General features: G+C 32.6%; 13 protein-coding genes across 32 annotated transcripts; 7 read left to right on the forward strand and 6 right to left on the reverse strand.

The window, feature by feature from the left end:
* The first annotated feature begins 88,310 nt into the window (after nt 1–88,310).
* Nucleotides 88,311–111,794, forward strand: LOC124359646 (cytoplasmic tRNA 2-thiolation protein 1). 2 transcript variants are annotated; one of them, XM_046812561.1, is made up of 6 exons: nt 88,311–88,600; nt 93,362–93,593; nt 94,321–94,439; nt 95,235–95,423; nt 96,696–96,900; nt 110,964–111,794. In XM_046812561.1, the coding sequence occupies exons 1-6, from the start codon at nt 88,553–88,555 to the stop codon at nt 111,164–111,166; spliced, it is 996 nt and encodes a 331-aa protein (XP_046668517.1). In that variant the 5' UTR covers nt 88,311–88,552; the 3' UTR covers nt 111,167–111,794. The 2 variants fall into 2 exon arrangements, with proteins under 2 accessions (XP_046668517.1, XP_046668526.1); XM_046812570.1 differs by lacking the exon at nt 110,964–111,794 and adding an exon at nt 103,694–103,840.
* A 4,225-nt stretch (nt 111,795–116,019) lies between these two features.
* Nucleotides 116,020–738,215, reverse strand: LOC124359657. 12 transcript variants are annotated; one of them, XM_046812593.1, is made up of 22 exons: nt 738,031–738,215; nt 529,856–530,009; nt 482,818–483,066; nt 251,980–252,088; nt 248,939–249,161; nt 194,043–194,210; nt 188,320–188,400; nt 187,973–188,182; nt 185,525–185,691; nt 182,922–183,033; nt 172,501–172,670; nt 170,827–170,871; nt 165,166–165,281; nt 163,378–163,539; nt 162,490–162,594; nt 156,281–156,487; nt 133,513–133,590; nt 131,874–132,041; nt 126,865–126,992; nt 125,382–125,464; nt 122,626–122,815; nt 116,020–121,259 (listed from the first exon to the last, which is right to left on the reverse strand). In XM_046812593.1, exons 2-22 carry the CDS (start codon nt 529,938–529,940, stop codon nt 121,158–121,160), a joined length of 2,958 nt encoding a protein of 985 aa, XP_046668549.1. In that variant the 5' UTR covers nt 529,941–530,009; nt 738,031–738,215; the 3' UTR covers nt 116,020–121,157. The 12 variants fall into 12 exon arrangements, with proteins under 12 accessions (XP_046668549.1, XP_046668539.1, XP_046668597.1 ...); XM_046812583.1 differs by having other exon boundaries at nt 162,490–162,597; XM_046812641.1 differs by lacking the exon at nt 738,031–738,215 and adding an exon at nt 509,333–509,348 and having other exon boundaries at nt 162,490–162,597; nt 529,856–529,988.
* Nucleotides 738,216–741,766: 3,551 nt separating this feature from the next.
* LOC124358256 (zinc metalloproteinase nas-4-like) lies at nt 741,767–749,046 on the forward strand. 2 transcript variants are annotated; one of them, XM_046810579.1, is made up of 6 exons: nt 741,767–741,994; nt 743,936–744,007; nt 746,098–746,319; nt 746,545–746,847; nt 748,438–748,574; nt 748,755–749,046. In XM_046810579.1, the coding sequence occupies exons 1-6, from the start codon at nt 741,913–741,915 to the stop codon at nt 749,016–749,018; spliced, it is 1,080 nt and encodes a 359-aa protein (XP_046666535.1). In that variant the 5' UTR covers nt 741,767–741,912; the 3' UTR covers nt 749,019–749,046. The 2 variants fall into 2 exon arrangements, with proteins under 2 accessions (XP_046666535.1, XP_046666585.1); XM_046810629.1 differs by having other exon boundaries at nt 743,936–743,998.
* Nucleotides 749,047–751,816: 2,770 nt separating this feature from the next.
* LOC124358020 (tubulin polymerization-promoting protein homolog) lies at nt 751,817–752,140 on the reverse strand. Its single transcript, XM_046810304.1, has one exon. The coding sequence runs from the start codon at nt 752,138–752,140 to the stop codon at nt 751,817–751,819; it is 324 nt and encodes a 107-aa protein (XP_046666260.1).
* Nucleotides 752,141–759,939: 7,799 nt separating this feature from the next.
* On the forward strand, nt 759,940–791,461 carry LOC124359724 (nucleoporin NUP35). 4 transcript variants are annotated; one of them, XM_046812721.1, is made up of 8 exons: nt 759,940–760,180; nt 762,328–762,378; nt 778,618–778,835; nt 780,117–780,287; nt 782,882–783,119; nt 786,033–786,107; nt 788,868–789,062; nt 791,094–791,461. In XM_046812721.1, exons 3-8 carry the CDS (start codon nt 778,618–778,620, stop codon nt 791,169–791,171), a joined length of 975 nt encoding a protein of 324 aa, XP_046668677.1. In that variant the 5' UTR covers nt 759,940–760,180; nt 762,328–762,378; the 3' UTR covers nt 791,172–791,461. The 4 variants fall into 4 exon arrangements, with proteins under 4 accessions (XP_046668677.1, XP_046668658.1, XP_046668686.1 ...); XM_046812702.1 differs by lacking the exon at nt 762,328–762,378 and having other exon boundaries at nt 759,946–760,180; XM_046812711.1 differs by lacking the exons at nt 759,940–760,180; nt 762,328–762,378 and adding an exon at nt 777,599–777,757.
* Nucleotides 766,192–777,443, reverse strand: LOC124359715 (TOG array regulator of axonemal microtubules protein 2-like). The gene is made up of 12 exons (XM_046812689.1): nt 777,381–777,443; nt 776,457–776,527; nt 774,245–774,377; nt 773,801–773,875; nt 773,237–773,358; nt 772,234–772,328; nt 770,907–771,032; nt 770,551–770,743; nt 768,560–768,708; nt 768,079–768,243; nt 766,964–767,090; nt 766,192–766,491 (listed from the first exon to the last, which is right to left on the reverse strand). The coding sequence occupies exons 2-12, from the start codon at nt 776,457–776,459 to the stop codon at nt 766,474–766,476; spliced, it is 1,206 nt and encodes a 401-aa protein (XP_046668645.1). The 5' UTR covers nt 776,460–776,527; nt 777,381–777,443; the 3' UTR covers nt 766,192–766,473.
* Nucleotides 791,462–806,676: 15,215 nt separating the features above from the next.
* Nucleotides 806,677–885,212, forward strand: LOC124359740 (sushi, von Willebrand factor type A, EGF and pentraxin domain-containing protein 1-like). Of its 4 annotated transcripts, XM_046812742.1 has the most exons (36): nt 806,680–807,105; nt 807,228–807,386; nt 809,761–809,883; nt 811,742–811,997; nt 813,451–813,618; nt 813,698–813,856; nt 816,583–816,762; nt 823,075–823,269; nt 823,642–823,839; nt 825,622–825,723; nt 829,432–829,578; nt 830,823–830,950; nt 831,063–831,177; nt 831,685–831,840; nt 832,978–833,072; nt 841,326–841,512; nt 845,594–845,752; nt 847,731–847,898; nt 853,467–853,754; nt 855,130–855,257; nt 855,815–855,914; nt 856,990–857,200; nt 866,992–867,155; nt 868,529–868,617; nt 869,708–869,817; nt 871,251–871,423; nt 871,504–871,721; nt 873,364–873,571; nt 874,014–874,187; nt 875,205–875,400; nt 875,877–876,121; nt 876,826–877,175; nt 878,945–879,107; nt 880,234–880,410; nt 882,347–882,442; nt 885,081–885,212. In XM_046812742.1, exons 1-36 carry the CDS (start codon nt 806,887–806,889, stop codon nt 885,161–885,163), a joined length of 6,087 nt encoding a protein of 2,028 aa, XP_046668698.1. In that variant the 5' UTR covers nt 806,680–806,886; the 3' UTR covers nt 885,164–885,212. The 4 variants fall into 4 exon arrangements, with proteins under 4 accessions (XP_046668724.1, XP_046668715.1, XP_046668698.1 ...); XM_046812759.1 differs by lacking the exon at nt 880,234–880,410 and having other exon boundaries at nt 806,679–807,105; XM_046812751.1 differs by lacking the exons at nt 882,347–882,442; nt 885,081–885,212 and adding an exon at nt 880,459–880,803 and having other exon boundaries at nt 880,234–880,321.
* A 3,476-nt stretch (nt 885,213–888,688) lies between these two features.
* On the forward strand, nt 888,689–889,552 carry LOC124358085 (trypsin-4-like). Its single transcript, XM_046810411.1, has one exon. The coding sequence runs from the start codon at nt 888,824–888,826 to the stop codon at nt 889,550–889,552; it is 729 nt and encodes a 242-aa protein (XP_046666367.1). The 5' UTR covers nt 888,689–888,823.
* A 9,107-nt stretch (nt 889,553–898,659) lies between these two features.
* Nucleotides 898,660–954,550, reverse strand: LOC124359766 (transcription termination factor 2). The gene is made up of 16 exons (XM_046812779.1): nt 954,268–954,550; nt 946,670–947,810; nt 943,939–944,080; nt 940,683–940,787; nt 937,442–937,642; nt 936,989–937,141; nt 935,477–935,615; nt 929,353–929,419; nt 925,125–925,331; nt 924,427–924,635; nt 922,250–922,341; nt 920,429–920,577; nt 915,982–916,182; nt 913,739–913,945; nt 904,734–904,891; nt 898,660–898,955 (listed from the first exon to the last, which is right to left on the reverse strand). Exons 2-16 carry the CDS (start codon nt 947,801–947,803, stop codon nt 898,811–898,813), a joined length of 3,309 nt encoding a protein of 1,102 aa, XP_046668735.1. The 5' UTR covers nt 947,804–947,810; nt 954,268–954,550; the 3' UTR covers nt 898,660–898,810.
* Nucleotides 954,551–961,692: 7,142 nt separating this feature from the next.
* Nucleotides 961,693–1,024,968, forward strand: LOC124359772 (inner nuclear membrane protein Man1). The gene is made up of 12 exons (XM_046812791.1): nt 961,693–962,600; nt 968,752–968,848; nt 976,031–976,191; nt 976,415–976,455; nt 983,034–983,201; nt 985,075–985,255; nt 1,010,225–1,010,422; nt 1,012,913–1,013,045; nt 1,013,734–1,013,847; nt 1,015,272–1,015,453; nt 1,016,782–1,016,896; nt 1,024,037–1,024,968. Exons 1-12 carry the CDS (start codon nt 961,766–961,768, stop codon nt 1,024,038–1,024,040), a joined length of 2,229 nt encoding a protein of 742 aa, XP_046668747.1. The 5' UTR covers nt 961,693–961,765; the 3' UTR covers nt 1,024,041–1,024,968.
* Nucleotides 1,024,969–1,031,421: 6,453 nt separating this feature from the next.
* Nucleotides 1,031,422–1,062,905, forward strand: LOC124359779 (alpha-aminoadipic semialdehyde synthase, mitochondrial). The gene is made up of 19 exons (XM_046812804.1): nt 1,031,422–1,031,684; nt 1,032,342–1,032,406; nt 1,032,902–1,033,054; nt 1,034,613–1,034,789; nt 1,037,263–1,037,415; nt 1,037,984–1,038,111; nt 1,040,224–1,040,321; nt 1,043,509–1,043,636; nt 1,044,945–1,045,219; nt 1,046,439–1,046,610; nt 1,047,925–1,047,995; nt 1,051,918–1,052,045; nt 1,054,130–1,054,370; nt 1,057,203–1,057,452; nt 1,057,959–1,058,130; nt 1,059,726–1,059,820; nt 1,061,817–1,062,018; nt 1,062,108–1,062,284; nt 1,062,555–1,062,905. The coding sequence occupies exons 2-19, from the start codon at nt 1,032,362–1,032,364 to the stop codon at nt 1,062,671–1,062,673; spliced, it is 2,784 nt and encodes a 927-aa protein (XP_046668760.1). The 5' UTR covers nt 1,031,422–1,031,684; nt 1,032,342–1,032,361; the 3' UTR covers nt 1,062,674–1,062,905.
* A 9,892-nt stretch (nt 1,062,906–1,072,797) lies between these two features.
* Nucleotides 1,072,798–1,099,643, reverse strand: LOC124359787 (probable peroxisomal membrane protein PEX13). Its single transcript, XM_046812817.1, has 6 exons — nt 1,099,013–1,099,643; nt 1,093,778–1,094,047; nt 1,089,205–1,089,452; nt 1,083,452–1,083,610; nt 1,081,560–1,081,808; nt 1,072,798–1,079,984 (listed from the first exon to the last, which is right to left on the reverse strand). Exons 1-6 carry the CDS (start codon nt 1,099,108–1,099,110, stop codon nt 1,079,956–1,079,958), a joined length of 1,053 nt encoding a protein of 350 aa, XP_046668773.1. The 5' UTR covers nt 1,099,111–1,099,643; the 3' UTR covers nt 1,072,798–1,079,955.
* Nucleotides 1,075,922–1,077,379, reverse strand: LOC124358178 (piggyBac transposable element-derived protein 4-like). Its single transcript, XM_046810498.1, has one exon. The coding sequence runs from the start codon at nt 1,077,377–1,077,379 to the stop codon at nt 1,075,922–1,075,924; it is 1,458 nt and encodes a 485-aa protein (XP_046666454.1).
* Nucleotides 1,099,644–1,101,590: the final 1,947 nt, after the last annotated feature.

A 1,101,590-nucleotide genomic window follows, 5' to 3' on the forward strand; every position in this document is an offset into this window, starting at 1 on the left:
GCTCTTAGATGAACTCCAAGAAGAATGTGAAGTACTGAAAATATCATTTTCTTTCTCATTTCCAGGAAGCACCACTCGAATTTTAAAATTCTTTATATGTATAACACATAAAATGTAAATATGTACCAGTAATTTAAATATACAGATCATACCAAATCTTTTTTTACTGTCGTTTTAAATTAGACTTTATTACTTTGATAACTTTGATATTTTTATTTTTGCCTAAATTAGAATAGAAAATGAATTCCTGCCCCAAAACGCAAACTGTGAAATAAATTTCAATCGTAATTTAATTATTGGACCAACAGTGCAAAATATTGCATTAAATAGATACAAATGAAATACCTACGACGTTTTATGCTCAATAAGCTAAAACTTTTTACATTTTTAAAAGAGCTAATTGAAAGTGGTTGTATGTACTAGAGAAGGTGCAAAATTAAAATGGCTATATTTTCGAATTCAACTACCCCAATTTTAGAGGTTTTGCATTTTTGTTATGTTAGGTAAAAGTTACAGAAAACTAGGAAACACGAATTCAGGAAACATATAAAATAAGCAATTAGCATACTCAAACAGGCTATCATGGTTGATAAAGGAAACATGACAACGACAAAAATGCATAATTGAGGATTAATTTTTACATAAATAAAACTAAAAGTACTTCTTTTCATTTAAAAGGAGTGGGAGGCAAAATATGATATTTATATACAAACTGCAACAATACATGATTTACACTATGTTAATGCAAAGATTATTATATTATTAGTTACTATAATATTACTAATAGCATTATTATTTAATAATGGCTGATAATTAATCAGTGAAAAGTCATTGTCGGTTATTTATAATGTTTAGACATTCTTAGTTTCTCTTTAAAAATTGCAAAAACTTTATTCTGGTTAAGTACGCACTTCATAAAATAAGACGATAAAAGTTGGAATAAAGGTATACGTTTGAAATAATTTGCACAGTTTTTTTTTTTTAAATTCTAGAGGCGTTACAAAACTCTTCAATGCTTGAGCTGTGAAAATAAATTCTCATCAAAAACTGGAGCAACTAAACGCTAACTTTATTATTTTTCAATAGTATTTTATACATATTTTACGTTTAAACCTAATGATGAGTCTTAATACAGATTAAACAAACAAACATAATCTATATCACTGCTACTTTGTTCCATTACTCTGAATCTTTTAGACTAGGCGCATTCTGATTCTGAATAAATTAGGCGACTTTTTTAGGATTATATGTGCCACAATCCAATGTTCGTTTTGTCGAAGGATACTTTATTAGGCTGTTAACAACTAACCAGTACATTGTAATAATTTGAAGGCATTTGTGTATCTGTTAATCAACTAATTAATTGACGATAAGACTCTTACAGCCACGATTATTTGGTAAACGATTAAGTAATTAAAAGTTGAACGATGCGGTAATAAACTATTTAAACAACCTAACAGCTCCATTTCTTGTCTTTATTAAACAGGTTATATTGATGAGCACACATCGCCTCATCAACCGACAAAAATCCAAACGGACATTCTATCGGAAGACCCCGTTGGTGATTTTAAAAGGCCACCTAATTAAATATCAGCCCCTCCCGGACAGTGGGCACCTCTTCAGATCGGCTTCTGACCCGACACCGTCCAATTTGAGACAAAACCGAGGCAGTTAGGGGCTCCCGCCCCGACCGTAAACTAGGTAACATACACTCCATTAGAGATAGGCTGAGCAGAATGTCGCCCGGCGTGGAAAACAATAGACGAGCGATAAAATATCTGTGGACCACATTGGCAGGGTTCGGCCGGGAGAACATAAGTTAAGAGTTTAATAGTGACGGGTAGCAAGGGACTCGTAAAATTGAAATATTCCGCACAGCAGGTGTCTAAGGGACGTCGGGGTGACAAATTGGGAAGCGCCTGGCGCCGTGGCCCAGGTAGATTGACCGGAGGTGGGCCGGTCTCGACCCTATGTGTCCAAACATTCGCCATTATTGCAAAACCACTTCTGTCACTTGGTCCCATTCGCGAATTTTGTTTATGTGCCAAAACTCGCCCTCGAATGGGATTTTTACCGAGGTCGGTGAGAGTTCCCTTTAGCGGCCCGCGTCCAGGTCGACCGTGGTAGAGCGTAGTCTGCAAGGGGTAAACCGATGGGTGGCCTGAGAGAAAAGCATTTCGAGAAAGGGTAACATACATTGTTTCAAACCCTTTGTAGCAGAAGCCGCCGATTGATGGAGTGGAACAAATGATCATTGTTTAAAACGTTAGTGCAAGAAAGGTAACTTTGGTACATACTAAAATGTACGAACAAACGTAGAGTCAAATCATTGGGTTACGTTAGTTTAGTGTGTCGTGAATTGATTTATACTCACACTTATAAAAGATAATTTTATATTTCCATAGCTCTTGACTGGATTTTGAATCAGATTACAATCACGTAGACATCAATAATTAAATGCAGACTAATCCATGATGTGGCATATTTCATCAAAACCTTTTTTTAACCATTCTATCAAATTATAATGTAATTAAAGAGGAATAAACGGTTTTATTAGCACAAATAAACTTGTCTTGGAAATTGGGAAGAAATTTAGCATCAGTTTCCAATGAGTTAAAATTCAATAGTCGGTGCAAAATTTCACATGTTTCTTGTTTTCACAAATAGGCTATGTTATACTTTTTTTACTTCTTTTAAATTAAAACTGCCGAAGAACTAATATTACTATGATATGAATAATGGCTAAGTGATACAAAGTTATATAGGTATTTTATGTTCCCCTTTTATTCTATTCCGTTTATCTAACTTTATAATCTTAATATTTAAACCAAAACCACATTATCAAAAAGAGATGTCATTCGCAGTAATAGTCGCTACTCGCTGATTTTCTGACATGACTGGCGATACTTCGCATTTGCTCTCTTATAGGTAAAATTTTTAATTTGTGTTACTTTATTCCCTATGGACAAGAAACTGCAGCTAATCCTATAAGGGACTTTAGCGCGACTTCCGAAGTGACGGGATATTCAAGTTTGGAGATAGCGGCCACCTCCTGCCGAGAGCAGGATACATACATACAGGATATATACATTCATTTGAGGATAGTGGGCACAATCTCAGTCATCCACGTCAGAAGGTTAAAGCGAGCAAGTGATAGTACTCCCTGATGCGTTGCCCTGCAATCACTAATACTAAGAGACTCATCCCACATATAGGAGAAAATACTAAGCAAGGTATGTGTAAGCTCTAACTCACATGGTAAAACACCAATGGGTACGGCAACATCGAGCGTGGCTGCTGCTTGGAATGGTGACCTCTGAACGATCCTGTCCTTGCAAGCAGCTCGCCTGCCCGGCTATTGGTGGCGGTTCGGAAATCACGTTTAAGAAGTTGGTCCCCACGGTTAATTATTAGAGAGGACACAATTTAACCGTACCTTCGACTGGTAAAATAAGAGTTTCTTTGAATTGCGTCCACCACCCACCTCAGCAATCATCCTCCGCACAGTAAACTAGACCTATAAATTTACGCTTTATACTCATATCTTGACATTTATGGTTACTGATGTGTCTATTCTGGAAAGCCGCTGGATTGATTTATGTGATACATTGGTTTTTTGCTATAACTAGTGTAAGTTTTACTGGCAGGTTTAACCAGTCAGGAGTTCTTGTTATGTTACTTATTTAAATGTAAAACACTTTTTAAACACACCAAAATAACAAACCGTTTTCAAAATCAATTATAATTTTTAATACTCCACAGTATACAAATCTAACATTATGGATTTAACAAGAAGTCTCATTAAACTGTTCGTTTGTATTCCATTAAATAACACAGAAACAACTTGAAGCCATAGTGTTCGTAATCAATGGCTGATCCTCACTGGTTACGTCCTAGATACGTAGATATTGTTGGATACATGTATCTGGTCTTGAGTGATATTTGGGAATAAGGCTTCAGGAATAAAACAAATTAAATCTTCTTATAAAAGCGATATTGAATTATTATTTAATTTCGAGTATTAATAATACGGTAAAACTACGATTAAAAAAAATATATAAAAGGGGTTTAAAAAAGGGCAACGTTGCCATACTTTATTAGTAACTAATATCTCTATGGATTAAAAGAATTGCTAATCATATAGATTACTAAAAATATTTTGAAATTTTCACATTCTTTGTAATTATTACGCAAAAATGAGTTGAGAAGACTTTTGATTAGATTTTGTAAATAAGGTGTGAAACGCATAGTGAGATGAGGAAACTTTGAAATAAAGTGATTGAGGCATTTTTCGTCAATATACATTTTTTTATGATTAAATAATGCAATATATTCTTAAGTTACTGTAACGGTAAACTCATTTCCACAATTTTTTTGGTCACAGTCATCCGTGTGGCTTCATTGGGACTGAGCTTCATAAAGGCATCAAACATCCCCCATGAATCGTTTCTTTCGAGTTAGTACGAAGTAGAATTACTTCCTATACTAAATTGATATTTGTTTTGGTATTTTGTAACAGTTAAATAGTTTCAAACTTTGAAAACCAATTGGAAGTTTTTAATCTAAAGAACGTCTGTTCAGTTTCTATGTGATCCAAGAGTTAACTGGGTTACATAGCAAAATAGTAAAATAACCCGTGTGAAAGATTGTGTAAGAAAGGAAATCAATATGATGAAGTATGAAACATTATTCAATACAATGATGTTCGCTATTTAAAGTTCAATACAACTAAACGTATAGAAAATTAAGGTTTTTTAATACAGCTATATACACAGTATTTAGTGACAATAAACAAATAACCATAATTATTTCTATGTCAAAACATTATTTTACTTTTACATTTACTTAATATGCCAATGGGGTTTCCTATAAACCTTCTTCGTTTTTAAAAGAACATTATTTAAAATGATTGGGTAAAATTATTATTTACAACTATTGTATCTGCAACAATAGTTACATTAGTAAGTATAACACTAATTTTTTATTGCAGCGGTGATAAGATTGCCATTTTACTTTTTAATTGTAACAGCACTCGCTGATTGTATGTTTTTATCTTGTGATTATTTATGGAAGACACAGTGGATGTGTGTTTTATCAAGTGTAATTTGTTATGCTAAATATGGATATGTATTCTTTCTGAGCAATTCTGCATCCTGGCAGTGTTTCATTTTGTATAAAATTAAAGGATGGCAATCCCAACTCAAGATATGCTGTGTGATTCCTATATATTTTGACTTTTATTATTTAGATTTTAGGAAATTAATTTACAGTTATATAATATTGTATATGGGTATTTATTTGTATTTTGTTTTATTGTTAATTTCTTTGTGGTCCAATGAGTATATAATATTGTTATTTTTATAAATTCGTGGTAAGCAATCATATTATCTTACAAATTTCTAATCACGGTAAAATTATAAAGTTATTTTATATTTTTGTTGTGCAAATTGTGGATATGTATATTATTTTATAAAAATAAATAATTGTATCCTTTATACATCTAATCAAAGTACCTACTTATCTTAACTAATTTCAAGTAACCATACTTATCCTGTCATCTGTACTTTCTACTATCTAATATAAAGAATTTGAAAGTAGATATTTGTATATTAACCCATTTTACTGTAAAGAGAGGACTAAAATTAAAACAAACCGCTTCAGAAACACAATTAAAGAATGTAAAATAAAAGCGTATGAAGATGGCGTTTAATGCATTCATACCCAAATTTGGACATTCGCCAAATTGCTACTAGTATGCAAATTAAAGGTTTTGAAAATTTGCATTTACAGCTTGTTTTACTTTTGTCTCACATGATATTTTCGTTTTATTTTCTTGCATCAACCTGTTGGTGTCAGTGTATTTGAATGTCTGTTATTATTGCTCGACTAACAATTATATTACATAACATACACGCATAATTCATTTTATACTTATTACATATTATTATTAGTTTTTATATATTTCGAACGGATCAATTATTTTACGACTTCAATACATAAAAAACAATTAAATACAATGTCAACAAGGAAACATTGTAGTGATGGGAAAAAAGGAGTAACAAAGAAATATATTATCCAATTGTCCATGCATTTATTGTATTTTAACCTGTATACATATTTTAAATTTGTACTTACATTATAAACTTAAAGATATTTTAGCATTAATTTATAATTCGAGTAATTTTTATTTTACTCCATACTATATGCAGATTGAATGTGTAGGGGGTAAATAGTATATGGGTATTTATTTGTATTTTGTTTTATTGTTAATTTCTTTGTGGTCCAATGAGTATATAATATTGTTATTTTTATAAATTCGTGGTAAGCAATCATATTATCTTACAAATTTCTAATCACGGTAAAATTATAAAGTTATTTTATATTTTTGTTGTGCAAATTGTGGATATATATATTATTTTATAAAAATAAATAAATGTATCCTTTATACATCTAATCAAAGTACTTATCTCAACTAATTTCAAGTAACCATACTTATCCTGTCTTCTGTACTTTCTACTATCTAATATAAAGAATTTGATAGTAGAATAAATCATAACACATAATACACATAATAATAACATCATACACATAACATAACACATAATATCATAAATTACAACATTTCTGAATTTAATAAATACCACTAACATTTATCTTATCTCAAATGGTTCTCTTAGAATCCATGTTTTCTTCAAATTCAAATCTCCGCTCCGTCTACTGGTCTGTAAAGTTTACATTAATTATTATCAAATTATCAATTACCAGTGTACATTATATGACCTTCTTAAGAAGGAATGACCTATATCTTTTTAGTTATACGTTGTGTTATTAGTTGAGAACAAATTAGTATTATATGACCACACCACTTTATTTTACTTGAATTCGATAAAGTAATGTCTACTGAGAAAGAAAAAGAACTTCATTCGGGCTAGTTTTAGTGAAGGTTGAAAATTGAGGGTATGTATAGGATTACAATATGAAAAGACAATTATTTCCCATAAGGTACTTTTCTTAGTTTCATACATTTAAAACCAACCATCAGACACATACATAAATGTTAAGCCATTGGCAGCTAACCATAATCACACCGACTGTACAGATCTGGCGGTGGTATAGCTATTATTTGTGTGTCTGAGGAACGGTTACCGTGTGACAATATAAAAAGTTATCTTGGAGAGAATTATCGTTCGATATTTCAACCCATTCGATCCTCACCAAATCCATCAGCTTTGACGATCTGTTTCCTTCTTAGCATAAATTCCTTTGCCGATTTCAAGAAAAACCAGGCTAGGTGCTTACAGAATTTGAATTAGGCTCTCGGTTCGTTGACTAATATATATTCATCTTGAGTGTCGTGGTGTCTGCTTATATCAACATGTTTACCTTCCACACGATACTCTTCGGAAATACAACAAACTGCCACATCTAGGTAGGTGACTGCGGCTTTTCTATCATCCTTCTCGTCAGGTATAACTTTTCACAAAAACATTTCAATAAGAATAGAATCATTTGAGGCCGTAACGCTTCTCCGAAAATATATTCTCCTTCATTTTGTGTTATCACTTTTGTATTGTAAGTAATCTACATTTTTTTAGATTTACAAAAATAAAGGATGTGTGTTTGTGTGTGTGTGTGTATATATATATATATATATATATATATATATTTTTTTTTTCAATAAACATTGAATCGCAAAAATTAAAAAATTGAGAGATCCGGGTTCGACTCCCGGCGGAGCAAGTACTTTTTGCGATTCAATGTTTATTGAAATTAAATAAGGCAATTGCCATTTATACAATTTATATATATATATATATATATATATATATATATATATATATATATATATATATATATATACATACATATGAAGTAAAAGATAAATGTAACAAAATAATCTTTTAAACATACAATGTAGCCTTTTATTCAATTTATAAATTATTTTAATCTAGAAAACAACACAAATAATAAAAAAAACCTGTATGTATAAAGGTTAATAATATATGCACTTATTTCAAGTACACGAGTATTTAAAATTAAAACCAAACTGTTTTCATATCATCTAAAGTAAACTCTTTCAAATCAACCTTGGATTCAGATAAAGCATGATTTAATAAAATGCTATTCTGCCATGTCTTTTATTAATCACCTTATTAAAACCAAGAAATAATAAAGTTTCCTTTCGACGAATTCGGAAAGTTCTGGTTGGTAATGAATATTTCTTCTTTAACGGTAGTAGAGATAAAAGCAAAGTAAAACAGGTATTGGTGATTTGTGAACTTTATTTATGACCTGATAATCAAATAACTAACATATTACTAAGTACGATGATAATTCTTCTTGGAATAGACCGAATAAATGTCCCGTGTCATAGTTCGAAGACTCTCGGCTCTCCTCTATAAAGCCGTACAAGGACATTCCATTCGTCCTTGTCCGGAGTAAGAGAGGTGTCTTATAACTCGTTCCTGAGGTCGAAGAGTAAATAAAATTAAAATGCAGGACAGAGAGGTACAGGTAAGAGGTCCGAGCACCAGCAGCAGCGTTGTCCTGAGCCCTCAAGAATGTTCCCACATGCCTTGTTAAGGGTTGTTTTACGACTGGAGGGTGTCTTCCCTTGTTTTAACGATGGATGTGGGAGCTTTTGTCTAACATTTTATGTGGCGTACATTTTAAACAAGGTACGGACATCAAATAAATTATTAGCGTCAACCTAACAGCCTAATAAATAAACCGCTGGGACAAACGTCAAGAATCGTACCAATTTAGGGTGTCCTCAGACTCCGACTGCCCCCCTCCCCCCCCTCACCACACAGGTAACACTCTTCTCCCACTGTTTTAATTATTCCTCAGATTAACTTCTTTTATCCTGAACATAGCTGAGATGATGGTTTATGATACTTAATACTGTGTAGTTGTACATTCAAATTATATTCACTTCCGGATTTTACATTCCATTTTGCTCTGTTATACCAAATTCATGGAAGTAGAATGTGAATGATACATGGTTTCCTGTATTGCCCGAATTCCACAGATTCAAATTCAAGTGTATGCTACAGTTCTGACCAACCATCGATATTGTTTCGGCTAAAAACATATTATCCCAAGTGCCATGTGTTGTAGAATGTTTAAAGAAATGTCAAATATATACAGTTATTAATTTACATTTTTTCAATCTACCTTTTCTTTTTAAAATAATAAAGACATGTATTATTTCGAAACTAAAAAACATAATGCCTGAAGTATAAAGCAAAACTCCAAATAAATTTTATATACACTATTCACAAAACGTTTCAAATTGCATTTATAATAACATCATTGAAGAATCTAGGTGTACTTTAATTTACCCTTGGCTAACAGCTTTTAACCATTGGCTAATATTTTCCATCGTTATTCCTAACTTACTGTTTTTTTCAACATTGAAAGAAAACGTTACGTCTAAGTATTTTAGTAAATATGTAAAATGTAAAACTCTACTATTGCAAAAGTTATGTCCTGTATTTACTCAGTGAAAGATCTAAATGCCTGAAAAATTACTGAAATGGCCGTTCCAAATGATATTCTTCTAATATTGATATTCATGTTTAATTAGTAAGCCTATCTATACCTACTTATATTCCATATTACTATGTTTAATATTAAAAATATACTACTCTAAAATTTTCTCAGGATACCTGAAGTGTGAGCATGCTGCGGTTAGCCGTTGATGAAATTATTCAAAATAATGTAAAAACACAAATAGATAAATTGAAACGTTCCGCTCAGCAGTAGTCGGTTCTAGATAATGCGACATGCGTGGAGCGGCAAAGATAGAGACCGTCGCTATTATTTAGACATTCATTTGAATTGAAAACTTCACTATCGCTCTGAAAAATGGATCTGAATGGTCACTGGTAATATTACCTTTAAATACATACATACCGCCTTGTTCTAGTGACTCTCGTCGTAATATTCACCCGCCGCGCCGTTTGGCTTTCAGACAATTGCATAGTATCAAAATTTGTAGGTAGTTTCTTACGATATTACAACACCATATCGAGAATGGAATCAACATTGCATGAAAGAAAGATAAGTTCTGTGTCAGTATTTCTTTTATTTATTAATATAGAACTAAAAACTAGAATGTACTTATTGTTTATCATAACAAATGTAATTACTTTTAAATAACTGTAATGTAATGTAATTACTCTTTAGTTTTATGGGTAGGACTCTCAGACAGATAGATGATAACATCCGCATGGTGTACCACAATTTGAACGCTCTACAAAGACCTGTAACCGTCTGGATGGAGTCGGCATCATTCCGCGGTGCTCCGCTATACTCTCGAGAGTGCAATATCCTTTATAGAAAAAACATTTGTCCATAACTACAACTTATGCTCACATTTAAGATTTTTTCATTGATTCTTGATATTATGCATCCACAAATCATTAAATGTGCGTTTAAAAACATTAAATTGGTTTTATATTATGTGGTATTGGCAAAATTAGAATTTATAATTTATACGTTTAACCTTATCCAGACTATAGACTTAACAGGCGGATGTTCATAAGTCTTAACTGTTGTAAGGGGGAACATCCCCCTTATCCCCCTTACTGTTACCCCCTGTTGTCTTAACTCTTTATCTTGTTGCTTTTGTTTGTTTTTTCGTATTAATTCTATGTTTTAAGCCATGTATCGTGATTAGAAAATTAGTAAAAATAACTCATAAATGAAATAACCACCCCACATTTAGAAAAGTTATCATCTGAACTGAAATAATGAGTTATTAAGTGGATATTTTCCGAGCAAAATCTAAACTGTCATGCATATTCTATTGCTGCAAGATACTATTACTCTCGTCATGACAAATAATCAACAAAAGCGTAAATTCGAGCCTGATAACCAAGAATTGAGATTCCTAAAGTACGTGTTCCATCAATTTTCAACAATTCAATGTGAGTCTTCATCGAACACTTCCCAGGAATGCGGATCGGAATGTTTAGATCAATCGAATGGTCTTCCAGATCATCAGGCCTAACTACGCTGGATTCTTGGGAGTATATTTAAATTCAGTTGTTTATAGAGAATCTTCGGAGAGTTGGAGCAATCAGAACAAACAATAAAGGATGAATGTAAACAAGTTACTCCAGAAGTTGTTTAAAACACGAGAGACCCATTTGTTGACATGATTTACTACCAAAGATATACGACCATCAATTTGAACTACCAAACAAAAGATACTCGTTTTATTCATTATTCTTTTTAATCCAATTACAGAACCCCATCAATAGAGCAAAGTTAAACAATTTATAACTTGTTGGAATACTTAATTAAGTTCAACAGGTGGTATAGTGTTCATTATTATAATGAAAATAAAATACACTTCAATTTACTTAAATGCTGTGTAAAATAAAATATCATCTTAAATTATCTCCATAATACACAGCAGCTTTTAATCTTAAAACGTTTTCAATTTTTAATATTTTTAGGGAGAAACGAAAATGAAGTGCTATAACGCATTCAATACATAAACGTACTCCGAAATCATATAATACAACTCCAGACTTAAATTTGACAAAAATGTGGTTCCAACACAGTGGATTCATGATGTCGGTTAAATACAACAAGTTAAAATATTTATTACCATCCAACTATCGGTCTTGTCTGATGTCGACATCTGAAGAACTTAGATCAAATAAACTAATAAAACTCATTTAAAACTCGCTCCGTATTAATAACTTAGGTGGATATAAAATGTCATATTTTGTTCTTCTGGTCTCATAATTTCAATTATGGCCAGATTCCTCTGTAACATCTCATAATTTTTTTTCTAAATACATTCTGTAAGTTATTTACTGTTTTTGTTTGCAATTATTACAAAGCAAAAGGTCTTAAAGAAGGAATATGTGGTAATGATTTGGGGCTTCCATAGTTTGCGCTTACTGAGCATTTATCGATAATGAATTAACTGCGTGTTAATGTGAATCAATTGCACAATACTAGAAAGCTTTTTTAGTTTGTTTAGAAACAGGTTTTAAACATTGAGTTATGCAGCGGTATATGTCCAACTTTGACGATTCGTCATATTACTAAAACAGAAAAAAAACATAAATATACCAACAAAGTAAATCATGTAACGCAAACTAGTAATTAGTTAAGGACAATGTCAATTTAGCCACAAAATTTACGAAGGAAGAAAACAAGGATAACAATTACAGGAAGTCGGTAGTTAGTTTCGGCTCAAAACTGTCATAATATTTTCAATTTAATAGCCCATTTCAGGGCAATATTAACAATCTGGAGACAAGTCAGACGGGCCTGGTTAAATGAGCCATCGCGTTATCTGAGCCAGGGATCGCGGAGGAGGTACCTATCAGAGGTTTCCGGGACAGATGCTCAACTTGAGGACATGCGCGGTTTCCCAGCGGCGCGGCGAGGCGCAGGTACTGTTTTCCTGTCGAACTGCATTTATACGAGTATAATGATTGAGGTTTTAACAGGAAATCGAGCACTAATCCTCTCATTCTACTTTGCACGGTTCGTCCCAAATTTGTCAAATGTAGTAAACATATTTCATTATGATATAATTTGGGAATATTTTAAATCACAAACGTTACGAAACTCTGTTTTGTGTATCTGTAAAACATTTAGTATGGGAGAAGATCATGTTAGTAGTATCTTCCGTTACAACAGTTTAAAAATTATTTCTCTTCAATGAAAACTAAAGAACATAGTTAACTCTGTTTTTGTTGAAAATCCACATTCTACAAATTAATTTTTTTTTAATATCAAGGTGTCTGAGTTTGCAGCAAGTTCTTGTTAAATAAACAAAATCATGCAATATTTTTCAAACGATCTCGATGCCATATTCATTAGAGTTTTTATTTTGTTATACTCATATTGAAAATAACTGTGAATATATCTACAAACATTGTGAACAATATAATAAAAGCGGCACTAAAGTTATCATTATGTTGTATTTCGCTGACATTTCTCTATCCAGTTAACCTTTTTTAAGTTTAAACGATTTAATGTTTGTTGTTAACTTTGGTATGAACTGTTCAATTGAACTAGATTCTATATTAAAAAAATGTAAAAAAATTGTAAGACTATAGTTTTACATGGATTTACAATAATTTTGAATTACTTAATATAGTTTAATAACAGACACTACATCTGAATGTTTAGCGAATCATTGAGTGAGTCTAAAGGAGATTTTGGATTTAAGTTTTGTTGTTATACGTTATCCACAGAGACTTTTTGTTTTCCATACCTTCAATAACTTTAAGAACTAATTGGCCTCTATCAAAAAACTCAAAAATAACTAACTACATTATCCTTGCTCCCTATGTAGGTTTTTACCTAGGAAACCAAGCCTACTATATTACATACTCCGATAAATATATCGGGCATTGCTAACGTTCTGTAAAACCTCACAAACTACACATGTGTACACAGTACACGCTCAGAAAGCACACAGTTTATTTTGTGTTGTATCATTTTGAATTCGATGGTACAATAGATGTTGCTGTTACCGTTCTGAGCAGCATTTAAAGTATAATAATGTAATTCTGGTCTAAAATAACAAAACAACTTTTAAGGAAAATGCCTTTGTCCTAGCTCTTATAATTTCTTCTAAAAGAATTTCCACATTTACCCAAAATATGGGCTGCGTCAATATGTCATAACATTAAGGCCACTAATATTTTTTTAAATACTTATAGTTCACCTATTTATGGCACCACTCATATCTGCTATTTACGATCACAGTCATTTTATTTATCATCTAATACTACATAAACTTTTTTTATGTGAGAGAAGAGTCTAGGACCCTGCACTTAGCACTGAAAGAACCTTTTTGTATTTGTACCTATCACTAAAATCAGAGGCTTCTGCAAGACCCAATTACATTATGGGCTCCTGTTTTCTGACAACCTTAGGGCTCAAGAAATAAGCCCATAAGAATTTTGTTTTGTTTTGAAAACAGCAGGACAGACCATCAATATGTGGTATGCTGATTCTAGAGTCTGCATTCATTTCGTGTGGCTAAAACTAGACTTCTCAGACGTTTCCGAAGAAGACCGTGTCTTGTTAACATTCAAAGTCCTATTAGTATACCCTCCTTGCTTAGATCTAGGAGCCTGTTTCTTTAGCATAAGCATAGATTATCATTTTCGATTGCCTGAGTCCTAAGATATTTCTCTAAGTCTCGGATTTGACCGACATTTCCTAGGCATTTACAAAAGCTTTACTGCATGAGGCAACTCTACAGTCCCGCTCTTGACTTATCCAAAGGCTTTCAACCCATCTTGACTCGGGCATTCGCTGTTTAATTCTTAGAAATGTTTTCACAATCCGACACTCAGTCAAGGACCACTTTGTTCCTGTTCGCCAGTTACTTTAGAAAATTCCTGCATTCTCGTATGAGGAACAAGTATTACCTTTAGGTTAAAATAGTAGACCTCAGACTGTCTGATAGTATTAGCTATTCTGCACCTTTATTGCGTTCTTGATAAGTCTTCTGGCGCATGTTTCAATTGTCAGAGTACTGCTTGCGATACCGTGGCATGTTTTCCTAAGTGCGCTGCCTGTTTGGCTCCTGGCCCATATACACCAAACCCTGCCCTACGTAAACTGTTAACTAGTAGTGTAATATTTCAGGCACCATCCTCTATACATGATTCATATCTTCCTTCATCACGGACACTGAATACTACATTAGTTATATGATTAAATAATAATTATGTAAAACACATTTACAGCAAAAAGAACGCACAGAATGTTGTGCCAAGTAGTGTACCAGCCATTTTTAATGACATTTATGTATGTAAAGCAGTAGGGTTTAACCTATTTTATAATACTAAAATAATATCATCTTGATAATGTATAGATCTGGTTGAAAATAACTACACATACTATAATAGAGTTGAAAACCATTTTGAACTTTAAAAGCATGCAACCTGGTTTTTCTTGATATTTCACAGGAATGTTTCACAAAAAGAAATTGACGACCATTACGTTAGTTTTGGTGGAGGTCGAAATGGACAGATATCGATAGGGGTAAGAATATGAAACGATAGTTTTTCTCTAGTTTTATTTTCCTAACTCTGGACACGGAACACCGACCGTATGGTTCATTAAAATTGTAGTTATATCACCGTCAGATGAGTAGATAAAGAAACTGAAAGTAGCTACTTTAGTATCTGTATATGGTTAGCCAATGCTGATTTAATACTTATTTACGTGTCTGAGAGTTGGTTTCAACTGTGGCAAACTAAGAAAAATTATGTTTCAAAAAATGTAATTACATATTTAACCTTTTGTATACCCTTCAGTTTCGACTTTAAAAAAATAGCGTTGCTGACGACTGATTTCTTTCTTGTGAAAAAATTTGGTGTACCTATTTTTAATATCCCAGGTTCAGTGGTTATAGAATGCAAATAGGCTCTCGACTATAAACTTTTTTGAATTTCCAATTTCAATTTGTAATTAATTTTCAAGATTCCCTATAAAACGTTAGCCTTGGACAGTTTTAAACTTAACTTTATCTCATGTAAATATTTTAAGGTGCTTTTTGTTTTTCATTGCATTAATTAGACACGTTTTTCTTTTACTTTTTCAAACCGTTCGTAAATCCAACAGCCAGGTTGAGGCAGGACTTGGACTCCGGTCGATCGCTGATAGCAGCTGCCAATTTATCGAAGGGAAGAGGACAGAATTAGCAGAGTGTCGCATATATTGCCGTGTCCCTGCTATCAGATGGTGCTCCGCCGCTGCTAATTACCAAGCCCTCCATATTGTCCAAGATTGAGCCAATAACAACATATTCATGTCCCCCGATCATAAACCCGCGGTAGACGGGGGCGTGGTGGCGATGTCGGGCGGCGGCGGCGGCGGCGGCGGGGCAGAGGCAGTGCACTACCCCATTTTAAATATTCCACCATCGCTTTAATAAGATATACACAGCGAGCCGGCCAAAAATAATTGGACAACGACGTTATTGTGCCGCACTTGTACAGGAAATTGCCGATAGTACGTTTAAAACATGCAGCGTAAATGATTTAATTTATGTAAATAGGTGCTTCGTGCAAGCAGTTAGGGTAAAGGAGTTTAAAGACCTGTTTGTTAACCAAAAATGATTAGAGCTACGACTGATTTTTAAATTTGTACAAGTTTTCTTCAAGTTGCAAGGCGAATAAACTGAAATTTTAACAATGACGTTGGCACAGTTTCGTAATACACATTAAAACATTTGATCTAATAAAGGAGAAATGTTTCCTATTTCATTTTACTCACGTTTTGAATAAAATATACAAATTCTTACCATCGTTCAGTGAAACAAGAAAAACAGTAACACTACGTTTCGAGATCTGCAATCTGATCTCTTCTTCAGGTATAGAACTAACCTAATACATAATTACAAACTAAGTTAAAATAAACAAATCTTACTAAAGCGTTGTGGCACGCCTAAGTCAGGAATCACAACCTACATGTTGTTGTCAACTTCACTAACACTAAAGACATGCACTTAATACAAAACTATACAAAACACTAATCAGTATTCCGTAGTTTAGTTTTAATGATTAGTGTTTTGTATAGTTTTGTATTAAGTGCATGTCTTTAGTGTTAGTGAAGTTGACAACAACATGTAGGTTGTGATTCCTGACTTAGGCGTGCCACAACGCTTTAGTAAGATTTGTTTATTTTAACTTAGTTTGTAATTATGTATTAGGTTAGTTCTATACCTGAAGAAGAGATCAGATTGCAGATCTCGAAAACGTAGTGTTACTGTTTTCTTGTTTCACTGAACGATGGCAAATGTCCGGAAAAATCCTGTTTCCTTCACAATCCTTCCATCGTCAAAAATAACCTTTAAACAAAGAACAAATTCTTACCATGAAACAACCTAACATTTTACTTATTTCATGTAATTTATACATCCAATTGAGTGTATTGCAAGTATGATTTAATAAATGTTCAATGTTTTAAATGAAGTACGATTAAATACTGCTTTCCTTTCATAGCTATTCCAAAGGACGGATATGAGTAAGAAGACTAAGATTTAATTGGCTGAGCGTTAGTGAAGCGTATCACTTGAAGAGCTGGAAAAGTTTAAATTTGTAAGTCTGTATATCTGTCCTCACGATATCTTAAGAACGAAATTGCACTAAATTTCATTTCTATAAGGCAACTACGAGTTCAATAATGGTGCAGGTCACTTCACGGGAATTGGCTGAGCGTTGTGTATTCTCTTATGTGTTACCATGACAACTATAAAATGACAGAATAAATAAATTTGTAGACAAACCGATTACAATCATATGACATTTTATCATGTGACATAGGTCGCATATTCAGCTATCAGAATGAAAAGAGCTATAAACCAAAAAACTTGTGTGCACTCTTAGGAAAACCTGTTGTGGTTTGGCGTACCTATTACTATTGTAAATAGAGTCTAAGTGATTTTGAAAATGAGAAGTTGTCTTCAAGGAAGTGGTGACAATATTTGCTGTGATACTGAAGTGTGCTTTATCTTAATTAACCTTTTCTATTATAAATTGAGAATTTTACATTAGGATTACATGTATACTATATCCGTTACCGCATCATGCGTTGAACCAAGAATAATTCCAACTCATATTCTGATGTTATTGGTTTTCTGGTTTTCAAAAAGTTCATGATGTCAATCCTCAAGATATTTTAAAGTTCACAGGTCGAATGGGTGGATGTTTGGAAAGCGAATTTCACAAAACATTAGTCACTTAAGGCCAGGAAACGTTTGTGAGTCCGACCACGAGCTGAGATATTGTGATAACTCTTTCGCTCAACCGTGACGGCTCCTCACACGTGAACATGTGGGAAAGGTCAGGGCAAGTGAAACTCGAGTAATTAATTGTAGGTATAGCCACATACAGTAATTACACAGTTAACGCATGGATATACAAGTTGCGTAACTGTTCCATGACGAGAGACTTTATTTGTTTAAAGTTTGCTATTGACGATGGATGGTTTAAAAGGATAAAAGGACTTCGGACATTTGTAATTGTTTTGTGTTAAAAAATATTACAAAATGGGAGATTTCTAGCATTTGATAGCAGTTTTAAAATTTTTAGTAAAATACGCCGTTGAGTTGTGAGTTCACACAGGAACTTTATTTATTTATATCGTCAAACTAGTGTTTATCGAGATTAAGACATTGCGACTTTTAGGCCACTTTAAACATAATGTTCTAATATCGTCATTAGTATATTGCCTATTAAGAATTTAAAACACAAAAACACACATTTCTTATGTTTGCACTCACTAATGCTGGCAGCATTAAACATGAAGAAAGCGTACTTAAGTAAAACACAAGAAGTACAAATTTCCTACACCATGGTAGTACCATTCCAGCCTGCTTAAATCAACATCCATCGTAATATTGGTTGTAATTATTCCACAACACAGCAAAGTAACACACAAAATATTGAACTGACTGTTAGAGATTACAAACATTGTATTATAAAGTCAGTGTTACATGCAAAATTTTGGTCAAAATTATGATATTGCTGTAAAAGAATTAAACTGTTTTGACTCTTAATATAAATAAATACTGATGAAGTAATAAATTAAATAAAAATAATCTCAACAATTAGTTATTATTATTATTATATTTGTAGTTTGTCACATTATATATTTATAATTGACAAACTATAAATATATAGTTATAACTATAACTATAACTATAAAGATATTGCTGAGTGTTTATTTTGAGTAAAGTAACCCAAAATTAATATAATTATTTTATTGTGCTATAATATCTTTCGTTATAACCGGGAAAGGTTAATGTTCTTGACCAAGAAGCCTTACCTGTCGCATCATTTTTTAAGTAATAAATGATTCGTATACTGATTCATTATGCTGATTTAAATGTGAATTTGTTTATAAAATAAAATATTTTGACATTAATTTTTCATTCATTCATCTTCACTGTTTTACGTTTTTACATTCAAATTGTACAATATATGAATCTAGTTTTTACACATGATTAACTTCGATTACGGTAAATTTGTAATCATTACACCATTGTGAAGACTATTAAACAAATATTTTTGATTAGAGATGTTTTATGATATTTTCCCATTATAATGAGTGGCTACGTTACTTTCTTAAAGTTTAGTGTTGTAAGCGTATCTGAATAATTTGTGTTCGTATGTATCAGTGTTGATGTGCTTCAACCGAAGATTCATTAAGTACTCGTTTTTTGTATTCAGATCACTTGTTTTTTTTAACATATATTGTAATTTCTCATTTCTTTTAATTAGTTATTCAACATTTACCGTTAACCAAATTCCACCCATAAAAACCACCCCAGCACCTAATGTAAGGGTATTAAACACTGTGACAATTAAAAATATAATACATTTTCTCTACCATACCGTGTCAAAATTAAATAGAAGGCCTTTTTATTTAATCAAAGACATATTTAAATTGAATTAAATCTCAATAACTTAGAAATTCTTGAGATTCACTTCGGAAATATGTCAAATGGCATTGAAGCTACAAAGGTTGATCATACTCTAAGGTTACTCAATTAAAGTTCTGCGCTATTGTAGGGAATAAGTTAAAACATAAATGGCCTAGAACCTGCAAAGATTGCATACTCTAAGCTTACTCAATTAAAGGTCTGCACCATTGTAGAGGATAATTTCAAACATAAATGGCGTTGAACCTGCAAAGGTTGATCATACTCTAAGCTTACTCAATTAAAGGTCTGCACCATTGTAGAGGATAATTTCAAACATAAATGGCGTTGAACCTGCAAAGGTTGATCATACTCTAAGCTTACTCAATTAAAGGTCTGCACCATTGTAGAGGATAATTTCAAACATAAATGGCGTTGAACCTGCAAAGGTTGATCATACTCTAAGCTTACTCAATTAAAGGTCTGTACCATTGTAGAGGATAATTTCAAACATAAATGGCGTTGAACCTGCAAAGGTTGATCATACTCTAAGCTTACTCAATTAAAGGTCTGCACCATTGTAGAGGATAATTTCAAACATAAATGGCGTTGAACCTGCAAAGGTTGATCATACTCTAAGCTTACTCAATTAAAGGTCTGTACCATTGTAGAGGATAATTTCAAACATAAATGGCGTTGAACCTGCAAAGGTTGATCATACTCTAAGCTTACTCAATTAAAGGTCTGCACCATTGTAGAGGATAATTTCAAACATAAATGGCGTTGAACCTGCAAAGGTTGATCATACTCTAAGCTTACTCAATTAAAGGTCTGCACCATTGTAGAGGATAATTTCAAACATAAATGGCGTTGAACCTGCAAAGGTTGATCATACTCTAAGCTTACTCAATTAAAGGTCTGTACCATTGTAGAGGATAATTTCAAACATAAATGGCGTTGAACCTGCAAAGATTGATCATACTTTAAGCTTACTCAATTAAAGGTCTGCACCATTGTAGGTAATAGATTAAAACATAAATTCAGTAAAGCGTGTGCTTACACGGCGGCACAATATTTCACCTTATACTGGCTCGGACCTCGGTCACGTGGACGAGGAACAGATGAGGAATGGTCGGGGCAGCCTTGGGCCGACACGCAGGCGAGGTGGGCCAGGATGTCACATGCACGACACGTCTCCCACTATTGTCTTAACGCTTAATGAAACCTGGGAGTTTGGCAGAAACAATTAATGCACGATGGCTTCTGATTCAAGGGACAGACCGGTGCGGATCTGTGCCTCTTGAATATTGATAAACCCGGAGAACCCCGATGTCATTGAATGATGCTCCGTCTTTATCGCCGCCACTGCCAGTTGCTCCTTAGTTTGTGTTAAATATGGAAGGAAAAGGCATTATCATTAAGCAGTTTGTGTGTTTCCGTACTCTCTGTATGGCTGCATAAAGAAAGCAATACAACAAAATCATTGATTTCCTTGTTGAGTTGTTCAGATTGCAACAAGAATTCAGTATCGGGAAGACCCCGATTGATATGACGATGGAGATTTTGATTTTACAAGGATATAACATATCTAAAAATGAGTATAATCAGTGAAATAAAATTTATATGCGGTATTCGTGTATGTGATTGAATATCTGAACAGTATCCCACGATTTCAGTACCACTTCATAGTTGAAGTAAAATTTCATAGCTTACTTTATGAAAACACTTATGATGTAATGCGATTGGATTTTATGTTTTTGAAATCGAATTAGTCGTATATCATGCACCTAGAACTCATTTTTCAATGTTCGTGGTTAAGAGGATCAGAGAGGTTAAGCGAAATTTCGATTAATTTTTTTGCAGGAGTTGCGCTTAAAGAGCATTAATTTCTTATTCTAATTAAGTATATTTCCCTCGCCAAATAGGAGTCTTTTATTTTACCTCAAAAAAGAATATTTAAGAATAAAAATATTTATTTTCTCTTACACACAAAAATACATGTTTTCAAATAAACAGAAGGAAACATGATACATACAACTTCTTAATACAAAAATAATTATTACTTAAAGAAATTAAAATACAAATACTAAGTAATATGAGCGAGTATTATTTAAACAAAAATATTACCTTTTTCAAATAAAATACATGAAATTTTAATCCAATAGAATTTTTAATTACTGCAAGAAAATTTAGGACCTCGGAAGACTAAGCCTGTTTAGAGGTTCCACTTTAAAAATTAAATATTACGTTACTGAAATTGGCCACGCTCATACACAAGTAAAAAAGAAACATACCAGTGCTAAAAAATAACATCAACACTCTTATCGCTCAACATCATTATTCCACTTATATTAAATTAACATTGGTGAAATAAACTAAAATAACACAGACATGGACTATTTTCATAAAGAACAAGAAAACAAATCTATTTTAAATTTGAATATTCTTAAGACTTTCCAGTTTTTCTAAAGGTAGTAACCACTCTTTAAGCTGTGTTTATTTTAACAAATATTTACTACTTTTTTTTATAATCAGAAATTTTGTTATAGAATCTGGGTGCTAGTAAATTGTAGGTTTTCGTAAAAAATATATTGTTTGGTTTAGGCATAACTATTGTTCCGCTATTTAACTACCTATATATAATTTTGTAGTGAGGTTGGATTCAAATAGTACAGTTTTCTAAGGTTTATGAATGTAAATATTATTATTGAAAATTAAAAACTTAAATTAACATTAATAATACTAAAATGTACAGTATAAATTATATATTTAAAAAGAAACTTTTAATTTTCTTACTAGGATGTTTTCATACCCTGTGCTTAAACAATTATTGTAGAAAAGGTTGAAATAAGTGATGTGTTACTATCAAGATTACTCTATATCTTCACACTATAAATGTTTACAAATTGAAAATAGCGGTTAAATTAAAGAAACATATGGTTTTACTACCATAAAATAATGTTTATACAGAACAACTGATTACATTTAGAGGGTCTTTCAATTAATAACATTTGTTTGCTCTAATATAACTTTAGAGGATTTTTCGCACCTTTAGAGACCAGCAGAGGGATTTTCGAAATAAGAATAGGCCTATATTCATATCGGTTGAATAGTTTACGTGTAAAAGCAAAACGAACAAAGGCACTTTCGCATTTATGATAATAAATGCCAACATATGAGAATTATAGAATAGTTTACCTAGTTTATGTATTTACAAATAATTGTGACTTCTCAAATTAGTGTAATCAACTAAATTAGTTAACAAAACTTTCAACATGAACCCATCTAGCCATATCTGCTTCTATGTTAGAAGTATTTATTATTTCGTTATATTTAACTTGAACGACCTATAGAGAGTAGCCTACTATAGTCTACTATGGATCGTAGTCCACTAGCCTACTATAGATGACAGTCTACTAGCATAATGAGGTTAATGAACTGTAATGTCTGATTATAGATTACTATCTAATAATGGGCCCAACTCAGAATTGTACTAACATAAATTCGGAGATGGAAATGTAGCAGTTAAATCATTTTGAAATTAGTTATATTTGTTCAAGAAGTTTTCTTTATTTTTTTGTATTTTATTTTTCAACAAAACATTCATATATTCATTCACTTCAAAATTATTAATCATATACATGTTTTGGAATTGATGTTGAAGAAAATTCTAAAAATAAGTTACTGAAATAATGTACATTTATAACAAACAAAAAGATTTTTCATTTGTCATGGTTAAGCAGGAACGAATGTAAAAATATTTATTCACTAACGCTCAGCATATTTATTTATTTATTCGCTAACCCTCAGCCAAATCCCAAATGGAAATATGCACCATCAACGAACATATTGTTTCCTATATATAAATTAAGTTTATTCAAAATTTCAAATCTATAGGTCAGTTCGTTTTGAGATATCGTTCGGACAGATGGACACACATGTAAAAGTAAACATATTCTATGTTATTATAATATACCATCCGTATATCACAAGTAAACCTCGTATCCCAGGTCAATATACATGTAAACTGTATACCATAAAAGGTGTCTGTAGTGCTCAGAAGTTAAATACTGTTTCTGTTAATTACGAGTAGCCTATAACAGGTGAGGGCTCGTGTGCGTGTGTGTGTGAGAGAGCGAGAGGTGCGGAAGGGGAGTAGATGTTATCGCGGTATCAGTAGAGATAGCGGGTTATCATTGTTATCAGACCGATGTGGCCCCGGTGCTAATGAAATGCCATACACACAGTAACTGCCCTATGGACCTCTCTCTATTGTTTTCATTATGTAGAGTCGTTTCTGGCCGCGGCGCGGCGACAGAGTGTAAGCTTTAATCGCTCTCAGTCTGCCGACAAACGGCAAATCAGATCATCAAACAAACAAACCTCAATTTACACTGATTTGATGGAGAGGGATCAACTGTAGTCTGGAAATTACACACTAAGTTCCAGTTTGAATTAAATACAGTTCAATACTATGTCGTTGTTACAAATTGCGATTAAATAGAAATTTGAGGATAATTTGTTATAACGTTGAAAGTTCTTACACTCTGTATGTGCCTTTTGTGGATTTCAACTACTTCCAACTATAGACCTCTCTGTTCTACAGGTTCCAAAGTTTCGATGTTAATTTTACAAGAGTTGTTTTGTTTAGTTTAAAACAGCTGATTACTAAAATATATGTGCTACTCAGGCTCAGCTACTCTCAACCTGCTAACCAACATGCTACAAGGTTATTTCTGTATGATGTTTTACACTCGTAATCCGTATGCTACTTCTGATATTTCAAATCATAAAAATTATTAATCCCAAAAAGATTTTCAATGTCAATCAAAATCCATTTGTGTAATATTACAATATTGTCTCCTAGAAGAAGACTATATTGTAATTCTTGAGAAAATCTCCTTTAGAAGCAAATTTCCCCAAGCCTGTATGTTTTTAACTCTTTCTTACCCACCTTGTGCTATAAGGAAAGAAAAACCCTAGAACTTTTGTAGCAACAAAGTTCAAAATTTCATTTTAACATACTTGCTAAATCTATTACAAGAACATTTAAAGACAAACATACAGCTCAAACGACTAATAAGAACTTTGTTCTTCCATTGGCGAATTTATAAATCATTCCTTGATTATTCATACTACTATTATGAATTAAGAATGGTGATTCTTCCCATATTTATATCTTTACGTGTTTTCATATTCATCTCATATTCTTGTTTCGCAGATTGTTTCAATAGGATGTAACAATAAAATGCGTCATACTAAAATGTTTACGCGTCTGGATGTTAGGCCCCATCTCCTGGTGGAGCACGCCTTCGAATTTTTAAATTGCCCAAGAAATAGGGCTTTTATATAACATGTTCACACAAATTGTTTTTATACTTTCACAAATCCTCCAGTTTATTTATTAGCACTTTGTTATCATAATGTGAATGTATAGCTAACCATAGCTACTTGTAAAATATTGACGTGGTATTGCTATATCATTTGTATGCTAGGACGAATGAATTTGATTTTGAATTTAATAACTGAAGAGAAGCAGATTTTGTATCACTCCATAATATATAACACCATAGAGTAGAATCGGACCTCATTAATAATTACAGTTCGATATCGATACCGATACTGATAACGAATGCCGATAACGAACCAACACTGAATGCCGAAATGCTTGTCAAGAAAGTACCAAGATGTATAATGTCATCATGTTTCATTGTAAGAGTTGCTCTCCCTATTGAAAAACTATTTCAATAAAAGAAACACCCATTTGTTGAATAATTTAAAATTTAATGGATGAGGCATTTCAACATCAAGCCATCGTCAGGCATCTCTGTGTTAAAGGTCCTTTGCATTAAATTTAAGATTATTGAACCGTTGCGTGTTCCTTTTTCTGCGATGTATAATACGAGTATGTATTCTGTATTAATGTGAAAAATACAATATAACTAAACTGTTGTTCCCGCGCATATTTTTTATCACACTTTGAATGGATACCTAAAACCTTAATGTTGTGGGTTCCACGCGCAAGGACCCCTCATAAACTACACAAGTGGCCATTATTATGACAGGACGGTGCCGAATCTCCAGCCAGCGGGACCACCGGGCTTCTGGGAAATGTTGGGACGCGGAAGCATCCCCGGGAAATATAATAGATGCGGGACAGAGCTCAGATGGGATCGCCGGGTGAATGTTAAGGTGAGGCGGGTTCTGGGAAGGGGTCCGGACTGGCGCGGCCGCAGGTCGATTACCGAACACCTGGGAGAACAGGCTAACGCCTGGGATCGCTCACCACTCGGCACGTTCGATCTGTTAACACAGATATCGTTAATTGTAGACCGGCTAGCCGCATAACATTGTGTGTTCAGCTTACCCACTCCACGACCTAGAGTAAAAATAACATTATTCATGAACACTCATTAACTGGCGATGGAAGGGCTCAGTGGCGAACTGAGGGGGAATCGATTGGGTAGACATGAACTCTGCACTGGATGGCCCAACTGTAGGTGTACAGTAGAGAGTGCATAGGGGATGAGGATTCGTGAACACTCAGTAACTGGCGATGGAAGGGCTCAGTGCTGAACTGAGGGAGAATCGATTGGGTAGACATGAACTCTGCACTGGATGGCCCAACTGTAGGTGTACAGTAGAGAGTGCATTGAGACTGCGGATTCATGGACACTCATTAACTGGCGATGGAAGGGCTCAGTGGCGAACTGAGGGGGAATCGATTGGGTCGACATGAACTCTGCACTGGATGGCCCAACTGTAGGTGTACAGTAGAGAGTGCATTGGGACTGAGGATTCATGGACACTCATTAACTGGCGATGGAAGGGCTCAGTGGCGAACTGAGAGGGAATCGATTGGGTCGACATGAACTCTGCACTGGATGGCCCAACTGTAGGTGTACAGTAGAGAGTGCATTGAGACTGAGGATTCATGGACACTCATTAACTGGCGATGGAAGGGCTCAGTGGCGAACTGAGGGGGAATCGATTGGGTCGACATGAACTCTGCACTGGATGGCCCAACTGTAGGTGTACAGTAGAGAGTGCATTTGGACTGAGGATTCATGGACACTCATTAACTGGCGATGGAAGGGCTCAGTGGCGAACTGAGGGGGAATCGATTGGGTAGACATGAACTCTGCACTGGATGGCCCAACTGTAGGTGTACAGTAGAGAGTGCATTGGGACTGAGGATTCATGGACACTCATTAACTGGCGATGGAAGGGCTCAGTGGCGAACTGAGGGGGAATCGATTGGGTCGACATGAACTCTGCACTGGATGGCCCAACTGTAGGTGTACAGTAGAGAGTGCATTGGGACTGAGGATTCATGGACACTCATTAACTGGCGATGGAAGGGCTCAGTGGCGAACTGAGAGGGAATCGATTGGGTCGACATGAACTCTGCAACGGATCGGCCCAACTGTAGTTGTACAGTAGAGAGTGCATTGGGACTGAGGTGGATTTTAGTCAGTCCCAATCAATCACCTAAAATCAGGCGTGAGTAAATCTAACTTAGCTTTATGCTACGCCTTTACCACAACTATGCCTCTCTCCCCTTCCTACCAAGGACAGGTTTTCATTACTATTTGAAATGCCATTTTTGTAACTTGTCCTAACTGATGTATTTTGTTTTCATTTATATTTTAATGCACTGTCTTTTTCAGATATATTGCATTTTACGATCTATTTATTTTATATAAAAAATGCGTATATATTTACATACAAAGCTAGTCTCATTTGCAAAATATTTTGTAAATTTAAAATAATGTCTTCTTTAGTATCGCTCTTTGTCTTAGTATTTTCTTTGGTATCTTCTTAGTACATAGTCTCGATTAAAACTTTTAGTAGGAAAAAATATTACTTAAAAATTTATAGCCCCCTTAATGCTAATCTTACTCTGTTCAAAGCCATTTCTTGAATACAGTGTCAATGAAACTTTTACTGGTGATTTGCGTATGTGTCTAATTGTATAATAAAAATTTACTTTACTTATTTAGTTTTTTCTTGTTTAAAAATCTTATTTAAAACGAATACGTACAGCCACATCACCCTTTTACGTACTCTGTTTAAATCCATTACTTTAATTTAACTATGGACGAAAACTCGAATATTTACTTTATTTCTAAGAATAAATCGATTGAATGTACTAAAAATAACATTCCAAGACAATTTTGTTTAAAAAGAGTATCTGAATTAAATATTACAGTAAAATAAGGAGAGATGTCCGCGTTTTGTTCCCTAAATTGACTCCGCAGAGGCCAGATTGTCCGGCAGCGGAGTCGGCGCATGCGCATTACTAATCCGCGGCGGTCCGTAATGAACAACAGCGTTTCGTGCAGTGGATCTGCCCGTTGTGTTCGGGACATTTATTTATTGGGACACCGGTAAATTGGATGAACCAGAGTGGAGAGAGAACGCAGTCGACCGCTGGGCAAGGGGAGAGGGAGGGGGGAGAAAAAGATCACTTAGAGGAGAAAACGATTTATCTAAGAGCTGTGACAATGGTACATATGTCTTGTGTCCTTTGTTTTTGTCCGAGCGAGACAGATATATAGAAGTGCAAGCGAAGGGGAGGAGGGGTGGGGTGATAGGGGTTGTATGTGTTATCTACCTATAAATATTTAATTTCTGTTCTGAAGCATTCCTGCCACAATGGCTTGTAGCAATCTGTTAGCGATAATTGCGCGCATATTGTATCGGCGGGACGCGTATTTATGGCACATACCTCGCGCGTAGTTGGCGTTCCGTCCGTGTCGCTCAACCTGAGCCTGGACATCGTGACCTGCGAGGGTCAGAGGGCACCATACCGATCTTACAGTTCACCGGATATAATCATATGCACAATATTCCGATATTTACATTTGGAACTTCAGTTTACAAAAGATGAATCGTATTGTAAACAGTTTATCAGCTCAAATTACAATTTTTCTTTAAAAAATTGTTTTATGAATTTTAAGTCAGAAGAACTAAATGTAAAAGACTAAATATCTCGTGGATTACCAGGCCAAGCCTTTATAACCACACTTAATAACTACTCTTTTTGCACTGTACTCTTTATTCGCAGATGATGACCATTCAAACAGGTTCATAACACCTTAGAATAGCCTATTTGTTAAACTGTTAATCACTGAATAAATTTTACATCACTTCATCGTATTTTACGATTATTTAAATAAAATACATTTTTATGCCGCTTAATTTGCCACAGCGTTAATAATATTGTAAGTTGTGTTTTATGGGTTTTAACTGCTTGCTTTGTAAGTACAGACAGTACAAGTACAACAAAACCGTCAAGGAATAAATAGGAAGAGTTAGAACAGACAATTCTTATCGTAATTTGTTCAAAGTATTCCTTTCGTTAGCACTTAGATTAAAAGATGCTCGTGAGATAACATAAGCAGACTGATTACACGTATAAACAAGGCCTATAAGTAATATCGCACCTTTCGAAAATCGTGCAACAAATGTAAATATGTCTAATATTTCTTTAACTTTTTGGAATAAGCTTCTGAAGAAAATATGTAAATAGTCTAATTGTTGTTATACACTGATAAACACTGTAGGTAAATTGCAAAGGTATATCTTTGTTGTGTAATGGACGGCTCTGTAATCGAGATATCATGGATTAGATCCTCAGATGGATAAATAAAAATGTATAAATAAACCAGTAAACTTCGAAGCATGTATACATTATAGTTAAGACTTTAAATGATAAAAATTAAAATGCCACTTGTCCCATTAACCAATTTTAAGACGTTCTACTAATAGCCTGGCTGTACTGATTTAGCCAGGGAGAGATTTAGCACATCGACAATAATTAGAAACTTCAAATTTCAGTTTTTTTACCATATTTTTATATTAGAGTGGTAACGATGACCTAGAATATTGTGACTGATGTCTCATTGTAACAACATGATTATTATGCATCCAAACGATTTTTAGGTAGATTTCATTGAAATATGCCTAAAGAAATATGCCCTCATGATGGAATTTCCGGCTGATTTTTGAAATTTTCTACAATGATGGCCCAAAGAATCCAAAACCACCATAATCCCATAATCCGAATATACACATGATACATAAAATGTTTGTATTGTATGGGATAAACCTCGTTTTATATTTGAAATAAAATATTTATTTGTTTATTAAGTGAAAACCAACACTTTACAATGAAGTGGCATATCACGTCTATTACAATGAAAGTTTAAATTATGTTTAAACAGTTTAAAAAGATAGGAATTCAAGTTCATTAAAACGTCACACCAAAATGTAATATTAAATGTTTTGAAAGAGAAAGTCTCGTCTTCATACTAATTTGGCTCATTTTTTACGTTTTACCAGTATAGAAACACTTAATTAACTATTGTTTTATCTATTACAGATACTTTTATAGCTTAACATAAACATGAATAAGATTTTAATTGCGATGATAACGTATATATTGGTGAATTGAGAGATCCTTACGCATTGAGTGATAATTCAGTCACATTTATCATGGTCCAAGTATTGCGAAAGTTGGCAGCAGTGAGGCAGGAAACTGAGTCTTATCGACAAAACCCGTAACTTAGGCTATAGGGAGAACCTCATGAAACGTCAGCCACGAAAATCCGAGTTTCCTTCATAGCGAATGTCATCAATAGTCGTGGATGAAGACGGCCACGGATTTGTGTTTCTAATCAGACATTAGAGTCGAGAATGTTGCTGGATATCCAGGTAAACCACTCGTATGTAGCCAAGTCTGCAGCAGTAGGCTAGGAAGGACAAGACAACTATAATGAGGTTTTGGTCATATAGTATATTATGGGAGAGCCTCAGGCTAAGATTGACTATTTGGCGAGAGTTAACATAAATGGATCTGTTAACTATACGTTTTGGTTTCGTTATCAGTCATTAAATTTTACGATAAATTGCAGGAGAAAGGGAGAGCCCTAGAAACCATATCCACACTGTAAATCCGGGTTGACTACATGGCGAAAACCAATATCAATACCTGGTACCAGGAAAGGCAATACTCATCCATTAGTATGGAAACATATTAGTATAGACTGAAGCATTGGATGAACCCTCGGCGTCGGATTTGATGCATAACGAGCGTTAACGGCAGTGGGTCAGAAGATACAATTATTTGTATTTCTACTCTGATATATTCAAATCACGAAGGAAATAGAAAGAAAGATCAAGGCTAGAACATTAATTAGGCGCTTAAGTCATCAATGTTATCAGTAATTGTTTGTAAAAGCCAAAGTATTATGTCTTAACTAAATCATTGAAGTCATGGTAACAGATCGTAAGTGCCTCCGATAATAAAAATTACACATGTCACTAAACACACGTGGAAGTACTGACTTACATTTGATCTGCTATGAACTAGGATACAGAAACGTTCAGAGCAGTTTAATAAATTCACACCCTCACAGTTTAACAGATAATACACTTTCATGGATTCAACTAGGTTTATCCCTCCTGTAGAGTGCACCGACAAACACACACTGCTTAATCTCAAGCATATAGTTGTAGAGAACTTGTGGACACTGTTCACTGACCTGGTTAACTAGACAACACAGTAGGCATTTCGAACATTCCTCATTCCTCAAATGTTGGCGGACAACGGTAGTGAACCTGAGTGCACCGACAAACATACACTGCTCAATCTCAAGCAGAAAGTGGTAGTGAACCTGTGGACACTGTACGCTGACCTGGTCAACTAGACAACACAGTAGGCATTCCGAACATTCCTCATTCCTCAAGTGTTGGCAGACAACGGTAGTGAACCTGAGTGCACCGACAAAGATACACTGCTCAATCGCAAGCAGACAGTGGTAGTGAACCTGTGGACACTGTACGCTGACCTGGTTCACTAGACAACACAGTAGGCATTCCGAACATTCCTCATTCCTCAAGTGTTGGCAGACAGAGGTAGTGAACTTGCGGACATTGTACGTTGAACTGGTCAACTAGACAACACAGTAGGCATTCCGAACATTCCTCATTCCTCAAGTGTTGGCAGACAGAGGTAGTGAACTTGCGGACACTGTACGTTGAACTGGTCAACTAGACAACACAGTAGGCATTCCGAACATTCCTCATTCCTCAAGTGTTGGCAGACAGAGGTAGTGAACTTGCGGACACTGTACGCTGAACTGGTCAACTAGACAACACAGTAGGCATTCCGAACATTCCTCATTCCTCAAGTGTTGGCAGACAGAGGTAGTGAACTTGCGGACACTGTACGCTGAACTGGTCAACTAGACAACACAGTAGGCATTCCGAACATTCCTCATTCCTCAAGTGTTGGCAGGCAGAGGTAGTGAACTTGTGGACACTGTACGTTGAACTGGTCAACTAGACAACACAGTAGGCATTCCGAACATTCCTCATTCCTCAAGTGTTGGCAGGCAGAGGTAGTGAACTTGCGGACATTGTACGCTGAACTGGTCAACTAGACAACACAGTAGGCATTCCGAACATTCCTCATTCCTCAAGTGTTGGCAGGCTGAGGTAGTGAACCTGAGTGCACCGACAAACATACACTGCTCAATCTCAAGCAGAAAGTGGTAGTGAACCAGTGGACACTGTTCGCTGATGTGGTCAACTAGACAACACAGTAGGCATTGCGAACATTCCTCATTCCTCAAATGTTGGCAGACAACGGTAGTGAACCTGAGTGCACCGACAAAGATACACTGCTCAATCGCAAGCAGACAGTGGTAGTGAACCTGTGGACACTGTACGCTGACCTGGTTAACTAGACAACACAGTAGGCATTCCGAACATTCCTCATTCCTCAAGTGTTGGCAGGCAGAGGTAGTGAACTTGTGGACATTGTACGTTGAACTGGTCAACTAGACAACACAGTAGGCATTCCGAACATTCCTCATTCCTCAAGTGTTGGCAGGCAGAGGTAGTGAACTTGTGGACACTGTACGCTGAACTGGTCAACTAGACAACACAGTAGGCATTCCGAACATTCCTCATTCCTCAAGTGTTGGCTGGCTGAGGTAGTGAACTTGTGGAAACTGTACGTTGAACTGGTCAACTAAACAACACAGTAGGCATTCCGAACATTCCTCATTCCTCAAGTGTTGGCAGACAGAGGTAGTGAACTTGCGGACAATGTACGTTGAACTGGTCAACTAGACAACACAGTAAGCATTCCGAACATTCCTCATTCCTCAAGTGTTGGCAGGCAATACTGAAGTAAAGATCCTTTGTAGAATACCGATAATGCATCGGTCAACTAGTTACTTTGAAGACTAAAGCATTGTTTTAGCTTTACTCCTTGTAAAATTTATAAGTATTTGATTTGGAAGGAAGGGATTCCTTTATCAAATTTAACAAGTTGGAATGCTAAATTACTCGAGGTAGTTAATACAAGACACTTTATGAACTTCAAATACTATTTCGAACTACTCTCTTTTATAAAGAGCTCTTTTAAAATGGCTTAATTTTCCTACCCAACACTCTAATTATCCCATATTTACTCTCTTTACTAATTTTAAAAGTGGAAGTAGGTAATCCTTGTTTCGATATTGTTATAATATTTAAAGGTAATACTGTATACAAATAATTTATTATAAGAAAATAAACTTTGTACATATTCATATATGTACTTTGGGTATATATGTATATATTTTATTAAAAGCAAGCGTTATTCATAATTAATTAAATTGAGACCCTGGCTAATTATATTGTATAGCAGTATCTATCTTATTTATGTAATTATAAATAATAAGTTTAATAGTAATAAGGCATTGACTTTATGCTAATTAAAAATGGCTAAATCTGAAATGATTCAATAATTATAATTGGCTGAGCATTAGCAACATCGATCACTCGTGGGGATGGAAGAGTGATGTTTCTATACGTCTGTCATCTATACGCACTAAAACTTTGGCTTAAAATTATGCTTGAAGCTTCATCCTAATACTATTATAAATTCAAAAGTGAGTTTGTTTGTTAGTTTTGCTTTCACGTTTAAACTATTCAACCGATTGTACTGAAATTTTTAATGGACGTGGATAGGGTCCCTAAGACGAACAAAGGCCTATTCTTATTTAGTAAATCCTTCCGGGCTACGACCCACTGGTCTTTAAAGCGTCAAAAACCCCATCTTGGTTTCTAAAGTTGTATAATATGAATTTAAAGAGCCAGTAAATTCATTTAACTATTACGTGTAAACATTGTATTATGACAGCACGACCATAGGCCTATGTTTAATTACTTTAACCAATCTATCTGTATATATATATATATAAATGCGAATGTTTGTTTGTATGTTCCGTTATAACTCTGGAACCAATGCACGAAACATCGTGAAATTTTGTACAGTGATTCTACACGTTCCTGGAAGTAACATAGGCATACTTTTAGAGAGGTATTGGTCCAATTTTAATAGTTTATTTCATTAATTTTTTAATTATAAATTGTTGTTGATGTTGGTGTGTTTTATATTGGATCCAACAGACTGCGCTACGACACGTAATACAAAGCTAACTGATACTTAACAGCTGATAATACTTTCAGCTGAAGTTCATCAAAGAGGCAGAAACATTTGTTTACATTTAAAATTTAAAACATTTTTATTGTAAAGTGCTTTATCAGTAGTGTTTTTAAATTCAGATTGCATCAATGATCAATAAACTATTTAATTCAAAGAAAATACTATTAAACGCTATTAAGAAAACAACCTCATTATACTAATCCGTGAATGTTTGCACATAAGGTAATCGAATTTGGTTACATCGAAGGTAAATGAAAAGAGCCGAAAGAAGACACTTTATGATCGAAACTTGGTTTCTTTGATACATTTTCTTGAAGGCACACTCCTAAAATAATACTGGAAATATCTTAGACAGAAAATTAATTTTAACAGACCGAATGTGATTCTTTATAACCTAGTTAGTTTACCGAGATTCATCCGTATACAGTAACTGTTCTGAATAACTTATCAACACCTAGCAAAAACCACGAAAGATAGAGGCAGGAATATATATACATACCTTCATAATGCGCCCAAGAGACTCACGAAGGAACGACTGTCAATTATCTGAGCAATGTTTAGAATGTGATAGAAAAAGAATAAGTGAATATAGTGTACTGTTTTCAACGGGAAATTGCGTGCGAAGCCGCGGGAAACTGCTAGTACTTTAAATATGTTTACACTTATAGAATGAACGTCTAAAAAAAGTAACAATACTTCTTATTTCAACATCTTAGGCAAACCAATTTATTTATTCTGAGTCACAAAGCAATACACGAGACACTAAATACAAATGCTATGACAGAAAATATCTAGGTGACATTGCATCCATTTCTCGCTGCTTATGTGTGATACTGATTAGGTATATGTAAATACTGATATAATTCCTAGACTGGACCGAGAAAACAGTATGAAATAGCGAACATGGATTGGGAAGCAACAACTTTAGTGTATCATGTATTATTTTTACGTATGGATGGCAACACTGTCATAATGTAAGTATTGCAATGTGTTATTATTGGTTATGTCAATTTAATTTTTAATTTCCAATAACAATATCTATATCCATACATTTTAGAAAACTATACTGTTTTGAATTCAACCTCATTACAAAATATATATATTGACCTATTTATATTGTTTCTCGGGGCAAAATAACAAATTTCAATATTACGTTGAAAATATAATTAATTCGAACTAAAATTGTAAAACCTGAAATTAGAATTACTCACAATTTTGCATAACTTCTGGCTCTCTTAATTATGAACATTGTAAAATGGGTACCTGATGCACGATATCGTATGACTAATTCCACTTCAAAAATATCATAGGACTCTATCACATTACATCACTAAGAAAATTATGAACTTCGACTTTGGAGTTCCTCTACATTGATCTAAAACAGTTCTAGTGTTACTGAAATCGTGGGAACTGTTCAAAACCAATATACCGAATGTTGCATAGAAGTTGCGGGCAAAGCCGCGGGTGTGTGCTAGTTTCTATATATAAACAACACTGAGTTTAATGATGGTGCATATCACTCCATAGGATTTGGCTGAGCGTTTAGCAAATATGTTTACAATGGTCTCAAGGGTAATCATAATAGCAACGAAAAAACAACAGAATAAATACATTTGTAAACAACCTGAGTTTATTTTAACATGTGACATATTAACACAATACGTAGCTTATCCGTACAATACATGGATACACAATAGAGTTAATATTAAACGTTAATGAGTACATTTGACTTCAGCCCAAACTTGCGTTGTAATACTCTAGTTTAGCGAAACTTGTATTATGTAAACACTGTAGTGAATCCTAACTCAATAAACAAAAAATGTGAATGTCTCAAGATCATGGTAAGATATCACGAAAAATTTCGTCAGCAAACTTTAACTTTTGCATGAAACTTCATTTATACATATACAAGAATCAGTTTTATTATGTAACATGTACAACCATGAATTTGGCTGAGCGTCATTGAAGCCTATCACTCAGGAGCTTGATCACAATTTCTCCTTTGTCTACTGGGGTGATGTACAAATTTCTTCTCTGTCGGTTCTTAGGATATATCGTGAATAAAATGAGCTATAGACTTGAAATTTTGCATAACCTTAGGATATTATGGGACGTGTGGTGTGGCGTACTCCTACCTTGATTTACGTACAATAATACAGGATTTTGATTTTCCCTGACGCGTATAACTTTTGATACTATCTTAAATATATAAAACATATTAATATGCCGAAAGATACGATCGTTTTCTCCCCACCCTTGCATTCACACTGTTTAAAAACTATTATTATTTTAAAATATACTTTGATCGCTTGAAGGTCCTTGTATTAAGGGTGAAATGCCTTAACTTTTTTCGAATATTATTTTAAAATGAAACAACAAATAAGTTGGCGGATTTTAGTTGTACCCTTAGATTGCCTAATCCAGCTGGACCCTCGGTCTTATCTCTTATCGGGTCTTAATGAAAGCTTAAGGTTGGCTTGGGTAGGCATCCCCTCTAATGTAAGGATTGTTTGTTACGGTGGTATATTGGGATTAAGCTAAGGCATAAAACTGGCCGAAGTTCCACATTTAAAAAAAGAAATTCAATTTTGAATCGATCTTAATGTCAAAGCTAAATTTTTAGCCTACTTTAACTAAATATACTTAGCTATATACCTGACTTAATAACATTTGTTTTGAAACTGATTTAGTTTAATAACCGAAATAGTTTTAATTTTTACGATTTATCTATGAGGAATTTGATGTAAGTTTGTATTTTTAAATCTGTAATATTACTACTGTATGTAGTCTACATGTTAATAAATTATTCTCCAAAAGATGCTCGGTTAGATAATGTGATATGATTCCAAACATTCTGTATACATATGTAGTTATCAATAAACCTAAAGGCTGGTTATTACACCTAGATCACAAAGACTCCTTCCCTCCTAGAATGTTTGTTAAAAATTGCACTCAATCTTATTAAGCCTGAAAAATACTTTTGTGTAATATATTAAAAAAAAAGTTAAACGCTATTCGGTGACATCATGGCACTCCAATACTTTTCTGTTTTTAATATAATCACAGGTCTATTTGTTGGAATGGTTCTTAACCAAAAATCTTAAACTACTCAAATAAGATATAAACAATCGAAAAATTTGCTGTGGTAAGTAGATAATTTTCAATAAAGCGGGAAACCAGTATAGTAGAACAGAACATAATGTCTAAACTATCGTATTACAATAATTATATAATATACAGTTATTATTGTACATTATAAAATATAAACAACAAAACTTTAAGTACAGAACGTGGAATCATGTATGTTGGGATTTAGTAAAAGATTACTGAGAAAATAAATATCTACTTTCTTAAACAGCCATAAAAGAATTGTATTAATTGACTTGTATTAATAGAATAAAATGAAAGTTTATTTCATCCAGTAGTTCAAAATAAAACATCATATATTTTTCTTTTAACCTATATTTTTTTAACAAACATTGTTTTTGTTACGTCAATATTTATTTAAACCAATAACCATTTTAAAACTAATGATAGTACTTAAATTATTAGACAAATATTCGTTATTACTAAGAAAACAATTTAAGTCAAAGTATAGTTTCAATTTCAACTGGAAATTTCGGAGTAAGAAATTCATACAGAAGAACTGAACACTGAGTATTTTAGATAATTGTTTTTATCAGACTTTATACTTTTTAGACCCGCAAAACATATACTGTAAAATACAAGAGAGTATCCATGTTACGTGACGTTTAAAAGATCTGTATTATTGGAAAGGAATGGATTACTTAAGGAGAGTTTGAAATAAACAATACAAATAACCAATAGGATTAGCAGAATTTGAGTGATTTGGTTTGGTAAGTGCGGTTAGGCTACGTGTTCTACTTTTGCACGTGTAGGAAATTTGTAATTAGGTAGTATTGGTTCAACGGTCTTTTATGACTAGATTAACGAGTTCATTCGTAGTTCCATAAATGTTCAATAAAATAAATACCAAAAACATAATGATGTAATAAAAACAAGTGTCTTCGACAAAAGTAGTAAATTTGTACTAAAATTCGTACTAAACTTGTTCTTTTTATGATATATATTGAGCGTAAATATACATATAATACACGTGTCTACATTTGGAAACTATTTGAGAATACCTACTGAAATTACATGAGTCAAGAGTGCAGAAATTACTGTACTCAAGTTCCGAAAATACCAACATAATTTCTTTTTGTAAGATTGTTCGTCTATAATCCCTGGTAATAAAATGAGAAATGGACACTTTGTGTGGGTACTCAGTATAACCACGTGACCATATGGCTACACTAGGCTGTTACGGTATAATCGATGTACTAACTAACTAGTTTTAAGCAAACGATAAAAGCGTTCAGTATGCGACTGAATTATAGAGTGTTCAAATTATATACCGATTTCAATATTAACAAAATTTTCAAAGTTTTTGTAAATCATGAGATTTTTTGTTATTAATACCGTTAATTTTGTAGGTAGAGTGATGTACAGTTTTACATAACCTGTATTTTTCTATATTGAAGTTAGGAGACAACGCTCCACGTTCCACTGGGGACAGACGATTAATCGAGAACTGACTACGGGGGTATCGCCGCAGTACGATCACCTCTAGCAATGCACACTGCACAGTGCACAGGTGCATTCGCCATGTTTCATAGCTCGCAACGCAAAGAGGAGGCGGTGAAATGAACTCGAGATATCGTGGGCAATAGTAACCACTCCCACCGGTTGTGTCTGGCGACCAATAGTGACATGCCAGCACGACTCCTCCTAGTCGCACGTCACTAGGCGTCTTATCTGCGAAAATATTTTATACAAATAAATTAATGACAGGGAATGTCTACGAGCAGAAAAATCTATCCGTTTTATAGAGAGGATTTAGAATATCTGAGAGTTAACGCATCATCTGGAATCGTTATGAACTCAATTCTTCTGATTCTGATCATTTATCAGATTTTACCGTACAAGAGCAAGGATAAAAAATAAATTTATATAAAGCTCGATGAGAATTTATCATCTACCTACTATCTACTGTTATCCTAAACAAATATATTTGCTTTGACGTTACATTTTTGTAGAATATAACAATATGTTTAACATGTGTTCAAATCTGCACGTTATGTTTAATTAGGTAACTATCATACATATCTCGCTCGCCTATTGTATCATTGTACCACCCAACAGCTTGCTTACACACTTATGTTCCTAAAACACAGGAGTAAGTTCTTGAAACATAATGGTCCTGTTTTAACATATAACGATGGCAAATTGTCACTTTATTATTCTTTTAAATCATCCATCTTCAACAATGAAGGTTAGAAAATGTGATTTTAATTTAATTTTAGCTCAAAAATACACTCAATATGTTAAGAAATTTAACTATAACATTACGTGATGTACAATTTGTACCTAACATTTCTTACCCTTGTAGTGATGCTTAGTTCTTAATGTCATGAATGTGTTAGAAGGAATTGTGCATTAAAATGACACAATTTTTATGTTTATCGATGAACAGCATTGATTAACGCCAGAATGATTATACTACTGAAGAGTCTTGAATTAATATGCGTAGCAGCTTCCTTATCACACTAGCCTACGCAGGCCTTGACGTCTCATATGTGTAAGAAATAATTCCCAAAAAGATTCAAATACAGTTGTCTAGCAAGGTGAATAGGGAGTTTGTTACATGTCTATTCGCAATTCGAAATGCCTTAGTTATGTTGAATCGAGCTTGAGTTAAAAATTTTAAACTCCTATTTTAATTTAATACCATTTTCTAAGCTGGCAAATAATAAAGATTATTTTGAGTGAGTACAGGGTTATTTTTTTATTTACCTAATAAAACTTGATACAAAAATTAAACAAGGAATGATATGGCAGATATGACTAAAACTAATGTAACACTGGCATGTTACACAATGTTACTTGCAACAATCTATTGATTTAGGACACTCTTAGCGTACAGTTTTTGTGTCCCGATTGTGATTACTTGCAGCCATTATTTCGATAATCTCAGACACATTAATTATAAAGGTGTAAACTTTGCAAATAACTAATTAAATTTAATCAAAACGTACAAACAAGCGTATACAAGAAAATAACTTCATGTGAAGACGAATGACGGAAGATTTCTACTGACAAGGATAGAAAAATTCTATAAGAAATACTGGAACTTAAAGGGATTGTAATGGTTAATTTCTAAAAGCCGTCCATGGAACTTTATTCCTTGAAAAAACACATTTAGATTTTCATTACTTTTACGTATAACAGAGGTACTGACAAAAAGGCAATTTACAGTATAGCTCACGCCAAGTTGGTAGTAGATTGGAATTTATGCACCGGTCGTTAACATGTGAATATTTGTACAGATTTCGTTAGAGTTATTTAGATTAATTCGTTAGAATGGACAATGATGAAAAATAATCTTGTTTGTACATTTTATTGATAATTGACATCTGTGCAACCAGTTCCTATGTTATATGTTTCTTTTAGTAAATAACAAGCATTATCAAATTTTAAATCCTATACATACATTTTTTATTTCCTAAAACGGTTAATTTCGTCATACAACGATTTCTAAAACATGTTATCACTTTCCAAACTAATGGTTACTGAAGTGTCCACCCTCTTGTGTGTAAACATTTAAAATTGACGACCAATATAAAACACAGAATAGGTGGTGGGTCGGAGGAACGTCAGCAGCAGCTGATAATGGCGATGCGATCAGCTGACATGTGTAGTCAGTAGCCGATTTTAAAACGGAGCGCGGCGCGGCGCGGCAGGCGCAGCAGTTAATGGAAAATCACGCGCGACTAGTCGCGTTCAAAGGCCGATTGTTCATCTGTTTTTGCTCTCTGTATTTTCGCTTGAATTGTTCGTGCTCCATGTTGTTATCATGTCTCCTTTGTTCACGTTTTAATTGACTTTTCATAAACATTTTGTTTTGGAGATGATTGGTAATTTGACGTGCTGAATGGGCGACAAGCAGACGCTCCACGATAACCATTCCCATAATGCAGCGCGGCGCGGCGCAGCGACCCTCCTCCCCCCCGCCTCCACGTGAGCTTCGACTGACCCCCGATATTGTTGTTAGTTGATTATTTTGTTAACTCTCATCTCCCGAACAATCGGCTTTATTGGGTTCGATTGTGCGTCCCTGATATTGGAGTTAATTTTGGAAACGGCCTCTCGTTTTCAGTGATTTCCACCAGAAACGAAACCAAAATTAATTTAATTATTCGTGTTATTCCTCCTGCTCTACTATTGTGTTCGAGTTAAATATACTCTCTAAATTGGTGACAATTCTTTACTTTATTAAAGTCATGGGAAGTAAAAATAACCAACGAACAAATTTCAAGTGAATGTATTGGTTTTTTTATATTAAATTATGAATAGTCTTCAGCTTAAAGTAGAAATGTCTTACATATATTTAATATATAATATATATTTAAAAAATATACATATCCTAGATCCTCCTAAAAAGAATTTTATCCAGCACACAAGCACCATAATATTGTAATACATGAAAACAAATTCACCTTTCCAACTCCAAATTCCAATTCTGAACGTTTTATGGACTCACTTAACAATGAAGAAGATCCAAGCTATAACAGTTAATAATAAACTGATTCAACGGAGTGTCATAAGGCTTCATAAGTCTTTACCGAACAGACTTTACATTTTTTCCCGGATAGTGACTTTCCTGAATTGTACTCTTTTTGATCTTTGACCTTTTGCTCAAAAAACAATTCTTTCTTTAACCAAGAGGAACCTCCGACCAAGTTTCAAGTGTATAGTACCTAAGCGGAATCAAGCCTTCAAAACCAAAGGTTTGATGTTGATGATCGCTAGCGTAAGAACGACACGGTAGAGTAGAGTAACTCTCTAGAACGGACTCTCTACAAACAATTCTCGCTCAGACCGACACATAGACTGACAAACAGATGGACACACAGACCAACCACACAGACCGACAAACAGATGGACACACAGACCGACCACACAGACCGACACACAGATGGACACACAGACTGACCACACAGACCGACACACAGATGGACACACAGACTGACCACACAGACCGACAAACAGATGGACACACAGACCGACCACACAGACCGACAAACAGATGGACACACAGACCGACCACACAGACCGACACACAGATGGACCACACAGACCGACAAACAGATGGACACACAGACCGACCACACAGACCGACACACAGAAGGACACACAGACTGACCACACAGACCGACACACAGATGGACACACAGACTGACCACACAGACCGACACACAGATGGACACACAGACCGACACACAGATGGACACACAGACTGACCACACACACCGACAAACAGATGGACACACAGACCGACCACACAAACCGACAAACAGACAAATACACAGAAGGACATACAAAGTCCTATTTTTGTCCTGTCGGTTCCATAATAAATATGTGTGACAGTTAAAAGTACGGTTTATAAAATTAAATTAATACTCTGGCGAGAGGGTATTAAAATACTGTACAACGCTAACACTTGGATTTAAACAATCCTATATCACGTTATTATTAGAAAAGTAGCCTCGAAAAGTGTTTGATATAAATATAGAATTATAAACCTTTTAATGGATTCTATTTGTACAATGTACATTTCGAATTCAAGGAATTCATCATCAGGTACAGGTAGATGAAGTAAATAAATAATTGAAACCAAATTTTCATATGTTTTTTAACCACCTTAGTGGCCAAATGTTTGTATTTAATTTTATATGTGATCAATTTATATCGTTTTAAAGTCTATCCAATGATAACTTTTTTTAAATCTTTGTCATTTAATAGTACATTATGAATAATTTTGTCACTTTTATAAATTTCAAAACGTTCTAAAGTTGACAATATGTGACTTTTTGTGTGAATGACAAATTTCAAGATGGTTTTCAATGTTTGTGTATGTGTGTCCGGTGTTATTTAAATTGTTAGCATATATTGATGTTAATTATATCTCCAATTCTTTTATATGTTCATTAAATATAATTTTGAAGGATCGGCCGGTTTGTCCAATATAGTGGTTCTGACAATCATTTAAATTTAACTTTTATACTCCACTATTGTTAAATTTTGAACTTTTATTTTGGTTTTTTGTATTACTTTTGTTTTTGATTATAAGGCCGAGGTAGTTAGAAGTTTTGAAAGCCCATTGATATCCTTGTTCATAAAATGATTTGTTAATCTTTTGGCAGTGTTTACCCAGGTAGTCTGATCAAATGAATTTGATATATTTTTCTTCTTTCTTCTTGTTATCTTTCTTTGTTTGGTTCTTCGATAATACATCAATCATATTTGGCTTGCATCCATTATTTTGGGCGATATATTTAATAATATTTTATTCTTTATCAAAATGCTATATCATTTCATGTAATGTGCTTTCAATTGATCTTTATTTTGAATCAGAAAAAAGAGTAGCTAGTTCATTCGTTTATAGTTGGTGATTGATTAGGTGTTTGAATTGGCTTGTTTAGGAACGGTGTGAACAGGTAACAGCCAGGAATGAACAATAACACCATTCCATCATATAAAACAATTGCGTTATAAATTTACTGTACACATTTTTATGAGAAAGCACTCAAACTCTGCTTCGTAGACTTGCATCACTACAGATTTTACTGTTACGGGATCGGATTTTAATATGAAATCGTTCTAGATTTTTTTCTTCTATAAGAAATATATTATGTTATATTTTTATTTATTTATTTCATATAGATATGTACAGTAATAGAATACATATAGATAACACGAGAAGGTTCCCACACGCTTGTCTGTGCGTAAGAAAGAGTCCAATCCATATCCACTCGATTTTTTTATCACAATGTACTAATACACAATATATGATTTAGAAGAAAATTAAAGTTTTATAACTGAAAGATACCTAGAGTAGCTTGTACCAAAATAATCGGAAGAGATTTGAGGCGGAGTTGCCACATCGCTGCTGACTATCAGCTGTTTCCTAATGATGATAAGGATCAGTCATTTGTCATGCATGCTCTTCAAAGTGGCAACAGTGTTGTGTGCAGGCCGTAGAGGGGGATATAAAACACATCAGCCATTATCAGACTATTTTAGAGCAGGATGCTCTATACATGCTATTTTTGTATATGATAAAAATGCAAGCAGAAAGGATCTTATCGTCTTATTTTGCAATGATAGACAAAGTGCAGGAATGGTAACTATCCACATATTCTATTTAGATGTGCAATGGACCTACATGTCAAATGTGCAATAAAATAAAATGAACGTAATGTGAATTTGAATGGAGGCTAAGAATCAAAGTTGTTTTGCGTTGTAGAATATCGCAATCAGGTATGTTGACCAAACACCCTGAGCTTCGCTAACAATGGACCAGCTAAGCTCGATCACAGTACCTGAACTCAGAACAAGGAAGCCACGGAAGTAACAAGTGAGCAAATACAAAGCCTGCATTGAGAGGAAGAACAGCAAACAAACAGTGAACAAACGAACAACTGGCAACAGTCAAGGCTGTTTTATCAGGCCACGTGCCACTGCACAGCCACAAAGGGTTGATAAGTAACTCGTCACTCTGTCGTGGTCTTTCATAACTCTTGTGTCTAGGCGAGACTGACACCTCATCAGGATCTGTACTTCATCAACTGTATTATAATTTGAAATTATTTGAAAACTTTATATTAATTGGTTTTTAGGGAATTATATTTATATAGATTCTATAAATTAACCACAAATTATAAATTAACCAGAAATAGCATTATATATATTTTAACCTTTAGGGTTTTTAGGAGAAGGAAACAAGTTTTAATAGTTACCAAATTGTGTAAAACCTCATTCTACGGTGTTTGTGAAAGAAAAATACAGGTTAGAGTTTAAGATCTTTAATAAAATTGTACTCTTTACGTCTAATTGTGATGTTAGAATCTAACCTTTGTTCTAAAGGCTCTCCTTTAGGCATAGAATGGTCCGAAACTGATTTCTTCGTATGTTGGTGTTGACTTAAAGATTTATTGTGAGGTTTTATTGATGGGTTAATACACTTTAAGTCTCTAGTATTGTTATATTTATTGTTCTATTCGTTATACTTATCTTATATTTCTTCTATACGTATATAAGCTGCTGTATATATAAAATAATAGCTATTTCATCTAAGAAAGATTGTATATATGTATATAAACTGCTGGAATAAACGTTATTCATTCATTCTCTAAATCCAAAAGAATGTCCTCATGTTATATTTATAGGTATATACTTCTTCTATAGGATATTGAATATACTTGACTATTCAAAGAATGAAGTAGTGGAAGTGAAAGTTTTGGACACCCCGTATACTTTGAAAAAGAAAATACGAACACGATATGGACAACGTGTTAAATTAAATATTTCTGAATTAAGGTATATACTTCAATGCGACCCAGAAATGTAGCAATTTACACGCAACTACTATAATTGTAGATTGTTCATTTTAGTTTGATTACTAAATTGCCTACTTGTACTACAGTTGAAAGGAGGAACTATGCTACAGAAAAGATGATACAAAAGATATTTGACGTTTATCGTGAATTTCGGAAGTTCTAAGGACTGTGGACTCTCGTCAGAGAATTGGAGGAGCTGTGGACTAATACAACATCTAACTAAGCGGGTAAGTATTAGTGGTATGATAAAATCGTACTGTCGTTTTATTAGAGTTAAAATTTTGAGGTGTTATATTCTGAGATGAATATTCCGACTAATTATTTATTAAACTAACATTAAAATGAGCTACTTACAGATAAGAAGGTTAATTTTGCTAGTTTTACACATCGTACTAATTACCATTATGACTTTGTTGATTTACTTTCAGTGTACTGTAATTTTCCAAGAACTCTGACAAGGACATAAATTGAAAACTTATCCTAGGTCTCCAAAAGATTATATTCATCATCATTGTTAGTTACTGTTTTACTCCATACTTACATCTTGTCTGTACAAAACAACAAGGCCAGCTTTAAAAAAATCTCTGTTATAAATCGTAATTATTGTTCCACACATACCATCTTAAATGCTTTATTTTCCATTTTTAAAACCATTTTTAATTGACTGAAACTTAGTGAAGCCTACCGTTTGAAATCCTGGAAAAAAATTAATTTCTGTTTCTACGCTAGATTGTCTATCTGTTGATTTCGGTCTGTTCGATGTTATATCAAGAACAAACTGATATATAAATTTAAAATTTTGTATAAATCTGTATTTCTACGTCAGCAACATCGAGTTCGATGATGGTGCATTCAAACTCATAGCATTTGGCTGAGCATTAGCGTACACTTTTGCATTGGTTTCATGGGCAACTATGATGGCAACAAGAAAATCGCAGAATAAATAAATTTGTAAAATAAACTGAGCACAATGAAATGAAACTTTAACGTATGACGTTGCAACACACATAGCCTAATGAAATGACCTATAAATTTGAAATTTAGCATACTATCTCAGCGGAGACTGTCACGCGACACGTGTCTTGTATACTACATCCTTATGTATCAAGGATTCGAAAGGTTAAAGGGTTAAAGAGTTTTATTTTACATGCACAATTAGAGCTAAGTGGAACACGAACGGCTTAAAGGTGACTTCCGAGTCAAAACCAATGGAAGCATTTACTTCTGGCTTGTTTCTAGCATGTAAAAATATAAGAACCGATGGGTTACATCTAGGCCAGCCACCCAAAGGATGTCCAGGAGCGGAACATCATTAACTACAAATCTCAAGATGTTGGGGCAAAGAGGTTAATTGAAATGTCTAGTTTACCTAGGATAACTGTTCGAGTGGGTGAAGATTTCTTAGTGCCTGATCGTAAGATGAGAGTAATGTCGCCCAACCTCTGTGACTGGCAGAGGTTCGAATAGATCGAGGCTCGCATTCTTTAAAGGTAGCGTGACTGAGATAAAGCCCACTACCCCTCCTCCAGGTGTATGTAACATGGGATGTAGGATCATGTGCCTTAACTTTACCCATCCTGAATATCATCCAGAAGTCACGCAAAGGTCCTTTTAAGGCTAAGTGATATGCGACGTTTCCTAAGGTTCTTCTATATGAAGAAACAATAATGCCCCTGGTAGAGTGGTTGCAAGAATAGGTTCACTCAGCTGTCACCCACCCAAGTAGAAGCCACGCTCGAAGTTGCTTGACTCTGTTATCTTGCAATAATCGATGTACTCGCTAGACTGTAGATTTGTCAACAATCAATTACTGCATATTTTAGTGTACTAGTAAACTGTTACTAGTAGAATTTAATAGGAGCGTTATTAATCCAAGCTTTCTGGTTTGTTTTCTCACGTTTCAACAGCCTTTAGGCTCTAAAGGGCAGGAGCCTATAGGAAAGACTAATGTCCAAACAGAGCTTGACTTATAACAGGAGGGTTGACTATCATCAAGCTGCCTCCACTTCTTGCAGTAAACGTGCTTGTAGCAGACAACTATTGTGCTGTAATCAAGTCTCAAGCATTATGTGGCCACAGACAAAACAGCGATATACGAGAGACCGCGGCCGGCTGCGGCTGTGACTGTGGCCGTGTGCTTGTGTGTTTAGCGCAAGACAAAGAACAAACAGGTGATATTATTAGGTGGGACAATAGATCGCCAGCTGGGCAGTGATTGGTGCAAGTCACTCATCACATCAGGCGCGCTCCGGGTGGCAATCACACCCATTATACGGCTCACACATCACCCTGTTAATTACAGAATGGCCCGGCACATTGCGCCTAAACGCGACCGTCAGCGTCAGTGAGACGTTAGTGATTTCTTCACACTTCAGATCTGTATTGATGTGTTCATTGTTATTGCATATTGTTAACAATCAACAGTAGTTTTACACATGGGTTCCCTAGATGTGTTGATGAAAAATATCTTTATAAATTCTATAAATTTGGTTCCATTGTTATGTTACTGAAAGATCAGGCATAACCACATGTTATTTTACAATGTAATGCTCAACAATTCAGTTACTCAGTATATAAACTGATACGAGATTTGGTAAACCTAATGTAATAGTAATGCTTTTCTGTTAGTACCTACTATGAACCATGTATAATCATTGATCACGTTCAATCTTTTATTTAACAAGTGAATCAATAGGCATTTTACTCATATATTGACCTAGAATTACGAGACGTACTCAAAAATAAATAATGTTAGAAGTCTGAAATGAAACAAATTAACTTCAATATGTTTAACTCTGTAATATTTCAATCAAACACAAATGAGAGTTATTGTTAACCTTGACATTTGCATGGATAGTAAACCAGAGATATTTGGCTAGAGGGATTACATTGAAAGGAGGCATAAAGACTCCTAGTTCCCAACTGATCGACTTGAGCCCATTGCGCCTGGCAGGTGCTGTTGTAGACCGACTGGTTTCTGCCCAATACTGATCTAAAATTCATCGCCTGGCTGTGGTTCTAAATAGGGCTCTTCTCCTAACCTCAAGCCTCTCAATATCCAATATAAGTGTTACCCTACATAACATATCAAAGGATTGTCTATGTACATTTGCAATAAAACTTTTCTAATCTACCAGTTAACAGTTACAGTCTTTATGAAATAAATATGTAAGGTTTTGACCATTGCCAATTTAAAATCGTTCAATTATTTTTATGGGTATATATCGAACTTAATGTATCAAGTTCACCTGAACCAAATTTTAATGTTGTGTCTCTCACAATATTTGGTTAAAGGAGAATAATTCTCCACTTATTGAGCCGATTTAGTAAAACTGTTATATTTACGTCAAATCTCAGCAGTTTTCTTTTATAAACTCGCATCGTTTTTGCAATGCAAGTTTTGCAACCTTTACTAATCTAAATGAAGCCTACTTACGAAAACTTCAGATATTCAAGACCTTGAACTACTGCAATCTTTTAACAACAAAAAAAGAAAACTTTTCTATTTTGCATAATTATTACCGATTAATTATTTTTTTAAATATAAGTAAGGACAGATATTAAAGCGACAGGACATGTTTCACTGGATTATTTCCTTTTACTTATTACCCAGATTCAATTTCTGAAATTTTCACTCTGTACTGGTAAGCTCTGTTATGGTAGCTTAAATATGTCAACTTCCGCGAGTTCCTATAAATAATATATACAATTAAAACTGTAAATTTGTGGAAACGATTTAAAAAATTACTAAATGCTAAACAGTAGCCTAACGTCCTTTTTAATACTGAGATGGTACTTGTTTTACCTACTGAGGTGGTAGTTTCTGAAAAAGATGAAATTAATTTTTACATATATAAATAAATATAAGATACAACGTTTGTCATTTAAAATATTGTTATTTATTTCACTTTTGTTCTAAATCAATATTAATGTATTGCGTATAACACTACAATCGTTGAAATTCCTTATAATCTTCATAATGTAATATTTTTATTTCGTGAGAAAATATGTAACAATAAACAACTATTTACAACCAATAAATTTTAAAAATCACCTAATAATCATGAATGCCAGCTGAATTACAATATCAATAATAATAATAATAATAATAAATATATATATATATATATATATATATATATATATAATAAAAAATTAAATTAAATTATTTTAATTAATTATTATTATTATTATTTATTTATTTTTTATTTTTCTATTAAATTTAATTTAATAGAAATCAGTTAAATTTTGGATCTTTTGACTATTAGATTTTAAATACCTATTGAACACAATGAACACACACAAGGAAAGGCAAATCTTTCAAAATTATTATGCTGACAAATTACGTTTTTCTTCTTTTTAATTTGATTGTGAGTCAAACCGAGGAAAGAAATGACGAAATATTATTGTTTAAATATTTATTTTAGGAAATTGCAAAGTCCACCAATCACGGGCGGTCACGTAACAAATGAGTTCTTATTGATTTAAAACTGGTTTCTGCAACTAAATGACTTTGACGGCTAAAACATTTACTTTGTGTTCGTCATCACAAAGATATTCACAAAGATATATTAAATTGCATCAAACTCCTAATTACAATTATTATGCCTTCAGTAAGAGTATTTCACGTTTTTCTTTCAACTGTAAAATGGCTGCCATCAAATCAAATTATTCCATTAAGCACTTGACAAATTAGAACATTAAGTATACGTATTATTAAATTGAGATTCAGCATGTTTTCGAATGCTAATGGAAACAAACAAACTATGGACCGTATTGTGGAGCCGATGATGGAAACGGTGAAAGTATAAATCCGCTGATATGCACTTATGCAAATGGTTTCATTGTTGCTCGAAACACCCACCGGTTATCTGATGTGGACACGGACGAGCCGCTAATAACCGCTGTAGATGGTGGTAAATGGTGAGTTAATAGCTCGGACTAGGCGCATAACTTAGTCACCGTCCGTCCGACTCAAACTGGGCCTAAATGGAGAGATTAATCCACGGCCATTCTAATTGGTACAATCTCAAACCATCTAAAACAGTGTCCTCCTCCCGCTGCTTCTGCTCTTTCTTTGTGTTCCGGCCTGCCTGGGTGGCCGCCCGACATCCAGTCGTACCAATTATCACCTCAGATATTGCCAACCGCGCGGTGAAAAAAGTATTTAAGAAGTCACGTTAGCCGGTTCCATTGTTTCGTATACGGGGTCGGCTTTTGTCGATTTGCATAGCCTACACGACTACCTGGAAAAAGTGATGGCTTCTTAGAACGCGTCGGGGTCCACACCTGGTTTAGTCATTTAATTAATGGTTTAATTTATTTTTTCCCCTGGAGTTATTTAGAGCCTTTATTTCAGCAACGTGAATTAATTGGTATGACCGAGTTGAAAACCATCGACACATTGGCAACGTTCCATAGGGTTTGCTAATTTATACGGCAGTGCACAAGTAATAGAGCCTAAACCGTCGACCATGTCTATCACACTCAAAGGCATAGCTTGTGACAAATAGACGTTTCCTCAAGTAGAGAACTCACTCGAGATCATTAGTAGGCCATCCTTTCTAGGTATTAATTTTTTGCATTTTTATTATGTTTTTTGCATTCATTAGGACAAATCATAATATCTCTCATGACAATTCAAACGTTATTAACAAACTTACTCAAGCAAAAAGAGCAGTTATGTTATAATACTACAGAATGTTTTTTTAATATATACTTATAGGCTAGATATGTTTCAATTTTCAATTTAAAATATAAACTTTAGGAGACAGACCGTTGATATAATTTTGCTAAATATGATTGATTGTTTCGTGTAAATTATGAAGATAACATTGCATAAAAAACATTTTTGGTTACATCAATTTATTCGGAAAATAGTAAAAAGTTAGTAGTAAAATAGTATTGTTTTGTAAAAGATTATTTTTTTTATTTTATTGTTTAATATTTTGGGAAAAAACTTTCACCTATGCTGCAGTGAATTTTGCATGAACTGAGCACAAAGCTGTAAAATATAAATTGTTTATCGCTCCCAAAATGTAAAACATTAGTATAAGTAAATAGTTTCATTAATAACCAGGTTTTTCGAGTATTACAGCAAAAAATAAGTATTGTGCATATTCCAAATATCATAAAGTTGCTAATGGAATTTAAGGAATATAACTAAAGAATAATAAATAAATATGATTATGATCCATACCACTTTATAATCAGATGTACTAATAATACTCGTATCATTTTAATGCGCGTTGAATTCTTTCAATTCAGCTGGTGAAAAAAATAAGAATACACAATCTAGTTAATGTCTGAAAATGGGCAGCAGTTTCACCCTTACGGAGCTCTGAAGTCCGAATGCTAAACTGTTTCTTTGAAGCTATGAAACAACAGAGGTAAATAAATTGAGTAGGTTTTAACTCACTCTAGGCGTCTTATTATAAGATCGGATCCATTCTAGTTTAATCTTAAACAACAAATCATTCTACATATGTTTCGGATATGGTCTTGTATCTTCACTTGTCTCAAGAAGCCATTTAAAAAAGGATTGCATAAAATCGTATGTGAATCCTTGCAAATTCGTAAAACAATCATGAGAACGCAAATGAACTGGAAGATCAAGTATTTTATTTTGTTTAGGGATACATTTCTAATCTTTGGAATTAGTAATTCTTTCAAATTGAATTCTTTGATTGTATATCCCTTTGAAAGACCATTCCTTGATTCTTGCCGGATTCATCCTTCTGCAAACTAACATCGCTTGTATGTATTATGGTATGTAAGTATCCTCATGAAAGAGCACAATAATTGTAACGTTTTCCTTTACGCGTGCGCGCGCGCTCGTGTGTGTGTTGTTTTTGTTATTTACAGTAAAACAAAGGAGAAAACCGAAACAATTCGACATTACAATTGAATACTTGCTGTGGATTGAGATTTGCCAGATGTACTTAAAGGATCACTCAAAACTCCAAGGGAGTGGTAAATAAGCTCTGTAGAAAGTGTTTAAATGAGTAATAACAATATATAATTCCTAATATATCGTTTTGGGATGACTTTCTCGAATCAAAATATTTATCTCCGCTACACTCGAATTGAGGTTTGTTCTCACGATAGTCTCAATAAAATGAGATACATTAATTTTATTGCCGAAGCATGTGCGTTGTGACACCGATAGGCGGCCAAGTACATTCCTGTGCGGTGTAGTTTCTCCGGATGGTAGGCCTGAACCAGCAGAAGCCCTGAAGACATAAGATTGGGAGCCTGTTAGACTGTCCGCTGGAGTTTCAATTAGCTGGATTCCAGTAGCCGAGGACAACCGTCGTAAAGCTGGAGGTTTATCAGACGCGAGGCTACTGATAGCATCTTATCACCTCCCCACACCCGATCATCCCACTCTGTCCTCGCGATGGCGAATTTCATAGCGCAGCTGAGTGTCAGTATCACCGAGGGTGTGGACTCACGCACTACTGTACAGCAGCCGGTGTAATGGATACTCACACAACGATTGATGGCGAGATTTCGGATAAAATGACGTGTCTGAGTGTTTTTAAATATAAGTATTTCCTTATTCTGCACGACTACAGCGTATTTGTATTTTAATTAGACATATTTACTCAGAGCTGGTCGATGAAATAAAATAACTTACATAGCTACAAAGGAAAATCTCTAATTTGATTGATTCTTAAACTGGAAGATTAGAAGATGAGAGTTTTAAAACAATACATGAACAAGTAGTTAATTACAAATTAAAGTACAAAATCTATCGTAATGTTCTTATCAAGTTACGTTTACGTTAGAATATCCCATGAATGGCTTTCCTTTTACCATTATCTTGCTCTACCAATAGATAAAACTTTTATTTAGATATCAAGTAGTTGGGATTATTTAATATATAATTAAATAGTAAAACATAGTTTATTATGCAACCGAACTCACCATACTCATTTTATACAAACGGTACAATATTCGCAATAATTAAGTATGAGTGTACTCCCAATGTGTATAATTTTCAACAATATTAAATACTTCGGGTCATAATAATTGTTCTAGAAATATTTATTACTATTATTTCCAAGACTAATTCCATTAAAAATTGTATCTTGATACTGAAGCACATGTACACGTATGTAGCTACAACTCTGAAACTCACAAGTAGGGTACTTGGGTAGCAAAAACATTAGGCTACAAAATATTTGGATCTTAAAATTAATTCAACGTAAGTTTTCTTAAGCATGTGATCGAGATAATGATTTGCAACGACCTTCCTATATTTCATGAATTATGTTTAGCATTTTTTAGTACAAATTTCTTATAATAGAGCTTCCAAATATACGAATAAGCCGGTAAGTCGATGTTACTCTCAGTAATAACTAATGGTAGGGCAAAACCTTTACAGTGGTCGAAACCGAGAACTTTAGACAATAAAAAGGAGAAACTGTTTTACTTTTAGAACTCATATATTATCATAAAATATATTGTTCGCTTATTAAAAAATATGTCCACGTGTACGTTATGCTGTGTAGCTCTAATGAATGTAATGGGTTTTTATTTAAACATATTTTTAGAATTTGAATTTCTTATCCTCTACAAATATTCACTAAAACCACTTAATTTTCAACCAAAATTCTTAACATCACATTGAATCTCTTACTCATGTCTATCTGTGTTCCAATTGTGAAGTAATGATGAAGTACGTTTTTTGAGTTATACATTTTTCCGTTTTAGCGAAAAACCCTGGAATTGTTTTCCTTGAGAGGATTGTGTCTATTAAGCCTACGAAAAGACTGTTGAAAATATTACACCAATCATGAAATAGATTTAAAATCTATCGTTGCCAGTTCTAACGCTATCAATAGTTTTAAATGTCACTGGTCTCATTAATATGTCAACAGGCTGAATTTGAAACACGAAACTAAATGCGAAACCCGTGAAACAAGTTTTTATGTAGCTAATATCTATAAATCTCACCTTGACACATACATAGCGTTGCGTTTATTGCAATCTTAGGTTGTCTCAGCCATCACTCGATCTTTCCGTCTCGTTTTAAATGAATAATTAAATAAGTAATTAATGTAGAAACTGCGGTATTGTCATAATTCATACTCTCCTAGAAACTATTTCAATATTTCTCATGGCGGAATTTGCATAAAAATATATTTGTATTTTTTCCCAATTATTACAAAATATTCAAACACCGCACCATTTCAAAGATTGAGAGCTCATCTGAGCAATATCACGAGGTTTGTGAAAACGGTACTGCCGAACTTCTAACTGGATCCGTAATTCCTAAACTTGGTACGAAACCTATACCTACATATTATCTTAAATACGTCCCTTTTCGTCATTCAACAATATGGCAGCGAACGACTTTTGAGTAATATGCGACAACTTCACAGAAATATGAGTAGCCAACATGGCTTGATCGTTTTAGTAAGCCTTGAATGTTTGACAAAATTAGATTTTTCAGTTTGAAGCTGTATGTTTAAATTTGTAAAACACATTCTTCTGGGTTTTTACCATTTAGGCTAAAATGGGAAAATTTTCCCGTGATTCAAACTATTGTCTAGAATTCGACTCTATAAAGAGTAAAAACGGGTTTCCTTTAAGAAAACCGTGCAGATTTTAAAAGCCATTTATATTTTCTTGTAATTATTTAAAACTTGGACGATATCGAGATAATGGAGTTTCTAAATTTGAAAAGATATTTTATGTAATTTGGTGCAATCGATTTTTAGTTAGGTTCATTTTTTTTAAAGGAACTTAGTTATGAAATATAGAATTGTGTATATAGTAATATTGTTATAAGTTGATTTTCTGAACCTTATATTCCAGATACTTTTATGTTTATTAAACATGATCTAATATTTAATTTTAACATGATAGTGTAATTAAAGTGAGATTCACTTTACAAGAGCTACAACTATTTGCACTGGCATTCATATTATATTTTCTACATAAATTGTATTGACATTATTCTTTTTAACATTGTCATGCTGGCAGAAACACATCTGTAATAAACTCAGTTATCAGTTATTTTTATTTATTAATTATAGAACCGAGTTGTTTTAGCTATATAGCCAACCGAATAGTTGGTCTGAATATCATTAGCTATCATTGTCAGACTAAAAAAAATATGATTATGAGAAAAATGACATTTTTCTCATTATTTTACGTGACATATGAGAACACAATTTATCATAGTTTCATATTTTTTTAACGCTTTTGATACTTTCCCATTTCAACCACCACCAAAATTAACTACGCTGCTCATTGATTTCTTTTTTAGGGGTGGTTCTTCTATCGATTTCTAGATAAACTAAGTTGTGTTTGTATACAGTGCGAATTGGTTTTCGCCTGCTGGACTGTACTCTCTAGGACTCAGCACCTGTTACGATAGGATTTGCTCTCGCCTGCTGGACTGTACTCTCTAGGACTCAGCACCTGTCACGATAGGACTTGCTCTCGGCTGCTGACTCTACTCTCTAGGACTCAGCACCGGTTACGATTGGACTTGCTCTCGCCTGCTGCACTGTACTCTCTAGGACTCAGCACCGGTTACGATAGGACTTGCTCTCGGCTGCTGACTCTACTCTCTAGGACTCAGCACCTGTTACGATAGGACTTGCTCTCGCCTGCTGGACTGTACTCTCTAGAACTCAGCACCTGTTACGATAGAACTTGCTCTCAGCTGCTGACTCTACTCTCTAGGACTCAGCAATCAGCCCGAGGAAAGGGTGAGACGGGACAGTTATGTGCCCGGTAAGTTACGTGTGAACTGCGCCAAGAATCGGTGACAGTTGGTTGCTACCTGCTACCCGGCTCGCCGGATGCGTTAATCTCGCAGTTTACGTCCCTGCCCAGCATACCATCACTTCTTTCTGTGACGCCCGTAAAAATTATCTCTTAATGGTTATTCCAATTTCACCGCGTAGCAGTTTGGCTCCGTGTAAATGTCCGGCGAACATCCCGGTGACAGCGAGGATGCAAAGGGTTTTTGGAGCGAGGAGAGAGATTGTCGGGAGCTTCTACCGTTCCTTTCTGTAAAATGGGTTTAGAATAGTGATTAGATGGATTCAGATGTTAATCAAATCTGGAAAAACTAATAAAATATACATGTTGTTTTGGAACTCTTGTTCGATGTATTAAGCAAATTCAATATTAAAGTTTGTTTATTCAAAACATGTTTAGTTTTATATAAGCAAACTGTATACGGATTTAAAATAATTTAACAAATAGTTACCACTTTTGGTGAACCCTGTTCTGCTTAAACACATGGTTTATTATTAACAGTAGTAGTAATTATCTCTTTCTTAAATTTCACTATGTTTACAATTGTATAGCAAGAATCATGTAAAAAAATACTATCATAACGATGGTTACATTTTAAAATTTAAATTGATAACAGCAACAAAACTTCTATCCTAATGGTTCGTTAAGATAATCAAATAGCAATAACATTATGTACAAAACTATGTATCAGCAATAAAATGTATGATATTTTAACACTAATAACAACACTAAACATTATGTAAAACTAATGAAATTGGACAAAATGATAATAAATAACACGTCATAAATCTATTTATAAATTTTATATTTTGCCTTTGCGTATTTTAGTGAAATGATAACCTGTACTAAGACGTCATTTTGTAAAGGATAATCAATGCATAAAATAATATACTAAAGATACATACACATTCACACAAGATTATCATTATTCACACCTAACCCAAAGTAGTTTTCAGTAACCAACCTATTTCCCCTGCAATCATCTATGAACTCTCATAGAGTAAAATGCGTTTGGCAATAGATGTTTTAAACGAGCTTTGAAATAATTGGTTTAGAACGATTTAATGCTCTCAGGAAGCAAGTTGAGTAGCTTCATTCCTACATGTGAAGGCAACTGTTCTAATGCCGAAGTTCTGTGCTGCTGAACGCTGTCGTTTCCGCCCGTAGCATCATACTGATGTACGTCTCTGGCATGGACATGCAGAGTCAGCAATCAAAGCTCCCTGTAAGCAAATTTTCACGATAGACTCCAGTTTCCTTTAAACAACGTTTCGAAAATAATAAAAGTATTTTTAATACTTAACTAGGGCATAATGTCTGTAGATCCTATTATCCCTTCAAATTATCCATATTAACATTAAACAAAAGTGACTTTTCTTACCGGATGTACTCCGCTTTATATGTTTCAAAGATGTCGAGGAGAGCAATACAACAATTTACAAATAATCTCTATTTAAGTTACAACCTTTCAAAATTATTGAAACACAGTTATATATTCGTGGAGAAAAAGTATGTTCAAAATCGATTAACACTAGTTATTAGTATATACAAATTCAAACTTTGTTGAATAGTAGCCTACAAATGTAAACTAGAATAGTAAACATATTAATACTACTATTTAGGAGATACTTTTAAGTTTAAAATTATTGTACTTGGTTAACGAAGCAGTTGTTTGTAAATTACCAATATTTAACCAAACAATAATTAGTAACTAGCAGATTTATATATTACATTAAGTGAATGGCAACTATCAAACATAACTCAATAAATACTAGGAATAATGCCGTATTGTGATCTTACAATATCAGTAATCGAATCTGTTTAGGTTTCCTTTGTGGTTCAACCACCGAAATGGGATTTACCATTACGTCATATCATATTCAGGTTGGCGTGTATAGGAATATGTACAATTCGATTTATTTTCTTGATAATGTCCGCAAATTTTCAACCTTGTGCAATATTTAAAGGTCTATTTAAAGTATTAGAAAATGATTTGTACTTTCCGGGTAAGCTTAATACAGTTGTTTATATATTTTCAGCAAACTTAATCTTGGGTCGTACAACTTAATCTTTACTATTTCTTACATAACATTAGTTCTTAAGTTTACATGGCTGGTTTTAACTTTCATCTAAGTTTTCTGATTCACCGAAACTTTACTTAACCAATTACTCGTTGTAGTAATTTCCATAACAAACCATCAAAGTGAAAATACTTGATTAGTTATAAAAATTACTTTGTACAACGCTATGGTATGATGAGTTTTTAATGATAATATATTAATGAGAAAGCTTCATTTTTAAATAACTGTACAGCCAATATTGCAAAACAACCTGGCAAAAACTCATAATATAATTTATAGAAAAGACATACTTAAACTTTAAATTGGATTTGTGTGACTTACAACTCGTTCATTGTATACAATTGTGCCAAATCTGGTTGCAATCAGTTAGCGATGACGATAGTGATTGTCATCCCTCGCTTTGCTGCTATATTATCGTGTACGCCCCAAACCTTTGCACCTCAAAATATAAGTTTTACTACATATCTACTAAATGACGATGGTGATTATAATTCCTCGCTTTGCTGCTATATTATCGTATACTCCCAAAACCTTTTACCTGCGCCATATAGAAATTATACCACATATCTTCTAAATGACGATAGTGATTGTCATCCCTCGCTTTGATACTATATTACCACATTTTTTCTAAAAATTGTCTACCATTCCCATATAGACATTTTATCACTATCTACATAATAACGATAGTGATTCTCATTCCTCGCTTTGCTGCTTGTATTATCGTGTACTCCCTAAAACATCGCTACTGCCCCCACATAGAAATTATACCACATATCTTCTAAATGACAATAGTGATTGTCATCCCTCGCTTTGCTACTATATTATCACATACTTCCTAATACTTTATACCGTCCCCATATCGAAATCTTACAAAATATTGGAAAACGTATGCGAAAAAAGTGCCATTAAAATTGTAACAGTGCTGAATAACTGGGTATGCAACGTTTCCCCTTGGAAACTATGCACGTCCACAACCCTAAAGCCTTGAAAAGCATGAAAAATGTACGCGAAAATAACAAGACTGTTAATAAATTAACCACAGTTTTTAAGAACGTTATTTTTTTTTTAATATGCACAAACGGCCATTATCTTGAAACTTTCTATTTCATGAGATTATTACCATTACTCTTAAATCCAGGACGGCTGTAGTCTGATAGAAATCACGCCATTTTCCCCACTCACTCGAACTGTTGTTATATTGCTTGTTGTATGTTTTTAAACCCATTGCGACCCCATCTTAGAACCTTATGATACGAGTATATGAATAAAAGTGGCCTATACGAATGAAATTCTACCTCAGACTTAAATTTCTTTTCAATTTGGTTTAGCGATGCTTATCAGATAGGATACATAAATATTCCATCTGGAAAATTTAAGTGGTCTATATTTTAAGCCTTATGAGATATAAATTTAGTATTTGAAAACTTGAAAACTTGGCAATAACTGAGAGGGAAGTTTTTACAGATACGAAAACCAATATTTTGAAATATTTATTTAATGGGGCTGGATAGTAAAATCATGTGAGGAAATTAAAAGTGTTATTTTTGTACTAATATTAACTGGACCTTAAATGCAAGTATAGTATATCGTGCTTACTTGTATTGTTGTTATTGCATTTTCTCCCAATATTGTACAATCACAACTGTTGAACCATGGACCATAAGGAGTTCACTACACCGAGACGCGAACTATCCACATTCGACATAGACGACAGAGTAAGGAGATCAGCGAGGAGTATCAGTCGGTGGCCGAGCTGGTGGCCCCTTGAATGATTCCCGTGTGGCCTAATTTACCTGGCCCGTGTCATCGGTGTCAACAGGCTCCTGAAATTAATTCGCGATTGTAGTGCTTTCTCACGCCCCCTCCCCCCTACCCCTCTCTCTTGTTCCCACATTCCTGCCGTATCTTCCATCTCTGTCTGCACCTTACCATTGTTTCAAGCTGTCTGTTATAATAAATGGAAAATACGGTCCGCGCGGCGCGGCCGACCCGTCGTTTGTATAAAATATCTGTTTTACTAGCAGCCGAACAATACTTTATTCAGCCCCGGTTGAATAGCGACTCGTGCCATTATTAGGGGCGCTCGGCGGAAATCGTCCTAATTGGTAATGAATGGCGACAAACCACGCTGTCCCCGCACTATCTGATTGCATTGTAAGCGCAATTGATTGCAATTATTGCGGCCCAAGCAGGAAATCTGGGGCCGATCTCGCTCGCTTATAGATTCAGGAGAGGTCCATTGAGAGCGAGCGTACCTTATGACAACTTTGCTGCCGTTGGTATCATTACACTAACAGCGTGCATTATTTGAGAGTCTATCTTAAGGTACGCACATAACCATGCGATATGAGCCATGTCCTGTAGCCATCCAAAAGGTGTCAGTGCCTCAGTTGGACCGAAACTTATTGTATGATTCTTGTTACGTGCTCATTAGTTATGTCTATCCTTCTATGATAGAGACAAAAGACTGTAATAGCTTTATTACATAAATGCTTCATATAGATTTCATTTTAAATCAATAGAGTTTGAAATTTGTTCAGGATGCCTTTTTTCCCGAGCGCTCAAGTCAAACCCGGGATCTATGAAATTACTAATCATGTTCTACTACTTAAGTGATACATTATAAACAATCACTTATATTCACGCCACAATTATGCTCTATACTTTCCATTAGCAAAGTAAACCTTGTATTTTATACGAGTACACATCGTATTTAGAACCAAGGCTACATATCACTGTATTTAAGCGGAATGTTTCTTGGTCGCACAATTAGTTTTTGGAACACAATAGACAATCTCGTATTTCACAATTAAACATTTTTGGGCAGTGAATAACATTTTAAGATATTTTTAGACATTAGAAGAATACATTTAGTATGTTGAGTATTAACTTTAATAGCTGTTAAAACAGACTGTAAAACGTTCTGTACGGTGAAACTCAACCGGTTTGTTTTTAAATCAGTAACGTATTCCCATAAAAAAACGAGAAAAGCGAGATTGTCATATAAATATTACTCGACCGCCACTTAAAAGATAACTTAATTTAAATATGATGACTATTGTAAAAACGCAATGGGAGAGAAGTAATCATATTTTGACCAAATTATGCATTTATCAACTTGTAATCTTACTTGTAAACTATTTTACAAAACTGTTTTTGCGTATTTTAAAAATTTGTATAGGCTCATTAACTTTATTCTACTTGAAAACGTTTCTAAATGCACATGTTGAGTTATAAGTGTTCTCTCCGGCTTTAATAAATTTATTCATATATCGATACCGAATCACTACGCACTATCTGATTGCATTGTAAGCGCAATTGATTGCAATTATTGCGGCCCAAGCAGGAAATCTGGGGCCGATCTCGCTCGCTTATAGATTCAGGAGAGGTCCATTGAGAGCGAGCGTACCTTATGACAACTTTGCTGCCGTTGGTATCATTACACTAACAGCGTGCATTATTTGAGAGTCTATCTTAAGGTACGCACATAACCATGCGATATGAGCCATGTCCTGTAGCCATCCAAAAGGTGTCAGTGCCTCAGTTGGACCGAAACTTATTGTATGATTCTTGTTACGTGCTCATTAGTTATGTCTAGCCTTCTGTGATAGAGACAAAAGACTGTAATAGCTTTATTACATAAATGCTTCATATAGATTTCATTTTAAATCAATAGAGTTTGAAATTTGTTCAGGATGCCTTTTTCCCGAGCGCTCAAGTCAAACCCGGGATCTATGAAATTACTAATCATGTTCTACTACTTAAGTGATACATTATAAACAATCACTTATATTCACGCCACAATTATGCTCTATACTTTCCATTAGCAAAGTAAACCTTGTATTTTATACGAGTACACATCGTATTTAGAACCAAGGCTACATATCACTGTATTTAAGCGGAATGTTTCTTGGTCGCACAATTAGTTTTTGGAACACAATAGACAATCTCGTATTTCACAATTAAACATTTTTGGGCAGTGAATAACATTTTAAGATATTTTTAGACATTAGAAGAATACATTTAGTATGTTGAGTATTAACTTTAATAGCTGTTTAAAACAGACTGTAAAACGTTCTGTACGGTGAAACTCAACCGGTTTGTTTTTAAATCAGTAACGTATTCCCATAAAAAAACGAGAAAAGCGAGATTGTCATATAAATCTTACTCGACCGCCACTTAAAAGATAACTTAATTTAAATATGATGACTATTGTAAAAACGTAATGGGAGAGAAGTAATCATATTTTGACCAAATTATGCATTTATCAACTTGTAATCTTACTTGTAAACTATTTTACAAAACTGTTTTTGCGTATTTTAAAAATTTTTATAGGCCCATTAACTTTTATTCTACTTGAAAACGTTTCTAAATGCACATGTTGAGTTATAAGTGTTCTCTCCGGCTTTAATAAATTTATTCATATATCGATACCGAATCACTACGCAATCCTTGTTGATTATTAAATACTGAAAGCCCTCCTCCCACTGCAATTCATAAAAGAACACACATACGTATGGCAAGTTTACACCTTTATCAGTAACTTTAGTATTCTATTAAATTGTACGTATCATAAATAATTACTATTAAGAGAACTCAGATGAAACAAAAATGTAAGTGAAAAATTTGAATTCGTTACTTACAACTCAGACGACGGAAATGAAACTACCATCGTTAACGTTGAGATATAGGTTTGTTTATTTGTTATTTGTCCTTCAGATAAGGAGAGGCCGATTCCTTTATATCCTTGTTCTGCCTGTCTATCTTTCCTTTTACAACAAATGTATCTGTGAACATCATAGAAATCTTCAAAAATAAAATAATGCATCCTAAACGGATTTGGTATTTATTAATTGCCTGAACATACTTTAAATGAATTACGTTTAGGAATTTTTATTACAGGCAGTACCTTATTTGTTCGGGACTAGAAAAACTGGGTAATTAATTAGCTCATCTTCACAGCATAGTAGAGAACATAAAATGATAAAAACACTTTTTTCTGTCACGAACTCTCTCGTTCCCTATGCATCCTCTAGATTTCATAATATTCAATATTACGAGGTCGATCCATCTTCCTCCCCAAGTGGTTGGTTTAGACCTTCTAAATTCATATCATAGACGTGGCACTTCGTTTGTATGTTATCGTTCTCACGATACAAAATCAAAAAATATTTTGTTCATATTCTTCCCATTTAATCTGTACTCCAGATGATATCATCTACCACTAAAAGTCGCGATAAAAATGCAGTCGGGACATTATCAAATTTCCAACCCTAGAGAAACGGTAAAACTGCATGATTTGCAACACACCCAGAAAGTCTATACTGAGCGATGACACTAAGGATGAATGTTGAGTCCTCAGCTCCACATAGCTGTGTCGTCCTTCTGTCCGAGCCTCGCCTTCCCTTACCAGCATTCCTGGCCGTTTGTCTGCCGCCTAATGTATGCGGGATAAGGCAGCATTGACACTTGTTCCGCCTGTACCTGTTATCGATGGCGCTGTTAACAACCTTTGTTAATTGGGTGCTTTAGATAAAGCACAGTGGTCCTATTACGGCTACAGGACCCGTCTGGACCCTCTTCTTCTTAACCGTTTATTGTTCCTCTCTATTGTTGTGGCTTCCTCTCATGAATTACGCTTAACAGGTGACCAGATTTGTCCCTACTTCCAGATTTTAAGAAGTTAAAAGATGAAATAGTAACAAGTTTTCAATAAACTTTATCATGCATTTATGCATTGCAGAACCTATTTTTATAATAATGGGGTTTCCTTGTTAAGGTTAACGTATTTCTATAGTGTCTAAACCAAGATTATACTTAAAAACACCTTTATAAATAGCTTATTGTAACGTAATAAAAATACAGTATAACGAAATTTTTCATTGACAGTAAGAAGAGTGTGTCCTGTAAAATTAAGCACTGGCAAATCCCTTTCTTTCACAATATTGGCACAAAAACAGTTGGTTGGATTTGAATTAAATTTGTTGCGTAGGAGAAGTAATTAAATTTTGAAATATTTAGGTTATATATTAAGGTGTTATTTCACTTTAATATTCTTGCAAACCGGAAATCCAATTCATCAACAAAACTAACATTTTGGGGAAATTCATAAAACTCAAAAAATGTGTTCAAACTGCAAAAACGAATTATAAGAATTGTGTTTAAACTCCGAACCCGACAGTCATGTAAACCATTTTTCATAAATAACAACATTTTGATCCTCCCATCTCGATACCTTTTTGAAGTTTTAAGTTTTTACAAATCTAATAGTGAACAGTTCCATAAAAAACAAATATTTCACCCTTACAATACAAGGCATCAGATACTACACTATCCTGTTCATCGGTTAAAACTCTATGAGCAGCGCGTGTATTATTCTGCATTAAAACTTTACAATAAATTGCCAGAATCTTTAAAAAATGAATATTCAATTCAAACATTTAAACATTCCTTAAAATGCTACCTCATAAACCGGGCATATTACTCTGTTGAAGAGTACTTAAATACTTAATTTACCTATTTATATTTCTTATAGGCCCTAAGTAAGTTTTTTGAGCAAAAGTGTAATTTTAACTTTTGATTTCTCATTATTTTATTTGTTGTTTTGACTGTGACAATTCACATGTTTATTTTAGCTCTGCTAATGAATGTAAACACGATGTGAAACTTATTGAATAAATGAATAACAACTAGATTGAAAATAAAAGATCCGAAATATATGTAAAACTTTAGTAGGAAAAATGGAATAAATTTTGATGGCTTAAGATATAAAAATTTAAATTTAAAACACTAGATGGCATCTATTTACTTTTATGTTGTGTTTTTCATGGCCAAAAATAAATTTGTTCTACTTCATCTATAAACATAGATTTAAACTATTTTGAGAAATTTTCAAATTCTGTTGTGTGTGGAAATCCTTACAGTTAAACAACTGTTACGTGACATAATGATCAATCTTTAGTTGCAAACAATTATATGAAATGTAGTCACTCAGCCTTCTATTTCACAAGGAAATCTATTAAACGTGTTTAAGTTTCAAGCGAGGCGAAGGAAAAGCTTTAACGCAACCACGACTATTTGTTGTATTATTTGATAATAATACAAAGAGTAATATATTTCTCCAAATTATCACTTGTGATTGAAAAGTAATACTACAAAAATTACAAACCTCGCTCAATGGAGTACACAATGAAACTTTGTAAGAGACAATCCTAACTCAGATGTCTCACTGAGGTTAACAACTAGGACCAGCCAATAGAATTCGCTAGAGATGTGCTTCGTCTCGCTAATGGCAGTTCCAAAATCTGGATGTCAGAGTTCACTGTTAAGTGTTTTAGTAATAACTTAGTGTCTAGTTGTCACCAGATGATATAACAACTGGTGGAATTTATGCAGTTTCTTGTGTGGTTCAAAAAACATTTTGAACAGAGGATATGGTTTATCCATCTCAATTTCTGTTACTAACAGCTTGAATGTATTGGAATGTTAAGTTTGAATTTAGTAGTTCATTACAACGATGTCTTCTTCTCAGATTCACTAATCATGTCGATTTCTTGTTTTATATGCTGAACGCCATTGCTGACCATAGAAATGCTTTATAAAATCTAATGATTTGTATTATCCATTAGATAATCATTCATTTGTAGTAATTATTGTGCGTACTCAACCTTTTACAATATCTATTGACCTTATGTTTAAAAATGTTCTGTTGAAACTGTTTAACATAAATATTTTGTCCTTTATATTACCCCTTGTTACAACATATACATTGCCCATCGGCTTTATGTTACACTGTTATTTTTAATGAATCACTTTCGTCTTTGTTTATGTTAAAACAAACCGAATCATATTTTAATGTAGAAACTGGAGTATTTAAAGTCGCTGTAGAATCTACTACGGTATATTATCTTTACATTACTAAAGCGGCTAATAAATTTCACAATTTCACATTGTAATTTTATTTTGTAATATTCAGATACAAGAAACTAAAGTCTTGACAATTTCTTACAGTTTGTTTAATACTGCCAAACCGAAGGCAATTTTGCATTAAGCTCCCCCACATTAAGTTTTTATCAGTACTATAATTAGGACCCGACCAGGTCTTCTTAAAACCATGTTGTTGTCAGTCTGTCCGTCAAACTGTCTGTGCGATACCTCTTGATATAAATACTGTATGCTTGAAAATTGATACGTAGTTTCCTCTTGGTCCAAGGCAGAACTCTATTCATTTTGGGCCAAAATAGAGTCGATCGTCTGTCTTTTCGCATGCAAGATCACTGTTAGATTCGTTTTTAGGTCCTTCCATACTAGGCTGTGCCGGTTTATTAACATTTGAAACTGGAAAAGCTAAAGGTACTAAGTTCCATTTTTACAATATTCTATGTCCAAGGACGAATGCAGTACGTAGAGACCTATGTGCCAGAACTGTTTAGTATAGTTTCTACAGTCTCCAACAGCATGCGCTTGGCTTGAGTGCAAGAGGTCTAGCAGTGTTATCAGACCTAAGTACTCTTTCCCCCTAAGTCACTCCGGCTTAAAATGTTTGTTAAGTAAAATGTCTCATAGCACTTAGGACCGTTAGCTTGACTAAGATATTGGACTTCGATATATCTGCGATATGACTCATTTAATAATTTTATTGCTACGCCCTGAAATAAGATAGCTTATACAACTTTGTAACTAATTACATACTTAAAAAAGGAGGTCATAAAACAATTTTATAAAGCAAAAAGTAAAATATAATTGCTGATTTTAACAATTGGTTTGGTTGTCATTGCTCCTGAAAGGTTTCCGTGTTAGTACTTAGTACCTTTAGTTTTTCCAGTTTTCATTTCAACTTATTGGTTGAACGTTAGCCTAGCAACAAATTTACTGTCGAGCGAATAGTTTACTTCCATTTGATTACTTTTCAAAACATTCTACTTAAATCATGGAAACGAAACCAAACTAAAAACACAAAAACTGACGATATTGAAGTAATTAACTCAAAAATTTAGAAAAAAAACCGTTGTAGAGTTATAGGCAACATGATGAGTGGCTATCAAGTGATCTAGTGATTTAGTTTCCTATCTAGTCATCTATTGATCAAGTGATCTACGAGTATAACGTGACGTAACGTTTGAGACCGCACACTGATCATTGTGAAGTATTTCGTTATAGTTTTGAAGGCATCTTATGTCACTTCAACACTATATAGTTTTATTGTTTAGCTTGAAAAAGTTTGTTAATATGTATAACCCCGAAGAACTCTTAATGGTACATTCACTGATGAAACGCTTTATACAGTTCTTGAGTCGTCTAATAATGCCTCCGTAGCGAAGTCGACAATGATTAAATATAATTTACAACGTGAATCACTAACTACATTCCTGCTCCTGTATTAGTGAATTACTAGAACTTTTCCTATTTCTAAAGACATACGTAAGTATACTGAATAGAGTTTGAACATTATAACTAAACGAAACATTGTAGAAGAAAGATTTGAATTCTATAAAAAACTGGAACTTTTAAAATGTCAAAAAAGCTAGGCCTGCCGTAAAAATTCACTGTCTCAAATCTTGCACTTCTTGTGAGCCATGCTGCCATTTTTATTTTTTGTTATACCCATATCTGATCTGCATTAAAAAGAGGATGGTAGCCTATCAGGTAACTAATAGGGGGTAGTGATCATGTTAACAGCTCAACCTCTTTTTTAAAACAATGCAAATTAAATGGATGCGATTTGGCACTTACTCCAATGTAAAGAATTTCCCAAACACAAGTGATGTGTTGATCATTGTGAGAAGTACCTCTGGGCCCAATTTTATTATTCGTACAACGTTCGCAAGTTCGAAACCTCCGAATAATTCATTGGCATCCTTACGTAGACTGAAACAAATTCCAGGAATACCCGTGAACATGATCATCATTTTGGTAAATCTTTACCTTTGAAATCCATTTTATCTAATTGCTGAGGATCATTAACACTACGTTTCGAGATCAGATTGCAGATCTAGAAACGTAGAGTTACTGATTTGTTGTTTCACTGAACGATGGTAAATGTCCGGAAAATCCTGTTTCCTTCACAATCCTTCCATCGTCTAAAATAAACCTAAACAAAGAATTAAATACATTCTTGAAGCTCTTGCCTTATTGGAAATGATATATTAATTCAAACAAACTCTCCAATAACATAAAGTTTTTTTTTTTTTGTTGAGCTGAGAGGACTTGAGTGTCGATGAATACATTCTTGAAGCTCTTGCCTTATTGGAAATGATATATTAATTCAAACAAACTCTGCAATAACATAAAGTTTTTTTTTGTTGAGCTGAGAGGACTTGAGTGTCGATGAATACATTCTTGAAGCTCTTGCCTTATTGGAAATGATATATTAATTCAAACAAACTCTCCAATAACATAAAGTTTTTTTTTTTTTTTGTTGAGCTGAGAGGACTTGAGTGTCGATGAATACATTCTTGAAGCTCTTGCCTTATTGGAAATGATATATTAATTCAAACAAACTCTCCAATAACATAAAGTTTTTTTTTGTTGAGCTGAGAGGACTTGAGTGTCGATGAATACATTCTTGAAGCTCTTGCCTTATTGGAAATGATATATTAATTCAAACAAACTCTCCAATAACATAAAGTTTTTTTTTTTTTTTTTTGAGCTGAGAGTACTTGAGTGTCGATGAATACATTCTTGAAGCTCTTGCCTTATTGGAAATGATATTGGAGAGTTTGTTTGAATTAATATATCATTTCCAATAAGGCAAGAGCTTCAAGAATGTATTCATCGACACTCAAGTCCTCTCAGCTCAACAAAAAAAAACTTTATGTTATTGGAGAGTTTGTTTGAGTTAATATATCATTTCCAATAAGGCAAGAGCTTCAAGAATGTATTCATCGACACTCAAGTCCTCTCAGCTCAACAAAAAAAAACTTTATGTTATTGGAGAGAATTAATATATCATTTCCAGCTTCAAGAATGTATTCATCGACACTCACTCAAGTCCTCAGCTCAACAAAAAAAACTTTATGTTATTGGAGAGTTTGTTTGAATTAATAAAGAATTAAATGTTTGATTTAGCAATTAGAGTAATAGTCTTATATGTAATAAGCTCAATTCAATTAATGTTGAAATAGATATAATACTGTTACTCCTAGAGCTTAAACATGCCTACTATTTTTCCCAACGGAAAACGTTGATCCGCTTGGAAGCTTGTTAAAATTTTGAAACGTGATAATCAACAATGTACCTTCCGAATTGTTACAGTTTAACTACAATAGTTTCATTTCAATTTTATGTCACATATTAGTTCTTCCTTTGGACAAGTGAACATATTAGTTAAAAGACGGGAAGAATTATTGCAAAATATATGGTAGCAAATTAAGTGGTTATAACTATATGAAATCATTAGAGGAAAATCTACCTCTTAGAAATATTTATCGGAATTACTTATTTTACTGCCTGGGGTCAAGTAGTTGATTTCTATTCTAGTCTCAATAAATTTATCAAGCACGCCTTAGCGTTTCTATTAATTTAAATTAGTTTCTAAAAACAAACTTAAAACAACAGTAAGTTATTAGTTTCTTAAAACAAGGAACTATAAAATACATTCAAAACATGCTAAATAAGTCTTTTATATTGTATGAATTTCCTCATTATGTTTCCAAATAAGGTATAGTAAAGGCTTATGAAAGAAAATGTTTTAAAGTGTACTTGTTCATAGAATACTTCTGAAACATGTCTCAAGGAAACGTTGCGTACATGGATTAGTAAGATGACGACAATAATACTATTTTACATATCCTTCAATTAATAGCACATTCTATGAATCTCATACAATAAACCTGATGTGTTTGCTACATACAACTGTCCAAGAAGATCTAATGTAAGAAACATATTTGTAGCAAAATTTAGGAGCCCATAATCTGTACTTTGTATTAGAACGCGAATTATTATTGTTATATAAAATTATAATTGGGTAGCCGATTTAAACTTTTTGGATTTTTAGACTGTACAAAACTGGGTTAACTATTAGGCTGAAAACTCGATAATAGTGAATATTTTTATTATTAATAATGAACCTCTCTTGCTTTGATCTAGAACACTCCATTTGTCCGGAAGATTATTATCTGAACTCTTTTATTTAAATCTTTTTGCTCTTTCAAGTGCACATCTCCCATAGACTTTCCTCCATTCATTATCCGCCAAACTCTGATTCACCGATCGCCCAACATCAATTTCAGACTTATCTGGTATCTCTTCTGTTCTTTTCGGGTAGCCAGACTCGGAGAGAACATGTCAAATGGTCCAGATCACCCGCGCCACCAGTTCCATCTACGGTCGTCGGCCACAAATGATGTCCTGTGCTGCAGCGTCCCCCAGTGGCACTGCACCCATACATCATGTGGCCCGTGTCCCGCTTGTTGTGAAACTCTATACGGATGCCTGCCTCCTGTATAATTAATTGTGCAGCGGCAGGCCGTCAGCTCTCATGCGCTGATCGCTACATCACGGGCTCCCATATATTAATAACGGCGAATAGATCTGGCCCTCTGTGCTCTGCACACAGTTCTATTTGTCAAATCCTGGAATGCCATCCGTCTTTTTGTTGCTTCCAGAAAAGTTCCTGGTAATTATTCCTAGAGATCCTCGATACGTCTTCGGCTACTGCATCGGTACCGTCTATCCTTAACCTCTTGGCTACTTTGGATTCCGATCACATCACCATGAGTTTCTGGTGATTCTTCTTTCGTGCTCGTGATACGTCTTAGAGCTAATTCCTGATTTTCCTTATTGCTGTAAAGAGAACATTTCAACCAAACCCTTCGGAATGTCGCTAGTGCCTGACACTCTGGCAACAACAAAACAATGACAGTCGATGATCGGCACAGACTCCACCTCTAATAGAGTAATACCATACTGCGGTACAGTCGTTTCCTTCGCAAATTTGCATGATATCCGAGGTTTACCGATCGGTTACGGCCATAACACCTGACCGGTCTTGACACTAACAGACTGTACTATACGATCTGATCATATAAATTCGCGTTTATTCTCAAACAAAAGCAATAGCATCCGTCTCGAAGTGTGTTTGTACGGCGCGGCACGATCTCCTATTGCTACCACCGTACATCTACTACTCGCAACACAACTGGAGCATTGTATTTTTATACGGTATTAATAATAATAATAAAGTAAGTATAATAAAGTGTGTTACACGCTTAAGGCCTAACAAGGCTGATTAATCTAGCGCGATGGCAGGATCGTGCAGTGCCACGCCTCCTTTATGGTTTCTGGATCGAGCGCGCGGCCCGCCACCTCTCGATAACGTTTTCGCTCCAGGTTTCAAATATGGATTCATGGAAATTACCTTCTCCGTCGGTTTAATCTTTTTTATAGTTTATAAAAGTTAATTATAGGGTGGTATTGGTGAGTATTTAGAGATCACCGCGTAGCGACCGCATCTGATACGGTCTTGCTCTGGTCGTCACTAGCCGTGAAATTATGGTTTACACATGTGAACAGTACAGAGCGATGTTGGCCCATCAATAGTACTGTTAACTGGCCGCCCCCTCCATCACCCTTCGCCGCCCTCGCCGCCCCTCCGCCCCCGGGCATGATATCACACCGTTCCTACTCTACAAATACGTGTACACACGAGTATTCTCGATAAAGAAAGATGGAAGACAACAAATACAGGTGACTTATGTTTAAATAGGATTCAATAGCAAATTTCAGCTCACTTTACACCAGAAAAAATAGTTAAATACTAGACTGAATGATTATTAAAAGGTTGGATGATTTGTGATATTGTGTAATAGGTTTAAGAACAGACACTTTTTAAGATATTTTAATGCTATAAATGTATTATTCTGTTCCAAACCAGCGTGCATAAATTTCCTTAAAAATTAACACGTTTTATATTAATGGAACTGATAAAAATTAACAGTTTACGTTATATTTTGTAGAAAGCCTTTCTAAATCAAAGATTTCACCTTCAGACAACTCCAAACATTTACATTGGAAAATTGTATATTTTTATTAGTGCATTACATTTTTTCCAATTGCTCCAAGAATCTCCATTCATGTTTTATACTCTCAAACCTTTCCCATGGGTTTCCCTCCCCATGGGTTAAACCTCCCATTTGTCATGGGTTAGTTGGATTTCAATGAAATTCCATTGAATCTAAATCTACAATGAAATAAGTATGATGAATGAAAATACTCCCTACACGTCGGGCACTATGTTTGGGGTTCACGAGACCCCACCAATGTACACAAAAGGTAGGATTGAACAACTACCGCTTAGTAACAAACCTCACCTTGTAGTTAGATAGTGAATGAACTTCAACCTCAATCAGGTATACAAAGAATTCTACGTGGCAATCAGTCTGAAATATAATTTAAATCTAATAAGTTAATAGTAAAAATTTGGACGAACTAATAGAAAATTAACACATTAAAGTTTAATATTAGGATAAAATTATTGTAATGAAAAAATATGTGCAACAACTATTTTATAAGATATTAGTTAAATAAATACTTAATGGCAAAAAATAATAAAAGTCACTGAACAACTTGACGTTTTCCTCTTATAAATTATTATGTAAATATAGCGTTACCCACTATTAGTCCGAACCTAACAATAAATTTAGCAAAAGTTTATTTTTTGCAGTACATACAACGTGGTAACCACCATCATAGTCTAATTCACAAAACTATTGATCCTTGAGAAACTACAAATCCATAGGCGAGGACAATAACGGTAACTGGGTTAGGAAGCTAAAATGCATAGAAACCAGGAGGAGCTAAAATTTTTTAAGATCTAAGGATCCGGTACTCTATAAAACAAGAGGCATTTGAAACCGCTGCAGAAACAGGCGAGTTAAAATGGCCATCTTATACCACGGCCATCTTTTGGAAGTCTGTCGATAAATAAAGTACATTCATAGATATGCAAGAAAGCATTTAAGGGTACGGGTTATTAAGAGTCTCCTGGAGTCCTAATTTTAGGTGTTTTATATGTCTCTGAAAGTTATAGGTCTCCTTGTAGAACGTTCGGGTTGTAAGCACACTCCAAAACCGAAGATCACGGGGACATGCAGTCTAGTGGATTCAGAAAGAGCCGATTTCGACAATATTTCTGACTTTGAGATTAAGGTATTCAAGGACTGGCTCCCAAAAACGACACACAAATAGGTATAGAAAAGTACATGAATTTCGTACCCCATAATCCAAAAGGAGTTTTTAATACCAAACGCATGTTTGTTTATCGGGAAAATCGGAAATTTAACTATAGGTTAGTGCAATAATGTTCTTGTATTATTTACCACATCTATGATTTTTTTATCTCCAGTCTTGAAAGTAATTATAAAAGAATGGAGTACTTTACTTTTACACAGTGATTTTGAATATTCTTTATATAATATAATAGTTTTTTATAAGCACACTACCTGAAGAAATTTCTCTGATCCAAAACTCATAAATACAGTAACGCCGTCGTAATTATTCTGTAAAAATATTTTCTTATTAAAATTTGAAAAAATACATAACAAAATTAAATAATTACGATTGGTTATAAAATAAGGGTTATTAGTTTATCCACATATGGATAATAATTCCTCTCACATCGCGGCTAGGAGCAAATCTCGTTTTCAGTTCGAATAGACTTTTCGTTTTGAATATGCTAAAAACTTTAGCCTTAACAGTTAAGAAAACAATAAATGTTCAATATTATAACAAATACAATTATTAAATCTGCTTAATGTATAATTCGCGCATGATTCTAAATATACTTTTATATTGGTTTATGCCCGAAATATTTTTCACTAAGCCAAAGGGGAATCACATAATAAAGATTTTTATCCAGACTTAAAATTATCTCCTGAGGCCAAGGAAACAAATGAGCACAGACTATTTAGAATCGTATACGGAAGTCTCCTAGTGGTTTAGTATACGTTACGTCAAACCACTCTGTAAACCCTTTTAAATTATTATAAATAACTGTTGATTTCTAAATAATATTTTGTATATAAAACTATAATATTCCTTTTACAGCAAACTAAAATATCTACCAATTGTTTGCTGTAGTTTTCTTAATTAATTGTTTAAATCCAATGTTTACAGCATAGTCAAGCGAATATTACCATCATAATCTCTAAGATAGAATTTAAAATTATAATCTATAATTATTATGTCTCAAAAATCTATTGAATAGAGTTCTTGCTTCTTTAAAAGTTTTATAAATATATATAATTTATATATATATATAAAATGTTATATATTTATATATATATATATATATATATATATATATATAATGTTATATATTTATACAATTATACAATCCGCCAGGTCATCGGCGTTGTGACCAGTTGCCACAGCATCAACCCCGAGCAAAGCAGCTCCACGGTCCAGCGCTTGCCGACGGAACACACCACAGAATGTACAATTGTTCTTCCTACCAATCTAAAATGAAGGAAAGATAAACAAAAAATTGCTTGACAATAACAATGAATTGCTTTTCTGTATTATGTTATTGATCTTCTGTAATAAGAGTGAGAATTCCACAGTTAATGTATATATATATATATATATATATATATATATATATATATATATATATATATATCAGATAACTGATGTTTAATATAAAGAACAGTTTGGTTTTGAGTTACTCCAATCTTAAATATTAAAATAACATGTGATGTAAGTCAGAATAAAATACTTAGAGTTACAGAGTATTTTTTTAGAAAATGAGATGACGAAGAATCGAATTTTTCGATCGTTGCTTTTAAACTTCCATGATGTTATATATAAGTTACACCTCGTACAAAATATAAATTTATATTTTAACCTGTTTACTTATTATTAGTTACGATGAATAATTGAATTAAGGCAAATAATGATTCATTTTTATTGTGAAGTTTTAAGATGGGTAGGATCTGTAATTGGTTTAGTTAATGATTTTAATTATCATAGTGTCATTATTTGACTTTCTTTAGACAAGGAAAATAGAAAACAGGATTTTAGTACGTCCAATAAATTTAAACACATTTAATAAATTGTAGGGCCTATTTTGTTTAAATAGTTTTGTTAACCAGGTTAAAGGAAGAATAACTGTACATAAAGATATGATTTTCTTACAATGTATATTAATTATGAATTAGGGGATAGCATGTTTTAATAAGTTACGAGCCAAGAAAATTATATTTTTAAATAAAATAGACTTAAAGATAATGAAATGGTTTTTTAATGATATATTATTCATGATTTAAAAACATAATAAACATACTGTATAATGTTTTACTCATGCTTCATTTAAATGCTATTAAAATTAATGTCCATCATCGATATATTTATCCATTTTTCAATACACTTGATTTCAAGATTAGTACTTTAAAGTGTGCAATTTCTCCTGAAATTACTACTAGTTCTTGTCTGCAAAGAAAATATCTCTTGAGATCTAAAATCTCATAATATTACTTAAACTACTGTACATGCTGATTATGTTGAATTAGTTTCAATGGTCAAAATGTTTTTATATATATATATATGTATATAAATAATATACATATATATATAATAAATATATGTATATATATATATATATATATATATACATATATAAGTTTAACCATACATTTTCAAGCATAAAAAAAATTTTAAATGTCAATAATTTTAATGTTTTCTTTGTTAAACTTGAAAATTAACAAAATAAATCAATACCACTAAGGGTATGCTGACATATGTTTACAGCAAAGAATCCGTAAATTAATTAGGGAATTATGAAATTATTCTTAGCCACTTGAATCAAACGTTCAGTTTTACAAAAATACAAAAAAATGTGAAGAATAATAAGTCTTTTGATTCGTATGTATGACAGTAAAAAAGATACATTTTGGATTGTAGTAGACTGACGCCTATGCAGGCAAGTTACAATGAAGGATATTTTAGTTCTGACGATCAAATATTACACCACACTGGTTCTAGTTTGTATTAAAAGAGGCGTTTTAGAACTGAATATAACTTTTCAATTAAATATTAACGCATACACAGACGTAGATGTAGATGATGTGTAGATGAAATTTATCCCAAAGTCCTCGCACATAACATAATTTATTTTAGAAACTGAATACTGTCTTATACTTACGTTGAAATTCAAATTTATCTCTAGCTTCACGAATCCTTAATTTCATTACTGGAATGCCTAAATTAATTTTGACTAAAATAATGCGGTAGGCATTTATATTTTTTATGGCAGTATACATTCTAGCCAGCCGAAGTATTTACCTTATTATTTATTATTAAAGCCAATCATATAGGACTTTTAAATAATAAACTGAGCCTCATAAAATCAACTAGTTTATAATGCTGTATGTTTTCATATTAAGTTAAAGTGCATTATTAATGTGTTAATTTTTTAATTTAAAAAGCATTAAACACTATTTTGTGATTTAGCTAACTACATAGTATAATGCATTTAATAACTAACTCAAGTAACTGGAGTTTAAGACGAGGCGATGCATAGATCTATTGGCATTGCGAGTCCCACTGTAATGTTCAATAACACGGTACTTAGTATGTTGGCATTGCGAGTTCCACTGTAATATTCAATGACACGGTACATAGTATGTTGGTATTGCGAGTTCCACTGTAATGTTCAATGACACGGTACAGTCGCGGGCCAGTGTCTGGGAGACAGCGGGTCTCCGGGCTCGGAGGATGTGGGAGGAGAGGGGGTTGGTCGTGAGAGGTCTGATTATAATAATTCTACCTGGAGCTTGTTATGACTGAAAAATCGCGGGTTGGAGACGTGATTTTGTCTTGGGTCTTAAATTAATAACGGCACCAAGTCATTTTCCGCTGTTACTGAGCGTGCACAACCTCCCCGTCCTTGCGACGCGACGTCTTAATACAGCTCATCGGTTGTCCTGTTATGTTTGTTACTGTACTTTCAAAACTTCCATTCCGCTTTGGCTCCTGCATACGTTGTCCATTAATTCCTTTAGACCTGTCATTGATTGAGTGGCAACTTTTAATCAGAACCTTCGATAATTACTAAAATGTGCAACCAATGAATTAATCAGCTAATTTTCAATTTTAATTGGTTTAGTACGCCCTCATAAAATAGTAATACATTTTATTCGGGGTGCTTATAAATAACAGTTTAACCATCGATTTACTCAAATAGTAATAAGAAAAAGAATAGTTCCAGTGTATATGGTATGATAATGGTGGATAATAACACGAAAACACAAGTTATGGTTGATGCCTGTTTTAGTACTTATTCTTCAGTAATTAGTTGTAAAGAAATTTTATTTTGGGTAAGTACATTTACCCAATAAAAAATGGGTAAAACGGGGGGGACGTTGAGAGCCTAAAAACTTAAATATACAAAATTCTACAATAGCTAATACAATAATAAACATTTGCCATTACATACCTTTTTAATGAGAATGAAGGGAATATAATCTTCAAACAATGACTACTCCATAATTATTGTCTCAAAATCCAATCGCCAGATTAGTAACTAATCAAACAATTAAAGAGTGTTATTTTTGCCCTTTAGATTGAAGGTTATTTAAAGAAGAATCGCATTGTTGTGATTTAAGGAACAATATTATATTCTTTCTTGAAAAACTAATAATTCATTTTTAACGCAGATTAGGTCACCAGTATATAATTTTGATTCAAATTTTTTAGTTTCATCCCAAAATTCATTGGATAAGATTAAATTAAATATGTTGTCAGGGTAAAGCACCAGTTTTATCAGTCCAGAATACATTATAAACACTGGGAAACCAATAATGATTCCTTTTTAACTTTTGTGTAGAAGCATTGAATGAAAATGTACCTGCTGTCTTTGCCCATCGTTGAAATAATAAAGAAAATACAAATTTCCCATGTTTTTGACATCATATGATTCGGATAGAAGACAATTATATTTTGTTTTATGATTTTTGATGAGAGAAGTTGGATTCAAAACCATCTAAATGTATGATAATATAGTGTCCGTTATTACTGACAAGAATTCATGTAGCTTACATACAATTTGTAAAAATTGCGTAAAATAACAAACACTGGTTATTTAGCTTTAGGAGAATCTGGGGCTTAGAGTGCAATCATGTTACTTTACACTGAAAAGTTGAAAAATTGGTAGTCTCAGGAACTGTAAACAGAGACTACCCTTCTTCCTGGTGTGAAGACGACCCAATTCTACACAAAATAAGTATAAGAAAAGGATAGGAAGTATTAGTGAACGTTTCAATAATATTTGAAATAAGGAAGTTCTCAAAAACAACCAATCACATATTAACGATTTACAGTATCAGAAATGTGTTAAATGCGAAATTTACAACAAATATGTGAATGATAATTCAATAAACTTTTCTTGGATATAGTATTTATTCTAAAAACCTTTAAAATGCATCGTTTTCGTGCAGTTTGTTTTAATACATAAAAAGGTTCGACAAATTTACTTCTTAGAAGTTTATAGTAGCCTAGATATAGTACCTTAAAAACCTTTGATTTACAAAGCACATTCAAACAAAGCATGTTACAAACAAACTATTTAAAATAAAGGTGTAAATATTGAGTATACTCTGTCTGTTTTGATCATAATACGTCGTATTAAACGCTTTAATTAATAAATATATTTATTTCTCCATTTAAAAATTTTTCTCAAAACTCAAGGAAGTTTTTGTCACCCACGCAAGACTCCCAGAACAGAAAGCTCCAGTAGGAAGAGCAAGCAGGTGCTCATAAAGCTACAAAACGGTTTCTAGTTTTTGTCACCCACGCAAGACTCCCAGAACAGAAAGCTCCAGTAGGAAGAGCAAGCAGGTGCTCATAAAGCTACAAAACGGTTTCTATCGTGTTCAGCCAGCTTTTTACCGATTCTTACAAGTACCTATATTAACGCTTGGGAACCGAGGAATGCATATTAAAATCTCGCCTCAACGACCTCTGGCGGGAATAGCTGATTCTCCTACTCCGGATCCGTCAGCAATTTGCCGAGCGTCGTTGGGAAAATATTCAGAGCCATGAGAGATCCCGCCCATCTTCGCAACATTCTCCTTATTAATATTCTTATCGCATTTTCGACATACTTCATGAGCCAATATACACACAGAACCGAAAACAGCCGGAGGGCAACCGGTGTGATCGGCCAGGGTTGCCAACGTTTTACGGACAAAAACTCGCACGCATATTAAACGGCGATAAAATTAATGCACGCGAGCCGAGGAGTGCGCAGCCGGCGGGTATTCGTTACTCACTACAGCACTCACTTAACCGGTATTTATTGGGGGAGACGGGGACGCAGTTGTGGAACCGCTCATGTATCACCGGACTTGCTTGCGTTGTTATGTGACAATTGCAACGATGAGACGGGGACGCAGTTGTGGAACCGCTCACGTATCACCGGACTTGCTTGCGTTGTCCTGTGACTATTGTGATGATAAGACGGGACGCAGTTGTGGAACCGATCATGTATCACCGGACTTGCTAGCGTTGTTATGTGAAGATTGTGATGACGAGACTGGTACATAATAACTATAAATAGTTGGGAGTGTACTTGTCTGTGGTGCCGTTCATGTATCACCGGACTTGCTAGCATTGTTATGTGAAGATTGTGATGACGAGACTGGTACATAATAACTATAAATAGTTGGGAGTGTACTTGTCTGTGGTGCCGTTCATGTATCACCGGACTTGCTAGCATTGTTATGTGACGATTGTGATGATGAGACTGGTACATAGTAACTATAAATAGTTGGGAGTGTACTTGTCTGTGGTGCCGTTCATGTATCACCGGACTTGCTAGCATTGTTATGTGACGATTGTGATGATGAGACTGGTACATAGTAACTATAAATAGTTGGGAGTGTACTTGTCTGTAGTGCCGTTCATGTATCACAGGACTTGCTAGCATTGTTATGTGACGATTGTGATGATGAGACTGGTACATAGTAACTATAAATTGTTGGGAGTGTACTTGTCTGTGGTGCCGTTCATGTATCACCGGACTTGCTAGCATTGTTATGTGACGATTGTGATGATGAGACTGGTACATAGTAACTATAAATTGTTGGGAGTGTACTTGTCTGCGGTGCCGTTCATGTATCACCGGACTTGCTAGCATTGTTATGTGACGATTGTGATGATGAGACTGGTACATAGTAACTATAAATTGTTGGGAGTGTACTTGTCTGCGGTGCCGTTCATGTATCACCGGACTTGCTAGCATTGTTATGTGACGATTGTGATGATGAGACTGGTACATAGTAATAACTATAAATTGTTGGGAGTGTACTTGTCTGTGGTGCCGTTCATGTATCACCGGACTTGCTAGCATTGTTATGTGACGATTGTGATGATGAGACTGGTACATAGTAACTATAAATTGTTGGGAGTGTACTTGTCTGTGGTGCCGTTCATGTATCACCGGACTTGCTAGCATTGTTATGTGACGATTGTGATGATGAGACTGGTACATAGTAACTATAAATTGTTGGGAGTGTACTTGTCTGTGGTGCCGTTCATGTATCACCGGACTTGCTAGCATTGTTATGTGACGATTGTGATGATGAGACTGGTACATAGTAACTATAAATTGTTGGGAGTGTACTTGTCTGTGGTGCCGTTCATGTATCACCGGACTTGCTAGCATTGTTATGTGACGATTGTGATGATGAGACTGGTACATAGTAACTATAAATTGTTGGGAGTGTACTTGTCTGCGGTGCCGCTCATGTATCACGTACGATGGAGAGGCGATGGGGTAATTGTGGCACCTCGCCGTTCTCAATGTAGGGCTACATGTTAACGTTGCTCTTTGACGATTGTGATGAAATAATTCGGCGGTCATAGTTGTGGAACCGTTTAAGCCCGTTTCATATTATTCTTTTTGACGTTTATAATGAAGTCATATTGAATACGTCTTCGCCAACTGTAATATGATAGTAGTCATGTACGAGCTTCCAAACTAGTTTGAATTAATTGAGGAAATATATGGCAGAATCATGACAATATACAATTATTCACTCATGCAAAAAATTATGGTTGCCTGTAAAGTCGGTTTTACGGGCGAAGATTTTACGTGACAACGTCTTTTTCTCGGTAGAATATTTATTGATATGAATATTATTAAATTGCACAATAGGAACAAGGAATTGAATGAAAATAAGAATTGCACAAATTTTAACTATAGAAATATATTTTGTTTACTAAAACATTGTACATAATTTGAAATTAATTAAAATTTGTTATTGTAAATGGTAAAGTTGAATAAAACATTTACTAAAATTGGAATTTGAAATTCTTGCTAAACACAGATAAATTCTAACTCCGCGCGTGGTGATTGGTCGGTTTAGTTCGTTTGTTTGGTCGCACTGTTATGACAGGTTAGAGGTTATAATTTGTTATTTTAAATGTTTGACTAGCAATACGCGCTGTTTCTTCTCAATCGACTGAATTACGATTGATTGCAGAGTGATTTAAACTAATAATTTACTTAACACTATCAACATTTGTCAATAGTATGACATAACCTATAAACTCAGTTTCTCAACTTTTGTGTCAATCTAACAATTAATCAATCAATCATAGTTTACGATAATGAAATATCAGTGTACAATTATTTACCTTTATTGTTGTAGTTGTTGTAAATGACGAATCTAAGCACTCCACATTTTCACGAATAAACATAGTTATCTGCTTTATCCCGTGCGGCGGACCCACAGTTATCTGCTTTATCCCGTGCGGATCCCGTGCGGCGGACCCACTGGACGGGCATCGTAACGTTACCGGGCGTTACACTTTTTCATGAGTGACTCCGAGCCGCAACCTAATTTAAGACGTTGTCACGTCAAAAACTAAGTGTTTTGAATAATGCGTGAATATGAACAATTTATTCTGTAATGGCCATTCTCTCAGACGAACTCTTCTTTATTATAAATAGTGTTGAAAATATTTCTTTTCTTTAAAAAAACCAACAGTTCACAAGTTTAGTAAAACTAGTGTAAATCATAAACTATGTAACACTATTCCTATAATTAAGTGAACTAATAATTCATTTTTGAAATTCGTTGCAAAAAAGTATTGGCAATTTCTGATACTTTAGTACGAGTATTTTTAATTTAAAGGGTAATAGTACGCTATCCCACGTGTCACGTAACAGGCCTCGCTGAAGTTCGATGCCAAATTTCAAGTCTATAGCTTATTTCATATTCATAGATAGAACAACAGACAATCATACGCAAACAAAAAAGAAATTGTGTCATTCTACTGAGTGATGGGCTTCAACGATGTTCAACAAAATTCCAAGGTTTACTTGCGACATTATAGAACTCATTCTTGTCTATGTAGAAATGAAGTTTCATACAAAATGTCAAGTCTATAGAAGAATTCTTTCCTTAAATTCTTTCCTTTTTGTCCTTAAATTGAGTTTCGTATCAGTGTTTAAATAATAAAAATCTACACACCAAGTAACCATAAAATTATGTAGGATATAATGGAATAATTGGGCTACTTGTGTTAACATGTTACATATTATTCTGTTTTGCTTGAGAATAACGAATCCCTGAAGAAACAAAGAGCAATGATACCACATTTTGGAAAATAAATACGCTACAAAAATGCAGTATTGAATCTTTGAAGCTAAAATAACTTTATTACTGCTGGAATAAAACTCAAAAAGTTTATATTTACATAGTGAGATAAAACATTTTACTAATTTAAAGGAAAACACCTAATAACTTTCATTTTATCGTCTTTTAGACACTATACGTTATTGTTTTCGGATCGCCAAGACTTTAAACTTGTTATAACTAAGAAGAAAGATTATGGATCACGAAAATTGTAATTAAAGATTGGGATCTGCACGTACTTTGATATGCGAGACTATAGACTATATTATTTTGTTATTTTAGAATAATTTTAGTACTGTTGATCTACGCTACTGCGACAAGGCTGAAGTGCTAAAGTCACTATACGTAGGAAAGTAATGTTATTTTGAGTTACAGAAAGCTTTATAACTCAAATAAGTTGCAAATCCCTGTACTGCTAGTTTAAAGACATTTATTATATAGTAGAACATTTCTTAAGTTAAAAATTGTTTTGGTAAACGAGCTACACATTAAATTTAAAAAAATGCAATCCAGTCCAGTGCAATTCGTCCAAAGAATAAAGAAATATGCAAAATAGAAGCGTATAGTTCGATACAAGATTGGGTATAGGTCTTATAGTGACTTTTTAAACCATAGGACTCAAATACATCTTTGAAAAAGAATTCCAAGACTTTTATATAACAGATGATATTGGCTGTTTCAGTACATTATGTGTTTCAAAACTTAAAAACTACTTAAATAGCATTCGGCTCGGTGTCCAACATGGACAGCTGTGAGACAATTAATTTCCCACCATGACTATTCATTCTTTATTTATTCTACTGCTTTTCAAATCTGTTTTAAAGTAAATAACAAAGTTTAGGGGTATTGGACTGAAACTAAATTGTGTTTTATTTTATGCTTTATTATAGTTTTCTGTAAATAGTTTGTTTTTCTTGTTGTTATCAATTTAATAGACTAAATAAATAAAATTATTGAAACATTCTGTTTTCTACCGTTTTATTTGATGATAAAGTATATTTGAGTTGTGTTTTTCCTGGAACGGGAAATTACACTTACATGCTTGCTGGTATATTTTATTGCCCTTTTGGTACACGTTTACGTTAAGTAATAAAGATAATTGAAACTTCGCATACTTCCTAGTGACACACTTCACTTTATAATTGTATCTGTGTGTTCAGACATGTGTATTAAAATATCCAACAGTCGTAAGAAATAAGTGCTCGCATACTATTGATTTTAAACTTTTTTTTTATACAAAAATATCATGCCAACATATGACTTAAGCTACAGAACAGTCAAACAAGAAACAAGGTAGAATATTGAAATAAAATCAGTTTGGTTAATTATTACTATTCTCAAGGTAGTTTTAACTTTGCGAAATCGAGTTCAAAACACGCAATAAGAGTTTTAAAGTTAATGTGTGGTGTAATCACCAAATAATTTGTTAATTTTAATAAATTAATGATTTTCTTAAGATTAGTATAGACTTTTTTTTAAATCAACTAATTATTCTCTGATACACTCCCACATAACTAACAGAATATTATCAAATAAGAATTTCAAAATAACAATAACTTGTACATTAATTTACATTCAACTTTATCATAGCCCAGGTGTTCTGTAATTTGAATTTCAACTGACAATGGACCTAACAGATTCCAAATTAAAGAGAAAAGGCAATTTAAACAACTCAGTAAACAATAACTGAACTTGTTTTTAATGGAAGGCGATGGGGTACGATAGGTGGATCCAGTTTTTATATCTCATATTACATTAATCATTTTACAAAACAAAACAAAAGCCAAATATATAAATCATGTGTTTAATTTTAACAGAGAATTTCGGAACATTTGAACACGCGCTTTTTCCTTAACGTTGGTTTGAATGTAAATAAAATTATTAAAAGCAGTCCCCTGCCAACATGAAGCAGTCAAGTTAAACTTTCAAAACTTAGTATTAACAATTTTCTCCCATCTTAAATCTTGGAAAGGCTTAAACAAACCAACTCTTGTTGAACTATAACCGAAAAGTCGTATCGGTTGCTTCATCCTTCTTCCAGATCTTTTATGAGTCTATGCATTTACTATTTCTTTTGTAGCAGTATAGATTCAGATTTCATAGCATTTAAGATAGTCACCCGTTTGCCATCTTTAGATTGGTTGTAGCAACAAAAACCTCAAGTGGATGGATACGTTGAATTGGTCGATCACGTATTCCGCTTGCAGTTTTCTGTCGCAACGATTCTTGAGTTTCCGTCTCGATATACTCGATTACTCCGAGTGGCCAGTTTTATCTTTTCATGTTGCCTGAGCCAATGAAAACCTTTCCCAACCTTTGTACTTATTTCTTCCAGCGGACAGTTATAGTTTGGCCTAAATATTCCACTTGGTTTTTTCTTAAATCTTCTCGAGCTGGCTTTAGTTGTGTCTTCTTTCCAATAGAGTAGAATCCAGTCTGTCTAAGTCAATAACTCTACAATCTCTCATGTCTTGGATAAACATTGCTGGTGCTATTACAGTGCACTCTACAATGTCTTCTGTCAAGTACTTAGGGGTATGTGATTCATCAATGACTCAAAGTCACACAAAATTGATATTAGTTCTTCACTGTTCTTCAACAGCTCACACTAGCACCTTCTTCAAACACTGCGTTATACAACATAGAAACTACTTATAAGTTTATTAATAACCGACATAGAACATGGATAAGACTCTTCAATGCAATGCTCTTTATATTTTCCAACGTGGTGATCAATCACTGCATTCAAAAAGAATGGGCTACACGAGATCCCACGTCAACTCTTGCATGTTAATAAATTTTCAAATTGTCAGCCTCGTCAACCCATAGTAACTTCAATAATAGTCACGAACCTTCTCATTTAGCCTATTTGTAAGAGGCCTTTCTTAATGTCCGTAACTTCTCCTATTTTATTCAGTCTAAACCAAAGAAAGAAAGGAGAAATTTCTTCCAATAAATTTAATTCTTTTTTTCAATCATTGATTGAGAGACGGATATCCTTTCTCACAAGTCGATCCAACAAAACAGGTCGAATCTTTGTTGTAGGTACCCTCATCCTTGAAAACTATGTTGCAGATAATGTCCTTCATCTTGCTAATTGGTTAGCACTTCTAATATTCTACTGTGCCGCAGGATCATCAAATACTTGGTCATATACTATTATAGCGTTTTCAAGATAGAAATCAATTTTCGACTAGCACTTACAAAATTATTTGGTAAACTTGGTTGATCTGCAATTCAAGGTAATTCGACTTCATAATGTTCGTCTTTATTTATTTTCTAGTCCGGTCTTGTTCAGCTACAGAGATTTTTTTCCTATTTCTAGCTTCAATAGGATACCTAAATGTCAAGTTGCCAAAGTTTACTTGCGGAAGTTAACCTGTTAACTAATAAGCATAGTAGAATTTTTGGTCATAGTTAGGTTTGTCCGTTTTAACCCATTAGTGTCCATCCGAGAGATGTTTCGGCAGCAACTAAGTCGCATTTCAGATCCTTCTTGTATCCGATAAACAATTTGCCAGCTATATCAGCACCTATTAAAATGTCGAAATGACCTGCTTTAAAATAATTTAATTTGATTCTCAATTTTGAAAGTTCTTGAATATATTTGTTTCTTGACAACAGATTTTCTTATATATATATAGGTTCGTTGACATCCAGTGACAAATCACCGCCCTGATGTTATTTGCTTACTCACCGATAAGAGTGATTCTGATAGTTTGAAGTAGTATTTTGTACTTAATTTTGCTATGAAGACTGGTTAGATTCCTGTAGTTAGTCGCTGTCACCCAATTTAGGACATAAAAGAGGTATATAATGACTATTACTAACTATGCATTTCAGAAAACTCTACATTGTCTATGAGAATGTCCTATTTTAGAATAAGGAAAATAACCGTGTGTTTGATAAAAATTCTTTTTCTATCGGGCAAACTTATATTTCTGCCTTCCAAACAGTCTGCACTATAATGAGAACCCTCACAAAATATACAACTAGGTTTATACTTGTAATCATTTCAAAGCTTACTAAACCAGCAACAGTAGGTATAAGCTCACTAAAATTTGTCAAACATTTTTATTTCGATTCGCATAATTTGTCAGGCCTACTTTATCTTTTCTATTATTACCTGAAAGATTAGTCTTAATATCATTCTGAGAAAGGGTACTATGAACTAATTATAAACTTTCCCCTGCTTCTACCTCGACTTTCAAAAATGCTAAAAGCTCTTCTAATTTGTTTTTGCTGCTGTAAGTTATCTTGTCGACTATCTACAACTAAGCTTAGGCGAGGAGATTGTCGTTGATACAATTGTCTTGGCGAGCAAGGCTGATTCTGCCATGAGATAGCAACAAGACATACATACGCCTTATAACTCTATGATCAAAGAACGTAACTATGATCTTAACGGGTCAAATAAATATATTAGAGTGAACGTTTTACCAGTATATTGAGATAAAAATATGCTTAGCAATTCAATCGACAGCTCTTTCCTACAAAACCTCTGTGTAAATTGCTAAATTACCTTAGGATAGTTAGGGCCAGACGGAGGAAAGCTATTAACTAGATCACGCCCTGTAGTATTTTACAACTGTAGGCTGTATTAAATACTGAACATTTGAATTTATTCTTGAACTTCTTTTTTAATTTAGCGTGGAAGCTGATATAGTTTTTTAAACTACGGTCAAATTTACTCAGGTTTAACTTTGGCAAATTTTACAGTTGTTTAGAGCAACAAAGGTTTTTATTACCAATCAATCCTTACGTTCGACTTAAGAGTGGTACCGGTACTGGTATATTTACTTTTTAATGTTTTCCACCTCTCTATACCTCATCATACTCAGTTTCAAGAAATTGTTTATTATTTTCTATAGAAAACATTTAGCCTACTCACCTGAGTGTCAATAGCAAATAGCCTATCTGATTTAATCGATAACTTTTCATAAAATTCCAAGACATCATGAGGCACTTCTGTGTTAAACTGCTCTTCCAATTTATTGTAACAACGTGTGAACCCTCTTCTCAATTATATTCTTTCTTTTTTTAGTCGATCTAGATTTTATTTTCCAATCGTTGTTCCCCACCAGGAATGCTAAATGTTATTATTTGGAATTGCAAGTGATTACTTCGGCTGTTTTATGTAACTATCAATGCGTAAAAAACAATTTAGATGAATCTATAACAAAATTTACAACAACTAACTTAACATAAAAATTATGATGTGGTAATGTAAAACCACTATAACATTGCCCCTGTACAGTTAAATTGTCACGTATTGAGTGATTAAACTGTATCATGGTACCTAATTATCATAGACTGAATGTCTCATTTTTTACGTTTGTTTTCTTATATATGATTTGAAATAGTGTTCACAAAACACTACATACAATAATTACTATTCCTCTGTGTTCTTGTCGTTTGTTGGCGTCGTCTGCTCGTGGATCAACATTCTATGAATGAGTAATTAATCTTAGATTATCTTGAGTAGTTAGTTTGGGGAAACAAATATACAATTTAGTCATTCAATTTGGTTCAGTGGCTTATTTATACATTAAAAGTAGTGTTATTTACGCATGTCTTTTACAAGTAGGTACATAAACGAGAAATTACACTGTTAGGCCTGACTGAAGAAGGTTGTTTTGATTTGAATCCAAGTGTCAGACATGCCTATACCATGCAGTACAAAATGTGGAAAAAACGCAATTTTGAAGGTAATTTTATAATTGTCTATGTTATTACTTTTACTAAGGTAGGCTTACTCAAAATATTTCAGGATAATTTCATACAATAAAGAACACACTTCTACCCTCAATATGTTGGTGAGTCTTAACCTAAAAGTGCCAGACATTTTCTCGATTATTTTGCGAAAAGTGCCAAGGTATATGCCCTGTGCTGTATCAAAAAGAACCAGGCCAAACTTTACTTTTTTACAGCCGTCAACAGTAAATGTCATATATTTGTTAATTTTGGACCAAAACACTTGGAGTTTTTAAAATATTTCTTTAATAAAAACATGCTTTAACTAATTAGCCTATAAATTTATTTTATTATGCATGCATAACAAAATTTGGGTAGGGTACGATAAGCGGACCCGGTTTTTTATATCGAAATTGGCAAACGATATTACTTAATCATAACTACCGATATAATCAATCAATACTGATTAATTATTTTGAACAAATAACTTAAATAATCTATATCAACAGCTGTAAACACTTTCAAATAATACACGTAAGGTAATATTTCAATTTTACATATAAGTAACATTTGATTATTAAAAATGGCAGTCAATTTTAGAAAACTACACGACATTGCTTTGAAAGATGATAAGACATGTTTTACATGGCTTCAACATGTTGGACTCGTAACGAAAAATCCATTATGTGAAATTTGTGGGAAAGAAATAACTGTAACTGTGAGAGGAGCAAACATGGTCGTCTTCAGTTTTCCTAATTTTGCTTATAATAATTTGTTTAATCACTGTAAATATTAAATCCATATTTTAATTTCAAACATATGATTGTTATTGAGGACTATAGATACTTTTATATCGATTGATAGTCTAGGATTTGAGATGTGAATATTAGGTATCGATATAAAAAACCGGGTCCGCTTATCGTACCCTACCCCAAAATTTTTATATTAGTAATAAATAATAATACATTGAAATGTATTTTTTTCATTTTGCCCCTATTAATGCCTAGGTAGTTAAAACATTCCTCACACAGTAGATGGTGTTATAATTCTCACCCACAGGTATTATAGCGCATAACTTAAAAGATTCACTGAACTATCTGGAAAAGATACACTTAGGTACACTTTTTATATCCGTTTGTATGAAAAAATGTTGAGTCACAATATTTTGTAAATTTGTTATAATTAATAAACAAGTGACAACATCCCTATATTTACATAAAAAACTGTTTAATACAAAAATAAAACATAGGCATATCAAAAACAAGAATATAAAAACATAATTTGCACATTGTACATTGAAAAATTTGATTATTTGATGGTTTAAAAAATGTTGTAATGTTTTACTTCATTCGACATTTTGGTACTTTGTTATTATCCAGAGACCCCTTTATTTGGAACTTTTTTACCAGGGTCCTAAACTGTAGTAAATTAAGAACAGATTTTATTTGAATTTCTGTAAAATTTACATGTCATGACGGTCAGTTGTTTTGTGCCTCCCAAAAGGAAGTTATGGGGCCACTCTCTCCTTATCTACTATTTATTATTAGATAGGTACAAGTGAATAAAACATACGTACCTATTAGAAATATACAAAATTAACGAGCGCTCACATCCAACATGATGTCGGAAAAGAATGTCTATCTGGGACATGATCTGTGGTTGGGAAGTACCAATCGGGAATGCTTCTGGCCATTACTGCGGGCTTTTGGCAAAAGAAGAAGAAAAAAATCTCCGGAGATAGTGCCCAAATTCAAGCTCAGATCACATCAGTGGTTGTAAGGTTATCTTTAATTTTGGTACTACTAGTGACATATTTATGATAACGTAATCTAAACCTACTCGTACTTATGCCATGTTATAACAAATAGTATATATAGGGACACAGTGGCCTCCTTCTCGCCGACATTGCTTCCTTTCAGGAGGCATAAAACAAGAACCGATCGTCATAGTGACATATAATTTTCACAGTAAGTCAAATAAAGTTTGTTATTTCTAATAATGTAGTTTTAGGACTCTGGTTAGAAAAGCTCTTCCAAAAATAGTGGCCTCCGGGTAATACCAAAGTACCGACATTTTAAAGAAACCATCATTCACGACCTCCTTTTGTAACAGTCTATGAACAGTGTTCTCACTTATTAGTGATCTATTTCTCTTCATATTACTTTAATTATTTGAAAGAATTCAATTAACACTACTTGGTAAAAAAAGTAAATAATTGCACATTAACAAAGCAAACGAAAGTTGACAGAGTCATAATGCCGCCAAGCAGTATAATGCAGACACTCAATGTCCCTTGTACTTAGTGTTTGTTTGGTCAGTATTTAGTTCAAAAACTTACATAGTGTTTTTCAGAAAGATTATTTTATAGTAAATACAAAAAGAACAATATTGGAAACATTCTACTTTAATTTAAATTTCGGCGATTTATTTTTTGGATGTCCGGTTAAATGGACACTGACTCTTCCGTCACGTCTTATTGAAAACCATAAAAACAGTTGTTGGCACTGAAAGGGTTAACACAACATTGGCCAACAATTTTACCACTAAATGCTTAGGATTCTTACATTAATTATTCCTAAAAGGGATAAATTAGGTTTAAGAACCATTGCGTGAGTAATTCCAAAGGTACGTAATAAAATAGTAAATAACATTATTGAGAAGGGAAATATTAGTATCATGTCTAGGATCAGTAATTAAACGTTAGCCTAGTGTAACTATAAATTACCAACATGAGTATAAAGATGGAATGCTATGAAAGTAATGCTCACTATAGTCGGCAATAATGTTGGGGGACTGCGGTTTTTTTTACAATCAAAGATAAAATGGTAAATATGAAATTAACACCTATAGTGACAAATAAAGACAAATTTCATGTTATTAACTTACAGCTATTGTCCTGAACAAACATTATAAGGTTTCAAGGAGTGTTAATGATAAATAACAATGTTATAGAACATTAAAAATGGAACTGCTTTTCTTGCACAGAGTAATATTTCTTTGTTCTACATAAATTTGTGTTGGGCATCATGTGATCTTGTTATGACTCTTGAGTCAACCTCACATTGATTGCTGCTAATATTAGCCATTGCACCATATTAGGTCACGTAAAATAAAACTAATGCTGAAGTAAAGGGAATTTGAGCCAAATAGAAGAAGACATTGTTAATATTTTGACTTTCTGAGAATAAAGTTTCATATGGATCTGACAAAAGTGCTTATGACAATCAGTGTGGGCTTTAGCAAATTATTGCTGTTTTTGTGCTGATGGCGATATACGATAAACATCCCTCAAGGTAGTATCTATCACTATCACTAAAAATCTAATTAGTTCTAAAGGGTCTAATCATAAATGCCTCCGACCATTACTGCTATCTAGGAAACACAGCTTGGCATAGCAAACATATATTATACATTTACCTAACCATAACTTTCTACTGTCTTGCATGAAAGGTATTTCCACTGTTCTAAAATTATCTGTCATTTTCATCCCCTAAAATCTTGCATTGTTTATTCAGAAATATGATTGCAATAGGTTAATAACGTGAATTTCGTTACTTGTGTGGATAAAAATTAATTTTATAATAATGCAAACAAACTAACCAAACGTTCTACAAATGAATAAATAGTGTAAAAGACAAATATAGGTTTAATAAATAAGCAAAACTAACGTAACCATAACTGCCTAATTTCCTATGTATGTACAGTTTACTTGCAAACCACCTGGTAACTTCCAATGACATGAAAATATTTTTTCTCCATTAAAAATAACACTCAATTACTGGTAAACTTGTACTCTCCCTCTTAAAACACATGATAACCTATTATAAAGAAATATATTAATTTTATAATATTTTAACTGCTTATGTAATCGATACTCGAACATGTAAATAACTTTCAATACTAATTGACGTATTAGAGTTAATGCACCGCAGTAAAGTAATGGATGCCATGGTTGCACTGAACGGTTGCTGGTGCTGTTCATACCACAAAAAACTAAGACAGCTATCAGGGGCAGATAATGCTGAAAATCATAGATAACAAGAAGCACAGTACAGAATATAACCATAAAATGATATTTCCATTTCCATTATTAAAAAAGATAGTTATTTGTGATTTGCACCCACTAAAACCATGTATAGTTTTGTTCAGGAGGACAAGACAAATACGTTAATAATGTTGAAATTTTGATTGGCCACTTAGCCATTACATTCACTGATACTGTAACACTTTAAACTTCTCTTATCAATACTACGTACTTAAATATCTACATAGCCTATTCTAAATCTATCTAACATATTCTTATTTTATAGAGAATATAATATAAATCTTTTGGGCTTTATACCATAAGCTTGCAAACTCGACATTTAAGAGTGGGTGCAGGGAAAAGCAAGATGGGTAGGGGTGGAGACTGATTCAGACATATAATTATGTATTTGGTAAGTTAGTAGTTGATTTAGCTTTATAATAATTTCTTCCTCCAAAAACCACACATTAACTATATGCTAGGCACAGTATTAAAGTTTGTAACTATGTTTAAAGTACCTAAGTTTTTATTACATATTCATGAAGAATCTGTATAAGTACATTTCGCTACATTTAATTCCATGTGACAATCACTGGCCAAATTTTTGGTGTACAGTATATGAAAGCTCAGGATAATCACATGCACTCATAAATTATAGGAATTAATTCCATTTTTCAATAGTCCTTTATTCCATTTTCTGTAGTTTAAATGACCGTAGCTTTTGATTCTAATATAATGTTTTGTTTTTCAGAGACCAAAAACAGGCGATGCTATGTGCAAGGAGTGTTTTTTCTGGGCTTTTGAAACAGAAATCCATCAAACAATCCTTGAGGGAAAACTGTTTCAAAAAGGTCAGACGGTTGCAATAGCAGCTTCAGGAGGAAAGGATTCAACAGTTCTGGCTTATGTAATGAAGTTGTTAAATAAAAAACATGACTATGGTCTGAGATTAGTCTTGTTATCTGTTGATGAAGGAATTACGGGTAAATTTAGATTTTTTAAATCCATAAGCTAAATTTTTAAATACAAGGTAATCTGTATTGAAAATCAGTAAAGTTAGTACAAAAGCTTAACACTTATTTTTAAGGAAACGTCATACCTCACAGATATAAAAAAAATCTGGTTTCACAAACCGTAATTTCTTTTCTTTTTTCTGTTTTTTATTTCAAGCAAGTCCTACACCATGGTTTAAGGCTATCTCATAATTTGTTTAGCTGAGGTGGTTTGGTTTTTAAAACTTTTATTTTCCATATACTTTGTAATTATCAACAATGAGGCTTTTTCAAAATCACAGAATCATTCTATTGAAAGTTTTAAATACTATGATGCCACATACTTGTATTTAAAAAATTATATATTTAGCTGTGATCTATATTGGTATATGTTCATATTAATTTGATTGTTGAACCCTATAATTTTAATTTTCAGTGTAGTCTTCTTTTTATAAATTCTTACTATTGTGAAATAAGTTACTGTATCCTTCACACCAAAATGGAAGTTGTTAATTTTTGTTAAGGAATTAATACAAATTAACATTATACTTGGTGCATTAATCAAAATAATTATTTAATTTAATCCTTAAAAATGTCTTAATGTCTAAATATTATTTATATATTTATTAATATATAATACTAAAATAGTAAAAATTTACATTCCTTTTTATTTAATACTAGAAACAAATATGTAATAATATTCTACCTTGATTTTTAGGTTACAGGGATGATAGTTTAGATACAGTGAAGCAAAATCGGGATGATTATGAAATGCCTTTGAAGATTCTATCGTATGAAGAGTTGTATGGTTGGACCATGGATAAAATTGTTGCACAGGTAATCCTAGACAGAGAAAACATGTTCACCCTCAACCTAGAAGGGTTTAGTCATGCAGTTATATTGTTGTAGGAACTGTAAAGAAGTGACATGTATAAGATGTCATTTTGCATACCATTATATCCGTCGTCACCATTTTTTACTAAACAGTAATTGTTTATTGCCATACTAACTGGTCATACATAGCCATTTTATCGAAACTACAATATTGCTTACATATATTTTGTAGTAAACAATCCTTCTCAAATTCTTTGACTGAATAAGGTGCTAAGTTAATCAATACATTTTTTAATAACTGTTGAAATTTTTAATTACCCACTATTTCTTATTTCAATGACAATACATTCTATACAATTTCAGACGGGTGTAACTCCTTTTTTCTCAAATAAATTAAGTTGTGGACAAAAGGCAAAATATTAAAAACATTAACAATCCTCTACTGGTTCATTTAAGATTGATTCAATTTAATGAAAGAGATCTCCATGTTTTCTTTAATCTAATTTATTTAAAAACTGAGTTGTGTGTGCTTTGGGCTTGTCTGATATAACCTTTTTAATATCTAATTATGTACAGTGCACTCTGGCAATCTTACATTATTAGATTTCAAAGATAAGATTTGGTGATATATATATATATATATATATATATATATATATATATATATATATATATATATATATATATACATTAACTGTGGAATTCTCACTCTTATTACAGAAGATCAATAACATAATACAGAAAAGCAATTCATTGTTATTGTCAAGCAATTTTTTGTTTATCTTTCCTTCATTTTAGATTGGTAGGAAGAACAATTGTACATTCTGTGGTGTGTTCCGTCGGCAAGCGCTGGACCGTGGAGCTGCTTTGCTCGGGGTTGATGCTGTGGCAACTGGTCACAACGCCGATGACCTGGCGGAGACGGTGCTCATGAACATTCTGAGAGGAGACATTGCGCGTCTGCAGCGATGTACAGCCATCATTACAGTTAGTAACCATACTCCTCTTGTACTAGGTTACTACTTTTACAGCATAAACTACAACAGGGATTTGTAGGGATGGGTTGATTCTGATAATACCTGAATCCTAAATACATGGAAGTATCGACGATTCTCGATACCATGGCTCTTTTCACCTGATTCCTTTACTACTCACTCAACTGTCTTTAAATGGATAGCAGCTGATTGGCAGTACTCAAATTACCGGTTATTAAAACATGTTTTTGTTATATTTTGTGTATGAAAATATATAGATAGATAACCAAATGAACAAATGTTTATTTTTTTGTAAATGATACTTGATTTCAGTTCATATTTTCTATAATAATGTTTGTGTATCGACGCAAGTCTGCTGCATCTATTTGTGGATAACATTTGATCAGTAGCACGTAATTTACTAATCACTAATACGTGTTTTTTTGAACTTGTGTATGACAAGATGGATAACTAAGTTTAAAAATTATCATAGCTTTGTAAGTAATACTTAGTTTGCAGTTCTTACTTCTATCTATACTACTGCATTACCATGTCTCTGCTGTGTCTGTGCGCTGATGTATGTTGTTCGGCGATAAACAAACTGATAACTCTAGCGTTTTTACCTCATAAATGGTTTACATATAGAAAGATATCCTCTTTAAGAATATAAGTATGTTCATATCTTAAAATATTTTTATCATCGTCCAAGGTGGTTTGAAATATTTGCTGGCTGCTTTTACTGCGGCCAAATATAAACATTTGGCATGTTATATCCTCAGTCACAAATAACAAATGACTCTGTGTCAAATTCAGAATTGAGACCAAAACCACAAATTTGATATTGGTTGGAACTGAATTTTTTTGGTATGGCCCATCCCTACCTTTAAGATGTTCTCTTGATTTTAAATATTCATTCTGTCATCCTAACTAACTTTTAAAGAAGTTTTAAGTGTTCATATAGAGTTATACAGTGTCCAGTTCAGACTATTTCTTTGTTAATACAAAAAATCCATAGTACTAAAACTGTGCAATGTTATGGATTTGTGATCTAAGTATAGCAAGTACGACTAAGCAGAAATGGTTTTTCTATAATTCTCTTTATATATATATATATATATATATATATATATATATATATATATACAAAATGTTTCCACAGGTTATTTTTCATTGTCATTAAATGCTGATAGTACATCAGTTCATTATTTGTGTTCAGATATTATATAATATATTTGTTTATTACTGTGTTTAATTCACAATGTGGTGTTTCTTTTCTCTTGTTCAGGCAAGTGAAGGGGCCATTCCACGAGTCAAACCTCTGAAATATTCCTATGAAAAAGAGATAGTAATGTATGCCTACTTTAAAAAGTTGGTTTACTTTTCTACAGAGTGTGTTTTTGCGCCTAATGCGTACAGAGGACATGCAAGGACATTTCTTAAAGACTTGGAGAAAATACGACCATCAGTCATTATGGATATAATACATTCTGGTGAGTTATGTTTAAGTGTCCAAAAGCCTAATATAATAAATAAAGTGGAAAGTCTATGGAAGTTATTTTTAGTTCTGTGTTTTTCTCCTGTTAATGATAGACATGGTTATTTTTTAATGTTAACATTTAACACTTTTACCGTATCATGAAATTGCAATCACTTACAGTATCATCCGGTCTCACAGACCTGAGGGAGGTTTTTTGCTGTTTTTTGGCTATTCTTGTTTTTTAGTTCAGATTTAAACACTGAATATATTTACAATTATTCCCTGTTGATAACAAAACTACAATTAATATTTTTTAAATATTTGTAATTGCAAAAAATTATAAAATTTAATAATTTGGGGAATTTAGGATGGAAAATAATATTCTAGAATACTGGTATAGTATAAAGCTGTATTTACAAGTATCAGAAATACACATACATGTTTACCAAAGCAATTAAAACTTAAAAAAGGCATAAGTACATACAAAAAAATAACCACAGATTTTAGATATTCTGAACACATGAAATGCACAACTTTCTGCTGCACTCCAAACAGATGGGTTATCAGACACTACATAGTTTGGATCTTCATCCGAATCGTCAACAGGTTCATCCTTACTATCATCCCCTTCAACGTTATGTAGGAGTTGTAAAAGTCGCTCTTTAAATCTTCCATCGTTTACTCTTAAAATTTCCGAGTCACTCATGTTTATAACAAGTTATAATAAAACATAAAAACTAATATATACAAACACGTAATAACTATTCACACTTTATCCGTATCACCCGGTATGACAGACCGGTAGAATAGTTACAGTAACCGTATCGTCCGGTACAGTAGACCGTAGCGCTCACAAAATAACTGGACTGATTCAAGGTCAAACGCCCTAGACAAACTAAAACCAATCAAAAACAGCTCAGGAGATACCGGTTGAAAGCTACTGAGCGTGAAGGGGGCAAACGAACACCAGTAATGCCAATTTCAGAAACATGAAATTCCCCTCTGGTCTCACAGACCGGTGATACGGTAAAAGTGTTAAATATATATATATATATACTGAGCTGAAATTTTGCATGGTGCGTCCTAATATGTTGTAGTCATGTTATAAAGTTGCGTTTCAGCAGTTTTGTCATCTAAATAGTTTTAATCACATTAGTTTAAACTCAAAATGGTTACTTTACCAACTGAAATGGATTTTATTACAAATTAACCCTTAGCGAGCCACAAATAAATAACCAAAACTACTCCTAAGAGCCATACACCTTAAAAATAAAAAAATTCCCACATACCAAAACCAATTTTTTTTTATAATTCTTATAACAGGTAAAAAAAAAAACGACAAAATATTTTTTTTCACTCTTTATTGTTAATTTACAGCCAAAAAATGGTAAAATCATAATTTCACTGAAAAAATTTAATTTTGACATTCTATGTGTTTATATATAAAATTAACAATAGTTGAACACAATTATTGTTATATGTTACAATAAACATGCATATAGTAATTTGTATTTAGAGAAAATATAAAGAATATAGTAAAAATTTATATATATATATACAAATTAAATAAAATCAATGAACTAAAAAAAAAGTTGACAATAAAGCCCTACATCACGATAATAATACATAAACTATGCTGCAAATTGATTTAAAATATTGATTAATATCAAAATTGAAAAGATAAATACGCGGATCGAAAATGGAAGGGCGAATAAACATCTAACCTCACGGAAGGCTACAGGCGGACTGAGCGCGCATCAGTAGACGTCGTTGGCTCTGCGGGAGACTATGAACATCCGGCCGCCCACTATTTTGTCGATCGAATAAGAGCCGTGACCTTCAAAATAGACACGAACTATTGACTCTTGTTTAGATCAATCTTGTTTGACAGTTTTTACTAGGTTTGTTACCCAGAAATGCTTTTAAATAATATTAAAATAAAAAATTGATTTTGCGTTAGTGGATGTCGTTGGCTTTTAGTGCTAGTTTAGGCATGACGTCTAGTAACGTCATTGGCTCAGTAAGGGTTAACCCTATATAATATGGTGTGTGTAAATCTATCTGAGGGCTTTATTCAGTCGATCATACAACAACGTACGTATGAATTAATGATGAACATTTTTGCTATCAATGGAAAGAGGATGTTTCAATGTGTAAAATATTTAGGCGTTTTAAGTATTAATCGGAATTTGAAAAGAAACTGAAAAACAAATTTTGTACTGGTATTGCACTAGCCTAGAATGTCAATAAATGCGATCTACAGGTATGACAGATAGGTTTACAAAGCTATTATGTAGGACGGAATGTAATAAAAAATTCTGCTTCTTTCTATCACCAAAAAAATTGCTTTAAGAGTGAATACTTTTTGTTTTATAACCTTTCCTGTTAACACTTACAATAAAAACTTTCCATTCTGGGAGGCATAGGTATATTGAATGGTTCCCCTCCTACACCGTAATGAGATGCACCCCACCCGACCTGTTGGCGGTCTTTAACTGTCCCCTCTTCATCAATCACATTCCCGTATCTGTACTAACTCATTGAAGTACTTCAACTTTACTCAAACTTATAATAGAAACTTATTAAATCTAAAATGCTAAAAAAATAAAAGTAAATATCTTATAAAGTACCTTACACCAAAAAATTTAAGTTTTTTAAATTCTGTAAAAATGTATAATCTCTTCAACATTAAACTTTAACATTTATTAAGAGAAACATATAGATCTATTAAGATTCAGTATAGTATAAATTATTTACACTCATTTCAGATCTTTCTTTTTCTCAAGATAGAAATATTTTTCTGCCAACTTGCTTAGGTTGATAGCAAGAGTCTGATCATGATCAATGCTTAAAATTCCAAGGGAGTCAGAATGTTTATAAAGTACAGTTGTTTATCCAGACCTCATTTATCTGGATCTTCAGGTGATCTAGATCGGAGTTACAGAGTAAAGGGAGCCTACAAACAAGTTTTGTTTAATTTTCCTGTATATTTTTTTTCCGTTTAACGATATTCTCTTCAGACGAACATGGCTCCAGATTCCAGGAATCAAATTTGTAACAGCATCAGATTCCAGATGCTGCATTAAGAGGAAGGTGAACTGGAGCTAAACTCAAACATTCTTGTTACTTTTTATTATTAAAACATTTAATTTCTTAAAAAATTTTTTCCTTTTGCACTCAGAACACCCTTTTTTTTACTCTTTCTAAGTTGGATTTTAATAATGTATTTTTATAGTTTTTTAAAATGATCTTTTACATTTTTTATGTTTGTAACTTGCAATGACAAAAAGTGCTAATTTGATACTGAAAGCTTTACAAGAATACAGTGTGGACTTTACTGATGATGTGTTTAGGTGGTTATATGCACAAATTGCAAAGTAGGTTAGTGTCTACCTTTGTTACAGGTTTTCCAACTGCCAGATCCATAAATTTGTCTTTTGTTGCATATGCATAAAATAATACATAGAATAGTACAAGATAAATACAATAAAAATTTGCCCATAAAAATACACAATAGGTTTTAACATACTTGAATTTGACATAACCAAATGTTTAGACATTCTCTAGGCCAATGTAAATAGCGTGAAAACCATAATTTTGATTTATACAAGGATCTGAATACTATTAAACATTTTTTGTGGCTATTTCTAGTCATTTCCATTGTGCGATTGAAATTGCATCAGTAATACACTTTTTTATAATTATAATTTTTATAATTAACAATATACCACAGTATAATTAAATATTTTAGTTACGTTAGGCATACAAGAAACAAAATCTTTTTTAATAGCTTTATTTCTGGTTAGCTCATAACTACCTTATTTAGTTATTGTTTCAGATTGTCATTTTTAAAATGTTGAGCCACACAAATAGCGTAGGAAGAATTTATTGTTAAACAATACATTAATATGATAGTTTGATTAAGTATAATATTACTTTTATTAATTTAATATTGCACTTCAAACAAAAATCTGAACACCATTTTATAAAGTAAACATTTCAGAAATTGTTTAATAATAGTTAAGATTAGGATACATGTCAATTTTCTTCTTAAAAGTAAATTAAATTTAATATACAAAGATAAAAAATATCATCTTCTTCAAAAGTTCTTCATACCTTATCCCTCTAATTTAAAGTTATATTACGATTATAAAATCATAACACAACTACAGTTTCACAATTTTTAAACTTTGTGCTATAAATTAGGCTATTAATTGTTTTCAGCCATAATGAATGAAATGAAACAGGCCATTATTAAAGAGGCAGAGTTAGTCCTCTCCACCTCAGCCATACATTATCAATATTAGTAATGGGGAAAATGGTAAATGGGGAATTAGCAGGTGGAAAACCATATTTTAATCTTAGTCAGTGTCCTCACTATCCTCAAATTTTCCAGTTCACACAGCATCAAAACATCATTTACATAAAATAATTAAATTCTTGAAATATTTTGACTTTACTGTGGATAACCATCTGTAGTCAACCGAAACTCTAACTATAATATTTGATAATCAGATATGTTTAATTTTTCATGACTTTGTATAGTAAATACATAGATTTTAAACCAAGTAACAGTATATATTACACATATGAAAGTAATCTAACCAACATTTACAAAATGTATATGAAAATTAACTAAATTACCAATTGTTTAGCAAATAGTATATTTTTATAGCATTGCTCAAAGTTTGTGAATATCTGAATTCAAAAAGCACACTATATGTTATTGTAATTTCATGAATCATATATTACAATAAAATAAATGCTTACACAAATTACATTTCATAAATAAGTTACATTTGATAATATGAAAATGAGTTTTTTTACAACACTGAACTTTGGAAGCAAAGAAAGATTACACAATCAACTGTTCTAAGAAATATGTCATGAGGCATATTAAAAATCAATTTGGTGTTTGACTTATAAAACATCTACTCTAATTAGATAGTTTAATAATTTATTTTTATAAATGATAACAATTAAATGATTGAACTGATGAACAGAAATGTACTCATGGTTTTGTATTCATTTTATACATAAAAGATTTGTATAGCTAATTGTTGTAAATCTCCAAATTATTAAGTTTTTATTAAAGATTGCAAAATTTCTCATAGTTTGACAATTTCATTTGAAACAAATTGTAACAATCTGTATTATCTCTTCGTAATAAGCTACATTTAGCTAAATAAAGCATTTCTTTGATTGTTAGTTATGTAACAATTAATTAGATTATGAAGCAATAGTATAAGTGTATTTGTTTTATAAGATTCCTATTATCAATTGGTCTCAGTTTTGCATTACTTGTTTGTAAAAAACTAAGATTTCGCTTTTTGTATTATTTTATTTTAATGGGTGGACCACAAGGTAGGGTGGTGGCTTTTAAAATGTTTACCAGCAAAATAAACAGATATTTTGAAAGAGTTCTGACTAATAAATATCTCTCTGAAAGCTTTTGATTTTTTGTATAAAGTTAAGATGGTATCTGTACTTTCCCTAAGTATCAAAAAACAACACAGTTTTTTTTTATTTGATGAGAAAATGCAGCTATCAAGTGCAAGTTTGAGGCAATATATAAAGTACAAATAAATAAATCATTTAGATTCAGCTAAATTAAAAATATATAACACATAAATTAAGTAAATTTTGATATAAATGAGCTGTTATTGATGGATATGCTATCAATATTCCTTAAAAATATTGTATTTTTTATGTATAGGCAATAATTCTATAAAAAACAAATTGACATTTAAATTTTATTTATTCAGTAAATAAATTTTAAAAATGTAATAAAAAAACATTTATTTATATATTATAAATCACAGCCAGTAAATGCTCATGCCACAGGCCTGCAAGTACCTTCACTTGTTAGTTTTTCACCAGGTTTACATGGAGTGGGTGTTGTTCCTGGACCGTTGATAAAGTTTCTATCAGCGTTTCCTTGTGATCCATTCACTGTTTCTTGCTCACACGTCTTGTTGGAGACACTGAGGTCATTGCTGGTGCCCGTTAGTGGCCGGCACCTCGTTGATATCACTTTACTAAACATGCGGTTACGAGCCAGTGCTTCACCTTGTGAGAGAAACACTAATAGAACTGTTAACAACAACACACTTCTCACTGCTATTGATAGTATCATCTTTATAACTTTGAAAAATTAATAAAAAAAATAATTAGAATTTAACCTGGGCAAAAAATGAAAACGTATTGAAAGGATTAAAGCAAAAGTGCCCACTGGCTAAGAGAGCTATGGGTCAAATGTACTTATGCCTCGTGTTTCAAGGTTACACTTATTATCACCTTATCTTGCAAATGAACAACATTGACCCTAGTAATATATGCAGCTTTGCATTTCTTATCTATAGTTTAGAATGTTTTCTTGTTACTTTGACCTAATTCTTTTATACTATCAAGAAATTAAATTGGTTAAAGTCCTTTTATTTTAAAATTTTGAATTCTCTTGTCTTCTGATTCTTTTGATCATTTCTATTCTCACTTATTTAAATTTACATGTAATGGAATTACATTTTCATCCATTTTTGTTTAGATAAGGAGTTTGATTAGTTTCAAAATTTATTTAAAAAGGTGGTTTTTATTATTTTCAATCCTTTAAACCTTATAGCCTTTTTGTAGTATCTTGTTTAAGAATTTCATGAAAATCATAAATGGTTGGTTGCCATGACTGATTATTTCTTGGTTTAGTATCTTAAAATTACTTATCAATGTTATTACATACATTTAAATAATTTAGAATCAACATTGAAAATGTATTATAGTTATTCATTTAATTGGATTTGAATATTTTTCAGACAATATTTCACATCAGGAAAATACAGAGGCCATAAAGTGCTGTAACTAGTGACCAATTCTAGGGTTCATCAAACCTTGTCATTCCTTGTTGGCTCATACTGTCACCAAACCGAGACTGCCATGTAAGCTCAAGGTCAAACTCACAACAAACTGTGTAACAATAATTAACACCTTGTGTATTCATGGCCAATACTCCCAAGATCATTCTCTTGACATTCTTAAACTTGTAAAAAGTAAATCATTTAAAATGTCCAAAATTGATCGAGACTAATGTTTTTGTAAATTATTTTTTATATAAATGATTAATGAAAAATTGTGAAAGTTTATTTCTGAGTCATACACTATCAATAGTTTGTATTTGTTATTGTAATTTAGTCTTCTTTTACTTGCAATGTTTATTTAGTGCTGACATACACTTACTTCATCTTAAATTTAGTACATTAACAATTCACTAATACATTTAAAAAAAGTAATTGTATTCTATATTATTGGTAGCAGGCAGAACTAGATTTTCAAGTCTGGTCTGTGTATATGCACAGAGCAGTGAGGTTTGCAGAGGAATAGGCAGTAAAATAAAAAATTTCTGAAAGGTTTTGAATACACTTTTAAAAGTTAGCAGTGTATTTAAAAAATAAACTATACTCGTATATTCATTGAAGGAGGAGCTCTTCTTATTGGAAAAACTAGTTTCTATTATTTTTATAAAAGAAACACAATTGTCCAATAATTTATTTTTTTCACACAAGGCCTTTCGACATCTTGATAATGCCACACTTATGATGGCATCTTTGATGCCAACAGTCCTTGCGTGAAAAAAAATATTAAACAATTGTGAGTTTTTTAAATAAAAATAATAGAAAAAATATATTCATTGGTTGAGTATCAGTGAAACTTGTTATTCAGAGGGCTGGCAAAATTTATTTTCTATCTGTCTGTCGATGTGCAGAGTAGCTTGAAAATCCCGTCCTGGGTATGACGTTAAACTGCCTCTTCCCACCTAACCATATCCTAATTCCTACCAAATACCCCTCCAGGTCTTTTAAGTACCCGTCCTCTGACCGTTCCAGTGCATGGCTCGCTGGGAGTGCTTAAGCCGGCACTAGATGCCCTATCTGGTGTCGTGTGAGAGCTGATGTGAGCTTGTCTCTGCCGAGGCGTAAGTCATGTACTGGTTCAGAAGCCACCACTTCGGTCCTTGGTCAGGAAGTGTTCAGTAGGCAGGGTGGTCGGAGCCCCTGTTGCCACGTGCGAGTCCAAGTTGTGCGCGTATTCCCGACTTGGTAATCGATGGAAACCGGGCCTCGGGAACTGAGGTAGGGTTGTCCCCCAAGCTACGGTCTGTGGACACCCGAGGGCATGCCCGCTCCCGGTGAATCGGCCCGCACTACTAAACACGATGCGCTGGTGACCTTATCTATGGATATTACAACCACACCACCCTTAGGGCAAGAATTTGGAGAAAGAGATCCTAATGATCCAGGAGAAAAAAGCGACAGTTGTCAGATTCTGAAAATGAATCATATATAAAACAAAGGAAAGTGGGAAGAAAAAGTAAGAGCTGAAAATATGAACGTTCCAACTCCACTATATCTAATCGTTAGTCACAAGGATGAGGGCAAAACTCTAACGAAGGTTAGTCCTTTTCCTTATTAACAAAGCTTTTGTTTCCTCAGGCGGTCAACCTAAAGCTGTGAGCAAATTAAGGAATGGAACTATCTGGTGGTGGAGGCTGCGAAACCACATCCAAGCCAAAAAATTCCTTCAGATGACGAGTTTTTTAGATCATGGGGTGGAAGTCGTCGTTCAACCGCACTCCTCACATGAACACCTCCAAGGGATCGTCTTCTGCCGTGACCTGATGGAGTGTAGTGAGGAAGAAATCAAGGACGAGCTACAATGCGAAATGGTAACCGATGTGGTCAGGATGCTTCGGACGGAGAATGGGAGAAAGGTCCCTACTCCTGGTCTAATCCTGACCTTTGCATTTCCCCAACCGCCAAAAACTATTAAGGCTTGATAATTTATCCCTGACTGTACGGCCTTACTTCAAAAATCCGCAACGGTGTTTCCGTTGCCAGAGATTCGGGCACTCTACTAAGACGTGCTCGGGCCCTGAGACATGTTCCCGTTGCGGCGATGAAGGCCACCAAGAAGACGGATGCAAGAACGACGTTCAGATGCGTGAACTGCAAGGGTAAACACGCGGTCGACCTCTAAGGAATGCAGAGTTTACTTAGAGGAAAAGGAAGTTTTGAAGATTGTTACTCTAGACAAACTTTCCTTCAATGAAGCCCGCAAAGAGTATAGGATAAGAATCGCGCTCCAACCCCTAAAAAGGGAGTTCTCGTACTCCGAAGCTGCTTCACCCCAGTCCAATCCACACAGTGCCCGTCATGTACCGCCTTGGAGGTTATGGTACTCAACTTAACAGAGCAGGTTGCTGCTTTGGTTAAGCAGCTTGCAGCCGGTACCGGACAACATCCGTTGGCATCCAGTAATCCTTCCCAAGCAGTCCACACGCCCCATATTAAGTCCAACACACAAACTCAAGCTCGCCCAACAGCTACTTCTACTTTCAAGAGACAAGGTTCAACAAAATAAGAAACCCGCCTTGTCTTTGGAAGAGAGGAAAAAAACTCGCCGACAAATTAAAAAATAACATACAAACAAAATCAGAAACTAGATCTAAATTTCCTAGTAAAAAAGACTAATCCATCCTCGTCCAGATCCTCACAATTATCGCTTGATGATGATATGGTTGAGGACCCTTTGGAGATGCAGACGGAGTTCCAAACTGTTCATGGTAACTTCCGTCCTGTGTCTAAGCAAAGAAAAAAATTACGATGAATTAGCACAAAATAAAATATATAATATTAATATATGCTGTTACAATGGAATATTAATGGTTTGAGAAGCCACTTTGAAGACTTAAAATTACTTATAAATACAAGAAAACCTAAATTTATTTGCCTACAAGAGACAAAATTGTCTCCTCATACTCGATTCAAACAAAATGGTTATGACATCTTTCGCTTAGATCATCACCAACCAAATTGCCTGTGGAGGTGTGGCTATTCTAGCAGATTCTTCTGTTAATGCTAGAGCCTTGAACATCGTCACAAACCTCCAGCAGTAGCAGTTTCAATCGACGTTCCTTTAAATTAACCATCTGCTCCATATATATTCCACCTTCCCCTTTTGATTTATCTCTTGATGATCTACGTGACCTGTACAGCCAACTCCCTTCTCCTTTCTTGATGGTTGGTGATTTCAATGCACACCATCGCTCTTGGGGTTCCAGCCATTCTGATCGGAGGGGTAACATGGCTGCGGGAATTGTGGGATGAAGTGACAGCGGTCGTTCTCAATGACGAGTCGGCCACTTACATGTGCCCTAGGACTGGCATATGGTCGGCAATCGACCTGTCAATCTGCAGTCCGGTCGTGGCAACTCGAGTGCATTGGTCCGTAACTTCCCGACCTGTCAGGGAGTGACCAATGCACCCATTGCCGTGGCTTTTCAATCCTTTCCGTCTTCGACAGGCAGGTGTCCAGGTGGAAAATTAAGAGGGCTGACTGGAACGAGTACAAAAAGAACATGGTTTCTCAAACTAGTAATATCGAACTAAACGACATAAATACAGCCACTGAATTATTTACATGTAAATATTATAACATCCGCAGAGCGGACATTTCCAAAATCCTCAGTTTCACCAAACAAACGCCAGGTTTCTTGGTGGTCTGAAGAATGTTCGGCGGCTCTAAAGGAACGTCGAAAATGTTTAAGACAGTTCAACAGATCACCGAATGAAGAAAATTTAAGTAGGTACAGAAGAGCACGGGCAAAAGCAAGACAGGTATTTTAGACAGAGACGGCGCGCAGTCCTGGTTGGACTACACAGATCTAATAAAACGAACAACTCCTGCATCTGATGTTTTTGGAGAAGCTTCGATCTGTTTGCTGCAAGACCCCCCCACCTTCTCTTATTGCTCTGAAAAATGGTACCGATGTGGTAACTGATCCCTTGACAGTTTCCAATTTACTCGGCTCACATTTTGCGGAAATTTCAAAAACGTCATCTTACAATAGGGAAGTTTCAAAATTTCAAAACAAATACAGAAAGACATCCTCTAAATTTAAATATCAATAACAACTCTCCTTTAAACCTTTCCCTTTACCATTGATGAACTTGATTCATCACTAAAGGCGACATCAAATTCTGCTCCAGGTCCCGATAACATACATTATGCTATGTTGCGGAACCTGACGGAGGATGGAAAACAAGATCTTCTGAAATTTATTAATAGAATATATTTAGAAAACACATTCCCTAATTCTTGGCGTTCGCTCACACAATATCGCTCTCCAAAAACCCGGCCAAGATAGAACTTCTCCAGGAGCCTATAGACCAATTTCGCTTACTAGCAGTCTCTGCAAAGTATTCGAAAGGATGGTCAACAGACGTCTTGTTTGGTTTCTGGAGAAAAATAATCTTCTTTCACCCTCCCAGTGCGGATTCCGACAAGGCCGGTCTACTAGTGACCATCTACTTGCCTTGGAATCGGCAATCCTGAATTCCTTTATTGAAAGAAAACAGTTGATCGCGGTATTCTTCGACATTTCCAAGGCTTATGACAAAGCTTGGAGAAGGGGATATTAAATGCTTTAATATCTTGGGGTGTAGGGGGCCACATGGTTTCTTTCATACAGGGCTTCTTGTCGGAAAGAACCATACAGGTCAAACTTGGGAACACCATTTCCGATATTCCTTCACGCTGGAAAATGGTATTCCACAAGGTAGCGTTCTAAGTTGTACTCTGTTTGCCATTGCAATCAATAACATATCGTCCTGCGTTACCCCTCCTGTGCGCTGTTCTTTGTTTGTAGATGATTTCTCTATTTACATCTCTACAAAGAAGCAAGCGGTGGGGGAGAGAGCTTTACAGCTTACCATCAACAGGCTTGAGCAGTGGTGCGGAGTTACAGGTTTTTCTTTTTCGCCACCTAAAAACAAAAGCCATCGTTTTCTCCAGAATGCGTACCGTTGAGCAGCCAACACTCTCTTTGCTGGGTCAGAGAATTACTACTTGTGACAAATCAAATTCCTGGGTCTCACATTTGATACCCGGCTAACTTGGTGCCTCACCTGAAAGACCTAAAAGATCGATGCGTGAAGCGCTTGAACATAACTGAGAGCTTTAAGCGGAACAAAATGGGGGGCTTGACAGGACATGCATGCTCAGGTTCTACAAAGCCACCATCCGTTCCTGTATAGATTATGGATGTCAAGCATATGGGTCCGCAAGACCCAGTGCTCTCAAAATGCTTGACCCAGTCCATAATTCTGCTTTAAGACTGGCCACTGGAGCTTTTCGATCTTCTCCTATTAATAGTCTTCTCGCAGAAACGGGAGAACCCCCCTCTTTCGCATAGACGACAACAACTGTCCCTAAACCTATGTTCACGCTCTTCAGGGAAGCCAGAAAAACCCTGCGTTTGAACCGGTCCTGCGAAAATCCACTCTATAATTCTTTCCTAGCGAGACCAAATCTTCCTTCACCCTTAGGCGTTAGGGCCAAAATCCTACGCTTATGAAATAGGCCTAAATGATTACCAGTTTAAATTCGTTCATCAATGTGATATCCCACCCTGGAGCGTCTCAATGCCAAAAATTATTTTAAATCTCTCTAAGTTTAAAAAAAGTTTCCACTCCAGAAACAGTCTACCAACAAGAATTTCCGTCAAATACTAGGCAGCCTCGCACCTTGCGATGTTGTCTATACTGACGGGTCAAAGGAACGTTGTAGAACTGGATGTGCTTTCGTCACTGGGGTTAGACGATACGGGTTTCGTCTCTCCCAACGACTCTTCCATTTTCACGGCCGAATTAACAGCCATCCAAAAGGCCCTAAAATATAACGTTTCCTATGACTAAAAAATTGGTTATCTGCAGCGACTCCCCTTAGTGGTATACAAGCCATCAGCGACATGTTTTCAAAACACATCATCATCCGCGAAATATGGCACTCTTTGTCGTCCCTTCAGTCCAAAGGTGTTTGCTGTCTTTCTTGTCTGGGTACCTGGCCACATTGGAATATCCGGAAACGAGCTGGCAGATAGAGGAGCCAAAGAAGCATTGGAACTCCAGCCTTACACACCGCACGGATAATTTCCTCCGACATTATTCCGGTAGTGAAGGGCAAACTGAAAGCCAAATGGAATACCGAGTGGCAGGCAGTCGTTAACAACAAGTTACGTCGTATTAAAGACTGCGTTGGACTCTGGGAGACAGCGAACCGCCCGAGTCGTCGTGAGGAGGTTGTGTTGTGTCGCCTGCGCTAGGCCATACGCTTCTCACACATGGCTTCCTCATGAGTAGAGATGATCCTCCGGTCTGCGACACATGTGACACTGTTATTACAGTTGAACAATGGCTTGTTGACTGCCCTCGCTACTCGGTACATAGGCGCAACTCGAATCTGCCAGCTTCGTTGAACGATATTCTCTGCGACGACGAGACGGCAACTCAAACACTTTAATGTTTTCTGAAAGCAACGTCGCTGATGAACAAAATATAGTATTGTGTTAAGTTTATCTATTCCAATTATCGGTTGTTGTTAATATTTATTAATTTATTATTTAATTTTTATTTATTATTATTATGACAGCTGCCAAATTAGCCCCTTTACAGCTACCTTGGTGGCAGTAAAATTTGTTAAGTTTTTACAGTTTATTTAATTAATGTTATGTACCTTGTACTTATTTTGTTCTATTTACATTTATAGCCCCTATATGGGTTAAGACCTCTTTACAGTCTTTCCCTTTTACATGTATTGTTATCTAGTTTCTAAGGTTATCTTAAATTATTTACTCAACTACTTGCTTTCATTCCTATTTATATTTTTTCTTATAGAATGTAATCTATGTTTGCCTAATTGACACCACCAAATACGAGTAGGTGCCAATTTTCTCTGAGGGCGATGATAACCGCTGCGTTTTTTCGCCCCTTATATAAAAAAAAAAAAAAAAAAAAAAAAAAAATAGCTTGAAAATCATGTAATTTATAAGTTATGTGTTTGTTGTAGCTATATATCTTATAGTTTTAGGTATGTATTTTATTTAGTTTAAATAGGGTATCAGATGAGTATATTATAGGCAAGTAAACAATGTACTATGCTGGAAGGTCTCAACAAAAGCATGCTTAAGTTGGTTATAACAAACTGGTACAAGTTTTGTCTTGAGTAATTAAAGTGACAATCGTGTGACAGGTGAGAAACTGGCAGTGCGGGAGGGAGTCAAGTTACCAGATAGAGGAACCTGTACCAGGTGTGGTTTCGTGTCCAGCCAGCCAGTCTGCAAGGCTTGTACTTTGTTGGAGGGTCTCAACAAGGGCATGCCTAAGTTGGGCATTGGGAAGACAAGTCATGCCAAGAGGATCATGAATGCTAAAGGAAGTCAATCAGATTTTTGACATTTTATCATTTTATAATTTTTTCATTGATTTAATTTGAAATCCCCAATTACCTAAAAGTATAACCTCGTGGTCTAAGAGGTAAATTTATTTGTGAACAGAGGAGATACTGACAAGCAAAGTTAATTGAGTAAAATAACTGTAATCAAGATTATTTCTTTTGGAATCTAAATCTAAAAATCATAATATGAAAAGATTGTTTTTACTATATATTTTTTAACAATATCTTGTAGACTTGGTGTTATTCATCAGACAGTTATTAAATTTTTGTTGAGTGTTTGAATTATATAAATTTTCACGGATAACAGTTGGCTAAGCGTTAGTGTAGCCTATTGCTTGAGGAGCTGGAAAATTTAATTTCTTTCTATGCCTGTCCCCACGATGTCTCAAAATCGAACTGACCTGTAGACTTTAAAGTTTGCATATAGCTTCATTTGTATATAGGCAACATTGAGTTTGATGATGGCACATGTCAGCCATGGGATTTGGCTGAGGCTGGGATTTATCTCTCATTATCTCCTCTGTGTCGGTTTTTATGGTGAATGAAATCAAATATTACATTGTATATAATTTTGTATTATATATTTGTACGAATATTAAACAAATAAAACAGCAACTTTTTACTAAATTGTTTATTTAAATTATACCACCATTCCTTCAATTGTTCATAAAAATTGGTAATATTTAAATTTTCTTCTGTAACTATAGTTTATTTATATCTCACATCTTATGATTAAGGAACCCAGCCAAGTTGTTAAAGAAAACAGTTCATTCTCCTCTCGACATAATCTTAGTGGCTAATACATTCATGACGAGGAATTCTTTTAACTTTTCATTTGAGGGTTAGTTACAAGGGCTTATACCACCAGCTATCATTGTACAACTGGAAGAAGGGACAAAAAGGAAGAAAAGTGTGTTCCACGTGATCAGACTGACATTGAATGTAACAATTATGGCAAACCACGGAAGTTTGTACTAATACCTAATAGTTAACCTTTTACCTGGTGTACTTACAGTTTGTAGCAATCTGATGAGAATCTCTACACATTTTGCGCAGTTATGGCATAGTCATATACACACTTATACAATCATAAAGATAATGTGAGCTTACGCACAGAAGCGTTTGTACAAAAACAATAAAGAAGTTAAAATATCACCTTGTCAGGTCACTTAATTTATAAAAATTATTAAAAACACCATGGCAATGTAACCAAGTTGAGTGTATTAAGCATATGCATTAAAGTAATCTCAGGATTATGAAGTTCGTATAAAGAGTGAAGAACATTTGCTAGGCTTACTTCTGTCTCCAATCTGTATAGATTTGGTCTTGACATAGATTTTTTCATATGACGCCAACACCATTCTCTATGATTGTGTGAATAAAGAACTTTTTGATTGATTGATTGATATGGAGTATGATATCTCTATGTATTACAAAACTACAACACTATAAAAATTATACCAAGAGTGTACATTGGAAAAATGTTAATAAATCTTCATAAAAAAAATATTTATAACAGAAATTGCGCAATTGTTGCAGAAAAAATTCATAAAATATTTTGTGACAGCTGCAACAATAAAAATTATATTTGATTTATTATTTATCGTAGAATTTGGTTTAGTTTTTGTTTTGAGGTATCATTGAAAGTTAAAACAGAGGAAACAATAAAGCAAGGCTTTAAACCAGAAACTTTGTCATATGGTTCTGTTGATATTGGTAAGAGTAATGAAACAATGAGTCAACTACCATGAATCTGAGGCTCTGTTTTTAACGTGGGGATAAAGGTTGAAACAGCATTATAAATAGGACCTTTTCTCAAATCCACGAATGTTTCACTTTCAAACTTACATTTTAATGTCAATACTTATGGTAAAAATAAGATTATACGTTAGTAGCAATAATTTATATTCAATAACGTTTTTATCATGGGAAAATCTATACTGAATATACATTTAAAACAATTAGTACAAACGGATAATTGTATGTTTTACAATTCATTAGTATTCTTACACTAAAATCTAAGTTTCTGAAGTAACACGTCATAGATTATGAAAAAATGTTAAACTTTATTCCCATGTTAAAATAGGAGTCTCAGATGCCATTAGGTAAATATCATGCCCTCCTAATGGTGTTTTAATTTATTGCTTCCTGTAAATAAAATAAATAACATGAAATAACTGATAAGAAAATTATAAATTAATAATAGATGACAAGCTACTCAGATCTTGTAACACAACAGGTAAACAAACAAACAACTTACATGCTAGCGCTGCAACTGTAAGCTTTCCATGTAAAAGTTTGACTAAGAGTAATTTAAATACACTAATTACAACAAAAACCAACAAAACTGCTATTGATATGTAGATTAGTTCTCTTTTGTAGCCATATAATTTTATGCGATAGACGAATATTTACTATTTCACAAGTTGTGTAAATAAGCATTTAGGGGTAAATGATAACTGTGTAAATAAGATTGGTCTAAAGTTGTTGTCATTAAAATTTGGATGCATTTCCTTTCAATTGAGTTGCATTCAATGGTTCTTCATTTTTAGAACAAGACTGTTTGTATTCTGTTTGAGCTTGCAATATTATTTATTGTTTATGAATAAAGAACAATTTTACATCTGACAAGTCATCACTAAATAAAATATGTATATATTTTTATTCACAGAGTTTGTTACATTAATTTTTTAAGTAGGTACTACTTAAGAGAAAAATGAGTAATGTACCCTACCTTTTTGAGACCTTTCAAGATATGCTTTTCAAAATGGTCAATTGCCAATATGGTGACCAATTACATTATTAAGGTACATATGAGGACTTTTCAGAAAGTATAGACATTTTGAAATAAAAGTTAACAAATTAAAAGAAACAACTTTTATTGTTTACATCTAAGACTATTTTTAAACATGATTCCCGTTCAAACTAACGCATACAATCTAGGTGAAGCAACAGTGGTGTTGTGCACGTGTCACACCACTAGTACTGACAACACCATGGTGGCATCGAGTACAGGATTTTCTTATGTCACCTATTTAAATATAAATTGTTACTATTCCTTTTTAAACTATTATTTAGATGTCAAAGAATATTACATTGACTTTGGTTTCCAGAAACCAGTCTTCATAGTATTATTTTTTTTTTTTCCAACTAGAGTTTCAGCTGATTTGTAATCATCTCTTCTGATTAGTTGACTCGATTTCTGCCATTCATGTTTTTGATTCACGCCATTACTATTAGCTGACTCAGATTCCCACTACTTTCTCACATGTTTCATTCTTATTAATTGAGGACATGAGTGAATTTGACATTGCAACGTGTCAACATCACGTTGACATGGCGTCATAGTACTTGTTTATGCAAAAAGTAACTTTTCATCTACAAAAATTATGTTACTTAGCAATTTTATTACTATAAACGCCTGTATATATTATATCAAAAGTTTTAATGCAAATATTTGGTCAGTGTGACAAATGTTCACACCGTTAGTACCATGGTAGACGCCATGGAGGCAAAAGAGTACTTTTTCTATAAAAGACAGTTTTTTTCGTAAAAGTTACTATATTCCGAAATTATAATGCTAAGTTAATAAAATAGGCTAAAAAACTGAATTTAGGATCTCGGGTGCTATATCCTGAAATAGGGCTGTGCTTGAACGTGTTAAGTTACTCATCATAGCGTGATACATTTTTTTCTTTTAAAACTTTAAAGATAACTTAACTACCGGTTCATGCCAGCAGTGTGTGTCCCCATTTTCATAGACTTCATTTTTCAACTCACAATTTACATGCTTCACCTGGGAAATTCAATGATGCAGCAAGCCTTGTTTTTCTGTAAGAAATTTTGGAACCCACAGGGCACAAAATTTGAAGTCGCAAAGTTTTCCACAATAATTCTTACAAGAGTTCGTGAAACAGTGATTTTCATGAATATCATTGATTGTTGCCAACAATTCTTGAGACTAGACCAACACTGCGATCCTTGCTGTATGAATAATGGTGTGACCATTTAAAAAATTAATGAACACTGCCTCACTCTGCTTTCACTTATTATTCTATTTCCATAAACGTCACAAAGTTTGCAATGGATTTCAATATTTTTGTAGATTTTTGTCAACATAAACCTAATCATTGAACGCACTTCACAAATGATAGAATTTTCAATTTCAGCACACATTTAAACTAGTCATATGAGAAAAGTAGGAGAGCTATGGACCACCCACTAACACAGCACAATACGTATTAACATACAAACCTTTTCAAACCAGTATGGCAGCTCTAACCTTGCCCTCTGCGAAGCAACTCCCAAACATCTGTTACGTTCTAGACAACCCTCATATTTATATTTTTATTAGTAAATTTTAATTCTTTGAAAACTACTGTTATTTTAATTTTGATTAATTTGCTTAACATTACTTGAAGTAAGACAGCTACATGAACTCAAGGCTTTAATATTTCTTAATTTATTTTGGAGTCCTCCTAAAAAATATGTACATCTGATTAACATTCATCACTTTAAAAAAAGTTATTCATTGAAAAAAAACAGTAATGATGACTAACAATCAGCAATTAAAGGAATTAGTAACTGTGCCTGTGCAGAAAAAGTGCAATCAAACTTTTGTTAAGCTTATTGTCACTAAAATGTAGATGAATGCAGAACCAGACAGAAAGGCAGTGAATTCAATTTATGGGTATAGTGTTTACTTGTAAGGAAATTACTTCTAATGAAGGTAATCAATAAAGGTATTTCACACATTAGTAATAAATACAAAGTCAAGTACAATAAAGTGTACATATTCATTGTTACAAAAATGCATTGGGGTTGGTACAAAAAAGAGTAATAAATGAAAGACTAATTTTTTAAACATTTAATTCCATAATTTATTTCATTCTTAACAATAAATATAATTTTAATAGATGAAAATAATAATAACGATTCAATAGATCGATGTAAGTAATCAATATTTTACATTAGAGTAATCTAATAAGATTTAATTACTGGAATTCACACATGAGTGCACCATCATTCATCTTACAACAAGAACAGTTAAAGCTCATTCATAAATAATTATACTATTGATCCCATGAATGTGAGGGATTCCCACCCTAGGCAGCCCCACCGCAATACAAGTTTTAGGAAGCAAGTCCATCTAGAATAGTTTGTGATTATATAACATCACACAGGACGGTGGCTGTCCCCATTCCTCCTCACTCTCTCTGCTGTGTATTTGTATAACCAGATCTTACATTTGAATTTAGACAATAAAACATATCATCTACCATCATGTGATGGAGAGGGGAATGAGCACTGCTCGTATGCCCAAAGCCGCTCTACTGCTCCCAGTGGTGGTGGACCTCTCTAGGGCTGAATCTTGACAATGAAAATGAAGTAATTACACAATTCCTGTTTACAGAATTATATTACTGAGTGAAAGCTTATTATCACCCCATAAAATTCCATTTCTAGTTGGTTAATACCTGTCTAGTAGAATTGGTACAGGCAGAACTCTACTCTCTTTAACATCTAAATAATAAAATTGATGCCAGTAGGGTTTTCCACTTCATCAATCTAAGCAATTTTGACGGCTGAGAGTCTGGTTTCAGAATTAAGCTCAGTTTGCCTGAACAAGGCAATAATGGGATATTCCAAGATGGCAGGAGTAAAGGCTCCTTGTACAATTTATATATGACATCCACATTGCATGATTATAGCTTTTTATCTATTGATAGTAAACACTATAATTTTCCATATTTTCTTGAGCACCAGCTATGAGTAGGAATCTAACCTAACAGATTAATGGGTTAATATGGTGCATTACATAGTGAAAAAGTGCTGATAAAAGACGCTATGGTCGCAGATAGATAAAACCTAACTCAGCACCAAGTCCAATGACTCAAACCATGTGAACACTGATTCTCAATCCATCTTTTTGAATAGCTTTGATATTTTGTCATGGCGATTGCATTGTATTAGGGATCCTAGATTCTAATAGCCAAAATATTTCAAAAAAATACATGTCAATATATCTTCTTAGAAATGAAAATCACATTTGTACATCTTGAATTAGCTTTAGAAATCAATGTTTTGTTATGCTCCATTTAAGTATTAAGAAAATGAGTTTTTATTACATATTTTGAGCAGAGCGTGATTTTAAGAAATATTTGAAAATTTATCATTTATAGTCACAGTTTTATATAAAGTAAAATAATCCATAAATAGCTGAATTCCAAATTTTTTTAATAGGCCTAGTGTTTTATCAAGTAATTAAAACAAGTATTACATGAAAGTGGAAACTAAAAAACAGGAAAGTGTAATTACGACATATCATCAAATATGAGTATTGTAACAATAAATTACAGATAGTGCAATACAGTTACAATATTTGTTCTGGTTTCATTTTTACATAGAACTGTGCAAGTCTGCTTGTATACTACCTAGTACTCTCAACTACGATTACAAAACAAGGAACATTACAATATAAAATATGGTATATAAACAATTACAAGCAACTCTCAGTTATACCTCAGTTCAGTTGTAAAATACACAATAACCGTAAAAGTTTTCAGTAGTACGGACAACCCATTATTATATGCAATTAATGAAATAAATACATGGTAGCTAAAATGTAATTCATTGATATATGTATATTTTTATGTGATTTTTGGTTCATGCAAGCATATAAGATCTATATTAAGTTTTAGCATGTGTTGTTAAGCTACCATAACAGGCTATTCTTGCTGTAGTAAAATAGGGGGAAGATTTGTATTAAAAACTAGAGTATATCATGTATTTTAAAACATTTTTAATTTTCTGAATGAAAGTTGAAATTACCAATTATGAGTTATGCTGATGTAACAACATTTATGAGTGTAAACATTTCCAAACGCCATTTAGTCTTTGGCCTTAACTTTTTCGGTTCAATTTGTGAGGGATCTATTTAATGATGTGTTTGTTTATCCAGCTCTAAAGAACTCAATGCTATTGATTTGTTCTAACACACTATTTGTAGATGGTCAGCACAAGGCTGTAGATATTATAACAATGTAAGAGTAAGAGAGCTAGAGCTGCTTTAGGAATTAGGAGTTGGATGGTTGTGAGTTCTGTCTCCCCACAAATAGTTGGATTCAAATATTCTGCTGAATTACTGTTCTCTTGTATGATTAATAGCATAAATAGAACTTAACTACCTTACTTTTTGTTTAATGTTTGTTAACTAAAAATGGTTCTTAACAGCAAGGAAATATTCAAAATTTTAACTGTTAGCAATTTTTCTACGCAGAGAAAACTAGATGGTTGTAAATATTTTAACATCACTGTTCTTCATGAGTATAATTAGATTACTCAGTTTTCTGTATGTATCTCACATCTTCAGATTATTTATGTCCTTTTTGAAACTATATTAAATTTGTGTTGACACATAATATAAGAAGTAAAATATTCAATATTTTACAATAAAACAAACTATTTTATATTTAGTTTGTTTCAACAAAGTTTTCAAAGGACATGAAACTGAGATTATATATCTCAAAACTGAAGTAATGTCCTATCTTCTTATTGGGTACAGAAATAAGTGTGCCATTTCAAGCATTTTAAACTCATATATAATTCCTATGATTTATTAGCATTGATAGTATTGTCATAGCTAAATTTCAAAATAGTACTTGCAATGAACAAAGTAAAGTGTAAGTAAATTAAAATTAGAAAAAATTAATTTGAAAATGTAGTAGGTATTATATATAATCAACAGAAAACTTACTGCAAAAATAACTTAGAAACAGTTAATCTGAAAACAAAAGTATAAATCATTGATCACCTGAGTATTAAATAGCCACAATCATTTCTGGAAGTAGCAAAAATCTTTAAATTATCGGTAATATTTTAGTGTTATTCAGGTAGCTCTATAAAGCATGTAAGTAGAGAGGAATTGCATTCTTCATTAATTCTAAAGTTAAACAAGTGAAGACAAAAATCAAACAAAACAAATTTTTGTGAAGATTTCAAAGCATGACCACGCAATAATGCCCAAGTAAGTAATAGAATTTAAAAACTGAAACAAAACATCTTAGCTACCATATAATATTCGTTGGAGTAGTTCTTTAACATAACGTACACTGTCAAAGTTGACAGCATATTTTGTAAATGCAAGGTCTAAATCTTCATATTATTAAATTAAAAAGGGAATAGTATTTATTTTTACTCTGAATATTTAAATTATGATAAAAGCAAAGTGCAACACTTCTACTACTTAAAATGACATTATAATATTTATTTTACAATTAAATTCAATAATAATAATATAAAAATAATAAGAAACTAGTTTGTGATACAGAAATAAGTTTTGTAGCAAACTAGCATAGTGTAATCATTTTCTTATCAGAAAACAATAATTATGGATATAATCGCTTTTCTGTACCATTAGAGTGAAATGTCAAAGATAAACTAAACACAGTTGGTTATCTATTTCTACACAGTGTCTACATTGATGTTTTGGCTAGAAGACAGTCATAAATAGTTATTTTAGACATGAAACATGTACTGCACAACAAAGAGAACCAAGCTTAACATGCAGTCTACACATCACATCTCGAGTGACTGTGTAGTGATAAAATATCAAAATACTGTGATCTTAGCAAAATTATGGTAATATATCCAACTTGAATGCAAGTTTATCAAAATACTTTCCTTAATTTTATATAAAATATATTTTTTTTAAATTTATTTCACTCAATTCCTCTCAGACTGCGCTACACAAAGCTTGAAATGGGCACATTGAACAAAATTGAGTACATTTAGTTTTCAATGCAAGAAAGCCTTCATAGGAAATACAAGGTCAACTAGTTGAGACTGAATTTATTGACAAAATTGTTACCACCTTATTACATACTTTATACTTGCTAAAATAGATAGATCTTGAAATTGAAAAAACTGTTTGTAAACATTATAGTAACTTACAAAGTTTCTACCATTACTTAAAATCTCAATTAGATGAAAGACGCATTGGAAAAATAATTAGATGTATCATTAAGTTAACATTAGTCATGTATCAAACAACTCACTTCATAGAAGTGGCTATGGGATTGTTTTCTCAATGAAGTAAAAACATTTTTATACTGTTTTAGTAGACTTGTTCTGAAACAATGACCATTGTGAAAATAATAATTCTTATAAAAAATAAGAGTGAGCTACTGTATTATATTATTTTAAGTTTTAGTACCAACCACATGGTTTGAATATATGTGATGAAGGCAACACATTAATGTTCCAGATCACAATGCTGTGAGATATTATGTGTATCACTCTTTACTATAATACATTGCCAAAACACGTTCAACCGATTAGTAAAGGTCGAGAAAGAGATGTTATGTTTTTAATATTACGGTAGCGGAATCTCGAAAGCTTCCTTTCGTAATGTGAAGGGGAACAAGATGATGGTAAGCCAAGTGGCCTAGTCGATGAAGATATTGGAATCAAATTTTTAGCAAGACTTTTGCGTCGAAGAATTTTTTGATTATTGGCGTTCACCACATTATTATCGATAAACCACAGTACATCTGGAGGTTTAACATTATTTGCTTTTGTTGAATTATTAAGGTTGTCTTTGCCAGCACAAATACTTTCTTTATCAGAATTGGAATCGAAAACGTGATCCGAAGAAAAGACTGGATCACTGGACATGCTAGAGCACACCAAGTCGGGAGCAGTCTTGTACTGATCGCACTTGGCTGGAGGGTAGGAAGCGAGCTTATTCCTGCCCAAAAGATTGTTAGCATTGGAATGACATTCAACTTGGCAGTACGTTTTATTCGACAGAATATCAGGCTTCGGCTGACCGTAGCTGATCTTGATCTCGGACACATTCTTGCTGTCACTAAACTGAGCACGGAGATTGGCTAGTGCTAGGGTTGTAGAATTGAACTGAGAGGTCGAGGGTTGTTTAGGAGGATAGAACGTTCGCCCTTCAAACTGCAACTTCTCTAAGTAGTGCCGCTGTCACACCTCCTGCAGGAACTTTAACGGGCAAACGCCCTGACGGTTGTCACCACTTCTGATAACCACCATTCCATCTAACTCTTCACCTATTTGAATCACAATCTGAAACAGAATTTAAATTAATTAGTATGCATGTTAAATAAACAGCATTCAGATCATCTTAAATAAAGTATTTATTTAGTATTTAATCTGAAGTAATCGCATATAACTTACCCAATTAATTCATACGCTATAATTTTATTAAAACTGAGTTTTACAAGTAATTTTTTGAAAGTTTAAAATGACTTCTTCAATACACAACAGACTGTACTTCATGACTCATAATATACAATAGTATATGTTTAATATAAAAGAATAAGTGTTTTTAAAGATTGAAAGCTCTTATTTCTTAGGTATAGCAAATGTTTAGTTTTAAACTTTACTCGCATGTTTTGATTAGATAATAACTATAGTCTATGCAGCATTTTGGTGTCATCTCACACGAGATATTATGAAACCTTAATAAATATTCGGTCACCAACCATTTGAATTCTGAGACATTTTAATTACAGGTAAAGCTTAAATAATTATTAATTTGCATTTTTAACACTTGTGCTAATCCCGTAATTTTACGGAACAGCGAAACTTCCGCAGAATGCTAATCCCGTAGTTTTACCTGGTTGTCATTTCAATTGGTATTATATTACATTGTCTGTATTTAAACGGGTTTTGCCTACTCTACAATGTTATTTGGATTTTTAGTAACACAATTCACCGCTAGAAAGCATCAGATGTATTGAATGAGCTTGATGACAAAGCAACTTCAGTCGCTTTGTTTACGTGCCACTGTGCAAAAACACATGTTTTAAGGTGTACCACACAAAAAAAACTACAAAATATAAAAACATGATTTGTATTATTCAAAGGACAGTTTGTATTTGTAAATGGGTCATTGTAAATAATTGTGTATATGCTTAGTTTAGTTTGTTAGATAAAAACTGTCTCAAAAAATATATGTTTTACAACAACATTTTTTATGTGTAGTTTTTGAAAAAAACACTAACAATCTCACGTTACAAGAAAGAAGAAAGTAAGCTGAATTAAGGCATGTAAGTATTTTTCTTATACCTTAAATACTTTATTTAAGTTTTGAAAACCACCAAAAATGCCCAGCATTCTATAGAGTTACATGTTATTTAGGGTCAGCGCCCAAAGTGTTATAACTGTAAATATCACAATGCTACCTGCATTATAGTTAGAATATCTCTATGTAAAAAAACTAGGTTTTACAGAAATATTGAGTTTTAAGCTGTTTTCTTCCCATGTATTATCTGTGTTTCAAATCAACAGTCTATTTGATTTTTTAAATAAGGAATTATCATTGGATTCAATATTATTACTTTATACAAATTTTAAAGAACACAAATTAAATTTCATACCAATAAAATAAATAACTTATATAGAGTGGTGGTAGTAGATAGTATTGTACCTGATCCCTGAGCAGTGTAAGGCCATTGTCTCCATCAGACACCTGCAGGTTGTGTGTCACCTGCAATGGCCTCTCTCCCACCTGAAGCTTGGTCACATACTTGGATGGGAAGTAGCCAATCCTGCCCAGACACTTGCCTTTCCACCAGTCCTGGTCAGACGTGTCGATCACCGTCACTTTGTAACCCGCCCTATAGTACAGTAAACAGTGTAAACAGGTGAGTCTACATGAGAATCACATAAACAGTGTGAGCAGAGTGCTCAAAGAGATAAATTGTTGTGAAGCATTAACACAAAAGCATTGCAGATTCTATAAGTGACCAGTACTAAGGTGGACAAGAAGCCATGAATCATCTATTCTGGTCTTTTTGAAGAATTTTTAACACCATTCATACTTTTAACCTATTCTAGCAGAGTTTTTAACCAATTGAATGAATATATGTCCCATTATGAAGTAATTATTAAAATAATAATAAATTACAAAAATTCTGAAAAATATAACTATTAATCCGGTACTAATAAATACTAAAAACCATTTTAATGCCGGAACTAAAACTTTTAGAAATAAGGAAATTTCTAGTAGTGTAGATGTGACAAAATAAACTTTCATTTATATTAAGAATGAAAATTAATACCATAATATTGGCACTTTTATTATTGTTTGTATCTTTTATAAAACTTCTAAGTAGACTATTTATATTTCTATGCCATTACACAAATACAACAGGATGTGGCTTAGAGAGAGTTTTAAACGGTTTCTTTAACCCTAATACTGCACTCAAAAGCCCGCTTTACTGGAGACCATCTTGATTCTATCCTGATAAGAACAATGTTAATCTTCAAAAACCTTTAATCTCTTATTTTTTGTTACAGTTATGAAAAATGTCTTATTTTAAAAATATACTTCAGATGCATCCAAAGATTTTACTTCAATATACACTTTTTATAATTTTATTGCTTATATAGAAAAAAACCAAAAATTTATTTGTACTTTTTCATTACACTTCTCTAAAAGGTGTTATGATGCATATTAATCATATCTTTAAAATAAGACATCTTCCATAATTAAACATCCCTATAAATTAAACTTTTCTTAAGTTACAATTACTTTCAGCGATGGCATTTTATAGGCTATAGATGGTTTACTAGTGATTTTTGTATACAGTACTACTATTTCATTATCTGACCAAATTTCAGGCCCTTGGCTATCAATTAATAGAGTGCCTCCTCTATTCTGTAGAATCTATGAGTTCAAAACAGTCAGGCAATTAATTTCTAATGGAATATATTGTCTTTTGAATTTATTGAGTATGCTTTGTACGTATCATTAGGCACATAGCAACAATAATAGTAGTTACTGCAGGGAAAATTGATTCTTGTAACATTTGCAAATATACATTAAGATTTCCATTAATAAAGAATAGAACTAAAATGTGATTCCCAAAAATCCCAGTCCACACCCTGGATAATGGGTGCAGGATTCACGGAAAATATGGTGATTTTCTGTATCCCAGTACTTGCAGTTGTGTTTGTTTACAGTCCCCTTGACAAAAAAACTGCATTCATCACTGAACACAACATTTTGAACAAACAATGGATGATCAGAAATTAGTGATTCCATTTCCTCACAAAATTGTAGACGACGGTCTGGATTGTCTCGATTTAACTCATGTACAAGCTGAATTTTATAAGGGTGAAATTTATTTTTCTTCAGTAAACGTGCTACAGACCCTTGGGAAACATCAAAAAAATTTGCTACTGATCTGGTGGACTGCTGCGGATCTTCAATAAATTGTGCAACAATTTCAAACTGTTTCTCTTCGCCTAAAGGAGGTTGACTTAAGCATGGAGCATCTGAGATGGATCCAGATAACTTGTTTACTAAAGTTCTTAAATACTTTAGTCTATATCAGGTCTATCAGAATGTGCATCATTAAACCGCCTTTTTGCCTCATGATAATTTTCATTAAAATCCCTGAAACTAATGTAATTTCTACTTTATCATCGTGACTACAGGGCATTATTATTCGTAGGCATTATTCAAAAGTAAGAATGACAAAGTGATTCAAAATCAATAACTGTAATAACACTAAAACATATAAAAATGTCTAAAAACACTTCATGAAACAGTAATCACACAATGATGGTATCACTGGATGGTAATGATCTACTGGATAATATCCACTCTAAAAATATGACTTGTTCTGACCAGATTGAAACAAAAAAGGGATTTGATTGTAATAAACCGAACCGGGAAAGTCCAGTCACTCTTTGCAAATAAACTTCATATCTCTGTACTTTCTAATCCATTGTATTCTTCGTTCATTGTATTCCTAACTGATTCAGAGCACAAACAGCTAATAAACCGGTTTTCACGCAGACAGTAACTACAAAAAATTTAAGTGTAAAGACCATTTGGACAACCGCTTGGTGATCTCTGGTTTTCATGATTCTTTAAATTTTCTTATGCTCTTCAAAATAAGGAATCACTTAAAATGGGTTTAAATAAAAAATTTTTTAGTCACCCCCAAAATCCTACATTTTTGGGGAGACACAAAAATTTAAAAAAATATCCATATGAAACTGCCTTTCCACATTGCACCACTACCTAAAGGATATCTCCTTATATAAACTTTAGAACAAAATAGAGGGGGGTCCTGACTTTCTATTCACCCTGTATAATGTTTTAAAATGTTTAAGAGTGAAAGAATGTTTTGCAGTGTGATTGCACTATAATGAGGTTCCAGCAAAACTTACTTGAGATCCAGTTCATCTGCATGACGGGACTTGAAGTTGTATAGCACCACATACAGATTTGTCGGTAAGAGTCGATGAGGTTTCTGTAACAGTTATACTTTTTGAGTTAATGCTGAACAAATTTAAAATTGTTAACTACATCTACAGGAGTTTCAGTGATCTTTCTTGTTTTTGCTTGCTCTTGTGATAAACACTGGTTACAGTAAATATATTATTGAAACAGTGCTGAGTAGTTTTTATAGTTATTCAGTGTTTTAATGCATTCATGGTTTTTGACGTAATATTACGTTAATAGCCATTGCGTAAAAGTGTTACTGACTGATGTAATATTACGCACCATTATATTGTTGCTGTTTTATTCTGTTGTCTAATATAATATTGCACAAGGAACATTTCTATTACAACTGTGTGTCATATAAGAAGTTCTGATGTTTTCTACTAGATGTCAACATTTTCTTGGTCCTCTGTAATGAGTGTTTCCACCTTGGTCAGTTCGCTGTTGTCACACTCTGCAGACAGCTAACATATATTGTTGTTGTTGCAAGTCACTCGTCGTGGAGTATTTTATGGTTTTATTTTTAGTGTTTATTGTACCAGGAAGTATGTGATGCATAAATAGATGATTGATTTTGTTTGCATTATTATGACACGGTCACAGATAGTGAAAATGAGTTAGTGGATAATATATAAATAATTTGAAAAGAGATATTACATTTTTTTAAAGTATATGTATCTAAACTCTACAAACTCAATATCTAAACTCTACGGTCACAGATAGTGAAAATGAGTTAGTGGATAATATATAAATAATTTGAAAAGAGATATTAAACTTTTTTTAAGTATATGTATCTAAACTCTACAAACTTGTCTCTGTAAAAACAGCGATACAATTCAGCAAAACAACATAACTTTAGGTACAAAAACACTGTTAGGAGTTAATGGTATCAATTCTCACACTTGGGTACATTCCAACACTACCAGGATAATTTTACACACTATGAGATTTGCTTAGTTGTCTTAGTTGAATGGAGATACCCAGTGGCTCATGACTTTAAAAAGAGTGTCTCGCTGCAACTGGCCTAGTAGCTTTTGACAACCCTTTCAGTAATTTGGGAATCATTATTTTGTTTAGAGCTCTTATTCTGGTAATCATCTGGGGGACTCCTTAAACAGCATATCTACATTTTAACGATATTTTATGGCATCAAGAAAATAACCATTCATCTCAATCCCAGGTAGTTGGTATCTGTGAGGTGAAATGAAGGGGCCATGTGGCCCTAATTTTTCCTCTGTACTTATGTAAAAATAAAGAAATTATTCATTCACTTATCTCCCACTCTCAAGTAGTACAATGATCATTGTTTGTTTATTAGTTCACAACTGAATTTACCAGTTGCTGACAGTCATATTTTGGGGGCATGCTCTGCGGCACAATCTCCTACCCATTTAAAAGCCTTGGAGTTTTATGATAGTCAAATTTTACCGGTGAAGGACATGGGGAGGTACTGGCTGAAGATAGAGATTTCTCGTTGTCGTCAGGAAGCTCAACCGAACTCATGCGCATGTTTCGAGCTGATAGCAGTCTTCGGTTGTGGACAGGGCTGGATGGGGCTGTAAGCAAGGGCAGATGATCAGTTAGGTACATCCGATTGTTATTATTATGTAAACATTGGTTTTACATTCTCAATTAGATATGTTTACATCAAACTACCTAAAATTTTAAATCACAATTTAATTCTGTAATTTATAGTAAGGTTATTCAATCACAACTTTAATGTAATCTTAAGATTGGAATAAAGAGTCTAATTGTAGTTCATAAATATAATGAATTTTTATCATGTAACAAAACCTTTTTATTAAAAACATAAATTTGTTTATGGGAATTATGTAGCATAGAAGGTAAAAAGGTTAGAGGAAACTGAAGTCATATATTGTGCTTATAAAGATTGCAATGAATTTTGTTAGAATTGTGTATATGTTTTATTGAGTTAACATTTGATTGATTTCATTCTTTATTCACTCTATCATTTGAAATATTAAATATTCATATTATATAGTTTTCCCTGAAAATCCTCAGGAAATATTCCTTAAGTCTAAAACTACATATTTGCTACTGTTACTATACAAAACATATCCTCCTTCCACTCAAGTATCCAAGGTTGTCAGGGGGTCTGCTACAGTACTGCACCTACACATTCATCTGTCTAAATAATGAAGCATCTACAAATAGAAAAATTTATTACACCAACAACTAACACATCAAATAATTGAAGATTGACAACTTTTACAATATTCCTATTCTAAGTGTTTGTTTGTTATATACCTTGAAAAATAAATTCGTAAAATGGCATATTGTATATAAATAATTTATTCAATCTTTTAATTCCAAAATACAAATAATTAGCTTCTAATTTAAATTCTTTCATATTCGTCCTGGCATGATAGGGTTTGAATATGTAAAATAATTTAAAGGGAGACATAATTATGTTCAGTATAATATATACAGGGTGATAAAAAAGTACTATTCCCTAATAATTTTTAACCGGTTGCAGATAGGAAATGAAAATTTGGTGAATATTTCTACCTAAGGCAATATTTTGGGCATGCTGATAACTTACTTGGGGGCGTGCCCCAGCTAAATCCAAATGGTAAACCCATTCCTTGGATATGTAATTTAAATTCAGATTATAATTTCAATCCAATACAATTACATAAATCATAGCTTACATTAAAAAAAAGACTTAACTATGAGTTAAAAATTTTCGTAAGCACTTTCAAAATACAAATACAGAAGACCCTCATAGTAAGAATGACTTTATTTAACTTAATTTCCATGCTCATTTTGCAATAAAAAATTCAGAGTGGAAGTATGTCCTGTGTTTTAACTTAATACTGCTCACTGTTTACTGCACAGCAATGGATATTTAACTAAATGTGGATAGTTAACATTAGGAGATATAAATTTCTCTATATTAAGAAAAAGTTTAAATAGGACATCATTAAATAAGGTCATTGACACATAGCTGGCCACTTTGAATATTAGCGAGTCATCTCACTAACAAATAAGTCCATTTCCACCCTACAACATCAAATCATGTGTTCTCCATATACTGAACAAAACTCTCAATGAATCTTGATGGTTTGGATTTTCACCTAAAAATTAAACCTGGACATAACAGTTCGCAGGAGTTATTTGTTGTGGTGGTCATTTCTAACTTTAATTTAGAGAGCTCATAGAATGGTGGAACAATCTTCAAAGTATCACTGTCAGATGCAAAATGGATGTAGCTACACCAAGATCATATCTATAACTACTCATTGATAGATGCAGAGGAGGGGCCCTGGAGGCCATGGCCCCCTCCGATATTTTGAAAAAAGATGTTTTTATGGAAAAACTTAATCATTCTTGTATTGAAAACACAAAAAATAAAATAAACTTAACTTTGTGGACTAAACTTTGAGTATGAGTAAATTTCTTTCTACAAATTTTATTTTTTGTTATATTTGTATTTTTGTTGTATACATCATTTCCTGCTTTTAATTTTAAAACAACTCAGTCCCTCTGAAATTTAGGACTTGATCCCCCTTTGGCACCACTAGCCACATAAACAGGCAGCAATGGAATTATATTTCTAAACAATTCTCATAACAAAAGAAGGGATACCAGGTTGAAAATATTCAGTTGGAGGACACCCTTTTCAGGTTCTCCTGGGGAATGCCCTTAAACTTATGAATATGTAAAAGTAAGCCTCACTAATCTAGAAATATTCACCTGAACTTACTTTATATCTACAATCATTCAAATTAGGGAGGGTAAACTTTTTCATCGCCCTATATAGAACCATGCACTAACAGCCACACTGTGATAACTATGTCCAAAATGAATGTATTACAATGATATTGTATGGATCACTAAACACTCTGTGATACTGTCCAACAATGAGAGGCTACACTAATATATCACTAGGGAACATCAACAAGCCCATACTTGACCAGCATTGACTGCTATGGACAAAGACAGGCCTGCGTCTTCGGCCCCCCACTTGCGGGTACGTTTCCGAGTAATCCGCATCAAACAAACATACTGTACATCACAACTCCATGTACCTACCAACACTTAACTTCGCTAGTGAAAGAATTCATTTTTCTATCAGGACAAAACTATGGGGTGATTAAAAACTATACAGTTTAGTTAAAATTATCCAAAAGATAAAGTTTAGTTCATAACTAATTATCTCAACAATGGAGTCATCAGTATTTTATATGAAGACTCATACATTTTTACATGATTAAAAAACTATTATTAATGGTTTTATAAAATGTTAGTTAATGACAATGTATGTCATCAGCCATACTCAAAACATGATATTTTAACATTCAACATTGCTAAACAAAATAACAGCTTGATTTATTCTTTAAATCTTTATCTGTGCAAAATTAAATTTAAAGAACAGTTTATTTATATTGTAACAAATTTGAATAGTCCATTCAAGACATTTATAATAATTCAAAGAAGGATAAGACATTTTACAAAATATTTATGCAAACAAATATATTATTTTTGTTGATGCATATTATTCCACAGAGAAACTTCAAAGTTTGACACAAAAATATTTAGAAATCATAAATAGTTAATCCAGTTAAAAAAATCTTTTAGATAAAATGAACATGACAGTTTAAATTGAATTAATTAATATTCAATATATCAGTATTTCATCATGTTGAAAAATAATTAATCATAAAGATACATAAACTTATATTGTACTAAGTGGTGAAATCTTACAAACAAGCAGCATAGATACAGTATAAACCAATTAATGACCAATTGTAATATACAGCAAGGTTAGCATATATACATATAAAATTCTAATTATGTAAAATTCACAGTCAAACAGATGGCATAATCTCTGTACCAGCTGCAGAAGATTCTTGTGGAATTCTGGAAAATCACATTGTTATTAAACTTGTTACGAGTGAATAAGTTTTATTTCACATTAACTCTGATCAGCATTAAGAAATGAAATAATACCATGTTCAGTAAAATATTCAACTAAACTCTTTTTTCCATGTGGAACACTGATGCAGAAGTTAAAGCAACACACCTTCAAATAAAATCTGAAAAGGAAATGTATATACTTTTTATTACTAACTTTCATTGAAAATAAAAGATTCTCATACAACCAAATACTAAAACCTATATTTTATTAAAATTCATGTTAACATATCTAATGTATAATTCCAGAAAGACAGAACATTAGGAGTATACAAGTATATTTTGCAATGAAGAAGAAGTTTGTTATCATTTGACACAAAAATTGTTCAATAAAAGAATTTAACATTGAGCTAGATAAAAAGATACCTTTTTTATTCTTAATGAATTTACTGAGGAGACATGAAATACATTTGTTTAAACATATATTCTGTAGGATCCAATACAAATATTTTATGGTATGTATAGGAGCTTTCAAATAAAAACATTGCTCTATCATATTGAAGGAATAACAACTTTCAATCTCCTATGGTGTGTCTTTCAAGCTGGTGTTCTTGAGAATTCTACCATACAGCAACAAATGTTGCATTAATAAGTTAATGGCCTTGATAAAGTAATAAACCAAGTTGTTTTGTTTGAAAATTCTAAAAAAAATGGACTGCATATATGTAAGCTTGTAATTTGGTTTTGGTTGGATTAAAGGTGTAAATGACCGTTTCACGAGGAAGTTTATATGGTAATAACACTATTCAAGACACATTTATACTACATATTGTTTGTTTATATAATATTTAACTATAGTTTAGGAAAGAAATTTCCTGAAAGAAATCATGTGCCTGTTATGTGATAGGCTCATCAACTTTATTACAATTGTGTTTTTATATGAAAAATGGATGAACAGCTATAAAAATATGGTTATTGATGTATGAATATGTTTAAATGTTTCTAAAGACTATATGAAATATAGTCAATCCGTGAACTATTTACTATTTACTTTACTACTATATCTTATTGTTTGTTAGTATCCAAAATGAGAGTAAATTTCTTTATTTTATCTCTATGATGATTTTGTGATAACTATGGTAACCTTGATATTAATACGAATTTTAAGAATAGTGATAATATTATACATATTTTGCCATGCTACATGACCTTCTGAACTTCAGGCATCAATTTACTGTAAAGTTAAATTCATCACTTGGAGTTCAGGGAGTTACAATAGAGTACTGAAATTAAAAATTAAACCATTCCTAGAACTAGTAAACATCACAGAAGAAGAGATATATTTAGAAGCAATGATTGTGTTATTGTATAATCTGAGCAGTTTACTATAAATAGCAGTTGCTTACTATTTAATATACACCAAGCTCCACTATTTTCTAAAACAATAAAATAGAATATTTTTCTAATCAGATAATTAATTAAAACAAATACGCTAAAACATTCCTTAAAAATTGTAAGTGATAGAAAAAACAGTTGAGGTATTGTAAAGTTATGGTTACATTGCAAACGTGAGGAGGAGGAGTGGCTGGAGGCTGCCCCGCCCGAGGCAGGGGTGGAAGTGGCGGGGCCCCCGCGGCGCCGTTGTACATGCTCCGTGGACTCTGGGGAGTCTAGGGATAGACTTTTCATGCGAAGGTTGAGCTTCTGGCGTCGCGGGCTGTGGGGTGCTGTGGAACAACCAAACTACTTACTACCAACCAAGCAGCCAATCGCAACCAGGTCATGGAGTGTGTTAAATTACGGTATTAAAACCAAGGGAGCATTATTTATATTTTGCAAGTAAGTACCAAACAGATCAAACATACTTATTACGGAAGTGAAAAGGTTAGTAATCTATAAGAGTTATAAACTAAAGCAGTTCTTAATAAAATTTCAAAATATACAAATATTATTATAAATATTCTACAAAAATATTTGGTCGAAGTGAATTTATTCATTTTACTGAGTATGATTATTATAAGTAATAAAAACTTATCATTACAATTAATTCTTATTTAACTTAAATACAAATTTAAGAAACAATAAACTGATTATTCATATTGAATCATTTTTATATCTTTAAATACTAACACTAGCTTTACTGGTGAACTGTCCTATAAGAGATAAGTATTTATTTTCCATAAGTAAATAATCTTGAAACCTAATGATGTGTTCAGTGCACAATTGAAATGGATTTTTTACTCAAAATCAACATTTTTAATATATTTATTACTTTACAGCAGTAAAGCATTAAGTATTTTCACAAGCACATTTTTAAAGCTAGTGATTTAAAACTATATAATCTTTTTAAATTGTACTGTCAGCTTTAACTTCTAATGTATGAAATTCAATTACCCCATGAGAATTATTAGTTATTGATATGTTATTGTAATCCTATTATTGTTTAGTTGGGTGTTTAGCCATTGTTTAAAACATATTATATATTGATGATTAGTGTTGGTAGGGATGTAAGTGAGGGTTTCAATATCAACTTTGGAGTGACTAAAGAAAACGATCAAGGAAACTGATTATGATATCATCCAGTAAATATTATATAGGAACAACATCTATTGTAGGAAGATCTAGACTAACTAATAACATGCTCAAAACAGTAACAAGAGATGCAAATGTGGACTACTGATACATATGTACAACACACAATTTTGTTTGATTTACAAATTGATCTAACCTTACCATCCCTGTTGGCTGAATGTGTAGCACCCTGGGTATCTGGGGCTGAATCGCAGTAAGAACACGGAACTTTCAATTATGCTACCAAATATCATTTTGTTCTTTGCTTCAGAGAGGAAACTCAATGCTGCATAGATTACCAAATTGTGTTGATTGTGAAAGGAACCATTGACTCAAAACCATTATAATTAGTATCTAACATCCTGGTACTTGTACTTACTGTTTTAAAAATTCCAATTAGTACTTTAACAGCTATAAAACAGTCCAATAAACTGTAGTAGCAGTTTAGTCTCAAAGTTAACAGCCTACTGTAATACTTAATGGGATTTTAGCAATGGTGTAACTCTGGGATCGATATAGCATCCTTGGTGGGACTATATTACAATGCACAGTGAACTACTGGGTATCACTACAGGGCAGGTGTAATTCACTACTCTGGTACTATACAGTGGAACCGACGCTACAGACCAGTCCGACAGATTGGTGAGCACATTTGAGGTTCCGTCGGGGTGGTCGCACTGCTTTTTGATCCACAATTGCTCGAACCTAATGTAACTTTCGGTTAGTATACAGCAAGGTTGGTGATATCTAAAGTCACATGAGGGTGAAGCTGATGATTATGGGTCATGGTAATTTGGTATTCAATAATCCATAGTGGTAAATACTGACAATGATATGTTTGAGATTTTAATTGACAAAATTAAATACATAGGCTACTCATCTATATACATATATATGAGGAAAGTATTTGAACCTTATCATTTAATAATATATAATTCTATCAATGTATAGAATTTAAGTAGATAAATAAAAGTATTTAGTTACAATCTACAAGGATTTCCTTACTCAAAGCACTACATAGTAAACTGAAATTAGTGATATGTCGAAGTCAAATCTTGAACCCACCAAATCTTCAAAAAATGTTTAGAACAGAGGTTATACAATTGAATGTCCCAAGATTTGCTTGTATCACTAATAATTTGGTAGAAGTATTGTTTACTTCCCACCATTTTCAGAAAAGTTTGTAGACATATTAAACATAACTACGAATTGCAATATGAACAAAAGTTAGCAATTGTCTGATTTTTATCACAGATCAGCTAAAGTCCTTGCATAAATGTAGCAGACAATCACCAATTATTATTCAAAATTCATATCTAATTTATGTAGGTGCAAATAAATATATTCTACATAAGAATACTATGTAGGTTTTCATGGGTAGAGGGGTTTGAAATTTTCATTTTAAAGTACAATGCATATTTTGAATAATTAATAAAAATAAATCTTCTTATTTCTAAAGTAACAGGCATATATTTTGGGAAAACATTTTTTAATTTATTAAATAAAAGTAGAAGTTGGAGGATAAGACTTGTAAAAATCCGTTTAAAATGGTATGCTATTCTTGGTTTACTTTTGTACTATCAAACGGTTTCCAAGAATGGGAAAAACTGGCATGATAATCATTTAATTAAAATCTAACCTGTGCAAAACAATAGCAATTAGGATTCAAAAATTTGAGAATGAGGAATCAATTTTTACAATTCGATATTGGATTCAAGATTTGAAAGTTCTGCATTTGACCTAAATATAATTGAAATATTAATCTTGTTTTATATTGATCATATATTACTGTGCAAATCATCAAGATTTATAATTTCTATAAAACTGACATACCTGTCAAACCATTGCACAATGGTAACATTTATTAACATTAAGATCGTGGCTGATAGGATAAATTTAGAAAATGTCCTACAGAAGACAAATGACTTGTCCTTAAATTCAGTCTTAAAAAATAGCATTACTCGAAAATCATTGTTCATTAAGCAAATTAATCTGAATCTTTCTATTTTTTCTTACAAAATAGTATTCCAAAGTATTGTTCCTAGTATTTTGTTAGTGAAATTTATGAAAACTATCTGCACACTCAATATACTATTGTAGTTGTTCAAGATGCATTTTATAGAAAAGTATCCTTAATTTTCAATCATGTAACAATGTACTTCAGGTCACGTCGACCCACATTTACTCAATTCCCAGTTTTCTTTATCTAAAGAAAGTTACTCTATTCAATATATTTGGAATATAGCTTAATTAAACTATAATAACACTACAGTATGTGAGAACAGTAACTGTTGCAACAGTCTTTTGACACAACTCTACCAGATTTTGAACTCAACTAATTTATTTAATGCAAATCAGTAGAACGTGCCACTTCTACAAAGAACTTGTAAAACACTATCTAATAGTATAGTTCTAAAATGGAGTGCTAGTTAAATAAACATGCAATGAAACAAAGTTTCTTCCATGCTAAAGATTTAAAACATCGCTAGCACAATAAAAGGAAGAAAGTGTGGAACAAATGATGCACTAGTACAGTAATATATACAAAAATAATTATTTAATGCCATCAATTAAATGGTTATGTTAAACCGGTCCCAACAAAAGGTGTTAGACAGAAGAATGCCACTAGAAACATGCAACGTCAATACAATGACGCATTTTAAACCCACTTTGAAGAATTAATACAGCATTATCACATTCTTCACTCTCTTTAAAAGCATAACTGGAATACACACTAATAAACCATTTTGTCATCATAATTTAAAGGACATATTTGATAAAGCCTTATTGTTTTCTATTTACAAAGGTCAGTTTATGTGGAGATAAAACAACATAGAAGGGAGGCTGTTTTCCAATCTGGCATGAAAAAAATAACAAAATTAATACTATCCTTTCTCTACAAAACGGCATCTGTTAATGGTAATTAGTGGAAGCATTGTAATTCAATACAATGCATCTCAGTTTTAGTACATAGGAAACGAGAAACATTTAGAGCACATGCAGCACAAACACAAGGAAGGATTACATGTAACAGTAGCCAAACATTTCAATCAATGTGTTGTATTCTGTAGTTTAGTTGTTGCCTTGATATTATAAATAATAAAGGATGGTTATTTCAGACCACAAAAATATATTATTGAAAGAAATTTCAAACAGAAACCAATAGGAAAACAGTTAATAAATTCACTACAAGTTTGAAAATATTAGTTTGATGAATGCATCTGATATTTTCTAATCAATCAACAAGATAATGGATTACCTTGAGCTGTTGAAAGTCAGCATTAAACGAGTAAATTTTCTGCATCTTCTTGGAATTAATATTCTCTTCCCTTTGAAGCACTTCAAATCGTTTATAGAATAGTGAGGAAATTCTTATTTTGGAAGGTTACCTGATTGTAAGCATTGTTGAAAAAGAGAAAGAATATTACAGTTAAAATTAGTTTTTTTATCTAACATGGCAGTATACTGCAAACATTAGTGAATTATTGTTATATGATGGTCTTTTGTTTTTAGACAGCATATAAGCATGATTAAACACTTTTAATGTAAAATAAAGCTGTAGTGAACAGAACAAGTTATTTTGTAAGTAAAATGTATTACGATTTTAAATTCAAAGAAATTTGTTGAAATAAGTCAGTTTCTTTCTATTTTTCTTGTTCCGTGATTTTTCGTAGACAAAAAAGTAAATAAGTACTGTACAGCACTGGTATGAACCAATAATATTTCACTGGAAATCAAAGGAGCTAAAGAATAACTAAATGGAAACATAAAGAAGGTGGTTTAATCTTTATACACAACTAGATATCACAGAAAGCACACTTAACAGTTTGTTTGTTTGGACCAATCAATGTGGGGCGAACTCAAGGTATGCATCTTCATGTTAGTCTTAAGTTTAGTTATTTGTAATAAAAGTTGATAAATATTTAGTTCATTTGTTTAATAGTTTAAATTAGAGGTACCATTTCAATATTAACAATAATTACTGTATAAAAGTTCTATTTAAGTTTATGTACATATTTTAAATACTATATTTTCTTTAATAAGTAGTGCATTTATTATTTAAGTATTAATCAAGTATAAATTGGGATCTAAATATTCCTTTATTTTAATAAAACACATTTATTGTAATTAACCTTAAGGAAATAAAATAAGTTTGACTTAATTGAATTTTGAGATTTTGTCCAAAACAATTTAAGAACTAATACAGACAATTAATTTTTATTAGTTTGCCAACTAGTCTAAAAGGAGTACTTTGTGTTTAAGATTCGTCATGAAAATGTGAGTTTACAAAACACTTTGTTGAATAAAACTACTTAATAATAGAATAATGTTTTTTTGTTTACTTGTTTATTTTTATCTACTTGTTTTTGTTTAGATATTTTCTATACTTGTAATATAGCATATATTAATGACGGTTTACAGTTGTATTTGGATTATTCACGTCACAAATACGGATAGTTATATTAAAATAGTTTTGGTCTTAAACTGGAGAAAAACATTAAGAAAGAATATTCCACTATTAAACACAGACAATAAACAATATCTTATCATAACTCCATGAATATATACTGAATATGCCTGTATTGAGAAAAGAGAATATCCAATACCTACATAATGTATGCCAAGCTTAGAGTAAAAAAATTATAATGATTAATTTTTATTATATTAAATTTAATATTGAATAGCTTAATAGTTTATCAACATTTGGTTCATTATACAATATGAGACTCAGTGCATTAACCTATTAACACAAGTGTCAATTGTCAGAAATAGCATAATATAGAGTAAGTTTTATTACCTGTATCAAATTTAGCTTGATTAGCATGCATCCCGTACTTAAAAGCTTAGCCTCACACAAAGCCAAGTTTCCAGATCTAAGTGTACTTGTATTAAATTTTGGATATACAGTTCTTTCTACTGAATTGCAAGAGTTTTAAATATTTTTATTTATTGAGTTTATATTGAGATAAAATACTCTAAAATGAAATATTCTTTTGTATCGTTAATTAATTCTCGTTATGTAAATATGCAATGGAAGAAGTTTTGTTTTTGTTATTGTGTTTCTATGTGACGGCGAGGAGGAGCGATCTAGTTGGTGGTGGGGAGTGGCAAGAGGGTATTTTGCTTAGGGCACAAGAATAGCTTACACCGGCCTTGTGCGCTATCTCTTACTCAGAATAGCCAATGTATAGATCGCTTGGGCGTCAGCACTCTTAAGAGGAAAGCAAGACATGACCACAGCTGGCTGATCAAGCTACCATTCACTCTATCAACGGCTTTATACAGTGTAATCTTGAATTTCCCACATGAAACACTGTAACATGTTATATTATTTACTATGTATTTAACTCTGTAAAATTTAACAAATTCCGTTCTCAACAAACATGTCAATAAAGAATTTTTTTACTTTAACTTTGCTTTTATTACAGAACTGTATAAAAGTAATGCCTTCAATTCAAAATTTAAGACCAAAATTATTTTGTTATAAATTTTTTTATTTGTACCATTGTTTTCCTCTATAATATAGTATTTAATTTGAGAAACACCCACTAATCATGCTTTAAATACCAAGTACGTTTATGTGAAAACCTGTACCAAATTCCCAATAATCGTATCCTAATAGATCCCTCTCATTTAAAAATAATTATAGAACCAACATTTGCTTTAAACGTGTACATACATTTTTCAATAAAGTGATATAAAATAATTAATAAGTATCTTCTTAGAGATAACATTATAAGTATTGGTGATGACATATTAGGTTAAAATATTGTGAATGCGAAAATTAAAACGTTTTTACGTTAAAACAAACTTAAGCTGCCTCATCTTAGTTGTGTTTTCAATTTTATTATTACTATTAAACAACTAATATTAACAGAAACAAATAATTTAGACCAAAATATTCTTTAAATATTAAGCTTTTTTATATCTTTTTAAATATTCTCTATCTAAATGATATGCTTTTGTACCATCAGTTTTAACAGTACATGTAATTTTTGGTTATTATTTAAATTAACTTAAATCTTGTGTGTTGTGTTATGTTTTGCATATAATGTATACAACCTAACTTGGTGCCTACACTTATTATAGGATTAGGATCCTGAGACACTTTATTAAGCTGGTATAGTTCTGTATTTATATATTTCATCAGTTTTGTTTTTGTTTTTAATCAATAAAAAAATTAAAACTTACTTCATAATTAATTGTCATATTTATCAAATAAATTAAAATAACATAAATTACACAATGCTGATGACAATATTTTATTTTACTCTGATAGAGTACAAATCAAAAAAGTATAAAAACCATTATTTTCATCAGTATTATACAAGAGATTGGGAATGCCATATAAAAGTTAACACGAAGATAAGATAAAGTAACAAAGTAAACTAGGAAAAATCAGAGAGTAAAAATTATTATTCCAAGAAAGAAACCAACAGCAATATTTGCCAGTAAAATTAAGCCAGAACACATTTGAATATGACAATTTAAATGTGGTCTAAAAATATATAGGTCTTTTGTAAGACTGGGATAACTGCCTGACAATACATTACATGAATTGTATGTTTTATAGCTCATTCAATACTCTTCATACAATATACATACATGTTAACACTCCAAAATATGTTTATTTTCAAATATTCATTTCCTAAGAAAAAACTTTTTAAATGTAAGTTTCATTAATAAGCTAGTATGATTAGAAGAAGTGTACAGCAATAAGTTATTTTGTGGCTAGTATTTCCCAATGAGTGGGCAAATCTAATTATTTCTGATGTGTGTGTGTTTGTCTGTGCTTCATGGAATCACCAAATTTGCTCTCTAATGCAACGAGATAGAATGGTTGCAAATTTGGGATTTCTTTCCAATGTGTATTTTAACTTGTTTTTGCTTGAACACTCCTCAACTGGAGTATGCCAAGTGATTCCCTGTTGGAGACCTCAGTAGATGTAGCTCAAAAATAAGTTTTTACAAATATGATATTAAGGATAAAACACAGAGAACTTGTGATATTAATTTCCAAGAACTTTGTGGAGTGCACATGTTCTAAAATATAGTTATCGATTTCAGTTTTAGGATATTTTGTTAGTGCTATATGTACAGGTATAGCTCAGAAATGATAATAATTAATTTTATTACCATGCACCAACAGATCGTTAACATTAGGATAACAATTTATTCCTAATGCGGATAAATTATGATTTTTTTCGAGATTTCCTTAATTCTTAGTGGATATTGGAAAATTTATTTTATCTTCGAGCCTATAAGCTCTTGGACTCAGAGATATTATACGGCACCTTCACGTGGAATCCGATGCAATGGAATCTCACTGAGGTAGAACAAGAAACTTGGACTTCTGAAAAGGTCCTCCTTGGGAAACCTTATCTTGGTAACATTTGTATCACTGGTTTATTTGCTTGTGGTACAGAGTGAACACATGTACCAGGTTTATTACTTGTACGAGTTGGCATTCCATTATACAGATAAAAACACACACATATACATAAGTAATTAAATAACCCCACCAGATAGAAAGGGAAATCTAAAAGCTTCTCAATTTTAAGTTGTGTTATGAATATTAAAAAAATCAAGATGTCATAGATTTTTTTATTATTTAAGTGATTATATATGAAAGAAGACTTTACAGACTGATAGAAATCCAAATTACATTACATAAGTGTAATCTCACTGATTTTTTGTTTGTAAATAAAGATACAGTTTGTGAACATATTTACATAACAATATCTAAATTATAATTGTAAAAGATTTTGTTATGGTACTATCTACATTGTAAATAAATTGCTTTGTCAGCTTTACCATATTTCAAACATTTGTTTACAAGTATCATGTACAATAATTTTAAGAAATTATAAGAATAAATAAATGGCAAGTTTTGCTTAGTAATCCAAAACTTGAATATCTTTGGATTTTTACCTTTGGTAACTTAAGTAGTAATCCTACAAGAAATAATTTTTGGTACACACTTGGCCAGGAGTGACTCATACTTTGACATTTACAATTTTGAATAACTGACATTTATTCATTACTTTGAAGAAATTTATTGCATAATAATTTTAATAGCTACAAGGTGCACTATCCATTGGTATGGTTATCTTAGTCTGTTAAGAGTGTTTAACTTTTTATAATTGATATAATATTATGCTTAGTTTTAAGATAATAAAATATAAATTTTTAATAATCATGCATATTTTCTATCACAAATTTCTTTTTTAGGAATCTAAGGATTTTGGTGGTTTGTAAACAATAGGTTAGGAAACAAAAAAAAATTGGCAGTTCCTACAGCGGATAGACTTTATCATCGTTTTTTGTTGGAGCCTTTTTTCAGAGACATTGGCGATGACATATCACTGTTGTTTCCATTCTCCTGCTTGTCTCCTAACACCAGCGGCTGGCCGAACGGTCGAGTGCCTGCTGCGTACTGAGCTTGTTCTGCAAACCATTAGTAGGCCCAAACTTAGAACAAATTAAACTAACCAAACATACATAAAGAAAATAACCATAAGAAACTGAACATTGTTAAACTTTCTCATAAAAATGATTGAAGAACAAAAACAAAGTTTGTAAAACAAAACAAATATTTTCACATATACATATTATGAGTAAAACTGAACTGTTGTAATAATGATTTCTATTATTAGTAATATAAATCAGTATTATCTGTATTATAAGATTATTTATAACTGTATACAATATGCTTCTTTATATCATTCATGATAAAAGTTAATAAAGAAGAATTGTGCAAAATGAATTGGCTTTTTCATAATATGAACCACTTTTCTGATAAACAAAAGGATTATCAGTAGTATTTAAATTATTTGTCCAATTAGTTTTACAAAGATACATTCTGGTAACAATCATAAGGCAAGACAATGCTCTTAAACAGAACTTAAACAACAATAAAATTAAGAATATTAGCTATTTTTCTACGTTGCCTGTGATCTTGTTTTTACTTAAGAGTAGGTAGGTATTAGCCTAAAATAATTAATTTTCTGAATCTTCAATAAATCACTATTTTGGGATGTTGTAATCATGTTGATTCGTCAAAATGAAAATGACTGATTGTTGGTAAAATACTTGTTTCAATTCTGGATGGCATTAGATAATAATGGCTGTGAAAGAGAACAGAAATTTATTCCCTTTAGTTTTTGGCTCTCAAAGATTTTGTAAATCCGAATGTAAGACAGCTTCTCTTTCTGCTATCTAAAGGTAGAGTAGTTTTTTCTAAAAGTGGTCTCTGTGCCTATTTGCTGTTCTTATAGTTGAACATGGAGTAGTGTAGCTGTTTTACAGGCAATGGAAATGATGAGCTGAGCCGAAGGCTTAGTGAGCCATTCTATTTGACTCTCTCAATTTACTGACACTGTTATAGATAAGAGAAATATCAATTTGGTAATACCAATTCAAGACATTCAGTTACATATCTGCTTAATATGGCTCTCGTGTCATTCAGATCAATTGTGACCTGAAATTTATGTTCTTGTTGTCATTGATGAATTAGAGCGGTCAAATTGTTGAATAAATTAAACTGGATGAAATTTTGCATCCAAGAAGGAAAGGGAAAAGCAAGAGTAAGAAATATAACAAGAATACATATAATGTATACAACACATATAAGAATACATCTGGAGAGGTAGTATCTAGAAAAGTTTGTGGTGAAGGGTTACATTTTAAGAGTACAGAGGTTTTGTATGTACTGTCTAGGGAGATGTTTTGTTTCTTAATTATCATCAGAATACGATAACTAGAAGTGATCTTTACACAATCAAGGATTTCTGATGTACTGGTCATCATAGAACCCTCATTAAAGCAGCAGTTCAAAAGTGCTGCAGTACTTGATATTTTAGATGTCATACAGGAAAAAATTGCAGATATCAACATTCTATCATTTGATGGTTCTCAAAGTAAACTACTGTATACAGTGTGTTCCAAATTGTTATGCTCACTGAAGGAACCTTGGAAACTATAAGAGATGCAATAAAAACATTAATGTGGTCTAGTTGATTATTGGTTGCGCTGTTCACTCACTGCACTCAAAAAACTGATTTTGTCAACTGTCACAGCTGTTTTAATAGTATTTATATTGAAACATTCTTTACATGAAATTAGCATACAATTTTTTAGTTTTTAAATATTAGAATTTATAAACTTTCAAGAGCAGTAAGCAGGAGGTGTAGGGTTCAATTCAATATTTTTAAACGCAATGACCAATTTTTTACTGAATCGAAAGAAAGTAAATTTTTTACTGATTTCTAAAATGCCATACATGTTATACTTTACTCAGGTTTTGCATTGATTATTGATGAATTAGCAAAAGAGTGGATACGAAAAGTTTGAACTGGTGAAAAAATTAGCTGCATTCAGTTCTCCATTTCTCTCTCTACCAAATGAGTATTCAGAAAATACTAATTAGTTGATACAAAAAACATGTGCCAACTACAGATACTAACCACAGATAACTAGAGTTTTCCATACTGCGGGCAATGGATAACTGAAAGTAGAACAGTGATTCAACTCCTTGTATTCAACTGACATCATTGTTAGAGACATGTGCAAACAATCTAGGGGACAGTTGTATCAAAGGATGACCTCTAAAGTAATTGAACGATGAACAAGAGAATATATCTGCAACTTCATGTCCAAGACATTTCCTGGATTTATATCTTAACAAGAAGTCTGTAAAGACCATAATGTCAGACATTTTTGATTTTGTATATAGTTGGCACAGGAGAATTTCAATAACATGCTGAATGAGAAATTGAATATCTCTCTGTTTAGTAATCCTGCCCTCCCTTGTCATCAAACGCAACTCCTAGAGTCTACATCTGCTACTAATTATGCATTTTGGTAATGAGCACTCAGGCCAATCTTAATAGTAAAAGATCATTAGGAAGTTCATGGATCCTAATTCTATTAGGTCAAGAAGGGTTCAGAAAAGAGTTGGTTTCGGGAAGTAGCATTCAGTGGATGAAAGGATGAGAGGAATTGAGATTCTTGAACTAACTCTGGATTGTTATTTCTCTCACCTATAACAAAGCGAAATGATATAAGAGATCATTTGAAGCAGTAGAACAAAGGAAAAACAAGGTAGGACCATTATTTTTCAAATTTGTATGTTGTCTTATGAAATATATAAATGTGGTCACATTTCATTATGGAATTCCATTATTATCTAAGGATTATAAAGACTTCACTGTGTTAAATTAACTTATAAAAAGCAGAAACACCCAAGGGTTCTTTCTCCAAATCTGTTTTATTATCTTATAATACATCTAATCTTACGTATTTGTTTCTGAGATAAAGAAAATTGTCTTTGACTTCTTATTGCCAATAGAAACTACTGAACCGATTCCAGCTAAAAACTACATTGCGTTATTTCTATGAAGGCTTTCCATAAAACTATAGTTTTCAATGTGCACAATTTTACTAAAAACCTAAAAGCTTTAGAACAGTACAATGCAAAATATAGTAACTAATTCAGTCTACATTTAATTTTAATATTTAAAGTTTTTTGTAAATTATATGTTAAACTTTAAAATCGAGAAAGTTTAACAACAACTGTATAAGAAATGGAAAAAGCAAATTGGCTATATTGCTTTATTTAAGTATTTATTCAATGATATATTTTTAAATGTAATTGCAATGTGTATCTTAAGTTTAGCTAAACTACTAAAAATTAAAACGTTAAATCATAAATACCATACATAACTATATACAAAATAATATCTTTTATACAAAACTAATATATAATATTGAAAATGTATGTGGTAATACTTTTTGTAATATAAAAGAATGATTTAACACCTTCACTGCGGCTCTATACTGAGTGATCTTGTGTACTCTCACTCTGCCTCTGCCCTGTAAGGCTACTGCAGTCAACGTGTTAATGTAGTTTCCTTACACAAAAATAAATCACTGTTTAAAGAATTCATTTAATGAAACTTTAAAATATGAAATATTAAAAAGTTACATATTTAAAGGCACATCAAAACAACACAGCTTAGGGAAAAGGATATGCACAAACATTGAAAGCGAACAGCACAAACCAATAGCCATCACAAATAAACAATGCATGTTGCCTGATATTCGAGAGAAACTCAAAGTGAGGATTCAGATATTACAACCACCAATCTGATAAGGAGTCTAAACCAAGAGGAAAGTAAGCAGAGAATCAGTAAAGCAGTTAATTATTTTCTAATAATGATTTAACTTAGAAGACATAATAGGTTTAACTCTATGGTCATTATGTAATTATATGAAAAATGCATCTTTGAGTTTAATTATAGTAAATGTAGTTTACAAATTAATTGTTTATCATAAAAAATTCAATTTTGAGTATTAGGATGTCACAATAAAGAAATTTGGTAAATACATTTTGATAATTGCACTTTAATCAAAATACGTATAACTTTACATGATCTAGAGTGAGGTATATTCAGTTAAGTTAAAACCAAATTTAGGTGATTTTCTCCATGAACAGTAATATCACTGCCTTTCTAGTGTTGAAAGCATCAAGCAAAAGTTAACTGAAGTGTGCCTCTAGATGTTGCTCTCTATTTCAACAACTCACGGTTAAGATTTAATCCACGTGTTGTTTTACCTTGTAAAGTGATTTGATTTTTCATAAAAAATAAGGCTTTTAGTTTTGTAGCTTAGTTATAATTGAAACAAATTAGTTTTTGTTAGTCAGTAATAAAATATTAACCAGTGATAAACAAAGACGAAGTCAAACACCGGGGAATGTGATCGCCACAGGCAAAATAGGGTTAATAATGTTAATTTCATGTGGAATACACATAAATTTTAATAAACTATAAATTACTAATAGCAATTTTAACTTTATTATTACAGTAATTCTGTTTAGAAATTGTCTTGTTTTCTTGAACTAGGTACTTATCATTTGTTATTTATCCGAATTTCAATTTCAGAAATACATCTACATAATAAATCAAATTATTTCTTAACAGAGAAGCTCTGACAATTCAGGAACATGATGATGGTTTTTGTAAATGATTATTTTTATATTTTCAAACATGCTCCATTATCTATTTTTTTATGTAAAACAGTGAATAAGAAAGAGAGCAATATTTCCTGAATACAGTAGTATCTTTCCTTTCTACCAAAATTTGGTAGAACAGCTTGAAAAATTGAATTGATTTTCTAATTATGACACACAGAATACAATCACGTTTAATTTATCATTTATAGTTGTGATGTTCATACTCAGCTCTCGACACACATCTCGAAGAGTGGCAAGCAAAACAAACCTTAGTTTTTATGCAAAGTTATTTACAAATCTCAGTTTTATAATTAGGATTGTTAAATGTGTAAGTATTTAATTTGATGTCTGAAATAGTGGAACAATGCAATATAAAATACTCATATATACACCGAGTCATCTTCATCAATAATTTTCAAAGCATAGAAATCATAGTCTCTGCTAAACCTGAACTAACAACTTGGTTCGAATACTGGAACTGTATTACACTTGGCCACCACATGAAAATACTTTAGAATGTAAATCTGCGAATATCAAATTTTTAATATCTATTATTCAATTATATATGAAAATTGTTATTTAATAATTCTGGAATAGTCAAAATATAACTATATGCAATATTAATACAGAATATGAAATTTAACAGGTTAACTGTTTGTGTCAAAGTTTCTTTTACTATTCATAAAAAATCCTTGATCAATATATTAAAGGAAATGACAACTTCATATTTTCAATTGGCATTAATATTTTATATATTTTTATTTCAATAGCCTCTAGTTTAAAGTCATTGATTTACCCATTGTAGTTAGTACCTAGTCAGCCTTTGACTAGAAATATTTACCCATCAAGTATGAGTAAACCATTAACCAGTGGTTAATGGTTTATTAACCTAATTAATTATTTATATGTATTTTAAATACCACTTTAGTATACTTCTAATTAAAGTTCTTATTATTATGTTTTATTTCACATACTCGAAACAGAAACATGTATTAATAAGTATACCTTAATTTTTAGAGTTTAAGTCAGTTCAGTTTAGTATTTTCACTTGATCATTGTTTAGACCTATTATTTTTTTACATGTTCAAGTTGAAACTACTGTATATTCAATTTGAATATGAACTTTTTTACTTTTATTCAATGATATTTAATTCATACCTATCATGTAATACTTGTATGTAGAAAAATATTTTACTTAAAATTTTTTTTATGTGAAAAGATTATAAACATCTGAAAAAGTTTGGAATATGTCTAACTCTATAAAATATAAAATTTGCAAGTTAGTTAAATTTTAAATACAATAATAGGTTTTCATTATATTAGAGAGAAAAATAAATTTAAAAAAGTCTATTATTCTTTTGTGGATGGTTTTAAGATCAAACACTTTCTGAAGGACAATTATTAACGTAGCCATAAACAGTTTATGTTAACTAGCACGATTAACATTCAATATTTTCAGATTATTAACACATTTATTAATACTGACATTATTTATGCCATGTTTGTTTATTTGACAAAGATTATATGTAGTATAAGTTCAAATATCTACATTTAAATATTTTTTCAGCTAATAAAAGTGACTCAAATGACAACCTATTGTAATTATTATAACATTTTGGAAGTCTATGGTTTTCTATTACATTTAAACACATTTTTATCAATACATAAAAATAGTATGATGTTGTTTTTGCTTTCATAAAATCATACAATCTGAACTTATAATGAAACACAATATTTTGTAATATAGAGAGCACTATTAGACGTGTTATATTAATATATAATTCATATATATTTCAGAATAACTGTGACTAGTATTTGTTGAATTTACCATAGAAGATAACTTTTTTGTTTAGTTGTTATTAGTGAATAATTCTCACAAGCTTGTACTGATGATAATGAAAAGATCTTTTAGATCTACATTATTACTTAATTTAATGTCAGTTAAGGGTATTTGGTTACAAAATGGACTTTTATGTTTTAGTCAAGATCTTTTTTTTATGGGGTATTTTCTTAATTATAGGCTTACTAAAATTGTCGACTTTGTGCACACTCTTCACATCCTGTCCTAAGATGTTTTAAATTGCTTAAGTGAAATATTCAGAAAATGTTTATAAATTTACTAGTAGTTGAGATGTATATTGCAAATTTAGTAAATGAAGATTTTCACTTCCTGAACAAAAACGTTGTCACAATAAAACTAAAAACCTTATTTAAAATTTATGAGTTAACTCAAAACACTTAATAAAATTAGAAACTTAAACGTATTAATCATTATGTGCTGAAATTGACACAAGCTATGATTTGGTAATATGTCTGAACACATGTAGTGGACTTTTGTAGTAATCCATGTAGTAACACATGTAGTAATCCAATGATACAGTACACACGTTAACTACCAAAAAAGTTTTCTACTAAAATAATCATATTGCCTGGTTCTGGTCATAATGGATATGCAATAATCAGTTGAACTTTTAAATGTATCTGAAACACTGCTGATTTTATAAGTGAACATTAAACTTTTTTCATTTAGTGATTTAGACAGAGTTTTAGATAGTAACATATCCTTCAGCATTTATAAGTCATCGTATAAGCAGCCTGTGAGTGACTATAAGAGCATAACAAACATTACTTCCAATTCACACAATGTTGAAATATTGTTTATACAATCAAATTCTTAAAATATAAATGCACGTCAGACACACTTGCCCATGCCACTTGTTTAGATTTTCTAGCATATGATTGATTGCTAGCACTGAAAAATGTTAAAGTTGACATTTCCTCTGAAATATAAAATTTTAAATACAACTCTTAATAATTATTCATATTTTTCTGAGCATTTACTAAATTTCACTAAAAATATCTATATTTTTACGAAACAGATTTGCAGATTAAAAAGACAAAATAAAGAAATTTTTATAAAAAAAAAAAACACATTTAGTAACCAAATACCTTTATGTGTTACTGATGATGATGGAATAATGATGATGAATGCAATGTAGATGTTACTGATTCTAGCTGTCAGTATTTACAATACTGTCAGCATTACTGATTCAACAATGTTAGGTGTATGGTACGCTGTTATGCTAAATTCTCACTGGCAAGCAGAGGTAACACTCGCACATATGGTCACATCCAAGTGTATATACAGATATGTGTTGTCTGGTGGACACCAAGGGGTGGGGTCGAGCAGAAGGAGGGAATGTCGAAATTGCGTACTTTCAGGGAGAGAGATAGACCGTCCTTGAGTTGACCTATTGCCAAACATGGAAAAACTGCGGACTCCTCCGAACAATCGTCTCTTGCGACCCGCCTCGTTGCTTGGCAGAGGCGATGGTTCCCCATAATCTAGGCACCAGTGGATCATATATAATATCCATTGGTTTTAAACTATGCTGTTAGTAAATTTGTAAATAAAAACCACTTCATTATATGTCTTGAATTTGAGGAATAATTTTCATCAACTTTAAAGAGTTGACTTTTGGAGGAGTTAAATTTATGTTCATAGCTTCATGCATAACATTATACCAGCCATCAAAATGGGCTAAGTTTCTTTTTGTGTAACATTAATTTAATTTGAAGACTTTTTGATATGTTAAAGTATATTTTATTCTTTATGTATTTATGTGAGAGTTTATTATTAGTAATTACTATGGTACAGTATTGTAAAACTGATTATATTACTATGCTCATCATAAAACTAATGATAACAGTAAAGCCATAACACAAAGAAAACAAATGAGGTTATAGGCTGTTCAAAATAAAACTGATTTTTATCAGCAAGAACAGTGAACTATAATGTATGTTAGAACCTACTAAGCAGTTCAAAGAAGTTATTGAAAAGTAATAAAGTATAGAGTAGAAATATTTTGTTTCATATAAATACCATTTAATTGTCACAAAGTTTTTAGTTTTATAAATGATGGCCATCAGGAAAAACACTGTTGAAAATGTTCTCTTTGTTCATGTATTTAATATCAATAGACTATGTTATGCTGTTGGCTTTTTCATTAATTTTAAAGGTTTAAAGGATATATTTCTACACTCTTTCAGATATTCTGAATAGAAGAAATTACAAATCTGACCATGCAGATAACTCCTTATACCAATTATACGAGAGACATATTGTTCAGAATAAAACTCGCTCAAAACATCAGTTAAAGCATCATATTAAAGAGATAAAAAAAACGTTTTACCTTGATTATGAAACATCCTCCAGAAGGTTTCGTAATCAAGAGTTTTATGCAGTTATAAGAGAGTCTACCACATTTTATCTCCACATCACATTTCATCATGATGGATTGTTTGATTGTTACAAATGTTTTGTCATTTTAGAAATTACTAGTCCTGTATACGAGCGACAAGGTCATACAGATACTGCCTAGAATTCATTTGACAAGATCCAACATTAATAGCTTTTGAAAAAGTTCTGGTTTCTAAATTTTCTGGAATAAATTCTACATACCAGGAAAAAAGTTTAGTTATTATAAATTGGAGGAGTGTATAGGAGTGTATTCTGATTATTCTCGCTGATTCAAGAGTGCCTCAAGGCTCCAATTTCAATTCTCTATTTTTCTTGTTTATCAATGACTATATCTATCCTGAACTGTATGTCAAGCTTTGAACATTGTTACTGATAATATTAAGATGTGTGGACCAATAGCTAAAGTGGTAGACCATTTAGTTCAGATATCAGACATTAATTCTGCTGAAGGGTGGGTAAAAATCATTGGTGAAGATCAACCACTTGCCTGTCACCAAATCTATTGAAAGGTGTGTTATCTTTCATTATCCTTATCTTATTTTCTATTTTATGTGATTAGGGGCAGTAGAATTATTTATGGTCTTGATGTTCTTATACATTCCGAGCTGATCTCCTCTGGTGGTGTAAACACTATGGTTTGATGAATGCCAATAGGAACTAATGTTTTTTTTTGTGTATCGTTGATATTTCAAAAACATACATTATTATTTATTGATTTTCAGATCCTTAGTTGGAAGCCGTTTTGAATACGCCACCTTGTCTGAATTAAAAACCAAGATTACATTGATGTAGCAATCAAGGCTGTGAAAAGTAAACTCTTGTTGTGGTATGTGTGTTTCCTGAGTTGGTTGATGTAAATGTGTGAAAGAAGTTTCAAATATCTTCCACAGTTAGTGATTTATGAATTGGAGTAATGTATTTTAATTTTTTTTTTGTTCAGATTGTCCTACTGAGGTTTTTTATAGTTCTGTATTGTCTTGATCCATGAGATGAAAATTCCAGGATAAAAGTTGTTGTTTTGCCTGAGAGAACCGTTCATTTTGTTTAAGTAAAGTCTAATTTTTTTATTGCTGTATCCTCGGTCCTCAGTGCTATTTTGGATATTTAGTTTTTTGAGAGTTCTGGTTGGGTATCACCAACGAGAATATTGGTAAGGTGTAGGTGTAAGCGTAAACCCCACAAAAAAGTAATGGAGATGTTTGCATGACTATTTGGCATGGGATCTGCTGTCTGAGAACTCAGTGTTTAGTACATTTGGGTCTCATATCTATGCACCAGAAAGACATGACTAATACTTCAGTACTAGGTTTAAGCTGACATCCTCCCTCTCCATTTCTATCATTTTTTCATCCCATTTTCCTTAATGGATTACCATTTTTTTCTCATTTGTTTATAGTTTTTTAAGTCAGATTCATACCAGTTTTAATACCAAACATCATTTTTCAGGAGAAAACAGCAAAATTATGCCCTATTGTAAATTGTTCATGAGCAAAGCAGTTATAGTAATGGACCCTTTTATATTATTCCAATTCGTGGTGGTAATTAATCAATCATCATCATTGTATTTGTAAATCAAGACGTTAACCTTTTCTCAGATAGGTTTAGAACAACGGAAAATAATAATTTTAAAATTATGGTAGCTTAGCCACTTCATGTTTAGGCCAACGATATGGACAAATAAAACAACTTTTCTCAATTCTGGTAAAAAATTACTATTTAGAATGGTTTATGTAATTTTTAAATATTAGATGCAATCAGTTATATTTTGAACAGTGCAATGTGTTCCCTCCAATAACATGTTGAACATTCCTGAAATCAATACTATTCTTGCTGTAACAATGTTTTACTTTAATATTCTGCCTATAAAACTAAATACTCTTACTGAACTAATAAATATAGGTACTGTGATTTTAACTATTCAATTTTAATTTGGAAACAAATTACGGGCACATGTAGAGTGATCTTAAAATTATTTAATCTTCCATCACTAAGAAAAGTTAAAATAGAGTTTTGTGTAGTGATTTCAGTACCTAGTCTTATTAAGTATCCCTTAACATAAATAATGTGTTTCGAATATGTAGGGAAATATATCGGAAAAGTAGAATATAATTATTTTCTTGGCTTCTAGTTGTAGTAAAGATTTGAAAAAGTGGTATTTGGAAAGGTATCTTACTTGCATAAAGGGTAAAATGAAACTCAAATACAATGTGTATGATGTTCCATAAAAGTTATAAAACATGTTCTATTTTTGATTTTGAAATAGAAAACATACTTTTTGAAAGAACAGGTTATTTAAAGAGAATCTTAATTTTAAAAATATTTAGCACTCATATTCTTTATTAGTAGATTTTGGAACAACCTTATTTTCCCAAGACTTCAATAGTTTTGTACATTTCCATAAAACGTTATGAAAATTATCAAAATAAAATCCGGCACATATACAATGATATAGTAGTTCCAATGATGATTCTCCCATATATTGGGCAGCATTTTCCATAAACTAAAAGTCAATCCCAGTAAAGGTTTAGTTGCTTCTTGGTAAAAAAAAAACTGGAAACTATAAATGGACTAAGTCTGTTTACAAGATGTAATAACGCTGTGGTGTTGGATGTCTCAAAACAATAATAATTTCAGTTCATTTTAATGGGTATCAAACGATCATATCGTATTTTAAAATATATTTATTTGTGAGAGACATAACAGAGTCTGTAACAGAGATACCACATAACTTTGTTATACTCCTCACAAATCAATATATTTTAGAAATAATCCATTGGCATCCATAAAAATAAATAAAATTTTTTAATATTTTGGGACACCCTACATCACATTATTATTACATTTTGGAAATAGACAAAGTCTACTAATAGTTTTTAGATAATATATTTTTCCTTTACCTAAGAAGCAAATTTAACTTTGGTATCATTGATTTCAGCTTATGGAATTAATTGCCCATTTTATGAAGAATTGATGTTGCAATTACTATAACACTGCACAAGATTAATGGTTAATAATTTTTATGAAGATTTATGGGGATGTACAAAATCATTGAAGTCTATTTAAAAAAGTATGTAATTGCCAGGAAATAAAATAAATAAAAGGGAAAATCTATGGAGTACAATTTCATAGATACAAAATATTTTTTATAGTTTTTTGTTCTATTCTGTATACATTTCAAATGCTGTTTTTCAAATCTACGATAACAGAAAGCTTGGAAAATAATTATACAAATACCTTTCCTCACTTTGTATATAAATACATGTACCTTATTCTAAAGTATATCCATTAAGAATCATGGGATTATCAACTAACATCAAGATATTAAACTATAAAGACTTCTTTTCTTATAGTTATTTTGCATATTTTAACGTTAAGCCAAGATTGTACCTTTATGTATTCATAATGCAATTGCATTTGTGGCTATATAACAATCTATCAGTTTATTATACAGTACTGTAATTTATGTCCTGTTAATAGAATATCATTATCAGTAAAAGATAACTAATGCTATTAAGAATTTATATCAAACAGTACTAAGTTTCTTTATTAGTATAAACTTTAAGACTGATCATATTGTAATTATTAAATATGAATAAAAATATTAATGTTAATTTTGCTAAGCTAGAAATTCACTGCAGTGCCTATAATGTGAATGTTACTTTCATTAATTACTCTACAGAATGGTTAAAGTTCATATTTTATGTCTAAAATTGTTACGGTGATATTTTGGAATATAGAATATGTTTGACATCATAATTTAAAACATTTAAATCTAAATTTAAAATCTAAAATTTATAGCATTTTATCCAAAGTTAAAGAAGTTTTGACCGTAATATGCTTTTTAATAATTTATTGAACCATACTATCTTCTATATGAATGTGAGATTTTAATTTGAAAAAGTTAATATTAAATTGCATAAAAATCAAGAGAAATTTACATAAATGTTATAATGTTAAGGCCACAATCGGCAAGAAATTACTTGCCATAATAAATTCATTTAAATTAGGCTATATACATTTATTACAAATTATTAATTCTATGTACTGCAAATTAAGAAATACCTGAGTATCTATAATAGTGTCTTGCTGAAAAGAAAAATTACAATATGAGTACCACAATAATGCTATTTCATACTACAATATTACATAATAATATGTATTATTCTTATATAATCTATAATCACTATCAATCAGAATGAAGATTGTTTTAGTTATGAGGATATGTGAAATTTTCTAATGAAGAGCTATTTATTATACATATATTTAAAAGCTAATGCAATAAGGAAGTATCTAATTCATATTAATTTATTGAAATTCTTTTAAATATTTGCAGTAGAATTGTAGTAATATATATTGATTATTATATAATCCTTAGGACTCCTTAAGACATAAATATATTATAAAATAATTAATAAAATTCAAGAAGATTGGAGTAATTTGTTGTTTGTACCATTTCTTTAAAATTAATTATTTTATTGAATTGTTATTATTATTAGTTTACATTTTAAATTGTGAGAATGAGATAAATTTATTTTAAGCCTGAAGTAACAAATATAGGGTACAAGTTGCATATGCAGCTTTAATCATGAGTATTCAAGTTTAATATTTTATGTATGTTTAGGTATTTTTTAAATTCCTTCATTTGTATCTACCTTTTGAAATGATTTTTAATATGAGATAGGATTAACATATAAATATTAATAATTGAAATGCATAAAAACAAACTAAATTACCCTAGGTAAATGATGTAACTGCATTAACTACAATAGTTTATATGTTGTCTGTTCTATTGAAATTGGTTCAGTAGTTTCAATGCAATATGTAGGTTTCTTCAGTTTTAGATATGTGTCTTTTGAATAAAGTAAAAGTATTTTACGCAACATATGTTCTAAAAATTATTAAATTAATAACAATGGCATTGAAAAGTTTGTTTCCAAAATGTAACGATAATAATATTTAATGCTGAATTTTTAAGAGGCTAAATTAATTGTATCAATATAAATAAATATATATTTAAATTATGATTTTTATAGTACTCAAAATTCACAACATAATTTATGTTTTCTTTACACAATTACTAAAAAACAATTTATTTAAAAATTAAAAAAATACTGTAGTATTTATATTATGGCCATGCAATAGATTAAAATAAACAGTTTTTCAATACAATAAATATAAAGCTTGAGATATTTAAGGTAGTCAATTTAGAACACTAAATATAATTAAACGTGCGATTACAGAAAATCCTATTACATTCCCAATTTTATAAATCTAAACATTTGGCTCTACATAATTTTTATTATGGAATTTTACTAAACCCACAAACACAGTTAATTAATATTTTACATAGGTGCTATACATTTTAAAAATCCAGATTTGATTAAAAGTCATCGGTACAGAACTGGAAAAATAACAAAACAACATTTATCTAGTATCACAGGTCAAGCACAAGTATAATCAGAATATTGAAAAACTATGACATTTTCATGGTTTTATTTTTCGTAGTAACTTCAGGCATAAACAATAAGATGGTAAAAGCATACAATAACAACAATGAAAGACAAGAAAGTGTCCCATGCTAGAAGTCACATGATCAAGAAGTTATCAAGATTAAGAAAGGAACAGCGCATGACCCTGAAAAAGAGTGAAATTCAGCAACCTGTAAAAGAACATGCAGAAAGAAGCCAGTGAGATGCAAGCCACAATGCATATAACCTGCAACATATTATTATGTGGGGTTCAACATCGGTGCTGCAAGAAAAACAATCCAAATTGAAAACAAAATACTCCAGTGTCCCAAACTGAGCATGTTGAGCAGAATAAAGATAAGCACAACATACAGATTTTATTTAAAAACACATTAAAAGTGTAATCAAGATAGTAAACGATACTGTATGATATTTACAATAAGAAACAAGAGTACAAAACAAAGAAGTGAGAAATATTTTATTAGTGGTTTCAAAAATAATATCCATCAACAGGTTTGTTGCCCTTATTTTTGTTAGCTTGGGACCAATTTTGTTAGTTGTAGATGAATTTTGTTTAGCAATAGTTGTTCTGTATGTTACATATAAAATGAGTGCAAGTAGAAAGAAGTAGATGCAGTAGTGGGATCAGACCTGAACTGGAGGCATGGGGGGTGGGTCCGACGGTGAGGGTAGATGACCCCCTGAGCATGAGGGGAGGCTGCTGTCGCCGGGCCGGCGGCAGGTCTGTGGGTACGGCCGAGCGAGAGGCAAGCGACCGAGAGGTAGATATCTCACCGGCCTGCTTCAGCACTTGGTAGACGGCGTCGACCTCGCCGGGGGACGCTTGCTCGGACGACGCTAGCGAGCACACACACACCAAACACATGCTACAGCTAGTGGTTACGTAACTAACTTAGACAACACCGTCAGCCGCCACCTCACATAAGAGGACATCAGTTTGTTGTGTCAGGGTACTTTTATGTAATGTAATACGGTAACCAATGTAATCTTGACAACTTCAATGTTTTACAGAATAATTTAACCCTTTTAATGCCATGGTACAATATGTATCGGATGTGCTAAAGTAACAATAACTACTGCGGTTAAATACTTGTTCTGTTCACTTTATTTTAAATACTTTTGCACTTCTCACTATCCAAATGCTTTGAAATGGAAAGAAATAGGTAACTCAGTATTATATTATCTATGCTACAAGAAAAAAATACTTTCACGACAGTTTCATTGTACTTTTGCACTTCTCACTATCCAAATACTACTATGAAATGGAAAGAAATAACTCAGTATTATCTATGCTAAAAAACAAAAATACTTTCACGACAGTTTCATTGCATATTGTTAGAAAATGTACTCTGAATTTCCTATAAACATATATGGCCGTAAATATATGTCCGTACAAATAGCCCAAATCTACAAAATATTAAGTTAAAAAATTGTGTGAATGTTAGAAAATAAAATTAATTACTAAATAAGACAATTTAAAATGGGTTCTTAGTTTTTTTTTTCTTTCACATTTGCGTATCAAATACACAAAATGAATAAGTTTTAACATATTTAGTGTTACAAATATAAAATAAAGTGCCTCATATTGTTATTGACAGAAAGTCCATGCCAATAACTATAATTTAAAACATTTACTAATCACAAAACCTGCTTGCTTTAAATTAATTTATGGGAAACTACGCATCCGTATTCCTTAGCAGATGTACCTAACGGACAAAGACACTACAAGGGTTAAATCACAACAATAATATTTTTGATAACTATTATATGCATCAACATGACATTTAAGATGGAAATGTTTTCACGTTTAACCCTTTGGTAACCACTCTAAAATGCAATAGGAAGTCGAGAGTACAAAGGTATTTATTTTAAAGCGATTCAGGTTCAGGGAAATGGAGATATTTTAAGAACTACAAATCTTTTCTCTTGAATTTAATTTATATGAATTGTAAAGTAATCTGAATTAAAAAAAAAAAAAAAAAAAAAAAACAACCACCCCTACTTATGAAAAAAATATTGATACATAAACCTGCATCTATTCTTATAGATGTTTTTTATAGTACATTCCCAAAGTCTCAAAGTATGATGTTCAGAGGTGGTTATAATGACAAACTTTGAGTTTTACCTCAAATGACCAATGTTAAACCTAAAACATTTTTTTGCATTACATTTGGTCATAAAATGATAGTTGATGTCTCATTTTAAAGATACGATTAATGTATATTACCTTTTATTTATATCGTTGATTGTAACATGAGCTTCACAATATATACCTTTTTCGATTTTTCCTGGTCAGTGAGTACTTTTTGAGTATATAAACGATAAATTACAAAAATTTTGAGATTTTTTAATAAAATCCAATAAACATATGTGAAAATCTAACTTAAGTTTGGATGTGTATTTATTATATCATTAAAATGAGACATTTCTCTCACAATTCTATGATCAAAAATAAGGTTGTAAAAGTATTTGAGGTGTGAGATTGTTATTATGGGGCAAAAATCAAGATAGCCACTGGCACAATTAGCTCTTAAGTTTTACTAATGGTCAAATCTTTTACTATGGATCAGCTTTCCCGCCAATCACAGACCTTGGTGATACACGAACATCGACTTAGAATGAACTAATTTCGAGGCAAATATTACTTGACAAAACCATGATACTTCTCTAATTTTGTTATCCAAATGCGGGTTTTCGCTAACATTTTACTAAAATACGTTATACAAAAATTTAAAACTTTTTTTGTATAATTTTGACAGATTGGGAATTAGTCACCAAAGGGTTACAAGTACGATAATTACTGTGCATTAATGGGTTTATTTATAAATATGTAATAAGTAATTGTTTAAAGTCATAAAAACCTCTTGCACAGTTGGTTATATGCTTTGAAAATAATGAAATTTTTGGTAATCATAAGATATATAAAGCCACATTATATATCTGCCAAATGAGTAGTTATTAAATTTCTGCTGTGTTATGTGGAAGACGCTTAGTATACATCCACTGCTAGATTATATCCGTTAGTTTCTATTGTCATATGGTTCAATAAGGATATGTTTTAACACGTTTACCTACTCATAGTAATTATTCGTAATGAAGTAAATTTATGTTTATTAATCATATTGATATATTTTTTTGTGAAACAGTTTTTCCCTGGAGAAGGTTTTTGACATGGTGTACATTTATATACAAAACAAACTAGCGATATATATTGTTATGTAATATGTTCATATATATACTTCTATTGGATTAAAAAGTAAATTTTAAAATTTACAAAAACGGCACAAAACCAACGCTGTTAATAACAAACCAAATTTGAGTGAGAGTATAAATAACATATGCACAACACGTATCCTCTTATGTTGGCAGTGTTAGATGAGATGGTTATGTACATTAGTAGATGTTGATGTTAGCATGAGCACGAACATGAACACAAGAGCGGAACACAAATGTGTTGTGAACACAAGAGGAAGTGAGACACAAACAGCTCACAACACCACACACATTGTTGCAGAGGCACAAGAACTCAAGGAAATGTTAGGTTGGGGAGTTAATATCTCAATTATTTATGCCTTTTAAGTATCAGTTCAGTTTTATATATTTATTTTCTGTTATTACTAAAATAAATTTTAAATCTTTTGATTGTAAACTTAAATACATTAAAATTTAACAACCAGATACATATGTCTCTTAATTTTTTTGTGAATAAATTTTTGCTATATTCTCATTACATTTTAAAGAAAAATGTATATTGTTACGATCTACTTGATAAGATTGTACAATAATTAATAATTATTTCATAAAATCAAAACAATTTAAAGATTTTATGAAATAGTTACATCTTTATTTGCCTCAAGAAGAGAAAAAAATGTAAAAATTTTACATTTCATACACAACATCTAATTATACAAATGACCAAGATAAAATGACATTTTATTTTGAACATGTATAAAATACATAAGTACGCAGATTCAGTAATATATAAATTAAAAGAACGGTTTCTAAACAATTAATTAGTTTTCTTTTTCATACTGGTTTATTAACACCGCTTACTCAAATTTTTGTATTCATATACAGTATGTTTATTATTAACCTTAAAAATAAGTATTACCAGTTGATAAGTATAGCATTTGAAGTCTTGAAACTATGAAAAACAATAGTACTTAAATTTCGTATAACTTAGGAGTTCTGTTTATTACATAGAAAATAAATAACTGCAGTGCCATAATTAAAAAAACATTTTTAATAAATTAATTTTATCGAATTTTTGGTACAGTTACAAAAAAAGATTATAGTTAATAAAATTTAAATTGATTTTCTAATCGATTCACCACATTTTTTTACACCTTTTAAACAAAATAATATTGTAATTTAAAAACAGTATGTAAGTAGCAAAAACATGTTTTCTTCATGAAGATTTTACTCTTTAGACATAATAATGTAATTCTTCTTTGATATGCGGGTCATCCCAAACTTGATATGTGTAGTTTGTACATTCTGAGAGTCTTATCATACTAATTTAATTATTAGGGTATCAATTCGCATCTAAAAGAATTGTGTTCAACAGGGTGGCTATTTGATTAACACTCTGATCAGTTCAAAATCACTGAGTAATAAAAAGATTATAACAGTATTGGTTATCATTTTTTACAATGTTAATGTTCATTTATTCCAGGGTGAGTATGTAAAACATTTCAACCCTTGGGATTTGGAAGAGACAATAGTTTGTATTACCAAGCTGAGCACTTGAGAAATTCTCCTTTTGTCCAGGACATCATGTATAGTGTTTGCTTTATGAGTCATTGCACTTATATGATCGGATTATTTCCTGGTATTGTATCTACATTGGTGGAAATAGTCCTGCATAATTAAGTAAGAGTCAGGAAAATAATTTTGTTGAGTGCCATACAAAACTGACTTGAAGGACATGGGAAGTCATGTAGTAGCTAAATAGTGATGATTGTCAGAGCATTTGTAAATGTATTGCTGTTCATGAGAGGTATGTAACATTTTATGACATCCAGTGGTAAATCATGCAGATGTTGGAGGATTGACCTCTATAACGAGAAATACATTTGATGTGTAAACTATTGTTCATTTTTATATTACAAATGAAGGCTACTAAGTTAGAAGAAATGAAGAACATAAGAAATTCATAGAAGGTTCATAAACAACTCATCAATGTTTTCCAGAATTCGTGCAAGATTTGAATGTTAGACTTCCAATACTGCATCTCAATATTATCTCCTCAGTTCATACTGTTTAATAAACTATGATATTTCTACGGAAATTGGTATCAATGTGATGAAGCAACCACCTTATTCTCCTCTGTGACGTAGAGTTGTGCTATAGATGAGCAACCTAAAAAATATGTCCTTTGAAAACACAGCTGTTTTTAAAAGAAAATGGAAATTAAAATAAAAAAATCATAACTTGATACTTCTCTGAATATTAGGGCTATTTGTACTGTAGGATAAACCAGTCTATTGTTGGTTTAAACATCCACATTGTACATTAAGTGTTAGATTGTGTAGCGCAAACATTTTAAAGTTCAATTCCTGACTCTATTCGTGTGATTAGTTTATGTAGGTTACAATTTGGTAAATCAAAAACATACACTCTTCAAATACCCCAAAAATTTGTAGTGACCCACATATCACTGAAGTGATTTGATAATTATAACAAGATATAGTGTATTCATCTTTTAATATTCATGTTATAAAACTTACTGTTATGTGACAAATGGTTTTTACAATCATTAAGAACGTATTTTGTAAACAAATATAAATACTGGAAAACCGAATGTTGTAAAGATTAGGCCCATTATTGTTGGTTAAAATATGAAACGTACTTTATACATTTTGAAATACTGAATATGATAAAACTGCAGCTATATTAATTAATTCATTACATTCATTAAAAGTAACCTAACATCTTTTATACACCATACTCGCATAATGCCTTTGAATGAGACTCAAGAACCTATTATGTTTTAAATAGCATGAGAAACTTAACATTACTTCTATGTAGGTCAGCAAGTATTAAGTAGTCGAAATTATTAATAAGCCTTAGAGCTATTTCCAGAAGAGTGAGAAACTAATGTTCCACATGCTGAAGAGCGAGAGCTACAGACCCGTGTCATGTCAGTGTGAAGCGCCGTGTTACAAAGCACTGGTGGCAACACGAATGTCCTGTATACTCGTACGGTGCACCAGTAATACGTGTTACGTCATCACTACATTGCTTGTGTTCTACGGATAGCCTTGCTTTACTTTGTTATGTCCTGATTGATTATCACAACTGATTACACACAGCTTTATCATTATTTCCACCCATTTCGTCAATGGCTGGAATATTTTAGGAATGTCAACGAAATTTTATTTATAATTTTATGAGTAATGCAACTAAAAGCTATAAACAGGTTTAGTAGGTACCTGATATTGCTTTTTATATACCATTAGTAAGTTGGCTAGGGTACCAGCATTAAGATACGGCCATGTTCCTGTACATTTTATTATAATTCAGTATGAAAACTCGAGTGAGTGACTTACGAAACTGTTCGTTTCATATTTTGTATTTAGATTAACACGAGAAGTATTCCTTAAGTTATATGATCGTATACTTGCAGTGAAGTATTTTACATTATAAGAGTATTATTTATTTCAATTCTGTTGACATTTTACTTTGAATTAGTGCAGCAAATGTTATTACCTCTCGAAGAAGAGTGATAACCAATCAGTAAATGCAATTGCAGCGTCAATTAATCTATTCCACATAAAGACACACATCGGCCGATTGAGACGAGAACAGAAGCGAGATTGTACTGTTGGTTCTGGTACCTAAACTCCTGGAGGGGGGTGTTTTCCACGTGACAGTTCGAGGGGAGGGTGACCCCCCTGCAGGGCTTACTGAGCATCTGCCTGGCCTATTGGCCACCAACGAAACTGCTACCAACAGAAAATAGATTATACCGAATTTATCTCCACACAAGCAGCTTAACTGTAGAACTTCTTCAGAATTGATTTTTAAGCTTATTTTATTTATTTAAATTTATTAGCCAATAAAAACAGTTGAATAATAGGTAAAGTTATGATTTAATGAGCATTATCAGAAGCAATAACTTTGGTTGTTAAACCAAGTATTAAAATAATAAAATCCAAATTTAAAATGCAGATACACCTTTAAAACATATATTTAATTTCGGTAATATGCATTTTTTGCTAAATATTAGCAGCTTTATTTTTTATAAAAACAATAAACTTAGAATAAATAATGATTTATTTATGATCTAGAAGATTTGGTCTGATACATTTATTAGTAAGATAAAGTACACTGTACTTTTTGATATAGTGAGAAATTTTCTTAAAACAAACAGTTTTTTACAATCCAAACCAGTTATACAATGTTCGTGGTTGTTATCTCATTAAAATGTTCAATGTTGTACAATATTTTTGTATAATTTTCTTTTACATTGTTTGAATAATGGATCGCATAAACAAAAATAACTGCTTAAACAAAATTTTAGTCTCGTAGCATTAGACCTTCAAATAAGCGTGTTGGGCTTACATTTGGATGAAACACAACATTCCCCAACATCACATTATATTGTGTAAAGTGATCATATTCGAAAAACCTATATAATTTAGACTAATTCATAAGAGAAAAAAATACCTAAATCACTTTTCTCTTATAGTTGATCTTAAGGTAAGTAGAGGGTCAACACTTACCTTCCTCCTCCTGTGCAGGAGTGACCCTAGTCTCTATCTCTGAGGTGGACTTCTGACGCCTCAGGAGACGTGACTTAGCCTGACACCTGCCCACCTTGTCCTGACAGTCCAGGTGCACGTTCAGCTTACACACACGACACTTGAGCCCTTGTCTCGTGTGCCCTGTACAAGCCACATCTCATTTGTCTCTGTCTTTCACTCTGAAGCCATTCAAGTAGTTGTCAGTGACTGTATAAAAAATATTAAGTACAAATATTATAAAATAATATGATTGATATATTTTTTAGGGTGAGGCCAATCCCTTTTTAAGTCTTATTCTGGCCATTCTCATGGGCCATTGGCCTGGGCACTTAGAGAACATACTTCACTTGGAAAGTACTTGAAATTACTTATAAATAATACAACTTACTTATTATAGAATTCTCCTTGTTTACAAAAATCTCTTCCCATTCCTTTAGATCTAGCGATGTAAAATTAAAAGACCGAGAAGATGTTTCTCTGAATGTGTTTGACAATATTAAATCTGTGATTATTTGCTTTGGTTGCACTACTCACTCTGATTTTTGAAATTAAGTCAATATACTTTAGTACCAACTGGTTGATAATACTACACGGGCCTTATAAAAAGTTAAATAAAATAGTAATATAATTAACTATATCAGGTACAGTCGGACTGAAATAATTCGAAATTTTCTCCTGGCCCCCTTGACATTCCTATACAACAATATTACAATCATCCAAAAGGTTTCTGTTTTTTTTTTATATCTCTTAAACTTCGAACTTAAATTGTATTCAATCAGTATACATTGATAATATAAGACAATTAAAGTAGTCTATTAATGAAACATGTTAGATGAACACGATGTTTTCCAAGTTTTCAAACTACTGACAGTTTAAAACAATTGAAGCTGAAAAATTAAATAAAAAGTAAATATGCCTAAGGAAAACCATGATTGAATTTTTTCATAACCATAATAATTTATTTTGTATCAACTATGATGTGATTGGAGAACGCGCCTGAGTAAGATATATAACACATAAAAATAAGAGTGTTGGAAAACTGGTCGGAATTCTAGCATCTTGGTATACAAATTCAGAATTCATAGCAACCACAACAAACTGAAGGCAACACACATGAGCATTTTATTATTATGTCCTAATCACCCTAAGAATTCATTAGACAGTTAAGAGTTTTATGTTATACTCACAGATTGTATTGTTTTTGAAGCAGTATATTTAATTAAAGTATTTCCACAAAATTTAATACTAATAATAATAATTCTTTTATTGTATTTTGACATTAAGACATTGCATTGCAAGTCAGGTTTATATTATTAGTTAAAATCCCTACTATAAACATTCATACTTACAATACTTATTCAAATATCCAATATGTCCATGGTAGTTCTCTCATTAAATTACTGGATGACTCAGGCACTTTACTTTATATAATGATAAAATAAAAATAGGGTATTATTTATAAAACTTAAGCAAGGTAACTCCGCCAAATCAAATTAAATTATTGGTAATAAATTTCAAATTTAAAAAAACCAGAAAAATGAAACAATCTTCAAAAACTTTTTTTATATCTTGAACTTAGAACTTCCATTGTATTCAATAAGTATGCTATATATTTGTAATATGTGATAATGTAAAGTAGGTAGTCTATTAATGAAATGTGTTAGATGAACATGATGTTTTTCAAGTTTTCACACTATCGCAAATTTAAAACAAGTGAAGCTGAAGGTCTGAAAACTAACAGAAAAGAACTGCCTCAATGTTGGCTACCTCTTAGTACTTGAGAGCAGACGTCGCAAGGGGTTATCTTCTTGTAAGTGTACTCCTGGAACTGATGCACTGTCGACTCCACCCCTAGGTTCAGTCCACTGTCTCTTCCATTTTTCCTACATCAAAATAAAACCTAACTTAATTTTTTATTGGTAAAATTAACAGCAATAAATTATTCAACAGTACTTTTCAGTCTACACAAATACGTAAATAAATACTACCAGAGATTTGTATTCAATTGCTGACAGGTTTCCAAAATATAAACTATCAAGGACAACAATCCTTTATGATGTTGAAACCGTGCTTTGTCTGAAATACAAGATAATTTCAATACTGTAGTAACTTTTAAAGGAATTGATTAATGTAATAATGTACTTGATTTAAATATTTTCGTAATTATTTACGGCTTTATTGCCTTCAACATTAATATGTTAACTGTCGTAAAATTAGTACTGATTTGGTGAAATATAAGATTTTAGTATGCCGTAAAATTAAGAATAATTAATACAATTAGAGGAAACTTGAAGGAATTTCTTGTAATGCAGTTTGCTTGTAAATTATTGGCAACATTCATTGATTTTTCATTGTGACCACATTCTTCATTTGTTTGTTTTTGTCGACGATGCATTATTTGAAAGAAAATAGGATTCCTGATATTATACATCGATATATTATGTAAGAATAACATTACATTTCGAGGTATTAACATGTTTTTGAACAATCATAGATGAGGTTAGGTTCCTACCATTAAAACGTAAGGTTCTATTTTTGTGGTATAAAAATAGCAAGTTTCCGAAATCCTTTCCCACGCTTTATTTGGCTTAACTTTATTCTTGTAGATATCTTTAGATTGAATTCATTCTTATAAGAAAACATAGGAATCAATACACATTAACTGCATTATCCTGTATCCAGTTTAGACAATTGTTTATTTTGAGACATACAAGTACGGCACATAAGACGGTAAAAGTGAACACCACGACTCAATTTTTGTAAACTCGCAATCATTATTTTTGAGATTATGACGTGATTGGAGGACGTACCTACGTTAGATAAATAACATACAAAAATAAGACTGTAAAACTGGTCGGAGTTAATTTTTTTGCAGTTCTGCACACAAATTGTGACACTCATGTCAACTAAAACAAACTGAAGGCAACGCACATAAGCGTTTTAATATTATTATGTCCTCACCACTCTAAGAAGTCATTAAACAAATAAATCAGTTTTTAAATTGTACTCACAGATTGTACTGATGTTGAAGCAGTTATACTTAATTAAACTATTTCCACACAATTTACTGAAGTGGATCCAGTATGTCCATTTACTGGATTGTTTGTGGTAGTGCTCTCGTTAAGGTACTGCATTACTGGTAAGTAAATATAAAACTCAAGTATTGTAGTAACTCCAACAAATCAAATAAAATTATTACTAATCAATTTCAAATGTAAACAACCCACAAGAATGCAACAACTAAAATAACCATAATACAAGTGTAATATAAGTTAAATATGAGTAAATTTTTTCTTTTTTATATTTTTAGCCTCACAGTTATGTAAACACAAGAATAAATATAATAAATGTAAGTTGTCGTTCTCTCAGAATCATAAAAGTTACAAGTGTTGAACGTTTATAAGTACCAAATACGCTCTACATAACATCATCTTTGAAATTTGTGTCGGAGTCTGGTAATTTAATTTTCTGACCAAATTATCATGTCAGATAAAAATGCTTTAAATAAACGCACCAACGAAAATTTTTCCTATTGATATCCATCATTGTAACTTGAACAACCTGACGTTTATACTTACCCTAAAGTAAGCATTATAACTCAGGTGCATAACTCAATTGCCAAAAATAGCAATGGTTTTAAATTGATTAGAGGAAAACGTTTGCGAACGAATTTACATCTGCAAACTTTAAGAGCTATATATATATATATATATATATATATATATATATAAGTTTTATATATATATATAATGTGTGTATATATATATATATATATATATATTGTAGTATATATAAAGTGTATTAAAACGCAGGAGGCTTTAATAAATTTTATTTTTATTTATGAATAGTTTTTAGAATTGAGCTCATAATCAGAATTGTATGAATTAACTTTAAAATATAATTTTGAATACAATAAACAAATACGAGTATAAAATTGTACATACGAAATCGGTTTATTTAAGCTAATAAAATCTTATCCAAACTTTTCTTTTCTTTTTTATATTGTTTCCAATATAAGAGTGTTATTATTGTCTTACATAATATTCAGTGAGTTTTGAAGATGTTTCTCATATATAAGCAAAATTTGTAATTATTTTTTCTCTTTTCTGAATTTCTTCGCTTTTCATCAAAATTTATAAATTAATTTATGTCTTTGATAACATCCAACTAAGCTAACTCCATTTTTATTCATTATACATAGTAAATATATAAAAATAAACAGTCCTAAGCTCGTAGGTCATGGTGAAGGTCTTTGTTTATTTAATTTTCTTTTCATCCGTCGTTTCCTATCAACACGAATTAGTTACGGTTAATTGTATGTTTTCTCATAATACTAGTATCTTAGCGTTTTGCTTTCATGGTTTTCTTACGGTTAGGTTTAAGTTAAGCTGTCGTGATAATACCACAGCCTTGATTGGTCAAATCATCGTTAGGAATTCCTTGAGCAACATGTCTATTGGTGTGGTTGACACGTAAAAACGTAATAGATTGTCGAGGAAAACGTATAGCTGACCACAAGCTGGTTTGAGTGCCCTTGCAAGGCTAAGGAAAAATTAATTTCTTATAGAAACCTCTCAAAGATAGATCTTCAGAAGTTTTCCTCCATTGAATGGAGCACGGTAGAACTTCATGACAATGTTGATGATGGTGTGGCAATGTTAACCTCGGACATTAAACAGGTATTTGATGCATGTGCTAGCATGTTACCTAAAAAGAAAGCGCCCTTGCGAAATGTATAAAAACATGAATGCGTCTAACATGAATAAAAAAATGAATTAAAAAGGGTCTCTTGCTTGTAATGATGTACTTGTGAAAGTGGCATACTGTGGAACACGCAATAAACGCCATTATGCCGTAAGAAAGGCATTATGATTTTGCTGTATACTGCGGATGACACTCAGCTTGTATTGACAGATCCTACATTACAGTGTTCCTTGGAAATGCAGCAGATTAATGATGTTTTATTTAGGCTCAAGCTCTGGGCTGACGATCACGGGCTTCAGTTAAATCCAAGAAAGTGTTAATTTTACCTCTCTTCAAATGCAGTCTCTTTTAGTAATAGACCTTTGGGGGTTTCCTTGGAAGGTGTTCCTTTGAAGGTTTCGGACAAATTCCTTAGTGTGACTTTGGACAAACCGTTAACTTTCTTGAGCCATGTTCAAAATATAAGTTATGGTTTAATGAATAGGTTGATGATTTCGTTTGGATTTAAAGGGTTACTCCAGGAGGAAGCGGAACTAAACATTTTCAAAGCTGTGGTCTTCCCAGTAAAGTTGTTTTATGCTCTTCCTGTCTTTGGAGGGAGATTGTCCCTAGGAAGCACGGTTTTGATTGATAGGTTGCAGAACTCTGTTTTAAGATTTATGTACGGCCTGAGAAAATTTTTATCATTAGATCCTTCCGGTAAAGTAAGCTGACGGGAAACTTTCTTACCTCAGGGGGACGCTGCAGACCCGCGCTGAGATTAGGGACTGTCACACTCGGCAAGGACGCCATGCTCGAGGTGCCCAAGGTCAGGCTAGAGATGGGAATAAATGGATTTGGATACTTTGGCCCCAGATATACAACAGCGTCACTCATAGTCTTAAGGCGAATGGATAAGAAAAATAATCCCCTCGCTAAAAAATAATCTTAGACTAACTTTGGAGTGTTTTGTTCCTAAATAATTGTTTTCTTTTAATGATACATGACGCTCTTTTTTATAGTACAATTGCCTGTGTTTAATGCTTTATTTTGATTATCGTGTATGGTTTCGGGCAAAAATAAATCGAACACATACATTTATCTAAGGCTAATAACTAGTACCGGTCAACAGGATTCGGTAGTGAAGCGCTACGTTCAGTTATTGGTAGTTCCTCGTTTTGTCATGGTATCACACTGCGAACAGCATCCTGCAAGACTTCTTTTATGCTGTATGCATATTTGAATGCCAAAATCTGCTTGCAGAATATGTCTGTGAATCATCTAATATTCCTCAACCCAATTGGGATTTCAAAATAAAATCAAAACAACTCCTTTTGATCACAAAATCAAAAATACATGCATGCAACTGTGTCAAATTAATGTATATGCCGCATGACTTTTAAAATATTACACAAGTTACTTGAAGGAGAATTGGCCTAGTTCATGTTAAAAGATATGAGTTGATTAGGATTGTCTCCATTAGTTCCAAATCCAAAGCTTTGAAGTATTACGTACAAAATTTAAAATTAACATTCAAATCAACCAAAGTGGCAAAAACGTGTTTACAGATGTAAGAAGAAGGAAAGACGCAGGCAATATAGTTTATTATTAATAGATTTCCTAATTACTACATATAACTGCATAATTTCTTTTAACATATTTGGTACATGTTTACAGAGAGGGGGAGCCTGTATATACCTAAATGTAGTGTGAAAATGATATTTCATTTTTCTAAACACTATCACATTCTAATAACACTACCTCATAAACAACATCATATATCCAACGTTAAAATACTTCTATACTTAAATACCTTTAAGTAGTTAATTTTACTACCACTTTTGTTTCTTTCAGAAAATACTTCATTTGATTACTGATTACTAATTGAAGAAGTGTGTGTAAAAGTGTATTGATTCATTGATTATATTGGATTATTGTATGCATACATGCATTATATAGGTTCATTAATTTTAATTAATAGATCTTATAAGCGTGATAAATATGTAGTGCTAGAAAAAGAAACATGTCAGGACAGTTATATTTTGTCACTAACGTCAAAATTATATATTTAAGAATGTGAAAAGTTTATTTTGTGTGTTATTACAAATACTGTGTCATGAATCAGTGCAGTGGAATATCTGTACAATATAAGTATTTCACAAGTTTTGATCACGTGTTGTACTTCATATTATTAAAACACTATTGACAATTTAAATAACGAGGAATATTTTATGTAATGATTTATTGACAGTGTACAGGTAATACGTTTTCACTATTTAAATGATCAATTAAGACAGACGAATTTTATTACAACTTCATTAGCCTATGAGAATTTGTGAGTAGGCCATGTACAACAAATAAAAATCCTTGTCCAGACTGTAGATTTAAAATTGGAAATCCAGCAATTTGATATAACCTGAAGTGAATAAAGTCCCTATATGTTAGACTGAAGAGATTCCACTGCCTCTTAAAAAAATAACTCTGTTACTATAGGCAAAGATAAATGTTATTGCTTGTTCAACATCAGCTGAAGGTTGTACAGTTATAAGTAATCTGCTGTAAAACACAAGATATAGAAATTCTGCTGGAAAGTACATAATGACAAATCAAGGTTTGTGTATGAGAATAGTAGCTACAGTTGTAAGCAATCAGAGATAGTTGGCCACACATACAAGTGCTGTGCAAGAAAACCCATTCTAAGCAACAGCGGAATAGAAGCATGTGAGGAAAGTTAGTAATATTTACCTCATTGCTATGATCGTTGATACCGCATGGTACATTTGGTTCTTTCTGTTAGGGTACCGCAGAGAGAGAAGGTGAGAGAAGAGAGAGAGTGAAGATAGGGTGGAAGATTGGGTGAAGAGTTAGAAATTTTTTGAAGGGAATCAGGCACAGGGAGAAAATAAACAAAATCAAAAGAAAACAACGATAGAGAGAAAGACGGAAAGATAAGAGAAAAGAGAGAAAAACACTGATTAGTAAATTACACCAAAAATTGAAAAACTAACTACACAAAATAATTACTACATACTTAAAATGCAAATATAATATGCAGAACAGCATAGCATACATAAACTTTATTTTTAACGAACACTTTAAAAATCGGAAAATTTGTTCTGAGTATCAATATTTTTAAATAATATAAAATTACACCCAAGCACATGATAACTTTTGAATATTGTTAATATTGATCAACAGTATCTTTAAGTTTATTACTTCATATTAACTATATTATCCATCCCTCTTCAGTTTGTTTGTCCGAAGAGACAATGATATATTTTCTCTAAAGTAATAGTTTATTTTATAAGTGCAGTTTTCATTGTAACCTGCCTGTAACAACATGTAAGATAGCCATGAAGTATTTAATAACAGATTTAAGAGAGTAAAGTTTGAAATTTGGTACAACTATATTTGAGTAAATTTCAATTAGGACTATACCACTACTTTCGTAAAATTTAGAAATACTCTCAATATTCGTATCATTCTAATTTTAAACTCAAACTGTTTCTACTTACAACAATACAATGATTTGAAACTCAATGCAAGCATATAATTTTGTATATTATATGATATACCTATGATGTACCAAGTCGATTGGGAATTAATAAAATATGTTACCATGTTGCATTGCATTACGCATAATGAGTTAACAGATAATTAAGTGTTGAGTTTTAATACTGACATATTAATTTAAAACTCTGATTCCTAAAGTGAAGCACAATACTATAGGAGTTTAAACATCAATATAAATACCATAAAGCTTGTTGATCAGTTTGGATTATTAAGACACATTAAACAATTATGTTACACAACACAAAATTTTAAAGTTATTTCATATAGTTACCACTTTATTTACAAGGACAGACAAAACTAACTTACTGATTACCTTATATAAAATTGTGTTTTTATTTTTGTTTTGTAATTTTTGATTAATTCAAGCTAAATTAAGACATTTTCAAGCTATATATTGTTAAATTTGTCTCAATATAAATGAATCAGTTAACTTTTACAACTAGTAATAATTGCATGAAACATCATTTTCTCGAATACTTTATATTTTTATCTAAAATAGGCAAGACTCTATCACATTTTCTGCAAAGCAGTTGTGTTCAATATTCTAAACAATATCGCTTAATTTGATATTAAAGCAGTACTATAAATAAGTCAATAAAAATAATAAAATATTCACAGCTGTAACATGTTGAAAAATTCTATTGAAACTATTTATTTTCAACAAGTTTCGAATGTTAAACAAAGCTTCTATGGTATTGCTTGTACACATAACACAGAGTTATGCAGGTCCATTCATATAATAGCTAGCAAAATGACAGCCCATGGCTACAATATCTGAGAACATTAAAAGCAAAATGAGCCTACAGTAGAGTAAAGTTGTATGATCTACAGAACTACCATACTTACTTCTCGCCTTCCTTTGGTGATGTACCATTGGACGGACCACTGGTTGTTTTCAAGCTTTTGAACGCTTTTAACCATTTCGACTTCATACTACCGGTCGATGAAGATGACATTTTCCGATCCCTACCACTAGCGCCCTCCGCAGAATCGAGCTTAGAGGCAAACAGGTCTTTCTAAAAAAAACATAAAACAAAGGATTTAATTTTATATAATCATCATGCATAAGTATAAATTACACAAACCGATACAATGTAGCATCGAAGGACCACAACACAATGGATACCGATACAACGGAAACTGATGACGTTTTAACTCTAAAAACAACAGATTTTTGCTTGAAGCAGAGGACGTCAACAGTTATCGCACAGACAGATAGACAGGCAGACAACTGCCCTTTGACCTCTTGACCAGGGACATTGCTGTTGGCACCAGGGACAATAATGTAAAGTGTAGTCTGCTCTCCCCAACATAAATATATAAAACTTTAAATACATATAATTATCGTACCTAATGGATCTTTCTATGATTTAGAATATCGTGTACACATATTTTTCTTGATCGAATTCAAATATTCTTTATTGCCAGTTTCACAATTTAACAATTGTATTGTTAGTGTCAATAATCAGGTAAAGATAAATACAATAAATAATAAAACAAACTTAGTACTAAAATATTACTATTAGATCCCCATTCATATATTCATGTTCACTCATTCATATTCACAATTACTTCCATATTCATTCCACAGGTCTTTAGACACACTACCATGCACTACTTTGAATTTAACCAAATATCACAATTCCTCAGCAACAGAGTTAGAGTTCAATTATTGACACCAGTGGTTTGCAATTAACTCAAGATAATGGAAGGCTCTGGACACTATAAGATCTCCAAATTTATCCTTAAAGACATTCTTACTTCATAATTCTTTAATACACTCCGGGATTCTATTGATTAACTTGACCCCAACGAAAGATGGGAAGTTGCTCGAAAGCAGAAGATCGGTGGAATTAAATTCTCAGGTTGTCCCTGCTCCTATTATTGTATAAGTGGCCACCACTACACTTAGTACAGGATCATTTCCAGAATTTAGATAGGCTGGGTGAAGTCAGTAATCCCAAACTTCTGAAGGCATTTCTACACGACTCTTTGAAATTTACGATAACAATGATTTTGGCTGTCTTCTTTTGTAGTCTAAAGTGTCTTTCACATTTGTATTTTGCACATCCGCCTCACAACGATATCCCATAAGAAAGGTATGGTTATACAATACCAAAATAGGCCATTTTTAAGATTTCCGATGAAAAGAATTTGTCAAGTTACGCAAGGCAATGTTGCCATTATAGAATCTGGAACAAATTAAATCAACATGATCAAGATGCATTCCGGGAATGTAGTAGAATCAACTTCCTGCAGTAGCGAGGTGTCCAACATCATTGCATAGGGATTACCATATTGTTCCTGCCGCGAACTAAAGTTGATGAAGTTTTTGACGAAAGTTTGGCTTCCATGTTGCTTTTTGATATTTGTTGTACACAAAGAATCGTGTCATCTGCATACTGAACAAGATATCCACTTTTTATATATCTGCTCAGCTTAGGTTATAGACGTAAATAAAAAAAGAGAATTGGGCCGAAGACTGATCTCTGAGAGACACCAAGATTCATTGTTACTTACGTCCAGGTTGAATTTCCAAAAAGAAACACATTGATACCAGTATTCGAGGAAGGACTTAATCCACTTATGTGGCAGTACAACGCACAGTACAACATGCAAGCTCACAGTGTTGCAACAGTGTCGTATGATGAATGCAGTCGAAGGCCTAGGGCAGATAAAAAACACACTGAGTGATATATCTCTCCTATCAAAACCCTCCACTAATACGTCCAAAAGCTAATTTATTGCACCGATTGTTGTAAAATCTTGGCAAAAACCAAGCTGGTTTGAAGAAAATATTTCAAATTCCTCCGTTAAGTTTAACAACCTTAAAGGAATTATCAAGGATTTTAATACAGACAGGTAAATTTGAAATTGGTCTATAATTACTAGTTAGGTAAGGATATCCTTTTTAAAACACTGGAAACTTCTTTAATCCGGGTGGAAAAATGCCTGTCTCAAAGGAAAGATTTATCAATTTGGTTAGTGGTTTTAACATGTACCTGTAGCAAAGTTTAACCAACCACATCGAAAGGCCATTGTTTTATTTTTTTGTCTTGAGCTCTCGCCTCCGTCACAATACTCAGTGCCTTCAAAAAGTGGTGCCTGTGTTGGGGACGCTGCTTTAGCACCCCCTGGAATAAGCACCCCCTCGGGCTCTGACGTCACGGCAGGGGGGTGCTAATTCAGCGCACGGACACGGACCAGGCACGGAATTAGCACCCCCCGACTACAAGGGGGTGCTAAATCAGCGCATGAACATTGTCGAGGCCCTGAATTAACACCCCCCTGTTCCAAGGGGGTGTTTATTCAGCGCATGGACATGGCTCAGTCACTGAATTAGCACCCCCTAGCATTCAACCAGCAAAAAGGATATTTATCTTTTACATATTCAATTCAATCATAAATATAATAGTTGTTATCTGGGATTTTGTGACGCTGCCACTTATAAGCTACTATCTACGATTGTTTTGAAATTTCCGATGAACGATTAAATAATATAATAATCAAATATGGCTACTTTCTCTTAAAAATTGCCATATACTTAATATTACATAATAATGCTCCGACTAACAAGGCTAATAGACCTTAGCACTCCTCCCTCTTACACGCATTGTCATATTTGTGTAATAATTTTCACTCTTGACTTTGCTTCCTTAATTTGTTCTATATATCACCTATTAAAATAATTAATTAAATCATATCCTTCATTTATTCTATTTCAGTTTATTCTTTCAGTTAATACGTTTGTAAATTTAATTAACGCACTGCTAAATATATACAAAAAAAACATAACATTCTCTACGCACAGATCATTAAAGCCCATGTAGGCTCTTTTCCCTTTACGTTTTTTAATTACAAGTATACAGTAATTAGAGACAAATTAAAACTAATGATAAATGCTGCTCTTATTTTAATTTTAATTAGCTGTCTTAATTTAGATGTATGGATTCATTCTTTTGAGGTATAAGATTTATATTATTGTATATTAAGTTCTTTCATATCAACTATAAGAATACTATAAAAATACCCATCATTTGTTTTCCTCTCGAATTTTAAGATACTTACTGCTGTATCTACAGTTATACATTTTTGTGAAAGTAAAAGCTATTTTTGAGTCGGTTTTTGGAATATTACGGAAGGTAAAAATGTAATTATGGTTTTTTATACACAATTAGTCTAGTATCTTTGCTGTGTCATTTTTATTGTACAGGTATTGAGTACTGGGCGTCCATACCAATGGAAGATCTACTCATAGTCTAGTTAAGGGTATTCACTGAGCATTAACAGTTCAAGCTTAAAACAATCGTGAAAACTCAATGAAACATGTTTCTACATATAACGATTTTTCTTGCTCTTTATTATTCTTAATATATAACAGATAAAACTAGTCACTTTATTTAGTTTTTTTCACATATGTTGTGAATAAATTGAAGCTTTATGATAAATACAACAATTTATTATTGTTAATTAAGACATTTGTTTTTGTCCTTCATTGTTCATAAAGGCGTTCATTGTTGATAAATTTGGCAATATCTCTAGTAGTTTTTAATTTATTAGAAAAAAAGTTGCTTGGCAACAGATATTAATGTATTTCCTGTACTTTAAATGAAGAGACTAAGATGTGAGCACGATTGGCATAAGATATTCTGGAGCTGCTGCCGTTTACTCGATTTTTTGTATTGTGACCTACTCGTTGAGAACCTCGTAGGTTTTCCTTTTAGATTTTCCAAGATATTCCATTTTATAACAACAAAATAACGCACACTAACCGACAGAGGAGAAATTAAGCAATGTAGATCCATAATACTCAGTATATAAATGTATGTTTTGACAGCAATAACGCTTTTGAAAATGCGGTAGTATATTTATTGCTACGTGTTTTAACATTGTTTTCAACTTTTTTTTAAAATTATAGTTGAACTAACTAATATGGATATAACTTAATGATATTGATTCTTGTAGATAATAAAATAATATTTAAATTGTTTGTCAAGTGTGTTTGAATTATACTATTCAGTTTAAATAGTATAATTATTTCAGTTTATGATGCGTCCTTAAAAAATAATTGGCTCTTAGCCGTCGCCAAAATTATAATTTCACGGTTCTAAATTTCCCGCTTTTGATTGGTATTCAAAAATATAAATAAATAAATAATTTGGTTTTAAAGTGGTTAATAGGTTGATATAATCTCTGACCATTTATATTTATTACATATGCCGGATTTACGCAATATCAGTTCCTCTGCGTTGTTCGTACCACGATTTCAAATTTCTTTTACTTTAAAAATAAACCTGTATTTAAATGCCTAGAACCTAGTTTTTTACTTAAGTATATTTTGATGCATAGTAATTTTATAATTGGTAATGAACTGTTTGTTTTTGAAATATTAAGTAAACCACATCAATGCAGTAAATATACTCATTTAAATATATTTAAATTATATATATATGTATATATAATTATATATAATATAAATAATTATATATATATATATATATATATATTTATATATATATATAGTTATATATAATATAAATAAATTATATATGTATATATATTATTTAGTTTTATTGAAAAATAAATCCGCAATATGGTTAAACGTTTATTATTATATTCCGTTGGGGTAATTATTCATCTCATCAATACGGCGCTGATTTAGCAGCTCCCAGATTCAAGGGGGTGCTAAATCAGCACATGAGCAATGGTCAAGGCGCTGAATTAGGATTAGGACCCCCCTATTCGAAGGGGGTGCTAAATCAGCACATGAACACGGTCGAGGCGCTGAATTAGGACCCCCGTATTCGAAGGGGGTGCTTATTCAAGGGCCTGGACACGGCCACTGTGCTGATTTAGCACCCCCTTTCGTGACGTCAAAATGACGTCAGTAGCGAGGGGGTGCTATGTCCAGGGGGTGCTAATTCAGGCGCACCCCTGTGTTGACCCTTCAACGATTCTGTGCTATAGTCACGCTACTGCTTCATTATAAATATAAATACCGCGGTCGTCTCCCCGATATGTTTTTAAGGTCTTGTATGTTGTAACATATTAATAAAATATTACAGTGTATAAAATACAGATTCTGTATGTTAGGTTTTAATTGTATTTTAATACATTTTATCGACGGTTTAATTTCTATTTTTATTTATTAGGGACATAACAGGCCCTTCTTGAAATCTTTTTGTTGTCCGTCTGTCACTTTTCGTCTGTGCAAAAACAATATACGACATAATGATCCTAGAGGCTTGAAACATTTTTCCAAGAAAGAAGTCTATTGGTTCAAATGGTCAAAAGAAGTCCGTATGTCTATTTACTCATCTGCCCGTAGATAACTCTTGATAGGAAGGTCCTTGAAACTTGATATACAGGATGAACTAAACTATTGGTTCAAGGAAGAACCTATTAGGAAGAACTTATTGGTTTTGGGTTGAAAAAATAAAAAGATAGTTAACCAACTGCCTTTCCGTCTGTGCGACAATTCTTTTTTACGTTTTGACGGGTCCTCTGATAGTATGTTATATCGGTTTAGTTATTTCTATATCAACTTCCCTCTTCCAGACCATAATAAACATTTTATTTTCTCCGTATAAGATTACGTTTTAAAACAATACATACCAAAGCTCATGTTTTAAATTACCAAAGATACATGAATTCCTATTAGGTTTTTGGAATTGCTTTAAAGTGATTTTCTTAAATAAATGGAGCAAACTATTAAACTGTAAATTTTCAAAAAAGGATGGTCTTACTATTTTAAGATATAATTTTACTGGGACTGAGAGATATAACAATTTACTTATTATACAGTATTTATCATCTTGAAAGGAGTGTAATCTATCCACTCTTCCATGTCACAATAAGTCAGCTGAATATATAGTAATGTTTTATACAATTTCTGGATGTCCAGCGCAAAGTCATATAAGATTTGTAGACGTTTTGTGTCTTTTATACTAATTTGTGCTGCAACGTTATCTTCCACACCAAAACTATACTCTTATAACTGTCAAATAGTTAGCAAACTGAATATTCAACTATCCTAATCAAACAATATGCGTGATTTCAAAACATGATAAAGTCTTTGGTTGCATATGCATATGATCGGCCAAATTGTTCAAAAACATGTAAACGTACAATTACTTTCAATGAAATATTCTAAAGTATTGTTTAATTTATATAAAGAAGGAACACTTAAAGGCTAAATTTTGATGTTAAGCTCCTTAGGTGAATGTGATGATCGCGAGACTACATGGTCGATGGTGTAACCATGTGGTAGACCATTCCACCGGCCGCCATGTTGCAATTCAAATAGAACATTCCACACCCGCATTGACGTTTGTTGTAATGACCGGCATTCTTGACAGCCATTGTCTCAGTCGTCAGCTTGTCAATTCCTGGCGTACCAAGAAAGTCAACATGTTTTATATAAAATAAATGCTAAACAACATTTTATTGTAAGGCTTTTTTGAAGATTGAACTTATTCCTTTAATAAATGTTATAGTAATGTTGAAGTCTTTAAAATTGTTAATTTAGTTTTAAAAGCAAAATAATTTAAAAAAAATCGCTTTTGGGTGGTAAATACCCAAATAATTAAAGTGAACACTTTTCAAAACCCAAAATAATTAGGTATTTGAGAGTAACACCAAAAGCTGGCAACTAACATTAATTTAACATTTGAAGACATTGAAAAGCGTATTACAATTAAAACAGATGGAAGGATTTTAATTTTTAAAAGCTCATTGAACTTTTTATTTATATTTCACTTATAATTGTTTATAGGCCTATAATCAAAGTACCTACCAGATGCAACCTAATCTGAAGCCAACCCATACCGACCGATATATACTCGAACTCACAGCCTAAGTTACGACCGAATATCACAAAACTATCGAAAACCACCGTTGTCACAAATAATAAAGCTTTAAAAAATATACATCTCTGTAACACCAAAAGTTTGAAATTAATGCGGCAAAATAAAAGTTTAAAATATTGCTTAGTGAAACGTTGGACGACGCGCCATTCACGCACGAATCTAACTACACGGAGAAGGCACCGACCAAAGTATCGACCTCTACCGGCAACCTATCACTGCAGATAACAAACTGTTGATATTAAAAATTAAAAGTCTGGTAACGATATGTTTTAGGTAAGGTAGCAAGATATCGACTGCCCGGGCGAGCCTGTCTGCGCATGCGCTAACCCACCTCACACCCGACATGCTGTTGCTAAGGGTTTTGTTTGGTTACACGGAATACAAAATTACAAACCAAATTTTATGTTTAAAGAAGATAAGTCATCTGATGATTTAAAATAGCTATGTAACATTATTTATATTGCTATCACATGCAATAATTATTCAATGTAGGCGTGTTCGGGCCAAACAGTTATGAATTTCCCCGCCAAATGTCGAGCTCGAGGGGTAGGTCAGGTGCGCGCCGAAGTGGGCCAACCGATGAACTGCATTAGCTTCCGCATTAGCTTTAATATTCATTCATGAACTGTACTCAAAGTGGAAATAAACTCAATAGTAGGCTACAATATAAATATTTTATAGATAATTTTTCGGTTCGAAATAGTTTTATATTCGTTACTAAAAATTTGCTTTTACACTAAGGATGTTTAAATAATAAAGAAATAAAATATTCAAATCCATTTCTAAAATACGCATTTGATGGCGTATTATAATGACGGCGAAAGTCTCACTGTAGCATAATTTCACACTTTAAATCAAACCAATAATGGTAACTTATAAAAGATTAACACTTTCAGGTATATACATTAAGTATAATAAGTTGTTTAAATTGATACATGATGTAAAACCAGGTTTTCATAAGACTATTTTGTGTCTCATGAAATGTAATATCTCAAAATTTTGTGATATAAAAATGGAATTATCGATTAAATATAGCTATACTAGCCATCTCAACAAAGAAAGTTAGAGATACATTAGTAGCTCGAAACAATATTAAAGTCGATTGTGTTAGAAGTTAAGTAAGTAAGAGATCTACTTGATGGTGTAAATACAGATGTGGAAATTCATCCCTTTCACAAAGAAAACTCTAATTCCAATGTTCGCAAGGACTTTTGAGGTGCACTCATTGAACAGTTAAGTCAATCAGATTTGGACTTTTACTTTAAAAATTATATGTTTTACTTTACTTTTTAACTTTTAGAGTAACTTCAGTATTTGCAGAAATTTGGCAGTTTGGATTAAGAATCAAAGCGTCATTTCCTATATCTTTAAACATCTTCCCTCGCTTGCTAAGTCAAAGCTGTTTGAACATTGTACAAAATAAGTGGCTTCAGAGCAGGGCGTTATGTTTAATCCTCCAAAAGAAATTGTTTGTTGAAACGTGATGTGAATACAGGTTTTTGCACACAGTGGTGCGGTCATGGTTAAAGAAATTCAATTGCTGGTTTTTACGAATCCACTTCGTCGTTCAAAACTGTATGTACATTTTGGTTGTTATACAATGTTCCGTTCCGGTCAGTTCAAATATATTTTGCAATGCTGGCAACATACACAGTAATTAGCGAGAGTTAAGATATTCATGTGAAGGCAATGAATGATAACAGGACGATGGTACCGATAACACCGATACAAATTTACAACGAGGCAAAACTCAGTAAACGGATCAGCCTGCGCCACTTTTCACTCGTTAAACCACTTTTAGTTAAAATTTCAAATGCTATGGGGATCTGCTCTTAAAGGATTGTGGAGTAAAAATATGCGGCAGTTTATATTCGCCAAAATGTTAGTAATGGGGTAGTAGCTCACACCGTCGATCACCTTAATTAATTATATTCAACGAAGAAATGTGAAGCCATTTCATTTTCGATGGTACTTATGATGAATGACTTTGTGGATAAGCCTGAATATCATTGACTGATCGATTGACTGAACAGAGTCGTACTTTTTAGCAACCAAAATCGTTCTATTAGGCAAGATTGTTGTGGAGGCCCCTGGCATTAATAACGAGGTTGAAGGATTACGATAAATGCTGAAATAACATCTAAGCCCCTACGTGTAAGAGTACCAAAATAAAACAAAGGAGATTGAGCTGTCAAAACCTCATCACAGTATGAGTATGAATCACTTTATTCGTAGAAAATGTTCCAACAAACTGATTTCAAAACGGAATTCGCGCGACAACAGTGGAGAATTAAATCTTAAACGATCCAATGCAGGGTAGTTGGTACTGCGACAATCGTTGATAACCGTACCGTGGTACGTAGATGGGCTAAGAATATTCTGGGGAGTAAATTATGTTTGCGCTATAACGAAATGGTAGTAGAAGAATAGTGGTTGTCTAGTGGCCACACCAGATTGACATGTCCCGTAACACAATGGAAGTTGGCTAGTGGCCATACTGTCCGACATGTCAGGTAACAGAATAGAGGTTAGCTAGAGGCCATATTCCTGGACATGTCAGTAACAGAATGGAGGTTAGCTAGAGGCCATATTGCCCGACATGTCACGTAACAGAATGGAGGTTAACTAGTTACCATACTGCCCGACATGTCAGTAACAGACTGGAGGTTGGCTAGAGGCGATATTGCCCGACATGTCACGTAACAGAATGGAGGTTAGCTAGAGGCCATATTGCCCGACATGCCACGTAACAGAATGGAGGTTGGCTAGTGGCCATACTGGCCGACATGTCACGTAACAGAATGGAGGTTGGCTAGTGGCCATACTGTCCGACATGTCACGTAACAGACTGGAGGTTAGCTAGAGGCCATATTGCCCGACATGTCACGTAACAGAATGGAGGTTGGCTAGATGCCATATTGCTCAACATGTCAAGTGTATGAGTGTGGGCTAGTAGCCACACCAAATCGAAATGTCACCATTAGAATGGTGTTTATTAATATCTAGAAATGACACCTAATAGAATGTTGGTGGGCTCCTGGACACAAAACCTGGTTATATTTATATAAATAATCCTCGTCCAGACTAAAACTTCACCGAATTGTCGTTGGGTTATTCAGTTCCGAGGCGTGAGGGAACGATATCGGTCAGTCATGTCTCACAGTTATCCTCGTGGGATGACTCGGAAGAGTCCATCCATTAGAATTGTAATATACTGTAAGTGAAGGTGAAAACAAGTCTGCTATGAGCTGGTTTGTGTAAATAAATTGAAAGTTCGAGTATATTGTTTGTCCTATTTTACCTATTGTATGTTTGGTCTGCCTTATTTCCAAACATTTTCGCAAACGAATTCTCTCTTTTGAACTCTGTTATGAATCATGAAATGTTACTGCAACAAACCTGAGCTCTAACGGCGGCCAGGTGGATCTGCGCCGTTCTCAGGTCGAACTTCTTGATGCTGATGTCTTCCTGAAGTTCATTCACCTTGTTGTACAGCTGCGACTCCAGACTCCTGCACAACATAACATAATTTCTGGCATGGAACAATCTCTTGAGTTATGTTGCATTGAGGATGAATGCTCTTAAATATGTGTTTAAGAAGGCACACAGATTAGCCGCGTGTCTATAAGTTTTCGTTTGACTTTGTGTTAAGTATAAATTATTAATCATTAGTATTAAAAGGTCGATTTTATCAAACTCTTGGTGATAATAAAAAGTATGGATTTGAGACGAATTCCTGACAAGAACATCAAGTTAAAAACGGATCTTCAGATGAGCGGCCGGGAGCTAACCTGTGCACCTTCTTAATACAGTCAATCGGAATTATTTATTAAAATAGTTGACTAAAACAAGATTAATAATACTAATCTTAAGTGTTTCTTAGCGACATTACGTATCGGTATCCCTGCAAAAGTTAGTCTACAACATGTGTATGAAATTTATTGATTGGGTTTCACTAATATCCAGCGGTAAAATATTCGTTTGGATAATAAGATTTAAAGGCGATTGATAAATACACATAAAATCTGATAATTGAAGGTTCAATAGCCCCGTTGGGGACAAACAAAAATTATAATTACGACAAAATAATCTAAATGCGCCACAGCGATCAAACTGTCAAACGTGCAGGTCTTATTTCAGTAAGCGTAGATAGCCCAGAGAAGCCCTCTCACAAACTTAAACCATGCACCAAGAGTTAAAAGTAATTTCCAACCAACAACTGTAGAACAGGAGGGTACTTGGGAGGATAGTATATTTTGAGGTATATATAAGGAGCCACCCAAGATTGTTGTTTTTATACTTATTTCAATTGCACCGATACATCGACTTGACCAATTATAGATAGACTCAGTAAATCTTACAGTACTATAAGTCAACATCGATTGTCAAGTATGATTGGAGGAAGGAACATCGTTATTGTTTTATAGCAGTGAAACAGATGTAAACGATGTACTGTGTATAAATTATTTGGTCAATATGTAACAACTAATTCGAACTTTGAAAATGTATACATAAGTAAATATACTTACTATACAGGATATAAATTGCCCGATTAATTGACTAGCAAAACAACACCGTAAACTGATTAATCTCTTGAGATTGGAACGACCCCGATTAACTGAATTAACAATGAACAGTCGAGGAACATCAACATCTCCGAGAACGGGCCTTAGTTAATGGATGTTTACTGTGATGTTTTGATCTAATCATGTCAGCTGTAGTGTTTAGATGAGGGTCGGGGAGCACTCGGCTGTTGGTGGAGGGGGAGTTCTGGAGCCTGAGTGTTCTCCATAGATAAGCCTTTCACTGGATGTATTGTTCCCTGTACTCGCAACTTGAAACAATGGGGTTGTAAAACGGGATAGAAAATCACTGAAGGAAAAATCCATTTCATTCCAAGAAAAGACTGATAATCTTGAAAGGAAAGCAGGTATTAAGAAATGGAAACCAAAAATATTTTCAGTGTTAATAAAAAAGAAACATAATGATAAATTAAATTATTTTTAGAGTCAGCCAGTTAAGTCTAAATGAAATAATTAAAAATATCTTACTTAACTCTTTTATGATGTACGCAACGATTTTCTGCGACGTATGCGTTTCGTTTCTAGCTTAAGTAGGTCAGTCATGATTACCAACATGCTACTGTGTTGTTCGAGGACAAATTGCCATTTAAATATTTTTCATTTTGGCAATGGATTAATTTAGGAAAAACAATTTGGTAAATATCAGAACCCCCATCTTAAAATTTGTGCATACATATAATATAATATACGATATGCATTCATGTATAGTTATGTGTCAATCCCACAACATCATACATAAAGAGCACTTTTACTATCTACCAGACCAGACTGAGACATAATTAAAAAAAAAAAACTATATAAAAATTAAAGTAATTTGGACTTTTTACATTTTGTTTATGCATTTGTTCATATATGTAAAGTGTGTGTGAACTTTTAAATTTATAATTATGTATTAGTTAATGTAGTTGTAGGGCGTTAAGTAAATTGAAAAGGAGAAACATTTCTTGATATTATCTTTGTTACAGTCTAGGAGCCAAATTGCATTATACAAGTATAAAATCTGGTATGAGTCAAGTCGATAAGAAGAATTTCTGCTAAGAATCTCAGGTGAAAATATCGACACGTGAGATTATCGACAGGGTTATAAAAATCAAACGATAATGTTTTCTCATGTCATATTTCTTTTAGTTTTCGTGCAATGCAAATGGTCTTCCAGCTCATCAACTATCAAGAGTGGAGCATATTTGGTTGGTAAAGTATACAATCATTTTACTATAAAGAATTACTATGAATTTCGGTTTGATTTTCAGCATTTAGAATTGGCAACACGTATTACCAATACTATATTGTGTTCCAAACAACTAACTACCTATGTTTACTTCAGAGACAATATGGATTAATGATTTTACATTTTTTGGAAATTCTGTTCAAGCCATCACTGTTTCAGAGCTGCGTGACTATACCGAGTTTCACACGTACCTCTGCTGTATCCTGGCCATGGTATCCAGCGCGTCCTGCAGCTGCTTGATCTGTGTCTCCAGCTCGGCAGCCTCCACCCTGAGAGTCTCGTACCTCGACCTCACCTGTACCGAGGCCAGACGGTCCACCACCAGCTCGTTCTTCAGAGGAGGCGGTGCGTTCACATCCTGGAACATCGGTCTTGTTATTCTCATTCCACTGTTTCTCTTCCTAATGAAGACCGAACTGATCACACATACCTTAGAAGGTGCTTTACATTACATAGGTTATTTGGCTTTCCATACAAAATAGTATCGGAAATGCGCTCGTATGCATTGTTACGGGCTCACAAATGTACATCCTAAAGTGGCTCTGAATTTATTTCTGTCACTTTAATGTTTGATATTTATACTTGTATAGCCTGAATGCTTATAATCTGACGATACAAATTTTAAAATTTACAAGTTTAATGTTTGCTTTTAAAATGTAAGGAAACGTTAAAGTATTTTTCAAGACTTCTATTTGTGTATATGCATAAAACGAGATTCGTGTTACAAGCGGGACGAGGTAGGGAGGAAGATAAAAATTTTACGTGGAACGGCCATATAAACAGTTTGATCTAAAGTTACTTCAAGCATCTAAGTGCTTCTAATGCCTTAAGTAAGTTGGCAAATTGTTGTTCTCTACAAGCCTTTAGACTGCCATATTTTGGCTTGATCTACCCACATTTTGCATATGCGATAAGGCTTTGTGGCAGCTGTGCTAAATACAATATTGATAGAGTATTTATACTACCAAAACGAACTATTTCAATCGCCTAAAAATTGAAACGTAGATTATCGTGTAAAAATACCTTCAGGGAACTAGGATTGCTGAACTTTGACCTGCTTCTATCCCTTTGAGGTAATCTTGTACTGTAAGTCCTGTGTTTTGATTCAGGATAGGAATGTTTACCATTACACGAGACTAGAGGGAGGACAACTTCAGAGTTCAGTAACAGAACTACCGCTTTCGAGCGCTTGCCCTCACAATTTGGTGTCAGACTAATCTGCCTGAGACCATATACAATTTCAACAATTCATCACAATTCAGAGCTCGTCTCAAACGCCTGTTGATATATCAAGTGTAGTACTTCGTTCGGGAGTTCACCGCAAGCCGTTGGGAAAATTAATTAATGCAAAACTAATTGGTACAAAACGTAGGTTTCATGTAAAAGGTAAAACCAAAGTGTTATTTTTGTATGAGTCTGAATGAAAAAGTTTGCCTTATCATTATTTTTATATACTAGTATACTAACAACATTATTTGGAGTTAGGAATACAGTAAGGAATATTTTTACTATCCATCCTACGCAGTTGTCAAACTGTGCACCTGAAGTGAAAAGTAAGAGAGAAGAATCACAAAATTCAGTCCATTTCATCTGATGGCTGTTTCTAAAACTATAACGGGTGAAAAAATCCTATAAAACAGAAGATTCCAATACATACCTAAAAATTGAGATAGGCTGAATAAGTATGGACTAAGTATAAAACTAGAAATATATGGCTTGTTTTTATGTCAGGGTTCATTTAACTTTGAAGGACACTCTGATTCTGAGAGGTCAAGAAACATAAACGGAAATACACATATGCGCGCTTTAAAAACATAGATTATTTTTAAAATCTAAATACTGTATTTCTTTATTTGCATCTCAGCAACAAAGAGAGTAATTTCTCATAATGTTTTATTGATAAGGTGTTTGAATTCTCGTCTAGAATGAAGATTATTTAGGCAGGAGTATATCGCAAGATCCTGTTCTTCCAAACATAACGTTGTTTGAATTACTTAGGTTTCTTGTAAGGCTCTCAGTTCATCTAATTGTAACTAAATTTTGTTCTTAGCAATTTTGTAATAGGCTTGTCTTTATTGCAAGAGCTCAACTTCAAGATTATTTTGCAGAACAAGCAAAGGTCTATAATTAGTGGTGGATCTTGAGGCTGTGCATTGCAACCTCCCTTTTATTTGTTAAAGGGAAGGATCTTTGGAAGTCTTGAAAAGAATCCTAAAAGAAAGATCACCGGCTCTTTTGATCAATGTGGAACAGCATGTTGTTGAATATCAAGTGAAGATAACTTTTTGATTTCGGAAACACAAATAACTGTGTTACAGAAATTTTACGAAAAATTTTGTGTCAATGACAAATTTTACCTTGGTTTGACCGGTAACCATACGTTTAGTCTTAAACCATTAGTATACTTATGAGTGCCATTGATTTCAAGTGTAAACGACTTTTCCAATGTATATAAGTCGTTACTCCAGATTGTATGACCTAGTAAGATATCTGGTCTAAACACTGTAATATACCTTATATCAAATACGATAGTAAGTACTAATATTTATAAACCAGTCTAAAACTAGCCTAACCGTATTTGCTTATACATAGGTCATATACTATTATGACTATCGAAATATATATAATGGAATGATTACATTGATGGGAGGTCCATCAACCATGGAAGGGTCGACCTGGTTGTCCTGATGCGGTGGTTGAGGGGGTGTGAACAACCTAAGGCGGTGTGAGGGGTGAGGTTGGACTGGTAGGGGTGACAAGGAACGCACGAAGTGAACAAGGTCGGAGGAAGGCGTCACCCCTCGGCATTGGGAGGATAATACTTCGTACCGCCGGGCCTGCTCCGTAGCCTGGAACACAACCAAACAGCAGTCAGTAATAACAAGTGAAATGCACCATCTAAACTCTTTAAAAATGCTGTAGACGATCATTTCCTTTTTAAACAAATAAAAATACTAGATTTAACTGGAAGGGCTCACATACTAACCCTAGTTGAAATGACTTCAGCCCCTTGCAGGACGGAATCTGTGAGGGTGGTGCAGAGGTCGGAGTACACTTCTTCTAGTTCCTGGAAATGAAAAAAGAGAGTATAGTTTCAATCGTCCTTATAGTATTAACGCACTCGTCATCCTTATCTTAAAATCGTCGTAGATGATTTAAAACTGGAAATACGATCTGGTGATTAATAAAGTAAGAGGAACCTATGAAAGATTTTATATGTCAACATTCCTTAATGTTTTGACATTAAATATAATAAATAAGAGACTTTATATTCAGAACAAAATTGCAAATATTCACTGCAAGTCGAAAACTTATTACGTTATTACTAAAAGAACCACATTTTTGTATTTGTAAATTGTTTATATGTATGAAATATAACTTTGATTATTAAAATAAAATAATTTCAGCGTCATATTCAGGAAGGTTTGTGGGAGGACTTCAAACCGCCTGATAAAAATATAAAGAATTTCTAATAATTATGAAATAAAATAGTACATTTTATGAGTGTTTTAACCAAATTAGGCCAAATTTTATTTCGAAAAACATACATAACAATTATTTGGAAATTGAATATTTCCCCATACTATAACCTGCATCCGTATATACAACAATTTTACAAAAATATGTACACAATTAAAGTATTATATAAAAATTGGGAAACTAGTGATGTTGTTTCTTCCTGCGAAATATGATTTAATATTTCAAAGGGTAGGTATGTACCCAAAAAGAACTATATATAATATAATAAAAATTCATTATAACTAATATGTTCTGAATTTAATTAAATTTAGGATATTTATATTATATTACATTTTATATAGAAGGAACATTTTATGTGAGTCAAAACTAACCTTTGAATAACCTAAAATAGAAAAATGTAATAATCTAGGAGTAATAAATTTGCAATAATTATTTTTACCTAAAAATTATACCGAACGTAGCACAATTAGTCCTGCGGCGGCAGGCTGCCTTGCGAATTGAATTGTGATATTTGGAAGGTGTGTCAGAACGATTATAATTTGGTCTCGTCCATGTAATTATTCAGATGAAATCCTCATTGTTATTGTATATTAAGTATTTATTATAATATTTATATGAATGTAAATCATATAAATATGTAGAAGTAACACTATACAAAAATTTTACTTAGCATTATCCGTTGTTTGATCGATACCATGCAAGTGCTTAAGGTTATGATTTTTTTACAGCTTGAGTCCAATTTAGATAAATTAACCAGACTGTAACGTCACTGATATAACGTCACTGAGTAGTGTAAGTATGATAGGTAGCTAATCGCATTTCTCATTGAGACATGTAAATGGATATGTATATTTTAATATTTCACAATTATAGTAATACTGGTTTACATTTTCCAAACATAATGTATTATTAATACACATTAACAAAAGAAGGAGGTATTGACATACAACCTCCCCCATACAGCATGTGCTGATGTGCCTGAATCCTATTCAACAAAAAAAGTAAGAAATTGTACACTTTCTATGGAAAATTGTTATATTCATGTTATAACTTCTTAAATTTAGTATATACTGGAAATACACATACAATGTATTTTAAGAATAAAATTCAAATACAAATGTTATACAAAAAGGGAAAGAATGGAGTTAAAATAGCAGGAAATACGATATAAAATATAAAACAGCAACCAAAATTGAATTGGTTATTGTGGCGTAATAAAAAGTAAACAAAGCTCCAGCCAAATACGTCCCCTCTAAAAGACGGAAATGGAGGGTGGAGCGTACAAAGTAACTAACCACTTGAGATCGCGTGCTAAGCGCTCAAGCAACCTCATTATTCAAATTTGATGTTAATATAGAGAGGTTGTAAAAGCAACAGTCATTAGGACGATGGTTGCGTTGACCCCCGGAGGGCTTTGTGGACTCCCATCTTGTTTTTCTTTCACCGTACACGAGGGTTGTCACGGGTATAACAACAGATTCATGTCTAAAGTCAATTTCCCATTCGGAGTGAATTTGCCTCAAAGATCTTTGAGCGAACCGAATAAATTGTTTGTACCTTGATTGACATTGTGTCTGTGCTTTAACTCGATTGGCAATTCGTTTGTCTGTCTGACTGCCCCTCGCATTGATTAATGTCACGAATCGATTGTCTCAATCTTTGCTATAAATGTTCTTTTCAAAATATCCACAGTATTACAAGAATATGTATGGACGTGGTGTGTGTTTTATATACCAGAAGGAATATGGTATTAATTATGTCCAACGCCAACACGATAATATACAACTATGAGATGTATATTAATTTTATTGGTCTCTGACTTGTGATAAACAAACACAATTCTCCTACCGCCTGTCAGTATAACAACACAATTATACGAGTATATGACCAAATCAATTTCATCGTCCTATTTAAGATGTATTGAGCTGCCGTCTCAAGACTTTTAGACCTTATATATATATAAATATATATATATATATATATATATATATATATATATATATATATATATATATATATATATATATATTTATATTATACGATGTATATGATGCGTTCAAAAGCACGATAACGGTAATATATATGACCAACAAGATACGCACGATTTACTCTCCAGGACCAGCAAGTGCTGAGGTTCTAAACACACACACACACACACACACACACACACACACACACACACACACACACACACACACACACACACACACACACACACACACACACACACACACACACACACACACACACACACACACACACACACACACACACACACACACACACACACACACACACACACACACACACACACACACACACACGCACACACACAGCACGCACGCACGCACGCACACACACATATATATATATATGCACGTGGTATTAAAAATATGGAAGTGAGGTCCACAAAACGACTCATAGTATGATTCGTATTTAAGGTCATTAATATTATAGTCGTAAAAAATATCTTTGCCACCATCTTCGCCAATAGTATCTTATAACATGAAAGCTTACACACACGCACACACATTGAATGACATACCTGGCAATAGAAACATGCATTTTCAAGTTAAGTCTTTCTTTTCTCACATAATCACTTAAGTTAAAGTCTTCTCAGCATCGCTATTGTTATAATTTATTATCATTTTAGTTTTTTTTAGCATGTGCTAAATTATTGCATTGTTAGGATATTATTGTTATTGTACATACTATTGTTATCGTTATTGTTAATCTATTGTTACAATTTTTATTGTTGATTATGTTAGTTATTTATTATTCTATTGAAGTTTTATCGAATTGTTAGTTTTCCTGTTTTGCAGTGTCACAATATTATTATGCTCATCAATAATTGTTAAAATGTAATGTTAGGTGTTTTTTTTTGTCTTTTTCAAGTTAAGTATTAAGCAGCGGGTTGTAATAAGTTACATTGAAACATATTTGTCATCTTGACTGTATTATTTTCTCATAAAATATTGTAAAAATGGTGGAACCGTTGCAATAAATAAATAAGCATAAAAATGACCTTATTTTGTTATTCATTTAATTGTTTGCTGTGGTGGCGAAGTGTATTTGACTTCCAACGATATGAGACCAAAATATTGAAAATGTTTTAATATATTCCTGACACGGACATGAGTAATCTCGTAACAGCTGTTACACAGTACAAAAACGGTAGATGGAACTTACATCGTGGTGAGGTCGTACAGGTCTACACAAATATGTAATATACAAGGCGAAGTTCCGACTTAAATGTACTTTTCAAATCTCATTTTAAATTATATGAATTACTAAAAATATACAATACTAATTATTTTCGAATGCTAGTAAAAAGGATATCAGCTTACATAAAATTTAAATAGTATAAATAGTAATTATCATTATAAAGCCAAAGAGACTAAATTCTCTTCATTTTTTATTTATAATTGTTATATCAGTAAAGAAATACCAAGTCTGTCCCAATAGTATACACTCATCTTATATTTAATTATCCATTGTACTTTGTTGAAATTTCATGTTATCTCCTTCGAAGTATGACTCTTGGGAAATTACACAGAGGAGGCTCCTACGCTTCTTCCACTGTTCTTTACCCCGAATTGTTTACTTATGTGTGTGTAGATCTTCCGTTACAGTTGTTTTCTTTTTTATGTTATTTTCGTCTTGAAATGATGACTCTTCAATTTCTAGAAGCGGGAGAAATCGCAGAACGCTAGAACTGGGCTGTATGATGGTTGTAAAAGAACGAGAATTTGTCATAGATTATCTAATTTCCGTATGTGTAAATTAATGGTAAAAATTGTATGGGCAGCATTTTAATCCAATACCGTTACTTTGGCAATCATTCTAACACACACGCCACCACAGCTCGCACCATTTCCGCATTGTCATTGTTTGTTGACGAGATTGAACGAGAGTCTTATAACTCGTCGTTGAAAGCTACGTGCAACGTAAAATACATAGTTTTTGGTAGAGGGAGTTCTATGGAGGCTAAAATCAGAAAATAAATTGTCATTGTGATAGACTTGTTGAGATTCACACAAAGTTTGGTCGCACCGTTATTCAATACTATTCTGCAAGGTAAACATGACCTGCAATGGAAAGCGCATCACTGACTCAACTGATCTAGTTGACAAACATTTTAACATGCAGCCAAGGTCACTGAAAAAAACTAGTATATATAGTCGTGGTGGTGGTGAGTATATGAATATTTAGCACTGATGTACATTTTAGATGTGCTATATTACCGGTTTATTCGTAGAAAAGTCAGTACACTTCCTTTTGGGTCAAACCTCGTATGGGTTTTGTCGCTGGGGTATCCCAAGAAATTAATTTCAAAATAGATAAACTCTCAGGTTATGAATATTAATCCTGGATATTTATCGCGGTAACTGACCTCTGATTGAGATTTGAATTGAGTAGTTATTATGAGAAAAGATGTAATTGCATTATTTTATCCGCAGCAGTTTTGGTTGAGGTAGAATAGGAGGGTGTCAAAAGGGTTAAAATATGAAATAATATTTTTTTAAGATAACGTTTTCTTAGTTTTACGCACTTAAAAACAACCTTGAGGTACGTAAATAATTGTAAAAACAGCGTCAGATCACCATATACAGAGCTTTAAAATAGCGACTTTCAGTCTTTCTAGTTGTCCGATGGAGGTTAGGATAACTACGATATAATTATGTGACTAATGATGAGAAAAAATATCTTCTCATATTTTTAACACTCTTGATAAACTCCCATTTCTACCCCCACATAAACTAACGGAGCTGAGTAACGATTTATGTTTTGAGGAAATAATTCCTCATCGACTGACAAAAATCGATTTAAGAAAATCCTGCAGTTTGTGTGCCTATACAGTGCAAATTGACTCTAGGCTAGGTTCCTAGACTACTAGGGTTGAGTCATAGATACCTGTTCTTGATCGCAGTTGTTTGGATGTGGCCAGTGATGATAGAGGAATATTTTATAACCAAGTAACAGTGGAAACTGATAAGTGTACAAATAAAGTTGTCTGATTATTCAGATTTTCGGTCTGGATGTGAAAAGCCATCTTTGTTCAAGAGATGTTAAACTGAAACTGAAGTTTAGTAAAAAGAAAATTAGATATGCTCCAGTTTGATAACTGTTGACTGAAGATGACTTCACAGCGATGACGAAATACGAGCAAAATAATTATAGTGTTAACAATTTTTGACGTGGTGTTGAAAGGTAGCTAGAAGGTTTTACCTGGAGGAGAAGGGGAAGGGTCTCGTGGCTGTAGGTCTCGACCATGCCGTTGGTGGCGTGGAGCTGAGTCACGTAGTTGTTGTGGGCGTCAAGGTAGGCGGCCAGCGTCGCGGTGTTAGACGGTGACGCCATATGTCCCAGATATGACGCCTTATAGTCTTGTCGAGCCTGCAACAAAGCAGAGTAGAGTTTTAGTGACACAAAGGGAACATAGACTCCTAGACAAAGGGATGCTTCAACAATGCAGATCCAGATTTAACCATTATTGAATAGTACGGTATCAGCTTTATGACTTTTATGATTTAAAGAGATAGTAGTATTAATTTAATCTTCTTATAAATAAAAATGAATTGCAAAATGTGTTGCTAAGCGCTAATATCGATAACGGCCTGGCCCAATTCGGTTAATTATTTTTGTAAAACATTCGTTGAAATCGAGGAAGGTTTACATGAGAAGTAACGTTAGAAAAAATACCTGGAATATTTTGAAATTCGGGGGTAAATTATATAATATATGTTTTATAATCAAATTGATCTGATACTAAACAGCTGTTGACACTTCCAGCTAAATTTCGACCGATTGGCTGAATCATTGGTTTACATTTATATTTTATAAAATATAGATTATACATTGCTTGATCAGTATTGTCATACAGATACCTAAATTAATATCTACATTTTACTCCATGTAATGCATTGTAAATACTATTTGAACAGTGTTATAACACCGACCTTATTGAACACGGTTGTGAATGTTTTCACTTAGGGTACTCCAAACTGGTGGGCTCCTTTGACATTGTGCTAGAGCGTTTTAACTGTAGCTTTTGGAAAAACAGAGAAATGAACACAAACGAGAATTCACATTGCAAAACCGATTATCTTGAGTATTGCATGAGCGTAATGAGGTATTTCTCCCTTATACCGGAAGTAGATAGGGAGTAAGTAGGTTATACGTATAAGATGTAAGTCCTATCCCACAGTAGGAATCTCAGTCATACGTGTGTATGTATATTTTCTTCATGGGGCAATAAGGCAAACCCAACTACCATACGTTCGATAAAATAGATTCTACTTCCAAAAGAATGTGAAATCCCTTGCTTTTCCTTAAGCTACAGTAAAAAAGTCATAAAAAAATCAACTAGCCATAGGAGCCAACTATTTGGAGTACTTTATGTCCAACAAACAACATTCACAGCGTGGTTCATTAGGATAATTATTATAACAGTGTTTAAATAGGATTTCCAAAGCATCAGGTGGTTTAAATGCTTAACTGTTTCAATCTGTAGTCACAATTAGATAGTAACTTCCTATTTGAAATCTGCATTACACTACTAGTCAACCACTGCATATTTAATATTTTAAAACATTTTAATGTAAGGGGAAAATTTCTAATTTTTCTCTTGATCAAATCCTTCCTCGGACATAAAAGAATATTAAATAATATCAAAATTGGCAAGCCTTCCTCGAAATAAGCGCTTAGCAAACGTTTAGCGATGGTTTATTTATAAGATTTGTGTTTGATTGATTGGTAAGGGAATTATCTACGATACGAACCTAACAATATTTATTGATATACTAGGGGTATTATTACTAATTATTTTTAATTGGCCTTTCAAGAATATAAATTTAGAATAATTGATCGTTTTATACCTACATGTGTAATCGAGGCCGTCTCGAAAAATGTCGAAATTTGAATGTCATAGCTCTGTAATACTCGTATGTGATAACCTGTACATACCCATTACTCAACCTAGAGAGGGGAAGATAAGTGGTCGGGAGGGTGCAATACAAATATTTAAGGTACTATACCGATTTTTGGATTTAATTGAACAGAATCGTGCAGACAGATGGACATACAAGTGCTGTACGGGTCCTAGATCACGGACAGAACAGCTGATCAGGATATCTGTGCTTTATTGAAATATATGTCACTTGTACCTTTGTTGTGTCTCGTGTTCGTGTCCTACCCAAATCCCTCCTGCTATAAATTCTATCTTATCAATTTCAAGTAGAGATTTGTTTAGTCGATAAGGATATGTTTTAGTGTTCAAAGCTTGTCCCTACAATCGTTAGTCTTTTACATATCCTTCGTTTTTCAATTTCAGTAAAATCCTTAGTCATATATTTTCTGCTTTTTAAATATTGTTAAGTTTTGAATAATATTAATTTGGTGAAATTGTCGATTCTAAATTCTTTTTTGAATTCCGGATTTGGAGCTTTGTGGGAGTATGTTCTCATTTTAGAAGTTTGAAAGCGAATGAGAATTTCTTGATTTTTTTAAGGTTTTTAAAAACCGTAAGGATTGTGAGGAAAAGTTAAATTTTGAATTTCAAGAGTTTCATTATTCTTATACACTTTGTGTGCTTTACAGGAAAATGTAATTTGAACGTTATGAGGTATGGCGCTTATTTATTCTTTATATATAATCAATGAAACAGTGATGATAATTAGTAAATGTCGGTATTATTTATTATGAGGTTTTGTAAATATCAGCATGTAAACATTATAGTTTTAAGGTGATTTCAAAACGTAAGTATCAATTTTGTAAAAGAAAGAAGATATTAGTGATTAATTTCCAAGCTTTTTGTTCGTTGTTTTTGAGGAACTACAAAATTAGTTTTAGTTGGCAAGCTTGTAATTGACAAATGAATATTTTCAGTTTTGTTTCAAATCATTAAAGTAAACAGAGCCAGGTACTAATTTACATTTTTAAGAATAAACAAATATTTTTAAACTGTGTTGGGTCAATTATTTTGGGGTTTTTAATTATTTCTTTTTCAATATGAATAGTATATTTTGTTTTATTTAGAGATAACATGTACCTTATTTAGAAACATCCGAATTTTTAAAACCAGCTTTAGTATTATTTTAATTTTAAAAACTAATATACGCATACCGATAATAATTTTGGGTAACATCACGTTGGTACGTATTTTACATACTATTAATAATTATAATTCCCTATCAACTAAAGTGGTTGTCAATTTTGCTGCTAAAAGGTCAAGTTGTTTGACATTAAACTTATGTGCCATTTCTCTAATAATGCATGATGTTTAGGAAACGTTGTGGACTTATCGGTATGTAGCGATATGATGAAAGATTACGTATACTAGATTACGTCATTTAAAGATTAAGTCATTTGGTTGGAAAGTGCGGTTCTTTCTGTAAAAACATTAAAGATTACCAAGAAAAACACAGCCAAACAATTGTGTAAGCAAAAACAACAAGTAAGCAGCCCACACACGCATAAGTAAAATTCAGAATATGTAATATTACTTGCTATTTGAAGGAAAAGAGGTCTGACAACCCACGCATCCGCGGATAAAGTCGAAACCCAAAATAATCCCACTCAGGCTCAAACTGAGCACAATGGGTCTCTTGAAATACCGCACGCTATTGTCATCAGCTGACCTTTAACATCCGGACAGTTTTAAATGTGTTTGCTGGGAAAGTTGTGTAAGTACAATCAATCTGTGTTTCGTTCTGAAAGGTTAACGTCATACACTATAGCAAATAAGCTTTGTCAGTTGGAACTTGATAAGAAATAAAACATTGACGGAAACACACAAATCTCTCCAGTTACACAGTAAGCCTACCGTTGTGTTTATGTTTTAATAGTTAACATTAACTAATGGAGTTTTGTCAGTTGGAACTTGATAAGAAATAAAACATTGACGGAAACACACAAATCTCTCCAGTTACACAGTAAGCCTACCGTTGTATTTATGTTTTAATAGTTAACATTAACTAATGGAGTTTTGTCAGTTTATCACTGGTTCAATTTAAGTAATTTGATTGGATTACAAAAACTCTCGCCAGTCTCAGAACATAATGTTATAGTGTTCTAAGGGTTAAAATAATATACAACACCTAACGAGGTTTCGATAGTTAACCCCGCTATAAGATTCTGTCTGGAGCACAGAGATCATTTCCATTCACACAGTATCGCTGTTCAGCGTACCTAACGAGGTTTCGATAGTTAACCCCGCTATAAGATTCTGTCTGGAGCACAGAGATCATTTCCATTCACACAGTATCGCTGTTCAGCGTTTAAGCAGAGATTGCAAGAATGTTATCATGTTTTATATAGCGAATTGCGAAGCTAAAAATAATTAATTAAAGAATTAAGGCCTGTAATGGGGATTCAAAACAATCTATGTTTTAACATTACAGTATTTTCATTGACTGTATTTAATATTATTAAAACACAATATTTGTTAAGTATATTAGTAAGGAAGTTATGTTTTGTATACATAAGTTTGGAATAGCGTCACACCATACCTAACAGGCTTCGCTGTGGCTGTTTGTAAAATTTAAAGTCAATAGCTACTAAATTAAATGTTAAAATGTTATATAATTATAGTAATATTATTCAAAAATATATTTATTCCGCGACTTAGTCACTGCCATCATGTTTAACCATAAGGCACATGTAAAAATGATCTCCAACGCTCATCCAAATCCTATTGGGTGACATGCACCATCATTGAAGTCGATGTTACCAATGTAGAAATGTAACATTTATGCAAAATTTAAAGTGTATAGGACAGGACAGTTCGTTCACGAGATACCATGGCGGAGAATAGACAGATATTAGATTTTCCAGCACTTCAAGTGATAGCGGTTAAAAAACTGAATGCGAAAAGGACTGACTTTAATACAGCATTTGTAGAACGGCGATACAAGTCCTGTGCTTTCAACATATTCCTCATTGTTGTATACAGGATAGTAATGTATTTCACTTCAGTAAGTGGAACAGGGCAAAGTACACAATCTAAAAGAATATTTGATCGCATATAAAGAAAAGTAACTGGAAAACATCCAATTGCCCTGAAAGCACAAACTCCCCTGTACTTCAAAGTATAAATAACATCGATTTCCTTCTGAATGAATCATTCCAAAGATGTATTTGTTTACAGGCTACGAGAAATTCAGGCAATACTATTTTGTTAGTTAATACTAGAAATAAATATAACACTAAGTAATATTTATAAGCAATCTTTTGAAGGACTATTACTCGAGAAGTATTATAAATATTGCGTGGCTATTATAAATAAATGTGGCTCCATGTATTTATTAAAAAATATAAGGTACATATTTAATCAGTAATTACCTTTTGAATTGACTAACGTTTTGTTTTAAGAATAACATTCAGCTCAAGCACAAACTATACCCGTATATAATACATCATTTTTACTAATATCAAAGTCTAAATAATCTGGGTTTAGTTTTAAAAAGGATTAACTATTGCCTTACAGTGTTGTTAAATAACAATAAGTCGGTTGTTTAAAACAAGAAGGATTACTAGATACCGTATGCTGAAGTAATAACAGACGAGGGTTAGGTTAAGAGGATTGTTGATAGTAGACTCGATGTAAGGCGATTAAGTGCGCCACGCTTAGGTATATGTAACATCGAGGTTTAAAGTACGCGAACAAACAATATTGAGATCTCTAGGTGTACTGAGCTACGAGACCTTTAATACTTTTTCAACAATTATAATTTTTCAACGACTTTCTTAAGTGTAACGAATTATAAGTGCTTTGTACTATTACATTCAAGTTGAGTCAATGGGTTTGATTGCAGATTCATAACAGTAGTTTTCATCACTAGGAGTGAAAGGGGTTATTTTAGGCGCGTAATCGTGTTTTACAAACAAGGCGAAGACGAGGTGAACCTGTGTTTACCAAAAACATGAAAATTAAAACCAAACAAAAGTTATAGGAGGGTGTAGGCCGGTCAATATAAATAAGAGATAATATAGCTAAACATTACAATAGTAAACACGCGCAAGTCCTTACGAACAACTCTGATAACGTTGTAAAACACTTTGGATTTCACTTGACGTAAAATGTGAATCTTTAAACTCAAAGCACAGGCTATCTGTCAAGTACCATGTCGATCAATCAACAGTCGCCCATTATACAACATCAAGGAAAGCATTGCAAAACGGCGTTACAGGCTGTGACGTGATGCCGCCGTATTAAATCTGACATTGACTGGATTGCCGTGACGGCTCAATGACGGATTGATGGTAACGGTGAAACTGCAGAGCTACAATCCATCAAGATGATTGATGACGGCTGCCGGCTCCCCGGGCTATGTTTGTCTGGCTCTATTATATTTGGAACGGAAGATCTGACAAACTCTTCTAATATCCTTTCCGTAACAATCGGTACTCTTGCCGTCTTTGGATATTTATTTGTTTTTTCTGTCATGAACATTTCAGCTAAGCTTTCCAACAAAAACTCTTTTTAACTATACAATTATAAAAAGAAGGTGACATATTTTTAATATTAACAATTTTATCATAAAGATTTCATAGCCAACGTGTAAAATAATTTGCTTAAAATACGCGATAATATATTTGTGTCGTTTTATTATCAAGTTGAAAGTAAAACCGTATTAAACCAAACTCTCAGTTGCTTATATCTAGAAATGAAGATTCGTGCACAATTTTAAGTTTATAGTTTATAGTTTCATCGTTTCGATATTCGTCTTCGACAGGCAGGCAGACAAAAATGACGTTTTCCAACATTTTTTAAACGATATATAATTTTAAAATGACAGGCTTCCCTAAATCTCAGCCGATGAGGGCGTAAGAGAGAGCGCGTGCGTGTGTGCACGTGACATTTTTTCTTTTGTGATGAAATCTTCAAGACTTCAGGTCAGTATTACGACACTTGAGCAGAAACAATAAACTTGTTATTTGTTTATAAAATTTTAAAACAAAAGTTGCAACTTTGAAACAAAAGTTGTCTTTGTCATTATGGCTTCGACATAAATATTTAAAAATTAAAGCATATATCTTTTTGACTTGATTAAGGTGTATAACTAGATAGAAGTACGCCACACCATGTGTCACATAACATGCTTCGCTAAAGTTGCATTAAAATGTATAGTCCATAGCTTAATTAAATATCGAGATTTTTGCAATAGAATGACAGGTAGACATACGTAATACATATTCCCCAAGCGGACTAAATAATGTCAAGCTTCTGACATTAGTCCTCAATGTCACTCAGCCAAATTCCATAGTTGACCACTCAATTTTCACTATCTAGAAGTGAATGAAACTATTGATAAGTAACCAGAGTTCACGTACGGAATATATTCTGAGATTATATTCCATTATTTAACGGTAAATATATAAATTACTATTCCTGGACGGTTTTCCGCAATATCCTTCAACTTTCTGCAATATCACTAACGATATATTATCGAATGCTTTACTAAATACACCAGACACCATTTTATCCCGATGAGCGACTTGTATTTTCATTTTCAATTCCGATGAAAAGGTATTGGAGATGGAGTGAACATGTTCGATAGTTATAGTGCGTATAGACAGGTAAATATTATCATATTTCCGTCATCAACTGGCGGCAGAGCTTCTATAAACAGTCTAAATAGGAGAACTTTTATATTGAATTTTAAATCGTATAATAATTATTTATTGGAACGATTCTATGGAACCCGTAATTTGAAAGAAAGCCAACCGTCGTAGAGATTGAAATAAAACATATATTAGGCTGTAAACAGGTAATGGAGATACACACTAAAAATTTAGGATACAAAATGGTTTCATAGTAAATTTGTTAGCGGTATATGCACTAGTACGATCAGCGCTTTTGACGTACTAGTTGAATTCTATTGTCTAGCTTTGTACCTTTGTCACAGAATGTTCTCAGGACTGATCCTTTTCAGTTGAAAGTTTACTCTATTTATATTTACGATTCTGCAATTAATGTTTGTTGGATAGAAATAGACTCATCTTACGCTAAATCTGATTACTATTCAATGTCAGCTACAGAGGGTAAAACTAGCATACCGTGTGTAAAAAGTGTTAACAATACAAAGATTTTGTAATAAAAGTAAGAGAACTATTTAACATTAAAAAGACACATTCCATAGTCTATTTAGTTACATAATATTTTAAAATTAAATAAACACTCATCACGTGTTGGATGGAAGTATGTAAATAGCAACCACGGGTCGAGTTGTCTTGTGTGCAACAAGACAAAAGGATCCTCGCTATTGAAGTGTCTTTAATCAGTCCTTGACCTTTGCATCCTACACTTTGTTAACCGTTAATTTGGAATTCCAAACAAATGAAATCAGAGCACAAAGGAAAATAGTTTTCCAATTAGGTAAAATCAAGTTCAAGCACTCACAGATTTGTTTGGATTAAATTTTTGGATTAGTTACTACTTAGTAACGTTTAGCTATATAAAAATATTGATTTTGTTGTACGGCCTGCTATTAGGTTAGGTATATTATTAACTAATTAAGTTTTGATGAGACATTTATAGATTTGTTACTACTGGAAAAAGCTTAAAAGAAAAAACACAATTGAAGAAATGTATATAACTCTAAAACATATTGTGTCCTACAATTTTCAACTTTATATTCTACTTGAGGAGTAAAATTTTATATTTTCTGGAGATTTTTTCTGTAGAGCAGTGGATTAGGTTATGTTTGACGCATTGAAAATCTCATTTTTGCCAATACACTCATTTAATTTCGAAGGGTCTTTCTCCCTGTAATATGTTCCGCACTTTTATGTCCGATATTGTAATTTTTTATTTTCAAAGGGCATTTTGTATTATTTATTAAACTGTTAAGCCTACTCATATGGAAAATCAAATGCATATATAGGCACCATCTTCTGACCTTCAAAAACCTTTTTCCTAGAACTAAATTTTATAGCTATTCTTGGGAAAATATATATTTTTACTATTTAAATAATTTGTACATTCCTGTACAATGGCACAAGTATGCATTTTACTCAGTTTTTGTCTTATATTATCCAAAAAGTTATTTACTGCATTTTTACTGATGTTATATGAGGTAGTACTCACGTCTTCTGCTAGTTTCTTGTTTCTTAAAATTTTTTTGAGAAATTTGATGAAAAAAAAAACATTTAGTTCTTTTAAAACGAGAGGTGAGTATAGAACTATTACATGTTTGGTTTAAGATAGATTTTTAGGGTATTAGTCGCTGAAATACACAATTGCAACAATGTAACTTTTTAGATTACTATCTAAAATTTGTAGATAGTTATTTAATTGCAATGATTGACAAGAAATACAAGGAAATATGTGAGAGCGATACCTGACGACAGAGACTTACTACTGAGGGAGAGAGAGACAGATAGGTATGTCGAACAACTGTTGTGAAGTGCCAAACTCATTATCGTCTGTCTAACTTGAAAATTGAATTCCTGTTGTGCACTTCCTTAATTCATGATTAAGCCCAACAATCTAACAACCAATCTGAAATCGCTTAACATATGTCACTCTCTGTACCGATTCAAAACTATTTATAATCAACTTATGAATATGTCAAATTACTATTGTTCAGGGTTAAATTTTGTGGACGAAAACATGACTTTAAATGGCAATAATGTTACTTTTTCGCTTATGTTTGTCCTGTACACATAGTATAGGGAGAAGTAAGGATTGTGTTTGTTTCAAATGCATTGTAATGTGTAGTATGCTGGAATCCCTAGCAGTTTTTCCATTGTTGTCACAACGTTTTGGGTAGACGTTTTATCAATTTACTGTGTCACATCAGGTGTTTTGACCGTTCTTTATACAGTTTATAATATATTGAATATAACGTTTTTATGGAACCCAACTTCCAACTATCAGTAAAATTTGTATAAGACTTGGCGCATCTACATACTAGAGGGATACTTAGATAGCGTCAAGAGGAAAAACATAATTTAAAAAGCTTTTAAAAGGTGTGGTGATTAGAACATAATCAAAAGCCATGATTTTCATTAATGATTGCGATTCCTTGCACATCAGCTGGATTCGCCGTAGGAATAATTTAATAGTATAGGCTATAGTTTTACGATGATCTTCGTGATCGGATAAATTTTCGTTATTCTCAATTAGATATTTATTGCGTAAAAACTCTCATCACGTAAAAGAAAACAGATATAGAGTGAAGAAAGTTGTTTTATCAATTTTGAGTTAAGTGGAATTGTCATGGTTAAACTAAATTTTGAGTTCATGAAGCAACCAATGCTACAATGTTACAAACGCTAGTTAAGGCTCATTCCAACTATTGAAATTTTTACTTGTATTTTCATATTGTAATTTTTGACCAGTTTGTCTCTGGAATAATTATTGGATGTCGTTGATAACTATGTACATATAGCATTTGACATAAATATTAACATACCTGAGTAATGTATACATGTTTTCTTTATTGTTATTTTTAAGTTGAAAATGGAATACAATGGGTCGCGTTATGTTTTGCTACACTTAAATAAGCCAGTACAAAGTATATTTATGATGTTTCAAACATTGATAAGAACCTTATATTACCTTGTTTAACATTTAAGAACAAACGTCGCTTTCAAACGTGACCATGATCATGTAATTACCCTGAAAGGACATGCTTTCATATATTTTAATACTGGAACGCGGAACAAGGAGCGCGCTGACGTCAGTTGTAAATGAATTAGAGTGATTTATATCCAACACCTCGCTACAGTGGTTGAATAAAACATTGGCCCAGGTCACGGTTCACTTACACCAACTGTATTTAGTTTTTAGCCACGGAGATTAAAAGTTTATCTAAGTAATAAGTCATTATAAGTTTTTTTATACTATTATTGAAAATTAGATGTCCCTTTAACTGTTTGGAGGAAAATAATTTATTAGTAACTGTAAAATTAATTAGTACTAAGAAAATATGGAAAATGTAGTGCAAAGACTTCTTTGACAATCCTTTACATAACTCAGAAGACTTCTGTAATAATAATAATAACTTAGTAATTTAAATATTTTTTCTAAGCTATTATATATGTCGAATTTTATTAAAAACAACTATTGTATGGCACTATAGTTTCGTGCTTCCATATTCCAATTTTGTTCTGTTATAGTAATATTATAACTGTGTCAGTTCGGATAGATGAATGTGTGTTGGGATACATGCGCAAAACTATTCAACCTATTGAGTGGGAAATTTTGTAAAGATAGATAGATCAATCACTTAAATAACACGAAGGCGTGCTTACGATGCGAAAGGCAACGCCTCACTTACATTCATTTAAATACCTCATTGCATACTGGATATGTTGAAAATATTTATGAAGATTGACAGATTTGAACATATTTAAACTTTTGAATCTAATAACCTATCCGATTTCTTTACATCCTGTAATAATTTGTATAGATGAGAATATTAGGTATTCTACTTGCAGCAAACTTAAAAGATTTGCTAGACTCGAGATAACAAACGAGCCAAGGAGCACCAGACACTAACTATAATTCTTTAAGTGCCAATGAAATTATAAAATACTCCATGTCCATATATCTGTGGTGAGTGCTGCAATACTGATAAAATATAACACAAGATTAATTTTGTATTAAGGACGAAATAAGTCAGAGAAGAGTTTAAACAAACCATTTTAAAGTTCAAGGGTTTGTGCTGCTACTACGTTAAATTACTTTGGCACATTACTAACCGCAAAATGTCGAGATTCTGGAGTTCAAGGGCAATTCGATAGGTCTAGGTCACTGCGGCAGATGACTGTTGGAGTTGGTGGGGTTTGTTCCCTAACCTCAGAGGTTCTTGCTAGCATCAACAAGGGTCTGCCATTCCCTGCCTACTTTGACTGGAGAGGCTGGTTCAGAGCTGGCATCCCCTTCTTCCGGGGAGATATGACTGAGATTTAGTGCCCTAATTCTTCCTCATGGATCTCGATAGGAGGTGGCCCTTACTCCCTAACCTTAACCAACCTGAATATCCTGTCACTCCGGAAGCAGCGCTAAGGTTCTTACAGGACTAAGTGCAATTTATAAGCTTCTTGTCCTAAGACTACAAAAAAAGATATGTCACTCTCCGACATTAGACCCCCGTCACATTGTCCCTTAACCTTATATAACTAATTACTTATAAGTCGAATAAAGTATCTCATAATGACTATGTTTGTCATTGATGTGCCTTTCCAATCTGAAATGCTTAAAAGATTCCAGTTACGCTGCAAGAAATTGAGTGTGAAACAGCGGATAGCAGCCAACTCTTTACAACTCCAGAAGCAAAAGTTTCTTGAACGATTGTTTAAAATAAGCAGTAAATATTTAGCATGAAATATTAAAATAATTGGGAGGATAAATGTAATTAATTAGGAACAGTCAGTAGTACATTTATTAGATGTAAATCAATATCCAAGAAGTCAGCCCTTGAGTAAAGCGGAACAAAAAGAAGCCCACCCTTAGAGAGCCTTTAATCAACTCTTGACCCTATAATCTTCCCGCTTTGATTGAAACGTAATTAAAACTTCGCACATAAGTTTATAGGACTTAATTTAATTTTTAACAAAACCCAAGTTTTCCACAGTTTACTATATCACTTTATTATAAACATAGCTATTATGTTGTGTTGTTATTTAATATATTACCTTGGATTTGATATATTTATATTTACACTGCTTTAATGTACTAATAAGGGATATTTGTAAACTCTAGAAGGCGCTGTGTTTTAGTTTGCAATTCTGAAAAGATTAATATTGATTGAAACAATTTCAAGAAATGTTTCTTTTACAATGGGTGTTATGCCCATGGATGCACCAAGTGGCAAGAGTTACGCTTGAAAATGTAATAGGTATAATCTCCAGCAATAACACTTTACGTTTTTATTTTATGTAATAAAAACTTCAATTCTCACACAATAATGTTAAAAAACATGGTTTGAATAAAATAATACTTCTTTACACGTTTAAAATGAGATACAGGATGTACTCTCTCCCATAAATATTATGAGTTATGCCCATTAATATTTTCAAAATATTTATTTTTTGTGGTAGAAAATTTGTTGAAAATATTACTTATGTGACGTATTATTTGAAAGGATATTAAGTGCACATTAAACATTTGCCGGTTTAACTATTTTATTTTTTAATTCATACAAAGAACTAAATTTTATGTACGAATTAAAAAAAACCGTAGTATTATGTAAAATATATTTATATTTTATTCACCATTTTGAAACGGTAAAATATTTTTGTTAGTTTTCACCACACTGTTTCTGTCAACTAGACGAATATCCACGATATTCAACAATTTTCTGGAATATCACTATTGAATATCAGAAATACGAAATATTATTCTCAATTGGATCACTAAATACAACGGACAAAATCCTGGCCGGTCGGATGGCCTGAAGAATGATTTTTCAATTTTCAATTTCGATGTAGAAGTATTAGAGGTGGAGTTTCACACTTCAATTCAACACTCTGTCAACTTGCTGGACAGTTATAGTGCGTATAGACGGGCAGAAATCGGATTTTCGTCGACAGTAAATTGGCAGGAGAGCTTTTATTAACAGTCTAAATACATACTAAAAAAGTGATGTTAAATTTGGAATGGAATATTAAGAATTGATTATTAGATCCATTCTATGGGACCTGTATTAAAGCAGCAGATAAAAAGTGTAAGAGGACATATCCTGAGATGGGAAAAAATATATTTCTGAGAATTCTTTGTGTAATTGGTTAATGTAAATATAAATAAAACTCTTAAAGAGTCCTTTTCCATCGCAGTAATATACTAGTGTGAGTTTATCATGTAATATAGTTTTACGACTGGGAGTAAGAAGTTATTAATTGAGACATGTAATTATTAATAAGTAGCCAGATATCACATATAAAATATATTCAATTATTTAAAGGTAAATAATTATATTACGAGGTTATATACTATTATAACATACTATTATAAAGTTCTATAAAATTATAGAGTAGGTAATATGGAATTTATATACAGCTATTGAACGGTAAATGCATAATGTAGGCCTAATCTATTACGATTGTCCATAGGTTATTAAAGGATAACATATTACAGAGCATATAATATGGATGTTATTTATCACCATACGACGGTAAGTTCAGAAACTACCATTTTACGATTGTACTAGGTTGCATAATTATTACATTGTAAGAGTTTGTCAATAAGAAAATAAAGATAACAGCAAATGAAAAAGTTATGTAAAATATTAAAATTAAGAGATTTGAATATTACCAGATCTAAATAACATATTTCTTTGATTAGATAGCAAACTATCGCTGTGCAACATGTGTGGGCTATTTTCCTTTCTACCTAACCAGTGCAAAGGTGTAAACATGGCACTAAAATGTAAGCTTTATCTTTCAATTAGATCAGCATCATAAACCAGACCCACTGCAATGTGTGTTTTCACCACTTATCAAAATCATAAAATCTCTTTAGAGAGGAGGAATGCCATATTCCTGTAACATATTTCTTTGATTAGATAGCAAATTATCGCTGTGCAACATGTGTGGGCTATTTTCCTTTCTACCTAACCAGTGCAAAGGTGTAAACATGGCACTAAAATGTAAGCTTTATCTTTCAATTAGATCAGCATCATAAACCAGACCCACTGCAATGTGTGTTTTCACCACTTATCAAAATCATAAAATCTCTTTAGAGAGGAGGAATGCCATATTCCTGTAACATATTTCTTTGATTAGATAGCAAAGTATCGCTGTGCAACATGTGTGGGCTATTTTCCTTTCTACCTAACCAGTGCAAAGGTGTAAACATGGCACTAAAATGTAAGCTTTATCTTTCAATTAGATCAGCATCATAAACCAGACCCACTGCAATGTGTGTTTTCACCACTTATCAAAATCATAAAATCTCTTTAGAGAGGAGGAATGCCATATTCCTGTAACATATTTCTTTGATTAGATAGCAAAGTATCGCTGTGCAACATGTGTGGGCTATTTTCCTTTCTACCTAACCAGTGCAAAGGTGTAAACATGGCACTAAAATGTAAGCTTTATCTTTCAATTAGATCAGCATCATAAACCAGACCCACTGCAATGTGTGTTTTCACCACTTATCAAAATCATAAAATCTCTTTAGAGAGGAGGAATGCCATATTCCTGTAACATATTTCTTTGATTAGATAGCAAAGTATCGCTGTGCAACATGTGTGGGCTATTTTCCTTTCTACCTAACCAGTGCAAAGGTGTAAACATGGCACTAAAATGTAAGCTTTATCTTTCAATTAGATCAGCATCATAAACCAGACCCACTGCAATGTGTGTTTTCACCACTTATCAAAATCATAAAATCTCTTTAGAGAGGAGGAATGCCATATTCCTGTAACATATTTCTTTGATTAGATAGCAAAGTATCGCTGTGCAACATGTGTGGGCTATTTTCCTTTCTACCTAACCAGTGCAAAGGTGTAAACATGGCACTAAAATGTAAGCTTTATCTTTCAATTAGATCAGCATCATAAACCAGACCCACTGCAATGTGTGTTTTCACCACTTATCAAAATCATAAAATCTCTTTAGAGAGGAGGAATGCCATATTCCAGTAACATATTTCTTTGATTAGATAGCAAACTATCGCTGTGCAACATGTGTGGGCTATTTTCCTTTCTACCTAACCAGTGCAAAGGTGTAAACATGGCACTAAAATGTAAGCTTTATCTTTCAATTAGATCAGCATCATAAACCAGACCCACTGCAATGTGTGTTTTCACCACTTATCAAAATCATAAAATCTCTTTAGAGAGGAGGAATGCCATATTCCTGTAACATATTTCTTTGATTAGATAGCAAAGTATCGCTGTGCAACATGTGTGGGCTATTTTCCTTTCTACCTAACCAGTGCAAAGGTGTAAACATGGCACTAAAATGTAAGCTTTATCTTTCAATTAGATCAGCATCATAAACCAGACCCACTGCAATGTGTGTTTTCACCCCTTATCAAAATCATAAAATCTCTTTAGAGAGGAGGAATGCCATATTCCAGTAACATATTTCTTTGATTAGATAGCAAACTATCGCTGTGCAACATGTGTGTGGGCTATTTTCCTTTCTACCTAACCAGTGCAAAGGTGTAAACATGGCACTAAAATGTAAGCTTTATCTTTCAATTAGATCAGCATCATAAACCAGACCCACTGCAATGTGTGTTTTCACCCCTTATCAAAATCATAAAATCTCTTTAGAGAGGAGGAATGCCATATTCCAGTCACATATTTCAATAGGATACTTTAAAATTGAATCGGAACAGGGTCAGAAGACACAGTCTGAAGCAATGTGTGGTCGTATATATAGAAAAATAACTGGAAAACATCCGATTGCCTAGATAAACCGTGTCTTGTATTAAAAATGTAAATAACATAGATTTAATTCTGAATAAATCGAATAAAAGTATTATTTGTTTAAAAGTTACTGAGATATTCAGAGTAAACTTTTCTTGGTTTAAAATTAGATTAAAAGAAACATATTGTAATATTTAGTAATAATCTTTCAATTATAATTTTTGACGCGCCTAAAATGTGTCGTAAACATTCATCATTTTAAAGAAGTATTAAAAAATCTAAAAAACGATCTAACCATTTTTATTTTCTGAGGGCTGTCTTTAGCATTTTTTTATACTTTACTAAACCATTCTGAAGTGTCCTGTGAAGTGTCTGCTGATAAAGATAGCCTTGTTTCGAAGGTCTCATGGAATAAAAGAAATGCTAAATACTAATTTTGTGGTTTTATATATTCAGTTCCATTTTCAAATTTAAATAATCTAGTTACAATTATAAAGGCTAGACTAAGACTTACAACTATTACCTTGAAGTATTGTTAAAGGAAACAAATCTGTTGTTTGAAACAAGAAGGATTACTAGATACCGTATGCCGAAGTAATAACAGACAAAAGTTAGGTTAAGAGGATTGTTGATAGTAGACTCAATGTAAGACGATTAAGTGTACTACGCTTATGTATACGCTACATCAAGGTTTAAAGTACGCAAAAAACATTGAGATCTGTTGTGGATGTAGTGAGCTATGGAGCACTTTATCTGTTTGGATTTGTTGTTGTGACATTTAAATGTACTGGGTGACATTCAAGTGGACTCTATTCATTCACATTAATTTTATAATTATTGTTATTTGATACAAAGATAATTATTGTTCACACTGCCTCCTCTAATTGGAGAGTATTACTGAAGAGAATTGAGATCTCTGGATATATATTGAGGTAAGGGATCCTTTGTTAACTTTTTGATAATGTTCTGGATGACATTCAGGTGTTCATTTACATTATTATTTATCGCATTTTTCAAAAAAAAATAATTACTTTTCACGCCCGAAAATGGGACACACGACTGTATATATCAAGATGAACAGAGAAGTTGAGACTAAACACTTTTGTAAGCTACCAGCCAGAACGAAAATGACTAACTATTATTTAGTAATAATTTACCATATTTGTCAAGTTTAAAAATAGTAAAACAAGAATTTTTAATCTCTAAACACAGGCTACTTGTCAAGTACCATCTCGATCAATGAACAGTCGCCCATTATACAACATCAAGCAAAGCATTGCAAAACGGCGTTACAGGCTGGGACGTGATGCCGCCGTATTAAATCTGACATTGACTGGATTGCCGTGACGGCTCAATGACGGATTGATGGTGACGGTGAAACTGCAGAGCTACAATCCATCAAGATGATTGATGACGGCTGCCGGCTCCCCGGGCTATGTTTGTCTGGCTCTATTATATTTGGAACGGAAGATCTGACAAACTCTTCTAATATCCTTTCCGTAACAATCGGTACTCTTGTCGTTTTGCACTATTTGTTATTTGTTTACTATCAAAACTTTAGGGCAGTTCAGTTAAGTTTTACGATACGCGGGCAGAAACAATAAACTTGTTTGTCTATAAACTTTTAAACCAATGGTTACAACTTTGGAACCATATGTTGAAACTATAATATATATATATATATATATATATATATATATATATATATATATATATATATATATATATATAGTTGTTCAAAGCACATATTGGTTTGAATCAAATATTTAATGACGCATTATACTTAAGTAGTTTCTTAGGTTTAAAACAACAAATGTGTGAGTAATTACTATTGAGTTGATATATTTATAACATTATATCATTCTTCAATCTATCTTAATACCGATGTCCTGTTTAGAGCCAGTCAGGTCTAGTATGGTCTTGTTTAGCACTGTATAACTGGAAGGCCTCCATGCTTCAGTTGGATAGTGAATTATGGAATTTAGTAATAGAAGTTTCACAATAATGATATGTGTGGTGTGATATAATCAGCGAGAAATAATTTACGAAACGCTGTTTACTTTGAGCAATAAATACTCGGCGCTCAATCCGTTTACAATGTGATCAAACAACAATCATATTTAATAAAAATATTCTTTTTTGTATGTTAAAATCGTTATTGCTTTAACTATTCTCAGTAAACCTTGTCATCAACGTTGGACCAACATTGGACCGGCATACTGTGTTCATCAACTTTATTTATCTTGCTCATGATATTTAATTTCACGATGGTGAATAGTTATACTTAATAGTTAAAATTAAACTGGGATTATTATTCTGTTCGAATTGTGTGTGACACACATACAGATCACACTATAATGTTCTTCAAATTGGCCTCAAGCCTCCTCTAACGAACTATTATCAAAGGAAGTAAGTAGTGTACACAATTTTATTTTATCGTATAATGAAATGTTTTTTATTTTGTTCGTTATTTTACGGGTTATGTAGCATTTACAATTTTAAATTTATTTATTAAATATTAATTGGAGAATTATATGCAAAAGTATTTTAGAATTTAATTAGTGATGTCAAAATATAGGTACAGTAAATAACGTAATTTGACAAGAAAGAGTCTGCGGATGTAGGAATATTACAGTAAGACAGCAGATGTGTCTGGTAGTCTGCTTTGTTAACGGGTTTAATGAGAGATAACTTTGGATCTCTCTGACCTTGTGATTGGATAGTTGGAGGCCAATCAAAGGCGTCGCTCATAGTTAGCTGGTTAGTTTACGGAATTGGTATAAAAACCTCCGACCGCGCTTCTCGACGACTTTATGAGTATCTTTTTGCGGTTAATTGTTAGTGGTTTTCGTTTAACAGGTCACCCTACTAGTCTGGGCGGGATATTGCGGAGTATTGTATAATTTTGACATGAAAGGAAAATAAGAAAATTTGAATTTATTTCATAATTAACGCAAGTTTTTAAGAGAGTACATGTCGTTGCAAGTATAGTTCATAGTAGTCTTCAATTTTAATATTATTTTAGTAACTTGTAATAACCATTTAATATAGAACAGTATATAATATAATATGTGAAATAAATAAAATGTATATTATAGTTATTATACATCAAGATATTAAGTTTTTAGTAAATATTTTTGTGTGAAACATAGTTAAATTACCTTTTGAAATTTGAGTCTTTATCAACAAATTGGCATGAAGAATTTTTAAGGAAGTTTATAATAGAGAAAAGGACATTTTATTTTGAATTAAATTATAATTTCTATTTTATTTAAATTTTATAAGGAGGTGTAATCTGTATTAAGTTTTCATTTTTTTTTTAAAGAAGTTGAGTATAATTTACTTTAGTTTATTTGAAAGAAGAAAACCTTCTCTTTAGAAAACTTTTACAACAAAAGTGGTTGTGCAAGCTTTGTGAATTAAATCTAAATACCTAACAGTACAAGGATTATTCCTGTAAGTCCACTTTAATATGAAATTAATATAACCTCCTAATTAATAAACAATTTTTAAGTGATTTGAGAAAGTATTCTCCTGTCTATCTTACTTAATATATTTAATTCGTTTTTAAACTGGATAATTAAGTGCCGTTAAACTAATCAAAACATTATGTGAAGGGATTTTATGAAACTTGCTGATCTCTCTAAAGTCAAGGTTAGAGAGAAAAATACTTTTGAAATGTGTAAACAAGCCTGACTTGTGTCAGAATGGGAGGCTTCGCGTTCATCTTACAGCGGACATCGTCCCGACCCGGAGAGAGACTTAAATTTTCCATTTTCAATTCCGATGTTGAAGTAGTATAAGTGGAATTTCAAACCGAATTTCAAGCCTCTTAGTAAACCCGTTCAATATTATCGCGTGTACAGACAGCGTGTGAAGTTTCGCTGAATACTCTTTATCAGCATACGTTATATGTTACTAGGTTTAATTACACAGAGAAAATTAAAATTGGATTCATTCTATGGGACCTCTATTAAAGAAAGGTATTCCTAATTGGAAACAGTTCCTAGTGTAGTAGTGAAATATAAAATATAAAGATTCTACTATTACACAGTGAAACAGAAATTGGGATACAACATGTCTTAATCGCTTGATAGAAGTCCATTCTAGTAAGGTCAGCGTTCGTGAGAAGCTAGTCGATTTATTTTATGTTCTTCGTCCTGTCCTTAACGGTGCCCTTCTTCACTTATTTACGATCCTGCGCTTAACAATGTTAGACAGAAATGTACTCACCTTACGCTGAACTCTTATTATTCAACTTCGCCTAAATGTAGGTAATACAAGAATATCGTATATTCAAAATTTAAAATTGGCTAAAAAAATAATAATTTCTATAATTCACATATGTAAGAGAACTATTTATTGATAAAATGTACATTCCAAAGTAAATTTATTCAAATAATATTTTAAAATTAAATACACACTCATCAAGTATGTAAATAGCAACCGCAGGTCGAACTGTCCGGACAAAAGGATCCTCGCTATTGAAGTGCCTTTAATTAGACCTTGACCTTTGCATCCTCCCACTTTGATTAACCATTAATTTAGAATTTCAAACAAATGGAATCATAACTGAAGAGATAGTTTTCCAATTACGAAAACTACGCACATTTACCAGATTTATATCAAAATTACTTTTTGAGTTATTTACTATACGGTAACGCTTAGCCGAATAAAAAAATCGCGTACCAATATGTTGCTTGCCCTGTTCTTACATTACTCCGAGTTGTACAGTTTACAACTTTTCACTCTACAAACATGAACTTTTTGTTTATGAATGTTATATTAAAAGATTATTTACTACAGAAATATGCCTAGCCTAGAAAAACCATTACATTTGTGGGAATATGTGTTTTTATACCCTTAAAACGAATTGTTAGAAATTATTTCAAATTTTTAACTACCTATAGGGAGTAGGTTTTTATTAGATTTACAGGAGATATTTTATTATTTTATAAAGGCATACGATCATGTGGGCCTCGTTGAAATCAAATTTGTGCTTATAGGCTCTATTACATTTCCCTTTCGATTATTTATGTTTCAAAATATTTAGTTTTTGTCCGAAATGGTTGTGTGTATTTGAAAGTTACACTTCTAAGATGAATTGGTTTTTTTATTTATTTCACTGATATGCTTTCTCTTATGCATATACAAATATTTTATATAATGTGCATTTTGTCACAATGCACAGTCCTGGCTACCTCATCCCAAAATAAACCCACAATTATAACAATAACGGAACAGTAGAAATTTGATTGAAAATTTTAGAAAATATAATAGCGACGTTTGCATGATTTTCAGCATGTGCCATACCGGGTAATGGACCTTATATTTTTAAAGCGCAAAGCCAGACTATAGGCATGTCAAATGAGCAGACGCCTTTATATGTACATTGGCCGGTTACGTGTAAAATCCGGTTATATAAAACATTCCTGATTTATATCACTTAAAGCCGCGTTAGTCCATGGAATCTATATTAATAACACGCAAATCTAATTTGTCGTACGTTTTAATTTAGTTCATGTGATAACATATATCCTGCTTGCGATATCTATGCTGGACTATAAGGATTATCTGCAAAAATACCATATAAAATTATTAAAGTTATGTCATTTATGTTGGTTTTTAATCCTCCTAATCTGTTGTTTGCAGCTGCCTCGATGGAACTGGATGCAGTGTAAAAGAGGTTACTGTTAGCTGCTGTCTACAATGAGAAATCCGTTAGTAGAAATATAAAGACTTAGACTAGTATTTCGTACAACTAAGTGGATTTGATTTTCTCTTTTTGGGGTTTAAAGCGGTTAAAGAAGAACAGCTCATTTTAATTTCAAATTATGTTTACCTTAAAACTATTTTGATTTTACAGTTTTCAAAAGTATTTTAGGGAAACAGAGAAATTTAAACAGAATGACATTTTTGTTTTGTTTTTTTTTTTTTAAAGTAAGAGCAGATATGATTTATTTATTTATTCAAAACAATTAATCGCATCTGTTTGATTGTATTAAAATAATGTTGCTGCAAAACAAACGTCCTAAAACATTACGACAACCTAAGTTAGACCTTATAAATGTCAATTTAGACAGTTGAAAGGATTTACAAGAAATACAAGGAAATAATTGAGAGCGACACACGACGACAAAGACATACTACTGAGGGAGAGAGAGACAGATAGGTATGTCGAACAACTGTTGTGAAGTGCCAAACTCATTATCGTCTGTCTAACTTGAAAATTGAATTCCTGTTTGTGCACTTCCTTAACTAATGATTACGCACAATAGTATAACAACCGATTTGAAATCACTATTTTACTCTCTATACTGATTCAAAACTATTCATAATGAATTCAATTTATTTTTAAAATTGCTGTTTGTCCAGATTGAAATTTTTGTGCAAATAAAAAATAAATTGTTTTAGTAAAAATTATATCAGTTTGTCGCTTTTTTAAAAGTAGAAGCTATTAAATTCTACACTTATAGGAAGTATATAGAAGAGTAGTTATTGTGTTTGTGAACAATTTTGTAGATTTTACTAAAAATTAATATGCTTAGTTATTTTGGTTTTGTTCAAATCCATTTTATATGTAATACGCTTGATCCAAAGTAACTTTTAAACTGTCACTTAAACATTTTTGGGTAGATATTTTGTAGATTTAATGTCTCATGTTTACAGTAAATTGAAGCTTTTAGGGCCTTTCTTTATAAAGTTTATAATATCACAAAAGTAACGATTTGGTGAACAAAATACAGTTATTGTGTTCCCCAAAATATTTAATTGCTTTATGGTATTATTAAGAAGTCCTAACAGTCAAACACTGTCACAAACATTGGTCAATGGGATAAGTAAGTTACTTATTTTAAATTGTGGTGATTTGAACATTATAAAAAGCTACATTTCCATTAATAATTAATTACGTTTCCTCGCACCACCATATTATCAATAGGAATAGTTTATAATAGCTATACTAGCCTTATGATGATGTTTCTGATCGAATCAAACTATCAAGGAAGTTGAAACTTCAACTGGGCTGCCAGAACGGTGTTCATCAAATAAAGATCATAGACCTTTTTTGGCTTTTCACAGTAATGGATATTCGTAGTAGATATTTGCTGATTTTCACCCTCATATAGTGAAGAAAACGAAACGTCGTAAAGAACATTGTTTTATCAATGTAGAGTTATTAGGTTAATTACCATCGTCAAATTAAGTTTTTAGATCACAAATCTAACAAAGTTGTCCCACGAGCTACTAATAGCTCATTCCAACTACGTCACATTTTAATGTGAACCCGTACCGTACTAAACTCGTCTTACCAACATTTTAATTTCTGACCAGTTTATCTTTAACAATTATTGAATATCCTTGGTAACTACTAAAATGTGGGTAATGACATAGAATTTTAATATTTTATAGATTGATATATTTTCGCTTTATTATTATTTTTATGGAAGATTTCTGTGAATTAGTTTGATTGGCTTTTTAATATTTATAATGTATCAAAAGGATAATAAAGAAAAATATAATGACATCAGTTGCAAATTAATTAGAATGGTTTATTCCATTTTAGTACATGTCCAACCATGGAAGCTCCCAGCAGGTGGACACTTTTTCTCTTTTGCATGTGGGAATATGTAAAAATTCTCATCTCAAGAATGAAATAAACTATAGACTTGAAATTTGGATGGAATTCTAGCAACGCATTTTAAAAGAGACGTGTGGCGTACTTCTACCTTCTCAATACAAGACTAGGCTAACTAATTCTTCATTAAATTTAATTGTGTCTGTTGTTAGGGGAAAGAGACGAATGAAGGTTGGGAGAATTTCAGTGCTGTCGCCTACCGTACATTTTTTCTTTGCGGGCTGTCCGCTACATTTTATAGACTACGTTTCAATCTGTTTTTTACATAAAAAACAGATTGAAAACATAATGATTTTGCAGTGCTTGGTTAGTTGTGTAATGAAAATAATAGTAGAAAAATTAATTGACTATTACAAAAGTAGTGCCAGTGAACGAATTTATTGCAATGGGAATATTACAACACTGACAAAAAAATCAAATGTAATAGACAAACAAAACTGGCAATTGGCTTCCTCAACACTGTTTCAATACAATTGTTGTACGAAGACAGACAGACATCACACAACGATCCATGCCCTCCGAGAACACAACCCGAGACAATATGCGAACTAAGCAAGCACTCATCCATTGCTAAGGAAATCATCGATTACATAAAGCTCGTGGTGATGTGAGTAGCCCACAATACTGATAAGATTTTTAATTAATTTTTTAGGCTGAGAACTAAGGAAATAGAAGTGAGTGAACAGTGGTATGAAAGCAAAGATATAACTCAGTGTATTAGATCTCGAGTACTTTCCAAGACAAAATTCCGAGGGTAAAAACTAGCTTATCAGGTCAAACGACCCCATACGTTATTCAGGAAGTCATAAATTTAAGGGAGATGTACATTTAGGGAGTTATACTATATCTGAATATAATTTACTATATTATTTGGATGTTTGTGCTTCTATCATAAAAACATTTTATTTACGATTGCGTTGACAGATTTTGAGAACTGAGTTCAAAATTTGAAAGTAAATTTAAGTTTAACACGCTTATTAAGATCTCATCATTATAATTTAGGTCCAATTTATTACAGCAAAGGTACTTAGTTGAGATGTGGCTTTGGACTTTGATTTCAAATTTCCACATAATTTGCCTGAATGAACTCAATAACAACTTCTGAATTATTATGATTCGATCAATAAGGTTTCCACTAGGCAATTTCACCTCGAGTTTGGCGGCACTGTAATGACTTGTTGAGTATGAACCTTGGTTGGTTTTTGATATAAGTATTCAGTGTGGCTTGTTCCCGTCTGGGTTAAAAACAATATGTTATTCTTCAAATATTCTTCAATATGTTATATTCAAGGCTGGATAGAAGCGACGTCCGTAATCCTGGGCCTATAACTATACATTCTGCAATTGTTCCAGTTTTTTTAAAGTTATTCGAATTTTAGAGTGAAGCTTACAATTCTTTAAAACTTACCTTAAAGAAATAATTACTTGAAAGTGGAATCGAACATCTTACAATGAACATGCTTGCTGTATATGAGCCCTTTAAAACGGAGATATTTAAGAGCCCTGTAATGCTGTAAACCATTGAGTGTGAAGCTGCGGGTAACTGATGTTTTAAAAACTCAATTATAAGTTGTAAATATGTTGTAGTTTTAATATATAAACGCTTGGTACGATAATTATTTTATTACTTAAAGAATTGTCAGTAGTCGAATTATTGATGGCCGACGTAAATCACCTCTACAAGAAGGTACCGCTTGAGTTAAGCGGAACAAAAAGAAGCTCGTCCTTACAGAACCGTAATCAACTCTTGACCTTACAATCTTCTAGCTTTTATAGAACGTAATTAAAACTTCGCATATTCATTTTCTGGACTTCGTTTGATTTTCGACTAAACCTGTCAGGATGTCAGCTGGTTCACTTATAACACAACTATATATCAGTATGTTCTTTCCATAGTTTTTCACAGTATTAAATCACTGTATTACTAACATAATTATTAGGTTGTAAAGAATATCAAAATCTTACATTTCTCCTTTGTAGTCTCAACGATTATCGAATCAACATTTATAGTTCGATAAGTGAGGGTTAAATTATAAATTATATTGATTTAATTATATAATTATAGATTATAAATCTGATTGTTAGTTTTATATATTTAAAGTTGAAAACATTTCTCATGAAGGTTTTTTTTAAGTTTTCTCTTCACATTCTATTTACATCGCTACTAAGTCTAGTTCGACTGATGATGGCTTTCTTTCCTCAGATTTTGCTACAGACTAGTTCGTGTTAGTATAGAATGCTGATTGGCTGTCGTCACCGAGGTTATTCCTTATGATACATGAACTGATGATACAAGGCTGTGCACTATTGAAGTGCTATGTACTTTGGTGCAGGCCAGATGAGTACATACAAAGATCAGTATCAGCCTTGTATCAGTTGAACTGATGATACAAGGCTGTGCACTATTGAAGTGCTATGAACTGTGGTGCAGGCCAGATGTCAAAGGTATATTATAACCACAATACACATTTGTGAAAAGTCAGTCATATGCATAGTGTTCATACAACTACATTCATCTCGTACATATACTGTGTGTTGATGAGATCAATTGCGCGTTGCATTTACAAGTATTCCTAACACAGCCAAGTATATAAGTAGCCACACCAGGCCGTTACGTTAGTTTTGAAACGTTTTAAAACTTGTACTTGTACTTTGTAACAGCAATAATAAACCTGACAAAATTAACGTGATATCTATATTTCTCAGTAAATAGTTAATTGGCTGAGGGTCAGCAAAGCCTATCACTCAAGGGTCCAAAAATTTCATTTCTGTCTGTCGTTCCGCACGATATCTAAAAAAACTAACATACATTTTAAAATATTTATATTGGTGTATTCTAGTCCAGTAGTTAATGGATTTAGAAACATTTGTCCTTTTATGTTAGGTCAACAAAATGGAGACGTATTGAATAACATTGTATTTAATACAAAAAATACATATCATTTATGTCATTTTGTGTTTGCTAATAAAAAAAACTGTTAATGCTTTTTTAGAGAAAACATGATAATTAATCAAGTTTAAGCAACTTGAAATATTTAGGAATAATCTTTGAATTGTCATTCATAATTTTAACGGGTGTATAATTTAACGTAAACATTTGTTATTTTAAGAAATGAGCATTAGCGACGAATTAACGTTACCGGTCAGATGTAGTTGCTAAATATTCATAAATGTAAACTTGAATAACTTAATATACAAATTTTGATATCGTGATGCCTTTAGGGAACAAGCAAGCTGGCTTCAACATACGGAAGTGTATTTTGAAGTTTTTCATGAAGACATTCTAGGTTCAAAAGCCTCAACGTAGAATGGAAGAAAAAAGTATTTGATATTTGTAATGTTGTATATTAAGTAACATTTTATGCCAATGTAAACTCTACTTATAAAATGATCTATTAATTGTAAAGGAGTATTATTTCCTTGCAGTATTGTTAAATGTCAACAAGTCGGTTGTTTAAAACAAGAATGATTACTAGATACCGTATGCCGAAGTAATAACAGATGAGGGTTAGGTTAAGAGGATGTTGATAGTAGTATCAATGTAAGACGATTAAGTGTACTACGCTTATACGCTTATGTATACGCTACATCAAGGTTTAAAGTACGCAAAAAAACATTGAGATCTTTTGTTGATATAGTAAGCTATGGGGCACTTTACCTCTTTGGATTTGTTGTGACTTTGAAAAGTACTGTGTGACTTTCAAGTGGACTCTATTAATTTAATTTAATTTTATATTTATTGTAATCTGATACAAATATAATTATGTTTCACACTGCTTCCTCCAAATTTCTGAATCCATTAAATCATATATTATTATAATCGATGCATCCATTCTTTAGTTATAAATGGTGTAACTAACTAAACTTTGTTTTATATAAGCAAATATAATTTTGGTGCTTTATTCATTTTTGGTAGTGAACGATGATGGGTAGATATCACACCGATAATAGTCAGATTTTGATGAAATTTGGCGTTGAGGCGAAAATCAGAATTATATCCAGAGTACTTAACAGTTTGTTTCACTAAACAACGTTAACAGTGATTTTACTATAAGAAGTCATCTAAGATGTTATAACCATTTACAAGACGAAATCAATGATAGTTCCTTCAGTGATACTGTGATTAATCGTGGAAAATACTTACTAAAAACACAAAAATGTTTCACTTAAGTTCTAAAGATTTTTACAGTACAACTTAGATAATAGTTCATACGACTGTATACATCAAGTACAGTAACATTGTTTTTCAATATCGCCAGTAGGAATAAAAATAGTTTTGTTTGGATATAATTGCCCATGTTGTGTTAAGATACAAAATATATCACAATATTAAAACGAGAACTTTCAATCTCTTAACATAGCCTATCTGTCAAGTACCAAATAAATCAATCAACACTCCTCTATTATACAACATCAAGGAAAGCATTGCAAAACGGCGTTGCAGGCTGTGACGTGATGCTGCCGTATTAAATCTGACATTGACTGGATTGCCGTGACGGCTCAATGACGGATTGATGGTGACGGTGAAACTGCAGACCTACAATCCATCAAGATGATTGATGACGGCTGCCGGCTCCCCGCGCTATGTTTGTCTGGCTCTATTATATTTGGAACGGAAGATCTGACAAAGTCTTCTCATATCCTTTCCGTAACAATCGGTACTCTTGCCGTCTTTCGATATTTATTTGTTTTTTCTGTCATGAACATTTCAGCTAAGCTTTCCAACAAAAACTCTTAACTATACAATCATAAAAAGAAGGTGACATATTTTTAATATTAACAATTTTATCATAAATATTTCATAACCAACGTGTAAAATAATTTACTTAAAATACACGATAATATATTTGTGTCGTTTTATTATCAAGTTGAAAGTAAAACAGTATTAAACCGAGCTCTCAGTTGCTTATATCTAGAAATGAAGATTCGTGCACAATTTTAAGTTTATAGTTTCATCGTTTCATCGTTTCGATATTCGTCTTCGACAGGCAGGCAGACAAAAATGAAGTTTTCTAACATTTTTTAAACGATATATAATTTTAAAATGATAGGCTTCCCTAAATCTCAGCCGATGAGGGCGTAAGAGAGAGCGCGTGCGTGTGTGTGCACGTGTTAATAAACACTTATACTTATGTTTAAATACATATTATTCTTACTTAATACGAAATTGTTTTGTTTAAGAAACTTGACTAAGTAGTTTATTTGACAGGGGAATTATACTCAGTTATTTCAAGGTTTTTAATATACATATCTTAATCTAAACCCTGTTCACATTCAGCCCTTTCTAAATGGAAATGAAGAAGTAAAATCTATATACAAATATAAAATTATTCAATTAATCGTTATTGTTCCTAGGGAACAAAATTAAAACAAATAATAATTTAACATAACCATTCTAATAACTATTTATCCCAACAATAATTTAACAGTTATGAAGTGGGAAATATGTTAATGGAAACCGAGAGACGAGCTGCCCGTGTAAAGTGGACAAAAGGAGCGCCGCCATTGAAGAGCCTTTAATTAGCCCTTGACCTTTACACCCTCTAACTTTGATTAACGTTTATTTGGAATTCCAAACAAATGAAATCTGAGCACAAGGGAAAATAGAGTTCCAATTAAGGTATATAAAGTTCAAATATTGATTATTCCGTTTATACTTCTGCAATGAAGTTTGTTTATTAATTTTGTCTTTTAATGGAGCTATTGTCAAGTTTATATAAATGTAAACTGTATAATATTTGAAGGCAATATTTAGGTTTGTTCAAAGAAAATTTAAATATCTTAGCCGATAATTTAAGTACAAACAGCATCGTCCGATATATAAACACATGTGCCATTTTGCGTGTTATGTATTTTTTTTTGTAAATTTAAATTCATAATAATTTGATACGTTGTTTAAGATTTGTTGCATTACAATTTTATAAAACTAGGAAAATCTTAATTAATCGATAATTTTAGAACTTTGAATCCAAAATGGTGGACTATCTGAATACTTAAAAAGTACCAATTGTATCTAAACTGTACAAGATTAATCGATTTTTAAATATATTTTGTTGGTTAATGTTGAGTTTACTCCAGTTGACATTCCTGTTGGTACAGTGTTTGAAATGTGATGCTGTCACACCCTCTTGGATTCTGGAATGATGTCTGTCTGCAGAGATCCATAAAATATTGGCGACCAAGAAGCTCAAACAAACCTTTTTTATCATTTCGGCATCAGCGAAAACTATGCTTGAAAAGAGTGTAATCTAGATTAACAGTTATTCTCCTTGTCTCATGTACACAACTGAGAGCACTAGTATGTTTTAAACACGCTCTCAAATCATGGTTAGGCAACCGAGTTTTCAACACATAACGTAGGTTGGATGGTTAGGGGAGGGTTCACCATTCAGGTTAGTGTAGATGCAAGGAGCTCAACTTTAGTTTTCAGATGCTCAAATTGAAAATATATCCGTGTATTTAGAAATTATGAATGTTTTTTTATCCTCCTAATTATAGTGCAAACCTAATTAATTCCTGTTAGGCAAACAAGTTAGCAGTAATTGACAAATAAATTAGGATTGAAATAAATATATATGGCAATCGCCCATCACAAAATGTATTAGATAAAGGTTGTCTCGTTCAATATTATTAAAAATTCATTTTATATATAACAATTTTTGAAACGGCCTATTTATGTGCAGATAAATGTGAAAGTTTGGATGTATGGATATATTTTCTGTCATTACTCACAAATTGCTGAATCAATTGAGTTACAATTGTTTATAAACGTGGTTCTAACACTGAAATAAAACGTAGCCCTACATACGTTTCGAAACTACTCCAAGGCTACGCCCTAATCACTCTAAGCAATTCAATAGCAACTATTAAAATATTGTAAGATTTTCAACGAAATATCATGAAACTTTTCTGAGAAATTCAATCTATCTCATCCATGCTCACAAAAACTACTTCGCTCTTCGATTTAAAACTCCACCAAGCTATTCCTTAATCGTAATTGTCTAATTATTCACAAGTGGTCTAAAGAAAAGAATATATTACAATAACCATTCGTCCAATGGCGTGCCTTTAAAAAAATATATTACTGTAACATCTAATGTACTTGTATAAAATTTATTCATTTCAGTATATGCACGAAATTGCGTAGAAAACGTTGTTCGTATTTTTTTTTTAATTTTCTACCAAAATTCTCTTAAACGTCTATTTTAAATCTTATAAGGAATATTGCAGTCTTAAAATACCAAACACTTAGCCGGATGAATTGTCAATAGCCCGATTATTAGATGTAAATCACTTCCGTAAGAGGGAAGCTCTTGTGTAAAGCTAGACAAAAAGAAGGTCGCCTTTACAGAACCTTTAATCAACTCTTCACCTTATTATTTTCTCACTTTGATTGAAATGTATTCAAAGCTCCAGGCATTAGTTATTAGGAATCCGTTCAATTTCAACTAAACCCACGCTTGATTTTACTGTGTTTTCATTAGGAAACAATTCATTCTGCATCAATGAGTTCTGTAGGTAGTTTTACACAGTGCTGTATTTCAATACCTTTATTACAAATACAGATTAGGTAATAAATAACATAGGATTCTCATATGTTGCCCTGAAAAATTACTTAGGTATTTCTATTCGTAGAGAATATTTATGGTCCGGAAACCGACAGATTTTGAACTGTATAAACAGAACGTAGTTTCTCGTAAAATTAATAGAGGAAATTCCATTAAGAAGAAATGAATCATCAATCTAGATAGTTTTGGCCACGGTAAAAATAATATTACAAAAGGGTTGTAAGAAATGGGTAATGGAATGGCTAAAAGTTATTAAGTAATAAATTTCTACAGGAGATTCAATTTATTGCGTGGTAGATTTAAAATAAGCAACGCTAGTCCTCAGTAAACAATGTACTATTAACCCTGTACCCCACTTCATCAGCTGTAACACCCCACCTGGGACTGAGGGGACACAGTAGATCCTACACTGTCACCATCACAAGTCAAGTAACATTAGTCGCTCGTGGAGCAACGCTAGTCCTCAGTAAACAATGTACTATTAACCCTGTACCCCACTTCATCAGCTGTAACACCCCACCTGGGACTGAGGGGACACAGTAGATCCTACACTGTCACCATCACAAGTCAAGTAACATTAGTCGCTCATGGAGCAACGCTAGTCCTCAGTAAACAATGTACTATTAACCCTGTACCCCACTTCATCAGCTGTAACACCCCACCTGGGACTGAGGGAACACAGTAGATCCTACACTGTCACCATCACAAGTCAAGTAACATTAGTCGCTCATGGAGCAACGCTAGTCCTCAGTAAACAATGTACTATTAAGCTTGTACCCCACTTCATCAGCTGTAACACCCCACCTGGGTCTGAGGGGACACAGTAGATCCTACACTGTCACCATCACAGTCAAGTAACATTAGTCGCTCATGGAGCAACGCTAGTCCTCAGTAAACAATGTACTATTAAGCTTGTACCCCACTTCATCAGCTGTAACACCCCACCTGGGTCTGAGGGGACACAGTAGATCCTACACTGTCACCATCACAGTCAAGTAACATTAGTCGCTCATGGAGCAACGCTAGTCCTCAGTAAACAATGTACTATTAAGCTTGTACCCCACTTCATCAGCTGTAACACCCCACCTGGGTCTGAGGGGACACAGTAGATCCTACACTGTCACCATCACAGTCAAGTAACATTAGTCGCTCATGGAGCAACGCTAGTCCTCAGTAAACAATGTACTATTAAGCTTGTACCCCACTTCATCAGCTGTAACATCCCACCTGGGTCTGAGGGGACACAGTAGATCCTACACTGTCACCATCACAGTCAAGTAACATTAGTCGCTCATGGAGCAACGCTAGTCCTCAGTAAACAATGTACTATTAAGCTTGTACCCCACTTCATCAGCTGTAACACCCCACCTGGGTCTGAGGGAACACAGTAGATCCTACACTGTCACCATCACAGTCAAGTAACATTAGTCGCTCATGGAGCAACGCTAGTCCTCAGTAAACAATGTACTATTAAGCTTGTACCCCACTTCATCAGCTGTAACACCCCACCTGGGACTGAGGGGACTAGATCCTACATAGTCAACATCATGTTGTTGTGCTTCTTACAGTATCCTAACACATCTTTAAATGACAGAGGAATCAGGAATACAAAGTTTATTTTAATAATACAGAAAAATCATCAATTATCAATGCATGGTTAAACCCTACCTATAAAGACCAAAATGAAACGAATGCACGAAAATAAACGATATTCTAACATTGACTGACAACACTTTTGTAATATTAAGGTTTCCTAAGAAAAGATTATAAATGTCTACTAAACGATATAAAAGAACGCCCCATTACATACTTATTTCTAATAATTAATTTGAAAAGAAAATTGAAACATTACTATTGAAAATTGTTAGTTAATGAACTGTTAGTAAATTTTGTTCAGTTAAAGAAACTGCAGGTTATGGATTTAGACTCTATTCTCGTCACAACATCTTGAGATAAACTAAATTCATTGGTAACACCAGTAACAATTTCCTCAGTGACTTAGGCACGAATTGGGTTGTTATATCTGCTTTTGACTGTTGAGTCTTTACTTGTCCCACTGCTCATTTATATTTTGACGCAATTTCTTTTTCCGTATTCGAACGATCCTACGTTGTTATGGTTCAAAATCTATTCATATTCACACGGTACTTGATGTCTGTTGGTTCTTCATAGCATATTCCATTTCTGAAGGATCTTCAAAAGAAGGTTTAGTTTCCAGCAATATCTTGCCATGCAACATTTCACTGAATATAATTCTAATAATATTATAAAATGCAAAAGTGCCCTTGTTTGTTTTGCTTTCACGAGTAAATTATTCAACCGGTTGTACTGAAATTTACATGGACATTCTTACGGCCCCTGGGATGAATATAGGCTAATTCTTATGTCGAAAATCCTGCCGGGCTACGCCCCACTGGTCTTTGTAGTAGCAAAAATCCTATCTTGGCCTCTGAAGTTGTGAAATATTCATTGAAAGAGCATGTCTAATGTAATCAACTCTTTGTGTAAACATTGTTTATTGTTTCCAATATGTTTAGATTTATAGTGCGTACATTATACTGTATAAGGAAAACCCATAATTTTTCAAGACTTTTAGATTTCAGCGATTAGCTAAGTACTCATAGTTTTTAGAAAATGTTCTAAAACATAAGATGGTCAGAATTTTACTCCTAAGACTCCTTTGAAGCAGTCGGCAAGAACTATAAACTATATTATAAACGAAAGATTGCTGAACTCTCCTTTTGAACTAATGTACCAATTCAAGCTCTAAATGTTCTAAAATATGATCAATACTTCGGTTTATAGGCAACTAAAATCGTAGTGTCATTATTAATGCAGTTTTAATTTTAAAAGTTTAGCAAATATTGATTATTAGATGTAAAAGACAATATTACTATCTAACTTTTACTATAAATTAAAAGACTGGTATAAAACCCGTCTTAGTTCACTTTTCACAGAAGTAGGCTTCTCTGATCTGTGTTACATATACTTTCTTGATCGTAAAACTAGGTATTTTTATTTCGAGTATGGAACAAAAAATACTAAAAATAACATAAATTACAATATATATAAACTTTTTCAAGCATTTCCTTGATCGTGGCAACAAAGGAAACTCGACATTGGCGACGGAAATATAATTCACTCGATCCAGTAGTGGTCATACACGTGCAATGCCAAATAATTGCGCGCAAAGCTGCGGGTAACTGCCTGCAGTGCAGATGTGCAGAAAATGTACTCTTACTTTTCCTTTACATTTAAAGACTGTTATAAAGCATACATTAGTTGTCTTTAGACAAAAGTAGGCTTCTCAAAGCGGTGTATGTATATATTTTCTTGATCGGGAAAGAGGTAAGATCAGCTTTGGAATATAAAATACTATGATCGGAGTAAATTGCAATGACCACAAATATACACTTTTTCACATATTTTCTTGATTGTGAGAAGAAGGTAAACTTAACTCTGGCATCTGGAAATATAACTTACTAGAACTAGAAGTGTTTAAACAGGTACAAAACCTACGTAATCGCGTTCGAAGCCGCGGGTAACTACTAGTATTTTATAAATAAAAAGGACCGGAAAGGTTAAAATCATAACTGACTTTACGTCATAGAGTACGCCTGACTGATCCAGTTCACTAATGAACCCTTCAGATCTATGTTTTATTTGATAAGTCTTTTTTGTTATTAACAGTTTATATTGCATTACCCTTATCATTTTTCACTAAAAATAGCGATCGTTTACTAGACATTGGAATTACCTCAACATTACTACTTTTATTTCAGTTATGTGGGTCTGACGATGTGTTCATTGAGCACGAAAGGCCTCACAAAAATAAAAATTTGTCGTTTATTGGAGTGTTTGATCATATATTAACCATTAACTACAGATTTCAGATAGAACATTGCTAGGCACATTAACCAGAAGACTATTTTGTACTCTGTTTGAACTTTCGCCAATATAAACATCACAAGGTCAGAACACATACTGCACGCATAACAGTTGTTAAAACACGTATTTGTAAATTTGTATATCAGTGAACACATTTAAGACACTCATATTCAGCAGTTTTAATGCGTAAAATGCACATAGTTGTGACATGAAACAAATACATGGAAGGATCTTTAGGATTAACTTCAGAAACGTATTATGTGTATGTTACAACACAAGAATTGGATAAAGGTGTCATGGGTTATATTCGCACAGATATTATTATCGCATTTTAGGACAGTTAAAGGGTCGAAGACAGTGTATGTGTTGTCAATATACGGTGTGATACTAATTTAAAAGTAGACTATTGTGACATTGAATCAGAATGTGTAGTAAACTTTAACTGTAACGTTATTTACGCAATTATTATCATTTGAAGTATCATTGTTACCTGTTGTCACTGTTAGCCCAACGAGGCAAATATATTCATATAGTTATAACCAATCCTTACCCGATAACATTCCTCTTTTATACATCAATATTCTGTAGGACGATTTATATGATTTTTGAATACAATTTCTTTTCAAATCGTCTTGCACTAAAGCAGTCTAAACATCTAAGAAAAGCTCTGTTACTAGGAAGAAAAAGAGAAGCAATTTATCTGTCTGATTGCCGCTAGACAGCTGGACAGTGGTACAAAGAGAAAAAAGTTGCGTGGCATTTTAATTCCGGGCATTTATCACCTACCTCTATGGAACAGAGCTATATACCCTTATAATATATGAAACCAACTAAGAACTTACACATCGCAGTCATAATACTGTACGGATTTAAAATATTCGTGGGGTTTCAAATGATTGTGTAAAGCATTCATTTAATTTCATTATAAAGCACATTTAAAATTGTTTTCTTAATATTTTCTAATTATTTTCAAATGATCAAGTAACTATACATAAATTATACATGTATTAAAGTTACTGGATTGTGAAGGAAAACGGCGTTAGCTCTACCTACAGAAAATATTTCCCAACAGATGTTGTAAAATACAGAAGTGAATAAATGCATGCTTGTACAGGATTATGCAAACTACTGTAAACTGTCGTATTATAGACACTATGTGCGATAATTTGTACCGTGTGATATATAAGAAACAATAAACGTGTTGAACAGAGTTACTTGCCAACACTGCGACTGTAAGCTGGAAAACTGTTTTAAATTTTGTCTTTAAAGAACTTTAAAGTTCATCATCCTGGCAGAAATGACTAATGGTGTTGTTCAGAATTTAACGATATCTCCGAACTCCACATCTTAAGTTTATGTCTGCATACAACATAGGACAAGTATAGACAGTGACACGTTATACTACCAACAATACTGTTTCTAACTTGGCATGTGTGAAGCAAATGACGACAAATACCTGAGTGAAAATGAACAAACAATAGAGTAGTACGGCACAATCCTTGAGTCCTTTCGGAAACTCTAGCAGCAATGTTCGTATACTCATTACTGACTCAGCAACTTCGATAATTGAATTCCCAATGATGTACATCTACGACACCTCTGGTGTGTTTCTTAAATTAGATTTGTTAACAATAGCCCTGAAATTTTAATCGTATTGGGTGTAATAGTGTTTACTTACTTTTCTTGAGATTTTTCTTCTGAAACACTAATAATCAAGAAGTGTAACTGAATAATTAAACTTTAAACGTGTTACTTATTCACGAATTTAGGAAGCGATTAACGCTTGTTGGGATATTCAATTTAGGAAATCTATAAAGCCACCATTTTTAGATAAAAATTAAATTGGTTATTTAATTGCCTTGAATAAGTTTAACATTGATACCAAGTCCAAGTTATTTGCTTAAACCGTTTATGAGATGCATTTTTTTACTATAAACAAAAAAATTAACAAGCAGACATAGTAAAATTGTTCATATGAACTACTTCTTGATTTTTGTGTCTACTATCATATCCTGAAATTACGCCAAACCCTTACAAAACACTATATCAACGTGTAATAAATAATTACGTAAAATACGCACGTAAAATTAAAATATAATTTTTAGTTTTAGAGGTATGTAGTTGGACACGACAATACAGAACTCGAACAATACAGGTCTCGGTGGACGAGCCTTTTTGGGGGGGGGGGAGGGGAAGGGTCAGATGTACTCGCTGTATCCGGACACAATGAGTGCCACAACTTCCTCCGCACTATGATTGAACAGAAGCAATTCTGATACTTTCTCCACAGTGAGAATATAAGAGAGAACATTATACCTTAATATTTTAAGTTGAACATTTTATACACGTAAAACTGTTTTTAGTGAACAGATTTCGAAATATTTGATTTTCAATGGTTTTAGAATAACAAGTACTGCATTTGTAAGTGATTTATCGAAGTGTTTAATGATAAACGTTTGATATAGTATTTACATTTGTTTTTAGAAACATATTATTCACAGCAAAAATATTACCTTTTGGTTAGGATACTTGTAGGAAGCTTTTTTCCTGAAAGCTACTTTCAAAATTGATTTATTGACGACGCCATGATTAAGAATAACCAATAAAAATATCGACCGTACAAACGTGTAACATTATTTTTACAGATAACGTAGCTATGATTTGAAGGTATTGATTCAATGTGAATGTTGAGTTTAGTTCCACTTCACCATGCATTTAGCGCAGCGTCTGAAATCTGATGCTGCGTTGTCACAAACTTGACTCCTGGAATCTGGAGTCCAAGACCGTTTGACGAGGTTATGAAAGCTATGAAAAGAACTTTTTTCATAGTTTCGACAGTTTTTGTCAGTGACAGATTTGAGACCCTGCGCCACAGCAGAAGGTAAAATTGAGGTAAACTATTTTCATTTTTTGTTTTGTTTATTAAATACCATAATAACAATTTGTAACAATAACAACAACAAAGTAATAATAAATAATAATGATATTATTATTACTTATTATTTTATCATTAACAATAATAATAATAATAATAAATAATAACAAAGTAATAACTTGTTTTTTAAATAATAAAAATGTTTCAATGTTACACATTTAAAATAACACATCAAACGTTTTAAGATATAACTCACACATAAATATATATTCTAGTTTTAAATACGGACAATCTATGGAAATTATGATAGCCACTTATTTCATTTATGCGACTGCCACAAAAATGTAGATTTAACAGAGCTAATACATTTTCATTATATAAGTATTTTGATGGAGCTACTTGTCCTTCTTATTAAAACTAATTCGGCATCCACAAAACCATTAAACTAATTTACTTGCCAACTAATAATCCAGAGCCAATTTTACTTCCTTTGAGTTACACCTTAGTTAATGGGCAATTGAGCGCTGTCGATTCCACAAATCGATGTCATCTGTTGCCTGTTTTAGAAGAAGGACTGAACCCAACAAAGTGCACTGTCCGGACAACTCTCCAAGAGCCCTCTCCTTACTCAATTTACTCCAAGAATCAAGTCCAAGCATTAAGTCCAAGAACATTTAGCACATACCTTCTTGACTGAGTAAAAATTATTAACAATTATTCTTCTCTGATAACATCATATATATAATATCATATTTAAGGAAATAATCTAAAATATTGAACAATATCTTGACTTTTGGATGTTATATGAGCTATAATAAAACCTACCAGTATGATAATACATAGCGTGCAGTTTTTGAAATGTATTGCAGTTTTTGTTGCTAACTCAGGAGTGATTCAACATTTGGAAATACTTTTATGTTTGTGACTAACGTCATTCAATGGGGATGTCGAGTTTACCTCCAGTTAATTTTCGCTCCAAAATCTGACTCTGTCTGTCACTGACCTTGACTCATAGAATCTGGAGTCATGGTTGTTTGAAGAGATAGAAATAATTGGCGTCGAAGTAGCTCAAAACGTACTATTTGCATCGTTTCGACATCAGAGACACCAATACTGCAAAACCAAGTGTAATCTAGATGAGGAGGTGTTATTATTTCTAACACTTAAGTAATAAGTTCTTTATAGAATGTTCAAGGTAAGTTATCAAACATACAGGAAAATATCAATAACTGGGCAATACAATACTTTTACATTTTGTATGTTATACAGCAGACTTACGTGATTAAACTCAACGAAGATGCAATGCACATTTCCAATGAAATGTTTTAATTACCGAAATGTGGAGCACAAAGAGAATATAATTTTGCGTTCCATATTACAATGAACACAATATTAATTTATACTGTTGTAAATCTATTTGTCGTAATTTTATCTGTTTTGTACATTATGAAATCATGTGCCAAGTGAGGTAATTACATTGCCAATTAATCCTCTCCGTACCAAATAAAACATCTATCCATATATTTATATTTTCTTTTATATAATATAAATATATGTATTATTGGGTGTATTCTTTATTATGACATTCCGTGACGGTATATTGGAATTTGATAAATCACTCTGTAGGAATGATGTTTAATACCGCGCAAATTAGTCAAAGAAACCAAATATACGAATAAAATTCCAAATAAAAAATATAATCATACAATTTTTAAGACTTTATCAGTGGAGATTGATTGTTAGTGTATTTATACGAGCAAGTGTATTATTATGTCTTTATTTAACTATTATTTATTTGGTTGCAGTTACTTGAGGTTGACTAACATGATCATGACATAGTTGTCGTAATACGTGTCGATAATCCTTTAGGTACTAACGTCCGGATACCCTGACATGTAGTCAATAGTCAATAGTAAATTATTTATTGCAGAGACAAAATACAGTTGTAGAGCAAACATTAAAATATGTTAAAATTTGGACATCGTACATACCACATCGAGCTCTCATTCGTCAAACACATTCCACCACTACACATTTGACCATTCATTCCATATTCATCCATCACCATTACTTCCCAATTCGTTCGAGAGTCAGTCTTGTTATTGTGTGTGCAGAAGTGCTGAGAATACTAACATCCTGTTAATCGGATATACCCGCACTTCTCGAGAAATACTAACGTCCGGATACCCGGCTACTTGCAGAAGTGCGGAGAATACTAACATCTTGTTAATCGGACATATCGCACTTCTCGAGAAATACTAACGCCCTGATAACAACCAGATGTGTTGCATGTTATTTTTTTAGTATTCATTTGTTTGTCCAATTAATGTTATGTAATACTAATATGATGACGTGAACCTGTATATAAAAATGTATATATATATATATATATATATATATATATATATATATACATTTTTAAAACAATTGTGATTGTGTGCAGTTTTCGTCATAGAATAGTCAATAGTAAATTTTTTTTATCGCGGAGACAAAATAAATTTGTATAGCAAACGTCAAATATGTTAAAATTTGGACATACATACCACATCGAGCTCTCATTCAGACATACATTTGATCACTCATTCCACGTTCATCCATCACAAATAATTCCCACTTCGTTCGAGAGTCAGTCTTGTTATTGTGTGGTCTCCCAGTCATATTCTAGAAACTCTTTTACATTGTAAAATGCATTTGACGCTAAACAGCGTTTTAAACGAGTTTTTAACTCCTTGAGAGTAGAGGCTTTTCTTAATTCATTAGGCAATCTGTTAATAAAATGAACCCCTGCCTGTGAAGGCAAGCGTTCATAAACCACCGTCCTGTGTCTCCCAGTTCGGTAGTTTCCTCTGCCCCGTACGAATGAATGTCTCGGCCCGTAGTCAAGGCACATTTAGACATACAATACAACGTTGTTTCTAAAATGTAGAGGCTAGGCAGAGTTAACAGTTGCAACCTTTTGAAAGTTGACCTGCACGACTCTCTAAATTTCAATTTTGCAATGGTGCGGATCGCTCGCTTCTGTAACTTAAACACTCTTGAAAATTGTTTACTTGCACAGGCACCCCACAGTACCAATCCGTAAGTGAGGTGTGGATAAATCAAGTCATAATACGCCGTTATCAGAACTTGACTTGGGCAGTATTTGGCTAGAGACCTCAGAACATAAATGCCTGAGGCTAATTTTGAGCAAACGTGATCGATGTGAACATTCCATGTCAAACCTTGATCAAGGTAAATTCCAAGGAATTTTGAGGAATAGACTTCTTCTAGTATTGTATCCGCTAACATAACGCTAGGTCCATACTCAAAGTCTACTGGGTTTTAAGTGAAATTTAAAACGTTAGATTTAGCTGAATTTGTATTTAGATTGAGGCTATGAAAATGTTGGACACAACTGTTCATTCCAACAAATGCGTTTTGTTCCAAATCTGATATCGAAGATTCGTTGAAACAAAGAGTCGTATCATCAGCATACTGCACGATTTTCCCGTGTGGCAGTGATGATTTTATGTCATTAATATAAAGCAGGAAGAGAATTGGACTGAGAATGGATCCTTGAGGGACTCCATAACTCGTATTCACAGAATTTGAAATATGATTAGAAATTTGGACAACTTGAGTTCTAGGCCTTAGGAATGAACTAAGCCATGTGAGAGGCACGCCTCGAATGCCATGCGATTCCAGTCTGTCAAGCAGTGTAATATGGTCAACGCAATCGAAAGATTTAGATAAATCGAGGAACACACTTAAAGTGTGATTTCGACTTTCCAATCTCTCTACAATCATATCGACAAGGCCTACAATTGCATCTATTGTCGATTTGCCGTTTCTGAAGCCAAATTGGTCATTTGAGAGCTGATGGTGTTTGTTCAAACATTGAAGCATTCGCATTAAAAACAACTTTTCAAATATTTTGCTTAAAATAGGCAAAATATAGACAGGCCGATAGTTATTCATGAGTGTAGGGTCGTCTTTTTTAAAGAATGCAGTGAAATACATAGTTTTATGCTAAGATCTAAGACAAACTGAAAAAGAGCTTTCTTTGAGGTAAGTACATTATACATGATTACTTTTAGGTTTTGTTGTTTTTTTGTAACATTTGTTGTGCGAAATAATTTTGTCTTGTAAAATAAAAATAATCATGAATATTTTACCAAAAATAAGAAACTTACAGGCAATAATGTAAAAATGTGCGCAGCGGCTTAAAATGGATCAGGTATTCGTCAGTCGTCCCAAGGTATATATCACTAGTATTTCTCTGAAAGAAAATTTAAATTTTGCTGCTACTCAAAGGGATTTAAAGGTTTTCAATTGAATTCTTTTTTATTAATCAATAATATATGTTTTGTTGCTAATCTGACATTTGAACGGAATACAATAATACTGCAAATTCTATGTGATTAACCAGTATTTGATAATCGTCATAGCCTTCAGTTACAGTTCTAGTTAAGAATGTGTAATAAAAACATGCTATGTAAATATATAAAACTTGAATTTGAATATATTCATTGTCTTGCTGAAATCTGGTCTGAAATACAGAAATGAAGACCGGTAAATACTCAAAAATCAAGAAATAAAAAACTCCTTAGAGACAAGCTAAAGTTGTATTACATCCCGGTAGTATCCTATAAGTGCTCTGATTGTCTTTGCGTTCTGTCAAAGATTTGTTTAAACAGTCTTTCATTCGTAAACCCAATTATTATCCTTTGTCTCTCTCTTTGACTGAGAAAGAATCCCTTCGAGATATTTCGAGAGGGAATTATTACTGGATGAGTGAAGATTTCTTAAAACCCAATGGAATTGATACATATTATGGTGCTTAAGCCAATAAGTATGGGTAACGAATGTAGGTAAGCTATATATTTTATAATTTATGTACAAATTGTTATAGTTTGTTTGTAACTTGCAATTACTTTCTACATGTCAAAAGTATATTTCTAAGCCAACGTACTAATATCACTGCATGTTACATTCAGTCCCTAACGCATACAGTATTATTGTATTGATCGATGACCTAAACACAATACTGTTCCAGTCATAAGAACATTATCATCGAAGGGGTTACTAAGAATATCAGGTAACACAGGAAATACGCCCTGCTATAAACCACCCTTATAAATCAAACCTCCAAGTAGCAGGATTACTGAGCACATCACCACTACCAGCATCGAACGGGGGTGGTTCAGTCTAATGAGTGGTTGTTCAGTCTTTGATAGGATTAGCAGAAGGTCAGAGTGGCTCCAGTGGTGAATCTAATTGCCCACCAATCCGGCGATCGCACATTATCTTTTGGAAGTGTAATTAGGTGTTACATCCATTCGCTAGAATGTTATGGGCTGATACTTATATACTTTTATTGCTTTATCGTAATAATGGACACACACACACACACACACACACACACACACACACACACACACACACACACACACACACACACACACACAAAGTTTCCCATTACTTTAGTATTTTCGATATACTTAATTTTAAGCTAAAGGTTTCTTTATTTCACATTACAATAATTGATGTTTCAAAATAGTGTGGTATTCTCGTGTACCGCAATATTTTTTATTGTATTAGTTACATTAGAAACTCGTTTTTGGAGTTACTCGTCCAATAATTTAAATTGAGATACGGCAAAAGAGAACAATCGTATGTCGTCTATAAAGTGAGAGGCTCAGGAAACTCGGGTAGTAATTATTTGAACGGCAACAATCGAAGAAAGAGACGCAGATCTAGCGTCGGCCTACAGAAATAATCTTCTGGGTCTCGGCACACCATATCCCTTTGAAACTAATACAATTAAAGGTAATATGTAACTCCTAACGATTTATGTTCATTTATTATCTTTGGGACTGAAAATTCCATATGTACGTTGATCGTGCCACCAAGCTTAGCAACATAGAAACTAATTAAATTTTAAGTTACGGTATTTCTAACTTAGAAACTTAGTAACAATGTCAATCAATGTTCAATTGAGTCCTGAAACATTACATATATATTACATTAGCTTCTGACATTTCATATATTTTGTTCTAAATCCACCAATATATCTTAGAATATTTTCAGAATTATCACTGCCAAATCACTGTGATATTTTTGTTCTTCTTGAGTGAGAATGCTAAGATATTTTTATCAACCTCTTAAAAATACTATCTATGCCTCAATATATCCCGGGTATTGAGGTTGCAAACATTGGGTTTCCAGAATTTGTGTTCCTTTGTGATTCTAAAGCCAAGTTAACTTGTTTGTCTTTATATAAATAACTTTATATGAAAAATAGTACTTGCCAAAGTATTGTTTAAGAAAAGTGCACCAACACTGTTTATTCAGTTCCAGTTTTTTTACCAGGCTACAACAAATTTAGAAAGCCCGAACATTTGTAGTTCGTGCCTTGCTAAGTGGTTGAATCCCCATTGAGGGATTAGATAATCTACTTACAAACATTGAAGCTCTTTGTTTAAAATGTATTATTGGCGACGGATGATTTTCATGTTAACATTATTCTGGACGGTTCCCATGTTATGTTTGTTACCAATATGTTAATATCATTGGAATCTATTGCCTTTTTTAAAGCACAAAAATCAAGATATGAGGTTATAAGAACACAAGTCAGTGATGATGTCACAAAAGTTGTAGACTAATTGACAACAGAATAAATTGTATGTAAAAGGCAAGCATATATCTGAAGGTCCAGTGTGGTCAACCGAAGGACAAATATAGGCACACTTTACTACAATTAATGCTGTCAATACCTTAGAAGGTGACGGACTGAAACACGTGGAATTCTATTTTTGTAACATAAAACTATAGCCAATGTCAGAAATCCTACTAACCTTTCTAACATGCGAAAGATTTGGCACCAATGTTTGTGAAACCCAAAGTTTTAATTGGTTTGGCATGTTTAATGAAATATTATTTTTGATTTAATGCAATTATTGTTAATTCATCCTCTGCAGTCAGTTAGTATTTTATTTACACCATAATATTAGGATTACATTAATACAGTGCTATTATATCCGTGTATTAAACACAGATTTGCGATGTGGTATGTGTTCTTACATAATTGTGTATCACAAAAAAGCATTTTAGCCCATATTAGGAGCCTCAACGCCTAAGGTTAGCCCAATACCGCATTACCAAATTACACTCCAAGGACTCGTGTATCGATGGGGCCTCGTCAACTGGAGACTGGCGTTGCGGCCACAGCAGCTCATCAATTATATAAACCATCAATCAAACGTTGCCAGCGCAGCAGGTTTCCTCAATTAGTGGAAAATCACCTCCAACGCAGATGATCAAGTGATATTTACCTGTGCGTTTATTGCAATTTGATTGAGATAAACAGTTACAATGAAAGACTAAATCAGGAATTTTTAATATAATAATGAGTTACGGTTGTATATTTAAAATCTCCATCGTTAATAATTAGTACAGTTTATTTTTGTAAATAAAGGTTGTACGAAACATTAAAAATATTATAGCTATTTTAATAAATTCATTAATGGATAAAACTACACTCAAATTAGTAGAAATATCTCTTGAAATATGAAAAGTGCATTAGTTAGTAATATTTTTATATAGAGTATATATGAGGGATGTTTTTTTTTAAATCCTTTAACTCAAACATTTATAAAAATTATTATAGAGATGCGAGGAAATCTACAGAACCGAACGGACATTCCAAACACGTCGCTATTTATAGTTTAACTGGAGCTCAATGAGTTTTACTTTTGTAATTGCGAAAATACCACTGTTCTATATTATTGAACTATCTATGAGGGAGGTCGAAATTTTAGTACTCTTTAGACCGCAGTCATGATGGTGATCAAAATTATAACTTTTGTAACTGGATTTACCTAATACTTATTAATCGTAGATTTTCGACTAAATTCAATGTTAATATATCAGTAAGTTCCGCCTATTCTAAAATGCTACTGACACCCTGTTTTAGTAAACAATCTTATTATAAAATGTATAATCACGCACTAGTTTTGTTTGGAGAAAATAATAATTTTTATAACTGGTTTTGATTCAGTTTCGACTGTTGTTTTTCATCTCAAGGTTCATATGTTGAGTTTGATATTTAAAAAGTTTATTTTTTTTCACACCACCCTCTCTCATATGAAGGAAACAGGGCAACAATTATTTGCCTGATGAGTAATTTTAAATGGTATAAGCGTACATAAAATTGAGAAGGTATGTGAAAATTTGCTTAAAAATGAATAATACATCTTTAGACCACCCACAAGATTCAAAATGAACAAAACAATTTTATTTTTGATTTGGGGGAAAAGAAAAGTAAAAATATACTAAAAATATTGTTTAAGTCCTCTGCAGCTTTCTATTATTCCCAAATATGACGTACTGTACACTTGTGGACAAAAGTATATAAGAAGCCAGGTAATTCAATATCATTGGAACTTAAAAAAACTATGTCTATTAAAAACCAAGGCAGTTGTTGCGACTGTAACAGGCCAAAGTTTTATTATATTTATAAAGTTAAGAGAAAATACATTTGTAATTTTTCTCTTACGTAAAATTTTCCTTCTAATTTACTAAGATCCACTGAAGTGTTTCAGTATTAGATTAGCCTTTCAATAGTTTATTCACATTATTAGTCTAAAGATGCAATACCTTTAGTTTTGCGCCAAATTGGTTTATCTCAAAAATTATCACCACATCGAGGTATAAAGTTACTGATAAAGTGGCGGTTTATCAATTGAAAATATATATAACTATGGAGACAAATCAACTCTTAAATACCACATATTTCATTATATAGAATATGGGTTTGTTTCACTGAACATTTTATTGTTTAAGTAAAAAGCGAACTTATATCTATGTGTTAAAACAAAATATTTTGATTCATTGAAAGCTTTCTATATGATTATAGACATATTTGAAGAAAGGTAATCTGTGAAAGTCTGTCTCAACATAGAAAACTACGAGGAAACGTAAAAGCGTCATCAAAAGTTCGATTCTAAATGATTCTTTCCCTGTGACAAAACTTCTTAGAAACTCGTTGGTGACAAACGAAGTTCCACTGTTCTCTATTGTTTTTTCTTAATGATGATTCCTTTCTAACTATTATTGGTTCCAAACTGAAAGCATTATAAATCAACACATTTCCAAGGTTTTGGTGCTTAAAGTTTTGTAAATGTTGCAGCACAATTTTCATATAGAAATTTATTGTTATTGGACGTTATATACTTAGTTATTAAAACCCAAAGCATATGAACAGTAATAGTGAACCTAGATGTAGAATAAATAAGTGTGCGTTGTGTTCAATATACAATATAGATATAGATAACACACGCAATATCAAGAAACCTAACGCTGTCTGCCATACGTTAACCTATTCGTAACCGATATTGTTTTAAGATCCGAAAAAAGAAGCATACACGTTGTATAATGTTATGCAATCCAATGTGCCTATTGGCATTTCCAAAAACCCCAATACATTTTATGTGTTTACTAATGGTCGATAATTCGAACTTCTTTTTTGAACTAGTGCAAAAAATATTATGAACAAACCAAGTTAGAGACTGGCTCTATACCTATCGTTTAATACCAATGATGAGAAGGAAAGGATGTTATTGGCTACGTGTGGCAGGAAATGCGTAATAAAATAACTGTTAATTGAGAGATTGGCCCTATACCTATCGTTTATTACCAACGATGCGAAGAAAAGGGTGTTACTGGTTATATGTGACGGGCAATGCGTAATAAAATAACTGTTAATTGAGAGATTGGCCCTATACCTATCGTTTATTACCAACGATGCGAAGAAAAGGGTGTTACTGGTTATATGTGGCGGGCAATGCGTAATAAAATAACTGTTAATTGAGAGATTGGCCCTATACCTATCGTTTATTACCAACGATGCGAAGAAAAGGGTGTTACTGGTTATATGTGACGGGCAATGCGTAATAAAATAACTGTTAATTGAGAGATTGGCCCTATACCTATCGTTTATTACCAACGATGCGAAGAAAAGGGTGTTACTGGTTATATGTGGCGGGCAATGCGTAATCAAATAAACTGTTAATTGAGATACTGGCTTTATACATATCACTCAGAGTTAGAGGGCTGCGAGACTCCATATTGTTTTCCTTGTTTGGAGATATTTATTACGCTATTAGTAAATTCGGGGTTAATAGGAAGTTTAGGGATCCCCAGTTAATATTGTAACAGCTTTCACTAGAAAAACTAAACTGTGTACACCTTTATGTCATGTTATGAGGTACTTTTTGTGAGCATAATTCTTACTTCGTTCATAAACTTAAAATGGGGAGGTAACTCAAAATATTAACATAATAAGCCCCAAGTCATCCCTCATTAAACACGAAATGGCATAGAGTGGTGCTTAAAATTTAAAATATTGTTATCTGTTCAAATATCTGTTACTTATGCCTAGGTTGTAAGTAGTTAATTCTGACTTCTAAAATGTTCAATTGGCTGCCATTTTGTATCAAATTAAATAGACACCTCTAGTTTGCGTTATCATTTTTCTTATATTAGGAATTTTAAAATTGTGGGTTACTCGATGAGGTTTATTATTTTTAATTATTATCATTACATTTTGAAATAATTATGTCCAAATAATCACATTAAGGGTACTGGAATTAAAATTGGTCTTCATTGTTAATTTAATTGGAAATGATCACGTCACCTTTAACAAAAATTCAGCATTTTAACATCGCAGTTCAATTTAAAAAGTTAAAAATTACTCCAAAATTACAAGCGTGTTTTAAAATACATAGTGTATATTAATTGTATATAAAGTTCGAGAGTAGTTAGTGGTAAATTCTCTGTTTGAAGTTTATTATTGACGATGGAAGGATTTTGAAGGAAACATGATTTTCGGACATTTGCCCATCATTCAGTGATACAAAAAAATCAGTTACTTTTCGAGATCTACAATCTTATTCTATTCTTCATGCAAATAACTAGTCGGTAAATGCAAACCTATACTGACCTGTATTTTGTAGATCAGTTTTAATAATTACTGTTGTGTTTTGTTTTTTATTAAGCGCATGTTTTAGAGTTAGTGAAGTTGGTACGTAACATGGTAGTTGTGATTCCTCACTTAGGCATGTCACAACGCTCTGGTATGATTTGTTTATTTTAACCTAGTTTGTAATTATGTCTTAGGCTAGTTATTCACCTGAAGAAAAGATCAAAATGCAGATCTTTAAACTTAGCATTATTGATATTTCGTCGTTCGTTTTTTGTTAATCACATAAACTGTTAATTGAGAGACTGGCTTTATACATATCACTCAGAATTAGCGGGCTGTGAGACTCCATATTGTTTCCGTTGTTTGTAGATATTCATTATGCTGTTAGTCAATTCAGGGTTAATAGGAAGTTTAGGGAACCCCAGTTAATATTGTAAGAGCTTTCACTAGAAAAACTATACTGTGTACACCTTTATGTCATGTTACGAGGTACTTTTTGTGAGCATAATTCTTACTTCGTTCATAAACTTAAAATGGGGATTTTGGAGATAACTCAAAATATTAAAATAATAAGTCTCAACAAGTCACCCCTCATTAAACACGAAATGTCATAGAGTGGTGCTTAAAATTTAAAATTGTTATCTGTTCAAATATCTGTTACTTATGACTAGGTTGAATAGTTAATCATGCCTTCTAAAATTTTCAATTCAAGTTAAATATACACCTCTAGTTTGCGTTATTAGTTTTCTTTTATTAGGACTTTTGAAATTGGGGGTTACTCGATGATGTTTATTATTTTTAATTCTTATTATTACATTTTGAAATAATTATGTCAAGATCTTTAAACTTAGCATTATTGATATTTCGTATCACTGAACGATGGCACATGTCCAGAAAATTCCTGTATTAAGACATGTTTAATGTACAGACAATGTTGGTGACGAGAATCACTCGAGAGAAGCTGCCCATTACTGTAGAACATGTATAAAATGCTCCTTATGAATCAGAAGATCAAGTTCCCATATTTATATGTTTCACAAACCCTGCGATACTTGTTAAGGAAACGTCTATGTTACTACAAGTTCAAGTATAAGATTTGAATAAGAAGATTGTGCGGCCCTGTGTTACGTGTGATTGTGTCCTCTATACATACTACCGTTTCTTGAGTTATAAATCATCCCCAGATCTATCCTAAACTAATAATTGAGGATATATTGTCTAGTTAAGGATATACGTATGTATCCAATGACATAATAGGCAATAACAACACGCATTCGTTCTTCAATTGCAATTATTTTCTCATATTATCTGCAATAAAAGTAATTTTAATTATAATACTACGACCGTACTCACTCTTCCTGTAACAGGATTCACGAAGTTATGCAATCTTCTTTGACTGGTGATTATTTAACGTTTTGCAGAATCATACCATATTCGAGTAAATTATATTTATTCGAGTAAATTCTGGCGCAATAGTAGTTTGCCTTGTCGCGTGAACAAAGAATAAATATAAACCTATCTTGCGTCTAAGAATAAAAACTCGGTCAAAAAGCGTCTACTTTCGGGACTTGGGATTTCCTTCCGGTTAAAAGTATTTACGATGCTATAGTTAAAGGAAACATATTTATATGTAAGTTGGATAAGACTGTAAGTCGGTCACAGTGAATCTAATCCGGCCTTTATAACCTACTTCTTGTCTAAGAAGTGACAAGTTGTCTTTTATGAATTAAAATCACCCAAAGTTTGTATTAAAATCAGAAATAATAACTACAGGACACTTAATAGTGACATACAATAAATAATACGGAATCAAATGGTATATTAATTACATATATATAATTTTCTTCATACTTTATTATATATAATTAATGACATGTAGTAATACAAATTATGCAATTAATACCAACGAAGTACGTCAAAGTGATATAACACAGTATTTAATAATTTATGTTGTGAAATGATGAAATATCAATTGGTTTGCAAATAACAATCAATAATAATCAATAATATAATTAGCGCAACTAGTTAAAGCAATATATAGCACTTGAAAATAATTGTGACCCATTCATTTATAGTGGATTGTGGATTTCATTAGGGGAAAAAGTTAATTGATCATTCAGTATAAACTTATTTGCGGTATTATTTTAATCTGTGTAAAATATTTACGGGGTCCATGGCTAATTGACCGTAACTCTTGTTGAAAGTTATGTACAAATGTGTTTATTTTGAAACACTGAAACACCCAAACTATCTTTTATAAATATATTATTAAAGCAATTCAAATATCGTAAACTATTATGATATGTAATACGAATTGTGCTGTACGAGTTTGAAACCATTATCAATATTGGGATGAACATTGAACTTGTATATACGAGCGGGTTTCTGACAGAGTTGGCTTAGTAACCAAGATAAATTAAATTTTTATTAAAACGATTACAATGTTAAAAAGTCTAAAAATCTCCTACTAGCTCTTGAACTCGAAAGGGTAGAATTCTAAAACACTATTGAAATTACCTGTGAAACCCAATCAGGAGACCGAACAATAAAAGAAAAGGAGCTTTTATTCGAAACAAATGTCATATCGTGCGTTATTATAAAGACAATAATAAAATCTCGTTATAATAATAGTTAATAAATTAACGTGATAAAAAACTTCAAATCGTCCCAAAGTTCATGATACCAGTAAACATAATTGCAGGATTCTGTATTTGGAAATAGGTACTAATGAGTGAATCTCTTAGAAAGACATATCTAATATACATATCTATATACATCTCCAAGGTCAGATCTAATTTTCGCCTAATAGATCGTGTCTTTGTATATTTAAAAAAAGTAGCAAATGTATTAGAATTTGACAACTCAAAGACGCGCTCCGACCAGGTCATAAACCTCCAAACTACAAATGAAAAGGATTTACTCTCCACAGCCTCAATTAATAAAACCGAATAGATTTGATCAATGTTCCAGACAATAGCGTAATCACGATGGCTTCGGAACAGAACATCATACTGAAAGCGTAGTAGAAAAATCTGTAGTCACAATCCATTCCATTCTAGCTTTCAAAACAACACGGATGAGTTCAGAAAAGAATTTTAGGAATCTATAAAAGCACGGACACCGTATGACGTGTTTTTCTCGGCCCTATTATACGTTTACAACCTTTTAACAAAGAATGAGTTTCATAAGTAAAAGTACTCGTAACTTCTATTGTTTGACAAAGGTTTAGCGACCGTTCATTTCAATTCATCCTACAGCAGAATACATGGCTTATTACAAGCTAAATGGTCTGTCACTCTGACTAGGAAGATCAATGCAGATCCATCTTACTATCAACCTCAAGGAGGACAGTATATTCTCAACATTCACACTGAATCAACCCTTCCTACCCCCCCCTTCCTTTCTACGATAGCTTTGTTATGTGTAGAAAGCTATGTTGCTCCACCGTACTTAGAGATCGTATAAAACATCATAGTGTACTCAATTGTGTACCTGATGTACAATAAGAATACCTCTTCACCTAGACAATACAATATAATGTAATCTAGGTGGCTGTGATGTCGAAACGATGTAAAGAGTTCATTTTTCAACTTATTACTCATCACCGATATTCTTTTATCTCTTCAGACGAACATGACTCCAGATTCAAGTTCGTAACAGCGTCAAATTCCAGACGCTGCTAAGCGAAGGTGAACTAAATCATCAACCATTCTAACCTTAACTAAGTTAAGTGCAGAATATTGTGTAAGTCATGCTAATTTAGAGAATAACGTTTCAAAGTTTATTATTACCAAAACTATATGTAACTAATCAAATCATTCAACAATTTTATACATTGGGTAAACATCATATTAATAAAACTGCAATAATAAATCTTTTAAATTAAATGAAAAACTTACGACATTTTTATTGTGATAGCTGACTATCAATTGCATGCGCTTTAAAATCTTTATTTGCAATGAGATATGTGTGAATGACCGTTTTAAAAACGCTTAAGTTTTGAAAAAGGGGATTCAACATGTGATAAATTATTAATGATGGGAATGTCAAGACTACATCTGTTCCAACAACATATCATTAGGTCCTATTCCCCAACATTTATAAGGGCCCTCTTCCACAGTACAAACTGCTTCACCATGTTCGGTCAATAACTGTGAGTACTTCTTCTAAAATAATATTTGAATGAAAAATAACTTAGTATATATATTCAACCGGTTTACATAACCCTTTCTGTATTACTCTCGTTACATCTCGTTCCCGTCAGTGTCGTTAGTGGAAGTAACTCTTGAGCCACAATTTAGGGGAATGGGTAAAACAGCTCATCAATTATAGACCATCAATCAAACGTTGCCTGCCGGCGCTCCCAATTATCGTGTTTGTTATGGTACAAGGGTATGAATATACAGTGTTTATAGAAAATCTATTTTCACTCTACGTGCAGCCTAATTAATCAGAATTAGATCAGAATAGTGATTTGAATATTTATGAAGTTTAACAATTAACAATAACTCATGCTTTTAATTTTGGAGGAAATCTTGCAATTTATAAATTGGAAGCAGTTTTTAAACTCTTGCATTACGGACAAGGATTGCCAATGTTTATTTTGAATTTCACTAGGGTTCAGTTTCATATCATTTCGGAAAATCCAAATTGTTATTTGAGTTGTTTCTAGTGTTATCAAAAAACTTTGTATTATGACAAAGTTATGACAAATATTTTCAATCAGACAATAGTGTGTGGTTAAACTATGATGGTTAACCAGACACTTTTTTTCTAGTCCTATTTCAAGAACATTGTGTATTAGAAGATTAGAAACCTGAACCGACGACGAAACCGTATAAGGGATATTATAGCAAGAAATTCTGAGAAATATTTGGAGGCATATCGAATTATGATTTTGTAAGTGCAAAGCCATAAACGGTGAACATATCAAGATATTTGAGTATGGGGGCTTTAGATTATTTGAGATAAAATAAACTTTGTTTAATAAAATTAAAATGTCAATGAGATATTTATTCCAAAATATTTGTTTGTTAGACAGGAGACCATCTAATACAGAATGTGAAATAAGACCAAAATATTTTCTGACATAAAAATATGTTTTGTTAATATTTTTCATGTGTTCATGTAATGAAATGAAAAATGCCTTTATTAAATAGGCAGGGTTAGGGCTGTCAACTCCTTTCCACTAGACTCATATAACATTTTAGCACACTTACACTTTATGATAAAATTTTTAAAAATTGCCTAGTTCACATAAAACAACTCATGAGCTTAATTATACAATTCTTAATGAAAGATAAAGAGAAAAACTAACAGTTTTAAGAGAGAACAAAAGTAAAAATAATAATAACCCATTCAACCACTCCAACATACTTTCTGACCTCAAACACAAACCGCAAGCACCGAGTAGGTAGACCCTGACCCTCGCTCCGAAGCTCGACCCTCAAAGCTTCTATCATTAGGGTGAACTTTGCAAAGGCGGCAAGCCTGAACATCAAATGACCTCATCAAAATTGTTGATCTATGAATTTCTTGTCGTTCACTAATATCGGAGATAAAATTGAAGTAATCGGACACATAAATAGGAGTTTTAGTTTTGACAATTGAATGTAGAATATAAAGAACACGGAATCGTTATGGTTCTTGGAGTTTCATAAGTGGTGAAGACTGTACGATGATATTATGTTAGGAGGCTATTATTTAAGTGACAGTTGTTACTTTGACGTCAGCTTATCTTTCTGCGGACAGCAAAAAGAGTTTCCCTATTGCGACAAAACAAAAGTACAAATATACCAATATGATACATTAAATTTCTAATTCAATAAAAAAGCAAGTATTTAACGTGTTATAACGTGTTACTTACCTTGGCGAGTTTTTCTTCTGCCTTGTTGACGACGAGCTCGAAGGACTCCCTGTGGGCAAACACTTTCCTCGACTGTACCTTGCGGTGGAAGGATCGTTCGAGGAGGGGGCGGGAGACCTGGCGGCCGAAGACGGAGGCGATGTCACTGTGAGCCTGGGAGTCCACTTCCACCTCCTGCAGGAGAGTCTCCCACGTGTGGAACAGGGAGCTGGGACACGCCGGCCTGACAACATCACTCAACATTTCAGTATTTAAGAAACATCTCATCTAACAATACAAATACAACTCTATTTTGGCTCATTTTACAATATAGGTGATGGAATACATAAATACTGTTTATTGCTTTCGCATATAAAAGTATAACTCAGTATACCAAATAAAGGGACTTTAAGAACTATTTTTAAGCCTTCGACTCTTCAGGAACATACAGAGAATACAAGTAAAATCTTTTTATGTCACGTTAGATCTTAGAATAAACTATATATTTGAAGAACTCTTAAAGTCTATTCGAAAATTTTTATTATTTTGAACTTTAATAATTACGCATCATTACAAACTGTAAGAATTATTCTAGTAATCTGAGTGTTGGAGAAATAATGCCTTTCAGTGGTTTTCAGCCCTCCATTCCATCCATTCCATCCATCCCAATAATACTAGTATATAGAAATAATTTTTCATTATTTTCTGACGTGTTGAAAAGGTTATGTATAAAGCAAGTTGAAGATATACATGCATAAATCTATTTAAAGAAACTGAAAAAATAATTTGTAAATTATATGATTTTATAGATATATGACATTATTTTACGAAGATTTATGTATATCAATTTTAATAATATGTCCCAAATAATATGGAGATTAATTCCTTTCTGGTAAACGAGTTGTGTTAGTTAAATTGATTACATTTATAACAATCATACACAGAATAGTATTTGCCTAGTTGTTATCTCATTATCTGCGCAGGCATTAGTTAAAAGTAGAATTAAGTTTAAAATTGAATTGGACAATATTTACTATGTCGCTTATCAAGTGAAATCTACTTATCTATTAGGACTTTGCATGCATGGGAATTAAGTTCACATAAATGATTTAACCAATTTAATGATTTAGCTTCAAAATTAAGACTGATGATAAGTTCTAATTAGTGTTTAGGCTGTAGATGTTCTCCAACCCACAAGAGTAGAAGTACGAAAAACGTTGTGTCGTGAATTAATAGCAATTTAAATTAAAGCTAAAATAACTAGGTTCCCGGTCATTTTGCATTATTACTCTTACAAAAATAAAACAATTACGTTTCAAAGATCGGAATCTAATGGAAATTAACAAACACAAAACTGTATATAGGACGTTTTAAAAAATATAGAAAATAATGGTTAACAAAAAATGTTGTACGTAATAGAATATATCTGAGAATCCAGTATCATTAGAGCAAATACCAACCATGTCACAACATTTGAACCGCAATGCTTTTGACAAGTTCATCTCAACATGATTACCAGTTTTTTTAATGTTTGTGTATGTTTAACCTCATGCGTACATTTTTGGGACACTTGGGGAAGAGGATGGATTCCAATCCTCGAAGCGTATTGATCTATTTTTTGTAACATTAACGATGGCAAATTGCTCAAACCCGGTTATTTCACCAAATCACCCATCGTCAAAGGGATGATTATTAGCTTGAAGCAATTAATAAAATAACTAAATATTGGTATATGCTTTTAATACTTCGGTAATGAGAACAAAAATGACATTACATAAAATCTCATTTTGTGGTTATGAACAGATTATATTCGATTTTAATAAAACTGTAAAATGTCATAAAGTTATGTGCCTAAAATTTTATGTATACTTTATATGCTACTATCACTTACCCGCGGCTTCATACGTCATTTCGTGTTGGAAAACAAGGAAAACAAGGATGTTCTTTATGATATTCTAAACACTCCTGAGGTAAGTTATAATCACTGAAAATATTTCAATCTCATTATTAATCTTAGATTTATGTATAAAGAGCAGTGTTTCGATTCTGAAGTCAGAGAGTGAAACAGTATTTACGAGTACCAGTGTCATAATTCAAACTTCCCTACAAAATTTCAAGATATTTAATTGAAGAATTTCAGTAACAGTTCAAATATTTTAGGGCAGTAACCAGGAATCCTGAAGTCGAAGTCCTTAGACTTTAGCATGTATTTTAGGTTCATATTATATCACTGTACATGTTAAACAGCTTCCTATTTAGACTTTGCATTTCAGTATTTTAGGCTTTGCGCGTGTGTGTACTCTTCTGGTGGAAATTAATTATATTTCTGACGCTAATGTTGAGTTTGCCTTGTTGCCCCAAACAAAAATATTATGTTCAAAACTGTACACTTATGGCCATTGTAATTAACTCCAGTCTACGATATTTCTCGTGCCATAGTTGAATTATCATAGTTGTCCCAATCAAGAAGATATATACATAAGCAAGTCTGAGAAGCCTACTCCTTAAATCTTCAGTAAAAGTTAGATTAACATTGTTTTTAATATCGGCATTATACTACTGATCAAGCACTCTATGCTAAAAAGTTACCAACGTATATTTTTACTAAATTTGATAATTTTCTCTTCTTGATATTTTCTTACTCTGTTATCAACAATGGTTGCAAAAATGGTTGTAATAATATTTCAATATTTATTTCTTCCTTATTATCTGTTCCTACTATCAAGTTTAATCTATGCTTTCAAGTCTATGAATGTAAACACATTAATACAATGGTAAATATGTTTAAAAAACATGTGGTTGTGCTTTAAAATTATAATGTTAACACAGAAAGATAACTGACATTTAATAGGCACATTCTATTAATTTGCAGCAGTGCATTTCTTATAGGGATTGTCTGAACTTCAAATGTCGGATACCTTAGATCATTCCTTAGTATGCCCCTTGGGCACAAGATAAACCTGCGTGCCAAATTTGCTGGACAGTCACGAGATCTCAATTAATACGAAGCTACATTAACCTCGTATATACGATAGATAATAATGTAATATAACATTGCTTACCGTTCCTTTCTTAACTCGGCGTTCTTTTTCCGGAAGTTGGCGACAAGGAGCGCCAGTTCCTCGGCGTGCTGCTCGTACATCTGCGAGAGCTCCTGGGTGAAATCGGATACTGTAACACATGCACAATAATGCAAATAATCTTATGTTGTCAAAGTTATCTGAAATATATGTAACAGTTAAGTGAGTATATATATATATATATATATATATATATATATATATATATAATTAAATTTTTGGAACAGGTATATAATTGGAACAAAGATCTTGCAAATTGTAAATACTGGCGGAAATGTAAGCAATATATGACATTTTATATATATATAAAAAATATATATACATATATATAATATATATTATATATATATATATATATATATATATATATATATATATATATATATATATATATATATATATATATATATATATATATATATATATATATATATATATTGAGTATCCACGAATTACTCAACCAAACTGCACGAATATTATTTGTCAAAAAATGTCATAGTCCTAACTTGCTTACATTTCCACCAGTATTTACAATTTGCAAGATCTTTGTTTCAATTATATACCTGTTCCAAAATTTATACCTGTATAAAAAAGTTATGAAATAATATAATCTCAGATTTCAAAATAGTGACCGTACAAAATAATAAAACGGTAAAAACTGTAAAGAATTCTAGATTTTTATGAAAGAGGTATAGTATAATATGGTAACCTCTAGATGAACAATTTAATACCAAGTTTTTATCGCTATGACAAAACACAACGGTGTGGTAAGAATAATATTGAGCGCCAACTCTAATTTTAAATACACTAATCGAATTATCAATATTATGTATGCTGATTAATAATCAGCTGATTATTACATTTAACAGCTGAAATTACTCGCTAACGTTGTCATTGAACTCTTCCTATGAAATTTGTTTAGACACAGTACATGTTTTGCCGAATTGATCTATAAAACTTGTTTTTTTTGTTTATGCATTCGAAACAAATACCATCTGTTAAACATAGAATTGGTTTTCACAGTTTTATGATAATTTTTAATTGTTTGAGCGTTAGCGTTGTCTATAACTCGAAGGGTAGGAATAATTTAAATTTTTTCTATCTATCATATATGTCCGTCCAACACGATATCTCAAGAACAAACTGATCTATAGACTTACAATTTTGATTGAAGCTCTATTTCAGTATGGGCAATATCGAGTTTGATTATAGTGCATGTTACTACGACTTAGCTGAGCGTTAGTAAATATTTTATATAGGTCTTACGAGTACGAATTATGGTAATAAGAAAATCGAAATAAATAAATCTATAATCAAAGTGATAATAGTAATACGCCATTTTAACAATTAATGATGTAGTAACACATCTAGCCTAACTATCAGAATGAAATAAGATATAAACCCTTGCATGCGACCTCAGCAAAGCATGATACGCAACAAGTGGATTTCGTGGGTTTGACGTACTAATGCTTTACTACTATTCGTATTAATCTTTCATAACTTAAATTCTCAGATTATTATTGAATTTAATAGCTGAATTTTTAACTATTTTTTTGTTGATTGCATTAGTAAATTATTACTCGTTGATAGTGGAGTAACTCACCTAAATTACGCCAAAACCCAAAGAATTAAGAATTTTAATTACGTATCAGAACTCAAGCAGCATATTAAAAAATACATGGTCTGCGCACTACTACCTTTTAGTTAAACTTTGAACGGATTCACATTGGTACAGTCAGAGTTCCAGGTTTTAGGTTCTTGTATTAACCGATTTAAATATCTGCTGTTCAGAAGGCTATAATTCCCTTTACTCCTCAAAATTTAATAAGTAATCCTTATTAAAAAAGGACGGTCCCACATTTATACTTTAGGCCTGCCTCAGTTTTGCCAGTTTTACGCAAAATATTCCAAAAAATATTTTTAATGCAAATGATTCAATAATTTATAATGATAGTGAACTCCAAAATCAAACACGATAAGCTCTATAAGAACCAGTTTGCATTTAGAAAGGGGAGATCGACGATAGACACAATCGTGAGTCTTGTCTATGGAAGGTCGAAATCTCATCGTAGGTTTGTTTCTTGACCTATCCAAAACTTTTGATAACTTTGACCACTCCATGTTGCTTGAAAAATTAGAATCCCGTGGCATTCGAGTTGTGCCTCTCTTGTGGCTTCGTTTCGTTCATTTATGGGTCAAATAATTCAAGTCGTCCATATTTCAAATCACATTTCAAATTCCATGAAGATGAGCTATGGAGTCTCTCAACGATCTATTCTTAGTCCCATTTTTTCCTACTTCATGTCAATAACATAAAATCATCGCTGACGCACGGTGCAATCGTGTAATATGCAGATGATATGACGTTTTACATAAACGAAATTCTAAATTCAGTTTTGGAACGAAACGCCTTTATTGACTACAAATGCGGCCCAAATGTGTTCAGTCTCAATCTGGGAAACCAAAGTATTCAAAACCCAATGTTCTGAATTTTTCATTGATCTCAGTAAACTTCGAATCTGGTCCAACCATAATATTGGCTTAGACCAAGATTCACTGAGATCGAAGTGAGGCATGGAGCGCTGACGTAGACTTCGTCTGCACCCAATTAGCGTCTCAGGCATTCATTTTTTGAGGTTTTTATCCTGATACTGCCCCTACTCGGGTTCTGAAAACGGCTTATTATGGATTGATTTATTCACAATTCTCTTACGGACTGGTGCTGTGGAGTGCTTTCGCCAACACACAGTTCCTGAGAGTGTTTAAATTGCAAACACAAGCAATCCGTGTAATTGAAAAGTTCAGAGAATCATGCATACCAGTTTTCAAAAGTTTGCAACTGTTGACTCTGCCAAGCCTCTGAATTCTGGAAACATCATTAATGGCCGAGACATACTCTCGTACCAGACTAGAGGCAGGGATAACTACCAGACTGCAAGACACAGGACAACGGATCATGAACGCTTGCGCTCGCAGACTGGAGTTCATTTGATCAACATATTAACCAAATAATATATATTATATAGTTCCACGACGCTCAAGGCGTTTAAAACTCGTTTGAAACATTGTTTAGCGTCCTACGCATTTTTTAATTTGAGCATGTTTTTGGCAATAAACTGGGAAACCATTTAATCGTTAGAATAATCCCGGATTGAAGAGGGAGTAATTGGGGCTGAATGGTTGGAATGAACAAAATATATGTCTGTGTAAGAGAACTGTGATACGGAAGTCAAAATTTTAGTTGAAGTTATTGTAAAATGACGTTAGATATAAAATTGTATTGTCGCTGCAAGAGAGATTTATCTATTGACTATAATGACCAGAGCTATAGACTGGACTGAGCTGTTGACTATGATAGACTTCAATATTTACACTAGCAGTAGTTCGATAAACCTCTACATCATACATAAATATTATTACAATTCACTATAATATACTATAATTACTATTCACATATGCCAGCATACAAATGCTTCCAACTTCGTCTGACGGGAATTCAATCGTACTCGATGACGATGAGAATCTACTATCAGATGACAATTACTATACTTCCTCCAGACTAAGTGAAATAAGTAAATATATTCGGTCTATACTGCTTAAGGGTACTAAATAAATGAATTATTTTAACTAATTGTTTTTATTCACTATGTCTCTCCACCCTTAAGATGGGTACACGCTTCCATTGCCTTGTATTATTTACAGTTCTCACAAAAGTTTACAAAATGACTGATGCAATTAAAAATTTAAAAATAAAAAGTCAACTGGTTTGGAAGAAATAGAATTGCTTAAAGCAAATGTTAAAATAAATTTACAGTTTATTATTCATACAATAAACTTAAGATTTTCTAGACGGTGTGATTGAATCTTTGTACGGTAGTTACAACATTTAGGAAAACGGATTAAGTATGAAATTAGATCATATTATAACTGTTAGCATGTTACCTATAATTTAAAATTGTTTGACAATTTAGTCCATTCAATATAAAATACTTAATTTTTTTAACAATAAGGCTCGGTTTAGTTTGAGAAAAAAGGGAAGGGTGCTTTGATTTCAGTTACAGAAAAATGTATAGTGTTTTTAGTAACAGTTGTTTTTATAAGCCAATGGGATCTCTTTTTGAATATTAAAACTGTATTCGACCTTGTTGATCATAATATTTAAATACATGAACTGGAAAACTTGGGAGTTAGAAGAGCTGAGCTTGATTGGTTTGTGAGATTTGCAGGAGAAGATTTCAAAAATTATGAATATCTCATCAGCTCATTGACATTCATTGACACTGAATTCTTTAAAAAATCATCAATCGCCGTTTGTTAATTTGACGAAATGTTTTTTTGCCAAATATTACTTGTAAAAACTTTTAAACTTGAGACTACAATTTTTTAACGTTTAAACCAAAAAGTAAGTAATTTTTAACATAAACAAGATTTAATGTCTTAACAGCGAGTGGTAAAAAATAATAGGAAGCTTTACATAAGACCTACATAAACTGTTCTCGCATATTATTTATTTACTCGGTGGTAATTAAAATTCTACTACTTTAGTTTATTATTATTTTTTAGTGTCTTAATTATAACAATAACTTAATTATAAGTATAACAATATGTACATACCTTAATATACTACTGTCATCATGTACATGTAGTATTTATTTGATAATAAACGCAAATAGATCAGAATATTCTAAGTATCATTTTTTTTATAAGGATGATTAAAAAAAGTACTTGCTCCACCGGAACAAGTAGTTTTTGTGAATAAATCTTTTTTGAATGCAATTAAAAAGATTTTTATTCATAAAAAATGTGTATTTAAACAAATTAATACATTTTCTCTAAAATATATTACGGAGAAATATTAGTAAAATAATAAATACATAATACCAAATAAATTCTAAATAAAAATAAGCAGAGAACAGTAAGAGAATGATGTTTGTAATATATGAGGTATCTTGTAACTATCTGTTCAGCAAACATAGGCTACTGATGGTTCAAGGTTAATTGAGTATGGAAGTTGAGGGAAGTTCTGGACCCTAAGCCACTTGCTACAGGAACGTTAACAAGTTTGTAACTGAGGTGAGGTCTTGGAAATCACAAGATAGTTGCCTTAGTTGTACGTTCCTACGTTTCTATTAGTTTACAAATATTAATTCGTATTTTATGTTTACTTCAACCCCTTAATTTTATACGATATGAAAGTATTATTGAAAAACGCATGTACATTAATTTTGAGCTACATGGAAAGTTGTTTTAACAGTTAAAGTAATTTTATTACTGTATTTAGATTTAGATAGATTTATAATTTTCTTAGTGCAGTCTGTTTATATAAAAAAATCTAAGTATAATCAAATTTACAGTCGTAATTCTTAACGTAAAAAATTTGAATTAAGGTAAGGTTAAGGCCGTTGGCAAGAATAATCGGACCAAACGGGGTGCACTGTCAGAGGTAATAGAATTATGCATCCAACTGTTTGAGGATTTAAAACAAATAACGTTAATCAAGGGCATTCGTTAGTGAATTCTCAGGATCAAATAATTCTTTACATGATTCTTTCTAATGATTTACGGATTTTAATCAAAATTAGAACAGGAATTCTATACAATAACTGTTAACCCTTTAAGTCAATAAAGCACAGCTCATGTTCTAAAACAGTACCCACAACATTTCAAGACATAATTTATGAATACATTGATTTCAAGAATGTGTCTTATCGTTCCAAAGATGAAATGTTAACCGGATATATTCTGTGAGCTTCCTTGGAATCATGGGAGCAAAACTCTAGCATCAACACATATTACACTGACCTATCCGGACGTCTTAGAATTATGGCTTTTCATAAAATTTGGTATAAACATTCTTTGGAATATTTGGTGGCAATAAAGTTATTTAGGGGATCTCAAGAGCTATAAACAATTCCGCACTATTACAGTACAGGCAATACACCTGAATGAGTTGTAATCAAAATTAGCGTTGTAAGGTGTTAAAAAACGTAAATTCAAAGGATTGTAACAAATGATGGATTCTAAGTGAACTTGTAGCCAGGACTACTATTATGGACTTGCTATGAGGATTTTTGTCAGTAGATATTTGGAGGCAGAATTTTAGACCTGCCAGAGTTTAGGTTCTAGTAAAATCTGGAATCTATATGAGGATAGACGAATGCAGTGAATGGGTGTTACAGATGCCATAGATCCGACACGGAACCTTCAGAGGTAATATACTGTAGTCTGAGAATTTATAGTTATAGGAATTCTCCAAATTCCAGGAGTGTCCAGGGAATGGGAAAGTCTCGTTGAAGAATTCTAGAGAAAACTGGAGGTCCCAGAAACCGCGTATTCTACAGGACGGGACCTACGAGAAGTGAAATGTTCTTAAGCAGGAATCTATCAGACGCTTGGGTAGCAGTATTTGGGGGTTTAGAGACAGGAAGATTTTACAAATCGGAAGCTTCCAGAACGCAAGATGTTTCCTGATGTTTCGAGCTTACACACGTCAAAAGCTCTCCAGTAAATTTCTTATAAGCGTAAATAAACCGGACCTTAGAGTTTGACAGTTTCCATAATAATAGGTGTAATAAATCAAGATAGAGATACCCCAGACATCTATTCCCAGGTTTAGATATCAGGAATAAACGAGGTCATTCAATATAAAGTTGTTATAGTTCAGGACGATTCCAGAAGTACGATGTATTGATTTTTGGGTGATTATAACTATCATTAGGTAGGGTGTGGGTTTCATGATTTTAGGTTCTTAAAAATGTAATGTACTTGAAAAGAGCTTTCAAAACGCCAATTTTATATTTTATATAAAACTGCACTTCGTTTTTTTTTAAATTTTGACAAGCTGTAAAATAACGAATTATTATATTTAGTAAATAAGAAATGCATTTTAGTAAATAAAAAAACAGTGACCGAACAAACAGTAAATGTAAGAGCATTACAAAGAGAAATAAACGTGAGCGATGGTCCAAGACTTAATGTCACCGCAGTGATGGGCTTGTGAGCCCTGGGAGGGGACTGTGATATTGTAATACATAATGTATGACGTAAGGCTACGTTATGTCTACTCAAGGCTAGTCACACCAGACAGGACTGTCAACGTTTTCAAGTTTGCAGTTTATAAACAATAAAAAACTCTTACAACATTCGTGAGCATAACTCTAGAAATAAAACAACATTACTTTTCTTATGGATGTTTACATGAATTTAATATACTTTGAACTAACCATGTTTATAAAAATTGCTTATGAAATTCCTGCATGGCTTACGAATACATTACTTTAAACTCAATTTTATATACGATTTTAACTGATAACTGCTAGTTAGCTGATTTGAAACTTTGGAGACGAATCCCTAAGATCAAAATAATAATAATAATAATAATATAAATTATATATAATATGATTAATTCAAAAATAATAATTTTTTGACCAGTGTTTAGCAATAGAAACACACCATGCCTTACGAGAAAATATGATCGTGTTTTACATTATAAATTCATTGTTATCTCAAGAAAATATCTCCAGAGCTGAAACATATTTTCAATGTCCTTGAAATGTACATGGGAAATGATGATATTTGATAAAAACCTTTAAATTAACTTATCATATCTGTGTAAGAAAAATTGTTTTTGTATCATCTGTTAAGAAAATTGACATGTAAAGGTAAATGTTACAGACTGAAGGGAGCACAGCCTTTACATGCCGTGTAGTTAGCTTGATTTTAACTCAAATTAACGTATATTATGTTATATATAACATAGGACACCACATTATAGTTTATCAGCGTCTTTAGTTTCTCAACAGTCCTAGACGAGCAAAGTGGTTCATAGATTTCAACCAAAACTGGCATGGACATTCTATGGAAAAACATACCACAGGATAGGTTATAGGGCCCTCTGAGGGCTCAAAAGCTTTACAAGTTTTTTACAAGCTACCCTGATAGATAAAGACTAAAATTGGCAAGTGTGTTGTGTAGAAAACAATTTAATTAACCAACAATAGTCATAGAGTAACTTTGGAGCAAGCAAGGTTCAGTTATATCTTTTATAATACAAAATGTTTTGTGAAAAACATTAAACACATTCCAGAAGAAAGAAGATACAGGAAAAGTGGAATAGTATTAAATTTATTGATAAGAATGTACATTTCTTTGAATTTGTATACTGTAAAAATGCAGTATTGGAGCAATTTTTAATGAATTTAAATCACTAAATATATTGTATATATATTTTCGAATGTAAAATGAATTTTAAATGGCACTGACCATTAGGGATAAATATAATTCCAGAAGTACGGTAATTGCTAGAAGCGGGAAACATGAAGGTGTCAGGAGATAAAACTTCAAAGAAGGCAAAAGCTTGCTTTTAGAAGTTTTAAAATCCCATAGTTTAGGAATATCGATAGGACAGAAATACAATAGCGTCTGGGTGAAGTCAAATAGATACCAAGAACTTCCAGATATAGGGAGTTCTAAGTACAATAGAGCTGCCAATGACTAAAATCTACCAAAAAACCCTACTAGTCGCTTTAGGTCACATTGATGGAAATCTATCAGAAGTTGTAGGATTGCTCAGGGCCAAATGTTCCAGAATACGGGGTATTTTAGATGTAAAACTTCTTTCACTTGACAAAGAGCTTCCAAAATTCAGGAGCTTCCATTGCCAAGAGCTACCAGGAGAGTCCAGGAGGCTGAAATGTCTTGCAGTAGTTAAAATCTTGCAAAGGCAAGAAGATTACAAGAAATGAAGTTCTTAATATCAAACTGTTTCCAGATAGTGAGAGCTCACTAAAAAAGGCTCCCATTCACACCTCTTCGTTTTAACTAAATTGTAAAATTTAGAATAACCTGGAATAAAATCAAAGACCAGAAACTTCAATAAGTCTAGTATTCCACGAATCTGAATTTTTTAAACAAGGAACATAAAGACTACAATTCACACAGGTCAGGGGCTCACAAAAGTTTAGAATATTCTGAGACCGTTTGCTTCAATAATTGTTCCAATGGAGATCGAAGCTTCTAGTTGCGAAAATATTCTGAAAGAAACCGGGAAAACAATTATTCGCAGGTATAAACCAAGTTCTCAATAAACCAAAATCTGGAATAATCCAAAAGTTTCAATATGTCAAAGGCTTTTGTTTAAAACATGTGGTTTGAGTTTGAGATTAAATAGACATCTCAACTCTTCAAATAAAGTCTTCAAAAAGGAAATAGTTTATTACAAAAATTCTTTATTATATACATGTTTATATTTTATATGAACAATTGCTTTATAAGACAATAACTATTCCATGGGAAAACATGATTGACCCTGGATGTTAATAACTTTTGATCCCAAAGTAGTGCACTTAATAAAGGAGTTATTTCTTAAAAAGCGTTTAATAAAATATTATAATGCAGTAGAAGCTAAAATGTCTATGGTAATTACTTATATAACACAATCTAGGTGAAACATGTTTTTTGTATGGCGTCCATGTAAATTTTATTACGATAAGTCAAACCAGACAGCTGACTGTACAATGATTTTATCTGAGTCTCTCAATAAAAAAAGTTTTCGTATAATATTAATTAATCGAATTGTTAGGACAAGACGTCATGTAGTAACTCATGACGTTACAGATTGTAGTTTTCTACCATAAAAGATTTATGGTAATTGTGCTAAATCCAACCCATAACAACGCATTTAGAGTGGTTACGTATATCTGTATATTTAAGTTCTGTAGCACTATATCGCTAGGTTTGACTTGAATAACAATTTACTTGTACAAAATCCAATTTTCTAAGAAATAAGTTACAGCAAAAAGAATTTCAGCAGTATTCGCAAAAAAAGATAAAGATTTTTGTACACAAAAACGGCACAATAGACAGTTTGTAAATATAACTAATACAGAACAAAATAAGTATAAAGTAAAAATAATATCGAACAGTATTTGTGGATACTTGGACTTAAAATAATTATAGTGAATGCTAAATGAAATTTATATATTTTAGTGTTTCTCAATGTTTGTGTCAAATGCATATATATTTTTCAACGATGAAACAAAAATATATTATTTCCTTAAAAATGTGCTGTAAGAAACTACTCTGTACATTGCTTCTCAAGTTAGAATTTTATTGGAACCGGTGCTCATAACTGTCAACATGAATAGTGCCGGGTACAATAACAATTTGTCTGTGCCTTTTGTCTAGAATTCACAAGGTTTACAGCAGAGTTCAGTTCACATCCTCTGACGTGGCTCAGTGGGTTAATCATGAGACTGAGCTGTTTGCTGCACGAGTCATTTGCCATGTATTTCCTAGACATCAGGAATTATTTTGTCGTCAAGACCATCAGTACATCTATTGTTGGTCTTCGAAAGGAATAACAAAACCGTAAGATGAAAAGTAAGCTCAAAAATACTCCATTCTCCTGATGTAACCTAATAACCAAAACTTTCCTGGTAGTGATGAAAATAATAACAGTTTACTAAACTGTCTTTATTAAGCTAGATCTTAAAAATCTACATTTTCAAGAGGTAAATAAACAAGTTATATATATTCATTAAATATAGTAAATGTTGAAAAATGTACAAGAAATTAAGATACATTTTAGCATGTCAAAAACTATAGTTTAAATTATTGACAAATGAAAGATATTTTAAAACAACTCCATATGAAATTTAATACTATTCACTAGAATCTACAGTATATGAGCGTATTTCCAAACACGTACTCTAATAATGTAAATAATTTGAATAGCTATTGAAAAGGTTAATATACAAGTCGATCTCTTTTGGTACCTATATGTACATTAGAACACAGTTAAATTAGTATTTTCGTTGAAAGGGATTGACGTCATAACTGACGTGTAAATAACATTCAACATATTTTACAGTTTTTATGATTTCGCTGAAATATTTTGAAGTTCTGACTCAAAATTTTTGATAGGGTGTGAGCCAATAGAGTTGAATTATTCGAGTATATTCAAATACATCTTGGGCAATTCATTAAGTAGTTGGGTTAATCAAACATATCTTTATGGTGCCTTCTATCTTTTAGGTTATCAAACTGCTTTATTTACGGATACATAGTAGGATTCCTGGGTTTCGGTTTGTAGGGGTGATATTTGATCATATTAATGACTTTCTCCTTATATGCAACTATCCCCATAGCTATCGTCGCACTGCTTTATCGGTCATTAGAATTATTATACGCTAGAATACCCTTCTTTTAAATTACGAAAGGCGTTTTTCTCTTTATCTTCGAATTTTATACATTCAATTTAAGTGGTTCTTTAATTCTCTCAAAACAGTTGAGGCATCAAACCCATTCTGTCTTTAACCGAGCATATAATTTATTCGGTTGGAATTTCATAAGAAGTATGGAAAGGTTCAGATAGTTCTGGAGTAAAGTTATTATAGATATTGCGTTATAGGTTAATGTCTCCTTAGATCATTAACCTTACGTTAATTATTATGTCTTTCTATTAAAAGCCGACTGTGCTGGTGGCTATATTTAACCCCATAAGAACAATTTTAAATACACTTTTATAACCTTATTTTTTGAAGTAAAATTATGGATATTTTTCACTAGAATAATAAAATAAATACACATCTTTACGCTGTTTTATATGTTACGATATTTTAATTTAATAGTTAAATTTCAAACTTTTTATAATTTATCGTTTAAATACTCAAAAAGCATGCACTTTACAAGCATGAATAATTAAAACGAAAACACGTTTGGATACTTATAAATCATATCTTTAAGTTTCAACATAAATTATGATTTTCCGACCAAATATAACGGCGTAGGCTAAAAGAGTTTCAATTTACGTCTTGGGTGGTAACTATCGGTTCATTACAACTTGCTCCTATGTTGTCTTTGTGCTTCTTTGTCTTCCTATCCTTAAGATGTTTTCAAACTCTATTTACAATCTTGTGATTGTCCGTTAAATCTCAATCTTCCAGTTTAAGTTTTTTTCACAAACACCCATTTAAATATTAAACTGATTAAGTGGCAAACAGTGAGATCAAATTCCACTATCTTAATATATCTACAAGAAAGCTAGTCTAGCAGGACTGTTCCTGTGTGTTTACACAGTACTACTGTATAAGCTGGTTGTTTCCTACAAATCTGCTGATTGGAGTATTTCATATGGTATACACGATTCAAGCATATACCAGTTACAAGTACAAGTACCAGTTTTTTCTTTTGTATCTGTACATACGCTTAACCCAAACTTGTCGAATTCATGAATTTTAATAATCATAATAATCTACGTATCAGATGAAGATAACTATAATGTAGATATGGGGAAATTACATTAGATATTACTCTAGAATCTGTAAAATAGTACACAAATCCATAAAACGAGATATGCAATTCCACATCGAAATGAAGAACGTTTAAAACTAACCTTTCTTCCTTAAATGCATGAAGTGACAGAGAATAGCGAGGGTATAAAAATTACGTAATATTAAAAGAAATGTTTAAGACGAGTTTACGGGCGATTTTCAAAACGATTATACTACGTATACGCCCGAATACGAGACTTAATCTTGTAGTTGTGGTTCAGTTGTTGGGGAAACACAACATTCAATATTTACACGAGTTAGTTAATACCTAGGCACACGAAATGTCAGATTGCGGAAATAGAACGTAACGTTGGAAATCGAGAGTCCGTGCTTTTCAAATATGCCCAAGAGGTTAACTGCCTATCCAGTGGAGAGTATTTCATAGGTAATACCTTTAAAACTCGTATGTAAAAAACCAAAAGCATCTTTGGGATCTCCATTTCATACACTCTGTGTTTTAGCACTCTTCACCCTAAATTAGAAATAATATTTTTACATCTTTATTGCATCGGTCTGTTGCATTTTAAATAATATAGTATAATTAAATTATATGCATATTTGAACTCAATCTCCTATTGAATAAGAGATACGTCCTAGAAATATCCCTTCAGATTGATCTAAAAACATTCCTAAAAATAAATTATGGCCACTGTGAGATATTCCAACCTTTAAAAAATAATTGGAAGTTTAAAAAGTATCATTTCAAAGTTTAAATAGCAATGTAATCGGATAGTTAAACAACATTTTACGAGTACCAATGAAATATAAAGATTTCTCTGCAACATTCCATAATACTTCATTAAATAGAACCAACAATCTCTGTAACAACTATTTAGGGCCAATGTGAAGGAATACTAAGTCGTAGTTCTTTAAGAGAGAGCATTTATGATTAAGAAGTTTATAAGTCACAATTTTGAATCAGAAGTAGACATGTTTAAGGTACTAACTCGTATTGTTTCAGTATGCTTTATTGTTCACTGTTAAGAGGGCAAAAGGTTAAACCAAACTTCCACTGGCTCTTGTTAGAAATTAAGTTTAGAATGTGAAGATGACTTTCTGGTTCGAGAAAATTATATTTCACACACCATAATAAAAAAATATTTTTTTCAGTTACCACGAACAAAAAATAAATAAATAAATATATATATATATATATATATATATATATATATATATATATATATATATAATATTATATATATATATATATAAGTTTTTATAAAAATTCGGCTATTGCAGTGTACGAGTCGTAGTTGCGTTTTTCTTGTTGTCCCGATTAAGAAATATACATAAATAGGCCTGAATAAGTATTCTTCGGTCAAAAAGCGTGTACTTTAACCATAATAATCTACTTCTGGTCTAAGACATGTCCGGTGCCGTAGTGGTGTTTTCCTTGTTTTCCCTGTTTTGAGAAAATATATACATAAGTTGATTTGGAACGTGTATGTCGGTCAAAAAGTGACTACTTATGACCATTATAATTTACTTCTGGTCTTAAGTATTTTTGATAGAATAGTAGCGCTTGTATTGTTTTCTCAATCGAGAAAATCTATACTATTAGGCTATATAAAAATCTACTGGTATCTGTGTGTGCAATACTCGAAACACATAAACACTACTAGACCGATTGTACTGAAATTTTATATTTTTTTATTATCCATGGTTAACAAATATGCATATTATTTTGACACTCCTTCCGGGCTACGCCTCACCGGTCTCTAAATTTACGAAAAATCCTATCTGGAAAGTTGTGAAATATGAATTGAAAGAGTGACAAAACGTAATCAAAGGTTCTGTGTAAATTAGTTTTATAACACCAAAACCATGTGTATAAATAAGTTAATCATTATTTCAAATTTGTTTATATAGTCTTGAAAGCATAGAGTAAGTATGATAGTAACGACACTAGTTTCAACCTTTTCTGCAAACGCTGTTGAGCACAGAGTAAGATAATATCCAGATAATAAAAATAGAAGTTTTGGTAAAAATATACTTTTAACTGTACATTTCAACAAATATTCAGTATATTAAACTTGGTCAGTACTGTATTGCAGATTTCAAAAACAAAGTTACTACGTATCTGACTTTTACCATAAATAAAAACAAAACTTTTATGAAACTCTTCTTAGTTGTTTTTTGACAGAAGTAGGCATCTCAGACCTGTGAATCTTAATGGTGGGGTGGGAGGAAAGCGTATATATAAATGTTGTGTGTGATGTGTGTGTGTGTGTGAGTGTGTGTGTGTGTGTGTGTGTGTGTTGTGTGTGTGTTTGGTGTGAGTGTGTGTGGTGTGTGTGTGTGTGTGTGTGTGTGTTGTGTGTGTGTAGTGTGTGTGTGTGTGTGTGTGTATGTGTGAGTGTGTTGTGTGTGTGTGTGTGTGTGTGGTGTGTGTGTGTGTGTGTGTGTGTGTGTGTGTGTGTGTGTGTGTGTGTGACAGATACGGCCAAATACTAAATAATTGAATCGGAAAAAGTAAGGGCTCTGTGGTGTAATGGTAGCACATTCACCCGGCAAGTGAGAGATCGACTCCCGGCGGAGCAAGTACTTTTTCTTCCATGTTTATTGAAATTAAATAAGGCTATTGAAATTTATACTATTGAATGTATATATATATATATATATATATATATATATATATATATACACATTAAACACACACACACACACACACACACACACACACACACACACACACACACACACACACACACACACACACACACACACAAACCTTTTTGCATTGTTTTATTTATCGTGGCAACAAGGCAAACTCAACACGTGTCGGATATAATTTACTAGGACTAGAAATACTTGTACACTTTCACAGCCTACGAAGTTGCGTGAGAAGTCGCAAGTAACTGTTAGTAGTTATATACGTCTGAAAAGCCTCACATGGTAAAAAATGTGTATTGACCCATTACCATATACTTGCAGTCTAAGATATTTCTGGTGCTTTAGTATCATTTATCTTGTAGCACAATGAAGAAAATATATATAGTTAAGTAGGTCTGAAAATGTTACTTCGGACAAAAGCGTGTAATTCCTCCCATTGTATTTCACTTCCGGTCTAAGGAATTTTCGGTGCCAGGAGATTGTTGCTGGAAGGAAGCGCATCAGATAACTACATGACAGACAGTTATTAAGACAGCGTTTCCGTAAACATTCTTGGCGTGTGGGACGTTTAAGTTTAAAGTCATGAAGTTTACAGTGAAGTCAAATGTCTGAATGTAGTTGGAGTCTTGTTCGAGTCATCTTCTCCGAAAGTTACAATAAAACTTGGTCTGTAATTAAATTTCAAACCCATAGCCTAAATTTGGCCTCAAATTTATGGTTTAATGATACCAGTATAAGCAAGATTTTATTGAATTTCTTAAGTGGATTGAAAAAGTATTAAAATAAAAGATCTCAACAAAGACAAAGAGGTAGTAAACGTGCAGATGACTTGTGGAGAGTGATTAAGGGAGATGCCTTTAATAAAGAGAACGATGCCATTATTGTGAAAAGGAGATTAAAGGGGCATGAAAATAATTACCTGCTCGAGCTGAGTCTTACCAGCACTCTTCCCAACACTGTTTCACATAAATTTCACTGATTACGACAGAAGACTTTTCCACTAATCATAATTTTTGGCATTACTCGCTGTACGGAAAGGTGACAAATATACGCCACGAGAGAAACTTTCTCTAACAAAAATAACATGTAATAACAGTAATTACTTTGAAACGTTTCTAGCGTTTACATTGTTTACATTTAAATTGTTTATAATATGTATATGCAATTTTATAGAAATATTTATGCAACTTTAAGATGTTTTCTTTTATCAATAACTAATCGATGTACTTGACTAACCTTGGAAAATTGTTTAAATACAACTCTAGATAATTGTTAATATAGTAAGTTAGTTATAGCCTTCTATACAATCTAATATTTTTAGTAGCAATAGGGATTTTCCTAAGCGTCATCGTAATAAAATTCTGCTACAAATAATAAATCCAAGGGTTGTGTAGTGTGTTCTTAAATTTAACAAATAAATTTTGTTTGTATTAGTGTCTCAAATAATTTTCTCTGATTTGCACACCTCACAATTCAGAAAATGTATATTGATATTGCAGCTCATAAACGTTTGTATGGAGTTGAATGTTTTTGTACATCAAGCCCTCTAAGTTTTACATTTCATTATGTCTTGAATGACGCTTATCAAAAGTAAATCATGACAAAAATATAAGTTTAGGTTGAACTCAGGAACGTGGCAGCGCCTTCAAAACTAACGTTGGGTCATTCCTATATTGAAATGTTATTATCATAGAATAGCAAGATAAACAAAATTTGGACTATCTTAGTGAGTTTAAACCTATTTAGAATATATAAAGTTTATGTAAAAATATTGAATAAATAACATGTATTAAAACTATATTTTTGTTAAAAATTATGTAATGAAATCACTGCAGCAATACGTAAAACTGTTGTTGCTATTATAAAAAAAAATGAAAAACAACATATTATGAGAAACGAATACCATCACTATTTACAGCCGACTGATTTCTCGTACAGTTGAATATGTTTTGACACGACCTTAACGTTTTTCATTTAGGATTGTTCTAGTCACCAAATGAGGTATCACAATTCTTGGTTTGTTTATTTATTTTATCAGCTCGATAAATTTGATGTCAAAAGCAGATAAAAATGTTCACTATTTTAATAATAAGTCTTATTTTTATGTTAAGACTGCAACAAAACAGTTCATACAAAATATTTAATCCCTAATTATTATAAATAGGAAGAAAATACAAATTTCATTCATTATTCAACGATTAATATGCGTTGTTTTAATTGAACAAAAATATATAAGGGATGTGAATTTGCCTCCAATAAGTAATCGATGTTTCCAACTTATCAGAAAACCAGGAAAATATTAATAAAATCCAAATTTTGAGGTTGAAGTACACACACACACACACACACACACACACACACACACACACACACACACACACACACACACACACACACACACACACACACACACACACACACACACACACACACACACACACACACACACACACACACACACACACACACACACACACACACACACACACACACACACACACACACACACACACACACACACACACACACACACACACACACACACACACACACACACACACACACACACACACACACACACACACACACACACACACACACACACACACACACACACACACACACACGCACGCACGCACGCACGCACGCACACACACACACACACACACACACACACACACACACACACATATATATATATATATTGGCTCTCATAAACAATTATGTTTCCTTGGATATATATATATATATATATATATATATATATCTTTAATATACTATACAGCCGCATGTGTAACTGACTCACTGACTGATATATAGATACAAATTCTAACATAGTTGTAGAAGTGCTAGAAACTTGAAATTTGGCATGCATGTACCTTTTGCAATATGACCCAGAGGAAAAGTCTGAAAACCGGACATTTTTACTTTTAAACCCCTCAAAAAATTATCAAAAAAACGTGCATTTTTTTACTCTTGCAGGCCTTTCTTGTAAGCCCGATAGCGGGCGAACCGTTTGAGCTAGCTCGGATCTGACGAAAAATCGTTAGTCAGGAATGAAGTGAACTACAAAAAAGGTCCAGTGACTTTTTGCTCTATCTTCCATGGTTAAGCGACAAAACGCGGGAATGTTTGACATTCCAGAGATTTTTTCGCTTAAAATAATTTTTCGAACCCGATAGCGGCCGAACGTTAGGTCGTAGCTCAAATCTGATTGACCCATCAAATTAGCAAATTGCGCGATCTACAGAAAAGGTCCAGTGACTTTTTGCCCTATCTTCATTGGTTTGGCCGAAAAAACGTGATTATGTGTAATTTTTTTGTAATTTCCACGTGAAAACTTTGTTTTTGGGGTCGATAGCGGCGAAACCATTGGTCGGAGGGCAAAATAAACCAAAGGTTAGATATAGGAAATGAAGTGATCTACATAAAAGGTCTAGTGACTTTTTACTCTATCTCCATTAGTTTGACCGCAAAACGCGATTAAGTGAAAATATTTGGAAAGTTTCGCCTAAAAATTTACATTCCGGGCTTGATAGCGGCTAAACGGTTGGTCGTAGCTCAAAACACGTCATTTGATAAGTTTTAGTAAATGACGTGTTCTACAAACAAGTCTTATAACTGTTTGCCCTATCCTAAATGGTCTGGCCGAAAAACCTGTTTAAATGGAAATATTTTATAATTTTTACGTAAGAATTTTGTTTCTGGAGGCGGTAGTAGCCAAACCATTGCTCATAACCTAAATCCTACATTTTCAATAACTAGACAATCTATAGATCTAAAAAAAGTTCAGCTTGTTTTTTGTCGTATATCCTTACGTAAACGCTAAAATCTCTCTTAATGGAAAATCTTGGTCGCAATTAGCAATATCAGTTATGGGTAAATATGATTCGACTATAATTTGTGCAATCCGTTCTAGTTCCGGATTTAACTTGTGTCACTACGTTAACGAGTGACTACAACCCATAACGCCAATTGGCTGAGCGTTAGCGAAGCGTCAATAATAGGTAGGGACAGAGTACTTTTTAATTAATTTAACAAAATAGTGATTCATTGTCAACACTCTGGTATGGAATGATAATTTCCTAAGTAATTTAAACCCTCTGATCAACTTTTTATTTTGATAAAAATTACTGTACACATATTCTCGTAGCACAGACACACATTTCCCACAAAAGTACCTCGCGTACTTGTAACCCCCCGACAACATAAATCCCCCTCTCAGTCGATGAACTCCTGATTAAGTTAAAACCCCTGATCAACTTAATAATCTGTTAGTACAAAATATTGCGATCTACAAAAAAGGTCTAGTGACTTTTGCCCTAACTCCATCGGTTTGGCTAATAAATGTTAATAATTTGTATGTAAATATTTTGTTATTGGAGACGATAGGGGTCGACCCGATTGTACTAGCATGAATCTCAAAACGTTTATAAATAGATATTGATACGATCTACAAATAAGGTTCAGTAGCTTTTTGTTGTATATCTTTCCGAAAAGTTGTTTACGCTTTCAATGGCAAATTTTTTTTTGTAAATTTGCAATTTTTGATTTTTCCGACTAAAAATTATGCAATTTATAACAGTTGAGATTGAGTTTGTATTACTGCGTACACGACTGACTAGTATACGTCTACTAGAACACATCGCGAATTGGCTGAGCGTTAGCGAAGGTCAAAAGTAATTAGGGACAGAGTGAGTTTTATTTATGCTCACAAACATAAGACCCTCCAAAATAGGCCCACGTGTGTCTTAACCCCCGGTAACATTACCGCCCCCCTGGAATTTCCTGGTATGAGTAGATGAACTCCTGATCAAATTAAACCCCCTAAACAAGTTAAAAATACTAACTTAGTGTTGGTTTTTTTATTATATTTACACTCAACAATTCACACTAGCTGCCCAGTGCAGACTTTTCTTCCAAGCTCCATATCGAGAAAACCAGAAATCATAGCTAAAATCTGAATCTGAGGCCAGAATCGAACTTACTTTTCGTGCTCGATAGTGGCCGAACCGTTGGCCCTAGCTTAAATGTAAAACTTTTTGTAAGTAGCTATTGATAGGATCTACAAAAAAGGTTCAGCAGCTTTCTATCGTTTATCTATCCGTAAGCCTTATAAATGCTCTAAATGGCAAATTCATTGTCTTCACTTTTAGGTGTTTTAAATTTGCAACTATAATTAGTGCGATTCATGCTGGTTCCAGATTGGCCTTGTATTACTACGTCAACGAGTGACTAAAAACCCCCCCTCCACATCGGGAATTGGCTGAGCGTTACTAAAGCTTCAATAGTAGACAGGGACAGAGTGTTTTTTTTATTAAATAAAAAAAAACTAAATTTTAGTTTTATGAAATATTAGTCCATTGTCAAAACTCTGGCGTGGAATGATAATTTCCGAAGTAATTTAAACCCCCTGATCAACGTTTTATTTTGATAAAAATTCCTCGTGCCCAGACACACATTTACTAGAAAAAACCACGCGTTTTTTAACCCCCGACAACATTAAAACCCCCCTCCCGTGAATTGTCTGGTAGATGAACTCCTGATTAAATTACACCCTCTGATCTACTTAATAATCTGATAAACGTTGTTTTTCTTTTCGTTATACTAAATCTGTTTACACAATAGCTGACCAGTGCAGACTTTAATCCCAAGCGTTGTACCGACTAAACAAAAGCTCGCAGCTAAAATCTGACGACGGAATCGCAACACAAAATTAAATTTCCGACAAGAAAGGTCCAGTCACTTTTTCTCGTATCTCTAACGGTTAACCCGTAAAATATCATTAAAGTCAAAACTTTGATTAAAACTGAAATATTTAATAAAATGGGTCCAATTTAATTCCGAATTCCGCTTATCCCCGAATCTGGCCAACACCCGAAAGGGGGCCTGGGATGTGTCATGAACCCCCGGTAACATTAATCCCCCCCGGGATTTCCTGGTATGACCAGATATTCTCCTGAGTAAATTTTACCCCCTGATATGTAAATACCCCCCCCCCCCCCCGGTAACGTTAACCCTCCCAGGGAATATACTGGCTTGACCTCATATCCGAATTTTACCAATCACCAAATCTCTTAACCCCCCTTGGGAAGTTCCTGGTATGACCAGATAACCCCCTGATGTCTTAACCTCCAGTAAAGTTAAACCCCCCCTGGAAATTTCCTGGCATGACATCATGTCCGAATTTTACCTATCACAAAACCACTCTTATCCCCGAATTTGGCTAACACCCAAAAGGGGGCCTGGGGGCGTAGCTCCCAGCGAGCCGAAGGCGAGTATATATATATATCCAAGGAAACATCATTGTTTATGAGAGCCAATTATCCACTCTTTAAAATGAACCACGACAATTCCCCTATCATAAAAAACAAGATGATCATGCATCAATAGAAAGGCCGAAAAAGTCAAAATGATTTGTTTTTAATAATAGATGAAATAACTGTAACCGTTCATCGAATAAATAACTTGTACTAGATCCACAATTAGTATAAATATTTTTTTTATTATATGTTAATTTATAATGAAAACTAAATGTATATCTTAATTTCACATACATTAATACTGTTAATGTAGAATACACCTTTTAGAATCTATAGTTGTCTATATTACAATATTATTAAAGTAATAATATTTATAATTATAAGACTATATCATATTCGCGTAAACATAAATAACAAATCTTTGGCAAGTTAAGCTAACTACAGCACAAGTATAACTAATACACATGATGCAACGCAATACCAACCAGCCACTGCTTTTGATAGTTCCCACAGAGTCAGCGCCAAGGAAGAAGCCAAAAGCCGAAAACATTCAGCTACCATAGTAGCATCGAATCCACTCCCCTAGGCCTACTACATATTATGTCCCCACGCAATCACCTCCTTCAACCCCTCACGCATTTCACCGGCATTGCTGTACAGTACGTTACGATTATTGTCAATTATGGTTACTGAAATATCTTATCCCCATTTAAATTTTGCTGTCAGATTTATAGTTTTTAGTACCTCAATGGTGGCCTATATAAAAACGGCACCCTATATCATTATTTAGTGTGGATGTTGTTATGACACTAAGGCCATTAAAATTTCTATATTCATTCTTAGTTTAATAACTGGTAAGAATTTTAGCTGGTACAGAATGTGTGCTATTCATTAATTTGAACATATTCAATACCAATTTACCACCTAAATTAAAGATGTGTTGATAATTACGTTTTTTACTATGGGTAGAGCGAATATTAGAATTACTTGCATAACTTTTATCCAAAATTTCCGCAGAATATTTGTTTTGTAAACACCCAAAAGTTTGTGAAGTATTAAGCACTTATAAAGGATATTTATGAAACAAATTTGTTAAAGGCTGCGTTTCGTACATTTAATAAACTAAGTTGTAAAGTTTGAATCAAACTCCTGAATGTCTACAGCCTACATCATCAATCAAACAATTTCTTCTAAAATAAAGAAAGACATCTCACTGAAATTATAAACAATAGTCTCCTCATGTCAGCTGAAACAGCTGAGGATATAAGAGAGTTTGTACCGCTTTGTTCGTCCAAATGACTAATGGCTTGATAAGTGTCACTTGAGGAGTTTTGTAACGCTTTGTTTTCTCAAGCGAGGCTGAACCTCATCTGACCGCAAATCTGGTGTCACCATTTACACGCCTCTCGTTCCATTTGTTTTCTTTCAGTATTGATTAAATTATTTTTTCATTGTTGTAATTTGTTAACCACTCAATGGCGTAGTGGTGATCCCTACAATATTTTATAAACTTTTCCATTTTTCCGCACAATTTTATATTAGCAAAAGATTTCAGATGACCAAACTTGCAGCATGTGATGGAGCAGGACCAAAAGATGATCACATCACCGTTCTTATTGATTGTTTAATGCGCTGTAATTTGTAGGATGTCCGTGGTCAGTGTCGAACTGATATTTTGTCACTGTACAACTAACATAAAATAAAGTCGCTTAATTAATCATTTTTGATAGGAACGGTTTATTACATGCGAAGCTGACATTGAAATATGGCATGGTAATATACGCCCCTGCCTTCTATTCGTATATTCCTGCTATCGGAGAGTTGATCCTACTGTAGAAGAAATAAACATAATCCAGATTTGGGTTTACAAGGAGATGTAGAGACCAACAAGGAAGTTATATTTTTTAATTGAGGAATTATAGGTTTTAAAACGTTATTTTCATGGCAATATGTGTCATATTCTTGTACATACTGTAACAATAGCACATTTTTATTTTCAGCCATTTTAATTTGGGTAGTTTACAAAAGTACCTAAACTTTCTATTTATAAATACCTTTTTACGTAAAGTGATAAATTATTTTACTGTATTAATAATTGAAATTATCTTTAAGGGTTATGAATCTTACAAATAAATATTAATCTCAAAATGTGTTGCTAAGCGCAAGTCTCAAGGACGGCTGGACCAATTCGGCTTTTTTTAATATCTGTAGAAATTCGATGATGAAGGTTTATAATCCTAAAAATATTCACTGTAAATACAACTTTCACTTAGTGCAGCATTTAAATATTATAAAGAAAAAGATCCGAAAAATTACCAGGATTATTTTTGAATTCTGAAGAAATAGAAGTATTTATGTTTTATAATCCAAATTTAACTGACAATAAAACAGCTGTTAACACTTTCAGTTCTTCAGAGGGGATAAAAACTTTGTTAACATTTAAATTTTAGAACAGTGCTCGATCGGTAGTTATGCAAAAAGAAAAATAAGTCAATATCAAAAATTTAATCCAGATTGCGCCAGAGAACTTTTGAATATTGCGCGTGAACCCGCGAGTAACAGCTAGAATAACATAAAAATACGTTTTAAAAAAACCAGTCAATTGTACTACCTTAACTATCCACGCAGATGTGACTAGCTGCGAGTTTTAATACATAAATAAAATAATAACATACAGAACAATGGGGTTTTGTGTTAATTCATACTCTAAGTGATCACTTTTCAGACATAACGAACATTCAAAACTTCTGTTATACTCTATGATGTCGGAAAGGAGAAGTATATTCTTAAATTATCAATTGATTAATATTTACTAATAATAATTGTACGTAAAGAGAAAACATTGCTGAATGTGCCTTAAGGTTAATCTGACGAACTATGTCTTTAATTGTACGTATATTTTAAACGACTTAATCAAATGAAATCAAACAAAATGCCATAAAATTGTATTACTAAGAAAATAGGAATTAAAAACTAAAAAACAGTTCTTCTAAGCAAACCTAATTTATTGAAACTAGATACCGTAAAAAGTTGGCATCAAATGCAAAGGTGTTATAGATAATTTAATCCTAAAAATATTCACTGTAAATACAACTTTCACTTAGTGCAGCATTGAAATATTATTGAAGAAAAATGAAATAATCAAGCGGTCTCGTACATTCTATTATAACAATAGCTAATGTTACAGTTGAACATCATCGACAGCCATACTGTATACATAAGTAAATATAGTAAAAGATTTTATTGGAGTATCCTCAAATATGCATAACTATGCATTGTGTCATTTGTCTTTGCTTAGAATCTAATGAAAGAAGAATTATTTTCTCACAATTATATGTGGACCAATTTTTTAATAAAATTCCTTCTCTGTATTTTTGCGTAAATTATTTGGAGTAGTTAGTTTTGAAAAAAGTATATACTGAAAGTCCAAAGGAATGAACCTAATATATACTATCCAAATCCTCAGAGAGAAAGGCAGGAAATTTCAAAATAATTGTAAGGATAAATCTATAATAAGACCTATACTATATATATAGTACTATACATATAATAAATTTGTAACATAACTACAACACTAGTAAATAATAACTAACAAACGAATAAGAAAATATGATTAGTATTATTATACATAACATGTCGAACAACTGCAATTTTCAGATCTGCAACTCTAACCCATACAATTTTCACGAATAGGAAACAATTTTCCAGCGGAAGGATATCCGGCAGCTCGTTAGTCAGGGAGCCAGGGCGGAAGGAGATGACAGATGCCAGTTCGTCGTGTTAATCACCTATTTGTATGCTTATGGATTAGTTCATCCGGTTTAATTCAAAAGATCAGTTTAGTGTCGTAGAAAACATTAATGTTTGAGATTTTTAAAGAACGAAGGATTTTAAGAAATGTTTAACATTTTATAGGCTGGTTTTGTAATAAATTAGCTTGGTAAATAATTGGTTGAATTATTTAACAACTCTAAGGCAGTAATCAAAATAATAACGATGACGTAACCATAATCAAAGCAATGTAGTATCAACAAAATATCCTTCATTTGCATAAAATTTATAATTAAAATCATCCACTTATTTATTTTTTTCATAAAGATCTCTATTGGCAGAGTTGGAAGAAAGTACATTTTATGAGAAGTAGCACTATACTAGGGACCAATTGGCCTTCTTGACAATCTCAACAAGTTATACTTCCAGTTAATCTCCTGTCGCAATTCCACACTTGCTTGGTTTTCAGTGAAAAGGAACCAAAACCTAAAATCTGACACCATTTTATAGTAATGCTAAGATAAAAAGCATATTTTTCCAATTAAGTCCAGAGACATTTCCTAGGTTAAACTTACAAACGACAACAAGAATTATATCCTTTCAAAAAGAGTGTTGGATATTACGGTGTCTGTGAGTCTTGTTAAAGCTCAAAAAGGCTTACTGAACCACATAAATCGGTAAGGGACCAATCTGGATAATTTTCTTGAAATATTTAAATTTTGGTTTTACATTCCAAACGGAAACAAAATTGCAATAATATTTTCAAGCTAAGAAAGGCAATAGCCTACGATTTTTCTTGACCCAGATCAGAGCTCTCCCGTTTTGGTATTAAATCCACTACAATAACCATTATCTGGAGGAATATATTTCAGGACATAGATGATCTTGAATGGTCTAAACGAGTGAGCAAGGAGATCCATCCCCTGCAGTAAACAGCGCTACATCGTCTGTCGTAGTGATTTATTGCTTGACTACCCGATCGCCCACTCAATTCTGCTGAAGATCACCTACGCTAGACCATCTAATTCTGTGCGTTTCCAAGTTTAGGAGGTTCGTGATATATAATACTATATTTTTAATATAGTATATACAGTATTTATATTATATAGTATTTTTAATATAGTAGTAGTTATAATATATTTAGATATGTTTGGTTTTCTATAAAACTGTTATTTACAAACCTACGTATTTTAAAATTGTATCAAGAAAGCATTTATGTTGTTGTAAACAATTTTAAAATGAAAACTTTCAGTGTATTATTTTCATACAACTATATTGTACCCGGTAGACAAGAACCTATGTCATAAAGACGTAAACCAATATTGCAATCCCTACCACAGCACCGCAGCGCATTTAAAGTAGTGAAATTGATTTGCGGTCGGGTAAATTTAAAAATATTATGGTATCAACTCATTCCGATGATTCAAAAAAATACAGGAACAAATAAAGAAACTAATTTGAATGTTGAGTTTAGCTCCAGTTCACGTTCCTTTAATTGCAGCGATTGGTCTTAATTCTCACGCTGTCTCCGACTTGACTCCTAGAATTTGATGTCATGTTCGCCTGAAGAGCTCCAAAGACGAAGAAGCTGAAAATGAATCTTTCCATTATTTCGGCATCAGAGAAACCTATAAACAGGTAAAATGATGGTCTCATCAGGTGCACAATTGAGTGCACTACTATGTTTCTAACACGATCTCTAAGCACGGTGAACTAAACGAATTTTTTAAATTGAAGTTCATCAGAGGTGAAAAATGCTCTGAAAAGTCATACGTTACCCCAAAACTTACTCAATTATTGTGCTATTAAGAATTTCTGAACTAATTATAAAAGCAATTAAAAAGTAAAAATAGAAGAGACATATTTTTGAATTTTGATTATTTATGCAAAAGGAAGTTTCCCATCACAGCTCTTAACATTAGAGAGCTTGAAAGGATAAAACTCAATTAAGGACAGTGTTTAAACAGTGGAAATTGACATCCTAAAATAACAAAGGCTTAATTAATCGATTTTTACAACGATGCTTTCACAGCCAACTAAGACCTCTCGAGATGCACAAGTAGCCTTTGTTACATTATTTCTGGGACGATCGTTTGAAAGCACGATTATATGTCAAAGGTAAAGTCAAAATATTTTACTGTCATCCGACTATACACATAACATTGACAAAAGTCCATTCAATATTATTTGTCTATAAACATAGTAGACGTACGAATTGGATTATAAAACATCTGCTTACACTGTAAACTATGTTAAATATAGAATAATTATGAATTAGATATGTTATTATAGCAACACTATTTACAGATTAGAGAGTTGGTTATAATACTGTCGGACACCGTAACATACCGAACGGACTAAAAATGCTCTAAGCCTCAGTCGGAACAAAACCACATCCGATTCCGACCTAAGCTGTGGAGGAAGGGCATTAAATAATTTAACTGCAGAGTGATAAGTATGTCTTTCAAAAAAATAGTATTGTGTTTTGGTATAACTAAAGATCTGGAGTTTCGAATATTGTATCAGCTAGTATTAGTAGGTTGAAATATGTTCTAATATTTCATGTAAAGAGTTAATGTGTTAAGAATGTAAATATCAAGATATGTCAAAAGATTATGATTCGAAAAAGCCTACATAGGAATCAGATATTTTCATTTCATCCTAACTGATTCTTTTTTTAAGCGAAAAATTTGTTTCGTTTTTGTAGTTTCAGCACCCCAAATTGCAACTGCACCAAAACCTGGTATTTTGTGTTTTCTATCACTTTTAAAGTATTTTAGGAGCAACCGCCTACAAAAAACAAAGCCAATGTTAACATATTAATACATTGTTTAGAGAAGTACTGTACAAAAAATATCTTTATAAATAATGGATGATTTGAAAGAAAATACGATTATGAAAATTTATCATGGTAATATATAACATCAATATGACGTTTCAGAAACTGGGATCTGTTTCAGGTGATAGTAAAACAAAAGATTTAGTACGAAGAAAAAAATTTAAATACATGTATATAAACACACAAAAGTAAAAATTCATAACAACTGATTTCCCCTAACACAGATGAAGCGCAAGTATTTCATTTAATGACATAGCACAGAATGAGCTAGGTCGAGATGTTTTTATGTTTTGATGTAAACATTTGTAGATAAGAACCTATTAAAATGATTTGAAAGAAACCAAATTTTTCTGTCTAAGTTTTTAACCTATGAGAGTGAACCTTAAATACCTATTTCCGAATTGGAAGAAAGTTTCATACTGAAGTGTAATATCCTTCTTTAAGTGCGGCATTCATTAACGTTAAAGTGAAGGAGTTGAAACGCCGAAGTGGATGTATGTCAATGTTTTAATGAATCTTGCACGGAATGTGAACTATAAAGACTAGTCGGTTATACAGGATAACGATCCTGACAAAGGGAGGAACTTTGTTTTATGACGTGTTCTAAGCCATTACGTACGAGTTTCAAATGTGTATGGGCTAAAACATAGTCTCGTATGTTTGCAGTACATTCCACGTTAATACGTTTTGAATTGTTAGACCACACACTGATCTTAAAACGTATAGACGTAAAATTCTCTAATATTGTGGAATGAGATTTTACTATTAGGTGCTAGTATGTAGTTTAAAATGACGACATATGCGCGTTTTTTAGGGTAGCGTCAGTTATCAACCCAAGTTTTAGACTATTAAAAGATTGGATCAACGTTTTCTACACATGTACGTATGCGTTTAAAAACTTAGTAGGCATTTTAAACTTTACATACACAGCCTATTGTAAAATTAAATTCTTGACAGTATGCGATATAATTTAACCTCAAAATAACTTGAGTTTCACAATTAAACATATGTCTTGTATGGGGTCACAGGCGTTGTGTAGAAAAAGCGAGGTTGGGCTTTGTGGTGCCACCCTACTGAAGTGGGTTGCTGAAAAAGGTGCTGAAAAATTGTCCTAGTTTGAAATTTTTAATTTAAATTCCGTATCATTTTTCGAAAAAAGAAGTAGTCTCATAGGTAATAAAAGAGTAGATAACTGTTTTACTCTTTTGAGCGTAAGCAATTGTCCGAATGGCCCCAACAACTCATTTAAATTTGTATTTTATTTACACTAAACCAATGTTTACGAGAAAAGATCAAGAATTCCAGTATTAATAGTTTTTGATACAAAGACATATAATTTATGTAGTAGGTTGATTAGAAATCTAATTGAAAGTAAAACATTTGACTATTATGTAATCTTGTATAGCCTACATTTTGACTTGTTACAATTGTTGCACAGTTAAATAATTTAATCAAAATCATCGTTCGAATGAAACAGCATTAGAGAACGAATTTATTTCCAGTTTATATTTACGCCTTTATTTTATTCTACTTCACCTATTTGAGGCCCAAATTTATTTGATGAAAGGAAAACATAGGTGTTTTTTTGTTTCTGGAGAAAGAAAAGCGAGGTTTTACCAGAGTGAATTGTTGGAACCTGTCCAATACATTAGCCACAGGCTGCCCATTAACTTGATTTGGCGGCGCACTTTTAATTTACCAACTCGCAAGCTGAGAAATTCTCTCTTAATGTATTTTAGATTTCAATGTACAATTAGCATTTCAAATTAATATTTCTATTCACAAAAGAATTACGCTTCATTTAACCAGACAAGCATCTTTGTCCTTTGTACAAATTGTATAAAACAACATGTAACAATATAATTTATTTTATATTCATTTAATGTTCTGTTGACATGCATTGAAGAATAAAACAGGATAAAATATTACAATTGTTTAAAAACTCAAATAATTATTACACAATTTTTTTATTCGCTTGCATAACTTTAACTACAGTGGAAATATTGTTATTACTTATGTATTAATCCTCTATACGTCTCCTCCCTCTGGTAGTCAGTTCGCTTCTAATTGGCAAACCATTTCCATGTATATTAAAACTTTAAATTAATTTAACATTATCCTGTCATAATGTAGACAATTGTCATCTCAATTATTTTTTGTTGTTCCGGCTGAGAATTTAAAAGTTGCGTTTATTAAATATATACCATCAAATTATAATTTTGATGAATGATTATTAGAAATAAAATTATAGATTTCAATAAGGATTAATGTTTAAATCAAAGGTATTTCAAAGAGTTCCATAATTATAACAATGTGGGATGAGTACATTACACAAAAATATCGATTGCAAAATTTTAAATATAGCTCATTTCATCAGGATACATGTGTTACATGTTGAAGTGTCATATGATTGAACTCGGTTTGTCTACAAATTTATTTATTTAGTGCTTTCTCGTTTCCGCCATGGTTATTCAAAAGACCAATACACTAATGTTCACTGACTCTCTGCCATATCACATGAAGTGACATGCACCACCAGCAAACTCAATTTTGCTTATATAGAAGTGAAGGTTTTTGCAAAATTTAAAATCTTACAAGTCATTTCGTTCCCTAAATACCGTGCAAAATGAACTTTTACCAGCCTCTCAAGTGATAAGCTTCGCTAACGTTCAACTAATTAATAATTCATAGTTTTTGGTATATAGCAGCATTTTACTGACCTAAACATATTGAGTATTGTAATACAATCAATGGGAGTTCAAAAACGATCCGAGTTTAAGGATACTTTCCACACTAAATGTACAAAGCGAGATTCTGTGACATGATTGAGTATGATTGTGATTGAAGAGCTACAATAAACATCACCATCTGTGTTAACGGTGGAATTGATAGATTGTGCACATTCTGGAACAAAGCTCAATCTATGAATGGATTGCCAACTTCAATTCAGATTTTTAAACAAATAACATCTTAAAATCTGAAATACAGAATATTGTTTCAAAATGTATTCCTTAATCAATCAAATTCAAACAGTACATACTACCCATTAATTAAGAATTTCTGATACATTAATAAAAATGTTAAGGTATTTAAAATTTATATACGATAGATATTAACCTTTAAGGATCCCTCACAGCGTTTTCCAATATATACACTTGAAGTATGTTTTAAACATTTACTTTTTACGATAAGATGAAGTTGAAAATTTGGAAAATGACTATTAAAATAAAATGTTAATACCAAGAAAGTCAAACTTACTAAGTATGGAATACAACTGACATGTTATTTGAGACAAACTTGGTTTTAAGATTAAATAATTTATTAAGTAATAAACGATATATTTGATATATTTGACTACGGAAAATAGATTGTTTAGTGATTGGTCTTAAAGTATGTTAAAATTTCAAACATAATTCCTGTTTTAATATCACCACTGAAAACAAGATTGAACTAATCCTGGAAATGTGAGCTTTATCAAATTACTACCTCTCACTTTAGTTAATTAACAATACGTTTTTTAAGATCGTTAAATTAATTAACTCATCCACTCTTTTATTGAATTCTTTGGATGTAGATATATTGCAAAAGAACTCGTACTTTAATTAAATTTAGCGCAATATTCAACATTAGTTGGAACATGATCGTGGTGATGTAAAATAAATAATAAAATGTGTAATAACAATTAAGTGTATGAGCGAGTCAAAAATGGTTAGTCGTGTATATAATTTGTAATAAAATTTATAATTCGTGTGCATATTATATATAATAATATATATAATTTATATATATATATATATATAAATTATATAATTTCAATAAAATTTAAATCACAAGTACTTGCTCTGCCAGGACTCTAACCCGGATCTTTCACTTGCCGGGTGAATGTGCTACCATTACACCACAGAGCCCTTACGTTTTACGATTAAATTATTTTGTATTTACCGTATCTGTCACAAATGCGTTTAAATAACCAAACTAACATATGATCGGAAGACCAAATACCTGTCAATGGACTTTAATTTTATAGATTCAATTGTTATTGAAATTAAATTCGGCTGTTGCCACTTATGTAAATTTAATTAATGTGTGTGTGTGTGTGTGTGTGTGTGTGTGTGTGTGTGTGTGTGTGTGTGTGTGTGTGTGTGTGTGTGTGTGTGTGTGTGTGTGTAGATTAGGGATGAAAATGATTATATTGTGCTATCCAATACATAATTAATTAAGATAGTCCCTTCCATTATAATATTTCATATTAAATAAATCTCTAACAAATCTACTTGAATATTTTCAAAACTCTGAGAAAACAAATAATACCTTATTAAATCTCAATTCTTGAAATATGACATACTGATTTAGTATTTAATTATAAGAAAAGATTTCACTAAATATTTTTACTCGATCATACATAAATAATAGCTTCCCTTATCTTATTATTTACGTAATTAGAATTAAAACAAGTACTTTTTTAAATTGAATATTTTCTATGAAGCAATGAAATTGGTATACAATAGAGTTTATTAAATACTATCATTGTGTTCCCACAATCATATTCACCACCTTCATTATTAAAAACTCTTAAAAAGGAAGGTTTAAATAATTGGTTATTATTTTATCTTGAAAGTGGAAACTATTCAATGTAGAGCTTTAAGTGTAAAAAAGTACAACTAAAGTTGTAATTCCGTTTAAAATATGACAGCACGTATTTTCCATATAAGTTGTTGATTGCTAAATAGCGTAATTCACAATTAAGAATTATAAAAGATATACGATTATTTATTGCATTTAAATTCATCCAATATTTAACTTTATTAATTGACTGAGTTTTGCGAGACACTTTCTGATTGATTACTAAACGATCAAATTGAAAAGTGTATAATTGTAAACAGTTGATAGGAATAATCTGTTGAATTGGTAACTTTATAAATATGATCTAGAAACAACTTAATAATAGGTAGAGTTTTATTTTGTGAGTTTTATGATGTTTTGTGATTCAATTCTTAATTTTGCTTCGAAAATTACCTTAGTTTACTCGTGATTTTTAACACTTCAGAATTCACGTCTTAGAATAGGCCTAATACCATAATCGAACATGATGATCAAACAAACCTGGATTTACTGTATAATACATTTTATTTATCTACGTATCCATTTCAAGCATAACTTGATATGCTTACATAAAATTACATCCTTTTATGCAAACAAATCATTCATTCTCCAGTCATGTATCTTTAGTATCTGAGTTATAATTGTCACTTTTCCACTGAGCATTTTGGAAGTTAATTCACCTAGCTTAATTAAAGTCTAAGATTGGATATGCAAAAGACCTTTGATGTCCAACCTAATGACGGGCGGGACGAGCAAGCTATTAATCTACCTGCGACCCATGACGTCATCCACAGCCGTGTCAGCAACAACCTGGGCAGTGTTGTAGGCATTGTGGCTCTACAACGACAAGAAGGGGCTGATTCAATGTTTTGTTTAGTTACTAACAAATTACTTATTTTATTATAAAAACGAAATTTAAAGCAAAAATATGTCTTGCAAGAAAATTATTAGCTTTTTGCTCTTTGCAAAATTACTGTTTTTTGGTACTAGTAAAATAGTTCTCAATATAAAAGAGCCAAGTTATTGACCAGGATTTAAAACTCAGTGAAGGTAATGTGGTGAAAGATGAGATACCTAGATTCAATTATCAGACTTAAAAAACCAAACTTATGAATTACCACAAAATATCCTGTAAGCCATGGGAAGAAACATTAACGACCAAAGCCAGACATAGAGAGTTTAAAATACAAGTTTAAAAAAAAATTTTAACAGATTAAAATAAATGTATCAGTTGCTAATTTAATTCGTGTAAAATGTCTTGTCATGAGACAAAATTGTATATAGTACAGTCACTGAAGCATTTTAGCCATCAAATTTTTCGATTTGGAGGGATTAGTGTGAAATTTGGACTGTAGCTAGGGAGTAGGCTAAGAAATAAAAGCATTTTAGGGCTTAATTATTTGTTCTTTTACCCTAGGGGTGGATGCCACCCCTTCTAAGGGTTGGAAATATTTTTATGAAAAATAACCTCACCATCCAAAGGAAAAGTTCAAAGCAAAAAGTGTCCTTAATAAGAATTCTTTGTACATTGATGGAATACAATATTTTAGGTTTTATTTACTGGAGTTTGCTTTATTTTATTTTTGTTGCAACACATATGACTGAGCTATAGCCGTTAAAAGATCAAAGCTTAGCAAAACGACTAAGTTTCCTAAGCTTTTTGTAAGCTTTTTTTACAAATTCAATCACTTATAGCGCTTTACATTCCCTAAAATTTACGTTTTGAAATTCGTCATATTCATAACGTAAAAATAAAAAAGTTATAGTAATAAACCACTAAACATCTTTCTGATATTTTTATTTTCTGTATACACACCCACACATATAAAAACACACACACACACAAACAACACACATACACACACACATATGTATATGAGTATGTTAAAGTAATCATTATACTTGAACATGAATTAAAATTTTAAAATTCTTAAATATGGTCTCTTCAAATGTTTTCACACAAGGGTAGTTTTTAACTCAAATTGCAAAAAGCACACATCGAGACAATGTCAATTTTGAAGTTGAGGGTCAGATGAAGTGGTATAACAATTTTCAAGTAAAAATCCATGCAACCAGAAAACAATTAGCTTTTATCCTATTTTCGCCTTCATTTGCTATACTAATACGTACACTTACTCTATACGTAGACTTAATGGACCAAACTAGATATTATCGAGCTATCACCGAATAAATTTATCTACAACCGTTAATTACAGTACATACCATGTGTTTGTCGTTTAATACAAGTTAAATTTAGAGATGCTATAATTATAACAAATTAGATAAGATAACACTAATTCTGGGACTAGCAAGCACCAGTGGCAAAGTATTTTCCATTAATTAATCAATTGAATCGATTCTAAGAGAAACATGGAGCCAACAATAAACGGCTCGAGGGAGAGAAAATTGCTTTATATTAGGTAAATTTAAATTAAATCTCCTTCAACCCCCGCCACCCACGAAAGATGGGCGTTTTTAAATTCTTTATTTAGAAACCTTTAACTTATTCAAACTAATCTTTCATCATTTCCCATACACCGTGTATGAGATGTATACATTCATGAGATATATGTGTATAAATATATGAATAAATACTTTGGAAGCGGGTGATTACAATCCTCAGCTTCATCTTATATCTTAACCGTGGAAATCTTAAACAAGTTGTGTGCTACAAAACATCGGGAGTTTTGACAAAACTCTATATATTAGGATTTGAAACAACATCAGTATGTTTTGGAACCACGGTTAACCTAAAATTATCATGCCTTGTTATCATAAACTAATATGAACAATTAGAAGTAACTGTTAAAAATGGCTCTATTTCTATGAATCACAATTATATTTGTAGAATATAGAGTTAGTTTTTACTAGCATAAAACTAGTACTAGATTGCGTAAAACACAAATATACATTTCTAAACAATAAATTTAAAAAGTATTGGATCTAATAAACAGATTAAACTAAATATCCCCAACGAACGTAAATGAATACAAAAAATTGATGTATGACTTACCCAAGATTAATTTTAATGCCTTAAAGCATAAATTACCCAGTGTTCTTACCTGAAAACACAAAAAAATATGATAATTATGATATATTATATGATAATGTGTTATTAAGGAAGAATTAGTATTAAACCATCATATATTTAATCAACATACAGGATTTATTTAATGCCCAGAACTAATGAACCAAATTAATGCTTGTGAATAAAAATGAGTTAAGGCTTACGAATACAAAACTGTATAATATTGTATGGAAAATACATTTTTTTAAACAAAGCGTTAATGGAATAGCGTCAAACTTAAATGATTAAACTCTCAGCTTTGAATGTGTCATCTGAATTAAATGACGAAACTCTCAGCTGTAAATATGTCATATGAACGAAGAGAATATTGTTCATAACTTGTAACAAATCACTAATCTACTAAGTAATGTTCTCACACTCTCAATACTATCAAAGTCTATAAAACATCATTGGGAAATTAAATGATTGTTCTCCTTAATTATAATAATTAAAATAAAGGCCTTCTAGAATCGTTTTGCTAACTAATATAAGATTTTAATGCCTGGTGTAGAAAGACGGTGGGGTGTAGAGATTTCTCCTACAGACCGTTACTGATGTCTAGTTCTATTTAGTGTCACTCGCTAAAAAGATAATCATTCCTTTTAATGTCCCTTTTTTGATGACAAAAGGATCTTTCAAAATAACCCATAATGAGAATAAGGAATCTCCAGTACATACAACTCGAAACCCTAAAACTCCCGGCATTCGGTAATACTGATTAGTGTGATGTGGACATGAGAAATCTATCTCAGTTGCCATACGACATCACAAATAGAAAACTATAAATAAAATAGCTATGGTGGGAAGAGTGGATTTAATACGAATGCTGAGTATAGTACCATTTCATCTTCAATGTAGTGTAGCATCTGAAATCTGACACTTCCACATATTTCCTGACACACAGAATTCCTTCAGGTATAGTACTCTGTGAGGATCAATCAGAAAGATAGGCTAATCCTGTGGGTTACAGGCGAATCTCTCTTAGGAAAGTAATTAACCATCGCTCAATAACAAATTCAACACATTTAGCCACAATTTTCATTTTTATTTAGTTACTAAATTACACTATTACATCGTGAAAACTCCTAATTATTGGTATTTCTGATATTTTATTATCTTAAAATATAAACTACAGTGATGCATTAGCAAGTCTATAAAGGGATACGAAGCAAAAGATATTATTTTACGGCTTGTTCTAGGCCATTACGCAGCCCATAACAGTTCCATTACCTGGAAAAAACCTTGCACAGTTAAATGTTTTGTCTTTCTTAAACACTTAAACATTTTTTTATTCAGACATTATGTAGTATAGTCTAATTGGGAAAGTACCAAATTTTTAAAACAGAAAATACAAAATTAAATAAGTTTTAAAATATGAATAATTAATTTTACAAGCTTTAAGCGAGTTGTACATCTATCAATGACAAATGACATTTGAAGTAGATCAAACCAAACCAGATACCCCAAAATACTGTACTATTACACTAGCTATGCATGAGACATTAAAAATATAACAACACCAGGAGCTGAGGTCAAAATGAAGGTGTTGCTATATATCCATTAGATTTTTAATGTACAACGATGATTATACCCAAACCCGAAGCGCAATCATCACGAGGAGGTCATCAGGACTCTATTACCTAGATGGCGAAATTTTTCTAAACATTCGTGTGTTAGGTAATGTTCAAGAGATTTTATAGTCATTTTCAATTGGACAGCAATGGGTTTCCAATTACCCCTAAGGTCAATTATTGACACACATAGGACCTTAATAAATCTCACTATTAATACCCGAAGCTCAAATGATTTTCAGAAGTTTTTCACGCATTCATCTGGAAAGCCAAATGTCCTCATAATTTTTGTGGGTGAGGACATATTTAGATTTATTGATCTAAATAATTCGCTCTTTCCCTAAACTCATTTCAGTTGAGCCTATTGGCCCTGGAGGCTCTGAACTTCAAACTGGCGAGTTATCGGACACCCATAATATTGGTAGCTAGAATTTCTTGAGTATCCGGACTGCTGGGCGCTTGTGTTACAAGTCATCCTCGGATAGCCTTACATAAACAACGTTAACAGAATTTAACAGGGTTTATGATTATCATGAATATATAAAGGTTATTAAATCATTTTTTAATAACTCAGTGTACTCCGCAATGAGTTGCACCAACAAACTAACGCATTAAAAGTAGCGTATTATTCAAGCTAGAACTATTACATTAATTTTATTGAGTTAAAAACACACACACAATATGCCATATTACTACAAAATTACATACAATTTCCCTTTGTAATATGATTAAGCAGATAAAAATCTCTATACAAGGAACAAAACTCATTATCATATCCCACTGTATTTTTCATTCAGCATGATAAATAAAATACCGAATTCATGGTTGGTATTTTAATTATTATTATTATACCGAACGTACAAATATTTGCAATAAATTGTGATGTATAAGTGACGTCAACGTTTATAAAAAGAACGAGGTTTCACGTCATGACGTGATTGAGAATGATTGTGATTGAAGAGCCACAATAAGCATTACTGTCTGAGACAACGTGGTGCGCTGGAGAAATTGACAGATAGCGCTACTGTCGGCCAAAATTGGACCCTTTGACGGATTGTGGCTTTAAATGTAAGATTTCCTCAACCCTTACACGAGACATGATTTATATCAACACACAGCGACAATGACATCATCTTTTGTGGTCAATCGTTCATATCGTAGATTATTATGTAAAATTAATATTCAATTAAGTACTTGAATTAGTTTTCGACATCTTTTATGAAACAAATAACAAAACAAAAAGATACCAAAAATATCTAAGAAAAGATTAAAAAAAGAGTTTTGAGCTTGACAAGTTTTTAAAATACATATATAAAGTCGTTATTTACAATTTTTTGGATGATATAACAGCTTATATAGTGGCTTACTGTTAATGAGTTATTAACTTGTTTCAACAGTTTTAAAAATTTAAAGTAATTTTGAAAAAGTATACAGTATAAATCTAGTTTATATTATGTGCTGTACTAAAGGTAATAATAAAAATCTCCGAGCAGAGTGCGGGCCTGATGCTGATAGGCTCTCACTGGGCTATTTGGAGCTTCACAAAATCGGACATGGAGCTATTAGAGTTAAAGCAGCTAACCTAATGCCTTAATCCCTACACAGTAGTTTCATGTCCGATTATGAAAAGCTGTACACAACTCTGATCGGGCTTATTAGCATTAGAGCGGCTTTACAGTAATCAGTGATGCATTTACAACTGTGTTACACATTTTAATATTTTCCTTTTCCTATTCATTTACAAAAGAAAAGGATTGCTAAAAATTTATATTTAGCAGTAGAATATTTTATACATAAATCATATTAACCTTGAAACTACTCCATTTAGTAAAATAATGATGACATAAATATTTGTGATTTGAATCGACATTTAATCTATTACTAGCCGAGCGTTAACGAATCCTAATACTTGTGAGATTTTTCTATATGTCTGTCTGTCTATCTGCCTGTGTCAATGCACGACCTCCAAAACGAATTGACGTATAGACTTTAACTATTGCACAAAGTTGTTGTGCAAGTTGTTAGTTGTTTTTTAGGTACCAGTAAGATTAAACGCCGGGGCGGCAAATCACGAATTTGACGTTACCAACGTATTCTGCTCACCCTCCTGAACAAAAAATATATATAGTACTAGGGGGTGCAAATGACAAATAACATGATTTTAGGGGGTATATTGATAAGTGGTAAAGTTTCTAATGTTTTAATGTTCAGTTTGTGTGCTGTGTCTGGATAATCTGTTTACTTGAATATTATCTGCGGCCGGGACTGATAGCAGCCTGATAGCATACCTGTTATCTGAGTTGTCCGGGGCATAGGTCAGTTCTACACAAGATATCGTGTTCAGTAGGTCGGATTGAGTGAGTGAGTTTACAATGATGAATCAACCATCCACTAGTTCAACCAACCCTAGTGAATTGTGTGTGTCGGAGTGTTTCGTAGGGCACGTAAAGAGCTTACGTTTTAACCGAAACGAAATTATCTCTTTTTTAATAGAACAGGGCATTTTTAAAAATGAGTGTATTTGTTCGTCGTGCGGTCGAGTGGTGTTTTTAAACCGGGAGACTGTGTCGTTTCGTTGTGATAGACCACTTTTTTGTTGCTGCTGTTTAGCTATATCCGCCAACACACTAATGGTAAGTGTTCTCTGTTAATATCCATCTATATATTTGAGTTTTTCATGATTTATTTAGTTTTTAAACTTTACATAATTGCCTTTGCATTACATTTCAATTTATATTTTTGATCAGCCCCTCTAGAATTTTATATTTTACTGATAGGTACTATCTCGAGGGATGTTTTTCTTTTATTGACATCAGCGCGGAGCAGCACCTTCGGTGCTGCTCCGCGCTGATGGCCGGAGGCACTCGTAATTAATTTTTTTCTCGAAATTAAGAAAAACATTATTAATTTTGATCCAAATTCTGCTCATTTCTGTAATTTCTCATTTACGTTTGCAAAGATGGCGGCGCAACCGATGACGTCATCACGAGGTTCAATCATTGGCCACAAAAGGTCACGTGACGCTAGACGTGGATGTAGAACATGGAGATATTACTGGAAAGTTATTTAATTTTTTATTTTCTAGAACTTCGTTATTTCTCATTTCCACCCCATCAAACCTTATACTTTTTTTTATATAGGACGATTCCAATAAGTTAAGAACGCAAAACTCGTATTTTTCCGCCCCGGCGGTTAATATGATAATTACCGTTTTTTATATAAAGTACAATTTATTTGAATCATTTTTCTGAGTTGTTTCCATACTTGAGTAATTATTATTGTTTGTTAATCTTTATTTTTATTTTTTGTTATGTTTTGGATATTTATAACTTGTTATATCTTTGGATACTTATTATTTATTATAAAATTTTTGTATAGGCCTACCTATTTTGTTACTTTATGTAGATTTTTCATCTGATTGTATTAATTTTTTCCCGCTGTATTTTACCATCTATGCTTGTCTTTGTAAATTGGCTGCTGCCGTTGGAAATAAATAAATAAAGCTTCATATCTACAGGGTGAGTCAGAAATATAGTAAAATATTTTAAGAGGTGATTGTTGAGGTAAAAATAAGAAAAAAAAATTATGTAAAGGTAGGTCCGGAAACACTCCATTAGTGAGTAATGGCTGGCCAAAGATTCTGCTTTGTTTTCAGTTCACCTGGTGAAATTAAGTGATTCTGAAATGTTTTGTTCTTACTTTTTAACTCAAATAAGGTGGATTTATAAGGAAAACCACCTGAAAAATCAAATAAAACCACTTTAGAGGTTGTAGTGTGAACAGTTTTTGAGAAAAAGTATGAAATTTGTAAAAAATCTAATAACAAAAGTATCTTCTTAAATGTTTGATGTCCACTAACATTGTTAAATGACCAATAAACAAATTGTTTTTCCTAATACTGATAGTAGAGAATTTAATTCTGAAAACAACCATAATAAGCAAAGTTAACTAAATGTGTAAAAAAGTTATGAATTGACTCCTCACGTATTACACTACACAGAAATCTTTTGCTGTTTTATAATAATAAGGAATGAGTATCTGATTGGTAACAGCTGGTAATAATTAATCATTTAAACAACAGCTGTTTAAACATTTTTAAATAATAAATAATCAGCTGGGCATTTATTATTAGATGACATATGTTACCTCATTGTTGAACAAAACAACAAACTGTAAAGATACTGTGTGTTTGTGTTAAGTACTTTAACAAGTTATTTTACCATATTTCTGACTCACTCTGTATATTACCAACACAGTTAGATGACGATGCATGTCAATCCATGGGATTTAGCTGAGCGTTAGCCAATATTTATGTATTAGGCTTATTGGTAACCATGATGGAATGAGAAAATAGTAGGATACAAAAACTTGTAAACAAGTTAAAACAATTATATGAGATTTTATAATGTGACGTATAAAATGCATCTGTTGTAAAAGTTTCGTTGTTCATATAGTAAAACGAGAGTAGAAATTCAATGTTAAATATTTGATTTCAGCGAACTCTTTCGTTTTAGTAACTTCCCTACCTAACCGCTATAAAGCCTAACTCGATGAACAAAATTGTGAATATATAATGTAAAGATATTTTATAAAGCTTCTTTGCAAAGAATGAAATAAACTATAGACTTGTGATTTCGCCTTCTATCTCAGCGAAGCCAGTTACACGACACCTCATGTGGCGTACTCCTATCTTGTCTCAACATTAAAAATGCATTTATTTAGTATTTATTTTATTGCCTTGTGTATTGTAAACACTAATGATAAGGAATAAAAATTAGAAAATTTGTTGTAATATTTAAAATGAGATTAGTAAACTAGAGAGTCGTATAACATTGAATATCAGAATTGAATATTTTGATTCGGCTTTTTTAGGAGGATTCATAGTGCCGCTTTTGTGTGGTAGGGTATTAGTGACAAACGAATGTTTAGCAGAGCCTAGTGTTTTGGCTTAGTATTACTCAAATATTAGTTGAAATTGCAATTTGAAATATAATTCAATTTTAAATGTGACATTGTCTCTACAAACCTGATAAAAATAAATTATTGATATCTATTTATCAATTCGTCTAATCCTAGATAAAGGAAAGGTACTAAACTGTATGAATAGTCTAATTGAATTATGCCATTGAGTTATTTGCCAGAATTAAAAATATATAATTTTTTTACGTATATCCGTCTCTGCTGTCGAGTCATCGCGACTCAAGCCAAAGCTTCTTCAATTTATATATAAAAAAACCCCTTACAATCACCTTCAAATAAACTTTATTCACTATTCTTTGATTTGAAATCTTTGTAATTAAAATTTTAGTTCGTTTTCAAGATATTCTAAAGCCTTTTGTAAATGAGACCCCACACTCAATAAGTATCAGTTACCCAGCTTTCAATTTCATTCAAATATACTAACAATTTCAAACATAAATTATATTTTAGTATGTACTAGCAGTTTCCCGCGGCTTCGCACGCAATTTCCCGTTGAAAACAGTACACTATATTCACTTATTCTTTTTCTATCATATTCTAAACATTGCTGAGATAATTGACAGTCGTTCCTTCGTGAGCCTCTTGGGCGCATTATGAATGTATGTATCATAATCCTGCCTCTATCTTTCGTGGTTTTTGCTAGGTGTTGATAAGTTATTAAGAACCGTTACTGTATACGGATGAATCTCGATAAACTAATTACGTTATAAAGAATCACATTCGGTCTGTTAAAACTAATTTTCTGTCTAAGATATTTCCAGTATTTTTTAGGAGTGTGCCTTCAAGAAAATGTATCAAAGAAACCAAGTTTCGATCATAAAGTGTCTTCTTTCGGCTCTTTTCATTTACCTTCGATGTAACCAAATTCGATTACCTTATGTGCAAACATTCACGGATTTGTATAATGAGGTTGTTTTCATAATAGCGTTTAATAGTATTTTCTTTGAATTAAATAGTTTATAGATCATTAATGCAATCTGAATTTAAAAACACTACTGATCAAGCACTTTACAATAAAAATGTTTTAAATTTTAAATGTAAAAAATGTTTCTGCCTCTTTGATGAACTTCAGCTGAAAGTATTATCAACTGTTAAGTATCAGTTCGCTTTGTATTACGTGTCGTAGCGCAGTCTGTCGGATCCAATATAAAACACACCAACATCAACAACAATTTATAATTAAAAAATTAATGAAATAAACTATTAAAATTAGACCAAATACCTCTCTAAAAGTATGCCTATGTTACTTCCAGGAACGTTTAGAATCACTGTACAAAATTTCACGATGTTTCGTGCATTGGTTCCAGAGTTATAACGGAACATACAAACAAACATTCGCATTTTTATATATAGATTTAAATTTTCTAAGTATCACAAGGAGAAGTATATACAAGATTAAATAACTGCAACCAGAACATTTATTTTTAGAAAATACAGAATAGTTGACCAAACTACTTTCTGCCATTCTTACGACTTATGAATTGCCGTGTTTCAGTGGTACATCTGACTTTGTTAATACATACATATTTGTTTATTTTAGGAAATACAACAAGCAGAATCATCATCCAGGTTACTCGACCTCTGATGAAGAAATTCCAAGACTCCGGACAGCGGGTTGTATCTGCGGGTTAGGTTGTGATGATTATCCAATAAGTGGACGATAATGTTCCATCAGAACAGTTACAAAGTATTTCCTTGTCCCGTTTACATCAAAGTAAGATTCTTACAATTGTATTCATATTTGATTCGTATGGTTTTTGGATTTATTTCAATCACCACAACGTCTAAATCCAACACGGTCAGGATAGAACGGAGAATTAATATTGCTTGCACATTTTCTAGAGCCGATTTTGTGATATCCGAACATATTTTGTTAATTTTCAAAAGGATCACTACAACAGATCTTAGCACATTTTAACTTACTGTGTCGAACTTCAACTATTTTGAACAATCATCGTGAAGAAATTGACTAAGATTAATAGTAATAAATCATAGTGGTAATAAACATTACTGCAGAAAAACAAATGTTCTATTTAGCCGTGGGTAGTAGATGGTGTATATAAAAGAGCTTTTAAAGAAAGGGGGAAACAGTAACTGAAATGCAGTTAACTAATATAAACTACAGATGGCAAAAGTTGCTCGACTGCAGTAAATTGTGACAACTACAGTTGAGGTTAACCCGTGGCCAAACGACACCTGTCAATAAACTGGAATTAATGTCACAGTCATTGTTACTGTTGCATCACTGTTCCAATTGACAACAATTTCTCGACTGCAGTTCTTTGTTACTACTACATGTTGAGCTTAAAACGTGCCAACGCTACCTCACCTAATAAACTGGAATTAATGTCACAGTCATTGTTACTGTTGCATCACTGTTCCAATTGACAACAATTTCTCGACTGCAGTTCATTGTTACTACTACATGTTGAGCTTAAAACGTGCCCACGCTACCTCACCTAATAAACTAGACTTAATGTCACAGTGATTGCTACTGTTGCATCGGTTCCAATTGACAACAGTTTCTCGACTGCAGTTCATTGTTACTACTACATGTTGAAGTTAACCCGTGGCCAAGTTATCTCACCTGTTGAAAAACTGGAATTAATGTCACAGTCATTGTTATTGTTGTATCTATTCTAATACATGTAGGAGTGAGAGATACTTTTATTGCTTAATTTATGAAGTTGATCTGAATGTGTTCATTGAACACGGAAGGCCTCACAAAAATACACATTTTTTAATTATTGAAGTGTTTGTTCATAAATTATGCATTTGGTTTCCAATAAGAAGAAGCTGATAAAATGTAATACATGTATTACCTACGAGTAATGCATGGCTTGTGTGGTTGGAGGTCGTCCCTTATTTTGGCTCTTTCCCAGTACGCAACAAAAGGAATTCTGAATGGAAAATAATAGTTGGTACTTCTAAATTATATTATTATTGTCACTTTAATTATAATAAACAGGAAAGACATTCCTTCCTTGCCGTTTTCTTGGTATTGTAAACATAATATAACTAGTTGTGATCAAAATAATGGTAAAACTAAATTAGGTTTTTTAACGCCTCTATTATTCCAATATAGTATGAGACATTCCAAATCTACAACATAAAAAACATATAGAAGTAACCAATTACATGTTTCTTACTAACGCAATATATTATCATAAAGTCTTACGTATATTGGCATAAATCATTGACATGTATATTTTATTCAATAATTACATTCTGGAAAAGTAAATTTCGAAATTTAAAGTACAGTAAATCAAATAGGAAAATAATTAAAATAAGGCAATTACTTTTACAGTTTTAATTGAAATAAAACCAAATTATGATTCTAATTTCCAAGAATGTATTATTCAATCTCAAGATATTTAAACGTTTTACTAACCTTTATACCTTTTTCTATAATATTTGTTAACAGTATTTTCTTAAGTGAAAGCAATGGTGTTTCTAACAGCCTTTGAAGGTTTCGTTATTTTATAACCCTTCAAAATGTCTTAATATTTTAACATGATAATCTAATTTTGATATTCTAATAATTCTCGTAACTTACTATGGAAAAATGGATGTGTTTATGGAATCGCTAATTAGTTGTAAATTTTATAACATTATTTTTACAAATAATACCTAATCGGATTTTACTTCAACACATCATGTTTACTTGTACACGAGAATTAGAATATATTCTTTACCTAGCCAGTTTGACATAAGCCACCAGTTTGGACATGAAACCAGTGAGGCGGGGTGTTCCAATCACAGCTGTCGTGAACATACTGTCACCTACCGCACTACCATATGACAGCAAGTGTTGTACTGTCACTTTACTGTGTTCCAGGATTTCCATTTTCGGTATCACTTCAGCTTTACGGTTATTCTATACTGTCACCTACCGCACTACCATATGACAGCAAGTGTCGTACTGTCACTTTACTGTGTTCCAGGATTTCCATTTTCGGTATCACTTCAGCTTTACGGTTATTCTATACTGTCACCTACCGCACTACCATATGACAGCAAGTGTCGTACTGTCACTTTACTGTGTTCCAGGATTTCCATTTTCGGTATCACTTTAGCTTTACGGTTATTCCATACTGTCACCTACCGCACTACCATATGACAGCAAGTGTTGTACTGTCACTTTACTGTGTTCCAGGATTTCCATTTTCGGTATCACTTTAGCTTTACGGTTATTCCATACTGTCACCTACCGCACTACCATATGACAGCAAGTGTTGTACTGTCACTTTACTGTGTTCCAGGATTTCCATTTTCGGTATCACTTTAGCTTTACGGTTATTCCATACTGCCATACCGTTATATCTTAGAGCTGAACTGTTTTCCTTGTTAAACATTATTTTCAATCTACAATTTGTATAAATACCATATTTAAAAAGTCAAGAGTAAGTTTTTTACGTTGAGAAATTGAAAAACCTTTCTAAATTAAAAAGGTTTTTTAATTAGAATTATAATATTATTTTAAATTATGATAGACTTATGCTAATAATATTATTATAACTCAAAAAATTTAATCAAAATGGACTTTACTTGACTTATAGAAAAATTACTATAGTTTCTGTGAGTTATATTCCTCACAATAAAATTTGTTTGTAAAATATTTTTTATTGGTGAATCAGATATAGATATGAATATGATACGATCTGAAACTAACATGTTATCTGGCTAATCAATTAAATAAATGTCAGTAACAGTCATTTTTAGACTGACCTTGTCTGAAATTTTTGTGTGCTAAACATCTGGTTCCATTAATGTATGCAGTGAAATACCAATCAGATTTACCAACTATCAGAACAGTAGAATAAAAATTCCCTTCACGCAACCATAGAAAATCCGGGTTTTATGAATTATTTGCTGAAAACCACGAGGAAAATATAACGTATATGATATTTTGGAAATAAATAAAAACATCTTTCTCTTGGTTAGTTAAAGAAGGGGTTGTTCCATTAAAAGGAATTTACTCAAATACTACAGCTCCAGCTTGCTTGTCTTAAAATAGTTTTCATTTTAATATTTAAAATCTAGAAGAATTTTCATTCAGATTCAATGTACCAACGTTTCAATATAGCTATTAATAAGATAGCGGTGACAGTTTAAAATGTTTTACCAAAAACAGCATTTTCAGCGCAGCGAGTGAACGACGCAACCAATAGTCAACTTGACCACATTAATTTGTTGGTCTTGTTATTACGCACAACTTTGTCCACTTAATATTTGCTGTATCTCTTATAGTTTTTAAAGATTCCTCCAGAGTGCATAAAAGTTGGAACACATGGTATTTTAGTGACGTAGTTTTAATTTTCATAATTTTGATATTTAATATTTTTATTTTATTATTTGTTTACAATCCAAGTTCACTTCTTGATAATTTCACACAATTGGTGTATCAACATTGGCTTGCTAATTTGTCACATAAAACTGGTTTCCATTTTGAAATTTTGTTAGATTTATTTTTACGTAAAGATCTGTGTAACAGATTTTGGATCATACTCTACAAGTTTCTAGAACATTCTGGAAGGTTTTAGGAGAGATAGTACTTAGATTAATTACACTATTTACACTTCTAAACAAATACAAATTATGGTTAAAATGTAAACATCTCGTTTTAAAACTAACTAATTTCAATGTTTCATTCCAGGCATGAACAAATTCAAAGTAACAAATTCGTAATACGAACGCATCATTTCTGAGTTCCTGGAGTTAGTAACGTTAGTATAGATGTGTGCCAGGCTTTACGTTCAAAGTATTAGTTATTTTGATGGAGAATCTTCATTATGGTAATAGAGTATATAAAAGTTCCAAACTTTAAAACAGTTGGCTGAGCTTTAGTGAAAAATATTAATTGAGGAGCTACAGCTATTCATTTTGTTTGTCTGCCTGTCTACACGATATATGTAAACACACTGACCGATAGACTTCAAATTTTGCATGAAATTTGAAACAACCTTAGGACACTTGTATTAAATTTTAACATATGACGTAAAAAAATGTAAACTAATGAAATCAGTTATAAAATTGAAATTTTGCATGAAACTTCAACGAGTTACATTAGAGACAATGTGGTTTGGCATAGTCATGCCTTGTTAATATTAATTAAAGAGCAATTTCTTGAAATGTTGTGTATTTTCAAGCTGCTGCAACGCTCCATATGTGGTAATCTTCAAATAATGGGTAAGGGAAAAAGAGGCCTCAAACAAAATTGTAGGTAGGTGTTGAATTTCTGAAATATTTGGTCCATTCTAAAAGACGCTGTGGGTTCAAAATCGAATTTAGTTATTGTAAGTTTTGGCCAAACTTCATCCTTGAAACCTATTCAGTTTTAAAGTGTTGTGCAATGGGTGCTCATATTAGTACAGTGAATCTGCTGTTATATTTTAACAAGTAGAAGAGACATGTGTCGTTACCAATATATTTTTGTACTGTTAAAACTAAAACTTAAAAATGCCACCAGTTTGAACTGTGAAGTTATAACTAGGGTTGTCCACCCACATAAGCAAGAAAGTGTGAAGTGCTCGCTAGCGACACCACTGGACTGCCACGCTATAGCTGGAGGGCGTGCTTAACAACCCTTGCATGTGCATTCAACAGTTGCATAATAAAGTTCAACACCTAATGACGTATTTAATCTATTCATTTTCTGGTATTTGAATACAAAATTTAAAAAAATGAGTTATATACTCTTAAGCAAAAAATAGTATAAAGATCATATACCGAGAGAAAATTCATTCGAACATTTTTTCAGACAACTGTAATTATTCATGCCGTATTTAAGTTTACATCATATTTTGAGTTCAATGTTTGACCTAAATAGACGTAGCTACACTTAATGGATTGCTCATCAAGTGTCTTTCACCGCACGAAAATATTAACATTTTCTAAAGTATTCAAGAGTAAAAACAGAGTGTATAGTTGAAAACATGGTATAAATGTCAAATTGCTTGCTTAGAACAAAACCATCACGCAATTCAGTCAGTATGACAAAAATAGATTTTGTTTTTTAATGAATACACAGTTTGCCTTCTTGGGTTAAAATCCACAGGAGGAAGCTGTTTAACACTTATATAACTGAATCGTTCTAAGAATTCTATAGCATTTGTTAATAAAGTAAATTAACATCAGATTGAACGAAAATGAAATCGCAACTTACGGGTTAATTAAGTAACCAGTTTTTAAATTAAACTGATTACCTTACTGGTACGGTTAATTACTTACTTTATGTATTTTTTACAACGAAACATCTTAAAATGGCTCACCACAATCAAAGTTTATTTCCATCATTACTGCAGCTGTTAAAATTTTGTCTAAATTTCCCGTTCTTCGTTAAAGGAACTGGTGTTTTTTTGTAACTTATTTACCTGTATAAATTAATAATAGTGTGCATTTTTCGTGCACTTCAGATACATTGTACTCGATATTATGCATTATTTCGGTTTTTCACTATGGTATTGTTACTAATGATAATTAATACTAATTTTATTTATAAGTCTACTCAATTAGTAAACTTTCTCGACATAACGATGTCTGACACCAAAATAACAAACATTATTATAAATTTTAAAAATTTCACAATTTTTCTCAGCAACATGCAATACAAAACTAGTGCAATTAACTAAGGAAGTGTATGTTAAAAATATTACTTTTATTAACATGAGATCATTTTAATAAAAATGTAAAAATGTGTGTAATTTATTGAAGGAATACACACACAAACGAAATAGTTGAAGTTAATGTTATTTCCCTAGACTTTAGTGGTATCGCAAAATAGGTAATATAGGTTTGCATGCTTTATGTACCAATTTAAAATTTATCCTATAATTTTGAAACGAAACGATGTAGCTTATTAAATCACTTTTTATGCAGATCAGGTATGTATAAGCCATATCTGCGGAGTCACAATCTTTTTTTAAGTTTCTGAATATATTCGCGTACAGTATATCTAAATAACTTTTTAGTCAAAAATATACTGTACAAATACTATAGTAAGTTGACAAATACGTTCTAATGACGAGAACACGCCAAAAACATCTTTAATAGAAAATAAAATAATAATTTATAAATACATCGTAGGTGATAAATGATGCAAAAACTACATAATCACTTCAGTAGTTAGAAATGCTAAACATGAGCAGTAATTTAAAGAGAAAACAATATCAGAAAATTAAGTTAAACTGTTATTTGCATAACCGTCCATGACGTCATCATAAAGTTGGACACACATAAACAATGTGGGCAACTGTAATTATAGCCACGTCATTTACACTCTTGCCACCACCATGTTATCATGTGCGGGCGGGCTAGATGGAGTTATCTTTTCTCTAGTACTTTAATAATTACTATGTTTTGATATATGGACATCCTTACTGTGCCTAAATGTTTAAGATTTTCCTATAAGTAATTGGCCTCTACTAAATATTTATGTTTCAGTTTTATTCTTGCTAATTTTTATGAAATATACACCGAAACACCTGAGTACTGAAGGAGACGACAGAACGTGACAAAAGTCTTTATCGAACTGACCGTAACTAATTGACTATAGAGAAAACTTTTCTTACCTTTGAATTTTGGCTTCAAAACCAATAGAATTCTTTCTCGGATCAAGAGGAACCTACTAGTGGTATAGTAATGTACTAAGTATCAACAAGTTGTAAATGTTGACGTAAGCGTATGTGGAGGATATGTTCACGGTGAAAATTAAAAAAAAGATTAACACCATTGCAAGGTACACTACACTAAAGGCAGCGTAACAGGCTTCGCTGAGGTTTAATGCTGAATGTCAGGTCTGTGACTCATTATATTCTCGAGATGTCCTGCGAGCAGATCCCCCGACCACAAAAGGAATTTTTTGTCATGCTACTGAGTGATAGGCTTCAATGACACTCATCCAAACTGCATGGATGGACATGAAACATCATAGAACCCATACTTGTCTATGTAGACATAAAAATTTTAAACCTACAGATAATCTTTCTAGATATATATATTTCCATAGGGAACATTGGAATTTGTATTCATTGATTTAGATTGTATAGCAGTGTTTTAATAATAAAAGTTCCTGTGAAGATGGAGAGTATTAAAGTGCAAGCGTGCTGTATTGTGTTTCGTTTTTGTGATTAAGCTACATATGTTCGTCTGGTACACGTTAAAATTCCATATGATTATCCTCAGCTTGTTTTAAAATTGATTTATTCTACTGTTTTTCGTTACCAATAAGACAAATGTAAAACTATTTGCGAACGCTCAGCAAAATCTCATTGATTTGGCATGCTCCATCATCGATCTTAGTTTTGCTTATATAGAAATGAAGTTTTTAAAAAAGTTTCATGTAAACTTATAAGTACATACGTCAGTCCAGACAGACACAAATGAAATTGTTCTAAACTTACGAGTTATAGGCTCGCTACCACTCAGCCAATGCCAATTTATGTTATCAGTATGATACATAGTGAGGACCTAACTGAGATTCAAATGTATGAGAGTGATAGTGATTCGTTTTGCACAGGATAAAATACTCGTATAACCGAAAAGAAATTAGATTAAGTTGATATGAAAAGAGCCCGTCACTTTAAATCCGTTCAAGCGCAAATAGGATTACCGTAATTGGAAACATGAAACATTGTTCCCCAGGTCCACGACTGACAGGGTTGGTAAAACTTACTGTTGCCAGTTACTCTTTTATCTAACTATCGTTATATGAGCGTTATTTATATATACATTTCAATAAATAATTACTATTATCTTAGAAACTGACTGTATAATATGACTTACAAACTATAAATGTACAACGGTAAAAATCGTATAAACTCTGTTAAAGTGTAAAATATACCTTCCTATAAACTAGCACGAGATAAATGTTAGTTGAATAGATAAATCAAAATCGTAATACAGTGCAGAATGTAGTTCAATGCAATTGATTTGACCATTTAGCTTACACAATTGGCTTATTGTACAATATTTAACTTGTTTCTACGTCCGTATTTTTATGGGCCTAATCCTTTAAAAAGTTGTACTTGATACATTAGTGTATTATAATGAAAAAAAGAAAGAGTAACCGCCGAGAAACGACTAAAGGCAAAGTTCTTTTTCGTTTGAAAAGGGTACTCTTGGATTGAAGTGTTTAATTATTGGGTAAAAAGGCTGTTTTAATTTCAATATAAAACTTCTCTCAACAAGAAATATTTTGTGGATATACTTAAACCTTTGTATACATTTCATCATTGTTTAGTGTATTATATAAAATAATACACAGGTAGATTGGCAATTTAATTTAATGTCCTTGAAAGATACGAGTAAAGTAATTAACAGAATATTACACAACGTCCATACACCCTTCATACTTAGCGATATAACGCGTAATAACGAGGATAGCGATAAGGATCACAGTGAACATATTTATGAACATGACTGTACTACTAAAGCGTATGAGTGTACAAGGACGATGTAAGGTGCACACAGCCACACAGCCTATCTGCTCGTGTCACTAATTAAGCGCACGTCAGTCACTTGCTGATTGAAGCGGAGTTGCTGATAACAGGATGTTGACGCCGCGCCCACGCTGATTAGGGTCTTCGTTACTGGGGCAAGGTGAGTTGGTGAAAAACATTCCTTGTACACAAGGGCAATAAACCTGATCTGTGGCAGATCTGCACTCATATATCTGTATACCGTCAGTGCATAATTCTTAATAGAAAGGTTCTGAGAAAAAACTACTCGTACATTGAATTTGGAGTCAGTAGGTGAATGGGCAGTAAACTGTATATCACAACGTACAAATAATAAGCAAATTAGTAAACAATATTGACTATACTGTAAATTTAATCATATGATATTTCAATGTTATTAGATTGGTTGGTTTCATAAATATGGAGATTTTATCGTAATTTGTAATATTATTGTTGCGTTATTTGTCGAGTCCTTCCATAATTCATTTAGGACGATGAAGAAACCTGATCTCTGGTAGGCATTCATCTTTAATTTCATTATTTTTGGTTGAGTACAGAAACAAATTTCAAAATAAATGAATATCGTAACATGAATATTATAATTCTCCGAATGTATATTGAAATATTTTAAAAATACACAAGGATAAATTAAGAATTAATGTCTCTTTCTTTTTTTAACGTTAAATATTATTTTTAACGTATTAATCTATTAGAAAGTAGTTAAAACTACGCAGACATCTCTATATCTAGAGATATTAGGTACAATATTTAACTGCACTTTCGATGTCACACACTTCATAAATTTAATATGTATTACATGCAATAGTTTTTACATTTTTGAATAATAAAGCCATGATATATTTGTTTGATATAATTTAGAATTATTTTGATGTAAGAAGAATGAGAAAAAATGTAGCTTCATATATGAAAACACCATTCAAAATGACTTATTTGTGCCTAATTTCGAAGAACAAGAGTTTATAAATAAATGGAAAGGCGGAGCAGGTTCTTTAAGTATAATTTAGATTCATTGTACGCGATTCAAAGTAAATCAATTTGTTAAACGTACAGACAGTTGAAAGAAGAACTATTGTCTGGTTTTCCTTTGGAAAATCTAAAATATACGTTATCTCACCAAGGGCTTGCACAGAGAACAGAGCGAACGTTGCCCCCTCTTGAGGCAAGCATCACGTCTCTGGTGTAACACGTTCTGCAGCTCCTGACCTTTCGTTAAACCGATGTCTGTTTTCTCACAAGAATAGCCTGAATGACATCTCGGGAGATGAATTGTTAAGATAAAAACCCTGAACGGTTATCAAGTGTCTGGCAAAATATAATTGGCCCTTAAATTCACTCGGGTATTCCCCTGGCTGTACCATCTTAACGATCTTGTTCTTAAACGTTTATAGAGCGAACGCTGGATTTTTGTGCTCAATATTTAAAACATTTGTCCTCTTATAAATCATGTCTTAAATATAATATGAAACCATATTATAAAATTTAAATGAAAATAAACTTCTATCTAACGTTCCAAATAGCAATGACGCTTTTAATGATTTTTAATTTCAGCTTATTTATTGACGCTTCATGCAAATAGGTTTCCAAAGGTACTCATATATCTCATCTGAGAAATATATTTGTCAGTCATGTATTTTTCTGAAAGTATTAACAAACAGTGGAAGAAGAATAAAGAGAAGAGGTGTTTTCCTGTGTAATAAGACAATAATTTGTGTATTGTGTATCTAAAAATACTATTGTTTAGATCCCACTCATGAAAAATCAACATTTCAACTTCCTTGTAATTATTCTGTATAAACCTAGATCATAAACTAGAAATATGAGTACTTCAATTTATTATGATGATATGAAATTCCTATCCTTGCTTGCTTTCCAATCCTCTCTAATTTAATTTCTTTCCTTCTATGTATACAGTAAATTTGGATACTCGTTCACAATATGTCCGCAACCAACATGTAGTAGCAGGAATTCTAGGTGGCACTTGGTGAAAGAAGGAACGTGATAGAGAATTTAGGATTTAAGGTACGTAATACGACAATTCAGCCCTTATCTACAATACACTACGATGCCCAGATTGTTGTTGATCATTGCTTAAATGAGCTCCCAAATAAGGAGCAAAATGTAGATATGATATGCAATAATGTGATATAATTCGAGCTAATAGGTCTCTTGTTCACTGACCGGAGTCGCCGACATCGAAGTGAAATATACAGTTCAGAGCAAAAACGGGTTATGAGTTAAGATACTCTGCATATGAGGGAATTATAGCTCAACAAAAAGGACTTTGTTATTCATACTTCCTAACGTCTGATGAATAGTTATTTGATTGGACTGAATATAATTGTTCAGGAGTATTGTCTCAAAGACTGATTAATAATATTATGAGTTAACTATAGTTTATGTAGGAGACACTTCTACCTACAAAATATGAGTCATATTTAGCATTTCTCTCCATAGTAGCCTGCTCGATTGGTCTCCGATATGGTTCACTAACCTAAATAGTAAACGGATCAACAGTGGTAACATAACACCTAGCTGATTATATAACTGGCGGATATATCCTGGTTCAGAATTGTTGACTTAAAATCCTGTTTTTAATTGGGGGAGAACTTTAGGCTATTCACGAACGACTGATATAGTATACATAGAGTGAAAAAAAGGGAGGGGGGTGCGAACATGAATAATTTGTAAAATCAGAAAAGTATAGACTACAGCATACATGCATTTGTGATAGTAAACTAGGAATCGTACACTAGGCAATTAATAGGGATTTAATACTTCTTACTAGGCACTCAACGATAGACAAGAATCGCACTGTGGATTCTATCCTTAGTATAAGATTGGATTAACAATATTAAATTATCACGTACGGCGTAATTGGGAGAAAGAAGTTTCATTAAAACTCTGATGATATGACAAGTCTATGGTTGTCATGTGTATGTCATATTTAACCTCCTGTGTGCTAAAGTCTCTCACAACTTAATATTATACAGGTATTTCTCACAATGTGCATGAAACTTTGTTACTGTAAGGGTTTAACAACATTAGACAGGATATATCTTGGAAGCTTTTGAGATTTAAATAGTTTAAAATATATTAGTGATTTTTAAAATGTAGTCTTCGTTTTCTTGCAGTCAGTTAGAAACACCGTTTTTAACGTATTCATTTCGATGTGAACGTGTAAAGTTCTATTCTTAAAAAATAAAACAGCAACATTCATTGTAAATGCCCTCAGGTTTCTAAAGCGCTTTTCTTTTTCACTACTAGCGCTTTTCATGGATAGCTAAGAACCAATGCAACACCATGTAACCCTTTCGTAACTTTCAACACCAGGCACCTTGAGGCCTTAAGAATTATCGGAAGAATTATGTGTACATTAACAAATAGTTTGAATTTGTTTTACATTTCTAAAACTAAAACGTTTCCCTAATAGTCTATATTGTGGAATAACTGAGATAAACATTTTGTACTAAAGCAAACAGTTATGATCTTGAAATTATATTGCCTTATAAAAAGCTTTTTTTAGTACTGCTTAAGTATAAAATTTAGTTGTAATGAATACAAATTTATGAAAGTGATTAAAGCTATTATCGTTATGTTATTTTACACTTAAAAAACTTAGTAAAACCGCTGTCTTGATAAACGACGCGATAAGAAAAGGGAACTCATTATAAGACGAGAAAATGTTCAAAACGTTACTACTGAATAGTAATAAACTTTAAATAATGTGCAACTATACAAAAAATAAGATAAAATAACCTTTTGTATACGTGATATTACTTAAAGTGATTGCTTCGATGTTGGCATGGATTAAATATTTGATAGTTAATCGACCGCTACAGGGCAATTTCATAACCCCCGTCCTAATAATGGTTGGGAAGACTGGATATAAATAGTTTGGTCTTTTTTTATTAAACAGACAGATTTACAGGCTGTAAAATAAAATTGTTCTTTATAAAATTTATTTTAACTAATTAATAGATTGATGATCCTTCGTTCCTTCTGCTCAGTTGGTCGTGAAATTCGTGGTATTCCCTTTTCTTTCAAAAAATCCTAAAATTTATGTTGGAAATTTATTATTCTTGCAGCAGTTCTACAGATGAATTGTTAGTTTTATTCAGTGTTCTGGCACTTAAGGGATTGGAGTTACCTTGAGGATTTCGTGATGTTATAAATAAAATGTTACTTAATTTTTAAATATCTAGGTAAAAAATACAAATATTTTAAACAAAGCACAAGAGTGCCAAACTTTTGAGTGATAGACATATTTGAAAAACAAAATTATAAGCAATAGTTAAAATAAAATAAACATTTTTATAACTGATTGAATTGACATGATTACGTAACATTTAGACTTCTAGAAACTTGGGTGAAATACTTCCAAAATTTACTTGTGTTTAATTAAAACATAAACAAAAATTATTTAGAATTATAAAATATATAAATATCATATTGGTTGCTTTTCAATCGATGTATATAACAGAATATAAGTTATACCGTTAATTCACATCTCATCGTTTTGATAAACTGTTGCTTGGATGTTGCTTTAAGCTTTTATCCTTGTTTAGAGTTACAACCTATAAAGATATTTGCTATTATCAAAATGTAACTGAAAACCCCCGTTGTACTAGTTTAACTTTTCATCAAAAAAGCTAAAAAGAATTAAGGCATAAAGATTTTGTATATTAAATCTAAAACTGTTGTTGCTTTGTTATGTTTGCTAAATTACCCTTTTCATATTTCGTATTATTGTACTCAGCTTGTTTACAAATTTAGTCATTATCAATATTGTTTCGTTGTCAATGTTTACCTATAAGATTAATGTAAAATGTTCGTTAACGCTCAGCAAAATCCTATGAAGAGGTATCATCATTGAACTCAGTGTTGCCTATATAGAAATGAAGCTTCGTGCACATTTCAAGTCTCTGCGTCTTTTCGTCTTCGAGATACCGTACGTACGACAGAAATATAACTTTCCAGACCCGCAAATTATAGGCTTCAATAATGCTCAGCCAATAAACAAAACTTCCCCGATATAACTTAAACTAATGTAAACAGCACAATCTAATGCTAAAGCGAAATTAGAAAAAGATCCGTTGATGTCTCCCAAAAGTTTTAAAATATTAAAATTAATCCATAAATTTAGAACCATATATACTGTGACATCAGAGAGAAGCTATTGCATTTTTATCACCTGCTAGTGCAGTCTCTTGCCGCGCTGTTACAAGTTTACTACGGTACCGTTAGTGCCAACCATTAGAGAGGTTCTAGCCACCAACCCTGCCATTAGCTGGGAGGATAAGTAAGGGATTAATGTTTGATAGACAATCTTCTAATGGTTGGTGCTGTGCCACATCAAACACATCACAGCGTCTACCTAAACGTCGCCTCTCTCTACCTTTTAGCTGGCGAAGAGATTGCGTTGATTAAATTCATAGTTGATTAAATAAATATTCCTTTGTAATTCAATTTTATAATAACTATAATGTATTCACAGGTATTATGACATTAATATTCAGAAATTAAGTTATAGTTATAAAAATATTGACTTTAAATTCCGAATATATCTTTGCCTATTTTGTATCTTTATTTTTAAACCTTGATGTTCGTAAACTTAAATTTTAAGAACATAAAGTTTATAAAATAAAAAACTACACGAAATAAGTTTTGTTATTTTACCTTGAAACTTTTTAAATATATATTTTGTGCACTAAAATATTAAATTATAAGAGTTTTATTTTGTTCTTTTGTAGAGATATTAAAATATGAAAATGAATATTTTATACAAACTCTTCTTGGTTAATTTTTAAAAAAGTTTAAATTTTGCAGTTTTGGATATGAGAAAGAGCGGATTTAGTTGTAACCTTTACATTCGCTATTATTAGTCGTTGGGGTTGTTTGATCCGAAGAATGCTGAATACATTTTAAGACAAGAACTTTTGTCACCTTGTAGTTTTTTACTTTGGAATACGTCCTGAAATTTAGAGAGCACATCTAGTTTGGATCTCTTGTTATTTAATTAACCACTTAGATATCTTATATTTATTTTATTTATTTTTTACATGCAGGGTATTTTAGAACTCTTGTCTAATGTTTTTGTTTTTACTCAGAACTAAGTATATTTTTCAATGTATAAAATACTGAAACATTCTAAATATCTTAAAGTTACAAGTTCGTTATTACATTTTTTTCTTCTAAAAGTTTATTTCTTTTCCAAATATTAATTCTTTGTGACTTCTAGAAAATGAAACACAAACCCTTTTTCTTAAATAGCCTTTCTAGTGCAATGTTCGAATCGTTGGACGTTGGATAATTGTTTGAGGATGCCAGCGGCCATGTTTTCTGACGGAATTCTGACTCTGTTGAGGATTATGCTAACAACCCGAAGTTAAGACACTTGTAATGTTTTATAAACGCAAAAAAACGATTTATTAATAATTGCGTTACAACTAATTAAAATACAGCTACATCTCCCCGGTTTAAAGCACTATTAAGAACACAATTACTCCACCAGTGAGTGACATAAACATTACGACACATATAATCTGGTAAAACACATAATTCTACCTCAACTAAAATAGAAATAAAATATATACTAGATTTTTAGTCTAACACTACAACTTACCACGCACACTCCATGTTAAAAAATGAGCTTATATAACATTTGACAATGGTTTTAGTTGTATTGAATGTTTAAGAGTGAAAATGTTGCAAGAACTTTTACGTGATAGTTTAAGTATTATTTATTGAACTAGGAGTGTAAACCCATTTTTAAGCGGTTTAACAGTTATTTAACACTTTAGTTTTAAAGTTTATAAAAAATTTTATAACTTACAATTCAAAAATTAAAATCCAAATTACTTATTAATTTTCGTAAATATTTACTTAGAACCAAAGCGATACAATTCTTTTCGTTAACACTGTGTATAACACCAAACTTTGAAATTGAAAATTGTAAACTCTTAACGGGAATATCTATACAAATTTAGTTTAGCCAGACATGTTACAAAAAACAAAACGAACCTAATCAAATGATCTTTAGAATTTAATATATACCACCTTTACAGGAAAATACATAAAATAGTTTTCTAGCGAATATACCGACTCCATCAGCAGTTATGTTATAGGAACATCAGTACTGCATTGGGAATCACTAGAAAATTTATTTCGCCAGCAAAATGTCGGTATTGTTAGTACCCTTCATGTTCTAAAAGCCTTTAAGACTTATACTTCATACAGATTCAATAAGCTTTTCCCATCTAGGAAGCAAGTTTTTTTGTGAAACATTCCTATTTTAGTAGAGAATGTGATACCGACTAATACATAAATAACTTTTGTTATTGTAGTTTTTCTGTTGATGTCATACAAATCGTCCTATTGTAGTTTTCGAAACGAAATTAGCGAATAAATAAATCATTCACCAATAGTAATCACATCTCATTTACAAATGTTTTATGTACATACAAATTTATTTGTCCGAGTGATTGTGCAATATAAACAGGGGTTATGAACATGGATGGAACATGGATATAAACACTGCCGTAATTTGTAACAAGATAAGATATAAGATTACAAAGTAACTGTACATATAACCTACACGTCTAGGGTGAATACGTACATCGGCTAGTTTCAATATAGCCCTAAAACTTGCATTAATTTGAAACAGCTTTTTATTTCAACATTTTTCGGAATTTTCTCGTTCAAAATAATGAAAGTGTTTAAAAGTGTTTATTAAAAGGTTTAAATTATTGATGAAAAGTTATTTCTCAACCATATAGCATATAAAAACCATATATATTTAACAAAACAAAACTGAAAAGACTTACCAAGACTTTTCGATCATTTACAGCAACATGTTGTGGGTATGTTATTCTAATACCTCACAATAAGATGATAAGCGTACTATGAGTTAACGTAATAAGTATGTGATAATGAGCTGTAATATGAGAGGACACGACCGTTGTGATAATGTTTTAAGATGATAAGCGTACTATGAGTTAACGTAATAAGTATATGATAAGGAGCTGTAATACGAGAGGACACGACCGCTGTCATAACATTGCAATTATAAATGACCTGATTGTCGTATTTGTAAATCATATCCATCCAGTTTCAGGGTGGCAGATATTTTATTTGTAAACACTCAGTTATTTCACAACATACAATAAAATGATTTTATTATGTTATATTCAGTAGCGAGCTTCTAGATATATGTTTATAATTAAATCCTGTTATAATCCAAGTTAGAACCAATATACAGCAAACATCTAATGAAAACTACTTTTTTAGAAATCAAAGTTTATACAACGATTTAGACATCTAGTCTTGAAAATTTTCAACACGATTCGCTTTTAAATTAATACTAATAATTTTCTAAATGCCAATTATTTAAAAGTTATCATACCAAATTTGTTAAATTAGCAAGAACTAGAAAATCAATAATGTACCTCAAATGATCAATTCCACAATAATAGTCACACAATACTTGTATTCAAACTGTGCTGTAAAGGTTTTTTTACAGGAATGGTTTCAACGTTCATTGATATTGTACTCTCATACGGTAACATATAAGGATCTGATTTCGTTTTAGGGTGGAATAAATATTTCACGCAACATATTCCAGATGTATAGATTTAACCTGAAAAATTCGCTTATCTCATATCTTTCATATCTCTTTTTTTAATAAATTGTTCCAAAATTAAAAAATATCAGAAAACTGATCCTTTGATCAAGCAGCCTGACACGATACCAGGAGGCTGGGACCGTACAACCCTCACAGGCAGTCTATTCACCATTAACGCACTTCTGCCAAGTCTTCTATTGACGTCGGTAAGAAGGCCAGCTTTTAAATTGGATGCTTTTAGATATAAAATACAGCTTTATCATCAATGATACATAAAAAATGTATCTTACTTATGGTACATTCCGTTTTTTCAGTTCAACATCATACAAGAGAGTCGTACAGAAACACTCAATAAAAAGATAATTTTACATTTAAATTTCATAAAATAAACTTTCTCTAGCTTTATTCCTTCTCCTGAACAGTGTGAGAATTCTTCAAAATCAAATGCAATAAGCACCTTCGGACGTTGAAAATCATTTCCAACGAAGTTGATTTGTGTCTGTCGAAGAGAAATACTTTTTGATTATATTCATTTTAGTTAACCAAGAATCGATTTTAATGACTAAAATAAAATAGTTTTTATATTCTATCGTCAAATTAAATCCATTTTCATGTAATCCTATGTATATGGTTACTGCCATAAGACCATATGAATTTGAATTGAAATTTCAAACCTATTAAATTTTAGTTATAATTTTGGAAAAAAAGTTGGAGCTGAAAACTTCCATACTTACTGATATTAATAAGTATACATCACGATATGAATGGTAAATACATCTCATGGTTTGCCGCCTTGCCAGTCACTTACCATACACACCTTGAGACTTTAATTATCACTTTCTGTAAAACATTCCTTTAGGAACGTGTATGTTGTATGTCAGATATTTTATTACATTGTTTAACATTTTATGTCAATTTCAACAATTTTGTCAGAATTCTTGATGATACCTTCTGCGGAAACGGTTGTCTAACCAATCTGTCATTTCTATTTGAGATACAGTCCTGCTTATTTTGTTTACGTAATCTTTTCACTACATTTCTCATCAAATAGAACACCTATGTAAATGTTTTACAAATTGAATATTTTTGAAAAAATCTCAACGTGACGTATTTACCAGAAGTATGTAAATTTTTATTGTAAATGCTACTTATCGTCCAATACACCAATATACAATATCTACAAGGATAGTGTAGAAGTGTGAATAACTATTTCGTCAAGTGAAAACATTTAAAATGTTCCCACTTACAGTACAAGTATTATTGTAATTTTTCAGTACAAGAACATACATTTATGGGGGTTCTGTGAAGAGTGATAATATTGTTGAAATGATGTTACCACTTGGTTAAAAAATAACCAAAGTGACAATATTGAACCCTCCGGACGCCATCATAAAAATATAATTATGGACAAACATACAAATTCCAACTTCTCCAAAAATTGGAAAATGTTCGTTTACGGACAGCACTTGTAATTGCAGTTATTCAAAAACAATCCAAAGTTTCCAGGAAACAGGCAGCGTTAAAGACCGCCCCAAACCTAAACGACAAAAATCGGCTACAAACGAAAAATTGTCACTTGACGTTTTAGAGTCGGTTGTAGAAGGTCCTCGTGCCTAAGCAAGAAATTTTATAGTAATGTATATACATTTAGAACAGAGGGGTTGTTTTTGGGTACTGGGGGACATGCATAGAAGGTTATTTAAAGTTGCAATAGGCTAATTTTGTAATACAAAAATAACTAAACAGTTTACAGGCTCTGTAGTGTAATGGTAGCACATTTACCCGGCAAGTGAGAGATCCGGGTTCGAGTCCCGGCGGAGCAAGTACTTTTTGTGATTAAATGTTTATTGAAATTAAATTAGGCTATTGCCACTTATACAAATTTAATGGTAAATAAAAGTCAGTGAACAGGTATTTGGTCTTCCGATCATATTTTAGTTTGGTTATTTAAACACATATGTGAAAGAAACGGACAAATACAAAATAATTCGTAAAATCGTAAAAAGTGAGGGCTCTGTGGTGTGATGGTAGCACATTCACCCGGCAAGTGAGAGATCCGGGTTCGAGTCCCGGCGGAGCAAGTTCTTTTTGCCATCCAATGTTTATTGTAATTAAACAGTTTGTATGACTTCAATGGGATTTACAGGCATATTTAAAGTAATACATTTTTGCAGCTTTTAATCAGGCTCTAATAAAAACTGCTGAAAATAAACATGTAAATACCTGATATTACGTGTATACAGTAATATAAATACGTGTACGGGTACGACTTCAACATAAATTTGTATAAACTTAAGAAAGGGTCATGTAAAAAAAAATTCTCGACTTAAGGAAATTAGTTTGCTGTATAAATATAAATGACATTACTTCTTACAGTGACGTTTAATATACTGATTTATCTCCTGTTTAACTATACACTCAAATGCACTGCACTCACGGTACACAGCTTTTGCACTGTCAAATTGTTTTATACATAATAAAGAAGATTTACTGAAAACTTATCTTGCAAACTAAATTTTGTATTCTACCTTTATAAAACTGATTTCAAGAGTGCAATATGTAAGATATTAAGGTATCTACAAAACTTGGGAGAAAAGGGATTAGATTAGTTAAATGAACGCGATTAATTGTAACATACTCGTGTATATAAAAAGATTATAGGAGGGCTTAAACGTCTACACTGATAGCATTTGTTGTAGCATTAATTAATAAAGCGCGAGATCAATTTCAGGCTGCGATCCCGCTGTGCGGATACAAATGATATACGGCCTTATACAGTGTATACACGATTAACGATAATATACAACACACTATATGAAGGAAGGCCGATTTTCATCCTAAATGTTATTTAATGGTGAATAAAAGGTGAACTGCTTTAAAACAGTGTCGTTGTCCGTCCGTCATAGAATGGTCCTATAAAATTTGAAACTTGGTACAATAATCATGGGTTAATCAACCCAATTGATTTCGAGGTCCTAAGGTAAAAAATAAAGGTAAGAATAAAATAAAAAATATATATTGGGGTTATAGACCAGCAATGATGGTTCACAGAATAAACTAATTGAGTACAATTACACTGTATATAATCACATGATATAGAACACATGTAATATCGTTACTTTGTTGGATACGTTAGCGAATCTGAATTACATTGCACCGAGTCCTTCAATACTCCCTTTTATGGGTTTATTCTACTAATAGTTAAAACAACCTATTGCAAAATTTCGACAGTAAGTTTCAATTTTTATAAAATTATAAACGTGCTATTGTTTATTGTTTTAACATATGGGAAAACATCATAACAGTTTTGAAGTATGAAGGGGACACTTTTGTCAAGGAAGGTAAGACAAACATGCATTTTTCTACCAACACACATGTATAAATACAGGTAGAGATAAGACTACACACTTACAGGTTAGAGTAATCAAGTACAATCTTTACAGGAGGACCTCCTGAACTTAAAATAATACATAATCAATTATATAATCAAAATTGTTATAGGGTTAGCCCAATTCTATCTTTCTTATCTTAGATGTAAAAGTTTCTTGTACATTTCCTCATAAATTTGATTTTAATTTAGTTGCTTATATTTTTCTCCAGATATCGCGTGAATTTGAATACAGAGATAGCACGTACAAAATTACACTGCGTTTTTTAATATCTCATCAACAATGAAATAAGATAACCACAGCCAAGGGAAATACATTTCAAGCAATGCAGATGGGGTTGAATCGATTTGTCAATGAAAGTTCGACATCTGGAAGCATCCTGATCAGGAGCAGAGCCTCGCCCCGGGAGAGTGCGATGTAATTAGAGACTGATCAGCTTATCTCCCCCAGCTATTAGATAATTGGAGTACACAGTACCGCGTGAGACATGATTACATGATAGCTATTGTAATTACCTACCTGTATCTGTCATCGAGGTTGAAGAGTTAATATTCAGTATCTACCTTGATACAGTCTTCGAGTAAGTCTACTAACTCATTGTAACTTGGCTTTTGTGGTAATTATCATGCGTTATTTTATACTTTTAAAGAAATAACTTATCCTATTACGCATTTTTTGTGATAATTTAATGAAGTTCCATAGGGTTAATTAAAAAGAATTAAATTTACATGATTTAGTCACAGCAGCCCTTTCAAATCAATTTTAATACATTGAGAAGAAAAATCAGTTACTTCGATAACCCCGCCTGGAATTTTAAGCATTTAAGAGTAGTAATTTGGGTTTATTAGGTGTGGTTTAAACTATGTCTACCGAAAAACGGCTCAGAACAAATATATAGTCTTTTCTATTATGTGGATGATAGATTACTGAAGGGGATATTAATAAGTATTATTTAACATATAAAATTATGTAGTTTCCTTAAATTATAATTCATAAGAAATGCCATTGTGCTGAAGTCATTAAACCATCCAAAAACATGTTTTCTACAATGCGATAATTCAAATAAATACTGTAAGAAATTCAAATACTTATATTTAACTTCTTTTAGTTATAAAATTGCCCAAAATACCCATTTTAAGTGTCTACCTATTCCATTCGCAATAATCAAAATGTGGAGCGATTTTTGTCGTTGGAATCTGTATTACAGTACTGACCAAATACTGCATGATAAATGTACAGTTAAAATTATATTTTGCTAGATCTTTTAATGTTCTTATCTGGATATTTTCTTACTCTGTGCTCAGAAAAGGTTGAAATAAAAAGTGCTTAAACGGAACGGTTAATTATATTTCATTAGCTCTTTCAGTCTACAGTATTATATAAAATTGTGCCTCCTTTTCTATTTATCTGATTTTTGTGTGAAAGTTTTGGAATTTGAATGGTCATTCTGTTATTCAGGGATAAATCCAATAAATCAGAGATCATTATAATTAGTCTAGCCGTTATTGAGTTATAAATAGCGTAACTATCCGAATTTGTTATATCTGTATGAATTTCATTATGATAGTAAGGCTACATGTGTTACCATGTCACATGTTGAAATGCCTTATTACTATTCTTAGTTACATTTCAAATAGATTTATTCTGTAGTTTACTCGTTGCCATCATTATTATTCTATAAGACTATAAGAATAAAAAGTTGTTAGCTAATGCTCAGCCAACTATTATGGAGTGATATGCACCATCATTAAACTCGATGTCTTCATTAAAAATTTCAAGTTTTTACTTCAATTAGTTGTAGAAATATTGAGCGGATAACAGACATACAGAAATGAAAATTAGCTAACGCTCAGCTAACAAGTATAACGAAAATCTTTGTTCAAAACACAACACATAATCTGTACCGGGAATAAGCTAGTTAGGCAGCACACGTGTATTACTAAATGAGTGGAACCGAGGTTTGTGTGTGATCACGGGATCATGCAAGATTAATCTGCCAAGGGACCATACATTACTTGGTCACATAGCTTACATTGTGTGTTCCAGCATTGTAATACTGTATCATAAGTAGGAAGTAATGTTACATAGTAGTCTACTTCACATAACTAATATCAATATTTTCCTTCATATTAAGTATCATACGAGAATAATTGACATGTATATCATTACTATATATTTAATTATAAAAATTACCAGATTAAATTAAATATATACCATAATTTAAAATACACATACAACCACATACACACACATTAAATCTACATACTTGGAAACAGCCTACTGTATTTGAATGTCAATTCCAATAAAACTCAAACACGGATCTCTCAGTTGAGAATGCCATGAATATATTAATTATATTCTAATTTAATGTGTCTTAAGTCGTTTGGCAGGTATTTGTTGAAAAGTCGTTGGGAAGGTATTTTATCACTGCCAGTAACATTGTGCTACTTCTGTTATTGAATCAAAACTGTACAAGGAACTACAAAATAAAAAGTAATTAAAAACAAAAAGTGAGGGTTCTATGTGTATTGCACGCCAGACAGTGTTCCAGAAGCAAGTCCATGTAGGAAATATAATTTTGAACAACTTATTGTCTAATGAAATCCATTAAACACGGTTAAATTAGTAAAATATATAAATTTAACAGTTTTGTTAGTATGGGGGACAGTCTTCATTCATTGATGTCTCTTGCCTAAAATTCACTCTCTAAAAGGGATAAAGAATGAGACTGATGAGGGAATTTGGGAGAAATGAAGTGAACAATGGACCTTAAATGAAAAATCCAGCTTAAGGTTAGAGGGAATAAACTGAAACAGGGATGAATGAAATATCGGTTCACTTCTAAGTGAGGATTTTGTATTTAATCAGCTCTTTCGCTTTTCCAACCTTTTTATCAACATTTTTATCACTCCACTGTAAATATAAGCTAAGCTGGGTGTTTATTTTTCACGTAAATAACTGTCCCAAATTTAATTGATCGCAATCTAATCCTACACGTCAGTTTGGTTTAAATCGATAATTGTGGCAAACGCGCCATATTATTAACTAGTTGCGCGTTAAATCTTCCATTTTTTTATAAATGGAAAATATAAAATGTATAATGTACATAATTATTATAATGGTTTAATATGTAAATTTTATGAATGGTATATCACAAGACAGGATAATATCACACTTATCGTATTGTATGCAATTAGTAAACTGGTTGAATAAAACATAAATGTGAACAAGTGAAATATGGCAAATGACAGAAATTATTGATTGATTTATTTACTACATACCTCGGTTTTTCAATACTGGACACTTAATAATTAGGACATTACTTAATATATATCCCTTTCTACAGGATTTCTTATACGAATCTGAGTATACACTCAGATTCAGTCTATACAGCCTAGGGTACTTTTGGGATAGGTCTACACATTAGTTCATAAGATGCAGCTCTGATTCAATCTCTCTCTGTCCACTATATCTACATCATCTGCTAGTGGGGTGTTTGCACATTCACTGGAATATATTTAAAATATCGTATACATTTTTTAATCGTATTTTAAATATAAAACTAGTTCTTGCAAAATTGATGTATTATATTTAATAATTATATGAAATTAAATATTAAGTTGGGATTAATATTAATTTTAATGAATTATTCAATTAACTTTATCACTCATATTTATGCATATTGAATAATCAATATTAAAATAAATTTTAATTGAATATTATTCTTAACTTTGTCACTTATAATTATTAATTGAGTTAATAATTGATATTTATTTAATTTTAAGAATATTTCGTTAGTTTATACTATAAATTAATTCTATTAATAGTCATTATTACTTACTGTATGTCATAATTGTTAATTCAACCTTCTTTCTTTCTCTTATTAGAAAGAAGGTTGATATATTTAATAATTATATGAAATTAAATAACAAAACTAGAAACGTACAGCTGTAATTTAACAAAGCCCACTTGTAAATATTAGCAAACATAACTGGTTGTCAAGTTGCTAGTAACCAGTTAGTGGATGAGACACGCAGTAATTACTGCAGTCATAAACGATCTCATTAATGAGGTCGGCGCGGCGGTTGTATTTACTAATACGAGTAGTTTACGCGATAAAGGCTGCATCGATTAAGCTGCAGATTTTGAATGTCACTGAACTGTCGAAGAGACATTTAAACGGATTAAATATTTCTCACATCAGATGTTGAGGGACATGGTCACGTTAGACGTCATTTCCATCAATATCCAATATGTTTTGTTTCGCTTCGTCAGTTTTCCCGCTCATGCGTACATATAAAGTGACAGAAAACGTATCAAGACAGGACATGTTGTTTTTATTTGGCGCTGACTCCCACAACAGGTGAGCCGAAAAAATTCAATCTAAGGTATTTTACATTCCATTAGTTTTTTGGAAGAAAGGTTTTCACACAAATGTTTAAAAAACTTTTCTTGGTCATAACTGGTACCATTGCGTGATGAATTTTAGGTAAAAGTAGTTAGTTTTTTTTGCTCAGTCATGAGACGTGAACTTGGATTTCGTGGGATAAATGTGGGAATAGCACACCACACCGTGGAGGGGGAATGTATTGAATAAATCAGTCTAAATTCAGTTTATATTTGAATAATTATTAGCGTTAATTCACAGTAAATTATTTCATTTCTGTATTTCAAACGAGTTAAATTGATTATTTAAATTTTTTTTTTAGTTCCAGGGTCTTGGAAATGGGGTTTTCTATCCCCATCGCCACCCCTATTGTCACGCGACTGGTTTTGGTCTACGAAATGCAGAATTTTCGTTTGAATGAAGTTGCAGAGTATGTAAAACAATTCTTTCTTAGGGAATAATACTCCTTCGATAAAAAACCAGGCTTTGCATTGTTATATGTTTATACAGTGTAAATTAGCTCTTAAAGAACTATACAACTCAAGACAGATTTAATGTCTTGATCATTTCATAAAAAGACAAATTTACTCTGAAATATAACGAAAGTAAAAATCAATTTGGTTTAATAAAGATCAATCTCAGAAAATAAGTTCCCTTAAATATACGTAGATGGAAAAAATATTTTGATCTTTCTTTATTATTGTGGGTGTAATGGCTTCTACAATACCTTGCTTACGTTTTATTCTACACAGAAATAGTGTAAGAAAGACTTCTTGGAATAAAATTAAATGTTAAATTGTAGATTTCCTAGATCATATATGTATAAATTTTTTATTTTTTTATTACATTATATATCGACCTGAGGCGAAATCAGTATGACACGATCAATTTCTTTCTTTAGAGAATAATCTTCTATCGATAAAAAAAACCAGGCTTTCGACTGTTATTTGTTTATACAGTTCAAATTAGCTCTTGGCTCCTAGAAGTTCTCACTTTTAAATTTTGAAAAAAATACCAAATTAATTCAGGTTCAGTGTGCTTAGCCCTTCTATTACGAAGTTTTTCTTTCAGTTAATATTAAGAAATGTTTGGACTTAAGGATGATAGTACGGGCTTATTTGTCTTAGCAAATAATCTTTTTCGTGGCGGCAGTCTTGGAATTAAAATTTCTGATATCTGTAGTTTCAGATCTGACCGTCCACCAACATTTCAACAATTCTGCAAGGATTTGCATGGAATATAATATAAACTGAGGAAAGTAAATATATTTTAAAATTAATATAATTATTAAATATTTCCAAGACTCTCGTCGCGTCGGTTGGTTAGCTAGCAGAACTATTCGCCAAAGTAATGATAAAAGAATAAATGTCGGTGAGGTGTAAATAAATATTTATGTAAGCTCTGAAATGGTTAAGATACTAGGATCGGTGTAATACTAGTAAAATATACGTTGCATAGTTTTAGATTGCTTCATTTGAATATGCAAGGTTAATAACGGTTATTTTATGCTACTACATCCGTCTTACTGGTCAAACCGCAACAAATGTTGTCCTCCATGAGTACACCCGCCGCTAATGGAAACTTTCACGGCGGGTTTGTTCAAGGTTTTGAAGCATTTTTGTAAAAGTTGGGAGCCATTACAATTTATGAATCTTTCATTATAAAATTCAGAAATAAAACTAGTTTTTATTCCTGAACCTTTTGATAGTATAAAAAAAACTACTTTTTGGTGGCCATTTTTATCTTATGAATATTATAAATGAGAAATTTAGTAAAGAGAGTTAATAAACCTCTCCCTTTTCCATTACCCCTTGGGTTGAGAACTTTTAGTATGTTATAGTACCAGGTACCCCAACAACGTTTCATAGTTTGTTTTCCGCTTATTGACGTTCCTTCTACACGTCTCATTTGGACATTTGTTTACTGAACTAACGATATGCCAGGCAATGATATGCTTTAACCTGTAACTTAAAAACCAAGAATTAATATACACTACAGACCCAAGAGAACCATCATTATCTTCTTTCCATCTTATTTTTCACTAGAAGAGCTCATAACTATTTTGAAAGTAAAAAATATCTTAACAGTAAAGTTAGTAGAGTGTAAAATATCACGCAGTGTCAATTTGCATACATCTCCTCCAAGAAAAGTGTGAAGATATAAAGTTGGTGACACCGCCATCAGGTGCCAACCCATCTGTCAACTGTCACCTGCTACCCGCCACGTGACACTTCCTCTACTTCGTGAGTTTTGTACTTCAAGGATTTAACTTTCAGGCAAACTTTGGATATGTTTTAATATAGGCTACCTACAGTTATAAAGTAGTTTTTCCAGCAATAAAACACAATTGTTTATGGAAGGGACTAATTTTATTGATAACCGTTAGTTTTATAATGTGACGTAACTCAATCTATATCCGTACTAAAAAGGTGACGGATATATTTGCAATTCCTAAGTGTTATATCCTTACTAAAATAAACACCACAGTGCACGTACCCCATTCTTTCACAATCTAAACAAGTAATTGGCTCATCGTTAGCTAAGCATATCATTCAAGGGACTGGAAAACATAATTTCTGCTTGGTTGTCTCTGTATGTATATGTGTTTCTGTCCGCACGATATCTCGAAAATGAACTGACCTATAAACTATATTTGTGCATAAAGCTCAATTTTATTTGAGGATTACTGGGTTCGATGATGGTGGACATAGTTCCCTGAGAGTTGGCTGAGCGTTAGTGAATATTTTACATTAGTGTTAGCAACAAACATTATTGTCAGTTAAGAGACATAAGCTGTTTTGATATGTTTGTTGCCCCTGGCTTGTGCAAGCATACATGGATGCACATATCCTTTGATATACTCATTCAAAGGATGTATAGGTAGTATTTCATTGAATTGAGTTTATCCTCCATTGTATTTATTAGAGAGCGAAAACTCCTCCCCCTCACACTCGTTGAAATTTTCGGATGTGGTCTTCCTAAAATATACACCTTCAAAAAATGCCATCATGTGGGTGATCCGATTGGAGTTTATTTCTTATAAATCTATCTAAAAGTCGGGCAGACAGCTAAACCACCAATAACATCAATGCTGTGCTTTTAAGGTTCCAGCTTTTCAATACATTTAATATGTTAGAAAGGCAAGAGTATCTCTGAACTCCATACCGCTGAAAGTCTTTTAGGACAGTCGATAACTTAAGGTTTCCCATCATGTTAAATAAGTATAAAGTTATATCTACAAATTAAGAGTGACAACATATTTTATTTATTGTACAGAAAGAGTTTTAGTAAACCGAAGGTTTTATTTTTGTAATAAATAATAAAGTACTTGTGTATACCACTTACCTACCTGAGAATAGTAGTAAACTTTAAGTGAGGTGATAATACATGCAATTACGTTAACAGAAATAAACGCTTTTTACGAGCAATTACTTAAAGTGATTGCTTCTATGTGACCACGGATTAAATATTGATAGTCAATCGACCGCTGTTGCGCAGTTTCATAGCTCCTCGCCCTGATAATGGTTTAGTGGGCTGAAGTAAATAACTTCTAGAACTACTTCTTATAAGACTTTTATCAGTAACAGACAGATTTTTAGATCGTAACAATTATATCTGATTAATTTGAATTAATTAATATTGATTGATGACCCTTATCTCCTTCAGCTCAGGCGGTAGTGAAATTTGCGTGGTATCTATGCTTTCACAATATAATAAGAATGGTTTCGAAATTTATTATGCTTGTACTACAGTCCTAAAGAGAAACTGTTAGTTCTTCAGTATTGTAGCACTCCAGGGGTAGGAGTGATCTAGGAAAGTGTTTCTCAGCTTTTCCTGATTTATATTTTTATACTGTTGTGTTTAGTTGAAGCGTACAATTTTTAATTTTGTTTAGAGTTACAAGCTAGGACTAAGACAGGCTATTATCGATCAAGCTTATTATTATTATTAATTAAAAGAGTGTCTGTAATAGAACTAAAGAAACAAGGATTTTAAACTCATAAAAGGCAACTGTTGGAGAGGAAGATAAAGTGTTAAAAAAGTGCACATTATGGGTATTTACAACACATTAGAAATGTCCATGTCCATATAAGACACCTTCACTCTCCTCTCCTTTGTGTGTTAGTAAATACAAAACAATTATAATAGTATTAAAAATTATGTGAAAGAAAAATACAAAAAAATATAGTGAGAATAATGAATTCTCTATTTAGGAAATTTGAGAAGCAATGTTTATTTTTTATTTGAAAGTTGCTTTAAAGGCCACGAATTTTATTTTGTTTGGAATAGTTTATAGAATGAATTAAATTATATAATATGGAGACAAATAATTATACAAACGTAAACATTCAATAATTTTTTCACTGTTTTGCCGTTAATTTCCGACGAAATACAAATACCGAGATACAAATTAAGCTAAACTGTGAACGGCAAATACTTTACTCTTTATTGGCCAATTATCGAATATACCTCAAGAATGCACTTAGTGCTTTGTAGCATGTTGGACGGTGTAGTACGTTAGAAATTATGGTACTTATCATGTTCTCACTACATTGTACCGAAACGCACAAAATATCCAAATACTTACGCAAACCAAATGTTTTATAAATTGAAGTTGTTTAAAATGTACAAGCTGAAACATAATTATAAACTATACTAAGAATTAAATCACAATTTTAATACAGTTATTGAACAGTGGTCATGAAATTACCTTGTAAAATATTTAATATTGGAACTTGCGAGATAAAAGCTTGTAATGACCTAAGTTGTATATAAAATCTAAAACTGATTTTTGTGTTGCTTTGATGAGATTGAGATATAACTGGTCTCTTTCATATTTCGTATGATTGTATTGTTATCCACAATTTATATATTCTTCTATTTTGACGTTGATATCATGTTTGCCCATATGACTAATGTAAAAAGCTAACGCGCAACCAAACCCCATGAAGTGACAAGGACATCATTGAACTCAGTGTTGTCTACATAGAAATGAAGTATACATAGTCTATATAGAAGTTTCAAGTCCATATGTCAGTTCATTTTTTAGATGTCGTATACATACAGACAGACAGAAATACGAGTAACAGACTTTCCGGACCCCAAGAAATAAAAATATAAATAAAAAAAAAAATTAAAAAAGCTGACTGACAGCAGAAACCAAAATTAGTAAAATACCTCTTTGTGTATCTAAGGAGTTCTAAAATATTTAAATTAATCCATAAATTTAGAACCATATATACTGTGACATCAGAGAGAAGCCATTGCAGTTTTATCAACTGCTAGTGCAGTCTCTTGCCGCGCTGTTACAAGTTTACTGCGGTACCGTTAGTGCCAACCATTAGAGAGGTTCTAGCCACCAACCCTGCCATTAGCTGGGAGGATAAGTAAGGGATTAATGTTTGATAGACAATCTTCTAATGGTTGGTGCTGTGCCACATCAAACACATCACAGCGTCTACCTAAACGTCGCCTCTCTCTACCTTTTAGCTGGCGATTGCGTTGATTAAAATCATAACTGATTGAATTAATATTCCATTTTATAATCACTATAATATACTTACAGGCTTTATAATATTGTTACTCTAAAATTAAGCTAAAATTATAAAAATAATTACTTTGAATAGGTAATATTTAGGTATTTTGTCCTTTCATTTTCATGCCGATACGCAAAAAAACGTTAAATAAACCAAACTGAAGCACACAAACAAAAAGGTACTTATTATTTTACATTAAAATTTTTTAATGTATATTTTGTGCAGTTAAATATGAGATTACAAGAGCTTTCGTTTGTCCATTTGTAAGGATACTGAAATATGAAATTTTATACTTATGTTTACATGCTTATGTTTCCCCATAATTGGCAAACGTAAGCATGAATATAAATTATTAATTGAGAAAGAAAAATTTGGACGTGATATGCAACTGATTGAGAAAAGTAACAATAAATTTAAAGCTGTATGGTCTCTGATTAAAGACAATAATTCAGATTGTTGTAACAAGCATAAAAATTCACCTGAAACCTTTAATCGGACATTTTAAAACATAGTAAATAGTATTAAACATCAGTTAGACTTGTCCGCATCTGGTTCTCTTGAATATGTTGGGAGGATTCAAATTGTGCAGGAAACTTTTAGCTGGAGTGTTTTGTCGACTAATGATATATTAAATGGTGGTAAGAGAGAACTGCGATATTTATAATAAGTCGAACAACATTTTGAAGCTATTTAATACCATATTTAGTTATTCCCTAATAGAAACCATAATTGCATGCTTGTGTAGTGGGGTTTTTCCTGATATGCTCAATATCTCTATGATCCCTCCCATTTATAAAAAAGGGCTTAGGGATAACCATGAGAGTTCTAGGCAAGGCTCTATCTTACCTGTAATATCAAAGTCTACGATCAAATTAGTATGTTTTTGGAAGATAATGGTGTTCTGAGTGTTTCACAGTTTGGATTCAGGAGAGGCAAGTCCACAGTTGATGCAATGGTTGGATTGGTGAGGATTGTGTTATCTGCCTTTGAAGACAGATGCTCTGCTCAGGTTACATTCTGTGACTTTTGACTGTATCAACTATGATGACCTGGCAACATGCCTCTGTTTCTTTTGCTCATATTTGAAAAATAGAAGGCAGAGAGTCTGCCTGGCCTGTGGTCGGAGGAGTCCTTTTCCAAATATATAATTACAATTTGTTCAACTTAAATGTTTGCTATTATTTATTACTTTATGTATTTGTTATTATGCTAACGCATTGTCATTGAATATTAGTTGAATTAGTTAGTTAAGTAACTAGTTAGTTGAAAGATATGTTATTTTTATACATCAATACAGTCATGCAGCTTTTCTTTCATAATGTATAAATTTGACATTTATTTTTTCTGGAACTCTATTATTTGTTGTCAGTTGCTATTATTGTTAGAGTTATTTGTTTTAACTCTATTTTGTGTTATTTGGTTATTTGTGAAATTTATTTATCTGTTGTTTTAATTTAAATGAGGAATAATGTAATTAATTAGTTATAAGTTTTTGACTAGGCTAATGAGCTGTATTATGACTGTCAATTTTTAATAAATAATACGACAGTAAAATATTTGGAAATTAGTTTTAAATTTTACAGAATAACAGATTTAGTTGTGCACTATATATTCACCATTGTTAGTCATTGGAATTTTTTTGAATAAAGAATTCAATATAACATTCAGGCAAGAACTTTTGTCATTTATTCAATAATAATTGGTTAAATAATAAGCTCTACTTAAATTAGCCACTTACAAAATTCAACTGAAACTTATTTACAGCGGACAATAATCTAATTAACTTATGTTTATTTATTCATAGTATTATTATATGCAGTGTATTTCAGAACCCGTGTCGAATATTTTACGGAATCGTTCCTAAGGTTCTATTAAACTAATTTTTAACTGTAATTTATTATTTGTATTCTTACAGTATAAATGTGTCTTTTTAATATTCTTACATATTTGTCTTTAAACCCCTTCATAATAGTTAAAGACATTTTTAATGGACGTTAACTTTAAATGTATAGAGTTTTGAAACACCATGTGTATACAAAAGTTTTCATATTCCAAGTTTCAGAATTCGTTATGGAATTTTGTTCTGCAATGATTATTTGTTTTCCAAACATTAAACCCTTGAGGTTTATGGGAAATTGAACAAAAGACCTTTAGGTTACCAATTGTTGGACGTTGGATAATTGTTTGAAGATACCAGCGACCATGTTTTCTGACGATTTGTTAAGGTAAATGAAAAACATACTTTAACAACTCGAGCTTAGCATACTTTCTTATAATCGAAACAAAACTATTTATTAATACTTGCATTACACCTAATTCATATGCACCTGCATCTCCCCGGTTTATAGCACTATTAAAAACACAATTACTCCACCAGTGAGTGACATGAATATTACAACACGTATAAACCGTCAATATATAGAATTGTACCTAAACTAAAATAGAAATAAAATATATACTAGATTTTTAGTCTAACACTACAACTTACCACGCACACTCCATGTTAAAAAATGAGCTTATATAACATCAGAGAACGGTTTCAGTTGTAATGCATGTTTAGGAGTGAAAATGTTGTAAGAATTTTTACGTCATAGTTCAGGTGTTATTTATCGAACTAGAAGTTTAAACTTAAGTCAAAACCATTTTTAAGCAGGAGTTGTAAAAATGTATTTAATACATTAATAATAATTTATAACTTACAATTCCAAATTAACTATTAATTTCCCTAATTATTTAGTTAGAAGTTTCTACACTGAAACGATACAAACCTATTCGTCAATATTATGAATGAACCTACACCAAACTTTGATAGTTGTAAATTTTTAACGAGAATATCTATAAAGAATTAGTTTATATTTTTTTATATCCAATTAAAGTAGCCTTTAATGATTGCGTATAGTTAATCGTATTTTTAGATCGGTTAAATAGTTTGCTATGAAATAGTATCTAAATGAAAAAACAGACATACAAAAACAAAACGATTCTATCCAAACGATCGTTATAGAATTTAATATATACCAACTTTACAGGAAAATACATCAAACAGTTTTATAGCGACATTAAGAATATACCGACTCTAACAGCAGGTATGTTATAGGAACATCAGGACTGCATTGGAAATCCACTGCACAACCTTATTTCGCCAGCAAAATGCGGGTATGTTAGTACCCTTCTATTTTTAAAGCCTTTATGGCTTATACTTTATACAGATTCAATAAGCTTTTCCCATCTAGGAAACAAGTTATTTGGTGAAATATTCCTATTTTAGTAGTGGGTGGGATACAGACTAGTACATAAATAACCTTTGTTAATGTAGTTTTTCTGTTGATGGCATACAAATCATCCTATTGCAATTTTCCTTGAAAAGAAATTTCCAAATATATCACAAATTCACCAATATTAGTTTCGACATCTCATTTTCAGAGTTTTTATGTACATACAAACTTGTATGTATGAGGGATTGTGTAATATAAAGAGGGGTTGTGAACATCAAAACTGCAGTAGGTAATTCAAAAGTACTTTTGAATATAACCTACACATTTTTGGGTGAATACGTACATCGGCTAGTGTATCAATAATCAATTTCAAATAAAGCCTTTAAATCTGCATTAATTTATAAGCACTTTTAATGTTTACATTTTTATAAATTTGTGTATGAATGAGGGACTGTTCAATACAAAATGAGATTGTGAACATAACAAATTCTATTAGATTCAAAATTAACTTTATTTAATTATAAACACTTAAACTCAATTTGTAACCTACATGTGTTTTACGTGAATACGTTCATCGTCTTGTATAATTCAGTGAACAGTTACAATATGGCATAACTTATATTAGTTACTGCACACTTTACACCAAAAGGAGCTTGCATTATTTTGAAACAGCTTTTTTTATTCTACCATTTTTCGAAATTTTTGCGTTCAACATTAATTACCATAATCGTTGTTGAGGTGGAAAGTTCGTTCTGTACCATTAAGCAGCACACAATTACATCAAACATGAAAAGGCTTTACACGAGTTTTCGGCCCTTTACAGCACAATTTTGTGATCATGTTATTTTAATACCTCTTAAGGTGTCAATATGATAATCGTACTATGAGTTAACCTAATAAGTATGGGGAATATGAGGAGTATACGAGAGGACACGGCCGCTGTCATGACGTTGCAATTATACATGACCTGATTCGTAAATCATAACCAACCAATTAAAAGTTTCAGGGTGGCAGACATTTTATTTGTTATACATGTACTAGTTTAATTCACAACATACAAGTCGATTATTTGATTAAGTTCTATTAAGTAATGAGCTTTTAGATTGATAAGTATGTTTATATTTAAAAACTGGTACAATCCAAGTTATAATTAAATAAACAGCATACATCAGTGTTTATTTTGTGAAGTAGAACGATTTAGATATCTTGGAAAGTTTCAACACGATGCAGTTTTAATTTAATACTAATAATAGCCTCAAATTCCAATTACTAAATGTCATCATAGCTAATTTGTAAAATTAATTTTGAAATAAATAATGGACCTAAAATTTAAATTCTAGAATAACAGACAGCCACACAATACTTTTCTACAAACTGTGCTACAAGGTTTTTATAGGGATGGTTTCAAAATTTATTGAGATTGTTCTCACATAGAAATGAACAATGATAGTGCATGTTCATTGTATTATATGTTGTATTTATTTAATTTCTACTGTTATTTATTAAATGTTATATATTATATTTTAATTTATTAGCACTATTTATTTATGTTCGCTGTTATCAATCTTATAATTTCGTTAGCTAGTTGATTGCTTGTTCCTGTTGCACAGAGAGTTTTTATAAATATTTTTTCCTTTACGTAATTATTTAATATTCTACTTTTGTTGATATCTACCTATACTTTAGTTGTTTTTTATTGTTTTTTATATAAAGTACAATTTATTTGAATCATTTTTCTGAGTTGTTTCCATACTTGAGTAATTATTGTTGTTTGTTAATCTTTATTTTTATTTTTTCTTATGTTTTGGATATTTATAACTTGTTATATCTTTGGATACTTATTATTTATTATCAAATTTTTGTATAGGCCTACCTATTTTGTTACTTTATGTAGATTTTTAATCTGATTGTATTAATTTTTTTCCCCGCTGTATTCTACCATCTATGCTTGTCTTTGTCAATTGGCTGCTGCCATTGGAAATAAATAAATAAATAAGAAGCCGATTTCGTTTTAGAGTGGAATAATTCGCGCTCGTCTAACAAATTAAAGGTTTATAATTTTTTCCTAACCCAATCTCTTATGTTGCACGTATTTCTCTAAATAAATTATTTCAAAAGCTGGTCAGAAAACTGATCCTTCGATCAAGCAGCCTGACACGATACCAGGAGGCTGGAACCGTACAACCTTCATAGGCGGTATATTCACCACTAACGCACTTCTGTCACGTTTTCTGTTGACGTCGGTAAGAAGGCCAACTGTAAATTGGCTGTTTTAGATACAACAAATACAGCATTCCATTCGTTATATTAAAACAACTATAGGATAGTCATACAGATACACTCGGAAAAAATTTACATTTACATTTCATACAAACACTCTCCCTGGCACTCCACTTCTCCTTCTGAACCAGTTAAAAGTCACTTCCGATGAGGTTGATTTGTGACTGTTGGACGTATCAGTTTTGGACGGAAAACCTCCATACTTTCTGATGGTTACTCAGTACATCATGGTATGAATATCCACTACATTTCGTGTCTTCCCGCCTTGCCAATCCCTTACTGTACACGATTTTAGGACTTTAATTGTTACTTTCTCTAAAACGCTCTTAGAATAACGTCCATGTAATATGTCAGATATTTTATACTAATATTTAACATTTTATATCAATTCATATAATTTTTTAAGACTTCTTCTACGGTAACAGTTGTTTTACAACTCTTGTCTTTTATATTTAAAATACAGTCCTGCCTTTTTGCTTACATATTCTTTGCAGAACAAATCTCATCAACAGTACGTATTAAATATTTTTCTAAATATCACAAAACACGTATTTACAAGAAGTATATACTTTTTAATATATAAATACTATATATATATATATATATATATATATATATATATATATATATAGGCTATAATTACTTTTTAGTAAATGCATACGCCACTTATTATCCAATATACTTCTATTAATAAGCACAATATATAAATGTAAATAACTATTCGGCAAGTCTAAAATTAACATATTAAACTTAGTATCCAAATCATTCAGTACTTTAACATATTTATATATAAATATATGTATATATATATATATATATATATATATATATATATATATATATATATACATACATATACATGTAAAACATTGTGTTGTTATGGATACTGGCGATTATGTCTAGAAAGTTATTTAGAAATGTTTCTTCAATGCTAACACGAGGACAATTGCAAGAGGCTAATTATTTTTTATACTAAATCTAACTGAAAAGTGTTTTACTTCAATGGAATTACAGACATTCATAGCAAGACATTTTTACAGTTTTTAATCAGCACCAACAAAAACTGCTGAAGATATTGCCTGTGAAAACATTATATAAAGTTTATACGAGTTGAATAAAAATTTGTAATAACTTAAGAAAGTAGAAAACCATTCGTGACTTATGGATAATAATTTTATTTATGAATACAAATGATTTAATTTACTACAGTGATATTTAATGTACTTACTGTCTAAATTCCATATCGTTATCTCAATCTCATTCATTTGGGTCTCATTTTTAGGAAGACCGTAATTCAGCATGACATTTTTAGTATTTGTCTGTGTTCAGAAATGATATATTTACGTGTATTATGGACCCTGGCAATTAAAAATAAATTTCCAACCGAAAACATAAATTGGACAACCTAATTAGTTCTATGTATTAACTTGTATTGTATTAGTTACGTAAGGGATAAATCATATAATGCTATAAATTGATGCAAGAAAAAAGCGAGTGCTCGGACTCCCCTCTGTAGGGCTCAGGTAGTAAATATTTGAATGGTAAAAATCAAACTTATTTGATCGGATCTTAGACGTAACTGAAATAATTCCCAGGGCCTTAGCACACATAGTCCGTACGCATGATTTATCAGAGGTCTAATTAATCAGAGGTACTGCACTCACGGCACACAGTTTTGGCACTATACAATTTTGTGTTTCATAATAAAAGAGATTTAATAAAACTTATCTTGCATTATACCTTTAATAAAATATTTTAAGAGTGCAATATGTAAGGTATTGATGTATCACCAGTTATTGAACGACAAGAAAAGATTAGATTAATTAAAAGATCACAGTTTATTGTAGCCTACTGGTGTATATAGCGAGATTAAGTGATAGCTTGAACATCTACTCTGATAGTATTTGTTGTAGCGTTCATTAATAAAGCACGATATCAATTTCAGCCTCTGATCCCGCAGTGCGGATAAAAATGATATACGGCCTTATATAGTGTATACAAGATTAACGATGATATACAACACGCTATATGAAGGAAGGCTGATTTTAATTTAGAATTAGATTAAATAGTGCATATCATGATACGAGACAACATATTTTAATAGTGGCCACTTAAAAGGTATTGACGATTCAAAATATATAGGATACATTGGACGTATACAAAAGATAAAATAGCAATAAAATGGTTTGTAAAAATATGAATCCTGGATATTATGTTGTGTTGTTGATAAAAGCTGATATGGATGGTAGTAAATTTGGAATATGCATTCCGTTAATGTTAGCATTCTTTACTTACATGACGTTAAAATCGTGTCATTGTACATCCGTCTATCTGTGCGTCAGTGATAGATTGGTCCTAGAGACTTGAAACTTGGTACATTAGTGCCTGTTAATCCAATGATTAACCCTATTGATTTCGAGGTCCAAAGGTAAGAACTAATAATATAAGTTTAAAATAAAAACTTTTTATATTGGTCTTATAGATCAACAAGAACCTCCTACATAATATTATAAATCACAATATCTGAAGGAAATGATATACCTTTTTTATAAATGTGTAACTTAACGTATTGGAAAGACTTCATGACACTTTTGAGGTACGGAAAGGGCACTTTTGTTAAGCAAGGTACAACAAACATGCACTCTGTACACACACTAAACTACACACATGTACAGGTACAGATAAGACTGTACACTTGCAGGTGAGCATACATGTAGAGAAGTCAGGTTACAATCTTTACATGAGGACTTTCGGAATTTGAAAGAGTACGTAATCATGTAAGATCAAAATTGTTATAGGGTTAGTCCAATTCTATCTTTACGTTATAAAGTTTCTGGTACATTTCCTCATAAATTTTATTTTAATTTAGTTTCTTATATTTTTCTCCAGATATCGCGTGAATTTGAATACAGAGATAACACGTACAAAATTACACTCTTTGCGTTTTTTAATATCTCATCAACAATGAAATAAGATAACCACAGCCAAGGGAAATACATTTTAAGCAATGCAGATGGGGTTGAATCGATTTGTCAATGAAAGTTCGACATCTGGAAGCATCCTGATCAGGAGCAGAGCCTCGCCCCGGGAGAGCGCGATGTAATTAGAGACTGATCAGCTTATCTCCCCCAGCTATTAGATAATTGGAGTACACAGTACCGCGTGAGACATGATTACATGATAGCTATTGTAAATTACCTTCCTGTATCTGTCATCGAGGTTGAAGAGTTAATATTCAGTATCTATCTTGATATAATCTTCGAGTAAGTCTACTAACTCATTGTGATTTAGATTGCGTGATTGCTATCATTCGTTATTTTATTCTTTTAAGGAAATATACTATTACGAATACTTTATCATAACTTAAGGTAGCTTTTTTGCGTTAATTAACAAATATTAAGGTTTTTAGTCTCAGCAGCCCTTTTGAAATCACTTTTATAACGGCAATTGTATAATGTCCATAATTATAATAACGGTTTAATAGGTAAACGTTATGAATGGTATAAAACAAAACTTGATTAATATTACACCGATTGTATTATATGCAATTAGTAAACTGTTTAAATAAACCATAAATGCGAAGAAGTGAAATATAGCTATTGATATACCTAATTACTGATTAATTTATTACCATACATCTCGGTTTTCAACACCGGACACTTGGATTACTTACGGGATAAACCTCTCCAAAGAAATTGCTAATAAATCCTTGCCTATCACAGCCTAAAGAAATAAATTTACATTTGTTTATATCGCTTACTTATCCTCTCCTGACAATTCTGTTTGTAAAGATAACTAACTTGTGAAAGCAGCAGTGCCAGAACACTGAACCCAGTAATCGGATAGTCAAGTGTACTTTTGGAATAGTTGTGTGCAGCATCTGCCTAAATGTCTCTCCGCCCTCTGTACCCATATCTTCATACAGTAGGGTATAGGGTATTTGAAAATTAATAGCTACATATTTAAGCTATCGTATACATATTCTATCTGACTTAATTACTCGTTCTGGCAAAATGGTTTTATTTAACAAAACTAAAAGCGTACAGCTGTAATTTAAATGTGTGGAGTTCTAAGTTTGAGCAAACAGAACTGGTTGTTATGTTGTTGGTAACAAGTTAGTGGATAAGACAAACACGCAGTAATTACTGCAGTAATAAACGATCTCATTAATGAGGTCGGCGTTTGTATATACTCGGGGTTCACACGATAAAGGCTTCATTGATCAATTTTCCGATATGAAATTTCGCTACAATATCAAAATAGGAACACTAAAACTGATTTTTATGACACATTTGTCAAATAAGAAATATTTATTTACTGAAAATGTATTTGCATTGTCTAAACAATAGTTGTCTAAAAGATGTTTCACGTTCAGAATGTTTGAAGTTATACAAAATTCCCTATATATATATATTGTATAATTAATGTATTGTATCATCACAGTTTTTGCAATAGATTAATTCGGTTTGAATAAATAAATATTTATCACAAAAACTATTGAGGTACATGTGTTGAGGCTACATATTTGAATTATTGCCAGAATGTAGATATAGGAACATGAAAGTTAATACATTTAAAAGATGTATTTGTCAAATACGGAAAATTGTCTTACTAAAAGATTATTTGGATGGTCCAAAATAATGTTTGGCAGAAACGTTTTACATTTACAATTAATAAAGCAACAAAATTCTTTGTACGTACATATTTATTTATACATTTATCGTATAGTTAATATTTCTAAGATCTATAATCACCTGTTTATTATGTTATGTAATTATGCTAAAATCAAAAGTTTTATGGGGAAACGTAATGCAAATAAGAATAATGCACTTATTTTACTTCAAAACGTGTTAAGCAATTCGTACTTATAGCGCTAGTTATAATCACTAAAAAATACTAAACAAAAACTAAAAAAAGTACATGAAAAAATCGAAGAAATTGTATTTTTTGTGCCATTAGAATTTTCAAAATATTTGATTTTAAGAACGACACAGAACGTCCAGAAATTGTATTATAGACTATTTAGGGAGTGAAGAGACATTTACACAGATTGGTTTTAAATGTTCTGATATAAAAAACGGCTAATTTCAGATACTGGCAATATAAAAGTAAACACAAAACGAATAAATGAATATATCTCACAAAAGGTCTTGCGGTGCATGGTCACGTTAGACGTCATTTCCACTAATATCCAATATGTTTTGTTACGCTTCGTCAGGTTTTCCGTCCATGCGTACATATAAAGTGACAGAAAACGTATCAAGACAGGACATGTTGTTTTGTATTTTTCACTGCTGCCCACAAAAGGCGAGTCGACGGTAGTCAATCTAAGATATCTCAGATTTGGTAGAATAAATATGATTGAATAGCACACTACACCATGAAGGAGGGGATATAATATAATTAATTAACCTATTTAGCCTAATTTTAATAATTAGAAAACTTTAATTCACTAGTACAATATTTCATTTTTGTATTTCAAACGAGTCGAATTGCTTTTTACTATTTTTTTTTAGATTTAGAGCTTTAGAGAGAGATGCAATCTAAACTGGTACCATTTCGTGATGAATTTCATGTAAAAGTAGTTGGTTTTTTTGCTCAGTCATGAGACGTGGACTTGGATTTCGTGGGATAAATGTGGGAATAGCACACCACACCGTGGAAGGGGGAATGTATTGAATAAATCAGTCTAAATTCAGTTTATATTTGAATAATTATAAAGCGTTAATTCACAGTAAATTATTTTATTTCTGTATTTCAAACGAGTTAAATTAATAAAAAGTTTCTTAGTTCCAGGGCCTTGGAATGGGGGTGTTCTATCCCCATCACCACCCCTATTGTCACGCCACTGATTTGGTCTACGAAATGCAGAATTTTCGCTTGAATGTAGTTGTAGAGTATGTGAAATCTACGAAGATGGTAAGATTTTTGAAAGAACGGTTAAAATAAGCTGGATGGCTTTAATAAAAAGCCAAATTTACCTTAAAATATAATGACATTAATAATATAGTATAGGCAAACTTAGTTGGATAAAGGTCAACCTTAGAAATTAAGTTCCTTAAACGAATTTAGAAAGTAAAAAGTTATTTTTAGTTTATTTATTGTGGTGGCTGTAACAGCTTCTACGAAACTTTCCTCTCGTTATATTCTAGGTGGGAGTAGTTTGAAACCATATTGATTAAAAGAAAATACAAACTTGTAGATGGCTCAGATTATAAATGTATGAATATATATTCCTATTTTGACGTCAATCGAAATTAGCGTGACTTTTACGGTCCATTTTTTTCTAAGATAATAATCATTTTTGATAAAAACCCAGATGGTTTGCACTGTAATTTGTTTATACAGTGCTAATTGGCTCTTGAATCCCAGACTTAAGTTCTTACTTCCGATAAAGCGTGCTTAACCATTCTATCCAGCAGCGTTTATTTTAGTTAATATTAATAAATGTCTGGTCTTAAGGATGATAGTAGAAGTTTCTTTCTCTTTGCGAATAGTGTTTTTCGTGGCGGTAGTTTTGGAATTGAAATTTGGAAATATCTGCGGTTCATCCGTGAGTTTCCCACGGATTTTAAATTCCATCGCATTAAATTTAAAATATATTTTTTAATTAATACGATTATTGAATACTGACTCGGAAATATTTCCTAGATTCTCGTCGGTTAGTTTCCTTGCAGATTTATTCGTCAGGGCAATGCTCAATGAATATTTTTGTAAACTCTGAAATCGCTAAGATTCATTTACTAGTTATATAACCCTCATCTTCGGTGCAGTACGAGTAAAATCTAACTTGCATAGTTTTAGATGGCATCATTGGAATATGCGTACAATGTTAATAACGTATATTTTATGCTAGTAAATTTTCTGATTAAAGCGCACAAACGTTTGTCCTCCATGAGAACACCATGTTGAACGTTTTGAAGCATTTCTTTAAACAATTTTGGAAAATTCTCTGTTTTTCAATCTCTTTTTTTTATAGAAAATTATGAGTAAAACGAGATTTTAATTTAGATTTGTATTTGGATGATTGATACTTATAATGGTTTCTTAGAACATTACCAATTTAAGAGAAATTGTGTGTTATTAATAGCAACAGATAGCAATCAAATTATACGGTCAAAAGATGTACAAAACTGTATTCGTTTAAACTTTAAGTAAAAATCTTCTATAGGACACAACCCTACTGAGATACAGGTTAAAATACAAAAATGGACCTTAGCCCTCTCCGTCTCTTCCACAAACCCTCTATAAGTTAAGGAATTTTAATACATTATACTACTAAGTAATAAAAAAAAAATGTTCGTTGGTTTTTAGGATTATTTATATTTTTATAGACCCGTGTACTAAAGAAGACAATAGACCCGCGAGATCCTTCAGGCTCTTCTAGAACGTACTTTTTGTTCAAGAAAGTCCTAAATTAATTCGCTTTTATTATATCGCTATATTGATTGTGTTTTATAGCCAAAAATTCTGCGAATTACCAATAATTACAATACATAATAACATATAATTACATTGACATGATTCAATAAAGCCTAGGCGATAGCTTTCTGAATAAAGACCATTGCTTACATTATATTTTACTTAGTTATAATAAGATTATTTTTCTGATTTAATTTAGCAGAATTTGACAGTAATAGGCCTATAAAATTTGCAGATGAAGAATTATTATATAGCAAACAATATATAATATTCATTTGATAAGATACTTGTAAATTACTAGTAGCTTTTGGTTCCCGTATTATTTCCCTCTAGGATAGCTCATAAATATTTTGAAAGTAAAAAATATCTTAACAGTAAAGCTAGTAGAGTGTAAAATATCACGCAGTGTCAATTTGCATACATCTCCTCCAAGAAAAGTGTGAAGATATAAAGTTGGTGACACCGCCATCAGGTGTCAACCCATCTGTCAACTGTCACCTGCTACCCGCCACGTGACACTTCCTCTACTTCATGAGTTTTGTACTTCAAGGATTTAACTTTCAGGCAAACTTTGGATAGGTTTTAATAAATCTTGAGCAATAAAGTAGTTTTTCCGGCAACAAAACACGATTGTTTATGGTAGGGACTAATTTTATTGATAACGGGTAGTTTATAATGTGACGAAACTCAATCAATATGTAGGCTACTATGTTTAGCTTGTTAGCTAAACAAGATGACGGATTTATTTGCAATTCCTAAATGTTACAGGTTCTTACTACAGTGAAAACATGTTAAAAAGGAAATAAACTCATATAAATATTTCTTAACCAAATTAGTATAGGTTAAACATTACAATGTACGTACCTACTTTGCTTACAATATAATAAGTATTTGGCTGAGCGGTATCATAGCCTTTTAAATAACTCGAGGGACTGGAACAAATTCAGTTCAGTCTAGTTTAATCTATGCCTATCTGTTTGTCTGTCCACACGGTATTTGGAGATGCACTGAACTACAAACTTGAATTTGTGCATGAAGATACAGATTTATTTGAGAAATACTGGATTCGATGATGGTGCATGTTGCTGCATGGGATTTGGCTGAGCGTTACTGAAAATTATTACATTTAAATTGGGAACATTCATTATTATTAAATTTGATATGTTTGTTGCTCCCGGCTTTTGCAAGCGTACCTTCAAAGTGGTCGTGCTCGCTCATAAGCGTTGATTTCACAGTAAAAAGTATCGTTAAATTCAAATACAAATTCCAAAGTAGTTGGTACCTTGTAAATTTTCATTATTATACTGGATGTTTTGTTATTTGACTAACATTTTTCAACAGGCTCTATTTTATGAATAGTAAATTAAATAAAACAATTGGTTATTGAAGTTTCTTAAATTTCATTTAACCTTTGTGTAGAGAATAGTAGAGAATATGTAGCTTTACTGGTTTCAAAGAAAATAACTTTTGTTATAAAAAATACACAATGGTCACTAGCGGCTAAATTAATGATTTCTCAACGTAATGAAATGTTTGGTTAAAATGATGAGTACTATCAGCCACAAATGTATGTGAAACCCTTTTCTGAACACTATATATATATATATATATATATATATATATAATATATATATATAATATATATAATATATATATATATATATATATATATATATATATATATATATATATATATATATATATATATTATATATATATATATATATATATATATTCTTAACTGAGATACCTGGGTATGAAGTTGAATCAAGGAGGTCATTCAAAGCTCATCTAAGACGGTAATTAGGATATATATATATATATATATATATATATATATATATATATATTGGGGTGAATTGTGCACTTTTAATACTTATGACGAAATTAGGTGGAGATAAAATTGTAGTACCAGTGATGTCATCCATGGCACCTGTGGTTAGATTAGAGGACTAGAAACTGCCAAGAGAAGTGCCCGGCCGGACAGGATACATCGGAGATAATCAACTGCGAGTATGTAGCGGGTACTGCACAATCTCAGGAAAACCTACTTTTACAATTTGTTGTAGGGGGAGGGGGGAGTCACGCGGTACTTAAAGATCGTTAAAAAGGATTGGACGAGGATCAGGAAAATAAGAAACGTTAAGTAAATAGTCGGGGGCACTGAGGCACTGCAAACAAGTACCATGTAAGAGGACACTAATCCCAAATGACTCGTATTGCAGTATGTATACTATGAATTTGTGTAAAATAATAGGATTGCATTACTTTTTTTATAAAAATAAGGTCAGCTAACAAAAACAAATAAACATTCAATCACTTTGCAACATTTAACTATGTACGAAATAATTTTTTAATTTACCTGCATTACTCTAAAAGCTATAGTTACTCTTTCAATAGCATCAATCCAATAGAAAAATTCACACCATTCAAACTGTGCAATAATAATTATGCATATAGATAGATTAATCAGGTACTTTAGGGTATAACTCAAAGTAACACAAGGTTACATTTCAATTTCTAAAGGAATCCAGCTGGAGGCAGCATTCTTAGTACGATTACAGAGAACATAGGAATATTACAAGGTACTTTATGGCGTAGTGACATTGAAGCAGCTTCTCAGACAATGGGATGAATCACATACCACAAGAATGCCGACAAGAGGCCCCATGGCTTCAAAACTTAGCTAAGCCTGTTCCACGACACATGGTCTGGCGTACTCCTACCTTGACTCTCATTGACGATCAAGAAATATTATAACTATAATAGTAAGAATTATTTATATTTAGCACTATAGTTGTGCACATATGATCGATATATTTCGACTAATCAATAACATCGATGTATCGAAGTGTATTCTTAAAGTCAAAAGATGGCCAAATACAGTATAACACTGGATTTGTTTCGTATTAATGTAGACTATCTATTGATATAAATCAGAAATTATAGGAAAAGGAACGTTAATAATATGGTATAAAACAAGATGTGGACATTTAACATCATTATTTAACATAACTATTTTTTATTAATATTTATTACTGAAAAATGGTTACGTCTAAGCCAATCACTTGATTAGTGGTAAATACTTGCGTGCGAACGCCCGCTTGTGCGGTTCAAGTTTATTATGCAATACAACGCGGGCTTGTACTGCCGTAATTTCTGATTCAGACTAAACTTGGTATGAGAATAGTAACTACTATTATGCCTTGGATAAGTTCGTTAGCCAATTTCAACTAATAAAAAGTTTCAGGAAGTCGGCGTGGAGGGTTCGTATTATTACATTTTTGTCTCGGTTACTGCAAAGTATAGACCACGGGTAAAACTTTATTAGAGACGTTTATAAGACGTTAGAAGTTAAATCAATGTTTAAATCTCTGTGTTTGGATATCTCAGTTACAAGATAACGTGGTCTTTTGAGATAACTGTTTACACTTTTCTAAATTAAATAGTTCAGGTATGGAAGTAGTTTTATTTAATATATCAAGCGTGTAAGAGTAAAGAAACATAACTCGTTTTGGTCTTGCAAAACAGCTTTGATTTTATATCTTCAGACGTCAAAATATTTTCTTTCAATTACAGGTTTTAAGCATTATTTTAGTATTTATTTTATTCAAATAAGTTGAGTATAAAGGGATAATATATTTTCAAAGCACACTTATTTGGATAGTGAGTGTTTTTTTAATTTCTTTTTTGAGTGAAATGATATCGTTGCCGCTTTATATATCCTTAGAATAAATACTTAAATCCTTACATACGCCGAGTTGAAATAAAAGTGTTTGGTATCTGTGACATTTACCAACTGATTGAAGATCCGTTTTTGATGATGCACATTATTACACTGAAGACGGTAAATGAGGACAACGTAAGACTATTGAGATAGGGGTAAAAGTTACAAAAGCATTCACTTATTTCCTGTAAAGATAGTGTCAATATCTAAAAGGTCTACAGTGTATACAGTATGTCGTTGACAATAGGTACTTTAGAACGAGTTGGAGGAAAACAAAAGATGGAAGAAAACTTGATTTTAATTAAAATTTAGTGATATTAGATGATTAGGATACAAAGAAACCTATGCAAACAATTTGGCAGAATAAACAGAACCGAACGAGACAAGTAATTTTTTATTGCTTACTGTAATAAATATAGAATTTGATAACAAAAACCTTGCTTATATTGTACACATAAATACTGACAAGGGATTTCAAATTTGTTTTAATGATATTTTATAACGAATATATGGACGATGCTTAGCTTACCTACAGGAATGAAAGAAGGTATACAATTCCTCATTTTCTTTTTTACTGAATAGGAATTAATGTTGAATATATACATTGTAATTTACATTTAGTAATTCCAGTACATACCTTAGTTTGAAATTGTTAATTTAGTGTGAGTAGACTAAGTCGAGAAAGGTACAAATAGAATAGATCAACAATAAAACCTTATCTCTAAATGCTCTCAGTACAGTCTATTCCCGTATACTGACTGAAATCTGTATATATCAATCTTTGCACTCACACTTTGTATATAACCTATAGAGGAAAAATTTATATTTGGCAATAAACTTAAAAGTAATTTTGGCATTTAACTAGTAAAACATTAATCTATAAAATGCCTTTCAAGATACTAAGCATTTCACGGAATTATACAGCTGCTTACCAATCTGCATTATCACCCACCTGTAACACAAGTGGACATTTAGTTTTTATTTAAAGTTATCACAAACAAAGGTTTATTACCTAAAACAAGGTAAGAGTACAAAAAACCATATTTTGCGTAACAGGCTTCGTAGAAGTTGCATCCAAGTTTAAAATCTGTCTCTAGTTGTTCTGTGGACAGACAGGCAGTCTGAAAGAAAAGTAACTTTTAAAGCTTCGTGGCAGACCAGAGAAAATTTTAGCCAGTCTAACAAGTAATAGGCTCGAAATAAGCTCGGCCAAATCCCATGAGTACACATGCGCCCTATCTAACCCATTCTTGACGATGTAAAAATGAAGTTTCATGCAAAATGTACACTGTTGAAGGCAGATAAAATCGCTCTCTTTATCTTTCAAATAATTAAACAGTGTATAAGTAAATACACTAAATACAATCATAATATTTTAACATGTGACATAGCAAATAGTATGTCTATAAAGACTCGGAAATTTCACATTCTTTGTACAGCCTCAGCGAAAATTGTTTGCTTTTCTATATTTTTGATAATAAGTATTGACAATAGATTATGTGAATACAAAAAATATGCAAACTGTTACCTAATCTGAATGAAATAAAATATAATGCTAATTGCTGATGGTATTAGCAATAATGGTAGTTTTAAGCGTTTGAAAAACATGTTTAGGTTTTTCAAGAAAACAAAAAGAAGTGGAAAAACTATTTAAAAGTCGCAACAGTTTCTTTTTCAAAGTCATTTAAAACGACGGTATTTATTTTTTTACCTAAGGAAACTTTTACAAATCCTTTTTTAAGGCATTAGGCAATATTTGGTTAACGCCAAAGCATAGAAAATACCATGTTTTTGCAAAGCCAAAACAAGATTTTTTTTACCTATTGTCCACACCTACGAAAAGGTTCAATATTTTTAAAGAATATATTGAACCTAAACTGTTTAGGTTTAGAATATATTGTTCTAAACTGTTTCTTTTGATAACAGCTTTAAATACCTGAAGATTTAAGAATTGGACAATGGGATTCCGGATTGCAGCACAATTTATTCATAAAATTCGATAAAACTAATTTAAATCTATTTCTATAAGGGATTTGGTAGAGTTGCATTGTGTTTCTTTAACTTCAGATCAAAATCGTTGCCTTGTTATAGATTTAGAACACTCCATAAGAGACAAGCGTATACGTTGTATTCAAACGTGAACATTCTTAATACGTTACCTTTAGTTTTAAATTCAAAAGTTTGAAAAAACCTAATTTCAAAAAATAAGTTTGAATAACAATACATCTAATTATATAAACCAGGCTTCCAGGACAAACGTGTCATCTTTGATGTCGGAAGTAAATTAACATTCAGGTTGAATTTATAAACTTAAATTACAGTTAACTTCAAGAGTAGCTAGCAGGAAAATGAAGAAGTATTAATTAAAGAGATCAAGACCTTGTCACGAAGCACTTTGTCTGTACTTGTAAACTTTTAATGGTGAGGCGAAATAATGTACATTCATATCTCAGAATAAGCTAAAGTATGATCAAGTGGTAGATTTGTAGCAATTCCGTCAAACTTTTAATTGGGATTACTTACAATGTTGAACAGCTATTTTTGTTTTAGTGATTCAAACTCAACCATCGGTGCTTCTCCAACGTCGAGAGTAGAATTAACTCTGAATGTTTTAAATATTAATCCACTAAAGTTATCAGATTTAAATAAAACTTTAGAAATAAACGAACTTTAACCTATTGTAGGGTACATAAAATAGGTTATATGATTCAGTATAAATGGTAAATATATCGCGTTTGTGGTTTTAACGATATATCGCAGAAATTATGTGATATGTAATCATGTACCGTTATAATTTAAATAGAAGTGTGTATTTAAATATATTGCAAATGTTACATTACTAAGTCAGACAAATAATTTCCCACGTTGAAGGTTGACGAAAATTAGCCAGAAATATTACATTATTCATGTGTCAAAATGTGTTTTAATTTGAAGCTAATGAATAGTAAATATCGTACGAAGGTAATAAAATTTGGCAAATTAAAAAAAATATATTAGTTAAAAAAATATTACTTGGCATACATTACTATTGCCACTTCAAGATTGTTAATCATCATAATAAGAAGTCTTTTATAAAAAGAATGGTTGGATCTAATTCAAGCAAACCACGATTTTATCTTACAAAGCTACAAAATGTTTTCCCTAAAATTCGCATTTTAAACTGATAGAGTCTCCAAAGGAAGTTCTTGATCTTCACATAGAACAAAAAGAAATATCAACAAATGCAGAATATGTGGTCTTATATTCCTTGATTCCGAGTATAAGATCCAGGAGGCGAGAACCAATAAACTTTGTATTGTGAAAAACATTACCTAATAATCCATTAAATCTATACAATAATTTAATTTTGCTTTAAAAAAATTCATTGCCAGCTATGACACTTTTGGTAATGTCTAAAAAGTAAAAAATCTCAAACAATATTTAGTCTTTGGTCACCTTTTTCTTAGCTTAACAAAATCAACAGCTAGACATGAAAACTAAAATGAAATCAGAAAAAAACGATTTTATAAAGACGTAATTTTAACTAAGAGTTGTTGCTTTTAGTGTCTTAGTTTTGTATTCTTACGCTGATATGACTCTTATTTATAGAGAATGTTGTTTTTAGGTCCAGTTCTCAACCGTTCCTCTTAGTGGAATCTGATGCTGTCAGAGATTTGACTCCTGGAGACAACCGCGGCTGACGATCAATGTCTATCTAATGGGAAATTTCTCAGTCCACAATTAAAAAATCTAGGGTTTTTGCTTATTCAATAGAAATGAGTTCCCGATTTCTATCAGACTCATTAGCAGCCTGTCCCAAATTGTATATTCACATATCACTGAAAGTCTTTAAAGGGTACATTTGTTTTAGTGTATTACCGTAATAGGCAATAACAACTACCATTCCTAGAAGTAACTATATTTTATGCACTTTTGCGTCACCCATCCAAATTAGTTAATTACTCAGTTGGTGTGGTCAGGTGAGCGTTACTCTAGTCTTTTGATTGTCAGTTTGATCATCATGCTTTCAACTAAACCAACCAAGCTAATAGAAAAATTATATAATAATTCTACTTACTTATGCTTTTTATGTTACCATATTTTTTAAGCCAGCAATGACATTAATAGACAAGCATACAACATCCACATCTTGATAAACGACTTGAAAAAAATACTCCAATGTTCCAAACTGCAATATTCTGTGAAGAGTGTGTATTCTTATGACATGGCATTTAACTAGAAAATGTTTTCCTGTAATCAATTAACTAGTTTTAGTTTAATAACTATGGAGGCTTTACCTATAGGATATAACATCAAAATTGCTTATAAAACGATATTCCATGATTGTTATAATTTATGCTGTGATTACGTGACAATAATAAAACAGTTCCATGAAATCGCGACACCAAGATCACAAGAGTATCATAACCAAGTAGTTGTTGGTTCTCGTGACAACGCTGGAGTGCTTAGCCAAAGAGAAAAAAATTATATTTGGTTACTCTGTGTTTTAAATGTAAAAAAAGTTACTTTTCACAAATTTCAAAAGCATAATAAAGAGGTCTATACTATGTGCTTGCAGTGGATAGGATAAGCCATTAAACGATTCTTCGTTTACGCATGGAATTCAGTTACAACTGTCTTTACTTGAACATAATATGAAACACTAACTATGCACAAACTTTTTCTACGCTGTAAAATGGATCTGCATCATATTCTTTGTTATGAAGTAAGACTTAGGAGTTATTGCATTCCAACTTCTTATATGTTTAAAACCCTTCATTACATTGATACTTGACTCCACATTAAAAGACACACTAAATAATCCACCATGTATAATAAATACATATAGTAGTTCTACTACCGATTGCTTTTACATACGTTTCCAAGCAACGAAGCAAAATTCAGTCGACCAAAATAGATAGACTTTTGTAGATCGCTTACTTAAGATGAATTTTGTCCATAAAATAATTGGGTTACCAAAAGTCAGGGCATATTTCTCAATGAATTTAAAAAGAGGAATACAGGTTAGTTAACTTAAATAGACATCTGTTTAAACGTACTTATAATTATCAGATTGCTTATGCATAAATACTGACCTTATCATAACATACACCAATCAATTATCAATAACTACTATTTTTCTCTTAAGCTTTGTTAAATTTTTATACGTATGTACAGTTCTTTTCTGAAATAGTATTTAAATTTGTATTTGTAAACGTGTGCGGACATTTAACTATAGTGAACTAAATCCAATATATAACTTTTTCTGTTATCCTCCTAATCTTTAGCAATGCATAATGTATTTATACATAATGTATGATGAATATTAGGTTAAATCATAGAAGACACCAGCCCTTTATACGAGGGCCACACATTTTGTAAGGACTATACGGATTATAATCTAATTCATTATCTTTCTCCTAGAGTGTCTCAATCAGGGTGCATTTCGCATGCATGAAGACTGTACGCCTGGCTCGCTGTTGGAGAATATTCACATATAGCAACTTTAGTTTTCGTATTTTTGTTATTTTTATAGTCATGCTCTTTTAAATCGCCCTAATACGAGCCAAATATCAATTATACCAAGAAAGATCATTTTATTACTTTTTATTGAATGATATTAGATATTTCTAAGCATATATATACATATATATATATATATGTATATGTATTTAAATAAAAACATAATTCTAACAATCTCTCCGACTTACTTGTGCGTTTCTCCGTATTCTCACATAATCACTAGTTTGCCACTATGTGGAGTAAAGTTTCACCCGACACCTGTTAATACAGGTGAACAATTCCTGTAACATTTATTCCAGACCATTGCTATTATGAAAAAGATGTAATTGGCAAAAAGCTATGCTTACTGCCATCTGAATGCCCCCACAAATTCGGAATTGAATCATGCTCCCTACTATAAATATTGTACTGTTTATTACGAATATGTGAAAAGTTGAATACAAAAATTCACACTTGGTGGAAATATAAATGAAGCAAACACAAGAACAAATTAAGTACGGACACCATAGAGCTGCCAGGTGTCCGTCTACGCTCATCTTTAGGCATCAGAACTCTAATTTCTAGAAACTTCACCTATCCTCTGGACATTGTGATTAGACTTTCCATAAATTGCTTCCAATCACTTGCAGGAACATAATGGAAATCGAACCGTAACCACGAAATGATGGCTCGGAAATACATAAAACAATAAGATATAGAATTCGTCTCTTTGACTTGTTACAAATGGTTTCGTTAAATATTTAAAGGAAAAACTTTTATTATAAGAATATTAGTTGAATATATAGTGCCAATGTATTAAGATGGTTAAGTCCTCAAAATCCGATACGATCTCAAAAGAATCATAAGTTAATAATTAGAATTATATAAATATTTTATTCCTATGAGTAACTATCCTATCAAAAATATATGTAATAATAAAATCATATTATAATATAAAACTGCGAGAACAATGTATTGACAAAGTTTATTTGTACCTACAAGCTTTATATTGAGTGGACTATTGATTGGTATATCCTTAAGGGTCTATTGTTGTTGTAGAGTAGGGTACGGTGCCTCTCGACCTAATGCACTTGCAATGTAGTAATACTCACTCCTGGTTTATATTTAATTATAATTTGTTTAATATTAGGCCAATAACGTTTTGTTCTTGTAATCCTTCCCTACAATCTTCGTTAGAACAGTGAAATAAACATTTCTATACATGTTTCTAAGTTGCTATTTGAAAATTATGATTTTTTGTGATACAGTGTGATGTATTTAAAATACTTTTATATTTGGGTTGAAAATTGTTTTCAGTAATTTTATACAGAACATGGAAATATCTATACAAAAATAAATTTATAAAGAAACCAACAGGTTCTTCTTAAAATCGTATCTTTGTTTGCCCATCCGTCTGACAGTGTGAGAAACTCTTGTCAGAAACGTAAGTTTTTATGTACTAAAGTCTTCAGCACATAGGCTACTATTTTTCTAAAGAACTCTATTGATTTTAGAGTCAAAGTATGAAAATGTAACAAATGTTGCTATTCCAAAACTGACACTCATGAGGAAAAAAGAAAATATGTTGTTAAAGACTTTCGTTTTGGTTCGGTTGTTTAAACGAATATGTGAGAGATACAGCCAAGAACAAAATAATTGAATCGTGAAAAGGGGGTTTTGTGGTAGTGCACCCACCCAGCAAGTGAGGGATCTGGGTTTGAGTCCAGGCGGAGCAAGTACTTTTTGTGATTCAATGTTTATTGAAATTATATATATATATATATACATATATATTATATTAGATATATATATATATATATATATATATATCTCTCTCTCTCTCTATATATATATATATATATATATATATATATATATATATATATATATATGTTACCGCGGCTTCGCGTGCAGTTCTCAGGTTTTTAATCTGTATGAGCATCTTTGGTTAGAGTGGTTACAGTGGATTTTTTTCTTACGCCAATTATTTATTTGCCTTCTTCCCAAGAACAAGGAAACTTGTTAAAAAGATGTCAGCAATTAAGTAAGCGCTCAACTACCTTATAAAATGTTCTAAAACATAAAACAGTCATAATTTTACACCGAAGACTCCCCTTCAATCGGTTTTCTTGATCGGGAAACAAGGCAAAATCAAATATGGTTCCAATCATAGGTACTTAAGATGGAAAATATCCGAAAAAATCTATCACACGATTCTTTCTTTGTCAAGTCGACCTTTAAAAAATGTATACTCCTGTTTGTAAATCGTATCACATTTGTATTTATTAGTGGCATGTTGAATAATACCAAGATATTGATATGATTCAACCCCATAGCTTCTATCATGATGGATGGTGAAATAAAAAATTAATAAATTGCAAGTGAAACTTTTTACTGATTCAAACATTGCTCAAAATTATATTTAATTACTTATATTATCATCTTTGTGTAGACTTCTTAGTAAATATTAGTTTACGGAGATGCAACAGTCAAAACTCTACCCAATAAGAAATATAATATACATTTTTTCAATTAATAGATTTTTACTTCTTTTTTTACGCTGAAGAAAACCTTGAACGGTAATAAACCTAAAACAGGTTACACATTATAATATTATGCACCAATATAAACCCACGTTTGCACTGGATGTTTTGAATGATGAAGGAATGTCGCTTTATCATGTTAATGTGGTGAGGGATTCTCGGGAACATCGCTTACTCCACCCTTCTATTTTATGGTCCATTTTAAAGGTTTATCTTGCCAAAAGCTTCTACCAGAATTAAATATTATATATTTCATTAGGTTACCAAAATTTTCCTTTTCCTAACTTCCTTCGTGTTATTAGGGTTTAATATAGGGTAGCTGTATCCATTTTATAATTATTTTGAAGTTATGCTTTTTGTGTTACACGTTGTTAGAATTAAGTGGGAATCAAGTGTCTATAAAAAGAAGTAATACTGTTTGGATTTTTTAACGTTTTCCTGTACTGTTAAACCTTTATGAGATAAGAAAATGTAATTCTCACTTTCGTGTCAACAGGTTCTCCCCTCAAATACGGATTTTTTTTATTTTCTGGTATTATAAATAAGGTTTTATTCTGAAAAAAGCTACACTTTATTTTAATATTATTTTAAATTGGTCATGACGTATTAAAATATTAATATACAAGTTTTGTTATTACATTTTTGTATTTGTGTTACATGATGTCAATGGAAATCATTAGCTGTATACTAATTTTTATGTATTTCCTTTTAATGGTCCGTTAATTTGGTATGGTACTGCATTAAAGTATATTACGGTAATTCTTGGTATATTTAATGTGGCAAATGGCATTTTTACAGGTTCTTAAGATAAAACAAGGAAATTGACACTAACATGCCTCAACGTTCCATGTTTTCCAGACTAAGGTCTGAAAAACAGATTTAAATAACGCGAAAGCTTATAAACGAATATTTTGAAGTGCTGCATGAGCCTTGTAAATATTTATCCCTTATACTAGCAGAAGGTAGGAATCTCTCAATAGGTTTCTCTTTTCTACGCAAGTATGTCTATTTTATCCTTTGGAACAATAAGGCAAACAACTCCGTTTCTGGAAATATCTTGGACCAAAAGTAGACGCTTTTTACCGTATTCTGCAATTCAGTTTTGATAATTAGTGTTACGTTTAGTTTTTTTTATCAAGTGCATGTTTTAGAGTTAGTGAAGTTGACACACAACATGGTGAATTGTGATTCCTGACATAGGCGTGTCACAACGCTCTGGTATGATTTGTTTATTTTAACCTAGTTTGTAATTATGTGTTAGATTAGTAATTTACCCGAAGAAGAGATCAGATTGCAGATCTCGAAACGACGTGTTACTGATTTTTGTTTCACTGACCGTTGGTAAATATCCGGAAAAATCTTGTTTCCTTCACAATATTTCCATCGTTAAAAATAAACTTCATAAGTTGACTTTGCATAACCTCTGTTACATAAATTTGTTCATATACTCTACGTAGTACACCACACCATATCATTATTGTAATGATGAATGGGCCAGTTAGACAGAAAAAAATAATATTTAAAACTTAATATTATTGTTGTAAATTCAATTGTTGTAAATTCTGGTACCTACTTTCTGGTAACCGCTCATTACCCATTCTCACAATACAACACAAGTTTAAATTTGCTTAGAGAAATTAAAGCAAACACTTTTACGCAGAACAAAATATTATTTTCAAACGTTTTAATTCAACCATTAACAATCCTTCATTTAATTTATCGTTATCCTTGTCACAATTCATTTCTTCATTAAGATTTGTTTTTAAATATTTTCCCAATATTCTGTAGAGCTTATATAGTATTCAAGTATTCACCATGTGGCCTATTCAAGATAAACGATATTGTGTTAGAATGGAAATTGAACGAAGTTTCATAAATTGAAAAAGCAATATGTGTGTTTAACGGAGGTAGAACAAGTAGGAGGGCGCGTGTGTATTTACCTGCTGCGGATATTGCGGAGATGAAACTCTTGAATTACTTTTAAAAACATTTAGACACAAACTTTCTCCACGGTTTTAGGTTTACCATGTCATCCTTGGGGCACTCTTTCTATGCAGGTTAGAGTTCAATATTGTGGGGCAATTTAACATATGCGTCTATCACAGCCATATAAATAAATTTAAATGTATGTAAAATATTTTTTTGTACTATTTTCTGTCCTCGAATATGTTGTTCTAAAGGTTTATATAGTCTGATATATAAGTAAATCATCTCTTTAGCAGCATGGAATCGTGAGAGATTTTTGACTGTTACAAACTTCTCATTTTTGCTGTAACCATTTATACAATTGAACAATGAGATCAGGTTGATTTTAAAACCCTAACTTCTGAAAGTCAACTATATAAGCTTCCTCATAACAACTATTCAAACAAGTTTATGAATTCCGGATGTATCCATATTTCTATTTGATATTTCAGTGTTTAATATTTTTTCCCACTTACGTAACATATATCATGAACTGTAACATCCAGCTTGTGCTGATAATCAAAATATTTTTGCCAATCGCCAGAACGATGAAGCTTTATTTTAAGATGAAGTAACTTTACAACCAGCTACTTTTGTTTTGTACGGAGAGTCGTAAGCTTAAAGACTGCCCCGAACCTCATATAATTGGTTGGTTACATTTACTAGTAAATTTAATTATTCTTTATCTTTTGTAAGATTTGAGGGAGTGTGATCTAAAGATTTTGGGCATAATGGAGGATCTTAGTCTTAGTCTTAGTCTCATAAATTTCTAGCTGGTTTCGTCTGAAAACATAATGTTGTTCCGGAAGCTAGTAACTTATCCAATGTAAAGCTCGAACAAAGAGTACAATTTCGAGTTTAGGTAACGTAATAACAAGATATGTAGAGCGTATTAAAAAGCGTTGCAGGACGGACGAAAATGTTTGATAATTCGCTGAAACTATCAGCTGTGATAATAGGAAAACCCTTATTCAGGAACAAAACTATATATTTAATAGAAATATTACATTAAAGCCGCTATGTATGAAAGGATTTGGCAAAGTTGTTGCTATCCAGGGACATGTTGGGACAAATCAATACACAATCTACATAACTTTATATTCAACCCCACTGTTTACATAATACCTAGGCAGTACTAAGAGATTTATATCCCGTCCTCTAGTGATTACTTTAGCTTTTGGCCCTAATTAACATTCAAATCCCGTCCAGTTACCCAGTATTACCTGTTGGAATGTTTTAGAAGTTTAATTACGTACTTATTACCACGCTGGGGTTAAACATGATGGATTTATGTTCGCTGTTTATGATTAAAAAATATGTGTTCATTCAAAGAAACTAACTGTGAAACTATAACTCATTGAGCGTGATGAGTAATAATTGTGTAAGGACTAATTGTAATATACGAGGACTAATTCTCCTACACTATACAATGCGACTATAAAAGCAGATATTGTTTCTACGATTGTATAACCTCGTACTTATATGATGATTTAGTTCAAATTCTGTATATGTTGTAAATAGTAACAATATTATAATATAAGTGTCTCAGTAAACCACTGTATTGAACCAGTAATTGACCAACATAAGTAAATAGTCCGACAATATATGTAGGTTTATGCGCATTCAATCTGTTAGGATACTTAGTACTGTGCGAATATCGGAAATAATTTATGAGCCTTATGTTATGTAGATACTTGATTTAAAAATTAGCATTAATTACGCTTATAATAATGTTTGTCTTCCAATAAATTGTAGGAATAAAATTGCATGTTATTAAAAAAGGAAAATATCTTATTTTGGATCATATGTGTATAAAATAACAGAACACCGGCAATATATTCAATAGAAATATTGCATTTAAAGCTGTTATGTATGGAAGGATTTGGCTAAGTTGCTGCTATGCAGCAACAATATACAATATATGAATACATTGCCTACTATTCAGTTTATCTGTATGGGTTCTGTAAAGCAAACACGAACTAACTTAGTATAAGTAGCTTATATTTTAGTGGTCACACAATACTAATTTCACAACAGTCTCACAACTTTCAAGGTTATTCGATTTTTTTTCTGACAGAATAAATAAATATGTATAATCCTCCAAGCACAAATACCTCTAAGAGAAAGTTTTGGATAAGATGGAGTAAATTATAATCAAATTCTCTCTCGGTTACTATGAAATTACCAACAATATTAAAGTTTCCGCATTCCAGATGATACCCCAAATTCATACCCAAAATACTGCAACAAAATAATAAAAAACTCGTAATATGAGTTTGACGCTTCTTTAAAAAAAACTCATCAGAAATGCGTGCATCATTAAGAAGCATATTCACGTAATCAAATTATACACCATGCAGGAAACACAGAGCTAATTTCTTGTCATATTTAGAAATGTATATCTTCAGTATATATCATTTCTATGGAACCGACATTACACATCACTGGAACCGACAAATACCAATACGTCAATATTTTATAAGATTCGAACAATTGTTGATAACGCTAAGTTTTAATCCAGGTGGTACACAGAATATTTCGTGTTTAGCCGCTGTTAATTGTAATTTTTATTCTTCCAGCATTACAGAAATATTCCGCTTCTTCAGATGTTCTTTTTGTAAAATGACCTTCATTAGATAAGTAAGTGTGATCATTTTCCGGACTAGTGGATCATTAGGAAGATTTAGAATATTAACAGAAGTCTACAGCTTCAGTTGGCACATTATTTAATAAAATCCTAACATTGGCCGTAGTGACGCTGAGAATTCAATTATTAATGGATAGAGGTGGCTGGAAGTAGATTGACAGGAACTTGAATGAACTCAAGTGTAACATAATGTTCAGCCGTCTGTATTTGACAAACACTTAAAGCTCGTGACAAGCACGCTTACACATATTTAGTTGGATTACACTAAAAGATTACTTAGGCCATTCGACTATTTACCCTTCGTGAATTAAATATGTTCTTCGTCTATCAAAATATATATGTTCTTTTCATACACAAAGACTGGTACCTAATTTCAAATGAAAATGTAAACTTAAAACTTAAAAATTGAATTGTAATTTATATATTGCAAGATTTTATCTCGTTTTGGAATTCTATAAAACATTCTGTAACATTATAAAATTCTACAAAACATTATAATCTGAATAATATTTACGGCTGGAATGCTTTGAGTTCATCACTCCTATAAAACAAAAGAAGACACATGCAAAATTGAACCGGGTCGTATTGCATTCATAATTCCACAATGAAGTGATTGAAGAATGAAATACTACATTTTAAATAAGGATATAAATACTTGCTTGGCAGTTTTTTTATGATCTAGTGTATTTATAATATCCGAATATTATAAATTCGGAAGTACCTTTTTTTGCTTTTATGTATAAATTAATCAACCAATTGTACTGAAACTTTACATGGACATTCCTAGGGTCCCTAGGATGAACAAAGGCCTATTCTTATTTCGTAAATCCTTCAGGCCTACGCCTCACTGGTCTTTAAAGCAGCAGAAAACCCATCTTGGACTCTAAGTTGTGAAATACGAATTCAAAGTGCCAGTGAAATGTCTTGGAATGTTCAACTATCTTGTGCAAACATAGTGATATGACCATATGATTAATTATTTTAACCATTACTTTCAATTCGTTTACATCAATAGAGGAAAGCATAACAAAATTAACAACAATTCTTAGTTCAACATCGTGGCAACAAGGCAAACCAGTTTTTTTATTCTGGCCTACAAAGCAATATACGAGATAATAAATGCAATGTTTATAATATAAAATCGTCGAGGTGACATCGCATCCATTTCTCACTCATGGTGTATGGCTATACTGATTAGGTATATAAATACTGATGTAACTCCTAGACTGGACTGAGGAATAGTGTGGAATTTAGCGATCAGCATTATCTTAACATATGAATGGTACTGTCATAATGTAATATATATATATATATATACAGGGTGAGTTTTAAGTCCCTTCCCCCCTATCTTTTTTTTAAACCGTATAAGTTAGGAGGTTTAAACTCCGTACATATTCGTTAGACCTAAATATCTTGTTTTTCATGGGTTCATTGACTCTCCACCTCCAATGGGGGACGGTCCACGAGGAGTAAGCCGAGATTCTTAAATGTAAGCATAGGTTGATATGCACATCAAATTAAAGGTCTCTGTAAGTAGAATACAATGCCGCAAACCGGACCTCAAAAGGTTCATCCTAATGAAAATTACAGGGTGTTAAAATGTGTCAAAATAGTAATGTGCTATTACCTGCGTTTTATCGCGCGCAACTTTTTAAAAGTTCATTTCAAAACAATTTTTCTATTGCTGTTTATTCTTTAAAAAAGAAACTTTATTTTTTGTTGTGTTTAATGATTTTAAGGGAATCACTAGAAGTCCGAGATCTAGGAGTTAACTAAAGGATTTAATAAGAAGTCGGTCATGTGATGTGTCGTTTAACATTGCCTTTTAACGCTGGAAACGGTGCTGCAATCTGAATTAAAAAGGATAATTCGTAATTTTGTTAATAGTAATTTTGTACAGAATCTGTGGTCTGCATTTTTAAATGTAATCTTTGACATAGTCCCTGTGTGTCGTTGTAAAAGTGAAAGTTGTTTGTTATCTGGGTATTCCCAGAGACTTGTTATGTTTGGTTTCAGTTACTTGGGCCATTAAGTATCTGACCTTGTTAGTTGCAGTGTGGCTACTGATCTTGTTAGTTTTAGTGCTGTTAAAGTTAGAAACATGTCTCGCACTCTTCAAGAAAAAGTTGACATGGAGTTTATTTTTGGCGCTTCTGGGAATAATTACCACGAAAACCAATGAGACGATTTAATGAAAAACCATCCAGAAAGACCTGTTAGCAGAACCTATGGCAGTTAATAACAAAATATAGAGAGAATGGTAGTGTTACTGATACAAAACGTTCAGGGCCGTCCTTCTTTTGTCAGAAGAAGTTGATTTTGATGTTCTTTGTACAGTTGTGGAAAATCCTCAAACCTCTTCGAGACAAATAGCAGACAATATCGGGGTATCACAACGCAAAGCAATAACTACCCTGAAAGAAGCACAAAATTTCATCCCTACAAAATTATGCTACAATCACGCATTAAATGAAGATGACCCGGACAGAAGATTGCAGTTCTGTGAAACTATGGATAGACTAATTATAGCAAATCCAACAACCGTAAATAATATCTGCTTTAGTGATGAGAGTACATTTTACGTAAATTGTTTAGTGAATAGACACAACTGCCGATACTGGGATAAATCTAATCCCCATGTTCACAGAGAACATCATCATACCCAGTATCCCCAGAAAGTAAATGTTTGGGCAGGTCTCTTTGGTAACCACGTGAATTGGACCACTTATGGACGGAAATTTAAATGGAGAAAGTTATTTACATATGCTCCAAAATAATATTCATCTATTAATAGAAAATACAATTCGCACTAATGGTGGGGAGTTTTAATCGAGAAGAAGTAAGGTTCCAGCAGGACGGTGCTCCTCCACACTACGATGTTAATGTTCGTGGTTACCTTAATGTACATTTTCGTGAGAAGTGGATAGGACGAACGCGGGGCAATAGAATGGCCGGCACGGTCCCCTGACTTGAAAACCCACTGGATTTTTTTTTTTTTTTTTGTGGGGACACTTGAAGTCTGTGATTTATTGTACACCAGTCGCATGTGTGGAAGATCTTCGGAACAGAATTACTGAGGCCTGCAGGAAGGTAACACCAGAAATCCTAACCCGTGTAAGGAGTGAATTTGTTTAACAGACTATACTACTGTCAGGAAGTAACAGGCAATCAGTTTGAGCATCTACTACAATAAAAGGGTAAGTAACAACCTACTAGTATCGGAATCGTACAATATTAGAACCGGAATCGCTGTTGAAATAAAAATAAATGGGTCTAAAACCTTTTGTAAGACAACAATTCTTTAAATAAAATACTTTCAAGGCGACACAACACATGATCGACTTCTTATTAAATCCTTTAGTTAACTCCTAGATCTCGGACTTCCAGTGATCCCTTAAAATCATTAAACACAACAAAATAAAGTTTCTTTTAAAGAATAAACAGCAATAGAAAAATTGTTTTGAAATGAAACTTTTAAAAAGTTGCGCGATAAAACGCAGATAATAGCAAATTACTATTTTGTACATTTTAACACCCCTGTAAGTTTCATTAGGATGAACCTTTTGAGGTCCGGTTTGCGGCATTGTATTCTACTTACAGAGACCTTTAATTTGATGTGCATATCAACCTATGCTTACATTTAAGAATCTCGGCTTACTCCTCGTGGACCGTCCCCCATTGGAGGTGGAGAGTCAATGAACCCATGAAAAACAAGATATTTAGGTCTAACGAATATGTACGGAGTTTAAACCTCCTAACTTATACGGTTTAAAAAAAAGATAGGGGGGAAGGGGACTTAAAACTCACCCTGTATATATATATATATATATATATATATATATATATATATACATATATATATATATATATATATATATATATATATTATACAATTTAGAAGACTATACTGTTTTGAATCCAACCTAATTACAAAGTTATATACAGGTCTATTTTTTATTGTTTCTGGGGGCAAAATAGCAAACTCCAAGTTTGCATTGGAAATATAAGTAATTTGAACTTGAGGTGCAAAACCTAAAATTAGAATTACTCACACTTCTGCTTAACTTTTGGTCGTCTTAATCATTAAACACTGTAAAACAGGTAGCCTACCTGATGCGCGAGTGCTTAAGAAACTATGAACTTTGAATTTGGAGTTCCAAACTATGATCTTAAATAGTTAGGTTTTACTGTAATCGTGGGGGTTATTCAAACAAATACACGGAATTTTGCATAAAAATAGCGGACAAGGCCGCGGGTATGTGCTAGTATTTAATATATGTGTGATTCCTATAGCTAAGTTTTCCTGTTCACTTCGCGCCAAAACAGTACTAACAGAATTATATCGTCAGTTTTGCCACTCTCTGGAGACCGAAACTAAGGGATATAGTTGGCACCGGAAGTAGATATAACCACGAGGCCTAGAGGTTCAATAAAAAGTAGCTTCTGATCTTATAACTTAGTATTTTAAAATACTCAAAGCTCAGGAATACGAGGACCCATTAAAACAAGTGATGGAGTCGGGTCAGAGGATCTCTACATGTTGAGGGAAATTTAGTTACACAGTCTAGGAAATGAAAGGCTGAGAACTTTAGAAATCCAAAGTTTCCAAACTGTAATCAAACCTTCAGCCTCTTGAAATAAGCAATGTTATCCTTACTGAAACCAATACCACGTATTCCCTTTGCGTGCAAATAATTGCATCTGGGGCTCACAAGAGAGACCGTGAACGTGCATTTGCATGGCAAACGCTGCATACTGTACTTACATTTCTCGCCTTTGGAAATATAAATCATTTTATATGTAATGAGAAATGCAAGATCTCTGATACAGATATTACAAAACCATTTCCAGATTCTTTTGATATCATGCAGTTATTAAATTGCCACTAACATTAATGAATATGAAGGAGAGTTTATATTATAAGTGGGAAAGTAATGGATGGAAGGATAATCAATAGGATACACAGAACATGTACATCTAGATAGTGAGACTTCCTGAGTTTTATAACGGATTTTCGCAGAAACCCTAATGTTTGCATCCAGGTGGTTACATCTCAAGACTTTCAAGTCATAAAATTCAAGAAGCTACTTCGTTAATTATCCATATGATGATAATTATCTAGTCATCCTTGATGGCTGAATTGTTAGCATCTCAGCTTACCATCCTAGGGATACGGTTCGAGTCTTGGTTCGAATATGGCATTTTAAATTTTAACAAATGATCATCAGATCCTAGCCAGCAATAATGTAACAACTGGTTACGGGCTTGGAATTAACAAATAACACAAAAAAATTATTTAAGGTTCATAAGGGAACAGTTGACTAAAACAATTAAAATAAAAAGGGAAATTAAAATATAATGTAACTATCGAGAACAGTTCTTTTTTTGTGAATTCAATTTATTGGTATTTGGAGATTGATATATGAGGCTAAGTGTCCTCTCTGTCACCGAAAAGTCCAGCACGAGAAGTTTTGCAGAAGGTAATATTTCTTGCTTTATACTGTATAAGATATCAAAGTATACTATACATTGTGTATATCATTTATGTGAGAGGGTATACACAACGAGACATCGAATAGGCGTGGAAATTCACTATCGCATACAGACACGCGTAGCAATCGAATATCCGTCCGTTGATGACTTCGCAGCCGCGTGATACGTTGTCGAACCACATTCGGAGCTATTTTGAACACAGCAATCACAGCGTGATAATGTAGTTTTCGTAGCACCCAAACAAGGTTAATCTTAGTTAGCTACGGCTGACATTTTCAAATTACCTCTTTAATATTTCTCGTTTGTACCGTAAATGTCGTTTTTTCATCTACAGTGTATAAATAAATGACGAATAGTTTTGTCAGAGAACGTATTACTCAACAAAGCACCGCCATAAAGTAGATCATAAGGTATACACTACCAATTCTCTCTAGTAGTAGAGCCTGTAATGTTCAATTTCCAAAGAACGAATAATATATTGCACAATCTTATGAAATTGTTTCTATCCTTACGTGGAGTAGCTGTAGTTACAGTGTTTTCAAGGTAAATTTACGTTATAACGTCCAAAATATATACTAAATAATTCAAAATTTTAGGGATATCTGAAAGAGTTTACAATACTTAAAACAAGGAGAATATCTACCATAGACAAAAGATTAATGTAGTATTAATAATTAGATAGTTATTAAACAATGTGTCAAGAATAAAACTTTATAATTTAATGTTATACTATTAAAGAATTGGATACTACTGATGTATCGGTTATATTGCATCAATATTGTTAGACGGAATTAATCCTCCTAAAATTAAATGATGTTATCTTCTATTTAATAGAAGATAACATCATTTAATTTTGTATGAATTCTATGTATTACCGTGTCCTGTGACCTAGAGAGGGTACACAAAGCAAAATATGCTACGCTGCCCGATTCTAAGTTTTATTTTGCTAAGTTAAAAAGAGTTCTGTTGTTGTATTTGAAGACTATCATAGAAGTTATCATTAGTGAACTAGTGGGTTATATTGGAAATAAAAATATAATTAAAATCTACGGCTTTTTATTATTATTGTCTCCAAAAGAATCTTTGGAAAACCGAACCAAAAAAATATTTAACAGATCATGAAATATTCACGATCATTTGGAGTTAGCCCATGGACTATTACAAATATTCTACCTCCTTTCAAAATGTTCCTCACAACAAAAATTTACTTTAAAATGTCTAACACAAATAAAAAAATTACATTTTTTATAATAAAATGTCACTTATTGTAGTTTTCATATAACTATAATTCATATAATTCTAATTCTAAACATTAAATCGATTTTTACAGTTTACAATTTATTTTCAAATAATCATAACATTTCTTTCTGTAAAGCAATCACCCATAACAAATTAAACTTCATGAGATTTCGTAGATTGGTTTATTTTATATTAATTTAAAAATTCCAAATAATTTTTAAATTATATTTTAAATTAATTTTTAAACCCTGATTATCATTATATGCATACATAAGCAGGGAGGACCAGCAATTTGAGCAGAAGACCTTGCAGTTTTGACCACTCAATGATGTATTCATTTGAGCAGAAACACTGAATGGCAGCTGATGATTGTAGTGCTCATTCTAATGGCCCAACGTTCTATTGTCATCCATGAATAGAAACAATTGTTTTCTATTGTTTTGAAAATAATTCGCAGATTCAATTGATCTTCAAGTATTGATGATTTGTGAATGAATTCATATCCTAACACGTCTAACCGGTCCCTTAGACAGTAGGTTATTCGTTAATAGTCAGTTATAATATACTCTTGAAGCAGTTACCAGAAGAAGCAAGATAATTTTTATGACAAAGTTTCATTCTGTTCTATGTTTCTGTTTTTTTTTCATAGATTAAAAATAAAATAGGGTATGGTGTGCCAAGGTATGTTGTATTATATATTTTTAATTTTAACGTGTCCCAGGTGTATAGCTGTAGTTCTTTAGTAAACCCAAAGATTACTAGTTAAATTTTTGTTAAGGTAAAAAAATTGCAAATGGGTTTTGTATAATTTTACGTTATACCATTACTAATAATAAACTAAAAATTGCTATAGAAAATGATTTCAAAGGAATCGGTAGAAAATACCTTTAAAACACATTTAATGAGATATTGAGATTTATTCTGAAAAATTCGTATTTTTGTTTTTTTGTATCGTGAGTTTGTCGTATTTTTATGTATACGACAAAGAATGAAGATCAAAAACGTCTTTTTCACACCACGATCAACACCGTTGGCCCCTCAGTGACCGGAATGAGAAGGAGTGGCAGCCAATAACGGTAGTCGAGTAGATGATGAATATTGACGCAGATGGAAGGAACTCACGCCACAAGGTACTAAACCTACAGACTATCATCTATAACAGATGAACAACTAAGCCCAACAGAAGAACGAGACCGTAAAGCTCCTCAGTGACCGGAATGAGAAGGAGTGGCAGCCAATAACGGCAGTCGAGAAGATGATGAATATTGACGCAGATGGAAGGAACTCACGCCACAAGGTACTAAACCTACAGACCATCATCTATTACTGATAAACAACTAAGCCCAACAGAAGAACGAGAACGTTAAGCCCCTCAGTGACCGGAATGAGAAGGAGTGGCAGCCAATAACGGCAGTCGAGTAGATGATGAATATTGACGCAGATGGAAGGAACTCACGCCACAAGGTACTAAACCTACAGACCATCATCTATTACTGATGAACAACTAAGCCCAACAGAAGAACGAGAACGTTAAGCCCCTCAGTGACCGGAATGAGGAGGAGTGGCAGCCAATAACGGCAGTCGAGTAGATGATGAATATTGACGCAGATGGAAGGAACTCACGCCACAAGGTACTAAACCTACAGACCATCATCTATTACTGATGAACAACTAAGCCCAACAGAAGAACGAGAACGTTAAGCCCCTCAGTGACCGGAATGAGGAGGAGTGGCAGCCAATAACGGCAGTCGAGTAGATGATGAATATTGACGCAGATGGAAGGAACTCACGCCACAAGGTACTAAACCTACAGACCATCATCTATTACTGATGAACAACTAAGCCCAACAGAAGAACGAGAACGTTAAGCCCCTCAGTGACCGGAATGAGAAGGAGTGGCAGCCAATAACGGTAGTCGAGTAGATGATGAATATTGACGCAGATGAAAGGAACTCACGCCACAAGGTACTAAACCTACAGACCATCATCTATTACTGATGAACAACTAAGCCCAACAGAAGAACGAGAACGTTAAGCCCCTCAGTGACCGGAATGAGGAGGAGTGGCAGCCAATAACAGCAGTCGAGTAGATGATGAATATTGACGCAGATGGAAGGAACTCACGCCACAAGGTACTAAACCCCTACACTAACATCGGTTACACATGAACATTTCCTTGTTAGGTAAAGGCGACTACAAGACGTACTAGGATAGAGTTTAAACGTTATGTTGTAACGTACTGCAGTTTATAGTATTCGCAGATTCGTAGTGCAGACTAGCGTAGCCTATATACAAGTTGTGACGCGAGATGATATCTCAACTTCAGGATATGATGTTCCACACTAATATTTTGTCCATATGAGTGCAATATGTACTATCTCGTTTTTCCTGTTCATATATGACTTTAATATAAAAATTACATCTTAAAAACGGATAATGCTAACAGCTCTAAACATGGTACTTATGTTTAGCTAATTAGAGGGATATTAACAAAAACATAAATATATATTTTACCTTTAAGTTTTAAAAATGTATAATTTATAAGTATTCGAAGACTAACGCTTAGTGTAGAACACTGGACGACTTAATAAGATTTTCTAAGAATAATATTTTTTTGTAAATTTAATAGCAAATCGTACGATATTAAATATGTTATAATTTGTTGAAGAACAAAAGAGTTAGGTTATTCAGTGGTATATATATTACTAATATATTACAGTGGTATCATTAATAATCAGCTTTCGTTGATTATTAGTTCACTCCATAAATTTGAACTTATTCCTCCATGTTTCTTGCCCACAATCTTATTTTGGCTTCTTTGCAGCTTATTGATTTAAACAAAGTTGCCTTATAGGCAATATATATATATGTATATATATATATATATATATATATATATATATATATATATATATAAGGCAACTTTGTTTAAATCAATACGCTGCAAGAAGCCAAAATAAGATTGTGGTCAAGAATCAGGGAGGAATCAGTTCAAATTTATGGAGTGAACTTAATAATCAACGAAAATAGTGGATCACAACACATGATCGAATTTTCATTTCGGACCATACTCGATCGAAACCAATGGCCACGTAATGTAAAATTGCCGCGACGTAAATAAAATTTTAAATTTTATCCAACAATTTTTAGACTAGTTTTATATTGTATAGGCTACTAAACTTAAAATTTATTTTTTTAGATGGACAGCTTTTTAATTGAAAAGAAAAGAGACGCAGGAAGTTGTACGGGGAACTAATTGGGGACACACAAGAGAGTATCTTGCAATGCTCCACATTAAGAAGCACACAAGGAGACACCTGCCCGTCCTGACACATTCTGCCTAGATCCTTTATCCTTATGTTTACGGCTACTGACAGTTATGTCCGCCTCAGCGTTCAGTATTTTGTAAACTAGACTTTAGAAAAATGTATGAAAAAGATGGAAAACGTTAAATCATTATGTGTAAAAGACGACGATTGAGTAACTAGGTATTAATACTCATTTTCATACTGCTTTTGGTATCATTTGCGTTCGGAGTATGTTTAACCATTACTATACCTCGCACAAGTGGAATAACAAACATTATTACTAAAGTAGCGGCCAAGTGCAAGCTGATAACAGTGTCGCTCAATAATTTGGGTCGTCATGGTTACGTGAATTTGTAGTATTTTCAAATCCCTCAAGTATTTATCACCAATCGTCTAAAATTTAGATCTACGATAACAGATGGCAAGATCTATCTGGAGGAATTAGCCTCACCTCGTTCGCCTAGTAACTAACTCAATTTTCTAGAATTTTAAGACTTACATTTTTTCTTATTTGATACTTGATTATATGGTATGTCGTGATTTTCCACTCCCACACCATTAATGGGAAATCACGACATACCATAAGCATTTTACATATGAATACATAAAAAATTATTGTAACGTGAGTAAAATGGATGTTCTCTATTGAAACAATTTTTTCTTGTTGCACCTTTCCGAACTTCTATTGTTCGTAACATCTTATTAAGTAATCTGATTCAGATCATACGTCTTAACAGTTAACTGTATAACTGAAAATAAAACAAAAAAGAATTGTATATAATTCTTAATAGAACAGCACCATTATTAAAAACGTAAATTGACTATCAACTGTCATGAAATTATTGCAAAACTTATAAAAGACTGCAGTATGTTTGTCGAAAATAGCAATAAACGTATAAATGAAAGACAGAAGAAGAAACATTGTTCATAGTCCTCAGTAAATTCGCCGTCTGAGTATACGGGGACAATAAAACGAGACTCACGGGAGCATTTATGCGCCTCACGCGATCTCGGGAGTCTATCTTACAGGGCGGCGTCTAGTATTGTGCAGCACAACACGATTTGTACTGTAGAGTTTTATTTTATTGTGTTCAACATTGTGTAATTTCATTGGTTACTGGAAACCAAAATACTGTACACTATCTAATTATTAGGTTAGAATTAATTTGGAATGAATAAGCCACAATATGATTTTTCGCTAACCTATATACAGTAATATAAATCCAAAACTAGGACTTTACATGCTTCCAGCAAGCTGTGATTTATTATTACCGAAATAGAAGCTAAGATACAATTTCAAAGATCTTTGGACATTGAAGTGGGTTGAATATAAGGTGAAACTTTAAACATTGTTCTTTACCAAGTTTATATACCAAGTATAAGACATCTTTTGATGTTGTAAATTGAAATTGGTAAAATCATGAAGTGAAGTTGTCTAAAATATTACAAATTGCACTTGAAGAAATTAAAGTAATTACTTAAAAAAAAATTACTTCCAATGTTTAGTTGTAATGAAAAATTAGAGCGGGCCTTAAATGGATAAAGTTTCTAGCAGAATGTAGGAGGGGGAAGAGGAAAATAAATTATTAGTGAGTATCAAAAAAGTTGGAGTTTTAAGAGAGTGTGAGTTTTAATAAAAGAGAAAAAACATCTTGATGCACAAGAGTGTACCGTAAAAATGGAAAAAACTAATTATATTATGAATATAACAGTTGACGTAAGTATATTAGTGTATAAGTTATGAAAATAAAGAAATATAATCTTTATATTACTAATTTTCAACTGTTAATTTGAAGTCGTATTTGCCAGATATTCTGACAATACTTAGTTAAACAATTTTCACTGATTCATAGGCACGTCTGGTAGCATTGAAGTTGATTTAAGGTTGAACACATCGAGAGATAAGCATAAGGTGGAACGGACACTGGCAGTGGACGGGTTAACTATAGTAAATTCAGTTCGGAATAAGTAGTAGAATTGATTGAGAACTTAAGGTGTAGGAGATAAGTTTTATTTATAGAAGAAACAAACCAGAAATAACAGAATTGAAAGTTAAGGAAACGTCATGTGCGAGGTAAACAAACACTAGATGTGGTGTGTGGTCATACACTCACAAATCAATTCTCATTTCCTTAAACATGTCCAGAGACCAGTTGGAACAATAACTAGCTGTATCTGATTACTGGGTACTGTGTGGAACAGAGGTAAACAAACACTAGATGTGGTGTGTGGTCATACACTCACAAATCAATTCTCATTTCCTTAAACATGTCCAGAGACCAGTTGGAACAATAACTAGCTGTATCTGATTACTGGGTACTGTGTGGAACAGAGGTAAACAAACACTAGATGTGGTGTGTGGTCATACACTCACAAATCAATTCTCATTTCCTTAAACATGTCCAGAGACCAGTTGGAACAATAACTAGCTGTATCTGATTACTGGGTACTGTGTGGAACAGAGGTAAACAAACACTAGATGTGGTGTGTGTGGTCATACACTCACAAATCAATTCTCATTTCCTTAAACATGTCCAGAGACCAGTTGGAACAATAACTAGCTGTATCTGATTACTGGGTACTGTGTGGAACAGAGGTAAACAAACACTAGATGTGGTGTGTGGTCATACACTCACAAATCAATTCTCATTTCCTTAAACATGTCCAGAGACCAGTTGGAACAATAACTAGCTGTATCTGATTACTGCGTACTGTGTGGAACAGAGGTAAACAAACACTAGATGAGGTGTGTGGTCATACACTCACAATCAATTTCATTTCTTTAAACATGTCCAGAGACCAGTTGGAACAATAACTAGCTGTATCTGATTACTGGGTACTGTGTGGAACAGAGGTAAACAAACACTAGATGTGGGTGTGTGGTCATACACTCACAAATCAATTCTCATTTCCATAAACATGTCCAGAGACCAGTTGGAACAATAACTAGCTGTATCTGATTACTGGGTACTGTGTGGAACAGAGGTAAACAAACACTAGATGTGGTGTGTGGTCACACTCACAAATCAATTCTCATTTCCATAAACATGTCCAGAGACCAGTTGGAACAATAACTAGCTGTATCTGATTACTGGGTACTGTGTGGAACAGAGGTAAACAAACACTAGATGTGGGTGTGTGGTTATACACTCACAAATCAATTCTCATTTCCATAAACATGTCCAGAGACCAGTTGGAACAATAACTAGCTGTATCTGATTACTGGGTACTGTTTGGGACACGGTTAGCCCCACGATACGTATCACAGAAACTTGTTATTCTTTCTTGTGCCTCGTACAGGTTTCTAATGTACCCCACAAATAAACATGGTCACCGCATACCAGTATTTATAACACTAATGCAGCCTAAGTTTTGATAATACTTTACTTATAACTCAAAGTTAAATTTACAAAATATACTGTTAAAATAAGTGAAGACTTTGGTATGATGACATCATTTACTCAGTCTAAAGAAACATTACAAACATTGTAATAAAATATCTAATCTTGTATATTACATCTTAGTCTATCCAGTCTAAAAACATTTGATGTTGACTACATTTAAGAGTTATTACGTTGGGCCAATTTATGCTGAAGTTTAATTCTATTAAATATTTTAAAATGTTGTAACCGAAATCTCAGTATCACATACGGTATTCGTTAATTATGTTACAGTATATTTCTAGTTGTTGTTGGGTTTGAGGTAATAGTGTTCATTTATAGTTTTGTTGTTGGTTATCTCTTTACATTCAAACGTGTTATTTTTTATTTGTTGTTACACTCCCTTTTTCTTGATCTCAATGGCATCAATTATAAAATTCACGGAAAAAAGACTAATTAGCGATGAAACAAGATTGATTGAATAGTATCTGCCTAATGCTTAGTAATAGTAATGGTATAGGACACTAGAGGTATTTCTTTGGTTTTTCTTACGGAAGAACTGAACCTAATTATAGACAGTTGGATTTCAAGAGAACTGAACACACTCGTTCTGTAGTTGAAGATCTTCTGTAGATATCTCACACTCCACTGCACTCTCTGGCCAGAGAGAGAACACGTCATACATGGTGAGTGGAAAACTCATTAGTGGGATCTTTGCACAGCCGCAGCTGTCGTCTAACTCAACCAGGAGTAACGCGATCCAACGATCATTCTTCTCAAGGTCACTTGTACAAGTACAAAAAATTACGATTAAGGCAAAGAAAGCAAAATAAGAGCAAAATATTTAAGCAATGCTGAAGTTCAAATTATCCTTTTTTTCCAATTAGGACACGAGTTATTGTTCGTTAAATGGTTTTGCATCCCACGAAGTAACGAGATAATGAATTACTGTAACTATCTCACACTGATAGAACTATATTTGTACACTGACGCTAGTAATAACGTTTTGTTTGTTTGACAATTACTTGGAGTGGGATTTGGTCGTAACAAAGAACTATTTTTATAAACCTCTCACGTCTCAGTATTTATTTCTGGAAATCGTTACGAGATCATAACGGTAGTCCATACAGCCGCCCCACATTTGAAATTTGATTAACTGTAAATGATCAGCATTTTAATACTACCGCCCTTCCCTTTATTAATTCTTTCCTCTTTTCTTCTTAAATACTTTTTTGTTGCCCTTTGTGTTGCTGCCTGTAAAATTCAAACCTTAGTTGGTATATCTTGCAATTATTTTCGCAAAAGATTTGCAAATTCAATAATTAAATTTACTACTTTTTTGCATCAGTATCAAGAAAGTTCCATAAGATTTTTACTACTATTAATTTCATTTGTCTTTCTAAATTTGTGTCTGTATTTAAGTCTCATGTCAGAAGCCTTTACTGCTTATTATGACTTCATAATTTCCTTCTACTCGTGAATAGCCATGCATAAATATGTCATTTATAATTTACCTGATAAACTTGCAGGAAGACCTAAGCACCTGATAGGGTCTATGATTGAGACAGAGATCTTAAATGCTCGAAAAGTTTGTTATTAATTGCCTATCTGTTTGGAAATACTTGCTACCTAATTGTCTGAGCTTTAGCAAATCCCATCTCTCGAGAGACCTACATACTACATACCTACATCTCTCAAAAAATTACCTACATACTGAAAGGTTTGTATGAAGCTTTATTTCTATATGGGCAATACTGGGTTCAATTAATTTGCAAGTCACTCCTTAGCATTTGGCTGACAGTTTAACGAATCCTAAAATTTTTACATGGGTCTTAAGGGTAACCACGATTTGTAACGAGAAAATATAAAAAAGTAATAGATTGGAAAGTCAATGTTAAAACTAGGTACACTATTCTTTCTATACACTTTAATTCTGCATGAATTTTCATATCTACATAGCCAATAAAGTGTTCTATGATGATGAAGTCCAACTAAGGATTTTTTTGGCTGAGGGTAATTTTGGTGTCATTCTTTTCCCTATGATTGCCTGTCTGTTTATATGTCCGCAGGACATGTCAGGAAATTAAATGAGTCATATTTTAGAAATTATGCACGCAACCTCAGCAAAGCATGTCATATGACACGTAGTGGCATACTTATAACTTGTTATAGAACACTACTCTGCTAATAACAAATGAAATTGTTACTCACTAAAGACTCTAATGACAGACAGTGTTGTCAGGGTACGAGATTGCTGCTATACTGCAGGTCAAGCGGGTTAGAGACGACTTCTCTCATCCTTTACTGGAGCGAGAAGTAATTTCCTGACTGAACTCTGGAGCGGCACTTTGAGTCTCCATTCACGTCAGTTGTGGCTTTGAATTTGTCATGGCCATCGTCCACCAGGTGATAATTACAGAATCGTTGGTCTTTGACAAGTTAGAAGATACTTTACACACCTTCATGTGTGGTGATTTTAATATATACTGTACCTTTTGAAGCAATCAGTCAAAATTCCTTGCATTGTTTCTTTTTGAAGTAAATCATTAAAAGAAATAATCGTATGTTATTGACAATGTCCATATAGCATTTAACCTGAATTCAGGTTCCATCTTGAATACGTGCTAGCAGGACTACGAAGATCAGGACTCCAATCCTGTTCCACCCGTCCTGTGACGGTACATCATGCGAAGTGTCCACTAAATATATGACCAATCCCAATGATATTTTCCAACCGCAATGAATATAATAAGGAATTTTGATCTAATTTGTTAAAAATATTAATTTTATTATTTCATAATTTGACATTAATATTGATAATAAAGATCTCCATCACTCACTTATGGGATACAGTGTTCAATAGCGTACGTCAATGGCATAATGTGTTGTAGATACTAAATAATAAAATGAAATCAAAAATAAATTCCAAACACAATTTGAAAAGTTTTTACAAAAAAGTGCAATTTAATTACGTACACAGACGACCTAGGAGTAACAAAACGGAAGTTTTCATTATCATATATCTTCATTTAAATTTAAAGTTTAACAATCCCGTCACTTAGATTTGCTTTACTCCAGACTTCGCATTTGTTTATTATACATAAAATATCTATAAAGTATCACAAATATCACAAAGTACTATAATTTAGTTTAATATTTTGGCCCTTACTATCCTCTTCTAAGTTATGGTATCGTGGTGTGAGGGACTACTTCAAAAACCTTCAATCAGTTAGGATGGGTTTTCATGATGATTTTCTAGTAGCCATAGTGATTTTCTATGTGAAAAGTCCTTCTAACCTTCAATAAACTTACACATATTCTGCTAATCTTTTTATACTATCAACTAGACCAAACATATTAAAGAAGTCGATTTGCGAACAATTGCACATTCCGCATTTTGCGATTTTTGTATAACAGTAAACAAATTTGTTATAGCACTTCTTTTTTAATCAATTTTTTAATCTCATTAATACAGAAAAAAACGGGTTTAGTTAGATAACTAATTAGCTTCTTTAAAACAAATAAAAAAATTGGTCATTGATAAGCAACTAAACTATTTATAAAACAACAAAACGAAAAACTTCAAAAAAAATCACGTATATCTACCAGCAAGTTAACTTCGACTCTATACATACGTAACAATATCAAACTCTGACTGACTGTTTCAGATCAGAAACTCCACAGCTGTTCGGCAGTTTCGCAACAATACATTGGATCAGAGTTGTACAATTACTTCACTGAATCAATAAAAGTTCAGTCGTTGTTTTTCTTTAAACAATATTGCACTGTTTAATTGAAAGTTTAAAATTGTTATTTGATTTTTCTATTTTTTCGGTTGTTATAAATTCCATATAATATTTATCTTACGAATATGAGATAGATTGTGTTTTGTATTGCCAACGAGTCAACATAGCCACTGGTAAAAGAACAAATGAGTTGTTATGCAATTTCGAGTCTAAGGCATTCGCTTCCCGTTCTACTTGAATTAGGACCTCACTGTAAAAACCAGGGATGATGCCTTACATAAGGTTTGCATACAATTTTAGGAATGCTAAACTCCTTGAGATGGCACGGTTAGTTTACAGGTAAATAAAAAAGGTCGCAGACACACTACTCACCAGCTGCAACCACAAGGATCCAAATCACGCACTTTTCTAAAGGATCATTTACATTTATTTAATTATTATTTTACAATTATAATCTAGAAACCGAGGTCCAATACTCTCATCCTCTTTAACACAGTAAACTTTTGTTTTAACCATTGACAGCATCACGATAGACAATACACAATCATTGGAGGAGAGGGGATGACTCATTGCATGTGAACACGTGTTTCATCGGCTCTTACTTTTATGTCTAATTTCACGTACTTTTTCGTCACAGTATTTATTTAAAGTTATATAAGTTTTTAAAGCATTTCTTCCACTTCGTTTTAGTGTAATAGTTGCGGGTAAAACTGGCCGAAGAGTTTTATTATTTTATAAAAAAGATTTTATGTTTTCGGTCGCCACCGCATCTGAGGTCGGGAGCGAAGGGCAAACCCGTTCCCTTATCTACAACTGATAAGAGGTAAACCTACCTTCCAGCGCTCATTATCAGCGTCATACAGCGATAACTTCGACCGGATCCACAACAATGGCAAGCTCTGATAAAAACACGGGAGGTCTCGATTCGGTATCTGTGGAGAGTTGCGTCAATTCTTATCTGTCGAGCGCGCGGTGTAATCACTGAGCCTCGGAGACAAAATAAAGGACATTGTGGAGGTAGCGGTACGAGCTGCGTTAGCTACCTTCCAAGAAGAGTTGAAGAGGCTGCATGACGAGTTGGTCACCGTGACAGCAAGAGTAGGCGAGCTGGAGGATCGGAGTGCTGGACAAGACGGACGATCTTGAACAATATCAAAGGCGGGATAACCTGAGAATCTTTGGCATACAGGAGACCAAGGGCGAAAGACACGGACAAGCTGGTAGTCGAGTTGTGTCGGGAGAAGCTGGGGAGTGGAGTTGTCCGATGCGGCGATTCACCGGAGTCATCGCATCGGTCAACAGTCCAGGCAAAACAGTGAAGGGAAGCAGCTGCCTCGCCCTATTATTGTGAGGTTTACCACCTACCGGCAGCGCCAGCAAGTGTATGCTTCGAAGAAGAAGTTAAAGGGCTCAGGAGTTACCATCACGAAGATCTGACCGCTCGCAGGATGGAGGTGTTCCGGGCGGCAGTAGCTCAGCACGGGCCGAGGAACACTTGGACGCTGGATGGTCGTGTTCTGTGGGTTGATCGGGGCGGCAGGGAAAGGTGTTGGTACTCGGCTGGCGGACCTCGCATCGAACTCAACAGTCTCCAAGTAAAATCGTTTGTTGTATCTATCAAGTTATTTTAGTTTTCATTTTCTTTGTTCCTTTTATTACTTTTGGTTCATAAAATTATTATATAAATATTTACCTTATTTTTTTTTTTTTTTTTTTTTTTTTTTTAAGAATATGAGTATAATTTAATTTTACATATACACATTTTATTTATTCCAAATAAACTTTAAAAAGGAATATCATAATATAACTATTTCGTTTAATAATACAAATAATTTCTGTAAATGCTACAATTAATAATCAGTCTATATTATATGTTTAGTTCCAATATTATTTTATTAATATAAATTTTTATTTTGTTATTAAATAGTACTTCTACTAAATGAAATAGTCTAAGTATTCCGTTTATCTAAACACGTACTTCATAAAAATCGTATAATAATTTTTATTTATATTAGGCTATTCTATCCAAGTTTACAGTAAAATAATATTTTTGCAATAGATTTCCACCATTTACTATTTTCTGTTTTACTAGAATAATAAAATATTGTATTTATATAATATATTTATTTCATAAATATGACTTTTATTTCGTTACACAATGTTATTCTTTAAACATTCAGAACAATAATTTTTTTTATACAAAACTATAATATTTTCTATTAAATCTCACATAACAATCAATAGTCATAATATATATACAAGTTTGTGGTAAATTGTAAATAATATTAGGATACTTATATCTAATGGTTAGTTATTGATTTTTTTTATATTGTGAGTTTCTTTTTTTTAAGTAAGTGGAAGTCAACTGTGGTGTATTTATTTATACTACTATTTTAGCATTATTGATATGGTTTTGTTTATTTTTAGTTGATTAGATTGTATTTATTTGAGCTGATGGATCTATGTTGTGTTACTGTATGTTTACTTATGTGGTCATATATAGCCCTTTTTTCGAATAATGTTAGTTTTAAGTTTTGTAAATTAAAACTACACGGTGAAGTTGGAAATGTGTGTGTGTGTTGCATGAAAGGGTTGTCTGCAGTGACCGCAGCCACGGTCTGTCGGTCGCGGCCCCGCGGGGCCTCGCGGCGTGTTGTGGTGCTGGCGTCTGACGGTGCTGCCCCGAGCCAGCGCGTGCTTCCGTCAGCCCTCCCAGATCTTCTCTGCCAATCTCTCACTCCTTTCTCAAACTTCTTAAAGGCAGCTCATGTCAATGCACAATCTCTTTATGGCCACATTGATGAATTCCGTTCCATGTTTCAACCATCTCCTGTTGACATTATTCTAATTTCAGAAACCTGGCTGAAACCTCACTTAAGTGACAGAAGTGTCGAGTTCAGGTTTTAACCTGTACAGAAATGATCGCCTGCACAAAGGTGGTGGCGGGGTAGCTGTGTACGTCAGGTCACACTTCCTTGTCTCTGTCCTGCTATCATCCGATACATCCAGAGATGGACGGCCAGAATACATGTTTCTGGACGTCTGTGTTAATGGAACACACATTTTAATTGCTGTTTGTTACAGAGCTCCTCACTCCTGGGCTACATGGCTGAGTTTGAACATGATCTTCTGGGTTTTTTGGCTCACTACAGTCATGTTATTGTGATGGGAGATTTTAATACTGATTTACTTGGACCAATTACTTATGACCAAACTTTTTTAACTAATATGTTTTACTCGTGTTAACATTGACCCTACTTCCTCTGCAAGCCACTCACCACACTGAGACTGCCGACACCTGGCTTGATATCATTGCTGTCTGTGACCAAACCCTGGTTGCGCACCACGGGCAACTTCCTGCTCCTGGCCTTTCCAAACATGACCTTATTTTTCTTGCTTATAAACTAAGAACTCCCAAGATCGAACCAAAAGTTATGTTTTTATAGAAAACTACAAAAATATCAATCTTTATTCCCTGCTTAATCGATGCTTCTATAACTCCATGGCATGAGGTCACATCGGCTGATAATGTGGACATTATGGTATCAAAAATTTAATTCATTAATGAATGGCCTTCTTGATAAACACGCTCCATTTGTTTCAAAAAAGAGTAACTAAACAGCCTGCCCCATGGAATCTCAGAATTTATTCGACACCTTCAGAAGCAAAGAGATAGAGCTTTCCTTAAGGCTAAGCGATCCAAGTTACGTGATGACTGGGCTGTATATAAAAAATTAAGGAACAATGTGCAACAACAAATTAGAAATGCCAAGATCAGGTTTTACTACTCTTCCCTGTCTAAAAAACAATCTAGCGGAATTTTATGGTCAAAACTGAAAGATCTTGGAGTTGGCAAGCCTAACACTTACTCCCCGGTTTCCTTAATCTCGATGATATCAACAACTTCTTTGTTGAGATTCCTGTTGATCAGTCTGGGGCTCAGGAGTATGTCTCCGAGCTCGAAGGTGCTACTTTTGATAAACCTGAGTTTCAGTTCTCTTTCACTCCGGTAACAGAGACAGATGTGTTTAAAGTCTATTATAAGGATGTCCAGTAAACGCAGTCGGGGCCGATGGCATTCCTATAAGGTTAATAAAAGATACTCTTCCAGTTACTCTTCCAACTATCACTGCTATTTTCAATAAATCTCTGGCTACTTCAATGTTCCCATTGACATGGAAGTCTGCTTTTAGTTCGCCCACTTCAGAATATGTTCCTCTCCACAAAATCCTTCACAAATTCAGGCCAATAAGTATACTCCCTGCTTTATCAAAGTGTTTGGAGCGGATTGTTCATCAGCAATTTTCAATATACCTTGAAAGTAATAACATTTTATCAAATTTTCAATCTGGTTTTCGCTCCAACCACAGCACTACTTACTGCACTTCTAAAAATAGTTGATGATATACGCCTTGGAATTGATAAGAGTCAGGTAACCATTTTAACCCTTTTCGACTTTTTCAAAGGCTTTTGACTGTGTCTATTATCCCCTTCTCCTCATCAAACTTAGGAAGGATGGTTTCTCTGATGGTAGTGTCAAGTGGGTTGAGTCTTATCTTTCGGGACGACGCCAGTGTGTCAGGTTCGGGTGAGAAGCAGTCGAGATTGGAGACCAGTCACTCGTGGAGTTCCGCAGGGTTCAGTCTGGGGCCACTTTTATTTTCACTGTACATCAATGACATTACTACTCAAATTACTCATTCCAATTTTCACTTATATGCAGATGACTTACAAATATACCGCCACTTTTCTATAAGGGACATACAAACTTGTGTGACTCTCATGAATTCCGATATTGACGCTGTTACTCACTGGACTTGGAAACATGGACTAAAAATTAAACGTAGACAAAAACTCAGTGTATTATGATAGGTCATTCAAAGCTTGTTCGTAAAATTGACTTTACTACGGCTCCCAAAATTAAAACTAAATGACCAAGATCTAGAATACTCTGAGAAAGTAAAGAATCTAGGACTTATTATTGACAAACACTTAAGATGGACTCTGAACAGGCTTCTTTGATATGTAATAGGGTCTTTGCCGGTGTTTCACAGCCTCAAGCGGCTGGCTTCATATTCTACCACACCAGGTTAAAAATAATGCTGATAAAGACTCTTGTACTGCCTCACTTCAACTACTGTGACATAGTCATTAATGACATGACTGTGGAGCTTTCAAATAAACTCCAGCGTGCTCAGAACTTTTGCATTAGGTTCATTTTTAATCTCAGACGTGATGATCACGTAAACGCCCTTCTTCAAACAATTATCTATATTTAAATTACAAGATCTTCGAGACTATCACTCACTCATTCTGTTGCACGCTCTTTTAAATACAAATTGTCCCGGTTATCTTTCAAACAACTTTCAATTATGTCTGAAATAAGTGAACGACAAGTACAAGGAGGGGTACATCCTTATTATCTATACCAATTCATCGAACAACTACCTTTAGTAAGTCGTTTACAGTTTCTGCCTGCCGATTGTGGGAATGCCTTACCTATAAACATCAGAGCCATTGATAAGCGCGCTCGCTTTGGGGCGGAGGTCAGGGCCTTGATGCTGGGGGCTCAGGGGGGGTTATAGCGGTTGGCGGCGGCTTTGGAATGTGTTACTTAAGGCAACTGAATGCAAGTTGAATGAATGCATGCGTGTATGTCTTATTATAGTTTTGTAAATATTTATAAAGTTACATTAATTATAGATGTTGTTTTTTATTATTTTAAAGCTAAGATTCTTTTAATGTATAAGGTAAATAAATAGATTTATTTTTAGTTATACATGTATATGTATGTTAGTTTAATTTTTTACGAGGTTAAGTGGTAGAGAGGACTTTATAGTCCTAACTTCGCCTCTAATAAAGACATTTTTCATTTCATTTCATTTCATCATTAGGACAGTAATGATCCTCATTCCATCAATTAGTTTTGAAGGATATTTATAATGTGTGCGGTGGTGTCTGGGAAACAAGTTACTACTCCGTTGAGGTAGGATCTACAAAAACACAGGTGGCAGAGAAAAATTAGATATTACCAACATCATACAGACACCCGCCACAGAAACAATCGCAGTCGATCTTGTATTGGTTCTTCATCGAGTTCTCGATAATCAGCAATAGACAGGAAAATCTTAACTGCATTACGAGTACGGAAATAGGAATAATCTAAATAGAATAATCAAATATACTAAGTATCTGGCTGTATAAAAATTGTCATTATTTGCAAACGTAGCTCCTCGAGAATACCTCCCACGCCAACAGAGAACCTTTCTGGGAGCGAATCTTTGCTACACCTCATCCGGAAATGCTTTTCAAAATACTAATGCATTGAAGTGAAAGTATTTTTTGCGGGTTGGACACTCGGTGAAAAATCCTCCAGGGCCGTAGAAACATAAAGGTAAAAATAACTAGAACGTTATACTTTATACATACGAGTATTATATATTACACTACATATTACAAATTTTATATTTTCATTGTCCCGCATGACCGAGGATCCTTGAACACGCTAATCGAGTCAGATAATGTTGACCGAGATACAATATGAGGGGTTAATATAATAGAGGGTGGCGCTAATGAGTCTCTGGAAATTGTTGGATGGTTTTGGAGAGTGATATCCACAGACTGTTTCTCTATCAGTGCTCTACCGAGTAGTTAGTTGGAAATTCGTCATAAAAAGAGAGCAGGAAGTAGGAATATATAATGGACAAAAACTATCGAAGAATAATGGCTCGAAAGTTTTCTGTTACGGTTGACTAAAATAAAAATAAAACTAAATTATAGAAATAAATTAAAACTTGTTAAAAACTAAAATTTTTGTCTATATAAAACGTTACTTTTTTATTATGAAATAATTTTTCATTATTACCATTAAATTTAAGTGTGATAAAGCATAATATTTTACACAAGAATACATTTTTTACTGATTATTAATCTATCTGAAATGTCAAAACAAAATGCAAGAAGTAAAAATAGAACAGTCCCTTCCTGTATAACGACATTGTGGGAAGAAAATGCATTTTAATAAATCAGACAGTCAACAAAACTAAAATAATAGAAGTTTCTATTTTTAATAATTAATTGAAAATTGAAAGGATGTGCTTTAGAGACTTTTAAGTGCTGTAAGAGTCTTAGATGGATTATAAAATCAAAGGTGTGATTCCTGATACATAAATCTTACAAATTTCCAAGTTTCCATAATATAACCCTATAAATGATGGCAATCCAAGCCACTACGAGTAATTTCTACAATAATTATCGTGTAGCGGATTTTTTGACACAATTTTTCGTAATATTTTATCGCTAACACAATAAAAGTGAAACAAAGATTCTTTAATTCGTTAATTTCAATTGCTTTGATGTTCGTAAATCATGGCTTTATCAGATAACAAGATAATGTAGGCAGAAAAAATAATTTAGAAGTTAGTTCAGAAATAAAACACTAAAAACTGTTATTTTAGCTGTTAAATGTATTTACGAAATTTTTATTATTTAAACTTATATAAATTTATCTAATCTACAGAATAAAAATTATGAGAGAATAATACAAATACTATATTTTTTTATTTTGGCATGAGAACCGTCTTGATGAATTGAAATGAGAAGATGTTTAGCAAATAGAAATGTGGGCGCAGGAGGTAATATATCAGGTCCGGTGCTAAGTGAGGTTAGGTGTTGACCGACCTCAACAAGATTTATTGGTGTTACTCTCACTTTGTCTGTTTGAAAGGATGAAGTCAAGAAATAATACGTTTATATTTCACAGAATAATCTGCAGATTCTGAACTGAGAAGCATACAACTGGTTTTAATACTTCAACATATAGCTTTAACAGTAGAAGACAAAAAAACTAGGAATTACTCATGGAAATAATTTAAATCTATGCGCAATAATTAGGAACTTATTAATTTATATATTCAATCATGCATAAACTCTATAAAATTATATATAATTTTAGAGTTACTTGTATTATGAAATCATATATTTTGTATGATGCAAAAAGAAAGATCCAGAAGATGAAGTATGATTGTCACTGTTTGTTAATTTTAAATATTCTCCATACGCAAGGTGTTTTATAATGCGCGACCAATATTTCAAGAAATAATTCAGGGCTTAACAAAAAGAAAATATATCCAAAAATGATTTGTTTTCTGTTTGAGTTTATGTGTCAGAAAATATTTTGTTATTTCAAACGCGGTGTGAAACAGTGTTTAAATTTAGTACACATATTATAAATTAGTCGTCTATATATGAATAAAAAACAAAACCTTTCTTTTTTATATTGTAAACATAGCGGTGGTTCAAAATATTGTATATCAATACGTAGCTTCATGAAAACTAATTTTTTTTAACAAATACATCTAGATTAGCCAAATGGGGAAACATTGTATTACAAAACAATGATATAAAGATTATTTAAATCCGATAAGATTTACCACAGATAATTATCATTGTATTGCGTTATCAGTTCAATACGGTCTTAAGCCTAATGTGCCAACAATTTAATGTTACAGAGATATAGCGTTCAAATTCTGAACATGTGTTAATAGGCCAATTACCGCTATTACAGATATAAACAATGTATTGTTTACTTTCATCATGTAATTATTTTTAATTTGTAATAAAAACTTCACATGCCATTAACAATACAAGTAGTTTTAATGTTTAAATGAAAATTAAATTACGATTTTCAGTTATAAAAATATTAATGAGTAAGAAACCGGAATTAAAGTCGCAATAATACAAAGGTTTAAATTTTAATACCAAAGTAAGTGCTAAAATGTCCCCCTTTCCCATCAATACAAAGATAGCGCCTTGTAACAAGTTGACTCAAGAGAATATCGTCTGGAACATCATTGGCTGCATTGATAAACCTTGCAATCAACATGTTAAGAGAGTGTCCACTGGTTAATTGTCATCGCAGTTATGTGCGAAAATATCCGCTCCAGTTAACTGTGAGTAACGCGAGGTTTGTTTGCCAATGTGTTGGGAATCATATGAAATCTGCTCGAGTGTAAAAGTAAACGAATAACATGACGATGTCATCGCAGTTATGTGCGACAATATCCGCTCCAGTTAACTGTGAGTAACGCGAGGTTTGCGTGCCGATGTTCTGAGAATAATATACAGTCTCATGGAGTGTAAAAGAATACAGGTACAATACGTAAGTTACAAAAATTCAGACTTTCTATCCTTTTATCTACTTATTATATTTAATTATGTAACCTACAAGTAAAACATTATATTTCACTTTCAAAATATGAACATTTAATGTATTTTATGCCCAGTAACAGACACCTAAATATATGTGTTAACTATTAATTACCCTGTCGTTAGTTTCTATAGCACAAAAAGATAAAAGCGAATTAATTTTACATATAGCATTTTTATATATAAGCTGGTGTGGAATTGGTTCCACGATGGAAGAGAGATATTCAAATTTTACAATATTTAACTATTATATTGAGCATAATCATTTACAAAATATTTTCATCAATGTGGCACAGCTGCAGCGTTGGAAGCTAGGAGCTGAAATCAATACTACAGGTATAAGAAGCATTTAAAAAATATGTCATGTCTTTTCGTAAACGTGTTAACGCAATTTATCATTTTCAATCCTCTTTTCTCATTTCTCAATCTATGAGTTTCTTATTTTAGTTGTTAAAACAATGCTCTGCTTTAAAAAAGTGTATGACTTCACACATTTAGGGTAAGAAGCGTGCTAAAAGAAGGTCCATGGTAGTGTAATAGTTGTTAGCAACAACATTGTAGTTCAAAAGAGCTAATTGCATTGTATAAACAACCAATTTCTTGAAATCAGTAGAAAAAAACGATTAGAATGAAATCGATCGTTAGGCGCGCTAGTTTTATTGGAGGCATAAATAAGAGGATATAACAATGGTACAAATATGAAATGCTATTTATTTCTCAGATATGTTCCTTAGTTTTACATATTTAAAACCAAACATTGGACGTAAATAAATTTTTAATTAGTGACAGCTAATTGTATGCAGGCCCTAAAAGTGGCGACTTTCAGTTTCTTTCTCCCTTTGAGTCATGTGTAAAAACGTTGGTTTTATATTATACAGCTAGGTAAAATATGATCTGAGAAAAATTCATCCTTTTGATACCATTCCACATCGTCCGCCATCAAATTTAGGGTGGCTGACAATCGTTTTCCGTCTTATAAAAATTCCTCTATCGGTTTCAATAAAAAACCAGATTGTGTCCTTACAGTGTAAAATGGTTCTTAGCTCCTAGACTTTTGTGGAAACCCTTTATAGTCCTAACACGTCCTAACATTGAGAGTAAACTAATGAAGTATTAAAATCGTCTAAATTTTAAGCGACATTGAATATAAATGTTTGTAAAATACACGCCTGGTATGAAATAGAAATGAAATAATGTAAAACGTTTTCTTGACTCGATCAGATTGAATGGTTTAGCTACATTCCACAAGCAAGTATCTTGTAATACGTCAGTTACGTCAATTGAATATGTCATATTACTGACATATCAATCAAACTCTAATAGAGCTATGTTACTGTTAAAATGGATCGAGAAGGCTGGTTTTGGATAAACTTCAAGATGTTCACAACAAACGGAGCAGTTGTTAAAATTTGTCGTTGCAGTTACCATTTATCGTAGATAGGTTGACGAACAGCGTATGGTCTTGTTAATCGAGCCAACTGCACAATCTGCCTTAACTTCTACTTCTTGCGTTGTACGTTAGAAAATATACGCATTGTTATAATAGAACTTGACCTTTATAAATATTATAGTTGTTACTAACTTCTACCTATGTAAGATTCTTTAAATATAGCCTTTGCTGTTGTTTTGCTGTGATTAATACAATAAATTTCTTTTTCCTGAGCTGTAATAGTTCGACTCTTCAACAGTCCCGTAAGGTTCTTTTATGATCTTTAGCCTGTGAGGAGACAGCTACGACAGTGAAAACTGAACTCGCTTTAGCAGGAGCGTGGGTAATGTACGGAGGTAAACTTTTCTCCTATTATATGTCTATCGTAAAAAAATCTAGCTGAAATAATATTACACGAAAGCTCTGTTCTTTTCTATTTAATTCAATTTTGGGTACATTTCACATAAGATCATGATTATTCTTCACTAAAAATTGTTGAATAGATAAATGAATGAATGTTTTTGTCTGGTATGTTGTAGAGTGTTGGATTAGTGATTTTCTTTTGTTGAGTAACCATCACAACAAACAAGCCTTTGAAAATGTATAGCCTTTTCTTAATTGTTTCTCAAAACTACCACGTCCATATCATTCTTCTACTGAGCATTTGTGCCATTTCACAAGCACACACCACCATGCAGAGCTTGAAGAGACAGCTAGAGTTATACCACTAGAAGGATTACTTATAAGATTAGGCCTTGGACTGGCCGAAGTCACTCTGTAAGGTTTCAAGGTTCAGAGATTTGTGACCTCAGGTCCCACGTGTCTGAAGCCATACAACTCTCCCAGTTGTCACTGCTGTAATTGGTGTGAAAACTTCTGTGGCAACACGTGTGTTGCGAGACTAAGAATAAGAAAACATGTTGGTTTAACTAAAACGGTTTCTTCTACATAACCAAGGGGATCGATTTATTAAATTTTGAATTTTTACAACCATCTGCAGCGTATTAAAATGTATTTATACTATTAATAAAAAATATCTATACCAAGGTCTTTATTGCGTTTTTTCTAATCAAACAGTCTTCTTGTTTGTTAGAAAAAAATACCATTTTCTCCCCCGAGATATTCTATACAAAGGTGAGCTCGTTAACACTCAATTATATTCAATGCAGGAGCATAACCCATAATCCAAGTCGATTTTATTTATATTGAAGTGAAGCTATATTACGACACTAAACAATTTCAGTCCTCTGAGTCATTTACTGAAAACGCTCAATCAATAACACTCATACATAGAGGCATGTATATCACAGACCTGATGGAAGTTTGGGAAACCCTTCAGTATTAAATTTTCAATTATACTTATTTTATATGGCTAAGAAAGCTCTAAGCAAAATAAACCTTAGAGTGTTTGGTTGCTTTATCTAAATTACGTTCACCGTTTATATAGATGAGCATATATTAAAAAAAATTATGATCCAGTAACCTTAGTCCTATCTTATTATGGAGCAATTTATTAAGTTCTAATTAACGTCCTGAATTAAGGAATATTTGGAGATGTGAGTTAATATATCCGTTACCTTAATGGCACTGGTCCTAAATGGAGTTGTGGTCGTAATAATGCAGTGAAACGGTATATAGAATATATTTATAACCTTGCTTTTCCTTAGGAATATTTTTGGACACACCGTTGTCCAGAAAGCGATTCGATTCAAATCACAAATTTTGATGCCTGTCGTACTGAGACAAGATGTGATCACATCCATCAATGATCCCTTAATTATGTTTAGAAACATAGCGCACACAAGGTGAAACCTTTGATAATACCCTTCTTTAAACCCAAACACAAGCAATGTAGATGGGTACAAGATCAACAAGCATTGTGAACTTTAGAGATTAAAGGCAGAAACTTATTCCGGAATACTCCACCATTGTTTCCAATGACCTGGTTAGAGTGCTCCTTGAAGGAATTTCCGCCATCCAGGTCAACCATTGCAGTATTTCTTTTTTGAGTTTAATGTCAAGTGTTAAAATACTGCAATTCCAATAATTGCATTCAATGAATTCAAGAAAATCTTCAAGTACCAGTTGGCTCTTTCCAACGATTACATTTTCTACATTAGTTTGTGATATATACGTGATTTTAATAATTACTACACAGTATCGTTTATTAATAACCAGAGTTTATGTTTCTCAATATTTATGGATCAATATTCAACCTTGTTAACTTAACAAATGACTTCCAATGAAAATGTTTGATAAACAATGAGCAAGTTCTGTAGTGGATAGAATTGATTGTCTTTAGAAGTTCGGTATTGGTAAGGTAAATTATAAATAATATTATTTCTACAGAACTTCACGTTACAAATAACTTGGTGGCCAATTAACTTTTAGTAACATTACAAAATATTCTACAAAGGAGTTCCAGTTGAATGGACATCTGGACCTGTGTAGTTCGAGTCAAAGAGTAGTGACAAAGCAGTATAAGGGTTGTCACGCACACAAAGTCTGGGCTCTTTTCGCTCCACTGAACCAATTAAATTACGTGCAATACGAATATTAACTACCGCCAACTAGTTTAGAAAAATAATACATTTATTTTGGATTTTAATGGTATACGACCGTATTTTTAATCGTATTTATTGGCAATTTTAATGCTAATAGTTATGTACATCTTGTTTTAAATTTATACACCGAATCGCATTTTACTGAAATTCGCAAACTAATAAAACTTGTAGTACACCATCATAGTAAAAACTATTAATAAATCATGACTGAGGCATTTACTTACATATTACGAAGAATACCAGCCTCTAGACGTTCCTACACTTTTGGACTTCCAGAAATTGGGAATTTTCGATCTCTAAGAGCTTCTGTATTAGGGGAGCCCAAAATATCTAAAAGCATCCAGACTTCGCATTTTGGGCCTTGATCTTCACCCAAAGGTGCAATTCATTATTGATCCTGAACGTTTAAAAAGAGATCAAAAATGTTAAAAGACTGTATACAAATTTACAAATCAACACGTGATGTAAAAATGATACAATTGTAGTTTTTTATGTACCTTTACATTTTTTTTCAATCCTAATATGTAAATATTATAACAACTTGTTCGTCACCATCTGCAAACTTTTGAGTGAGGAAGAAAGTTTGCCTTTTCGTAAGTTCACATTGTGTGGTTTATTGATTGGCAAGCCTGAAGGGCCTATTGTTGATGTTGAGATGGACACACTGCCCGTCACCCTAATGAGCTCACAATAGAGTCACACTGGCTCATGTTTGTACATCCCAATGTAAAATAATTCTCATTGTCACTGAGTCTCGCTGTTTCCTCCTCTCCCTCTTACTTTCTCTGTCATTCTCTGTCTTTCACCTCCTCTCTCACTCCTCTACTCATCCCTCTCACTATCTGCCGGAAAAATGGCCACACTGCTTCCACTCATACTTCGTCTTACGTCACTGATTAAACCTGACAATACCTCAACATTCGACTTTAGATTAAAGTATAAGGTTCCACAAAAGGTACATCCTGAGCCTTTATTAAGATACAGAGATCTCAGGAGTCGAGAACCATGGCTCCTTCATCCGATGGTCCTTTAATCCTTACTCACCTTCCAGCAACCATGGCTTCTCAGGCAGATAATGATTTACATTCCTGTTTTATGCCCTTTTTTGTTTAATGTATCAAAATTCCGAGATCAACCCTATGCAATCACAAATCTAGTACGCGACCCCCACATCACGAGGAGCGGTGGAGGACGTCGATTAACGGTGTGATATAGTAGGGCTATTTAAATGGAAGATCAGTAATATGACTAGCATCGTGGTGCAAGGTGTGAAGCAAGGTGTGAAGTAGCAAACTATCTGAGGTTCTGAGTAGCAGAGGAGCTGAATGTGAGTTAGTTCAACAAGTACAGACTGAAAACTTGTATGTAGGACGAAAGTGTAGCCTACAGTATCTCATTTTTTGGTTGATTTATTTTTACAAAACCATTAGTTTTTAACCAACGATGGTATAGAGAGGAGACAAAACTTAAACATTAGAAATTATATCAGACTAAACAGTGCGCTAACATTTAGAACTTGATTAGTTGATGTCAGGATGAGTCCTTACATAAACAACGTGTCAAGTTTAAGGAGTCAATAGTTATAATTTACTATTCAGTTATTCTTCCATGGATAATCTTTCTATCAACAGATATAGATAGCATAACAAACTATCTCCTTTAACACAGCAGGATTTGAAGGAAATGTTAGGATAATCTTCCCTTTAATATTACCAATTAACTCGTATTTTAAATATTACTGATGTTTTCTCAAGTGATTTCCTCAAGTTAAATACTTAAATGAATCTGATGTACTGTATACAAATCTGCTTATATATATATTCCAATATTTCAGGTTTGTGCTGGCTGACCTGAATAATGATGAAACCTCGTGACACCTTTATTAATATTATGTAAATATGATTAAACAGTTTCTATCTGGGAGTCACACCCACACTTTACAGCTTAATTTAAAGTTTTTACTTACATAATGAAATGTTAAATGTTTCCTCTACCCTTTAAGAAGTCAAAATTTATGACCTCCATAGAGACAAAATATTATCAGTTTTAATGTTTATTTTATTAATAAATCATCTGTCTTTCTGTAGACGCCATTTCTGGTTCTTTTAAGATGACTTATTAATATTTTTTTCTTTTGTAATATTGTTGCCTATTCTTACAAGGGACACTAATGAAATATAAAAAAGGGGTTTAAGTAATTCTTCTTCTATATACCTTAAAATATGAGAATAAATTGTAATAATCTGGAAAATTAGAATTAGCTTTTAAATTTAGAACTACCCTTTTATAATTAAGTACTAAACCACTGATTGTGGCCTTATTTCTCAAACAAAGAATGTAAATAACTAAGCTTTGGCTAACAATTTCATACTTAATGTTGAAGAAGGAGCTTATATTTGTATTCTTTAATTTAATCGCTCTATAGAAAAATTAAAAACCAATATTACATAACTTTTTATTCTGTGAGTAAGTCTTTCGTGATATGTCTGAAGCGGATAGCTTTGCTATGAGAAAGCGTCACAAATAAAAGTCATACAATATTGGTTGTTGTGATTATTTAATATAGTAATTATTTTATGTAGTACCTGTCACGAAAAATCTAACGTTATTTTCAAGTATATTATGTTTTCTAGGAAACATACTAGAACAATGTTTAATATCAAGTTCACCACATATCTGCTCATGAGATAACTAACCATATAACAGAAAAATAATATACATAAAAATCCTCATATAACAATTAAACAATATTAATTGCTAATTTTATTGATAGGTTTAGATTTACTACGTGATATAAACTATGTAAATTGTCTGATTACGAGTATATTTAAAATATTAGTAGGTTTATACATTTAAAAACTAAATTATTTATATTTTAATAATTGTTTCCATAAATTTAATAAGATATGCATTTTTCTGAATTCTTTAACCATAAGAATCTTTAACCTTCTTAATAACTACAATTCTTTAACATCTTATGCGAGAATTTTTTCCTACAAAAAATGAAGTAATAATTACAAGACAGTTACGAGAAGAATCTTCTTGTCATATTTTTCGCAATGCGTTATTGGCTATATCAAATGATTTTATTTTAGGTAACACTCGTACGTCTTACAATGTATGTCCTTCATATAATTAGAGTTAACAATCAATTGGAATTCAGTTAATGGTAAGTCTCGCACCCCTCACAGCACACTGCCACTTGGAGAGAAACTCGAGACGTTGGCCACTTACGTCTTCATACGTAGCTAACATTAAAGTGCGAACTCGTTATACCGATCGTTTTTGAAACAATAATTTTGTAACCGGTTATGTTATTATCGACTCGGAAGCACGAAAGGAGGAAAGCAGGACTTGATAAATCTGTGTACCATATATTTTAGTTCTAATAAATTTGATTATTCTCAAAATTGGCAATAACTTAAATTTTGATGATTCGTAACTAAGAAAACAAACGAATGCAACGAAGTATCGAAGGACCCGAGAGAACGTAGCGAATGAGTTATCGCACGGACGGACAGACAGAAGGACGGACTGCCCATTTGATCTATTGTCTCTAAAATCAATACAGTTCTTCGTTGTACCAAGAAAAACATATGTGCTAAGTTCTTAACTATTAGACCTTTTTCTAGAGTTTTATCGCACAGCCAGACGGAAAGATGTACGTACGAACTGTCTTTTTACCTCTTAACTACCCAAATCAGCCGGTATACGGTTCTATTTTCGCCTCTTAGGCTTTCTAACAAGAGTTATCGCACAGACGACCTTTGACCTTTTATCTCGAAAATCAATACGCATCTTTCTTGGACCAAGAGGAACAGTTACCATGCGTTACAAGTTTCTAGGACCTGCGTGAAGGATTATCACGAGACGGACAGAAGGACGGACAACAACATGAATTCAAGGACACGACTTCAACTCCTTAAAAAATTGCGTCCATTATAAACAATTTCCTAAGTTTTATTGAGTATTACAATTGAATAAAATATGTTTTAAAACGTGGAGTGCCACATGTAAAATAAGTTATTGTATTTATTGATTACGAAAAGGAAAACTCAATGAATTGGAGAAATAAAAAACACTTCTTCATTCCTCCTTTTGGAATAAGCAGATGAGAAGATACAAAAAGAAAAAATGTTATTTTTAATAGCTCTGCATAAAAAAAATAAATTTCTAGACGTTTTAATAAACAATACAGAAATTATCACTGTATGTTATTTTCGGTGTGACACACTCACTATGTAATATGATGAATAGAGATAAACATTAAGTTTAAATTCAGTGACACATTGCTTAGAAATCTCCTGAAGGAAACCAGGAAATCAATTTCTAAACTCTAAAATAAAGAAATGGTGATATTAACTGTGCGTTGTTTTCAGCCGTTTATATTTCCAAATAACAACGATGTTTAAGGTATATTTTCGAATAGGCTTCCAACGTATATGCAGTATATGCTTGTTATATATGTAGTATATGCAATATATGCATCCAACGTATAACGTATATGCAGTATTTCATATAAATTTAATGACGTATCTCTGATACCTGTTAAAAAATTAAGTTAACATCTTCTTCAGATACCGGGATTTATACTAGTTACTTATTTTTAAAATAGTAATCATAACATTGTTCATGTCACTTAATGAGTTGAAAAGTAGTGGCAATATAAGAAACAACTAAAACTAGATATCAATATGGACCAATATTTATAGTTTCATGACAAAAAATGCCAATAATATACATCTTAAACCGTAACCTGTATAACCTATATTATACTGCTGGTCTAGTAACATATTTTGTGTGACTGAACATGAAAACTCAGGAAATATTATATGAAACAACAGGTTATCTATTAAACACCTATTTAAAATGTATATGGATTTTCGATTATATCGATATATCGATTTAAAAAACTCTGTACAAGGAATTTCGATAAAACGAATCCAAACATCGCTTCAGATAGATCGAGGAAGTATGACCGCTTTTATGGATTTCATAGTTAGAAAAATTATCTGTTATACATTATTTTATATTTTTATTACTTTCTCTGGAAAAAATATATTAAGAAGCTGTACATTATAATAAAGTGTCATTTGCAGCGCTCTATGTTAAAATATATTTTTTTGGGATTGAGAGCGGCCATTTATAACAAAGGCAAGTACTATATATCTCATAGTAATGTACAAATTGCATTAATTATATTGTTTTAGCTCAAATAGAAAGAGGGATATTGTGTGAGAGGAACGGACAATACCTCCTCTAATGCAGATTAAGCTAACCAACTACTGAGATTTATAGTGCATGTTCAACATTCTATAGCATTAGAGAGTTGAGAGAGGAATTACCCAAAGCACCGTCATGGCAGAACATTTTTTAGTGTGCCTAATTATTAAAAAGAGGAATAATAAACATACGTATTCCTTCGTTAAAAAAAACTTTCTTGAGCCTTTCCATATGAATGAAAAAGAATTAACCTATTACAATTAAGTACTTACAACAAACAAATAACATAATTTATTTAGCAATTCCTTTTAATCTAAAGTATTCTGTATCATAATATACACTAAAAGCATTTCACGAATATCTCTTAGAAATCTTGACTCTTCCAAAAGTTATCTCGACTCGCAGACTACCAAAGAAGTTGGTTCTCAGGTTGTTTGTGTCAAAACACAGAGAACAAGCACTGCTCTCAAAGTTATTTTCTGCTTTGCAAAATGTTTCTTAGATATTTTCCGAGTGTATCTGATATGGATTTAGTCAGTTCTTGGGAATAAATATTAACTTTACGTTTTTGTTTGACACTGAATTGAACACAAACTAGAATGAAATTTATCTAGACGACTTGATTGTTGCTATAGAACAACAATTCACAAACTAGAGATGTGGTTTTTGGAGGGCAAAATAATAACTAAATCATCTCTCTCAGTGTCTTTCCAATAAAATTCCAACTATAATTGTTAAGCTATTTTTCGACAAAACTGGTGCCGCACACAGATTTACTTCAAAGAACGACTAAAATACCTTTCTCGTAATAAATCATCGTGAGCATTAAAAGTGATATGTTTTTCTAGTTGTGGAGTTACTCTTGCAGTTTGTCTCCGTAAACTAATCAACAGATGCTTCTGCCATTGGCAGATTGTTCTGTCCAGGTTTTATTAGGCGCCGTATAAAAAATATCAGTGGTTCAGATATAGATTATGCATGTCCAGATTTTGGTGTTCCTCGATTATCATCTGCATTTCAAAGTCATTACTTTCAGAAAATGTTGTCCTTGAATTATAAACCTCTAATTTTTGTCCTCTACGTTGAAAGGACTTCCTTTTATCTTAAAGACCGAATGAACACATTGATACTGCCTTTAACGCTTTCCTTTATTAATGAGGACTCCTACGTGAAAATTGTAAGGGGTATTCACCATAACTGGACTTATAAGATATATTACGTTTCGTGTAACAGGATTCGCTGAGGTTACATGCAAAGTTTCATATCTATTCAAATACTCGTATAATTTACAGGTGGCATTATATCAAATATTACTGTACTCATTTTGTTCAAACATGAATTTATTCTGTGTATTTCTCATTGCTATAAACAATGTAAGATCTCGTTGCTATAGGTCCAAGGTAAAAATATGTCCTAACACTCAACCAAGTCTCGTGGAGGACAACTATCAACGAACTCAACGTATCGTGTATATATATATATATATATATATATATATATATATATATTGAATATATATATATTCAACTTGTTCTAAATGAATTTGCATACGAAATTTCATCTATAAGTTAGTTTATTCTCGATTTATCGTACGGACGGACAGAAACGAAATTTTTTCAGTCCCTCGAGTGATGAAATTTGTGACAAAATAAGTTACTCTCTGTAAAATACCCTTGTTCCTATACAAGGTGTTTAAAAAGTCTGGGTACGACTTAATATTTTACAAACCATAGCAGATAACATCTATCAACTTTGTACAGTGTCATATGGCTATGTAAAATATTTTCCTTGCTATTATCATGACAAGCCAACCATGGGGGGACGGCCCACAGAGGAAAACATGGAAATCTTAAATTAAAGCATGATTCGCCTACCGCATCAGAATACGACGATCCAGTCAGAAATGGCAGCGCATAATGTACTTCACAATGTGTACCTAAAACAACCCCCCATTTCTGATTGGATAACCTTTTGAGATAAGGTTTGCGACATTCAACTCTACTAAGTGAGCTCTTTCAAATGAGGTATCACTAGAATGTTAACATATTACGAGTATACAACCTACAGTATATATATATATATATATATATATATATATATATATATATATATATATATATATGTGTGTGTGTGTGTGTGTGTGTGTGTGTGTGTGTGTGTGTGTGTATACACACATACACATGTACATATATATACATGTAGTACAGTCTGCACCGTTTTGTTGTATAGAGTCTTATCTTCTCACGTGCCATGCGTGTGCTCCATTGGGAAAGGCAGTTGTAGGAGATCGCTCTCTTCTGTCCTTCATATGAAAAATGTTTCACACGGGTTTTATCTCTATGCCTTGGATATGTCTAAGCCTCCATCAGTTTCCTGCCACTGTCCTAGAGTGGTATCTACAGTACAAAAATACTAAAAAACCTCAATCGAATAAACGTTATTTAAGCTGGATTTTGAGCTGAACTGGGATTAAAAAAGTGTATTAGAAACAATGTAACTAACCGAAGGAAAATAAAAATATTTTATGAAGTTATGCTCTATGCGAGACGGGTTTTGAAACTCAGCGGGATGACATTGCCAGAATTAAAATAAACGCTTTTAAAAGGATAGATTAATATGGTACTATAAAATGCAAAAGATTTGTTCTAAATATTATTTATCAAACAAGCTATTTTGTTACCATTATCAATTTTGTTTTAAGTTATGAAAAATACAAATAAATATATGAATTCCAATATATGAATAAGGTGTAATTAATATTTACATTCTATTACAATTCGAAAGTTCAAGTGATCCACAGACCATTTCATTGTAGGCCTTGTGCTTTCATTATCACGTTTTCAAATGTCCGTCATAGACATAGAAAGAAGATTGACGTGTTATATGACGTCTTAAAGTTTACAACTTTCATAAGTAGGAGAGGAGAAAACAATCTCCTGAGACTTACCTTTTCATGGGGCTCAAGCTTTTTGAACGTGAATCACATATACTTACTTCAGAAACCAATCATTTATATAGAATTAAAACCATGAACACTGTTCTAACATACGTAACAAATTTAAAAAGTATAATTGTGTTTAAGTCAAATAATTCATATTAAACAAAATAAAAACGTTAAAATAGTAATAAAATAGAAATGAGATTAAGAAATGCAAATAAACTTTTTGTACCATCAAAAAACCTCAAAAAACACATTTAACAAAATTATTTTCTTATATATCTCCGAGAACATATAATTTATTGCCAGACTTGTTAAAAAAATAGTAGTAAAACACACACACAGCCATATATATATAGTAGTAACATATATATATATATATATTACACACACACACACACGTGAACACAACACACACACACACACACACACACACACACACACTTTATAAATATATACATATATATATATATATATATATATATATATATATATAAGTGAGGGCTCTGTGGTGTAATGGTAGCACAATCACCCGGCTAGTTATGTTAGTTTGGTTATTTAAAACATATGTGAAAGAAAAGCCTAAATACAAAATAATTGAATCGTAAAAAGTGAGGGCTCTGTGGTATTCGATATATGTTTAAGATAATAAATAAGTATATGGTTAGTCTAGTCTGCTATGTTATAAAAATATTTAAAGAGACACTTTAGAGCATTACAAATTAATCGCTTATAATATTTAATGTCACATGTTTAAGCCTAATACTTTAATTATAAATCATGCAGAAATCCTTTTATTCAATACAGCACAATAATTATACTAAATTTAAACTTTGAAACGTAATAGTATACTATTTACTATATAAGCTACAAAAACTCATTTTTATTATTTAACTCTTCCACGTTTCGGCAATTTTTTTACTGTTTTTTCATACAGTACGCCAACACAGGGTCAACCTTATGAGGTACTTATATTTCCCTTATTGTGTAAAATTTATTGGCGTAATTATCAGTATTAAAGAATGAAAAAACCTAAAAAGATTTAACCTACTTTCTATATTGTATTACTCTAAAGGTACGGTACACGTATTGATTGGAAGTAAAATAAGAAGAATACAATTTTTATTGTTTTTGTATTTGTGTTTGGTGGTTATTGTAAATAAGTTATGCAATAGTGTTATTTATCTGTAAGCATTGGCAATAATATTTTGGTAGTAACATTCAGTTTATTATTTAGGGGGAAAATTATTTATTATTATTATTATTATTAGTTATTGAACTAAATCAAAGTAATTATGAGAAGTAGCGTATAATTTTATTAATCTGAAGGGTTTGACCATTTATTCAACACTCTCAGTCCAGTACTGACACGTAATTCATGTTTTGGTCGGACAGAGCAAGCAAACGGGAAAACAGGAGACAGTTTACAACCTTATATATAGGGGCTATATACGAGCTACAGCCTCAGTGTAAATAACATTGTTTTATGTCTTATACGGACAAAATAGATTTATTTATTAGTTCTAGAGCAGTGGAATCTGTAGTCCTTACTAACTTTGCGTTTACACACGAGTATATGTGATTAACAGCCGAATGACTTCGTATGAAATCTATGTGAGCTGCAATTATAATTTTACTGTCGGAATGTATAATATTTACAGTTATGCTGTAACACAATTAGAGCAGTGGAATCTGTAGTCCTTACTAACTTTGCGTTTACACACGAGTATATGTGATTAACAGCCGAATGACTTCGTATGAAATCTATGTGAGCTGCAATTATAATTTTACTGTCGGAATGTATAATATTTACAGTTATGCTGTAACACTATTAGAGCAGTGGAATCTGTAGTCCTTACTAACTTTGCGTTTACACACGAGTATATGTGATTAACAGCCGAATGACTTCGTATGAAATCTATGTGAGCTGCAATTATAATTTTACTGTCGGAATGTATAATATTTACAGTTATGCTGTAACACAATTAGAGCAGTGGAATCTGTAGTCCTTACTAACTTTGCGTTTACACACGAGTATATGTGATTAACAGCCGAGACTTCGTATGAAATCTATGTGAGCTGCAATTATAATTTTACTGTCGGAATGTATAATATTTACAGTTATGCTGTAACACAATTAGAGCAGTGGAATCTGTAGTCCTTACTAACTTTGCGTTTACACACGAGTATATGTGATTAACAGCCGAATGACTTCGTATGAAATCTATGTGAGCTGCAATTATAATTTTACTGTCGGAATGTATAATATTTACAGTTATGCTGTAACACAATTAGAGCAGTGGAATCTGTAGTCCTTACTAACTTTGCGTTTACACACGAGTATATGTGATTAACAGCCGAGTGACTCGTATGAAATCTATGTGAGCTGCAATTATAATTTTACTGTCGGAATGTATAATATTTACAGTTATGCTGTAACACAATTAGAGCAGTGGAATCTGTAGTCCTTACTAACTTTGCGTTTACACACGAGTATATGTGATTAACAGCCGAATGACTTCGTATGAAATCTATGTGAGCTGCAATTATAATTTTACTGTCGGAATGTATAATATTTACAGTTATGCTGTAACACAATTAGAGCAGTGGAATCTGTAGTCCTTACTAACTTTGCGTTTACACACGAGTATATGTGATTAACAGCCGAATGACTTCGTATGAAATCTATGTGAGCTGCAATTATAATTTTACTGTCGGAATGTATAATATTTACAGTTATGCTGTAACACAATTAGAGCAGTGGAATCTGTAGTCCTTACTAACTTTGCGTTTACACACGAGTATATGTGATTAACAGCCGAATGACTTCGTATGAAATCTATGTGAGCTGCAATTATAATTTTACTGTCGGAATGTATAATATTTACAGTTAGTGGAATCTGTAGTCACACGATATCGAATGACTTCGTATGAAATCTATGTGAGCTGCAATTATAATTTTACTGTCGGAATGTACTGTACAATTTGCGTTACTAACTTTGCGTTTTCACACGAGTATATATGATTAACAGACGAATGACTTCGTATGAAATCTATGTGAGCTGCAATTATAATTTTACTGTCGGAATGTATAATATTTACAGTTATGCTGTACTAGTGTTAGATTCAATCTTGTCACATAGAATTATTTATTTAGCATTTGTATTTCCTGTCCAAAAATCAATAAGTTGGGTTGAGTTGTACTCTGAACCCAGAAGTTAAATCAGATTATCGTTCCCCATTGGTCGATTAACATCGCGTTACGGTCTGATCAGTCTGCTAAACGCTCCTCTGGCAGTGTGTGTTTAGAGTTGTTCATTATATGACCTAGGGTCGCTGTCCCTATCTCGGAGTTAGTAGCAGTACGTTGCAGTCGTTCAGAATGTGGACATAGGAGCGGTATCTCTAAACAAAGTCCGGACGTTGTCTTGACTTGCCTCTTTGTCAAACCTGTTAAATTTGTGGAGCTGGATCGATGTGAGTTCCCTTGTAACCACTTGTTCCTCCCCCCTCTCACAGTCAATTTTGTTGTGAAGTGTTTCCAGTGAATTTTGTTGTGAAGTGTTTCCAGTGAATTTTTTTGTGAAGTGTTTCCAGTGAATTTTGTTGTGAAGTGTTTCCAGTGAATTTTGTTGTGAAGTGTTTCCAGTGAATTTTGTTGTGAAGTGTTTCTAAAATGTTAGCGGTGACTCCAACTATAGCGTCGCCCCCGTGAAGGCCAATGGAGGATTAGAGCCAGACGTACCTCTCAGCGCGCATGACCTGAAGCGAGAACAACGTCGTTGAGTGGCATCGTTCCATATAAACCCTTTTTATTCTATCACTACTGTTGACCTTTTACACTATTTCTGGATCTTTTGTTTCGATCCTAGAGTATCACAGGATTCATGGAAAATGTACCTCGCAATACATGTCTTTTAACACTAAATGTTATAGTTTACGATTAAGTTTAATTGTTGGTAGATTAGTATTAACTTACATTGTACACGCTATAAATAGTGTTTCACATGTAAGTTAGTGTTTATTATTTGAGAATACTTATGACTACATTGGCGGTATTCGGTGATTGTATCAAAGTAATTTACCACAGGAATTGGCAGCACAATATTTCTTTACATTACACATTCTATATTTAACTGTGGACTCGACGGTTAAGCGTTTCACTAGTCTGAACGGGCTTTAGCATCTAAAACTGTTCGTTTATCGATTTTCAGAGCAAACGCTCAAATACCGGGTGTCACAAGTGATTAGTATGATTTTGCTCAGAGATAATACAAATTCATGTAAAAGTTGAGTTAATTTTTTTCTATTTTCACTCAGTACAAAAATTAAGTTTCTTTCTAACTATGTAGTAGATTTATGAATTTCTTAATTATTACCACGGAAACATTAAGGCATTAAGGCCGAATTTTATCCGTGTATTTTCCAAGTTTTGTAGGAAAACCGACGTAAGATGGACTTCTGAAGATAAACTAACGTAACTCTTCTCTGAGCTCATCTACTGTGTGTACTTGTGTTCCTTTAGGAAACCCCACAAGAAAAATCAAACTTGAGATACGAAGTGAACGTAGTGTTTATTGTTAGTCAACATTTTCCAATCTAACTTTTTAGGACTTGGTCCTCTTAACATTGATTAACATGTAAGTGAGGATTTGGAACGATATAAACGAACAGACTTGACTTACAGTGAATGATGAAACAAAACTCTATCATGTGGTTGTCCTAAGTTAGACTACTAGCAAATCATATGTACAAATCATATGTTTATCTAGTAGGAATAAAATAATGCTAATCATTTCGGGACAGCGAGTATAACTTTTTTCGACCTCTAACACAAAAAATAATAACTGTTTTAAGGAAATACGTTTCCTTTATATAATCTTAGTCAACCCAATTTATCAAAGATTGCAATTTAAAACTTCGTATTAGTGAGAACAATATACAGTATTAATAATTTAACTGTATCTATTCATTTATATAGATTAACCTTAGTGTGTAGTCGCAGTTGTGAAAAGCTCTCTTATACTCACTATGTACTGTTAAGTAAAGAGTTAAACGAAATTTCTTCAGTACAGACAACTATTATTGTACACGTGCTACATCTAACTCGTATTGAAAGTTCGAAGTGCGGTCAACACATCTCCTGAGTTCTGATCTAGTTTTGTCTTTTCGAATACGTTAAAGATGTAATTATAATTTAGTTCATCACTTTTACTGAACTCGAAAGTGGTTATAATATGAAATTGCCTTGTAAAAATATGTTGAAACTGAATTCACAAACATATTTACAGTAATGAGGTTTTGAGACACTACATTATTGAATTCGTCCTCAACTTAGGATAATTTAACCAAATGATAACGGAAACATGTCAATATCATATCAAACATTTTAAGACATCCACTTTTTGAAAATTTTGGCCATTTATCAACAAAGAAATTATGGTGGACACAGAGGTTTTTCACGGTTCACTCAAACAACGAATTAGTCTCAAATACATATTATTTGTTTTTGGTGTAAATAAATAAATTTACAACAAAAATATACTCTGATTAGGTCTTACTTTGATTTTTAAACGCTTTCTGCATATACTTATATATTATAAATAGTATTATCTCTTAGACAACAAAAATCAAGACTATATGAAATTTATATCTGTTTAAAATACACTAAGTAGCATACATTCGGATTTACGAAGAGAATTCCAGTTATTTTTTGTTCCTTTTGTAAGTTTCATTGGCAGGGAAAGTTTTATTTTATAAATTTTATAACGTTTCAATATGGTACAGAATAATAACTGAAGTACTTAATTTGCATCTTAATACGAATATTCATATTTACACAATATCTCACTAAGTCCTTATTGGGTGATTCGTGACAAATATGCCTGTCATCCTACCTGTACGAGATATAAAAAAATATGCGTTAATTATTATCATCTATTTATATTTTTCATATAAACTCTTGTCGTCTATTCTTGTTCTCTGCTATTCAGTTTGGAAACCAATGTTATGATTTAAATCATAAAATTTTGCAAAAATCAACTTAATTGGTATTTCTTGAAACCTGTTTACACTTCTTAACCATGCATGCGCTCAGTGTCAAACGACGGAATTTGAAGTTGTTGCTAAGCTAGAGAGTATAGAAGTATGCAGCTCTTCAAGAGGGTAAAGCAAAACTTGAGTAAAACTTTCATTACATTATAAAGTTTTAAAGATGTTTTCTCAAAATATTTATTCAATGGGAAATGAAATACTTTAACAAAAATATGTCCGTTTCTATTGATTATTGAATGGGTAAACCATTAGTACAGAGGAAATAACTGATTATTTATATATAGCTTTCAGTCATTAATGAATTCGTTACAGCATAAAAGATTAAATATTGATAGAGAACTGTATGAATAAAACATCAACGGCAACAGTAACGGCGCATCATTTATACCTTCTCTAAAATACAATGAGTAGGTTGGGCCTTCATTTGTGTTTAACGTTTACTTGTGTAGGCCTACTAAAAATATGACAAGAGAAGACACTTTTGCCACTAAAAACACTTCTAATCTATTCTATTGTTCCATACTATTTAAAACTGCATGGCAGATATTTCAAGTGCAATAAGCATTAGAATAATTGCTAAATTGTTGTAAAATAATAACACTTAAATAATGTAAATTACCAGAAGTAATAAATTATTTAGTGAGGAATTAATTAGGCAGTGGACATACTTTGTAAAACTACTCTGGCGTTTGGTTTAACTCCACTGGAAAACAAAAGCTTGCAGTGTTCGTAAGGATATCAGAATTGTTATTATAAATTTGCGAAAAGTGGTGTTTTATTATAATTTATGCACTTAACGATGAAAAACGTCTCTTCAAACATTGCCATTTTCCTTTCAAACATTCCAAGGGCAATGGTAAACTTTAAACCCTGATCTTATTCAAAAGGCATTATTATGTAGCCTGCAGTTATTTGAGATTGTGAAAGCAAATTGGGGAAATATATCCAATATATATATATATATATATATATATATATATATATATATATATATATATATATATATATATATATATATATATATACATATATTATATATTATTTCTGTCTGTTTTATATATATATATATATATATATGTATCATATATTGTATGATATATTTATCATATATTGTATATTCGTAAGTCAAAACTCGAAAAAGAAGTGATCTATAGGGTGTGAAACTTTGCATGACGTTTCATTTCTATAATGGCAACACCGAGTTCGATGTAGGTATATGTCACTCCATGGGATTTGCCTGAGCGTTAGAACCTTTTAACTTTAATCTTATGGGTAACCAAAATGATAACGTGAAAACGCAGAGTAAATAAATTTGTAGATAAACTGAGCACATTCCACTATGTAGCTATAGACTTGCATACATCCTCAACAAAGCCTGTTAAAAAGTACGAGTGAGGTGTACTATACGGTGCTTACGAGTGAGGTGTACTATACGGTGCTCACGAGTGAGGTGTACTATACGGTGCTCTCGAGTGAGGTTTACTATACGGTGCTCACGAGTGAGGTGTACTATACGGTGCTCACGAGTGAGGTTTACTATACGGTGCTCACGAGTGAGGTGTAGGCTACTATACGGTGCTCACGAGTGAGGTGTACTATACGGTGCTCACGAGTGAGGTTTACTATACGGTGCTCACGAGTGAGGTGTAGGCTACTATACGGTGCTCACGAGTGAGGTGTACTATACGGTGCTCTCGAGTGAGGTTTACTATACGGTGCTCACGAGTGAGGTGTACTATACGGTGCTCACGAGTGAGGTGTACTATACGGTGCTCATGAGTGAGGTTTACTATACGGTGCTCACGAGTGAGGTGTAGGCTACTATACGGTGCTCACGAGTGAGGTGTACTATACGGTGCTCATGAGTGGAGTAGCTGGAGGAATGAGCTCTCCACCTGTCAGGGCTCCCTGTCAATAACTTTTCATCCATTTCTAAAAACATTGCGCATGCCAGACTCTGAATAATGTACTGTGTTCCATGTTTTCATATTATTATTATCATATTTTTCCAGTCACTTTTCTTGTTTTATTTTTGTTTATTTTCTTGACGATTTTCTTTGGTTAGTAATTCTAATGTTTGTAATTATTTTAATATGATTATAACATTGCTCAATATTATCAATTGCTAATTTTTCAGCTATCAATTTATGTTATACGGTTAAACCACTGTATATAAATTAAAAAGTATTGATAAACACAAATATAAAACAGTCGGCCATCTTTTAATAGTTATTATACATTAAGAAATTAAGTTAAATATTAAGTATATATTTAAATAGGCACTATAGTATTTAAACGTACTATAATTATAAATTAATTTTGATATTTCTTAAATTACGAATACTGATTAAATAATGCACTAGTTAACTATACTTATAACTACTAAATGGCACTCTTAAGTTGAATAAGGCACGTGAACACAGTGTGGTCAAAGAGGTAACACTGGGGTAGAGAGGTGGAAATAGTATAATTGCATATTTTTGGAATGGCAAATTCAAGGAATTCTCTCGAATCTACCCCGCTCCCCTGCACCCTTCGCTACACCTCACGTGAGCTTCCTACAGTGCTCCTATCTTATTATAATAACGATATATAAAATACATACATATATATAAAATATTCAGAACATTTAAACTATGTATGCATATATAATTTGTCTTAGTAGTATTCTCACTATAGAAAGTTGGATATACTAAACACGTTTTTCTTGGTTTTAATTTGATTACAACTGTATTAAACAAGTTGATGCAAATGATAATATTGTTTAATAAGTTGAAATATGAACAGTCAGTAACAATTTTGTAGCACTAAAGATGTTTTGATTATACTTTAACTAATATTTTATTCCACTTTTACTAAGCTCGCTTTCTGTACATGTGATCCATGTTCTGTACTCACTCATTTTTCCAACTACCAAGATGCTGAATAAACATGTGGTCACCTATCTGACTGCAGAGTGTTGACGTCTTAGTCAAGTTCGAACAATTACTCAGGCTTGGCTCGGTCTACATCTAAGCTCTCCCCAAGCCGTCTAAAGCCCTTGAACCTGTCGCAGACCACCTGACGACGGACGTTTTACTCACAAATAGGAACAAACAGGCGTGGCAGATTACATCACGTATTCTAGCCTTACGTCTAAACTCTCGTTAAAGCAGCACTAATCTTGAAAGTAATACAATCTTTGTGCAAAGCACTGTCAACGACTTAAATAGCTATTAAACGAGTACATACTGTAATTATGTATGGAACTAAAATTGTAATCTATTAATATGAAATTAATTATTCTGGAATGAATGTATTCAAATGAGAAACAGTAAAATCAATTTTAAACGTAGTTATATTCTTTGTACGTGTATTTAATTATTTAAAATCTAGTATAAGTTTCAATAAAACGCTTCACATTATTTTTTATCCTTCTTTATTTAAAATTAAGTATATGTAACAAGTGCTATTTTAAAGGAGCGTTAATCATTCAAACCACCATAGACTTAGCAACCTTTATACTTTAGCGGTTTAATCTGTATGACAATATTTTATCCTAAAAATGATATGCCGTTCAAGATTATTGCATTCGGCACTCATTACACCAACTGTGTATTTTGTTCTGTTGCGTACAATTTTTAAATTTCTTTACAGTATGACTTTAAGCCATTGTTGCAAAGTGTTTATTATTTTTTTCTCTATTGTTGTAAGACTCTTACATTAAAGGTTGAATTTGTGCCATATTTGGTGTGATGTTGTGTTATTTACTGCTTTATTAATTACAACTTATTGATTTTGCTAAATTGATTATTTATACATATTTTTATTATATTGGTCTATTGTATTCCCTTATTTCATATCCTTAACTGCAATTTGTCACTACTATATCTATTTAAATGCTTGCAGTTTAGGATAGTGCTTTATTTTGTTATACACACATTTCATTGTCTTGGAACTTATTAATATTCAAAATTCAAGATGCCTACATTATCTTATATAACGAACAATTTTGAAAGTGGGAAAAGAAATTAAAATATGTAACAGGTGTTCTCCTGGAGTTGTGTGTGTGCATATTTCATAACATTGTATGGAGAAGAAATAATAAAACAGGTGTTCTCCTGGAGTTGTGTGTGTGCATATTTCATAACATTGTATGGAGAAGAAACAATAAAACAGGTGTTCTCCTGGAGTTGTGTGTGTGCATATTTCATAACATTGTATGGAGAAGAAATAATAAAACAGGTGTTCTCCTGGAGTTGTGTGTGTGCATATTTCATAACATTGTATGGAGAAGAAACAATAAAACAGGTGTTCTCCTGGAGTTGTGTGTGTGCATATTTCATAACATTGTATGGAGAAGAAACAATAAAACAGGTGTTCTCCTGGAGTTGTGTGTGTGCATATTTCATAACATTGTATGGAGAAGAAACAATAAAACAGGTGTTCTCCTGGAGTTGTGTGTGTGCATATTTCATAACATTGTATGGAGAAGAAACAATAAAACAGGTGTTCTCCTGGAGTTGTGTGTGTGCATATTTCATAACATTGTATGGAGAAGAAACAATAAAACAGGTGTTCTCCTGGAGTTGTGTGTGTGCATATTTCATAACATTGTATGGAGAAGAAACAATAAAACAGGTGTTCTCCTGGAGTTGTGTGTGTGCATATTTCATAACATTGTATGGAGAAGAAACAATAAAACAGGTGTTCTCCTGGAGTTGTGTGTGTGCATATTTCATAACATTGTATGGAGAAGAAACAATAAAACAGGTGTTCTCATGGAGTTGTGTGTGTGCATATTTCATAACATTGTATGGAGAAGAAATAATAAAACAGGTGTTCTCCTGGAGTTGTGTGTGTGCATATTTCATAACATTGTATGGAGAAGAAATAATAAAACAGGTGTAAATAAAACATCTTGTATTCTGAATACAAATTTCCTTAGGGATCTGGAAAATCTTAAAAGATGACTTAAGAATATATTGGAGTACCACAGCATTGCCAAACTCTCGCTGTTCCGCAACCACTTATTCTTACGATACAGCAAACAGTGACACAAGGCCTGATTTATGTCGTTGTCTCGACCATTACATTCATCTGGCCTCATGCCTAGAGCACGCATTCGACCTGCATTGCGTCGGGTTGTTCAACAAAACGGCATTTTATGTCTAGTGCTAACACTTTATAATGCCTAGGGCTTTTCCGTCTACTTTTATTATTTTTCGTTAATATTGATAAAAAGGAGTATTCGTACCTGGTGTTTCACGCTGATGCTAACCTAAGAAGGTGCTTAAACCATTCGTTTAGCCATTATGGGAAGAATGAGTGCACTCAAAATGAGGATACTATTTTAATCATATATACGTATGAAGTGTGTAACGTAGAAACACACACAAATATGTAAACCATTGCTGACATTTTAATGCCGAAATAAACATTATTTATTTAAATTTGTCGTCCTATTTCACAAATGTTTGGAAAAGAATAATGTTGATATTCCTGCTGAGAAAATAGCTATCTCTTCTCATGGACTCATTTTTTTTAAAGTGACTCAAAGCCAATTTTAGGAAGTGAGGAGTACCCAAATGTACATGATAGCTAATTTAAACGCAATGATTGGATGTGTTTCAGAACAAGTACATTTGGACAACAGTAAAAAGGCAGCAATTTCAATATGTTCAAAGAAAATTAAAAGACATACAGTCCAAAGGTTTGTCAAAAATATTCAAAGAGCTTTTTTTATTTGATTTTGATTTTTGATTTCGGATTGATAGAAATGGGATAGTGAAGTTCACATTTTATAACTATCCATTAAATACATTACAGGAAAACATAATATTATGATTATAATCTATCAATGTGAACTCTGGTAATACAAAAAGTGTTTGAGACCATTTTCCACAACTACGAGAGTATAAGAGTATATGAAAAAACTACGGCTCAGTTTATATTATCCATTCTTTCAATGAACATTGTGGAATTCCATCATTTTATAGTGTTGGTATAGTCATTTCGGAAAATTCTAAATGTAAAACTATTAAAGGAATACTTTAAATATTACACAACTTAAAAATATACTAAGAAACGGTCCAAAAGAAGAATGGCCGGAAACCGAGTTAAAATAAAACAAACAATGATCTGAATTCAATATTACAGTTTTAGTTTCTAATTCCAGTTAGTTTATAAGACGAATGTCAAACGTATATAAAACACCCGTAATACCCGAAACACTAAATTATAAAACAAATTATTTAATTAATATATTTAATTAATTTATATAATATATTATATTATATATATATATGCATACTTATTATATGTATATATTTCATACGAGTTTTAATAATAATAATAATAATAAAACTAGTTTCACCACGTTGAGTTATCAGGAGAGAAATGATGCACTAATGTAATATTAGTTTGGTTAAATCATCCAGCAAATACTCTAACCTCAAGTCATGATCCCATATTTAATATTATCTAGTTATCTGTCAATCCCATCCCCACATCACATATTTAGAATTTGCAATAACAAATCACATCTACAGAGCCGAGCCCTCGTCTGTTCTGATGGCCCTGTCAACAACGCACACCTCAGTACTTTGTTATTCAAATAGGAATAGATCGAAGATATCTGCAGAGTGTTCCTCAGATCAGCAATGTAAATCGCTCATGAATAGTGTTGGATCGACTAAAAATGTTACAAAATTCGTTGTAACAAAGTCAGAAATAAGTTGCTCATTTATGTTATCTTTATTTTCAATTTGTCGTTACTATTCCTTTTACAGTTAAAATATAATTCTCTCTATGTGAGTTAGAGGGAATACATATATGTACATTAACCTTGTCTGGCAGAAACTACCGGTACCATTACGGAGAGAGCACGTGACTGTTATATTTACTACCCGGAGGAGATCAATACTCTCGTGGATGGTCCTGGCGTAATTTATCCTCAAGTTTGTAAACATCCTCAGTCCATGCATAGCTTACACCTCCATTGTATCAAGGAATACTTGGAATTATATCGCTTTCTATACACAACGATTTAAACTACAAAATAGGCATTTCACAAGGTATACCGTTTGGATTGGACTGTTAAGAATTCAGTCAATAAACAGTTATTTGGTTGAAAAGAACTTGCATACCCAAAATACTGTTTCCTAAAAGTAATTATTTTTTTGAATATACAGAGTGTTAAATGAGTCTGGAATCAGCCTCCCATCTGAAAGACAATTACAGATAAAAATAAACCTTTTGAGTATATCAGTATTATAGAAAAATACATAGTTTCTAGCCACTGTTTGGTTTTTATCAGATTAAGGTGCCCTCTGACGAATAACTATGAAAAGACAAGGGATTCAGATCACTATATGCAAGGCACAAATAAGTTTCCTTTTTAAGTTTTTAATTTAACATAAATGTACTTAAATACATTTTCAACACTTTTTAACTGTTGCCACTGAGATAAACCTTTTAAATTTGGTTTACGGCTTTGTATTCAAATAAACAAAGTCCATTATTCTTATATAAAACTTGACCTATGCTTGTATTCAAGGTTTTAAAGTCTTCCTTTGAGGGATGTCATACTAGTGTGATGATAACATTAAATAACAGAAATTCACTTTAAATGTGGATCTCTTGTGGTGTAAAGTCATTTGACAGCTGGGCGGCCGGTTCTAGACTGAATTAACATCCTGTATATAAAAAGTATGTAGTAAAAATAAGTATTTCCGTAACTTATCTATAAGATATTCGTAATGTTATAGAACATTGTTAATGTACAAATGTTATTTTAAATAGTAAACACTTAAGTATTCAATGTGCGATTTTAATATATATATGTAATAATGAAGATTCTTTGAAACCAAAAACCTCTTCTGCCACAGACGACATCTCATCAAAATTAGCTAAAACCTGTAAAAAATAACTATCCGGTCCCCTTACTCACATTTAAAACAGATCACTAGAACAGGAATTTTTCCTACTAAGCTAAAAATAGCCAAAGTATACCCAAAATATAAAAAAGGACCCAGCACTGACATGAGCAGCTACAGGCCCATTTCATTAATATCTAAATTTCCAAAAATCATACGAGTAATGACTTACTCTGCAGTGCACTTTTGGTTTAAAATGTTACGATCTCCACTTAACTTATGGACTCAACTTGTAGTGAAACGAACTAGAGTTTTATCCCATGAGAACAGTGTAAAACCTTCAAAATCTTTTACGCTTTTGGTTGTAGAATTATGGGTATGCATAATATTAATATTGTAATTAATACGCATCCAAAAGTTTTATAGTTTACCTTGTGCATATTCCATATTCTTAAATTTTATTATTACTCCTTATACAAACATATCACTTACGTGTGATTGAAAATATATACTTTTTCAATATAACGCTGTCTCATGAAAATGATAGTTAAAAGTGTTTTAACTTTTAAACTTGGAATTAAAAGTGCTATAATGAATTTATAAGTAATAAATAGTTCCTACCTACTTGGGATTTGTTCACAATTAAAGATCAAAGGGCATTTAAAGTTTCGAAAGGGAAAGTTTATGTATATCATCTATTAAGCACTTTAAAGCAAAATTTAAAAAGTTATTCTGTATAATCCAAGTTATATTTTTTTCAACTGAATTGTTAAATTTCTCATTAAGTTTTAAGCTGGTGATCACTCAAACATTTTAGAAGTAAATATCTGCGTGAACATTGAAGATAATATGTGCTGTAATTGCTAAACTCATGAATTTATTTGAAACTTCATAATGAGCTCATTGTATTGAGTTTAAAAATAGTGACCCCTCTTATTTATGCAATATTATTTTTAGATGTTACACAAAATGGACAAAACCTAATTATAAATCTATTTAATTTAAACAACTTTAATTTTTTAAACGTTCTATTTAATTTAAAGTTTAAGTTGTAGGTGGTTCACAGTGTCGGAAGAAAATATTTTCCATTTCTATAAATAGCTATACAGTATATCAGTATAGAATAAAACTAAGTTCTGTTTTATAAATCTAGGGTCAGTTAAAATTTCTTTTGATCTTTTAATCTTACGAAAAACTAAATACCTAGTTAGACGAAACCTTAGTGTAACGTATCGGATTTTGAAGATATAATTATTTATATTACGCTTTGACTCAATGTTGAACATCGAAATATGATCTAAACATATTAATATCAGAGAACTATTAGTAATAAATTATTTGTGAACATTGTTGCTGTAATATTATGTACTAATCTGACCATCTGGGAAATACTCACCAACTACGTTCAACCCCTTACGTCTTACCTGAAACAATATACAATTTTAAGTAAGATTAAATATAATAAGTATAAGGTTTGCTAGGTTATAAAATTAAATTAAACGATATTGTTTATAATAAATATTACTACTGCAGTTGAAAAAAAAAAAAAACAGAAACACAGAAGTTAAAATATGCACCTGGAACTTAACCAAACCATTTAATGACCTCTTTATAGCCCTTTTTTAATTTGAATTACACGTTTATTTATATGTTTGTTTTCTATACATGTTTCTACTGTTACTGAAGTTCATAATCTATTGTTGTTAAGATTTTTCAAAATTACCTTTTTCATGTTGTCAATGTAATAATTTATCATCAGCATAACTTTTAACCTTTATAAATGACTCTGTACCGTCGGAAAAAATTAATGAATATTTGTTATTTTTTGCTTATATTTTAACTTAGCAGTATTCGTCTTTTACAAAGTTCCCCTTTCTGTACGTGCCATCTCCACTCATAGCCGCAAAGATACTGAATAAAAGAATGTGGATAAATAGTAAAACTGTTGTATATTTTTTCTCTTAGAAGTATGTGAATGCAGAGAGATACATGTACTTGGTAAATCGCAAATCGAACAAGATTATCATTTCTCAGTCGATAAATTCCCGATTTATTCATATGATCTGAGAAATAAATTGCAACACTGGCTATTTCTAATGAAATTTGTAAGTGTTGACATTTGTACAACAGGAACAGAATACTCAATCAGAGCAATATTGCAGTGGCCAAACCTAAGCCCTAAGAGGTCCAGGTGTCATTAAGAAATTCCCAATTGTGTTTTTTTCCTTTTATAGCCTCACACAGCCTGTGCGAGAGTATTATAAAAATAGAGGTACAGTGAAAGGAACAGTATTGGTAAAAGTGCTCCGGGCACAGACAGGATTGAACCTACATTACCTCTAACAGTCTTAGAAGCCTTAGACCGTATGGAAGAAGCCTATTTGCTATCTCTAATTTGATGCTTTGGTACGTTTTATGTGCGTACGTGTACGCAGTATGTGTGTGAACCCTAATCATAAGGTGTAATGATATCACATTGTGTACTGCTAATACTTGGGACCGCAATCTCTTAAACGAAGAAATGTAGTCTAATCTGTATTTATCTATTTATTAAGAGTATTTGACTTTGGAGTTATTTCGTATAACTTAGATCTAATTTATCTTATCATAGTTTCCGTTGTCTTATGGAATGGTTTACGGTACAGAAATACTGTACCCACTAAATATAATAACCTACGGAGGAAAAGGATTTTCCGGACATTTGTAATCGTTCGGTGATTACAATAACTAAGTAATTCTCTGAATTATGAGTGACACAACGCTTCGGTAAGGTTTGCTTACTTTAACCTATACTTTAGTTGTGTTCAGTTAGTTATTCACCTGAGGACGAGATTAGATAGCAGATCTTGAAACGTAGTAATACTGTTTTTTGTGTCAATGAACAATGGAAAATTTCTGGAAATCCTGTTACCTTCACCATCTTTTCATTATAAAAAAACTTAAAACAAAGGAAAAACTTGCAGTTAGAGAATGATGTTAAGTTGAAAAATATTTTTCGATCCTTCTATTATCCTATTAATGTTTCTAAAACAAAAGTTATTAAGATGTTTAGATGTTTGATACACAATTACACAAAACTTATTATGTTAAAGAATAGAAAATATTCGTAATTTTATACGAAAAACTCTTTACTCTTAATAGGAAGTTAAAGAAAATGTATATCATGTATAGACAGCTACATGTATTCATGTAGTTTTACAGCTTTGAAAGTAACAGAACCCAACGTGATACGCAGTGTCCCAGCATTTGTATATCCATGACTATATATCAGCTGTAGTAGTGAAATGCAAATAATAGACAACAAAAGTAAAACCAGTTTAAAGAGGTTTTTTCATGTCCTGTGAAACCCCAAAGCTTATGATAAATAATCTACTAAAATTAAACCAACGACCCGATATCCACCTAAATCAAATACAACCGACCATTTTACTCTTTACTATCTCTTGTAAAACATGCTAAGCTATAAATTTTAAATATATGACTAATAGATGAATATTTTCCACCAACATAATCTATTGAGCTTTATTTAATTTCATCAAGTGTGAAACTATTTCTACCAAATAAAACTAGATATCTAATGGAAAGAGGTTTACTTTTCGACCAATTACTCTGAAACTAAGGTAGAGCCTCTCCATCTGGTTACGCTAACTCCAGGCGCGGTTTTTGGGTTTATATTCAACACTTAAAGGTATTCTTGACAAACGAGAAAAGGTTTTGTAATTTAATTTTTTTCATCGCAAGAAATCTTCAATTTTGGTGGTTGCTTCAACGTGTAAAAGTTAAATTTTTTTATATAATTCTATTATTTCACAAATAAACACTGATACTGAAATAAGAGGTTTATACTCCTTTGATGTATTATAGCTTGCGTAGAAAATAAAGAAACTGTTGTAGCCGTTAAAATTTCTTTTCGCGACCTGATACAGTAGAGGATATCCAATTCCACAAAGACGAGAAGAAAATATAACGGAATTACAACTACTCTAGCTGAGTGGTCTTTGGCCTCTAGAAAATACAGAGATAAAACTAAATTTCAAATTCTCCATTCTAAAAATTACCCTTGATTGATAGATGCTGAGCGAAAATCAACAATATAAATAATAATAATATTAATATTAACAGTCTACATTTTCTAAATACTTCATGACTTTTTACATCCAATAATATTTGTCTTTATTTTAAATTTCGAACCATAATGTATTTTTGATTTGCAGGACAGTAAATATTGTAAAAGGTAGCTCAATTACTTACTCAACTGTAAGTAACTGAAAAAAATTGTATCCAAAAATGGTCCCGGTCAGTTTAGAATTTTTTCCCAGTGACAACACAAATAAATGAGAGAGTAGACAGTTTATACCATTGTAAGCTGCTATACGAGCTCTCAAGTCTATCTCACAGTAAATCGTGGTTCTGTCAAGTCGTAAACGAAGCAAATAGGCCTGTTACTCCTTGCATGCCTTGTTTTGTGTGTATGTGCAGGTTATGTCTGCTTAAGTTATGTTCCTAGCACCTTAACAGCCTTTATGAGCAGTTAGATTTTTTTATTTCTATGTTACTTGCTACAAAAGGAGTACGCTTTGCTTATGATAGGCTACACTTCTTACAATAACAACCCTGATTTAAAAGTAATTGAGACCATAAAAAGTCCAGATGGAAGTATTTTCTTCCATTAGAGACCATTGTAATGACCAAGTAAAATAAATCTGACTCCTCTATTCACCCTACAAAAGTACCATGCTTGTTTGCGCGGGAACGCTCGATACTCTTTTATATTTTCGTTCTTCTTTTAATTCCCTCTAGCCTATATTTTCGTGTAAAAAGACAATGTATAAACAATCATCAGCTATTACGATTTTTCATCATGTAATGTACAAATTTTACTGTATTTATCTTACATTTTTATTTGGATTTTAACAAAAAAAGTTGTATTATAAAGTTATAATAAAAGGGTACATATCGTATACACAACTAACTATATGTATTTTTTGTATAATTATTCGTATATATCGAAACTTAATTTGTATCAGGATGGACGACAAATATTGTGAATTATAATTTTGCATTTTACCAACTAGTTACACTATACACACCTATTTAAAAAGAGCTTTAGCTAATATGCTAACACAAAATGTCTATTAAAAAATATAATATTTAACGGTGCAGAGAATTCTAGCATAAATGGTAAATGAAGGATAATGAGTTCCTAAAATTACAAAACTTAGACCTCCAAAACTGCAACCATGCAATACTTCAAAACAATGAGTATAGAAATGATTGTTATTTATATAATTCTAACACATCATCTCACGCAAATTCCACAATTTTACATGTGTGCATTAATAAGTGTGAAGTAAGATACTCAAGTTTCATATTTGTATAATAATAATAATTTATTGCTTTGCTAACAAATCTTGCACTGTAATTATGGAATTTACAAATATTATCTATCTATATATATATATATATATATATATATATATATATATATATATATATATATATATATATATATATGAAAGTACCTTAATGTGATGCAACAGTTAGCATGCAATAGCACTGGAAATGCTATTTCCCATTCTACCCATCATAATAATGCCAAAAACTCCCATGAGACATGTATGTAACTGTTATGTAAATTGTAATGTCATACTATGATTGTCAAGGCTGCCAGAACAGTCGTAGGGTCATGGACTGACTAACTCTGAACATTCAACACACCATATCATATCTCTCTGGGTACAGAATGCTTAAATGGAGTTGAAGTTGAATTGATACACATATTACGATGAATTACAGAAACCTTTATAGATAAAACAAGTATTGTGTAACATGCTTCGCTAAATTGTGAAATAATAATACTCCGTTCGATTATAAATGTATATATTCTACGATCTTACCAGACGGTTAACAATAAGACCAGTAAAATATGTAATAACGCTCAGCGGAATCCCATAGAGTGATATGTACCATGATTTGATTTTGCTCATATAGACATGAAAAGTGCAAAATTTCAAGTTTCTTGGTCAGTACATTCTAGAGATATCGTATAGCAGGACAGACAGACAGAAATAACAATTTTTTTATTGAAACACTTCACTAATATTCAGCTAATAATATTGACGACCTTCATCTGCAATGCGTTCACTATTTTTTGTTCAATGGCAGTGATTAGCTAAAAATGTTAACCTGTAGCCAGAAGTTATATTCCCGTAATATATTGTCGTAATTGTGACAGCAGACAAACCAAATAATAGGTTGATGACATTTTTATTGGTTGTCTGGTGAAGGGAGGATGGATTATCGCTGCAGGAGAAATCTCATTCAGCCTATTCCAGAAACTTGTTTTCACCTGACTGACATAGTTGCCAACTTGACTATCTGTATGAACTGTGAAGCGCTGTAGTGCTATCTTGTATATATAGTGCTATCTTGTATAAATAATAATGATATCTTATATATTGATATATTGTATATAGTGCTATCTTGTATATAATGCTATTTTGTATGTAGTGCTATCTTGTATATATAGTGCTATCTTGTATAAATAATAATGATATCTTATATATTGATATATTGTATATAGTGCTATCTTGTATATAATGCTATTTTGTACGTAGTAATGTCGTGAATGTAATGTCATTTATAAGTGAGATTTGTAAATATTTGTAAAAAAATTGTAAAACAAACTAATCAATTATGAATGTATGCGTCTGAATCACATTACCTGAAAGATTATATCTCAAAATTAGAATATTTTAATTTTTATATCATAGCTAGAAACAAAGCTTTAAAATTTGTATTTGAACTATTTGGAGTAAAACTTGATTCATAAAATATATAAATTATTCTGCGAGTAACTCTTTTAATCACTTCAAAACACGTTATATCACGACAATTATGCCTACATAATAAGGAACTGGTATGTCTAATAGATTTATAGACCACTGTATTGTGAAAAATACAATTTTAAATATATGCTCTCTTAACTCAAATGATAATCAACAAAGAAAGAAACATCATCTATCGCCAAGGAAGACGACCTCTCTCGTTTTCGTACCACACAAAGCAAATATTTTATTCTATCTCGCAAAGAAGTATAGTGAATAATTCAAAAGGTTAGCAAACAAACATAACTAAAAATCCCAATAGAAAATACAAAAAAAAAATATAAAATAAAAAAAATAAATGGAAATATTTAAATGTACAAGACGAAATCATGACGAAACACAGATAGAAGTTTTTGACACAATTCATTAGTCGCCATCTTACTTCAGACTAAATGTATCCTGTTCCAGTTTTCCGTTCCAAAGGCTCTTCGTCCTTGTTGGTATGTTTTTAGCATACTTTAACTATTATAATATGCAATCACATATGATTTGACGAATTCGTCTCTGTCATAAGAGGACTACATAAGTTTTCTTGTATAATGTACCTACTCACAGTTTGAATAAATCCACTACATTCGTATGCGTTTTGCACAATTACTGTATTTTCAAACGTAAAACACGAATTAGTTAATTAAAATTTCGCCTACATGGGTCGTCAAAGTTTAAAAAAAGTGGAGGAAGACATGAAACTATGGTCGAGTTGAGTATTGTGCTAAGAAATTAGGGACAGAGTAATTTGTGTACATTTTAAATATATATATATATATATATATATATATATATATATATATTACTTAGTAAGACAGAAACCAGAAAAAGATTATTCCGTGGTTTATAATAATTTATTCTTAGAAAAATAGGAATGACCACCAACAAATTTAAATGTATTCAATCAAACAATAAATTAGAAAAATTATATTCGACTTTTGACAAGAATTTTCAATTAAATGTCTTATCTCTCGAATTTAGTGCAATTATATGGGGTGTGAAAGAACATATTCTTTCCAATTAACATTAACTGACGAAAAGATTAAATTATTCTCATGTACATAAAGTAATGTTAACACGATTGGAGATTATCTTTTGTGATGTTTTTTGATGGCGGATATGTTGAAAAGATAGGGTAAACAATTTACTATACGGTTACTTTGATAGCATGGAAGATGAAAATATCTAATACAATAACCCCACCCACCCGGAAGGCAAGACAGGATATAATGATGACCAGGACCAATAGTCAGTTACAATTTATAAGCACAAAACTTACTTTTCGTTAAAACAATAGAAGCATTGTCATGATTGTCAAGTAAATCAATTTGCTTGGGATCGAAATAAGAGTGTATAAATCGAAGTTATCAAAACCAAATAATCAATTTTACTGTTAATTTTACATGTAAATTATATTTACTCTTGTCAGATAAGGAGATAAAAAGACTCTAATTTACCCTACAGTGCTACATATTAGAGAATGCTCTTGCTGATGACTTGCACATATTAACATATATCTGTTCAAATATCACTCCATATACAACCTCACAGATGTATGTATAGATACAACTTTATAATAGAACGGTTTATCTAATAAAAGATTATTCTTATGAATAATCTTGTATCTCATTCGAACTTATAACAATGTGTTCTATAGTAAATGAGCTGCCTCGTAATAAAAACAGAAGGTGAAGTAACACAACTCTTGTCATCGTAGCTATAAACACTAAACTTTATCTGAGCACAACAACTTTTACTATCAGGGAGAGTGGAAAGTTCTTATCAGCTCTTCTACTCCAGAAATTTAACACATAATTTCTGCTATGAATAGTCTATTTACATTTTTCTTCAAAAAGGCATTGTTACTATACAAATTTACTGTTAGTACTAATTAGTATTACGTATACATCTCAACGTAAAAGTAAAACCAAATGAGTACAAATATAATTGTTAGCCTGAGTAATTGTTTTCAATATTAGTTACAGTTAAATAACTTCGAAACAAAACTTATGGCAAAGCAATGATCTATTTTAACGTTGTATTCTGCAGATTGACAAATTTAATAAATATACATGTACAAAAAATTACGTTGTCATTCCTTCTTTAAAATATTAATGCATTAAACAGCATGTGTTAAATCTCATTAATGGCTTCTAATTTATAAATTCTATAAGTACTTACTATAGTGATCTTAAAAGAGGAAGGCAAGTATTTTAAATTAGAGATTTTATGTGTAGGATTGGAAAATAATACACAAATATCATTCTCTATAACACTACGCAGAATTAATTTAAAGTTAAATTGATAAAATGCCAATTAAAATATTTGTTTGTTCAGGATAATTTTAAAGTTAATTTTGTTACAGATTTTTATAAAATTCACGTGATCATCGGAAAAGATTAAAAAAATCCAAATTGTTCACAAAGTTTGAATTTTTAAGTTTCAACAAACTGTTTAACATATTGCAATATGAAACAATTCATAGCTAATAAAAATAAAAATACATAACAGTAAAAAAGCAAAAATTATTATTGTATATAATAATACAAATACAAGTTTATTTATTTATTCTTCCAACGGAATTACACCACTTGTACATGTAATAAGTTAAAAAGAGTATAAATTATTAATAGCACTAATATAATGTGTACATATATAATTAAATAACAAACAGTGTTAAAATAAGTAATCAAGAAACAGCGAATTAGTAATAAATATAAGTTAACAAATAATCAACGAAAAGGTAAAAAAAAACAATAATCAATAGTTAAATATAAAAACGAAGCAACAGTAATAAATGTGTGCTGTATGAATAACTAAATAACAACTAAGTGATAACAAAATTTGACACATGCAAAAGTAACAATAAATAACTAGCGACATGCAAGAAAAGATAAATAATCAGGAACATGCGTAAACATAAATAATAGTCAACAACATCTTAATAATTTAACATTAAAATAAATATAAACTAAATCCACTACATGCATACCAGTGACGTGCGTGTGTGTGTGTGTGTGTGTGTGTGTGTGTGTGTGTGTGTGTGTGTGTGTGTGTGTGTGTGTGTGTGTGTGCGCGCGCGCGCGCGCGCGCGCGAGGGGGGAGCAAGCTACTAGTTAGTTGTTTAGAAGGGAAGCAACTTAGCTAGGAATACTTCTATCGCCGTTTCAGAATCAAAATACTAAATATGTATCTTCTAAAAAAGACATTCCTAAACCCCTATCTCAATATTTCATAGAATTCACAAACCGTTTTAGGGATAAATCGGTCTGCTTAGAATTTCTAGACGAATCGTTTTTTGTATCAGTGCATATTTGCATTTAATTTTGTTACATTGACTACCGTTTTTGAATCGATTCGACCTAAGCTTCAGGTATGGGTAAAGTTTGTAAGGTAGACTAATCTGAAATAAACCTAAATTATTAAAATGATTAAACAATTTCATTTAAAAAAAAAAAAACACTTTATTTCCCAAATATTAGAAATAAATAATAGAGTTCAGCTATAGACGAAACCCTTTTCAATCTTTTAAAAACGTAATTTCATATCCATATATATATATAACGTATATTCTCTTATCCATCAAATTTGTAAAGAATTGGTAATAAAATATGTTTCCGTATTCCAAATAAATTTGGTTCACTATAGTTAGTAAAATTCTTGTAAGGTTTCAAACTTTCGCTACATCATCGTAATGCACACGTCCCAGCTATACGACTGAAGACGATAACAGCCGTAAATCACAATTAATTCCAATCAAACTGGAAGGTAAACCTGTGCGTCTTAGGTAAGTTTCTCATCAGAATAATTCGATTAAAAGTTTCAAAATAACAGCTGTTCATACATGCGATATTTCCATCTCGTTTTTGTTCCAAAATGGGGGAGAAATTAAGTTTTTATAAACTTTAAATAATTTTAATCAGTTCTATTTTTAGAATTTATTAAAAAACCTCTCAATACATTTAAGAGTTCATGCAGAAACAATATATGAGTATTTAAATACATATATGTTTTACCGACTAGCATAAAAAGTAATGAAAGCTGTAAACCAACTATAAACCAAAGAAAGTTGTCAGAAATTAAATTAAATCTTACACTAGCAAATATAGTCTTTATCGTTACAGGTCCAGTCCTCTTCAATTCTATCATAGCCCCATCAGGCGTATGAAGATGAACTATCCCCGCCTCCTCTGGAAAACCACATAAAGGATTTCACCTACTGGACGCATTATTGGGTTCCGGATTCAGAGTCCTAGGATTCAATGGGAGCCTGACCCCACATAAACTTCCAAGACCAAACCTACCCACATCGGTTTGAAGTCTGTTCAACAAAGGCTAATCCCTCTGAGAGAGATGCACATTACCCATTGTTTCTGATGGACTGTGAGTCAAGAAGATATGTCTGCCATTAAGCATAAACTAGACTTTTTTATAAAAAAATAGTTTATTTTTAAAGTAGCGATATAATCTGCAGGGGTGGTGGACGACTAGACTTCAGCGTCATGTGATAGGCCCTGTAAGATAGACAATTTGGGGTTTTAACGGAAGTAAAGATAAAACAGAGTAGGCACTAACAGTATTTACATGAATTTAAATTCCTAAATTTACAAAATTAATAAAGCGTAATTTAATAACATTTTTAGGTCGCAGTTATAACATTAATTATGCTTTCTTCTGATTTTGCTTGATTGGATATTTGAAGTCCCTTGTCATATGAATCTCCTAAAAAATTAAGGAACATCATCCGTCAAGTATTCATTGTATTATAATTATACCAAAGTCATTACATTTGTGAATAGATAATTAAAAAACCTAGATGTAAAGAGCAACATGACACATTGGTTAACCACAGTTTCTAATTATACTGCTCAGTTATCTGCTAATTACCTGGAAACCAATTTCATTCATTTTAGTAATGTTTCATTTGACTGCGGTTTACATTATTTTACTGCTGAAATTCATCCAAATAGAACGTTTCACGTTAACTAGATTATGTACAGTCAGTTGTCAGTTATAATTAGTAATACAATATTGGTTTATATTTTTGACACTGTAGTAGTATTCTAATAACTAAATTCCTCACAATTAGTTACCATATGTGTGATAAATCTGAAAGCACGATATGACAGATTCATTTGCATTTATAGATCGTTTAAACAAGCTTCCAAGTAGAGCCCCGGTTTCAATTAATACAAGACATATTGACTACGCCTCAAAAGTTAGTTAATACTAGCTAAATTATGTACAACTATACATGATACGGTGTGCTGTAATCTAGGAAATAAATTAGTTCTACAATTACCTATATGGATTCATCATTCAAGGACCTGGACACAGTTCATTTCTGTCTTTCTGTCTGTAAGACAACCTGGCCGCACGATTTATCTCGAAAATAAACTGATCAAGTGGATATTCAAAACTAAATCCAACTCCAAAAGGGTATTATCGACTTCAAAATGAAGTCATAAAGTACTTATTATGATTGCATCGTTGGCATTACCTGTGGTGGGAACTTATAAAATACGTGTGGAACAAGAACAGATGTTGGTTGAACTACTATTTTCTATATGCTACTTCCAAATATTCAAAAGATATACCTTCTATTAATACTTAATAAAATATTATTTACTAGAATTTATTATTTTGTGTGATGCTTATGCAACACTAATAATAATATCGTAGATGTGGGTAGAGAACTATTCCTTAAGAAATAAAATAAACAGAGAGGTATATTGCAGTAAATCTTATAATTATAGGCCTGTTTACGCAGTATTTTGGCTGCGAAAGCGTTCCTTTAAATAAGTGTATTTGGCGAGATTCTATTAACATTTTTTAAATTATACCTTAGACTTATAACATATATAGAGATGAAGGAGGAGTTTCATCATAAGATACAAGTAATTTTTATAATATATTTTATAAATGAAAGACAAAAGTTAAACGTAACTTGTGCCAGTAAAGTAATTTTAAAGGGATTCCAGCCACTTCGTAAGCTGTTGAATAGTTTATTTCGTTTTCACTTATTTACTTTTTACCTTTCTTGAATACCGCTTTGCTGTTGCTTTCACGGAAAGGATTATTTCTTAAGGGCGTTTTCGATTGGAAATCATTATAATTTTACAAAATTTTATTTTGAGTTCAATATATAATTAAATCAGGCTAGGAATATTGCAATCATTAAAGTACACGTATTACACATGGCATAGTATAAGCAAGTAAATGAAACGAAGGGCGGAAATAAAGTCCCCCTTAAATGTACATTATAAAGTAAATTCGTGTTATAGTATAGTCAACTTATTTAATATTAAAATATTGAACTTTGTATGTAGTGTAGGGGAGGATAACCCATTTTTACTGTATAAGAAAAAAATCTGGTTTTTGTTGAAATCGATGGAGCGATTTTTCAAACAAATAAATAAATCGTCGTCAGCCACACCAGTTTGGGGCCATATTAAAATGACTGTGTATCAAAAGAACTAAAACTATGACATGAAGATGTTCTCAAAACACTCGTATATTATATTCAGACAACTACATCAAGACAATGTGAGTTGCCATTGTACATGTATACACACAGTTAGGTGAAGCTGACATGATTTAACATGTATTTAGGTGTCCGACGCTTGGTTATTAGATTATCAAGCCAAAAAGATGTAATCTGAGCACAATTATCTTTTCAAACCTAACTTATTTATTTTTAACTAATGTAAGCTTCTATTTCGACACTCACCGAAACTAGCAAGGAGACGATACATTCTCAGGGGAAATGTCTCCAACGGTTTCAGAACAACGCAGGTTGTGCACTTATGCAATATTAACTGGCTCTTGGACTGTTATGATTACAAAACGATACTTAAAGTCAATCTTGAATGTTTTGAATTTTTCGTTATTTACCATTACGAGTCGGAGCTGCACAAACCCTTAAATAAAGTACTTATATCCTTGAATGTTTTTCTGAGTGTAAATCTTGTATTTTTGTAATTAAATAACATACTTAAAACTAATTACAAGTTTCTCTATTCTATACATAATATAATAAGTATAGAATTGGTTAAACAGCTGTTGGTTAAACTACCCATTTCAGAATGCAACTTCCAAATACACACAAAATTTATTTTCTAAAACAATTCCGAAAATCGATGCTTGTTTAAAATGTATTAGTTTGTTTGGTTTCTTGTGCAGAACCAACATTAATATGATAGATATGGTTGCATTCCTCATTCAATGTAAATAGAGAAGAATATTTTGATAAATCGTGTAATTATAAGTATTTCCAGGCTATTTACAAAGCATTTTTACCCAAGAACGTTTAATTAAAGAAGTTATTTTGGAGATCCCATCAACAGCTCGTTAAAAATATACACCTCAGTTTAGCACATATAAAAATGAAGAAGTGGGTCTTATGATGTTTTCTCGCTAGAATAACACGAGTCATTTTTAAAATATATGTTATGTAAATAAAATACGTGGGTTAAACCTCAGTTCTACCGGTAAAATGTTTTGAAGAGGATTTCAGCCACTTTGCAAACTGTTGAATAGTTTATTTCGTTTTCTCTCATAAATTATTGCAGGTTTTGCCTCTCTTGAATGTCTATTAACTGTTATACCACTGAAAGAATTATTTATAAAGAACCGTTCGGAATCCTTTCGTAATTGGTTTCGTTCGGTATTCTTTTGATAATGACTATTTTATCAAGTCACTAGCGGGCCCGGCGCGCTTTGCTGCGCATTTCAATAATTTTTTGCAAAAGTTGCCCGCGGCTTCGCACGCAATTTCCCGTTGAAAACAGTACACTATATTCACTTATTCTTTTTCTATCACATTCTAAACATTGCTGAGATAATTGATAGTCGTTCCATCGTGAGCCTCTTGGGCGTATTATGAAGGTATGTACCATATTCCTGCCTCTATCTAGCTGTTACCCACGGCTTCGCACGCAAATCTTAAGAACCGAAGTCCTTATATTACTTAGTAAATTTTTTTTTTTTACTATAATAAATTTTAGATTAAATTAGTTATATCTCCGATGCCACGATTGAGCTTGCTTTGTTGTCTCGATCGAGAGAATATGTACACACGGAGTTTTGAGAACCATACTTCTGTCAAAAAAAAACAACTAAGGTTGATTTTATAACATTCTTTATATTTGTAGCCAACGTAAGATAGTAATTATGATATCTGCATTACTCTTCTGATCAAGCATGAGCATGGTTTATATTAAATAAATATTGCAGTTAAAGGTGAATTTTTACGTCAAATTTGAATTGTATTATCTGGATAGTAAAGTCTATGTTTAACAGTGATTGCAAAAACAGTTTAAACAAAATTTGTCGTTTCTCTTAAGCTTACTCTATGCTTTAAAACTATAAGTGTAATATATGTTTACAAAGAACAGCTGATTAAAAATTTGAAAAGACGTTAACATATGTTTGCTGCAATGCATTTCTTATGGGTATTTCTGTAACCAGTGGGGCGGAATCCTGAATCGGGAAAGGGATGGGCATAGCTTATAAACCTTCTCCGTGGAAAAATACATATACGTACAAATTTTCATCATGATCGGTCCAATATTTCACGATTCCATAAAGGACAAACATACAAACATTCATTTTTATATATATAGATTACCATAACTTTAAAAATGTTATTTTCTATAGGTTACAAACATAACTGAAATGGATCATGAGTAATCCAATTAATACTATATTAAGGTGTAAATATTACACATGGTGTAGTAAAGTAAAAGAAATGAAGGACAGAAACAAAATCTGTACATCGTAAGAATATTATAAATACAAAAGTGTCTCCGGCGCGCTTTGCTGCGCATTTCAATAATTTTTTGCAAAAGTTGCCCGCGGCTTCGCACGCAATTTCCCGTTGAAAACAGTACACTATATTCACTTATTCTTTTTCTATCACATTCTAAACATTGCTGAGATAATTGATAGTCGTTCCATCGTGAGCCTCTTGGGCGTATTATGAAGGTATGTACCATATTCCTGCCTCTATCTAGCTGTTACCCACGGCTTCGCACGCAAATCTTAAGAACCGAAGTCCTTATATTACTTAGTAATTTTTTTTTTTTTACTATAATAAATTTTAGATTAAATTAGTTATATCTCCGATGCCACGATTGAGCTTGCTTTGTTGTCTCGATCGAGAGAATATGTACACACGGAGTTTTGAGAACCATACTTCTGTCAAAAAAAACAACTAAGGTTGATTTTATAACATTCTTTATATTTGTAGCCAACGTAAGATAGTAATTATGATATCTGCATTACTCTTCTGATCAAGCATGAGCATGGTTTATATTAAATAAATATTGCAGTTAAAGGTGAATTTTTACGTCAAATTTGAATTGTATTATCTGGATAGTAAAGTCTATGTTTAACAGTGATTGCAAAAACAGTTTAAACAAAATTTGTCGTTTCTCTTAAGCTTACTCTATGCTTTAAAACTATAAGTGTAATATATGTTTACAAAGAACAGCTGATTAAAAATTTGAAAAGACGTTAACATATGTTTGCTGCAATGCATTTCTTATGGGTATTTCTGTAACCAGTGGGGCGGAATCCTGAATCGGGAAAGGGATGGGCATAGCTTATAAACCTTCTCCGTGGAAAAATACATATACGTACAAATTTTCATCATGATCGGTCCAATAGTTCACGATTCCATAAAGGACAAACATACAAACATTCATTTTTATGGGCATAGCTTATAAACCTTCTCCGTGGAAAAATACATATACGTACAAATTTTCATCATGATCGGTCCAATAGTTCACGATTCCATAAAGGACAAACATACAAACATTCATTTTTATATATATAGATTACCATAACTTTAAAAATGTTATTTTCTATAGGTTACAAACATAACTGAAATGGATCATGAGTAATCCAATTAATACTATATTAAGGTGTAAATATTACACATGGTGTAGTAAAGTAAAAGAAATGAAGGACAGAAACAAAATCTGTACATCGTAAGAATATTATAAATACAAAAGTGTCTATGCTTGTTTTGCTTCTATTCAAACGATTATTATGAAATTTTACATGGGCATCTTTAGGGGCGCTGGTATGAATATAGGCGTATTCTTATTTCGTAAATCTCTCCGGACTATGTTCCACTGGGTTGTATAAACTAGAGAAAAATTCTATCTTGGTCTCTAAAGTTGCGAAAACATTAATAGAGAGAGCTTGTTACCCTCCATAATACCCCCAAAAAATACTTTTATAAATAATATAAAGAAATTTAGTTTAGTTTAAATATAGGAAATATCTTTGACAGCTGATATGGTAACACGCAATGTTACATTACCTTTTTATTTGCAATAATAAATAAAAACTGTCTTTGTGTGATGCTTCTGGCAGTGACAAATAGTATTGTTGAACTTTTATTATAGAAAGCATTAGTGTTGATTTGAAACTAATTTATTTATTCTGGTTTTAATTAACAAAATTGTGAATGTGTAAATTTTAGGTATTGAATTTGGTTTCTTCAAACATTGTAGGACGGCATATTTACAGCAGCTGGAGGAACAAAAACGGAGAGACTAAACATTTAGCATGATTCAACAAGCCATTGACTCCGTGACTAGAATTTGAGGAGTGAATCCGTGATTATATCAAGTAGAATCACAAATCAGTCGTTGAGACGATTTTACGTCAATGTTTGATTGTTTAGGTATATAAATACTGATATAATTTCTAGACTGAACCAAGGAAATAGAACGATATAGCGTACATGGATTTGGAATGCAAAACTTTATTCAAAATTTTACAAAATGTTCCAGATATTCACTGTTTATAAATACTGAGGATACAAGCAAAGACAGCAGGCTGGGGGGTGGGCACGCAAAGTACGCATAGTAAGTAAGCATTTCCTTTTAGGGAATTAAACTAATCGTAAATATTATTGGTAAATCGGGCTTAGTACGTTTGTTCGTACAATATCTCGAAAGTCGTCTGATTCGTGCGTAGACAGATATGCTTACTGAAGAGAAAGGCACAGCGATAAGTTAAGATCACTAAAAGTAGATAAAGAGACTGTAACTGGTCACGATCAGCGGAAGTTGATTTAACGTTTATTCAAAATCTGATGGTTGGTTGTCAGTATATTAAGCTAAGAAAAATACAATTTTAGAAAGAAATTTAATGTGAGTAAACATTATACTTCCATATTTTTAACACATTTTATTACCCTTCCATTCCGACCTTTGCCAAAACTGGAGTAGCTAATGAGAAAATATGTCCACCAATTTCAAGATAACCCATGTGGTGTGCATATGCAATGTGAATTGGCTCTTGAGCTATTACGATTATTTAAAATGTATTTAAAGCCTACCTTTAATGTTATTGTTTCTCTACAATGACGAATTGGACCTCCTCAAACTCTTAAGTAGAGTGAATTTAACCTTGTTGGGTGTAAATTTTGTATTCCTGTAGTTATACTAACTAATTAAGTTATTTTCTTACGTGAAGTCTTACATAAGCAACACTTTTTTCAAAGTTTTTAAGGTTTTTACGTCTCACATGCTTAGAGGAGTTTTCACCAGCGTTCTCTGAATAAGTTTTATACATTTTTCTAGACGAAATAAGTTGACTAGGAAAGCTTCGTTTGCAGGGTCAAGTAGTCCATCCTCCTATCTCACTAATGGGAGTGCAAGAATTAAAATGGCTCAATTTGTGGATATCAGTTCCCTCCCACGATTCCTTTCCACTGCTATTATTATCCTTTTATTTCATTTTTCCTTCTTTATTTGCTTACAAGCCTACAAGCTTAAAACATAAAAAATTCCCTAACTGAAAGAAGAAAGAAAACACACACATATAACCTACCAATGTTATGTGTATTAAGGGTTTTCTATTCAATACATGCAGTATTATAAAAATATAAGTGATACATGTACTCACTAGTCAACGTTTTGCAAAATTAAATAATGTATTGATCATCGATTCTTGTTTTAACTAAAACTTGTCTGAGATTGCTGACGTGGCGACGACATGTCATAACGTCAGCAGTCCTGCATATGAGATATTGACAGGCACGGAGGAAATCGTGCTTTAGAATATATCAGGCCTCATCACTCTTAAACTTGTAGCACTGTAAAGTCTAAGAGTCTTTATTAGGACTTTCTTAAATATCTAGTCTCGTATATAACGTTTAGAATGTGACGAATTTCAAAATATCTTAATTGTAATTGTATATTGAGATTGTATATTGGTTTTTTTAACATTTTTTATTCTTTACATTGTCTAATTAGTTCCTAGTCACACTATATTGCATAAACGTCTGCTATATGTATTTATTTTGGTTGCAGTCTTGTGCAGACGTCGCGGAAAGCAGTTTGTTGACCTTTTAGTTTTTTTTTATGTGAGAGCAAGCTATAAACTGTTTATTTTTTTATTGTTTATCTGTTACACTGACCAGCTACTTGTTTTTGGTCAGTGACTTCCTAAGTTTTTCATTTATTTGTAAACATGAATGTAAATGTTGGAATTGTTGTATTTAAATTTGCTATTTCGCTCATGCATATAGCATGAAAGAGGTGTAGTGAGAGTACTGCATGTACGATTAGAGGTTTTGTGGTACCATTATTACTTACTTGTACTTGAAGATGAAATTATCCGACTATCCTTAGTCATGTTATATGGTGTATCATTATGATTCTTAAATAAAGCCCAATCCTAATTTGCCTACTTTAAACCCCAATACTTGAAGTAAATTAATTTAAATGTTCTGAAAATTAATAATAAACTATTGAACAATATTCCATACCTTTGAAATTTTTGTTATACGAGATGAATACCAATGTTGGATAAAACTTAAGCTATGATTTAGACAGAGGAATTTAACAATTTTGCTCAAGTTAATTATGCACCTTGGTTTATACACAAGTAATTTCAAATTTAATCTAAGGTTTTTTATTTTGTTTTATTGGAACTATAATATTTAGTAAAGTGGAAAAGAGAAAGGGCTTCCATCAAATGTAGTCCCTGTCTAGATGGTTTATTCCCAGCTATTCATGCTTCAATAACTGGCTGAGAAATAGCCGTCTGGCAGTGCTGGTAGCTATAAGGTAGACACAATAGAAGGCTCAACCACATAACCTGTCATGTGACCACCACCCATTCTCGCTTCTGCTGTCTATTACTAAATGCTATCAGTGTGTTGTACTTCCCTACATGTTTGGAATACCTCTTCACTCGTGAAACTTTAAAGATCCTGTATCCTTTATCTTCAAATAGTTACATAAAGTCTTTGATAATGAAGTGTACATGAGGTGTATTAGTGTCATGTGCCCTTAATATATACTATTATATTTAGATTGATAAAAGGTTTAGAGATTTTTAAAGGCTACGCACAAATATTGTTTTATTGAAATCCTGTTCTTCATTACGCTGAAGTTTTTTTTGCACAATTGAACAGCAATATACTTTCCTAGTAAATAAATAAAAACTACAGTACGATTGTCATAAAAAACAACCTAAGGGTTGGAATAAAATACCATGGATTATGAATACGATTTTTAATACACTTAACTATAACAAATTATTGTGGGAAAAACAATTTACTCAGTTAGCAAAGAGAACTCATATTTCTAAATATTTTTTACACTTTCCATAAGTTTTATGTCAACTTACAAAAATATGTTTTGTTATTTATTAAATGTTTATTGTGTTTTAAGTTTCGGAGTATGTGGAGTTATTTAGAAAACGCTTGCTTGTTATAAAACCCAATGGAAAACAATTCAGAAGTGTAAGTTTGAATTCAGCTCTCTTCCAATCTGTCTGTTGACAAAAAGTTATGTGTAGATTTAAATTAAGTGACAAGTTGCTCCAAATTGCTTGAATCAAATGTACTGTTCATTGTCTTCGTGCATGATGTGTTTTATAGTAGTGCAATAAATTTCAGACCAATAACTCGCTTGCGTTCATTCTAGTAGACGAAAAAGTTTCGACCGTTAGGTCCTTTCTTAAGCTTACCTGCACGTGGTTTAGGTCTACAGGTTTTACCGATTTGAGATTTCTGTAGACACATAATTAAACATATTGCCCCTCAACGGGTTCAATTTAAAATTGTTAAAAATTGAATTCAATTTTGATAATTGGATTTTTACACTATTTATTAAAAACCTGAAATAATAACGTCTTACTATTTTTCTAGTTTCAGAACGATAAACTAGTCTATACCGATATACTGCTTGCTGGTTGACATTTTTAACCATTACAAATGAAAGAGATATTTCGTTACCATCGAAGCTCCGTCATTAGTTAGACTCGCTACATACCACAGTATATATATACGGTCTATCTAATGCTATACAACATAAATAATGATTACAGTTTAAACGAAATCTCTACAGCAGATTTGTGGTAAATATGTATACACTCACAGACGACACAGTATTGGCTTACTGATAATTTATTGAAATGGAGCACTATGAAAGCGTGGTTTATACAGGACGCCAACTTTCATCCCAGTGTGTATAAAACATCCTTTGTTCTAGCGGTGTAAACAAAGCCTCAGTGCGGTTTACCATCGTTCACTGATAGCTCGGGTAAACGCTGTTTCCACATCTGCTCTCCTAACCGCAACCGTTCCGTAGACCGACGGTTGTAGGGCACAGTTTCTGTTTACCATTTCTGTTTCGGTCATTTAAAATTAATTAACACAAACATAAATGTCAAAATGAATACATTCAATTATAATTTTATCCATAATACCATTGTATAAAATATTCAAAATATGTTGAGATATGTTTATTCATAGCGTTTAAAACGATATATATATATATATATATATATATATATATATATATATATATATAACTAATATGAAAATCAACACGGTCTTCGTTCAATGGCCCAAATTTTCCAGAATCCCCAAGGCTAAAGCAACAAATTCAATTTTTGTTAATTTAAAATATAAATGATTATAGGTTTGCTGGACAGTTTATACAAAAAGTATGTTAATTAAGTACTTATAATTGTAATTGAATATCTCATGTGGTAGTAGTTCCGGTCAGTTTACTATATTTTTTCCCAGTGACAACACACAAATGAGAGAGCAAACAGTTTATACCATTGTAAGCTGCTATACGAGCTCTCAAGTCTATTTCACAGTAAATCGTGGTTCTGTCAAGTCGTAAACGAAGCAAATAGGCCTGTTACTCCTTGTATGCAACTGCGTTGTTTTGTGTGTAGATGCAGGTTATGATATGAGCTTAAGTTATGTCCCTAGTAATTTAACAGCTTTTATGAGCAGTTAGATATTTTATTTCTATGTTACTTGCTACAAAAGGAGCATGTGAGGAATGCACAGTGATAAATAATAGTGCTCCTAAATTTCGTATGCTTTGCCTATGATACAATTCTTACAATACACTGATTTATAAGGAATTAATACCCGTTAAAAGTCTAGATTCTATTGTATTCTATTTTTAATTATTTGTAGTGACCTATAAAAAAGTTAGATGCTCAACACTTTTGTATTCTTTCTTCTTTACAATTATTCTAGCCTAAATATTTTCGTGTAAAGAAATTCCTATACATATAAACTATCTTTAGATATTGCATTTTTAATCATACAATGTAAGTATTGTTCTAACGCTTTATTTTTTACGTTTATTTGTATTTAAAAAGTAGTTTAATAAAATACTAGAAGGGTGTATATCTACGACTAAATCTACTTTTTTCGCTTTTATAGTATCACCAAACTAAATTGTCACATAGCCCATGGTGTAAACAAAGTAAGCAAATCTATTATAGATTCTTAATAAATAAAACATTACACATTAATTTGAAAAGGGTTACATTTTTTAGAAATGTAATATTATAACGACAATGTCCATTAAAAAGACAAACATTTAAAATTTGTAGAGGGCCATGGTACACTTGGTAAGTGGTGGATGTCGTTCAAATGACAAACCTTTGGTCTACAAAACGGCAACCATGCAATATAAATTAGTTGTTATTTATATAATTCTAACACGTTGTCGGTCTCAAATACAACAATTTACGCGTTTTCTAAAGTTTCTTATTTGTATTTAATTAACATTTTAACTAATTTTTAACAGTAAGTTCTGACTGATTATTGTATAATTATTTGTATGTGTCGAACCTAATGCATATCGCGATGTACTACATATATTGTGAATTATAGTTTTGTATTTTCAGACTAGGTATGCTACTAATATTATACTAACGCTTAATAATAAAATAAAACACTATAAATCAATTTAAACAAATGAGTCATTTTGTTCAGCAGTGTAATAATCTAACGAAATGTTCATTAAAAATTTAAACATTTAAGTTGTAGCGAGTTATGGTTCACGTGATAAGTGAAGGATAATGAGTAGTTCAAATAACAAACCATTGGTGTCCAAAACGACAACCATGCAATACGGCATAAAAATGCGTATAACATAGTTGTTATTTATATAATTCTAACACGTTTGCGGTCTTAAATGCAACAATTTACGCGTTTTCTAAAGTTTCTTATTTTTATTTCATTAACATTTTTAATTTTCTAAGAATGCTTGAACTATAATTATGGCCTCTATAAATACTCTAGGAATATAAATCAGAAAGCACTTTAAAGTGATGCAACAGTTAGCATATAACAGTGCGCAACACGTGCTTAATGTATACAATGTATTCCACAACTGCGAAACAGAATATGTGAAACGGAAATGCTATTTCCCATTGCACCGATGATAATCATGCCAAAACCTCCCATGTGACATCTGTGTAACTGTTATGTAAATGACACCATCCAATTGTAATGCCATACTATCATTGTCTAGGTTGTCCAGGATGGACATAGGGTCACAGGACAGATTAACTCCGAATATTCAATACACCAACTCATATCTCTCTGGTTAGAGAATTTTTAATGGTGTTAAAGTAAATAAAGATGAATATAGTGTAATATATGCATTGCTGAGATTGAATTTACGATTACTATATCACATGTCACATTGTCAAAAAAATGATAAATCTCTGCTTAATTACAAATGTATTGATTCCGCTAGCTTACAATGACGGTTAACAATAAGACTAGTCTAAAATATGGACTAACGTTCAGCCGAATACCATGGAGTGATACTTACCATGTCAAACATTAGTTTTTTATTATATAAAAACTAAACAATACCAAATTTCAAGTTTGAGGTCAATGCGTTTTCGAGATTTCGTATGGAAACACAGACAGACATAAATGACAATTTTCCAACCCGTCTAGTGAAACGCTTCACTAACATTCAGCCAATAATACTGACGAGCTCCATATGCCATGACTTTACTAGTTTATGTTCAATGGCAGTGATTAGATAAAATTGTTACATAACGTATAGTCAGAAGTTATAGCCCCATAGCATGTCCTCCTAATGGAAATGACAGAGAAAACAAATAATGGAATCTATAGGATAATAGGAAGATTTTAAAATTTTCATTAATACCCATCTAATAATAATAACGACCTCTCACCAATTCCATCTGCTGTGACTTTACTAGTAATAGTTAGCTAAAGATTTCATAGAACTTATAGCCAGAAGTTATCTACCCATGTAATGGTAATGATAAAGAAAGTCAAAATGGTGTGATGATTTTTTTATTTGTTGTCTGGTGAAGGGAGATTATCAATATCATGCAGCCTAAGTCAGAAATTTTGTTTCACCAGCTGTCTGACATAGTTGATAACTTCACCAACTCTATTGGCTGTAAATCGAATATTCATGTACATATTTACAACAAGACGAAAAATTTGTATGTTATATCTGTGAATCGGATTGTATATAAATGTTTAATGTTGTAATGTTTATATCATAAGTGTAATCAAAGCTTTTACATTATTATTAAACATTATATTATATATTTTATAGAATAAGATTTTATTCATACAAGTATTGACTTATTCTGAGTGCAACTAGTTACATACAAGAACATTAGGACCTGTTCAATCTTAAATATAGGCTGACTTAACTTAAGAATCAAAGGATAATCCAACAAGAGAGAATAGTGAGTATTTAAACAGGATAGCAAACAAACATCACTGATAATCCTAAAAGGATTGGTCATATTTAAACTTACAAGATTAAACCATAAAGTCAGTGTAAGATAGGCTCCAGATCCAAACCATCTTTTATCGATGAAACCGATTACAAAGAGAGACGTTTACGACAGTAGTGTTGGGCCTATAAAAATTCATCAGACTCTAAGGTCTTCATCTTAATTCACACTGTGTCGCCTATTCCAGTTTTCCGTTCAAAAGGCTGCTCGTCCTTTGGAGGATGTCCTTACTATACTAAAATTATTATTATATGAAATCCTTTTTAATGTAATGAATATATTTTTGTCATAAGAGAATTACATAAGTTTCACACTAAACAATAGATCTGACCGTTAATTTTACACGTAAATTATATTTCCGGTTAAATCAGTTAACGAGATCTAAACATTTTAATTTACCCTACAGTCATATTTCATTGAATTTTGTTACTGCCATTATGCATGGCATATTACATCTAATTTATAAAACAACAATATTAACATATGTTCATAGAAATGACAAAAAAACTACAATATAGCATATGGTATGGTATGGTTGTATTCGATATGGGATCTACAACTATGTATTTGAATGTCTAGATAGAACTTAGTTGCAATAAAAAAACTGAATGTAAAGTAACACAGCTGTAAACACTCAGCCTTATCTGAACATAACAACTCTTACTATCAGGGAGAGTGGAAATTTCTTATCAGCTCTAATACTTCACATGTTCAACAATATTATTTTACTTTTCCACTATTATTTGAATAAAATTCACTATTACCACAAATTTATTGTTAAAATTAATTAGTATTGCGTGTACATCCTAACGTAAAGTAAACCAATATTAGTACAAAACTTTGTTTTAACTTAAATAATTACTTTCACTATAAGTCAAAGTTAAATATTTAAGAAAACAACTATTAAAAAATAATACATATATTACATAGATATAATCTATTTGAATCTAATATTGTGCTGATTGACATGTTAGTTTTGTACAAGTTTGTATAATCTGAACTAGTTGCTAGTTAACATAACTTCTACAAGATTCTGTATAAATAGTACATTTTGAACGGAATTTCTCAGGAACGGCTTCTAATCTATAAACTCTGTAAACACTTAACATAATTATTGTTATAGATAATATCTTTAATAGAATGGCACATATTTTAAATTAGAGACTTCAAGAGTAAGAGTTGTAAGAAATAGTCACAAATATTAACCAATATAATAGTTCATGTAAACACATTCAAATTAAAGTGACAAAATACAAGTATATATTAGAGTATATTAACTAATAGTAAATACTAGTTTGGTTAGGATAACAAGATTTTAAAATTAATTTTGTTACAGCTATTTAATACTTTTCTAAAATCCACATAGTCTTTGAATAAGATTAAGAAAACGTTTGTTCAAAAAGCTTAATTTATTTTAGTTCCAACAAATTGTATAAAAATATCGTGATTGAAAAATATTTACCTGAAAGTAAACATAACAGTAAAATAGTACAAATAATAAAAGATATGGTGTATCAGAACTTTCTGGTACCCCCTACCACTCCCTTCACACAAGCGGACCCCCAACCCACCCATATTCATCCGCATTGGTTACCCATCAGTATTTTATATAAGTGAATTAAAGAGACTTTGCTAGGAATTTTTCTATCGCCGTTTCAGAATAAAAATACGAAATAGGTTAGGATTTTTATACAAAATTTGCATGTGACATGTAAGTTTTTTGTTAAATTAACTACCGTTTTTGTATCTGATTACATCTAAGCTTTATATATAGTTACGATAGGGGTTGCAAGGTAGACTAACTTGATTATAAATTTAAAGATTAATAATATAGAACTTTTTCATAAAAAACCATTTTATTTAGTGAATTTTTGAAATAAATATTAAAATTTAATAAATCAGCCACAGCTGAAAAACATTTTCATGTTTCAAAACGTAATATTTAATCCCATATATTCTTGTGTGTGTGAAGCCTCGAAAAGTATCAATTTAAATATCGTGTAATGTTTCTAAAGACACAGACTTCTTGCTTAAAATTGAAAAAAAACTATTATTAAAACAATTTTGCATATTCGCAATAAAATTGGACCTTTTTAGAAAAGTGAATTTCTGTTAAGGTTTAAAAATTTATCGTGAACATGAACATAATGAACAGGTCCCAGCTGCACTACTGAACATGCACGATAACAGCCGTAAATCCCAACTAATTCCAATCAAACTAGAAGGTGTACCTGTGCGTCTTAGGCAAGTTTGTCATCAGGCCGATTCCATTAAAAGTTAAATGGAATCATAAACGAGATAAAATCTACATTTAAAAATAAAATACCTGTTATTATTCAATTCAATGTAAATCATTTCAACACATGGGGAAAATAAGACATTGTTACAAATACACAATACAATAAACTCAAGAAACACAAGAAAAACAATAATGGAATCAGAATAGAATTGTCTTATAATCTGTCGAAAGAAATTTAAAATGGTGAATTATCGAAAGATTTTATAGACTTGGAAGAAATTTTTAAGAATATTAATCACTTCAGAGGAATTTTCATGTGACATACATTACCTGAAAAAGTTAATAAATTTGAGTGTGTAGTTGAAATCTGGTCTCGATTTTAGGAAGTCCTGGATTTGTTATCACAAAAAAGATAAACCTGTTCACTCTTTTGGCTCATATGGAAGAATTGAAGACAAACTTCCTACAAAATTAATAAAATATTTAAGAAATATTACAGTTATACTAAAATTATTCTCAAATTCAAGACTATTACGATCCTCCAATTAGTGGTCATTTACGTGTATTTGTATTGAATAACCTCTCAAAAATACCGACTTTCAAGATGTTCTTAACAAATTATTTATATATATAAATATGGATTCACATAACATTTCGGATTTATTTTGTACACAAATCAAAACAGGAAATCTACCAAATATTGACACTTTGAGGAATGAAGTGACTAAAAGTTTGTTACAAAATCTGCCGGGTAATTCAAATGGTTTTTATGTAATAATAGAAGATGTAAATGAATTTGAAAATAAGATTTAAAATATTTTACAATCAAACTCACTTGAGGTAAAAATACAAGTTATAAAAGGCGAGTTCGAAAGAAATATTGAAAGGTAAGAAAAATATTTTGATGCTGGTGAGAAGAACGTTAAAAAAATGTAATGTCTCATACCGAAAAAGCTGATAAGAAAACTGACGCAATTAAAGTAGAGAAAATATTGAGAGTTTAGACAACAAATACTAGGTTGGTGTAAAACCTAGTATTGATAAAGAAGATGTTAGTGTTATAGGACAAATTTTAAAACCACTAAAATTATCAGATAGCATCAATATGCATCGATATACATAGTCTAAATATTAAAAATGCCTTGGATTTAATAGGAATTAGTATTTGAAAGTAGTGCTAAGAAAGGAATTTAAACCGTTTGATGTTCATGTAAAAAATCAATAGATGATCATGATAAAATGTTTGATCAACAAATGTTTGATTTTTGTTTGATAAACATGTTTATATGATTTTATAACAAAATTTTATGAAAAGTTAGATAGTAGAAATAAAAGATCAATAGATGACTTTCGTGAAATTAATAAAATAATAACAAATATTTAATCTATCTTTTGATAAGTTTACTTTAAACGCTGTGAAACTTGTAAAAATACTTGGTACCTGAAGATGAAATCACAGATTTCGAAATGTACATAGTAACAAAAATAAAAGTTTACAAAAAAGTGTTAAAAGGTTTATTTATATTGTATTATACATATTGTAAAAATATTCATACAATAATAAATTTGAAGAAAAATTTAATTATTTGAAAACAAATTTTGTACACGTTAGAGATATTGCTTCAGAAAAAGTATTTACTGAAGAAGACGGTTCATATTTTCCATAAATAAATAGTGCTCGTTTACTGTATGAAGTGTAAAGAAATAATAAGCTGAAGTATTATGAAAACATTATGGAGTTAGAATAATTTATAGAAAATATAATATTTTTTAAATATATAGAATAGAATAAAATTTTCATTATTCTTCAATCTATTTTTTATGAAAATGGATAAAGAAGAATATGAAAACTATTTTTTAAGAGGACGTTTGAACTTTTTGTAATGTAATACGAAATAGACTTAAAAAAGGAACATTGGGAAGACATTAAAAAAATACAAATTATCTGAAGATATGATGCGATTGTAGATTAATACATTAAACTGGTTTAACATTGTAAAATATCCAAATTTATCATCAGAATTCATCAAAGAAAACATGTAATATCAATTGAAAGATATCTGTTATTGTCGTTATCACCACCGGAGTCCAGAACTTTGGGAAGATTTTAAAGATTCAGTTGATTGGAATAATATTATAGACCTTGGGAATTATGTTATGCAAATTTTATTGAAGTAGGTAGCTGAAATTGCAAAATTTAAAGAACAAAGTCCTGAAGTGGATCTAGAACTACTAAAAAAACTTATATAAATATTTTGCAAGTCCTTATAAAAATCTTAACAAATTTTATTTGAAAATGTCTAAATTTCTTTTTAAATAATTATGGGTTACCAAAAGTATTCGGGTTATATTGGGAGGGAAGAGTTTAAAAATGTATATCTAATTAGTAAGCAAAATTTCAAGGAACCAAATAAATAAATCGAGTTTAATATTGATTTTGGAGATAAATTTTGCTCATTTAAATTTCAGTTTTATGTTTCTGGAACTTTAACAAAACAAAATGGGGAACCATATTTTGGAGCAAATGATGTTAAATTAATTGATAATTTCATACCATTTTCATTTTCCAAAATCCCGGTAAGAAAACACAATAGATTTGTAAAAGAAATTTAACATTGTGAGAAATTAGGTACAATTATTGGAACCAATTCTTATTTTAGAAGTGTCATATTTTAAGTTGTTTTTAATCAACTTTTAAATTTGAGTTAACCTTAAAATTAAATAACATAGTATTTGTGATGATCACATCGTTGTCATAATCTACAGTGGAAATTAATGAAATACGTTTGTACCAAAATCAGCTGTAGGTTAAACAACTTATTTCAGTATGCTACTTCACAATACTCACCAAATATACTTCCAAAACAATGACACAGATTAATTCTTGACTGGAATTTATTGTTTTGTTTGTTGCTTGTGCAACATTAATAATAATATGATAGATATAGACAGGGATGTATAACTCAATAACTGTAAAAGCAGAGGAATATTTTTTTTGTAATTTTTGTAATTATAAGCACTCCCAGACTGTGTTACATATCATATTTACCCTAAAACGTTCCTTTAAAGGAGTGTATTTTGGTGAGATCTATTTAAAGCTCGTGTTTTATTGTACATCATTATAACACATACAAAGATGAAAAAAGGACTTATCATGAATTTACTCGCTAGAGAAACTCGAGTAATTTTTAGAATATATTTTATAAATGAAATACATATGTTAAACCCCACTGGTTGCCGGTAAAATGTTTTAAAGAGGATTTCAGCCACTTCGCAAACTGTTGAATAGTTTATTTCGTTTTCTCTCATAAATTATTTCCTCTCTTGAATATCTGTTTAACTGTTATACCACTGGAAGGATTATTTATAAAGAGAAGTTCGGAAAGGGAGTCATTAACATAACTTTAGGACGGAAGTAAAATATGTACGTCATACATTAAACTCGTATTATTGTATAGTAACATCTCTTAAGTAAACGTATCTTTAGCTATAGTGCAGGAGCCTAGAACCAATTTGCATTTATGTGCACATAATTTGGGTTTTCTTGAAATACATAAAGCACTCGACAGTGTATCAATAAAGTTAAAAAATATGGCATGATAATCTTATTCCAGAACAATTTCATTACCGTCAACTATAAAAAGGTACTTAAATTATATGTACTCAGTGAGGTGATACTTATTTAACATTTTTTTAAGCGTCTGACTATTGCTTGTTTCTATATCAGCGGTAAGAAATGTAATTTGAAAAAATTATCATTTCGTATTTTTAACTCATTTCATACCCCTCTACCAAAACAAGTGCGGGGACAATACATTTTCAGGAAGAATGTCGTCAAGTGTGTTCGATTTCAATAAAACCTAGATTGTGTTCATATTCAATGCAAACTGTCTCCTGGACTATAATAATTATTAAAATTCTAGTCGATTCATGGTTTTTTGCATTTCTTATTTTGAAAACTAAGATTTGGAACTCCTATGGATCTTAAAATTTGTAATGTTTAATATTAGGGATTTTATGGATGTAAATTTTGTATTTTTGTAATTAAAGAACCTAAACTAATTATTCCCATACATGAAGCCTTACAGATAGAAAGCCTTTTCCTCAAAATCGTCACATTTCACTTGATTAAAGGACTTTTTCCAAGGGGCCTGTGAGCTAGCTATATGAATTCTTCCAGACGAAACAAGATGACTGACAGCTGAAGATGCTGTGCAGAGTCAGGTAACTGGTAGGGCCTCCTAAAACCCTAATGGGAGTTCAGCGGATGAAAATGCGTTCAGTTTATTCTATTGTAAGCTGTTATACAAACTCTCAAGTCGTTTTCTTACTAATAAATATAATTGAAGAACTATTACGGTAGGTATGGTTAGTTTATTTTTTCCAGATAACAAAAATGGAAGAGCAGACAGTTTATTCCCCTGTAAGCTGCTATACAAGCTCTCAAGTCTATCTTACAGTAAACCGTGGTTCTGTCAAGTCGTAAACGAAGCAAATAGGCCTGTTACTCCTTGTATACAACTGCGTTGTTTGTATGTAGGTGCAGGTTATGATATCTGCTTAAATTATGTTCCTAAAAACTTAACAGCTTTTACGAGCAGGTTTTTTTATATACTTCTATGTTAATTGCTATAAAAGTAGCACGTGAGGATTGTAGGGTGATACAAAAATAATACTCCTAAATTTCCTATCCTATGTTATGATACAGTTCTTACAACAACAATGCTGATTTAAAAGTAGTTTAAGACCAATCAAAAGTCCAGACAGCAATGTTCTCTTCCATAAGAGACCATTGTAATGACCAAGTAAAATAAATCTGACTCCACTATTCACCTTACAAAAGCACTAGGTTCAGTGGTGCGGCAACGCTCGATACTCTTATATTCGTTCTTCTTTAAATTCCCTTTTGGTAATCTTTTCATGTAAACAAGACCCTTTAGAATATAAAAAATCTTTAAATATTATTATTTTAATCATGTAATGTACAAATTTTACTTAGTCTTATCTTCAATATTTAATTGTATTGTAACAAAAAGTTAGTTACATGAAAGCAGGTACTAGCAGGGTGTATTTCTACGAATAAATCTACGTGTCTATTCGCTTTTAATATTTCATTGGACCTACATATTCACATTCATGCTGTGAACTAGTATTCAAATGATTTAAGAACACTTGTAGCTATGGCTGGTCTTGTATTAATCATTTGTATATCTCTAAAACATTATCCATATTAGGATGTACTAAATATTTTGTGAGTTATAATTTTGTATTTTTCATACCAGGTATATTGTGGTAAACCTTTTATGACGCTTAAAAATAAAATATAACACTATACATCAATTTAATACGTATACATTTCGTTCTGCACTGTGATATTCTAACGAAAATGTCCATTAAAGGTATAAATTTAGAGTTTTAGAGAGACTAGGACAATTGAGGATGTTCTGAGTTGTAATGAGTACTTAAAGTTACAAACCTTTGTCCCCAAAACTACAACCATGCAATACATCATAACAATGCATATATAAATGGTTGTTATTTATATAATTCTAACACATCTACGGACTCAAACCCACAATTTTACACTTGCAGTACTGTACATTTATGAGTGTGGAATTAAGATATTCAACTGTACTATTTATATTTAATTTATATTTTTAAATTTTTTAAAGTATACTTACACGATAATTATGAACTCTACATATATTCTCTAAATATAAATAAGAAAGTACCTTAAAGTGAACCTATAGTTATTATGTAACCGTGCCTAACAAGTGCTTAATGTATACAATGTATTCCACAGCTGTGAAACACAATCGGTGAAACGGAAATGCTATTTCCCATTGCACCAATGATAATCATGCCAAAACCCCCCATGTGACATCTGTGTAACTGTTATGTAAATGACACCATCCAATTGTGATGTCATACTATCATTGTCTAGGTTGTCCAGGGTTACATCCCGGATTAACTCCGATCCTAACAGTCAACACACCAACTCATATCTCCATGGTTACAGAATACTAAAATGGAGTTAAAGTTGGATATGTATACAATTTGTGATGCATTACAGGATATTGTTTCCAAATCTAATTGGCTATATACATTTCAACAAATTTCAAGATATTATGTAAAGCTATAATTCAGATGCAATTGACTTTTTATTTTATCTTAGTTGAGAGCTAGGCGAGTACATGATATTTAATAATCTTTATATAAGTAAACTAGTATTAAATAGCATGCTTTGCTGAGGCTGGACGTACAATATCGTACAATCTAAAGCTCATTACGTTAATTAATAAAATTACTATGTTACGGCCATTGTAAAAATATCAACTAGCACTCAGCCGAATCCCGTGGAGTGACATGCAACATCATCAAACATGATTTTGCTCTTACAAAAATGAAACGCATTGGAAATGTACAAGTCTATAAGTCAGTTCTTTCTAGAGAAATCGTATGGAAAAACAGAGAGACAGAAATTATTAATATTTTCCAGCCCCTCTTGTTAAAGGCTTCGCTAACGCTCAGGCAATATTAATCTCGCCCTCTCACTATTTTCAACTGCCGTGATTATACCAGCTTTTGTAATGATTAGCTAAAAATGTCACAGAACCTATTAATTACAGAAGTTATCTCCCCTTAATAGGTCATCGTAATGGTATTGGTCGAGAAAGAAAATAACAGGATGATGACATTTTTATTGGTTGTCTGGTGAAGGGAGGGTGGGTGGGTGGTTATCAATCTCATACAGCCCAAGACAGAAGTTTTGTTTCGCCATATGCCTGACATAGTTATCAACTCACTATCTTTGATGCGCTGAACATCCTCTACGAGTATTCATTTAAAATAAATGTAATATTTGTATTTGTGACATTTGAAAATATTTATAACAAACTGAAAATATAATTTATGAATTTACATATGAATTTACATACAAATTATCAGATTACCTAAAGTTATATCGTACATTTAGAAAGTTTATACTTGTATGTCATATCTAGAAACAAACCTTTTAAAATTACAATATTTTGTAGTATAACTCATAAAGAAACCGACTCATACAATAACTTGACTTATTCTCCGGGTAACTAACTCTTTTAAGCCCTTCAAAACTTGTTACACACGAAAGTTAGACCAACATGAGGAACCTGGTCGTATCGATTTATCGACTACTGTATGTTTGATATTTTTTAACTTAAGATCAAAGCATAATCAACCAAGAAAGAAACATCAACCATCACCAAAGAAAGAAACACAAATCAGAACATCCTCAAAATTCCTATAGAGGGAATTTTTCGGACCTATTTAAATTTTCTACCGCATGGATAAATATTTTATTGCATATAGGAAAGAAAAATCATGAATAGTTGAACAGGATAGCAATTCATCATCACAGGAAATCCCCAAAAAACGATAAATAATTAAACTTTACTAGGGAAACCCATGAAGATAGTGAAATATCTTCTGTCGACGAAACCGATAACACAGGCAGAAGTTTACGACAGTAGTGCTAGGCCTATAACAATGTATCAGTCTCCAAGCCTCTTACATATCTTAATAAATACTAAGAGCTTCCTGTTCCATTTTACTGTTTAAAAGGCTGGTCGCTCTTGAGAACATGTTCTTTGTATAGTTTAATAATTATTATAATATGCTATCGATCCTAATTCAACCAATTTGACGTTCTGATAAGAGTCCTACCTAGGTTTTGTAGGTTTCACATTCCTAACTTTAAGTGACACGTAGAATACAAAATTCTAGATTTTATCCAACAAAGATATGTTACGTTCAAAATCTTTAAAAGTTGAATAATAAAATTGGCAAACTGATTAGTGTGTGTTTTTTAAAACGAATATTACTGGGTGAGAGAAAACTATAAAAAAACGATAAAACTAATATTTCGTGGTTTTGTGTAATTTATTCTTAGTAGAACTGAAACATAAGTGTGACCACCTAGCATTAAACCAGCATGCATGTGTGAGCATGTGGATTAAACCGTGGATTATAAAAATTAGATTCGATTTTTCGTAGGACTTCTTCAATTACATCAAATTTGTCTTGCTACTGCATCTCACAGACCTAGTGCAAATTTAAGATATGGGATGTGAGACGACATATTCCTTCCAACTTTAATGGACTCAAATGTTAACTTTTTGAAATACACAGAAAGTATCCAATGCTAACTGTATTGTAGATTATATTTTCTTTTATGGTTTGATGGTGAGAGGTTGAAGAGATAGGGGTAAATGGTTTCTATGTTCACTATTTACTATACGGTTACTTGAGTAGCATGTGGGGTGAAAGTGCCTGATAACGACGCCCCACTCTCGACGCCCGATGACTTCGACGTAGCAAGCTATGATGGAATCACGGCTTTATAATGATGTCCAGGAGCGATAATCAGTTACACTTCATAAGCACAAAACTTACCTTTCGTTATAAATCAAGAAAGGAATTCCTATTGATGGTCAAGTACATCGATTTGGTAACGGTTCTAAATGGGATTGAATAATATTTGCAATAGCTTTAGTAAAAATAGAATAAGAACCTATTTATAATCTGTTTTTACCTATTTAGAATAAGAATCCTCGATTTTATTTAAAATAGTGCAGAGCATTTCAAGTTATAAATCGGTGAGCTAATTTGATGTACCTTTTCCTATCATCCAATTTAACAATCGCCCCTCCCATTGGTGGACTCATCGCGTGGACCTGTCTGTCTGCCCGTCCAGGATGGCGTACCTTGGTGCCTCCCACCCGGTTATACCGTCTTTTGTCTCGTGATGACGTCGAGCATGAGCGATATCTCAACAAGCCTTGTGTTCTCTCATTGGCTATAGTGGGACACCAGTCGACCCCCTGGAGGCCAAGAACAAGTTGAAGGTTACGCTTTCGTGGGCCAGACACAAGGCTAGAAGAACGCCGGTGAGTTGGCATCATCGCATAACACTCTCATTCCAACCCTTAGCAGTGAATGCATCTATCAATGTTTGTCTTTTTAAATTTTATTCTTAACTCGTGTTTACCGCCACAATACAGGGAGTGTAACTTATAAGTTATCCAAACCAAATAATACTTTTACTGCTAATTGTACACACAAATTATATTTATATATGTCACCTAACGAGATAAAAAGATTTTTATTTACAACACAGCTCTTTTCATCATAGCTGTAAACACTCAACTTTATCTGAGCATAACAACTTTTACTATCAGGGAGAGTGGAACATTCTTATCAGCTCTTCTACTCCACAAATTTAAAAGAGAATTTCTGATAAAACTAGCTTATTACTTTATTTTTCTAAAGTCACTGTTCCCACACAAATTACTGGTAATACTAATTATTATTGGGTATACATCTAAACATCCATACGAGTATAAAAGTAATTGTTAGCTCAAATAATTGCTTTCATTATAAGTTACAGTTATTTAAGAAACAACTGTTACAAAGTAATAACACTATTACAAAGTAACACAACTATTGCAAAGTAATGAAAGTATTAAAAAGTAATGGTCTACTGTATTTGAATATAAATACGTAATATTTTAAAAATTGGTATGCATGTTTCAAATATATATCTAATATAATGAGTCACCAGGCTTGTTATTCCTTCTCCACAATTTTTTTGTACAACCAGTATATCTTAAATTTGCTAAGGAGCTTCTAATTTATAAATTGTGTAAATACAATGCAGTTTTTAGAGATGTTCAAAAGCTTCAATTAAGTGTCAAATATTTTAAATAAATAGGAGAGTTCAAAAAGGTAGGACACGTTCACAGATATTGACCACTATAATAATTCATTGAAACACATTTCAATTAAAATATTTGTTTTTGTAGGATAACAAGATTCCTACAAATTCACATAATCTTTGAAGAAGATTAAAAATAACAAACCTGTTTGTTTAAAACTCAAATTATTTTATTTTTAGCAAACTGTATACAAACAAGCAGTTTAGCTAATACTGAGCATAACAGTAAAATAGTAAAGATTACGTTGAGGCAAAACTTCCTGAAAGCATCCCTGCTCCCCACCCTAACAATAAGATTCTCCGACAAATTGCGATCTATTTATAGTAACTTCCGCATTTGTATATAATTCCAACTAAGCTTTGTTTTAAGGTTCTACATTTAAATTATTTCTTCTATTATTCATTTTTTTTCTATAATTTAAAATCCTCTTTATTCTTGCACGTGATGATGCCTCGAATGTCAGTTAAACGGTCATGCAACATTTCTAAAAACACAGACTTTTTATTCATCCATGAAAATTGTGGGACATTCTTAACAAACATTTTCACACAATAAATATCGTAAATTTCGTCCTTCTCAGCAAATAAATTTTTTATAAGGTTTCAAAAATTTCCGTGGAAGTTATTGTAATGCACATGTAACATCGAAGCTATACGACTGAACACGATAACAGCCGTAAATCCCAACTAATTCCAATCAAACTAGAAGGTGTACCTGTGCGTCTTAGGCAACTTTGTCATCAGGTTGATTCAATTAAAAGTTTTACAATAACAGCCGTTTACATACAAGCGAAATTCCATCTCGGTTATATTTCAGAATAGAGTCCGGGTATTAAGTTTTCAGAAACTTCAATAATCAGAATAAATTTTATTTTTAAGAGTTTAGTGAGATACATCATTTATATATACTAGTATCAGTTCTGATGTGGCACCAAATTCCGAACGAAAATGAGCTATCCCTCAACCCCTGGAAATGCACGTAAAGGACGTACTTGAAGTATTGGACGCCTTATCCGAATTTCCGCTCCAAAGTTGCAGGTTTTAATGGGAGCCTGACTCTACCTGAACTTCCAAGACCAATCTGCACACACCAGTATGAAGTCTATTATACAAAGTCTATTCCATCCTAGAGAGTTACACACCAATCACTGTTTCTGAAGGATAGGGAGGAATGTCTGTTATCAAGCACTATCCAGACCTTTTTTAAGGAAAATTCATTCCTTTTTAAGGTACTGATAGTCTGGACGGGTTGATGCCTGTACTTTACCCGACCTCCGACATGTGAGATACACTCCTGTAAAGATACACAATTCGGGGTCACAACGGAAAAATGGAATAGGCAGAAATAATATTTTAATTATTTTACGTTTCTAAAATTACAAAATGTATTATTGTTATCACCAAAAATTCAAGATGGCAGTAATAATGAATTCTGTTTTCCCAGGATTCTGCCTGAATGAATATTTAGTCACATTAATCTCTTAATCAGTTAAATAACACTATACATATAGTATTTATATTCATTATTTTCTAATAATATTAAATGATTAATTTTGTGCACAGATAAATGTAAAAAGACAAATGTAAAGGGCTACATGACAAATTGGTTAACCACAGTATCTAATTATACTGCTCAGTTATATGCTAATTGCCTGGAAACCAATTTCATTCATTTTAGTAAAGTTTCATCTGACTGCGGTTTTACCTGTTTTTACTGCTGAAAATCATCCAGGTTTAATGATTTACGTTAATCATATTATATTCAGTTCGTTATAATTATAAATGTCATACTGGTTGAATACTTTTTGTAATGTAGTAATGATCTTATAACTAAGAGGCACTGCGAAGGCTATCAGTTAAGGAGCAGGACAGCATTAATTTCTGTCTGTCTATTTTTCTATCCGTCTGTCTGACCGCGTGATATAATCTCAAAAACATATTTATCTATACACGTTTAAATTGAAATTTTGAATGAAACTTCATTCCTACATAGACAAGAATAAGTGATATGATGGTGCATGTTCATCCTGAAATTTTGCTGAGCGTCATTGAAGCCTATTACTTAGTATTCGCTCAAAATATCTCTTAAATGTGCCAGGAAATGTAAAATCTGTACTTTATTATAGGTTGCTTGTTTATATACACGCATGACATTTCGGCAATGAAAAGAGGTACACTTGAAATGCTGTATGCAATCCTGTTTTCGCTACAGATGGTGTGGAGTAGACCTACATTGTTAGATGTAACACTAAATGTGAACCCAAGAGGAAAATACAGTATTCTCCAAATGCTTGTTTCTATAAAATACTCTTTTCCAATATTTTAAAATTTCATTCAAAGAATTCAAGTCCTATGATATCGATACTGTTAGAAGTAACAGTTCAGACGTAACAAATCGTCAAGAGATGTGAGTACACAACCGGTGTAGGTTATGTATTGAGATAGATGCAAGAAATGAAATTGAATTCCATTCCATACAGACGAATTATATTTTATTTGTGTAGAAATAAGATACGCATGTATCGAAATAGGACAAACTGGAAATTACAACTTTAGGTGTGTCGATAATTTGATTTTCCACCAAAGATGGCAATAAACAACCAATAGCAAAGTGAGGAGCCTTGTACATACCACTCCACTAAGATAATATGTAACTGAAGGTATATATAACAAGTACAAACCGTTTAAGGAACGGTTATGCCAAGTGAGGTGTTCAAAAATAACGGAAAGCAATTGGGAGGATATACATCTCCAGTTATTGCTAGACATTGAACTTCTGCCTGAATGAATGTTTATTCAATTATGGGGATCAATATCCTCATTTGGAGTATTCCTGAATGAATCAAGAGAACGGCTAGAAGATCTTAATTAAGTGTTGATTTAAGAAATGAATGTTTTCCTATGAATAACTCATAGGACTCTTGCTTTGTCATCGAGTTTAATGCAATGGTGGAAGTGGGAGTTCCAAACAGCTTATATTTAAAGCCGTGCATAATAAGTTTTATTTACTTAATCTTAATATAACTTATTGATGAGTCTGAATAATTGAGACGATGAGTACCCAGTTAAAATTTAATGGAATTCAACATGACTGTTGAAGTTCTCAGACTGTTCAAACATAAACTTTAAAAGATGCGGGATTACATTCGTAAATTTTTAACAATTAATAGTGCTGAAGAAACGTTCAGTGGGTCTGAATCCTTCCAAATCGACGTTTCTTCTCCCATTTTTCCCATTCGTGTGGCTGACTACTTTGAGAGCCATCTATTTTGTGAATCTTCGTTGTCGCTAATCACCCAACAAGACTCCACGAAAGGTTTAACATACTTACAAGAGTGTGCAGAAATGTACATACAGGTTCGTTTTCTGAGCACATTTTGAAAGTGAGCGTAGTGTTAAATTGTTTGCATGCTGCAACTATGGAATAGCATCAAGACGACTAATTTTTCTCTACGAAGATTATATGTATCTAATAGAGATAATAGGCAGCAGAGACTATATTTGTTAACTACTATATGGGTACATGCCTTCTCAACTGCACTCACCCAAGGGCATAGTGGTGGGAGGGGGGTATTATCCACTGCATAGTGTGCTTGTTCTTAACTTAGATTTTGTTATTCTTGTTTTCGTTTTTGTAATTAACTATGCCGTCATACATTTTGTTAACAATTTTTGTTATAAATTGAATTACTTATCACTATTTGTTATCATTAATTTAAAATACGGTACGATAATTAAATAAACTAATTAATTGAATATAAATTTATATTCCATTTTAAAATTTTATAATTTTCTCTGTCGTATCATGCAGTGGTGTAATGATTATTTTAAAGTATTATAAGCTGCATGGTTAATGAATTTTCTCATTATTACATTAACTTATTTATTTTTGTGATTTATTTTCACTTTTGTTGCACTTATTATTCACTAACACTAGATCTCTAGTCACTAGTTTCTTTTCAGTTTTTGTTGCTTTATCAACAATTATATTTGAATTGAAAATGAATTTTGGTGTTGTATTGGTTATAACTAATCAATAAATAATGAAAGGAATAAAATATATAACATAGATTTTATCCCCCATTGTTTCACAACGCAGAATCTCAATGTCAAAGAATCATACAAAATAATAATTGGTGTTAGTTAGAATGAAGATGCTTTACTCATAATGAATGATCACATAGAGTTGAAGCTGAAAACTGAGCACTAGAATATACATTTTTGATGAAGGACATACTCACAAGCATTTATGCTCATATTATTCAGTTGGGTGCAATTTAATTTTCGTAATTAACAAATTCATTTAATTCCACATCACTACTTGAGAAAGGTTTATAGTTCTAAAGTGCTTTTGTCACTGAGATCATTTATAATATAATGAGCATTTTATCTAATAATATTTTTCACCAATTAATTTGTAGGTAAAATTAAGTTTTCAGCTTTGCACTCCTGTTGGCAACATCTAATTCCTTCATGTCCATTGTACAATGTGATATTCGTGATTTCAAGATATAAATAAAAAATTAAACATTCAATCATTATTTTTGCTTATTTGCTTGAACTTTTTTATTATAATCGGTTTAGTAATAAGAATAATCTCGTTTATTACATTGACCAATACGGTAAGGTCACAATAATGTCTAACTTGCCACGTTAGTGAGTTCTAGAGAGAAGACTATTACGTAAAGAATTGGAATAGAAAACTACCAGCCATGTCCGTTTTATAACACCAAAAGTAATTTTCAAAATTTCTTCAAATATTCAGTTAAAATCTCATTAAATATTACTTCTTGCCTCAAAGTTCTCGACTAATCTATAAAGAACTACTGCTCTTCCACACCTGTTTTATTATTAGGGTTTTGTGCTATAAGAGATTACATTATATGTTTGTATCCTCTGCCGCACTGTGTATTTGAAACTAACGTCATAGATAAACTAATTACTATTCAAATAAATACATATGGCGTTATATGTGGTGGAAATTCACAAAACACGTGTGAAAAAGTACAGTTATTGGTAAAAGTACTCACTTCAGTACGCTACTTCAAAATAGTCAGAACATTTATTTTATAATACAATTTATTACAAATATTAATTATTGACTATAATTTTTTATTTTGTTTGTTACTTATGCGATACTAACAATGGTATGATAGATACGGGCAAGCCTGAATACACCAATAAATAAAGTAAACACAGAGGCATATTACAGTAAATCGTGTAATAATAGGTACTGCTAGGTTGGTTTACAGCACATTTTTATCTAAAATTTTACTTTAAAGAAGTGTATTTTGGTGGGATTCTATCAACAGCTCGTTTTAAAAACATTATACCTCAGTATACAACATACAGAGATGAAGAAGGCGGGCATTATTATGAGTTTTCTCGCTAGAACAATACGAGTAATTTTTATTATATATTTTATACATTTAAAGACATGGATTAAACCTTACTTTGCCGGTTAAATGTTTTAAAGAGGATTTCAGCCACTTCGCTTACTAATGAATAGTTTATTTAGTTTTCTCTCTAAAATTATTCCATATTTTACCCCTCTTAAATGTATGTTTAACTTTCATACCACTGGAAGCATTATGTAAAAAGATCTGTTCGGAAAGGAAGTCATTAGCATAACTGTACAAAGTTATATTACCAGTTAGAATTATAATTTAACTGGATTATCATAAAATATATTAATATATTATATTTCGCATAATATAATATTAATAACCATAATATAATCATTTATCATAATATTAATCATTTAATTATTGCAGTGGAAGTATTACATATGGTACGGTATAGTATAATCAAGCGGATAATACGAAGAACAGATGTACAATCTGTACATTATAAAGTAAGTTCGTTTTATAGTTTAGTAATATTGCTTCAGTAAACTTATTTTATATTAAACTATATAGCTTTAGGTATAGTGTAGAAGCTTAGAGCCAATTTGCACTGTGTTAACACACAATCTGACTTTTCTTGACATCGATAGAGCAATATTTCCTAACAAAGACTAATCGTCAGCCACATTAGTGTTGGTCGAGATCGAAAAAGCAGCGCATTGAAATTTGAAATGATATGTTTTTCTCAGAATAATAATATTTCCGTCAGACAATTATATAAAAATAAGAGACTGTAAGTTGCCGTTGTACGTGAACGTAGCGGTTAGCTGACGCTAATTTAACATTTAGTTGTTAAGTGCCTGACGCATAGTTGTTAATATAGCAAGCTACGAAAAGTGCAATGTCAGAAGAAAACTGTAATCTTAGCAAAATTATTGTTTCATATTTTTAACCCATTTGGTACCTTTCTATTTCGACTCCCACCAAAACTTGTGTGGCTGACGTTAACTTCTGAGAGGAAATTTCTCTATCAATTTCAGAAAAACGCAGGTCGTATGCTTTTGTAATGTTATCTGGCTGTTGGCTCAAGGACTATTATGATTATTTTGAAATGACTACTTCTTTTGGCGGACTGTGGATATATATATTGCAAGGGGTATATCTTTCGTTTCACATCACGGAACGGATCGTCACGCTTGATCACTCCATACTTGCTAGGGGTGGGACTATCACGGCCATTTTGATCAAGGCGTTTCTCTGTTCAATGACTATCCAGGCGTGGTAGTTAAAGGTTACTGTCGCCCCGTTTTGAAGTAACTATTTATTTTGGTGGGCTATAGATATGTGTTTTGCACGAGAAACACTTTTGCTTAGCGTCACGCACGTTTGTTTTCCTCATGCTTTCAAATTGGAATGACAGCTTTCCCGAAACATAAATAATCCGTTACATAAATATCTGATCTGAACTAAAAACAGCTGAAGTTAATGATAAATAGGTTACGAGAGATTAAAAAGGAAATAAAAACCAAAATAATATGCTATATTATCAAATATGATAAGGAAAATAACGAAAGTCTAATCTAGTAGTGTTTTACAATAATTTGTTTTCTAACTGTTCTGTTAGTCTACTCATATTATTATTGGCGTAAATGTTGTGTTATTGACTAAAATATCGCATCGTCTGTATCTATCCCTACTTATGCAAGACTTTGCTCGGTTGTGGTACTGTCAGGTTAGGTTAGTTAAGCTGCAATATAAAAGCTGTCAAAATTTACAAACTTAATTCATAGACAGTTATTAGTAGCTAAGTTGATTTTAACACAATAATACACTTCCAATTCCAAACAAATGGTTGTAAAAAGAGTAAAATATTATGGTTAACTACTGGTTTTAATAAATTTACGAACTACTAATTTATTTATTGCTAAATCCAACGTCAAATTTTTTATTTTAATGCATCATTTAATAGCAGTGTTTAAAGATTATCGGATTTTAAATTGAATTTCAGCACGGTTAATCAATATTAATGTTTATTACAATAATTCATTACAAATTGCGTCCTGACGAGTTTCAAATAGAAAAAAAATAAATGTATCAGATATTTGTATCTTATTTCAGTTATTATAACCCCATTGTTTTATTTATATAATATAATGACAATAAAAATGAAATAATTATTTTGGTTACATGATTGTAATGATACAGACCAATTATATAGAACTATATGGACATAATTATACAGACCAATTATACATACATAATTATAGAAACTAATACAAAAGGTGATAGAAATGAAAGTGTACGAATATTTAATAATTTAATATTTAGAAATCAGTGATCATTGTAAACTACGAAATGTAAAAAAATATGTATAAAATTAATATAAAATATATAACGTTTTCATGTTAAAAATTCGAGTGTCCCATATTCCTATATATATATATATATATATATATATATATATATATATATATATATATATCTCCTTATGAGAAGTAGTCACTTCTACCAGTCAGTACCGCGACTGCTTATTAAATTTTAAAACTTAAAGTCTATCTTGGATTTTTCTGCATTTTCGTTTTTTACATCGACGAGTGGAACTCAATCTTTTAATGGGGTAATTTTTACCTTTAAGCTTTACAATGGGTGTAAATGTTGTAATTTTAAATTAAATTGAATGTTGTCTATTCAGTACCTATTATCATAGTATCACAAATGACTCATGCATGCAACTGTCTTGATGACGTTTAGATTGTAAAGAAGATGAGTACTTTGTATAATATCTAGTCTCGTATCTAATGTTTAAAGTAAAGTAAACTAATGTCTTTACCAGTCGAAGTCTTGTGTTTATTATAACACAACCTAGGGACCATCGGCTTAAAGGTGGCTTTCTAACCACCACCAATGACCGGGCAGGTGGTCTGCTTGTAAGGACAAGATAACTCAGCGGTCACCCATCCAAGCAGCATCCACGCTCGACGTTGCTTGATTCGGTTATCTCACGATAAACGCCATACCCACTACACTGCGCCATTGGAAAAGTGCGACAGTGCAAATGTTTAAATAGAGATAAAACATCAATATATATAAATTGTAATTTAAATTTATTTAAATTACAATTTAAATAAATTGTAATTTATTTAAATTACAATTTAAATAGTTTGCAAATGTTTGCAAATGTTTAAATAGAGATAAAACATCAATATATATACATTGTAATTTAAATTTGTATTTTAGCCCATTTATATACGAGGGGTATATTTGTAGCATGGGAGAGGTACAGTATGGTTTGCACATGAAATCGATTAGAGGTTTTGTGATAACATTAGTAGTACTTGGTGATGGAATTGTCTGACAGTCATTAATTAATGCAAGATGTCAAACCGAATATTAACGAAATTAATTATACCATTATAGTTCTTATATATTTCTAGTCCTGTCCCAATTCGCTTACTTCAAATCATCCCACTTGAAGTAAATTTATTAAAATGTTTTAAAAATTTCTGGAACTATATGTAAGGATATATATTCCTTAATATATATTCCTTAATGTTGACGTTTTTATTGAAAGGAATAACGAGAGACTGAATAACAATGATGAGCAAAATGTAACTTAAACTATGATTTATAATACGGAAATTCGATGATTTTGATAAAGGTGACCGAAGGCGTTTAGTGGTGGTATTCACTTCAGTTTATTAACACAATTAACTTCAAATTTAACATGTTTCAACGTGTTTATTGAAATTATTACATCAAGTAAACTGGAAGGGATAGAGAGCTTCCATCAAATGTAGTTCCGGTCTAGATGGTGTATTCCCATTACCATTGTAGGGGCTAGCTATGTATTGCCGGGTGTTCAATATGAAGCAATACATGCAGCATATATATTGCCCGGCATAGGAATAGATGTCTGGTATTGCTGTTCAACTCGTATGTCTAATTACCGTAGAGGAATGTGTATTCCAATGTTACCATAAGATGGCGTGACAGTAAGATAATATGAGATCTTAACCTTTATTGAAAGATATGAACGTATTATTCTCTACATCAAGAGATATGAGAAAGGAAAGAGAAGATAATACTGCCTAAAAGTAACTTAACTTATTGATTGTACTAGAAAATATCAAATTAGGGTTTCTTGTAAAGATTGGATTCTAGGAACGGTTTGTACTATTGTCGAAAATACTAGGAGTTTGTACCAGTTATGTTAGTTAGTATACAAGTTTGCATTCTTTCCAAACCGGATATCCATTTTATATTCCTTATGAACATGCTATTATGTTACTAATATCTCTTACTCTCAAATCGTCCTCAAAAGTTGACATCAATGTAATGGGGATCAATGATGCTGACAGTCCACACAGAACTAACCACTGATATACGACGTACACGGAATAGCCATAAGGTAGACACAATAGAAAGCTGAACCACAAAACCTGTCATGCGACCACTCGTTCACGGTTCAGCTGTCAATTACTAATGCTATGTGATGTGGTGTATCGTCCTAGATGTTTGGAATGCCTGTTGACTAATGAAACTGTGCAGATACTGTATCCTTCATCTTCAATACTCCTATAGGAAATTATACACACATAAGTGTGTATAATTTCCTATGTATTTTGTGTGTGTGTTTTATTTCCTATGATAACATTGTTAGATACTCTTAATAAATATTTACGAGTAAATTGAGAAATATTGTCAGTAGCTACGCGTAAATATTATCTTAAATAAATACTGTTCTTGAATACACTGACATTAAGATGCGTTACTCTTCAAATCCAACGCTAGGTTGGGAGTAAAAATACAAAATCCACAATACTTTTTATAGATACACTTAATTATAACGGATTATTATTGGTTTAAAAAATAATTTTCTCAATTTGCGAAATAATCGTAAATTTTGAAACAATTTCACTCTTTCCAGACCTTCACAGTGGATTTTATTATTTATTAATGTTTAATATTTGTCAATGCTGAATATTTTGAGTTACTTATAAAACCCTTACTTTTTAATGATCCCCATAAAAAAATTCAAATGGGTTTAGAGTTCTTGGAGATTGCACCTCCATTCCAATCAGACTGTTACCTAAAATGTGATGAATATTGAAAAGTTGTAATATTAAAAGTGATATGAAAAACTAAATATTGCTTGAATCAACAATCATGCACGTTCATTGTCTTTGTACATGATGCGTCTCATAATAGTGCCAAATATATCAGACCAATAACTCGCTTGCGTTTATTTTCGTGACAACCGTTAGTTATCACGTGCATTGTGGTTTACGTCTACAGGTTTCACTGACGTGTAATTTTGTGTAGACACATATTTCTCCATATTACATCTCAAGGGATTAATTTTTTAATTTACCAAAAAGTGAATTCCATTTCAGTAATTGCATTTTCTCACTATTTATTACAAACAACTAAAAAACACTTAATTACCCAGTTTAAAAACGAGGTCTCTTCATCAGTCTATACCTATATTTGTGTTTGCAGGTTTAACTATTACAAATGAAAATGATTATTCACTATTATAAAAATTTAGCTATTAATTGAAATCGTATCTGGTAAATACGTAATGATAAACAACAAAAATAATCCTTAGAGTTTAAAGGAAATCTCTACGACAGATTTGCGGTAAATATATATACAATATATATACTCACGGACGACGCAGTGTTGGCTTACTGATAATTCGTTGAAATGGAGCACTATGAAAGCGAGCACATGTGGTTTATACAGGACGCCAACGTTCATCCCAGTGTGTATAAAACATACTTTGTTCTAGCGGTGTAAACAAAGCCTCAGTGCGGTTTACCATCGTTCACTGATAAATCGGGTAAACACTGTTTCCACATCTGCTCTCCTAACCGCAACCGTTCCGTGGACCGACGGTTGTAGGGCACAGTTTCTGTTTACCATTTCTGTTTCGGTTATTTAAAAGTAATTAACATAAACATAAAGATCAAAATGAATATGCTCGATTATTATCTTATCCATAATACCTACATATAAATTATTCCAAATATTTTAAGATATTTTATTTATAGCGTTTAAAACGAACTATATGTCAAAACGTGTTGCTGAATCTGAAGAGTAATTTTATTATGAAATTAAAATTATGAAATTTTGAAGTTCAAAAATTACTTAATAAAAATCACTTTAAAAGTCTTTAAATTAAAAATATTGTATTTGCAATACAATGTCAGAATGATCCGTGTATACCTGGGTATAATAAAACTAATTACCTTGCTAGTAATTTCTGTGGGTGCTCACATATAACAAGTAAACTTTAGTATGACGTTAGAGAGAAAAGAAGCTGTTGCAGTTTAACACCTTAGATAAAAGTAAAGCAACTGTTATGCAATTGTTATTATGCATAGCAATTAATTATCAGTGTCGTCTCCCAATCTGAACATTATTTTATCCCAATCCCTCTTTGTAATAAATATCGTTTATTCGTATAATTATTGCAGCAAATTTTACTTATATAACCTTTTAAAAATACTTTAAAAACAATGTACACCATACCGTATAGCGGAACAGGCGTCGCTGAGGTTAAGTGCAAAATTTCACCTCCTCAGGTGACTTCATTATTGACACGTGGAACGGCAGACAATATTACAGGAAAGCAATGTTTGTACATGCTCCAGCAAATAAAAGAGACATTCTGTCAACCTATTGAAGGATAGACTTTTACGACGCAATGCACATCCAAATTCGTCAATAGGGCGTTTTAGCGTTATCATAGAACTCATTCAATTCTACGTATAAATGAGAATTCATCAAACATTTTAATTACATAGATATAACTGTTCTTGTGATATACGGCCACATGATAAATTCACATGTTTGCTTATTGAATAGGGTTTCCCATCCATGTTCATTTTGTTCATGGGAAGCTACCTCATCCCCTACACAAGCGGGAAGAAAATATAACAGAATTAAATTTAATCTCACAGAGCGGTCTTTGCCTCCGAGAAAAAAAAAAAACAAATATAAAACTACAAATCGAATTGTCCATTTTAAAAAGTACTCATGGTTTATGAATGCTAAGCTAAAATAATAATTATTTTTGAACCGTCTACATTTTTTGACGTCCAATTGTTTGTTTTGGTAACTGCTGCAACCAATTCAATTTTGGTTTATTTTAAATTTAAACCATAATGCATTTTCACTTCACAGTTCTGTTCTATATATATAAAAAAGTATCTAAATAACTTACTAATAACTGTCATTGAAAACTAATATGGTATATCCGGTAAGTTTGATTTTTTCCCGATGACAACACACAAATGGGAGAGTAGACAGTTTATACCATTGTAAGCTGCTATACGAGCTCTCAAGTCTATCTCACAGTAAATCGTGGTTCTGTCAAGTCGTAAACTAAGCAAATAAGCCTATTACTCCTTGTGTACAACTGGGTTGTTTGTATGTAGGTGCGGATTATGATGTCTGCTTAAGTTATGTTCCTAGTACCTTAACAGCTTTTATGAGCGGTTAGATTTTTTATTTCTATGTTACTTGCTACAAAAGTAGTACGTGAGGACTTGTAGCGTTTTTAAAGCTACATTGATTTATTTTTTTTCATTAAAACTTAAATTATATAAAAATTTTGGGATCGAAATATTGGGATTTATTTTTAGTTGAGATTGTGAAAAGTCAGGGTAAAAACGAACATGTAATCCTTTGACAAATTAGTACTGGTAGTTTTAAATTGTTAGGAAGGCAGGTTGGCTGCCTTAAATTGATTAGAACTTGTCTTGTTGCGACTATTGTTCTCCTTGTTTGATACAGCTGCACCAATGAGAGAACACCGCGGATGTCCTGCAAAGTTGATTGGAAAGGGACGTATTTAAGCGCAAGAAAAGTGAATTAAAATTGAACTTTGTTAATGAAATTAAAGTTAATTTTGAAATTTATTTATATTTAACTGGAACTAGTTTATTGTGAATTATTAATTGGAAATTAATTTAACATTAATAATTGTTTGAGAGAGTTGTAATCTGAATTGCAGAGACCTGAAAGTTAAGGTTCAACTAGTGTAAAGAGAAGTTTAAATTTTTATGTTTTGAATAATTGTGAGTGTACTTTTATTTTATTTTAGAAGAGAGCTCTGATTTTTAGTTTGATATATTTGATTAATATTTTTATTTCTTGCCAAAGGAACTTTTAAATTTACTAAACGGTTTGTCAATTCTTTGTAGAAAATAGAGTGATGAAAATTCTGAAACGTGGAACTAATTTATTTGCCAGTTTAAAATAAAGCCATTGTTTTATTTAGAACTGTGATTTTTTATTTTAGACAAACCAGATAATATTTAATAGTTAACAAATTTAGTAATAAATTGTACTGAATATTCACTAGGAGCTTACTAATCAAAAAATATTTTATATAGTCTTGGATGTCTCATTGATAATTTAAATATTAATACTCTGGAATATTAATATCTGCAATATTACCCCAAGTCGTCATAGGACTGTAGGGTAATAAAAAATAATGCTCCTAAATTCCTTAGCCTTTCCTTATGATATAGTTTTACTATAACAAACCGATTGCAAAGTAATTTGACCAATTAAAAGTCCGGAAAGCAATTTCCCTTCCATTAGAGACCATTGTAGTTACCATGTAAAATAAATCTGACTCCTCTATTTATTCTATAAGAGAAAAGGGTTCAGTGGCTTCGAAACGCTTTATACTCTTAAATAAGGCTCTTTTGAACATAGAAATATCTTTAAATAATACACATTAAATCTTGTAAGGTACAATTTTTACTAAAGCTTTATTTTAAATATATAGTTGTATTTAAACCAAAAATTGGTTTTAAACAAATACTAATAGGGTGTATTTGTAAGATTAAATATACTTGTTCTAGTTTCTAGAACATCTCCGGACCTAAACACACATAGCCCATAACACTCATATTGTGAAAAAGTATTGTAAGTTCTGACTGATTATTGTGGTAAATATTTGTATGTGTCGAACTTAATGCATATCGCGATATACTATATATATTATGAATTATAGTTTTTTATTTTTCAGACTAGGTATTGTTTTACTAGTATTATTATTAACTCTTAATAGTAAAATAAAACTCTATAAATCAATTTAAATAAATGATTCAATTTGTTCAGCAGTGTAATAATCTAACGAAATGTTCATTAAAAATATAAACATTTAAATTGTAGGGAGTAATGGTTCACGTGGTAAGTAAAGGATAATGAGTAGTTCAGATGACAAACCTTTGGTCTCCAAAACGGCAACCATGCAATACGGTATAAAAATGCATATAAATAGTTGTTATTTACCTAATTCTAACACGTCTTCGGTCTTAAATGCAACAATTTACGCGTTTTCTAAAGTTTCTTATTTTTATTTAATTAACATTTTTAATTTTCTAAGAATGCTTGCACTATAATTATGGCCTCTATAAATAATCTAAGAATATAAATCAGAAAGCACCTTAAAGAGATGCAACAGTTAGCATGTAACAGTGCGCAACACGTGCTTAATGTATACAATGTATTCCACAACTGTGAAACAGAATAGGTGAAACGGAAATGCTATTTCCCATTGCACCGATGATAATCATGCCACAACCTCCCATGTGACATCTGTGTAACTGTTATGTAAATGACACCATCCAATTGTGATGCCGTACTATCACTGTCAAGGTTGTCCAGGACGGACATAGGGTCACAGGACAGATTAACTCCGAACATTCAATACACCAACTCATATCTCTCTGGTTTGAGAATTCTTAATTGGAATTAAAGTTGGATTGGTAAACACTTTACCAAGTAAATACCAAACAAATACCGCGATGTATTACAGAAATCTGTATACAAATAAAGACGTTACTGTGCAACTTGCTTCGCTGAACCTTAACTTACGATTACAATGTCTACACGTTAATTTGCTAAATGATAATACTCAGTTTGATTATAAATGTATTTATTCTGCGATATTGTCAAGACAGTTACCAGTAAGGCCAGTCTAAAAATATCTAATAATGCTCAGCCGAATCCCATGCAATGATTTTAGCCTATATTGATAAAACTTAATTTTGCTTATATAGAAATGGAACTTGCAAAACTTCATTGTTCGTCCTCAATTCAAACAGACAGAATTTAAATGAAATTTATCCAGCCGCTCAAGTAAAAGGCTTCGCTGACGCTCAGCCAATAATAGTGATGTCCTCTCACGATTTTTATCTGTCGTGACTTTACTAGTTATTGTTCAAGAGCAGTGGTTCGCTAAAAATGTCACATAAACTACAGCTAGAAGTTATCTCCTTTGTAAAGTTAATGATAGGAAGCAAATAATAAGATGATGACATGTTTATTGATTGTCTTGTGAAAGGAGGATGAATTATCATTATCATGCAGCCTAAGTCAGAAACTTTGTTTCATCACCTGTCTGATATAGTTGCTAACTTCACAATCTGTATTGGCTGTGAAGCACTGAACATTCTTTACGAGTGTTCATTTATAGTGAATGTAATGTCATTTATCGGTGAAATTTTCAAATATTTATAATAAACTAAACAAATTACAAATTTATATCTTTCAATCAGATTATCTAAAATTATATCTCAAATTTTGCATTTTGTAATTCTTATATATAGCAGGAACACAGCTTTTTAATTTTTATATCAAATATTTTTGGAATACGAGTAAAACTTGATTTATACCAAATTTAGCTCACTCTGCGAGCAACATTTTTTAGCACTCCGAAACTCGTTAGATTCACGAAAATTACACCTACATGAAGAGGATATGGTCATATCGCTTAATCGACCACTGTATAGTGATACAATAAAGTTTTAATATAGACTTGTTAAACTTGAGAATCAAATGATAATTAGCCAAGAAAGGTACCTCAACTATCGCCAAGGAACGCAACAACTCTGAATTAATTGTCTACCAGAAGATGAATATATTTTATTACATATAGGAAAGAAGAATAACGAATAGTTTAGATAGATTGCAATCCATCATGTTTGGAAATCTTAATAAAACTGAAATATTTAGATTATACAACAGAAAACTATGAGGCCAGTGAAAGACAGGGCTCCAGGTCCAAACCATCTTTTGTCGACGACAGAAAGGGAGAGCGGCATTAGTGCTAGGTCTATAAAAATTCATCAGTCTCCAATTATCGGTTTTAATACATACAAGAGCTTCCATTTCCAGTTAGTCATTAAAACCCTTAACAACGTCATCCCTAGTTAGTGAGCTGCCTTGCAATAAAATTGGAAGGTGAAGTAACGCAGCTCTTGTCATCGTAGCTGTAAACACTCAGTCTTATCTGAGCATAACAAATTTTACTATCAGGGAGAGTGGAAAGTTCTTATCAGCCCTTGTAATTCACAAATTTAACAAAGAATTTCTGCTAAAAGTAGCTTTTTTATTCACTGTTTCATCACAATTTACTGTTAATGCCAATACTATTACGTATACAACTTAACGTAAAAATAAAACCATATTGGTACATACTGTTTGTTAGCTTTCACTAGAAGTTAAAGTTAAATATTTTAGAAAACAACTATTACATAATAATACATGTATTACAAAAAAATATCTATTTGAACCTAATATTCTGCTGATTGACATGTTAGGTTCGTAAATAAGGTTCTGTATGGATTGTATATGCTGAAACAATATTTCTCAGGAACGGCTTCTAATTAATAATTTCTATACACAGTTAATTTAATTATATTTTTAGATACGCTCTTCCATAGAATGACACATAACTTAAATTAGAAATTTCAAGAGTGGGATTTGTATGAAACAGTGAGAAATGTAAACAACTATATAATACCTTACCGAAACACATTAAAATACTACTAAAAATATTAACTTCTTTAGTAAAACAAGATTTTAAAGTTAATGTTGTTGGAGCATTTTCAGATCTTTTTAAAAACCACATAGTCTTCGAAGAGGATTAAAAATTACGAAAATGTTTGTTCAAAAAACTGAAATTGATTTAATTTGAACAAGCTGTATAAAATATTTCAAAACAATTTACCTAAAACTGAACACACCAGTAAAATTGTACAAATGTAAAAATATATGTTGAGTCTGAACTCCCTAGTACCCCCACTACTCCCTTCAGACAAGCGGATCCCCCTCTCCAACCCACTTTCACCCGCACACAATTAGTTACTAATCGGTATGTCAAGTAAGTTAATTAAAGTTTTTTTTCCTTGGAACAATACTCGACGACCAGTCGATGTATGATATATGTGTTGATATATGACTACTAATAAAATTAGAATACAAAGTAATGAAAGCTATAAATACCAAAGAAAGCTAGCTGTCAGGGATTAAATAAATCAAAATTTATTAAAAATTGCAGAAATAATATTTAAATTATTTTACGTTTCTAAAATTACACAATTAATAACGTAAATTTACTAAAATTTCAAGATTTCAGTAATAATAATTCTGGTTTCTTTTGGCTCTGCCTGAATGGATGAATATTTCAAGTGCTAGACAATTAAACAACATTATCAATCAAGTATTTATATTACTTGTTTTCTAATAATGTAAAAATCATTAAAGTTGTGGATAGATAATTCCAAAAATATAAATGTAAAGTACAAAATGACAAATTGGTTAACCACAGTTTCTAATTATACTGCTCAGTTATCTGCTAATTGTCTGGAAACCAATGTCATTCATTTTAGTAATGTTTCATTTGACTGCGGCTTTGTTAGTTTTTACTGCTGAATTTCAACCCGGTGCAATATTTCACGTTAACCAAATTATATACAGTCAGTTATTATCAGTAATGCAATATCAGTTGAATACTATTTGCATTATAACGGTAAATAACTAAAATTCTTCACCATTAGTTACCTTTTGTGTGATAAATATGAAAACTTGATATGACATACTCGTTCGTCACTAAATACTGTTAAAATAAGCTTCCAAGTTGGAGCCCGGCTTCGGTTAATACAAGAAATATCCACTCCGATTTAGAAGTTAGTTAATACTATCTAAAATTATGAATGGCTGGCGTTTATTTGCCTGCAGGACATCTTGAGAGTGAACATATGTGAGTGAATGTATATATTTCGATATGCATGCACTTGAAATGATATATGCAATTTCAGTGACAATGATCTGGTGTGGGATTACTCATACCTTGTTAGATTACATTAGAGGCCAACCCAAGAGGCAAATGCATTATACTCCAAATGCTTGTTTCTAGACAATACTCTAACCAGTATTTTATAATCTCTGTCAAAAAATTCAAGTTAGAGTGCAACAAATATACTTTTTTCAGTAATATTAATACTATCGGAGGTAGATAATATGTATATATATATATGTAAATATATTTGTATAGAAGTATGATTCGTATTTATAACAATAGGATTATCCATAGATATATGAGTTTTCTTATTCTAGAGTGCGCTAGTCCAAAAGAATTAAGATAGAAAAAGAAGATTGATTTACGTTCTTATTTAACCGCAATGGTAATCTTGACAAAAATGTGAAGAACATTTTTAATGTGAGTATGTGGTAAAATAATGACATTGTAAAACAACCCAGGATGTAGCTGGATCAGAAAGATCTTAAGGAAGAAGTTTCACAACGAACAACCAATAGCAAAGGGAGTATCCTTGTACATGTCACTCCAAAACGGTGACAGACGTATAGGTAACTTGTTTAGGGAACGGTTGTGCCAAGAGAGGTATCTGAAAACTAAGGGAGAGGATATATCTTTAGATACTGCTAGATATTGAGTTTCTATCTTGAGGTAGGCTCATTCAATAATGAGAACCAGTAACTTATTTCGATTCAAAATCCTCATATCGAGCATTACTGACTGAATCCAGAGAACGGCTAGAAATGTATAAATCAAGTGTTGATATAAGAAATTTATGCTTTCTTGTGAAAAAATAAACCTCTTGTCTTTTAATCGTATTTAATGCAATAGTGGAAGTGGGAGTTTCAAATAGCTTAATAAATTCGTGCATTGCAGATTTTACTCACTTAATCTGAATATGTTCGTAGACGATGAGTAACCATGCAAAATCTAATGGAATTCAACATGAGTGTAAAATTTATCGGACTGTTCAGATATAAAGGTTAATATACGCAGAATTACATTCGTAAAGGATTAATATTGGGCAAGAAACGTTCAGTGGGTCTGAATCCCGTCAAATCGATATTTCTTCTTCTATAAGTAAGGCCAACTGATAAAATAGGAAGGTCTTGGGAGAAATATTTGAGAGCCATCTTTTATGTGAATCTTCTTTGTGGCTGATCACCCAGCAAGACTCCAGGAACAGGTTTAACGTCGTTACAAGAGGGTGCAGATATGTACGTATGTACAGAGTCGCATTCAGGGCGCATTTTGGAACTGTATGTTGTGTTAAATGGTTTGCATGCTGCTAATATGGAATAGTATCAAGACGACTAATGATTATCTACAACGATTACATCTATCTAATAGAGGTAATAGCCACTAGAGATCTTGTGATTACTATGTGGGTACATGCCTTCTCAACTGCACTCACCCACGGGTACAGTATCATCATGTGCATGGCCTGCTGTACCTTGTTGTTTAGTTTATATTTTATTATTACTGTTTTCGTTTTCATTGTTGCATAGTCACATATTTCGTTAACTAAGTGTGGTTATAACTTTATTGTGTTCATTATAGTTTAATATCATTAAGTTTATCTTCTATTTTACCATATTTATACATCAAACAAATAACAAATTTTCTCTGTTTACCTTATTACGAATTGGATCTTATTTATTTTAAAGTAGTATAAGCTGCATGGTTTATTAACTTAGTTGTTATTATTGTCATTTTTGTGGTGTATGTTTCTTTTGCGTTGTTACTACACTAACAGTTATATTTACATTGTAAATAATAAAAGGAATACTATAAATAACATCATTTTCGTCCTTCACCGTTACTCAATACAGAATCAAATTTTCAAAGAATGATACGTTAATATAAATGGTGATAGAAAGGAATTCCTTTAGTCATAATGAATGAACCAATGAAACTGATGCCTGAAATCTAGCACTAGAATATAAATTCTTTGTTTGAAGTTTGTTTTTGACGATGGAAGGACTGTGACGGAAACAGGATATTTCCGGATGTTTGTCATCGTTCAGTTATATTGGTATGTTACTGATTGTGATTGTTATTGTAGAATATAAAGTTTTAGTGAAGGACAAATATTGTACGTAAGTTTTCAGTTGCCACATCGTTACTTGAGGCAATTTTCTTATGATTATAATATGATAAGCACTTATTTAATAATATCTGCCAGATAATTTACAGATAATATTAAATCACCAGCTTTGCACTCGTGTTGACAACATAAAATTCCTTCATATCCATCGTGTACAATGACCTTTGTGATCCCAAGATATGTATGAAAACTCCATAAGCCAATTGTTAGTTTTCTCTATTGGCTTGCCCTTTTTTATTATAATTTGGTTGAGTAATAAGAATTATGTCAATAAATTATTACTTGATCTATACAGTATGGTCACATTAATGTTTTCTTGTTAACTTGTTACGTTAGTGAGTTTTAGCAAGAAGACTACTTAAATATTACGTAGGAAATTTCAATAAAAGTACTATATCTGCAATATTGTCGTATAGACAACAAATACTTTTCACAATTCCTGTTAAATTTCAATAAATAATATTTCTTGCTGCAATGTTCTCATCCTATCGACAAGGAACTATTTATATTTCAACGTACTGTGTTATTATTTGGACTTTTTGTTATATGAGGTGCAGTATGCTATTTTCACGGGAGTACTCGCAAACTTTCCAGTACCGGAACGCGATGAGTGGGGGGATCGGTCTTCGAATATCACGGCAAAACTGAGACCGGGGATACTACCGCAGAGAATTTGAAAAAACAAAACCTCTAAAACGTGATTATATACCTCATTAGAGGGAGAATTTAGAAATGCCATGTACTGTGTGTGTTGCAATATGTTTTAATGTGTTATTTAATACCATCAAACTGAAATTTCTCGAACAAAAGCAATTAACTCTGTTATCAGAAATTTGTAATCGTAATATCACTTCAAATACCACAAGCAAAAATGTGAAAATTTATATAATTAAGACTTGAACCTCTATATAGATCTTCAATGGCTGTTTATCCAAAACCTATGCGTTTGTTAAAAGCCCACTAATCAGGTTCGAACATTTTTCGCTCCTTTATTTGAAATGCCGTTGATGGAACCGAACGATGGGACGTTTGGCTGGATTCTTTTACGTAAGTTGTTAAGACGTTTTTCGTTAACTGTTAATGGTATACTGTCTCATTTTCTCTGGGTAACAACATAAAATCTACCTTCGTCGATAGTTCATTCTATTTCTAAACTTTCATCGTAGGCTTTTCCTTAATAGCCACGAAAAACCTACTTCTCCTTATACATTTGTCTGCATAGAGAGCAGTTTCTTGGTTTTCCAGAGATTCTAAGAGCATAGAAAACTAAGCTACAATGTCGTGCATTTTGCTAAGTGAAGTAAACGTCCGGTAAATGACAGTTTTTTTTTTTTTTTTAACAAACCACTGTACATTGCTCGTTCTGTAGATGCTCTAACTTTATCAGACTCAGCTGATTTAAATTGTTCATCACCTCTAGAGGTGATGTACACTAAAGTTAGGGATAAAGAAAAGAAATATCGACTTAACTGCTTTAATTGAACACATTTTACCAAGAATTTGTCATGAAAACTACATACTATAGATACAAAATGAATAACTAAGTGTAATAACACGGAAATGTTGAATACACTAACTAGGTTAGTGACTCATAGTGTTTACACTGACAGACAGACGACATAATATGACAAGATGAGAATAAGATCGCTGGCTATTTCCCAATACTCACAAAATATAAAACAATAATCAAAATAATTCTTGACTACAATTTATTATTTTGTTAGATTGCTTCTGCAACACTAACAATGATATGGTAGATACGTGTAAGGCTGAATAGTCAATCAATGGGAATACACAGGAAAATTGTTGTAAATCTTGTAATTATAGACACTCCCAGGTTGTTGTACACAAAATTTTACTGTAACATTTTCTTTTATTAAGTTTATTTTGGTGGGATTCTATCAACAAGCTCGTTAAAAAAATTATACCTCGTTTTAAAATTTAACCACATACCAAAATAAAGGACCCGCCTTGTGTTGAATTTTCTCGCTATAATAACACAAACAGTATTTAGAATATATTTTATAAACGAAATTTGTGAGTTAAACCTCAGTTCTGCCGGTTAAATGTTTTAAAGAGGATTTCAGCCACTTTGCAATCTGTTGAATAGTTTATTTCGTTTCCTCTCATAAATTATTTTAGATTTTACCTCTCTTGAATGTCTGTTTCACTGTTATACCCCTTGGCAGGATTATTTATAAAGAGCCGTTCGGAAAGGAAGTCATTAGCGTACCTTTACAGTATCGTTTTTACAGTTACAAATATAATTGAATTAGATTATGAATAATTTAAAATCATTGAAGTGCAAATACTAAAAAAATCTAAAAGTAAAAGCAAATTAAATGAAGTACAGAAATAAAGTCTGTACGTCATAGAGTAAAGTATAGTATATGTATGTATAATACAATTTCAATTAACATTGAATCACAAAAAGTTTTTATATATTTATATAGTATAATATACTAATATATCTTAAGTGAACTTATTAGATAATAAAATAAACTGCTTTAAGTGAAGTGAGTAAATATCATTTCATATTCTTAACCCTATTGGTACACTTTCATTTCGACCTCCACCATAACACTCGTGCGACTTACGAAAGCCATTCAATGGAAAATTATTCATTGATGTAAAGAAAACTCTGTTTGTGTGCATATGCAGTGTTAACTGGCTCCTGGCTTCTGGACTATTATGATTATTAAAACTTAAAGTCCATCTTGAAACGTCTGTACTTTTTGTTTCAAACAAAGGATGAGTTGGAACTCGTAAAACTGAAGTAACTTTTACCTTTAGGGCTTTTAATGGGTGTAAAATGTTGTATTTTTGTAATTAAATGTAATTCAGTGCGTAATGCAAAAAATAATTGATACATGAAACTCAAAAAGCAACGTTTTCAAAATTTAAAATGTGGATCTATTATCGATTCTCTTTTGAACTAATACTTGGCTGAGACTGCTGACGTGGCGCGGCATGTCATAACGTCAGCAGTCCTGCATATGAGATATTGACAGGCACGGAGGAAATCGTGCTTTAGAATACATCAGGCCTCATCATTCTTAAACTTGTAGCACTGTAAAGTCTAAGAGTCATTATTACTACTGTCTTAAATATCTAGTCTCGTATATAATGTTTATAGAGTGACGAAATATCAATATATCTAAATAGTAATTTAATTTCTTTGTTTTGCCCGTCAAATAGGTATGATGAAAGCACATGAAATTGATTAGGGGTACCATTAGTGCTAGAGATGGAATTGTCCGACCATCCTTAGTCACTGCAAGATATAAAACTGAATGTTAAATAAGTTTTGCATGCCGTTTATACATAGCATTAATGTGTATATAACTTCACTACATTGTGTATTTAAAACCACCTTAAAGTGTTTCTTTAAGATAATGATAAATCCGAAAACGAAATGGATAAGTTTTTAAATATGCATAGTCCACTCCCAGTTTGCTTACTTTAAAACTTAATACTTGCAATAAATCATCTAAGGTGTTCTGCAAATCAAAACTAACCAGAACTCTGAACAAAGAATATTCCATAATCTAAATGCAATCGATGGCATTGAACAATACTTCACATCTGACTTTTGTAAATTTTGTTCAAAACAGTTATGAGAGACTGAATTACAATGTTGGTTAAAACTTAAACTATCACTGTTACTAAAGGATTGGATTGTTATCAAGTTAATCATGCACCTTAATTTACTAACACAAATAACTTCAAATTTAATCTAAGTTTTTATCATATTTAAGACAAACATGCTGTGGTTTTTTTTACTGCTAAACATCGCAAAAACCTCGATGATCGATAGTACAAAAGAAATTATTTCAGTTCATTGAAGAACAAGATTTCAATAAAATAACATTTACTTAGGCGGATACATTTACAATCCCAACACTTTTCTCAATTTAAATATTTATTAAGAGTATTTAACAATGATAATCGTATATGATTATCAATTCATTTCAAAGAGTTTAATGAAGTTCTTTAAGATAAAGGATACAGATCTGTATAGTTCCATTAGTGATCAGGCATTCCAAACATCTAGGAGGGTACACCACATCACATAGCATTAGTAATTGACAGCAGCAGCGTGAACGGGTGGTCACATGACAGGATGTGGTTGAGCCTTCTATTGTGTCTACCTTATGGCTATTCTGTGTACGTCGTACATCAGTGGCTTGTTCTGTGCAGACTGTCAGCATCATTATTTCCCACTTCTCGTTTAGAGCGAATTTGGTGTAATATGCTACTTTAATGTTAGCTTTAACACTATTACCGAGAATAATTCCCTTTTAACACATGACGGGGAAAATCTAGTATGTTTCGTAATTATTTTTTAGTACCTCATAACTGGAACAAAATACAATTCTCTATTTCTTTTTGCAATAATACAAAATGTTCGTAGAAATTTTATCTTTTTAAAAACCCTTATTTGATCTTTTTAGTACAATAAATGTAGTTAAGGTTTTTTAGGTAGTATTCTTCCCCTCTTTCCAACCTTTTGTCTTGATGTAGATAATACTAGGTTCATAACCTTCAAGAAAGGGCTCACGTATTATCTCACTGTCACGCCACCTTCATGGTAACATGGGAGTATACATGCCTAAACGGCAATAATATATTATCTATATCCTTCAGGTAGTGAAATGTCACGGTTTTGATGTAAACTTTGTTCCAACAACATCATGATGATATTAGGAATGTACCATCATTGCCATCCGGTCTTTCTCAGCCTCCTATTGCAACATGTATTAGCAGCATATAGAATTACTGGGATTACATAGCCAACCTCTACATGTTACTGAGAATATACAATTCAGACTGGAACTATTCCATGAAATCATGGAAGCCTCTCTTCGTCCTAGTTTAATTTTAATTAAAACTTTAACATCCCTAACGTTCGGAATAAAAAATACAAAAACAAAGATCTATAATACTAAATGTAGTTACATTTACCAAATAACCAATTATTGTAGGTTTGAAAAAAATATAATACTCATTTTTCAAACAAGAGGTACATTTCGAAACCATTCTACTCTACCCAGAAAATTTTTGTAAACCTTTAAAATAACTTTCGTTATTTAATATATTTTTATGTTTAACGATGCTGAATATTTAGAATTATTTATAAAACCCTTACTTTTCAAACATCCCTATTAAAAACAATCGAGAAGGCTAAGTTTACAGTTGTTTGTTCTTTGTAGTTCCACCAAACTCTTAAAAGCAGATTGTTGCAAAAAGATGGTGCAATAGAGAAAAGTTGTGATATTACAAGTTGTTATATTGAGAATCAACAGCACCGTTCATTATCTTCCAACAAAGTCCTGTATGACGTGTTTCATAGTAGTGCCAAAAATATCAGACCAATAACTCGCTTGCGTTTATTTTAGCGGACAGAGAAGTTTGACCCGTAAAGTTCTTTCGTACTCTATTCTTACTTCCATCGTGGTTTAAGTCCACAGGCTTGACATAGGTGTGTTGTTTTTATATAGAGATTTCGCTATATTACCTTTTCAGGGATTAATTTTTTAACGTTTTAAAAAGAGAATTCAATTTTAATAATTTCTTTTTTTTCACTATTTAAAAATTCAACTAAAACTGATAACCTATCTAGTTATAAACGATTCATCAGTCTATAGCGATATTTGTAGTAGCACAAAAAAAGAAGGGAATAAAACAATAGGTATTCTTGAAAAAGATATTTAGTTACTATCGAAGCTCCGTCATTAGTTGGATTTGTTACATACCAGAGTATATACGGTATACCTAATAGTATACAAAATAAATAATCCTTAGACTTTACACGAAATCTCCACAACAGATTTCGTTGTAGAGATTCAGATCAGTATTTGTAGATCAGTATTAGCTTATTGATAATACATTGAAATGGCGCCCTATAAAAGCGAGCACATGTGGTTTAAACAGGACGCCAACGTTCATCCCAGTGTATATAAAACATACTTTGTTCTAGCGGTGTAAACAAAGCCTCAGTGCGGTTTACCATCGTTCACTGATATCTCGGGTAAACACTGTTTCCACATCTGCTCTCCTAACCGCAACCGCTCCGTAGGTCGACGATTATAGGGCACAATTTCCGTTTACCATTTCTGTTTCGGTCATTTAAATATAATGAACACAAACTTGATAGCGAAAAATTAATATAATATTGAATTCATAATACCTACGTATATATTATTAAAGATATGTTATTTGTTTGGCATATTTTATTCGTGACATGTAAAACTAACTAAATGTTTAACTGTTAGCTGGAACGGAAGTTTAATTTATTCGTAATATTTAATCAACATTACAAAATACTATAAGTACAACTGTGTGATACTTCCACTTGAAAATTTCGGGTAAAGTAGTATCATCAGTAGTAGCTAGTATACAAGTTTTTACTCTTATCAGCCTAGTCTATGTACAATAGGATAAATATCAGTACAATACGATGTCAGTACAACACATTTAAAGTATTTAGAAAGAGATTGGTACTAATCACTTACAAACCAGAAGAATTAAGAGTTTATATATTTTCATTTGAAGTGTGCAATACCGTATATAAATTTTGTATTAAAGCTTTATATCGGTCACAGTTTATATACTTAAAACCCAAAATTTAGTATATTGTTAGTAGGCCCGACATATCGGTAAAGTAAGCTAAGTTGGGGATTTGTTTTGATTTACAAAATTCAATATATCCGCTTGTATATAGTCTAGTTCGCAGCTAGTCATGAATATGTTTATACAAGTTTGTATTTTCAAGTATAGAACATGCAATGTATAACTGATGATATCTGGATGAAAACTACATTTATGAAACTAACCCCGTCTTGCAGTCTCTATTACGTATCGTATGACTCCCTATGGGGTAGGCATTTGAATCTTACGTAAACATATAAAACTTCCACAGCACATCCGAGGTAAATTGCGGTTAATTTAAACATTTGTAATTATAATATCTGACTCTGCCGGAGACATTTGCTCCGGACGAATTCTACATTGCCCCCAACAGCGATGTCACTTCAAAGATAAACACCAAATGTGAAATATTTCCTAGTATCACTAGTATGAGTAATATTCATTGCAAGAAAAATCTACATCTGCAAACTATTTGTTTTACAAAAGGTCTTATTTGGGTCATAAATTATAAAGAAATTAGAATGGGATCACCGCATGAACGGGTTCTTCATTAATAAAACATTCACCAACTTCGGCCCAGTTTTTTTCAAAAAGTTGCTGAAAAAACATAAACACACAAAGATCAAAGTTACCGTATGGCCTCTTCCTTTAAATAACTTACCAGCCTTAAGTCGGTTAATAAATCTCGAATAGCACAATATTTATTAAGTACATTACATTATTTTGTATTAAGGAAGATATCCATCAGTGATGGGAGAGTGGTTGAAAACTTGAAAGTTAGTGCAGTGAAATGTAAATGAAGAACAAACATTGAATAAATGTACATTACAATATTATTAGTTACATTGGTATGCATTAATCTATTTTGGGTGTCTGAAATCATTCGTTTAAATATCCGTAAATATACTGTGGAAACACTATGTATAACCAGTGCCTTGAGCTTTATTACACAGTTGGCTAGTATAAGCTCTGGAAGTAAACAATTTAATTCTGTTTATAGTGAACAATATTATTATAATTATTTTTAACAGTAAGTTATTCAAAACCATGTTGATACTTGTTGAAATCTAAATAGATAGAAAGTTCTTACATGCTGGAGTACCCTACTTTACAATGGTGCCCAACTGTCATTGTTCAATAAGTAAATACATATTTCATAATTTACAGTGAGCTGATTTTAACTCAAAGTATGTTCAATTAAGCGCGAAATTGCTGGCTAGTTGACAAAACAGGGGTTGTCGCAAGGACTGAGGCTTTAATGAAGAGTGTCCCGGAGACTGAAGCAGCGCCGCCGCTAATGGATCGTGAACAAGAGGCGAATATTTCACGGACAATTGCTTTTAGAGGAGAACCCCTCAGAAGTGAAGCCAACAAAACCAATATTGATTCCAATATGTGATGTGGTATTTCTTCCACAACAGACATAATAGCCTGTCAGCTGGAAGCCATTTATTCCACACTGGCTCCTTCCTGCTCTCACTCAGGTACGCTTTCCAAATATATCATGCAAAATATTTTCTTTGCACAGACAACTGTGAATTTAGTAATTACACTTTCTCAATCATACAAAGTGTTAATACTTAGTAGTAACAAATTATGTTTGTACACTTTAGTAATAAGCATCATTTTAGCATGTTACATTAAATATTTATAATTTTTATCCTCAACTTACAAACAAATAATTTGTTATTGTTTTCACAAAAATAATGAAGATAATTTTTTCACTATAAAATATATATATCATGTTATGATTAATTGTAACTACAGTTTATTTTAAATAAAAATTAGTTTAAAGGTTTGTATGTACTAAATACGGTTCCCTTCAGAGCGGCCTGTGACAAATGTCCCAATGCTGAAGAGCAAATGCATCATTCTATTTGGCCATACACTTTAGTGCTGGGGGAGAATAGTACAGTGCTGAAGTGTAGTTAATGAAGTCAAGCCCATAACATTTAGATGAACAATGAAGAAAATGTACTTGGTCGGCGGAGTTTGAGGATGGACAGCTCGATGAGTGAAGCGCCTAGGGAGGGTCGTCCAGCAATGCCCTGGGACGTCCCAGGCTGTGCAGTGGAGCAGGGCCCTCACGGGATATCAGGCCCTGATGTGGTCCCACTTCCAGGAGTCAGCCGAGCTTGCGCCTTGATGTAGTCGCCCAGCGTCGTGATTCCAAGGGAGCACATCATGATAGTGTTCCGAACAAACCGAGAGGTTCCAGATAGGAAACGAACAGCCCTAAGTTAGAATGATTCGAGCTGTTTTCTGGATAGCGGCCGGCTGGTTGTACTGCACACGGTTTGTACTACAGGGCCGGTGTAGGTGACGGATGTCCGGATGATCGAGGTGGAAATGCGCAGCTTGTGGTGGAGATGGTAAGCGGTGAAGAGCGGCGTAGTGGAGCATATCTTGTCAACAAATAATGGCAGCAACGATATATTAAAATTGTTTAATTAAGTTAAAATTACCATCGAAAGTACTTATTTTCGGTTCAGCCTGATGAAAAATAGTCTCCAACTTTACATTCAAGAATTTGTTACATTCAAAGAATAATCTAATTTGTAGTGTAAAACGTGTTTCTATTTGTAATATGCTTAAGCTAAAGGGGTCATAAACTGTGAAATGAATGATCTGCTGACAGATATCGGCGTAAACTGCAAATGTCCCCTCAGGCTCAGTTGAAAAAAAGGTAAATTTTACATGAGTTTTGTAATTTCGAAATGTCATATTATATCTTCAATATATTAATAGTTTAGATTTTTTATTCGCAAAACACATGGGATAGTTTACCTCAGTGTTAATTGCAGCTTGCACATATTTTTCAATTTAAATAATTTTTATAAAATAAAGCTAAAACATACAATAGGTGAGGATATTGTTATCACAATCCAAATATTGTAGGATTTAGCTTTATTTTATAAAAATATCAAATAAAGCTGTATAAAAATATAAAATATATTTGTATGTATGTATATACATATTTTATACACACACACACACACACACATATATATATATATATATATATATATATATATATATTGCTCTTTCGGTTGTCTTTAACCATATTTCACATATATAAGCTCGCACATTGTAGACTAGATTGACAAGTATTTTATTACTATTTTTTTAGATGCATTTATTGGAAATACAGTTATATTCAAAAAATATAATATTATGTTTATTCATAATATATTTTTACTACACAAACCTACAGTTTTAATACTTCTTCCATATCTAAGAGGGAACACGAAATTGTAGAGATAGTTCTGTAAATACTATGATTCATTATTTTAGAGTCTATGAAGGTCTGAACTGGAAAGATTATAGGTTAAGGAAGGAAGCAGACCACAAAACTAAAGCGCTTTTAAAGCGAGGAGAATCCTGTAGCCAATTACAAAGGGATTTTTGGCAAAGCCCAAACACATTTATCTCGAGACCGCCTCGCCTCTCAGACGCCGCCGCTCCGAGGCGCGAGTACGGGATGTTTGTCTTCTTCTGGGGATGGCTAAGAATTGCATTGTTTATCACAGGATCGTAGGCAGTGAGCATTAAATTATTCTTTTTCTCTGCATATCGAGTCAAAGGTTTTTGGTACAAGTATTTCATAAACATTGGCATACTTATTCAAGTTCAAGAATTTCCATACACGTTGTGGAATGTATCCCATGTTTTAATTGTTTATAGGTAATCATAAGATGAGACGATAAATTTGTTAACTAAGTTATTTAGAACGGAACAAATTAACTCTCTTCTTGGTCAATACATATCACTAGTGAAATTCACAATAATGAGGGTACACAGTTAGCATGACGTACCTAAATGGATAAAAGTTATGTGATGGGTTAATCTACACTCTAACCAATTCACAATAATGAGGGTACACAGTTAGCATGACGTACCTAAATGGATAAAAGTTATGTGATGGGTTAATCTACACTCTAACCAATTCACAATAATGAGGGTACACAGTTAGCATGACGTACCTAAATGGATAAAAGTTATGTGATGGGTTAATCTACACTCTAACCAATTCAAAATAATGAGGGTACACAGTTAGCATGACGTACCTAAATGGATAAAAGTTATGTGATGGGTTAATCTACACTCTAACCATATTTGGTCCACGCTTTTACGTTATCTTAGAAATGCGATTAACAACTAATATTTTATGAGCACCTAAACGTCTCGCGATAAACTATAAATTCACAACTTTTTAACCTGAAAAGGTATTTATACAATTTAAATGTAAAATTTACATTTATTTGGTTATTTCAGCAAGTTAATTTAACGACATTGTATAAAAACTGTTGAAAATTTATTCTGTACTTAACTTGAGAAACATGCTCTGGTTATCACTGGTATTTTAGAAACTTATAGATGAACTGACCATTTTGAACCCTAGTTGTCAGTGTAGTTTCTACCTCGTCTGTCAACTAATTACTTAACTGGGACGTTTCTTGAGTATGAGTTACGAGGGTCCGGTGAGGGTAGAAGAGTGACAGCAACACCGAAACGCTTTCAAAGCTCTCCCCAAGATATTAAACATATATTTAACATAGTTTATTCGTAACTAAAAAACCATTGATTATATTATATAATTTGAACAGCAGGGGAGTTATTACGTACTTTGTGGATTCCATGTTCAACCGTATTTGATAAACTGTTATTTCAACGTTCCACTTATAGCGTAAGCTACTTAATAAACGGTCAACAATAACAAAAATATATTCTACGGAAACTCTACGGATCCTTCGATAATACAACTCTTAGTATCTTTAGTATATTTCATATGAAATAAATAATGTTTTATTTCTTGAATAGCCTCCCCTTAAACACTTGAAAAACACTTACGTGTTAAACATATAAGATGAATGTTTTATAGCTTCAGGGAAATATAAAATCCACGTGGCTTGCATAAACCCACGTTTAGTACAGCTACTTTTATTAGAGATAAAAATCGATGATACGAGCTCCTAGATAGCAGGGTTGCTGACGGTTATCTTTACATCAATTTATTTCGACCATACGGTTATCGGTAGTATTAAGATTTTGCATGTTGTAGATGGAGCTTATATTGGTACTGATAACTTACTTACATTAATACATAAAACCAATATTTAATACTTTTATTATTTTGTGAGGCCTTTCGATATCAAGGATATCTTCTTCATACACATCACCAAAGTAAATACAAAAAGTTTTTGTATTTACTTTTGTGATGTGTCTGAAGAAGATATCCTTGATATCGAAAGGCCTCACAAAATAATAAAAGTATTAAATATTGGTTTTATGTTTTAATGTAAGTAAGATTTTGAATATTTCAGCTTTTCACCCACAATAACTAAAAATATATAATGTATAAAATTAAAATGTGTAAAAAAGTAAATTCATTATATTTATAAAGGTGTGTACAAATCACAATATCAAATTTCACATGATTTTTTAAGTCAAAATAAGTAAGAAATGTTATATAAGGTACAGTCCTATCTTACTTAGTTTACCGTATTTATATATGTGTTTTATATAGTATAAGAAAATACTACATGGTTACATTGTATGACAAATAAAACAAAATGTAGTGATCAATTTACCAAAACAACATGCATTGCATCCTAAATAAATTTCTACATTTAATAACGAGTGTAAAAAACTACAACAATGAGCATTTATTTTCAGCTCCTTAATACAATTAGCTGATTATTAATCAGGAGTTAAAGAAAATTAATAACTCGATTAGTAGTTTACTGAGGGTATGGCAGTCACTTACATTTCTACTATTCGATTGTTATTTGTCATGGCGAAATAAAATTAGCACCTAATATACACTATAGTACTGTACACATATATCTAAAAGTAATATGTATTTCCATATTTATATCTATTTTATAAAGTCCATAGTTATCTCGGTTTGCACAATTTGTATGCCTGCTAAATATGGTAATTTTCTATGACATTTTGTAATTATTAGCTAATCACTTTGTAAATTTTGAACTGTTTACCATTGTTGGATTTAAGGATACAATTTTCATCGTACGAGTAACACACATCTGTAAAATACGCAAGATAGGACTATACTTTATATAACAATTTCTTACTTATTTTGACCTGAAATATTAAATGGATAGTTAATGGACACCCTGTATTGTTTGTTATTGATTATGGTTGGTAAAATGATAACAGGAGTTTAGACAACTGCCATCGTTATATTTATCAAAACATAAATACTTGTGATCCGGGGTTGTAATCAACTTCATTTTTTAGGTTTAAATAATCGGATAAAAAAACATGGAGTTAATTATCTTTTTTTTAGTTTGAAGTGCACGTTTTGTTTCGAGGTTTTACAATGTATGGATCAACGAAAACCTTTTCGAATAAATCTTTCCTAGCGTGATGAACATTATTAAACATTAAAATTATAAATAATTTTTAGGATCAAATAATATTTATGCACTGTGTTATTATTTTAATTTCATAGAATCCATTAAAATACTTTTGTGATATAATGTGTACATTACAGATTTTTCACCATGGTTTACAATTAGAAGATAATTTAAGTATTAAAACTCTATCATGTCTTTAAATAAGACTTCACTATATATATTGAGTATAAAACTTATATTAACTGTTATCCTGTTTTTTAAAATTTATTTTGAATAGCAATATAAAAATAATAATGATGATATGACAACTAACCAGTTTATTTTTTATTCATTGTTAGCCAATACAGACATTTGTCTAGCAATAAATTTAAACCTAATGAGACTTCGATATAAAACGTAGTCAAGTATAAAGTTTCACAGTTTTGTGTTCAATTCCTTTGGTGGATCTGGAATGCGGAATAAAGGTTTCCCGGAGACCAGGATATTTTGGAAACACAAAAAAGGAAATACCAACAGCACTGGAATCTGATATTGGTTCAGAAAGAATCACTGATAAACAGAACCTTGACGCTTTGCGAGCTTATTGCTGAACATTTCTTTTATTAATTCAGTTTTCTTTCGAGTATGTACGCGCCTAAGTGAAAAAATAGTTTGATTAAATACAAATGTTATTTAATTTAATGAACAATTGTTTTTATTTGTCTGGTAAGTTTTAATATACTGAGTTTAACATATTATTCAATAGAATTTATTAATTTGTAGTTAACATAATCGTAATGCATTGTAAGCACTGCCTGATTTATTGTACACCTCCAAGCCATTTACAATGTTGGGTAACGTACCTTATGAATATGCCAAGTTCATTAAAACTTCTATAATTGTTGACTAAGTTCTTGGCTTTCTTGTAATGGATTTAACTTGTTCACAGAAAAGCTTGTTAGTAAAATTTCTCTTCCAACTTTCTCGATTCTGTTTGGACAACAATCAACTCAATTCCTTTAAGGAGTCTTCCCAAGGGATAAATTACTTAGTTACTTCAAGCTCCGTTCACTCTTTATGACACTTTTAACCTTTTTACGGTGAATAATTCAAACTCTGCTAGAAAACTTTGTAGACAGATTCATTAACGGTGGTGCGGCACGTACTTTGTGATACAACCACGTTACAGGATGCTACTTTAATGTATAGATACTCACACTATATTCAACTAGTTAAGTACATTAGGTCAGAAGAGATAAAGATTATTTTTAAATATTATTTTCCAAATATTACCTTATTTGAAACATGTTTTACAGATAACAAACAAGGATCTGTTACATTTCGCCATGAGACAAATATAATCAATTTTAATGAATTTTTACCAATTCAATACTAACATACTAACTTATTTTGAGATAACTACTCATCGTGATCCAGTGAGCGTGTTAATTAGGTTCAACATTTTTACGGTAGTATCTATTTTTAGCCCAATAATTTTGTAATTTTGTATTTCCCATTAATCTTGGTTATTAATATAATATTAAATTAAATTATTATTAAAGGCTTGAATTAAATGAAAAGATTACGTTTTAAAAAGGTTTTATTAAAAAGAAAATCTTAAATCTTAACCAAGCTTAACATTTCGTAATCCTATACGTTTGCTGGTATTTTTCTCGTGAGCAAAATAAATGTGTTGTAAATTATGGAGGTTAAAAGTATGTAAAGCTTAAACCTAGTCAATTAAGTAATTGCATTAGCAATTAAATTTGAAAATAATACATCCAATCTAAGTGATTGTTTTGCAGTACTGTTAATTATAAATACCACCAGTCGGTTTATATTTCAAACATGTGGAATTATACGTTCAATGACTCGCTAATGAACTTATTGTAGGGTTTTTTAATAATTTCATACACCAAATTTTCTGTAATTTGCAAAATTAGACAAAAGCTATAGGTTTTATCAAACTGTTAATTGTAATTTATTTCATGTTTAGTAACACTAAACTGTCATTCGTGTTAAGCAAAACTGTAATAGGTATTCGATGAACATGAAAGTTTGTACTCATATTAAACTCGGCATGTGCTGCACCAATTGTAAAACACGGCATCCTTTTTTATGAATTCAGCCAGACAGTTTGATTCAATGAATACAAACTGATTAAGTTAAGAGTTTGTATTGGACTTTTATGACCTTGCACTTTGAAACTTCCGTGTAGTACCAACCTTGCTCCTTGAGGCCTCTATTTACAATCTACGCAACAGTATTATAACCCGTAGAAGTAAAACTCTAACAAAACCAATCTCTAGAAGTGCTTATCTTTATTATTTATGCTATATCTCATAAACCTAATGATCTCAGCCTCTCAGGACATTGGCAATGAATATCTTTGTCTGATTTCAACAATCAGCTTGGAACCTTAGTCAACCATGGTTATAGACTTAGGGCCTATTGGAATATCCCTTTTCTTCTTGGTCTTATGAGATTTTGCTTGATTTCTCGAACTCTAGCAGTTCTCGGAATTTTTGTCTGATGAAATGGTGTGAAACAGGATTTATCTGGACATTAGCCATTGTTCACTTATACAAGAAATCAGTAACAAGAAGTTTCGAGATTGCAGATCTAAAAATGTAGTTTTACTAGAATCTGTACCTCTGAGCAAAATCATGTTTTCTTTACATTGATGTAAACGTTTGGAACCTGATATCATTCAGACTCTGAAAGATACTAACCTCGTTGTTATTTAAAGCAAGTTTCGGCCTCGCCTTCCAATTTTAGAAGATTTAGGTATACAGCATTTCTCGGGTATGGCATGTGTACTCTAGGGGAACTTATACAACATTTATAGACTCCATGACTCGGAGCATTCAGTTTAAATTCAGCATTAAAGTTTTTGGCTTCCGCCTATGGGAGCTGCCGGTGCTTCTAAATTCAGCTTTTGGAATGTTTTGGTATCAGTTTTAAAAAAACTTTCGGAGTTTCAAAAAGCATCATTCCTATGGTATCACCTGGCCTTTATGACACTTATGTATCTTGAACTTGCTGGTCTCACCTTTGTAAATTTTCTGATCGCTGACAGTTTCAGGTAACTGCGAATCCCAGCTTCTAAAATCTTTTAATACGGTAGGAGCTCCTAGATTTTGAGAATTATCGGCTTCTTGGAATTCCTATCTTTCTAAGGTCTGAGCTACTGGAATCGAGCGGTCATTGGAAGATTCATACTTCTAGAATCTTTCAGCCTTCCATCTATGGTAAACTGTCATTGTTTGGCCTATGGAATTTATTTTTTCTGGGAGTTCTCAGTATCATACAGCTTTCAGGTTCTACAAGCGTTTGAAGCCTATGGACTATGAATTCATTGGATTATGCGATCTAACCGTTTGTATTAATACTCAGTTTATAAACCCTGCTTTTTGGTACTCTCTGCTTCTTGACATTTTCGGTCGTAACTTTTGAAGATTTCTAGTCTGAAGAGGTTCCAAATTTTAAAAGACTACTGAACTGTATGAGTTTTAAGCATTCGGAGATTTATAGCCCTGGGACTTGATTTGACTGTTGCAGTTGGCTTAACTGAACCCATTTCTTCTTCATCAGTTGTAATAAAACTAACGTGTATAGAGGCTCGTCTTCCTTCAAGCATTTATTTATTCTTGAGATAAAAATCATGTTCATTTTGGTTGAATTATTTGTAAGATATAATATAATTATATAATATCTAATATAATTATATCTCCGTGTTAGTTTCGGAGAAAATACCTTTTAACCTGAAATTCCATTCTCTAGTGAATCGCTTGATTTACTCAAACTAATGTGTTGTTTGTTAATATTTAGAGTAAAATAAATTAAACACTTGGATATATTACTAATTCCAATTATCGGATATATTCTTCATTTATAGAAATATAAGTAAGTCAGTTTTAAGAAAGGCTATGATAATTTAATTAATGCTATGGTTACAGTTCTCTGTGATTTCAAGTAGTTTTCTGTTGGCTTTACCGCAAATAATAAAGATTAAAAGTAACATTACTAATACATATGTGGTAGTTTAATCCATCTGTTTGGGGTTTTTAACGCTGGAACTTATACAGACATTTATTAACACACGATTATCACTTACCTGTTCTGACCAACTTGAAAGTGACGGCGTTGTGGTTCTTGAGTTGGTCGTTGAGTGACGGGTGCGACAGTTCACGTAGAGAGCCCTCTCCCGTCGCAGTGGCCATTTTGACGTTTCTCTCTTGTTGCTCTTGTTTACTGAGTTTTTTCTTTCTTTGGTTTTGGTCTTTGTCTTTTTTGGACTTTGAGGTGACTTTGGGGGGTCTACTTGGAGAAGGCGGGCTGGCTGGCGTCGGGCAAGGCGGCGGTCCTGCAACACCGTGTTTTGTGATAGTCGATATACTTTTTGTTCTTGTTAGTTTGATTAGTTCGATAATTATCATATCAAATATATGTACTAAATTTTCGTTATATGAGGTAAATGACAATTTTTACTTTATATTTATCTAAGTAATTCGTGTATAAAAAATTGTTGGTAGCAAATATAAGTATATTTATAATACAACGTGTTCAAATCGACACGAAACAAGCCTTTTTGGCACACGTGCGATTAATTTCGATTACAATAAGAGTACTTTGTGTTTTTTTAAGATATAGAAGTAAAATAGATTTTTTTAAAATATTTGAGAGATTAGAAAAGTAACGCAATAAAGTACAAAATAAAGATGAGTGCTGATTCACACACTTCATCAGTTAGCAAAGTCTACTTCACAAGTTGAAGACGCTATATCTGTATATAGAACACATAGAGTTGTGCATTACGTACAGTTGTCTACGTGAGAGACGAGGCTAACCGAATATCTTCTTAATTAGATAATATGGAAAATAATCCAATCAAAATAACTTAAGTAGTCGTTATAAACTGTCCGTCCTGATTGATAGACATCAGTTTGTTCACGCTCGGTTGTGTTAAAATTTACTTTTATCAATAAGATCTTAGGACATCTGAAGACTTTCAATAACATAAGATATGATACATTTATATTCAAAGTTAGAATATGTTCGAAAGGACTTTGAAATATAAACAAATTTTTAAATAGTCACGTTATTTAACAAAGAATATTTAGCCGTGTGAAAAAGAATTGGTATCACTAAATAAAATTTAAATGAAACGGAAATTCAAACCTCAATGGAACAGAAATTATTCGTTGCGTGATGTTTAAATGTCACCAGGACGTCTCATCAGTAAAATATTACAGCACAAATGGTATCAAATTCCACCAAAGCGTCCAAGCTCTTGTCGAGGTTTGACGTTTGTAACCTGAATTGTAAAGTAAAATGAGTGTACGTGTATGTCGAATAATGTACTATGTATGTCGAAAAGTTGTAGCAAAACTTTTAATATTAACAGTTTTTAAACCATTCACTTGTCAACCAATGTCCGTTAATAGTTACAGGTTCTTTATCAACAAAAATAAAATTTGATTTTGACGATAAAGTTGTTGGTAAAAGGATTATATTTAGCTGGAGGAGAATTTCGTAAGGATTATATTTAGCTGGAGGAGAATTTCGTAAGGATTATATTTAGCTGGAGGAGAATTTCGTAAGGATTATATTTAGCTGGAGGAGAATTTCGTAAGGATTATATTTAGCTGGAGGAGAATTTCGTAAGGATTATATTTAGCTGGAGGAGAATTTCGTAAGGATTATATTTAGCTGGAGGAGAATTTCGTAAGGATTATATTTAGCTGGAGGAGAATTTCGTAAGGATTATATTTAGCTGGAGGAGAATTTCGTAAAATACACGTTTTGATAATTCGAAATGGATGAAGGCTTGACATTAATTGTATTGAAAGAAAATGTGGATGGTAGCAATAAATATGTCCATAATTTTTCTTTAAATTTCTGTACTCCTAGGTTAGGATAAGTAGAATATTCCTGGTGATTTTTGAAGTATGACCTTTCAGATTTGTTTGCTTTGAAAGGATTGATCACGCGTGCAGCCAAACAGAGATATGCTAATGTTGCTATCCGTCACAATAATTAACGCCAAGGAGTGACAAGCGTTTATAATGAGTGGATTTAGTAGCCTCGCACCCGAACAGAATGACGGAGGTATATATTTTAAACTACTATAAAGTTGCGTTGTACACAATAATGTATTGCGACTTATACTTATTAGATTGTTTAAATACATTATGCAATAAGACTTACGCTTATAAGAAAATCTATTTTATACACTGGATTAATCCTTTATCTCTTGTATGCCTTACCAACCCAGAATTATGATTTTCTGCTTATTAAAAAAAACCTTCAAAACATTTTTATATTTAAATACTAAAGCCACTTAATATTAAAATTTTCATAAAATATTACTACAACCCCTCAGGTGCCGTAAATAAGTAGGTTTTATATGAGATATTATTTTAAAAATAACAGATTTAGATGCAAAACTATTCTTGATGATTAATTTGTTCGAAATTACATAGATTATGAACTTCATATTCTTAAAATTTATAAGATACCTAATTAATTACGGAAATTTATGAACAGTCGTAGTTATAAAGTACAGAAGCTGTTTATAAACATCAGAGAATCACTATTATTTCTCTCAACCTTATAAGAATTAATATAAATGAAGCCTACTTTTTTTAAATAATGTAATTGTCTATAATTTAAATGATTAACTAAGATGTGATTATAATAAGTTAAGTCTCGTTGAAGTGATAGCTTTAACCCATACTGCTACTATGTTCATTATCTACTTATAAAAGCATAAAACCGCTAAAATTTTGAAAAACTATTAGCATAATTATGCATTACTAGTTTTTTATGGTTGTTTGTTTTAACGTTTTACCTTTGTAGTAGCATACCTGTATTGTGTAAAGGCTCAGATAATGTGTTACTCACATGAAAATTACGTACGTTATGAAAATCTTTGTGAATAAAGTTAGTTAACAAATTTTGGCGTGAGGTCAGAGGATTGTAATCGTTGAAGCTCTCCAAGGATCATTAAAATAGGAAGATTTCCATGAAATCTACCTAATGCGGTATTTAATATTCAAACAGCTGTTGCTGCATACGTTTTCACAGTATCAGTGACTATTTTTTGTAAGTGCGACAGAATGTAGTTTGTGATTGTAGTTTCATGAGTGTGTTGAGGGCTAGGACTGGGGATACATTTAATTCTTAATATTATGCATTTATAATTCCTAAACTGCTGGTTCTCAAGGTGGGATATCCTTATTGTACTTGAGACAGTTATACGCAGCGCCGAGATAAAACCCGGTGTTAACTGTAGGCCTCCTGTAACACTGTTTCGTAATGGGTTTGTAAGCTTCTGTGAAACTAGGCAGGATTAATATTCCCTTGTCTTGCGACTTTGCCCGACAATTGTTCTACAGCTAGCACTTCAGGACAACTGCTGGTTCTCAAGGTGGGGTATCCTTATTGTACTTGAGACAGTTATACGCAGCGCCGAGATAAAACCCGGTGTTAACTGTAGGCCTCCTGTAACACTGTTTCGTAATGGGTTTGTAAGCTTCTGTGAAGCTAGGCAGGATTAATATTCCTTGTCTTGCGACTTTGCCCGACAATTATTCTACAGCTAGCACTTCAGGACAACTGCTGGTTCTCAAGGTGGGGTATCCTTATTGTACTTGAGACAGTTATACGCAGCGCCGAGATAAAACCCGGTGTTAACTGTAGGCCTCCTGTAACACTGTTTCGTAATGGGTTTGTAAGCTTCTGTGAAGCTAGGCAGGATTAATATTCCTTGTCTTGCGACTTTGCCCGACAATTGTTCTACAGCTAGCACTTCAGGACAACTGCTGGTTCTCAAGGTGGGGTATCCTTATTGTACTTAAGACAGTTATACGCAGCGCCGAGATAAAACCCGGTGTTAACTGTAGGCCTCCTGTAACACTGTTTCGTAATGGGTTTGTAAGCTTCTGTGAAGCTAGGCAGGATTAATATCCCATGTCTTGCGACTTTGCCTGACAATTGTTCTACAGCAAGCCCTTCAGGACAATAATAGTGCAAAAAAACAACAATGCAGACGGAATATTAAAAAACATGTAAATATTTAAGTTGATTACTGATAACTAAATCCTAAAATATATGAAAATATAACGAAATCTAAGGGAGGGAAACAATTTTTTATTTATATAACGTATGTGAACTTCCAAAGTCGGGACTCTTGTTTCATACCCAATAATTTTCCTCCATTCCTCTAAAGTAAGTGGGGTTTTTACATATTAGCAAATATGTTGTACAATAATTATTTAGGTAACAGTTTGTATAAAGACCATGTTTCAAACTCTTCTAACACTTGGTCATTAAATATCCTAGTTTATATTTACATGATTTATAATAATGTTAGAATGTTGGTGAGCTATGCTATGAGTGATCTGATTGTCTATAGGATTCTCCTACACTGTGTGTAGTTGCATTATAAATTCACACCCTCAACAAATAGGCTAAATAAACCATAATGTGTTTACTGCTTATCAAACAATATGATGCTAATGGCTCTGGTGAGGCTGAACAAGATTCTCTACACTACCTAGGATATCTATCTTCTATTTGGCTTTAGATTGTGGTATAAACCATTGATCCCTTAACTAACTTGTCTAATAAATGAAATGCCAAGGGACGACAAGCTAAGGTTTATTGCAGCCGTGTTGGAAGCGTTGCACCAGTATCTTACTAGTACTCAATAACCTTGGTAGGGAAGGATTCGTTTTGTAATGATGGTGCTGTTAGTCTTGGCAACACCTGTTAATACTCATGAAAATACAAACAAATTTCTACATAAATGCTTTTCACCATGGTTTTTTTAAAAAGGACGTATATTGAAATTCCGTTTAAATTAAAAAAGTATTGTTTGATTGATTTAGTTTTCAATGTTTAAGAATATTTTCAAAAATAAATACAATTTATTTTTGTAATTATATTTATTTCCTATATTACATTAATCAGTTGGCGAGTATATTAACTGTGTAAGTGAATTAAGTATTGCATGCTTACTCCTAAAAGTTGTTTCGGTTACTACATTTTTTAGAGCTCATTTGGTTGGGTGATAATAGTAAGTGGGAAAATCGGTGACGCGTGCAGATGAGTGAAAAACAATGAAAGAGTATTAATTTCGATATATATTTGAAAAAGTGAGCTTTGATTCATATTTATATTCGTTATAAAATCATAATATTAACAGATAAAAAATATAACGGTTAAAACTATAAATTTGTATGAACATTATGGATGTTCATAAAAAGATTTAAATATTTATAAGATATTCTTATAAATATTTAAATCTTAAGATGGAACCCTCAAATTTTTGAAAACAACGCTTACCGCTTTAAAATGTCTTGATGTAAAATGAACTATACAAATATTAATGCAATGTTAATCAGATATTTCAATATAGTTAGACACACGTGAAATTATTTTTTTTCGACTGCGTCGAAGAGATATCATTTGTTCTCAAAACAATATGTTCATAAACTAATCATATAACAGAACCATAAATTTTGAAAAGGTTTAATAACTTACTTACTTACTTGTAATGAATGTATTATTAATAGAGTTTTAAACGTTTTTGTACCATAATTGAAACACTCTTACAGTTAGGTTCAATTAATATATATATATATATATATATATATATATATATATATATATATATATATATCTATTTTTTCTTGCTTTTCCATGGTTCACAATGCATATAATAAACATCTACATAAAATAATGTATACTCAAATATAATTTCCGGCACAAATTCATGAATGTACGAAGGTTTCCAGTACGAATCGCTTACAGAAAAAGTATTATATCCCACACACACAGTTAGGCTACTAGGCGTTAGACTACTAGGTGTTGGGCTATTATACACTTCTCAACATGTTCTAAAGCTGTCATCTCCATGCCCTACAAGATATTGAGAAACGTACGAGTAATAACACGTTTCTTTTAAATGGTCCAACAACTCTTTTCAGTACGTCTCTACGAAGCTTAGTAGCTGAGATATTTCATCATTTAAAACTTTGTACAACTGTTATAATCAACTCTTGATTGATATAAAATGTATGAAATAAAAATGTATGTTAATCCTAAGATTTCCAGTAATATTTTAATTTGACTACTCTTTGTATTTGTGGGGAAAATAAGGCTTTTTGAAAATTCTCATATAACCGCAATTTGAAAAATTTGAAGGTGCGCTTATAACTCACTAGCGTCTTGCAGATATCCTTTACACAAATGTGTGAGATACTTTACATCTAAATTTGAATGTTTTCAACTATTAACTTTTTGTCACGCGAGAGATCTATCGCATTACGTAGGTTTATAAACATATAGCTAAATCATTTCAGCAAAAATCACAGATAAAATTGAAAAATAAACATGTAAAATGTTCATATCATTGGCACTTATGTTCTTCCTTACAAAGTCGGGCAATGTATCAGTGAGCATCGTAACTAACCTGTTAAAATCACCAGATAAGTTTCCTTAGATCTCTACTCTTTTTCTTCATGTGTTGTCAATTAAGAGAAACTCAAATTTCAATTTGGAATGTCACTTTGCAAAAAAGTAAAAATAATATAAATCCTGTAACTGTGTTCAGAACCTAAAATTATCGTGAAGTAAGCTTTAATAGGATTCTCTAAGACTTTTATGGAAATGCTACCAAAGATTTGAATAAATGTGCTCGAAAGGCTGTTTTCTTATTCAATAAAGATCTTTGTGAAAAGCAGGCTGTTTGGAAGCAATGTCTAGAAGTAACTTTCGTATATATGTATGGATTGTATAGCAACGGGACAGATATGTAAGGAACAGTTATGTTCCTGAAAATATTACAGGAATTGCCATATTATATTAATAGACTATTATCGTTGATGCTTTAAACAAACCTTTTTAATATATAATATGATTTAAATATTACTTCAAGAAAATAAATTAAAATGAACGTATAAAATGCAATTCGCAACTTAAGTCATATAGCTTTATAATGCCAGGTAACACTTTTAAGAAATAAACACTTATAAATAATAAACACCGAGTAATTGCAAAAGATTAACCCAGCTGTTTACTAAAATCGATTAATGACATCCACAGTGTGAAAAAATACATTTTAAATCGTGACGGACACAATCTAATTTTTTGGTAATTATAAATTTTAAATACAGGATGGACCTGTAAAGAACAATTGAAGAGCCGATATTTTTAACTCCGATCACAAAATCTCCTGTTTCCTATAAATCTGAGAGACCAATCATTACACAAATTTATTGAATGCCTTTTGTTTTATAAGAGCTCAGCTAAGACTATTTAATAGTTAGTAATTAATACATTAAACATTTTATGTGACAATTTGATATTTTTTAAATATAGGTGTTCCAACCTGTTCCCTAAAAATATAAAGAAACTTTTTCACTGTCAAACGTTAAATATAATGTGACTTTCATTAATAACGTTCTTCTAGGCATTTTTTTTTAAAAGGTGATATAGGACGTAACAGTAATTTTAGTAAATGTTTCAGAAGCACATTTGATTTAATATTTATATAATGTTTATTTTATTTCATAAAATTGTTTTCTAAATATAACTTTATGAACTATACAGATTGACGCATTTGGACTATCTCATTTTAAATGTTAAACATGAGAGTGATATATTAATAGAGATATATAATTTATGATACTTGTATAGGTCCGTAGTAGACGTAGAAACTGCATCAGTGCATTGCTTACCTTTCATTATATGCTGTTGGTAGGGGTGATGCCAATCACTCCGGATCAGATCACTTACCGATTGAGGTCAGTGTTGACACCCCTATTCCCGGTAGTAGGGTTGTCGGGGAGGGGGAGGGGAGTCGAGTGCTTCCTTTTGCTTCCGAAATTGAAGTGGTTAGATAGTTATTCTATGTTGCACTGAAGTAGAGCATTAAAGTTTCCGGTGCCAGATTCTGATTAATTCTCAAGAAGCTGTAAACAATACTATTACTTGTATTCCCCGCTCAGCTCAAAGTCGACGGGGTTTAAGCAACGTTAACGGAATTATAAAGAAACAACCCTGGTTTAACTATAAATTTTTGCCGATTTTAAAACGGGTTTACACCTAATTACTACCTAAGTTCGTGTTTTTAATATTAATGTTGAGTAGGTACAAAAAGCAGCATCTTCCTGTCAAAAAACCAGCTGGACCTCATATTGCTAGTCGTCAAGTAACACCAGTCGTGCTAGTTAAGTAGCAAATGGTATGTTGCTTATGCCAGTACTAGAGTAGTCCGCACAAAAGTAATCCGATTGCGTGTGTTGTGTCTGAAATCCTCTCTGCAACCCGCGCCCAACATTGTAGCCAACTTTATGTATATGAAAAATTACTGATATATATAAATATGTTTCAATAAACAGGAATCATTAGCTGTTACCGTACACTAATATACAGGGAGCGGCAAAATGATCTGACGGTTTTCGCTGCCGCGCTGTCAATCGAGTGAGTTGTGGGGGGTGGTGGGGATAGGTGCGTGGCAGAGCCTACGTGCGGACATTTTTAGTAGCCATGGAGTGGTGGACGGCTGAGCACCGTGCGTTCGTTGTGGAAGCATTTTTTTTAAGTGGTGATAGTGTTGTTGCTGTTCAGCGGCAGTTCCACAGACGTTTTTAATGTGGCTCCAAGAGGGAAAGTGCCAACTCGAAACACCATTTTGCTGGGTGGGTAACTTTAGAGCTACCGGTTCAGCTTTAAAACGAAAATCAACAGGCCGTCCAAGGTCAGCCCTGGACGCCAGACAACGTCGAGAGAGTGAGAGGAGCTGTGGAAGCCAGTCCTCGGCGGCCTGCACGTAAACAAGCTGCAGCTCTGCAGATGTCTGACCGCTCGGTAAGAAGAATATTAAGGTACGACCGCACTTTCATCCGTACAAATGGCTATCGTGCAACATTTGAAGCCCAGTGATTATGCAAAACGCATTGAATTTTCAGAGCAAATGATTGATTTGCTTACAGATGAAAAAATTCTCATTATGAGCGACGAAGCTCATTTTCATTTGAATGGTTATGTTAATAAACAGGAATTTCCGATATTGGTCAGAAAACAATCCAGAAGAACTGCATGAACGACCTCTTCACAGTCCCTATTGTGTTATAGGCCCATACTTTTTTGAAGAGAACGGTCTAACTGTAACCGTCAATTCACAACGATATCTGACTATGTTGAAAAACTTCCTGATCTCGGAAATACGCATAAATCGCTTCAACCGCCACAGAATTTGGTTCCAGCAGGATGGGGCAACTGCCCACACAGCCAATGTGGTAATAAACTTCTTAAGAAGCAAGTTTCGTGACCGAGTCATCTCGCGTTTCGGGGACATTGCGTGGCCACCTCGCTCCCCGATCTCAGCATCTGTGACTTCTTCTTGTGGGGACAGCTGAAATCTAGAGTACATACAAACAAACCCCGCACATTGGATGAACTGAAGGAAACCATACGCCAAGAAATAGCCAACCTCTCTCCTGAAATGTTAGGGAAAGTGTTTGACAATTTCAGTGCAAGATTGGAAGAATGCATCGCCAAAGACGGACATCATTTTAAAGACGTTATATTCAAATCTTAAACATAACAACTCGCCCTTTTTTGGTTATTTTTATAAATTTTCATAAATACCAATCTGAAATCTGCAATAAAACACTTTGTACCACATTAAACGTTTGAGTTGTTTTACATTATAAAACCGTCAGATCATTTTGCCGCTCCCTGTACTACATTTGATTTCATTCATCTGTTTTGTAGACATATGTAACGTAAATCAAATAGACGGTGAGCGGGGACAGCTAATGGTTGACAGAGATAAGGCAACACTGCCTCAAATGTCATAGGACTATTTTCGAGCATGTACAATATATTAATGTACAATACTTGAGATTAGCTATATTGCTAATTTAGTTAGCAGGATACAAAATTAAAACAATTTCAATTTCAATGTTTTCATTAGTAACAATACGGCAAACCCTTCTTAAAATTGTGTCTTTGTCCTTTCATATCTTGATGGACAGCCTCCAGATATTTGAAACTTGATATATAAGCTCCCTTGAACCAAGCAAAAACCTTACTGATATTAGGATTATAAGGTCTGTCTGTCTATTCGTTTGCCCGCCTGGGCTATAACTTTTCACAGAAAAGTCCTGGAGACCAAACTTGGCACAAGTAATAAACCTCTTGGTTTTGGGATTAAAAGTCAAGTAGCAGTCCGTCCGTCCGTCTGGGTGATAAACCTTTTGTTATATTCTGTCTGATCCTCCGATACTCTACTGTATCTGTTTATTGTTTTACAAATATTACAATGCAGTCCTGGTTAAATGCCTGACGAAGATTTAAGTATTATCTTTCAAGTATTAGGTAGTATTTACTAATCGCGTAAACTTATATTTACATGTAAATAAACAATAACTTTGAATGTTATACAAGAATAATAAAAGATCTAATGTTCTTTGTAATTAAAGGAAAAAATGCATTGTATTGGTATTATAAATTTGAGGCAACTGACAGCTGCAACAAAATATTGACCAGCATAAAATAGTTTATAGATGATGTTGATGACAACGGTCAGTGAAGCTAAATGGGTAAAATACACAGTACAGATTTACACTCTTAAAAGTTTGAAGATAAACTAGAATTATTGGTTAAATTAATTTTCACAATGGTAACATTTGTTGTTTTATGATCTGCCAAAGAAATGATGTATCGATATCGAATCAATCGATTTGATCAATATTGAGTTTCTCTTGAAACTAAACACAATGTGATTCATTCATAATTACAGTGAAATACGATGCATCGGCAAGGGTAACAAACAACACCCAGCCTCTGCAACATTATTTCGTTTCTGCAGTGTTAATGCAGTATTACAGAAACTAAAATTCTGATAGTTCATCGCAAGTCTCATGATATTTTCATAAAGTTTCTTTAAATACCAATTTTTTAATTTTACAAAATTACGACGCATTATAACAACATACATTTTATAAAATTAGGCATCTACACACCGCCATAAGGTTGATAATGTTTTTGTCATATTACTTTATTTACGAAATATTGTCACCCGTTATGGATTACTCAGTATAATTAATATTTCTTTAAATATATCCATTTATAACTAATTATATAGTTTAATTTGAACTTTTGGGTTAAAATCAATTGCATAAAGTACAGTCATAGAGACTACATGTTTTCCAAGTCTGGTACATTTACTTCATTGCATCGAGAAATGAGTGAACGAAATTTAAAATGTTATTATTATTTTTATTTGAACAGTTTTATACTGTATTCTAATTAACCTAGTATTCACGATGCTAGCTAGTAACAATTACTGACAAATTAAAGAACACAATAAACAAATGGGGAACTAAACTGAGCTGTATACTATATGTATCATCAATAAAAATACATTTAAAGCTTGAATATATTTATTTATAACTTTTATAAACAAATGGCAAATTAATCTGAGCGATGTATGAAGCAATATTAGTAGGAAACTATTTTTGCTCATTTTACAAATAACAAAAAAAGCCACTTCATATGTGAATGCAGACTTTTGATTTCAGTAATTTACCGGTATATGAACAATTGGAAGATGTTTTGATTTTATCCGATACATTCAAAGACCAATTTAACGATTATGGTTCAAAACAAGGTACACAATACAGATTCAGTATGTCTGCCCATTGTAAAACGCAATGTACCAATATCTATAGAAATGAATACTCGAAAATACGACATCAAACGAGAGAACTCGATTCACGACTACCACATGTAATAGGCTTACATGGTAAAAGGGTAAGCGGATGTCACCAAAAGCTTCTTGTAGTAGCTGCTCTGCCTTATTTAAAGAATTTCATTCACGTCAGCATACTGTGACGTCATGTTGATAAATATTTTAATTATGTTATTGTTAATGTTTACTTTACGATAGTATACGAGTAAGATATCATAGAGAATGCGTTACTTGTTTATGTATGCACAGAACACTACTGCAATTAGGGCTCGGTTTTGTGTGACCGCCACAAAGGATAGGGCTAATGTAGTAGAGAGTTAGCGAGCTGCATACATACCAACGGCTGTATTATACAATCAAAGGGACACATTAGCATCGCAAGGATGTAAACATACAAAGCAGAATCTTAGTTTCTTGCTTCACCTAGAGTTCTCGTACGTCTTCTAGTTTTGTCTTTCGAAATATCGTGCAGGACATGAACATTTCTATTTTCACCTAGTTTTCTCGTACGTGTTCTCGATTTATCCTGTGAAATACCGTGCAGAAACATAAACATGTCTTGCTTCAACTATACTTCTCGTATGTGTTCTCTTTCGTCCACTGACATAACACGTCCCCTAGAGATCTAGTAGGTGTTCTCATTGTCCCCTGTCACATATCGTTATGTTCCTATTCAATATTACATTTTATTCATATAACATCGTATCTGGGTAATAATCGTACTATGGACGTAGCATTTTCTCGTATATATTTTAGATTATAAATGCCATTGACTAGTGTTTGCTGGATTAATGATGGACAGATTCTATTACAACACAACTCATTTAGTACTGTTGTAATGTTACATTGAAACCGGTATGTGAAAAATTATTATTGCTTTTAATAAGGAATACAAAGTATAACTTAAAAATATATGATAAAATATTATTTATAAATATATTAAACTAATCAATTCTTAGTTTAAAGTTTGTTATTGGCGATAGATGGTTTGAAAATATAATTATTTTGAACACTTTTAACGTATAATGATGTAAGATGTCCTAAATCCTATTACTCTTTCAAACAGTCAAGTTGTTACAAATTATTGAAGTAGGTTGATGGTACTTCTTCGTTTGCATACATTCAAATGTAAATACTTAAGACAGTTTGGGTTATGTGCATCATTCCAGACTGTAATAAGTATTAATGTCTTTTATAAACTACACCATCACGAAGGTCTGGAATGTAATATTTTTGTAATATAATTTCCCAGGTAAAACCTGACGATACTTTGTTCCAAAAGCTGTAATTAGCTTTATATTGCTTTGTTTGGTCATACCGTTAAAATATTATTCTAGTTACTGAACATTTAAAATCGACTCTTTTGAAACAAAAATGTGCATTTTATAGTATCAAGCTATGTGTACTGCCGCCTATTTACAAGTATTATATTTGTACTAGATGCAATTTGTTATGATGTAATTTGCAATATTCGTTTGAAATTATGTGAATGGATTTTGGTTTATATATATATATATATATATATATATATATATATACGTTTACATAAAACATTTGTGCACATAGCCCACATTAGTGTTCCCAACTGAACGGTTGATACATTTCCACATCCACTCTCCCAAGACGGCGGTCATCTCTTTCCTCCATCTCAAAATGGCCTACTGAATAAGACAAGAGCACGGAAGCTGCCCCGCATCCTGATTCGGTCTTCTCTTCCAACTCGTTTGTTGAAAGGTAGGATATTATATATCAAACTGACGTCACAAACTAACAATAAAACGAATAAATTTGTAATTACAAATGCTATTATAAAAAACAATTTTAGATGTTAGCCTAATTTTGCTCACTCTTTCTCTTCCACGTATTAAAATCCACATAAAAGTTTAGAAATAGGTCATCATAGATTTGTAAAAATTAAGGGCTATATGGATAAAATTGAGAATATAGATAATCTTTTTCATTTTAAATAAAAATTTTAATTTTGTACTTTGTATTGACTCATGAAATTACATCATAATCATAAATCTAAATTCATTTAATTTACATATCATATTTCTTGTATTTATTACATATTTTGGAAATATTAATTCATATTACTTTTTCAAGAAACAGTCTGACAGACGAGTTATAGAGTATGCTATTGTTAGTATATTTCTGAATTTGATTAAGTACAACATCAAGATATATATATATATATATATATATATATATATTATATATATATGTCATGGAACGTATCGTATAGGTACGATATAGTTGGACAGAATATAATACACAAACATATACAATCATAATAGATGCTAGATTTAAATGCAGAATAATAGATGACAGAGAGGTAATGCCTAATGCCAGCGAACCGACGTGTCTCTGGAATCCTGTAATTCACATTCGGATTACATCCAAAACCAATAACCCACATTTCTGTGCTCTTCAATTCTGCTTGGAATTTAATTGAAATCAGTTGGACTCCTGAGAAACTTAGCAATAATTTAACTATACTTTAATCGTATCGTTGAAATTATAAATAATCAAAGTCTGTGTTAGTAATCACATCTATTTTATATGGTGGTTAATAAACGCTAAACCCTGATTTAAAATGGCGAGTAATGTGTATTTTTCATCTGTAACAACAATTTTTGTAGCAAATATATACAGAGTGTGAATTAAGTCTGGAACCCGCCTCCCAGCTGGCGAACAATTATAGATAAGAATATACCTCTCGACTTTATCAGTATTATGCTACAATCCCGCTTCTAAGGTCTTTCTGATTTTCATCGCATTAGGGAGACGTCCCACACAGGAAGTCTTAAAAATCCTAAATACAATCATATATCGAGTTGAACATCAAATTAAAGGGCTTTATTAGTCCAGTGAGCAAAGAATGGCATTGTTCTTTATTACCAAAATGATATATCGCACGGTTATCCAGCGTAAAACGGGCATTACTAAGGAAGGATAATATAATCCTACATTAAAGTCCTACAACCAAATGTTTTTCATCGTCAATGACGTTTTTACATGTTTTCATTAAAGGTGGTCCAAATTGTTTCAACGTGGTGAATCACGAAAAGAACCCCTATAAGATAACTTTTGAATAATATTAGTGCTTATTGTAAAATATACTTGAAATTAGGACTATTATAATATTGAATAATTATAATTATATGGGTTAATTATATAATATAACAGCGAATGTACTATGAATGGGTACTATTATGAATTGGCACCAACAAATAAATTTATTAATCCTCAGAAATGGTCATTAGTTGATACTGACCTGAAAATATAAGTGTCGGGGAACTTTTTCGTCGGAAACACTTATCCACGGATCTAATTGATTTGATCTGAGATCGTAGGTTTAAGGAAAGTCCATCTCATAAGTCGTTTGTATATATTGGTCTAATACATTGCACCAACATCACTTCTGGAAACAATGTTCTGTCCAATAAATAGCTATATCTCAGTTTTGAAAATATGCATTCTCATTTTAGTTTTGATGAAGACAACCTTCATAATACTAACGTTTTCTGATTTGTACATTTATTTGAGTATGTAAAAAACATTGGAACTGGTAGGTGAAATAAACTGTAATTACACAGTATCGAAAGACCATATGTCAAAGTTTCATTCCTCTAGACCTTTTCATCAAGAGTTATCACACATTTGGTTGGACGGGCAAACAGACAATTACACGCCTTATCGTGTTAACTATAAGTTGGAAAAAACTTGAGTTTAAACTGTTATTGATAAAGAAAATGTGCAAGAGCTGACAAACCGATTCCTTGTGTAAAGATACGTCTTTGCAAAAGGAGGAGTTTTGTAACGTTACCCATGGCGACAACACAACAAACGGTCCCTGAGCTGAAGCTGTCTCCTATTCACCTCATCCACGATTGTGTGACATGACATAGTTTTACTGGCGCTTCGTGCTGAGAACACTCATGTTCACTGTAAATAAACAAACTCAGTGTACTAGGGTGCCGCTATGTCAGTGTACACAATCTTCAACGCGCTGCAGTCTGTACGTCGCGTATATATAGACTATTGTACTCTCACCTCCCCCACGATTGTGTGACGTGACATGTCAGTGTACTATAGACATAGTTTTACTGGCGCTTCGTGCTGAGAACACTCATGTTCACTGTAAATAAACAAACTCAGTGTACTAGGGTGCCGCTATGTCAGTGTACACAATCTTCAACGCGCTGCAGTCTGTACGTCGCGTATATATAGACTATTGTACTCTCACCTCCCCCACGATTGTGTGACGTGACATGTCAGTGTACTATAGACATAGTTTTACTGGCGCTTCGTGCTGGGAACACTCATGTTCACTGTAAATAAACAAACTCAGTGTACTAGGGTGCCGCTATGTCAGTGTACACAATCTTCAACGCGCTGCAGTCTGTACGTCGCGTATATATACGAGTAGACTATTGTACTCTCACCTCCCCCACGATTGTGTGACGTGACATGTCAGTGTACTATAGACATAGTTTTACTGGCGCTTCGTGCTGAGAACACTCATGTTCACTGTAAAAAAACAAACTCAGTGTACTAGGGTGCCGCTATGTCAGTGTACACAATCTTCAACGCGCTGCAGTCTGTACGTCGCGTATATATAGACTATTGTACTCTCACCTCCCCCACGATTGTGTGACGTGACATGTCAGTGTACTACAGACATAGTTTTACTGGCGCTTCGTGCTGAGAACACTCATGTTCACTGTAAATAAACAAACTCAGTGTACTAGGGTGCCGATATTTCAGTGTACACAATCTTCAACGCGCTGCAGTCTGTACGTCGCGTATATAGAGACTATTGTACTCTCACCTCCTCCTACGATTGTGCGACGTGACATGTCAGTGTACTACAGACATAGTTTTACTGGCGCTTCGTGCTGAGAACACTCATGTTCACTGTAAATAAACAAACTCAGTGTACTAGGGTGCCGATATTTCAGTGTACACAATCTTCAACGCGCTGCAGTCTGTACGTCGCGTATATAGAGACTATTGTACTCTCACCTCCTCCTACGATTGTGCGACGTGACATGTCAGTGTACTACAGCCATAGTTTTACTGACGCTTCGTGTTAAGAACACTCATGTTCACTGTAAATAAATAAACTCAGTGTACTAGGGTGCCGCTATGTCAGTGTACACAATCTTCAACGCGCTGCAGTCTGTACGTCGCGTATATAGAGACTATTGTACTCTCACCTCCTCCTACGATTGTGCGACGTGACATGTCACTGTACTTCAGCCATAGTTTTACTGACGTTTCGTGCTGAGAACACTCATGTTCACTGTAAATAAATAAACTCAGTGTACTAGGGTGCCGCTATGTCTGTGTACACAATCTTCAAGTCACTACAGTTTGTACATTACGTACGTACATGTATATTATTAGCCATCGCTATTAGATAATTAGAGATATAATTAGGATTTTTATTATAATACGGAAATAAAAGTCACCAGCTAAGTTTGTCACATACATGTCGGGTTTGTAATGATCAGTTTATTATCATATACCTTGAAAATTGTAAATATTAAGTATTTGTAAATAAATGTAATTGTAGTTTCAAATGGTTTTCATTTAGAATTTGTGTTATATACGAAGGGAGGGGAACATTTTGAACACTTACTTTGATCACAAGTACTTAAAAATTGGTGTTTACTTGTAATACTTAATAATTTACATTGTTCAATTGTTTTAAAATTCAAATAGCTATAACTACTGAATGAATCCACCTTTTGAAGTCCGGTTTGCGGCATTGTACTCTGCTAAGTAAGACCGTTAATTTGATACCAAACTTGACCTATGCTGCTATTTAAGAATTTTGTCTGACTCCTTGAGGACCGTCCCCCAAATGGATTATCTGGTCGGTAATTGGGCAGATGTGTGCGTTACTATCACCAGTAAGCACGTGTGAACTTTGGTATTTCTTTCTATTGTGTATTGTGGTTCAAAAATTAAAAAAGAGGTTCCAGACTTAATTGTCACCCTGTATATATATATATATATATATATATATATATATATATATATATATATATATATATATATATATAAATTTTGAATGAGGCTGAGTTTGTCCCTGGGATCCTGTTCAGTAAATCTAGACATTTGCGGTGTAAATGTGAAAGGATCGGATGTATACATTGTGTGCTTCTCTCATTCATGTGTCTCCCATGCTATATTCTGCGGAGAAAAGTGTTAAAAAACTGATGTATGTTTTAAACATTTTTTAAATTGATCATACCAGATTCAAGTTTTATATGCAATATAAATTGCATGTAAGTAGAAACCTATACTACATGTATGTATATTAAGAAGTATATAAATGTAACAACACTTTTATGCGCTTCTTGATATAGTATATATATTTGATTATTCCGATTTAAAAGAGAATCAATTATTCAAACCCATTCCATCAACTATAAAGTTTAAACATATTTGAATGCCTCTGTTTGAAAGTGGAGAAAGATCTATCATTTTATAGTTTTTATGGAATCATCAATATTATTTAAATCATGATATCGTTATATATGAGATACGTAAAATAGTTAGAACTGTATATACTTGCTATTATGTTGTGCTAATGTAAAACATTATTGGGAATTTATATTGAACAGATAGTTTAACACTTTACACCAAATATTTATTGTTATAAACTGATGACTAAGTTTAATTTTAATTCACTTCCTCGAGTATAGAAAATATAGAAATAAAAAATTTCTAAGCTTGTACATAAGTCCATTTAGTTTGAAAAATACGTAGAACATTAAATAAAAACAATTTTCTACTCTTCTGTAAAACACTACTTTGAATTTCTTTTCCAGACACTCCAAGAGATAATAAAGAGCCTTCAGGATTACTTTCCTGCTAAGAGAACCCCTGGAGAGCCACTCACAGTATTGCCAACATTGCCAATTGTAGAGATTGCTTCTGAATAAGAGAAAGCCTGCCGAGCCGTGCGTATCGTGGTTATGGCTGGTTTTAAGAGATGTGTGTTCTTTAGACATGTATATATACTATTATATAAACGTCTAATGGTGTCTGTGGGTTTTGTGTAGTGTTACTCAATCAGGTATGAACTACTGCACCAATTCTACTGAAATTTTACATAGACATTATTAGGGTTCCAAACAAAGAGCTTGTTAAATGTTCAACCACCATTTAAAATTTATTTACATTGGTAAATTAAGTAAAAAAATTTGTAATAATACTTGTTATGTCAACCTTTTCTGCAACCGCTGTAGAGCACATAGGAAGAAACTACCTAGGTACGAAAATTCAAAGTTTTAGTAAAATATACTTTTTACTGTACATTTTTGCAGATTTAATACTTTAATCTATGCTTTGATTGGTCCGTACTGCAGTGAAGATATCAAAGTTACTATCTAACTTTCACTATAAATGTAAATACTAAATGTAAAACTGTTCGTAAGACACTTGAAGGAAATTTACGTACATGCGTCAGCTATAAATCTGAATACCGACTATTTGGCTGAAATAGGGGACGCTGTCTCTTTCTTTCGTTGGCTGACAATGACAACTAATATTTATTTATAAGGAAAACTTATATATTTCGATACCATTTTAGTAACAATTTTTCTTAATAAATTGAAGACCAAACTTGGTTATTTGTTTATACAATGCAACTTGGTTTCAACTCTTTTCCTGTAATGGAGATTTTTCCTATTGTCTTAAGTGAGGTTTCATATTACGGCGTTTTACTGACTACCTTACTGATAAGTAGCCAAAACTTCCAGTCGGTTGAATTTTTGTACAAGGATACCTTAATTCAACACGTTTAATGACCAATTTTTCTAACTTTAAGAGAACCTTGATCCACCTAAGATGTCATAATTCTGAACGCCTTGTTTATTGTTTCGTTATGAAACTTACTTCTTGGATGCTTTTATGTATCTCTTCTGCAAAATAAATGTACAAAAACACGTTGCGTAAATATGTACACGGTACTATGTACACGTCTTAAAGACAGGACATCCTTCTATTTATAACAATTCAAATGTTCAAACGTATTTTATTTGATGTCATAACTATTTACACGGACATCCCAAGCATCTGTTAAATCTATGTTACTGTGTTATATCAAAGTAATTGTAAAATCTTCAAATCATCTTGACCGCCTTGATACACTAGTTCCCATACTTTGTGGTTTTCTAAAGCAGAATTTGGCACCTCAACATACACTATGTGGTTTTCCAATGCGTCCATTGTGTGCATAAATCTGCATCAACATATCTGACCATAAACTGAGATTGTTTCCATTTAGTATGAACCACGTTAGAATACACTTAGTGATCATGACATTGGGTTACACTGAACATAAAACAATTAATAATCAAAGCTTAATTTATTAACCGTGTATATTATTTTTCAACCAATTTGATTTTTAATTAAAATTTTGAAAGAGCAATCAGTCCTTTAAAGTAGAGGAACATTTGGAAAAAATAAGTTTCATTGATAGTGAACTAGGAGATAAAATCATTATATATGTTCACTGATATTGTATTCTTTATTCAAAATTGAACACCGGTATGAAATAGGTTTTATTCACAGTGGACTTGGACATAAACTTTGTATATAATATGTTTACTGACATTGGATTGTTTATTCAAAATGGAACATGGGGTTGAAATAGGTTTTGTTAATAAGTATAAAAATTATTTTTGAATTTTTCATCCAACACAAAATTAAACTTTAACTAGGAAAGCAGTAAGTTTTGTCGTGCAAACACTTTATAGAGTCGTTTTTATAACGGTTCTTTTAAGATATTTATAGCATCATTATAAGTCTTAGCTTCATATACTGCAGGCGATGCATGTTAACGAGTATTCTAAGTTTTTCAACATCGTTTACTTGGTAGCTGACGATAAAGTTTTGAAAAGTCTTGTACCAGTGATTCCACTGATGAGTTTGAATCTACATAAAACCTATCTGAGCGAAGCAACTTGTCCGTGGTAATAAAGTAAAATATGTTGAATAAATTGATGTAAAGTGGACAAATATCTTGTATTCAACATAAAAAAAGCAGAAGAAAAATCACTGTAAAAATATTGTAAGTAAATTATTTTTGGACAGATTGTTTGTGTAATAAAATCACACAAAATAAACATAATAATCATGTGTACAAACTATTTTGTACAACTACATATAAAACTCTTACATATTAGTTTTAATTCCTTGACGTTTTGAACACACTTTCAACGCAAATATTTAATTATGTTGTTTAAAACAAAACACTACTGAAAAACAAAAAAGTGACTTCAAATTCAGAGAAATAAAACACGGACCTCAAAATAAATCACAAAGAGGAATTCCCACACAATTTAACTTTTCCGAGACAAATCGCCAAAATAAGTTTGCGTCATCACTCATACAACAGGTGCTATAATTATGGAACAATAAATATGACGAGCTCCCTTTGATAGGATAGTGACAAATATATGGAGTCGGAGGTGGAGCCAGGAGAACAGTTGTATCGCTGGCCGGTGATTCACGAGACAGCTGTTCACACGGCGTGACGACAGTATCTCTACAATACTCGGCTATTTAGTGTCTCTCCATCCCATTGACGCGCGGTTATTTCTGCCACTGTGTATGGATCCGGTCCAAGACTACGACAACACATTATCTGACTCAATGTTCCGGATGGTGCCGTTGTGCTCCTGCGCGCCGCTGCCGCTGCCGGTTGTTTACATTTCTTCAACTGAGAGAACAAACAGCTTTCCTTGATTCGTTACAGTTACGAAAAATTAAATGTTGGATCCTTTCATAGCTATAATTTTAAATAAAGGCGATTGGACATAACCAATTTTAAACTATTCCTAAAGATGTGCATTTCAGCTATCCAGTAATATTAAAACTGCATATTCCAATAAATTTAAAACGCCAAATATTTTAGCTAAGGTGGGAAGGGTATATTCAATTCGAATGTTGAGTTTAGAGCCATTTCACTTCAGTTTAGTGCCACGACTGAAATTTGACGCTGTCATGCACTTGATTTCTTGAATCTGTCCTTCTGGAGAGAGATAACAAAAATAGCCACGGCGAAGAAGCTCAAAACGAACTCTTTGCATCGATTCGACTTCGGAGGCGCCTATACTACAAAATCAAGTGTAATCTAGATGAAGAGGTGATCTCATTGTCTCATTATATGCACTACTGTATTTATACACGATCTCAAAGCACAGCGGAGCAACCAAGTTTTCTAACCGCTATGGTGGGAAGAGATGGTTAATTCGAATTTTGAGTTTCACTCCTAGTTTCCTAGAATTCCTGTCCTCCTGGGTTCTGTCAAGTCTTAATTCTTAGTTGACAATGTACTAGGGTATGAAACATTGTGTTACATTATTTCACTGATATAACGTTCATCATTTATATGTGCTAGTACACTATCATTTTACACTCGTCTACTATGACACCAGAATATTAACTAACAGATACATAAGCTTCAAATTGGTTAAAATTGAGTCTAGAGCAAAGTAAATATGTTTAACGCAGAACAATTTTTTTTGTGTTTGTGAGCTAACAGGTCAGAAAGGGAGAAACCACTTTCAATTTTGTTAATTAACACAAATTACGGGTAGGGCTAACCGTACCTTATTATTTACTTATACAGAACGCGTGCCAGCCCCATTAAATTTTGAAACACTGTTTTTAATTCGAATAGAAACTGTTTCAAAATAGATGGATATCTCACAGTTGTTTAAATAATGTATAAATATAAATCTAAAACGACGAAGTGTAGTTTCTGTCCATTTAGCATGGCTGATAGCCTACTTTCCCTTCTTTCATGTTGATGTTGGTGGAGCAGGTTGATAAGATGAACCAGGTAATCTTTAGAGGCCTTTAATACGGATGGTGATTGGGAGGGGAGCAGTGACAAAAAGATTGAAACTCCTACGAGGACCGATAATCCGACAGTCAAGTAAATATTGGCAACGAAAAGATGTAACTTTGGCTATTCCTCGCCACAAGAGGAGATTTTAAAACAAATAAATAAACATTGGACGAAACTTATATCCTCGATTAGTGGAACAAAAAACACTAAAGATTGGCTCAATTAATTAAATATTTAAAAGAAGTCTAATGCTTTAAGTGCGATTACGAGGCTGAAGAAGCCATATCGTTTAATACTTCCTTTGCCGTTTGGTTATCCTACATGGAAGTAACTAGAAAATGAATAGTTTAAATTTTTGTCCACCAATCTTATTAGATTAAAATTGACCAACAGAAGATCTACTAGCTTAAAAAATCATAAGCTATGTTAGGAACAGGTTCGGAAACTACTCGTATACACGCGGCAATAGACGGCAGATTCAAGCTAATGTTGTAGTCCACTGTCGACAATATTATCGGATTTATGACGTTACCTAACGTTATTGTGCTCTAAACGGCGTAGACTAGATATAGATGATTATTTAAAGATAACGATAGTCCCCATAGATAAATTGACTGCAGATAGCCTCGCAGTCTAAGGCTCCAGACGTTTAATCTGAGTTAGTGATAGCACAAGTTCAAATACTTTGTGACCGTTGCTCTTTCTATTAACACAATCAACCTTGTACTCAACCAATCTTTGTCCTTCCTTATTCCACTTTACAAGATCCTTGCACAGTCCAGTGGCCCATGCGTATGGATAGAATGAGGCCAAAAAGGAGTTAGCCTTTTCATACGGCTTTAGTATTTGTTCTAAAAAAAGAATAGTATGCAATAAATTCAATAAATTTCCTTAATTTAATTTGTCTAAAGACTTAAGTTTTGTCTCAAATATACATGATTTCCAAAAGTGTATTATCGTGTCTCCGATGATTCCACGCAAGGAATGGCATCAATTCAAGCTGTTGTAATGAGTATGTGCCAAGAGACCCTGTACAGTGGTCGGTGCCAACCTGCTTGTGTGTTGTCCACTAAAACCTTGTGACAGTGACAGCAGACTTGTGGGCGTGTCCGAAATTCTACAGATGCCACCTACTTAGTCCGTTTCTTCCCTGATTAAACCAACTAGGTTGTCCCCATAATAATGTGTTTGCAACTTATATGTTCAAAATATGTTTCCAAATTATCACCTTGACACAGTGTTTGGCATTGTTTTTTTCTGCAAAAGTTATCATAAGAAATGTTTTTTATATAATATAGCGATGTCAAATGTCCGAATCCTTACAAAACCATCATCAATATCGAACACTAAATCAAGAACACAGTGTTGTCAGCACTCAGTAAATAAAATTTTAAATTTACTACCGGTATGTGAAAATGTGTAGATATGTAGCACAATGTTGTCAAGAAACTACGCATTTCTTTATACGCCTTATAGTATCTCAAGAGACAAGGCAGATAGTTTAGAGTTCTTAGGAACAAACAATCTTCATTATTATTGTACGTTAGCATGTTTGTAATTTAAGCGGTTGTGAATAAAATACCCCTCCTGCTTAGTTGGAAGAAAGGTACATTTCACATGTGGGTGTTATCTTAAAATGTTAAACTGAAGAGGAATTATAAGTTAGACGTTTAATTTGTACAAAACTGACTTATGGACAACAACTCTCAAGGCCATTAATGTACTCGTAATATTTTCAAATATTTTGAAACTTCATCACCTTAAAAACAACAATCGCCATAAGCATTTACGTTTGTTTTCAAACACGTGAACTGTATTTAGTTACGATAAATCCAAAATTATGTTTGTACCCTTTTGACAATTCAATTGTGTACACTAAACCTTTGAACGGCCGCCATCTTGAAAATATAAAATATATTTAAAACACTGAAAGTATGAAAGTTGTTTATAACTTTACACAATATATTTATAACATGTATCATATCAGGTTTACTTTGTCACGTAAAATATAAACAAACGTCGATTACTCGTATTTATAGAGTGCAAAGAAATATGTAATAATCAATAGTGTGAAAGTCAATGTTAAAAGTCGGTGACAAAATCTGATTTCAGCGCACTCTTGCGTTGTAGTAACATTCTTACGTCACTGGAAGTGTTGTTATTTAAACACTGGTATGAAACCTAACTTAAGGGACAAAATGTGAATTTATAAAATTGTAAGATATCTCCATAAAGATCATCTGCAAACTTTAAATTTGGGATGAAATGTTATCTGCATATAGACAATAACTAGCTTCGTGATTGTTCATGTCCAACCAGGGAGTTTGGCTAAGTGTCATTGAAGCTTTTTTTGTCTGCCGGAGTATGTAAAAGTGTATTTCTATGTAATATCTGTCTGTCTATCTGACTGCAGGACATCTCGAGAATGAAATGAGCTATATAGGCTTAAAATTTGGATGTAAAATTAGCGAAGCCTGTTACGCATGGAGATGTGTTGTCGTAACTACGTAGCACGAAGCACACACGCGTTTGTAATTAGCGAAGCCTGTTACGCATGGAGATGTGTTGTAGTAACTACGTAGCACGAAGCACACACGCGTTTGTAATTAGCGAAGCCTGTTACGCATGGAGATGTGTTGTAGTAACTACGTAGCACGAAGCACACACGCGTTTGTAATTAGCGAAGCCTGTTACGCATGGAGATGTGTTTGTAGTAACTACGTAGCACGAAGCACACACGCGTTTGTAATTAGCGAAGCCTGTTACGCATGGAGATGTGTTGTCGTAACTACGTAGCACGAAGCACACACGCGTTTGTAATTAGATGATGAATTCATGTTACCACATTTTATGACATCATAAGTCAATATTTTGCAGAATATTTCATGATCAGCTGAGTTTGTTGCTATTTACACTAAGCTACTTGAAATAAGTCAAAATATTTCGTACACTCGTAAATACAAAATCTAAAAGTACACACTCTATAGTTCAGAATTATATAGTTAATTGACTAAATTTGTAAATTACAAGTTCGGCTTGTAATATATTAAATTTTTAGTTTAGCGCACTTGTATAAGTACCAATTATTACCAAATTGTACCAATTACCAAAACCCAATTATTGTAGAAATTAAATATTTGGTAACTGAATCCTATCTTATGTATAGAATTGAAAATGTTTCTTTATTGAAGCAAAATGAAAGCCACGCGGCTCTATCTTAAATTTCTCCGTAAAACTTAAGCTTTAAAATATATTCGGCAAGTCCAAAAAAAGTAAAAGCTTCAAATATCTCCTGCTGTTAAACTACATTACATTTCAGTGTATATATGAAACAGAGTTTTTGGTATGATTTTCTAAAATATAAAGTAATTGACATTCAGACCCAAAAGTGAATAATAAAAGTTTGTATGTTAAAGAAGTTCGTAATATTGTCACTTTAATAAAATTAAGTGTCTTGTCTTGAGAATAAATTTTTATATGCATATTTAAAACGGTTTTAAAAAAAGAATATAGACATTATACAGACACATACAGATAAGAAATTGTTTATCAATGAGCAAATGTTTCTCTAATATTTGTTTGATAAAATGAATATATAAAAAAATTAATTATTTCCTTTCAATAACTTAAATCAGATGCACATTTATATTTAATATTACATCATGTCAAAAATGTATCGGTCTTAATGTTACCAATTACGAAATAAATATTTATTTTATTTTATTTAGAACAAATGACAGACTTCTAAAGTGGAACTCAAAACGAATATACTCCCAAGCAAGAATAGTTATACCTAAGATACATACATTTCAAATTGTCCAAGGAAGTTTAAAGCTAAAGAGGAGATAAATTTGCAAGACTAGTCACGTGAGAGATGTAGTGTTCATGTTTATTACTTGATGGTGATGTACTAGAATTACAAATGATAATTTTCACAATGCCTTGTAATACAAAGTTTACAAGCTAAGATTTTATATATTAACCAACCTGTTTCAGTCCAGAGCTGCATGAAACAAAGATTAAAATTAATAATTATAAAGCAAGATAAGTTGTACTCTAAGAATAACTTAGCTTATAAAGCTCAAAAACTATGCAGTAACATAACTAATTTGGAAAAACACATTCATGGTGCAAAGAATGCATTCATAACAAGAGGTTATACAAGAAAACCGCTTAAAATAAAAACGTAATCTAAAAAAATAAATTGATACATTCTAAATTAAAAACAGTGATAAAAAATTATAACATTTTAGTTCAACTAATAACATTTTCTAAACAACCCCTAGAGTAATCTTTAAAATCCTGAAATTCTGAAAGATTTATAGGTCAAACCTCAATTACCTATAACAAACACTAATTAAACACCAATACAAAAACAAAAATGCTCACATTCACGTAACAAACCTAGATGTTTTGTTTGTAACATTTTACCACATTCTTCAAAATCTACTAGTAACAAAACAACCAAAGCATATCTTATCATTGGCAACTTGTCTTGTAAATCTAAAAATGTGGTTTTACAAATCACGTGTCAGAAATGTCCTGCAGAGTATATATATTGACTCAACTACAAATACCTTGAGGACCAGAATGATAACTTTAGATGTTTTCCATACAGTCTGGTTACACAATTGTTCACAAAAGTATCTTGAAGAGATGTGGCAATGTTTTTATGCAAAGTAAAAGCAAATACAGATTCTACGGCATGAAGTTATATACTTTACTAGCGGTCAAATTAAAATATATGCTATATGATTTCAGTAAAATTAATATGCATATTAAAAATCTAATGGAATGGGAAGGATTGCTTATCAGACAAAAGAAAACAAAACATTAACTAGTATTAGATTGATATTGATAGACGTAAACCCAGTTATATTTTTGCACGTGCTTGTTAAAGAATAACACAATACGTAACATCACGTCTAAAAACATCTGATAACGCTGAAATTCAAAACAAACACTTGAACTAATTCCCTAGCCATGTTTCAATTCAATACAAGGATTAACAATCAAAGCGCCGGGATTGATTGGAAACAGTTGTGAAGAAAACAGTAAAATTAATCCACTTATAAAATTTGCATATTTCCAATGAATAATAACTGAAATTTCTACAATTCAAGTGCTAATAGTGTGTAGACAAATATTAGTACCAAAAGCACAAGAGTACGTTATTATATACAAATCTTTGTTAAGACCATTGTTTGCAATTCGGCTATTTATACAGCGTGTGACAAAAATAATTTTACAAACTTTGAGAACAGGTTTTTACACCAAATCAAGAAAACAGTTTGCAGATGTCCGGAAATATTTTATTTTGTAATAACAACGTAGTGTTTCCATTTAGATAACTCATTCTCATCAGTACGTAAACTCATTTAAATCTACACATAACGCAGATATGTGGGAAGAGTTGATTCAATGCGAATATTGAGTTAAGGGGGTTCGGTATGTCCTATCCTTCCCATGTTAATTTGGCCAATGTTATGTACCTTTTTCTCAGAAACCTTTTAAAGCTATCATTATCAAACTTTAGGACACTACTATTTAGACCTTTGTTAACATTTAGAGCGGAAGACATTATAAAAAATCTATTTTTAAATTTTTATTAAAAAAAAATTATAATTATAAATTATTTTACAAAAAATTAATAAATTTTTTAATTTTACAACAATATAAATAAAAGGTTTTTTTTAAACTTTGTTCCGCTCTAAATGTTAACAAAGGTCTAAATAGTAGTGTCCAAAAGTTTGATGATGATAGCTTTAAAGGTTTCTGAGAAAAAGGTACATAAAATTGGCCAAATTAACATGGGAAGGATAGGGCATACCGAACCCCTTAAGCTTCATTCTACCTACCGCTTAGTGGGAGCGTCTGATATCTGCCACTGCATTCTGACAATTGTACACCTGATGAGATAATGAGAATACCTCTTCGTCTAGACTACACTGGATAGCTGCAGGGTAACCAGGCTCCTTTGTAGCCGAGGCGTCTCTGATGTCGAAACTATGCAAAAAATTCGCTTTGAACGTCTTAGTCAACGACTTTTTATGGATCTAGACAGACGTGTGCTCCCGATTCCAGGAATCAATCTGGACTAGTGTCAATTTTTAGACACTGCACTTATAGAGAAATAGGCTTAACTCAATATTTGTATTGAAAATGCTCGAAATGTGCTACTTCTGATTCCAAATACGCATACAATAACAATATTGACTGCCGTACACTTTTCAGGGAGTCAATGGTTTTGAATAGTTCTGCCAGGCTTTCTGTGATATTTCGTAGAGTTTCTACACCCGAGTTGTCTGCTGCATAAAACAACAGTTTAAGGTTGCCCAGAGATAACAAATTTAAAGGATTGATCGATGGAGAGAACATATTTTAAGCCATGGAAATAACCTTTTTATGTATATGTCATAGTAGATACAAGTACATTTTCGAACAATAGGGCTAACATGTGCTGGAAACCCCATCCATCATTGTTCTTCCTACTTATACACTAACATCTTCTAGTAAGTCTTAGAGATTGTTTATGAATGATCTTCATATACATAATGACCAGACATGCTGAGGTCTTATTAGGTTATTGAAAAGCGTAATCAATGGATGGCATTTTTTATTTTAAAGTTATTGCCCTTTTAAAATTATTGCCTTGAAAAGTATAAAATATTGTACATCACTACGAAGGATTACGGAAATTTAAAGAAGAAATTGTAAGTAATTTTCTAATCAGGTGCAATTAAAAAATTATTAAAATTGTGTGCAGTGGTTTTTTCACAGTAGGTATATTAATGATAGCTTGAGGTAGCAATGTTTTAATTAAATTACAACTTAGAAAATTATATTTTTAAATTAAATATAATTTAAAAACAGTTACAATATACAAAAAGAATTATTCATGATAAAATATTTTACTAGAAAAATTAATTTATTTTAAAATAAATAACATCATTCCCTCAAGTCATCTTTCATATTCATACTATTAAATGGCGCAACCTTTGCCTTCAACCCATTTTTATTTTGGGCATGAGAATAAGTTGCTCCTAAATTCTGTTTCAATTCCTACCGCTCTTCAAGATATTGCTAACATATTTATCAATGTTTCCTTTTTTTATAAATGGATCTTACAAGTCTGTAACCAAAACTTTTAAGCTTAAAATCGAGTGCACCATCTCAATTTAAACCATTTATCTGATAAGCCAGCATTCACAACCCGATATCTTAAAACCTACATTTACTGTTACTTTTGAATTTATTGTAAACTTAATAGTCCTGAATGTTCTACTAAATAATTATACTTTATTACTAAGTTTAAAAATGTATTGTGTTTTCAAAATGTAACGTTTTTAGGTTATACTTATTATAACAAGTCTTGACCTTAAACGCCTAACTAGTTTTAATTTTATCACACGCCTTACACTTCTACATAAAATATTGCCTTCAAATTTGTAATATATATATATATATATATATATATATATATATATATATACAAATTCCGAAATTGGACAAATACACCACGGCACGAGCAGGGTGACCCCTGTATTGTAATTATTTTACCCTTACTACTGTACTTTCTAGGTTTAAGACGACACTATATTATATTCCATTACCCATAAAAAGATTAAGTTACTTAGGTAGTGCATCGGAAATTGTAATAAACATCGAGATGAATCTGTTCATCGACTATGATGTAATATCTCTGTTGTTACAACCCAAATACTATTGCAGTTGAAAAAGTAAACAACGGATCATTCTGAACCCGTACTAATACTGAATATTACCAACACTTAAATATACGTATTTTGTACTTTACTTTTATTTGCATTCATAAAATCTAATATTTAAAAACATATTAATTCAAATGTTATTCGTAAACCACGTTGATCTTTATTTAACCACGGTACACATCTATACTTAATGTATTAAATATTTTTGAATTAGTACCAAACTGGAATGTGTTTAGTTATTTACTTGGCGCTACGTAGTGAGTACTTCATACAACTGTGACTACACAGTTAGTGTGACGTATATAAATGGACTCATCCTATGTAAAGGATTATTCAATGTCACATGTTTTAAAGCTCATTTGGTCAAAGAAATAGATTTTACCTGGAACTGTACAGTGTGTGGCTTTTTGAGTAGTCATTAACCACTTATTAATTGGATTAGTAAAACCGAAAAACTTTACGTTTTAGTTACTATTACTTTTGACAAATCATTTACAAACTCTCTTTTATGGTCATAATTTCATTCTGTATAGTATTAATTCGATGAGATTTGAAATACTGTATACATCTGTTATTCCGTTATTGATCAATTGAAAAGATTATGATCAAAATTTGCACAAGCATGTGTTAAGAAATCAATACCCTACTCACTGATGTCAGGAAGGTGTATGCATGCTAATTAATTAAAAATCTGTTAAAGCGTATTTTGTATTCCAAGAAGCTGTGTATATGTTATTATTAACCCTGCCACATGCTATATATTACTGGAGAGTGGACGGCCTGTTTGTATGTAGGGTGTGAGAGAGGACGAGTGCCACAGCGCTGTGTGTTAGCCTCAGGTGTGTCAGTAACAAGCTTGTTGAGACAAGCTAAGACTAATAGTGCTACTACAAGCTTGTCTCTGTCTATTTTAGTCTGTGGTAGGCTCTCTTAAGTACGGTTTCGTAACAATAAGTACATACAACATTATTTTTCACACTCTGCTTTGTAGCGGCAGAGCCACTTTTATAAAGGATTACAGAGAAGCCGAAAAAATTGTTATTGTCAATTGGTATCCTACAATAACTTAAAATGCAATAATAAATAATTTATGATTGTACAATAATAAATCATTAAATACAACACAAGGATAGTGTTATTTATAATAGTTGTTACAGTTATCTTATTAAAAACAATGTATTTTGGTAGATAGGATCTTACCTCTTCTTCAGGTTCCACAACCCCAAGACATTAAGAAGATTTTCTAGAAAACCTTTTTCAGTTTTTGTTCACATCCAAAAACTATTAAGTTCTGTAATTGTTTCAAAACCATTCATCGATAGTAATGCCAATTAATAACAATGATAACTGCATGTTATTATAACGAGCCTTAAATGAACTATGGACATTTTATCAATAATGTACTAATTATAAAAACTTAATTAACAATACAATTTTGATACATTATAAAATGCAAACCAAAACTCTCTCGTGTACAAGTATAGCGTGTCAGTTCTTTTTAACAAATAATGAAAAAACAGTTCTGAAAACATCTTATGCTTTTAAATTACCCATTGCCAATAATGAGTAAATCATATATAATGAATAGGAGTATTTTCAGTACTATTAAGTCTTATAATTTAATGTGTGTCACTATTCTTTAAATACAATTTTATGAAACTTAATATTAATACAATATCATAATGCTACGAAAGAAAACAATATGCAGCTGTCTCGTGTACGAAGCTTGCTTATATTTACCTCTCCCTAATGACAACAGAATAATAATACAATGTCATTAATGCTACGAAAGAATACAATATGCAGCTGTCTCGTGTACGAAGCTTGCTTATATTTACCTCTCCATAATGAAACAGAATAATAATACAATGTCATAATGCTACGAAAGAATACAATATGCAGCTGTCTCGTGTACGAAGCTTGCTTATATTTACCTCTCCATAATGGAACAAAATAATAATAAAATGTCAAAATGCTACGAAAGAATACAATATGCAGCTGTCTCGTGTACGAAGCTTGCTTATATTTACCTCTCCATAGTGAAACAGAATAATAATACAATGTCAAAAATGCTACGAAAGAAATACAATATGCAACTGTCTCGTGTACGAAGCTTGCTTATATTTACCTCTCCATAATGAAACAGAATAATAATACAATGTCAAAATGCTACGAAAGAATACAATATGCAGCTGTCTCGTGTACGAAGCTTGCTTATATTTACCTCTCCATAATGAAACAGAATAATAATACAATGTCAAAATGCTACGAAAGAATACAATATGCAGCTGTCTCGTGTACGAAGCTTGCTTATATACACCTCTCCATAATGAAACAGAATAATAAATACAATGTCAAAATGCTACGAAAGAATACAATATGCAGCTGTCTCGTGTACGAAGCTTGCTTATATTTACCTCTCCCTAATATGAACCGCTTGTTTGAGTCGCTTGACTTGGAAAGTTGGCAGTAAAAAAACAGCAGTCAAGAAGTTTTATTGGCAAAGTTGTCCACAAAGCGAGTCGAGGCGAGGACGTAAACAGCTACAAAAGTAACTCGCTAAGTCGTTGTCTTCTAAAAGCCTGGACGTACAAATGCTCTTAAACTGTTCATCCCAATCTTCCGTTTCCTTACACTGGAAAATGCACTTAGCAGTGAATTGCAAAGGTAAACGTAACCATGCGGTCGTTTTCCGTTCATACAAATTAATCTCATTAATTCCAAAGCTATGCTGATGAAAAGAAATAATAAAAGTCTTCATTAACGAGGATTAATTATATTCTCTACCACTTATAAAACTTATGCCAAAAACGTTTATCGACATGCCTTTGCTTTCATTAATGGTTAGCTACTTTTAAAACCCAATTCCACTGTTATTTATTGTTGTTTGTAAAAGCGGGAAGAAAAGGATATACATGAAACATGGGGTCCCAGGGACATCGATAACATGTGCTTATATTTATATCTGTATACGGGGTACCCAACTTAACTGTGTAATTCAGAAACGATCAGAATTACAATAGAATTCAATTTTTCCCATATACAGAGTATTCCCGAACTCCCAATCGATCTTTTGAGATATTTTCCTGGACAAAATCAAAATAGTTAAAATATCATTTTCATACTTTAAAAACGTGATAACTAAAAAAGACTTCATTTTTGTATATAATATAAACATTGCTAAGTTTATAAAGGCTTGTTGTGGAAACTATCAATTTTTACAGGCTTTGTCTTTAAACTTTTAAAACATTTTTAACGGCTTGTGTAAAATACTTTACTTTTAAAGTTGGTTAGTTTATATAATATAGTATGCATAACACTATAATATTATAGTGTTTATGCTATGTTATTATAATGTCGAGTTTTTAAAAATCAGTTAATAAATTAATAAATTAGGGGGAGAATTAATTTATAAAAAAACTAAACAATATTAATTGCCTCTGTACAGCATAGCACTGTTCGTGAGGCACACACAACAATACGCTTTTTAAACGTACGATGATTAAATACGATGAAAATTGTGTATAATAAGCAGGATCAGGAATAATTCCTATCTGCTAATTTCAATCAAATTTTAGCCAATCTAAACAGAGAATAATAGGTTTCTCCAAAGTTTCGTAGAAGGTTCAAGAGACCGTGTATTGTAATCTTGTTTCACTGTTACGTTTGACACTATTGTCCTCAGTATTCAATTTTGTCCTCTTCTCGGTCCTTAGTTAATTACACTAAGCTTCCATTACAGATCTATGATACAACAACAATACCTACCAATAATTTTATTTTCATGATTCTTTAATTTTACTTACAGCATAAATTTTAAATACGGTAAACATTAAATGTGGAATTTTTTTAAACTTCCATGTAACAACTTCATGTAACTTCACTCTTCAAAATCTACTAGTAACAAACCAACCAAAGCATATCTTATCATTGGCAACTTGTCTTGTAAATCTAAAAATGTGGTTTAAAGAAATCACGCTGTCAGAAATGTCCTGCAGAGTATATATATTGACTCAACTACAAATACCTTGAGGACCAGAATGATAACTTTAGATGTTTTCCATACAGCCTGGTTACACAATTGTTCATAAAGTATCTTGAAGAGATGTGGCAATGTTTTTATGAAAAGTAAAAGCAAATACAGATTCTACGGCATGAAGTTATACACTTTACTAGCGGTCAAATTAAAATATATGCTATTGATTTTCCGTAAAATTAATATGCATATTAAAAATCTATTGGAATGGGAAGGATTGCTTATCAGACAAAAGAAAACAAAACATTAACTAGTATTAGATTGATATTGATAGACGTAAACCCAGTTATATTTTTGCACGAGCTTGTTAAAGAATAACACAATACGTAACATCACGTCTAAAAACATCTGATATCGCTGAAATTTCAAAACAAACACTTGAACTAATTCCCTAGCCATGTTTCAATTCAATACAAGGATTAACAATCAAAGCGCCGGGATTGATTGGAAAACAGTTGTGAAGAAAACAGTAAAATTAATCCACTTATAAAATTTGCATATTTCCAATGAATTAATAACTGGAATTTTCTACAATTCAAGTGCTAATAGTTTGTAGACAAATATTAGTACCAAAAAGCACAAGAGTACGTTATATATACAAATCTTTGTTAAGACCATTGTTAGCAATTCGGCTATTTATACAGCGTATGACAAAAATAATTTTACAAAATTTGAGAACAGGTTTTTTACACCAAATCAAGAAAACAGTTTTGCATATGTCCGGAAATATTTTATTTTGTAATAACAACCTAGTGTTTCCATTTAGATAACTCATTCTCATCAGTACGTAAACTCATTTAAATCTACACATAACGTAGGTATGTGGGAAGAGTTGATTCAATGTGAATATTGAGTTAAGCTTCATTCTACCTTCCGCTTAGTGGAGCGTCTGACATCTGCCACTGCATCTGACAATTGTGCACCTGATGAGATAATGAGAATACCTCTTCGTCTAGACTACACTGGATAGCTGCAGGGTAACCAGGCTCCTTTGTAGCCAAAGTGTCTCTGATGTTGAAACTATGCAAAAATTCGCTTTGAACGTCTTAGTCAACGACTTTTTATGGATCTAGACAGACGTGTGCTCCAGATTCCAGGAATCAATCTGGACTAGTGTCAATTTTAGACACTGCACTTAGAGTAATGAGAAATAGGCTTAACTCAATATTTGTATTGAAAATGCTCGAAATGTGCTACTTCTGATTCCAAATACGCATACAATAACAATATTGACTGCCGTACACTTTCAGAGAGTCAATGGTTTTGAATAGTTCTGCAGGCTTCTGTGATATTTCGTAGAGTTTCTACACCCGAGTTGTCTGCTGCATAAAACAACAGTTTAATGTTGCCCAGAGATAAAAAATTTAAAGGATTGATCGATGGAGAACATATTTTAAGCCATGGAAATAACCTTTTTATGTATATGTCATAGTAGATACAAGTACATTTCGAACAATAGGGCTAACATGTGCTGGAACCCCATCCATCATTGTTCTTCCTACTTATACACTAACATCTTCTAGTAAGTCTTAGAGATTGTTATGAATGATCTTCATATACATAATGACCAGACATGCTGAGGTCTTATTAAGTTATTGAAAAGCGTAATCAATGGATGGCATTTTTTATTTTAAAGTTATTGCCCTTTAATATTATTGCCTTGAAAAGTATAAAATATTGTACATCACTACGAAGGATTACGGAAATTTAAAGAAGAAATTGTAAGTAATTTTCTAATCAGGTGCAATTAAAAATTATTAAAATTGTGTTCAGTGGTTTTTTCACAGTAGGTATATTAATGATAGCATGAGGTAGCAATGTTTTAATTAATTACGACTTAGAAAATTATATTTTAAATTAAATATAATTTAAAACAGTTACAATATACAAAAAAAATTATTCATGATAAAATATTTTACTAGAAAATTAATTTATTTTAAAATAAATAACATCATTCCCTCAAGTCATCTTTCATATTCATACTATAAATGGCGCAACCTATGCCTTCAACCATTTTTATTTGGGCATGAGAATAAGTTGCTCCTAAATTCTGTTTCAATTCCTACCGCTCTTCAAGATATTGCTAACATATTTCTCAACGTTTCCTTTTTTTATAAATGGATCTTACAAGTCTGTAACCAAAACTTTTAAGCTAAAATCGAGTGCACTATCTCAATCTAAACCATTTATCTGATAAGCCAGTATTCACAACCCGATATCTTAAAACCTACATTTACTGTTACTTTTGAATTTATTGTAAACTTAATAGTCCTGAATGTCTACTAAATAATTATACTTTATTACTAAGTTAAATATGTATTGTGTGTTCAAAATGTAACGTTTTTAGGTTATACTTATTATAACGAGTCTTGACCTTAAACGCCTAACTAGTTTTAATTTTATCACACGCCTTACACTTCTACATAAATATTGCCTTCAAATTTGTAATATATATATATATATATATACATATACAAATTCCGAAATTGGACAAACACACCACGACACGAGCAGGGGTGACCCCAGTATTGTAATTATTTTATCCTTACTACTGTATTTTCTAGTTTTAAGACGACACTATAATTATATTCCATTACCCATAAAAAGATTAAGTTACTTAGGTAGTGCATCGGAAATTGTATTAAATATCGAGATGAATCTGTTCATCGACTATGATGTAATATCTCTGTTGTTACAACCCAAATACTATCGCAGTTGAAAGTAAACAACGCATCATTCTGAACCCGTACTAATACTGAATATTACCAACACTTAAATATACGTATTTTGTACTTTACTTTTTATTTGCATTCATAAAATGTAATGTTTAAAAACATATTAATTCAAATTTTATTCGTAAACCACGTTGATCTTTTTTAACCACGGTACATCAATACTTAATGTATTAAATATTTTTGAATTAGTACCAAACTGGAATATGTTCAGTTATTTACTTGGCGCTACGTAGTGAGTACTTCATACAACTTTGACTACACAGTTAGTGTGACGTATATAAATGGACTCATCCTATGTAAAGGATTATTCAATGTCACATGTTTAAAGCTCATTTGGTCAAAGAAATAGATTTTACCTGGAACTGTACAGTGTGTGGCTTTTTGAGTAGTCATTAACCACTTATTAATTGGATTAGTAAAACCGAAAACTTTACGTTTTAGTTACTATTACTTTTGACAAATCAATTTACAAACTCTCTTTTATGGTCATAATTTCATTCTGTATAGTATTAATTCGATGAGATTTGAAATACTGTATACATCTGTTATTCCGTTATTGATCAATTGAAAAGATTATGATCAACATTTGCACAAGCATGTGTTAAGAAATCAATACCCTACTCACTGATGTCAGGAAGGTGTATGCATGCTAATTAATTAAAAATCTGTTAAAGCGTATTTTGTATTCCAAGAAGCTGTGTATATGTTATTATTAACCCTGCCACATGCTATGTATTACTGGAGAGTGGACGGCCTGTTTGTATGTAGGGTGCGAGAGAGAGTGAGAGAGGACGAGTGCCACAGCGCTGTGTGTTAGCCTCAGGTGTGTCAGTAACAAGCTTGTTGAGACAAGCTAAGACTAATAGTGCTACTACAAGCTTGTCTCTGTCTATTTTAGTCTGTGGTAGGCTCTTAAGTACGGTTTCGTAACAATAAGTACATACAACATTATGTTTCACACTCTGCTTTGTAGCGGCAGAGCCACTTTTATAAAGGATTACAGAGAAGCCGAAAAATTGTTATTGTCAATTGGTATCCTACAATAACTAAAATGCAATAATAAATAATTTATGATTGTACAATAATAAATCATTAAATACAACACAAGGATAGTGTTATTTATAATAGTTGTTACAGTTATCTTATTAAAAACAATGTATTTTGGTAGATAGGATCTTACCTCTTCTTCAGGTTCCACAACCCCAAGACATTAAGAAGATTTTCTAGAAAACCTTTTTCAGTTTTTGTCACATCCAAAAACTATTAAGTTCTGTAATTGTTTCAAACCATTCATCGATAGTAATGCCAATTAATAACAATGATAACTGCATGTTATTATAAACGAGCCTTAAATGAACTATGGACATTTTATCAATAATGTACTAATTATAAAACTTAATTAATAATACAATTTTGATACATTATAAAATGCAAACCAAAACTCTCTCGTGTACAAGTATAGCGTGTCAGTTCTTTTTAACAAATAATGAAAAAACAGTTCTGAAAACATCTTATGCTTTTAAATTACCCATTGCCAATAATGAGAAATCATATATAATGAATAGGAGTATTTTCAGTACTATTAAGTCTTATAATTTAATGTGTGTCACTATTCTTGAAATACAATTTATGAAACTTAATATTAATACAATGTCATAATGCTACGAAAGAAAACAATATGCAGCTGTCTCGTGTACGAAGCTTGCTTATATTTACCTCTCCCTAATGAAACAGAATAATAATTCAATGTCATAATGCTACGAAAGAATACAATTTGCAGCTGTCTCGTGTACAAAGCTTGCTTATATTTACCTCTCCCTAATGAAACAGAATAATAATACAATGTCATAATGCTACGAAAGAATACAATATGCAGCTGTCTCGTGTACGAAGCTTGCTTATATTTACCTCTCCATAATGAAACAGAATAATAATACAATGTCAAAATGCTACGAAAGAATACAATATGCAGCTGTCTCGTGTACGAAGCTTGCTTATATTTACCTCTCCATAATGAAACAGAATAATAATACAATGTCAAAATGCTACGAAAGAATACAATATGCAGCTGTCTCGTGTACGAAGCTTGCTTATATTTACCTCTCCATAATGAAACAGAATAATAATACAATGTCAAAATGCTACGAAAGAATACAATATGCAGCTGTCTCGTATACGAAGCTTGCTTATATTTACCTCTCCATAATGAAACAGAATAATAATACAATGTCAAAATGCTACGAAAGAATACAATATGCAGCTGTCTCGTGTACGAAGCTTGCTTATATTTACCTCTCCCTAATATGAACCGCTTGTTTGAGTCGCTTGGCTTGGAAAGTTGGCAGTAAAAAAACAGCAGTCAAGAAGTTTTATTGGCAAAGTTGTCCACAAAGCGAGTCGAGGCGAGGACGTAAACAGCTACAAAAGTAACTCGCTAAGTCGTTGTCTTCTAAAAGCCTGGACGTACAAATGCTCTTAAACTGTTCATCCCAATCTTCCGTTTCCCTACACTGGAAAATGCACTTAGCAGTGAATTGCAAAGGGAAACGTAACCATGCGGTCGTTTTCCGTTCATACAAATTAATCTCATTAATTCCAAAGCTAATAGTAAATTATGCTGATGAAAAGAAATAATAAAAGTCTTCATTAACGAGGATTAATATATTCTCTACCACTGATAAAACTTATGCCAAAAACGTTTATCGACATGACTTTGCTTTCATTAATGGTTAGCTACTTTTAAAACCAATTCCACTGTTATTTATTGTTGTTTTAAAAGCGGAAAGAAAAGGATATACATGAAACATGGGGTCCCAGGGACAACGATACCGTGTGCTTATATTTATATCTGTATACGTGGTACCCAACTTAACTGTGTAATTCAGAAACGATCAGAATTACAATAGAATTCAATTTTCCCATATATTATGGAGTATTCCCGAACTCCCAATCGATCTTTTGAGATATTTTCCTGGACAAAATCAAAATAGTTAAAATATCATTTTCATACTTTAGAACGTGATAACTAAAAAAGACTTCATTTTTGTATATAATATAAACATTGCTAAGTTTATAAAGGCTTGTTGTGGAAACTATCAATTTTTACAGGCTTTGTCTTTAAACTTTAAACATTTTTTAACGGCTTGTGTAAAATACTTTACTTTTAAAGTTGGTTAGTTTATATAATATAGTATGCATAAAACTATATTATAGTGTTTATGCTATGTTATTATAATGTCGAGTTTTTAAAAATCAGTTAATAAATTAATAAATTAGGGGGAGAATTAATTTCTAAAAAACTAAACAATATTAATTGCCTCTGTACAGCATAGCACTGTTCGTGAGGCACACACAACAATACGCTTTTTAAACTTTCAATTGTCTAATAAGCAGGATCAGGAATAATTCCTATCTGCTAATTTCAATCAAATTTTAGCCAATCTAAACAGAGAATAATAGGTTTCTCCAAAGGTTCGTAGAATGTTCAAGAGACCGTGTATTGTAATCTTGTTTCACTGTTTTGTTTAACACTATGTCCTCAGTATTCAATTTTGTCCTCTTCTCGGTCCTTAGTTAATTACACTAAGCTTCCATTACAGATCTATGATACAACATCAATACCTACCAATAATTTTATTTTCATGATTCTTTAATTTTACTTACAGCATAAATTTTAAATACGGTAAATCTTACATGTGGAATTTTTAAACTTATATACTCTTTAGCTCCTAAACGAGTAAAATTTGAGCACGTTTTGAAAAATGGTGAAAAATTTTATATTATTAATGGTAACAAATTTGCCATTTTAAACCTGCCTGTAAATAATTTGGTTTTTTGTCATTTTGGGAGTTCTGTTAAAAAGCGTAGTGTTTCAATACTGTACATAGTGGTGTTAAAAAAATTAAATACTCTTTAGCTCCTAAACCAGTAAATTATAAACAAAACTAGTCAAGAACAAAACTATTAAAATCTTGTATACTCGAAACTGGAAGAAAATATAGTGAAATCCGTTAGACGTTTTTAATTTTGGAAAATTGTGTTAGAGATGTATAATAAGGTACTGAGCTTGACTGTAAATGTTTTGTATTGTGATCAAAATAGTACCGTACCAAGATTTTTTATGTGTTCGGATGGTTTCAATTTAGAGATTTAAAAAATGTATGATCAATAACTTATACAACCTCAAGGTTATGCACCGATTAACATTCAGGGTAAACAATTAATTGTGCCTGTCTCTTCAAACCTCATTTTGCTGATTAGCTATTTAACTTCCACGAACAATTGATTGAATTCTGCAATCATATAATTAAAGTTTCAATGCAATTGCACCCACTTTTCAAAAATGAAACTAGTTGGTCTTGAGAAAGCATGCGATTTATGATTTTATAACTAAAATACACATATTGGTAAATCACTCTTTCAACTTAATCATTTTATAAAACACACAATATAGTAGATACTAACGGTTGACTGAGTAATAATGTCATAAAACAAAATAAACCCAGACTATAGATTAGATTAGATAAACAGCAAAGAAAAATAAACAATGACGGTGAACGGTCTGTACGATTAACTAACTGTTGCCGTACCGGTTATGTGAAACTGATTACTCTCAGAATTACTGATTATTCTTGTGCGAATATCTCACTAGTTATTTTTCGTCTCTTGGAAACTTAGCCTTAGTTCATGTTTCTTACTGTAAATGATCATACAGTTGATACAATATAACCACAGGATGAACGTGGGATTGAGCACAAAAATCATTATGTAAAAGATAAAGAAAGATTGTTGAAAACGTCCAACGATATGGATTCCCACTTCAAGCCTCTGCATGCCATCACGTCGTTTCTTGTTCGTCTGTTTATTAAACTGCAAACTCCTCCAGCTCTTTTCACTTTAATATTTAACCTACGTTTTTCAATATTTTACTACGCACTAAGTAAAAGTTAATTAAAACTCATATGGAGACACTCTTTTAAGCACGATTTGATACTTGTTAACTGATATGATTTTATAATTCGTATTTACTGAATTAATATACTTTGACATAAAGAATATTGAAAAACAGTTTTGATACATTACAATCAATTACTGATTAGAAACTTGTATCAAAATAATTGAGATAACTGTTAGCCTATAATTGAATAACAGTTAAATTAGTAAGAGACACAATTGGCGTTCAAACGCGTCAGACACGAGTTGAAGTTACAGAACAAATCTGCAACATTTAAAATGATAATGAATTAATCATTATTGTACTTTAATATTCCTCTCCATACTTCTTTGTATTTAATTATACTAGCAGCTACCCGCAACTTTGCCTGCAATCCCGTATACTTTTTACGTTTATGAAAACTTCTGTTTCGAGTAAATTACATTTCTAATAATGAGTTTGCCTTGTTGCCACGATATATATATATATATATATATATATATATATATATATATATATAATATATATATATATACAGGGTGTAACTGAAATACACCGACAAACTTCAGGAGGTTGTTCCTGAGGTCAAAACGAACCAAAAAGTTCCTATAATTGTATGTCCTAAAATGCATCGTTTTCCGTCTGTCCGTCTGTTTGTGTTTATTACATTAAATTTTTTTTCTAAGGAACCATTAAAGGTACAGAGTTAAACTTTTCAACATATGCTAATCTAGTAAATATTGTCAATTTAAAAAAAATTGAAAATTTTTACTCAACAAAATTCAAAATGGCGGCTAGTTAAAATCTTTGATGGTGAATTTCTCAAAAACTACTTCCTGTATAAGTAGTTTTTAAGAAATTCACCATCAAAGATTTTAACTAGCCGCCATTTTGAATTTTGTTGAGTACAAATTTTCAATTTTTTTTTTAAATTGACAATCTTTACTAGATTAGCATATGTTGAAAAGTTTAACTTTGTACCTTTAATGGTTGTTTAGAAAAAAATTTAATGTAATAAACACAACCAGACGGACAGACGGAAAACGATGCATTTTAGGACATACATTTATAGGAACGTTTTGGTTCGTTTTGACCTCAGGAACAACCTCCTGAAGTTTGTCGGTGTATTTCAGTTACACCCTGTATATATATATATATATATATATATATATATATATATATATATATATATATATATATTATATATATATATTAGACAGGTAAGCCTGCTTCTTTTTATTTGTATTTAAAACGTTATATATCATACTGATAAACAATTAAAATTTTTGTTCATTTTATTATTTCTTATTCTATGATAGACTGCGGTTACTGAAAAAGTAGATAAATGATGTTACTATAAAGGTACTACCTATGTGCTTTCAAGACTATAAATGTAAACAAATTGAAAACAGTGGTTAAATTAATTAAACGTATGGCTGTACTGTCATAACACTATGTTTACACAGCGCAGTTGATTACATTTAACAGGCTCTTTCAATTGATTATATGCTGTTTTTGCTGTAATGCAACTTTGAGACCAGTGAGGAGTACCTTGGAGGGATGTTTGAAATAAGAATAGGCCTACCTGTTAACCAGAGACCTTAAGAATGTCCATGTAAGATTTCACTTTATCGTTTGAATAGTTTACACGTCAAAGCGTAATAAACAAACTCACTTGCACATTTATAATATTAGTTACGATATAGATCTCAGAAACCTACATCGGTCAAAAGAGGTCTGCGTCCGGGGCTCTTGCAATTTTCTTTCGGTCTAAAGTATTTCCAGTGGCTTAGTATAGTTTAACATGTTGCCTACATATGTAAAAACGTAAGATTGAGAAGCTTACCTCAGTTAAAAAGCTACTTCAGGCCGTTTAAATTCACTTGCAGCCTAGTGTATTTTATGTTCTCAAATTTGAATTGTCCTGATGAAGACATTATATACATATGTCCTGAAACATACTCCGGTCTAAAAGGGCTTACTTCCGACTCTTTCAATCTTCTTTCGGTCTTAGATAGTTCCAATGGCACAATTTTGTTTGCCTTATTGTCCCGTTGAAAAAATATACAACTGTGACTGAAAACCGTACTACGATAATAAAAATCTACTTCCGATCAAAGGTGGATCACACTTAGAATAAAAATGCTATGTTAATAAACAATATCTACTTCCGTTGTTTGTGTTTTGCTTCCGATTTAAGGGGATGTGTGTACACTCCCTTTGAGACGCCTTAAGCTACAGTAAACATGCCAAACACAACGCTAACCAGTGTCGAGTACCTAACGTGCAAACACAGCTTTGATCATTAATGTGGGTTCAATAACAGTGTTTACATAATAATAGTTCCAATGCATTAGCTGGTTCATTCGTCTCGTAACTATGAAGCAATCTAAGGTAAGAATTAAAGAGTAACTCCGTCTAAGCGATGTGCGTTACACTACTTATTAACCTTCAAAGAGCACACTGGGGTACATAAATTTTATTTTCATATTTCTCAGTTTAAGTTTGTTATGGAAAGTTTTGGTATCCATGTAATTTTATTTGGCATCACTAGTCTTCAAGCCTCACCACTGGCCTCATTACTTGCTAGCTGAGGGCTGAGTAATAAACTATTTTATTTGCCTTGGGGTCGAGTGGAACCCTTTGTGCCGTTTAATGTTATTTTATCCTCATTGTCTATATTTGATTATATTAGTTGTATTGTCGTTTTTGTGGTGTTTTTAAATAATTTTCCTTATTGACCAAACACAATTTTAATCAATAACCAATCAAAAACATATAACTTTTTAAACCAGTGTCTATGATTCAATATAGACAATATGTTTATGCTGAAACTTTTTTTGCCTATTTTTTCGATAAAAATTGTAATTATTATATTTATTGTTTTGTTACCAATATATTATAGCTCGCACACGCTAATAGCCGAAGAAAACAAACAAAACGTATATAAATGCAATGTATTTATATTTATATTTATTTTTAAGCATGTTTTAAAATGGAGTCCAGCAGATCCCTGTATGTTTGTTGAAGGACAAAAATATCTGTGCCTTTTAAAGATTAAGCATTTATTTCTATGTTCTCAAATGTAAATGTAATAAATGTTTCTGCCTCTCAGATGAAATTGGCAACGACTGTTAAGTGTCATTTCACTTTGGATTACGTGTCGTAAATATTTTTAATATTATCCCAATTTCTTAAATATTTAGGCAAATTTTTGTAGCTTATATCTCCTTACGAGCCTTCTTTGGATTCAAATGAATATAAAAAAAATACCTAGCCATATTCGTTCAGCCGTTTCCGAGATTAGCGCTTAGCAACACATTTAGCGATTCATTTTTATATAGTAGGTTAGTATAATATTCTTTCTTCGTAGCTTTTTCCTTCTTTTGCCTAATACTGATGTAGTGAATAAATGACAACATTAAACACAAATTTGATGGTATCTTTGTGCTCTGCTATGTATAACAATGTCTAAAAATGCAATTTAAATCAAATTTAAAACCTTGTCAAGTATATATGATTTTATAAACCCTTTTTTACACAAACAGAAGTTATTAGTAAACCGTATGTAAATGTTTAGTGACGTTCGTATCTCACAGTGAAGTGAGAAGCGCTGAAGTGACAGGGAGTAGAGAAGCAAGTCGCCTGCAGGCTTTTGTTAACGACCTGCTTGGAAAATCTTAGGAAGGTGGTCGGGAATCTTCTGGGATTAGTTTACGTTGAAGTCTGATGCGCCTTGCGTTTCTATCCTACCTAGATGTGAAGAGATTAATTTGTGATTTGTATTTAATTATTAAAATAGTAGTTTAAATGAGGGTTTTTAATTTATAAAACAAATTCTTTATAGTGTGATATTATAATAATATTTATTCAATGATATTGGAATCAAGCTGATTCGTATTGAAATTACTTTAAATGTAAATACCCACACTTTGGTGGGAATCTTCTGAGATTAATTTTACGTTGAACTCTGTTGCACCTTGCGTTTTTGTCTACCCAGATAAGAATAGATTAACTTGTAAAAGTAAAGTATAGATGTCTTCTTTTACCAGACAAAGTTAAGGCTAAGAAGCCCTCTCTAACACTTAACCTGGAGACCAACGGCTTAAAGGTAACTTCCGAACCAACACCAATGGCCGGGCAGGCGGGCTTATTATCAAATATTGTTTCCATTTTCATTAAATTTTAATGAATGGTATTGGCATTAAGCTGAATTGTAATGAAATTGATTTCAATAGAAATAACCATACTTTAGAGAGAGGATGACAAGACCATCTTCATCATACTTTCCTACGAAACTCTGGATCATTAGTCGAAAAGGTATAATAAATAATAATAGGATAAAGGTCGAAAATAAATTGCAAGAGCTCGGCTTAGAAAAATATCTGTTTGCTTCGTTTTTCTGTTTGATGACGTTTTGGAAGTATCAATATTTTAATATTTCTAATAAGCTTAATCTTTCTTTCATCAAACAGTATAATACAAATGAATTCGATGTTTCTATTTATATTCTTAGAACTTTATGAAAACAAAAAGGTGGTTTAGTGCTTGTTATGACGGACTGAACTCATATTTGACACAGCTCGATATAATATAACCATCATAAGGTAATTCTCCGCACATGCGTAGTTTCTATCGAATGATTTCGTACTAAACAGCTTCATGGTATTAATAACAGTTGGTATCATTTTTTCAAAGACTATAGGAAATACATTAGCGGTTGATATTGGTGAATGTATAAGGTATAATTTGTAACATACTATTGGCTAAAGAATTTTATTCTTCACCATATACAGATCGTCCGGATCGAATCATTGGTTCTTCGACCGGAAATGCTTGCTATAAGATCTGCAACAAACAACAAACCAAGGCTCTAAGCAACAGCCCAATGTCATGTCACAACGTCGTCGCGAACCTTATACCCAGAAAAGAGTTAGCGCATATTTAGACACCCACAGCTATCAAATATCAAGTAATAATAGCTGTTAAGCCTTATAATGTATACATTTTATGAAAGCTATTATCATCTATATACTATTATTTTTACAATTATTGATAACAAACGTGTGCCCCTACCTTGGCTGCTCTGGTGGTTAGATGCACTAGGCGGTCGACACAACGTTAACTCCACTAAATCTTCGGCAGGGAAAATGACGTACATTCTTCGACGCACAACATGGCGCCGACCCCAATGCCACCGCCCTCAAAGTCACTCCCGACAAGCAGCGTCCTGAAAAAACACAAATCACACTAATATTAATGTACAGCTTCGGAATCCATAGAATACAAACACAACTCAAAGTCACATTGGTGGTTATTGAATATCAATCAGTCAAGCTTCAGGAATAATAAACCGTACTAGTGTGCATGCTTTGAAGCACAGTAACCCACGGATATCAACAAACTAAGAAGTTTCCTGAATTAGAATACCCACTCATTCAATCTTAGTTTGATCCAATAGTCATTCAATGGTTGGTAATCAAAAGTGAGAGACTTCAATATCATGTTAAAATGTTGGAATGTTTGGTCACTGCCTAATTCTATCAATTGCTTTTTGGTACTATAAAGTGCCTCCCAAATATTATTTTATATCTTAACGTTTTAGGGATTTTTAGTATGAAATCATCAAAGTAATGATTTTATACAAAGTGATCATAAAGTCCCCTCTTCGTTGAACTATTTTACGTTTACCCTCGTAAACTATTTTACGAGGGAGGCGTAACCCAACTACCACTTTTTTTCTAATGCAACCTCCGTTTAGTAAATCGTATTTGGAAAGGAAGTATAATACAAGCACACAAGTTTAGGCTCTAACCAAATACTTTAGCTTATATTTTCCAACGTACTTTTACGTTGAAACTTACCTAGCGTACAATACAAATTAAATATTAATGCTGATGACCGCCTATGCGGCTACTTCAACCGAAAAATACAACTGTCTCTATATGCAACCGTTCAAAATTAGCTATATCATTTTGTGTCTATAGTGCATTAGAACACCGTTTTACATATTTCCTAATAATCTTAGTGAAATTAGTAATGAGATATTTGATGAACGAGCCATTTTAAAAATGTTTGGCTTGCATATGAAATCAGTTCGATTATTTGACGCAAATTATATATACATTACAGCAGCATAATTAAATAAATGCACACACTCAAGTCGCAGTCATCCTATGACAACTACAACCACTCTCTGTGTGGTCTCCAGGTTAAATGCCAGAAGCTCGTCAACACAGAACAAGCGTTTGACGCCAGAAATGTCGCATGAGAGTATTTAGCGTATCATAAGCCACTACTCTGCGCCCCCCTATCCAGTAGTATCTTGACCCCTGGCTTCATTGGCTTTATTATTCTGTATGTGGAATAAAAATAGTTCTATAACTTAGAGGGACAGAAAATTCTTTATTTTAATAGATATAATTTATCAATTATATCATTATATTATGAGGGATTTGATTAGATTGTGGTAATAAACATGGAGAGTCTTCACTGATTAGTTTTTATATCACAAACCATTTAACCTTTAGTGTGGCACTTAAAGAGGGGTGAGAACACTTTATTAAAGGATGATCTCCTTTTTAACTTTATTCTATTCCTCCTCATGGGTCATCGGCCTGTGCGCGCATCTTATCAAACAGAATAAGGGAGAGAGTCGATACTTTACAAGGTCGATGGTACTGATAAAATATGCAACGGTCACAGACAGGATTTGAACCTGCGCTGTCTCTAACTCAGATCCGGACGCGTGGCTATCGGCACATTAAAATACGGGCATCATATATTCAGTTTTATGGGCAACCCAATTCAGTACAGTAAATCATTGATATCTGTTAATCATAACAAAAGAGATTATTAAGAAATAAATTAGCTTAATTTATTTTTAGGCATTAATAAATGTCAACTCTAAGTTTGATTCATTACAAGTAATTAACAGTTTGAGTCCCAAAATAAGTTTGTAAAGATCAGCCCACACCCATATGCATCATATTTGCTGCATACTATTTGCATACTATTATACCTCATGTATCAGATTTGATAACAAGTCATTAACAGGAATCAGACTCCATGGATCGGTTTTGATGCAAGTTTCAATCCTACACCGTAATACTACCGTGCTGCCTGGACTTTGGTGCATCGCTAGTGTGTTTTTGTTTTATATAGTTGGCTACACTTACCCCACACATTGTATGAGCACGTGGTATATATTTGGTGTGGCACATGGCAGACTGTGTGTGTGTGTGTCAAATATGTGCACATTATTTTTATAGAGTTCTGGATCAAATATACTCGTATGATTATTATATATATATATATATATATATATATATATATAATAATCATATAATATATATATATATATAAGTAAAAAAGTTAAAGATGTCTTATTTTACCAGGCGAAGTTAGAACTAATAAGCCCTCTCTAACACTTAACCTGGGGACCAACCGCTTAAAGGTGACTTCCGAACCACCACCAACGGCCGGCTGCTTGCAAGGACAGGAAAAAATATACAAAAAAATAATTATATATAGATATTTATTAACTTTGATCCCATAGTCTAAAAAGCTTTTTAATAATGTTATAGTATCTGTGAAAGAAAAGGTTCATGAAGCAAATAAGATGCACATAGGGCTCCTTCTGTATACACATAAATATACAACTTTTAGTACGTAGCTTTAAAACATCAATGTTCAAGACATTCTACTATACGAAATTTCAAATCTTCCAGGAAACTTTCTACTCAGATGAATTTCTTTTCATACCATTCTACATAAATACGCAAATTAACAGGATTAAGAGGATTGCACGTCTGGCGTTGTTAACATTTTGAAACGAAATAATATTGTTTATGAAATAAATAAGTTTATACACGTCAAAAACACATCAAATTTCTAATTATTTTCAATTTATGAAATGATTTTGTTAATTATTGTCCACTTTAAACTGGTTAATTACAATATATACATATGTAACCTCATAATATTATAGAAACATAATATACGTATGTTATAAAATTATAATATTATATGCATAATTTGACAATATAAATTCTGCGAATTCTAATTTAACTTACAAGACATACTTTATGACAATTTACTTAAGTAAAACCTTACACATTTATAATTCCTCTGTTGAAATCGAAGCTCAACCAAACAATACAGATGTTACGAGACGTGCCGTGAGGAAGTCTAGAAACAGGTTCTGACTCAATACAATAAAACATCAGAGTTTAGACAGTGGAACTGATTGTTCCTGACTTCTGACACAATGCACACTCCAACTCCATACAGAAACTATACAGTTTAATAAGATCATACATATTTAACCGGTATTCATAAACAGGGAGCGAGAATTTTTAAATCGCCCGTCACTTAGTAAAGTCCATTAAAGTCAGTTCTATTAACGTCCACAAACAGGGTTTACCTTTGACCTTTGCAAAGCTAAAGCATTTTAAGAAGATTAATTTACAACTAAGTTATTAAACTCTATTTTTTATTTTTCTTCATTACTCTGTTTTATAAATGTTACCTACTATTTACTTTATTAATAAGTTACTACTCATCTGTTAGTTTACAGCAATTATATTTTAGTTCAATGGCATCTCATTACATATATTAAAATCTAAATTTCATAATATTTCTATGTAGCCTATATATGTTTAATATATACACATACATTTGGTTTAACATACAAAACATTGTTTTATAAATGACAGAGATTAACAGACGTAAAACAAAGAACTGTTTATGAAGTTTTTATTTATTGTATATTTTTTATGGCCTGAATCATTTTCTTACATACTGGACACTCGTTGTGGGAAGCTATGAATAGCTTATTTCAAGATAGGAGTACGTTAAAGACGGTTAAGTTGCATTTTTTAAATAACCTGCGACAGACAAACAAATTTTACACTCTATCCCCCTCTTAAGAGAAAAGAGAAATTGTGCTAGCCTACTGAGTGATAATCTTATTGGCGGACACGGGACATCATAGAACTCATTGTTGTCTATGTAAAAATGAGTTTTCGTTCAAAATATAATGTCTAAAGATAAAATCTATCCCGTGATATTTGTTATTGAACTGATATTTAAACTAACACTTAATAACATTGAGTTTTCCTGTATACACAAAATCTATCCTATCAAATCCACCGAAATAATGGCTTTAATGATTTATTTATATTTAGTAGAGGAAAGGAGAGAGCAGAATGAAAATTTATTATATTATTACAGTATATAAAATCAAGTATGATATCGATCCACCATGGCTTAATTGTTTGATTCTGAATTTAGGACTTAGTTTATTTCAGCCCTTAGACGCCTAACTATAATGTTCTCGTTTTACTAATATTTTGATGATTGACTGTTTGATTTTGACTGTTTATGTTAACATTTTAGTTGAGCAATCATGAAAAATTAAAAAAGTACTATAGACTTCACAATCTGCAGTTTAACAGTTAGTTTTGTACCTGCTATTCTTTTTTTAAACTTACTAACTATGAACATTCAGGTCACTAAACATGTCTATTACAAATACTACAACAAATAGAGTCGTCTAACAACAGTTATACTAGCATAGCAGTTAGAGCGTTGTTCAACAAAATACCATATACAATATAGATAGGTGACAGCACTGCACAGTCCCCAAGATGAACGATGCTTTTAACCCAGTAAACTAGTATCGTCAATAAGGTAATAATCTAGTAACCCAAATTATAATGGATTTGGCCGCAGATTAATTTATTTATGACGACTAATGTAATAAATTTGTATTAACTTGGACAGGTGCCATACATATTCATATTAATCTATAAATATGGGCAAAACCATTAATTATGGCTAGAACTGAATTCAAGGATCGCCCGGGTGCATTGGTCTTGACGTACACGGAACGTCGCGCGTCGCGTCGGTACGTTTGATATATACTGTGATGTTAGATGCCACATCATAGCCTGCTTGAATAATAAATGCACCTAAGGGAAAATGTAAGTAAATGTAATAAACGCATTGAATAACAAATCAAAACATTGTTAAAATCCACCATCATTTGAGTTTGTGCATCAAATTTGAAATTTAAACATTAATACCAATTTAACACACAATCGATCTCAGAATTCCACGGCCAACCAAATTTCTGACATTTTTCATTTCCTCATTGGGTCACTTACTGTAATGTAAAATGCGTATGCACCACGTAACCTTTCAAGCGAACTACGAGTTTTGCCTCATTTAAACCTCAACCGGAGTGTTTACCTTCCACACGAGATAACGAGTGACGCCGTGTATTTTGCATTTGGCGGGAGATTGTAGTGAGATACTTTACGAAACGTAATGTCGCATTGACAGTTCTCAATGTACTGACCTAGAACTGATTTCGTTTCGGAGGGGAGGAATCAGGCTGCACGGCAGTGTAGTCAACATGACGAAAAATCCTTCCGGCCGTGAGAGTTTCAGTATAATTACTTTCTTAATCTCTTACATCGCCTTGAACATTAGGATACTTTAAATAGAAGTTAACAACATTCTTATGAAATTATCTGCAGAAGGAAATTCTCGTTCTATCACTCCATACCCAGTGGTTATCTCCACCTTTTCCCGATCTGGTTAAATACTTAAGCATTCATTGCAAAAATACGATAAAATAATAAATTACTACAAATTTTTGAATGGGAATACTGTATTGTACGACGCTTCTTCGATTCAAGTTGAAATCATCGACCTTAAACGTAAATTTTGTGTTTATTGATATGTGGTAGTAAATATTCTAGTCTTAAAAAAGAGGTGTAATTTCTTACAGATCTGTTAATTCAAATTATAATTTGTTCATTTCAGATTTGATTCCTACGTTTTTCAACTTACAGTTTTCAAAACTTATTCGTATTTCTTTGACTGTTAAAGCTAACGTTTTATATTTTGCAAATACGTAATAGTACCGTCCACCTTAGAGATTTATTTGCAATACGCATTCAGTCAATGTATACTTGAATCTTGCTGAGCGTAAACGTTTTGTTACAATTAGAACCGACCTCGGACCTCAGATACAATTAAAACCCCTATCAAGAGTTTATTTCGACGATGAATCATTTTATAAAGCTCTCGATTTGTGTCCGGAAGATTTCACAGCGTCAGCTCATCATTAATTGGATCACATCATTGCTACAAACTACGCCTCCCCATACTACACCATTCTTCGATCATGAGGTAAATCCGTTATCACTTATCACTCATATGAAAATGAAGATCGTGAACAAAATCTTCAATAGATAGCAGTTCGATGCCGTTGTAGCAGTAGCACAGCTCGATTATACATTAATATTGACGGTCATCATCTCACATCTGATAAAGTTCAGCTTATCAGAAAACACCATCAACGGAGGTATGGAACTTCACTGCTCAACTCTCCTAAGATGTCTGTAGATAGAATCATGCTACTCCGCCACGTTATTAGTGTCAAGAATAAGAACACAACCAAACGACGGCTAGAGATCACCCCCTCCGCCAAAACATCCGACCAGCGCTGCCATTTTTCTGACATGGATATTACCAATAAAATCCCCAGCCTTCAACATCAAAGAAATTCTTAGATTTATTATGCCTACAAGTCTTCTCGTGGCTGGATGTTATTGCAATGCTTCATATAAGAAAGATTTATAGCCTAGTTGTTTGCAACTATTTTTGTCCAACCTTTGCAGCTCCAATTGTTTGTTTCTTTTGCTCTTTTTTATTTATCGCTGAGTTAACTCCAAGGTTAACGGTTCAAACTTGAGCGTATTTGAAAGTAATCTGTAAGGATATATAATATTTTAATTGTTGCCAGATTCTGATACAGCTCTTCACTATTGGTTATTAACTTCTCACTAGTGACACTTTTGGTTCCATTTTCCAAATTAACACTTCTAAGTGGATAAAAAAATAATTAATTACAATACACCTTATGATATCAAAGCAGAGGACGTAGTGAGAAAAACATTCATAGATTAGGATTTATATTTTAAAAGCAAACCTTTATTTTGAAATATTAATTAACATACAAACAGCTCAGAAACGAAATTACAAAACGTACTTTAAACACACATAACGGTTCCGGTTAAAATAATACTCCGTGCAGGAAATAATAAAAAGAGTGTCTGGTCTCTTGGTAAAACACTTTTTAAACCTTTCAAGCTTGCAATCCTTTAATCTCCCAATCTGTAATGGCTTTTCTAAAAAGCAGTCCTTGTGCTGTGTGACGCTTTTGGAACCTTTCATAACATTTGTTACTATGTCCTCTATAATTGCCTTTCAGCATTAATTACGTTTTTTACGTCGGTTTTGTACAAATAATTGCACTTATATTACGGTTCTTTTGTTATTTCTAGAACATTATTACGGTTCTTTTGTTATTTCTAGAATATTATTTTCCCACTGAGAGCTTTAAAATTTAATAATGTTGTTTATTTAGCAGTTAAGAATTAAAACAAGAACCTGTAAAAATACAGATGTGAAAAATAAAATTCTCTATCTCAATTAAAATGTGATTGATTTCATTCAATTATTGTACGGCATAAAATACAATTTATTTATACACTTTATGTATAAATAATATAATCTTATTGTTAGAAGTCGTAAATACTATATATATATATATATATATATATATATATATATATATATATATATATATATATATATATATAGTATACAGTTGGCACAAAACAGTGATAATGATTTAAAACATGGTAGAGAGAAATTCACCCATAGAAGAAAGATACACATTTTTTCATATTGTTATTTGATATAGTGTGTATTCTTGCGGGAGGAAATATGACATTTATTGGTTTTGATGATGTTGCAAAACCACTCATGAGGTTTTACGTGCATGTAAACGAAAATCTTTTATTTTAACGAAATAATGGGTAAACTTAATTATCTTGTAATTGTTGAGCTTGTTCCAGTTCCCCCTCCTTCTTGGAATCTGACGCTGTCACAGACTTGACTACTGGAATCTGGAGTCACGTTCCTCTCAAGTAATCTAAAATAAAAGCGACGAGGAAACTCAAAAATAACTCCTTGCGTCGTTCGACATCAGGTACACATAGACTACAAAATATAGTTTAATTTTGATGAAGGAACATTTTCATTGTCTCATCAGGTACACAACTGAGTGCACTATAAAGTTTTTGTCTCGATCCAAAAGCATGATAGAGTAACCGAGTTTTCTACACATAACGTAGCTATGGTGGGAAGGGTTGACTTAACGTGAACTTTGAGTTTGGCCCAGTTCACCCTCCTCTTAGTGCAGCGTCTGAAATCTGAAGATTTCATTTTTTAATACAACCTAAATCTGAATAAATGAAAAACTCATAACATTAAATAGACATATAAAGAGAAAAGGTTATAAATCAATTGTGATCAGTATATACAATAAAGCTACATAATCACACGCCTTCTTCTATCTCTACCACGGTAACCCGTTTGGAGATGAAACTCTCCACGGACGTTACAAAATGGAAAGGACTTTTTCACAATATCAAACAGTAAAGATACCAGACTTCTTAAAACAGTTGTGCACACGCAGTGCATGTCACAGAACGAATGTCTACATAAGGTACTACAACCTCCCACCTCTTTTGGGAAAGAGAGAGAGAGATACACAACATTCTTTACTTTAGTTATTGACAAGTTTTCTCCCGTTTTCTCCGTTCATTGTTTAGTTTTTAATTCTTTTATCAGCATAATTAGACTGTCTATAAATTAATCTCTATAGTTTGTCACTATTATTATAAAATCTGACAATTTATGTCTTGCCATATTTTGAGCGTGATTGGTAGGCCTATATCTACGTATTTTTCAGTACACTAATAGAGCTATAAGTGGAGCAGATATTGTTGGACAAATCGTACACTCACAGTCCGGCTTGCGTGACATTGCAGCACGCCGCGGTGGGCCACGGCCCGTACTTATCGATCGTCAACTACACGCACAAAGTACATACTGCAGTCATACACTCGTGTGTCAGTCACCCCGTCACTTTGCTTCCGTCGGCCCGGCGTGTGACTGCTACCGTACTTATTGATCGTCAACTACACGCACAAAGTATATACTGCAGTCATACACTCGTGTGTCAGTCAACCCGTCACTTTGCTTCAGTCGGCCCGGCGTGTGACTGCTACCGTACTTATTGATCGTCAACTACACGCACAAAGTACATACTGCAGTCATACACTCGTGTGTCAGTCAACCCGTCACTTTGCTTCCGTCGGCCCGGCGTGTGACTGCTACCGTACTTATTGATCGTCAACTACACGCACAAAGTATATACTGCAGTCATACACTCGTGTGTCAGTCAACCCGTCACTTTGCTTCCGTCGGCCCGGCGTGTGACTGCTACCGCACTTATTGATCGTCAACTACACGCACAAAGTACATACTGCAGTCATACACTCGTGTGTCAGTCAACCCGTCACTTTGCTTCCGTCGGCCCGGCGTGTGACTGCTACCGTACTTATTGATCGTCAACTACACGCACAAAGTATATACTGCAGTCATACACTCGTGTGTCAGTCAACCCGTCACTTTGCTTCCGTCGGCCCGGCGTGTGACTGCTACCGTACTTATTGATCGTCAACTACACGCACAAAGTATATACTGCAGTCATACACTCGTGTGTCAGTCAACCCGTCACTTTGCTTCCGTCGGCCCGGCGTGTGACTGCTACCGTACTTATTGATCGTCAACTACACGCACAAAGTATATACTGCAGTCATACACTCGTGTGTCAGGCAACCTGTCACTTTGGCTCCGTCGGCCCGGCGTGTGAGTGCTACCGTACTTATCGATCGTCAACTACACGCACAAAGTACATACTGCAGTCATACACTCGTGTGTCAGTCAACCCGTCACTTTGCTTCCGTCGGCCCGGCGTGTGACTGCTACCGTACTTATTGATCGTCAACTACACGCACAAAGTACATACTGCAGTCATACACTCGTGTGTCAGTCAACCCGTCACTTTGCTTCCGTCGGCCCGGCGTGTGACTGCTACCGTACTTATTGATCGTCAACTACACGCACAAAGTACATACTGCAGTCATACACTCGTGTGTCAGTCAACCCGTCACTTTGCTTCCGTCGGCCCGGCGTGTGACTGCTACCGTACTTATTGATCGTCAACTACACGCACAAAGTACATACTGCAGTCATACACTCGTGTGTCAGTCAACCCGTCACTTTGCTTCCGTCGGCCCGGCGTGTGACTGCTACCGTACTTATTGATCGTCAACTACACGCACAAAGTACATACTGCAGTCATACACTCGTGTGTCAGTCAACCCGTCACTTTGCTTCCGTCGGCCCGGCGTGTGACTGCTACCGTACTTATTGATCGTCAACTACACGCACAAAGTATATACTGCAGTCATACACTCGTGTGTCAGTCAACCCGTCACTTTGCTTCCAGTCGGCCCGGCGTGTGACTGCTACCGTACTTATTGATCGTCAACTACACGCACAAAGTATATACTGCAGTCATACACTCGTGTGTCAGTCAACACTGTCACTTTGGCTCAGTCGGCCCGGCGTGTGACTGCTACCGTACTTATTGATCGTCAACTACACGCACAAAGTACATACTGCAGTCATACACTCGTGTGTCAGACAACCCGTCACTTTGCTTCCGTCGGCCCGGCGTGTGACTGCTACCGTACTTATTGATCGTCAACTACACGCACAAAGTACATACTGCAGTCATACACTCGTGTGTAAGTCAACCCGTCACTTTGCTTCCGTCGGCCCGGCGTGTGACTGCTACCGTACTTATTGATCGTCAACTACACGCACAAAGTATATACTGCAGTCATACACTCGTGTGTCAGTCAACCCGTCACTTTGCTTCCGTCGGCCCGGCGTGTGACTGCTACCGTACTTATTGATCGTCAACTACACGCACAAAGTATATACTGCAGTCATACACTCGTGTGTCAGACAACCTGTCACTTTGGCTCCGTCGGCCCGGCGTGTGACTGCTACCGTACTTATCGATCGTCAACTACACGCACACAAAGTACATACTGCAGTCATACACTCGTGTGTCAGTCAAACCCGTCACTTTGCTTCCGTCGGCCCGGCGTGTGACTGCTACCGTACTTATTGATCGTCAAACTACACGCACAAAGTATATACTGCAGTCATACACTCGTGTGTAAGTCAACCCGTCACTTTGCTTCCGTCGGCCCGGCGTGTGACTGCTACCGTACTTATTGATCGTCAACTACACGCACAAAGTACATACTGCAGTCATACACTCGTGTGTCAGTCAACCCGTCACTTTGCTTCCGTCGGCCCGGCGTGTGACTGCTACCGTACTTATTGATCGTCAACTACACGCACAAAGTATATACTGCAGTCATACACTCGTGTGTCAGTCAACCCGTCACTTTGCTTCCGTCGGCCCAGCGTGTGACTGCTACCGTACTTATTGATCGTCAACTACACGCACAAAGTATATACTGCAGTCATACACTCGTGTGTCAGTCAACCTGTCACTTTGGCTCCGTCAGATTTTATCTTCGTTTGTCTTTTGTAGTGAACAAAGTAATCAGTTATATTCATAAAACACCCATAAACCCTTTTTCTCCATGAATTGGACTAGTTACATCGTCATGTAAGCTTACAGCTTTGAGACCGAAATTTCCATGATTAAATCGTGATTTTTTTCTTAATGTTGAAGCCAAGTAGTCCTTTTATAAAATAAATGGTGGTACAATGTGTTTTTTCGTTATAACACTTTAAATAACTTTCCTGTAAAACAAAAACACTTATTTATATAAGTACAAGAGGATAGGCATTTAATAGGCACCAAAAAAGGAAATTTGACAATTTTAACCAGACCCAAGAAAAATTGCTGGAAATAATAATAAATTTTTTACAGTTAGTATATAAATAAGAGAAAAATTACATGTTTTTGTTTAGTTGTGTTCTTAAGGAGAAGATGTTTTAATATTTTGTCTAAACATACAATTTATTCCCTACACGTTTTTAATCGCCATTTTGCTTTTGTATGCACTTACAACGCCTAAGCTATTTCTCAAGGAATTAAATTTCTATAATAACCACACCTATTAATATTATAAGTGTGAATGCTTACGAAGATGTTTTTACTCAATCACATAAAAAATAATGGACAGGTTATGACTAAATGTGGCATGTATATAGCGTAAGTATAAGAATTAAACATATATATTAATTCCAAAATACCACCCATAAATACACTTAAAAGTATTTTAATGTATATTTATTTACTGTAAAAATAACTAATGGAAAAAGTGGTGATAGCTGGGCGAGTCACAAAACCAACGGGCAAAACAGGGTTCCAGAATTTTGTTTCTGTATGAAAAAATGCAGCTGTCTCACTTAAATAGCAATGTCAGTACTATTATCTAGCTGTTGCTATAGATGACATCAGTCCATTATGTCCGATAAGATTAATTTTACTTAATTTATCATTGTTGTAAATTAAATGTAATGAAACAATTGCTCAAGAAGGGTAGTTAAAATTGGATTCCCTTGACGTTGCAGGACAGTACTGACATGATTCCAAACCCATTCATTCCGTGTGACTACAATTTGAGGGAACAACCAAGCGCAGTAAGCTCGTAACCATGGCAACAAACGGAATCATAAAGCAGTGCACCAGATGCAAAGTGCAATTTTGTTTCATATCATAAAAGTATCAATGGGACAGCGGGTCAGTTTTGAACTAATGAGGACTATCGTTTTATCAATAATGATCATGCAACAAAAATTGGTATAATTTCGAAACTTAACCAATAAATTCTGTTATTGATTTTTAATTGTTATATGCAAAGGGCATAAAGTGTACTGTGTTAGGTATACAGGTAATCATAGTTTTGAAGAACAAATAATGAGATTACAGACAAAAAAACTAGCCGGAGGGTGTCCCGCAAAGTTGTTATAAGTGCATTTAATTTTATCAAATCAAACTAATCATAAAATATAAATCGTATAGTCAATCGGGACGGACCAACGAGGCCTTGTCTGTACGTTTGTATCGAGATCTTCTGGACGTACGTGGCAAGATTTACCAACAATGTACGTCTATTGACGAGAAGGACACAGCCGTAAGTTACGTATTTCACTTTATCCCTTATACCGGGTGTTGATTATAAAGACTGGAAGCAGACGCCTTAAGAGCAAAGGTTTACATATGTATATTTTCTTGATCGAGACATAAAGTCAAACTTCACTGTGACATCAAAAATGTAGATCATTTTAATCAGAAGTGCTCCTACATGCAAAAATATGAAACAAGACCCAGTTTTATTTCACCTCCGCCAAACCTTTGTACATAAAATTACTTTCATAACACGTGAACTTTCTAAAAACGTTGCCATTTCTATTTTTTAATTACTGTGTTTGTGGAAAAAGATAGGAATTAATCACCCGATTCCCATACTTGGGATAGGAAAATGTGTTATCTGCTCACTCCCGTCCTTGACATGAGTTTGGTAAGTCACCCACAACCAAATGCAATATGTTCACACCACTTTAAAGTGCTGGCATTTGCACTATTGATATGCCCGTTTTCGTCAAACTACGGCCAAACTGATTATTTAATAAATTTGCAGATTGTTAAAAATACATAGGAACTATTATGTCTTGAATGACAAATCGGGAAAATGTATTTTAAACATTCTGAAAAATGTTGGCAAGAACAGCTGTACTTCGTCTCGTTCGTTTAGCGGTAAACGACATGCGATCACAACACATTGTTTTGCTGTATATTGTAATTTGTGTTTTGCATGTTCCTAATTGTAACTTTTGGTATTATTTAGCCCATATTTGTAACAAAGATTGTTTTAATCGTTTATTTTAAAACAAAGTTTACTGCCATGTGCTTATTATTAAGTCTGCATTATTTCCTAATTTTGGCCAATTGAGCATGGGTGGCAAAACAACTGAATATTGTTTGAGATTTGTTATTCAAAATTTAATTTGAAACAATTTTTTTATCATCGAATTTTTTATTAAATTATGTTTCAAAAACGTAGCCTATATTAAACAATTAGAGAATTAAAAAAGTGTTATCTTCTGGTTAACTATGTTTTCTTAAGGCATAGTAATCCCTTGAACAAAGTTATTTTAATTTTTTACTTTTTACGTTCTATTTTTAAAAAGTTGCGGTTAAGGAAGCTAAATAATATGTTGGAAAATCCCAGCACATTCGAGGATTAAACATCTAGTGGCATATGTATTACGTTTCAAGCAAAACTCCGGTTTGAACTGAGAAATCTAATATTTTTACATTTATTCATATTTTACAAGCAGCCAATAACAATATTGTAAGTCTCCAGCCCGTACCGACTAGGATGACGCTACTACAACAGTACGACACGGAAATATTACATATGTAGCTCTAATAATAAGGCCTGTCCCGCCCCCATTGTTAAATGTGTTCGTTCTCAACACAAGGGGACCAGAAATTGTATGCAAATATCCCAACATGTTCTCGTGTACGCACGCTACATGTAACCCCTCGTTCACCCACCACATTCATCACGATCATCTTTCATTCTTCTGGCTTTATATTGAAGTAAATATACGCAAGTATAATATATCTATATACTGAAGTGTTTTAGCATCCACGGATCTTGAATGGGAATGTCACGATCAAACATATTATTTACTTGTTCAAATTTACAATCATCTCTGTGGAGTTTCGTTCACAGTTCGATTTTTAGAATTTTTTATATAAAATATATGCTGAAATAGGATAAGTGCAAGTAATATGTAATAATAAAGAAATATGTCTAATTTAATTCTGAGAAACATTTCCTACGGTTTAACTGTTTGAAGGGTTTCTTTTTTCTTATCGTAATACAGATTTGTATTAAAATATAACAGATTACGAAATAATTAATGACATGTTTTCTCAGCAGAGTATCGCATGTCTTAGTTGTGATCTGTGTTTATAGTCTATCTGCAAATGTGTCTATAGACAGTGTGTCGGCCCTGTGGAACTTGGAGGATAAGGTATCTCAGCCGTGCCGCACTGTGCGTGTGACTAGTGGAGACGACTTCAGTGACTGACATCCACTCCCTTATTCAACTTTCTCTTTCTACCCACATGTGTTTAATTTTGTCTTGTCTTTACAATTTAAACTACTCAACGTTATTCATGGTTCCTTGAAGCCTGATTAAACTCTTCATTTATTAATTAATTAGTAAAACACTCTTCAATCTATATATTTTTTTGTATGAAAATAAATTGTTAGGTCAACAAATCTATTAAATATGAAATTTTAAAGAAAAACACAACATTTCCAGTAAATGAATTCATCAATAACAAAATATCCCAAATCTAAATGTATGTTCCAAAACTCACACTATTAACTTTATAATCACTTAAAAGATACTATTTTAGGAATTCCTCATTTAATTTAAAAGAATTCTGTTTTAATGTATTTTTAAGGCTTTTTATACAATTATAACGATTTCCATTGCATCCCTGCTATTCACTCTAATATATGTGATGAAAAATATGAGTAATTTACTGTCAAAAGTTTCTATAGTTTTATATTGTATCTGTATTATAACATAAAAACAACACTTGTGAGTAAAATAAATGGGTAATTAATTTAATTTAACTGTAAGAAACCGTTCAAAATGATCCATGACACGTTGTTTGAAAGTTACATAATTTTGAATATTCCATATTTTTACAAAACCCAAACATTTAATTTTTATATTAAAGATGTAGCCTAAAAAGTGTTTGATGCAAATATATACAACAATAAACCTTTTTAACACTTTTTATATATTTTTTATTTCGTAAGATGTAAACTCAAATTCTACGAATTCGTCATCAGGTACATTTAGGTTAAGGTAAATTATGACAGTAAATTTACTTACTTTACTCTTTCTTTCTACTTTAATACTACTTCTTGGTTTTACTCTTTTAGTGAGTAATAATTTGGTTCATTTGGGAAACATTCATAAGTTGGTAACCAATCATTTAAAAGTGAGTTCGAGAAATCCAAGTCTAGGAATAATTTTCACTAATGCAAACCAAATAATACGTGGGTACTAACGATATACATTTTACGAAAGTACATTAATTTATTCCTTTTGTTTTTACATGATGTTGTAATATAAAGGTTTGAACGAGAATTTGGGAGATTTTATAGAAGAATAATGTGAACTATTCTTAAATAGATCAAAAATACAAAGTGATTCTGTATTTAAGGAAATATTTTATTAATGGCTTGAACGAAAATTATCTTGTAAGCTTAGGATTTATGAAATAATTTATTACATGTATATTTTCATTAAATATACAACAAAATACTTTTTTGAATTTTTTATTAAAATAGGCATTTTGGTTTGCAAAAGTTAATAAAAATATATGTATTAAATGCCATCTTTCGAGCAACATTGAATTATGTGGTATTGATCAGATCGTTTATTAACCACTTGTCGATATGTGTCTAGTGGTGTTCAAACAGTAATGCCACCGATTTAGAAACACGTCACACTAAGCCCTGCAATCAGAACTGACAGGTGAACACTTTATTCCAGTTCGTAAAATAAAGGTTATGATCATTTCACGATGTAACCATTGTTAAATCCTTGATAATTTCTACTTGAAGTGACGCAGAAATATTTTAACAAATCTCATAAACTATATCAATGTCTTGAACTTTTATAAAAATCTTACCGAATAATTTACACAGAAGAGAAGTATATTTACCAGAATTAATTTCATTCTACCACGTCATGAAAACCGTAAATCTTACATCCATTGACAAAGAATATATTATAATGACATAGTTTTGTTTCATTTATATTAATTATGTAAATTGTATATTATATTATTGTACAACTATCATATATCATATGTATTATTGATTGATAACTGTATAACATAAATATATTGAATCTAATGTTTATTTTTACGAATACATCACTGCAGTTCAATGGTATGTTATTAATTTTCTATTTTTGTATTGAAATCATCGATCTAAATTCAAACTATTGTATCTATTCACCCAATTTATAACCATATGATTAATTTTAATTGATATTTTTTCGGGTATGTTATGAGTAGTCTTTGAACCATTTATAAAAAGGATCACCCGAACTGTAAAGAGCACACAGTGTAAGGAATCATCTAATAGTTATGCGGCATTTTAAGATAATTTGTATATGCTCTACTGTAGTAAAAACCCATCATATAGCATCCATAGGTCAAGACATGCAATGCTAATGTTCATCCTCTATGTGATATTGTATATGTTAATGGTATTTTGTATACCATCGTACAACTCTCGGGCCATTTGGTAACAGTCATGGCCTTTTGCGTTAATTTTCACACTACGTCAAAAATGCCTGATTACTAAATAGTCTTATGGAAATGCTTATTTATTTTTTATTAGGGATTTCTTTTAATATATTTCTCTAGTGTAATTTGTATCACTCTACGAGGAATTGCATGTATTTCAAATAAGTAAGCAATGTTGGCAATTATAAATAAGAACGGCTGAAAAGAAAACATGTGAGATTTTGCAAGATGTACAAGTTAATAATAGATTCAGAGAGTTGGCTGTGAGAAGGAAATTTTGTATATATGATATTATAAAATACATAAATATATATAAAATATATATACTTGAAGAAATCTACTTGATATTTCGAAGGAAATAAATACATTTTCTTATAAATCAAAACGTTATTGCTCCTATTATTTGTAATTATTGTTAACTGCAAAACGTTCATATTCTTCAACCCTGTTTTGCTTTGAAACTAATTATATTTCCCAAAAATCTAATGTATATTCCTTTCCCACCTTTTGGAATTATACAAATATATTTTGTTATGTCCCTTCTCTTCAGAAATGGTATCTTAAAAATATGTGACCCAAAGTTTCTACAAAAACTTAAAATAAATCATACAAACTCAAAACGTGTACACTTCCTTAAGGCAGTCTGACCATGCCAAAAAATACGTAAGATAATTATAACACGTTAGCCATAAATGATCTACACAAAATCACTATTTTGTAACGTGATACTATTGTAATGTGTTTCAGATAGAAGATAGTGTAACAGTCTAGGTGCTAGTAGTATAAGCAATATAGTATAGCTATAACAATTTGTCTACTACACCGATTGAGGTAGACGTAATACGAGTATTGGTTTGTAGTTATACTACAAATTAAACCGGTTAACCAATTGTATTGTATAAGTATAGTATTCCATCTTTAATGGGCATGTATATCCATTATACCCCCTTGTGGTATTTTGTGTATGGAGGGTGATTTTAATATCCATATATAATAAATTTCTTATAGACTGGAAGGTATTGTGATACTAAAAATACTATACTAAAAATGACAACTATGTCACTTTCCAGATATCAACTAATCCAATGCTAGAACAGAATAAGATGAACAACTTTTCTTTATAACGAAATAGTACTATGTCCTCAGTTAGTTCAGTACTTTATTACATTTTTATGTTTTACTTGAATTAACCTTTTACTATTAAAACGTCACCATTTTCTCTTTAAAATACAACCGGAAAATGTTTGAATAGATATCTGTGACAAGTGTGCAAGTATAAAAGTAGGAAAGTCAAAGAAAAAGGTAGCTCTGTTAGGGTTTCCCTGCTTTTGTTGGCTTCACCATTGCAGTAGAATAAGTGCTTCTAGCAGTTCCATGTTAGTCTCAGACTTATACTTATAACTTTATAATTGATCAAGTTATGTTATATTACATTTTATAAAGAGACATTTTCATTTCTATATACATGTTAGTTAGTTGCATTCATCAAACATGATCAGATGTGAACGTTTATTATTGAGAGTCAGAGATCCATTGTATTGTCTATTAACAGAACTTTTGGTAACTCGGCAAAAATATATTAAAATATCCGTAAATTTAAAAATAAATATTTATTAATGTCTTTATTTATATTTTTTGTGGTGGGTAGCATTGACATAAAGTTCTACAATTTTTCTCTCTCTAAGGAAACATCATTTTTTTCTATATTTCCAACTCCTTTAAACAACCATGTGTTTCACACAAAAACGCATATTAAAAATATCCATTCGCAGTAATTAATTAATGTAATATTTTTCACTCCTTAAAAATATTGAGTATTTCTATCTTTAGTTGCTAAGGGTATTATGTGAATCCATATATTACATTAGTCAATCGACTACGTGGTAGTCACGTCTAGCTTTAATAGCAACGTTAAAAAATATTCCATTTATGTTAGCAATTATGTTAACATTTTCATTACATTTGATGTTAGCGCAGATACAAAGAAGAGCTTTCAAAGGACTACGCTTTTTCACTCTTTATTTCACAACGAATTACCGTGTCATGCAACATCAAACATTCCTTATTAATTCCTCTTTTAATGATAATTAAAGTTAGATCAAAATGAATTTTATAATTAACGTATAAATTTTTATGAAACAGTAACGTTTGACTCTAATATGCGTATTAACGCAAGAAATCTAATTACACAAATACAAAATTACATGAGAAAATTACATCCATGAAAGATTACATACTTCACTGATACGTGTTTTCGTGTACGGTTCTAATAAATTTAGCAAGTTTAGACCTTTTTACAAATTATTTATAATGTATAAAATTTACGGTCATTATATATACATACAGCAATTCGGTCACTTTGAACAACTCCTTCATTTATTTCTATATTCATATTTTTAATATACCATCAAATTATAATAATCATCATGGAGTTATAAGTATTATGTCAACAGAGTAATTATTGACATTTGCATTCAAACTGATAATGAAAAAAAAACAAAATTTGTTATTTAAGCCGTAAAAAGAATCAATCTCTGTTAATCGCATAGTGTTAAATCCTTAATCCCATAAACCTAGGATATATTTTCAATCAACGCTCCTTATATTAATCATGAATTATTCCGATTACATGACATCAATATGCTAAATGAAAAGGTGTTTTACGATAAATTATATATTTTCGTACTCTAAATGTTTACTGAATCTGCCGCGTGGAGATCTTATTGTGCAAGAGGAGGAAGGATCAAACGTGGATTATAAAGAAGAACGGTCTAATAACATAAATAACTAACGGTATAGAAAGGCAGTATTTAAGGGCCAGATTGTCTTATATGTATTATTGATGTCCAAGAACGAGAAGGCGATATTAGAATGTCTAGTTCAGTGCTCTATAAAAATGATAGTATTAACGCAAACTGTTTTGAAGGTTTTAACGCATCACCAAAGTGAATTGTTGATCAAACTTATTCCAAAGTACAGTCTACTCTGCAAGCTCAGGGATATATACATTCGATTTATGTTGTATTGTCATTAGGAATTGAACACTGAAAACTTAAAACAAAAAATTGAAAAACATTGACACATTAAAACTTTCTGCGTATTTTTAAGTTTACTTCTTCACAGCAAGAACAACAAAAGACTTTTTAACTTGAAATATATTTTCAAAGCACTCTTTAAAGAGTTATTATGCTAAATTACATTTTAATTGGGTAAACAATGTTTTAACTACAAGATAAAAAACTATTTTTCATTTTTAAACAGTGTTTTTATTAATCACACTATAAAAACTAACCATTGTAACCTAAAAGGTACAATTAATAGTTTCCTTTTAGTGGTTGAAAACCAGGGTGATCCGAAGAAACTCAATAACAATTCAATCGAAGTTTCCAAGGCCATGAAACATAAATGTTTGAATAAATCTGCTCATTTGCAACTAAAGTACATCATCATTTTGGAACATTTACTTCATAAAGACATTTCAATAATAATTGTTATACATTAATAAAAGTTATGCAGTGCTGTAAATTGTGGTCGGCTGTGTTTAATGGCAGTCGTAAATTTAATTACTGAACACTAACACTAAATTTGTATGTTCCATGCAGTTTGAAAATTATGGGAGTTCATGAGCAAATTTCAACATAAGCAGCCAACATCAAAGAAACAAACCGAAAAACGTGCCAAATCTCAAAATGATGGCATTTTATCTATTGAGGTTTCGTAATTACTTTAATCAAAGTAGGAAAGATTTATTTTAGACTTAAAAATGTATACCAGTCTCCGTTATTTCTCGATATTGCTATTCACGCTGTGAAGAAGAGAATCTCATTTATTCCGGGCAACACAATTTACAGTAATTATTCATGAATAAACACTCCAGCAGCGGTTTCGTAATTCCTCTCCGTGGCAGCTGCTCCAATAATACCTAATAGCAATGTTTCTTGTACTCGTTTTTTATTGTATTTTTATGCATAAGAGTACATTAAAGGCAACCAAGATTTATCTAAAAGTATGTTTGTATCCTAAATTTATTTTATTATTTATTTATTTTATTTTGAAAGAATGTTTTGGTTGTAACTTAATATAAAATGTCCCAGATATATAGTTTGTAGTTACCGCCATTTTGCATATTTAATTACTGTAATATATAACCATTTTGTGAAAGTAATAAATTACGTAAATATTAGAATTAAATTTATACGACTCAACATAGTGGCACTGTTGGAAATAATACCAATGCTTAAAACGAGACTTGTTATGGAAAACGCCAAACAGGCTAGTATGAAATTAAAAATGACCATCAATCGTAATTTGATCATTCGTTCGTGTGAAATCTTAAAGTTTTATTTAATTTTTATTAATTATATAATATTTTTAATTGTTATATTAGTAAAATTATTTTTGAATCAGCTAATGACTCAGCGACCGTCCTATCATGCATAACCCATTTATGCCTTTGAGTCTCATTAGTTTTATATGGTTCTTATTCTTAAAAATCTTAAAATCTTTTGACTCTCTCCTAGTGGCTTGTTTCGTTTTCAGCAGTCTCCATGTCAGTTGTATTCCTCAGTAAATGAACTCTCCCATTCTTTAGAATTTCTAATAGAACCCAAATTCAGCAGAGTAACTTGTTATTTCAACTGTGCACAAACACTTAAACTAAAGAAGGTCTGATCTCATACATATAAGAAGACATTAGTTACTTATATATAAGTAAGCTCAACAACTTATCTAGTATCAGACTATGCGGTTATGCGTGGTAGGACTGCTGTGGGAGCCTATGCCTACAGCTCAATATTGTGCAAAGTCTGCCAGTTCACCAGTCCGCCTCACACCCCTCCGACACCCCTCCGCACCCCCACCACCACCACCTGTGGAGTGACCTCTTGCTCCACATTATATGGCAAAATATCACCTGTCTGTAATTACCATAGTAAGTGTGGTGCTTGTCGATTTATTTTGTTGTTGCTAAAACAAAATTAGTTATTTTAAAATAGCCTATCACAATCATAATAACATGCAACGTTCTAAATAAATGGAACACTGTTGTAAACACAACCAGGGTTGAAAATCTCAACAAATATTCATTTTCATTGTATTTGTTCTAATATTCACTTATATTCAAGTAATTGTTTTCCTGGCATAGCAGTTAATTTAACGTTGTTCAACCAAAAGTGTTCTAACGAACAAAACATAAAATTCTTGTAGGGTTTTAAGTAATTTGTGATGTTCCAATGTTTATCTCACAACTGTCTTTTTTGACGTTGATAAATAAAGAATGATTTTTTAGATAACTCTTTAGTTTTAATGTAATGACAATCCATATCAGAGAAGCTAAAGTAACTCTTTTGAAACATAGTTAGCCAAATTTAATATTTGTCTTGTCAAGAAAGGTTATTTATACATCACATACAGGCAATGGTCTTGCTCATTAAAAGTCGTCTGTATTGATATGACCCACCTGACAAGGTAAGGCTTTATACTATAACAATATGCTGCAAAAGAGACGATAACCATTGTGTTACCAGCAGTTTATTAATAAGTCGCATAAAAGAAATGTTCACACCTATCTACTTTTACCTGCCAGTAACACCTATACTGGGTACAGGAAAACCCAATGTGTCACTTGTATCTGGCAACCCTCTGCATTTCCAGGAGCGGTACTAACTACAATCGTCGATATTTGGAGTATGATGGCGGATTGATAGTCTAATGCAGAGGATGACTGGTGGAGTTGGTCGAGCGAGCTTCCTTAGTGTTAAAGGTTGATGCCTGGATATGACAGAAGGTCATATCCCTGCCTGCTTGGATTGGAAAATGCAACGGAGCCGGCATCTCCTTCTTCTAATGTACCAGGTGGCTCCATGTGGCAGGTGGTGGTGGGGGAGGTGGCTCCTACCCCCAAACTTGCCCATTCTGAATATCCTGTCACTCCGGAAGCAAGCGCAAAGGTTCTTGTAGGACAATATGAGGTTTCTCAGCTTTTTGTACAGCAAATAGAAAGCAAAAAAGTAGTATATCTGTGTTAATGCAAAGGATTTGACCAAATATCATGTTAAACAGAGAAGAAGGTTATAAATATTATTCGCCCACAATATAACACTGACGTGCATATAAACTGGCGTGGAATCTCATATCAATTTCCTTATGGAGAACAGGATGACCGTTGGAGCTGTGGGAATTGTGGGTGGTCAGATCCCTCCAGACATTCCAAGTATGGGTTTTCATCACATTCATCGTCAATTGCATGATATTCCATATATTTCAATTTGTTTACATTAATGTGTATTGACAAGAGCTTTCTTTAATCTTGTTTTGGACTTTTTTGTTCGTTTGAAGACGAGACCAGATTCCAGGTCTTCAAAACAGTCTTTATCGGTTATTGCAAAGTTATATAACTATCTTGCCCATCCACATAAATTTGTTTTACACTACACATAAACCATTATATACATAGGAACTTCAAGTTTTCAACATCGTTCGTACATTGCTATCTAAATTTTAGTCAAGCTATTTAATTTAGGTTTATTGTGATCGAGATCCTACAATACAGTTGTTTGCGAATTTCTAAAATATTTGTTTGATATTTTATTTATATAATGTAGGATTACTCTCCGATAAAGTTAATTGTTACACAAAAAAGTATTCATCATGTCTTTATTAAGTTAATATAATGTTTGAATTTATGGATTTTTATATAAAAATTACCCCTTTGGAAATAGTTATATCCACTGAACAGCTGTTAATGAAAAAAACCTTCGTAATGATGTTATTGTTTGTACTGGGCACTCTGCGAACAAATAAGAGATCGCATGCTCCTTCAGTGAGTAAAAGCACAGCTGGGATTATCGATCAGTTGTACCACAAACATGCGACAAACGCGGTGTAGAACGTTACATTGAACGACAAACACGGCCACTGTACAGGTAACCAGATGTAAACATTCACCGGCACCCACGCCCTGTAACACAATCTGGTAATGAATACATGACGAGATCCGCTAATTGATTACATACTGGAACCCCACAGTTGGGAATCGTATTTTACAATGTGATGTTTCATTAATTTTATTTATTCACAAATTAATCATAACGATTAATTATTCAATGGATAAATAAATAAATTTCTAACAGTCGAGGTTAAAATTTATTGATTATAGTTCCTTTAAAAAGGATAGCAGTAAAGACTGAAAAAACTGGACTAAATAATTGAATTTACGATAAGATCAGAAAAATTTGTATAGTCGTCATATTCACGGATGATCCCTTTTTTCTTTCAATAGCTAATTAGCATGGGCTCTTCATCTTATTAAGCTTAACATTAACATTCTTTCCTTTTGTTAATTCTGAATTTTTAGGTTTGAAAAATTGTTTAGCTTTTGAAAAAATGATATTTTATATTATTTAAAGCGTGTAAGCAGAAAGTAAGTTTCAATTGTTAGAAACGATCTAAATGAATAAATACAGATAAAAGATTGATCAAATATAGGATAGGATATGGCCAATTTTGGCAGTATAGGTTTCCTTGTTGTGGCTCATCTGGTCAAACTCACAGGAAATCACCAGATATAGAATAACATCTCTTCAGCCTACTCTGTAAATTTTGCCATATTTTGTTCTTTTGCGGATTGTTTTTAAATATGCATTGTATTGTATACTGAATGTGGATGATTTTTTACCAGCACACGTTTCTACCCCGGATTCAAACGGAGGTAGACTCGTGCGAAGAGTTGCGAACTCACTGAAAAATGAGCTTATTACACATTTATGTATTTTGTGTGCACATAAACAATGCTCCCCGACATTCCGGGCCAATGTAGCGAGCTCCTAGATGGAATAGGGACAGTGTTACTTTAAAATCTGTATAACACCAAGGTAATACTTGAGCTTAACGTAGCTATGGTGGGAAGAGTTGATTAAATGTGAGCGTTGAGTTTTGTTTTCGTTCACCTTCCTCCTAGAGCAATGTCTGGAGACTTTATCATAGACTCGACTTGTGGAATCTAGAGGCCATAAAAGGCCGGAAACAAAGATTCTTTGCTCAAAAAGAACTCCTCGCATCGTTTCGATTTCAGAAACACCTAGACTACAAAATATAGTGTGAAGAAAAAAACAATAGAGTTGTTAAAAACACGAAATATTATGACAAGAGTGGAATTTCCTAACAAAAGCCATGTGGCAAAACAAGAATATAAAAATCATCGTGATCAATAAATAGTTTACATGTCAGACTTTTAGGCTCTGGCAGACCACCAAAACTTAGGTTACACTGTTAATCTCGTACATACGCAACATATCACAGCTATGGCCAGCCTTCATCTGTCACACCTCTGCGTTTTAAGGAATCTAGTTTAAGCGTTGAAAACAGAACCTTCTAAAATGTGAATTTCGAGTCAAATCAAGGAATCGTTGTACTTGGGCTTACATCGTACCAATATAGAATGGTTCACAGATAGAATAAGTGAAGAGGTTATTTAAACTTTTACGTTTAATTATAACGTTTATTATGTACGTAATTCTTGAGTAAAGTTCCTGGTATATACGTTATTCAAAGTTAAAAGATTTTAATGGCCGCCATGTTGAAAATATTTATTATTTTTACAGTAAATGGCTTTGTTACCATAAACATTTGACCCATATTTTGAAGGATTTAATTATAAATTTTTAACGTATTCCTGTTTTTATAAAAAAAAACACATAAGGAAAAACAGTTGGGAAAGTTGCACCAAGTAAGAACTTAAATGTTCAGTATATTAAATAAAGATGATACTGGTATGCCAACGTCATTACCATCAAAGTCGTCTCATCTATAAACAAGTACACCAAGGACCGCCGACCCTGTTCACATAAGCAGCGACTACGTCAGCTCCAACAAGAGGCATTCTCACTTACAAAAGGCCTGGTACTTGCCTTATTGTGGTTACTTTAGGTTTATATCAATCCTTCCATAATATTTTACACTCTTTACAAGAAAACTTCCCCCACTAAAAACATGTTGTAAGATTATATTGCAGCTATTAAATTATAAAATGTTATTGTTCTATTTTGGTTTCATGAACAGTGCAAAATTACAGAAAAATTATTATTAAAACGAAGTAATACTACTTCATATTATAACTATTACAAGATAAGTGATCGATATTTCTTTCGTATATTTGAAAAACTGAAGCAATGTTGAATATATTAGATTAGATTAGATGAAAATATATTTTGAGATCCAGGTACAAGATAGCTAACAACACAAAGGTAAAACTCTCTAAACATAAACTAAACAACAGTACACGTCCGGTTTATATATTTTAACTGTGCCATATAATATAAAATAAAATAACTGCTTGTATGAAGAAATATATACATAAAGTCATGAAAATAAAAGTAATGCAATTATTATAGGTATAACAATTTTAGAATATATAAACACAAAATTCAACATTAATTTAAAGTATCTGTTATGAGTATATGCTACAATAATTCAAATCTATCTTCAAACAGAAATTATTAATAGCGTTTTAATTCCTGTTATAGTAAATAACCAATTCTGAAGTATTTAAAAAATTCATTTTCATTTCTGGCAGATTTAATATAGTTTGGAAATTTATCATAAGTTCTAAACCGTAAGTTGTAAATAGTGTAAAATACTGATCAATTTTGAAAGGATTCAGTTAATTTTACCCTACTTTTAAACAAGGAGGGTTGGTGCAGATGGAACATGAAACAAAACTGGAGGAGCTCTGATAGTCGGTGGTTACGTAAACAGGACTGGAGGTCCTCGAGGTCGTCATTTATTAATGAGAAGACTGCTCAAACAGTAATAACTTGGAAACACCAGTCTATGTTTAACCTAGCGAGCATTCAACTTCTTCATTTATAATTATTGTATATTACTATGTTCGTTCAAGAACGGTTCATTGCTGGGGTTTTTGTTTGATTAAAGGACAAAAGTTTCGTAGTGAGTTCAACTTGAGGAAAGTGTCCCAATATCAATAAGAATTTTAAAAACTTCGTTATTACAGATATAACATTAAAAGACATCAAGTTTTTGTTTCGTTTTGAAAAGACTATTTATAGAGAACACAAAATAACAAATAAAAATAAGTGTTGTTTACTATTTCGTACAACACCCAGTCAGTGTGTTTTGTTTTAACTTTGATATGCTTCCAGGAAATACGATGACGACAAGTTTCAAGACTATCATTTCCGCAAACGGAGTGTAGCACTGTCACTCAAAATAAACCATCAGCCGGTCTAGCTGTGCCGTGGCATCAAAATGAATAATGACATATTTTGGTTTTTTTTATTAGAAGAATCTGCTTTGAGTGTCTTCTGTAATCTTTGAAGGAACAAGTTCCTGATACAATTTCTAACATCAAGCATCGCATCCATGCTAATGTCGGTCTGAAGCCAATCATTCACATCTTCCACATTCACGTGTAGGCCTATTATAACATTGTTAATTTTGTGAGTGTATTATTCACTATTCTGAACACCAAACATGTGTTAAGAAAAATAATATTATACTTAAAATCTAACAAAACTGATCCGGATAATCCAGGTATACGGATAAACGAGGTACTTACTGTACATGATTGACACTAAAAGTAATGCTGTTACCGGAGTATTCTGTATGTGGAATTGGAATGTTATTATGCATACCCCTCCAAATCATATGCCACATACTATATTACTGCGCAATAAAGTACGGAGTATATTACTCTTTTGTACGGAGATTACTGCTCCCATGCATGTTTCAGGATTTCTCTTGACCTAAAATGGATAAATACTATATCTTACTTAAAAAATGCAAATATACATATTTTTATTTACTGTTTTGTAGGTATTGATGGCAAACTTACGGGCACTTAATTGATTCAAAATATCATTGAGATTTTTTAGTGGAGCATTTGTCAATAAAGCGCAGAGACTCGTATATATTGTCACAGTACAATAACACATTGTAACAACTGTAATTGTAAAAAGAACTGTTGTTCAATAACCGCTACGCTCGAAGCCATGAAAAAGAGAAATTTAATCAATCCAGAGCACCGCCATTTGCAATAATTAATTCTTCATGAATAATCACTTCAGCGGTTTGTGATTCCCCTCTTTCTCAGCGTTAAAATTAACGAGTGGGAATGATTCCGTGATGGAGTTTTAACCGCAATTCTGCGTGAGTGCGTTTTAACAAGTAAAAACCGGTCACGATCTTTCCTAAATACTTGATTCCATTGCAAAATTGTCAAATTTTATAACCATTACAAACACGAGAAAAAATTTTTAAATTAGAGGTATAAAACGATGATATCTGATGTCTCCTTTATATTCCAATGGCCTTTAGTTTTACTAGTAGGAAAATAGTGTATTCAATTGTTTTACATTTACGTACCACTCATTTATAATGCGTACTCAATTATTTACAGCGGTCAGTCGTAGGGTTAATAATACGTGTAGATGTAATATATTAGAATTTTTTTATCCAAGATGGTATTTTTTCTATTACCATCCTTAAAGGTAGCCTCTGTTTCTAACCCTTAGAGTCAAACAGTTCTGTTTGAACTTACTTAAGTCTTAAGGGTTGGCCAGCCATTGTCATATTAAAAACCGCAGAACCGCGACTAATAGTTGAAGTTAACCATGTTTCAATCGTAGTTAAAAGAAAATGTATAACTTTGCGTAAAATATTAATGGGGAAGATGACTAAATATTGATGTATATTAGGGTACTTAGATATTACACAGGACTCTGGGGGGAGCCTCTGTGTACAGTTCAATATTGTGGTGGCTGGGCTGTGAGCCTACCTCCCCCCCCTCAGCACAACAACCCCCTCACCACAATCTACCACCTGTGGAGTGATCTCATGTAGCCTATCTTACAACATTATAAAATATCACCTGCAAGTAATTACCATGGTACATTTATTCTTCGATTTAACCCTGTGTTATATTAGAGTGTTATATATTGTCACGGAAATAACATAATACGTTATTCCTAAATCCATAAAGTCATGAATATGTAGGTTAACATTACCATTATCATGACAAAAACTCTTGATGGTAAATGAAAAATATATTTTAACTCATACTATGTAACAATACTTAATACTGTTCATGTTTTTTATCTATATACATAGTATATAAATGTATAAATATAATTATATTTTAATTTTATTTTGCAGTTTTGCAATACGTATTCAATGGAATTACTAATAAACATGGAATGTACGGATATAAATAAATGTATATACTTACTTCTAAATAGATATAAATTAATTTGTATAAAAAACATTAGCCGTATACCACTTGGTCTTCCGATCGTACGTAGGTTTAGTTATTTACACACATATATAACAGAAACGGCCAAATGCTAAATAATTGAATCGTAAAATGTAAAAGCTCTATAGTGTAGTAGTGGTAGCGCACTCACCCGGCAAGTGAGAGCTCTGGGTTCGTATTCCGGGGGAGAAAGACCTTTTTTGGATTCTACATTAATTATTGAAACTAAAGGCAAATAAATAAATTGGTTGCGTTTGATTTATAAAAACATAGTGAATTGATAGTTACTTAACTGACTGAGGAGAAATATGATTACATACATACTTTGTTTGATTCTAATTATTAATAAGTGCAGAAAAGATTTGTTCAGTTTCTTCAACAAAGTGTGAAACCCATATATTCAACCTCGAATTGTCACACGTCATTAAATATTCAGCTTTTAATTTAATACTCTTACCTATCTATAATCGCAGTATAACTAACCATGTACTATTATTGTTGTATGGTTGATTTACGACCGATGATTTTTAAACTGAACATTGTTATTATTTTAGTTTAGAATAATGCGTTTTGAAATTTTGTTCCTGGTCTCAAAATAATTAAAGTTAAATTAATCTTGAAGTTGTATTTAATATTTTTGTAACAAATTTCAATGTTTAACCCCGGATGTGAAAATTTACTTTAATGGCATAAAATATGTGTGTGTGTGTGTGTGTGTGTGTGTGTGTGTGTGTGTGTGTGTGTGTGTGTGTGTGTGTGTGTGTGTGTGTGTGTGTGTGTGTGTGTGTGTGTGTGTGTGTGTGTGTCTACATCGGGCGCTAAACGGAGTTTTCCTCCGTGTATTTTTTATTATTAAAAATAGTACTACTTTTGCGATGTTGGCAGTAGTTTCCCGCAGTCTACTTCACGAGCATCTTCCGGGGAAGCGAAACAATAGCCTCCCACTTATCTTTGTCAAAATCTGTCAGTATGAGGTCTACTTCCGTGCGAGACTGGACGATTCCTCCGTGAGCGCCGATGTGTTTGTAGTGCTTGGACGAAATCTCCGTGAGCGCCTTATTGTGTATAGTTTTTATGGAGTAATAATCCGTGTGCGTCTAAATGTGTGACCTGTGATGGTTTATTTTTAAGTTTTACAATATATTTTATTTGAATTTTGTGAAATGGAGAATGAAGACGAGAGACTTGTCAGTACAGTACCAGTGTGCTAGGAACATTTCAGTACTGTTTATGGAGTGAACATTGTCGTTATAAGAACCGGAAGAAAAATGTTTTGAAACTTTGTGTAGTGTTTAAAAAAATGTTTAGTAAAGAATAAATTTTTATTTCAGAGTAATAATTGAAATTACAATTGTCAAGAATTGAATTATGTTATTTTTGTAAGAAGTTAAGAACTAAGTTAATTTCCATATATTATTACAGCAGGTTAAACATTTGTACAATTGATTGCATTATTCCTTAAAATAAATCATGTTGTTACTTACGAGTACAATAAAATTTTTTAAGATTTTGAATTTCTTATTTGGAAAATTCATTACGTAAGAGAGTAATTTTTATTTAATTTCTAAAAATGAATATATTACATTGTACTTAAATCAGTATGAATATGTAAACAAATAAAAACAGTTTAAACGACTATGATATCCATTATTCGCTAACCTGGAGGAAACCTCCGTGAGCGCCTGATGGTGTTTCTAATTTTAAGCGCCTGGTGGAGGGATATATATATATATATATATATATATATATATATATATATATACATATATTACACAAGTATTCGTCCTTTTAATAATTTTAAATTCACACAGATTTAAAGCCGCACTCAGATGCTTATGTACGCAATCAACCAATTGTACGAATCTATTAATTATTTTTTTAAATTGTTTTTTAATTATTGGACTGATTTGTAAATAGCGTTTATATAGCATAGGCTACTTATTTCATTCCACTACCATATTAATAAAATAAATATAATTTGATTTCAAATCTTGTAAAACAACATGCATCAAATAAAATAGAAATGAACCAAACCAAAGCGTTGCAGTATGTGGTGTTTATAAACAGGGGACAGAGGAACATGACATGTAAATAGGAACATTTTTGCACGAGACTAACAGGGAACGAATGTACACAATACCCTAAAAGCTTTAAAACATAACTCACTCTGCTACCCGGACAGACCTGACACGTAAACAGTGTGGACTAAACCAACATTACGAGTATGTGTGAGTTTCAAGTGTTCACTTCTCAGGACGTGTTAGCTCAACACTCAGGAGCTGTTCATCAATTATTTCCTTAAGTTTTGAATGTAGGACAAAATGTAAGTGGTCTGCGTAATAACCATAGTAAGTAGATTAAAAATCCTTCTCTGATATAAAAACTATTATTGTTACTGTTAGTGACTTCTCCATCTTTTCTGAGGACGAAAGTCCCTTTAAAATTTCCTGTAAGATAAAGTACATAAATTATAATAACAGTATTTAATTGTGCTTCCGTCATTAGCAGTTTAAAACTGCTGTTGCACATTGTTGCTACATTCGTTTGTGTTCATTATAATTGTGTTGTTACATGTAATGTAAAATATTCGTATGAAATAAGAGATAAACATTGTTCTTTGTTTAAAGTTTGTTATTGACGATGGAAGGTTTAAAAGAATTTAATCTTTGAAATCCTTGAAAAATGTGTTAAACATTTTTTTACATGTAACGACAGCAAATGTCAAAAATCCTATAAATATTGGCTAGAACGGGAAGGTTATTGAGAAAAATATTCACATAGTTATTACTACGCAACGATATTTCCAGAGTATTTATAACGTTATATGTTTCATACCCGCTTTTTCCTTATAAATACTTTCTTTACAATACAATTCAAAAGCTTGTGCAATAAAACAAATTGCTGTAAAATGTTTATAACCACAACTTGACTATCGTTAGAATCAGGACTGAGTCTAAGATTTATTATACGTCCGATATAGCATTTATGGTTGCATTAATATTCCTCACTTAGTTAACACTATAACTATAACTAGTTAACAAAATAGTTGACAGGTATATTTAAACCTGTGTGTCCACTCACATACACGCATAACAATATATTAAATTTTTTGAAAGTTATCGCATAGACGGACAGTAAAACAATAACAGCAAAATTTAAAGAAGGACCTGTCTAGTCTTTAATAATGCAAAGCTATAAAAGGTAACATCAACAATACAACGTTCCAAATGCAAATCCCATCTCTACAGTATCTCTTAGCTCTTATACGGAAAAGTATGACCATTTTGTTTACTTTAAATATTAAAATACATTCTAATAGATAGTACAAAAAATATGTACATCATTGCGTATTTTATTCTCGCAACGATACATTTAAAAACCGTACTATTTTATAATTAATTAATAAATAAATAGGAAGGCAGGTCGCATGTCACGTCGGTGAGGGAGAGCACAGCTGGCGGTATCGATCAGTTATAGCCCAAACATGCGACAAACGCGATGTAGAACGTTACATTGAACGACAAACACGGCCACTGTGCAGGTAACCAGATGTAAACATTCACCGGCACCCACGCCCTGCATCACAATCTGGTAATGAATACATGACGAGATCCGCTAATTGATTATAGACTGGAACTCGCAATAACTGAAATTATTCCACCTGTGCATTTGCATACGTTACTGCATGTTTGGCCGAGCGTAGACAAAGCTTTCCTGGCTGATCGTTAGTGCTTGTTTAATTTTTAGTTTATCCTTGTGTCTAAATAACGTTAACATTTTAAGATGAAAAAATTGTTTTTATCCCTTTTTATATAAGGGGATCGGCTTTAGAGTTTGGTTTGTCGTTTTGTTCTAGTTCGGGCTAGTTTTGTACGTAATTAACTCTTTGCTCCAGTTTGTTGATTAAAGCTATAAGGTGTGAAACACCAAACGGGGTCCATTAAAAGTGAATTGAACATTTTAAAACATTGAGGGTATTTCAAAAAATAATCAAAATAATCATTCTCCTTTCAGTCGTTTATTACTGTGTTGGACAAAAGCATTTATATGCGGTATAATAATAATAAGGTAGGATTATGCCATACCACATGTCACTTAACAGGTTTCGCCTCCAAAATGTTAGATATTCATTTCATTCTTGAGAAGACCTATGTACTGATAGACATAGAATATCATACATAAAATAATTGTTTCCATCCACCAGCCAGACAAATTTGTTAACCTTCTTAGTGACAGGTTTTAATGGCTCTCCACCGAATTCTATGGTTGTAAGTAAATCATCATAAAATACATTTTTGTCTATGTATAAATGAATTTTTAGGAAAATTAAAAGTTTACATACGATATAATAATTCTTAAGATATCTTATCACGTGATGCATTCGCTTTTTTTAAATTGAGTTAAGTTTCATAGCAGTGTCCAAATAATAAAATTTCGATGTGCTACTGAGGGTACTACGACGTAAGTGTGCAATAAAATCAAATCTTATCATCAATTTTTAAGGTTAATTGACTTTCCACACTATTTTATTTTCTTTTACCTGCCAGGTTGTATCGCTGAACATGAGTATGTGAAATGCAAGCTTCTATCGCTGAATATGAATATGTCACCTGTAAGGTTCTATGAGTATGTTACCTGCCAGGTTGTATCGCTGATCATGAGTATGTGACCTGCAAGCTTCTATCGCTGAATATGAATATATCACCTGTAAGGTTCTATGAGTGTGTTACCTGCCAGGTTGTATCGCTGATCATGAGTATGTGACCTGCAAGCTTCTATCACTGAATATGAGTATGTCATCTGCAAGGTTCTATCGCTGAACATGAGTGTTACCTGCACAGTTTTATATCTTGACATGCGTTTGTTATCTGCAACTTACTACCACTAAACGTGAGCATGTTATCTGGAAGCTTCTACCACTAACATGAGTATGCTATCTTCAAACTTCTATCGGTGAACATAAGTATGGTAACAACAAGCTTCTATTGATGAACATGAGCACGTTATCTGCAAGCTTCTGTCGCTGATCATGAGTATTTTATCTGCAAGGTTCTATCTCTGAACGAAATTGGAATTAAACATTGTTTATTTCATAACCAATGCTATAAATTGACACAACTTAATAGCGCCGAGGCAGTGTTCGCCTCGCGGACTCCGGCCTCCCCGCCGCGTGACCCAGGACTTTGTCTCCCGCCGTTGCGAATAAACAAAACAGTTGAATTTCAAATGGTATATCTACAGATGAAAACCCCCGAGGAACTGCAGAACAAAATAATACTTTGTAAATCTTATTATAGATCTTGGGATACATTTGAAAGAGAATTCAATTATATTGTGACCTTTACGCTTTGATATCACTAGAGTACGGCATATCATTGTGAGGTAAAGATTCCATAAACCCAACACACACCTATTGCCTTTTATAGCTCTGTTAGGATGAGTTCACTTCATCTTCTTATATTATTTCTTAGATAACCTCTTTCATATGCATGCATAGTGCTTTTATGTATCGTAGTTGTACTAATAAAATGAGTACATAAAATGAGAGGTAAAAAATACCATTTCCCAATTCACAATCATCCATTGCAAACTGTGAACTTGCAAAGAAACATTATAGCGTTCATAAAAATAATTTCAAAATTTCAGACTTAATTTTTACTTGAATTAGAAATCTCTTCCGTTCCTATAATTATACAGTAGACGTTCCCAGAAATATTAATACAATTTTTCAATTTTAACTGAGGGAAAGCCTTTTACATTTGTTGCTAAAACAACTTCATCAAAAACAGACGTAAATGAGATAACAAAGGAACGAAACATTAAAAATCACACTTCACACTTACAGTATTCATTTACAGCCATATCATTAATAATCTGTTTGATATGCTTTGTAATTAGTCTCGAACAAAGAGTTACTCTTTAAGACTTTGTGACATATTACGTTTTGAAATAATTATAAGCTACTTAGCTTTGTAACAAGTTGTAGTGGTATGAAAACATCAACTAAACATTTATAAGGTATTAATGGCACCACTAATGACACCAGGGCTGTGTCTCAAGAGTTGTAAAAGAAGCTTTGAAACAAGTTTTAGTGGCATGCAAACATCAACTAAACATTTATAAGGTATTAATGGCACCACTAATGACACCAGGGCTGTGTCTCAAGAGTTGTAAAAGAAGCTTTGAAACAAGTTGTAGTGGTATGCAAACATCAACTAAACATTTATAAGGTATTAATGGCACCACTAATAACACCAGAGATGTGTCTAAAGAGTTGTAAAAGAAGCTTTGAAACAAGTTGTAGTGGTATGCAAACATCAACTAAACATTTATAAGGCATTAATGGCACCACTAATAACACCAGAGATGTGTCTAAAGAGTTGTAAAAGAAGCTTTGAAACAAGTTGTAGTGTTATGCAAACATCAACTAAACATTTATAAGGTATTAATGGCACCACTAATAACACCAGAGATGTGACTAAAGAGTTGTAAAAGAAGCTTTGAAACAAGTTGTAGTGGTATGCAAACATCAACTAAACATTTATAAGGCATTAATGGCACCACTAATAACACCAGAGATGTGTCTAAAGAGTTGTAAAAGAAGCTTTGAAACAAGTTGTAGTGTTATGCAAACATCAACTAAACATTTATAAGGCATTAATGGCACCACTAATAACACCAGAGATGTGTCTAAAGAGTTGTAAAAGAAGCTTTGAAACAAGTTGTAGTGGTATGCAAACATCAACTAAACATTTATAAGGCATTAATGGCACCACTAATAACACCAGAGATGTGTCTAAAGAGTTGTAAAAGAAGCTTTGAAACAAGTTGTAGTGGTATGCAAACATCAACTAAACATTTATAAGGCATTAATGGCACCACTAATAACACCAGAGATGTGTCTAAAGAGTTGTAAAAGAAGCTTTGAAACAAGTTGTAGTGGTATGCAAACATCAACTAAACATTTATAAGGCATTAATGGCACCACTAATAACACCAGAGATGTGTCTAAAGAGTTGTAAAAGATTCTTTGAAACAAGTTGTAGTGGTATGCAAACATCAACTAAACATTTATAAGGCATTAATGGCACCACTAATAACACCAGAGATGTGTCTAAAGAGTTGTAAAAGAAGCTTTGAAACAAGTTGTAGTGGTATGCAAACATCAACTAAACATTTATAAGGCATTAATGGCACCACTAATAACACCAGAGATGTGTCTAAAGAGTTGTAAAAGATTCTTTGAAACAAGTTGTAGTGGTATGCAAACATCAACTAAACATTTATTAGGTATTAAGCGCACCACTGATGACACCAGGACTAAGTGTTATAAGTTGTAAAACAAGATTTTTAATTAATTTAAAATCTATGAGAATCTAAAGTAATACAATTTAATCCTGTCATGTATACGACATTTATCTTGTGTATTAAATAAACTCACTTTGCAGACAAAATACGGAAACCCGGCACATCATTCAGCAGTGTGTTTGATAAGAACTTTCAACTTGTATTGTTTTGAACTTAGATTATGATTTAAAAAAGAGAAAACTGATACAAAACAAATAATGATGGTATTCTTAAAATATCCAGATCATTATATATTTTTCTACGATTTACACACCGTGAAAAATATTTCACAATAATTAAAAATATTGCAATTGCAATGTATTTAAATCTTTTATTGTAATTATTTTTCAAATACGTAATTTTATTTGTATTTGAAAAAGTTTTAACAAACTGAAACTAAATTAGTATAAAACATAAATATATAGTTTAAGTTTAATTCATAATTGATTGAAAAATACGAAAATTTCAATTACCAGATATAACCAAGAGGAAGTTAGTTAGTAGAAGCCTCAAAATGAAGCCTGCAGCAGATCTACTAATGGCAAAGAGATCGCTTTAGCAAAACTTCTGTCACACTAACCTTAAAAATCCTACATTCCACCTAATATCCTCTCTTGGTATGATTATAGTGGAAAATGTTTGCTATTTTGTGCAAGAAACACGAATTTTCTCACGCTAACTCGAAACCGCGTGTCTCCCTACCTTGTCGTATCACAAACTGTGTATATGACTGTCATCGCCACAGATTTTATATGAATCTTGTTCTCACTATAACTATGCTTACCTCGTATATATATGAGCAAATATATTCACTTACTTATTATTCACTTACAATTTACTATATTACTAAGTGTTCATCGAACAAAATTATTGGCTTACATTTCAATGTAATATATTTCTACTTCCTTGAAAACATTACAATTTAATAAGAACATTATATTAGACGGAATGAGTATGCATTCCATTCTCGAGGTGTCCACTGGACAGACCCAGACAGACGGAAAAGAACATATGCCAACCTACTGAATGATAGATCTTAATGACGTTCAGTCAAAACCCATGGATCGCTTACTCAACAAACATGCACTTTCATCTAACTCAATGTTTCTAATATAGAAACGAAGCTTAATGTAAATTACATTCAAGATTCGGGTTGGTTCGTTTTTGAGATATCATGGGGACAGGCAGACAGACTAAATTATAGAAATAAATTATCTCCAACCCCCTTGGCCTATATATAATGGAACCGCAATCCACACAAATAAAATAATAACTGTTGTTAATTTTATGGTCTGGTTGAACACATTCCAATGAAATGCAGGAGACAAACCATAACATGTAAATTTCGATCACCGCCTGAAGTCAAATAAAGAGTTTATATTATGAGACAATCGTTAAGTTCCCTATATTAAGTCCCACATCCCATTATACTATCCCTCGTAGCAATGGGCTATTGCAAGTAAAGAAAGGAGTGCAATAAAAAATAATTACAACATATATTATACCAGACTTTGGATCCTACCGAAAGTGCCAAATATTATTTTTAGTATTATACGTACCAGACCAGTCTCACTATGTTATATTCTATGACATTTCATTCGGCTAACTAATGCAGCATATTGATTTTCTCTCTCTTAAAATGGAATTAAGTATAGGAGTAACATCCTCAATGCTGAATATTAGATACTTCCAATAAGCGTGCCAAATGTACTAATATAAGTCACGTCAGCCTGAACATAGCATCGATTATAAAGTTATTACCATTATTTACATTGCCAACAAGATGGACTGAAACAATAGCGAATACATATGCATATAAAAGCAAATGACCGTAATATAGGCGCAGTACCCATAGTAATACTACAATATTTAATTCGGCCGTATCACGTGAGAGAAATGCACGTATTACATAGCCTCATACAGTTCTTGCAGTTCTATTGACCATTTTAATCTACCTATAAAAGTGATACTATCCGACTCGTACTTTAGGAATTTGAGACTCCTATCTCTGATATCTGATACGTTTGAAACTTACAACTCCCCTAGTGTTTTGATAGTAAAAAGTATTGAAGTTTATAATTAATCTGTAGTTTTGAAAATGTAGACTGTCAATATTCATATCTGAACCATAGTTTTAAGACTCAAGGCTCTAAAAGTTCCTACTTTACACGTAGTTTTCAAATTTGAGACTCTTTACGTGCACATCTAACCCGTAGTTTTTAAAGCTAGAACTCCCAAAATTCGATTGAATGCTCTTCACGTTGCAGTTCAGCGACGGCTAAGAGGGCGTACAGTAGTAACCACTGGCAGTTTTAACGCTACAATACACGATAGGGTGTTACTAGCAATCCATTTGTCACCACTCTTGGTTTGATATTTGACACATTGCAAACCATGGAGAAGTCAATATCCCTGATCGTTACAACAGTTTGTCCTGGTAAAAACAGATTGATTTGTCTTGCTTGGCCAATTTTTAATAGAGGCCACATAACGCCACCTCAACAACATATGAGAAGCCATAAGTATAATTGCAAATTAGAAAATAATTCATTATAATACTATATTCGGAATATATTTCTTTCGTGTATTTGCGAAATAAACTGCCTCTAAAGAACAATACGCAGCAGAAAGGGACAGGTATCAGTGAATACTGCACATGTGATTAAAAGCTGTCCTATTATGCTCAGTGTTCACATTAATCTTCACGATGCTGTATGCACGATGCGACACAGTGGTAGATGCTTGATTCAACAATGGCTGAACCGTAAAGAGCAATTGTACCAAACTGAAAGGATCATCGTTCACATACTATATTCTGCCAAAGAGCGAATCACATGGAGTGGATTATATGCCAAAACGGCGGCGGAATATCTGATTAGTTCGGTTGTTAAAGCTGACATTTTCTTGGGATTACAATATATCACATTTACCCGTTTTATGGAGGTGTGATACAATTGTTCTTTTGGAAATTTATCATATTGTGGAGGTTCTGCATAATACTGTAAGATCCCATTCATATGTACAATTTAATATGATTTTTAAATTATTTCTAACCAACGGAGTGCAACTAAATTAATTTTTCAAGCTGGATTAATTTTCATTTTAATTTTTTAATAAGGACTATTTTTAGTGCTAAAATGTCTGACTTTTTCAATAACCTAACCTCAGCACCAAGTCGGTGATCATCAGGCATATTTGTAAGATTCGCTCCGAGAGTTTAGAAAAAGGGTGTTTTTGCTCCAACTCTTCCTTAATGATGAATACATTGAGAATGTTGACCATGACTACAACTGTCTGCGGATATTTTACCGGTGGATTACATGTTTCCTTTCTAACTTTCAACATTCCTTATGTCACGGTTTGCACGCAACAAACCGTGTATAAGCCATCATACTTAGTCACCACAGTAATCCCGTTCTGTGTGTATCTAAAGTGTGTGGGTATAATGGCCTTACTCATGATGATAGACGAGAGCTTCTCAAAAAATACCTGAGAGAGATTCGCCAGCGTAGAGGGTCTTCACGGTTCAACAAACGGACTAAAATCAGGAAATGTCTAACTGTCAACGCTTCCTATGCACTGGAACGGCAGTCTTTAAAGTCTTTCTCTCCCTTGACAAGAGGAACGAAACATGTTTATTTTCAATGTCATGTCGGTTTATATCAGATAATAGCCCTTAAATAACTCCTTGTTGTCCACATAACATATATATATATATATATATATATATATATATATATATATGTTGGGTTGATTCAATGCGAATTTTCACCTCCGATTCACCTTCCGCTTATTTCAAGATTCTGAGATTTGAGTCTTGTCTATAACATTGTAGTGCACTCAACTGTGCACCTGATGAGATGATGAGAATACCTCTTCATCTAGACTGCACTGCATATCTGCTATGTAAACCAATCGGAACTGTTTTGTAACTTAGGTGTCTCTGATGTCAAAATGATGCAGCACAAACACAAGAACTAATCGTGTTGCCGAAAGTACCTTTTGAATACTAAAATCGTGTCACGTTAGTAGTATTGCCAAGGCACATCTTGTTGGATCCTTCAGGCGAATGTGGATTTCTGATTTTAGGAGTCAAGACTGTGACAGTGACAGACGCCAGACGCTGTACTAAGCGGGAGGTTACATGGAACTAAAATCATTGCTGTCTTCGAATTGTGGTGACTGCATAACAACTACATACGTTATTAATAAAGTGCACGAACAGTAATTAAATATTTATGATGAGTTCTAGAAGCCCAATTTGGTATTTGATATACAGGATGATCCAATGTTGCTATTGACTCCGTGAAGAACTCGATATGAATAGCTTTTGTGATGCGGAGAAGTTGAACTATTTCAATAATTGAGGCACTGATCAAGACCACGTCGATCAAGAATCACAATGCCGATGATAACTGCGGCTGCTTAAGAAAACAATCCCTCAGTGGTGCCAACTATTGCTTCACATTGAATCTAGTTATACGGCACATTAATATTGTCCCGAGATATTAGCAGTAAATAAATACTCGGAATCAAATTGAGAAGCGACATTGCCTACATTAGACATTGGCTACCACCAATAGCCGAGCCAAATAGACGTGCCAAATCTCTGTGCCAGACTATACTCTCGTCACGGCGCCGTCTATGACATTATCCGGGGTCAAGTCACACGTCCCATTAATATTGTCAGTAGACTACTGGCACATCAGCCATATTCGTGTTTGTAAACATCAAAACGGCTTTGTAACTTACATGTCAGATATTGTATTGCATTGGGTTTTGGGATTCAAATCCGGTGGATTTGGAGAGCAACTATTAGAATTCTTGGAATACTTCCTAGATAAATGGGGTTCAGGGCAGTGCACTGGTGAACTATTGGCACTCTGTAGCTCCAAACAATGAACATCGTATGCAATAGGGAGCTATAAACGCCAAATTTACTGCCAAGGGCTGGTACCAGGCCAGCAGGCGGCATTACACCGTACAGATTAAATAATCTTAAAACAATTTTCACTCATTACTGCTTGTGAGTATTATTATAAATGTACTTGGTATTAACTGAAACTGTAAGCAACGAATTTAAAGGGCGAGCAGCATTCATTGTTTTCACGGATTTGCGTACTACGTATTTTTAATGATTAAGTACTGTTTCCATAATGCAAATCAATTCTTTCTTGATGAAACAACAATTAGTGCCTAATATCTCTCTCAGTACTGAAAACAAATCTGTGAACGTTTGCAACATGTTTCAATAGTCTCAAAATGAGTGAACTAACTATAATTATTTTTTACCTAAATCCAAACTATCTAAAATAATTAAAACATTATATTAATTAAAGGGTTTTGCATCAAACAGAATAAAAGAATTTTTAATACAGAATTAAAAGTTGTATTAATACAATTTCGCTAACGAAGAGATTTAACAAGATAAAGCTGTCAATGAAGTCAACCAAATATACATATATATTTATATAATATATATAAGTATACATAGCAAAAGTGACAGAAGCATGGTTTCTAATAATTATATTTAGAATATTTGTATTAATGAAAAAACGTATTAGTTGATAAAGTATTTTTAGTTTATTAAAAAGCATAAACAGAGAACATGGGATTTAAAACAAATCACTTGTAAATTTGTCCGATAATAATTTTTTAATTAATAAACAAATATACAACATTTATTAAAGTTGTAAAGAAGTTAATGTTATTCAAACGGGGTGGATAAAATATAAATACATTTATTGAAGGTAAATAAAATGAGTTTAAAGTAAAGTTTTTTGAAAAACTTTATAGTAAAAAGTAAAAATTACATGCATGATAAATGTGTAAACATAATATTTAAATTAAATTAGTTGTTTGTAAACGACATCTACAAGCAATACCTGATATTCTTGACAAATTTGCAAGTATGTCTGATTTATTAAGTGCTCTTGGAATATAAACGATCAAACTAAATGTTCATATTATCCCACTTTATAAATTAACTATTATAAGCTGATTTAGTAAATGCTCTTTGAATATAAATGATCAAATCAAATGTTCATATTATTACACTTATTGAGTTAATTATTATAAGCTGATGAAACTTATAATAGACCGTTGCATTAGGATTTATTCTCTCCTGTGTGATTTGCTTTCGTAAACTGCTAAAGCAATCGCTAGTAAACTACGGCTCTTTAGTAAACAAAATATACTTGAAAATTTCCATTAAGTATTTATACTGTAAGTAACTGAATAATTCTTACATGCGTAAGGTGTACATACTTGTACTATTCGTTCATGTAAAAGATCAAGATACAAATTGTTTTATAAAGTGTCCTCCATATTTTATTCCATGTCATCCCAAATGGTTTAGATATATTATGTCCTATCCGTCCAGACTGTGAACAGCAGCAGTAATGTTTATATCTGTATTCATATCATGTCTGAGATAACGGCAATCCTGGATGAGTAAGCTAGGAAGTTATCCTGTTACTCGTAGCATACAAATTCTCTTGAACTGAGAACTCTACGGTAAGGGTAACGTTTAGTATTTTATTGTACAGCATTATTCTCACGCATCGTAAATAAACATTATATCGGTGGGTTCTTCAATTGATAATAGTTAGGAAATTTAATGACTACTTCAGTGACTCCACCAAACCATCCGAAATAATTGTCTATTAGACAGTTGTTTATACATTACAAACACATCATTTACTTAAACAAATTAACGGTTGAATATATATTTATAAAAAATACATTACATAGTAAATACCGAAATAACTAATTTGGGTGCATCTAATTTTTAAGTGAGTGAGCTTTTTTCTCTCAGTTTTTTTTCTCTCACTTTAATCCAGAAACCACCTCTCGGTCTCATCGATGACTGTCATGGTATGGTTTTGTTCGTCATTGTTAATGTCATATGCAATTAAAGCGTTCCAATGTTTAGGGTAAGAACATAAATGTTACTCGTATTGTACTTTAAAATGTACAAGGACCACATTTGTATAACTTTTCTCAATCTCAATATTTCGACCGTTAACAAAGGAATGCAATGTGAATGTTGACTTTAGATCCAATTCAGCTTCCTCTTAGTGCAGCATGTCGAATCTGAGGCTGTAACATACTTTACATATGGAAATCTGGACTCGTTTTAGTCTGAAGAGACCAACAAAACTTTACATCGTGTCGACATAAGAGATACCTAAACTACAAAATATAGTGTAATCTAGGTGAAGAGGCATTCCCATTGTATCCCACTCTGTCATCAAATGCACAACTGAGTGTACTACGATGTTTTAGACACGATCTCCTAGCAACCGAGTTTTCTATTCAAATAGGAGATATGGTGGTAAGAATAAACCTTAGCGTATGTTGAGTACGAGACAGCTCCAATCTTCCAATTCCTGATTGTGTCACCACTCCTGGTACCGAATGTAGTATGGCATGGGTGAGGAAGTATTTTCATTGTCTCATCGGGTGTGCAATTGGGTGCCCTACAATGTTTAGACACGACATCTGAGATGAGATAAATTCGATTGAATCTTGATAGTTTGACATTTAACTGGCCAGAACGCTCGGTAGTCCGACGCCGCACCGTATGAGTTATGAGTACATTATGTAAATGTTGAATCATGTTGCGTTTTTAAATATTTTATATGGAATACATTTTTCTTTTTCTTACAAGTAACATATATATTGTTTTCGTATACGAAAGTATACAATAGTCGAGGAGAACACATCATAAATAGATTCGATTTTTATACTTTTGACCTACAGCCAACATTCGGTAGTCCGATGTTTTTCGGCAATGACACCCCTCCGGTCCTCTAAACTACGGATTATTAAGATTCAACTGAGGAAGGTAATATTTTCGTCGTCTACTTATCTGTTCGTTTATTTGATGGTTGGCTTTTTATGGCGGTTTAAACTTTATTTGACTGTGCATGAGAAGAAGACGTTACATGTCATATCTTGTCATCTGGCAACGTATGGAAACAGTTTTAAGTCTGTCTGAACTTCGAACTTGTCAAAACAAAGTGTATTACCCACAAGAATACAAAGTTTCAATCTCTCTGTTACTTCAAAATCAATATATGCCTGTATCAAAAATGCAAGTTTCTGAAATTTATCGTTTCAAAATCTAATATATATACAACCGCATGTGTAACTGACTGACTGACTGACTCCACTCACTCACGTATACTAATTCTAACCTACTTCCAGATGAGTTAGAGACTTGAAATTTGGTACACAGATAGCTTTCCACGTGTAACCACCAGGAAAATCCCGAAAAAGTGAGAATTTTTCATTTTTCAACCCCTCAAAAAAATTCCCAAAAAATCGCGCATTCTTCACCCCTGCAGGCATTTTTTGTAAGCCCGATAGCGGGCGAACCGTTGGAGCTAGCTCGGATCTGACGGAAAATTCATGGTCAGGAATGAAGTGAACTACAAAAAAGGTCTAATGACTTTTTGCTCTATCTTCCATGGTTAAGCGACAAAAACGCTCGAACATTTGAAATTCCAGAGATTTTTTCGATAAAAATAATGTTTTCAAGCCCGATAGCGGCCGAAACCGTTGGTCGTAGCTTCAAATCTGATTGACCCATCAAATTAGCAAATTGCGCGATCTACAGAAAAGGTCCAGTAATCTTTTGCCCTATCTCGATTGGTTTGGCCGAAAAAAAAAACGTGATTATGTACAATTTTGTTGTAACTTTTTACGCGAAACTTTTGTTTTTGGGGGTCGATAGCGGCGAAACCATTGGTCGGAGGTCAAAATAAGACTAACGTTTTATTTAGGAAATAAGATGACCTACAAAAAAGGTCCAGTGACTTTTTACTATATTTCCCTTTAGTTTGACCGCAAAAACGCGATTAAGTGAAAATATTGGACATTTTCGCCTAAAAATTTACATTCCGGGCTTGATAGCGGCTAAACGGTTGGTCGTAACTCAAAACAAATTTTAAACGGGATTTAGGAAATCACGTGATCTACAGAAAAGGTTCAGTGACTTCGGGAGTTAGCTGAGCGTTAGCTAAGCGTCAATAGTAGATAGGGACAGAGGAATATTTATTATGTTCACAGACACAATACCCTCTAAAAAAGGCCCAAGTGTGTCATTAACCCCCGGTAATATTAACCCCCCCCCCGGGGATTTCCTGGTATGACCTGATAACCTCCTGTACATTCAACCCCTGATGTGTTAACCCCCCTGGGTAACATTAAACCCCCCCAGGGAATTTCCTGCCATGACCTCATGTCCGAATTTTACCAGTCACCAAAATCTCTTAACCCCCCCCCCCCCCTGGGAAGATCCTGGGTATGACCAGATAACCCCTGGAGACTTATCCCCCGGTAACGTTAACCCCCCCTGGGAATTTGTTCATATGACCAGACAATATCCTGACGAAATTAAACCCCCTCTTGTCTTAACCTCCTTAACATTAATCACCCACCCAGGGAATTTCTCGCCTTGACTAGATAGTCTCCTGGTGATATTATTAAACCCCCTGTTCGACTTAAAATACTGCCTTGAGGTCGGTTTTTATTATGTTTTATACTAAACAATTCAAGATAGCTGACCCCGTGCAGACTTTTCTCCCGAGCTCATTTCTGGCTAAACCATAGGTCGTAGATCAGATCTGAGGGCACAATCGAAAGACAAAATTAAATTTCCAACAAGAAAGGTCCAGTCACTTTTTGGTCGTATCTCTAACGGTTTAACCGCAAAAATGCCCTCAAAGTCAAAAGTTTTTACGAATCCGGAAAAAAATCTATGAAGAAGGTCAATTTTTAAATCCCTTGTCATTTACTTAATGTCCGGACTTAACCAGTCACCGAATTCCGCTTATCCCCGAATTTGCAAGCGTTTACTTTGGGGGCCTGGGGGCGTAGCCCCCAGCGAGCCGAAGGCGAGTGATAATAATACGATCGCTGTCTAATTATAAAACAATATGTAACTATCTAATTGTGTAAAAGGTGGAATAAATGCGATAAAAATAGAAATGCCTAAAACTTTGAAATGAGTGTCTATTTAGTGCTACTGCAGTAGGTCTTCTGTAGGTACAAGCTCTCTTCTATTGTTATACTAAAATCTTATATGGCCAGTATTACATTATTTTTACATTTTTACAAAACCGAGGTGGTTTTAAGACTTAAATATTTTAAGAAAACTGTCTTTGTTTCCTTATTTTTACTAATGCTCTTGGAATTGTATGTATAGTGTTATATTCTCATTTAAAATTTGTTAGTTTTACTTCTCCGATTGAAAATATTCAGGATTTAGTTGTAAAAAACTATTGTGTTAATAATCGTCCTTTTAACACATTAGTAAGTTATTGCAGTCTGTTTGGTTAATACAAAAATGTTTTTATTTATTATAGGTATGACTCTTTATTATCTTTTAGATATTAATATATAAATATTACTAAAGTAAGAATCTTAAGCAAAAGAAAACCATTTTGTTTAATAACAGGCGATGAAAGGAACGTTTTTATTTATAAAAGTGTAATTACCGTAATAAACGTGTTTAAAACATTGAATGTCAGGTTTTAAGTTATATTTCATTCATGATGTCACATCCTTTACATATTAAATAATTCGCCATTCTCAAAAATCACAAATTAAATAAACACATTACAAAATTGATATCTTCGGCCAAAATTTATTACTTTTAAATACCCATGTTTCTTCGAGTTGTAATTAAAAAAGATTTTTTTCTTCACCTTTGAATCCAAACAATGTCAATCATTTGTGACTGACATAAAAAAATAGCCCTACAAATATCCATTCGCGTCACCTTAACGTACTCCAGCTAACGAATTGTTGATATATTCGTATGCTCCAGCCAATAAGGTTGAGCAGCTATAACGTACATTATATTCTGATATGGAGAACCGGAGTGGGTGTGACATCCTTATGTATTTCCAATACTGCAGCCTCGATCGTATGTAATCTTCCCACCATTTGATACGCACCTATAAACACCCACATCATTTATTCCTAAACTATTTGTTTTCAAGACCTTAATAATTACCTTTTATTTTATATGTGAGTTTTTACGTGAACACTATCTATAACTTTACAATTACATATTGTGTTCCATAATTACAGTGTTAATAATATTCGTACACAGGTTTTAATGTTTTCCTAATTACGAAAGATTCTCAACGATTGGTTAGTAGTAGTACTACTTAAATAAACACTACTGGATATTATTCAACACGTCGGTTTTTAAGTATCTGTAAAACACTATTGCAGCTAATATTTATCAACATTGTATAAGACTTTGTGTGGTTCTATTTACTCTTGAGAATGTTTCTTAAACAAATCATTATATTCAACTGTTAAATATAATGTAAAGTTGTGGCTGGAATTTTTGTACAAAGCAAAACAAGGTTTTTAATTATGTGGAAAACTGTATTTTGGTGCATTTTCAATAATTGAATTGATTGATATATGTTTTATATATCTGCATATATCAAACAATTAAATTATTTATTATTTAAAAACAAACTTCACGGCATGTACATAATAAAACGGATAGAGAATCTATCCATCTTACAACACTGTATTGCATTAATTTATTGACATAATATATACATAATCGGGATTTTTTCACGATAATGACAGAAACTGAGAAAGGTTTATGTACAAATGTCTAAAAGATTTATTGAATCATCGACCTTTAAACTTCCTATCTTTTCTGTCAAGTCTAGAATATGCTTTGTAATTGACGTTCTGTTTAGGCAGGGTTAGGTGCAGAGGGGTGGAGGATATAGAATCTGCGTATATACCTTAACCTCAGGATGAATTTGTGAATGTCAATGATAACTTTGTTATAGAACATTATCTGATGCATCGGGAGCGAAGATTGATGGTAGAGGTACTGATTTTTACCAAGGATCTTCAAATCAGGTGATAGTGTCCAACTATGCTACTTTTGAAGGCAAACAAATGCCATGCAAGATATAGTACAACGGTGATGTTCGAAAGTGGATAATCTCTTATAATGGTTTAATATACTTAAAATTGAACTGGTTACACTTTGAAATCAATTTCGATTGATAACTCTTACGGATGAGATATTTTCATCTACGATAAACGGTTTTCTCACGACCAGCACTGACTTCAGGAATTATGTAACCCCGTAATATTCATTTTAAAGGACTTGTTTTACCGAAACGGACTTGTTTTAGGTGACAAACTCTGAGTTGTCCTCCAACACAATGAGTTTGACTGTGTTGTCCATAACTATCTCGAACCGTGGAGACGTTCAGTTGTTCAGTTACTGATTCTCGATGACGCTTCCAAACTATAAAAAGAGTTGTTAATTTTGTTTTACTCTCCACAACGTCTGAAACTACAAAATACAAGCCCATAATGTATTTTAAACCAATATTATGCAAGGGTAGTAAAACTTCAAAAATTCAGATTGGTAACATTAAAGGATCTACCTGCTGCTACCACCTTCCATCAGATTAACTGTATGCAATTTCTCAGAATATCCTTTCATTGTTTAACTTACTACAGCTGTGATATTATATTAGTACACCTGAAGGATTGTGTTTCTGCGTCTCATAAAAGAATATTCCTTTGAATATACATACTGTTTTATGGCTAAATAACACAATTTAACTGATAAAAGTGTGGACCGGTAGACAAAGTACTTAAGTAATTTAGTTTCCACAAAATGGATTGATAAAAAAATATATAAGTTTATAAAACCTGATAAACAGTGGATTTATCTCAGTCATGTCTTCTTGAAAGAAGCGGAAACCAGCTTTGTACCAACCTATCCAATCAAAGCAGACAGGGGGTGGCACGCTCTTATGTCTAGGCTAGCAACAGCCCTTAACACTTAGGGAGCCCCACCAACTCTAACAGTCATCTCCCGCAATAGTCTAGACCTATCGATCTACCCTTGCACTCCAATATCTTGACTTTTGTGGATAGTGATGTGTCGCTCCTGGACATCCATAAGGTTGTCCAGAGTTTACCGTTCTTTTGTTGCTCGTAGGTACACATGATAATAATTAAGTAAGCCATAAAAATGTATCTTCCAAACTAAAAAACTAGAAATCTAAAAACCCTACAGTAGGCAAAATTTAGTTTTAGGAAATCATTGAGAAAGGGAATATTTTGTTAATTAGTAATAACATATATTGGCAATTTTTCATAATGGTCTCTGTAAATTTTTTTAATGTATTAGTTATATTTTATAATTAAATATTTTACATAAGAGAGTATTTGAAACACAGAAGGAAAAGCAGTAATAAGGTTTTGAGTTAAATTGAAATGGAATATTCTTTGTTTAGTGACTAAGAAATTGCCTTTCTTCAGCCAGTCTTGTATCGTGGCAGAGAGAGCGAGCGTATCGTACGAAATAATTATATTGATCTTACAGTAAGCACTAGAGCACAACAGTTACATCGCAGGTCGGCTATTACACACACTATCGAGACAATAGCTTGGCACGATCATTGCTGGCGCATCTCCCACTTCTATTTATTTCTTTTCGACCTTCACTCTCTCTTAAACATATTATGTTCACAGAAAATAGATAAATTAATAAGAAAACAAAAATGTGTTCACCAATTCCGATTAATAAATAAAAACGTTTACTAACTTCATTATTTATGATTTAAAGATAAGTATGAGGGAAAATTATTATATATTATATTGATATGGAAAATGAGTATACTATTAATTATAGGTACATAATTATTAGCACATTTAGAATCGTATGGCATCAGTTACCCATCACAAGTAAAATAGAATATAATGCTTTAGTGGGATAAAGAGTTACTCGAAACTAATGTCATACCTTCATTCTGTTTTATATCAGAATTTGTAATAGCATTCGGAAAATTAAATCCTTTTGACATGTTCCCGAGCTCAGAGTAAAAAAGAATAAAATAATAGAGCGGAAACAGAATGTCAAAAGTCGTTGCGAAGATTTGATTAAATGCACTCTCGCTTTGTAGTACCTACCCCAGCTCACTGGAGAAAACTGGAGGCTCAATTTCCAGTGCCTTACACGTGGCGCCAATGTCGAATGTATTAATTATTGATACTACCAAAAACTAGTAGTAATTTTGATGATTTTGGGTTATAAACATTTAATTGCAAAAGTGTAATCGTTTTAGACTGCAATACATTATAATTATAAAACATAAATTGGCTTTCAATATGAAAGGTCTGAATTAGTTATATTAATCTTAATATAATAAACGCAGTTTACAACAAATTACATTAAACATGAATAAACATGGCACTGTGGATAAATAAAACAGTTAATTCTAACTGTAAAATTGTATTCAACAACAAGAACTGTAAAGAAAGTAAATAATGAATAACTACATGATTTTATTTTTACAGTTGATATTTTAATATTAATACCGTACTATAACCCTGCAGAAACTTTCTGCCAAGCAGAAACGAAGTACCATGATTAACACTCCTGTCGGTGTGGTACCCAACTATCACCAATAACCAATGAAAGTATTAACCATAACTTCGGTTACAATGTGTGAGTTAACTAGTCCTATTCCCTGGTTTAGTCCTAGTAGAAATAAACCCACCAGTGTTCGTTTATAAACCGAAAAAAGTGTATATTTTTATTTCCTAATTGTATAATATATCAAATACGAATGATAAAAATGAAGTATTGTTCGGACATCAGTTGAAAAAACAAAATCAATCGTGAAAGCTCAGGTGGTACTTTTCCATAGCGTCAGCTGACAACATTACGGCTGATACAGCCATCAATATGGTGGCTGTCATGGAGCATATAGATCATATCGGATCTCTCAATAAGTCCTCGTCTGTCATTTCAAATCCTTGCGTGTTATATATTCATACTGTTTTCATTGAAGCAATTTTACTATTGAATTACTTTTTTTACTTATAAATTTATCAATGTTGCAATGTTGTAAAGTGTAACTAATGTTTGGCAGTATAAACTAGTCAAGTGTGATACAACAGTCGGGGTCCAAACCCAGTCAGTGTCATGCCCTACAGTTGTGTCTGTGGAGCAGAGCTTAGTCGTCATATACATGACCTCGTACCCTGAGGGTACTCGACAAACAGCGCCATACATTGATAATCCTCTTAGATCCGCACCCAGACATGTTGTACTCAGCCCAGCTGATCACACCCATCAGGCTACTCACCAAACAAAACTTTAGGTTTCTGGTGTAGAACATTATAAATCTAAATTTGTAATTTATTCAAACATATATTTGTTTTATTATCATTAAAGAAACTAATATTAACATTTGTCTTTGTTAATTTTTTGTTAATGTTTGTTTCTTCCCCAAATTTACTTCGGGTTATAAAGCTCAAATGAGCTTAAATTTTTGTGAGATGAATATTTTTAAAATGTACCTCTACTAATAAGTCAAGCTTCGGCACACATCAGACTCAGCTCTTCTTGTAAACGATTAATGAGCGTTTCGACCTTCATGTTATGGTGTAAACTAAACAAGTATTACGATCGATTATAAAGCATTAGAATAACAAATTCAAAATATTTAAAATTGTTCCGCTTGAGAACTCCCATTGGTTTATAAAACCGATTGAAATAAGGAAAACAAGAAATTATAATTATAACTGCAGAACATAAAAAAATACTTATTGAAAAATGTATATAGAAAGTTTCCGATCGTTTTAAAAGTTATTGTGACATGAATATAAAAAGACTTAAAATAAAATTCTTGGCTTTGTTAATATTTTCCTTAACGTATTATTGTTCAAGGAGGAATAAGATCAAGGAGTAGTTCTGTAATACTGCACACGTGTTGATATCGACAATTTTAGTATACTTGTCAATACCAAATTTTCTGCAGTGAGCCCTTTATTTATCAAATGAAATGTCAGTAGATTTAAACTCCAGCAGACACTATTACGAGTGCCTTTGTAAGTAACGTAAGAAGATTATTTTGATTTATTGGTTACAACATTCAGTAAAATCTTATCTGATTACGAAATTCCATTGTTATTTTCGGTTTAACATACTACTGGTTTATTTAAGAATCCTAATAACGGTTTAATATTTGAAAGTCATTAATGCAATTTATTTTATTATTTGAAAGTAAGAACATTAAAAGAGAAGACGTCAATTCCAACACAATTTTTTGTTTTTGAAAAGATAGTCAGATTACATTTGAAATTCATTTATCATGCTGAAGACACACTTAAAATACCACTACTAAAACTAAAACTAAAACACGCTGTTTCCTGGCATGAAGTAATGCGAAAATAGATTGAGTCTTGGGCTTGAGTACTAAAGTGAAATCGTATTTAACATAAAGTAATTTGTACAGGAAAAGAGGAAACTTATATTTTAAACTGAAATGTTGCTAACCGAGCGTACAATGTATGAAATTTTTCATTTAGAAAATATATTACTCGTAAAATAGTAATAGTCATTTTAACTATATAATATTTTAGGTTATTGACAAAAACGTTATTTTTAGCAAAATCTTGCGACTAAAACTCTAAAACAAATACAAGTAATACGGTTAAAATAAAAAATAATTTTTCCTAAGGTTCATAATTCTTTTATTTCATTTCCAAATCAGCAAATTACCGCGCTCCACCCTGTACAAGGAGGAATAAGATCAAGGAGTAGTTCTGTAATACCGCACACGTGTTGATATCGACAATTTTAGTATACTTGTCAATAGATCGAAAAGTCACTTTAGATCGAAAAGTTTGAAATATTGTTTATATGACTTATAACAGTAACCGTTACAACAATTACTAACGCTTTGCTTAAAGTTTGTTATTCATGATGGATGATAATTTCGAGGATTGCAATTACATTCTTCTTCAGGCGTCAGAAACCCAAATACATGAGCATGCCCAAAACACTCAAGAACTAGAAGTTTGGCAATGAACTGCCACTCAAAATGGTCAATAGCAACCGAAATTATATAATATGATCCAGTTCTGTTCCTTTTAGAGGATTTTGGAGGTATGTTATAAATGCATTGTTCGCTGGAGCCATATCATTCATAGACACAATATACTAATATAAGCTAGGTTACTAGGTTGAAGGGTATTATTCTGACACCAGATTAGCTACATGCAATGCTTGTACATGAGGCAGTAAAGTACACAATGTTTGGCTAGCGATGAGCACAGAGAGCAGGCACACTCTAAAAATAAACCCAAATGTTGATGTAATAAAGTTGCACTGAAGGATGGTAAACATAAGCCTATTTCAGCACAATTTCAGAAGATGAGAAATGGGTTTATTTATTATGGAAGAATGCCATAAATAAACACAACTCCTAACTTACGATAGCCTTTCGTCAGTTGCATTCCCACTTCGGTGAGCAGTTTCCATTACCCTCGTACAATTTATTACGCTCAGCGCACGTTAAATGTCAAACGTTTTGACGTCGTTCTGACTTTTATTAATATACACGATGTATCAGTTCGTTTCGAACTCTCTAAAAGCACACTAACTTTGGTAATTCAGATTAATTTGAACGTTGTATATTTATTAAATTTAAGTATACTGGAAATAAACTCAGTACAGAACATAATGTTTAAGTAAACATTTAGAACATTCAAATGGTATTTCTAAGACAAAAAATTAGCTTTAATGATTGACTTTAAAGCCATAATCATATTAACTGAATGACAAAATAGCATATTAAAACGTATTACATAAAACACATATTCGATCGTACAAAGCTTAAAACTTCAAATAAATTGTTAACAAAAGGCCTCAACCAGTTAAGGGGTTCAGTCACTATTAAAAAGTATTTGGAAAATTGTGTACAGAGTGCAGGGATAGTAAAATTTTAATTACCTAATTATCTTTATCAAACAAAAAACCAGACATCCAGAAAGTTCTGTCTATCTTGTCATAACTTCAAATTACAATTATAAATTTATAACGTTGTAAAAATCAGCATACCAAATGAAAATGGCATAAATTCTTGTGATTTAGTTTATTGTACTTGCATACTAAATTAAGATTTGATATACTCATAATTAATTACGTTGTTTTAACAATTTTCTAAAATTATTAAAAACCCCGTTGTAATCTGTTAATACGTTTCATATTTCCACGGGGTCGATTAAACTCCTTGTATCGATAAATGATTTTGTATAAAACGTATTGACATGAAATAGTACAGTGAAGACTATTTATTGTTAGTTACATGAAAGAATAAGGTAATTGGTTTCTTCAATACAGTCACTTACAAACCAGCATAAGGTGATAATATCTACTTCTCTATATAAATGTTCAACAACGAATAGAACCCGAAGACTTTAATATAAAAGAGTAATACAATTTCATTACAGGCATTCTTTAAATATCACTGAAGTATCTTATTCTTTATGTGATAAAGGTTTAAAAAGTGTACAAAGATTCTCAAATAATTAGTACTTACATATTGTATTCCAAATTACAAATGCAAAGTAATGAAGTCTGTATGTAAAGCATGCATAGCATGCGATGCTTATGTAACGCATTCACAAACTATAATGGCATTATAAATATGCCATTATTTGTTGTACAGTAAAATATTTATAAATATTCGCTGAGCGATAAAAGTGATGTGGTCATCACAAAGCTTCCAAACATTAATGCTTCTGACGTAATGAATAGATCTCAGTGGCAAATACGTTCTCATCATATGATACAATGATTTACAATAAAACCTGGTTTAAATTGTGCAACTGTATTATATTTGAACAGTTAAAGAGATTTCCTTTTCTAATGCTTGCTTTAGGAGACAATTCAGGGTTTTGTAAGATTGTTACTCCAAACAGACATGAAAAATGTTGAGAGTCAAGTAACAAAGATAAACTCGATGTTGCGTAGGACGTGCTTGCTACACGGGGGTGGCAGCAGCAGCAGAGTCATCCATCCTGGCAAAGTCCCGTTCTGCCCGGTTTGGGTTATTGTGATCTCTGAAAGGAGAAAGAGATTAAATCTTGCCAATGTGCTATACACCAACACGATTTACGATATTGCCATTTCCAGATAGTCAAACTATATATTTTAAGTGCAATATTTAAAAAAAATTATATCTATTAAAAGATACATTTTAGTTTTAAATATGCACATGTTGAGTTTATAACACATTTATAAAAAAAACCTAATTCTACGCAGCTTTAACTCTTCTCTGAAAATTGCTATTACCCGCTGTTCTCTGACTCATAAAAAGGTTTTTAACAAAATTTAAAAGTAACTCGTTATATTATTATAATGTCCTTATTAAAGGAAAAGCCTCCCTAAAATTGTCCTCTGAAATATATATGATGTTACCGGACAGATCGCAAGATGGATGGAGATGGATACAGGTAACGAAATGGTGCATCACGGAGATCATACGAGAACAATTAACAAACCATATTGTGATTGTAATACCAAAGAATGCGCTATTTTGGGGGTAAATTTTTTATAAAAAACGTAATCCTTTTTAAAATTACCCTCTAAGCTGTCTAAATTATTTCAATATTGTTTCATTTCCATTCAAAATATACGAGCTGATAGCCTAACCTGAAAAACAACAAAACTCACAAGATATCCAATCACGTATTACATAAGCCGTTATTACTTCACTGGGTTCAACAATAAATACACATTAAAGGTCCTTCAAATAAACTATGAAGCCAATATTTCTTACGTTATTAACAACACCTAAGAGTAATGGAAATAGAACAAATAAGGAGGGAAAGGATCAGAACTGGCGCTAGTACTAATATAATTTAGGCCAAGAACTTGTTCTTATACCTAAGTACGTGAAATGACTGTGTTTAGTTTTGCTTGGGTAGTGCAGGCTGGATTTAAGTTAACGTAGACGTCTTTGTACTCGTACAGAGAGCCTATTATTTCCCGCCAGCCATTAAAGTGACCTTGAGAGATTTTGCAGCTTTGTGAATCGACATTTATGTTTGAACCATGCATGACTTTATTTTTATATACTAAATATATTCGCACCTGACAAAGAGGGTAATCTTTCAATCTTCGAAACTTTGGCTATACATTTTGTAACATATAACGATGATAAATGTCCAAAGACCTGTTATCTTTTCAGACTTTCCATAGTAAATAACAAATCTTAAACATAGAACGAGCTCGTGACTTGTGCTCATGACTAAATCGTTTTATGGTATGTTTGATCCCTTTTCTTTGTCTTCTATTTTTCTTTATTTTTTAGATACTAAATATCTTTCCACCTGAATCTTCGAATCTTTTGTCTAAAAATGTTGTAACATATAACGATGATAAGTCATCTTTTCAGACCTTCCGTAGTAAATAACGAAACTTAAACAAAGAATTACATCATGTGCATACATTTAATTCCTTAATATTTGGATTCCGCAAGACTTTAGTGTCTATAAAATTACCAAAATTTCCATGTTTAGAAAGATCTGTTATTGTCAAAGAAAAAAATACTTAGGTGACTGGCTTTAAGCTCTTAGAGGTAGGAAACGGTAAATATTGTTTGAGGTAAATTTCGTAGATAAAATAGAGTCCAAAGATATCCCAATCAATATTTATGTTAAAAGTAGCATTTGAGTGTGTATATTATTCTACTCTAAATACTTAGCGATTCCTTCATTTTACAAGTTAGATAATTAAAGATAATATATGAGAAAATTTTAATTCCATGCAACATATTTTCATTCCCATTTCATTTGAAGACCTAGAAATGCGAGATATTCGACTCACTGGCAAAACTTGTTTCCATTCATAACATCAAAGCACAAAGAAATGTAATACTTTTGCTGCAAAGTTCTCTTTCAGTAAATCGAGAGTCAGAAGAAATTTCAAGACTGGCCAAACAAACTTGGCTAACCTGGCAAACTTAATCATACAATCATTTCTCTGGGAGGAAAGTGAGCTACAACCTAACTTTGTAAAATTAGATTTAAAGTTAAAGAAATGTTTTACGATGGCCTCTAATGTATCTTTTGTTACGCAAGCTCATCTCAATTTTTAGAAATTCCCTTTAAACCCTATTGAGTAATTGAAGGACGAAAACTATTGTGATCAATGACGTTAATATTGATAAAAATTATGTTATTGAAAGGCGTCACTAGTTATTCTTTTATAATATTCTTTAAGATAACAAACTGAAAAACGTTATATTCTAGACATGACTGAACCTTTAACATTTATTAAATCGCGATCAACTGCAATAGGCTGGTCGTTAGCAAATCTATGCAAGCCATCGATCGGTAAAATTGAGTCAATATATCGGTTTGTACTTTATTCTTTTTAACTATTTTGATTAGGATTATAATTAAGTAAGGATTTGTATACGGAAGTTCCGATGGCTGAGCAGGCTAAGACGTTGGACTAGGTCTGAGCTAGGAATAGTGCAGATTCAAACTATGTCTAAGACCCTTCCACTTTTTATCAGTAACATCTATCTTGTACAGTATCGCCACTCCTCCTTATTCTGCATGATAATATACTCGCACAGGCCAGTTACCCACGATGATAGGCAGAATAATGAATAATAAAAGGATTGGCCTCTCCTGTTTTAAGAAAATATTTGTATATGACAGTAAGGTCCAAATGTATTTGCACTTTTGGGGAACGGATTAATAAATGAATAAAGTAAATTGATGTAAAGATAGTTGAATTTAAACATCTGCTGAGTAGAGAATACTCGAATATAAGGGAAATGAAACTTAAATAACTTTATCCATTTAATTAAACTTTACTGCCTCGCCAAATATCTTATAGCTTTTTATTCCATTCTTAGATTACTTATCGAGAGAGTGCAAATATTTATGGTTAGTCTCATCAAATGGTTAGGAATTTCAGTGAATATAGATTTTAGACTTTATGTAAACATTTTAAAAACAGGTGTTCACATAATGTTGTTTACAAAATGTTTACTGCTCCTTTTGACCCTAAAGTGAGAAGTGTTTGTATAGTTAATTTTAGCACGCATATAGTACATAGAATAAGTTATTTCATGATCTCTACTTATTAATTTGAAATAAATGGTACTTGCCAAAAAGTCTTTATTCAATATTTGCTACAAGCCCCTGCCTCTTTTCATCATCACAACGTTGAGAAAACATCTCAACGAGGGTTGAGCTCATCTGTTGCTGTCAGTTTAAATCTGTATCTGCTTCCAAGATCTTCAACCCATCAAATTGGGAAACTTTAGGAACTATTTCGTCAGTATCATTCGCCTTCATTTTGTTGATGGTTAACCCTATAGGCAATATATTCATTCTAACGTCGTACTGCTATTTAAAGGTTTATTGCTTATATAACAAAGTGTAATCTCAACTTAAACATTTTCTGGTGTTAAGGGCATTTTACTCTGTTGAAAAGTTTGCGATGTCGTATAAAAAATTAAAAAATAAATTCAGCAACGGTCGAAGTACCGTCGTGCACGTGACAATATGCAGGTAATATTAACTTTATGTTTATTTATTTGCTTAATAAATAAACAATAAATAAACTAAGCTTAATAAATAAACTCATCTTATTAGTTTTAAGTGTTTTAGTTTTAAGTAACACTTTCAATACAATTATTTAAATTCATTTCCTGCAATACAGAATATTATTATTATTATTATCATTGCTCGAACTATCAACAAGTAGAGACGAGCCACGGTCCCGCAAAATTCCGTGCCCTCGTACATAAAAAACAAATCTGGTATGTTTAGCAATTTTTAAAGGTTATTATTTTTTGAACTGCCTGGATTAACGTGGGATGATGGGACTTTTAATTTATTTTGTTTCGATTTAAATCAGCATATTATTGTAAATTTTTACATTGGTGCCTCTTGTTGGGTGGAGAAAACCAGGCAACGAAGAGTGCTCGGTGTCAATTTATGGCACTGGCTTTTAACGTGGCCTTCCACTCTATATCTATTGTTTCTTATCACAATTAACAACTTTGTCCTTACACTTTTTTTCTTCGATGTATAGATGTGTAGAAGAGAGTACGGTACTTTTAAATAAGACAGTTCCATTAATTATTTATTTTACTAGCGTATATTCTGTAGATAAGCAAAATCCATCCCAAAATAAAAGTGTTTTACTTCATTTTCAATGTTTACTAAATGTGAGTTTCACAGAAATGTTGAACAAGTTCGCCAAATACAAGACTTGAGACCTTTTGTAGACTTCAAACGTATTGCTTCAGTAGCGTCTGAGACATTGGTGTTAAAAAGTCTGACTATGTGTTTATCTAATTATATAAATAAATGCTGTATAAAATAAAAATACAGCATACCTCTTATGATGCTACCCCTCCCGCAGTCCACCACCGAAACAACCACTCACCTGCAACAACAAAACATCGTTACTCCAGTCAGTTTACAGATAATGCATAAGCCCGTAAAACACACACATTAAGGCCATGTCAAGGTGTTCATCCTTCTGCTTTGGCTATGGATGCAACGTAGGTGATTGGGTCTCACAACGGAAAGAGTCCCAAAGACTTCTTCGGAAACAACCTTTTTATGTAAAGAACCGAAACTTAAAAATTTAACACGATTCAAATCGTTTGGCTTCGTTTAAGAAGCTGCACACGTCTTGTATAAGAAAAAGAAGCCAAATATATATTTTCTTCTTGTTATTTTAATATGTTTTGGGTTACAGTTAACAAAATTCGAATTGAAAACAAATTACAACATTTAAGACAGATATCAGTATCGATATAGCTTGTACAAACAGCTGAGCGTATGCTGGCAGTATTGATATATAGCTTGTACAAACAGCTGAGCATTGTTGCACAGCTGAGCGTAGGTTGGCAGTATTGATATAGCTTGTACAAACAGCTGAGCATTGTTGCACAGCTGAGCGTAGGTTGGCTGTTCTTGTAATTGCAATCCTTTGAAATGTTGTGTTTGTAGTGAATAAATGTCACTAATAACTGATATCCTGGTTTATTGAAGTATTTGGTATAGGACATACGATGAAATAGAAGGGCGCTAATTTGAATTTATTGTATAAAACCTTATATTTTTATTAAATGTCTATTTAGAAGAATGTATAGTTAGAAATCTGGAATCTTTCTCATTGTCCTGTGTAATGGAAATCAAAAGTAAAAAAACCTTAAAAAATCACTCATGAAAGAAATAAAAAACATGTACAGTTGGATTAAACGTTGCATAAATGAATAACTATTACATTCACCGATATTTTGCAATTATTAGAAGTTTGTTCTTATATTAAGCGAAGATAACCATTACAGACATGTTTCTACAAGAGCTCTTCTTAGCAAAACATAAAATTTCTAATTCCTGGAGCTGGTAAAGAATTTCTGGACCAAAATCATGATAAAATGATAATGTAATGCTGTTATATATTTCAAGTATCGAGTATGTTACTAAAGATAACACAGCGATTTAAAAAGCTTTAAATACGTGATAAATGAAAACTTTAGTCATTTTATGGATATTTTCCCTCCTAAATCTTGTAATTCCGGTTAAAATAGACAGCTGAGCGTATGCTGGCAGTATCGAGATAGCTTGTACAAACAGCTGAGCATTGTTGCACAGCTGAGCGTATGCTGGCAGTATCGAGATAGCTTGTACAAACAGCTGAGCATTGTTGCACAGCTGAGCGTATGCTGGCAGTATCGAGATAGCTTGTACAAACAGCTGAGCATTGTTGCACAGCTAAGCGTATGCTGGCAGTATCGATATAGCTTGTACAAACAGCTGAGCATTGTTGTATTATGTTTAATTAACAAAATATAAACAGCTTTCTAAAAACATTGTTGTACTTGAAACTTTTAAAATATTGGTAAAATATTGGTAGCTTAAAGTAAGATTTAAAGTTAATCTATAACTAATAAGAAGTTTTAATTACTGTCAAAGCTGCCTTCTTGTACTTCAAATAAACGGTATACAAATAAAACTGACTCGGTAGAATATCCATATATACTCATTATGAGCACGGACGCATTATAACCGGACGTGACGCAAGTTTCCTCCTTTAAAATAAACTAAGTTCGTTAAAAACTAGAAACTAAATGTGCCAAACCGTCATCTACTTCAAGAATAGTACACTTCATGGTTGCATTCATCACAAGTTTGGGTGGTTTTCATCAGCCACCCCATTACCCACAGAGATAAATACAATACACTAAATGGTCATCAATTCTTCTTTTGCTCTTGGCAGGAACTAGATACAGAGCTTCATTATCAAGATTTTATCATTCCAGACAGCTAATTAAATAATCTTGATCATAAAAACTAATTCATTCCCGTGTAGGGTTTAGTTTCAATGCGAATCAAAACCGATTACAGTATAGACTTTAAGGAAGTCAAATTTGTAAAAAAAAAAATTTAGACATTTATCTCATAATGAGGCAAACAAGCTAATCGAGAAAAGGTTTTCATACTAAATGAAAACGTTAGCATGGTTCTTAAAGAGGTCTTCATGATTATGAAATATGACGATGGTTTTACTTTCATACCTACAAACCTTATTGTTTCATCTATAGAGATTGCGTTTCTGAAATTAAAGTTTAATGTTATTTGCAAGTATGTAATAAACTCATCTGGTGTTTTACATAAGATATAGTTAATTGAAAAAGTAATGCATCTCACATCTTGCAGCTGATTGATATGCTTTGATCACTTTCATAGCCATAATAACTTTCAAGTTCTGATAGAGTGTGACATATAATCAGCTGTTCCAATTTACGTTATTCTCTAAAGTAGTATAAGTCCAATTCCCAAATGTTCCAACAATATTGTGAATCTGAATTATTACTTTACCAATTTTAAATTTAATTTAAATTGATGCAAGCTATGAAGACGCCCAAGTACTTTATAAAATTGTAAATCGTTCTCTTGTATTCCCGTATTGTTACGTTTTACACGAAAAACCTCAGAACCCAATTACCTTAATCACTGACATTTATATAGACCTAAAAACATTGTGATACGTGATGGTGTGTACCATGGGATTTGGCTGGACATTATTATATTACTTAGCTCATGATACTCTCTTAAATATGAAGTGAGCTATAAAGTTTGTATAAATGTATTAGAAATGTATATTTTGCTTACCTATCTGGCAAATTTCTTCTTTAATCTGTCTGTCCGTGTATCTATTTTCCTTCAATACGTCAAGAATTGTGGTAAGAGTCTGGCAAAATTCTTCTTTTTCTGTCTGTCTGTCTCTCTGTCTGTGTATCTATTTTCCTTTGATACCTCAAGAACAACTTGAGCTATAGGTTTGTAATTTTGCATGTAACGTTATTCGTACACAGAAGATATGTTTGATGATGGGCATGTGCCTGACCCTTTAGATATCCTAACTATTAGCAGGATATCTCGAGAACAATTTCATCTTCAGACTCCATTTTTACATAGAGAAGAATTTAATCGATGAACAATCATTTGTATCCATTGGATTTTATTGAGCGTCATGGAAGCCTGCCAGTTAGTAGGCTGGTAGAATTTCTCTTTTATCTGCCTGGGGATGTAGAAAATTCTTTTCTACTTCATTACAGAAAATATCAAGAATTACTTGAGTGTATAGATTTAACGGAGTCTGTAATGCGTGTTCTAGTGTGGCGAACCCCTACCTTGTTTCTATTTTAACATGATAGTTGCAGCTGATGTAGACAGGGTAAATAATTCGTCCGACATCCAAATACCGCACTTGTGTGAGTAATTACATTAAAATGGAGCAGTGTTGGGAGCACCAACTCCCCGGCCATAATTTCTTTCCCCTCGTATTTTATCCATTTCCCCGTATGTCTCAGTTTACGTTACCGGTTACATAAAAGTATTCCCTATAGACAGGTGCTCATAACCCTGTTAATAATGCATCCCCCAGAACTCGGATGCTCTCTCGGTCCCAAAAGTACCGTGGTAAATTTGAGGTCATGGTTCCATATATAGAGATGCTTCTCACATATTTTATCCACCGATAAGCCTGGTACATGTCACCAAATAGTATTATTTTGCACCTAATTATTAAGTTTGCACTCTATACTCTCCTCTTTTAACATGTACCAAAATTTCAACCAAAGCAATCAATTTTATATCCATATATGAAAAAATGTGGGTAGAATCTACAAAATAACAGTTGAACTGTATGGAGTGTAATAAAAAAAATGCAACAGATTTCAATCAATACAGTCCAAGAATCATGGGAAATAGTCCAAAAATCCTCTGAGGAAGAAAGGGTTAAAGGCACGAGATTTTTTCAGATAATATTTTTAAACCACTTTAAACCAATCCTCATACACGTAAATAAATGTTAAATAAGCATCAGCTAACTATGTACAGATCTAAAATAGTGGTTTCTAGTCCCATTATCAAATTGTCTTACAAAGATATAACTATTATTGTGTCTGACGGTCGGTATTAAGTGCATTAAGCTACAAAATAAAATATAATTTGAGAAGAATATTATCGCTGCTAGTCAACTGTTATACTATGGCAACACCTTCAATGCGACACGAGAAATGTACCGACTGTAGGAGAGTGGGGATGGTAACAGTGTGTGTCCACTGCAGTAAATGTGTTAGCCGTTTTCATGCCGTCCGCCGTTGTGTTGTAATATAGCACCATTTGGCTTCCTCCTCCTGGACTATTAATTTTGATAACCAATTATCCTTTTAGTCTGAGAATTGTCTGATAAGACAATATATCTCAAACAAAACCTATAATTATAAATAACGTAGTATTCATAATAACAACTTAGTATAACAGACCGGCCGTCCTTAAAGGTTCATAATTTTTTCAATAATTATATCACAATAGCACATATTATGATATAAATAATATTTATATCATAATAGGACGTAATAAATAATAATGTATATGTCCTAAATCAATGTTTTTTTTATTTAGGTGCAATAGTTCTGTTATTTCTTTTCTTACTATAAATATAAAAATCTAGCAGTTACCTCAGGCTTCACACGAATTTCGCAGGGTTTGCACGTGTATAATAAGCACTTCTGATTCGAGTCAATTACCCTTCCGAAGCCAATGATGAATTTGCCTTGTTTCCACGATCAATAAGTGCTTATAACCGTGCAGAGACTAAAATAAGCCATTAGTAATTTTGCTTGATATCTGAAGACTTTAATAATGAACCAAAAATATAATGATTTTATACAATATGAACCTAAAATATGCCTAATTTTGTTTCTAAACTTTATAGATACCCATCATCGTAAGTAGATTAACTGAAAAGCAAAGGACTTCGACATTATGATTTCTCCATAGAGGCATAAAATAATACAATGTTTACTGAAAGTGATGGAGTTATTCTATTAAATATCTTAAAATGTTGGAGAGAGATTTAAGTTATTTCTCTGATATTTATAACAACTTTTTTACTATTCGACTTCAGGATCCCAAAACACTGTTCATTAAAGTGAATGAAAATCTAAAATGAACCAGGATATTGGAATACCTTCCAGTGACATCACTTATCTCTAGAATGTTTAGAATAGGTAGTTTTTTTTAAATATATACCCATTGTTTCCCTTCTTTTCAACACGAAATGGTGTGCGCAGCCGCGTGTAACAGCTATTAGTAATTATACTGTTTAACTAACCGAAAAATATATATTTTTAAACATTAGTTCAAAATTTTAGCATAAGGTTAGTACAATTCAATAAAATCCTCGCCATACAAAATGCAACTTTAAAAAACGTTATAACAGCGTAAACCAAGTTATAGAGAGACCTTTAAGCGCGGTGTAAACGTTGACAGTTTATTGACACTCATTCACCGAACTGCTTGTTATGGCTTTGTTTGGTATCAAAGCTTTGTATATAGAGTGTCATTCCGTCGTTGACACATATTTCCCTCGCCACGCTGCACACCTTCTTGGTGCTAAAATATAGAATTTCGTACAATTAATAAACCTGCTGGTGCCAGCTTTTGTTACGAATTTTACCCGAACAGAAATATTTATTTATGTTCATGTTGTGTGTGATCTATGTACAGTATTATTGTTTTTAATATTAAGGACTTGTTTGGTTCTTATAATATCAGGTACATTTCCAGAAGCGTTAAAACTAGTCCATAAATCTATAAGTTATATTAATTATTATCTAATATCAACAAATAAATAAGGGTGTGCCGAATAAACGAAACACATGGGTTAGATACCACTGAAGTCGTAGTAATGAATAGGCTACTACGATTTGAAAAGTTTACTTATAAGTTTAATTGTGGCAAATAAACATAAAAGCACCACTTCTAGATGTTAAACATAAAATAATGTATTGAAACGTTGCTGCCAAATAGAGTGATCATGAACTAAATTATATTCTAGGGGTGGACCTAATGGTTCCAATGTTATATGGGAATTTTCTATATGAACTTAAGAACTATTTTAAAATTTTAAAATCTACTTCCCTTCACGTTGATGTCGACTCACAAGCACGGGCTTCAGCATCTTGACTCACATTGAAGCTGTAGTAGAAAAAAGTGAAGATTAGTAGATTGTAACTCTAAAAGCCCTCGAAGTTGTAATCAGAGACTCGAAGTTAAAATCAGAGACTCGGTTGAACTCGCGGGCATGGTGCGCGAGATGTTGCTCGGTAGCAGGGACGGCACCTACCAAGTTCACGAGAGAAAAAATTAATACGCGTACGTATTAAGTAGGTTATTAATCCGCCAAGAATTTATTTCCAAGAACATCGGATGCAACTTATATTAACCAGTAACAAGTAACAGGGTTGAAAAAAGGTATTATATCAAATACAACTAAATAACGGTACAAGGGAATTAATTAACTAAGTCATGGAAAGTAAGGTACCTCTGTACTTTTATTTAGAATCGGTTCACGAACTATTGACCTGAACTACAAGAGCGTTTACTTAGAAGGCACTAAGACAGGTGTGTGATAAGCGAAGTAATTCTTGGAGTAACGAAAAGTATTCCTGTAGTTTCCATTTAGGATCAGTTCTCGAAGTTTTCTTCTGAATTCTATAGATCTCTACTTAGAAAATAGAAGGCAAGATATGTGTGACAACTGCATGATAGGGCTGAGTGTCTGAGAAGGACTATAACGAGTTTACTCTCTGGTTGCCGCACCGCTGCACCTGGACATCAACACGCGGTTAATCAGGGGTTTGAATGACGGAACGAAAGGCATTTGGCAGAACTCCGTGGCCGAGTCCAGCTTGTATTGGAAGCGACGTGGACGTGAAGCTGGCGGGCATCTACCCATCAATCATAGCTACGCGTGTTGTTCCCGGGGATTGAACCATTAGAAACTGCGATAATTATACAAAACCAGTAATTGTATCGTATCTGGACTATTGTGTAGTGGGAGTGGAATACAAATTTACTCCGCATTTTTTGTAATATAAGGGGTTTAGTTTGCTCACAAGCTTTCAACGTCATTTGCACTGTAATTTATTAACTGTCGAAAACACAATTAGATCTTGGTCAAATGTATAGTTAGATTCTGATAAAAGGCAGCAATTAAAATCTAATTATTACGCATTCCCGCATAGAAAATGTCGTTTCCGTTAAAAATCTACGGAGGATTAAATATCTATAGATCCCAGTCACCAAGTTTTACGTGGTTTCTTAATCTATTAACTATGGTGAGGTTAGTTCACATCTATTTTATCAAAATTTTTATTGCTAGCTAGGAGTTCGTAACGCATATTCTCCTAATTATTTTAGTCCTAGCAATTCTCTTTCTAAACATCAGAGATTTGGACACTGGTACATACATCAGAGATGATTTCTTACATCAGATCTATACTCCAGCAAAGCAACGAACAACATATAGTGAAAATGGAAGAGGAGACAGCTTCGTTGGCATAGTTCATTGCCGCACACAAAAGAATAAAAAGACCCTGTAAAAGGACAGCCACTGCCATATTTCAGCCTATGCACGAACCGATGTATTTAGAACGAAAAATGCCAAGCGTTGTGGAGAATTAAAAGTATCCGATTAAGTTACATCGGGACAAATGACAGAACATATTCTAATTCATGGTACCCTCTGTTTCATGATTCTGCCATTTCCTGGATTGTCTAATTACTAGATAAACAAAACTATCATCAGCTAAATACGCTGTTTTTAATCTGGAATTATGAATTTAAGTTATATCTTTAAATTGACACTGACCACAAAGTAAACAAGGTCTACGAAGATAACTCTGCTTTACACTGCGGCCCACAAATAAACTTACGACCACTAAACTGCTTGGAATAGCAGTGGATCTGCTAATAGACACTTGTCACGTATCCTCAGAGCTTATTCGGCACTTCTGACTCAAGTCAAAGGTCGTTAACAACAGAAAAGGGGTTTGGGACTGACAAACACCTTATGAAATATTAACAAGCCGCCACAAACTAGGGTTGGTTAGTTTACTCTTGTGGTGTAACACTTAGAACCTTGAAGTTTTAAGTACAGCCATAATCAAAGCTATTCTGGTGAAAACTATTAACATTCACTTAATCGAGGTTTACTATCCTTTTTTGAACATTTTATTTTTGATCTCGTGTATCTATGTATTTACTTTAGAAAATATTTATTTTTATTCCTAAATGATTGGCACCAATAGGTTGAAACACAGCTAGTTATTTTTCAATAATACATATTTCTACTGGCCAAAAGAAGCTTCTAGGGAGGAAGAAGGATCGCCAAACAGAATAAAACGGCTGCATGTAAAAATCTATAAGACTGTAGAGGAATAGATGAGTAGGTACATCAAATCTAAATCCAGTTGAGATTACCTTTTGTCCTAACGTCTTCACGAGGTTTCGATGAAAGGATTTATGTCTCCAGGTATATTTAAACATGACATGACTGGGTACTATTGCTGGCCAAAACAATTATCTCAAATTCTCTAACCATAATCACCAAACGAAAGGTTTTCTTCTCCGGTTTCTTGGTGGTGTCGTTTATGGTAAAATTACTATCTCCGGTGTGATAGTAATCTTTATAGATTCTGGAAACATACATGTATGTATTCCCATATCTACAATATATTATTCCAAGAAATAGCAAGAAAATATATCACATATAGCTGACGTAAAACATTTATGAGTTTTAGTTATTAAGAGACGGGTTCTTGTAAATTCAACGCCATTCATGTAATATGATTGTAGAAATGTGTAAACACCCATGTTAGCAATGAAAACAACTGTAAGCCAAAGCTCCAAGCTCCAATTTCAAGTGTATAAGACACTTTGTTCCCTTCGTATCGTGCGGTCACACAGACAGACCATAATACAATTTTCCTGCCCCTCGATTAGGCTATACTAACGGACAGCTTAGTACTGATCTGTAGACGTAAGGCAACCGCAGAACAGGTAACACATTACATAAATCTTCAAAATCTCTTACAATGTTTGGGAATGTTGGTTCTAGTTTACTATACAGAACTCTCCACTGGTGACGTAGAGGATGTGACAGCGACATCAGACAATGTTCAGTAGACAAAAGGCTTTTATGTGGTAAAGCTTGGATGATTAATAAATCTCTTTACATGGGGGACTCTGATGTTTCGTGGTGTACACGTAGTTTAGTATGTAGAACTCTACAGTGGTGACAAACAGAATGTGACGACGACAGCAATTACTGTGATTATTATATGTCACTCTACTATGTACAGTAGAAGAGAGACTCTTGTGTGGTAAAGCTTGGATGATTAATAAATCTCTTTACATGGGGGACTCTGATGTACCATGGTGTACACGTAGTTGGGTATGTAGAACTCTCCAGTGGTAACAAAGAGAATGTGACGGCAACAGCAACCACTGTGAATTGTTATATGTCACTCTACTATGTACAGCAGACAAGAGGTTTTTATGTGGTAAAGCTTGGATGATTAATAAATCTCTTTACATGGGGGACTCTGATGTATCATGGTGTACACATAGTTGGGTATGTAGAACTCTCCAGTGGTAACAAAGAGAATGTGACGGCAACAGCAACCACTGTGATTGTTATATGTCACTCTACTATGTACAGCAGACAAGAGGTTTTTATGTGGTAAAGCTTGGATGATTAATAAATCTCTTTACATGGGGGACTCTGATGTATCATGGTGTACACGTAGTTTGGGTATGTAGAACTCTCCAGTGGCGACAAAGAGAATGTGACGGCAACAGCAACCACTGTGATTGTTATATGTCACTCTACTATGTACAGCAGACAAGAGGTTTTTATGTGGTAAAGCTTGGATGATTAATAAATCTCTTTACATGGGGGACTCTGATGTATCATGGTGTACACATAGTTGGGTATGTAGAACTCTCCAGTGGCGACAAAGAGAATGTGACGGCAACAGCAACCACTGTGATTGTTATATGTCACTCTACTATGTACAGCAGACAAGAGGTTTTTATGTGGTAAAGCTTGGATGATTAATAAATCTCTTTACATGGGGGACTCTGATGTATCATGGTGTACACATAGTTGGGTATGTAGAACTCTCCAGTGGCGACAAAGAGAATGTGACGGCAACAGCAACCACTGTGATTGTTATATGTCACTCTACTATGTACAGCAGACAAGAGGTTTTTATGTGGTAAAGCTTGGATGATTAATAAATCTCTTTACATGGGGGACTCTGATGTATCATGGTGTACACATAGTTGGGTATGTAGAACTCTCCAGTGGTGACAAAGAGAATGTGACGGCGACAGCAGCCACTGTGATTGTTATACACGTCACTCTAATATGTATAGTAGCAGAAAAGCTCTTATGTGGTGCTACTTGGTCGATTAATAAGTCTCTTTGCGGTGAGGACTCTGGTGTATCGTGGTGTGTACCTAGTCTAGTATGTAGAACACTCCAGTGGTGACATAAAGGATGTGACACCCACAGAAGCTACCGTGATTGTTATATGTCACTCTACTATGTACAGCAGACGAGAGGATCTTATGAGGTGCCACTTGGACGATTAATAAATCTCTTTACGTTGAGGACACTAGTCGTGTACACCTAGTCTAGTATGTAGCATTCTACAGTAGTGACATAGAGGATGTGACACCCACAGAAGCTACCGTGATTGTTATATGTCACTCTACTATGTACAGCAGACGAGAGGATCTTATGTGGTGCCACTTGGACGATTAATAAATCTCTTTACGTTGAGGACACTAGTCGTGTACACCTAGTCTAGTATGTAGCATTCTACAGTAGTGACATAGAGGATGTGACACCCACAGAAGCTACCGTGATTGTTATATGTCACTCTACTATGTACAGCAGACGAGAGGATCTTATGTGGTGCCACTTGGACGATTAATAAATCTCTTTACGTTGAGGACACTAGTCGTGTACACCTAGTCTAGTATGTAGCATTCTACAGTAGTGACATAGAGGATGTGACACCCACAGAAGCTACCGTGATTGTTATATGTCACTCTACTATGTACAGCAGACGAGAGGATCTTATGTGGTGCCACTTGGACGATTAATAAATCTCTTTACGTTGAGGACACTAGTCGTGTACACCTAGTCTAGTATGTAGAACTCTCCAGTGGTAACAAACAGAATGTGACGGCGACAGCAACCACTGTGAATGTTATATGTCACTCTACTATGTACAGCAGACAAGAGGTTTTTATGTGGTAAAGCTTGGATGATTAATAAATCTCTCTTTACATGGGGGACTCTGATGTATCATGGTGTACACATAGTTGGGTATGTAGAACTCTCCAGTGGTAACAAACAGAATGTGACACCCACAGAAGCTACCGTGATTGTTATATGTCACTCTACTATTTACAGCAGACAAGAGGATTTTTATGTGGTAAAGCTTGGATGATTAATAAATCTCTTTAAATGGGGGACTCTGATGTATCATGGTGTACACATAGTTGGGTATGTAAAACTCTCCAATGGTAATAAATAATAAAGAGAATGTGACGGCGACAGCAGCCACTGTGATTGTTATACACGTCACTCTACTATGTACAGCAGACGAGAGGCTCTTATGAGGTGCCACTTGGACGATTAATAAATCTCTTTACGTTGGAGACTCTGATCTGATGTATCGTCGTATGCATACACTTGATCCTACTTTATCATTGATACATAACTGATTTGAATGGAAAAAGTAATTAAATATCTATATTATTTATTTTTTTAATTATTATTACTCAGTTTTTATTTATTTTTAAACAACAATGTTTGTTTACATAATTATAAATTTTGGTACAGCTACAATATATCATCATACATCGTAAACCATGTATATCTTTACTTACGTTAAAATTAAAACAATGTAGGAATACGTCATGTAACAGGCTTCACTGAAGTTATATGCAGAATTTTAAGTTTGTAGGTGATGTCCTGTAGACAGACAGACAAAATAAAATTGTCTCAGTCCCTCCAGTTTTTAGCATAGCTAACGCTGAACTATCGAAACTGTTCTAGTATTGGGTATTCTACTAAATACGGTAACGTTTCGAAAACCCAAACATTTGTCAATTTTTGTCAACCTGGTATCTAATCCAGATCTGCTCATTTGATCTTTTTAATTGCAAGCCTCATATGTTCCTAACTACACTTATTGTAAATAACACTTATTTTAATAAAATTGGTTTTATATTATGAATTTTATAATACTAGGATGCTTACGGAACCGAAATTTTATTTCAACTAAAAGTTAATATTTAACAACTTACGAACGCATTAGTTCTTACGCAATGAGCTTTTTTGCAGCCCATTGAAATTTTTTTTAAATATAATATTATTTCAAAACCAAACATGTACATTCCAGTCTCCTTATGATTTGTATACTGCTGAAATGTATTATTTAATTAGGGATTTAAATTGAATAATCAAACTAATATAATCCATTACCACAAATAATAAACTAATTGATTTAAACATTTGGACTAATGAAATGGTCCTCTTGTGATATCAGGATGTACTGGGATTACACCATAACATGTGTCTAAAGGGAAACACGGCTTAGCTCTAAGTAAAGTGGTGCCCGAAGCATTCTCACAAAGGCGCCTTATAGCAAGCTTTTGACCTTTGCACTTACTAACATTGTTTTACCCCACTCAGCAAAATTAGATTAAGTAGAGTTTACGAGAGTTACGAACTTTTACTTTGTTTCTGAAGAAGTAAATTCTAAAATAATACATTGAGTTACAGGTATGTTTGGAAATAAAACAATTTATTGATCTTAAGATACAAATTTTAAGTTAGTGTTTTGTCGTACAATTTGTCTTGAACATAATATCATTTTTCCAATTTTTTTGTAACATGCATTCGTAAATTAGTAGCAAATTATTGGGTTTGAAAGAAAGCGTGTGAGAATTCACCTTCGGTTCTCAAATTTAAGCAATCACAAATAAATCCTTTTATTCCGTTAAAAAGTAAACTCATCTCAAATCGATCAGCCACAAAAACTGAATCTAATACCAGTGGAATACGTGAGGTAAAAGTACTTCCCCTTTGGCTGCCTGAAATATATATTTTATTAAAATAAACACCAGTATTGTAAGCTAACTGAAACCAAGATTAAAAGTCACATAAAATACACATCTAGCAGTTATAGCCTCATGTCCTGTATTATTTTCACAATTTTCAAACATTTAGAGCACTTATACGACAGAATTGTGTAATCTCTCTTGCAGTGTGTATGTTACTCAGTGCAATACGATGCTGGCTGCATATAGTTAAGTAGCTTGGTTCGTGTTGTCCTCAAATTTTCTTGGCGAGTTCGATCGCTGACAAAATATCGCAAGCTACTGGTAATGGTGCAGGAAAATAGGGTAAGTTCTAAGTTCGCGGAAACTGTAAACAAGAGCAATATATTGATCCCTTTATTTCCTCATTTCCACTCATAGGATAGAAGTAAGGACTATCTTATTCTGTTCAACTTCCACAGTTAAAGTGGTCATCTTCTTACTGTATATACCCACACATCTGTCTAGTAGAACATATGTGATGATATATCTACAACCGTGAGAAAGTCCCACGTCACTTGATCATGTATGACGAAAAGACAACGTTATTAGTGACAAAACTGGTCTTCCAGTACGACGGGTTTTCACGATACATGAGTGAAACACCAATCGCCACCCATACAGAAGTACCTTCGTCGACTATTTTCTCAGTAGCCTATATCGGGTTTACGAAACACCTCATCAGTGTATAAAAAACTGCTCCCATGCCATAGTCCAATAGCAACATATAAACCCGGACCCATAGTATCGCACACAGCACGCTGAAGTCTCTGTGCTTTATGTGGAGGAGTTGAATAATATTCACATTAGAAAAACTGCTCCCATGCCATAGTCCAATAGCAACATATAAACCCGGACCCATAGTATCGCACACAGCACGCTGAAGTCTCTGTGCTTTATGTGGAGGAGTTGAAATAATATTCACATTATAAAAACTGCTCCCATGCCATAGTTCAATAGCAACATATAAACCCGGACCCATAGTATCGCACACAGCACGCTGAAGTCTCTGTGCTTTATGTGGAGGAGTTGAATAATATTCACATTATAAAAACTGCTCCCATGCCATAGTTCAATAGCAACATATAAACCCGGACCCATAGTATCGCACACAGCACGCTGAAGTCTCTGTGCTTTATGTGGAGGAGTTGAATAATATTCACATTATAAAAACTGCTGCCATGCCATAGTCCAATAGCAACATATAAACCCGGACCCATAGTATCGCACACACAGCACGCTGAAGTCTCTGTGCTTTATGTGGAGGAGTTGAATAATATTCACATTATAAAAACTGCTCCCATGCCATAGTCCAATAGCAACGTATAAACCCGGACCCATAGTATCGCACACAGCACGCTGAAGTCTCTGTGCTTTATGTGGAGGAGTTGAATAATATTCACATTATAAAAACTGCTCCCATGCCATAGTCCAATAGCAACGTATAAACCCGGACCCATAGTATCGCACACAGCACGCGGAAGTCTCTGTGCTTTATGTGGAGGAGTTGAATAATATTCACATTATAAAAACTGCTCCCATGCCATAGTCCAATAGCAACATATAAACCCGAACCCATAGTATCGCACAAAGCACGCTGAAGTCTCTGTGCTTTATGTGGAGGAGTTGAATAATATTCACATTAGTCTCCGATTCGTAGTAACCATGACAGCTGATATCAATATTGACAACTACAGTAAACATAGACCAAACCTGGAATTGTCAAGGGAGTCAGAGTAAACCCGCATTGTTGAAATGGTAATGTTTGGACTGTTGGAATGGTAATATTGGAAAGACTGAGTGTTCCATAATAAATAATTGTCTATATTGTAAATGTTTTAATATTTTGAAACGTTCTTATACAGCAATAAGTTATTATAATAAAGTTGGGAAAATTATTGTTAGATAAATAAGCGTGTAAAGCCATAACAATAAAACAATTAATCATTACGGTTTCAACCAAACAGATCTGGAGTAAGAATTCATACAGGAACGTTTTATTTATGGCAGGCATGAAAACACTTATAAAACAAAAGCAATCAAGTTGATCCCACACAATTACAGGTACATTCATAACAGTAAATTCAATTTCACTCCAGACTACAGAGGTCAGTGTTTATCGCAGGTTGTATGTCCCATATAAAACTACAGTAGTTGTACGAAATGTAATCCCATAAACGATGTGACAAGAGGACCAGTGGAGTGGAACATTGCATCAGTCAGCGGAATGGCGGAACGGCTGCTAACGCACAGAACACTTTGTGGAATTAGTGGAAACTGTTAGTCGATAGGTACGAACTGAATGAGATTTATCATAAAATTATGATGTGAGTTTTACAAATGTCTTTAATCTGCTGATTTTATCGTAATGTATTTTCGTTTTAAAAAATACTGCCCGGGCATAAAACAATTTTTATTTGGCAATCTATTTTTTTATATCATTTTATGTTTTCACAATATTTTTAGTCATATATGAAACAATTAAAATTACATCATAAATACGACTAAAATAAAAATACCATTATTTATGTTATATAACATCTAAACCAAGGTAATGATGTCCATTGCCTACATTATTTCGTCGGTTCATTATATAATCTGTAAGGTATCTTAAAGTAACTCTTAATGATCATTGTATTCTTTACTGACTACTTTTTATATCACTATTAAAGACTGAAATGAGTTAAAAGTTAAGGTGATGGCGAAGAATAACGAGGGGGTCTTCAAACATTTATAACCAGTTGCATTAACGAACTGTTGTTGGTATCCTTAGGACATAAATTAGTGTGCTCGTCAAAATATTCATCAACATATTGGTTACTGGTGGAATTGGTTGCTGAGGGTGAAATAAAAATTGTCTGAATCAACAAATGTGGGATTTTAGCTGATTGTCTTTTTTATTATTATTTATTATTAATTTGTTATTACTATAATCTCTCTTACTATTTCTTATAGCGAAAAACATTTGAATAGCATGGTTAAATACTTGAGATATTTATTTATAATGTAGGCATGAGCGTTAATTCGGGCAATAAAGGATAGCAGTATGTTCCTTCTAATGAATAGGTTGAACAAAAGAAGAATATATGCTTTTGGTGTTTATCAGACCAAAAATCACACTTACTGGGTTTCAGAGGGTTGGAAAAATAAAATAGTTGTGCCTGCGTTAAAAATATTACAACATTATACTTACATTGGTGTGGTACAATATCTGTAAGGATGGTTCTCCACAGCGAGGCTGAAATATTGCAAGAATGTAATTGCGTAAACAATGTTACGGTGCGGTGTGAACCGGAAGTCGTGGATTTTAGTTGTAACACTGACCGCGGAAACATAATAACTAATTCTGCTTTGTATGTGCTCACTAATAAATGGCTTTATTTTTAACTATTTAGAAGTAGTTGTGAAAGTGTGATACGTCAGGACAGGCCAAAATAACAATTAAAATATCAGTCTGTTAATTCAAAAACGCATAAATGCATAGTGTACATAAAAGTTTATAATTCAGTTTAGACAGTAAGAGTAAACAAATATATAACTTATCTGTCAAGTGATATATTAATAATACAACTCACAGTCAATCATATATCGATTACTCAATTATTGTAAACCAAATATGTAATATACCTTGCAAACGGAACAAGTAATAACAAGAAATAAAAATGAGTAAATATTTCATCCACATAACTCTGACACAACGTCGGGGTACACTCGAAACCTTTCTCATATTAAAAAATTAATTAAGAATCATAATAATCTTGTATAATGAGAAACGATGTGAAAAATATTTTCAATTCGCCAAGAGAGCGTTTCATTTCAGATATATGTACTATAACTTTTTACATTACACTTTTTATTATAATTAATCAATAATTTTAATTTGTGAAAGTGTATGAGCTCCTTAAATCTCCTACACTCTCTGATAACATAGTGAAGCAGTAACCATGCTATCATTGGTGCAAATTGCTGATATCACAGAAGTGAGTTTACGCACTTAAAGTTAAAGGAATATCTTTATATGCAGGCTTTGAACTTTCCACCACTGTTAGTTACTAGAATAACGATAAAGCCAGTTCCAGCACGATTTAGTATGCTGGACCAAGTTTAATTAATAATACAAGGAATAATTAAATCTAACCTGAACTCATATCTACCAGAGGCCTGCCTTCGTTAAACAATAGCTCCTTTTACTTCTTTCTACATGATGAGTTCCTTGTCCTGATGTAAAATTTGTATGAAATGAATAAAGTAAACATATAAAGGAAACTTTATTAATTCTCAAATGAAAAAATAAATACATAAACAGATTTTACTATGCACTGTACTCAGTGAAGTAAAGTTCTAATAATTTAATTATTAATTTAAATCATTACATTTAAATGTTGATTAAACATTCTTCGCCCCATTCAATTTGTTAATTGCAATGTGTTGTTGAAAAATATATTGCTACCTATATTTAAATTAAAACTTAATATTCATCTAGTGGGAAACAGTTTTCATATAAGCTACGTTAAATAGTACATTTCAAGATTTAATTTATTTGAATAATTAATCTTTTTAAGGAAACGTGATAAAGTAAGTTATGACATAATATTAAGCTTCAATGTATTTATTCAAGCTTTAAACGATTTATATTCAAAGGTATTAAATTAGTTAAACATAATCTTAAACAATTATGGCGTTCACCAGAAAGCAACTGTTTTTTTTTTCATGAAATTTAGTAACTTAAACAAATTTAGTAGGTATTAATTTAGTAGTTTAGTTAAAGATATAATACTTTTGCGTACATAATACACTTTATATACCGCACTATTATTTTATCATATTTAAATATTTGTATGTATAAAACAATGGGTATAATAAATTATCTATTCGATTGTAATAACACATTTCATTCATAACCACGGACGACGTCGTCGTAATAATAGGCTAAAGAAAATTATTTCGATAAAATCGCCGCGACCGTGTCCAGTAAATCGTCGTCAATCACTCCATCAGCTGACAGTTCCCGCCAATACTACAAAGTGTTGCCGCTCTTGCTCGTAACCAGCGCCATTTTGTTGATTGGTAGAATGAACCACTCCGTTCGTTCCTTGTCACTTGGGTTGTGAGTGGATGGTTTATGTGACTTTTTCACGTTCAAACCTTTGAAAGTGAGAAATTAGATTTTATTTGTACATTAAAATATAGTTTTTTGTTCTACGTTAATTTGCACAATTTACTGAGATTTAAGGATTTTTTTTAAATATAATAATTTATTTTCTTTCCTTGTGCTACTTAAATACATTTTTTCCAAATTCATTTGCGTTTATAAATAGTTTAATAAATTAATGTGATCGTTCAATTTAATTATTGGTATTATTGTAACTCTCTTTGACACCTTGTCTCTTACTTCCTTTCCCAACTTTCATATGAGCACAGAGAAAACTATCTACGATTAAATAATACCAGGTATGCCTTCAGTCTTGCATTATTGAATGACTTATGATAAAAGTAACTACATTAATTATAAATGTGAATACTATCTGTGTAACTCTTTGCACAACACATACAGAGCATATGTTAGTACATTATTTTAGTTTAACAATTTTATGGCCTACTTAGAAATATAGTGATAAAACTTATATTATCAAACTAAAGTTCAAAGGAGCAATACCTTTGAAAATAAATTGTACTATTTTATGAATTCAGCTTTTTAAAGTTTTGGATCTATGCTGAAAGATTAATGAAGTGTGTCGTTGATTGACTGAACAGAATTGGTTAAATCGAAGTCTATCTCAGTGACGCGTTTACTTAGATTACGGATTCAACCAAATATTTGAATTGGATCTTTGTTGGCAAAATCAATTGAAAGACTCAAATTTAATAACTGTTTTGTCCGTCACCTGCAACTTTTATAGAACTTTATTCCTATTAATGTCAATCTAACTTACAATAATGTATGAAGCTGAAAAGACCTCATCAAATTCTTGAGTTTCAAAATTCTCGATTTTTTGATGTTTGATATATAGTCTAAACCAAAAGCAGTTTTAATGTTAAAAGAATTGTAGTCTAAGAGTCCCACATGTTGTACATAGATTTGTAAAATGTTCTTAGATCCTGTCAATTACTTTTTTCATTTTTGTTCTTTTCACACGGCTTTGATACTCTCGTTTTTTGCGAGGAATGCGCTCATGAAAGGACACTTAAGCACTCACCCCTTTACGCAAAAACGTTTAGAGTGGAGTTGACGAGAGGCTCTTAATGGCTTTAAGGCAAGCGAGTAAGGATCAGCACTGACGAGAGCCTCATACTGCTAATGGTTAGAAGGCAAGTGAGTAAGGATCAGCACTGACGAGTGCCTCTTAATGCTAATGGTTAGAAGGCAAGCGAGTAAGGATCAGCACTGACGAAAGCCTCATACTGCTAAAGGTTAGAAGGCAAGTGAGTAAGGATCATCACTGACGAGTGCCTCTTAATGCTAATGGTTAGAAGGCAAAAGTGAGTAAGGATCAGCACTGACGAAAGCCTCTGAAAGCTAAAGGCTGGAAGGCAAGCGAGTAAGGATCATCACTGACGAGAGCCTCTGAATGCTAATGGCTAGTAGGTAAACTAGTAAGGGACACCACTGACGAGAGCCTCTGAATGCTAATGGCTAGTAGGTAAGCTAGTAAGGGACACTACTGACGATTTAGGGGACTCTCTACGATCAAGAGTTAGTCCATATTAAAAATTTCAGCATTAAAACAGTATTTTTTTAAAGAAGCTATGAGTTTATATACGATACACAGTTTATACTCTGAGACAAGTTATTAATTGTAAACTACTGAGTTTACATGCGATTTCAAACAGATGTAAACCGACCAGTGGAACTATAGGCAAGCCAGCACGGAGTGTCTTATTGTAAAGTGCCGCTCCATAAAGCCTAATTGATGGTCTTCATGCCGTGATGAATAGAGTGTAAATGAGTCTCGCGCCAAACCTGTGGTGGTTTGCCGAGTCTAGAGTAATGTTCACTACACATTATATGGCCCCGGACGGCGCAGCGTTAATAGCAGATTGCTAATGGACGTTTATGTATATAAATGGCCGAGTTGGTAATTACTAATTTTAAGCCGTAATTACGTGAAATTAATATCGTGGTGATTGAGAAATATTTATGCCTTAACTAAATTAGCTTAATATATGTTTACAATTTATTATTTATGTAAGTACTTAGAGATATATGTAACGTATATTTGCAAAAATTTCTTCAATGAAAACACTTCCAGAAAACAGAGTTGTTAAATACAATTTCAGTCCAAAGAAAGGAGAGATTGAATTATGGTAATATGGTTCTCTCATAACACCAGACACTGCTTTGAACATAGATATGCTAAGAAAACTCTCTCATAAATGTGGCTTATATCTACATTATACAATTTATGAACCGTAGCTGTTTACAGTGCTGTGAAAAAGAAGTTTTATATCTAAGAAATTTAAAAAACTCTATATTACAAGAAATGTTTTATGAAAAATCCAAACTGGTGTATGTTACTACTAACAACAACACTAAAATGTAAAACATATTAAAATAAATGATTTCTTAACTCCAAAAAAAGACTGATATAAAATGCAACAGGTAAGTTAAATTAAAAAGATTAAGATTTTTATTTACCAGTATATAAGATGATAATTACATCAATGAATCTGAGAATAATAACTATGCATTGTATTACATTTAGCACTATAATAGAAAACAATATTTAATTCGTTTATAAAATATTGTTTCAAAATTACGCATAGGGATTGTATATATATGGGGGGATCGAAAAAGTCCTTTTGGGGAAGCCAAAAGCAGACAATACTTAGTATTTTTTGTATTAGTAGAAAAAATTAATTGCTCTATAATAATATGACATTTTAATGTATCAATCATATAGATTATGTTTCATTATGTAGGATAAGACTATATTAAGGGAATTTAACATTCATAAGTAAATTTACAGTTTACCACTTTAATCATGAATATAGGGGATATTATAAAATTCAATAAAAAAATAATAATTGTTATATTAATTAAGTTTAACTTATTTATGACAGAATATTCTGCATTTCCAGAGTATTTGAACAGAACACATCCAAAATAAGCGAGCCTTTTATTGCTCAAAAAATATTTCACTCAAAATGGAATGGCAAAAAACGAATGCTGAAATCACTAGAGCACAAGAGGCGCGTACTACATTATGGAGGATCCTTGTATTGGTAGACTTGTATCTTCCAACCCCCCCCCCCTTCCCCCTTCCAACCATCCACTAACTGAAAGCACAATAGTATTATATTTAAGTTAAATATAAGTTATTTGAAATACCTATTTTATACTTATAAATTCAAAACCTGTATTTTGTTATCATTCTTCTTAAACTATTCTTCCTAAAAAAGGTTTCATTGTTTCATAATAAATAGTTAGGTAATAGCCTACTGTAAATTTTAATTTCAAATATAGTTTAAAGTTCCGAGAGAACAATAGGGTATAATATTAGATATAAAATATGTAAAACTGTTGTTGGATAACTAAGCTTGTAGGGTAATAAAAGTTAACCATTTTATTGTTATGGGTTTAATCAAACAGTACGTCAGTAGGAATTAGTACTAACATATTTCATTTATCGCAGGCATGCAAAAGTTCATGAAACAAAAGTAATCAAGTTGAGCCAACACTATTACATACATAACAATAAATTCAATTTCTGTCCAGTCCAGGGGAAAGGTCAATGTTTATTGCAGGTTGTATGTCCTATGTGCAACAATAGTAGTTGTGCAGAATGTCGTTCCATAAACGATGTGACAGGAGGACCAGTGGCGTGGAACATTGTATCAATCAGCGGAATGGCGGAACGGATGCTTACGCGCAGAACACTTTGCGGGATTAGTGGAAACCGTCATTTTATACATATGAGACTGAAAAAGTTCTATATTTATCGTAATCTATTTCTATTTTTTGTAGAAAAATTCTTTGATCTGCTGATTTAATTGCAACATATTTTGCAGTGTTAAATAACTCTGATACAAAAACTACAACTCTGTTGTAAAAAACTGCTCAATTTCTATCACTGGGCTGTGAAACCCTCAGGGGGTGAAAACCTGTGAGGGTGTGTATTAAAACCCTCTAGTTTTGTTAACAACCGTATATTTACGAGTTCCAAACAACTAAATGTATAATTGACTAAACATACGGAAATGAACAGAAAACAATTTTCATATGATATTGTAATTATAATCGCAACTTGTAGACTTAGTTAATGGTGTACTCACGATTTTGTTGATAATCTTATTGTTTTATTAACTAATAGCTCGACTTAATACTGCTGCATATATTACCATGCAACTCTTAATTCGACGGATATTGATGGTGCATCAGTACTATCAGAAATTCACCGAAATGATAGGTATAGTTTTATTTAATATTTAATACGTAATACTTAATTTTCGATGAGAATGCACATACTGCTAGCGGTACCAAGACGCAATTTTCGAAAAATTATACCACAGATGAACTCGTGACTATAATACCAGTCCACGTTAATTAAAGTGTGTTTTGTGAATTTATACATGCACATTTCTTAACATTTTAAAGTTGCAGCTTTTAAGGTATTTTAATACGAAACTCTAAATCATAGTTACCTGATTATTAAAATTTAATAAACAGTATACCCACCCAAAAAACCTTAGGTAGCTAATAGGAATTGCGGTTTTTTATCATCATATCTTGGCAGATATGGGACCTTATGAGAAGCTTTGTCTGGTTAAATTAAAGTTGTTTCAATTTCGTATTTAGTAGTACTCATCGAATGGTGCTTCATAAGGTTGGAAGCAGTTGGTGGGGGTAAAATTATAACTTTTGGAATTACAGAAAGTTGTATAAGTTCAAAAGGTTTTATTGAACAAAATAATCAATGCAAATTGAAGCATGAATAGCACTGTAGACCCAAGGTAAGGCCTTTAAAATTAACACATGTGCAATATTTAAATGAACGATTAGCTGCTTTACATTCTTTCAAAACTGTTTTAAATTGTTTCAAAGCTGGACCAGAACCGGCCAGTTCTATTTCAGTTTTCAGTTTATAAGGATTATATTGTTTTATAATAGAATCTTTAAAAATTGTAAGGATTAAAACTTGACATTACCTCGACCTATATAATATTGAACGGGCTATTGAAAGAAACATTGCTTTAATAAACTAATGCTTTTGAAGTAGTTTTAGGAGACCGAAGTGATAAGTAGGTCAGTGTCATTAGGTATGGGTTCCCATCGGGAGGTCTTAAGAGCATTTTAATGTTCACTGATTATTTTCTTACATTTACAGCACAAGCTATCACTGGTCCAGCTTACTTTATAGAAGGGGCTGAAAAACCTATTCATAATGCAAGCACACTCATTCTAATTTCATAAACGAAAGTAATCCATAATATAAAATAAATACAAAAAGCAGACAAACGTAAATCTACTATTGCATATTTTATAATTGTCCTAATTATGTTGTTTTAGAGTAAAACTCGATTTCTTTACTTAGAATAATTTATTAATAGTCCAAAAGTCAATAAGCAGGCTGAGTTGTACTCTGAACCCAGACGTTAAATCAGGTGATCGTTCCCCATTGGCTGATCGTCATCACGTGACGGTCTGATCGGTCTAGTGCAGTGTGCGGTTAGAGTTTTCCGTGATATGATCTGTAGTCCGGAAGCGCTCTCAATTTCTCTAGCATCAAGGTGAGAGGTATCTGGTAACCCCACTTGTTTCCCTTTTACAAATTTTGTAAAACGCGTTAGATTAGTGGAGGACTTCCTTTGTACCAATAATTGTCCTCCCTCGACTCCAGTGACTTTTGTGGAGATATAGCAGCGTCGCCAACCAATCCACCCCTGGACATCGATTCGACCCCATGGGAGCTCCGAAGTGAGATAGGATGTATCAGCTGAGACGTGTAGAATTTTAAGGGTATATCACGAACTAATAAAATAAATCTAGTGATATTTTGCTTAGATTAATTTTACTTTGTCTAATTATAAAGAAAAATTTTAACTTTCCGACTTGGCCAACTTACCGTTTGACCTCACATTTAACGACTTTGAAGTGATTTCGAACATGAAGATATTTTCTGATAACCATTAAATAAACATAATGGCTTGGAATAACATTTAAAATTATGTTGTCTGTTTCTACAGGGGGATATATAAGGAGACTACTAATGTATAATCCGGCTTAGATACAATAATCCCTAATAATATGAATACTGTAACAAATATTTTATTTAACATTCAAACAATACAGATGTTAAATAACTCACAGAGAGAATATATTATCGTTTATAAATACAAAACTATTGTACAGAGTGAACCAAAAGCATAAAAACCTTATAATAGAATGCTTAACAACAAAAATACGAATAAATAATAAAGTACACAAAACCCACATTAATAATTCACTAATACGTCTGCAGAATAAAGCTCCCTGGGAGAACTCGGAACAGTTCAAATAGTGTTTTGATTATATATTAATTGAAATAAAAACACGGGGTGTGTGATGTTTTTAATTTGACATTTGGCAAACATTTAATGTTGAATTAACATGTTTTATTTCATGTAGATTTGTATTATATGATTAAGGAGAATTTGTATTGATGACATACTTTTATGACACATTCTTATATTTTTATAACATTATTAATCTGAATAGATTTAAATTTACTTACTAACAACGGGTTTGATTTCTGATACATCATTGATGATTTAAATTCTAAAAGGGAGAATTACTATCTAATAGTATGATGGACTAGCAGTTACCCGCGGTTCCACAATTTCCTTCTCAAAAATAGGGTCACTATAGAAATATTCGTTTCAAATGGCATTCTAAATGACATTATAAAATTTGTGTTTAATACCAGATTCACATTAAGTTTACTACACTGTAAAAGCATGAATAGAAATTGAAAAAGATGTTCTATACAAGTTACGAATCTTAAAATGGTATTTCTTATTTGAGGTGTTAGCTTTAAAAATGTAATACTTTACAAGAAATCAATACAAAAGTACTTTTCTCTAAAAATATTTTCCAAGAAAAATTTTAATTTATTATCATTTAATTTCAAGTAAGAAGCGTCTAAGTAATAAATTGTTTCAGTATTAATATCCGTCTAGTTCATTCTCGAATGTACCTACTTCATTGGGTTCGTCATTCTAGTCTATTTGTGTAAGTGAAAACAAATATTTATCAAAAGTATCTGGTACATAATATTCAACTTACAGCTATGTTGTGCTCTTAAATATTTAGAATTTGAATTTTAAAACAATATTTGATCTCAAACAAATTATAAACAAAGTTTTAAAATTTGTTATCATGGTACCATTAATATTTTCTTTAAACGTTTTAATAAATATAAACAAGTTAGGAATATTATAATAATCGTAATGGTCTTGTTTATAATGAAGAAAACATCTTAAAACTAACCGACTAAAAAATGTAACATTACCCCACACTCGGTACGATGCTGCGGTTTGTTGCAGCGCAGTCGCTTGCCTTATAGCGCCGCCATTAGCATTCAGAGGCTCTCCTCAACTCCATTTAAAAGTTTCTGCGTAAAAGGGTCAATAATAAGCGTTCTTCTCAAGAGGGCTCTTCACGTATCGTATATATAAAATTCTTTTATTTATGTTAACAGATCAAGAAACATGTAAAACAGGTTTAATGTGATACAGGCATGGCTAACGGACGTTAAGTAGCTCTATAAACACCTTATTCTGTGACCAGGTAAATATGTTTTTTAAGAGTAACCCCGTTGTGATAAACATTATTTCAAAGATCTCAGAGATTATTTCAGAGATTAAGGAATAATAGTCCTTAAAATTAAAGGTCTCTACGTTGGATTAACCCAAAACAGTGTCCGATTGAAGTTAGAATTTTGAATACAGTATTCCAAAATTGATTTTCATCCAAGAAAATAAATGTTTATCAAACTTATTTTATATACAGCGTTAAACTAACAATTATAGAACTAAACTGTAGAATCTTTATTTTAATTCTGCCATTTAAAATCAAATTACTTATTTTTCTCAAGAAACATAATGTACATAGCAATATTATGAAAAACAATATTATGTATATCAAGTCAACAATTATCACTTTACAAAATATACTTTTTCCCAGGCTGACCTATATACTAACTTATTTTAAACTTATTATAACATTTTTACTAAAAATAAAATACAACTTTGAGAAAAATATAGGACCCCTAAGATTATAATCAATCTGATTAGGTGTTCCTTCATTAAAATAAAACCACAAATAAACTTAAAGTTTTCAGAGCTCAGAGCGCAACAGTTTATTTAAAAAAGAAGTAGAAATTTAAAATCATCTAACATCACAATCAATACGTGTGCTTACTGACTATTATTAAATTTCAGATAATAACAAAATTACTATTTATAAACAAAATAAAACCAGATAATACTACTTTTAGTAAACAACTAATCAACCAACTTTTAAACGCAGTTTTGAAATATAAATTGAACAATAATTAAATATAACTAACTTACTATTTATTAAAATGCCTCCGTGTTTTGCTGAAACATTAACCATTCTCTCAATAACCTCAAAAACTGTATACAGTTTGTCTCACTTTTTATGTTGCTTGGCAATTATTAAGTAATCTTGGTGCTATAAAATTGAACGTTTTAGTATAAAATGTTGAATAGGTTTCGGAACTTGACATTGATTTGCATTTTTTAATCTTAATGTGTAAATATTCTCCTGAACTAAGTATCTGCCACCAATAAAAAACATTTTTATTAGTATTATTATTTACCTCTAAAGGCCAGTCAATATATTAGTGCATGAAATGTAAAACGTAACCTTATTTAATGAAGAAAATATTTTAGGCTGTAACAAAAACTAAAGCTAAACAATAATAAACTGTGAGATTCCGCCTGTTTATTCATCGCCGGAGCGTCACTGCTGATCCTTAAACCGCCATTATCCGCCTTCTAGCGTTGCCATTAGCATTCAGAGGTTGTTGCGAACAGGGGTTGTTGCTTAAGTGTTCTTCGTGCGAGCGTTTTCCGTGTCTTAGTTGTGATACTTATTGTGATACAAAATATTATTCATGAATTATGAAGTTCAATTTATTTCTATTTAGACCAAGAAAGATTCAGGATGATTTAATGCTGGAAAATACTGTATTCTTGTACAGTATTACTAAAGTAAAAAACCAAAATATTGTTCATAAATATTTTAAATACATTATATTTGTCAAGAGTAACACCTGGTTTATAAAATACTAGTCAAATTCGATAACGACTCAAGATCGTATAAAGATAAAGATCTGAGTTAGAGGAGATAGCGCAGGTTCAAGTCTTGTCTGTGACCGTGGCACTTTGTATCAGTACCATCGACATCGCACTGTATCAGTTCTTCTTCTTAATCTGGTTGATAAGATCCCTACAAAAGCCAGTGGCCTATAAGGACGGACAGAATAAGGATATCGTCCTCTCCTTAAACAATTAAAACAAAATCTATGAAATTGAAATGAAAACGTTTAAATTCCAGTTAGATTTTGTAGTATTGTTTTTAATAAACTTTGAGGACGAACCTCATGTTTGCCCCATAAACCGGTAACCGGTTTTCTATCAATCACAAAGACGAAAATAACCAGTACCCTTACACGCTATTCACCATAACAAAAGCTTTGAGGATTGTTATAAACTCAAAGCTATAAGCAAAATTACACCTTGTGAAAATAGCTCTCGAAATGATTTAAATTTAAGGAATAATGAATTGGCACACCAACTTATATTAAAATCAAAACAACCATATGGACTTAACACACGCTAAATAATTGTTTTCCACTTGAATCTTTAGATTCTGATATACAAATTTACCTACATTCAAAATTATTTGATATTATATTATATTATTTTATTATTTTTAAATTAACAACTAATCAAAACTTGTTTACATGTCAAAATTGTATTTACATTTAGAAAGTTTATGATCAGGTGTTTCTTCTGTTGTTTGTTTGTTTTATTTTATTCTGTGTATGTTTTACAATAATTGTACTTGACAAAGTTGTAATAAAACGAGATATTGTACATATTTAGAAACGTACGTCAAACGCAGGGACGGACGTTTGCTCAAAGTACACGGCAGTATATGGCCGCATTTATGCAGACGCACGTCAAACGCGCGTTCCCCACTCCAAGCCGCAGTGCTGCCAACCGCCTGCACTCGTGTTGTCTGCACTGTGGTAGTTCTGCCAGGCTGTCGTCATTTTGTCTTGTCTGACCACGTTGTCTTATGTTGCGCGTAGTTTAGTTTATAATGGAGGGAATTAATACAGAGTTATTAATTGATGAAGTTAAGAAGAGAGAAGCGATTTGGAATTCTTCTTCGGAGTCTTACAAGGACCGAGTACTGAAGAAAAACCAGTGGTCACAACTATGTTCTATCTTCTGCTCTAATTTCGAAGACCAGACTCCTAAAGAAAAGGCTGCAACATTAAGTTGCTCTACAAGCATCACACAACTCAAAATCTTCCCACAGTGGAAATACTTTCAGTGAAATAAATAATGGACTCCAGTCTACTCTCTTGTCGTCTTCGCAGACTGCACCCATTGCACAGGTTCTGGAGAATTGCACCCGGAACATTGAAAGTCCTATTAGTTGTTCTAATATGTCAGTTGTAGACTCCAATTTTAGTGAAAATGACTTTAATTAAAATACTTGGAAGACATTTAACTGTAACTGACTTAATAGTAATATTGAATTAAATAAGAGAATAAAAATAGTAATTTTATTAATTATTGCCACCTTAAATCTCTATAAAATAATAATATTATTATTACAATAATATTATTGTGGTAGCACTGCTACTCCCACCATCAATCTTTTGCATACGCACGACAGAAAACTCAAGACGCACGATATAAAACTGAAACGCACGTTACAAAATTTACGGTCCGTTTTTTTAACGTCCGTACGAAAACGCATGCATAAAAGGGCTCTAAGAGTGAATCACATTTTGTTGCTCATATCTTGTAGTTCTGTCGGTATCAACGTTACTATGAATAATTTTGCACTCTATTGTTGAGATATCTTATGAACCTTACATGTATTGAATAACTGCTCTTAGAGTAGAAAGTTTCTGAATCACACGCACGATACATAACACATCGTTTGTTGCAGCACATCAAGTAGAGCTCTCCTGACAGTGGTGGCAGGTGATACACTCATAATCTGATTCGTACATGTGATACAACGACTAACAGATCGTCAAGTATCAAGTGTTGCGTGTCTACGTTTAGCCGCGATGTGTCTCACAAGATCGGTATTTCCTGTCACATGTGGAATTAATTCTCTCCGCTCGACGCGTCGCCTTGGAATAGATCATGCTGGCAGATCAAATACCCTCAAGACCATTATAAGAAATATGTTTGTAACAAACATTGCTACATTTCGTTGGGATATTGTCTAAACCACGAAGGTATTTAACTATAAACTTTACTCATAAATATAGTATTAACTTCACCTAGTATAACAAATCCTTACTCATGAAAAAGAGCTCTTCCTGTTTCATCTAATCACCAAACGTTTATTGAATCCGAAGCATTGAATTGACTGTACCAACAAAGATTCAATTCAAATATTTGTTTGAATCAGTAATGTAAGTAAACGGAACTCTATTACACTTCAATTTATCCAACCCCGTTGAGTAAACCAATACTATCTATGCTTCATTAACGTTCCGTAGATGTTGGAAAAATCTTGATTCATAAAATGCTTTTGTTTACTCGGTGCTTCTTTGTAATAAATAAATGTATAATAACAGTTACAATACGAATAGCCTAATCAATAAAAGTTCATTTGGGAGAATGTTATCATCATATATTTTCGACAATCAAGGTGTGTGACAATAATCATTCTTGATAGTCCTGAATTTGTAAAGTTTCATAAATTAATAATTTTCTATACATACCCTACTGTTATTAAAAATACTATTTTATTATTAATTTATATCTTTTTTTAATCAAACGTACACTACGTTTATGTTTTTCTCCATCCCATTCATATAATTAGAACAACTTGTTAGTAGAGAATAATCAAATATGGCATACTCGTGAAAAGCAATGATACGCTCATACAATGAATGGCAATAATCTTGGCTCTTAGGCTTAAATACGGCTGGTGTTATTACTATATTTGCTGGTTCACACCGCATCAGAACTGTGCTAACAAAATTAAATACGCTATTTTCTTGAGTTATTTCAGACTCTCTGTGGAGGGATATTGTCACTCCGTTTCAGTTTTACAGTTTGAGATATTCTGTACTCTGAATATCTCAAGATGTTGGCAATATGTTAATTTGGAGTAACCGTAAATATGATGAAATCGTTATGAATAATTATACTTTTATTATTTACCATTTAAGACGTTACCATATTAATTGTATTTGAATTATTTATTCATACGATCATCATCAATATTACTGCACGAAGAAGCGAAGAAGAATATTTTGTAGTGTGTATTGATAGTTTGCACTTGTTTCGTAGAATGGAAATAAGGGCGCACTTTGATAAAAATCAACAATGCATTAAAACAAATCAAAAACAAAATAAAACCAATTTTTCTACCACAAATAAATTAAAATCGGAAAAGTAAAATATAGGCCTAATTATAAAATTCAAAGATAATAACAAAAAGTTATAAATTTAATCTTTATAATTATATAAACAATTAAGTCTCAAACAGATTCGGAAAGTTAGGTTATGAAACTTAGGTAAACAACCTAAATGCCACCTAGAAAGTTTTAAACGAGAACAACTCACATAAAATGTAGACTTCCAACCAAGTGACAAGAAACGAACGGAGTGGTTCATTCTATCAATCAACGAAATGGCGCTGGTTACGAGCGAGAGCGGCAACACTTTGTGGTATTGGCGGGAACTGTCAGCTGATGGAGTGATTGGCGACGACTTACTGGGCACAGCTGCTCTGATTTTATCGACATACTTTCCTTTTCCCTGTCATTGCATTGGCGTTGTCCGTTATGAATTGAATTTGATACGAGTATTAATATCTTGGATATGTACACTTCATAAATATTCTAAATGTGATCTAAAAATGTACAAAGTTGTATAAAGTTTATATTATACCAAATTTCTAAAAATGAGCACGTATTGAATTCCACGAAAAGCACAAGTCCTTGATATTTACTTTTTATTTAGTCTGTATTTAGAAACTTTTCCCGATCAAGGATACACGCAATACAATACTGTGGAATTGCGAAACAAGTAATAAATTCATATGTATTTGAAACTGTTATTATATTTGTTTGTTGCGTATACTGAAAAAGCATATCATGGCAATCTTCACGGAATTTTCTAGCTGTTGTACTCTCTTATCACCTACTCTGTTTTCTTCATAGAAATGTAAAACGGAACGCCAGTTCTAGGTAGCGAGAGCGCGCAGAGCTCTGGAGGGCTCTTCTTACTACTTAACTGGTCAATAATCGGGGAGATCGGAGAGCTAGAGTCCTCTACACTCCCAACTAAAACCTTACTCTTACTAGTTTTACGAACATATTGAATAATTCTTAAAAATAATAATTACTGACAAATTCTTTAATGTTTTTGTCTCACTAGTGGGTTTTTATTTACTCCTATTACAAGTCGAACTCATGTTAGCCTAACAATAATTCTTCCCAACTATCTCTTATTTACTTTCCGTATATTTAGAGTTTTCAATCCTCAAAATTATTGATACTGACCTTAGCTCCTCAGACCTTTCATTTAGCTTGTACACGTATATAAACAATAGTGTATTATTCGTATGATCTAAGTTGTATTTAAAAGACAACTTGTAGATTATCTTAATTCACTATTCTGGTAATCTGAAGGGTTCTAGGTTTCTGAGTGTTTTGTTGATCATGTTACAGAAGTCTTGGTTTTCTTACAACATTTAATCCATCATATGCAATTAATTTACCCAAAAGGTCCCTTTTCTATGCATTTAGACGGTAACTGGTAAAACATATTTTTTTTCTCATTTTCCTTTCCTAAAACTGTTTATGCATTAATTATCTTGTGATGTGATAGTACTTCTTGTATTGCATAACACTTGTGTTTTGAGTTAATTCAAGTTTAATTAATTCAATGAACTTCATTGTAGATTGCACGATCTAATCTGCATATAAAACGAGATGTTCTGATTGACTGATTCACCAACGCCTAGTAAAAACCATAAAAGATAGACGCATAAAATTTTGTACATACGTTTATCTGGTGTCCTAGAAGAACACTAAAGAAGAATTTTTCTCTCCGACCAGGACTATGCCCCACTGGCCTCTAAATTTGCAAAAGTTCATATACGAAACGCATGTTATTATTTGAATATCCTATTCTTCTTTCAATTGTACTATTTACACATTATAACGTGACAACTCACTCACATGTTTAATTAATATAACTACAGTTTTTAATTTATTCACATTTTAAACTTGAAAGCATACAATAAGCTCAAATGTAATAAAACTTCTTATTTCAACCTTTTCTGTATTTGCTGTTGAACACAGAGGTTATATAGTTATTAACATTGGTTTTAGTAAAAATAACTTTTAGCAAATAATAATTATTAAGAGCTTGATTTACTGATCATGGATATAATATCATTCTGTATACATTAGAATTATTTAGATATGTAAGGCAAAATTTTCTATCTTACTTATGGTACAAATTAAAAGACATATAAAACTCTCATTAGTTATTTTTGAGATAAGTATTATTTTACTGCTTTTTAGTGTTACATTAATATTATTTGAATCTATTAGATTATCTCCCCACAATTTTGATTATCTCCCATGGATTTTGCAATGCCACTGCATGAATATATTATTTTAATTTACAAAATATATAAATAAAACTAACAATGTAATATTTTACAATTTATTCTTTTTATGTTACATTACTTACAAGAAACTAGAACAAACAAAGTATTTATTAATCAAAATTTAGATTGCATCTCATTTTGGATCGATAGCATGAGGATACGTTAACAAGATAATGGTCTCACTTAAACAGGGCATAACCACGTAATGAGAGCCAATTACTGGTTAATAAGAAACAATATTTTAATTATAGAATTAAAAAAGGACCTAACGTTTATAAAAACAAACTATCTAATGTAAGAGCTTTTGTGACCATGACCATGACTAAATGGGTGCAGGGACTGTGATGGTTGATACCTTAAGTCCGTAACTGAGAAAGCTATTAAAGGTGTGAGTTCGAGAAATTTAACTGTCCATGCCTACAAAGATCAAGTGGCCCAAAACAATCTTGTTCTTATAGATGGCGGAAGTCCAGAAAGTTTAGAAACTTCTAGTTTCAACTGTTCTTATTTTCTATTTGTGAAACTATTCAAGTTTATTGAATAGTAAAGGACCCTAATTTAGAGTTCATACTATTAATCGTGCTACTCTTTGGGGTTTATGAGAAACTCGATGGATATATAAGCATCATACTGCTTCAGGCACCAAACCCTAAAACTATGAATACTGGTAATCCTCGAAAACTTAAAGATTGGGGTTTTAAGTGATTTGGATAAGGAAAAGGAAATCAAGAGCATAATGATACAGAAACCAAAGACTATAACAAAACATTATCCATAGAACACAAGATATAAATTTGTTCAGGGAACACTTTGATAACACTTGGTTTGGTATCCCATAAATATTGCACAGTGTCAATAGAGAGTGTACAGGATTTCGTGGATCCGGTTCACATCGTAGGCTATCAGAAGAAACTAACATCTCTTGACTAAGGATGGCGTTCCATAGCGAAGCCGAAATATCTCAAAAATCGTGTAATTTGTCTACAAAGAGTAAAATAGGAAACATAAAATATGAGCATGATTCTAACTAGTTATACCAAAGAATTAAAATATAGGTCTACATCACACCTGCAGGCTTCATCAAAGTGAGGCTTTATTCAATGTTTTTAATAAAAATTTGATGGCAAATTAAACGGAGAACGTAAATCATATCATGAAACTATCTTCCTTACGAATTAAAAATAAGAAAAGAAAGCTCCTGCAGTTGTCATCAAGGGTGCTCTTGTTGTGAATCCAATCAGAAACATTTTGTAAATTATATCAGATTTATCCTTTACTTCAAAATTAGCGAACATACAGCTCAGAAAACTTTGTTACTTTAAAGCAGTTTACATACACCTAAAGAACTTGTTTACTTAATTCTATGAAAGAAGAAACAAGGAAGAGAATTAAGTGTTCACTTGCCGGAAATTATTTAGATACGACACTATTCAAGCACTTTAAAATCTTATTTATGATTTAAAATTAACTATAATACTTCAGTACTGTGCCTGAAAGTGTCTGAAGGTGTTGAAGTGGCCCCAGAGAGTTGGTCTCAGGTTCTATTTCTGGCAGCGGCGACCGTGCTGAAATAGCGCGCACAGGCCAACGTGTTGTCAGCTGTGTTATTGTCACACCCACAGGAGTGGCACAGGACAAGTTTGTCCCGAGTACACGGAACTGTTCGTTAGTTTATCTTTCCACATAATCAGTTCAAGGTCAAGCCACATTATAACACGTATAAAGTTATTAAACTGTAACAAGGTTCGATAATAACGATACGATTAATCAGAACAAAAACGGCTCTTGTAGTATGACCACTAGTGGATCAAAAAGACCGCTTATTTCCCATTGTAAACTGAACCGAAGACAAATGTATTCAAGACAGCCAAAGACGAATTACTCCACGAGCATTACAACAGCTACTGGTAATTACTGTTCTTGCTTCTCTGCTACTGTACAATAAAATGTAGAGCTGCAGTTGTAACAAAATGTTACAGTGCATTTCAACGAAAGTAATGAGGATTTTTATGTCAGTAGTAGCAATTTACAAACAAACTAAGACTGTAAAAAAACTTTATTTGCTCTTTTTATTTTAACACATACAACTTGTCTAACACTAATTGTTCATCGGCCTTGACTTAATTTCTACTGATGTTTATACACAAGGTTACGTTGTTCAGGGTGAATGTATAGCCTCTAAACATTTTTTTTATATTATAGCTGGATCCACAGTTGTAGGAAATCTGAAAGATGCTTACAATAAAGAAAGATTTAGTGACCGTTTGCGCGGGGCGACATACGAACAGATACAAGAGAAGTTTACACATAAATTTAAAAAGCCACAAGGATAACAATCAGGGATTTGGTAAACAAATTAAAAGGCACTTGTGATTTTTACGTTGAAAAACATACTGGGAGACGACCGTAACTGAAAAAATTGTGATGCGTATAGAGGCGTATCATACGAAGCCCAACAATCAAAACAAAGAATTAGACATGCAGTTTATCAAATCATACCAGCTATGTTGACAGAGTGTTTCGGTCTGTCGAAGAGCAATGACAGTTATGGCTTGAAGGGCTATCACATCGAGTTATACTGATTTCTGTTTATCTTGTGTTAAATGTAGCATTGCTCAAACATGAAACGTGTTTAACAACTTAACATTTCTATAGAAATGTGTAACATTAAGGATTTTGTCTAGTGTTCATAATTTTTGGCCGGCAAGATGGTATGATAATTAAAAAATTCAAAAATTATTAAAGACAAATACCGTGGCTTCTGTGGCGCTGGGAGCGACTGAATCGTTGTGGACTTTAAATGGGAAGTTGTTGGACAGCCTAATAAGGAGGCCAGGTACCAAAACTCCTCCAGTTTTTGTTCATTGTAAGATAAAACTTAATATAGACATAATTTCTATTTCATCATTAAAAGATCATAAGGTGTCCCCCATATATTCCTCAGGTTACAGATCCTCCAAACGTCATCGTAAGACATTCCAGTAAGCCATTCGGACTAGTCCGGAACCCCAAGGTCATTGAGAGCCTTGAATAGAACACAATTGCGTAACCTTTCTGTGTCAGGATTTTCTGTCTGTCCGCACTATATCACGAGAGTTCATTTTATATACTTGAAATTTTGCATGACCTTAATTTCTATGTAGGCATTCACGTATATACCTAAGTTCAATTATGGTGAATTTCACTCCATGGGATTTGGTCAAACATTAACGAAACTTTTAACATTGGTCTAATGGGTAATCTTGATGGCAGCGAAAACATCGCAAAATAAATTAATTTGTAAACAAAGTGAGTACAATCGTATGCCACTGTAACATATAAAATAGTAACAAATGTAATATAAAATATCTCGAGAAAGATTTTGTACCACTTAATAGGTTGGCACAATTTATATTATACCTGACGAAAGGCTGTAAACATTTCTTTTCCGCATCATTACCTGTCCGTCCGTGTAAAGATGAATGCAATGAGCTTGTAATTTTGACTTGAAATTCTTCATGCAATCTCAGCGAAGCTTGTTACTTGGTGTGGCGTATAAGAGCCTTGTTTACAATACACGAATACATTCGTAAAGTGGAATTGGTATCAGCTGTTACAAGAAGTAGGCTAAAACCCGTTCATGTACGTGCTACATACAATATGTATTAAACCCGTCACAAACACTAATCATGGATTTTTATTCACGAGGGCTGTTTTTTCAACTCGGCGATCTCACGCCGAACTAGCCGAGTACTGCGTCTCACCGCTGATTTGCCACTTGTCTAGCCGCCATGGCGTGAGATTGTAAGATGAAAAAAACGGCCCTTGTACTTGCAATATATTTATAGGGAGGAATATAAATTTAAGTCTTTTTTCAATTACACGGTTTAAAGTTTTCTCGCATCTTATTCTTAGTAACTAAGTAAGATTTTTCAACACTAAACAAAGTGAGTATGTACCATCTTCTTTCATACCTTCCTTACACATCTGACATATACTGTCTATACTTACTATACTGATCCAACCACCATCTCATCTGTTCTTAGTATGATAAAATTTGCTTAGAACAAAGGATTAGTTGATTCTAATACGAGTATAATAAATGTTAAACAATTCAGCGATTTAATATGAGTATATTTTATTTACAGCAAAGTTAACCTCGTAAAAAGTGGACGACCTGACGGCCGAGCGCACGTGATGCTGCTACATATTGATATCTTTGGCCGACTTCCAGGCTGGTGGAATCTCTTGTCTCACATACACAACTAGAGGGGCTGAAAGTATCATATTGATACTTCGGTCCAAGAAACTGTGATTGTTATTAATGGAAGTGAACCAATCCATTTTCCGAGCAGTTTATAAAAACCTTGGAGAGCCTGTGAAATAGGCCAGGTATAGAGTAATAGAAATTCACCATCGATACAGGCCCTAACAGATATATGTGGAAGTTTAAGAGCGTGGTGTGGTCCTCATCAACTGCAACGTAGAAAGTCCAAATTACAAACTCTTATCTGATTCAGTCTCTGCGAGAAGCTTAGGTTCCTTGCTTACTTTACTCATGTGGATTACCTCTTAATCAATATTCTCGTAGCCTCTTTGAATAATTACCAAGTCAAAAGGACTGCAATTACATCACATTTTATCTGCGGCGTAATTTAATTGCATGTTGATACGAATTCAGATTTCAATTTCAAATAATTTTTGAACGAGTTTGTTCATAAATAATGTTTTTTATTTCGTAATAGTGCTTAATAAATATCTTGTCACTAGATATATAGAAATTTTTTATTTACTAAAAGAGTAACAAAATCCGATTTGAGCGTAATGCAGACATAACCCTAATTTCAATCTTTAAGGAAATATCAAAAGGTTTAGACTGCTATATCTACGTACTCACAAACACATTTCTAGCTTTAGAGGTTTTTTTAATGAAACTAAATCCATACACACACTAAGCATATGCACGGCGAAGTAAAGATTTCCTTAAAACGTTTCAAAGAAATCGTTGGAAATATAATTTCCTTAATATTTGTTGTTAATTGAATGTAACGTGCCACAGACGTCAGTTTTTTTTTTATTTTTAGGGTTATTAATGTTTTATGTTAGATTTTCGTCTTTATTTATGTACTTTTCAGCTGTAGCCTATATATAATTTTAACATTAATTTATTTTATTTGTCTACGTATTCCCAAGTTCATTACAATTTTAACCATTCATAATTGTTTCTCACTTGTTACAAAATACTCCATATACAGAATGTGGATTAAGTACTGAATACTGTACTGAAATACTGTACCGGAGTACTGAAATACGCTTTCTCTAATATACGTTTACAAATATTGTAAATAACAATTAAAAGAATTCATTGAGGTTTTCTTTCAGTCCCACTGAAAAACATATGATGTGTTCATTAAATGCTTCAACTTGACCAAAAAATATTAAACAAATAAAAGCACCATCGTTTGTTACTTGTACAACCTTTCGCTTTTGTATTGGTTCATAGATGTATTTTGAAATATGTTAATTTAATCATAATGTATTTATTATTTTAATTATTCTACATCATAATTTAAATACTATTACATGTACTACGATTACATAAAATAATCGTAATAACTGTTTCCAAAAGTTAACGATGATCTCAAAATAATAATCGTTATCTAAATTTTGAACTTACCTTCCTCAATGATACAAAAATCTATTAATGTAATTATGTTTGTTTTCTTGGTGTGATCTACTTATTCCAAATGTAGTCGGAGCGATCATACGAATGTGGTTTACCTTTTACATTCACCTGACATCCCTCATTTTATCCATGACTTATAATGAAAGAATTAGGAGCAATGATGTCAATACACTATAGAAATGTGTTCGTACGTCTTGTTCACATCTTGGGCCCAAATAGTCTAAGGCACTTCTAGAAAATTTAGAAATAGTCATATATTAAAATTTGATACAACTAGTATTTATCAGACAATTTTCCAATATTAATTTTTATTTTGTACGACGCCTTTCGAAAAGAACATATGACATTATAAAAAATCAGGAATCTAAGAAATATAAGGAAATTAACTTGGAAAAACTTTGATAAATTGTACATTAGCCAGACAAAAAGGAATTTTTGCACATGTAAAATATTGAATAACTGACGTATTTGCTATTGCGGGACTCTGCACTGGATCTAGACATATTATCTCTAATAAACATTTCTGATTCCTGAAAGAAGTTGCATATACAACACACTTGAAAAACAACGTAACACAACGTAACCTTGGAAAACAATTTACATTTACAAAAATCAAGAAAACCCTATATTTAATGAACACGGACCTATTAAAAAATTCTATTCTAATCTAATCTCAATTTACAAAAAAATTAAAACGTACTTTCATTTGAATATTTTATACTGGCTAATCGTAATTCAAAATCCTTTACTATCTCTTATTTTAATATTTATTTTTTATGATACCATTTTTAAATGAAAATAGACCAACTTCAATACCTTTAATAAAATCAAGGAACTAAATAGAAAATAATTTAATTTGGAAAAATTGAAATGACTCAAAGACCATACCACAAAATTTTTGAAGGCGGCGCAAAAATTGCGTTTCTTTTATTTTTAGTGACTAAGGTTCTGTATTCTCTACTAAAATTATAAATGCAGATGAAGGTGTTCAAGGGGTACAATGAAACATGTTGTGTCTTCCTGTTATTTTGTATGAGAAAGTGCCGATTCTTAACGGAATATTCATTTAAACGTAAGTATTCGGAAGATTCATAACGTAATTTTGTACTGAAATATTTATTGGCAATCAAGAGTTGAATAATAGTAATAACTATAAAAGTACATATCGGCATTCTATGTCATGTTTCAAACGCCTATTGGAGAAATCTTTATTCAAATTGAGATATTTCCCAAGTGTGCGTGCGGTAAGCTATGTTTATTTGTAAGCGTTACTTTCTGGACTCTCTCCTATCTTACTGTTCTAAGACAGATTCTACACTGGTCCGAACATAAATGTCAATCAAACAATTATTATGAATTTCTGAGGTAATTCGGAGTTATAGCAAGAAAACTGCAACTCCGCAAGTTGTTTTGTCTGGCTTCTCCTTGTGGTTTTATATGTAAGAATTCCAAAGTGGTTTCCTGATAGATACTTATCCGATCAATAAAATATTTAAGTGGGTCCACTATGGGGCAGCCCTTTCGTTTAAAAATAGTCTCATTCAAATCGGTTCAGTATTTCGGAAAAAAAATCTGTGGACATAACACACAAAAAAACATAGAAACAGGTTAATTTGTATAACATCCTTCTTTGTGAAGTCGGGTAAAAGTATAAATATTTATTTGTGGAGTAACGTAAAAAATCAAATAGTTGATTTCAAAATACTTCACTCAAAATAAAAATGTATTTTGAAAATTGTGTGACCATTAATTTGTAGTTGTATGAAATTGAAAATAGTTCCAGTAGCTTCAACAATCATCATATATTACAACGTTTAAAATAGTTTTCTCTTAGATGAACGTTTTTAATAAGTGTATGCATTTTTAATAGCAAGCCCTAACAGTGAAATAAAACTATGAGTTATAACTATTTTTAATTACATTAAACATTTATTATATTTTTAATGTAAGAAATTTCAAACTCATATGTTTCTGTATTATGTATTTTAAAATGGATTTGTACAGTTATCTTATTATTTACTGACAACTATGTTCCAAGCATACGTGCGTAAATGGCCAATAAATACTATTATTAATAAGATTTTTTCATCATTATTCAGTGGTCGAATACATTTATATACCAATAGAGACTTCATTTATTATTTCAGAGTTGAATAATGACCCTGTTAGCTTAAGGGGAGGCGAGCTGGAAAATTGCTTCAGTTCTTGCTCTATAAGAACAATCCCATTATTTGTGTGAAACTCGATTACATGTGCTTCAGTTACAACGAAACAAAGTTCAATTTAATACAGGTTTTTTCAATGCTACTGATAAGCACATGCTGTGTACATTAAATACTTCAACTTTACTACAAATATATGAAACAAATAAATATACCATCATTTAATTCTTTTTTTATGTACAACCTAATCGTTTCTTGTAAAAGTTCATAAATATATTTAGACATATGTCTTTTTTAATAAAACTCGCAATAGATTGACACAGACTCAGAAAATAATATCAGGCACAGAACATGCAAAAATATTCATTTTGAAAAACGTGCTATCTAGCTTTGTTTTGTATAGATCTGTCTATAAGTTTTTTTATTTTGAAAACCAACTATAAAATCTGTTAAATCACATTACATTGAAACCTCATTTTACAATGGTATTTGTATTGGTAGATGCATTGCCAATTGAAAAAGTGTATAAATAAACGTAGAAAGTGGAAAAAAGAATGTGGCAAGTTCTTTGCTATTTGCCTCCCTTTCACCATTCCTGCGTGATAAAAGACATGTTAAAGTGCTGTAAGTAGTTAATATTTCATTGAAACATAACTTTTTCACATTTCTGTATTGGTAGAGATAGTAACAATTGAGAAAGTACATGAACATAATAGTGCAAGAAAAATATATCCTTTCCAATTACCCCATAAATTGCAATTCGTTTTGTGGGTTGCATTGAAACCTTATTTGTCAATTGACTTCAGTTATTTCAGTTAATAATCAGTAGACAACATGATATGGAATCTCATGGGACTTACACTTGGATTAATATTTTTCGGAATCATTTTGTTACCTGAGTTGCACATTTTTCTAATCATAACAGGCTTAGGATCAGGATTTGTGATTTTACTTACATATATATTTTAGTTAATTAACGTTAGGATTTAAGAGATCAATACTCATATTAACTGTCAATAGTTTGGTTAAACAATAGTTATTCATTTTAAAATGTATTTGTAATACAAATAACGTTTACGCTATTGCAGTAATACCTGCACGTGGTTCTTCACAAGCCACTTTTCCATATGCTACATGAGGCTCCACTTTTATCATATAGCTAAAGTTTAAAACTACTTTAGAAAATAGGAACTCTTCTCAAATCCATAAATGTTTAACTTCAGAAACTTAGATTTTAGAGTTTTGATGAGCTAATTATTTTTAAATATACTATAATCTGTTAATACTAGTTGTTTATAATTTATTTATTATTATATATTTTATCTGCATTTGTGAAAAGTTCATATTAGTTCCTAGTGGGATGAATTTAATTTTTTATTCAAATTTTATCTACCCCCTCTAATAACAAATTTTTTTAACCTTATCGCTGTATTAAAAGCGGAGCTCAGATGTCAGCTACGTGGCGTGTATTAACACACAGACAAGAAAGTGGTTTTATAGCATCTTTCGAACCATGTATAAGATGATATCTGCTAAACTTCAGCCACCTAGATCATATTTATATTTAAAACTACAATAGCATTTTTCTCTAAAATGATTTCTTTCAAATTAGGAAATATTATAGACCAACAGTTACGAAAACACGCGACAAAATGTATATTTTTATGCGCTCCTTCTTGTCAAAAGAGCAACGTTGGCCTCTCCTTGTATCTGAATAATTAGGCTTTGCTGTACAAAGTAATTTGTAATTAGTTGTGTTTTGTCACGTTTCTCATCCCGCCGAGTGTACTTGCTTGTCATCAGCTACGAGGAGGCGCGGCGTCAGCTTTCTTCTACTGACATTTAATCATAACGTTTAGTTGATGACGCATTTTACTCCCTTGTCTGTTATGATTTTACCACAACCAAAAGTGTGATGTGCTGGTTGTAAATAATTTTGCATCATTTTTATATTGCTATACTTTTTAAGGTTGCACTGCAAATTTATTTCAATGGTTTAACGTGCACAAAAACTCCATTAAGATCTCATTCCGTATTCCATTGCTACAATTATATATAATTAATATACTTATTGGGACTAGGGCATAGACTGTTTTCAATATAATTATGAGTTGAACAACATTCCCCTTAAAATTACACATAACAAATAGTAAATGTTCATAAGTATAGAAATCCTATACAGCAAAAAAGGTCCAGGTTTAATTGCAGATTAGTTTCTTACTTTCCTGCACATCTTTATGGAGCCATAAAATTTAGCAACACAAATATTATGCTACATGGCCCCTGACTACATCTGGAGTGAAGTAGGTGCATGTCAAAATTCGTTTTCTGTGCAATTCCTCGTTCTTTCTATTATTGTATGGTTTTAAATAACATTGTTATCGTAATTCCGTTAAAGATATACAGCCCGAGTAAATCTAATTAATGCCTTTGAATGAAGAAAGTACTGCTACAGAGCGTACGTAATTGGTATCCGTGCTAGCATAGTCTCGTGAATGCATGGAATCCAGCAAAATGACTGTTTTATGATACAAATGTTCAGGAAAATAGGCAATGAAAGTCTGCACAGGCAGAGGGGTGAACATATTGAGTATCAAACATTGACTTTATGGATTTATAAATATGAAAATTATATGTACAGAAATCTTATCCAGTATTAACTCAGAACATTGTTGGACGTAGTTATCAGTAACTAGAAAAGACCAGAGTTTGCTAGAATTCCTGATGGCACCAAATATTGGAGACCACGAATTTAACAGTCAAGTATTCAAATAGGATGATACCTGCTAAGGATCTTCCACAGCACAAAAACGCGCATACGTCGAGATCTCTCAGAGACCAGAATTATCTGTAAGCAGGAATCTAGCGTAATTCAAAAGCATCTAGACTCTAATAGCTCGTGATGTTACTCAACAGGAGCTCAGATCGTGGTAACTCCTAAATAGCGAAAACACGCAGAGTTCCAGAACCTTATACTTTAAGAGATCTGGAAGATCTAGAGGTTGGATAACTAGTTCAACTGGTTACCCCGGCAATTCCTAAAGGCCTCCAACTGCGAGCTTTAAGTACGTTAGTATATTCCGTGATTTTTTTACCGTACTCTTGAAGCCTGATCAGTTATGTTGTATGATAGAATAGTCTTATAACACATATAACGATCCTAAGATCATGAGCCGATACATCATTTAATTCATCTAATTTCACATCGGTTATACGATTCATTGATTCACAGGTCTGCGACATAAAAATTGTTTCAATTTCAATAAGTAATTTTTATAGTATTTTCAACGCTGATTTTGGGAAATATAGTGGAAAAATTTCATCACGTACAGTTATTTGACAAACTGCTTGTCTAGTTTTAGCTATTTTGATATTTTTATACTTTTTTTTAGTATTTAAGTGACTTTTGAATTTGGGATTTTAGAATCCTCATAAACTGCTATTTAGCATAAAGTACTTGTTTATAATTATAACAAAATACTATGAGGTATTTTTAGTTACATAACAGTTTTTATACTACATAAGTTATACGTAAAATAAAGAGTAATTAGGAGAAACCAGCAGTATTTTTATGTCGGTGCTTGTCCATTGCCTCCCCCCTCCCCCCATTCATTTACTACTGACTCATTGAGTGAGCATCTTTCATGTCAGTGCCTGTCTGTCGCACTGCCCCTTCCCCTCCATCACCAAGCAGTGAGCTCCTGCTATTGTTCTTCAGTTCACAGTACCTCTTCACTCTAGGCTGTTCACGTCTTGTTGTTACTAGTGCTTTAGAGTAGTGACTGTTTTATTGTGTTGTGATTTTGGTTTATGAACAATGGCTACTAGAGGATGTATAAACTCACCAGATTGCTTCTGCTACATTTGTGGTAACTATACCATTAAAAGGCAACAAAGAAACATTTCTGATTTTGTTGAAAAGGTATACTTTGCCTATTTTGGTATAAAATTAGCGATCAAGATAAGTCTTGGGCCCCACACAAAGTTTGCTCAGTGTGTGTTGAAGAACTGAGGCAATGGTTTTCAAGATAAAAAACAGTCCTTTACGTTTTGGAATACCAATGGTTTGGAGGGAGCCCAAAAATCATAGTGATGGACTGCTATTTTTGTTCTTGTAACGTGCAAGGTTTCAATTTAAAAAAACAAAAAGGACATTTCTTACCCTTACATACAATCTGCCATTCGCCCTGTTCCTCATGGACCTGGAGTAACCAATACCCTCTCCTCCAGATTCTTTGGACGATATTCTATATGACCATGAGCCATTGCATCAGCAAGGTGAAAGTGAAGCAGACAGTGATGGCTACGATCCCGGCACATCTGATCCCATTCCATTCTCACAATCTGAACTTAATGATTTAGTTAGAGACCTAGGTCTTCCTAAGAGAACTCGGCAAAAATTTTAGGATCTAGATTAAAAGATAAAAATATGCTGGCTCCGGGTACATCTTTTTCTTGTATAGATACAGGGGAGAAGAAGTTTGTACCTTTCTTCTCTCAAGAAGGTGATCTGGTGTTTTGCAGTGATGTCTCCTGGCCTCATGGCATGTTTCAAAATAGAATATGCTCCTGATAAGTGGAGACTTTTTATTGATTCTTCAAAAAGAAGCCTTAAAGCAGTACTTCTACACAATGGCAATAAGTATGCGTCTGTGCCAGTTTGGACACTCGGTGCACTTAAAAGAATGTTATGAAAACCTTGAACTGGTTTTAAATAAACTCTGCTATCCGGACCATAAATGGACACTATGTGGTGATTTAAAAGTGATTTCAATGCTACTTGGTCAACAAGGTGGCTATACAAAGTTCCCTTGCTTTCTCTGTGAATGGGACAGTAGAGACAGAAAACAACACTACTTCACTACTAAAAAAAAGCCACTAAGAAAAACATTACAGGTAGGGGTTAAAAATGTTGAGAGGAAAAGCCTTGTGGATCCCAAAAAGGTGTTACTCCCCACCACTTCACATTAAGTTGGGGCTGATGAAGCAATTCGTTAAGGCACTGCAAAAGAAGGGAAGTGTTTTTTAAATATCTTTGTGAGCAGTTTTCCTGGTTTATCCGAGGCAAAGCTAAAGGAAGGAATCATTGTCGGACCAGACATTAGAAAACTCATGAGAGATCCCAATTTTTGTGATAAAATGGAAACAAAGGAGAAGGCAGCATGGACATCTTTTAAATTAGTTGTTACTGGTTTCTTAGGAAACAAAAAAGATCTAAACTACAAGACAATCGTCGCAGACATGCTTGACAACTTTAAGAATCTGGGCTGTAACATGAGCATTAAAGTTTCATTTTCTCCACTCACATCTAGAATACTTCCCTGAGAACCTTGGTGATGTAAGTGAAGAGCAGGGCGAAAGATTCCACCAAGACACCAAGGAAATGGAAAGAAGATACCAAGGAAGATGGAACGTTTTAACAATGGTAGCGGACTACTGCTGGATGTTGAAAAGGGACCATCCTCAACGAGTCCACAGCCGGCAAACCACTAAAAGAAGCTTCGACGGAAAGCGAAAGCGTTACTATTAAAACTTATGAGCTTCTAAATGAAAGTGTAATTGGAATTTATAGCTAGAACATGATTTATGTATAAAATAAATAATTTTTTAACTTTAGAAAAAATGTGAAAAATTGGTTTAATTTTGTTTTTTTTTCCCAAAAGTAATTTCTTTTTGTGAGAAAACCTGACGTGATAGGAAAAAAATGGATTGCATTTTTGAAATCAGCTCAGAGAAATACATAAAAATCAGCTACCAAACTTAAAACAACTTGCAAACATATTTTTTTTTGTAGACCTGTGATGGTTCAGTTTAAACTCCATTTTCATATTATTAGTAGACACGTACTGTTGTATACCTTTACTAAGTTCGTAAATTTATCTTTCTTACCTATTAAGTTGTTCATCATAAGAGGAGCCCACGATTTACATCAATACATTTGGTTAAGCAACCCTAATAACGAAAGTAGATAGGCTGAGTAGACTGAAAGTGAAGGCTAAACGCCAGAACATCAGGGAGTACTGTAGTGATTACCTGTATAATGTAATCGGCCAGACTATCAAGTCTCCAATGAAGGAACCACAATACATTTGGTTAAGCAACCCTAATAACGAAAGTAGATAGGCTGAGTAGACTGAAAGTGAAGGCTAAACGCCAGAACATCAGGGAGTACTGTAGTGATTACCTGTATAATGTAATCGGCCAGACTATCAGCCTCCAATGAAGGAAGCACAATACCTGCTCCGTCCAATATCCGGCACACTCATTTACTCTACTCAATCTTATCTTACTCATGCTGTTAGCTTGGGAAATTGCATTCCAAATTAAACGCTTGACCTACAGGAAATATTTTTCTTTCAAAATGAATTCATTCAAAGTTAAAATGGTGTGATAGTAGCATTTATAACTTTACTATGTAAAGTTTTTCTATATTACAGAGTGGATTAAAAAATATTTAAAATAATTTTACTCATTTGTAACATCACTGATGATTTCATGCGAATTATTTAATAAGGTTTTTATGTTGTTAACATGCTTAACTTGACAATGAAACCAAATATGATCGATCATTTATCGTTTATTTATCCACTCAGACCACTGCTTGTTATAGTGTGGAATTCCATAGTTTATGGTGGCGTACACAAAATGAGTAAATCCTACAATTCTTTCAGAGACAATAAAGAACTGTCATGCAAAGTTCTAAAATATTTGAAAATAAGTGGCCACTCAGTCACATCAGGATCGTAAAGTATTTTTGCAACCGTCTTTTCATGGCAAACTCAACATTCATATTACATCAACCCTTCCCACGACTACGTTGTGTGTAGAAAACATTGAAAAATTGTTCCACCATGCTTAGAGGTCGTGTCAGTAACATCGTAGTGCACTCAATTGTGTACCTCAATGAACATACCAATTCGACTGTATTACACTACATTTTATATTTTGTAATCTAGGTGTCGCTGATGTCTAAATGGCATGAAGCTCATTTTCGTTTTGAGCTTCATCGTCATCGCTTTTTTGAGACGAACGTGGCCGACACAGACGAACTCTGACTTTTTGACCATAAGTCGGTACGTGCTTTTATTGTTTAAGGAGAACCAATTTATAAGTTTCATATTTCTAGGACCTGTCTATGAAGAGTTATCAAACAGACGGAGAAATAGACAGAAGAACATACTACCCTCTGACCTTATGACTCCAAGTCGGTACGTGCTTCGATAATATATCAAAGAGTTATCAAACAGACGGAGAAATAGACAGAAGAACATACTACCCTCTGACCTTATGACTCCAAGTCGGTACGTGCTTCGATAATATATCAAAGAGTTATCAAACAGACGGAGAAATAGACAGAAGAACATACTACCCTCTGACCTTATGACCCCAAGTCGGTACGTGCTTCGATAATATATCAAAGAGTTATCAAATAGACGGAGAAATAGACAGAAGAACATACTACCCTCTGACCTTATGACTCCAAGTCGGTACGTGCTTCGATAATATATCAAAGAGTTATCAAACAGACGGAGAAATAGACAGAAGAACATACTACCCTCTGACCTTATGACCCCAAGTCGGTACGTGCTTCGATAATATATCAAAGAGTTATCAAATAGACGGAGCAAATAGACAGAAGAACATACTACCCTCTGACCTTATGACTAAAAGTCGGTCCGTGCTTCGATAATATATCAAAGAGTTATCAAACAGACGGAGAAATAGACAGAAGTGATCTTATGACCCCAAGTCGGTACGTGCTTCGATAATATATCAAAGAGTTATCAAATAGACGGGCAAATAGACATATGGACAGAATACTCCTTAACCTTTTGACCCCAAAGGCAATACAGTTATTCCTTTGATTAATACAAACCTATGAACTACTTGTAAAGTCTCTAACGTTTTTATCAATAGTTACCCCATACTCAGACGGATAGACTGATCTTTGATATTTGGACCCCAAAATCATTAAGGTTCCTTCCTTGGACTAGGAAGAGTCTGTGTACCAAGTTTTCAAGTCCAAAACCTTTGTATCAAGAGTTACCCCATACTCAGACGGATAGACTGATCTTTGATATTTGGACCCCAAAATCATTAAGGTTCCTTCCTTGGACTAGGAAGAGTCTGTGTACCAAGTTTCAAGTCCAAAACCTTTCTATCAAGAGTTGTCACACAGATGGATATTCGTACGGATAATACATGATTTAAGGAAGGTCCTGTCAGGTCCTTAATAATATATACAGTTAGCCACGTTTTTTGTAGTCCATATTAAAGCTGTTTACGCTATCCGTCATTGGTGACCAACAGCTGTTCCTGTGCCACAATACAAATATCATTGAATAAAGCCACAACTACTGTCGCACATAGCATCATAACGCTTAATGCTCTCGGTGGCATTAATTTCTCTTTATAATTTATCAGACAGAGCAATCGTCAGTTTTGAGCTATTTTGCTCTCACTCCATTAACTAATTAAACTATTAAAGATTTATTGAATGTTAAAGTTTAGTTTTCCGCTAGTATTTTAAAACGTTTAAAGATTTTTACAAAAATTATTATTAAATTGAAAGCTGACACACTTTACATAAATAAGTAAACGTAAAACTAGCGAGCGAATAGTGAACTACTGGTTTATAAAACAACATATTTTAAATTAATAAAAATTAATAAAATACTGACTACGTTCTAAAACCATAGAGACGTTTATTTGGTGTAGCAGCGTCATTAAAACAAGCTAATCTCCATTTAATCATTATCTCTGCTGTATCAAACTGGATTTAATCTATAACCAATTTAATCAGTTTACTGCTCGAAAAATAAAAGAACTAAAACAGCGAATGATTAGTAAAATTATTTGTTCATTATGCTTGCAATTATTTCAAGCGCGTTTAAAATGCATTTCTATAGAATTTTGATTATTTTACAGTGCGTTATAATTTGGTAAATTTAAATCCTATGTGTATTTATAAACTATTTCTAAAGAGTGTTTGTGTGGAATCACGCCACAAGCGTTCGGCCTGGTGTATGGATTCAACAAGTGAGGATAAACTATTCATTCGGTTGTATATTTGCAACCTATGCATTCGTGTTGATTCTTCAGTCGTATGAATGAATAGTTCGATGAACAAATCATCTGACCTTCGTATGGATGAGTAAATAGTTTTATATGTTTGTGGATGACTCCATTTGTAACTGTTATTGGTACATTTCTTGTATAAACACTACGCACATGTGCGTACAAAAATATAAATTGTATAAAGATTAGACTAGTTTTTAACCATCTACTTATAAAATGTTAAATAGTGTACTTATACGAGTAAATTACCAGTATTTCACCATTGTTACTAGTTTCATATCTTCCATGTATGACTGATTTACTTATATAAGACACGCATATTGCATGAGTAAAAATATATTTAGTGAATACACTTTTTATACTTATCTTCAGTTAATCTTCAGTTAATAAAACACATCAAACAAAATTAATCTTGAGATAATGAAACTGCAAAAGTCATAATATAAGCTTGAGAAAACCTTTTTTGATCATCCGGATGGGAATAACCGAGTGAATTAAAAAAACAACCGGATGAATCATCGGGTAATATCATAAGTATACCTAACAATAGCTGAGAAGTTGCTATCGCCTTTCACCAGGATTTGTTTACACTACAAAGCTTTGGCAAGAAATTTGGAGCAAATGACTTAAGGTTACATCATATAAATTACATCGACTTAATATTAATTGTAAGTTAACACCATATTCTAATATCGTCATTTATCTACTACTCATTTATAATATCTATCTTGCTCTGTTTTATTGATAAAATCATACCGAGTAATATATCTCTTGAATCGACCATTATTGACATTGTTACCAGGTTAACACGCGCGACCTACTATAATTGGCGTTTTGTGATGTTGTATTGAGTGTGGCGGACACATTATTAAACTTATGTGTTGATTTGTTTTCCAACTTGTTTCAACGTTGTCACCTGATTCTGGACAATAACTGATCTTATCCAGCCTTGGCTTGGAAGATAAGCCTGTGCGTGTTGTCCCTTATATTACTTTCATAGCATATAGTGATTTAGAACTAAGATGGCAGGATATGTATTTCGTGTTTATTTTTAAAATTTGCACATGTTTAAAACCATCGTTAAGCTAACAGAAATTGATTCTTTCTGTTTTCAGGTAAAGTATTAGTGGAATTACAACTGATATTACCAACATATTTCATCGTATCACGGAAAATACAGTTATTTTTATTATTATTATTATTATTTATATAGGTCTAAAGTAATTGAATGTGTAGTAAAGCCATAACATTTATCAGTTATTGTGTTGCTACTCTTTGATAGTAATATTAAAATCAGTCCGTGTATTGTTACCAATATAATCTTTTACATAAACTTCAATAAATTCGGCAGGCATAGTTGGAGAAACATTTATTTCATACGTGGCTTTCATAATGAATTTATAAAATTAACCAGCATAAACCTTTTTGAAGATTAATTTATAAAAATTGGTGGTATAACTAATTTTCCATATGAAAAATGTCTCTACTGAACATAACTGTTGAGATTAACCTTCTCCCGTTCTACTTCGATAACGCAGTTATTTTGAAATAAAATATGATTTTTTTAAACTACTCAACTTTGGTCTTTGTTGCACAATAGCATAGCGTTATTTAATGCTTCTTTAAGAATATTATTTCAATGCATTCACACATAAACCTATTACATATCTTATATAATACACATATATAAAGAAGTATTTGTTTTTGTCTAGGTCAGCTATAAAGGCAAAACAAAACCAAAAATGTTCAAGCAAATAAAATATATTTCTTATCTAAAATACTAGTCTATTGAAAACAATCTGAGCTTAAGGAATTGGGTTTATAGAAGCTAAAAAGTAAATCATCAGATTTATTGCTGGAAATATCGACTCGGAAAGGATTTCCGTCAGCTGCAATGATTGAACAGATGGATATTAAAATATGTTAGAGGAAACTGAAAACCGCTAAGTGGTGAGGAAGCAATCTAGTGCCAAGCAATGGCTCTGAAAGGAAACTTCGGAATGGTTTCTTAGTCTTTGACCCTTTCACGCGGGAATTGCCACAGCCGAGCGCCCCGCCCGCTAATGACTTCATGTTTATTTAAAATTTGATTCATGAGACATTTCTCAGGCTGCTGTTTATTTAGCGTGACGTGATTTAATGCTACTAAGTTTTTGTTTTGCATCAGTCTAAAAATTACATTTTCGCTCTAACTTAATTGTTTAGGTGCTACGACCATATTAAGAACTTGTTAACTGATAAAGGTATATAACTTTACTGCAAATGCTCTTTAAGATTGCTTAGAAGAGTACAAATTTATAAACTTTGTTCATTTGATGATGTTATAAAAATAGATAGCTCTTTCATGTGGCTTTGCTTTCGAATTCCTATTAAATAACAACTATGGAAGTCATTAAGCTTATGTGTTAAAATTCAACTTTCTGGGATATCGGGATGATGGATAATTGTCATGAGTGAGGTGTATAAATACCTTTTATATATAGAAAAAATAATAATAAACAACAGAATTTTCGATGATGTGAAGAAATATTTGGTACCTACACATTTTATAAATTACAATATTTGTTTTGCTTTGGCCTTTTTTTATTCCTGGTAAATCCAGAAGATATCATAGACATCTAAAGTAGTAATTTGTGCCATCTTGAGAATGAATTCCACGAAGTAAGCGGCCAAAAATAAGGATGAATAATTGTATCGAATGGATTTTTAATATGACTGAAGCTAATGACGTGATTTAACACATAAAAATTAACCAAGCAACATAAATTCTTTAAAAGTCACATTGCATTGAAAAACTATATACCTTTTTTCATATTTACTTTTAACTATGTTAAATATAAATAATCTTAAACATAATCATGAATGCATCATCATAAATATAATTTTATCTAGCAGAGGATGTACCAACCCAGCGTAAGGGGTAAATTTATCCGCCGTTCTGTCTGATACGCCCTAATGCACATCACACCTTCTAGCTCACTGCCTCGGTTCAGCTAAACAACCGAAACTCGCAGAGTAGAAGCCGGTTAGTGTAGAATTTACTCTATTAAGGTTTATCCAAACACTATTGGAGATACATCAGTAATCTTTATTTTGAGAAGATCTGTACAACTGTTTTAAAATATTTGTTTTAAATTATGTCACATTTATAATTGCAGCTTGCTGCGTCAGTTGGGTAATAATCTTAAACGGTTATTTTAATGTTATATTTCATTCTACTCAACAGAGTAAATATTTCTTAATCCCAGAACATTTTCTTAAAAAAAGTACGATTATAATGAAAATATATTACAGTAGAAGTTATTCAAGTAAAAGCCCTGTGGTAAGTGATGTAGAAATTTCAGGAGATTGCCAGAAGCTCCACATATTTTCAATTCGAACAACTTACGTCGTACTTACGTTGATCCATGTAATTCTGTAGGACATCAAATGATGACATAGAGCACCTTGGAAATAGATAGGAGAGAATGGATCATTAAGAGGTTATGATTCTCGTAGAGGGAATCATTAAGGAGAAATGCATTATTACAGAATATTACAAAATCACGGTGACGTCATCACGGATGTTGGCATGGTCACAAAGGTTTGTATAGGCACATATTCATATAGCAACAATATGACAGGGGGTTGCATGATCTAGGGAACATCATTATCACAGACAATGCCATGATCACAGAGAGTGGCATAGTAGCAGAGAGCTGAGTGATCAGAAAAGGTGACGTGATCACAAAGAAAAGCAGTATGAAGGTGGCAGAATTTTCTTGATTCAAAAGAGTGAATACCTCTCTCTCTTGAACTACCAAAGGTTGAACTGCCGGTTGATGTAGCATAGTGTCTTCTCGAGTATAGTATCGTAGTGTTCGACAGCTACATCAACCAACATTCAGACAAGAAGTCCTACCAGAAACAAACGGATTATGAACTGAGCAAGTATATGTCTATTTGCAGATCTTCTTCCCTGCTCAAAACATTTTCTCTTTAACATAAGCGTAAGTGCACGAACACTGCACGGAAATGTAAGTACTCTATTTTGAAGTCTTCTATGAAAGATAATATATACATGACTCAGCCTATAACCAAACACGTGGAAGGAGTTATGAATAAGAAAATTTAAGAATGCAAATTTTTATCTTAACAACCTCTGAGATAATTTCTCTCAGTTTAAATAAAATCCTCAATTTGCTCTTGCCTAAAACATGGTAAACCCAAGTTCAGAATATATTTTAATCACAATGCATTGTAACAAAAGTTAACAAAAGGGTACCATTTAATCAGATTTTGACTGAAATAGCTAAAAGCTCGGACTTAATAAACTTTTTTAAGAATCGTGATCATTCGAAAATGTACTCAACATTAATAAATCATTATCTAGCTAATATTAATATTCAAATACCAGAAACGTTCATTAAAGCGTGGTAGAAGTTGTGAGCTGTTAATCTTTAACGTTATACTAGAAGCGTCGATAATGGCCTATCATGACCTGATGATGTAGTCGTTGTGTCCGTTTACTTGGAACACACGTGTTTTATGTTATGTTCCAAATTACCTCATCTCGTTATACGTTCTAGGAACGAACTCAATCCATTACACAATACCTACTGTGCTCACAGTTTAATTGATTAAATTAATGCATACAATTAAAATCGAATATATAAAGAACAATACGTATGAGCAAAAAATAACACAATGGGAAGCAATAAACATTTACCAAAGAAAATTAATATAAGATATACAAATCTTGTTTATTTCAATTACTTGAGAAGTTTAAAAGTAACAAGATGTAATCGTAGCAATGAAAATGGAGAAAAATGTTTGAATTAAGAAAAGGTTCAAATGGGTGTAATTATTCTCGCGGTGTTGAGATAACACTCAGTGCAGATGCTCCTTTCCTAACGAGTATGCATTTTTATGGCTTCCCCACTTTTGTCCTTTTTAAAGATTCTAAAGTTAAGAACACTGCAAGAATTCATTGGCCGTGTTGTTGAATGCTTTTATTTTAACTTTTGTGTAAATATTTTTTAAGCATTTTTGTCTAATTTAATCGTACCTGAAAGCTGTAGAAGAAACTAAATATCTGGCCCTATTTGGGGTTAGAAGAGTACTATATTTTTGTTTTGCTCAACTAATCGTTTTCGTGGATGATTTCAATCCCTAAACCGGAACCCGAAAATGTGTGTCACATAATTTCAATTTAGTTTAACCCTTTGGCCCCTAAGCGGCATAGTGTCTAGTCTTTAGCTGAGGAATCCACTGAATCCACCAATATACAAAAGTAACAAAAATGACAACCAATATATAAAGAACAATAATAGGCATAACAATAGAATACAACGATCCGGCACAACAGCAATAGAATACCATGGTATACAACAAAAACAAGACAAATGCTACAATAATAGAAAAACCCAAGTCCATACAACTTAACGTTAAAACTGTTATTTGATTCGGGGCAAAGATTACATGCCCTAATCGGCATCAAACTCGGGTGTATGTGGTGCACAACTTGGTTGTTGTTTTAAAATACGAGTACAACCGGATGACTTATCAAAAGAATATATTCATAGTCGAAATCATCTTATGCATTATTATCTAAATTTTCCGGGTCATCGCTGAGGAGAGCCATTCAGTCTACGGATGATACATTGAAACTGCCAATAATACGCATCTGGCTCTACGGGTCGTTTAATAATAAGCTTAACCGGGTATTCTACAGTGGGACCGACAAAATTTAACTGTCCCAAAATCAATACTTAAACGCGGTCAGTACCAGACAACTTACATTATAGTTATGACACCGTCCATGTAACGTAAGGAACCAAGATCCACTTATGAAGTTTATTAAATACTCTCGAAAAGCACCCTGTAATTACTACTCTACAACATTTTACTAACTGTATTTTGCATTGCCTCATTTAAACCTGAAGAAGAGAGCAAATATAAGTCCTCGAAAAGTTGTGTTTCTGTTTTTGTAATAAATAACGATGCCAGTTTACTCTTGTTATCCTGTACAGATTATCCAGAATCAATAACGAAATTTAAACGAAAGAGAGGGTAGCCTAATGGTGGTAATCAAATTAGCAACAATCAATGAAACAAAGTAAAAACTGACGCAATTTCGATCGGCTTCACTTTAGATAACGCTCAAGACAGTGACATTCTCAGTCATCGTCAAAGCAACTCTTTTGTAAGTCGATTGCGTCCGCCCCTAAAGGCACAGAGCCAAGATCTTACAGAGTTGTCTGAATAAACTGTGAATTATGTATTGAATTTAAAAGTTGGTTACTAAGCAAATGGTGGTTATTTCATAAAATTCACAGTTATAGGCGTATAACTTTTGCAACTTGTTGATCAATTTAGTTGTAACCGATTTCTATTGTCGATCTACTTATTATACGGCTATTTATATACAAGTAAAGTCTGTAATTCTCCAACGATATCAAGCTTAATTTGTCATCTTAATGTAAGCTCAGTTTCCCTGATGCCATAGTCTGTGATCTCTTTTACTACAATCCCACTACTTATGTAAGTTTATTCATTAATACCATATGGCATTCTTGTTTATCCGTAGAGTTAATACATATACCCAACTATAAAACAAAACAAGTGTATTACGTATCTGCTACCATACAGAAAAGTATCAATGTTCCACTAATCAGTGGTGACAAATTAGCTTGGAATTAGTAATGTTGGAAAATACGAATAATTGACAAGCTTCGTCAAGATTCATTCGAGCATTTAAAGGCAGTACTTAATTAAATTTCTTAAAGGTAAACACTCAACTGATATTTCTTTATCTAGTTCTCGTTTACTGCCCAAAGAATTAATTTTAAATTTTAAACATTAATCCTAGAACGTATTTAGTGAAATCCCTATTCATTCATCCTTATCCTTATCCAATATAGGAATGCTCGTAGTTATAAGGATGACATCTTATGTAGTTATTAATTAGTTCAGTAAATACAGTACATTAAGGAGATGTAATAATACGAAATATTTAGAACAAAACCTTGGTGAACAATCATTTGATTTCAGATGATTATTTACGCTACAAGAAGACTGGACATAGAGTAGTTGACACCCACATCTCATTGTCCGGCCCGGGTGACAGACAAGAACGTTCATCAACACTTACTGGGCCATTGTCACCGACATTTGTCTTTGTTTTTGGCACTCTGCCTTAATAAAACCTCCACCCGGGCATCCCACTGTGTCTCCAAACATTATTCTCTCACTGGTGTTGCTAATGAATAATGGTAGTCGCGTTCTTTTCCTTTTCTTCCAATTTCCCAGTTAGTCCTTTTTGGTAAACATTATTTTTCTTTACAATAGTTCTTTTGTAATGTAGTGTCCCTTATTTTTGGGGGGGGGGCTGTTCTTGAGCCGGTATTGTATAATACATTAAATTACAGTTTCTATATGTTCACTTATTTTAATACGTCCATTTATACATAATTATATTCATGTTATTTTGAATCATGAATCAATAGTTCTAAATGTACATATGCTATAGTAATATGGGCATAATTAAGGTCACATACAATGGAAATATTTAGATTAGAAAAAACAGCATTTATGGGAAATTTATGAAAAAGCTACACGGTACTCAAGAGTATTTTAAAATAGAATTTACTGACATTTCTCTCAATCTACAAACTGGAAGTCTAATATAATATATCTTTGAAGTAAAATTGTAGACATTTGTATTATATCAAACAATATAGATCGTCCATGAATTTATAGCAGAATGAACAATATTATAATATTACTATACATTATTTATAACTTTTAAAATTTATAAGGTACAAAATATGAGTAAGTTTATACGATATACATTGTCAGGGCAATTAACTTGGTTCGATTTAAAAAAGCTTTCTATTATATAAACTGAGGTACAATAAAAAAAGAAATATACAAATAAATTACTCTAGTGCATATATTTAGGAGGTTGAGGGGTTTCATCACTATGTTTTCTATGTACTACTTCAAGTTTTGTTTTCAAAGTTATAATGGAGTTTTTTGTGTGCATTTAATAATATGTAATACATGTTATGTACTATATCAATATCAATATCATTCACTACCTAATTTTAATATTAGCCTATATTTTTTATAATCAATCAATCCATCCATTTCATTAATCTTGGTTGGATATGTTATTTATACATTAAATAAATACACCCACTTAATTAACATGCATTAATTCATATTATATTGTTGGTCACCTGGTGTGTACCAATAATAATGTTTTGAAATATTTTTGCTCCCGGTTTCTCCAGCAAGAGAGATTTTTCATAGATAAGCTGAAGGGGCTGTGTTAATATTTTTTCTTATAATTCTCTGGAGTATGTTAAATTTCTCCCTGTGTTTTGAATGACATATTTGAAAATTTTCATTAGCAAATACTTGCCACTAATTTTTAGTCTCTTAGAGCTCCAAGATTTATAAAGTTCAAACAATCTATTGGTAACATAAATCATTTTAACTCCATAGATTAGTCAATTTGGTTTTCAGATTATTCTACATATTATTCCATTTTAATTAATTCCCAACAAAGCGATTATATAACTACCACATATTAATAAATGCAATCAAAATTACTGACCTAAAAATAAAAAATTCTATCTACAACTCAAATTTATTATTGATATCGGCTCAAAGAAATGTTAAATATTTAATCCCATTTTTGTTATAAACTTGACTTCTTCTTGACTCTTAGGATCGTATATTAAACAATAATTTATTATAATTTTCCAACAAACCTAATGTTATTAGGTTAGACGAGATGCTATGTTATTCCATCTCAATAATCGGAATGCTGAAATAAATCAAACCTACAAGGTTCACTCCCTAAAGTATTTTATGCCTGTTGCCACCACGAAATATGAGTACCACCCCTGTCAGCGAATATATCTCTGACTGCGATAATCTCTGACTGCCGAGATTATCGATATTAAACTTATTTCTAAACCATAAAAAATTTGTTGTCCCTGAATATTATAATCCCTATATGCAAACTACAAAATTGTGAAAACCTTAATATTTCTTTTATTTACTGCAATATGATTTAACTTACTATTAAAAAATAAATCATAAATCATTAATCGGTGAGATGGTTTGCCCGGACGTCCTTCAACTCCTCAATTTCAAGACACCATCCAGCACTCGTTCCAATGACCTCTTCATCAGGCAACACTATGGCACAAACTATGCAGCAAACAGCACGGTGGCTCGCCTGCAGAGGGCCGGCAACAACCTGCCTATAACTGTCGACCTGTTCCGTGATGGCGTGAGATCATTGAAGCGGAAAGTGAAAGGTGCAGTGCTGCCAACGTAAATGCCTCCACTTAATGTCTATGTTTGTTCATTTTCTCTGTTAATTGTATGTCATAGTTTGTCTATTTACTATTGGTATTTTTACTGTCTGCTGTTTTGAAACACTGTTATGAATATCCCTGTTATATTATTTTATAGTTTATTTTGTTTTTTCTGTTATTAAGTTATTTCTGTTATTATGTTATCTCTATTGTTATAGTTTATTTATTGTTGCGTTCTTTCATTATGGTATTGTTATAGTTTTAAAACATTTATATACGTATTTATTCTAGCATATATCATGCCTTGCAATAGAGTATAATATTTCCTTTCAGTCTTTCACATGTTTAGTTGAGGAAACTTTTTTGTTTAGGTTAAGTTGTAATTATTGATCTTGAATTATGGATCTTGAATGTAAAAATGGAGTGTATCCGTTGGAAATAAATAAATAAATAAACTTTAGGTTCTTAAAGTTTAAATTCCCGTGATATATTTGCTCTGCCCTTGTGTTTGCTACGCAGGCGAACTGATGTTTACGTGTACCAGGTGAGGATGAAGAGGGAATACAAGTTATCTGTCGGTTTGCTTGCGTCTAATATAAATCATGTCATGTTGATGGATGCTTCGGATCTGTGGAAACAGCTTTCATCGCCTCTGATAAACACTTCCATGCCGAAATACACCACGACCTCTTTAAAGCGGGATTCTTCCATCACCGGTTTATCCCGACGTCAAACACGTCAATACACTAAAGTATTTCCCATTCCACAAATAAACCTTGAATCCAGGGGTACCAATAATAAAGCACTCAAACCACCGCTGTTATAATAAACCATAATGTCCAATTAAGACCGTATATTAAAAATAATAATGAATATTGGTTATATTTTTAGTTGCTTGGTATTTCAAGTTGAGCGTAATTTTAAACATTATTTCATCGATTATATTATAACAAGGCCGTAAATCTAAATACTATAATATTATTAAAGGTTAAATAACACAAAATATATTCTTCGACCTAAACAAACAGATTTTGAACTACGAGACTATCGAAGGACTCGACAGAACATAGTGAAAGTCTTACCATGCAATCCCACAAATTAACATCACAAGTCACACGTGTAAGTGTCATATGGTTATAATCACTTTGCTTATCCTGCAATTTTCTCGTTGCCACCATGGTTACTCAAAGTACTAATTAAATAATACAATTTTATGTTTATCCTTATTTTGACCAGTATAAAAATCAACATCATTCTCCCTTAGACCATATCTCTAAGATCCGTTTGTCAAGAACTAACTCACAAACGGACGGACAGGCAAAACAGTACGAAGAAACGACTAGGTAAAGAAGACAAAACTGCCTATTCCTGTTCTATTTTTTATTTTAGCTCCATTTCACCTTCCGCTTAGTGCAGCGTCTGAAATTTGACACTAGATGGAAGGTGAAATTGAGCTAAACTCAACATGCACGGTTATCAACCATTTCCACATAGCCACGTAGAAAACTCGACATGTAGAAAACTCGGATCTTCCGCCATGTTGGGGGTCTTGTCCAACATAACATCGTAGTGCACTCATTTGTGCATCTGATAAGACAGTTATGGGAAAACCAGACAGCCTAGGTGTCCTTTGCAGCCTACGTCTCATTGATGTTAAAACGATGTAACACGACAACTACTAAGAACTCATTGTGAAGCCAGAGAACGTGTTTAACGTCTTCCTCACCGACTGGCTAGGTTGGCTGTCAACCAATGATCACCCACTGTCTCAGTACCCTGATGATGCTGGTTAGTTCAAGAATAGCTCTCGTAGTCTTGTAGTCTTGAAATCTGCTGTCTAGGTCTTGCTGGATATCTTCAGACAGACGTGGACTCCAGATTTCAGGAGTTAAGTCTGTTGTATTGTCAGATTTCAGACGCTGCACTAGGCGGAAGTTGAAATGAAGCATAATGGAATAACTGCGTTGGATGAAACCATTTCTGATTTTCTTCACTGACACATGATGATACTTACACAAACTTTGATTATATTGAACACACAAGATAAAATATAATGTATATCAAAGACTAGAAATTAGAACCATTTAATCGGCTTGGGTGCGAGGCGCAACCTGTTGTACGGTTAGAACTGGACGTAGCTGGAGTTGTGAAAGTGAGACGTGTGTATGTTACTTTCTTGTCTCTGTGGATAATACACTAATAATGTACGATGAACGTAGGTGTTAGTTGTTAACCTAAAAAATTCATACAAACAACTATAAGAGCAAGCTATACGTATAATGTATCTTAAATCTAGTACTAGGTTGCCCAATATCTGATGCAGCGTAAGATTATATTCCAATATAAAATGATCATTTCTTTTATATTTTTTCAAAAAAAATATGTACTTTATTAATAATAATACACTAATGCATTCCGTTCTTCAACTTTATCGTTTTTTAAGTAAATTATCACGTTGGTGTCCTCAATCAGAAACACGGTGTTCATGCATTTAAGCTATATGAGCTCACATTTAAATTTATGTGAACTAGCTTCGTCACTGCACAGCTGATTCAGATGTATCATATTATCTGCCACAAATCGGATTGTTCAATACAATGTTCATGCAGTCCAGTAGAATCAGATATCCACACAGCAAAATCTGTATCCGTGTAATTCATTATAGGTGACAGTGGTGTCTATCATTGTCAGGCTACTTATTTACCTAATTATCGGCCTCTCATATACCTGATGCTTTGGATTCAAACCAGCAAAGATAATTTTTGTGTGTTGTAATTAAGGCCGTAAAAGGCCAACATTAATTTGCACTGTTGTCATTCAGGCGTTACACAACCCAAAGGAACCTGTTTTAATTTGTCCCGTTTAGAAGACTAATTAATAATATCTGTTCTAATTCAAGCGCAATAACAGTTTGGAAGATTAATATGTTTTAGTGTTACTTTTGGGAAGAGGAGACTGGTTTATTGGAATAACTCATTCAAACATAAACACGTCTCGCATATATAAAGTTACAATTTTTGTTGTTGTGAAAAATTAAATTGGATGAACCTAAACATATGATTTTCGTTTGTGCCAAAATCAGGACCAACGCCATAATACTACAAATTGAACTGTAAATAAATATATTTTTATGTATTTACCCTTTGTGTATTAAAATAGATCACAACAAAATGTTTCACGATATTGTCAAGTACTTTAAATTTTTAAACCTATATTTTAAAATCAAATGTAGTGCTTTATCTTGTATTATTTGAACTATATTATTTATTGTTACGTATTCTGCTCACCTACTACTGATACAGAGAGGATGCTACAAACAAAAAATCACAAGGGAGAGAATCGGTATATTATGATATAAAATATAGATAGAAATTAAAATGATTTATGGTTTTTTTATTATTTTTTAGGGCAGAGCTACTATTCATCAGGGCTGAATTTTCAAAGCCATTTGCGTAAACAAAAATGGTAACATCGCAGAACTATGACAATCTTCTCTTTAACTCTAAGAGAGATTCTTAAAGATGGTGCATTGCTTTACTAATCAGTAGAAGCGTATTATGTAGAAGCATATTTTATGCAACAACCAATGTCATACATGTAGCTCTGGTAAATGACGTAATTGTATATTTTTAAAAGTGATACCAATGACCTAACTAACATATTTATATCAAAGTATTTGGTAAATTTAGGGGCCTTATAACTTAAAGCTTTTTGCCAATAAAACAATGTATAGACGATAATTTTCAAACATGCAATACGCACCAACTTTTACTTTATATATATAATTATATTAAACAAAAGGCAGTGTATATGATACAATGTCAGACCTCAGGAGCTGCAATACGCGGAGGGTGAGATGGAGCTAAATTCAATATTCAAATTCAGTCAACCTTTCCCACCATAGTTGTATTATATTTAAAAGGCAGTATTTAGAATAAATATTTCAGTATTTATTATTAATTAATTCAGATTCTAATGTGATTGTCGAGCTACTTCATAGTTTGAATTTTTATTTTGTATACTTTGTTTTTAACTTTTTAGATCCTAGAATTTTAACATTATTAACTGTCATTATTGCAATTAGATGCATTAGTTAGAGGGTTAGGAATGATTAGAAAATTATTATTATCAGTTATAAAATAATACATCCACTAAAGGCCAGCACTTCCTCACTGCACTCGCTTGTATCCGCACCTTCGGCATCGTCCTTGACCCACGTCCTTCGGCCTCTGTGAATATCCACTAGCCGTTGCTGTGGTTGCTTATTGATTGATTCGAGTTACATGCTGATTTGCTCATATGTTCACTCTCTTAAATTCATTTAAAAGTTGCTTTTTATTTTAAGAATATTAGGTTAGAGTCTAATCATAGCAATATGAAATATGCATGTATAGTTTATACCTATAAAAATTCAGATTCAAATATTTAACCAATTTAGTGTATACTTTACAATAGTATGTTTTGAAGCATTTAATTTTATTAAGAAAATTAAATAAACTTTTGCTTTATTTTGGTTGCGGGAATTTTAAAGCATACTACGAAGAAAATTTATATTCAGGTTGACAATGAAACTTTACCAACCAAATATATTTTAATCATTTTTCTAATATTGGAAGACTCAGACGTGTGTTGGTCTTTTTGAAATAGCAAGTGTTTCAGAATTTTATCTTTCTAAACTCCTAAGTTGGACTCAATATGCTGAAATTCCTGAAAATGTATGTAGAGTTTGATACATTTGAGTATGTTTAATTTTTCAAAATTTAGAATATGATTATTTACATTTTTAACTAATTAATTGCTTTGGGTATTGGCACTTGATCATACTAGTTATCTTATCCAAATGCAAACATTCATATTTAAAAAGAACATTCCTTAAATTCGATACCCCAGTCTAAACTGCGCCGCATTTACAATTTTCATGTTTCTGAAATTTTGAAGGCTCAGTAAAGTTACAAAATTTGAATCTAAAGCTTAAACCAAAAGGTAAAAACTACACAACCCAAAAATACAAGTCCAGGTGCGATTTTTGTCACCTGGCCTTGTCATGAATTCTTATCAATTGGGTTTGGAAATACGTAAAGTAAGTTACAGTACAACTGGGTACTACTAATCAACGAGAACGTATAGTATTTATGTGCTTGTTCGCTCAATCATTCACCCGCTTGAATCCATTCATAAGTCACTGTTTATTTTAGGAGTTTTTAGTTAGTCTAATCTTGGCAGTACGAGAGCTGACTCGTCGGAAATATTCCCAGCAGCCCAACGCTACGCGTCGCGAAACCACTATATCGTCAGTGTTAGGCAAGAACGGTCAGAGAAATGAGACTGTTTGGTTCTGAGAAATATATCTTTGTGTTTCATAAAAATACACTAACTTTAGTGGTTAACACTTCAAGCTGTCTAGCTTATCTTGCAAAACTTATGTTCGTATAAACGTACGATTAACAACGCCATTTGTATATCAGAGTTCATCATTTTTCAAGTGGGAAAACACAGCTGGCACATAACGGGTTGGGGAACATGAACCAGTACATTGTTTTTCTATCTAAATTATGTCAAATAAGAATAACTTTACGAACATAACTTTTAACTGTGGAATTATGTGTTTTCAATATTCAAGATTTTAAATACAATTACATATTTTCAATAAAACTTTATAATTTTCATTAAAACTTGCTCAAACGGTAAATGTAGTCTACATTTGTTCTTCAGCTGATTAAAATTGTTATTTTATTCTAATTTCATACGAATTTTTCATGTTGATCAATTATAACTTCCTTCCTATCAAAATAATTAATCGTTACCTATATGTTTACTTATTGTAGTTGAAACATATTGTATGAAGCAACTTAATAGTTAGTCTATAAGCATAAGTGTTTATGCTGATAGTGCTTAAAAGTTTTATAAAATAATTAGACGTAAGTTTTTCGAATATTAGACAACTACTACCTTATAGCTTAGTGTTTCCCAAAAAACTTTCTTCACTTTTTATTTGTTCCTTAATTTGGTTTTTAATTTGTTAAAGAGCGAGTTTAAAAGGATTTTTTTAAGTATTATAATCCACAAGAATAACCTTAACACTATGGGAACTACTTCTTCACACTTCCTTGTTCGCCTTTCTTGTTTCCATATTACAGATGAACGCAACACGACATGTTGCTAAACGCTAAAGCAATGCAAAATCTCAAATCTATAACTTATTTTTCATCAATCATTACTGTGTTAAAATGCCATATGATTTTACTCGGTTTATTTAAAAATGTATTTATTCTGAGATTTTTTCTTTGCCATCATAGTTACCCATAAAATGTTTAAATATTTCTTAATACTTAACCAAATCCTATAATACTTCAACGTGCATCATCTAACTTAATGTTCTCTTGTATAGGCCAGTACGTTCTCGAGATATTGTGCGGTCAACTGTACATAAAGATAGAAATAAAATTTTCCTAGACTCTCGGTGATAGGCTTCGATTATGCTCAACCATTAAATCATCAACGATAAGTTGCTTTTTGCTGATAAATTTGTAAATATATTAAAGTCGGTTCTTAAATCTTGCCTATTTTTAGGAAATATCAAAAATGGCTCTCACAAGTACAAATATAATAGGAGAAAGTAGGGTTTGAAGGGCAATAAGTAAGGTGATGACGTAATCTTTTGGCAACCGATCGGGTTATAGCTCCTTAATCTTTAACCCCTTCACACAAAACACTCTGAGCCGCTTATAGACTTGTGTTTGTTCAAAAATAATTCATTATCAAATGGGGATTATATAACAGGACTTCATTAACATGATCATGCCAGTACTTATGAGATTTTATTTTTAATTGGAGTAGCAACTATTCTCCTGGCTATTGTGCTATCGATTAATGAATCTTAGAAACAATTTGGCCCTTGATTATAACAACTACACAGGACACGCTCACTCATTTCACGCATAAATCAAATCATACAAGAAATTAGAGCGTTCATTTAAAAAACCTATTCAAATTCTACTGGTACTGAAACAGAAAAATATGAGTATGTCTACACTGACATACGTAACATTTCTTCAATGGTGCATAGTTGCCTGATTTTACCTGTTTAATTCTGATTTTTAGTGGATATTTCAGCAATTTATTGAACCTAATTTAGTATTTGTACAATTATTTGCATAACTAAATAAAAATAAACCTTCAACACAAGGATTATATTAAGTTAGCTTTATTAATTTAATTTCATTGTCTTCATTAGTTTCTATTGTTTAATGTTACATTTATACGTTCTCAGTTAGATATTTGTCAACGTCATGATTAAATTAGAAAAAACATCAAATGGAGCAGATCTTTCGTTAACGTGATCATAAGATAAAAAGAGTCAACGATATTACCGGAAATGTAATAACATAGATTCCCACTCACATATTTCTATTTTCACCAGACACACTTAAGACGCGCTACTTCAGGGATTGTTTTGTATCATCCAACTCAGAAATTAAAGAACAAAAAAAATACTGCAGGGTTGAGTCCTGCGAAATGTACCTTTATTGTAAATTAAACGAAACCGCTCTCTCGTAAATATTGTTAGGGAATTGGAACTGTCTAAACTTGAAATAAATGTTTTTTGGTGATATTTCCATTTGCAAGTGTTAAAAATTGCAAACATGATACATCTAGAAATGTAATTTATTATGTTATTTATCACTTTTAATAAGTTTCATTAATTTAATTACAATAAAACGTAAACACTATAAAGAGTTTTAAAATGCAAATCTTTTCATTTTAAATAACAAATCATTGGTTTTTATTTATTGCATCCATTCAGTTCATAAAGAACTATATCAGTTATAAAATAGGAACAATGTTCGTCGTATACGCTTATCTTTCAATTCTTCTAACCTCGTTTCCCATTATGTTTCCACATAAGTTATATATAAAATGTTTAAATATTTTCAATTTATATTTAATTTGTGTATGTACAAATTTAAACTGTAGGTTCCACATTTACAGTATTAAAAACCACGTTGAAGTACATTAATTAGAATCATTAAACATTATAGTTATTACTTACAGCTATGTGTAAAACCAATCCCCCTGCAAATATACCTGCAACAGATGAAGCAGAATTAGTATCAATACATCCATGTGACTATGAAAGAAATGAACATTTCATGTATAATCGCAGACAATCATCTTTTAAACTAGTATTCAGATCTCTGATTAGCGGTATCTGATTCCTATGAAAATAATAAACTGGTACAAGGAAGCATCAAAGTACCGAAGAAGTCCGACTGAAGAGTCATCACAGACGGTCGGACTGCCATTCACATTTTGACCCGAAAATTAATAGAGCTCATCTTAGGATCAAGAGGAACCTAGGTACTGAGTATCAAGTTTGTATGACCTTTTAATCAAGAGTTATCACACAGACGGGTGGATAACGATACAATTTTAATAATGAAAAAATAAAAATAACAGAATAATAATTTTTATACCTGTGCTTTAAAAGAAACACAGAAGTATATTTTGGTTACTTTATCATTAAATGTATTTTTGTATTTTATAATGTTTATTCGAATTCAGTATTCTTCAATCTCGAAATCATGCAACACCTCGATTCATACCCGGATTGGGAGAGCTATATTTGCAAATATGTTAAATTTAAATTATGCAAATTAATGTAATTTATTACTATGCAATGTAATGAATAATTCTGTAAATTATAATTAAATTTTATGCAAATTTAGACCTTAATTAACAAAGAATTATAGAAATATGTAATCTTCTTAATGTTAGTTTTTGTGTTTGTCATCTTACCATGGGGAGCCGAGGCAGAATTTATCATAAATCACGTGTTCGTTTGGTCATATTTATAAGGTACAAAAACTTGCTACGTCAAATTAAACACTTAAACAAGTACTATTAATATTGTTTTAATTTTTAAATAGGAATTAAAACTTACGCATACAATTCTGTTAAGCTTACAAATCAAATATCCAACTTAAAGTAAGCTGAGCGCCCAACAGACCACCATTACAGCACGTTCACCGGCTTTGGTGGGAGAGAGGATCCGAACTCATCAGTGACGTAATCAAGAGAGGATCACATCAAGCCTTGGATAGCGCTGTCCAGTAATAGCTGTCCTGGCACTGGCAGGCTGGTTAACAACGGTTGGAGGCATATAGTGCGTGGTAGTATTCATTTCTAGCGGATATAGCTGCATTCATCGCTTTTAACACAGATATAAAGAAAATCTTTTGTAATTTTCATTTCAATCATACTGTCTTTCCCGCAACGTGAGTTTATCTTTAGCATTACGCAACTTTAAGTTAGTTTGAACATTATTACATTTGTATAAACATTTTTAAATGTAAAGTTAATTTTTGTCTTGCATTAAGATTTATGCTCACAGTTTATTGTTTTATTGATGATAACTGACAGAAAAGAAAGGAATAAACCAGTGTTTTAATTTCTTTAGATGACAAATCAACCAAAGTGGGTCCCTTGGAGATCGCATCTGTTATAACCCCATTACTACAGTAATGGCCTCATTACACGAGTGTTGGCATTACAACGTGACCAAAGATAATTATTTATGATAAACTTATGACCTAATTATGAATTTTTTTTTAATTATTATATTTTTGGAACTCTATTTACAAAACTTAAAGTCAAATTAAGTTTTAGTGGGTGGTATTATTTAATTTGTTTGTATCATTAAATTATAACGTATAAATCAAGTATTGTGTTTCTCTGTGCAGGAAATATGCAATATTGATTTCAAATCGAATAGTCTTTACAATAAATTTTTCAATTGCTTAACCTTAATTAGTTCGGTGATTTGTAGCGCTACAGCCAACTGAAGTGATCAATGCACACGTCACTTGTTACTAACTGAGCACTATTCACTTCTTATTCAAGTTAATAAGGCACCTACAAATCTTCAATAGTTATGTTATGTGATGATTTTAATCAAATCTATGTCTCTCTCTAAATTAATAAAGGAGAAGATATTTAAAACGAACATTCGTTTTCTGTTTAATTTAACAGTTGACGAAGGATGATTTAAAAGAATAGAATGATTACAAGCATTCACTTTAGGTTATGTTTAGAGTGACAAAATAATGATATAAAAAGATAACATGATTACGGACATTCGCCTTTGGTTTAATTGAAACTAAACTGGTTTAGTTTCACAGTTGAAGAAGGAGGAATTGAAAGGATAAGATGCTTACGAATATTTATTTTCGGTTTATGTTCACAATGTACAAAATAAAGACTTGAACAGATAACACAATTACGGACATTCGCCTTCACTTTAATTTCACAGTTTACGAAGGATGATTTAAGGTGTAATATAATTCCAGACATTCGCCATCGGTTTAATTTCAGTGTTGATGAAGGATGATTTGAAACGATAATATAATTACGGACGTTCACCACCTTTTTTTTGTCATTCAAAAATGATATTTGGAGGACATGTATCAATTCTCTTGTTCTTTTTAAAACTCTACCCATGCTCAACATATATTAAAGTTTCAAAAAAGAAGCATGGTATCGGATACTCCAAAGGCGATTTTTGTTATTTCACAAACACCAGTCGCCATAAACATACATTTTATTTAACCTTGTACAAAAATTAAAATGATTTTAACTCTCATAGATGGATATACAGCTATATTGCTATTGAAGGTGTTGAAGTGGCCCCAGAGAGTTGGTCTCAGGTTCTATTTCTGGCAGCGGCGACCGTGCTGAAATAGCGCGCACAGGCCAACGTGTTGTCAGCTGTGTTATTGTCACACCCACAAGCAAGTCTCATTAGTAACTTACATTCTCAGACTATTTATTATTTTACTTAATCGCCTCGAAATAGTTCATGAACTACCATGCTTTAATGTTGCGCTTCAATCTAATGAATCTGTTTACAGAAATGAAGCAAATTTGCAAGTCTAAAACTGGAAGTCAAGACTAAATATTATTTTCTAACTCTTTAATAAAGTATGAATAAAAAGATCTTTTTGGAAACGCGTTAAATTTGTCAATTTTAGTTGACACTGAAAACATGTGGACTAATAAACCTTTGACAAAAATAGCGTTTCGTATTTAGTTTACTGTTCATATGTAATTTAATCTATGTATGATGTTTTATCACACGCCAAAATTAAATATATATTAAGATGTATATCGCCAGGACTAAGAATTCACATCCACCTAACTAATGCCAAGAAAACTGCTTTGAAAACCTGAGATATTTTAATATAAATAAGATATAAATTATTCTTAAATATACTTGAAAATTAAGTAAATGCCCTTTTATTCACTGCATTTCTAAAATTTGATGAACTGGGTGCAATGAGCTGTATAATTAGCTCAAGTCATTAGCTTTGATGGCTTGGAAAACTCAATTAATTTGCTGAAACGCCATTAGTTAAATTTTTGTGGCGTATCAGAGCTCGCTACAGCATCAATGTGATTCTTTTCGTTAGACTTATTCCAGTGAGTCAAATGTATTTTCACAATTATCAGTGTTAAATTCTTTTTAAAATAGCAATCTATGGATACTACTGTAGTCTACTTTTAAGAATCAGTGTTACTTTGTATTAGATTTTAAAATATTTTCTTTATTCTTAAATGCATTGATTTTACATAAAGTCACTTAAATTTAGGTTTACAGACATTAAAATTAAGATCTATTCTCAAATAATAGTACAGTGATTCACATAAATGACAGAATTGTTTTATATTGAGGAACAATTATTTACACCGGGGAAAAATATCAAATACGGTGAGTATACGTTAGTAATAAATTCATCCAGTCCTTAATTTTTGTTTTTGTTGCATATTTATTGGATCAAAATAACACATGTAATTATCTAGGTAACATTGATTTTTAGACAAACAATATTTTTGTTTTGATGTTATCGGACTTAATAATATACCTATGACATGTAGCATACATATTATCGGCAACATACACAAAATCCAGAGAAAATATTAGATTTCTTAATTATAATTATCCATAGTCCACAATAAAACGTCCTAGGTAAGATGACCGATGACAATGTGAGACGGTAGGTGAGATTACCTATGACGACATGTGAGACAATAGGTGAGATGATCGATGACGACATGTCAGACAGAAGGTAGATGACCACTGTCGACATGTGAGACGGTAGGTGAGATTACCTATGACGACATGTGAGACAATAGGTGAGATGATCGATGACGACATGTCAGACAGAAGGTAGATGACCACTGACGACATGTGAGACAATAGGTGAGATGATCGATGACGACATGTGAGACAGTAGGTGAGATGACCACTGACGGCGTGTGAGACAATAGGTGAGATGACCTATGTCGACATGTGAGACGGTAGGTGCCTATGTCGACATGTGAGACGGTAGGTGAGGTTACCTATGACGACATGTGAGACGGTAGGTTAGATGACCGATGTCGACAGCAACACACCTGCCACTACAAAATGGCTACAGCCTCGGTCAATTTATTTCAACAAAAACTTTACTTTTCTTGAATACCATCCAACGCCAGGCTAAATGGGATGTACCATTCTAAATAAACTGGTCTCAATAAACCATTTAAATGGCATTAGTGACCGAAAAACAACTTAACTTAACTAACATAATTGGTAACTTGTGTTTATTATCATGTAACACAATTATCTTAAAATATCATGAGTTTGAGTATTATCGGTAATATTAAATGTTATAAAAAGTCTGGTAAAAATCTGTTATAAGCCTTGTCTTCAAATTATGTTGGGTGCATTAATTTCTATGCCTCCTCCCGATATTACCTTCAGTGTGTTTATATGATAGATTTACATTAGTGTTAGACCGATCTTTTAGTCATTATTGTGCATTAATGTACAAGATTCAAGGCGAATGTGGATCAAAAGTTTAAAAAATCGTTAATTGTGTGCTGGATTGGTAATTTAAAAAATATTATTGACGAATTGCTTTAAACCCGACACAAAAGTAGAAATGTTAATTACCGCATCAAACAGGATGCACAAATAAAAACATTAGATTCCTGCAATTATTAGTAACAGATTACAACAATTTATAATGCCCAATGCTTACTTACTTTTCTGAGCAGATAATTTAAGATATTCGATTTTATATCGATCGAATTGAACGTTTACAATCAGATTTTTTAAAGTTAATTTCTTATATTGAAGTAAGCATTTATATGAAGGAGTAGTCTGCTGTATTGAGTAGGTTAAATTTCAGTCACGCGTAGGATCGTTTGATAATCAAAATTTCTGGGATACTTGAAAATCTCAGTTTTCGTGTTCTTCTAAGCTAAACTTTAAGAAGTTTATTGTATTTTAGGAATTTTATATATTTCTTTTTACTACCTTTTTAAACAACTATAGCAAAGTGATCACTTTTCCCAGAAGGATTCTTATGATAATGAGGTATGTAACGCTATTCTTTTTATATTGTCTCCCCTCTTCCTCCATAAACGAATGAATGAGATTCCCTATGATGACCATATATGATATTCAACGCTGACCTAACCTGACTAACATAATTAAACAACCAAGTCCTTCTTGTGTCGGTCACGGTCCCCCCTCCCCTTACAAACACGTAATTTCTTTTAAAATTATATCCCTTACTCTTCGTTCTAAATTAATAAATAGAACTCAGACATTAATACTCGATAAGTTTTAACACATGTTAAGGGATACAAAATTTCACGTCTACAGAAAATTTTATACATAACTGAAAACATGAGCGTCATAAAAAGTCTTTAAAACAGATTTATATTATATAATGTGGATTTTTCTCACTTATTCCAATCAATCAATATCGGTATGAAAATGGCTTTTTATTTAATTTAGATTAGTTTGTTATATATTAATAAAGTGATTTATATACCAGTCTTCTGTTCTTCTTTTATCCATATTTGTTGGATTACCGTAGTTCGAACCTGTAGTTTGTGTATACTAAAGTTTCGGAACCTATCTATCATTAGATTTCGTATAAATTTAAAGCATTGGAAGTACAAAAACCACTGAACGTACAAGAACAAAACTTGAGTGCAATAAAAATTAGGCTATGGTTGTTGTGTGATGTTTCTGTATTCCAAGTTTTACATACTTTTATTTTTTAAATTTTGACGAAATTAAAATATGGATCAAAAACAGGCCCGTAGTTTTCATATGAGCCAACTATGGGATCGAAACTGCAATAATCTAACAACTAAGGATAAAAGAAGAACAAAAACCATATATAGGGTATATAATAATATATTATTATTCTCTTCGGGAGGTCTTAAATAAACCGATAAATTGGTTTTAGAATTATACATAAAGAACAATACAATGATTCACATAATACAGAGATTTGCATTACATATTAATATTTACACTGGGATCAAAATTTCTCTTATACAAAATATAGTTTAATAATGAAAGCTATGAATATAATAATAATAGATTAATAAAATAAAATATAATGTCTGTGTAATTAACTGTGTAAGGAACTTATTTTTTCCTTTCTCGATATCGGTTATAGAGATATAATCGACAAGTATTAAAGTAAGTGAGAACTTACTTTAATACTTTTTTCATTTCAGGATTAATCAAATTTGTCTTAGACTTGTTCCTTCCAACAGTGAAAATTTTGGAAAACAACGAAAAATACTTATTACCTAAATTATTACTTTATATTTCTTGATATAATTCATCAATAAAATTATAAAATAAAATATCGAAAGGAAAATTCTGATCGTTACTCTGTCTAGATGCTTACAGCAGCCAACGTAAACTTCAAATTCTGTAACGTCATAATCATAGAAAGGCTCATGAATTGCTGTGTATTTTACAATTTTGTTTGGAGAATATTTGTTGCAAGCAATCTTATCTGTAAAACTGTTACCGTACCCAAAGCTATGTATTTAACAACTTGAGTGATCCTGTAAGGTGCGCAGAGTTCCTGTCAGTCACAGAGTTGTATCCGAGTTGTTCGCAATAAATATCACATAGAATTCACCCAAACCTGCAAAGTGTATTGTTTCACATAGAATGCTACTTTCTAACCAAATTGCAAACTTGTCAGGAATGAAAGTTTTGGCATCCATGCAATTATACTTCCTTGCTAATTTCATTAGAGCACGAGCTGGAAGTTTGTAAAGTTATCACGTGTGCTGAGATGTAACCTGATACTAGTAATTCATTCACCGAGATTTGATACTATGCTCCTATTATACTATTATAATGTTTTATTCAAGTAGACTGCTCAACTGTTTAAAATACCCTTCCAAACTACTTTTAATTCGTGGGTTTACTTGATAAAAATTAAACGTCTTTTTTTATTCAATGATTGAAAACTTTCACGACCTTAGAATATACAATGATACAAATATTTACAAATACGACATTTGGAATTTTAAACAAGTGAAACTACATTCAAAATAAATTTGTATTAATAAACATTTTTAATGGAAACATGAAATGTGGCATTCCTACAATTATAGTATTAAACATATTAAATATATCCATACCCTGAGTAAATTGAATGCATTGATTACTGGTGCGTATTACTCTTGAATAACGACAATCTATTGAATGAAACTTTTAAAAGCCTGAGAAGTCGCAAAACGTTGTGATTTATTCGAAAAAGTTTCAAAGAAACGTTGATTCAAATTCATATCAAAGCCCAAGTCTCGAAGGAGCTCGACACAATAATGCAGGGTTCTTTACTTCCAATCAGCGAGGGTTTATTGTGACTAACAACCTAACAGTTCTCTGTTACATTGTGATTGTAGGTATTGTGTAAGTGCAATTCCCGATTGTCAGTGGTTATAAGTATCGTGTAAGTGCACTTCCAGATTGTCAGTGGTTATAAGTATCGTGTAAGTGCACTTCCAGATTGTCAGTGGTTGTATTGTGTAAGTACACTTCCAGATTGTCAGTGGTTATAAGTATTGTGTAAGTGCAATTCCCGATTGTCAGTGGTTATAAGTATCGTGTAAGTGCACTTCCAGATTGTCAGTGGTTGCATCGTGCAAGTACACTTCCTATTTGTCAGTGGTTGTAAGTATGGTGTATGTGCACTTCCCATTTATCTGTGGTTGTAAGTATCGTGTAAGTCCAATTCCCGATTGTCACTGGTTATAAGTATCGTGTAAGTACACTTCCTATTTGTCAGTGGTTGTAAGTATGGTGTATGTGCACTTCCCATTTATCTGTGGTTGTAAGTATTGCGTAAGTCCAATTCCCGATTGTCACTGGTTATAAGTATCGTGTAAGTGCACTTCCAGATTGTCAGTGGTCATACGTATCGTGTAAGTGCACTTCCAGATTGTCAGTGGTTGTATCGTGTAAGTATATTTCACATTTTTCAGTGGTTGTAAGTATCGTGTATGTGCACTTCCCATTTGTTTGTGGTTGTAAGTATCGAATTAATGCACTGCCAGATTGTCAGTGGTTGTAAGTATCGTGATTTTTTTTATCCGATAAATAATAGGTTAGTTTAAGCTTTCATTGGTAGCGATTATTCAAGAGCATATTTCCCAAATATTGCGAGTGAATATTTTCTTAGTTCGTGTGGTGGAAGGTTTGTACGATAATAATCTTTAATGTGATAATGATGATTCAAATTCTATTTTACAAATTTCCAGAAAAATTAAAATGATAACATAGTTGAAAGTGAACCTGTATAGTGTAAAATACTTAGAGGAAGTGCATTTTTGCTCTCATCATTGACCTCTTTTCACTTATCTGACTCTTACAAGAGAGATAGGTGAAGTACTACCTGATGAGCAAGTTCTAACAGGTCCGTACAGCTCTGTGGTGTTCTATATGGCTGTCTTGAGTAATCCTTGTACTGAGCCAAGACTAAATCCCTGTAATTAGACAAAACGTAACGACCAAATTCATTAGCGAGTCCACAAGCTGGGACGACCACGCCGTGCACGATGTTACTGACCTCTAAACGCTCTTTAAAATAGAGTCAACCTCGATAGCTAATTGTACGATATTTAACCAAATAACCATTGTGTAAAATTTTTAATCGGCATCCGGCTTACATCTGCGATCTTATAACTGTCAGCGTCACCTCTTTTGCAGATCACATCGGGTTTACGGTTGGTCTCTTTGTTAGTCCCACCATCATCGGATAGACCCTCCGCAACTACCATCACACACATACAGCACCAAGTTGGCCGCCATGAGTTATTTGTTTTACCAATAACAAGCAGAAATTTGGGACCTAAGTAACAATTTGGTTGTTGAAACTGTAGTTGACAGTCTGTATTGATTAAGTACTCCATAACCGATATGGTCGGTTTTGGAACGAAAGAGGCAACGACCAATGTGTTATCAATGTGAATGTTGAATTTAGCTCCAGTTCACCTTCCACTTACGTGCAGCATCTGAAATCTGATGCTGTTGCTGACTTGACTCCTGAAATTTGGAGGGATTCAAAAATAGTCGGTGATGAAGAACGAAGACTCCAGACTTCAGGAGTCAAGACTGCAATAGCTTTAGATTTCAGATATCATCAAATCAGCCTTTCTCACCATAGCTGATTTATGTGTTATCGATAGTTTCCTCTTAAAGAAGGGTCAATATCCATTTAGCCTCACTCTACCATTCTCCTAATGCTATACGAGAATCTGTTTGACTCTGCTATACGTGAGACCCGACTGTATCAGCTGCCATAAGAACAATGTTTAACTTCATGCCCTTTCACGATCTTATTTTTTATAGTTGAATTATAGAAGATGTTTCATTTTAAGATAATACTGATAAGCATCCAAACACTTTTCGTTTGTTCGATATTTAAGTGGAAACTATAACACTATCCTACAACAGCCCAAACATGTTAAAACTTTGTACAAAAATTTATCTAATAAATATCTTGGCTAAGTTCGGTATTTTACTAAGCTTCGTTACAATATCACGGTCGTTACAAAGTTAAAAATTTTATGAACCTAGTAAAAACAAATTTTTGTAATGCTTATGGCGTTACCAAAACATTATGAAACACACAACATGTTTCTATATCTATCGGTTTTCCAGTTATTGATTACGCATATAACATAAGCATGTTTCGATAACCAAGAACTGGTGGAAGGCATTAAGAAACAAATTGTAGCTTGCTACAGATAACTGTCTTATAAACATTGAAAAACAATAAAACGTACTCGGGAATGCTGTATGATCTCCTAAACTTTTAGTTATAAACAATATTTTCATCTTAAATAGTTTTCGAAATATTGAGAACATATAACTTCCCATGAGAATAAGTTAATAGTATTTCAGATATCACAAAAAGTGTCTACTTCTTTGGATTAAGCCGGAAGGACTATTTAGAATTAATTTAGACAAAAATCTCAAACAATTGTACTGTGTTATTTAAATATTCAAAAAGTATATACTTTACAAAAATGTATTTTGGGTGCGTATTAAATGTCTTTAAAATGGGACACTTCCCATAATGATGTGATCAAAAATAATGGCGTTAAAGTGCCTACGTTATAACAGTGTACTTATGGGGCCCCCCCATTTGAACATTGTACAGTTTAACATTGTACTTGGGGAGACCCAAGGTCGCTTCATAGTTACAATGGTCAGTAATGATAAAAAGTACACCGGATCTCACAGGATTTGAACTACGCTATCTCTCGTCTAGACTCATACTACTACGCCACCATCAACTCTCCCGATAGGAATTAAGTTCGTGCCTTGATTGGACACATGTTGCTTTGTATGCAAGTTACAGGCTCATAACGAATAGTTACTGAATACAGCTTTGTTACACCAATGTTACCTAATTATGTCATTCATTTCGTTACGCCCGATTACTAAACGTATGTGTGCGACATGCAGATCAGGTTTTCCAGTTTCATTATTATTAGTGGTTTTTAGCATTTACAGACTGTTATTTATCTTAGCTTTATTTGAGCATTTATCTTGGACCGATGTATGAATGTTGCCGAAATTAACGAAAAGAGCTGCAGCAAGTGCACGATAAAAATTGGCCTTTTCATCCCTACGTGATATCTGGGTAAAGTAACAGATCAGTACAAATTGTGTGCTTCTCCCTGTAGCTTAATTCTCATTTTATATTTTGTTTAAATTACATTTTCTATAAATTAACTCATAAGTGGACATCTAAAACGGTTTACACATTAAACCCTATATATTCCTGTATTATTAAATAAATCAACTCAATTTGCTGTACTCTAAAATATTTAATTCTTAAAAAACTTAATTTTTATAATTATGTGTTGCACCAGTAAGTACTGTCATTTTGGAAATTGGTGTTATATATTTAGTTTATTTGTTAGATGCCATCCATCACCTTTGATAGAATAAAATAAATACATTAATACTATCCGCAATTCAGAAAAATATGATGAAAATTTATTTTTAAAGCCGTCTCGTAATATTCTTCATTCGGCGCCAATTCCTTATAATACTCACCACTTTGGAATCCAGTCATTTATATCATAACACAAGTAATTAATAATTTAAAAAATGGATTTCTAGTAATTTATTTGACTAGCGTTTGTTGTAATAGAAATAGTGTGAAGTACCGGATCCCGGTTCACTTAATTAATTTAATTATCAATTGGAAATCATAGATTGTACTCAAAAAGATACAAATTTAGAAACAGAATGGATCCTTGTACGATATGATGTAATTATTGGATAAATAGGGACGATTAATGAAGGGGAAAACACCGCTCTGAATTTTGCCTGAATTACTGTTAACCCTGGATCAGCGTAACCAATAAACACAGAGAAGTGAAAACTAAATCTGCCCGGTACATCCGCTTTCCATAACCGATATTTTACTTTGGAACTCGGCCAGCCATACCCCGCCCCTCAAACCCCCCCCCCCCACCATGCTATCCCTTCAGTCAAGCTTGTTTATTGCTTGTAAACTGAGCTGATACTGTGTTTACGATATTATGGACTCGATTATTACACCTGATCAATACATAAAAACATCTTGTCGGAGGTTTTAAGAGGAAACACGCCTCGTAATGCAAAATTGTCGTATTTTACATCCAAAAGAATTCCAGCTTTACCATGGGAAATACATAATTAGTTTTGTGTTTAAATCGTTTATTAATTTACTTAAAGTGTTTTTATACCAAAAGCTTCCTAAGAATATATTTCTGCTGCTGCTTTCTATAAGCTAAATTGAATACAATGTATACTCTACAAAAGGTAAGCTCAATATCATTTAATAACAGTTTCCTTATAACGTACTCCTTATTATTAAAGTTTAAAACAAAACTTCAGTACAATTCCGACTTGTTACTTTATTAACACATTTTGTTTTATCTCCACAAGAATAATATTACTTTCCCTTTTACGAATATTCCAAAAATTGTGCAACATTATCTTTTGCCCTGGAACTGTCGGAGATAATTCATTTTAAATATATAAGTAATACGCATGCGAACGCTTAAAGATATTTTCTATATTGTTATTTTGTCACAGAAAAAAACTCAAACTTTTTACTTTATCGTTTAAATAGTTAGTAAGATAGCGAGGAGCTAAACCGTGCATGGCATAACAGGCTTCGCTATGACAAAACAGATCTGTAATTATGCTAATGGCAGCTGCTCCTCTCCCCCTGTTTAGAGGCCATATTATTCATGAATATCAATAAAAAATTAGACATTATCTATAATCCTAAACTGTATATAACCGAGCAAAAGTATATCTTGTTTAAATTGTAATTATGCGAAAAATCGTGTCACTATAGCATTTTACATTTGGTAGATGTGAAGAATGTTTATAAATTTTGCTATTTTAATCTCTATCATATGGATTTCGAGGGAACTGCTGAGGGGAAATTTCCCCTCCCCTGAAGTTTTGATCACCAATACCGATTGGTATTTTCCCTATGTGGAGAGATACATTTCTGTAAACAAGGGGGTCTTACTCCTTATCTTATCTTTGGGACAATGTGGTAAACAAACAAAAGCCGACTTTCTCAAACAGCTTGCAGATAATGAAAGGTAAGATAAGATAAGCAAGCCGTTGTAGATGAGTTTTTCAAAATAGTATCTTTTAAAATTTTATTTAACAGTGTTTTTTTTTATCGATTGGTTTTTCAATTTTCTACCCGTATATCTGCACACATGGTGCCTAATAAAGTTAAACGTTTCAGTTTAGTGATAATGACAAAGTATTTTTATATGAGATGACAACTACGAATATTTATTTAATTTTTAGACTCTAGAATCTCATTAGTGTTATGATGTGTACTCAATTATATTTTAAAAGGGTTTTCCTAACTTCGAAAAACTGAGGTTATTGTTATATTATTTGGGACATTATTGGTTTATAGACATATGATTCTGGAATTAGATATATTTAATTGGGTACTGATACTACCAGTAGATGCGTTTAAATATTTAAATGTTTGATATTGTCAAAGTTCGCTGTTTATACATCCCATACATAGAATCTTTTAGTAAAGGAGAAGGCAGTCCCCTGTTTTTGCCCACGTGCTAAGTTTAATAAAGCTATTTTTAGTACTTTGTATTGCAGGTGAAATGTATAGCCCAGTCTCCAAGGTTTACTGTTGTTATTCTCCTACTATTTCCAGTTGGCAAGCGTACACTCCTCCAGATTATTACCCGTTTTAGTGCCGACATGTACTCCTTAACAAGCTGCGACAGCTTCCAGGTCACGCGCCTTACCCACACACCGCGCGCCATAGTCCGAGGCCGAGATAAGAATATGAATAATTTATTCACAAAACACAAAATTCAAAACATCAGTATAAACAGTAATTATAGAAAAGTAACAGAACAGAACTGTTTACAGTAGAACATACTATTTAAATGTAAAACACAGTGCATTCATGCAACAGTTTTAAAATTATTCCTACCACAAAAACAATCGGTCTAATCAAGACGTGGGTATCACCCCTCGTGGAGACTGTAGAAAGCCTTCCCGATCAAGTAAACCTTTAAATAGTTTTTTTTAAACTTTTCACATTTGTTTGAATTTTGATTACATTTGGAAGTAAATTGTAGAGTTTAGGACCAACATAAAAATTGAGTTTTTGTCAAGGTTGAGTCTAAAACGGTCAATTTTTGTGCCGTGTGTTATGATCATGATTTAAATGTGGAAAAAGATTTTTATTATGAAGAACAAACATTTTCGAATGAAAAATGACAAGGGAGGCCAAGGTTAGGATCCCGCTGGATCGGACACGCTCTCTACAGCTTTTACCTGGTCTCGTTCCCCAGACGACCCTCAACGCTCTCTTAGAAGAGTGGAACACTATATTCAATTTGATTACACTAGAAAATCCCCAAAATATTATTCCGTACCACAACTTTGACTCACATAAGCCTAAGTAACCCAGTATAAGAACTTGTTCGGAGGCAAATGTAAAAAAGTCACCTCAGAGCGAATGTAGCTGAATTTAGCTGCTTCGATAATGTGTTTATATGGGTATTCCATTTCATGTGACAGCAGGTTTTATGGTTATGTTGAAATGACTCTCAATGTGTGTTGGAAGATCATTAATGTATATGAGGAAAAGTAGAGATCCAAGGATAGATTCCTGAGGCACTCCAAGTCTTGATAACAGAAAGATCCGAAAAATACTGCTGGGAATTAATTATTGCGGATTTCAACACATTGAACGCGCCCCAATAAGTAAGATTTAAACCTTCTAAGCGGGCTGTTCGGTATTTTCCTCCAATATCATCATCATTGACATTACACGTATGTCATCTACATTATCTAGCTTTGTTCTGGAAATAGGCTACGCTTTCATTACATTGCAGTTGACAAAGGTTGCCTCACTGATGTTTACCTGAAAGAAACCATGGCTTTTCATAAACCCACTTGTATTTGGCACACCGATAGCCTAACAAGTTGAGGGTCTCCAGTCCCTGTTACGTGAATGACGATCTTATTTTTCCCCCAAAGCCGCGAGAAGATACAGTATGCGACTCGTCATCGGAGTAGGTTCCCTAAACTGGAAAAAACTCTTACGCCAGACACAGTCTACTACGCCTGGAAAGCTAGATGCGCTCCGGTATGCCTCGCTTCTGCCTTCTATCTGGTCCTCTGAGGTCTACCTCAAGTAACCGAAACCGAAAAACTTCAGTGCTAACTTCCTCGTATCTCATAATCGACCTATCTGATACGGGTTGTTGCACGGATAAATACTAGGTTTAATATTAATGTTTTCATTGCTTATCAAATAGAACATAAATGCTATGATTGAAATAGTCATTGAAATCCAATTCTTAACATGAATTGATTGTTTTAAGATAAATATACTTCTAGCATAAATAATAATAATAATGATATAATAGTGTTTTCAATAGAAAAAATCCAAATTGTCAACAATAAATATTAATATTGTTACTAGCATCTACTCACACAATTGTGTTATTATTGTTCTTAAAGTTACCAAGACTTAATAGAATATTCAAACTCCCAAAAGTTACATAAAGTATTGTTAAACAATCTTTCCAATATATATGCCCTAAGTCAAAAAAAAAAATCAAAAAAACATCTTTATTTCCATTATGGTACAAAAAGTTTTGAAATCATAGGAGCACAATTCTACATTTATAATATAAATTACTTTAGTAATTAACACCAAAACATAAAACTGCTAACAAATTAAATACTTATATATATATATATATATATATATATATATATATATATATATATATATATATATATATATATATATATATATATATATATAGACTGCTCTAATGATTGTGGAAATGTTTCCTCACATAGGTGCATAGCACCTGTGCGTGAGAGAATGAGTCCCATTAATTCAAAAATGATTTTCTTAGGGAAATAAGATGTTAAAATAATGTTGTTTAGAAAAAAAATATATATAGAAAAATAATTAATTTAATAATAATTATAAATACTGATAACGCTCATAGTGGTAAAGAAGAAAAATCAATATGAGGTTACAGAAGAGACGCAATAGCAAACATACTTATCAGTGAATGTAGGTAATTAAAATAAGGATAAACGACGAAATGTTAGATGATAAGAAATAAAAAACCGACAGGCAAACGGACTCCTCAGTCAGGACAATGCTTGAGGCCTCTGCCCCTCCTTTCAATTAGCCTACCCCAAACTAATCTTACCCCGTACCTCTATCTACCACGCTGGCCACCAACACCACACGCTCACACTCACACGCACAGACCCACACAACACCCCCCCCCCAACACACACACACACACAACTATCACCATGCGATCACAAATATAAAAACACGCTCCCATCCTGTAATCCAATTTTGGACATTAAATTCTGTAATCAGATGTTATAATCCTTTCAATATAATCACGGCCCACATTTTTTAACCAGTTTTTTACTTTTATTTTATAAGTTGACAGTTTATATAAAAACATATCCTTGAGAAATTCTGGTAAATTTCTATAAATAATGTGAGAAACATAAAATGTATTTGTTTTTGAAAAGGTTCTATTTAGCCTGGGTGTAAATATGGAGGATGTAAAATTTCTTGTTGCGTAATGGTGAGTTGGAAATTCGAATATACTTCTGTAATTTTTGAAAATATATACAACAACTACTCTAACAAACAGTTGTCTTATATCCAAAACATCCATTTCGGTGAACAGCGCCTCCGATGCGTAATGCCTATTAATTACCATATGAGGGAGAAAGTTGTATAAACTTAAAAATATTTTCTGAAAAAATAAAGAGTGTTATGTTTAAAACAAGATGTAGACTTTATGAATGTTTGCTTAGTATGAATTCTGCACATATGTTGAAACTAATTTTTTTTCGTCTGTTTGTTGTTTTATTTTTCTTCTAAAAATTTAAATGTAAGTACGTATATTATGTGAGAATTGTTAAGTTGAACTGCAGTACCACCTATTACAGGAATATAATCTGTATGTATATAATTTTTTTAAGTAAATCGAGCGCCGCGTCGCAGAGAGTGTCTTTGGATGTATCGAGACTGGACTCATTTATAATTTTTTACTATGTATTTATATTAGTTTAGGGATATTGTTGTAAATTTATTTATATTTAAGAATTCACACTGACCACACATACTTGTAATGGGAAATAAATGATTATTATATTATTATTATTACTTTTATTGTCCACAAAAGGAAGGAAGGTCACGCTGTGACGTAGTATCCAGGTAGGCAGTGTTACTCAAAGACATTTTGAATTATTTTTCGTTTAAGTGAGTAATTTGTATATGTTGGATATTATTCATTTGTTTAATAAACAACCCAAAATCATTTGATTAGTTCAAAAGGCATAACAATGACGGTCAATTGGAAAAGGGAACACGCGTGAAGCGATAATACTAGTGAATAAATAAAATTTATAATATAAAAGAATTAAAATAAACGTAATAATTAATTGTTGTTATAGCCAGAGAATTTGGTTAGTAACATCGCTTCATAGTTCGATAGCATAAATTTACATTCGAATTGATTTTTACTTTCAAAATACAAATTTTATTTTACAGTTCACTATTAAATTTCCTGGCCAACTTTAAAAGCCACCACCAATTCATGTCATAACCATAAAAATAATTTTAATTCAAACAATGCGGAATGTGGTGGTGAATAGAGGACTAACAAAGCAATCGTCCCTTCAGGTATCATTACCAACATGCCCTACTCTGCTCTGCCCTTGTCTATTGTGACAATGAGCGATGTTCTCTCAACAATCAGCAACACTTACCGGTCTATTGTCACTTACATTCGTCTTTGTTTTTGGCACTCGCCCATAATCTCTCTATTTCATTGTGTGGTTATCACTTCTTTCGTGATAAGCTGTACATACGAGTACTTTATCTAGTATAAATGATTATAATCTTTATTCTGACATCCATCCAATTATTTAAATCAATTTAATCTTATTTCCCTCTTTATCCAATATAACCAAACATATTGTGACGTATATCTTTTTAATTCGTGCCTGCGTGTAGCTGTTATCGAAATCTTTTTAGTTCAGTCAGAAATAAAAACTGAAATAAAAATAATATAAGGTTCTATACATCCAAAATACCTTGCGTGACACATATAAATATTGTCAATTAAATCTGGGAGTACCCACGAAAAGCATAGACTAGGAATATAACAACAATAATTATTGTATGTGAAATTATTGCTGTTCACTGCATACAGTATTATGACAAAGAGAACGCCAAAGACGGTTTTCTAGCTATAAACATTATTGCACTATTGGTCTCTATTATTGCAGTTTTTAGTATCCTCATGTTACGACTTTGGGAAATGAAATACTGGAAACCTTCAAACTAAGTGCAATAACAACTGTATTAGATGCAAATGTTACCTTTATATCACGTCGTTTTATATTTTAATATAATCAATGTAGGCATATCAATTTAACATTTGATATATAATAAAATTAGTCAAACTATTTGTCAAAATTGGTGGAAAAGGAATTTTAGGGTATTTTCTACTTTGAAAATTCAGCTATGGAGTTTAAGTTTGAATAATTGTTTTCATTTAACGTCCACGAGGAGTAGTTTATCTGGATACATTATACTGCTGAATCAGTGCCATCTTTAAACCTTTTTGTCTAGGTGAGGAATGTATCACAGCCACAGATTAGATTATTAGGGAACCACGAATGCAGTCTTTAATGCTTTTTAATCTACTGAATACAAATGCTAGTCTATCAAGTTGCATTTCTACATTTCCTAAATTAATCTAAATGTTAGTCAATTTCTACTCATAAGGCCGTGTGTAATCAAATACTCAGCAGTCCTCTCTGATGCCGGGCTGTATTCATGAGATTAAAATACGGGGAAAATGTCAAATTTCAGCTCATAAAGTAGGTAAGGAAGAGTTCGTGGTACTTTTCTATCCAATATTCCACAGTTTTTGACCAATTTCGACCATTTGTTGAAACTCTGGTATGATTATATAAAATGAACCGAAATTTGCGATCGGTTAAAATATTCCATAATTTTTATTACTTTGCCCATTTGACAACCATTAATAGTGTAGCTAGATTAACCACATTAATCTTGTTTTGTTTATATCACAAGTTATGAGTAGGTTTTTGCGCGTCTAATATGTCATGACATCAATACACAGCTTTAATCATTACCCACAAATGACACGGGTTTGACGAGATAAGTATTATCAACTGCACTTATCCACAAGAGCATGGTTATTAAATAAATATATCAAACCTGGTGGGATCGTGCAACAGATTACGCATATTCACCTTTTTAACTAAACAAATTTAATTTTATACTGCACAAATACAGCTGTTTTTCACTTAAGTGACCCCATAAAGTTATTGTTTTCGTTACGTTATAAAAGAGACATAAAACATCATCTAGCACACAATTCAGTACTATAAACTCAACTGTATTATTCTTTCAGAAGAATTAAATATAAAACACAGATGTTTTCGATATCTAAACTTGACATTATTACTATGTAATAAAAAAAGTTTAATAAAATTTGTTTTAATTTTGTTTTCCGTATGATAAAAACACCGCACGGAGCAAAAGTACCTTTAGACACATTCTATTTCCGACCTTGGCTTCGCCACGTTCGGTTCGTGAAACACGATTGCGCACTGAAAACAACGAGTTTTGTTTCTAGTAATGAAAACCGCTTTCTTAGATGTTTGAAAACATTTTACGACAGTAATTTACAGTAAAGGTTTCAGAATACGTTTACCAAAAACTAATCTTAAATAGGTAAGTTAGAACTACTAGATAAAGTACAATAATATCAAGTAATTACTGTTAACAGAGTGAGTAGAATACGAATCAAGTCGTCCTTCTATTACAACCAGTCGTGGTATTTAATTAAACGAGTTGGAAATGAACCTCAGTTAATGAGATTCGAATTTCACCCCATTGTTAGGGTAGTTGGTTGTCGCTGAGAAGTTAGCCATTGATGACAAAGCGAAGGCAAATCTCCCTCACTGATCCTAAATCACAAATATTTTCTATCCACAAAACCTTGTTCTCATGTTAAACATGACACTAAATTAATGGCATTGTTTTGAGTGTAAAAGGTTGACAGATTAACTTTGTATCAACCTGTCATACAAAGTTTAATACGATATGATATTTCATTTGTATTGTTGTAATTCAATTCAACATATTTTTATAGTTGATATTATAAAGCTAAAGGAAGCTTTATATCAATTTATCGTATAGTGCATTTTATACAGTATAATACAGACAAGATATGAACGATCTGTTTGTACAGATCCCATTATTATGCAAAAGGTTTGAATAGACTCTGCTGTCCACACGCAATGATATTGTAAGTCAAAACTCCCTTTCGATTTTCAATATCTAAATAGTTGAAATGACCGTAGACTATGAAATAGACGCGGCCCTTCGTCCTACACAATATTCTAAACTCAACACTATTTTAGGTTAGTTTTGAGCAATGAAATTAGAGCAGCCTACCACTGATCTACACGTTCAAACCTGTCGCTCAAACATTTATTTACTCTGATCGCATCACGGATGAAGATTTAACAACCGCCAAACATCTCTCCAAACTAATCGTTTGTAAAAATATTCGGTCCACAAATTAAGATAATTTGTAGAATTTTTAGATAAAATTTTACAAATAATGAATGGGTCTTAAAATATTTACATCCATGAACAACTAACTCGTGTTTTACTTTTCAATTTACTCAACACAGTCAAATAATAACTAAAAGAGCTTTGCATTTCGAAAAAAAGATTTAGCATTTAAATTACTAAATACATGTAAGTCTTAATAACAATTATGCAATGCCAAATATTCCTTCATAATCTTATTACTTTTACGTGGAACGCTGGAACATATGTTTACAGTTATACTTTAAAAACTACACATTATGCATTTTCTACATTGCACATACCGATACAAAATCAAACATTTCTCGACAAATAAAAACATGCCAAGGAAATGATTCAATTGCGAAAGACAATGTTGAGTGTTACACAAGTTGTAGTATTTTATATTTAAAATACAGTCGTTACATAATCGTTACATAACGTTACACTAGCATCAAAATTTACAAAAGCTTTCTATCGAGGTAAACGAAATGAAGTATCTACTGCGCAGAAGCCAGAAGTTAACTGGAAGTAATCAGTAATTGTAATATAGTATCTCAAACACACAGCAGAACTGCTACGAATCTAATGCAGATTACTTGAGGAGTTTGTAACTGTTTAATCTTGTCTGACATTGATAAACTTTGTTCGAAGACGAAAGTTAAACTTCTCTATCCCATCAACGTTGGTCATTTTTAGTTTGTGGGGCGATCGATCTCGCTGCTAAGCTGGAAATCAGACATAGAAAACCAATGTGCTTCCTCCACTCGAAAAAATATAAATATACTTTTCTAAAATATATTCCTCCATTCAAACATGTAAACATTTTATTTAATGATAGGTTCGTAATAAAAATTATATTTTAAAAATCTATTATACAATAAAATAGTTACCCTACATAATATATACGTTATATATTACCAACATTTCAAGGTCATCATGTACAGTCCAGGCGCCGCGTGCCACTGCACACAATCTAGTTTGTGTTCAGATCGATGTTTGAATTTCCTCTAAGAAAGAAATCGATCATCAATTGCACTAGCTTTTATTGAGGTCGAAATTGGAGAATATCAAAAGGGTTAAAGTATTTTTCTTTAATTTTAGATTTTTAGATTTTTCTTTAATTATATATTTCACAGATTTACACGTTCAAATCAATCGTCAGACAGGTAAATAAATGTTAAATTATCATCAGCTATACATTTACAGACCTATTCAGTTGAAGATTGGTACTATCAGTCTCTTTATCTAGTTTTGTGACGTTGATATAACTATCATTTATGTGTCCGATGGTCAGCTTTATGTGTTTCAAATTAGGAAAATTATAGTCTAAGAAATATTCCGTTTTATATTTAAATTATGTTAATACCCCCATTTTGATTTCCACTAGGCTTCATTCGGACAATCGATTTCTTTCTTAGGACCAATTCCTCTATCGATTTCAATAAAAACTCAATTTAGTGCTCCAACAATACAAACTGGCTCTTAGTTCCTAGATTATTGTGTTACTTATTTGTGTGTGTGTGTCTCGTTTATTAGGTTTAACGACAATCCCAGGGGATTAAAATTGTTCTTTTTTTATTTGCTAAATTCTAATCGACATTATTACAAGATGTGTGTTTAGAAGCACTTAAGTAATCTTTTACAGATCTAATTTATAAATCTAACAAATTTAGTTTATTTTTCAAATTTCCTTATGTTTTGCGCGCATTTTAATATTTCCGATCTGGATATTTCTCACATGTAATAACATAAGGAGTAACTTTAAATTTTCCTAGTGTTTTCTCCACAGTATAAGCGTTTTTATATTTTGACAGTGGCCCAATTATAGGAGGCGTAAGGAAGAAAATTTGGCAGTTTGCCAGCAGAGGGTAGTGGCTGGCAGCGTCTAGACACATTATCGCGTCCCGGTGTTGTACGAGGATGTCTCATATTGAGGACGAGAAACTGTATTATAGTATATTGACGTTGAGTCACTAGGAGCCTCCACGCCCTTCAACGAGAGCGGTTTTAAGTCTCTAGACACATTATTGCGTCCCGGCATTACACGAGGACGTCTCGTGTTGAGGACGAGAAACTGTACTATAGTATATTGACGTTGAGTCACTAGGAGTCTTCACACTTGTCAACGAGAGCGGTTTTAAGTCTTTAAACAGTGGTGGCTGTGTAATCGTTCTTTATGGATTTTTTATTTTTGAAGAAACTCATGGTTAAAACTTCTTAAGATACGATTTTTTAATACAGAAGAATAGACAAACATTTTATCATCCTACAAGGAGTAGTTTTTATTTGAAGCAGAAGTTAGACGCATCAGGCTTAAAGAAAAACTGTTCACGATAAGAGTATGAGAATATGAAGTCTTTAAGAGTGTACGTAAAAGATGACTGGAAGGAGTGACATTATTTATCCATTAAAACATTATTTCCTTAAGAAACAGTTTTAAACGTATACTATCATATATTTAAACAGTACCTTAACTTAGCACGATCGGTTTCAGCAAGTTAAGGTTTTAATGACAACTCATGAAGCAAAATGCTATGTAATTAAATAAATAATACTAAAACAGAATGATTAAACTTTTACTAAAATGTATGTAACAGAATTAACCAATATGATTTATTTTTCATTTTTAGTGCAACCAGTCTTATTGCACCAATCACTATTATTTTAAAGAGGTATTTGAAAATCATTGCATATAATAAAAATTGATTTAACTTTATATATATATATATATATATATATATATATATATATATATATATATATATATATATATATATATATATTAGATAATCTAAAGCGAATCAGAGTGTAATGTTCCAACTGTAACCAGTTATCAGTTCGGATATTGGACCTCAAAGTTAAGTGACAAGCACATGACCATACAAGGCTTCAGTTGCGTAAGTAAAGCTACATCAACACAAATTCTGTTGCAAAAACAATTCTATAGCTAAGGCATCAATTAAGATTTAAACAATATGTAATAGTGTTTTCCCTTTACAACATCGACATGTATAACGATTATAATAAACTATATCACAAAATAAACTCTAAACCGACGAAATATTGAGTGATTTAAATTTAATTATTTAAATAAATAGTTTGTATTTGTGAGAATTCCCGTTAAAGATTTTAAATATGTACATTAATGTAAACCATCTAATATGCTACAATAATTGCAAAAAAAAACCTAAAAATCAACTAGATCATAGGACATCAAAGTTTCGGTGACTGAAATCCATCCTTTTCCTTCAGGTATAAAAAAACCTTATGGCGTAAGGTTAAGCATGCACAAAATTGTGTAAATCTATGAAGCGAACACTATCCTTCTAAAAGAAGCACCAACCACATCAACCACTTAGAGCAACCACCAAGCAAGTCCCCACACAGAACAAGCTACGTACGAACTGAATACCACATCCACAAAATAATACCTTTGTAACTCACCAGCGACGGTGAGGAACAGAGGAACAATCAGTTCATACTTACTCCAGTCTCCTTGAACCCTCATATGTATGCTTGAGCTTTTTTACGAACAACTTATTCATGACTTAAGTGAATTAATCGCCATATATTCAGTATATATTTGTTTTTTCTTTGTGCATGATTAACCTCATGTCTTAAGGTGTTCTACACCTGATTAAAAGGATTTATTCCAATCCCGGACCTACGTACACAATTTTTCTTTTTAACATTTAATGATGGCAAATGCTCAAAATCGTATTGTCCCTTCAAATAACCCAGGTGTCAACTTTAAACAAAGAAAACTAAATTAACTACAAAGCATTGTTCGTCTGGTAAACATGGACCAACAAGGTGATTTTAATCAAATATGTACCATTATCAAACATTTAATAACGCTTGCCTATGTTTTCATCATTAATTGGGAGTGCCGATGGCCGAACGGTCTAAGTCCTTGGACTTTGGGTCTGAGTTAGAGATAGCGCAGGTTCAAATCCTGTCTGTAACTATTGCACTTTTTATCAGTACCATTGACCTTGTACTGTATCGACTATCCCCTTATTCTGTTTGATAAAATCCTCGCACAGGCCAATGTCCCATGAGGACGGACAGAATAAGGCTTAAAAGGGGGCCTCTCCTTTAAAAAAAATACGTATTCGATAGTCTTGCTATTTCGGCTAATACAACCGGTTATTTATTTAACTTAAATATATGAAGCTCCATTTTAAGCACATTTTCTATCTTATATATATATAAATGCGAATGTTTGTTTGTATGTTCCGTTATAACTCTGGAACCAATGCACGAAACATCGTGAAATTTTGTACAGTGATTCTACACGTTCCTGGAAGTAACATAGGCATAGTTTTAACTACTAACTTACTAACTTTTTTTACTTTTTTTGTATTTGGTCCAATTTTAATAGTTTATTTCATTAATTTTTTAATTATAAATTGTTGTTGATGTTGGTGTGTTTTATATTGGATCCGACAGACTGCGCTACGACACGTAATACAAAGCGAACTGATATTTAACAGCTGATAATACTTTCAGCTGAAGTTCATCAAAGAGGCAGATAAAAATTTAAAACATTTTTATTGTAAAGTGCTTGATCAGTAGTGTTTTTAAATTCAGATTGCATCAATGATCAATAAACTATTTAATTCAAAGAAAATACTATTAAACGCTATTATGAAAACAACCTCATTATACAAATCCGTGAATGTTTGCACATAAGGTAATCGAATTTGGTTACATCGAAGGTAAATGAAAAGAGCCGAAAGAAGACACTTTATGATCGAAACTTCTTTGATACATTTTCTTGAAGGCACACTCCTAAAATACTGGAAATATCTTAGACAGAAAATTAATTTTAACAGACCGAATGTGATTCTTTATAACCTAATTAGTTTACCGAGATTCATCCGTATACAGTAACTGTTCTGAATAACTTATCAACACCTAGCAAAAACCACGAAAGATAGAGGCAGGAATATGATACATACCTTCATAATGCGCCCAAGAGGCTCACGAAGGAACGACTGTCAATTATCTCAGCAATGTTTAGAATGTGATAGAAAAAGAATAAGTGAATATAGTGTACTGTTTTCAACGGGAAATTGCGTGCGAAGCCGCGGGAAACTGCTAGTTGGTAATATATCCGTAAAGTTAAAGTGGAAATTTATTTTGTCAGTATTACAATCACTTTTATGACAACTAATATGTTCTGTTGTCAATACCTGACTGTAAATCTTGACTGTCTGTGGATTAAAATTTCTGCGGGTAAATACACAAGAGTTATTATCGTCGTTATTCTTCTTGACACGAACTACGCTTTTGTCAAGATGTTAATTTGTCATTCTATGTGAACACCGGGAATTGTACAAGAGCCAGGTTAGAGTGAAGAGGGAATACAAGGTATCTGTTGGTTTGCTAGAGCCTCATACAAATCATGTCATGTTGATAGATCCCGTGGATCCGTGGAAACAGCTTTATAACCGCTAATAAATATTCCTCGCCTAAGCGAGATCCCTCCGTGGCTAGTCTAACCCATTCATCCCCAGAACACGGCAATAGCATACAACCTTCAATTATGGAATCCAAAATGTTTAAACTGTTCACTTATAAACATATTTCATACTGGATTCAAAGCCAACAAATACTAGGCTTTCATATTCAAATAAACCTTTCTAAACAAACATTTTTAATTTTCTTTTTAAAATTTGTGGTATATAAGCAATTAGTTAACATATTGTAAAATAACAATTTTAAAAATAAATAATACGTTTTTGTCACTTGATAAAACTATCATCAGAGCGAAGAGCTTAAACGTTTAAGATAAATTGGTATATACATGCCCGTATTTAGGTACGTGATATTTTGTGCTGACGCACGGGCGGCAAGATTTGGGGGTGGAAAAAATTGAAATTGTATTTTTATATTCATAGTAAAATCTCCATTAAAGGGTTGTCTGAATGAGGAAGGCACACCGTAACGTAAAAGTTTGTGTATATCAACAGATATTGTTCCAGAGGGAGTCCGCCACCGCCACCTGCCGCTCTAATACTTTCGGATAAATATTCTATAGATACTCGAGTTTTAATATTAATCACGATATAACGATAGTTACATTTAAATTTACTTTGTTTAATTTACGTGTTAAGGCAAAAATTTTATTACGATACAACAACAAATACAGGTCTTGGCGTTTTGTAAAGACGTTCAAAATTCGTATCTTAGAAACTTCTGATCTGATTAAGGCCAATTTTTATAAAATATAGTTACATATGCAATGTTTTTAGTGTATAATTGTACAATTTTTAACTATATGAAAAAAAACTTGCTATCTAATTACCATCTTAACTTTTATTCTTGACCGGAAGGTTTAAAAATATTCTGCATTGGCCAAGTAATACAGCTCTTAAAGTCATTATCTTGAGCGTTAAACCAATATTAAAAACTTAACATCGGTTTCATTGAACAGATTTTGTTAATTGACCGCGGCCACACCTGCTCGTTGAAACACGCAAACCGCCACACAACCGAGGGCGGTGGTGCAACAATCGTGGGTAGCCCAGGGCTGCAAGAGAAAGCCGTAACCGTTTATATATTTGATCACTTCTTATAAGCACTTTGGACTTCCTGTAACAGGTTTAAAGATTAATATTGCTTACTAAGAAGCCGTTTTAGAATATATACATTTTATATTTGTGCGGCTGTGTTTTGCATTCAGCCTGACATAAGAAACAGTCAACGTCTTCATGAACTAATTGACAATTCTGCTCATAGGCTAGCTAGAAGAAACCCACTGCAAACTAAAGGTACATTTTTGAATTTAAAGGTGGACTTTTAATATCTAACAAAATTTTTTACAGTCATTATTGTTATTGTTGTCAATGATTTCAATAGAAAAATAGGACTAATTTTTAATTCCTAATTCTCATTTTCATGAAATGAAACGTTATGAAAGTAAGAAGCAATGGAATAATGAAGTGACATTATATGTTAAAGAAACCATACAATAAAATATATGTTAAATGAGTGTAACATCTAGGTTATGTGTAAGGCGTAAAGTAATGTATGTGTTAGTGTACACAGGCTGGGTGGTGAATGATGGGAATGGTATAGGTGGTTGTAGGGGGGTGAACGACTGATGGCACAAGGGCGCACAGTTACTACATACGGTCATGGGTACATCAAGACCAACCTGGCAGGATTGGGTCATACGATTGATAAAGTTTGGTTCGTATCGATTGTCAGTGCTAAGATCGAATAACAGCTCAAACAAAGGTAATCTTCTCAATAGGTTGGTAAATATGGAATACAATCGCAATAATACTGGGATCCAAAAGGAATGGCGAAACATATATTGGTTTTGGATTTTATATTGGCATATTAAACTAATGTTTACAATATAATATAATCTCGTCTAAACAAGGATTAGTTAAAAACCAAGCCATGTTCTGTTTATAAAGTGTGTTTATTGAATATAACCTGACTTTAAATAAAACTACCAATAAACTGAAATGTATTCAAACTTAAATCATTCCTAAACTGAACGTTGCCTATAAAAAATAACACATGCTAGACTGGTCATGATTCAAAATATTGTAATAATCCAATCGTTCTTTTGATAATACTAAGTGCATTTATATGAAATCATCAATAATAAGTTATTTTAAATACGTGTCATCGTTGTGTATAGTTTATCTAATTTAAAATCTATTCATCACCAGCTTTATCCTTATACGTTAAGTGGATATAAAATGAGCCCCATTAATGAAATGTTTTAAAGATTGTTTTAATTGTGCCGCATTTAACTTACTGGTTTCGTAACGGTCAGTATTCTATGGGTTTTCTCAATATCACAAACTAATTTCAACTGTTATCTGAATATCTGTCGGTGGTATACTACGTGTATACAGTCTTCCATTCAGGCAAAGTAACTGTGTAGCAGATACTGGATTCATGGGAAGGAAAGATAAGAAAGGTTCTTCTCTGAAAAGATAGCATCACTGTCATATTATCGATATAGTCGTTTGTGTTCTGTATTTGATTAGTGGAGATGATATCAGGCAGTGGTGATACGATTGCTTTACTGCTGATACTCTACTGTTAGTATTCAATTGGCCAACTGATGTTTTTAAACTATCAAGACATTGTCATAATGGTATTAAATTTGTATTTTGCCGCGAATGAATACACGAAGAAATAATGTTCAGTATTACAGTATAATTGACAGTTTACTTAGACAGTAATTGTCTAAAACATTTACTTTTTATCACTCTGTATGGTAACGGCTACTTTCCAATGCAGCTGAGATCTGAGAAAGTCATCGTTTCCCCCGTAGTTAATTCAGCTTCCCTCTCCCAAACATTACTTTCCCTGTGTAAACGGAATGGTCTCTTTCACTGTATAAACAAATGAAATTCCAGTGTGATTTCGTTATTTTTTGACAGTCCTATCTATGTTCTAACAGCTGATTCGCCACAATTAATTATAAAGTTTCCTTATGGAAGAATAATTACTAGACTATGACAATATCAATACTCGTCTATTAAGTTCTGTTGTGAGGCTCGATAGCATTTTCCCCACTTGGGACATTAATGTAATCTGTCCTGTAATAGGTCACTTTCGATATTAGTAATAACATTTACTATTTATCTCATCTGTTAATAACTACTGTGAATGAATCGTTTCACTTAGAAGTCATGTTCACCTTTTTTCTATTAATAAGGATGAAAACGTAATACAAATATTAAATTACCTAGTACACTTTAGACCAATCTATTCCAATTCTTGAACTAGTCCCAGTTCCTGAGGGAGAGCAGAGGGAATACAACAGTAAAAGTCCAATACGAATCTGCTGACATCCTCTTAAAACTGTTTTATCCACTCGTGTTTAATTATTTGTTTCACTATAGCCTACAAAGATCCCTCAAATTTATTTTCACTGATTGTTTCGTTGGTATGGATGGCTCTATTATATCTACTCTAATCTCGTAGAATTCACTTGTTACCATTAATTGAATATTCAGTAAATTATTTTCCTGGTAATTAAACATGATGTAGTTGAAACAGATCAAAAGAACTAAAACTAATGTTTTAACAACATGTTTTATCTTTAATTACAATTCACCCCTTTATATCCCAAATAACAAATTCTGTCATGACCATTATGTTGGAACTCGATCTGAAAGGGTTGGCATGACAATAAACGAGGTCTGTTCAAAAAATATCGAAACTGTTGTTTTTTAAACTATTTGTTCATCAATCCCAATTGTGTCCCTCTCAAAGTCATCCCCATTAGATATTATACACTTGTGTCAACGCTTTTTCCTATCCTTAAAGCACTTCAAAAAATCGATTTTGTGATCGTGTTTAGCTCCTCCTTCATCTCGTTAATCGATTGATTTTTTCACTGTTTGTTTAATTTGTTTTGTATGGCTCTATTATATCTGCTCGTATCTCAAACAATCCAGTCATTAATTGAATACTTATGTCATTAATTGAATACTTGTGTCGTTAATTGAATACTTGTGTCATTAATTGAATATTTATGTCATTAATTGAATACTTATGTCATTAATTGAATACTTGTGTCATTAATTGAATACTTGTGTCATTAATTGAATACTTGTGTCATTAATTGAATACTTATGTCATTAATTGAATACCATTAATAGAATTTATTTTCCTGAAAATTAACCATGATGTAGGCCTAATTGAAAATTGATCAATAGGACTAAAAATAATGTTTTAACAACATGTTTTATGTTTTAATTCATCACTTTATATCCCGAATAACTAATTCTGTCATGAACGTGATGTTATAACTCGATCTGGGTTGGCTTGACGATATACGAGGTCTGTTCAAAAAATACTTTTTTGTTTTTTTTTCAATAACTATTATTATTCATCAATCTCAATTGCGTCCCCTCCAACATAATACCCATTAGATATATTTAAGGCAACGTTTCTTCCAATCCTCAAAGCACTTTAAAAACTAGTTTTTTGTGATCTTGTTCAGCTCCTCCTTCGATGCCTTCTTTTTTATCTTGTCAATCGTAGCGTAGCGTCGTCCTTTCATGGGCCTCTTCAGTTTCGGGAATAAGAAACATTCACAGAGGGCCAGATCTGGGGACTGGCTGCGGCATCATTAGTGTGTTTGTTTTGGCCAAACCGTGGATATAAAAGTCGCCATATTTTTTTAACATACTCTTAAGTTGTGTTTTATGAAATTATACAAATTTTATACAAGAAATATTTACTATTATTTTATTGTCAATATTTATTATATTCTGAGTAAAATGTGCAATCTTGGAACAGTGTATTTACTTCTTTTCCATATTCTTTTTCCCATATAAACGGGTATATTAAACCTTTAATTTGAAAATGTCACTTGCCATTTAAATTAGAATAACATATTTTTAAAATCAAATTAAATTAAAGAAACACGTGTAACACTAGAAAATGTGTGTAATGAAGTAAATTAAAAAGCGAACAACTATTAACTTTCTATCAAGTGTTATATCAAAAAATATTTTTCCATATACGATTAATTGCATATGTTCTCACCTCTACTTTACATAACGTAACACCACAACAAGGATTCTTCAAACATGCCGAATCGGTATTACGCTCATAATATCAACAGATTAGTCTGTAACCCAAAACAACTAAAACGAATGCTTAAATTAATTTCTCATCAATTTCCAAGAAATTTCTACTCTCTCAGAAGCTGTATTTTCCATTGATTTCTTAGAAGAATAAAAAAAATCTTTTAGTAGTTAATTATAAACTGTGGTTTTGTTTAGAGTATTATTTCTGTCGGAGCAGGAGTAAAAATAGACTGAACTTTCGATTACAACCCGAGGCTATAGCTGAACGGGCGGAAGCAAACTCTCAGCTAATGAGATTCGAAATTCACCTCATTGTTGGATCAGTCTGCTGTTCAGAAGTTGGCAACTCTGCCTGCCGACTGGGCGGATGCGGATTTCTCTCTCTAGCCTGAACACGGGCAAAATACTGTAACTAAGTCTAACAAATACACGCTTCCAGAAAATGTTTTTCTGACCAACGACTATAAACTGTCTGACGTCGCATTATGTCTGTATTAAAAAAGTGTATAAATCTTAATAAAAAGATTAAAATACCTGCTTATAATGTAAATTTACCTCTCACAAAATTATCAGTTGTTGGAATAAGGCCCGGGCTCAGTAAAGAGGTCTTATCGAAAAAGAAACTAAGAGCTAAAAAGTACCTTTGAGCTTAAAGATTCGGATGTGGATGATTAGGAAGTCGTTGTAGTCTGAGAAGAAAGAGGATTCAAAAAAATCCAAAATGGAATAAAATCTAACCCCTTCAACTCTTGAAAATTTTAGAGGACGCTCCTGCAATTTCAATTTGTATAATTTCGTTGTGTAATATTATGAACTGTACTTGAGTATGTGGCGTATCCACGTCCTCGTTATATTTCTAGATAACAAGCTGATATTTTATAAATATACACTGACATAGCAATATCAGTTGTGAAGAGAACATTTCTTTCTTTGACCAGGAAGATTCCGATGACCAGGAAGAATGTAATGTTGCAATGGACTTTGACCTTCATTCCTTTCATTTCGTCGCACTTAAGTTCAATGTTTGATTCTCTAAGGATATTTTTCTGTCTGATTTAGATCTATAATACAAAATGTAGAACAAACGGATGTCTTTATCTAGTTCGGTGAAATAACTCTTATTTATTTGTCTGACGGTCGATTTAATTGTATCATGTTAGGGGAAAAATCTGAAAAAAATTATTTTTGATATTTTTTACCCTTTTCGTACTTTCTCATTTTAACTCCCACAAAAGTTATAGCGCGGCTACAATCAAATTCTTTGGTAGAAAAAATTCCTCCATCGCTTTCACGAAAAAAAAAGGATTTTTGATCAAATAGTGCAGATTTGAACTCATTCCTATACTGAATGTTTCAATCCCAATTAATTTTAATTAAAACCTAGGAGTGACAGTTTGGTAGTAGAGTGCAATAAATGACAACTTAACATCGTTTAGCGTCGACACATTATCGGGTCACGGCGTTATCTCGGAAGTGTACTACTGACGTTGAGTCATTATAAGGACATCAAACGCGTCATCGAGCGGGACTTGCGTAATGGGGCAACTTGTTAGCCTCTTGGTAATTTGATGTCGATGTAGTCAGTTTCTTTGCTGAACACTTATCTAAAATATGATGTGTGATGTGTTTGTACGACTGATGTGTACCTCTAGAGACTTTCAACTTGTGACAGTATGTTTGGCACTTATTTATTGGTAAGCTTAAAGCATAAATATCAAATAAGAAATCTAAAATTATATCCACCTCGTCACTTCTCTACACTTCGTCATCAATATGTTATACAAAATCTCAACAAATGCCACAGCTTACACGAAATAATTTGGATCTGTTTAAATTCATACTATAATAACATGGTTTATTACACTGTGGAGTGAATCATTTAAACACTCCTCTGTAAGATGTCTAAAATACTAAACAAACTTTTTTCTTTAATTTATTCCTTTTATGCAAACAATATAGTACTACAGTAGTAGGTATAAACCCTATGTAACCACAAAAATCAGTATATTTTAAGCTACTAATTAAAATAATTACATCCTTATTCATCCCATAAAATTATTAAAAATATAGCAAGCATTTGAAATTAAAATAAAACGTGATTTACACTCATACTGTGAAAGTAGGAAATATTACTTGTCCCCAGTTAAGGCAGAGCAATAAGAGCATTTTGTGGCATCAGTTACCAAGTCAAACTTACCCCACCTTGCTTCCTTGTCCATTGTAAGGATGAATGATGCTCCAGAACATCCAACAACTGCTTGTTTATTGCTACATAACATCTTCTTTCTTGTTTTACAATCGGTCTTTGATAAATCAGTTATGTGTGATAATTTTTTTATGTACGTAATAATTAATAACTTAAACATTTGTTCATGGGATTTTGTATTGGCGCTTACTATTCACTCAAAACGTTAAAATAGGCACTCCAAGCTTTAAAATTAAAATTAGAATTAATCTTTTGAATAGTTTGTTTTAAATCTATCACCAACAAGGTGCACTCTATCAGAGATAATCTAAGAATAATCTCTACAAAATAAGAATGGTGAGAAACACAAATCAGTGTTTACGGAATATCAGATATTCACTTAGAAATAATAGTTTATAAAGTGTTATAAACACCGGTGATAAATAAATTGTGTTAAGCAAGCGGGAGGTACTTAATATCAAGAGCTTTATTACTAGTAATTATTAATTTAATTTTTCTTCGTACATAACTATTCTTGTGTGAAATTTAAAATTCTCTTTGGGATTAAATTTTTTTAATTATGTAAAGTTATTACAGCTGGTTTTTTTATTGCAGATAACGATAACCAGTCGAAATTTGCTTTGTAATATGTTTAGTTGGTTTTTACTATCATCACAGTTAATTTCAATGGGAAAGTCGGAATTTCCTATGTATTGATTTAGTTATGAATTGAATTTAGTAAACTTAAACATAACAAAATAAAATTTAAAATGTACGAAATCATCTCACCATTCTTACGTGTAAAACAATTGAAGTCAATCTATTGCTGTGCTATATAATTAGTTTTTTTTTTATTTTAGTAGTTTTAATTCAAATACATTTGTGAGATTAGTAGTCATGCACGTGTTTTGATCTCATATCCTGAGTACGCGTATCTCAATGCATCTGCAAACCTACTTGGGATTTACATGTTCCTTAATATTAATAACCAGAAAATATAAACTTTTGCACAAATTTGTGCTAAATTCGTTATATTTTTTTAATCGCGTTATACGTAATGATATTAGTTCTTCCCATATGTCACATGTTTCCCAACATTAATGTGAAAAAAAATTTTGACAATAAAAGTTTTTGCTTAAGTAATCATAATACAATTAGTGATTTTTTGTTCAAAGGTAAATTATAAATTATACTATCGTCTCGTATAATTATTATACTGATGTTACAATTGTTGCCCCTGATACACAGGGCGCAGTGCACACAGAGAGGCTTGGGTTGTCACGCAAAAGCTGTACATTACGAGTACATCGGATTCACCAGACAATGACATTGTATGTGGGTCCGCGGGCCGAGGAAACCATCTAACGTTACAAGCCGAGTGTAACATGCAAACAACGCATGGTATTAAGTCGCATGTTCTTCCGGACCGCTTGATATCGGGTATGGATTTCCATCCAATATCGCCTTTATAACAGATCATGACCTCGTGTACGGACCAGAAAGAAGTCCACTATAGTGAATCATAGGGCCTCATAATTTATAATTTATTGCATTTGCTTGGTAATTGCCACTTTTAAAATAGAATGCTATCTTTAAATAATACAAATTGTTTCATCACACTATAGTATTGTCTTTTCATTATTATTCACTTGTATCAATAGACCGCTGACATATATTCTTTAAATCTCAACACGTTGCTTATTTACAAATTTAGTTTTAGCATGAAAATTCTTAAATTTATTCTTAATTTCCCTAAAATTTTTTATTTTATACTATTCTGAGATGGAAATTTTAGTAAGCTTTATTTACTGGTATATATCTTATTATTTTAATCCAAAACTTAATTTTCCAAGAAAGGTTCACTTCTAGTTAGTTTTTTTTATTTTGTTTCTTTCAACGGCCTACGCAAATTTACAATTTGAATCTATAAATGAAACTGAAAGGTATATGATTTTGAAAGTTAATAATAATATGCAAATAAGAATAGAAAATAACACTAACAGTAGTGATGTAACAATAACAACAATCTATAAAGCCAGAAATGAATCTTTTTGTTATATTTGTAAAGTATAAATAATAATATTAATTGGATAACTTGGCTTTGTAGTTATTAGAGCTACAAATAAAGGAAGATTAACAAAAGTTACACTGAAATTAAGTGCAATAAAAATTATTTTGTACAATATAGATACAACTAGATAACTTATTCGCTTTCTACAATAAATATGACGTCCTTAATTAAAATATACATATTATAACTCATGCTAACTAACTTGCACAACATAACACCTTCAGACAATTGCAATAAAAACAAACACAAACAAACAGTGAGAACGCAAGATTTACAGGTCTAATGATCTTACATATTCCAAAGAAATAAATGCATCAAAGAAAGAGCACCTTTACGAAAGAAAGTATCCCGTCCAGACTCAGTTTAAAATTTCCCTCTTGAAACCCTCCTCAAAAATGCCCAAGATATCAATGTGGGCAGGAAGCTGCTGGTTAGCAAAGCAAGAAAGGGCAGTGTTGTATGCGTATTGCATGTAGTAAGTCTCTTTATGAAGATATTTTAGAGATTTGTATGTTTTGAAGTTCTTACATATATTTCTCTCAAGATAAACAGAGAATTGATTTCATAAATTACCAACTGCTGAAGGAACGAAGGTCTAACAGCTTATACTGTATCTTACGTGGAGAGTGGGTAGATTTAATAATCATTCCATTTCTCAAATAGGGGTGACTCTACTAAAAGCCAAGTATCATTCCTACCAGACGAATAAATGTCGTTTATTTGTTGTTTAGAAGTGATTTTTGTCCAAACTAGTAGGGAGAGGAAACGTTTGATCAGTATTGAAGCAAGGGGTTTTATACCTGCCAGCAGAACCTACAGAGGTCACTGCAGAATCCTAGTATCACAAACTAATGGAGATATAGGAGCGGCACTTACTAACCGCACATATCGATTTTGTGGAGTAAAGGTTCAATTGATAGTTCAAGTTCACTGTGAAGGATTGTGAGGCTCCCTTAGCGTTAAAGATTTTAGAAACCTAAAAGGGAGGGAATACTATCTCCCCTGCCTACTGAAACAGAGAAAGCTTTTTGTTCCAAGGTGGCATGGCTGAAGTAGGGGCCCCTATCTCTTATCACGATGGATGTAACATGGCATCTCGGCAGAAAGCGGCCCCAAACTCCACATTACCCATCCATATCCTTATTGGACTATGTGCAATTAGAGGTTTCCTGACCTTATTGTAATAAGTGAACCAAAAAGCCAGAGCTTTATCTTAAAATTTTATCTTGCTCCGAAGTTAGTGCAGATCCTACTTAGTTCATTACTTCTCATCACATGTTTTAATCACTAATTTTTATGTACTTGCTCATGATCCTTACTTGGCGTTGTTTTTGAAGACTCTAAAATCACTAGAAATTTCCCGTTTATAGTTCTTTAAACTCAACGAATTTAAAAACTTCACGATAACGAAAACTACAACAACCACTTGTATGATAAAAACACAACAAACATGACATGCAAAACTCTATACAGCCAAAGTACATTTTTAGATTAAAAAGAACTAAAGATATGTCATGAGTAGATCATTCAGATGCACGTGACTAGGTTAAGTTAGGCGAACGTTCTTAGTTTTTTTATAAACATATGCCAGTGGTAAAAACAAAAGTTCAAGAGCATGGGCGGTTTCCTTCCAGTGTAAACAGGATGAAGTATGTATTGAGTGGGAGCCAGAATATATCTGACAGCGAGCAAAATATCGCGTCTAGACACAAGGCAGAACTGCTCAGATGTTGGGGCTGATTACAAAAGAAGTTCCTACTCTTTAAATTGGGTCGACATCGATAAGTTCCCAGGAACTTGCCGTCACTAAGAGCTTAATATTTTTTATTTTTCATTCAAGTGGAAATTAATAACAATAAAAATATGGAGTAATAAATAACAAGTCTGCTAACTTATATCCATATAGGTGAAGACGGAAAACACAATGATTAATTTTAAAAGTGTAATTTTTACATTATCGTTGTTGTTGTTTCAGAAACCTTATTTATATATTTTATTATTTATGCTACAGTTAAGTAAATTCAATCATCAAATTCCTAAACCAAACAAATCATGTATTTGGTTACAAGTTTCTTCTATGTTAGCATATTATAATTGTTAACATATAAGTATAACACTGTTTACAAAACTAAAATGTGTCCAATAAGAATTACTAATTTATTATCTTTACTTCATTTACTTTGATAATATTAATAAGAAGCCTTGTTTATATGACAGCAGCAAAGAAAAACCTTCTCGTTCATCAAATATAATTTATTTTATTATTGTTATTGTTATATCTAATACATCTAATATCTATATCTAATATATCTATATCTTATATCTAATACAGATATTGTTATTAATATCTAAATATACGAAACTCCTCACCTTTCGGTAATGGTGATTTCTGCCTTATGTAAACTACGAACAGATATCAAATTTATATCCAATAACTTAATACAAGTTCGATATGAACTTGTTAGAGATGAATGAAGATGACGTTGAACAATAACTAATTTAGGTAAAAATAGTTTACAATGCTAATCGATTCACACTGTTTTAAAATGTTGTAGATATACTTTAATTACGTGAGCTATTATTTATTTGTTTGTTTTTAACTGTAATTTTTTTGTAAATGGTAGTTTTTGTGCTTGGGATGTACAAGTTCTTTAAAGTCATTATTATCGAATTATATTAACGTTCTATATTAAAGTAACTACTGTATATGGGCTTTCGGTTTTTCTACAGGGATTTTTCAAACTTATAACGCTTTAATTTAATTTCTCTGAAGACAGAAATAGTAGATTTTTTTCATAATTCATGAAGGATTGGAATTAAAGTAGGCAATTCTGTAAACAGGCCAACAGTAGTTTTGTATACTTTATAATTAAAAATTAATATTATTTCAATTTTGATTAAATACAACAAACAATTCTGTTGATAAATAAAACAATCAAAAAAAGTCCTTGCAATTATTTTTCGTAGAAATAATGTACAAAATTCATAATCTTGTCTCCAGACAGTGTTTCATTGGGCGTAATTTAAAAAAGTGCCATCAAATTTAGTATTATGCCTGTCCATTCCATTACACTTTAAATCATTATTCCCGTGAGATTCCAGGATGCATTAGAAGTAGAATGTTCCTAAATTCTACTTCAAATGCATCCTGGAATGACTTTTTTCCATTGCCCAAAATCTGTTTTTCTATTTTTTATGTTTTTATAAATGGTATCTTAATAGAATAAACACTTTTCGGATGGGATAATTTTGTTTAAATTTGTAAATAAACTAGTAATAACACTCCTGTAGGAGACCTTTTAATAAAGCAGGTGTTGATCATTCTATAAGGAGTGTTAAGGAATTGAAGCAGAACTAAAGGGGATATTATAATCAGGTCTAAGAACACTGCTGAAAAATAGGACAATTTTTACAGTATTTACATGAAAGATGACTAGAGAGGAAAACTCTTTTTTAATAACTCCCGTAAGCATATAACAATTAGAAACATGTTATTCTTCTAATTTATATTTTATTTCAAAACTATAATTTCGTTAAATCATAAATTAATTGAAAAAAAGTTGATGAACTTTTGGTAGAGCCGATGGCTGAGCGGTCTTTGGTTGGACTTTGGATCCGAGTTAAAGATAGCGTGGGTTCAAATTATGTCTGCTACTTTTAAAAATACCATCGATCTTGTACTGTATCGACAGTGGTCCATGTGGACGGACAAAATAAGGCTTAAGAGGGGGTGCACCTCTCCCTTTAAGACACAAAAAAACATTGTGGTAACATTTAACATATTTACTTTCAGTTTTATCTATTTCACCTGATAAAAACGTGCCTAAATGTCTTGTTTTAGCGGATTTATCTTAATATCTTAAAAGGTTTTGGGTTTAAAATAAAAAATAATTTTCCGATCAAAAATGTATTGCACCACCACGGTGCAGAATTAATCACTAACACAGTGACAGAAAGGAAGTTGACAGTTTGCCAGCAGAGCACAGTCACTGCTATTCAATACAGGGTCTAGACACGTTATCGGATCTGCTCGTTATACTGAAGACTTACCATTGTAGCATGCAGCTGGAATGGAAGCAACTACAGCGTAGAATCATTTATTTTTGCCGCTTCGAAGCCATTACGATATAAGGTATAATGTTATTGCTTTTGGTGATTTGTTTTAAATCGTCAGTTCATATTTGGCTAGATTCACACTTGATAATACAGGGCTGTGTTTAAGTTATGTAGCGTTTAATTTTATTCTATTAGAAAGTAATATTATAAGTGAACACCAAAACTTGTCAATAAAGAGTCATTATGACGGTGAAACTGATAACATCTTAGTAATTTTTAACTGAAAAAATTACGCTTCTTTTATGATTAAATTAAAATAATATATGTACTAGTTTTTTCAGTGTTTCATAATTTACTTACAAAAACTGTGTCGTTCGCTTACTATTAAACATAGTTTTTAGTTGTGAGCAAGATTCTTTTCAACGAAGATTTTAGTAACTCTGTCTTTAGATAATTGCAATAAATGTAATCGTTGTACGTTAGTTATGTACGCAAAAATATCTGTGAAGACGATGAAAGGATTTTCATTCTGTCATTTTACAAAACACATTAACGAAACTAACTTGAAACATTATCCAGTTAGAATGTCACTATACCTGTCACGACGTATGACATTATTACATTAGTTTTACATAAAAACTTAAACCTCTATGCTGATTTATACCCTATACTTGTGATAACTTAATTAATTAAAACTGATTACATCTAACGTCCATTAAAACAGTGTTTATATTTAAATATTAAACTGCATCACAATCTCATTTACAAACTTTTATTATAGTAGTCATCGATTTCTTTGGATATCTAGAATTTTCCAACACACTTTTGACCAACTTTTGATAAAACATCTCATTGAAATTAGTAACTAGGCCAGTTAACAGAATTTTCTAATTTATATCCCATCAATGTTAGTACTATGTCTGTCCATTCCATTGCGCTTTAAATAACTATTCCCGTGAGATATCTGTTTCTTTGACATTTTGTATTGGCTCGCTCTTTATAGTGTATTCTCATAATATCCTTATTTAGTGGATTAAAGAGCTTATCATCAGATAACCTAAGGTAGACAATGAAATGTTATTGTATTTCAAGTAAATAATCTAATTGAGACTTGGATATTATTTTGTTTATCTGATTAACAACAAATATTAATGTAAATTTAAACTCTGTCGGTTTGATCATGAGTGAACGTGTAGCTCCAAAATGGTACACAGAAAATAAAATACGCTAATAAAGTAAAATTTATTATTATTACATAAGTTTTGCAGTTGGTCGGTTGCTTTCATAATGTAATATCACATAATGCATAGAAATAAAAACAGAATTTCTACGGAATCTTGCCAAAGTATTATTATATCCCTTGGCTCGACTCTTGACAGTAATTTAGGTTTGGGCCTTATTTACTGGTGAGCCCTAGCACCATTAGTATTTGTCGCGAATATTTGAACAATATATCATTTTGTCTTCTCCCCGCCTCATCTTCACATGCAGAGCTCAACTTACTCTACACCTTAAACTAAACTAATTAGGTCTTTCTTTGCTGCCAGTATTGTGTTAGCCGTGGATCCATCTTAATCCTGGAAACCTGTAATATGACTTTCGTAGATGAATAATAAAAATGTAATTGCATTTTCTCACAAAACAACACTCTATTAGAAATTTTAAATCATATAAAACTAAAAAGCACCCAATCGACACTTTCTCGCTCACAATCAAACTCACATTGCTCTTTATAACTCTTTAACCAAATCAAACGCTTTAGATACCAAATGAGTTTGAGACTCAGATTGATTGTTGGAATATTTATACCTTGAGGAAGCCTGCTTGTGAGTCTGATACCGACTTCGTGTGGTAGATGTGAAATGTTAGTCTATGATGCTGAGTTCGGATGGCGCTGCTGACTCTGGATATTGTAAATGAGACCTGCCGCGAACCAAGTTGCAAATTGATTGGCTTCAAAAATATAGAGGCAAGGCATATACAATATCCCCAGGTTTTCCATATTTAATATTCAATATTTCAACGTATTTCCAATAGTTTTGACTGTGTGCACTAATTAGAGAAATATGGCGGATGCTCCCGTAGTTATGGTTTACTTATAGTTCAGTGCATCGACATTTCAAACGATTGTTTAAAACAAAGTAATAAGATAACCGGAATCTCTCAGCGTTTTATACTTGGACCTCTTTTTTTATTTTTTTTGCGCAGTCTGAATTCAATTATCTACTGAAGAAAGCTAATTCAATATGCATATGCCGCGACTCTCCTTTATAAAGGCAAGTCAACACAAGATCTAGACATCTCATCATTTGTGTAAATGAATTCATGAATTCAGTGTTTCACAAAGAATTAAACTGAAACAAATCAGCCAAACTCAAAAGCAAATTATTCTGCCTTAGACCGCTTGAATGTCTAATATCGCCTTCTGTCTTTTTTTCTGCTGTAGGTGATGATGCTTTAAAGAAAACTAAAACTATATACAATTACTTGGGATGTTTAATATAATAGTACTGACCTGGATAGTCTTATTAAAAATATATACGCTAGAATTACCTCAGCTCTAGAATTATATGCTCTGTGTTACCTAACAAAACTTTTAACCCAGAAGTCAAGTATTGAATGACCTAATACTGGAACTTTGGAGAAGTTGTGCCAAAAGCAAAAAAGAGCATGTTCAGGCTTCAGAAAAAGGCTGTCATACTCATTCAAAAGTTAAACCATAAGAGAGTCGTGCAGGTAATCTTTCGTCCAGTTATTTAAATAAGGCCACAGAGAATAATAATATTTAAAGTAATTCCCCACTTATATTAGGTCTTCAATAAAGTTGTTCTAAATTTTTTTAATTTAATTGGATTATATGGTTAGGTTTATTTTCCGAGTTTTTACTCGAGAAATAATTATTATATTATTATAATAACTATTAGAATATTATAATTATAATAATTAATATTATTTTATTTAATATTATATTATTATATAATAATATTTTTTGTTAATAACTTTCAAGACAGAGTTTAAACCTTTCACGATTCCCGAAACCTCTAATGACTTCCTAGGGTTTAGCAGCTGGTCTGACTTTTCCATAGACTCCAGTAAATTCTAAGGAAGGGTTTAAGTTCCGATTTTGAATTATAATTATCGTTTTGCAAAGGAATTTTAATCGTACTTGATTAGTAAGATTTATTTTTTGATGTATGGTTTTGACTGATTTTTTTGAACGGGCTGTATACGTCCAAATAATACTCGAGATCTTGACTGAATGCTCAGTGTATTGACATCTAAAAGCCACTGAATAAATGGTATAGCCAATATTATTAAAAATGTCCTTGAGCAGTAGAAGAAAAATTTATAGTTTTCAAGATTTAAAAAAGAATTAGTGAAACATTTCCATCTTATTGGCTGAGCGTTAGCGAAGCCTATCACTCTAGAGGCTGAATAAGTTCATTTCTGTTTGTCTGTATGCACATTATCTCTAAAACGAATCTACATATAGACTTTACATATTGCATGTACCTTCATTTTGATCTAGGTAATATAGAGTTTGATGATGGTGCATGTCACTCCAAGAGATTTGGCTGAGTGTTATTAAACGTTTTTACATTGGTTTTAGGGGTAACCATGATCGAACGCAAAGATAGCAGAATAAATAATTGATTAAGCAAAGTGAGTCTAATCATATGACAATTTATCATTTATAATCGAACACGTAGTTCTATAGGCGTCTAATTTTGCATACAACCAGAGCGAAGCCCGTTACTCGACACATGGTGTGGCGTATTCCTACCTTATCTTCGTACTAGCATGTACTATTTCAACCTTCGAATAATTTCTCGTACAAGTATAAATTTTATTTAGATTTTATGTTAAATTCGAGTTATAGAGTCCAATCAATTAAACCAATTTACATAACGAGATAAAACACAGTATATGCTATAAAATCGCTTTATGATCAGAAATGCAGTTTCTGCACAAATGCTGAAAATTTCTCTTTTGATATATTTATATAATTAAGAAGGATTATCTTCTAACTTAATAATGGCAACACCAAATAATCAATTATTTGACTCTAATTAAGAATAACAACCAACGAAAGAATAGAGAATAAAAGTCCCATTTTGATTAAATATGCATATATTTCTCTATGTAGCGCTGAGTTACAAAGTACGTCAATGCTTCTTTTACATTCCAAATGTTTGAACACCCTGTAAAATGATTATGATGTAGTTTACGATGGCCAGATGTTCCAGTATCTCAATAAACTACTCATAAATCGAGTCGCCAAATGTCCTAGTTATTTGGTAGGTACGAAACCTCTATTGCATGCTTAGACAAGATCAGCAAGCCTCGGTACAATGTTCTGAAAGATATATGACAACAAGATAATTACAATTGCACTGCACTGAGTTTGGCTGGGCATGAAACGTTCACTTCCCTCCCCGAGAGCGAAAGATGTAGTGTGTCAGCGTCGTTGTGAATCCGTCTGCAATCTTCACGACGCGCCAGTTACTCTAAGCTAGCAATCTGCTGTCGAACTCTGAGTGAATAGTTTGTAGCAGTGTTATTAGTTGGCGTCTGCAATCCTAACCCCAGTTACTCTAACCTACCAATTTGCTGCCGAACTCTGAGTGAACAGTTTGTAGCAGTGTTATTAGTTGGCGTCTGCAATCCTAACCCCAGTTACTCTAACCTAGCAATCTGCTGCCGAACTCTGAGTGAACAGTTTGTAGCAGTGTTATTAGTTGGCGTCTGCAATCCTAACCCCAGTTACTCTAACCTAACAATCTGCTGCCGAACTCTGAGTGAACAGTTTGTAGCAGTGCTATAAGTTGGCGTCTGCAATCCTCACGCCAGTTACTCTAACCTAGCAATCTGCTGTCGAACTCTGTGTGAACAGTTTGTAGCAGTGTTATTAGTTGGTGTCTGCAATCCTCACGCCAGTTACTCTAACCTAGCAATCTGCTGCCGAACTCCGAGTGAACAGTTTGTAGCAGTTTTATGAGATGGCGTCTGCAATCCTCACGCCAGTTACTCTAACCTAGCAATCTGCTGCCGAACTCTGAGTGAACAGTTTGTAGCAGTGTTATGAGTTGGTGTCTGCAATCCTCACGCCAGTTACTCTAACCTAGCAATCTGCTGCCGAACTCCGAGTGAACAGTTTGTAGCAGTGTTATGAGTTGGTGTCTGCAATCCTCACGCCAGTTACTCTAACCTAGCAATCTGCTGCCGAACTCTCCGAGTGAACAGTTTGTAGCAGTGTTATGAGTTGGTGTCTGCAATCCTAACCCCAGTTACTCTAACCTAGCAATTTGCTGCCGAACTCTGAGTGAACAGTTTGTAGCAGTGTTATTAGTTGGTGTCTGCAATCCTAACCCCAGTTACTCTAACCTAGCAATCTGCTGCCGAACTCTGAGTGAACAGTTTGTAGCAGTGTTATTAGTTGGTGTCTGCAATCCTCACCCCAGTTACTCTAACCTAACAATCTGCTGCCGAACTCCGAGTGAACAGTTTGTAGCAGTGCTATAAGTTGGTGTCTGCAATCCTCACGCCAGTTACTCTAACCTAGCAATCTGCTGTGTGCATATATTGTAGCAGTGTTATTAGTTGGTGTCTGCAATCCTCACGCCAGTTACTCTAACCTAGCAATCTGCTGCCGAACTCCGAGTGAACAGTTTGTAGCAGTTTTATGAGATGGCGTCTGCAATCCTATCCCCAGTTACTCTAACCTACCAATCTGCTGTCGAACTCTGAGTGAACAGTTTGTAGCAGTGTTATGAGTTGGTGTCTGCAATCCTCACGCCAGTTACTCTAACCTAGCAATCTGCTGCCGAACTCCGAGTGAACAGTTTGTAGCAGTGTTATGAGTTGGTGTCTGCAATCCTCACGCCAGTTACTCTAACCTAGCAATCTGCTGCCGAACTCCGAGTGAACAGTTTGTAGCAGTGTTATGAGTTGGTGTCTGCAATCCTCACGCCAGTTACTCTAACCTAGCAATCTGCTGCCGAACTCCGAGTGAACAGTTTGTAGCAGTTTTATGAGATGGCGTCTGCAATCCTATCCCCAGTTACTCTAACCTACCAATCTGCTGTCGAATTCTGAGTGAACAGTTTGTAGCAGTGTTATGAGTTGGTGTCTGCAATCCTCACGCCAGTTACTCTAACCTAGCAATCTGCTGCCGAACTCCGAGTGAAAAGTTTGTAGCAGTGTTATTAGTTGGTGTTAGATGAGTGCTGAGTTAACTGGCATTCTATTGCACGTCAGATTTGTAAAACCAAAAACAGATTCAGAACAACAAAATACCTGTACGTCTTTTGCAAACTGTTATATGAAAACACCAGCCTGTTAGAAAAATAACTAAAATAATAGCAGCTGAAATTACTTAGGCTCATTATGCGGTACAATACTAACAACTTTTTTCCATAAAACTGCTGCTTCAATTAGCTAAACAGATATATGTTTTTTTTTTTATTTCTCAATTTTATCAAAGTTAGTACTGTAAGTAACAGAACTGAATGTTTGAAAGCGGTGCCTAGTTAGAAATATAATCTGTAAACGATGAATTCCAACATTTTTATGCTACAGACTATATAAACGTATGCTACTTATTGTTGCCTCCTATATTAAGTATGTAGTGAAAAATTATAAGAATAAAAAAATGGAAATGTCACAAGATTAGTACATTACATAGAAATTGAATGTTTATCTTAACACCAGTATTTAACTATACGAAATGCACTATGTAGCTATTATGAACATCGATGGCTATATTAAACTTCTAGTAGTGGATCGATATCGTAGACGAAAACCAAGTAGTATAACGATTTATACTACTTGGTTTTCGTCTACGAACTGCTCTACCATAAGTATAAAACAATAAATAACTGTATTAAGTGAGCGTTTCCAGCTGTAATTCAATTGTTGCGTTACGTAATAAATAAAAATTTTTTAACTTGTTATACAACACAGTATTTTACAATCAGATTGCATCCAATGTGTTTTTTCCACTTCTAGCAAATTGATCTATTAGTCAAACTAAAACTAATGCTACCTTACAAAATGTATAGTATCGGCTTTGAATAACGTATCTCAGATGAAAATTAACAATAAATTTTTATACGTAAATAAATCAAACGTTTTGATTTTGTACAACTATTTTTAAATAGTTTGGTTAGGTTTTGAGGTCGGTTTATTGTTTTATTTGTATTATTTATTGCCTAATCAATTTTATCTTATATTGTGCCTCGATTAGTAGATGGATCATTTCCTCGGGAACATGTCAGTATTCGTAACGAGGGTCATTTATTCAATCAACCTAATGAACCTTGACCTATTTCGTATTGTCGCTCCACATGCAATAGTATTGATTGGGCAAAAATACTCCTGTAAACTCTGAGGATCTGGGGTGACAATTAGTGCTACAAACTATTGGACATCTGTTAGGGTTGAACATTGTTACCCAAACCCCTAAAAGTTAAGTTTAACCATTCCCCTACAGTGTCTTAGGATCAAGATCATTCAGTAGAAAAATGGCAATTTCTAAGCTCTATCCTGTAACCTGATCCGTGGCATGTATTCTATATATTGCACTATAATTTTGATGTTATCACAAGAAAATAAAGAAGAGCATCATTTTTCCTAGAATTGCTGTGTCAAGTTGTAGTTCACAAATCTCCCTTCTCAGGTGCTAATTTATGTTGGTCTTCACAACTAACAAGGGCCTTCCCACAGTGTAACAGTAAAACCCCTTAACAATATTGAAACTACCATGTTAACTTTATAAATTCCAATCTCTGCCTTCCATCCTATCTCGCTGCTTTTGGAAAGATTCCAAGTTTCCTCCAATATAGGCATAACTCCGCAACTAGCAAGAAACATGAGCGTTCCTAGTAACCGCAGTCACATGCTGGTTCTTGCAAGTAAACTATAACCCGGAAATTTATTGCATTTCGTTACTTTATGTCATTTCTGAAACATTCCTTGAAGAGCGTTTTATGAGGAATTACTCCCAAAATCCAAAATTCCTAAGTTTTCTGGTCATATACTGTATTGGTCTAATGATTAAAACACTCAAGTCGGATCGTCTGACATGGCTTTCTTATATTCTTTGGAAAGTCGGTGGAAAACATTAAAAGGGTCACAGAAAGATGGCAAATTTATAACTGCCTACTTAATTTTGAGTCCATTAAAAATAAATAGACAAGGAAAGTGAAATCAATGTACGAATCTAAAATATAATTTACACGGACATATTAAAGATTACCACAAGTACTGCGTAATTGCATGTATACAAAAGCAGATAAGTTCAGTTCTTAACAAGAAAACATAGAATAATGTATGGTAGGAGGTATTCTCATTGCTCACAGGTGCACAATTTGAGTTCACTACGATGCTGTAAACACGATCCCAATGCATGGTGAAGCAACTGAGTTTTCTACACATAATGTAACTATGGTGGGAAGGGTTGATTCAATGTGAATGTTGAGTTTGCTCCAGTTCACCTTCCTCTTAGTGCAACGTCTAAGATCTGGCTGGAAATGAGCACCTTATCAAACTCTTTATTGACATGAATGATGATATACAACTTTGTTATGAATGTAAAAAATATTTAACAATTTCATCTCTCTGCAAAATCCTGTACACAATGGTTTTCAACATTTGGGCACTATTTGTAAAGATTTATGAGAAAATGTGAAAACGTATGTTCCTCTTCCTTTCAAGAACTCATCCATACTGTATTGTAAATATGCAATGATCATGATGCTTTCAACCAAATACTCTGATTTGAAGACAAAATATGAGTTAATCGGTGGTGAGGATCTCAGGCCGTTTCTACAAAGCTGGAGTCGAAAAACTTGTGTCACGTAAATCATGATAAAATGATAAATAACGATAAACGGATAATAAATATCTCAATTTTAACAGGGATTACGTTGAAAAATATCCTAAGACTGTAGCTTTTAAATGTATATAATAAAATTGACCTATTTCAATTGGTTGATTTTGTATTTCAAAACGTCTGATACTTTCTGGATAGCCCTCGTATGTTAATAAATATTGTATACTATTGCTAGTATAGTGACCTCATTAAATATTGTATACTATAGCAAGAGTAGTATCCACATAATACTGTGTACGATAGCTAGAGTAGTGTCTACGTAATATTGTGTACTATAGCTAGAGTAGTGTCTACACTTAACATTGTGTACTATAGCCAGAGTAGTATCCACATTGTGTACTCTAGCTGGAGTAGTGTCCACATAAATAACACGTTCACTACTAATGGTCACAGGAGTCTCTGTGGCGTGTCTGTCACCACTAAAGACTGCGCCGCTCGGTAGTGAAAAGGTTAAACATTTTATTTTTAATATGTGTAAGCCTATACATGTACTAATGGCGCTGCATATATCCAATTATTTGATGATAAACCGCTTCTCTGGTTACTGCTGCTGTAATGGCTGACGATCCACTAATGTTGCATACATCAAGCAGACTTGATTACAACTAAATTCTTGTTCATCGTACTACATCGTAAACAGTTGTGGGGTTTTACCTATATTCTTAGAGATGATAAAATATAATTATAAGATAAGTTCCTCATTGAACATAATTTAACCAGACAAGATCAGTAGAATAGACTAATAGCAAAGATTGTGCTAGCAAGTCTTTGCACACACTCTCTTTCCCTCTAAGTTTATCTTGTTAACTGTTCTCAAGTCCCATAAAGGGATCTTTAACCTGAAGTTTTATGGGATTTTGGAATGTATAAGATTAATCTATAATGACCCAACATATCGGCGACCATTAATGTGTTCTGGTTTACACAATCAAATCAAGTGTTATAAAGTTATTAACATCCACGTATTCATCAACCATAATACACTTATCCTTCAAGAACGTAAACGTTTTGCCGAAATTGAACTTCTTTAAGGCCACAATAAAATCTTTTGTTCGGTTTAGTGTTTTAACCGTAGTTACCCGTTTAACCTAAGGTGCAAACTTAATAGCTTATAACATATCAAGCAATTAGTACATTTAATCTATTGTACAAATTTAATGCACGATCAAAATTATGCTTCGGAAGAAAACTTGTTTTTCTTATTACAAAAATAATATTTTTAAGGTTTAACAAAATCAGTTTATTTATTACAGTTATAACTTTAAAATGTCATTAATAGTGTATTAAAAACAAATAAAAACAGTTTGGGGAGATAAACGCACATTTGACTCATAGGAGGTAACTCACTAAAACAGTCTGATTTTTATTTGGAATAGCCAAAATATAAATTCAATCTTTTAGTTTTATGAAAATATATCCTATTTAGAGGTGTAGTCTATAACATTTCATTAAATATCTAGTGGACGATAAATTGGTGGAATTAATCAAAATAACGGAAGCTTTTTTGAGAAAATTATATTTTATGAAACAAGGTTTTCTTAAGTAAAACATCATACTAGAAATATTTGGCTTACTTTTATTGTTACTAGAAACGTTTTGTAGGCCAAATTTCACACACGTTCCTTCACGAGGCTTAGTTTTTCCAACTGTGGACATCTGCCATCATCTGTGAGTATTTCCACCATAATTTAAAATATTCTGGTCCATCACAATACTTTACAAACTACTACATAACTACTAAATTATGAAATATTATTTGTACATTATTTTCACGATTTTAATTATACTACCAAACTCCTGTTTTATTTTATTTTTAAGTCTCATTTTCTTCAAGTGTTTGTCATGATATCTTACAATATATTCTGACAACTAAAAACGTTTGCGTTCCCTGAAGTTGTCTTTTAACAAAGGATGACCACACATCGAGACCAATATATTTTGGAAGCCCTGTTTACCATTATCTGACTCTATTGAAAACGTGTTATTTGCCAAAAGCCGGCCCCGCACTCAGAGCCAAGAGTCGCCAGGGCTGGCAGAGCCTCCTCTATCGACTGAGCTGCCAGCAGCCTTGACGACTATGTTGTCTTTTGTCGTGGCTACACTTACTTTATTGTTCTCAGAGAATTCATTTCACTTGAACAATGTTTGGATTTTGGATTAAACCATTAAACTATTTTAACAACTTTTTGCTATTTATGCTACAAATTCTTAATATTTTAGCTTTTTCAACAGTTATTTTTGCACGTTGTATTTAGTGCACTTTTAATTTCATCTATATTACAATCTCTTTTCATGAATAGAAAGTTAACACACTAATTTTCAATATTGTAATTTCAATATTGTATGTAGCTGAAATGCGCTCTAGAAGTACATGTCGCAGTACATCAACACAACACAAACACATCAATATCAAAGTACATTTTAGAAGTATACATTCAGTGAAAATCTAATCTCTTAATATTTTTACTTATAAGTAATTACATCAAAAAATGTGAAAGGATCTTCCTCGTAGATAGAGCCAATGGGACGTGCTGATAACGTCGACCCAGTTTCTTATAGAGAAACTATATCAGATACCATTTAGTAGATATGTGATTTAAATACGTATTCTAGTGCAAAGAAACCTCTGTGAGTAGTCAACGTCTTAGTTTGTAATCAAAAGGATCCGGATTCGATTACCAGTTTTGGAAATGCGCTAAAACTCACCTAAGCCTAGACTAGTAAAGTGATAAGTGGTTTCGGGATAAGACTTCAGATTATAACAACATATTAATATAAGATAAAATATACATCACTTTAGGCCAATTATTTTTTATCAAGAATTCAAGAATAACACTCATAGAAAATATATTAATTTTAAATATCTCATTAGTAACGTGCCACTTTATGTGTAGGAGAGAGGTAGTCAGCAAGACAGTGCATTTTGGCTATTGTCCAATGTGATCTTCAATAGTTCTGACTGAGGATATCACTTTACTGATAGTTCCAGCACTTTTCTCTCCTTCGTCAGTATCTCAGCAAGACAGTGTATCTTGGCTATTGTCCAATGTGATCTTCAATAGTTCTGACTGAGAATATCACTTTACTGATAGTTCGTGCACTTTCTCTCCTTTATCAGTATCTCAGCAATACAGTGTATCTTGGCTATTGTCCAATGTGATCTTCAATGGTTCTGACTGAGAATATCACTTTACTGATAGTCTCAGCATTTTTCTCTCCTTCATCTCAGCAAGAAAAGTTATTTATGCTATTGTCAAAAGTCACACCAAGAATATTTTTCCAATCACATTTCACACGTCACCCAGCGTGCGATCGCGATCGGCAGATTGAAGGGGTTTGTGCAGATTCAGAATATTACTGCCGGAGACTGCGAAACTGCGGTTTATGCAAACGTTAGTCCTGTTAGTCTTGTGCTACTGTTCACCTACTTATGGAAACATCATTTCGAGAGAGGATATTGGCAGAATTTAAAAACTATCGAACACAGCTCTAGTACATCACTGCTGTCTTTAATCATCTTTTGGGAATTTCATTGCCCATTTGAAATCTATCGATGATATCCAGAGGTAAGGATTATAAAACAAGGAAACTTAAAGCTCAATATGGATTATCCAACATTAACTTAGTAATAAGTAGTAATAATAATAAGAAATGTTTGGACCCGCTGCACCGAGACAGTCTAGGCACAGTGCTCATGAAATAAAAATATATTCAGATGTTTATTTCTGTTATTTGGTAGTTAATGATCCTGAATGGCTAATCAATGTTTGATTAATAGGAAGTCATCAACAACAAATGTCAAATCGATGCAAGCTCTATATAATGCAGTCGTACAGCATGTTTTTAAAGTAAAAAGACTAAATTTGTTATTTGGGCGATAGTTATATTTTCTTTTTGACATTGCAGTTTAACGAAATATTACTTCAGTATTCATATTAATGTTCACTTTAATTTTGAAACATTTAATAATAATAATTTACTAACGCATGTTAAGTTCAAAAAAAGTGATTTTGCAAGACTATAAAAACATGCTTAGTCGTACAAATGCACAATATCGTATATTATTACAGCAATTCAACAATAGTGTATACTTTTGTATCTTAAATTTCCGAAAAATACTTTTAATGATCTCAAGTTGGTTTGAAAAACTTTGTAAGGTTCCAGAAGTGACAAATAAAGTTGTTGGCAAGAGAGCAGCAATAACAAAGTTACGAGAATCAATAGTAGACCAAGGAAATCCTATTGTCGTGTTACATAAGCAAACGTGTTGCTTCAGTTCATTGTGGTTTGTTACGCTGCTGAATTCTGATTTGTCTAGTAAATATATTATTTTGTTTTACATCACATTGAATAATAAAATAACAATGCTACTTAATTATAGTAAACTATGTTAATTAGCAACACTACTGTAGCTATTGTAAACTGTGTTAAATGTCAACATCACTCTAGGTATAGTGTAATATGTTAAGTGTGAACATTATGCTACCTATTGTAACTATGGTACATTAAAACAACACTACTTTAATTATAGTAAATTATATTAAACATACCGATAGTAAAAAATATTAAATAACTTTTTATGAAAATTAGAAAGGATATAGATCATTGTTCTATATTTCATCAAATAATTGTTTCAAATAGTTTTGAATTGTTACGTAATTATGTTGTAATATTTGTTAGTTAACCAGCTCAAAACTCGTCGACAATTTTGTAATCATATCCTTGATGAGGCTTCACTAATGGATTAAAACTTCAAGGGAGAAAAAAATCAGAAATAGATTTGGATTTTTCTTTAAATTTGAGTATAGTTAAATCAAAATACTCTTAGTTACAACAGAAAATTTGACAAAAAAAGGATTTCACCCATATTATCACCTAAATTGTAATTTCCTCGCTATATTTTTAATATATATGAACATCTATTATGTAAATAATATTAATTTATAATTTGTTTTTAAATTTAAAGGTTTTTTTGTTATATCTTACATGACATTTGTTCAACTTTAGACTTGACCAAAGCATTACAACCAACGAAGTCCATCTTGTCAACACCAGACCCCCTCCCAACTATACTGTTTCAAGCGAAGTCGTGCTTATGCGGTTTAATCCGTCGAGTTTGATTATTATTTGTAGTTGGCTTATGTTCTACTACTGTCTTGACCAAAGCATTCCCCCCTCCCAACTATACTGTTTCAAGCGAAGTCGTGCTTGTGCGGTTTAATCCGTCGAGTTTGATTATTATTTGTAGTTGGCTTATGTTCTACTACTGTCTTGACCAAAGCATTACAACCAACGAAGTCCATCTTGTTAACACCAGACCCCTCCCAACTATACTGTTTCATGTGAGGTCGTGCTTGTGCGGTTTTATACGTCGAGTTTGATTATTATTTGTAGTTGGCTTATGTTCTACTACTGTCTTGACCAAAGCATTACAACCAACGAAGTCCATCTTGTCAACACCAGACCCCCTCCCAACTATACTGTTTCATTTGAGGTCGTGCTTGTGCGGTTTAATACGTCAAGTTGATTATTATTTATAGTTGGCGTATGTTCTAGTTTTGTCTTGACCAAAGCATTATAACCAGCAATGCTATGCATTAGTATTATCATTATGCAAAGTTATACTATATTGCAGAAGAACATACTATATTAGCTTTCGATAGAAAGCACAGTTTTAACATTTCCCAACCATTCGAGCAGCATTATAATGTTTAAATTCTGTTACTAGTTAATCATTACTATTCTATTAGAAAATTGATTTTAATAATAAAGTTTACTTAACTAAAAGAGTTCAAAGTAAACTCAGTATAAAAAACTCATTCCTAAACGATTCTCTTCGGGTAACGAGAACTTAAACTGACAGCTATTCTCCTTAACGCCACGTCGAGGAGTAAACAAAGGTTTTAATTTATTTTACAGCTTTCAGAGTAACGAGCGATAAAGTAGCTAAGACTACAACTCACTATAAACTAGATACTTATTAATTTACTTTTCAATATATACATTTATTATTTTATTCATCCATAATTATATATGTCTGTATACGTCACCTAAATAAAGATTGCGATGAATAAATGTTGGTTGTTCTTAATAATAGTTTATCTCTAATAATTTTCCTTGGCTTCAATACAATTTACCTGTTACATAGGAACGGTATATGATGGCTTGATTTCAGCTAAAATCGTCATTACAAATTATATAATGTTCAGTTTTTCAAGCGAATTCTTGGGTAAATAGGTGTTTCATCGTGTAGCCGTATACTTAGAGACATTCTACCGCCGAGTCGCTGATGGTAAAACAGACTATTCTAAAATTCGGTGGATGCTTTTTTCCACGAACTGCAATTTTTTCAGTGATGCAAATTTTTTAATATTTTACTCACTTATCTATATTTTTCCACTTAATAAGATATTATTTAAACAATTTAACCTGACATTAATTACACGTTTTCCCTATGTATGTATGTAACGCTTTAAATATGTCTATATGAACTCATATAAAGGTTTCCATCCATTTCAGTTTGAGTGTTAGAGTACAGTAGTGAAATTTTGAATTTAAAGTAATATGCGTGTTTATAGACCCCTTTAATACGCGCTTAGGAAATGTACGATTAATATAAGTATTTTATAAAACAAAACTATATACGTCAGTACTGAGCTTGGTTATACGTGTACAGTGTCGCCCACAAAAATCATATATAACATAATATAATTCAAAATCCGTATTACTCCAGTATAACTTCGAATACTTAGTATGAATTTTGTATATACAAACTTTCTTGCGGCATTGTATTAGATTGTCATAATTTGCTAGTGTGCCGCTAGGTCCTGACAGTGATAGCTCTAGGCCTGATCATAGAATAGCGCTATGAACTATTCTTACCATGTTACTTCCGTGTTTTCGTAAACCACCATAACCGTTCTTAAATGCTATTTGTAACAAGATATGTGATATGCGCTACCAGCTGAGTAACACACTGCTGCGTCTTTTAGTGCCACATAAACATACTCGCAGACACACGCATATTACATTACTTGAATATAACAAGGAGTATACTAGACCACGGCTTCGCTAAAGTTCATGTAAAATGTTAAGTCTATAGCTCGTTTCATCCTACAGATATCCTGCGTACAGACATACAAACACGTAGAAGAGAAATTTTTCCAACCCCTGAGTGATGATTTTGCTGTCAGTTATTCCTTGAGAATAATATATTCCACGAAGAGAATATCACTATCGTTGACCTTTATCTTGTCTATGTATAAATTTTATCCCATGCAAAGTGACGTGTATAGTTCATTTTACTCTTAAGATATCTTATAAAATCATATAGACAAACAGACAGAGGAGGAACTTTGCTAGCCTCCCGGGTGATAGCACAAAATAAACTAAATTTCATGTTTTTAAATCAAATTCGTTTTCAAGTTACACTGAAAATATCTAAACTTTGCTAAAGCCTATCCAAGTCCAATGGAGGGACATTCACCATCATGACACTCGATGATGCTTATGTTGAAATAAAGCTTAACCCTTTCCGGGCCAGGCGGCAATATATTGCCGCCATAGATCGTGTCTGAAAAGTGCCAGGCGGCAATATATTCGTAATTTTCTTTAAAAAATACGACATCAAATGATTAAAGTTTTATGTTTTTTTATTCCCTGGTATATTTGTAGATATTTAATATGAATATAATTTTTATTTTGGAGGTCTATGCATTTTTATTTCGTAATTGTCACGTGACATTATCAGGTGACTCGATCTATTGTTGTTAATTCTTTATGCTTTAGTGCAATCGTACCATTGTATGCTGGATTCTTCTTCATTATTTTATTTTGTGGTTTTAAATATTAGTAGTGTTACCTGCTTAGCTATTGTGTGTAGTAGTTACAATGACTGACAATTTGCGATCTCACGGGAGTGAAATTGTAAGTAGCATATTTGTAAATAGAAAAAGTGTAAATAAATTTCAAATAAAATTGTGTAAATATTTCTTGGTAAATAGTGTTTTTAACTGTATTGAAACTGCTTATGGATCCTACAATCATCTGTTTACCGGTACATCCGTAATGTGAATATTTATTTTAAGTTTCTTGCAGTTAAGAGTCAGTTGCTTTATCACTTGTTGCGAAGTACAATTATGCGTATTTATACAAAATGTGTCATAAAAAATTTATTTATGAGAGAAATAACACAAAATTTTGTATGGTTGTTCCTTTATAAATGTACAATATAATAACATAGCTTTCTACAGTAAAATTATTTTTCCTTTTTTAGTTATTTACGAAAAAAATTAAAAAATTAAATTTTTTTTATGTAATCCATTAAAACATTATTTTTTTTAATTTTAAATTACTTAAAACTACATCTTTATATTTTTTTGTTGATAGTATATATCTATACGAGTAATTTGGTGCAACTTTTAGGTCATTCTCTAATGTTTATGAAAAGTTATAAATTTTAATCTAAGAGACTGCAAAATCGCCAATTTTAGCCTGGCACTTTTGACTAGTCACAAGGGGATAGATATGTGAAAAAATTTTGCAACATCTCATATTTGGTCCTGGCCCTGAAAGGGTTAATGGAAAATTTCAGATTTATAGCTCCATTCGCTCTCGAAATATCCTGAGGACATAGAAACAGAATAGAGCAATTTTCCAACAACCTGAGTTTGCCGGCGCCCAGCTACCAAAACATTATTATTGATCATTGTATTTAGATCAACTATTTGATAAAAATGTATTTAAACTCGTGTTTATCCTTTATATATTAGTAACAACTTAAAGTTCAGCTGGTCGTGTTATAAAGTTGTATTACTTATATATGTAGACATAAACATAAGATAATGGTTCGTTAATTACGAAATCTATATTCAGTTCATGAGTGTCAGTCGCATTGTAAAGTGTCCACGTTGAAGTATAAAAGTCCTATGTCTCCACCAACATTGTAACCGTTTAAACTACAGCAAGGCGCGATAAAGCGACAATTGCCTAATTGTCACTTCGGTTGGCGCGCTGAGCCGATGCCGCGACGCGCTGGGTCCGATCTAAATCTGGGCGCACAATTGTGCCCGAACATCTTGGCTCGATCTGTCACCTAGTTCCGATTTAAAGCTCATCCCCGTCATCGACCACTTCTTCCATTGGTTCCACAAATAAACCATGTGTGGACCTTCGGTAAGGCTGATTGCAATTGTCTTGGCCCGGGAAGGGAGCTACTTCAGTCGGCATTTTGGGCTGCCGGTGTAATTGAGTGGCATCATTAATTTCTCGGCCCATCTAATCGACCCTAGTAGTCTAGTCTGTCTCGCTATTTGCCGAAGTAAGTCGTCCTTGGCTCCTTCCCTCACTACTCACTTGCGGTTCAAATACTAATTACAAAGGAAGCCATTTACAAAAGAAAGGTTGCCACAAAGGTTGGGAAGTCAACCTAACAGAACTATAATGCTACTTTAAACTTGGGCCAATTTCAATTTTGCCTACTATTTTTTATATAACTGACAAATTTATTAGCTAAGTAACTAGTCATATGAAAGAAAAAGGATTATAGCAAAAACTTCTGCCAGGATTCTGAAAAGATCACACACTACCTGTTCTGACAAATAAATTCACTCCAGCAGTCCATTAAAAAACATGGAACAATCGAACTCTCTTGTAACGCTGACAATTCTTATATTGCCAAAATGTTTGGTTATATTTTTTAAGATTAAATCATATTGAAGTCGAAAGGAAACTCTAAAACAGTTTTTCATGCCTTAAAGTACATGTTGCTCAATGGTAGTGGCTTGGCCATATGTATGAAGATTAAATATGTTTTTAGTCAAGCGAAAACTCTAAAAAAGTATTTCAATCCTTACAGTACGTGTTGCTCAATGGTAGTGACTTGGCCATATGTATGAAGATTAAATGTGTTTTGAGTCAAGAGAAACATTCAAAAAGTATTTCAAGCCTTAAAGTACGTGTTGCTCAATGATAGCGGCTTGGCTATAATTATGAAGATTAAATCTCTTCAAAGGAAACTCCCAAGATGTTTTTCAGGCCTTAACGTACGTGATGCCGAATGGTAGAGACATAACTTTCAAAATTAAAACTGTTGCTTTCAATTAAATAACATAATGATTCTATCACATCACGGTTGTAATGTATACGTTAACAGCATATCAAAGAACAGGAAACGTATTTAAAGGCTTCAATGTTCACTCCATCCCTTTATCTTCGTCAAGTGACGCGGTTTTTTTTGTCTGCCTACTTAGTGGTTGCAAGTATGTACGTATGACCGAATGACGTCATGTTGTATTGTTTATAAGGTTCTAGCTCTGAAAGAGCCAAAGTCAAAAACTGCAATCCCAAGGAGAAATCAAACAGGAAGTTTTAAAGTCCAAAATTAAGACTGGAAATAGATATCTCGTAGTAGCTCTTCTTCTCAGCCAAAAATGTACAATGACTAAATAATAATAATAATTTATTAAACGAAATCCACCTTTACTTATAAATTAGAGAAGACGAAGCTTATCCGATCGTGAAGCTTGCACCTAATTTCATTAACTGGTATTACTCATGTGAATCAAAATTGCGAAGCTACTGCAAGAGCGAAGGTGTTGACGCTATTTACAGTATATTCCTTACCAAGACCGCAGAGGCACTCAGTGTTCGGCTAATCTACATAAATACGTTGCGCTCGTACCTACAGGTTGTCGGTATTTCTAGTGACGATATATTTCGTATGCATATTTCCACCACATCTTAGAGCGTTTATGCATATGTAATTCATCTTAGGGATTCCTATAGTGTATTCCATTTTCATCAGCAGTAACCTTCGTAATAAAACCCACGTTACGGATTTAATTAAATGTATTTAGAAGACCCTAAAGGCTGGTTAATCATTTCCTCGTCGATCACTGTATGAATATATGTAAGATCAATATACTTATAAATGTTAAAATGTCCTTCGATTAACTTCACACACATTATTCCAAGACTCTATATTCCTTTACAAAAAGGATACTACCATTATGAACAAAAGAACGCAGCTAGTACGAAGTAAGGGATCATAGCAAATATTGAGACACATTTAGAACATTGTTAACAAGAGTTCCCACGTCGCTACATTGGTAGACTGTCGCAACGATGTCTGTCAACGGAAACAATAATGCCCACAGAACGAATCCATCCTTATTGAGTGAATGAATTAGTTTATTCCCAACAAGAATTTACAATACATACAGAACAGAAAAATACACATTACAATTGTTATCATACTCCTATAAAGGAATAAATCAAAGTAACTAAATGCGTTTTTATAATAAATTATTATCTTATCTGCTTGAGTGAAAGGTTGCTCTAAGGAATGGGTCTACATAGGCAATAGTGGCCTGTGCGTAGACCCAAGTTGCTCAAGATAAAACAATAATTACAAGAATTGTTCCAGAAAGGATGATATGTAACTGTTATTGTTTGATCTAATCGATCAAAGTTACAACTCTAAACTATACGCAGCCCACGTCAGTGTAATGTCTGGCGTCAATGTGACGGAGTGTGTCTGGGGTGAGTAACTGAATAGTTAGATTGGACTAGGTTCGAATCTCTGCCTGGATAAGGTATTTTGCTCGCTACAAAATAATGATCTGAGATGAGTCTGAAGTAATGTGGCAAACCGTTCCCTGATAAGAGTTTTACTTCATTAAAATATTATAATAATAAATACGGAACAAAGTATGCACCATTAATTCATTGAGCTCGGAACCTGTGATTGCAAAACCACTCGAAGGTTACAACACTCGTAAGTTACTTAACACCCTATCCGTGTTACCAGGCATCCAACCACTAACCTTCTCCTATCACAGTGGAACTTTTTACTTTATCATAAATTTGAAATACATTAGAACATATCTTTAAAATCCAGTAAATTAATGTTTGAAACCGAATTGAAAAAGGATTGTACATTTTGACATGTTTCTATGTTCATTTTTTATGTCTACAGTTTTTTCTAAAACTACAGAAACCAATTGTTATGAAACATTTTTCAAACAAAACAGGACTGCACCAAAGTGGTCCTACGTAAAGTTTTTAAGGAGTGGACAAATATCTGATAGGAAATTGCTTTGGAAGTTCCACATATAAAACCATATGGAAAAGCCAGAGAATCAATCTCTGCAGTCCCTTTTTCCTAAAATTATTACCACATATAAAACCATATGGAAAAGCCAGAGAATCAATCTCTGCAGTCCCTTTTTCCTAAAATTATTACGTCTTACCTCAGAAATGCCAGGAAACATCATTTTTCGTGTTTGGAATGACATCTCTATCGGAGTAAACATAAAAACCAATTATTTCACAATGCAACCGACCACATTTACCTACATGTAAATAACTCATGCTCAGTGAATTTTAATAAACTTGCTTTTGTAGTATATAAACAATGTTCGAGTGATTTTGTTGTGGTACTAATGATAAATCCTCAGGTTCTACTCTTCAAACAGAACAGATGTTTCTAATAATCTGATGTTGACATAAAATTTGCGTGATTATTCAAGTAACTACACGATCTAATGGCATACGGTATATTTGAACTGTTTCCTTCTTTTTAATGTCAAGATTTATTATAAACACACCTCGCTGCGATTAAATTTAATAACTTTTACTTTAAATAAACTATAATGTTTATATAATTATTATGAACCTGATATTCTTGATACAATAGTAAAACTAACTTACCTTTTCAACTGAATGAGACGTTATTTCTACTGTGTTCATAGTGAAGAACAGCTATTAAGACCAATTAGTTGCACTGCAGAGAACATGGATGATTCAATCAAATCGAGTGAAGCCGTATCTTATGTTCTTGTTTGTTTAACCAAATAAATGTTACAACATTCCACGGTTATTAAATTATTACGCAAGAAAAACATTTATTAAAGTAAATTCTAAAGACGCTACCTTAATTGCGTAAAGTAGTTATCCGAAAAAAGAAGGGATTTACCTGTTTGTCTGATCGATGATTGCTAAAGAATTACTTCCTACATATTTGGTTATTAACTTATCATTACAAATTATTTTTTTTGATACAATGTTAAGGTGCGTGTTGAATCCGATAAAAACGATAATAAGTAGTTTTTATCAAATTATTAACATATAAATTGCCTCATGATAATAATCCGAATCGCCGATAGGGGAAATCCAACCCCCGCTTCACAGTATAGCATAAACGCTCTTGAGTCCCTTTCGTAATGTATTTAGAAAAAGGGCATATTATTACACTTTAGTTTTTTAAAGGAAATAACCAAAGAAACAATCCTCCAATTATTCTAAACCTATTTGGTTTTTTAGAATTGTACTTAATTATTATTTAAATAATTGACATTAAAGTTTTCTATAGATGTTGAGGTAACGGTCTGCGAAATGTCCGCGTAAGCCGATGACCTTAACAAACATTCAACTAATCCATGATGCAAAATAAAGGATCTTCTAAAATTGGTTGTTTCAACGTTCTCTTAGTAAAACTATTTTCATGTATATGCAAGCTAACCTTTGACTTCATTTAAGATCTTTTAAGAACTCCTGGTGGACCACCCTCCCGCAGTGTGAGAGTTCATTCCCATTTGATGGCTTCGATAGCGTTCGGCTAATACTGTACAGACTAGTAATCCTTCAAAATAAGCTGCAGCTAACTAACCGATTAGCTTTGTTTGCCAAAACATACAGAACAAAATAATATTCCGAATTTTGAATAGAAATTACAGTAAGTGTATGATGTAAATTTGGGACAGTTTTTAATTAATTGAAATGACTATAATTTAGTTCAAAAACTATTTAATAAGCTCAAACATAAAAAAGCTCTAATTAATTGCATAGAGAACACAGAAACGAGTCGGTGTTCTAGTACCTCCGACTTTTATGCAGGTGCGAAACAATCATAGAAGTACACATAAACATCATTATTCAATTGAAGTAGATAAAAAAAAATTTTTTTAGGTAGCTAATTCTTAATCTATGCATTATTTACACACTAATTACTTGTACATTAGCGACAACAATAGACATAAAAAGAGTCTATATCTGTACAAGCAGTAAAAACCGACACATGTCATTTATAAGAGCGCTATGAAACTGCTCGTAAAAGGTATTCATAAAACACGCATGATCGCGCTCATTGGTTACCTTGGAGTTAAACTTTTATATGCTATCGTGCAAAGTTAAGTTATATTCTACACGTGCTTAATGTACTATTGCTTCTATATGGAAAGTAAATTTCCAATATCAAAACTACAGGTGTAGGAAGATAATGAGAATAGCCCTTATTAGAAGAAGGAGTCATATTAGTTGTTTCAAACTCGGATATTGGACTTGGATTATCGGGTGTGACGTTTGTTAGAGGAGGAAAACAACAGCGACTAACAAAAGGCACCGGAACCGTAGTTGTAAGCACCTCCCTGGCATTTTTGTCGAGATCCGCACCAAGGCTTTTGGACGGCGTAGCCGATAACCGAAAACTTGTTTTAATGAAGAGTAAAATCGAGAACTCTTCTGGCATATTGACTCCATGTGCTAAAAAACTGCAAATAAGTGATGTAATGTTGAACCACTTAAGACAAAGGAAAAGTGTTGGTTCATCTCTCTATCCCCACCCCCAAAAATATACTGATTCACTGAGTGTTGAGAGTCATACCCGACCCACAGCAAGGCAAGCCTCTGAGATTGTAACGAATAGAGAGGGAAACCAAGAGAACTGTGTGGATTCTCAGATATTCGGGGCACTGAATCCACAAGCGTTCACTCTCGTCTTGCCATTTTTTATGTTTTATTTTATTTTATTTTTATTTTTTTATTTTTTAGTCATCCCAGATATGAAGGAAGAGATTAACGTTTATTCAGCGACTTATTATAAATTATCTAAATGCCATGAGTGCTGAAACATTTACTAACAATATAAAGACTCAAGCAGTTAAGTTGGCACTACTGTAGACCGGCCTGTCACTACATCAAGGCAGTCATGGGCGGCACCTCACTCTCAACACTCTGTGAATCCAGTTTAACATTAACGAACAATCTCGTAACTGTTATACTAGGTATAGCAGTGGAAGGTGACTTAGATAATAACGGTTAGGAGGCGCTCTAATATGTATTTTGGATTGACTGAAAACTACGTACGTATTTATTAATTTCTTCAGATGTCGCATCGCGTTCATTTGAGAATCGGTATGAAGTTATGGGATTTGATATTTGGTGCACGAATTATTTACTGATTAAACATACTATTGCCGATTTAAATCGGAGAGTTGGTACACTGGTTCCTATTGGTGAAATATTTTCTCTAAACAAACTATTGTTATTTATTAATGTAAAAAATCAAATCCTCCAATAATTAAACTTTATGTTTGAGACCTTCCACTTTCAAGGGAAGCAACACTTTGTTTTAGTTATGTGGGCCCGGTAATGCTTTCCTTGAAAGCGAAATACCTCACATAAATGCAATTTAATTATTGGAATCTTTGATTTTTAAACTAACGAATAATTAAAATCCAACAAGCAATAATTATCTACAATGTACACTATTTTTTATTTAAAAATCAACCATTCCATCAACCATAAATTATACATGGTTGGGATTTGACTTTTTACGAACCTAAAATTAATCGATCTTTCTAAAACTGGTATTATTGTTATAAAGGGCGGTAAATATTTGGTTCATAATTTTTTCTGTATATAAGGGCTTTTACTCAAGATGGCTAACATTGTGGTCTGTTAGACGTTAAATTTGACAGCAACGAAGTATTTTTTATATTTTCAAGGCTTAAGTTGTTAAAAGTTTTACAAATAACATTTTGCACTTAATATGGTATTTTTTATATAAAACCTAATTTTAAGACTTCAAGCTCAGAAAATATTAATAACAGTGAAAACAAGCAGTTAATATATATTATTATAGTGTTAAACTTAAAAGTTCCTAACAGTAATCTTACGTGGTTCTTTTATATTTATAAATACTAAGCATATCAATAGTAAATCACTCGTACAGTTATATCCTTTACATAACATCACCCTAAACTGCCAGAAAATTCTCAAATATACGTTGACTATCCAACTAGAAAATGACATCAATTTATACAATTTTAAATAAATATTTTTTAAGTTTCTAAGAATAAGGAATGATTCTCCATTCATATTTTGCTTGGTGCCTGATTTATATTTTAAAAGATTACAATGTATCCATCTTATTTTAATATCATTATATCAATCATAGTGAATTGGAGGGGATTAAAATAATTGCTTATTACAAATAAATAATAAGTTTATATAAAAAAAAACCACCCTAAGAATATAATTGACGGGTACAACAAGTTTCTTTACCATAAACAAGTTTTAGTGGCTTGTCTTCACTTTCATTGTTACTTATTACTAAGGCATTTTTTATGTAAAACTAATGCAAACAAATTTATAATTATTTTTCGTATCATTAAGGCTAAATTAAGAATGAATTCCAAGTAATAAAATTGTTGTATAATCTCAACGTAATAAACTAAAATATTTACCAGTATAAGTTGTAATAGGACTTTTCGAACTGATATTCCTAGTCTGATCATTTATCACAGTAGGTGAAGTATCACATAATTATACGGTAATGTCTACAGCAGGTACCCTTGTGGGCTACCATCTAAGGTGATGAACAATAGTTATCCAATTCCCAACAATGATAATTCTATAATATTATTAAGCGAATTTTAAATAATTGTTGAAATGTATACATTTCATCCATGTTTTATATTTGTTCATTAACAGTTGAATAATCAATAGTTGATAGTTACTGCGAGAAAAGTAAACTAACGTTGCGGCCTACGAACCCTAAATTTTGTATGTGTGAATTCGCTATACGACCCGAGAAATGTTCAAGGCCTAGAGGAAACTCCGGAACAGTGAGTCGGCGGCAACATGGAAGACGGGAAACTGAAATATGCACGTGACGCAAAGAGATGGACTACTTTATAAATAAGAAGACTGATACTTGGTGGCGGAGAGCCAGTTTCTTTTTGGATGGAAATCGAGACGCCTACGTTAGACTGCGTAACGACTCTCTCGAGGTATGGAGGGGAAGTGATGTCACCGGTGTAGGGGGTATTACCGCAGCGTCACCATCCTTCGCGCCGTACCGCATCCTCTGTGACTGTAGCGACTCTCTCGAGGTATGGAGAACAGGTGATATCACCGGTGTAGGGGGTATTACCGCAGCGTCACCATCCTTCGCACCGTACCGCATCCTCTGTGACTGTGTAGCGATTCTCTCGAGTTATGGAGAGGAAGTGATGTCACCGGTGTAGGGGGTTTTACCACAGCGTCATCATCCTTCGCATCGTACCGCATCCTCTGTGACTGTAGCGACTCTCTCGAGGTATGGAAGGGAAATGATGTCAACCGTGTAAGAGGTATTACCACAGCATCACCATCCTTTGCGCTTTGCCGTATCCTTTCTGACTATGTAACGAATCTAATGAGATATGAAGGGGAAGTGATGTTACCGGTTTTGGGATATTACTACAGTATCACCATCCTTTGCGCCTTGCTACATCCTCTTTGATTGCATAACGATTCTAATGAGATATGAAGGGGAAGTGTGTCAACATTCTTCGCGCTGAGCCCCGTCCTTTGCAACTACGGAATAAAGCCGATGTCACAGGTGAATGGGTGGATATTTTATATAGATTTTAATATAACTATTAACCAACCAGTGTCAAAGACTGTTTTTACGAGGTTTAATAAAAGCGCAAGTAGTGCCGTCGTCCGTCTAAAACAATTACTGACAAGGTAAATTGAGTTAACGTGGCAGATTTCGCGTTTAATTTACAGATTCTGTCTACCTTGCACTCGTCTTTGCTTCATCCACTGCACTACTTCAGGCTTTGTAAGCATATTTTTTCTCAATAGATCGATCAGACCACTGACCATCCGTTTGAACATCTCCACTGCAAGAAACTATTGGCCAAAGTATGTATGAAGTTCACCGATGACCTCCTTTCCCAAATACCCACACCAGATCGTCTAATCATGTATTTTGGATTTTTTCTGAAGTTTTGTATTTTTTAAGAACTGTTAAAGGAATTTCATCATTCCAAATTGTATTTCTTCCTTTCAAATTGTGGGAGAATTGTCCATCATAGAGAATAAATAATAGCTATTATATAATTTTTTTCTGAGAAGTATATTTGCATCAAACTCGTGCAGCCCTGTAAAGTTGTCTACATTTTATATTATTTTGAACCAATGGGTTTCCTTGCCCGAATCCAAAAAAATTTACGTTTTAACAATCAAGGAAAGGTTGATAAAGTGTATCATAGAAATAAAAATAGGCTTTATAAAGCAATAAAACCACAACTTCAGAGTGACTCCTGCAAGCTTTTTGACATCTACGAATAAAAGTAATGCCCTTGATTGATATAGACTCACCTATTATAAAAACCAGTTCAATAAGTCAATATAAACCAGCTACTAAAAATATTAAAAACAATTAATTATTTATTTACTTACTCTATATAACAACACGAAAAATCTGCTTATTTATTGAGTCAAAAGCGCAGATAATTTATCTCATACTTCACGAACTTCTGTCAACACACTCCACACGAGCGTAAGATGCTTTCTGCTCGCATTTCATATTTAGTTTACACTTTTAATAATTCCTTTTCCAAAGCATTACGTTAGATGTGTAACTATGTAGGCAAGTGCTATCAAATAACGCTTTATCCTGTGGTACTAATATTTACAAGATATTGTACATATCATTGTAGTATTGGTATTTCCTTTCTACTTTAATTTATTTAAGGGACAAATTTTTACATTTCTCGGGTCTTTATTTTTATGAATAACCACACTGATAATTTAATATTTGAGTTGGAATGAAAATAAACAATTAAGATGCATAGCATAACGGGTCATGGCACGCTCAAATAAACAACCTTAAAAACACTTTGTGTTGATATGATATGGTAATAAAATAGGATCATGGTCTGACAGTTTCCATCAAAATTCGAAGCAATCTGCTGACTATGCTCGCTTCACTTTCAATATCTGGGTTGATTGTTTGGTGAGCTGAGCTTCTGTCAAAGCTAGTTTAGGTAAGCTGACAGATTGTTTGACGATCTCAGCTTCTACTATCCGACCTCTATTAACTTTACTATTAAAGATTCGATTATTCAGAACCTTATTCAGTGCAACCCTCGCAGACGAATATTTTACTTAGTAATTGGTTGTCCGACAATGACAGCTTCTTCGGTAAGATTAGTAAATAATATATTAATTCGATAGCTATAATGACACTGCGCTATTTTAATCTCGTATTTTTCATGTCATATAATGTTTTACTGATTTTTCAAAGGGTTTTCACGTATGACTTGTATACTTATTCCCAATAGTGTCCTTGTTTGTTAGAGAAATACATAATGTGCTGCACAAATGAAATTAGTTTAATTTGATGGATCTGAGCAAGAATTTGACACTTGCATTTTATTCTGCAAATACTAAAGGAAACATCGGAAAAATTGTTGCTAATAGTGCAAGAATTATTTCTTTAGCCAATCTTCGCGATGTGCCCCAACAATAGCTAGGCCATTAGAAGAAATTTCGTTTTCTTGCACCTTTCCTGAACAATGTGAAACTCGTAACAGGAAGGTACATCATAGTTATAGGGTGAGCGTCAGCGAAGCCTATCCCTCGAGGGACTGGAAATCATTTATTCATTCCGTCTTTCTGATCGGGCGTAATCGTTATTACCACGAATAGACTTAATTTCTATGTGAGGAACATTCAGTTTTATGATGGTGCATGTCACTCCATGAGATTTTACTAAGCATTGTTGAACATTTTTGCAGTTTTGTCATGGGTAACCATGATGGTAACGGGAAAATCTTACAATAAACAAGTGTGTAAATATACTTATGTAAAATCATGTAACATTTTAACATTTGCTATAAGATGGATTGGTTGGTAAGACTTTCGTTACATTCTAATAAGTCTTTCGATACCCCGTTAACATACATTTGATAATGGAGCATTTCCCTCTATGGAATTTGACTGAGGGTTAACATACGGTGATATCTCGAGAATGAATCAATCTATAGGCTCCTCAATGGAACAGGCAAAATTCCGTCTGCCTACGTGACTGTTTTCCATTTGATTCCTCAAGAATGAACTTCAAAGCTTCATTGCCATGATACCTCTATGGACTTCAAAGCTTTCATGAAACGTCCTTTTTGATGATGGCCAAGCCCCTCTATGGAATTTGGCATTTACGTAGCTCAACTATCCACAGGATATGGTATTTATCTGTAAACACGATATTTTGAATGCAACCTCATCGAAGCTTGTTTTACGCGTGGTGCAGCGTACTACGACCTTGTAAATAATTACTCAGAAACATCTCCATATATTGATATCCATTTCGGATTGATTCGCCAAGAAAAGAACTTCGTGACCTCATATGAGGACGACATTTGGAACTCAGGGCTATCTCCACAACAACCTTGGCAACATCTTGGAATAAACCTCTCTCTGCACAATGTTGTCTGTTAGCAACAGAAAGGTCGTGAAATTCTACATAGCATAAGTATAATAAGTTTTACTTAACTAGACAATACTTTTATCAATACCCCTTAGCATTTTTGAAGAAAATCTAAACAAAGTAATTGGGATGTATAATTGCATGCTATGTCAGTGTGAGAAAATGAATTATTATAAACTACATTGGTACAAGTATCCAACAGAGTTTAGCATAACATACATACCTTGCTCTCTCTACATTCTTCACCCTTAGGACTCAAGCCGTTTTCACTTCAGTAACTGAGTTGCAATTTATTTACTATGCATCCCAAAAAGCATTGAATATTTTAATACACTTAGTTTAGATCTTTTCTAGATGACGAAAATTTTTGGATGGAAAACTTTTACTTGCTTTCTTAACTATTATATACAAAACTTGGTTTTTGAATTAAAATCTTGCAAACAACATGTAATATATTTTACTTTGTTAATTTAGAAGTTGAGATACAGGATTGATCTCTGTATATGTGTTGATATGTCAATAAGGTTCCACACAACACATGTGAATAAATGTGTGCTTGTGTGATTACATGTTTTAATCATATTTGACCTTCAATAAAAACGACGTTAAACGTATCAATTATATATCGTGTGTGTGTGTGTGTGTGTGTGTGTGTGTGTGTGTGTGTGTGTGTGTGTGTGTGTGTGTGTGTGTGTGTGTGTGTGTGTGTGTGTGTGTGTGTGTGTGTTTCTATATGTTCAACTTTAACACCAATACAACAAATCTGTAAATAAACTGTTAGGGATTATTCACGATAAATTTTCATACCTGTACATAATAAATCAAATTTAAAATTCTCATATTAAAGTATTAACTCTTTCATTTGTTCATTTCACATAAGAGAAACCTATACCACGAAATCAATCTAAATGAAAAGTTCTCATTGTCTCATCAGGTGCACATTTGAAAGAATCGATGCCGTTTTTATCTTGGTCACCAACATTTTAGATCTCTTCATACAAAAGTGGACTTCAGATTCCCGGAGGATTCTGGGATAGCATCGGATTTCAAAGTGAAATGCAGTTGAACTCAGAAAACCCATTTATTTTTCCTTAAAGAAAGGTTTTTTAAAACATTTTGCTATATCCTCCTGTGTTTTCCTTTTGATAAGAGTAGGTATCGTACAATAGAACTAATGTGTACCTAGAATTCATATACTCATGTAACCAACAAATTAATACTATGAGAAAATCTAATTTTAAAAGGGTATAGTGACATCATAATTCATTTGAGAGCTATCACCTCTTTAAGTAGTTCTAATTGGTGTATATATTCAAATTAAATAACTCTTTGGCCTATATCTTTGTAAATATCAAATAACTTCATTAATGCTTAAATGTATTTTTTTTTAATTCTGAATGTTTGAAATATTCCACAGTAAACTGTTGGAGCTTAATTCATTTCTGAAATGATTTCAAGCGTAAATTTAATTTCCTTTTTGCTAGAATTGTGTATAAAATTCCTTCAAGGATTCCGTGAACTCATTTAAAACGTATTGGAATTTTGTTGGATTAATTTTCTAAAAATAAGCGTTTTGCCGTAGCTGATACCTGACAACAGTCTCACTCGCCGTCTATTATTGAATACAGATTTAACGTAATCCCTTGAACTCGATTTGTAATAAAAACAGATTCACAACAATATCGGTATTGTATTCCTTGATAAACCTATTTCTCCGAGAGCAAACTCGCTAGTGCGTCCGTTACTATTGTGTTTTTCTACATTCATTCATTATTGGAGTTGAAGCTGTATTGTGTGTAATTAATAAATTTTACATAAAAATATAGTTGTTGAAATGTACAATATACATATACACGAATGTAATGATCTATTTGGAGTTGTCCAAGCACAAACCTATTTCCTTTACTCGTATATTAGCTCAAGTACATAACCTATTTTTACACATTTTTTTATAATCTTCGCAGCTGTGAACTTTAGTAGGTATTTAATAAATTAGTTTATGTAAATTATCTTTATAATTTGAAAATTGTTTTCAATAAATATTTTTATATTATTTTAGTAATTGTAATAAAATACGTGATAATTTGTATTAATCATAAAATATGGAAATCTGTTTATGGTGTGAGGGATGTACTATCTATACTTTGATGAATTAATTTATTATAATTAATGCCCTATTAACCATTTGGGTGCTTGAAAATGCAGTCGAGTAAAAGCTTCACTTTGAGAAACGAAATTGTCATTCCACTAGTCCACCACATCAATATTGCCTAGTTAAATTAGTTACATTGGTAACGACATTTATTATATTATCTAAATATTAATTATTTTTGACAATTACCTAATAAAGTTCTGCATCTTTATGTTAAATGTAATATTTACATATTGTCTAAGAAGCAGTAGCCCTTTACTGTCATATTTAATTATTTGTATAACTATTATTCAAATCCATTTATTATTATTATAAACAAATTAATACATTTGTAACAATAGTAGATGTAACTTAGATGTTACTTGAATAGATTCAAATCAATTTAATCAGTCTTAAATCTTTCTTTGTCGTAATACGAATAGCAATATAATTATTTCTCACAAAATGTCCAATAAGGTTTAGAAATATTTACTTTATATCAATAAACCTGCATATTTAAATATGTTTTGTGTAACGAAAATACATTATAACTGTTGTTATTTTTTGAACAAATTTAATTGTTTTCCTATCTTTAAAATCATAGCCGGCAAAATACGGCATTTTCTAATTTTGTAATCACAAAAGAAAAAATATATAAAAACTAAATTTTATTCATAAGTCTTAGCTGTTCGAATGTGAAATTTAAATATCAAATGAATAAACAAATGTATAATTAAATTTAAAAGTAAATAGTCCAAAAACTATAATTGTATACATTAAATTTGCTTTAAATATCAATAAAGTTTGTTATTGTTACTTCTAAAACTTAGTGCTGCTCTGTATTGCTAGAAAAACAACACAAAGATTTCAACGATCTCAGTTTTTACGGGACAACACAAAATGTTTTTACGCTTAGAACTTGTTTTACACTTTGTAATTTTATGATTGATTGGTATTTTAAAATGTTGCCTTCCTCCGATTGGAAAAGAGAGGATAAATAAACTTGATTTCAAATGGTTTCTTGAACTTTTTGCAAAACTTCTGAATTTATTTTTGGTATGAAACAGTTAAAAGCTTGAAATTTCTCTATCTCTTTGTATATATCGCATTAAATATAATAATTACATTGTATGAATGAATCTACATTACACATTTACTTTACTTTCACTGTAGTTTATTTAATGTAATTTATATAATTTTGAAAGCTGAACCATTTGTAACCTTAACATAAACCAACGGTAGAAATTTTTAAAACTAAGTTTGGCTCTTCAGTTACGATCCAGCGTATGCGCAATCCAGCTACATGCAAGTGTTGCGTGTTTTGCATACACAAATCTGTCAGGCGCAACCAACCATCTACGTCTCATCTGCAGAATATATCGCTCTGCTTTCCTGCTGTTTTTGCAGTGACAAAATTATTCTCTTGTATTTTTATATCATAGGAATATAGAACAAAACCCGATTAGAAAAATAGGGTTTGCAGTAGATGCTTTTATTACTGAACTTAATGTAAACAGTATGGCAGAAAGCGAGTTAAATAATAATTATGCAAGTACAAATATAGGGTTTAAACAAATTGTATGTCTCTACAAACTTATAGTTACTTGAGGTATTAAATTTTGTAATATTTCAAGGTGAAGGAGATTCTAAATTTGTTGTTAACTAAGGATTAATACTAGAATAAATAGTCTTTATACCATCAACGTTGTACAAACTAGCCTTCAAAACTAACTAAGCATCTCTAATTCCATGTTTTAAGATGGAAGCGACAAATGACCTGACCTCAGACTGTGTGGGAATATATTTTGTTTGCAATTCTTGAATTATTCCTCGCCTTGAAGTAGCTTGTAGATGATCGATGCTGATAAGTCCATGCATTGTGCTCCATCGATCACGACACGGAGCGTTGTGTTGTACGCCCAACTGATCGACTCGATGCAACACACATAACCTTGTTTTGCTGGTGTAAAGATGAACCCATCTAACTGTAAACTCATTTAACACTAAACTCATCTAACAGTAATTATCGCTGGCGCAGCGAGCTCCAGTTAAACTACCCATTCCTTTAGATGAGAATAATAATAATATATTTCACCTAAAACACTACTGGTGATCTAGGAAAACAACCAACCTAAATAATCTGTTTATTATTTACGTCATTCGCTCGCTTCGCTTAGAACTCTGTTTCATTGGAATTTTAAAACGTTTATAACACGACTACAACTTTACTGCAATGTTGTTTTCAAACTAAAAGATTATGTGTAGAACTGTAAAAAGTTTAAAATATTGAACGAATATTTTATTTTAAACCAGCAAAGAGAAAGTTATAGGTAACTCCCATATTTACGGAATAACCTCAAATTGTTCTCGTTCAAACAGTAAATTCCTCTGGTTTCAAAATTGCATGCTATAATTCTAACACGTTTTTTATTTAGCAAAATCACTTTAGATATTCAGAAGGGGAAATCCATTCTCTTCTATTAATCGAAATATTTATACACCTGAACAAATGTTTAAATAAATTTAACATCACTAGGTCTTTAGTATCCATTGTTCAATAAGGAAGACTAAGTCTATACATTTCATCTCAATCATAACAACTGTAAATATTACAAATAATTGTATAACTTTCTTACTTCTTCAGAAGGGAATCTTAATATTCTTCTATTAATTAAAATATTGGTACAAATGTTTAAAATACATTTCACATCACTAGGGGTTTACTGCGCAGTGCTCAATAATGAAGACTAACTCTATAACTATCATCTCAATCATAACAACTGTAAATATTAAAAATAATTGTATAACTTTCTTACTTCTTCAGAAGGGAATCTCAATATTCTTCTATTAATTAAAATATTGGTACAAATGTTTAAAATACATTTCACATCACTAGGGGTTTACTGCGCAGTGCTCAATAATGAAGACTAACTCTATAACTATCACCTCAATAATTACAACTGTAAATAATATAAAACATTGCATGACAATTATAAATTAACATAGAGTTACGATAGCAAATTTTGTAACATATAAGATAAGCTTTTTTGTATACAGTTCATTTTATACTGATCATTAGGCTACAAGTGTTGCTATGTTAGAAGTTAATATATCATATGATTGTACTCAGTTTTTAACACATTTATTTATTCTGCAGATTTCTCGTTGCGATCTTGTTTACCCAATGTAAAATTGTTCGCTAATGCTCAGCCAAATCTCACACGCGGCATCATCGAACTCAATGTTCCTCATACAGAAGTGAAGGTACATGCATAATTTCAAGTCCGTCGGCCAGTTCGATCTCTTGACAAACTAAAGTGGCATTTTTCGTAAACTAGATAACATTATGCATATTCTTTGTTTGAAGGTTATTTTTGACGATGGAAGGATTGTGAAGGAAATAGGATTTTCCGGACATTTGCCATCGTTCAGTGAAACAAGAAATCAGTAACACTACGTTTCGAGATCTGCAATCTGATCTCTTCTTCAGGTAAAGAACTAACCTAATACATAATTACAAACTATGTTAAAATAAACAAATCTTACCAAAGCGTTGTGGCACGCCTAGGTCAGGAACCTGGTTTGGATCTCGAAACGTAGTGTTACTGATTTCTTGTTTCACTGAACGATGGCAAATGTCCGGAAAATTATGTATATACTGCACATAAAACTTTGCCTACAACTTCTAATAAAAGCGTTAAAAAAAATTTGAGGGGAAATGTTTTTTCGAGCACAGCGGGATAGTGTCTTATAATTTCTTACCTATTACTTATACACAGGTAGTCTAATCGTTACCATTCACTGATTTCCTAATTCAACATACACCGTAGCCTACTTATTACGGTATCCAATATCAAAGTGTACACCATTTTATTGGAACATATAAAACGTGTGTTAGTATGAGTAAAGTTATAAATGAATCGTATACATTTTGTTTTAGACTGTTTTATTAAGCAATTAAGTCACGCCGCTTATATTTTCCCTTATGCCTGATTCAATCGTTATTAAGACTACCTTAGATGAAAACGTTCCACTTTGATTAAAATGTGATAATTGAATGAAAACTTTATAACGATCATAGTAGTTACACTCTGTATTCTTTTAGTTTCTACATTTGTATAACTAGAAATTCTACAATATAATTAACTGTAAATCATAGCATATCGCAGTATAAAATAAATCACATTTACAGTTTTAAGTTAATATTTGTAGATATAAGAAATGGAGTTTATACTTGAGACCTGTTTGAAACGATTAAAATCCACATAAATAAAGATCGAAACCGTTTTTGGAGCACTTTAATTCTTAACAGCCACGGATGTTCTTAAACAGATGTGTGTTACATTATTTCAACTAAATTTGTTTAAAACATTTTTTTATTATTTTCTACGTCAGAAACACATAAAGCCATATACGTCACAGAACAGCTGTGTATAAGATTAAATTAACATTTTGACTTGCATTTTAAAATTATGTTTAGAAATTCATAGATTAGTTTAAAGTATATTTAATAATCGATATACACTTATATTTACACTTTATTCAATAATACATACATTATTAAATTATGGTAATAATAAATATATTTTAAAAAGTTTTACTATTTACTAGATTTACTAATTTATTGCGTGTAATTTTGGTTTAAATATTTAGTGTATTGTTATGTTGTGAAATTCAATTTTGAAAAGTGGTAAAGTTTTGTACCAAATATTTTATCAGTTTATTGTTTTAGGGTTATTGTTTTAGGGTTTATATAATTATGATAGACATACAAATCATGTTACATTCAACCAAAATATTACATTGAAATAATTCTAATACGTAAAGATACGAAAAAACTGAAAGCTATAGAGAAAACTATAAAATCGTGAAGACCTTTCTAAACTGGCATTATTACTTGGTGGCTAAAATTACTAGCTCTAGTCGTAAGTTTAATGTGTAGTTCGGTTTCGGTAGTTTACTTGCGGCAAGTTCAAAGCTACATAGAATTAAAATGGTCAAGCTGAATAGTTGTGCCCTTTCTATTCTATTCATCACATATGCATTAAAACTACAACCAAAGTTAACAACCTATGTGTGAAGTCTGAAAACGCAGTTTCCCCACTGTAAAACCATATCTCTGTATTCCAAACTAAAAATATAACTGACGTCTTTTGTATGTATCATATTTTAATAGAAACTATCCCTTCCAAAACGACATTTTTAGATTAAAAATAGAAGGCTACCAAATACAACATTTATAAAATAATTATTAATTTATAAATACAGTGATAATAGTTTACGTTTGAGTCTTAGTCTTTTGTTGATGGGTAACGCCTCTTATACAGCGTGTTCAACTTAAAAGAGAGCCATTGCTCATTAGGTTGTACAAAATTAATTTTTATGGAGAAATTTGTGTGAAACAGGTTAAATACTGTTTCTAATGTTGGTATGACTGGAGCTGAAAGTGGGGATGGCTGTTTATTCCCCGCGTATTACAGTTGAACCAGTGAGAAGGTCAATCATTGAAATTTGAATAAAGTGAGGTTAGGTTACATATTAGTTGTTTGTTAAAATGCGCATAACTGTTGAAGAAAGTGTATTCGTGATTGAAACTTATGACGAAATCTTCTGTTGTGTGTCAGCAACGATTCATGGACAAATTTTAAAACGAAGCACCAGTTAAAAGTGTAATACGTTACGTTAGTTAAAAAGTGTCCACGAAACAGGTTCAGTGTTAGACAAGCGTTGTGACAGGCAGCGGTCAGTTTTAACTCCGCAAGTCCTTCAGGATATTAGAGCATCTGTTACGAACTCCACATAGATCTTTGCGAAGAATAAGTCGAGAAAAAGAACATTTCATTAGGTCTATCCCACACTGCTGTGAGAAGAATACTGAAATGTTATCCATACCGAATGCAGTTTTTCCATGAAGGATGCTGATGATGTCAAAAGGGTTCACTACTGCCAATGGTTCAAGACATTCATTAGGAGGAAACATTGACATTTTAGATCAAGTATTCATGAAGCTTTGTTCCATCTTGGAAGTTATGTTATAACCAAAACTACCGAACCTGGGGTACTGACAACCCGCAAATTTCTATCCAAACTCCCTTACGCCCAAAACATAGGCGTATGGTGTGTGGTTTCAACGCGAAGAATAATAAAACCTTTGTTTTTTGAAACAACTGTACATGCTGCTCTCTACAAAGGCATTATCCAACAGTTCATAGGCTTATTGCAAGAGCGTTGCTGCTGTCTGAAATAGGATGGTGCCACATGTCATACAGCTTGCTACAGAATTTTTAATGGAAGAATAATTTCAACATGATTGTGGCCACAAAGGTCCCCTGACATGTCTAGTTTTGACTTATTTTACTAGGGTTACTTAAAATAAATTGTTTACAAGAGCAATCCTCATACCCTACGGGAATTGAAGAGACAAATTACCAACGCAATTAATGAGATAATAGACAGAGTACAGCTAAGAAGAGTGGTCAGGTCATAGTGAAACGTGTAGAAAAGTGTATAGAAATGGATGGACGACATTATCAACATTTTTTGTAATTCAGTACAATGTAAGTGTTTGTCAATAAATAAATTGTTATTTACACAGTATTGGGGCCTCTTTGAGTTGAACACCCTGTACTTGCACATTTCACTTTCTGCTCATTTTTTATGTTTCTGATATTTGAAATGACAATTCCTAATTAACCATAGCAAAGTATATTATAAGCCAGTATATTGAAGCTAACTGAGCTATATTATATGTAAAAACGTCACTAACTGTAAAACTATATTTTATAACGATACCTCACAGCTGTAGCAAACTATATTTATTTGTCTGATATAAGTATGCCATTAATTGAAGTATACGATATTTTCCGATAGGCTTTTTGACTTTTTTTATCAAACAATTTGACCTCCGTGTCAGTTGTTTTCGATCAAGATTAAATACATTCGACACTACTGTGTTTGCTTAGAGGAGAATTCTTACTTCCCTTGATGCTGGGCACAGTTGGTATTTTGTTCGATCTCAACGAAGCTTTCGACGTTATAAGCCATTCTATTCTCTTAAATAAACTGGATGAAGCGTGGTTTTCGTGGACGATTAATAAGGTTTTAATCTATATAAGAGGGCCATTATAGGACGTCCAAATAAAAAATAATGGAATATTGATCTGATATATTCTAAAAACAGGTGTCCTAATTCTGCGCCCACTTTTGATTTTAATTTTTATTAATGATTTTTCCAGTTTTATGACCACTGAACATTGTAATAGTTTAATTGACTTAACTTTTTTGTTGACAACACCTTGTAATATTTCTCACTGTGGTTTCGAAGAATTACAGCAATCTTTTAATTCAATATTTGAAGACTTGTGTAATTTTTTCTTTGTAATGTTCTCTTTTCCTCGATATTTCCAATACAGACGGTTCAGTTACGCTATCAAAACATTTGCTTTCTTTTTTAGTAACATCATTTATAATAACTCATTAACAACAAAGTACCTTGGCTAATTTCTTCTGGAGAACCACATTAGTATTTAAAATAAATATAATTAAGACAACTGTCTTCGATTAAATTTAAGAGGCATTTCACAATTTGCATCAGGGGAATGTCTTATCTTGGGTTACTTCGGTCTTATTTTGACCCAAATTGAGGTTTGGCATTTTTCTGGCGTTTCTGTTCTGAGGGCTCTTTTTAAATCATTTTCATCTAACAGAAGTGGGCCTTGAGGATTGTCCTGTACATTGGTGGACGGGAGAGTCCAGAACTAGGGTATATCGAGTTGTAATTCTCTTTAAAAATTAGCATATGTTTCGTACTTTAAATATCTGTTATGGGAACAGTTACAACAAAGAAAACTTATTCAGCAAAAGGTTTATATTAAACATTTTAACACATTTTTTTTCTCCGGGCCAAAAATTTTAGTGTAGTCTATCTACAAACCTGAAAACAATTTAAAATAATAAATCCTTCAAGTACAAACTAAAATGTCACTTGGCTGAGAGGGCATTTTACTCTATTCAAGGAGCACTGCATAAGGCCTCGATTATTTGTTGTGCACTAAATTAATTCTATTCTATGTTGTATTTCATAATTGCAGTAAACTATGTTTCACGTCAATGGGTATCTCACTAACTGTAATAAACTTGTGTTTTCAATACCTGACAGACGACAGTAAACTGTACATCAATACATCACTAAAGGTAGTAAACGTTGTTATATGTCTGTACACTACGAACTATTTTATATGTCATTACATTATTAACTATATTATTACACTCCTAGTACATTATTTTAACACTCAGAGTGCCCAGGCAGATATTATCTGATAGTAGAATGTTATACTTATGAAGGACAGTCGGTCTTGGCACGTAGAGTTAAAAGGTTAAATATATCTTGGATCCTGAGTAGAGCATCCTCAACAGAAAAATCTGCGATTCTTACAAATAACAATAAAAGTGTAGTATTAAAGCTTGATGATGATTTCTATGTTGTTATGAGTATCCGATGCCTAGGCCATGGAGGGGTGTGCTAGACCCCTCATGAGCTAATACTATAAGCAGTAGTGGGCAGATCGTACGGCACTCCGTGTATTTATAGACATCACGCGGTACAGTACGAGGACATGTGGTTACACCGCAGCGTCCACCGTCTCGACCGCGGCCCCAGCCGAGCTACACGGTCCTGACGGGGGAGTGGTAGAGTCCTCGTGAGCTGGTAATATAGGCAGTAGTGGGCAGATCGCACGGCACTCCGTGTATTTATAGACATCACGCGGTGCAGTACGAGGACGGTTACACCGCAGCGTCCACCGTCTCGGCCTCGGCCTCAGCCGAGCTACACGGTCGTGACGGGGGAGTGGTAGAGGCCTCATGAGCTGGTAATATAGGCAGTAGTGGGCAGATCGCATGGCACTCCGTGTATTTATAGACATCACGCGGTACAGTACGGGGACATGTGGTTACACCGCAGCGTCCACCGTCTCGGCCTCGGCCTCAGCCGAGCTACACGGTCGTGACGGGGGAGTGGTAGAGGCCTCATGAGCTGGTAATATAGGCAGTAGTGGGCAGATCGCACGGCACTCCGTGTATTTATAGACATCACGCGGTACAGTACGGGGAAATTTGGCTACACCGCAGCGTCCACCGTCTCGGCCGCGGCCCCAGCCGAGCTACATGTCACCAATATATTTGTCACCACTAGGCGTTCACTCCGGCCGTGCCGTGTCCATGGCTGCCGTTCAAGTTATCAAGGAAATCCCAAACTAGAAGTATTCCTTAGTTTGTAATTATCGCATTTCTTGTTATGCTATCGTGTTTTCTTATCAAAACATGTTATAATTTATTTTTGACCATGTACAATGTAAACGAGAGAACATCTTTAAAACATTCGGTTGTATTGTAATTTTACTAAATAAGATCAATCTTGACGCTATTATATCCTAATTTATAAGAGATGAGTCACACTAAGTGGAATTTATATATCAATTCGGTTATAGGAGATTTTCTCGAGTAGATTTATTCATATATTGTATTATTATATTTGATATCAGCTTCATAAACTCGCCAAACCTTTCATTCTGGTTATCACTCGTGGTAATGAAAAGTTTATTACAAATTATTTTATTACATCCGAATAAGCCATATAAAACATAACACAAGAATACATAGAATATCCGATGAACATCACTTAGAAATTTCACAACTGGCACCTTCACTTAGCAAAATGTTACTTTGTTTATAAAACTAGCGCAAGCGTTAAACAATGGCGGGACTCACCTAAATCGCAAACTGTACCCGGGCCGATCCTGAGGTTAGTTTCCAAATAAACAAAAATAAAACAAGACACTTCACTGAACCCAGAGAACGAACGAAACACTGACCTAGCACTCTACATTTTGGCGCGATCCCTCCCGCACAGCAGTGACGGCGCTTGTCGACTGACGGGTGTTTGGTTGTGAAACTCGGGTGGCAGGGGAGTGTGCGCCGCGCACGGGGTAGCCAACTCTCGCTGTGTGACGTTATCACTCATATCACTCGACTGTCACTCTCGCGCACGCCGCGCCGCGCCGTCCCTCATCTCGTGTACGGTACACGGTACTTGTGTCTGCTGTATATGGAATAGAATATAATGAGAAATGCTCTGAAACAATTAACAGTAAAACTTAAGCTGGGCGCTTTAATTCAATTTAATTCATTTTGTTACAACCTTAACTTTCAAATACAGCAAATAATAATATTTTTCACTTATATCTGTAAATTTGAGACTTAGGTGTTATATTTATTTGAATAAAATAATTATTAGAGTTGGGTGGTGTAGTTCAGAACTAGTATATTAATATTACGAACTGTTACTGATGTTTTAGACAATCAATATAAATATTGTTCCCTAGTCCTTCATTAAAGTTTTATGAACGTCTTTAAATCCATACAGAAGGTGAGATTAAAGTTACCGCAACGATCTCGCTTCGTCTGTGAGGTGAGCAGGGGTATCCCCTATTTATTATTACCTATACTTTTTGTATGAATAGAACTGCAAAACCTTTTCATTGTAGCAGAGTTCAAAATCAAATTATCAAGGTTTCTATCGTAACCAACTCCCTTAATCCTATAAACCATAAAGAAACATGATTGCTATTATTTAAGGCCTCAATTAAAATTAACATTAATCTTTGAAATACTCCAGATAAAAAAAATCTCGTAGATACTCTGTGAAGTTTTAATTTTTACAATTGTGGGTGTACTCGTATAATGTAGAAGCGATAAAGACATCGTGCAGGGCTAGACACGTTACCCGTGCACGATAAGGCCGTGGATTTACCATAATAATTACACCTATTCTCCTGCCAGCTTTAATAATGAAATTATATTATATTAAAGTAAAGAACTAAAACCTTTTAAATCTTAATTAAATTGAACCGGACAAAATAAGAACACACAAACACACCAACACCACGCCGATCCCCAATCATGCTAAAACCAGTCCCTACTTAATTTGATTTAGAAAACCAATTCACCCCTCATGGTTTTCCCGCACCTACCCCCTCCCTACTAATTGAATTATTCCATGATAACGCTTATATCAAAATGTAAAAAATTAAGTTAAGACTTGCGGTATTCCTCACCTCCGGAATGATACACCACTGTCCATCACTCACTCGCGACTCCCGTTCTGCTCCCTTCCACAGATCTCGATATAAGTCTGAAGAACCGGTCGGTGATCCACAGTTCAGCTTCCTTATCAGCACATGATATGTCTGTTTCCAACTGTTGATCCTATCCTCTGATATACGTGGTGATTAGCCACCACAATTCATGCTGATGAAATGTCCGTTTTCATGAACAAAAATTTCTTCTTTCTCAGTCCATCACTTTTTGTATATAATTACATAATTTATTGATACAACTGTATCACTAATCCTAATCCTTATAAGATGGTTTGGTTTATTTGTTTTGCTTTCATGAGTAAACTATTGTAAACCGATTGTTCTGAAATGGACATTCTTACGGTCCCTGACATGAATATAGGCCTAATCTCATTTTTTAATCCCTCTAGGCTATGCCCCACTAAAGTAACGAAAAATCCCATCTTTGCCTCAAAAGCTGTAAAATGTCAATTAAAAGAGCCTGTAAAGTGTAATAACTGTTCTGTGTGAATATTGTTTCAGTCAGGACAACAATTTGTCTCATTAATTTTACCACTGTTTTTATTTTGTTTGCAATTATATTGTGTAAATTATCCAAGGAGTAACCATTATTTTTCATACCGTTTTTATATTTCAACGATTAGGTAACCACGCTACCGTACAAATCCACCAAGGTAAATGTCCTTAAAATATGGTCACAATTTGACTCCCGCTGCCTTTGAAGAAGTCGGCAACAACTAAGCTAAATAAAAGTTAACTGGAATGTGCGTTTGAACTAACGTACCAATTTCAGTTCTAAATTTTTAAAAACATTAAAAATATTTTTCATTTTATTAAGTAAAACACGTACACAATGTCGTTTTTAATTTACTGTTAACTGTAAATTACATTTTTAGCAAATATAAGTATTAGATATAGAAGACAAAGTTACTATCTAACTTTTGAGATGGTAACTTTAAGTTTGAAGTGTTATAAAACCCGTCTTAGTTGTATTTTTACAGAATTAGGCTCCTCAGACATATTATATATGTATATATATTTTCTTGATCAGGAAAAAGGCAAAATCAACTACGGAACAAAGATACTAAGGCCCCAGTAAATTACAATATGCATAAATATACTTTTAACATATTTTCTTCATTGTAGATACAAGGCGAACTCAACATTGGCGTCGGAAATATAATTCACTCGAATCAGAAGTGCTTATAAACGTGCAAAGCCTATGAAATTGCGTGCGAAGCCGCGGGTGACTGCTTGTATATTTAATAAAATTGTTTACAAAATATAAACAATGAAACTGCTAATCACAAGGTGCTGTAACCACAGCCAATCTAGGGTACACAGTTGATAAAGTTACATAACCGTTTACTAAGAAGAATAACAGGTTCTTACACTTATTAGAGGGTTAAAAACTGGGAGTCTTTCACAAATAAGTTGCCTAGTCAGTAATTTGTGAGACGATCGGAAAAACAAAGTGAGAATTTACGGGAAAGCAGAGCCAATATGCCGCCATTAAGAGTTAAAGAGGTTTTCATTATCACATAACGCATTTGGTTGTTATTTATTATATATTAAGTTGTCAGCTCATGCAGTCAAGATTTAATATTGGGGTGATTAAGATTTTTATCCGATAACAAAAACTCCCAAAACATAATATGTTATATTTAGTGCGTATAGCCTATACGCGTATAATGTCAGGGAACAGATTGATTAAATGTTTAAAAGCTCGATAGAGTTATAGTATGTGTTGTACTCTGTAATAAAAAATCTAATTTCATTTAATGCAAAAAAATGGCTTATCACATTATTTTTGTAAATTGACTTCAACCCCAGAACTCATGTTTGTTGCCTTATAAAATTGTTGAAATAAACAATACATTAAAACTTATGTGGATCGCTCTTTAGATCACGTGAAGAAATAAACAAGTTTTAACAGTTTAAGATATAACACAGTTTTATGAGCGCAGCGATCAAATCACGTAGCTGCTTTCAAACTCATACTCATAAAATCGTGTTGTTAATTAATACAATATACACTATTTCCCTCACTTATTATTATAAGCTGTGTCTCTTATATTCTCTAAAAACCCTATAGTGTCCATTAAGTTCATAAAAGTGTTTATGTAAGAATCCTTAAATAGATTACTTACAAAACTTCCCTAATTACTTGCGAGAAATCGTTTTACGGATCCCAAAAACAGAGTGTGCCAAAACTAAATGTAGCATGTTCTAATCTTGAAACGTAACGTTCGATAGTATTCAACTACATTTTAAGTGATATTTAAGAAGCTCACTTACTACTAGCCTTTATTATCCCACTTGTCATCAGCATTAACATGTGTTTGACGAAACTGCTTTGTTTGTTTTGATATTAACAAATGTTTGATTTGGCCGTAACCTAGTGCTAATACCAAAATATAATGTGTTGTAAAAATTATTTGTTTTCTTTTTAAACAATTTTTGTACTGTATAGGAGGAGCTATCGTTTATCCCTTTAAAAAAATGATAATTTCGAATGCACTCGACTCGAACAAATTGTGTGCGCGTGGGTCCTGCAATTTTCGCAATTTTGTTGCTATGGATCCTTCCATGCAGAGGTTAGTGTTACTTAGCATTAAATAACAACTTCGCCTAAACTCTTACAGTACGGCCTCATTAACATATACTGTAGAAAGTTATTAAATATGTGATAGTGAAAGAACTATATGAGAACCAACATGTAATTAGCTATAGTGCACAATTTTCTACAACACTCCACTAACTTCAATACACAATGCTCTACAGCAACACTTCTCTAGCTATAATACACAATGCTATACAAGAACTCTCCACTAGCTTCAATACACAATGCTCTACAGCAACACTTCTCTAGCTATAATACACAATGTTATTCAACTCTCCACTAGCTTCAATACATAATGCTCTACAGCAACACTTTTCTAGCTATAATACACAACGCTATACAACTCTCAACTAGCTTCAATACACAATGCTCTACAGCAACACTTCTCTAGCTACAATACACAATGCTATACAAGAACTCTCCACTAGCTTCAATACACAATGCTCTAAAGCAACACTCCACTAGCTATAATACACAATGCTATACAAAAACTCTCCACTAGCTATAATACACAATGTTCTACAACACTCTTCTAGCTATAATGCACAATGTTATACAACACCGCTCTAGATAAAATACATAATGTTTTATGCACACTCATCTAGGTATAATACACAATGTTATACAGACTGTTTACGAACTCTACGGTACTATTTTAGGTAAAATTGGTCATAAATGCTGAGTTAACCGCCTCTATCTGTGGGTGCTTTTTTAGTTTTATTCTATATTACTAACACCATTAAAGATTAAAATACTCAAACCTTGCACAATTATTGTTTTTGGAGTTTAAAATTAAGAGAAAATTAATATTCAATTATCATTTCACGCTTCAAGATGGCGGACGATTGGAATTTTGAAAACTGAATACAGTAAAATCTAATACGTTTATGAAACATTGTTTTAATAATACAAGTTGCTAAATTTAAATATCCACATTTTTACACCTAGATCTAAAACATCAGTTAGTAAATAATGTAGATATAAGCTATTAATTATTGTAGTGTACAGTTAATGATGTAAACAATGGCCTATGCTCCTTTGAAGGTTTTATAACCAAGCCCATAATACACAATGTTACATATTATACACTCCACTAGCTATTATATACAATTTTATATAACAACATCCAATAATTACCTATGGCAGTCATAAGATAGGCCAAGGAAATGATTTAAGTGTATTTTACTCAAGTTGTTTCATTTGAAATTATTAGACATGATAGCTATTTAATTAAGCACCGACTAAAAATGTTCGACTTTAATTCAAAACTTCAATAAAATACGAAGAACGTTCATTTAATAAATAAATATTGCATTTTCTGTCTAATTTTTCGTATGTGTTGATATAAATACACATTTTCTTAAATTTGTTCTGTTTATTTATTAGCCTATTTACATTATTCTCTTCGAAATGGAATTTTCTGAAAGTTTTGGTTAAAGAGTTTGCGTGATTATTACCCATTTAATTCAAATCTAAACAAAGCATGCTTTTCGAGACCCAATATTGCATATTTTGTCTGATATCTCAGAAATGGGTAATCTTATAATTCTGGGACCTACTTTAATCAATTTTTAAGTTCATTTACATAAAATTCCAATAATATTAACAATCTTTACGCGATAAAACGTAAGTTTCGCTTTATTTCCCTCCTTTCTTAGAAAATTGGGCGAAATATTTAGCTAGCCGTAGCTCGTTAAAAAAGCGTTCCCGGACATATGTTTATATGAATTTTTTTCATTATTTTTATGAGAGGAAACCACCTGATAAGTTTTTCGAGTTACTCTTGGGACACTTTGTATGGATGAATTTAGACACAATAGAGCTAGTTTTCTAGATTGATTGCTATGCTTACTTAATATTATTATACCTTAATTAATTTATACTTCCATAAATTAATTTATATAATAAATTCCAGGTGTTGTCAGGCGCTGCAAAATTAAAGTCCACTCTACCGACAGTGATCTTGACATCGAAGACTGTAAGTTATGTTAGTATATTTTAATACAAAACCGATATCATTACCTCTCTACTCCTTAATAAACAATTAGAACCTATATACTCGTAGAATAACATAGGCCAATCTAAAATGTAGCAATAGAAGTTTAAAGTATGATAATTACCAACCGATTGATGTTTCGTAATTCTTTTTGAGAGTACTGTTAAATTTAACAGCTCTACAAAGGTAATTTAATCATCGAACGTATCAGATCAATACAGCTCTAGAATTGTACGTTTATGTTTGCTGCACTAAATAAATAAACCTACTAATATATGTTGCATGATAAACCCAACAGAATTCTCAGAATAGAAACTCGTGAGATTTACGGTGAACAGTACCTTGTTTCACGGTTAACAATCAGATGGCGTCGATGCTGCACCATGGGGAAGACCGCTCTGAGAGGATCTAATACGATAGGAAGTCGGGCCTCACTGCATGGTGACTAAAAGAATAGCTGATGGTATACCATCTGTGAAGTCATTAAGAGTAGTGGAATGTATCAAAAAAGTGTAAAATATTTTAAAACGAATATTTCGGCGTGAGTAGCACTGACCTTCGTTAAGACTAGAAGTGGCGGAGGGTGCACCATTTCTCTGTAGAGCAGGTTGATGTGACGATGACTAAAGCACTCGTGTTGTAAACATTAATTGTTTGAAAATATCAATATAGAAATTCAACTAGAAAAATAAAATATTACTGACACTTTGGTAAGGAAGTGGACGGTAAATGGTAAAAACGGTAAAAAAACGTGCGTGCTATGTACATAGATGGCAGAACGGGAATCGCCAATTTTACTTGATGAGCCATTAAAGGCGCTTTTGGTGGATTTGTAGGAAACTATAGTTGTTTAATTGTGGCGATAGATAGCGTGATCAGTAATAATTTGAAGACATTAGTTAGGCCGGACTGTGAAGATTGATTTGAAATGTATGTTACGGTGTGTAGATTTGTAAAGAAAATTTTAAGATTCAAAATAAGAAATATATGCAAATAATGCCGGTAAACGGCACACCAGCTTTGTGTGAAACATCTTTCCACATTGTTATGAAGAACTTTTCGCAACTAAAGCACTTCTAAGATTCGTGGAAACGCCTTCTCTCGAGTAGAGGATCGTGAACCAGTTGATTGGGAATCATATAACTAGAAAATAAGTTTTCTTTTATTTTGTAACTGGTTTCGTAATTTTAAAGTTATATCTTGATAGAATAATATGCTAGCCAGTCGTTTATAAAACACTGTTAAAGTTTCAAAATCATCGGTCGGAGGACACTGTTTTAAAATGTTTAGAACACTTGCTACAACATTTACAAGTCGATATTTGACAATTTCATCACAGCACTACATGGTTTTTTATTATGCTTGTCCTCATGGCCCACTGGCCTGTGCGAGGATCACATGAAACAGGATAAGGGGGGATTGGATACAATACAAGGTCGACGGTACTGATAAATGAATCCTGCGCTATCTCCAACTCAGATCCAAAATCCGACGTCTTGGACCGCTCAGACAACGACTCTTCCTAAAACTTTAGATCAACCGCTCGCAAAAAAACCTGCGCCGAAGCAAATATGTGAGCAGCCACGCACATGAGGGCCCCGTCCAGTGGTGAGGAGTGGGACAAGCAACTCTTCGTCTCTGTTTTATCAGCTGTGTGGATCACGTCTCGCTCACACCATTTTGTTTACACTGCAGCTACTTACCTATTCTATAAGTATATTGTATGTTTGTGTGCATGCCTATACAAGCGTAAAATATTAATTGAACAGATTAATGTAGCCATAGACGTATCCAGGGAGCTTGCGTTTTGAGGTTAGCCGCTAAGTGGCAGTGGCCAGGTCAGGGGATAGAGCAGTAGGGGGTTACTGGGAGAGGGCGACACCACAGCGGCGGAGGGGTATTTACCCCACACTGCGTGAACTAAAAACGCCCAGTGTTTTTTTGTAAGTGGTTTACCTATAGTAATGCAAAGTAATCTAAAACAGTAGTAATGAGCCCTGAAAAGACGTCTCCTGTTAACAGTATTTGGAATACTCACTCATTCCTTTTGTGTACCTTATCACAGTTTTGTTCTGTTTCAGTGATGTTGTCATCTTCGGTCGAGGAGGACTATTACACTGAGAACGACATTATTTCTAAATCAACAAATACAACTACGAACGTGAGCGTTGATTATCCCACGGCGGAAGAGGGCCCATTTTTAGAAGGAGATATTATTCCCTCTGCTAGTAACGTGCAGTTTACAGACCTCGGGGCAAAGTGGCCTAACGCGACCGTACCATTCCTGTTCCACAACATGATGAGTATGTAGAATTGGAAGTAAGATTGGCTACACTTTGACATTCGTATTAAAATGTATAATAAAAAACCCCTTAGAAATAATTAAGAAAGAAAACAACTGCAATGGATATTTATAATTCCTGTTTAAATTTATACAAAATATTTGCGCTTTAGTGAAGAACACCCGAAACGGTGGCTATGTTTGGTTCGTTTTACTATTTATGTTTTCGCCTGTATTAATGTTTCAGGCTACGACGGAAGGCTCCAAGTGTTGAAGGCGATGAACGAGTATCACCGTCACACATGTATCCAGTTCCAGAAGCGAGAAGCGGAGCGCGATTATCTGGTCATCGGGTCCAGTTATCAGTACGTGTGTGCCTCGAGCGTAGGGCGACAGGGGGGCGCACAGTTGCTCCACCTGGGCCCCGCCTGCACCCGCAACATTGGCACACCCATGCACGAGCTCATGCACGCTCTCGGCTTCTACCATGAACACATGCGTCCCGACCGTGACCGATATGTCTACATTAATTACTCCAATATAGACGAGAGTGAGTGTTCTCGCTGATATTTACTCTACAAGTCACTTCCCCGTGGATTTTCAATTATTATTTCAGATAAGAAGTCAAAAGACAGTGGATTCTGTCTTTGTATTTTATATGGCTCTATTTCCATCCATCATGTGATCATAATATCAACATTTAAGAACTTTCTTATTAGTCATTCTCTCCAATACCAATGTACATCGAGCTTTTACATTAACACAACTATGTTGAAAGCTTAATTATTTTTCCTGCACTCTTACCGTATTAATTCTGTTCATTCGTGAAATTTGGAATTTTCCCTTCTCTATGGTCCCATAGACCTTTTTTGAGACGGTCAGTCGTAGTACATAAAATCACTTAGTAACCGAATATAAACGTGGGGATTATTAATAATTTATAATTATATAAGTATACTTAAACTACATTACCAAACAGAAACGTATTCAAAAATACATTTCTAGCAAATTACACAATAGGAAATTAAGACATTGAACAATTAGTTGGAAATCCTCAACCTTAAAAAATAAAAAACGTTTAATAGTATGTATATAATATATCGAAACATCTTATTTTCACTTGCTTTTATTGTATGATGTATTTTTCTTGACGAGATTCCCAGATAAAGTACAAAGTTGAAATCTAATTCAAAGCTATTTTAAAGCTATATTATTGTATTGTAAGATACATGTTTTCTTTTTTTAAGATATCGTAATTAATTTGAAAATACAAATAATACATATAACTTTTGATGATTTAAATTATTTAAATTGTGTAACTAAAGCATTATTATCACTCCATACTTATACTCTACAATGACATTATTCTCATCCGATAAAGAGTGATATATGTTTTTATAATAGAGTTTCTCCCGATATATACAACTAGATTTTTGTATTTTTAAAGCGATTGTCAATTGTTTACGACATGCCAATATAATTACAACATGACGTCGTGTCGTGATATTGATATTTATAACGATTTGATTCAAGAGCGTCACATATCTCAATACAAGTTGAGAATAAGGGCGTGTAGTCTTGCTATATCTAATCAATATTACGAGCAATATTGACAGTTTTTAGTAGATGCTCATTAGAAAAATCATTTAGGAGAAAGGGAATTAAACGGCTGATAAGTTTTGGTGCATAGGTTACAGTAGGCAGAATTTTTTCATGGATTTATAAATCTGTGATATTGTATTAGTCATATTACGAGTATTAAGATACCAATTCCATTGACACTTTCTAAGTTTCGAGACTAAAGTATAAAACCTTTTTTTGGTTTTAATGTTTTTGTATTCCATAATTTTCTTGTAAGAAATATTTCTTACTGTTATAGAAAATGATCCATTTCAAAAACATTAAATTTATGAGACACATTAAACTTATGAAACCCATATTTGTAACTTTTTAGTTCTATGTCAAAGTTTACAATGCGTTCTAAGATTTTTGTGGCTACAACGCTACCCCTCGATATTATTAGGTTTGTAGCCTTACCTTCGTCAACTGAAAACCGTGTGCACTCCTGTATAGTGATCAACTTAGAAGTTATATAGTATTATATTATTTCAGCTAATGCATGGTGTTTTAAATGGTGCAGTTCTATGGAAGAACTTCCTGGAGGTCAATCCGGGAATCGGGGTACACGAGCTCGGGGCAGGGTACGATTTCGGCAGTCTGATGCACTATAGGTTATGTGCAATGACAAACAACACTTGGCCTACAATTGTGCCTAAGGTTAGTCAACATAATTAACTGCGAGATGATCCATTATGTGTGTTGCTGCAAATAAACTTAAAAAACAAGTTAGTTTAGTGCCTTCATCCATTTTACTCTAAATATATACCCAACGATTACAATACGTTTATATACATAAATACTCATATAATAGCCTATATTATTTTATTGTTTTCGCAGGTTGTCACTCACGCCAAGATCGGCCAACGAATCGGGTTCAGCAGAAAAGATATAATCAAACTGAACCACTTTTACAACTGTTCAAATATTTCAAGAACGCCAAAGCTTTTCAAAGTTGGGCACCATGGCACTGATAATAACTCAGGTACGGGGAGCACATACAAGCAGAGTCACAGGTCCAGCTCAGTTAAAGCTACATATTATACAGTGATTTATTTTACAATTATATTTTTGCACATAAAACTCACACTTTACCATTATTAAACCGTCTCTTGGTTATACCATATTTAAATAATATTCTAATTATTTAGTTAAACAGGCATATGTCAAGCTTGTTTCTTAGGACACATAGAAGTTTTTATTCAAAGACATGAATAAAACAAAGATGTGTTTACAAAATGTATATTTAAGATTTGAAGTTATTGAAACTCGCCACTCGTGTTTGTGTTTACCTTTATTAGTAGTAAACTTTAAAAGATCTCTCATTCTAGTTGATATTATCACTGTATACAGAGAGACTATTTATATATCAAATACATAGCTTTCCTTTAGTTGGATTGGTATTCCGATCCACTGAGTGGTTTGCGTAAAACCCTGTAAAAACCATTCAGTAGATCGGAATACCAATTTTCTTGGTAAAAAACTCAAAATCCAAACAATCCAAATAATTTGCTTAATAATTGTATTTTAACGTACCGTTTTTTATTAAGAATAAGGCCATGGTACGTACTCTAAGGAAAGAATACACCACACCCCGTATCGCGTAACAGGGTTCGCTCAGGGTGCATGCAAAATTTCAAATCTATAGCTCATTTCTTTCTTAAGATGTTCTGCGGACAAATAGACAGCCATGCAATCGTACAAAATAACAACCTAATACCAAAATTACGCATCATAGAACTCAAAGTTTCATGCTAAATTTAAAGTGTACATGTGAAATCTTTCTCGATACATCTTACCACATCATACGTTCAGCCTTTTTTTATTAAATTGGGTTTCACATCATAGTTTAAATAATAGAATATCTACACGCCAAGTCACTATAAAATGATTTTGTATGTATTTGGATAGGCTACATCTGTTAATATGTCATGTGTTTGAATCTCCTATGGTTGAACTGAGTTTGTTTAGAAATTTATTTACTTTGCTATTTTCTCGTTGTCATCATTAGGCTACTCATAAAACCAGTGTAAATATATTCAATAACGCTCAGACAAATCCCATGGAGTGACATGGACTATAATCGAATTCAGTATTCCTCATGTATAAATGAAGCTGCATGCATAATTTCAAGTCAGTTAATTTTCTAAATATCGTGTGGACGGTCATACAGATAGACAAAGACAGAAAGGAAATTTGTCCAATAGATAGACTTCTCTAAAGCTCAGCCAAAAATATGACATATAGTACATGTGGTCACAAATCTCTCGTACATCGCTACCGGAAAATAATGTTTTACCTTTGATCGTAGTAGTTATAGAAAGGATAAATAATCATCCATATGAAAGTAGTGTGTAGGGAATTATTTCCGTTAGTTCTGAGGTCCGACGCTAGGGTGGTGCCAAGTATGTTTTATTGTTAAAGTTCAAATACCTAACCTCTCACTCCGCAAAGGGCAGTCAGAACTACCAGTTTTGTCGTGACTCAATTTATAGGATTGGATGAGTTATCTATCGTGTAACTAATACAGTCAACTGTTTTACTTAACTTTTATACAGTCAATTTAAGTATAACGTTGATGATTATTATATTTATAACCCATAAGTCTATATGTAATGGCACTTTCACCACGACTCTTGAATAATGTTTTAAATGCATACAAAACCGACTTTTGTGGTAATAGGCAAATGCTTTACCATTTTCAAAAACTTCAAAAATTATATTGAGACAAATCTGGTAAAATGATAAATTATAACAACTCTAAACCATGTCTCAGGAAAAGAGTAGTATGTTCCCGCGCCAAAAGAAAATTCGACTGACCAGGACCCGCACTGTACACAGAGGCCACTGCAATGCGCCGGTTGGTCTGGCATGGAAATAAATGGCATGAAAATCATAATATAAAAAGCCATTTTTCCTAACTTTTGTTTAGGAAATATATGTTAGTTACATCGCATTCCTTAGTTTCAAATCATGGCTTTAACATGGTGAGAGCTATTTTAATGTTGTAACCCCTCATTTTATATAGGGATGACTGGTAAAACGCCACCAGCTCTGGAAATGACATGGTAATTTGATTAAGAAAATACACCTCAAATGATACGGTCTTATCGTATATATGAGTGAGCATACTGCATGATGTTGATCACTGTTTGTCATGTCTGCCATCAGTTAGAGATATACCACCAATAAAGAAAGGAAAAATCAGTGAGAAAGTTTTGGGTCTGGTGGAAGTAGAGTATCTTAAGAAATGATTACTACTACAATGTTGTATAACGAGTACTACTGCACGCGACTTCTTTATGCGTCATGAGTTTATGTCAAGTAATACCAATTTCGAATTGGTATTTTTTAAACTACAATGAAATAATTGTTTACAAATACAAACAAGTACAAACTGAGATACGTATTAAGTGCATAATATCACAGAACAACGTAAGGAATTAAACATGAAAGACCAAAATGTAATAAACTATGAGACATGAAATCCGTTCTTATTTTAACTATTAGTAACAATCGGTGGCCAATGAAACTTGTTTATTTTTTTATCATTCCTTTTGAGTATCATTGTAGGTCGCTGGGAAGCTGTTCAATTTTAGAAGATATTCCGTGTAACTTATAAAAAACCTCACTATAACCACCATTGTAACTTTGTAACTCTGGTTACTTAATCTACAATTATTACGTATTTACAGCATTATCCAATGGCATTACATACGCTCACTGCCATTCTTAGAAGCAAAATAAGGAAGACTTTGTTTATATGCATTATGTAATTTTCAAACATGTAGTACTCCTAAGTACATATTTTTGGGAATAAAACTTTAATAACGTGAAATGTTCTATATCGAGATTTGTTTTGTTTTTAACAAATTCTACTGGTGATACCGATACTTGACCTTCTATGTCGCGGACACTTTAAGAAGTTTTTCTTTAATTCCATGTAAGTCTACTTTCTTACTTCCAGCTAGATCGGCTAGTATCTTGACGAATTCAGTAAAATTGACCGCCGATTTACCAGTTTTCTTGAAAGTATTAGACACATCTGCCTGGCTGATGGTCTTATCTATCACATGTGCCTTGGTAAGCCACTGTTCAGCTACTTGCTGGGTCATGGTCCGGCCATCCGCCTTGGGGTCACCTCCTTTGGCCATTGTGACAAACAAGTTCTCCAGGTTAACCTCAGTAAGCGAGGGTTTGTCCAGGTTGGCGGGGGCGCACGACATTATCACCCAGGCTCTAATTTTTATATTTAATAATGAATAAACCAAAAGTATCAGTATGATATATCATTATTAGAATTTGCAATACACTGTTTCTTTGGAAACTGACAGTAAAACAAATGTTACATTTTTAATAGCTATTACATCCTCCACTGACTATTAAATGCTTTGAGCACATTTAATATAATTTAATAACCATTAAGATCAGTATTTATAATAATAACCTATGAATACAGGCTACGTATTTTATGTGGCTTATCGTCCCACGTAGATTGAGTAACTTGAAACTATACTTTTTGTTCGGACAGAACTTCAGGCTCCATTTTTGTCTCTATGTTGTTTTCATTGTACACGTAATAATTTCACTTATTTCACTAATTTAACTAATTACGACCTACCGTAAAAATTATTTAACCATAAATTAGACGCCGTCTTGAAATTGTTAATAAATAAGACTGACTGATGAAATAACTTTATGCATGAGAAATTGACGTACTCTATTTCCGCTTTTTGTAAGAGTTTGTAAGTGGTTAGGGTAATGATTATGTGTATCTGTACTGTTGCTACATTTTGGTATATCTCAAACGTTTGTATGGCCAATATTTAAAAACCTTATGGAGATGTAAAATAATAAAGAAAAAAGTTGTAAAAATTATCTGAAAATCCTTTTACTTTCAGTGTTTAAAAATCAATGATTGAATGATTTTACACTAAATCTGCATCATATGTAGGCACTGACTACTCTTCTTGGAAAGCAACACAATAAAAAGGTTAATACTATTCCACAGTTTTCAAATCTAATCCTTCGAATCCACAAATAAAATGTTGTTGAGATATTTGATTTTCTCTACTCCCCCTTACAACTTTCTCCTTCTACCGGTGTTTCTTCCATCAGAGTAAGAACGACCATTTTGAGTGAATTAAATCCTAAGAAGGCACCCAGTCTTGACTTATTAACTGGCAGACTGTTAAAGGAATTGCCTCAAAAGTGTGTATCATTACTGACATTCATATAGAAGATATTCAGTGGAAGATTGCAGATATAGTAGTGACCCCAAGTAATTAAACCACCTCATGAATATTCTTCGCATATACTTATCAGTTTGTTTGCTGTCACATAAAAACCATTTAAAAGCTTATTTTCAATAAGTTGTAAGCTATTACAGAAATACATTTGATTCCTGGACATTAATTTGGATGTAAAAGGCAGCTTTTTGCCGTGGAACAAGTACACGGAAAATCCATTTTACACCTTGTTTTTACCCTGCTTTACTCCATGGGAATTTTGTGAAATCTTATGGAAATCGAAAGTCTTGTGCATCTTTTTCCCAGATGTGAAACAACCTTTCAAAAAAGTGTGGTATCAAAGTTAAGTGTGATTTACCTCACTATAATATCAAACCTTATTTAACACGTTCGCTAAAGAGGGGTGAAGTGGTGTTGTGCAATGACATTCGCATTATCAGACATTGAGACTCTTGTAGCCCAAGTGCTAACATGCAGGACATTTATGGTAAAATTTCATTACGCAAATCAAAAGAGAATGCTACCTTTTGCTGATGATAACATTATACTACCTAGTTATTAAAACTCGGTTGTTGCTCCTTTTAACCTACAGAATTGTCTTAATAATCTTCAAATATTGTTTCATATTGGAGAATATAAGTCATTGAAATGCGAAGCAAAAAGCATTTAAACCCTAATTAAAACACTACCCGATGTCCTGTGGCTTTTTACTCGGTTGACGAGTTCATTGAGTGGGATTGATACTCGGGATTGATATTCGCGAAATGTTGCAATCCTGTGAGTTGACCCCACGAATTATGTAGGTATGTTTCTATGTGTATGAATGTGTTGCTGCGTGCAACTGTATGGAAAGTCGAGAGAATGGATTTAATTTGTAATATAAATACCGTTAGAAAATTATATATATTGACTATTGTAATACAATGTAATATATTGTCAACGCAATAAATGTAATATACTCTATTCTAATGAAACAAATGTCAAATGGTCTACATTATGTTATGTTTACTCTCAATGGAGGAAATGATCCACGTGGTACTCTCAATAATAAATATTCCTTAATCGAGCTGACAGAGATAAAAAAAGAAGAACATTGTTATGGTTGACTGGAAAACATTTACAATTGTCTATACGTTAAATTGAATATATAAAAAAACAATCTAAAACCTATACTAACTTGAGGTTTTCAATTATAAGGAACAGCATATATGTCTAGTGTGCAAATAACACAATGATTTCAATCCAAGATTATTCTTAGAATAATGTGTTACATCCCCTGGTGTGTGTCAAATAAGAGTCTTCAAAAATATTTCAAAATTACAAGGAGTACGAAAATTTAGTTTGCGATACCAAGGGATAATAGAAATGCACCCACACAATTCAATCATAAATCATTATTAGACAACAATGAACAAATGCAGCTATTTCAAATATATAACTTTGTTATTTAGAGATAGTTAACTAGTGTTTTTGCAAGAACTGTTTTTGAATGGAGTCTTGCTCATGCTAATTTGTATGTTACTCCGTTTTTATTTAATAGTGCCCTGTATATTTATGAAAAACATTTAAACATACAAGTTTTTTTTTAAATTATAAATTAAGACTTATCTAATCCTTTATTATTTTTCCTGTGTTTTATAGTGTGTAAATCCCGATGTTTCAACATTTATTACATAACTAAACAATTAAGATCAATTTTATTATAAATAATCTCATAATTGATACCCGAGACAGAGAAGGGGTTGTCTCAAAGTTTTGCGATAGATGAAGTTTTATTAGACTAAGTTCAAAATACTTAAAACGCTTATTTCTGTAACTAACCCTTTATTTCCTGTCTAAAGAGCTCAGGGCAGTTGGGAAAATTGTCGAAAATCAGATCTATATAATATACTAAAGTTACAAAAGTTAGGTTTTTTACAAATCTTTTTTCAAATTCACCAACACTCACTGGGTGTATACTCGTATATATCCCGTAGTGCATTCATCCCGGCAAAGCAAGTACTTTTAGTGATTCAATGTTTATTTTAATTAAATTTTGATACTGCGACTTATACAAATTAAATGAATTTATATTTATTTCAAAACTTTGTTTAGTGCCTTTTCTGTCTCGGGCACTCAATTATGAGATATTATTCTGAGATTCTTAAGAACATTGATCTTAATTGTTTTGTCATCTAATAAATGTTAACACAGCGGGATGTACACAGTTTTGAGAAGTTTCTTTATATTTATGTTTTAAATACAAAGCTGTACTATTATTATCTAAAGACCACCGTAATAGCAAAAATTTAAAATACCCTTTGCTGGATTTACTACGGCAGCTTTATGCAAACATTATATTTAAAAGCGCAAATAAGACAGAAAATGGAAGTTGCTATAGAAGATAGTAAATAATTCTGCCAGTTAAATAAAGTAAATAAACTTAGGGCTAGCTTGGAAACAACTAAAAAGAATGGGTTATACATTCCGCTCAGAGGTGTCTGTTCTAAAAACGAATTTCGCGTAAAATGAAATAACACTGATTTGGAATCACGTACAAAAAAAACATTATTTTGAAATAATTACAGTATACTGTATTCTGTTCTAATATATGAAATAACAACCTTAGTTATATGTTTCTTATCGTCTATGATGCTTTTTTAGAATTTGAAGCTAGTCTTTTTTGTTTTTAGTCTAGAACCAGAAACCGTATACTACTTAGGTTAGGCTTAGAGTTGCGTGCAAAAATCCAGTACCTAAGCCGGATCCCTCTTGCGATATGTTTATATATTACACACCTTTTATATTTTATATATTATAGCAAAATATTTAAAATTTACCTTATCCTCTAGAGTAATCTGCGTGTATTCATCCGCTAAATCCAAATTCGATGATTCAATTAGGATATAATTCTTGCAATTACTAAAAAAGTAATTTTTGTCAGTTTAATTTGTTTGTTGGTTTTAAAAACACTAAATCACCCAATGACCAAATTTTATTCTGATTGCGTGTTGAAAATACATGGGCCTTTTTTAGTTGACAACTTTATGCTATTACCTATTATTGTCTGTGAGATGAACTAAATTACAACATGTCCAGTAATCAGCCACCTAATCTACAATTATTTTGACATATACTTCTCTGGCATTACTTTCAATATTTACTAGCGACGGCTTGCTGAAATATAAAACGAACAAGTTTCAGTACGGAAGGCAACTGGAGTAAATCTCCATTCATTCATCTACCTCACCTCGCACACCTCATGGTGTCTTATCAGGATTACTCATTAAGCTGATAACAGATTTCCTGTTTGCCATCTATTGTTTACCACACAGAAATACTTCACGTGAAACCAAATCAGATTTTATATATTTATGTCTTTGACTTGAGAAGTGATTAGAATCAGCCATTGCCGCAGATTACTTTCTAGATTAAAGTAAAGAGTTTCGAAAGTTATAGATATTAAAATAAATAATTAGCCTACTTACAATTAATACAGCTAATCAGTATTGGTATCTAATACAACTAGCATTAAGTGTTAAAGTTCTTGTATTCGAACTACAATCATTTAACTGTTTTAACCCTCATCCATGGCGACGCAGCGATATGATGGAGGTTAAGAATCGCGTTTCCTTGACGATACATTTGTGATTTAGGTACATGAGGTTAATGTTATTACGCTGGTGTTAACAAAACGTAAGGCAATTTACATAAATATATTTAAAAATTCACGTATTTTCTTTATTTTACATTTACATTATAATCTTCTTTTCGTCACTCAGTTTCAACATTCCTTCTTCAATAGTACGCGCTCGATCATCTCTTCTCTCTTGCCTTCACTCATTTTGTAAAAATACTAAAATATTAGGCAAAATATGTTACACCTTTGATGTAGGATTTTAGTACTATAATATTTAATTTTTTACTATAGTAACATCAAATTTCATCACTACAGGAAATTTACATTTGTTTATTTCACTGTGAGTTTTCAGTGACATTTTAAAATATTTACGCATTAATAAATTTTGCCTTGTAGTGGTTTCCCATTCAGGAAGTGGGAATAAAAAAACTGATTTTGTTAGTGTTGGGCGCCGCATCGAAAACTTTAGAGATACAAAAGAAATTACTATGCTGTAAATAAAAACCTGCTACACGTCAAGTAGGCTATATAATGTAGAATTAAAGGAATTGCTTACATATATTTTCTTATGTGAGTAGTCTGTTGTTATATCGCGTTATAGTCTACCCTTGCTGTGGAGTCACTAGAACATGGATCTTGTATTCAATATTGTCATTGAATTAATTATGTATTGCTTGGGTAACAAAAGAGATTGCATACACAAATTTTAGTATTTAATATTTATTCTTTCGTGGAAGGTACGACCTCCTAAAACAAATAGTAAAGTGATATTAACAAATAATATGGCAATCAACTTTAATATGGTGTAACTATGCATTCCCTGATATTATGGATGAAATGTACTCAAGCGTGTGACTTTTTGCTTTGCTTAAGATGCATTACACTCTACATTGTTTGTAAGGGCTGCAATCAAGGAAATGTGTTTTCATATCGGATAACATACGATTCAAAATCTAGCTTCAACTTTATACCTTTCTCACAATAAAAGTTATTTCTTATTTCCTTGTTTTTGTTACATGTTTACGGGTTTTTCCCTTGTTTACTGTATTTTAAAATTTGTATTATTCCTTTTATATGGAACCCATGGTGAATCTCAATTTGCTTATGAAGTTTTTCTGATTATTTTAAAGTTGCAGAAATGCTTTATGCTGTAAATAATTTACCAAATAGTAACAATGTTATAATTTTATTATGTTTCCACTTGAATTTACACAAAATTCTTTACAGCATACTAATTTTGAGGTAGAAAATTGGCATGAATAAACATTTACTGTACTCCTTAATACGGCTTGAACGAATGTTTATTAATTCCAGGAAATCTTCAAACTGCCAATCTTTACCAAACTGGCTACTTGAATCTGAAAAAGTGTTCTTGAAAAGAAATGTAAGACAGAGTAAATACGATCCACTGGTAGACGAGGTCGAACTAATAGATGTAAATCTCAATTATGCAACTATACGTCCCAATAACGCAGATGAAAAGACAGTATCACAAACAGCTTTTGAGAATATTAAAACCCTTTATTATGTTAATTTATTAGAGGGTTTGTGTACTGTAACTGAGTATTTAATATAAAATTTTAGAATAGTATGAAAATAAAGTTGTTCATTAATTATCAACTTAACTTTTATTCTTAACCAGGTGATCTATAAAGTTTGGCATCGTCACGTTGTGGAGCTCTTAGTTTAATTTTGAACTCTTATCTTGAGCGGGTAATTTTGTAAAACTTAAACAGTTTAATTTTTAACTCGGTTAACATTGAAACATTTTTCTTAATTCACGTAACTAGAAATTGCTCTTTTTAACACGCAAATCACCAGACAGTCTAGAGCGGTGTTGCCTCGTAGTGACAACAAACTAATAGAGAACAAAACTGCTCAGAGTTTGGCAACTCGCTCCCTAGTTTGACAATATTGGTCACGTCGAGACTACTGTAAAAGATGCTTTGTACCCGATACTCGTCTGTCCTGAGAGTACCCGGTACAAAGCGGAAAGTTACGGCTAACTGAAAGTACTCTGTACATGTTACTGTTACAGATTCTTTTACGCTACAGATAAAGTAAAAGACCAAATTTACACATTTACCTTCGTCCCTGGTACAAAGTACTCAAGTTTATTTACCAGTAATAGTAAATGGAGCATGTATCTGTACCACATTAGGAGTATTCTGTACATTTTGTACTCGAATACTGAAAGTACCGGATAAAGGTAGTAGGTAGCCACAAGAATAACTAACCTCACTTTCGTAGTCGCGGAGTGTCGGTGAAATTAATGAAATTAGCATTTTTTGTTTAAAGTTTGTTATTGACGATGGAAGGTTTGAAAGGATAAAAGGATTTATGACATTTGCCATCGTTATAGGTTATAAAAGGTATAACATAGTGTTTGGAGCATAGATTCGAATCCTCGAAACGTTGTGTTTACTTTACAACCTATAACGATGTCAAATGTCCGAAATCCTATTATCCTTTCAAAATTAGCGCGTTGAATAAAATTTAATTATTATATATGCAATGCCGTGTATTGTGTAAATTAACATAGTTATAAAGTTACATTTTACTATGATTTATTTCAAAGTTCTAACATAAATGTTATTTTTGTAGCTCTTGAAGGGGGACAGGTCCCGTTCGTCCCCCTTTCCCCCTGTATTCAACTACCAAGCTTATATTTTAGTAGTTTCTTTCTCGTAATATTATGCTTTAAGTATACGTGGTTATGCAATTATAAGTAAAAATGAGAATTTAAAAACTAAAATCAATACTTAGGTATTTAAGATTAGAGAAATGCATCACTGCTCTTTAAGAGCCCAAAATATAAATGGTTGGGATTCACTAAGTTGCTGTAAACCATAACTGGCAAATTATAAGTTTTTAATTTAATCATAACATCTATTATTAGTGCAAAATATTAATTAGTATATATTAATTAATTAGTTGTTGGTAGGATCAATATTGTATTGCAGGATTTAAAATAGGCTCCACAGACAGAAATCGGAAATTAAAACATCTCGTTTCAGGTGGGCTAGGGAGAGTACTACAACGTAAGATTTGAGCTAAAACCAATTTTTTCAGCGACTTTTAACATTGATTTTCCATTCTTATATTTTCGTTCTACACTATCCGGTTGCGTTGGTCAAATTCCGCGGAGTCATGATATCATACTCTCTGCGTGACTACGATATAACATAACCTATACCTCTATGTGTTATTGTCTGTGCGTCTTTCAGCCTAGCAAAATACAAAAGAATAAACTGCTCAGCTCAGTTTTCAAACTCAAAACACGCTGTAACAGGTTCTAGTTTTATTCATAAGGTAGGGCCTACAAATTCCAAAATTGTGTTAACGAGATTTTTCATTTAAACCCAGTGGAAGGAAACAATTTGGACTATTGACATCAAGTAAGTTTTAATTGTCTCACTGACTTAACTAGCTATACATATTCAAAATTTACTTTCCTTGTAAGATTTGAATTATACAGTCAATAAATTGTTTTATAGTTAAAAATTAATTTTTAGGGATATAGCCTACTTATAGAAATAGTATTCTGAAGATTCTAACAAGCAAATCAATTAAAGTAGGCCAAATGCATCAAACATCAGTTTATGCATTTTTGTACTGTTTTATACAATTTATGCGTTTTTGTACTTCATACTTGTTGTTGATTTTTTCAACAAAAGTAAGGAAAGACCTAGCAAAGTTAAGATGTAGGGAATTCGTCTTGACTATATAGATATGTTACGCCCTGAGATATGGCAGTTGGGAGTGATCTCCCAAGTCTTGGGGTTAGCCCACTTCTCATGATCAATTTTACAGGTGTGTTATTATGGCCAATAGTTAATACATTATTTACATTCTACCCACTAAAAATGTTTTATTACGCTACTTAAATTTACTTTTGGGGGGTCAGGGGTAGGGTCCAATAAGCGGACCCGGTTTTTTATATCGAAGAATATAATCATCGATACCTAATATTCGCATATCGAATCATAGACTATCAATCGATATAAAAGTAATAACAATCATATGTTTAAATTAAAATGTGAATTTAATGATAACAAATAATAAATGAACATAACCAAAATCAGGGAAACTCATAACTTTAACTAAATGAAACAGAACGAAAACGTTTTTACTAAAGTTGTGTCCACCATTACCTTCTTTTTTTGCATCTGAAGACGACCATGTTAGCTCCTCTGACAGTTACATTTGTTACCTTTCCACAAATATCACATAATGGATTCTTAGGTACTAACCCAACATCCTGAAGCCATAAAAAACATATTTTATCGTCTTTTAAAGCAATTTCGTGAAGCTTCCTAAGATTGACCATTTTAATACACAATGTTACGTGAAATTTAAAATATTACCTTGTATTATTTGAAAGTGTTTACAGCTGTTCATATAGATTATTTAAGTTGTTAAAAATAATTCATCAGTATCGATTGATTATATCGATGGTTATGATTAAATAATATCGTTTGCCAATTTCGATATAAAAAACCGGGTACGCTTATTGGACCGTACCCGGGGTCAGATTGTAATTCCACCAAACAACGTCCCAAGGAGCATGGGGTACAAGTACTTGCACTGTGCTAGTTCCACAGAAACGAAACTATAAATATGTAAGCACAGAAGTGGTCATGGCTGCAGTATAGTAAGCGGCCACTACCACAATCAAATTATCGAGGCCTATACTCATAATTTGGTTAGTTTTTGTCGAATTGTTCGATATATTATCCAACTTCGATATGGAAAAATCGAACATCATAAATTACCATAACAAAAAAAAATCATGTTCATTACAATTTTAAAAACATAAATTTAACCCTAACATTACAAAACAACAAAACTAAGGCCTAGACTTACATATCAAAGAAACCTTACAATATTTATAACTTGCCCAGCTTAATAGCAATGAGTAACAGTTTTTTTTTTAATGGAGGAAAGAATTTTATCCATGGGTTCAAATGTACATGTTGAAGCCAATTAAACTAATCTCGTCACTTGTGAGAAATATCTCACATATTTTCCTCATATTCATCGCCATTTTCAGTCTCAAAATATTAGTTACTTCTTGCTGTTTATTGTTTACATTAAGATAAAACTGCTACAAGTAATAAGGTGAAATATCGCCATTTTCAGTCTCAAAATATTAGTTACTTCTTGCTGTTTATTGTTTACATTAAAATAAAACTGCTACAAGTAATAAGGTGAAATATGCTAAGTTAAATAAATTTTAATATCAAATTGTATCTTCAGATAAAAACATCGAAAAATTTGTTAAAAATAACTGAATAACGAGAGCATGCCGCTTATTAAAGTCTACCCTTATGATTTTCTAATTACTGAACCGAAATGAAATGAACCGATGAAATTTTGAACCGAATTACATTTTTATTTCAAATTACAGTATAGGCCTAGTTCAGTTGTTTTAAAAATAAAACTAACATGGTGGTATTTTTTGGAAATAGGGGGAATACGTTTAATTTTCTCTCCATGCTGATATATAACTGTATTTTTATTTCAAATGTATGTTATTTATTAGGCTTTTAAATCTGTCCCATGCGTTACGTGATGGACAGGATATAAGTAAAAGGTAAGTAAGTGCAATTAAAAATACAAAGTTGCGATACATCTAATAGGTTTAATATGAATTTATCAAATTATAGTATACTTAGTTTAAATCTTAACTGGCAACTTTTGTATATATGGTAGTTGGGCCGCTTGCGTATGTACGGCAGCTGATTGAAGTATATTATTACTCAAATAAATCAAACTTTATTCCTCTTTGTATGGGTAGAAGAAACATCTTGTTTGAGCAACTGTTTCGACTGTGGCCATCTGACTGGACCAACTGTCATATTGTTTACGTCTGGTATCGTTTTTTGGTGTCCGCCTAATTAATTTATTCTGAATTTGTTTATCTTTGGTTATTAGTAATATGGAAGACTCACTCAAGTTTAGGGACGAATCGTGTGATTGAGAGAACTAGCTGATTTTGAACCAGCTTCCCTATCAGGCGATTTCAAGGTCCAATTTTTTGTGAATAAAAAACTATAGTAATAATAAGTGACTATTATTATTCCTTGAGTTTTCTTGAAAACAATGGTATACAGTAGAGTCAAAAGTATGGATTAACTCTCTTTAGTTTTTGATAGATAAAGATGGAGGGATGGAACTCAGAACACCTTTCTAGGTAATAGAAGTGAACTTTTAGTCACTGTTACAACTTTGCCCATTTCCCTAAAATTGAATTTTGGGTCGGGAGAGCGGCTCAAGATTTTTAAAGTGACCTATTAAGTGGCACCTCATTTGAAAAGTCTTGATAAAAGAAACTAGCCTTCTATCTTCTCCAGTACAAAATTGGAAGCTCAATGAAATTAATTCAAAATTAATTGAGATGCAAAACATGAACATCCACATGCTGAAGGTAAATTACTTCAATAGATAAACATTTTCCTTACAAACTCAAACCCGATTTACAGATATTGCCTGCTGCAGGGCAGGCCTCCCTTATCTTATCAGTTTTGAGGAAGTTCAGTATCATGTTCAGTTTCTGGTTGAAATTAATAAAGCTAAGACTTGGTTTTGTGTTATTTTACATTGAAATGGAGTGTTAATGTGAACAAGAGCCTATTATGATTCTGATGATACAAGGCTACGGACACGGGGTGAGATCTTATGATGAAGTAAAGAATTTATTTACTTTTCCCAATTGAAATCCTATATCAAAATTGGGAGTTCAAAAAACAATCCAACATTTCCAGGAAACAAGCAGCGTTAAAGACAGCCCTTAACCCGGATGACCAAAATCGGTTACAAATAAAGCACTTAAGGTTTTACAATCTGTTGTAGAAGATCCTCATGCTTTAACAAGAAATATTACTCAAATATTAGGTATATCTCAAACATCAGTTTGTAAAGTTTTACATGACAGTGGTTATAAAGTGCACAAAATTCGTTTAGTTCATGAGCTAAGCGAGGACTTTTGATTGTCGAGTAGAATTTTTTGAAATAATGATGCAGAACATTGATAATATTACAATTAGATTAAACAACATTGCTTTCTCAGATGAAGCAACTTTCATGCTAAACGGTAGCGTTAACAGACCAATACTTGTTATTGGATTGATGTTAACCATCATTGGATGAGACATCAACATATCCAGCCCCCTTAAAAATTAAAGGTTTGGCTTGGCACTGTGAGGGATCAGTTTGTTGACACCTTTTTATTGATAGAAATCTTAATGCCAAGGGACATCAGGAAATGTTACAAAATCAGGTTTATGTAGCAACCAACAATTTATTGTAATGAAGTTTGATTTCAGCAGGATGAAGCACCTTCACACCATGGCCTGCATGTCCGTGAATATTTAAACAATATTTTTCCAAATTGCTGGATATACAGAAAAGGGAGTATTGAGTGGCCACCATGATCACTAGATCTATCTCCACTTGACTACTTTGTATGGCGTAACATTAAAAACAACATCTATAAAATGAAACCCCTGTGTATTAATGACCTTAAAGACAAAATAGTAGCGGAAATTTTAGAAATCCTGCGTGAATCCATACAGCGTGATCCAAGTTTCTATAATAGGGTTGAACATGGTCAAACTGTCCTGGAACAGTAGTTTGAACATCTGGTATAAAAAACACATGTTAGTAATTTTTAGCAGTTTTATTGGTTAACTTAATTGTAATTACTAGTGCTGCTGTAAGATTACATTAAAAAATTTTAAACTGCCCCCCAAATGCCCATTTTGGGGAAATTGTTCGCTTTTGTTTCCTAGAAGGTTGATCAGGATCCATATATGCTTTTAACTTAATTAATTTTAATGATCTGCCATTTTGTACTGGGTTGAGATAGAAAGCTCTAGTTTCCACTGTTCTTTTATCAAGACCTTTCAAATGAGGTGTCACTTAATGAGTAGCCCCCCCACCCCCATATGGGGATTTTTCACCTTTTCCATCAATTGGAGTGAACATCTTCCAAAATGCCAGCTATATGTCTTGACACCGTATCATTTGATATAGGTATGGCCTTCAACCCATGGATTCTCCAAACGTAGTTGAAACCATATTAATTGCTGCTGGTAGTATCAGTTCTCCAATAGTGTGAAGTTTTTTCTTCTGAGCGATTCTGTGAGAAACCTGATAAGATGCCAACAAAACCTTTAAAGACACACTTGTAATGTTATAAAAAGCTTTTTTATAGGTTTGAAACTATAATTTTTCATTTTAAAAAAATTGGGGAGGGTTTTCAGAAATATGCGGGGCCGATTGGTCACAGTTGTACCTACTTCGCGAGGCATGTGAAACGATAACAACCACCAGGCATGCTAGGTTCCTGCAAGAGTCATCTCCCGTGCATTACTTAAAACATGTCAGAGCACATTATTTGAAAGCCGATAAACTAAAAGAAAAAAAAATGTTTTGCACTCCTACCACTGAACATTATAAACTTGTAATTTTAAAAATTAAAAGTGTGCTTTATTATTTTGTAAGTAAATTAAATTAATTTTTCAACCAAGCTTTGGCCTTCGTAAGCCTTCATTGCGCTCCCTTTGGGAGTTGCGCCTCATACTTTGAGAACCTCTGGATGAATATAACAAGATGTTTTTGTACTTGACATTAATATAAACTTATGTTTTCTGACAATAAACAATTTTATTTTATTTTATTTGCATTGTTCTGCATTGAGTGAGTATGTGCTACGCTATTTCATAGGCAAAAATCTATATTGTCATTCTTTGTTAAAATTAACTGTAAGTGGTGTGGATGAAAACTAATTTTAAAGGAGTCAATCTGAACAACCTAATACTTTAATTGTATAGTCTATGTGGTTTTTATATTGTCCAGTACATAGCAATACCTTTACCTTATTTGCTTTTGTATTTTCTAAAAGAAATTGTGGGTTATTTCTTCATCATAGAGTTTTTTTTTTATCATTATCAATATTTTAAAATTCAGGGTGGATGACTTCAAATATATTGAAAATAGAAAAAATTCCAAAAGATCTGTGATTTTTAAAATTTTAAATTTAGAAGGAAGTAAGATATTGAAGGTGTACAAACAAGAGACTTCAAGGAGGGGTCTAAACCGTTATATCTTGGATTTTGATAATTTGTTATTGATTTTTAAGAATACTAAAATTCATAAATTTTATATTTGTAAATAAATTACTTTATGAATCATTGAAGATTAATGGAAAATTTAATAAGTTTTATTTTTTGCACCGCTAAACAATGCTATCTCATTGACCAATATAACTCATAGACTATATCATCAACCTAGAAAGTTCTGTGTAATTCTCTTTGTAAGAATTTATTAAATACAGCAAATAAAAATCATTTTATAACATATAATAATTGAAGACATGCATCTCTCAGATTATATAGACAACAGGTGTAATCAGACATATTTATTATTTTATAGAACAATATAATTTGTTGTGTTCATTTATTATAATTACAATCATTTTAGAATAAAGTAATAAAACAATCTATTTAATAATTTGTGTATTGTGTCTAGACATTTAATAGATAGCTAATGTAGGTGTAATAGTAATTAATAGACATGTGGTATAGTGTTTGCTGCAGGATTCATTCCAGATTTAGTTTTTTTTCCTCATTACTGCAGTAGTGATGTCAGATGTTCTGAGAGAATATGTTTTTGAGATTTGAATTTGTCAGCCTTGTGTTTTTATCTAAATAAACAAAACATAATTATCAGTATGTTTCATTAATATATTCACTGTGGAATAATAAGACATTTTTGATATCTGGGAATTTATAGTATATTATATTATATTATATATTATAGAATTATGCGTTTTCACTATCCATTGTGGTTTTATATGCTATTTTATATTGAAATTAAGTTAATTCATGGAATGTTATTAATTCCACCTCACTTTTCAATTGTATACAAATATTAGTACATTTTAAGAGTACTATATGTTTGAGAGTTGTTGGTTACATTTGTACAAATTATTAGCCATTAAATAAATCCATAATAATAACAAAAGTTGTATATAAATGTGGTTCAGAAATGTAAAACTGCTGAATTTTATTTATATTTATTCATTATAGTATTGGAAAGAAATTGTATTCTGTACCAATTACAGCTCAAGAATATTATTATTGGTGCCAGAAAGTGTTGTGTACATTTTAGCTTACCTTATACTTTAGATCCGCAAAAACTCGAGCCACTCGTTTCCTTAATTTCTCATCTACCTCAGCATAATATATGCTCTCAAACTCTTCTTCATTCATAAACCGCTGCATTAGTTTTTTTGCTGCACCTCTGTAAAAAAAGTAAAAAATTATTTTTTCCTTCAGCGTATTACATTTAATATATTACTAGTACATCTAAGTTTGTTTCGTCCAGATAGTTTGTAAACTAGAGGAACTTAACTTATGTGACCAAACTAGGAATAATTTACTTGTGGATTAATAATTGTCAGTCTAGCTTGCATTGTGTGATGAATGAGGAGCCTACATCTGTATGTAGCCTACCACAAATCCAACACCACACGTTGGGGTTGAGTGAAACTTTGTTTGACTATTGATGAATGAACATTGTAAACTAATAAAGCACAATTTTCTGTAAAGTACAAAATTTTTTAGGTTTTAGTAAGGAATACAGTAATTTAATTAAACACTTTTCATTTTGGGGCTTACAAAATCAGTCATACATAAAGCCACTATTGTATTATTCAAAACAAACCTCTGACAGTATCATGTCTTGTATGATAGAAGAATGCATAAACTACATAATAACATAGAAATCAACACATTCAGATGTAGCTAGAGTGTCAAACTTTGCCTACATTACACAGTTGAATATGGCTAGTCAACAAAAGATTAACAAACTAGCTTAAATTGAAATGTATCATGTATATTGGTAGAGAACATTTATGAACAAATCCGTAAAAGTTGGTCAACTGTGCTTGTTTACATTCCTTGTATAAATCTTATATAATGTTATAAGAAATATTTTACTTAAACACATAATAATGTTGGATAAGAAATGCATACATTTACAAAACTCAGCCTCAAAAAGAGAAAATACAAAAGTTGTACTGGATGAACTTTTTAGCTTGATCCATTTGCTAGTCCTTAAAGTATTAAAATAGACTTAAGTAACTTGACCTCCGAGGGAAACAAATTGTGTTGATTGTTCCTAGTCACTATCCACTGAGTTAGTTTAATATCCTCAGTATTATACTAATAATTAATTGATTGAAGGTGCTGAAAGAAGTTGTTAGAAAGATGTTAGTAATAATTGTTACCGAGTATCAAGATTATTGTCAGCCAGAAGCAAGGTGGCAGTCTCTAACATCTTCCTGCAAGTATCTCGTAGGTTTGGATGCGTCAGAATAGCATTGGGGGTTTTAAGTGCCACAATACAGGTGAGAAGCCTTGCTGTAGCAGTTCTGACAAGAGGGTTGTTGTGTCTGAAATTTTAAAAATATTAAAATTATATTAAATGCACTATTCAGGCATGGTTATCCAGGCATGGTTATCCGGTTCTTTTTTATTCAGTATATATTTAGAAAACTATTTTGGACTCTGTGTTTTTGTAAATATATTAATCAGACAATTAGCATTGTAATTTTGAAAATGGAACAAGTTCAGCGTTTGTTGATTGTCCAAATAGTCATGGTCACTTTAAGTACAAATAATTTTCTTATGTGCAATCATATTCTTTTTTTATTTTACATTAATCTGAAATAATTTTCATACTGAAAAATGGTTGCTCAGCATACTCACATAGGACCTTTATCCACAAGAGGCCTAACAGCATGAACTGTCGGGATATATGTCACCATTTTGTCAAGGGCATCATTTGCATACAATCTTATGTATCTATTTGTGTCGGCAGTACGGCTCAGAAGTGCAAAGACTAGTTCGTCATACTCCTAGAACAGTTTCACAAATTACATTACTTTTTATTTTCAAGATATTTTTATTTTTTTCTGTAGCGAGGTCACTGAATGCAAGTAAAATGCTACTTTGCTTTGCTTGTCTCGTGATGTAAGGAGGCAAGTGAGTAGGCGGAACTCATGTATGCGGAGCTACTGGTGGCGAGGTGATGTCAATCAGCAGATCTAATTGTTCCACCGTATGAGGTTATCGCTCTCCACGTGATCTCTGTTTATTATAATTTTGTACGGCCTAGTTCTTTGGATTTAGTGATTAATATTATGTTATTTTCAGTTGAAAACGAAATGTACTTACACTTATAATGTATGAATTAGTAGTGTTAAGTTACAATAATTTCTACAGATGTGATTGATTAAAAGATTCCTAAAAGATGAAAATGTAATGAGGCGATATATTTTGATGACAAATATATTTCTCTACCATTTGTCATTTATAAGATATATTGTAATAATTACTTATAAATATAGATTATTAAACAGTTTTACTCAATTAAAGATGTATTAGCTTAGCAGTAGTTATACCAGGTAAATATAACAATTAGCTTTAATACCTTTTCTATTCTAAATGAGCATTATTTTTTGTAATGAAAACAGTGACATGGTTGTCTTGTCAATGTTGGGTCTGATATACTGTTTCAGATTACACATGTAGATTGATTACACGTTTGTTGTATTAATAATCAAAAATTTGAAATCAAGAAGTTATGCTAATCAAACATAAAGGTGAGATTCTAAAAATAAACCAAATAAATACACAACAGGTTTTAGAGTTGAAAAGGCTTCTTTTTACTATGAAGTAAGGAGTTTTATTGATACATATCTCTGTGTCATTGAAATTTTAAAGGAGTGAATGTATTAAAAAACTAAATGGAGGAAAAACATATGTTGTGCACTAGTATTGGGGGTTATAAACGCAAAAACCTCTTAAGAACCCAGTTGAAGTATCCAGTGTCGCATTTGAATTTCTTATGATGATAGATTTTTGTATTTTGAATGTACAGCAGGGTACAAGTGCACTGATTATGCAATATATTAAAAGAAATTTTATATATTTAATTGAAATACATATTAATTATCAGAATTACATAAAAAATGTGAAATTGTTATTCAATCAAATCAGCAAGATTGAATTAATAACTAACTTTGTTCAAAGTTTCTTTTTAAAATTGGAATGGTTTTAAGAACAGCTATAAGCTATTATAAACTAATTTATTAATCATAATAGAATTTGTTTATAAGTCCTGTTTTTCATACTTCTGTCAAAAGTTAACTAAAATGAGTTTTACCTCAGTCTTTAAATTAAAAGTATAAGTTAGATAGTAACATTGTATTTTAGATCTAATAATTTATAAAAATGTTCAGTTAAAAGTAGATTATCAATGACATTACATATGTGTTTCTTTATAAACTGAAAAATATTGTTAATATTTCAGAGCTGGAATTCATACATTAGTTCAAATGAACAGTCCAGCGAACTTTCATTTAGCATAGTTCTTATAATATTTTGATTGCAATTCACCGGGTCGGATGTAAGGGTTTGGAAGAACATTTATTGTAAACAAAGTAGGACATGGAATGAAATAGCAGTTACAGTGCTGAAAAGATCATTAATTTCTGCATTTGGTAATGGTGTGTCAGTCACATCAAATCAGCTCTGTACTTGAAAAGATGAATACTACCACCCACAGAAATTTATGAAATCCTTTTGTGAGCACCCTGTATATGTTTGTAAATCTGTAGTTTAGAACTTCCTGAACAAGTTGGAGTTTTACAACAACAAAATATAAAAGTTATGTGATTACAGTGTGGTAGACTTACAGGTCTGCAAGTAGAACGCATGTGAGCGAAGAACTCGCGTGCTGCCTGACATGTGAACAGTGTGACTTGTGGCCTGAAGTTGTTGAGAAGTGAGCTCATGGCTCGATACACAAGACTCATGTATTGTTCAAGCTCTTCGGGGTTGAAATGAGAGAGCTGCAGACACTCCTCTAAACCAGCCTTTTTCGTTTCCCTTCATAACATCATATTTGGTACTATCAGTATTATAAATTTTTTTTTAACTCAATCATATGCTTATGCCAATTTAAATTGTAAATAATAATCTAAATATAAATTATGCTTAAATTTTATCTTTTTTAGGGACTGATTAAATTCACAAAACCCTGATTGCTTACCAGTCATCTCGGTTTAGTTTGATTGCAGCCAGTCGAGCCGCGTCCTCTGGACTCTTTTCTAGCTTTGCTGGAGTTGGCAAAAGATTGACAAGATGGGGAAAGTTTCCAACTTTCGCGTTGTTAGGGCTGGAAAAAAGGAGTAAAAGAAATAGTTAAACATATGCATTGCAAATTCCATCAATATTGGCTATTGCCACACTCAACATGTACTGTTAAGTACTTATTAAAATAGAGGTATAAGGCCAATTTCTTGTGTCTCACTGAATATTTAAATTTTATCTGCTTCATGAAATTGTATTTATCAATATCAAAAAAATCCCCTAAGAAATTTTAGCTCTTTACAAATAAAATGTTTTGTTTATTAGCAATAAATGTATTATTTGGACATTTTAAAGCCATTGACAACATGTTTTCATTAAAATGCACAAAATAATCCATGATGGGCTGGTTGAACAATACTTATAGAGAACAGTAATTTCCAGTTTCAAGAGGATAGCACAGTGAGTGGCATATTTGACAGGAAAGTGTAAACAATTCCTTTAATGGAGGATCTTTAATTTCCTGATAAATGTACAAAATTAACTGTGTTTGTGATGGAAAGATACGTGGAAACACAAGATCACACAAAATGTGCCAAAGTAGAGTTATTCACCTTTGGATATTCTTAAATAAATATCCAGAGGGAAGTAAAATATAAAGTGGCCACCATGCTACTGTACATGGTTGGAGGCATAATAATGTACAGAGTAGCTGGAGATTGCACTCCTGTGAAAGTAGTGATTTTAAGGGTCAGGAGAGGAGGTGAGAGTATTGTGTATGTCAAGCAAGACATGAAATTTAAGCAGGACATGAAATTTAAGCAGGACTGTATTAAGATATCACTGGTAAATAAATTTTTACATAATACAATGATTAGATGCTTCTTCTGACAAGGGACCACTGGTCACACAGACCAAATAAGGAAAACTGTGATAAAAATTTGGCATGGGTTACATGATCTACATCTCAACTCTTAGTGAAAATCATTTACCAAACTACTAATTAAATAGAAGAAGTGAATATTTAAAGTGTGAATATTTAAAAACCAAGGTAATAGAAATACACTAGGGCCACACAAATCCTGTAAACATTTAAGACATTTTCTGCTTGATATAAGCGCTATTTTTAATAAATTTACTGTGGAAGTATCTAAGAAATGTCTTTTCCATTTAAGACATTTCTCAATCTAAAGTAAAATCAATATAAAATCTATGTATATTAGATAGTTGAATGAAAATTCTTAGTTCTAATGAATATATTTATTAAATTATAGCTGAATTTTACTCACGAACTTCTAACTTGCCCTGTTGTACTGCTTGTTATCCTTCCACTTGAGTTTGGAATATGGACTGGAGGAAATCTTGTGTTTGCCTTCAAAACAGTCTGGAAAAATATCAAATTTTTTAATAGAAATGTATGTTATTTTTATTATAAATTGAATCATTTCTGAAATTGGGCTGTATTATTATATGTGTGTAATGAGGAATCAGTTAACAGCATAAACTATGTCCTCAAGTTAAAAGTAAAGACCTTGACTACTCTAAAGGTTAAAGTAACAATTTTTTCCTGAACCGGCTGTAATGAAACAACGTTGAGTTTTCTCCCTAAGAACAATGTTAAACATCATGCACTTTCAAATATTTATGTTTCATGGTGGCATTATGGAAGATATCTTGTTTTAAAGATATAATTAATGTGCATCCATACACTTTTAAGTTGTTGTTTTAGTGAATGTATACTTTCTATTTCAGTGATGAAGTATCAAAAACGTTGAGATTTTTATGAAGAACCTGTTTGTATAAAGTTTAGTATTGTTCTTATGGGCCTATAATCAAGATGGCCTCTTAAACAAATGTTTTAGCTCTGGATTCTTTCTAGCCCTAGCTCTCAAAAGTTCATAAAAATTTTGTTAAAAATTGTTATTTGTTTTATTAATAATCCAAAAAAATGTTCATCCTAAAATCAATTTTTACTGAAAAGATTATTTTTTATCAAACTGAAATTTTATGGTTTTCTACAAAATTTTGTTACGTTTTATTAAGTAACAAAACAAGTTTCAAAAAATGATTTCTAAAATATCTTTCTAGACTCATTTCACATTGAAACTTGCTGTAAAAATATATAGTATAAAGAAGTATTTAGAAACAAAATTATTGGTAGCACCTCAACCTCTAAACATCTAATCCATAAGTTTTAAGTAATTTTAAACTGTACACCATATATACGTTTTTACTTTTTATAGTTAAAAATTAACTAAAGATTAAAATCACTTAAGGAAGCATGCCACTCACTATTGGAACTGCTGAATCTGACATTCTACTACTGAGTACTTTGGTGTCGTTAGCTTTGAACAGCTGTTCCAACTGATAGGACGGAGGACTCAGCTGTGGTTGGGCAATGTTGGGTAAACCACCTAAATAATCAATTCACATGTATATATTAGAATTGGTATATACTATATACCCTTAATTAGAATTCTGTGCATCCCCAATCAGATAGTGTCACTAAATCCCAAAACTTGAGTGTTAAACTGTCAAAAAATTTTAAATTTTATCCTACTATGCAAGGTGTCTTAAAAAGCTAAACCCATATTAATTTTTTTGTAAATGGAGTGAAGAGATTACTAAGTTATTTTAAGATCGCAAATAAAACATCCATTTACCAGTATTTTGAAAAATAATGGCCAAATCTAGATGTTAACAAGTATCAACAAACATTATTAAGATAATTAATAGAGGGGAAGTGGGCTTTTAAAACATCCAGTATTCAAAAAAGAAAGAAAATACTAATAAAATAAGAAATCTACTCTTAATTTTATTGTGATGTAATCAAAAAGATTATAACTACAATGTTACCTATTTTCGACTCTTTGTTTGTATCTATATTTTTAGTGTTGCATATTTCTGGCTGCCCAATCTCTTCATAGTATCCTGAAAGTTAAGAACAACTCATTAACAAAGAAATATATTTTATAAAGTAATTAAACGACCTAAAAGTAATGATTTCTTGAATTTTAAGTATGTTTTATTTAAAATTCTTCTAATATAAACATGTAATAGTCTATAGGTACCATGGTCTATATAGTAACCTATATTTTACCAAGACTTCGTATATATTTGTATGTGATATAAGATTGTAAAATAGTATAATAGAGGGTATTGTTCTGTTCTTGTTCTGTCATTGTGATTTCTGTATAAGATATATTTGCTTATACAAATCACAAAACTTTAAAAAGTCTGTGTTTGTTTTATTCTATGTGAACTAAGAAGTACAATCTTATAGAATTCCGATCAGTATACCTTTTCCCTGACACATTGGACAGATGGAGATCTGTTTTCCACAATCAGTTGTCAGAGTAGCGTATGTGTCTCTCTGGCCATCCCCTGCAGATTGTGACCCCTCTCCCATCATCTGCTGCCCTTCCAACATTGACTACCAACAGAATTAAATATAATGTAGAACACATTAAATTAATTAATTCTAGCATCAGTATTGCATGTTGGTAGCCTGGTATAATACTTCAACAGATATACAGGTCAGAGAACTCCAAACCCAGATAAATTGTTATATTGTAATGTAAAACTTCTAGCACATTATCAATTCTTCCATCTATACAATTTTCCTTCCATCGTCTTCCCACACAAACAGTTTCTGCTTTTATTTTGTACACTTATATTAGAGTCACTGGTCTGTGGTAAAGCCGGTGGAAGCACCCACCTTAAGTAAACAGTGGTTGGGTTGAGTGGAAGCTAACAGGATCAGCATATTCTTTTATATGTAACCACCAGATATAAAACACTAAAAAACCTCAATTTGTGTTATTTTGTTTGCAAAGCATGTATTATTAAACATAACCATTACCACGCCTAAAGAATAATTTTAGTGTAATTTTGTATTATGTATTTTGATGAGTATAGTGTTATTGCATAAGAAATGTTCATACAAAATCAGGAAGTATATTTAAGGTTAGTACATAATTTTTTAAACAGAGAGCCAGGTTTCCTGGACCTGGTAATTGCCTCTCAGTCATCCGGCTTATTGTGCACCCTCTTCTAGGTTTAAGCTGTATCAAATCCCAGGCCTTAACATAACCATGAGATCTTCTGAACTATCTTGCCTGTTCCAACCACTTTTCAGTATGCCTAGGAAAACCTAGGGATCTTGAGTGTTTGCTTTAATGCTGGACATTCAAATATGACATGCTCAGCTGTTTCATCAGCCTTGCCACATTTCCTTCACAGTGTTTCCTGAACTGGAATACCTATTCTGTCCAGGTGGCTATACCTATTCTGTCCAGGTGGCTTTGGAATACCCAATGACCTGTAATAAAATCAGTCATCTTACAGATCTCTATTCTGCTCAATCTAAGGACATCTGCTGCAATGTTCCTTGATTGTCCGTTGAGCAACTGCTTTGCTTGTACATTCCCCTCAGTTCTCCTCCAATGTTGTCGGTATTTGTTAAACACCCACTTGGTAACTCATCTATGTGCTAAGTTGTAGGAAATCCCACACGTTGGTTCAGGACCAGTAAAAGGACAATTGGCTCCTAAGTTAGCACAACTGTCTGCCCCTTCATTACCTGTGATTCCTCAATGCCCAGGCACCAATGTTGGAATAACTTTATTGGTTTTCACCAGTAATTTCATGACCTTATGGCATTCCCATACTGACTTTGAAATACAGTCATGGTTGGCCAAGGCTTGCAGAGCAGCCCTACTGTCCGAGTTAATGTAGATGGTTTTGCCTTTTTAGCCTCTTTCCATATTAATTCTCTTGTATTCCACAAGGGCTGTAACTTCAGCCTGAAAGACAGCTTCCAGTTTGCCTTGGCCTTATGCTAAAGCTAGCTCTAGGTCTGGCTCCCCAGTACCCTTCAGAGTCTTCGACCTATCCGTGTAACAGGTAAGGTTAGTCATACAAACTATTCATTTCTAAAACAGTGTAACATTTTAGGTAAAATGTTTATTTTTTTCATATACTTCATAAAATGGAATTTACTTCATAGAAACTAATAACAACAAAAATGTGTTCTGAGGCACTGTCTTCACTAGCTTCTGAGGCATTGAAATTAATTTGAAAGTAGAAAATGTAAATGAACATAACATGTTTCTGTGTTCTTTTATTACAGAAATTAAATATAATATGGTACATTTGGGGCATAGGTTGTAGTTAAAATAAGTTTTAGAAAAATAAATTAACAGGTACCCTAAAACTATGTGCCACTACAGTAAGTTCCATGTAACTTTTTGTTAACATACCATTATGTATAAGAAAAACTGTTTATTAATAATAAAATGAATCTCAGAAATAGGGGTTTAAATATTGTACAAAACAGGTATGTAATGTTAGAATATGGAAATCAATGATTATGACATGCTTTATAACCTACAAAATAATTTGTATAAAATTCGACAGCAAATCTAGTTCCTCAAGAAAAACAAGTTTAGTACTTAGAGTATATTGTCCATATTTACTTGTCACTAAGTAATAAATACTGTCACTTGCTTACCATTGTTTATATTGAAAATATCACAATACTCTTATAATTAACTCAACATTTAATTTTATTTTTATGTTTAACCCTCCAAGTGCTGGTTAGAACTGCCTTAAGTGCTGGGCATTTTTCAGTATGTTTGCAAGCGTTTAGAAAGTTTTTTTTTATATACTGTTACCTTAATGTAAATACTACATATTATATATCATTATTTTCAGGAAAGATCACAGAATATGATAATAATACTTATATGACTTACCTTTACATGGTAAAATATTGCTGAATGTAAATCTTGACAAAAAAAAAAAAAAAGTTTTTATTTTTTCACTTTGAGCTTAGATATCATTTCACCAAAGTTATGAAAATAAAAATCCAAGATATACAAGTTGTAGGTAATTTAATAATGAACCCAAAAGTATATACATCTTATGGGTTTACATATTGACAGAATTCACTCAGAGCAAAAAACGATAAATTGTAACACGTAAAAAAATCAGTGATATTTGAAACATTGTGTACTACATTGTAACACCTTTCACATTCCTTATTGCACTAGACCTACTTAATTCACTCATTTTTACAATAAAACACAATATAAAAACAGTAATAGTCAACTACAACACCAAAGGTATGATGCAAACAACGACGGAACAGCAATAAACAGAACGACCGAACCGTATGACTTGGAAATAAACATACGCTTAGAAACAGCTGTCGTATAGCGCCGGTCTTTGAGCAAAGACGTGCTCCATAGAGTATAACGAGTTCCGCATTTCTTCTAGTTTAATACTATATAAAATAGTTCGTGATATTCCGTAATATATAGCCACTAGCGTGGTTTAAAGAGATCGCGTTTCTGACATCGCGCTCCGCGAGGTCAGCACTGGAAACAGGTACGCTAACATCGCGCTACGCGATGTCAGCACCTGGAGGGTTAAAAAAAATGTAACCTTTAAAATAGAAAACACAAATTTTGTTGTAATGAATAAATTTTGAATCCTAATTTGTAGTCATGTGATAAAATATAAATTGACTTTGTCACTTTCTAATTGTCACACATGTGTTTTTGTAAATACATTTCTGTCACATTTACTTCAAAATGTAAACAGTAAATAAATAGATTCATTGTACAAGTATATTTTACTGACAATATCTAAATGTATACATTAAACACACATTTTTGTTTTATAAACTTATGTAAACTTGTAATTTTGTAAACTTTGTAATGTTGACATTTTAATTGAAAATAATATCATTACTCACAAATTATTTGACCATAAACTATTTGGACCAAATTACACCAGTTATCAGTGAAGGTAAAAACAATAAAAATGGTTTTCTTAGTCTTCAATCATATTGTAGCATTCGTATACGATATGTAGATAAATTAGTAGAGGTACTTAATACTGAAATTCTCTCTCAGTTGACATAGACTTTGTTAGACATTATCAAGATGCAGGGTTCATCCTGAATATAAAAAACTTGACTGAATCCAGGAAATCTTTAGTAAGGCAAGAATGGGACATAAAAAGTAACCAATTGGCTTGCTTCCATATAAAAAATAGGGTGTTTTGGTATTATACTGAGGCCAAAATCTTTTGAAGAGTTTTCCTTGCCAAGGACATAACAATTAGTACATTATTAAATAGAATAGATTTTATTTGACTTATTATTTGATTCTTGTTTTTTGCCTGTCTCCCAAAAGGAAGCGATGTCTGGAATAAGGCCAATCTGTCCCTCTCTACTACGTATTATTATTACGCGATAGTAGAATTAGGTTTAGATAATACTCGTTTTAGTAATTTTGAAATGTTATGTTTTTTATATGTTGTAAGATTTGTTATAATAATCAATCACCTTCTGTGTTAACAAAGTGTTTAAAAAATCATTGAAGATGGTTTTTTTCTCAAAAGAATAAATTATAAAATGAATAACGAGATAAAAATGTATAAACATTTTAGGGTTATTTAGATACATTTGCTTAACAATTATTGAGAGTTAGGAAGGAGATGAAATATTTATTACATAAAAAGAAATGTATTATTTTAACAATTAGGATTCTAACTATGGTGTAACATGAAATAAGACTTTGCAGCAACCACCACCAGTGCATAATAACCACTAGTTTAATGTCCTTAGTTACCCAGTTTGTTGGCAAAGTTGTTGTTTGTTGTAGATGGAGCCCATGACACTTGGTTCACCTGTAGGCAGCCCAGGCGCACAGAACCCCACATCACCCTATCTGCCAGGGTTTCTGATGGGCGACCCTCTGCCCCAACCTACAAGTCCCTCCAAGACCCCCCGGCAAGTCCACTTCGCCCCTAACCTGTCATCAGCGCTGCCTACACCTGACACTCCCCTACCTCCCACCTCTCTGAACGAGAGTATCACAAGGTATGATCATCAACTTTTACTGTGATACTTCAAGATTAGATCTGAAGGCTTATTTGTATTCATTGCAAACTAATAGCCAATAATAATAATTTGTTATATTATTCAATGTATATATGTTGAATTAAGGGACAAGAAAACAAAAAAGTTCACTCCAGCAAATTTGAGAGGGAATAGAATAATTATTGTTTCATTGTCATGATTTGTATAGTTATTTAAAGCAAACCTAATATTATAAAAAAGATGCCACTTCCTGTTTCACAGGCCAACTCAAGATTGTTATGCTTGTAAGATTATACATTAACAAATCCTATTTTTTATCTGTTGAAGAATGTTTTCCAAAAAGGGAGTTTATCCTAAACTACATTAATTTTAGTGTAATTCAAAACGGATATCTTTTTTAGCTTGAATTTTTACCCACTTCAAACCAATTTTCAGACAAACAAATTATAATTATGACAGTGTCAGCCAGCGAGATAAAAAGGCTTAAAGTCACAATTTTTTCAGTATCTATTTCATTGGCTAACGCTGATATAACTGTTAACTAGCATGTGTTTGGTTTGAATGGGTAAAAGTCGATCTAAAAGATTACCTGTGAAAAATGTATCATTTGGTATTTTTAACCTATCATATTTCATACCTATCATACTGTATCATATTTCAATCCCCACCAAAGGTAGTGTAGTTGAAGATTGAAGAAGTAAAATTCTAAGTAATGACTTTGTAAAACACATCTAATATTAAATAGTTTAACCTTACCTTTGTCGTTGACTTCCTACTCTCTCACCTGTTCTGTAAAACACTCATACTGGTATTATATTTATGTGTATCATTAAGAAGGTAGTTTTGCCTTATGGTTCAGCCAAAATTCATAAAGAGAGGGAGAATCAAACCACTTGAAAATTAAAAAAAAAAGTAATTTGAATAAATACGACATAACATATGTGCCAACTAAAAACTGTTGGTTGTCGTAAATGATTTGTGTAGGTGAATATTGTTCATTCTGACAGTATTTGCTTATCTTGTGAGATAAAAATGTGGGATTATTGAAAAATTTAACCACAATGTTTGTTAGTATTAATAAATATGGCTTCAATTTTTTAAATTTTAATGGACAGGATTCCAGTTTCTGGAAGTAAAAATACACAGGGATATCGTCTATGCTTTGCAAAACCAGCTTTCAGTAAATTTCTAAACTATAAAGATGTGAAGATAAAAGAACTCCCCAATTTTATAACTTTGTATATCCTAAGACTGTAAAACAGTGGTTTAATCTTTTTGTAGATATCATAAAAACCAGAGAGAGAAGTCAGGAGGGCCGCCAACTGTGGGTCTCTTTGACACTCTCGAAGTGAGCACCTCTGCATTGTCCACTACTCCTCCTTCCACATCTTTCCAGCCATCTGGTCAGCTGTCTCAGACTTTAGGACCAATGACCCCCACCCAGAATGCACAGTGAGTTTCAGAGATTTATATTTCATTTCATCACAAGTCTGGTTACTTCTACAGCAGATTAATTTATGTATTGTTGTAATAAATGTACAACTACAGTACTTGCAATATGTATACTATTTTTCATACTATCTCATAATTTTATGGCCTGTTTTTGTAGACAAAATTGAAACCCTTGTTTAACTTTATTTAAGAATTAGCTTTTACTGGTTTCACACATAGTTTTGTAGGCTTTTCATGTATATGTGCACTTCTGGATCAATTAAATTACATTTATGACGCTAATGTTAATTTTCCTTGTTGCCAAGATTAAGAAAATATGTCAAAAATGTATATATATATATATATATATATATATATATATATATATATATATATATATATATATATGGCTATTGTAATTTATTCCAGTCTATACACAGGTCTGAGAAGCCTACTCCTATCAGAAGGTAATTAAGATATGTTTTACAGCAGTCTTTAAATTTATAGTAAATGTTAAATAGTAACTTTGTTCTTTATGCATTACAGTATTGATCAAGCACTGCATATTTAATATTTGCTAAAATGTACAGTTAAAAGTATATTTTTACTCAGCTTTTTTATTCTCTTATCTGGGTATTTTCTTACTCTGTGCTCAACAGAGGTTGCAGGAGACCTTTAAATAAGAATTGTTGTTACTTTAAATGTATTGTATTCTATGCTTTCAAGACTATAAATGCAAACAAATTTAAAATAGGGGTTAAATACTTAAACGTATCGTTGTGCTGTCAGAAAATAACGTTTACACAGAACATTTTATTACATTTAATAGGCTCTTTCAGTTTATACTATTGCTAGATATCTCAAGGTACAACACGTTTATGTACCCTACACTTGACACCCAGAACAAAACTTTTATAGGTTATGTTTACTCAAACTAAGCAAGCATCTGTAGAACAATATGCATAAATTCTTTGTGTTAGAATTTTTTTTTTTGTGCTTGGTATTATACCATGAAGCTACACATATTCCAGTTAGTTGCCACATTTTTACATAAACTTTAATTCCATAACTTTAAATACATTATTTGTGTTTTTAGTAGGTAGGTATTCTTAGAAAGACCTAACTTCTTTCTACTTATTTGACAGGAAAAATCTTTCAATCAAACCAAACCGCCAATTTACATTTAGATTTTGCCAACGAAAAAGCAATACTATACATTTACTTACAACATAATTTGGGTTACATTACATTGCTATCAAAATTATATAATTTTTAATTATCACATAAATTACTTTAATTAATCACCTACTAAAAACAACCCTAGTCAAGAACTAAATTGTTGAAGTATAAAAAAGTTTTTTTTTTATTATGTTACAACAATAAAATAATAATAACTGCTCAATTTTAGGATCTAAAAGTATACTAAGGTAGCAACTCTACCAACTGGTTTTACTTAACTTTAGTTAAAGATTAGTTAATCTTGGATTTCATTTTTGTACTTCGCAATGAAGTGTGGTATGATTGTCCGCTCAACCAACCAAATCACAGGCGCCATTCTTTGGCCATAAGTCGCACAACCAAACCACGGGCTTTTAAACATAATACCTATCTACCAAAATATTAATCAAAATTATTTGCTTAAAGAGTAATTTGATCTAATCTGTATGTATCGGTAATGCATTGATATGGATACTTTATTGATCTAAATAGCTTCGTAAACGCTAAAAAAAATTTTTTTTATGTAAATGAAATAAAACAGGTATTTGTATGTTATTCTTTGAAGATATATACCATCACGGAATTTTTTTTCTTTTTTGAAATGTTCAATTCTGTAATATGTTATTTTGTTATAAGTCGTAAGGTTTAGTTAGTATTAACTATAAAAGTGCTCAAAAATATCAATTTTTGAATCATACAAACTTTTCTCTACTTTCTTTAATTAAAATATTGATGCATCATACCTAGGAACCTGACCTAGTTCATAACAAAGCCGACACTGAAAACCGTATACAAATCTTGTTGAGCAATTTTGAAAACATTGATGCACAAACAGACCAATGCAAAATGCGACTTGAATTTATAATATGTATATACTATATATATATATATATGTGTGTGTGTGTATAAATCTTTTTTTATTTACCTGATTTTTTTCCGTGAACTTTTACAATAATTAAATAATTGTTATATTGCTATTTGGGGTGAAGACGAATCCAACAAATCAGAGATCTTTATAAACGCCATTCTTGAGTTATAAATGGTGTAACTAACTTGACTTTGTTTTACTTATATACAGTATATTACTAATTCATTACCTGTTTTAATTACAAAATTTTCTAATTACATGTAATATCCAAACATCAAATTTTATAACAATATACTGTCAATTTGTTTGTCTTCATTTTTAAAAATAATCTAATATAGTTGCACTTTATTTATTGTAAATATAAAAAATATGTATGAGTATATCAAATATCATATGTATAAATATGTCAACAAACTATCTGATCATTTAATAAATTCAAAGACAAATTGTATTTATGAATAAAAATGTATTGTCTGTTATTGTTGGTTACTGATAAATTAATCTAATAAGTAACTTATGTTTGTCTTAGAAACACAGATGAAAATGAGAAGTGGGTAACAGTGTTTGGGTTCCCACTGTCAGCAGCGTCTTCTATCCTGGGACAGTTTTCACAGGTGGGCCACATCCTGGAGCACCGGTTTCCAGGACAGGGCAACTGGGTCAACATCTGCTATACCAGCAAGCTGGACGCGCGACGTGCTCTCTCGTACAATGGCAAGATACTGGGTGGCCACACGATGATCGGTGTGGTGCCCTGCAGAGACAATGTGAGTATTATTGTTTGTCGCTTTCTCCTGGAAAGAACTGCAAGAAGTCTCGGACATCAATTGTATATATTTCTGTTCATTTTAAAGTTATATATTGAAGATCGTACATGCTTCATGAATATTTGTAGTAGGGCATGCATGCTTCATGAATATATACAGTAGGACATGTCATTACGTTTAGGACACAAGTAGTGGTGTCTTATTTTATTTTTTCCATATTTATTTTTCAAAATATTTTATTAGTTCTTGTTTTTTAAGTTCGTTTTTAGTTGTTTGTTAAAAAGAAACTTGAAGAAAATGTTTAAAAGAATGTTTACATAACAGTATTTTACATGAAACTCAAAATTGTGTAGATGGGAAAATGTTCAATTGTGTATATAACATTTTTATACTCAGGCAAAATATTTTATATATTTCTGTTTCCTATTACTATAACATGAACAAAAAAAATTATAAAAATATCACATCATATAAGCATTTTAAGATTTTTTCTAAACCACTACATATTTAGAAATTATAGTGGGCCAGAGTGGTAGGAATAAAAGGGTTTAAATATCCACAACCCTAAAAGGAACAAATCAAAACAAACATTATATTGATATATCCTATGGTTGTCAAGAAATAGGTACATGCGTATTAAAAACCATGTATTTTTCACGAATTACAATTTTAAAGAAGTACTTTTCATTACCTTAGTACATTCTGTACCATAGAGAGGGTGATGTGGGTCTTCCTGTGCTTCATAACTATCCTCCAACTTCCTTTTAGCCAACCGCCGCTCCTGGCGATACTTTTTTTCTATAACTTATTCAGTTTCTGCGATTCATTATTCATCAAGAGCCCAAAAAGCTCTTTGCATGTCTCGTAAGCTGTGAGTATTAGGCAATATTGATAGGCCGTAGTAAAGCTGGATTTCTTTGATGCCAGAGCATCAGTCAGCCGGCTACAACCACCAATTATTTTCCCATAGGGTAGTTTAGTTTTTCCAATTTTTTTTTTAGTGTCAGAAGGTGTGTATCCATGTGCTTCTGCACATGTCTTGCACACTCTAGCTTTTCTATTGCAAAATTAGGGCCATAGGTATTGCCATAATTGGTAGAATAGAGGAACTGTTCTCATCACTAATAAAATGTTTATATCTAATCTCATGAGTTGCTACGGATGTTTAAAATGTCCAATATGCCCTGAACTTCCATCCCACCACTTGTTCCTGTGTAATTGGTTTTACAAGTACTATCATGCCCATTTGCCAGCCTATTTTTACATCTGCAAAATTTTGAGAATATCTTAACATCTAAAACTTGTCCAGTGTTTGCTCCTATAGTTGTAACAACCTTTTAGGCTTGTGTGCTGCATCACTGCCATGATCCATCAAAAATCGCTATGTAGTCTGTTTCATTGTCATAGCTCAGCATTAGTGTAATACTTGAGAGCTGAAGGTGCAGGTATATTCATTACTCGTATTGCACACAAATTTTTGATGACAGAATACGCCTTTCCGATACAACAGAATGTGTAAGCTAAACACATGCTTAGTTCTGATTTCTTAACAGTACCTATTTTCTTACTGTTACCTCCAGTGACAGAAAAACTACTTTGATATTTGGTGCAAACAGCTAGTGAGCAAAGAATCCAGACCTTGTAAACTTATAAATTTACAGATGTTATAAGATTTGTGACACTAGTATTGTGATCTTCAAAGTTTCCGTATTCAGACAAGTACCTACTCACCTTCTTTTTAGAAAAACTCCTTTATTGGTTCATTAGCTAAAGTATTTAAACTAACACTAAAACCATAAAACATAGCTTTTCATTTTTTGAAAGATTTTATTGATGTAGGTATCAGCACAAATTGATAATAAAACTCAGTAACAAAAACAATTAGAATATTAACTATACATAATCAAAACAATGAAATAACCAAGCAACTAGAAGTAGAAACAAAAACATCTGTTGTTTCTGCTTGTATTACCAACATAATAGCAAAATAATTAAAAACTTATGCTATCTCAAATAAGTCACTTTAAAAATTAAAATGTTAGATGTGAAGTGTCAGACCTTTCTTAGCTGGTGACAATGTTTTATGCAAATTATTACTAAAATGTCAGTAACTTTTAAAATATTGATAAGATAATCATAATTTTTACATAAAGATACACAGAAAAATACACAGAATGGAGAAACCAAGAATTGAAAGTTTTGATCTTTAGGATCTTCCTAGCCTCCTTAAAAGACAACCATAAATATATATGCTTGGCAGGGCATTATATTAAGTTCTTTAAACACCAAGGGTAAAAGCCTAGGGATTATACAATTGAATAGAGAGAAGACACAATGCTCTGTGTGACTAGTAAATTCTAGTTTCATTCCACTAAAATTACTTGGTGACCATTACAACCTAAACAACTAAAATTAAGAAAAACAATCACATTCTACTTTATACAAAGTATATATATGGCCTATGTGAGAATAATGGTTTTGATAGCTAAATTTTGGAAATCGGAGATGATTACACACTTTCCAGATAATACGAATATCTTGAGTATGACACAATATGTTCATAGGTGTGCCTATATCGTTTAGGAAAATATAGGAGAAACTTAGCACGCCGTTCAGTTGTATTAATGGAATTATAAAACAGTTGCTCTTTTCAATGTTACTTTCACAGTGGAAACAAAAGCAGCTGCCAGAAACTTCAAATTTCTATTGTTATGCAAATCTCTCACAACTACCTCTATTCAGTTGAATGTTAGTCCTAATAATGACTATTTGACAAACTCTTATATTTGCTTGAAAACTATTAAGCTGAAGTTTTTATTAAACTGTAATAGTTTTTCTAATTTAATATTATTGTGAATACATTTTTATTAGTTTTTTTAGTCTTTAAATTGATTAAAGTTTAATTTGTTAAAGAATTTATTCTTGAAGCCTTGCCCAAGAGGATCAATCTTTTACAATTTCAAGAATCATTCATGTTGTAGAGGTTATGTAAGTAATACAAATCACATGGTTTAATAGTTTGGGAGTGTTAAAAAGTTGTGTAGTAGTAAACATTTTGTCCTTATTAAGTACAGATTCTATTCTTAATTTATATTGAGGTTGATTTAAATTTAAATGAATGTACTTTGTTTGTAGTTAGTCAAAGCAGCATTGAAGTAATTGTTTCATGTTTTTAATATTGTAAAATTCTTGTTATAAAGAAAGTGCTTATATTTATTTATGCATAGAGATGGCTTTGTTTGAACAGTTATATATTATTTTGTTATTTATAATAGAAATAGCTATTCTCAATACAGTAGCCACGTTCTCAAGATTTATGGCTATTTGTGATAGCAATATTTTTCTCACCAGTTTATTACAATACTCTTCAATATAAAGTCAATGCTGAGATTTTGTGTCAAGACATTTAACACAGTCATTTTTTTATCCACCTTATCATGGATATTGCCATGACAATGCAAGTGACTACGTGAAAATCATAATTTTATTTATTCCCCCAGAATGAGTACAACATAAATTACAACAAATTGCTTATCTTTTACGAATTTTGTGAGCAAAATTATTTAAACATAAAACTTGATAATGAAACTTATGTAGTAAAATAATGAAAATAAACGTGGGCTATGAGAAAAGGCCTGCATAAGCTGTTGCCTGTATGCAGGCTTGAGTTGTTTTCTGTCTTGCAAGAGCCTTTTATGTATTTGACTATTGAACTAAAGAAAAAAGTTTAAAAAAAACATGGAGAATAAAGGTAATAGCTTAATTAATTTTTTAATTCAAGTTTAAATCAGCTGAAAGTAAAAGTAAAAATGATATATATATATTATACTTTAATATACATATAATATATATCAATACTTTTAGAATAATACATAATACAAAAAGGAAATGTTATTTATTTAATTCATGGCAGTACTAGTGATCATGGCCCAAGAGAATAATGCCAATATTGCGTGATGGGGGAGGGGGTTGAATGCAGGACTACAGGAAGAGTCCTCCAGAATTAACTGACAATAAGCCTCGATCTCCTTGCTACTTAACCATAGTAGTCATTCGTTGCTTCTCTTTTTGAAACTGAAGGATGATAATTTTAAAATTAATCGTAGTTTGAATTTGAATTCCTGTATAATACATGTGAAGGATAACCAATTTCCAGTTTCAGTTGTATTCAACAATTATAGATGAGCAGTTTTGAAAGCAAACAGTGCGGGGGGGAGTGAGAGAGAGAAGAAGCGCGGACTTACTTCCCCCTCCACATTCCTTACCAACCACTCCTCAGTCGCCACTTTACCACTCGTAGAGTATGTGTTACATAACAGCTGTCTTACAAACCCAATAAAAATAATAACAGCTGTTAACAATAAACATTTGTTAAAATATTATACTAACATATTAAATAGATGTAATGAACCATTCTTAACATAAATAATAATATTTTTTATTCCATAATAACGAGAATTTAAACATAGCGTGATGCTCCAAAACACCAACGCAGGGGATTAACACTTTGTACCCTGAGCCCGAATATAGGTCGGGCCGCGTCGGCAACGCCTGCTACCGGTGCCCGAGTATACCTCGGGTCGTGTTATTTAATTGTATTATTTAGCTCAGTCATCTTATTTTAGGATTCAAACATTTTTATTATGTTCATTGGTTGTCTAAGTTCGTATTTGTTGGTTTTGAGATCCCTGGGTCACGTTTTAGTAATGAAATACGTATATTTATCGTCATATTACAAGCGAGTCTAGACAGCTGATCGTAGGCGCCGCGGCTGATCGTCGTCGGTACTGTCATTTTGCCTTGTAGTGTTTCACGTTGTGTTTTGTTGTGAGTCTTAGTGATGCCTTACTAAGTTTTCTACAAATCTTGCTGACAAATACTGAAGCAAATGTTATTATAATGTATTCTAAATGTGAATTTAACTGTTTGAAAAAATCAGAACTTTAGTTTCATACTGAATGAAGTAAAGGCAAATGTAAGCAATGTGAGGTTATCCGTGTGTTTTGTTTTGTATTTACACTCGCTTTGTTCTTTCTTCTCGACTTTCCGTTGATTTCCTTTTATATTCTTTACTTATTATTTTCTAGTTTAAATAATATGGGTGATGAAATCAAAAGTGATACAATTCGCGATCTATTGTTTAACTTCGAGTCGGAAAATTACGATAATTTTGATACACGCCTGGGACCAAATATTGATTTTATGAACGATCTAAACGAAAATGTGCGAGATCCTGTATTTCATTCAGACCATTGTGCTTTAAAAAATTACCACACTAAGGCGAACTACCTGAACTAACAAGCTATGTAGCAAAAACTTTTTTTTGTATTTTTTACATAACATTCAATATTATGTAATAATTTTATTTTGAAAATAAACTTTATATTTGTATACATTAAAAAAAGTATGTATCTCTATCTTTAAAAAGATATATAGTATGAGTTTATAACATAATTACTGTAATAACACAGATTTTTTTTAAATCATCATAAAACCCCCAGGGAGCCACGCCGAAACATGTATTAAGGGCCCAGGGTACAAAGTGTTAAAGCACTCGGTTCCCACTTGTGTCTTGTAAAGGAAATAGATCCAGCAGTGATCCAGAGGGTGGTAGGCGTGGTCGAGCTCCTGCTCCTCCTTCCCCCTATGCGCAAGAAATCTTCGCGCAGGTCGCTGTCAAAGCGGCTCATTTATAGTTCCCATATTCATATTCATTTAAAATTTACAAATCTCTTATTAATTTTCCAGTCACAGCCTGGAAGTGCTCTGAGGGATATGACAAACGTATTGAGCGGCAGTGGTACCCCGACCACACCAAAGTCACCTCAGGTGTCAAGACTGTCACAGCAGCGTCGTCTGCTCAACTCTCCCTGCCCATCACCGTTCGCTCCATCGCCCAGGGGTGGCCGTCAGCTCGGTATCTCAAGTCCGACTGAGAATGAGGTAATGCTTTTTATATCTAAACACAGATCACAAATATGAACATTCTATTAATAGTAGTAAAGTAGTTTTAAAAGCCTTTCAAAAAATTTGTATTGGTAGCAGCCTTTAACTGTTGTAGACATGTAAAATATGGCTCAACTTGTCCAAAAAGCTGCCTTGACCTAACTACACTGCCAAAGTACTAAAAGTCACCTGTAGTCATGTAAGGAAGCCTTTTGTCTCCTCAGACCTCCTCACTGCTGTTGGAAGAGATATGACAGCAGTATAAATCCTACAATATATTATTGAATATTGACTCCTTTTCAGTATTTATGGATACAGAGTCCTTTGGCTAAATGTGTATCCACTGTGTAAATGACTAAATGTATTTATATCAGATCCAGGTTCATCTCTAGTTTTGTTGGAACTGGATTCATATAAAATCTAATGTATCGTTAGGTGTATTCAGTTATACAAAGATTTCATTCCAACTTTCCTAGTAAATATCCACTTTAGGAAATAGATTTTCAATCATATTATTTGACTGAAAGTCTTAAATTACTTTTATTACTCAACTCAAGTATAAAATCTGTATTCAATAATTACCTGTGCTTATAAGTTCTTCTTAAAGTCTTGTGTAAGTGTTTTAATGTCCAGCTTGTTAATATATGTTGTACAATTTTTGCCTCGCCTGAAAAGTAAATTGTTTAAAAAGAACTATTTTTCAACTTTCATCCATTTAACCCGTTTATTATCATAATAAAAAATGTTTGTCCAAAAAATGCTTCTATTCTAAAAATGCCAAAACTATTTCAGCAATTTTGTAACATTTTACGAAAATATCCATAAAATCAAAACTGTTTTAAGCTCTTAATTGTTTTTTTTTTTTTTTTTTTTTTTTTTTTTACAGATAACTTGTTTAATCAAAACACATAAACATGATTTTACTGCTACTAATATATTATATATTTAAAAAAAACTCACACAAATTATACTTACCAAACATTTTTGAACTTTTTTTAGTTTTGTATGCCAAATAGCATGTGAAAATGAATATTTCCTCATAACAACTTGTACTACTATTTACAACTAAAATTGTACAAATACACCAGAAATTATTTTATTATCCACAAAACTGTAGAGATAACACTACTTTTTCTATCAACCTATCTACGTTTTTACATTTTCTAATCTAAGAGATTCCTAGACACAGTTTATAAAATACACAGGCTATCACTGAATTCTGAAAAAGTGAACACTTGAATTGAAAAGATAATATTTATTAATAAAACGTTAAAGTACAATAGAAAATAATTAACAAATCATATATTTAAATCTTATTTAGTTTTTAAAACATTCAAATATTTACTTACAGTATATATTTGTTCAGTTTTTCATCATCAATTGAAAGATAAATTTAAACTAAATACCAAAAAATAAAGTTTTGATTAATATTTCTAAAACTGTAAAGTTGTGTTGTTTTTTAGAAAGCAACATTTTTTACTTTTCTTTTTGTTAGTTTTACACCAAATTTTTAACTAAATGTCTAATTAATCTTACATAATTGGTATGAATAGATTTTTTCTTGTACTTTAGTTTATTCTGATTGTTTATATATAAAAAAATTTATAATACGTAAAAAGAAATATCATGGTAGAAGTTTTGATCATGAAAGTCCATATGTATATACTGATGTCGGCATTCTACAATAGTTTTTAAAACATCTGTATATACGGACGTTGGCCTTTCTCTGTAGTTTTTCAAATGTCTGTATATATACAAACGTTGGCACTAAAAGGATTAAAGTCTTTTGAAACAAGGTAAGCATCCCTAACAAACTAGCATCAAACAATTCAAACTGGCATCCCCATGTACTAAATTGAAATGGTGAACTGAAAGTGTATACTTTAGTTTAGTATTTACTGGATAAAACATTATTCTGTTTGAAACACAAGTTACCAAGATAGAGGTGTACTTAACTTCAAATCCAATTAAATGTATCAGTTGCTTACTATTGAATTCATAGTTGAAATGAAGTCTTTTTGGTTGCAGGTGATTGGATCCCAGAACACTCCTACAAAGAGCTCAAGTTTTGTAACTAAAGCTGTCGACTTAGTTTTTGGATGGTGATTTTTTTACATCGTAATAATTTTTAAGTACATATGAAATTATCCTTTCTACACTTTTTATTCTCTTTGTTGTTTTATTTTTGGTTTTTCCAATTGACTGCATATAATGCTATATTGTTTATTACATTCTTCTGTACACTATGAATATTAGACTCTGTTACCTTGTAACATGTTCTTGTTTTCTGTTATCTTATTATTTATAATTGATTATTATGTATATTGTTGTAAACTTGTGCCTTTTGCATTAGTCTGTATTTGTTTACTAAATATACATATGTAAGAATTGTAAAATGATGTTAATTCTGTACTCCTCAAATAGGGTAACATTGTTCTAGTGTTAGCTTCTTGGATATGGTTATAGTTACTCCAATAGAGAATATAACATTCTCTGCACTACAAGAGTGGTTAGTGTGTGTATGTAGGTGTGTCTAACTCATATTGAATAGTAGAAATAACTCAACACATAAGCAAACTACCTGGTGTTATGCATTGATTGGGTGAAGGTCATACCTTATTATTAATTAACCAACACACGAGGGTATACACCAGCGGTCATTTGAAACACTTTTCACAGCTTGAAATCTTGTCTTATTTGTTCTCATATATATCTTTCACGTGACAATGATTATATTAGTCTATACAGACTATGTTAGTCTTTTGCCCACTTTGCTTCTAAGAAATGTTTTGTTCCCTATACCCAGTTTGGCAATATTTCCTGAAATTAAAGTTTAAAATTATAATTACATTCGTTCTCTTATAATAAATACAAGTTCTATTTTATGTGCAGTTCTTTCACTACAAATACAAATTTTGTTTGTAAGTGGGAAATGTTTTTTATTTATATGCTTCAATAAGTATGTGGCAATTTGTTCACATATAAGATCTTGTCAGAATATACAGTACTTGTAATATGTTTTTAGACACAGAGTTTTATATGCAGATTATTTCAATTAGTACACTCTGAGAGGCAATTAAAAAGTGAGCTTGTGCAAATTGATTTAGTGCAACCTCTCACTATCCTGAAAAGTTCACCAGTAGCCGTATTCACAACTAAACTGGTGTTGACAAGTCTTGTGCAGTAGCATGCCTGACCCTCTTTATTGTTTACCATATTTTGTCAAATATGAAGTATTCTTACTGCTTGTGTTGTATTGTATTTTCAATGAAATAAATAATAAAGCTGAATAATAATGAAACTCTGAAAATGACAAAAAGAACAAGAAATCTAAATTGCTAAATTTAATATCTAGTCTGTTATTCTCACCTAGGCTTCCATTTATTAACAAAGGTAACATATAAGGCTGTCCATAAAGTAGCCAATATTTCAAAATTAAAAATTAACAAAGTGAAAAAATGTTATTATATACTTTTTATAGCTACATTCTAAGACTATTTTCATCGTAACCCCAATAAAATGAAGAACTTATACCATGAAAAGTGTTTTAAAGAAATCCGCGACCTCAGACCTTAATCACTGGTTAACACGAGTCAGAGGTCCAGCATCACCATTGAAATGCTGTGTTGCAAACCATGTCTTTATCGCTGAAAGAGGTGATAGTCACTTGCTCAAGATTTGGACTTTATGGAGGATGATCAAACATATCCCACCCAAGAGTTATCAAGTATGATTGGCTGTGTGGGCATGCACTTTTATGAAGAAACTACATTTTTGAGCTCAGTTTTCTGCAACGTTTGTTTTGTATTAAATGCCATAGTTTCTGCAATGTTCCACAATACCATTCTGCATTGACTGTCGAGCCTCGTTCAAGGAAATCAACCAGAATCATACTCGAACTATCCCAGACAAGAGTTGCCACAAACTTACTGACTGATTTCTAGAGTATTGAGACATTTTCTTAGTGTTTAGGAGAATGTGTGTGTTCCCATTTCAGTCTTTTTTCATCGCTCAATTAACATGTTTCATCTATGTTTCACCATGAGTTACGATATGATTCAGAGGTTCTTCAGTATCATGTTTATTGTAGTTTTAAAGGAAATTCAGTAATGTAGTAAGCTTTTGTTCTTTGTGGTCTTCCTTAAAAATTTTGAAAACACATTTTTCTCTACAACACTCGAGAATTAAATTTTGTGAAGTTTGGTACTAAGTTAAGTGATCACATTTTTTTCATTGATTTCTTTCCAAAGTCTTCAGTAACCAGGCTAGACCGACCACTGGGATCCTTGTTGTAAACATTGATGGACATTTTTTTATTCAGTACAGCAATACATCACTCTGCTTTCTCTTATTATTCCTTTCCCAAAAATGTCACGAAGTTGGTGATAATTTCAATCGATTTGTAGTTTTTCAATGAAAATCTTAATAACTGAATGCTCTTTACAAATGACAGGATTTTCAATTGCAGCAGCACAAGTCACAGTAAGAGGAGAACAAATTGCATGCTACCGCAGCACAATGCATACTGAGCATTGAAATCTTTTTTACCCCAAGATGGCAGCTCTAGCCCTGCCTATTCCTGAGCTAGTCTTAAATGTATATTCCATTCTGGACAACCCTCGTAGTGGCAAGATTAGAGAAACTCACAATAGTCATATAAATTCATACTTAAGTATTAGTACAAATATTCAGTGAGAACCTTGTTCTTCATAATTTAAAACAATTTCTGTCATTAGGTCCAAAAATGGCAAATCTGATGCTGGAAATTTCAGGACTTGTGAGCCTCTTTTGAAGTGATTATCTTACTTTCTTCAAAGGGACAAGATTAATTTAGACAAATGGACTAAAACCTGTTGCTTTAACCTAAATAATAAATATCCCTTAGATCGAAATAATCTTTCTGAAAGTTAGGAAGACAACATTTACATTACATAAATATTGTTACATAGTACATGAAAACCGAAGAGGCCTTGACCCAAAGTGTTATGAAAGTTAACTGATAATAAAAACAACTTTTACAGAATGAAGGACTTTCCAACACATCCTGCAAATGCATTGGGAATCAGTAGTCATTTACAAGATAAAAAAAACTAAAAGTACAGAAACATTTTAACAGCTTTCCGGAGATGACAAGTTATCAGGTTGTGAGATTTTTCAAAGTAATCTGTTTTTTATGGAACTCTGAACACAGTGATTTTGCTAGTTAGCAACCAGATTTGGATCAATAACAGATATCAGCAATTATTCCAGTTCTTTCTGCAAAATATTTAATTGGAAGGAACAGATGCAAAGATTTCTAACAAAATTATATGAAGTGACCTAACTGTTGGTCTCAATTTTCAAACCAAATCTTTTAGAATGCAATTGAAATCAGATATTGAAAAGAAGACATTAATAAGATAATTAACAGACCTCATCTTTTTGAAAAACTCAAAACCATCTAGCCTGGAATAAAATATTTCTTTTATGCTCTTTTCTATTTTACCAGTAAATGTAACAAGTACGGAATATTCATATTTGAAGTCAAAGATAATTACCAATTATTTGATAAGGTCTATGACACGTAAGAGACTGAGCAGCCTAAGTTTACTTATAATTGAAAATGAACAATGTAAAAATCTAGATTTAATGAAATAATTAATCAAGCTAGAAGGAAGAAAGGATAAAGTATTGTGGCTTGCATTTTATTTATTTCATCCTGATATATTAAGTGTTAACTCTCTATCTTAAAAGTATTAACTGAAAAATATTGAAGATTTTTGTTGTATACAACACTAAAATATCATGGTACACATTTGATATTGTATGGATAACATTTCATTGTTTGTATAGGTTATTTATATCAATGTGGCAATATCTATACTTAAAAAGCTAAGTCTACACTCACTGGCTCATTAATAATTCTCAAACTCCCCAATATATTAAAAAGTTTAAATTTTGCCTGTATGTCTCATCTTAAACAGAAAAACAAAAACATCTTCATGAAGTTAAAATTCCTGATTTCTTGGAAAGATAAAATTTGACAAACATATACTTTATACTTTTTTTAAACTGGAGCATTCTCATGAAAATCAACGACCCATGAGGTTTAAAATTTTGTTCCAACTTAAATAGATTACAACATTCAGAAGTAGATGTTTTTTGACTGAAATAGGTTTCCAAGACCTACCTACATATGCAAACTCAATTCCTACACATGTAAAATCTGATATAATAGCAAATCACAATTTTGTTTTAAACCTCTGATACTCTTAACAATGAAAATTGAAATATTGTACCTGTTATATGCCTACTTCCATTTGAAAAATGTCATGGGACTCGATCATATTACATCATAAGTGATGTCATTAAGGAGGCTACAAACGTTGATTTAGAAAATGGTATGAGAAACTGAAGATAACTGTCATATAACTAATAATCATTGATAATTAAAGTTAAGTAATTTAATTTTAGTTTTTTTTTTTTCAATAAAATGTACATTAAAACATTTTTGTTAGGGAAGGATTGGGCCAAGTATGATTTGGATCAGTCTTTAGTTTTGAGTGATGCAGAACAAAAAGCTATGGTAGCTTGTGTTCAACACAAAAACTCAGTTTAATCATTTTAATAATACAAGTTTTTATTTTATACCTCATATTGCAAATTTGGCTAAGATTTTGATTAAAATTCCAGTAGAAAATACAATCATTCCAATATAATTTAAACCTTTTAATGCCTGCCACTTTTGAAAAGTATTACCTAGTGATTTATTCTGATTTGTTTGCTAAAGAAGTTGCCTATAAACATTATTTCAGCCCTTGTTGAATTTGTTGTGATGATAGACGTAACACCATTCCCATTGCCAGTTCTTGGTGATAGTATAGTTATTAATTGTTAAGTAAGTGTTATAAGCATTCCATAACACTTTGTTTTTTTCTGTAGGTTTATATATAACAGAGATAAGAATTTTTCAAAGTTTGAACCTCTGCCATATTAAAATGAAATGGCATACCATGCTGGCCAATGAACATGGTCAAGATATTTATAAGATCAATTTTTGTATCAAGTTTCAACTTTTTAGGGCTTTTTTTGGACATTGTCGTTTCCACAAGCCCGTTATATAGCATATATATATATATATATATATATATATAAACTTTTGGACTCTGAGGGATCACATTCAATGAAATTAAGCAGTAATTTGTAGTAAATGCTATGTATTCAAAATCTACCATATAGTAAGCCCTTAAGAGGTAGTATGATATGCTAAAGGCTAGTTTGACTGATATAACATGATTAAGCATGACACAGATGAAAGAAGCTGCCAAATATGTCATGAGCCATGGCAACAACAAAAGGTGCAGCAGAAATGGTGATCACAGATATTTAAAAAATTTATATGTGTGTGTGTGTGTGTATATATATGCCAACAGAGGCATTGTGAAACTTGAAGTAACGAAAGTGAAGGGTGTGGGAGCTACAAAACAATAAAGGGATGAAAAGTGGAGTGAAAGAAAAATATTAAGGATAAGTAATGGACCAAATAAAAAGATATTTTATAACAATCTTTGTTTGTGAGAAGGTGTTTCAAAGGTGCTCTGACAATCTAAAGGACCCTAAATTCTAGAAAATTGTTTTGTTCTTGATTTAGGTTTAGAATAAACAAATGTCTAGAAATACTATACACCCTACATAACATATATTTGTGTTGTGTAAGATCAGTAATTAGGCCCAACATTGATGCAGCCATTTGTGTAAGATCGGTTTTGCACCTCACTAATCGTGCCACTTGTGTATGATTGGTGTTTAGACGTGATTTGTGTTGGTAGCCACACATTAGTTGCGACACTGAATAAGATCGATGTGTCACCGTCTAGCCCAATATGGTTGTAGTAGTAGAATGTGATCGATTATATGTCGTGACCTCAAATTGACGTAGCCACTTGAAGTGTGTCGATTCTGTGGGATATTGTAATTGACTCACGTTGTCTGTGCCATCTCTGTGTGATTGGTTGTATGTTTTGTGTAGATAATTTAACTATTTTTATAAATTTATAATATATCACTATGTCACAAAGTTTATGTTTTTAATATTGTATTCGCTTTTGAGACATAATGTTCTAAATTCTCAAATGTGGATAAGATTTACTCATCATTTACCTATTGTACTCATCATTGATGTATATGTTACTGGAATATTAAGACTCATTCCACTTCAAATAAATTTATCTCAAACTGAATATATTAAACACGTGGTTATACAGTCCACCAGTTTTCATTTTATAATTACTCTTAAGTTACTAGTGTTTGTAAGAAAATGTTTCATTATACACTTCAATAAATGTACTTTAATTCACTTTAAGTCCATTATCATGTATTATCATGACAGACGTTTCTGCCTCAAAAGCCAAAGAAGGGAGGATAACGAAACTGGAGAAAAGCCAGGGACGAAGGAAGTAGGTCCCTGCACTTCTAATCTCGGACCCAAAATACTACATTTAAATTCCACTTGCTATTTAATCCATTTAAATCTTGTTAATGCTGTTTATAAAATATGAATTTCTTTTGTAACTGTTACAGTTTAATGATTTGAATTTACTCCACTATAATAGTGTTAATTTATTTTTTCCTTATTCATTTATTTTAACCCTCTTATCCGATTTAAATTAACCCTCACAGTCAACAACAAGACTATATTACTAGAGTTGATATGACTGTGTCCGCCCTCCAATTTTCCATGAACTCGTAAGAAATTTGAACTGTGTAATACTGATCTGTTACAGTGTATTCAAAAACCATCCTTTCGGGCAAAGCGTGAATTACTTTCTTAGTTTCAATTGAAGAGTTCAACTCAGTGAGAGAAACTAATTATAGTTTATCAATACCTCTGCCTTAGTAGTACTAGAATTCATTAGCCAATTTTATAAAGTAAGTGTCATTAGCCTATATTCAAGTATTGGCTGGCTGGCATGACACAATTTCTACAAAAATTATTATGCCCAGTTGTTGAATTTATAAAGCGTTTAAATTAAATTTGCAATTTTACTACAAATAATATATCATCAGAAACTAAAATCCTTTACCAGTGATAAAAAACCAGTATTTATTTTAAATTTCAATATTTTTAAGTTGCTTCAGATTGGTGAGAAGATTGTAAGCTAAGAAAATATTCTTGCATTTAGGTACATAAAGTCTTTATCCAATCATATCCAAATTTTTACCAAAACTTTTTCTCTGTCTAAACATGAGATAAAAACATTGTCTTTAACTTTATGCACTCGAAGGCAGTATTTATAATTTGTTCTTCAAGCTGGTATGGCCAACTCTACTGGCCACCACCATTTTGTTGGAAGTGCAGATTTAATTTTGCCATAATGTTATCTCAGCTTGTATGATCAGCTGTACCGGCCAAGGTATAATAAATCCATATCTTGTAAGGCTAGCACCACTGGCTACTAAACATAGCAGTTATTTTCTAATATTCTCTTTGTTTTGTAATGAATTGTGAGTGCTGAAACCTATCAAACAGCTTTATTTTAAAGTAACTTTTAAGTATAGCTGTAAATTTTTAATTGGACTATAATTCTTCTCTAAATATTGACTGTGCAAATAAGACGAATGACGCATAGTGGGCCTATACACTGAAGGGATAGAAACCCAGAAAATTTTACTAGAAGACGTGTGCTAACTGTTCTTGACTACACTTGGTATGTTTTTTTTTTAATTTTATTCTGTAAAAAAATGTAAAGACAGAAAAATGTTAAAATAGTTTGTGTCTAAATATAACATAACTGTAAAGGCATACTTTATAACATTTTATTTACATATCTTTGTTAACAATATATGTATTGGAGTTCAATTTCCAAAATATATGCTTAACTTTGTATTACAAAGATTCATTAAAAATTAATTTAATACTATTTTTTATTTAAACATTTTAAATTACTATGCAAATAAAACTGAGGACATTAAAATAATTCTGATCTGGGGAGGCAACAACAAATATTGCTGCTGAGCTGTCAATGAAAGTAGTGCGGCCATCTGTACTGGCCATACAAGTTGCAAGGACAAAACTAAACAAGCTGTCAGCAACCTTGCCTTTCAAATACAAAAGTTACAATAGCATGGATTATGTAAGAAAACTGTTTTTATTGATATTTCCACAATTCAATACTTACTTAAAATGAACCTAATGTATCTTTTACGTATTTAACAAACCTTGATTATTATGTTTTTAAGATATTGATGCTGATAAAATCTATTGTTAAATTGCTTAAATGGTTTTTATTTAAATATTTCTATTTTAAAATACTTTAGTACAGATAAAAGGAAAAACAACACAATATAATGTGTGATTTTTCTTTTTTTTTGACGTGACAACGTCTTAAATTAGGTTGCGGCTCGGAGTCACTCATGAAAAAGTGTAACGCCCGGTAACGTTACGATGCCCGTCCAGTGGGTCCGCCGCACGGGATAAAGCAGATAACTGTAGGTCCGCCGCACGGGATAAAGCAGATAACTATGTTTATTCGTGAAAATGTGGAGTGCTTAGATTCGTCATTTACAACAACTACAACAATAAAGGTAAATAATGGTACACTGATATTTCATTATCGTAAACTATGATTGATTGATTAATTGTTAGATTGACACAAAAGTTGAGAAACTGAGTTTATAGGTTATGTCATACTATTGACAAATGTTGATAGTGTTAAGTAAATTATTAGTTTAAATCACTCTGCAATCAATCGTAATTCAGTCGATTGAGAAGAAACAGCGCGTATTGCTAGTCAAACATTTAAAATAACAAATTATAACCTCTAACCTGTCATAACAGTGCGACCAAACAAACGAACTAAACCGACCAATCACCACGCGCGGAGTTAGAATTTAACTGTGTTTAGCAAGAATTTCAAATTCCAATTTTAGTAAATGTTTTATTCAACTTTACCATTTACAATAACAAATTTTAATTAATTTCAAATTATGTACAATGTTTTAGTAAACGAAATATATTTCTATAGTTAAAATTTGTGCAATTCTTATTTTCATTCAATTCCTTGTTCCTATTATGCAATTTAATAATATTCATATCAATAAATATTCTACCGAGAAAAAGACGTTGTCACGTAAAATCTTCGCCCGTAAAACCGACTTTACAGGCAACCATAATTTTTTGTTTTATTTTCTTCCTTATAACCTATACCTTAGTCCACACTTATTTTTGAGATAGTATGTATAAACTTGTGTACTAAAATCTAAAAAATTCAATTCCAGTAATAAAAACTGTATATAAATAAAAAATAAGCCTTTGTTTTATACCTGTATTGTTTATATTAGTTTTGTGATATAGGATTATAAGTTTTATTTTAAAAGTTATGTTTAATATTGCTTTGCTTCTATATAAAAAATGTATTATTTTTTATGACAAAAGAAATCCCCATATGAATGGACAGTGTTTTATAAGACTGTGATATAAAAACAGTTCATAAAACAACATAGTTTCAAATATATGACAATGTTTAATAATTGTTTGATAATATTTCATATTGATCATTAATAAATCCCACTTTCTTTTTTTTATATAATATCTTTAATAAAGTATATGTTAAGATCAATTATTTGTTTGGCGGTAAGTGTCGGTCGTGGAACTCGGATGCCCAGTATGGTGGCACATGACTTTGGTTTTTGTCCACATTTGTTATTTTGTAGTCATAGCTAGGACAGAACTTCTGGAATGGTAATGTCTTTTTGATCCAATCTTGATTCTTTGTCAGTTTTGGAGATGCCTAAAACAGTATTAAAATTTTACAATTTGTTCATATATAGATTTTGTCTAACAATCCATGATATTTTTAGTTTTTTTTTTAGGAATTAGCACAATGATCACATCAACAAAACGTTTCTATGATGACCAATATGGTCTCAAATTATGGAATCCTTCTGTGATGAGTAAAACAAGTTTTTTTTATTTATTTATTTGACCTTACTTAAATTTTTATTTTATATATTATAAACATTAAGAAATAATTTAGTACTAAATAACAATATGTCAAAATAGTTTTAATACATTTGTGAGGACTATATATAAAATTACAGATCTCATTAAATATAAATATAAAAATTAAAAAACAAAGTTTGACTATACTCCCTAAATTTGAAAAGTATATTCTTAACCCAGGATGAGTCACCTTTGTCGGACCTCCATGATAGCTGTCCTGTATAGCTAGCATCTAACACACAATGTCAAACTGTACTGTTATATTGCTAAACACATGGTATATCAACTTTTTCTTATATTTTTGGTCAACACGTTCTTTTAAAATAAACACATATATTATTGATTGAAAAAATGTTTTATCTCAAACCATTTTATTTTCTTTACTTCTAAATAAATAACATTGTTTGAGATAAACTGGTCTTTTTGCAATGAAATGACAACACCTTTGTTGCATATTTAATGAGTCATTGTATGTTTATTTAGTTGTTACATATTTAATTGTAAATTATTTAAATACAAGCCTTACTTACAACTGACTTTACAATATTATTCATTATACCATCAACAAGCCACGAGACCACATTAGGGACTTTCAATTTACAATACAATACAATTTACAGAATGTTTTCTGTTTTTTAATATTTGTAAAAAACCCAACGTATGTATACCTAATACCTGCAATATTTGAAATGCCACGAGAAATACTTCCATGTGTATTGGGCCCTGCCAGGTCTCCTCCTGTGGCTCCCTAACATTTACAATATAATAAAATTATGATATTCTTGTTTTAAGCTAGATGGTAAACACCATACCCATCAGGTTTTTAAACTCTTGCAATGCTAAAATTTACACATTATTTATGCTTCTATAGAGTAACATGTAAGTTTACTAATAAAATAATTATATATGGTTAAGCATTAGGCACTGGTTCTTTCATATATGTTCGGTACATGATATTGTGTAAAACAAGATTATTGCACATGACTAATATTATGCTCAGCCTGATTATGAATTTTTTACAATTAACTTTTTCACTATGTTTAAGAATTAAAGAAGCAAGTCTAATAGCGAGAGGTTTTCATGTAGGAAAATCTGATTGAAATTTTACTTGTGATACAAGGGGCTATTCAGAAAGTGACAGACGTTTTTAAATAAATAATTAACTGACTGATATAGGAACATTTTATTATATACATTTAAAAGCTACACTCTTAGGCATTTTTCAGTGTAATCTCCGTTTAAATTAAACATTTATCATAACGTGACATAAGTTATTTTAATCCAGCTTTGTAGAAATCTGCTGTCTGAGATCTTAACCACTGATTAACGCCAGCTTGAAGTTCAGCATTATTATGGAAGCGCTGTGTTGTGAGCCAGGTCTTCATCGCTGGAAAGAGGTTGTTGTCACTTAGTGCCAAAACTGTGCGTGTTTTGACACTAAAATGATGACTATAGTCCCGCCCACTGCTGCACCATTCAAAAACGTCTTATTACTTTCTGGATAGCTCTCGTAGTATACTACAATGGACAAACGTTATTGCTATACTATGGTAATTTTTACTATTTTTCTTATAAAACTATTGTAATACTTTTTTTCAAAATGTCTGTTACTTTCTGGAAAGCCCTCGTAAATAAACAAAATAGTTAATAATTCAAGTACTTGAAGAGTACTGTAGTACTTAACAAAATTAAAAATTGCTACAAATAATATATTTACAGGGTGAGTTTTAAATGTCTTCCCCTCCCCCCACTCTTTCCTACGTTCTTCAAGTTGACTACCAATGATCATTGTTAAGTAGCTAGCAAGTAATTCACTTTGCTCATATTCATATTTATGGCCGCCATCTCATATCCGCCACAGTGGAATTTGCAAAAATTTGTTAAATGTAGAGGCATTGTTGTGATACATGGTCTTAATGTATTTTTTTCCACCGAACACGATGTTTCAATCCGTTTGTGAACATCTTTCTTCATTCTAGAGATATTGATATTATCATTACTTTTTTTCATAAAATATCTGAGTTTACAAAAAAAACCAAACTTAACTAAACCTTTTCTAAGTACTGAAAGAAATGTTATTCAAATTTAAGTTGTAGTTTATTTTATTAGGTATACAAGGGTTGTTCAATAAGTAACAAGATAAATTAGTTTTGCTCAAAAATGGCTGAACTGATACGTATGAAACTTTCAGGACATAAAGTTGGCAACCTTGCGTTGACATCTGATCAGCTGCTTAATTATATTTTGTAAACACAGCTTCAAATTTACTCAATTAAAAATGGAGAGTCTGCTCTAGAATTGCACCGTGGAAGACCAACGTGCGATGATCAGAGTTTTAGTCGTAGAAGGTAAAAAAGTTTTAAAATACATAAAATAATGTTAATAGTGTATGAAGACAATTGTTTTTATCAGTCGAACGTGTACAAATGGGCAGAGCAGTTTCAAAGTGGCCAAACAAAAGTGTCTGACAAGCAACGCAATGGATGACCGGTCAAAGTTTGGACTTTATTTCTGGGATTAATGCATTAATTCAAGGTAAAGGTGATATTGCTTCATGATAATGCCCGTACACATATGGCACAACTGACAAACGAAAAACTTCAGAAACTGAGCATTTACAAATTAGCAGAAAGATGGAACAAGTGTATAAATGTTGCTGGAGACTATGTTGAAAAGTAACAAGTTTCGTTCTGATTGAATAAACCGTTTTTGAGCAGTAGTAATTTATCTTGTTTTTTATTGTATGACCTGAATACTTCTTTAGTTTGTCACTTTAAAATACTCTCAAGATATAAGGTAGTTAGTAGATGGGTCTTGGGGACGCCAAGGCTTTTGTATTGGTTTTCTGTCTCCGTGGTTATACTTGCACTAATGTTTGGGGCTGCTGTCTGGTGGCAAAAAACGGAGGCCAAGATGGCGGTAGCTAGTCTACCTAGCTATCACTGGGGCTTCTTCCAATTGCGCCTGGATAAGCTCTAGACTGTTGTTTCAACCTAGCCTCCCCTGGAAATTATCTTTCAGGCTATGGCTAGTAGGAGTACCTACTGTCTTCAACAGGTGGGACTCTGGTCGGCCTCAGGCTCCAAAAGGGGGCACTGCAGAATTAGCATCTTGATTCAGGGAAATGCTCTGCATATGTTCTCTGATCAGATGCCACAAAGATTTACCTTCTACAAACCCTTTAGGATTCTCATACTTTCTAGGGAGGATTGGTCGGAGGAAGAAAACCTTTTCTACCAGCGAACCTAGAATTTTTTACAGATTACTAAACAAAAAGTGGCACATGCACTGGAATTGGGGGAGTGAGACCATGTAGGGGCTGGTGGTCCCTATGGTTCCTTATCCCAAAGCTTTTCAAGCAGAAGCACAGCGATAATGGAATGTGCTCATGATAATCTTTGTATGTGGTATAGGAGTAAGGTGATTAGTGCTTTTATAGATAGCTAGACAGCATTATAGGTGTCAAACTCTTGTGTGTTCAACTCCAAACTTGACTGGGTTTGCTATCAAGTTGTTTCTTCCCTTGCCAGAATCAACAATGTGATTATTTGTTGGTTTCCTGGTTGTGAGGGGATCTCTGGTAACGAAAGAACTGATGCCTTGGCCAACCAGGGCTCAGTGTCTTAACACAACAGGATTTTGACCGTTCTGTGGTATTTCTAAGTGTGAATCCTTTAGGGCTGTCTCAAAGAGGGTTCACGCTTCAGAGTTGGCCTCGTGGTACACTTCCGCAATGTCCTTGAGTCTTAAATACATGGCAATAGGCTGCCCCTTAGAAGGAGAAGGTAGTCAGTCGTTTGTTGACAGGATATACTACAAAGGCCTAAGGCTAATTTCAACACCTACTTAACTAAAGGTAAGCTGTTGATAAATTATAAGTACTTTCATTTAAGTCACTTGGCATAAATGTGTTGGTCAAAACTTGTGTATAATTCCTAAAACTACCAGTATCTCTGGAACGAATAAAGATATAAAAAAGATAAATGGCGGCATCATATTCAGTGAAAAAAATGGATTGAAATAACGTATCACAACGCCACCTTTTTAAATTAATAAAATTATCTAATTCCAATTTGATGAATCCAAGATGGTGACTAAAAAATATGAATTTAATTAAAATGTTCCTATTCAACAATGATCAGCAATGTTGCATAAAAATTAGTGAAAGCACAAACTCAACTTAAAAGTTATGCTATCAGTTTGAACTCATAAAAATTATTACACTATCTTTCCCATTTAGTTTAGTTCTTAATTAGTTTAATATATATTTTTATGATAAAAAAATGTGTTTTGGTTCAAAAATAACAAAGTTATAACATGTAATGAAGGCTGGTTTTAAAAATTTAATTTTCATTTTAACTCCGTTATGGTATTCTAGTATAAACATTATTGGTGCACTGTAATAATTAATAATAACACCCAAAGAATACAGTTAATAAGGAAAACGCATCACAAATCTGTTCAAGTGATATTGCATCAAAATCCAGAAACAAACTAGATGAGATTACACAATCAGTATACACTCATAACAATTATTGCAGTAGTCTTCCCATACGTAGCTTACCAAAATGTTGAGCACAATTCTAGCCATAATAAAACTTTCACAACAAAGTAACATTACCTCTTTATAAAAATTACTATAGATTTTCTATTCTGGGCTTTGGATAGTTCTTTGTTGGATATAAATTAATTATTGTTTAAAATTCTGGAACATTTATCAAATAAATTCCAAGACCAAAGTTCTAAATCTAGTATAAGTTAATTTCATTTTCTATACCTTTGCTTTTCTGGAGAAATAACGGACAATTTTGATTTTGGAGTACATTTTGCAGTTGCAAAAATTACATGGAAACCAACAATGTAATAGTAAAATTTCATTTGGTTTTCATTACATTTAAAAATTGCCTACACAATGGTGCATAAAATGGCAAAATATATAAATAAAAAATGAATATGTTGTAACTCCTAGACTACTAAGTTATGAAGAAAACTGTGAAGAATAAAAAAATGTTTAAATGTTATTCTTTACCAAAAATTGCAATAAAATATAAGATATTCCGTAAGAAATCTTAAAGTTGATCGCCATGTTGAAAAATGGCAGCAAATTTTTGAAATTATAAATCAATACTTTGTACTGGTCATTGATAAAAGATACATCACTACACCAAGACTAATGAGAACTGGTAATGCTGTATGTCCTGAAGTTGATTTTTTGGTTCCTCTCTTGCTGCCTTCAAAAACAGATTAGCCACTATAATTATGATTGAGTAGTTGTCCTCTGAATCTTCGTTCATATAAAAATATTATACCAGTACCATTATTTCATCAAATAATATGACTTTGTCAATTGCACTTTGCGTTTTACAATAATACAAATTCTTTATTTTTCTAATCATTCTATTACAAAAGTTTGTTGAATGAGCTGTAATAATTAAATTTATTTGACTTATTATTGTTCATACAACAGTTTTTTAAATTTATTTATTAATCTAAAAGCGTACAAATCTTCTGGAATTTCTAAATTAATTGGATTTGAAATAATATCAAACTTCATGAAATAATAGCCATCTATGTTACATAATAGTCTCTACAAGAACACTTTTGTTTCTATAATTTAGTGAGGCGTAAATTGCAACGCAATACCATCTGAAGTCATCTGCTTAGAATAGAACTATAAAACCATTGACAGTTGATGCCTGCACTCTAGTACAGTTTTTGTCCTCTGTGGAATTGCAACAACAAACTGGCCCACATACTGGGGGTCTGGCTAGTGTCAGTCTTAAGTGGCTCTTCACATGTGACAGCTACTGTGACTGCCGTCACATCGTCACAGTCACAGCCATGCTGATGGCAGTGGTGCTCATCACAGCCGTCACCGTCGTGGCACAGCAGAAGACAGGTGTGGACTCCTCCAGTGGGTTCTTCAGCACTGGCCAACAGAAAAAACTTAAAGAGAAAGTAGAAAAGCTGGAAAACTTGGTCTTAAAGTCCAAAGTGGAAGTTCTTGGAGAAGTGTTCAAGAAACATTTTGATGCCCTTATTGCAGCTGAGAAACACCACGTAAGTATGGTGTGATTAATGTTACAAAATAAACTTTCCATTATATTTTTAGTGGGCGTGTCATGTTGACAAAGTTTAACTCACTCTGGACAAAGATTTGAAAAAGTATTTTATGTTTTCAGAAAGTGGAATTGGTGTTTTTGATTGATGCCTCGTCAAGTGTGGGATCAGAAAATTTTCAGTCAGAATTGGAGTTTGTAAAGAAGTTGCTGGCAGACTTTTCTGTCTCTTACAATGATACTCGAGTAGCTTTGATTACTTTTTCATCCATTGGACAAGTGGTTAGTTCTAATTTTGCTAATAATATTTATTATTTTTACTATATTTAGGTAAAAAAAAACAGACATTTTGCATGTTAATTTTATACCATATATCAATTTTTTACAAATTATATCCAGTCAAGAAGATTTTAAAATGTGATTAAAATGTTGTGTATTGCCAATATTAAAAGTTTCTCTTATTAAATGTTACACCTAGTTTTGCTTTCAGTATATTAAATCATACGCAAAATGACATGTTAGATTGTTATAAATAACATAGTAGTTCCAAACCAATATGAACATCACTGTATTTGTAATGATTTGAACAACATAACATTTCTACTATATTTCTCTGTGATGTGTATTGCTTATAAATTTACTGAAAGTAATTAAATATTCTAATTAGTATTTTATTCCTTTTTTCTTTTCGTAAAATATTTTTTTAAATAAACAATTTTACAATAAGAAAATACAAATATTAATGTCATGCAAAAAATAAATTATTATAATTATATGGGCGACAAGAGTATTTGCTATAGCAAAGATTTACTCTACTGGCAAGCTATAGTTCATAATATTGATCCAAAAACTGAAGTTTTTATATATAAAGTAACATCTTATGTAACAAAACAGTGTGGGTTCAATATTAAAGACGACTTGCCTGCAGAAAATAAAGCTAACTTGTGTCAACAATGTAAAAAGTATCAGAAATATTACAAATTTTATGATGCATTAATCGGAGTAGAGTTTCATTTGGAAAAGCATCATTTTTTGCAAACATTACCTTCCCCATTTGAGTATGTAAAACGCATTAAAATTTGAAAAAGTTAACAATAACAAACAAATAAATTTTAATATGACATATGTTTGGATTGAACCTTTTTTAGACTCTAACCATTTGATAACAATGAGATAAACGTAACAAAGAGACAAAGTAATAATGTATTTATGTAATAAATACTTTACTGGCTTATCCTAATGCCAAATAAATGTTAATTTAATATACTCATCTTTTATAAGTCGTATTTTTACAAATTTAAAATATCAATGGTTGATTTCTATTTCAGCAAAGGTGATGAAACAAGTTAGTCTAATTCTAGACCATTATTATTTACGAGTACCATTTTATCCAAGATCTATGAAAAGGCAATGCACAGTAGATAATTAATTATCACCTAAATGGCACAAGGAGGTCTAAACATTTTTAGCATTTAAATTGTTGTTGATGAATGAAAATCACTGTTATTATTTTATCAGAATTAATGTCACTATTTCAAAACAAGCCCATAAACATTTTATGAAAAAAATAAATTTGTGGAGAAAACTGTAATAATATTGTAGAAAACGTTAAATATTATTAATTAAATGAGTAATTGTTAAACACTTATTTGTTATCATCACTACTATACTCTGTCAAAGAGTTTTTAGCAATAAAAAATATATAATTAATTCTAAAACAAGCCCTCCAACAATAATGAATGTAATTATTATTGGAGTGTTTGTTTATAAATTAATTAAAGAATTCCAATAACAAAGCTCCACAATGTATAAAGATAAATACATAATAGCATATTTTAATGAATTAAACATAGTTTTAGTTTATAATTGTACAATTGGAACTATTTGATGCATTAATTGTTTTGTGTATTTATGATTAAAGATTATTTGAACTAAACTGAATTAAGATGTTAAAAACCATTTAAATAAAAGTATTAATATTTTTATGATACATATGTTATTAAATCATAACTAACTGTTGTTTTAAAAGAGAGGACCAATATTTGTTATTTCATATTAGTGTTCTTTTTAATATTGTTAAGTTAAATATCGTAAAAACTGGTTTAATACAAAAAAAACTTTAGTGAGTAAAATTGAGATGTCTATTAGTTCTTAAGACAGTCAAAATCTTATCTAAGTCTTAAATCAGTGATGGCTAATGACTGAGAAATTATTATTTTATTTTTAAGTAGACTTTATCCTATCTAATATCTCTAAAATTTCATTACTCTAGATCATTAAAATATATTTTCTTAGTTATTCATTATTAAAGTCTAACGTGTTGTATGGTTACTTTTTTGTATAATTTTTAAGTCACTTTATTTATTTGTTTATTAGTTTAGTTAAGTGAGCTTTAAAACAAAAATTATTATAAGTTAGTCAATAGCATTTTAGCAGATCAGCAAAATGAAATTACAATATAATTATTCTTAATGCTAGGAAACTAATTAAAATGTTTATATTTTTAATGAAATTTTCATTAATTATGTAATGAGTATAAAATAGAAATAGAAATAAGTTATATTAATAATAATTTGGGGGGGTTAAAGCATATGACATTTTCACTATAGAATTATATTATTACCAAATACCCAACAGTATTTATATTTTTTCATAGGTAAGAGAAATAGACTTGATGAGCCATCCCAATGCTGACCTTGACAAATGTAGTGTGCTTCATCATCATGCCCAGTATACTGGAGGTGGTACATACACACTAGGGGCTATGCGTGAGGCTCAGGTAATATCTCTGTAAAATTATACTAATTTTTAAGTGTTTAATTAATACACAAATTGTAAAAAATAAATTTTACTGCATGATATAGTGGTATCCAAATATATTGAGCAGGTTTGGGATTGAGAATTTAAGGGACATACTTTTATTTGTATATTTACTGTGTCTGAGCAACAAATCATGCGATAGAGGACAGGGTTAAGTGTGCGTTTGCAAATACAACAATTCAATGGTTATAGGCGATTCCGACATATTTCTCCTGTCCAAAACTCTTCTATTTTATCCAGATATTAAAGTGGGTTAAACACTTTACTAACGCTAAGCCAAATCCCAGAGAGACGTACATCGTCACTGAACTCTGTCTTCTCTAAATACTAAAAAACTAACTTAATTGTATTGAAGGACCTGACAAAACGTAATGAAAGTTTATCAATTTAAAAAGTAATCTCAATATATGTGTTACTCTGTCAAATGATAATTCTCAGTTTATGTACAAATTCTTTTATTCTACAATTTGCTCATTGCCATCATGGTTACCCATGTCATCAATATAAAATTATTCGCTTATCTTCAGCCAAATCCCACGGAATGACATGAACCATTAAGTTACCCATGTAGAAATCAAACTTTGTGCAAAATATCAATGGGTCCATGGGTTAGTTTATTTTTTATATATGTGAACACACAGACAGAAATTAAATTTTTCTAGGTACTCAAATGATAAGCTTTGTTAAAGCTCTATAAAAAAATAATATGGTTAAATCTCATTTTATGGTCTTTCATGTATTAGGTTAGTTCTTTACCTGAAGAAGAGATCAGATTGCAGATCTCGAAACGTAGTGTTACTGATTTCTTGTTTCACTGAACGATGGCAAATGTCCGTAAAAATCCTGTTTCCTTCACTTTCAAGAAACTTAGAAACATCCCTTACGACTTTAAATGTTTTTCAGACAAACACCTATTCTGTATGCACACACCTAAATCTTCTGCAAACAGAAAAGTCTCAATATTGCATGTTATATTGTATGTTGTGAGACAGATCATTATAAGTATTGGTCCCAAAAGTTATCTTATTAGTATACCGCAAAAACATGGAAAGTTATTTACAAACTAAATGCTGTCTATTTTATAAGTGTTATTTTGAGAAATTAACAATTCTTGTACTAAAGAAATATATTGATAGCTTATCTAGTAAAATTATGTGATCCACAATGTCAAAGACTTTCAATATATGAAAAGACCTAAATTAAATTTTGATTAAAATGAAAATGATTCTGATAACAAATTATTAGTTTCCAGGTATTGTATAATTCATTCTTTATAAGTTATTAATCTTTCAATAACTCTTAACTCTGTATATATTATAGATATAGACATATAATTTTCACAAATATGTGCTGTGCTTCTCTTTATGATAAATATGAGGTATAAATTTAATTACCATAAGTAGGCCTGACAAAAATTGAGTTACACATAAATTAAATTGGTGTCATGTCAATGAGAAATTCAAATATACTTTAATTATTTTCAAAGTTCAGGAAGTAGTTCATTTTTAATCACCCTGAGTAGTTATAATTAGTTATTTTACATTATTTTACTATTTAGTCTTATTTTATTATTGGGACTCCAAATGACAACTGCCCTTAAAGATGATTGAAGAATAATTCCATCCAATTTAACATTCCACAACACACCTCTGATTGTTATAGTTGCCAACTCTGAAAACATTATACATTTTTAGTATTTTAAACTCAAATGATGTAAACTTTATCTTCTTAACAAGAAAAAACAGTACATTTAATTTTTCCTATATTCAACATTGAATGTAATTGTCTTGTTAAAGCATTAATACAATTCTTTACAGGCTATATTTTCACACTCAAGGCCAGGTTCTCGAAAGGCATTATTCTTGGTAACTGATGGCTTTTCAAATGGGGGAGATCCAAGAGATGTAGCTAAAGCACTAAAATCTGATGGTGTGATAATATTTACATTCGGAGTCCATAGTGGGAACACTGCTGAACTGTATGACATGGCTTCGACTCCTGGGGAGGAGTATTCCTACATTTTGGACAGTTTCAGTGAATTTGTGGCTCTGGCCAGGAGAGCCCTGCATAGAGGTAAAAAATCTTAGTGGAGGAGTTGTTTGTAAATATTATATCATTTTTCATCTCGCCAGAAATGATTTTAGAAGTTGTGATCAGCAGAAGATTATTTAATGAAGCAATCATTCTTCATTAAGTACAAATTTATGGATTTACATTGTATTTATTGAGTTCTTGTTAAAACCAATAGTTGAGAAATATGAGGCCAATAGAATGTACTTGATACAAAATAAAAGTTTGGAAAGAAATGAAAGCATTCCAAAAGAAAATAGGTCTGTACCGACTCTGGTTTACATTGTGTTTATGGGAGTGGGAATTTTAGATCGAAGATATGCTTAAAAGCCATGTTCCAATGATGTTTCAATGGTTTCCTTAATGCACACAAATACCATGGGTCACTATAGTTTTGAATGAAAAATATTTTTTTTTAATTACAATAAGACCACGATCTTCCAATTTTTGTATATTCCACTATATGCATTGTGTTCATTGTTGGAATTCAGTCCATACAGTATTAAAAACCAAATACATATAAAAAGCAAGTGGAAATTTTGAAAACAATACTGTATATATATATATATATATATATATATATATATATATATATATATATAATAAATAATTTATTATACTATATAGAACATATTGTGATTATTATTTCTATAATATATTGTAATGGATTTCCTAATCCTGTTGTGCTCCATGTTTGCTAGTTCCTCTCTCTGGCCTTACTCTATGATTGCACAAGATTGATTAAAAAGCAATAAGTTAGTTACAACAGGATATGTTCTATGAAAAAATATTATTAATGTCATTGACTCAGGTTTTTCATTAATTTTGTATGGTACATCCCAAATTGGACTGTAAAATTACAAAATATATAGAATACAATACATTTCAGTAGTTCAGCACTTTAGAATCTGAAATGCTTAGCTATTCAGTATCATATTATTTAACATTACTTTCTTATATTACAATCTTTAAATAATTTTTGTGACATATTTTTTGCTTTTGATATACTATAATGTTCCAACTTCTTTATGTTAACATCAATACATTAATGAGACGAAATTTAAAGTACACATTGATAATCTAAGCAAAACTCCATTATGACAATATGCAGACAGATGTCAAGCAGGACATCCAGACTTCTTGGACTTCTATTTGATTTCTTAGTTTTTATTTTATTTTTGAACCAATAAAATAATGTTTAACTTTCAATATTTCATTACTATACAATACTTCCTTATAAGCACTTTGTAATCTGGAAAAATTCCAAATTCAACAGGTCTAAATATTATAATTAAAAGAGGTCCTACTGTAGTTATGGTCTTTGAGAGCTACTTCTAAAACTTACAACAGTGAATCCATGCAATATAAAGGGCAATAGAAGGCACAATATTGATTGATTTCATAAAACTATCTTTAGATTTACTTGAAAGTAAAATGTAACTGGTGTTGCATGTAGATCTATCAGCTGGAGTGTACATGCCCGTGACCAACAGTGGGCTGTGCCAAAATGTCTGTAGCTCTCTAGCGCTGTGTGCCTGTGGGCTGCGGACAGGCCTGTATGAGTGTCTGTGTCCCCCGGGGTTCTACGGGCTTGGAACAGCTGATCAGGAGAGTCCTTGTCTTCGTAAGTAATATTTTTTAACAATTTTAATGATATTACTTGCAAATATATCACATGTGAAACTAAACCGTTACATGTACAGCTTGTCCAAACGGAACTTATCACAATGGGGAGGTGCCAGGGGATGTGACGAGATGTACTCCTTGTCCAGATGTCAACCATATAACCCTGGGACCAGCTGTGGGGCTGCAAGACTGTGTCTGCAAACGTGGTTTTGTTGCTAATGGAACATTGTGTGAAAGTAAGTGAATAAAATTAATAGTAAAATAATAAAAAGTTTCATTCTTAATGATATTTTATCAAATTTTACCTGTGAGTGAAACTGCTTGGTTATTGTATCTCTGCCATAATTCTTATGATACTGCTAAAAGATTCCTCACTGCTGTTACACCGATAATTCTTTCACAGAAGGAAATAAAATCATATATGTATATATAGTATTATGTACTATTCAGTAATCTTAGTAATGCAAACCATTTGGGACCTACATGTAAGCCTACTTGATCGAATTACTACAATTTTAGTTTAACCAGAACATTTATTCCAAAGCAGTAGGAAGTGATTAATTCATTGAATCATATTGATTGTCATTGTAATCTGTGGTGTAATTAAAATGTCATTACATTGAAAGGTGATGTATAGAAATGTAATCAGTTCTCTACAGTAATTATTACTAGTCAAAATAAACTGTGTTAAGTGTAAACTATTTGACTCTACATTTTATAAAATCGTACTTGAGTATTAAGGAGATCAAGGAAATGGATATTTTATGCTCTCTGCGATTTCTGGCATATCAGCTATCAAACTGCTGTGTTTACTACAGTCTTACAGCCATAACAGTGTCTGTCACACTAAAAATATCAATTATTCATTGTTAAAATTTCCATCTGCATTGTTAGATAATCGTTAAGGTTCTTTTGCTAGTACACCTCAACATAATCTATTTCCTAAATTTATCTAATTTTCTAATTTCTTTGATCTAATTGTAAAATGGAGCTTTCCATTGGAATATAAAGTAAAATAAAATTGCGGTGACAGATAAGTAGGTGTAAAATTGAAATCCCTTTCTCCCACTGATTATGATAAAAGTGTAAGTTATATGCTCATGTCAATCTTTTGTTACAACTGGCCAGCTGAGAGCCATCAATCAGCCGTACTCCAGTCATTACATATTTTATGTCATAAGTAATTAATAAAAATATATAACTTTATTATATTTCCCAAAAGTTCTTGAACTATTGTTTGCTACAATTGTTAGCTCTTTGTTTGGCCTCTAACTTTGGTTTGAAATTGTAAACGTTGACTTTTAACTTATATCTCCATAATAAAAAAAGCATAACAAAAGACTTTCATATTGTTCCCGAAATAAAACTATTAAAATACACTTGTCTTCATAAATTTTCCATTAAACATGGTTTCCTGTAAATAAATTAAGCAATATTTTTAATAATAAGTTTTTGGTTAATTCTTTTTATAAGTGAAATATTATCTTAATCAAATACTGTAGACGATTTTATAACTTAATTTTTTTATTTACATTTTTTACAATAGCTTGTATTGATTATAGAATATGGCCCCTTCCTATCATCGATAATGAAGAGCGTGTGGAACCTGTGCTACTTAGCCATATCGCTTTGCTCAGATGGGCATAGCCTGATCACTATCTCATCTAGTATTCCTGTTACATTTGTTCTTGTTCTAAAATACTGAAAAAAATTCCATGTTGTCGTTTCATTACCTCCAAATCCAGTGTGACCTGGGACCCAACACACTGTGATATTGTTGAGTCTACCTAACTTGGAGACTGCAATATAACAATCTCAAATGACCTTTGACCTGAACCCAAAAGAAGATAGGGCTCCAAGGACTACCTGCTGTTTGTAAAAATGCAGTATTTATTTTCACCAATTTTCATGTTTTCACAGGCACACTCCATAACAGCTGTAACTCCTGTCTAGAATACAGAGGTGACTCACCCATAGGAAGGTATTAGCTCTTCGCACGTGACTAATAAATCCATTAACTTTCCTGCAACACCAAGACAAGTAAAAAATGTTTTTCCCTTTAAGTTCAAAGCTAATTTTTATTATAACTAAATTAAAAAAGGTAAAAGCAAAAAAAGTATAAAACAGAGCATTTTACTTAAAATTAACATATTTAGTGATAAAAATAAAAAAGGACTATTTACAAAACTGTTTATTTGAATGTAATTAAACTGAAAAGTTTTATAAACTACTAATTATTAGTATATTTTCTAATCACAACACTAACACAGGATAAAGAATGATAACGAGATACGTAGTAGACGCACACTCATGACAACCGAGAAAGCAGTAATACATGCCACGGATATGTTTGGTTATGGCTCTGTAGGAGATGCAGAACTGACGAGCAGGTGGTCAGAGTTAGACAAAGGGCGCTCCCTCTTCCCCTGCCGCAGAGTGAAGGTCGTTTGTAAATACTTCCTTGGCAACCATGATGAGCACAGTACACCGGGCATTTCGAAGGCCTTTTTGTCAATCAAAAATTCTCCAAAGAGACATAATCTATAATATTGTATATAACTTTATTTGGCATTTTAGCAAATTATACTTTTGTTTAAATACATACTGTTTTAGCAAATTAACTTATGTATTTAGTTCTTAAATCTAAGTTCATACTATTGACACCGTTTATATTTGTATATTTATTCTTGTAATGTAATGTGCAAATGGTAAATAAAGATTGTTTTGAATTGAATTGAATTGAATAGTCAAAATCTAACATTATAATATATCTGTCTACAGCACGGAAAGGATTAACCCTCCCTCATAATATCCACACCAGGTTCCCAAGACAGATAGTCTTCGATCCATCAGTGTACCTTTCCTAGTCACAGTGAGTTCTCTGACTGTGATAGTCTATCGTATTTCTAATGTATAATTTAGATAAACATAGTAAAATGTTAATAGTGGTGTTGTGCCTCAGTGGTGAAGTGTCCTGTCCTGAAGCCGCCAAAGCATGGATTCTTTGTACGAGGGACATGCGGCAATGTAGTCAACGCAGGCTGTGGCAGTCGCTGCAAGGTTGGCTACACTCTCATCGGCTCCAGTGTGCGTCTCTGCCAACAGGATAGCAAGTGGTCGGGCAAACCACCTAAATGTGTTGGTATGTCAGTCTTTCTCTTAACCATTAAGAATAAGTATGTCATGTTAAATATGTCTTTATTTATCTGTTTGGTTCAATAATTGTTTTGTATCTTGAAGTAATAAACAAAACTGTAATAAACAATAGCCTATTTAATATGTATGAATATTCTAACTCTGTAACTTTGAAGTGTATCAGGTTGTAGCGCCAATTTGATGTGTGTCACCCCCACGTTGACTGCTGTAATTTGCTGAAAGCCCTTTACCTTGACTGCGTCAATTTGCTGCGGATCCCCTCCACGTGGTTGTGTCAATTTATTGTGAGTCGGTTCTTTAGTGTTGTTGACTCACCATGTAGTTGTACGCCTTTTTGTCACCAGTGGCACGTTGTTGTACCATGTTGCTCATCATGGTATTGGTCGCCATCTTGCCCAATGCTAGCTGCATTCCCTTGGTACTGCTTAAAACTTATTAAATTTGAATGTCTGTGGTGTTATCACCAACAACAAGTCTGTGTGTATCTCAGGTTTTAAAATATGTTAAGTAGTGATTAAAAAATTTAATATCACTCCATCACACTTTTTATAAAGGGGATATTCAAAGAAAAGTCAAACCAAGTGACCATGAGATTAATTTATTCCATGTCACACTCTCAATACATATTATAATTTCACTCACCTTGCAATGCTTTGATAATTTAAAAGACTAAAATAATATCCCATCCTTCATTAAAATTTCAATACACTATACAACAGATCACTACTATCCCAGGAGAATCAACACAACCTCCTTGCTTCAAGTCTGGTGAGAGAAGACCGAATCTCCGTATAAAACTACGGATACCGACTCAAAACAATACTCATCCCCTCTCTCGTTCAAATCAGCGTCTTCACGAATAAATATAATTTGATTCTTTTCTTATAATTGTCGAAATTTATCACGTTTACTATAATTAATCAATTTAAGTCTTTCTATTTTCTTTTTATTATTTTTTCAAAGCTTTTTATTTAAATTTTTAGCAACATGTGCTTTATGACGTCATCAATATACAAGTCATTAATCCCACAATTGGCTTTTCTGCGTAATTCTATTTAGCACCTTTGTAAAACACGAATTTCGGTTATGTTTACTTCATTTTAATTGATCAAATCTTTTCCCGTATAAAGTTCAATAAATTTCTTCGTTATTAATTAAATAAACTTCAATTCCGACAACATGTGATTCACTGACGTCACAGTCTGCCGATTCATTGACGTCACAGTCTGCCGATTCATTGACGTCACAGTCTGCCAATTCCCCGCGAATATTCAAATGTCGTAATTTGACCTGTTACAACTTAGGATTGTATAACTAGGATACCGTAATATATTTTAATCTGTACATTATCACTTATGTGTATATTTGCTATGAATATGTTGTTTCCTCTTTATATGACTAAATTCATCAAACTTTTATGAAAATTACAACTGTTGTGTTTTAGAACAGATTAGAAAATTATTAAACTCTGGAACTGGCAAAATTGCTATTTACAATGCATTTTTTCCCCCTGTGAGTACGAATTTATGTATCTAACAGTATGGCTGTTACTGTGGTATAAATGTTTTTTTTTACTTTAAAGCTATCTTATGGTCATGAATTGAACCGCGACTCCAAGGCTAACTCCCGAGTCTGAGAGTAGTGCCTTAGACCACACAGCAAACCTGACTTGATATCTTTGAATATGCAGATAACTCACTTAGGATATCCACTGTTGCTGTTCCAGTCAACTGAATTGTGTGCCAGTTCTAGGGTTAATTCTTTGCTATCACAAACGAAATTTCCCGCCAATAAAGTTATTTTTAAACTTTTTTCTTTGATCCTGCTAAGCTCTAATAGGTGATATGTTATATTACAATTGTTTCTCACAGATAGCTACTTTTGGCAAATCCTAGAAAGTTGTTGATTAACACGTTTACTGTGGCAAACACTGTAGTGTGCTTATGCTGCCTCATTAGAATACTCAGCATAAAACTGCAGATAAGGCATTAAAACAAAATATTTGTGAATATTTAGTTCGCTCCCGAGTGGCACATATTTGTGCCGGGCCAAGTGTACATACTGCCCTCGCATAATGCTAAAGAGTTTCATAGTGTAACACCATTGAAAATATTACACTATCCACAGCCCAAAGTTGAAAATTGCTAAAATTAGGTTTTTTTGCGCAAACAATGAGTTATAATATATATGAAATTCTAATATATTAGTTTATTTCCCTTTTAGAGCTTGTTTTTTAAAGGCACATATGTACCGCTTGGGCTATATAGCAATAAAAAGTCTTGGTTTTATTGCTGTAGCCCAGCTGGCACTTATATGTGCCGCATAATAATGTTTTCTCTAAAATGGATGGTTGTTTGAATAAAACAAACATTATACAGTCGTTAGGTTTTATTTATAGAAAACCCGCTACACAAAATATTTGACTTCACTATACGTTATTACAAATTGTCAAAGTATTCAAAACTGCTAAACAAAATTACTTTCTTACGCGCACTTTACGACACATTACTTAGAAAGTTCGTTCATCTGCTGCTCATTTTTCATGCCACGCCTTGAAGCAGTCTGGCATACAAAGTCCAAAGCTCTTGTTCTCATCATCTTTGCTGTCACCACACACGAAAAACGTAGTTTTCCGTTTCTTCTATGTTAGGCGACAATTGATGCACCTAACCCTCTTCTCTAGCTTCTTTGGAAAGTGCTGCTGAACCGAGCTGCGTCTTGAGGGGCCAGGGCGAGGAGTGGGCAGAACCTGGATGAAGCTCTCGATTACTGTGTCCCTGTACTGGAGGTAGGTCATCTTCGAGTTTGGGTACAACTTTGAATGGATAAACTTACCATTCCAAAGGCAGGCATCCAACAGATGGAAAAAAACTTTGACATACCATCTTAGACTTTTCCGGGGGGTTGAGTAGTAACTGATCATCTGATCACTTCTATCTATACCACTCATTGATCTGTTACATGCAACAACCATACTTGGTTTGTTGACTGGATTCCCCCTCTTATTTGTCACTACCTCAAACTCGGGCCCGTTAGTTGTTGAAATTGTCAACACATTTCGTTTATCCCTCCACTTCATGATGGTTATGTTGCCTTTTTGTCTGCTGATATACTCTCCCTTCTTCAACTTTTGCTGAATTACAGCTTGAGGATTACCTTCTCGGTTTTGCTGTAAGGTGCCACACATGTTGGTCTGTTTTTCCATGAGACCTTCAGCAAGAGCAACACTGTTGTAAAAATTATCTAAGAATAGGGAATGTCCTTTTTCCAGATATTTTTCCATTAGTCGCATCACTACCTCATACGTATGACCTTTGCTGTCATGTACAATTGTTCCCTTGCCTGTATAAATCAGAATGTTCAAAATAAACCCATCATGGGTGCACAGTTCATAGAGCTTAATGCCGTATTTATGCCTTTTATTTTTGATGTACTGTCTTAAAGACAGTCTCCCTCTCCACCAGTAGCGTAGCCAGAAATTTCGTTCGGGGGGGGTCCGAAACCGGGGGGGCCGAAGTAGGCCATTTTTAGTACATCCCGGCAGCAAAATTTTGAAAGGTTCCGTAGAGCATAAATGCCTGAAGAAACCGTTGAGCAGATACTTTCAATGCGATTGTCTCAAGTCAGACTTCGATTAAGGTACATTCCGAGGAACTTGGTGGAATCAGTTTCCTCTATGAGGACATCGTCCGCCATCACAGCAGCGCGATCCTCAATCTCTCTTTGCCGCAAACAGAAATTTAGTGCATTTGATTTGGAGTTGTTGGTCCTCAGATTTAATTTAGAAAAAAACTGAATACATGAATTCAGTTCTAAAAAGGAAATGATTTCTACTTCATGTTTTGTTGGAGCTTTAATGCAGAGCGTTGTATCGCCAACATACTGGACCATTTTCCCTCTCAGGAACGATGAGTTCCGCCTGCTGATGTACACAAGGAACAAGACTGGTCCAAGTATAGTTCCCTGTGGGACTCCATAGGAAGAAAGTCGCTAATTTAAAGTGATTTAATTGTTTTTTTTCTCGATAATTATATATGTATTAGTCGGCGTTGAATTCATACCTAAAATCACCGTCCTAACATAATCCTAAGTACCACTTTTACCTCAACCACTCAACCAATGAAATCCAAAATCGGCAAAACTTGAATCTGTAGAGAGCTTTTTTTCGGTATTTACCGACCGGAAGTGATTTTTTTTTCTCGATAATTATATAGGTATGGTGTACAGTTTAATGATAACAAAAATCGTCGCCTAACTCAATCGAAAACCCCACGTTTATTGAAGTCCAAATTAGTTGAAGTTCTAATCAGTAGAGTTTTTCAAGTGTATTTTCCGACCGAAAGTGATTTTTTGATAATTATATACACGTTTACAGTTTAATGACACCTAAAATCAACGTCTTAACTTAATTCTATGTAGTCATTTTACGTCCCCACGACGAATTTGAACGAAGTGGTCGCTAATTTAAACTGTTCGCCGTGTTACGGTTCAGGTTACTTTGCGACGTCACGTGACCGCGCCCTATTGAAATACCGTGATTACACTACACTATCCGAAAGACCGAGCCCAAAAGTATCGTTTGATACTTTATGATTTAAACGAAAGGACAATTATATTTTTAACAACGGTCACTTCAATCAGTGAAATCAATCAATTTAATGTTTGTAGACAAGAGTAACGATAACTGTCCTTTTTTCTCCTGCTCCATGCTTTATTTTTTAATATGTCTTAAAATTTCGGGGGGGGGTCCGGACCCCCTGGACCCCCCCCTTCGCTACGCCACTGCTCTCCACAGTATCATGGCCTCATCAAGAGACAGATTTTTGCCAGGGCTGAACACTTTGGCAATATTAGCTAACACATGACTCAGTACGTTGTCAATTTTATGAAGCTTATTTCCAGTGGCATCACTATCAGCATCATAAAAACAAAGGCACTGCAAAATTACTTGGAAACGGTTCCTGCTCATTGTTTTTTTAAAAATCGGGTGGTCATACAATGGGGAAGTGGACCAGAAGTGGCGAATACTTGGGAAATTTAAATTTCCCATCAGCATACAGAGCCCTAGAAACTTTTTCAGTTCTTCTGCAACTACAGGAAACCAGTTATTCAAGTTGGAATGACTTAATAAAGGGTTTCCCCTAACTGAATCAGCACGTTTGTTAATCCAACAACAAATTTTCTCAATAAGTTCGTTGTCAAATAAAATACTAAAAATTTCTAGTGAGTCAGTAGCCTCAGTATGTACTTGTTCTTGGCCAACAAAATCATGAATCGTGGGTAAATTAGATGTATTTTTCCACTGTTCCTGTGTTTCTTCATATTTATTATGGATACTGTCCACAACGAACTGGACGTTGGGATCATTAGCAACATCATTGTTTTCATCATTTGGATGAACAAACTCAACTTCAAGATTGTCTGGGTTTAGTCCTACAGTAAAATAAATATCCCCTTCTGGGTTAGGCAACTGAACATTTGGTTCATCAGGATCGTTTACGTCATTAGGCCTATGATTGTAATCTGAATCAGTATCTTCATTCGAGTAATCTGAAGGGTTATACTCACTTTGTCCATCGGAACTAAACAAAGAACTAAGATCAGAATCCCCTCCCAACTCTCTGTCTATGTCACTGCTGTCATCCAATATCACACGCTCCATACGTGGTCGTTTACATCGTTCCATAACTGCTTTTATGTTTCACAGCACCACATAAGTAAATCACTTCAAAACAATACTTTGCAACACTTTTAGGTTGGATTTAACTATTAAAAAACACTTCGCCTACAACAGCTGAAATATAAACAAAGCAACAGGTGTACCAAACAGGAGTGCCAACATAACATTGTATTTACCTTCACTAAATTGAAGTACCCAGAAACCGAGCGGCACACATGTGGGCCACACATTTCTATAGACCGTATACGAAGTTTCAGAACTTTACCAAAACCCGTATCTAAATAAATTAATGAAGAGTCAGGAGGAGTCAGCGGCACACATTTGTGCCACTGGGCTATTTGAATGGCCCGGCCGGCACATATATGTGCCGGCCGGGCTATGGTGAAATACCACGCGGCACAAATATGTGCCACCCGGTCTATATTTACGGAAATATATTTGCATTGCGGGAGAGTGAACGTGTTAAGGCTACAACAGGAATAATTTTGATGATATTAATCATATGTTTACAATTTCCAGATGTTTTGTTATGTCATTATTTTTATGTATGTTTATGTATTAAATAACAGTTAAGTCTGAGTAAATTTGTTTAAATCAGTGACTTTAATTATTGTTCAGTAAAGAGATGTCCCCGTTTGCAACCTCCACATAATGGAATTCTGGCTTGCTCACCAAAGATTGGTAATGAAGAAGACTTTCCTGTGGATGCAGAGTGTAGGTTCTCTTGTCATCCAGGCAGCTACCTTGTGGGCTCTCCCCTACGCACATGTCTCCCTCTCGCTCGCTGGGATGGTCTCCCTACCACTTGCAAACGTATGTCAAATCCATATGGCTGTAACGTCCAACTTAAATATTGCAGAGTAATGGCTGCAAATGATTTTTCATACACTAAGTCTAGAGGCATATTGTGCAGTGTGATTCCATATTAATTTTTGTGTGGATTTTTTACAGACAAGTATTTATAATTACTGACAAAATTAAATTTTATTATTTTCTGATTTTTTTCATTTACAATAGTTTTTTAAAACACATTATTTAATAGGTTTAGCAAGGAATCGCTTTGCTTGTTATAAAATATTAGTAATAATTCCCAATAATAATTTAACTCAATGATAATTAATTAATTTTAAAACTTAAAATATCAGTCAGACTAGGTAATAATTAATTGTAACCTTATCATTCCAGCAATAAAATGTATGGCTCCCCCCAAAGTATCAAATGGAGTATGGCATCCTGAGGAATGTATGATAAACAGGAAACTTCCGTTCGGCCAGAAATGTCATCTTGTTTGTAACAATGGCTTTGACAGAGAAGGACCAGAGGTTCGAGAATGTGTCAAGAGAGGTTCATGGACCCACAAAAAGGAAATTTCAAAGTGTATTGGTAAGTAAGAATTTGATATTTTTTGTATCAGTGATAAATTAAAAATAATTATTCTAAGCTTAACAAACAAACAATAATCATCCCTGTTCCAAATTGCCTTTTCAATCTGTTTTTTACAGGAGTTTTCCTGTAGATAGGGTTCTTGTTTCTTCTTTTTTGAAATTTCTTATATAATCATTTGATGAATTGGGGCAAGAAACATTTGTTGGAGTGGATTTTTCCTTCGGTTCAGGCTGTTATCACATTGGAGGAGTGTGTGCTTTCTTCTGTTAATCCAAGATTTTCTCTTGTTTAAAAAAAAAAATATTGAGATGTTATGATCAAATACAGGGTTGTAAGGGTACGTGATGAGCCTCTGTGTGAAAAATAGAACATTGTTTGCTTGGGGAGATGTCACAAGTGTGCTGTCTTTTTTGTTTGAGGATCATACAGATTTGCAGCCAATAGATTAATTTTTTTGCTGAATATGTGGTTTAATTTCTTGTTTGTTGAATTGAAATAAGGTCAAATGATATATGCATAATGTAGTTTACCTCCAGTCTGAGTATTTAATTTTATTGAGTATATGATGTCTTGTTCTAGAACACCAAGGTAGTACACCCCTCACTCTCATCTTAGGAGATATTGTTTTTATTCTATACTAATGTTAAGCATCTTTAAAACTGGAAAAAATCTGTTTAAAGTATTCTTCACAGTAATTCAAGAAAAAAAAAAAAAATATATATATATATATATATATATATATATATATATATATATATATGCAAGGAAATCAATGACACTGAAATGTAGTCTCTACTAGGATAATAAAACATTGATAACTGACTTGCTGGTAATGTAAAAGATTTATTTCTTGAGTCAGTTTTATGTATATTTTGGCAATAATGCAAAAGCTTCAACAGACTCATCCTTATTGTGGGATTATAATGATGTTCTGTATTCTACTGCTAATTTTATAAAGAAAACGTTTATTTTTTATTTTAAAGTGTAAGGAAGTTTGAAATTATAGAGTACGTTTAAAATCATAAAACCAGGTTCTGGTGATTTTCTTTTGAAGTCTAAAATCTCATAGCGAACAAACTTACAGTATCGCTTCCTTACAGAGCCACATTTTGTGAAATAAATTTGTTTCAGATATGTAGAGCCAGTTATTTTTAATGTTATTGTATAAGGAATTCAATCAATATAAAACCTTATCTTTAATATTTCCTATACATTACTTTTTAAGCTAAAATATTCCAAATAAAAAAAATCAATAAATAATAATAAAATATATAACAAACTTTTAACAAAAATATCTCCAATCTGTTAAAAAATGTATTTTTATATGTTATTTTACATTTATTCAAAATCCTTGACAAAGTAAAGATTATATTTGATCCTGGCATACTCATCCCAGTGAGATAGTCCTAAATAACGTATGACATACTGGTGGCGAGAGAAAAGAAGAGACCTGGCCCGTGCCGGCGCACAGCTGTGTACTAGTGTTGCCGCGCGGTAATTTAAGGCGCTTCACCCCACAGCCAACCCTGCGAATTGTTTATCCTAGCAATGGAACATTGAAACAATAATGGAATTACGAAACAAGGCGCGGCAACATACGAGTAGTAGCGCCTGCAAATTTCAGATAGGCCAGAATCCAGGTCTCTTCTTTTCTCTCGCCATCAGTACACTCAATGCAAGGCATAAGATCATTTTTTTACTAAAAATTAGTTAAAATTCTAAAGCTTAAAAATTGTGTTCATTTATCTAAGTTTTATATGCTTTTATTATGTTTGCCAGACTCAATGCCTCCTGTAGTAAAGTGTCCTGAGAATATCACTGTCAGCACTGACCCGGGAGTGAGCTATGCTTCTGTTTCATGGAAAGAACCAATTCCTGAAGGTAGTATAAATGTAGTAAAGCAGTTTGCTTCAGTTTTGTTTATTAAAACTTCTTCTTGTCAGTTAATATCTACTAAATTAGTAACCTTTTTACTGTTTAACAAATATTTAAAACTTCTGAACTATTTCAATACTGCTTTGTATGTTATACATAGTATCAATATTAAGGTCACTTTTTTTGTTGGCCTATTTGTGCATCAATATTTTCTAAGCTATTCAACGGATTTGGATAAGGTTTTCACTGTCGGCTTCGTTATGAACTAGGGCAGGTTCCTATGTGTGATACATCAATGATTTAATCATAGAATGCTGGATAATAATTATAATATTCACAACACATAATCCAAAGTTAACTAAGCTTAAACAGCTGTTGTCGCTTTTAGCTGAAGTTCACAGAAACATTTATCTATATTTAAATTTGATAAAATATTAAATAATTATACAGTGCTTGGTCAGTAGTGTTATGCAGATTGCAAAGACAAAGTTACTAACTTATTTTTATTTTAGATTGAACCAGTGAGAAATAAACCAACTAATGCATTGAAAGTAATATTTAAACAGTGTTCTAAAACCCACCTTGATGAACAAATCTGTGAATGTTTTGCACATAAGGTTATCGAAACTGGTTGCCTCCCTTAACAATTTTACTACAGTAAGAAACTGTTAGTCAAAGTTTTCTTTACGTGTAGAATCTCTCACCCATGGATACTGAAATAATATGTCCACTTATGTTTAAAAAAACTGTAGGGCTCCATTATACATCATAAATGCTCCACTAAGAAAGGGCAATGCTCCAGCTCACAAACTTCGTCATTGAAGACAGTTTGGCCAATCACAACATCCCCATCTTAGAACTACCACTCTACTCACCAGACTTGGCCTCCTGCAACTTTCTTGTTCCCTAAAGTCAATTCAGCTTTAAAAGGAACGAGATTTGAGACTGTTGAAGCAAGAATAAGTGACGGAAGTCATGACAAGGGTTATGGAAAATTATTGGCAGCATTGTTACACACTGTGGAAAATTTGTATGGGGCAGTGTAGAGGAAGGGAGTTCAGTGAATGGTATAATATCAAATCGCAAATATCTGTAATTTAAATTTATTTTCACCCTTGGTCTAGTTATATTTTAGCTCTTATTCATGAGTTACCTCTTATTTATTTTCTCTATGAATCTACTTACATTCTTTATAAACATTTGACCATTCTGACTGTTTGAAAATAAAGTAACAAATCAACAAAATAGCTGTTGAATATTGAGGTTCTGTGAGTAATGAATATTGCAAGGCATGAGTTATGTTGTAGCAAACTCAAAAACTATATTATAACTATGTTAGGCCCAAAATATTATACGAAATAAAAGTTCTTTATACTATAAAGTTATTTTTTATGATTAGTTGATAATTACTTAGTAACTGTTGTCAAATTTACCTAAAACCAGTAATAAATGTATTTTGTACATAATGCAAAACGTTTGTCGAAGGTTTTATTTTATTCTATTAACCAAAATATGATTCAAGGATATTAGCATCTGAATTAAAGTACTGTTATTTTACATTTGTTATTTAATTACATTCCAAATATTAAATTTTCAAAACAATATATTCACTAGTGACTGTAGCCTTGTACAGCCTGTGATTGAAACTACTACGGATGTTTTAGTGAAACACTGTCACTCATTCAAATATATTACAAATTTTAACTATGTCAAATTATAATTATTAATATCCTGTCAGACTCTAATTTATATAAAAATACCTAGTCTACATATACACTCTTCAAGCATAGTGCTAGCCTATCTCCTTGATTTAAATAATTTGTTATCTTGCTTATTTTGATAATTATGATTAGAATTTTTTTTAGAATTTATCACAGATAGAGACAATGTTTTATTTTTCATTAATACAAAAGTTTATATAACTTCAAAACATCAGAGATTTTCACACCAAATATAGGTAATTTTAACATATCTTTGACGTTCAGCTTGTTGAAGTTTAGTGAAGTTGTAATGAACAATGGAAATGTGAAAATAGTGAGGTTTTTTAATGAAGTAAGGACAAATGTTCATGATGAAGAACAGCCTGGATGGCCTATTGTCATGAATGAAGACTTGGCACAAAAAGTTTATGAGGAAATCCACCAAAACCGGTAATTCATTATCGACTAATTTTATCAGAAATTTCCACAAGTTTCAAGGTCTGTAGTTTATAATATTATTACTGATAAACTTTGTTACAACAAAGTTTGTGCAAGATGGGTTTCAAAAATGTTAACAGAAGAACATAAAGCAAAGCGCATGGCACATTCTTTGTCCTGTCTGGAGTGCTATCAAAAGGATGATGATGAGTTTTTAAGTCACATTGTGACTGGAGATGTGGGTTGCGTACTACACGTCAATCCATAGATTGGCATCACCCAAACTCCCCGAAGAATCCACAGAAATTCAAGCAAGAACTTTCAACAAGAAAAATCGTGGCCACAGTTTTTTGGGGACCGGAAAGACATACTTTTCTGTTGTAAGGAATGACAATAAATGCAGAGAGATAATCTGAAATGTTATTGAAGCTTAGGTATGTTATTCAAAACGGCCAGTGAGGCCTCCTCTCTAACAGTGTTGTTCTGCGTCACTACAATCCTTGGCCTCACTTCACTGTAAGAGCACAGACGCAGCTGGATAAGTTTCATTGGGTATTACTGGATCATCCACCATACAGCCCTGACTTTGCACCATCAGACTTTCATCTTTTTTCAAAACTCAATAAATTTCTTGGTGGGAAGTGCTTGGAAAATGATGACACGTTGAAAAAAAACAGTTACTAACTGGTTTAACAGTCAGGAGGCAGAGTTCTTTGATGATGGGATCCAAAACCTGGTACCACGACTTGGAAAATGTTTAAATGTTCATGGTGACTATGCAAAAAAGTGAATAAATGTTTATAATTTAGTTTGTGGTACAATTTAAGTTCCTACATAAAGTTTCCCTTTATCCATTACAATACGGTCTTACTTGAAAAGTGACCCTAATATATTTTACTGTCATATTTTAGAGTATTTTTACTATCAATATGATTATGTATATTCTTTTGCTTGATACTTCACATCTACTGCTTATTTTCAAATTGTGTATACCTTCCTATTATGTAACTTTTTCTTACAAGTTCAAGTTGCTTCTTGCATGCGTTTTAGATATTTTATTCACATTGATTGTCATAATTATTGCCCTAATTTGTGATATATTCTCTGAACTGTTTCTCTTTTGTTTAACTATAAATTTCAATTGACATTTATTTAAATTTGTATGTTTATTTTTAAGATCTATCTTATTGGAACAGCTTCCTCACTCAGTACAAAAATCTATTATATTGATATAACCACATGACATTTACAATAATATTCCAAAGGCATGAAAATATTTACTAATACTGCCGTATGATGTACAGAAATGTAATTTCATTTGACAATGTATATTTAAATCTAGACAATATTTTTTAGTCCTAAAATATGTATGTTTTCCATCTTTTTGATTAACATTACCAAATCTTTACATTACTTTTAGAACTTATACTGTATCTTTTTATCAATGATGTACTTAAAAATGTTAATCATGTCACCTCCATTCACTAAGGAAACACTAGGTACTTACAAATCTCAAATGAGTAATTCTAACCAATAAGTTTTACTTTTTATTCATTAACATTGATTTGATTTTCAGATAACTCGAATCAAACAGTACTGATATGGTCCGATCCAGTAGCTGATTTCCCAATGAAACTGCCAATAGGCCAAACCATCATCAGCTATGTGGCAACTGACTCCAGCTACAACCAGGCTGTGTGTGAATTTACCATCAACGTTATTGGTAATATTACAGTATTATGTAGTAAATGTTAAAATACTTTGTGGCCAGTACACATACATGTAAAAATGGTTTTGTAACCAAAGCATAAACTTTATTTTATATTGGTTCATAAAATTTAAAAAAGTAATGCTAATCTCAGCAATGCTTCTTGCTGCTCTTAGTCTTTTGGAATTAAATTCTAATTTGGTGAATTTCATAAGTTTTTTCATAGTTTTTGTTAATAAGAGAGATGATAATAAGTCAATTCCAATGTCAAGTAGATTTACATGCAAAACTGGCAAGTATTTATCATGATGTCTTATTGAGGCTTCCTTTGTCCCAATAGTACTATAAATCCACAATAATAAGAAAAATATGTATGCAAGTATCAATAATTCTAAGAAACTATTTCTGTATAGCAATTTAGTATCTCTATATTTTTTTGTTCATAGATACTATTGTAACATATATGTACAGTTTGTTTTAGTTAACTGTATACTATATTGCAATAAGGATGTAAAGACTTTACTACAGTTTTTGTTCTCTGTTGTAAGGTTACAATGCAATAATTTATTTTAATTTCAAATTTTACTTCATGGCGTTTAGTTTTTAAGTTTTAAACATAATTTGCCATGACTACTAAATATAAATAAACTTGTATTCACATATTTCAAATTATTGTTGCTTTAGTTATAAGATCTATATTTGGATTTTTTATTGTAAAATATAAATTCATAAATATGTAAGTTATCAGTAGTGTTTTATAAGATCTATACAGAATTAACTTAATTATATTACATATATATATATTTTAATTTTTCTAATATATTTTTCTATTTTTAATTTGCCTATGAAAGACTAAAATAAAAATAACAGTATAAATTTTAATAATTGAGGTAATATAGTGTAGAAAATGTTTATGTATCTAGACATCTTACATGTATTTTGAGTTTGTCATACTCTAGCAACAAAAATAATGTAGCCAAAATTATAACTTTTTCATGAAAATGGTAAAATGACAAATGTTTTTTTGTACACAGGTAATAACTGCTGAATTAGCTCCAAACAGTATAGCTCTGGTGCTGTGCAATATGTAGTTTGCTTGAGGCTAAAAGGGTTAAATATGGTTATTATGTCATTATTGTTAATGTTTTTACCATCATCTATCATTTCGTCTTTTCATTATTTTCCTACCATCTATGTCATTAATACTTTGGCAATGTTGAAAACCCCCTTATATTTAAGTTTGTGTTAACACTTTCTAGATACTGAGGCTCCAGTTGTAGAGGACTGTGAGTCTCCTCCCAGTTTCTACCTGACAGTCAACCTCACCACTGACAACACATCATGGACACAATCACATTTCAGTGATAATTCCATGGTGGAGTTATATGTAAGTATATACTTTGTGAATATTTGCATTACTTGTGTTATATTAAAGAATTATTTGTATTTGCTTCCGTTTTAAATTTTTACAATCTGAACCCAATTTTTTCTTGTTGTAGGTAAATGTATCCCATGAGCTTGATGAACTTCCCCTTGGCACAACGGAAGTAACTTTTACAGCCTTTGACAATTCAGGAAACTCAAACTCATGTATAATGAATTATACGTTAATAGGTAAGATAGACAGTTGGATAGCTTCCACTGAATATCCTGTTGTTATACAAGTTTGCCTGACCAAGGTTAAAAAAAGAGGCAGGCCATAAGGCTCATTAAGCATGTTATAGATACTGCTCATTAAAATATATTAAACAGTTTTTTGTTGGAAATAATTTATCTGGTTTAACTCCTTTGCAATTATTTATGTTGTATACTTGATATTTTATTTATTTAGTTATATTTTTTCCAGTACAAGTTGTGTTTTACTTAGATTGGAATCTTTTAAGCTCATTTTTTGTGATAAAATGTAACAACCTTATATTATTGTTATATATTTCAATTGTTGTAACTGTGTTTTTATAATGTGCTTCATTGAAGCCTAACTACATAAAGCATTTTTGCATAAAGCATACAATTGGCTTTAATATATTTAAAACTTTATGGATGCATGGTGAGATTGTAATCAAGTTTCTAATGTCCGCTTGCTCTGAATTGATAATACTATAAACCTGTAATTACATATAGATGATGGCTGCAAGGAACTCCCACCCCACACATTTGCCAACTGCTCGGACAATAGTTGTGTCCTGTTTTGTGAGAAAGGGTACATGTTCGTCTCAGCAAATACTACGATTGAGGTTCCTTATCCGTGTGACACGTCAGCATTGCCGGAATGTTCAGGTTAAAATTCAATTTCATTGTAATTTAGTATCAAAAATATAAGTTTTGTTTAGGACTTATTGGTTAAAAGTTTTTAATTAATTTTTAAGATGGAAACATATATCCCTCTTAAACTGTAATAAATCAACATTATTAAAATAATTAATGTTGAAATTAGTAATTGGATTAAAAATGTTAACTCATAATTAAATTGAATGATAAATGTCAGTTGAGATTAACATAAACATATATTTCTAGTACAAAGTTGAAGAAGCTGAATTAGTAAGACAGTACTTGATATCATAGATAGGCTACTTCAAAGATCGAAGTCAAGTAGTTGAAATAAAGTCTACTGTAAAAGGAACCAACAAAGCGTTTTGATCTCAACTGCAGATGATCTAAAAAGGGGTAACTCAAGAATCTGTTCTTGGTCCATTGCTGTTCATTCTCTTAACCAATGATCTCCCAGAATATTTAAGTGAATACACTAAACTTTGATGTACGTTGATGACACAACTTTAATCCTTGACAACTGTTCACATGAAAATCTATGGCTGAATACATTCATTGCTGTTAACATAGCATATTGGTGTTGTAATGGAAACGACTTAGTGGTAAACTCCTCTAAAACTAGCCAATTAGGATTTGGAAAAAGGCAAGGCAGGTTAATTGCATTCCAGAAGTCAAGTTGGTTGATTGACCCAAATTTATTGGAGTTATAATTGACAATCAATTGTATCAAAATATTAACAATTGTATATCCAGTTTTAATTCAGCTTCTGTAAGTTTTTACCAGAGTCAATTGTGTATATATTTTAGTAGATTTACCACTTCCAACTGTTACTTTAATGCAAAGAGACTGAAAATACATGTTACTTTCCTTTCATCTTACTAAACAGTTCCTTTTATTTTTTTGGGAAATTGTTTACAATATAATAAACATAAATTTATGAAAAACTTTTAAACTAATTGCAATTTTATTAATAGTTGAATTAAAACAAATACTTTTAAAAATTGCAAAGCATATGTAGTTCACTAAAACGTAAGAAAATTATAAAATATAATTTTGCTATCTGTTATAACATTTTATCACTTCAGAACTAATTCAGACCATAATAGTGTTGAAGTTATTCTAACAATGTGTTGTGATTTTTATAGATACAGAAGAACCCAATCATCTCGTGCAAGAAGGAATCATCGCTTTAACTCCGACTGCACAAAATTTGTGCAATGATTCAGACTTTTTAAATCAGGTGTGTTGTGCTAAATGTTTTAGGCTACTATAATATTGTCAATGCTCTATTGTGAATCTGTAATACACTGTTGTAAAAATCTATAGATTTGACATGTTTGACCTCTTATTAACTTATTTATATTCAAACACAAACCAATATTTAAAACTTATTTTGGTGAGGCCTTTTGATAGCAAGGCTATCTTTGTCAGACACATCACAAAAGTAGCATGCATAGTGATTGACCACTCAACTGTATCTAATTAATGTTTACATTGAGGAATATTAATGTGTTAACTCATAGGCACATTCACTGTTTAATAATGAATAATTTACTGTTCATTATTAATGCAGTCATGACATGTTTTACATTTTACTTTTTCTTTTCATGTACAAAGCAAATAATGAGCATTGATGTTGGTTTATGTTTATTTTTCTTTTATTCCCTTTCTTCAACAATGGATATGAATTTAGTATAAATTAAATATGAAATTTTTGCTGGGTTATGTTAGTCATTTAATTGACACTCGGCAAGAACAAATTACATTGTTAAGAATAAATAATATTGTTTTGTAATCAACATTGTTATTTTTCAATTCATCTGTAAGCTCTTGTTCAATAATACACTAACTGACTCACATTTACAGTAATTCATGTACATCTATGTGATTAATTATGAGCTTTGACCAAAAAATGTACTAAATGATTGCATTTTAACAAATAACTTATATTTATAACTTTATATTGTGGCATGTAACCGCCACGGTGATCGGGTCGGTCAGTGTGCAGGAGCTAAACGGGCAACCTTTGACCGAATATCGGAACGGGCTCAATCAGGCCGATTGTCGGTGAACGGGTTTTGGTCGAGTACGCACTTGTAGGAGAGGAGCGACAGGACGTGTACGCTGACCGACGCTGCAGGCTGGACGGGTATCCGTGAGTTGGTCCTAGTGTTAAATTAAATCTCAAGTGTAATATATATTTTTATTACCATTTAGGTGCCAACAAATTATGTCGGGCTAGGCAGGTTAGGCGGGGGATCGTGGGGGTTGTGGGGATCGGGAATACGGGCAGCATGGTTCGGGTATCGAGGGTCACGCCGTGCTTTACCTTTTAGGGGGATTTAATTATGGGGGAATATTAATATCTAATTCTAAGTCAAAGCTGGCTAGAGGAGTGTCCCAGCATAATGACCGATCCGGGCCTTTGGGGGGAATGTAATTTTGGTTAGATGTTAGGATCACCACGTGGTTGACCACTTCCGGAAAATGGTTTTAAGTATTATAGTAATTATCTGAATACGTCTCAGTAATGGTAGCAGCTCATTTTAAGAATTAAATATTGGCAAAGTTTCTATTCTTAATTACTTCTCCTCTAGCCAGCATTATTCCGAATAATTTAATGAGTCATATAACCAGATTTAAAATTTTCACTTGTTTTCATCTACATTCAAAATTTATCGTACAGTCATTATAAAACCGTCGTAATGTCTCGCAGAGATTATTGAGTAGTTTTTTCTTTTATTTTAAAGATAGCCATAATTTGTCGGAGCCCTGAAAGCTTAATTCACAATAAAGAAGAATTAAATCATATTTTATTGCCTTTATGTGGGGATTAACTATAAAACAAAACAACTTTCACACTTGTTATATAGGGAATGATTCAATAAATATTATTGGGGTACCACTGTTATGTATTCTATTCTTTTCAGAGATCACTGCTTGAGTTTTAACCAATTATTTTAAGTTTATTTCATATAAGAATTTGTTTATGGCAAACAGTTAACCGTCTAATTAGGGTCTTGACAATTCTATTTTAAAGCCAAATTTGCACTTATTCTTGGTTGCAAGGTAAACAGATAATGGTTTGTGTTCACAAATAGTACACTATTTAAATAAGTGCATTAAGACAGCACTTATCTCAGGATGACCGGCTAACCTAACGGGGTCAGTAAGGTATGTACGATTGGTATTTTTAGTCTTAGTTACATCATTGATTTGAACGGGCCACAGACAGTAGGTAATTTTAATGGTATGCAATGCAATTTAGTGTATAATTTCGCCAATTCGATTAGAATACAATACGGAATTAAATAAATTCAAAATTAATTGTTCACCTTATTATTTACAGTTATTTAAAAGAGACATTAGTTTAAAAGACTCATATAAAGCTGTGGTACGCAATTCCTTGGTTAAATTAATATCTCACCACTGAACGATAACCTAATTGGATTGTAAATAAAGATCTTATCACTAGGAGGGTTAGCTTGACCTGGCACGGAATTATTTTATTACCTTCTTCCCAACTCATAGAAACGAATAATATTACGGATTTGACTTAGTTCAATATTTTATTTCTGGTTAAGGAACGCAAATTTTTGCAACGCTTCATTTTCGAAAAAGGCAAACCTTAATACTTATTGTCACGCCATTTCAAACCTTGCTACTTTTAACACTAACGCTTTTCAGTGAACTTTTCTTTAGATTGTAGAAAACACGATTTAGAATTAAGATTTTTTTATTTCTTACCTACTTAATAGTTGTAAGGATTAATTGTAACATTGGATAAAGGGTACTGAGCCAAATAATGACTAATTTACCGCGTTTGTTTACCACGAAAGTAATAGGTACTTGATGAGTTATAACTGGCGGGAAAGAACTAAATGTTTAACAATGTATTTTTCTATATCGTAGATTTATTTGCAAGGTGCGTAGAGTTGGAATTAGTACATTATTGTTGGATATTCGGCACGGACGTTATAAGACTATTCCGGAAACTCCCAAATTAGCCTGCTCACAATTTTTAATTGGTTTTAGGATTAAAAAAAAAAAATTATCAAAATCCGCGTTTAACTTTATTTATTATTATTATTTATAAATTATATATATATATAAACTATAATTATCAAACCCGTTCAAACGGCTCACGATAATTTGTCAATAACATGATGCCCTCTTTTGCACAGTTGCCAGTACTAAAGTAGCTTTAGTGAATTAATTTCTTACGACATTCTTGTAAGAAAATTAGGAGAATAGTTGGCGTATCTTATTTTGCGCTAGTCTCCGTAGTGTAAGGTCAAACCCCTCCATAATGGCGATAGTTGATAACTGGGTATTCAGCGCTCCACCTATAAATGTTATTTGTTATCGCAATATTTACATAGTTATTAATTGTTATTGCACAGATTTTTACCTCTATTAATGTTATATTTCATAGATATATTTATATTGTTATTTGTTATATTTCATAGAGATATTTATATTGTTATTTGTTATATTTCATAGATATATTTATATTGTTATTTGTTATATTTCATAGTTATAATTATGTTGTTAATTTTATACTCAATTTTTATGCGACAAAATCAAGAATATCAACAAGATATAATATTATCTGAAAGTTTATTTAATTGCAGACTTGTTTATATTATTATTATAAAAGCGTTAAAATAACCAAAATGACCATGTTAGCCATCGATCCATTAATAGAACACACCCCCCAAGCCTCCCAAGGAAAATAAATATAGGTGTCACTTAATTACGCGTATTTTAAATCGTGTAACTTAATCGTAAAGTTTAGGTATATGTATAGAATTTTTTTTAGTTTGCCGAGAACCTTTGCCATAATTATTAATATTTTGTTTCCATAGGGTTAATGATATAAAGTATATATGGCTGAGTCACAAGGTAATATTAATTTTGACATACACAGCATTCAAATATGTGGCGATTCGCTTGCTAAACGTTTAGGTTACCATCTGCAACACAGTAGCTCACAAACCTTGGGTATGGTAAGCACATTTAACTTTGCCTTTTCTGGAGCTAAAATAGCTGATATTAAAAGACATATTAAAGAACAAGCACCCCATATAGACCCATCAGTACCAGTTGTGTTGTTCATAGGGGCTAATAATGTTTTCAGTAGTGACTCATTTGATTTTATAAAAGATCAATACTTGTCCTTAATAAGGTTACTTAGAAGAAGGTATCCAGGGATTGTTCTGTTACTTGTGAAATTGCCAATGTTTCCAAAATGCGCGACCAATAAATTCCAAATCGGGCTCATAAATTCTTTTAATGTTTTATTAGGAACTCTGCGAGATCAGTCGACTAAAATTATATCTTTAAGCGGTTATCTGGATTCGGAGGAATACTTCCATACGTTTTATCCTAGGTCAAAAAATTTGGATGGAATTCATCTTAATAAGAAAGGTTATGAAGTACTGGTTGGTTTGTTAAAAGAAAAGTTTTAGATGTCAAAATAATTTTTTTTAGGGGTTCAACATTTATTCAAAGAGGGAAAAGAACCCGTATTACCGTGACCATCTCACCCCCCCCCCCCCACAATTCAAATACGTTTCATACATTGTGTACGGTTAGTGTACTATTTTGAGTCTACAGAGGGGATTTAATTTCTGAATAATTGTAATTTTGTCCCGCTATCATGGCTGAGAATTCGATAGGACAACATGAGGTAGAGGAACAAGCACAACCACCATATCAATGGGAATCGCGACCAAAAGGAACTTCTTGGGTGGACAAACTAAGGTCAAGTCAGGCAAAAGATCAATGCCTGGCCTGGCATATCACGCCAGCAGCCACCTTGGAAGCCAACAGAACTCTTCTTAAAGATTTCATAAATCATAAGGTCGAAAAGTTACTAGGCCCAATTCACAATAAATCGGAGGAAATACAGGAATTGGAAGATGAGGCGAGAACTACCCCAAATCTTAAGGAGGCACCAAAAAATATAGCCACGGAGGACCAATGGTCATATTTGGTTAAGACCACTGCAGCAGCGGTAGGCATGGAGGTGGCAGCAGCTTTGGGGGACGCTAGATCTGGGCCAATCCCCAGAAATGATAACTCAAACTTTAATTTACCCAAGATTTTGGCTGATATGATTGATAGCTTTCCTTTGGTGTCAGGAACTGATCCAAGACGTTTAGTACGTTTCCTTATTAGCTTCAAGCAATGTGTTGGAATTCAACACATTTATACTTCGCCCTATTATGCCAATCCCTCGCACGCGGAAAGGGTGAACAAAAATCTGAAGGTCGCTATCAGGATATTTCATCAACAGGATCACAAGTCATGGGACAGAAACATTCATTGGTTTCAATTGGCATTTAATTCTGCATTGCATGACAGCACCAAAGCTTCACCAGCCAGTTTGTTTTTGGGTCACCAAATTTCTCATTCATTAGAATTGGCTTGGAATCTGGATTCATTGGTACCTAATCAAAAGCATATAGTCCCAAATGATCAAAAATGGCATCAGGCCTTACAAAACTTACAACAGGCCAGAAGACGTAGAGAGAGGTTGTATAATGCTAGACGGATGCCCGTTGTATTTAAGCCGGGAGATTGGGTCATGTATAAGAGCAATCCTATGAGCAGAGCAGCGGATAGCATAAATCAGAAGTTACTACCACTTTGGTCTAAACCTTGCGTGATAGAATGTTTCACATCACCGGTGACTGTTAAGCTACTTAACCCATCGACCGGAAAATTTGTGCGCAAGGCACACGTATCCCACTTAAAGAGATTCTTTTCACCAACTCATTAACTCCTGGGGCGCCGGTCGGTAGGGGACACTTCTCTGTAGTGATATTAGTTTTAAGTTTCAATGTGTACTCCTTCACTTTAACACTTAAACACAGGGATAACATCTGCTCCCATAGACGATTGTGGTTCGTTTGGTCTGAGGTATGGCTTTTCGAGGTCCGCCTAGAACGGACGGGTTGTCTTAGGGAAGCAGTGCCCCTAAACATTAAACTTTTCGGTGTGGTCATCGGGCACTGGGAACCAGGTTGAGTTTGATTTTTTTTTAGAAAGCAGTACTGCTAATTAATTAACCTTGGTCAAGGAGAGTGACTTTTTGTATGTATTTTTTAATTACTCTCTTTGAGCAAGACACTCAACAGTAACCAAGGCCCAGGATCCTACTTGTTGGAATGTCATGTCTTTCAACATTTAGGCTTGGCTGCACTGAAAGTACTCACAAAAAATTAAAAGTTACACAGAAATGTATATATGTATAGGTCTGGCCAGATCTTGGGTTATCCAAACGTAGTTTAGTTAAGTTAGTTGTTTGAATAAGCATGCGTACGTTATTAATTTCATTTTTAGTATAAGGGTTAGGATTTGGTCTACTCGGTATTATACTCGCATGTTTGTTTAGGTGGGTATAGAATAGAATAGACGTGTACAAAAATCGGACTCTCAGGCGCCGTCACAATAGGGAATCAGTTATATAAGCTAATGTACCGGACACGAAACATCGGCTGCGTATGATCTGTGTATGATTTGCGTCGGTTTGCCAATTATTGCTGTTTCTTTCGTCTTACGAAAATGTCCTCCAATTCCTGTTCTATTCCTATCTATGTAAGTGTAACCTTGTACAGTTTTATATATATGGTTTTATGCATGTTAGGTTATGTGTTGTTATAATTGGGCAGTTTTGAGTATTCCTTTTGTTTTAGATCGGTGGAATGGTTTCAAACAACCCTTGCATGCATTTGCTGATATCCCGGTCCCCATGTCCCATCCTTACTATTGGCATGATATCCGATTTCGGATATGAAAGTGGAACTCTTCTCCCCATCGTGCGCCGCAATAGCTCCTTACTTGGTAGAGTAGTATTACTTTTAAACATGAGAATGGTAGACGGCATATACCATATTTGATAACATAATCTCGAAATCGTGCACGCAGTATCATACTTGCTTGGTTGCAGGATTGAATTATCAATTAAATGGTTGTTCATGGGTTCAACAAAATAATGAATTATGGAGTCCACAGCACCCACAAGTTGGTGTCTAATAATACATTTTTCTTGTACAGCATAACAAACCACTATTACCATAAAAGTGGAACTCCTGAAGTGACTCCATGTGGGTACCCATTGATTAAGCGCACAACTATAAAACCTACAACCATGGGCCCTTAATGCAGACGTTTGTTAATTTACCCAGTGCACAATCACGGCTGTCTTAATTCTATAATAGTAAAGTGCTAATGCTACCATTCTCATGTGAGGCCTCATATCAAAATTTTGTTCGCCGGGGGAGGATGCTGTCGCGCGATGTGGAGAAAAATTGTAATATAATATTTACATATATTTGCCAAACCCATCCTTCTTTCCTACTTTTTTACATCAGCATATCATGGCTCCCCAATTAAGCTCGAATGCTTTAATGTCAGCAGCTCCAACATGGTATACATTGCCCTGTGGATCTTCCCGGATTATAGGCGTATCCCATGGGAGCTGACAACTCCCTCAAATAGGGGGGGAGTTACCCAAAATTCCGTGAGTAGTCCAGATTGTGGATGGGGTTATGGGAAAATTTGCTATATTGAGAGTAGGGTTCTCCTATCCCTTCCTACCCACCCTTTCGTCGTATCCGTATAGAAATAATTTGTTTGGTCGGCCCCGCCGGAGGGGGAGGTTGTGGCATGTAACCGCCACGGTGATCGGGTCGGTCAGTGTGCAGGAGCTAAACGGGCGACCTTTGACCGAATATCGGAACGGGCTCAATCAGGCCGATTGTCGGTGAACGGGTTTTGGTCGAGTACGCACTTGTAGGAGAGGAGCGACAGGACGTGTACGCTGACCGACGCTGCAGGCTGGACGGGTATCCGTGAGTTGGTCCTAGTGTTAAATTAAATCTCAAGTGTAATATATATTTTTATTACCATTTAGGTGCCAACAAATTATGTCGGGCTAGGCAGGTTAGGCGGGGGATCGTGGGGGTTGTGGGGATCGGGAATACGGGCAGCATGGTTCGGGTATCGAGGGTCACGCCGTGCTTTACCTTTTAGGGGGATTTAATTATGGGGGAATATTAATATCTAATTCTAAGTCAAAGCTGGCTAGAGGAGTGTCCCAGCATAATGACCGATCCGGGCCTTTGGGGGGAATGTAATTTTGGTTAGATGTTAGGATCACCACGTGGTTGACCACTTCCGGAAAATGGTTTTAAGTATTATAGTAATTATCTGAATACGTCTCAGTATACCGCTTTTTATTTTTTTATGTTTACCTGAAGTCTTACTTTAATTTTTATAAAAATCCCCAATTTCACAGAGTGTCAAAATATATTGAAAAAGTTGAAGTAAGTGTGAATTTCTGTCTTTTTTTTGTCAGACATTATCTTTCATAAAATAAGTTACAATCGTTCACTAAAATTGTAAAATTTTACAAACATTAAAATATTATTGGTGTTGTGAAGGAGAACTAGTAACTCTTAATAAGTCTCAGTTTCTTCCACAGGTAAAAACATCCGTGCGATCTAGCCTGACTAAAGTATGTGACAATACACTAAGTGGCTGCAATGTGGGTGTGGAAGCTGGATGTGAGGATGTTATTGGTAATGTTGAGGAGGAATATAATCAAGTTATTGGCAGAAGGAGACGTTCGGTACCTCATAGAAATATCAACATAAACTTTAGATTCTCAGGTATATTTAAATTTCAATAATTCAATAGTCAATAGTCAATAGTCAATAGTCAAAAATTCTTTATTTACATCAGCATAAAGAAGTGTAATGGCGTCAAAATTTACAATGAATTAAAATCCAGGTCTCTTGCTTTACAATGTACTGTTTACAGAGTCAAAAAATTCTGTCATGGTGTAAAAGGGTCTTTCCATGAGCCAGTCTTGAAGGCTTTTCTTCATCTCATTCCCTCCAAGATTTTTCAGGTTGAGAGGTAGGGTGTTGAAGATTTTTCTTCCCATGTAGGATGGTTTCCTGCTGTACCGTGTAGTATGGTGTCCAGGAAGGAGGTAGTCAGTTGCTCTCCGGGTGTTGTGGGAGTGAGTATCCTTAGCTCTTGGTAACTCCATTTCAACTGTCTGGACAACTACAGAGTAGATGTACAGTGCTATGACAGTCATGAGTTTTAAAGTCTTAAAAGCTTCTCTGCAGCTTTCAAGTGGTCCCAGATCTGCCAGTGTCCTTATTGCCTTTTTTTGGAGGAGTAAGATCTTGCTAAGATTATGGGCAGATGTTCCTCCCCATACTGATATACCATACCTTATATGGGATTCAAAAACAGCATGGTAAGTTGTCTTTGCCGCTTGCAGTCCTCCTATCCACTTAATTCTTCTTACTGCGTAGATTCCAGATCCAAGCTTTTTGGTCAAACTGTTAATATGATCAGTCCAGGTAAGATCACCATCAATCACTATGCCTAATAGTTTTGATTGTTTTTCTATTGTGATGTTTTGGACGTTAGGCACTTGATCTTGTCTTCTGCTAAAATTAATTTGGGTGGTCTTTGTTGGGTTAATTGCCAGGTCATTTTCTAGGCAGTACTGCAGAGTTTTGTTTGTTGATGTGACAATGTCTGCATGCAGGCCCAGTGTGGAGTCATTTTTTATAAGAAGGGTTGTATCATCTGCATACATAATAGTTTTTACATTGTCAGTGTTGATATAATGTGAAAAATCATTAGTAAAAAGTACAAACAAAAATGGACCCAATACTGAGCCCTGTGGGACTCCTCTATTCACTGGAGCTGTTTTGGATCTGTAAGTACAGCTAATTAATTATGTATTGTTTAGCATGTAATATATTTTTACAGTCCAACCCTGAATTGTTGAAAAACTTGTAATTGCAGACTGTTTTTTCATATAATAATAATAATAATAATGCCTTTATTGTCTAGCACTTTTCAGTTTACATTGCTTTACAAAAGTACTCTAGTCTTAAAACCAATATTATAAAAACTAAATAAAAGCAATTAAATATTATGCTATAGAATGAATAATTGTATAACTTAATTTACACCACTTACTACTATAATAAAACATAAATAAGAAACAAAAATACATTGATAACTAATTGTTAAATACAAAATAAAATATAAATGTCTATCGGTAAACATTTAGCCATTTCACAATAAGTGGGTGCATGGTTGAGTATTTGCAAATTGTAAATAAAATGCATAGATGCATTTTGAATATTTCCTATTTCCTCTCCATCTTCTTTAAGAATGCTATTGTCATATGCTGAAAAACAATAAGATAAAACAATAAAAACTGACAGAATATTAGATTTCACCAGCTGCAACTTAGCTGCCGCAGGTAACAAGGTTCTTTATTAGTATAGTCCTCTGAACCTACCAGAGCTTGCTGGCAAGCATAACTCACATGATCAGTAAGTGCCAGATTACTCCAAGCATCTTCTGTGTGTCAGATATAACTAGTCTTTCACCTCATATTATTACTTGCACTGGACACTTCTTGATAGTTTACATCACATACGGTGCTGCTATATGATTCACATTTAGCTGAATGCCAAGGCTGATAAGCCATTTATGCATGTTATTAAGATCAGTATTGATTTCCGAAATGGGAACACTCATTGCGTCAGGTTTGTAGGAGAAATGTAGCCGCAAATCATCAGCATATGTGCATGCTGTACAATGACTGATGGAGTCAGATAAATCAGCTGTGTACAGAGTGAACAGGATCGGCCCTGAACAGCTTCCTTGAGGGACACCTTATATTTTCTTTAGAGGTCTTGACGTGGTTGAACCCATTCTTGTCACCTGCCACCTGTTCAATCCAGCTGACAGCATTCTCCCCCAATGTTATGGTCGATCGAGTCGAACATCTGAGAATAGTTGAGGCCACTTTGATACACAGGCCCCTGTCTCTTGCATCAAGCAAATCAGCAAACATATTAACCAGAGCAGTATATGGGCTATTATTTTGTCTGAATCCTGATGGAAGGTTTATCAAAATTTGTTCAGTACCCGTGTATTTCATTATCTGCTAAACAGCCATTCTCTCACTATTATTTTATAAATAACGGGAGTGAATATTGATATGGGGTGAAGGTGCTCGAAACTGATCGGAACTTGTTTCTTTGGTAGTGATTAGACTATACTAATTTTTTAAGTATGTGGAAATTCTTTGGATTTCCAGCATTTAAAGGTTTCATTTATCAAATGAGTTAAAACTCCTATAGCATAAGGACTTATTGCTTTAACCATTTCAATAGATATGTCATCTCTGCAAACTGCTTTAGTTATGATCTTATTCATAGCAGACTTTACTTCGTCCTCACTGACATCTGTAAAAGTAAAATGTTTATTGACATTAGCTCTTTTATTCTGGGAATAATCCAAGAGAGTCTCTTTATCAATATTGTACATAGATCCCATTCCAGCAAAATATTTATTTATATTATTTATTTCTAACAGTTCTAAAATTTCTTTGAATCTTATATCTAGTCAATAGATTAGCAAAATAGGTTTTCTTGGCATTTCTTGTTAGTTTGTTCAGCTATATTTTTTAATTGTTATATAAACTCTAATCTTGCTACAGATTTGTCTTCTAAAATGTTCTTTTCAGTTTGTTTTTCTGTTTTGCTAGATATATTTCCTTATTTCTCCATGGAGCTTTCATTTTAGTTACTCTCTTCAACACTATAAGAGCATGTTCATAGTTTATCGATTTTATATTATATATAATAAATACCTATTTCAATGTTTTCAATTTTATACACCCTCTTCATACTCTCCCAATCAATGCTTCCTACATTTTCCTTTGCAACCAAACATGAAATGTGTAAAAGACCCTGTTTTAAGAAATAATACTTTCAAAATTTTCTGAGAATAGTCCTGCACCTCATTTCTTGCTATAGATTAATATAACTGCTTTTTGGTTCAAATCAGTATTATTTGTCTTTGCATAAAAAATTTAAAAAAAGGTAATTTCTTACAGATGTTGATTTACAGTATTAAAAAACACACACACACATACAACAATATTGTAATACACAATTTTGTTTCTTAACACTTTAATTACCAAACATACCAGTGTTTAATTTTACATATTTTATAATCTGCTACTGTAAGCAGTCAGTGGTAATGGAAATAAAAAAATAATAATATTTCCTTTCGGCTTTTGAGAATCAACAGTTATATAACTATGCTATTTTATTGGAAATGCAGATAGATTATATTCAGTTGGCTCATTTGTGCCTTTATCACATATTACATCCAAATTGAATAGCTTGTCATCCAATAGTTTCCAATTCCCTTGTTCTGGGGACTCAAGTTCAATATAAATTTAAAAAATTAAACTTTTTCATAAAACATTTACAGTCAAACTTGGATATTTTATAATTGTTTTTAACTATAAAACAATGAGATATATATTAAATTAGACAGTTGAAATTATCACAATTTTTAAAATGACGACACAATTTCAACCTGGAATGAAAAATGCCTGTTAATATTTTTTTTTATAAATATGCTCTGGAATTATAGTGTCTGAGAATATATATGTTCAATGTCTAAATGCAGCCAGATAATATCTAGAGTGTATATGAAATCCGGTGACCCACCGGTGGATCACTCCGTTGCAAACACGTTGAGCATTGCATTTATACATTTAAATAAAAATCAATATATTCTTTGTATGCCTAAAGAATTTGCTTTTTTATCCATACAGAATATGGTGGTTTCTAGAAACGTGTGTAATATCCTTGTTCTCAGTTACTCATAGCTCATGATTTTCACTTACAGGTTCAATTGAAGATAAGAATGCCCAAGAAAAACTAGCTGCTATGGCAAAAGATACTGGATTTTTCATAAATTTCCCTAAAAAGCATGTTTTTAAATTGAGACTCAAGCCTTCAACTATAGTTTGTCCTCCTGGCACAGTCTACAAAAGAAGACGTTGTGGTAACTATGTAATAACTTAGGAATATAGTCTCATCAGACCATTTATATAGATTGAATGAAATCAGCCTTAAACACTGTCTATAAAACTGTGTCTACTCAAATAAAACTACTGAAAATAATTGTATATTATCAGAAACATCAACATGGTTTACAACACTACCACATAGATGATCTGCTTTTTAAAATCTGTAAATAAGCGGAAAAAGAAGCCACGTACCTAAATGTACTATAGGAAGTTAACAAAGAACAACAACCAATTGATCTGGAAAACAAGCTTGACATGAGTAGCATAATGCTCTGCTGTCTTTATTTGCCATGCTATTAATACTCGGAGCCAAACCAGCAATCTGGTGGATCTCCAAGACCACATCATTTATTACACAGTAAAACTGTCACCTGGGTACAGATGATTAACATAGCTAGCCAAGTATAAATCTATCCATAGTCATATATTAATGAATACAATGTAAGAGTAAAGCTATAAGAAAGAATGCAGTGTAAAGAATAGCCTCAACTGTATTGCTTTGGCTTATAGTGTGAAACCAGATTTTAATTATGGTATGTTTAGTTTAGATAAGTTATCACTTTTCCTTAACAAATTCCAATTCTGGGTGGCAGCCCGCACCCTTTCCCAGTGACCATCCTATTCAGCAGTTTCTAGGTATAATTTTAGCCAATGTATCTGATCAGAAATTTATAGAAAACTAGCCACAGTTAAAAAATGAATCATCCAAGGAAGAAAAAAAACAAAGTCACTGAAATACTCATATAACCAAAATATTATTACTTAGCCGTCTTGTAAGGGACATTTTACAGAAATCTTGAATACTGATGACTATTATGAGGCTAATGGACAACTACAAGATTCTACCATATATATATATATATATATATATATATATATATATATATATATATATATATATATATATATATATATATATATATATATATATACATTAAATTTGTATAGATGGCAATAGCCTTATTTAATTTCAATAAACATTGAATCACAAAAAGTACTTGCTCCGCCGGGACTCGAACCCGGATCTCTCACTTGCCGGGTGAATGTGCTACCATTACACCACAGAGCCCTCACTTTTTACGATTCAATTATATTGTATTTGGCCGTATCTGTCACATATGCGTTTAAATAACCAAACTAACATATGATCGGAAGACCAAACACCTGTCAAATGACTTTTATTTACATTAAATTTGTATAGATGGCAATAGCCTTATTTAATTTCAATAAACATTGAATCACAAAAAGTCACAAAATTATATATATATATATAATTTTGAACAAAGACCTAACTAATGATTTTAGTGCTGAAATTAAAGAATATCTCTTAGAAAATAGTCAAAAGCAAAATATTTCAAATAATGTAGTTAAAACTCGGATATCAATACAACAAATATCGCATATATTCTACATGTTACCTAAGACATACAAAGAGGTAAGACCTCCTCTGGGTTGGTCCATTGTTGATAGTACTGGAGCACCCACAGAAAAAGTTTCTGCATACATAAACAAATTCTACAACCTTTTGTCAAAGAATTACCATCCTATATCAAAAATACTAATAACTTTTTTTGAATGATTATTGGAAATTCCTCAACCACTATCTGATAAAGTAATATTGGCTACAGTTGATGTAGAATTATTCTACACTAATATTCTCCACGATGAAGGCATCGAAGCAATTGAGAAATTTTGATATAAAAGAATGCAAAACAATGCTTCTATTTCTTATTTGGTCACTTATTTAATTACTATAATCTTGACCATGAACAATTTAAGTACCTAGACAAAAATGTTCTTCAAATCCTTAATTTTCTTTTTTTCTTAATCCTTTTCTTATTTTTCTTAAACTTGTTAAGATTTAAAGCAAAATACAGAATTGTATGTCAGCATATTGCTCTAAAGATATCTCAAAATCCAATGACTGAAGACAGACCTTTATCATGATTTTAGTAAAATGCCCACCTGGCACTTACTGGAGGGAGAAAGGTGACAGGTTTGACTGTGTCGCTTGTAGTTTCGGGACATACCAGCCCTTGCCTTCACAGCTGCACTGTTTGCCATGTCCCAGCAACACATCTACCCGGAAACTGCATGCCAAACATGTTCATGCCTGTAAAGGTAAGTAATTAATCGTTAGAGGCAAACGCTTATGCATGGCACATTTATTTCTGTACTTGTATTACTCTTAAAGTTATTATATATTGAAAAATAAAGTAAAAATCCAATTATCCTGATAATAATATGTCAGTAATAAAAATGTCTATTTTTAAGACATCTTACTTCCCAGTAAAACAAAACAATTCTTGTATTTGAAACTAAATAAAGTAGGTATAAATCAATAGTCACAATCCATCTACATAGCTTTACAGTTGATTTACTCCAAAATATATCCTTTGTGTCTTACATAATCATTTGCACATAGATATATTTCTAAATTATAATTCACAGTTTAAATAGGTTTATGTGCAAGCCACATATGACATGTGCGAGATTCGGAATAGCAGTAACTTAATGTAAGTTATATATTGAAAATAGGTTTTATACACAGTAACCTATACAGTAGGTGTGTGGTTTTATACACAGTAGGTTTTAAGGACTTAAGTCCTTAATTGCTTGAATTGCCTTGATCTGCTTTATCAAGGCAAAAGGTAGCAAAAGTAAACCAAGACCATTGACAGAGGATCTCTACCACTTGACAACTGGATTGACTGGGGGAATCAGTGAAACCCCGACAGAAAAACTGTCTACAACAACGCTGACAGAGGAATCCAGCCATCTGACACTGACAGAGGAATCCAGCCATCCGACAACTTCTCAGGCAATTGGATTAACTGGGGGAATCAGCCAAACCCCGACAGAAAAACTGATTGAAACACCACCAGAGAAAACTAGCCCCATGACCGGTTCTTATTTAAAAGTGAAGAGGTGCCCACCAGTGACATCCCAAAAGCTAGGAGAAAACAAAACTTATGAACAGTTTTTCGTTAGAAATATCAACAGCCATCAAACCAAACATCCCTCTCTTTTTTTAGACAACACTCACACATAAACCAGCCCAGGCACAGTCCCCGAATTTTTCTCAACTCCAACCTACTAAAAAAACAGTACAAAATGACTTCATAATTTACCATCAAAATGTAAGAGGACTATCTAAGAAAGTAGATAGGCTTAACCACATTTTAAATACTGATAACCCAACCATTTTAATAATAACTGAACATGAATTAAATACTAACAACCTGTTACTAATAAAATTTGAAGGTTATTCATTGGTTACAAAGTTCTGTCGGGAAGATCACAAATTAGGTGGAGTGGCCATTTACCTCAAAGATACAGCAAACATTGAGGCAGAAGAGATTAACATATCAGAACACTGTCTAGAACTCGTATGTGAAGCTGCATTAGCAAAATTTATTATTAAATCACACACTATATATGTGCTTGGAATTTACCGACCACCAGGAGGGCAAGCAAGATTGGCAATGAACACCATCTCTTCTGTTCTCTCATCCATTCAAGCTGAAAATAAATCCCTAGTCTTAATGGGTGATGTTAACTTTGACATACTTACTGAAAATACTGACAACACACTGTGAGGATTTACTGACTTACGGAATCCGACGTCTTCCACTGTCGGCAACTGGAATAACTCACAACTCAAGATCATCCATTGACTGTATATGTACAAACCTATCAGAGGATAAAGTAAGCTATTCAATTACTGAAACAGGAATATCTGACAATTTAGGACAATCATGTAGCTTCCATCTAGAATTAAAACTTACACATGAAAATAGAAGCTCATTCAAAAGAATCTACAGTAGGAGAAACCTTGAAAACTTGAAAGCCACACTTGCATTAGAAAACTGGGATTCCATTCACAATGCCCTTGATGCAGAAGAAGCCTTCAAATCATTTCAAACCATAATGGCTAGAACACTGGATCATGCTTGCCCAAAGAAAAGAACTAGAACAAAACGTAAATCTAAGCTTAAGATCTACTATGATGAAGAAGTTATGATGATGAAAGATGACTTCCTTAGAGCACACTAAGTATGAAATGACGGGGAATGAAAGCAACAGGATAACAATGATTACAAAAAAGAAAGCGTATGACATTAAACTTAGAACCCTTAAATGCAACAGTGCCGCTGAACATATAGCCCAATCAAACAACAAGTCCAAAGCTCTTTGGGAGATTATCAATTCAGAAAAACAAAACAAACTATCATGCAGTTCTTTATCGAGTTTAGAAATAGATGGCAAGATAGAAAACAATCCATATCTTATAGCCGAACATCTAAATCTGTACTTCTCACAGATTGCAGACACAACACTTGAAAAATCCTGTAACAAGATTCAAAACAATAACATACTCCCCCTAACTGGAAATGCCTTCACCTTATATCAAGGTGAACCACTAAATCTAACTCCTACTGAATCCAGTGAAGTACTAAGAGTAATTCAGTCACTGAAATTCAAACTCTCTTGATGAAATTCTATCAAGAGTAGTAAAACACTGTGCAACACATTTAGCAGCCCCACTTGTAAGCATAATAAATAAATCATTTAATCTTAGCCAATTTCCATCTGGTTTGAAACTGTCCAAAATTTACTCTAAACACAAAAAAGGCTCCACAACCAAAGCAGAAAACTATCACCCAATTTCACTGATCTCCACCTTTTCAAAGATCGTAGAGAAGATTGCACTGTCGAGAATGCTGGTCCACCTTGAACACTATGACCTAATAAAAAAAAGTCAGCACGGCTTCCTCAGAGGAAAATCTACAATCAGTGCCGTCACAAGCCTTACTGAATACGTCATTGACCAACTTGAAGACAATAATTTTGCATCAGCAGTCCTATTAGACTACAATAAGGCTTTTGACTGCTTGGGGCATGAGCTGACTCTTAAGAAACTGTCTGCACTAGGGATTCAAGGCAGAGCAAATGACTGGGTGGCTGGCTATCTCGAGAGATGCAAGCATATTGTTGAAGTACAGAAAACTGCAAATGGACAAAGCTGTACTTACAGATCCAAAACAGCTCCAGTGAATAGAGGAGTCCCAAAGGGCTCAGTATTGGGTTCATTTTTGTTTGTACTTTTTACTAATGATTTTTCACATTATATCAACACTGACAATGTAAAAACTATTATGTATGCAGATGATACAACCCTTCTTATAAAAAATGACTCCACACTGGGCCTGCATCCAGACATTGTCACATCAACAAACAAAACTCTGCAGTACTGCCTGAAAAATTACCTGGCAATTAACCCAACAAAGACCACCCAAATTAATTTTAGCAGAAGACAAGATCAAGTTCCTAACGTCCAAAACATCACAATAGAAAAACAATCAAAACTATTAGGCATAGTGATTGATGGTAATTTTACCTGGACTGGTCATATTAACAGTTTGACCAAAAAGCTTGGATCTGGAATCTACGCAGTAAGAAGAATTAAGTGGGTAGGAGGACTGCAAGCGGCAAAGACAACTTACCATGCTGTTTTTGAATCCCATATAAGGTATAGTATATCAGTATGGGGAGGAACATCTGCCCATACTCTTAGCAAGATTTTACTCATCCAAAAAAAGGCAATAAGGACACTGGCAGATCTGGGACCACTTGAAAGCTGCAGAGAAGCTTTTAAGACTTTAAAACTCATGACTGTCATAGCACTGTACATCTACTCTGTAGTCCAGACAGTTGAAATGGAGTTACCAAGAGCTAAGGATACTCACTCCCACAAGACCCGGAGAGCAACTGACTACCTCCTTCCTGGACACCATACTATACGGTACAGCAGGAAACCATCCTACATGGGAAGAAAAATCATCAACACCCTACCTCTCAACCTGAAAAATCTTGGAGGGAATCAGTTCAAGAAAAGCCTTCAAGACTGGCTCGTGGAGAGACCCTTTTACACCATGACAGAATTTTTTGACTCTGTAAACAGTACATTGTAAAGCAAGAGACCTGAAGATTTTAATTCATTGTAAATTTTGACACCATTACACTTCTTTATGCTGTTGTAAATAAAGAACTTTTGACTATTGACTATTTATCATCACTCTCTGCGTTGTGCTCTCTTCATTTTTTTGGACTTCTTATTAAATATATTTATATTAATCAATCAATTCAAACCTTTATTCATCGTTAAGCATTATACATGCAATAAATGTTGTCACTATCTATAATATATAAATAATTGAATGATGTGTTATGAAAACATACTTAACACATTCATGATGACAATGAGTTTCCGCACTTTTTGAAGTGACTACTTCTTTTGGTGGACTATGGACATATATTCTGCATGGGAAAAAATTTTGGTTATTAAAAGGTTATCTCTATCTTGTAATTTAATAACGCTTAAATCTATTTATTTTGCTTTGATCCACTCACACATCTCATATGGAGTGGAAGTGTATGGGTCAACATCTCTCTGTAATATGAACAGAATTTTATCCCTTAAAAAAAAGCATAAGAATTATGTGAAATCTTAATCATGATGCACATTGTAAAAATCCACCTCCCATTTTAACTATTTTAACCACCTCCCAATATCAATAAAAAAATGAAGTAATCTGGACGAAATTCAAAAAGTCTTGAAAAGCATTTCTTGTTGAGCTTGCCTTGAACAATTTTAATGAATACTGGTCAGAAACAATCTCCTAATTATGTACTTTTTTTTTCCTTTGTAGTTTTATGTTGAAAATTGATACCATTCATGTATACAGTTGTGTATTTGACAAATAAAGAATTTTTTAATTAAATTGAGTTGTTATTATCTTTTCCCCAATTCTATTTCAGCCATTTGACTCTCAATTTGCATAAGGAGATGAAATTGGTTTTTGTTGGGTTCATTTTTAATTTCAGTTACAGCCCTTTAAGATACCAGTCTTAAATAGGCAAACAAATATAGACCACATGTTTTAATCGCTACAAGAGGAATTATAGACTTTTAAAATAGGAATTTTTTCCCAATTTGTATCAAACTCATGTGGAAATAGATGAAGATAAAATTGTGATTTTCTACAGTCTGTATATGAATTGTTGTTTTAAGAAACATAATTTTTTATATGATTTATCACTCAATAAAATGAAATTAAATCAAGTACAGTAAATGAGATATTATTTGAAGAGATTTTTTTAATAATTTGAAAACGTAAGTCCATCAAAGTCATCTGTTAAATATATGTTTGTAAATAATAATTCATATCTTTATCTTCAGCTATTTTGCATATAACCTGAATATAAGATGCCCTTAAATACTATTTCAAATTACTTCAATTCTTGTTAAATTATAAAAAAACATGTTTTTCTATTTTACTCACTTTCAGGAAAGTAAGTAAAATAGAAGGGATGTTACTAAAATAAAACAACACTGACCAAGACCAATCTAACAGTTAATTCACTGCCTTAACTGCTAATGATTGATCTGCTGTCTTTATGCATTACATATAATGTTTAACACATTTATTTTCATGTGAATCTATATAAATATGTTTAGTAATTTTTTTTAACTTTTAAAACTGTTTTATTATAAATATATAAACTGATCTATTTATGTTACTTATTGGTAACAAATACAATTTTAACTCTGTATTCCATCTGATACTTTCTTGCACTTGTGAATTATTGTTTCAAACCACACATTGAGGTTTGTTCATTGTCCAGATATCTGCCCAGCGGGAACATATGGCAGCAGTAGAGGCCGTCATGGCAGGGGTCGACTTGGAGTGAAGCCTTGCATGTCCTGTCCTGTAGGGTGGTACCAACCAAACATAGGAACCTTGTCATGTCTCAGGTGTGCCAACAACATGACCACGTACCGTCGTCGCACCATACACCCGGAGGATTGCCACCTCGATCCCCCACCCTGCCAGCTGTCCACTTGTCTCAATGGAGGCACTTGTCTGCATAGAGAGGGCCATATTACCTGCAAATGTCTCAATGGATTTTTAGGTACTAGTCATAATACTTTACAAAGTTAGCTTGCCATTATTTAAAAAAATGTATTGTTAATATTGTTCTAAAATCATTTACTTTATACATTTAGACGTTGTGAGAGTTTTTTGTCTTATATCCCTTTAGAGTTGTTTAAGCACAAATTATTGGGTATGGAATGGTATATTCTGACTTCAGCAGTACAAAGCAGTAAAGGAACTAATTACCTTGGAAGTGAAACTAATCACCTAGTTATCAACTAATTTTGTGAATGTCATGGAGTATTAGTTGAAATCGGAGTTAACACTTAGATTGAATAAAATCAGTCACGCTTTATAAAATCTATCATAAAACAATATTTCTGTTCAATCGGGCATTATCATTTTAGTGAGTTAAATAGTTTACCAAGTGTTATCTGAAATATCCCATAATTCCTTAAATTTTTTATCAATTTTAACTACATTAATGTCTTTTTATTTCAAAATGTTACTAAACATTTTATGAGGAAAATAAAACTTTGTGTGTAAAAGCAACCATCTCTTGTATTTCAGCTCAAAAACCTCACTGTTTCGTTGTGTATGTCAATCTATTCCTTTATCACTGCATATATTTTAATAGCTTGAAATCAACAGAATTTGTTTAACGTGTTTGATGAGTATTGGGAAGTGATTCCAAAAGAGTGTGGAAGTGCCAGTACGTCTGTTCACTGATGGGTGCAGTTTTGCCAGCACATTATAGTCAGCTCTCTTGTTAAATTCAATTCTAGTCAATTGGCTCATTCTATCCATAACAGTTGTGCAACTATTTTTAGCACATGAGCAGTGTAAGCATTTGTTACTGAACAGTAATGCTTTCTAGAGATTTCTCAATGAACTTTATGACATCCCATTTTCACAGGTATTTCCTGTTATGGGTACACCCATCCTTTGAATTATATCATACCACGAAAAACTTATGTTTTTTGACCTTGATAGCCATTTTTAGTCAGTTTTGTATGTTTTTGATCTCAATTGACACAGCTATATATTTCAAAGATTGTTATTTTAATTTAACTTTGTGTTTTCGTTTACTATTCATAACGAGTGTTATTTTATTGATATGAATAAAGGACATTAATTGAACTTTGTGGCAAAAAAATCATATAAACATATGTGATAATTAAAGCAAAACTAAAAAAAATAACCAAAATTTGATGACTATTTCCTCACTCTTTTGGGGTCAACCAACTGGCGTGCTCCTTTGTCAGGCAACAGTGGATGTGCCTGCATGCCCGCACTCTTCAATTGGTTAATAAACTTGGGGACAATGTAAATAAGAACTTAAAACCTTTCAATAATACAATGTATACAGAAGGCTATCTCCAATTGTATAGTTAACTTATAACTGTGTTTAGGCCCACGTTGTGAATACAGAAAGGATGAGTGTCAGTCAATGCCTTGTCTGCATGGTGGCACCTGCTCCAATACTGAGAAAGGGCATGTTTGTTCTTGTCCTGCTGGCTTCTCTGGTGTCAACTGTGAGGTACTATACTGTCTATTATAAGAAAGTTATTGAATTCCTTTGCATGTCAAAGCTGTCATACAACTGATAGTGCACCAAATAAATATTACGATGCTGTCTATGTGCATCACTGTGTGCAGCTTTAATTAACACTGGTTGGAGGTCATAGGCATATCCAGGGAGGATTTTGGGAGTTTTAACTCCCTCCCCCAATTGATACAAATATTCTAGGTATATTTTCAATTGTGCTATTCTGCAATAAAAATATGTATTGGTTGTATCAGAACAAGTCCAAATAATCTGCTATAGAATTTTGCTTATGCATCTTTTGAGGTGTTCTATCGGGATGAAGACATGTCTATACATAGATACAGCTATAGCTCTTTAATAATTCTTTATTGTCTTGTTTTTATATATTTTTATCCACCATCATGGCCATCTGACATTAGGCATCTGTGATAAAACATATTATGAACTTGTTTAAAGGTGTTTACACATTTACAGTAATATAGGTCTAGTGATAATATAACTTGTCTGACAGATTTAAAATTATGATTCATAGTGTTTTTGGTTTTCAGATTGACATTGATGAGTGTGCTTCTAACCCTTGCCAAAATGGTGGTGAGTGTACAGATTTGATTGCCTCAATTGTGTGCCACTGTCCTCCGGCGTTTCAAGGCAAGTTTGAACTAACTTACTTTTTAAAATGTATGTTCTAGCTAGTGAACCAAACCATTTTATTTATTCTGACATAATAATTAATTACATTAACTTACTAGTTTTGATTTACTTAAACTAGAGACGGGTTGATTCTGATTCTTGGTACCACAGCTTAGTTCATTTGATTCTGATACCAGTCAGCTGCATCTATTCGCAAAGGACATCTGATCGGTAGTATGCAAATTACCAATAGTTAAAACGTTTTTATCATACTTTGTGTATACAAAATCATAGATTGATAACCGTATCAACAAATTATCATAGTTTTACAAAAAATATATTGCTTGCAGTTCCTATTTCCCATGTCTATAATCATCCATCACAATGCGTTTCTGCACAGATGTCTACTACTTGGTGGAGACATTTTTTATCTGGCCACTACTACTGCTCAGATTTGCTTTAACAGAAAGAAAAAACCATTTATTTTGTTCTTGTAGAACAAGAAGCTGAGAAGCCTTACTACTAAAAATCATTGCACTTACTACTAAAAAGACTTTAGCACTTGATTCCAGAGTGACAGGATATTCAGGATGGGATAGGTTGGGAGTAGTGACTGCCTCCTGTCGAAATCCATGAGGAGGGATATTGGGCACTATATTGCAGTCATGTCACCTAAGAAAAATCAGAGTGATTAACAGACACTTTTTTTACCTTTTATTTTGTGCCGTTGTATAAATATGTCCTCTATAAGAATATATGTTTGCTCATATTTTAAAATTTTTGTATCTTAGGTAAGGTGATTTGAATAGCTGGCCACTACTCCTAGCCTGAGTTACTTTAGTGATAACATAACAAAATCATTTGGCCTTTTATATTCTTAGTTATAGGTAACACAGGTTCTTAGTTACAGGTAACACAGGAGTGTTGAAAACAGAATCAAGACCACAATAATTTTGGTATTGGGATTGAAATCATACGTTTGTTGTTTCTGCCCATGTCTATTTATAACTTAAGAGGCATGTTCTACCATAGATTGTATATCATATAAATTAAAAAATGTATTGATTATGTTTATGTTTTCCTTTGTGAGTAGGTGACTTGTGCGAGGTGAATGTCAATGACTGCTCAGCTGACCCGTGTGCAGAGGGCAGCACCTGTGTGGATCTGGTTGGTAACTACTCTTGTGAGTGTCAGCCAGGCTTCTCAGGCCATTACTGTGAGCTAGACCCCTGCCTTAACCTCACTCTGTGTCAACACAATGGCACGTGTTACCTGGGCGAGAACAGCACGCAGCCACCCTACTGGTTTGTTACAAATAACTATGCTGTTTGCTTAGCCTAACTGGACGTTTAATGTATCATGATATCCAGTTAGGACCAATAGTTCACACAAGTTCATATGTTTACACCTAACAATTACAAGATTTGACAAATGCCAGCTACTTTCTAGAGGCAAACTGGACGTTTAATGTATCATAATATCCAGTTAGGACCAATAGTTCACACAAGTTCATCTGTTTACACCTAACAATTAGAAGATTTGACAAATGCCAGCTACTTTCTAGAGGCAAACTGGACGTTTAATGTATCATAATATCCAGTTAGGACCAATAGTTCACACAAGTTCATCTGTTTACACCTAACAGTTAGAAGATTTGACAAATGCCAGCTACTTTCTAGAGGCAACCTGCTGTCCAATATTGGCATGTATGAGTTAAATCCCCTATTAAACTTACGGTACATTAATTTTTTTTAAAGTAAGTATACATTGTTTTGTTGTATTTGCACAGGAGAACATTGAATTTATCAATCAAATAAATAGTTCTTCGGTTATACAGGGTGTCCCGTATGTAGACAGCCAAGCTTCAGAAGGGCTGTCCTAAAATTCGAAACAAATAAAAAATGTCATGTGAACAGATGGTCTATCTCTCTTTGTTTTCTTTCTGTCTGTATCAAAAACTTAATATCTCAGAAGTTATTTAAGATAAAATAGTAAAATTTTGTATGAATAATTGGTCTTGATAGTTTACATATTCCTTAAAAGTTTCATTTTTTTACAACATACATTTTCAAAACAGCGGTCGTTTTAAAATTTAAAAGTAAATGTCTCAAAAATCATAAATTTAGTAAATATGTGTAAGAGACAAAAATACTGATGAATTCTGTCCTACAAATTACAGTATACTGTTTTTAAGATCTGACAACTATTAACCCTCCGTGAGTCGCATGAATTTCAAAACGCGAGAGGTCGCACACGGAGGTTACTTCCAGGTGACTAAATTAAATGTTATTTTCACGAAACTTAATACTTTTATTTACAGTAATTTCAAAACAGTATGTAGAATCATATAAAAAAGGTAAAACTTATTTTAGTACCAAAATTATAGTAAAAAAAATATGTATGTGAGTGTTGAAATTACAATACATTTTAAATCAAATAAATTAACAAATGTAACCCTGATACTGTATATACAAAAAATGTCGTTTGTTAACGAAGTTTCTGATAACATACTAATCATGAAAAGAATACAATAAAAAAGAAAAGTACAAAAAATTATATAATAAAAACAAAGAAGATTGATACACTTTTTCTGACTACTAAATCAGAGCTTATTCTGAGTCTGTGTGAACTTCTTCCTCACTTACTGCGCAGTTGACACACATCACTGGTGCAGAGTGCTCACGACAGATGAAGTTTTTGCAGCTGTTACATCTTGTTTTGGACAAACGGTTTTTCCTCCAGTTGCATGAGTAGCATCTACCTGAAGTGTCCTCATCAGCGGGTGCGGGTCGTGCCTCTTCTTCATTCAAGTCCAACATCTGTCGAAGCCTTTTCTTGGTTGCAGTTGGAGTACTTATTACAGTTATTCTTGTTGCCATGTGTTCTCTGCATAGTTCTTTGGCTAAAGTTCGTAAAAAAAGTCTTCGCTTAGCCACAGGAGAGTTCACATTTTCTTTGTGAATAATGAATGAGTTCAATCCACCTACATTCAGCATTGAATAAAAGATCACCATAGACCATCTGTTTGAGATTCTTGCTACATCGTAATGTGAAACGTATTTATCCACTGTATCAACTCCTCCTTTGCTACAGTTATAGAAGAGTATTACCTCTGGCTTGCCATAGGTAGCTGAAGCTTCATCTCTGTCTACAGCTGCGTCGTCATGCATGGATGATAACAAAACAACCTTTTTATTTTGTTTTGCTTTGTAAGACACTAAAGTCATGTCTTTTTTGAAACCAAATTTAGAGCTTCCTACGTCTCCTTGTTAACGTACCAACAAGTGTTAGTTGGTGATTCCTCAAAAGGTCGACACAAAGAGGTATGGAGCAAAACCAGTTGTCGACCGTAACATTACGTTTACTGCCTGATATTGGTGCTACAATACGTTCAACGACAGACTTTCCAGAGTTATTGACCTGGTATGGACCGTCTGGTTGTTTTCCAGGGTAGATTTCTAAATTGTTGGTGTAAAATGATTTGGCACAAACAGATGAAAAAACCTTAACTCCGTACTTTGCAGGCTTGTTTTTTATATATTGCCTGAAAGAACATTTGCCCCTGAATTTTAGTAGCATTTCGTCAACAGTGACAAACTCGCTGACGACATAATTTTCTTGACATTTTTGCACAAACTGTTCGAAAACTCTTCTTACTGGAGCCAGTTTATCATTGACTTTCCTTCGTGGCCTGGTACGAATATCATCGAACCTCAATGCTCTAAGCAGTAATTTGAAACGCCTAAGACTCATGGCTAGTCTAAAGAATTCAATTCCGCTACCATCTGCTGCCCATAGGTCATCCAAATTTAAATGAGAGGCTTTGTATAAGCCAGCTAAATACAACAAACCAATAACACATTTTATTTCTTGAGGTGTTGTATTGGTACAGTCTCTTTCTCTGTTGTAATTACTTTTATTTTTATCAATCCAAATGTTCGTGCACTCAGTAATTTCTTCAATCATTTCATTACTAAAAAACAAACTCCACACTTCCAGAGGAGTATTAGCATTTTTTGCAGCATTACTGACGTGTCCCATTCTCATCAGAATAATATTCCTTTGTCTGTTGCGATTTTGTGGCTTGGGTTCTACATCCCATAACATCTTACGATTTTTACTCATGAAAGCTAACTTATTGTTTTGTCTGCGTACAATTTCACCGTTTAATCTTTCAGCAATTGGTAAAGCTTCTAAATCAGAAAAGTCATCATCGTCTAGTTCTATTTCACTATCATCACCTAAGTTATTTTCTAAGTCATTTGGAATATTATCATTTACCTCATCTCCAGATTCATCAGGATCATCAATAATTCCATCGTTGACTGCCGCGTCATCGTCAAAAACCAATACTCTAGGGAACACTCCTGTGGGTCGTTGAACTTGTAATTCTTCTCGTTCCACACTTGCCAAAAGGCGAGCAATTCTTCTTTCTTCGTCTGATTCCATTTCCACAACGATAAAAAAATTATATAAAAAATGACTATACAAAAAAAACTAACAATATATACACATAGACTAAATTATATACAAAACAGTAAAAGCAAACAGCACGCTTTGAAGTTTAGTCCTATTTAGCACCAGTGCGCGAGAAGTCGCATACGGAAGTTGCCTCCGGGTGAGGACAATACACGAGAAGTCGCACACGGAGGTTACCTCCAGTCCACTACGAAAACTGAACTGAACTAATAAGAGAAAGTCCGGCAGGGTTGGGGTTGTTGTCTTTAGTTCCAGGAAGGAGGCTCGTGAGGTACGGCGGAGCGCCGACACCACACAACCTCACAAATGTCATTTATACTGAAAATCGTAGCTACCCGGAGGTTACTTCCGTGATGCGACTCACGGAGGGTTAACTGAGAAACTGACATTTTTATCAAATAAAGATTTGCTTAGTATTAAAAGGAAATTAGATGCTTAGGATTAGATAAGAACATATGGAATGGGATGTGGTGTTATTGTGAGCTCTTAGATTTCATAAAATTTTAGTGGTAAATATTTGAGTTTTTGATAGTTTTTTCATATCAGCAAGTTCAGTGAGTAATAGACTATATTTTGATGAAAACTGATTTTAGATGCAATCCATAGTTTTTGAACTATTAACATTTTTCTTTAAATTATTTTGATAAATGCTGATTTGTTTTATCATGTAGATAAGATTGGACCAAAGATAAGACATGAACCAGTGGACCTATTCTATCAAGCCTGACCTTTGAACTCTTGACAGATAAACCATTGTAGCTAATTGTTGCAGTCATTCTTGTCCAGATATTTAAAGATTTGTTTGTTGTCATTTAACAAAATAGAATTTACACTACTTTGAATATCAGTCCTTTTATGGATTTTAGACTCTCAATATTGTGAATAGCATTTAAGTTCTTGATTAAAAATAGATTCTTATATTCTGACACTTGTTTATTGTTGAATATAAATCATTACAACTGTTTGTTGTGGTGACCTGACACAAAAAGGACATCTCGAATTAATTTATTTTAAATTGTTAAATTTATTGTTAACTGGTTTCTACTATTGTTATCAGTTATTTTTTAATTTTAATTAACTTTAATTATGGTTAAAGTAAAGAAAATAAAGTATCCCTGTGGAGTTTGTGATAAAAATGTAAACAAGAGCAGTAGAGCTGTATTGTGCACCGGAGTGTGTTTGAAATGGTTTCACATTACGTGTATTAATATGGACTTGGAAGAATTTAAATTTATTTCAAATGCAAAATCTAATTGGAAATGTAACCAATGTAATGGGAGTGAGTCTTTCAATATGAGTGAAGTGGAGGGCTTAACTTGTGAAGAATTGAAAAGTGAAATTGAAAATTTAAACAAAATTATGGAAACACTCGGACAGGACTTAAATGATACTAACAATGAAAACAAATCTCTTAACTTTAGAATTTCAAAACTTAATCAAATGGTATTAGAACGCGAGGAAGAAATTGTTAAATTAAAACTAGAATTAGATGTCTTGCGTTTTGGATTTAGTAATGAGCAAAGACTTGAAAATAATAAAAATAAATCTTTAAAAAAACCAGTTCATTCAAAACCATTTTATATACCACTAAGTAACAGCTTTCAAGTTCTCGCAGAAAGTAATGTAGGTAAAGAAAAGCAGCATTTCTCTTTACAACATAGTGAATTCCCACCACTTCATTTTTCAAAAAAGACTTTAAAAAATACTTTAGTTCCTAAAAGTAAAAAATCTTTGACATCTACAAGCTTTAAAGGTGAGTGTCACAAATCCACAACTAATAAACCATTATCAGACATGCAAAACATAATTATAATTTCAGACAGTCACGGACGTGACTTGTCTTATAAAGTACAGCGAAGAACTACAAGCTGTGTGACAGCTACTGTTAGACCTGGTGCGATGCTGAGTGGTGTTGTTCATGACATGAATGAACAAATCAAGGGCCTTACTAAGTGTGATGCAGCTGTATTGATTGGTGGAACGAACGATCTTGAGAAGAGGAGTGAAAACCTGATCTTACATGATATTCAACAACAAATTCAAACCACTCTTCACACTAATTTGATCCTAGCTACATTGCCCCTACGACATGACAAGCCAGAACTTGATGAAAAATTAAGTTATCTTAACAGTGAAATTGAGCACTTAGCCGAATCTGAAGACCATGTCTTTATATTACCACTTCATCTGTTGCCTAGACATCTATACACATCTCATGGACTGCACTTCAATAACAAGGGGAAGGAAAAGATAAGCCTAATGATCAAAGAAATATTTCAAAATATTAAACATAAAATTTCAAATCAACATCGTGATGTAATCAGGTCACAGGTTGCCTATTCCAACATCGTCTCCAGTTCTCCAAAGAGTCAATCAACTGGGAAAAATGTTCAAGAAGATTCAACTGATCTGAACTTAAAAAAGCTGGAAGACGGAATCAGTATAGCGGAGGCGGACATGAGTGATGTCATAAACCGGTCTTCAACCTACAATATACAGATCATTGAGCAGAACCAATCTCAAATTGTATCAAAGGGACCTTTTTTAGTGCAATAAGTAAGCCTGTAAACCATTTAAAAATACTGCAACTTAATATTCAAAGTATTAGAAATAAGTTATTAGAATTAGAGCAATTTTGTAGTGAAGAAAAAATTGATATTATTTGTGTGTCTGAACACTGGTTGACTACAGACGAAGTAAACCTGTATGTTCCTCATGGTTATTTGCCTGCTAGTTTTTATTGTAGAAAAATTAGAAAAAATGGTGGAGCAGGAATTTTTGTTAAACAGGATATAAATTATAAAGTAATAAATTTAGAACGTTTTAGCATAGAAATGGATATTGAAATATGTTGCTTAAAATTAATTGAACAAAATATGTATATTGTTAGTTTGTATAGATCTCCACAAGGGAATATTGATTCATTTTTTCATAACTTTGAACAGGCTATGAAAGAAATATTGATTAAAAATGCCATGGTTGCCATTTGTGGTGATTTTAATATAGAAATGACTGCATTACAGAGTCGAAACTCAATATATTTTTCAAACTTACTTAAGTCACTAAATTTGAATTGCACAGTTAAAACTCCCACCCATATTAATTCTTGTATAGATAACATTTTGGTTAATTTTACTGATAATTTATATTATATTAGCTCTTTAGAGGGACATTTTGCTGACCATATTTCTCATGTAATGCAGGTATACCGAGATCATCATAGGGGTGAACCTAGTAAAAATTATAATAGTGGTTGCAATAAAATTTTAATCAGAAAGCAAACAGAAAATCAAATAAACTTATTCATAAATTTGTTAAAGTATGAAAAGTGGGAAATGATCAACAGATTTAATTCTGGTATGATAACAGTTGATGTTTTATTTGACAATTTCTTTAAGCATTTTGTCAATCTTTGGCATTACTGTTCCCCTCTAGTTAGCAAATCTAATAAATGTAGAGTTAAAAAAAGAAAGTACAATGGTATAATCAGGACTTAGCTAAGGAAAAAGATTACATGTTGAGCTTGTACAATGTATATAAGAATTTAAGAGATAGTAGGTCAGAACATGCTCTATTGGCTTATAATACCTATTTAGGTTGTAAACGCAATTATAGGTCTGAGTTAAAGAGAGCAAAAAGGCAGGCCTGTGAGAGTTACATTGAGGCAGCCCCAAATAAATGTAAGGCCGCCTGGGAAATCATTAAACAGGAAAATTCTAGCGGCAACTCTCAAGCAGTAACACTTGATCCAAAACGAATCAATGATTTCTTTTTAAATTCAGTCCATCAACTTTCAAATGGTATTCCACCCACTAACACCTCATATTATGATCTGTTGGGCGATAGATCAGTTCCTTCTGAAACATTTTTTTGGCAAACAGTTGAGCCAAATGAAGTAGAAAAGATTACAGCAAAACTCTCAAACTCTAAAAGTATGGATTTTTATTGGATGTCAAATTACTTGGTCAAAAAAAACTATTCCTTTCATTAAAGAACCACTAACATTCGTTTTTAATAAGTGTTTGGAGTTTGGATATTTTTCGGATTTACTAAAAATATCGAAAGTTATCCCCATTTATAAAAAGGGCGACAAACAATTACCTCAGAATTATCGTCCTGTATCTATTGTTCCTATATTTTCTAAAATATTGGAGTCTTTAATGCACAAGCAACTTTCATTTTATTTCAAAACATTTAATCTTTTTACTGAGTCACAATTTGGCTTTCGAAAGGGAAGGTCAACGACAACTGCTGTTATGAACATTGTAAATTATTCCCTTAATGCAATAGATAACAAAGAGTCTGTGGCTCTTTCATTGTTGGATTTAAGTAAAGCATTTGATTGTGTCCCTTTTAGTATTATTCTGAATAAACTTCATTTTTATGTTGTCAAAACATTCATGTATGCTTATAAATTCTTACATGACTAATAGAAAGCAATATGTTTCAATTCAAGGTAAAAATTCACCTGTGGAGACAGTTACTATTGGAGTGCCACAAGGCTCAGTACTTGGCCCATTTTTCTTCAATATTTTGATTAATGATTTGCCAAAAAATGTATCTGTGGGTGCTGTTATTTATGCAGATGACACTTCTCTCTTCTCCTGTAATAAGAATCTCATCAATCTTCAAATGACCATGAAATCAGGGGAAGATGAAGCCTTGAATTGGTTCTCCTCAAATAGATTGCTTTGTAATCAAGATAAAACCCAAAATATTATATTAAGCTTATCAGCTCAAACTCAGGAGGTTCAATCAGTAAAGTTACTTGGCATGTACATTGATTCAAAATTAAATTGGTCTCATCACATTAAAAACCTGTGCTGTAGGATCTCTAGGGTTAGTTACCTGATTTGGAAATTGAGAGACATTGTTACTATAGAATATTTAAGAACAGCATATTTTGGTTTGTTTCAGTCCCATATTTCTTATGGTCTGATTCTTTGGGGTCATGCAACATCTGTGAGAGATCTTTTGTTGATTCAAAAGAGAGTTATAAGAACTATTTGTAGAGCAGGTGCCGACCACTTTTTGTTCATTTGGGGATATTAACCGTTATCAATCTTTATATTTTTCAGGTATTAGTATACACAAAATCTAACCTACACTTATTCCTCACCAGGCAAGACATACATGTACATAATACAAGAAATAGGTTTAAGCTCAATATTCCTCAGCATAGATTAACTAAAATTGGTTCATCTCATAAGATAAATTGTGTAAACTTTTTTAACAAATTAGATGAGTCTGTGCAAGCAGTATCTCTTACTGTGTTTAAAAGTAAGCTAATGAATTGGCTGTTGAGTAATCCATTTTATACATTAGCTGAATTTCTCAACTGTGAAGTAGATTTAATGTTCTGTTGATTCTACATTGACTTGTCTTATGCAGAGCTCTTATATGATTATTGCATAATTGTACTTTCATATTTCATATTTTATAATTTTAAATTATGACGATGTATTTTATTACTGTGCTTTTATATTTTAGTATTTTAATTTATGACAATGCCTATTTCATGTATGCAAATGTGATCAATGGCAATAAATAATTTGATTTGATTTGAAATTTAAAATTTGAAAAAAATAAATTTATTTACTAAAAATAGATACAGTAGGTGTAGCTTATATTGTGACATGGATGGCGTAGTGCTCTTTTTTAAATAAAAGATGCGTAAGTATAAGGTTTAGTTAGATTAACAAAAAAGTACTAGCAATCCTACAGCATGTGCTCAATGTGTCCATAATTCATGTCTATGCATCATTCAAGTCAATTTCTCATAGAACTCATTTGTTCATATACTTCCAGTTTCTGCCTAATCATATTACAGTACATCCAATCGATATTCTTTCCCTTAACATTAAAATACTTTGTACAGACGTTGGTATACCAAAGATTTAAGGTAAACCCAAACAAAATATCAAGGGGGTTTTTTTGTTAAGGGACTTGGCAGGCCACGCTACAAGACAACCATGGGCTATGCATCTGTTTCTAAAAATACATTCTAAGCGTAGCCTAACATCTAAACTAAAATGTGCAGGAGCACCATCCTGCATAAACCATACTGTATTTCTTTCATGTAGAGGCATGTCTCCTAATAGTTCACGGAACAAGTTTTGTACAAATTCCAAATATGATGCCCCGTTTAGTCTGTTTGGCAAAACTACAGTTCCTAACAATTTATCTCCAATAATCTCTACCCACACATTTTCTCAAAAATCCTGCCTCATCAGTAAACAAAACATGTGACAGAAATAGTGAGGTCAAAACAAATTTTCTCAAAAACCATTGACCGAAATCTTTGTTGAGTGAATGATTTAGTAGCTAATGATAGTGCCTTTTTATAACCGCAAATAAAAGGTGGTTTTTGTTGGTTCATATTAATCATATAATTGTTACCAATATCCCTTGTTGAATGGCTCTATGTTTTCAGTACTCATAATTTTGCCAGTGTGTTTCACCATGACTGGTTCTCATTGTTACCCTGTCTGTGCTTATTATTGTTTCCATCCTACAATGAATACATACATGTAATCTGTAGCAATAACCAAACTTCTTAAGTTACAAATATATTCATGAATAGAGGAGAGACTTAGACTGAACATTGTCTGTGAAGGTGTGAGTGTGAGCCGGGATACACAGGAACTCATTGTGAGATTGAGATCGACTTGTGTGCATCGTGTCCTTGTCAACACAATGCTACCTGTCACAGCCAACCTCTCGCAGAACAACCAGAGTGTGTTTGTACACCTGGATATCACGGACAGTTCTGTGAAACCTGTAAGAACTTGTACTATTATTACAATCAATTATGCTGTGTTTAATGAATTGATAATGGTGCTTTTTGTTGTTTCTTAACCCTGAGTGTTAGATCAAGAATAAAACTTAAGATGGTAATTTAATAACAACTTTTTTCATACAATTCTAAAATTACATATACAAAAAACAGTGCACTTGTACATATAATGTATAAAAATTCGTTTTAATTCAATCACAATTCTCAGATTTATAAATTTTCAAACTTCAGTTTGGTTGAAAAGATTCAAAAACTGGTAGCCTTCTTTTTGCTATTGACATAAAAACTGGAAGTCATTATTTGTAAATTACTTGTTTTATACATCTGAACTAAATAAGTTAAATGTTAATGGAACTCTCTCTATTATAGCTTGACTAGTTAGTTTGTAGTTAACTTTCAAACTTGGGTATCTTAAGTTTTTAATCCAAGAGTAAATGGAATGAAACTGCTAGATTGATCAATCGGGCATTCCTATCTAAGATGAAACTCTTTAAGTGTCTGAAGCAACTAAACCTATTTCCTATAAAATATCCAGATAACGACTTAAATACTGAACTATCTGGTTCAGTACATTCACAAAAGAATCAATAATAATCTACATCTCTTCTCGGTTGTAGATAGTATACATTCACATTTTCAAGAGTCAATGAAATTGAATGAATAGAAACCACGAATGGAAATCATCTAACCCTTCAACATGGTTTCATAAGACAGTCACATCCAATGAATGAGGCTCACTGCAGTGAGTTCATTAATGGTTTAGTCCAAACAGTGAGTATCCTACATGAGCTATCTGCACAATCATATCATCAAATCAGGATGGCTGTGTGGTCTAAGGCACTACACTTTGACACAGGAGTTAGCTTTGGAGTCGCTTACTAGGCTCAGAACACCTGTTTTGCATTTTTGCTCTTTACTACTAAAAAAATGTTTATGTGTTATGAGGCATTTGTTATTGAATTATGACCATAACAATAGCTTTCAACATTAAAAAAAGATCACATTTATACCTTAATACCCCAATTGCAATAATATATTTGGGAATCCCCACATTGAAGGGTTAATAAAATGTTTTAATATTTGTGCAAGACTTATAACATACTTTTTAAAATAATTATATAAATACAATAATATAAGTACATATTTATTTATTGTTGTAGGAGTTTGTCACCAGTAAAGTGTTATATGTATCATTGTTTTTTTTAAATATATTTTGTCTGAATCTTTGAACTGCTTTGAACTTAAACAATTATTATTATAGCTTAATTAGGTTAGTTTAAGTAAATGACTTAATTTACTTCCAATGTAAGAAAATCTATTTTATTTTTATTATTAAATGTTGTGTTATGTATTTCAGTCCTGCCTTCAAACTTCACTCTTTTCTTTCCAACTCCAGGGACTTCAAACTATGTCAAATTAAAGGGACCATACTCAAGCATGCAAGAGGTAATGTAGAGTTTTAGTATTATTATTTTATATGCAATTATTACAGTCGACAAGACCTTCAAATTGTAATTCAAAGCATTCCCAGTTATGCATTAACTTAAATCAACAATTTATTCAAAGTAAATCAAAATGTAAGTTGACTAAGTGACATAGTTGTAATAAATATAATCAGTCATGGATAAGGTTACAACCTGTGCAGTCACTAACCAAAGTTCCATAGTACCTGAGTGCCTTACTTTGTAGTAGTTCGGATTGTGGGTCAGATAGTGACAACCTAGAAATGATATCTTCTTAAATTTATAATTTACTTAATTGATCTTACATTTTTGTATATTGTTAATTATTGGATAGTTTGTAGGGATAACAGTAATGTTACAGTTATTTTGTGTTTTTAGTGAATCAAAACTTACATGTATTTAAAACTGGTATCTGTTTCTTGTCAAATATGAAATCCAAAACATAAAATTAAACATGCAGTAACTTAATAATTCAAGAAACATGGTGTCAAACATTCTCAAGGCAAGCATCACAGTAATACAGTTACAAAAACCAGACAACAAAAGTATCACTACATAGAACTATGATATCCTTATAATCAGGCAAAGATCAGCTGAGCTAGTAACTCCAAGAGTGAATCAATGACAGGATTATGAAATAAAAGGAGGATAAGAGAGTTTTCCCACAAACCTATTTGTTATTCTTTTCCTATGATAACCTCGGAATCATTTATGTGCCCTTAGTAGTGGATGAAATGTTTGTGTATTGATAATTTACTATTTAATATCGAGAGCTAAAAATTCTATTATTTAGAAATTAGTGTTTTAATTTTGTGTATGAAGAAGATTTGTTGGTTTAGATTTGGAAATCTATGTTAGATTGATGTAATCATTTTCAGACTAGCAGTGTTAAGTACTTGTAACTTTATTTCATGTAGCTTTTTGTTACTTTGCAATTTTTCAGAGTACTTTGTTTATTGCTTTTTAAACACATAAGAAATAAGATGTTCTTCATGAGAAAAGATTCAGTTAGTAATGGTGTTGTTTAAATCTATCTTCAGTAGAAATGTTTGTATACTGACTGGTATGTACAGGTGACTGTCTGTCTGTGGATGAGAACTCACGATCGTTTCAACTATGGTACCATATTTTCATATGCCACTAGCATTCACGACAACACGCTGACCCTTACAGACTACAATGGGTAAGGATTATTAAAACTTTTATCACTAGATTTGAAGCTTATTTTACAGAAGCTTTATATCAGCTTATTTTTTTATTTGGGAAATCTTGTGGAAGACTTAATAGTTAAAGTGACTGTATTAATATAAGTAAAGTTTTATTCAAAAATAAAATATTATTTGGTGAGCAACTATATCGAAAATAGCCAATGATTAGATATTCTGAGGCCATCCTGAACAACAGATAGTCAGTGGCTGAATATTTCAAGGGTAGAAACATATAGCAGAATGCATTTGAGCAACTAAAACATCAGACAACTAAAAAGATGACGATTTAATTTTCTAACTGACTTGTCATCATGTTTGATAAGCATTAAGAGGGGAAATACAAATAAATACATAACCACTCATTAATTTATTTTTATCCGTCTATATATGTTTTTACCTAAAAACTATAAATACAAAAATTCAGATTGTAACACTTTACTTTTGCACTAATATTTGTCTTGTAAAATCCTAATGTGTAAGAAATAAATCTTATTCAAGAATGTAAGAAATATTATTTTTAGTTTTGAAAAGAGGGGAATTAAACCCATAAAATATTAAATAAAAAAATTATATCTATATCCAAATTTTGAATAAAATAAAACATTTCATCTATCTCGTTCTTTTAATACAATAATATTTTGCTATATTTGCCTTAAACTTTGCACTGTTTAAGCACACAACATGGATTTTCTTGAAATTGATGAGGAATTTATTCAAAAAAGAAATTGATCATCGGTCATACAAATTTTGGTGGAGGTCGAAATGGGACATTATCATAAGGTTTAAAAATATAGAATAATAATTTTTTTCTCGGATGATATTTTTCCTAGGTTAAAACCGACCCAAATGAATACACGAATAATAGTTATATCATTGCAGACAACTAGATAAAGAGACAAAGTTGCCACTTTATGTCTGTTTATGGTTAGGTAATGCTGATTTAACATTTACTTACAGGTCTGACAGTTGGTTTTGAGTATGTAAAGCTGAAAAAGAACTCTTTGAACAAAAATATAATTTCGTAATCTTAACGCTGTTGATACTCTTCCATTTTTACCTTCACCAAAACTAGCGCGAATGACGATCAATTATTTTCTCTCACGGGAAAGTTTTATGCTTATAAAATGCAAATTGGATTTCGGCTCCTGATTACATGCGTTGGCGCTCCTGTAGTTTCCATATTCTATCATATTAATATTTTTTGGTTTCAAGAGTGGATCTATTTTTTCCTGCACATCTCTATCATGAATAATATTGAATAGCTTTACTCCAAATTTGACTGCAATATACATTCACTGATCACAACATTTTCAATTTTTCTTGTACAGATATATTTTAATATGTCATATGCTAGTTAATAATACCAATAAATGACAGTGAATTGAAGATTTCTCGAATGTTGTGACAGGTTTGTGCTGTATGTAAATGGCCAACGTGTTGTAACAGATGTCACAGCCAATGATGGAATCTGGCATCACATTTGTATAGAGTGGACCTCGCTTGAGGGTCGGTGGTTGATTTACAAAGATGGATCATTGGAAGACAAAGGGATAGGACTTTCTAACAATACTCATATTCCAGGTAAGAATATAGAAGGTATTAACATGAACCTCAGACACAATTATTACAATTCTTTATGTCACATATATTTTTGTGTTCAGGTGGTGGAGTTCTTGTGCTTGGACAGGAGCAAGATAGGATTGGAGGAGGTTTCAATGCGGCAGAGTCTCTGGTAGGATATCTGACCCATGTGAACCTCTGGAATCACAACCTTGGTGCGGAGAAAGTTAACTTGCTCGCTACGCTATGTCAGGCTCAGGAAGAGGGAAATGTTATAAATTGGGGTCAGTTTCGGTCAGGTGTTCAAGGAAAGGTGCAGGTATTTTCCTTAGTTTGATTTGTAACTTATTTTTGTAGTCATTTATGATGATGGTGTCACAAAAACATTATTTTCAATATATTAGTATATGGGTTTTAGTTATGCTGGATTCCAATTAATGATACAGTTTGAATCACCTCACCCTGAATACAATTTTGTGTGTATGCCTAGTAGGATAAGCAGTAGCACAACAAAGTGTGGAGAATTTAGGTTTCAACATTACAAAATGTCATCTGCTCAGATTGTACAGATTGTCTTCTTCACTTCATGGCAAGACAGTTTCAAGTATTGAGAATTATTTATCACACTCTGAATTATTGGAGTATAATAGTATAAAAAATATATAAATTAAAGATAATAGGACTGTTTCTGAGCTCGGGAACTACTACTTCTTGTAGCAACCATAAGTAACTTTCCTTAACATTTCCTTGAAGAAAATAAGGACCAATCAGTGCAGTACTCGAAATACCTCCCCATACCATAACACTTGAGTTAAGCTTGGATTACGTTATGCGGATTTACATCCGACCAGTACACACAGCTATGCGTCCATTTAGTTTGAAACATGCCTCATCACACCACAAAATTGATCGCAAGAAATTTGGATCGGTCTCTGAGCGGATAATTATCTTATCATTTGTAGCAGATTTAGGTCTACCACTTCTATTGCAGTGTTTTACCCTGCCAGTTTCTTCTAAACGTTAGACTGTTCTACGTACTGTAGACTTTTATACTGGTGGTCTGTCCAAGAAACTAACATTATATAAATGCACAACTTGATCAAATGTTCTTAAACGATTACCATATCCCCTCATCATAAGCAGGGTTATTCTTTGAGTTTCAGTCAGAGACATCACAATAACAAAATACACAACTAGTCAGTGTTAATAAAACATGCTTTATAAACCAATTTACACTGTAAAAATTATCACTTTCTTCACAAAGATCAATGCAACAGTTGAAAGAAAAATAAAGTTTCCTGTCTGAACCTATTCTACAATTACATTAGATAAGATAAACAATTAATCACTTTAATGTTAGAATGACAGTAGGAATGTCATCAACAACTTTAACTTACTAACAAGGACGTAAAAGGTAAAGATTTTTCAAGAATAATACACTATCACGGAAATCCCATTTGTGATCATTATTGCCAACACACAAGAACTAATTCATCGTATCAGTGAAGGAACTCGCCAAATACCTCCAGATAACTTGAAAACGCCACCATTTTGGATAGGGTAAACCTTTTGAGGTTTCAGTTTGTGGCATTGTATTCTACTAAAACAGACCTTTAGATTGATGTACATCTTGATATATGATCCAATTTAAGATTTTCTTCTGACTCCTTGTGGGCTGTCCTCCTGATGAGATAAAAACCTGACAATTGCATAAATAATATTTATAGGAAATATTAATATACCAAGTCTCATTACTTTACATGAAATTATTAAAATATTATTAAATCACTCTATGACTTTTCAAACACCTGTATATATTGTATGTAGTAACAGTATGTACTATATATTATAGGTATGGCATTTGGTTATAATTACCTATGGCCTTCTTCCATATATGAAATTCTGATTTAACAACTAAATGTGTTTGTTCTTTCAATTGATATAGTTGAAATTGTTTCCAGATAGAACAGTCAACTGTGTGTCAAGGATGTGACAATCTTTCTACACTTCCCTTTACATCAATAGAGGTGTCAGTGTCAGGGAACACTGCGAATTACACATGTGATCCTGGTTACTCCTTTAAATATTTTGTCACCAGTGAGGTGACAAAACTGGAGAGGAAATGTTTGGTTCATGGAGATTGGGAAGGCAAAGCACCTGTTTGCAGCAGTAAGTTACATAAAACTTATATGATTTTGACCAGCTTGTGCTTGCCTAATAAAAATATTCACTTAAGGAAAATTCAAATTTTGTATTAAAAAAATACAATTTTTCACAGGCAACGTTCAAAGTAAATTCATAAGCTTACGTTAATAATATTAAAGTAACTTAAACTAACAAACATTTTATTATTACTAATCTCTGTAATCATTTGAAACCATCTCCAAAATAAATTAGTATTACCCTGAACATGTAGTAAAACTAAAAAGTTTTATTACATCAGGGCTCTTTTCTATAACTTAACTTTATGTAGTTCATATAAACGCTATCAGTGTGAATATAAATAAACTCCAATTGTTGGTGTACTCACAGTCATAATAGGTCACTGTTTCTAGTGAATGTATTTTGGAAAATGAGAAAAGAAATTGTAGTTTATTTTATTATTTTTCAGAAAGGAGTTGTGGTTTCCCAGGCTACCTCCCTGCAGGGTGGATAGTTGGCCAGTCCTACTTGTACCAGGACACAGTTGAATACCATTGTCAGGACGGGTATCGTCTCGTTGGTAACAAGAACAGGACATGTCTGGTAAATGGAACTTGGAGTGGAGAGAAGCCCTCTTGTCAAAGTAATCCATATCAGTTATTTTTGTGCAATACCACCTATTTAAGTTTGTAATATTACTTTAACCCTTTTAGTACCAAGGCCAATTAAGATTGTCATTTAGTTGCCATCTCTGAATAACCAGTTCTGTATGTGCTTCTTTATGTCACTAGTAAAAAGAGTGTGCATTCTCTAATTATTTAAAAATGCATATGGCTGGAAAAAATTAACAATCTTGTTAGTTTTCTTTTATTTTGCTTAAAAACTACTATTGGATAACAGAAGTGGCAGGAAGAGGAATGTGGCCAAAGACTCAGAATAGACAAAAGTTTTAGCTTATACTGTATTAGTACATGATATAAATAAAGTTTGATTAAACTAATTATTAATAAAGTATTGTCTTAGAGTTTTGTAAAGAGGTATATTTATTTTTTCTGTTTCCTAGAAAAATTAAATCATTATGTGTATGTAGTTGTAGTATTGGACAGATGTACCTACACACATTTACACGTACAAAATAAATTGCTATTAGCTACATATTTTTTGGATAGTATAGTATTTTCTACTAAATATATATTTGGACTTGTTTTAAATCACTTACATTTATAACTTAAATTATAATTTTAATAATTTTTTAATACAATTTTAAAAATTGTTAAGTTTTAAAAGTTTTTGCTATTTATTCTGATAGAATGACGTATAACATATTACATTTGTAGAGTTTTCAGGTTCAAGTAATTATTGAAAATATACTATCAGTAGGCCTAAAATACTGTGTCACTACATAAAACAAGCATACATGCCATTTCCAGGAATTAAGCCTGAAAAAAGATATAAATTAGTACCTTTAAATATGTATTTGTGATTTCTTTTTGTTATTCCTTCTTTATGTAAATGATCTTCCTGATGTCCTTACCAACGAACGTAGTAAGCTTTCTTGTAATTTACGTAAAATATATGTTATGTGTCAACATTTAAACATTTTACTGATATTTGAAACATTCTTTAGATATATACCTGTCGTATTCACTTGTGTGTTCAGGAGGCGAGTGTCCAGACGTGTATGTGCCTGAGCATGGCATGATGTGGGGAAACGCTGAGGAATACTTTAAACTAGAGTTTGAATGCAAGTCAGGCTATGAGTTGAATGGAAGTGAAGTCATCACTTGCCTCTCTAACAAGACATGGAGTCATGAACCACCCCAATGCTTGCCAATAACCTGCAAATACATAAATAAGTATATATTTTAGTATATTAATAATTAATTTAGAGTAACTATATTGGTATAGTTTTACCTCAAGATGAATGAAATTAATCCTATTCAATAATGTATTATTAGGGATAAAATGAATGTGAATAGGCTAAGTTAGTGTTAATGCAATTTAGATTAAATTAAAATTGAATATATAAATTTCTCTGTCATTAATTGCCGTATTATTCTTAATTTAAAAGAAAAAGGTTTAATTTTTATTTCTTGTTTTTATAAACAGGTTAATGAAAACATTATTTTACTAATTTTAGATAACAGTTAGTACTATTTATAAAAAAACTATATTATTTTGTAGTTTTTCAATGATGAATAACATTACTATTATGACTGAAAAACTGTCCAATCGATGTGATTATCAATTGGGTGTAATTCACCAATTATCTGGTTTGTGGAACCAACATTACCTGTAAATTAACAGACTTTTCATTTCATCCTCTGTGCAGTGAGACAGTTGCAGTTCTCTTGGCGGGACCTGATATTGTTGAAGATGGCAGGTACCATGTGGGCAACCAGATTCAGATAGGGTGCCGTGAGGGGTACCGGACTGATGGAGAACAAGACCAGTATAACACAACCTGTACCGTATCTGGCTGGTCACCTCCTCCCAACAATTTCAGCTGTACTCTAGTTGTCTGCCCCAAGGTCATCATCACCAATGGATCTGTTGCTGTGAACTCATTCACTGTAGGTAATGTAGAACTTCTAAACATGGTGTCTTTTCATAAGTTCTTAAATAATACACCGTTTGGGACTCATCTTGTCCCTTCTCACAAATTTCATTATTAAAGATCAATGAGTTCTTTGCACCTGCGACAACAATATTTCCTTCAACAAATACATTAGAATAATGAATAATTGAACTGAAATACGTAGAAGTTATGTGTGAGAATGTTCTGAACCACTAAGATTCCTCTCGTTATAACGTGGGATTGAAATAGACACTAGAACTAGTTACAGTATTTTTGTTGCATTTTTAACCCTCTCCCAGCATTGACATGTTCTCAGTTATAATATATACCAGACATAAAAATTGTTATTTTTATAAGACAATACAATCACTCATCTCTTGCACAAATGATTTTTTTATCTGGATTTAGTTTACGTATAAACTTAATGTCATCAATGTCAAGGGCACAATACTCTCTCTATGCAATACTCAGCTTTAATTGAATAACATTTCTACTGCTAGATCCCTTCAAATCAAACACAGTTTGAAATTTTTTAGAGCATAAATAATAACGGGTTTGGTGCTGGTGACCCATTTAGACTTTTAACTGTAAATATTTGTAATAGAAATTCTTCACTGTTCATTTTAAGATTAATGTTATGTTTATACATAGTTTTTATTGGTAAACAAAATATTCTTTATTTTAATTCATGTATCTGCACCAGGAAGCAAAGCAACAGTGACATGTGACAAAGGATTTGCTCTCGACGGTCCAGTGGATCATGTGTGCACTGCAGCAGGAGAGTGGAGCGGAACATCAAGCTGTGTCAGGGTGGAGTGCCCTAAAGTGTCCACAAAGCACTTGACCCTGCCAAGCAGTTGGTATGGCAAGGTTGCCACTATCCAGTGTCCGACGGGGCTGCGGCTAATGGCGGGCGGACTGGAAGTTCCGGGGGGGGAGGTCAGGTGGCAATGTGCAGGTGACGGCAAGTGGCGAGATCTCTCTGGGTTACTTGTCAACCCTCACACCTTGGACTGTGTGTCCAAATCTCCTAAAACATGCCCACGACCTGAGGTGAATATTTATTTCCCATAATAATGACATGATCTTGTAGTTGTATACGCGTAGTAACACATCTTTACCATTTGGGGTGCAAAAGCTTCAATAAACAATACTACACAATGTATTATAAAATTTAATAGTGTAAAAACTTTTTGATAACATTTTGGTTTACATAGTGTTTTTATATCTTTAAGTTGACAACTAACATATTATACTGTGATATATATAAAAAATTTTCATATTGAGTAGTGTCTTTTATACACATTACACTGGATTTATATATTTATTATTTTACTTCTTGAATTTCTCTTTGCTTTTCCTTATAATTTTGAAAACACATTATAAGTTCTACAACTTATGTTCATTTTCCTGTCTTGAATATGATTATAATGAAACTGTTGGTTGGCTGGTTTTATTTAGCTAACAATATTAATAAAAAGCGGTTTGATTTTAAATTTTTCCATTGCCAACTGTATGTATATATATATATATATATATATATATATATATATATATATATATATATATATATATATACCAATTATATATGTTTTTAGATCAACAAATTTTGTTTTTGATTCTTATACATTATTTTGGCCAACTTTAGTATTTTAAGAAAAGGGATAAACTTGACAGTTTTGTTCCTTTTTCAATTTGAATTTTGCTTCTAACCATATTAAGAATATCTATTTTTTGCAATCAAGATTAGGTAAATTCATTCTGAAGATAAAAATATAAAACATGATAGAATGAATTTGAAAGTTCTATTTTCTATTGATTTCTGAAATATAGCTTTTAAAGTGGTAAAAATGGCTCAACCAATACTGTATGACTGAGAGATCATACTGGATATTAATGTAGTACTATTTTATGTTTACCTTTTAACCTATTGTATCCAATGGTTCGTATACATGGCTGAGTGAAATTTGCATTTGCCATGCCTTCTAGATTTATCGAAGAAGAAGAGTAGTTCATTATTTGGTACTGATTAGTTAAAAAATATTATGTTTTTTTCATGTGGTGTATTTTGTTTTATGCATCACTGTAGCACTTGATAAAATTCAGCTTTTATTCATAAAACCTGCTAACGTGTTAGTTGTACTCGTATGTTTTTTTTTTCGTCGCAAGTGCTGATTTTAAAAATTTGGGTTTTGCATTATTAACAGTTAAGTTAAGTAGTTTTCTTTCAATTTTATTCATATAGAAATTTTTACATACACCCCACACTGTCTTACACTGTAACTGTAACTGTCTTATTTAAATATATATATATATATATATATATATATATATATATATATATATATATATATATTAAATACAATATATTTACCAATACTGTTACATTTGTCATTAAATTTACAATAAAATATAACTTCGACATTCTTACAGATTGGACACATTTTTGTATGAAATTCTGCTTTTTATTGTGCCAAACTTTCATGAAACACCATATATACATGAAAATATTAAAAGATATATGTCAACTAAATCAAGATAACACTCACAAAACTAATAAAAACTGCATCATAGTTGAGTTTAAAATCTAAAACTAAATAAGAAGCTATATACAGGGATTTAGTACAAAATACCCAGGATGGAAGATCTCTTGGCCTTGTCAAAGTTATTGGTAATTGGACTCAAAATGTGATTATATAAAATGGATATTAATAAGAGCAAGGCTTTTTCAATATTATTGGTCTTAATTATTACAACGTTGTTGGCAAAAGAAAACAAGGAGGAGTGATTGTAAAATTGTAATAATTTGTTGATATTTACAGGGACCACAGTTTGGTTATACAGTAACAAACTTTAAAACCACAAGTTCGTACTATGAGGGTAACAAGGTACAAGTGCAGTGCCGTCAAGGATACACACTTCAAGGGGCTGACTTTACCATGTGCAAACGTGACGGTACATGGACCAATGGTACTGTATGTAAAGGTACGGTTTCCTTTGTGGTTGTAATTTACTATGAGGGCAACACAATGCAGGTGTAGTATCATCAACATGATTTGTTATCCTTTTCTGAAATATGTTACTTGTAGAAACGTAGGTGATACAACATGTTTTCGAAACATCAAATTTGACTGATATTGAAAGATTATAACTCAATAAAACAGCTTTGGTTTATTCCAGAAAATATAAATCTACATTACATTACCATTTAATTATAAGTCAGATTTTTTTATTGCATGCTTCTTCGTCCAGTGATCATAACAAAACCCTACATACTCAATGGTATAAAATAACACTCTGTGGAAGTACAATTCTGATGCTTACTGAAACAAAATGGAGACTGAAAAATAATTAAAACAAAATACAATACTGCTTTTTTGAAGTTTTCAAAACAAACTTTTACTGGCACAAATTTAATTTTATTATACACCAAAGAAATGTACTTGTATACTCTTAAAAATAAATTCTGAGATACACAAAAAACTGTTATATGAGCCACAATGAGTGCAAGTTTCAAAGCCAGCTGTCGTCCTTTGTTTAGAAAGGCTCAAATATTGACTTTACAGAGTATATACATCTTTTAAATATTACTGATAGTACACAAAACTCAATCTAATTTTAAAAACTAGTCTAAATTAATGTTTTAAGTAATGAAATATTTAATTGTAAAATTACTTAGTAGTATAATAATTGTTCTTTTCAATTGATTAACAATACCTATATCTTGTAAAAGATCAATGGCAATAAAATTCTTGATTCTTACAATTAATTTTGGCAATGGAAAAGTTTGTAATTTTCAATTTGTATTTTATCAAATATTTTGTGCATTAAAGATGCTTTAAATAATTCAAAGACTCAAAATGATGGTTATAGTAAAAAGCAAGCAATACAAAATTAAATGTGTATACATGTATGTGGAGCACTTTATGTATAAATAATATTAATATACAGAAAACAAATGCCTGCTTCATTTTTGTAATAGTAATTGACTAACACTGATGTAAATGTCAGAAAGTTACCCAAACAGAAAAAATCCTAATAGAAAATGTTCCCATAAATAAATTTTTTTTAATAAACTAATTGTGTAAGAATGTATAATTTAACTTTACAGCAGTGGACTGTGGCCCTCCTTCTACACCACCCCTCACACAGCTTGTGCTGGTATCAAGTACGATTTATGGCAGTATGGCCAAACTCAGGTGTGAAGATGGCTACCAGGCATATGGTGACACTGCGCTGCGCTGTCAGGCTAACAAGCGATGGTCACGGTTTCGTGGCAGATGTGTCCGTGAGTAAACTGACTATATATTTATTGTTATTTTAAATACAAACTCAGGTGTGAAGATGGCTACCAGGCATATGGTGACACTGCGCTGCGCTGTCAGGCTAACAAGCGATGGTCACGGTTTCGTGGCAGATGTGTCCGTGAGTAAACTGACTATATATTTATTGTTGTTTTAAATACAAACTCAGGTGTGAAGATGGCTACCAGGCATATGGTGACACTGCGCTGCGCTGTCAGGCTAACAAGCGATGATCACGGTTTCGTGGCAGATGTGTCCGTGAGTAAACTGACTATATATTTATTGTTGTTTTAAATACAAACTCAGGTGTGAAGATGGCTACCAGGCATATGGCGACACTGCGCTGCGCTGTCAGGCTAACAAGCGATGGTCACGGTTTCGTGGCAGATGTGTCCGTGAGTAAACTGACTATATATTTATTGTTATTTTAAATACAAACTCAGGTGTGAAGATGGCTACCAGGCATATGGTGACACTGCGCTGCGCTGTCAGGCTAACAAGCGATGGTCACGGTTTCGTGGCAGATGTGTCCGTGAGTAAACTGACTATATATTTATTGTTATTTTAAATACAAACTCAGGTGTGAAGATGGCTACCAGGCATATGGTGACACTGCACTGCGCTGTCAGGCTAACAAGCGATGGTCACGGTTTCGTGGCAGATGTGTCCGTGAGTAAACTGACTATATATTTATTGTTGTTTTAAATACAAACTCAGGTGTGAAGATGGCTACCAGGCATATGGTGACACTGCGCTGCGCTGTCAGGCTAACAAGCGATGATCACGGTTTCGTGGCAGATGTGTGTCCGTAAGTAAACTGACTATATATTTATTGTTGTTTTAAATACAAACTCAGGTGTGAAGATGGCTACCAGGCATATGGTGACACTGCGCTGCGCTGTCAGGCTAACAAGCGATGGTCACGGTTTCGTGGCAGATGTGTCCGTAAGTAAACTGACTATATATTTATTGTTGTTTCAAATACAAACTCAGGTGTTAAGATGGCTACCAGGCATATGATGACACTGCGCTGCATTGCCAGGCTAACAAGCGATGGTCACGGTTTCGTGGCAGATGTGTCCGTGAGTAAACTGACTATATATTTATTGTTGTTTTAATACAAATTCAGGTGTGAAGATGGCTACCAGGCGTATGGCGACACTGCGCTGCGCTGCCAAGCTAACAAGCGAATCACATAGAAAACAAATACAGAAAATATTGGCAATACAGGGAACTTTAGAATTCTTTATGGTGGCAGTTAACATGGTAAAGTATTGCCTAGTTTTTAAATTTTTTATTCTACCTAATATTGAATTTGAATGAATAAACTATACATACACATGTTAATTTCTTCACAAACTTATAACACTAATACAAATTGACTACTTGAAACCATTTAACTAACACAATATTCTCCTTACAAAACCCCTATTACAAGCTCTTTGTACAAATTAAAGTCAAATCAACTTGATTTCAAATATTGTAACTTCTTATATTATCTTAATTCTTACAATTGTAATTTCAGTTAAATTATAATTTAATATTTTTTCAAACATTTTTGTATGTTAACTCAACTGAAAAGTATTATAAAGCATTTGAAAACATCATTAGTAAGCATGATCATTTATTTACAAACTATCATTGTTGGCTATAAAGTGTTAGTGAAGTCATGTTGTTTGTATGAAAGAATTGGGAAGGAGAAGATATAAGTATTATAGATGTAAGTGCCATACAAGACCATTCATAATATAATTAAATCACAAACCAACAAATCCAACTTTAAAATTGTATTAGTATTGAATATATAGGTACAATGGCTTTTTAGTTATATGTTTTAGTAAAAAAATGTTATTGCAGTTTATATTAATTATAATTCAAATTTAATAATATAGACTTAAATACAAAATAAACTTTTTTCAGGTATTTCATGTGGTAAACCAGCATTGGATGAAGGCATTTCAGTTGTTGGTGATGCATACTTATATCAAGAACAGCTCAAAATAGTGTGTCCAGATGGTCAGTCTTCAAATTAATTTATATATTTATTACTTACTATAGTTTTGATTAGTTGTTTCACTTAGTTTTTCAATTTCAATGTTCTGTTATTGTTATTGGAAACCTAATATAAAATAATTGTTATGATATTAGAAGTTAATAGGTCAAATACAATTATGATAAATATTTGTTTAATACTTATTTGGATTTCTTTATAAATCAATGCTTAAAACAGTTTTTTTTTCAATGTCAAATGATTGTGCATGACAAAAACCATGTTAACCACAACCTTATCACAACAAACTATTAAACTGCGGACACCCTCTCAATTCCTGAGTGTAAATGAAACACACCAGATAGTCTCTTTGTAGACCAGACTGTCTCAAACCGTATATGGGAATGGAGGGGCAACCTTCAGTGACTGCCACCAGGCATACTCTGTGCTCTACCCAGCCAATGGATGCTCTGGCATAGTATACAAGGAGATAACATATGACTGTCTCAGACCTTATATGGGTATGGAGGGGGACCCTTCGGTGACTGCCATCAGGCATACTCTGTGCTCTACCCAGCCAATGGATGCTCTGGCATAGTATACAAGGAGATAACATATGACTGTCTCAGACCTTATATGGGTATGGAGGGGGACCCTTCAGTGACTGCCATCAGGCATACTCTGTGCTCTACCCAGCCAATGGATGCTCTGGCATAGTATACAAGGAGATAACATATGACTGTCTCAGACCTTATATGGGTATGGAGGGGGACCCTTCGGTGACTGCCATCAGGCATACTCTGTGCTCTACCCAGCCAATGGATGCTCTGGCATAGTATACAAGGAGATAACATATGACTGTCTCAGACCTTATATGGGTATGGAGGGGGACCCTTCAGTGACTGCCATCAGGCATACTCTGTGCTCTACCCAGCCAATGGATGCTCTGGCATAGTATACAAGGAGATAACATATGACTGTCTCAGACCTTATATGGGTATGGAGGGGGACCCTTCGGTGACTGCCATCAGGCATACTCTGTGCTCTACCCAGCCAATGGATGCTCTGGCATAGTATACAAGGAGATAACATATGACTGTCTCAGACCTTATATGGGAATGGAGGGGGACCCTTCGGACTGCCACCAGGCATACTCTGTGCTCTACCCAGCCAATGGATGCTCTGGCATAGTATACAAGGAGATAACATATGACTGTCTCAGACCTTATATGGGTATGGAGGGGGACCCTTCAGTGACTGCCATCAGGCATACTCTGTGCTCTACCCAGCCAATGGATGCTCTGGCATAGTATACAAGGAGATAACATATGACTGTCTCAGACCTTATATGGGTATGGAGGGGGACCCTTCGGTGACTGCCATCAGGCATACTCTGTGCTCTACCCAGCCAATGGATGCTCTGGCATAGTATACAAGGAGATAACATATGACTGTCTCAGACCTTATATGGGTATGGAGGGGGACCCTTCAGTGACTGCCATCAGGCATACTCTGTGCTCTACCCAGCCAATGGATGCTCTGGCATAGTATACAAGGAGATAACATATGACTGTCTCAGACCTTATATGGGAATGGAGGGGGACCCTTCGGACTGCCACCAGGCATAATCTGTGCTCTGCTCAGCTAATGAATCACAAAGCTCTGTTTCATGCCTAGTTACATGTGATTATATCACGTATCACTATAACTGTACATCTTAAACTAAGAGTTAAGTCTTGCCAGAAACTTGGCCATTCTGCTTCAGAGACAGACTCTACGATACATTATAGGTTTGGTAATGAGACTATGTGTGATACTCAAATGAAAGAGTGGTGTAGGTGACTCAAACATGGCTGCATTTCAGTGGAGAGTGGTCCGCATTCTGACAGGCCTGCAATGGCCAGAAACATTGGCAGCAATCAACAAAAAATTGTCCTCACTGTTTGGGACTTAAGACAGTCAATAAGGAATATATATTTTCTTCATGTCTAAATGTGGCTATGAAATGCAATGTGAAGAAAGCAGTTGGAACTGTCTGCCATTGTGATTGCATCTTTTACTACAATAATGCACCAATTCATTAATCAAGTATTCTTCAGCACTGTATAGTAAAATACAATACCAAACAGCTTTGACAGCTACCCTACAATCCTGGCATAGCTTAATAAGATTTCTGGTTGTTTCCAAAATTGTAAATTCCTTTGACAATGAGAAAATTTAAGGGCGTAGAACAAATCAGACAAAATGTTACGAAGACTGTTTTAGCTGTTCTGAAAAATTAATTCAAGGAATGTTTCTGAAAGTGGGACATGGCATTGAACTAGTGGATTGTGGATGGGTGTACTTTGAAGGCACCTAGGTCGTGTTTGTCACTGAGTAACATATGTTCTTGCCATAGTCAAGGTTGGAGGTTGGATTTCAGATTGTATTATATGCAATGTGTGTGTTGATTATCAGTTCTTTAATTGTATTTGTAACAGTTATGAAAGGGAAAACAGCAACCAAACAATTTGCAAAATTATTTGACAAAAATAGTAGACATTTTGTCATGATGCTTTATCATTAAGTATCAGTATTCTGACATTAGCTTCAATTAATTTGCTGAAATAGACAAGTTATTTCTTAATGTATATACATTTTTTTTTAAATTTTACAATGTTTCAGGATATAAAGTGGAAGGAGAGGAAATAATAACATGCAAGAAAGATCGCAAATGGAGTTCCATTCCAAAATGTATTAAAATGTAATTATGGTTGAACTGAAAGTAATAAATCATTTATATAAATATATTTATTATTTTGCCTATTATTCTGGATTTTTTTACTGAGTGTATCAACAAATTCCAAACACCATCCTAACAGGATTACACACTATTCAACTGATGCATCTGATGAAGCAGCTGCAACTGGCAGTGTTTTATTGATTTCTTTCAATTACTATCAATGATACAGGACTATGAATACAATTTAGATGGCTCTGCATGTACTTATTCTAAAAGCATTGTTTTTAGTTACAATATACAGTGAATGTGATGAGTATTGAAATTTGGTATTAAATTCCATTCCTTTGTCTGTCAAATCAACAATGTAAACGTATTCTCCTAAAGAATCCATAATGTAATTTGTTCAAGAGCCGGCAGTACTGGTAACCAGCTTGGCTGTAGTTTCATAAGAACAATGTGAAACCTCATGCACTGTTATGATATTAGAATCTGAGGTCTTAGAATAGTGGGAGATGTTACATTTCAAAGGTATAATCAATACACATCCAAATGATTTTTTTATGAGCTATTCAAAAAAACTCATCCATTTCTGTATTTTATTGTTGAAATACTAAAAAAGGTATTCACTTTACAATAAAAATCTTTTGGGTGCATATTAATTATATCTTTAAAACAAAACATCTCCTGTAACGATACATAAAACCCCATGAGGTTTAACATTGTTCTTATGGAGGAAAATTCAAGCTCTCATTTTACTACAGTTGGCTTTTAATGAGCAGGAACTTCTTTTTATGTCTGCCTACTAAGTTACTAGAAAAGGTTAAACCTTTTTTTGCGTCATTTTTTAGACAAACTTTTATATTATTCTCCGGCACTAAAAGGGTTAAAATCATCTGTTGTGAAAAATTTCACAATACAATAATGTTTTATATATTTAACAAAGTAACTCATCAAAAAAAATGTAATAAGATCATTAATAAGAAAATTTGATGTTGATAAATAGTTATAATGATAAAATTGAAACCAGCTAAAAATGTATCTGTAACCTAAAAAACAAAATCTACTCTTAAAGATTCTAATTCAATAGTTTCATATATTATATTTGTTTTAACATACACTGCAGTCCTCTCTTCTAAAGGGAAGCTTTTGACAATAAACACTACCTATACAAAAACCTACTGGCACATATAACAAAGAATCTTCTGGATAAAACTAGTGTTCATTTATGGTTGAAACATCTGTATTTAAATTATTTTACCATAGATTTAATTCTTCTAATTTATTTCTTATACATTGTATATGTAAATGATAAACAATGAGGAATGAGTCCTTAGAGATTCTTATGAGCTTCTACTTGTGCACTGCAGTTTTTTCCAATTGGCAAGCAGTTCCCTGACGCATCATCAGTACCTGCGGGAGGGGGGAGGGAGTTGGATATCTTGTAGGCCCAGCCAATGGTCAGGATCCTTCTCGGCAGTTATGGGCTTAGCTATTACTTCAGCTAACCACTTCTTTCTCCGAAAATTAAAATGGGTACCTTAATATGTGTATAAAGCTCTCTCACTAGACTACACTAAATAGTACTTGCCATAAAGTTATTTGTCTTTTCAAAGCTGATGCCTCTCAACTGTGACATGTATGTTGCTCTCAGCATGTGCAAGCATATCTTTAAAGAAGCCGTGCTTACTTATATGTTGACAGATTGAAAAAAGTACTGTTGGAATTCTTATAAAATTTCAAAATAGTTGGCATCTTGTAAATCTTTTATAACTATACTATTTTTTTTAAATTATTTATTTGACTTTAAACATTTTCAACAGTTGCCATTTTGTTAATATTAATGAAAATCACACAATTAATTTTGAGCATTCCTCTTATTTGTCATAATCTATGTGCAAAGTTTGGTATCTGTGGCTAGTTCTAGAGATAATACTTTTTTATAAAAAATATTAAATGGTGCTGGTGGCTAAACGGCACATTTTTCAACCTAAGTTTACAGAACAATTTTTGTTTGGAATCATGAATACTATCAGCTACAGAAGTTTGTGACACCCTTTTGTGAATACCCTATATTAAATAGGGCTATTGCCATTTATACAAATTTAATTAATGTAAATAAGTCGTTTTACAGGTATTTGGTCTTCAGATCATATGTTAGTTTGGTTATTTCAACGCGTATGTGACAGATATGGCCAAATACAAAATAATTTAATCATAAAAAATAAGGGCTCTGTAGTGTAATGGTAGCACATTCAACTGGCAAGTGAGAGATCCGGATTCGAGTCCTGGCGGAACAAGTACTTTTTGTGATTCAATGTTAATTGAAATTATATATATATATATATATATATATATATATATATATATATATATATATATATATAATTAACAAATAGGAATGCCTGTCCTAAGGCCACAACAAGAGACAGATCTTACAAACTTAAAAAGCATCAACTGCTACATTCTAAAGCCTTTGTTTTCTTCCACCTAGTAATCTTCATAAAGTCCTCAATATTATCCACACTCTGAAATCCACTGGAGTAGATGAAATTTCTGCTATTCTATTAAAATGCATAACAGCCAATGCTGATAAATCCATGGCCCAAGGTTTCTTTCCTTGAAAGTAAAGGCTTGCAAAATTTATCCTCTTTTCAAGCAAGGCAGTGAACACAAACTCAAAAATTCCAAGCTCATCTCTCTTGTACCAATTAAATCCAAAATAAGTGAGAACATTGTTTTATCCAGACTTCTAGATCATCTTAGCACCAACAATCTTCTTCCATGAAAACAGTATGGTTTCATTAACTTAATATATTTTCAATCTGAATTATCTTTAAGTAGAACTTTTAATTACCTTATCTATGCAAAACTCTTAATAATTAAGTAAATGTTCAAAATTTAAAATGCTATTACTTTCAAGAGTTTAAATCCAAACAAATGTTTGTCTTTCTCGCCATTTTCAACACCTCCATGCAATGAAACAAGACATCTCAAACCAGTGTTGCTCAGTCTTATAGTAATTTATAAATGTAAGTAGGCCTTTATGTTTTTCTAGTGCTTAAACTAAGTTCATACACAAATTCAGGTTAATTGGTTCAGTACTTTTTGCATGACAGACATCTAAACAATAACATTTAAAATATTAGTAAGATTCATTACTTTGCATTGATGGTATTCTAGAAATTACAAAGAACTTACTTTAATTTAAACTAGTGGTTTAGTACATTCCCACTCAGTTATAACAATATAGTTATATTGTCTTGCTTCAAAGAACTGTTAGTTTAGGCAATATTTTGTGTAACCTACTTTCAAGCAACACATTTTGTAATTAGAATATATTCCTGAGTGAGTATCATATTAAAAATAGTCATAAATCAGTCATTGAATCCAAAACTTTATTTATTACAATGAATGAATGAATGAATGAAAAAATTACCTTGGTCCTTTAGTAAAAAAAACAATAAATACTTTAGTATTAAAAAAAAAAAAAAAAAAAAAAAAAAAAAAAAAAAAAATGCTTATCTATCACATGCCACAATTTTAGACTATGTTAAATAAGCCTACTATAACTTCAAATAAGTAAACTACACACTTTTTTTATTCTAAACAAGTTTTAAATATTATGTTGTTATAGAAATAAGCACAAATATTAAATTTTCAGTAATAACACAGTAAATATGTAATCATGGCTGTACACAAGTTCCTATTTGTTGTGTTAGTGATCATAATACATCGCATTCCAAACCGGCCTGACCTCAGAGCACAGTCCTCATGCACGGGGAATTTGATCAGAGAGGATCTTGTGCTGACAGCAGCACATTGCTTCTCGAACCCAGCCAACTATATTTTAGACTACGTAGAAATCAGACTACTGTCAGGAGAAGTATACAGGGTACTCAGCATTCACATCCATCCCAACTACAGTAAAGTGGAAGGATTTTATAATGACCTGGCCATTATCACATGTACGACCACTGAACTAAAAACCATTCTAGAATTACCGAATGAGAATTACTCTACAAATAAATCCTGTAAAGCAGTCGGTTATGGAGGTGAACAGTCTTTGAATTCCTACAAAGTCATTGATATAAAAAAGAATTCACAATTTTTGTTTATGAATGGAATCATTCACTTGCTTTTTAAACAATATACACCTTGCAAAGGTGACTCAGGAGGACCACTTCTATGTGAGAACAAGATTTACGGAATTCTGTCCCAAGGGTCAGAAGAATTATGTCATCAGAAGAATGTATATATAATCTATATAAATGTGTATCATCATCTACATTGGATTCAGCCCTTCTTTGACTCACCCATCAGAAGCAGATCCAGTAGTAATATTTATGATAAAGTAATCTTAATGATGATTATTACATCTATAATTGCTTATTTTGATTATTTTTGTTTTTTGTAATAGTAAGTATAAATACTTCAGTATCAAACCACTAGGATGTAGGTTCTAAAATATAATCAGTCATATTACTTTAATTTAAATTTATGTTCCAAACATCAATAATGGGAAATATTCTTTCTAATTCTTTTTGAATCTCAAAGTCAATATAAACACATAATGTTTACAGTTACATTAGAGTAAATACTTTTACATATGATAAATACCTTTAGTGGTCATCAGATACATTTAAATGGAGAATATAATTTTAGGACTTAATCATAACTTACTCCCCTTAATATTTGTTAGAAAGTAAGAAATTATTTTTATAATTGTGAGTTTGTATATTTTAATATTTATTAAAAAATTTTATTTGTACATAAATAGAACTGGTACACTATTTTCTCTAGAGAGCTTCTTAAAAAGCTCCATGTTGACAAGAGGTGACATACTTCTAGAAACATTAGTCTCTCATATCATGACAGCACAATTTTTCAAGATGTACAACCACTAAACTAAAAACCATTCTAGAATTACCGACTGAGAATTACTCTCCAAATAAATCCTGTAAAGCAGTCGGTTACCCAGGTGATCAATCTTTATGGAAAGACTAATGTTTTAAAAGTATGCCACCTCTTGTTAATATGGAGCTTTTTAAGGGGCCCTCTCGAGAAAATAGTGTACCAGTTTAATTTATGTACAATAATTGTTCCAGAAACCCTTTAAAAACTAACTGATCTTCATGTCTGGAGAGAATATCTATTATGCTTAATACTGGCAAAATTAAATGAAAAATGCAATATTGACAAGACAAACTTGGCTCTTACAGAGGTGCATTGTCTTGAATTCCTTCAAGTTATCGATGTCGAAAAGAATTGTTTTCCTTTGTACAAAGTCATAACAAACTCTCTCTTCCACTTAATCTTTAAACCAAAATTAAACATATAATATACTCATTCCAATATTGAATTTAGGATACAACAGTACCATCTCTGTATATTTACAAATCTTCAATTTACATTAAAATGTTTTTTAACTTCTTGACATATGAAAAGCACCAGCACAATTAGTACTAGAGAAAAAGCTAATGTTTTTTCCATGAATATAGATTGAGTTCAGCTATTAAATCTCATTATATGAGCAAGAAATTGTTTAACAAGCTTCTCCATGATCTAAAACTAGATTTATGACTGGAGTAACTTATAGAAATCACTTTGGAATACTTGTTGACAAATCATATTTAAGTTGCTATTCAATAGAAGAATATTTGCAGGTCAATTTTAATGGTTTATTTCTTCCTATCTTTTATCATTGTGACTACTCTTAGAGCTCATAATTGTAAAGATTTAATGTGAAAATATATTTCTATTCAATACTTGAATGTTACCATAACAACTGCATCATCAGGAGTGATATTATTTTGTAATAAAGAAGGGATTGAAACCACCCAGATCTTAATAGTTATTTAAACGTTAAATATAGTGTTAAACAACTATATAACAGCTAAGAATTAATGGAATCTTGTTAGATTATCACTCAGCTTTGACAAACGAGTTCGGCTTAGGAGTTGAGTTTTCTGTGTCGCATCACATTTGCATTAATCCTTTTAGTTATACAAAACTTTCTAAACGCAATAGATCATTTTTGGCTGAAGAAGGGATAGAATTTTTCTTTGAAATTGGATTTCAGTAGCCTATTAATATGACCAAGATCAGAATCCAGCTCAGACTCCATGTAAAGAAAGTTTGAGCCAAAACCATATTTTATAATATTTTCTGGTAAACAGTTTACTCAGAATCACAGTGGGTGTTAAGTGTACTTTACTTTGCGTGCTGTAAAATACACTCGGAACTGAGCCGGCCAGATGGCCTTTGGCCCTACAGAATGTTGCTGTAATAGATGTCCTACCAGTATAAATATAATAAAATTAATAGCACTAATCAAGAATTAAGAATTTTATTGCAATATAAAATTCACAATTTTACAACTGTTAATGTTGTGTGAGTGTTTGATATGGTTCAAGTAATCTATTGATAATTAGTTGATAAATATTGATGTGAACAGGTTGTTCATCAATAATATTTACGGAATGATATTTAGAATATTATACATCAATTTACAATAATGCTATTAGTAGCCATATACAAGATACATACCATTTGAACAAATGAAGAAGTTATAAATAAAATGTTACACACATTTTATGATCACAAATTTAAAACTACAGACTATCCTGCAAAAGTTCGGATATTTCACACTAAGCTTTGCTTATTAATATATTTTTTTATAATGTATAAAAATTCTTAGTTTTTTATCGTAAGATAACTAAACTGATAACAGTGTTTTAAAGGAAATAAAACTTGATTCAGAAAATTTGTTAAAGCATTAAAAGTAATGAGAAATATTTTAGCACTTTTTTCAACTAATAAATTTTAGATATTGTTCTGTTTTTACATTTTTGTTGTAAAATAATTATTTCAACCTAAGAAACAATTCCAGAAATATACTCTACTATACAGAATGTAATACTATCTACTCTAATTCAAAGTTTGTCACATAAACTATGTAAAAGATAATCATCAGCCTCAGCCTCCAGAATCTCTCCCTGTCCTTTCAAATGCCAAATAGACAAACATACATTTACATTCTCTTCTTGGATTATGTATCTACTTACTCTATATTAAACAAAACAGTTGGATCGATCTTCACACTTCTGTATGCAAGAGAATTCTTTTAAAATTTGCTTACAGGTAGAATTTGAATTATGACCGTTCCAATCTCATGTAGCCAAAATAATCTTTCAGTTTGGTGCTGACTAATTTTGAATGACGACAGGTACTTTAGAGTGAATTATCTGAATCATCACTTATGAATATTTATAGAGAGGAAAAGTACTGCTAATACAAACACAGTGTTGGCAGTGTCATTTTCACCACTCAGCAAGCCCTGACTTCAAACCGAGCTCGCTATTGCCAGTTAGTAGTAATCTTTAGTCACCGGTGAAAAGGTTTAAAAATTTAAGTTGCTATAGAAATAAAAAATTACAGTACTTTAAATTTTTTAGTGATAAACAAAGTAAAAATATGCCTGAATGGCTGCACACAAGTTTCTTTTTGTTATGTTATGTATTGATCACAATACAATATATACTTGACAACAAACTCGAGTCTTCAAAAATTGAGGACTTAAACCAAGATCCTGAGGCACATTGCTTCTGGAACCTGCTATTGGGCTGCCTTCCCTCTGCTCTTGGTAACATAGAAATCGAGCTTCACACTGGAACAGTAGCACACAACTGCAGTAAATTGAGGTTTGAAGATTACAGCCTGGCCGTCTTCAACTGCTCAAAAATTAAACTAGAAAACTTTCCAGATTTTCCAAGTGAGGACTTATCTACAAATAAATTCTGTAAACCAGTTGATTACGTAGGTGCAATACATTTTGCCGTCTCCAAGAGTGAGAAATTTGTAATATTCTTGTATATGAATGGAACCAATATTTTCTTTAAAAGCAATACTCCATTCAAAAGTAAATCGGGAGAGTTACTACTTTGCGAGAACAAGTCATATGGTATCCTCTCCCATAGATCACAGAATTCGCATTTTCAGAATGATTCATCTATGCTTCACATAAATGTACCCAGCCATCCTAATTGGATTAACCCCTTCTTTGACTCGCCAATGAAAAATGAATCCGACAGTAATAATACTACTGACACACTTTTGATAGTAATAATTGTTCTTCTAATAATAATCATTCTTGTCCTTTGCTGTTGCCCATGCTGCTAACACTACATTTGTAGTATGATTGTTATCTTATAAAATATATTATGCCTCATTGTTCAACAGTTTCAATTTCAGCTTAAGTTTTTTAAGGATAATACATCCAAAATGTTGCCGAAACTTTATATTATTTACAACACCACAATATTGCTCATATGCTTATATAGCTTCAGATTTGTGTATATAATTTATGAGTGATATTTTATATCTTCTGAAATAAAATTATTGACACATTTGTACTAATGGCCCAGTTATTAAAACTTTATTGAGAGACCACAATTATAATAATCATTATGTTGCTAATAAATGATGTGGTTGTCTGCTGGGTGATCATGGCTATCTCATGAACACGTGAACTTCATCCAACATACTATGGAAGATTCTAATCTTCATCACACTTATCAACTCGAAAGTCAACCGAGTTCTGGATTTTAAGAAATTAAAACCAGCAATGTCAGTAAGTGTTAAATAAATACAAACTTCATCTGTGTCATTAACCAATTGCCTTCAACAGTGTTCATTGTCAACCATCAACGTTATTGCAATGTTGAGACTATGAACCTTTCAACACTCAGGTCTGATGGGTAAAACAGCACTCAACACATCTTCCTTCCCCTTCCCTTTTCAGCTGTGGACTACTGACTCATAAATCATAAGTTAAGTATTCGAGTTTGAAAGTTAACCATAAACTAAACAGTAGAGATATAATAACGAAAGTTGCATAAAATAATAACTTGTTTACTTCTGAATTTTAAAATATAAAGTTAATTATTTACAAACAATAACTTCTAGTTTTTATGCCTGTAACAATAAAAAAAGGTACCAGTTTTTGATGCTTTTCATTCAAACTCCAATTTTTATCATCCATAAATCGGAAACTTGTGATCTGATTTAAGACAAAATGTTTATGCAATACAGATAAATGTTCTGTTTTTGAGGTTGAAATTTTAGAATTAAATGAAAAAATCTGTTATTAAATTACAATCTTAACTTTTAATCTTGACCGTGCATTAAAAATATTTTCAATTTATCTCATTATTGAGCTCTAAAATGTCTACTTTAAGGTGTAATTTTGATGTAAACTTGTAAACACTGATTTAATTGAGCTGGTTTTGTTGATTTACCATTGTTTTTAAGCTTTATCTTTTATGAAGGACTTTATGTAATATCTGTCTAAAAGTTATAGTAACATGTGATTACAGCATTAATTAATGTTTTCTGTCCATCATCAATACTTCAAAAATTAAAAAAATATTGTAAGAGCATGCATTAAATGGTTAATTATCCAACAAGAGTCACAGCTACAAGTGAGAGTGGCATTAACAATTTTGTTCCAAACAGATAAAACCAAACTAAGAATATCAGGCTTCATCAGTAAACTCTCTGACAATGACTCATAATTATTAGAAATTAAGTCTTTCAATTATTAAAAAAAGATACCTGCCAAGAGATATGTAAAATTAATAAAGAAAACATTATCTTTTTTTCTTATCTAAAGAATTATGGATAAATGTATACCACGCTAAGATTGAGGAAAATGAAGTCTTTCACAAAACTTTAATATACTATATATTAATACATGCTTTCCCAAATGTAAAACTAAAAATGGTAACACAAAATTTGATGTGGACAACAAACAATAGTAGTCAAACTAAATCACGTATTATAGAGTTAAGTAAGGCTTTTAGAAACAATAAAACAGGATAAAAACAAATAAAAATCATTAGTAAAAATATTGTTATAGAAACAAGAATTCTATGAACACAAATTTAAAAAATTCATCACGTGTTAAAATACAGCTTGGAAAATAATTAATAAAGAAAATGGCAGAGAAAAAAGATTTCAGATAATGATATAGTGCTCTCTGATGGCAAAAACTCAATATCAAATCCAAAATAAGTGAGATCTCAGTTTAATAATTTTGTATTAACCCTTTGGATGCCAAGCAAATTTCAAGATTCGTTTTGAGTAATGCCATGCATGTGAGCTGTGGGTGTTTCCTGAGTGCCAGTGGTAAATGGCCTATAACAGCCAAGTGTGCCAAGCACAAAACAGCTATTTTGTTATGTTAGACTAAAAATTGTATAACTCCTATCCTAATACTGATAAATGGACAATTTTTGTTTTGTTTTGTAGGTTATGAAATATACTGTTATGTAATAACAAAGTTTTATGATAATATCCAAAAATATAAATAAGTAAACTAAAAAAAAAAAATAAATAAAAAAAAATTTTATTTATTTTTTTTTAATTAGAAAACTTATATTATTTTTACTATTTATGTAAACATATGTTACATTTTTCATTAGTATGTATAATTATGAACCAATATAGAAAATTTCAGAAAGAAATATTGAGAAATAAAAGTTTTATAAGATTTTTAATAAAACTTTACATTTGGACTAAAATGCTAAAATATTGACAATGTAATGTAAGGGCATGTTATTGTAAGGACTTTTCTAAACAAAACTATATTTATTAAACTAGCATTGAGATGGTTGAAAAACATTGGTTAGGACCCTAATGCATGTTCACAAAAAATAAAATCATGACAAATAGCCTATTTTTTTTATATTATTTGCTTTTACTCACCCTCAGTTATTGAAAGACAGAAAAAGTCCAATCTTCAATCACTCACTATTTTTTAGTGCCTATAGTCTATAGCATAGGCCTATTGAAAAATGTTACTAAGTCTATAAAAAACTATGCAAAGAAATGTCTCTATATAAAATATATAGTACATTGTTACATAAACGTTCAGTCTATTTACACTCGTGGCGGGGGAGACAGTCAAGGTAGCAACCCCGGGTGCACTTGACACATACTGTCCTGGACCTTATACTATAACAAATTATATATCAATTTGTTAAGTAACTCTTCCCCTTTTGTTTGATGTATCTGTTATGAAGATTCGCTTACTATATGATTTAAAAAAATAATATAATCGCAAAGCCGAAAATATCGGCCCGCGGCACACTTCGGTTAAACGTAATGGGCCGAAAACATCGGCTCTCGGCACACTTCGGTTAAACGTGAAGGGCCGAAAATATTGGCTCTCGGCACGCTTTGGTTAAATATAGTGAGCCGATAATATCGGCCCTTGGCACCCAAAGGGTTAATGTGGAAGATAATCTAATTCTTCTACATGTAAAAAAATCTAAACATTTCCTAATTACTAATTTGAGAAATAGAATAAATTTCAATAAAACATTTCAATTTACAAACATTGAAGAGCATGATTTAAAAAATATATTGGCATTTCCAAACAAGAATTCTACATGACATGACAAAATATCCATAAAAGTAATAAAAGAGTCACTTGATTATTTGCTGAAACAAATAACCCATCCTGTACACTCCTCTCTAATCATTGGTATTTTTTCAAATAAATAAAAAAATATCAAAGAGCCAATATATAAAAATGGTGACACTCAAAACAAGCTATCGTCTAATAAGTTTTCTTCCAGTTATTTCAAAAATTTATGAACAGGTAGTACAATTTCAGCTTCATAACTACTTGGAAAAAACTGTTTGGCAGCGAACAACACTGTTTTGTGGTATGTGGTGGCAGATCTATGGTAACTGCAATTACAGCCTTTATAGTATCGGTAATCATTTTATAAATGAAACACAGATTGTTACTGGAGTATTTATGATACTGAGCCTTACTCTTGATAGTGTTTCCCATGGAAGACTTCTGCAGACTCTAAGTAACATTGGTATTTGAGGTAAAGAATACGATTGGTTTAACCCTTAGCACGCCGTAGACGAAATAATCCGCGATGTTGTTAGGTCTTATAACGCTGAAGACGAAATAATCCGCCGATCGATAAAAATATATTTTATTACTGTTTTTTTAAATTTATAAGCTCAATATATAAACCACAATACTAAGTAATGTACTGGCTCGACCAAATAATCCAGTTGCAGCCGTTAGCTGGCCGCAGTAGGTTAACAATAAATTGTTTAGTTGCCGGCAGCTGTTCTCCCACTCCCGTCTGTACGCCGATGACGATACTATCCGCCATTACTGACTGTCAGTGGAGCATTGTGCCTTTGGGAAGTGTTCTTGCGTTGTCATTCCTTATACAAACAGTTGTTAAAAGTTATTATTACCATGTTTTAGGTGTTATAATCAAGTTTTTATTGTTTTTTTTCTGTTGTGTAATTAAGGCTCATCACCCAGACGATTCTGATTATGACGATTTTGTTGCTAAAGTTTTGAATGCTACGTTTTCTAGTGCTTATTATGAACTTATAAACTAATCAAGATCAGCATATTACACTTTATTTGTTTTCTTATCCTTGTACATAGTTTTAATATTTTTCATCACATGTATTTGATTACTCTGTAACCTGAATTTGATTTTTATTGAAATATTCCATTATTATGAAAAAATGTGATTATTTTAATGCAAGTATTACATTATTGTAAAATTTATTTTTTGTTGTGTGTTATTAGTCATTAGGAATGAATAAAAAAAATAGCTTTAAGGAATTTTCATTTTCATTTTTTCACCTTAAATGAGCGTAATCTAAAAAAATACTAAATTTATATCGGCGTTCAAAGGGTTAATTCATACTTATCTGATATATTTAAGTATGCACAAGTACTAAGTAAAAATGGAAAAGGACATATATAATCAAAAAAGCCATCTATCTATACAGAAGATATTCCATAGTGTACCACAAGGATCCATCCTTGTTATTTGTCTGTTATCTCAAGGGTTTCCCCAGAGTGGTTGATGGGGGGCATATCTATCTGTATGTAGATGACTCAAATTACTTGGTACCAGGACAAAATATAAATGACATTGAGGCTATTGGTGGCATTGCTTTAGTAAAGATAAAAATAATTTTCGAACGAAGATGCCTTCTACTCAATGTCAATAAAACAACCACTATTACTTTTGATGCACATAAAAACTAAAAGAAGAACCTAAAATCTTAATTAATAATCAGAAAACTCAGCAGCAACAAAGCACATTTCTTGGTTTAGTAATAAATAAAAACCTCAGCTGAGGCCTATATATAAAAAAATATATTAAATAAAATCTCATCTGGAATTTTTTATTACTAGTTTTATAAATAAATTAGTAATAAAGTTTATTTTTTAATTTTATTAATTAAATAATAGAGTAGTGTTTACTGCCCAATCCATTTTATTTCAGTTCTTTCATAATCGTAATCTTTTGGTTTTAAAGAACTCTTCAGAAGTTCATTTAAAATTTTCATTTAAACCAATCCTCTACAGTAAGCCTTTGACCACTAGACATTCCAGACAGGTGGTTTGAAACACCCTATAAACTAAATATGCTGACAGGATAAGTTCAAATAAAAGTGGTCCTGTTTTGATTGTATTAGTGTTTATTGAATTACATTAGACATATAAAACATTACAAATAACAATATATAATAAATCAGATTCGTTAAAAATTATACTAAACAGAACAATATATACATTCACAGCCAGTTCTGTAGGACACAATCTGATGACTGACTACGAGATCTCAAATAACATCTTAAGATCATCTAATGACAGTTTTGATGTGTGCTTGGCTCCAGTCAAAACATTGTTGGCTATTTCCAGCTTCTTCATTTGCAGATTTAGAATTCTCTCTTCTATAGTCTCTGAAGTTACAAACCTGAAATTTAGAGAGAAACATAACAAAAGTGTACATATAATGAAAAGATACTTTCATTAACTGGTTAAATATCCAAAATGTTAGGTTAAGTCGGGTTTTCTTTCTTTCTAAGTCACATAATGTTTAAAATCAAGATCAATAATTTAACTAAAGAGTTTCACTTAAGTCCCCTAGCTAGCAGCACAGAGGAAAGTACCAGTAATTGGTTCACAAGAAAACATTAACCCTACATCGGGCGCTAAACGGAGTTTTCCTCTGTGTATTTTTTATTATTAAAAATAGTACTACTTTTCTGATGTTGGCAGTCGTTTCCCGCAGTGTACTTCACAAGCATCTTTCGGGGAAGCGAAACAATAGCCTCCCGCTTATCTTTGTCAAAATCTGTCAGTATGAGGTCTACTTCCGTGCGAGACTGGACGATTCCTCCGTGAGCGCCCGATGTTGTGTTTGTAGTGCTTGGACGAAATCTCTGTGAGCGCCTTATAGTGTTTAGTTTTTATGGAGTAATAATCCGTGTGCGCCTAAATGTGTGACCTGTGATGGTTTCTTTTTAAGTTTTACAATATATTTGAATTTTGTGAAATGGAGAATGAAGACGAGAGACTTGTCAGTATAGTATCCGTGTGCTAGGGAACATTTCAGTACTGTTTATGGAGTGAACATTGTCGTTATAAGAACCAGAAGGAAAATGTTTTGAAACTTTGTGTAGTGTTTAAACAAATTTTTAGTAAAGAATAATTTTTGATTTTAGAGTAATAATTGACATTACAATTGTATAATATCTCAAGAATTGAAGTAAGTTGTTTTTGTAAGAAGTTAAAAACTGAGTTAATTTCCTTATATTATTACAGTAGGTTAAACATTTTTACAATTAATTTCATTATTCCTTAAAATAAATCATGTTGTTATTATACAATAACATTTTTTTAAATTTTGAATTTCTTATTTGGAAAATTCATTACATAAGAGAGTAATTTTTATTTAATTTCTAAAAATGAATATATCTCATTGTAATTAAATCAGTATGAATATTTAAACAAATAAAAAGAGTTTAAACGACTATGATATCCATTATTCGCTAACCTGGAGGAAACCTCCGTGAGCGCCTGATGGTGTTTCTAACTTTAAGTGCCTGATGGAGGGTTAATTCCAATACATCAAATTATAAAATGTATGATAAAATGCTTCAAGGTGATAACATAGAATATAAAGCGTCGTTAAAGTACAAGACTTTTCAAAGCCCTCAGATGAGAGCAAGTACAACTAAGCATACTAAATTATAACACTTTAAAATTTATTAACAGTGGACTTTTGGGAGCTACTGCATAGAGGTCCAAAATCAGCGACCAAAACAACAAATAATCTCATATATCAGGTGCATATGAATAACTATAACTTTGGTGTAAGAAACGTCACCTGCAAATATCTAATCAACTTTATTTCATATGTCTTCCAGGAGTTCAGGTAGTTGCTATTATGAAACAGGACATCTGCTTGTTAAATGCTTTATGGTCAATAAAGATATGCTGCACACTTGGATTTCAGAGAAAGCAGACAATGGTGAGTATGTGTGACCAATGTACAATTGGCACAACTTAAACAATGGTGAGGATGTGTGGCCAATGTGCAATTCGCACAACTACACAACAACTTAAAATACTGGGTTGTCTTGTTTAGCTTTGAAACTGTGCTTGTCCACAAGCTGAATACTTCAGGCTTGCCACTCTATGCTAGCGAATTATGCAGGGGACTAGTGAGAAATTACTTGTTGCCATCATATAAGTAGAATGGTGGATCTAATCACTATGTCTGTTTGGCTGAAGAATTTACCTGAGAATTACAGAAAAGGCACTGATGAATGTACAATGTGTAGGAACTAATTCTGAGCAATCAACCAGCGATGTAACAAATCACTAAACAATGGCCAATGTCCAAAAGAATCCTATTACTTTTACGATCCTTTCATCATTAAAAATTAACTTTAAACAAAGAATTGTTTCTGAGTGTTAAAAGTTAAAATTCGATCAATCAATCAATCATCTTTATTCATATTTGCACAGTAAATACAAGAATAGTGTCATATTTTGCCTTATTTCTATATATTATTTTTTTTTTTTTTAGTAGTACACTACTACTACAATACAGAATTTTAAACAATTTAAAGACAGAACAATGCAGTTACACACTCATTTATACTTAATTAAAATTTTGTATTACCACCAAACTAACATATTTTATTGCTGACATTTTAATTGTTGTGAGAAATAAACTCTTCTATAGAGTAAAAAGTAGTGTGTGCTAAGAATTTTTTCATCAAATTTAAAAAGATATTAGCGTTTTGCTCTTTTTTTATGATTTGGGGTAAATATTCAAAAAAATTATTTCCTTTAACCCTCTAAGTGGCAAGCGACGTCTGAGACGTTCTATTTACGCCGCTGTGACGTGGCAAGCGACGTCTTAGAAGTCGCTTCACATTGCCGCTTATTGCTAGGCAACCGATAATTATTTTTACGCCTAGTTTGCACAGTTGCGTTCACCACTAAATTTCAAATACATTTCATATAGTATCATCAACATCACGATGAAATAATCAATGGTACTAACTGAAATAATCCTGTACTTTGGGATTATACCGACCACACCCAGACATGAATCGTTATTTGACATTTTGCTTCTACTGATTACTAGATTAGCGTAAAACAATATTTCGTCAATATAAAACAGGAATTGTCTTATCGCAAACCCCTCCCCATCCTCAGACACAGGTCAAAATCGAGCGGTCTAGTAGATAACGTGATTGCAGAGTCGCGTCGCTTTGTTGTACTTCCGTGTTTTACCTCTACATTTCTCCAAACACTAAAATTCAACAAAAACAAACATTAACCAAACTAAAACTAAACTCTTTATTCAAAAAACACTCAAAACCTGTTTTTATTCTTGATCACATTCCGCCACCCAAAATGGTGCTGCCCCGCGCTGATGTCAACGAAAGAAAAACATCCCTCGAGATAGTACCTATCAGTAAAATATCAAATTCTAGAGGGGCTGATCATAAATATAAATTGAATTGTAATGGAAAGGCAATTATGTACCGTGCAAATCATGTGATACCGCGCGGCCTGCCGTAATCGGGATTCTCGAGAAAGATAAGATAACAGAGGCAACAATACCGATTACAATACCTGGAAATGCTTGTAAGTTTTTAATTTTGTAATTAAAGAGTTGTTTTTTTCGTTCTATCATGTTTGTTTCTATAAATTTATATTTTTGTGTTCTTCATACTGGTGTGGTCGGTATAATCCCAAAGTACCAATAATCCTAAGTTTTCTCCCGCGGTGTGTGTTTTTTACTCAGGGAAAGGGAGGAAAAGGCAAGCAACTTCTAGCGATTCTGACTAGAAAAAGTGTTTTTTCTAGATTCAGTTTTTCCCATATAACATTTACAGTGTTGTAAATAGAAAAAATATTATTGAAGGTTTTTTTGTTTAGAATTAAATTGTGAATAAAGGTTGCATTTAACATAATCTCCTAGGAATGACATTTTTAAAGTTACAGAACGTAAAAATGAAGTTTTGTGGAGAAAAAAACGTTTTTTGGAACATTTGTGTGGATATCATAAAAAAAGGTTAAGGTATGTAAAAAATAACTATACTATGTTATTCTGTAGTTTATTACGAAAAAATTGATATATAACAAGCATTGCTTATATTAGAATTTGCATTTTATTTTTAAATTATAAGGTAGTCCTGCTTGACTCAGAAAAATAGCCCGCCATTCCAGCAACATATTACCGCCACTTAGAGGGTTAAAAGTGGGTTTTTTTTTTCAAAAATAATAATTTATGAGGTTCAACCAATATATGTGACCTAGTGTTATATCTATGGGATGTATTACCTATTGCAATTCTTTTATTGAGAAATACAAATTTAACTGACTCGTAAATGTACAAACTGTAAACTGTAAATATATATTAAGTTCTGAAAATACATGTTTAACAGAGTCTGTTTGCTTCAAATTAAACATGATTCTCAGTGCCCTTTTTTGTTGCATTAAAAGTTGGTCCATATTTCTTTTTGTTGTTGATCCATAAATGCAAATTCCGTAGGAAATATGTGAATGGATTAAAGCATAATATAAATTTTTTAAAGTTTCAATATTACATGAATGGGCTAGTCTCCTTAAAGCGTAAATACCACTAGACGTTTTAGGAATTACAAGATTAACATGTTCATCCCAGGCTAAGTTTTCGTCATAGTGAAGCCTAGAAATTTGTTTCCTCCACCTGCTCCAATATTTCATTGTCCACAAATACTGTAAGAAAGATTTTATTCCTTGCTTGTTTTGTTGAAAAGGAAACAAAACTAGATTTAGATGAGTTTAAAAGAAGGTTTTTCCAGTTTAAAAAGTCTTTTATTAATGATAGGCCAATGTACGATGAAAATTCAACTAATTCTTCAGTTTCTGCATTTACGATTACATTAGTATCATCTGCATAAAGACAGACCTTATTGTTGATATCCTGTATTTTAGGTAGCACAGGAATAATAAAGGACCTAAAATCGATCCCTGTGGGACTCCATATTGTACTTTTAAAAGGTGAGAGGAATATTTTTCTTTATACTTAATTTTTTTACTATCCAAGAAATGGTCTATTTCAACATATTGTTTTCTTTGTGATAGATATAATTTGAATTAAGTTAACTCAGTGTTCTCCACTCCTAGATTTTGAAGCACATCCACTAACTTATTATGTTCTACGCTATCAAAGGCTCTTGACAAATCTAAGAAGATTCCAATTACTTTTTCACCTTTATCGACAGATTCAATAATCGACTCTATAAACTCAACACCGGCTGTTATAGTAGATTTGTTGGACCTAAAACCATGTTGTTCTTTGTCAAGTATCTTATTAGACTCTAGGTATTTATAAAATTGATTAAAAACTACTTTTTCTAAAATTTTTGAAAATACAGGAAGTAAAGATATACAGGTCTGTAACACTTGAAATCTTCCAAATTACCCTTTTTTAAATAGGAATAACATGAGCTAATTTAAATTTTTCAGGAAATACTCCTGAAATTAGAGAATGATTAATTATATGGATCAGCGGAGTGTTGATAAAAGGCAAGGCTACCTTAATGATCGTAATAGGGATGTCATCATTTCCTGTTGAGTATTTGTTTTCAAAAGAATTTACTATTTTTTCAATTTAGTTTTCTGTTGCCATTTCAAATTGAAATTTTGTGTCCACTGGAGGGACATTTGACAAATTCAAATTTGCAGAATATTCTGTAATTTCTGGTAACACTAAGTCTTTGACTGCATTAACAAAAAACTCATTGAAAGTATCACATATAGCAATTGGGTCTGTTATGTAATTCTCTTGATAAAATAATTTAATATTTGCATTACATTTTGGCTGTTTACCTGCTTCCATGTTAACTAATTTCCATGTTTACTAATTGTTTTAGTAAAAATACTGTTAATTATATTCTTAGTAGCATCAACTTTGCATTGCTCCAAAACTATTCAAGTGGCTGGAATGAACTCCATAGATATGCAATTTTCTGGTAGAATGAGGTTTAACTACTTTCATTTTCTTTTTGCAATGTACATAAAAAACTTGTGTTGGTAATATGTGCTTATGGAAGTTGCGTTTCTTAATCTGCCACACAACTCTAATTATTGAATCTTAATTCAAACAACTTGAGTGCAGTGTGAATATGAAGACATTTAAAGTTATAGTACCATGATTGCATTATACAAAAATTGCACTTACTTGTAAATGAAAACATTCTTTTCTTGACCAACTCGATAGATCCGATCAAAAGCTTGACTTTCCAGTTGTGGGTTCCAGTGAAGATCTAACAATAAAAGATGATTTCCTCCAACAAGATTCAATCCTACACCTCCTGCAGTCAATGATAAAAGCATCACCTGTTGGAAAAGAAATACTCCAATAATTTCTGATATTTAAAATGTTAATACCACCAAACAAGCGCTTAAATAATACTTACACATTTGACATAGAAACTTCCATAGCTTCAAAAAAAGGTAATGCTCTAATGATGACTCAAAATCTGTATAAATATTTACAATTTACGAGGGTAATTTGGAAAGTAAGGTCCGATTCGCGTTAACCAGACAAACAGTGAGCGAGCAGCGAAATGCGCGTGCGCCCACTCCCGGCATGCATTGCGTGCAGAACAACACCATTTGCAGTGAAATCGTTGTAGTCTGCTGTTGTCTGTGCCTTTTTAAAATGTTTAAACTATTGAACGTCCCGCTGACTGTAAAATACGGTTTTTGACAGCAAGGAACGTTTCAGCAGCGGATATTCATCGACAGATAAGTGAAGTGTACGGTCCAAATGCAATGAGTGACAGCAAAGTGCGGAAGTGGGTGAGAGCTTTTAAAGATGGACAGGAAAATGTCCATGACGAACCACGATCTGGTCGGCCGTCAGTGATCACCGAAGATTTGGTGAAAGCCGCCAATTAAAAAATTCGTGAAGATCGGCAATTCACTGTTTCTTCATTAGCAATAGAATTTCCAAACGTGAGTAGAACCACATTGTTTAAAATTGTTTCTGAAATTTTGTATTTTCGCAAATTGTGCTCACGTTGGGTTCCCAGGCTGCTTACTGAGGAACACAAAAAAAGAAGAATTGGTATTGCTCTTGAATTTTTTATCCAATATCATCAGAAATGTGATAACCTTTTAGACCACATTGTGACGGGTGACGAGACATGGGTTTCCCACATAACCCCAGAAACGAAACGCCAGTCGATGGAGTGGCGTCACTCGACGTCACCGGTTAAAGTGAAAATGAAACAAACATTGTCCACACGCATGGTTATGGTGACAGTGTTTTGGGATAGACGTGGGATATTACTAGTCGAGTTCATGGAGTGAGGAACAACAATAAATGCGGCCACTTATTGCAACACTCTGACTAACCTTAGACGAGCAATACAGAACAAGCGACATGGCCTATTGACAGCTGGAGTTCGTTACTGCATGACAATGCCAGACCCCACTCTGCCAACCAAACCCAAAATCTCATCAAATCGTTTGGTTGGAGACAGCTAGAACACCCGCCATACAGCCCAGACTCGATGCCAAGCGACTTCCACTTGTTTCGCTACCTAAAAGAATTCCTAGACGGGAAGCGCTTTGATACTGATGACGAGGTGAAACAAGCAGTACAAGACTGGTTATCGTCGCAGGTGGCCGACTTCTATGACACCGGCATTCAAAAACTTGTAGATCGTTATGACAAGTGTTTAAACAAAAGTGGAAATTATGTCGAAAAATAGTGATTGATGTCAGGAATCAAATAAACAAGTTTTTTTGAAAAAATCTGTTGTGGTTTTTTTTTAAATAAAAAAACAGACCTTACTTTCCGAATTAACCTCGTAATACAATTTAGTACTAACAACTTTTTAGTATACAGGAATTACAATAAGAATATTAACATTTATATGTGATTATTTCCAATTATTCTACCTATAATGATAGGTATGTTTGCTTTTTGAAAACAAAATAAGGATAGTTTGAACAATATATTTGATTCTATAATAATGTCAGATATTTCCTATTTGTTACTTTCTACTACATGCAAGCAGGTTTGTTGCCAATATGCAATTTTAGAATGATGCATGGTAACTTTAAACTAAAATTAATCAGGAAGTATAGTCAGTATAGCCATGGTTAGTCAAATGTTACATGATCATCAAAATGTGGGCACTGACTCCCAGCATGCCTTGAGCCAATGAGTCTGCTGACTGTGAAATACGTTCAGTTATTCAGTTTGATGGCAATTCTGTGATACCAAAAAATAATTTTAGCATTGTAAATTGATAAACAGACAAGTGAAGTGTACAGCTCCAATGCAACACACAGCTAAGTGCATAAAACATTTCAAGGAATGACAGGAAAATGTTCACGATGAATTGTGATCAAGTGAGACCATCAGTGTTTACAGAATATTTGGTCAATACCGTGGACTACAAAGTTTGTGAAGACCATTGATTCACAATTTCAACTTTAACATTGATATTTCTATATGTGAATAAATACAATTTTTGCAGAAAATTTGTCTGTGAAAATTTGTATTTTCATAAATTTGCTTACATTAGGTTCACAGACCACTTACTGAGGTATACCAATTGAATAGAATGGTTGGTTTCCTTGATTTTTTGGAGTAATATTTTAAGGAAGATGATAAACTTTTAAAGAACATTATTGCAGCGCACAAGATGTGTTTCTCACGTGAATCCAGAATCTACGAGTCAGTACACACACACACTGCCAGTCAAGGCAAGGGCAAGGAAACAATTTCAATACACAAGGTCATGGCAACTGTGTTTTGGAAAAGATCCTGTGATCTTGTTAGTTAAGTTTTACAGCAAGAGATAATAATAACTTCAGCCCCTTACTACACTACCCTGACTATATACAATATATAACAAGCAAAATGGACTTTTGACACCTAAGTTTTGTTACTACATAACAATGTCAAACCCCATTGTATTATTCAAATCCAAAATCTGATGAGATCTTTTGGCTGCGCTATACCAGTGAAAACATGGCTCAGAGCAATTCTGACATGTTCCAGTACCTAAATGAGTTCCTCAGCATAGCATAAGCATAAAGACCTCTATGACTTCAACATACAAAAGCTTACAGAACGTTATGACAAATGTTTAAACAAAATCTGAAACAATGTATAAAAATAGAGAAAAATATACAGAATTTAATAAAGATGTTGTTTGGAAAGTTTTGTGACAGTTCATAGGACAGTTTTATACGAAAAGATTTTACTTTTAACCCTTCATACGCCACTAATAAATCCATTAACTTTTCTACGAGGGCCATCCGGAAAGTAGTACCCGTTTGTGAAATAAAGACACAGAAGTAAATATTAACAAATATAAACATTTTTATTGAAAAGAGCATACCTTAAACTACTTCTCCACATAATCTCCAAGCAAATTTAAGCATTTGTCATAATGTGTGACGAGTTTTTGTATTCCAGCGTCATATTCCTCCGCCGCCAGCCGATTGAAATACGTAGTCACGCCTTCTTTAAGTTCTTCATCGCTGTCAAATCTTTTTCCCGCCAAAAACTCTTTAAGTTTTGTAAAGAGATGAAAATCTGAAGGGGCCAAGTCCGGGCTATACGGTGGATGGTTGAAAATTTCCCAAATTGAATTGCTGCAGGAGTTGTTGTGTTATCCCCGCTGCATGAGGCCTGGCATTGTCATGGAGGAAAATGACGCCATCAGACAATAGACCTCTCCGTCGATTTTGTATTGCCCGCCGTAATTTCTTTAATGTTTCACAATACGCATTAGCGTTAATAGTGTCTCCACGGGCCATAAAATCAATAAGCAGTACACCACGTCGATCCCAGAAAATGGTTGCCATAAGTTTCCTGGTGGACAGAACAGTCTTGAATTTTTTTGGTTTCTTTGGTGAATGAGTATGATGCCACTCCATTGACTGTCGTTTACTCTCAGGTGAAGCATAACAAACCCACATTTCATCACCAGTAACTATGCGATTCAAGAACGTGTCTGCTTCATCAGAATAACGTTCCAAAAATGTGAATGCAGCAGCCATACGCTTGGTTTTGTGCTCATCTGTAAGCATGCGAGGGACCCACTTTGCACAAATTTTTGAATAATGCAGATGGTCTTTGACAATTTCATGAACAATTGTTCGAGAAACATTAGGGAAATGTTCACAGATGTCATCAATTGTGACATGCCGATCGTTCCTCACGAATTCGTCTACTGACCTCAGCAGTTGATCTGTAATGACAGATGGTCTCCCTGAACCCTCATCGTCATGTGTGTTCCCCCTCCCCAAGTTGAAATTACGACACCAGCGCAGATCAGATGACTCTTCCATCACATTGTCTACATACACTTCCTTTAATTGGCGATGAATATCACAAGGTCGAACATTTCTTGCGTTGAGAAATTTTATTACAGCCCTCACTTCACAACTGGCGGCATTTTCAATTTTTTTAAACATTATGAACTGCCACAAAAACAACACAGGCAAAGCTAGCGTCATGGAACTTGTAACAGAGAAGGCAGACAAGCCACTGAAGCGATCTGACCTTGACCGGCGGCTACTCGCGTCGTCAGCGCCTCACGCGGCGGAAACGGGTACTACTTTCCGGATGGCCCTCGTTTAACACCAAGACAAGTAAAAAATGTTTTTCTTTAAGTTCAAAGCTAATTTTTATTATAACTAAATTATAAAAGATAAAAGCAAAAGAGTATAAAACAGGGCTATTGACTAAAAATTATTGTATTTATTGATAAAAATATTAAAGAACTATTTAAAAACGGATTATTTTAAATATAATTTAACTTCATTGTAAAATGTAATTAAATGAAAAATGTAATTAAGTTTTACTATAAAAGAAGATAAATATTTCGAACTAATCACACAATGAAGAATAATAACAAGATACGTGATCGTGACAACTAAGAATGCAGTAATATACGCCACGGATATGTTTGGTTATGGCTCTGTAGGAGACACAGAACTGAAGAGCAGGTGGTTGGAGTTAGACAAAGGGCACTCGTCTCTCCCTGTAGCAGAGTGAAGGTCGTTTATAAATACTTCTTTACCAACCGTGATAAGCGCACACAACGTGCACCGGGCATTTCAAAGGCCTTTTGTGAACTAAAAAACTCTCCAAGAGACATAATCTATAATATCAAATATAACTGTATTTGAAATTTTGTTCAAAGTCTACCATTCTAATATATCCATCTACGGTGTGGGAAATGTAAAAACAAACCAACTGTTTAAATGCTCAATGCTGTTTATGTAATTTGTGCACCACAACTTTGATTACAATTATTGCACCTCCTTATAAGTTACTTATTTCTAGCACAAAATGTATGTGTGTAAGATGAGCAGATCAGAAGCAAAGTGTGTATCCCCGAGTACTCTTCCATTGCACCTGGACAGGGCTGATGATGGCAATGTATGTTAGCTAGCAACTGTCACTATATCCTTGAGTATTGAGTGGGAGATGATAAGTGCACCCAATAATGCGAGTGCGAGATCATGGATGAAAATGTTAACTCATTTTGAACCGTCTGACACTAAAAGAGGTTCCACATTGAAGTTAATGATTGAAAATGTATAAGATCACATGTTTCTAACGTCATATCTACAATGACCTTTAGAACAACTTTATTTATGTCTACTGGCTAAATTTACCATTATTATGGGGATGCCAGATTTAAAAAAAGTAATTGAACTGGCAAGATTTAAAAGTATAGATACACAAATATTTTAAATCAACAAATTTTCAGTAAGATTTTTATTTTATATTTTTAATAAAATTTTGTTATGCAAGTATTACCTCACATACAATGCTATATTATATTAAGTATTGCTGTACTGGATGTAACAAAAATTTTTCATGGCATATGTTTTTGCTCTGCAATCAATCACTGTTCTTCTAACAAATTTCAATTTCCTATAGTACTGTAAAAAGAAAGTGCAAATTTTTATTGATACAAAATTGATTTAATATAGCACACATTTTTTTAATAAACCAAGAAACATGGACATGGATTTTACATATCGGATACATTAGATTACAGCTGTCAAGTTTGTATACAGTTTGAAATGTCATCTCACTTGAGAACAATGTATATTAAGCCATCTACAGCATACCTACAAAAAACTATGTATATTGTATATTCATATTATTACACAAAATTCCTTTCTGGAATTACTACTTGTACACACACATGTATACAAACAGTTACAAGGAACAACTAGAAATGCTTATTATCATTAAGATCACAAAACATTACTATTTGTTTAGAGGTTGTTACAAACACAAACATATGAAACCGAAAGCTAGCAGAAGTGATAATCTGTTAATGAAACCTCATTTAGTCATTCTTGTTTGTTTGACCTTATAAGGCCCACCTACCTGTCTGGTTAACCCTCCATCGGGCGCTTAAAATTAGAAACACCATCAGGCGCTCACGGAGGTTTCCTCCAGGTTGGCGAATAATGGATATCATAATCGTTTTAAACTGTTTTTAGTTTGTTTAAATATTCATACTGATTTAATTACAATGTAATATATTCATTTTTTAGAAATTTAATAAAAATTACACTCTTATGTAATGAATTTTCCAAATAAGAAAATTCAAAATCTTAAAAAAATGTTATTGTATAATAACAACATGATTAATTTTAAGGAATAATGCAATTAATTGTAAAAATGTTTAACCTTCTGTAAATATGTACGGAAATTAACTTAGTTTTTTAACTTCTTACAAAAACAACTTACTTCAATTCTTGAGATATTATACAATTGTAATGTCAATTATTGCTCTGAAATAAAAATTTATTCTTTACTAAAAATTTTTTTACACACTGCACAAAATTTCAAAACATTTTCCTTCTGGTTGTTATAGCGACAATGTTCACTCCATAATCATTACTGAAATGTTCCCTAGCACACTGGTACTGTACTAACAAGTCTCTCGTCTTCATTCTCCATTTCACAAAAATTCAAATAAAAATAAATATAAAAAGAAACCATCACAGGTCCCACACATTTAGGCGCACACGGATTATCTATATATATAAAAATGAATGTTTGTATGTTTGTCCTTTATGGAATCGTGAACTATTGGAACCGATCATGATGAAAATTTGTACGTATATGTATTTTTCCACGGAGAAGGTTTATAAGCTATGCCCATCCCTTTCCCGATTCAGGATTCCGCCCCACTGGTTACAGAAATACCCCATAAGAAATGCATTGCAGCAAACATATGTTAACGTCCTTTTCAAATTTTTAATCAGCTGTTCTTTGTAAACATATATTACACTTATAGTTTTAAAGCATAGAGTAAGCTTAAGAGAAACGACAAATTTTGTTTAAACTGTTTTTGCAATCACTGTTAAACATAGACTTTACTATCCAGATAATACAATTCAAATTTGACGTAAAAATTCACCTTTAACTGCAATATTTATTTAATATAAACCATGCTCATGCTTGATCAGAAGAGTAATGCAGATATCATAATTACTATCTTACGTTGGCTACAAATATAAAGAATGTTATAAAATCAACCTTAGTTGTTTTTTTTGACAGAAGTATGGTTCTCAAAACTCCGTGTGTACATATTCTCTCGATCGAGGACAACAAAGCAAGCTCAATCGTGGCATCGGAGATATAACTAATTTAATCTAAAATTTATTATAGTAAAAAAAAAATTTACTAAGTAATATAAGGACTTCGGTTCTTAAGATTTGCGTGCGAAGCCGTGGGTAACAGCTAGATAGAGGCAGGAATATGGTACATACCTTCATAATACGCCCAAGAGGCTCACGATGGAACGACTATCAATTATCTCAGCAATGTTTAGAATGTGATAGAAAAAGAATAAGTGAATATAGTGTACTGTTTTCAACGGGAAATTGCGAGTGCGAAGCCGCGGGCAACTTTTGCAAAAAAATTATTGAAATGCGCAGCAAAGCGCGCCGGGCCCGCTAGTTACAACATAAAAAACTAAACACAATAAGGCGCTCACGGTGATTTCGTCCAAGCACTACAAACACACCATCGGGCGCTCACGGAGGAATCGTCCAGTCACGCATGGAAGTAGACCTCATACTGACACATTTTGATAAATAAAAGCGGGAGGCTATTGTTTCGTTTCCCCGAAAGATGCTCGTGAAGTACACTGCGGGAAACGACTGCCGACATCAGAAAAGTAGTACTATTTTTAATAATAAAACATACACGGAGGAAAACTCCGTTTAGCGCCCGATGGAGGGTTAATAAAATAGTAAACCCACACTAGAAAAGATCTACCATCTTTAATCTCTGTGTATTTTACTCTGCCACATTAAATGTTACAATGGAGTAACATATACACACATTATGTTACTGCTTTTGTGTATTATAACATTACACACATTGATTTAAATCTTTCTTATACGAATTATAAATGCATAATTTAAGTCACTATAATTATTTATCAAATTAAATTACTTAAATCTGATTAGATAAACAAAATTCATCAACACAAATTTTAAAAAATGAATTGGATTGTAGAAAATCGCATTATTGATGAACTTTAATTAAAAACAGAAATTTTCAACGAATTGTTACAAAATTGTCCACCCAGAGGTCAAACATATCAGTAAAAACAAACAAGTTAAACTAACAGAGTAATAATTACAATTTCATCACTACGAATTACGCCGTGTAATTTTTCAGATGTAGTCCATTATCTCTGCCAACTCAAACTCGTAAGTAGTTGCTTAAAATGTTACACTAGTTTGTACTAAGACTTAAAATGTTTCACTTGTTTGTACTAAGGCTTAAAATGTTACACTTGTTTGTATTAAGACTAACATTATTTCCCCTTTTACATACCTAATCCCTTTTTCCATAGGAATTGCTATGAAAACTGTTTATGACATCTCATGACACTCAAAAGTCTAACTGCAGGCTAAGTTACATTGCACCATGAGCTACTTGCTTTAGAGATAGCCAAGTGGACTGAGGAACTGACATTTTGCTACTGGTTTGCCTTACCAATTTTTTTCTTAAGAATCACGGTACTAAAAAACTAACAAATCACTAACTGTAAAGCAGGCCTTTACACAAATATAAAATATCTATACAACTAATAAGTTATGATACAAGTTATTAAAATCTCTCTAAGCTGAGAATCACTAATTAGACAAACATCATGTTGTACTTACTCTTGGTCCATGTCCTTTTCTGTTAAACTTGTCAACAATTGCTGGCCGATCTTTCACTGGCACCGATCCCGTTAACATTACACATTTCACTTTCTTTGCTTGCAGCACACCATGTATCAAATCGAGAAGGGACACCCACTGAGATACAACTAATATCTTATCTTGACTTTCTAATATTTCTTCAAGTTTTTTAACAACAGTTCTCATCTGTGGAATACAACAAAGATAAGCGATAAACCAGATGTTCAATATGCATGTACACTACACAACCTGAATACAGGATAAATGATTATTCTGAATCCAGTTATTCAAAGTATGTTACAAGAATTAAGACTTAGTAAAGTATATATCATTATGCCATTAGCTTGCTTTCCATTAAGAATTTGATTGCATTCTAAGACTATTAATAGTGAATACAGACCCTGTCTACAGGTCCACTCACATTGTGTGTGCATGATGCCATTGCTCAGTTTTAGGTATCAATATCAACTGGAAGCAAGTTTTCAATGGCGGTCTGCCTTATCCAAAAAAAGGCTTGGTACAACCAGCTTCATATAATCCCATTTCTAGTGTATTTATTTTAATAGAAATCATTAATTCTATTAATTACTATTAGTTAACAGTTTGAGAAATTCATACTAAAATGAAGTGAAATTCATACTATCATGAAAACTTCTTGATTCTTGATTCTTGAAGTACATTCTTTAAACTATTAGCAATACTGCAAATATTAAACTCCTACTAAGAGTATTAATAAAAATTAACTCTGGAGTAGATTATGGGTAGATATCACTGTATTGCTCAACCCTGGTCCCTTTTCTTTGGTCTTTATTTAATATTTTTTTGACAGTGTGTACCCATACAAATGTTAATACGTTTCACTTTTCCTAAATGTCAACCACTTCAGGGAGAACATTTCTGTAATGAACTGTGCTACTGTAAAAGCATGTAGTTTTAAATGTTATGTTTTCTTATTTACAAGTTTCTAGGCTAAGCTACAAATTTGTTTTGAAGTTGACTTTTATGACAACTTGGTTGTTATTAGTGATAGGCAGATTCACACTTAATAATTTTATATTAGGATACAAAATATTACGAAAATACACCAGTTTGCCTTTACTATTATAACAACCTGTACAAATCCATGTGCGATAAATAACTTGATTTGATTCCAAAAAAGTCTGATACCAAAATTGAGGCCACAGTTCTTTTTTTACTAAAAATTGAATACGGTCCAATTCTAAAAAAGTTAAGTCTTTTATAGATAAGCCAAAACCAAAAATTAAATTTTTATTTGGGATTTGATACCAATTACAGTATAAATATTAACCAAGAATAATAACTAAATAGTAACTAAAGAATTTGCGAATGACAGGAAGGGCAGACTTACCTTTTTACCAGTTTAGAAGAATATTCCTATTATATGTCAGACAGACATTAAAAAGAATACCCTCATGAATAATAAGGGTAATATCCTTTTAGTCTGGTGATAAGTGCTCTTCCTATCATATCTAAATTCTCATGTCAAAACCTGGTGTGAATATAAATAATATAGAAATTGTGAACTATAAGCAAAATAATACTTATAAAACTGTAGTAATTTGGTTATCAACCTACGTTTTTTCATACAGAAAGTACAACAATAATACGTTTTAGAGATTGGTAATTTGCGTTCTTTAGGTAGTCCAACCACCAACACCTACTTGCTGATGATTTATTACTATTGCCAATAACCCCAGCATTTGTTTAGTATCACTGATTTGGTGCATATTAACTGTTTGTGCTACTTATTTGTCCCATGAGGTATGTCTGTAATGGAAAATTGTTATGTGTGTGACACATACAAATTAAACCGTTTTTTAGCAAGAAATTTAAAGTGCTACATATACTAGGTGAGTTGGAATCTCTTAAAAATATTTCTAAGGAAATTAATAATATAACAGACTTTTTCACAACTAAGATGTGTTTTTGTTGTTTTACTTCTTCAATTTAAAGACGAACCTGTAAATAATAAGCAAACATTTAATCTGATTATGATTAAATACCTGAGCTATGTATCTCCACTTATCCTCACAGGAGTTACTCTGTTATACTTTACATACAAGCATTATTAAATAGTGATGATAGAAGCTTTTCTGTTTGACCACGCTGTTGGGTTAGACACTTTCTCAGTCTACACTATTCCTGATTTTTAAAGTATTTAGGATGTACAATTTAAATTTATAAAATATTAGTTATCTCACCTTTGAGCTGAGCCTGTTATCAGCGTATAAAGGATTGTTATGAGACAAAGCATCTACTGCATTTTCTGTGCCTTTATTGTCTTCTACAGCTCGATTTTCTCCCAAGTTCAATGACATTCTTGTTAGTTTCTCCATCATGTCGAGATCAAGACCATCCCCATCTTCTATTCCGGCATTGGACACTTCATCTTTAGCCAGCATCTTGGTATATAGATAAAAAATTAGTATGTTCATTACATATTGTGCAATACAAATGTTTATGAGTGATATTTTAATTTTATTATAACTTAAAACTAACAATTTGATAGGGATAGGTTACATTTAATAAAAATCAATTGAAAATACAATAATTAAAAAAAAACCCTAAATATTGAACATTAATGCAATGAAAATGTTAAACAAGACAACTGAGTGACAACCCATAAGTGTCCAGAATATTGTTTTTCTGAGATTTTTATTTTTCTATTGTGACAAACTAGTCCTATAAACAACAAACATATGTTTAATTGCCCCATCATTTACTTACATGCTAAATTACGAGATGTCAACAAATGTGGGTAATGGGTAGAGATAAAGTAAATTAATAATGATAAAAAGTATTTATTTTAAGGTTGAGGACATTCAAATAAGCACAAGAAGTTGTAAAAACATTATGTGGAGAATAATTAATTATTAATTTTAGTATATTTTAATTTAGCACTGTTTTTCTAAATTATAAATATAATTGATTTAATTTACATCATTTATTTAGCGTTAGTCTGTAACAGACATTGATTTGAACACGTAGTAGCGTTTCATTGCATGAAGACAGAGAGAGAGAAAGCGGATCAGGCAATGCTTACCCCTACAGGAGCAATACCTAAAATAAACAGGTGTACCGACGCCACCGCTCAGTCCTTGTTCAGATGTCCAGCTTAATGTACCTGCTATAAGCGCAATTTCTCAACCCACCGCATTAGGCGGGTTTTATGGGTTCCCTCTCTTAATTTCAGTATAATTAAACCTCTCTTTATAATTTTTTAACATTATTACATCTCAAACCCCTTTTTCAACCCCTTCAAACAGTGATTGTGCAACTGTTATAAGCAACATAACTTCTGAAGACTTCCGCACGCGCCTACCACGGATGTTGTATGTGAACTGACAATGTGCGTTATTCCTTCGACAATTGTACTCTCAACTCCTGCTACATATCTTCAACCCCCTTGGGACACTCTCCTTGATGTGGACTCGGACTCAAACTACTGGTTGCAGAGTGATCTATGGTCCTCCAAAATAAGGTACTGTTAACCCATTTTAAATTATGCCCTATAATTGCATTGCTCTTATAATTCTTATTTAATATATTCGCCCTCACGAAACAAATTGGTCACGCCGGTCCGGATCATGCTTCAGTTCTATAGAAATACAGAATAATAATTTTTGTCTTTTAAATTAAGTAGCGCTGAACATTGGCACCGAAACGCACATGCTTGTTATTTCCTTCTCTTTCGTCCATTTTGACTGACGCTCAAGCCTCGTGGCAAACCCCTTAGATTGGACTGTTCCAACATTCCATCTTTCCCACCATTGAACTTTCTCTCTCAGTTCTGCTCTAATGTAAACAAATAAAAGCCATTGTTGATTGAATTTATTATTTTGTTATAATATTGACTGTAGTTAGATTATAAGCAATATTTATTTAGAAAGGATTTATAATTTATTGTTTTCTCTTGTTTTGATAACTTGTTTTGTACTAAGTGCTAATTATCTTTGTTTATGTGACTTAATTAAAAATTTATTATGCTAATGAATTAACATTCACTCTTTCAGAGTTAGTTAACTTTAATTGGAAATGGCTAATGTTTAAGGCTAATAAGCAAATTTCAACATGGTTTGGATAAAGATTCCCAGTCCTTATAGCGTAATCGATTTTATAATATATTCCCGTTTCTAGATTTATTCTTAGCCGCACAGCTGAGTGACTATTCCTAGGCCGTTTGTTTGTAAACAGTGTCTTGCTACACCTCACTAATAGTGGGATGATCTTTTAGATGAAGCTCCATATAAGGAGATAACATATAATATATTTGAATGTAAAAGGGCAAAATAAATTTGTTTCGTTGTGATTTTGTTTTATCACACAAGTAAGCCATTCTTTTTAAAGCACATAGACCTGAATTTAATTTTAATTATAATTCATCAATATGAGAGTTCCAATTCAAATTTTTGTCTATTGTTAGTCCTAAAAATGTTGTTTCACTTACTTCCTTGAGCAATTCAGTGTCTATAAATATAGAGGGTGTATTTTAGTTCATGATTGCTTAGTTGAAAATGATGATTTTTTTAAACATTTATTTTCAGGTTATGAGAATTTAAAAATTGATGAATATTGGATAATTTGATCATTGCTAACAATTCAATGTCTTCCTGGGAATTGCCTTACATTTTTATATTTGCATCATCTGCATACAAACATATGTGATTTTGAGAAATGGCAGATAAGACAGTTTGGGACTCCTTTAATGTAGCACAGGAAGAGGGCCAAGTATTGATCCATGTGGAACTACTACAGCACAATGCTGTACTGGCGACATTACTGAAGTGATCCAACTTTCCTGAATCTGAGTTAGTTCCACAAGTTGTAATCTAATGCACAGGTATGATGTAAATCATTTTAATGTTAAACCATTTATCACCATACTCTGAACCTTTAACAAGAGAGTATAATGTGACACACTATCGAATGCTTTTGATAGGTCCATAAAAATACCAATCACTTTTTCATGCCCATCTACTGAATCAATTATAGATTCAATGAATTGAATAGCAGCAGTGTTTGTAGACCTATTGTTGCAAAAACCATGATGGACATCATCAAATAAATTGTTCTTATCTATGTATGAAAGTAATCCATTATGCATGGCCCGTTTGTAAATTTTCGATATGGTTATTACAATTGAAATTAACAACCTCCTAACCAAGAAACGGTGTGGATTTCTCAAGGGGAAGTCAACTGTTAGTTCCATTACAAGCTTGGTTGATTTTATTACAGATCAATTAGAAGAAAACAACAATGTCTCTGCTGTTTTGCTAGACTACAGCAAAGCATTTGACTGTTTATGACATAAATTGATATTGGATAAACTGGCTGCACAAGGATTTCAAGGCGGGACTAGAGATTGGGTCTCCAGCTATCTAGTAGTACGTAGACAAATCGTTGGAAGTTCAGACAACAAACAGCAGTAGGAACAGTATTGTCAGATCCAAGCCATTACCAATGAAAAAGAGGTGTGTCTCAGGGTTCAGTCCTGGGTCCTTTCATGTATGTGCTTTTTACAAATGATTTTCCGTCTTTATGACAGAACTGTGGAGACAATAATGTATGCAGACAATACCACCTTGCTTTTTAAGAATGAAAATGCTCAAAGTCTCATTTGTGAAAATATGCACACAATACGGCACTCCATTACTGCCTCCATAATGAGAATTAGCTATAAAACCACTGAAGACAACACAAATCAATTTAGTCGCAAACATGAAAAAAAAAACAAAAAATGTATCTTCAAAAAACATCTCTGCAGAACAGCAAACTAAATTTCTGAGTTCAATAATAGATGCTGACCTTTCCTGGACCGCTGATGTTGATGTACTAAGAAACGTATTTCTGGAATCTATGTGGTTCGTAGAATGAAATGGATAGGAGAGCTGGTGACAGCAAAGACCATCATCATACCTTGATGGAATCTCACATCAGATATGGCTTGATTATGTGAGGAGGAACCTCTGAACACAATCTCAAAAGAATACTTGTCCTTCAGAAAAAGTCATAAGAGAAATTTCCAGCCTCATCCCAATGGAAAACTGTAGAGAGGCTTACAAAACTCTCAAAATCTTGACAGTTACGGCTCTTTATATGCATGCAGTGGTTATGCATATTGATCAACTGGAACTGCCAAGAGGTTAGGACATCCATGCCTATAACACTCAAAGAGCTACTAAATCCCAACTTCCTCCTCATCATACTACTAAATGTACCAAAAAGCCATCTTATGTAAGACGGAAAATCTAAAACTCACAGAGAACATGAAACGCCTACAAGAAACAACACTTCGAAGACAACTATACAACTGACTTGTAGACAACAACCAGTCTACATGATTGAAAAGTTCTTTGCTATTTGATTGCAATCTTGACACCATTCGATTTCTTGAAGATTTTGTAAATAAAGATTTGGTGATTCTGATTTTGTGACTCCGTTTTTCTTGTCAGTATTACAGTAAACCTATAAACATTGTATTGAAAAATTATGAACATACTTACTACAAATAATTAGTTTATCTGCAATGGAGTTCTACTGTACATGCACACATATTTGAAACAATAAAAACTGCATATTCTTTATACCTTAGACTAGGACTTTATATACACACAGTACTACTTGTTTACTATTGCTAGAAGAACTTACCTTCTTGATCAGAGCTGGGTGGCAACAAAACTGTCTTAGTCTTAGCAAAAGTACCAAGATATCAGTGCTTTTCACATCATTGATTTCCTTCAGTTGCTTGTGCAGTCTAGCCAGCTCTGGGTGCTTCTCAAAGGGGTTTTCAGCAGTTTCTATAAATCAAATTATTGCCATAAATATGTACTCATTATTTAAATTTTATTTTCCCACTAAAATTATTATCTACCTATAACTTAAGTTAAATGAAAGTATGAATGAGTGCAATATCATATTATTATCATTGTGTTTATAGATAATATTGATATAATAAAATAATGCCCAAAAACGTTTCTTGTTCAACTGAAAAGTAGCTCACAATATTATTAATTTTGAGAATAGAAAATTAATAGTGTTGATAGTTATTTTTTCACTTACTTTACTCCTTTACACTGACATACCTTCTATACAGTAGTCATCCTTTTTGGTGAAAACCACTGAAACTCGTAATACAAGCACGTTTGATATATTTAAGAATATCAGCTTACAAATTGTTCATATACATTGATTGATAGTCAAATAATTGCATTTTAAACTACGAGTGCCTTAATACTCTTTGGAACAGTTATATTTACTTTGGTTTAATGTATTTATTAGACATAGGCATTACCGCCGTTCCAATAATTATTCTAATTTATTGTAACAACCACTGTGCTGATTAGGTTGATATTTGTCATGTTTATTTTATTTTTGGAAGAATATTTCATGTGTATTACTAATGTTTAAAATACAAAATTAATAAATGAGGGCGAGATTATATCACTAGAGTTTGTGAAAATACTAAATGTAATAGGAATGAATGTTGTGGATAAGGAACTCAGTGGCAAATTCAAATATTGTAATGTGCTAGATTATTGAACATAGTCTATTTATATGTGTTTTTATGCTCTAAATATTTTTTACTTGGCCACTTCTTCTCGTTAAAATAAAGCTTTGTTATGATTTTTCTTGTTATATGGACAGAAAATTGTTTATATGTACACATATATTTTATGATAATTAATACGGTTTTTATATTTATAATGTACTTTTATTGGACAAAACATTGAAGGAGTCCGTTAAATTTGTTGTAAAAATTGTAACCCAAATTATGTAAATCCTAGCAATATGCTTTGAAATTGCCTTGTCTCATTTGGCAGGTACTTATTAAAAATTTGATGGGATGGAAAAGACTAAAAGTAAAAAAATAAAAGCAGGATCTTTTTAAATAAATGGAATACACATTAAAACACTATGCATATATGAGATTAAATGGATATGTAGTCTATATTGATTTGTTTGTTTTGTAAACATTTTTTTTTCTTGAAGGGTTGAGATTATTTTTTAAATTAGATTAGATTTTTTATTTGATCTTTTTTAAGCTGCATTCTAATGAGCAGAGTTAATACAGTACAAGGTCAGTGGTACTAATAAAATATGCTGTGGTGCAGATGTCATCTCATTCGAAGACAACATTATACAATATAGCCTTTCTTCAGAGTTTTCACATACTTATGTACTCATACTTTGTAATATTTTAATTACATTTGAAAATGTTAGTTACATTGAAACACCTTGAGGTTTTATACCACATAAACTTTGGTGAGTAAAATAAACCACCGGAGATGCCAGGGCTGTGCAATCAATCAGTTTTGTAGGTACCAGCACTCATCTTATCCTATTTTTTCCCTTATGTTTCTATGTAAGTTCTTGGGAATGTAAAATATCTGCTTCAGTAATTATAAAGCTTGGAGTGCAACATGTGAAGAAGTATGGATTTCACATCCTGCTAAACTTAATTTTACTCACGTAGATATCGGCTGGGTTTTGACGAAACAGCTACACCAGTCAAAGCATTTTCTTTTTCAGCTTTTTGGTGAAGAAACTGAGAGAACAACTCCCTAAAAACAAATAGCAATTTGTCACAGACATTTGTATTTTGTTCATACTCTAACTGTAATAAAGTACCTCTTGTTACTTTCCAATCTTGTATGTACAATCTTAAAAATAAGAATGAATTGCTAAATGTGTTGCCAAGCACTAAATTTAAGAACTTCTGGACCAATTGGGTTAATTCTTTTGTTACATTTGTTAGAGTCTAAAGAAGGTTTTTAAGAAGAGAAAAATTGGTATATTTTATCAAAATATTTTAGAAATTTAAAAAATAATGATAATATTTACAAAACATAATCCAAATTTAACCTACAGTACAAGCTGTTTACACTTTCAGGAGAAGTTTACCAAAGAATCATAAACATTTGTTGACATTTATATTTTAGAAAATAATAAACATACAGTTCTTGATTTTTAATGTAATGCAGATTGCAAAGATAATATTATTGTCTCCAGTATATTATAATGAATTTAAACTATTAATACAAGATTAAAACACTGTCATATAAACCCACCTTAATGATCAAAGTTGTCAATTTTTGCACATAAGGTACTCAAAATTGTAATATTACATTTTAAAGATTTCTTATAAGAAAGAACAGGAGAATGGGCACGAACATGCCTTTAAAACCATTCTTTTTCAAACTGCAGCCCAAAAAATGACAAGATTTCTAATCGTTCAAAACTGAATGAACCAATGAACTTAGTTTCACAGATTTTTTCACTCTTCTCGTTAAACCAGAAGCAAAATATAAGCAACAGAAGGTACATGTTTTTTTACCAAAGTAATCTTTTTAAGCTTACATATGTATATATTTTCCTTATTGAGGTAAAAAAAATCCAAATCAATGATAGCAGCAGATGTATCATAGACCTGGAAGTACAAGTTAGTTTCCAAAATGTATATGTATGTATCTTCATGATTGGGGTAACAATACAAACTTAACTATGGAATCATACGTAAATTAGACCGGAATTACATTAAAATTATTGTAAGGCAGATAAAACATTCCGCTCACTACTTATTTTGAGAGCTTACAACACAAAATGATAAAACGAGTTATTACAAGATTCAATAACCATGAATATAACATAGCATTTATTAGGTTTTGTTTTGTCTGACCAAACAAAGCTTATAAGGAAATCCTGGGAATACCAATAGCTGGTTTTACCATTGTATCTCTTATTGGTTACCAGTTTAGTATGTGAGACACATTCAGTCCACTTTGGTACAGTAACTGAATTGAATGTGAGCGCCTGCAGTGGACCAGGAGTCAGCACTTTTTGCTACAATAAATAAATACACAATACATATGTATGTATTTACCTATTTATATCACGCAATAAACAATACGTATGTATGTATTTACCTGTTTATATCACGTAATAAACAATACGTATGTATGTATTTACCTATTTATATCACGTAATAAACAATACGTATGTATGTATTTACCTATTTATATCACGTAATAAACAATACGTATGTATGTATTTACCTATTTATATCACATAATAACCATTAGTAGATAGAGACAGAGTTGCATCCATATAATACATAAGTACCTTGATGTATAGCTACAAAACATTATTAATTGTGATGTTCTAGATGGCTGGATTGTTGTATTTTATAGTATATTCTGAACAGTAGTGAACGAAACATTCATTTTCAATTTGTTCAGTGAAGACATATGTTTTTGTAATTCAATCTCCATCCATAAACAGTTGCTATAAAAATATTTGTATCTGCTTTATATATTATTTCACTACATATATATTACAAACTAAATGTAATGTAGACTTCTAAGAAACATTAAAAATCTTTCTTTGTTATTTTAGTTAATTAATCGCAAATTCCGATCATACACTTCTTGATTCTCATGCACAATAGAAATGCAGTTATAGCCCATGATGATGATATACATGTTACAACAATATTAAATTGCTAAATTATGATAAAAATAAAATATTTGGTTATTTCTATTATGTATGGGATAATAATAAACCAACTTAAAACTTAAATACTGTTAATTTAACATCACAAACAGTTTTTTTTTTTTTTAATATATCATTAGACTGGAGGTAAAACATACTTAGAAAAGTTAAGTAGTTTCTCATAAGCCTCTTGTTCATCTTCATCCAGATTTATAAAGATGGTATCAAACTTTTTCTCTGTTAAGGATTTAAGTTCTCCCTTCTCCTGCAGACCTTCCTTCGTCCTGCGAAGCATCAGTGTCTTTGTGAGGGTGTTGAGCCGCTGCAGGCCAGCAGAGTTGCGGTTGTCAACCCACTTTTTCCACACCTTTGCAAAACATGCAGATGTTAAAAATGCATTTCGCATGTTAAATTATGTACTCAGAATAAAATACAGGCTAACATATTCAACTGAATCTAGTAAAAATATGGTTTAAAACTTTAGTTCAGGGTTTTCAGGACTTTCAGATCAACTCTTTGAGTGCCTCAGTATCTACATAGTAGATGATACAAAATATGCATAAATTACCAGTGTTTACCCAGTCGACAATCCATATTTTATTAATATTTCACACAATACGATTCTGTTGCGATTGACTGTTCATGGCAGTCTACGAGTATAAGACTATCGACTTAAAATACAAAAGTACTTATAAAACTATCACTCGGAAGAAAGGGGGGGGGACTGAAAAAATTTCACTTCTGCCTGCATAATTTCTAAAAAAATTAATTGAGGTGTAGACTTGAAATTTAGCACAGAGGTTCATTTCTATTATATCGATATATTTGATATACATATAGTAATTTTGACACTTACAGCTATATCATCAAAAGGTTTGCAGCGAATAAACCTCAACAGTGCCTGCAGGTCCAACTCTTTGTTGTGGATAGGTGTTCCAGTAAGTGCCCACCGACTCTTGGCCCTCAACTGGAACACGGCTTTTGCAGTCTGAGTTTTAGAGTTCCTTATCTGGTGAGCTTCATCCAATATGATTCTTCTCCATCGGATTTGAAACAAAGGACTCTGAAAATTATAAATTATAACTCAGCAACAGAATAGTTAAGAAAATAAATAATAATCTTATTTAAAATTTAAAACTCTTTTTTTACACATTTAAATTTTCAAGTGGAAGACATAACAGAGAGGTAAGGTACATAAATTATTCAAGTCTTGCAACAGAAACTACAGAAATCTTTAACTCAAACTATAATTAAATGCAATACAAACGAGAAAGAAAAATCCTTTATCCTTTATGAACATAACATATGGCTAGCCATTTTTCTTGATGAAAAAAAGCAGAAACAACAGTACACGCATTCTCTTTAAAGTAAAGAATTAAAATTGCCACACCTTATAGTACTAGAAAAGAGGCTGGGTAATTTGGCATAGTCAGTTTACAGCTATAAAACAACTACGGGCAGACAGAATTGATTCTGCATAAAATACTCAAGCCTTGGGAGATAATGAGTAACAACAATTCCCCTATCTCTATAAGCAGGAAAGTATACAACATGGAAAACCACTAGTTTAGCATTTCACTGCAAGATGCTTAATCTCAATAAGCTCTCATAACCAGAAATCTCTGCACGTTAACCAAAGTATTACAAGGAAACCACAACCAAAGTACATAATAAACTTTGCACCCGACAAAAAAAGTTATATTGTGCTAAAAGCACAGATACATATCCAATACACCTACTCATCAGAAATATTTGAAAAAACCACTCACAATATGCATGACCCGCTGACAGGTTATGGACACATGAACTAGTTTTTGAAGAAAGAATAGAGCTGAACTTGACACAACTGATGAGCTTAAGAATCAGTCGATATACTCTTAGGAAAGTATGACATTCAGAGCATTAAGTCAAGACTATAGGAGTAAACAACAGGGAGGAAAGTTAGTTGTAAGGTCACAACACTTGCAGGTTGTCCTTTGAAAAGCTTCCCTGTAGGCTTATTCCATACTGAATGTGTGATTCGGAAATTCTGTGATATGAAGTATTTTGGTGGTTGCTGGTCCAATAGCCTTCATTCTTTTCAGGGCCTATAGGACTGGTCCAAGTTCTGTGCAGAATGTATCAATGTGCTGGTTCCCAAGAAAGATCAACTTATAGTCACCTTTATTCATCTCATGCACAACTGTACATTTAATAATGTCAGTTTAGTTACAACTCATTACATTAACTTACATTTTAAAACACTTATTTAATTATTCTCTTCTCTACTACATAAATAAAATTTATTTTGTGAGTAAAATTATCCATTTATTAGATACTCTTTAAACAGGATTCTAATCTGGTATATTCGTATCAGTATAGCTTTAGGATGAACTGTTCTACTACCTTAACTTTAGACTCTGTTGTTACTATTATCCTAAAGAAGTTTGAGAATGATGACATCTCTGGAATGACATTTATTGATTTGTGTAAAGTTTTTGACAGTTTGTCTCATAGTATTCTAAATAAAAAATTGACATACTTTGGTATTAAAGGGAATGAATGAATTGTAACTTTTAGATTTTCACAAGTATGACACAATGTTGTAAATTAATCAATTTATAATCAAACTTGAAAACTAACAACCTGTGTGTGCCTCAAATATCAGTTACTGAGCATTTTTTATTTTTGGTTTATGTTATTTACTTAAGCAGTAAGTGAAGTTAGTAACTATTTTATATGCGGATGACAAGTCTCATTAGCTCTCACAAGATATAGAAAAATATTATCAACTAACCTTAATTGTGGTTTGATGTAAATAAATAGGTAATTAATGTAAAACAAAACTGAAACTCTATTTTTTTATTTTAATAACAATATTAATATTGAATTTAACAAAGAAAATAATTTAGATAAATTATTACTTATCTCCTTAAATTATTGTACACTGAAATGGGATGTTCATGTAGCAAATCTGTGTATAAGACTCCAGAAATTCTATATGCTTAATAAAACTTAAAGGTTGTGTTACACAAAATTTGCTGATCACATCTTATTTTAAGAATACTTCCGTTCTTTATTAACATATGGTATTAGACTGTGTGGTAGAGAAAGATTTTATTTGGCAGAAAGGGACTATAAGATTGATTTGTTGCATTAAAACTAAAAACTCGCGTAGAGAAATCTCTAAAAACTTAATAATCTAACACATAAAAGCACCGTATATTTATTCTAATTTAGTTTATAAAGAAAATGAAGTTAAATGTTTAGATGAACTCCAATATATTCATAAAATGCAATCAATAGATTAAACTTGAATACTCGTAAAATATGATTAAGCAAGACAAAATTAACTCATACATATATTTGAATACTTTCTTTAATAAATTGGCTCTTTCTGGAGTTTAAATCAAATTAAATTAAACGTTCAAAAGAAAAGTTGAATTTTTAACATAACTTCATTTTGAAAAATATTGAAATTAGAAACTTTAAGGGCATTGCAGTTCCTTCCTTAACTCAAACACTAACCCAATGGTAGTTAATTTTGGAACGCATGTAACAGGGTGTTTTGACCATTACAGATTTTACCATGTGCGTGCTATTGAGCAATTTATTTAAAAATAAAATGCTATCTAATATTAGTATAGATCAAAATTCTGTTATCATGAACATCTTACTCTTATTAATGGGTTTCACGAATGCATTAATTTACTAACGGTGTGTGCCACAGCGTAGTTACATGAAATTACAATTTTCATGATGATGAAATAAAATTTATAAAATAATATTTAAGGAATGATACTGAAGAATATTCTGAGAGAAATCTTACAAGATGTGAGTAAATTACCGCAGTGCATGTCATAGCAGAAATGAATAAGCGGAAAATAACAAATACGAGTATAAATAATATATTGCTTGCAGTTTGTTCAAAATTTCTACATATATGTTCATGCAAGTGCAGTGAGTCTACTGAGCTTATTCACAGGTGACTGCTGATTGGCATTTCGCAAATTATCGATCACGAAATTGTAACTTCTTTATACTTAGTGTATAAACCCGTAGATAGGTACCCAGATAACACATTACCATGCTTTCCTAAATATTTTGCTTGCAGTTTCTATGTTTATGCAATGCCACGTGTTTGTTGCATCTATACATGGATGTCAGCGGCTAATTTTTGTTGACTTCACAATTTTTGTAGTTGCATAAATATTTTCTCTACAAAATCACTGGAATGTTTTTTAAAATTCTTGCTTTAAATAAGTGATAAAAATTAAGCCCATTATTTTAAGATTAAAAGCATATATTCTCAAAACCCATATTATAATCTATCAAATTAAAGTATAAAATAGGGGATTTGACTTTCTTCTTAAAAGTAAAGTCCTATTTCTCTGAACCCCTGCAAATCCTTTTACAACATAGTGGCACTCTTGGAGTATTTTTTTTATATTATCACAAAGGTTTAGGAATTACAGAAATTGGATTGGTAGTGATTTGGTTTAAGGATTAGCCCATCACTAATACACTCTATATGCATGTCTCACCTGAAGTTTTTATCAATGCCAAAACCCATGAATATGGTTTATTTAGTTTGGTCATTATGACCAATACTCATTTCAATATAAGAATTTATATTTTGTGTTGTGTGAAGTGACATTATGTCAGTTTTTCCCAGATGTGCGAGATTCAATTCCTTATCTTCTAAAAGTTCAAAATATCGATACAGCACTTAACTTCGAACTAGAAATTTCCAGTACTCGCACACTTGTACAATGTAAGTATCAATCAAATTCTTTTTAAATTACAAAAGTTCTGTGTGTATATAAATTCCTAAATCAATATCTAATTGTGCAGATAAAATGAGATTTGAATCATCGGAACAAATACATATTTGATTTCTTACATGTTCAAGATTACTGCAAAGTTTTGGCATATATTTATATAGCATATGAATAATAAAGTCATTAGTCATTATTTGTTTACATATAATACGTTTTAAATGCACATAGTACATAATATGGATGTATTATCCAACAAATACAATACAAACTAAAATAATTAAAACTAAAGTACATTTTGTATACACATAAAGGTTCATAATTTACCTGTACATTTTCTGCATCTCGAGCTATTATGCTGTAAGTAGTAACAACGACATCTGAAGCCGCTAGCCTGTAAAGGAAAGTGTATGAGATAAAATAATAGTATTATATTAACATTTAGTATACAAATAGTATAATTAAATTTTTATTTTTATTTAAAGTATACCATGTAATTGGTATAAGTATATAAGATCTCCCTAGCTGTGCTATAGCAGCACAGAGATGGACAGGCAAATGGATGGACTGCCCTTTCACTTTTTGACCCTAAAATCAATAAGTCCTAAGTCTCTAAGACCTTTCTATCAAAAGCAGGGTTCCCACTCAATCTTAACCATCAAATTCACAACTCTTTCACGGTTTTATGGTACAAAAACAGTAATTTCATGGTCTATAGTTTCTATAAACATTACGAATTTAAATAGAAAAAGATGGTGGATTTACAAGGAGTTTAGTAGCCAGATTTTTTATTTCATATTTTCAAAATTTAAACTTAGCCCATTTACGACCGTTGTTCCAAAAATGGAACATTAAAATAATAATTTCCCAAAAACGGAATTTCCCTCAGAGAAGGGAATTTTTTTCCCTAAAGTGTTGTGTTGGCTATATTGTAGCAGGTTTTGAAACAGCGGACGCATACATAACTGATTTCTGTTGTCTGTCTTCTTCCACATGTGATCACTTATTTTCACCATGTCATCAAGTGAAACGTAAGTATATAACTACATAATTGTTTTGTGTAATTATATGAGATTGGTTTTATTTATGTTTTATAGAGGCTTTGAAACATTATATGTACTAATTTTAGTCAAATGTTTACTAGTGCCAGTTTTAGGTTATAGTAAACTCTAGCGTTCCAATAATGGAACAGCGGTCACGAGGGGGCACGTGTACATAAAATGTAAAGTTTCGGTTCTCTTTGTGTTTTTATAAACATTACACTTTTTTATCTTATCAATATCATGCCTATTTATCACTAGGTGATATATAAACAAGTAGGCCTAGGCTTCTACTAGTTTTTCTTTGCATTGTTTTTTTACCAACTAATTTCATTTATTTCTTTACAAGAAATTTATACGTACTGAACTTTTTAGGTATTCCTTGGCTGAAAATCTGAACCTTATTGAGTCCGACAGCCACGTGTTGAGCGCCAGAGTGTATATCAACCCACCAACAAACGTAAACGACTCAGATGAGGAAAGCGGCGAAGAAGATGAGGTGGACCTAAATCGGCTAACAAGACACCAGCTTCTAGCCGATGATGAAGCAAGAGTAACTTTGGTGAACGAGAATGAGGTAACCTCTGAAGTAATTTCCATTAGTGAAGCAGTTACAAATCAGGCCATAGCACCCTCTGACAATGCAGCTCGTTCGCCTGTCAACAGTCCTGATTCTACACCGTCTGCAAATAGTTCTGTTACTTCAGTAAATCAAGCACTTGAATCTGAAAAGCCTCCTACAAAAAAGAAAAAGCCAAATGAACGCAGATGGGAAAAAAAAGTATATTACTCCATTTTCTGAGAAGGAAGGGGAAGTTCCTTTCTGGCTTCACAACAATGAAAAAACACCCGTTGAATATTTGAAATGTTCTATGATGACGATGTCATCAAACTTATCTGTGACTATACTAACCAGTATGCTGCTTCCAAGGGGCTACAATCTGGACATACAATCGAAGATATTCGTTGTTTCATAGGAATTTTATTAGTGTCCGGGTACTGTCAAGTCCCTCGTGTAAAAATGTATTGGGAGATGAAGGATGATGTTTGGAACAAGGGTATTGCGGAAGCAATGCCAAGAAACAAATTCCTAAACATAATGAGATTTTTATATGTATGCAACAATAATGATCTGGACCCAAATACAAAATTTTGCTAAGGTCTCCCCACTTTGGAAGATGCTAAATAAGCGTTGGTTAAAGTATTTTGCGGGTGATGTAAATCTTAGTGTAGACGAATCCATGATACCTTATTATGGCCGTCACAGTACAAAACAACACATACACGGAAAAACCTGTTCGGTTTGGGTACAAGGCATGGTGCCTTTGTACAAGATTTGGTTACCTAGTCCAAGGCAATCTATATGAAGGAGCAAATACAGGGAATAAATACCCATAAGTAGGTGTGGGAGGTTCCGTTGTCCTTAACCTTTGTGAAAAACTTCCTCAGAGACCAGACGGGTACAATTTGTATTTTGACAATTTTTTTACGTCCGTGGTTCTTTTAGAAAAACTATCAGAGGAAGGTCACAATGTCACAGGCACTATCCGTGCCAACCGCGTGGAGAAAGCACCACTTTCGGATGTAAAGAGCATGTCAAAGATGCCAAGAGGATCTTTTGATTGAGCCGGGGCTCAGTTTGGACAATTTATTTTTGTCTATTATTTTTCCCACCTCGGCCACTCTTGTCAGTCGGTGGGGGAGTCACTCCGTCAGAGTATTGATTTTCTGCCTGGTTGGACTGATTGGTTGAGGTCAGCTGGTTGACCTTGACTAGTTTACCGACCAGCTGTTCACCGGCACCGGCACTGGCTACTGTTCGGAGCGGTCAGACACGTTCGGAGAAGCTACTGCGTTGCTGTCTGTTCACTGCTCGTCCCGTTCCACATGGCTGGCTAATTCTTCTACTTTCGGCAGGTAATTGTCTTTTTCACTCTCTTTACTTAATTAGTTGGCGGTTTTTCTCTCCCACCCAGACATATATTATCGTAGATTAGTTATAAGTAGTTTATATATATTATTTTGTAACTTGTGTTCCTCGTGTACGTGTTCGTGTCGTAAAGTGTTCTATCCTGTCTTTCGTACGTTCTAAATTTGTTAATTTATTTACTATGCTAGTTAAGTTTATATTTTTGCGCCGTGCTTTCTAACTGATCCGTTCGGCGAACGGAAATTATTTATTCCGTGTACACACTTTGTCTTTATTTAGTGTAAGCGAGACGGTACAGACTTTGCAAATTCTGTTACCTCGAGTTTTGTGTTGCGTGCAAAATTGGGTGGCAACATTAATGATTTTCTTTTTATTGCTTATTTAATTATTGCCTTTATAGTAGCGTGAACTGATTAGAATTTAATTATTGTTATTTGGGAAATAATGTACGGTTATTATTATTTGTAAATTATATAATTATTATTAGGCCTACCTTACAATTAATATTTAATAATAAAATGTAAATTATTATAATATTATAATAGAATGATTAAAATCCAGCGAATTATAGTTACAAGTGAATGTCATCACGCTTAATCATTTAGTATGGCTGTTCTAGCCTATGTAATATTTAATCTTGTCACCAAGTAGTGTATCTTAAAATACTTGGTGTCTTGAGTTATTTTTAGGAAACAGTTTTCAATACTTAAAAGGTACTGTTAGTTACAGATCGTTATTTTTAATTGTTAAATTTAAAAAATTTATATATACTTTGTGGCAAACATAATTAAGTTATTATTATTTCTCAGGTTACAATAAAATTTTTCTAAATATCTACTGGTTATGTTGGGATTTAATTGGGTCCCCGTGAGTGCCGTCAACGGAATGGTGCGGCGAGTCTGCCCAATGGTAACATACTGAAACCAAAATGGAATGCCCGCGCCCTGCCAGCGCTACTGTACCGGCATCCAACCGGAGCGCCTGTATTCATCTTGAACAAGGTTGGATCAAAAATGTTTTTTTTTCTTCTTCTTATACCACTTGAAAGGATTGGCTTGTATGGAGCGCTGCCAGATGTTAGATCTGGAGGAGGGCCAGTATATTAGCCAGTGTTTATTTAGTTTAGTTACATGAACTGAAGGGGAGGATTTCATCTTTAATTCGGATTCGTGGAGGCAACTAAGCCCCCGCCTCCTTCGAAAATTGGCTTTAAATATTTTTTTTTTTAATTTTCGGCTACAAACTTGAAACCAAATTACTTTTTAAAATTAGTGGGCTTAGAAATTCTACAACCTTTTCCCTCCCCTCAGTTCATAAAAAAATTACCTGTTAAAATTTTTAGATTTACTACTGCCATACCTGAAATTGTTATTTATATATCAAATCTCTATATTATATTATTTATTTATTATGTTATTATTTCTATTTATTATGTTATTGTCTATATTGGAATTTTATCTTTTGTTATTTAGTTTTTAAGTTACGCGGTGCACCGTGGTGCTGAAGTAATTGTATTTTGCATGGAAATGTTTGCCACCTATTAATTATATATCATTTACTCGAAATCTTGTCTCTTTGTCTCTCTTCCCACTAGTGGCATGTGATTGTTTTTTATGATTTGCTCCGAGTTTGGGAGGGGCGCGCTTCCGAGACCTCCTGTCTTTTTCGCTAACTCGGAAAAAAAATTCAAAAAAAAAAATTACTGAAAAAGATTCCAATGTTACTTTGTGTTGTAATGTACAATCAGTACATGGGCGGCGTAGACAGACTCGATGAAAATGTGTCAAAACTGCGAATTGGAATTCGTGGCAAAAAATGATATTAGCAGTTGCTCATGTTTCCAATAAATGTATCGATTAACAATGCCTGGATTCTTTTCCGTTGGACAAATACGTACAAGAACAAACGATTGGATCTTCTTTCTTTTACAAGAGAAATCTCACTGACATACATCAAATCACATTCAACTCGTTTGACATTAGGAAGACCACTTCAAAATGTGTCTGCAGTGGACAAACGAGTCACCGAGGCAGTTCGGTATGACAAAACAAACCATCTTATTTCAAAAGGAGAAAAACAAACAAGATGTGGACAATTCAAAAAGAATACCACAATAAAATGTGTTAAGTGTAATGTTGCACTGCATTCTAAGTGTTTCGTTCTTTTCCATCAAAAATGAAAGAATTAGTCTTTTGAGAGAAAAATTAACACAGTATTCGTAATCTGTAAATAATTTGTACTGATAATGTAAACTTTACACATGTTTTAATTCAAAAACCTTATTATACATGCTTCTGGTTTATTTTAATTATTGTTTCCACATTTCCTTTCAGTAACCCAAGCTCCAAGATAGAAGTAAGCACTTGCTTACTTAACGTACCCATTCAGGACCGCTGTTCCATTTTTGGAACACACAATATTTCAGTAATAACCTGAGTAATAAAACAAATATTGATGAAAAACACCTTTATAGCATCAAAATAATAAAATAAACCTAATATATTTGAAAAAAATTAATTTGGTCCCAAATGGGTTAGACCTCAAATTGTTATTTGGAAAAACACAACATAAAAATGGGACAGATGGAGAGAAAACTAAGAAGTCACATTTATATACATCTATATTAACTTTGTTCTTTACTTCAATGTGCTTAACTATTTTTTTTTTACACCCAATTTTAGACTCATGCTGTAAATATAATATTTATATGAATAAGAATATATGAATAAAAATATGAATATATTTCAAACCAACATTAGTCCAATTATACCATGTTAACCCATTGGCCTTGTATCACGGAATGGTTCTGTGACAGATAGTCTGCGCTCAAGATCGTAAACATTCAGTATTCAACTGGGAGTTGTTTATATTGGTTAGACTAATATTATTATAACGCATAAGGAAAAATCCAATTCTACAATGAATTAAAATTTAAATAATTAATCAATTACTATAAAATTATAGTGTACTTTATTTCGAGAATTTCTTGAAATTTTCATTGTTTTGGAAATTTGAGAAATTACATATATATGTTTAATTTCTATATTGTGTGTGTGTATATATATACACACACACACTAAATATATATATATATATATATATATATATATATATATATATATATATACATGTTTTATATGTATTTCAAATAAAATAAAAGCAACAATATGGTCTTTTATATTATGTTGCACACAAAAACAAGCATTATTTTGAAAATTGGAAAATATTCCAAATTTTGCTTGTTCAGCATTATATTTGAAGTATATGACCAAATTGAACCCTATGTCATTGTAATCCAAAATAATATAAAATGTATAAAACCAGATAACTTGAAAAACACATTTTTTAAACCTATAACACAGCCCTTACGTTTTAATAGCATAACTCTAGTTGTGCAGAGTGTGAAAATATATATAAGCCAATAGGTTAGAACTAGTATTAACACTGTTCATAATAATAACAGTGTAACATTCTCAGTTACCTCCTAGCCTTTTTCTCCCTGCTTGGACCATGATGCACTTCCACATCAAGCATTCCACGTCTTAGTTTACTCCGTATCTCTCCGTTCCACTGACCCAAAAGTGATGCTGGGCATACCACCAATGTTTTGCCCTCAATCACTGCAAAATAAATAATACCATATCAAGAATGATACATATTCTACCAAATATAAATATGAAAATCCACATTACAACAGTGAGTTGTGAGATTATACAGAGACAATATATCTTCTTAGTGAATTATGAAATTTTAGATGGTTTGTATTTCAATGATGAATTAAAATTCTATTATGATTAGTATGATCCTATTTAAAATAACCCCGTAAATTAAAAGTTGTTTACATCAGGTTTCGTTTTTATGACTTCTTTCAGAGAACAAAATACTTTAAATATTTTCATGATTATATAACAGGACTCCTGGCCTACTCTCATTGCATGAAATTTCTTGCTTATTCCTGAGTTTTCCAGTAGGGTGGTCTATCTTGGTACAAGGGTCATTCAATAAGTCCTTAAAAAAATCCTAGAGATGGCGCTTATATGATTGAAAAAAAAAATGGTTCGTAAGCAACATTATTGGCTAGACAGCTTTCAAAACTTTAGCTCAATCCATCACGTAGTTTCATTGCTGTTGAAGTGATTCACTACTACACTCCAGAGACAAAAAGACAATTACAACAGTGGATTTTTTAGGGTAAACAGGCACCAAAGAAGGCAGAAACAGTGAAATCAGCCGAAAAGGTGATCGCTTCTGTCCTCTGGGATGCACAGGGTATTATTTTTATCGACTACTTGGAAAAACACATGACAATAACAGGAGTGTATTATGCATAGCTGTTGGACAAGTTGAGTAAAGAAAAACACCTAAATTTGATATAAGCAAATAAAAACTCAAATAAAAAATATAAGCAAATACAGCTATTTGATAACGAAAAAACAATCAGGCAAGGCTGTATGAAGAGACACTTCCTATCAGTGTAGTGAGTGCAAAATTGCCATGTGCAAAGAACAATCCATGTTTCAAGACTTTCTACACTAAAAAAAAATATTTAAACATAAATGGATTTCAATTGTAAATATGTGTAGCTAGTGACAATAACGGCAATACTGAATACATCAAATAATAATGAGAAATATATTTATGTTATAGGCTAGTACACGGTGATGTTTATTAGTCAACTTTTTATTTTTACATAATCAATATGTTTATAAGTTTTTAAACAAGAATTTCTGTTTGTAAATATTTATTTATGATTTTGTGTAGAAATAGAAAGAACTCAGGTTTTAAAAAAATGTAAGTCCCATAGCTTTCTTATGATTGGTTAAAAAATACATCTATTTAAAAATCATTAAAACGGGTAGCGGTGTGAGAAAGTTGTTTAAATTAAGAGGCAGCAGTGAAAGTGTTAGAATAACATTTGTACTGATTCTTAAATAAAAAGAATACTACAAAAATATATATTATTTGATAGCTCTTTTTTTAAATTATTACTTACTTTTCTTACGATCCTTAGATAACCAGTTAGAATCCTCTTCATCTGACTCACTGTCTTCGCTTTTTTCCTTTTCTTCGTCATCTCCATTTTCTTCATTTGACTTTAAAATGAGTGCTATCATAGTCAGTGTTTTGCCAAGACCCATATCATCAGCTGAAATTAGAGTAAATAATCTATCTGTTTATAACAACTACAGCTAAGTTTAGTTTATTTCACACTCTTCTTCTTGATATTCAAATTGTAGCACAGACTATTGTAAAGTTTAATAAGATCTTATCTAACATTGTGCATTTGATATATTACATCTTGTGGCTACTGGTTTACATTTTTAGTAGTATGTTACTGATCTTTACCAAAAACAAACTGTGTGTTCTTGGATACAAATTAAAAATAATAATTATTGTCTTTCTCAAAAAATTGGAATAATCTATACTGTACATTATACTTACTAACCTAAAATACCTCCAGAAGGTTTTTCTTTTTCTCGCCATAAGAGCCAAGCCAGACCATGTTTTTGATGGGGAAGAAGCTCTACAAGAAGTCCTTTGGGGTCAGTGACTATTGCGTCTTCAGCTGGACAGTTTTCTAAAGATTTGTGAAGCACCCTTAAAGTATCCAATGTCAAAGATTGCTGGATTCTATGGGTTTCCATTGCTAGAGAGAAGAAAAAATATAATTATGATTATAAATAAAATAAAGTATAGTGGAGTCCCGTTAATCCAAACTAATTGGGACCAAGCCCAGTTCATATTATGCAATTGTTCAAATTAGACGGAATGACAGAAAAACACTGCTTTAAGCATGAGAATGGGTATTTTGTTATAAAATACTAAGCACAGTTAGCATGTACACAGCAAACTGTAGTTCACTTTTGTAGCGCACATTGGACATGTGCACACGCTATGAACCGGACTGTACTCCCCTTCCCTTGGTCCTCCAAAAATATAAACAATGAATCATAGTACAGCTACACATTACGCTGTAGCCTGCAGTGGATTGTCTGTATTCTCATGACTCTCCTTTGGCGCTCCCAAAATACAAACAATGAATCATAGTACAGCTACACATTACGCTGTAGCCTGCAAAAGCATACCACCGTTACTCTTAAGAGACAAGTTAGACGCCCTTCACACAGTAACTCAGGAATCGATGGAGTGTGAGGAGGAAGTGACGATAACCTTGCACTACGTTACAACAGGCTACTGCCACACCTGCCAACATGTTTATGACATGATGGTTAGACTATGCGTCCTCTAATATACTCTCTTCACTGTGACAAAAGACAATTACCGAATTCTTAAGTCTCTTAACAATTAATATTGTACTCAACAATAATATCAATACTGTATGTGCAGTTTTTGTTTTACTTCACTTCTTAATTTAACTCATACTTAACCTATATATATGTTTCAATTCGGTACTGTATTTAACCCTACATCGGGCGCTAAATGGAGTTTTCCTCCGTGTATTTTTTATTATTAAAAATAGTACTACTATTCTGATGTTGGCAGTCGTTTCCCGCAGTGTACTTCACGAGCATCTTTCGGGGAATCGAAACAATAGCCTCCCGCTTATCTTTGTCAAAATCTGTCAGTGTGAGGTCTACTTCCGTGCGAGACTGGACGATTCCTCCGTGAGCGCCCGATGGTGTGTTTGTAGTTCTTGGACGAAATCTCCGTGAGCGCCTTATTGTGTTTAGTTTTTATGGAGTAATAATCCGTTTGCGCCTAAATGTGTGACCTGTGATGGTTTCTTTTTTAAGTTTTACAATATATTTTATTTGAATTTTGTGAAATGGAGAATGAAGACGAGAGACTTGTCAGTACAGTACCAGGGTGCTAGAAAAAATTTCAGTACTCTTTATGGAGTGAACATTGTCGTTATAAGAACCAGAAGGAAAATGTTTTGAAACTTTATGTAGTATGTAAACAAATTTTTAGTAAAGAATAAATTTTGATTTCAGAGTAATAATTGACATTACAATTGTATATTATCTCAAAAATTGAAGTAGGTTGTTTTTGTAAGAAGTTAAAAACTAAGTTAATATCCAAATATTATTACAGTAGGTTAAACATTTTTACAATTAATTGCATTATTCCTTAAAATTAATTATGTTGTTATTACAAAATAACATTTTTTAAGATTTTGAAATTCTTATTTGGAAAATTCATTACAAAAGAGAGTAATTTTTATTTAATTTCTAAAAATGAATATATTACATTGTAATTAAATCAGTATGAATATTTAAATAAATAAAAACAGTTTAAACGACTATGATATCCATTATTCGCTAACCTGGAGGAAACCTCCGTGAGCGCCTGATGGTGTTTCTAATTTTAAGCGCCTGATGGAGGGTTAAACTTCATTATTTATTTACTGTACTGTACCATACGCAATTTGTCCTAATAAAATACTGTACACATATTTAATGAGTTTTTGTAAGAAATAATGAACCCATTTTCATTTTTTAGGTAATTAGTTGCTTAAACTGTTCATTATCGTTATAAAAAAATAAAAGAATTTCCTCCTGGACCTGTTTGGAATAACGAGATGTTCGGATTAAACGTGTTCGCATTACCGGGACTCCACTGTAATTAAAAATAACACGAGGCACACACATGCTTCAATATAAGCTGTATATGAGTGTATTTAGAACATATAATTTGATTTTTTAAATTAACTGGATTGTTAGCAGAAGACAAAGGCATAACCTAAAAGAATAAAGAAAGTATTAATTTGATTTAATAACTCTTTTCTAAATTTCAACTCACTTTACGTACGATCCTAGATAACTAGTTAGAAACAATTCTAACATATGGTCGGAGTAGATTTTGGTTAAGAAAGCCAAATAAAAGGTCAAAACCCATATAACTGTAATGTAATTCCTGAGGAAGAGTACTTATGTGTGTTTCTTTATGGACAATAAACTGAAAAAATGTATTTAGATTTGTCTTGTGCTATCGATAGATATAATATTCAATAATAGCAAACATTAGTTGTATCTCGACCTTAAGATGTAACTTCCTTGCAGATTCTACTCTAGTAGTAGTAATTATCTAGTAGATTTTACTTTTGTTCCGGATAGGGTAAGTTACTACTACTTAGAATTAGCTCTTGTTTATTCCCTTCACAAATAGTTATTGCTAAGTCTACACGGTAGATTCTACTTTTTTATTTAATTCGCCCAATAAGGTATCTCCACCCTCTCACCTGTATAAGCAGATCATATTATTGGCAGTTTCGGTTTAACATTTGATTAGTTGATTGGCTCTCCACAGTACTGCCAAAACATTTAAAGATTTTGATTGCATTAACAGTGTTTTAGATGGATTAACTGGAAAATTTAGATGATAGTCATAATTTCATTGGTTGATTTGTATTAAACTTAATCTCTAGGATTTTATTTAAATTATGATGCAAGAGACTATATTGTTTTGTATCTTTAAAATAAATAATAGAAATAAAATCACCAAGAAAAATTTGAGCAGTTATTTTAAGTCTCCTTGGTTTTGACAAAAAAAAACTAGAATAATACGGTATAAATGGGCGTTCACAAGTCCTCATAAACTGATCACATATAAAATATATAGAAAAATTCAGACATAAAAGCTGGAAGAAGAATGTGCCATATAATGTCTCCAGCCATAGATAAGCCTAAGGTTTCTTGATTTAGCTTTATTATTAAAGCACTTGCCTTTCTTTCCTAAAGCATTGAGGTCTGTATTTGTAGTAGGTAGTGAAAACATCTTTTGTCCCGGGGGTGGTCTTGGAGGTTGCTGCTGAACACTAACTCCTGAAACTGCAACAAGGTTACAATTTAAACATAGAACAAACACTACTCAAGATCAATGATGATGCTAAGTTGGTTAGCTGAGTTACACGAAACTTAGAGACAATTCATGACCAGTATCTCTAACAAATTGGCACTAAAATTATGTGAGGTAGTGAACTTCTAAGGGGAGAGTTACATAAGTTAATGAAAAGAATTGGTAAATTATTGTCATAGTGGACCTTTTAAACATATTAGTGTGAGCAAACTGATTATGGCATGAGCTAGTGACGACTTACCAGTACCTTTTTGTTCAAAAGCATTAAGTTCAGTCATTTTTTCCTATAACCAGTGCCTGTCAAATCCAGCTGATTCTGAAAAACTCATTTATTTAAAGGAAACAAGAAAAAATAGCTCAATGTCAAATCCGGGTTGTCACTTTGTGGTCAATCTGTTCCCATCCAGAAGATCTAATCAGATTTAGGATTTGAATAGCAGAATGGGGTCCGGCATTGTCATGTAGCAACAATTTTCTAGGCAACAGAAGGCTATGTTGTTTATTCTGTATTGTGTGTAGAAGTTTAGCACCAACCCTTTTAGCACCAAGCATATTGGACAGGTCACGTCACATAACGCCAGAATTACTGGTGCGGGTTGTCCCGTCGGATGCCACGGTATAGCCGCTGGGTATGTCACAGTGGCGCCAGGGCAGTTTTACGAATTATGACACACATAGATATAAATCATTCTCATTTCCCTAACTTTTATGATAAACTAATGATTTTGACCTCATTTTTCTTCGTTATTAATAGGAGAAAAATGACATGTTATGGAAATGTTGATCTGTTAAAATTGTATACCTTTAAAAGTTGGATACTTTTTCCATTTTTTGTGTATAAATTAAGAGCTCAATAAATGCCTGAAAAAAATATTTACTCTTCAAAGCTCTGTATTATAGTGTAATATATTTAATTGAGAAATACAATTTGGTAAAATAATACCTAAAATTTACAGATTTATATATTTATTAGTAAACAATAAATTTATGATAAAACTGACTTTTACCATAAAAACGCATGTGTCGTTTACATTAGTGTGTATTATTTTTTTTTTATTATATGAATGTCTGTGCAGTGCTACTTGCTATAGTACATTTTACATAAAATGCGTAAATCAGTACTATTTTTATTTATATTAGTCAATCAATGGTTGTGTACTGCATGAAAATGTTGAGAGCCTAAATAAAGACTCTTGGCGGTTAACGTCCGAACTTGTCCAAGCCTATATATAGGCTCTTGGCATTTCACCACCAACCTAGCTTGAGCCTAAATAAAGGCTCTTGGTGTTTTATGACTTAACAGGTTGAGCCTATACATAGGCTCTTGGTGCTAAAAGGATCAATCAAGATAACACAGTAAGTGGATGATTTTCAGTTGTTCCTTGCTGCATAAGCTTGACTAACAAGACTCCATGTCTATCTTAAAACTTGTTGCCAAATCCGTGCATGTCTGTCTGCCAACATCTCAATAGTCTGTTTGGTCTCGATTTCAACTGATAATGTGATACCAATCCACTGACTGGTTTAAACATTGACATGTAAAAAACCTACATCTCATCCCCTACAAATATGTTCGTTCAAAATTAATCATAAAAAAAACTCAATAGCTCAAAAGCCACTCTTTTGATTTGGTATTCCTCAGTAAGCAGCCAATAAACCCACCATAAAAATTTGTTAAATTGTACGTTATCAGAGACAATTTTGTGCAAAGTTGTTCTATCACTTTCAAAAATTCTAATGCTAAATCTGAAATTGTTAATCGCCAATCTTTTTGTCCACAGCATTGCCTAAATATTTTGCTATCATTGATGACAGGCTTGTTCACAGTTCTCATCAAAATTTTACAATCTGTCCTTGAAAGCTCCCACTCACAACCTACAGAGCATTCTGTTGATACAGAAAAGGGCAATTGAAGCATGAGCCAACTTACAACCAGTCATATCTGAGTCCAGCTTTTATTAATTTCTCAATTTTAGCAATGGATTCTTTGTATGTGTTGGGCCCATGTCCATAAGAGAGGAGTTTCTAGAGGTTATATAACACACACTCCTATAAAACTAGACATGCAGCAGACTTCCATATTCCTGTTCATGACTATATTCTACATTGGACCACATATATGGAAGCTATCTTTTGGAAGAACCTAATAGAAGTTCTCATAATGTGTGACAAATAATATTTTTTAAGTGAAGAGTTATTGGTTAATCCATTTTAAACAGTAGAAGAACACTCAGGCAGAAATGATAATGAAGTGGACTGAAATACCTACACAAAAATTGATGATTTATGCATCTTGATTTCTTTCAATTTGTTTTGTCTGAAATAAATCTTATGTAATTTTAAAGCTACCACAGTTCTATACAAATCTGTACAGAAAAAATATTGTTTATTTTCAGGATTAGACATAATTGCATATTTCAATGTTCACGCGATATTCAACATGAAAAATAAATGTGAATCAGACTTTATTTTTCAAATAATCCTTATAAATTAGCACTAAGATTCAATGAATAATGTGAGATGTCACTTTTCCAAACAGTTATTCATAGTTATAAAAGTTACATTGATCTGATAAAAGCTAATAAATAATATTGAAACCGGCAGTGTACTTACTGGCATTGATTGTAGTCCTGGATTTGATTTAACTTGTGTTCCAATGAGAGTTGTGATAATCCTATACTGCTTGTGATTAATTCCCTTCTTATATCCAATAAAATATATCAAAGCAGTAATGTAATTCAATGCCAGTAAGGGAAAATCTCATGTAATAGATATTTATATCCTATATGAAGATGAAAGAAGTCCAACCAATAAATCATCATTATCAATAAATATATAATTAGAGAAAATATAAATAAAACAAAATTTAATATAAACTTCCAATGAGACTAAAAATAACCAAAGTTGTGGAGAGTAAGAGAGGAAAGGATACCTAGAGTTGGTAGACACTAGAAAGGTGTAGAAAGAAAGTGATGCTCTTTGGAAGAAAAGGAAATGGATGGCTGGAAATAAAGTACTGCAATTTTTCATAATTAGTAAGTGAATTTTAAATTATTATGAAAGTGATAATAGTTAATTTATTGTTATTGATGGTGCTGTTTATGATATTAGAAGAAAACTTACATTGTGATTTTAGAATTTCATTAGCTACAGTGCTTTGTTGATAGCGAAGATCACGTAGTTTGGTTTCAAGCCTTTTCAGATGCATCTGAAGACGGACTCCCTTATCAGGTAGGGCTGACAAAACAGCAGTTTTCAGTGTAGTCTAAAACACACATGCTTGATCGTAATTTGATATAAAAAAAATAACCATTAGAATTTATCTGGGTTTACCAACCTCACTGCATTACTGGAATTGTATGAACATTACTTGGATGGATAACAAGTAACTGGTTACCTGTGTAGAAACATTATAAGTTTGTAATACAAGTAACCCACTAATTTAGCTAGAAAAACTAAAAAAAGAACTTTTAAGAAGAACACTATGAATAAAGACGTTAATAGATAAACATTTATAACAGGTTATCAAATATTCTCGATTCTTGATATCAAAGGATCTGACAGAAAGTAACGAAAATGAAACAATTATGCTTTGTCAAAGTTTAGCTAATTCCAATAAATAAAATATTTCATCAATGCTTGTTTAGTTATGTTACGGTAAGGATTAAACTAATTATAATTACTTATATCATTTATATAAATTGTTAATAACTATGAATAATTTAAATACAATATTTAAGCATATTAAAACCTTTACTTAGTTCCATACAGGCTATTCTAACAGTATAGTAAAAATGGCTACAGAGTCTTCAAAGGCTAGCTTGCTTAAGCATCACGGGAGTGATGAGCTCCTGCCCAACACTAGCAACTGAAGCAGTCCTGGGGTACACTCCTCTGGGGCAGGAGGTGATGAGAACAGCCGCTCTAAGTGCAATGAAGCTTCTAGGAACAAAGGTAATAAATACTACCTCCTTAGAAGGCCACATGAAGATATTGCAGGTATTTCCTGAGGCTGAAATGCTAACCAATGTGTCAGATGCAATGGTTAAGAAATACTCCTTTGATAACAGTCTCTTATCGAAAGTAGGGAGAAATGGATTAAACAGGAGGCCTACTCTACAAAAGGAGTCCTGAAGTTCTCCACAGATGGTTCACGCCTTGGCTCTAGGGCAGGATACGGAATATACAGACCAGGAGTTGACATGGCCATTCCCCTGGGAAGACATGCCACGGTTTTTCAGGCGGAGGTCATGGCAATAAACTTATGCTCCAAAAGGCTCATACAAATGAGGACAAAAGGATTAAAATACTTAATACTTTCTGATAGTCAGGCTGCACTAAAGGCACTAGATACCTGTTCGTTTGACACGAAAGCAGTCTGGAAATGTATGAATGCTCTAGCTCAGCTGGCAACGAATAACAGAGTGACACTCGGTTGGGTGTCGGGTCATGAAGGCATTCATGGTAATGAAAAAGCAGACATCCTCGCCAAAAAGGGAGCGGAGTCCATAATGGTAGGGCCTGAGCCAGGTTGCGGGATAGCCTTCTCCAACAGTAAAGCTCTAGTCAAAGATTGGGAAAAGAGGATAAGAAACATTAATTGGAGTAAAGCCTCAGGATTAAGACTATCCAAAATGTTTATCTCTCCTTACGTTAAAGGGTGGACAGCTCTCTTAGATCAGAATATGGAGGATATAAGACTAATATTAGGAGTGTTGACAGGACATGGAGCCCTAATGAAACATCTTATGAGGGTGGGCCTTAGCCAAACCAACAAATGTAGACTCTGTGGAGAAGAGGAGGAATCAGCAGAGCATATCTGGTTAGATTGTCCTGCCATCTTAGAAACTCGGAAAAGATTCCTGGGAGCATATCTCCTCAGCCAAGGATATCAGAGAACAGGAGCCCTAAAATCTGATCGGTTTTTGCAAAGGCCTCGGACTTTGAGGACACAAAATTAAAGTAAGGGAGGTGCAAAGGTCCTTTTAGGACTAAGAAAGTGTACTTTTCCCTCAGGAAAGGGGGGGAAAACCAGTATAGTATATCAATGAAAATTATTATTCACTTTTTTATTTTATTTAATAGAGTAGAGTTTCAATTATTATCTGTGAAGGAAACTGGATTTTTCCGGACATTTGCCATTGTTCAGCGATACAAAAATTAGGAACATAAACGTTTTGAGATCTGCAATCTGATCTCTTCTTCAGGTGAATAACTAACGTAACACATAATTACAATCTAGGTTAAAATAAACTAATCATACTAAAGCATTGTGACACAATGGATCTTAGACACAATGGCTATCCTCACCGAGTAATAGAATTGTATACAATCCAGAAGATCATTCCTGAGTCAGTAAAACTCAGAATAATGATAAATTTGCACTTATTTTAATCCCTTATGTGCCGGGATTGTCGGAGAAAATTAAAAGAGTAGATAGAAAGTATAACATTAAAACCACGTTTAAAACACACAATCCTCTTAGACAAAGTATTGCAAAAACAAAACCAAAAAATAGCACAAAGGATTTACAGCATAAAATGTAGTTTGCAATTACATTAATTAATTAAAGAACACATCGGCAAAACAAAAAGACCACTAAACGTAAGTATAAAAGAAAACACAAGAAAGGAGCTTATAGTATTATCACACTGGATACAGTAATTAGTCCTAGTTAACTGTTAGGATAGGACAATTTAGAATGTTGCTGTTAGATATGATACTACAATGAAATATTTTCATTTTGCGTTTACTTTTGTATGTCATCTTATAGGGTATATCTGTATTTACAGATTTTAACATATTTCTCATCTTTAATCACTAGATGTTAAAAGGAAAACTAAGAAGAGGTTACCTTTACTGTATCAATGCTCTTCAATATTTCTGAGACTTGCATTTTCAATCTCAATTCCTCTGCTTTTAAACTTTCAATTCTTGATGAGTAATCATTACTAGTGTTACTGCTTTGTTGCGTATTTTGAGGGGGTAGTTTTTGTAATTTAGGCTGTATCTCATGAAATGTTTGTGATATTTTCATTGAATTTGACTTACGAAGATCAATTGGAGATTTGTTGCCTTTACTTTTATTGTTCTTGGAAAACTTATCCTCTTCTGAATCTGAATCATTAATAACTATTTCTCTATCACTGCTGCTATTTTCATCATCACTTTTATCTTCTTTTATAACATTTCTGTAGTCTTTTTTACTTGGTTTATTTTCATCAATTAAAGTAAGATCTATAATCTTTTGTGCTTTTTTTGCAACTGAAGATCCAGTATCGCACCTTTTTGAATTACTGTAATTTGATTTGTACTCATTTGGCAGTGCAATGGTAAGATCTACAATAGGTGATGAGTGTTTTTCTGATTTATTAGATGTACTATTGCATGTTTTGTGTAAATGTCTACTACCAGATTTAGATGTATTGGTCGTATCTGTATCTGTAAAAGAACTCTCAGCTGTTTCAGCTATCCTAGTAGAACTGTAAACATCTTCATTTTTAAATGATGACGAACTTCTAATATTAGAGTCTTCCCCAGTATCTTCAGACAAGCTTTCATCTTCACTATCTAGTATTCGTTGTTTTCCTCTCTTTAATTGAAATGCTATAGGGCTTGATGATTCCTTTTTGTCAGAACTAACCACTTCATTTATGGAACTTTGTCTAAATTGTTTGCTTGTGCTACTATCTCTGCATTTAGATTCTTTTGCAGCAGCTAAACTGAGGCTAAGGTAACTACTCTCATCTTCATCACTTGATGGTAGTACAATACAATTTAAGCTCTTCTTTATTTTTTCTTTAATACCAGCTTTAACTGACTCAGGTGAGAAGGACTCATCATCTGAGTCTGGTATAATTATATCTTGCTCAGTCTCAGAGTTATATACCAGTTCAGTTGATTCAGAGTCATCAACAATATCTGAATCACTTTCACTATTTGAACTGTCTGTTTCAGTCTTTCTCCAAGCATTAAAGGACTTCGCCATGTTTTATCTGAAACAAATCCATTACACAATGTAATACATAAAAACATGGTCCCTAAAACATCATTAAAGAAAACAAACCGAGTATTTTACTACAAAGTCGTCTTATTTTTAACACATTAAAACAGTATGGACGATGAGTGGACAATATAAAGAGTAATGTAAACTCTTAAAGATTACAAGTGTGATGATATAAAACTTGATTTGTCTGATCACGTCGCTTTACATTTTGAAATGTTTTGTGACAAATTAAATAAACATTGTGTGAACAAAAATTGTAAAAACTCATCAAATTCCAACTCTGTTACTAATAAATGTCTTGTATAAAGAAAACTGGCCAAATATTGTTTTAATTAATTCACCCACAAGTATTTGTTTTTAATCGCTTTTTTAATCAGTTGTTAACACTCTTCGATGATTGTTTTCATGACAAATGAACAAGTGAGAGGAGTTGAGCCTACTATGATAAATATTGATACAGTAAACTAGTATTACAACTAGCACAGATGAAAATCTATATTTAAATGTGTAAGGACTTTTACATAAAAAATAAAAGTGAGCAGTTAGAAAATGTACTTTTAGTAAAAGGTTTAGCTTACTAATATAGAATCTCTTCTATTATTTATGTAGATAAACTAATGGAGTTTAATTAATGACATCTGTAAAGTCTACTGAGATAAATTGGTTATAGATTTGGAAATACAAGGTCTGTAAATAAAGTAATAAGACTGATCTTTTCCTACCAAAGTTGTAACACTGTAACACTGACGAATAATCATATGTTTAGCCAAAAAACTAATCAACATTAAGCATTACTTACATCAATTTATTAATATTATGTTAATTCTAAACAAACTTCTACCAAAACAAGTTTTATGTAATGAGTGAAAACAATTACGAGCAACTTTATGCAATAAAATTTTGTGTTAAACTTGGTGAAACTCCAACTGTAACGTTTCAAAAAGTAATGAAAGCTTATGGTGATGATACTTTGTCAAGAGATCAAGTTTTTAGATGGTATAAAGTATTTTCATATGGACGAGAATTGGTTCAGTATAACCGTTGCCCTAGAAGAACGTTATCATCAAAAAGTGGTAAAAATGTTGGAAAAATTAGAGATTTGGTGTGAAATCAACGATTCAATGACAAAATGACAAGAATGATTATAGAACAACTTGATTTGAACTATACCATAGTACAGTACATCATCAATGTTCCGTTTTTAAACAGAAGAATTAAAAATTAAAAAGATTTGTGCAAAATAGGTGCAAAAAATCATGCTGTTCAACAGAATGGAATTTTGCCAAGGTCTTTTGGGACGAATTGAAAGAGATGCTGATTTTCCAGAACACATTATCACTGTGAATCTTGGATTTTTGAGTATGACTCAGAAACAAAACATCACATTAAAGAATGGCACACTTCCAATTCAAATAGTCCAAAAAAAGCCAGAATGACCAAATCCAAAGTCAAAACCAACCTGATTTCTTTCTTTGATTCCAGTGGCATTATCCATAAAGGGTTTTTGCCTGCAGGATAACTGTAAATCAATATGTTATCGTGAAATCCTTGAAATTCTACAGTCATATGCATAAGACCAGCCATCAAAGTCAACTGGATGCTGCATCATGACAATACGCCTTGACACACTGCACTCTTAATTACTGAACTTTTTACAACAAAAAACATATATGTCATTCCTCAACCACCTTATTCTCCTGATTTGAGTTCTTGTAACTTTTTCCTGTTCCCTATGCTAAAAAGCTACCTGAAAGAACATCATTTTGTAACAATAGACAACATAAAAGAAAATGTGACCGACCAGCTGAAGGACATTCCAGTTTCAGACTTCCAGCATTGATACGAGAAGTGGGAAAACCAAATGAAGCCATGGATTCCCAAGAGAACTATTTTGAAGGAGTTCATATAGAAATATATTGTAAATAACATGTATTATCGAACCAGTCTCGTTAATTTATTTACAGGCCTTGTATATTGTAAATTAAAATTGGTACTTTGGGATTATACCGACCACACCCAGATATGAATCGTTATTTGACATTTTGCTTCTACTGATTACTAGATTAGCATAGAACAATATTTCGTCAATATAAAACAGGAGTTGTCTTATCGCAAACCCCTCCCCATCCTCAGACAGAGGTCAAAGTCGAGCGTCTAGTAGATAACGTGATTGCAGAGTCTCGCCGCCCGTTCAGCTGGTGCGTCGCTTTGTTGTACTTCCGTGTTTTACCCCTAAATTTCTCCAAACACAAAAATTCAACAAAAACAAAAATTACAAAAAAAAACTAAACTCTTAATTGAAAAAAACACACAAAACTTGTTTTTATTCTTGATCACACTCCGCCACCCAAAATGCGAGTGCCTCCGGCCATCAGCGCGGGCTTCGGCAGCAACAACCTATGGTGCTGCCGAAGCCCGCGCTGATATCAACGAAAGAAAAACATACCTCAAGATAGTACCTATCAGTAAAATATCAAATTCTAGAGGGGCTGATCAGAAATATAAATTGAATTGTAATGGAAAGGCAATTATGTACCGTGCAAAAAACTTAAATAACCATGTAATGCTGCGCGGCCTGCCGTAATCGGAATTCTCGAGAAAGATAAGATAACAGCGACAACAATACCGATCACAATACCTGGAAATGCTTGTTGATTGATGGAATGTTAGTTCTGTTACTCAACTACATCGTTTTATAACGTTCTAAGTTCATTGAAAAAAGTTTAAGCATTGGGGGACATATAACAGACTCCGACCTCATTAACAATTAATTGATAATCGTAAGTTTGTAATTAAAGAGTTGTTTTTTTGTTCTATCATGTTTGTTTCTATAAATTTATATTTTTGTGTTCTTCATACTGGTGTGGTCGGTATAATCCCAAAGTACCTTAAAATTAAACAGCTGGAAGTATTTTAAACTAGTTACTGTGTATTCATTTTGTATTTTTGTTAACAGTGTGCTTACTATTTACTATTCAACTGAATTTTTTTTTGTTTTTAGAATATACTTTAGTTAACCCTTTTAACCCTAGCCATTTTTTTCCATGGACTTGCCAAAAAGCCCAAGGTGATAATGAACCGTAGTGCAGAACTGAGGAAAAATATATCTAATTTTCTTATTTTTGAAGATATTTTTGAGTTCATTTTTTAAGTAAATACCCTCACACAATACAAGTAATTATTTTTAATAGATTGTAAAATAAACTCGGCAGAGCCCCATTACACTACAGCTAAAACTCAGCAGTAAAGGGGTTAAATTAGGTAAAATAATGAAGGTAGACCTATCTTCAACCTATTAATAAAGTCTATTATTTCTAATATTGTACGATTTTAGGTACCCTGTAAGAAAACCTGTTCCAAAATAGTGGCCTTCGGATAATAGTAAAGTACCGATATTACAAGTTGCAAGTAATCTGGGAACTTTGGTATTATTCAGAGGCCACTAATTTTGGATAATTTCCTTATTGGAGACCACAATAAATTATAAATTACAATATTAAAAAGAACAGACTTTATTTAACCTGTTTTGATATTAACAAGTCATTAAGGCGAACAGTTATTGTATTTTGCCTTCCAAAAGGAAGCGATGTTGGTGAGAATTGGGTTGAATGTCAACAGTCGTCACTACTCCCGATCGCCACATGTATTCTGCCAATAAAAGACTTCTCTTCAGTTAGAGGTATATATCCCAGATGCAAAGATAATTAATCAAGGTAAAATTATAAATTAATCAAGAGCATGACTAAATTGGCCTATTTTGGAGGCAATTTGGAGACAGGAAGTATGATTCATCAGGTATTGGTTTATTATGAAACAAGGAACATATAATGAATGTTATTTTGGTCTCTGATAAGGAAAACTCACCCAAAATAGTTGTCTCTGGATAATACTAAAGTACCTAAACTGAGACTAAATCTAGATATATACGAGCATTTACATGATCTAAGACTTGAATTTAGGTACTATGTTGAGACATTTTTTTTCTTTTTTCACCACAAGAGTGCATGGTGGAAGGCACCACCAAAGCCCTTACTGATGGCCAGGGGTATTTCTAATCTATACTTTACCAACCTCAGGTCACATCCCAGATCGTCCATGATCTGACAGAGAAGTTGAACGACCTAGGACATGATCTGAGGTCAGGAAAATACTGAATAGAAATGATCCGGCCACTAATGCGGGCTTCGGTGACAAATTCCATCCTGCACTTCTGGCAAAAAATAAAAACATCCCTTGAAATAGTACCCAAATTCAAGCTCAGATCACATGAGCACTTATAAAGGTTATCTTTAACTTTGATACTAATAACATACATATGATAACCTAATCTAAACCTATTTCCATAGCATATGTCCATTCCTAACCTCATTGGTTGCAGAAAATCAACTCGGCTGTTAATGATCACCAAGTAACCTAATACCAGAAAGCCGTTATGTGAACGCCAAATCACAATCATCCTAGCTATTATAGAAATAACAGTATCCTGGTATAGGTTATGGGGGGACTTTAATAAGCGGCCTACACTCGTTATTCGATTGCTGTTAGCGAACAATTCTCTATACTTTCCCACTTCGATATGTAAAACTCACATACAATAAGAGTTATAAATAACTGTAACAAGAAGAATCTCGTACATTACAATTTTAAAAACATAAATTTAACAATAACATTACAAAACAATAAACCAACTATGGCCTAGACTTACATATCAAAGGAACCTTACAATATTATAACTTGTATAAACAACGATAATTGTATAGGATAACCAACTTGATATCAACGAGTAACTGCTTTTGTGAAATGGAGAAAAGAATTCTCTCATGGGTTACCAGAAGCCAAACCCAGATGTTGAAGCCACTTAAACAATTACTTGTGAGAAATATCTCAAATATTTTCCTTATATTCATCGCTGTTTTCAAAGTTTACAAATTGTAGGTACTTCTTGCTGTTTATCGTTTACATAAAAATTACTATAACTAATAAGTTCAAATCATATAGTAAGTCAAATCAATTGTAATGTCGAATTATTTCTATGGATAAAAACAATCGAACCATTCGATAATAGCAATTGAATAAGAGTGTAGGCTACACGTACTTATTAACCCTAGATTCATAACCATTCGTCTCCCGGACGACGTGATTTTCCAGGAAAGCGAGGTTAGGTACTATATTTAGGTGGAGTGGAGAGCCTGATACCCCTTCCTATTCCTCCACCCCTACTTCCTTTCAGTTGCTCTCATGTGATTGACCTGAGATCATTGATAGTTTTGAGGTTATGTCAGTTTCATTTTCATTCGTAGTCTCAGGGACGAGTGGTTACGAGTAGTGTTACCTACAGTTTTCGAACATCGTCTGGTGTTATAACATAAAAACAATGTTATGATATTTAAATTTACTTATTACTTATCTTTTTACTTTTATTACTTAGCCTATTACCACTTATTTAATTTTAAGCACATTCATGATCAGTAACTAAATATAACTTGACACTTTTGTTCCGTTTTTGCCTTTTAATAAACGCTAAAACATCAACATTTACTTCATGTTATAAAGTAGATAAGATATGTAAAATATGTAAAACCCAGTCGTTATGAACTACTTATTAAGTTTACATAGTTATCAGGATGTTTTTATTTTCATAAGTAGCCTAATTTTTATTTTATTATACATGAACAAAACTCATAAATATTACTTAAACAAGACATATATTTTAAATTGGCGAGAAAAAACCTAATATTACTTACTTTTTATAATAGTTTTGTTTTAAATACTTTTAATATGTTCTTTAGTGACATAAAAAACAGTTGTAGCAATAAAATTATTATTACACTACATATTTTGTATTTTTTCCCGGAGTAGTCTCGTAGACTAATGGTTGTGAATAACTGCAGGCAAATCAGATGGTTACGAATCTAGGGTTAAAGTCTAACCTAGGTTACAACTGATTTTAAACTGTTACAGACACTAATAGGCTACTGCCCATCTGTAATGGTTGTAAGTACAATGAAAATGTAAGCTACATGTTTTATTTGTAACGGTTATCCCAAAATAGTAAAAAGTAGGCTTAGTAAATTTTACACCCTTTCATTTGTTATATAATTTTATAAATACACATAGAACTAACCTAGATCGTTTTAATTCATCATTAAATTATTACTTTTTAAGATTTGAACAGCCGAACTGTAGTGTAATTTGAAAATACATTTAACATAAAATGGTTTAAGTAGTATGGAGGATTCATTACTCATTAATATCATTACTCATAAATATCCATCATTCAAAAATCATGAATATCAACAATTCCATTGTTGGACATTATTATTGCAGCACTCTTTGATTTCCTGAAGCTTCAAAAACAGCCATACAAAGTAATAACTAAATCAATTACCATTGCCCAATGAATTGCTTACAAGATAACTTAAATTGCCTAAATGTAGACTACTCACCACTATCAGTAAAAACAAAACCAGATTGCTAACAAAGGACCAGAAAAAACTTGTCTCATTTAATTTCACAGTATTAGTGTTAGCTCATGTCTATCTTTCTTCTTTGTTTTGAAGAGAAGTACATACAATCACATAACACATAGCCTAAACATAATAAACTAATGCAACGTGACTTTGTCTCTTTTCTAGTCTGCAATCTGCCAGTGAATCACAATTCCACCATTCATTCATTCAACACACAACCCAACTGCTACAGACAGAGTTTGAAAGTTTAAACTATTTTAATGGCGGGTATGGATCAAAGCTATACAAACAACCGAGCACAATGACATAGACACATAAGGCATGAACCAACAGACGTGACTGTTCTATAGGAAAGCAAATCATGACCTTAATTTTAAATATTTGTCATTTATGCTGGAAGAATTCCGCTTCACCTCAAACACAATTACCAAGCCTGTAAATCTAGTAATGAGTCCATCTTCAAGTAATTTGTCCTGTAGTGGTTGTGAGCAAACAGTTCAGTGGATCTGGTGGACCCTATAATACGGAAGTTAATTTTGGTTAGTAAAGATGGACACTCTATAAATCAGTCGGCAAGTCGATGGAGAAGGAGCAAATAGTTTGACCAAACCGATATTCCAAAGAACTAAGATCAAGCAACTTAATTATATCGCTGACAGGGATGTTCAAGTACCAAAAACCAATATCGGTTCCAACAAGCATCACAAATCTTCTTTGAATCCTTTCCAGCCTGGTAGTATGATGAATATAGTATGAATATAGAAAAGGCGTAGAATCGTCTTGAAGAGGAAGACTATGAAGTAGACAGAGCACCACTATTATAATGATGTAACTATTTTTACTCCATCCGAGCCTACAAATTACCTTTGGCAAAACAATTTTCATCCAGTCATACTTAACATCAGGCTATATAAAATATTCACTGTTTCTATACTGGAACAAGTTTTAAGTGAACTTAATTCTGATCGACTTCCTCTTATTTCCACCTTTTTTTCTCACAACTTCTGTTTTTCAACTACCCTGTCTAAATTTATCGACGGCGAAGTAGACTGAGAAAATACGTTCTCTACTTATCTAGACAGTCACTTGGCTACGTCAGTAATCTTGTAAACAACAGCTCTACAGATTAATTATAATCGCTATCGATAAAAGTTTGGCCCGAACGTTGGCCGGTGTGTTAAAACGGTTGATCATACACTAGTCAAATGACTTCTATAAAAGGAAAAATAAGCACGTAACTGCTTAGTCATAGCTGCCACTGATAACGGTTATCTATGACTGTTATCACAGCTCAACCGTTGCGTTACTACTGTTTGTAAGCTTAGCTTTTTTTTACATTTGAAAGTAAAGCACGAAAACAAATTACTTCCTAACATGACTTGTATTATATGCTCTTAAGAGATATCAGGGATATCGAAAAAGTTTCATTGCTAAAGTGATCTTAATTGAAATTATTTTAGGTTCTCCTTTCTCAGTTTAAAGTAATATAATGATTAAAGGCTTGGTGGTAAGAAAACCAATTTATCTCAGAAATGTAATAAAAAGAAAAACGAACACACATTCCACAGTTTTAATGGATGATATAATTTAGATGCAGGGGACATGGTGGCGAATGGAAGTCAATGCTCCGTCCTTTAATAGACTTATTACTGGATAGTTTAGACCTGTCCCATATGTACACTAACTTACTAACATTATTTGTATTACATGCCCTTAATAGATACTAAGGTATATCGAGCCCTCAGGGGCGGTCTTACTTTCAAGGCCGTACGGGTAGTGGCGACCCCGAGGTACCCTAGCTAATGCTCCAGATCCTTCTCTTCTTGTTCTGGAGGCCTATGGCTGGCACACTTCTCTATGTGTCAGCCTATCTCTCTTCTTTCCACTCTCTTCTATCTGAGGTAAAGTTCCTCAAACTCTTCGATCTAGTTTTCCCTTTCATTTCTCCCACTAGGGGCCAAGCCACGGTGGAACAGCGTAGGCCAGGGCTGAATGGCTGGTGGCAAACCAGTCTATACTATGCGGACTCTGGACACCGGCGACCCTCCAGTTTAAAAGCAGCTTACCCAGGCATGCGGGGCTCTGTCTGGGCGGACCTTCCATTCCCTAGCTTCTCGTGGGAACAACATGGAAAGAAACAAAACAAAAAACAAAAACAAACCAACCCTTGAAACAGTTCCTGAAGCTGTTTCTAACCTACCTCTTCCTGCTGAGGTAGCTCCTGAAGCTACCTCGCACATACCACCACCTGGCAACACAACTTCAAGAGGTTGTTATGCCAACATCCCACCTTCTCCTCAACAAAAGTGCCTTAGGAACACAGGAGGTTCCATTGCACACTGAAGCTCCCATACATGGCAAGGCTTTATCTGAGGAAGGCAGTACAAGCGCTGAGGAAGCAAAATCCCTTCAAGATATAGAAGATCAGCTCCTCAAACAGGCCCAAGCACTCCCATGTCTACAGGTACGCTGGGATGATGCCACAGAGCAACTCGGCAACCTCAGAATGAAGAGGCCCAATCTCACCACTGCTCAAAGAAGAGAAGCACTAAAGGCTAAACTTCTTGAAAAAGGGTGAAGCTTTTGACCCTTCCAAGTGGAGGAGGGGGAAAAAGAAGAAGAAAAATAATCCAGAACGGCAGGAGGTCTCAACTCCGGGCCCAACTGCGGGTACCAAGGCGGGGGGTGGGGTCGGCCAAACGCCCCAGAGGCACCTTGGTCACCCCGCCCTCCGCTGAGGGACCCGCAAAGAAGGCTAGGAGGGAAACCCAAAAGCCCGAAGCCCACGATCCGAGGCCTCTGGTAGCACACCCAAGGCTACCTACAGAGAGGTCGCAGCGATTAAAATGGCCATAGCCCTCGAAGGCTACCCGGAGCGAAGCTTAGTGCAGAGCAAGGAGAAGCCATCGAGGACGCAATTATGGAAGATATCCAACCCTGGAGGATGGTTCCGTTCCATCGTTTTGCGGGCACCTACCTAGAGAAAGGTGTTTTAATTGCTTCCTGCATCAACGAGCACACCAAACGTTGGCTGGAAGAAGTTATCCAAAGAATAAAACCTCTGGGAGATGATATCTCTCTGAGAGTGGGTCTGCGTAAGGACATCTTGAGGTCCACTAGGGTGTTTTTCAGAGCTCACCCGAAGCTTCTGAAGAAGACACCTGAAAAGGTACTTGAGATGTTCAATAAGCAGAACCCCAACCTGAATATAAACGAGTGGAAAATCCTTCCATCCAAGCCAGACCCGAAAGGTTACGGATTCGTCTGCTTCCTGGACGTGGTCTGCTACAAGGCTGTGAAGGCTTCCAACTGTAGAGCCAACTTAGGACTCTGGCAGGTCTCAATTGTCTCCTCGACAGTCAAAGACAATGCCACGAGTTCTACAAATCAACCTCCAGCACAGTAGGGCTGCCTCGGCAGCCTTCTGCCAGTTCTTCCTCCAGGAGGGATTTGATCTGGCACTGATTCAAGATCCATGGCTTCACCAAGGGAGAGTGGCGGGCCTAAAATGAAACCAAAGGTAAGTTAATTTTACTGTACCTCTCTAAGGAATGTCAGAACCTGCATCCTGTTGAGGAGAGGCTTGGATTTTTCTAACCCTCAACGAATTCTGCTCCAGAGATCTCACTGTGGGCACACTGACCTGGAAGAATGGAGGTATATGCAGAGCACAATTGTAGGCTCCGTATACTTGCCATTATGATGCCAGGGAACTCCCTCCATCAAGAGACCTAGAGCTCCTGGTGGAAGAAGCACAAGCCAGACGTCAACAACTTCTTCTAGGTTGTGACGCCAACGCCCATCACTCTGCTGGATGGGGCAGCACCAACACTAACCCTAGAGGTGAGGCACTTTTACAATTTCTTCTAAGTAGGGACCTATTTATATGTAATAAAGGTAACCGCCCTACGTTCGCAAACACGAATTAGACAAGAAGTTATTGACATAACAATCTGCACACAAGGAATACTTGGAATGGTTGATAAGTGGCACGTAAGCGAAGAGGCCTCATTATCGGATCACAGGTATATCCTCTTTAACTTTGCAAGATGAGGCTGCAGAGGTCCTCTATCGTAATCCCAGGAGGACTGACTGGTTGGGATATAAGTCTGACCTCCAGTCACAGTTGGGATCGTTAGGCGGAAGGGTGCGATGCTTCACAGACATAGATCAGATAGCTTCTGACCTGCAGAATGCTATAATCAATAGCTTCCATGACAATTGCCCATTGCGACGGGGGAAGAGTCGAACCAATAGTAAGTGGTGGACTGCAGACCTCGCTCGCAAAAGGGCTAATGTTCAGGAAGCTGTACAATCAATGCAAAAGGAGCCGTATCTGGGAGTCCTATCATAGAGCTCTAACAGAATACAGCCTAGCAATTAAAAAAGCAAAACAAAGTTCCTGGAGGCAGTTTACACAGAAGGTAAATGAGTTAAGCGCGGCAGCTAGACTGCAACGCTTGCTAGCCTCAAGTCCAACCGGTCACTTGGATCTTTAAGGTCCCAGGGAGGTCAACACACTTCCGGGTCTAGTGATAGCCTCAAACTTCTCCTTGAGACTCACTTCCCTGAGTGTATCTTTGAGAATGACGACACTGGAACGTCTGGTAATCACGAGGCAGGCTCACGCCAAGAGCTTGTCGTGGTAGCTGGGCCATTGCCAGAAGGATTGTCACTCTCTCTAAAGCCAAGTGGGCAATTTCTAAATTTGCCCCTTTCAAATCTGCAGGAGGGGATGGAATCTTTCCGGCCCTGCTTCAACAAGGGCCGGAGAATCTCCTTACCCTTCTATGTGAACTATTCAGGGCGAGCCTAGCCTATGGGTACATCCCACAAGTCTGGCGTCTCAACAGGGTGGTCTTCATCCCTAAAAAAGGGAGAGGCGGACTACTCTGTCCCTAAATCTTTTCGTCCCATCAGGTTTATCTTCGTTTCTTACTGAAAACATTAGAAAGACTGGTGGAGAGGCACCTGAGAAAGGGAGTTCTCTCAGACACTCCCTTCATCGCAACCCAACATGCATACCAGCAAGGCAAATCCTGTGAATCAGCACTGCACCAATTAGTCAGTAGGATTGAGGATAGCCTGTCCGCCAAGGAATTGGCATTGTGCACCTTCATAGACATTGAAGGAGCTTTCGACAATGCCAAATTCACTGCAATGGTAAGTGGAGCACAGCGACGTGGCCTCGAGCCAGCTCTGTGCCGGTGTGGCTTAGGGCCATGCTGTGCTCCAGACGGATCAGGGCCGATCTCAATGAGTATCGCTTGTGATCGCACCCACAAGGGGATGTCCTCAAGGAGGCATCCTGTCACCTTCTACTGTGGAATCTAGTAGTAGATGGTCTACTTGAGGACCTTACTAACAACGGAATCTATGTCCAAGGATATGCAGACGACATAGTCCTTATGGTACAGGGAAAATACACAAATGTTGTTGTTGATATCATGAATACCAACCTTCAACATGTACACAACTGGTGTCAGGGAGAGGGACTGAAAGTAAATCCTCTAAGACAGTAGTTGTACCATTCACTAGAAAAAAGAACCTAGAGTCTCTTTCTAGGCTGAAACTCGCATCCACTCAGCTGGAGTGGTCAAAGACAGTCAAATATTTAGGACTGACTCTAGACCATAAGCTTACGTGGAATGATCATCTTAATAATATCCTGCACAAAGCAAAGTGGGCGCTCATGACGTCCAGGAGACTTGCAGGAATCTCATGGGGCGTAAAACCCCATATAGCACTATGGCTTTACAAAGCAGTTGTAAGGCCTCAAATCACTTATGGTTCATTAGTCTGGTGGACAAAGGTGAATCAGGTAACTGCCAAAGCCAAGCTTGAAAGCTTACAAAGGCTTGGCACAATCTTTGTAACCGGAGCATTCAGGAGCAGTCCCTCAGCGACCCTCGAGGTGGCTTTAGGACTTCTACCTCTTGATGTTCATATAAAAGCTGAAGCGCGTAAGTCAGCTTATCGGCTGATGGTTGCTGGCTTGTGGAGGAATGGCGCGTCTAACGCGAGCCATGGCGCCATCACTGAAGCTGTAAACCCAAGCGCTATTCTCGAAATGGTCTCCGACACAATGAGAACGGAGTTCGTATTCAATAAGCCATTCTCTGTTGATTTCTACTCCAGAGATGAGTGGAAATCGCAAAGATAACATCCCAACAATAAGAAAGAGCTTTGTTGGTACACGGATGGCTCGCTTATTAAGGGTAGAACTGGATATGGAGTGTTTAGTCAATCCCCTAGAAACTGCCCTTAGCGGCAGCTTGGGTCAGGAACTGCTCCATATTTCAAGCCGAAATCTATGGTATCCTAGCCTGTGCCAACCTAGGCCTCACCAGAAAGGTACCAGGAAATGAACATCTGTATAATGTCAGACAGTCAGGCAGCTCTTAAAGCTCTTGACTCCAACAGCATTTCATCCAAGCTTGTGTGGGAGTGCTTTAACACTCTCTGCAAGCTTGGATCACGCAACTGTGTGCGTCTTGGTTGGGTTACCGGGCCACACAGGCATAGGTGGCAACGAAATGCGCCGACAGGCTTGCCGAAAGCGGAGCAAGCATGCCATACACCGGTCCAGAAACCGAGTTGTGGTATAAGCAAGTCAGCCGCTTATCAAAGTATAAACAAATGGTCCAGGAAGACACACCGCTTGCGGTGGCAGAGTCACCAAGGACAAGCACTCGGCAAAAGACTGCTTGCCGATTCTAGCTCCGGATTCACCAGATGGCTGATGGGGCTGGGGAGGGGATCGGGTTAAGCAAGTGATTGCCTTGATCACTGGACACGGCCACTTCAGGAAACACCTAAACACTCTATGTTTACGAAATGAGGACTCGGAGTGTAGACTCTGCAATAAGTCTGAAGAGACTGCAAAAACACATAATACTGGACTGTGAGAGACTGGGAGCAAGGAGAAGGGCTCTTTTCGGTGATAAACAACCAGGCGACGAACCAGATGCTAGTATCGGGGAAAAGCTTCTTAGCCTAATTAAGGGCACGAAGATAGGCTTTACCCCTCTAACATCAAAGGGGCACACAATAAGCTCAGGTTGACGTGTGAGGATCTAGGAATCCACCCCAATATCCCAAAGGAAAAAAAAAAAAAAAAAAAAAAAAGGTATATCGAAAAAGTTACATTGGAAATGTGCTTATTTAAAATTGTTTTAGTCTTTCCTTTCTCAGCTTGGAATAAACAATGTGATTAAAATATAGTATATAAAAGAACTAGACTATTACTAAGCTTTTGTCATAAAAAAATAAAAATCCATTCAAGAATCTACTAAGAACAAAAAAATGAATAATTGCCATTTCCAAGGAACTACACATTTTATATGGTGGCAACACTGATGTTCATTCGCCAACGTTTTTCGTTCTGTTTCTGACTGTTAGGAAATTCGGATCTGTGCTTGTACTGAGGGAGTGTATTGGGAGCGTGAGTGGTGTTTATGAATGTTACTCAAATATGGCGTCTTTGGATAGTTTGTCTGATGGTGAGATACGTGTTAAACTTACAGAATTAGGATATCCAGTCGGTCCAATAACAGCAACTACTAGAAAAGTGTTACTTAAAAAATTGAAGCATTTGTTAGATCAGTTAAAATCGCCGGGAAGTGATAAAAAAGATGTCAAGAATCGTTCAAGTTTATCGAGGTACAGCTCTGAGGAAGAAAGTGAAGATGATGTTACCGCCAGTACAAGAAGCAGGAGATCCATGCCGCCTCCACCTCCTAAAAGTCCACCAAAAACTGTAAAACGGAGGTCTTTAGGTAGGCGTCTACCAGAAGAAACTTTGGAGGATAATACTGATACATCTGAATTTCATTATCCTTCAGCCAGCAGTACCTTCAATTCAGAAATCGTTACTGGTTCTCAAAATCACAAATATTCCCCTAAAACGTTTTTGTCATCAAATTTTGGTGATTCAGACAGTCCAGGAAACATTAATCGTGGAACTTTCAGCTCATTTTCATCAAATTATCAATCTAAATATTTAAGTCGGAAATCACAAGAACATTTTGATACTGGATCAGACACTGATGGTGTCGATGAATTAGAGAGCAAAATTCACCGATCACCACCCAAAACAACATCTCCCAGCAGTTATTCATTCATACCCAGTCTGAGTGGTGGCTTTTCTCAAACCAGATCCAGATTTCAACCACAGACAAATTCAAATGCCAATGATGGTTCAAGGTTTTCTGGAAAAAGTGGTTCAAGTAATGATTCAAACAGTCATAGTTCACCATTTAGTTCAGATTTTGTTAAAAGGTTGGCTGCAGCGTCACAAAATAGATCAGGTAAGAAAGAAATGTTATAGGCTACTATACCATAGGGTTACAGACATATGGCTTTATAGGCCTAGAAGGTAAAATTATAAAATGGTCTAGGTTGTTAAAAAGACAACATTTTAAAATAGGCTAATAATGGATTTTTGGATTTAGGGGTACCCACCAAATACTCTTAAAACAACGTTTAAAATATCTCTGATCATAAACCCATTTCTTACCTACCATGCATGTTTTTAATGAGCGTAGGCTTTATAAAGAATAATAGTAATCTGAATTTAACCTAATAGGCCTATTTACTTAACATCAAACTAGGAAACCATGAGGAATTGATTTCTGGATGGTGCATAACAATTAATTGGCTGCAGTATAATAAGCGGCTACCATGACAATCAAATCATAGATGTAACTAGGGACTGAACCAAAATTATGTCATAAGTATATAAAATTACACTTTAGTTAGGCTGTTGTTATGGGCAAAGTACGATGGAAGATGGGTAGGGTACAATAGGCGGACCCGGTTTTTTATATCGAAATTGGCAAACGATGTTACTTAATCATAACCACCGATATAATCAATCAATACTGATTAATCATTTTGTACAATTAACTTAAATAATCTATATCAACAGCTGTAAACACTTTCAAATAATACACGTAAGGTAATATTTCAATTTTACATAAGTAACATTTGATTATTTAAAATAGCAGTCAATTTTAGAAAACTACACGACATTGCTTTGATGATAAGACATGTTTTACGTGGTTTCAATTGCTCAGATCACGTAAGCAATTGTAAATGCCGACTTTAACTTTTTATATTTATAGTACGTATGTATGTAGTGTATAACAAATAGTAGATAGAGACAAAGTGTTCACTTTCTCGCCAACATCACTTAATTTCTGTAGGCAGTAAATGAGAACCGATTGTCATAGCTACCCATACATGAGCCACTATTTATTTGCTCAGTTACTGTAGGTTTTAGGGTAACATGGTCTCTGCAAACATGGCATCTCAGACGCTTTTCCAGCTTCACGGGAGTATGGGCAGACTGTGAAGAATGGCTGGAGCGAGGATTCCTTGGTATGGGCTCTATCTGAATGTAATTTTTTATTACGATGTCCCTGAACTTCAGGTAGGTTGTTTTGGTGGCAAGCCTTGAGAAAATGTAGACACCGTTCCACAGGGAGACGTCTAGCAGGTGGAAAAAATTTTGACGTACCATCGCAGAGACTTTCTGGGAGTGGAATAATACGAGATCATTTGGTCTCTCTGCGATTGATCCCACTCATGCCTTTATTGTAGCGGACAACCATGCTAGGCTTCATTATTTGTTCCCCTCTTTTGTTTGTTACCAACTCCATCTCAGGGCCATTCGATGTTCAAATGGTTAACACATTTCTTTTGTCACGCCACTTCATAACTGTAACATCTCCCTTTTGACAACTAATAGACTCCCCTTTTCTCAACTTTGTTTGAACCACAACCTCCGGATTACCAGCTCTAGTTGACCTCAAAGTACCACTCATGTTGGTCTTGTTGTTCATAAGATACTCTGCCAACTCAACGCTATTGTAGAAGTTGTCAAGAAAAAGTATGTGGCCTTTGCCAATGTGGTCCCTCAATAACTTTTTGACCACTTCAAAGGAGTGGCCTTTATCTGTGTCCATCAGAGTCCCCTTTACTTGATAAATTATAATATTTATAATGTATCCTTCTGATGTAGTCAGCTCGTAAAGTTTTATCCCATATTTTGTTGCTTTATTTTTTAAATACTGCCGAAACGACACTTTTCCTCTAAAGAGGACACTTCATCCAATGAAAGCGACTTACCAGGGCTGTAAACTCTAGCACAGTTTGCTAAGATATGGTATACTACATTTTCAATTTTATCCATTCTGTTGTTTGTGTTGTCGGTGTCTGGATAATAAAAATGTAAGCATCTTAAAATGCACTTAAAACGGTTATGGGACATTGTCCGCCCAAAAGTAGGATGTTCGTATAGGCTATCTTTGGACCAATAGTGCTTTATTGACGGTTAAGTTTACATTACCCATCAACATGCACAAACCCAAAAACTTTTTAAGTTCTTCTATATTGACATCCTCCCAAATGTTCAATGATGCATGTTTAGCAAGAGGATTTCCTCGAATGATTGATGCTCTCTTATTTGTCCAAGTGACTATTTTTTGTAGGAGAACGTTGTCAAAAATAGCACCAAAAACTTCAACAGGATCTGTTTGTAAGTGTATTTCTTCTTTACCTGTAAACTCGTGATCTAGTGGAACATTGTTTGTGTTGGTCCAACAACTAACTGAACTAACGTAGGCATTGTGAACTTCATTTGTTACAAACTGCACGTTAGAGTCATCTGCCAAACTATTTTGAGACTGTTCAGTTTCATCAGTCACAATGTTGGAGTTATTTACAATTTCATTAGCCTCAATGTCAAACAATTCATTTTGTCGTACTACACTACTATCATCACTACTATTAGAGCTCGGAACATACTCTGTCCATCCAATGAAAACAAAGAACTTGAGTCAGATTCACAGTCATTATTACTCAGCTCACGATTTATTTCACTGTCAGTACACACAAGCTTACGTTTCTTATTTTGTTCTACAATAGTTTCTAAACACTAACAAAACTTAACCTCAACCGTAGTTCAGAAGAAAGAAGCCCGTGGTGTGAGGTTTACAACAAGAACAGTGTAGGCTTCAATGAACAAGTTTACCATCTGTGCGGGATGTAATTTTTAAGATATCCAGAGACCAAGTGTCCCATATGTGAGCCAGACATCCCCATAGACCAATACAAAAGTATCAAACCTGTAAAATAGACCAGTGATTTTTCAAGGCAATAATAGTGGCATGCAAACAGCGGCGCAAATATGGGACATCAGTCTATTTGAGGTGCCCCGAGCGGTGCATATTTGGGATGCCGGTGCACGGATAGAAACCGAGCGGCTCATATTTGAGCCGGCTGGTTTATGGGTATACAACTTTTCTTAACATTGTGGTAGCGAATGTGTTAATGAAATTATTTAACCACAATTTTTCATTATTGGTGTAAATGTTATTAGGCTAATTGTAAAGAATGATTGTGTATATGTAGCAGAGCTAATTTGAACAATTATATACATTATTTTTAATTTCTCTACAGTTCAAGACACTAGATTAGTACAAATCAGTAACCTTAAAAGTACATGTTATAAAATTGGATTAATATTAAATATTACTATAGTTAATTGTGATAATTAACATTTGGAGCCCTAAAGTTACAATTAATGTTGCTATCACAAAAAGTATAATAATTTTTTTGTATGATAATTTTTATTATGACTTTCGAGAGGAAATGTTACGTCATTTACAATACAAACTTTACAAATAAAACCAGAAATAGGTTTATTGCTTCAATCAGCATTCCGTAAGTGAAACTGTTAGTACTTAATACTTGAACAGGTAAAAAGCATGAAATTACCAGATTTTATGAACAGTAGCCATTACCGACTTGTCACGATTTGTAAAGTCAAAATATAGGGTGAATTCTTGTGACAAGGAGTAGGAAAAATCACTTAGTTAGTGATCATGTAGTTATATGATTTTAATCTGCTACACATACTTTTGGAAAATGACGATAGTGTAGGCATGTTTAATATTTAATTGACATTCACATTCGCTACTAATCCCTATATAGAGTTTCGTATATGCTGAAATTTTTAAAATATATTTTTTACTTACTCTAGGTTGAAATATGTTTTAAATATTTATGAAAATTACTCATTATTCACATACTCTCTACCATATTGTGAATGCGGTAACTATGGTTACCATTAGCTCCTAGGGATAGTCTTCCTTGCTAGCTGGTAACTCTAGTTACCGCTCGCACTAGGGAACGCCCTTTTATGGCAGTGGGAATATTCCAAATGAATACATTGTAGCTAAGTAAACTGTATTTTATCTGTTTTAGACAAACATACACAATATTTATACGTAAATGTATAAACCAAAACGAATGTAAAAGTTTATAAAAATGTGAGAGTGTACTCAAGTGCGTACTTTTTGGTTGCCTTAACAATTCCCTCTAAAAAAAACTATCTACAAGCAATGTGAAAAAACTAATTGGAGATTTGTCATCAGACAAAGGAACTAAAAATCTTTCCTGTCTAGTAAAGGGAATAATTTTCATTCCAATCCGGTTGTGAGCGCTCCATTGGGGTGGGTTGGTCTCGTAATCAGGATCCTCAACTTCTGTGTCTGTCTGATACTCTATATCGTCCATGTTATCATCCTCATTATCTGAACTCAATACTGGCTCTGTTGTACGCCTAGAACTTGGTTATTGTACACCACTTGGTCCCGGGGAAAGATCCATTATGTTACACAATCACTTACTACTAAAAAAACTAAAAAGTCCTTAAAAATTATGAAAAAGTCTTATGTGAAAATGAAGTGCATAAAACGCAGGAAATGTACCACCCGAGGAGCGAGAAATACGGCATTGTGATAGCTCGAGTGCTGGCCGCACACTGACCTCATTTCAGATCAAAGACTCTGTGGTAACTATAGTTACCACTCGCTCCTAGCGCAGCATAGCAAAGGTAACCAGAGTTACCGCCCACAGAAAACGTGTTAAGCAGTGGCTGATTTTTACAGCTTGTCAAAGGGAACGGTTTTTAATGTTACATCGTAATAGGGTCATTCCATTTCAAATCAATAAATGAAAAATTAAATTTAGAACTTGTTCTCATCCCTTGACCTCTCAGATTTGGTTGATTTTTAGTAAAGTTATACCTACCAAGACTAGTAAAAAGGCAAAATTGTACATGTCAATTTTTTTGAAAAAGTATATGTTATTTACGCTATAACTGACTACATCTATGCAAAATTTCTGAATGAGTTTCAAAATTTCGCTTCTAACTAATTACTGAACATAGTACCTTACTTAAAAAACAGCAATAGCTACTAAAACCAAACGTGTGTACTCCAATAGCAAAATATTTTAAAAATATTAAGTACCCATTTTACGTCCCATTCTGAAAGATTGTGTAGGTGTAGTCAGTTATAGTGTAAATAACATTTTTTTCATTGAAGGGGACATATTTTGGATTTTACAAAAACTGTTTTTAAGGAGGATTCAATATTTTTTTAATATATAAAACATATATCAAATATAACTTGATATATGTGATATAGCAAATTAAAGAGCATTTCAACTGGAAAAGAATGCTCCAAATTTGACCTCTTTAACTTTAATAGTTTGTTAGCTACGTTGTTTACAAAATACTGAGACGTGACCAAAAACTGCCTTATTGTGGGTTTTTAAAAGCCTATAATTTAAAATCCAAAAGGCAGAAAAATATAACATTTTGCCTTTTTACTAGTCTTAGTAGGTACAACTTTACTTAATATCATCAAAATCTGAGAGAGGTCAAGGTCCAGACTACTGATTGATTTGACATGGAATTACCCAATAGTTAATAATGTTTGGTTGAATAAAGTATTGTTTTTAGGCAACCAAGTATTATTAACAACAATCTAAATTTAGTTTTTCTTTCCTAAAGTTGCAGTAGTACACAGCACGTTGCATTGGTATGTATAAGTTGAACGGCACTTGGTTGAGCTTTTAGTTTTACCTTCTTGGTAGCTGTGCCTAGTTTGTCATTTGTATGTATATGATTATTTTCACAACACTTTTGATCGATGTACAGAATTAAGGCACAGGTAATAAATATACTTAAAACCTAAATTTATTTAATTTTACCCATGCTTTTTTTGTTACTATAGTATCGAAGCCCTCTTCATGAATAATGAATAAACATGAATAATTCATACCCACTGGGGTATGCTTCCTCAAATAACATGTTTCACATTGGGTTAAAGTTTGTTATTGATGGTGGATGATTTGATAAAGATAAGGGGTAATGAAACTTAGCCATTGGACAATAAAAAACCATTTAGTTCGTTGGATAAATCATTTTTAATACAGAGTTCATTTTCCAAATTCATTACAATATATGCATAAACTTCCAAAAAAGTATGGTAACAGAAAATAATCATTTACAATGTTTTAAAGGTTTGGGTAGTTACTTTATGGTTTTTGTTTGGATGATTTATACTTCCAAATTTTGTTTGATAGGATTGTTGCATTGTGTTCTAGGTGTCAATGCAGGCCTACCATCTCGACTACTTGATGTTAAGGAAAGTGATGATGAAGATGTTAATTCCTCTCCAGCCTATTCTAATTACAATACAGGGTAAGATTAACATAACTTGCTGCTTAAAATTGAAACTGTGAGTTTTTACCCTTTGCACGCTACTAATAAATCTATTAACATTCCTATAATGCCAAGACAAGTAAAAACATTTTTCTTTAACCCTTTTAGTGCTACAGCGTCTACGTCGTAGACGCAGAGTATTTTTATATGTATTGGTTCAGTTTATGCAAGTTACTGGCTGTAAACGATGACAGTTCATCGAAAAGCCATAGAGTAACAATATTTGTATATTTGATTGCCGACGACCAGCTGTCTATATGTCTTCGACGTGAAATAAAAAGAGGGTCAGTTCGGATGTTTACGTTGCGAGTGAACTGACGCTGTGCTTTGTTTACTCTGTTTTATCTTATTTTATCCATTAAATTGTGAAATACTACTTCATTAGTATTCCAAATCATTGCATTACTTCATTTTTCCTTTGTGTTTTCCGTGTGTATTATATTTTACTAAGTTACAAACTATGTCTAATAAGAACATTGCAGGTTATGATGAGTTGCTTTTTTTACTTATTACTTACTTTTTTATAGTTTTATTACTGAATAAAACAATTATGTAGGTAAAGAAAAGTGTTAACTGTGCTTGAATTTCATCTTTTATAAATAATACTAAAGTTAATAAAGTATTTATGCTAATAATAGTAAGTGTATTACATTTCTCTTGAGCGTTTCAAACATTACATGTAGGGCAAAATTTGGCGCGGACAACATATTATACTTTTTATCCACACTTTTGTTGTGTAAAAATAAAATAAAATATATGGAATTTGTTTAGTTTTAGTTGTTATTTCCAATGGTAGCATCAGAAATTAATATAAAATTGTTTACATACTAAAATTGTATGCCAAAGTGAAAAAATTATAAAAAATTTAGATTATAAAGAAAATTTTTTATAACACTCCAAATATGTACAAATGTACTTTTTTGTATTTATTTCTGTTTATTGCTTATTAAATTTATCTTCAATACAAAAAAAGTAACAAGATATGACTTCAATTAAGGAAATAGTAAGGAATTTACTAAAACTCTGCATTTATGCCCTAAAATGCTTAGCACTCTTGGGTATGGCAATGCACCAGACCCCTTAGCACTAAAAGGGTTAAGTTCAAACCTAATTTTTATTATAATTAAATTATAAAAGGTAAAAGCAAAACGATATAAAACAGGGCATTTTACTTAAAATTAGTATATTTATTGATATATACAAAAAATATATACAAAACTGTTTTCTGAAAGAATTCTACTAATTAAATGCACCTTGTTGCACTATAAAACAAGATAAATATTTTTAACTTATCACAACACTACCACACGATGAAGAATAATAACGAGATACGTAGTAGACACACACTCGTGCCAACCGAGAAAGCAGTAATACACGCCACGGATATGTTTGGTTACAGCTCTGTAGGAGAGGCAAAACTGAAGAGCAGCTGGTCGGAGGTAGACAAAGGGCACTCCCCTCCCCATGCCGCAGAGTGAAGGTCTTTTATAAATTCTTCCTCCGCATCACCGTGCATTTCGAAGGCCTTACATTTCGAAGGCCTTATGTGAACTAAAAATTCTATAAGGCAATCTATAATATCGGATATAACTGTATTTGTTGTTTTGGTCAAAGTCTACCATTCTAATATATCCGTCTACAGCGTGGAAAGGGTTAAGATGAGCAGCTGTTGTTAAACTGTCATTGATATATGTCCTTATTTGTCTCCTTGCTTTTAAGATAATGTTTTCCTGTTAGATTTTTCTGTAATAAATGAATTAATTAAAATGTATTACTGTAGGTATCAACTTATAATATATTATACTTATACTGTTCAAAACTGTTGTAAAACTGTTATAAATTCAAAAATATGTCAATAAAAAGGGTTACAGTAGCGTTGAAACAAGTACTATAAGTGTTCCAGTATATTTAAATACACTTTAATAACGTAAAATATGTACCTCATTTTAGATGAACTTACCTCAAAGTATTTTTAATTTTGATGATTAGTTTTTATGTCAAATTAATGGTAAACTAAGATTGTTAGTATTTGGAAGAAAAAAATGGATAGCAAAATAAAATGTCAGTTAAAGGATGGGATTTCTAGGTTATCTGTTTAATAGATCTAAATTCAGCAAAATTTTTTAAGTATTAACTGAAAAATGCAAATTATTAGCACATGTTCAAAACAAAAAGTTAGCCTAGTGGGATGAAATCTTTGCTGAAAACTATTTCTGATTTTTCACCTTTGATTTTTATTTTTTATTTCAGTTTGCCTATGATTTTTTTCTAGTAGGGTTTACACTGACCCTTACATCCCATTATTTCACCCACTGGTGTAGTGACACTTAATCAGAAGCATGTAACGATGAAATCAATAAAACATATCCAATACCATAGTATGTGGTACTTACAAGAATATGTTGAAGTTTTTACATTAACTGACACTATTTTATTGCTTAATATATGTATGAAAATTAAGTTTAGTTTTCTTTAATTAGGAGTTCCTTTTTAAAGAAATTAATCAGAATGTCAGAATCATTAACACAATCATAACTCAAATTCCATAGTCATGTTTCTTCCAAAAATACAATAATTTAAAAAGTGGTACTAGATCTAATTACTGTATTCTGTGAAATAGGAATAAATGATGAAAGACGTACCGTGGAACAGTGGCGTCGGGCCGGGGGGCACGTGCCCCCCCCAACATTATGCAAAAAAAGAAAAAATAATATAAATTATCTTTAAAATTACGTATATGTATACACTAAAAGTTACGAAATGAATAACTAATATAGATCCCCCGTTAGTCTATTTTTCTGTATGCATCTAATTTGATTCTGTGTGTGTAAAGTATGTGCGTGTTACAACTAAATTTACAAGTGCCGGTGAGCCGACTCTGGCCGGGTTTGCGCCCGAGCTGGAGCAAGCCGATCGAATGCACCCGAGCCCAGCCGACGCCGGCCGAGGGCCTCCGAGCATTGACGACGCCTGGCGGAGGGATATCATACCAGCTCAGTGCGCGTGTGTTGTGTTGTGTAGGTGGTCGCCACGTTTTATTCGTTCAATAAGCTTATTGTTACTAGCTGAGCTGCTATTGTTTGTGTAATTTTTGCGGATTGTTCGTTTGTTATCATGTCTAAGAAACAGTCCTCTGTACTAACATTCTTTAAAAAAACTTGGAAATTCAAGTGAAAGTGTAAATGAAGATAGACATTTAGCGGGAAGTAGCACTGGAGGTAGCGTTGGTGATGAATCGCCATCTTGTTTACGCCCAGATCGTGATGCTACATTCCAGGGCGAAAGTAGAGATCCTTCATTGGGAGTACAAAAGTGCAGATATTGCAAAAGGAGCATTTCAGCCTGTTGATTGTTTTAAGGTAAGCAAGATTCAATCCAAAATCGAGGCAGTTCAAAGAATCCTGGTACAGTGAATTTAATTGGGTCGAATATAGCCCCATTAAAGACGCTGCATTTTGTTTACCCATGCCGACTATTTTGTCAACATAAGTCTGGTCGCGGGGAGGAGTCATTCACTAAACTGGCATGAACAATTGGAAGAAAGCTTTGGAAAAAATTCAGGAAACATGAGAAATAGTGAAATGCATCAAAAATCTAAACAGTTTCTCAATGAGTATAGAAAAGCAGGAAGCACGGTAGCAGATTCGTTGTCCTCGGCACATACTAAAATGGTTGAGATGAATTGAGGTATTTAAAATTCATAATTGAAAACATCCTATTCCTTGGAAAAACAGAAATCTTGCCTTAAGAGGACATGATGAGAGTACTGCTTCATTTAACAGGGGGAACTTTATAGAACTGCTACAACTGAGATCTACTCAAATGGAGGAAGGAATCCAAACATTAATGAAATCCCCAGTCCATTCATACAAAAAGGTGCCCAGGTACAAAATGAGATAATAGATTGCATAAAAAGTGAAATGCTTCGACAAATTGTCCAAGAGGTGAGTGAGGCTTTGGCCTACTCAATTATTTGTGATGAAACTACGGATATTTCAACCCGTGAACAGCTTAGCATTTGCATTCGATACATTACTAAAATAGATGGACACATTAAAATCAATGAAAGGTTTTTGGGCTTCGTTGATGTGTCAGACACTACTGGTGAAAATTTTACATCACACTATTAAACAGTATCTGCAGCAGTTGGGTATAAGCTTAAATAAAATGCACGGCCAGGCATATGATGGAGCTAGTAACATGAGCGGCAAAATTCAAAGGTGTTGCCCTCAAGGTTCCAAGAAGAAGAGCCTAAAGCTTTGTACACACACTGCCATGCCCACTTGCTTGATCTGGCTGTTTCAGGAGATTTTGTGAAGAAATAAGACAGCTTCGGAATTGCTTATCCATAGTAAATCACCTGTATAACTTAATTAATGCATCAGCTAACAGGTTTTCAATATTTGAATCAATATGTAAGCAAAGCGGAGAAACAAAATGAAAAGACTGGTGAGCTTGTCCTCGAACTAGATGGACAGTTCGACACAAAGCAATCCATGTAATTCTAGAGCAGCTCCCTGAAGTGTACGAAACTTTGGAAGTTATTGCAAACGATGTATCAAATCGTAAAATTGCAGCCGAAGCTGATGGTCTAGCCAAACAAATCAGCACATTTGAATTTGTATTCAGTTTAAAACTATTGCACAGCGTTTTGAGTCAGACTGATATACTCTCCAAAGAACTGCAGAGTGAATCTCTTGACATTTCTAAGGTTTTTGCAAAAGTTGAATCAGTCATTGACTGTTTAAAACTGGACAGAAATGATGATGGCTTTATTCAGATGTGGAATGAGTCAGAAGAACAGTGTAACAAATATGGTATGAAAGGTTTGTCAGTTGAAAGGCCTTCACTACCACGCAAACGGAAAGATTCCGAAAAAACTTGAAGCTAGTAGTAGCTCTTTCAGATGCTGCAATTTCAATCAATCACCTGAACCTGAACCTGAACAGATGTTCAAGACTGGCATTTACTTTGCTGCTTTAGACACAGTAATTGTAAACCTGCAATCTCGTTTTTCCAAGAATGATTATGATAAAATCAACTGCATTGCCCAGTTACTATTTAATTGGACCGAAATTGACAACAACGCTGTTATGGCAATCCAAAAGTTTTATAACTTGTCTTTAAGTTTTCTCTGTACATCTTAAATTTTTTCACTGTTATGCAAAGAACAATTTTGTCAAAACAGACAAAGCAACCACAAGAATAACGTTCCAAGAGTTGGCTGATTTTTTATTGAGAATGATCTTCAAGCCAGTGCACCAGATGTTTGCAGCTACTAGAAATATCACTTTCGTGGCCTATCACAACAGCAAGCGCAGAAAGATCGTTTTCTACACTACGAAGGCTAAAGACATTTCTTCGAAGCACCATGACAGAAGACCGCTTAAGTGGGCTTGCCCTGATGTCTATTGAGCAAGAATTGACGTTCTGAATACATGAAAGATAAAAAACTAGATCTGTTAGTTGGACAGATTTTCAAATCTAGCCGATAGGAGCCTAATGCTTCATTAGAAGTAACGAAAATTGGTTCGTTGAAAACCATTACTGTAGTTCTGTTCACCTTAAAACTTTGTCTTGTACACAAATTTGTTTTTGTGTTATAAATGTCCTTGCAGTTATGTCTAGAATAGAATAAACTTGTATAATTTTGAAATTGAGTCTTTTTTACAATCCATCAATATAGTAAAAATTGATTAAAACCAATGTTTAACAAAAATACACATATACTTTACTTTAGTTCTTAAGTGGTAGTTTTCAAAAAAGTTTCCACGGGACCCCCCCCCCCCCCCGGAGACCCCGTGCCCCCCCCCAAATTATTAGGTCACGCTACGCCTATGCCGTGGAACTATTAGTTTTTATAATCTGCTGATATATTTTTAAGATATCTTATACATAATTAAAATTACTTTAAAATTAACCTAAAAAAAAGTTCAAATGATGTATACTCTTTCTGACATGATCATAATCATTTAATGCATAATTCACAAAACATACAAGGGTAATTTTCTTATATTAAATATTAAGTACAATAAGATTGATTTAACCAGTTATTATTTTTATGACAACTAGTTTGTTTATTTTAAATTTGTTTATAATAAATGCAGCAAGATTAAATAACAAGAAACAAATTCATAAGTCATTGTAATAATAGATGTGTTTTTATTTGAAAATTATACATTTCAAATCCAAAATGCATAATTTGTCATTGTTGGCTAAATGAGAAAGAGTGACTATCAGTTTTAAAACTGAAATGATAATAATTACAATATTTTCAAACTTCTTATTACCTCCCAATTGCTATACATACAATATTGCTTTTTTCTGCTCTGAAATTAAATAATTAGTCTAGTAGGATCTAGTAGGACATGCACTGTGGTTAGGCCTATCTGCTGTAGTAGTATCTTCAGATGTCATGTTTCATGCAATTGACATGAGTGAAAAAGTTATTGAAAAAGCAATAAATATAATTGAAGGACAGTACATTAAATGAATTTTGCTTGCTTCAAAGTCCCAATTTTCTACATACGAAAACTACCTATGAAAAATTCATCTTAAAAATGTTGGTTATTAGGTCAAAGTCAAAATCTCTTTATTTACATAATCTTCAAGAGTTGTGGCGTCAACATAATATAATACATAGTAATACAGTGAAACAATGTAATAGAACTAAAGTAAAAATATTGCATTTAATTTTTTGTCCTTATAAACATGGTTGTCTCCAATTATAAAATTCGTTCAAGGAATAAAACGGTTGTTCTTGCAGCCAGGTTTTTACATGTCTTCTAAAATGAAGATGGTTGGTTATCTTTATTTCCTCTGGTAGTATGTTCCACATTTTTGCTCCAGTGTAACTCGTTTTCTTCTCAGTGGATGTTAGTCTGTGTACTGGAAGGCAGAAGTTTCTTGCATTTCTGGTGTTGTACTGATGATATTTTACTCCGTTGCGTGCAGTTTCAGGTGCATTTTGATCTCCGATAAATTATAATTAATTAGTTATTATGTAACTACCTCCATCTCAGTTTTATCTTAGTCATGATCAGAACAAGATAAATTAATTATCTGGAATGTATACTTATCCAGATATATACGTTCTAACTGCACATCTTTTGTAACAAAATATGTTACACTGTAATAATAACAGTTTAAATTTTGTTTCAGCAATATTCGTAGCAAAACAACATCATCATTGGAAGGAAAGATTTGGAGAAATGCATCTACAATATCAATGGTGCTGTTATTTGTTGTTGGTGTCTTTTTCTGTGGACTCGCAGTTGTATATCTGAATGTGCGTTTCAAAGAAATTCCTATGACTTCTACAGGTGTGTATAAATAAAGCTTTATTGAACCAGTAAAAATCTTAATCACATGATTGTTACTCATAAAATTGTTTTTTATTGTTAAATTATTTTTTATTTCAATTTAAAAACTTTAGTTTATGGACAGTGTTAAGCTCAATTAATGATAACTTATAATTTGTGAGTTTCATTTTTAAACTAAAAAATTGTGTGAAAACATTTCTAATTATTTTTGTTTATGTTGCAGATACAAATTTACCCTTATGTAAACTGGGTGAAAAACCTGGAGTAAGTATATTTTTAATAACCATACTTGCATTTCACATTAAATTATAAAAGCCAGTAGGCCTCTCTGAAATTTAGGTTTACTTTCAAGATAGAATCTGAGTTATTAGCTTGTAGTGACATGTTCTTGAGTTGTACTGTATAAAAAAAATTAAACTACAAACACATTGTTTTATCCATCTGTGCAGTAACTCTTGATAGAAATATCCTGGAGACTTATTTTAAGGTCCTAGACTTAAAAGTATTAAACATGTTTTTCTCGGTCCAAGGAAGAATTGTGTTAATTTGGGGATCGAAACATCAAAGGACACTCCATTGTCATGTAACTATAGTGTGGAAGCCTATTCCGTCATATACTGAAGCGTGGATGCCATTTATCCACAACTTGCTACATGTAAATCACATATAAATCAGGTGCAGTCATCATAACTGAAGGATGGACAGAATTATTCAACTGTTAAAATTCATATTTAGTGTAAATGATAACAATACAGGCTAAAACAGATCTTTCAAGTAAAGATTCAGTTATGCATTTCTAAAACATAACTTTATTAAAATTCACATTAATAAGTCTTCTATGTGCACCAATAATTTTCAATCTGGATGTCCAATGACAGAGGCAAACATCTAGTTAATAAACACACCTCATAAAATGAATGTAAGAACTGAAGTTACCTTGATTTTCTTAATTTTACTAGCTGGTAAAAATATGAACCCTCTTAGTGCCAGACAGTTTTTTGAAGTTCATACGAATAATGCCAGACTGTTTCTTAAAATAACGTGCTAAGAGCGCACTTCAGCGTTTTTAGAATAAACAGAGATATGCACTCACAGTGCACATCAGCATTAAAAGGGTTAAACATTAACTCAACAAAGTATTATGACTAAATTAGGGCAAGTCTTTGCACTGCTGCTCCACCTCATTTATTAAATGGAGAGTTTCTGAAGGCTCCACTTCAATTCCACAGATAAGAGATGACCATCATCTCAAGAATTAACTTGCGAGTACTCAATCTTAACCCTTTGCGCTTGAAAGGCCAGCAGCACTGTAGTGCAGTCATTGAAGCATTGTTGGTCCGAATTTTTTTTACTGTGAACCGAATTGCATAAAATTTTAGAATTAGGTTCTTCTTACCCTTAACTTCAAAAGTGAAAAATGATTTGAACTCCGCAACCACCCTGGGGGTGGTTGCCACCCCTTCTCGGGAGTGAATTTATTTTTTTCTAAATAACCTCGGATATCGATAAAAGGCCTAATTTTTAAGCAAAAAAATCATCTATAACGTTTTTTCGAAAAATTCAATACTTTTCAAGTTATTGGCAATTGAAAATTCGAAATTGTTTCACGTTTTTTTTCATCGGTTTTTTTGCAAATATCTCCAAAAATATACGTTTTTTAAATCGAAAATTTTATAAGGAACACAATTGTAGCAGGTAAAACAATGAACAATTCTGTTTTTTATAAAGTATTCTAAGTGCAATATTAAGCTAGATATTAAAAATCAAAGCCGTTTTTTATTTTGTCTGAAATTTAATCGATGTGGTCAATGCCATCTAGCGGCGAGCAGATGCATTTTAGGCATTCTAATAAAAAAGAGTTTTATAGTGCTTGAAATAAGCTTTAAAATGAGCACTATTAAAAGTCTTTTGCACGTAAAATAAGTGAGCTGTATTGCAAATAAGAGGAGCATCAAATGTTTTTTTCTTTTAAATCAATGGGTTTCATAAGTGCCATTTCCACCAAAAATTAAAAATCAATCGTATTCCGCCTAGAATCAACTTTATTATGAAGAGTTTAATAGATTTTATCAGTTTGGGCTGCTTCAGGACACATATTTTTCAAAAAAGTCACGATTAAAAAAAAATTTCAAATTTTTAAAAAACCACCTTTTTTCATAATATCTCAAAAATGACGACACATTACGAATAAAAGTGTAGGTATAAAAAATGTAGGTATATTTCTGACAAAAAATTTGGATTTTTTGATTTTTCTGTAAAACAAAAATTGACACGGAAATATGATTGTTTAAAGAGCGCGTGGCAGCGCAATCACAGCCTCTCTTAAGCCCTTTAAACCCTTCACCGTTTGAGAAAAAGGTTTTTTTACTATATATTGCAATGAAGGATGTTGTAGCTCTCTTAATTAACTTTACAATGGTTTTTTATAAATTGTGATAGCATGAAAAATTGAAGGAGTTATGGTCAAAAAACTTATCATATTTTTTTCTACTTAGTAACTGAAAATTTCGGACTGTGAATATTTGGAGCAATGTGAAAGTACGCAGTATAATAGAGACCCAAAACTATTGTAATGTGTATATATATATAATACATAATATGGCTCATATATTTTGGAAACGTAGGCATGAATACATACTAACTTTCTTATATGTATATAATAACACATTTGAGTAAAATTTTTGTATAATTTTTGTAAATATTTTATCCAATAAATGGCAATTTTTTATTCTAAATTAAATTATTTTAAAAATAATATGTAATCATATATATTTACTGTATTAATTTAGGGGTAGTTTTAAGGGTAGAAAAGCTTAAGAATATGATAATCATTTTCGAGAGTGGTGGAATAATATTTAAATCCTTTTCATTTTATCAAAAAAAATTTTAACAATTTTTTTTATCAAGGGGTAGTTTTTCAAGGGTTTGAAAGGGGGTTAAAAAATTTGATAATTATTATAGAAAATATAAAATATTACTAACTCTATACTTACATCTTTTTTATATCATACCAAAGTATTTTTTTGTGATTTTTTCAATTTAAGGGTTGTTTGCAAGGGTTTTTTGTAAGATGTTCAAGGGGTTTTTGAAAATGATTTTAATATGAGGTAATTGTGTTATAAAACACTTTAAAATTTCACCACTTACTATTAAACATGTTTTTTTCAGCGATAAAATGGCTCAATGTCGATTTTTAATCCATTAAGGGGTTGTTTACACCCCTTAAAAATAATGGGCGGTTCAGATCATTTTCACTTTTGAAGTTAAGGGTAAGATGAGCCTAATTCCAAAATTTCATGCAAATCGGTTCACAGTAAAAAAATTCGGAGGTAAGACCGTATTTTTTCGCTTCAATGACTGCACTAGGCCACACCAAGGTTGCAGACAGCTCACGCTAGTTTTGCTGTAGTTTGTCCTCCAACTCGTATGGCCAGTACAGAAATGCCGCGCTAGTTTCATTGACAGCTCGGCGGCCATATTTGTTGTTTGCCTCTCCAGATCGGAATTATTTTTCAATTTCCTCTGCATTATTTGCATAATAATTTAAAATAATTAAAGAAGAAATGAAAATAATTTAAAATGTATTTTAACACTTTGTACCCTGGGCCCTTAATACATGTTTCGGCGTGGCTCCCTGGGGGTTTTATGATGCTTTTAAAAAATTCTGTGTTATTACAGTAATTATGTTATGAACTCATACTATATATCTTTTTAAATAGAGATACATACTTTTTTTAAATGTATACAAATATAAAGTTTATTTTCAAAATAAAATTATTACATACTACTGAATGTTATGTAAAAAATACAAAAAAAGTTTTTGCTACATAGCTTGTTAGTTCGCCTTAGTGTGGTAATTTTTAAAGTACAATGGTCTGAATCAAATACAGGATCTCGCACATTTTCGTTTAGATCGTTCATAAAATCAATATTTGGTCCCAGGTGTGTATCAAAATCATCGTCACTTTCCGACTCTGAGTCAAACAAAAGATCGCGAATTGCATCACTTTTGATTTCATCACCCATATTATTTCAACTCGAAAATAATAAGTAAAGAATATAAAAGAAAATCAACGGTAAGTCGAGAATAAAGAACAAAGTGAGTGTAAATACAAAACAAACATACAAATACAACATATTTCATTACTAAAACGTGACCCAGGGATCTCAAAACCAACAAATACGAACTTAGACAACCAATGAACATAATCAAAATGTTTCAATCCAAAAATAAGATGACTGAGCTAAATAATACAATTAAATAACATGACCCGAGCTATACTCGGGCGCCGGTAGCAGGCGCTGCTGACGCGGCCCGACCTATACTCGGGCTCAGGGTACAAAGTGTTAATGAATCTTTCAAAGATTCAAACACAAAGATAAACATTCGTGTCCCAACATACATTTGGGAAATTAACTAGTATACGTATATTGTTAGCAAAAATATGTAAATAAAATGTTATAAAGTAGGCTTTTACAGTTTTTTTTATACTCAGACATGAACTATTTAATTTTTCTTAGTCTTTATATTTTTTAAAGAAATAAAACTTTAAAACACAAACTTATGTGTAGTCAAGAATAGTTTGCACACGTCTTCCAGTAAAATTTGGTATGTTTCTATCACTTCAGTGTATAGGCCCACTATGCGTCATTCGTCTATTTGCACAGTCAATGTTTAGAGAACAATTAAAGGCTAATTTAAAATTTACTACTTTACTTAAAAATATAGCTGCTTGATAGATTTCAGTACTCACCATTAATTATAAAACAAAGAGAATATTAGAAAATAACTGCTATGTTTAGTGGCCAGTGGTACTGGCCTTATGAGCTATAGACATATATATCTTGGCCAGTACAGCTGGACATACGAGCTGAGATAACATTACGGCAAACATTAATCCGCACTTTCAACAAAATGGCCAGTAGAGTTGGCCATACAAGCTCCAAGGACAAATTATAAATACTACTTTCGAGTGCATAGGGTTAAAATCAAATCTTGGGATACTTGAGTTCAAAACAACATCACTGAAATAAAGGCAATCAGCAAAAACAGATCATTCTGCACCACACTTTCCATGATAAACTTGCAGTATTGAACACCATTGAACTCTCTCATATACACTTGGGTACTTTGGTATGTATTATCCGGAGGTTACTATTATTGGAACAGTTTTTTTGACAGGATCTAAAAATTTATATATTATAAAGAACAGATTTGGTTTGACTTACTGTGAAAATTACATGTCATTACGACGATCGGTTCTTGTTTACTGCCTCCCAAAAGGAAGTAGTGCCGGCAAGAAGTAGTCCACTGTGTCCCTATCTACTTCTTGTTATTATGTGATATAAGCATGTTTATATCAGGTTGCGAAACAAAACAGAACCTTTGGTTCACATGTAACAAGTAGTACCAATGTTAAAGGTAATCTTTACAAGTGCTCAAGTGATCTGAGCTTGAATTTGGGTACTATCTTGATGGATAATTTTCCGCCAGAAGTGTGGGATGACGACGAAGGCACTACCAAAGCCCACACTGATAGCCAGGGGCATTTCCGTTCGGTACATTCCCAACCTCAAATCACATCCCAGATTATTCAAAACTTTTTCAACTTGAGATCTCTTTGCTAAACATACTCAGCCTGAACAGTAGGAAAAACATTAATCCAGTGTTCTACTTTCTGGTACAACCATTAAATAATTCAATATACTGAATTGACACAATAAGTCTTTTGCCAACCATGTATATTTTGAAATACTGTCAACAAAACCCAAGGGCAGTGCAAGTATCTTCATCCACAGACCCCACTCAGATAACATTATGATTTTGTGTGTATAAGGACATCTGTAAGACAGTTTTAACAAGTGCATAACTCCAAAATCATTAAACTAGGAAGCAGAGGATATATCTCAAGGTCGTTCTGATTCTGAGTTGGTATTTCGATTGAGGCTCTATTCTGAGGTGACTGTTGAACATTTCTGATCAAGTTAAAATAACAGCGAGGGATGATTTCAATAAAATGTTAGTTTAGAAATCAAACCCCTTACTGTGCAGCAATTGCCTTGCTTTCTTTACTATCAAACAACTCTCCAGAGTCCATGCTTGCTTTTGGCCTTCCTAGGCATGAATATTTTCATTCACTTTATCTGAACGCGCTCTTTAACAGTGATCACCAAAGGTGATTTTAGTTATTAAAATTTTCTACGCGGTTCGGGTGACTTGTATTTTTTAAGAGTGTGAGGACATGAACAGGAGCAGTTAAGGTTAAAAGCTGTTGGTGTTGGGATATGATCCTGTGTGACTGCACATTCAAATTATTATTTTGTTATCTGTTGAGAGGATTGACTGATAATAGAGAGCCTTTGAGGAATGACCTGGCAAACCACTACCTCATCTTGTTTTTGTGTGTCAGCTTATGTTGTTTTTAATACAAAGAAAAAAAAGTTATAATTGTACTTCTAGAAATATTTCTTGTAACTGGGCAGTATTAGATATTAGGTAATAAGGAATTTGATATTTCTTGTAGCTTTAACATTGTTTTAAACTATTAGGGCTGTTAGTGTTACAAAAGTATCTAACTATATATAGTATCACCAAATCAAAGTATCTCCAACCTGAACCATAAAACTAAGAGTTACGTTTATAATAAATAAGAAATGAAGTAGCCTAATGTTTAAAATTGGCTAATCACATATAAGAAAGATATGTATCATACTGATATAATGTTTTTATACAATGTGTTTGGCTAATAGGAAATGAAGTAGTGTGTAATGTTCAGATTGGCTAATCATGTACTTATATACTATATTGTTATATACTATCATAAACCTGTTTTCACTTTTAGGCAACTTGTGTTCTGAGCACTGAAGTTAAGCCAGCCATGGACATGTTCAAAGAGCTATACCACGTTTTAAATGACCGAGCTGTTCAGTACGCATGTGGAAGTGGTTTGGAAACATCAGCACTGGCTGAGGACCAGATGACACAACTGTTGGTTGAGAAGTCTGCTGTGGTGAGTTTACAACACTTTAAAGAAAAGAGTGACAAATTAGAAGACACAGAATAACAAAGACAGTAGATTTGGTCAATTTCTTCAGATTTTAGCAGATTAAATAGTAAGTAAGTTTACAACAGAGCACAAATTGAATAATTAAAGATGCTATTCAAATAAATATAAAGGTTAAATATAATTAATATTAACGTAAGTGGTGAATTTGATTTAATTACTCGTATTGATTTAAATTAGTTGTTGTGCCTTGTTTTTGATTTAACATGTAAATTTATACCATTTACAAGATTTCATACAACAGTATAAGTATGAACATACACTTACCTATGGATACTGTCTTTTCGATATTAAAAAAATGAGAAAAATATGAAATATGAACACACGTGTATGGATAACAATGAACATAACAATATGGATATTAACAAAATTTGTTGAGTAGTGCAGAAATCAAAGTGCGTATCCAATACCTGTTCAAGAAATTGAAGTCACTAACTAAAAGAATCTGTCGGTCCATTTGAGTTTAAAGAAAAAATTAATTGATCTAAATTAGGTACACTGATTGACGGATTTGTTAAGTCTGATAGACTATAATAAGAAACAAAAAGCCACTTGAGAACTAAATCAACTCGGAAATATGTTGAACAGAGATCTAGTACTAGAAAAAATACTTTTTGAGAAAGCAGTGCGTTATTTATTGTAAAAGTGACTCGATTTTGTAACACTTTAGCAAATAACAAAACCAAGCATGGTTAAAATGGAATGACTTAACATCAACAATAAATTGTTTTGTTTTATAATAAAATTACTACCTAGCTATTTCAAAACTTATTTAAAAAGAAATACTTATATAATGAACCACATAGTCTGCTCCTATCACTAGATGTACCAGATCAGATATTGTGTCCTGTAAACTTATTATCTCTATAACTATTATAGACCCTAACAAATAAATATTTATTTTCCAACCTTTACATTCATGTTTACAATAAATGAAAAACTTAGGAAGTCACTGACCAAAAACAAGTAGCTGGTCAGTGTAACAGATAAACAATATACAAATAAACAGTTTATAGCTTGCTCTCACATAAAATAAATAAAAACTAAAAAGTCAACAGACTGCTTTCCGCGACGTCTGCACAAGACTACAAACAAAACTACAACCAAAATAAATACATATAGCAGACTTTCATACAATATAGAGTGATTGCTAGAAACTAATTAGCAATGTAAAGAATGTAAAACTGTTTTGAATAAAAATACAAATATAAAATCTTATGTACTAAAATCATAAATAAGTTTACAAAAAATGTATAAACTAATATATTGAAATAAATGATAATTTAATTAATGTATTACATAAAATTACATACAAATGTCAAAAAAATCACATACGTACACTCACATGCATACAATAGAACATCCACACACTCTTAACATACATTTACACATACACACTACTATGAAACACACACCATGTACTACTTTTGTATTTTTACACAATCAGGTTAAAAATGATGTAATAATGATGTAAATAATGTAATAAGTGGTTGCATAAAACCTTAATTAATACACTCGTTAAAAAAGCAATGTCAGGTTTTGTAAATAGCCAGGATTTTAGTAAGGAGCAGAATTGTTTTAAGTTACTACTCGATTTGATTTCGTCAGTCATTTGATTAAATAATTTTGGGCCTATGTATTGAATGGATTGTCTATAGAGTTCTTTATTAACTTTAAGTAATGTGCTCCCTTTCTGACTAGTACAAAAAAAGAATGATCTATTTTAAATAAGGCTAAAAAAATAAACATGTTATGGGAGTACATGTCAATACATTATTTTAGTGTGCTCAGTTTTAAATTTTTCATTTGAATTTTTCAGAGTCTGTGGGACATTGAAAAACACTTGGGCAACATCAAAGTTTTGATCCGAGCTAATCCACAGTGGGGAGTTGAAGTTAATGGAGATAAGTTCAATATTCCATCTCCCAACCTGCCTCTTGGGTGTTACGTGCTCAGCTTATTCTATGGGATTATGGGTTCAGCTTTACGCTTAATTGTTGGTCAGTAAGACTTAAAATTGTTATTTTTTATTTAAGTTTGCATTTTTCTTTATACTTAGTAGCATGTATGTTCTTTTCATCCTTCATTAACATGTTAATTTTAACGGAGTGTGTATTTTTAGTACTGTAATAAAGTCAATGTTAACGTTGGATGTAATTAGTTATTCATTCTCATTTTCACATTGAACAATATAGGCTATTAAGAATATCACCCAGCTTTGTTTCAGTCGGGTTTAAATTTCAAATGTTATATTAATTTGGTTGGAGAAAAAATTATTTCATGTAATATTAAATTAATTTATGGCTTATTCAAAACGTTCATAAATACAACCAACAAATCCTTTGTAGGATGGCTTATCCTTTTTATATCAAAACCATTTTGAGACATATATTTGTGAATTTGTATGAAAAAAATGTTTATAAATCTTTAGTATTAGAAACAACACAATTAGATTAACCCATTGCGGATCGTGAAAACGGCGCGCGCGCGGGCCTTAGAGTACGAATTAATCCGTATTGCAACGCAGCACCCGCAGTGTTTGCACGCCTACCTGCCTGATTAGCGCGCTCGCTAATTATACATGTTTTGTTTGTTTATGTTGTTATTTATGTTATATAAACATTATACAGATCATATTAGACAAGTATATTATACTAGAAGTATATTCAAGTATATTCATAAATATCCTCGGAAGCACTACTTTGAGCGTTTTTTATTGATATTGAAATGATGTTGAAATAGAGTTTCCACATCCGGTGGTGTCCCAGGAACAATGTCTGAAATAGTCTGAACATCTGAATCATGGTCACTAGCCCACTCGTCACTGTCAACATTAGTATCCGCGTAATTATGAAAACGTGGACAAATACGCGTGATAGAACCGTCTCCATCCTCAATAACACTATCGATATCACTTTCATCACTTCCACTTTCTAATAATAGTCTATCTAATTCAGATGATCGTAAATTGTCACCCATTTTATTTACGTACACGCACACGAGGCAAAGGAAAATAGAACGCCACGACTGTACGCCTCAGACAAACAATTTGTCGCAAATAATAACGTTATTGACCGATAACGAGGGGAGTATTTGTGGACGAGTATCAGAGATAAGATAGGAAGCCAGTCCAGGAAAACTGACTATAAATATCTCCGAGGCTTATAACAGCGATAAGCGTTCAAAACAAATGAGTCATCCGTACCACGTCATCCGCGTGAGGGTCACGTCATTGTGCTTTTGGTCCACGCCTCGCTCCGCGTCACCCTCACGTCGTTGATCCGCAATGGGTTAAGAGGCACACACTAGTTGTGAACATACAATTGTGTTGTGTGGATTGTTTTAATTTTTTGAGGACTGTCAGACTGTTCCATAGGTCTCAAAAGTTTTTTCTGAAAAAACCAACGGCCATTCCGTTTGTTCTTGTAGTTCCTGTAATAAGAGCCTACAATTAATACACACTGCTCATATTTAAACACTTTTGAGTAATTTTACATAATGCAGATTATGTGTAATTTCAAAGAATTTATATTTTACATTTTAGAGTGTTACACAATGTTATTTTAACTTCAGTAGTGTTTTGCTTGCATATCAATATACTGTTTTGTGTGCAAATAAACATGTAAAAATATTGTAAAAAAAGTATTTGCTCTCTTTGCATAAACAAATTAAATATAATTACCGTACCTGTAAATCACTTCTATTTTGCTGGTGTGAGAGTGATTTATTGTTATTATCATTGTTTTTAATTTTGAAATCTAATTTAATGAACGTTTGTAGTTTTGTTCAAAATAAAATTCTAAACTAAATTTATTTACAATGGTTAATTTATTTTTTGTTTCCATCTTAAAAATTTTCATATTTAAAATAACTATATTTAAAATCCTTTTTTTACTTGTTTACTTGCCTACTAGTAGATTTTCTCATGAAATATGTTTATTTCCAAATATTTAAATGAAAAAGCATATTTTAGTGATTAAAGTTAAGTCAAATTACTAAAGTTATGATTTTTTTCAAACTCTCTTATGGGGGACAATAAATATTTTTTACTGTTAAAAATGTTGGTCCTCGAAGGTTTATAAAATGTTGTCTATAGCAGTGAAGAATAACATTGTAGATGTGAAGCTGTAAAGTACTGTCATACAATGGCCTACAGGATCAGCTCAGATTGTTGTGAATGTCATCTTCTGAATGTCTTGCATTTATAATGACCACTTTTCTGCTGATTGATGACTCTTAAATTGATTTAAATATTATGATGTGATTTAAAAACTTGGAATTCTATTACAAAAACATGCTATTGTATACTTGACAATGATTAGGCCTGTGTAATTTTGTAATACAACTTTGAAGATTTAAATTAATAATTTAAATTTTTGCTGTAGGATAAGAAAATTTTAATTAGTTGATCAAAGAAGGGATTGAAGCATTTCACTGTTCCAAGATGCAAATGTTCAAGTAGTAAGAAATATTACAAGTTTCATTGCGTATGTAGTGAATATCTGAGCGTCACCGTTTCATTGGTCTGAATACCTTGTACAATGGAAAAAAAATACTATGAAATAAACTGTTTTATTGGTCCTAGTGTCAGATGTCCAAGTTCTCCTTACATTCAAAGAGTGTCACTTGTCCAAGTAAAAGAATACCAGATGCAGTTGTGAATCTACCTCAGAGACCAACCACTCTTGTTATGGATAAATATGAAGACGCGATATACTGCTGGTCATAGATGTTGTCTCTTGATTTGTAACTGTAATATTAATTGATACTTGTTTGTAGTTATTTTTTAAGAGTCGGCTGTAGTGAAACGATCTTTAGTTTTACCCCATGAGAACAATGATAAATTTTAAACACTGTACGCCCTTATCCCAAAAATCTTAGCTTTATTTTGTAAAGTGAATACTTTAGTACAAAAAAGTTAGTGATTTTTTCTGAATTACCAATTGAAAATATAGAAACACTAAAGAACATTTAGATGATTATTAATAATATTTTTAAAATGAGATCTCTCAAGATTTTATAATTAAAAATAAGGTTGTATAAGTGTTTGAAGTTCTCATAGACCTAAAATCCAGATGACCTCTAGTACAGCCAGTTCTTAACCCTCCAAGTGGCCAGTGACTCATTTTGAGTTCCTTTAGGTTCACTCATATTGAGTCGCTGTGTCATCTCCACTTCTATGATTTAACCATCAGATGGGGCTGTAACCTTCGCAAATATGGTATCTAAGTGTTTCAAATTAACTAACTATCCCAAATATGCATTGAAATATCTGGTAAATCTCATCACTTGACTTCAGCAATTTAGAAAGGAGAAAACTACTTATATATCCAAGTATCATACAAAGGGAATTCTCGTTTTTCATAAATGAAACTTACTTCACTGAAAAGAGCAATTATTTCTAAACACAGTACATGGTTTTTTTAATAAATATGAATATAACAAAATTTGTACCTTTGTTTTTTTGTATTTTTGAAATTTAATATATATTTTTTTCTTTTTTGTGCCAAAACTTATAAATTTGAGTTTACCTAATGGAACATAAATTTGGGATTACTATGATTTGTTATGTTTGCAGGTAAAGCAGTATTTCATACCTATAAAAATGATATAATTTTTAGTCTATTTGTTACTTTTTTTGTATATTATATTAGTATAATATGTACATCTTAGATATTTTTACACTGTGTTTCATATATTCTTATTGGATGATAAATTCTGCATCTTTTTGGCTATTTTGGTATTAAAAAAAAAAAAACTGTACACAACCAGGGAACTCATTTTTGGTTTTGTGGTATATCTGCTCTGCAACCATTAAATTTTGTAACATAATTTTTTTATGAGTTGATATTTTTGTTTTGTTTAATATTATAACTTTACATTCTTTGGGTAAACAATAATATATATATAATTGGCATATACCCGCGACTTCGCTCGTGATTTCTATGTTCTATTTCAACATCCGTGTATTTGATTGAATAGCTCCCATGATTTCAGTAACACTTGAACTATTTTAGACCATTTTAAAGGTCCAATCCATGTTCGTTTTATCATACTATTTCCTGTGTCCAGTCTAGGAATTATATCAGTATTTGTATACTTTAGCAGTATTGTATACCTCTAGTGAGAAATAGATGTGATGGCCCCTCGATGATTTTCTGTTGTAAAAAATGTATTTAGTGTTTCATGTATTGCTTTGTGATGTCACTTGCTATAATCACAGACTTGTGGTGACTAATCACCACATATATCAGAGGATCTGATCGACAGTTGGAACCAGACTTATCAGGTGTTGATAAGGTAACTGTGGATCACCAACCAGTTCGTTGGACTGATAAAGAGATCTGGGGAAGGGAGCAGAACTGCGAGTGAGTGATGGACTGTGGTGTATCATTCCGGAGGCTAGGAATGCCACAAGTCTTAACTTAATTATTTGCATATTTGATATAAGCATTATTATGAAATAATTTAATTATTAGGAAAGGGGGATAGTGGCGGAAAATAATGAGGGGTAAATTGGTTTTGTAAATTAAAATTTGTAGGGACGGGTTTTAGCATGATTGGGGATTGGCGTGGTGTTGTTATGTGTGTTGTGTGATCTTATTTTGTTCGGTTTAATTTAATTAAGGGTTTAAAATCTTTTAGTTTTCTTCTTTAATATAATATTATTTATCAAAGCTGGCAGGAGAATGGGTGTAATTAAGGATTATGGCCGCTCCACGGCCTTATCGTGCGCGGGTAAAGTGTCTAGTCCTGCACAATGTCTTTATCGCTTCTTCATTATACACCCACAATTGTGAAAAAAAAAAAATAAATAGCCACCACAGACTCACTGCATTTGCTTGTGTTCTTGAATTATAGTCACAGAGCAAAAGGATTATTGAATTATGTTTATGCCCTGATCCTCCATTTTAAGTTCCTTTAGCTAATGTACAAATCAACACCTTATCTGTACACATTCACAATTAAGCTAGTTAAGTAAAATCTAGGATAAATTAATTTGCTTTGTTGCCACAATGTTGAAATAAGTGTTGTCACTTTTGTTATGTTTTTTCTGTAATATATAAAATCTGTATATATTAAATTAATGACATTAAGGGTTAAATTAATAACATTTAATGTTTAGCTAGGAGGGGTTTTCAAAATATGAATAGGCCAATCATCCAAGAGACCTTAAGAATGTCCATGCAAAATTTTAGTACAATCTGTCTAGTAGTTTACAAGTGAAAGTTAAACAAAGGCATTTTTGCATTTATAATATTATCAGGATAAGTACAGTAGACTCATATTTTGTCCAATGTAATTGGGATCGGTTACAGAGAAACTCACATAATATGGAGGTTATGTGGTTCTAGGCTAATAACAATGAAAATAAGTGTTGTAGGAACGTGAATTTAACGTTATTACATACCTTTAACAATTGAGAAAACATGACATTTATCATGACACTAGCAAAGTTTTTAACAGGTTTTTTTTTAAGTCTGCAATTGATTTTTGTGCTAATCTCTGCCTTATCTTAGACAATGTGACATAAAGTCAAAGCTGCATAGATATTATATTTTGTGGCTTGCATTCTTCTTGTTATTCTATGTAAACAAGCAAAGCTTTTACCCCATTGCAATGTGATATTTTTGGAGTCAACTCAACCTCTTCACAATCTTTCATTACTTACCACATTGATAATTGCTTCACTAGTGTTCTCCAATCACAAATCCTCGTTGCACCATCATAAATGTCTTCGTTGTTGATTGGATCTTCAGGAATTGATGAATGGAAAAGTTCATTTGTTAGGTGCACTAAGCCACTCACATAACCCTTTCCCAGCATCTTTTTTTGGTGGGGAGGGGGAGGTCCTTCTTATTGAAATAAATTGTTCCAAAATTTTTGAATAGTATTGATTTTACCTTATTCTATACTGAACCAATCCAGTATACTACATCTTTAAGTCTTGTTCATTTAATTTGGCAATCAACATCTGGAGAAACCTTAGCCGATCATGTCTCTTCATAGTTTCTAAAACTCCGTGGTCTAAAGTTTGCACAATTGGTGCACATCTGGAGAAACCTTAGCCGATCATGTCTCTTTATAGTTTCTAAAACTCTGTGGTCTAAAGTTTGCACAATTTGTGCACATCTGGAGAAACCTTAGCCGATTATGTCTCTTCATAGTTTCTAAAACTCCGTGGTCTAAAGTTTGCACAATTTGTGCACATCTGGAGAAACCTTAGCCGATCATGTCTCTTCATAGTTTCTAAAACTCCGTGGTCTAAAGTATGTACAATTGGTGTCACGTTTGGAGGTAGAAATATGGCTTTAACATCTCCACTGCATAAATCTCTGACATATGGGAGAAAAGGAGTATTGTCCAATAATAAAACAGATTTTCTAGGGAGCTTATCTTTGTAATGCTTCATTGAAAAAAATTCATTTAAAACCAGCCACTACAAATTTTACTGTTCATCCATACATTTCTTTTATTGTGATGCATTGTTGATATACATTTTACTTTTAATGTTTTTAAGGCAAACAAAAAAAAAAAACAAAAATGCCTTTGATGGTTTTTTTTGTTGCTTTTGATGGTTTAGCAACAGTCAATAGAGACAACGGAATCTAACTGATGAGTGAAACCGATGATTTTTATTGAGTATGTCGTAACACGTTTTGCAAGATTGACCTAGTTATTACTAGGCCTATAGAGACTGTTCAAATTTGATGTGCATCGCTTCCAGCTGTAGTGACCTGTTTTCCATGTTTTATTTCCAACAATTAGGTTGGTTAATTCGGAGGCTTAGTTAAACACAACTTTGATAATGAGATTCTACTTTATACCTTTGTATAGAGTATGTACACTTTATAGCAGTTTAGAAAAATCAACGAATCAGCTATAATAGGCTTGCCAGTACAGAAGTTACTATAAGGCCAATAAGAGAGTTGAAAATGCATTATTGCTGAAAGATGATTTGAAGGAATAACATGATTATGGACATTTGTGTTACTATGAAAGAAACACCTTTTTTACAATCCAAATTAGTATTAAGTCTAAGCAATATGTTAAATCCACAGAGTCTTCGGTAAAGATTTGGGCATTCGAAGTGACCAACATTCGTCTTGTGACTGATTATTGAACTGTTATTACTTTTATGTCACACCACTTCCACAGTAGGGTTACTGTAGAACAGTGATGTTCCAGGTCATTGGCCTATACGAACAGCACCGTAAACAATATCAGATATAATTGCAAAATATTGGGTGGGATCAACTGTCACCCTCCTTCCACAAGTTGCATAACGTGGCTAAACATCAGTTACATGGCATGCATCTCTAGCAAGATGATATAGTAGTGGACAGTACAGACGGACTTTATTATTTACTCTTACTTTTATTTAAAAAATTAATGACACAACTCTCTGTTTCAACGTCAACCTCACAAAAATCTTTAAAATTCAGCTGTTGTGAACTTTTACCCTCATCCCTCGTACTCGCTGAGTGGCCCTACCATAATGTTGGAAGGCACCTCCCTGGAAGAAGAATATTAATTAACGAAATTCCTTTGAATACACCTGAATAAAAGGATTAACATGGAATGATCACTTTGATTCAGTGTGTGCCAAATTATCCTCAAGCATGTATGTCTCAGGGCAGCAAAATACTGCCAGGCTCAGGTGCTAGAGATGTCATTTTCTGGCTATATTTACCCATATATCTCTTACAGAATAGTGCTTTGGAGAACAGTGCAAATATGGATTTCATGAGAGCTTTTGGACTCAAGTAGACGCTGTTTGAATCGGCAAAATTGAACAACGGAGTTGTGTATAGAGGCTTTCAAAACAATGCAACTGTTGATGCTACCTAGTCTATACATTTGGGAAACAACAGTGTTCTGTATGCCTAAATGTGCCTTAACTAGAGACCAAGACAAATATGAGACTAGGGGCAGCGTAGACTACTGAACTGGGAGACACAGAATGGTTGGTTTATGAACACTCACTCACCCTCACAAGCAGGTGTTTACTTCATCAATAGATTGCCAAGTTCAATCAAGAATTCTCCAATGCTCAAGGTGGTAAGAACTCATCTAAAACACTGTTTAACATTACAGGCATTTTATAATCAAAATTATCACTACTGACTTTTGCAATGCACTATGTGTTATTGTCTACTGCAATCAAGATGTTTGAATTTTGAATAAAAAGATTTTCAAAAATTGTATTGTTTTGCTATACTTTTTTAAAATTTAAAACTAACCAAATGTTTAAATTAGATTTCTCAATTCCATAAAATAATTCAGTATTATATACAAGGTGAGACCACCTGTCCGTGATCAGCTTAATCGAGAACCTACATTCTTCGTTTTAACAACAACAAAAAAACCTCAAATTTTAAACTCCCTAAAGTACCCCAAACTGGCACTTTTGGAAGGGGTAGATGTAATTTTTCAAAGATTTTCAAATGTAAAGGTAGGTAGGCCAAGCTATACCTCATTTCACTGATCATTTTGGAAAAAGTTTTAATTTATTTAGCTTCTTTTATACAGAGTAGTCAAAAATGTAAAAGTTGTACAGTTTTAAAATTTTGTTTACTGTTACTTCATTAATAATTTTAGCATATCAGAATTTTTATCCAAGGTTACCAAAGAAGTACTCTTTCTAAAAATATATAGTTGTCACTTTCCAGTACATTTCAAATTTTTTTAATAGTTCAAATGTAGGATATTTCATATTTGTAGAATCTAAAAAAAATCAAATAGCAAGGTATGACTTTCATTACACCTATCAATAGCTCTTTTAAGAACTTAAAGTTTTCTATTTAAAGTTTGGCTTTATCTTGGATGGTTAAGAAATTGTGCCAAATAGTACTAATTTTATGAAATTTTTACGTTAAAGCGTTTAGAACTCATTTATTTGCTGTAGGTTCTAAATTTTTTGTTGTATCTTTTTAAAAACTTCTCTATTATATGCTATAATTTAAGTACTTGTTATACCTACAATTATCTGAGTTCTAACTAAATCGGTTCAACACTTATTTATGATATTTAACTAACCTTATTTGTAGATGTTTTAACTGTTATCCGTTGGTTTCTATACAGAGTTTTCTCTGAAACTGAAGTTTTCTACAACCTTTAAAACCTATTCTCCATGTTTTGATTGAACAGCAGTCATGATTCATTACATCATGTCCTCTCTGAGTCGTGGGCCCTGATTCCCAGGTTATGGGTCTTTTAACCTTCCCCACAAGTAGTAGTCCATGCACATTAAATCCAGGGATCAAGGTGGGTTGTTGACTGGTCCCACCTCTCCAGTCTATATTTGAGGATATTCCTCATCCAGAGTGTCGCACCGCTTCAAAGTAGAAAGCTGACACCCCGTTGTGCATAAACCACATTTCTTGAATAGTTTGTTCAAAAATATTCAATAATAAATTAGGCAAGTAATTGATGAGAAAGTTATACATATTTCTGTCCAATTGTCCTTAAAAAAAAGGCCAGCTATTCGTTACCAATAATACTGCTTCAGTACCTTTGGTTGTGTACCTCTCGCATCTACTGGGGATTCTCAAAAGCCCATAACCTCATATTGTGACAGTTCACTTCTCCATTGCTCCGGAACATAGCTTTGTCGCACCATAAAACCTTGTACAAAATATTCATCTTTGTTCATTGTATCACAGGTCCACAAAAAGAAGTTAATTCTTGGATAGTAAGCATCTCCATGCAGTTCTTGATGTAGTGAAATCTGGTATGAGTGTATTTTATTGTCCTTAAGGATTCTGAACCCTGATCTTTTGCTAATTCCTGCAATGGTAACCTCTCTTCTAGGTGAGTCACTTGGATTGAGATGAACTGCCACCAAAAGTCTTGTGTCTGGTGCCTTATCATCCCTTACAGGTCTATTGAGCAGTTTATCTTTGTTGTGATACAGTTGTACATTTCTAGTTTCATGGACATGACTAGCAAGTCTTTGGAAAACCTTCCGTGAATGATGTTCATGGTCTGTGAATTCTGTAAATATTCACCTAAAACCATCAACATCAAGAAATCTTCTTCATTGGTGAATGGCATATTTTCAGACAACAATACATAGCATAAAACTTACTGACTGACTAAAAGAAATAAAAATTTATAAGACTTGATTTTCTACTCTTATCGTTTCTCCAAAATTTATTCAAAAAAGTTCAGTAATTGTTGAAGATAAGGTTGTCCATACGAGTAGAAAGTAGAAAGTAATTGAACGTACAAACCTGAGTTTAGATTAATTAAAAACATTTATACATAGCTGGCAACGTTTTTGGTTTATTATCAAACAAATCCATCACAGGTCATTATAGATTAATTGTGATCCTAATTTAAATTTGATAAGACTTTTAGTAAATGTACCTCTCATTGTATAGTAAGTATTTTAAAAACAAGTAATACACACTTTTCAACACCCTAAGGCAAAGGTAGGAAAACTCAACGGCGTACTAAATGCAACAAAACTTGAAAATTAATATTTTTATGCCGTATCTCATCCATCCAAGATATAAACTTTAAATAAAAACAATTTTAGTTTTTAAGAGAGCCATTAACCCATTCGTGACTGAATAAATTACTATAATTTTTGGACTACAGAACTGGATATTTTCCATGATTTCGTGTAAGAACAGGTGCACTTTGCATAACACTTTCTGTATAACATGCTATGAATATTATAAATTAACCTTAGTTATTCCTTGTTATTGTATGAACACAAAATGTTAGTTTTTTTTAAATATACATGTATTTACACTATTTAAAAATTTTTTTTATACTTCATTAGAAGTTGGTTTGGGTGTGAAACACTTCAAAACATGTTTCTAGATGAAGTGAAACATGACACTTTTTACATTGATACACTGTTTCACTTCTTTTTCCCTGTGAGGCACAAACTTTACATTTTCTTGAGGGCCTGGCTTTGGTGGTTGGAGATATCTTTTCAATAAAATGCCCCCAAAACTTTCCTTGAAGGGGCAGTGGTGTTTCTCCACAAACGGGAGGCCAACCAAAGGGTTACCTGAGCAACAAAGGTATCGTCACAGAAGTGATTGAACACATCTGATTCAGTGCAGTTTTCTCTTAACTGCCTCCAAATGATAGTATTTATTCCATGATTGCCGGAAAAACGCATTGTACAACAGTATTTGATCCAACACACCACGCAAAATCATAAGGCCTAGCCAGTGGGTTATCGTCACTTTCATTATTACTGCTGTCATCGTTTGTACCATCAGACATCTCATTATTTTCATGTATCATGTCATCTTGTTCACTGCCACTTTCCTCATCACCACTTTCATCTAAAACGTTAGCAACGTAAGCCGTAAAATCATCCGAATTTACGAACACATCATTCCGGTCGCGAGACGCCATCTTGACTGTTTACAAACGAAAGAAAGCTGTTTTGCCAAGATGATTTGAGGCAATATCAGATGATTTTCAGAAACGAAGAAGAAGAAAAACATAGACTAGAATATTGAGAACAAAATATGCAGCAAATGTGAATGCCTCTGCGATCTATCGGCAATATATTCAACTACGTCGATGTCGTGTCTAGCGGACGGGCGCGGCCCGTCTTTAGTCGTTGGGCCGCGCGTAGTGAAGGACGGAAAACTGCCCGTCCAACGTCTTGAATGGGTTAATAGTTGTAATGCAAGTCGTACCTTGCTATTTGAATTTTGTATGTTTTACGAGTTTGAAATATCCTACATTTAACTATTTTAAACTATTGGAAATTGTGCTGAAAAGTGACAACTATAACATATTTTTATAAAAAGTTCTTATTTGGTAACCTTGGATAAAAATTTTGATTTGTTACAGTGTTTAACGAGGTAATAGTAAAAAAAACTTTGAAACCATACAACTTTTATATTTTGGACCATCCTGTATACAAGAAGCTAAATAAAATAAAACTTTTTTCCAAAATGATTGGTGCAATGAGGTATGGCTCAACCTACTAACCTTAACATTTGAAAATCTTTCATAAATGACCTCTACCACCCCATCCCCATTTTGAGGTATTTGTGAGCATTTACAATTATTTTCCCAAATTCTTTGGGATTAAAATATATGGATTTTCGTTAAAATGAAGAAAGTAGGTTGCTTGGTATAGCCGCTAAACAGTGCACAGTGTCTGCTTCACCGTGTATATTATAAATTAGGATATAGTAAAAAGCCCTTTTTTAACAATTTAATTTTTTCCAAATGTATAACAAATCAAGAAATTAAGATAACATTTCATGTTTTAAAATTATGGTATAAATATTTCTAATTCAAATTCCAGCTTGGATCTGAACAAAATAAAACTTATTTACACAACAGACAGTTACAGTTTAATAACATGTATTATTCAGAATGTAGTAGAATTATAACGATATTCAAATTTGTTTTTAATATCAAATATTTATTTGTGTAAGAAACTAAAATTAGAGGTTTCAGCATACAATAATTAAAACATTTTTAAAGCTCCTAAAATAAAGTTTTCAGAAATGGTGTGCAAGGGACATAAAATAAAGTTTTCAGAAATAGTGTGCAAGGGACATATGCACAATTGTTTTACTGAAATAATTTTATATTTGTGCAAAAATTTGACATTCAAAATTCAATGAGGATTGTGTTAAGTTTAAAAAAAATGTAAAACTTCATTAAACAGCAATTAATTGTGTGAAATATTCGTAAACATACTCCTCTCGCTCGCTCCTCAGTTGCCTTTGTTTTATCAAGAGTTTTCAGAATCTTCTCCTTTTTTTAACAATCCTCCCACTGCTTTCTCCCAATTTCCCAATATTTCTGTCTCTTATCATTATGACCATTGTTATGTGGTTATATACTCATTGATAGTCTGGTTTGTCTTTAGTTTATTTCACTAAATTTTAAATCTCGGTTAACCTCTCCTTTCTTTGACATGGCTGTATCTCTCTCTCTCTCGCACTTTCCTGTTTTTTGGGTTCATTATTTTAGGGACAGAAATGCCTAGAGGATACACATCTGCCTACCTGCTTCTATTTGAATGTTTATCTAGTGTAGGAATGTTTATCTGCTTCACAATATTCCCTGTACAAATGTAAACTTAATTTTTAAATATGGTTCACTCTTCATGCAGCTTGTACAGACATACATTGAATATGTTTACAATTGATCTGAAGATTTTGTTTTACAGTATAATATAAGCGAGGAGTATATTTAAAATAAATTAAATAAAAAAAGCTGGCATGCAGATCTAAAATTATGTTTAATAATAAATTATATAGTGGATCTAAAATATTTATATTTTAAATGTAAAATGTAGTATATACATTAAACTTTAAAATGTCTGTTTAGTAACAATAACAATAGACAAGTAATGATTATCCTATCCCTATCAGCTTTCATTCTCAATTCACTTAACTTATACATTTACCCCAAGGGCAACCACAAGAACCACCAACCGTCCGTCACTCACACAGAGCATGCAGCAGAAAGGTCTTGAACTATATATAAAGCTAGAAATTCAAATGTGAGGCTTCTGATTTAAAAAAAAAAAAAAAATAGAATACTATAACATTAACTATGAAATTTTCAATAAGGTGTCCTGGACTATGGCACAAAGATACAGCAGACAGCCTGACCATCAAGATCTTCCAAGTAAACTAATACCTGACTAATGTAGTAAGTTTTGTTGTAAACATACTTACATGGATGAAATTCTTAATTCCTAATTGTTCTTCTATTCATCCGGGATAGTTAAGAGATGGGTAACAATTGTGAATTCACCTTTTAAGTTCCGCAGTGTCAGTAATTTTAATAATACAAGAAGTGTATAAAAGCACCAGCATCGCCAATTTTGACATTTTTATTAAGATTGTATTTTATATGATACAACTTATTTGAAGCATTAACCAAAAGTGGTATTCAATTGTTTTGAATACAAAACAATGGATGTAAAAATAAAATCAGATATTTAATTTACAATGATTCTTTTCCAAATGCTTGTAATTCATCAAAAATTTACTTTAGGATATACATCAATGTAATACAATATATACATCAACAAATTTCATCATGTTCACTTTCCATGTAAATAACAATATTGTGTGAGTAACTTATCTAGGTTTTCATGGTCTTTCACAGTCTAGCTAAAAAATTTGCATGGCAAAAACTTTGTGCCAATCGTGGAATTTGAAAAAAGTAAACAAATATTTTTTGTTTTACATGCCTTTTAGTATTTTAATTTTTTAACCCTTTGGATGCCAACGTACCGGTATTACGGCCGTCGGCTACTCAACTGAAAATCGCCAACGGCCGTAATATAGGTACGTCACGCTTTTCACCTGTAATTTTCTTATAGTTCATCTTATTGCCGCGAAATTTTGACTAATCGATAGTCGATTAGTTGCTTTGCAACCACAAAGTAGTTAATTCGTTTATGGACTGTTTGTTTGGTCGTATTTGAGCTTCGCAGCTGTTGAATTGTTTGGTCGAGATTGAGGTTACGTTCGTGTTGCTATGCGTTGTTTACGTTTGTAATTCTCTCATTACTTTTGTTGTTAGGGCATTTTTACTATGCCCCTTTTATTAGATTCATTGGTACTTTGGGATTATACAGACCACACCCAGACATGAATCGTTATTTGACATTTAGCTTCAACTGATTAATAGATTAGCGTAGAGAACAATATTTCGTCGATATAAAACAGGAATTGTCTTATCGCAAACCCCTCCCCATACTCAGACAATTGAAATTTAGCTTCTACTGATTACTAGATTAGCGTAGAACAATATTTCGTCAGTATAAAACAGGAATTGTCTTATCGCAAACCCCTCCCCATCCTCAGACAGAGGTCAAAGTCGAGCGGTGTAGTAGATAACGTGAGTCTCGCCGCCCGTTCGCTTTGTTGTACTTTCGTATTTTACCCCTACATTTCTCCAAACACAAAAATTCAACAAAAACAAACATTACCAAACAAAAACTAAACTCTTTATTGAAAAAAAAAACACACACAAAACTTGTCATTATTCTTGATCAAACTCCGCCACCCAAAATGCGAATGCCTCCGGCCGAAGGTGCTTCCGAAGCTCGCGCTGATGTCAACGAAAGAAAAATATCCCTCGAGATAGTATCTATCAGTAAATATAATTCTAGAGGGACTGATCAGAAATATAAATTTAATTGTAATGGAAAGGCAATTATGTACCTTGCAAAAAACTTAAATAATCGTGTGATGCCGCGCGGCCTGCCGTAATCGGGATTCTCGAGAAAGATAAGATAACAGCGACCACAATACCGATCACAATACCTGGAAATGCTTGTTGATTGATGGAATGTTAATTCTGTTACTCAAATACATCGTTTTATAATGTTCTAAGTTCATTGAAAAAAGTTTAAGCGAATCTGACCTCATTAACAATTGATAATCTTTGTAAGTTTGTAATTTTGTAATTAAAAAGTTGTTTTTTCGTTCTACAATGTTTGTTTATAATATATCTATAAATTTATATTTTTGTGTTCTTCATAGTGGTGTGGTTGGTATAATCCCAAAGTACCGATTTGTATAGTGTCAAATATTGATTTGTGAATATAGTGTAACATTACATACAACGTCCATGCAAATTACAAAAACTGTGCCTGTGTCACATTTAGTGAAAAAAATCATAACTGGACTTCTATATAAGGTAGGCTTTTGAAATTCTGTAATTAGGTTAAGGGTTAGATATAGTTTACTAGGATATAACAGAAAATCAGCATACATTTTCTTTTAAACCACTTATTTGTGCTAAAAAAAATGTTTTTTGGAAATTTTAATATTTTTTTTCTTAATTTTTAACTTTTTTATAAGTTTAAATTACATTTATGCAACTAAAATTTACCAACAGAACAAGGGCATTTCATAAGCAAAATAATGGTAAAAAAATCATCAATATCTGTTAAAAAATAAAAAAGTTATGATACATTTAGTGAAAGCTTGCAAAACTTCTGTAAATGCCCTTGGCGTTTCTGGGTAGTACTTTTGGAAAATGGGCTGGCATCCAAAGGGTTAAATCAACATAAAAGACATGATTTTATTACGTTGTTAGCTTTATTAAAACAACAACGTTGTAAAAAACTGTTGGGTAGATTTATCACAACAATTATTCTTCAAAAAGTATGCAAATCTATAAATATAATAGGCCGGCATTTTTTCCATGTGAATGTGATAAATGGCCACGCCATTCAAAAGGTTTACTAAGAAAATTGTCAGTTCACATCAACTAAAACTTTTTCTCCTTTGTGTTTGTTTAAATGTTTATTAGTTATTTCTAAACAAGATGTTCAGTTCTAAAACATAAAACAAAAATATAAACAAATTCAATTTGCCAGTCAAAACAAAGCTGGAAATCAGTTACTGACAAGATTTGTGTTATCATGTTTTCAGTACTCTTATTTACTAATTAATGTGGCTTTAAGTAAGTGAGGGGAAGATATATGTCCTACTACTTCATCCATTTTGCTGAACGAGACCTGGGGCTAGTGACTCTACCAGGAGTGTTTTTAGTAATGTTTACCTTATACACAAAACAGTATTCTAGTATTTCTAAAACCAGTCATAATAGAACATCTCTGGACTCCTATCTGTCTTCTTGTAAGAAAAAGGAAGAACCCCTCCATCCCTCCTTTTCTTTAACCCTCCGAGTGGCAGTACTTTTTTCTCCAAGTGGCGGGACATTTTTACTGATTTTCTATGTTCGCAAAAGAAAATTTATATAAAATCCTGTATATTATATAAGTATGACATATCATACATCGATTTAAACTTCATAACACACAGAGTAGAATGGTAATAATATGAAACACTTACCTTGGATTGGTGTAAAAAACCAATGGGTTGAATTCAAAAAATAAGAATTCAAATCTTTTTGTTTATGTTAGGCTGAGTAAATGTTCCTAAATTTAATGTTTTAACACAAATCCAAAATAGCCATTTTGTTTAAAATTTAATTCTGAACAAAAATATGTATCCGTTATATGTATTATTCCTAAAAACAACGCACTATTTGCTGATCGAAACTTTTATGTACACGTTTTTTACTGCATTTTATTCAGTATCAGAGCCAACCTCATTCCTCATCATTCTTCCTGGTTTGAGAGGCCTCCAATAATGTTCCAGGTAAGGGAAACACTCCCTATGAACCCCAAAATTACAAGTTGGGCACCAGAAGTGACTTTTACCCCCTTTTTTGGTGTGTACACACACTGCACAAAGTCTGGTAAATAAGCAATCCCGTGAAGAAGACCTACACTTGGTCCAGGAGGTAGTACAGTAGGTGGATGAACTGTTTGTAAGAGTTCCATTAGTACCAGCATATCTAAATACTATATCAAATTAAAGTTTAGAATCTGGTCTTTCTAACCATACCTAATATATAGCGTTTAAGTCGCGGCATAACATCGGAAATACCGGAACAATAGAGGCTTGCGTTAATAGACGCTAGAGCGTCTTTGCCACTCGCGAACGAGATTTAATAGACGCTGCAGCGTCTTTCACCACTCGGAGGGTTAAACACATTGTATTGTTAGAGATGTTAAATCATTTTCTAAACAAGGAATATTGCTTGTACTAAACAGCATGAAAATAGAATACTATTTAATTATTCTGTTCAAGATTAATAGTAATTTTGAAGTATCCTTTATACATTTTATAGCAATGTTGATTGTTTCAGTTTCCAAAAGATAAAAATTAACTAAGACAAATTGATATGTAGTCCAGCCCAAAATAAATTTTTAAATTTCACTCAATGTTTTGGCATTAACTAAAAAAGGGTTGTATCAGAAACATGTTTGATTATACTTTTTAGAATAGGTTCTGATTGACAATGCTGAGTAAGAACATCCAGTCTTGTACTGCCAATAATTACTAATCTTATTTAATTTGCATTCCTGTTTGGATTTAAAATGCACTTAAAATTACAAAATGAATATGAATGTTCCCAATAGTATAGAATGTAAGACGACCCACCTATGATGTTCGCGTCCTCTTGCACATGTCAACACTGCTTGGAATAGCCCCCTTGAAATGGTTTATCCACATAAAATTCTATGTCCATTGATAAATTAAAGTTTTGAAGAAAAGGCATATATAGGTAGGTATTCAACTGTCTGCACTATTTCTTGAATGTGCGTAGACAGTTAAAAAGAAATGATTTATAAAACATCTGTAATAGAAGTGGAAGAATTTACTCAGTTCCAAGATCATATAAATATTTCGTGCAACTTTCATAAAGATGCTTTTGTCACACTACCATTTTTTCACTGCATTCTCTCTTTATGCTCTCATTAGCATCTAGCATCTCAGACAGTGTTTTCTCAATCAGAAAACAGAATTTGATCTTTGCATATTGCTCTAAATATAACATTTCTTATTGTTTGTATTAGTAGAATGATAGAAAATCGTTGAAATAAATATAGATTTTTATTAGAAAAACTCAGAGCTTTCAACAGCAATATTTGAGAAGATGCTGAAAATCGCTTGGCACTTTCACCAGCAGTGGTGCTTCCAACAGCTAGATGAAGAATTTTCTCATCATTGGGCACCTTCTTGTACATAGGTAACAACTCTAGAGACTTTTGATTCTACTTCATATATATATATCAAATTTCAAGTTTGTGCTGTACCAAGAAATGATTCATTAATCAAATTATAGTTTTAAAATGTAAAGTACAAAGGTAAAAGATAAGTCTTACATAAAGACAAAGATTAAACTAAATGTGTTGTTGGAAGCGAGCCTAGGTTTTCATTCTATTATTATTGATAAAGCAATTAATGATACAAGTGGGAGTCTTTTGTTTATATTTGTTTTTTATTGTGTTATATTAATGAACATAAAAATTTATCATTGAGAGAATATAAGTTAAATGCCACTCAGTAATCGATTGTGAAATTTCTGTAACCAATGGAGTGTCCGTAGTTGAAATCTTGTATACTGATTTTACTTTATCGTGTTCTTTAAGGAATGTTTAAACAAATTATACTATTGATTGTGGCAAGCTATGTAAAATTATGAAATTTTTTCCATTAACAAAACTTTCAACAACTGTTGAAAGCAGAGGCTTAAACTTTGGTCATGGTAGGTCCTAATTGCTTCTGTAGAAAACAATATATGTGCAAGAAATGGGATATCACAAATTTATCGTAATTAAGAAAATATTTCAGTAAGTATGAACAGTATAATGATGTACCTGAGTTGGCGAGTTCAGTTGGGTGGGTGTCAGAACCCCAATTTGGAATACTTATCATTAACCACTGACGATTAGGTCTAGGCAACTTGAGTTGGCGAGTACACATGTGTGACCATTGGATGGGTCTCAGAGCCCCATAGCGATACTTATCAATTAATCTCTGACGATCGGATCCAAGAACCCGAGTTAGCGAGTAAATATGTGTGACCATTGGATGGGTCTCAGAGCCAGATTGTGATACTTATCATTAATCACTGATGATCAGGTAAAAAAATTAGCAACTCTTGTCAAAAAACTAATAAAATGCTATTAATAGGTAGGTGTTCAATACGTAGCATTTTTCGGTCTCATTTTTCACAACTTTGTTTCACTGTGCATTACATTAAAAACAATGAATGTTTTTTAGTGGCCCTTACAGTTAAACTTCACTCGCTTTGAATGAAAATAGGCAACTATTTTATCATACAGACCACTGAGTGATAGAGAATGTTCATATTGATTGATAATATATTAAATGGTTTTGCTCTGTAATATCTGGGATATGTCAAATTATCCTTTATACAAGGTCTCTCCGAATAGTATCCGACCTGCGTTCATATCTTTGCACTGGTGCTATTCTTCGTCATCCAGGCCGTGGCATCCTTCAAAGTAGTCCTTATTTGATTGAACCATACACTCCCAGCGGTGCTTCTACATCTTTATGCAGTTCTGGAACATAGATGTTGGAATGGCCTTCAGCTTGTGTGCCGCATTATTTTGAATCTTCTTGATGTCATTGAATCGCGTTCCTAAGTGCAGTTTCCAAATTTGGGAACATCCAAAAGTCACAGGGAGCTATATCGGGGCTGTACAGAGGCTAATGAAGCTGTGCAATCTTGTGTTTGGCCAAAAATAGCTGTACAAGATTGGATGAATACGCTGGCACGTTATTTTGGTGAAGAGCTAGTCACTGCTTGACCAGAAACACGGTCGTTCTTTTCTCATGGCATCACGTAATCTTTTCAAGACTACAATGTAATATTCTTTTTTGATCATCACTGACCTTTTGGAGTAAATCCGTAGTGCACCTCTATGACTATGTCAATACCGAAACAGAATTTGGTTAATAAGGTTATTCTTATAATTATTTAGTGAAATTGCTAGTTTTAAAGATATTCAATGTTAAAAAGTTTAAATTGGTGCCATTTTGAAAATATTAATGAAATTATCATAATATTTTGTAGAGAAACTGGCCTTTTTACCACAAACATTTAACTTAAGTTTGGTAGGATTATTAGTTTTTAAAATAAAAAAGACATACAGATGGAAAACATAGCAGCAAGCCTTGCTTACTGGGATATATTTCTTGCTTTTTATATATTAATAAAATGGATTTTTCTTTGAAGAAGTGTTTGGAATTGTGATATTTTATTTCAAAACTACGATAAGTTGGTAAAAATGACAACTCAGAATAGTGAAATCATTCCACTGGAGGGACGTTTCTTTGTTGCCTGATCGTATAAATAAATTCAAGCGTACAAATAATAATTACATAATATCAATATTGAAAGGTAGGAGTATGCCCCACCACTTGTCACTGAGGTTCCATGCAAAGTTTCAAGTCTGTAACTCATTTCATTCTCGAGCCCTTGGACAGATAATCATACAAAAAATGTACATCCTCTTGGCAAAGGAGATATTGTATCAATCTACTGAGTGATAAGTTTCAATGCTGTTCACCCAAATTCCATAGTTAGACATGATATGTACATAGAAATGAAGTTTCATCCAAACTGTTATGTCTACAAATGAAATATGTCTCCAAATAACTTGCCAAATGACATTCACATTTTTGTTTTCTAAGTTACGTTTCATAAAGAATATTTTGAATTAAAAAGTTTAGGTGAGCTAGGGAGGGTACTACAACACAAGAGCTCTCTAAAATTAAATATTGTCACTGATTTCTAACATTGAATTTTTCACTTTATTATTGATTTTTTTCTCTATGAACAAAAGTTGTTGAAATCTCATATGGTTAGACACAGTTTGATAACAAATTTATTTATTCTGCTAATTTCTGGGTGATATCATGGTTACCTATAAGTCTAATGTAAAAATATTTGCTAACTTTAAGCCAAATTCCATGGAATGACATGCACCATAATTGAACTCAGTGTTCCTCATATATAAATGAAGCTTCATACACAATTTCTAGAAATTTTGGAACATCTAAATATATAAGTAAGGGTGACCAGCGATTCTCCTGTTGGAAGTCCATAACACAATTCTCAGAGCCATGGTGATCGTAACTGATTGCTGCCATAAAGTTTGACAGAACATTTCAGTATCTGTACAAGGGTATCTAATTATGCTCCAGAGGAGCCAATGAGATCTGAAGAACTGAGACAGGCCTAGGTTGCGCGATTACCATTGCTGATCATTGACCACAGGAATGAGGAAGCTCTTGGCTTACAGGTAAGGATATACCCAATGAAGCCACCGCTGACAGACCTGTGCAAGGAAACTCTCAAATTTTCTGTTTTGTCATTGATTTCAGGTTATATAGATACTGATAATCCATAAGCTATGAAATTCCATAGGTCACTTTTTCAATTTTGATCTCTGTAAATTTTTATGGTTTCAAAATGTAGCTAAACATTTTCTTTTTTTCGCTTTCTGCAATTCAAAGTTTATTTGCACACACTCTAGTTATCAATAATACGAACAGATTAATCTCAAAATAAATTATTTATTATACTACAGAACATTTTATTTTAGGAAAAATATGAAATAAAACTATAATGTTATCTGACAGATCAATTTATAAATGTAACTGAAGGAAACTGAATTATTTTATCACTAATGTATTACTATTTATGAATGAAGTTTTTAATTAAATCATTGGTCTCCTCCAATGTAAAAAGATAATAATATTATATGTAATAAATTACATGTTATCTCATAAATTTTGATTGTGATTCTATATTTCAAGAATACAAATCCTTAGGAAAAATGAAGAATTTTGGTTGTGTAAACTTGAAACATTTGCTTGTTTGGATTTTTTGCCAGTAAACAGTAGAAGTTTTGCACTGTGAACTCCCATAAATTGGTAACAAATGGTTAAGATGCACCTGCACGTGTAACATGACCACATGTGGACATAATCCACACACTACCAGCATCTTATTAAAATATCTGGGAAAATCAAAATTTAATTTTTTTATTTCTATGAAGCAAATGATGTTTCTTTTTTATATAATATTGCCAATACAGAATCATTTTTAAGAGTTACTAAATTTCAAATACACCCCTCTATTATCCATACTTTGACAAACATGTACTGAAAATTTGAATGAAATAATTAAAATCTTCTTTAGCATAGTTAACTAAATAAGCGCATAAAAACACATTGCACTTGTTGGGATCCATAGATGAATTCAGTCCAATATTGCTAACTTAGCTGTTCTGACTTTAGATTTTAGAGTTCACCTGCATAGTTAACTAAATAAGCGCATAAAAACACATTGCACTTGTTGGGATCCATAGATGAATTCAGTCCAATATTGCTAACTTAGCTGTTCTGACTTTAGATTTTAGAGTTCACCTGCATAGTTAACTAAATAAGCGCATAAAAACACATTGCACTTGTTGGGATCCATAGATGAATTCAGTCCAATATTGCTAACTTAGCTGTTCTGACTTTAGATTTTAGAGTTCACCTTTGGACCCCAAAAGATAGATTTTATATGCAAAATTAGCCTCTTGGATTGTATACAGGGTGCTCACAAAAGGGTGTCACAGACTTCTTTGGGTGATAGTAAACATCATTCAAACAAAAAATGTCATATAAACATATGTTGATAAATGTCTCGTTTAGCCGCTAGCCACCATTTTGTATTTTTTTATTTAAAAAATTAATATTTATATAACTAGTAAAACTACAGATGCTAAACCTCGCACATATGTAGTAATACATAAGAGAAAATTTTTTTTAAATAATGGTGTGATTTGCTTTAATAATAACAAAATGGTGCCTGTTCAAAATTGTTTAAATCAAATAACAAAATAACCAGAATATTAATAAAAAATGCATTGATACCAACTATAAAAAGTTACAAGGTGTTAACTATTTTTCAGTTTTTATAACAATTCCAGCAATACTTTTCTCAATGAAATCTGTCAACCCATAAATGAGGATGACCACTTTATAGATCTGCTTGCACAAGCCGTGAGTAACAAACAGCTGATATCTTTCAACTGTGACATGTTTTTTGCTCCTGGCTTGTGGGAGCGTACTTTTAATGTGGTCATGCTTGCTTATGCGTTGACAGATTTCGTTGAGAAAAGTACAGATTTTAACTTGAGAATGATGCGTTTATTACACTTTAATGATTTATAATTACATGTATGTAAGAAACATCTATAAATATAAGCAAATTTACTTGAAATCAATTGGACTCTGTAAGTTACATTGGCTGGACACGCCCACTTACATGCGTTAAATACAACTCACATTAATTGTCATTGATTACGACCACAGGATTCAAAACCTCATTCACTTTTATTTGAGGCCGCCAAATGAAGCGTCTTGTCAGAGGAGAGGCATTATAAGAGCAGAGGAGTAGGATTCAATCCTGTTTGTGTCAGTAACTCATACTGAAAATTGTAATGCCTTGCACATCAGGAAGCAGCTGCTGTGGAAACCCAGTTGATCTTGAGTAAAAGTAAACCATTTTTAACATTGCATTTAAAGTATTTTAACACGTTCACAACAACATTGTATTTCCAAATTGTTTGTCTTTGAATTTTTCAGTAATAATTAATAGTGTAATAGTTTTTTAACGTTAAACGTCTAAGTATAATGAGAAAAGTATGTAGGCTTCGCAATTTTGCCCATAAAAATTATTTCAATATGTCTTTTTAATGTTTTTCTGTATACCCCAAGGGGTACCTATATTGTAAATGTTTCAAACTTGAAACCAGGGTAATTTTTGAAATAGTGAAGCTTTTGGGGTTGGATTTGCAGCATTGTACTGTACTAATTAATTATAATTATAAAGAACTTTAATTTGATATAATACCCCCAACATGGCAAAAAAAATTGGTAGTTACTTAAAAAAGTATATTTATAGGTGCAGTAATAATGTACCAAGTTTCATTGCTTTACCTATAATCGTTTATGAATCGTCAAGCTCATGAGAGACTTCATTAACACCCTGTGTGTGTGTGTGTGTGTGTGTGTGTGTGTGTGTGTGTGTGTGTGTGTGTGTGTGTGTGTGTGTCCACACATCATCCACATATAAGTTTCTGGATTATTAGTTGTGGGAGAAACCAATGATCATTAAAGGTATTTGATAGGTTTTAAGGATGTTTTGGGATTATAAATATTTTAACTAATTGGTTGGTTTCATAAAAGATGAAACATTTTAACTTTGTTATTTCTGGTTTAAATCGGTTTTATTGGTTTGATAATAATTATAATTAGTATCAAATTTAGCACAAACTTACTTCCTTTACATACCAAACATTTCAACAACCACATCCACATTAATGAGTTGTGGAATAGGTTCTCAACTGGTCTGGTTAAATTCTCATACTAAATGAAAATATGTAAATGTATAATGGGTATACTCATGTTTATGCCATTATTAACAGTTTCATGGAAATAATTAAAATTTATTCAAAGTTGTGAGGACTTAAAAAACTGCTTTTCCTTCAAACAATTATGTTTTATTCAAAAATCAAATGTTTTTGTAGTTCCCTCTGTGTCACTCATTCAATTTTACAGTGTTGGGAGCGTTATTGGGAGCTGGCCGAGCAGTCTACTGGTGGATCGACCGGCAGGAGCGTAACAAGAAGGAGGTGTTCCGGATGGTAGAAAGCATTATAGACATTCTGAGTAGCCACCAGCAGAGCAGTGCTGGAGACAACTACTTGGCCATTAGTCATGTCCGGGACCAACTGATCCCTCCTCAACAGCGGGATAGTGAGTTTCATCAGCAGCAATATTTATATCATATGACTATTAGAGAACAAGAGTGATAGCTTTGCTTATCAAACCGCAATTTCAAAGTGTTTTATAACCGGAGTGAATTCCAATACAAATGAATTCCTTAGACCAATGGCTGATTAAATCGGCTTTTTGAAACAATTTCCCATATCATCTCGGTCTGGTCCACAGATATCTATCTAATGGTAAAGAATCAGTCTCTAAATATTACAAGAATATTTTTATCTCATATAGATTTTATCTTCTGCACACTTGTAAATAACACCTCACATGTACTTTACTTATTTGTACATAATAGATTATTAACTTCAGTGTTAAGTCTGAGAAATAATCCATATGCACTTAATCGAGATAAACCATTAAAGTTCATACGTTATTTGGAAATAACCACAATGTTGATGTAGCTTTACTCAAATATTTCTATTTTCACTAATTATTTTTTAAATATGTAAAAAGTAATATAAAATACTTAACTACATAAGATAAAAAACTTTTTGATTGTACATTGTAAATTGATGTACAATTACTATGTTAGCCTATTAGTTGAGCTTTACAAGTTAATATGGTAAAAATTACAATTGCAATTCTTTTAAAAATTCATAAATAATACAAATTTTATTATTTTTCTTAATTTTTTTTATGAATTGCTAATGAAGTATTGGATCAAATCAATTTTGTATGTACATTTACTTAATGATTAAAAGTTCTAATATAATCATGTTATATTTAGGAAAACTGAAAATTAATTTTATGGAAAAAATAAAGTTTTAAGCAAAATGAAACCAAAACAGGTATGGATTAAAAATTAGCAAAACCATTTTGTTCTAGTTATAAATAGGTTCTGACAGCTGTTTTTACCATGGCGATATCAAGTAGTACCATGCAAAAAAGCGATATCCATTACTGGAACTGTGGTGACAACTATAATATCCTATATAACTGTATTTGGCATTTTGGTTAAAGTCTACCATTCTAATATATCCGTCTATGTCGTGGAAAGGGTTTCCCCCCCCTTGGGGCGGCCTACTTCCATGCACTTAAGCCTCAAAGGCTTTTTGTGCACCCCGGAAACACCATGAGGCCTACCAGTCTATGATTTCAGCAGTTCCATAAACCGCCGAAAACAACCTGTCAGGTCCTCCTGGGGAAATTCACCACCCATGCCCAAACTACCAAAGATGGCATACTCCTCCCTTGCTATTGAAGGGCAGTCAAAGAGCAGGTGCTCAGCAGTTTCATCCTGCTCATCACACATTCTACAGAGCAGATCCTCCTGAAGGATGCCGACTCTGAAGATGCTTCCTCAGGTGACCATGTCCCTTGATAAGACCAATAACCCGAGAAGACATTGATCTATTTAACGAGAGAAGGTCCAACGCCACTCTAATACCATTCTGCTTATTCTCAAGCCCGGATGCAACCTCCACCTTCTCTCATGCTCCGCACGAACCCATTTCGAAACAGCCCAAAAGGAGTCACACTTTCAGACACCGCAGAACGGTTGAGGGCCCGTCATAATTGACGCTGAGCCCCGATTGGCCAGGGCATCAACTCTTTCGTTCCCAGGGATCCCCCCATGACCAGGAACCCAGCAAACGGTCACATTGTTGATTCTGACAAGGGATTCGTGGAAAGGTTTAAACAGAATAAGTTAAAAATTTAGTACATTATGAAGTGAACTGCATTGATAAAAAGTGGTCTAATAAATATAGGGATTTCATTCCACCCCATTCTTATCATAGCATTTTTAACCCTTTCAGAGGCAATGTCCATTTTAATGACATTTGGTTGTTTAGGTTACTTTATTGATTTATTATATTGTGTATACCATTGTATGTAATGTGTTATTGTAATATTTTCAAAAATAAATCATATTCTATTCTAATGACGTTGGTAAGAAAAATCAGTGTCTGATTAACCGGACATCAATAAAAAAATCACCAAAAATCAAAATAAAGTTTAATGTTTGCAATTTCTTTTTATTATAGGTTTTATAAAATGTATACCTGTGTGCGGGATTTTTTAACAACGTTTATTGGGACAAAATAAAAAAGAAAATAATTCAACCTAAGTCAAATTTTATTTCTAATAAATTATTTTTAAAGTCTTAAACAATAAAATAAACTTGTAATTATTTTAAGCTATATTTCTATGAAATAAATAAAGACGTGTTTTAGTTCAAAATTAACAAAGTTATACTATTGAATGTGGGTGACTATAAAAAGGTAAATTGTGTTTTGGCTCTTCTTGATATACCATAGGACATACATCTTGCCACTTTTTGCAACGTAACTTAGACAAATATCAGCACTGAAAGGATTTAGTAACCAGCTCAACAAAGATATTTAATTAAATATACCAAAGTATTTAATTACTCTTCATCAATGTAATTGTAATTTTTCAATTTATAGTAGTCTTAGTTCATTGATTAGTTTGATGTATAACATGTTTTATTTTTGTGTGTAGAAATGGCCAGCGTTTGGAATAAAGCAGTCGCCTACTTAGAGGAGAATGAGTCTAGAGTGCGCACAGAGGTTCAGCAAGTGTTGGGGGAAGAGTTTCGTGTATGGCGTTGGTTGCCTGCACCTCGCTCCAATGGGTATGTTCTTCGCCAGTCCAACCTACACATTAGTGTACAGTGTGAGTTAAAAGCATGGATACACTTAGTTTTATTTTGGGGAAATGGACACAGTTGTAGCAGTGACTAAAGAGTTCACTTATATTCTCTAGAAAGTGTTCAGAGTTCCATCCCTCCATCTTTATTCATGAAAAACTAAACTAAGTGTATCCATGCTTTTTAACTCACACTCTATAACTGCTCTAAGCACTTAATTCCATTCTTGAAGAGATTTTAAACTTTGTACTGGATTTTAAAACATGTAAAATTTTAAGTAATTTATACTTTTAAGGTTTAATTTTTAATTGAGAAGGATACAAAAATTGTGCAAGTTATGCTGTCAATGGCATGAGATATAAAACATCAAGAGTATCCAGCAGGTTGTCAGCTTCCTAAAGCTCTTTGTTTAACATATGTTAGAACAGCAATTTTATCCAACCTTTCGTATCGGACCTTTTGTATCACATAATAATGGCAAATGTCTGAAATCCTGTTATCCTTCCTAAAGCTGTCATAATGTAATATTTCTGTGTTTATTTTCATACAGCACTAATCGAATAAACAAATTACATTTCCTTTTTTATCCCACATTTGAGCTTCACACCACTGATTGATTGTTCATTACTTAAAATCTGCTTTGCATAAAAGGTTTAATCAAATTGTTTTTCAGGAAGCGCAAAGTTTGGCAAGGACAGGCATTTGAGACAATGGAAGGAAGTGTAAATTCTTTACCAGTTAGTCCTACACCGTGCCTCAAGATTCGTCATATGTTCGATTCAGATGTGTAAGTAATCAATTTTTGCTATCACATCTTTATTGATTATTGAATTAGTTCAATTGCTATAATATTTAGAATCAACAAACTGAGGAAGGTTTTTTTTAATCCATTGAACAAGAACTTGAATGGGAACATGTCATTTTTTACTAAATATGACATCCACTCTACTTACTTGACCTTGGCTTCCTGCAACCTTTCTCTTCCTGAAAATTTAATGTAGACTGAAAGGAATAAGATTTGAGACAGTCAAATCTACAAAAGAGAAAAGATGGAGATTTGTCTTGAATATGCTCTCGAACATGATCTGAACTTGCTCAGACCAGTGGAAAACTCGTATGGAGAAGTGTAAGGTTTGTGGAACGCAGTGTATTGACAATATGCTTTATTAACAATATCATCAAGACATGTTACAGGGTCAAATAGTTTTTACAAGTGAATATTAAATGAGAGGTCTAATTAGGATTCGTCATTCCATGAGAAAAACTCGAGTGTGTAGTATGCGTGATCTTGCAGCCAACACTGTAGGTTTCTCTTTATAGATCCTGGGTGTCTTTCAGATAATGGTTTTTTCTTGAACAATTGAAGGCGATAAAGTTAAAGTTGTGAATGGGTAAACATTTTCAATATTGTTACCATCGTCCAGTAATTCTTTTGCCAGATATCATATTGGTTTGTGTCCGTTGTTGAGTCCAAAATGCAACTTTTGATAAATTTTAAATTGTTTTTAACATTTGTTTGGTTAATTATAATTTAATAAGTAAACATATTTGATGTAATAAATTTATATATTTGTCCTAAACAATCAATTGATTTTCAAAAAAATACTTCAAAAACATTGTTCATAATTTTTTATATTTTGATTTGTTGTAATATTGTTTTTGAAAATGTAATATCCTATTAATAATTTACTGTATATCTATATGTGTTAAATTATTATTTATTTACATGTTTTTATAAGATTAATATTTCAATTAACAGAACAATCTTTATGATTTAATAGAAAAGAACACCCCAAAAAGCTATTACAACTGCCATCAAATGAACAGTAAGTCCTTAAATGAGCTTCCTGTCTGCATTCACAATGAACCTAATGATGCACAGTTAAAGGAACTTTTGGACTAATATGCATTTTACACATTGGACATGTTCATGGACTATTCTCAATGAAAGTGAATTACTGAACAGTTAAGCATTCTCTTGGAGATAGCTTGGAATACTTTAATTCTTTTGTACAGTTTAAACTCATTATTTATTGGTTTTGATATATAATATCTATAATTTAAGATAAACTTAAGAATAAAATTCCTTAACTTCAAATAGCAAAAATATGCATAATTACTGTGTGTAATAGTTGTGTTTTAAATAGAAATTGGATTAAATAATAGCTTTTGACACATTAATTAAAGTTGTGGAATTGATGACCATTCCAGTGAAGTTGGGGAAGACTGGATTATCCGTGTACAAGATGCAATACTGGAGAAATGTGAAGGAGTGAATGTACTCCATGTAGCTGTAGACAAGAACTCTAATGAAGGTTGTGTTTATGTGAAATGTGCCTCACCTCAAGACGCAGGACGTGCCTACCGGGCCCTTCATGGATCCTGGTTTGATAGTGAGTATTATCATTTAGTTCATTGACACATTTGCGAGAAATGTACGGATGTATGACACCAACTCGTCACATGTTGATGCTGATTTTTTGTAATAACATCAATTTACTAAAAGGTGCTTTTATTTTGATATAATTAGAAATAGTGGATTTTATAATATGATGTACTGAGATTTAGCCTGCCTAGTTGCATTATAACGTTCATAGTTAATAAAATAAATAATGGATTTTTAAGAATAAATCATAACACTAAACAATTAAAGGTAGCAGTACTTTTATGGTTTTTTGTTAAGCTGTTTTTTTGTTAAGTATGCTTCATCAACTAGCCAATACTATCATCAGAATAATAAAATATTATTTATATTGTTTGCTGCAAACGGAATTATGATAACCTAAACATAATGTATTATAAAAATTATGATTTAACTACTTTCTTGTTTAAAAAAATTTCCATAAACATTTTAATTTTAATTGCTTAACCTTTTTAGCAACACATTTTTTAAAAGAGGAAATAATTTTTTTAATGTATATGAAAAACCTATGGATGGGCAAATCTAGAAAGAAATCAGATCCGGATCTGCAACTCTTGCCTAGCTAGATGCAGTTTTGTGAATTGGCCATGTTACTTATGGTAGAGAGAATAAATAACGCTTATATTGTTTTTAAGTGAAGGTCATTCCAATCAGCTTCACTGAAATTCCAAGTATTTGGAATTACACAGAGACCACTATTATACAGCACATGAGCAAGTTAGATTAGATTATCATAAATATGTTATTAGTAGTACCTAAATTAAATTAGATTTTTATGAGCGGTCACATCTGAATTTGAATTTAGGTACTATCACGAGGGATGGTTTTTTTATGCTAGAAGTGTGGGTCCCAACATAATTTGATTTCGGAAAAATACCAATAGGAAATGCCCCTTGCCTCGGTGGCACGACCCTGCACTTCTGGTATAAGAAGAAAAACATCCATGGAGTTAGTAACCTAAATTCAAGCTCAGATCACACAGTGCTCGTAAAGTGTGAGACATTATCAAGGAACCTATGCAGTGAATGTGGTAAAGCACTGATTATCCTTTGATAAAAATTAATATCACAGATGTATACATTTATTTTCTATAAAGCCATTCATAGATAATTCAACACAACATGAATAGGTCAAAAATAAAATATTAAAATTCCCACTCTAATTACTAATTGTTTTTAGAATGTTATGTTAAGTGATAGAATGATAGAGTGATAGTAATACTTTAAGAATCATGTCAATACATTACTTTTTATGCATGAATAAAACTTGTAAAAATACTATGTGATTTTTGTTTTACAGGTAAATTAGTCACGGTGAAATATCTTCGATTGGAGAGATACCATGAAAGATTCCCAGATTCAGCTCGTTCTCTCCGACCTCTCAGGCCATCTAATGATCGCAAACTTTCACTTCAGTGAGTTCAGATTATATAAATGCATATTTATTAACTTATTCAGTCCTTGATTTTAATGTACAAGGCATGTTTTTTTAAGTAAGTACTGTTTTGACATTTTTTTTAAATCAAGTAAACTTTTTTTGTAACAATTTTATTTTGATATTAGAGCCCACACTTTTATCTACTTTTCTACATAATTGCCATCAATATTATGTTATCATGTCTAAAAACAACTTTAGATACTGTAATCATACAAGATTGTCGTCTTTTAACAGTGACTGAACGTGATCATTTTGACACTATTGTCGTAAGTGTGGTGCTGACTTTCTGATGAAAAAACAAATGGTAACGGACATTACATTCAGGCTGTTAGGGGATTATTAAATTGTTCCTAGCAAAATTTGTGACATGTGGGTGGATATCGTCATACATGAAGACATGTTTTTAGGTATAAATGTCTAGAGAACACTTCTTGAAACTTGAGGAAACTCTTCTGACAACAAAGAATTTGTGAAATGTCTGTTCATTTTCGCTTTATCATTAACTTTCTTCATCAATTCGTCAGTGATCATTGAGGGTTGATGGTGATGAATTCTGAATTTCTCATTATGAACATTTACTTGTCATCGTTTAAAGTTCAAAGCAGTTTGAATGCCATTCCATTACTTATAATGTTTGTTCATACACTTCACAATTCTCTCTGTGAATTTCAAATGTTTTCATGCCTTTAGTACAAAAAAACAAATGACAGCATGTACTGCACAGTTGGTGGGATTCTAAATTGACGGGGGCATTTGAAATATGCATTAACAGATGTAAACACAATTGATTTTTGCTATAATTGCGTCTAAGGCTTGCTGAAAATCGTATGGCATAAGTACAGGAAATCAACTGTAGCGTTGCAGCGGCAGAATTTCAAAAAGGTACTACTTTAAAAATATGCCTTGTATTTACATGACAACCATTAGCTTCTTAAGATTATTGAAGTATGTTGAAAAGTTTGAGCCAACAGTTGTTAAAAATGATGTGATACTTTCAGTGGCTCTGTGTAACACAGTTGGCTTTTGTTATGGTTCAACATAAATTTATTTGTGGGTTTTGATACATCAACTTTGGACACCAATGTGTTAGTTAAATATTTCTTCATATTAATGCTTTGAGTGCCAGAGCCAATGATTTTTGCAATGCATAAATATTTGACATTGGCAATTCGTATATGTATAATATTATGTATATGTATAATAATGCTATATATTGGAAATCTTAATCTTGCGAAATAAAGCTATTAGCATGGTTTGTAAATTATGTGTTCTCTAACACAATAGGCCATTATTAAGAAATATCCGATATAGACTATAGTAAATTTATACAGGGTGCGGCAGTCAATCCCGCATTTTTGAAATAGGTGTAAAAAATAAACGGACGTAGATATCAAAATTATATTCATAAAATAGTTTTCTACATTAAAAAGCATTTAAGAAACATTGAAAATAATCACTGTTTGAAAATAACATCAGCAAGATGGCGGCCTTCCCGAGTACGGCATTCGCGCAGGCGATTTGCGAAGCTGTTCATAACATCACGAAGCATAGGCTGAGGAATTCTCTCAATTTCTAGCCGGATTCTTGCCTTCAGTTCACCAACAGTATGAGGTCTTTCTTCGTATACTTTACTTTTTAGGTAACCCCACAAGAAAAAATCACACTCAGTGAGGTCTGGTGAACGGGCGGCCACGGAATCGGGCCATTGCGGGAAATCACTCGGTTTGGGAAAACTCCGTTAAGAACATTCATGCTCACGCGGGCTGTGTGACTTGTTGCTCCATCTTGTTGAAACAATGTTTCTTCATTCACTTCATGTTGCCGAAGCTGAGGAATGAAGAATGTCCTTAACATTGTCGAATAGCGCTCAGCATTCACGGTAATAGATTGCTCTCTTTCGTTTTCAAAAAAATAAGGGCCTATGATACCCGACAAGGACATTGCGCACCAAACTGTTACCTTAGATGAATGGAGAGGTTTTTGATGTAATTGTTGCGGGTTCTGGTCACTCCAATACCTAAAGTTCTGTTTGTTCACATATCCCGATAAATGAAAATGCGCCTCGTCACTCATCCAGAGGTTGTGAACAAGCTCACCATTTTCTTCAATCATTTCCAAAAAATGGTTACAGAAACGCAGTCGAGCATCAAAGTCATTCTCATTCAAAGCGTTAACCACTTGAATTTTGTAAGGATGGTGATGTAAATCTAACCTCAAAATTCTTCTGACGGTTCTGTCAGAAATTCCAAGTGGCGTACTCTGTCGACGCGCTGATCTCCGAGGGCTTCTTCCCACAGCAATTCGAACGCGTTCAATATTCTCTGGAGTTCGCACTGATCTCGCACTGCCACCTCTTTTCCTTGTCGTTTCACCAATATTTTCAAAGTTTTCGACCCACAACTTAATTGCGTTTACCGAAGGCACTGGTCTATTGCGATTAATTTGAAAATGCGCTCGGAAACGACGCATAGCGGCTACATAGCTACCACTTTGATAAAAAGCTTTCACGGCAAACGAACGTTGTTGCTTAGTCCACGGCTCCATGTCTACTGAAATGCTATGAATAGGAGAACACAATGGTGACCTTGGCTGCTCGGCCCCCACCACTCCTACGCTCCTGCGCGCTATTTATAAATGCGGGATTGACTGCCGCACCCTGTATAATTATGGTCTAACCTTTTAAATTAGAATGAAAATATTCTGACATTTAACACACATATTTTAATACTAAAAATAAGAATAATGCAACTATTGGTTATATCACCTGATCAAGAAAATAAATAGTCAAAAGTAGTTTTACTCAAAATTTTTAATAAAGTTAAAGCATTAATTGATAAGTATCAATCATTACAGTTTATTAAAAAAATAAAATTATTAGTGGCTGTTAGAAAACCCATTTTATTGTTTAAATGGTTTTTTGAACTGTTATTTTTTATAAACAGTTTCAACTCACTGATGAATAGTTTTAGACAGATAGCTTACTTTCCCAGATCCTGGATGTCCTTTACTTTCAATATGGGCTTTTAAGAAATCATTACATTTTGCAGCAAGCTCTAATGTCTCCATAAAATTACTGTTTCCTTTGAAACTGAAAATTTATTTGTTTCCTCTAAAAGCCAGGCCACTGGTGCTGAGAGCTTAATAGGATCTACTACACGTTTTAGCACTCTATGCCAATATTCAACTTCCATAAGGTAGTTTTCACGTAAGGCAGAACCAATTATTGCTGTGTGTTCCGCACTCTGTTTATGTTCTTTAAGTTGGTTTAGTTTCTTCCAGTCAGATTCTTTGGCTACGAGCCATTATTATAGTCTCCTTAAGCGAACAAAGGACTCCTACAGTCCATCTGATTGGGCAACACAGTAGCTGTATTAGCTTCTTCTAACTTCTGGGTTTTCAGCACTCCCTCTACATACTCAGACAAGCCACAGCCATTTTCAGAACAATGTGGTTTTGGCTTCGAATCCCTTTCTTTTTTTTACCCACCATCTGCAAAAGAAGAACGTGTGGTTGGCGTCATCATGCTCTGTATCCCCATTGGGACACTCAGAGCTTACAAACTTGCCCATCTTGAACACTCAAAAGTTCCCATTGCTGGTAAGGAACTGGATTATAGAAATTTAGTTATGGCTGTTTTCACTCCACCTAATATCTCAGGTCTCCGATCATTCTGGTTGTGTCTTCTGCTCATGAATAGGAAGCCCAACATAACCTGATTATGACACCTCTAATAAAGACGTGCAACAACTGGATCTCATATTCAATCCTTGTTTTAAGACATATTGGAAATAGTATGATAGGAAGGGAGATTGGTGAGGTCAGAAAGTCAGTTGATAGTCAAGTGATGGTGCCTCTATCGACCAAAAAAATTCACAACCAAATAACTTCAAAACCAAGAATTCAGGGGTTAATTGAATGCCATAACTCCTTCCACATCCAGTATGGCTGGTCAGAGGACTGCCTTAACACATTGACCACTTATCACGGTACCGTCTCGTGACGGCCGACGCAGTACCAAAACACTGATCACGAGACGGTACCGTGATGACAACATTACGTTATTAAATATTTTTTAAACTATTTAAAATGGTATGGGCTCAAATAATAAAGTTTATATATTAAAATTAAACTAAACAACATTTACTATACGTATAAATATGTATTAATTCCATAAATATGTCAGCGTAATCGGCGTTTTGGTACCGCATAGTTATTAAATATTTGTTTAAACATTAGTATGGACTTAAATAATAAAGTTTATGTATTAAAATTAAACAAAAGATCATATACTATGCAAATAAATATGTATTAACCCCAGAAAATAATGTGAATGAAGGTATAATACTATACCCTTGCGCTTTTTTCATGTTTGCTAGGATTTGTGTAAGAACAAAAATGTCGCATTTTACAAAAATCTATATAAAACTTGAAAAATTTAAAATATATCAATGAAATAAAATTTTCTACTTAAAGAATTAAATTTCCCATAAAATTACACCAAACAGCATAGATTAAAACTTTGTTTTGTACTAGAAAAAATTTTGTGCTTTCAAAATTTAAAAGAAAAATAAATCTTTTTTAAATTATTCTCGAAATTAAAAAAATCTGATATACTTTAGTGCGTATAAATCACTGGATAATATAGGCTGTTCCATTAGATAAAAAAAAATGGCCTTTGTCTCTTTAAACCTTCCTGCTGACTGGAAAACACCAAGTACAGATTCATAAGTAATCAGAGAAAGTGACTCATAAGTTTTATTCATTGTAATAAAAACTGGTAAATTTGTACTAATGAAACCAGCTTAAAAATAAATTGTTTATTTTATTTTAATTGAACATTTAAAAAATGCTAAAAAATTAGTGTAACACATTTTGTGGCAAGAACCATGTTAAAATTACATTGTTGAACATCATTAAATTTTCAATACTAAAAATGCTCTATTTTCTGATAGAATAATTCCTTTGAGATGCGGTTTGTGGCATTCAATTCAGTAAGCTATTACCTTTAAAATTATGTATCACAAGGTATAGGCTTCCATTAAGAATATTCACGATACCCTCGGCAGGACGTCCCCCGTTGGTGTGACATAACAAAACATTGGTCCAAAAAGTAGATGCCCAATCTCTATCACGATTGTAAGAGGTTTCAAATTTATATTTAAATTATTAAAGGATATATTTGGGTGTTTCCAGACATAATATACACCCTGTATATATATATATATATATATATACTAGCAGTTGCCCGCGGCTTCGCACGCAATTTCCCGTTGAAAACAGTACACTATATTCACTTATTCTTTTTCTATCACATTCTAAACATTGATGAGATAATTGATAGTCGTTCCATCGTGAGCCTCTTGGACGCATTATGAAGATATGTACCATATTCCTGCCTCTATCTTTCGTGGATTTTGCTAGGTGTTGATAAGTTATTCAGAACAATTAATGTATATGGATGAATCTCGGTAAACTAATTAGGTTATAAAGAATCAAATTCGGTCTGTTAAAATTAATTTTCTGTCTAAGATATTTCCAGTATTATTTAGGAGTGTGCCTTCAAGAAAATGTATCAAAGAAACCCAATTTCGATCATAAAGTGTCTTCTTTCGACTCTTCATTTACCTTCCATGTAACCAAATTCGATTACCTTATGTGCAAACATTCACGGATTTTTACAATGAGGTTGTTTTCATAATAGCGTTTAATAGTATTTTCATTGCATTAGATAGTTTATTAATCATTGGTGCAATCTGAATTTAAAATTAGGCAATGACGTCTTCTATGCAACCTGCATTACACTACTGATCAAGCACTTTACAATAAAAATTTTCTAAATTTTAAATGTAAACAAATGTTTCTGCCTCTTTGATGAACTTCAGCTGAAAGTATTAACAGCTGTTAAGTATCCGCTCGCTTTGTATTATGTGTCGTAGCGCAGTCTGTCGGATCCAATATAAAACACTCTAACATCAACAACGATTTATAATTAAACATTTAATTAATACATTTTATTCGTTTATATTCACGACATAAGCGAATAATTCAGATAATAACTATCCTATCTTCTAAGTTAGACTAAATTACGGATACATGTGAAATTTGATTGAAATTGGTTCAGTCGTTTTGGAGTTTATTGGCAACATACATCGTGACTCAAGATTTTTATATATATAGATATGAGCGTTCTACAATCGATTGGGATATTGTCAGCAAACTGAAGGCAAACACTTTGAACATTTGTTATAACTGTTTTGGTAAATGATTTGAAGTAAAAGAAGTAAAATAAATGATTAAGTGTCTCAGTTTTCTCTAACAACCAGAATGTTTGCATTTGAAAAATTATGTATTTTATAATCTTTGAGTGTCCGCTATTTTGTAATGCGTCAACTGTTTTACGTCAGATTTTCGCCAAAATGTTTCTAATTAAAAGAGCTTTAATTTGATGTACGACTTGACCTATGCTTCTATTTAAGAATTTTCACCAACCCCTAGCGGGACGTCCCCCATAAGCAGGATATCATGGTGAAATACATAAAATAATAGTTTTATATGAGCAAAAGTTTGATGTAAATTTTGGTTCTTATATTGTAATTAGTTCAAAAGTTATTAGACCGTCCCGGGACTTTTCAGCACCCCTGTATATTAGCAATGTGAGCATATTGTTGTCTTAGTAAAGCCACTAACTTATCTTCAGGATTTTGGGCAGTTATTAAATTTTAATTTGCATTGTATGTACCAGACTTATTTTAGGCTGTTTAAATTCTGTTTGTATATTATTTCCACAACGTCTTTAGCCTATTTGATGATATCTTATGAACTATATTTAATTATTCTTTTTCCGTTAAAGTTCATTTCAGTAATCATAACGAGAGTATTCAAAGCAATGTCGTGTAGTTTTCTAAAATTGACTGCCATTTTTAATAATCAAATGTTACTTATATGTAAAATTGAAATATTACCTTACGTTTACAGCTCTTGATATAGATTATTTAAGTTATTTGTTCAAAATAATTAATCAGTATCGATTGATTATATCGGTAGTTATGATTAAGTAATATCGTTTGCCAATTTCGATATAAAATATTGCTTTTTAATCATTGCTGTTTCTTTTCAGGTGATACAGGATTCTTGGAGGGCCACAAACAAAGTGCACTTATGCCATCCCAAGTTATAATCAAAATTTTCAAGAAAGAAAGTATGGTTATGTAACTAGTGTACTATAATTTAAACCTTGTTCTGTTAATTTTGTAAATCAATTACATAGCTTACTGTTTTAAAACTATAAAAACCATTTTATGTAAAAAGTTGTTTTACCACTTTTACGTGCCTGGGTTAATCTGTATGAAAGATGTTGACTAGACAATGTATAAAGAGACAAAGATTTTAACTGTGCTTTAGACTTCCATTGTTAAACCACAAAGTGTTTCTTATTGTCTTAAGTAGTATTTACAAGGGATGAGTTAGAATTTGGAGAGCAGCACTGTTAATATTAAAACTAGCGCCTTATTGTTGTTCTCTCTGTTCTATTGTTAAGTTTACATATTAAGTTTAATTATTTTGTGAATCTACACTTATTAACTTTTTTAATGTGTATATATTTAAGGGCTTTTAGCTTTAAAACGTTTCAAGGGTCTGGCCATTTCTAAGATCTTGGCATGTATCATACCAACAATATAGAAACAAATGTAGAAAGTACCAAATTCTAGAAAATAAATGTATAATTTACAAAACTGTAAAATATTTTATGTCTTAAGTACAGATAAATTAATTCTACCTCCTCCCTTGAACTAAACCAAGGCCAAGTGACCTATTTTGTTGAATTAACTTAATATGTATATAAACAATTACTAGCATTTTTATGTAATTTATTTATTAGTTGTAGTTCCAATTTAACTAATTTTGTAAGTAGGCATTTCTTGTTTAATTTACCTTAGTTAATTTGAGACATAACAGTTGTAGTTTGATTTTGTAATAATTGTTACTTTTTGTAGTTTGTTTCTGAAATTCTTGTCTGTATTTTTTAACAATTAAACAATTTTGGATAAATTTTGTAATTTTTTGTCTTGCCAACGAAATTCTCTACTGAATCCTCTATTAACCTGTTATGCACCAAAATTGAGATTAAACATGTTTGCATGTATATCAAGATCCATTGCTTGATTGATAATCGTCAGTTGTGATAAGATGTTTGCTTACTGTTGCTCCCTGTGCAGTATAATACGTGGACTGTATAAACACAGAGGTGCTAAAAATCTAGGTACAGACAAAAACATTTAGTGGTTCATCTTATGAAATATTAATCTTTGCTTCAATTCAAGACATAAAAAGGAACTTTGTAATCCATTGGCCTAGAAGTCTCATAACTGTTACTCATGCAGTGGTAACATGGACTGGACCTGGAATAGGAATCTGGACGAAACAGCACGATCTCATATTTGAAATGTACTATTTAACAGTAGTTCCAATTTATCCTGGAAGATTTGTGCCAGTATACTTCCGTCAGATTTCTTGAGTTGTGATTTTATACAGTTGTGCTAACTGTAAATATAAAATTTGTATGTTAAGGAAATTTTAAATTGATGCCAATGCTTTTTTCTGTTATTACTTCACTCTACTACACCTAGAAATACAGCCTGATCTACTTACAATATTCTAACGTCTGTTTCACAAATACTATATTATTATTTATGTTTGCTATTGTCAATACCATCTTATTCTATTGTAGAGTTAAATGCTAACATAAAACATAAGGTGAATTTATTAGTTTTGTGTGAATGATTGTACAAAAATTGTGTATAAATGCTAGAAAATCTGTACCCCATGCAGATAGAGTTAAAACCTACAATTGGTGAATCATACTTAGAATTTTTATTATATTTTCAATTTATTGAAATACAAATTTCTAATAGTTTATTTTTTATTAAAATAGTTGTTGTAGGAGAATATATACACACTTGTTTGCTTAAATTTAGTTGTTTACTGCGGTATGCAGCCGGCCGCTCTGCCGTGGCCTATACATTGTTTACTTGGTGTAATATTAACTGTACTACTTCAACACATTACATATTTTTATCTGATACTATATGCATTTATTTATTGAGATAAGTACTGAACTAAAATAATTATATAAATCTAAAAATAAACTAAGCTCAGGATTATACACTAATATTTGCAGACAAACACGAACTAATTCATCATCAAACAAATCATCGTTGTCAACGTATTCTCTGTCACTGCAACTTTCTAATTACAATATTTCAAGTTCTGAAGAACATAGGTTATTGCCCATTGTAAACAACAAACACGAGCGACCACCATTTATTACAAACAACTTAAAGTGAAGATCAATTAGTAACAGCTGATACCATTCCAGCTGATATTATTTGTAGGCTACTTATGTGAAAACAATTCAGTACCAAATATAACAGATCATCCGAGTGCATTCTAATGGAAAAAGCATGAAATAAACAGTAATTGATAAACACAGAACAGAGGATGTGTAGCGTACGTCTTTCAGCGTTTGGTTCGCTAAACAGTCAGACGTGTAGTGCGCGTCTTTCACCCACAATGGGGTATGTAACATAACATAGTATGTCATCACAAGGTATGTTTTACTGAAAACTAATGAGGGGTGTGTGTAATTGATGATTTAAAACTGAATTCTTTTATTTTTCTTAATACTACTTTAGATTTAAACAATGTACATTTCTTCTTTGGATGGTCCAAGTAAAGCTAAGTGCACTGTGTTAGACCTATAGAGAGCCTGTAACTGTACTGTTTTATCTGTAGTTATAAATTTTGATCCATTAGATAAACAACCTGTACATGGGACTGATGGAAAGTCAGCTTTTACCAGTTTGCTAAAAGTACACGGCATAATTTTATCTTTATGCACTGATTTTATCATAACTTCTTATTTGCCAATTCATCCAACTGCTATACTTGTGCCAGCATTTAGGACTTCCTATCTGAACATTGGAACTCCAAACCAAGACATGATTTAACTTGAATAAGTTACTTCTGTAGTGTTGTGAATTAACTAATGTTTTTTTGTGGATTGTATGTGTTATAGGGAAGATCTATTGTTCTGAACCTTTCAGATATATTTCACAATTAATTGACAATGTACACTAATTTTTTACTGTTTTACTTCTTATTTTGTTATTTATGAATAACAAATTTAATGCAGGCTACAGCAGAGAATATTCAGAAAGGAAAGTAGTGATGAGGATGAGGAGGTGTGATTCTTGTTGAACACAATCTTGGCCCCTTTGGGGAACCTGAGATTGAGGGATCAGACAGGACTTGCAGCATTAGATAAAGAAAATTATTAACATGAAATGTTAAGTGACGAACTACTGGAGTTTTCATCAGTGGGGAGGAGTATCAATCCTCTTCAAGTACTCTGAAGATTTCAGCATGCTGAAAATGACAAAAAATTTTTTGAAATGACAAAAAAAGTTGTGGACAACCCAACCATCTACAGTAAGGAGTGGTCCTACTTAGCCACTAACTGTCTAGTCATCGTTCTTCACGTGCAAAGCAAGTCTCCTGTGCCTACTCCAACCACCACTGCGCAGCTGCCAGCTTAGTCTCTTGCAGAGAACTCTTGATGACATGCTCCCTATTGATCCCAATGTTCCTCAACAGCGGATCGTGCACAACTGGAGGTGTGTGTATCGACATGAAACGCAATGCCAAGGGATGTTAGGAGAAAATTTAGAGTAAATCCAATTGGATCAGTCAACTTTCCAGAGATTACTGTCACTTTTTGTATATATTTTTTTATAAATGTGTTGTGGTAACACATGGTAAATGCTACCAATGAGTATGCAAATATAGATTTCTAAAAAGGTGACAGATGGTACAATTCAACCTGTCATGCAGAAAATGTTGAAGTTGTGAGCAGGAGGGGTAATTGACAGATTAAGCCCTTACTGATACATTGTTAAAATCAACACATCGTGGGTATTTATGGTAAGGATAAAAGTATTTATTATGTGACTTGTTCTCGTACAACCAAAAACTTTTGGAGGAAAATAATTTACACCTTCACTGACATGGCTATCCTGAATTGGTACCTACCTTATAGATATACCACTCAAGGTGGTGGCTATGGACCAGTTTGATTTCATGAATAGCATTATCGATGGTTTGGTTGCTACTCCTCCAATACATATTCCGCAATGCCCTTTAGTAGTAGAACCTGCAGGTAATTTGGGGCTTCTCATGCCACAGAAAGACTGCCAGGGTAAACATCTGGAACTGTGCTGTATGTAGGAAGCAGGGTCTTGTTCGCAAGAGCAAAATGTGGTACCCTGGCTGCAGAAATGGAGTGCACCGAATGTGCTACAGGGACATATCTCTAGCTTCAACATCAAGGCGGTGTTTGACCATAGCCACACAATGGATGATTCATCATCATATTATAATAATATCATAAAAAAAATCAGTAACACTACGTTTTGAGATCTGCAATCTGATCCTTTCTTCAGGTAATACTAACTTTAAACATAATTACAAACTATATTAAAATAAACAAATAATATCAGAGCGTTGTGACATGCATGAATCAGGAATCACAACCACTTTACTAACTGTAAAACATGCATTTAATAAAAAACACAACTAATTATTAAAACTGAACTACACAATACATGTCATAATAGGTCTACATTCGCCAACCAACCACCTACGACTGACCAGAGGCCAATAGTAAATGGCAATCGTCACGGCAGAAACAAGATGGTGGCAAAAAAGGAGGGACTAGAGTGGGCCTTTTTTAATATTAGTTCACTAAACAATGGCAAATGTCCAAAAAAATCCTTCCATCGTCAAAAACAAACTTGAAAGAAAGAATAAAAATGTCAGTTTGTTATAATGTTTATTACTTAATAACTGTGTAAATCTCTGTTTTAATTTTCAACTAAATATATGTATTTATACATGTATTTATGTGTATATATATTTCTAAATAAGGAGTAGGATGACTACATATCATTTTAAAATTTATAAAACAAGGATTTATTACATTTCTAACTCATAAAGTATTAATAAATTATGGTAATATCCAAAGAGCTCAAAATTTGGCCTAGGACAAATGTTTCCATTTGCTTATAATGATTGATAATTTGTATATAGTACCGTTATACCTAAAAAGCTTTAAATTTATATGTAAGGTGATAAATTATAAAACTTTTTTAAATTCAGACTTCAGGGAAAAATACTACTTATATTTTTCTTGTACCTTTAAAAATCAAAAATGTACTAAAACAATAAGCACAAGATATATTCTTAGTAAAATCTACTTCTTATTTTTGTATGTGTATCTGATTGAGTAAAGAATTATGTGTTATACATAAAGTTATTGTGAAGGGAAAGTTTGTATTAGATTTAAAAAAAAATATAAATTTCATTACTATAAAGGTTTACATTTACGATTTTACACCATAACTTTTTCCACATTTTAATAAACTATACGTTTCTGTATAGCTAAATCAAATTATAATCTTTTATACATTTAGACTTATTAGATAAAAAATAATTCATATTTTTCTTATGCAGTTGAATTTGAAATTTGTGTTTTCAGATTCTAAACTTTCTCATTTCAAATCATTATTTTGTACTTATATAATCTCTTACAATTTATATATTTACAATCTTCATATTATGCTGAACAACTGGATATGCTACACTAATGAGTTTAGGCAAAACATATATGTTTTATAAATATAAACTAAAATGTTTGTAAAATTGACCAAAAACAGCTGGCTAAGAGGTATTTTAACCAAGGCCCATGGAGGGTTAACTGTTTTCATAATGTTGTTACCAGCAAACTTGCTGTGTATAATTCATTGTGTATAATTTTCTTTTTTCCTTCAAAACCAGGAAAAGCCCGCTGTTGATAAAACCTGAAAATGTAATGAAATCTTCTAAATCAATTACCGTACCTCAAAATTAATATTTTGTTTAATAAAAGTACCTAACCCAGCATGTTTCTTTATCCTCAAGCAGAAAAAACTTGCAGGTCACATCCATTTGGCACAAGCCAACTTCATCCCCTACTAACCATTGTTTAAAAATACAAATTACATCAAATGTTTGAAAAAATTCTCTAATTTATGAAGCTTATTTCTAATGCTTTGCAGATTGACTTCAAGAATTTTGATTGATTTACGTAGACCAGTGACATTATCCATTAGCTTAAGAGCATCATTTACTCTATCACAGTGTAAGAGCATACCATCATGTGAATGAGCAACATATTGTGTTGGGTTTTTTTTTAGATTTAATGAGGAATTATGAGTTAGCTCTAAAAAAACTCGATATAATAGAATTACATTGCACTACAAACTTCAGAACGTTCACTACCACTATTGCTCTGCTCTGCTCTGACATTACTCAGGAGATGACAATCAGGGCTCTCTGTGTTATGCAGTGCAGAAGAGAACACAGGTATGTGGGTATGAAAGCTGGGAGGGGTGAGGCTATCATCAGTTTCATGGATATGTGTACTGTGCAATGCAAGCGGAGGTATAGTTACATGGGTTGGTGTGCTGACAGACCCAATGACAACCACAGATCCTGGACCAGACACGCTGCTGTGTGAAATGGAGTCACAGATATGAGGTTGTATGTGCTGTAAGGTGCAGGAGAGGACCAGCCGTGCCAGAGTGATGACTCAGATCTTGACGCCTCATGAGTATTTGAAGACGGAGTTTGGGTATATGAAATGGCTCTTTAAACTAGTTTTTATTTGGTATTACTAATTTTCTTCTCTTTAAGTTTTTTAAATTGGTATTCTGAATAAAGGTCATGTTTGTGTGCAGTTTTGCTAAATTGAGTAAACATTCATTCCTCCAATTATTTGTTTCATCTTCAGGTTAAGGAGATTGTCATTTTGATGAGGAATACTAGAAACAACACTGTACATGTTGCATAAGCTTATTATTACTATGATTGTGGAAAATAACATGTACATACTCCATGCATTGTTGTATTGGATATATCAAGAATATTTGGAAGAATCAAAGAAAAAGAAAAAAATGTAAAAGGAGAAAAAGAAACAAAATTGCTTTGGAAGTACATAAAGTTTTTGTTCATTGGTATAAAAACAAATAAAAATCAATCTCTATTTGATTATACACATTTTTTAATTTTATATACGTTATTTGTTACAAATAAAAATCAAAATGAATTTTTGTTCAGTTTCTTATTTTTTATAGAATTTAAATATCAAATAAATTTAGATTTTACAATTCTAAAATAAAATAAAATAATAATAATATGAAATAAGAAAATCAATTTTTTTCAGTACATGTTTGAATATTAAATTTTTGCCCATGACAGGAAAGAACGGTTTTATGTATGGCAGAATTTGCTTGTTTATGAGTATGGTTCATTTTATTATCTGTGTACAAAATTATATAATTATCTGCTAAAAATAAACTTTGGCACTGTAGAGATTTTGATTAGCGTATTTATCATGTTTTCAAACCATTTGTTAGATAGCTTCGTAGGCCAATACTTTGTCCAGTTTGTTAAAAGTGTGACCAATTATCACACCAGACTAATCCATTTATAATTTGCTTATTTATTCAAGTGTTTATACGATTAAACCTCTTATCAGGGGTTGGATATCTTACCAGTTGTACAATGGAAACTTTATAAACGATGTTTTTGTAGTTAAAGGGTCAAATTAATGGTGATAACAATGCTAGTCAATTCATTGCGTAGAATATAAACAGAATTTCTACTATTTTGTAAGTATTGTTTGGTTAGTAATTTACAGATGTTTTACATTAAGATGAAAGTTGATTTGTAGAAAGAATATTTATATTTTCAAAAGAGTGTACATCACTTAGGTTACTGATAGAGTTAAAAATGCCCTTACTAAAAAATTACAAATCTAAAAAATCCTAGGTTTATTTACTTCAAAATATAATTTAAAATACTTCCTACTCTATACTCTAATACATATTACCCTAGTCTACAAAAAGGATCTCAAAATCCAGCAAAAGAATTTTGCTTATATTTTAGAATAAACAATTTTACATCTAAGAAAATTACATTTTATCCCAAGAAACATATATCTCTTCAACCACATTTAAAAACTTTAAATTAAAAAACACTATTTAATTTTAGGTCTACTACCAATACAAATTAATGATCTTTACAGGGTATGTTTAAAGTATTTACAAAATTAAGGTGAATTAGCTTGTTGGGTGAAGTATAATATAAAATGTTATAGCTGTTATTAATAATATAACTTATTAAAAATGGTTATTTAACATTATTTTTGGTTTTTTGTATTTATTTACAAAGTTAAATGATAAAATTGTGTCTGATCTTGTTACAAATTATATGTGTACTTTCATTTTAGTTAAAGATTTGTAAACCATTAAAGTCTGTTTTTTCAGATTTGTCATAAAAATTTAAAATGCAAGCACGTTTTAGCTCAACTTTCCAGAAGGCAACAAAACTTGTGAGTATTTTAAAATGATATACCTACTTATTCAGATTTCAATTTAATGTAATGACTACTAGTGATATATCATGATGTTATGGTAATATGTGTTTTAAAATTAATTTTAGTAATTCCATTCTACTATAATTTTATACCATAATATTGTAAGAATATACATATATTAGAGTCATTATTTTATTGGACTTAAAAGCAGTATATCAATGAAATATTATATGCACGAAATGTTTTTGCGATTAATATAATATGTGATTGTAATGATGGTCATTTGTGTTTTTTATAGTTTCACTTGAGTATTTAACACTTTTGTCTTAAAAATAGAGGTAACACATTTATATATATAAATTATAAATAATTATTCATGTACTTTTTAATAGCGTTTATATGTAAAAAGCATCAACATTTCTCAAATATTTAAAAGCTTGAAATTTTACAATTATACTCAAAATATTTTTACAAATGATATATGTATATTATAACATATTGTGTGCACAGCCTGTAAAAGGGAAGGTGATAGCCATCAGACGGGAGGATCAGAGTGTGTGGGAGAGAAGAGCTCCATTTGCTCCGACTAATGTCCGACGACTGGTGAGAGCTGGTATCAAGGTTCTCATTCAGCCATCAAACAGAAGAGCATACCCGATACAAGTAAGTGAGGCATTTAAAAATGTGTCTCTGATATTCAGATTTTTAGGTAGAGTATTGGATGAATTAACTTTTATGAAATTAGAAAACGTATGTGAAAATATCCAATATATGTCTCAAAAGTTGGGTAGAATAACAGTGTTTCCTCATTGATCCCCATTTAGAATAGATTTTGGGTGTCTCAAAGCATTAACTTTTTGATGAGTCGTGGCTATTAGTGAGATAGGAGTAGACATACCGGTACGTCATCTATCTGCATGACCTAAAAGAGTGAAGACGTATCAGTACATTTTTAAAAGTAATTTAAATCAGCTTTTGTTTTATCAATATTGAACGAGAGTAAGATTTTTATTGAAAACTGGCATTGGTTTTGGAGTGGACTTGTTTATGCAGTGATAAGTGCGAATGGGAAGCAAGCCAAAACTGATCAGTTATGCGGTGGAGATTTCTAATCTGTGATACACTGTCACAGCTGTTATCCACTAATTACGCTTGGTGGTGTGCCTTAATCTTTATTTATAACTGGAAAACGTAAAGGATATGCTTGTGTACATAAAAATTGGTGACAGTATAGCTAAATCAAATGTTCCTGAATAAAAACACAAGAAACCCTCAATGTATTGATTGCATTTATTTAATAATAACTCTAAATAGCATTCTTCAAATAAGCATCAAGATTAGTCTTCATAACTCTAGAGACTATTCAGAGTTGGGTAGTGTAAATAATTAGGATTCTCCATGAAGACTTTAATAGATGGGATGGATATCAGAACTCCAGAAACTGTTCAGAGTTGGGTAGTATAGATAATTAGGATTCTCCATGTAGACTTAAATAGATTGGATGGATATTAGAACTCCAGAAACTGTTCAGAGTTGGGTATTGCAATAATTAAGATTCTCCAAGTATACTTAAATATGTAGAATATGCATCAAAACTCTAGAAACTGTTCAGAGTTGGGTAGTGTATTTGATGTGGATTCTCCTTTGTTCTGATTTCTACTCTATCTATTTAGAATAGAATCAGAACTTCAGTCTCTGATCAGACTCAGTATTGGATTTAATTAGGATTGACCATATAAACTTAAATTAGTGGAATAAACATCAGAACTCCAGAAAATGGTCTGTCAGGGAGTGTATCTAATTATCTAACATGTTGAAATCGAAATTGATCACTTTTTTATGTACAAAGTTATATAAGTTATCATGTGAACCACATTATTATTATATGATTTTTTACAAAAAAAAAATAAGAGTTAGGTATCAGTTTGAAATAAGTATTTCTTATAACATTTCTAGTATTCACAAAACAACTGTTAACACACATTGCTATGTGATTTTAATAGGTATTTATGATGATCCATTCATTAATTACTTCCAAATGTTTGAGGGATATTTAAATTTAATTTCGAATAGCACTATATTACATTTTTTTATTGTTGTGCAATAAAACAATTTTCATTGTTCATTTGCCAAGTTTTCTATTCTTTCATGAAAGTATCAGTTTTGTTGACAAGTTAATACCGTCTTACATTTTTAATTGGGGAATATTTTTATGTTTCAGTCTTACGTCAGTGCAGGGGCTATCCCACAAGAAGACATATCTGAAGCCTCCGTTATATTTGGAGTAAAGCAAGTGCCAGTGGATTTGCTATTGCCAAATAAAACATATTGCATGTTTTCACACACAATAAAGGCACAGGAATCAAATATGCCTTTATTAGATGCCATTTTAGAAAAGGTATATAAATTAGTTTTATGTTAATGTATACTTTTAAATGTGAAATATATTAGATACAACATTCTTTTAATAATTGATTTTTATATCTAAAACTAACACAAAACAGTACACAAAATAGCATCTATTTAAAAAATTAAATCAACTGTTTCATACAAAAATTAACTATGTTTAAAATTAGCCATTCTCTGTGCTGTTTATAGAGATAAATCAAGGTAGATTAAAACATTCACAAGTTTTGAACTTTTATTTAAATACATGTCGGATTAATGTATATTGATTTCAGCTACAGTTTACTAATTTGATTAATCATAATTATAATTGATCTTAACTGTTGTATTTTCCTATGTTTTAATCTCACATTGCTTGTCTGCCTATCATTGACATTGAACCCTGATTAACATTAGATTAGTTGTTATATTTGTTGTTGAAACATTGATCAGAATCCTGAAATTACTAAATAGATGCAGTGTATTAATATATTGTAGATTATAGTTCTAGTCGATTAAATCTAAACCTTTGGTCATTTTACAGAACAGATGCTCCTCAAATTCTATTAGGTATTAAATTACGTGTAAGTTAATCAAGAAAAAACACTTTTGAACTATATAATTGAATTTATACATTTCATTGAAATTGGTAGCCTTTTTATAATACCAGATCATTGTAACTTATCTTCCTGTCAAAACAATTTAAGTTGTAATGCCCCTCTGTACCTTTTTTTCTACTTGTACTATTATAACAATGCATTTCACCTTTCCGATACAATAGGGTGGTGTTTTATAATTTAGTAGTTTGAAATATATGTATATAAATACTGTCATAATCAATAATTTGAGTTTTTTTACTTTTTTTGTACAGGATCTCTATAACTGTAAAAGGTTTTATAAAAACTATTACTAAGGTCTTCAAATTACTAATTCAGAATTCTTTCAGCATTATATAGCAAAAAAATAAAGATATGTTATAATTCTCCACCACAAAAGTTCCATAGTTAAAAGTATATTGAATTTGATTTGCAATGTATACTCAATCATAGTATTTTTATTCACGAACTGTGCACAATATACAGATGAACAGTGTCACAAGTTAAATTATTTATAAGTTAACATCACGGTAAAGCTTATTTAATGATTGAAATTAAATACAACTAACTAAAACTAAGTTATGATTGTCACTAAGCAATGCCTTTATAATTAAATTCCTCTAACAAGTAAAAAGGTTTACTCAGCAAGTTGGGATTTAAAGTGCAATTTCTTTTCAATTTATATTTCCTTTGGCAAGTTTTTATAGACTATTGCACCTTTATAGCTAGTGTTCTTTTTTGTGTTTTATGCTGTTGTTGGATTACATATTTTACTATTTAAAAAATATAAAGATAATGGTCAAAATGCCAAATTAATATATCTTTTGGTTTTAAGTTGCACATAATTCTTACAGCAGTAATTTTCAGTACTATATATAAAATTACAAATTATAAACTGAAGGCATGTATACAACATATCTCTAATACTCTTTCTGCTGGTAAATTTATGTTAAAAACAGCAGTGTGTTTATTAAAATGGTCAATAGTAACTTAAAATTATAAGCATAATTGGCAAGGTTAAAATGGTTTTACTCAAACAAAAAATATATGCAACATATACTTACTTACTTACTGCCGGGGCGTAACAAATCTCAGTCGATTCTTTGCCTCGTCTATGAGCCTCTTCCACGCCACCCTGTCTTCCGCCAGATCCACAGACCCTCCACACCGGGTCACATCTTCGACCACTTGATCGCACCATCTTATCTTTGGCCTACCCAAAGGGCGCCTTCCTGTCGGTACCGCCTGGTAGACCTCTTTTAACCTTGTGCCCTCCTGTCTCCGATGTACATGTCCTAGCCAGCTAATTCTCTTTGCCTTCACCAAAGCCACAATATCAGGATCTTGGTATACATTGCGTAATTCTCTATTTTTTCTTATTCGCCACACCCCTTCATCACATATTGGTCCAAATATTTTTCGGAGAACTTTATTCTCAAAAACAATCAACCGCCCCTCATTTTTCTTCGTTAATGTCCATGTTTCACTTCCATACATTAGGACTGGTTGAATGATTGTTTTATAAATTCTTATTTTGGAGCATTGTGACAACAATCTTGACGTAAAGAGTCTTGTACACGCCCCAAGACACCTATTTGCATTAGCTAATTTGCTTTGTATCTCTATATCCTCCACGTTTTTGCTGTTTATTGTTACACCCAAATATTTAAAACTTTCTACACAGTCAATCGAGTAGTTGTCAATGCTTAAGTTTGTTTGATTATTTATATATGCAACATATAAATAATCTATATTTAAAATTTAACTAGCAGTTTTGCAGTTTTGTAGAAAATAACTGATAACCTAAATGCACAATTTAGGTAGATTAATTTAAAACTCTTATATTCTTCTAGATTTATCTGATCAATTTTACTCTGGATTAATTTTCAGAATATTCGATTAATTGATTATGAAAAGCTTGTGAGTGAACAAGGTCAAAGAGTTGTAGCGTTTGGAAAGTACGCTGGCGTTGCTGGTATGGTCAACATTCTGCATGGTCTTGGATTGCGACTCCTAGCATTAGGACACCACACTCCCTTCATGGTAAGTTCATGCCATAAATTTTTCTGGAAATAAGTTCTTTATCCACCATTTAATAACAGCTTTAGATTTTATTTTATTTACTACCAAGGAAATGTTGACCCAAATGGTAGGACTGAATTTGTGACCTTTTTACTACCAACTGTAAAGTTGATCTATCAGGGATTTGAGGGAGAAGGGCTTCCGGACTTATGCCACGTCTTCAGAAAGAAAACAATAGTCAAATTGATCTCCTCATAGCTTTGGAGTAAAGCTTTGAATTTTAAACCAAAAGTTCACTGGTTTTATCTTAAGATAAATATTATTGTGTTTAAAATCCACAAGTTGTACCATTTACCAAAGAAATTTAATACATTTCCTCAAATTATATATGGGGATATATTTCCTAATATATTTAATCTTCTTAGTCCTTCAGGTATACTGTGTCCTTAAAATAAAATCCGTGGTCCATCATTATGTTAAACTAGCAGGCAAAAAGTTTGTATTTGTTCATTTGATAAACAAATATAATATAATTTATAATTATATAATATATTTATATTTTATAAACCTCACATTTTGAAATGTTTAGCATATTGGACCTGCACACAACTACAGGAACTCGTCAATGGCTAGACAAGCAATACGGGATGCTGGATATGAAATAGCTCTTGGAATGATGCCAAAATCCATAGGGCCTCTTACATTCGTCATTACAGGGTAAGAGTGCACTTATTTAATGATTAAATAGAATAGATCAAATCTGATAAAAAACTATATACATATAAAAAATGAAGATAGTTGCTTATTCCTCTTACTGCTCTAGAGTTTATATTTATAATTTACTGATTTTTTAGGTATATTCACAAATTGAAGTATCACTAAATCATGTTTTAAACTAATTTAAGTTTCCATAAACTAGCACATATTCAACCATTTTTTAACATAGTTTCCACTAATGTTTAAGTACTTGCAGCAGAGCCCAACTTATCCAAAAATTTCTTGAAAAAAAAAAACATTCCTGCTGTAATGTTGGTCATAACCCCACAGCATTTTTTTTTTCATTTTCAAAGTGTTTTCCACAAAGCTCACACACTTCATGTACAGAAATAAATGGTCCAGATGGTACCTTGTATGATCTGTACAGTGACTGTTGTGAGTGCCGATGACCGAGCGATCTAAGACGTTGGACTTTGAGTCTGAGTTAGAGATAGCGCAGGTCCCAATCCTGTCTGCGAACCTTGCACTTTTTATTAGTACCATTGACCTTGTACTGTTTCGACTCTCCCCCTTATTCTGTTTGATAAGATCCTTGCACAGGCCAGTGGCCCATGAGGACGGGCAGAATAAGACATAAAAGGGGATCGGCTTCTCTTTAACAAAAAACACAAACAAAAACAAAAATGAATGAACCTGCTCTCAACTGAACTGTTGAATTAGCCTTCGAATACCACCAACAGAATGGAGCCAAACACTGATATGAAGCAACACAATCCCTTTACTGAGCACTCCCCTTTTTTATTTTGAATTGCATCACTGTCATATTATTAAAAAATTAGTTACAGTTTCAATACAAATGCCATATATCTGACTATAAATTATTATTTGCTTAACATAACTTGAATTCGATATTACCAATAGAATAAATTGCACAGTTGGCATTCTGTCTAATCCGGGTAGGTCTATTGAATTCTGTTTGTTTGTTTTGTGTGATTTTTGTTTGATAACAATTATGATGAAGCGTAGTGCACATGTATTTATTTGTAACACTTTGAAGCAAAGAAAACGTAGGACACAAAAGTCTCACCGAAACAATTGTTCACAGTACAATCCAAGTGCACAGAGTTATTTTTACTATTGACAGAATCTAGCACAACACTAACGAATTCTGTTGACTGATTAGACCGGCCTAGTTATTAACTTCAGTCAGACATCTAGGTCTGGATTGTTATTGCTCTGAATATACTAAAAAGTTATTCATCACCATTGGACTGTACAAATTAGGTATACAAGGTGTCCAAAAAGTCCTGGGACGGTTAAATATTTCTGAAACTATTTAAGATAGAGCTATAGAACTTGGTACAGACTTATTGGACAAAACATTCTAATAACACATATCTAGTGACCCGTTACTTCCTCAGGGGTACGGCCCACAAGGAGTCAGAAGATTTTATAAGCATAGGTTGGTATGCACATAAAATTAATGGTATTTATTAGTAGAGTACAATGCAGCAAACATGACCTCAAACAGCAACCATGCTGGAAATAACAGCCATTCAGGGACTTTTTTACATCTTGTAAATACAGTCTATATTGTTATAATTAACAGTTCAAGCATCAGAAATTAGTTTTAATAATAACAAGTATACTGTATTGTTTTCAAATATTTTAGAGCATAATGTCTATACTCAAATTTATGTTCTTATAGTCTGGGAGCTGAGAACAAATTTACGTTGAATAAGCACACAACCTGGTTTTTCCTGGAATTGATAGAATACTTTTCTAAAGAAAAAATGTATTGTTTGCCGCACTAGTTTCACTGTGTTGAAATGGGAGGGTATCAAAAGGATTAAAAATATAAAACAGTATTACTTTATCAGATAATATTTTTCTAAGCTTGACACACCTAAAACTAACTGTCAAACATAAATAATAGTTATTTCACCTTTAGTCAATTAGATCAAGAAATTAAAAACTGCTTCTTTCAGGGTCTGTATATGGTTAGAAGATGCTGATTTAATTTAATGCTCATACAATGAAAATTGGCTCTCAGCTCCTGTAGTATTAATTAATATTTGTTATTTAAAAGTTTAATTGATATCTACATTATAGATCCGGGAATGTTTCACAAGGTGCTTTAGAAGTATTTCAAGAATTTCCCCATGAGTTTGTACCTCCTGATATGCTGCAAAAAGTCGCTGAGCATGGTGGTAAGTTTACTAAATTTATAACAATTCCAACCCAAGTGTTATCTTGTGGGGAATACAGTTTAGATTGCACAGCTGTTGCAGAAGTCCTATGAATGCACCTGACAGTTTGATGGTACCAAACTAATACTAAAACTATGTACAGCTGTTAGGTAGTTTCACGGGGTGGTTGTTTAGAGCACATATTTTTACAAGAATAAAAAGTACATAGTCCGAAAAAAATTGATGTAGGGAATATAAAGAAAGGAAGAGCATCAACATTTTTGGGGGTGTGTCAAAAAAATGTCTTGACAGGGCAAGTTTTATTTTGGATCACCTCTGCAGTAAATTAATGACATCTATCTTCTATCTCAAGAATTTGGACCAGACAAATGGTTAAATTGAAAAGTTAGAATAGAAATTTCATATTTATTTAGAGCAGGTTTCATTACCAGACTTACATTTAAGAAAATGCTTTAACAAAACTATTTGTATACTTATATGTCATCTACCTTAAACAGTGAAATTTTCATCAGTGGCAACATAATTTAAATACATGATATCTTTGATCAAATAATTTAATCCAAATTGAATCATCAATTCTTTCTATTGGCAACTGATTTCTAAACATCTGAATGCCACGATACTTTATATTTAATTGTGAGTTGACAATAAAGACAATAAAAGTGAGTGAAATTATTTATATTTATATCTTTATATATATATATATTTCTTGTGTTTGTGTGTATGTGACTGAATTCCTCCTAAACGACTTGACCGATTTTGATGACATTTTGTGTGTGTTTTGCAGGGGATTTGAAAATGGTTTAGATTTACAACTCTGTCAAATTTAAATTGTTTATTTAATTAATATTTTATTTATAAATTGTTGTTGATTTTGGAATGTTTTAACTTCGATCCGGCAGACTGCGCCACAACACGTAATACAAAGTGAACTGTTACTTAACAGCTGTTAATACTTTCAGCTGAAGTCCATCAAAGAGGCAGAAACACAGCAAAATTCTCTTATTCCCAAAAACCAACATGGTTTCATTTCTGGAAGGTCAACAACGACTGCCCTGGTGGATCTGGTTGAGTGCATTATTGACAGTTTGGAAGCTGGAAATACTGTGGTCAACGTATTCCTAGACCTTAGCAAGGCCTTTGACTGCCTCGACCATGGCCTAACAATAGAAAAACTGAGATCACTGGGAATAACAGACACAGCCTTGAACTGGTTTGGAGATTACCTTCACGACCGCAAGCAAATAGTAGAGCTGAAGCAGCTCAAAAATGGACAAACAAAAACAGCCAGATCATCTCCCCTGAGAGTAAATAGGGGTGTTCCTCAAGGTTCGGTACTGGGTCCAGTGCTGTTTGTGCTCTATACTGAAGACCTTACTAGATACTTAGAGGCCTTCTGCCTCCCTATCATGTATGCTGATGACACCGTCCTGATCACTAACAACAGATCAGTTGAAGCATTGGAGATATCAACCTACATTGCGATGAATATGGCACATGAATATTATATTAACAACGACCTTGTACTTAATGAAGACAAAACAAAACAACTGTCAGTAGGGCGACATAAGAATGATGTATATGACCTACCCAACTTACAATCTGTAACATCCATTAAACACCTGGGTTTAATCTTGGATGACCGGCTCTCATGGCGTAGCCAAATCGACTCTTTATGCCAGAAGCTGAGTTCCTCTCTATTTGCTCTGAAAAGAATCAAAGCGACCTGCACCAGTCCAGCGATTAAAACTGCCTATTTTGCTTTATTTGAGACCCACATTAAGTATGGGATCATTCTTTGGGGTGCCTCCTCTGCCAGTAACCTCCAGCGGGTGCTGGTACTCCAGAAGAAGGCAGTTAGGTGCATGGCCAGTCTTCAATATCGTGAGAGCTGCAGGATTGCTTTTAAGCAATTGGGAATTTTAACTGTGACATCTTTATACATAATGGAAGTCATCCTGTATGCCAGTAGCCTTGGGTTGCCCAGGAACGCCAATGCTCACAACCACAACACCAGATTTGCAGATGATTTTGCCCTTCCAGCACACAGAATGAGCCTTTTCGCCATGAAACCGTCCTACGCCGGTGCAAGGCTGTACAATTTACTACCACCTGAAATCAAGAAGGGGAATCACATTTCCTTAAAGCAGAGACTACGTAGCTGGCTCATCTCCGAAACCATCTACAGCCTGGAGGAATTTATTGAGAGAGCAAGGAGTGCACATCTCAGATGAACTTTTCCAAAATTGCTCTACTTATCTCTTCTAAAGTTTATTTCTGAGTTATGACTGTTTTAAATATTTGACGCTATACTGTTCTTTTCGATTATGTAAATAAAGAGATTTGTCTATTGTCTATTGTCATTTGTTAATTACATTTAAAATTTAGAAAATTATTATTGTAAAGTCCTTGATCAGTAGTGTAATGCAGATTGCATAGAAGAAGTTATTGCCTAATTTTAAATTTAGATTGCACTAATGATCAATAATCTATCTAATGCAATGAAAATACTAATAAACGCTGTTATAAAAACTACCTCATTGTACAAAGCCGTGAATGTTTGCACATAAGGTAATCGAATTTGATTAGATCGAAGGTAAATGAAAAGAGCCAAAAGAAGACGCTTTATGATATAAATTGGTTTTTGTTCATACATTTTCTTGATCAGAGCACAAGGCAAACTCCACAATAATACTGGAAATATCTTAGATAGAAAATTAATTTTAACAGAGCGAATTTGATTCTTTATAACCTAATTAGTTTATCAAGATTCATCCATATAAATTAATTGTAATGAATTACTTATCAACACCTAGTAAAAACCATGAAAGATAGAGGCAAGAAATATAATACTTCCTTCATAATGCGCCTAAAAGGCTCACGATGGAATGACTATCAATTATCTCAAGAATGTTTAGAATGTGATAGAAAAAGAATACGTGAATATAGTGTACTGTTTTTCAACAGGAAATTGTGTGTGAAGCCACGGGCAAGTGCTAGTTATTATATTTATTTAATATTTAAACTTAAGTACATGATTCATTATTTAGGTGTGTTGGGGTTTAGACCAAGTGAATACGACAATTATAGTTATATTCACAAACAACTGAGTATTCCCATGATCCATAATATTATCCAAAGTAAAATCATTCATTCCAGCATCTAATTAAAATAATTTCATTTCCAGTAACCAATAAGGTGTATGGGTGTCAGGTCAGGAGGAGGGATCACTTACAAAGGAGAGATGGTGGAGGCTTCGATGCAGAAGAGTATGATGCACATCCTGAGTTATACATGTCTACATTTGGAAAGAAGGTAAATTTTTTTTTAACCAGAAAGCTTCATTACCTGATTTATCAAACACCTGTGTAACAGTATAGAACTTTGTGACGTTATCTATGATACTGTAAAATTAATCTGGTTAAAATTTTAAAAATAATTCTTAATGTATACAATAATAAGTTCTATGTGTTACCTGTTTATAAAATTTATTACATATATCTCCCACATTTTTCAGTTCTCTTTCAAGTATCAAAGTCTTGTTGGTCTTAGACAGTATACCTTATAAAAAACTAATAAGTCAAAATTGTAGTGCTTATCAAGATCTTTCAGTCACACCACTCATCTTATTCCATAACTCTGAAAATGTTGTCTTTCATGCCCATCATTCATGAATGGGCGATTTACTATACTTCTTTGAAAAAGCTTTGATTTTTACATATTAGTATTCCATACCCCCTAAGAGTTGAGATATACATTTTTAATAATTCAGATCATATCTATCTATTGTTTTCACTACCAGCCCATCTAAAATGATTTATTTTACCAAAAAACTAATCAGTCAAAATTAAATTACTCACTTTTCCAATAATACTCCACATGTGATGATTCTAAACATTATGGCTATTTCTGCTTTAACACCCGCCACTGAAAATGGAGCTTGTTATGAAAAATTCATAAAAAAAACATTAATCTGGCCAAGCAAAGTTTCCCACAGTAGCTCATACAAGCTGAGATATAAATTTAAAAAATTACAACCATCCTGTAATCTCTCCCCCTTGGGCCAAATTTCAGGTTTAGGTCTAAAACAACGCATTACAAATTTATTTTTTTACTATTTAAAATTGTGACCTCTTCATGTTAATGAGAAAATTATAAATATATATATATATATATAAAATTTTCAATAAAAATTGGATTGCAAAAAGTACTTGCTCCGCAACAACTTCTATCTCTTTAGAGGTACATACTGATCTAGGCGATGACTTCACGGCAAATCACTTACTGCATCTATCACTTCAAATCTCATGTTTTATTTAGAAATTACCTGCCAGCTAGGCAGTTGAGCTTCAGGAAACTGTTGTTTGAATACTGCAAACAAATTTTGATCAAATTGCCACTTTGTTTTCAAAATAAAAACTTGTTCATGTAGAATAGATTGCGATTGTATACACTAATATTAAAAGTACAAATATTATTGGTAAAAATACACATTTGAATTTCTTTTAAACACACAATTCATTCACCCACTTAATGTCACAATTGCCAGTAATAGACTGATCGATTAATCTAGACAAATATAAATACAGACTACATTGTTCAATGATCTCTAACCAAGCGCAGATCGCACCATACGCATCAATCATAGTGAATGGTATCTACTGGGCGGTGGGCTCACCCAAGCTGCTCACGCTGCCTGACGCCAAAGACCTGCTGGTACCCCCTCAGACGCCTTGGCTGCCGATAAGTGAGGGGGCCCCCGCCTTGCCCCACCGCACTCTCGCCATCTGTGACATCAGTGCTGATCCTGGTGGCTCCATTGAGTTTATGAATGAGTGTACCACTATTGACACCCCCTTTTGTCTCTATGATGCAGACAGAAATAAAGACACTAAAAGGTAATACAATAGAAAATTGTGATGCTGGATATACTGGATGAGCTATAGATATTAGTCAAACTCAATATCATATAAAACCACAGTTACAAATAACATTCAAATGAATTCAGTTAAATGCATACTTGAGCAGTTATGTGTGGCTGATAACTATACTGAAGGTATGCTACAACTATAATCATTACATTTTTCATACATTAATTCATGATATTTTCCGAGGTATTCTAGTAGATACTCGTAATTTTTGAAATTTTTCCCATTTAGGATTTTAAACGTCAATTTATTTCATACAATGACCACATGTATTATGAATCAATGATTGATTTGTATCATTGTGATTTGATTAGTGTGATGTTGTATTTTCATGATTTTCCTGCTAAGAAGCAGGAGCTTTGGTTCAAAAATTTGTTTTAATGATTCGATTAGTTGTGTACATTATTTGTATTTTATCAGTATATTGATATGAATCATAATAATAGCTTAAACATGTTGAAAAATAATAATAATGAAGTTGCAAAAATCTATTTGTTATTTTAGCAAACTGAAAAACAAAAACTACCTAAAGGCGACCCTACAGGCTCTTTTCCTTTGCACATTTATTCTGTCTATTCTCATCTGCCACTAGCATATATAAAAATCTGATCATACACAGCAAGAGGGATAAATGGTGTAGTATGAAAATAACAATAGTAACTTAATCAATGGTGTGTAAAAATTTTAACTTACCTCTTTTTTCTATTACATTTCTAGCCATTGAGTCAAGAATAAAAATCCCTAATATTTATCCTGTTTGGTGGTGTTTTTCCTATATTCTGAATTCAACCTAAAATGAACTTTTCACTTCACATATCTGATAAAATCCTTCATATTTATATTGTAATACCTTCAACTTGGTTAGCAATGGAGTCCTGCATAGTAGCACAAGACATGTTGATTTGGTCGTCAACCACCTCAAACTGAAAGAGCAGTGAGGAGGGAGAATTGCACATTGAAGAGTTTGCTGCTTAGTAAACAAATAATCCAATAATAAATGTGCCAACAGGCACTGCCTCTATTTGTGAAAAAGCACAATTAAATAACTATTGTGAAAAGAGTATCTAGGCTCGGAAATCTGACAACATCATAGGTCACCCAATCTCGAAATAGACCATAAACACTTATTTTAAAGATAAACAGAAAATATTTTTTTAATTCATTGAATTTACAAAATGTATTTGAACAGTTTCAAAGGTTCTGGGTTATTGGTGTGCTCAATTGACAACATGCCGACTCAACTGCCTAGAGAATCTACTGATTTCTTTGGTGATCTTTTGATGCCTTACGTGAACGATATACTACAGTCTGATGCTGCTGGATCTCTTGCACAACACGATTTCAATCCTGTTGTTTTGAATGTAAGTACAAGTTATACATTTCTATTTATATATAGTTTTATATAAATATAAGGTGACCCAAAAGATCTCCCACATTTTACAAGTTAATAAAACACAAAATATTACAGATAAAGAATAATAATTAAAGAATATAAAACTGTTTTGAAAACAGTTGTTTTGAAAATGATCACTGCAAAGTGTTGTCATTATTCTCAATACACAATTGAAGGCAATTTCTAAATGTTGTCATCACACCATGTGTCATGTTATGCGGGATACCTGCTATCTCCTCTTAAATAGCTGTCTTCAGATCCAGATTTTGAGGCATGTCTATACACCCTAGATTTTAAGTAATCCCACAGGAAAAAAGTCACTAGGTTTGAGATCACTAGTGCCAGCCATCCAACATTACCCCGGAATGAGACAAGTTTTTTAGGGAAAAGGGCTCTTAGTACTTCCATTGATATGATTGATACACAAGCAGACGTAGAACTATCTTACTGAAAGCACATATGAAGGTTATCTACTAAATTTTGGTATCGATGCCTTAAAAAGTGTTCAAGCATGATAACATAAGGTTGTGAACCCAAAAGCTGTAACATGTTTTTTGGCAGAACGTTGTGTCAAACTCAAAAGGGACTGCCTCACAGCCTCAATGCTTTCAGGGTTTCAAGCATTTTATCTTCACCTGATGATATTTTTCAATGCTAAACCTGTTTTAAAAAAATTATCAACTCACTTCAATATATTCTTTTGATCAGGAACTTGTTTATTCTGTGGAATTTTGAACAATACATGAAACACTCTTAATACCAAAATCACAGAACTGTTGTTTTTGAGAACTCTTCTACTGCAAAGCATGTTGAACTCCTATCCAAGACATAGTGGCGAATATAAACAGCTATACTTTTGAGCAAGTTCGAGGGCTTAAAGCAGGGTGATCTCTGCTTTGAAGATTGAGTACAGAGAATAATGGGAAATATTTTAATTCTGTTACAAACACAAAGTTCTCTAAATCTTTACCAAGTTCAAAACCACACAAAAATAGATAAACAAATTCACATCATACTAATTCCCTGGTCTTCTATTTTAAATTGTCTTTTATTTAAACATGAGGATGGATTGAGTCTTGTCAATTTTTGATCTGTAATTTTGAGACCTACATTTAACTTGCAGATAGTGTATTGTAGGAAATCTTATTCACTTTATAGAGGGAACTGTAGGTTTTTGTATTACATTTAGATAATATTCTTAAAATTGTTTTTGTCTGTAACACTGGAATGCTTGCAGTAGTGTAAAATTATCATTGCTTTTATTAATATACTTTGTTCACAGGCCATTATAGCAAGTAATGGAAAATTAACACCGAATTTTGAATACATCGAAGAGCTACGGCAAGATTCAAAGTAAGTGAAAATAGTTCTCATAGATTAATATCAACAGAATTATTCAAATATATCCAGAAATATTCTATTGTCCGTATAATGAGTGTTAACTGCAGAAGTCCCAACAAATGAAAAAAATTTAAGTAATGTAGAGATTGGTAGGTGAGAAGTGATATAAATATCCGGCCTTGATAAAATGTTAACACGTTCACGACGACCAATATTTACTGCAGTTTCTAATATGACGACGCCATTTTAGGTATAGTATGACCTGTGGACGAAATTGAGATTTTCGCACAAAGAGGCCTGTTATGACTATATAAAAGGCCATGCGTCATCGAAAACTAAAAATATTATTGCAAACATATGATTTTCAAAATTTTTTTGCGTGACCCACCGGTGGGTCACGATGCGTATTCTAAATACTGTATTACAAAGGCGCGTCGTGACCCACCGGTGAGTCACGCTGTATTTCAGCTGTTCTCATAGCCCACGTGTTCTGCGCTCCGTTTCGTGTTCAGCCAGACTGCTTGGCGCCAAATAACACGTGAGCCAATCGTTTAGCTCCATTTGTTCCAATCGTTTTGCTCCATTTGTTTACAATGTAATTTATTTGTTCTAACCTCACTTACACCAGTTGTACTTCGTGGTCTCACATCGTTTACATTTATTTTCGTTTGTGAACATTGTAGGTGCAAAGTGACTGGTAAAAATGGATGACTGTGATATAGAAGACGCGTTGTTCTCTGACATTTCAGAACTTAGTGAACTTCAATACTCTGGAAGTGAGTATGTTCCATCGGATTCTGTGAATAGTGAATCAGAAGATGAAGTTACGGAGGACGAAGATGAAACGATAAATACAACTGCACTATTGTCCTCTGTAAGTAATTGTGTAAACACTGTAAATAGTTTAGGTGCCAGTATTCAAAACTATGGTCAGGCTAATGATAACCGACCTGGACCATCACATACTATATCTCCTGCATCTAATAAATCTACTGTGGATAATGCAAATGATGTAGGTATTCAAAACAATGGCAGGCCTAATACCAACGAACCTGAACCATCACGTACTACATCTCCTGCAGTTGATGAAGCTACTGGTAGTGATAACTGGAGTGACTGTACATTAACTGAGAGGGATTTCCCTTTCACTGGAGAAGAGGGTTTGATGTATGACTTTGATAGAAGCGATCCCATGACAGTTAACAGGCAGTTTTTTACTGATGAGGTTTTACAGTTAATAGTAACTGAAACCAACAAGAACGCTCGTAATTACTTATCAAGTCATGAGGTAAGAAGACGATCTCTAATGAGAAACTGGTTAGACTGTGACGAGATAGAAATTATGAAGTTTTTTGGAATCATTTTGATAATGGGAATATGCCCTCTTCCACAACTCAGACTGTATTGGTCCAAGAATAAACTTTTTGAAAATGAAGTAATTAAAAAAACCATGAAAAGGGACCGTTTTGAGGCAATTCTCAAATGCCTCCATTTTTCTAACAATGAGGAAGTAGCAGAAACAGAGCCAAGGCTTGCCAAAATTAAGAAAATTGTTGATATGCTGAACAAAAATTTTCAATCAGTTATGAAGCCAGGAGAAAACATTGTCATCGACGAAACAATGGTGCCTTGGCGTGGGCGCCTTCATTTTAGGCAATACAACCCCAACAAGACACACAAGTATGGAATCAAAGTGTACAAGTTGTGTTCTGGTGAAGCATACACGTACAATTGTAAAATTTATGCAGGTACAAATGATATTACAGGGAATAAAGGACATGCCCAGAAAATAATACTTCTGTTAGCTTCTGATTTGTTGCTTCAGGGTCGCACTATATTTGCCGACAACTTCTATAATTCTGTTCCTCTCGCAGAATTTCTTCTCCACAAAAGAACATACTTATGTGGCACCCTTCGTGCAGACAGGGTCAATAATCCAAAAGAGCTCGTCAAGAAAAATATCAAAAGAGGCGAAGTATCTGCTCTTCAAAACGAAAGGGGAGTCAAAGTTATACTCTGGAAAGATAAAAGGCGTGTCCTCATGATTTCTACCCGTGCAGAAGACCAAGGGATTTTAAAAGACACTGGTAGAAAAAATAGCAAAGGACAACCTATTTTAAAGCCGTCGGCAGTGCTGGCATACAATGGAGCCAAAAAGGGAGTTGATGTTTCTGACCAGCTGTCGTCGTATTATACCCCTCTCAGAAAAACCATTCGGTGGTACATGAAAGTAGCATTTGAGCTTCTTCTTGGCACATGTGTGGTTAATTCACTTGTAGTATACAACCACGGTAAACCTAAAAAGGACCATATGGACATGTTAGGCTTCCGGTTAGCACTTATAAGTAAAATGATTGCTAGCCCAGTGACCAACAGAATACAAACACCGGCTCTGCGTGCACCAGATGTAGAAGTAAGAAGGCGGCCTTTGTTGACCCACAAACTATCTCAGCAGGAAGGACCTGCCCGGACTTCTCGCAAAAGATGTCTGCCGTGTTATAGTGAACTGGCCGACAGACTTGGAACTAGTGAGGCGAGGAAGAAAGCAAGAAAAGTCACTACATTTTGCAATGATTGTCCTAATTCTCCTTCTATGTGTATCTTATGTTTTAACTCTAAGCACAAGTAAATTGTAAAAACATTACTCACTCTTGCATTGTTTGCCATATAGTTATATATCTTACTATGTTTTTCAAAGTTAATAACGTTTTTTAAATCCATGTTCTGATATTACACATGCTGCATTTTATAATAAACCGTTGTCCATATAGGCAACATGAAAAATACTAGTGTTTATATTTTTAAATCCTATAATATCACTGTGTTAGTAAACGTGTTCCTGATATACCTACATGTTCCCACAATCTTCCTGGTGGACGTGGTTAACATTAAACGGCCAATTCTTTGACTGTATAAAATCTACAGCCATATAGAAACGCATTGTTACGTGACTCACCGGTGGGTCACGTCGTCCTTTACGAATGGGCCCGTGACCCCCCGGTGGGTCACGTCATCGTGAACGTGTTAAGCCATTACAAAAGAGACTAAAGGCCAGTACATGTTACATCCCATATTGGACTAATAATAACTCTTAAAAATTTATATTTTTATGTCATTTTATGTATGTATTGTATTTTTATATGGGGTGTTGATTTGTTTAAGGTTTTTAAACAGGTTTTACCTAACAATTTAATATTTTGTCAAACTTAACGGTGTGCAATATTAATAACAGTTTTAAAAAATATGTTTTTTTTTCTGGTTTAATACCTTTTACAACAATAAAAGAGATAAAAAAGAATTTATCTTGGTACAACATGTGCAGTTAGAAACACATTTTCAATTAAAAACTGTATTGGTTACTAGAGATCTGTGGTGGCCAGAAGTATATATTCTATACTCCACCACTCTGGTGCAGAATGGTAAAATATTATGGCTCACAATAGAAATAGCAAAAAATACAGAAACTAAAAATGCTTCAACAACATTTTGGCAAGACACGTGACAACTTATCAAACGATCTGTAACAAAAATAAATACATTTAAATAATTACTTCTATAATATACTCATAATATAAAAAGTCTTCGGTTGACCCGAACATACTAAAAGTTTTCATATCCAACTGAAAAGTAAAATGTTGTATTCTTTTCTATCTACAGCATTTAGTAAATTTGTAAAGGAAATATTAATTTTATTATTTACTGTGAGTATAATATTCAATATGGCGTCAAATGAAGAGAACAAAAGTATTTTTGTATCAATATAAATTTATTTTTTAAGTTTCCAAATAAATATTCACATCTTTGTAGTTTTTTTATGTGTGTGTTAATTTACAGCAAAATACACAAACCTATAACTTAGACTTATCTCTAATGATTGAATGACTAAAGTTTATTTTAAATCTCTATTTTTACAACCCCATAAATATTGTTACAGGCGGATTCGTCAAAAACTCCCAGATGTAGGGGGAGCCACAAAGAAAATTCTGATATTGGGAGCTGGTCGTGTCAGCTCTCCACTTGTTAAATATCTGAACCGAGATGAAAATGTACATATCACTTTAGGTAAGTAAGTCAGTTAAGCATACAGATGTATTAATACTTCAGATTAATAATCAGATTTTATTTATTTATCATGATTTACATGAAACATAATATACATTGTCAACTTAATACTATTTCTTTAAAGCTAGAACTAAATACTAAAACAGCATAATACATTTTTTCTTTAAAACAACTTCTCAATTGCAAAGTAAAGAACGAGATATAAATATATTTAGTTACTACACATGTAAAGATAAACAATTCTAGAAAAAAGTTAAAATCACAACAGAGAAATTAACAACTACATAAGGAAAATTCATATACAATATAACAATTACAAATACACACACGCACACACGTGCACACACACACACACACACACACACACACACACACACACAATGAAATAAATAAATATTGGATTTATAAACACTACAAAAATAAATAGTTAAGATAAAAGCTAAAATACATAATCATGGTGAAATAATTTCTTAGATGATAATTAAAAACAGTGTCTTACATAGATTTTGGAGCACATTTTTGATGAAACAATCCCATTACAAATTACTGCAAAATTATTGTTGTAAAATTGCTTGTCAAATACACACACACACTAAATAAATAACACTTGATATTTGTTGATGAAAATGTTTTTTTTTCAATTAGTTAACCTCTCTTAGATGTCTTATAGTCACTAAGAGACACTCAGTCAAAAATATGAAGAAACCAAGCTTTGCTCGGTATTTTTTCTGGTAAATCGTGTTTTGGGATTCATTTTATGATATACTTGTCTGCAAACGATAAAATTATAAATGCCATGGCTATTTATTGTTCTGTCATCTTCTGCATTAAAGGATACTAGAGCAAAAGATTAGTTTCTGCTTTTTATTTTTTTATGAAACTCTTCCAAATATGGGTGATAGTTTCAAAAAAGACATACTAATTCTTTGAAAATTTTAATTGTTCCATTAAATTTTGTCCATGCAAACAAAAGTAACCAAAAGAATTTCTATTTATGCGATTAGAAACCCGTTCCTCAGGGAAATGCAATGCACCGCAATGGATACACAAAATTTTAAATGGTCCTAGGGCATGATATTGCACAGGTGCAGTAACGGCACATTTATATGTCGGTAAATAATTATTAAATTCTAAAGCCCTACGAAATCTTCCGTCTCTATGTCTTCTAATCTGTATACTCGTTGCTCGTCATTTTCGGTAGCTAAATGTTGTGCCGTACACTGCCGCAAATCTTGCACATGTCGCTTTTGTAGCTCGTCATTTTCAGTAGCTACACACTGGTGCAAATCTTGTAGACATCGAAACATCTATATCATGAGACCTTTCTGCTTGTATAATGTTAGTTAAGGTTTGCAGGCATTAGACTTTAGCAGTACATGTGAGACGAAGTACAGTATATGAAATAGATTTAATTTTAAAAGGAGTAAAATTATTTATTAACTTATATTACAATAAAAATTTCCTTTTTGTTTGAACCTTCGTTAATTCATACAAACATTTTTATTTTTACTCTTTCGTATTTCTGATGAAACATCAGCTGTGGATTGGCTTACTACTCTTGCTATGATACATCAGATGTCATTTACTATAGAATGTAAACAAAGAAATAAAAAATAAATAAATATTGACTTTGTAGCAGTTTTTCATTACTTGAAAACATGGATAAAACAACATTTTCTAAACATGAAACCTAGCTAGATCGATTTATCTCCTCCAAAACCCCCTGCATACTAAATTTCATGAAAATCGTTAGAGCCGTGTCCGAGATTCAGATTATATATATATAAATCTCTTCTTTAGCTGACCTATTCACAAGTGTATAACTGAGAAGCGCGATCCTGTCTGACAAGTATTACTGTTACCAAAGCGACCATGTCAGGTTTTAACGTAATTATTACTGGTTTAGTTTTGTAATGAAACCAGTAGATTCTTCACCCGAATTCTCCTTAGTGCTGGTTTAGCATGTTGCAACCATATGTGATATCACCTCATCTATCTAAATTCCCTGCTCAGTTGTTAACAGAATTTCTTATAACAGATTCACTAAAAGTCAGAATAAAATATAAAGAGGCTGTATGTTGTAGCATCTTCACTACAAGAGGAAGCGAGCACAGTGGCCAGACAATATTCCCGCGTAGAGCCAGTGTTAGTAGATGTGGTACAAAGGCCAGACCACCTCAAGACCCTAGTGGAGGCATCAGACCTAGTGGTCTCACTGTTGCCTTTCCAGCTGCATCATCTGGTAGCAGAGTGTTGCATCTCTTCCCAAGTCAACATGGTTACTGCATCCTACTGCACACTTGAAATGATGCGACTCCATGATAAGTAAGTTGTTTTATCAATTTACTGCTTCAATCAATGTAATGTAAATGTTTAATACTTATGACAACACAAAAGTGTTTAACAATCAATCAGTCACTCTCTTTGTACAACTGCCTTAGTTATGTTCTGCTATTTGAATAGTTAAAACTATCTTTTGTTAGAAAAAACTTATTTATGCTCATTCTAAATTGATAGCTTATTTTTAACACAGAATTGTATTAAAAACTTAAAAGCAGTCATTCTAACCGAACATTTATTGCACCACTTTAAGAAGTGATTTAAAATTACAAATTTAATAAAGATATTATATTTTACAACAGAAAAATGCTCCACGTTCCACGTTTTCTTTATAATTTAAGAAACTACTTTGATACTGAATGGATGTTAATGTAGTTTTATATACAGGGTGGAAAAAAAGTATGGAAACGCTTTCACTAATTTTGTATGGCTTCACTTATACAAATTAAATTTTGTACATCACCACTTGTATTAAGAACCTAGTTTTTGAGACCAGTGGGGACATTTTATCTTTTCAGGGGGTCGGCCCGTGAGGAGTCGGACGAAAATCTTAAATGTAAGCATAGGCCGAGTTTGGTATCATATTAAAGGTTTAGTAAAGAGAAACTCATTACCGCAAACCGCACTTAAAAAGGTTGACTCTATCCAGAGTACGGGCCGTTTGAATTTCATAAATAACGTTTGATTAATTATTATTTCTCCGCAATTTCACAGTCTCAAGTAAACTGTTCTGACTGAAAATGACACTTTATGGAACACAATTATCCAAAAGAATTTAATTAAAAATTATCTGTGTATTACAAAAAATAACCATACCTTTTAAATGAGGTGCTCAAACTGCTCTCCGAACACTTGTTGGCAATGAGCTAGTCTATTATAAAAACCTACTGCAGTCACATTTTGAAGCATCTCTGGTGTAATTCTTCTTGCTTCTTCTAATAAACAATTTGTCAGCTCCTCAATGTTGGCTGGTTTAGTTTTATACACATTATCTTTTAAGAAGCCCCACAAAAAGAAATCTAGTGGATTAAGATCCGGTGACCTAGCCGGCCACTCAACGGTACCCCTGCGACCAATCCAACGGTTAGGAAACACTTCATCTAACAGATTGCGCACCCGAAAATAGTAATGGGGCGGTGCTCCACCTTGCTGAAACCATACTGCATTAAAATTTGCCCCAAGAAGAGCACGCACTGCTGGCAAAATGTTATTTGTCGACATATTGAAATAAATTTCGCCTGTTAGATTTCCATCTATCACAAACGGTCCTACAATGTTATTGTTTATTATTCCAGCCCACATATTCACTTTCTGAGGCCTTTGTGTGTGGCCTTCTATCATCCAGTGTGGATTATGGTCGGCCCAGTAACAGCAATTATGCCTATTAACTTGTCCATTAACAAAGAATGTAGCTTCATCTGAAAACAATATCGAACTTAAAAAATTTTGAATTTCGTCACACTTTCTCATCATTATTTCGCAAAATTCAGTCCTTCGATCAAAATCATCCTCTGAAAGTTCTTGGGTTAGGGTTACTTTAAAAGGGTGATACTTGTTTTTGTGTAAAACATTCAACACTGAGGTATGGCTCATATCAAGATCTTCTGCAGCCACTCTGGCCGAGGTGCTGGGATTTTCAACAAATGTTTGGAGTACATCCAAAGATTTTTGTTCATTTGTTGCCGATTTAGGCCTGCCACTTTTGACTGTTCTAGTTTCTTCAAATCTTTTTACTGTCTTAAACACTGTTGACTTACTAATTGGGGGTCTATCAAGAAAAGTGTCATTAAACAAATGCGCTGTTTCTTCATAGGGACGAACTAGATATCCATACCCACGCATCATAAGCAGCGTGATTCTCTCAAACTCACTAAGTGACATTGCTTTTAAAACTAGTAGAATAAAATGTAAACACTTAAGTAAAAAAATGTATAACTATCGCAGTACATTCTAGTAAAGACTTTCAACTTTATCTTACGTGAACTAAATTATAACGTAGACTAAAAACCAAGCTGATATTAAAAATACAAAACTGTGGAGTTTTGCTGTGACAGTACTGTTTGTATTGCCTAAACCAGTTTATGTTTGCCTGAGATAAAAGGGCTGGAGGGACTGGACCTTGACCTCATGTTGATAAGGAGTTACGGTGGTATTATTGAATACTCTCAGTTTCTTGAAGACAAGACAGGAAAACCCCTATTTACTGTTATCCAACAAATGTAGAGGTAAAAAAAATAATTTTTTTGGAAATTGTTTTTCAAATTTACATAACCGACATAAAACATACTACTGAAAGTAAATTAGTTACTTCACAAGACAAAATTACTAAACTTCTTTCTCATGAAATTCATACGGCCCGTACTCTGGATAGGGTCAACCTTTTTAAGTGCGGTTTACGGTAATGAGTTTCTCTTTACTAGACCTTTAATTTGATACCAAACTCGGCCTATGCTTACATTTAAGATTTTCGTCCGACTCCTCACGGGCCGTCCCCCTGAAAAGATAAAATGTCCCCACTGGTCTCAAAAACTAGGTTCTTAATACAAGTGGTGATGTACAAAATTTAATTTGTATAAGTGAAGCCATACAAAATTAGTGAAAGCGTTTCCATACTTTTTTTCCACCCTGTATATATATATATATATATATATATATATATATATATATATACTGTATATATATATATATATATATATATATATATATATATATATACTTATAATGTGCCTATGAATATATTTACACCAACTGTAAGTTTATACTAGAAAACCCTCTATTGTTTAACTTAAAATATAAGATGCTTATCTTGTACTGTAGAGCCGTCCAAGCCGGAGTCACCATTGTCAACGAGGTGGGGCTGGACCCAGGTATTGACCATCTATTAGCTATTGAGTGCATTGATGAGATTCATCAGGCTGGAGGCAAGGTTGAGTCATTCGTGTCATACTGTGGCGGTTTGCCGGCTCCTGAATTCTCCAACAATCCTCTTCGGTACAAGTTCTCCTGGTCACCAAGAGGTGTCCTGTTAAATGTCTTGGGCAATGCCAAGTATATGAAAAATTCTAAGGTAATTCAGGAAAGCAGTTAGGACTGCACTTCATAGAAATATTTAAAAATCCAATTCTGTTTGAGGCCATTAATAGTGAGTTAGTTAAACTTTACAAAATATTATTGAGTTCTTTTCAGCACTTTAATGTAATAGATTTAGATTCTGTTTAAAAATTGCTAAATATAGTGCTTATTTATTACAGGATAACATTTCATTGGCAAGTCATCAGAACTGTAGAAATCAGTGGCCTAAAAAATGTTAATGGAAGGAAATTTGAGTAAATTATAGTTTATGAATTTGAATGAAGTTTTATGAGGTTTTTGTGAGTTATATTTAATCCTTATTTAATGATTGTAATACTTGTTTAGTCTACTAAATATGTTTAAAACTTGTATTTTCTAATACTTTCATGTTTTATTACTGTAATTAATTGTAAACTAAAACAAATAGTAAGATTTACTGTTTCCTTTGCAATAGAATTTTTTTTAAATCAATGAGCATTGAAAAATATGTGTCATACCCAGATTGTGGATGTGGCAGCTGGAGGTGAATTACTAAAGAGTGGCAACGACTTGGACTTCTTGCCTGGCTTTGCTCTCGAAGGTTACCCCAACAGAGACAGTTTACGTTATGCACAGCTGTATGGGATAGCAGCGGAGGTTCAAACAATGTTCCGTGGTTCCATTCGGTACAAAGGTATTGGATATTTCTATAGTTTAATGTTATTAAAATTTGGTGCTACATATCAGACTAAATTCCATTTAACAATATTAAATTACAGACAAAAAGATTTTTATTGATCTAAAATTATTGAATGCACATGACACACTTTTAAGTATTAAGTATGTATCTGATTCCGATGTAAAGAATGTGTCAGCTGTCCATGATTTATTTTATATATGATTTTCCTGGAAATTATATATTTTACTCAGAGAACCGGTTGAACCTTTTGGTAAATAATTGGGATTCTCTCACAGTAGATGTTTCCATTAGTCTGTCATCTTACATTTTCCCTTTGACTTAATAAAATAAGCTTAAAAAATTAGAAGAATAAAAAGTTGAAAAGTATAAACTATTTTTTTTATTTTTGAGGTTCAAAAGTAGTTGATCTGTACAAAAGGGTTTGAATTGCAGTTATTATACATTGTTTTTTTCAAGTGCATTAGAAAGGAATAAAAACTAAATTAATCTCCAATGAAATCATAAATATTTGAATGTTTGATGTAAAGAATGATCTGTCCTTTTTAAAATAGATGGCACCTCTTTTTATTAAGTTAGTGGTGCCTCCTATTGGTGCTCATTAAGATTGACAATTTTCTTTGTATACTGCACAGAGTTTGCGATGGTGTATATCCACAACAAAACTTTCACCAATTGAAAATGGATTTATAGCACATATCTGATAGTTAGATAATGATAGTGGCCATTCTGAAAACATGTCATGGACTAAGAAATGATTTTTTAATTTTATAATGCCAAACTTGGGTTACACAGCAGTGCTTGGATAACATCATTAACCCCATTCCTATTCACATAAAACAAATAGGAAATTAAGACCCAAATATCCTTAATATATCAATATAATTAAGTTTCTTGAATCACTTTTACATTTTAATGTTTTGGTATTTATAATATTTTAAGATCTACATAAGTTATTTTGTAGTATACGAGTACATACTTCAACTTTGCTAATGAGAAATTCACACTCAAGTGGACAGATTAGTATGTTTTATTAAAATATAACAAAAATAAATAGAAATAACCTTTTCTTTCCTATTAAAATTAATGGTCCATTTTAGGATGCTTACATTCATCCAAATTAAACAACTTATATTTAACTTCTATTAAATATTTGCTCCAAATTAATTTTCAATCTAATTTACTATTTTTTACTACAGATATAATGGTGGATTTGACCCTGCCAAACTCTAACAATTAGGATCTTTAAATATTATTATTCCTGGCACAGCTGCTTAAAACATTATATTTGTATACTATGTAGTCTGACACTTCTGTACTCCTTGTCCTTATCAATCGAGTCTTTCTACCTGATTCTGTCCTTGTAGTGTGTGGCTACTTACTGGCAAAGTTTATAAATTAAAAAACAACACAGCAACTGTGTAAGTTCAACAAATTAAATCATTGTCCACACAAAAGTAACAATTAAGGCTATACATATGTACATTTCAATATAAGTACGAATTGAAAAATATGTAATTAATATTAATAACAGTAGTTTTAAAAATATATTACGAACGAACATCAAAACATGACTATCGTGTATTTTACAGGATTCTTGGAGACAATGCTCTCACTGAAACTTCTTGGATTGATAGATCTAAACACCCATCCTGCTCTTCATCCTGATGGCCCCGACATAACTTGGGTAATATTATTGTTACACCCAGTTGGTAATATGTTTTAATCATCTCTGTTGCTGTAATGTATAGGAGAAGCATTTGGTTGTATTTGTATATCTCCAATTACCTTGGTTTTAAGTAGGCATATGCTTATAATCAATTTAAAGTAGATATTTAATTCATCAATTTGGAAATTCTGAGGAATATTTTATAGATACTGAACATTCTATACGTTTACACAAGTACATAACAGTCACTGACTTAAATTATAAAATTTCCCAAGCTAAACTATTGAAACTGTCTATAAGTGTAGATAAACATAGGGCTGTATAAAACATCAAATTTATTTTAAAACAGTATATTTCTTTTTTGAACTCCTTGCCCACAAATCTCTGAGTTTTCAAAACCAAGTAGCATTTTCAGTTTCACGAACTTCAGGAATTTAATAGTTTAAAAATCAATCTAGCCTTTTTATACTATTAAATAAAAACTACTATCAATACTATATACTATCAATAAAAACTTAACTTTTTTTAATTTAGTGAATTACAGAGAGGAAACTGTGGCTAATCAAATTGTGCCATTAAATAATTGTATGCCAATTTCAAGGTTTAAGAAATAAACATAAATTTTATTTAAGCAATTAAAATTGTAATTTATTTTTTTTAACTTGTTATTATTGCAGTTTATATTATAGCAACATGTGTACTGGGTAAGCCATACAAGTTAATAGGTAAATCACAAAAGGTTCTGGGGTATGAAGATACTAAAAGTAAACATCTATATAGTTTTTAATAAAAATACATAGTTATATTTATCAATTAAAATAATATTTGTTTGTATAAGTCATGTATTTGTTAAAAATAGGCTTTGTTTAAGATCACTCACAAATTTTGTTCTGGGCTGTAAAATCATTATAATAATTGGGTGATCATTCTGACAATGTTGACCTTAAATTCAAATTTAGCCTTTATAATTTTTTAAGAAACATTTTCTTAATGTGGTCGTCATATTATAGTTAGTATTTAATTGTGTAAATATGATGAAAGTTAATTAATAGTACTTTTGAAAATTTTAGTTTTTGAAAAAAGCTTAGCTATCACTAAAAAAATCAATAAAGGGTCAAGAATCACAACAAACCCCTCTTTGTTTTCAAGTATCTCCCTTCTGCACTGCCCATATTTGGTTTCTTCACTCACCTCATGACTTCTACTTTAGAGTTAATCAAAATAATAACTGTGAGGTTGTAGCAAAAATAACTCCTTAATGCACAATTCTTGGAAAGAGGTATTTTAAAACCTAATTTTGAAATTGTAATTCATTTCCTACTATTGAAACATTATTAACATTAATAAACTATAAATTAAAAAAAAATATTTAAAAAAATTAAATTTAAATTTACTTTCTGACAGTTTAACATTTTTAAGATGTTACTTGTTTCATTAATACAGTGATATCACCAGATACTCGCACATTAATTTTTAAGTAACAATCGCACAATCATGTAACAAAAATTAAATAATTCACAAAGACAGAGTACAAACAATAACTATGATGAAGTGGCCACACTTTCACACATATATGCTGAACTGTCATTGTGCAACCACTGAAGGAAGGAACTTTATAGCATTTGGACTTTGTTCAGTTACTTTTCTTGTGTCCAGATGTGTTGCCAAAACAAACAATGCTCATCTCATCTCTGTAGGTGGATATGCAATACTGGCTAGTTCGGTTTCAAATCTTTTGACTGAAAATTTCTCTCCCCAGCAAGACCGAAATATCTTTAAACTTTAATTATATTAGCAATATTTCAAAGGGGTATAAGCCAGAAAACTTACGTGATAGCTTTTACACTGACCACATAAACCTAAAAATAAGATCTTTTTAAATGTTGACCTTCTGAATACATCAATAATGATAAATAAATTTAGCATTTTTTCTGCATCACTTCCCAAATCTACAACTCCTTCCATCAATTAACACCTGTCAGCAAGATTAACACAAAATTAATTATTGTTCCAGCGTGAACTGATGTGTGCCCTGCTAGGGCTGTCACATGCTGATATTTTCTACGAGAACCTGCGAAGCAAGGTCAGCGAAAGAGTGGGTGAGACTCAACTTCTTGCGGTGGAAAAGCTGGGTTTGATGGATGATGTTAAGGTTGTCAAGTGTGGCACACCGATCGAATCTCTCTCTCACTACCTCAGCTTAAGACTTTCTCTAGGTCAGATGTTGCTCTAGTAAAATTTCAAAAAACATAATTTATTGAGAGACATACTTTTTATATCATTTTAATGAGTATTTTTTAAACAGGAGAACAAGAGAGAGATGTGGTTATTTTGAGACATGAGATGGATATAGCATGGGCTGCGGGTCAGAATGAGCGCAGAGATATTACTATGGTGGAATATGGTGATGGCCAAGGGACCTCAGCAATGGCCCGCACAGTAGGACTGCCTGCAGCAATTGCGGCCAAAATGGTTCTTGATGGTAAGCAAAAAAGTAAATCATTGCCTTAAAATTTCAAATTTCCAATACATTGTTTCTTGACCAAGGATTAATAACTGGAACAATTCTCTTGAGCCATAATGTAACACATGACTTTATTTAAATATTTCCTTCTTGATCTTCAATTGTAAAATTGAACCTCTAAAGTCAATTATGTTGTGACTATATAGTAGGTAGTTGATACTTTAAATTTATTTAATGAAAATCACCATCTGTACTAGAAAATAAAGTAATGTTAAAATTTTTTCACAGGAGAAATCCAAGAGCATGGCATGGTCTATCCATTGACACCACACATATACAGGCCAATGCTTAGTCGTCTACGGGCAGAAGGAATTGTTTCAAGAGTTTCAGTAGAAAAAATAGGTTAAACTGTATCATTGAAGATATTGCATATGATAATTAAGGAGAAGAAGATATGTGATTGATTTTCATTGATAAAATAAATCATGTTTATTTTATTAACAATTTTGGGTTGGTAGCGAGCTACAAACCAAATCTGCATATTCTATGTGAAATTTTAAATAATTTAAAAAAGAATTGTGTAAAAAATTAAGAATTAATATCAAATACTGAATTAAATACATTGTATACATGTTGATATTTTAATTGTTAATAATGTTATTGCCCTTACTTCATTAAGCTGAACATTAATGTTTCTCAGTATCTGGTTAAACATCCAAGCCAATATTCATAAACTGTAAGAAACAATTACATAAAAAATGTATTTTTAGTAAAAAGGTATTACAATATTAATAACATTGATGAACCTTCTCCCATTACTAAGAATTAAATCAAATTGTACGCCTCAATACCACTGCAGATCAAATGACAAATTGAATTGTACTACTCAATACCACTGCAGATCAAATGACTAATTGAATTGTACGGCTCAATACTACTGTAGATCAAATGACTAATTGAATTGTATGGCACAATATTACTGCAGATCAAATGACTAATTGAATTGTATGGCTCAATACTACTGCAGATAAAATGACTAATTGAATTGTATGGCTCACTGCAGATCAAATGACTCTAACGGACTTATACTACTATACTGATGAGTGCTGGTCCCACATCTGGAGAATATTTTTCTGACTTGGACATAAATTTTGGTATTTTGAATGTATACAGGGACAATGGAAAGATTGTGAAGGAAACAGGATTTTTTCAGACATTTTCCATTGTTCAGTGAAACAAAAAATCAGTAACACTACGTTTTGAGATCCGCAATTTGATCTCTTCTTCAATTAAATAACTAATCTAACAAAAAATTACAAACTAGGATAAATAAACAAATCATACCAGAGCGTTATAACATGCCTAAGTCAGGAATCGCAACCACCATGTTGTGTGTCAACTCCACTAACTCTAAACCATGCACTTAATAAAAATCACAACACTAATTGAACCGTTTATTTCAGAAACCCGTCAAGTGCAGTTTTTAGGATTTTCGGTAAACGAAGAAAAACTTTTTTATCTCGCCTAATATCATAGATATATGCTTCACATTTTTTTAAATAATACTTCATACCTTTCTAAAACAAATACAGTTTTTAGTAAAGTTTTAAATTTTGTAATAACATTTTTAAAAAATTATAAAATTTTTTCACTTGAGGGTTTCTGCAATAAAGTTTTGTTTTTTATTTTAAAAAGGGTTTTTAGGTCAGAACGGTAATAGAAAGAAGATAAATCACATCAATCAACTACATTTATTTACTTAGTGTAAAAGTACATGTATTTAATCTAATCGTCATACTCTCTATCTACGTTGCATTCAGCTTCTGATGTAGGCCACTGTACGATACTGTTGTAAAAGGCTTCGTACCCAGATGTGTACTTTCTCAGTTTAACAATGTCATTGATTTTTTTTATGTTAATGGGTACCTTTCCAAATGGATATGCTTGCTCCGTTGGGAGTTCGGGAACAGTGTTGTACTTCTTGAAGGTAAATGTTGAGGAGGTAAAGCCATCAATGAACTCCTTGACCACAACCTTTCCTCTTCCGCCTTGTTGTAGTTGAATTCTTTGTATGTAGACACCTTAAAAGGTATTTTTTTTCATTTCTTGGAACACCTCTTTTTCCACTTGTTTCGTCAGAGCTAACAGTCTTTTTGTAATGTTTTGGCCACCAACTGCTAAAAGAAAAGATCATGTCACTTCTACTTGGATAACATCAAAACGGCCAGTTTTGCTTGCTTTAAGGATCATCTCAGCATATTGGTCGGGCGTGTATACTCGGTCAGCTCTACGCACACAACCCGTTTTATGTTACCAAAGTCCCGATCACAGGCTAAAAATGAGTGGCCTCTCACAGGAAAAATAGTGTGAAATCGTCTCAACCAGTCCCTAATCACACAGGTTCATTAAAAACCGCACCACACAGTGGTTTTTATTTTGACCTGAGGGGCCATCGCTAAAAAGGACAATATTTTTCTTTCCAAGTGGAAATACTTCCATTTGAAGGTAGTGTAGTAACATTGAACACACCTCATCAGGCGACTTATTAGCCTCCCCCTCATGGTACATATACATTTTTGCTCTATTTGTTTTCATGTCGTGAACGCAGCAGAAAACATTAACCCACAGCTGTCGTATATAGAAAACCTCTTGAACTGGGTAAATGAGGCGAGAGGAAGGTTCTCTGCATGTAATCTATGCAAATGACAACTGTATCATCGTCCTTATTTTGCGACATTTCCTGTTGTTTTAAGAAAAACTTTTTTGGCCCTGCGCTTATGAACAATTTGTTCTGCAATCACGCTGCGCTTGACATTGTCGCTCAGCTCTTGATCTCGAAGTTTTGCTTTGTAGTTTTCACACTGGCTACAGACATCGACCTGTGGGCCGCCCAAATGACAAGTTAAAGTTTTCTTTAAAATTATTTGTAATAAAAACTATATTTAACTGAATCCTTAAGATCTGGATGAGTGGTCTGAAACATTTCATACATTTTAGACACATTTAACGTTGCATCCAAATATTGCTTTTTCTTGGTTCCATAGTGAGTTTCCCTGACCTCAAATAGAGAAATGTGTTCATGGATAGCAACACACAATTTGCCATCGATTGCGTTTCCACTACGATTTTTGCCTCTCAAATCGATTGGTATTTCATTTTTAACTAACAGGTTAGTTAGCCTTGCTACTCGATCACCGAGAGAAAAACTCCGTGTATTTGTAAAAAAAATATATTTTTACAAACTGGTGTTATAATACCATTGATTTTGATATTATATACAAAAGATTTATTTTTAGTGTGTGAGTCTGGAGTTCCTTCTAAAATCAGCATTGGAACAATTTGGATTAGTTTGTTTTTTTACTCTACGCTTTACTTCCTTAGCTTCTATTAGTGTTTGTAAGTACTCGTCTTGTTCATTTTTAGTACTCAGAGAATAAAAACATTCCCAAACCTGACTTTTTTATTTCAGCATCAATAAAGAAATACACTTTCGTGGGCATTTGCAAATAAGTTCTACAGGAATAGATTTGTCTGGTACAACGTTACCTTTGTCTAATTTGTGTAACAATCGCCTTTTGTTCTTGCTTTCCGTATAACATTACGTTTATACTTGTCTTCATTGACAACACCACGTTTCCTTTTAACCACAGGTTCATCATCAGAACTTTTCACTTTGCATTTTTAAAAGTCCCCACTATTTAATAAGACCTATTAATAGCCTACAAAACACAGTACGAAATAAAACTCACAAAATCTTTTAAAAACTAATAAAACAAAACATTAACTCTAACAAAACATCAAGTTGAACAACCACTGAAGACTGAAATGCCACTGTTTGTAGAAGTAAACAATAACAGAGGGTGAGAGGAGTGACGTGTCCCAGTGCTGCCACACCATGAAAATGAAAATTTACTGCCAGAAACCTGTCAAGTGACCACGCTTGACGGGTTTTCTGCACTAAACGCAATATTAATTTTGAAATCAAACACAGTAAGGGGCATATCGCTTGACTGTGTTTCTGCACTAAAATGTTGTGTTTACAGAATGGAAATGAGAATCTGTAATAAAATGGCTTTTGTTAAAAATGTCTGTTGACGGGTTTCTGAAATAAACGGTTCAATTATTAAAACTGAACTACAAAATACAGGTGTCAATATATCTGCATTCGTCAATCAACCACCTATGACAGGCCAAAGGCCAATAGCAAATGGTATTTGTCACGGTAGAAGCAAGATGGCGGCAATGAAAACCTTATGTATTAGGTTAGTTATTTACCTAAAGAAGAGATCAGATTGCAGATCTCAAAACATAGTGTTACTGACTTTTTGTTTCACTGAACAATGGAAAATGTCTGAAAAAATCCTGTTTCCTTCACAATCTTTCCATTGTCCCTGTATACATTCAAAATACCAAAATTTATGTCCATACAGGGAGTTTAGTAATTATTGTAAACATTTTTAACTGGTACAACTATATATGAAATGTGACAAAATTGTGTAAACTATATGTTTCTCATGTGAACTATCTTAGTGTAGCAGCCACTTTTAGACGTTTTCAAAAAATCTGTTTATAATTGCTTTATTTGTTTACTCAGAAAAAAACAAATATTTAGCTCAATGTGACATCATTTTCAAAATCTACATAACATTTCAAAAAAGAATAATTACTTTTAAACCTGCTAAATTTAAAATAAACTGTGGTAAAACTCAGTGAAGGATAAAATATCTAGAAGTTAAGAAAAAGTAATAATAAAAAGACACAAAAATGTGTGTGAATAGTTATGGTTTATAGGATGTCAAGTACAATCAAACACTAGCCTAACTAACGTGGTTTCCATCAAATACCAAAGAACTTTTATTATGTATGAGGCTTATGAGACATACTACTTGAATGCTGAAAACATGTTATGTCTTAAAACGTCTGTTCTATGCTTCTTCAACCCATTAGTTGACAAGTGTACTTTTAGCATCTATGAAATAATATCATTTTAAACAATTCTTTAATATTATAAATTATGCATTCAGTAAGAAGAAGGAGTTAGTTTTGAACATCTTTTTCACCGAATTTTTATGGACCTATTCAGATGTTGCACTGATCAGAAGACGAAATGGAATTTTACTCAATATTCATATTATACATAATTTATTATTAGGTGGGATTTGTTTCTGGGTTGGCATTACTGCTTCTCTCAGATCTAAATTTATGCTAAACAATTAATTTCAATTTCAGGACTTGTATAATATACTTATGAGCAATAGAGGGTGTTGAAGAATTTTTCATCACCTCAAAATCACAAAGTGACTTCACTATTTTCAATGGTTTTAACAGCTGAGAATCTGGTTCAATGTCCTGTTTGCCAAATACAGTAGAGTCCCGTTAATCCGACCTAATTGGGACCGAGCCCTATTCGGATTATGTGATTGTTCGGATTAGCCAGAATTACAGAAAAATACGGTTTTAAACTTGAGAATGGGTCTATTTTGTTATAGAATTATCAACATTGTTTATTGAAACATGTTTTCTGACTTTTGCATTTTATTTCTTGACAAATAAACGTGCTTGCGAATACCAAGCACATTTTACGCAGACGGTGCAGGAGCGCTTAACCTTGCACTACGATACTTAGAGCAACAGGCTACTGCTACACCTGCCGATATCATGTTTATGACACGATGGCGAAACTACGCGTCATCCAATAGACTCTCTTCAATGCGACAGAAGACAATAACTGAATTTATGTCTTTTAACAATTAATATTGTACTCAATAATAATATCAGTACTGTACGTCCAATTTTTGTTTGATTTCACTTCTTAATACAGCAATTTAACTCATACTTAACCTATAAGTTTCAATTTGGTACTGTATTTAACTTCATTATTTATGTACTGTACCGTACACAATTTGTCTTAATAAAATACTGTATGTCTATTTAATTAAAGTTTTCTTTGTTTATGTACGAAATGATGCACCCATTTTCATTTTTTATGTAATTAGTTCCTATAACTGTTGATTATCGTTATAAATAATTCCTCCTGGACCTGTTCGGATTAACCGACGTTCGGATTACACGTGTTCGGATTAGCGGGACTCCACTGTAATGTATACATGAGTGTCATGTGAATGTTTAAATTGTAATGTCAGCTAAAATACAAGTAAAACTTTTTTTAATTTGTTAGTGTTTTATTAAATTGGATTTAGTCTATAAGTGTCTCAATGGCTTTGGATAAGTACATAGATATTAAACATATCTAAGATTTAAATTTTAAATTGAACAGCATTCTTAATAAAAGCAAAATAATCACTTACATTTTAACATCTGGTGAAGCACATGCATCTTAATACAGTCATAATGACTATTGAGTTTAAGTTATAAAAAATAAAAATACCTTATGGATTTTGAAACAATCTTTTAAAAAATAAAAACTTATTTTTTCGTATATCACAGTGCAAGAAATATAAGTTAAAATTTGAAGTAACCACAAACAAGCTTTAACTCAGTAAAATAAGGCAAAATAAGGATGCAACCTTGGAATGAAAGATAACAAGCTAAAATTTTGCATACGTCTTTATTTTGATGGTATAAAACTTACCTCAAAAGTCTCATATAATCACGTGTACGCGACTTAAGATATTTAAGGTCAAAGGCCACGAAAATCAGTTTTTTGCAAATATCTCGTTTCCCTTACGCTAAATGACTTTGAAGGTGGTTAGAGAAATTGTAGAACGGAAAATTCTCTTTAACTTTTGTCTGAAGTAATTTTATTTATGTTCAACCCTTTTTGAGATACAGCGCAAAGAGTAGGGGACCACTTACCTGTATATACGATAATGCGAGATCAGCCAGTAGAATACAATAAATAAATGAGTTATATTGTTAATTATTCACTTACTATTAGTATTATTACTTAACACTATTATTATTGTTATTATTATTATTAAATTGTTATTATTATTTATTATTTAATATACCATATTTATAGATATTAATTATAAATTATACATTCTCTAAATAATACTTATTTTATTTTTACCAAACATACATTCTTCAGAAATTACGAAATAAATTGGCAGAAGTTGTTTTGAAATCTGGTCTAACATCTGACCAAACATTTAACTGTAATGAAACTGGGCTCAATTTTTGTATGCTTCCGACTCAAACTTTGGCGGCTAAATCTGAAAAATTCGTTCCAGGATTTAAGAAGAGCAAAGAGCGTGTTACAATCTTAGCATGCTCCAATTCATCACGAACATTTAAACTGAGACCTCTACTTATTGGGAAGGCCCACAAACCCAGGGCCTTTAAACACATCAATGTTAACTGTTTGCCCACCATGTTGTGAAACAAGAAAAGTGCATGGTTGAACAGCCAGATATTAAAAAAAATTATTTTGTAAAGAGTTTGTCCCTGTTGTCGAGGCATTTAAAAAAAAAAACAGAAAGCTTCCCGGAAAGCAATGGACAATGCATCTTCACACCCCAATGAGTATGAGCTTTGTAGTGGTTATATTAAAGCCATGTTTTACCCCCTAATGTGACCTCGCTACTACAGCCAGCCCATCAATCATTTCTTGAGACCATAAAAAACTACAGACGTAGACTTCTACAAACGCTTATTCCACGTCTAGACAATGGGATGAGTGTTACACTCTCTTAAAAAAATAACAATCAAAGATGCAGTTTTTTGGATCAAAAGGCTTGGGACGAAGTCAAAAACTCAACACTACAAAAATTGTAGAGAAAACTTTTTAACTTGGCACAGCATAAAGAAAATGTATCAGCAGAAGATAATGAAAGCCCATCTGAATTAGCGCAAATGGCTAATCAGCTTCCGTGTGATCAGCAAATAGAAAATGAAGATATCCGTGTGTGGTGCAATGAAGATGTTCAAATGGAACTTAACGATGACGCAATTGTGTACATTGTCAACAATCCGAAAGAACCTGACACAGCCGATATCATTCCTAACGTTTCTCATTCCGATGGACTAAAGGCGATGAACGCTGCCATTGCCTATATCGAACAGCAAGAGGAGTCCACGCCACTTGACCACCCAACAGTGCAGCGGTGGCGCTACATTGCGGGTACCAAAAGGGGAAAGACTGAATATATTCTCAGTATACTGTTCTACAAACCTCTGTTGAAATAGACTGTGATAAAACTGACACGGCAAAACAATAAGGATAGCCTTTTACTAACATAACCTATATGACATTTCCAACTTAATTTGTTATCATTTCATAAGTTATGGCTATTTGGCTGCTACGCTTTGTTGTACTTCTGAATTATCTTCATCAGCACTGCAATCCTCCTTTTCATACACAAGCATTGAGCAATAAATAGTAAAGTTAGAAAAAAGAATGCTTTTTTTGTAAGCTTCAGCGAAGTCTATCACTTGAGAGGCTGTACAACTTTTATTTCTGTCTGTCTGTCCATATATCTCAAAAACAAAATTACCTATATACTTGAAATTTTGTATGAGGCTTCATTTCTATATAAGGAACACTGAGTTCAATGATGGTGCACTTCACTCCATGGGATTTGGCTGAGCATTAGCAAATATTTTTACATTGGTCTTATAGGTAACCACGATGGAAAAGAAAAAACAGCAGAATAAATAAAATTGTAAACAAACTGAGTAAAATCATACAAGATTTGAACATGTGGCATTTTTATTCATAGAATAAAACAAACAAACAAAAATAATAGAGTGGGAAGTCAATGTTCAAAGTCCGTGACAAAATTTTATTTTAGCGTACTCTTGCGTTGTAGTACACTATCTAGTTCAACGGTACTTTCAATTGTTTGAAGGCTGCTGTGAAACTTAACTTAATGAACAAAAATGTGAATGCATAATTTGGCAAGATATCAAGAAAGACTTCACCCATAGAATTTAAATTTTGTATGAAACTTCATTTCTATAGACAAGAACATGTTCTATGATGGTCCATATCTAACCATGGAATTTGGTTGAGCGTAATTTTTGTGTTTATTTCTTTTCTGTATGATTATCTGTCTGTCTATCTGTCTATAGGCCATCTCAACAATGAAATGAGCTACATATTTCAAATTGTGCATGCAAGTTCAGTGAAGCATGTTTTGCGTGTTTTCTTTTGTGGCATACTGTACCTTGTAATACATGAAATGGTACTATCCACTGAACCAAACACACAGTCATCAAAGTCTGAATCATATGTATTTGCCATTGTTGTGGAATAAGGAAAGAGTAAAGAAAAAAATTGAAGTTGAAAGTACATTATTATATAACTTTAGTAATATGGATAAATGTCCATGTGTTTAGGAAACTATCATAACACACAACAGGTTAATCAGTTTGCAGTCACATATGTTAGTAGACTAAAAAGAGCCACTAATGTTGTCTATCACAAATGCTATAAACTTGCACTCAGGATAAGCACATAGCTAGTCAAAACAAACAACAAAATGCGGTAACTTACAATAGCTGCTATGCTGTGTTACGCCCCTATAAACACTAAAACAAATATTGTTTTGGATTCTGTCAGCATTTTGGTATGTTATAATGTTAATGATCACTGTCATACAATAATGTAATTAATTCTATTTAGAGATTTTCAAGAAAGTCATGATCATTGATACATATATATTTAGCTTACCACACACTAAAGGTTAAAACAAACATGTTTAAAGTTATCAAATAATTTATTTTTATGCTTTTGGTAATTTTGAGTTTGAATATGTTACACTTATTAAAATGAACAAGGTGACAGGTTGTAATTCATGTTATAATTGACCGCATAATAACATAACGGCAACACTATGAAAATATAATTAATTGTAATCATATTCACCCGCTTCTAACCTAGGCAATAAAACCTTTTTTCAGAATTCTCTAACACACACACACACACCAACTTTTCAAGATGGTTTGTTAGATTTGTTGTGTCACATGAACACTTGTCATGCGCTGAAACCTGCTGGCATTTTGGTGAAGTATTTCGGACTGGAAATAATGGAAGATGTTCATTGGTAAACAGCTGTTTGCTATCAAAAGTGTGAGTGACAGAGACATTAGATATTGTTTACAAAATTGAGTGTCTTCGATCTTGGCTCAGTTTGTTTGCGATTCCCCCTGTTCCTACGCAAAATGTGTTGCTATTGTTTTATTATTATGTAATTGTATTTTGAGCAAAGTGATTTTAAATCATATTTAAATAGTTTTCAGAGTCAAGTTTGTCTATAGTGTCTAGTTGAAGTTTGTATACAATCTCTACATTGTTGTGATTGTAAAAGTTCCAGGTTGTTTGTGTTTTTGTGATTTACTTATTTTTTTAAATAATTTAGTGAAAGAATTATGTTGATGCAGTGTCTATAGTCAGAGAAAGAAAGGTTTGTATAAATATAGGGTACAATTTATAAAAAAGTATTACAAGTATATTATAAAAAACAAGTAATTTCGATGTGAATTATTTCTGAAATTTTACTTATATATATCATAAACTATATACATTATATTGTGGACAAAAATTGGGTTATAAAATATGCTCACAGCGTTAAAAACAACAAGTTTATTTTTAGAAAGTAACACTCTACATATAAATTATAATTTATTTCACCTCAGCCAGATACAAAATACACAAAACACATGCCTGCATTACAAGGCATTCTTAAAAACCCACTCAGGACATATCTGAGAAATACACGTTTCAAAATTGAAATAAATTATAAAACAAATATAGTAAAAAAGTAGACAATAAATGGAATAACTTTGGTGATATAAAAAAGACCTTAACTAACAAATTATAGACACATAAAGTATTTGAGCTTTCTACCTAATACAGGAATGCAAACAAGAATATATATATTCAAACAGATGAAAAAGGATCTTTTTTATTTTGTTATTATTTTACAATGATAGAAAATGTAAATATATTCTTGAAATATGTGTTTTGCTAATGCACCAATTCCACTCGATTAACATCTTTAAAACTTTAATTCCATAATTATTTACAATATGAAGAGATCACCATGCCAGCAAGCATCAAACTAAAAAACTAAATCTATTCCCTAGACAGGCAAAGTAACAACCTAAATAATATTTGATTTCGAGACATCTAACCCCTGTCCTGCTACAAATATTCCAGTAATATATTATAAGAACAATAGTAAAACTGTGATGAATCCAACAAAGTCAGGGAGTATATTCAAGTTAATTATTAGACATGCTCTAACATACATAATTTGGTCAATGCTTCTAAAGAATTAAAATATATATATATATATATATATATATATATATATATATATGAAGCGGTTGCCGAGCCGAAAGGATGTAAATTACTGTTATATCAAATATTGTTTTAACTCCTCAGAGGGAGAGGTTGTGATGCTAGCTACGATCATTGTCTTTCCAACATGCCATAGACCAAGTATACGTTGGGAGCAGTAACGTGTAGTGCTCAAGAAGTTTAGGAGGATTCCTGGCTGAGCCATGGTAGCTACTATGGGGAAGTATAATTTACCATAATTAATTCAATTATATTATTTTAATCTTACACAAAGTTGTAAATATTTAAAATATGTATTAATTAAATAAATTGGGGCGTGTTTGGGGGTTAGTGTTTATCGGCATGTTCCCTCTTTAAATTTGTTAAATAATTGGGGTTTGACCGGATTATTGCAGATTCTATTTGTATTATTATTACTGTAAAATAGAATTCACTATATCATTTACTAATAAGTATCTATATTAATCTGTTCATCATAGCTGGTGAGAGAACTAATACTAATTCACCTCTGGATGCAATACCGGTATGGTATGAATTACGTTCAACACATCTCCTGGCCAGCTATATCATTTGGTATAGAATAGCAATTTTCACCCTTTCGCCTTGGCTTCCGCTTCAAGTGGGAACCACGAACCTGTGGGTTATGGGTGCAGCACGTTTCTTCTGCCTAAGACACTATGCACGACAAGTTTCAAACTATTTTCCTGTAGGCCTTTTATTCTTATTCATGTTTCCAAGATTTCTCCGAGATGACAACAAAAGAGTTATATACAAAGGGTGCTCAAATACGGATACCTCACCCAAAATTGATTTGGGAAGGTGCAAAGGTGGTGGAGAATTACATGGCAGCTACTATTAAAGTTAGGCTAAAGATGGTAAAATTAAACCAATTATTGTTAAAAAAAAAGAAAATCTACTTTCATTAAGAAATTCAGATATTCTAAGTAGAGAAAATGATCTCACGAAACTGTCGTACCTGTACCAAACTGCAGTCTTGTATAACCTGCGAGTAAAGTTTTATACCAAAATGCCATCTACACTTATTATGGTATTGTTCTGGTTGCAATCAACCCTTACACAGAGCAGCCTGTCTAGGACACTAACACCACACACACCTATCAAGGCAAGGCCATGGGTGACTTAGACCCTCCATCTTTGCTGTCGCTGAAGAGGCATACAGATGGAAAAGGAACAGAGAGATCCGAGTATTATCACGTCTGAAGCAGGCAAGATGGTGTCTACCAAGTATGTAATGCAGTATTTTGCGACTGTGGATGATTCCACCACTAAAACACACATCGAGCGCAAATTCTTCGCCTTCAGCCCCATTACAGAGGTCATTAGAAATGCAATGACAACAGTTCTCCTTTCAGAAAGTTTAGAATTACAGTTCAGTTGGACATACAATATTATCGGGCCAGCAGGAGAACGTATTTACTGGAGAAGTCACATGAAGTCATCCAGGCACTGAGGAACGTAACTACCACATTCTCTATCAGTTGTGTGTAGGTAGAGAAGAGTACCCCAATTAAACTAGATAATGCCACAATATACAAGTACCAGAGTCAGGAGGACTGACTACAATACGTGGTGTGGACGATACTCAGTGCCTCCAGGAAACAATAACTCCCATATATATTTAATATCTACATGAAAAAAACCTTAAACATTCCTAAACCAATCAATAATGCATTTCTTATATCCAACCACTTTATACAGCATTTTGCTATTAACCCTTCGTACGCTGAAAGCAAGTTGTATAAAATTGCTCTAACGCTCAAATAAAAAAAAATAATAATTTTCAATTTTTTCAAAGTTATATTTTTTTTAGTTTTATTGGTCTTGCAACTGATGAAAACACATGATGGTTTTTGTAATGCTTTTATTTTATTTACATATGAGTACATATACATGTAAATATACAAGGCAATATAAAGTCCAATAAACTTTTCTGAAAGTAGCAAAAGTTAGCACAACAGAAATTTATATTAATTATACAAAATTAGTAGATAATGAAGAGAAAAAATCCATGACAAATATGGAATATATAAAGAACACAAAATGGTACAAAAATAAAAAAAGCACACTAATATTGGACTTGTGTGTGGTCAATCTCAAAACATTCATCTGGGTGGAGGGCAGGCTTGGAGTCACATGTTTTACATAGATATATAGACTCTTTCCTCAAACCCCTCTTCAAACAAACCACACATCTGGCTGATCCCTTTTCCCTTTTCTTGATGAAATGCATTTTACCATTCAGTCTCTGTTCAGGAGGTCCTTGAGAAGGTCGTCCACGTCTCCTTGGGGTTGGCTGAGCTCTCATCTTGTCTGCCACTAGTGCTCTCACTAAACTCTTTCTAAAACCTAAGTGGCTTAGAGGTTTTCTCTAGCTGTCTTTTTGCACTTGTTTGTACAACAAATACGAGTCAATAATGCAAACCTCTAGAAGCCAGAAAACCATTTTTCTGTACCACTTCTTGGTACGTCGCATGAATTCATAGGAGGATATAAAATGATCACTCCGATCCACAGCCCCCATATGTTTTGTATAATCAACAACAACATTGGGCTTAGTAACTGGTGGTTTGTTGGGCCATCTGCTTGCTACATCAGTAACACCTGATTTGCTGCCCTTTCCATGTGTGCTAAGCATATGTATAACTCTTTTGTCTCTCCATGACACTACTAGGATATTACCATTTCTTTGAGAAATTATCTCGCCCTTTTTTAGCTTTTTGGTTGTAGCTTGTAGGTCTGGGGGCATTTGTTTTCTAGTTGGCATTACTGTGCCAGTGAGATACGTGTTCATATTCAATAATTCACTGGCCAATTCCGTACTGGTATAGTACCTATCGGTATATACATATAGACCACTTGCAGGTGCTCCAGGATTTTTCAAAATTACAGACTGGCAAAGAGACTTCACTATTTGGGTTGTTTTGAGGAGTTCAGATCCAGGTATGACGTCATTTTTGCCAAAATACGGGATAAAGTCATAAATGAAGACATTACAACAGTCCGATAAAACAAAAAGTTTCAGTCCAAACTTTGTTGGTTTTAGAGGATTGTAGATTTTGAAACTAACTGTTCCCTTGAAAGAGATGGTGCTCTCATCAATAGCTACTCTATTACTAGGATAATAAAACAACATGTTCATATGAGTCATATTTCTTACATGTTCAATTACAGGCCTTATTAGGAAATCTTTTTGACCACTGTCTCCTTGTCCTTGATGGTGGTTGAAATGAATATTCCAAAAAATATTCAAGAATTCATCTTTTGAAAAAACGTCCCTATAAAACTGTGTGCGACTCTCCCAATTAGTAGTAAAGTACGATTCAAGTCTTGGCAGTGGCATTGTTCCCATATTTATAACAGTGCCTATGAAAGCTTTCAGATCAACTGAAGATAACTCAGTCCACTTATTCAACCTTGCGTGTGGAGAGTGCCTGTGTGTTTTTTTCAAGTTTGCATTATAGTTGGTTTCAGTACAAATCAGGTTAATCAGATTGTCATTGAAAAATAAATCAAAGTAATCAATAGGTAATGAGTCTGCAGTTATAGATGATGGCAAGTTGGGTCCCTGGTTGACATTGTATACAGGTATAGTTGTTGATGGGCCAGGGTCATTATTTGAAACATTGTCCCATTGATTAGGCCTACCTGGAATATTTCGTTGCACTCCTTCTTCATCACTAATATCCTCTTCCTCATCACTAAAATTGTGTAAAACAGTGTCTTCCAGATCAGATGCAATAATGTTGTCACCGATTTCACTAGAAACAGTAGCGTTCATTGCACCAAGTACAAAATCATCAAAGTCTGAATCATCAGGATTCGCCATAATTATGCAATAAAAATCGATGAGAAATATATATGAACAATATAAAACTATAAATAGTTTATCACATTATCATTATGGATAACCTCGCACAACAGACAGCTAACGCAGTAGAGCAGGTTATAAACAATAAACAACAATACACAGCAGACGCCGGCAGCTGACTGACACGCGCGAATAGTTCCGTGTAGAGCGTACAGCTTGCTCACTGGCGATGGCGCGGACTGACTAAGCAAACAAAAGCTTCCATTGTGATTGGTCCCAGGTGTTTTGATGAGTCACGCTTCACATCGTGTCATATTAGAACACTGAATAGTCACTCTCATGCATTCTGGCGGCAATTTGTGGAACTAACGTAAATATATTGCGTTGTCAGGGGATTCCGCGATCTATTCCGCTTAGAACGTTTCGAGTTAGATTTACTCGGCGGAATATTCCGCTTACAGCGTACGAAGGGTTAAATTATTGGACCCATTAAAAATAGCGATAACAGATCATTTAGTTGTTAAATTTACTAATATAACCTATGTTTGTATCAGATCTTGTTTAGGTCCAGTTTGCTTTTACAAAATGAGAAATATTAATTTGATAATAACATACAATAATTATTAACACTACACAGAAGTATATTTCCTTAGCTGAAAATAATTTTTCATTGTATTTTAAAGCTGTGTTCTTCACTCTAGTGCCAATTGAAACAGGATACTGATATACAACCATGAAAGGCTAGAGTTTTGTGAAATTGATATATGGTTAAATTTAACATGAACACTTTTTTAGGATCCATTTGTCTAAGGATCCATTTGATTCTTTAGATTGTGTTATACAATTTTACTTGTTTGTAATTATTTTTTCAGTACAATATAAAAGTTATGGTATTATAGAAGAGTATTAATTGAACTAACACATCTTAGGAACACAAGTAATACCATGTCTAATAATGGCATTGTCTATCATTGGACTACATCCGTCTACGGTGCAGGAAGCGTTAAGCTTCACACTAAACAATTAGGTACAAAGAATGGTAAAAATAAAACTGACAAAATTACATCAAGGATTTAAATTTTAAAATATATTAAATGATAACTAAGTCTAGATTAATAAACTAATATTTTAGACAATGGTACAGTTATATTTTAGTAAACATAGTAAAATAACATGATACTTCAAGTGGTAGTAAACCTAGACGATTTCAACTGACCCTATTAAGAGTTTTCAATATTGTACATAATATTGAAAACATAAGGTTTGTCAGTCCGTGTAGTAAATACTACATATCAGAACATTAGTTTTTCATTTACATATTAAAATAAACAGTATGGAATTATGAGACATTAATTTGTTTAACCAAGCTCTGATTGTACTAGACTCTATGGTTAAACTGACTGGCATCTTAGTACTTCTGGTGGCAACTAATCAGTTGAGCTATCTGTCTGTACGACACAGGTTACATACTGCTACATCACATTGATTTGTGTTGAGCTTGTCATATTAAGTTTGTAATAATTATAATAAATGTGGAGCAATGAGATTGATGCTTAGCTGATAGTTACTAACTTTGGGCTTTGGTATACAACATGAATATTACTGGTACTTGCATTTGAAAATATCTGGTTTTTGTGGGATGTTATGTTTTACAATGCGATACATACATTCTCATGTAAATGGTGCTATATTACTCACGATTCAAGAAGCCAGTCAGTAATCAACATTACAGCTTTCATTCACTAACATAATGTTCCAGTTATCAAGATGGAAATTTACTGAAAAGACTACTAAATAGTTTGAAAGCATAGTTATGTACTTTTTTGTTTCTGCCATCACAACACTGAATCCACAACCCTTGATCATTAAATTATCCAAAGTGTTTACAAATTCAAGGCAGTCCAATTAGAATGTATAGTAAAAAGTTGGTTTTTAAATATATTATGTGACATAAACACAATAAAAAGTAAATAAATATTTGTTCAAATCATTTTCATGTCTTATTAATTTTAAACGTTGTTAAGGTTACACAATAAAAGTATTAACAATCCACACAGCCAGCATGTAACTAACAGTACAATATTGATTTATTAATATTAACTATTAATGATAAACAAATTAACAAGGTAATTACGATTGATCAAACAGACGCTCTAGTTACGCAGCAGGATTGTTAAAATTAACTTCCACTGTTTAAAAATCCTCATGTTTTAAGACCTGTAATCTACCAATATATTTTTAATCTGAGGAAGAAATTGATGTGAAGTACTCATAATCGTGTTTATAAAAGACTAAAAAACCCAATTTTTTCTTATTCTAAATATATCCTACCTCTTTAAATTCTTCACGATCAAAAATATAATTTATACAAAAAATGAAATAGGTAGCCTAAAAGTATTCATGCTGGAAAAATTTATGGATAAGAATATCTAACAATAACTGCTCTTGCAATAACAGGTTTCATTTTCACAATTTTATGTACAAAGCATGTTATCCCATGTACAAGTGGCAGAGGCTGACAGGACTAGAAGGATTGCTTGAATACTACTTATAAATGTAGAATTTTAAAAACTAGCATAGAAGTGATCCATGATTCAAGTTTTACTATTGACATCTGGATTCCCTGTAAAAAATAGTCAAGTAAATAAATTAACACAAATACACTTTATACACATTTTAATTTTAAATACTACATGTAATTCTGCTTAAATATATATATATATATATTGTATATTAATACACTGATTGATCTGTAAATATAAGGGCTATCCAGAAAGTAGATTATATTTCGCTCTGTATCCCCTAGAAGCGGAAATATCACAGCCAATTTGATGTCAGGGTGTTTCTCTGTTCAGTGGCTATCAAGCTGTGCTAGTGAGGTCGCTTCTTGTTGTTTTATAATAGCAGTTTAAAATGTGACGCAATTGAAAATTCTGTGAGTTGTGAAGTGCGGTCGGTAATACGGTTATTGTTGGTTAAGCACAATATATTAATTGATATTTATCCCTAAATTGAAGGTGTGGAGTGCGTCAGTGGTGCATTAGGTTTAAAAATTGCCGAAGTAATGTGCATGATGACAAACAAAGTGTGCAGCCAAGCATTGTGACCGATGAAATTGTCTCTAAAGTCGGTGAGAACATTAACCTGTTGACGAGTGCGCAAGGCATTTGCCGTGCCGCTATGATGGTCCATACTGAGTGCCTCATTGACCAGTAACAGACTTTTAGAGAGTAAAACAAACAAAACTTTTAAATGTTAATAAACTTGTTTATTATAGTTTAAATGTATATAAAAATACACTGTAGTTTGTTAAAAGCAATAATCTCGATTTAATACTTTGCTAGTGTGTGATACTGCTCAAAACAAGGATATATACAAAGGGCGACCTCACATGTTGAATATTCATAGCTGGTTTCTTTTCTTTGTCCAGTTCGAGTGGTGTGTTTGCACACATAGCACTGCCTGAGTAGTTTACGCTTCTTTGTGTCATTCTGGGGGGAGTGGCCTTATAAAATGGCGACCTTGGAGGCGTAGCGGGTCTTGTGTCCCACCTCCGTAAAATAGTTTTAAAAGTTATCTATCACCATGTGCAACCACGATACAGGACTAGCAACACTGTACAGCTACACTATTAGGAACAACTGAAAAGTTCCAAAAATCTCCGCTAGACGTCACAGTAAGTCAGTGAGAACGAACTGACAGTCATTAGTCTGCAACGGAAAATGCCTCCTCATATGGGACCAAACGGCAAATGCCGTGCACACTCATTTGGGTATGTTTTGCTGCAGTCGTCAACAGGTTAAAGAAAACACACAATAAAGGAACTCTCACTTAATTTTCCTCAAATTTCAAGGAGTTTGTTACACAAAATTGCTACGCAGAAGTTATGTTATCATAAACTGCATGCAAGATTGGTACAGAAAATGTCAATATAAACTATAAAAATCAGCGTATGGCTGCATTATTGACATTTTTGACACTTACAAAAAAGATAGCGAGTTGCAGCTTGATCAAATCATTACAGGAGAAGAGGCTTGGGTCAAACATGTGAATTGCAAAACCAAATTACACTCATATTGTCTAACATCATCATTATTTCTACATAACACAAAATATTTTCAACTAATTTTATTAATTATTTCAATTTAACTGCACCTCACATCCAATAGCCGCACAATCGGATGGGTGTACTACTTACTGGTAGAGTTGATGACATTTCTCACAGGTGGCCTTGTTTCTCCTCTAAGCCGAGTGACAGGTACATAACCTACTTTGCCCTGCCTGTTCTTGGCCAGCAACCACCCTGTGTTACCTTCCAGCTGGAACTCGATGGGAGCCACATTCAACACCTCTTGGGCTTGAAAGCTCAGCTCTGCTTCTGATGTTGCTTCATAAGGGTATCCGGGTACAACCCAGTTACCTTTATCTAGATCCCAGTCAATTGGTTCTGTTGAGAAAATCAAACAAAATACATTGAATAATAATTGGATCTTGCCTAGAGATAGAGGTGATACATTAATTTTCTTTTTTACACTAGAAATGGAGTACGTAAAGTATACAGTACATAAGTAGTTTGAAGTTTTAGAATATAATATAAATACTTGTATACTATATTCAAACTAATTTAATGTACTTGTACTGTATTCTTCTTTCTTTTTTTTAGAGTGATGTCCAGAAATTTCAAATATTAGGTAAAAAGTATAAAATTTTATATTAGAAAAGATGACAAATTATATAATTTTCCTATTTTAGGGTACAATACTGACTATGCAAAGTAGGCTGTTCTTGATGTTTCTATGTTGCTGATTTGTTTGAGTCCTTTAATTACGTAAAGGGTAGTGCTGAGTTTTTTTACATAGTTTATATAAATGGGATTTCCAGTTACGGTCACTGCCTATGGTCATTCCAAGGTATCTGGCTTCCTGAAATGCTGAGATATTGGATATTGTGGAAGCATTCCTTCTTTGAGGGCCAAAAAATATCAGTTGTGTCTTGCTATTTTTTAATCTTTAACAGTTTTTCTATAAAAAATTGTGATTATTTATTTGAGTTGAATCAATTTAAAGAACTAAATTTTATACCAACAAAAGAATTAAGGATATTCTAACAGGGATGATCATGTAGGAGTATTATAATCAGGCCTTTTGGGTTATCTACAAGATATTATGCAACATGGATAGGAAGATATCCTGGAGTATGACTCTTGTTTGAGAACTAGATTTTTTGACAGTGGTACCAATAACAACTTTTTCAATGGTAAATAAAATCAATGGTCTCTGAGTTAGATGATTGTTAAACATCAACTCATTGAGGATCAACTTGTTTGAACGAACATTTCCCAATGGGTTCCAATTAATTTACGCACTGGCAGACTTAGTGATGCACAAACATAAATAGAAAATACTATTTAGCAATATATTAATGAAGAATAGGATAAAGCAAATGCAATAAAGCAAAATATTATTTACAAAAGTATGACGATTTTTATTAAGGTTATCTATTTACAGTTTTTTCAACAAAAAGTATAACAAACACACGTTTTAGTAATCAGTAATTTGCATACTGCTGATCAGCTGCCATCCATGATAATAAGCAGCAGACTCATGGTGTTAACATGTGGAAATGCAAGCAAAATATTATTTACAAAGGTACAAACATTTAGCAATTAGGTTATCAACGAATTTTCATAGACAAAATACAACATAATCACAATTAGCGGTCAGTAATTTGCACAGTGCTAATCAGTTGTCCGCGAATAAACGCTGCAGACTTGCGGTGCTGAGTGAATGTAAATAGAATATACTAACTGCAAGCAGAATATTTATTTATAAAAATATAATGATTTGTGGATTAGGTTATCTTTTTACGGTTTTTAAATCACAAAGTACACAAAAGATACATTTGAGTGATCAGTAATATATGTACTGCTGATAATTAATGACAAGGCGAATCTCTACAGATTCAATTTCGAATCCAGGAGTTAAAATAAAAAACATCGCTTTAGTAACCTGAACCGTGCATAACAAGATATTCTGTCATGCGCAATTAATTGGTTAATAATGTAAAGTATACTGAACTTGTCCAACTCACTTGACTTGTAGAATTTGGATATAAGATAAGGTCCACCAAACAGAAGACCAAAGAATGTAATCAGTGGCCAAGATGAATAAGTGACAACTTGGCTGTCTGTGGACCCATCAGTGACAGAACCCCACACACTCTCTGGCTGGGTTTTGTTGTCCAGTACACCTAAAGCACATATAACAGTAATATATTACACTATGTAATCTATACAGACGGACAATTTGTTTAGCCCACTTATTTGGGTTCATTTTATTGTCTTCAGCTGGAGGAGTATGTCATTTGGAAAATATCCATAAGATTTTTTATGCTTCAGGTACAATCTGAAACTTAAAGAGAGTTTGTGATAGTAACTTTATTTTTTTTTTAATTATCGGTGGTACAAAATGTTTTCAGAAGGCAGAGAAGATGTGAACGACGAAGAGCGTGCCGGACGCCCGAGCACTTCAACAACAGACGAAAAAATTGATGAAGTGAAGAAAATGGTATTGGCCAATCGTTGAATCACCGTTAGAGAAATTGCCGAGGGCCTAGGCATATCAATTGGCTCGTGCCATTCGATTTTAATCGGCATGAGACAGGTCGCTGCAAAATTCGTACCAAAATTGCTCAATTTCAATCAAAAACAGCATCGCATGAACATTGCTAATGTTTGCTCCAGAGGGTCATAACTGGTGACAAATCGTGGGTTTATGGTTATGCTGCCGCACGAACCAAGACCGAAAAAAGCACGCCAAGTTCGGTCGAATATGAAAGTTTTGCTTACAGTTTTCTTCAATTGCAGGGGCGTGGTGCATCATGAGTTCTTGCCACAAGGTAGAACGGTGAATAAGGAATATTACCTGCAAGTTATGCGCAATTTGCGCAAAGCAATCCGCCAGAAACGTCCGAATTTTTGGAAAAACAAAAATTGGATTTTGCACCACGATAACGCCCCTGCTTACACATTGCTGCTTGTACGCGACTTCTTGGCCAAAAACAACACACTAATGATACTGCAGCCACCGTATTCCCCAGATCTGGCCCCCTCTGACTTTTTCTTTTTCCTGAAACTTAAGAGGCCCATGAAAGGACGATGCTACGCCACGATTGACGAGATAGAGACGGCATCGAAGGAGGAGCTGAACAAGATACAAAAAAATTATTTTTTGAAATGCTTCGAAGATTGGAAAAAACAGCACAAGTGTATAATATCCCAGGGAAATTACTTTGAAGGGGACAAAATAGATATTCACAAATAAATAAATAATTTTTAAAAATACACAAAATTCACAATACTTTTTGAACACACCTCGTATATATTTTTTACTTATTGAATTCAATGGCAAACATTAATTTCTTTTTACGAATAGGTCATACTTTTTAAATCTTCAATACCACAGTTAAATGTATTCGTATTTCCAAACTTAGTTGAAAAATTTAATATTTATTTTAAAACTAATCACCTGAAACTAATCTGATTTTTGGTCAGTACCTTTTTAATATATTTCAGTATTTATGATTTATTTGGTAAAAAAAGTACGTTTACTCACAACTGTTAAAGAATATTGAAATGTTCATTATTAAAATATTTCCAAATCATATTCCACATTATATTATACTGAAGATTTTTACATTCATGCGTTTTCTAACTGATACTTTGCTGTGAAGAAATTTATATTTTCAACTAAAGTATTTTCAGGGAATTGTACTGCTGCTTGTAAGTTGCACAGTCGCAGGTGGTTTTGGTGGTTAGGGTTACTAGTCAAAAAGTTAACTTACATGCACCTTTTTTAACCCTTTAATTGCCGTGTTCGTGGATTCACAGCGAAACCTGAGCGCTGGGTTTAGTTACATACTAAGATTCCTCAGCGCTGAGTATTTTTTTCCTATTTTACAAGTTTTTGGTATAACACGTTATTTAAAGCGTTATAAATCAAGTAAACCAGTAATAATGTTTATACACATCTCAAATAATGCAAATTTGTCAAATAATTACAACATATTACCACTATCACACAACTATCTACGAATAAACATCAGAAAACACCTCGAAAAATATCAACGTTACCATTCCCAAACTTGTGTGCGATACAAAGCATGTGATATCCAAGTAGTGTGAGTAATCTCCACAAGATTGCACCACTAACTGGACAGCTATCTTCTAGACATTTCTAACGTAATAGAAATAATACCAAGTAACACAAAATAACAGCTGATAATATGAAAATGAATATACTCGGGCGTGGCATTTTTTCACAAAACTACAATTGCACATATATATCGAGCATGCCAGTTGTTCACAAAAGTAGAGTTCCATGTTATATCCTGGGTGAGGCAGTTAAAATTTTAATAAATGCACTAAAATCTATAACATAATTTTTCACAGAACTTTATCAAAAATAAATGTTTTAATAAACATATAGCTATTTTAGTGGATGTTTTAACATATATCTATGTAAATAATAATGAAATGCTGTACATTATGAGCCCATCACTTCAGAACGTCTGGACTGACTTGGCTATTTTTTATTTTGAAATAGTCAACATTAAATTTGTAGAAAAAGAAAAACTGAAAGTTTCCCAGAACATTTTTAACACAGGAAAAACTGGTATTAAATATACAGTGATAATCAATAGCGTACTGCAAAATAGCAATGGGAAAAGTATTATTCAGCTTTTACTATAGATAGCTGCAGTGATGAATTCATATAATGTTATGCTCAAAGAATGTTATTTAAACACTTCTGTACAACCCAAATTGAACGATAAAAACTATGAATATTGTGTGTATTGTACTCGAAATTGACTTGCCTGAAACTTTAACTCGACGGGGTATTAAAAGGACTAAGGGCATAATAAACATTTACCTTTTATAGTACATCAATATAATTTGATATCATTTCTGGGTTAAGAACAAGAAAATGTGAGAATATAGGGGACAATTATTAGAAAGCAAAACCTTATTGTATCAGGTTTACAAATATCTCACATATACTTTCCAAGAATGAAAGCCGGAGATACAAAAGAGCACAGCAAGCGATAAATGGTCTTGTGAAACAGGTAGGTGTGAGTTCTTTTTAAGAATTATCCTAAATATAAGGTGTGTTATTTCAATAAGAACAGTTTAGAATTCCGCTGCTGCAGTGCTACGGTCAGTTTTCCGTGCTTGTACACTGTCTACCTTCATCTTTTAGCAAGCCACAAACGTATTTATGGCAACAACAGATTGTTTTTATATCTGTTAATACATATTTCAAATGTCTCGGTAATTAAGAATCCTATCCCAGAAGTACATTCATTATTACATACAAAAACTGTTTCGCTCTCCAATTCTTGCCTCAAATATACTGCACATAAAACTTAAATACCCAATAATTAGAAAAATAGCGTTTTGACCCACTAGCTTCTAAATTTCCAATGTTAATGTATTACAATTATCTGTTAATACAAACAGTTTATAATTTATATTTGATATGGAGTATTTTGTAAAAAAAATTTTACTGGATGTAGTTATAAAAAATCAGTATTAACAAATAATCGTATTAACATTCAATTATAATTGAGACACTAAAATCTACATTTCTGAAGTAAAACATTTACGGTCCCGCTGGGCATTATTGTTTTGCTCTCGGGACTGTTTAGGCAGCACTGCAAAGAGGCCCTTTCTGATAGCGTGAGTGTGTTGGGCCGGTTTCGTTCTTTGTTCTAGTGTGCATAGTTTCTCGGTTCAGCTAACTATAGTTGTTTTCATCTAGTGCTGTGTTTGCTATTATTTCTTGATTGTTGTTAGCGAAATAAACAATGGCTCGGACATCTAGAGACCCCGAGGTAGTTTTTAATACGTTTGTAATACATTCGTGATGATATAACAAGTGCCATGACAATAAGATGCACAATAACAAAAAGTGTTTGGTATGATGTACATATTGTAAATAAGACGTATTAAAAACTACAAAGAAGGGAGGGGATGGTTGTAAATAATAAAATTATATACTATTAGTGCCTTCAGTGAAAATTATCTTGTTTTTGAGTGTGAACTCATGTATAAATCAACGAAGACCTGCAGCCAGGACAACGGGACCCATCATATTATATAATTTTAGGAGTCTTGGGAACATAATGCCTAATTTCTTGTCTTCACTACCACCAACAGTTATAAGGTTACGTGTACACCCCTAAATAATACAGTAGTTCTTGTAATAAATGTCATGTTCAGGTTCAATGGGCACTGGTCCATGCTGACGGGACCCATCGGTCCCGCAGTATAATGATGTCAAAAAAATGTAAATATAGGTCAAACATAATCTTTTGTGCTTTTATGTCACTTCTGCAAGTTATATCTTCTAATTAAACAAATTTAAAAAATTAGCACCAGGGTTTCGCTAATACTCAAATGCTTAGCAGTGAATGTGTTACATAGAGTTTAGAAAAGTATGAAGACATTTAGTTTGTATTATTAACCTTTTGACTCTTGATTTATTTCGCTACTGTGTATCCTACTGTGTCACATTTTTTTAGTTCTTTATTTTTCCATTTATTGTATATTAAGATTTAACTTTACACCTATAATAGAAAAAATGGATTCTTAAACATACTTTGATAATAAAGTTAAAAAAATATTTTTTTAAATTATTATACTAACTAGGCCTAAGATTACAGTGGATATTCTGAGAGTCTAATCAATAACATTTGCAATATAAAAAAGTTCTAAAAACTCATTGTTTATACCAGAGTTAGTTGCATCAAATTCAAAGAGAGTAGAACTAAAGCCTCAAAAGTGATTGACATCGCGCCACTCAAAGTTATTCTGAGAACCTATAAAAATAGGTTCAACACTTTCTACCTCATTTTGTGGTGTAGGAATAGATCTAGGTATTAATGGTCTCAAAGGAAATGTGGTGAAGCAACAGGGTCAACTGAATCCAAGTCACTGTCTGTCACTGGACATTCATCACTTACATTCACCAAAGGTAAACCGACTTCGTTATCGGGAATACTTTCGTCACCACTATCAGAATCTAGAATACACTCTTCTATTTCGTCTAAAGAAAGACGTGAACCACTTTACGATGCCATATTACAACACAATGCTCAACAGTAACAGTAACATAACCTAAACAAAACCGGCGGCCACGTGGAAGTTCAGTGCCACTAAGCCTGTCCAACGCTCCACTCGTCAGTCCGTAACATCAATACGCAGTGCAAGTGTCTATTCAATAAGCTCCTGACACTTAGTGGAAAGCCGAAGAACTTTCAAGTTAGGTTTCAAAAGTTGCCAATAGAGTGCAGAGTAGAATTACAATAAAATAATCACTCCTGCAGAGGTTACGGGATTAACAGAGCAGCGACAAGCTCGTCCCGTAACAGGTACAGGAATAACAATCAAGGCACTTTGGCCGCTCCCATAGCATTGACGGGATTAACAGTTACTAGGTTAAAGTAATTTCTGCATCAATAATTTACGAGTATGTTTGAATTGTTTGAATTTAACTTTACACACACACATCATCTGACAGGGTCAATCAATATAGAAACCTCAAATTTTAACCAGTTTTCTTTTTTACTACCAAATTTTAAGAAGGCATCTTAAGTTGGGAATCTACTTTTAAAAATATTGAATTCTCTCCCCCCTCCTAACTTCAGGAAAGAGACCTAATTGCTACCTGTACAAAGAACCTAATTATTTTAAGCACTAAAATCCATTGATTCAATTGACAGTTATAACAAAAATTAAGAGGGGAGGGTAAAATTATAGACACCCAATATTTATATAACATTACCTAGCCAGTAGAGCAATCGGCGGTAGAAACTTCTGATTGTTCTCAGAATTGAAATAGCAGATATGAATTGAGCAAACATGGTACGCAGCCTAGAGAAGTTGTCAACAACTCCAAGAATGGCTCGGAATGAGGAATGCATGGCATGATAAGTGGACTCCAACATCATGCTCACTGAAGTGAAGGCACGGACTAATGATTCTATTGATTGAAATGCATTCCGTGAACTTTCTTCTGCTACCTGCATGAATCTGAAAAAAGAAAGAAATTAAGTTTATGACCTACAGTAGCACTACAACTAACCATTTCAGGTCCAGGTTTTGGCTATGCTACAACTCTGCCGAGTTTATTTTTATAATCATACTAATTTATTATTTTCAGAAACTAATAAAGTAAAATCTACATTTAATTTTATTAATATTTATTAAATACTTTTTTAATTTTGCTAAAGAACGTTTAACAAGTAAATGATGTGCAAGTTTTGTTGACAAGAACAATCCAGGAGAAGCTTTGAGGATGTTGAAACTTTTTCAGTAAAATCACTAAATTTATTTTTCCATTTTTATACTGTAAGTAAATTAAAAGGTTTTCACACTTTATGCAATGTTTAAAACAATGGGTGACTTAGGACCAGTTTTGTCCCACTGGATGTTCATTGGATCAGAGAGCAACCCAATATTTATATAACTTTACCCAGCCAGTAGAGCAATTGTTGTAAACATAGAATGAACACAAACAACATTGGATCAGAGACCAAAAGGTGCACACACCATATTTCTATTTCTTTATTTACCAATACCTGTTGTATTTCTTGACATATCTGCTAGAATGGATTTAAATGCTCTCAGCTAGGTTTGGTATTTTGTTAATTTCACAGTAAGAAAAAACATCTGTTAGAACGAGTTTAGATTCATATACTATATTCTATTTTTGTTTTGTAATAAGGTGTATACAATGGATAATAAATTATATTCATAAGAACTTAACAGAATACTATTGCAAAGTGAAAGGGATGGAATTTATTATATTTATTATAATTTATATAATACAGTAATGATAATTTATTTTGGAAGGATGATAATTTGGATTATGTTTGCAATTTTCCAATTGTAAATACTTTCAAAGTTGTGTATAAATATGCTAACGTTTATTAGTGAAGACAAATCATTTCAAGACATTTTGGTACTAACAACGAATTTCTATCTGCATTGGGCTTCTAGTTGTGGTTTCTTTAACAACTCTAAGAAAGCTCTTATTAATAAGCCAATGCAGTTTTGGGGCATATCCACAAAATGGTGGTGTGTGATTTCGGGACATAGTAATTTTTGGTCCTTGTCCTAAAATGCTAATATTAATAAATATGTATTTTCAACATTCAAATTAAATAAGTACTGTACAATGAATACAAGTAATGAGTATTAAGAGCAAACTACAGAATATAGAGAAATATAGAACTGGCAGTCAGCAAAGCTCATGGACTTATTTGGTGCAAGAGAGTAAAAGTTCAAGTGGCAAAGTGTGGTGGGAGCTCAGAAAAATGGTTTAAATAGTGATGGGGCATTTAGTATTCATTTAATTGAATACTTTGTAAAATCAATCAGTTTTTTGAGTAATTTGAACTATTAATTTCTGTTTACCTATAATGTTCTATGGACAGGTTTCACTAATGTTGAATGCAAAATTGAATGTCTAAAGTTCAATCTCAACATATCACCCTGTTATAGGCTTTGCTAATGCTCAGCCAAATTCCCTAACAGGATATACACTATCAAATTATCTTGTTACACCATACGATGTGTCACGTAACAACCTTCGCTGAGGTTGCATTCCAAATTTCAAATCTAAAACTCATTTAAACCTACTCCTTAGTTTTTATCTCTGTCTTTCGATGTGTCGACATAACATTGTGTAAACCTAATAACTGTCCTTTCTGTGATGTTTACAAAATACATGTATCCAATTCGGAAATAAAAAGATAACAAATAAATACCAACACAGTGCTACCGTGGGACAGACTGCAGCCCAGTTTTGTGGGTCAGAGTTCTAGCGGTAGACGAACTTTTGGTACGAGACAATGATTTCGTCGATTCAGTAAAATCAACAAATAAACCAAATACTTTCATCTGAACTCTATTTAATTTATCTTTTGTGGGGGAGGGGAAAGCCTAAGAATACCATATTACTTCAAAGGAATTTGCAGAGATTCAGGGGAATGAATATATTAAAATTCTGTCATTTTTCCTTTTTAAGTAATAGAAATGGTAGGTTATAAAATGAGCTTCTAGAATATATTAAATTTACATAAAAATATATGGACGTATATTTATAGAGAACATATTTATTTACAACTACGCAAAGTATGACGTACGGATAAAATACGAATTAGCGATTGTCTGTTTACTATCGAGGAGCTAAAGTCTGCGCATAGACCCAGCAGACTTGCAAGCGTTCAAAAATATAGACAGAAAAAAATAACTTAAATCATAATATTATTTATAGCTTACATTATTCTGTTGCTATATATTTCTAGATAGTTTTATATACAAAGAACTACAAAAACATGTTTTACCAATTGGCAATTTGAGTACTGCCGATCGTTTTTGTCCACGAATAGACAGTGCAGACTCAGTCAGTTAGTCAATTAGATTACAGTCAGGGACTACGAAACAAAGTTGGACTATTTCGTTTAAACAGTTAGAATAGTCTGAACGATCATCACGTGTGCGTAGAAGTAGTTCCGGTAAATAGTTAACCGGGGAACTGACGGGATTTCCAGCCGTCGTCCAACCAATGCTGCTCTGACGACGAAAACTGATGAGCGTGGCTGATTCGATCGGTTGACCGTCTGCCGTTTGTAGACTGGCAACAACATTTAAGTTTCGTTTGCACTGGCAAGTAAAGCTGCGAGAGAATTTGCACAAATACTGTAGCATAATGTGAACAATATAAGGAATTTTACTCAGAAGAACTGTCGTTAGTACTTGCTGTTCCGGGAGTCAAGACAAAGTCTGTTTACACACGACAGTGATGTCTCGGCAATGTTTATAATTAAAATTTTAATAGCCGACACTGTTCTCCAGCTCTTGTAACAAACTCTCCGACACTGGTTTGTAAACTATGTAATTTGATGACAATCGGAACGTGTGTGTGTGAAGCAATCATTCATAGACCAACCGTGGCCTCGGCCACGATACAAGCGGTTAGGGTGGACGGTGAGCGTTACATTGAGTAGATTGGGCGAGGACTTAAAGTTTAATGTTTGTGTTGTACATATGGGGAACACTCGACACTAGCAATGGCAGACGTGAGCAGCAGTACAGTACCACACAATGGTATTTATCCGCCGCCAATTCTAAATATTAAATATTTCTCCTGCCACTATACACTCAGCTCAGTCTGTCATTGCTGTGCAACAGGACGCAAATGCCCCCTTCTCGACGTTACTTGTTGTAACTGACCCAATACTTTCTTCTCCAAAAGGTATCTCATTAAGCTTTGTATCAATACAACTGACATTCTGGTGTACTCAAAAACCCAGGCTGCACCTCTTTCAATCCAACTGACATTCTGGTGTACTCAAAAACCCAGGCTGCACCTCTTATCAAACCATTAAACATTATATTATTCAACGAATCAAACTTTGAAGCCTGTCTTTAACACTGTACATTTTAGGCCTGTGCTATGTATCTAACACATGTCTTTCCAAAACACTGTTTTCTCTAAAGAATAAGAGTTGGACAACTTCGTCTGGAGACCCCACTTCAGCGACTGAATAATACTTAAGTATAAAAACCCCGTTTGTTACCGCTTAAAGCGTACCACTCGTTTAGTGCAGAAATCAGAAACGATCGGTCCGCCGATTTTAATTGTCCAATGCTTTGTTACGTATTTTTTATAGGGAGGGGGCGGAGGCTTGCCACGGCACAGGAGTAGAACTAACCAAGATAAACTCACAACACTAGTGAAGGTAACCTTAGATCAACCGGCGTCAGATGTAGCTCACAAACATATGTCGATCTTCATACACAATTTCACGAGCCACATCGAGTAAAATACCATGTTTCGTGATTAATCAGTTCTAGATTCAAGAAGCTGTCAAATTATGTCTTGATTTTATAAGTTCTTGGGGACAGAAAAATTATTTTTGAAATTTTCCCGGTTCTCAGAAAAATTCCCGGCTTATTCCAGGTCCGTTAAATTTCCGGCTTATTCCCGGTCGGGTGGCCACCCTGAGTGTGCAAAGATAACGAATATAAACAGAATAATTGCTTATAGTGATGCACGAGGGCACAAAACTGCGATCCAGTGGAAAAACAAACAAATACGTGATTGTTAGCGTCTAGAAAGAGCACAACGAGTGCCGCTCGGGTAAGATTATTCAGTCCCGCTCAGCCACAACAGGTGACCTTTGGGTAAATTCCCCATTGGGTTAATGTAAATTTAATTAGTGTAAATGTGTTAGTGTATCCCTCCTAGATAAGTTTATAATCTAAAACAACACTCAGGAATCACCTTTATTTTATACTTTCAAAACTAGACAAATGAAATATGATCAGTAAAAATGAAACAAATTCACCTGTTTTCAAAACCAGGACCAAAGTTTCCAAATGATCCATAATTGTATCCCATTGGCATGTACATGCCTCCTGGGTAAGTTCCATACCCGGGAAAACCACCAAATCCTGAACAGCCACCAAACATACTTGGACCCATACCAAAATTGGTGTGTAGACCAGATGTTGCCAACTGTGGAGGTCTTGGAGGGAGTTGTGGCAACACTGCTGCTGGTCTCACAGATCCTGTTGGCTGGGTGAAATGTAAGGGGGCATTGCTATTGAGAACATTTCTGAAAATAAAAATATAAATAAGTATTCCTCTTACACTAAATATATTATTGGAGTTGTTTAGTTTTATAAAATAAGATAGTTGTCATCATTATTTCAAATAATATCCGATTGGATGTTTCATTTCGGAACCGACTCTCTGCCACTCTCCCCACGATTCATCATAGTTGACCAAAAAACAACTGAGGTGGCTCCACCTCTTTATAGCAACTGTTGTTGACCAATAATGTTGTTTCATGGCCACAACAAGATCACATTAAACAGAATGCAGATGAAAGCTAAAACAAGGAAATATTACTCCACATGATAAAATTAGTTGCACTTTTAATGACTACAACTTTGTTATTTCATATTTCCACCCCTTGAAACCATTATATTTTTTTGTTCAGGACAACAATTGCAAGGTTAACCCTTTGACGCCAACCTTTTTATAGGCGTCTTGCCCTAGCACCAAATTAAACAATTGTTTTTTTAATGTAAAGCCATTTTTTTATTTGTTTAAATGGTTGATTTGACAAATAAAAACACTGATCCTTTATTGGTTGATTTTTTAACAATTTAGTTTTTTTTAGATTGTAAGTACCAGTATATATAAAATAGAAGAGCATAGTTATTTTGATAAAACAATATATTTTTTACCAAATCATACATGAACTAAAAATCATGTAAAATATAGAGAAATACAACATTTATTTTTAGGAATAGTTTACCCAAGTATAGTAAACCTCAAAACAAACTTCCGGGTGTAATGCCAGATTATCGGTACATGTCTTGCACAAGTATAAGGGTTCTTTCCTGAGACAGACCAAAAGCCCCGCAGTTCCTTTGGTACGAGTTTAATATATGTGTAATTTTTTGTAAACAGGTAAAATTTTAACATTTTTCTAATAAAAATGAATAAAACTTTTTGAAAAGTGGAGTTTGTTGTGTAAAAATCCTTTAGGAAAAAATTTGTATATTTTGAAAAAGTAGGAAAATTTTAATATTTTTTATAAGGTTTTACAATTTGCTTTGTTAAATTTTCTTCTATTGCTGAAATATTAGTATACACTTTAGTTCAATAATAAACATTCTACATAGATTTGAATGATAATGAACGAATTTCCAGATCCAGGGTTGACAGTATGCAACAAGAGATTAAGCCTAGTAGGCTGCAGTATAACAAGCACCAACATAATTGAATCAATTATAAATATTAATACTTTTGAATACAACATTTTGATCTATAGATAGCCTATTAATAAATAATCATTGCCAGCTGTTTTGATTTCATTTATGTACCAAGTAGGCTAGTGACATCATTGCTAGCTGTTTTTATTTAATTAATGTAGTGAGTAGGCTTGCAAAAACAATGGCAATGAACATTCAATTTTTGACTTAAAATGTCTTTTTAAACATTGAATAATGTTTTAAATGTTTAGAAGATAATAACCTTGCTCCTTTAAATCCAAAGTGTTGTCCAGTTTGTAATGAGAAGATGAAAACTAGAATTAAAGGTGGAAATCATATTTATCCCTGCAAGAAAAAATGCACTTAAGAAGACTTTAAACATTCTAAAATTGTTATTATAAATATATTTAAAACCATGTAGGCTACTATTTTAGTTGGAATCAAATAAACTATTACGTTTTAATTAAGGAATGTAGTTATGATGGTATCAGTACCTGCAGAAATACCATTTAGATTGGCTAAAGTTATCGTAAGTACTACACTGCTCAAATGTAATTTAAATAAAGTTTAGTTATTTTATATAATCTGAAACAAATACATTTCTTTTAGGGCAAAGTACGATAAGCTTATTACAAAGTACGGTTTTTATATCGCTTATTACAATCATTGATACTTCAAGTATTGAATTACAGAGCCATCCATCAATATCAACGTATATAAAATAATAAATTAAAGTCACATGGTTCAAATTAATACAAATAATTTAAACAATTACGCAATGTCATAAACAATAAAAAAACTGTAACCATTAATCAAACAAAAAATTAAGACGTGAAATCAGGAAATTTTTGTATTTAAATAATAAGGAAAACGTAATAACAAAACAAACATCTTGAAACTGAGAAAGACACAGTAAATCATGTTTTAGTACAATTTTGTAGTTTTCTAAATTTGACTACGTTATTTAAAAGAAGTTACTTATGGAACAAATTGTTTTTAAAATATGAAAATGTGTACATCTGGCACAGATGATTTATTTATTGTTCAAATTAATTACTATTGGTTGATTATATCGATAGGTATAACAATTAAACTCTCTATAATTTCAATATAATAACTGGGTCCTCTTATCGTACTCTACCCTTTTTTTACATGTAAAAGTATAATAGTATGATTTTAAAAGCCTAAAATGTAATTTAATTCAATATTATTGCTCCAAATTAAGGGTAGGGTACGATAAGCGGACCCGGTTTTTTTTATCGAAATTGGCAAACGATATTACTTAATCATAATCATCGATATAATCAATCAATACTGATTAATTATTTTGAATTATTAACTTAAATAGTCTATATCAACAGCTGTAAACACTTTAAAATAATACACAAAGGGTAATATTTCAAATTTACATTTAGTAATTTTAATTATTAAAAATGTCAGTCAATTTTAGAAAACTACTAGACATTGCTTTGAAAGATGATAAGATATAAATAAATATATTGTTTTTGTGGCTTCAACATGTTGGACTCGTACGAAAAACCCATTATGTGAAATTTGTGGGAAAAAAACAACTGCCACTGTGAGAGGAGCAAATATGGTCGTCTTCAGTTTTCATAATTTTTGTTATAATAATTTGTTTGATCACTATAAATATTAAATTCATATTTTAATTTAAAGCATATGATTGTTATTGAGGACTACAGATACTTTTATATCGATTGATAGTCTAGGATTTGAGATGAGAATATTAGGTATCGAAGACTACATTCTTCGATATAAAAAACCGGGTCCGCTTATCATACCCTACCCCAAATTAATTCAAAGTAAAATTGTGTTTGGTAATTGACTAATGGTGACAAGTAGAATATGATGTAGTATGTTCTTTGTTTCACAAGGAGTCAGACAACGTTTATCCTTGAAAATAGTAAATGTTACTGTTTTGTTTGTAACTATTTCTACCCTAAATATTGTTTTTTTATTTATCTAATATATTAATTTTTAATATTCAAACCAGCAGAACTATATTGTTATTTGAAATACCTATTATGTAATTTGGTCAACATTTTGTTTTAAAGTAGTAGTTATTTGGATAGACTTTAATAAGCGGCGTACACTCATTATTCAGTTGTTTTATCAAATGGTTCAATGTTTTTATCCTAAGGAATAATTCAATATTACAATTGATTTAACTTAGCATATGATTTTAACTTATTAGTTATAGTAATTGTAATGTAAACAATAAACAGCAAGAAGTAACTAATATCTAAGAGTCTGAAAATGGCGATGAATATGAGGAAAATATGTGAGATACTTCTCACAAGTGACGAGATTTGTTTAAGTGGCTTCAAACATGTGGGTTTGGTAACCATGGGGAGAATTCTTTCCTCCATTTCACAAAAGCGGTTACTCATTGATATCAAGCTGGGCTAGTTATAAATATTGTAAGGTTTCTGTGATATCTAAGTCTAGGCCATGGTTGGTTTTGTAATGATTGTAAAATTTATGTTTTTAAAATTGTAATGAACGAGATTCTTCTTGTTACGGTAATTTATTACAACTCTTATTATGTACGATTTTTTACATATCGAAGTTGGATAGTATATGGAATTGTTCAATAAAAAAACAACTAAATAATGAGTCTAGAGTCTAGGCCGCTTATTAACAGCTCCCTGTAATTTTAAACGGAGTGGCTATATGCCCGGTCACCGGTCTTGGTTTCAAAGGACGGGAACGACTATGACGTCACAGACTGTGACGCCAAAGGTTTTGAAGTAGCTCTAGCACTGTGCATTGCTATTAAAATGGCGGGTTCTAGAAAGTTTAGTTCTTTTGACCAGTTGAAAACTTTTATCAATAATAAAGAAAATACGGACCATATTCAATTAAGAATAAGTGATTCGAGGTTTGCTATATACTTTAAACTGTACCAATGTCCCTTCTATAAGAACCTACAGTCCTGATAAAGTCCGATAATACTTAAGTGATTAATAATAAAACTATTTTTAATTGGTAAATGGAAGAATTAATTTTCAAATATCTCAAGACGAGAGACTAATTTCCCTCTTACCACTTACATACAATATACAATGAAATCATAACCATTTGAGTGTTATTAGTAAATAAAACAAATGTTCCAGTTATTTTATGCTATTAAATGACATACATATTTAATATGACAAAAATTATTTGTAATTAATTATGATTTCTCTTAATGACTATTAATTGAAACATTCCAGTAAAATTGCGAGAAACAAAACTATATCTTAATAAACTACGAAGTGTAGATTCTGGTACATAGTTAATTTTTAGTTGTATATTTTTATTCTTTTTAATTTATTTAAGCGTACACTTTTATTACATTAACATTCAATACATTAGCAATGCATAATATGCAATTAATAAAATAGTCTACAAATTGTGTTTTTTATATTTCTAAGGCACTGGTGTAAAGGTGACAGTTATGGCTGCCCTTTCGTTACGTCACGGTTGATGTCACCACTCATCGCCCGTCTGTCTAATCTACAGACGGTAGCCGGCCATATAGCCGCAGCGAATTTTTAAATGGTCATGAATATTGATGATTTGATAATCATAATTCGATTGTGTTTATGGCCACTTATTATACTGCAGCTGCCTAGTATAATCTTGCTGAAGACATGGTTATCAGTTTTTAGGATATTATAGGCATAGATCTTTAAAAAATGAAAACTTTCATGTAACCTACATCTGAACTTATAACCTACTAATCCACATAAACTCTAAAAGAATATAAAAATTGCAGATATAAGAACACTTACCTCCCAGCAGACATCCTAGGATTAAGGTTCTCACTCTGTCTAAAATTTGCATTTGAAGATGGAAATTGCATTTCCCAAGGTTTCTGAGGTGTAGTCATTCTAAAACCTCATTTAATTTGATGAATTAAATCAATTAGTACTGGTAATGGTTAAGCCCTTATAAATAGTTAATGTAGTGATAGAAATAGAGTTTAGTCTGTTACAAAACATAATCAAAAAGCGTCAACAGGTGGAAATTGAACCCTCTCTAGACTAAACACAATAAATTGAAACTAATAATATGCTAATAGGTACAAATACTATGGTATTTTGTTGGGAATAACCGAATCCTGGTAACAGATGTTTGGTAATTTCAGTCTAACCGACTAGTCGGTTGCTTTCAACCTGAAAAATCAAAGACTATTTTTTAAATTTGGTTGATTTTAATTAGTATTTTAAACTTGTTTCTATATTAGTAACTGTAGTAGCCTAGATTATGGAAACTTCTAATCAAAGGTAGTAGATTATAATCGGTAATTTACTTAAAAAATTAATTAGTTAAAATACTTTCCAGTGATATAACGATATTACTGGTTGTTATTTCAATGCAATTGTGTGGTAAACAGTAAGAAACGATTCTGTAAAGAGATAAAATAAAACTGGTTTAGTGTATGTCGTTCTTATATTATAAAAGCTTTAAATGAACTCAATATACTAAAGAAAAATGATTTTGTAACATTTGCTTATCATTTTGAAACACACGTTTTGTAGACTAGCGGCGCAGTACAGTGTGGAAAATCGGGAAAATGCGGTACAAACCCAACATGAATGTATCTATAATTTTTGTTTATTTAAGTTGGTTGGAAAAATATTATTAAGGATGAATTCTACATGTCACAAAATATAAGATACTTTAGTAACTTTTCTAGTGAAATAAAGAATTTTAAAATTTAATTATTTGTAAACTTTAGTATGTTTTTGTTAGACGAACTGATATATTATTTACTCAAGAAAGCTTTATAAAATTTGGCATCGAGCAAGCGGATACATCAGTAATAAATTCAGATATGGATTTTTTAAAGAATAAAATAAGGGAAAGTTACGCATAAGCCATTACATGTTTTCCATAAAGAGAACAATCTCATTAAACAGCGTAAAATAAAGGTCATTGTGCTTATTTTTATTTACATTAAGTCGCTCTTTCAGTGTTACAGATTAAGTTCACTCTTTAATTGAGCCTATAAAACCATTTGTTTTAGCTTTTCTTGACTCTGACATCTACAGTTAAAATACCCCTTGGGGGACCTTTCTATAAATAGTAATCATGTAATCTGATGTAATTAACATTGTGTTGAATAAATCTACATTAGAGATTTTCCTGGAAGGCTTTTTTGAATAATACTCTATAGTCCTTGTATTATAGAAGAATTATATACGGAGAATAAGAGTCTGATAGAATCATTTTTCTTTTAATAGTAAAAACACACTTATATCACGACAAACGAAAAAGTAAAATGTTTCCTTAAAGGTTATACTCTCAATTTACATATTTATTAAACTTTTAAAACACTCTTGCCACTCTTGACATCGTAACCGAAAATCTGTTATAGCTGTTCCATTGCCTCTATTAAACACCAGGAAAGTTAACTCCGTGTGCTAGTAAAGATTTGTCATATAATAGGTCTATACATATTTTTCTCGTTATTTATAGGGTTGCACTAATAAAAAGGTGTCATTAAAGCTATATTGCAGTATTCGTTTGGTTGCAGTTTTGCTTTACTGGGGTAATGGCTACTAATAAAATGTAACCAAGTAAAACCTTTGAACAGCCGCCATTTTGTATTGGATCAATCTTTTTGAGTGCGGTTTGCGGCATTAAACTCTGCTAGATAAGCCCTTTAAAATGATGTGCATATTGACCTATGCTCCTATTTAAGATTTCCTTCTGACTCCTTGCGGGACGTCCCCATGATATTACAGAAAACTGATAGTTCCTTCAAAAAGTGTATTTTTAGTTGTAGTGTTGATGTACCAAATCTTGTTGATTTATCTGTTATCGTTCAGAAAATATTATACCTGTGCAGGACTTTATGTAGTCCCTGTATAGTTCACTCCTAGGGCTAATGTCAGTGCAGGTGGGCATTTTTAGAAGCGGTTAGGCGCGAAGTATCTATCTCAACGCTCAAAACCAAAAGGAAATTGCTTTCCCATCTGCACCAAATTACCATTGATTCTACTAATTGGCGAATCATTTGACTATTAAAATAAAGGATATATTAAATAAACTAATTGTTATGCCCTGAAGTTATCGCATACATTAAATATTAGTTTCGCGCTATTATATTACAAAAGTTCAGTTAAGACTTTATTTGCATGCTTCCACTTCGAATAAAAATTCTTTTTAGTTGTTTTAATTAACAATTTTTAAGAAACTAGTGTTTTTCAGCGGAAATATATTAGAACTTCTGTTTGCCGTCTGAAAAAGAAGACAACTTCCGTCTAAATGCAGGAAGAATGACGATCCAAATATGGCACTTTCAATATTTAACTATAAAATTATAATTCTCAAAGCCTCAATCACATATCCTGAAACTTTGAT

This window comes from Homalodisca vitripennis, chromosome 1 (genome assembly GCF_021130785.1).
Source record: "Homalodisca vitripennis isolate AUS2020 chromosome 1, UT_GWSS_2.1, whole genome shotgun sequence".
NCBI lineage: Eukaryota > Metazoa > Arthropoda > Insecta > Hemiptera > Cicadellidae > Homalodisca > Homalodisca vitripennis.

Coding starts and splice junctions, on each gene's coding strand:
- LOC124359646 (XM_046812561.1), top strand. CDS start 88,553: ATGCCTATACCATGCAGTACAAAATGTGGAAAAAACGCAATTTTGAAG. Junction 88,601..93,361: donor GAAAAAACGCAATTTTGAAG/GTAATTTTATAA, acceptor TTTGTTTTTCAG/AGACCAAAAACAGGCGATGC. Junction 94,440..95,234: donor TGGATAAAATTGTTGCACAG/GTAATCCTAGAC, acceptor CCTTCATTTTAG/ATTGGTAGGAAGAACAATTG.
- LOC124359657 (XM_046812583.1), bottom strand. CDS start 529,940: ATGTACGTCATTTTCCCTGCCGAAGATTTAGTGGAGTTAACGTTGTGT. Junction 252,089..482,817: donor TTTCAAGTTGGTCAGAACAG/GTAAGTGATAAT, acceptor CATGTGTTACAG/TATCCGATTTCACCCAGGAG. Junction 188,401..194,042: donor CCCTTCCCCTTCTCCTCCAG/GTAAAACCTTCT, acceptor TTTCATTTCCAG/GAACTAGAAGAAGTGTACTC.
- LOC124358256 (XM_046810579.1), top strand. CDS start 741,913: ATGCACTCGACTCGAACAAATTGTGTGCGCGTGGGTCCTGCAATTTTC. Junction 744,008..746,097: donor CATCGAAGACTGTAAGTTAT/GTTAGTATATTT, acceptor GTTCTGTTTCAG/TGATGTTGTCATCTTCGGTC. Junction 748,575..748,754: donor GGCCTACAATTGTGCCTAAG/GTTAGTCAACAT, acceptor TTGTTTTCGCAG/GTTGTCACTCACGCCAAGAT.
- LOC124358020 (XM_046810304.1), bottom strand. CDS start 752,140: ATGTCGTGCGCCCCCGCCAACCTGGACAAACCCTCGCTTACTGAGGTT.
- LOC124359715 (XM_046812689.1), bottom strand. Junction 773,876..774,244: donor TCCAATGTGTCAGGGAAAAG/GTATACTGATCG, acceptor CTTAACTTTCAG/GATACTATGAAGAGATTGGG. Junction 767,091..768,078: donor GACAATAATCTTGATACTCG/GTAACAATTATT, acceptor CTTTTTTTACAG/AGGTGCAGCAAAAAAACTAA.
- LOC124359724 (XM_046812721.1), top strand. CDS start 778,618: ATGGAGCCCATGACACTTGGTTCACCTGTAGGCAGCCCAGGCGCACAG. Junction 778,836..780,116: donor CTGAACGAGAGTATCACAAG/GTATGATCATCA, acceptor ATCTTTTTGTAG/ATATCATAAAAACCAGAGAG. Junction 783,120..786,032: donor TGGTGCCCTGCAGAGACAAT/GTGAGTATTATT, acceptor AATTTGTTAAAG/AATTTATTCTTGAAGCCTTG.
- LOC124359740 (XM_046812742.1), top strand. CDS start 806,887: ATGCTGATGGCAGTGGTGCTCATCACAGCCGTCACCGTCGTGGCACAG. Junction 807,387..809,760: donor TTTCATCCATTGGACAAGTG/GTTAGTTCTAAT, acceptor ATTTTTTCATAG/GTAAGAGAAATAGACTTGAT. Junction 874,188..875,204: donor AGAGAAGCCCTCTTGTCAAA/GTAATCCATATC, acceptor TTGTGTGTTCAG/GAGGCGAGTGTCCAGACGTG.
- LOC124358085 (XM_046810411.1), top strand. CDS start 888,824: ATGGCTGTACACAAGTTCCTATTTGTTGTGTTAGTGATCATAATACAT.
- LOC124359766 (XM_046812779.1), bottom strand. CDS start 947,803: ATGGCGAAGTCCTTTAATGCTTGGAGAAAGACTGAAACAGACAGTTCA. Junction 944,081..946,669: donor AGAGCATTGATACAGTAAAG/GTAACCTCTTCT, acceptor TGTGTGTTTTAG/ACTACACTGAAAACTGCTGT. Junction 904,892..913,738: donor GAAAAGGACATGGACCAAGA/GTAAGTACAACA, acceptor CTTTTCCAACAG/GTGATGCTTTTATCATTGAC.
- LOC124359772 (XM_046812791.1), top strand. CDS start 961,766: ATGGCGTCTTTGGATAGTTTGTCTGATGGTGAGATACGTGTTAAACTT. Junction 962,601..968,751: donor AGCGTCACAAAATAGATCAG/GTAAGAAAGAAA, acceptor ATTGTGTTCTAG/GTGTCAATGCAGGCCTACCA. Junction 968,849..976,030: donor TATTCTAATTACAATACAGG/GTAAGATTAACA, acceptor ATTTTGTTTCAG/CAATATTCGTAGCAAAACAA.
- LOC124359779 (XM_046812804.1), top strand. CDS start 1,032,362: ATGCAAGCACGTTTTAGCTCAACTTTCCAGAAGGCAACAAAACTT. Junction 1,032,407..1,032,901: donor TCCAGAAGGCAACAAAACTT/GTGAGTATTTTA, acceptor TTGTGTGCACAG/CCTGTAAAAGGGAAGGTGAT. Junction 1,059,821..1,061,816: donor ATGGCCCCGACATAACTTGG/GTAATATTATTG, acceptor TTATTGTTCCAG/CGTGAACTGATGTGTGCCCT.
- LOC124358178 (XM_046810498.1), bottom strand. CDS start 1,077,379: ATGGCGAATCCTGATGATTCAGACTTTGATGATTTTGTACTTGGTGCA.
- LOC124359787 (XM_046812817.1), bottom strand. CDS start 1,099,110: ATGACTACACCTCAGAAACCTTGGGAAATGCAATTTCCATCTTCAAAT. Junction 1,094,048..1,099,012: donor CCTAGGATGTCTGCTGGGAG/GTAAGTGTTCTT, acceptor TTTTATTTTCAG/AAATGTTCTCAATAGCAATG. Junction 1,081,809..1,083,451: donor ATCCAAATTCTACAAGTCAA/GTGAGTTGGACA, acceptor TTTTCTCAACAG/AACCAATTGACTGGGATCTA.